The sequence below is a fragment of the Podarcis tiliguerta genome (genome assembly GCF_965153285.1).
Source record: "Podarcis tiliguerta genome assembly, chromosome: 5".
Classification (NCBI taxonomy): Eukaryota; Metazoa; Chordata; class Lepidosauria; order Squamata; family Lacertidae; genus Podarcis; species Podarcis tiliguerta.
In genome coordinates this window covers 77,910,909-79,053,484 of record NC_139538.1, presented here as the reverse complement: position 1 = coordinate 79,053,484, position 1,142,576 = coordinate 77,910,909, and the positions used below count along the sequence as shown (strand labels likewise).

The following is a 1,142,576-nucleotide window of genomic DNA, read 5'->3' as shown; positions in this document are numbered from 1 at the left end:
TGGCACTGGCTCTTCAGGGCTTCAGGTAAGAGTCCTTCACAGGGCTCCCTGGAGATGCCCTGGGATCTTCTGCATGCAAACATGCACTCCCACTGAGCCACAGCCCTTCCCATAACAGCTAGCATCTGCTGGAGATGTAATTCTGAACTGGGCATATTAATTCATGTGACCTAATTCTCTTCAGTACAAAATCTGGACAGAGGTATGCAGGAGGTGAATTACATATGATTTTGGAAGCTTCATTAACCTCACCACCATTATACAGGATATGTTTGGGATTCAAATTCTGGAGAAGTTGCCCTCTTGAAATATCAAGATAGGTTTCTGCAAAAGCCATCCTTGGCATTCAAGCCTCACAGGACAATGAGAAGGAGAACCCCACCTGTTCCACCCATTTCACTGACTGCCACGTGATGAGAAAGGGACCTGTGCAGCAGGAAGCTGCTGCCTCTACCTGTGTAAGATCTGGGTTCTCAGTAAGTAGGGAGTCTACACAAGGACAGCAAGCACCCTGCTGCAGAGGTTATCTTCCCGAAAATGTGATAGGCGGTGAAGCTGGCAACAGAGATGACAGCGAGCAGAGTGAGGAGCAAGAGGCCCCAGGCTTATAGCCATGTGAGGGAGAAGAAAGACTGAAGATGGATTCACTTATATGCCACTTTTCCACAACTTGAGTTGTGCCCAAAGCTGCTTACAGCAAATAATCAAAAGATCAAACTATGCAGCATTAGAGATACAAACAAACAAAAAGGACCATGAAAAGGACTAAACATAAGAAATGTACCTACACTTAAACTAGACTGCTGGATTAAGAACATGCTTGCCCTCTCACTCTGAGAGAAAAGTAAAGATGAAGCAGGACACTTACCTTTTACCCTGAGCAAGGCGGGAAGAGACATTTTTGCAAAGAGATGTGCGATGAGATATTTGACAGTGCCTGGAATTAAACAAACGTCAACACAGTAAGTGCACGCTAACCACGCCACTCTCAATAAATTACCCCTGGCCTTATTACCCTACCCCCTTCTTTGCCCCACTCCACGAATTGTTCCCTTTCCCCATTCCTTCCTTGAGTTCTTTTATCCCAGTTGTGATGGTTGTCTCGTGTGTCTGTGTGCTAAGGAACATTCATTTTTAAAGAAATTAAAAAAGTTCCTTACTTCAGTTTAGGTACTTCATTTTGGAATCTTTTGAGACTCTTTTGTGATTTACCTCAAGGATGTCAGCAGTAAGTTTGGTAATAGGAAGCCAAAGCTGGTTAGAGGGAGTTCCCAATGAGAAACTGGAAACCCACAAACGACTTTAGTTTCATTCTGGTAGTATTGCCTAGAACTCACACAAGCAGTTATGGCTACCATCCCTATTATTTGAAGGGACTTTAAGTTAGTGCATCATACCTGCTTATGACTGGGCTGCAGTCTTAAGGAACGAAATGCCAATGAACTCACTGGGACTTTACTTGAAGTAAACATCCTTAGGCCAGTGCTGCCTACATTTTAAATTTTCAGGTTGGTTTGTTCTAAAAGTTCCCATGCCTACAACCTGAGGACCAACAAAAGGATTCCAAAAGTATTTATTTTCATTTATTAATCTATAGTTTCCTTTGTATAACCTCATTTTATGAGTATATGAGACGATGATGCATAACCTGTGAATGCCTAAGGCAGCTTGCTAATTAGTTCAGTGAGCACTCTTGAATTACAAGTGCTGACCTACTCACCAGACAGTACCTGGAGAACAGGTTATGAGGTGAACAGGTAATCAGCACGTGCAATCAAGATGTTAATGTGTATCTGAAATACACTGCTTACTATTCTTTTAACCATTAAAGGATCAAAGGAGCTTGGTGTGAGACAGTTGGGGAGGGTATATGAGTGTGTCACAGCTGGCATTAGCAAGCAGACATACATTGGTTTCTGCTATTGTCATTTCTGTTAAACAGAGGTTGCACGTTGAGATGCAAGCAGAACTACCTTGTAGAAAGTAGACAAGCACACAAATTTAGGTGCTGCTTTCCCCAGAAATGTCTAACTGAGGCCTATTTTTAATTGATGTTTTTCCTGGGAGATTGAGCAAGTTCCAAATTAAAGTATTCTCTCACACAGTTCCAACTACAAAAGATGTCCTATAGGAAGGGCTTGCTTTGTTAAGCAGTATAAAGTTGGCCAGACTGGTACCCACAAAGGAGAATTCAACTAGCACATCCCACACTAGGAAACAAGCTCTTGAACAGTTCTTCATTTCTTCCTGGCAGATTGTGCCCCATGGCTCAGATGTGTTTGGCACCTTTCAAGGTACTCAAAATTTATTGGCTGAAGTGGCTATCTCACCTCTGAAAAGCAGGTGATCCCAAGATGTTACTGTAAAGCCCTATCTTAAAACTTAACATCTTTCTATCAAACTTTGTTGCGGCAAGAGGGAAGATGACATAGCAAACTGATAGCAAAGCACAACCCAGAAAGTTGTTAATGATATTCATTAGCATAGCAGCAGATAAAAAGAAAGCAATCACTATTACGGAGCATATTTTTAAGAATTATTTTAGTTATAATCTTCTCGTTTCCTGTGTCTTTAATAGTTGCCTAAGACATAGAAATTCAACAAGAAAATGATATGACATTGCTGTGTCTTCCATACTGAGAAAATACGTGCCTGTTGAATTTCTGTCTGTTACACAAGTGTTAAAGGCACTTGAAAAAAGTCATACCAGCTTTCTTTATGCACCAATGAATGTGCAAGTAGATATTAATTTAATTTATACAGAGATTTATATACCACACTTCTATTGAATGATTAAGCCCCTGGACTTTTCTTAAATCCTCTTGGTTAGTTTAGAACCAGCCAGATCCAGCAATCACAAAAGCTCTGAGTTTCCATACATTATATAATGCTCTTAGCATCCTGAATTCCAAAACACTGAGAACATCCAACGTGACTGAACTCAAAACACAAATCACAGAAGTGCAAAAGCCACATGGGAGAGGACAGCTTTCCCACATGACTCGGCAGGTGATTGTTATGAGAATTAATTCCTCAGGACATTTTGTTCCATATTAGCATGGCTCTTTTGAAAACTCAGCTTGAGGACTTAAATTTGGACCTAAATTATTGTGAGAGAAGATTCCCTCTACAATTGGAAAAATAGCATTTGGTACAGTCAGTATAAGAATTAGTAGCAATTTTCTCCACAGACATTGTTATGTAGAGGGGCTAATTAGAATTGCCTTTCAACATTTACTTATGCAAGTCTGCTTCTTTCTGAGCAGTTATAGGTGCCACTATATTTTCTTGTACTTTTTTGTGCTGGGAGTTATCTGTCCTAGATTTTCTTGTGATTTTTTAGTAACAAGTAGAAGGATCATAGTCCTCAATCAAATTTGGAGGGCTGAGGAAGAGTAGATTATTGGACTTGCCTTTCAACATTTCCAGCACAATCCTAATCATGTCTATGCAGAAGTCAGTCCTACTGAATTCAATCAGGCTTGTTCTCAAGTAATTGGTGTTAGGATTGTAGCCAAAGTTATGTAAGTCAAGGTTCCCTCTGAGATATAGGTGTCACTCAATTTTATTGCTCTTTTATGTGCAATATGTTGGGCATGATGCAGTACTAGATTTTCTAGTGACTTTCCAGTAACAGATAGCAGGTTCATAGTCATTCATCAAATTCTAAGGGATGAGGAAGAATGATTCCTAATTGTTCCCAATACTCCCTTTCAAAAATGCTGCAAGAGTTTCTAGCTTCAAAGAAACACACTCACTCACAGCCTACCTCACACAGGAAGGGAACCACTTCCTCTTCCCACATTGATAACTGGTTATGCAAATTGACCAGAAACTCTGTGTGTGTGTGTGTGGTGCTGATGTTGGAAGAGGCCAGAACAGCTGCAGTTTTACCACAAGTTGTTTCTTACTCCAAAGCGTTTTGGGCCCAAGAAACATCATTAAGGCGGGAAATGAAATTTATAAAATTAGGTCTGTATCTATACAAGGTGTATTGTGAGATTTGCTGACGCCAATCCGATACCTTTTTAGAACAGAATTAGCAACATCCTGAATAGAGAGAGGCTGACCCAAGCTTCGGGATTTTAGGGCTTGTCATCTGAGAGGCAAAACAGAAGTGTACTAATCTCATGTGAAATGCAACTTTCAGAGTTAACGTAATATTGTTAACTTAATAATTCAGCAAATTTAACTGCATACTTGGTTTTAAAGAATCAAGAGCTCTGTTTTAGTTTTTGCATGGTGGGGAGCATATTCTAAATGGTTATACATACAGCGGTACCTCGGTTTACGAACTTAGTCCATTCCGGAAGTCCGTTCTTAAACCGAGGTGCACTTTCCCTAATGAAGCCTCCAGCCGCCGGTGCCCTTCACCGTTTGGATTCCGTTCTTAGACCGAGGTAAAGTTCTCAAACCAGGGCACTACTTTTGCGGAGTTGGTAAACCGAATAGTTCTTAAAAACCAAGGTACACTATATAGAGAAATAAATATTAAAATGGTTTGAAAGAATACGGCTGAAAGTTCTTCGCTAACTTTGGGGGATAGTGTCACAATTCCAAAAATCTTCATCTTTGAAACAGCTAGATTTCTCATTTGTGTAGTTTGGCAGAACAATCCAACCCCCCCCCCCCCCCGATCTGTTGTGGGATTGGAGATGTCTCTCCTCCCAGCCCTACCTGGTTCTGCCAGCTACTGCCAGTGGTCCATTCTGCCTGCCCAATAGTTGACAGAAGCTACCACTAGCAGAAGCAACTCAAAGAGGGCATTCCTAGCGGAAGCAACTCAAACAGGGCATTACAGAATTGGGACTGGGCCACCACCGGTTCTACTGGATCCTGTGTGGACTTTGCTGCCATCACATTACAGCAGTGGGCCCAGTGTAGGCCTCTTTGCTGCAACAGCCTGGGGCTGGCACATCCTGCAGATGTTCTGGGGCTGTGCGCATGCAACATGCACTGCACCATTATATCAGTCCCATCTGCTGCCAGCCAAGGGTTGGCACGGCGCCCTAAGCGGATAAATGTTTTCCTTGGAGAAAATAATTTAGAAATTGTCTCAAAACATTTCACCATGCAGAATGCTGTGTTATTCTGTTTACAAAAGCTATAAAATGCTGAACATCACCCACAGTTTGGATAAGGCATATAACTAGTTACATAATAGTAAACATTGTTTTTTATTCCAGAATTGAGCTGCATCTTGTAAACCTAAGCTAATGTAAGGTTCTTCTTGGTTTATCATGTAAGGCCAGGATCCAAAGAAGCTGCAAAAGTTTCAAGTGCCCAAATAATCTTTGGGCTGGTATTTCTTGAACAGCAGCCCTTCATATAGCACAGAAAAACATTTTTCAATCAGAGGAATTTCAAAACTAGCTTATGGCATGACATGGGACATGCCTAGAAAGAAAGAAATGTGCCCGTAGGCACACTCAAGACAACCCTGGGCATGCTTAAACTGGTTCAGTGGATCCTGCCCATTAGACGTGAAGTAAGCTTTAGAAAATTTATTCATATATATACATATTTTGGCAATTATCCACAAGGGAAGACATGCTTCCTCTGCTCCTTCCTTCAATGCAGATATGAGCTGCTACTTTGTACAACCACATGCACAGTGTTAAGAGTTTGTGAGTGCTGGGCTCCTATAGTTCCCAGATTCAGCAAGTGTTAGAATTTAATCAAGGTTTGAGGTGCTAATCCCTGGATCTAGAAAATGTTAAAAGGGAATTGAGCCAGGCTAGCCTCCTTATGAAATGATTGCCATTGGGGAAATGGACCATTAAAGGATCAAAGGGGCTTGGTGAGAGAGAAAATTGGTAGGGCCCCCTACCCACAACAGATAAAGCTAGAGTTGAGAGGTTCGGAGTGATGTCACAATAGAAGAAAGGCAGCTAGCTCAAAAGCTAGAGAGTCTCTGATTGAATCCAAGGCTGTAGCTATGGGAGAATCAAGACCCCCTTGGGGTGCTGATGCTGCAAACCCCTCCCTCATAGACCCAGGTTGTATATATGTATAAATCAACCATATATCACAAAGGGCCCACAGACTCTGCTATGCCGCATTCCCAAAAGGAAACAAGAACCCCAGGTGAGCACCTGAAACTCCTGAAATCTCACACCGCTAGGAGATTGCAGTGGTGTGCAACAATATTACAGCATATTCACATAAATTGTGTGTTATATTCCTTCCATGAACAGCAACATGCTGTTTCAGCGCAAACCCCGTAAAGTAGCCCAATGGCAACAGGTGTTCATCTCTTCCTGCTGCCATCCACTTGTAATCTAGTATAAAACTATCTAGTCCTACATTAGGCAAATAAACGTAACAAAGACTTGCATCTATGGTCACTTCTGCAGTGGGCAGCCTCTGAAGTTGGTTGAAGTTCAACAACAAAGTCTGGGGGTGCGGGGCCATTTTTTATGCTGTTTAATTGGGGTGACTGACAGCTAAAAGGGGAATTGATCAATGAGGGGGAACCCATGTGAGCAATGGGTGGTGGAGGAAGACACAATTAACACCAGTAATCACCTCTAAAAGGTGGTAAGAACTGAAATGGACTGGCTCTTCCTACCAGACAGTGTTTTTATTTTTTTATTTTTTATTAAGGATTTTCTTGTTTTACAGAAACCTACCAGACAGTGTTGTGGAGTCAAAGGGAGGCTACTCTGGCACATGAGTAACAGTGTGCCATGATAATGGACTCTGCCATTACAGCTAAGCGTATGGAAGATTTATCACAGTTCCAGAAATTCTTGAAAAAATTTTCATTCAAAAGCAGAGTACAATGCAGATGTGAATCATGCTTCTCAGGTACAACAGGCTTCATATTGCACATCTTTCAAATCTCTGTCACTGTTCCCTCCGCCCCAGATCCAGGGACGGTAGTCTCAAACGTGCTACCTTTTGGGAGCAGCTCTCAAGTTGCCGAACCTCATCCACACCTTTACTTCCCTGGTTTGTATCACTTCCTCCCTGACATCAGAGCTTCATGACTGCTACTCCACTTATTCAAGAGCCAGCATCTCTTGGCATGTCTTACCTGCATCAATACTGACTACAAAAGCAATGCAGACTTTGGTCACCTTCAGACTCTCAGTGTTTTGCAGGAGAGATTTAAGTACATACTGTACTAGAAATTTAGGTTTGTGCAATAAAACTGAACTAAAGCACTCAGCAGCAGTTGGTGAGGAGGGCACAGCATTGACCCCCCCTCCATGGTCCTATCACCCTCCTCCCTACTGGTAAGTATTGGCTCTGCTATGCCACCCACCCAAATTACTCCTGAAAGTGCGCTGCTGCCTTGGTACAACAAATCCGATTTTTTATTTTTTTTTAAGGAATTTTTGTGATTTGGGAAGCATTGGGAAAAGGCACTGAAAAAGGATGGATAAACACTGCACAAGCAAACCATTATGAATCCTCAATGTTGTATAACCTCCCTGCAAACAAATAATGAATACTCAATAAAGACTGGGAATAGTCTAATCTCCATGTAGGCTTTACGCTGGCAAATCTGAGTGAATTTTCACTGAACAGGTCATAGTGAAGGAGCCCGCATTCAGAACCAATGTCTATTTTTTTCCTAATTGATGCCCTGAATTTGCAAAACCGCAGGCAAACTCCATACAGTCTTTATCATCAGGCAGCCACCTTCACTGTACTCTTTTTTGGTGCCTGCTAAAAACACTTTTGTTCAGACAAGCCTACCATGTAGAATGTTTACACGTGTGTAAACATCCATAAGGACCATTTTAAAGCTGTAGTTTTAAATAGCTGCTTTTAACTGTATTTTATAATTATTTAATTCTTTTTGGAAACTGCTTCAAGGTTTTTTACAATCAAATTTTATGACATAAATAAAATAAATCACCATATCCCTATGAAAGCGCTAGTAATTTTGGTATCAGTACAGTACTCTGATGTGGCACTGATATAAATACGTACATTTAAACAGACTATCAAATAATTTCTAAACAAAACTGACAGTGGAGTTCTTGTTTTAAAATACATGAAATTTGTCACTGTCACTGATAAAAAAACTTCTTAAAATACATTTTTAAAAATGGAAAGGGGCAATGAAGTCAACTACATGTTTAAAGAAGAGACTGATGAATCACAACAACTGCTAGAAAGTTCTCTGAAAGCACCAATCCTGACCCAAGTGTGTCAGATGTCCTTGCCATAAGGACCATTTTAAAGCTGTATTTTCCTATACACATTGACTATGAAGTTGGTTAAATATTAGCTCAAGAGCCACACAGAGCAAAGCTTCTGGAACCTTCCCTAGAATTCATGCATCTTGTACTCACATACAACTTTCTGATATATGGAACACACGTCTCCAGCTATTTTTAAGTCAACCTTTATAAGTAATTAAAAAATTAAGAAACATATTTCAAAAGTCTTTCTTGATCTCAAGCCTAACCCTGTAACCTGAGCACAGACGATGGCTGGGTATTGGTCATTCCAACGCATAAGAAACTAAATCAATGTTTCCCAAACTTGGGTGTCCAGCAATTTTCAGACTACAATTCCCATCATCCCAGACTACTGGTCCTGCTAGCTATGGGTGATGGGAGTGGTAGTCCCAAAATTGCTGGAGACCCAAGTTTGGAAACCCTGAATGAAACTTTCCATTATATGGAAAGGCGGCTTATAACAATGGAATGTAGTTGCTACATGGCTAATTTCCAAATCATTACCTTGGTAAGGAAGAGGAATCACTGAAAAGATTATGAAAGAGCTTTAGCACCTGGAACATCTTGTGAAGCGCTTTGAAAATGCATGACGTCACAAACAGCCGTGTCACAAACAGCCCTGAACGTTTCACTTATTTATTCTCTATATAAACACTGTATCACAACAGATAATCATCGGCTTTGCCTCTTACATATTTAAATGACGGCAGCCATATATCATGTGATGATTAGAAACTATTTACTCTCAACTATGTGCTTCTTCACACTAGCGTATAACATATCATTAGTCTGCTCATGACATTTCCCCAAAGCATCTTAAACACTATGTGAGCTGCGTCAATCAGACAGTCAACTCTCACAGGGACAAAGAGCCCACAACTCCCAAACAAGTAATTGTCTGATACATGATCTATATGGGATGTGCTGCAAGCACAGCCCCAATTCAGCAAGAGGCACTGCTCTTGCAACCTTGTCTAACCCTCACAGCATTCTTGGCAAGCACAGGAAAGGGATTCATCATGCACAGAATGATAGGCACAAATCAGCCTTTATACACCGTATATTTCACAAAATCTTCACGATATCTTCAAATTCCATTTAATTCACTATTCCAGGCAAAAAGGTCCAATATACAGTTTGGTCAGCTCTGGGCCTAGCCCTGATAATGGAGAAAGTATATGTAAATAATTTCACCTGGAAATAGTAGAGTCAAGGGAAACCACTGCAATGTAATTAGCTAAACAATTAAAAAACACAGCATGGTTTTTTCCCTGCATAAAATGGAGAAATAGTTAATAATTCTTCCCCTTTCTTTTTTGATTAGGTACATAAAACCAAAATAGGCAAGCTGGGAGGTTCCCATCTGTTGGGTGGGGATTGTTGACATGATTTGATATTCTCAATGATGACAGGGGTGTGCAGAGGAAGAGATCATTTATAGGGGCCTCTTGCTTGGCTAGTACCTTTTGAGAGCTTCATTTACAATTTCACAAGTTGAAGAAACCATAAACACCACACACCTTATAACAATCTGCTCCAACACAGAAATGTCATAATAAAAACATAACTTTAAAATAAACAACATATATGAAATAGAGTAATATTCAATCATCCATTAGAATGCAATAGTACACAATAAAAATTATCAGCAAATAATAATTAAACGGAAATTCGCTCTTAATACAATAATTTCTAAACTATAACCAATAAAAAATAACAGCAAGTCACCATGCATAACACAATACAAATTGAGCAGCACAACGTATACACACAACTTATAAAATTATTATTTTTTAAAAAAATTCTGACCTCCTCTCTTCCCAGCTGCTTCTGCTGTTCCTAAAGTCATGATCTGGGAAAGGCTGCTAGGGCTGGAAGGTGGGGTAAGGCAGGTGGAAAAAGCCACTGTCTGATGGCCAGCACAAAGTCTCTCCCCCCTCACCTTCATGAAATGGCTCATTTAGTAAGACTGCTCATGTCTGTGTCGGCTTCCTAGTTGCTGGACTTCCACTCAGTCCAGTGCAGAGCCAAGTGTCGCCCACTCTAGTCAGAAACTGACTGCCACCTTATACCAGATCATCCCTCTGCCAATGCAGAGCCACTACCAACCTAGTCATGCCTGAAAATCTCCATGCAGACAAGGAAACATCCCCTTCACAAAGGAAAGCAATTCTGCACAGAGTCAAGACCATTGTTCCCTTCAGTCCTTAAAAAAAATCAAAAAAATCATGAGTGGTGGGGACAAAGCACCAAAGGTCTAAACTCTAAAGGATGTAGCCCTCAGCTGCCATCTTTTTCTTCTTGCATAAGCTCTGAGCTTTCCACCACAACACAGTACACAAATTAAGTAAATACATCAAAACCACTCCTTGAAAAAGCTGCTCCAGTTGTCTTTCTGCCTGTCAGGTAGGCAGGTCTTAAAAGGTCAAGAGTTTGCCGGTAAAAAAAGAGCCTGAATACATTTGGCTTGAAAGTCTTAAGTTCCCGTGCTTTTAATTGTTTTCAACGAAGCATTAAGGCAGAGATGGGGAGCCTGAGGTGCCTCATTTTGCCAGCTTTGGGAAGGCAGCTTGAGGGCAAGTGGGGGGGGGTGTCACATTTTGGCCTTGCTCCAGCCCAACCCACAACTCCATTGTGAAAAGGCAATGTGCGGCCCACAATTTCTCTGGCAAAATATTATTGCGGCCTACTTGGTATTAACAGTTTGGCTGCCCTAAGCTGGAGAGCTACTGGTTCCCCATCTCTACATTTATGTTCCCCTCCCGCCAAAAAAATTCCTGAGCTGCATTCCCCTCCCCCCTTTAAGCTGGCAACCCTAGGAAGACGGTGGCCATTTTTAGTTTTCTGCCCAACTTAAGACTGTAAGAGCCCACCTTCTGTACAGCTTCTAACTTTCTGTTATTGTTGTTTACACCACATAATAATAATGATGATAATAATAATAATAATAATAATAATAACAACAACAACAACATATTACCAGTGCTATTTTTCGGGGGAAAGAGGTGCTGGAGCTCACCATGAACGCCTCCCTTGCTCTCTCATAACGGTAATGGCTCCCACCTGGGAGATGCAGGAACCGAGTTCTAGCAAGTTCCGGCTTAAAAAAAAAAAAAGTCCTGTGTATTACTATTACATACATTATCAGCACCTGCTGTCATTCCCACCCATTTCTACCCTACACTAAGGGGGCGAACGAGGCGCAAAGGCGCTTGTTTTAGTAATGGGCAACCGGCTTCCTCGGGTGTCTTTGCCAGTTTGTTTTTGCCCCATTTCACCCTCACAAAACCAACCTGCGGCAGTAGATGAGAGGACTCTCTTTCCTTGGAGGTTTATAAGCGGGGGGGGGGGCGAGATTCCTTTGCTGCTCGGGGTTGGACTAGATGACCCTCGGGGGTCCCTTCTACATCTGCAACCGCAGGATTTTTGCCAAAGGCCACCAATACCTTCGAAAGCGCCCGAGGAGGAATTTGAGCGCCTGGACAGGGCCGTCGCTTTAAAGGTTTTCAGTACAGTAAAGCAAAAACACGTATTTGAAGTGAGGGAGGAGGAGGAGAAGTAGCAGTGAAGAAAAGGAAAGGGGGGAGAGAGAGAGAGAGAAGGAGGAAGAAGAGGAAAAGGAGAAGCGGGCTTCCCACCCTGGCGAAGCGCTTAATCAGCCACGAAGAATGAAGCGCCGTTGCCGCCGCCTTTCACGCAGCCGCGCTCCCTGTGCGTCCCTCTTCCGCCTCTGGGGGCGCTGCGGAGGCGGAGGAAGCGCTTAAAAAGGGCCCGAGCCCGCCGGATGGCTGTTCAGTTCCGGGCGCTTTTACGCACAGAGACGCACGCGCGCCTGCCTGCCTGCCTTTTGAGTGACCGCGCCGAAGTTTGGCTCCGTTTCCAACCACCGCAAGAGGACTGCTGCTTGGTGCTGCCTGCCCGTCCGTCCATCCTTCCCTTCTTCCTTCCTCCGCGCCGGCAAGCCGCCGCGATGTTGGCGCTCAGCTCTGCCCGCCGCCTGATGCTGCTCCTGGGGCAGCCTCAGCAGTGCCGGGCCGCCGCTGCCTCCGGGGAGCGGCTGCTGCTGCAGGTCTCTTCCGAGGGCGCCCTGAGCCGCGCCTGCCGCCGCGCCTGCAGCGAACATAAGCGCGACGACGGCGACAACCCGCTGGTTTACCTGGACGTGGGAGCGGACAACCAGCCCCTCGGCCGGGTCGTGTTGGAGGTACGCGCCGCTTCCTCCTCCCTGGGCTCCTTAAGCGGGGGGCGCGGGGTTGGCGCTTTCCCGCGTCCCTGAGGTGCCCTTGGAGCGTCTGGGGGGGGAGGGCAGCCGAACTTGTTTTATTTATTTATTCATTGCATTTGGAGACCTCCTTTTCTTCCCAGGAGCTCAATGGTTCTCCTCCTCCTCCGATTTCATCCCCACGACAACCCCGTGAGGTGGGTTAGGCAGAGAGACGGTGGCTGCCCCAAGGTCACCCAGTGAACTTAATGGCTGAGTGAGGATTTGAATCCTGGTGCCCCCAGATCCAATTCTCTAACCGTTATACTGTCAGGGGCTTAGCTTTTCCTGTATCAGCGTTGCTAACAGACATCGCTGTTTTTTTGTTGTGTAAGGGATCCAATGACACTTATCAAAACTCTGCAGCTTGGAAGGGCGTTCTTCTCACTTTGCAAGGAGCAGGCAAGAAAGTCACCACCACCTGTTGAATTTACAGTCTGCTTGTTGCAGTACGGTTGTTAAATATTTTTAGGGCTGACGCCCTCTCCCTCCCCATCAGCAAAGCTCCTGCGTCTATAAAACAAACAGGGTGAAAGTTCTTTAACTCAGATTGTTGAATTTCTTCAGGAAAAAATGGGGCCCCAAAGATAGCAACCTAGAGAATACCCATTAAGCTTTTGTACTACTTAAGAGTGTAGCCTTGACTATTCATTGCTTTTTCAAGGTGCCTTTTTTGGGATGTCTCCTTGAGCCAAGGGCACTTACTTAGAATAAATCAACCTGCTTTGTTCTAAGCAAATGAACTGTAAACATGATTTGGCAATTAAGAATTTAGTTGATGAAAATATGGATCCTTCATCCCCTTTTGATGTATTTGTTGATGCCAATACAGTATGTATATTCCAAGATAAAAGTTAACCCCATTCCTCCTCAACAGTGTTCTCCTGGGGGAAGTTTACTTGTTGAAGGAAGAAACTGAGATACTGGCATTTCTCCAGAGAAAAGGGAATTCTGTAACATTTGGCAACTACAGAGAACCCTTCTTTGCATAACCTTTGCTGTAAGAGCTTGACACAGCTGTAGGATGGCACCTTTTGAATTTGAGATAGTAGGGAACAAACCATGAACTCATATTTGTGTCAAGACAACTTAATCAGGAATTGATTAAGTTCCGGTTCGGGCATGTGCCCTACAAGTGGGAAAGATATTTTTATTAGAATTGTGAATTCTTATCTATTCTAAAGGTGATTTTTCTGGGGGAGAGAATCCCTCCCCCAAAAGGACTGCTAGTCTGAAATGAATTCCTTTGGTGAGCTTAATTTAGTGGCTTACATTGAGAGTAAGAGAGAAAGTGATATCTGTGTAATAGAATTTGGGGGAGAACTGTATTGGACAGGCTAAAAGAAGTTGTTGAAGGTGTTTGCTCCCTCACATATTGCTTGGAGACCTCAGGTTCCTTCTCTTTTCAGGGTGTATAGCAATGATCCCACAGGTACACCAAAGAGATGCTATTTTCCCTCACTGACTTAACCCCACTTATTGTTGACATCACCTGGAGTCTTTAATTTAATATTCCAATAGGGATTATTGGACAACAAATCTTACATACACTAGAAACATGGTTGCAATGTTGGTCCTAAAGAAAATGAATAGGGGAAGCAAGTAAGATGTTTTCTTTCGGACCAAATAATCTTCAGAATATTAGGCGCAAACTGCAGGACTTGAGTGTTTGTGGGAAGTAGGAGTGAAGTTGATGTTGTACTAGCTAGGGCCATGCTTTTATCTATCCAAGTCCCCACTGATTTTTCAGACAAAGCAACCATTCCTATCTGAGTCAACGTGTTATCAGAAAAGAGGAGCCAAAATGATCAAAGAGATGGAGCAACTCCCCTATGAGGAAAGGTTGCGGGATTTGGGATTTTTAAGTTTAGAGAAAAGGCAAGCAAGAGGGGATGTGATCAAAGTGTCTAAAATTATGCATGGAGAGAGTGGCTAGAGAAAAGTTTTTCTCCGTCTGACATTGGAATTCGTGGGCATCCAATGTTGGGAGATTCAGGACAGATAAAAGCACATCTTCATGCAGCACATGGGCTGTGGAACTTGTTTTCCCACAGGTAGTGATGCCCACCAACTTGGATGGCTTTAAAAGATTAGACAAATTAATGGACAAAAGGGCTGTCACTGGCTACTAGCCTTGATGGCTGTGCTCTACCTCCACAGTCAGAGGCAGCAAGGTTCCCAAATACCAGCTGCTGGGAACCAGAGGAGAGGAGAGTGCTCTGGGCTCATGTTCTGCTCCCCAATTTCCCACAAGCATGTCTGGTTGACCACTGTGAGAACAGGATGTGGGATTAGACAAGCCTTTGGCCTGGTCCAGCAGGCTCTTCTTGCATATGCCCATTATACCTTTTATGATAAGGGTAGTACTAATACTGCGGTCTGCAAATGCTTGCTCTTGATCGGATCACACTAAATTGTTCCAAGGATATTTATGGAGATATGAAAAGACAAATAGGTGCAGCAACTTTTACCAATTAATACTTTTTTTCTGAGATATCCTTGAGATATCCTTTATAACGTCAAGGCTATCTCCAAGCGTGGTTGGACATAACAAGTCAAAATCACTTCCACGTAAACAGGAGCAGAAGCTTTTTGAGAGCCAATTCTTTTTTACTCCATAGTATCTCTGTGCCCCAAATCCAATGTTCACAAATTTGAGGTTCCCAAAAGCACAGACGTGTTGGAAGGCAGATATATGTGTTAAAAGAAATGTTACTAGGCTACACTTGTAGGTTGCAAGTCTGAGCAGTTCACATATGAAGTAACTGTCAGTGATCTGATTAAGTTTATATGCACATGGAGATGGTATTGTATAAAAATTGGTTCTCCTTTGTTTTTTCCATGTACCTTTCTAGAAGATGATCTTAAATGCTTGCCAAGTCATGCATATGGGAATCTCTTGGGAAGGTTATGTGGGAGAAGCATTCCATTGTAATCTTCCCACAGGCAATTACATGCAGGATCACTTCCAAGAACCATGAGTGTTAAACCCTGTGTCATTAAATTGACCTAATGACACCCTCAGGTGATTGTGAGTAGGCTCACAGACAACATCACATGATGCTAAGCAAGCAGGTCACAGGCAAGGGTGTTCAGAATAAAAAAAGTTATACATTGAGCTAGGGCTGCTTCTTCTCTAATTGCAAGCATCTTTAACAACTCCTTCTCCAGTGCAATCTACAGTACTTAACTGATGAAAGGATATAATGCAGTAAAATTCCATGTTGTGAAATTTCTACGCTGTGCGTGTAGATCTTCACACATGGAGATTTCTTGCCCTTTGCCCTTCCTCTTCCTTTTTAGTTTCAAACCAAAAGTACTGGGTGTTGTTTTTTAATTGTGGGCTGTTTGCAATAGGCTTTCTGAATGTGTCAGAGAATTTGGAAGTTGGTGAATGCTGGTGTAGCTCTGGTTTCTAGTAATTCTGCTGAGCTGACTAATTTTTCATAGAATCATAGAATTATAAAGTACTTGGTACAGGTTAGATCTTTTTGCTTTTAGCTAATACTGTGGTATTTTGTTTTTTGTTTTTTTTAAAAAAAAGAATGGGTTATATATTTTACATTACATTGGATAATGTTTTTTTTTTCTCTCTCTCCTCCTAATAGCTGAAAGCTGATGTGGTGCCAAAGACTGCAGGTAAGACAATACTTTTGCCAGTTCCTTATTGAATTTTCAGGGTTATGTAATGTTGGTAAGAAAATGAAGGAAAATTGAAATGCTTTTTCCGAAACAAAAATAGTGTCTTAAAGTTAGTCAACAAGGTGGTTGCAGGGAAGGAGTAGAAAGATTTTTTTTTTTCACTTTATTTTCCCTGTTTGTAGCACAGATCCTTTCCAGGTTTGGTTTTGTGTATTATATACTCCCAACTTTTTGGAATCCTAAAATTATGAGAATTGTTGAGCGAGCAAAGTTAATATTTTACATAAGCTTGAGTTTTCACTTGAATAGTTCTGTTGATTCTACTCTGCTCCTACCCAATGTTGATCTTTTCATTTCTTGGTTTGTTTGCTTATCCACACTTGCCTTTTGCCCTGCTGTTTCCAGGCACATGTCCTCTCTTAAAAGCTCTGTGTCCAAGCTGCTTTTTGTTGTTGTTGTTCCTTTGCCCCAAGCTTTCCCTGCAAAAACCAGCTCTTTTAGCATTCAGTTGGAGCAAATATCAATTCAAGTTTTCCATGGATTACTGTTTGTTCCGATTGAGCTCTAAAGAGAGGGTTTTCATGGGGCAACCTCTGGAGCAAAAAAGAAGGGTTGCTTGGACATAGAGCTTTAAAGGAACATTATCTGTATGAACATGCACTCACGTCCTTGTTTCATAGAAACTCATGATGTGACCAAGGCTACAATCCTATACTCACTTTTCCTGGGAGTAAACCTCACTGGACTCAATGGGATTTAATTTCTAAGAAGACATGTATAGGATTGTTTTAAATCAAGTTCGTGTAGACCTACCGGTACATGTTTAATTGAGCAGCTGTAATTGTGAGCCCTAGTTTCTCATCATTCTGTGAGTCTGTGTGCCCATCACTTCATTGCTGTTGATTTTTAGCTGTGCAAAAATACATTAAGATGATAAGCTTGTGCAAATATTGGGCCAAATCCAGCATCTTTTTATATTGGAATCCTGCAAGTGCAAGAGTTTCCTGGAGAGTGCCTGTGTGCTTGCATAATTTTCCCTCTTGCAGAAGACAAAGAATCCCTAAATCATAGCAACTATAAAATTTTTAGAGGCAAGTAAGAATTTCCAAGAAGAGTAATTGCAGCCCAGCTGTATAGTGCCTATCTATTGGCACTATTGGCAACTATATTTAAGAATAAACAACAATACTGTGATCAAGAGCTTCATGGTATGCCTAAAATATTACCACCAAGTGCACTAGGATTCTGCTGACAACTCATTGTTGTCTGCAGTCCTTCATTCTTCATGGGATGCCTTGGTCCTGACCCTTCTAGAGCTGCCTTAGTGTCTGGTGCAGGAAGCGTCTGTGCAACAGGGATGGAACAGGGTGCTGTGGCCATCCTTTTAGGCCTGAGTGCCAAGGTGCAGCATTGCACCCCAAAACCTGTTTTCCCCTCAGGTGGTAAGCCTGTTTCTGAGTTGGGGTCTACAGTTGGGGATTGACATGATGGAATGCATATGGAAAACTAGCACCCTGGAGAGAAGCGTTACCTGGAATAACCTTTTCTCCCTGATTTTCTGTGTACATTCAGACATGTCAGCCTCCCACCACAACCTGAAGAGGTATAGTCCAGACATGAGTTTGCCACCTTTCCTTAGGTTCTCCATTGAAGCTGAAGCTCCGCTGAAGCTTGCAAAATTGCACAGAGTTGATGTCAGCTATTTGCATCCCTAAAATGTCAAGGCCCTTTTCCCCTTACAGATTTCAGGTATGCAAATCTCAGCAACCAGGAGTGGCAGGAGGTGGTTTATAGTAAATGTAGGATTCATTGCACACATCCCTGGTATTATTCCCCCCCCCCCAAAAAAAAATCTTTCTAAAAATTTGTTCAGAACATTGCATTGAAGCACACTTTATTGGATGGATTGTGTTTTCATTGCTTGTATAGCTGTACAAAGTGTTTTTCCATGGTTGTCAAGCTTCCTTGTTAGTAACAATGCTGCCTTCTCCCCTTTCCACCCCCAGAAAATTTTAGAGCGCTGTGCACTGGAGAAAAGGGCTTCGGATACAAAGGATCCACCTTTCACCGAGTGATTCCTTCTTTCATGTGCCAGGTAATTAAACTGGAGGTTTCTACTAAGCTACTTGAAGTTTTGAAAGAGCAGCTGAGGTGTAATTGGAAGAAATGCAGTTTCCAGGAAAAGCCTTTGCTGCAGCACTGGAAAGTTCTTGCATTGTATCCCTGTGTTCAGCAGCAGTAGCAGCTGTCAAGTTGCCATGTAATAATCTTGTGAATTCTCAGAAAGTCAGTATACCTGGGTGGTGGAGCTAGCATCTTACAGAAGGCAAACTGACAGCTTCTGCAAGTGAACTCTTTCAGCCAGCTGTGGAGAGTTGTCTGTCTTAGGAGTTCAGCTCGGTAAGAAGGGATCCACTTTGCATGTTCATGGATAACCTGGTTGCTAAATCATTCACAGACTACCTGAATCAGGGTCAGGATTTAATATGTAGCAGGGCACGTCCTTTATGGCAATCTGCTGAAAGTCAGTCCCAGCAGACAGACATGCGAATCAAAATAAAAGGGAGGTGGAAAATGGGCTGAGAGTTACTTTGTCGATCACTGGCTAAACTAGGACTTGAAGGAAAATCACTGCTCCAAGTGCTGTCCTCCAGCCACCAGGCACAATCAAATAAGAGAGAGAGACGGAGCATCAGTAACAGGCATGACACCTTCATTTCCCAAGGAATGAAATGAATTACTTCCTTTTGTTTTCTGTCGTGTCCTTTCTCCAAGGACCTCTGGGTGGTGGAGCAAATAGCAGTGAATTTCACTATGGTGAAGAGGGGATTTTAAAAGCTGCAATTTACAGTGAAGTCTGGAAGCTGCGATTGGTGTAGTTAAAATTAAGTTAAATGAAGAGATAGGCAGATCCCAATATTTCCCTTTCCTGTGTTTACCTCCACGATTTCTATACTCACTGGAACCTCCACAAGCAGTTCAAGCAATGTTTGGGGATACGGTGCTGTTTGTTAACTGCATCTCTGGTGCAGTGTTTTCTGCCAATATGTGGCATTTCAAATGCAGGAAACAGGTATATTAGAGTATTATTTCAACACTGCATCTGAAAAAACTTACTGTATTTTTTGCCCGATAGGATGCACTTTTTCCCCTCCAAAAATGAAGGGGAAATGTGTGTGCGTCCTATGGGGCAAATGCAGGCTTTCCTGGGCTTCCTGCAACTCTGCGCCACCCTCCGGATCCTGGCGCGAAGCCGCACGGGGCTCCGGAGGGTGGCGCAGAGCTGCCTGCGCTCCAGGGCTTCTTGCAGCTCTGCACCAACCTCCGGATCCCGGTGCGAAGCCGCGCGGTGCTCCGGAGGGTAGCGCAGAGCTGCCTGCATTCCGAAGCCTGGTGCGCGCTGAAGAGTGCGCCCGGGCTTCGGCACCTCTCCGCAAGCCTGGGGAGACCAGCGCGGCTCCCTAGGCTTGCGGATAGCAGGCTGTTCTGGAGGCTGGGGTCGGGGGAAGCTCGGGCTTCCCCCACGCCTGCCCCATGCCTGGGGGGGGAATATTTTTTTCCCTTTTAGTTCCCCCCCCCCAAAAAAAAATTAGGTGCGTCCTATGGGGCGGTGCGTCCTATGGGGCGAAAAATACGGTATACATCTAGAAAGTTGGTACTGTGGATGTTTAGAAAATATGAATAAATAACAGGCCAGTTTGCCTTATGAAAACAATCCTAGTCTCCTTTACCTCTGCTAAAACAAATGGCTGTCTCACTAAAGGGACCATTTGTTAGGAAAAGGGCTGACTGTTTGTGTGGAATTGTAATGAGCTTTGGTAGGAGAAAAACCAGCAGGTATATCTTTTGTTCTTGATCTCTGACATCATAATCTTCATTAGTGTTTGCAATAATAGAATAAATATTTGAAAGAGAAATATCACAGGTGTGTTTTAACTACACCAAACCTGGAAAGAGTATACATTTTTGTTGTATAATTGCAGTTAAATTGGCTGAGGCAGCAAACTGTTTACCTTGAAGCATGTGTGAGGTGGCAGTTCCTTCTAATTTGGATGTAGATGTGTCCCAAATTCCTGTAAATAAGGCACAAAGGATTTTAGTTACACCCAGAATGGTGGAAAACCTGTGAACGTCCAAATCTTCTTGGACCTTCCATCAGCCTCAGTCAGCATGGCCAATGGTTAGGGATGATAGGGGTTGCGGCTCAACAACAGAAGGAGGCACCAGTTTCCCCACTATGTATCCTAAATTTAAAGAAAGGAGACAAAGGTAAATCTGAATATCTTCTTTGCTGTGCCCTAGAGAATTGTGGTTTTTCCTATTGCACATAGTGGGTGCATTTCAACTATGTATGTAGCCAAATGGCTTTGAATGCATTTGAGATGAAAGCCCTTAAAATAATTACATCTTGAGTAACTGGGATTCAGATTCTTGGAAACCAAACAATTTGCAAAGAAGCAAGACTGTGCTCTACTCAAGCCTTAAACCTTTCTCCCCTTCTTCTTTTGGAATAATGTTGCCTTCTTCCACAGCTGCATACTTTTTCTTCCTCATCTAAGGCAGCATAGGACTGACAGTGGTGCCTGGTTAGGGTTAGGGACAAATATCTAAGCTGTTCAATGATGGGCTGCAACCAGAGTGTCTATTTTCCTTGTTTGCAGGACGTGATGTCGAAGGGAAAGAGTAGTTCTTACATGCAAATAGTCTTCCTTCATAGTGTTGGAATAAGGAATATTTGTCAGTAGGTGCTTGTGTCACAGTATCTATGACAAGCTTCTTCCTAACTCCTGCCTCTTATCTCCCTCCCACAGATTCTTAGGAGTAATATTTTGAGTTTATGATGTAAAGTTCTCCAAGCAGGCACCTGATCTTAAGCCTCTCTTAAGATTGTGGCATTCATCTTCTAAACTCGTAGTATGAATGCCTGTCATTTCATAACTAAAATGTGAAGTCACCGTGACGTAGCTAATTGGCAAAATTAGAGGTACTGAACCTTGACAATTTAAATGCTCCTAAATTATAGGGTGTGCTTTCACACTTGTTCAGCTATAACCAAGGTATTGATGTAATTATGTCCCAGTTCCTTCCAAGTATAACCCACTGTTAATCATCTTAGGAACCTTTCCCCCCTAAATGAAAGTGTACTAGATTTTCATTGGGGCATGATGGCAGCAACCCTGTGACAACAAACCAAGCATGCAATTTTTCAGTGGCAGTTTTTGATCTTTCCTGGGGTGATGCTCCAAAGTCCTTGTAGGTGCATTAATCTAGGCCAGCATTTCCCAACCTGTTGCTTTTCAGGTGATGTTAGAGTACAGTTCCCATCACCCCCCAGGGGTTCGGGGCTTTCTTAGCTGGCGGGGAGCACTTTAACAGAGCCCCCATCCCTCCGCTGCCTCTCCCTGTTGGAGCAGGTGGGAGGCAAGGGGTAGAGCTTTGCTTAGTGCAGGCATAGGCAAACTCGGCCCTCCAGATGTTTTGGGACTACAACTCCCACCATCCCTTGCTAACAGGACCAGTGGTCAGGGATGATGGGAGTTGTAGTCCCAAAACATCTGGAGGGCCGAGTTTGCCTATGCCTGGCTTAGTGGGTCCAAGGCTGAAGTGAGATTTGAAGTGTGAATTCACCTCATTTGTAGGTCATTCTCCTAACCACCCTGCGGCGCTAGCAACTCTGATGTTTAAAACCACTTTAAATACAGTATTTTGTATTGTTTGTACTATCTGGCCATAAGTTAGTCAGATAGAACAGGCATATGTTGCTATGTGTATGTACTTTGACAAAACTTGTATCCCTTCCAGGGTGGCGACTTTACAAATCACAACGGAACAGGTGGCAAATCAATATATGGTAGTCGGTTTCCTGATGAAAACTTCACCCTTAAACATATCGGACCAGGTAAGCAAAGTTTCTCTTCTCATATTTTCTTTTTCTTTTTCTTTTTTAGCATGTTCCATTTGCAGAAAGGGATGGTGGAGGTAGGGCAGGCCTACGCTTGAATTTCCAAGCCTATGCTGAAGTTGTTGATCTTATGATAAGCTCATGAGCCAGAAGACCAGCTTCTGAGAATGACTAGGGCATTTCTGGGCCTCACGCCAATGTCTGAAGCAGATTATGGAAATCTGATAAAGATTTATTTGCATTGGTATTGTTAAGTCTCAAGTTCTAGGACAGAGCTTTTAAACAAGCATAATTAAAACACCATATTATAGCCAGGTAGTGGTAATTTGAAACTGTTGTCACTTATTAGTTGTGTTGAAATTGACAGCCACGATTTCCCAAAAGCTCAAGACTGCATGAGTTTGTTACTCTTGTTCAACAGCAATATTCATATGCTCCTTTCATCCTCAGAATTACCCCATCAAAAAGTAGTAGTTAAGTTGCAGTTCTGTCTCAGATAGGCTATTCTGTCTCGGATATGCTATTCATCCTTTTAACATCTACATTGTTTAATTAGAATAGGCTATGTGTGTGGTGTTGGCATTTGCCAAGCTGAGCTTAGGATTTGTTTGTCAAAAAGCAATAGAGTCAGCCTGTTTATAGACAAGTGAGAAGAGGTAACCTTGGATTCCTGGCAAAGGGGGTAGAATTAATTGGTCCCTCTTGCGGAAATTCTCTCATAAACCAGAGCCAGGGTCTGATTCTTTCAGTACAATATCAGATCTTTTACTGCATGCTTACAATGGCATGTTTTGTGAACTCTCGGTGGAATAGCATTCTCTTGTTTTTTTCAAATGCAGGACCTAAAACAAAGAGGAGGCTTCATGCAGAAACTCCTTGAATGGCCTGTTAGGTTTTTTTGTCCTGTGTTCTTGTACAGTGCAGTTACATTGCTGTCTTGATGTTGTTGCAGGTGTTCTCTCAATGGCCAACGCTGGACCCAACACTAACGGATCTCAGTTCTTCATTTGCACAGCTAAAACTGATTGGTAAGCATTCTGCAAACACACATGTGGAAGGGCTTGTTTTTGTAACTAAGCTTTCTCAAAGCTTGGCAAATTGCACATGTTTGTGTTCCTTGCTAAGGAGCATGATGGAAGCAAATGGAATTGTATAGGTTGTGGAAATGCCCTATAGGAGCTTTATACATTTTAATAAGCAGTTAAGCCATTGCTTTAGAGGGAAGTGAGAGGCAGATGAGGATCATCAACCTGAGAAGGTAGCCTGTCTAGGAGAAGGAAAACTCTGATCCTAAACCTCCTCTGCCTTGTGGGATATCTTTGGGAGAAGAAAAGGCTAAGTAGCAAATCCTACATAAATCCAGAGTGGAGTCCCTAAGACAGTTAAATGGCGCCTTGTACGCTTCCTTCTGGCAGCTTCTGCAGCCAAGCTGGTGCCAAATGTATTGCTCTGCTTTCCTTTGAACCACATCGGTGAGGCCAAGAGGGGGTTTTTGTTGTCTGGGCAGCCTAGGACCCCCAGACACACTGCCCAGGCTTGTGCCACAGGAAAGGGGACTGCTATTGCAGTGGTTTGACTTCACTCCCAGCAACACACTCGATTATTTCTCGAGTCATACTGATGCCAGCAACGACAAAAGCTAATTTCCATTTAGCAGTGAGCTCCTCAAGTGCTTCCTGTAAGCTCTGGTTTTAAATTAGAATACCTTAAACAGTGAAGGATTAGATATTTTTTAACGTAAAGTAGAACTCTTCTGTTAATTGTCAATAATGGTCCCATTCAGAAAGAGGGTGATGCCATGTTATGCAAAAGCAGATGAGGAAAAAAGCCAGTATAAAGGCTACAAAGGAGACGTGTGGGTTAGAAAACATTCACCCCAATCCCTAGAAAGCTCCATTTCTGCCTATAAATGTTTTGGTGCGCCTGTAATAGGAATAGCAAATAATATACTTGTATAACAACATACTGAGAAGAGTCAGAAAAGTACAAGCCTCAGCACTGTTATTTAATTCTGCCAACGAGTAGATAGCATTGCTGTCTCCCATACGTAACTTTCCTACATGCCTAATGCATATTTGGAGGAAAACAGGCAGAGCACTGCATCATGTTTTCCTGCCTGCTAGTCAAACACTTAATGAGCACAAAGTCACTCCCATCGTCACATGTGGTGAATCAACGCAATATGCAAGTCAGAGAGTGCTAGAGGGCTAGAGTGACTTTGACTAACACACATCCCATAATGAGTATATAAGAATGAAAATGCCTTGAGTTGCTTGCTGGCGTTTGGTAGCTTTAGCACATGTCAGGTTCTGAGCCTTAACTGTTTGGTTGATTAGGCTAAACGCCATATTTGGGATTTGACAGGAGACCTCTGGTATTTTACCTGCTCTCCTAAGGGCCGGGTCAAATAACTTTGCACTGAATATGCAGACTTTAAACCATGTCTCACACTATCCATCAGCCTGTGTCAGTGCAAAAAACGTTTGTGTAGAAGCCCAGTGCCCTCTTCTCACGGTCCAGTTCTCACAGGACATTCTAGAGTTAAATCTACCTTGTCCAAGGTTCTGTGATTCTCCAGCCTATCCACGACCACTTTAAATTTAGTTTTGAAATAGTACATCTCTCCAAAGAAAAGTATTCAGGGGAAAAAGCATGTCGTCTTTCCTAGCCCACCCAATTTTAAGCCTTTGACTGAGAGTGTCTGGGTGTCTTTTAGTCTGAGAAAAGTCTTGCACCACCACCCCAGAAAGAAGTGGAGAAGAGCTTCGCAAAGATTGTTGGATCGGAAGCTGAGATAGAACCCATTTGGACTACACTGAACTCAGAACTATTGAACCATCTGAGTGCTGTACCAGTAGGGTTGAACTGCACGTTGTCCACACATTCATCTGCTCAGAAATGCCATCTTTAGGCACAAGAGCCCTCACAGAAGCATAGCGGTGGCTGTATCTGTCAATTTTTATGCCACATCAAAACAGTGTCAAAAACACTTCAAGCTTATGGTTTGTAATTCTAGCTTGCTTAGATCAGGGTTTCCCAAACTTGGGTCTCCAGCTGTTTTTGGACTACATTTCCCATCATCCCTGATCACTGGTCCTGCTAGCTAGGGATGATGGGAGTTGTAGTCCAAAAACAGCTGGAGACCCAAGTTTGGGAATCCCTGGATTAGATGTTAACAGCAGTGGCTTCTCAATGCCAGGCTGATTGCTAAGCTTCCTCCTGGTTTGGTGTGATTTTTTTTTTTTTAAGTGTTTCTGGCATGGAATAAAACCTTTTCAGTAAGAAGAAAATTATCCTGTGTTTCAAGTCAACTCATTCTAGATTCCTTCCCATTCATACTGCTATTTTCTTTTGCCGTTGCACATTATTCCTGTTTGTATTGCAGGCTGGATGGGAAGCATGTTGTGTTTGGCCACGTGAAGGAAGGGATGGAGATTGTGAAAAAAATCGAGAGCCTTGGCTCCAAAAGCGGGAAGCCTTCAAAGAAGATTGTCATCACTGACTGTGGAGAGCTGAAATAAGTCAAGATGTGGGAGCCTCTGGCAAATTGTTTGTGCAAAAAAAGGAATCTGCGTGAATTATTACTTGCACATTTCTCATCTGGATAAGACTTTTTACCGATAAGGATACTAACTCCTTGCTGAGCCATGATCAAGGACAATAGAAGTATATGAAGAATTTCAGTTTGGAAAATTCGTTTGCTCTCACATGACCATATTCTGTTTTGTTTTTAAATTGTACTAGTTTTTATTTAAGTGTTACACTGAAGGTTCTCTTCAGTGCTTTATAATGGAAAATACAAGAACAATGGCTGCTAGCAAAGATCCTCTGAAGTAGCTCATAATCCGAGCTGGGAATCTTATAAGATTCTTAGTTAGAGTGGGGAGTAACTAAGTTTCTTACAATTTAAAGATTATCCTGTGGTCTGGTTGAACTTGAACTCTCCTATTTCAAATGAATGTATTAATGTATTAATCTCCAGCATCTGTGGAACAGCCGTCAGAATATGGGTAGCTAAATGATTAACTGATGTGACTTAGGACTTCAGCTGATTGATCAAGGTAACTTAATGAACAGTACTCTCTCCCCTCCCCCTACTGAGAAAGGTGCTAAAGATCCATTTTATGCAAGGGTACACCACTACTTGAAGTACATGGAATCAGTGGATTTCCTACTTATAAATTTCTTCCAGTCTTGGACCATCTAGAACTTTTAACAAAGGGCAGAATTAACTAATAACTACTTTGACTGCTTAGAATGTAACGCTTGTGACATGCTGCTGTTAGGATTTGAATCTGGGAGCATGTTACCAGATCAGCCAGACATTCTGAAAGGAACTAGCCATACCTACATGACATGCAACTGTGAACTTTTTAAATGGAGCATGGGAAGGCCTTTCTTATAATGATTTATTACTGTTATTTAGCCCTTCTCTACTGTGATGGATCCACTGTGATAGCATCTCACTGTGTTCCAAATACAGTAGGTCTGATTTATGTAAGAGCTGGTATTAAATACGATTTTTCTGTGCTTTGACTTAAAACCAGAGTAAGTAGCTGAGAGAGGCTATGCAGATTGATAGAATCACGCAAGGAGGGAAAAGTTGAAGCAGTGGATTATTTTCCCCACTTAACTTGCTTCAGTCTCCACTTGAGTGGATTGGAAGGTTCAGCTGAAGCAAGCTGAATTTAGGAAGAAATACTGAAACGATAAGGAGGCCCTTTGGCCCATATTCTGGATATATCTACACTAACACCATTTTAAATCATAAGCCTCCGTTACTGCACCATCAAATATTTCTTGATGTTGGATAAGTGTTTCTCATCCCCATCACAGATCCTAAAAATTCCTATGGTACCCTGTGGGAAGGGGGGATGTTAAACAAATTTCTGTGGTGTAGGTATATCTTAAATCACAGGAAAAGTGACCCACATAATTGGTAGCATTGTCGCTTTCTCTCAGGTGTGTTCAAAATTCACTGCAGGCCAGCAGTGATGAACTTTTGATCACAGGTACAGAGCAAGGAAGGATGGCTGAAACATCCTGAGATTCCCTGTGCTTGCACATGACTCTGAAATGGCCTGTTGAAACAAGCTGATAAGTGTGTTCTTGGAGCTGGCTCCTGCTTGTGGATAGCACATGGCTTCTGTTGAGGGGGAAATGAAACAGGGAACCTCGCATGGCTCTTTTAAACCAGACCTACCTTTTTTAATTTTTAAGTACATTATAGTGAATGGCTATTGGGAGCTGAATCTGAGCATTTGGTAAAGTAAATATATAGAATGTGAATACCCTTCTATGATGTGAGTGTTTTTCCCATAGCAGGTAGTATCTCTGCAGGTTGAAAATACTATTTGCACTAGGCTCGTGCATGCAGTGAAAGGTTAATTTAAAAACAAATAGGATACCTCCGGTCAATTGTTCTTGCATTCTTTGAAGTATATTTGAAATGCTAGCAATCTAAACTTGTTTGGCTTAGGTTGAGTATCAATAACTGGTATTTTTGTTACATGTTCGTTTTTGTATGTGTAAGGTCATTAAAAACCTTTTTGTAAAAAGTGATGGTCAGTTTCTTTTCTGAGTACAAAGGCAAAAATAGCTTGAGAAGAGGTACAAGAGCCGCCGCTTCTACTAGGTTTATTGCCATTGTCCTGCTTTCCAAATACTGGCCACATATTGCAGGTCAGCAGCACAAAGCCCTCATAAGTCCATTTTTGTAGTTGTTGACATCCAAAATCAGGATTGCTGAACCTGTGCCCCCCCCCCCATGTTGTTGGAATATAGCAGGCATCCCCAACCTGTGGCCTTCCAGATGTTTTGACCTACAACTCCCATGATCCCTAGCTAATAGGACCCGTGGTCAGGGATGATGGGAATTGTAGTCCAAAACATCTGGAGGGCTGAAGGTTGGGAATGCCTGGGCTGTAGCTTCCATCATCCTGGACCATTAGTCGTGTTGACTGGAGCTGGTGGGAGTTGGTCCAACAAACTGTTAGAGCAGCCTGCCTTAACCTGTGGGTCCCCAGATGTTGTTGAACTACAACTCCCATCACCCCTAGCTAGCAAGGCCAGAGCTCAGGGATGATGGGAGTTGTAGTCAAACAACATCTGGGGACGCACAGGTTGAGAACCGCTGTGTTAGAGGATCACAGGCTAGCCACCCCTATGGCTGTTTCTTCCCTTCACTTGTTGGAAGATTGCCTGAGTTTCTGTGACGTGCTGCTGTTTCAGAGCCATATGATATAAAAGCACTTATTTGTTTTAGGTGGTGCTGCATTAGCTAGACACACCACCCCTTTGGGAATGTAAATGTCTTTTGATGATCCAAACCTCAAATCTGATTAAACCTGTAATGCTGCCTTCCTGGGTTGGGTGACTGACTATGGGCTCTTAGTCACCCATTCATTTCTATGACAGATTTTATCACCTCTCTCCTGGTTCCTGCTTAAGCAAGTCAGCTGTGAGACGTTGCTCTCAGAGGAAATGGTCTGGGTTGGTTTAGCAAAGTGCTAATTCATGAAGGCATGCTCTGTAGCAGAAGGTTCTTCTCTACCCCCCCCCCCGCAAAAAGTAGGTGATTGTTCATATAAAAAAGTCAAGACTGATGCTTGTCAGAGTTGTGAATATTTTGGAGTTGGGCTTTGAAGAGCCATTACTACAGCTGTGCCAGGCCAAGCAGCTGAGAGCCTGACCACAGGAGTGGATCCATTCCTGACTCATGAAGGTGACCTACATTACTTCGACTATGTAGCATTATGTTTCTAAAGCCCCATCTTTAGAAATGGACAAGTTAACTAGCTTGGATAAAAGTAAGGATTTGGTATGTTGGAATTTCGTGCCATTTTATGGAATATTAGAATTATTTTAATGTCGGGTTATAGGATGGGAGTTTGTTCTTGCATAATTAAAAAAAATGCTGCCCTTCTCCATTATTCCAGAGACTTTGTTGTTTAGTTCACCCTTACAAATAAGCTAGAGGTTATGATACAGTGGAGAGGCTAAAGGAGTAGCCAAAGTTTCACCCTGTATTCCTATACAGATTGCAGGTTTTTGTTTAGTCGTGTCCAACTCTTCGTGACCCCATGGACCAGAGCATGCCAGGCACTCCTGTCTTCCACTGCCTCCCGCAGTTTGGTAAAACTCATGCTGGTAGCTTCGAGAACACTGTCCAACCATCTCGTCCTCTGTCATCCCCTTCTCCTTGTGCCCTCAATCTTTCCCAACTTCAGGGTCTTTTCCAGGGAGTCTTCTCTTCTCATGAGGTGGCCTCCACTTCAGGATCTGTCCTTCCAGTGATCACTTGGGGCTGATTTCCTTAAGAATGGATAGGTTTGATCTTCTTGCAGTCCATGGGACACTCAAGAGTCTCCTCCAGCACCATAATTCGAAAGATTGCAGGTTAGCCTGTCAAAAATGGTATTGATGGTAGCCATCATTAAATATAAAGTCAGGGCAATGGATTATGGCTATTGGTGTGAACTGAGTGGCTCTTCGGAGAGCCAGTGTGGTGTAGTGGTTAAGAGCGGTAGTCTCGTAATCTGGGGAACTGGGTTCACGTCTCCGCTCCTCCACATGCAGCTGCTGGGTGACCTTGGGCCAGTCACACTTCTTTGAAGTCTCTCAGCCCCACTCACCTCAGAGTGTTTGTTGTGGGGGAGGAAGGGAAAGGAGAATGTTAGCTGCTTTGAGACTCCTTAAAGGGAGTGAAAGGCGGGATATCAAATCCAAACTCTTCTTCTTCTTCTACTGATGGATGGAAAGGAAGCACAATAACCTCTCTCATTTCACATCACTGCCCCCCACCAAGTTTGCTACTCCTGCTCAGAAAGAGCCCAGAGCTACAGATTCTGCTGCTGGGTGAACAGACCAAAACACCAGCTGCTACCAGGCCCTTGTTGCCAGGTAGCACACTGCCAAGAGGGTGTTTTCATCTCCATAGACACCCCGGAACCTTCCATAGACCTGCAATTAGGACAGAAGAAACGGCTCCTTATTTGTCAATGGGGGGCGGGGCGGAACCTAACCCGTTGGGTCCTTTGCATGGTTATTCAAAAGTCCCATGGAGTTCAGTCCCACATAGTATGCATGGGGTTGCAGACTCAGTCAGAGGGGATCAAAACAGGGTGTGCCAAAGTGTTTAGAATTATGTGCATTTCGAACAATGATTTCAAGGAGTGATCAACCTACATGATGTTCAGCATCCTCAGCCTGAATTCCTATTAAAGCCTTTAACCTGCAGGTGTTGGACCACAGCTGCCAACATCCGTTATCCCTGGCCATTCTGGCGGTGGCTGATGGGAGTAGGGGTCCAACATCTGGAGGCACCAGGTTAACCATCTCTGCTGTACTGAAAGGGGCAGAAAGATACTGCCCATCCTAGGCTATTTACATGTTGGCAGCTTAAAAGGCTGCCAGGTTGTTTTCTCCTGCACTGTCGCAACTCACATTTGCATGTTGCGGTCCACACCAGAGCAAGGGTGGGGATAGCTTCACCTGATGCACATTGCCTGTTTGGCTTCCCCACCAGACTTCTCCTGTTCATTAAGTTATTGTCTGCACATGTGTAATGACTTTCCAACGTGCACACCTCAGCTTAATTGCAAAGGGAATGTGGCTTATGTTTTCAGATTGGATGGAAAAGGATGCATTTTCCCTTGAACATGCACAACAGCAGTATTAAGAAATTACCGGATAGATAAGGGTTGTGGCTAATGTCATGTGCAGACTGCTTCAAACTCTCTGTTAGTGCGCCAGAGCAATTGGTAATGTGTACACAGCCCAAGCCTCCTTACATCAGCAGGTGGCGCCAAAGGATCAGCCACTGTCAAACAGCTGCTGGAACATGGCTTGCCCTTTCAGAGCATAGCAATTTGCAAAGAAACATGCACAACTGGAACAGAGTAGTAGGTAACCCTTTTGGAATTTTGTCCTCCTGAAGTGATTTCCCTCCGCAAATGAATCACTTATCTGCTTGATTCTGCTCTTATGCTTATACCCTAAGTATTTGGTTGAAGCATTGTACTACAAGACAGAATGATTGACTTACATAACTCTGGAGCCAATCTTGAATTCTCGTAACATGAGGCAGTGCCAGCAACTGAGTCACAAATGGATTGGTTGGGTGTTAATGTGGGTGTAATTGGGAATACAGCTGTCAGTAACCTAATCCCAAGGTCTTGGTAAGCAAAGTTTTACCAAGCATTCCTCTCAAGCAACATTTATCTTAATATGTTGTATGTTTATCAAACATCTCTGTTTAGTGATACAGCTGGGCCGTGCATAGAAGTCCTACTAAATTCAGTGGGCTTACAACCAGAAATAAGTATGCACATAAGATTGCCTAAGGAAAAATGCAACATTTTATAGCTCAGTCCTTAAACATGTCTACTCAGAAGTAATTCAATTGAATCAGGCTTACTTTCAGGGGACAGGCTTGCAATTTAGAATTTTTTAGTCACCACTTAAAAACACTGGTTAGAGAATTATATATAAATAAATAGGTATCTCTATGTATCAGGCTGATCTTAAAAGCCTAGAAACAGGGCCAATAAAATAGGGGCAATCCTACAAAGGCTAGCCCATTCCGCATGGGCGTAGGCAGGTTTTTTGTTAGGGAGGGCAGGCCTTTTGTGGGGGAGGGCAGAACCTCAGTTTTCTATGTATTCTTATTGATTTTTATTGATTTGGGGGGACAGCTGGATCAATCAATATTATTAATAATAACAACTAAATATCTATACCACCTTTCATCCATAGCTCACAGGACAATTTATGATATATGTAAATATAAAAAACTTACCATAATAACAAAAAAAACCCCAATAACCTACCCCATACAAATATGAAATGTAACTGGATGTGTTTGAATGACTGCAATTCTCTAATACACAACTAGATCCATTATGATATAGAACATTCTATTAAACATTGCTAAGGTGCTTTTTGGGATGCGGGTGGTGCTGTGGCTTAAACCACGGAGCCTAGCACTTGCCGATCAGAAGGTTGGCAGTTCAAATCCCCGCGACAGGGTGAGCTCCCATTGCTCGGTCTCTGCTCCTGCCAACCTAGTAGTTCAAAAGCATGTAAAAGTGCAAGTAGTTAAATAGGTACCGCTCCAGCGGGAAGGTAAACGGCGTTTCCGTGCACTGCTCTGGTTTGCCAGAAGCGGCTTAGTCATGCTGGCCACATGACCCGGAAGCTGTACGCTGGCTCCCTTGGCCAGTAAAGCGAGATGAGCACCGCAACCCCAGAGTCAGCCACGACTGGGCCTAATGGTCAGGGGTCCCTTTACCTTTACCTTTAAGGTGCTTTTTGCTTTTTAAGGAAATTATTATGGGCAGTTGTTATGAGCAGTTTTACTAATGCACTCTGCATCAAGCTCCGAAGCGTGGCAGGCAGTTATAATGTATAATAATGCAGTGCATGGCAGGCAGAGAAGAACATGAGAGTGTATAGACCTGAGCTTCAATTCTTGGTTTAGAAATTGGGAAGTTGAGTTGCCCCTGTTGGGTTTTGGAACAATGAACACATTCATCAGAAAACCTCAGCCATACATGTGAGCTTCTCCGGGTGAGAACCACTGGCTAGTTTTGGAGCAAGAGAGTTCAGATTAGCAGTCAATTACAGAGGCCAGAATAGGAGGCTCAAGAGAGGCAACAGAGGAGAATGCTTAGGGAGACTTAGGAGAAACAGCCAAGGGCAGCTGCTGCTGCTTTCCACCAGCATCTGCTGCCTGGGGTGGTTGCCTCACTTTGTCAAACAGTAGGGCCAGCTCTATGTAGGTGGTAAGGTTTGTGCGGAACTTTTTTTTTAAAAAATGCAGGTTTCCCACCTGCAGCAGGTACAGTACAGGAACCATTTTACAACTTGATTCTACTCAATATATGTGCCGATTCTCAAATGCTGCTTTGATTTCAGAGCTTATCTGCTCTTTGTTCATACAGTGCAATCACTGTGTTTCCAGAACATGTTTTTAAAACCCACGTTCACATGGCATTATCAAAAAATGAGTATTTATATGTACTTTGATACGAAATACTGTTGTTTCTCAAACCACCTTCACACCCATTGGAGTACTTAAGCCATTCCTAACTTATGACATGAACAGCTAGAGGGGAAAGAGTTGGCAAGTTACGCTTGGGGAGGGGATGACAACACTGCGTTCTAAGGCGATAATGTGAACACACCCTTAGTGTGTTGCACTTACAGAGCTCAAAAAGGCATGTATTTTGGATGCAACATACATTCGCATAATCCCCAACCAAGCATTACACCCAGATTGTGCACAGATTGTGGAATAATGGCTCTTAACACACTGAGCTCTGGCTGCATTCTCTCCTTGGCCTCTCCCCAGATGTTTGATACACGCTGATCATTATTAAAAGAATGTCACACATTCATGTTGTGCTAATTCACCATTTTATCTTGGGCTAGCCTCAAGAATCCATTAGTACTCAAGGTGTCCCACATCAAACCTGCTCTGCTAGTCACCATTGGTTTTATGGCATCTATTCGGCTTGGCAACAAACTGATCAATGCTCATTCAAGAAAGGACCCTCTAGCCCAAGGTTTCCCAAACTTTGGTCTCCAGCTGTTTTTGGACTATAACTCCCATCATCCCTAGCTAGAAGGACCAGGGGTGATGGGAACTGTAGTCCAAAAACAGCTGGGAACCCTGTTCTAGCCATCCATAGCTCTTGAAATAAATATTTTAGCTATTTACTATCTGATCTTCTCATTGAGGAACCCCAGATAAATTGTCAAGGAGCAGCAAAGTTCTTCAACACACAATTCCTAAACAGGATGCTGTTACCTACCTCTTAGGGTTGCTGTGAAGATGAATTGCTTAGGGTAGCAAAACATTATCCAATGTTATTTATGTGGCAGGAATGCACGCATCTGGGCTCTAGATACAAGATGGCACAATGACCCACAGAATGGGCAACTTCTTCATCTGCATGCTGTGCTTAACCCTTTTGGCTAGTAGCAGTTGATAGCCTTGTCCTCTGTCTAATTGAACTTGCATGAAATAACAACAATAATAAATCTTCTCGTTGACTTGTTAATAAGAAAAATATTTGCTTCTAGCAAAGCACAGTGTCCTCTGCCAGTGGTGAGCGCAGCAGCTTTTGCCTAGGATTTTTCTGTCTTTCCTTGCAAACAGTTCCATGCACAAGACAGCATTGTCAAGATAGGAGAAGACAACATGCACCTGTTTGGCACCAGGCGGCTCTCCCTGGGCCCTAAAGTACAGAATGTCCACATTTCAGGGCCGTTTCTGGAGAGCAGATGCAGCTTGTCAGTCAGGGATGAGACTGGAGATCTGGATCCAAAACACTGTGGTTCTCACTACTGTTAAAGAAATAGGACAGAATCAACATCAGTGCAAAAGGAAAAAGAAAGCAAGCTCTGTTTTCAACAATACCCATTTTTCTGCAAACCACTTTATGGGGGAAAGGGCAGCAGGAAGAAGCAAGCCCCAAAATGGCACTGGAAAAAGGTACTGTAAAAGCAGTACTAAAATGCCACCAATTAAACATATTATAATATAAATTGAATAAATATGTTATTGAATGGTGGATGCTTTCCTTAGGGGAAAAGCAACACATTTTAAATATTTGGTAAAAGGTAAAGGGACCCCTGACCATTAGGTCCAGTCGTGACCGACTCTGGGGTTGCGGCACTCATCTCGCTTTATTGGCCGAGGAAGCTGGCGTACAGCTTCCAGGTCATGTGGCCAGCATGACTAAGCCGCTTCTGGTGAACCAGAGCAGTGCACGGAAACGCCATTTACCTTCCCGCCAGAGTGGTACCTATTTATCTACTTGCACTTTGATGTGCTCTCGAACTGCTAGGTTGGCAGGAGCAGGGACTGAGCAACGGGAGCTCACCCCGTTGAGGGGATTCGAACCGCCGACCTTCTGATTGGCAAGTCCTAGGCTCTGTGGTTTAACCCACAGCGCCACCCGCGTCCCTTTTAAATATATACTCTATGAGTAACAGAACTAATTTCTGAGGCTCAAAATAAATTTAGTCTGAGGTGGCTTTCATCAACCTGGTGCCATCCAGATGGCTTACACTACAGCTCCTATCTGTACTAGTCATCTTTGCCTCATGAGATTATCCTCAGTGTTTCTGCATCTCTCAACTATGGTTGGGGCTGAAGTCTTGAAGAGCAGTTTTCAGCTGGCAGATGGACCAGCAGCCTAATGGTGTAAGATGTGAGAAACTTTTCCTGAGGGTAGTTAGACAATGAAAGCCATTTGCTTTGGTAGTATAAACTTGGGTAAAAGGTAAAGGGTAAAGGGACCCCTGACCATTAGGTCTAGTCATGGCCGACTCTGGGGTTGCAGCGCTCATCTCGCTTTATTGGCCGAGGGAGCCGGCGTACAGCTTCCGAGTCATGTACCCAGCATAACTAAGCTGCTTCTGGCGAACCAGAGCAGCGCATGGAAGCGCCGTTTACCTTCCCGCCAGAGCGATACCTATTTATCTACTTGCACTTTGACGTGCTTTCGAACTGCTAGGTTGGCAGGAGCAGGGATCAAGCAACGGGAGCTCACCCCGTTGCAGGGATTCGAACTGCCGACCTTCTGATCGGCAAGTCCTAGGCACTCTGGTTTAACCCACAGCGCCACCCACGTCCCGATAAAGTTGGGTACGCACACACAATACCATTAAAACACATTTGAAGCATGTTTTCCCACCCTACCCCAAATAATTCTGGGTACTGTAGTTTACTCCTTACAATTCCTAGCAAACCTTAACAAACCAGAGTCAGCATTCTTTGAGGGAGGAGATGTGCATTAACTAAAAGGGCACAAATGCCCTCTGCCTCTTTTTCCAACAGCTTAAACATGCATTGATTGTCTAATCTCTTGTGTGTTTGCTGCCCTGGGCTCCTTCAGGAGGAAGGGTGGGGTATCAAATGAATATAAAAAATAATATTTTAATAAACAAACAGAGGTCAGGGAGCTGTGTCACTCCTGGGCATAGTTAAAGGTTTCCCATGACAGGGAGCTGCATTCCACAGCACCACCACAACACTAAACTTCGGGAAGAATACAACATTTGGGGGAAGAATAAAATGTTCCTAGGTTAATAAACAAAACAGAGCATTCAGTGCTACCAATACCACCATGCAAATTTAAAGGAAGACATCTGGACTGTAAGCCCCAAATGGACAACAGCAGCACATTTATCATGCCTAGACAGTCTGGAAAGGCCCTCGCACAACAGCTGCTTAAACTCAATCCCCTCCATTTGCCAGCAGAGAGCAGTAGATATTTCCTCAGTAGTGCCATCCTAACCAAGTAAATCCTATTGAATTCAGTGGCACTTACTCCCAGGTATGTGGGGTTAGGATGGCAGCCTAACACACATTGTTGGTTTGCATTTATTGAAATTCTGTGGATTATGTATTGGTGGCTGCAAAGTGAGTTGCTTCCAATGGCTGTATCCCCCAACATGGTGAAGGAATGAATTTAATAACCGTAGAAAGAGGACTTTGGTATTTGAGGCTTCCAGTGAATATTCCTGTTTCGTATGAGGCTGTGGTTTTATTTGGTCATAGGTAAACACCCAAGCAGGACTAGCACCAAGGCTGAAAAGACTAGAAAGGTCCTGATCCAGAGCCCCTAATGAAGTGCCAATGCCCTCATCATGTTTTTGCTCTGTGTATAAGTCCCACAGCCCCCTGTGATGACACAAAGGACTTGGTGGCAGTTTCTCTATCCATATACTCTACTCTTCTCTTTCTCTTACTCTTACTGGTTATGCCTCCACTTCCTCTCCCCCAAGTGGTTCTGGAGCCCTTAGGCTCAGTCCTTAAAGGCCAAATTGTCTACCCGGAGACAGGCAGCTCTACACCTTTTTAGTTGTCTGTCTATGGGTTCCTACAGATGACTTGTTTATTGAACATTCATTCCGATTGGTTTGCAGGGAGGTTAGACAATGTTGGCTGTTTAGTGAGCATTCATTCTGATTTGTTTGGGGAGGTTAGATGACGTTGCCACACAAGTTATCCCCACATTTCCCAGTGCATTTCCCTTATTGCAAAATGTCAATTCCCCCCACCCATCCACACCGGGAAACGGGCTTGTTTCACAAGAGCTCCAAATCAGCTTTAATTGTGCAACTGGGATGGATCCCGCTAAAAAATAGCGACAGTCTCTGGAAGGAACCTATGAGTCAACCCAATCCTGTGTTTGTTGAGATAACAGGAATGTGTAGGTGGGGGCACTTACAGAAAAGGATCAGCAAGTGGGTGAAGGAGCGAAGGAATTAGGGTGGAGGTAGTTAACCCTTTCCATGCCTGCCGATTTCCCCCTGCAGGTGCCCTGCCCTGAGCCCATTATTTTCTTAGTGATGCTCACTTCCATGGGACCAAGAAGGGCATTTGCAGGGAAGAATAAGCAGATGTGGTAAAGAGTTCAGCGCCCTCATTTTGCTCATCAAATCCTTCTTTGCTAATATGCCCCCAGCCTCTTCATTAGTGTTGGGAAAGAAATATGGGGCTGGGAATTCTGTGTTTCCCATGCAATGCCTTGTTTGGCCATATGCCGATAATTATCTTTTGCTTCCAGTACCATCTCTTTCCTGCCTCCTCTTTATGTATCTAATGTGCACTCCCCTTTTTCTTGCATTTACATGCTTATTTGTTGCAAGTTTGGCATTAGTAGAGTAACTTGGGCTATTTCTTTGGAACCCCAAGGGGGTGTCTGATTGTCAGTCATGTAATTTGGGGGCTAGAAAGGACTCAAAGCTTATGGTGTGTTTTTAAACATGTATATTTTAAGAAATGAAGAACAAACTTGAAATGCCTTCATCATCTTTGGTCCAGGAAGACCCAGTTCAGAGCATCTTATTCTGTCCAAGCCTTATGAAATCACAATGCTTCTGAGCTGTGGAAAATACTGTTCACGTGTGCATTTAAGCAGTTGTAGTAGAACATAGCAGAGCAAAACAAGATGTTTCCTTTAATTGGAATGATGAGCTCACTCCTGGGTGATAAACAGCAGCATTATATAACCAGTGGGGTATTTGGTGTTTTTGCAAAATTCATGGAAATTGATTTGGTCTTGTTCAAAATATGTTTATACTTTTCTTATCAGTGTATGATTTCAACACTGATTACATGTGACACAAAGGCTTTATTTTATACCCTCCCAGCCAGTTTGGAGAAAACAATAACATGACAATTTTATTTTAAAACAATAATAATACTACAAATTTGCAAAAGGCATAGCAATTGAGGGCATAGAATGCAAAATAAGCATGTGTGCTGAGGATATTTCAATAGAAGCCATGAACCAAAGAACATTCAGTTCAATCATTAAATCAGCAATTTGTTGGACCTGGGCAGCTAGTAATTTGCTTGTCTGCTCAAAGTGGGCTTATGAAGGAAGAATTGCCGTGGCAACAAATCTTCAGAAGACAGGGACCAGTAATGGGACTGTGGAGAGTACTGCAGGAAAACATTTTGTGGAGAAATACAGGACAGACATTTCTGAGGCAGGAAAATATCAGAAAGGGACCCAGTGTTAGAAAAAAGAGTTGGACAACATACCAGGAAGAGTTAAAAACAATCTCCTATCTAGACTGAGTGCTTTAAAAAACATGAATGGCTTTTGCACTGTGGCTGTACATGCACTGTAATAAATGCACCTTGCTCAATGGGCCCATCTCTTTGCCACAGTCTCACATGCTCATTTGCTTACACTTCCGTCTTGGGACCAATCTGCACCCAGGGCTGGCCATTTTACCGCCTAAATCATGTTATGTCGTTTGACTAATGTACATATTTTTACAAGCAATTTTGCTAAATTAATGCATGTTTATGTTATTTTCACTGAGATACTCATTTTTGTGCACACTTTTTGTAAACATTGGTTGAAAAACTGCATCACAAAATTCAGATGAGCGCGAATTTCTAAGGATGGCTGTGCTTCAGAAAGTATGAATTTGATGGATTATATGTTTTAATGTGAACTGAATAAAATTTCTCCCCGATCCCAACTGGCAACACAGTAATAGCAGGCAAGGCCTAGGAGAAACAGGCAGGAACTGCTCTCTCCCCCCCCCCCCATCCCCTGCATAATCTGTCACCTAAGGCAGTTGCCTCACTTTGCCTAATGGTAGGGCCAGACCCATCTGCACTACTGTCCAAAAGAATATGCAAAGGCAGGCAGGAGCATCTGCTTTTTCTCCTTGTTCTTTTCACTACTCACATGCTTGAGAGGGCGAGTAAAGAGGCAGAAACAGCAAAGGAGGAGCAGGGCCCCAGAGATCTCTCAGAGGGTCTTGGGCTTACTTCCAAGCATGTACAGTTACGATCGCATTCCAGAGCAAGACTGCTGCCTTGTTTGATGTAAGCAAAGACAGACTGAGCAAAGGGAACATGTTGCTTGTGAACTGGGGCTCTGGTTTCATTATCTTATTTCCAGTTAATATCATTAAAAATATATTCATTTATTATCCTGAAAAGCACGCTTGCCTGCCAGGGTTTGCCAGGAATGACTGACAGTACAATACACACAGAAATGTGGAGTTGGGGGCAGGAGGCAACAGGAGAAGAAGGCAAATAATTAAGATAAAAACACACAGGATAACAAATGACATCACTGAGATGGGAACAACCTGGGGCCCTGCTAAGCAAAGCATTCTTAGTCAGCAGTGGCCTGCTGCGGCAATATTATTCTAACCCAGTTGACTGCCTGATATGAAATTCAGGCTACTTTTTTAGAGGCCTACATTCTAAAAAATAACATGAACCAAGTTTACATTAACTGCAGGTTGTTAATAGCCAATGAATGGAAGGGAGGGGGCCCCACAGCAGCAGCTGTGTTTCATCCTATGGAAATCAAGATGTGATCTTCAGAGGTTAAAAAAGCCAGTTAGAGCTAATGCTCCTGTTCCAGAGTCAGCAGCTGGTTCTGAAAACATGACCCTGTGGCCAAGATGCCTAAAACTGCTCAGACAAGCGGGCTACTTGCAAGAGCAGTGTAACTCAGGAGTTCTGCCGTGTTCAATGGGATTCCCAAGTAATTGTCCAAAGCTTTGCAACTTTATCCTGCAATCCTATATGCCAGGTGTCACCGACCTTTTTGGGCCAGTAGACACATTTAGAATTTTGAGAAAGTGTCATTTGCGGCAGTCACAACATGGCTGCCATGGGGTGATTAGCAAAACACAAAATGGCTGCCACATCCGCAAGAACAGAAAAGGAGACAGGGCCACAAAACGGTCATACTTCCTTGCCACCCACCCCATTAAGAATGCAGCGTCAGACAGGAATGGAGCTGGAGGATCAAACAGTCTCTCATGTATAGTCAGTTTTTGAGGAGATATTTACTGAGACTGGGCGCACTGATATGTGCAGACAACACACCTGGGAGTAGGCCCCACTGAACTCAAGGGAAGGACAAAGTTGTCAGTTTTGGTTTCTCTCTATTTCTTGTTCTTCCAGTCTTTTCTCCATTTCCTCATTAGTTTGTGACTTTACAAATAAGAAAACCACACAACATTTTGTATATTTTCACACACATTTCTCCTCCTCATGCACACGTCTTCGAATCCAACGTTTCCTAATAATTGCCCCTTTGCAAGTAATTTCCCCTAATACAACACACCTTTGTATACTGTTTTCACCAATGCACATTTTTAGTGCACTTTACCCTAATGTGTGTGTATTTTGTGTGCATTTTATGGTTGGCGAACTGCATCACAACATTTGGAGAAGTGCAGTTGGCTCTGCTGAAAGAAATTAAAGTACAGTGGTACCTCGGGTTAAGTACTTAATTCGTTCCAGAGGTCCGTACTTAACCTGAAACTGTTCTTAACCTGAAGCACCACTTTAGCTAATGGGGCCTCCTGCTGCTGCCGCACCGTCGGAGCACGATTTCTGTTCTTATCCTGAAGCAAAGTTAACCTGAAGCACTATTTCTGGGTTAGCGGAGTCTGTAACCTGCAGCGTATGTAACCCGAGGTACCACTGTACAGGTACCTCTAAGACATAATTTGGGGTAACATACATTTTTGCCACTTCACCAAAAGGGTCCTGGGGAGGCATCCAAAAGAGTTAAAGCAGTATAAAACTGAACCTCTCAGTCTATCCCAATTCACAAGGTTGTGATGATGGGATTACCCCCACACTGTGGAGAAAAAAATGGTATTTAAGAGGTGGATTTAGAGCTATATGATTATAGTGCCAATAGGCCAATAGAATCAAACCTTAGTAATCCCTATCTCTGTCCCTATGTAGGACTGATCTTCCTTTTCAAAGCTATGAACATTTTGATTCCTTGTGAACAAGAATCTAAATACCAGCACTTGAAAAGTGAGAGTAAAGATACTCTTGTTAAGCATTTTCAACTAAGGCTCCAAGCTTTTGTTCCTTAAATTAGTTATCTCTTTTCAGTGGCTATCCAGACAGCTTGTCTCCAAATGTTGGGAAGGTCATAACTGTGTTTTTAAAAATGCTCAGAGGAAGTAGCAACAAGTGCTTAATTCCACAAAAGTTTTACCTGTTTAATTGACCTTCATTTATATTTATATTTATATTTATATTTATACAATGGTTCGTAAAGACAGAGGTATCAGGGCTGAGGCTTATTTAGGAGCACTGCCATGAGGGCAAGCAACAGCGGGATGAGGAAAGAGGCTTTGTACATGCCCACAGGCCGCAGAATCATAGAACTGTATAGCTAGGAGGGACCCCAAGGGTCATCTAGTCCAACCCCCTTCAATGCAGGAATCTCAGCTAAAGGAATCTCAGCTAAACCATACATGACAGATGGCCACCCAACCTCTGCTTGAAAACCTCCAAGGTAGGAGAGTCCACGCCTTCCGAGGGAGGCTGTCCCGCTGTAAAATGTCTCTTACCGTCAGAAAGTTCTTCCTTAGTCAGAATCTCCTTTCTCGCAACTTGAAGCCATTTTCTTTGCTATGTACTACCTCACTGTACTCCTGTAGAAGGAGAGGAGAGTCCAGGAGTTATTTCCAATTGGCAGCGGGTGGGTATATGTGTGGAATGAAAAGGGGAGGGACTGAAAAATGGGATTGAGCGGCACAAGAAAGAGCCCTTTGGAGAGGAGTGGCATGAAGTCACTGTGAAGGAGGTTGTCATGGCTTTCCAACTCAGCAACAGTGAGCCACACCTGGGTTCACCTGGTTATCTGTAATAGGGATGTGGAGCCTCAGATGCAGGAGCTGAATGTTGCCCCTCTAAGCCTATCTGGCTCCCAGCAGTCTCCAGAGGCCACAAATGGGTCTCCAGGCCACAGGCCTCACTGCCCCTGCTGTGAAGCTTTTTTGTGTGGCTTGGATGTGTCCTTTAGCTCTAAAAATGCCTCTCGCTTGCTTGGACGAAGGATAGAGATGACTGTGCGTGTGTGTGTGTGTGATTGCATGCAGAAAATAGCCTAGTATACAAAAGTAAAACAGGTATTCATTGCTTGGTCCACTTTTATGTCTAGCTGTGGAAAGTTGCTCGGAAGGGAATGTAGGCCTCAGACGTAAAAGAGTCCCTCCCACAAAATAATAATAATAGGAGAGGGGTTCAGAGTGAGTGAGTGAGTGAGATGAACCCTCTTCTCACTGTCCACTTTTTAAAAAGCCGTTGTTCTCCCAACAGGGCTTCATTTTTGGTCAGGGAGCCTCACGAGAAAAGGCTTTTGAAAATTGGTTGCAAGGGGAAAGGGTGGGCAGGGAGGGTTCATTTCCCCCCATGACACACTTTCAGTCTGCACCCTTTGAGAATTAAGACAGCAAACACAATCCTGTCCAGGGTTCTGGAGTATATATGCTGAATCCAACCTAATGGATAACTGCCGAGATGAGTAGATTATTTAGGAAGCTGGGCATCTAAAAACACACATATGTTGTAAGCCGGCCACAGGGGCTGGGGAAACCCAGCCAAATAGGTGGGGTATAAATAAAAAAAATCATTATTATTATTACATTGATCAATCAGACCATAAATAAGGATATTTTTCAGGATCAACGTATATTAGTAATTTATTGGTCAGGAAGACTTAGAATGCAGCTGCCACTAATTAAGCGTTTGTCAGCTCTTTCTACAAAGTGGTGTTGTGTGACAAGACACCATGACTTCCTTTTGTCCTTAAAACAGGAAATAGTTGTGGTAACGGCACAGTAGATGTTGGCAAACTTTAGTTTATTCTGTCAATTTAGCCTCACCAAAACCACCAAAGAAATTGTCATCTTTTTGTGGTCTGTTTTGCGGTTGATGAAAGAAAGCAGGAAGTCAACTGAGGTAATTTTAGATCCGGGCTAGGGATCTAATTATTGCCTGTCTTATACCGAACCTAAATCAAAGTGAGAAAAAAATGCTTCATGTACCAAAGGTTGCTCCAGGTAACAGAATCTCAGGTAAGTAGAGCTAGGAAAGAAAAGTGCCTGAGACTTTTGGAGAAGCATTTCTTAGTGGACAATAGTGGGCTAGAAGGACCGGTTAAGGCAGTTTCATATGTTCATATATGTTGTGGCACTGGACTTCAGAACCAGCAATGCATTATCAGCTACAAGATAAATACTTGTAGAAGTGGAATTAGCTTTTCTGCAGTGGACTATTTCCTTTTAGTGGGGCTGTTGGTTTGATTGATAGGTTGATTAACTAAGGAAGGAGCTAATTTAAGCAAGAGCATATTTTGGATGAGGGTACACTTATTTGTTATGAGCAAGGACACATTTAATTATTTTGTAGTATTTCTTCACGTATCCACTGTTTACTGAAGAGGCCATGTAGAATTTTTGGCTATGCCCAATGTGATCTAGCAGCAGATTTAAAGATGCATGTATTACACCAGGCTTCCTCAAACTTGGCCCTCCAGATGTTTTGGGACTACAGCTCCTATCATCCCTAGCTAACAGGACCAGTGGTCAGGGATGATGGGAGTTGTAGTCCCAAAACATCTGGAGGGCCAAGTTTGCCTGTGCCTGTATTACACACATACCCCACAATGTTTTCGTTTTAATAATTTTGTTGCGGAATTTTTAATCTGAGATAACAGTTCCTGCACACTATTTCCACATGCATGATGGACATCTGGAAAAAGAGCAACTCAAACAATTCTAATTATAGAAAGCCCTGTTTGGTTATTTAGAGGGACAGAATGATTCTCATCCATTAGTCTGGCATCTAAGAATAAATTATACTTGCTGAATGACAACATATGCAGCCACGCTGGAGTAGAACTCCATAAGCAGTGAAACTCCAGAGATTATTCTGCACTTCATAGGAACGTTCTTAAGGCTAAACACAGTCCTTCAGACAGATACAGAAGGATGGAATTTTTAAAATCTGGGAGTGACTTAGGGCAGCCTTCAAACTGTAACATGAGAAATGATCTTCATTGGTTGCCTTACAAAGGAAGTTCTGGGTTCACTGGCTAGGTCTGGTGGAAAGGAAACTGGCAACAATCTCTCTGTGTAAAACTAACAACCAGCATCTTATTTTTGTTCACTGATAAAGAATTCCTGTCAGGAACTTCAGCCCGACTCCAGACTGTTGCTTCCTTTTAAGATGTTGCTTCCATTGGCTGAACTCTCCTGCACCCCTCATAACTTACTGCCTTGCCTCTTAGGTTGTTTCTAATGTTACTTTATATTGATATTAGTCATGAGATAATATATAATGATGATGATGATGATGATTAGTCATGAAATCCAGTGTCAGATAGCAGTGTGTTCAAATTCCTGCTCAGCCATGAAACTCACTGGGTGACCTGGGTCTGACACAGCCTCTCAGCCCAACCTATTTCACAGGGTGGTTTGGATAAAATGGGGAAGGAGAGACCCAGCTTTCTGAGGAAATGTGGGGTATAAATGTAATAAACATAGTCATTTATCTTAAATGCTGGAAGCATATCAGAGGGCCCAATGAATCACAGTCCCATGTTTTCGAACCGCATAAGCGTTTGCCTGAAGTGTAGTACAATTCATATTGCACATGATATAATGTTTATGTGTCACCGGGCTCCTTGGGTAGAAGGGAAGTATACAAATTTAATAAATGTCTACCTACCTAACTACTTACAGCTGTGTGGATAGTTTCATTATATATTCTAGTCACTAGCGGGTGGCGCTGTAGTCTAAACCACTGAGCCCCTTTGGCTTGCTGATCAGAAGGTCAGCAGTTCGAATCTGCATGACAGGGTGAGCTCCCTTTGCTCTGCCCTAGCTTCTGCCAACCTAGCAGTTCAAAGCATACCAGTGCAAGTAGATGAATAGGTGCCACTGTGGCAGGAAGGTAAACGGCGTTTCCGTGTGCTCTGGTTTCCACCATGGTGTTCCGTTGTGCCAGAAGTGGTTTAGTCATGCTGACCACATGACTTGAAAAGCTGTCTGTAGACAAACACCGGTTCCCTTGGCCTGAAAGCGAGATGAGCACTGCACCCCATAGTCACCTTTGACTGGACTTAAACATCCAGTGGTCCTTTACCTTTAACTTTTACTGGACTGAATGGTATCTGTGTGGAGTCTGGAGTTTTCTGTTGTTCTGTTCTTGTTGAAGAAAGACAATAAAATTCTGTGTAGGGGCAGATGGAACTCGTCAACCTGGGTAGCCCATCTAGGGGTAAGAAGAGTAAACATAACTTTGGGAGAATAAAGGGCTAAGGCAGGCTTCCTCAACCTCGGCCCTCCAGATGTTTTGAGACTACAATTCCCAGCATCCCTGACCACTGATCCTGCTAGCTAGGGATCATGGGATTTGTAGGCCAAAAACATCTGGAGGAAACCTGGGCTAAGGAGTAAACCCTACACAAATCTGGAGTGGAGCCCCTAAAGCGGTTGGATTGTGCCTTGTACATGTACTTCCTATGGACAGTCACCTAAAAGAAAGTTACTTGCCACTCGATTCCAGATTTGATTAATACTGTATTCATTTGATTTGCCCAGTTTGACTTCCAGGGTGGTCCAGTCATTATGTCACTAACTGATTTCATGAAAGAATGCATTTCTAAAAGTGAAAAAGACTTCAGCAGAAAAATAAAATAGTGAGGATTTTTCCATTTTGGAAAACCATTCACCCTGCATCACCGCTTATACACAGCTCCTCAAAGTACAGTAACTAGAAATCTTCTTTCAGTCCCAAGATGTTCCTGAAAGTGAGAGGTGTACATTTATATGTTGCACAATCTTATTTCTAAGGGAAAAAATGAAGGAAATGAAAACTGTTTAACATACAAATTTCAACAAATTCAGCCGTGGTCTTATTTAGCTCACACACTTTCTAGGGTGGGCCACTTGAAAAAATGCTATTCTTCCAAAAGAAGAAATTGCCCGGTTTGAATAGTGCTATATCCACTGATTGTGTTACAAATTAATTTCATGTAACTTTAATTATTAGAAATTGGAATTTTCCCTCAGAAAAATATAGCAGCTTTCCATTCTGGAAAATTTCCCACCTCCTGTCACAGTATAAAAATCCTGCACTCACCCCAGACATTGTCCAGCTATTGTCTTCTCCACTATGTACAGAGTGAGAGTAGGGAGGAAAATGCTTCATGGGGTCTCTTTTTGTTATTGCTGAATTCACTGGATAAGTATCGCCACATGTATCTACTTACAAACTACACGTTATCTGATTCTGGCTAGTATTTCACTTCCCTGTGAAGGAAGCGGGCAAAGATAAGAGGCAGCAAAAACCGCAAATGCAACGAGTTATTAACTTAATTTCAAGCCCTAATTTTGCCTGCATAATTAACTTCAGGCTTAAAGATATATTCTTCTGTCCCACTTAGGAATGATGAGACCAAGCTGAGAGTGTGGTTGTGGATCCATTCAGCTGAGATTTAACTAACTCAGGGGTGTTAAAGCCTGATTTATTTATTGGCAGTCCTAGATTGTATAGCCAGAGATTCAAGATGGGTTCAAGTGTTATATGTAAAAGAGCAAAAGCTGGAGGTTTGGTTTCTCTGTGTCTTCAGATGACAGAACCCTGCTGTGCAGGTTCACATTGTGTGTGTGTGTGTGTGTGTGTGTGTGTGTGTGTGTGTAGATGAAAAGAGTGCCCATGCACAATTCTTACTGTAGCACAACTGAATCCAATAGCCAGCATGGGCCAGGAGAAGTGTTGTGCTGTGTTAACCTCTCCTATACTATTTTGTCCTGCTATGCTGCTTTTGCTTGGGCTGCCACTTGCACAACAAAAGCAGCTTGCACAACATTGCAGACTCTCCCACTTTTTGCACTAAATGGTTCTTGCCAAGTGACCTCAGGGCTTCTTCCTCCAACTTGCACTCCAGGTCTGGATTCAGGCATGGTCCCAACGCATAAAAGATGTAAGAGGCACAGAAGGAAACAAATTGGAGAACACTATCGTTTGTTTTTGCAGTATTTTAATACAGCATTAAACTGCTATAATGCTAAAAGCAAGCCATATACTATTCAGCAAATAAGGCACATGTCGGAATGCCATTTTATGGACAATCCACAACAGAGGTTTGACAGTCTTTTAAACAACCCAGTTAACCAGTTATCACCTTCGTGGCTGAAATAAGCCTGGCACCCCTGAGGCCTATGTCCATAGAAATGTTATCATTATTATTATTTTTAAGCTGTACAAATTAATTACCAGTTACAGAAGAGAAAAATTATACGACTGAAACTGAAAAGAAGTCTGTGGGTACAGCTATGGTGTTTTTTTCTTTAAGTTTATAAGTAATTGAACTAATCTAAACTGGTAGGCGTTAATATGATAAAAGGGTTAGTTTTATACAATGTAGTGATTGCTGCTCTAAATAACCTTTGTAAAGGAAAAACAAGCCCAGTACAGGATTGAACCTATCTCCTATTTTAGCATGGTTTAAGAATCACACAAACAATCTTAATATAATGGAGCTATGTGAAACCATAAAGCGTAAAATGCATATAATACGTGCACATGCATATTGTATCATTTTATGAATTCTAAATAAAAAATAAACACAAAATGCTTGTGTCGATCTAACTCTTTCTTGATTATGGCCACTGATTGATAGTACTGTATTGTTTTACTGCTAGCATGGCATCGCAAATCCCACAGAGTCTTTGCAAACTGCTGTGAGCCTTCCTTAGCAAAACAATGTCTCCCCCCTCCCTCCCACCCACCCTGAAGAGATAGTGTGACAATAACAATAATCAGATAATATAACCGTGTTACAGAATTTCTGAAAGCCAAATCTGGACTCTTTGGATCATTTCACACATTACATTGCAACAAAACCAGGGAGCTGCAGCAAACCCTGCTGTCGAATCTAAATGATGTTACATGTTTGTCACATTTACCCCCTTGCATGTTAAGGTATGCAGTAGGTTATTTTAAAAAACTAGATGTACACCTGAAAAACATAATGTGTGAATAAGTCCTTTGAGCATTTGCACTTCAAAGCTAACTCTTTGCACCGGAGTCCCTGCTATGCTACTATAAAACTGTGCCGACATAGAAGTCATTTTAGCCCCATCCTAAGCATAAGTTTTGGGAGTGGGCTATAAACAAGTGTGTCTTTCACAAGGTCATAAAGTGATAGTGTAACATCTGATTCTTACCAAATCAGTTATAGCTTCTCTAAAAAGGCAATACTTTTCAAAATACACATATAAATAAACCGAATAAGCATATTAATATAAGTTCTAAACACCTGAATAATATACTGGTTACTTAATACTGATATTTTCATCCAAAGGAAAACAACAACAAAAACAACAACAATATGGCTTAAAGAATTGCAAGGGTTTTTTTTTCTTCATGTCAGAATTATGTACCAACTTTCATATAATATTCTATGTAGACAATATTTCCTTCTTAATGTAGTTCTGTTGCATACTTTATACAGACAAAAGCATTGTAAAAAAAAAGAAAAAAGCAAAAGCAAAAAAGCAAATTCCTTTCATAAATATTTTCTTGAGGATACACCCTTAATTTTGTATAATACTTAAGAAAACTCTTAGCTCTGTTAGTATTCTAGTAAAAAAATCCAAGGCCCTTTTTGAAAGCTTCAGAGTTGTAAAAACACTTTTTAAAAAACCCAAACAGAACAAACGATAGTTTTTTTAAAAAAAAGGCCCTCAAATATATACAAAAAAGGTTACTGCAAAGAGTTTCCAGATAACAATTCAGTATTACAAAGAAATATTTGTAACCATTCAAAAATTTAAACACCTAAAAAGTATTTTCCCCAAAATACACACACAGTATTAAAAAGAAGAAAGGAACTCTATGTCAAGTATAACTCAAGATAAATACACATCTGCAAGTAAAACTGTAAAATATTTCATAACAGGGGTAAACAGTAATATCAATTGACTACATCTATTAACTGCACACGATTGTCCCTTTGATATTCATCCTAATAAAACACAAACCTTCATTTGTATAGCTACAATTTCAGTCGTCTTACTGAGTGCTACAGCCATTCAACAATACTTCCAGAGGCAGTGGTTTTTGTAGACATAAAACAGATAGGCACTGAGATCATATATATATATATACACATACACACACTGCCTTAAAGAATGACAGTGTGGATCATTCCGTTAAGTCTGAATTAAAACCCGATATCTGCTTGCTTAAATTTTAACAAGGTTTACATGAGGATGACTTAGCACTTGCATGATCAGAAGCCTGAATAATGTCTAGAACAACGTAGTGGGCACCATGTAGCCAAAGGTAAGCACTTCTAAGTCCCACTGATTACAACAGGTTTTGGGAGTTGACTCATACAAAACCAAATAGTTGGCCCACCAAGATAAGAGCTCTCTAGTCTGCCTGGCAGTAGTTCTCCAATGTGGTGGGTGAAGGCATTTCTCAGCCCTGCTATCAGAGAACCCCTTTTTAAAGGTGCCAGATATTTATCCTAGAATCTTAGGCATGCAACCCATAAGGTTTGCGCTCTGGCCTATCCCCTGATGTGCTTAACTTTCCCATTGAAATGGATGGGACCTAAAAAGTGCTTCGCTTTGGCTGGATCATGTTACAACTAGTTTGGGAGGGGGAGGAATCTAACTCCATAATCCTAAACTCACATTTCATTTTCACTGGAATTTCCAGGTTCAATCAATTAGGCTCAAAAAGATTTGACACAAACAGGGGTTACATGGAACAGCAGGTGGTTCTGTGACACATAAAGCATGGCACTTTTCATGCATAGATCTCTATATTTTATTTTGTCGTTGGCACGTTTGTTGGAAAGCCAGTGCCCCCACATACCAGAGGTAAATATAACATTGGCACTGGTAGGAGAGTTGCTGGAGACCTGCGAGTTGCCAATTCGCAGGGGTGAATATGCACATCTTTTCAGATGGGCCTTCCAAAATCAGCACATAGTACTCCCTGAAAAGCCACTACTGAATATTTGGGGGGGCGGCGGCTCCAGAGTGGTTTTTAAGACTGCTCTATGTGCTGCTGAAAGAAGTCAAATTTAGAAGCGTCTTTATATACCAGTCAAAATAATCCTGCACATGTACCTATAGGAATGGCTTATCTTCATATGTAAAAAAGAAGTGTGCAAACTGCCCATTATTTTTTAGCACATGCTGATAAACTTCTAGATTTTCCAGGTGTGTTGTTTACAAAGCGTATTTTGGGCATTTTCTGCAAGTGGATGTGATGTAAGAGCACTAAATTTGCACTAGAAATGTATTTCTTAAAAAGAGACAGATTGTTTTCTGAGAAAAGTTGGGCATTGCAATCCCAGTTACAAGCTGTCTTAGTTCATATTTCACTTTTCCTTATTAGATATGGAGATATTACTGCTAACATTTTATAAGTGGTCAAAGAGAAATACTGTATATGATATAACATATGGCTCTTTTGTAACCATATTGTTAACTCTCTTGCAAGAGTGAAACAGAATTAACACTAAGAGTTCAAGTTTTTAAATGCCACCACTCACCTCCACATGCCCAAGATAATGAGCACTGTACTGTTCTTTACACAGTCACTTAATCTGGCAATGAAATGGAAGGAAAGTTAGAACTTTTTATACAGGAGCAGTCTTCCTTGCTTTCTGCTTTTGATCAGTCCCTTGATCACGTAAACAAAGTAGATAAAGAAGTTCAGGGTTTTCTGTCTCAGGATAACTGCTCATGTAAACAATATCTGATGCAGAAATGGCCTGATCCCTTGCTTTTGTATAATCACAATATCTTCAAGTGGTCACTGAGTCACTCATAAGTCACTCAGGGAACTATATTTGAAAACAAAAGCCACATTGGCTCTACAGTTGCATTTGACAGAATTCATAATACCCACAGAAGGTAGGCATGGTGATTCATGTCACACCCATTTTATTGAGCCCTAGGGAGAATTCCTGACTTGTCAAATTTGATAAAATCAGTCATTATTGCAGGATCTAGCCCAGAGATACTGAGGCACAGTCACATGCAGTGCTGCTAGATGGTGCTATAAACTATTTAAATTGAGTTAATTAATTTCCATGGATTCTGAATGAATACTGCCTGCCATCCATATGAGACTTATTTGCTTAATGGAATTAGGAAAATAAAAGGAATTTATGTTTTCGGCAACAACATGACAGGTTCACAACGAAATTTGTTACTGGAATAGGGCTTCTACTAATGGATTTAGAAAGAGTGCACCTGTTTCTTTAAAGAGCTCTGCCACATTCAGCTTCAGATTGGCTTGCAGCTGTACTTAAGTGCTGGTGTCCTCTGCTCCTAACCACTGTGGCATGGAACCAGGATACACAGCAATTATTTTCAGAGTGTTGGTGGCGGTATGAGAAGCATAATTTCTCATGGTGTATCCAGTTTTGTTAAAGAGGTTTGGCAGGTTTCATAGTGCTTCAGAAACCTGCATCATCTATTTGGCCAAGGTAACAGTGAAAAAGACACCTCCACCATAGCACTTTCAATGCTCTTCAAAACCACTGTCTGCCTTTAGGCCCACATTCCACAGGTGGGACCATAGCTCAGTGGTAGGGGATATGCAGAAGTCTGGAGGAAAGTGTTTACTGCCTGAGATCCTTGAGCGTTGCTGCCAGACTGACTCAGCATAAGACAAATTCCTGTGTTTACCACGGGAATGGAAGGAGCCTGAGCTTCTGGACCACTGCAATGATGGTTGACGATCTGCCCAAACTCTCTTTGCCCTGCAGCCCACTATTACCCTACTGGGTTCCAGATGTGAAACGTCTTTTAAGCATTGTTTTCTTATACATGATGATAATCAGTGAAGCACTTCACTGCTACTGCTGATAGAAATACTCACCGCAAGTGTTTATGGATAACATGGCATCATCCCTAGCTGATCTGACATGAGATTATTTGACACAGAAATGATCCTGCTTTGCCAGGAACCAAAACATCCCCGTTGAAGATCATCTCAAGTGAATATTACCCAGAGCCACAGTCCACCTGTAATTCTCTGTAGAAACAGGTTGTGCAGGCAAATGGTCCAGTCACTGCTTTATCCCTGCTCTTAAATTTAATACATAATACAGAAAGGAGTTAGAGCAGCTCCAATAATATATCTGCTTCACAAGTAACACTTGAAAATTCTCTCACTTGGTGCAATTATTACATTTCCTCTAAACTAATATAGTAAAGTTTTGGAAGATAGGAAGAAGGGACAGCTTTGCAGTGGAATTTCCTTTATGCATTCCTATGATATCCCTATGGCTACTTAGATATATTATTTGATATTTAATAGGAAATTGGTGTAGTTGTTTCCTGAAAGTGTCACTGAATACACAATAAGTAGGCCCAAGTATATATATATATTCAGTTAAGGTATGGAGAATACGTCTCCCATGATTCACAGTAAATTTACCTCTGCCCACCCTGGTCCTAAATATTTGTACTTGGCATATATTCTGCAGTGATGTTGAAGCAGCAACCCTGTAATGGCATGCAATATGGTTTGGGTATTCTAAACAGTTTGGGTGCGCAGTCTTGTGATTGAGCTTTTTTTGGTCTTATGTATAACAAAAAGTAGGCCACATAGAAGCTTATAAGCAGTGATGAAAGCAAGTGAATGAGGTGTTCCTTGTCCCAGACTCCCATCATGCTTTTCTGCTGTTCTAAGCTCAAGGCTGATTAAGGCGTTATGGCCCCCACCAAAAATCTTTGGCGTAGTGGCACATGAGGATTCTCCATAACCATTTTGCAAAATTATAGGGTCTGCTGTTGCGAACATGGAGAGCTTCTGAACTATTACATTGCTCTGCATGCGCCTTTTTGTGATGAGCTTGATTACAAACATGCTTTGTGCAGAGTACCACCATGCCACAACAATTTTCTGTGGACCCTATCTACTTGAGGGGTGTAACGTATGAAATTTCCTTCATTTATAATGTAGGCAAAATTGTTGGTGCCATATTGCTTGGCAAGTCCCAAGTGTCTATCCATTCCTGCCCTCCGCCATCACTGTCTTTAAGTCATGTGTGGCTCAAGCACAGTTCAAACAGAGCTCCTAAATGAATACATCAACAATACTTTTTGTTTAGGAACCACTGAAGGGTTACAGGGAAGCTCCCACTATCTATTGTTTAGGGAGCTGATGTGTGTCTTTAGATGTGGAGAGTACGTACATCTTGAACATAGTGTGTGAGTAGATCAGTTAGTGACATCTCATTTCACTGCAGGAAAAATCTAACTGTAGGGTCTTTGCTCTAAAAGGAGCAAAGGGCCAAACTGCACTACAGAGTACGTGAATGAGAATTATAATGGGGCAGGGAGGGCTTGGGATAGCCTGCTATGGTGAGACAAAGAAAGTTGAATTTATCGTGTTGGCTATATAAGGTGGTTGGTTATGTGGCATTCACAACAGTAGGAATTTCAGCCACCACTTGCATAGCAAGTACATAAAGAAAGGAAGGAGAAGCTTTAGAAATTGTGACAAGGGAACGGTATTGGTCAACAACGCCCTGAAACAACAAATGCATCCTAAGCGCATTTGCTCAAAAGTAGCCTTATAGATTTCAGTGGAACTTCTTCAGAGGAAGCATGCTTAAGACTACTGGCTAAGAAAGATGAATTCCTGATCGACCCTTCCTGTTCTACCATTATACTTCCATGCAAAACACTCCCTCAAACAATTATTCACTTGTTCTTTTTAACCCTCAAGATTCTATTAATCAAAAGCCTACCAAAAGTCTCATTTCAGTGGCCCTGGACTCTTGGAAAGCAAGCAATCAGATGCAACTCTCAGACCAACCCTAAAGTCAAGGAAAATGAACATTCCCCCCTCCCACACACACGCACATGCACACCTTTTTCTAGCTTAGCCCTCATTGTATTAGAAAAATATATCGTTTGTGGCATTGGCTAGAACCCACATTTAACATTTCCACCCATTTTGTCTAATGCCTGCAAAAGCCATGACGTTATTATATACCTCTCTTGACAAACAATACTGTTTCACCTGGGCAGGATATTGGAACTGTGTAAACAATCAACAGAAACCACGTCGGTGATTTCATCATGAACATGATGGGCACAGCCCAGCAAAAACTGCTACTGCACAACCACCACCCCACCTGTTTTAATCTGGCTTGTGTGAGGCTGTTATGCAAGACTCACAGGAAAGGATGACGGCAGTACAGCAGCAGCAGCGCTTGACAATTTGTGCCCTACATCAGTAACATCTGTTTCATATATATATATATAAACACACCATAGTCCTATAAATACAACTTGCACGTATACACATACACAGGAAAAGGGTTACATTCTATTAAAGGTAAGGCGTATTATTAGTTTGTTGATAGGCAATATTGGTGATGTTTGGGGTTCTTGTCTGATGTTCTTTTTTCCTCCCCTCCTCTTTCCTTTTGACTGTTTGCTGCCAGAGGATGTAAAAAGGTGGTGGCAGAGGTGATCCCTGTGTTGATTTATTGCACACGGCGGCAGTAGTACCCCAACACTTTACATTTCTCACAGAGATGCTGAGGGTGTTCTTTACTTTGATCAGAAACATCCAGGCCGTCGGGCTTTTCCAAGGGTCTCTGCATAAGGAAGGTAAGCACAGGCATACATTCATGTTAATGTGAACTGAAATGCAGCTCTGCTCCAAAGACACATGAAACCATAGCAATATGCAGCCATTCTAAACACTGTAGGTTAGGAGATGAACAGAGAACTTTTATAGATGGCTGCCCACTGATTAAAGAACATTCGATGTTGATCATTGCCACAAATTCTTAAAACACATAGAATCACCGGGTACCACATACAAATTAAAAAGGCAAAGGGTGAATGTTTAACAGTAATCTGTCTCCCATGTGGTTTACCATTTAAAATATGGTTTACCATTTAAAATATTTGCATATTGCCAGACTCTCAGGATAAGTGGGCTGTTGAAATACCAAAATTGTCGAGAGCCACCAAAGTTAGATCTGGGAATCCTCAGACGATGATATTATTATTATTATTATTATTATTATTATTATTATTATTACCCCATCTGACTGGGTTTTCTCAGCCACTCTAGGTGGCTTCCAACATATATGAAAACATAATAAAACTTTAAACTTTAAAAAGCTTCCCTATACAGGGCTGCCTATACAGAAGTCTTCTAAGGTTATACAGTTACTCATCACCTTGACATCTGCTGGGAGGGTGTTCCACAGGGTGGGTGCCACTGCCAAGAAGGCCCTCTGTCTGGTTCCCTGTAACTTCACTTCACGCCAGAAGGCTCTCAGAGCCGGATCTCAATGTCTGGGCCAAACATGGGGGTGGAGATGCTTCTACATGTATACAGTGCCAAGGCCCTTTAGGGCTCTAAAGGTCAGCACCAACACATTGAACTGTGCTCAGAAATGTACTGGCAGCCAATGTAGGTATTTCAGGACCCAGCGGCTGCTCCCAATCACCAGTCTAGCTTCCGCATTCTGGATTAGTTGCAGTTTCTGAGTCACCTTCAAAGATAGCATGGCCTGCACAACAGCTTTCCCTACTTGGTGTCCTCCAGATGTTTTGGACTACAACTCCCATTAGTCCCTGCCAGTGTGGCCCAGTGGTCAGGGACAATGAGAATCCACAGAATCACAGAACTGTAGAGTTGGAAGGGACCATGAGGCTCATTTAGTCCAACCCCCTGCATTGCAGGAATCTTTTGGCAAGGTGGGTCTTGAACCCACAACCCTGAGATTAAGGATTCTTAATCTCATGATCTACCCACTGAGCTATCCCAGAAGGGTTCAAATCACCTGGAGGGCACCTTGTTGAGGTAGTCAGTTGCACAAGAGTGCAGAGCACTCTCCTTTTCCTTGCTGACATTAACCCTGGATGTCCCCCATCTGCAGTGAACACTGGGAAGCTATCCATATTCCTTTACATGTAAAGGCATGATTCAAATCTTGCCTCAGCACAGAACACAGCACTAAGAAAAGGGGGAAAGGGATGTAGGAAAGGTTGTAGAAACCAATTTAAATGCTCTCTATGGTGTCAGAATTGCACATCTATCTCTCACTGCAAAGAATTACTGTCAGAGCAATGTATAGGTTTTTGGAGTACCACATATATTCCATGCAATCATCTGTTTCCTGCCTCCCCATCACCCTGAGCAATATGCTCACCATCCTTCCCCCCCCCCCCCCGCCAAATATATGACCATGATTTTGGCTGCAGTACTTTAAACGTTTTTATTCTAGCGGAGCAAGAGTGTTTCAGATTGCAGCCTTCCTGCTTTTTCCTCACCAACCCTCCCCGAAGCAGCTTTAAAACCTTAACTACAAATAAGACATTTTTGAAGAGAGACATAATCCAGAAATGAAATCAGCTGTTTATTCCCCAGCAGTTCACTTCAAATGTCTATCATAAAAACAAAAGTGCTGTCTGAAATTACACACCGTGTAAGTGAGATGGAAACCAACCACTAGCTAAGAGTCGGAAAGAACAGCCCTAAGGAAATGAGCAAAGGTCTACTACATTTTAAGATTTAAGCAAAAAATAAATACCCAGCTTGCTCTTGTACCTGAATAGCTGCACTGCCATATTTCTTGAAATAAGTTAAAATTATGAATGAACTTGATAAAATCTGAGGGTTTATATCTTTTCTTCCCGGCATTCACAAAGAGAGCCCCCCTGCACCCCGCAAGGGCCTCCTTTATTCTGTGCTATGAAAGGTCTGCTGAAGGTTTGTGCAATTTCCTTCTCCTTCCTGCTGGCTCTGCTGCAATGGTGGCTCCACTGCTTTGGCCAAAATGGCCTATGAGGTTCCCAGCAGAGGGGACCCTGCCCAGTCCATAATAGAGGGGGCCAAAGGGCTCTAGCTCAGGACACTGTGCGAAAGTGCCTGGGGGAGAAGCTGCCGTGACCTGACCCGAGAGAGACAAATGCAGCAGTTATCGTGTTTATTGATATAAACTAGCTTAAAGCAAATTAACACAAATACGCAGGAATAATTTTTTCCTGGAAGTAGAGCAAAGGATGTTGGGGGTGCCAAGAGTTTCTTGGACCGCAGTCAGAAACAATATCTTTCCCTGGTTTGCTTTTCCCAGGCATTGGTTGATTTCAGTTTTATTGGCCTGCAACCCATTTAGATCTCAGAAAATGTTATTGTTACCAGCACGTTATGACATACTTGCGGAGGACAGACGTTGCAAACACAGGAAATCAGGTTGTTATGGGCCAGTTGGAGGCCACAAAGCAGTGCTTGGGCTGCATGCATCTGGTGAAGTGCGGCTGAGGTTCAGGCTCCAGAAACAGCACAAAAGCAACAGGCATTAAACCAGTATGCAAACCAAAGCATAGCAAGCAAGCGCAGCATTTCGTGAGGGTAATGATGGCCATAGTCTAGAGCAGTAGTGGGGTGGCCCAGGTTTTCTAGTGGAAGGAAGCACTGTCCACATCAGTTCATTTGCCAACTACGTCCTAGCAGCTTGGATGTAGGGATGTACACCATGGTGGAAGAGAATTTGGTGCAATGCAGTGGGTTCCAGGGCATGGTCAGTTCATGTGGGGCACCAGCCAGGACTTGGCTGTTGCCTGATGTGTATCAAAGGCCAAAGCTGACAGTGCAGATCCATGTGTTTAAATGTGGATCTCTCCCATCACATAAAAAAATAAGGCATGGGAGCCCAACTTCAAGAGCAAAAGGGGTGAGGGACACTAAACCTTTTCCTTGCCTGCCGCCTCCCTGCCCCACCTCTCTGGATCTCTTCTCCCCATCCGCTTTCCTTCCGCCTTGGCTCCCTTCTGGTATCAGAACTGGAATAAAAGTGAAGTTGAGGAGCAGACCAAAAGTGGGCAGAGGGATTAGCACTCCTCAGAGGGAGTGCAGGACCAGTGTCAGGGGTTGGACTAACCACAGTCCAGCAGAGGGCTCCCTGCAGATGAGAGATGCGTAACCAGTCTTCCATTGAGAAGTCCCCAGCAGAAGTAGAACAAACACAAGGGGAGTGGTCATTGCAGGATTCCTTGCAATGATCACCTGTTTCTCTTATGGGAAGTGTCCCTGCAGGTTGCAGGGCAGAGATTGAAACAACATATTATTCTTTATTACAGTGCTATTTTTCTAGAAAAAGAGATGCCAAAACTCACCACGAAACCTCCTTGTTCACTTATAATAGCAATGGTGCCCACCTGAGAGGTACTGGAACTGAGTTCTGGCTGAAAAAAACCTGCTTTATGTTGCTATATTCCCATAATAACTATTATATATCCTGTAATAATTGCCACAGCAAGAATGTGTATGTGTACACCAAGACTGAGGATGCCTATATCATACCACTCAAATTTAGTTCACATTTCTTCAAAATTATTGTACATCCCCAACCAAAGTTTCTTATGTTTTTTTGTGATCAATTAGCAACTTTTATATGTGTTTATGTATCTGAGGCTTAAATCCCCCCAGTCCCATTCATCTTGTTTGTATGAATAAATGTACACCGTTAATATGGAATACAAAGTGAGAGAGAGCTGTTCTTTGCACAAATGTGCATTCTGACCAATGCACACTTGCATTACACACCAATTTAAGCCAGGGAAAGCACTTTAAGTCATGTGTGAAATGCCCCAAGTAATGGAAGGATTTGGCTCAACCCTTCATTTCATACACAGATGATTTCTCTGATAGTTTTCTGGATGCCAAACAGGTAATGTTGCAGGTAGTTTATATGTATTTTTCCTTCTGGAACACAGGACAAGAATCTTTTAAAGGAGAGAAATATTTTTGGTGACACGTCTGGAATTCTGTGAGCAATTTATATGTTTCCAAAAACCCTTCACTCCCAATAAAACAGTATCCAGCAAAGCGAAGCAACTACCAACTGGCTGAATCTAAACCCAGTTCTGCAGCTGTCGTTACAGAAACAGCAGAGAAGGCCAAAATAACAACAATTTTTTAAAAAGGAACTTGACAGGAGGCCAACCAGGAAGAAGCCACGGCATTGATGCTTCTCCTAGAAAGTGGCAGGAGGGAGGGGGGAAATGACCATTCAGAGGCTGGCATCTGGGTGGCAACGCTGCCAAGAACACCCAAGGAAATGGATATGCATGCCAGCTCAATCACGAACCCACTGTGACGTCAAACCAAAAGGGCAGCGAATAGCTAATTGAAACAAAAAGCAGTAGCCTCCTGGGAAGGAGACCTTGTTTCTTTTAGAGCACCCCACAGTGCTATCGGTGGTGGGGTGGGGGGAAATACAGCCCTAACTAACCACACTGAGAAAGAGCTATGTGTTAAAGGGCGACATGGAAACTTCCCTGGAGCTGTGTGAATGGTGAGCTGCGCTGATTTGAGGAATGAAGGCTGCAATCCTCAGCACACTAGCCTGGGAGTAAAGTCGCCTGAGCTGAGTAAAATGTGCACGACGTAAATGTATTGGAACATATTGTGTGAGAGAGGGCTACGGTTAATTAGCATTTGTGTTTGCATGTAGTCAAGAGTTCCAGATGAATAGATCAGGTGCCAAACCGCAACTGATTTGACATGCCACAATTAATTGCATGCTGGTTTGAATCATGCCTTGAAAAATATTGATACAGTCTTAGAAATAACAAATGTCAGTAGGAAACAATACTATAATGAATTTAAACTACATTTTACTAACTTCTTTGGGTTCAGATACATCCAGGTTTTTGTCATCTGATGACATCGAGGCGAAAAAATTGATGGATGTGGATTCCAGAGGGAAGGGTGCCACTTTCCTGCCTCCAATGTCAGTCCCATGAGCTGCGTTTGCACATGGGTTGTTCCAACCAAACCATGGTTTAATCGGAAGGAAGAGTGCTACATAGAAGTTCCCGTAATGCTGACCCCTTGCTCCTGCCATGTCTCTGAACCTAAGCCCATGGTTTATGTTTTTCCCCAAACAAACCACAAGTGAAGATCCAATTTTGGAATTTTGTGGGAGTTCCCATATGTCATCTTTTCCCAGGGCATGCCATCTTTTTCATTAAAAAAATGTCCAGTAGCACCTTAGAGACCAACTAAGTTTGTTCTGCTTTCATGTACATGCACACTTCTTCAGATACACTGAAACAGAAGTCACCAGACCCTTATATATAGTGGGAAGGTGGGGTGGGGGTTTTCTAAGAAGGGTAGTAGGAGATGGGTGATTGACTCAATGGGTATGGTAAACCTGTTGGCAACTGTTAAGGACTGCAACTGGTCCTACAAGAAAAACCAAGGGATAGTATGCAGATTACCAAAAATAGCTCTAGCTATTTATATTTGGATATATTGGATTAATGGATTAATGTGTGCAAAAGTGACTACTTTGCCCATCTCTACCAAGATATGCATGCAGACTGCTTTGCATATACAGACTACTAAGATTTTGCCTTCCTGCCTCTGTCATCAGAGACTGTGTGTGTGTGTGTTTGTGTGTGTGTGTGTGTGTGTGTGTGAGAGAGAGAGAGAGAGAGAGAGAGAGAGAGAGAGAACTTGTGTGCTGTTGTTTCAGCTGTAGATGGGATGCACTTCCCTTCATATGGAGCAAGGAACAATGGAGAAAAGCCGTTTTCATATTTAACCCAGGTTCTCAGAATTTGATCTTAAATCATCAAGATGTCAAGCACAAATAAGCTGGGTAGGTTTCACAATTTCTGGGAAGATCATTTGAGAGAGGTCAGAGATTACAGTTAGAGAAAGAGGAGAGCAAAGTCCCCCATTTCTAAACTCTGCATGTGATTATCCGTCAGGATCAGCTATAGTTTTGGCTACCTTATGGTTCTACACACTATTTTTACATTATTATTTTTTTAAAAAAGCTTACTATCCCTCCTATTTTTACAAGAAATTTAGTTGTTGTCTTTTTTAAAAAAGAGCAACAAAATATAAAACAATCTACAATTCAACCAAATCATGTATAAAAACACAATAGCGCAATATCAATTCCAAAGCAACTACCCGAGTTAAGCATCAATATCAAAAGGAGGAAATATTAAGTGGAAGGGATTTTTAATCAGCTAGGTATTTTACCAGTCATCCAAAAATATATATATTGCAGGGGCCTCGGGCAAGGCTTCTCGCAGGATGAGCACTGCTACTGAGGAGGCCGTAGCACTGGTAGTTTCTTAGCATGCCTGGACCAGTACCTCAAATGGCTATTGTTGCATGTGGGGAGGCTCATATGGAAGAAGATGGTCCTCAAGGTGCCCAGGTGCCAAGCCTTAAAGATTAACACCAGCACCTTGAATTGATGCTGAAAACAAACCTGCAGCCTATTCAAATCCTGGTATGATAGACTAAAAATGCCTAACACCCATCAACATCCTTGCTGTGACATTTAACACCAGTTGCAGTTCCTGAATGCTTTTCAAAGGCATACCCACCTAGAGTGTTTTGCAGTAACCTAATCCGTAGGTCACTGTGGCATGAATGACCATGGCAATATTCTACTCCGTCAGGAATGGAAAAGTCAGGTGCTACCTGAACATCTAATAATGGCATTGGATTCAAGGAGTACCCTCCCCCAAACCGTGAGCCTGATTTTTCAAGGGGTGTGTGACCCCATCCAGAACAAGTTGCGAACCCAGACTAAAAATCGGACACTGTACCTACCAACAACATGTCTGTTTTGTGTGGATTATATTTCAGCATATTCTACCTCATCCAGTCTTTCACAGCTACCAAACAGCAGTTCAGCCATTCAACTGCCTCGCTAGGATCATATAAAACTAAGAGGTAGGGTTGAGTGACACACCAGGATACTGATGCCTCCATGACCCACACCCCAACCAGCATTTTCATGTGCAGTGTATACTAAACAGCACGGGAGACAGAAGGGAACCTTCCAGGACCCCAGAGCCCACAAGCAAAGGCAAAGAACAGCAGTCCCTTGGCACCATCTTCTGGGTCCAAATTCTCATGAATCAATGGAGTTGGTTCAATACTGTGCCCCTAATCCCCCACGCTTTCAAGATGGTCCAGAAGGGTACCACAACTGATGGACTTGACCACCACTAAGAAATCCAGGAGAACCAGCAGAGAACATCCCAGTCCATTTTCCATTGCAGGTTATCCACCTGGATAACTAAGGCAATTTCTGTGACAAAACAGACAACATTGAGCAGATGCCATGGTGGTGGAAAATGAAGATTCCTTTGCTACCATCATTGTCACAAAACAGGCTCAATAACTAGTTCTAAGCTGTTTTGGTTGGGCTCGCTATGAATCTTCCTGTACTTTCACTCTAGTGGTTTGCTCACTTGTTTCATTGCTCCTTAGTAAACCAAAGAGTTTTATAATCTCCAGGGGAAAGCTAAGCTCCACCAGGGGCTTAGAAGCAATAACTGGGCCACTTCTGTATTTCACAGATTGACCAGGACAGTGGCAGAACTGCAATCTATTTCAGTGGGAATTCTCCCACCCACACAGGGAGCTATCAGGATTCTACCTGGATTCATCAGTCTCCAAGGATGGACAATTTCAATAGCTCCTTCCTGCAGAGTTGGGCAGTTGTCCAGAGACTAAACCTAACCAGGCAGTGATCGGTCAATGACAAGGAAAGCGCACCGACTTCCTCCGCCATCAGACCATATTGTCCCAGCCCAGGACAAAGCAGCAAGTCAAGCACATGCCCTACAATTTGTGTGTGGGACCAGGTACCATTTGAGGCAGGCCCACAGTTGTCATGGTAGCCATGAAATCCTGAGCTACTCCAGTCAGGTATGAAACTCACCCAAGTTTGTAAACCCTGGAGAATCCAGCATCACTATGAAGATTATCATGGCCAGCTTTGGTAAGCAGACTGTTAGATGGTGCACCAACAGAACTGCTATCATATCCTGTGTTTTCCACACCATATGCAGACACACAGACCTAGTGGGTTGCCTGGCAAGAATGATGGCATCATGGCAGACAGCAGCAATCCCTCCTTCCTGTCTACTGGGACTATGCTGCTGCATAGTGTAGTAATGATGACTACTTGACTTGTGGTGATATAATTGCTAACAGTTATGAACCATTAAAAATCCAATTTCAAAATGTGTTGTATTTAAGGTTGAATATATCCAACAGCAGGCTTTTAAACCATGCTGAGCATCTTGCTGCCTTCTATTGTAATTGCTTAGCTCCCCCTCACATACAGAAATCTAAAATGGCAACTCTGACATGCAGGAGGAAAGGGTAAGTCGTCAAAATATACTACAATTCCCTTTCTGTATAAATATATATTCAAGGTAAGGACTTCAACCCACAAGCAACTTTATATTTATTTATAGAATTTATATACCATCCTATACCCGCCAGGTCTCATATCCTAAATTTTGTAAACAAGCCATTCATCAAAGTGTCTGGTTTTACCTAGTGGCTATAGCCCTTTTGCTGAACCCCAATAATCTTGGAGAACTACACAAGGGATTTCTTTCACTCTGTTTCTGCTGTTGCTGCCAGCAAAGGAGCAGAGACTGTGCTTTGGAATGGATTCTAAATTTCTGGCATGGTGTCATCATTTGCTAGTCACACAGCCTCCAGTCTCATTTGTAATGGATCAGTTTTCATTTTGACCTACTTTAAAATAATCTGAAAGCTTTATCTGAGCACTGAAATATTTTCTGTGGCTAGGGGAGGTCTTTGCTCTGCTCTTCCAAATGACCTTTTCTTCGTACTTAATGTCATACACTTTCCCCAACATTACCTCTTACAACTGACACTCTTCCACCCTTCACATTCCCGATTATACAAGCACAGATCCTTGTCAAGATTTAACAACTGCAATTGCATCAAGTATAACTCTCAAAGAGATCGGTAAATACACCCCACATTCTCTGCCCATGAAAGACACAAATATCATCATATTTTTTCAGTCACAGCATCCACACCGAAGTTGACTATCCTTAGCTAAAATGTCCCAATCTAGCAATGGAATTTCATACATGCAAATAATGCATGTGAAAATGTATTGCAGTGCTCTCCAGTCCCCACTGAATGCAATGAATGTGTCTAATGGGATGGACAGATCAGTCAAATTCTGCTCCATGTCTGTCTCCCGTGTGTTTATTCATAAGTTATTCCTCCTCATTTTCATATTGATCTGTGATGATTTTTTTAAAAAGGGAAAAACATGCATGGAAATTTGCATTATTTTTCAATGCATTTTATTATTTTCACAAAATGCAGAGTTGTGTGCACATTTTACCCAAAGCACACATTGGGGGGGGGGGGGCTGTATTATACCTAAAACACAAGTTTTCAAGACATTTCGGTATACTTCGTTTAGTCAAGAACTTGCAGAAGTGCAAAAACCAAAAGATACCTGTGTTCCAATCTATACATTAATCCAGGCCAGGAAATGTGAATCAGATTGATTCATTTTAAAAATACTATATGGACAAAACAAAACTCTCCACTCTCCCTACTAATAGGAAATTCTCACCCCCCCCCCCAATCCAGATTGCACATAAGAAAGCAAAAGCAGCACATTACAATAAAAATGAGTTCACTTTTCATTTTAAAAAATAATAAATGGGAAAAGTGTGTGAATAAAATCTACTATAGGAAACCCTATAAGAATTAACAGAGTGCTATTTTAGACCCCAATGTACCATAAAAAATAATCCCAAACATTTCTTATTCTTTGACATTAACTAGAAGTAATTGTCAAATACATCTAATTGTTTTTTAAACTAAACTATGACTGGGCTCAATATCAGATAACTGAAACAACTATAAGAGGATTAAAATGTTACTTAAATTCTTGACAATTGTTTACAATTACTTTAGATATTCTGAATAAGAAGAAAATGTCTTTTGTTTGTTTGAAAAGTTTTGTTGCTGTTGGCTTTTATAAAAATCAAAAAGTTTCGACATTGTTTCTAACATTCTTCATGTGCTTCCCATAATAAAATATGAATAAGCATTACTGGAATATACAGTTTTCAGTAATCATGTAAGCACTCTTGCTCATAGTCTCAGTCTTGCTATGTCTCAGTCTATTGCATTGAAACTTACTTGGTGTTCCACTTCTTCCAATGTATACGTTTAATTGAGGGGAGGGAAACCTTTTCTGTCCCGGAAAGGCCTAGTGTGATAGGTGGCTGGGGCTGCAAGAGCAGCATGGTGATGCTTGCCAAAGCCCTCTTGCAAACAGCCCATGCATGCTGCACTCTGTATATTGAGTTTTTGGAGGCTCACTTGAACCATATGGAGGAGCACCTGTAACAGCCCTACCTGCTTGTGAGGATACACATTGATGTGGCACTTGATACATTCTTGTCCCATGTTGGCCCAGGAGTTTCCACTCATCCATTTTCTCTTGCACTTGGGGCATTTGTATTCACCAAAGCAGCGTTTTTTCCCCTGGTACGGTGTCAGGCCTTCTCCTTTTGGACGTGCCTAAAATTTGAAGAGGAGAGAAATAAATGTAATCATAAATGAAGCGCAGAACAGGAAGTGGCAATGGATTGCGCAGTGAGTTCTGAGTGCCCAAGAAGGCTTAGGCCCTCTCCCCTTTCTGCATAGCTCAGGTTCTCAGCTACTATGCTATACCAGTGTTTCCCAAACTTGGGTCTCCAGCTGTTATTGGACTACAACTCCCATCATCCCTAGCTGGCAAGACCAGCAGTCAGGGATGGTGGGAACTGTAGCCTGAAAACAGCTGGAAACTAAAGGGAAAATCTGTGCTATACCATCTATTTCATAATCTAAACATAGTAATCTAAGGAACACTCAAATACCAAAAGACAATCGAACAAAAAAGAGCAGTGAGATTTGTAAGCGCTTCTACAAGTAAGAACTTCCCCCCAACATTCTGTCCCACTCTCCCAAAAAGTTATCCCATCCAAGCATGACCAAGACATGAAATCCAGGGCAGGACTACATGGATAGGGGCTGGGCTGGCTCTCAGTGGCTCCCACTGAGCTGTGAGGGATAATGCAAGCCAGCTACAGTAGGCAACATGACTCCCCTGGTGTTATTTTTTCCTACCCTGCCACTACAACAGCTGGCATCTTGCTCGTTAATAAATAGCAGAGTAAATGCAATCTTAAAAATTCATTCCTTTATCCAGTACCAAAGGCCAGGTGACACTAAAACAGTGCACTCTGCTTCCGAAAAATAGGGAGAAGTAGAGAATGCTGGACTTCCTTGGGAGTGAATTCCAAATATATGGTGCCACTATGAAGATGTTGCTTCCGTTTGCAGCTGTTGAAGGAAATTCCAGTACTGAATGTTCCCCAATGGGATCATATGACCCAGACTGTTTAGGGCTTTTATTGAAAGATGGTAACCAGCACCTTGAATGGTGCCCAAATTAGTGCATCCACAGAGAGCATGTCAGTAGGAATTGCTTGTCCCAGAGGTGCTCAGCACTTTTGATTCTGTGCTTGGCTTCCTCTGTAACTACCCTCCCCTATGACTATGGACTTGCTTGTGAATGCCTTCTCTCTGCTTTCATGGGTAGTAAGCATGCAGGGAAATGCCTGCTCTCATGAGAACCCCGAGGCCCATATGGTTTTTGTTTCATGTGTTGTCATTCTATTATCCAACTCCTGGAAACTGTGAATCACGGCCCTTTGTGGAGCTGACTGTGCTATGATCCATTTATGTTGTTGTCTTCTGAGGTTGCTTAACATTCCCTGATGAAATCCCCAGTGTTTCTTAACTGTGCGGGGCGCCACTTTTCTTGGTCGGCAATATGCATGCACGATGATTTGTTTTTATTTGCAATACTTCAACTGTTTTATACATACAGATGGTCTGTTAATGAGGACGTGAGTGATGCCTTTTTCCTCACTTAGACAAATCTTTGGATTTTGCAAGACACATAACTAACAGAATATGGGATTGCTAATTATATGACAAAATACATTGCAGTTGTGTTGATAAAATGCATGACGAAGATAATCCAGATTTGCATTAAAACTAGGGGAACTAATACAGAAATCTGAATAAGTAGGCTATACTAAGTACCATGCTAGCACAGCAATGTTTAGGTACTGAAACAGATGCCACAGTTGGTGTCCATTTTTACAGGGTCTACTGCTGTCTCCTCTTTTGCTCCCCTCCTCTTGTGCCCTGCTTCTTCCATACATTTCCCATTCCATCCTTGTTTCATCAAGCAAATGCCACACTCACACTCTGGTCATAACAAGCTCCAGAGTATTTCATAATGATGTTTCTAAACTCTCCCAACACTAAATATCAGGGTTACTGAGTAAGTTGCTCCATGACTGCTGCAGAACGGGTGTTAAGGTCTCAGCAGGCGTGAGATGGTTAAATTACAGTTAAGGCCATTTGGTTGCTTGGCAGTCTGTCGGTTCAGCTGACATGTCAGCTAGCACTGGGAATTGAAACTAGTTTTTTAAAAGAAAGAAAGAAAGAAAGAAACCGTTGGCTCAGTTTCTTCGAAAGGAGTCCAAATTACAAAATGGTATTTTGACATAATATGCATGTAAAGGTGGAGTTCCTGGCTGCAGAGGTGCTGGCAAATCTCCCGTTCCCTGATAATAGCTGACCCCGATTTCCAGATAAGATTTGTGCCTGAACTTAAATGTTTCTAAAATTATCACACACACACACACTTCTCTCTCCTGGAAGCCTGTAGGGATTAAATGTCTTTCCTCAAAGGCTGTTGGTAACCCACTGTGACCTGAGCAGGCCAAAGGCCTCTTTGTTACCCATTCATGTAACTACACTTCTGTTCTGCTGGAGACATTTTCTAAGGCTCCCAGAATAAATTTAAGCTTTCCGAAAGCCAAGTGGGTCCTTAGCTTTAAGAAAATCTCTGCTTTGCTCTGGGAACTTGTGCACTATATCTTGGTGTAGAGGTCCAAATAGCTCTTGGTTGTTAAAACTGTGTAGAAGGAAAAGCAGGTGTTTGGCACGAAATCCCGAACTTGGCAGGGATGGGAGATCCCATGGCCAATGGCGATAGCTCGTGCTGTGTTGTGTGTATGTGAGAACTTCAGAAAAGTACATTCAGCGTATCTGGCCCTGTGAAAGGAGGCAATGAAACAAGGTGGGTATTTCCCTTGTTTTATTGCATGGGGATAAGGAAGGCCATAAATGCAAAACTTTCAATGAGGAATGCTATATTTTCCACTTAAAGGAGCCAAAAGGTTTGCCAGAAGGGTAAGTTGGGCTACTGGGGTCAGGTGGGGCTGGGCTGCAATGGGGGTGTGAGTGAAGCCAGGCAGACAGGGATCAAGTGGAAATTCTGGAGTAGCAGAATTCAAGACTACTAACTGACATGTGCCATGAGCTAAGTCAGTGTTTCCCAGTGGTCAGGGATGATGGGTATTGTAGTTCGAAAACAGCTGGAGACCCAAGTTTGGGAAGCAATGCTAAGTGAAAGGATGAACAAGGCAAAAGAAGGAGAAAACAGGAAGCACAAGCAGGAGGTTCAACAGGCATAGCCAGATTCGAGTTCCTGATTTGAACTGCTGCTCATCCTTCCAGCAGCCACAGCCACTATAGCTGCTTTCTTAGCTCAAGAGCCATATTGTGTTCTGGGCAATATTCTAAGGGCCATATGCCTGTGGTCTGGGGACAGGAAGGACCTACTGACAAGAGAGCTTGGGGATCCACATTTGCACCCAGAATCTACCTTCCTTGGATGCCCGTGCAAGAATTCCACTTAGTGGTTTTTATTCACAATGAAGCGGTAGTGTCAAATTGTTGTGAAATAAAAGTAAACAAATAATGACTTCTCCTTTGGGCAAAAATAGAAACTATTTGCAGAAGGTTGGTGACAGCACAAGAAACCCTGGACATTTCTTGTGAGTTAAAATGGGCATTTATTGGGAGCTAAAATGGGGTGTTTCCTACCCTTCTGGTGAACCATCTTCCTGGTCCCCATGGCAGGCACCCCGCTCCAGATTGCCATGTTACTCTTACGCCAGGATGACCCAGTGTGTGATCCTAGCTCTTCCCTGAGGTGCTAATTAAATCCAAGCTGAGGTGTACATGGAGAAGAGGAGCTCCTGTTCTTTATGCTGCATCTCTTTTACTTTGCTGAGAATCACCCTGCTTTAGCCAGACAATACAGATGAACCACTAATGGAGGCTTCCTGACCATGGTCCCCTCCTTTTCTTGACTGCAGCCAAGGAAGGGCTATTAAAATAAATAGTGATGTTTCTGCACAGGATGGACTGCAGGGTTTATATATATATATATATTTCTGGCTCAACTCCTTCTTCCCTAGAGCAAGCTGGGAGTGTCATGGTGACCCTCACAGCTGTGCAGGGTTCTCAGTGAGATGGGTTATCCCACACCGCTAGTAAATTTGTTGCATCATCACCCCTACTTGGGGAATTGCTCCTGCTCCCTCCTGCCAAGCAATAAATACTCAATGTAAATGTGGAAGGAAACACGCACATAAAAGCTGCATCTCCCTTCCATTTACTAATAATCAGCATTTTATACAGTGCTTGAAGCTACACAATATCTTGTAATCCTTGCAGGAATTATAAGGTTGGTGTTATTATTCTGACATTGCAGAGGAAGGTTTGAGGCTGAGACAGAGTGGGGTGAACAAGGTGACTTCATGGCAAGAGACTAAATTTACACCAGGGATTTCCTGATTTGTAGTTTAGAAGTAATTGAATCTTACTTCAGCACTAATTATAGGACCAGGGCTCCCCCCCCCCACCCCAGCCAGAACTCACCAGAACTTAGTTCTGGCACCTCTCAGGTGGGCTCCATTGCCATTCTAAGAGAATGAGGGAGGTGTTCCTGGTTCATGTTCCTTGGGCACAAATATTTCCACATGCCTTCTCCTTCCCTGGCACAGGAAGATTTTGCTTCTGAATTCCCTTAACCACAGTTTAGTGTGTCACCAAACCCACACTGGTAGTTAATATGTGTGTCGCTCTCTGGGTTCGTAGTGTGGTTATCTTTAAGTTCTCCACACTTCAGTTTCTCTAAGGACGCCTTGATCTAGTTTATTACATTGTTTTTAATCCTGACCTTCATCCAAGAGGGTCATTGTGACATCCCCCCCCCCCTTCCTTCTGCTACAAGCAGCACTTTAAAAACAGTGAATAGAATGAGTTTTGGACTGAACCTCCACTATAGCCATAAATTCAGTGGGTGGACAAAGGTAGGCCTCTCTTATTTCTTCATTCTAAGTTTCCCTGTGTTAAAGTAGGAATCACAACCCTTGACAGAGTTGTTGTGAGGATAGATAACAAAAACATTGTGAAAAATATACTCCACAACCATCCTCAACTACACATTATGCAGACTCCCAAGATTCTTCCATTCAGGTATGTGGACATAGCGGTGCTGGTGGTTGTTTTGCATTGTGAGCTCCAAGCAGATAAACAGATGGTCTGGCTTTGGGACAAGGCAGCTTCCTTTGTTATTCTCATATACCCCACCTACCCTTTCCCCTGTCAAACCACAAATGGGCTATAATAAGATTTCTGAAGCATCTAATCTCCCCCCGCCACTCCCTTCCCCCACTTTGGTGAGTGGCCAACTGGGGCCCAACTGGTCCGTGTATCTCATGGAACGGCTTTGCCAAGCATCTTGGCAGCATCAGGCATCATAAAGGATCTATTTGCTTCCCTTGGGACAATTCTCCAAAAGTATCCATTTGCAGAGTTTCAGTCATGCCTGGATTTGATGCTGAACTTTTACAAATGCAATAATGTGCACAAGCATCCTCTCAGGCTGGAAGGCAAATTGACCACTGAGGGTGTATCTTCTTCTGAAAGCTCCAGGGACAAAGCAGAGTATTGGAACATACAAGCATGTAGCCAGCAAGATGCTGGACTCACTCCACACAGAGATCTGCGTCGATGGGAATATTTAATTAGCAAATGCTTATCCCTCAAATGTCAGAATAAAATAAACGAGTGATTTGAATTGCTGGATGACTGCTGGATAAATCCCCCGTGTACAAACACTGTCTTGAAATGTGACCATTTGCCATAGCATGAAGTTCAGTTGTCAAATGCTAGTGTGATAAATGATAGGCTCCCCAAATCATGACAGACGTGTGGTCATCTCCAAAAGCAGTGGCGCCTTGTCTCCTCTTCCTTTCTCCCTCCCGTAATATTTTGTATTGGAATCATGATGCATGATATCTCACCCACCTACCCACATGCACCAACTATACATTTTTTCACCCTACATGTTTTCGTGCAGGCTTCCTCAACCTTGGCCCTCCAGATGTTTTCAGACTACAATTCCCATCATCTCTGACCACTGGCCTGCTAGCTAGGGAACATAAGAGTTGTAGGCCAAAAACATCTGGAGGGCCGAAGTTGAGGAAGCCTGTTTTAGTGGAACATCGTCTTCCGTGGTTTCCTGGGTGCAAAAGTTTCTATGTCATCCATGCAAAAGAACCCCTGCAGTCTTAAACTGGGAGAAGGAGACATTGGGGTGTTAAGCTTTGAACCTCTGCCTATGCTGAAGCCACATGTGTGTAAACATATGCAAATATTAGAAGACACCAATAAGCCTCCTGTGACCTTTTTCCGAAGGGGACCAAGCCCAAGAAAGTGCTGTACCCCTGAAATTTCTTAAGAGAATAGAGGTGTGCATATAACAGCTTAGTAAGGCAAAAATGTGTGACACGACATTGTGTTGAGGGTTTGCAACCCCTACACCACTTCATTAGCTGCACCATGAAAAATCTTAAGATGATGACCACGTAGCAAGCAATTTGTCCTGTGAAATGCTAAGGGGAAGAGTGGAGGAAGAGATATTTTAACTGCGGTTGTGTGGTGAATGTAACTTGCAGAACCTGTCTTAGATTACCGTATAAATAAGAACAAACCAGTCTATTAAAAGCAGCATTATTGTAACAAAAGAATATTAGTTTAAACTACTTTAAAACATTTGTTGGGAAAGCTATTATACTGCCACCTCAAGTCTAGTACGATTATGGTCTTGCAGGAATCCCTTAAGAGGATACTCCACAGCTAGGGCACCATAACAGAGAGACTGCCTGGGCAGCCAGTGATTTAAGTAGCTGAAAAGAAAGCATGGCAGCAGAGATCCTTCGGATATTCTTAGACTGCAGAGAAGCTCACACTGGAGAAAAAAGTTCTCTTGAGTATTGGCTGCAGATGTTTTAATCTATTAGGGTGGCTTTCAATTTTGTTTTACTTAGATATGGTTGGCATCTGTCTATCTCGGGAGACAGTGGAATAGTGCACTTTCGGAGACAAAGTCACACTGTTGATGAGTAGAGCCATTGAAATCAATGAACATTCGGTCCATATAGTTAAGAGGGTCTGCTCTGAGTAACACTCAGTTGAATACCACCTTTAGGATTTCAGTGGAATTTCCAGGTGGTGTTGATTGCATTAATTAAAAGGTATTTAGATACAAATATTTGATCATTTTCCCTATGTGATTCACAAGAAAGAATAAAACAACATAGTAACTACGAACAGAATATAATACAGCAGAAAGGCCACAAGTTCACAAAATGCGCATAAAACAGCAATTTTAAAATTGTATTTAAAAAGTGTTTGGGGGGAAATGGTTGTGCCTGGCAAAAAATAATAATTAAAAAGGCACCAGGTGAACCTCTTTGGAGATAGTATTGTGTTATTGGGGAGCCATCAATAAGAAGGCCCTCTCACGCGTAGCCACTTGCCTCAACCCAGATGATGGGGGCACCTTCACGAGGCCCTTCTCTGAATATCATAATATAATTTAGAAACATTATCCCAAAAGTTGTTTCAGAAGGGGGGGAGGGAATATACATCTCTCTTTTTCTACAATGATGACTGAGTGGCACGATTTGGCAGTGCTAATCAGGAACTGCTTACACATGTTTCCAGATGCTGATTAAAGCTGCAAGAGATGAACTACTCAGGAGCCTATAAACCTAAAGTGCTGGCTTGGCAGATGCCCCGGTATTCAAATTAAGACCTGTGCTACAAATCTTGCAAATGCCTTGGCCACAATATTTTGGAAATAATCTATGTAGTGTTTAATTGGGCTGATCATTAGGCCCATTTGAGGGTGAAATACATAAATGCCAAAGCTGGGATTCTATGCACTATGCCAGCAGAAATGTCAAGAGAGCTGTTTCCCAATGCTTCAGTCAACGTGAAATGTCAGGAAATAGGTTATTTTGACAGTACACAGGAAAATTTTTGACAGCACCCTGTTCCATTACATCAGGGGTGGCTAACCCATTTCATGGCTTTATGCTAATGTGGGCATGGTCACAGCTAAACATTTGGTGTGATCAAGCTGGAAAGCGGACGTTGCCAAAAAAGAAAATAAATACCACATGCAGAACCATAGAATCATAGAACTGTAGAGTTGGAAGGGACCACGATGATCATCTAGTCCAACCCCCTGCAATGCAGGAATCTTTTGCTTATGTGGGGCTCAAACCCACAACCCTGAGATTAAGAGTCTCATGCTTTGCCAACTGAGCTATGTATCCGAGCACATAGATAACACTGCATGGCTAGGAAGAACCAGTATGGACCCTCCTCCAATTTCATCAAATTATGTTTTCCCTAAGACAAGCCCCCTGCAAATTGGTTTGTTCGCCCTCACAAGACCATCAATTCAAGTGTGTTACAAAGTCCTCCCACGGCATGCTTTTATTACTAAGTGGTGAAGTGCTGGCTGCAATGCTTGTCCCACTATGATGCCGTTGGTAGCACTCAGGACAAATTGCTGAAGATCATTGGTCTTCAGTTGCTGACAGCATTGCAGGCAACTACTAATATTATTAATAACACTACCATTTTAACAACATGGACCTAAAAACTTGGGGAAAGGGAAGTGAGTTTTCTTGAGTTGTTCTGCTGTTGTAGAGAGGGGTCTTGAATATGTTATGGCAGCTTTTGGAAAGGTGGAAACAGCTGTGGAATAACCACCAAATAATAGGCAGCATAATTTTCCCAGCATAAGCCCCCACTCGGACAAGTGATGGCCCAGGAAATAGATAGGCACCACATGTTCCCAGATGTGTGCCTCAGGATCTCTTGCAACCATGTGCATTGCTTTACTTTCTAAGACTAGAGATTCAATAAATGCCTTTAACAATTGGTAAGTGGCCAGCCTCTCTTTTAGAGCAAGACAGAGATCTACATTATAATTGTACTTATTCAAGTAATGTTAATAATTGTACTTATCCAAAATACTTGGTTCCTGTTTTAATCATTCTGTTGACTGTATGCCCAAGGACCACTTAGAGATGGAATCATTTTAGACTTCTTTTTGAAGTAGTTTATCTTTTTGGAACCATTCTTGAAAAGGAAAGGAAAATCACTGTGATAAGAAGCACGGTTGTATTCAAAGGTTAAAAAAAAAAAATCTGCTACAAGCATATTTTTTCAAAGCAAAGTGTCCATCTGTTACCAGACAAATAACTTGTCATAGAGTGGCAGGGTAGATTTAGAGGCAATGTAATTCTGCATTTAATTTTGCAAGTTATTAAATTTTGACTTAAGTGGAATGGGTGGAATATACGGTAATTTATACAACACGTACATTGAATCAGCTGGGTCTGCTTTTCATTCAGCTGTAGAAACTCAAATGGCTATAACCAAACAATCTCAGCAACAAACAAGATAGTGACAAAGCCCTCTGAAACACCCCACCACACAAAAGCCAGCGTGGTTTAGTGGTTGGAGTGTTAGACTAGGACTTGGGAGCTCAAGGTCCAAATCCCACTAAACCACTACTCATTGGGTGATCTTGGGCCAATCGCAGTAGAGGACAGTGTGATATGGCAGCAATGTTCACCTGACCTCCTGACCACTGAGTCACCATTGGTTACCATGAAGAAGAAGAGGGTGAAGTAGGGGTGGCAGGGAGGCCACTGTGGTGCAAACACACTGGCGGGAGCACTGCAATGGCTCCAATGATGTGTTTACACTATGCTGAGCTCCCTGCTGCCTCATCCTCTCCTTCCCAGTAAGGAGAAGGAGGTTCACTGTCTCTTTGCTTAACCTACTTCACAGTACCATTGTGAGAATAAAATGGAGGAGAAAGATGTATGCCACCTTGATGTTCTTGAGGGAAAGTTGGCATATAAACTCAGTAATAAAATAAAATGTTTGAAGAGGCACCATACCAAAGTTTCTTGTCTAAGGCAGAAGTCTGGTCTTTCTTGTGGATTTTTGGCCGGCCTGCCAAAAAAATATTAATCTGTAACTCAAACAGGATCACCCACATGCAAGTTCTCAGGTGTGCGAGAGAGAGAGATTGGGAGACAGAAATGGAGGGCATATTCAGGGCTGTTTACAGCCATGTTCAAACGAATTAAAATTCGAGCACATCATTCTAAACATAAGGACTAGAAACTTCAACTTTGTCCTTTTGTTAGAGAGAGAGAGAACGTGCAAGGATTATCCAGAAACTGAATTTTGTACATAGTGCCATGTTCTATCTGCACTTTTCCCATGTTGCAGCAGAATCGTGGTGCATTGTTGGAAAACCAGTGAGTGCTGGGCTGCTCTGGTTGTAGATTTAGCAGCAAAGCAGCAGGGTTACCCCTTCCAGCTGGATCTAGTCTTCGGGTTTCAGCTGCTAAGAAACAGAGAAAGGAAATGGAGACCAGATGAGCAATCTCCCCCATGCCTCCTTTTCTCTCTCTCCCTGAGATGATACATGAAAATACCAATTGAGTCGGTCAGCCTGCTTTAAATCATAGCAGGTTAAAAAAAAAAAAACAACCCTAAAAAACTAAAAAAGAAAATGCTTGCTGTGAACAGCCCAAGTATGAAAAATGATTTGGCCTGCCCCCAGCAGATTTAGAGGCAAAACATACACCACCAGCAGCCTCATGTGATGTATCTGTTGCTGGGCTGTGTGACCAAGCTGCAAGTTTCTGGTTTGTGTGTGTGCATGTAAAATCTTCAAGTGTTTTCCCATCTGAAAAAACTTCTTGCACATCCAAAATTCACATGCCAGGGAGAATGCTAGCCTAGCCTGTTATTTTCAAGCAACTGTCTTGTTGTTTGTGACTGCAACTCCCCTCCTGCACAGCAACAGCAGGCTTTTTGTGTTGGTGTGTGCATGCCCGTGTGTGGGGTGGCTACTAGAGGTGTGTAAAATCGGTCCCTTTATTTTTACAGATATTTCTGCCCTCCTGTATACTGGTTGGCATTGCAAAAACAGATAGGTGAATTTTAAGCATGTTGTTGGCAAATGTTATCTGGTCCTTTTTGCTGTGTTGCTGCATTGCGGCCAAGGTTTGTCTTAGCATGCTTTTAGGAGTCATGGATAAGTTCTGCACCAGACAATAGGACCTGCATGTCTATGACTCACTTTTTAACCACATTCACATATAGTAATGGGCACAACCACATTCCCAACAATTAATTCCTGTTGTGCTCTGAAATAGTTTGCAGTGCAGATAATGGAAGCATAAAGTCAAAGTTATCCTCACAATACTTTCTCTGTATCCAACTCACACATATTCTGCCCTAGACACTAGCTGAATGACATTTGCATGCTCTCACACGCATATGACAACCACATGCAGACAATCTAACAAGTGACTGTGCTGCTTTGATAGTTTTGCTTATGCTTTTCTCTGTCCCTAAGCCCAGGGCGCTGATTCTTTTTAACCTCTGAAGCTGGGGTGCTTATAGGCATTCCATAGCACCACACAGGGTGAGCCAATGGCTAAAGAGGTATCCTTTCAAAATACTGAAACCAGAGCTCTTGCACTAGAGCAGGGCTGTCCAGCTTCCAAGAGACTGCGATCTGCAACCACTATATTAAAAAAACTGGCAGTGATCTATTGTTGGGCTTTTTTTAGGGAAGCCAAAGTTGTTGGGCTTTTGGGGGGGGGGGAGGATTCCGCAATCGACCAGGACCTTGATCAGTAGATTGCGATCGACCTGTTGGACAGCCCGGCACTAGAGGTTTTGAGCACTGTTCTGTGCCATCTTCTTTCCACATCTCTCACCTGCAGTAGTGTAGATACTCCCACCCTGGCTCTCAACCAGAGGAACCTTATGTCTACTATTATGGGCTCTCACTCCACATGGAAGCCAATGACTTCCCTTCCATACTCTCCGATCAAGCAACATCCAGGGTGGGGGCCACAAACAAGGTCTTGAGGGTGGTGTCCTTAGCCTCATGGTGAGCTCCAAAGGTAAATTTATTTGTGCTTAAAGCCACATTGTAACTGCCACCGCTTCTTCTGCACCAACACTTTACGTCAGCATAGTAATGCTACACTGTTGGCAAAGACCCAGTTGATGGCATGTCTCTTCAGTTCTCTTCCCAAATTACTGAAGTGAGTACTATTATGAGCTGTGAGCCAGGGTGTCTGTAGTTCATATCTCAGCTCAACCACAATCTGGCTGGGAGTCCCAGGTGAAGCACTATTCCCTTAGCCTCAACTACCAAATGCAAAATGGGAACAATGCAGTTCTGTTTGCAATTACTACTTGTGTTAATGCATGAGAAAACTATATGAAGCTGCTTTCTGATGAGTCGAACCTTTGGTCCATTCCCACCACCAATATCTATGCTGTCTGGCAGTGGCCCTCCAAGTTCTCAGGCACAAGATTTCCCCCAGCTCTACCTGACCCCACTTTCACAGGGAATACCAAGGATTCAACTTGGGGTGTTCTGCATGGAAAGCATTTCGTGGTCCTCCACTATGATATAGCCTTTCTGCATTGTGTTTTGAACACTTGAAAAGTGCCAAAGAAATGGTCTGTGTTATGTATGGAGAAGCACTCGCCACTCAACACAGGCAGTCCAAATCTCTAGATAAGGATGGATGGATGATAGATAGATAGATAGATGATAGATAGATAGATAGATGATAGATAGATAGATAGATGATAGATAGATAGATATAGATAGATGATAGATAGTTGATAGATAAATAGATAGATGATAGATTGATAGATGATAGATAGATAGATGATAGATAGATAGATGATGATAGATAGATATAGATAGATAGATATAGATAGATAAATAAAGTGCATTCTCAAGTCAGCATCTGGCTTTAGAAGAAGATGCCATTCCCCCAGCATCATAAATGTGGTCACTTTCTGTATTGGGTTGACCCTCGGCTTCAGGGAGTGGTTCTGCATAGTCCTGAAATGAAGAAATGTGCATCAAATTGGGGATGGTCCCGCCAATTGGCTTGCTCTCAGACTTTTTGCTGCCAGCTACACTTTCTGCTTTGGATAAAGAGAGGGCTTTGTTTCCTAAGCTTGTCATACGTCTGCTTTATACAAGCACTGGATTCTGTTTACTGTGAATGATGTAGCAAAGTTCTAAAATGACAAGGAATGGTAACTTGGCCGCAGGTACCTTTCTGTCCCGAGGGAGCCTGCAAGGTTCACTCTTTGTTGGTGATCTTCCCTGGTTACACTGTTGCTATGGTTGTAATGATATCACCCCAAACCAGCAAGGAAGATCTGCCCACACAATGAAGCAACTGATGCTGCGGGCCACTGATGCAGCTATGCATCTGCAACAATGTGCAGATTATATGCATTGACTCCCACAGAGATGGCTGAATGAATCTCATTATGAATTAGGCATCCTTCGCCAGGCAGTCAGAGCACTTGACTGAACACACGGAGTGCCTTATATTGAACCAAAGGCACTTTCCGACCTAACCCAACAGCTCTTCAATATGTCAACAGTGATAATCAAAGCCCTGGGACTGAACCTAAGCGTTTCTACTTGCAGCCCACTGAGCAGGGGTAGAAACATACAAATCGGTCTATTTTGGTTTGTCCCGGTTTCTCATTTTTCCACCCTTAATTTCAGTTGTTTGCATCACTGCTGCCGCCACCCCCCAACAAGTCCTCATGAAAATCCAGCATAACTTTATTGCGGAGTTCTCCTGATATCCATCTCTTGCAGCTTGACCCAACATGCACATTTTCTACAAAGGAATTTCACCTTATAGAATACATTTTATCAGTGCTTCTTTTTCCTATAAAAAACAAACAAAGGTGCCGGTACTGTGTACCCTTGAGTATGCACATGGCGTATATGTATTTTTGCACACGTTTTCTTTACTGGAAAACTGCATTGCAAAATTCAGAGAAGAGAGAATTTCAAAGTGTGGTGCTCTGTATGGGTCGACATCCTGTTTCACAAAGTGTGTAAGCTTAAGGGTATCAAAGAATTGTAGAGCTGGAAGAGATCGTGAGGGCCATCTGGTCTAACCCCCTGCAATGCAGGAATCTGAACTAAAAGGTAAAAAAGAAAGGTAAAGGACCCCTGGACGGTCAAGTCCAGTCAAAGGTGACTATGGGGTGAGGCACTTATCTCGCTTTCAGGCCAAGGGAGCCGGTGTTTGTCCACAGACAGCTTTCCAGTTCATGTTGCCAGCATGACTAAACCACCTCTGGCGCAATGGAACACCATAATGGAAACCAGAGCACATGGAAATGCTGTTTGCCTTCCTGCCGCAGCGGTACCTGTTTATCTACTTGCACTGGCATGTTGAAGAACTACTAGGTTGGCAGAAGCTGGGACAGAGCAACGGGAGCTCACCCCGTCACGGGGATTTGAACTACCGACCTTCTGATCGGCAAGCCCAAGAGGCTCAGTGGTTTACACCACAATGCCGCCTGTGTCCTTCAGGAATCTCAACTAAAGCATCCATGACAGATGGCCATCCAACCTCTGCTTAAAAACCTCCAATGAAGGAATCCCAGGTACATCACCACTGTGACAAACACATTTGAAGAACACTCCCTTTCCCCTATGGCAGCAATCAGGGCCAACTTCAAAAATCTATTTATCCCCCACTTAACACAACAGATGATGATAAACCTGCCCCAGTTGCACAGAAGAAAGAACAGCATATTCTAAGACATGATATTGATTGTGACACCTACTAGCTAGTCAAGAACATGGTGAACTTTCTTGATAGGGCTGAGGAGAGCAGGAGGACAGCAGTTGGCTTCAGCCATCCAATGCTTTTACAGAGGTGTTTTTGTTTTTTTGTTTTATAAAAAAGGGTTCTAGCTGTACTTTAAACTTAATCCACTTAAACTTGTTTCATGATAAGTGATTACAGCTCCCCTTCTGTTTCTCCTCCTCCTCCTTGAAACTCAAAAGCAACAGTCAAATGAATACATAATTAAAATTCCAACCAATATTTGCAAGATGAAAATAGATGTCAGGGCCTTGATTCAGGAACGTCATGGTCTAGAGCTGCAACTGAGCCAGAGACAGGGTGTGCTCAAGTCTCAAAACCCTTCTCCCAGCACAGTGTGGTGCAGTGCTTAGAGTCCTGGACTAGGACTGGGGGAGATTCTGGGTTCAAATTTCCATTCAGACCATGGAGCTCTCACTGGGTGACCTTGAGCCAGTCCCTGCTTCAGCATGACCTGTGGCTGGGCCTTTCAGGGGCCATTGTGGAATGCTGAATCTCATCCCTCATTACTGATATTCAGGAGGCATTTGAAAACCTTCCTATTTACCCAGGCATTTGATGGCTGAAGAACACTTATCCTAGCAACCCTGAGATGACTGAATGAGATAATGTTTTTAGCTGCTTTCAGAATGCTTTTTGAAAAATGGTTGTGGATGGGTTTGCTGCCCTGGGCTCCTTTGAGAGAAAGGGTGGGATATAAATTCAATAATTAATAATAATAATTTTTGTACACATTACAGGACCGGGGAATGCCACTGCCAAAATTGGAAAAGTGCAAACTACAAAGGATGGGTTTGTTTCAGTTTGTGGATTGTTTTAGAAAGTGTGAATTAGGTAGGTTTGGCTTTAAATGCGGATTGAATTGAATTACCCCACCTTCCCTAACAGGCTCCAAGGTCAGCAGGGGACCCTTGCTGGAGTGTGGACCTCAGGGGAAGCCCAGAAAATGCAAATCCCTGGGATTAGCTCTGACTTCAGCTTGCCAAGTTGAGTTTAAAACAACGACAACACCCTGTTTATATATCACAGATCAGTATGCGGAGAAATAAGCTGTCATACATATTTAACATGAAGGATCATGCGATCTTTTTATTTGGCTTGCTATCTTATTGTTGTTCGGTTGCCTGCCCAAGTGATAAGGGTCTCATGGCTGCAGTGATAAGAGTGAAAATATGACGGCAAAAATGTGAAAGACAGTGCAAAGGAAACCCACACACCACCAGCTGCCAATGCAATCTCTTCCACTATTAGCTGACACCAGGCTATAGATGTGCACATCTCCTGCACAACTTTCCCTTTTGTTTACAATTGGGTGATGTGTGTTGTGTGCTGAAGAAGCGCATGCACAGGCACCTCTGGCTCGTTTCCCAGTGACGCAAGCCAGAGACATTGTAAACAAGCGCTATCACGGGCACCTGGGCAGTGTCATCTGCAGTTGGCTCATGGCACTTGATAGCAAAACTCAAAGGGAAATAGTAGGCTTTATCCACATCTACTGCCTGCACAACTTTCCTACACAATATGCCTTCTGGATATGAACTGGGGTGGTGGCAAATCATACCATGCAAATTAATCTTTGGCAAATGATACCATGCAAATTTGCTCTGTCCCTGCGTCTTCTTCTTGTCAAATTCAAGAGGTCTTGAACTGGAGACTCAGGTGACATCTCAGTGGATTATTCTCCCATGGAAACTTGCCCATCAGGGGTTGCTTGATACACTAAAGTTCCACCTGGTCTTGTAAACCTTTTCGGCTCCTCAGTCTGAGCTATTTATCACTTTGGTACTTCCCGTCCTTGTTTACCAGTATAGCTGCCTGCCTGCTTGATAACCACTTGCCTCCAGACTACTACCGTGACAATAACGTACTAATGTAGTTCGCAGTGCCAAGACCCTTCCCAGTTCCTGCCTCTGAGTTACAATGAGGCCGTTTATTCTAATTTGACGCTAGAAGCAGAAAACAAGCTCGTGAGCACGAAGGATCTTGTCCCCTCCTAGAAAAAAAAATGTTATACCTGACAGAGAACAGGCCACTGGAAACTGTCATCATGAGATGCCATTTCTCTTTTAATGTCTGCAGAGGTACCAGAAGCAGTCATGTTGTTCATGTGAATGCTATGCAGAGTGTTGTTGAAAGCCTCTGCAAAGCTCCCTGCAGCAATAGCAAATCAGAAAGATACCAGGGATGGGGGCGAAGGAGCAGACAGTTGGAGGGATGAAAGGTTACGTCTCCCTCCTGTTTTGCTCTTTTTCCTATCCCACTTTCCCCTTTTCATTTTCCACATCCTGCTCTCTGAATCACAAACAAAGGCCAGGTGTTTGCCCTGTATTGCTCTGCCAGTCTTAATGGAGTCACACAGGGAGTTGATTTGCACCCCAGATATTAGTGCACCCCTTTCCCCCGTTGAAATCAACCCCCCATCTTCCACCAGCTGTCACATCAATAGAACTCTTATTCCACTGGAATGCTCTGGCCTCTCAGGGGTAGCTGCTGGTAATACAAGTGGTAATAATATGACTGTAGATAGGATCTCTGGCCTAAGGTGGACAGGTTGCATCAGGAGTGGGAAAGGCTCATTGGGAGTCACATTCCCTCACTGATAGCCTTCTGGGCACTGCATGTTGGTTGTGGGTGGGGCCAGAGGAAAAGTGGGGGGTGCAATGGGTGTGACTCATTTGAAAGCCAGAGGTTTGTCCCCCAAGCTGGAGGCCTCTCCCTACCCCCCCCCCCTGGACTACATGCCTATCTGGAGGAAGGTAGAATGAGTCTTGCCTTCAGAAATTCTTGAGAAAGAAAAATAACAATTACTTCTTCTTTTTTCAGTTAGAGGTCTCTTTTTCCCCTTTAAACTATAGAATCAAAGAGATTCAGTGAGTTCAGAGCCTTGCCTCAAAACCAGATAACTTGTTCATCATATGAAATGCCTGAAGGCACATCACTGCAACTCATCAGGTTTGGCCTGATAGAACTGCCTGGATCCAAGGCCACCCAGGAATCCTGTGTAAGCTGCCTTGAGGCATTTGAAGGAGTAGTGTATGTATGTATGTATGAATGAATAAATAAATAAATAAATTTATAAATAAATATGAAATACATTTCCAATCTGCTGTAGCTCATTTTTATAAACCCAATGGTTTTATTTTGGTTAGCATTAATACACGTATATCGAGAAAAGATTCAGCAGATTCACTAAGTGTAGCACAAGAATCATGTATATAATATGCGATAAATATAAATTGATTCTAATGGCAAACATGATCCATTGTGACAGCAAAGACAGGAGTAAAGACAAGGGAAAGCACACATGCTGCTTGCGCTCTCAGTTTTTCTTAGCACTTGAGGCCCAAGGAGAATTACATCTGAATCCAATCCGGTATCATACCCTATCGTCTGCTGAATTATTGGCACAACAATACCCAATCTCTCTCAATGGATGATATGCAGTGTCGTGTAAGTGTAAGAGTCTCGCCACATGAACTTCCCCAGTCTGCGCCACAGGGTCTCCCAGCCCTCTGGAGAAGATTTTGGGGACTTCTAGGTGGCTGCAGCAGAGAGGAGAAGAGGTGAAATCTCACTGCACACATATAAATTCACTGCATGAGCAGGTAGCTGATCCAATTGGATGCCACCCTCTGGCTGTGGAAGGCCAATAGCAATGAAAAGACCTAGCAGATTACTTCTCATATACCCAGCTTTTGTCAGAGCACTGATATGGTCTTTAAAAGCATAACTGGCAAATGCCACCTGTAAAAACATTTTTAACAGTTCACTTTAAATTGGTGGCAAAAATTTCTTGTTCCCTCAAGCAGTGTTTTTCATTGTGTGTTTTTTGTTGTTGTTGTTTTGAAAAATAGGTGAACAAGTGTGGAGTGAACCATTCTTCACTCACCATGAAGTTGTTACCATAAGTGTCACACTTTTTAACAACAACAAAAAAAGAGGTCATAAGCAATTGTTTCCAAATCCATTAACAAACTATTCTATTAAAATAAAATATTGCATTCAAAGCTTCAATTTTAATTAGCATTTTAACTAGACTTATTTGCATATATTGAGAAATGCATAAAATTGCGATCAATTTTCTGAGTGATATCTTGATATTATTACTTAAGAACTTATCTTGTTTTCAGAAAAATCATATCCCCAATTCTTGAAATCACCCATTTGATCATTCCAATTAAACTTTTTATTATACAATATGGATATTAATGCATTTTAACATCTATTCAGGTACTTGACATATAAAAATATTTGGTTTCAGAACTCTTGGCATACTTTCTTATTGATCCACAACAGCATTAGGAGCAGTCTATAAAATTATTTCACCTCATCTCATGTCAAGAGCTGGTGTTATTTGTCCATAGTAATACTAGATCTACTCCAAATTCTCGCTCTTACTACAATACACCATAAGAACATAGCTAAATGAAAATATATTGTACAAGTCAGTTATAAACCAGATTCCTAAATATTTAATTGGGGTAGACAGTTGTGGCATTTGAAAAAGCTTTTTTGGATATTTTCCCCCAGGACCAGAATGCTTATTCCTAATAGTTTAGCTCTGGTTTCTGTTGTAATCTAAATTGGAACAAACCATAAGAGAATATCAAAGCTAGCAGCTGAAGACATAGCTGGATCCTGAATGTCAATGGTCAATTAGTCTACATATTAATATTATAGTTTACACACCTAAGTACCGTATTTTTCACTCTATAACATGCACCCGACCATAACACACACATAGTTTTTAGAGGGGGGAAATCTGTAGGCATGCCACCCGTAGGCATTCCCTCCATAACACACACAGACATTTCCCCTTACTTTTTAGGAGGAAAAAAGTGAGTGTTATGGTGCAAAAAATACGGTAATATGTATACCACATACCTGACTTTCAATCAGCCCAGGTTTCTTGGGAGTGATCAGCTCCGGGTAATTAAGAAATCATACCCCACCCACACTTGTCTAATAAGACGTATGATTTTAACCATTCTGGATCCTGGAAGAGTTTCATGTGAATATAGAAACTGTCACAACATCTTTGCAATGCAATCCGCACTTCTATGAGTCTGAGCATGGCTTTCATGTTCAGAGAGCAGGCCTACAGTTTCCAGGTCATCCCTAGCGCTAAGTTTACTCTTCCTGGCTTTGTGTTTTCAAGCACTGTTTCATTCCATGTCTCGCAGACCCAATTCTAATCAACCCTGTTTCTTCGTGTAAAAAAAAAGGAAGCAAACAAACACAAGCCCTGCTTTGCTTCCGGACACTCTTGCTGAGCCAGCATTCCGGATTTCTTGGGCTCACACTACTCTTTTGCAAGTGCAGCTGTCCCCTTTCTATAGGTTCCCACTGTTTAACAAAAATAATAATGATGAAAAGGCTTAGAAGGAAACTGTCAAAGTAACAGGTGTGCTCTGAAGTGAGAAACTTGGCTGGAGACAATGCACTGAGTGTTTGTGGGTGTGAGTGTGCACACCAGGTCTTGTGTTGAGCTCTCTCCAAGGCCTTCAAGGGCCTCCTTGTCAGAGCAGAGTCTCATCAGGCTGACTCCCTTTCTGCACTGTTTCTCATCCAGCTCTGGCCAGAATAATTCCTCATTCTACCCCCTCTCCCCAACTTTGACCCCCCGTGCCACACAGAAATGTCATCCATTATTCTGTACCACTGGTGTTTGTCAAACTAACAGGAACAAAGAGATCATTCATTTAACCAGGAGGCAAAGGGGGGGGGTGTATGAGAGTGACAGAGCAACAGAGGAAGAGAGAGAAAATTATCAAATTTTGAACACTAAAAGAGATGTCATTTGTCTTGGAAAGTTGACTGGATTTATAAGACAGCAAAGTGTGTGAGATGATGACGAGGCACTCTTAGATTTAGTTCTTTATAGTATCCACCCAAATTACTTACCACCCATGGTTCCCAAGTTACCACTTGGGTATCACCTTGAATTATTATTTGGCACATTCTCTCAAATTCAAAACACATCATGCCGTACAACATGAACTCAATTATGCCTGCAAAACTCCTGTAAGATTAGCATGGGCTAAAAGTGACTTGTCTGAAGGCTGAACAAGACATCATGCCCAGTGTGGGTCTGCTATTGAAAACCAAAGTGCTGTGCTGAGGTCTCACCACTATGGCCTTAACATATATTATAGGAACATGTACCTGGGCTGTGCTGCCACAAAATTGTGCATTTTCTTGTTAACTAGCTACCACTGATGGTAGGAGACACACAGTGTGATGGTGTCATGATGTCAAGTAAGCACCTCCAAGCTGCACAGGAAAAGAGAGGAGTGTAACATGCAGCTCCTTTCTCACATCACCTAGTGAGTTTTCTGGCCAACATGACATTTGAACCAGGGTCCCCCTAACTCTTAACACTTCTTCAGCAGCTCTTGACAAATCTTGGCCATGATTTCATTCCATGGCAAAGCTTTGCTAAGTACCGTATTTTTCGCTCTATCGCTCTATAAGACGCACCAGACCACAAGACGCACCTAGTTTTTGGAGGAGGAAAACAAGAAAGAAAATATTCTGAATCTCAGAAGCCAGAACAGCAAGAGGAATCACTGTACAGTGAAAGCAGCAATCCCTCTTGCTGTTCTGGCTTCTGGGATAGCTACGCAGCCTGCATTCGCTCCATAAGACACATACACATTTCCCCTTACTTTTTAGGAGGGAAAAAGTGAGTCTTATAGAGCAAAAAATATGGTATATGCACTCTTTTTAAAGTGAGAGGTTGTTCGAAACACAACATGAAAAATTTCCCTTTGCCACAGCTGCTCTAGCAAAGACTCCTTTCTGCTGGCTGTCCTTCCCCCCTCCTTTACACCCAGTATATGTGCCGTGACAAACTGGTGAAGTGGTCTGCTACATGGAAACACCAGCTGCAAGAAGTTCCACCTACCATCTCCTCTGTCACTGCACTATGGCGCATAGAGGCATGGCCTGGCAAATTTGAATCCCTCCAAGTGCTAAGTGGAGCAAACAAATGGGCTCTTTTTCTAATCCTCAAAATGACCCACTGAGTGGCTTCAGGTGTGACTTGTCCAAGGTTGCCCAGTGAGCTTCATGGGTGAGTGGGGACTTATGCACATGTTTCCCTAACCTAAGATGGAATGCTATACACTGCTGCACTGGGTATTACCAACCAAGATAGAGAAGGTATGTTGTCAAGGTTCTATACAACCAGGGCTGTTCAGCTTTCCACTTAAGAAGTGTAATATGTAGCTCAGTTCTATTTTTCCTAGAATCACAGAATTGTATAGTTGGAAGGGACCTTGAGGGTTTTCTAGTCCAACCCCCTCTTTGGTACTATATTGTCAATTTCATGACCACAGTGACACCCTAATGAGTTTCTCGGACAGTTGCATTCAGCTTTCTTTGGCAAGGAATGAAGGGTGGGAGAAAGCAAAGCTTAATTGGAATTATGTACAAACTACAACTACAACTTAGATTAGCCATTAGCGGCTGCAGAGTAAATGGCTTGCGGCCGAGACTCCTGGAGGAAGTTTTCCCTCCAGCTAACCCTATTTATTGGTTCAGCCTAATATCTCTCTCTTCAAGGGGAAAAAAAACAAGCTGTAAAAATGTATGCAAAATTCACATCACACTTCATTTTGAAAAGGAACATGCTCCAGCTGTTGTCAGATGTTAGCCAACAACACAGATGAAATCATGGCCTACCAATGTCATTGGGAACGTTTCCATCAACTTAAGCAGAGCAAGAGCGTCATGCTCAGATTTGTATTGGAGCGCCATGCAGATTTATACTGGAGGACTCATACTCTCTCCCCCATGACCTGTGCACCTGCAGGGGGGCAGCGGGGCAGTTTCTTCCTCTCCTGGATCAGCCTTAATCCTCAAATTCCTTTCTTTTTTTCTAGTATCTAGCACTTGTGGAGCTCAAGATATGAGGCAAAACAGGCAAGCACTATTTTCATTTATTTTGTGAGAAACTTTTTGGTGTCTTTTGGTGTTTTTAAGCCAATGAATGAAATCATAGCAGTGACTGACATTTAGGAAAGCAGATCTATTGAATTAGGAAAAAAGGCCAGAGGGAAACAGAGACATTGTTTAGACTGTAGAGGTGGTCTTTTCCCAGTGAGGAAAGGTTATGGCGCTGAAGCTTTTTAGTCTAGAGAAAAGGTAAGTAAGAAGAGACACAATAGAGGTGTTTAAAATTAAGAACGGCATGGAGAAAGTAGATAGAGGAAAGTTTTTCTCCCTCTCTTATAACATTCATGGACAGCCAATGAATCAGAATTTTGGAAGATGCAGGACAGATGCAACATGTAGCTAAACCAAATAAACTATGTTATTCGTTACCACAAGAGGCAATGACATGCACACAGCTGTCTACTCCACACATTGATAAGAGTGTTCTTTGTTAATTTAAATTTTCACATTAATCACCTTGAGGGATCTGTTGGTTAGTTTTTAGAATCGCCCATTTTTTTTATTAGCAATGGACTTTTGCACATACGTATGCATGTTTCCATAGGACCGTTATTTGCATATGTTTATGAAGAAAAGAAGTGATTTCCTCTTTAAAAAAATAAGAATGGGTCACCTCTCTGCTTGATAGTATGTACATCATAAGATGATACAATTAGTTTATGTAAAACTGCTAAAATCAATATTAAAAACCATACTATCAGATCAAAACAACGATGCACAACTGTAGAAAAATTGTGCCAAAATCCCTTGGCTGAATCTTTCTGGGCTTCTTTGTTCTAGTGACTCAGCCCCAGCCTTCACTTGATGACCTTTGATTGCCTAATTGCCTGTTGAGACTATCTGGCAAGTCTCCTCAGGCAGGTTTCACACTAGAAGTACTAGGCTCTCAGGTAGTTGGGCTACTGGTAGAGACCACTAGGATGCTTATATTTGCTTGGCTCTACATTCACCCTTCCCTGCCAACCTAGCAGTTCGAAAGCACGTCAAAGTGCAAGTAGATAAATAGGTACTGCTCTGGTGAGAAGGTAAACGGCGTTTCCGTGCGCCTCTCTGGTTTGCCAGAAGCGCCTTAGTTATGCTGGCCACATGACCCGGAAGCTGTACACCGGCTCCCTCGGCCAAAAAAGTGAGATGAGCACCGCAATCCCTGAGTCAGTCACGACTGGACCTAATGGTCAGGGGTCCCTTTACCTTTACCTTTTACATTCACCCTTGCTTCCAAAATCATCACAGATCACTTCTCACTTGGGAATCATGTCTGCTGGGTTGTTCTCTGGTCTTGGTTGGGTTGCATGGAATTCCTGAAAAACCTTGCTACAAAGTCTCCATGGCCTTTGCACCCATGAGTCTCCCTACCCCTGCAAACACTCTTAGGACAATTTGGAAAGGCAATATTTTCAGCATGCAAAACGATGGGTGAACCTTTTAAAAAGAAAAGAAAAACTAGTTCCAGTGAAATATTCTAGACCAGAAAGTTATTAGAAGCGAATATAGTTCATTTCTCCTTTTTATTGAATGCTAGGAGAAGAAAGGCAATTAGGAAACCCAGTCAGGGCTAGGTTGGGATTATTTAATTTAGGGGCAGATGCCACATTTAGAGTTGCAATGCTGAAGAAATGCTAAGAGTATGCAAGAGGTTAAAGACAAAAGTGAATGACTGGCTTTTTCAAACAGCTGTGTTTCATTGTGAAAGGGTCAGATGGTGCCAAGCCAAATAGAAAATAGGAAGGCACACAGATTTGTTAGTTTGAAGTAATTGACCACATGGTGTCCAATGGTTTGTGTTCTCATGTTTTCTGGAGTGGACTCCCACGAGAGCTGAGGTAGGGGTTCCAATTCCTAGCACTCTATTGTTTATACTGATGGTTTCCAGATGCTGGAGACAACTACAGTGAAATCTCTGGCTAAATGCCAAAGAACGGGGGAGACGAAAGGAAAACTAAGAGCTCCCCCCTCATTCTGTGTTTCAAAAGATTGCACAGTTCAATTAGGAAATAAACCTCTAAACCCTTCCATTTATAGAACTATTCACCCCTCTTTGCTCGTCCTAAGTGGCATTAAGTTGCCAGTGCCATTGCAGAGAGATGAGGAGCATTGGAAAATGTCAGTGTAGTGGGCAGAATTCATCTAACCAACTCCATCTGCGGAAATCCCACAAAAGGACTTCCGCTCGCACAGTGGGGCTTTCCTCCGTCTCCTCCCCTCATGTCCCCCAAATTGGTTTGGTTTGGATGGGATGGTTTTGGCTGGCAAACTGCAATGCCTGCCTAGCTGAAACGTTCATCATAGTGCAACATTGAACTCCACCCTATGTATTTTATCAGCCCACATATTTCTTGTACATGCCTTGAAACTGTACATCAAATACAGGTGTCCAGAACAAATATCTTGCACATTCATAGCAAACTCTGTTTTCTGGAGTACAATCCTTATGTAGCCAAAATGGCTCCATCCATGCACAAAGAGGAGATTTCAGCAGGCTTGGGAGAACTACAAGGTTTGCAGAAGTACCAAAAAAGGGGTTAAAGAAAACACTTCAAGAGAGAACGCCACACCCAACAGCCCAATGATGACTGAGCATGCTCATTGGCCACAGAATGATTAACATGGGGTGGGGGGAACAACAGGAAATGTGGGGAGGGAATATCCTGGAACATTCTGGAGAAGGGTCTGGGTGCTTGGCTGAAACCCTTAACAGGAGAATTCTACAGGGCACTATTTTGTTGCAAGTTCCACTTGCAAAATCTATTGTGTTTGGCTGTCAGGGCTTGGTGGTTTGTGTGAATAAAGAAAATTTCCCTTGAGCTTCAGATTATACACATTATACCATCAAGACACGTCCATTAGAGTCTGCTTACTATTATAATGTCTTTCTGGAGAGAAGAAAGTCCATGCCCTGAGGAGTTTACAATCTAAATGTTGGCAAAAACAGAGATAACAAATGAGGTGTAAGGAAGGACAGAAACAGTTACAAACAGGGGGAGGAGTGAGAGAGGTAAGGGATGTAAGCCAGCAAATGCACCTGTCTGTGGTTGGGCTTTGTTTCAAGTTGGAGGATAAGGATTTGGAGGTTAACCCAAAGGTGTTAAAAAGTGGGCAGTGGGAAGAGTCTTGTATGAGTTGGGACTGCAGATCAATATGAGTTCAGCAAGCTTCAAAACCCAGGTTTACTGACTTCATGCTGGACCTTTGCTGGTGCTCATGTTCACCTACTGTGAAAGGTATTGGAAAACCCGTGTTAGGTTTGCCAATCTGGAATCCAAGTGGGGGTGAGAGGAGTCTGAGAGCATCTTGGTCATCACTTAAAAGCAATGAGCTGCTCTGATTGAGGAACCAGGTCAGGGGACAAGATGGAAGCCTGCTTGCCTCTTGTGTCGCCCGACAACTGCTAGAGTAGAAAGTGTGGTACTGCTCTTTCGCCAGCTGCACCGGTGGCCCCTAAGCAGGCCAGCGGGGTCCTCTCATTCTGGCAAGCTGCTACAATAATGGAGAGCTGGAGGTCTGGTTTCCAGAGCTCCCACTTCAAGACCCTGATGCCTTGCAACCTGCACAACCACCTCCATAGCTACTTTTGCTTCTTGACTAATTGGCTCTAGTCTCAGCCAGCACATCCTTTCAAATCCAACCGTACCTTACACTTGGGGGGGGGGGCGAGAGTTAAAACTGGCCCTCCTCTGTGGGTAAATAGAGGATTCCATACCCCCAGAGCTGTCAAAATGACACATCTCAGCAACAAGAAATTAAGTTTTACAGGGAAGGAAAACTTTTGCTTTGATCCTTCTGCTTAAACAAATGCTAGGCACTCCTTTACCTTACGGGAAAATAAAGCCGGAAATCAGACCATAACTGTTGCTTTAATTAACACACAGCTAAGTCTGTTTAAACATTTGACTTCTCTCGTATGTAAACATGGCTACAGATGGACATATGGCCCCACAGGGATTTTGCGGGACGTTCAAAGTATCCGAAAGGCCTCCTTCCCCAATGTTTTCCCCAATGTCAAAAATTAACTCGTTACATAATTTCAGGTGGGCTTTGATGCGCAATACAAGATAATAAAGCAAACAAGGTGCAGAACGTACAATAGAAAAGGGGGGTGTAAAGGGATTGAATTATAGAATCGTAGAGTTGCAAGGGACCTTAAGGGTCCTCTAGTCCACCCCCCTGCAATGCAGGGATCTCAACTAAAGCATCCATGAGAGGTGGCCATCCAACCTCTGCTTAAAAACCTCCAGGGAAGGAGAGTCCACAACTTCCAGAGGGAGACTGTTCCACTGTCAAACAGCTCTTACTGTCAGAAAGTTTTTCCGTATGTTTAGTTGGAATCTCCTTTCCTATAACTCGAAATTGGTTCGAGTCCTACGCTTCGGAGAAGGAGAAAACAAGCTTGTTCCCTCTTCCGTGTGACAGGAGTTATATTAGGAAGGTTTATTCAAAATGCTTCATGTACTGCCAGAGCATGTCCACGGGCTATGAGAGATTGTGCTCCATTTGCTCCTCCCACCTGCAAAGAGGCCCACAGCTCCCAAATGCATGTGTGGAGAAAGGGGGCGAGGCTACATGAAATGCCCCTCTTCATATGTACTTCCAACACATCAGAGAGTTCGTGTGAACCTGTCCCAAAGTAAAATGCCAACAGGCTGTAGAAAAATGACGAGATGGCATAAGGCACATGCTTCCTCCACTGTTAGTGAATCGCTGAAAACAGAGGATGAAGGCAAGGAACAAAATTCCGCAGCAAGGAAAGCCAGCTTCTGCAAATACTTACAGAATCACAGAGTTAATTACAGCAATCAAATTACTGTAAATGTGCACTGCTTGTCCCTGTTCTGATTTTCCAATTAATCTGGAGTGGGGGACCTGGATTTATTACCCAGACACGAACTGGATCTTCCCCTCCTCACTGCTTCACACTAATTACATAAGGGGGGGGGACCACACTGAGATCCCATCCATTTTGTGAGGGTCACAGGGTCGAGCGATGCCTTAGATGTTCCTGCACATGTACAACATATTCACGGTGTCTCTGCACTGTCCGTTTTGTGGTTGAGATGTATTTCAACATTTATTTTAGAGTCCTTTTCATTTCACTGCTGCACCACCATAGGCTCCAAGAGGCCCCAAAAATAGTTTTCATAAAAATGTACACACATCAGTCTGAAGCTAGTTATTTTCAATGAGAGGAAATCTCCCACTGGTGCCAAGCCTGTGACAACTTCTAGTCACTTCGTGCCACAATGAACCAGCTGGTATGTGCTGAGAGCCATCTACACTCTGTTCTTGGGCAAATTCAAACCCATCCAGGTTTAGTTTAATGCACTGACGCCAGCATATACTTGGGTGCCTCGCCATAGCTTGAAGCATGGACTTTGGTTTCTCCATACCTGCATATATTAAAGAAGTTGTGCACATGGACTGGTTTTATTTTTTATTTTTGCTCATTGAGTGAAGCGTGTGCGCGTGTGTGTAAGGAATTTCCTATATCACTCACCTGCAAAAGTAATTTCAAGTCTGCTTCGAAATGGATGGCACGATTCAGACCTGCTAGCGTTTTGCCACCTTTCATATGGATAATCTAAAATGAGTCACAGTCTAGTTTTAAGGAAAATCTGGCAAAATTTCAATTCTTTTATGCTTTCAACAGCTGCCAAAATACACAAGGTTTGAATTCAGAACTCTATTTTAGTTTTCTTTACTATGAAATGAGTCTGCAGTTTGGCAAGTAGTTACATTCAATATTTCTCTTACTTTCCTCTCTTTTCTGCTACTTGAAAGAGGATTAATCTCTCCACCCACCCCGTGCAGTGTAGAATAAACCCAAAGGTACTTGAAAGTGCTCCTTGTCTTCTCTTCCTGTTCTTGCTGACTATAGAAAGGGCTGAAATTTTAAATGAAAAGCTCCTTCAGTCATTCTTTTTCTATTAACATGGAATATTGGGAAAGGGGGGGTGCTGAGCTAAATGCTTTTTAACTGACACATTACTGGGAATTATTCCAGATAAAAGGATGCTGAAACCCAAGGGGTCCTCTACCCCAGCCATAACCAACCTGGTGCCGCCCAGAAGTTTCAGACTACAATTCGCCTCAGCCAGCACACCTGTAGTCAGTGCTTTTTTTGAGTGGGTACTCGATACACGGTACCCTTTCTATCTTTCTAAGATGTTAAAAGTGTGGCGCTGACTGTAACAACTTCATGGTGAGTACCTGCACCTCCCCCCCCTTTTTTTAAAAAAGCACTGCCTGTAGTCCATGGTTTTGGGAGGGCCCCATGTTGGTCAAGGCTGCTCCACCCTCTCTAGGAAATCTGGTTTGCTTTTACAAATAATATTTTTGCCAAGCCAGAGTTCTTAATTTTTAACATTGGCCAGTGTTCAGTGCTGATAACTGGATCCTCTCTGATAAGTTCTGCTATAAAAATCCTCCTAGCTGCTCTCAAAACCCTTTGTATGTTTCAGCCAATCAGGAGCTGCCGAATTCCAGGTTGAACTTGGTGGCTTTAGGTCTCAACAACTTCGTGCGCTGCATGGGGAGATTTCTTAAGCAGTCCTGCAATTGGAACAGCAGGACGTCTGGTCTGGTGACTGCGAATGACATACACACGGTGTAACTTAGCTTAACAATGGCATCCATGCCTATTGTGGAACCCTGGTAGGGTGTGCAAAGCCTCTCCTACAAATTCCATTTGACTTATCAAAGCTATTGGCTACTTTCAAAATCCCACCCCCACCTTTCTCTGAAACAGGTATCCCAGGAAAGCACCCTGAAACTTTGCTTTAAGCAAATCTTGGTGTCATATCTGCTTCTCTCCCTGACACCACCCACCACACCTGGAGTCTAAGTTAGAGGCAGAGTGGAATTCTCTTGCTGACAGTCTTCGCTAAGTTTAATTCTGCCATTTTAGGGAGGAGAGGGGTCCTTAAATTTAGGAGGCGCCTTCTCTATTCTCACTTAATTTCAAACAGAGCCCACATATTCTGGAGACCAACCATCCCTTTACAGGAGATTCTTGCCTAGTATGAAAAAGTTGCAAGCAGAAACTAGTCCGTTTCAGCTGCCTACTAGTCCAATTTCTGACAGGCAGATCATACCTGCTGTTCTGATTAGAGCACACACACAATATTTTTTAAAAGGAGGGAAGGCGGCAGCATCCATAGTTATCCCTCTAGCATGGCTCCCTGCTGATTCCAGGCTTGTACAGCTTGTGGTCTGCCCAGCCAAACAGAGCCCACCAGCCATGTTTGGCTGTTTGTGCTGCATGCACAACAGAGAGGTTTTCATGAAACCTGGCTGGCTGCAAAACATGGCTGCCGGGTTGCGTTTAGTTTTCTGGCCAGGAGCTGGGCAGGGTGTCTGTGGTAGGGGCACACTTTGAACTGACTTTGATAGGCTCCAGGCCAAGTACAAACACTCCAAAGAGCCAGGGCCAGTTAACTTTGCTATTATACTGGCGCTCAGCTTAACACATCCCTCTGAGGTCCACCCCCACTGGCTGTAAATACCAGACAGGAAATGGTTCCCAGAGCTAGATGGAGAGAGACAACATCTCATTTTTCTAAAGACAGCTGACAAGAGCAGGGTCAAGAAAAGCTTAAGACTGCAGCTAACAAAACCCAGGATATAATTTCTTCTTGTTTTTCTGTTTGTTTTGTGTGTGGGGTTTTTGGTTTTTTTAAGCAATGGACAGGATGCAGCAAAGAGAAGCATCCCCCTGTCTTCCTTTTCCATCGGTGACTGTCTCCTTGGGAGTTTCTCTTTGAATCATACTCAGAGAGCCAGAGTTTGTGGTCAGAAGCTTTCTCTTGTTTAGTGTTGGGTGTTGGAGCTAAGAGGAGGCAGCTGCTTGCAGTCATGAACATCTCCAGCAGACTGGAGTCACAGGCCAAGGCTGAAGACAACCCATCCTATTCCTGTCCATACCAGGGATTATAAACTGTCTTCCTTCACAACAGCCCCTTGGATTACCTTGCATGGCATACCTTCACAACTAGTGACCCACCACCCATTATTGGATTATGAATTATGCACAGCTGCACAATGTCTCTAATTTTGTTCTACAACAAAATGTATGTTGCTTTGAATACAGTGGTGCCCCGCAAGACGAATGCTTCACAAGACGGAAAACCCGCTAGACGAAAGGGTTTTCCGTTTTGGAGGTGCTTCGCAGGACGAATTTCTCTATGGGCTTGCTTCGCAAGACGAAAATGTCTTGCGATTCCTGGGGGTTTTTTTTCGCTCCCCACCTCCTTTTTCTAAGGCACTAAACTGCTAATAGCCTTTTAGCAGCTAATCCGCTAATCCCTTAAGCCTTTAATAGCCCCTAATAGCTGCTAAACCGCTAATAGCGCTAATCCGCTAATGGGCTTGCTTCGCAAGACGAAAAAACCGCTAGACGAAGAGACTCACGGAACGGATTCTTTTCGTCTTGCGAGGCACCACTGTATATTGATTCTGCTTCTGCTAACTATGGGGAGAGGCAATGTGTGATGCTGAATAGTGAAGTCCCCATCTTCTGACCACTGAGAATCTTACGCAGCTGCACCCCTGTCTGGCTTCAAAGGCTTCCTGAGGCATTTGTCTCACAGCACTTGCAAGTGCATCTTCTCGGCCCTCCAGATGTTTTGGGACTACAACTACCATCATCCCTAGCTAACAGGAACAGTGGTCAGGGATGATGGGAGTTGTAGTCCCAAAACATCTGGAGGGCCAAGTTTGCCTATGCCTGGACTAGAAAGTTGTTTCCTTTTATAATGAAATGAAGCAGTAGTTGTAATTTTGTACCTGGTTGCGTATGTCCTATTAAATTCAGCAAGATTTACCTGTTCATACCTTCCTGCTATTCAAATGAAGTAGGAGGTCAGTTCAAGTAGTGAAAGGAATCGTGAGTTTGAATGGGTCCAGTCCATTTCCTTACTTTGATACTCTAAGATGGCAGGGGGAGCTATCCAGATTTAGAAAGTCACCTACATAACTCGCTGTCATGAGCCTCCCAAGCTAATGATCTAGAACCATCTCTTTCCCTTGTGTTAAAGGACAGAGGCAAGTCTACTGTTTATTGTATTCTGGGGATCTGCCGGCTAGCTTTAAATTAAAATTATTGTGAGAACATCTCCCCCGGACCTTGACCAGAAGTCATAACTCCAGTTTCTTGGGAGGGGTCACTGATCTCCGATTGCATCCAATGTAGATTTACAATTACTTTTAACTGGTAGAGGGGGGGGGGCATAGAGTAGAATTGTGAGCAGTTGGGGTAAATAGTGGCTGGCTTAGGAAGCGTGACAGCCCCTGCCACACTGATTTTGGAGATGAATGGATGATTCTATTCTGCACCTTAATCCAGTTAGACCCCATATGTGGAATCAGGCAGGAGGTCACATGCCCACGTATTTTAAAAGGTGACTCCTTTCATGTAGAAAACTAGCAAATCAGGAAGAAGGTTTCTAGTCTAGCCAACTCCTTGGCATGCCCATTTTGCTTGCACAAGGGAGAGTTTTAAAAATAACAATAATAATTAGAAACACTGAAACACCTGCCCCCCACCTTACAATCTGAAATGATCTAGCTGAGCAATGTATAAACCTGATCATATGTTCCAGCTCTTGGCAAGTATTTACAGAGTCCTGGAATCCCTGGACCGCATGAACTACAGTTGCATTATTATTTATTTATTTTTTCATACAGGGAAAGAGGGAGGTATTTCTTATCTGAGGTCTTCTTTTTCTTTCTTTTCACTCCATTCTATCTGTGTGGGCTGGAAGTGATGGTGTGGTTTCTCTTTTTCTTTCCTCTCTCCCCCCCCCACCCCCGCTTTTTTACTTTTCCTGAACACTTGCTCTGTTTTTGATCAAACAAGAGAGAAAGGGGCCTGAGCTGAATAGAGCTCTGTTTCTGTCCTTCAAGATGGTTTCTCATCTTGCAGTACGAGTATGTGTGGAGGCATTAAAGAGAAGACAGCTGCACCAGAAAACCCCAGTAACCCTCAAAGCTTCCTGCCTCTTTCTTTCCTGAGCAAGCATGTAGGGAGGTGGGGGCTCCCCAGACAAACGGACATCTATGCTCCCATTTAGCCAAGAAGACAACACAGCTGCCAAGTTTTAAGAATGCCACAGAGAGGCTGAGATAAACAGTGCTGGGAACTTCACAGCGGATGATCATGTTTCCCCCCCTATTCTATGGCTAGGTCTTAAGGGACAAATGGATACTAGCAGCAGAGGAAAAAGTACCATGGGTTCAATGCTTCAGTTTTGAGAGAGATCCAGAAGCACATACAACTGAAGCCTAAGCATGAGTTGTTGGCATGAAATCTTATTTGTACCATCCAACCTTGGGCTTAAAATAAGGTAAATAGGCTGTTTAGAGGCTTGGTCAGATGTACTGGCAATTTCACTTGTTCCACGCCTCTCTTTCAATATGGATAAGGGTTACAGGTTAGGGAGGTCTTCAGTACATGGGCTAAACTGGTGGATAGGAAGAAGAGAGAGGATGTGAATGAGCTCAAGGCTCACCATGGCATTGAGTTCACCGAGTTGCATCTGACCAAGCACTAAAATGTCCAGAGAATCAAGGACATCTGGATGACACATTGAGCTGATATAATTCTTCTCTGGCCTTGAGAACTGCAGAACTGGAAAGGAAGGTTGCAAGCTATGCCATTAAAAAGTGACTGTCCAGTACTGAGAGACTGCTGTCATTTCTGACACATAGCTTCTCCTTCTTCCTGTAGAAGGAACCCCAGTTGAATCAGAAGCCTCATGGTCTGAGGCTGGGAACTAGTCTGTGTATCTGGATGCAGAGGGATCTGGGGGGGAAGAGTAAAAGGGGCAACATTGTTTTCTGTGATTGGCAATATTGACTGATCAGGCTTGGAATAATATTGCAGTCAAACTAAGACTGGCAAATCTGTAGGTCTCTGTTTCTTGTTCTTCCAGTCTTAAATTCAGTTATCTGCATTTCAGGATCATAAGAACATAAAAAACCCCCTGCTAGGTCAAGCCAATGGCCTGGGTGGTCCAGCATCCTGCTCTCATAGTGGCCAACCATGCCTGTGGGAAACCTCATAAGCAGGACCTAAGGACAATAGCATTCTCCCTAACTGTGATTCTCAGCAGCTGGTATTCAGAGACATATTGTCTCCAACAGTGGAAATAAAACATAGCCATCAGGGTTAGCAGTCACTAATAGCCTTATTCTCGATGAATGTCTACTTTTTAAAAGCCATCTGAGCTGATTGTCATCACTACATTTTGCAGGAGAGAATGCTACAGTTTTAACTATGCACTGTGGAGGAAAGTGCATTTTTTCTTTTGGTCTGTCCTGAATCTTACAGCATTCAGCTTCATTAGTTGTCCCCAAATTCTGGTGTTATGAGAGAGGGAGAAAAACTTCAAGTTGCATAAACAAACAAACAAACAAACTTCTCATGAAAAGTTTGGCCCATATAGCCAAAAAGGTTTCCCACCTTTTTGCACATTGGGCTCCTCTACATAAGGAGGTGGGGGAATTCTGATTGTCCTTATTATGTTTTAAGTTTAGCCTCTGCAGCTAACTTATTGCACTTCAGTGCAACACATTTGGCCTGTAATAAACCTTTTCACCTCCTGGTTTTTCAATGTCTGCAACTGCTAGGGGAGTTGAGTTAGGGAACTCTGCGTGGATCTGCCAAACAAACAAACACAGGATGTCAACTTTGCTTAATGACCTCTAATTGCTCCAGAGAGCCAGAATAGTGGCAGGAGGCTGACGTGCTTAATATGCATGCTTGCTATAATACTTAAGATGCCATATAGGTATTCATCCATTAAGCTTCTCTATGAGAGGTCCACAGAGTGTAAAATACATTGCACTGGTTTTTTGTTTTGTTTTTAATGTTGGCCCTCTTTCATTTCCTGGATAAGTTTAAGCTAAGGGTCTTAGAGCCTTTGCAAGAGTAAGGAATCTCTCTTCGCCACAGGAAAGGGAGCGCCTTATTTGAGGTTATACAAGTAGGAGTAGAAAGAAACCAGCAATGCCTGGACTCCTCTGTCCAGCTTTTACCATAAAGCCAAACATTCCAAGGTCTGCAGATGTGGGTTTTAGAAGAAAGCCTGGGGGATTTTGTTTTAATATTCTTAATATTCCCTTAGTTCTGTGGAGGAAGGGTGTGATACCGATGTGATTGACAGAATAAAATCTGAGCAAAACACATGTGGAAGTGCAAATGCCCTGATTCTGCAAGAGAATTCTGCGCATGGAATCAGGCTCACATGCATCTGACTAGCCACTGTGAGAACAAGATGATGGGTCTTATATTCTGATCTTGAAATGGAAGAACCGTGATGACACAGGGGTGCTTTATGAATATAAGCAATATGTTAAGATCAGGAATGTGCAAAAAAGGGGGAAACCACTCCTTTGAAATTCAACTAGCCTCAACCAATTTAGCTTTTCTTGGTGTGCTCCATATGTATTACCTCCAGATTCACCTAAAATGTTGCTTTTAGGCAAACTTCAGTTGCATCTGTAATAAATATGGATGTGAACTGGCAGCAAGGGTGGGGGAGAATCTTCATAAGCTGGTTTATCTGAAACAGTTGTGCCATTGCCCTACACACATGCTTCTATTTTCATCCATCTCCAGGAACTTGTGGTTATTTACTGGAAACCCAGCCTGGAAGGCCCTGCTTGTGCAACGAGGTCCATTAAGGACCTTAGGGGATAAGTATTGCCAAACAACGTGATGCTGAGGAACAGGAAGAGAACCCAAACAAAATAGGCCTCTCCAAAGTCTCTCTGGCTAAATATTTATATCAGAGTCAATTTTTAAAAACAGAACATTTGTCCCACAAAGGGCTTGCTGGTAATCCTATAGATTCAACTAGCCTCCACTTACTGGAGTGGGAATTTATATTTGAACAAACAGATGTGAGTGTTTTTTAAGCCTGTGGGGGCAATAAAGCAGGCTGGAAGGCCCTTAATTGTTCAGAAATTCCAACAGTTAAAAAAGGAAAGCTGGCCAACTTTTCATGGTAAGAAGCCAAGCAATGCCATATGGCTTTTGGTACCCAAAAACGGGCCACACCAGCAAAAATGCCAGAGAGCAGCCGTGTTTGGGGAAGATGTAGGAATGTGTATTTACCCAGGTGGCTGCCTAATGAAAATACTATTTAATTCCTCAGTCAAATTCCAACTGGCATTGCAGGGATCAGAATTCATTTTAGCTTAATTCAATTACCTTGCATAAACCTGAAGAGATCCCCCACAGCCACCAGTTGCACCAGCAACCCTTTCCCCAAGCACTGCTGTTAGAGCTTTATTGTGCTTGACAATCTCTGACAGCCCTAGCAGTCGATCTTGCCCACCTTCTTTTCCAGAAAACTATGAGGAAGTTTAGGGAACCAGCTCCAATCCTCATCCCTACCCACCAAGAATTGCACAGGTAAATATAATTTATTTTCCCCAGCAGCACTCAGTGGGGCAGTGAAGGCAAGGCAGTGTTGCGCCCCTGGCTTCCTGATGCTGAGTGTTGCTGCCTTTTGCCAAGAGAGGGAAGCATGAGGTATGGGGAGTTCTGCTGCAGCACGTGCACCGCACTGAGCTCCAGGCACCTCATCACTTTCCCTCTTGGTAAGTTGCAGCAACACTTGGCGTCAGGAAGACAAGCATGCAATGCCAGCCTGTCCCGCCATCCGCTGCTCACTTCTATTTATATTCTAGCAATGAACATATAACTCCTAATAGTGGAGTAGGAGAGCTGGGGGGCGGGGATCACATCTGGCAACCAATGTGCCCCTTTGGCTTCAGATAGTACATGGGTAGATGAGTCTAAAAAGCCCGGGGCACAAAATTTTCACAGCCCTCATTTCATCTCATCTCATAGAAATTTTGGTTTCTATAAGAAAATGGTGGTAGATGAGTCTTGCTCTCAGTCCATCAGGTCAAGCATTTTAATACTTTTTGACATGTCGACACTAGCCTGGAGCCCAAATACTTCCTTAAATAATGAACTGCTACCATCTGCATCATCTGCAAATGGACCATTATAGCTTTTTAATAAAGTATACTTATCTCAAGAGCAGTGTGCTTCAAGGATTCTCTTGTTTCCTGAATGACTCTCCCTTTTAAAGTTTGGCAAACTATTGTCGGTATCTTTATTTAATGAAAAAACATGGAACCAATTGTCTATGTATGTGTGTCTGTAAATTATTACAGAACAGCTGGTCTAGGAGCTTGCTGGCTTTGTAACAGACATATTTTAACTATTTCTTTTTTTCTATTAAAAAAAAAAAGGCTTACAGTCAACCCAATCATATGCAGAGCTAGATACTCCTAAGCTGTCTAAAATCAATGGGCTTTGGTACTCTTTACTCTTTATAGGAGAAGGCAGTAAGTTTTCGATTGGCTTGTCCAAATGCTAAGCAAAATATCTTAAACATCTAGCGGGTTTTCTGTCTTGCGAGGCATTCGTCTTGCGGGGCACCACTGTATTGGGTCACTGAATTATTTGTTATGAAGTAATTCCCTTTCTTTTCCTCTCCCCTCACCTCCTCTCCCATGGAGTGATCTCAACTCCTTCTATACTGCTGAGTCATCCAGTTAACACCAACAAGCTGGCAATATTTATTGAATATTGCACTTAGGAAATGCTCTAAGCATCAAGGAGCTTCTACACAGTGAAGACAAACCATTTATGTTTTATTTACTTATTTGCACTACTTATATCCTGCACTTTTAACACACTGGTATTGAGGACCGCCGTACCTCAAAGACTGCCTCTTCCCATATGAACCAACTCAGACCCTGTGATCATCATCTGAGGCCCTTATTCGTGTGTTTCCTCCACAAGAGGTCTGGAAGGTGGCAATCTGAGAAAGGGCCTTCTCTGTGGTGGCTCCTGGTTTGTGGAATGCTCTCCCCAGGGAGGCTCACCTTGCATGTTCATTACATATCTTTAGGCATCAGGCAAAAACTTTCCTTTTCTCCCAGGGCTTTGGCTAGTTAAGTTATATATGGACTTCTAAACTGTGGGGGGTGTTGTCGTCTGCTACTCTGTTATATATTTTAATGTTTTTATATTATAAACTGCCCTGTGATCCATGGTTGAAGGGCAGTACAGAAATTTAATATAAATGCATAAATTTTAAAAAATCATGTTCTCAGGGCAGCTAACAGAAAATTAATAAAAACAATGCATAATATAATAATTAACAAGGGGGGAATTGCACCCCCCAAAAAACAGCAACAACTATTTAATTTTCTATTTAGAAATCTTAAACACCAGATATTTATTTATTCATAGGAATAATTATAAACCACCAGCTCCTAAAAATCTCATGGTGGTTTGTGTACAATAAAATCATGAAAACATAAAATAACGAGCATGTATGTTAAAAATTGGATTATTGTCCTTATTCCAGAGGGGAGATAAAAAAAGGGTGGTGACTGCAACAATTATATGTGATACGGCATTTACTGAGGAGTTATGGGATAAAGTAGGTAAAATTAATGCAGACACACAACAGGTGAGGACAAAATAGCCCTCTCCAGGTCTTTAAAGTACACACATGGACATCGGTGGAGGAGATTAGAGTTCCAGATCATGGTCAGAATTCTACACATGTTCAGCTGAATGCATGAATGTCTCCCTTCGGACCTTCCTACTCAACAGAGGAAGGCTCAGGGTGGAGCTGGTGGGATGATGGGCTGGCACACATTGGACCCTTCAACAGTTTATGCCCACACACATTCTTTAAATGTCTGAAGAGGGCTAGCATCAATGGAATTTCAGTGTTGGTTTCCGGAGTTCTCCATTTTTCAGTTCTAGATCCCACAGAGGTAGAGATAATAGTCTTAGTATGATAGCAAAATAGACATTGGGCTGGAAACAAATCAACAAAATCCAAATTAACCACAATTTAGCTATTGTGAATTGTCACTCCATACAGTTCTTTTGATGTGCATCCCATTTTTCTGCTCTTGTTAGAATTTGTAATTATGCTTCTAGGGAAAGGACATCAACAGTCCTATGTGCGCATGCACACACACAAACAAACGTGCCAACTTCAACAATTGCATGCAGAAGGGTGTACACCTTGAAGACAAACAACCTGCCATTGTAGCCTCCATCCCAGCCTTTGCAATTGGGAGTTTCTGACCTCAAACTTCTATTCATGGTTCTGGAAATGCACAGAACAGCTATCAAGACTCCTCAACAAATGTGGCTGGCTTCTTAAGATTATAGACAAAATGAGAGGGAAAACCACAAGGATGCATTCGACAAATCGTTATAATAAATTGATTATGATGACTCTTTGTTATAAAAGTAACAACATGTAGCTTTTTAGTCAGACACTGTAAACAAACAAACAAACAAACAAACAAACAAACAAACAAACACCTCAACCCAATCTCCCCCAATCAATTCCTCACTAGAGTTTGTGATTTCCATCAGTATAGTGTGGTCTTCCCAAACTAAGAACTGTGCCACAAGCTATGATTACTCTGGGAAACATTAATGTTATAAAGGTGTGTCCCCCCATGAATACACTATGTTTGAAACAAAACTGTTCACGAACATACATACTTAAAAACCTGTGTGCTTGTTTCTAGGAAACCTATGCCAATCAAGTTTGTGTGTGTGTGTATGTGTATATTGTATATATCATCTGTCTGACCGTCTATCTATCTGTCTTTTTAAAAAGGTAAAGGTAAAAGTACCCCTGACAGTTACGTCCAGTCGCGGATGACTCTGGGATTGCAGCGCTCATCTCGCTCTATAGGCCGAGGAAGCCGGTGTTTGTCTGAAGACAGTTTGTCTGGGTCATGTGGCCAGCATGACTAAGCCGTTTCTAGTGAACCAGAGCAGCGCACAGAAACGCTGTTTCTATCTCTTACTTGCTCATTTTATACTTTTCCATAAAACACCAAAATATCACCAGAGTTTCTCATGGCAATTGTAATATGTGAATCCGCAATAGTTATGGAAACTCAAGCAAACCCACCTAATGCAACATATGCATAAATCTGATTGTGCTGGACCTCCGTGGAGGCTCAGTGCTCAATAAGTTGCCCCTCTCACAGTAAGTGTGAATAAAGGAAATCCTTCATGATTCCCCATCCTATCGTAAGGCTCAGAACGACCATGCTATATATGATGACTTAACTGCAAGGAAGAAAACACCAAAGAGAGAACAATTCACACACTACGGAAGAGACATTTATGCACAAGTGTGCTCCGAAAGTGCAGGGCTGAATAATCCCTTTCAGTTCTTCCTCCTGAGAGTATTAATATAGATTCCACTGTGTAAAACAAGATGCCAGCTGTGAAACCTGAGGAAATGATGCAATAAGCTTAATCTTCAGCCTCATTTACTACTGCAGAGGGACTGTAAACAGTGTTTTGTAGCTAAGAGGGCAGGTTGAGATCCAGAAATAATATCATGACGACGCACCCCTCTTCCCCTCCCCTCCCCCCCACCAGAAAAGAGAGAGAGAGAGAGAGAGACTGTGCTCTCTTCTGACATTCAGGCTGACAGAACTGAAGTGCAGAGCATCTGAAGAGATGCTATTATAGGCTGCTGAGAGGCCCATGTTACGTGTTAGCAGAACATATATCCTTCCAGGACTTCTCAAGGGTCCTGTGTGTAGATGTGTTTACATGGAAACCATGACCCCCAGGAGAAAAACAAAATTAGGGAGGGAATGTTTCTATCCACCTGCTACAGTATGATTTATAATCTCTTTCCAAAATAGTTTAACTCTTTGAGTGTCAAAGCGGAATGAAAGGGGAAGGTCATGCTTGATGACTAGTTAGAAGCAGCAGCAAACATTTGCCGAAACTGAATTTTGAAACAAATTGAGGTTTCTTCTCAGGTGAGTCATCCGAAGGAGTTCCAATGAAGGCAAGAAGTTTGAAGAAAACTATCAACATTTCTCAGGGGTGCCCTGCAGGTCGCTAGGTTTCGCCTACAAAAGGATGCAAAGCTTCCTCCTCAGGTAAAATATATAAGGAGTCTCAAGAGAAACCAAGAGAATATAAAAATCACTAGCATGATTTTTCAAGGTGTGCAACAATTTTGACACGTAGGTACTGTTGCAAAATATGCCTTGTTTGCCAAGACCACCATCAGTTGTTTGCCCATCATTAATATTAAGACCCTTCCATCAGTTGGAAACTGAATTATATTGCTGTCATATAATTTGAAGTAATTCAACTTCCATCCATGGCTAGGACTACCAACCATTCACAGTTCCAAAACAAGTGGAAAACTTATGGGCAGAACTTGCGCTTATTTTTTGTGGCGAAACTGTATGATTATTTGAACCTTACTCAATTCTACCTTGACTTTCAGAAATAGGAAGCACATTGGTGGAGCGGGGGTGGACTTCTGAAGGCAGCAAGAAGCAACAGTTGCCATATATGCTAATTAGTGAATACGGTATACTGATCATTAGGCTTTGGTAACTTGTTTTCAAGTTCCCTATTTATTTAATTTGGGGACTACTCCAAGTGAGAGGTGAGGTGGTTTCTAACTGGAATGGTTGGATTTGTCTTTTTGATGTTCTTCTTCTGTGTTTTACCACTACAATTAGAGGCAGGTTAGAAGAATTGCGTGTCTTGGCAAAGGAAAGGGGAAGAGGCGGGAGTGCTGCCATCCCTCTGATGGTAGGTAGGGGGCTGAATTAAGCTGAACGAAGGCATATGGAAGGAGGAGGGCTAGTTACATCAAAGCCCCCCCCCCCATTTCACCCACTGTCCTGCTCTGATTTGATGACCAAGATGAAGTGTACATAGGATGTTCACGCAGGCGGGTGTTTTGCCTGTGGCTGCCATCACATTAGGTTGGGGTTTTTTCACGTGAAAGTTGGGAAACCATTGTGGTTTAATAGTGGTTGGTGTGTCAGAGTGTGATATGAAAATCTAGGTTCAAATACTCTGCCCCACCCCCACAGCCATGAAGCTGAGTCACCATCTCTCAGCTAGGAATTAGCAAATCTCTCAGTTTGGGTTTCTCCATGTTTTTCAGTTTCCCAATCTTAAATTCAGTTCTCTACCATTTGCATATCAGGAAGCAATATTGTTTTCTGTTTTGCTTTGTTGTTATTGTTTTTTAAAAAGTCCTCCTGAAAACTAATCAGCATTTTAGTATGAATTCCTCCTAATATACGCATATTTGTATGCAATTTTGGCTAATGCGTAATTTATTTATTTTTTACAAAGCCATTTTCCCTAGCACAGCACATTTTTAAAATGTTATCTTCACTAATAGGGGGATTTCAGTGCCATAGTATATGTACAGTGGTGCCTCGCAAGACGAAAAGAATCCGTTCCGTGAGTCTCTTCGTCTAGCGGTTTTTTCGTCTTGCTAAGCAAGCCCATTAGCGGATTAGCGGATTAGCGCTATTAGCAGTTTAGCGGCTATTAGCGGCTATTAAAGGCTTAAGGGATTAGCGGATTAGCTGCTAAAAGGCTATTAGCAGCTTAGTGCCTTAGAAAAAGCGGGTGGGGAGTGGGAAAAAAACCCCAGGAATCGCAAGACATTTTCGTCTTGCGAAGCAAGCCCATAGCAAATTCGTCCTGCGAAGCACCTCCAAAACGGAAAACCCTTTCGTCTAGTGGGTTTTCAGTCTTGCGAGGCATTCGTCTTGCAGGGCACCACTGTATTTATATGTATTTTTGGTCAAATTACTAGGCTGGGGAACTGCACTGCAAAATTCAGAGAGGCATGAATTTCAAAGGAATGGCTGTGTTTCGTCTTGGAAGGTGTGAATTAGGTAGGTTCACCTTTACATGTAAATTTATCCACCATGTAAAACTGCCATTGATTAAGCTGCAGGCTGATGGATAAGAAAGAAAGAAAGAAAGAAAGAAAGAAAGAAAGAAAGAAAGAAAGAAAGCCAGCAAAAAATACTCAGGGCCAGTTTAAAACAAACAGAGAGCAATCAACACAACATTCATCTGAACACAAAGGAAGAACAGTTAAAGCTAAGCAGGAGGTAGGTACTTGTAAGTAACATGCACGAAGGGTCATTGATCTGTTTTATAAGGGCTGAGGGGGCCATTGCCAAAAGTGTCTGTTCCAGGATGTAAACTTTTTGGGTGAGCCATCATTAGATATTTATTTCCTCAGCCACGAGCCCATAGCTGACACAGCTGCTCTGTGGAAGATGACGGAATACTTTTTAACAATTCAAAACCAGCATTTTTGTGAGCCCACCTGCAGGACAACCCCCCCACCCTGTCCAAAGCTAATAAATCATTTCTCATTATGGGCCTAGTCCACTGGGACCCTCTCCTGGATAAGCAAGCTTAAATGAATTGTGCAAGGGCACATTAGCGTTTGAGCACGTTTTAAATGGGTCTGCAAAAGGGAAGTTCCCAGCTTTAGTCTCCACCATTGTGCTCCCTCTCTCCCTCTATGGGAAATTTCAAGCTCATAGTGGGAAATTTACCAAATGGATTGTTTAGTGGCCAGAGCAACAACAAAACTAATTATTGATTAGTGTGCAATGGAGAGTGTAGGAAAATAAATTAGCTGCATTTGCATTTAATGCTATAACACAGAGAGGCTTGAAGGTTGCATTTGGCCCTGGGTCCCTGCCCTAAATGGTTTACAACTAGGTTACCTTCAGAATTGCCCAGGGATTAAGGTGGACTTCAGAGGCCTTGCATTGGGTGCTATCTCTGTCAAGTGAGCACAAAAGAATGGACCTTCTCTGGGGTGCCACACCCTCTTTCCCATCAGAAACAAGGACAGCATTGCTTTGACAGACTCTGATGTGCAGCATCTCCACTTAATTGCTGGCTGCTTGTTGCTGTTTGTTTTCTAGTGTCTTAAAGGCAGCCAAAATGGTTTGGCTTTCATTTTCATTTTGTAGGCTATTATGGTTTTGCTGTCTGCTGCGCTAGCAGAAGTAAGAAGGATGATGATGATGATGATGATGATTAATTAAATTTATAGACTGCCTTTCATCTGAAGATCACTGCATTGCTTTGGTAGGGCTCACTCACTATCCCACAAATTATCTTTGCATAGCAATGGATCTGGGAGTTCTGTATTTTAATGGTTAAAATATTCTTAACCCGATCCTTGTCTGTTCCAAATCCCTTGGGTCAATTTTGACAGGTGGCAGGACAACTCCCTGACATCACCATGGCATCAGATAATTGACAGGTGGGTTGTCCCACCCACCTGTCAAAGTACTTTGTGGAGCACTGAGGAACAGCAGCCCAAGGAGCTTTGCCACTCGTACGCTTGGTACTTGAGAAGCACTGAGCACAGGGCTTGCAAAGAACTTTCTGCAGTGCTTCTTGAACACCTGACAACCAACCTAATGGCTGTGGTGTGTTTGGGGAAAAGTGACAAAAACGCTTTGCAAGCCCCATGCTTGCATCCAGCATAGGGCTTACAAAGCAACTTTAAGCATCAATCATCTACGCAACTAAGTCCCAATCCAGCGGGTTTCCCACCCCTCTTTTAAGCCTTTTCCTGGTCCTTGTGACAGTCATCAGAGACTGTGGTGATGGAAACTGTCCCTCAGGACTTCAGACGTCACCTCCCATGTCTGTCAGCTTTGGGGGAGAGACGAGCTCCACTTGCCATGGAACAATTTGCCTCCCCCCCCACACACACACATTGTCAGTTGGGGACCCTTTAGCTCTCTTCTGTTGGTGTCAACATCAGTGTGGTGAGCAGTTAATGTGCAGTGGCCCATTTGTTAATGGAGAAAATTCCCTGAGCGAGACATTGCACAGCTTGCTATGTAGAGGCAGCTGCTATTGAGACACATTTAAAATGCCCTCTACATGGAGACAGCTTTGTTTGCTTGGGATGCAAGTCTCTGGCTGCTAAATACATTATAATGAAGAAGTCGGAATGAATAAGGGCGAAAAGCCTTCTATTATGCAGGTGGGTGGGGGGGATCCAGCACAAAATCCTGCTTCTTGGAGCTGGCTTGGTCCCAGGGCTTTTTGTGTGGGTGGGTAAGGCTTGGAAGAATTCCTCCAAGCATGTCTTGCATTGCAAAGAGCCTGCAGTCTATAAACACGCAGTTCCAGCTCCGAGCTTTGATTCACTTTTCTTCTGTGCCTCTGACTCACTTGAATTATGGGGAGAAATGTGTGGGGAAGGGGGTCCCTCTCCCCAGCTTCAGTTCTCCAGCAGCTCTGGATGAATCTGAACAACAGGGGGATGTCAGGCTCCAATGTAGCACCCTGTAATTTGAGACTTCAATCCAAGCAAAATGCCCTTAAATGGAGGGATCATTTCTCCACCGTGTGAATGTGGGAAATGTCAGCTCTTAAAAAAAATAAAAAAATACATGACACACCACCACAAACTTTGAGGCTGGAGACCAATGGCTGGGTTCCCCTGCCCCCCCCCCAGTGGTTAAATTTGCATAGTACAGGCATAACTTGCCTATGGCATGCCTGTTCATTTCACTAGAGTTTCTGGTTGGTGTCCAGCCAACTTTTACTCAGAGTAGATTTCTTGAAATGAATTGGTCTAACTAACATGAATTTCTATGTTTCCTATGGCAAAAGTGTGCTTAACAGCAGGCTAACACCAGGGTCAATCTGCCTCTATCCAGAATCCTGAGGGCTGCCTGCTGCTGCAGCTACAGGCAAAGCTTTTGGAAAGGACCACAGAAATGAAGGGTGGTCAAATACATGGCTTTTGGAAGGAGGGAGTGCTCTAGCACCCTGCCAGAGCCTCACGCCTCCTTCCCAAAGTGCAGTGCCTTGCTTACCCAGGTTTGGGAAGGCAGCATAAGAGCTGGGTGGGTGGGTGTCAAATTTTGACCTTGCTCTCTGACCCCCCCCCCCCATGACAAGAAAGGGGTTCTGTGTCCAAGCACTCTTGCAGCCCACTTGGTATGAAAAGTTGAGCCGCCCTTCTTGATAGCATTCCCAGTCCATAAACAAGTCATCAGAACTCCATTTTGTAAAACTAAAAGTTGGTTTCTGCGAGTTGTTTACTTTTGGAAAAGGGTGGAGGGAGGATGGCAGGATGGGGAAGAATCTCCCCATGCCTTTGCACTGCCAGCTACTTAACACCCTAGCATGGGGGTGGGGTGGGGGGGTTGCTTTAAAAAAAAAAAAGATTTATGCAGCTGCATACTGGGATTGAGTTTCAGGAGATGTGAGCTGCAGGAGCAGGTGAGAGACCCCCTGGGCAAGGAATGCAGACTTTGGAACAAAAAGGGCAAGAGTAATCTGCACTCTTTTTTTCCAAATTGGAAAAGAAGCTGACAAGACGGTGCTTTGTAGCTTAGTCTCTCTCTCTCTGGCACTAAGAATGGCTAGAAAGCCACCAGCTGCTGGGGGGGGGGGGTGTCCTGCATGGTAACACAAACCTTTAATAAAAATGGAAACAGGACAGGCCCAAAATGCATTAAAAAAAACCCCACCAACTAGTGAACTAAGCAGGCTGCATGGCCTTTTATCGACATGCTGCAGATCTGCTTAGAATCATAGGATCTGTGGGCCTCTCTGTTCTATGCTGATTGGAATTTAATGTCTTGAGAGAAGGAACTTTCCAGCATTATGTTTTGCCTGAGAATTCATTCCAGGGCTATATTCAGAAAGCCACCCACCCAAAGGTTGCCTGAACAGCATCACATTGTGGATGGCCACAACCAGCTTCAAGGTCTTGCGCTGGGCAAGATGACAGTGCCATGCTGCTGGAAGTCCTTAATCTTCCTTTGGTGGCTGGTCTCTCCAACATCAAGGAGTGTGGATAAGAATTGACACAATGGATAAAAACTGCCCAAACTTGCCCAAGGCTATGGCCAACCATTGAGGAAACAGTGCCCCAGCTTTAAATAAGAAGCATATATTTGGGGAGGGCTTTGAGTGGTCTGAAAATACCTTACAGAAATCCCCCTCAAATGCCTCTGATGTCTGCTAACCTTCTTGGAAAAGGTGTGGCCAAACACAGTGCTTATACAAACAATTTGCATGTGTTTGAGAGCAATGGGAGCTAGACAGAGAAAGACCCAGTCCTCCATTCTTGCTGAATGTAAAGAGCTGCATATACATGTTAAATTCATCTGGACAGACCTTTGGCATCATGGATACAGTTTGAGAGAATTGCGCTTTTCACTGTTTCTTTTTGAAAAGTGTAGCCAAAGGAAGGCAGTGTTTTCTGCTTTGTGCAATAAAGTGCAGAACAGAGCAGCCAGCGACCCACAATCCCAGGGGTCCTTATTAGGCAGTCTAAAGGAAGATAAAGGGTTAGGGCAAAAGGTACATTTTCTAAAGGTCTGCCACCCACATCCTATATGTGTTTCTTCTAGGCTTGCCAACATATTTACCTACTTTCGCATTTGTAATATCCGCCTGATCAGAATACATCAGTTCAGTTCAGTTCAGTTCAATTTATTGCGTCTAGCAAACAGCCATTACACACAGATCTGAATACATCAGCAGGAGGCCATGATTATTTCTAATGCTGGTTTCTGCAGACCAAGCAGCTATTACAGGCACATGAGTGGGCTGGTTCTGTGTCTGCTTTGGCCAGACTGAGGGAGACTTGCATGTTTAGGAAATTAACATTCTTTGGAAGGACCAAGTTCTCTGTGGCTGCACCCCAAACCTCCTTATTCTAATGCCCAATAGCTGGAAATTTTGATCTTGAATTGAAAAGGAGTAAATGGGACTATGCAAGGGCAGGAGGGGTTTTGCTAGCTTCCTCCACCCCAGGACGGTTGCAGCCTTACATGCAAAAATTAGCAGATGATTTTACCCTGCCAGGAAAAGTGTTAGCTTCTAAATTTCTGGCTGTTCAGGGTTCATATTAAGAGAACATCCAACCCTTCTTGAGTTTCGCTGTTCAACCAGAAAAATCATGGGTGCCAGTGGGACTTGACTCTATGTTGCCAATGGTGCAGATAAGCTTGGTCACTGAAGTTTCAAGCACCTAGCAGGGCACAATTGTGATGTGTGTGAACAAAGTGACCGTTCCCACACTATGAGTTTCAATGTGGAATTCCCACTCTTTGTCCTTCAAAAAGTGAATGGGGGGAAAACGTCACTATGGAAGACAGGGGAGCATACCTGCTTGCAGTGTTGAAAGTTTACAGGGCTTGTAAGTGGGGAAATGGGTGGTGCTAAATACCCTCAGAGTGGAAGCACCCTAAAGTGTCGTGATGTAGGGGTGACACATCTGCAGTGCCACTACTGGACTTCAGCACCCTCTGAAGTCATTAGCACAGAATTAACACAGAGCAACGGAAAGGAATCAAAGAGCAGCCATTCTATCTGCAAAAAAAAAAAGCAATCCCTGTCTCAGATAAATCTGCAAACCCATTACAAACTACATGTGCATAGACTGCATCAGAGGATTATTAGGGCAATGGCTAATAATGACTAAAATCTTCATATATCCCACCAGACTTTTGGACGCAACAAAGATGTGAGACCCTGAACAACCTACATTTTACAAATCCAGTTCTCAACAGCTCTAGCATGATGACAAACAGAACCTGAAGCCAGGCAGAAAGGTACAGAGTTGAACAGACAGGACTAAAGGGAGCATGAGGAGCAGCCACCAATGTCACCCCTAAACACATTTCCTTAGCACCTAATTAAAAGCCTGGCTCACATCAGGACTTGCTTCTCTCTGCAGAGACTATTCTGAGGTCTAGTTCTCACAAAGGCCTGATGAGTTGGATGTAGTACATTTCAGTGGGTGAGATGCTCCCCTAGGAGATTTACAGGTTGAATGAATGAATAAGGCAGAAATCGTTCTCCCTTATATGTACTGGGTTTTTGCATCTCATTATGTGGACTTCCACCTGCATGCTGAAGTGGTATAGTCAAGATCTCACTTGCTGGATCATCACCTTGTTGTGGTGAGTGGGCTTGCATGTTCCTATGACCCTTGTGAGTGAAGCCGTCAGGAATCTCGTACTCCCAGCAGGGTCACCCAAGGCGGTAAGGTCAAAGGGAAGGAGCTAGACAAAGAATGATCCAAGAAGTCCTCAATGGCAGAACAGGCAGATGATAACAAGCAGTATGGAATCTACCAGTTTGTCGTGACTACTTCATGCCATCGGAACAGAGCCCTACTGTGAAGACTGTGCGTTGGTCAGTGTGCACTGATCTACACACATAAAACAAATTCATGCATGCACAGGCATCTTCCCAAAACCCAACCTAGGCAGTTATCTTTCCACAGGGGCCAACACTGATGCTGAAATCCAGCATCGCCTGAGCTCTTCGAATGTGGCTTTCTCTGGATTGAAGTGCAGAGTGTTTGAGGACCGGGACATTCCCAGGGAAACCAAAATGCTTGTTTATAAAGCTATTGTACTACCAACCTTACTATATGCTTGTGAAACATGGACCACTTATAAACGCCATCTCCAGCTCCTCGAAAGATTCCATCAACGGTGTCTCCGAAAAATCACTCAGGAAGACAGGCAAACTAATATCAGTGTACTGGAAGAAGCAAAGATCACCAGTGTTGAAGCAATGATTCTTGAACATCCACTTCATTGGACTGGTCATATTGTGCGGATGCCTGATTATCGTCTTCCAAAACAACTACTCTATTCTGAACTTAAAAAGTAAAGCGTAATGCTGGTGGTCAACAAAAGAGGTTTAAAGACTATCTCAAGGCAAATCTTTAAAAAATGTAGTATAAACACTGACAACTGGGAAACACTGGCCTGCGAGTGCTCCAGTTGGAAAACAGCCTTTACCAAAGGTGTCATGGGCTTTGAAGACACTCGAACTCAGGACGCAAGGGAGAAATGCGCTAAGAATAAGGCACACTTGGAAAATCCACACCGTGGTCAACTCCCACCCAGAAACCAATGTCCCCACTGTGGAAAGACGTGTGGATCCAGAACTGGCCTCCACAGTCACTTACAGACTCATTTTTAAAACCGTGTTTATGGAAGATTCAGATTTATCACCATATCTGCTGGGGACCTCAGAACCAGTTAACTAATCTAAAACCAACCAACCAACAAACCCTTACATCTGGATAGCTTGCAGGCACATTCAGAGGTTTATGTTCCATCTGGCAAGAAACCTGTGGAACTACTAAAGGAAAGTAGGTGAAGCAGCAGGCATTTGGGAATCTCTGCCCCACACTTCAAACTGGGCATGACTGGGTGGACATGATACAAGACAATCTGTGGCATTTTGCATGTGATGGTTATGTTTTCCCTTGTTACCAAGGTCCAGCACAGCATCAGCTGCTGACATGCACAGACTTGTTTTAAAAGGCACAACATCATGGAAGTGGTACAGCCAGGGTCGTTGGGTCAAAACCTCAACAACAAAATGTTTTATCTTTTCTTTGTTTCAGCCCTTGTGGGGCAATCTGAGGGCCAGCAGTAATAAATAAATAAATTTAAAAGTGACTGAGGCCAGATGGCATTCACCCAAGAGCTTTTAATGAATCCAAATGTGAAACTGTTGAGCTAAAATATGTAACATCAATATAATCAGACACCTTAAAATCAACAGACATTTCAATGGTTGAAGAGTAACGCCTTAAATACTAATAATAAAGGACCAAGAGGGGACTGAGAAGTTACAGATCCATTATCAGAATGTGTCTTCTAGTTAAATTGGTGAGAAGCAAAATTAAGGCTAGCATGGTTAAAAATACAAAAGAGCAAGCCTTGTTAAGAAGGAATCAGCATGGCTTCTGAAAAGTGAAACCTCTTCTCAATGGTCTTTTGTAAAAAAAAACAAAAAAAACCATATAGGGGTGAACCAATGAACAATGTGTATTTGGATTTGGACAAAATCCTCACCAAAGGCTGCTGAAGGAACTTAGCTATTGTAGTGATAAGTGGACAGATCTTCTTACGGATTGGTAGCAGGTTAAAAATAGGAAGCAGAAGGAAATAATAAGTTGATAATGGAGGGAAGAGTGAGATTTCTCAAGGATTTCTATTATCCCAGGTTTCCCAGAACCTGGCTATTTAACTATTTAATGAGCTTCCCAGGAGTATCTGGCTAGCTACTGTTGGAGATGGAGTGCTGAACTGCGTGGATCTTTGTTTTACTTACTTGCTGATGTTCTCATGACCTTAGCTCAGCACTTGAGAAACAATGATCAGTTCTGAAACTTGTCCGCACTATTTGATCTCGTATTAGGTTTCACAGCCAATTCTGGACCAAATACTCAGTTTTGATAACTTTTTCCAAACTCAGTGAAAATGATGCCAAGGAGAAAGCAGGAGAGCAAGTTAATGCATCTCTTGAAAATGTTCGATTTAATTATTTTGGCAGGAGATTGGACCACTCATTCTGAATCACCAAATAAGATTGCTGTCGGACTGCACAGAGTTTTCAGTAAGGATTGCCACATCCAAAACAAATACAAGAAAGCAATTTCTGGCCAACTGTTACTAAGAGGAGTTTCTCTGTTTATTATCAAAATATTTGTGCTTTATTCTGCGCGCCTTGATTGAATTTATAAGAAAACAGACATTGGAATTGGTAATGGAACCAGAGCACGTTTATTACAAAAGGGTACACTTGTATTTTATTTTACACTTCTCTATTAATGTTTTGATATATATAAGAAACAACTCAACCTCCCTCTTGGGTGGTGTCACCATTTGAGTTAAGCACTGAGTAATCTACTGAAATTTAGAAACAAATCAAGATTATGGGGGGGAAATGGAACTCCTACCAAGGACATTTGCAGACAATAGCCTTTTCCCTGTAACTGTCTTAGAAACTCAGATACATAAGCTAGGTGTCAAATGGCCCCTGAAACCAGGGTTATAGTCACCATCTCAAAAGTCGTATTTTCCAATACGATTTTTGGTTCCTAAAATTCATTCTGATTATGCACATAAAATATAATGGATAGAATTCTACATGATGTGTTGTTAGTGTGTGAAAACAGGAATATCCAAGGATCTCCAGAGATCGGTACAGTATACCTGAAGGAGCGTCTCCACTCCCATCATTCTGCCCGGACACTGAGGTCCAGTGCCAAGTGCCTTCTGGAGGTTCCCTCGCTGCGAGAAGCCAAGATACAGGGAACCAGGCTGAGGCCTTCTCGGTAGTGGCGCCTGCCCTGTGGAACACTCTCCCATCAGATGTCAAAGAGAAAAACAACTACCACACTTTTAGAAGACACCTGAAGGCAGCCCTATTTAGGGAAGCTTTTAATGTTTAATAGACTATTGTATTTTAATATTTTGTTGGAAGCTGCCCAGAGTGGCTGGGGAAACAGCCAGATGGGCGGGGTATTATTATTATTATTATTATTATTATTATTATTATTATTATGGCACCTCCAGGTAGTGGAGACATTGGGCAACATTCTGGTGCTTGGGCATCTTCATGTGGTTGCAAGTGGCCAATAGCCAGGTTCAAAATGCGCCAACAACAGATGAACTTGCTGCTTGTCTCCAACTGGAATCTGGCTGTTGAAATTTTCTAAGTAATCACTAATGGGGAGATACAACCCTCCACTTCATTTCTCCCTGCTAGTGACCACTCCTCTTTCCAATCAGGCAGTGGGGATGAATCATGCTCAGCTCTGTGACCCAGCCACAGAGACACTGGGTTCCCAGTGTGTATGGGAGGAGGAAATTTTGCCTTCGGTAACAGAAGCAGCTAACAGACGAAGGCCACCAAAGGAAAGAATTTTAGTGTGGGTTTCCCAAGACTTTTTATACAATCACTGTGCTGTACAAAGAAGTGAAGATCTTGCACAGAGGAAGTCTAAGTGAAAGGCACAGATTTGGACCTGCCTCCCAGTCAGGGTTTATGCCAGCCAAAAGTGACTTGTGCTGAAATAACAGGGGTGGGCTCTTGTGATGGTAGGTTGTTCTTAGCACATTCTAAAAGTAAGTATTTTTGGCTGTAAAATATTAATATTACTATTGAATCTAAAATGACAACTGTCCAACTGACTTCCATGATCAGAACCGTTGGGAAACATCTAGCTGCCTTTGCACTCCAATTGGTTGTATGAGTTCTTTTAAACTCAGCTCCACCTTCTCCCTGGTCGGTTTGTGTGTTTACAAAGCACTTGTGCATGCATGCTTTTAATCTGCAAGCACAAGGTCCCCATTTTACCTCTATTTAGTAAAGTGAGAGGTGCCAAGGCAGATTTAGCAGCAGCCTATTTTTACCAGCGGACAAGCAGCTGCATGGAGCAAAGTAAAATAAATAAATTCCAGGCCAAATGAACAGTGGCATGAGATGTCTGGCTGTCACCTGCCTGCAGAGTGCATCCCATGAAGGAAACACAAAGTCCTGCAACTCAAGCACTTCTGTGGCCCTACGTCAATCTAGTCAGACATGTGAGAGCAGGAATCTAACTGGGCCTACTTAGATCAGCTTAGGTGAAGGCAGCTCTCTGGGCTACTCCAAATGAGAGGCCAAAAATTAGTGCGAAACAAGACAAAAGTTCAGAACAAAGTGTCTACCACCATTTTCAGCCCAGATCGAAAAATCATTGGGAGAGAAACTGCAAACAAAAACCAGATAAAAAAAAATCCTCCCAGTAGCACCTTAGAGACCAACTAAGTTTGTTATTGGTATGAGCTTTCGTATGCATGCACACTTCTTCAGATACCTTCTTATCTGAAGAAGTGTGCATGCACATGAAAGCTCATACCAATAACAAACTTAGTTGGTCTCTAAGGTGCTACTGGAAGGAATTTTTAAATTTTGTTTCGACTACAGCAGACCAACACGGCTACCTACCTGTAATGAAAACCTGATAAACACACAGGCATGCTAGCATGAATTGCCAGTCACAACAACGCTTCAAATAGCCATTGGCAAATTGGATATGATGCTCACCTTAACATTTTTAACAGAGCTGAAGCAGTTTTGACTTAGGCGTTGTCGCCCGTGGTCTTCTCTATAGTTCCCAACTCTTGTTTTCAAAAGTACAGGACTCCCTGAGCAAAGCCTGGCAGCTGATGGATGGATACTGTAGGAATCTTGATTCTCCAGCCTATTGAATCCTAATGCAGGTTACCTCACAGAACACTGCCTCACTTGTTGGCCCAGGAAAATGCTGGCTAGTCACATACATCATTATGTTGCTGTCATAGCTGCTCAAACACCTTTTTTCAGGTTTCCGAGGCATGACAAAAGCCTGCAAACCCTGTTTGAGCAGAGATTGCACTGAGACAGAAAAAATAAAGATTATGCACAGGAGAGGATAGCTCAGTCACATCACCTTCAGTTCTCTTGCCTGTTTTGAGCTTCATACCTTTACCATGCCTACAATGCCTACATGCATTTCTTAGGATTTCAAAATCCGTATTTCCAAGACAGTGAAACCCGGGTAAATGAAACCACACCAGCAGAATAGTTAAGTTTGGTAGAAACTTCCTTCGCCGGGTATAATACCTGTGTACTTGAAGTAGTATGCATAGGTTCTGATCAAACACACTTCAGCCAATTATGAGTGAACCTCAGGCTGTCAGGCTACACCCACTCACCTGGGGCAAAACCTTATTGGAATCAATGGGATTTCCTTCCAGGTAGATACTTTACATATAGGATTGAGCTGTCACTCTCAGTATGTATGGATATCAGTTTTTTTAAAATTATCTAATTTCTTCATTAATTTTATTAGTGTAAATTGAGTACCTGTTTTTGGTAGGAAAATGATAGGCAATACAGACAAATGGGTGGATGGATAGATAGATGCAACTACTTTTCCACTTCTAGGGGTAATTCCTAAAATGAGCAAGCCTCGACTGATGGACTATTTAACTGGCTCTTTCTTCTGCCTCTGCAGTAGCTGGCTGGGTTGAGTTGGGGATGCTTGGCCAGGGATATTCATTTCCACCCACACAGCTGACTCTCTTTAAGATTTAGAACTCTCCTTATGGTTCCAATGAGGTTTCCACATACCTAAATGAGGACAAATGATTTGCTAAAACCTAAGCATGTAAATAAGGGCTGGGAACGGGCAAAATAGTAACATAATCCCTACAGCCGACAACTGAAGATCAAAGAATTTGGTAGACGCTGCTATTTTCCACACGATTCGGTTCCTCCAGGTTGTAGGCAGAGCCAGAGAGCAAGGGGGGGGGGGTCCAAAATACCATGGGAAAGGCTTGCTCTCTTTTTCCCTTTCTCTTTTTTGGGGGTGGGGTGGGGGAATGGCTGGCCTAGCCAGACACAGCAATAACTTGTTAAAGGGCCAGCTCTCCATTGCTTTCCAGTCCAGCTTGGCAGGCCCCAGGAGGTCAGATGAGGTTCAAAAGAGAAAGTTTGGAGTTTATGCTCCCTTTGAATATGCAGCAGTTCACGGACCTCTTCATCATTCACTGTAATAGCATCTTAACTATCATGTATGCAGCTCATCAAAAGGGGCAATCCCTCCTCATTGTCTCCAGCATATTCTTAGTAATGAGTTGGAGACCACACAAGCACACAGCCTTCTTTGCCTTGATCTTGTTGCTGCACTAAATTCCAGATAAAACTAGAAGTCTGTGGTCAAAGGTTTGGCGGGTTATATCATTTCATTAACTTCAGATTTCCTTACCTCTGCACTCTTGGCCATGTATACCCCTTCATCCCTCTGCCCCTCCTCTTTTTTCTAGATCCCCTTCCCCTCTCCTTTTAGCCTCTTCTTTCTCAATCCAAATTCTTAGGTCCATCTTCTTCTATCCCTCCTTCCCTCTGACCTGCTTCCTGTCCTGTCCTGTCCTGCTCTCTCCAGAGTCAAGGACAATCAGTAATGCTTAGGACCAGAGCAACTCGGTAAACAGTTCGCAGTGGAAAATTGCTGTGGGGCTGCTTTTCATGGGCATCTTATGTGCATGCCTGTGTGTATGCCTTAATTTTGTGAAAACATGCAGAATGTTGTAGTATCGACGTTTTGCTTAAAGTTGGCTTCTAGCACTTACAGCTTTGAATAAAAACTTTGGAGGTGTGGGATCAACTTCATGGTGAAACCTAAAAAGCCTGAGGGGGCTGTGTCAGTGCAAGGATTTGTTTGTGCAATGGAGCTTTGGTTCCAATGAGGAACCACCTCATTGGAACCAAGGCATGCCCTGAATCCTCCCCCACCTCCCCCAAGGCATGCCCTGAATCCTCTCCAAATCTGCTTCAGAGGTTTGGGGAAAAGCCTAGGGGTTACAAGGAAGGAAGGAGAGGAAAGTTCAGTTGCACAAGCAGATATCCTTGCCCTAACTGAACAAGTGACTTAGCGCTCCTTTGGATACCAGCTTCAAGTTCCACAGGTACCATGCATTTATTAAGGAAAGGGTATGGCTTTATAAAGCATCTTGTGCACCTCTGGGAGAATATGTGGGAATCCTTCACCACTTCAGAGTATATGGTTATATTTCTGACTGCCCCGCAAAGATGACCTGTGCACACTCTTGCTAATGAGACCACACACCCCATCGTGGCAGTGCCAGGAGAAAGATGAAGAGCAAAGGGAACTGGGGTGGAATCATAACAACACTGTAGTCCTATGTGCAATGGATAGGTATGTGGGTTCCTGAAGCCCAGTGGTCCCTGGAAGCCCTGACAGATGCTGAACCCCAGGCCTGGTTTCTCAAGCTGAGCAACCCTAGTTGAGAATCACTGAAAGAACATTGTGCATGAGCCACTTGTATTGCACCTAAGGAAATGTCCCCTGCAAACCAGAAACCTTCCACATTCTTGGAGTTACTAAATAATACTCCACCAATCTTCCACACATATTCTCTGCGCGCAATGAGGCAACAACTGCTTATAGTTTATCTGAAGCTCCCTGCTACAGATAAGAGGCTCAATCTCAGCTGTTGAACTTGAGCAAACGGAAGTTGTGGGACTGCTGGATCAGCAAACTATACTGAAAGCAACATCCCCTTTATGTAATTTGCCACATCTGGCAGGAAACCCCTCTCTTTTGATTTCCTTTTTGAAGAAAAGTGGACTCACTGTGTGGGTGTTGGTGCATCTTTTACACCAACCTCTTTTTGGCGTCCATCCCCACTGAGTAAACCAACTTCCCCAACCCTAGTCTTTCCTAGGGTGTCACCTATTTTCTGAATTTACATTATAACCACGTAGGCTTTCACCAGACATATAAAGAGACCAGGACTGCAGAATTGTGCAGCTAAGGCTTGAATTGCTGGTGTGATGTGACCATGGTGGCTTCTGTTTTCTTTAGATATGACAGAGCTTACTCTTCAGAGCCATATAAGCAAGTAAGATTTATAAAATTGCAAGCTGTACTGTTAGGGAGCCATATTTTCCTCTCTGAAACACACTAAACTAGTATTATTTCCTCTTCAAGTTTTAATGTCCAGTGTAGCAAAGAATTAAACCAGAAGGAACTGTGCCATTCAACATAAAATGTCAGGGCTAGACTGAACAACATACTAAAGATGCTATGGTGTATTTATCTAGGAGCTGCCAAAGCTGTAAGGGATTGGGGGGGGGGTCTGTCCTGCTTCCTGTATCTCAAAATAGTTTGATACCAGAGGAAGGATTGTCTGTGTTCCAGATGCTGATAAACTTAAAATCTATCTAGCCTATCCAGGTTGCCATCAGGGATAGACAGTTCCTGCTCTGCATCAATTTTGCATGAACTTCTTCATCTGTGATAAAATTGCATTTGAATTTATGTTTGAATGTGTATTCTATCACATGACACTTACATAGATTTCTTGGGAAGAGCCATGGTGGTTTAACTGATATAAAACGAATCAAGTATATAGCATAGATATTCCTTAGGTGGTTTTTCATAGAGTTGGGATTGCTTATTTAGTGCTTGCAAATTTCTGCATGAAATTTCATTTACAGAATTGGTAAAGAAAGAGTTTTAAGGAAGCAAAAAACAAAACAAAAAAAGAACTCTCACAGGGAGCTGCATCACACTGTGACACAAGAAATGTGGTCTCTAGTGCAGACTCTGAAATCTTGAGAACGTGTGACTTTGTTATTGAGCCCTAAGTGCATTTCTAGTTCTTATTATTGTGCAAAGCATGTGTGTGGTTTCTGCTAAATAGTGCTACGACTCAAGCCTGCCACGCTCTTGAACCTGAAGATCCATGGCTTGAGGAATGTCAAGCAAGGAAGAGCTTTGCACCACCACTAAACTCTGGCTAGAGGAGGAAACTAGAGGATATTAATCAGCCAGACCAGCAAACAAATGATTACATAACAACTTCCTGTCCTTCACCATATGCTCCAACCCACAGCCTACTACACCTCAATCTCTGCTGGTCTAACCTTCCTTCTGGGACAAGCATTAGAATACAGTACATTTTCCCCCCTCCAAATGCCACATAAGATATATCAAGCAAGTTGTGAATCCAGATCAAAATATACACACTTGCATAACTGATTTAAGAACTGTTGATTTTCTGCAGAGTGTGGGATTCTGGATTGTTTCATGTGGTATTGAATGCATGTTATGATCAGACTATGTGAGGGTGGAGGAAGCCTTGGCTTGGCCCAGAAGAGATTAGTTTAAGGAGTTGTTCTGAAGCGAGGGCAGGTCTCTGACCTTACAAAAGCATCTAAGATTTTGTGTTCTATGGAGGAGGGAAAACATGGTTTTAAGGGTCTCATCTGAACAATCATCACAAAGGAGAAGTTACATAATACTTGGATTATTTACTTAGCAAAATTGAAGGGCACAATCACCCTAGCTACGATTTAAACTAATTACAAAGGGATCCAAAAAAACAGAGCATTTGGGCCTCTCAGTTGAAACCGCTGCCAATCAACCCTGCCTCTGAGTATGCAGCTCCAAACCCTGAATGTTATCTCATGTGAAACATCTAGGAACAAAGGAAGCTGCTGTATACTAAATTAGACTATTGGTTCATCCAGCTGATCTTTTGTCTGCACAGATCGTCAGCAGCTTTCCAGTGTTTCAGACAACCCTACCTGAAGATGCCACCAAGTGGAGCTGGGTCCTTTTGCATGTGTTCCTCCACTGAGCTACAGTACAGCCTTTCCCAGCAGCACTTCTACTGGAGAAAACAGGTGGCAGAACTTGTCAGGTTATTGGCTTAGCCCAGCGTGAGACTCTTAATTTCAGGGTCATGGGCTTGAACCCCGGTGTTATGTACTGAAGTTCTCACCCTGGGCCAGCAGGGGGATACTGTAGATAGTTATGCAAATCAGGGATTGAAAGTGACGTTCAGTGATTGGATAGTTTTAGAAAATTGTTACAGTTACGTTGTACTGGAGCTCTATATAAGCAGGCTAACTGAACCCTTCAGTTCAGTTCTGTTCTGGCCTGTGAATAAACAAGAGCTGTTTGAAGAATCGCTGTGTCATCTGATATGTTCACCCACAACTTAACACCCACATTGGGCAAAAGATTCCTGCATTGCAGGGGGTTAGACTAGATGACCCTTGTGGTTCCTTCCAACACCATGATTCTATTCTCCAAGTCAGCCAGGGAGATCCACAGGTGAAAGCAAAGATCCACGTGCACAACTTGTTTGCTGGACCAGGAACTGTGTCCACAGATCAATTTTGGACATATGTTTGGACACACATCCTTACTGTGATGCACATCTGGATGGAAGGTGTACAGAAAGATTTCCAGTCACACTGCAGTGGGTGAGTAGGGGTGGCTTTCTATGTGTCTTGCAATGCTTAGAGCAGTGCACATCCGCATTCCCTTGCAACACACAACTGGAAACAGCCCCTGTTCCTTACCAGTGCTGTCTATTCGATGCAGAAACAAACGGCATCTTAACTGCTCTCCCCCATCTAAAAAAAAGGTGAGCATGTACCAAGATGAAGACCAAGGCACTAGAACAGTTTAATTAAGATTCCTGATTGAGCAGCTTTTATGGAGAGAGATGAATTAAACATTGCCTTTTTTCTTTTCAGGAACTTCAAGGTGAGCAGTTGGGAAGATTCGTACTTATAGCGTCCTTTAAAAATTCAAATTTATGTTTAAACAGTAAATTAGATTGGGGCAGCTAACGTGGTGCTTTTGAGGTGTTGCTGGGAGTGAAACACCCATCACCCTTGATCATTGGCCATTCTGGATGGGGCTGATGGGAGTGGACTCCCACAGCTTCTGGAGGGCATCATGTGAGCAACTCCTGGATGAGAGAGACATATAAGATAGATAGATAGATAGATAGATAGATAGATAGATAGATAGATGATAGATAGATAGATAGATAGATAGATAGATAGATATAGATAGATAGATAGATAGATAGACAGACAGATATAGATAAGACAGATAAATGGTGCCCCCAACATGGTGCCCCCAACCCAACACTGCACATTGCATGAGCCAGAACTGTATTTCTACCTCTGAAATAACCTGCAATCATGTACATCCATCGGTGCATGATGGGAAAGGGAAGAGAAAAGAAGTACTGAATTCAGCCTTCAGCTTTCTCTCCTGATTGGCACTTCTGTACCAGCTGCTGGATCAGGGTGGAGAATTGCACACAATTGTCCCCAGTTGTGCCTCAGCCCTGCCCTGTCTTGGAATGCATGTTCCCTGCTTTCTGTGGCTCCCACAGCCCCTCTAAAAGGAAGCAAGAAGGCTGGTCAACTGCTCCTTAGCTTTGCCTTCAGCCTTATTTGCACCGCCTGCTCTTTCTGCTTTCACTTTGCTCTGCCCTTACCCTCCCTGAATCCCACTTGGGCCTTTTTGCCTCTTCCCCATCTCTTTGTTCTCAGCTTTTGTCATCCTGACCTCAGTTTTGGAGCCTGCGTCCCAGCATGGCCCTCAACAAGGCATCATGCTTTTTTGTCTCTGGCAAATTTGTTCCTGGCAATTAGAAAATAAAGGCAAATTTGCTTTTCCAGCTGTGGAATTTGTTTGGCTGGAATGAAAAGCATGGCCCACAGGTTTTGACTCTTATTTTGAATGGGAGTTCCAGATTTTGCAAGTCTGTCAGCGAGTGAGATTTGTGCTTTAGCCATCTATACTGTATGCTATATGCAGGTCCAGGAGTAGCTCCCAGAACTGCGGAAGGAGGGTCTGAATGGGACATTAAGAGGAGTGGTAGGCAGATTGAGAGGGAAACTGTTAAGAAAGAAAAATAACTTGTGTCATTAACAGGATTGTGAGAGCAAAGTCTGCTGATAAGAGAATATCCTGGGGATGGGATTAAAGCTATCAACACACACACAAAAAACAGATCATATGATAAAACTACTTCAGACTGCAAGTGGGTGATCTTATGACTGAATGCTGCCCAATATAAAAGCTTACACATAGAAAATTAGCACATTTGGGTGAAAGTAACTTAGAACGCTTCTCTCTAACACACAAGTTTTCTATTGACAAGAGTTGTTATTTTTAACTGAGGGAGCATTCAATCACACAGTCTCCCAAATGGCAATCTGAAATTATACTCTCCGGGATAAGTTTTTCTTTAGATTTAATGAAGGAAGATTTGCACCCTCATTCATTGCTATACCACAGGGAAATTGTCATTTGGGTGCATGCCACTTTTCCTTCAAAGGAAATTTATAAACAAGGGATTCTGGACACTAGGTAAGTTGTCATGAAAGGAATTGCCTCCTTGATGTGGAAAATCCTGACAACAAGAGAAAGAAAAAGGGAGAAGAGAGAGGGATTTTGGAATCTGATGGTTAACCACATGGGGTGTTTTTGCCCTTTTAGAGAGAAAATTGTTTACATGCGTTTATTTTCTAAAGATGTAAATAAACAGAACTGAGATTGAAGATAGGCAAACGGAGAAGATTGGGTGGTGTATTTTTGCAGCGAATTGTTAGTTTTCTTCCTAGCCAAAGATCTTTACAATGCCAGCAGGTAGAAATAAACGAGATGTCAATGGCTACTACAAGGAAAGTCACTGCCATCCCCCCCCCCACTGGTCTAAATGGGAGTTGGATACACCGCATGTTGAGGTAACATTTGGGGAATGCACAGACATAGTTCCTCATTGGCTGGCTGGCTTTAGCTCTCATATCACTTACACCAGATGGGAGATGTCAAACAGGCAGCTGCATTCTCTCACCAACACCATCTCTCATTCGCCCCCACCTCTCTTCTCAAACACTTCAGACTTTTATTCACAGTGGTTGCTAAACTTAGCTCATCCTAAACATCAAATGCAATAGGGATGGACATGGGGAAAATATAAGGGTATGTAATGTATATGAGTGGGGGGGGCGGAGAGCCTGACGACACAAAGATCTAAGAAAAAATAAGTTATAAGCATTCAAAACCTGCCCAGATGTTCTTTGCTAATTTCCCTAGAAGTTGCAGTGCTGTCCCAGCTCTGTGGCAGGTTTAACCCAATCCCCTCAAATGAAAGGGATACACAACAACAGACAAAGAAGTGCGGCTCAAATAGTGTGACCTACATTACAGAACAGTCCTCAATTGGAAGGGCTATCAGAGGAGAGTCTCTTCGAAGGGCTGCTTGAAGGGCTGCCCATTGCATGTCTGGTTTAAATATAAACGAACCATAAGAAGAGGGCGGTGGGCCTTGAAGTAGCTGATCAGCTGTTATGAGAGGCATACTCTTGGTCACAGGCTTTCCTACTATGAGATGTGTTGTATTTTGCATACAGAATTATCATAGGCAATTTTATGCAAATCACTAATCTCTTTTTTTTTTACCTTCCTTTTGATGATGTAGTTCCTCTTTTATGGCAATGCACAAGTGACCACCATAGACTCATTGCACACTGATCTGCCCACAGTTGTTAGGGCTACACAGAAATCACACTTAAATTCAAATAAATTATAATGGAGCAGGTTCTGGAACTCAACAGAATTGAGCAGGTCTTCTTGGATGGACACAAAACAAACAGGCCAGATAGTAGATTTACCTCAAGTTTTTTCTTAGAAGCAGACCAAACATTTCCTATTTTGAGATTTTGAGATCCCAAGTCATTACAGTTGTATCTCAGGTTAAGAACTTAAATCATTCTGGAGGTCCATTCTTAACCTGAAACTGTTCTTAACCTAAGGTACCACTTTAGCTAATGGGGCCTCGTGCTGCCACTGCACGATTTCTGTTCTCATCCTGAAGCAACGTTCTTAACCTGAGGTACTATTTCTGGGTTAGCGGAGTCTGTAACCTGAAGTGTCTGTAACCCAAGGTACCACTGTACCTTTTCTCCTGAAAATAATACTCTGCACATATCTACTTTTCTTCAGTGCTGAATATACTTGTGGGAAACAGGGAGGTGCTTTTGCTGGGCCCTAATTTTGCTATATTTTTTTACTACAAATCACCATCCAGGTTTAGAGCTTTTGCAGCTTATAGTACCCACAACTCTATCCCTGGTAATCTTAACAACAACAAAAAGGAAATCACTCTGAGGACTGGAACACAAAGAGCAACCACACACAGTCCATTACCTCTCTCCCTTGGGGAATTATGTGGCTGGAGAAGCCTCGATTTTCTATCACTGTTTACCTCCTCCACCTCCCTTAGAAACAGTCTTGCAGTTTCAGTTTCAGCTGTTCTAGGAATCTCTCCTGGTCTCCTCTCCCTCCTCCTTTCTAAATCACCAAGAAATCTGATGCACCAAATGGGTGGGAGTGCATACTGAGTTTTTGAGGGTGGGGGGTGGGGGTCTGACATCTGGTTCCCATTAGCACTCTCATGCATGCTGAATCAGGAATGGGAGCTCAGAGTGGAGCAGATGAGAGTTTTTAAGTTTATTTCAGCACCAGAAAGAAAATCTTTGCCTCCCTGGTAGCCCGCCCATGAAATGTTTAGACCCAATGAGCCAGTTTCACTCTACTCCTGGACTGGAATTAGCCCTGCTCCATATTTTTAGAGGTGCATCGCCAGGTATTATGAGGAGAAGGGCATGCCCTCTGAAGATCTTTGTTGAACTCACAAAAGGATTTGGGGCAGAGGCAGGAGGAGCTGTGTTGTTCATTAGTGGTGTCAACTGCTGGTCAGTATGGCAACTGACACGCCATATTGCAGAAACAACTGGGGTTTTTTTTTAGTGACAAAGGGTGACTAAAAATGAACAGATGACTTCTGCTTGTACAATGGAACTTCCCCAAATCTGCACCCCATGTGCCCTTGCACACCCCCCCCATCTACTCTGGAGAATATGGAGGATTTGCAGGGTCTTCCCCTACCACTACACCCCCTTGAGCCCCTCACACCTCCCTCATCTGCACCAGAGGTTTATGGGTACCCACAGAGCAGATTTGGGGAGGGGTGCAGAGGAGAAAGAAGGAGGGCAAGTTTTGTTGTGCAAGCAAGAAATAATTTCACTTATACAATAACTTCATTGGGTGCATGCCAAGTAGGTATAGCTACACCACATTATGCCAGTTTTATATCACATTTAATATCATGGAGTTCCCCAATCAATTCTGGAGATTATAGTCCGGTGGGAGTATGAAAACTTCTTGCAGATCTCCAGGGAGACAAAATGTAAACTAGTAAACCTTTTTGATGTGACATGTGCCCAGGATGACTGCAGTTTCACTATTTAAAAAATGAATACTACCTCAACAGAATCCATGGCTTGAGAGTGGACATGTGGATGTCTCCAAAGCTACTTAGGAAGAACTGTTCAATTCATTGCAGTAGTGTAAACTTTTGATAGTGTTATTCCACTTTAACTGCCATGACATCCCCAAAAGTGGCTTCAGATTTGTAGCTCAGAAAAGTGCTGACATTTCTCTTTTAGAGGCCCCCTTGCAGAATGATGGATTCTAGAATTTTCTGAAAAGACAGCCTGATTATTAAACCATGTATAGATATGCCTGAATTCAGCCTTCCCCACTTGGTGCCCTTCTAGATGGTTTTTGGCTACAAATGGCTTGGGGCCCTCAGTGGCCACAGATGATGAGAGCTAATAGTTCAAAACATCTTGAGGGCACCAGATGGAATAAGGCTTCCCTAAATCATGTTATCTTACTGGTAAACCCAGTGAAGTGACTTTTTCCTCCTTCCTTCCAATATAACATTTACATGGCTGCAAATTAACTGAAAGCAATGGAAATCTCTTGTGACTATTATATTAAGGATAGGGGTGTCAATGCTAGAATGGCTCCCTTAAACAATTTGGCCCAGACTGAGGGTGGCGGTAGAAGGCAACAACAGTTCTTACTGAGCCCTTAAAACCATCTACCCATGTTTGGCTTGTAGGATTTGAATGGCAAGCTTTGCATATGTTCCCTCTTTAGGGGGGGGGGAGTCTTAAGGTGTATGGAGAAGGGTTAGAAAGCCATGAGACAGAGGGAGAGCCTGGAAGCAGACTTTGGCAGAAGTTGGAGACAAATGCTTTGGCAAGGATGTTTGCTCTTTTGCTGGAGGTTTTCCCTCTCTGTCAACAACCCTGCTGCTACCTTCAGTATGGATCCATCTTTGCTCAGGGCAATGGGAAGAGCTAATCTTATTGGAGCGAAAAACAACAACACAAGATTCCCTATAGGGTTGAATTTTTAAAACTTAGCATTTCCAGAGAGCATTTAAGGTTCTTCATCCACATTGCAAATGGAGGCCTGGGGCTAGAAGACAGTTACTGCATTTTTACAATCACCCAAGGCTTCAGAAACTATGCTTTATGAAGATGTGGGCACGTGCTATCACCCCACTCTTCTCCCTTGGCCACTCTGACCCCACGTCATGCACTGGCTCCACCACAATCTCCTAGCTTGCATTAAACCAGAATTTCCCATTTCACCCAAACCAGGGAACCCTAGTGGTTGACAAATCTGAAAGGTAAGTCAGGATTGTAAACCATGGTCCAAATGGTTTCTTACTGCATCTGTGTCCTGGCTCACATACATATTAATGTTCAGGTCATTTCCCCCCTCTCCGTTGGTTTTTTGAAGGGAAGGGGGAAAAAGGAGACCCATCTATTCCCTTCCTCCACCTGGTAAAATGGAGAGAGAAGGTTGTGTGGTGGGGGTGGAGGGGAGGTCTAAGGCTTCCTCAAACCTTGCAGCTGATATTTCAGACCAGGCACTAATTCCCAAGATCCAAATGTGTTGTTGATGCATTTTCTGCTTCCTATATGTGTGGGGGTTTGGGGGGTTTTTTTTTGCTTGAAATGTACATTACTTAGTTGTTCTAAATGAAGTGTCCCATTCAATCACTGCCGCTGAACGATCATGGAAATGCATTCAGCAAAGAGGGCGGAAAGATATCTGATGTGTTCTTCAAAACGGATAAAGCACAAAGAGGCGACGTTAAATGTTTTCAAAGATCTCTCAGCTGGGGTAAGAGAGAGAAACTCCTTTTGGCGGGGGAGTGGGATAAGTAAGATACCAGTATGTTTTCTTTTCCAGCATCATCAGTCCAGAGACTGCTAAAGCTAGCAAATAATCCCCGAGAAGATTATTGTGAGATATCACATTAGCTTATGTTCTCAAGGAAGGTAACAATCCACTTCTTTCTTAGCAGGTGGCACAGACAAACATTGTGGTGAGACTTTTGTTGTCCTTACCTGTGGGCAGTCCTTGATGTAGTGTCCCTTGTTGAAGCAAAGATGGCACAGGTAGTTGGGTGGTGGTCTCTTGCTGGGCTTTCTGGCTTCTGAGGAGAGGGATATGTCGGAGAAATGTTCAGTGAGGGAGCTCAAGCCATCTACTATGTTATTAAGGGAGCCATAGGGAGAGGCACTCTTATAGAGGCTGCTGCTCAGCGCCTGCCAAAGGGGGGAAAAAAGAAATGAAACAGGGTGATTTTCAGTGGGAATGGAAGCAAAATCCACATCTGAAATTGCACTGCCTTTGCTGGTGACCATATGACTGGACTGAACAACAATGCTATTTTTTTTTTAAAAAACCCGAAAAGGGGTGGAAAGCAGTATCAGTCTATGCTTCCCTTCATAAAAATCATTTCTCTGACTTGCTGCAAAAGTTAATGACAGGAAACCAAGGCTCATACTTAGAGGTCTAGCTTGGATTTAAGCAGCCAGACAATGCACATGGTTGCAGCCTTGGAGAAGAGAAAGTTACCAGAGTATATTTTACAGATCCCTTTCTCCCTGATCTCAGCACCACATGGATTATTTGAATAAGCACTCTTTGCCCATCTTTTGTTGGACTATAAAGTTGTCCGCAATCAATAAATGGTGCCAAACACCCCACAGCCTCTCAATGGTAAACAAAATTACTAATGGGTCTATTTTTAAAAACAGATCGGCATCACACAACTGCTTGAGACCCCATGGTGTATATATTCCACATGCAATGTTTGTTTCCTAAGATGGTAACTGTGGGGAAGAAAAGAATCATTGATCACAAATTCCAACTAGAACCTGTTGTCAGACTGTTCTATGTTCTACTGAAATATTGCTTCATATAGAAGGTTTACTACCCTAGACACTGTGCTCCCATCAGCACTTTAAACAGTCATGGCTTCCGTAAAAAAATGCTGGGATGTGTAGTTTGTTATGGGTACTGAGAGTTGTTAGGAGACCGCCCCTCCATCCCTATTCACCTTACAGAGTTAAAAATTCCCAGAGTTCCCTGGGAAGAGGGATTGATGGTTAACCCACACTGGAAATTGTAGTTTTTTGAGGAGGAATAAAAAGGTAAAGGGACCCCTGATCATTAGGTCCAGTCGTGACCGACTCTGGGGTTGCGGCGCTCATCTCGCTTTATTGGCCGAGGGAGCCAGCGTACAGCTTCCAGGTCATGTGGCCAGCACGACTAAGCCGCTTCTGGTGAACCAGAGCAGCGCACGGAAACGCCGTTTACCTTCCCGCTGGAGCGGTACCTATTTATCTACTTGCACTTTGATGTGCTTTTGAACTGCTAGGTTGGCAGGAGCAGGGACCAAGCAACGGGAGCTCACCCCGTCACGGGGATTCGAACCGCCGACCTTCTGATCGGCAAGTCCTAGGCTCTAACTAGAACCCAAACCACCCCTTCTCACCCGCGTCCCTTTGAGGAGGAATAGGGGTCTACTAATAACACTCAGCACTCTTAAGAAACTACAGTTCCCAGGACTCTTTTTGGGAAGGAATTATTGTTTGAAGTTGCATACTACTGCTTTAGATATATAGTGCAGGTGGGATTTGTGCCTTTGGAATGCAATAGGTGCAACCCATTTGGCATGTTCATATGTCAATAGGAATTGCCATGCCTGTGGCCTTTTTGCCTGCCTTAGAGCTGTTAAAGGCATAGAGCTTGCATCAAATAAAAAGCAGCAGCCCTCTCATGTGCTGCTTTTAATCTTTTGCTTCCCCATAGCATTTGCCACACGTTTATCCTCTGAAGTATTGCAGGACATGCCTCCCACACTTTTTATTTTTTAAAAAAATCCTTTTTAAGGTTAGCTCCACCTCATTCTATGTAGGGATGGGCATATTGCTAAAATGGCCAGTGTCAGTAGTGGGGCTAACCATCTGTGACATTGCCATCAATCTGGAAAACCCAATTGTTATGTCATCATCTCCTAAATTTGGAGAGGCTGAAACAGTTGTTTCCTTGACAAATGAAAGCATCTTATGGCCTTTGTTTGTGAAACCTAAGATAACCAAACTGAGCAAATCACCCCCTCAGTTCAAGAAACAAAAACTAACCCTATTTTGTTCAACATACACTCAAAGACACTAAGGGTTTGCCCTTGGATGCTATAGCTTCCCACAATCATTGTGTGGTATAACTTTGAAGGAAAATTTCAAAGAGTCCACACACACACACAAATGTAGGAGAAAATATTTGGCATCCAAGGCTATCCAAGAGGGAAAATTTAAAATCTGGAAAAAGGAAGAACAATTAAAAAAAATCAAAAGTAATTGTTCATTTGTGACTGGTTAAAGAGGCCTTAAACACAGTGTTCTGGATTTTATAGTCAAATGGTAACAAGGAGAACTCAGACCTACATCTGTCTTAGATTTTTCTGTGGGAAACCTGCAGCTGTTTTAACTGTTCCCTGGCGAATGGCCCCTTGGTGTCTCTCACCTCCTTGGGATGGCTGCTCTCTCTAGAGCGAAGGTCATACCCGGCAAACACAAGGGGCTTGCTATTCCGAAGCCTCAAACCAGCAGGAAGCACATAACCACTAGGATGGAATTAATATTCTTAATAGTGGGAGAGAGTCTGTATTCCTTCAGGTGCCCTTAGATGTTAATAAATGGGTGGACCACCCTTATTTAAAATGTTCTGAGGTAAAATGCTATGGAGAACATTCCCCTGGGGATAAGGTGGAATGCCTTTGGCAGAGAATTCTTTTGGAAAAATCATTCTCGGATGACTAAGAAAGAGTTCCTTCAACTTTTCGCAGGGACCATCCATAATGTATGTTACACAAAACTGGAGCAAGGAGTGGGAAGGATACTTCCTTCTCTTCCTTTTCCTGCCTTTATTTCCTCTCTCTCTCCCCTATGCCATCTCCCAGTCAAATGCCTATCGCTCTATAGTCAAGGCCATCCCTCCTTGCCCTTAGAAAACTCTAAAGAGTTTAGAACAGAGCTGGATTTTTCTTGCACATCAGTTGCATAATTTGTTTAACAAAGCCTTTCATGCATTAAGGACTAACTAGGCCTGCTTTCAAAGGGTTAGGATTGCCAACAAGATGGTATTTTACTGCTCTTTCCAATAAAACCGTGTTGTATCAGGTAACCCACACTGGAGTCTGAAAAGCCAGTCAATTCCTTATCCTCCAAGGTTCCGTCTATGACCCACCATAGTTTGCAAAGGCCCACAACATTCTACTACATCTCTTCCACTTGCAATCCACGATGCATCCAAGCTCTACCCCTGACTCAGGAGGTTCTGATAGGCTCTGTCTCCTGCGCCCACCGAAGAGGATAGTAGTTGTTTTTTTAAAACTGAAATTTAATTAAAAATAGTAAATCCATAGCTTTCAAATGCAGCGGCCTCCATTGCTAGGCAGACAACAGCAGGGTCTAGGCAAGAGGTTGACCAAGATGCTTTGTCCCAAATCAGTTCATGTTAGAGCTGCAGTCCATTCTCAAATATCACAAACTAACCATCTCCTTCCGCTTTGTCTAACTTTGTAATTGGATAATGTTTAGAAACATGTTTCCTTTTTTTATTTGCAAAGTTTGGTGCAGCATTATTATTATTATTTACAAATGTATGCAATATAAAAACTGACAGAATGTGCAAATGCCTACTACAAGGTTGTAACAAAGCGCTCTCTCTCTCTCTCTCTCTCTCTCTCACACACACACACACACACACATTCATATAAACAGCAAGGTCTCTCACGGTGAAACTTATTGTACAGGCCAGAAACAGTAACTCTGTTAAAAACAGAAGTACAGTGGTACCTCGGGTTAAGAGCTTAATTCGTTCCAGAGGTCCGTTCTTAACCTGAAACTGTTCTTAACCTGAGGTACCACTTTAGGTAATGGGGCCTCCCATTGCTGCCGCACCACCGCCGCACAATTTCTGTTCTCATCCTGAGGTAAAGTTCTTAACCCAAGGTACTACTTCCAGGTTAGCAGATTCTGTAACCTGAAGCGTCTGTAAGCCAAGGTACCATTATAGCTGAAATGAAACAAGTTTTTGAAAAGAACCTTTAAGTTGTACAAATCCTAGAGAACTGGTTGAGGCTTTGTGCATTGCAGAGACAATAGGAACAAGTAATATAGAGGTACTGGTGGACCAAAAGGAGTGCGGGGGGAGCGCACCGCCCCCAGCAGTGCAATCCCAGTGGGGTGCCATCATGGCTGCTTCCCGCCCGCACTGGGCACCACGCCCCTGCAGGTGGCGCACCACACCCCCAGGACACACCCCAGCCCCGCCCCCGCCTGCTCTCCGCCCCCCCCCCCAGTGCTGGAGCATGAAGCTCCGCCACTGTGTAGAGGTACTTGTGGAACATGAGGGATGCCCCGATGCTGGTATCTGAATTGGTAATGGCTCGGAATTGATCTGGCTCTAGGTAGTTTTACATCGCATATGAAATATTAAAATAAAATGTTTGCTTGCTGACACACATTCTTTACTCCTTCGCCTGGTGTCATCTAGTTGGCCCATGTTGTTGGAAGACTTAGGTGACTGCCATTTCCATTCCACACCCGCAACTGAGACATGAACCACAACTTGTGAAAGGTGAGGTGTCCATGCTGCACAACTTGCTACAGGCTCACTGGATGCCACTCCCCACTACCACAATTCAAGTCCACAACTGGAGTCCACATTATTTTCCTCTGATGACTTAGTTCTCACTAATCTCTTTCCAACTACTGCAGTCTTGGAACAGCCTCCAGTTGGCTTGAGAGGAAACCCCTATATTCCTGCAGCCTGAAATTGCAAGAGGAGAAACCTTATTCCACTTCATAGAATCATAGAGTTGGAAGGGTCCACAGAGTCATCTAGTCCAACCCCCTGCAATACAGGGATCCTGACCACAGCTGTCCCTGGGTGGTCTCGAACCACCAACCTTCTGGTTAATAGCAAGATGCACTGATCCACTGCACCATTGGCATATGGTCTCACTTGAACCTGCTGACTGTAAAGGAGGACCAAGCTACTCACGGCACACCTTTGCATCTAACGTGTGATCATTAAAGAAAGAAATGCAAATAGCACCAACTATTTCTCTGTGTGTGGTGGTAATGATCTAGATCACAGCAGACAGGAAGGGAAAATTGAGCCCCTTTCTCAGAAGCTTGTATTTGCACTGGGAGGAAGCTCCCGAGTTGCTGTGGAGGCATCTGAAAGCAAGCTCGCCTGCTCTTCTGTTACTATTCCCCTTCAGTCCTACTCTCTCCCTATCACAGTCTGCATCCTTGGCAATTTCCCCATCGCCCTCCAGATGAACCTAACTCCTAGCCCTTCCTGCTGCTCGCCTGGCTTCGCCTACTTCCTTCCCCCTTCCCGACAAACCGCTCTCCTGGATTTTGGATTCTGACCTGTGCGCTGGAAAATATAACCATGGACTCAGCTTCTTCCTCTGGCCCAGGTTAGGCCTTCCTGATCAAAAGATAAAATAAACAAAACATATATATGTATTTTTAAAAAAACAAACCCTAACCAGTCTGACTACACTTTCGACCAGCCTATAAGCAGATCTGGATTCAGATTCTTTTTTACTTATAAGTTCTAGTGGAACTGAAGGGTCGCACTTCCAAGGATAGAACATCAGGATTGCACCCTTGCTGACTGAAGTAGCCTGAGTCATCCGGTTGTTTCATATGATTCATGAGGATTCCATTGGGATGAACATTCCTGAAGGCCCATTACCGAAGGGAAATAATCCTGGCAACAAGTTGCTAAGAGGAAGTGCTACGAATGTCAAACTAATGTTGCAGCCTTCCAAAAAACCTTTCCCCACATCTGGAAACTGCTTTCATTTACACACTCTTAGTCTTGCATGTTCCTGTATGCACACACACGCAAAACAGAAACCTTTGCATTACAGTGCTATATTTCAACAGAGGAAGCTCAGCATCAAACAGCACATGACTTGAAGAAGCACATTTTTTTATTCATGTGTGTGACGTGAGTTGCCACGTCTCTTTGTTTACCAAAAAGAAAGCTGGGGTGGGGGTGGGGGGTTGATTCAGATCTGGATTGTGGCCATGGCATGCAGAGCCTGTTAACCCTTTCCCCACCAACATTTCCCCACTGTTTTCTCGTTCAAAGGCAAATCTATCAAATTTGGACTTTTCAGAACGATATGAGAATTGAAACACAGCCATCTTTTGAAAATTCAACACTTCGTTGAATTTTGCAGCGGAGTTCTCCAAGCAAATGATGTTTACAAAATCATCTATTTTAGGGGGACGTTTGCTTCGATATTAATATAACAGTGAAATTAGCATACAAAATGCATTACATTGGGGGAAGTTGCTTGCAAAAATAAGCACACTCGTCAAAACTGCACACAAAATGTGGAAGAAATTTGCACTGAAATGCTGGTGAATTTTCATGAGAATTTTTTATTTAATGAAATTGCTGCAGAAATGTGGAGAAATGGATTTAAAACTGGAATAAGAAACTGAGAGAACCAAAATTGGCAGATCCTTCCACCCCTATCTGAGAGCAAGCTCCATTGGACTCAATGGGGCTTACTTTTGAGTAGAGCGGCATAGGCTTGAGCTGTAGATGCCTACAGCCATACTAAGACATAAGAATAGATCCCACATATAGGACTCTATAATTGGCTGGGCACATTGCGGCATACCTGGAACACAGCAGCACAAACACAGACAGAGCTGAACTAGCAGGAGAAATCTAATGGTTTGGGATGTCTCCATGTTCTTTGTCTCCCCCACTACAAAATAAGAGCCATTCTTTAAGATCCCTTGTTTACTGTTGCTATGTTTGTTTCTTGATATATATATATTTAAGGAACACAGTAAACATGTTATTGCTGATGTGACGAATTGCCTCAAAGTACTTTATCTTGGCACACAAAAGCATGTACGTGTATTACTTTTATTCCAAAGCACATCCAGTGGGACCTGTTTGTAAGCCAGAAAAATGGCATTTATTTTTGGGAGGGGTCAGTTCTAAAGGGTGGAGGGGTAGGGATAAATAGAACTTGATACACTGCATCTACATGTTTATAAAAATGGTCAGATAGCTTCATCTTTCGGTGCCAATTTTCAGCACAGTGAACATTTTTTATGGCCAAAGTTATAAGCCCCTCTGAAACCAAGGGGTTTCGGTGGAAATTATGACATCACCTGGACTACAAACCAGAATAATGAAAATAGGGCATGTTAACTTCTGCGGCCAAAAAAATGCTCCTTTGGGAAGGGAGGAGGTGAGGATTCCAGTTTCAACCAGCGCTGCAAATATAGTAGTATAAAATCTACAAGGAATTGGGTAAGAGGTCATCTAATTGCCCAGAGCTGTATCAGCACATTAGCGTTTAAGACAGGATGAAGCAACTGCTGCACTGGGGTTATAGCCCCATCCGCTGTGTTTCACTAGGGTAGCAAGCTGAGGTGGAAAAGGATCATGGTAGGTTGTTGCAACTGTTGCAAAAAATGGCAGAGGCATAGTTACACAGAATCATAGAATCACAGAGTTAAAGGGGACCTCAAGGGTCATCTAGTCTGACCCTCTACAATGCAGGAATCTCAACTAAAGTATCCATGACAGATGGCCATCCAAGTTCTGCTTTAAAACCCCCCAAGGAAGGAATTTGTTGGGCTAGGGTGACAGTGTGTTTTATTCCACTTCAATTGTGCAAACCTAAAGTTCTGGCATGAGACCGAATCCCTTGTGCAAAATACTGAGACTGGAACACTCAGAATCTGGGCTTTTTGGTGGCTTGAATTGAATTTTAGGCTGTCAAAGGTGACACAGTGACAAACCTTGAGAGTCCCTTATACGAGATGCACATAGCTTAAAATAAAATAAAAACCCCAGGGAAGTTGAGAGTTCAGTTAATGAGACACAGTCTTAGAGGAACTTTCTAATTCTTGTCCAAAGCTCTGCAGGGAGCCTTTTCATCCGCTGAATGCTAAACAACCGGCTACTTATACTAAAGAGAAGCCCTACACACATGAGCACTATATTAGGGACAAGGGTGGCCATTCACTCTGCAAATAACATTTCACGCATGCGCACACACAAGCTTCCCATTTCTTGTCAGTGAATAGCCTCCAGCCGAAATGTCCCTGCAGTTTCAGTCTACTAACCTCCCTGACCTTTTTCCCCCACAAAGGGGAGGTGCACAAGTTAAAATTTGGTTGGCCGACCAACCAACCCAACACTTGCTTTTGTTTTTGAGTTTAAAAATAGGCACATAATTTTATGGGTGTTAGCCGGGATCGCCAATGAGGGAAGGGTGGAGGAAAGGTATACAGTATAGGGAAGTAGGAAATGAGCAAGGACTTTGTAACTCCAGCCCGTCAATAGCTGTTGTCGGATTCTGCTTCAAGTCTCTGCTTCCTGCAGGAAACGTCATGTCAATCTGACCTATGGCTTGGAGCAGCAGCAGCAGGGAGGGGGAAGCAGGGGCCAGCTTTCGTTCTGCTGGGCCTTTAAATGCTCCAAATGGGAGGGAAATAGCAATGTGGAGAAATACTTCTTTTTAAAGAACGGCACACTTAAGAATTAGGTTTTGCCTCCTGCAGAGCTCCTTGGGGATTAAATGTTTGGCTAAGAAACTTTTATTGCAATTCCATTTTAAGCTGTAGATCTGAAACCATTTTGTTTGTTTGTGTGTGTGTGTGTGTGTGTGCATATATTGTTCCAATGCAGTCCAGCACACTTGGCAGAGCAACGGACATAACTGCCAGAATTTAAAAGAGATCAATCTTGAGGTCACTGTCGGAAGTAGAAGGAATGCTGAATCTATGGTGTAGGCGCCCTGATAGAGTATCTCTGAAGTAAATATATCCATACGCAGGAAAACAGAAAAGGGCCAAAAAAAAGTTCAGTTTTCTTTTCAAGATTGTGATCCGGAATGTTAATTTTTCAAATGATGCTTTCCCAGATGCATTTGTTATAACTGTGGTAAACAGCAGCAGTATCATCTGAATGACGCTGATTGCTTGAACCGTCACTGCAACTTATTTTAAAATGAACAGAACAAATAAATAAATGAGGTTTAGTTTTCAAGTGAGGCTTACAAATTCTTGGAAGCCGGGTTTATTTTCCACCATAATATATGTCAAGAGGAACAGGCTTATTGCTCAATAAAATGGAAATTAATTGGCCTTTAGAAAGAAACATGTCCTCATACTTCATAACTTCTAGACTGGGGATTAATGGAACAAACAAAATAGGCTTCTGTGAAGCCATAGCTCCATGTAAGAGATGTAAATCTGCCCCACATGTGGATAGGCCCTTTCATTTGGAACACCATGAAAGCAGAATTGCCAAGCAACTAGCTTTCTTTTCTGCTTCAGACCATCAAACCAAGAGACGAACATTTTTCAAATAAAAAGTTGGGAATAATAAGTGACAGTTGCTGTCAATAAAATACAAGACTGGAGTCAGGCTTCTTCATGTGTTGCTGCAATTCCTACACTAACAGTGCAATCCAAACCCAAGATCCACCGGGATGAGAGAGCTTGGATATGGTAGGCCCTGGGCTTTCCCAGCTGAGTCAGAAATACATTGGAGTAAGTCCCTCATGCCAGCTCAGCGGACAGAACTTAAGCCAGTGGAATTTACAGTGGCGTATTTCTTTAAAAAGGGGGGGGGGTGCATGTGTCAGAGCAGGACTCAGGGTACTCTTGGGCAGGAATTTACTGCGGAATTTGTGCTGTTCATGGGTAAAAGTTTGTTTGCTTGTTTGCGGCATTGTTTATTTATTTATTTCCCGCCCATCCAGCTGGGTTTCCCCAGCCACTCTGGGTGGCTCCCAGATGATTAAAAACAGAATAAAACATCAAATATTTAAAACGTCCCTAAACAGAGCTACCTTCAGATGTCTTCTAAGTTAGATAGTTGTTTATTTCATTGACACCTGATGGAAGGGCGTTCCACAGGGCGGACACCACCACCAAGAAGGCCCTCTGCCTGGTTCCCTGTAACCTCACATCTGGCAGTGAGGGAACCGCCAGAAGGCCCTCAGAGCTGGACCAGGCAGAACGATGGGGGTGCCAGCCCCCTTTTTTTCCCCTATCTTTAATCACACACATTATGTCATACCACACACAAATCCTATGAAGCGGGGAGAGGGGAAACTTATAAAATCAGACCACAGGTGTGGAAGCTCAGAGTCAGTCTGCCTTACCCACTGTTGTCTGCCCTGGCTGGCTGTTGCTCTCCCAACTTTCGGGTCAAGGTCTTACCTAGCTCTGTTAACTAACCAGGTGGTGTTCATAGTTCATTCCCTCTCCACTGGACCCTCACAACAACCCTGTGAGGTAGATTAGGCTGAGAGATCATAACTGGCCCAAGATCACCCACTGAACTTCATGGCTGAGCAAGGATTGGAACTGTGGTCTCCAACTCTTTAACCACTATGCCACACTGGCTCTAACTTACCTAGATATTTCTGCCCCACATATTCTATTTTCTTTCCAATCCTTGGTTTTTAATTTTACTCCCCAGGAGCATGCATACCAAAGGTGGAAGAATCCCTTCAAGATGCAGTTTCATTATCAGTTTGTTTAAAATGTTTCACAGTGCAAAGTAATACAGAAATAAAATGTAGCCACAGTTAGCCAGGATTTTCTCTTAGGCCACATTAAATTCAAGGACTGGTTGTGCATCTCCTTAAACCAAGTACATTGTGAAAGGGTTTTTACTTTATATTATTTTTAGAAAAGGGGTGACTTTTCTTTCATTTTGAGTCAGAGGTGACTTTAATTTCGTATTTATCTGAGAGATAGTACTGAAAAGACTTAGCAGGAAATCCCTGCTTCAGACTTTACTTCTGCTTTGAATTCAATCTGTGGCTTTAGACCAGCCACAATTCTGCAGCTTCATCCTCCATTTACAATATGACAAAATGTTGGGAACTAAGACAGAATCTAGGATGTTAGCATAGTGGGGTTCTTGAATTAAAATGAATAAATGAATCCATTTTATATAGCAGACAAATAGTCTGACTAATCAGAAGGAAAACATGCATAGCTGGCCAAGTGGGAATGATTATATTACTGCAATAGTAAACACCATGTAACTGCAAATTATTTCTTACATTTTATTCCTCTGGGATTTTAATTAGTCGTTGCAATTAGCTTTGTTCTAATTCCTGCATGTTTTCGAAATGTGAATTATTTGCTTTTGATGTCATTTTAAGAGGCCATGAAATACTATAACTCTCTGCTGAAATGATATAAATGCCTGGGCATAAATAAACTTGCTTAGATTGGACAGTGTGTGTTTCTTGTCTAAGGACAGCCGCATGTATTTCATGAGTGGGGATGATAAAAGTGCCAGACTGAAAATACTGATAATTCATTTACCATTACGTGAGCCAATTCTAGTATTGATTCTGGTAGTAAGCACTTAATCTGGATTGGCAGTGGAAATTACCAATCAGGTTGATTGTAAAGCTGCTGCAGTGCTAGACCACCCAACCAGAACTGTCAGATACATTCAAAATGGTACCCCTGCCGTCGGCAACCAATACTGCAGGAATTCACACTCTGTGTCCTCACAAACCCTCGTAAGAAGAGCTTCGTAAAGGATGGCATTCATTTTTTAAATATTATTAAATGCACTGGGTTTGTTTATATTGAGGAAGCTCAAAATTTGATGGCTGTGTCGTTTTGACTATTATGTTTCTGGTTTTAGTTTAATTTTATTGCCATTGCGCATATATATATATATATATGCACATGCTTCTTTGTATATTGTAAGATACTTTGAAACCCAGTTCAGTCCCCAAAAGTGGAAATCAGTTAAGTAACACCTGTGCTAATAAGTAATGAAAAGGGCAACCTGCAACAAAATGTTACAGTGTATTTTCACTTGGTTAGAAGAATACTTCTCTTAGCTGGTTGGCTGGAACTCTTATGTCCTCTTCCATTCCATTCTATTCTACCTCCCTGTTTTCAAATTTTCTTTTCCAGCTGAAAATCAATGTCTAGTGAGCTTGCTCCATCCTTTGGGTTTTCCCAGTTTTCTTTTTCTTTTTAAACTGTGAATCCCAGGGTTTTCCCCAATTTTAGGGGTGCAAGGGGCACACCAGGGGAGGAGAGGGAGGAAAGCCCTGCTGTGCTAGTGGAAGTCCTTGTGTGGGCTTCCATTAGTGGGACTCATTAGGTGGAACCAGCCCCAAGTTTTCTTATTTTCAGAAACCAGTGAATTTTAGGTCACATCCAATCCATTTGAAGTACAAAGAATCTTCGGGACTGTATAGTTTGTTAAGAGTGCTTGGAAGTGCAGTTCTGTGAGGGATAAACTACAGTTCGCAGGATTCTTGGGGGGGGGGGTGCCATGATTGCTAAAGCAGTATTAATGTGCTTTAAATGCATTATGTATGTGATCTGAGTTTGATCTGCAGACCAGCCTTCTCCACTCAGATACTCTCCAGGTATCATTTGACTACAGCTCCCATAATCCCTCACTGCTGTTAGTGTAGTCTAAAAATAGACTATACAAGTTGTCTTTGTATAGCTTTGCCCCTAGCAAGAAATTTTCTCCTAGCAACAGGTCTCCCCGGCAACAGGGTTTCCTTAGCAACAGACTTCTTTATTAGACGTGCTCTGAAGAGGAGAAAGAAATAGTCTGTTGCTCTGTCCAGATGACTGAAGACAGCAGGGAGGAGGCATGATTCTCTGTATATACTTTATTTTCCTTAGAACAGTAGTTGTATAATAATAATAATAATAATAATGATAATAATAATAACAATTTTTTATTTATTTATACCCCGCCCTTCCTGGTTCAGAAAACCGGGCTCAGGGAGGCCAACAACAAATTTAAAACACTTAATTGATGTTGCAATGTTAATTGTTCAATTAATACTTTAAGCAGAACTGGAATTGGCAAGGAAATCACCAATAGATGAACTGAACTGAGAAAGAAGATTCTGGAAGGTTTTCTGGGTGAGTCTGCTGACTGAAAAAGGATCCCCAAATGATTGGCATAGTGCACTGACAGTCTATGGTTCCTGGGACTGGTGGCAATTGGTGTTCAACAGCATCTAGAGAAGACCAAGTTGGGAAATGCTGCTCCTGTCCATGAGACGCCAACTGTGTGACGAAGAAATGGAAATGTAGGCGTTGGATAATTGGATGTATCCTGGATTTCACATATGTGCCATAGACAGTCTATGGGGCAAAATAAATGAGGTGTCACTTGGGGCATAGCTGATGGAGGAGTAAAAACCTACCCCCTCCCCAGATACCAGGGTGAATTTAGCCTACTCTCCAGTCTGTCCCTTGGTGAACCTTATTTCTATCTCTGGTTTTAGTGAAAGGTTGCCATTTACCTACATGCCATTCATTCCTTTGCAATATACTTGGTGGACCACCCAATGCCTGTCCCCAACAGGAATCCCATGGGGGAAGGCAATGCACATTTTGCTACTGTTCTAGAACATCCCTCAGTGTTAATGTGGACAAAAAGCTGCACTAGAATTCTACTTCCCACCTCAGCATTCTACCACTTCATTCCCACCACAAGCTGTTGCATATGTAGACCCAGCCTGAATCTCCCACCTACTTTGATTTTTCAGTCTTGCTAGGCTTCTTTAGGAAGGTATTATTTATCTCTGTGTGCTATCAGAATTTTCTTGGATATTGAACTGCAATGGAAAAGCTTTCCTGCTCTTCTCTTTGGGAGTGGGAGTTGATTTATGCAACAGAAGTTCTAAAGACTTTGGTTTTGCAGTAATATAACAGTGCAGCGTTTTTACCCCACTAAAGGAATTTTTCTAAATTATCAGCATCGTACCACGGGCCTACATAACTCAACACAGTCGATGCAAATTAAGTGCCTTTATTGTACAGTGAAAGGAGGAATGAATCGCTTGACTTTGGATAGGCAACCTAACGTTTATTTTTCATCGCTGAAAAGACCTCTTAAAAACCAACTGCTCAGTTTTGCCACTATGGTAAGGCCAAATACTATGTGTACAGAACGGAGACGTTTGGCTTTTCTGCATTGGCATACGACCCAACTCTTTAAATCTAAAGCATGTGAATAATTTAAAATTCCTTCCTTGAACAGTAAGGCAAAAAATTGCTGCAGCCTGACAGACAAGGCTAAAAATTTACAAAGGATGTGATGAAGAACAGACGAGGGGGCTTATGCCAGAACTAGTCACACATGGCTTGATAACGCCAAACTTAGTTTTATGGCTTACCTTTACTCTGAAGCAGGGGCATTAATGTCTCATTGCTGCTGAAGCCTTTGCTTCTTTTCTTAAGGGCGAGTAAAATTCCTGCCACATCAGGAGAGGAAGGTCCAGATATTGTGCACCCAAACACACACCTGAGAGACCCAATGGTTGTGGTAGACAACAATGGCAGCATACTGGCAACATTTATTCTAGAATCAAGGGAGGCAGAGAACTTGTTTTTTTCACTGTAGCCTACACAGTCTAGATCTGATGCTCTCCCCCCCCCCCTATTTTTGAAAAGCACTTCTTGAGAAACACGATTCATTTGAAAATAAAAGCAACTGTGTCATAAGCTGCTCTTGCTCAGCTGTGTTATCTAAAGTTTATTTTTTTAAAGAGAAAGAAATCAGACAAAATAATCCCTCATTAGAAAGAACATGAATCTGTATTTACTGCAACTTTTTGTGCATGTGTGATGGGGCACAGACATTCATTCAAAGGCTCTAAACACAGATACACACACACACACAAATCCTGACTTTCTCCATTATTTTCAGTGGGTAGCTCTCACTTCTGCTGAGGGGTTGGGGGTGGGGAATAACTTCAGAAAGAACCAGGAAGTTGCGTTCCCAGACAATTAATCTGTGACTCTAATTTTCCTATCTCTACTCATATCACTTTCCTTACATGCCAGTCACAGCCATGCAAGAGGTCCCAGATCCAATCCCTGACGTCTCCAAATATGGGTGGGAAGGACTCCTGCCTGGAACCTGTAGAGCCACTATCAGTTTACTTCAATGAAAGCTGAGCTAGACGGGTCAATGGTATTGCATTTGAATAAGGCAACGGCTTATGTTCCAGCGTGACGTCACTTGTCTGCTACAATAATACAGGTGGGGGTCCCACACAAAATGATTCTGCAGATTGCTGCCTGCATAGTTCAACTTGCACCTCTGCTTCTGTAAGAGCTAGAGACTTGCCTTTTTTCATTTTCTTTCAATGAAAGCTGGGGATCTGAAAAAAGCTCCTGAGCCAAAGGGGCACCAGGGACACAGCCAGAATCCTGGCAAAACCTGGCCAACTGGGACATATGTCAACCCTAATAAGAGTCTAATAATCCGTAAGCCCTTTCAGTCACTGGCTTCAGTGATCACTAACCCAAAGCACTAGTTAATTGGCTTGATTCAAGAACATTAAATCCCTTCTAAAACGTCAAGCTCTAAAAGCAGTGGCTTAATAAGAGTTGGGGATATTAATGAACTTCAAGCACCAGTTTAATACATCTTGATGTCCTAGAATCCATTCTATATTCTAGGTATTAAGCATTGCCATGTTAACAATAAACCCACTGCTGCTAATATTGCTATTAGCAGTAGTAGCAGTATTCTGAAAAGGGCACTTTAAAAATAAAGTAGAACAAAACATGAACTCATTTTACGTTTGCTATCATTCTACCTCTTTGATGGCACAATTGGCTTTTATGCACCAAGCCACTGTAGCCATCAGGGTTTTATTCAGAAGGCAGCTACTGTGATGAGAAAAGCTAGAGGGACAAAAATATTGGTTAAACACAAAAGCATTTTGTGGGTGGTGGTGCTTTTTTATTTTTTCCTGTCCAGTTTCTTTGGTCAGCATGCCGGTCACATCCACAGGCACCACCATGCAGCCTTGCAAGCCCTCTCTAATAACAACTCTTCAGAGGCTGTCTGTTTTCCCCTCCCACAGACAGATCCCTCCTTTGCCGTTTCTTTTCAGCCCCGCAGCAACACATTTCCAGCTTGCTTATTTTGATCCCTTAACCTGTTGCTATTTTTGCTCCTTGTTCAGTCACTTTCCAAATATTATACCTAGCTATGTGTCAGCCGTCGTCACTGCTTGGACTTGGGCAATGCCAAGATAGGACAAAACTGGAAGGCGAAAGGAATCCGCAAGCAAAGCAAGCAACCCTCCTCCTTTTTCCCCCCCAAGTCCACAGATGAACGGGGAGAAGTTCTCTGAATTGCAAAGGCATGCAAGTCCTGGAGGGGGGAAGGGGGAATTGTATCCACGTCCACATATACACACACCATCCCTTGTTTCAGACTAGGGGAGGGGGTGTCACAGCTCAGTGGAAGAGTGAATGCTTTGAATACAGGAGTTCCTAGGTTCCATCCAGTTAAAAAGGATCTTCACCTGACAAGGGATGCCCACCTGAAAAGAAATATGATGGAAGCCCAGCCCACAAGCATGCGAAAGGCACAAATCATACTGCAGAAGTTAGGATGTCCAGAAATAGGAATATACAACATCACAAGCCACTTTCCTTGGGGGGGGGGTAAGGCGATTGGGCATCCCTGATGGCTGAACTAAGGGTGCTTTATATATATATATATAAAGTGTATTTATAATATGAATACAATGAGAGCAGTCCAAAATTAAGCGTTTTAAAACTTGTTCCCTGGGAGTGTTAAGCATGGGAGTGTTAAGCATGCACCTGTATTATACCCACTGAAATCAATGGGATGTAATAGTGTGTAAACTTGGATGGGTCATGCCCTATATAGTTACTTTGTTTTCCAACTTTATTCTATTGCCCCATCCTTACACTCAATTCAACAGAACATTATTATTATTATTATTATTATTATTATTATTATTATTATTAGAAGCTGCAATGCTGGTGGTCAAACCTTCTGTGCTTTAAAGAACCCCTTCTGTGTTGATTTGTCTGCTGAGCAATGTTTGCATGTCTGCCACAAACCTCCTGCATGTTACGGAGAGTTCAGGAATGTATAGTTTGATGTGCACAATCAGTTCAAATAGGAACCTGACCAGACCTGAGGGGGTCTCACCATTGCTAAAGGCAATCAATCCCAGAACATATTCAACATCAAACCTCTGATAAGCTTCTAAGGAGCCACAGGGATCCTGGGAACAAGAGTTAGGCTGGATCTACATTGACCTGTTTAACATTATTTCTCCCTATTAGAACGATATTGGATATCCCGTTCTAAAACATCACAGGGCATACTTGTTAATTAAAACATTTTTTACCCTGGTTTTATTCATCAAATGTAAGTAATACTCAGCCACACCATTTTTCAAAACCCTGTTTCTTTCTGTGGGTCACTGGTTGCTCTGCTCCATCCTCTGGTGTCATGTTTTAATTCTTCCTCCCTCCCTCTCTGTCCTTTATTATTTGCACATGTCAGTATTTCAAAATTATTTCTTTATGTATTTATTTGGAGAAGCAAAGTTAGCATTTTAATCAAGGCATCCAAGAGTGTGTGACAGCTAATTAGGAAAAAGGAAAACAACTAGGATTTAGTTCTTGTGGCCTGACCTTCTTCGTAGGTAAGTAGGCTTTACATTAAAATAAAGTGATAAAAACGACAAGGTAATAATGCATTATGAATGTAAAAAGTAGGACGTCGTGTCCATCTATGTTATCAAAACCCTTCCCTAACCCTTACTTAACATTAAAAACCATGAGTGTAGATCTGCCCTTGAAAATAACTCCATGACTTCAAAGCCTTTTGAAGCCATGAATGAAAGCATATCATAGAAATACTCCAGAGCATTCATGCCATCTTTGGCAAGGGAAAGCCCAGCTGACCACCCTTCCTTAGTCCAAATATGGCGTCCTGGCCCAAGAAGTTCCTTAGCTGCTAACTCGGCCTGCTTTGGGAACCAGGGTGCTCCCAACTAATCAGCAAAGTGACATCACCACGCAGCATGGGTAAGATGTTTCCCCAACAAGCGATCCTTATTCCATCTGGTGTCATCATCACATTCCACATGTGGGCAGGCAGTGTGCTAAAAATGGATGGGGTCAACTGCTAAAGAACACCTTGGGCCAGAACAGACACCTGTTTTGGGGGTGGGGGGAAGGGGTGCCTCTTGTGAGGCAGCTCTGGACAAGGCTTCACTTCCTTGCTTGTTTTCAAGGTTTCCTGGGGCAGGTGATGAAATCCATGGCCAAGTTCAGTCAGCAGCACCTTTGCAGAATTCTTCATGGGCCAATGTTATTCCCACAGAGTCAAAGAACTGCCCTGCTGCAACCTTCGCATTTGCTGTAAAATCTGACCCACCCAACTGATGTCATTTTAAATGCATCGTGAAGAGGTAATGGGAATAAAGCAATTTTAAATCCACATACCCCCATTCCAAGGAAATGTGCTTTATTTCCTCTTCCACTGCACAAGGACATTATTCATGTTTTCAGCTTCCAGCTAAAAGCAGAGGTTGTGATTATTCCTAGTATTTATATGGCACTTTCTGAGTACAGGGGTACCTCGGTTTAAGAACAGCCCTGTTTATGAACTATTCGGTTTACAAACTCCGCAAAACCGGAAATAGTGTCTTGGTTTGAGAACTTTACCTCGGTCTAAGAATGGAATCTGAACAGTGGAGGGGCACCTCATTAGGGAAAGCATGCCTCAGTTTAAGAATGGTTTTGGTTTAAGAACGGACTTCCAGAATGGATTAAGTTCGTAAACCGAGGTACCACTGTATTCGTAGCATGTCATATACATGATCGCCGTTATAGCCCCCATATTGCAGCTGGGGGTGGAGGTGTCTGAGGCTGGCAGAATAGAGGCTTGCTTAGTTTCCCATTGAGTGGCAAATTTTGAACCAGAGACCCCCTATTTCATGTTTTTATAGTCCAATCTCATGCATTAAATCCCGCAGTGTTGATGGGGCATTCTTCAGAGAATGCTGGCACACATTTGCAACCTTTACCACTCAACCACACCAGCATTTAAAATGATTTCACCTCACTTGAGGATGGGCAGACCAGTCCATTTCCAAGCTATGTCAAGTGTGCATGTATTCATAAGTCTGTTCCACCGTTTCCACATGAATCTGCAATTCTTTTCAGCCACATGAAAATTCATATTTAAATTTGCGTTTCAATACATCACAAGCTATGTAAATATGTGTTTTATGTACACGTTTCCAAATAATACATTTATCTTAAAATATTCATTTGAATAACTTTTGGGTCATTTTGAGCTGAGCACTATATCACAAAACTCTGGAGGGTATTTATGTCCCCATCCACACTTCAATCAATCAATCACATTAGTCCAGGAGGCTCAGACTGGGTCAGTTCATGTTGGAATTCGCAGAGATCTAATGCCTCAAGAATCTCTAGACCCATTACTCAGATAGACACACGCATACACACACACATACACACAAATGAAACAGCAGTTATTTGGCCTTCAAACACCTACAATCTAAGGGCTAAACATAATTACAAATGAGACTTGTTTTACATATATCTGTATACTGACAAATTGAGACTGGTTTTGTACATGGACGCAAAGAAGAGGGGGGAGTACAGCTGACAATTACAAATGTGACATGGAAACTTGCCTGAAGAGCTCAAAAACATAACCTTGTCAAAAAATGTGAGTTGGGAGGTCCCCCAATTCTCAATTTTGTCCCTTTAATATTTATCAGCTTAAGAGGTTAAGAGGTTCGAAAGCCTAAGTTTTCCAACAGAAGAGGGTTGGGTTAAAAGTGTTAAAGGAAAGAACACACAATACAGTGGTACCTCAGGTTAAGGTTACTTAATTTGTTCTGGAGGTCCGTTCTTAACCTGAAACTGTTCTTAACCTGAAGCACCACTTTAGCTAATGGGGCCTCCCACTGCTGCCGCCACCACGTGATTTCTGTTCTCATCCTGAAGCAAAGTTCTTAACCCGAGGTACTATTTCTGGGTTAGCAGAGTCTGTAACCTGAAGCGTCTGTAACCCGAGGTACCATTGTATTGCAACTAAAGGTGTGAATACAGGAAGGACAGTGAAAGCAAAATATCCCACACAAACAATGGTTGAATTAGAACGTCCTGCCTTAGTTTAATATGACAAGAATAAGTCTCCGTGACTTTCACCTTCTCCCCCAGTGTGGCTATAAGGAAGAGTTTGGAGCCGTTTACTTGTAATTAACTAAATGTTACCATTACATCAGAACATTAAACTTTGCTTAATCTTAACTGTGGTTTGTTTAAACAAGGCTGCTTCTTAAATCATGGTGTGAAGTTGACTTGATTTAAACAAACCATTGCTAAGATTTACCACAGTGTATCAGGCCTGGATAACACAGAATGCTGCAATTACAAAAAAATAAATAAAAATTAACTGGCTGATGAACATAAGGGACAAGGTTATTGCTATTATTTCCCCAATAATAAATGAAATAGGTTATAATTCCAATTAGACTGAGATGGTTTCCCAATGAAATCAATGTTCAGTTTAGAGGTCCTACCAATGGAGGCATAGGGTCAACAAGGGTCAAGATGGGCATCAACAGAATGAATTCTACATATTGACTGGAACTATTCACAGCAGATTTCTAAGAGATATTATTGTACTGACCATTTATTATATATTCCCTATCACTATGCATGGCTACATATTGGATGAAGAACATGGCTGCTGATCTCTCAGTTATCTCTCTCCATGATGTCACTGTTTGTCCCACTTATAGACTTTCAGCCAGATTTGTGATCTTGTAGAAGGGCTAAATTGCTACTAGTTAATCCATCGCATTTCCATCTCTCCCAGTCTCCCATTTTGGTCTTCTCATATTGGCCCTTGTCAGCTCCTGAAATGTGCCCTACTGTATAAAGCCCTGGTGTACAGATACACCAAAACTGAGGATCAGTGCTGCTGGAAGCAGAAAAAGAACTCTGAGTAGTCAGGTTGATAATGATTGATGTGTATGAGAAAGTATTTGTCACAAACTAGCAAAAAAATATAATCATTCTGAAAGCAAGTGAGCTGAATGTAGCCAGAACAACCAAGACCTTTCGGAACTGTGTTGCAATTAGCTGTTGGTAGAATGAGTCCCTGTGGTATCAAGAGAGCTGGTGTACCCTAGTGTCTAAGAGACATGTCTGGGAATCAGGCAGTTTCTGGTTAATATATCATCTCTGCCATGAACCTGTTCACAATAGTGGCTGGGGCAGAGGCACTTACCTGTCCTCCCACTACATGAGTCGCTACTGCTTACCTGGAGGGGTGAGATGGTGGGGAGGTCAGCCTGGTACAAATGCACTAGCAGGAATGTCAGATTGGCTCTCCTGGTGCATTGCACTCACACCACACTGACTCAACTGCTGCCTCACTCTTCCCACCCCAGATAAGCAGCAGTGACTTGCCTGCCAGATGGTCAGGTAAGTGCCTCTGTTCCATCATGCTGTCTGCCACTGCCTATTCATTCATTCACCTATATTCATCACAGCCCTGTGAGGCAGATTATGCTAAGAGAGAACCATTGACCCAAGGTCACTCAAAAGGTTTCATGACTTGACAATTACTACCCTGGCAGCTGTTGTTGCATATAAAAAGATTGTTTTTTTCATATGTGGTAATTGCCACTAAATGGAAATCTCAGGGCACACCAACAAAGGAAGAGTGGATTTGTAAATTAAGTGAGTATATAGAATTGGAAAAATTAACTTCAATTATAAGATATCAATCAAATCAAATGTTAAGAATGGAGTGGAAGTATTTCAAAGATTATACTGTATGTCAAAATATTGTTCTAAAAATGACATGCTAATAGGCTTAGAATAAAAAAATGTAAGCAATAACAAAACCAATAAACAAAGAAGAAAAAATCAGGATGTAACAAACATAATTTATTGTAGAATGCAAGAAAAAAAGGTAGAAAGAAATATAAAGAAGTCGAATTGCTGTGGAGGGAAATAGGGGGTGGATGGTGAGTTTTATAATTAAGTGTATAATCAAGTAGCTGTTGTAATTTACCGTATTTTTTGCACCATAACACTCACTTTTTTCCTCCTAGAAAGTAAGGGGAAATGTCTGTGCGTGTTATGGAGGAAATGCCTACGGGTGGCATGCCTACGGATTTTCCTCCTCTAAAAACTACGTGCGTGTTATGGTCGGGTGCGTGTTATAGAGCGAAAAATATGGTAGATATGATATTTTATGTGAGGGAATCATTGGGAATTTTGTTTATTATGTATATATGTTAAGTTTCAATAAAGATCTTTGGGGTGGGGGAAGTTTCTTGACTTGAGTGGAGATCTCAACCACGGTCTCCCTTGCATACAACACTCTAACCACTAAACCACAATGGCTCACCAACTAGCCTTAGTCCACTAGTGATGGTATCTTTCAGCCTGAGTTTGCCATCTGCAACAAGGGATAGTAAAATTGATGGATCTTATGAGATTGTGAGGATTACAAGAAAATAATGCATCATAATGGCTTGGAACACTTGAAAGCTAAGTAGCATCGTGAAGACCTGTCCTATCACTTAAGGAGGGTGTTCAGGGGAGCAGAGCATAATGGCATCCAAGCAGGGAGGGGCAAATATTCAAATTATTTCTAGTATACCTTTCCATGCATGTGTTGAAGGCAATTCAGATAAAAGGAAATATCAGTAACAATAATTAAAATTAGTAAAGCAAACCAAAGTATAAATAAAGCCGCAGCAGAAAACAGCAGCAGAAATTTCAAAGACATCAGTTTCATAAAACGTCTTCAATGGAATATCCAAGCAAAGAAAAGCTTTCCTCCGACACCTAAAAGAAAGCGCCAAGCAGACTTCTCTGGGAAAAGTTCATTGTGCCAAAACAGAAAAGGCCTTGTCTCCAGTAGTCACCCACCAAACTCAGGCTGAAAACATCTAGGCCTGGGTTGCTGATGATCTAATGGGCAGATTCATAAGCAAAGAGGGTGGTCCTTCAGACTGCCAGATCCCTTGGCACACTTACAGTTCCACGTAGATCAACAGGATTCACTTCCAAATAAACATGTTCAGACTGAGTTGTTAAAGACAGCAAGGAATCAACAGAAACACAAACTCATCAGAAATCTTTCCTGGAATGAAGTAAAAAAAAAAAAAAAGGGAAAGGAAAGGAAACAGGAAGAAAGCCCCTAAAAGACTGCAAAGTGCTACGGCTTCAGTTTAGGGAAGGTACTGTAGAAGACAACTTTCACAGATTACATGCAAGGATTGGATTAGCTTTTTATTCACAATGCAGAGGAAAAAGTAATGTCAGTGTACTTTGCACTGGGTTTGTTTTAAAATAACAGTTTGCCTTCATAGTAACTTGATCACAGGGGGGGTGGATAGGAAGAACCTCAAACTTAATAAGCAGTTGAAGGATGCATGACTTAAAAGAGGAAAACAACGAAAGAGCCTAGCAGGGATCAACAGACATACAGTTCTGTGTTCTTTGGAAAGTAGCAGGCCCTAAACTTGTGAGCTGGCATTCTTCAAAGAAGTTGCAGAATTATGAAAAAGAAAATTTCTGTCACATTCCTGCATTGATAAGACTAACAAACTAAGCAATTCCCAAATAAGTAGCCATGTTAGTCTGCTGAAGCCCACAAAGAATCCTGTAGTACTTTAAATAATAACCTATTTATTGTGGCATAAGCTTTCAGACTGATCAAAAGCTTTTGATCTGGCAAATAGCTTTTGAAGATGGGTGGTGTAGGAGGATAACACATAGCTCTGTTCCACTGAACTGGCATTGCAACCTGGACCAAAACTTCATTTCTCTTTCAAAGCAGCTCCCAGGAATGCTTTGATAAGTTCACAAAAGTTGCTAGACTACACAAAAAGATTTACTAGTCTGCCTGCTCACATATGCCTGCACTGGGGGCCTAAAATTTAAAAAGAACCAACTTTCGTAAAGTTCCTTACCTGCTTAGCTGAGGACCATTCTTACTCTAGACAAGCAGCTACTTACAAACCACACCACTAATTGGCACTGGTATGCCAGTGAAAGCTACTATAAGATGATGTCAAATAGTAATATCAAGTACCCAAGTCCAAGACATGGCCATATTTAACAGATGGAATGGCATGGCAGGGGTATCACAGGGTGATGTCATTGCAGCATCACTAAGGGTTACATTGGGAAAGGTACCATTAGGGGGTGGGGTAGGGAGAGCGATCTGACTGTGGCAGGGTGCAGATTCACAGCAAAGGTTGGCCCAAGATTCAACAATATTTTTTTCAAAAGCAGTGTAACTTGAGAGCATGTTCTGGGTGTTTACATATCTCATAACCACAGAAATATTATTTATTTGTGTGTATCCCATCTTATTTCCTCAAGTTCAGAAAGTGTATCATGCACCATCACAGTTCCACATATACAGAGGACAACAGATATCCAGCTACTTTGTTTCAACCAATTTGCAATACAAGAATATTTACAAATGGCTCTGAAGTCACTTCTTTTTGAAAGCAATCAATATGATTGCCTGGTGTTCACAATAGACTCTCCCAGGTTCAAATCCCTTCTTCCTTTGATTATTCTGCAAACTGCATCACAAATAAAATGACCTGACACAGAATGATACTGAGATAAGTAATGGCAAATTTATTAACAAGAGGCTCCCTAAACTTGTTTTCTAAATAACACCCATTATACACATGCCACTTAAAGATCCTTGGGACCTCTCTTCTGCTATTAGCATGCATGTTTGAAATGCGGAGATGAAGTTCTAAATACAAATGTATCAGGGGTTTTAATAACTGTTGTCTTGGTAGAAACTTAGATGCACAATTTAATTTCAACCCTTCGGCAGATGCTGGTGTCACCTATGTGAACTGAAGTAAAGTACCTGAAGCACATTTTAAACCCTCCATCTGACACTTTCCCCCATACACTTCTCCATACATTTGGTGGGAAGTGTAGCAGTTTATTTCCAAGTTCTGCAGCAGGAAAAGAGGTCACAGTACCTGTGGCAGAAGTCACCATGCCTCTGGCACTGGTTTTGCCTTCTTGACAAAAATCCCCCCCCCCTTACACACACCCTACATGCAGATAAACATCCTAACTGAAACACACATTCAACAAAGCCAAATGAGCGCCCCATTTTCTGCCGTGCCCATGATGGCATCTATTAACTCTCCTTTCCCTTCAAATCCCTCAATCCATTTTTTTAAAAAGGTGAATAGACCACATGTTTTTAAAAGAAAAGGCACTGCATAAAGGTGAAACTGCCAACCTTGCCTTGCTGGGGCAGAGAGACTGCTGGACAGATAATTTAGGCAGGTAAAGTTACACACCATACAGTGAGACTGCATCCAAGTTTGGTCCCAGGCCCAACCCACTATAGACCAGCATCCTGGCTAGCTAAGTAGGAGAGTGTCTTCCTCTTGCAGTAGATGAAGGGGGATACAGTGACATTTGAAGAAAGTAAAACCACGCACAGTGACAATGCCCACTAACTGAAACAGAGGAAGATGGAAGATCCCCCACCTGATGAAGTATTTTAACATGCATATGTGACTTTGCTCCAAGTCTGAAAAACCAGTCTGGGGCTTTTCTGTTGGTTAATAACATAATACTGTATGTGGTGATTCACAGAGGTACTTCAGAAGATACAGTCCCTTTCTCCTCAGGAAACTTACCATGTAAATGTAGGAGACACCAGAGAGAATGAAAATGCAAGAACACTACTTAGAAACTTTCCCGGGCTAGAAAAGCCCAGTTGTCTTTTGAAGTTAATAATAGCATAATACTGGTCAGCTTAACTCTCTCGCTTTTTAAAGCGATGGTGCTAAAAGTGATTGCTGACTTGTTGAAGATCACAGAATCTGTAGAGTTGGAAGGGATCCCAAGGGTCATCTAGTTCAATGCCCTGAAATGCAGGAATCTTTTACCCAACCAACGTGGGGCTCAAACCTACGACCCTGAGACTGACCCAGATATCTCCGTCTTCCTTCCCCACCTCCAGGCCCAGCGACCCTATCAGTATTTATATCACCGAAGTTTAGGATATAGGTAGGCAATTCAATCAGCCTTACTCTGATCAGCCCATGTAATCATTGACCACAATGTCAACAGGAACCAAACCCACGAGCGCGAGCGCACCTTCCCGCACACTCTCAAACGCGTGGGCAAGGGAGGGAAGGTAGTTTCCAACTGCAGAATTTTCACTGGACTGCAAATCCAAAGTAAACCCCCACATACACACCAAAGAGAGAGAGAGAGAAATCTAGATGGGAAACTGAAGTCAACTTTGTTCCAACTCGAAGCGCATTCCAATATGAACACCCTGTTCGGAATGCTTCGTTTGTAACAGCCTAAGAACCACCAAGCAAGCAGTAAGCAACGCGTAAAAACCAGTTGTTTCCCCAACGTTTCTGTAGGACAAAATTCTGAACCGTTGCAACGAAGAGTGCGCCTGGGTTCTTTAGATCTCCTGCATCTCTGACGCGGAAGAGAAACGTCTCTCCAGAGGCCGCCTACCTACCCCCTTCTGCATAAATCTGCTAACTCGATTACCAAGCGCTCCACGTTTCAAAGGAGAAAGCGGTTAAAAAAGGAGGAGAAGGAATAAAAAAAAAGAAAAGCGCATTGGAGAGTCAAAGGGCGCCGAGGACGGGGGAGAAAATACTTGCAAAGCATCATGGCGGTGCAAAAGTTTTCAGAGGGAGCAACTTTCCGCAAACTTTTCCCAGTTGTTCCCTCCGCCGCCCCCCCGTCCAAGCAATGGTCGCTCGGCTCTTCCTTCCCCCAGCCGAGCAAAGTCCAGCCCTTTCCAGCTCCATTTCAGAGGCCAAAACCACAACCAACCAGCTTATTTCCAAGTGGGGGTCAAAAATCGGTATTTATCATCATCATTTTTTTAAGCGCTCGTTTCAGCTGAGGCTGAGTTGCGGAGGAAGGGATCGCGTTACCTCGTTCCTTTGGAGCTGGAAGAAGCTGTTAAGATAGCTGGAGCTGAGGGAGGAGCCCAGCTCGGCGCTGCTCTTGCTGGGGTAGCTCAGCTCCGGGTGCTGAGACGACGAAGGCTCCGGTCGGAAGGCATCGAAGGCGCTGGCCTGGTGCGTGTCTTGCAGGGACAGATAGACCCAGTTGAGCAGCTGCGCGGGCTGGTAGACGGAGGCAGCGCTGGTGTCGATGGCTGACAACAGGCTCATCCTTGCCCACCCGAAGCTGCCCCACTCGGAGATGGTCTTTCCCCCTCCCCTCCCCTCCCTCGCTGGATCAACTTTCCTCCGCCTCCCCGCGGGGGACTTTTGCTACCCTGGACGGCTTCCTCGTGGGCCCCTACCAGAGGGGGTGGGGGAGAAGGGAGGGAGGGGGGCTCCTCTCCGTTTTCCTTGCGCCCTGAATCTTTCCAGCTCCCTTTCCCCCCCTTCCTGTCTTTCCTAAGGCGATCTGAGCCCTCCAAGCTCCAGCACGCCGTCCACCCCCAGCATAGCTGCTGATCTACGGTGGCAGCAGCAATAGCAAAGTTAGGCAGAAACTTTCTTTGGCTTTCCGCCCCCCCTCCCTCCTTCCTCTCCTTCCCGCGGCTCGATCCGCTATCTGTCTTTATTCTCACTCCCTTAGTCTCCCTGCTGGAGGGGAAGGGCGCCTTGAGTTATTCAGCAAACTCGTCGGGGCTGCCTGTAGGAACGCGACCATTGGGGAGCGGGGATTGGGGGGGACGGGCGGGGAGCGAAAAGGGCATTGGCTCGTGAAAGTTCCGTGCAGCGACCAAATTTAAATACGGGGGTTGCTGCGGGCCAATCAAAAAAGGGACCGCGCCTCCTTCCCTCTGTTTCACCCCGCCCCCCTCGCTCTCGCCCCCGTAAGAACACAGCGGAATCCACTCTGGAAGGCCGGCTTCGTACGTGACTGGAACTATAGCATCATAGTGTCGCAGAGCGGGAAGGGACCCCAGCGGTCATCTAGCTGTTTGCAAGAGCTTTGCTGGATCAAACTGAAGAATTCACCTCGTCCAGTGTCCTGACTCCAGCAGAGCCAGCTCAGGAAATCTCCAAAGGCATGCAAAATACTCCTGCATGGCAAGGGGTTGGACTAGATGACCCACTCTGCCATTCTGTGCCTGCTTGCCATCATGCTTTGTGCCTACTTTGAAGCCAGGAGCTGCCATTGGCCTCCCTTTTGCTTACCGACCTTCCAGTAACAGGTTCCCTTTGTGGTCTCCTTCAAACCCTAGCGCTGCCTTATCTTCTAAGTTTGCCGCCCATGTGGGGAAGTCCATCCATTGGCACAGTTGTGGTACAATGGGTGCAAGCTGTAGCATAGAATCAGGTCTATTACACCAGGACCACAGCCTTAACTGATACCAAACTCGCTGAAAAGGCTGGCCAACAATCCTGTTTTTTCATTCTCCATTAATAAAAAGCAAGAGAATGTTTTGTCTAAAGCCTCTCTCAAACCTGGGCTCCTTGAGGGGAACTTGGCTCATCTGCAAATTAACCGTGTGAACAAAAGTTCAGATGCAAGAATTGCAACAAAAAACAGGAAGACACACACATGCACACACATGGCAAAATAAAGAGTTGCCCTCTTTAACTGACACCATGCCCCTCCCCAGATTTGCTTTCATATTGCTGTAAGGTACATCAGCTGGAGCTCTTGAGCTGAAAGGTTCACTATATGTGAAGTTAATCAATAGACTAAATAAATAAATTGTGTCACAAGGCCAGTGGGCATGAAAAGCCATGTAGCTTTCTCCTGCCTTGCCTCTGAAATTTTAATCACAACACACACGTTCTCTGCAATTGTTAGCTAACTTAAAATTGTTCCAATCTTGCAGTGCAGCCAAAGCTCCATCTCATGTCTGCTCCATACCCGAAGACCAAAGTGGGCAGCAGGATGTAGTTGGATTCTAATGCCCACCAGCTTCATCCATTTGGAGAGCAACCATGAATTGTGGGAGCTGTAGTCTAGCAAGATCTGGAGGGCTGCAGGTTACCCATCCTTGCCCTAACGAGTAAGACTGTGGTTCTCAAACTTTTTTTGCTGGGCCAAACTTCCAGAAGAAACATTTTCTTGCACCACACCATATATTTTTATTGGTAAAAAATACATTGGGAATAAAAAAGAAACAACTCCTAGCAGTACTTTATTGATAACGTAGAATACAACTGCTTTATAATATGATCATGGCACATCCAGAATGTATAAAACAATGCAGCTACATAAGATGAAACATTCCCAAAATCTAATTATAAACGAGCCTCTTACACATGTACCATATTTTCCACTCTATAAGACGCACCAGACCACAAGACGCACCTAGTTTTTGGAGGAGGAAAACAAGAAAAAAAATATTCTGAATCTCAGAAGCCAGAACAGCAAGAGGGATCGCTGCACAGCGAAAGCAGTAATCCTTCTTGCTGTTCTGGCTTCTGGGATAGCTGCGCAGCCTGCATTCACTCCATAAGACGCACACACATTTCCCCTTACTTTTTGGAAGGGGAAAAGTGAGTCTTATACAGCAAAAAATATGGTACCTTAAATGTGTATACAAACTCAATGAGGGGTGTGAGCTTGCTTTTGCAGGGCAATCTCATATATGTTGGGTCCAATTTGAGACAGACAAACTCTCATCTCCTCATCAACTCCTCAAAGAACACAAAAGATTTCTCTTTTGTGATCTTTCATATTTGTCAGGGCTGAAAATCTCTGTTCACAACAGTATGTCATGGAGAACTGTAGAAGAATAGCCAACACTCTTTTGAAGAGAGGCATGGATACTGTTTCTGGTTGTATAGTTATGTGGATACTATACAGTAGTACCTTGGGTTACATACGTTTCAGGTTACGGACTCCGCTAACCCAGAAATAGTGCTTCAGGTTAAGAACTTTGCTTCAGGATGAGAACACGGTGGCAGCAGGAGGCCCCATTAGCTAAAGTGGTGCTTTAGGTTAAGAACAGTTTCAGGTTAAGAATGGACCTCCAGAACGAAGTACTTAACCTGAGGTACCACTGTACTATACCCAGGGGTCAGCAAACGTTTTCAGCAGGGGGCTGGTCCACTGCCCCTCAGACCTTGTGGGGGCCCGGACTATATTTTTTTGGGGGGGGATGAACAAATTCCTATGCCCCACAAATAACCCAGAGACGCATTTTAAATAAAAGGACACATTCTACTCATGTAAAAACATGCTGATTCCTGGACCGTCTGCGGGCTGGATTTAGAAGACAATTGGGCCAGATCCGGCCCCTGGACCTTAGTTTGCCTACCCATGAACTATACTATAGTGGTACCTCTGGATGTGAACAGGATCCATTCTGGAGCCCCGTTTGCATCCAGAAGCAAATGCAACCCGCGTCTGCGCATGCACGGGTCGCGATTCACCGCTTCTGTGCATGCACGTGACATCATTTTGACCGTCTACGCATGCGCGAGCAGTGAAACCCAGAAGTAACACACTCCGTTACTTCCGGGTCGCCGCAGCACTCAACCTGAAAATACTTATCCCAAAGCAACTTCAACCTGAGGTATGACTGTACAGTGGTACCTCTGGTTGCAAACAGAATCCGTTCTGGAGTCCCGTTCGTAACATGAGCAGAACACAACCCGCGTCTGCATGTCTGTGTGTGTGTGTGTTGCGATTCGCAGAAGTAACCCTTTCCGGTACTTCCGGGTTGCCGCGGGACATAACCTGAAAATGCGCAACCTGAAGCAAATGCAACACGAGGTATGACTGTATACTGAAATGTTTAAATGTGTGTTTTTTTTATTGTCCTTGAATCTTCTCACCACACTTGCCATCATCTCATGCCACACCAGTTTTGCATGCTACACCCTTTGAGAACTACTGGCATAAGACCTCCCCAAAAGCAGTTTAGCCCAAGATGCAAAGCATAGAATTGTACCAATGCTAGGAGCCTTCTGCTCAGTTGTGCTCTGTTGTCACTGTGCAGCAGAGTATTGGATCAGGCTGAGTGTGATGATATCACCTGGATTAATGCACTTAGTCCAGTGTCTGAATTCACTTTCAGCAAGGGCAACACATTACATTATTTAGGGGTAGGCTTCACCTTTTTGTTAGCATGAAGGAAAAGGACTGTCCAAAAAAAGGTAAAATTCCTGCATATGTTTGGTTTGGGGGTTAAAACTTGCTGAACCTGACCTGTCCAGGAATCAAACTGAAAGTGGTTAAAATAACTGAGAAAGGTGCCGATCACATGTCTGCTGTTTAAAAAAACAACAGAATTTGGCTTCCTTGAGTTTGTGGATTAGGTGTCATGTAGCCACAGGGAATCTGATGAAGGGATGAGCATATTGAGGTGTGATCTCAGGATATGAAGGAAGCACGCACCAGGATGGAGTGTTTAAGAAACTGGAATGCTGTATTGCAATTAAATCTCTGTTTATTTGTCTGTGCCTTTGCTTCATTGGGAGGAATGCTTTTGTGTGCATGCAACCATTCTTATGTTTAAACCTTTTTCTTAAGAATTTTTTTCCATCCTTTTAGTAAACTTTTAAACTTGTTTCATAAAACCTTTTGTGGTTCCCTTTAATGTACCGCCCCTACGTCTATTGCCAAGTTCTACACATGTTCTTCAAGTGTTCTTGAGGAGACACAGGGGAATTTTAGGCTGGTTGGTGAAAGGCAGCCTTGTAGAAAAATGAACTCTTTCACCTGGTGGCAGCGAGAGTCCAATGGGAAGAGTGAGCAAGCAGAGTGGAATGCTCTGGTTTGGCCAAATCTCCTTTTCCGTCATGATACAGGGCCCAGGGTGCAGCTGCAGAGCTGCAAAAGATAGGGTATGTCTAAAACCACAAAATACAAATGTATCAAACAAGTCTGCAAACATGCATATCCTATGGGTACACTTGTCAGAGAGCAGGGATTGGCTGTAACTCAACCAAGTATTTACTGTGGCAAAGGTGGGTTTAGTAATACATAATGTGTGAAATGGCCTGATTCTGTGTCGGGGGGAGGGACTTTGGACCAGAGGGTGGAGGTTTCTGTACAGTGGTACCTCGCAAGCCGAATGCCTTGCAAGACCAAAAACTCGCAAGACAAAAGAGTTTTTTGTTTTTTGAGTTGCTTCGCAAGACGAATTTCCCTATGGGCTTGCTTCGCAAGACGAAAACGTCTTGCGCCTTTTTCTTAAAACCGTCAATGCATTCCTATGGGAAACCGTCAATGCATTTCCTATGGGAAACCATGCTTCGCAAGACGAAAAAATTCACAAGACGAAAAAACTCACAGAACGAATTAATTTCGTATTGCGAGGCACCACTGTATATGGTGTGTCCTATTTATCACTCCACCTGTCTGGATCTGTTCCTGCAGCTCCCCCTTTTGAATTTCAGAAAGCTTTCTTGGTTTCATTTTGAGAGGCAGCTTTTCACAGGCTCATACAAAAAAAGAAGACTTCTTTTTTAAGTCTTTTAGGTTCACTTGTGTTAGAAAACTCTTTGCAGAGATAATGCGTTCACCATGATTTGGCACATACACAGAGATGCAGATTTGGGTTCTGTTCCTTGCCTTACCAGAGCTCAGGTTCGTAACCTAAGGCTTGTTAAAACCTTTGAGAGCAGCACAGATTTGCAAGAGTCTGTGCCAAGGCCTTGCATTATTAAGACCCAAAAGGGGCAAGAAAGGAGTGCATATATGATAAAAATTTATATCCCTTTTAGAAACCCTGGATTGCAACAGGACTTTTCAGAGGCAGAATGTGGCAGTGGAGGTGGCGGTGAGTTTGTTTAGAATCAGGATCTGGTTGAGCTATACTTAGTAGGGTTAGGAAACTGGAGGTTGGGGCAGTGACATAGCAGGGGTGGCCAGCACCCAGGGCTGCAGGGAGGCAGTGGTTGGGAGGGATGGAAACAGACCATCTCTCACAGCCACAGAGATAAGAAAAGAAGAGTCATTCTCTTGCCTGGAGAAGTCACTTCCTGGTTCGCATGGAGAAGCCATTTTCAACGGAGACCATGGAAGTGTGCAGCTGTACTGAGGCAGCACCAGGATTTAAATCCCCTCCCCCCAATTCCCTTAACCAGTGCCATTTTTTTCTAGAAAAAGAGGTGCCGGAATGCCTCCCTTGTTCTCTTATAATGGTGCCAGAACTGAGTGAGTTCCAGCCGGAAAAATAGTCCTGCCCGTAAACTTTTCTCAATGGGAAGATGCATCAAGTCTACAATTATCACTGTAATCCATCTTTTCCAGATCGTATTTCAGATCTATATTATTTAACCTTAGGGCTTCCACAACATTCACCTAGCCTCTCACGGCACACTCGTATGAATGACCCATATGGTATCCGTATCAAATGAAAGGTGTAGCGAAACGCATGTGCGAACCCCACTCCCTGGATGTTGCAAGTTCAGCATCAGTCTGAAAGGGGTCCTACACAAGTACAAATGCATGTGCACATGTGCATAAGGCTCCTTCCTGTGGGACAAGGACACTCACCAGTCTTTGCATTTCCACAGAAGGGGTTCTCTGTGTGCACATTTGTACTCATTTAGGCCTCCTTCCGACTAATCCTGAACAGGGAATGGCAAGGTGTGTGGTCAACACATTCCTCAGCGTCTAGGGCCAGGGCTGTGCTGTGGGTTCTCTCTATTGCCTTCATGCCTTCAATACTCACAGGTACCTGAGCCTGAATAGGGCTTAAAACTCATCACAGCTGCCTGGGTCACACCTAGCACTAAGCCACGGTTTATAAACTATGGTTTACTAAACCATGATTTATGTTGATTGTCTGGACCGGGCCCACATTGTGTTTCTCTCTGCATCATAAACAAAAATGTAGAACATTTTTCCTGTTTCAAAATAAGGCATTATTATTCCAAAGCATTTTTTTTCTTAAAGAGTGGGCTTCTTTTTTGCTTGGCTTACTGGATAAGTTTGAGACTTTCTCAATGGTATGTGAGATGCATTTAATGGCATGGATGGGAAAAGAGTGAAGAAAAATACTTTCTAAGAAAGTAAAGCTATGCATATTTTAAAATATATATATATACAAAGGAAAAAGAAAAAGAAAGAAAGAAAACCTGAGAATACCCTGTAGGAAATATTATTGAGCCATCCGCTATAAATTTGGAAGATGGATGGATGCGTTTCTCATATGTGAACAGGTTGTTAACTGCTTGCCTATCTGGTTACAGGATTTTAGAAACTGAGAATGTAATGAGGGTTGGCGAAAAACATGGTGGGGCTTGTAATATTAGTATGCTGCCCATTCCCATACCGCAAAGCTTGCAATACTTTCGAGATCCCACAAATATGCTTATTGTGAAGTGAAAAAGGTTGTGCTGGTAAGGATTTGAAAGAAGCAGCTTCTGCTCTCACAGTAATAAAAAGGTAAAGGGACGCATGACTGTTAGGTCCAGTCGCAGACGACTCAGGGATTGCAGTGCTCATCTCACTTTATTGGCCAAGGGAGCCGGTGTACAGCTTCCAGGTCATGTGGCCAGCTTGATTAAGCCGCTTCTGGAGAACCAGAGCAGTGCACGGAAATGCAGTTTACCTTCCTGCTGGAGTGGTACCTATTTATCTACTTGCACTTGACATGCTTTCGAATTGCTAGGTTGGCAGGAGCTGGGACCGAGCAACAGGAGCTCACCCCGTTGCAGGGATTCAAACCGCTGACATTCTGATTGGCAAGCCCTAGGCTCTGTGGTTTAACCCACAGCGCCACCCGGAGCCCTCTAACAATAATACCTTTTCATAATAGTCAGAAACTGTTAGAATTTAATAAGCTGGGGGGGGGGGCGGGACATGAAGGAAGCAGCGTTGTTGATCTGCTTCATTATCCTCTCTGTTCATTTAAATTTACTTTCATATATAAACCAGTTCATGTTTCAGAAGTATGAGGGTAGGTGACAGCAGTATAAATGTACCGCATATAGTGTGTGGCTACATTTAGAAATCTGCTGTTGTGTACAATTCTGGCCACACTATAAGAATAGTGTGAAACCGTGAAGGTGCAAAAGAAAAAATATTTTAAAATGATCTCTGGGTTGCAGAGCTTCCCATATGTGAAAAGGCTAAATAATTGTTAGAAAAGTGGGGGAGAGTGAAAAAAATATTACAGGCTTGTTTAAAAGGACTTCTAACTTTTTCATTTCGAACATTTTACAACCCACCTTTTTCCATCTTAAAACTCAAGGTGACATCCATGGAATTGCCTTGTGGTCTCCCATCAAGACACTAACCAGGCCCAAATCTGCTTAGTTTCAACAAGGTCGCTGCATTATGGTCTGCATCCAGACAATACCCTGAAACTTTATTGTATGCCCCAGCCCTACCCATTTTTGAAAACACTTAACTTTGTAACACTGACAACACTAACATACAGTGGTGCCTTGCAAGACGAAATTAATTCGTTCTGCGAGTTTTTCGTCTTGTGAATTTTTTCGTCTTGCGAAGCACTACTGTGTATTGACGGTTTCCCATAGGAATGCATTGGCGGTTTTAAAAAAAAAGGCGCAAGACGTTTTCGTCTTGCGAAGCAAGCCCATAGGGAAATCCGTCTTGCGAAGCAACTCAGAAAATGAAAAACTCTTTCGTCTTGCGAGTTTTTCATCTTGCAAGTTTTTCGTCTTGCGAGGTACCACTGTATATACACATATATAGCTCCTAGTACTATCCAAGTCACCAGTCCTATGCTGTGGAACACTTTTCCAGCATAGGATCAGTAAGGCATCCTCCCTTTTGACTATTTGGTATCTCTTGAATATTTGTGCCTATTTCTTTGTGTGTGCTGACAGGCTTTTGCAGCTGTTCAGATTTTAATCCATCAGTCCCCTTGAATTATTATCTGTATTTTTTATTATTTTAAAAACAAACAAACAAATAGGGACACTTTATGTTTTATAGTGTGCACACCGCCTTGCTAAATTTTACGACATGGTGCTATAGAAATACTTTTATAAATAAAAATAGTAGCGTCTGTGCAGAAGGTGGTTCTATTGAGTTAAAGGGACTTTCTACAGGGTAGGTATGTACAGGATTGTACCACTTTAAAATGCTTGGGCTAACCTACATAAAACACGCACATGTGCACAGTATAACAAAGTCTGGACAAGCGTTTGTTATGGTGTTTAAAATGAAAAGCAGTTGATTTCTCGGGCTGCTTTTCTGAGCAGAGGAGTCGTGGGAGGATGGTGGGCTTAAACCTTTCCCCACTGTCTATTTTTCTGCTCGAAAACTCTTAAAACCTGCTTTTCCCTTTAATGCTCCCTATGTGCCAACAAGTGCCCTTTCACTACAATTGCGTTTGTCCAATTCCCCACTGTGTGCTGAACATTCTCTAGAAATCAGGCCAAACATATAGCCCTGTGCCAAGTATCCTATTATCTGAATTATATGTTTCCTGTCTGGCGTTTATCTATTAATTGATATGGGCTGCAGTTAGTTGGTATGCTCTGCCCTGCTCCGTTGTAGAGATGGACGGAGAAAATTGGAGGGAGTGGCTTTTCGCTCTCCATGAGTTCAGCATGTCTTTCTCTTTTTTTGCCAGCATAATATAATATTTCCAGTGGGTCAAGAGAACACAAGATACGAATGGAAATCATAGAATCTTAGAATGGAAACATTGGAAGGAACCCCCAGGGTCATCTGGTCCAAACCTCTGCGATGCAGGAATCTCAACTAAAGCATACATGGCAGATAACCATCCAACCTCTGCTTTAAAACCTCTGTTCCTGCCCTGACGCACCCCTGGTGTTTCCCATTTCTGGTTCCTTTCACAGGGATAGTTGTAACTGTAGTGTTATTACACTATTGTAAAGTTACACAGGCACAACTATGGCATTACGTAGATGTCGATCCCCAATGCAGGCGTATCTTCAGGATCCTTTAATACAAGGGTACTTGGTTGATATCCTTTATGCTTCCTGTATATGCAAGTGAAGCGTAGGACTGCATGGTCAGAAACATAATCAGATTTGAGGGGAAGGGGAGATTCTATAAGCAAACATGAAATGTCTTGTTTCCATCATACATAACTAGCTGTTATCATTGCAGAATGCCACAACTATAACATAGGCTGGTAGCAAGATCTTGGTGCTGCCTCTCCATTTTGAGATGTATGAAAACAAGGCAACCATTTCCTTTGTGCACTGACATAAGAAAATTGTTTGAATATACTTGCATAAACCAACAAGTACATAAAAGAGATGGCAGTTGTTTCCTTATGCTCTCTACTTGCCCACTAGCAAAGAAATTAAGAAGGCAATTATGGGGATAGCCACAGACTCTCCAAGTATCCCTATTTTCTAGGGACAGCCCCGGATTTACTAATGCAAAGGCCATGCAAACTATTATTTATATAACAGCTGCCAGGATAAGTTATGCAAGGTCAGTGGCAAAACACATGTTTTCCATGTGGACGTTCCTAGGTTTAATCTCAGGATTTTCAGGCAGGGTTGGAAACAGCGCTTGCCTACCCATGAAGCAAGGTGAGGCAGTCCCCTCAGACATAAGTTCTGGGCCAACCGCTCACTGCCTCCTCTGCACTGCACCCCTACCACGATTCCTCTGCACCACAGGCACATCCCCTTGCTTTTGCAGACATTCTCCTGCCATGGGCGCATCCCTCATCCACCCTGACTGCTCTCTGCTGTCACCACACTCCTGCCTCCTCTGCCAGGGGTGCACATCTGCTACTGTGGACATGCCCCTTCACAGCAGTGGCAGGGTGCACCTGTGGTGGTGGTGGCGGCAGGGCATTCTGCCTCAAGCAGCAAAGCATCCCGGGCCAGCCCTGGTTGGCAAGACCTCTGTCTGAAATCCCAGAGAGCTGCTGCCAATATGGAGAGCATGGTTGAACTCCAACTCCCATCAACCCCTGTCAGCAGGGCCAATGAACAGGGAGCATGGGAGTTGGAGTTGAACAGCATCAAAAGGGCACCATGTTTTGCTGCCCCAGGTGAGCCAAAGGGAGCAAACAACTGACTAGCTGTATGGCAGTTTCCTATGTTCATTCGTAACACTGGTTCTGTCAACGGTCGAATGAGAGACTAAATTTAATCAATATACCATGATGTCAACATTTACAAAGGAGGGAAAGAAAGCACAAATATCACAATTTTGTTCTGAAATGGACAACTTTGTTCATTATTGGCAAAATACAACATAAGCCTCACTACAGTAAGGACTTGGGTATTTGATTTACTGCAGTGCCATTGAATTACATTGTAAAAATATATATATAGGGGTGCACTTTGCATATAAAGCTTATATATTTTATTTTAAAAATCAACAGCCTGTGAAGGATGGTGTTTATAAACTACTACTTTGAATGCATTCCAATACAGCAACCTGATTGTGATTCCACAGTTCCAGCAAAATTGCTGAGCATCAAGCTGTGAGGAAGGGTTGTACCCAATCACTCGGGAAACTCTGCACAAATCCTGCTACCTCTTGCATTCCGGACAGTCTCGCAAAATTGCTTCGACATCTGACATCAAACTGTACAGAAACTATAGAGTATCAAGTTCAAGGGCTGCTCCACATGCTTGTCATAAATATGCCTGTGTATTCACTTTACAACTGCCACAAGAGGCTAAAACAAGGAATATAAATAGCTCTTTACAAGCCCCCCTCCTGGTTCTGGGCTCATGCAGACTTTGCAGACCTTGTGGCAGCTCTTGGGCCTCCTTCAGCTGACCCTCCAGCTGCAGCGATTTGCCTTGCTTGGTAGGCAATCTCCTGCTTATAACTCTCCGGGCATTAAATATTACAAGCTGCAAAGTGCCACTGGATCATACCAAGGGTTTATCTCAGGGATGGGGAGCCACAGGTCCAGTCCAAGAATGGCTGTCTGGGCCTGTCTCTCTGCGGCCCTCAGGATTTTCCAGGCATTTTTTTCAGACTGGCAAGCTTCCTTCAACTGTAATAATGTGTCTTGCTTACCTGGGGTGGATCTACACACGGGGGGTGGGGGGAACGCTGTAAATAAGTCAGAAATTAAATTGTTATAACAAAATTTTTAAAAATCACGTAAAAATCGCATAGATTTTTTTTTTTTTTTTTGCTCTCCGGCCCCATCTGGTGTTGCATATTTATAATACAGTCAAAACATTGTTTTGGACTAATATAGCTGAGTCCCTGGATAGAGAGATGTACATGTAGAAACATTTGGCTGTTATGTAGCTGAGCCTTCTGTGCCCTCCAGAGAGTGGTAGGGGATGCTTTATCCCATGTTGATGGCCTTTCAGCTGATTCCCTGGTGGCCCGCTGGAATGCAGAGTTAACCAGGGCTATCGACTGTCTGGCTCCGAAGCGCCCTCTCCGATTGCATGGACCCCGAACAGCCCCGTGTTTTTCTTCGGAGCTGAGGGCGATGAAACAATCACTGAGACGGCTAGAGCGTCGGTGGCAGAAAACTCACTCCGAATCTGACCGGACACAGGTTACAGCTCAACGTCGAGCCTACCAAGTGGCGATAGCAACCGCGAAGAAGACTTTCTTCACCGCTTCTATTGCATCTGCAGAAAATAGTAGCAGGAGACTCTTTCAGGTGGTCCGCAATTTAACGGAACCACCTTTACCACCGGGGCTTTGTGAAGACCCCAAGATCTCCTGAAACGATTTTGCAAAGTTTTTTGCAGATAAAATCACTCATATTCGGAAGGAGCTAGACACCACCGTGGGAGCAGGACTGGGGCGAGAGAATGCTAGAGCTCTGTCTGGTCAAGTTGCATGGAATCAATTTCAATCCGTTACCCCCGAGGATGTGCACAGGCTGCTTGGACGCATGAAACCAACCACCTGTCTCCTTGATCCTTGCCCATTCTGGCTAATAAAAGCAAGCCGGGAAGGGCTGGGCGATGGGCTCTGTGGGGTGGTGAATGCTTCCCTCTGTGAGGGAATATTCCCAGATCCGCTGAAAGAGGCGGTCGTTAAACCGCTTCTTAAAAAACCATCTTTAGACCCGGCCAGTATAGCCAACTATCACCCAGTCTCAAATCTTCCATTCTTGGGCAAGGTGATTGAGCGCGTGGTTGCTGAACAACTCCAGGCACACCTGGAGGATGCGGACCATTTGGATCCCTTCCAATTGGGATTCAGGCCTCATCATGGGACTGAAACTGCCTTGGTCGCACTGGTTGATGATCTTCGGCGAGCTAGGGACAAAGGTGAGCGTTGTTTCCTAGTTCTGCTGGATCTCTCAGTGGCCTTTGATACAATCGACCATAACATCCTTCCGGACCGTCTAGAGGGGCTGGGAACTGGGGGCACTGTTATACAGTGGTTTCGCACCTTCCTCCTGGGCCGTGTTCAGAAAGTGGGGGGGGGGATGAGTGTTCAGACCCCTGGGCCCTCACTTGTGGGGTGCCTCAGGGTTCCGTCCTCTCCCCCATGCTTTTTAACATCTATATGAAGCCGCTGGGAGAGATCATCAGGGGGGTTGGACTGGGTGTCCATCAATATGCAGATGAGACCCAGCTCTACCTCTCTTTCAAATCAGAACCACTGAAGGCGGTGAAGGTCCTGTGTGAGTGCCTGGAGGCAGTTGGAGGATGGATGGTGGCTAATGGATTGAAGTTGAATCCTGACAAGACAGAAGTACTGTTTTTGGGGGACATGGGGCGGGCTGGTGTGGAGGATTCCCTGGTCCTGAATAGGGTAACTGTGCCCCTGAAGGACCAGGTGAGTAGCCTGGGAGTCATTTTGGACTCATAGCTGTCCATGTAGGCGCGGTCAATTCTGTATCCAGGGCAGCTGTCTACCAACTCCACCTGGTACGCAGGCTGAGACCCTACCTGCCCGCGGACTGTCTCGCTAGAGTGCTGCATGCTCTAGTTATCTCCCGCTTGGACTACTGCAATGCGCTCTACGTGGGGCTACCTTTGAGGGTGACTCGGAAACTGCAACTAATCCAGGATTCAGCAGCTAGACTGGTGACTGGGGGCGGCCACCGAGACCACATAACACCGGTCTTGAAAGACCTACGTTGGCTCCCAGTACGTTTCCGAGCACAATTCAAAGTGCTGGTGTTGACCTTTAAAGCCCTAAACGGCCTTGGCCCAGTATACCTGAAGGAGCATCTCCACCCCCATCGTTCTGCCTGGACGCTGAGGTCCAGCGCCGAGGGCCTTCTGGCGGTTCCCTCATTGCGAGAAGCAAAGCTACAGAGAACCAGGCAGAGGGCCTTCTCGGTAGTGGTGGAACGCCCTCCCATCAGATGTCAAAGCGATAAACAACTACCTGACATTCAGAAGACATCTTAAGGCAGCCCTGTTCAGGGAAGTTTTTAATGTGTGATATTTTAGTGTATTTTTGGTTTCTATGGAAGCCTCCCAGAGTGGCTGGGGAAACCCAGCCAGATGGGCGGGGTACAAATAATAAATTATTATTATTATTATAACAGGTGGCACCCTCAAGCTCCCAAAAACTCAAGTTTGAGCTTTAGAAGATCTGGCAACCCTCATGCCAGGATGATTGGTGCCACAGTTACCAATTTTACTTTCAAGTATATTGGTGGAGTAAAGACAGAATCTGGAGATTCCTGTAGCTTCTGGTTAACTGAACGTGGTTTTACTGGTTGGAACTGGCTGATTGGCAAAGATCACTGGGTTGTCATTCCTAACTGACACCTTGTTTCTTCAATTGAAATATATACATTTTTTCACCTCCCCCAGTATCCTGCTCTTTTTTGTGCTGGAGTGATGTGTCTCCAATTTTATCCATTCTTGGAACTGGACCATTTGGAATGACTGGCTGTGTTGCCGGAATGGTGAAGGATTCTACACAAGCTTGTGATTTATTTCCTCACACTTGCTTTTAAAAATAAAACAAAATTCTTACAAGAATGAAACTTTAAACTTGGTTGCCTTTTGGACCTCACCCAGTTGCCTCTATTTGTAAGTTTATTCTTTCCATGTTTATACATTGGATGTTCGAAGAGAACAAAAATAATGTTTGCTCCCTTTCCAGCGGACGGAGTGAATTGTGGCGGTTAAAGTAAAAATCTCTCTATGGTGTGCCAAGATGTTCGGAATGAACATCGTTAAGCTTAAGGTAATGAAAACCAAAACTTTAAACAGCGGCCAGAGAGCTTTAAGATCTTTTGGGTTTGCTTGGCCATGTAGTTGCTAGTGGTTTTTAAGTGTCTGTCCAAGCCTTGAAGTTCCAATTTACCACTAGCTTAAGCTTTGAAGCATATTTTCAATGAAAAACACTGCACAGAGTCCACTTTTTTCTGGGGGTTTTTTCTGGGTTGGGTTTTGTTTTTTGTTTTTTGCCATGTTGATTCAGGATGGATTTCAACTATTATGATTATTCTTAACTCTGTGAAATGATGAGATTTAAAAACTTCTTCTGCAGTTTTACGCTGCTCTAGAATTCAGCTCATTTGTATATTTACGGCTGATGGTACAAATGCACATAAATTAGAATAATAGAATCATATAATTGTGGAGTTGAAAGGGACCCCAAGGGTAATCTAGTCCAACCCCCTGCAATGCAGGAAATTGATAGGTGTGTCTCTGTGCATGTTGATAATAGATCCTTTTTGTCTATTCTGGGGAACTTTCTAGTAGAATTATTAAAGATGACAAAAAAGAGGGGGAAAGGAGTGCTAAAAAGTATTATTTATTAAATGTGTTAGTCACCATATTGTGAAGCCTCTGGGCAATTTAGAATCTCTAGCAACTTACAACTCCGTGGTCCTTAACCCCTTCATTTATTAACTAGCAAAGATAGGCATTGTTCGGTTCGACTGCAAAAACTCCCACGCCCATTGCACTTGGTTGGATCTGTTTCTCCAAGGAGGCATGTGTAGGGATTTGACAGCAGGTCTGATCATCATCCTAATCAGCCTGAAGACTCTCCTCATGTGCAGGCACCAATATCTCCACTTTCCCTTACTGGTTTCTAATTCTTGCTGTTTGATGCTCAAAAACAGAGAGGGGACCTCTCTGATTGATCATCATCACGCTGCAAAAGGTGTGATTGCCTCGACATGATGCTCTCATCAGTCAAAAGTGGGAAGCAAATGGCTTTGTTTGTTTACTCCCTGCCTAACCAAGATAACATGCTCATCCCTCTCTCATCAGTTTGTTCTCCAACAACCACTCTCTGCCCTGGTTCTTGTGTAGACAGTTGGAACTTGCTCCTGAAATTATTTCCATCACTCTTTGTGCAAGGAGGTAGATGCGCCTTTCTTCGTTCAACAGCAGCTGGAGAATTTGCCCAGTTTTCAGATTCAGGGATAATCACTTATGATAATCAATGCATTAGTTTAAAACCAAACATTTATTTTCAATATTCTCCCCTCCCCCACCAAAAATAACCCCTTAGCATAGGGTGATATGCACATTACCCCAACTGATACTGCTGAAAATGGCAATCCTTCCACTGCACAGTGTTTTCTTCAGTTTCTCCATGTCCTGATGCAGTTGAGATGCGCCTATCACCCTAGCAAGAGCCAATGATGCAGAGTGAGGGGGAAAGAAACACACACTGTAATTGTTCGTACCAAGGGGAAGAAGGAACTTGACACATTTTCAGCAGCCGATGTATGTTCTTTGTGATCTATTGTTCCACATGAGGTTGGTTATCACACTTTATCCTCACACAACAATCTTGTAGGTTTCGCTGAGGGACAGTGGCTTGCCCAAGGCCAAACAGTGGTTTTCATAGCTAAGCTCTGGACATTTCCCAACAGTGGTGAAGGAGGATGGATGAGTGCCTCACATACAGAAGGGGAGAGGCATGTCTGTCCCCTACAAGGAGATTGCAGCTTCCCAATGCACACACATCTCCCATGGGGTATATAGTCATCTTTCTTCTTCAGACATGACCCAGAAGTGTGCGAGAAAAATGGCTATTTTGAAACAAGGGAAGGCCTGCCAGTTGGTGCATGCATCGGGGCAAAATTAAGTACTGATGTGATCTTTTCTCATTAACAAAACCCATGGGTCCTGGTGCCACATGTGTATGCTCAACAGTTCAACAGGGGAACCAGGATGTAAGCTCTACCACTGAGCTGTGGCCCTCCCCTTTGCAAAAATTATGTTGCAAGGACTCCCACAAAATGCATACTGTATTTTATTTTCTTCCCAAGGCAGTCGGCACTGACCAGCTCCTTCCCAGTCTATTTTGGCTTCCACTCCTGTTCCTGCCACTCTTTCTCTCTCCCAGAGCATTTGGTGCATGTACACCAAGCAATTTGAAATATTTCGCTAGCTGGAGTGCCTTGATTGAAATGAAACCATGAAAAGCATGTTTCTGCTGGGATGAAGAAGGGCTGCCTTGTTTCCTGGAGAGATCCGATAAATCTTGTGTCACACCATCTCGGAGCACAATGAATTACAGGGAAGGCATGGAACAATGACCCATTGACAGCCACCACACTTCTGAACTTTCTATGCCTTTTCAGACCCCAGATACAGGACAAAGAATGATGACGACAACTGTCATTTGCAAGCCATGGCTTAGCAGACTGGGTAACAGAAATGAGTTAAAGGAAAGTCTGTGCCTTCTCTTCTACTAACTTTCTGTGTGACCCTGGTCGTGTCACTTTGCTTCATGTTGCTTTATTTATGTACATGCAATCTTAATGCACTGGGAAAGATTAATTTAGAAACCAACAAAAACCAAATGTTTCACAAGGCCCTTTGTTGGGAGAATATGTGCCAAGCCAATAAGCAAAATAAGTGATCACATGGAATCAATTAAGAAGGTATGGATTGCATGTGTTTATCGCAATTAAAAGGTGTATTTTATTCTCTTACTATAAAGAACAATATGAAATGGAGAACATAAAATGCTAACATTCTAAAACAGGCAATAGACATCTTTTAATGCTCTTTTAATTTTTTTGTTTTTAAATACAAGCTACCCCCTTCCCCCAAATACTGCCAGGGATAACAATATTATTTTGCTATAACACTGCCTCAGTTGACAAAAATACAAACATACATCTTAAAAAATTAAAGGCATTACTTGAGGAAACCCTTAAAAATAAATAATGCCAATATAACAACAAAAATGGCACTTGTCAAATTGTGTCATTTCTGAATTTATTTCTAAAAAAGGAAAGTTACTTAATGTCAACCTATTCTGTCTTGCCTTTACATTTTCAAAACATCACTGATGTCTCAATTTCCCCAAATCTCTTTTCTACCCATTCTTTCACAATAATACAAGATTGCCTTTCTAATGTGCCACTTCAGAATAGAGGTGAAGTTCAAACATTCCCCACCTATATGTTTCTTAGAGGTAATAATGAGGGGCTCACTCCATCATTTGCCATCCCCATTGTTCCTTATAGCTCTGACAGTTTCTCCGAGGCAGTTTCTCCTACATACATTCCTTGCCTTCAAGTCCAAAGCTTGATTCACACATGCAGCCAGCACTCAATGTATGATGGTCTATCAAGTTAAGATTTACATGTGTGGATGAGACACTGCAAACTAAACACCAGAGACACAGCTTTTGTTTCACCCAATGTCGCTTTAAACACATTTTACTTCAGACATTCAGCCGAGATTCATCAAGTGTTAAGTAATCAAGTAATGAAAGATCAAGCAATCTACACGCGTATGTAAATGAGTCCTTCACCCAAGCCTTTTTTATACTTTGGCTTACATTTCCAAATGGTACATTTCACAAGAAATCCAATGAGATAGCATGCCTTTTTTTTAAGCCCTTGGGATTTAGGATTGCCTTCTGCATATATTGCAAAGTGGCAAGGAAGAGACTGTGGAGAATGCGTTAGTTGAAGAAATCTGTAACACAGCAAAGAAAGCTTATTCTGGAGTAGATGAACTCTGCACCCTTTGACCTCTTCCATCTTGTTTTCATTTCCATATCTCTCTTTTACACAACTCCCCCCTTCTCAGCATGGTTACCTCTCTCTCCCCCCACCACCAAAAAGCTATTAATCATGCCAGCTCAGAGCCAAACATTAGCGAACAGTGATACGTTTGCCAGAGATCAGAAAGATGAGTGATGCTGATTTAAATAAAACGTGATTGTTGACTTTCGAAACAGCCATGTTTAGGATCATGGGATTTCTTCCAGCTGAAATCAGTCAACATTTGTGAGGTCAGGACGGAGAGCTCTCCACTTCTGGTTCAAAGCCAGTTGTTGGAAAGCAATAAAATGGAGAGGAGTGAGATTAGGTGTGACATTTTGCACCTTAGATGAATATGCAGCCAGTGAGGATTTCCCCACCTGTCTATGTCCTACTCATACTTTCCACTGTGTCCTTTCTTTGCACTGCTCCTGGCACCCTCCAAGCTCCACTTCCTGTCATCTCTATTTGGCTGCATTTTCTGATCCTCGGGGGAGACTGCTGCTGACACCCTGAGTAGAGGGAGATACCGCGAGGTGGCATGTGTGAGCAGTGTGGGGTGAAAATACATTATCAACTGCTTCGCCTGATGTGGGGGGGGGGGCTGTTCCGTTTCTTTTGTTTGGGAGGAAGTCAACCTCATATTATTATGATAGCTCCATCAACGCAAGCAATTCTGCTGTCAAACAGAGCAATCTCCTCCCCTTGCTGATCTGGGGGTTCTCCTGACTGTCCATCCCCACCCCCCCAGCTGACAGAGGGAGGGAAAGTGGGGGCAGGGAAAGCCCCATTGTGTTAGCAGGACTCATTGCACTGGCTTTCACTAGCACAATTGTCCAGCTGAATCTGGCAGACACACACACACACACACAACACTTGCATTAGCATTAACACTTCCTTCACCTACAAAATGAGAGCGCCCAGCCAGAGAAAGCACATCACACAATGCTCCTGATCATATATTCCACCCGCCCTGTCTCAACTGAAAATGCATAAGATGGGCCAGCCCTACCATTAGACAAAGTCACATAGCCAAAATCAGCAGCCTGGAGTGGCTGTCATGAAAAGAAAGCAAATTGTTAGCTATTTAATTTACCGTTGTTGCATTTTTACTCACACAGAGATGTGCTTGCATGATTTTCTGTCTCAGGAGAACCAAAATAACTTTTCTAACCTTGGTGCTATGTGCCTTGACTTGTGGTGGGGTGTGCCATTTTCTGTTCCATCCCAGGGAGTCAATTCTCTTGGACTGGCCCTATGCACAATCACACCCCCACCGTCTTAGAAAAGAATCAAGATGCCTCATTCAGCATAATCTTGCTTGAAAACTGAGCCAAGCAGTTCCAAGAAGAATGCTTCCCTATGCTTGGTGAGGGACAACTGGAAAGTAGACGTGACTTCTGATTGTTTCCTTCTGCTGCAATAAAGCCCACAATTCCTGACTGGAATGGGAATAGGTGATGGAGATGACTGCATACTTTTCCTCCTCAGTCCAGGCAGATTCCAATGGGCATGTCAAAATCCTAGTTGCATTATGCTTATCCTCTGTGCCTCTGGCCAGTGACATTTTGCTATGTAGAAAGGAACACTTAAAAGACTGGGACTACTAGCTATGACAGCTGAAAACAGAACATCCTTATACAGAGGCAACATTTTTCTGAGATCTGAGAGAGGGAAATATTGATCAGGGTATGTTGCAGATCATTGGAGCAGTTTTGTTTAGGAGCTGCAGCAGAACGTAACTGGATTAGACCACAGGCCTATCTAGCCTAGCCTCCTACTTTGCAGCCTGTTTACTTTGCTAGTCCGTAGCAGGTACTTCTAGGTTCCAGTCTGGCCTGGGTGGGCATTGCAATGCTTGAGGCAAATTCTTCAGGTGTGATACCCTCTTCAAATAACTGAAAGAAATGTGATGACACTGTAGGACTTTGCTAGGGGGAGAAAGTAGACACTAAGGTAGGTAACATTAGGTACAATGTGGGTACACTGGGAGCCAGTGTAGATCCTTTAGGACCATTGTTACATGACCCTGGCAGCTACTTCCAGTCACCAGTCTACCTGCCGCATTCTGCATTAGTTGTCATTTCCGAGTCACCATCAAAGGTAGCCCCACATAGAGCGCATTGCAGTAGACCAAGTGGGAGATAACCAGAGCATGTACCACTCTGGTGAGACAGTGCTTTGGCAGGTAGGGTCTCAGCCGGTGTACCAGGTGGAGCTGGTAGACAGCCATCCTGGGCACAGCTCAGGAGGGGTGAGGGACTTAGGTGGGCTCGGTCAGGAAAGCTTACGATCTGCCAAATCCAAACTGTCATCCTGATGGATCTTGGGTTTGGATTGCACTGTCAATTTATGCAGGACATAAAATAACTTTATATATATATATAATATCCCAGTTCTTCAGATGAGGAATTTCATGCTGGTGCTAACCTGTCTATATCTACCCCCCACCATTTTTTATTTGCTAAAACAGCTTGGAATTCAGTCACTGTTCTGATTTTAATTCACTTGCAAACTGAAATGAATAAACTGGGAATTTATCAAGCTTAAACCACAATAAACTTTATGTCCCTAGCTGCATATCATGTTTCCAAACAAGACTTCTTGTGAGAGGGTAATCTCTGGAGGAGATCTTACTGTCTGAGCAGGCTAGATTGAAGCAATAAGGTTAAGCACATTTTAAAAGATATATCCTATTAAGGCTGAAACCATATGCCCACTTCTATGGGAGTAAGCATCGCTGCTCTCACTGGGACGTATTTCTGAATAAATATGCACAGGAATGGGCATAATTTCTCCCTTTATTTTGACAGTTCCTGAAACTTCAATTTCTCCCACTTCAGACAAAGCATGTTCTACCACATTGCTCTGAAGGATTATTACTATAAAATGTTATTATGGTAATAATGCCTCCCATTATGCTAGTGTGATCTGAAAATGCCCCACTCAATTGCCATTTTCTCTTTCAGAGAATTCTGGTTCTAAGAAGACTAAGATCAGAGCTCCTTGTTTCTCTCGTTTCATTTAATTATGAGCGAGACTTTTAATTTGACGCAGATGGGAAGGGAATGCCTCTTTGAGCTGCCATTACTTGGATTGCATTGGTTCAGCGATAAGCTTCAAAAAGCTGCAAAGGAAAACAAAATGCCGCAAGAGAAAGTCTAATCTCTGCCTTTACAATAATAGATTGAAACGGCAAGGAACACTGAGAGATAACAAATGGAAAACATTTCCCTTTAGAGCCAATACCACACAGTGATAAGCTTTGGTTGAGAAGCAAAGGGAGGTAAAATACAGTTACTCTGTCTTGTAAAGGAAACAGGAGTAGGATTCTGGGGTAGGGAGGGTTTGAGCTGTCACTGCAGAGCATGATAAATGAGCCAAAGAGATAGAGTGAAATTAAGGGTGTGCCCATGCCAGGTATTTCCCCCATGTTTCATTTCAGTATTTCCCCTCATTGTCCTGGAAAAGTGGAGTGGCGGAAGCCAGTCTCTTGACCTTCTTTGAGTGGTATGTACATTCACTTTTAGGAGCGCCAACTGACAGGCACCTATCAGTCTGTTTACCAAGGACTGAGCATTTAGCATAGCAGCCCCTGCCCTGTGGAACGCCATTTATTGACATGTTGGAGGTTTTTAAGCAGGGGTTGGATGGCCATCTGTCACGGATGCTTTAGCTGAGGTTCCTGCATTGCTGGGGGTTGGACTAGATGACACTCAGGACCCCTTCCAACTCTACAGTTCTGTGACTCTAAGATTTTATGTTACAGGTGCTTTTACCAACGTTGTCATTTTTCTCTGTTTCACTCCCCAATCCTATTATTTCCTATGAACATGCAGCTTTTGTAAACATATAAACACATGAAATGATTGGTGTGATCATGTTAATGCTTATTCTCAGCCCCCTCTGCCACCCCCCTTCAATCTCTAGTACAGTTAGGGTCAATAATTCTGGCCTACCTTACAATGTGTCCCAGTTGAAGCAATGGTACAGTTCTCTCCGCACAGAGTTCCTCCATGGAGCTGCACTGAGGAAATCATAAGGCGCTGCTTCCAGGTGGGGAGTTGTGAGAAAGATCTCTACCAGGAAGATCCATGTGGCAGTATTATCCTTCTGGATCAGGTACTACTGCCCCCCATGAGGCCATCTCCAAGAGACACTCCATGCAGAAAGGTTTTAGAGCACTGGTCTTCAACTGGGGGGTCGAGACCCCTAGTGGGTCATGGCCTGATCCTATGCAAATATATGGCTGCTGGCATCTGTTTATCTCGAGAGTCAATGGAGTGTGCTTCTGGGGGTGAAGTCGAACTGCTGGAGAATCACAGTGCCTGCTGTAGCTGCAGAAACTCGTAACTGCTGCCTCCTGCATTGTTTTTGCTGAGTTAGCAACATCTTTGTGACCTCCCCAGGGCACAAGCCTGGAGAGTGTGTATGGAGGTCCTGGGCTGCCTGGACAACAGGGCCTCCCTCTCGGCCTACTGGTATAATCCAAAGGAGAGCAGAGCAATCAGCTTAACCGAAGGATTTGCTGGAAGGAGGTGCACAACACACCATCCAACCATCTTAGGGACTCCACTCTGGATTTCCCCCGTAGCTTTTTCCTCTCAAAAAGATGTCCTTCAAAGCAGCAGGTACAGATTTTCCCTCAGGATTTGCTCCCGAAGCCTTTCTCATGAATGACTACAGCTGCAAGGCAGCGGAGGTTTAAATTCAGAGTTGACAAGCCCCATTTGCTCCCCCATTTCCCTCAACAGTATGTGCAAACCGCCTTCTTGACCACTAGACCCAATATTGGCCTTGTCCTTTCAATCCGCCAGAGCCTGTCTTGGCACGCAAGGGAAGGCCCTGACTCACTGAGGGTTTGAAGGTAGCCACCCTCCCCTGGTTTAAGTAGCCAGTCAAAGCCATGGGATGTGGCCGCTGTCGCTTCTAGGATTAAGAACTGGATTCGCAAACGCATGTTTAAGTTAAGAGTGGGTCCTGGGTCTTGAAAAGGTTTGAGAGTACTAGTTTAGGGCGAAGTGTTTTGAGAACTTAGGGAAAGGACTGTATACAGTGCTTTTTTTCTAGACAAAAAGCTGCCAGAACACACCTCCCACAGAAGACCCACCCCAGAGCCCAAAGAGAATCTCTTCAGGCTGAGGGTCAGGTCTCCTTGCCAGCCAGAAGCTTGTTGAGGCTGTTCAGCTGAGGTGAGGCGAGCCTTCTGCAGCTTAACAAGCCTCACGTGAGCCAGACCAGCTGGTGACTTACTCAGCTGACACACCAATTTCCCACGCATCTGCTGTTTCATGGGGGGCTGAAGAGCCTCAGCAAAGCTCCCCTGTGCCTCCGGCTTGTAAGGAGACCCTCTCCAGAGCCCATAGAGAATGTCGCCTTTGGGTTCTCCTCGTGACCAGGAGGCACAATGGGGCTTTGCTGAAGCTGGTCAGGTCTCTTCCTCCACTTCTGGGGCCCAGCTGAGAGGTGCTGTTCCGGCACGTTCCGGCTGGAAAAAAGCCCTGTCATTGTCTTCCTCAGGAGACAGACAAATGGAGTGTCATGGCATGCGCATCTTTTCTTTAGATGGAAAAGGTGTGTTTCTAGAGAGATGAAAACACAGAGAACAAACTGCTTGCCTTCCAGATCCCTCTCCATCATCGCTCTCCACTCTGTGAGAGCGACAAAGCATCAGACTGCCTCCATGTGCCAAGGAACTACAGCTCCCACAGTCTCACCAAACATTTGTTGTTCCAGAGAGAAATAAAATGTGTGTAAGATGCAGGACCGTGGGAAGAAACGGAAGCTACAAGGAAACCATAGTAATAGTAACATGGGACAAAGGCTATATATATGGGGTCACTCAAAGCAGGCCCTGGAGGAAATAGAGCTGCTCCCAATTTGCAATGCAGCAAAGATGTGCACACAGGATACCTTTTGCCCAACTTGGCTGTGGAAGTCAGAGAATCCACAGCTGCCTGCCAAATATCCATTCCCCTCAAAGTTGTCTGCAAACGACTGAGGAACTTTTCTCCCCCTGCTGGCCTTTCCTTGGTCGTGCTGTATTTCCGTTAACGATGAAGGGCTTTTGTCAGATGGTTTCAATTAGATCCATAAGGATTTCACTAAGAGAAACGGTCCAGTTTTTTTGTGTGTTTTTTGGTAGATTCACACTTCATGAATTCCTTGGCAGGCTTGCCTTATGTAACACTGATGTTGCTTTGGATTGCGACATTGCGTCACTGGGCCTGAAATGCGTTGGGGACACACTATCTTACTCTCCAACGCTTCACGGGTGAAACTGAGGACACATATCCTTGTCACAACTTAAGTGTGGGGTTTGCTGCAAGGTACCCTGCGAATATCGGCTTTAAGGGCAGGGCTGAAACGTCAGTGACAATAACATCTGCAGTCACATTAAAAATAACTATCTTAACCCACATCTCTGCTACACATTGCCAAAAGTTCTTCTGAGCCTATTGTATTGAGAATTGTAGTCCAAACATCTGGAGGGTCACAGGTTCCTCGCAGCTGATGTGAAGGATTGCAGTATAAGGAAATTAAGGAACAATATCCTCTCTGTGGACCCATGGGTTTAAACTGTTCGGCTGCCTAATGGCTGTGGCCATGCTGGCTATGGATTTCAGACAAATAGATTAACTATCTTTTGAAACAATGTACAAACAGGAAAGTAACTGTCCAGTTTTCTCTCTGTCTCAGCTCTGATAGGTTCCTCCTTATCTTCCACAAATGTGGTATGGACTGTATCCAATATTCCTTTTAGCTTAAAAGGCAGTTGCCAAAAGAACCCGCTAGGAATTCCACCACCAATACATTTCTGCCACACATACAAATTTTATTGACAATAAGGAATATAGATTGAAAAAAATCTATATGGGCTGATAACACTAAACATACGCACAAAATGCTCAACAGGGAGAGGTCAAATCATGAATCGGAAGAAAGGGAGAACAGGAAAAGGAACCACAAGACATAGTTTGATGGAGCTTCCTTGAGTGTTGGAGACTTCCTCTTGGCTATCTGAAGTGTTTGGCACCAGCTGTCCAGTGGAAGGGAGTTCTATCTGATCTAGTCCAACCCCTGTGGTACCTCGACAGAACTATCAGGCCCTTCCAATCCTTGGGAAGCTGTCTCTCGATCCTCCACCCCCTCCACCAAGGTGATGTAGAACTTGCTCTCAATCTTTTCAGACACGTCCTCCTGAAGTTAGCCACAGGAATAAGGTGCACAATAAAGCCTTCTCCACGTTGCAAAGGTATCTTACTCAGGGCCCAGTTTCAGAACTGACTTTTTTCCAGCACCCTGCACTCAGAAGGGAGAATCCTCCATTCAGGAGCGCATCAGAAATAGTTACTATCAAAGCTAGAAAATAAATTACTGCACTGAGGAGACAGTGGGCATGGAAAAAGGAGGAGCAGAATGTGACAATTGATCCACCCATCCCAAAACACTGAAACAAATTGTGTGTGAACCTGAGTGAAACATTTGCAGCCTGATTTCCTCCCACTTATTGAATTATTCCCATACTAGATAAAGCCACATTTTTCAGGGGGAAGCATCAACTGATTGACTGGAGCTCCCTGTCTATAATATATTTACAGGCACACACATTCCCTTTGCACGTAGGGTGCGCACAAAAAAGTATGCATAGTTCCTTTATCATTCACATAATGATGGTGGTTATTTCAGGGGTCATAATGTGCATTCAAGAAACTAATGATATTTCTTTTGCCTGCTTCAAAATGGCTGAGTAGCCAACTCTGTGTTCTTTCATTCTACAAACTTTTTTTCCTTTTTTAGTCGTTGCTGAACTGCAGTCATTGGCACAGGTGAAACAAAAGGTTTGGGATTTCTCCTATCTGACCAACACTATTGTCTGCAAACTCTTGATGAAGGGCTCCCTCTGTTGGGAAACTGGAGCAAACTAAATATAAGCTCTTTTTGTTCATTGCGTTGTACTTCCAGGTTGATAACAGTAGTAAAATCACTAGACTGGCCAGTCTGTAGTTACATAATTCATCATTCTCTTTGGTGGTTGGGACAACAAGTATATTACACATGAAGGATAGCAAAGCTATGGATATTTAGGTTTAGATTTAGATTGTGTGTGTGTGTGTGTGTGCTGTGTACACACTATACATTTAAAACACCCCCAAAGGAATCCTGGGAACTGTAGTTTGTTAAGAATGCTGGGAACTGTAACTCTGGGAGGACAAACTACAGTTCCCAGGATACTTTAGTGTGGAAATGTGCTTGTAATCCTCTCTACATGTATGGTGTATATGGTGTATACACAACCGAAATCCTTTGCCCTAGACAAATTAACCAACAGGCAAGTCTCCACATGATGGCAGCAGAGTGTTGAATGAGTCATCCTATCCAGCGGTATGTTACAGACACAGCTATATGCTGTTTCATTTGAATCCTCTTTGGGACCACAGAACCTATTGTCACACCTGGATGATGTTCCAGAAATGACCATAGGAATCAGGGCTCACGCCTCCAACAAGTTCTGATCTTGCAACCTAAGGGATATTACACGAGGATTCATTCTGTGGCACAACCCAGCTGTGACTAATTGAGGAAGACTACACAGAGATCTGCCCGACACACAAGGAAGCTGGAGATTCCCCGTGCAATCTCTGTGGCTGCCGACACTGGTATGAAGATGTTATGCTCGTTTGGTAAGTGGGTTACAATTATTCCATCTGCACAAAACTGTTCTTACTGGGCTGAATGCTGTTTGTGACTACTGTTCTTGATTTGCATCCGTTGCATTTTTAGGATGTTTTGTGGTTTTAAATTGATATCTATTTGATTCTGTAAATTTGTATGTTAAATCACAAAATTTTAAAACAAATGGATCAAAAATTGAAAGTCATCAATAATAAAAAGAGATTAAAGCGGGAAAAGTTACTAGCTACAAAAACGTATACTGTCCAACTTGCCCAAACATAGATAATTTTTGGTTCTTTGCAGAAAGAGGGAAAGAAAGGAACCACTTTGTGTTCCAATATACAAAGGCTTTCCTGCCTTGGATAGTCATGGCAACCAGGAAATGAGTAAACCTCTTCCCTTTCATTTAGAACACAAATCTAGAAACAGAGTATCGCCCAGACAAATATTTATTTTGTATTTTCTTCCATATTGTACTTTTCTCCATTTAAGATGCATGCGTTTTCTTTTAACCCCACCCCACTGATTTTGGAACCATGATATAGCAGTGAGTGCTTGTACAGAGAATCATAGAATCGTGGAGTTAGAAGGGACCGTGAGGATCATCTAGTTCAACCCCCTGCAATGCAGGAATCTTTAAGAGGGGGGGGGGGGACTAGGAAAAATTATCAAAAAGAAACTGTTCCTAAAGTATGTAGAATGTACAGACAAAAATATTTGCGATAGCCGGCTCTGCTTCAGAAGTTTCTAGGTGTTTTTAGTATGCTGAAATAACTCCTACATGCCACAAGAGGGCTATGTATATATTGGTCTAGTTTTCAGACTGTTATTTCTGCAGTAAGTTCTACACGCAAAAAAACCCACATAAATATAAAAAATATAAAATAATGCATTTCTTACCCACCTTTCACCACCAGTTCCCAGCACAGGATACAATAATTAAAATTTTAGAATTAAAAGCGGTTACAACAGATTTCAGTCATTGGAACAGGGTGGGTCTTGAAAACACACAAAAGACCAGGGTAAAAAGTGCATCTTTAGCACTTTAGCACTTTTTACAAAAAAATACAAAAATTACTGTTTTGTATCGCCAAAAACTGTATAGTGGACCCAGCACCCAGACCTCTGAAGGAGGTAGAACTTCCCTCTTTGTTGCCCTTAGCACCTCAGTAGATCTATAGGGAAGGAGACAGTCTTTCAGATATTTGGGGCTGAAGTAATTGAGGGGTTTAAACACCAGTGTGAGTACCTTATATTGGGCCCAGAAACAAACTGGCAGCCAATGCAGCTGTTTTAGAACAGAGGTTATAGGAGGCAACCCAAGCCAATAATTTGGCTGCTGCATTTGGACTGGTTGAAATTTCTGAGTCGTTTTCAGTGGCAGTCTCACACAGAGCTCATTGCAACAATCCAATCTAGAATCTGCCACAACATCATCTCCATCTAAAAGTTTGCTGCAGCTGGCAAACCAGTCATAGGTGGCAATAGCCACTGAGGCCACCTGGGCCTCAGGCAACAACACTGGATCCATGAGTACTCCCAAGCTACATAACTGCTCCTTCTAAAGGAGGGCAACCCCACCCAAAAGAGGCTGCCTTCCCACCTCTGGATTTGAGAACTTTGAACACAGAAGACCTGTCTTTTCAGGATTCAGCTTGAATGTGTTTGCCCACATCCAGTCCATCAGGGCCTGCAAACACCTGCCCAGCACTCGCACGTTTGTTGTAAACAGCTTTGTTTGCTTTTATAAAGAAAGGATATGTCATTAAAGTAAATAATTAAATAATCAGGACCAACCAGAAGCACCTGGTGATGACAGGAAATTACCATCAATACTGTTGGTGGGCTTAAAGTGTCATCTTTTGAGAAACAGCAACTGTTTGGGCTGAGCAAAAAAAACCCAAAACCCTTCAAGTCTTGTTTCGATTGCCAGCTACTTGGAATGTAGCTGGAATGCAAAGGCTTTTCTGCAAGTCACACCCACCTTGCAAAAGCAGATTGGAGACCTTAAAAATATATGCGTCGTTCTGGCTCAGTTGGTAAATGTGAGGCTCAAGGCAGCAGTCAGGGTTGTCATTACAGCTGCAATAGACATTCTCATACTCTCTTCTTCCGAGGAAACTGACCCTGAATTTCATATGGCTATGGGAGGGGCTGCAATGAAGCAGGCAAACACATCTTTTGTATTGTCAACGGAAGGCATCATTTGAAATGATCAGGAAACAGGTGATGGGTAAAGCTTCTGTCTGCTCCCTTGGGGAGCTGCTAACAGTCAGAGAGGACAGTCCTGGGTTAGATGGCCTGAGCTGATATGAGGAAGCTTCTAAGCAGCACTGTTTTTCTAGAAAAAGAGATGCCGGAACTCACCATGAACGCCTCCCTTCTTCTCTTATAATGACAATGGTGACCACCTGAGAGGTGCCGGAACTGAGTTCTGGCGAGTTCCGGGTGGAAAAAGCCCTGCTTCTAAGTGATTCTGTGAAAGGGAATTGGAGGTACCTCTATAATTGGAGAAGGATCATATGCAGGTCCACACTATTCCCATTTCCTTTACTGGATCCGGGGCGTTAAAATAAAACTGCCTGAAGTAAACCCTATACAAATCCAGAGTGGAGTCCCTAAAATGGTTGGATGGAGTCTTGTACGCCTCCTTCCAGCAACTCCTGCAGAAAGCTGGTGCCAAATGTATTGCTGTGCTTTTCTTTGGACCACATCAGCCAGGCCAGGGGGGGTGGCTTTTGTTGTCTGGGCAGCCCAGGACCTCCATAGAGACTGCCCAGGCCTGTGTCCAGGAGTTTCATTTCATGCCCTTCTGTCCATATACTGCTTTGCCCACAATTTCTCTACCTAATCATGCCTGTGCTCAATTTTTTTCTCAGCTTATAAAGTCCCTAGTTCCTGCTACTAGACATCCCCACCCTTCCCACCATATAGATTGTAAATAAATGTGGGCAAAGGGCCTCTGCCAGCTGGGCTAAGGAACTTTACTCCTTGCACTGCCATGGCAGAATTGGCAGAAGCCTTTCCCCCATAATATATGCTGTGTTGGAACTGCTTTTGAAGACAATTTGGACATCAGCTGACTCAAAATGCAGGAGCCAGAATTTTAACAGGTGCTGCCTGCTAAGACCACGTAAAAGAACCACATTCTCTGTCTGCTAGTTTCTGGGCTCAAAAGTGCTGTTTTTGACCTTTAAACCCCTACATGGTTTTGTTAATCCAAATAAATAACTCCTCCCACATACAGTGCAGTGGTACCTCGTTTTACAGACACTTCAGGTTACAGACTCTGCTAACCCAGAAATATTACCTCGGGTTAAGAAATTTGCTTCAGGATGAAAATAGAAATCGCGTGGCGGCAGCGGGAGGCCCCATTAGCTAAAGTGGTACCTCAGGTTAAGAACACACCTCCGGAATGAATTAAGTTCTTAACCTGAGGTGCCACTGTATTCCACATACAACCCTTGGCACCCTGTTAGTAGTATAGTGGGTGGCAGTTACAAGGTGTAGAGCCTTCTGGGTAGAGGCACCCCTGTTTGGAACCTGCTAATAAGGCAAATTCATCTATGGTCCTTTAGGAAGTAAGTAAAAAAAGTTATCGTTTTAGCAAGACGTTGGATTTAAGATGGAGTACCAATATTTTTAATCCTTGTTGTATTGATTTTTTGAGTCTTGTGGTGGATTTTATCTTTATTTATTTCAGTGTTTGTATGAACACTTTCTTTTTGTATTTTAACTGAATGTGCGAACCACTCAGAACTATGGTTATAGCATGGTATATAAATGTAATAACTGAAGTAATGACTGTAGAAACAATTTTTTAAAAAAAACTATGTAAAAAAGTGAGACCAATGAAAGGGCGTGTGTGTCATACCAGTTTCCTTGGAGTTTGATTTGCCTGTTGCTTTGGAAATAAGCTCCAACTTCTGGATGACACAACTTCTGTTGTGACACAGAGGCACATGAACATTATCACAAGGTACTTGCTCTGTGCTAATAACAGATGTCACTACTTTTGGTAGGATTTGTCTTTTTATGAACAGGATTGGTTTAAGGAAGGTGCTGTTTATTTCAGCATTGTTACATCGTTAAGTAGAAAGAGATTTTGTTGTGCTGAAGGACTCTAATGGACATGCCTTAGTCGTATCCCCCCCCCCCCGCCCCGGGGAATGTGCAGCACACTTTTAAAGTTCCCAGTTAGCTGCCTGGTGGGGTGTGAATGGGTGTCTTTTCTGGGACAGATCCATACAATTGGCTCAGGCAAAGGAATTCCCAAATTGTTGAGTGTTAGATTTAAACTTAACTGCGGGAGGCAGTGGAAGACAGGAGTGCCTGGTCCATAGGGTCACGAAGAGTGGGACACGACTAAACAACAAGATTTAAACTTAGTTTTGGTCATTCTAGAAATGTGCAAAATAAAACTGGATGACACGAGGTTAAAAAAAATGGATCACTTGATATGGAATGACCCGTTGGTAACAGAAGCGGACTTAAGAATCGCCTGAGCTAAATATTCCGAAGCGAGCGCGGGCGTGGCGGGGCTTTAGCAAGAGGAGGTGCACGTGTGTATGAGAGATTTCTTTCATGGGCAGAGCGGTTACTCAGCGGACCTGTCATTTGTTCCACCCGAAAATGTTTGCAGCGTGAAACCCGACGCTGTTGTTGCTGCAGCTGCCGCCAAGTGGGAGGGCCCAGGAGGAGGAGGAGGAAGGAGGAGAAAGTTCAGCTCCTCCTCCTCTTCTGGGCTCTTCAGTTATTTTCTTCCTTCTCGGAAGAGTTAGGCGAGCAGAGCACGGCTGAGAAAGCAAGAGGAGGACACGCAGCGCTTGGGCGTTCCCTGGACCTTCCTTGACAGCCTTCCTGGGGGCTTACCTGCCAGGTGAGAGGGTTGCACCAGGGGGAGGCCGCAGCTGCGCCTTCGTGCCCGGCTGCTGCGGGCGCTGGCGGGCATCGGGCGCGTCTCTGCTGGAAACGGAGCCCCGGGCGAGGCGGGCCTTGCTCCGCCTGAAGCCAGCAAGGCGGGGGACTCCCTGCCACACACCTATAGCAGGTTGGGAAGCGGCCCCTCTTAATTCAAGGGGGCCTGAATCTCAGGGAAGCTGGTGCCCTTCCTCTCTTAGGTCGCCCCGACCTAAACTGGGTTTGCGGGAAGGGTTGCCCTCCCTTCTCAAGCGCAAACATGGCTTGCAAGTCTTCCTTCTCTGCCCGCCAAGGGCGGAGGTGCTGGGTTGGGTCGAGGAAGAGCGGGAGCCTCGGGCTGCTGCTCCTTGTTGGGTCGAACAGCCTGGCTCGGTGCGGGCCTTGCTCTGCAACAGGGCGGAGGTGACTTTTTCAGCTTACAACTTCCAAAACTTGAGGGGTGCTGAAAAGTTGTAACGTGACTTGGGAATTCAAAAGATTTACTAGGATGTTTGGTGGGTAACACCAGTGTAAAATCGCATAGAAATCGTTAAGAAGGATGGCCAAGTGCTTGTAGTTGTGTAATATATTAATAGTTATTATTTAGTGTTACCTGATGTTTTCAGAAGGTAGAATTAAAATTACTTGGTTTTCTAAAAGCAGTTCATGTGCTTCTTCATCAGACGTAGGCTAACCAAGCTAAATGTTGTCCAAACACAAAAATAGCAGCAGATTTGAAGTCCTCAGACATATTTTCAAGACCCCTCGCAGAAGAAAATGGCAAAAAATAAGCTTCACTCCCTAAAATGGCATGCTCTACTCATGTAAGCTTTTCTGCTTCACAGCATAGAATAATAGAATCATGGAGTTGGGAGGGACTATGAGGGTCATCTAGTCCAACCCCCTGCAATGCAGGAATCTCAACTGACATGACATATTGTCATCCAATTTTGCTTAAAAACCTCACAAGGAAGAAGAGCCCACCATTATTATTATTATTATTCCTATTCCTTAAATGTATACTTGTCATCCAATTTTGCTTAAAAACCTCACAAGGAAGAAGAGCCCACCATTATTATTATTATTATTCCTATTCCTTAAATGTATACTTGATGTCTTCTCTTAATGAATTCTTAACAACAGTCCTTTTCGCTGCCTTTACTTGTTTTCTTTAAAAAAATAAAACAACCAGGCAAATTTTAGATTAGAAGCTCCTTGGGGCAGGGACTTTTCTTTCTGATGTTGTGTGTTGTTGCCTTGTAAAGTGCCTTGGCATTGTGAAAGTAATTTCTACTGGGCCCTTATAATAGCTGCATTTATGTTGTTTATTTCTGGCCTTAAAGTGCTTCAAGTACACGATCTCAGTAATCCTCTAATTAACACCTGCATTATTTGCCCCCTGTAACCTGGCCCATCACAGCAGCCCTCAAGTGCAAGACAGAAGATATATTTTATTCTGTTATTTATACTTCTTCCATCCTCCAAAGCAACACACATGGTGTGTTCCTCCATTGTATCTTAACAACAACCCTGTGAGGCAGATGAATGACATGCTCAAAACTTCCTTGCAAGTTCCATGCCTGAATGGAGATTTGAATCTGAGTCTCTCCAGTCCTCGAATGAAACTTTAATTGCTTCTCTGCACCACTTGTACATAGGGATAGGCCTGCTCTTGTCAGACTAGGTACATCCCGTGGGCTTAAGGTTAAGGTCGAAGACCTCGAGAACAAATACCTACAAGCAGATGGGCAGTGCTTGGTGAAATCTCAAACCTGGGATGTGAGGAGGAATTCGGTGCCCTACATAGCATCTTCCCTATGACTAACGGAGGCAGACCAAATTATGTTAGATAAGCAGCTCTATGAAAATTTGCTTGTTTGTACATAATACATACAGGGTGTGGAACCATGAGTTGTCTCAGTAGAGATCTTTTTTAATTTTACATGAAGTTGTACACCTTGCCTTCTGTGGATTTTAAAATGCTTTGCACAGTTGGAACGCTATAATATTTTTTATGAAGTGTGCTAGGTACCACACAATAATTTCTAGACATGTGTGATGCTGATTTTTAAGGCTTAGCTTATTTCTGTAATTTTAAGTTGCTTAAGACTGAATTCCATATTATGTTGTCATTGTTACTTGCCCCGAGACCTTAGGGTGAAGGATGAGTAATAAATTGTTTTAGTAGTAGTACTTAATAATAATAAATACTAGAAATGCGTAGTGATATGTGTGGATTTGTGGTCTGCGATACTCTCTCTTGTTTCCCAAATGTGGCAGTGTTGTTTTCTTTCCCTTCCTGTGTCTGAACTGACAACAAAGAATGTTCTGTCTCTTTATCTTCTATAGTTGTTCCTAATAACATTGTTGTTTCTGGGATCCTGTTTCTGGTTGTTTGTTGCAGAGGATTCTGGTTTAGCGGCTCCTGCACATCCAGTGGCTGCTCCTCCTCCTCCCAGGATTATTTTGGGGTGTGTGTCTTGTTGGTAGACCTGCCTGAAAGCTACTGTAGTGACTGAAATGCTATGTTGCTGGTCTAGCATATACCATAATGCTATTGTAATATGCTAGTGGATAGGGGTGGGCTGCTTAACCCTTCTCCCTGCCAATGACTCCAAGCAGTTTTCAGTTCATTTCCCCCCCAGGTGGGCTCTTAAACTGGAGCAAGGCCAGTTGAGATCAGCCTTCAAAGAACATTTGTAGGGGAGAACTGGCAGCAGGTACAAGAGAGATTAGTCTCTCATTTCAGCTTGCTGACCCCCCTGCCCCGCAAGTCCCATCCCCAACCCCCCAATTCCTGGTCGGGAATGGGGTTAAGAATGTTCTTATGCCAAAATCATATGTAGCTCTGCCCAGAGCGTAAGATGTGGGAATTCCCTGGTTCAAATTACCAGTACACATCGCGGAGAAACACATTTGATGGCTCCAAGCCACGGTCTTTTGATTTTTTCACTTCCCCATCTGCAATGTAGGGGATAATTATGCCGGCTCACTTTGTAGATCTCTCAAGTCTAGAGCGATGGGATGGATATCTGCAATGACTGTTCATTCTCATTTAGATTTCAGCCTGCACAAATCAGCAGGATTGGCAGAACAAGCCAGTATAACATCAGATCCTCTTTTCCCCGCGCACTGTTTTAATTTTTTATGTACTGCCACCCAACCCTTTTGAGCTGTGGTGTGAACTTGCCGTGGCAATGGGTGGCCATTTGTGTCTCCCCTGATCAAGGAGGCATAAAGTGGGGCAATTGTTACCACAGAATTCTTACCACAGAATTTGCTTGTTGGCAACTGAACCCTGTTCCCCCCAACCTGCCTTACCTCGCCATACTCCGTTGCCATGGGTGCTTCTATCCCAGCTGGAGTAGCGATTAAAAATGGGATTAAAAATGAGGTATGTACCAGGGAAGAGGCAGGGTTCAGCTGCCTTCACCCATGCGCAACATTTGTGGTAAGAGTTGCCACCTTCTCCACCCAGGTGTTATGCGTGAACTGGGCAGAGAGGCCAGGAAGTGCGTCTGGCCCCTTCATGTCCAGTTTAGACCTTGGTTTCAGCATGTGGACGTCTGGAAGAAAGGAATCGGTGTGGCCTCAGTTTGGGCCTTGGAGCTTTAAGTCATTTCCTTGCTCAGTTTCGGACAAATTCCAATCTCTTGGCTTCCAACCCTCAGCTGCTGGGCAGGGGAATGCAAATACAGAACAGGGTGGTAACGAGGCCAAACTAAAAATAGGAATGTACATTTTGTAGTATTGAATAGCCAATAGGTTGTATTAATTATGACCACTAAGTTTCGTATAAAAATACATGCAGAAACATAACTCTGCTCTAGTAAAACAGGCCAGAGAATGAAATTTTTTGGAGGGGAGGGTTTCATGCAGTGGTGGTTGCTCGCTATCCCGTATTATCCTGAGCCTATCTTGCCTCATAGGGTGGTTGTGAGAGAGAAGAAGCAGCCCAAGGTTGTTTGGGGATTTTTATGGACCCAAAATCCAAATACACACAAATTAATAAACACTGGCTCCAGTCTAGCAGGAGGTTGAACTGCAAACAACCCATTGAAATGACTGTGCTCATGCAAGTCCTCTTCATTTCAGTGGGACAAGAAAACCTCTCGAGTTGTACCTAGGGTGAATGCATTAAATTCTGTACATCAAATCAATGATCAGGCAGATAATTTTTTGATTGTGAATTCAAGCACCCTGGACAGGTTTTATTGTTGTAGGCCTCTGAACTTCAGGAAGAGGGATGTGGAAAGATAACTTCATTAACCAAGGGCTGCTTTGTTTCATTGCCCTTTCTTCCTCATTAACTCCCACATGTTTCTTTGTGCATTACAGCTTTAAGTGCTCAGTAGTAGTTTCTGCTTTCCTTCTAGAATAATTGACTTGTGACATCATTGCTGGCTGTCATGGAAACCATAACAGCCCAGCACAGTGTGTGGCAACCTTCCCCAACTGGGTGCCCTGCATTTTTTGTGATCACATCTCCCATCAAGCCCAGCCAGCACAGTACAGCTTCTTAAAATGGGACAAGTGTTGCAGGAACCGGCCAGGAACTCCACTGCTGATGGGAGCTCTTCTCATGAACTTCTTAGCACCCCAGTTCAAGAAGGATGTAAATACAGTGGATGGGATTTGGAGGAGGACGAGGGAGGTATGGAAGAGGTTTGTTAAAGTAATGGGGAAAGTCTTCAGGTGTTGAAGATCAGTGTAGTTAGCCAACTGGTGATCCTTGGGCTGGAACAAGCTTTTGAAATAATTGTCCCTGGAAGCTCTAACAAAATCAAGATGTGGCAGAAAGTTTGCCTGTGCTTTTGGCTTATAAGAAAATGGTTCCCAAAAGAGTGAATCCAACGCTTTAGGTTAAATCTGGATTGTAAATCTAATTCTATAGTTTTGAAGCCCTTAAGATGGTACCAACTTCCTTGCCATCTGTGCAGTTTGCATGGCAAAATATACTCTGGCTCCCAAGTTACTATAGTGCAGACACTGAAAATACAGATTTGCCATTCCTGGGATACAGTTAAATTAATGGTTTTCAAATTCCATATCTTCTGGAAACCTTTTTGGATGGAACCTTCCCCTATAGAGAAAATTTTGGAGAGCATTAGAGGGGCACTCTGGTTTGGTTAGTACATAATGGCCAAACTATGGTTTGGTGACTGAGACTTTGCTTGTGCTTATAGTTTGCGTGATTTGATCCCAGTGGCAATCTAAGGAAGTAAGAGAGAGAAATAATGTGATCTGGCAGCATGGTATGCATGATCATGTGCAATTCCAATCTTTCGAAACCAAGTTGAGAGAGAGCTGCTACTCTAAATATAGCATTTGCCTACAAAAAGATTAGCCTTAAGGTACCAGTGTGGTTTTAAAAGGAAAGTAGTAATAGAAGCTAGCATTTTAGCTGTATCATAGTATATTATATATCTTAAATAATAAGCTTAGTTCCCTGAGTGTCAGTCCTTATGTAGATGGAACTCAAAAGGGGAAGGCAGCAGAATTCAGAAACCCCTCCTCCCTGGCCTTTTTTAGCTGGAAATCACCGGAACTCAGTGCCGACACCTCTCAGGTGGGCGCCATTGCCATTCTTAGAGAACGAGGGAGGCGGTCATGGTGATTTTTCTATAAGAATAGCACTGGGAACACCAGTATTTACAGTAGTACTTTAAAAACCTTGAGCAAAAAAATGGAGGTGGGTGGGAACTCGAAACGGATTAATTCTCATTGACCACATAATGCTGACTGATAAGGAGGAAAAGGAAAATGAGTGGGAAGCTGGGAGTGGTATGGAGTATCCTTGAAACTAGCATAGCTGGGGCTCAGAGCAGTCTGCACTTCATCATATATAGGGAGCCACCATGACTAGTTGCCACTGACACCCTTATCCTCCGTGACTTTGCCTACGTTAAAATGCAGGCTTTGCTCTCACAGAAGGGAGTGATGGCCATGAACAAGGAGCAGGGGAGGTTGCCCCAGGTGCAAAATTTCAGCACCTGGTGCTTCCGCAATAATGCTGCATGCTTCTGTTGCTGGGCTCCGTTGAAAGCAGGAAGTGACCTCTCCAGACAACAGAATGACTCTTATCTCTGCGGCAGCAATCTCCTGGGTGACATGGATGCTGTTAGGCAGTTGAATGCACATACATACTTCGTCCATTTCCCTCCCACACACCCCTGCTCCTCTAGCCAGCCCCGGACGCTGGCTACCCATGCTATGCCACTGCTAGATGGGCATTGACCTGATCCAGCAGGTTAAGCCCCTTTGAGAGCTGTGTAAGGTGGTAGCCATCACAACATCTTCTGGTAACTAATTTCTTAAGTTCTGCATCCTACATATTGGAAAAGTCTCATCCTGCCCCAGTGGAGGCTGGTCCATTGCACCGTCCTCAGCCAGCCTTCACCTGCCTGCTGTTGTACTTTCATCAGATCTAGGGCTGACTCTGGCTCTATCCACTTCTTGTCTCCCTTGGCTTCTGCCCTACTGGTTCCATGGAGCACCACTCCACCCCCTGACCCAAATGTATATTTATATTGGTGGACATGGCATGAAATCCTACAATCATCTGTACGAAAACTAAACAGGGGAACTCTGCAGTAAAGAAACAGTGGCTTTATTAATGCTGCTAGGTAAAAAAAACAAAACCCAAAACCCCATGGTTGTAAAAACTGTAGGCCTCTATTTACACTGCAGGCTTTGAGGGAAAGACCTTATTTATCCTTCAGCAAGCAAGTTCTCACATATAAATTGAGAAACTTTGTGCTTCTTTGGGGTATATAAATATGCCTCGGCTGTCCAATTTAAAGAGGTTCATTCAGCCGTGTATTTGCCAGAGTCCTGTGATTCACTCTTTAATTGTTTTCTGATGTAAATTTATAAATCCTACTCATGACCTACTTTCCTTTTGGGGAGAAGTATTCTCTTTTATTATTTATTTTAAAAGATTAAATGAAACTGCTAAAGTAATGAAAAAATAATCTGATGCCTTTAAAAAAAGAAAAAAACCACCAGCATGTTAACTACTACAATACTTTTTACAAACTGGTAAAAGTAGTTATATTGACTCACAGGAAAAAATTCATATTGGTCCAGTACCTTCATTAAAACAACCAGTTAAGTCACATCATTCATTATTTTGCAAGCTTTTGAGCTAAGCACCACTAGATGACTAGATGGTACAAAATAATGCAAGGCAATAGGATGAGGAACAGGATTTTATTTTATTTATTTGGCTGGTGTTCAAGTCACACACATCTGGATCTAGCAAGAGTCTTATGATGGAGTGGCAGCAGGAGCACAGAAAACTCCCCCCCCCCCAAGCAAGCATAATATAATCCGCCTTGCTCTTGAATACTGTGGGAGGGTCTGCCTTGTAAACTTTAGATATTTCATTGGGAAAGTATAATTTAAAAAGCATTTGGGGGATGATCATCTTGCCATTGGTACACTGGTCACTATTAAATCCAATAGGAATATGCAGCGGCAAATGGTTCCGGGTAATTCTTTGTTACCGTTTATATAGTTGAATATAATTTGGTGCGCTAATACTTATTAGTGAGGCCCATAGCATTCTTCTGTAGTTGTGAGGAAGTTTTACTTTGGGGAAGACTCCTTGGGTTTCCCCCAGAGTTTCAAGAGACGGCTTTCCCTTTGGATATTTAAGATGCCTCAGAACATTTCAGTTCCTCACAGCATGCAAGTCTCCGTTCTCTCTTCAATTGATCAAAGTACTTCAGCCAAATTATGGCACACGTTGGGTTTGGGTATATATACAGTGTCTCAGCATGTGGAATGGCTGTAGAGATGTAGCTCCCTTGGTGATATTTTTGACCACATCTCTAATCTTTCAGCGCAGGAAAATGAATTGATGAGATGGAAATGGATAAAAACTTCCAAATGCCCCAGGACATTGAGAAGTCTGAGAAGTATCTGATCAGACAAGGCTTCATCTGGGTTTCCTGTGAATTAAGAGTAGAATTGCAGAAGGTGGTGCTCTATTCCAGTGAAATGCTAAAATGTGCAACACTTTAATTTAAAAAACTGCCCTGCAACTTCTAGATTAGTAATTCACGGGCAACACTTCAGAATATCATTTGCAATCAAGCAACAACTTTCTGGTGATAGCTATGAGGTTTCAATCTGATAAACAGTTCTTAAACCAGTGAAACAATACATGTAGAGCTTCAAACCATTTCTTGATTCAGTCAGTTTGTAAAAGCCACATAAACCGGTGAGTGTTCATTTTCAGATGTTTTACCCGTTTTGCCCGTTTTCTTTTGTCCATGATTGACAGCAACTTGCAGGAACACTGCAAGTGTCTCACATGTGAAAACCTCTCTGTGTTAGCTGGACTGGGTCTGTTTAAATAGTTGCATCTTGGAAAGGTCAAATGCACCCAAAGGAAATGCTGATAAAAAGAATTGCTGCCTTATCACTCATAACAGGCATGTCATAAAGCAGAGTTCGAGGCTGCAGGAGGCAATGTTTCCTTAGATTAGTCAAGAGTTCATAAACTAATATATAATATGTTACAAAGGAGTCTCATGTGACTTTTAAGGTTTCTGTGTGATACAGTTGGATCTTTCTCAAGCTTAAAGGCAGGGCTTTTTTTTCAGCCAGGACTCTAAAGAACTCAGTTCTGGCACCTTTCAGGTGGGCACCATTGCCATGATAAGAGAACAAGAGGCGTTCATGTTGAGTTCCAGCACCTCTTTTTCCCTAGAAAAATAGCTCTGCTTTTAATGTGTGGCCATCTTCATGTGCATCATCGTTAGGTGCTAACATTTGTAGCTCAAGAACAGGATATGGTGGATTAGAAAATTTGTGGTGTGAGTGCCCCTGGCTGCCTGGAAAAGCCCATTGTTTTCAAATGGAGAACATGAAAGAGGCAGGTTCAACTTCATTCAGAAACTAAGCAAAAGCACTTCAGTTTTATGTCGCATGCCACCAAACTTGGTGGAGTTCTTTCAATTTAAACTTCACTTTTGTGACCTAGGCCCATATTTACAGCTGCAGTGTCAAAATATTACATTAGGCTGTGCTATGGATGGTTTTTGACAGGGTGACCCCACATGTTGGGTTTCTTCCTTGTTCAGCCGGCAATGTGGGTGGCTCCTATCCAAAGTTGCTTGCCTGGCTCTGCAACTCCTAAATATAATTTTCCCCTTTGGGTGGGCCTCAATATTTCTCAGCTGACAGCTGATTGCAGAGTTGGCTGGCTGGTTGCAGGGGCTTGTCTTGTTTGAAACTGCGTGGAAAAGGAGGAAAGCTGTAGAGTGTGTATGAACAGACCACGCCAAATGCAACATGTTCTAATAGTTCTTCCTATATTTGGGTAGCTTGTCCTCCTGCTCTGTGTAATTTGTACTTGCCCTTTGTCAATATTGTGTCATCTGCGCTTATATTTTTAAGGGAGCAAGCAGAACACATGCTCTAGGGATTGCTTTAAAATAATGGCAGTAGGAGCTGAGAGTAAATTTCTCTAGGAAAACCACTATCTTTTTTTCAGGTTTGTTTCATGTATTGCAAAATCTAATCGGTTAGCAGGTTAGCTTACCAGTGATTGACTAAAAGTAGTTCCAATTAAGTGGGCAGCATATATATATATATTTCAGAATTATAAGGCAGGAAAAGCACATTCCATCTGCAAGTTATCGTAACAAACATTTTCCTCTTCTCTCTTTGCTTTCAGAGGATGTTTGAGTTACTGCCATGCTGAGAAGTTGATGGGTGTTTTTTTTAAAAAAAGCCCCCCCCCCCCCAATATTCTTTGCAAATTGATATTGTCTGCCTTTGTAATGCAAGTTGTTTACTCTTTCCAAATTCTGCTGCTGGTGGTGTAAGGCTGCTAGCTGGCATTGCAAAATACCACCAGAGTCCCATCTGATACTGTTTTCCGGAGTTGGTTCCGGGGGCCCTTTGGTGAGTTTGGGGTTGTTTGTTTAAGATACTTTGATAACATATTACCCAATGCAGGTACTGTACCAGAGAGAGAGAGAGAGAGAGAGAGAGAGAGAGAGAGAGCTCCACAGCCTGTGCATGCTTGCAAACCAGGAAACAACATGATGTAACCTCCTGCCTTGTCATTCAGAATTTCACTTGGGCCTGCACATGGAAGGCTGTGGGATTTGCATGAGGAGGAAAGAGGATGCTAGTCAGGTTCGGCATATTGGTGGATCTAACTCTCAAGATTGTTGTAGTAAAGAGAGCCAGTGTGGTGTAGTGGTTAAGAGCGGTAGACTCGTAATCCGGTGAACTGGGTTCGCGTCTCCGCTCCTCCACATGCAGCTGCTGGGTGACCTTGGGCCAGTCACACTTCTCTGAAGTCTCTCAGCCCCACTCACCTCACACAGTGTTTGTTGTGGGGGAGGAAGGGAAAGGAGATTGTTGGCCGCTTTGAGACTCCTTTGGGTAGTGATAAAGTGGGATATCAAATCCCAATCCAAACTCTTCTAGTGCTCAAGTGTTTCTGTTTTGGTGCACTGGCTGGATTGATAACAGCCATCTATCTCCTAAAATTATAGCATTTATAGCATTTTTATCCCACCTTTTTCTCCAAGGGGTACATGGTTCGTCCCCCTCCTCAGTTAATCCCTACAGTTACCCTGTGAGCTAGGTTAAGAAACTATGACCGGGCAAAGGTCACCCAGTGAGCTTCATACCTGAATGGGGATTTGAACCCTGAGCTCCCTAACCCTAGTCCGACGCTCTAACCACTACACCCCACTACTGGCTTCCAATAGTTCTTCTGCTATGGTGCAGCTCTGTAGATTGAGTAGCTAAATAAATACAGGGAAAGCAAAATGTCACTTAGAGAAGGATCTGAAATATTTCCCTTGAGGCTTGGATTTGTTTTTTATGGTGTTTTAATGTGTTGTGAATCGCTCTGAGATTTTCCCCCTTTAAAATATAAAGCGGTATAAAAGTGAATGATAATAACAACAACAAATTCCACAGGGGGGCAGAAGGCACCTACAAATTCCGTTGTGGCGACCGTAACCTGGGCTTAAGGTGCCATTTGGCGATTAGCTCATATATCTGAGTTTCTAACACTGCTTATTGCATCCCGCACCTGGTGGGAGTGTATTTGCAGTTGAGGCAGATGACAGGGTGCAGGTGCGCAGCATGTTTGCCTCTTTTATGACAGCCGGAATGGACTATGGAGTGGACTTTGTTCGCGACCTCAGTTTGAATGGAGAATCAAGGCAACACAGGATTCCATCGCATCCCAGGGATCTCCATGGTGTTCCCCGTATTGTTCTTGTTGCGGTAATAACAGTGACGGCAAACACGTAGCAAACCATTTGTAGGATTTACTCAGGCTGCAGATAAGAACTACTCCGCTGCAGGGTTGATGGCGACTGGGAGATAACCAGGAACTTGCAAATTGTAGGGCTCTCGCCACAGAGCGAAGTCTGAGTCATTAAAAAATTTCATGGTACATCAAATAAGGAAGGAGGAAGGACCTGGTTTTCAAAGGGGCTGGAAGAAGGAAGCAGGAAAGGAGTTGCTTCTCCCTTTCTCATAGGGAATGGCATTGGTCAAATATTACGGGGATTATAGCGACACTCTAAACACTTGGTGGTACCAGCAAATTGTATAGGAGCAGTGCCCCAGCTGCACTCAAAGGTCCGAGTGTAGAAACAAGTGTTCATCTCTAGAAACTGTGAGAGCCAGGGCTTTAAGGTGTCAGGTTCCCTGGTTTGCATTTACGGATAGCTTTGCTGCTGAGCCCACAACTGCTGCTAGCAACAGAGTTGACTAGTCTGTCAGCACTTATGCCTAGATGGGCTGTGTGTGCTGTGCATATTTCCCTGGCTTGTCTCCTGGAACCAGTTCTTACTTGTTACTGGCAAGTGGCTATTTATGCACCTGATTGAATGAGCAACTGCCATTCCTTTCTTTCCATTCTCCACTTTTAGTTAGTTAGTTAGTTAGTTAGTTTAATCTAAGTCAGGCATAGGCAAACTCCAGCCCTCCAGATGTTTGGGCCCACAATTCCCATCATCCCTAGCTAACAGGACCAGTGGTCAGGGATGATGGGAATTGTAGCCCACCGTCCATGCATCATGACCTGCCAGAGGCCTCAGTGCTCTCCTCTTTTTAAAGTTCTGCCCTGGCAGCAAGAACAGGAGGATTGTCAAGCCACTTGGTGGGCCATCATCTATGGTCAGTCAGTAGGGTGTGTTGAGCTTAATTGTGCCTCGAGTTGTGCTGGCCGGTAGTAGTAATAAGTTGTATCTGGCATCCTCAGTTTGTGTTGCAGTGGCTCACTCCTCCGTTTCATTCAGTCTCGGGGAAACTGGTGAAGGAAGAGGAAAATTGAGTGGTTCAGCTCCCCATTTCTCTTAACTCCCTCTAACTTGCTATGGGTGGAAACTTCCCTTGGAAACTGCATGAGGCTTAAAAATTCCAAAATAACATCCTGTTGTGGAGGACTGGCTATTTTCCTCCTGCTTTTGTTCCCAATGTTTCCTCCCACACTGATAGTAGACAGCAAATTATCTGGTGGTCGGTTTACATAGATCTGTGTGGCTTTGCCCCCCACCAAATCAAAGTCAACCCGCTGGCTCTGCATGGCAGTCCAGTGAGGACTCAGTGAAGCCTCATGGTTTTCCTACCTTCCTAGAACTGCAAAAATGGGGAGGGGGGGTGTTACGTACCTGGCAGGCCTTAATAGGTTGCTAGTGGGCTACATTTGGCTTGACTGGTCTGTCAAAATGGATTCTGATTGATGTTATTGAATCTGAACTGTTGAATTACCCTGGAGGAGGCATGTTAACACTATTTTTTTCCCTTATGGTCTGTGCTGCGTGCAGTGTGCTATAAGAGATTAGGGCATGGGTAGGTAAACTAAGGCCCAGGGGCCAGATCCAGCCCAATTGCCTTCTAAATCCAGCCTGCAGATGGTCTGGGAATCAGTGTGTTTTTACATAAGTAGATTGTCTCCTTTTATTTAAAATGCATCTCTGGGTTATTTGTGGGGCATAGGAATTTGTTCATTTCCCCCCCAAAAATACAATCCAGTCCCCCACAAGGTCTGAGGGACAGTGGACCGGCCCACGGCTGAAAAAGTTTGCTGACCCCTGGCTTAGGGCAATCCTTTTCAGTATTAACCATGGTTGGTGCCAGTGCATTTGTAACAGTGCACCTTGGTTAAACAAAACCATGCAGTTCAGATGAGAGGGTCCGAGATGTTTTCCACTTATAGAATCATAGAATGCTAGAGTTGGAAGGGACCCTGAGGATCATCTAGTCCCACCCCCTCTAATCCAGGAATATGCAGCTGTCCCATGTGGGGATCAAACCTGCAATCTTCACATTATCAGCCAACTGAGCTATTCAGGCTTGTCTTATGCTTCCTGGGCATGAGTCCAAGCAGTTTTGCCTTTGCCCCACAGTCCCCCTCCCCCCAAATACCCCACTTTTCAGCAGTGAATTGGAGCAAACATCAATCCGCAGAAAATTGATGTTGGCTCTGATTTAGCAGTAAAGATATCCCTGGGGGCAAGCAGCAGAAGTGTGAATGAGCCCTTAGTTCTGTAACACCTATGTAAAACTATTCTCGTCATGGGCAGCGGCATTGCTGGATATCATAGTTTCAGAAAGTGCTGTGTGAAACAGCCATTTTAATTCCATTCCCAGTTAATTGCAAAAAAAAGAAAAAGCAAGCAATTCTAAAGGAATTTTAAACCTTCGGAAAGACCATGTGGTGCACCTCCCCAGCACTGCCATTTCCCTCTAAATCCCTTTCATCTCCCATCTGTGTGTAAAATAGGAATAACATAAGTGTTTTACCAGTTTCAGTAGTTCATAATGCCTCTGAAATTATCCATGTGCAGCTTCTGGTTAGCACAGTTCTAACTGGAATGTGGTCCTACAGTATCGCCATAGTTCCTGCAGGTAACGCAGGGTGGGAAAGTTGGCATAGCAACGCGCTTTGGCTTCAGACGGACGAAATGAATTCCAACCTCGGGGAGGCAGCTAAATCAACAAGCTTCTCTGCCTGCTGACTTGTGTTGCCTCCCAGCACAGTTCTTCGCTTGTGCCCCTTGTTCCCTCTTTACTTGCTGGCATTTGGTGGCTGGTAGGAATGAATGAGCCTATTATGGCTGTATTTTTTTTTTAAAGAGCTTTACAGTTCTAGAGGCAGAGGGAGCTAACATCAAAAACTTGCTCTCCTGGATTTGTTCGTAATGGGGCAGATGGTTGTGTGCCACATCTGGAGAAGGCTCCCCTCTTTTTACTGGTTGTTACTAAAAAGTAATACTAGGTTCCATTGATGTATTTTCAGTTAGCTACATTTCACGCCAAAGCAATGTGTTTGACTTGTTAGCTCTCATTTGAAAACCTTTGCTTTGAAAAGTAGAAGTTATAAATGTAGCTTAAAATAAAGGAAGTGGCTTCATGTTTTTACTAGGGAGAAAGAGCTGCTTGTGGACAGGAGAGCTTGTCTAACTGCCTGATTCTGGGGGAACCACCCTGCGAGTATTATTTAAGTGGGGGGGGGGTGGAGGGCAGGGAAGCTGAAGAAAAACAGGACCTGCTTTAGAAATTTAATCTGCAGCATGCATATTTAAAGCATTTTATATGTGCAGATAAGGAAAAAATGTTCTTGCAGCATACACATGCAGCATATCACTTGCGTTTGATTGCTGGTTCCCCACTTTGTGAGCATGATGCTTGAGCGAACAATGCATGACCTTTGGTGTCCCTTCCAATTCTACAGTTCTCTGATTCTGAGATTAATAAGTCCACATCTGCAGCTGTGTCATTAAAAAGGTGCACCAGTTTCCAACCTGGGGATGAAAAGCCACTAAAGTGTCCTTATTTTACCTGTGATTGCAATCATATGAAAAGGTCCCGTAGCTACAGTGCTTTGCGGTTTCCTAAATCCAGATCTCATACAGTTTTGGATGGCAGGATCTCCTGAGGTTGCCAGGATCGTGAGGTTACAATTCATCTCAGTGATAGTGGCATCAAAATTATAAAAATGCACAAAACGAAGTAATGAGAAATAGTTGCGTAGTGGCTAGAATTTGACAAAAAGACCCTTCGTTTGGCCACAAATCCTACTTTGAGCCACTCGCCATCTCTCAGTGTAACCTACCACAAAGAATGATTTTGAGGATAATGGGTGAGGATGGGCAGGGCTTTGTGGAAGAAAGGCAAAACGAAGCTAAATTTGATGGTAAAATCCCAAAAGTTCAAAACAATCCCATCTGCTTTAGTTTTAAGCTGCTGTGTGTTGTGTATGTAAGAATGTACGGAGAGCCTGCAGGATCAGGCCAGTGGCTCATATAGGCCAGCATCCTGTTCTCAAAGTGGCAAACCAGATGCCTTTTTGGAAACCGCAAGCTAGATCTGAGCACAGCTGCCTTCTTTCCAGCGACTGGTATTCAGAATATAGAATTGTAGAGTTGGAAGAGACCAGGGGAGTCATCTAGTCCAACCCTCTTCAATACAGGAATATTTTGCCCAATGTGGGGCTTGAACCTATGACCCTAAGATTAAGAGCCTCATGCTCTACCAACTGATATAAATAAAATATGCAATTAACACTTTGCAGTGTATTAAATCATTGTTCTTCTTCTTTTTGCAGTCCTGCAGAATGAGTTATCCTGGGTATCCTCCTGCCGGTGGTTATCCACCTGCTGCTCCAGGTAAGCTTACTGTATTTCATTTAAGAATCATAGTAACCTGGCGGGAATTGGATAACAGAAGGGTGCAAACAAGAGGAGTAGTGCAAATAACCTTGGATTCAGTCACCAGCATATTCAGTTGAAGGGATCTTCGGTTTGTAGAGCTCAAGAGGCCTGGGAGAGCTGTTGCCAGTCAGAGTAGACTGAACTGTGGCTGATAGACCACTGGTCTGACTCTGGTATGCAGCAGCTGCATATAGCTTCCTATGAAGATATAGTTCACATTCCCTGCTGTTATCACCTGTTCTCTCTTACATTGTTAGAAGGAAGGAAGAGACCGTTCCTCTTGCCATGTACTTTGCTCTAGTGTCTGTTATTTATACGCTGCATGTTTTGCAAACAGATGATTATCTATTTGATGGCCGTTCATTAGCCTTTGAAATGCACGCATGGTTTTAGCGTGCATTTCAAAGAGAGAACAGAGCAAAACGGAACTGCATCAAAGGCTGCCTGCTTTTGCCAGTGGCCATTACAGTGAAAATTCTGCCATAGAAATCCATATGCTAACAAATAAAGATAAAACTGTTCTATAGCTCTTGTGTATTTTTTTATTTTTTTTTAACATTTCAGGTGGCAACCCCTGGGGGGCTCCCAGCTATCCTCCTGCAAATCCTCCTCCAATTGGGCTAGAAAATGTTGGAAGCTATGCCAACCAGTTTAATCCAGACTATATGTCAGGCATGGTGAGTAATTTCAGTTGGAATTTGGTAGATCTTCCTGTTTCTGCAAAAGCCAGCTGCAAAATTCTGCTCCTGAATTTTTGTCTTTTAATATATTTAGATCCTGCTTTTCAGTGAAGGAAGGGCCTCATAGTGGTTTACAGCAGTTATAAAGTTGCATTCAACTTCTCTTCCCCTTGTCTTCTTTCCATATCTGTCCTTTATTTCATCAGTGGTAAAAGCTGTAACAGACAGATTATGTTCGCGACAGTATTCTCTGAAGCTCCTCCTGGTGGTTGCAGCAACAATACTGTTAGCACATTTGCGAAGCTAAGCAGGGTCCCATATGGTTTCAAACTGGATGAGGCACCATGAGTTCAGATTATTGCATTTCAGGGAGTTGGTCTAGATGGCCCTCGGGGTCCCTTCCAAATTTATGATTCTACAGTTCTGTGAAGCACAGTGTGTAACAGGGTGCTCCACATCCCCAATTCTGTTTAGCATGGCAAATGAGATATTTGCATAAGCCCATATCTCAAGCAGGCAAATTATACAGAACCCTGTTTTATATGCCAATAAAACCCCCATATTGAGGGGGAAATGGATACTTTGCATGTGCAAAGTATTGGACATTAGCATATGCTTACATAGATGAAATGTAGAACATAAAATATAAAGGTAGAAAATATAAAATAAAAACTTCTATGCCATGGTTCAGTGTTGTACGAACGAACCTACCTTCCCTATCATAAGCTTTTTCTGATTAACTGCAGTGCAGCTTGTTGTTCAAATTCTAAATTGAGGTTAGTTTTAACTGTAGGTAGAGAAAACAAGACAGATTCGTAAACTGTGGTGTAAAGTTACCTTGTTTCCACTAAGCATAGTTAAGACTAACCACAGTTTGGGTTACCATGGTAACATGGCAAACTGTGGTTAATCAAAACCAGAAACGAAAGATTCCAAATTCATCTCTGCCACTGTGCTGGTGGAGGAGCAGGGAGTACACAAGCTCAGTAGGAGTCTAGACTCTGGGACCTAGGGAGCTCTTCTAGCCTGTTCAAAAAGATGACCCTGTTAGTAGTTTGGATTGATGTGGAGCATCACACAGATAATAATAATAATAATAATAATAATAATAATAATAATAATAATAATTTATTTATACCATGCCCATCTGGCTGGGTATCCCCAGCCACTCTGGATGGCTTCCAACCAAATATTAAAAACAATACAGCAGCATACATTAAAAACTTCCCTAAACAGGGCCGCCTTCCGTTGTCTTTTAAAAGTAAAATAGTTGTTTATTGCCTTGACATCTGCTGGGAGGGCGTTCCACAGGGCAGGCGCCACTACCGAGAAGGCCCTCTGCCTGGTTCCCTGTAACCTCACTTCGCACAGCGAGGGAACTGCCAGAAGGCCTTCGGCACTGGACTTCAGTGTCCGGGCTGGATGATGGGGGTGGAGACGCTCCTTCAGACAAGAATAGCACAGTGGACAAGTAGCTGGGCGGTCTTGCCAAGAAGTCCCAAGCTCAAATCTAGTGAACCCCAGAGGTCTTAAGCAACCTCCTATCTTGTGGCTTCTTAGCTGTAATAATACTGGCCTATTTAGATGGCGGTTGTAAAGATGTACATAGAGTGCTCTCAACCCTCAAAGTGTTACAGAAATGTTACGTGCTATTTGAGACACACATGCTAACTTTGTGCATTTGATTGTTCAGGCTTCCAACATGTCGGGAACGTTTGGTGGCGCCAACGTGCCGCAGAGCATGTACCCTCCAGTCCCCGGTGGCTACCCCCCGGTTCCCCCAGGAGGCTTCGGACAAGCTCCTGGGGGCTTTGGGCAACCTCCTCAAGGACAGCAGCCGTCTTACGGAATGTACCCGCCAGCGCCAGGAGGAAACCCGCCAGCAGGAATGCCATCTTATCCAGGGTATCCAGGTGGCCCGATGCCAGGAGCAGGACAGCAGCCCCAGCCGTATCCTGGGCAACAGCCATATCCTGGGCAGCAGCCAATGCCGCCGCCAGGGCACCAGCAGCCTATGCCAAGTTACCCTTCTGGCCCAGCTGTTAATCCTTCTATGCCATCTTACCCTGGACCAACAGTGCCCACCATTACTCCCGGAGCGGTAAGAGAACCTCTTAAATTATTGAGCTTCCTTTTCTTCCAGTGTATAGTAGGAAAAGTGCAAAAACTAGGTGTTTGATGGCACATCTGTGTGCCCCAGAGGCTGTTGAATGCTAAAAAGTGACAGGAGGGAGTTCAAATGGCGGTTGACAAGGTGGTGCATGGGGAGGATGCTTGACCCGTACCCCACCACTTTCCACCAGCTGTGGTTTCTGGGTATGTGCTTGCCACGTTGAGTGGTGGGGGAAGGACGGGTATTGATGTGTTGTAAGGGAAAGTGGCAGGCAGGCGAAGTAGCAAACGTTGGCTGATAGCTCCCCCCCCCCCCATTCTTCTTTGGACAATGCAGTCTGGAAACCGAGGCACAGTCCGTGATGCTCCATCCTTTGACGCTCTGAGGGACGCAGAGGTGTTGAGGAAAGCCATGAAAGGGTTTGGTGAGTAGTGCTTGCACTCAAACGTTCGGTGCTTTTTCTTCACGTAATGATGTCCTCTTTGTCCCACCCTTTTGCTTCTTGCACGTTCAGGGATGGTTTGGGTACTGCTTTGCAAAAAGTTGCAGGTTACGTCTGTTTTTCTGGGTACAGTGGTGCCTCGCAAGACGAAAAGAATCCGTTCCGCGAGTCTCTTCGTCTAGCGGTTTTTTCGTCTTGCGAAGCAAGCCCATTAGCGGATTAGCGCTATTAGCGGTTTAGCGGCTATTAGCGGCTATTAAAGGATTAAGGGATTAGCGGATTAGCTGCTAAAAGGCTATTAGCAGCTTAGTGCTTAGTGGGGAGTGGAAAAAAAACCCCAGGAATCGCAAGACATTTTCGTCTTGCGAAGCAAGCCCATAGCAAATTCGTCCTGCAAAGCACCTCCAAAACGGAAAACCCTTTCGTCTAGCGGGTTTTCCGTCTTGCGAGGCATTCGTCTTGCGGGGCACCACTGTAACATGAAAGCGATTCTGAGTGTTGCCTCTTCTGCCCTTGGAACACAGCCTGTGACACTGGCCATGGGTCTGTTCTCTATACAAGGGATTCAGAAATTCCATGAGTCCAACAAATGTATGCCCAAGTACACATAGAATAATAGAAATGGAAAAATGGAAGAGGGTCGTCTAGTCCGACCCACTGCAATGCAGGGGTCTCAGCTAAAGCATCCATGACAGATGGCCATCCAACCTCTTCTTCTAAACCTCCAAGGATGGAGAGTCCACCAGCTTCTGAAGGAGTCCTGGAGACTCCACTGCTGAACAGGATCAGAAAGTTCTTCCTAGTGTTTAGTCAGATTCTCCGCCTTGTAAGTTGAATCCATTGGTTCGGGTCCCACCCTCCAGAGATGGAGGGAACATCTTCCATGTGGCAGCCCTTGAGATATTGGAGGAAGGCTATCCTCCCTCCTCTCATGGAGGAAAGACTGCTCATGACTACTATCCCTGATGGAAGCAGCCGTGCTTCTGATTTGCAGTTGCTGGACACAGGAGGTGAGAGTGCACTTGTGCTTGAGTCTTCCTTGCGGGTTTCGCAAAGGCATCTAGTCAGCCACTAAGAACAGGATTCTGGGCTGGATGGGCCACTGGCTGGATCCAGTAGGCTCCTCTTACACTTAAGGTTGTTTCAGCAAGGCTGCAACCCACCTGCTCTACACCAGATGTCCTATTGAACTTTAGGTATGGGGCAGGTCAAGGTGTGTGTGTGTGTGTGTTGTGGAATAACCAATAAAGCCAGCCGTCCAGATCTGGCTTCCCATCCTTGCTTTGCAAAGTCAGTCACTCAGATATACCTTTATAAGCCGGAAGGAACAAGTTTAATGTCCCCCTACACTTCCAGCTAGAAAACGTAAGTGGGATTTTGTGGAGCTTGCTTGCTAGCCTTGAGGGCAGGGCTGGGGACCCCCAACACTCTCCCCAAGCCGCCCCCCCTTTCCAGTCCTGCTCTGTGCCTGGAGGGAATGTGGTCCTGTCTGGATAGAGAGGGCTGTGTATAGACATCAGACTTTTGCATGGCTGGAATGAAGCCTACTGTGCCAAGGTAGAAGGGGCATCTGTTGCTGCACTCAAGTTTTCCGTAATTGCTCGTTCTGATCGCAACGCCCAGATTTCCATTCCTTACTAGCATTTGATCTTTTCCTCGAGGTTGGAAGACCTCGAAAGTTACTTTTAGCTTATTTGATTTTTGTGAAACATTTTCCAGCGTTTTACAATATTTCTCTTTCCTTTCCCACTGAATTCTGTCCTGCTTTTTCCCTCCCAACTCAAATCTCTCCATTCCTAGTCTATGCAAAACGTGTGTGACTCTTCAATCCAAACCAAATGCACAACTGTCCCTTCCCTCAGAAATTTAAATATTTGGATTTCTTTTTTTTAAAAAATAAATAAATTAGTAATTGGAATGTGTGCGAATACCCCGTAATGTCATACAGACTTAGCTCATCTGTCAGGCTTTGCTGCCAAAAGTACAGCAGAATATAGGATCACAGAATCCTAGAGATGGAAGGGACAATGAGAATCATCTATTCCAATAATCCAACTCCCTGCAATGCAGGACTCTTTTGCCCAGTGTGGCACTCAAACCCACAACCCTGAGATTCAGAGTCTCGTTCTCTGCCAACTGAGCCATCCCATAGTTACTCATGACTGCTGCAGATTCAAATATGCATTTGAACAAGTGATGCCATGCAGTGTATAAGGTGGCAGGAGAGAATACACTTGGTTTTAAAAGCTGGCCTTTTCCTATTACTAAATGCTGGGTTAGATTCTGCTGAAGTGGGTTGATCAGAAAGTATTATGGCGGTGGAAGAGGCTGCACTAAACACTTGGTTCTGTATATTTTCAGGAACCGACGAGCAGGCAATCATTGACTGTCTGGGAAGTCGCTCAAACAAGCAACGCCAGCAGATTCTGCTCTCTTTCAAAACAGCTTATGGAAAGGTAAGTTCTCCACCATGAAATTATTCTTTGATCATTGCAACAGAGGAAGGAAGTGGAGGCAGAGCTAAACATGGAAGTAATGTGCCGTCGGTCTAGTTTGTATGTTCTTTGGCTTAGCTTCATGCTGAAGTCGCCAGAGGGCTAGGGTTTTGTGCCAAGGGTTAAATGGAAAGGGCAGGGTTTGAGGATGGATTTAAAGGGAGGGGTGGCATCTGTGCAGGTGTTCTGGGAGGCAGTTTTAGGCCTGCAGCACAGTTAAGGGAGAAGGAGTCTTTTGAGGGAGGCCTTCAAATGGATAAGGATGGTGGAGCTGGACAAACAAGCATCACAGGGAGGAATGCAGAGAGATAAGGGGACAAGGCCATGGAGGGGGTTGCATGTAGGAAGAAGGCAGCTGGATCTGAGAATGGACAGGAAGCCATTGTAGGAACAAGGCAGCTGGATCTGAGAATGGACAGGAAGCCATTGGAGGGATTTAAGGACAAGGGGTTGTCACATTATCGGAATGATGACGGTGAATGATTTTGGCAACAAAACAATGAAAGAGACTTTAAATATCTTGACACCCCAACGAATGAGAGGTACAAAATAAGTTTGGTAATATCTTGCAGTTTTCAGCAGGATGACTTTTGTATTCCTCAAACACACTCTTTTCATATCATCAGCTTTTACTGGTCAGCGACTCTTAAAAACCTTTGCATCAGAGTTATACATTTTTGCTAATGAACAATTAGCATCATCATCATCAGCAGCAGCAGATTACTAAGTGTAAAAGCACAAAATATGTAACATAATAGCAATACACATTCTTCTAAAGAATTACTTTTGCCAGCTTTGTGCTTGCTTAATTTTTAAACGGCACCATGACCCTTTTGAGAAAATTATTTATTTAATAAATAAAATAAGTATTGTGTTCCTAGGTGGCTGCTTTTTAGTTCATGACAGTATTTATAATGTGTTCATTTGCTTTTCCCCATATTTCTTACACTGTGAAGTTGCTTTCAGCATATCGTGAACATAAGAGTGGGGTTTAAATTACATTAATGATCTGGCTACTATGGTTCATTGCCCTGTTCGGCTGAAATAAAACCTAAAATTTGTGTGGCTGCAAATATTCACACTGTTACATTTGTCCTCTGCTCTGGTAGAAATTTCGTTTGTAAACTCCTTTGGGCAGAAATCTTACCTTTACCCTTCCTTATGTTACTTAGTAAGGTGCAGTCGACACTGATTGTGCTATATTAATAACTTCAGATATTACCGAACTTTTCTGAATTCTGTGTCGTTGCAAGAAAAGAGATTCAGATCATTAGTATGCCTTGAATAGGAAGCTTTGCCATAAACCTCCTTTTGTTTCTCATCCTTTAAAAAATTCACTAAATATTACTTTACAAGGGAAACGTGGTGTTGTTTTTTCACTTAAAAAAACCCAGGATTTGATCAAGGACCTAAAGTCTGAGCTTTCCGGCAACTTCGAGAGGACAATCTTGGCAATGATGAAGACTCCTGTCCAGTTTGATGTTTATGAAATAAAAGAAGCCATCAAGGTCTGTATGGTTTAAATGAAAGGTATTGTTGTTGTTACATAATTCTTGCCTCCCTAAATTCTTTATTTGACGCGTCATCTTTCTCCTGCTTCAAAACCCACCATTCTGGATTTCCTATCCTGTCTCCCCCTCCACCCAACCCTTGCAGCATCAGTTTTTATTATGCTACTGAATTCAGAGACTTCTGCTTATCTTTCTATTTAAAGAGCCATGTACAGTGTGATGGGACTACAGTATACCGGTATCAAAAGCAACTCTCCTCTCCCTTTGTATAATTCTTGGAGGAGGGGACTGCACAGCACTTGCAGTTTAATCTAACTGAAGAAACTGAGAGCTCTGTTGCAATGTTTGGAGTTCCTGCCCTGTACACCTGTGCCATTGCTCAGCCTGTGCTGGCATCCAGCAGTCCACTGAAGTGCACATATGGGGGGGGGGGAAGCAATAATAGTTATTTGTCCTTTGTGTGATGCGCTCCTGTCACATGTGAGAGGACACCTCTTTTTAGGTGGTCTTTGTCATCTGTCATTCTTAAAAGCACATTCAGTAATAACACGTTATCTGTAGACCAGTTACCGGTAAGTCTATCAAAAAATAGAGAAATCAAACTGAGCAATGGATTAAACATTGCAGACCTAGGAAGAGTACACTCAATCCACGTGAGGCCTAGAAATGGGAGCCACGCCAATAAGTCTGGCACTCTTAGTCTTAAAAGAGGGCAAAACCCAGGAGACAAATGCTTCTGCCTAGTGGTGAGCTTGAGTGTCTTTTCCTTTTCTTAGGGAGCTGGCACGGATGAAGCCTGCCTGATAGAAATCTTGGCGTCTCGCAGCAATGAGCACATTCGGGAAATCAGCCGGGCATACAAAGCAGGTGAGTTTTCCTCTCAACTCTGCAACTTCTGCTGTTCTGATAGAAGGCCATCCCAATACCTTTAAAGATGACGGGGTTAAGTTGAGCAGAAACATTTGTAGGAGGAGAAATTGCATTTTGGACATCGAGGTCGAAGGCTATTCAGTTCATAAGCTGCTGCTTTGCTTACAAATTTGAGCTTTGTTGGTTTGTTGGGTGGGGCTGTCAAATTTAGAACGGAGAAGACAATTTACTCTCGTGCAAGGGCAAACTGGAGTTCATGAAGGTTCACCCTTTTTCAGGCAGTTGTTTGATCCAGCGGTTTGTGCAGAAAGAGCCACTTAGTGCAATACTACATTGCTAACTGTTCCTAGAGCTGAAGAAGGTGTGTCTCTTTTTGTTCTCCTTCCCCGCCTCTGTATTTTATGTGATTGCAAAGTGCTGTATATAGACTTAATGCACCACAAAGACTGCAGTCTGTACCTGCTTTTTCTAGGATTAAGACCCATTTAGTTCAACGGTACGTGCTTCTAAGTGGACACATAAGGCAGCGATCCTGCACACAGTTGCTTAAGAATAAACCTCAGTAAAGTTGTTGAGACTTCGTCTCCAAGAAAGCATATGCTGGATCAGCTTGCAAATTCATAAAGGACTAACATCAGCTGGCATGGTCAATGGTTTGGGACGATGGAAATTATAGGCCAGCAACTTCTGAAGCACACTACATTATCTAGGGTTGCATTTGTTTAAAACACATAATTTTAAGGGTTTCCTTGACAGTTCTTGGTTCCTTTTTTGCACTGTGTAGAATCCTATCGTGTGTTTGATCCGCCAGCTAAGCTTACGGTATCCAAAGTTTGCCCTGATTTAGATGTCCTAGTTTTACTTTCCGGGAATAAAACCGAGAGTTGCCTCTCCCTGCCCCACTAACAGTGCTCCATAAATCTCCTTGCCCCTGGTGTGCTTACTCCCGTTCCCACATGTTTTGAAGGGGGCAGAGACATCATCAAAGCACTGCTGAATTAGTCCCAGTGTGAGAGACGGAAAAAGCACCAATCACCCCTTTTCCACCCATGGCAAATTCAAAGGAAGAAACGGATGATGGTTTCTCAAAGTAGGATCTGTTAGTATCTTTGGAAGCCCAGCTTGAGTGATGGAAGGTATCTTGCGAGGAGGAACTAGTGGGCCCCCATAAATATTCCCTTTGGCTAGTAGGTCAAACTGAAATGGGGCTATTTACACAAACTACTTTTAGTGTAAAATTTCTCTTTTCATCTCCCCCCCCCCCTTGATATTTTGGCTGGAGTACAAAAGAGTGGAATGTGAATCCTCTCCCCCAAGCAGATGTCCTTGCGGTGTGTTATAAAAAAAGAGATAAGAATTATCTCTTCCTTTCCTCCCTTCTCTTTCTTCCCACGCCTGGTGATCCTTATAATGAAATAAACATGGACCACTTACAAAACGAGTTTCCTTTGTATTTCTCACAGAACATAAGAAAACTTTGGAAGAAGCCATCAGAAACGACACATCTGGACACTTCCAGAGGCTTTTAATCTCACTGTCTCAGGTATGCGCAAGATCCTTGCACCCGATTGTCCTGTCTTGGTGTTGCTGTAATTTATACGTAACCCAAGTTCTCCTAAGATATACATTCATCCATTGAAGTAAAATTCACAGAGGTATTGGGGTGATATCTGTTGTCGGGCATATTTTGAGTCCATACCTTTCAGTGGTTCTACTCATGAGTATGACTAAGACTGGAGATCACCTTTATGTTTTTAAGCCAGTGTGAAGAGGTTATGCCCTCTTGCCTCTAATGGAGGGCACAGAACATCCTGACTGTGGTACTGGATGTCAGTTCGCTATGATGTGATATAATTCAAGACAAAAAGCATTGGAGTTAATGGCATTATATATTGCAAGTTTCTTCCCCCTAACCAAACAATTCTCCCTCCTCAATTAAAACATTAAAACTTTCCTACCATTTACATTGTCTCCTCTCACTTTCTGACATTTCCAAAATACAGAATAGTTTTTTATTTGTCATGGCTCAAGCAATGAGGTTATATAACAGACCCCACCCCCATTGTTGCATTTTAAAGTCTGACCTTTTCCCCCACAGCTTTTCACAAAAAGCTTATTTTAACCAATATTTGGAACCTATTGAATCATAAAATGATTTACTTAGTTTGGTTCAAAATGTTATTTTAAATGTAATGTATATAGATCTCTTATAACTGTTGTCCATGTATATTTTACCAAAGAATCTTAAATTATCAGATCTTGGATATCAAGTTAATAGTGACTATGTTTGAAAATATACAGACTGGTGAGAATTTGTCTGTCCCATTTAACCTTAATGCGTTGCAATATTAAATGGGAAGTATCATGAAACAAATACGCATGTTTAACAAGCAAATAGAACAAAGCATACTTTAAACTGTTCGGCTTGCTTTTTGCTGGACTGACAACCTCATTAGACTAACATCAGTTACAGTGTTTCGAAAGCAGTGTTTCATCTTTTGACTGTCTTGGTAATTATTTCAGGGAAACAGAGATGAAAGTACTAATGTCAACATGGCGGCTGTCCAAAGCGATGCTCAGGTTGGTACGAGGAGTCTTGTCTAGTTTATGTTCCACACTGATTTCTCTTTAAAGGCCCAGCCAGATGGCTGCTGCATTGAGCAGACTCTTGGTTTCCTTTAAACATCTCCTACTTTAATGAAATCTAAAACTTCAGACCGTGTGTACTCCCCCACAACCTGGCATGTTTCTCCTCTGGCCTCATTTCTAGCGTGGAAGTTACCCTGAAAACAGTTTGCTTTAAAAAAATATTCCTCCTGCCCCCACAGCCCCTGTTTTTGAAAAAAAAAGGGGGGGGGATTGGTATGGCTTTCCCTCAGCTCTACATTGAGCAGTTTGCACGGTTTCCCTTTTTCAAGTTACTACAGATAAATGATCCCAAGATAACAGCAACAAGAAGATTGCAACCGAATATATTTATTAAAAACCTTCTCAAATTTACCTGCACCTATTCCATCTTTGGAACTATTTACTAAATGAATTGGTGCTGCAGTAATAATTTCCCTGAAATGTGCAACTTTCTCCTTTTGGTTCATCATGTGGTGATTTTTTTTGTTTATTTCAAATTGTATGGAAGGAGGAACTACGCACCTTTTTCAGGGTTGCATAGACTTGTGACTTACAAACCTGTCAAGTTTTTCTGAGAGAAAGCATGGAGGGAGGAGAGTTGGAATGTACTTGTGGAATTTTTCATTCACCCCCATTTCACACCAAAAATGTTTGCTCTGTTGCACTTTGGCTCAGCCATAGTTATAAGGAATACGCCACTGCCATTTTCAGTGGCATCCCTTTGTCCCAATATCATTTTGCAAGGATTTTCATAGCTTTCAGTCAGTAGTATGAAGTGGGGGCAGTGAAATGTGCAGCTTAACAGCATCTGTCAGGATGCAAGGTGAAGTTGTGCTGTGTGCAAGGGGAAGAAAGCAAAATTCAACATGAGCCTGTAGTATTTTGGCTGCAGCCCCAGGTTGCTTGTATTATAGTTGCATTCTTGATTGTTAGGGAGGTTAGCAAAAGTTAGCTACGTGAATAAAGGTGTGGGAAAGAAATAGGACCAGTCCAGAAATATCAAGATAATTAAAGAATGAGTAGTAAGGGAGAAGGAAGCCTTTAAAAGCAGAGTGAAATTCGGAAAGCAGCTGAGCTCAAGTAATGACCTGTGATTTTTTTTTTCCTTTTAAGGCGCTGTATGCAGCAGGAGAAAATCGACTTGGGACTGATGAGTCCAAATTCAATGCAATTCTCTGTGCCAGAAGTAAAGCTCACCTAATAGCAGGTAATTTCTGTCTATGCTTTGCATCGAGAGGATGTTTGGTGATTGTAAAATTTAGGCTGCAACAGTGCAAGAGACTACACATGCTATTTCTTTTTAAATATGGTGGGGGGGGTTCCTTTTAAGACGACTCTCTTTTTCTTGACAAGAGGTAGCTAATATTTTGCATTTTTGATGGTGCCCTAAGATTAGCCAACTCTGATCAGATGCAAAGAAGGGCTGGGTTCTTTGACCCTTTTAAATAGTCATGCAGAAACATGTCAGGTGAGACAAGCTGCACCGCCTGAAATTCCTCCTGCTACGTAACAAAGGGCATTTGTCCTCCTGTTAGGGTCCACAGTTAATAATTGGGGAGGGGGTGTCTGTCTGTCATCCAGCTACCAGATGTCAACTTAGATAAGTCATCTGAGTTAGGGCCATACCAGACAAAACAACTGAAGGCCTGTGCAACTGACTTAAGACTTAGCAACATCCTTCAAGAGCTGGTTGTCAGACTTCACTCTTCACACTCACTTGGCTTAAATGACTGATGATCCCTTCTCTCTCTCTCTCTCTCTCTCTCTCTCTCTCTCGGCAGTTTTCAGTGAATATCAGCGAATGTGTAACCGTGACATTGAGAAGAGCATAATCAGAGAGATGTCGGGAGACCTCGAATCTGGGATGCTGGCAGTAGGTGGGTGAGGTCTCTTTAAGAGTGAAGATCATAGAATCATAGAGTTGGAAGAGACCCCCGAGGGTCATCTAGTCCAACCCCCTGCAATACAGGAATCCAGCGCACAGGCATCCCTTGGTGGGCTCAAACCACCAGCTTTCTGGTTAACAGCCAGATGCACTTGACCCATTGCACCACTATGAATCTGACTTTTCAAATTGTGGTTTGAATGTTCCTTTGCTGCCCTAAACACACAGTTTTCTGGCCTGGACTGCACTCTTTAAAATATATAATTTTTGAAAAAGATCCAGAAGTTGGGGGATAGCAGGCTATGCATGGTACCTATTGGCTAGCACCTGCAGTATCACCAACCTCTTCTCCTGCAAATTCTCAGAGTTGCTTTTAAAGTATTCGTGTGTTTTGGCAGGGTAAAATGTGACATGTATGTTACTTATGATGTATTTCAAAGCACAAAAGAGGGGCAAAGCTAAGAGATGATACTGTATGTATATGTGTGGAAAGCAAGTCATAAAGCTTGGTTCAACGTGTAGGTGAAAAACTTTGCCGTTCAGAATATTTTATCATAGATTTCATGCCACTTTCTATACAATAGTTCTATTGAGAATATTTGGCTTTGGCTGCGAGTTTCAGTTTGAAGCTACTTTTACTTCCCCCAGAGAACTTGGTTATAAATTGCATTTACCATTCCTTTGGTTTGTCTCGGTAAGCCTGGATCCCATTTAACAAATCAGTTCATGTGATTGGGGAAATGGCTAGGATTCCACTGAGGATGCCCTTTGAACTTGTTACTTCACCTTCCATGCCAGGCACAGCAACCTTTGTCTGTATTCTCTCATCTTTCATTCCTCTTGTTTTGAAGACAAGTCACGTCCAACAACACCGCATTTACATTCTAAGTGTGTTTCTTGGATAGGGGCGAGTGTTGTGCCAAAAGCTGTTGCCATCACCAAGTTCCTTTTCAAAAATGTTAAATAACTTCTAGAATCACTTACCCTGTCATAAGTGGCCAACTATCAACCAGTGAATCCCGGAGTGCTAGTTAAAGTGTCATATTGGCCACAAATTCATTGGGTGACCTTAGGCAAACTACTATACTGACCAACCCTGCAGCACTGTTGTAAGGATTTACAAGGCAATAAGATATGCTTGAATATTTAAAATGCGTTCTATAAACACTCACTGTTTTATTTGTCGTATAAAATGGCTTTTACTCTTTGCACCAGATCTAACTGGAAATATGTACCTTTTTTTGTTTGGCTCCATTATAGCTTTCAGGATTGTAAGCTTGGTAACTGTATGCAATACTCCCATAGTGTGTGACTAACTTCACTGCCTTCCATTTTCCGGTCTTGAAGTGTAATGTGTGCCTTGTTCATCTACATGAGAAATCTTAACATTGATATCAAAAAGGAACATACCTTGTATTAGGTTACAAATGAACATCACCATTGGTTCTTTCCACTCCCATAAAATGCTCAAGTAAAAAAGGTAGATGCTGTTTGATAGCTGTTTGGATTGCATGACTGTGTGCTTTTTTTTTTTAATCTGATTTTGTGTGATTGTCCCCTTTGTTCCTCCCAATGACATTCACTGAATCATCTCAACTCCCAGGTTAACCTGAGAAAGCAGATTTCAGCAAAAACAGTATGGCATTGATGTTGCTTTTTTTAATGGTTAGCAAAATGGTTAACAGTCAGTAACTGGTGATCTCAATTTCTTTTGCAGTTAAGTGTGTAAGAAATACACCTGCTTTCTTTGCAGAGAGGCTGCACAAGGCCATGAAGGTGAGTTGAAATCATGTGGGCCTCTGCATGTCTGTGTGGCAGTGGTGTAGCGTGAGGGGTGCAGGGGGGGCCAGCCGCACCAGGCGCAACATTGGGGGGGGGCGCTCGCACTCGCAGCTCTCTGCCCCTACCTGGCTCGCTCACTCTCTCTCACTGCAGTGCTGGCTGTGCGAATCCGATCCGAGCCGCCGGGTCGCCGCCCACTGTGGAGGGGAGGGTGCCAGGCGTGCGGTGCGGTGCGGAGAGAGAGTGAGGGACTATCTGGGGGAGGGACAGTGCAGCGGGGGGGGGGGCGCAAATTACTTGCCTTGCCCCGGGTGCTGACAACCCACGCTACGCCACTGCCGTGTGGTCAGATATTCAAATGAGCTGTTAGAAGCTGACTCTGTTGGGATGTAGATCTGAGCCCAGGACATCAGATTTTAGGGCTGGTAGACATGTTTCACACAAACCTGTGTAACTGTAGCTTGAAAAACCTCTGGAGGCAATGCTGGAGCAAGAAATGGCCGCTGCAGGTGTGTGCACATAACCCATTGCCATTTTCTTCATTCCAATTCCTCCCCTCCCGCCCGGGTTCCACAGCCCTGATTTTAAATGACAGAGGTGTTGGGGTTGGGGTGTTTGTGATCTGAAATGGGGTGACACCAGGGAGGCAAAGGGTTTGGTGCCCCCTTTTCTCCCCTCTGCTATTCTCCCTTCTCAGTTGCCCCTTCCTTCCCCCAACATCTTTTCAGGCTAAAAAGAATATGCCAGCCTGTTAACAAATGGGCATGTGTAAGGTTTTGGACTTTGAATTTGTTATCAATTAAGCAGCTGTCCCCAACTCTGTTCTCCATATATTTTGGACTACCACTCATATCGGCCTCAGCCGTTGTGACCAATGGAGAAGGATGACAGGAGTTGTATAGTCCAAAACATATTGAGGGGACCACATTAGGGGACGCCTGCCATAAAGCCTTGAGCGGCCATTTTGAGTAACAGTCAATGCTACATGTTCTGAGGGAGCATCTCAGTCTGGTAACAATTCACATTCTGCCACGTTCTTCGCAGGGAGCTGGAACCAAAGACCGGACTCTCATTCGCATCATGGTGTCACGCAGTGAGGTTGACCTGCTAGACATAAGGCAGGAATACAAGAGGATGTATGGCAAATCTCTCTACACAGACATTACGGTAAGATTGTGAGGGGCTTGTCTTGCTTTCCATGCGAGCCAACTCAAAATGCCAATGTTCACACCGAAACCTTGAACTTGGTCCAGTACCATTTTTGGGAACCGGTGCCATGTTCATTCATCTTCACAGCGGGGCTTTCTCCACCTGAACTCTAGCCATCATCTGGCCCAGTGTTTCCCAAACCTGGGTCCCCAGCTGATTTTGGACTACAACTCCCATCATCCTTAGTTAGCCAGACCAGTGGTCAGGGTTGATGGGGACTGTAGTCCAAAAACAGCTGGAGACCCAAGGTTGGGAAATACTAATCTGGCCTGTTCCATAGGCTGTAGCTCCACAGTATACCAGGGGGGCGAATGTGCTCCACACCACTGTTGTTTTAACATAAAGCAAAACAAGAAACCCAATAAGCTGTTGCTATTGGAATGGGGGGGGGGGAGGGAGAGAAAAAATCAGGTGGCTGCTGTCTCCCCAGGTATAAAAGTCTTGTCTGTAGGTTCAGATGAGCAGGGGATATGCCATGTGTAACTGGGAGGTTCACCTGTTGGCTTCTGACACAAAGATGATTGCTCTCTTTAACCTTTGGCACAAGATCACTTTTTCCCCCCTTTTGGTGTTTCTTACCAGGGTGACACTTCGGGAGACTACAGGAAAATCCTGCTGAAATTGTGCGGTGGAAACGACTAAGTTGAGTCCCCCGGAATTTTGTTTTGGTTTTTTAAATCAGCTGGTTTTATGCTATCATTTCACACATGCTGTCAAAACTCCAAATATCCAGAAGATTCTTTCTCTAAAGTGCCACATTATTCCTTTCTTTGAATAATATATCATGAGTACAGAAATAAATCCTGCTATAGAGAGAGAGGCTGCTGCACCAGATAGCTGTAGTTCACAAACAGGTTTTTGCTTTCTTATTGGGGGGGGGGGGGAGACACACTCCACTGTATGGAAGTGGCTTGTGTTGCATGAATAGCTTTTGTTTGGAAACGCCTTTATTTGTGCGTGCCAAATGATTCTATACAGCTTTGTGTCTTAAGAGAAAATACAAAACATTTTTTTTATGTGTGGTGCATGGGCCGTTTGATATTTACATGCTTGTTGCCTAATTTTTTTTTAAAAAAAAGCTGTTCTGAAGAGTGGGTCAGATCCTGTTCACTCACTGCTGTTCAAAGAGAAATGTAAAAGTCTGGCTAGAATCTTTATGCTGCCTTATGCTGTTTTGAATGCTGGATCTCCCTGAAGTCTGTGACATTGTCCCTAAATTGAAGGAGAGGGGATGTGGTGCATTGGCAGAATTCAGGACCAAGATGTTAGGAAGTCTGCCAGGGTGCTTGTCATTAGGGTCCCTCCGAATGTCCTGTTTCTTGTGCATTCTTGCAGATTTATGCTCCTGCTGATAACCTGGTGGTTATGCAAGACCCCACCTGCAAAAATGTGGTACAGCTATGTTTTCTACTAGAAACGTTCCAGTTTATTTTTGTCCCATTTTCATGTGCTAAGAGAGCAAGACAGTTCTGTGATGCTTCAACAACAGCAAAGACAGCGGGATAGTGTATGGTTGACCCACCACTGTTCATAATGCACTATTGTGCCAATGGCGTGTTACAAAGCACACCCACAAACACCTAAGTCTGCTACTTGCTAATGAGAGCTTTCCTCTCCAAGAGGTAATAGCAGCATGAAATGGAGCAGTTATTTTTTTGTTCAGAGCTGGGATAAGGAGAGGAATCTGCGCAGAATCCCAACACTTCAAACACACGCAGCCATTTTTAAAACTTAAAAATCTATTGGCTCTCTGTTGATGTCTTCAGCATCATATCTACAGTAGCTTAGCTCTCATGGACAGCCTACAATCAAACAAATTTCCACTCATTTGTTTTTCAATAAGCGGAGGATCAGCTTTTTCTCTTGAAAGCCAACATGTGAACAAGGCTTCATTGTTAGAAAAGGCTGCTTTACAAGCTCCAAACTTTTTATTGGAATATAAACAGGAACACAGAAGTCAATGGAGATTCCACATAAAATGCTCCTCTCTTACAAAAATAGGCACAAAGGAAAACCCCCATTGATTTAAGCGTTCAGCACATCTTTCACTTTCCCCATTCAGTTCCCTGATTCTTAGATGGACTTGCCGCTAGCATGATCCAGCCAAAGTTGTCTTTTGGGGGGCTCAAAATGCCTTCAATCTGAGTGTATGCCAAAGCTTTTTCTCTTTGCGTGTTTTTGTAGAATTCTACCTTAAAATCAAATATATAATTTTTAAAAAGATGATTTGTACAAATAAACCAAATTAGTACCCAAGCCTCCTGCACCAGTGTTCTTATTTCTGCCATGTTGACAGCATCATTTCTTTGGGATATTCAGCTTCCACCACGGACGGCTCCCCTCGGGGAATGGGGTCGTGTCTCGGGCAAATCAGACTAGTGAGCTTAAACACCATCAGGCAGTTTCTTGAGCAAATGTTTCAGGGGCATATGCAGAGGGGCTCTAGCTTCTACATATAAAACATGAAATCATTCCACTTAGGCTGCTCACTGTGGCTCCTCGGTGACCTGTCCCTTCATAGGAAAGGCTTGGGCAAAGACACGAGGACAGAGTGTTACAAACAAACTCACTCCTGGGCCACTGAGTTCTGCATCCTATTTCCAACACTGGACAAACCTGGATATTTCAAGAAGTTTGGAACCAGTTTTTGGCAAGTGTGGCACAAGTCCGGAAGTTAAGAGAATGCCCCTCAGTAGATATGCACTCAATGTGCTTTCACAAGGTGTTTCAGCTGGGGAGTACTGCCAGATTTGGAAGTCTTGCTGGACCAGACCAAAACTCCCACCATGGTGCTTCCAGCAATGATCACCATTAGATGCCTCTAGGCTGTATATTTGACTGTGCTGCAGCCAGGCTCACATGCTTTCCGACCCCTACTCTCCAGGAGCACCATAAGCACCTGTTGTTTATTTTCTTTTGTGGCACCAGTGCTACAGGTTAGCTAGTTAACAGGTTAACCATCCTAAAATTTGAGCAATCAATTAACAACAACAAAAATTTCTTTGTGACCAGAGATGCCAACCGGGTTTTGGAGACTACCAGGTACCCCATGAAAACTTCCAACAGTACCTCTTCTAATTTCTGCTCCTTTTTCTTTACCGCCAGACGGCTGGACCTTCTGGGACATTTAACTTCTCCGTGGGGGTCCTTGGCGTGAGGATTCTTTCACAACAATTTTAGGAGTCTCTAAATCTTCAGGATAGGTGGGAAGAAAACTTCTCTCTTGGTATTCTGCGCCAGTATGATTAGATCGTAACACAGAATAAACTTGTGATGGAATACTCCCCATCCCAAGTCTGAAGACATCTGTCTGGTCTGGAAGCTTATGAAAGAGTGCAATATGGGTTAATTATGCAGGTGGGAGATATAGGTATATAGATATTACAGTCTGTTCCTTTGGTCTGTCGTCTTGAAGCTCAGCTGGTATCTAGCAAATGAGAGAGCAGAAGGGAGATTGTAGTGGCAATCCACCAAGCCATCGGTTTCTAGAGAAGGCAGTATTTGTTAAAAAGCAGATGAAGGGTCACATCCCAGTGTTAGCCTTCCACTAACAAAAGCAGGGGGTGCAATTTTCACTTGATTCTCTCTTCCCGCCCTCCCCCCAAAAAACCAGAGGTAACCAAATTTTCCAGAGCAGATTTCAGGGGCGCACAGAGTCCTGCAGAAGGGAAACTTCCCCTCTCCCCACCCCACTAGTGAAGGTTTTGCTAGATTAAAGCCCTTCTGTGAACAGGATTACTTGCTTCATTTACAGAAGGTCAACAATGAATAGTAGCCGATGAACTTGAAACAGATATTTCAGTAGTGCTACACATCTTGGAGTTTTAACGGTACAGCAACTGACCATATTATTCCCCAAGTGAAGTGATCTTCAGGGTACAACTGCGTTCTGTGCGCTGAATTGCAACATTTACAAGCGGTTGTGGACACTTGGGTAATAGATGTACTGCATTTCTCTGTGATTCATACCTTCAAAGATATCCATCAAGGGAGTTCCAGGAGCAAGAGGAACATTCCATGCAGTTTCACTTATGGTGTTCAGCAGGGACTTGACTTCAGAGTCAAGAAGATCAACCGTCTTTTCCAACTGCTAATGAAGAAAAGTGAAATTTAGGGTAATCCACTTCTATCAGCATCTCCTGAATTAGCCGGTTTTATGGCTTAGTATTTTGTGAGAGGGGACGCGGGTGGCACTGTGGGTAAAAGCCTCAGCGCCTAGGGCTTGCCAATCGAAAGGTCGGCGGTTCGAATCCCCGCGACGGGGTGAGCTCCCGCGGCGGGGTGCGCTCCCGTTGCTCGGTCCCAGCGCCTGCCAACCTAGCAGTTCGAAAGCACCTCCGGGTGCAAGTAGATAAATAGGGACCGCATACTGGTGGGAAGGTAAACAGCGTTTCCGTGTGCTGTGCTGGCTCGCCAGATGCAGCTTTGTCACGCTGGCCACGTGACCCGGAAGTGTCTCTGGACAGCGCTGGCCCCCGGCCTCTTAAGTGAGATGGGCGCACAACCCTAGAGTCTGTCAAGACTGGCCCGTACGGGCAGGGGTACCTTTACCTTTACCTATTTTGTGAGAACTCTGCCAGACAACTTAACTATGGTTTCCTTCCTTCCTTCCTTCCTTCCTTCCTTCCTTCCTTCCTTCCTTCCTTCTTTTATATCCCAACTTTTCCTTCAATGAGCTGGTGTACAAGGTTCTCCCCTCCCCATTTTCTCCTCACAACAACCCTGTGAGGTAGGATGTTAGGCTGAGAGACGTTGACTGCCCCTAGGTCACCCAGTGAGTTTCATTGCTAAGTGAGGATTTACTGCCAACAAGCTACTATCAATCCAAAGGCATTGTCTTTTGTTGGCTATGAATCTTGACGTTGCATGTGAACCATAAGGCTTGTTTGACCACCCTATCGCAGCTGTCCAATCTACAAAGGTCCAAGGCAAGAGCAGGGCTGGAAGAGATGTCAAACTTTTAAGAAAAAAAGCCATGCATGGTCTGGTCATCTGGGGGAACAACTTGCAGTCACCACAAGAAAGTTCTCTGTTTTACTGAGTGGGCTCTGGGAGGCTCTTGCGTGGGTTTCAGAGGCTTTCGCAAGCGCCTCCCAGAGCCTGGGAAGCAAATCGGAGAGCTTAACGGTTCTTCCCACGATGGGCTTCTAAGCTCTCCGCCTTGCATGCATTTAATTTGTTTGATTTCAGCTGGCTGGCTGGCCGCCATGCACATAACGCTGCAGCTGTACAAGTTAAATGTGCGTAAGTTGCAAGTCCATTGTGCCCCTTGCCCGTTTGGATTCATCTCTCCCACAGTGAATGCAGCTGCAGGTGGGAGTTCATCCTTTGCAAGCTACATCCGCCATAAGCCAACCCTACACCAAGGACTTTGATACACTACAAGCAGGGAGAGATCATCTGTAGAGTGCAGGGTTAGCATTTCTGGTCTTGTGCTGCCCTCTAGTGGACAAGGGTGTTGATTTATTTATTTTTTAATTGATGAGATTAAGCGGGCACTGGTCTGGTTTGCATGTACTTGTAATGTTAAACCACCTTCCTCTGCTGTGGTTGACAGAAGTGTTTTTTGTCTGTTGAGTGTATAAATTTATATTATTTTTATTAAGGTAAAGGTAAAGGTACCCCTGCGTGAACGGGCCAGTCGTGACCAACTCTGGGGTTGCGCGCCCATCTCGCTTAAGAGGCCGGGGGCCAGCGCTGTCCGGAGACACTTTCGGGTCACGTGGCCAGCGTGACAAAGCTGCTCTGCCGAGCCGGCACCAGCGCAGCACACAGAAACACCGTTTACCTTCCCGCTATATAAAGCGGTACCTATTTATCTACTTGCACTTTATGGGTGCTTTCGAACTGCTAGGTGGGCAGGAGCTGGGACCAAACGACAGGAGCTCACCCCGCCACAGGGATTCGAACCGCCGACCATGCGATCGGCAATTCCTAAGCGCTGAGGTTTTACCCACAGCGCCACCCGCGTCCCATTATTTTTATTGTAACAGAACAAAATAAAGCAAATAGAGTTGTAAAGAAAACAAAAACATGAACACACATATTAAACACCAAAAAAAGAAAAGAAAATGGATATTGTGAGCTAAAAACAAATGAATTTCTTTACCAAAATCATATAGAACACATTAAAGTCCTAAAGTACCAAGTAATACAAACAGGTTTGCCTAATCTTGAACCTTGTTGCTCCAATACACTATGAAAACAATCCTTTTTTCAGAAAAACCATCTGACTGGTATTGTCTCGTTCTCGCCCTATTTGTAACCTTAATCATATATACACAATGTCCCAAATTCTGATTATCCATTCTCATGAATGGTGTCATCCTTCTCCTCCAGTTACAGAAGGTGATCATTCTGCCTACAGTCGGATTCCCTATTTTCTGTGTACAATGCCTTTAACATAAAACAAGAGGACCCACTTATAATCTATAAACCTTTATCACTTCCAGTTACGTTCTTACGTCCTCCCCCAATGAAGGGCGGACTTTGGTAGTTCGGTGCCCTGAGTGAGGACAAAATTTAGCGCCTTCCGTGTATGCATGCTCTCGAGTGCCCTGCGCCATAGTTTTACGCCCCCTCATCTTGGCGCCTGTTCAAGGGAACTGCCGTAAACCCAGCGCTGTGAAATGCTATGACTTCAGGACACAGACAGAGTATATATACCACAGCCCAGCATTTGCTATTTTTGCTGTACTATATATCTGATTAAGGCACGACAGCGTTAAGTACCAGCCACACAGAAATTTATAATAGCTTGGCTTAAGGCTTACGCTGATTGTTTGCTGGGGAACATTCTGCCCGATCCCATTTCCAAGGATCTGGTGGAATTTCCTGCCCTAGATCTCCCTCCCAGCAGAAGAGGAGTTTTGATTAATTGCAGCTTAGTGGCTCATCCGAACCCACACAAACTGCAGTTACTCTTAACTATAATCTACCAAAAACAAAACAAAACCCCAAGCCAAGTTCAGACAGTGATGAAACTGATTTAGTTTACAAAAACTGTATGCTAGAACATAAGTCTTATAACAAGTCAGACTATTGGTCGATCTGATTCAGGGTTATCAATCTTGCCTAGCAGCCATTCTGCAGGGCTTCAGGTAAGAGATTTCCACTAGGCCTACCTGGAGACCTTTCACATACAAAGAATGTGCAAGCCCCTCATTTTATGATTAACTATAGTTTGGGATTCAGATGCAATGGTAAACTGTAGTTAAAATGGAATGACTTTCTTCAAAGCCACACCAGAGGGAGCGCATCCTGAAGCTCGCATGAGCTCATTCTCATACCTCTGAATGCTCCATGCAAATACAGCCAGTGAGGGGTTCTTATACGTTGCTGGAAACACATACAAACAGAGGTAAAATAAAAGTGCTGTGTGCAAAACATGTGGATGAAGAATCGAGGCAAGAATGTATTTGACAATCAGATTTCTGCCCAAAGGTTTCATGCACAGTCGTACCTTGGTTGTCGAACGCTTTGGCACTCCTACATTTCGGCTCCCGAAAGACTGAAACCCAGAAGTGAGTGTTCTGGTTTTCGAACGTTTTTTTGGAAGCCGAAGGTTCCTGCAGCCAATCAGAAGCCATGCTTTGGTTTCCAAACTTTTGGAAGTTGAACAGACTTCTGGAACAGATTCCGTTCAACTTCCAAGGTACGGCTGTACTCCCAAAAGTGATCACGGATGATTTGCATTTAACCTGTCCCTCCAAGCTCAAGGCAACACGCGTGGATTTTCCCTGCACAAACATGTTATCAACATATATCAAACCATGTGGGGTAGGTTAAGATGAAAGATGGTGATTAAGCCAAAATTGATGATCATGCCTAAACAGGGATTTAATCCTAGACGTGGTGCTCCATGCACTTCATCACACTGGCCTTAACATATGCACGGGAAAACCACTGCGACTAGCCATTGGTTACATAACCCAGTTTTGTTTATTCCATCTCTCCAGAACCTAGGACTGGACCTGATACTTTCCATCCACAATGCATGAGCTGTAATAATGAATCCATGCTTGCTGGTATACTGTCACATCTAATTGCCCCGAACCTTCCCAGCACAGGAGATCAGATATTATTTGTAAGTGTCTAAAGCAAGATTCATGAAAAGAAAGATGTTGTATCCCCCCCCCCAACCTCAGTGTGACACAATTACAGATCTCTTGCCCCTTTGACTGCGACCCATATATTGTGCAACCAGATTTTGTGGAAATCCCCAATCAAACTTGGTATTTTAAGCAAGCCATTTTGGAGAGGTACCAGGGAACAGACTGGAAGAGTGACTGTGGCCTGTAACATTGCTCTGCTAGATCGCCTTACCTCTTGGATAGTATCTAAGCGCTTGTGAATTGTATTGTGTTCATCACACCAGTCATTCTGCTCCAAACTCCCTGGGAGATCAGTGACAGGATCAGCAGCAACTGCAAGAGGGGGGAAAGCAAGCAATATTAAAACTTTGCCTAGGCTTTGTTTTGTTCTTCCACGCTATATTTAGGTTTTGCAAAAAATACTTAGAATCCCCCATGTGTGGGAACATCCACTGAAGAGTTGACCTTTTAAGGGCTCCACAATTCAGAAGAACTGGGACCTCCTATAAAATCAAAGCTCATCAGGGGTGACTCACCACAGAGATGACCTCTTCTTTCTAAAGTTTACTAGTGTGTGGAGGTAAATAAGCCAAAGATCACAACTGTGTGGTTTTTCAATGTAATACCAAGAGAACAGAACAGGCAATTGAACTCTGTTAGGGTAAGTGACATTATTTATTTATTTATTTATTGGTTGATTGATCATCTCATTCGCCCTCCTCTGCACATGTTCCAGCTTGTCAATATCCTTCTTAAATTGTGGTGCCCAGAACTGAACACAGTATTCCATTTCTGGTCTGACCAAGGCAGAATAAAGTGGTACAATTACTTCTCTTGATCTTGACACTATACAGTGGTACCTCGGGTTACATACGCTTCAGCTTACAGACTCCGCTAACCCAAAAATAGTGCCTCAGGTTAAGAACTTTGCTTCAGGATGAGAACAGAAATCGTGCTCCGGCAGCGCACCAGCAGCAGGAGGCCCCATTAGCTAAAGTGGTACCTCAGGTTAAGAACAGTTTCAGGTTAAGAATGGACCTTCAGAACGAATTAAGTTCTTAACCCAAGGTACCACTGTACTTTTGTTGATGCAGCCTGGAATTGCATTAGCTTTTTTTGCTGCTGCATCACACTGTTGACTCGTATTAAGCTTGTGGACTAGATCCTCAATAAATAGTAATATTGTTCATAATATTTATATTGTTTACATCAATAATATTCTGTTGTTGTTAAACATAAGACAGAAACTGGAGCGCTGTGAGATTAGGCACATCAGTCCACATAGCGCTAGACCCTAGGAATGTTTACTCTGGCCAACTGAATTCAAGTTGACTTAAAAAGGTAAAGGTAAAGGTACCCCTGCCCGTATGGGCCAGTCTTGACAGACTCTAGGGTTGTGCGCTCATCTCACTCTAGAGGCCGGGAGCCTGCGCTGTCCGAAGACACTTCCGGGTCATGTGGCCAGTGTGACTAAGCTGCTCTGGCGAACCAGAGCAGCACACGGAAATGCCGTTTACCTTCCCGCTATAAAGCAGTACCCATTTATCTACTTGCACTTAAGGGTGCTTTCGAACTGCTAGGTGGGCAGGAGCTGAGACCGAACGACGGGAGCTCACCCCGCCGCGGGGATTCGAACCGCCAACCATGCGATTGGCAAGTCCTAGGCGCTGACGTTTTACCCACAGCGCCACCCGCGTCCCTCAAGATGACTTACCCAACAGTAAATTAGTATTAGTGCTAATTCTTTACACTGGTTTCTTTATTTTGCATTTAGCATTGTCTTTATATGAGGGAAGCTGTCTCCTCATAATGGCAACACAAAGATCTCTTTTTAAATCTTTATGGAAAGAAAAACAACATGTAATTAAAGAGTAGGGAAAAGGCCCTCCTCAAATATTTGGGCCAACGATCAAACCTTAGAAGTTTTGTAGTGGAGGCCCCACCCATTTCAGAATGATGAGTGCAACCAAAACTATGTGGAACTCGCTGGCCTCAAAGTCAGGAAAGTTGGTTAAAAGTGTGTGTAATGCTAAACCACCACTGAGCTTTGGAAAATGTTTTTCAGTGGGGGGACAGCAAATGTCAACAATGTATTCCCTGACTTAATATGAAAGAGGCCACTTTACACAGGAAACTCCCAAGATGTTACTATAAAATAAGTACAAATGCTGCCAGTTTAAAAAAATGTAGGCTGTCAGCAGGTTTGTAACTTGGCATGGTAACTCTGGCCTGTGGCTGGTATGTATAATCACATCAATGAGAAATAATGGAATTTCCAAAAAGAATTTATTTCCATTAATTTACTTCCAGAGAGCATATCCCACAGATCCGTCGTATACTTTGTCCCTGCACAACACTGAAAATTTTTCAGCTTTAAAACTCATCTAAAAACTTCATGCCACCACAACCTTTTCCTCCCTGCCTGGTTATCCTGCAAAACAGTCTTCAGTCATCTCACGTCGGCCGCCCAAAATGTTCACCTCTTCTATCACTCAGGCATATGCAGTGGCATAGCGTGGGTTGTCAGCACCCGGGGCAAGGCAAGTAATTTGCGCCCCCTGACCCGTGGATTTTAGCAGGGGGCAGAGAGCTGCGAGTATGAGCGCCCCCCCCATGTTGCGCCCGGTGCGGCCGGCCCCCCCTGCACCCCCCACGCTACGCCACTGGGCATATGACTCCCCTCCTCAAATTCCTACCCTGGTTTCCCACATCCAGTGAAATCTCTTCACCTCTCTAGTGCTTTTTCCCCCTGGGGGACGCAGGGGGACACATACCCCTAAACATTTTGTGAATCTTTGTACTTTTGTCCATTTACTGTACAGTCATACCTCGGGTTACAAACGCTTCAGGTTATGTTTTTTCAGGTTATGAACTGCTGAAACCTGGAAGTACCGGAACGGGTTACTTCCGGGTTTTGGCAGCCGCGCATGCGCATAAGCGCTAAATCACGCTTTGCACATGCGCAGATGTGCAGCTGCAGGTTGCGAACGTGAATCCCGCACGGATCACATCCGCAACCCAAGTGTCCACTGTATTTATTTTTCCCGATCTGAACTATAAAATGGTGATTTTCTTGAGTCAAAATGAGAGTACCCCTAAACATTTTTTAAGAAAAAAAGCACTGCCTTAGCGTCCATAGGTAGGTTAGGTTGAAACTTGATTAACTGGCCCAAGGTCATTGGGCAAGTTTCTGGGCTTAGTGGCGACTGGAACAGGGGTCTCTCAAGTCCTAATCCAACACTAAGGGTTAACAACAATGCCATGTCAACTATTGCTTTGCTCAACAATGTAAACAGATGAGAGAAAAAGGCAGACAGCATTTTTATTTTGGAATTAAGTTTCAAACCACATAATAATTAATGTGGGTTATTATAATTAAAGAGGCAACGTTCCTAGCTATAGGACACAGAGCCACACACCGCATGATACAACCAGAATAACTATTTCCACATGTGATATCAACATCTGCTCGGAATTTCTTGGGCCACTGAGTAAGAAGCATGGCAGCTTCGGGGTTTTTTTGCTGAATGCTTTCCTGGACTCATTGTGACTTATTCCTGATTAAAATATTTCTGTTTTCACTTATGCTGGGGAAGCCTCAGCAAGTTTAAAATCCTGTTTTTTAATGTATCGGGCACAGCAGATAAGAGAAACACAATTCTGCAAGATAAAACATCAGCCAGCGTGGAGGGGGGAAATAGAGTTTTGAGCAGAATAATCACACGAGCACAACCAGTGGCGTGTAGAAAATGGTCTTTTCAAAATAAAAGCTACCAGAAGGCTGGTTCAGATGTGACATTCATGTTTTACCAAGCTGAAAATGAGCATCAGGCATGCAAGCTCCTCCCTTTTCCATCTTTCCTTCACCAACAAACCAGGATCTCTGCATCAAAGCTGGCACACAGGGAAAGCCTAGTTCACAAGCCCAACACTCATTTCTGGCTTCATGTCTTCACAAAGATAACAACGCTTTGCCTGACTCCAAACTGGGACAAAACTTTAACATGTTGCGTCCAAGCTTAGTGGGCTGCATATTGCTTAAATCTCATTTAACAAGTAGGCAGAAATAGGGCTTTGGAGGTATAGGGTTCATCCAAGTAGATCTGAAATAGAGCCCTTGGACTGCTTCTGTTTCCCTGCCCATTCATTCCAGATAGCCTTTCTTGCTAAAGTTTGTGGGGTGGGGGGTGGAATTGGACTAATTGCTCTTTAAATGTAAATTTGAGCTGGACTGCATTTGAAATTCACCTATCCCAAGATGAGGCAGCACACACACCTTCAAAGATAGGGAAATGTTGAGGGTTTTGTTGCTGTTGTTTTTTTAGTTTTGCCCCCAAAATTGTTGAGCTTTTTTGGCAAATTCATTTTAAAAAATGAAGTTTTTGAGTTGTTTTTAAGAAACTTAGTCAAAAACGGCACTGCCAAAATGAGTTGGATTTTCCCGGGGAATTCCAGACATATGGCAACCCTACTAGACACCAAACCACCCCTTCTCACCTGGAGACCCTACCACAAGCTCTCCTCCAATGCCTTTGTCAGCAGCCTAATGCCAAAATTTATGAGGTGGTCCAACCACCAACTTGCCAGAGGAAATGCTTTGCTTGCTATGTGTGTGTGTGTGTGTGTGTGTGTAATGCCATTGCTAAAATACAGACATGGTGGGGCAGAACCAGTGCAAATGGTGACAAGCCAAAGAGGCGAAGTTTCCTCATAAGCCTGAATAATTTGGTTCAGGCTGTTTCTTGTGGTTGCTATCTTCTGTACTCTAGCGCGAACTAGAGCCTCATAAAGCAGCAGGGTGGAACGTAAGTTCTGATAGAACAAAACAAAGATTCTTAACGGTGGACTGCAGCCAAGGGTGAGAGTTGATTTCTAAAAAGAAATCTGGGAGGTGATTATACTGAGGTCATTGTCTCCAGCAGAGACCATTTCTTATGCACAGCCTTTTTTGATTAATGCAAAAAACAACCCACCATTTCTTTTCTTAGATATGTAGCCTCAAAGCAGCAATTGTCAAATTGTTCCTGGTGCATTCTCAGTTAACACAGTATGACTGTCACGCCCAATGGGTCTGGCTAGTTCCCATGTAAACTGAGTCAACCATCTCCCTGGGATCCTCTCCAATGCAGAAAGATTCCTCCTCTAGCAAAGCAACGTGAAACGGGTTCCTTGGAAAATATAGGGACCTGAATGCATGTCCCTCTTATATCGTGAGGTCAAACAAAAGATCCATAGAGCCGAGGTCATTTTTGTCTGGGTGTTTTTGTCCTACTCGGTTTCGTTTACTTGACAACGTCCCCTCTGTCCAAAATATTACGTCAGGGAAATAAGAACTTGCTTGGCTTAATTCTGTGCTTGCTTTGGCTTTCCTTCCTTGCGCTTGGGAAGAAGATAAATATTTCTGAGAGGACTAAGAGCACTTTCAATTGCTCTTCAGTGGTAGATGGAGTTATGTGTCTGTGTGATTATGGTGATACTCAGCACCGATAAGAGTTCTTCAGAGTGTTCAAAGCACTTTACATATATTACTTTGGAGTTATAATTCTGACAAGCCTGTAAGATCTGAGCTCCCTGGAATAGTCCATACCCTCCAAGTGTCCCGATTTTCCAGGGATAGCCCCGGAATTACAAAAGTCATCTTGGCTTCTGATTGGATCCCGGAATGTCCTTATTTACCCCGCCAGTGTTATTGTGGCTGAGCCTGGAGAGGAGGATGAGCCAGGGCTTATACCGAGCAGTGACAGTGGCTGCCAGGAGAATCCCGTGGCCTCTCATTGGCCAATGATGCCAGCCTCCTCCCTTGGGGAGCTTGTAGCGGCTGTTGGAGGGTGGGCAAGGAGGAGGAGAGGCTGCCACTGCTATGGCCCAGCCCTGTGTGATGTGTAAGCTCTCGGAGGGGCAGGCAAAGGGCAGGGCTGCCCTGGGAGGCAAGAAAGTCTAGATTTTAAAAATAATAATACTTTGTGTGTTTGCATCTAAGTGTGCCCCTTTCCAAAATTTACTTATAGGGGTCTGTTTTTCTTTGTGTAAATCTACCAAAGAATAAAATAAAATCAGGGTCAAGGGGTTTTCTCAGGATGGTGGAGGGCACATGTGCCGTGTCCTGTTGACATAGCTGTATTCTTCCGCTAGGAAATACTCTGCGGAAGGGGTCAGAAACACAACAATGGGAGCGTCTAGTGGGAAAAGGCCCTGTTTTCATCTGAGGGGTGTCAGAGGGTATTCATTTGTACTCTGCCTTTTGGATCCAAAGTTTCTCCCCCAGCTGGCTACACCTTTCAGTTGCTAGCCCATAAAACCTCCCAATTAACCATAAAAAGCAGCGATCTCAAACAACAAAAGATAAAACCCAACCAGAACGAAACAATCATTCATCAATATGTATTTACTTGATTTGTGTTTGCCATTGTGAAAACTTGCCCTCAACTCCATCTCATAAAATAAGAATCACTTCAAGACCATGAAGTTACTGTAGGGATAAAATCCTGATTGTGCTATTTGCATTCTAATAATGGGAGCCAAAACCACTGCAGACCACAGTTTTGTGGGTTGTGATGGGAATATAAATCTTAGGATTGGTGGTGGTTTTTTTTTAAAAAAATGTTGTACATATTTCTCAGAGAGGTAGCTGTGTTAAGTCTCTTGCAGCAAACACAACAAAGAGTCTTGTGGTACCTTAAAGGCTAACAAATGTGTTATGGCCACAATAATGTTGGTTTGGCTGTTCCAGACTCACTTATACATTTCACTAGAGGACTGTCCAGAGCTATGGAGTCTTAATTAAAACTGTAGCAGACATGGTAAGCTTCTGAATCTTGTGTAAAACCTTTCATGCTTGTGCCCATATTATATTTTTATTACTTTAAGGTAAAAATAGTTGCCATCTATTCCTACACCCTTGCCACAGATTGAGGGAAATTTTCTCTTGCACTCCTCAGGAAATAACTTCAGCTGTAACTGAACATTAGAAGTTTGCAGCTGCCAGAAAGAAATAGCAACCGCTGAAAAGGCTGTTTTAGGCACATCTGAGAGTTTGCATGTGCACTGATGTGATTTGAGGTTGGTTGGTTTTTTTAAATCTGCAGAGCCCATCACAAAATGCCTTGGAGATTCCCCTCAGGACAAAACTAGAGGTGATGGTGAACCCAAGTATATCCCTGTATATCCCAAACATGCATATAATAGGGGGCAGATGACCGTTGTTGTTGTTTAGAGTAAAAGGAGAGCACAGGTGTTGGGCATGAAATCCTCTGTTCCTGCCCATGACCTCCCCTCCCTCTCACTGCACTGTTTTCTCAGCTTGGCATCTAAGCCCTATGAAGGTTAAAAGTGCTTGTGGGAAGAGGTTGAAGGGACATAAGCCATAAAGATGGGGAGGGTTTACCATCTGCCCACCACCTCCAGAACACATACAGAGTGGCTGGGGGGGAGGCAGCCAGATGGGTGGGGTATAAATAATAAAATTATTATCATCATCAACAACCTCATCATCATTATTATACACTTGCCTGCTCCTTTTGCTCTAAACAAACAGGACACATGCTTACCGTTCACATAGGATTGTCACAGACCTCGATTTAAATGAGTGGGCTTCCTGCCACATAGTTTGTTGATCCCTTGATGTCTAGTACTGAGCTACTTAAGAAGAACAAATTATAATAAATAATTTCCTGTGTAATTATGGGAGTTTGCTGTCTGAAAAACGCAAGTCCTCTAGAACCTTGGGCATGTTGAACAGTTCTTTGCATAGTTCTTTGCATCCTGGCCATTATCTGTGGGCGCCACAGTTTTCACTTCACTAATGCTTAGTATTCGAAGGTACCTGCGCATGTGTGTGCAGGAGCTGGTTTCTATGTGTGCATATTTCTTGCTGAATGGGGAATTGTGTGTGCAGTGTTTGCAATTCCACAGCACGCTCCCACTTCTGGTTTGGGAAGCTGTGTACAAGGGGTGTTAGCTGCCATCCATATGTATCCTGCAGCTATCCTGTTATTTGTTACAAAATACCGTGTTACAGTGGCATAGCGTGGGGGGTGCAGGGGGGGCCGGCCGCACCGGTCGCAACATCTGGGGGTTAGGGTTAGGGGGCACAAATCCACGGGTTAGGGGGTGCAAATTACTTGCCTTGCCCCGGGTGCTGACAACCCACGCTACGCCACTGCCGTGTTATGATGCATTTCCCCACCAAACAGTTTTGATCCGAACTGAGAAAGAAAAACTGCCTGGCTGTGTTTTAAGCCAGTAATGTGTACACATCCTCAAGGCACAAAGCAACTCAAGAAGGTAGTACAACTAAAGCAGATCCAAAAGAGGAAAGGGAGGGGGGTCCAAATCAACAAGGAAAGTCCCAACTTGAATGTATTTCAAGTGAAAAGTCTTATTTTGCTACTGCGTCTGCATTTAGTGCTGCTTGCCAATCAACTGATCTGCCTGCCTGCAAGTTGGATTAGTTCCATGGCATTTTCCACAAGTGCTCAAAGGTTTACCTCAGTAATTCTTATAACAGCCCTGTAAGGTAGTTCTACATTTTTATTATTATTCCCATACTGCAGATTTGAGGCCAAGGTTGAGAGACAGTGGCTTGATCTGGCAATTGAGAACAGAGGCAGGAATTGCCCTGACGTATAGCTTATTACTCACTGCTTCTACATAATGACTAAAGCAAACTCACAAGAGGGAGGTGAGGATCTACAAGTGGGATTTGCAGCCTATGTTTACTGTGATATAGGCTGGCAGGCAGCATCTATATACCTGGATAAAATTAATTAACGCTTGAAGAAATGCCGCAAAAACAACCTGTCTACACAGCCTTTAGCATTTCTATGCCATACCGAAAGAACAGAAAATATAAGAGGAGGGGGAAATGTACCCAATGGAGACAGTGTAGGAGACGCATGAAAGCCTACCCCATGGCAAAAACAAAAATATTTGCAGATTTAAAGCAATGTCTAGCAAGGATTTTTATACCCTGTTCATTTCGGTGAGACAGTTAAACACTGGCAAAATTTTCTTCTACTGAAATAATTTTTAGCCAAATCCTATGCAAATTAATTCAGAAGTGGGACCCAATGAATTCAATTAGACTCCAAAGTATGTATGCATAGAGCTGCACCCTTCATATTGTTTGCCTTCGCTAGATTGCACCCTTAATCAAGAATGGCAGTGTGTGTCACAAAGGTATCTTTAAAACATTTGTACATGCTAAAAGTCAAAGATCCAGCATCATGCAAACCATTTCCCCTGCTACAATACACAGTCCAATAAAACAACTTAGTGGCAAACACAGCCCTATTAACCAAGAAAAAACTTTAGAGGTAGGCTAACAAGCATCTTCATTCCTAGCTTCTTGAAACACTGAAGTTCTCACAGCAATTTAATTCTTAAGCTCTCCAAAACTGAATGCTGTTCAGAAGGCCATATGACTGACTGACAAAAGTGAATCTCACTTGAACCTGCACACCATTTTGGTGATATTACTCTGACTTTTGGCGAAGCCTGACAAGTACTGCATATTTTTGAGCCCTGTAAAATTTTATAGTTTGCGTCTATAAAACACGATCTCCAATTGCACAGAGGTCATGCTTATTATATAGGGCTTTCCTTGTGTGAACTTCAGAAGTTAAAACATCCCACTGGCTGTTTTGAACCAAGAACGAGCACATTGTATTTCCATCCATGTCTATCGATTTGCTTCTGATGGCTACTCTTCCCTCGAGCAGATAATGCTTCTACAAGCTGACAGTTTTGAAAGACTTACCCAATCCTTGTCCATTCAGCATTAAAATAAAAAGCAGAGGCCAAATGCAAAGCATAGTTTCAGAGGCTCCGTCCGGAGGAATCTCTCCTGGTCCAGCAGATGAAGAGAAATAAGCAGCCTCTCTCCTCAGTATGCACTGGCCCTCTGCAGAACAGTTTGGATTGGCAGCCGGAGAATTGGGAGGAAATAGTCTCTGGCTGCTGAGCCAAGTTTCTTAGGCGGTCCTCGCCTTCCTTTCTCCCCACCCCCATCCAAGCCACCCTTTAAACTCCACATAGGGACCAGTCACCCAGGGAAACTCATTCTAGGCCAAATCTGCTGAAGCGAAAGGTGGGGGTGTGTAAGAGTTTATTTACTTCTATGGAGCATGAATGGAATGTGCCGGAAAAGAGCTCCACTGAATACAACCAATTGGATCAAGCACAAAGCAGCTGCCTTGGATTTCTGTATGCATAGTTTTTAATCACTCTGCAGGAAAGAACAAAGTGGGGTTCACCAGTCAGGCCTATTATTACTTGTTTGATTAGATTTCTTTAAGAATTCCACTCTGTCTTGAAAGCTCAGCGCAGGTTACCATAGTTCCAGTATTTTACATGTACTCACAAACTTAAGATTCCCCTCAGAAACATAAATCAGAGGCATAGGAAACAGGTTTTATACCACGTCAGACAAATAATTTATCACACCTTTTGGGCTTCAGAGGCCTGATTCCACCCTGGGGGCCAACATTGACGGTGGGTGGGACAATTCACCGGCTCAAATCCCTTGTGTGGGTTTCCACACAAGGGATTTTGAAAGCTAGCTGGCTATCAGGTGCTTGGGAACTACAGCACAAGGGGAATTGCCTGCGTTATGCTTCCTGCTTTGGAAAGCCCAAAGCATAGTACTGGCAAAACATGGGCGTATCCAGGATTTATGTTGGGGGGGGTGCAAGACACCCACCTCTCACCATCCTCTGTCTGGCTCCATCTAGCAGATTTGGGATGAAATGTCTCAGCAACTCTTTTAAATTACTTTCTTTTGACCCCAACTGCTCAGAAAAATCTCTGTAGAAAACCTTTCTACATTTTCTACTTTTGTTAAGTATCCTTATTTATTTACTTGATTTAAGGGGCAGCTGCCCCCCCCCCCGTTCCCCCCAAATACGCCCATGTGGCAGAGCACTTCTTCCCCTCCCCATCGACTGTTTGGGGGTGGGGGGGTGAGAGAACACTGCATTTTTCAAGTATTGGCTGTGCAAGGGAGAAGTCCTTCTCACAGCCAACGCCCTCAATGGGTATTTAGGACCCCCAGACATCAGCTGACAAGCGGGGAGGGGGGGGGAGGTCAAATCCTGATGATTTGGCTGCACGTGCCTGTTCCCTCCTGTGAACAGGCACGCACAGTGAACACAAAATCAAGAGAATTGTGCTCTTTTGTCTTTCCCATCAGCTGATGTCATGAGATGCACAAGCTGATTGACAATTGGGCGCGGTTTGGGGGAAGTAGTATCATGGGGAAAGACTGACCTGCACACTGGGAGGCCCCCACTCTGGTCTACACTGACTGGAATTCCAGCAAATCTGTTATGTCTTGAGCTTGAATCCCAGAACAATAGGCAGGTAGGATTCTAGAATGCAGCAACTTGATTGGCCAGTAGGAGCTGTCCAATCTGGCTCCAGTAGGGGAGTTTGAATCAGCCTATCAGGTGTAAATAAGGTATATATAGCTCGGGGTCTGGGTGGGGCAAAGACACAGGATGATTGACTGTTTTCACATGAAAACCGATGGCTCTACACTGAATAAAATCTCAAGGGTCTCTAGCGGGCGTCTTTCCCACTCCTCCCTGGAAATGCTGGGGACAGAACCTGGGATCTCTTGCGTACGAAACAATCTCTTGGCCACTACATTTCACTAAAATGGTTTATCAACTGCTGTATTAATTTATTACTGTTGTACTTTTACCCCACCCTTTCTCCAAGGAGATCTCAGGGCAGCATCCATGGGAATGGCCACATTTTACTTCAACATCAGCCCAGAGGGGTTGCTTAGGCTAATAGGGGAGGGGACACCTGTGCTCCTCTCAACATTTCTCATCATTGGCTATACAGTGGTACCTCAGGTTAAGTACTTAATTCGTTCCGGAGGTCCGTTCTTAACCTGAAACTGTTCTTAACCTGAAGCACCACTTTAGCTAATGGGGCCTGCTGCTGCTGCTGCTGCGCCGCCAGAGCCCAATTTCTGTTCTCATCCTGAAGCAAAGTTCTTAACCCAAGATAATATTTCTGGGTAAGCGGAGTCTGTAACCTGAAGCGTATGTAACCTGAAGCATATGTCACCTGAGGTACCACTGTACTGCCTGGGGCTGGTGGGAGCTGGAGCCCCACAAACAAAAACAACATGTAAAAAATAGGGACTGGGTGTTTTTAAACAACAACAAACTGATAATTTAAAATACAGCTGCAATTTTGCCATACAGTCTTCTTCAGTGGTGGAGATTGTTTACTGCTTCAGAATGGATCCAGAATACACAATAGCTCAGGCATCTTTAAACAGGGATGTAAACAAAACTGAGATACTGTCTGTTCCATGCCACTGAAGAAGACTATGTTCAAAATGCATTTGGCAGTAGAAAGTGTTGTTAATTTGCAAGATATTTTGGAAAATCGTTTGTTCACTACACATTCAGACCCTTCGTAAGGGATCATAACCCCATTTTGCATGGTGATCCCCAGGAGCACGAGCTCCTGGGATCGAGCACTTTTGGGGGGGCCCAATGTCCAAGAAGAGCGGAGTCCCTTCAATTTAACCCCAATACCAGTTATGTCTCAGCAGAGCTACCTCAAAAAGTGTGTGTTATTTTCCATTTGAACAGCAGCATTAGTCAAAAGCTATGTCACAAACAGGCTGACATTTTTGAATAGTCTTCAACAGCAGTCTCAGGTAAAGCACATTAAAACAGAGAGCACTATGGCAGGGGTTTTCAATCTTTTGGGGGCTACATTTAGAAGTCTGGAAAAACTAGTTGGCACTACCATAAAATGGTTGTCATTGGAGGGGTGCGGTGGCTGCACAGTAACAAAATGGATGCTGATCTGACCTGCCTTTTCATAAAGGAGAAATCACTCTCCAAGGAAATGAGTGCAAGACAGAGGTTGAGGCTGAGCCCCAGATCCAAAACCACATGCTTGCCTTTACAAAGCACAACAGAACAACCCATTTCACAGAAAGGAAACTGACAATGCTTATCAGAGAAGACTTACTATACCAAAGAGTGCTCATGTGTCTTAAATAGTCAAATGGCAGAGTGTGTTCTGCAGCACATTTTAAGGCCATTTTCATCCTTTCTGTACCCTCTCTTAGTTTTCTGAGTCTGTCTGTTTAAATAAGCATTATCTTCCCACACATGATTCCAAGTATAATAATAGCAGTAAAGCACACTGGTGTTTTTAAAGAGCAACTCAAGAGAAGTATTCAATTCAAAATAATGCCATAGATTTTTGGCACAATAATAGCCTGGAAAGCAAAAGCATTCCTTTGTATCTTTAGTCCTAATATGGAGTATTCTGAGAAACGAGTGAAATCATGTGAATAAGAGGTTTGAGCAAAATCTGAGATTCAGTAATACCTTCAAGATGACAGCAGGTGCAGGGACTATCACCCTAATGCGATAGCCAGTGTTTTTATTCTATCTGGTTAGGTGTTGAGAGAGTAGGGACATGGTTGCTAAGCAACTGCCACCCCAAATCCCTCAATTCTACTGGATATCAGTAGCAACAAATTCATATTTTGTTTGCAAAGATCATAAAATGACAAAAAAAAGTGTACATACCCTTCAGTTGCAAAAGAGAGAAAATGAATGCTGATGAATCTGATACACTCTCTCTATATATATTTCCCTTGGCTATAGTAGATATTTTCTGGGGGTGCTAATGTGGAGTTATATGCACTAGGTTCCTGGGAAGGTTTCTATACCTTCAAGAGTCGAGTAGAAGAGAGAATCTTGGCAGTTGCTGCTCTTATTATGGTGCAGCTGGGGGCCAGGAAAATGGCAGGTTGCTGTTAAAGGTACAGAAGCAAGACCTGTGAAAAGGGGTTGGCAGCCCCAGCTCCTTTAAAGGATGTTGAGTGAAAGGAAAGCAGGTGTGCCACAGCTGCTTACCTTGTTCTTCTTATTTACATATACCTGCAAGGCAGATATATGGTTCTCTCTGCGCCCATTTTATCCTGCAACACTATACCCCGTGCTGGGATGTACTATAATGAAGGGCAGCCTATAAATACGCCTAATCAACAAACAACCCTGTGAGGTAGGACAGGCTGACAGCGTCTGGCTCCAGAGTCACTCCTTGTTCCACTTCTGTCGGAAAGGTGCCTGCGAGAAGAAGGGGAGATTGTGGGGAGAGGTCACCCCTGTGGTAGTAGCTGCATGTGGGGAAAGTGCCGAGCAACCAGGCCCTAGCAGCTGGCGGAGTAGCACCTGTAGCTCTCTGGATGCTATTGGATTCTATCATAATTTCTGACTGCTGCCTGAGTTAGCCAATGGGAGTTCGGAAAGCCAGAGTTTCCTCCGGTCAAGAAGCTGGTGTTTGGCGTTGATGGTGACCAGCTGCAAAGGAAGGCAGGGTTTCTTTCTCTTTAATGGTTGCGTAGGAAAGAGATTTTCAGCAGGTAGTCTTCTTACCCTGTAATGACAAGCTAGGATTCGCACTTTACACATGCTGGGGCACAGGAACCCTGTCCTCCTGTACAAACATCTGTTCATGCTATGGGCTGTGCATAGACAAAGAAGTGTGTTAGCGGTCCCTGAGTTCAGCTTTACATAGATAGCTGACATTGATAATGAGAAATCTGGAAGACGCCCTAATACATACACATACATACACACGCACACGATTGTGTGTGTGTGTGTGTGTGTGTGTGTATATATATATATATATATATCTGACACCAGATCCAGAGGCACACAGAACGCCATCACCAATCAACCACACCAGACCCAAACCCAGACCCTCTCCACAGATAAATTACAGACACCATCCAGTAGCCAAACCAGGGTGGCACCTCCGGATGCTGCACCCCCCTGCAATCCCTACACAGATTTGGCTGGCACAGGCCACAAAACCACAGCTCGCCCCTATACACGAAGCCAAGCCAGAGCACAACCAAGTGCAGTACAGCCATCTTCTCAGAAAAACTCTTCACAAAGTTCAAGAGTTCAAGACACGAAGGCTTTAGCAACTAATCCACACCTAATGACCCACCTAAGTGGGATTCAGGAAATCACTCAAGAAATCACTCAAGATATCCCTCAAGTAATTAAGGAACAAAAGAAGAAAAGGCACACTAGCCTGGGAACCTCCTCTCTGCCCAGAACATTGGAGGCTATACACCACACCTCCTCAACAGTATTTATAGGAACTCAAACACTGAGATCCTGCTCTGTTCCAGTAACAAGAAGCCGAAAGCACCAGCCTGAAGATGACGAGTGAGACCTCGTCGAAACGTCGCCTAGACACCCCAACTTTTACACGGGAAGACACCCGAGGACACCAAAACCTGCATATATATATATATATATATATATATATTTGCTTTCGTAGATTTTCACGGGTACAGGAATGCAGGTTTTGGTGTCCTCGGGTGTCTTCCCGTGTAAAAGTTGGGGTGTCTAGGCGACGTTTCGACGAGGTTTCGAAGCTAATCCAAAAAGAAACACCCCCCAAAAACCAAGACACAGAAGAAAACAATGGCATAGCCCTCCTTCCTTATATCAAGGGCACTACAGATAAAATTAGCAAAATCCTCCATAAACACAATATCAAAACAGCCTTTTGCACCAACCAAAAAATAGCCAATATCCTCAGAAACCCCAAGGATAAAATTCAGTTGGAAAACCAAGGGGTCTATGAAATACCCTGCAAAGTCTGCCCAGCCACGTACATTGGACAAACAAACAGACGAATAAATGCACGGATCGCAGAACACAAGAATGCCGTCAAAAAAGAAGAAAAAACTTCCTCTCTTTTCCAACACATGAAAGAAACAGGACACGAAATTAATTTTGCAGATTCCAAATTGCTCTTTAACATGGAACATCACCACAAGAGAATAATCATGGAAGCCATCGAGATAGAGAAACACCCTCACAACATGAACAAGCGTGACGACACATCCCGCTTGCCAGACATCTGGAAATTAGCCCTCCCCACAAAATCTGACACCAGATCCAGAGGCACACAGAACGCCATCACCAATCAACCACACCAGACCCAAACCCAGACCCTCTCCACAGATAAATTACAGACACCATCCAGTAGCCAAACCAGGGTGGCACCTCCGGATGCTGCACCCCCCTGCAATCCCTACACAGATCTGGCTGGCACAGGCCACAAAACCACAGCTCGCCCCTATACACGAAGCCAAGCCAGAGCACAGCCAAGTGCAGTACAGCCATCTTCTCAGAAAAACTCTTCACAAAGTTCAAGAGTTCAAGACACGAAGACTTTAGCAACTAATCCACACCTAATGACCCACCTAAGTGGGATTCAGGAAATCACTCAAGAAATCACTCAAGATATCCCTCAAGTAATTAAGGAACAAAAGAAGAAAAGGCACACTAGCCTGGGAACCTCCTCTCTGCCCAGAACATTGGAGGCTATACACCACACCTCCTCAACAGTATTTATAGGAACTCAAACACTGAGATCCTGCTCTGTTCCAGTAACAAGAAGCCGAAAGCACCAGCCTGAAGATGACGAGTGAGACCTCGTCGAAACGTCGCCTAGACACCCCAACTTTTACACGGGAAGACACCCGAGGACACCAAAACCTGCATATATATATATATATATATATACACACACACCGTATTTTTCCGTGTATAACATGCCCCTATGTATAAGACGGCCCCTATTTGGGGGGACTCCAATTTAAGAAAATGAGGGGAGATGGGCCAGAGTTGTTGAGCTTTTCTTGGAAGAGAATGCTGAAAATAACTCGCCAGACTGACAATCGCACTCGTCACAGAAGCCACAAAGTATCTGCCTACTCGCCACCTACTCACCAGCCGGCAAGCGCACACCCAACTGCTGCTGCAGTAGCCAGTCCACAGCAGCCCTTGCCACAGCCACCAATCACCCACCCAATTGCCGCTGACAAGCTCCTGCTCACGGCTGCATCCAATCGCCCGGCACTATCCATGTATAAGACGACCCCCGCTTTTGAACATTATTTTAGAGTAAAAAAAAAAATTACAGAAAAGTACAGTACACACACACACACACACACACAATTGGGTAGTAGTAGAGAAATACTGCCTTTTCATATCAGCTTATTCATCACCATCTTTATCATGTTTGCATAATAATCCTAAAGCCATGATTGGTCAAGCTCACCTTATCGCTCTATCTCAGCCAAATGACTAACTTCTGACAACATTATGTGATAGACATTCATTGATTACTGTGGAAGACCCCTTGGGGGTCAAAATGTGCTTGGTCTTTTTGTTGTTTAATCATTTAGTCGTGTCCGACTCTTCGTGACCCCATGGACCAGAGCACGCCAGGCCCTCTCGTCTTCCACTGCCTCCTGCAGTTTGGTCAAATTCATGCTGGTAGCTTCAAGAACACTGTCCAACCATCTCGTCCTCTGTCGTCCCCTTCTTCTTGTGCCCTCCATCTTTCCCAGCATCAGGGTCTTTTCCAGGGAGTCTTCTCTTCTCAGGAGGTGGCCAAAGTATTGGAGCCTCAGCTTCACAATCTGTCCTTCCAGTGAGCACTCAGGGCTGATTTCCTTAAGAATGGATAGGTTCGATCTTCTTGCAGTCCATGGGACTCTCAAGAGTCTCCTCCAGCACCATAATTCAAAAGCATCAATTCTTCAGCAATCAGCCTTCTTTATGGTCAAGCTCTCACTTCCATACATCACTACTGGGAAAACTTTAACTATATGGACCTTTGTTGGCAAGGTGATGTCTCTGCTTTTTAAGATGCTGTCTAGATTTGTCATTGCTTTCCTCCCAAGAAGCAGGTGTCTTTTAATTTCATGACTGCTGTCACCATCTGCAGTGATCATGGAACCCAAGAAAGTAAAATTTCTCACTGCTTCCATTTCTTCCCCTTCTATTTGCCAGGAGGTGATGGGCCCAGTGGCCATGATCTTAGTTTATTTGATGTTGAGCTTCAGACCATATTTTGTGCTCTCCTCTTTCACCCTCATTAAAAGGTTATTTAATTCCTCCTCACTTTCTGCCATCAAGGTTGTGTCATCTGCATATCTGAGGTTGTTGATATTTCTTCTGGCAATCTTAATTCCGGCTTGGGATTCATCCAGCCCAGCCTTTCGCATGATGAATTCTGCATATAAGTTAAATAAGCTGGGAGACAATATACAGCCTTGTCATACTCCTTTCCCAATTTTGAACCAATCAGTTGTTCCATATCCAGTTCTAACTGTAGCTTCTTGTCCCACATAGAGATTTCTCAGGAGACAGATGAGGTGATCGGGCACTCCCATTTCTTTAAGAACTTGCCATAGTTTGCTATGGTCGACACAGTCAAAGGCTTTTGCATAGTCAATAAAGCAGAAGTAGATGTCTTTCTGGAACTCTCTAGCTTTCTCCATAATCCAGCGCATGTTTGCAATTTGGTCTTTGGTTCCTCTGCCCCTTCGAAATCCAGCTTGCACTTCTGGGAGTTCTCGGTCCACATACTGCTTGAGCCTTCCTTGAAGAATTTTTAGCATAACCTTGCTAGCATGTGAAATGAGTGCAATTGTGCAGTAGTTGGAGTATTCTTTGGCACTGCCCTTCTTTCAAAACGAAGCAGGGCATAGGCTAATAGAGTTCTGCCAAGAGAACAAGCTGGTCATCACAAACACTCTTTTCCAACAACAAGAGACGACTCTACACATGGACATCACCAGATGGGCAGCATCAAAATCAGATTTATTATATTACCTGCAGCCAAAGATGGAGAAGCTCTATACAGTCAGCAAAAACAAGACCTGGAGCTGACTGTGGCTCAGATCATCAGCTTCTTATAGCAAAATTCCAGCTTAAACTGAAGAAAGTAGGAAAAACTACTGGGCCGGTAAGATACAATCTAAATCAAATCCCTTACGAATACACAGTAGAAGTGAGGAACAGGTTTAAGGATTTAGATTTGGTGGACAGAGTGCCTGAAGAACTATGGATGGAGGCTCGTAACATTATACAAGAGGCAGCAACGAAAACCATCCCAATGAAAAGGAAATGCAAGAAAGCAAAGTGGCTGTCCAACGAGGCCTTACAAATAGCGGGGGAGAGAAGGCAAGCAAAATGCGAGGGAGATAGTGAAAGATACAGGAAATTGAATGCTTGGTCTTTAGCATGAATCTAATCATTGCACGGCACATCAGCTCAGCACTGACACATCATTCTCTATTGTTGAGAACATAATTTCTTGGTTTTAGGAATTTCATTCATATTCTGAGTTGGGGCGGGGTGTCTGCCTGGATGATATCTGTGAATCCCTTCCAGGCCTGTGATCCTTTGTCCAGTAAATCCAATCAAAAAGGCTGTGCAGCCCGCCCAGTCCCTTTGTCAAGATAATGGCTTTGGCTGCTAGGTATGTACCACAATTTAGCATAAACAAAGAAGTTGCCCTGTGCCATAGAACAAATGGGTAGACCTTTTCCCCTCAGGCCTTCACCCCACCCCCCTCACCTAGCTGCTATGTAGGGAAAGTAACTGTGTATGTGTGTGAGAGAGATACCCTTCAACATTTCTCCAGTGGAAATAGTCCTATTCAATAATAACAATAATAATAATAATTTTATGTGCTACCCATCTGACTGGGTTTCCCCTGCTACTCTGAGCAGCTTCCAACATATAGAAAAACATAGTAAAAGTATACAAGGCTGCCTTCAGATATCTTCTAAAGGTTGTATAGTTACTTATCTCCTTGGCTCAAGGGTCGCATAACTCCACACCCTCCAACATTTCTCCAATGAAAATAGAGATGTCCTAAGGAAAAGTGGGACATTCCAGGATCAAATCAGAACCCAGGACGGACTCTGTAAATCTGGGACTGTCCCTGGAAAATATGGAGACTGGGGGGTCTGGTGTTTGTGTGTGAGAGAGAGGGGGGGAGGGAGAGAAGCTAGCTAGAATCTGTAGAGAGACATGCCTTGTCTTGCTCTGTGTTGGACCTTTGGCTCCCCTGAAAACCTAAAAGGGAAGCAAGGTCTAGGGTGGGTGTTGTAATACCACCCATCTTACATGCAGGTTGTATATATGTGTAAATAAAACCCTATATCCTAAAGACACAATAGTCTCTGCTGACTTGCACTCCAAGTAACCAGACCTCTGGGACCCCTAGATTCTTTCACTACTCAGAGACTGAGGTGGCATTTAACAATATGTCTCATGCACATTCAGAGTTCAACTCCCAACAGCCCCAGACAGCTTGGCTGATGGCTGGGGATGACGGGAGCTTGGAGGGCCACGAGTTTTCCTAACCCTGAACGAGCCCAATGGCACAGACACCGCAAAACAACTCGCTGCATAGTCACATGTCCAGGAACAACTGGCCTGCATAACGACGCATATAACTACCTAATGAGAACCATGTGTCATGAAGGAAAGGGGCACTGGGAGGCCTCCCTGAAGAGCCAAGTCTGTTCAAGCACAATACGGCTTGTACTACACTGAGACATCCTGCCAGCAGTGAGTGAGTCAGCCTTCTGAAAAAATGTCTTTGGGAGTTTTCAGTGCCAATATCTGGTGCTAAGCATTGTTTGCTGAAGCTGAGAAAAGCTACACTGGTTCCAGGCCAGCCCTTCAGGACTGCTTGAAGAAAGGTGGGGCTTTGTAGTGACCAAGTGTTGTCTGTTTTCTGTTTTTAAAAGAGAAGTTGGTTAAATTTCCCAAACTGAGCCCAAAGTTGAAGTCTGCACAACACACATGCTTCCTTTCTGTTGTGTGACCATATGCCATCAGCTGCCTGTGTCCACTTCAGTAGGACAAATACTGAAGTAGTTTAGAGATGGATCTCCTAGATCAGGCTTTCCCAAACTAGGGTCTCCAGCTGTCTTTGGACTACAACTCCCATCATCCCTAGCTAGCAGGACCAGTAGTTAAGGATGGTGGGAACTGTACTCCAAAACCTGCTGGAGACCCAAGTTTGGGAAACCCTGTCCTAGACGATGGCAGTGCCCAACATTTGCTTCCTGAGACGGCACCTGAATCACATTGGTGATGTAACCCTTGAAAAACGGTTTCTTTGGAAGGTCCAGTCACAGCAGAGAAGGGTGGGCATGCATTTGCAACATATCCAATGTGCATAACATGGATGGGGTATGTTTTATAGGTTCCAAGATCAGGAAGTGCCTGTGGTCAATATTGCATTTTTGTGGTACTTTTCATTGACATTTAGGCAATAGTTAGACATAGAAACGGAGGTGCAGTGAGAATACCTGGGTTGGTCCAAAGTCAGCCAGCAGCAGACTTCGTGTCGAATACACGTCAACTCTTCCTCTATTTCAAGGAAGCCAGTAGCTGCTAATGTTGTGAGTGCAGCTGCCCTCCTAACCCTGCCATCGTTGCTGCTTACCTGGACTTGGCAGGGGCAGAGCAGTGGCAAAGTTGGAGCTGTGCAAGTAAATGGGTGGGAGCACTGCCACTAATTTGGAGTTCTCACAAAGCCCTGATCTTGACGCTGCCCCACCCTCAACCCATCCAGGTAAGCAACAGCAACACTGGTGTCAGGAGGGCAGCTCCACCCCACTGCAGTCACCACTGCTACATTTGAAGTTTATTGGAACTTTAAAGGTAAAGGGACCCCTGACCATTAGGTCCAATCATGACCGACTCTGGGATTGCGGCGCTCATCTCGCTTTATTGGCCGAGGGAGCCGGCGTACAGCTTCCGGGTCATGTGGCCAGCATGGCTAAGCCGATTCTGGCGAACCAGAGCAGCGCACAGAAACACCGTTTACCTTCCCACTGGAGCGGTACGTATTTATCTACTTGCACTTTGACGTGCTTTCGAACTGCTAGGTTGGCAGGAGCAGGGACCAAGCAACGGGAGCTCACCCCGTCGCGGGGATTCGAACCGCTGACCTTCTGATCGGCAAGTCCTAGGCTCTGTGGTTTAACCCACAGTGCCACCTGCGTCCCGGAACTTATTGGAACTTACTTGGGAGTAAATCAAGTACCGTATTGGCCTGAATATAAGCTGCACCCGCAAATAAGCTGCACCTTTAAAATTCAAGACTTATTTGCTGGTGCAAGCTGCCTCCTGGCACTGCTGCCCTGAACGGGGGATGGCTGGCTCTCGGAGCCCTGCTTTCCAAGCCAAGTTTCTAGCGTGCTGGGCGCCTGCCTCCTGGCACTATGGCCTCCCAGCACTCCTGGCACTACCTCCCCAAGCCGGCGTCCAGGGAGGCTTTGGCACTGCGGGCAGGCTGTGCACCATTGTCCCACACCCCCGATGGCCCTCTTGGAGCTGTTTCAGCAGTGAGACTGTAAGGGGAAGCCTCACTTAACTTTTCACAATTGGAATTTGGGGGGAAAGTGTGCCATATATGTGGGCCACTACAGTGTAAGATTGAGTTGGAGATACTGGCCAGCTGTTCTGAGCAGCTCTGGGGGCAGAGCTTGCCCCAAAAGTTACCAAACTGTACAACTAAAGAAAATAACCTGGGGGAGAGACGACAGCTTTGCCTCCTTGCTTTCTGGCAAATGACCTATAAGTAAACCCCAAAACAAAACAGCCAAACAGTTAGTTGATTCCCTGGCTGACAGGCTGCTAAAGACTTACTCCAGATTTAATTTCCCTTTTCTCTTGGTTCAGTCCACCCAGAGTAAGAGTTCTGGAGTGGCACTAAGCTGGTCGTGAAGCTTGCTTTTAAACGCAGAGTGAACTGTGATTCAAAGCTAAGTCGGTCTAATTGGACACAGCTGGAAGAAGGGGAAAGGGATTTAGATCAATAGGAGTCTAGAACAGCCTAAGAGACTTTGAATGTTTAAGCTTGCAGCTACTTACACTGATTGGAAAGGAAAGAAGTGCAGGTATTTCATTTTGACATCCCTGATGGATTGTGTAAGGCAGAGGTTTTCAGCATTTTTGAGTCCACGGCTCCCTTGACCAACTACATTATTTCTGTGACACCCCTGTGGGGCTCAGAAACTGTTATATTCACATCGCTTGCCTGCAGAGCTGGCAGCCTCTCACTCTTTTTTGAACACCCTCCCTTGGGGAGTGTTCCCTCAGCCTCCTCTCCAATCCCACCCCTGGTCTCTGAGCTGCCTCCCCTACGTCAGAGAGGTGCCCTCTTCAGTTGTTGGGGAAATATACTCTTTTTATTTCGTATCTGTTAAGTTGTGGGCGAACATAGCAGACGACACAGCGATTCTTCAAACAGCTCTTCTTTATTCAGATGTCAGAACAGAACTAAACTGAGGGGCTCAGTCAGCCTGCTTATATAGAGCTCCAGAACAATGTAACTGTTGCCATTTTCTAAAACTATCCAATCACTGAACGTCACTTTTCGATCCTTCATTTGCATAACTATCTACAGTATCCCCTTGCTGGCCCAGGGTGAGAACTTCAGTACATAACAGTATCTATGAGCTTTAAGCCCACATTTCAGTGACACCCTTGGCTCCAGGTTAAACCAAGAGAGTTTGCTGCTTGGGATGGTCAGGAAAAGGGACCATCTCAGAGGTATTTTCCCTCTGAAAAGATAGGTACCCTAAGACGCTTGTAACAATGAGCTACATTCCTAGATTTTGGTCTTTTTCCTGCCCTACTACTAGTCCATCCTGGTTTTAGCTACCTGGAACAACACAGGATTTTTAAAAAATGTCTTTTTAAGTGCCCTGTACCAATTAAAAACCTTTCCCCATCATGTTTTGTGCTTGAGCCATGTGGCAGCACTGGCAGGGGAAATAGGGACATTCCAGGATCAGACCAGAAGCTTTCGTCATTCCAGGACTGCCCCTTGAAAATCGAGACACTTGGAGGGTGTGCAAGTGGTAGTATTTAGTCCCATGCTGTGAAAAGCTTCAGAGGCTGATTTGTACTTGTGTAGATCAAGTTAAAGAGCTGGACTGCATCCCCCCCCCCCGAATGGCTGGCAGCCATATCTGGACCTCCTACACTGCTTTCTGTTCCTGCCTAAAGTTGATCATTGTCTCCATAGACCACCACTTCTGGATTTGAATGTTGTCCCAGATTACGGGCACCATGCCTTTCCCCTTTGGGGAGTCATCTCAGCCTGGCCTGCTCCTTCAGACATGAATCCTGGCCTACATTGACCCTGCATTTGCCTTCACCTTTCGGTGCCTGTTCAATCTCTCTGGTCCCTGATCTTGTCGACCCTGATCCTCTCAAGGCCACTTACACACTTACTCTTAGCAGCCCGCAGAGATTCACAGATCAGAAAGCAAGCTGGCCTGGTTATCTTTCCCAATTGGTGCTGTAGGTGGAGGAGGACATTCTGAGGACTCTTCTACATGCCTTTATCTCATTGGAAAATCACGGTGTTGGATAAAGTGGAAGCATCTTTTGCTGTGCTGAAGGTTTTGGTAATAACTGGCCACAGGGGTCATTCATTGTCAAAGGAACAGACAGCAGAATCACACGGGAAAGCTTAGCAGGATCAGGCTTTAAATAGCCAGCGTCCTCTCAGTGTGTCTGCAAACACACCCCTTCCTTGTGAAATGTAGAAGCAAAGCAAAGAACCAGCCATACCATGAGATAGTCCATATGGCACACCTGAATTGACTAATATATGTGCAAGCAATTTACTGAAATGTGCGGTGAAACATCCAAAAAGGGAAAAGCTGATGTGGGTTATAGCAGTTAGAATACCAAGGTAGGACAAGGGAGACTTGGGTTCAAGTCCCTGCCCAGTCACGAAGCTCACTGATATTATAATCTTTTACACCGGGGTTGGGGAACTTCAAGCCCTGTGGCCAAATGAGGTCCTCCAGCTCACTTGTGATCCTCTCCATGCCACACCCATTTCCCCAGCCACACTTTTAATCTGGTTGGAATGTTTCCTTGAATTTTGATAACTAGTTTGAGAATGTTTTTCTTAGCTACCTGGGGCACACAGGTGGGAAACATCAGAGAGAATAGGAATGTGTTCTAACTTGAGGGTTACTCCCAGTAAGTTGATCTGGTTCTCAAAAGCTTTTGCAATTGAATAAGAAGATATTAAACCCAAGAAAGCATATAGCTCATATCAGCGTCCAGCCATTTATCTATCCCTAGACTGCTATGATCTCTTAGTGGGACAAAGTACAAATGTGTGAGTCTGCTGTGTAATATTATTGGTTGTGCAGAATGGGCTTCTTTCTCTTTAGCTTGGCACTTAATGAAGGTCCTGATTAGAGCTGGGCAATATATCAACATTGTGATATACCACCAGCTAAACATCACAATATACCGTTATTTCACAATGTCTGAAATAAGGATGGATATGGCTGACTTCACGTTTTCCCCACATCATGGTTTCTGCATAGCAGACACAGACACAGAAACACACACACACACACACACACACACACAAGATTCACGATATATTGCCAGGTCAAAAATTATGAAACCAATATTATGGTGTGGACTTCAAGCTGGCTTTGGACAATATATCAATATATCACCCAGCCCTAGTCCTCATTAATGATATCTGAGACCAGTGACTACTCCAAACCACTGAAGCTTGTATCCAACCCCAATTGGTTGTAAGCTTGGAAATATAGCTTGAATGAATGCAGGCAGAACTTAGAATACAAATTGAGTTGAGAGCTTGCAGAAGCTGTTGCCAAGAGATTTCCAGGTGGCAGAAGTAGCTTGCCAAGATCTTGGGGTGCTTCACAGCTTTTGGTACAGGATTACTACTGCTTGCATGCATGTATGAATGCAAGCTTCTTTCCCATCTGTTGTGCACCTGTATGTTTTGTAAACAAACAGCTTATTCCAAAAAGCACCACAAGACTCCAGTACCTTTGCCATACAAAGGAGGTCAATGCTATAAAGTTGAAACTGTCTATCAGTAAAGGGAGTGTCAACGGATATACTATAGTCTTAGCAGAACCACTGGGCAATATGTACAAACAATTGCATGGCATTTGGAATCGATGGTGGTGGAGGCCAGACTGAAGTTCGTTTTTTGGGCATCAATAGAAAGTGCGCCAGGATAATCTGACACCAACCAATAATAGTATTAGTAACAAAGGAAGGATGCTGAATTTCCTAAGGCGGCATATAAAGGAAAAGGGCAGTGAGAAAGTCCAGATTAATTCTTTAGCAAAGACTGTCCTGGTTGCGGAGAGGATTTGAGCAGGATTACAATACAGAGAGAGCAGGGTCAGCATTAGGGAAATATTCTGAAAGTCTGTTGTTTGTTTTCCAACTGTCCCACGAGATTAAAAAGAAAAATCGTTTGTTACTAGACATACTGAAACCAAGACTTATATTGTTTATATATAATGGTAGTGTAACACTGTCTCATGAAAGAATTACGAAAGGCAAATCTGGTCAGTTAAAGGCATGAAGAACAGGATAAGAGGATTTCCCAGCAGCAATAGAGTATGACAGGTGGGAATGAAAGGAAGGCCAGTACAATAATAGCTCCTTTACCCTTTATCTACCATTAAGAAGATGAACAGCTCCGACTATGGCTAGTTAATTTTAAACCAAGGATGGCAACTCAGCACCTTCCAGATTCAGCTCAGTCAGTATCACCATATTAGTGAAACACTGTTTGTCAAAAATAATGACCTAAAACTGTCTTGGGGGTCTTTGCATTTTTCTCTAGAAAAATGGAAACTTGAAGGAAACTTGGGTCAAGGCAGACAACGTGTAGAAGCACCTACCATCTCCCCAGATGTTGAAAGGGGCTGAGCATTTTTGTCTCCTCCTCGATCTCTGTGTCCTCTTCTCATTTTTTTCCCCTTTGCGGAGCAATGAGAGACAGAGCTAATCAACAAGAGCTGCAGCACAGATATGGCCTAAGTATGATTTTATGGTTTGCTGCATGAATATGACAGTGTTAGCTCTGTGTGTCCTTACATTCTCTGAGATCTATAAGCCGATTTGTGTGCAGTCTGTTACCACATTATAACCCTGTTCCAAGAATGGTTGAAGTTTGTGACGTTTTGTGAATTTAAGAATGATTTCTCTTATTTTGCAGATAACCGTGGCTGGGCTGTTTTCTCCAACTCTCAGTTCTTCATGGTAGTGTGGGAAGCTGTTGTGCCGACATTCCTTAAATTTGCTCCTCAAAAGCACTGGTATACCTTAAATTTGCTCCTCAAAAGCACCTTAAATTTGCTCCTCAAAAGCACTGGTAAGCATACATTGGAAGTGCAATGTTTGAACCGCTCATCTCATTTCCTAGAAAGAGACACTTTGCAGCTTTGCAACAAACCACAATATCATTCTTCAGCTCAGCAGTGAACATCTAAAGCTATAAACATTCAGCTAACTGAATGCCAGCGAAGTATAATCCAGGGCCTGACTTAAATTGACAGGGACAGGTTGGCCTGTGAAATAATCTCTTTAAATAGTAGCAGCCAATCCTCAAAGTCGTTTCTTTGTCCCATCTTGAGTGGGAGGACGTCTGTCTTTCAGCAGCCTGTTCGCCAGGCAGACTGCTTTGCTGCCCTTCCTGACAGTATTTGGAAAGGCAAGTTTTGCTCATTGGCTGGGACTCCTACCTTTCAATAACAACCAAGGCATTGCTATGAATTTTGCTGCACAATTTCTCTACTCCAGGGTTTTTAAGAACCGAACTCCCAGGGAACGCTTCAGAGAAGAAGAAGAATATGACCCTTTCTGGCAAAGGTTGGAGAATGTTGCCATGTGACGTAGACCTAGAGTGTTGATTTCTTCCCCTTAGGAATTATGGAAAGTCCTAGGTTTGTGTCTGGGGCCAAGCCACTGGCCGTCGCCTCCTCTGGATCCTTCCTGCCTCCTTATGGTGCAGTAGTTGGAGTATTGCTTCACTTCTTTGTTTATTTCATTGCCATGCTTTATAGGTAATAATGACGATAATATGTTCTTCTACTTTATCTGCTCCTAATTCCCAAGTAACTACAGTCTGTGTGTTTATTTTCAAACAGTGGGCAAAAACCGTAACTCTTGAATAAATTGCTAGAATTCAAGGCGCCATCAGGAATTAGATGTGTTTTATTGTGCCTACAAATTAATTCTTGTGGATTTGCTTTAAATCTCTGGATCTTTTGACCTCTTGTTGTAAAGATTCTGTTTAAAATGAGCGGCAACAGCCCAACAGAAATATCAGTAAATGGTACTTATCCCATGGGTTGTATTCAGTTTTAGATGCATTCCTTTAGCTGTTGTCATGATCACATTAGAAGTATGTTTTGACGGGAATTTATGGATCTGCTTAAAGCTAATTGTATTACAGTAGTGTCCAGAGTCTTCAGTTGAGCTTAAGAAGCCTTGTGGAATGTTCAAGACATTTATTTGTCTCCCAGACTTCAAGTCCAAAGACTTGAGCCAACAAAAAGTTAGGATAATGCATAAACATTTGAAAGATCAAATTCCAACTTTCCTTGTAATGCGCATGGAGCTAGAAGTAGTGCAATTGAAGATGCTCTCATGTAAGCCATTCAAATTGCCATTATGTAATGGATGCTTCCACACTAGAACCATTTAGCACTGCTGAGGCATTAGCATTAGCTGGAAGAATTAAAACTAGATGCACATAGCATTTAATACAGTGTCAAATTGCAACGCCCATACCCATTGCCAAAACCCTTCCTTCCGTAATGTCTATTCACAAGTAAATTGCATCCAGCTAAGGTCCCCCTGGTAACCTCAACTGATGTTTATAGTTTTTAGGATCAGCTGGTTGTATAACTGGCTATTATTATTTAGTAGTATTATATTGATATAGTATATCACTCAGAGCACCTCACATTCATTCAGACTGCACAGTGTGACAATTACAAGAGTAAAATTATAGACACTATTTTAAGATCAATAAAATCTAAAAGAGCAAAATGAGTTGAAAAAGAGCAGGGATGACAAAAGTCAGTTGAAATAAAATATAGCGTCATTTCTGTATTTAAAATAAGAACATAAAAAGAGCCAGCTGGATCAGGCCAATGGCCCATTTAGTGCAGCATCCTGTTCTCACAAAGGCCAGCCAGATGCCTGTGGGAAGCTTACAAGCAGGACCCGAGGACAACAGCACTCTCCCCTCCTGCCGCTTCCAGCAACTGGTATTCAAAAGCATATTGCCTCAAACAGTGAATGTGGACCACGGTCATTGTGGCTAGTGGCCACTGGTAACTTTATCCTCTATGAATTTGTCTAATCTTCTTTTAAAGCCATCCAAATTGGTGGCCACCACTGTCTCCTGTGGGAGCAAATTTCAGTTTTATGTATGCACTGTGGGAAGAAGTCTTTTTTTGTTGTTGTCTGTCCTGAATCTTCCAATGTACACCTTCATTGGATGACCCTGAAAAGGAAAAGCTTTTCTCTGTCCAGATTCTCTACACAATGTATAATTTTATACATGTCTATCATGTTTCCTCTTTCTCACCTAATATTGATGATGAAGAATAATAATTAGTAATTAAACATCCCCAATGACACACAGGAACTAACATCGGACAATTCTCGGGAACAGAAACGGACACGGGGGAGAGGTTATTCAATGGGAAATTGATCACTAATCCCTCGGTTTGGATAGGAAGCACTAAAATAGTCTAGATTTGCAATGGGGAACTGTGTTATTTAAAGGCACAGGAGCCAATAGTACTAGTGATGAATAACAAATTGCCTGTTAATTGTTCTTTTCATGTACACACACAAAGGCACACAAAAAATGGGGGAAAGCCTCAATATCAGGTCTGCTCCAAGAGGATTACTGGCCTCCCCATCCCCTCTTGTGTGTAAGTGCAAAATATCACTTTTTCCTATAAAAAGGGTAAATAAAAATGGTAGGAAACAAGTAATTAAAGTCCAAAATAGAACCTGACTGAGTCTATATAAAACTAGAATCTTCCTTGCTTTATATCTTGTTGATCGGAGCTCAGAGATTACTAGCATTGTCACTGGCATCAGTCTTGTCTCGAGAGACAATGGAGTGTGTCTCGGGAGGTGAAGTAAAACCGCTGGAGAATCACAGCGCCTGCTGTGGCTGCAGAGACCAGTAATTCATAACTGCTGCCCCCTGCATTGTTTTTGCTGCAGTAGCAGTACCAGAGTGACCTTTCCAGGACACAAGTGTGGGCAGTGTGTATTGGGGTCATGGGCTGCCCAGTCTGCAAGACCCTTTCTCAGCCTTGCTGATGTGGTCCAAAAGGAAGCAGAGCAATACATTTGGCACCAGCTTGGCTGCAGGAGTAGCCAGGAGGAGGCGTACAAGGCACCATCCAACCATCTTAGGGACTTCACTCTGGATTTGTGTAGGGTTTGCTCCTTAGCCTTTTCTTCTCCCAAAGATATCCTGCAAGGCAGTGGGTAGATTACTAATGAACAGCCTGTTAATTGCCCCTCAAATAACCTCTTGTAAGTGCAGTACTTTTGAGTATACATTATAAGAGGATCTTGCTGGATATGATAGTGTTATATTAAATGCTTATATGAAATCTTCATTTTAATTTAACTTTCAGCTAGTTATTAAAAAGCAATGCCCCTCAGCAGTACTAAAGATGGCTCTGATGTGGAAGCAAACTTGGTATCTGACAGACTGTTATAGGACTTTAGCATCTCTCCCGTTCTGCCAGGAGCAGGAGGACTGGCTGCTAATGTATTGATTTCTTTCACTCCTTTATTGCCTTTTGTACCCATGTGGCTTTTCTGTGTTTTCTTCCTCAGCTTTGCAAAGAAGCTATTTGCAAAAAAGTAGGTTTTAAAATCGCATTGCATGTTTTACTAATCCCACTAAAACTGACATGGAAAAAATACAGGCATGTCTCCAAGTCTCACAGCTCTATTATGCATGCATATTTAACAAACAAACAAACAAACAAACAAACAAACAAAAAATCCCCTCAAACATAATCCTGTGCACTGGAAACAGTGAGACTTACTTCTGAATTTTGTTTTAGTGTACTGGGATTATACATAAACTCAATTACTGATTAATAAAGTTGACTATCCAATATACTTTCAGTTTGTTAATTTAAAACCTTTCACCAGAATTATGCATCTACAAACAAGGCCTTTAAGCAATAACCTCAGAGTGACAAGTTCCTCAGTGGACTCTTGAGTTGCTTTTGTCTGGGCCTTCTGAAAAAGCAGAACAGGGTGATTTCACCCTGTGACATTGCTCTAGGCAGAGCTTTGTCTAGAGCAGGAGTGGGCAGGCTTATGGGATCTACTTTGGGTTTTTTTTACTAGAACCTTGAGATCCACCAAGCAGAGTCATATACAAGAGACCATTCCACTTCCCAAAACTTAGAACAAATCATTTTGAAATCCCAACATATTTTAAAAAACACATCCATGGCCCGATAGTCTACTTTGTATTCTGAGCAGAACTATATGACACATTTACTGCTGTCTCTTGAGGTTTCTTGCTGTTTGGTCCCACCGGAGTAGTTTATTAATGTAGCCATGTGCTGTGTATATGTATAACACTGAATTTTACTACGTTAGACTAACATGGCTATCCTTCTGGAATCCATCATGCTTGTGTGTCGAGGTCCACAAGACACCCCCCAATAAAACACAAGTGACACATTATTTTTGTTTAAGGTTTTTGGCATGATTTTGGCCACAACTTTATTAAATTACAAGCAATGTGAGTGGTTGCTTAGGCATTGGTTGCGACTATCTGACCCCACACAGGGACAGTCTGACATTCGCATGCCTGCGAAGTCAGAAAAGGGTAAGACACCCAGGGAGAGAGACAGGACTGGGACCCATGCCTCACCTCTCCCCAAATGCTCCCGGGGGCTCTTGCATGGCCCTAGCCCCTTAACAGGGTGCGGACAAAAGCATGGCGAGCCCCTGGGTTCCTTTAATGGAACAGCACTTTTGGAGGGGCAGGCACAGCCAAATCCATACCCCTCCACCAACCAATTCCCAAACCAATGTCTAACCGCAACCTTACAAGTTGTGACGATTTGCTACGCAGTAGGCAAAAACCAAATGGCACCAGCCAATCAGCCAAATGGACAAAATTCCTACCGGGCCCCTGCCCCAAAAGCAGACGACCCCACAACAGGCATAGCAAGTTCAAGCGAACAGCCTAAAATAGGGAGGGAGGGAGGGTGATCCGATGCACGCAGCAAAAAGCGGAAGCTCAATGCTGCGTGCAGGGCATTTAAAGACTAGGGCTGTCAATCAAAAATTGGCAGCATATAATTCTCCCCAGCAACAGCCAGCCCTCTGCTAATGGTGGCCAAACTCTTTCCTGCCCAGCAACAGTGGGGTGTCTTGCTAGCCCCCACCGCAACACGTGCTCTCCATGAAGGAGAACACGCTTTGTGGAAATGTGACTAGAGTGGTACCCACTCAAGTCCTTCTCCAGAGCTGACAGCAGCAGTTAGAAGACTCAGATAGGGCTCACCAGAAGCATCATGGCTGCTTTTTTATTGGACTCGTTTTATTTTGTATTTCCTTTCATTATTGATTTTAAAAATTCCATTGAAATTTGCCACTACTTTCCTTGGCCCTGCATGATTTGCAAAGGAGTGGCAAGTGTGACAAGAACGCTCAACCTTTCCCTACCACCCATTTTCTGCATGCCACACCCTCCCACCACATCTCAAATATGGGTTTGGAACAGAGGCTGGGGAGAAGTAACTGTGGTATGTCTGTATGAAGGGGGGTGCACCTTCCACTTACTCCAACTTAGATGCATGTTGCACCCCTCTGGCACTAACTTGAATAGGAGTAGCAGCAGCAAGGCTTTCAAGATACAATGGCCAAGCAAAACACACAAGTCAGAATATGTGGTTCCTGGAGTATCTGATGCAGAGGAAGCTAATCCACAAACTGGCAAGCTGATCTACAACTCATATTTAAAATGAACGGGGCATCTCTTGCTACTGCTTGTAAAATGTGCATTTAACTTGCAGCTTGTGACGATGGTTGACATTACCATTGCTACTCCACTCCTGGAACACAGTCATTCATTTGATCATGAACATGCATGGTTGTCTGTCATCTTGCAATCAAACTGATTCACTGCATGTATGTGCTGTATAGGGAGTGGTATAGGGAGAGTGTAAAAGATGGAATAGGCTCTTTATTATAAATGAGCCAAAAAGAGTGTGGTGTATTAAAGGCACTTGAGACAAATATTGTAGAACACAAGCCATTCCAATATTGTACTTTACCCTGGCCTTTGATGCCTGATGAATGTTTTTGGGACTCACCCGATTCTTGCATCTGTGGTTTGTTTTAGACTGTTGCAATACTGTAGTTTCAATTATTGTAACCTGTCCCCGGATGTCATGTTCACAGGAGAGTCATGGAATGGCCCATAAGTGCAACTTTTAAGCTAGCCAAACCAAGAAAATAGTGACTAGATGGGACTGATCCAGGAAGCCACAACATGTGCAACTACTGGATACTGTTTCCAGACAATAGACTCCTGAGAGTGTCAACTTCTGAGTTACTCAAACCAACAAATTCACCATGTACAGATTACAGTGGTACCTCGGGTTACATACACTTCAGGTTACAGACACTTCAGGTTACAGACTCCGCTAACCCATAAATAGAACCTCGGGTTAAGAACTTTGTTTCAGGATGAGAAAAGAAATCGTGCTCCGGCGGTGCGGCGGCAGCAGGAGGCCCCATTAGGTAAAGTGGTGCTTCAGGTTAAGAACAGTTTCAGATTAAGAACGGACCGCCGGAACGAATTAAGTACTTAACCTGAGGTACCACTGTACTGAAGACAGGAGTGCCTGGCGTGCTCTGGTCCATGGGGTCACGAAGAGTCGGACACAACTAAATGACTAAACAACAACAACCACTGTACTAGGTTAGATTCATGGAGTAAGCAAAAAAAATAATCCACAGAAACTACATTCTAACATCCATTCCGAGCTATAAATGATTTTCCATAACACCTTCCAAGCTGGTCAAAGCAACCAGATTCACCAGTTAAACATGACTAGATTGGCTTCATGTAGTAAGCCACAAACTGTTCACAGAAACCATATTCACATGTTGGTTACAGGTCATAAACAATGCTCTAGAAAAATGGCCCAGAACACCAACTTCTAGCCAAACCAACTAAATTCCCCAGTTACACACAGCTAGATCAGCTTATACAGTAAGACACAGAATGTCCACAGAAACCATGTTCCAATTCCCATTCTTGGCAATAAAAGGTATTCTGGGGAAATGGTCCAGAACATCATCATCAATTAATTAAATTTCTATAATACCTTTTATCGGACGATCACAGGGCAGATTTCTATAGCTAGAGCTATAGATATAAAACATACCAGAACAACAAATGGAAACAATACCCTCCCAGAGTTTAAAAGGTCATAGATGGTTTAATTAGCCAACGTATGTAACAAAGGGGCCAGGCGAGCCTCCCTGGGGAGAGCATTCCACAAGCAGGGAGCCACCACAGAAAAGGCCTTTTATCGTGTTGCTGCCCTTCAGACCTCTGGTGAAGGAAGCACTTGAAGAGGGGCCTCAGATGATGATTGCAGGGTCCAGGTCGGTTCATTTGGATGTTATCAGTTATTAGATGTTTTGTGGCTTACTGTATTACCCCCATCTGGCTCAATGTGACTTTTGACCTGGGTTTGTTAGGATAACTCAGAAGTGGGCTATTTTTCTGGGACACCATTAATCCAAACTTGGTTTCTGCGGACGTTTTGTGGCTTAAGGCATCATTTGCTTTCATGTGACTGGTAAATTGGGTTAGTTCAGCTAGCATAGAAGTTGGCGCACCTGGCTGTATTTCCAGAATGCCATGGAGTGCCCTGAATTGGTTATCCAAATGTGGTTTCTGAGGACGTTTTTGTGGCTTATTCGGTTCACAGTGGCATCACACAACTATACTTCTCCATAACATCTGACTCAGGGGAGGTCGTATATGACCTGGAACATTGTCTGGGTGCAGTGGTGGACCAGATGAGGGCTAGTAAACTGAGCTTGAACACTGGGAAGACAGAGACTTGGCTACTATTTCTGTTGCGTGTCGATCTGATATTTTTCTATGGTTTATTACTGTGGATCATGGCATGAGTAAAAAGGTTGGCATAACTTAATATGACAGGAGATCCCCACTATGAACTTTCTTGACCCTGGTCCCAGACTGATCTCAAACGTGTCCTGGAAGGCATCGAGGAGACATATTGAGCTCCTAATACCTTGTATAAAGATCAGCCCATGTAATCTAGTTACCAGTGAAATCTAATCAACATCTCCTGCTAAAGAATGGTTGCTACACAGACAAAATGATATAACTTTAAGGCAGGATACAAACAAGGATGACCAGTTTAGCTATAGCTCACCAGGATTATAAACAAAATAGGAAATAGAATAAACAAAATAGGCAGGAAACTATGGGAAGAAACAATAGAATAGAAATATTGGAATTATTGGAATTAGCCCCTCCAACCTTCTGCATTAGAATGCATTGACTAACATTAGTACAAAACCCCTAAATTTTCAATGGTTGGTTAGCTCTCTAGGTTCCAACAAGGAGCTTAGCACTCTTAAGGAACCAACACACACCCTTTCTCTTGAATGAGCCACAGAATGTGATTTCTGAGGAAGATTTGTGATTTACTATATCTGTCTGTCTCATTATACCTGGTGAATTTGGCTGGTTTGAACAGCTCAGAAATATGCTTCTGGACTGCTGTTTTAGAACACTATTTATGCTCTGAAACAGATACAGTGGTAGCACAGGTTAAGTACTTAATTTGTTCCGGAGGTCTGTTCTTAACCTGAAACTGTTCTTAACCTGAAGCACCACTTTAGCTAATGGGGCCTCCTGCTGCTGTTGCGCTGCCGGAGCACGATTTCTGTTCTCATCCTGAAGCAAAGTTCTTAACCTGAGGTACTATTTCTGGGTTAGCGGAGTCTGTAACCTGAAGCATAAGTAACCTGAAGCGTATGTAACCCGAGGTACCACTGTACCAGAATGTGGTTTCTGCAGATATTTTGTGACTATAAAAATTCCAAGCCATTTCCCTGGAATACCATTTAGTGCCTTAACAGGTTTTCATGGTCATCCTGTTCTGAACTGGATGGGATCTGGCCGTGAATAGATTAATGAAAAGTACACTGTTCAGATTCTTTGCGTTCTAAAATGTTATTCTCAACAGCCTCACATCCCATTGTTCACAGAATGGGCACCAGAACATGGCTTCTATGGGCATTTTGAGGCTTAATAACCATTCCTATTGGGTCCTATTGGATGAGTTAAAAGTTGGCTTTTTGAGCTATTTTTCTGGAATATTGTTTATTGCCTGGAATGAGTATCAGAACATGGTTGCTCTGGATTTTTTGCAGCTTATTTAACCAATACCATATAGCCATGTTTGACCTGTGGATTTTATTGGTTTGGATAGCTTGGAGGTTGATGTTTGAGGTCATTTTTCTGGGATACCATTTAATGCTTGGAATGGGTATCAGGGTGTGGCTTCTGTGGATATTTTGTGGCTTACTGCATCAATCACATCTAGTCACTATTTTAGTTAGTTGAACTAGCTGGTTGGTTTGATGAGAGCCACCCAGTCAAATGGGCAGGGAACAACTACCGTTGTTGTTGTTGTTTTGAAAGCTTGCCTTCTGGGCTGTTCCAAGCAGGTTTAGGGCATGAAGGGGCTAATAAAAAGGATTCTTTGAGTTCTAAAATACTGTTCTCAACTGTTGCTGACACTTCTTACTGTACCCAGAATGGTAGAGTGAGGTTTATGTGGACATTTTGTGGCTTTGTGTTTGATTTGCATTTGGCTTAATATGACTGGTGAATTTGCTTGCTTTGCCTAGCTCAGGAATTGGCAGTTCCAACTATTTTTCCACCATACAATATATTTCTTGGGATGGAAATCTCTCCACTTGATTTCAGTGGAAGTTTTGTGGCTTACTGCATCAATTTCATCAAGTCACTATGTGGCTAATTTGGTTAGCTCAGAAGTTGGCATTCTGAAATGTCCAGGGCAATTCCATTCTGCTCCACGTGGGTCCTGGGTGTGAAGGGGTTAAATAAAAGTTTACCGTTGCAGTGGTTTCAGTTCTAAAATGTTGCTCCCGAGCTTCTGTAACACATATATTTGTACCCAAAATGGGTATCTGAATGTCTTTTCTGTGGATATTTTGTTGTTTTTCTGGAATCAGTCCCAAGAAATCCCATTGGACTGGCAGATTTGGTCAGTTTGCCATTCCTGGCACTTTCCCCAGAATTCTGTTTTTCACCTAGCAGGTATCAGAATGTGAAGGAGTAAATGGAAAAATATATTGGAATAGTTTTTGTTTGAAAAAATATTGTTCTCAATTGTCTCTACCACATTCCTCTGCTTTTTCCTGTGTAAAGGGTTTTTCCATCCTCTTCCAGTTTTTACACTGCCATTGTAGAATGCAAGTACAGGCATCTGTACTCAGGTGTGGTTTTTAACTCTGCTTGTTTCACAAGGCAGTTGTTTCTCTTTCTCTTTTCTCCATAGAGATGAATGTATAGTGAGAAAATTGGATGCCCCTGCACACTGTGAACTTCGGTGCTGTAAGGAGGGGCCAGTAGGAAATGGTCTCATTGGGCAGCGGCCACCCTCCATCAATCCTGAAAGACTGAAAGATTTTGGTGAAGAAGATTACCTAAATGGGGGAGTGAAGACATGGGAAATGAAGATAATCAGCCATAACGAGGAATTGCTAAGAGATCCAGTTGTTCGCCCAGAAAGAAGTAGCCTGCCAGCCTACAACAAGTTTATTCGATTTGAAGATATCAGTGCAGCAGCATTCAAAATTCAGTGTGGAGTCCAGAAAACGCCTTGTACGGTATGATAAGCGACTTGTTTCACAACGCTAGTTAAAATGCAATGCATCCTAGAAGTTATTTACTCTATCAGTGCCCCACTGGCTTTAGTATAACATACGGATTGTGGCCTTGCTTTAAACTTCTGCGCACAAGGCAAAGATGAAGTCAACGTAGCCCAAACAAAGTGCCTTCCTTTAGCTTTGCTTATACAGATTGGGCATCTGTTAGCAATGTTTCTCATTATTTCACATGAGTCTCTCCTCAGTATGGGGGCCTCCTGACTGTCAGTATTTTGCAGGAGGAATTTGAGTGCATACTGGAACCTTAGATTTGCACAATTAATGCAGTCTTTCACCCTAGCACAACAAATTCACTTTTTAAAAAACCAACTCATAGACTTTTTGTGGTTTGGAAAGGGGCAGAGATGAAATTAACTCCGGAATGTTCCATTGTTTTCAGTATTCTAGGCTTTCAAAGCAGTATGGAATGGACATATATCTAAAGAAAGAGTTCCTTCAGTACACAGGATCTGTGAAGGAGCGGGGTGTGCTTTACCTTCTGATGTCTTTGCAACAGGTAGGAAAACCAGTGGAGCAAAATCTGAGCATCAGAGTGAAGTGGTTCTTCACTCAATTTATAAACAACCCTGTGAGGTAAGTTGGCCAGAAAGAGAATGCTTCTCTCCCCGTCTCTTAAAAAACCCACCACCTCTGTATTTGACCTTTGGACAAAATCAGCCAAGCTAAGAGGGTCTTCCAAAAAATGATTCGTAGTTAAATGGGGATGTGAACCATGGTTTGCAATGTGTAAGCCCCACTGTCATGGTCTGGTCTGATGCCAGATCCCATAGGCATTTCAGGGACACACAGGCAACTTGCTCCAGCAAAGGTTGAGAGCAGATTGAGGCCTTGTAAGTTTCTTCCTCCAGACTGCTTCTTCTAGGCTCCACCCCCTTGTAGAGAACTTCAGATTCTTACAGGGCCAACCCTCTGGCTTGAAGATGGGCACTCCTCCTCTGTTCTGTAGCCTTCTACCAGTGTGCAGCCTGTGCTCCCAGACCAGGGAGGTACTGTGAGAAGCATTATGGTCCTCTGATAGGAACCCGCAGCTGGCAACCTTTAAGCCAGAGGTGGCCAAACTTTATTGGCTTGTAGATTGCACTGCCACTACTCCAGGAGCTGCGTGCCAGCAGTAGGCATAGCCAAAAAGTGGGCAAGTCCACATTCTCTGGCCTACCACTTTCTAATTGCGACCTCCCCGTAAAACTAATTGCTAACCAGTGTCCTGTGGTTTGATGGTTTGTGTTGCAGGATCAACAAAGGAAAGGTGTGATCGTTGCCTCGGACACTAACTTCTCCATGGCAGTAGCATATCATGCCTCAGAGCACCAAATCCCAGTGTTTGTCATCATGTCCACCAGCACCTTGCCAGCCAGAGTTAAAATGTGCCGTGAGTACGGTGCCATGGTCATTTCCTATGGCTCTACAGCGAGAGATGCTCAGATGCACGCCAAGAGGCTGGCACAGGAAAACGGCTACTTGTATCTCGAAGAGTAAGTGGATATTTAACAGATAATAACCACAACACTCAGGATGACCTTTTATAGCAACATCACTATAAAGATCTTGTCGGAAACACAGCTTGAGCCTTACCATATGTGGTGATGGGGAAAAGATGGGCTACATCTTCTGCATCATCATCACTACAAGAACACTGCAGATAAGTCCTCCCTAGGTAGGAATATGAGTAATGGAACATTTCCAGTGTTGCACATTATTTCCTTGGCTAAAAGTAGAAAAGTCCATTTGTTTCTGTAATTCTCTGAGCGGAAAATAGAACACATGTATTGGCCGCAGCATCACAATAACTGTTGAGATACCTTGGAACTAGAATATTTTCTTTCTTGCCAGCCGTAAGCGTCAAACCTTCTGGATCTCTGCTTGCTGTATCCACTGATGAGGCCAATGGAATGAGCTATTTGGTACAACATTTCCATTAATTTGTCATCCTGCAGGTTAACGAATCAAATAAAAATAGCTCTTATAATTAGCTCTCTCCACTTCTTCCTGATCTGATATTGCTGCCCCCACTTTAAACTTTGTTTCCTTCGGTTTACTCATAAATTGCTTGCTAACTGAAGGAGTTTTTTTAGTTAGGATTTGGGCTGCCTTAAAACTTCTTTGTAGCCTTCAGGGAGGTCCTTCAAGTTAGAAGTTAAGGTATCAGATGTTGGCTTTGGGTCACGGAAAGACTTATTCCATGTTGGTCTGCACTGCGTTTCTGCAAAGAGCTAAACTGAAAAGCTGTAGTTTCCTGTAAATTCCTTGCTGTCCAGAACGCTAAACTGACTTTGCCCTTAGAGCAGATTAAGAAAGAGATCCGATGCCATTTCTTGCATCTTGAATGAGAGCAGAAAGCACAAGAGAAAGGAGAGCAATAGCAGAATAACCCAGAGATTCCTGCCAAGCCATAGCTGGTTTTTGCTGGAAAAACAACAACTAGAATAGCCGTCTCAGCTCTCTGAGAGGAAAAATGTACATTACAGACTTAATCTGATTTAATAGTTATGTCCTTTCCTTGGAATATCCTGGGAACTATTTGGACTACAAGGCGGCAAAGGGATCTCTAATGCTGATTCTCAGCCAACTCGTCAAAAACAACTCCCAGGGGGGACATGACAGCTACACTTGTAAAGAACAAATACCAGTTTGGAGTACAGATGTGCCCTCTCTAACCCTTCTGCTACTGTAGTCTTGTCTCCTAGCTGGAAATGATGATTTCCGCTAGCTCAAGTCATTTGCAGCAAGTGATGCATATGTTAGTTTTAAGAGTATGTCTGTGACTTTTGTCACATGAAATTTGTCTGATGCAATAACACTGCCATGCATTTAAGGTAGTAAGCAAAAAAAGGAGGTGGGGTGGTGGAGAGTAATCCTAAAATGAGACTATGAAACAGCTGGGTTGTACCACCAAGTTAGAGCAGGCAGGTTTCTCGAGTCTAGACCATTAAACCCACATCAAGACCCTACAATCTGCTATGGCTGCTGTTAAAAAGAAATTCATTTGCCTTCACCCTTAACGATGGCATGTGCTTTGTTAAATTATCTTAAATTTACTAAACGTCTAAAATACGTAGGACACTCTTTTTTCCCTGAATGATGGTGCAGAGGCCTGTTTCGTTCATCTCCTGATCTGGGTATGTCTGGAAACCTCAACAAGAGATTTCAGCAACTCAGAAGCCTGTGTGAACCTCCCAAATTCCATCCAGTCCTTAGTCCTATCTGAGTTCCTCTAGATCTAGAAATGGGGTAAAGGGAGGAAACTTTGCACTGTGGAATACTTCAAGAGATCCTGCTGCACCCTCACTTTAGGATTTGCGTTCCTAAAAAATTAGTCTTCAAGGTGTCACCAAACCATTTGCTGTATTACGGGGGAAAGATAATTTTTCAGTGTGCTCAGTGCCTTATATCCTTGTACAGCTTATTCATTCATGAACAAAATATTCAAAAATAAAAGCAAAGAAGGTGGCAGACTCTCTTTCCTTGGAGGATTTTAAGTAGAGGTTGGATAGCCATCAGTAATGTATGATATACCTAAGATTCCTACATCGTGGGGGTTGGACTAGATGACCCTTGAGGTCCCTTCCAACTCTACAATTCTATGATTCCATGAACAAAAGCCATAAATTATACATACAAACTATATATATATATATATATATATATATATATATATATATATCATTCCAACAGAACCTGCAGCTGCTTTAGCAACATGCTCATGAAGGTTAACCCTTAGCCATTTTATCACAGCAAATAATGAAGGTATTGTTCATTGTTGATGAGCAAATATTTTCCCTATGCTTGCTTTTGCAGAGAAGACAGTTCTGTCTATCTATCAGGGCTGGGGACCATGGGACTGGAGATCTACGAACAGGTGCCAAAACTGGATGCAGTGATATTCCCGGCAGGGGCCCACTGTGGACTGCTAGCAGGCTCAGCTGCTGCACTGAAACACCTGAACGAACATATTTCTGTGATTGTAAGCATCTATATGGATTTAGCTCCTGCACGTATGCATTTTGAAAGCTGTACTTGGCTGTATTTTGGTTCAGACTCTAGTAGCATTAAACCAGCTTGTTGAAACTAACAATAACTAAACAAATTAAAAGATTGTCCAGTAGCACCTTAGAGACCAACTAAGTTTGTTCTGGGTATAAGCCTTCGTGTGCATGCACACTTATTCAGATATTATTCTTGGTATCTGAAGATGTGTGCATGCACACGAAAGCTTATACCCAGAACAAACTTTGTTAACCTCTAAGGTGCTACTGGACAATTTTTAATTTTTTTATTTATTTCGACTGCGTCAGACCAACACGGCCACCTATCTGAATCAATAACTAAACAGAAAGACATTGGGCTTTGATAAAGGAGTTAAGTAGAAAAGCACACCCAAGGAGCTTCCTGGCAAATGGCACCGAAAGCTTCAGCTTTTGCTCTTCAAATCACATGAGCCAATCAACCTTTAGCCATGCTTCAGAAAAAGGTATTTATGCGTGATTCATTGCGTCAAAATGTATGGAGGGTAGTACATGGAGCAAATGTGTATCTCACTGAAAACAATGTAGTGAGGAGAGACAGGAATGAGAGTTTAAAACACATTCCAACACACACACAATTATTATCATTAATATGAGTATTACTGTATTTTTTATATCTCTCTCACATTTTTATCAGTCTGGGACTCAACTGGATACGCATCCAATTTATGCTTGTGATTTCTGGTCCCACAAGTGAAATGTGCAGAACGCCTATCTGTTCAAAAATCCCCTGAGGTGGTTCAAGGTGAAAGAGGTTTCTCTCTCTCTCGTGTGTGTTTTAAGAAACCAACTGAGGGAAATTTTACCCTACAATCAGAACTTGGCCTGCTACCTGTAAGGGTTAAGCCAACCCACTTAAAACAAAGTGCACCATCTAGTGAAAAAGTTTGGCCATGTTGGTTTCAATTGAAGAGACCTGGCCCCTGCATAAATCGTTCCCATTATTATTTGGTTTTGTAGTTTCTTTTTTTAAAAAAATATTTATATAGTTCAAAAGAACCTACAACATTTTCAAGTGACGTTGGACTCCCCCACCCCTCTATGGTTTCCTTAATTTTCCAAATAATGCTGCATATTATTGCTATTCTATAGCTTATCTTCTCCACAATATTTTCAATTTTAAATGTTACTGTCGTTCTTATTCCGAAGCTACTTGCATTTTTAACACGTTCGCAATATTTTTAAACAATAATCTACAAATATTTTCCAGTCCTCCTTAAATTCTGCCTCATCTTGATTTCTAATTTTACTAGTTGCCAATGCGGCAGATTCCATCAACTTCAGCTGCCAATCCTCTTTAGTAGGTTTCATAATTTCTTACCTCATCAAAGGAGATCTCACGGCAGCTTACAAGATTAAAACTGAACTAAAGCTCCAAACTACAGATAGATCAATGGAACATGAAAGTGCTTACCTTACCTTTGATGGATCATAACCTAGATTTGCACAGGTACAAAGAATTGGTTTCACAATGATTTGGTGAAAGTATGGCTTGGGTGCAGTTTGTCAGGGTAAGAGTTGTATCTTACTTATTAATGAGAAGAGTTGTACTCTTATGAGAAGAGAGATGTCTGTAGCCCTGCCTCTCTGTATAATTCACACTGGCTACTGGGTTGCCTAGTTGCAGATGAAAAACAAGGCCTGTGTGGTCGGCATAGCAACCCTATCTGAACTGCTACAAGAATGCTGCTGCTCCTGTCATAGAGGACAGGACCATCAATGGAAATTGTGCCGTGCCATCTAAATGGAGCTTTAGACCTTCAGAGGCAGTCTGTGCCCAGCTATATTTTTTTATCTTGGAGAGTTTTTTATATGAAAAAAGCACCCAGACTTTCCATGTCCCCACCTGCAGGCTAAAATGGATAAGACACATAATGTAAGTTGATCACATTGTTCAGCTCAGGATTCTTAGATTTGGATGGCATGAAAGAGGCAAGGATGAACTTTGTTGCCCATGACCACCTAACAAATCCTTTCTGGTAGGATGCTTTTGCAGTTTGTGTTTGTTAGGTTAAGTCTCATGGGTTATTCTGGCCTAGTTATCACTGAGGTGATAAAGGTGACTGTATTGTACTACTTTGAACTTGGGAATTCACATGACTGAATCCTCTTTCCCATACAACTATTCCTCTTCATCTAAAAAACTGGATGCTGAGGGTATTTGCACAGGTTTCACAATGATTTGGTGCCTAATTTTCTTTCTGACACATTTGTTCTCTGTATGCACGGAATTGTTCCACATGAAGTTGTATTCAATCATCTGAATCTTCCACTGGCAATCTGAAGTGGTAAAAGACAGTCATAGCTTTGCTGCCTTTGTGAAAACTAGGTCTTGTACAAGGATTGAATTTCTGTGTCACTTTGCCTGGTCATAACACACTGCCAGAGAAACTCAAGACTGTACCTCTTTGGCACAGGAGAACATGGTTGAGAGCAGTTGACTGAGACATGGAATGTTAGGGTGCATGTTTGAAAACTAAACTGAAATGCTAAACCATCATTTAAATTGGGTTTGTCTTTCTCAGGGTGTAGAATCGGAGAGTTTCCCTGTGTTGCAGCAATCGTTAAAGATTGGTCACCCGGTAGAAGATCAGACCCGCAGTAACCATCAGTTTTACAGAGGTAAGAGACTTTGGCATCTTTTCTACTTTACATATGTTCCCATTCCATTGAAAAGGAGACACCAAGTTATCCTGTTTTGTTTTTCTGCTGTTACCTGTGTAGGTAAGGTAGGTGTTCAGATGCTCTTTGCCGTGTTATAAGCTGCAAAATGGCCAAGTATTTTTTAAAAAAAAAATTCACTTACAATTAGCAGGAAAAATAATTTACTACCTGCCCGCCCCCTTGCTTTTTTAAAATGTGTTGCTTCAACCCACAGATGTGAGCGGACCTTGTTTTGGCACCAACTCGTTGCAGCTGACTGGGAAATTTGTTGATAAGGTTGTAACAGTGAGGTGAGTACAGCAAATGAGTAAATCAAGGACAACTATTGTCTGGTATGGTCACTTCCAAGAGCACTTCCAAGTGATTCCAAGAGGCATTTAACTTAAAACAAACCCAACCACCACCACCACAACAACAAAAGCCCCTGAGCACAAAATGTACTTAATATGATAGGAAGAGTGAAAGATTCATTTGGGTTGGAAAGGCATCATAAGTCACTATGTAATAAGAAAGGGGCCTGGAATCTCTCAGTGAGGCTGGCTCCTGCAGTCACCTTTTTGTGGCCTTTTTTGACATCCAAGATGCCACAGCATTTGGGTTTACAGTCATTTGGTGACATCAATGACAGTCATATGTGTTGCCACAGCCAACAGAATTAAGTGGTAGCATGGACAAGCGGAGACCAGGATGGGTAAGGTAAAACAGCATTTGTGCAACATAAAATTGATGGATATGTTTTTTGACATAAACGTAGACACACACACACACATACAGTGACTAATTGCCTTGTTGTGCTGCCACTTCCTGTCATGCCCAGTGAAATGCTTTGGGGGGAAAGAAATATGAGAAATCAAGTGATGTGTGCATAAGCAGCCCTCTGTTTGACCCTGTTCCTCTCACTCTTCAGAGAAGAGGACATTCTGATTGCCATGCTGAGGTTGCTGGAATACGAACGAGCCACGGTCGATGCAGAAGGATCCATTGGCCTTGCAGCTCTGGTCACTGGGAAGTTGCCAGAGTTAAAGGGTAAAAGGTACGGAAATATGAGGAAGGAAAAGAGAACTGTGTTTCTTAGATGCAAAGCCTCTCTCATTGTGCGTCCCAGATTATCCACTACTTTGGGGTGGAACGCATCCAGAACCGAAGGACCCCCTGTTTTGAAGGTATTAGAAGTGACTTCAGCTGGTCTGTGTTGTTTCTTTTCTTAGCTTCAGTGAAGCAATACTGGGTGAAGGCAGGAGCTAAGCTTGCCAGAAATAATACTTGGGTTTCAGTAAAATCAAGCCCAGTGGCGTAGCGTGGGGAGTGCAGGGGGGGCCGGCCGCACCGGGCGCAACATCTGGGGGGGCGCGCTCGCACTCGCAGCTCTCTGCCCCTACCTGGCTCGAGTGCTAAAATCCACGGGTTAGGGGGCACAAATTACTTGCCTTGCCCCGGGTGCTGACAACCCACACTACGCCACTGATCAAGCCCATGCCACAGTTAAAGCACTTTAGCTTATACATTATGGAGACTTCCACCACTCAGTAAAAATGGTGTTCTACTTGAGCCAATGGCCAAGCACAGCTAAAAGGAAGTTTGAGGCCCAGATGATGATTCATCTCAAACCCACTTTTCAGTCTCTTGAATGACATTAGTATTCTCACGGGAGCCCATCTTTGTATGACGAGCCAGGATAATGTAGTGTTAGCAATACTGATGCCTCCATTCTTAACTTTCTATTCCAGGAGTAGCATACCCCTGTAACTCTGCCACCTCACTGCCCTTTCTTAGCATACCTTATTTAAAAGCGCCTTCCTGCCACCAAGTTCCTTTCTGGAAGGAGAGACAAGTGATCTCTTCTTGTCCCCTCATCGGCTTGTGACAGTTTGATCCTGCCAATTCCTGGACTGCAATAAGTTTACTCCACAAAGCACAACATGCAAGCTACTTGTGAGTCGGCCTAATTTTGAACATGAACAGGTGCTCTACTGGGGAAGAACCAAGCCTGCCATTCAAAACAGTTTTCCTGGGGTGTAAATGGCTGATGTGATAGTACTCTTGGTTGATTTTGTTCATGGATGTCTGTTCTAAAAATGACATATAAACAATAGACTATTTCAGAGACCTGGCTTGAATTGACAGATATCAAATGAATATTATTTGCTTTGTAATCTATGCAAAAGGCAGCTGTAATGGATGGGGAAAAGCAATAACATACTGTACATTTTAGCAGTGATATAAAACATGACGAAAGGACTTCTTTTGTATAGTAATGAATTTCTGGTGATCTTACTCGTTTTCCAGAGTGGCTGTTGCAGTGTGCAGTGGTAACCTGGAGCTCTCACTGATGAGGCAGTGCATAGATCGTGCCCTTACATTGGACAACAGGGTCTGCAAATTCTCCATTCTGATCTCTGACTGTCCAGGCGATATTTCAAAGCTACTGGCGATCTTGGCTCGGGAGGAAACAAGGTAGCCTAGAATGATAACCAGGAAGAGAACAGTATTCAGAAAACAACTAAGTGGACTGCTGACATTCATTTTATGTTTAGTATTTGGGGGGGGGGGGTAAAGTCACATGGAAAGATGAAAGAATGGGTTTATTGTTTTCTTTTGAGCTATATTTCACTGAAAGAATAGAGGAGGTAGGAACACATGATTCCAAATCTCTTCATTGCTCCTTCATGTAACACTCAACCATGATTTGGTGTTACATCTGAATTGCATCTGGACTCAGGCGTCTCTTTTGAGATTCTTGTAACTTTTTCAGGTGTTATTTTGTCCCTGGGGTGAGTGGGCCTCAGGCTTGCAAACCCTGCTCTATATACTTTCTAGATACCACTAGAATATAAACCAAGTGCACTCAAAGGCAGCAGTTGTAATCCCTGCCGTATATAATGCAAATGAATGAAGAAGTACAATAACAAGTGAAAATTGAGAGAGATCAGGAACAGTAAAGAGCTTCAGTCTGTCAGTCATGTCCTTCCCTTCCAGCAATGATTTCTCTCTCTCTCTTTCTCCACACACACACACACACACACACACACACAGAGCCCCCAAGCTGCTGGCTGGAAAGTATCTGTGGATTCAAGCTGAAGACCTTAGCAGGCAACCATTCTAGCACAAGCTGGAAGAATCAAAGTTTATGATCTCTCCATGCAATGCTGCAAGGATGCTGTTCATTCATGTTTTCATGAGTACAGGCAGATAGAGTCAGCATGGCCCTTCCTGAGAGAGATAGGAGACCAAATTAAGAAAACGACCCATGACTCTTAAGACTCTGATGCTTTCCTTGATTTTTGCCCTCCTTTCCGCTAATTGGCAGATGCTAAAAAAAAGAAAAGAAAATTACTTTCCGCACAAAGAGCATACAACTATGACTAGATCTGCTGTGATCTCACATACAATCTCTTTGTTCTAGAGTTTTGGACATAAAACAAGAACACATGTACGTGGCGTCTGATCTGTTCACCAGCGAGGTAAGGAAAAACCTTTCATTATGACTTAGTTGTGACTGAGTATGAAACTGCCACATACAGTCATATCACTGGACAATCTAACCCAAATGGCAGATGTTTTGACAGGCAGTAGCTTCCCAGGGTCTTCAGTAGAGTTCTTCCCTAACCCCTAATATTTGAGATCCTTTTAAGTGAGCAGTTACTCTAACCCATAGGAGTGGGTTAGATAACACTAGAACTGGAGATCCAGTGAAATTGGTTTGTAGTAGATTCAGGAAAAATAAAAGAAAGTACCTCTTTTTCATAGTACATCATTAGCTTATGGAATTCCCTGTCACAAGATGATGACCATGGCCTTAGATGGATTTTGACAAAGGGGCAGCTCTGTGAATGCATGTGTCAGGGAGCATTGACCAAGTAGGACTTCCTGGAGCGAATCCCTGTGTTTTTAGTAATGTGTGTCCCTTTAGCTCACTTTATACAATTTCTGTGGAATGTGAGTACGGCCACGACAAACATGATAGCTGCATAAAGTGCAACGTTTCACGAGTGAACGGTTCCATCCACCCAGAACTGCTGCGAATCCAATGTACTCATTTAAATGAATGGAGATTGAGCATCAACAGTGCTTGGTGGTTCATACTGGCTCCAAGCCTTGCTAGGCAGCGCAGTAGGGTAAATCTGAACTCGTTAGCCAACTTTTGCTTGAACATTATACATTCACTCATGGAGAGCTGAGCATTTCCTGGCTCACGTGGTTGCTTAGTGAAATACTGATGGGATGGTTTTGCTTTCTTTTACATATAGCATTTATTCAGCTACTTTGGCCAGCTCTGGACAATTTTAATAATCCCCAGTGCTCCAATTATGTTTCGCTGGTAAAACGCAATACAAGAATATTTATAGCTGAAGCTCCCAATTGATTCCAGATTTTTGGAACTTTCATAGCCAGCAGAGATACATAGAATACATTAAAACATACATTGGAAATTCACTCGGCTTGCTAGAGAACAGATTATCTTTACAGAAAAGTACCCGGTTTCAAGAAAAACAGACTTTTGCCTCCCAGCTGCCACATGCTTTCATTTTAAAATGTATAATTTTGTTGCAAAAAAAGGGTGGGGGCACAAGTTAAATGGGGCAATACAATGTATATGAATAGTTGAAATAAAAATCCTTACAGTTTAACAAGATTTTGTGCACACCACTCTAGAAAAATGGTTGTTCTGGGCACTTCCAGACTGTCACTCTTTTCAGGGGGATAGAGAAAAGATCTGCACATAGTAAGGAGCTGCAACAGTGAGGAAGGTGTGGAATCTTTCAAAACTGATTGGTAACAGAACCAGATAGATCTTTGGCTGGAGGCACCTGACATGTCTGTCACACACTTTGTGAATCCTGCACCTGATTCCACATTCCACGCTTTTTAAAGAGTTGCAGAATTTACACAGGCCTGGTCACCAATTCCCCGTTTCAAGCCATGCATGGTTCCTGGGATTAGTACTTCTATATCGCTTTCTCCATGCCCTGGCCTAGCCTGTCCTCAGATTACTGCCCTCTCCAGAGTCCTGCCCCTCCTCTGCCTCCCTTTCTTATGACAGCCTGCCTCTGGACACTACTCTGCATTCAGCTGAAAAGCTCTCTCTCTTTCTGACTCCACATCCCAATAACTCTATCTTCATGTCAACAGCTCGCAGCTACCCTGTTCCTAGGTTCTGTGTGAAGGTTTTTTCCTCAATGAAGTGCACTTTTTACTTCTGCATCTTGTCAGCAGTTTCCTTGACAACTTCCCTCCTGAGTGTTCATGAAATTCTATGAGGTCACAATAACATGTCCAGTGTTTACAGGGGGCTCACAGGCAACCGGCTGGCAGTAGTTTTTAGCCTATTATGTTTTGCAAGCCAGCCAAACCATATACTGTGTCTCGCTTGCCAACTAGTGTGTTGTAGCGCTGCCAAAATACATTCAATCTAAACCAGGTAAGGGTTAAGATAATTTGTAAATTCAGTTGAGCTGTTATGCCTGTTTAGAAGTGAGTCTCTATACTGTGTCAGTTTTCCAGCTGTAATTTCCTTGATGGTCTCATGTACAGCTTGCATGTCTTCATAGGTGAAGGACATATGATATACTTTATCAAATAAAAGAACTGGATGAATTACAGATGCTACATCATAGCCATTCTCCATAGAGATGTTGTTTCCCATCTAATATGGGAAGAATGTGAACATAGTGTGGTCCTAATCACCCAGCTGCATACAGTGATCTCAGATGATGGTCCTAGGATGCGCCTGGCTGGGTAGGCAGCAGAGAGTTAGGAAGATGTTGCCCCAGTTTTAGTGGCAGCAGCAGGGGAAGGTATAGTAGGAGTGGGGGAGCTGACCACCATCTGGGGTGGAGACCTATACATTTGGTTCCTATCCTGATTCTCAAGTAGTCACTGTTCCAACACACCAATATGAGGGATGGAGATTGAAGGCATGGGGGCAGCAATGAACTCCTTTGTCATGGCTGGACCATGTAATGTCGTTAACTTTGGAACTGTAGCAGCACGCAGTCGGAATATTGCAGATGCCAGATGGGGACTTTGTTAGGCAACAGCAAACACATGTGCTCCATGTGGACGATGGCTTCTTGCCAAATGGCTGGGTGGGGCGCTCCAAAGCGCTCCGCACGAGTTGTTTCCCAGCCCTCATTTGTTGTTTTTATAAGGGGAGCTTGCCAGTTCTGCACCTCTCTTAATCTGCACCCCTTTGTTTAGCCTGACATTCCTCAGTGCAGGTGTGCAATAGCTATTTTTTAAATGTGTTTTTTTTCCCCCAGCAACGAAAACCTGGCTTTTGAATTTAAAAATATCCTCTGACACAGGTGAAGTCCTTTCACTGCCTATATGTTGGCCATTTTAACCCCAAGGAAACCTGCCCTCTGGGCACACGGCAGGACTTAAAGCAGGGATGAAGTTTCCTGTAAAACGAGGGCTGGCTCACTGTGACTTAGCCCTAGTCTGTGTGCCAAGAAAAAAGGTATTGCGTTAATCAGAAGACACTCAGCACATTTGAGCACACACAAAGTGCTTTTTGGTCACAGATGAGGAACCAGAGCCCTTGTGTACCTCAGAGAAACAAGAGGAATGACTTCCACCTCGGAAAGTGTGTCTTCCTAATAACCCTGAGCATTGACACCACTCATTAGAGATACAGCATTTGCCAGGAGTCAGACCTAGAACTGAACAATCTCCTATGATCCCAAGATCATCTGTGGGGCAAAATACAGAACAATCACACCAGTCACTGCAGACTTGCCTGGTATTTTTGCTGAAAGAGAAACCGTCAACCACGCCAACATTTGCCTTCAGTCGGTTGGCAACAGCGTCACACAGATAAAAATAAAAACCCAATTTCTGGTCATGGGAACTGGCCCTTAAGAACAGAGTCTAACTTCTTTTCTACCTGATGGCTCCTGCTTGTCTGTGCTGTCAAGAATTTATTCATAACAGCAAACATATACCTGATCTGACGTTTCCTAAGAGAACTGGAGAAAATGAAAGCGGGCCTTAGAAGCAAGACTTTAATGGAGTCTTTGGGTATTTACCGAAGAATCAGCAACTCACAATGCTTTCAGGAGACAACTGTTATCTTCCAGCTGCTCTGTCTAGGAACGTTGCACTCTGGGGGAGCAGTTGTTATAGCCAAAGGCAGGGGTAGGGTGCCCCCCAAGTATTTCCATCCAACCCTCCAGACTCTCCCTGGGCCATGCCTCCTTCCTCAAGCAGCATTCCTCACCAGCCCTGCCCTGTGCTTTTGCCCGGACAGAATGTCCTCTGGAACTGCGATGGCTCCCACTCACCTGTGTGGAGGGTGTGTGTGTGTGTGTGTGTGTGTGTACACGCATGCCCACCCAGACACATCTGACTTTTGCATGGTTGAAATGTAGCCAGCTGCACAAAGGAAAGATTCTTTTATATATATATATATAAATATTTTTTATTAACCGACCAATCAAATCAAATCACATAAATTCCAAATTACAAAGCCGAATTTTTAAATTTTTGTTGGGGGTACCCATATTTCAAGTTCCGAAGGGGGGTCCAATCATCTTCTTGCTGCTGCATTAATGTCCACAAATCTGTCCAAAAAATGTTCATAATTCTATCCAATCCTATCTTGCTGTTTCCCACATCTCATCTTGTTATTTTGGTATATTTTTCCTTTCTCTTTGCGACCTCTTCTGATAATCTCCTTAAGCAGGTAAAAACAAGTTGTAATCCTGTGTGAATTTTTTCGTTCGTCCAATAGCCATATCGAGATGGTTTCCATATATCATCACTTCCATAGATAAAAGCACTCTTTCCATCATTAATCTTCGCAAATCTGTCGCCTTCTTTAGGCCTCTGAGGAGGTTCGCCCGCAGTATAAAAACAGATCCATTCCTCCTCCCAGACATAAATCTTTCGACAGAACTTGCCAAAATGGCGACGCTGTTTTTTACTGCGTCATCCCAAAGCTCTTGTACTTTCATCGATCTCCTTAAAACATGCTTTTGGTTAGAATTTATTTTCACACAGTCTTAAATCATCCAGCTTAGGTCATTTAATCGACATTTCTGACTTGTGGGGGGGGGAATTATTGGTTAATCACATAGAAGAAAGAAAGGTTTTTCCCCCTCCCCCATCCAGTCCCGCTGCCGACATACCGAGCCTTGATGTGTCTTCTCATGATATATTCCTGTTTATCCGACCCGTCTTCTTTCTCAGAGGTCCCTTCAATTAGCAGTCTTTACTCCCCATTCTTCACTTGAAATATGTGCATTTGCTTCTTCCTAATTGTTTATTTTCAAGTTGCTGCAGCTAGTGGCGTGACCAGAGACAGCGTCCAGGAGAGCTGATGTCCACACAAGGGCGTTCTGCCTAGTGCCCTCACCCCCTCAAATCCAGGGTGATTTATGGGCACAGCAGGCAAGGGCAGTCCCCGCCCATTCCCTTGGGGGGGCAGGGAGGCTGCATACTCCCATTACAGCCTCTTAATTACCTCGTGTGGGTGGGAGAGATGTTATTGTCGGCCATCTTCCAATGCGCCCCTAGTGGCCCCCTTGCACAAAGGAAAGATTCACATCTGTTCCTCCATCAGTTTGCCTAAAGCACCGCCCAGCAATGGTGTGTGACCCCTAGAATGCTGCTCATGGTGGAATGTGGTATTTGGGGAGGAAAAGGTTTCCTAGAGCGATATCACTGTATGTGGGTGCTTCACACATGACGGACTGAACCACAAAGTCCAACCATTTTATAGTGGCAAAGTTTCTGTGGATGAGAAACCTGGGAATAATCTGGTTTAAATGATGTTTGTTGCTGTTGTTTTCCAGGTCACCTGCATTGTAGAGACCAGAGACAAAATCCACACTGCCCAGTTAAGGAACGCCCTGCTAGACTGCTACCCAATGATGACATGGATGGAGCGGTGATGAGCCAGCCAATTTGAAAAGCTCCACGATCATCTTCCTTGTTTCAGTTTCAGGAAAGTTGAAGAAGTTATTGTTGCTTATTTCTATAGAGCCATCACACTGTATATGGTGCTTTACAAAGAACCGGGATCGACAGGTTCCTACTATCCCAAGGGGTTTGCAGTCTAAAACGGCACTGCAATCAAAAATACGATTGCGAAAGCCCTGGTATGTTTAAATCCTGCAAAATGAAAAAGTTAGGAAATAGCAGTAGGGTTTCTCTTCTGTGTCTTCTCTCAAATCAGAATGAAACACCTATCCTGTATCATGAAGATGAATAACTTATATCTTTAACTTAAGTGCTTCATAGCAGCTGCAGAGTTCCAACTGTAATCTTTGTATTAGCTATGTATTCCCCACCCCCATCCCCCATATGACACCACCCCCAAATTGCCTTCAGGATGATATAACTGAGAAACTGTTGAGGTCCTTAGTGTTGTATAGACTCCTGTAAAATACAACAAGTGAATTCCAGAAAGGGTCTTCTCCAAGCTCTTCTTCTGTGTAGGCAATTCCTGCTCCTTATGATGATACTTCCTTCCTCATTGCTTGGCTTATTCCACAGCTTCCAAGCCAGAAAACATTACTTCAGCCTTGCAATAAGTCCAAAAAAAAATTACAAGTCCACAGAAATGTTTACAAGCCTGCCTGCTCTATGCTAGTTATTTGTACCACCCTGACAATCCGAAAGAGGGGAGGTGAAAGAGTCCAGGATGTCCCAGTTTACAACACCTTCTCTGGCTCAATACCTGGAGGCAACACTTGCTCACCTTAGGCCAGGGGTCAGCAAGGTTTGCCTTGCCTGGGCCGGTTCACTTCAGCGGACGTCCCTCTGTGGGCCGGATCGCATGCACATGCCATTTCTGGCGTCTGCATCTGCGCAGATGCGATTTCCAGGGCCGCGAAAGTGAGTCCCCGGCGCCACGCTGGTTTAGCGCAGTGCGCGGGGACTTGCCGAGCGGGTGGCTCAGTTGGGGATGGCTCATGGGCCAGTTAAACGACCCCCATGGACCACTTGTGGCCCATGGGCCTTAGGCTGCCGACCCCTGCCTTAGGCGATTAGGCATGTGGGTGTTTACAAGCCTGAATTACCTGAAAGTTGGGTTTTGTTTTGTTGGCTCCCTACCGGCCTGTAGATCTCTACTTTCCACATATTAAAATGTTAGTGAAAACTGCTTAAGGATGTTGTAGTACTACATGTTAGCATGCTAATTTTAAAAAAATAAAATAAAGAAGAGAATCAAAACCTTTCTAATTATCACAATTTAAGCAAAGTGTTTTTCCCCGATTGAACACTTCCAATCCATTTTTGGCATTTCATGAATTTAGTAATGGGAACCATGCTTCGGTGAATATGTGTGTTGCGCTAAATAAACTTTTTTTATTAAAAAAAATGGGGGTAATTTTCTTCTTCTTATGGCTGCTATGGGGAATTCCACAACCACAGCAGCTATGTCATAACCACTGATGTGGATGGAACAAAGTGGGATAAGCATACAGGAAAAGTGCAATACCCCGGTGGTGTGGAAAGTCAATTGCTGTTATGCTTGTAGCTTACAGGGGAAGAGCTATGATTTATTAGCACTAGGAGCCATCTGTCTGGAAGCAGCCCAAGACTGTAAATCAGATCAGCTGATTAATAGCCATACAACCTACAAGTCATAGCTATAATCTTTGCAAACCATTTTTCCTCCTGTTCAATCCAAAGAGTTACAAAAAGTAAGGTGGGGTATAGAAGCTTGAATCACATAGCAATTGTTCGTGAAACTTTGGGGAGGCCTCATACTTTAACCTAGGTTGAGTAATAAAAAATGGCACCCACTGAGTTCATAATTCATTTCTGTATCACTTGCGATTTCTTGCTCTCCTGTAGGTCAATAGTATTTCTATTTTACAGATGGAGAACTGAGGCTGGTTGATTAGGACTTGATGAATGCCATCCAGAGAATCTATGGGCAAGCTATTAGATTTGGACTCCAGTAGTCCATGAATTATTTTTAAAAATAGACAACATCTTAATTGCTAAGTATTCTAATTGCTAAAGTTGGTCCCTCCTTTAGATACCAAGGAAATCAAAGGTGTGCTAAAGAAGGAAAATGTGATTGCAGGGAAGCTAAAGGAATTACCAGTAGTTGTTTCTGTCTTTACTGTGGGAAATGCAAAGCGGATCCCTATGCCTGAACTTTCTGTGGCACTGAGGCAAACAAGAGATTAGATTCTAAGGCTTAATGGCAGATTAAAATGACCAGATTACTAGGCACAGATAGTATCCACTGAAGAAGCTTCTGTAAAATAAGTCCTGTCTCACGTTTTAAGAGGTTTTTGAGAGTGTCAGTAAGCATGTGTATAGGGGTAATCACAGGGGACACAGCATTGTGTACATGGACTTTCAAAAAGCCGTTGATACAGGGTGTATCCAGCGCTTCATGCAACAGGTTCCACTTGCAGAACAGACTTCTTCTCCACCTCCTCTTATAATAATAGCATCTGGTGTATTCCAGTGAGGCTGATGCGTGAGAAAGGGCTCTTGCCCCATGTCCTGGTTGCACGGATGGGACAGTGTGCTGGACTAGATAGGCCTTTGGTCTGATCCATTGGGACTCTTATGTTTGCATGCCGCCGCCACCAACTTTAAGCATTCTATTAACTAAGGAGCTCAATTTGATTAATGGGAAGTGGAACCACAAGACTGGATCTTCCCGACATGGCACGCATTTCTGGCCCTGCTCTTTGGCCACATGTTGAACGCAGACTCTTGTAGTGAATGGACAGGATACCCAAACCTGACTGTGTAGTCACCCCAACTAGGCCCCAAGACTTCCCAAATTCTTTCTTTGAGGATTCGGCAGCTAAAATGCATTAGCTAGAGCTGTATTTCTTTCTTTGAGGATGCAAACTTAAAATATGCATTAGCTTTTGCTGTATAACACAAAGTAGCTGAATGAACAAAGCCTTCTCCTCTTCTCAGTCCATGAAGGCGTAAAAGATGGCCTTGTCAGTGGCGCATCCAACTTATCTTACCAGGTTGCAACTATCCTGGCGCACTGACGCACAGACCCCGGGAATGGCACCAGGAGTACAGAAACAATTTCTATTCATCATGAATGGAGATTGTTTCTGCAAACTTACGTGTACAAGCTCATGAGGCTGGATTCCGGGGGGGGGGGGGGAACCTAAAGAGAATATAGGCTGCCTGTTTCTACTCTTAAGGTGCTGCTTGCTGTGGTTGACCACGCAAGTGCCTTTCTGCTGCCTGGGAAGCAGAAATAAAAAACTCTTTCTCTGAAGCATCCTCGGTGTCTGTTTGGCTCCTCCCTCCCTCCCCGGGAGCAATGCTCATCCTACCCATGGGAAAGGCCTGAAAGGCTACAGTCGGAATCCTGATTGTGCACAGTATCTACGCACATTTCCCTGCTCATGCAAAGGTGTTTGAATTATAGCCATTGAAGGGTGATGGCCAGCAGCACAAGCCTGCTGGGATAGCTCAGTCAGTAGAGCATGAGGCTCTGAAACTCGAGGCTGTGGGTCTGAGCCCCACGTTGGGCAAATGATTTCTGCAACTGCAGGGGGTTGGACTTTCAAACTCTACAATTCTATGTTTATCATTTTGGAGTCGATGGGGCATGTGATGAGAGAATATGGGAAGCCAAACGGAATGTTGTTTTATGAAGAACACAAGAACCTGCCTTTCTTTCTTTCTTTCTTTAGAGGGAAGTTCTCACTTTGAGGTTGGCAAACATTGATGCAAACAACTCAAAAAAGTTTAGAACTTTGCTTAGTTGGCATTGTTAAGTGAGAGCTCCTCCTGCTGGCCTTTCTGTGAACATGATCACAGTGATCAGGGTTGTAGATTCAGGCCTTCATGCTTCCAGTCTACCAGTTCAGACTTAGTTCTCTGCTTATTTTATTTTTTTACCTTTTTCTCACACTGTTAGGTGTTGTTCCTGTTGCTGCAGTTGCTTCCAGTTACTAGTTGTATTTCATTATAACGACACCTGCTGTAGCATGCTAGCTAAAAATCAGAAAGCCCCAGCTTTAACTGTTGCCTCTCTCATGCATTCACCGGGTGACCTTTGGCAATCCACTTTCTGCGCCCCCCCCCCATCTGCAGCATGGGAGATAATAATACTGATTTCCATTACAGGGCTGTTAAAGTTTACAACAATATAACGCTCATTTGAACACTTGAAAGCACTATGCAAATATTAAGGATTAGTCCATTGTTTTTCAAATGGTTATGAGATGCCTTTAAATGCTGTAAAATGAATGGTAACGTTACAGGATTCAAGCATGTGAAATCTTCCTGCACACAGTGTCTATGTGCAATACTTGGTGATCAAAATAAAGGTGGGGAAATACAGGAAGAAGGCTGGAAACAATGACAAAATGCCTTTGTTGGAAAGAAAGCTGCAACACTCCCCAGCCACCAATTTAACCAACTAAATTGTATTGGAAATCTTCCGGGTGTTTCAGTAATATCATCTTCCTGCCCTAATCTCCATCTATTATTCTTTATTACCACACTGCAACACCCGTAATCTTGTCTCTGGCTTAATGCGAGCAGACTAGAACTAAGAAGTCCAGGATTTTGATAAATGCAGTGGAACCTCAGGTTATGTACTGTCCTCCTTAGGAACGCTTTGGGTAACGAGCTCCACTAACCTGGAAGTAGGTTTCCTGGTAGCGAACTTTGCCCCGGGATATGAGTGGAAGTCGCACAGCAGCAGCAGCGGGAGGCCCCATTAGCGAAAGCACGCCTCAGGTTAAGAATGGTTTTGGGTTAAGAATGGACCTCCAGAACGAATTAAGTTTGTAACCAGAGGTACCACTGTGTATGGTACCTCTATTTGCCTACAGTCCCTCACACCTCATGGAATGCTAGTCTAGAATTACCGTATTGGTCTGAATATAAGCCTCACTTTTCCCCCAAATTCTGACCGTGAAAAGTTAAAGTGCGGCTCATATTCGCAACCTTATGGTATGTAGCTAGGAGTGTGGGGCAAACAGCACCAGGAACATGGCAAAGCGGCACCCGCCCCGTGCGTAGTCCCCCATCCTGTCCCCCAAGGCTGGAAAGGGAGAGAGCACCCCCAGTATGCAGCCAGGAATGCAACGGTTTATATTCGGGTATTTCTTTTTTTCTCTGCCCCCCCCCCCCCAATTTTTAAGGTGTGGCTTATATTCGAGACAATATGGTATCCTCTGGCATTCCTGAATGGCATTTGAATCTATCTGCCGTTGGAGGGAGGAGACTGAAAAGGCCCTACGTGCACTTGGCCTCCTCAATTTTCGGCTTAATGTGTATCCATGTCTACATGGAAATTTTGTGCCAATTAGAACAGGTACAGCAGGAAGTTCTCCTGTCACCTGCCGCCTCAACTGGCGTGACAAGCAGTTCCCAGGGGTGGGGCACGGTGAAAGATAGAGGAGCACGTGGATGGGAACAGCTGCCAGTGCCTTGTCTTCTACAGTACTGAGAAATGACAAGGTCTCTTTCCTAGTGGGCAAAATGAGAGGGGACACCTCCACAGGTGAGTCCCTTCAGCTCATTATCATGTGGAAGGCCCTGGGGGAAGACACTGGCATGCCAGGAGCTGCTGAGGAGTTCGATGAAAGTTCAGTGACCAGCCTAATCAGATTTCGTGGAAATAATGGGGAAATGCAGAAACATGTCCTTTGCCTCAGCTAACAAAATGGCTTGCGCTGCTCCTGCTATCTACCCAAGTATTGTCCTGCATATAACATTAACCCTTTTAATATGCATATTGCAAAATGTATGCAATGAATTCCTGCAGGCAGCTGAAACAGGTGGCGATGAGTTTCCTGTGCTGGTGCTGAGAGACTATGACATTCTGTTCCCAGAAGTTTATCTATCTTGACCTCTTCCCTCCCACTTTTTCACAGGCAAGTCAAGCCACATTTTTCCAGAGGATTTTCAAATATTTCGTTAGCCTGGTTTCCAAACATCTTTACTGCTATTTTTAATGCCTGGTGTGTGTGTTGTTAACCCTTTCTTTTCTTTGTTACGCTTAATGTTGGCTTGAGGAGAGATTGTCCTTTACAGGGCTACTGTGAATCTCCATATATAAACTGACTGGGCATTCCGATGTGGACAATATGTTCTCAGGCCAGTTGCAAGCAAAGACAGATTCCTGCATATTCTCCAGCAAGGACAATGCACAATTTTGTCACATCACCCTTTGCCAACCCTCTGGGGGCAACATGCCAGTGGTGGGTATGGACAAAAGTGGATGCGACCACCCTACACTGTCACACATGCACTCACACAAACAGTTTTTCCCCCTTTCCTAGTCAAAAATCAATGCAGTCTTAGGGGAAGGGAGAGATTTGCTTGAGAGATCAGGGCAGACCTGTCTATGCCCACTGCATAGGGCAGGGATGAGAATGTCTAATTCCCAATTTGGCAGATGGGCAAGGGTTAAATTCTGCCTCAAGTCAGACACTACAATGAGAGTAATCCAAAATGGTTGTGCCTGCTTTGGCAAGCCATTTGCTCTTAACACATCTGTAGTGTGAATGCAAGAACAACATGTTTGTGTATGTATACACATGCACACCTACACATTATCTGGCCGTGTTCCTGGGATGCCCAAGTGCATTTCGTCACCAACTCCTTAGCATTCCTGCTTCAAACAAAGGGAACTGAGGAAAGAACCCGATACGATGACACACAAAAGCAGGTATTGTTGAGTCAACCCCTTCATCCTATTAAGGCCTGGTTATTGTTCAAAATTTCCTAGAAGGTGGTGAGGAAACCCAGGCTGCATTAGGAATCCTTAGGGGGCCCTATACTTTGTGTTTTGGCACCCCTGCTTTAAGGATGTGAAACCACCACCCCATCCTTTGTAACAATTTCAGGGCATGCGTTATATTTTAGAGAGAATTATTAGCTTTATTCAAGGCCAGCAGTGAGACAGCTCTCAGAAATTATCAGCTCAAAATGCAGCATTATACCAATTAAGCACCCTGTCTTAGGACACATTTTTATCACAAGATGCAACAGTCAAACAGCTCACCAAGTTTCCCTTCAAGTACTAACAGTATAAAGAACAGCAAAAGCTACCTTTAATCATCCAGACAATAGCCAGGTAAAATGTGATGTGTTAAAGAGGTGATTCTCAATACAACAAGCATGACGGAATATGCAGGGTGTTCAAGCACAAAGGCAAAATGCTGAGCTAAAACTATGAGCAGCAGTGTTCTTAAGAGCTGCCTAAAAATAAATCCAAATGAGACACAGAGTTTGAAAGACATTATAGGGCATTTCAGCAGAAATCATCAAGAGAATTAAAAGTCCAAACCAAAGGCAAGAACTATGGTCTAATGTGGCAGAGAGTCCTAACCTTTATATATTTGCTCAGGCACAGAATCAGCGGACCTGTCTCCTGCACCAACATAACAATGGCATGCACTACAGTAAAAATGCACTGCACTAATACAAAATGCTAAAAAGTTGGTAGGGTGGAGGGGTTTATTCAAGCTCCATGCTGGTGCCCTTTGCTTCTCACCCTCGTTCTGCCCCTGAGCTTATACTAGTGAAAAGTCTCTCTAGAGAGGGTAAAATCTTGTAAACCACTTCACCCTGCCAAGCAATGCCATGCCAGGGAAAAACTGCACCAGTAATTTTCCTTTCTCGGATCTGGGTGGTGGCATTGCATAACATGTAGGTACTAAACATGTAGATACTAAACACATTGGCCAACACATCTATGAATTAGACACCCACTCATCTGACAGGCACTGTTAACTACTTCCTTCAAATCCAACTAATGTGCTGTTTCTAAACCTTCCCCACAGACAGCTCTGTCTATCACGACACAGCTTGGATGAGGAACGCCTAATGAAAGCTCTATCAAAGCTTTCTCTCAGATGGAAACTAGTAGACCTGCTTTGATGTATTTCGGGGGGGGGGGGCATCTTTTGTACTTCAAGACAAGCTTGCGCCATGCCCAAGAGTTTAGTGCCACAGTTATTAACTAAAGTGCTTTGCAATGCATGCAGGTTGTTAAGAGAGCACCAAGAAAACATAAGAGCAAAACCTGCTGGTAGACCATTATAAATCAGAGGGGTGGTGGCAGAGTTTGTGGAGAAAGATTGCAAGATGTTCAGGACGCAATACTGACCACATCTACCTGCGGATAAACCCCTTTAAACTCTGGGTGGGAAGGTGGGTGAGAAATAGAAGAGGTTTATTTCTCAAGAAAGGGGAAGAAAAGTTGACCAAGCCACCTGCTAAAACTGGATGCCCAACAAGGATAATCTGCACTGTTGCACATTATTTTTTAATAGTAATTAATTTATTATTATTATTTATTATTATTATTATTATTATTATTATTATTATTATTATTATTAAGCACAGCTAAAAGTACTAATGGAGTAGCATTAGCCCTCTTGGTCTATGGTGCAAATGAAAGAGAATGAAAATGCCACCTTGCCTCCCAGTCACAGCTACACCCTGGACACAGTGTGGCTGCATGTAGAGATCAGTGCTCACAGACCTGCTTAATCTGCAATCCTTACCTGTAAAAAGGGTGGCGAGGACAATCCAGTCAGGGATGCAGGCAAAACCAGGGGAGCAACAGACAGGTGCAAGTTGGGCCCAAAGGAAGATGCCTCACCACACTTCTATACAGCTCAGTTTATGAATAAGGCTACTGTTAGACCTGAGAAGTAGAGACTATAGGTTGCTCTGTGCTTGCTCTGTTTGACACCCCTATTTTAAATTGGTCCTATGCAGATATCTTGTGAGTGTTGGCATTTTGGTCCTGACCATTAAGAACTGGCTTTATTTCCTTGATCTAAAAAGAAAGGCTCCATCCCCCATTGTCACAAGCTAGTTTCCTTGCTTTGCCCACAGCTGCAAAACCTGCAGAGGAAACGTCTGAAAGAAATTTCTCTTTCCAAGTGAAAGAGAAGATTGCCACACTTCTGAACGCACAAAAATTATTTAGGAATACACCCATCCCTCTCGCTGAAAAATATACCCCAAAGCTAGAATGTGTTGGAACCATCTCTTCTGGCTGAATCCTTCACCAGCTTTTCTTCTGGGGGTTGTAGGTCAACAAAAAGTAGAGAGATCCTATTCCAAAGAAAAATGTTTGAACAAACCACAACCGCTGAGTTGAAGGGTCTGTGATGCCTTTCATCCTGCAGTGAAGAGACAGACAGATAAAGCCTGACATTTCTGCATGTATTACTTAAAATCCAAGTTAAGTAGATAGATGTCTATTTTGCCCTCAGCCGCTTGGAGGATGGGCGGAAACTGAAGTTGGGCTGTCATCCACACCCCTGCTCCCTCACCAGAATCCTTCAGGGAACTTTCCAGAGTGGCATGTGATACACCAATGAAGGAAAGGTATCAGCAATGCAATCACTTGTTCCAGATAACCTCCAAACAGGGTTTTGAATCCAAGTGCATATATCTGGGATTTAGAACTATCATATTGTTACTCCTCTACTGGCACTCACACAGACCAGCCTACTCACACAGTCACTGGCTCCTTCTTGTGCTTCTTTTATGTTCTTTTATTTTGCTTACTTCATTTATACATCCCAGAGCAATTAACAATACAAAATCATCAACAATAAAGGCATATATAAACACAATGCAGATAAGGGCCAGGATAAAATTCTGATTAAAAGGCTTCTTAGAAGAGGAAGGTCTTTAAGAGGTGCCTAAAAGACAATAGACAGAGTTCTCAGGGGTAGGTGCCACCAAAATTTAAGGTCCAGTTCCCGCATTATACGGAGCAGATCTCCTGATGAGATGGTATCTGCAAGAGGCCCTCTCCTGCAGAATGCAACCATAAGGTGTATATATAAGGTGCAAGACAGCCTTTTAGGAATCCTGGTCCTCAGATGTATAAGGCAGCTCAGCTGTATAAACTAGTGCCAGCGCCTTTATTATTATTTTTTAAGAAACCTGACAAAAGGATCAGGGTAAGTTCACCTGCCACAGCTGGGTTGGGTTGGGTTGGGTTCCAATGCACAGCACACCTCATTGGTTCAATGTTGGAAAGCACTGGTTGGTTTTTAAAAAGCAAATTCAACAACAGCTCTGAAGTCGGTCCTTGACAGAATTTACTTTAGACCCAATTCTTGCAGATAGGATGTGAAGATTATTAACACGTGTGTGTCACTTCCATACCACTTAAGGCAGTGAGATGGAGTGCTCATGCATTTCCTACAACACCCCATATCCGTACCCAGAAAACCAGCTCACAAGCCCAGACACAGCTTTGCCATGCTATCTGCTGTTTAGGAGACTGCAGAGGGAGGTGGAGGTAGAAGAGAGACCCAAAATAAAATAAAAATAGCTTACTTGCATAGCTTGAGGGCATATAATGCTTCCCCGATGTGGATTAACCAGGTAATTAAATATCTGAAAGGAAGGAAAATAACACCATTTGTAACTGACGTAAATTAAAGCAAGATAAGGGTTAGCCCAAAACATTTAGGTATTCCCAGAGGGAAAGCCAAACACATTCCCAATCACCAGCTAATTAACAGGGGACACAACCCTGTTATTTCTCATGCAAGCCCTTGTGAAATGGACAGGAGTTCACTGAAGCAACACAAATATGCTTTGTGCAATGCCTGTTCATTTCGGTAAGCATGGCTTGTGCAAGAGAAACACACAACAGGCTCTGCCATAGGCTCTATCTGCCTCTCATGCCACTGCCTCTAAAGGGTACCAAAGATCAGCTTGTCTTATTGTATGGCTCCCTCTGTACTACTCCCTCTGTACTACTTGCATGCTGAATAAAGTTCAGGTGCAGGAATGGTGTTTTCAAAAAGCAGGCAATCATTCTGCCCTGCCCTTTATATTAACGTGCATATTTCTAATAACAAGTTACGCATAGCCTAAACCAGACCAGAAACACTACAACGGTCCAAGTGGAGTAAGGCATGTATGGAGCTGCTCTTTAACCCATAGCTGTCAACCGTCCCTTATTTGGCAGGAAACTCCCTTATCCCAGCGCCGTTTCCCGCTGCTGTTCCGGATTGATGATGTCCCTTAAATTTCCCGGGTTTCATGCTCGCCCGGCTCAGGAGGGAAGCAGCGGCTCGGGGTCCTCCACCTCGAGAGAGCGAGCACACGAGCTGCCGTGTCTTCGTCTCTCCCTTTCCCCCCTCAGGGGCACATTGTGAGGAGACAGGTGGCGGGTGGTGGGCAGGCAGCCCCTCTTGCGAGACTTCTGCCGCGCTGCCAAGGAAAGCCGGAGGCAGCAGAGGCGGCTGAGGAGGCGGCCTGAGGGAGGAGGAAGAGGAGGGGATGGGGAGGGACACAGAAGGGCGGCACTTCAGCCGCCGCTGCTGCGCCACAACCGCCTCATGCTGGGCTCACGGGCGGCATGGGCGAGAGTCTCTCTCTCTCAGGCAGGGAAGGGCCGATGGAACTGCTTAGCATACCCTCCAACCAGTGCAGCATCGTAATGTAGTGATTTCCCCCTCTGCATCCCTTTCATAACTCTATTTTTATAAATCATTTGTCCATCCATAGTTCAAATTTTTAGTACAAGTTTTCTGTCAATCTTACCAATGTATGTAACTCTTTACAATAGCTTTTCAAATAAATTATAAACTTTCCCCATTATTTATTAAAGAGGTCCTCTTCCTGGTTTCTAATTCTGCCTGTAAGCTTTGCCATCTCGACGTCGTTCATCTGTTTTGTCTGCCACTCTTCTTTGGTGGGAGTTGTAGACCCTTAGGATCATCTAGTCCAACCCCCTGCAAAACACAGTCAGTCGCAGCCCAAGCAGCATGGCTCCATGAGTGCGGGATTTGTGTCTAAGCTAAGCCAAAATCCCTTATTTTGGCTGCTGATCCCTTATTTTCGAGGCTGCTGGTCCCAAAATCTGTAAGTTGACAGCTATGCTTTAACCCAGGTGACAAAAGTGCTCAGGGGAGATAATTATGGGCTGGAAAACTACCAGAGGAAGAGGAACAAAGGCTAGACAGCCTGTCCCGATCCACCCTTCACACATGTGCCGGACTGGTTTTTACAGTTAAAAAGGAAGGAAGAGAAAAGAATGAGGCCCTGGGTCCATTGTTAGAAACTCTACAATTCTATGACTCTATAATCTCAAATACATTGCTTGACTGTAGCTTGCTCTTACATTTCACTTGTCCCTCCCAATATGCAAGGGGAAACACATACATATGGCCGCATATTATATTACTCACCCTCCCACCCACCCCCAAAATCCCCACTGTTGGGTGAGCAGAAGGAATGTGAACAGGTGGAAGATGAGAATTCAGCTTACCCGATATTGAGAAGAGTTTTATGCTTTTCCACCAAATATTTAGTGAAGGTGCCTAATGGTCCCAGAAGGCCATAGGGGATTGTTGAGGGTGAAAAGACTGCCCACTGAGGTGTGCAGAGGGGGAGGGGAGAAAGAGATACACATTTAAGTAAGCATACAGGAGGTACTGTTTTATTTACTTCAGCTTTACTTCAGCCACTTAATATTCCAAATTCCTAAGCGGCATACAGTGGTACCTCTGGTTACGTACTTAATTTGTTCCGAAGGTCTGTTCTTAACCTGAAGCACCACTATAGCTAATGGGGCCTCCCGCTGCTGCTGCTGCACCACCGGAGCACAATTTCTGTTCTCATCCTGAAGCAAAGTTCTTAACCCGAGGTAATATTTCTGGGTTAGCGGAGTCTGTAACCTGAGACGTATTTAACCTGAAGCATATGTAACCCGAGGTACCACTGTATATACGTGTCAACATAACCCATCATCCTGCAACATCAGAATTCACAACTTTTGTGTTTATCCCCCAGTATCCATAAATAATATATGAAATTCGGGGACATCAATACAATGTGGCACAATCCAGAAATTAGCAGCCATTTGACCAGGGGTAGGCAACCTAAGGCCCCTGGGCCAGATCCAGCCCAATCGCCTTCTAAATCTGAGCCACAGACGGTCCAGGAATCAGTGTGTTTTTACATGAGTAGAATGTGTCCTTTTATTTAAAATACATCTCTGGGTCATTTGTGGGGCCTGCCTGGTGCTTTTACATGAGTAGAATGTGTGCTTTTATTTAAAATGCATCTCTGGGTTATTTGTGGGAATAATTTGTTCATTCCCCCCCCCCAAAAAAATAGTCCAGCCCACCACATGGTCTGAGGGATGGTGGACCAGCCCACGGCTGAAAAAGGTTCTGACCATTGCATTTTACAATGCAGGGTGTGGAGGACCCTGAAACACTGGACTTAGGCAAGAAAGCCCACAGCTGATGAGATCTCGGTCTAGATTCCCCTACAAAAATAAATCACAATTATCATATAATGTACTTCCAGAATAAACCTCACCAGTACAGTGTGTGCTATGCATTAAAGCAGGCTGTCTTCACGAAATGCACTAAAAGTGCACTACGGCGGAAAACATATTTATACTGGACTCCAATCAGGGATTCAGCTCCCAAAAACCTTTGAGTGGGGGTGAGAGACAGAAACAAGAAAAATGGCCTCTATTTCAGAGCAGCAGAAGATAACTCAAGATTCCGGGGTTTGTTTTGTTTTTCCCCCACCCATTCATTTCAGTGGAAGAGTTTAAACACCTGCTTGAGGCTTCTACCCTGTGCCCAGCTGCAGTGGAGTAATGCCCACTGAACTCAATGGGGCGCGGGTTGAACTATGATCCTAGCTGTCAACGTTTCCCTTTTTAAAAGGGAAATTCCCTTATTCCGAATACGATTCCTCGCAAGAAAAGGGAAAAGTTGGCAGCTATGACTATGATCCCCGCACGTCCCCCCCCCCCGGGTGCCCCTTGGAGCCGTGGCGCCCCGCGCTTCCCCGCACCAGGTGCCCCGGGAGCCTCCAGGGAGGCTGCGCTCACCCCGTAGTAGATCAGGCCGACCAAGATCGCCACCACTACGAACAGGTTGGAGCGTCGGAAGTAATCGGCGCGGTGCTCGGCCTGGGAGTCCATCGAGCCCGCCACCCTCCTCATCTCTTCGGCGATCGGATCTGTTCCCGCCGCCTCTTGCGAGCAGCCCCAAACAAGCGCTCCGGAGAGGCGTGGCGACGGCGCCGTATTTGCATACGCCGCCCGCGTCACAGAGAGGGCCCTGTTGTTACGCTCAGCGCAGGCGCGGGGAGGAGGAGGGCTGGATTAGGAGGGAAACCGGGGGGGGGGGGCTCACTGCCGCGGGCTCCGCGCTGCTGCCTGCTGCTTTTCTCCTCTCGCGTATCTCGGGCAACCGCGAGCGCGATGCTTTGTGGGAAACTGCTGGCGGCAATTCGCACAATTGGAGAGTTGGAAGAGGTCCCCAAGGGTCATCTAGTCCAACCCCGCCTGCAGTGCAGGAATCCCGCCGAAAGCCGTCCCTGCGTGGGCTCGACTTCTGGTTAACAGGGCACTGACCCATTGTGCCACAATTCAGCACAGTGACAAGCGAGACAAGAGGGGGGATCGTAGAATCGTACAATTGCAAGGGACCCTGAGGATCATCTAGCCCCCCCCCCACCTGCAGAGCAGGGAGCGTGGAGCTTGGACCCACGACCCTCAGATTAAGAGTCCCATTCGCTACCAGCTGACCTGCCCGTGGTGGTGCAGTAGTGCCATGCGCACCTCATTCACACAAAATCACCACCCACTCATTCGCCTTTCTGGAGTTTGCACACTCACCGAGTCCCCATCCCTAATGTGCTGATTGTCTGCTCTTCTTGCCCTTTCCAGTGCCCAGTGCTTGACCCCTCTTGCTGTTGGCTATTTTGCAGATTAGTTGCTCTGCAGAAGGCGTGCTGGGGAGACCACACATTTCAAGAAACGCAAAAGTAACCTTTGGTAGGTTTTAATAACAAAACAAAAACTCCTTTTACACTAAATTACAATATATCAATAAGCATGACCCATCCATCAGGGTATTGAGAGAGCTACGTGTTTAATTAACATAACTTAACACCTGCTAAACTGCTTCACAGCAGTAAAACTAGGTCATGTTATTTGCTCTGGCCCTTAAAGACACACACATCTTGTGAAACAATAATGAGCCTTATATTTAAAGAAACCATTCAACACCTGCTTCTGGTTTGCCTTCTCTTCCTTCTCAAAAAATGGGCCAGGTTTTGTGGGTCAAAAAGGTTGCTTTTGCTGGACAGGTTGGATCAACAAGTGTGTTTTTTTCTTCTTTTTATTTTCTTGCCTCAAATTGTTAATGAATGGCAGCCTCTGACTGGCCATGGTTCCAGGAGGGAGAGTTTAAAAGGAGAGGTTTTGGAGAGACAGTTAGTTTGATGAGAGGGTTGGTTGAAGTGGGTTGGAATTGTGGTTGGTGAGGGTGGGAGAAAGGTAGGGAGACAGGTTAGGAGACAGGCTGAGCTATGAAAAGTGAATGGGAGAAAGAGTTGGCTCTGGAAAAAACAGCTTCCACTCTGAGCGTATTGTGAAGGACAGAGTGTGGTGTCCTGTAGGAGGAATAGACCGGAATTTTACTGGGAGGCAGTGGTTGAGCCAGGAGAAGTAGGAGCTGGAAAGGAACAGCCTACTTGGGACTCAAACCTAGTCTGGAGGGGAGAGATTCTTCTAAGGAGAAGAAGAAACTCCTAGACCCAGTGAAGGGAGGGAGTGTGGAGAGCCCTGTGGTCTACATCTGAAGGCAGCCTTGTTTAGGGAAGCTTTTAATGTTTGATGTATTACAGTATTTTAATATTTTTTGGAAGCCACCCAGAGTGGCTAGGGAAGCCCAGCCAGATGGGCATAGTATAAATAATAAATTATTATTATTATTATTAGAATAGACCTCCGAACGAGTTAAGTTTGTAACCAGAGGTACCACTGTATTACTTAAAGTACCTCAGGAGCAGGATTGTTAAAGGGGTTGGGTAACTGAAAGAAAGTATCACCAGAAAAAAGAACCAAACCAATAATGCACAAACAACTGAGGACAAATTTAAAGTGAAATCACACTGTATTTCTGAACTAACCTAAGTTAAATCCATTTGTGTTATATACTATCTTGCCTTAAAGAAATCTTTATTGTTTATTTAAAGAAAACCTGTCTGAGACTCCAACTTACTAGTTACCCCTTCACAAAGCTCCTTCGCAGCATACTCTGGGGCTAGAAATTTTAAGGGAAAAGGGAAAGAAACCTTCAGGTAAAGGGTTGTCCAGTGAGGTGGGGGCAATTTATCTAAGTGAGAGCGGGCCCAACGGCATGAGAGAAAAAAGTGCCGTCGCGTCCGTCACATTTTGTCCTCATCATTTCTAGCACACGAAATGAGTCAAAAGTTCTGGCTTCCTGCATGTCACATTTTCCAGAGAAGCCAGAAAAAGGGCTGCCGTGATGGAGCGGAGTGGGAGGGACCTGGTGCCAGAATATCACAAGTGCCAGGCTCTGCTGATCTGGCAGCTGCCTCCCTCCGAAAAGCAGGGGTAAGCACATTGTCTTGGCCAAAGAATGCTAGAAGCAGCCATTTATCCCCTCACGGAGCTACAATTCCTGGCACCCTTATGGGTCCCAGGATTGTTTTAAAGGACCATTAAATGTATGGTGTGTCTGCAGTCCAGAAGTGTAGGTGGATTGCATGCTTGGGCCATCTAGATTTGTTTCTCATAATGTTACGCAATGCTTCGCACATTTTAAGTATATTGCTATTACTGCAATTTAAAGCACAGGGGAAGTTTCAATTTAAATTGCTCACAACTGTTTCCCCATGCATATATTTTCAGAACGTATGTACATGAATGTAAATTACATATTCTCTAGGAGGACATGCATAGTAATTAGTTGCTACTTGACTTTCAATGAGAAGGCTTGCTGTTGCTGAGCCCAACCAACCTCAACTTCATTCTATGCTGTAGTGGTAGCAGAGGGAAACATGCAGCCTTTTGTAAAAAAAAAATAAGGCTCTGTGCTTTAGCCTGATGTGACTTGGTTGATTACTTACTTAATATTAATGATTACTAAATCTATTTCACCTCCCTACAGGAATTAATGACCTACAATGAAATTTTGGAATAAACATATTAAGTGGTTATTTACTCGTGTGTGGAGTGTTGGAGGAGGGTAGGACCTCTGGTGGAGGACACATCATGCTCCTTCTGGGATAGATTGCCCACCTTTGGTCCCCATCCTGCACTCAGCTCTCACCTGTGGCTCCTAGAAGCCGTCAGCATGCGACAGCAGCAACACCCTGGGAATGGCTTTGACTGGCTAGCTAAACCAGGGGAGGGTAGCTGATGGGTCTCAAGCCCTTGGTGAGTTAGGGACTTCCCTTGCATGTGGAGATAGTCTCCAGCTGTTTGAGCAGAAGAGACCAATAGTGAAGTTTTGCAAGAGCTGCCTGTTGCAATGTTGCATCTGTGTGGGCATTTTCGTTACCTGAGCAGCATGTTGCAGAGAGGAGCAATCTGCTGGAGCTGTCTGAATTTGTTCCCAGAAGATCTGCATCTAACTAAGAGGAAATGAAAGGATGAATTAATCAGATAATAGGATTATCATTGCATCAGAATGTGAAGGTGTAATTTTGAGAGGGATTACAACTTGGCACGAGGCTGGACCTTGTGCCTTCAAAGTTGCTACATGCAGTGGTCTGATTCTTAGAGAATTTTTTTTTTTTTTAACATTCATCAGAGCGAAAAGATTAAAATGTCTTTAGCTGCTGATGCAATGGGACATGCTGTTGATGCAATGCAACACCCACAAATGAGAAACATTTCCTCCTTGTTGTTGTTTTTAAGTATACTTATACGTAAGTGCGGGACACGGGTGGCGCTGTGGGTTAAACCACAGAGCCTAGGACTTGCCAATCAGAAGGTCAGTGGTTCAAATCCCCACAACAGGGGGAGCTCCTGCTGTTCAGTCCCTGCTCCTGCCAACCCCAGAGTCGGCCACTACTGGACCTAATGGTCACAGGTCCCTTTACCTTTATACATAAGTGCAATTGAAGACACAGTCCTGAAAAAGACTAGTTCTCTAGTCGGAGTAAGAGGGGAATGATACATGAGGAAGAGCAGCTGAAGCATCCCTGAATGAGAGAGTGAGCTGTTTAAATCCAGGTTGAGCTAGGCTGTTCTTTCCTTGCTGGTATGCATCCATCCTTCCTTTAAAAAAATATCAATTCATTATCTGCATTCTGCTGTCAACGTGCATGCCTCTTTACTAATAAAACACCCAGATCTAAGTCCTGCTGAGCTTCCAGTGTACGATTCAGCCCAGGGAAGGAAAGGGTGGGATGAGAACTGGGGGGAACGTGTATCCTTTCTGGAGGAAGAACATGGAACACATCTCCTGGGCTGCCAATTTCTCCCCAAAGCCTTTTGCATGATGATGAGTGAGCTGAAGGGACTCACCTGTAGGAATGTTCCCTCTCACGTTGTCCACTAGGCAGGAGATGTTATCATTTCTCAATACAGTATAAGGCAGGGCATTTGCAACTGTTCCCATCCATTTGCTCCTCTACCTTGTCCTTCACCTGCCTCACTTGAGGAATGCTATGGACTGGGAGCTGTGAGGAGCGTCCAAACATTGAGGGGGCCCAACACTAACAAATATTGTGGGGGGCTCAAAGGGCTCTGGCCCCTAGGAGTCAGCGCTCCTGAGGGAAGACAAGCCATGTGGGGAACTACTTATCCCGCGCCCTCTTCTCTCAAATATCATGCCAATAATTACGTTCAGAATTTGGGCTTCTGGGCTACACAGACACAAAACTGCTTGTTTCTAGAAACCTGTTGCTCTCGGAAGGATGGGGCCTGGTGCTCCCAGGCTGCAGGTCTGCAGATGACCTTAACCCAGCCAAAGCTGCAGGGAACTAAAGCACAATATGAAAGCCTTGCCCTGGTTTGCTTCTCCTTGGGGGCAGGATGAGGAGGGGGAGCAAGGAGTAAAAAAGGAAATAAACGAGTGGTGGTTTCTCCAGTCAAGTACTGGTATTTTGATACTATACTACACTGAAATATTTAAATGTTTCTTTGATTGTCCTTGAATTTTCCTGCTGCTCTTGCCACCCCTTCCTGCAACAACAGTGTGGCGTGCCGCACCTTTTACAACCACTGTATTAAGCCTGAAATGGAGGACACTGCGACAAGCTCGGTGCCTCAGTTACCACTCGCGCCGACTTGCCTGCTCTCTCTTACATATATTTCCCCGAACAACCCTTAAAACAAATGCTAACTATCCCAGAGTATCCTGTGGGGGACCTTGGTGTGGGGGGATAACCAATAAGCTGGAGTCTCAAGCAGATGTTTTTAAAACAACAATAAAGATTTATTTTAAAACAAGGTATTATAATACATGTGGAGAAACTTAGGTCACTTCAGAATTAATAAGCTAGTTTTCTGAATTTGTTTCACAGAGGTTTTGGCTTTTTAGTTTGGTTCCTTTCTGAGGCGGCACTTTCCTTCCGGTAAAAAGGTAAAGGTAAAGGGACCCCTGACCATTAGGTCCAGTCATGACCGACTCAGGGATTGCGGTGCTCATCTCGCTTTATTGGCCGAGGGAGCCGGCGTGCAGCCTCCGGGTCATGTGGCCAGCATGACTAAGCCGCTTCTGGTGAACCAGAGTAGCGCATGGAAACGGCGTTTACCTTCCCGCCAGAGTGGTACCTATTTATCTACTTGCACTTTGACGTGCTTTTGAACTGCTAGGTTGGCAGGAGCAGGGACCGAGCAGCGGGAGCTCACCCCGTCACGGGGATTCGAACCGCCGACTTTCTGATCGGCAAGTCCTAGGCTTTGTGGTTTAACCCACAGCGCCACCCGCGTCCCTTTCCTTCTGGTACCCACCCCTTTAACAAATCCAACTCCTGAGGTAACTTTCAGTAATAGTCTTAAGGGCTCACAACCCCACTTCCTTAACTGGGTTTGGGGAGTCTCTTTCCAGAAGAGTCTCTCCCCTCCAGACTAGCTAGAGACCTAAGTAGACTGATCCCTTTTCAGCTACTCCTGTCTCTCCCTCAGTCTCCCAGCAAGATACAGTCCTATTACTCCTGCAAGACATTACACTCAGTCTTTCTCTGTACACTCGGAGTGGATGTTTTCTCCTGAACCAACTCTCCCTCCTTAGCACTCTATATTTCAACCTGTCTCCTAACCTAACTCCCAACCTTTCCAACCTCACTTCCATCCCCCTCCACAACCACAACTCTAAACCAACCTTACAAACTCTCTTCCTCCTGGAACCTCAGCCAATCAAAATCAAATATCTTTAATACGGTCAATGACCAGCAAGCAATCCATAAAAATAAAATAAAACATGGCAATACAAGCACCACTGCACCACAGACAACAGTGGAGACATGGCCAGATCAAAAGAATTGGAGCTTATGTTTATGACCAGGTCTCGACCCTTAAGGTTTTAAGGGTTCAGTTCAAATGTCACTACTGTTTATTATCATTCCTTCGATGTTTGCAATTTGAACTCCGTTGCTGTCATCATTGCTCATCTTATTCTTGTTGCAATGTAACAGTACTTCGCTACAGGCCTGTTGATTTCGGGGTCTTTGTCAGCTAAGAGGTGTCTGATATAGGTGTCGTCTGTGCTACGAGGTATTTTCCTCAGAATCGGCTCGATCAGCTCTTGAGTCTCGATATAATGGGCAGTATAAGATGACATGCCCAATGGTTTCAATTTCGTTGCTGTTAGGTAAAGGTACCCCTGCCCGTACGGGCCAGTCTTGACAGACTCTAGGGTTGTGCGCCCATCTCACTCAAGAGGCCAGGGGCCAGCGCTGTCCGAAGACACTTCCGGGTCACGTGGCCAGCATGACAACACTGCTCTGGCGAGCCAGCGCAGCACACGGAAACGCCGTTTACCTTCCCGCCAGTAAGCGGTCCCTATTTATCTACTTGCACCCAAGAGTGCTTTCGAACTGCTAGGTTGGCAGGCGCTGGGACCGAGCAACGGGAGCGCACCCCGCCGCGGGGATTCGAACCACCGACCTTTCGATCGGCAAGCCCTAGGCACTGAGGCTTTTACCCACAGCGCCACCTGCGTCCCTTCCGTTGCTGTTACAGGGACATAATCTTTGTTCGAACGGTATTTTGTTGTATCTTCCCTCTAGAAGAGCTGAAGGGAGAGCGTTAAAGCGGGCCCTGGTAAATGCCCATCGGTGTTTAGCATTATGTAGAACTTTGAGATAGTTTGCTAGATGGGGGCTTTGGGAATCGAATAGGAGTTTGTGAGTTATCGGAAGTTGACTAAAGTCATTTTGGACTTCAGTGTCCCTGAGTCTTTCTTTAATTATGTTCTTGGCCCTTCCCCTTTCTAGACTTAATAAATACTCTGGGGAGAGACCATATGTGGCCAATTTTCTGAGAGTGCCCTTCATCCAACTAGATTGGAATTTATCCAGGAGCATCAGGGAAAGCAGTCCAATCAGAGGCTGCTGTTCTTTAACCATTTGCTGACAGGAGATAAAAGTAAAAAGAAATACTTGTGGAACCAACTTTTCTGTCACAGACACCATGTCTGTGTAGGGGCTTTTCAGTCTCCTCCCTTCAGTGGCAAATCAGCCCACAGGCTATTCAGGAATGTCAGAGAATCTTCTGGACTTGCATTCCATGATGTGTGAGGAGCTGCTGGCAAATGTGGGTAATCCTTCCCACTTCCCTTCCTCCCCTTCTGGACTTGTTTGGATCCCCATCTGCTTGGCATTGACCCAGAGGCAAGATTAAGGGTGGTGGTGGGGTATGGAAACAGATACAAAGAGTCTCCTATGAATTTTAGGATAGGAAGAAATAATTTTAAAACATCCCGAGCCAGTGTGGTGTAGTGGTTAAGAGTGGTAGACTGGTAATCTGGGGAACCGGGTTCGCTTCCCCTCTGCTCCACATGCAGCTGCTGGGTGACCTTGGGCTAATTACACTTCTCTGAAGTCTCTCAGCCCCATTCACCTCACAGAGTGTTTGTTGTGGGGGAGGAAGGGAAAGGAGAATGTTAGCTGCTTTGAGACGCCTTCAGGTTAGTGATAAAGCGGGATATCAAATGCAAACTCTTCTTTCTGCTCAAATCAAGTCTATTGGATGTCAAAAAGCTGACAGAAAGAGGAAACAATGGAATTGTATGTTGAGTTTCCGATAAAGAAATTATGTCCTTGGTTACATTCTTTAATATGTTCCCCACACATGATTTGGAATCCACATGTTGCCACATCCACAAGTGCGACTAGGGGAGCAGGTGAGAAGAGAAGTGGGCATTCAAATTGACCGCTGCCTTATCCACAAAATTGGCAAGGCCTCCCTCATTTATGATGGCACAGCAATAATTAATTACTCTAATTCACCATATTTTTTGCTGCACAGCTATGCACTAAGTTTGGATTGATAAGAACAGTTAAGAGCTCAGAAGGGAAAGGGTTTTATCTCTATAGAAGCTTCTCTGAGAAGTGAGAGAGGATTGTGGGGTTTTTTGCTAAAGAGATTACATTTATTGCAGGAATTGGATGCTTTAGTTGAGACTCCTGAATTGGAGGGGATTGGCCTAGATGACCTTCAGGGTCCCTTCCAACTTTGCAATTCTAGCATTCTTTTTACTCCATAGATATAATCTAATCAAAATGTACATTATAAAAACAATTATTTACTTATATAACATGGTGTTAGGGATAATCAGCTATAGGTTGGCATGGTTTAAAGTGAGCCACAGAAAAAGCTTTCAAGACCGGGTATTGAATGTACACTATTTTATCAATTAATGCATTGCCTTTCACATAATTCTCTAGTCCCAATAGCTTCATATGGATTTTAAACACCACTGGAGACATATCGTGCCCTGCAGCACCCCACAGCTGAAGAGACAGAGGGTTGAGAAACACTCATCCAATTCTGTCTTCTGGAATTGCCCATTATCTCAAGACTGGAACCAGTGCAGATTTATGCTCCAGGGACCCATCTTCTGTAGACAGACCAGGAGGATGCCATGGCTGATGGTATCAAAAGCCAATGTGAGAGACTGCTGAAGCCACAATGTTGCACCTCATCACTCTCCCAACAAAGCTCATCTAACAGGATGGCCAAGGCAAATTTAGTCCAAATTTAGTAGCCCCCTCTTGGCCTCACTGATGTGGTCCAATGAGTTTTCGCAGCATCAGACTGGGCTAACTCAGCAATACATTGCAGCCAGCACACAACTGTGTAGATGCACTGTGGAAATGCTAATTGACAGACAGCAATTTGCCGTGTCATGAGGCTCTGCTATACCAGCAATATGAGACTTGGAATCAATGGCAACTTCTGCAAGACAGATTGCTCTTCTTACAAACTGATACAGTTTCCTTAACTTTTTATGTTGGAAGAGATTGTCTTAATATCTGCCGCTCCAGAATCTGGGTTTCCAGAGCATTTATTTATCTGCCAAATAATATTTATTAGTTTTCCAATTTTTTAACAAACCAATGCCAGGTTACATAAAATTTAATATTTATTTATTTATTTATTCAATTTTATTCAATTTTATTCAATTTTATTCAATTTTATTATATTATATTATATTATATTATATTATATTATATTATATTATATTATATTATATTATATTATGTATGTCTGTCTCTGTCTGTCTATCTGTCCCTCATCCCCATTTATCTTCACAAAAATTTCCTGAGGTAGGTTAGGCTGAGCTATAAGTGGCTTAAGTCTACCCAGTGATCTTCGTGGCTCAGTTAGCGCTTGAACCCATGTCTCCATGCATTCTAACCACTACACACTGTTCTGTCATAGGTAATAACTACAAGAAGAGTTTTTCTGTGCGTGTGCAGATTGTTCTTTTACCCTTGAGCAGTCGCAACCTATCCATATTTATTTAAGAGTGAAGAAGTCAGGTGGCATGGTCCCCAAGCAAACATGACCTCTCTTTTCTAAAAATGAAGCATTGTTGAAGGCAGCACCATGGGCGTAGCCTGGATTTTTGTGGGGGGGGGGGGGCAGGACTTTTGTTAGGAGGTGCAGAACCGACATGATTGGTTAGCTACTTAAGTATTTCTATTGTTTTGCTTGATGGGGGGAGGCAGCTGCCCCCCTTGCTTACACCCATGAGCAGCACACTTATCTTTGGGCCTGGGAATGAGGCCCTTTACTAGTAACCCATCATCTAGGAAACACAACAAAATCCTGCAGGGAATAAGGATAATCTGTTGGGCACTGAATAACCTCTGTAGAAACAAATCCAGATAGCTCAAGCAAACAAGAGAAAGCAGATAAACAGCACCTTAAATTCACAAATAAGCACTAGGGGGCAGTATTTCCCAGTGTTTCGCATCTAGATCAGATCCAAAAAGAACAGTCATTTCAGAAATTATCAAAATTAGGCATACCTACAGCCCAATATCAGATGTATAAAGTATTATCCTGAGTTGCAGGGGATTGTAAGTAAGATCAAAGGGAAAGGAAATGCCCCCCAACCTTCTTAATAATGGACTGTTAAGAACATAATTATCACCATCTGAACTTATCTTCCTGGCCTCTGCTGTTTACAGTTCCTCCCACATATTTGCTGGCTTTGCAGCAACAAGCTAACTCTACAAACCCTCTGGGTCATTGAGAGCCTCAGCCCCTTTCAGGATCAACTGATATAAATTATCAGGGCTGGGGGAGGCCAGTTTGAACAACTGATATAAAGCAAGCTTCCCGTTGATATAGCTCCATATATATTGCAACAGTGTTAGTTTACAAGAAAAGATAGTATTTTTTATACTGTTATTTCATTCTTACAACCAAGCTTCACATACCTTGGTGGAAGAAAAACCACAAATGGTAGGTGGTTGAATTGTGGAGGCATTGTTTGATATTATTGCAAGTGACACTGTCCTTGTTGGTCTGCCATTTAAATCCTGCAATGAAAAGTGCACCTAGGATTGATTTCAACCTCATTTTTGTGGAGGGAAGATTAAGATACCTCCAGCCAGTATGATCAGTAATCAAATATTATTAGAGTTGTAGTCCACCTAATACATTTTCCTGCATTGGAGAGGGTTGGACTAGATGACCCTCAGGGTCCCTGACAACTTCACCATTTGACGGTTCTGCTTCAGCACTGTGAAGCAGCTCTCTAGGGTTTCAGGTGGGAGTCTTATCAGGAGACACCAGGAGCTGGACCTGGGACCTTCTGCATGCAAAAAACATGTTCTACCACTAAGTTACAGTGTTTCCCATCACTGCAATAAAGTTTTCCCAGTGGCCAGCAATCTGCAGTGGATCTGTTGGCTCTTGCATCAGCTCATTTCCAGCTTCCATCTCTTTGCTTATGCTTGTATCCATATGGAACTCATGAATGGGAAGAAAACTTTTCTGTCCCACCAAGCCTATGCAGGCAATTTAAATCACATCACTCGCAATGGTCTTCTGGTGTTTGTTTTTAATTTCTTTATATATATATGCAAATGTAAACTACTGTGATAATATCTCTAATATTGCTTGCTAATTTTTCTGGTACTGCTTCATGCCTTTAGTTCCATGTCTTGCTGCCATGAAGAGGCAGTGATGGGAAACAGTTCACTGGTGACATTTCTGCTAAATGAACAGTTGTAAATACAGCTGAGCCACAAGAGAAGTAAAAGGAAGCTATTCTGGGAAGTGCAGGCCCTTCCCACATTTTGTGGGATAAATGTCTGTTTCTGTGGTCTGCCGATGTGAACAGGACCCTTGCAATGTTGCAAGCAGCATCTTGCTCTCTTGATCTCTGTCCATCCAGGCTGCTAAAGCTGACAAGTGTATCCAGGGGCCTGCTCCCTTTGGTCAAGCAGTAGCACATAAATCCCTGAAGAAACCTCTATGGTGAAAAAGTTGGTTTTGCTGGAAAAGTGTTTCTTTCTTCTTCTTTTTCCTGCCTGCAAATTGTTAATGAATGGAAGCCTCTGATTGGCCAGGGTTCCAGGAGGGAGAGTTTAAAAGGAGAGGTTTTGGAGAGACAGTTAGTTTGAGAGGGTTGGTTGAAGTGGGTTGGATTTGTGGTTGGAGAGGGTGGGAGATAGGTAGGGAGACAGGTTAGGAGACAGGCTGAGGTATAAAGAGTGAATGGGAGAAAGAGTTGGCTCTGGAAAAAACAACTTCCACTCTGAGCGTATTGTGAAGCGTATTGTGTCCTGTAGGAAGAATAGCCCGGAATTTTACTGGGAGGCAGAGGTTGAGCCAGGAGAAGTAGGAGCTGGAAAGGAACAGCCTACCTGGGACTCAAATCTAGTCTGGAGGGGAAAGATAGATTGTAGATCAATTGGTGGGGGAAATTCTGTGCAGTGTTTGAGCTGGCAAGTAGCTTGAGGAGAAAGGATACACACCTGGTGCTTCAGAGATCTGCCTGCCCTCACTGTAGTCTTCTTCTTATCCTGAGTGCAATTGGAGGACAGCCAAGCAGTTTCCCAAGTTATCATTCTCTTACGATTACTTCAGCAAATCCATGTAAATGTCAATTCAGATTGAGCTATTCACGACATCATAGATGTTAACATGGTGATCAAAGTTCTCTGTCAATAGTGTAATCACACTGATGAAGCAATAATAATAATAATAATAATAATAATTTATTATTTGTACCCCGCCCATCTGGCTGGGTTTCCCCAGCCACTCTGGGCGGCTTCCATAGAAACAAAGAATACAGTAAAATATCACAGATTAAAAACTTCCCTGAACAGGGCTGCCTTAAGATGTCTTCTAAATGTCAGGTAGTTATTTATCGCTTTGACATCTGCTGGGAGGGCGTTCCACAGGGCGGGCGCCACTACCGAGAAGGCCCTCTGCCTGGTTCCCTGTAGCTTTGCTTCTCGCAATGAGGGAACCGCCAGGAGGCCCTCAGAGCTGGACCTCAGTGTCCGGGCAGAACGATGGGGGTGGAGACGCTCCTTCAGGTATACTGGGCCGAGGCCGTTTAGGGCTTTAAAGGTCAACACCAACACTTTGAATTGTGCTCGGAAACGTACTGGGAGCCAATGTAGGTCTTTCAAGACCGGTGTTATGTGGTCTCGGCGGCCGCCCCCAGTCACCAGTCTAGCTGCCGCATTCTGGATTAGTTGTAGTTTCCGAGTCACCTTCAAAGGTAGCCCCACGTAGAGCGCATTGCAGTAGTCCAAGTGGGAGATAACAAGAGCATGCACCACTCTGGCGAGACAGTCCGCGGGCAGGTAGGGTCTCAGCCTGCGTACCAGGTGGAGTTGGTAGACAGCTGCCCTGGATACAGAATTGACCTGTGCCTCCATGGACAGCTGTGAGTCCAGAATGACTCCCAGGCTGCGCACCTGGTCCTTCAGGGGCACAGTTACCCTATTCAGGACCAGGGAGTCCTCCACACCAGCCCGCCTCCTGTCCCCCAAAAACAGTACTTCTGTCTTGTCAGGATTCAACCTCAATCCATTAACCGCCATCCATCCTCCAACCGCCTCCAGGCACTCACACAGGACCTTCACCGCCTTCACTGGTTCTGATTTAAAAGAGAGGTAGAGCTGGGTATCGTCTGCATATTGATGGACACCCAGTCCAAACCTCCTGATGATCTCTCCCAGTGGATTCATATAGATGTTAAAAAGCATGGGGGAGAGGACGGAACCCTGAGGCACCCCACAAGTGAGGGCCCAGGGGTCTGAACACTCATCCCCCACCACCACTTTCTGAACACGGCCCAATACTCAAGAGTTTAAGTATTAACTGGTCAGGGTGGCAGAATCATTTGGTCTGGATGAGTAGAAACTGGTCTAGAGAGCAACAATTTGGAACAAAAATGAGGTTCACATTTAACAAATAAATAATAATATCCAACCTCCCACTAGCCTACATTTTAAAAAGCTACAATCCTAAAATCATTGAACTTCTCTCCCTTGCAGTTTGCCTTTGCTGTTTTATAACATTTTTAATGGATGCTTATTGTTTTGATATATTGATGTAAACCACTTTGTGAGGTTCATTTCAAAAGTAGTACAAAAGTAAATGAAATGGTAGGGATTGAGAGGGACATATTTCTGACTAAATGGATCTGTCTTGATTTATAATAATTAAAAATAACGATCAACCAAAAATAAAAGAGAACAAAAAACTTCCAAGCAGAGGCGGATTTAGGGCAGCCCAGCCCCCCCCCCCCCCGTGCTGAGCCTGGAGGGGCCAGAGGGGAGCAGAAAGATGAAGGAATGAAAGGAGCAGCAGGGAAGGCGGGGGGGGGGGCAGGGCAGCCTTCCTCAGAGGCCAGACATGCTAATGCCCTTATCTCGCCTCCTGGGTGGGTCCCCCCTGCGGGGTGGGGTGGAGGGGTCATTGTGTTAAGAGTGAGCGGAGAGGAGACCGAGGAGAGGGAGGAGAAGCGGGGAGACCAGGGAGGAGGAGGAGGAGGAGGGCGGATGGTGTGACGCCGCAGGGGAAGGAGTGGCCAAAGGGCAGGGCAGGCGGCGGCGGTTTGGGCGGGAAATGGCGCGAGGCCAACCTGGATTCTACGAGGCGAAGCGAGAGGGAGTGGGGGATGGGCGGCCGTTGGGACCAGAAAGAGGAGCGGGAAGGACACCCCCCCCCCCGTTGCCCCAGCAAGACGTTGGTTATAGCGCTGGTGCTGCGGGAACGTAATAAGGGAAGACAATGGCGAGAGGGAAGCCCTTCAGAGTTATCTGGTAGCCGGTCCCCAGGTGCCACCACAGGGCGCGGCTATCTTCCCTCAGGCATATACAGTGGTACCTCTAGTTCACAGGCAACCCTCCCATAAAGCTTCATTGAAGGCAGCAGAGCACAAACCTTGGCGTGGAGGGAATTAAGAGCAAGAAAATGAAATAAAGTGTTCAAAATATCCCCCCACAAAGTTTTTAATAGATGTATGTGCCTTAGGCTGCAACATGGGCATTTATAAGTTAAACTTACATGTCTTTAAAGCTTTGGAGAGCAACTTAACACACTCATGGTAGAAAAATCAATTAAACCTTATATCCCCATCTCAAACTTCTGTTTTTTTAAAAAATGGAACACTCATTAATGGAAACCAAACTTTTTAACACAGAAAAGTGTTACTAAATCGACTTATAGCAGGATCTACAAATATACTTTTGCATACAAAGAAAATCCAGCAACTTCCCACCACATTTATTGCCACCTACTCTAGCCTCAGATACAGAGACTTCAAAAGGAAAGGGACAGAAAGCCATTGGTACATTAAAATGTGTCTCAGGAATATCCAGCCATTAGTAGACATGACCTTTTATCTCAAGAACCACATGTACCGCGCAACTGACTTTTTTTTATGGGAAAATTAAGCCCATGTTTATATGCTTGCACACAGGAAAGTGAATGTTGCAGTAAATGGAAAGTTAAATGAAGACTCCAGACAAGCTAGTAAATGAACAAACTTTATTCAAAACATCAAAGTCATACATTAAAAGAGGGAGCTTGGAAAATATGTACAGGATAGCAAGGAAAGAGTTGGGATGCTAATCTGGAACCTGACTTAAAGAGAAAAACTGAGAGCCCGAAGCACTTCCATCAATGTTCTGCATTTGTCCAGGATTTGTAGCTGAATAATTCCCCGTTGCAGACCAGGGAGTATAAGTGCTTGATGCCATGAAGAAGTTATCAGATGATGGTGGAGGCTGCCTCACCATCTCCGCACCATAATATGGAACTGGGCAGTTGCTCGCCTGAGAAGTCTCACAAAGCCCAGTTCCACAAAAAGCAGGTTGCTGGTAATAAGCAGGGTCCAATTCCAGGGGGCTCTGCTGTTGCGGGGCAGAGAGATGCTCTTCTGGTTGCGTGTTGTTGAGAGGTGGCTGCCACAACTCTGCTCCTCCACAGCTTTCAGCATAATGAAAGTTCTGTGGCTGGTAATATTGTTCTGTGTGAATATTTTGGAGGTTTCCTGGACTACTTCTCGGGCTGCTATCCAGGCTGCTTCTTAAACTGGTTCTCTCACTGCGGCTATAAGGAGCTGCAGCATGGTTCCCCATCCTTATCCTGGATCCGATCCTCTTTGGTGTTCTGGCTCGTCTGTTTTGAAACCAGATCTGAACAGAAGAAAGGAGAGAACCAAATGTCCATTATTTCCAAACAGGTAGGTCATAATTTCACTTTCAGGTACAACAACCAAGCAAAGATTAGTGTATGACAGTGGGAGAACCTACGTTAACTTGTTTTGTGTTGTGTGAAAGGCATATAGGCATTATGTTCTGTGAATATAGAAGACATTGTTACCATGAATCTGTCTTTTTGATCCAACAGAGAGAATTACATTTAACAAATTATGCTTATTCCTCTGGGGTTTCTCTTTAGTTCTCTGCAGCATTTTTCTATATCTTCAGCTCCACATTCATATATCCCATGTTCATAATCTCCAGTTACTGTTAATCATAAAGCTTCTAAGTTGGAATGACTAAATACTGCTATTTGGCTGTATTTTGTTCTGCAGTATCAGAAAAAGCCACCTTTAAAAGCTGCACAAGTGTACAGTTCCACAAGACTTTCTCACTCAGAAGACCTACCCATTTGTTCTGCCCTGTTTGGGGTCAGAATCTCAGAAAACTCAGAATCTGCATAAAATGAATGTGTGCTGTGCATAAATTTACTGGGAAGGAAAAGGAAGCCTTTATCAGGAACCATGAATTCTGAACATGTATGGGCACAATTTCTTCCTAAATTTGAAAAGGAGGGAGCACAACCCACCCACCCTTTACAAAAAGCCTTTACATCCACGATACACCCCCCCCCCCCAAAAAAAGCTGAGAGGCACCAGGGAGAACTAAGGCCTTCGACTACGCAAGGATTATTCGGAGCGTTTCAAATTCTTCCAGTCTGTGCGGTTTAGGGAAGTCTTGGGAGCCCCCACCATCCCGATTCTTACGTGCACACGATCTTCTTCGATTCCGATGCACCTCGCCAGCGACTCCCTGATCTCGTATCCGGGGTACTGGTTCTCTTCAAAGGACTTTTTTAGGAGCTCCATTTGGGCAGGGGTGAAAACCGTCCTTTTTCTCCTATCTCCTCCGACTTTGGGGTAGCTTCCTCCTGGGAAAAGACAAAGAGGCAAATCTGAAGGAAGCGCTGGGCAAGCTTAAACTGAAGCGACGCTTGCCGATGTTCCTCCCGACATGGAAAGCTCAGGGCTTAATAATCATTTTTTAAAAAGTTTCTCTTACCTTCCTTGTTGGTTGCCATCATGAAAAAAACTCCCTCAGGTTCGTTCACTCTGCAGGGGATTCGGTCTGGGCATTTATCTCCGTTGGGCGACCCCACCCTTACTTCTCCACCAATACGAGGGAGTCACCCCACCCTTACTTCTCTACCAATCCGAGGTTTCCCGGTTGCGGAATGCCCTCCCAGTCACCTGCCCCGTCTTCATCATTTTTGCGTTTCACCCTTGCTTCCCAACCAATAGAAACAGTTACATTCTCTTTCAAAAAATCAGTTGCTTTGCCAAACTGGCTCCAACCCCTCCCTCCGTCGACACCCCTTTGGCAATTGACTCTTCATCTGAATGGAAGAGGAGAGAGAGAGAGAGAGATTTCGGTCGCCTGCTACACCTTTTCTTTGCCAAGCCACACCCGCATTGTACAAAAATGACACTTGCGAGGTCCAACCAAAGAACATCCCCCCCCCACACACTCTAGCACACACTTCGTATCTTAAACGGGTACTCTCCTTTTTAAAAAGGTTTTGTTGTTGCTCTAAAAAGAACCAAATATAAATTATTTCATATCGACAAAGAAGCTTGGAACAACTTAATTCCAATACCCCTCATTCCAGCCTCTGCCATCTAAATAAATTAGTGCATCGCCTTGGATGGAGGCTCTGGCAACTGCCAGCAATCGTATCAAATGCGAATAATACGGTATACATAAGAGCGGCGGCAGCCGAAGAAAGAAATCTAAGCTATGTAAGCAATCTATATTTTATTAACATATGATTAAATTTGCATTCATTTTTCGCTAGTTTTGAAGATTTAGGAAACAGCTTACGTTCTTTTAAAAACGGTGCATTGGATATTCAAGGTCACCCGCCATCTTAGAAGAGGAGTTCCTTGCACCAAGAATGCCTTTTCCAAGCTGGTACCTGCAAGTTAGGATTCGTATGTTAATCTTTTATAAACCCAAATAAATAAATAAGACGACAGTGCCGTTGTAGTTGGTTTAATATGCTTTAATTCAATCTGGACGGCCAACCCATTTAAAGAGGTTCCCCGGTTGCGGAATGCTCTCTCTAGTGAGCTCCCCCGTCTTCATCATTATTGCGTTTCATTAGGAATTTGAAAATATTCCTGTTTGTTCAGGCATTTGGTGGCTGCAGAATAATGTTCCTGACAACCCCGAGATCAGCGGACAGAAGAATAGTTGAAAAAACAAACCAACAAACCTCCTATAATTACCTTTAGGATTCTTCCTAACTGAAATTGCTTTTAGGTGTTTGCACTTGTTATTTTTTTAATGTTCGAAATGTTTTAGAATGTTTTGCTTTGTTTTTAAATTGTGTACTGTTTCTGTTTGCCGATGTGGGCTCCGAAGGGCGGCGTATAAATTCAGTAAATAAAAACCATAAGAACATAGAATTGGGTTTATTTGTAGGAGGACCTTCAAAAGCTCAATGTATATTTTAAAAGATCAAGCTTCAAATAACCATATAAGCTCTTTAAATACCCATAACGCTTCCATGCATTAAGATTGCCTAAAGATTCTTTTCACCATAAGTTATTTTACCAGAAATCATGCTTCAATGTGGGTGCTCTTTGGAACGACCTGTAATTAATTAATTAATTAATTAATTAATATGTGTGAGTGTGTAAATCTGCAGGTTGTTAGACAGCAACTCTGTGGTTTCTGAAGCCCATTGTGAGTAGGTTGTTTTTCGGAAAGTGTAGCCTTGTTGAAGAAAAGTATAGTGGAAATTTGATTAAAGAAAAGAGTGCTGGAACAGAGACATAGCAGACACAGCATTCTTGGAAGGGCTTTATGGTCTAGCTGCAGTTTTCAAACAAATGCCCAGCAACAGTCAGAATTTGGACAGCAGACTAAGCAGGCATTCAGGTGACCTAAATACGGTGAGAAGTATTATATTTCTATTTAAATTACAGTAATTGTTTTTAAGTTGCCTTTGGCCATTTGTTTATTTCATTAAATGTATACACCACTTGATTGTCAAACAAAAAACTGCAACGTGGTTTACTAACAGATAAAATAATAAAATTGAGGGGTGGGGGTGGGAATCAACCATACTTCAAAACATACAAATGAATATTACCTACATTAGCACAGACCCATTGAATGACATCTGTGTCCTCGTTTTCGACAGTGCTGTGGTGTTCACCATTTAGTCTTCCTCCAATGAGTTCTGGGAGGCACCTACTGGCTATCACTCTATAAACCCTTTCTCTCACCTAAGGGAATCTGACAGACGCTGGTAGATGGTTTGCTCCCAGGCATGTGCAGAGTGCTCACCCCTCATCATTTGGCAACCGCCCAGGGAATGCTAGTGCTCAGGGCTTTCCTTATGGAGGAGGGAGAGAAACACCAGCCGAATTCCCAGGGCAGGTTCAGAAGGAGGCAAAGATGAAAAAGGGGGCACAGGCTTCAGGGGGAAATCCTCCCTGGGTTGCATTTGCCTGAGCCGACGTCCCAGCCACCTTGGCCAGACTTACTCCTGCAGGGGGGTCATTTGGTCACCTGAGACGAGTCCCAAAACTGCCCCCCCCCCCAGGGAAGAATGGAGATTGTTGGGGGATCAAGATCAAATGGCGAAGAAAGGCGGGAAGAGTGGCGCCTCCTCTTTGCCCCGAGGCTGCTGAAGGGGCAGATTTGGAGTGGGGTAGAAGAGGAAGTGAGGAAGATCCAGCTCCCAAGCAGAGGTGGATTTAGGGCAGCCCAGCCGCCCCCCCCCCGGGCTGAGCCTGAAGGGGCCAGAGGGGAGGAGAAGGATGAAGGAATGAAAAGAGCAGCATGGAAGGCGAGAGGGGGCAGCCTTCCTCAGAGGCCAGACATGCTAATGCCCTTATCTCGCCTCCTGGGTGGGTCCCCCCTGCGGGGTGGGGTGGGGGGGTCATTGTGTGAAGCGGGAGCGAAGGGGAGACCGAGGGGGCGGGGGGAGATTCTGCGGGAGCGTAATAAGGGAAGACAATGTCGAGAGGGAAGCCCTTCAGAGTTATCTGGTAGCCGGTCCCCAGGCGCCACCACAGGGCGCGGCTATCTTCCCTCAGTGGTACCTCTGGTTCACAGGCAACCCTCCCATAAAGCTTCATTGAAGGCAGCAGAGCACAAACCTTGGGGTGGGGGTGGGGATTAACCTGGGGGGGGGAGACCTGACCTTTAATCTCTAGAACCACATGTACCTCACAACTGACTTTTTTCTATGGAAAAATTAAGCCCATGTTTTATATGCTTGCACACAGGAAAGTGAATGTTTCAGTAAATGGAAAATTAAATCAAGACTCCAGACAAGCTTGTAAGGGAACAAACTTTATTCAAAACATCGAAGTCATACATTAAAAGGCATTAAAAGAGGGAGCTTGGAAAATATGTACAGGATAGCAAGGAAGGAGTTTGGATGCTAATCTGAAACCTGACTTATAGAGAAAAACTGAGAGTCCAAAGCACTTCCATCAACATTCTGCATTTGTCCATGATTTGCAGCTGAGTAATTCCCCGTTGCAGACCAGGGAGTATAACTGCTTGATGCCATGAAGAAGTTATCAGATGATGGTGGAGGCTGCCTCACCATCTCCGCACCGTAATATGGAACTGGGCAGTTGCTCGCCTGGGAAGTCTCATGAAGCCCAGTTCCACAAAAAGCAGGTTGCTGGTAATAAGCAGGGTCCAATTCCAGGGGGCTCTGCTGTTGCGGGGCACACTCCCCTGGTTGCGTGTTGTTGAGAGGTGGCTGCCACAACTCTGCTCCTCCATAGCTTTCAGAATAATGCAAGTTGTGTGGCTGATAATATTGTTCCGTGTGGATATTTTGGCTGCTGTCCAGGCTGCTTCTTGTACAGGTTCTCTCACTGCGGCTATAAGGAGCTGCAGCATGGCTCCCGATCCTTATCCTGGAACCGATCCTCTTTGGTGTTCTGGCCCTTCTGTTTTGAAACCAGATCTGAACAGAAGAAAGGAGAGAACTAAATGCCCATTATTTCCAAACAGATAGGTTATAATTTCACTTTCAGGTACAACAACCAAGCAAAGATTAGTGTATGACAGTGGGAGAACCTACGTTAATTTGTTTTGTGTTGTGTGAAAGGCATATAGGCATTATGTTCTGTGAATATAGAAGACATTGTTACCATGAATATGTCTTTTTGATCCAACAGAGAGAATTGCATTTAATAAATTATGCTTATTCCTCTGGGGTTTCTCTTTAGTTCTCTGCAGCATTTTTCTACTATCTTCAGCTCCACATTTATATATCCCATGTACATAATCTCCAGTTACTGTTAATTATAAAGCTTTTACATCCACGATACACCCTCCCCCCCCAAAAAAAAAACGCACCAAGAAAGAGGAAGCTAGCTCTTGAACAAGGCGCCTTTCGCGATAAGCTGAGAGGCACCCGGGAAAACTAAGGCCTTCGACTACGCAAGGATTATTCTGAGCGTTTCAAATTCTTCCAGTATGTGCGGTTTAGGGAAGTCTTGGAAGCCCCCACCATCCCGATTCTTACGTGCACACGATCTTCTTCCATTCCGATGCACCTCGCCAGCGCCTCCCGGGTCTCGTATCCGGGGTACTGGTTCTCTTCAAAGGACTTTTTGAGGAGCTCGATTTGGGCAGGAGTAAAAACGGTCCTTTTTCTTCTATCGCCTCCCACTTTGGGGTAGCTTCCTCCTGGGAAAAGACAAAGAGGCAAATCTGAAGGAAGCGCTCGGCTTAAACAGAAGCGACGCTTGCCGATCTTCCTCCCGACATGGAAAGCTCAGGGCTGCATCGCCTGCACTTGCCCGGGAGCCAGTGCCCCAGAATCGGGCGCTGCCTGAGGTTACACTGCCTAAAACGACCCCCGGTAGAGAACGCGTCAGTGGCAATTCTTTCAAGCGCCCCGCTGACCACCCACCAGGCCGAGCGCAGAAGGGCAAAGCCTTCGCTTTTTACAGGAAGGCTTTTGTACCTGACATTGAAATCCACGCACTTTGTGGCCTTTAAATAAGCCTCCGGTTGCTCTGAACAAGGCTTGAATGAAAACAAACCATAGAATTTTAGGTAATACGTTTACGCTCTTATTTCTAGGCTTGCCATCGTTTTCCGCAGCTGATCCTAACCACGTTTCTTAGGAAATTGAATCCCGTTTATGTGAAAGGGATTTAACAGTCATAAAGTGTGTGTGTGTAAATGCTTCATGCAGTAAAATGCACTAAATGCTTCATGCTTACAAGTAAAATATGTGCAAACCAATCTTGCGAAATGTTTCCACCCAAAGACATTTGAGCCCCTGTGTAATCCCTCCCTGGCTACCACAAATGGGTCTTTCCTACACCCTGATCCTGACCCAGAAACAGAAACAACCTTCATTTATAAAACCCTGAATTTATATCAATCATTTGAGCAATCATTTGAGCAATTTTTAAAGACAAGTCAACTAAAAATCTTCTTAACAATCCTCTCTTCTTACCTTGGCTGTTGGTAGTTTTCATCTTGCAAAAGCGCTGCCTCGCTCTCTTCCAACAAAGCTGGTTTTCGCTTGCAAAATTGCCCTTTCTCCTCAAGGCCCGCTCCAGGTTTCTGGAGTTCGGCGCCTTTATAGCCCCTCCTGGCTGCCAATTGGCCGGCGCGTTTTCCTTGGAGAGAAGCGCTCCAATGGGGAGGCGGCTTTTGGGGAGGAGCGAGATTCAAGTTCAGTTTCAAGCGCTGCTTGACCAATCTAGATGGGCTGGAGCGCACCCTTCCCTTAGCATCACCCCTTAGCAAAACTGGAAAATAGCCCCACAGATTAGTGTGCACAGTTGAAGAGAAGGGAATTGAGAGGATGGGTTGGGCAGCGAGAGAGCCAGACACAACTGTGGTTTATTTTTTAAAAATATTATTATGAAGCTGTCAGTTTACAGAAAGAGATGCGCCAAAACTTAGGCATGTTGAAAGGCTTTGCCCAAGAAGCCTAGATGCAGCAAGTACACTCTGAAACCCCCTGCCTTTTGAGATGAAGCAGGCGCCTTCACTGCACCCTTTGCGGCGCCTGCTATAAACTTTGTTTCCTTTCCTTTACCTGCAGAAAGTTGCTATGCCTTTTAATCGGTGGTTTTAGCTTAACTGTAATTGCATTTGGCATGTTTTTCACTTTGACTTTTATCGATCATGTTCATGCTTTCGTAAGCCGCTTAGAGGTTTTCGTTAAGGTTAGGCGGTGCAAAAACTTGAAGGGAAGAATGTGAGTAACACCATTGCAAATTAAGGGAAGGCAAACTCCTCTTGCCAAGAAGTCAGTAGGTCTTTCAAGCCCAAGCGGTTGATGTTAGATGCTGGGAGTATTCACAGTCTCAAGGCACTATCGCTTGTAACTGCAACGGGGTTGCATTCTGAGTGAAACCGAGCTTTCCCTTTCCTAGGCTTGCTTCAAACGTGTTGCTGGTACTTTTTCACTTCAACTATTTCTCTTTCTGTCTTTCTATCCCCACAACTTTCACGTGGCCATATTCACGTGCCTTTCAGGGACTTGCGGCATCCAGATAGCCTGCCGCTCCACCCTACACCCGGGGCAAGAGAGTTGCCTCCGATCCTCAAAGGAACTGAAAACGTTCTGAAACCTTCCAGCTCATACAATGCATGTTCCCAGTCCCTGGCAGTTTGTTAATCAAGAATGGTTCCCTGTTGGTACATTCTTTGTTATTTTTGCCTAAGAAATACCTATAAGTGTACCTATAAACCCTAATCATAGGGATGCTGACGCAGAATCGGCAAGGAAACTTTTTTTCGAGTAAGAACTACATTTGTTGTGGTGAGCTATGGGAAATTCAATATATTTTTCAAAATGTTTTTTTTTAAAGTATTTGCAGAGTGTTTTTTATGTGTAGATGCCACCCAGGGCAGGCGATAACGCTGCAGTCTTTCCTCATCCACACCAGATGACACACCACCTAGTACCTTTCCTTTCACTAAGATTTAGCAGTCTCTCCTGTGTAATGATGCCCTCTGCTCTCCACCACTCAACTCTTTCTCTCATTCAGAGAGATGGATGTGGGGAAATAAATCCCGCACCTTCCACTCCCAGAGAGGCTTGCCTGGCATCACTTTGATGGTTTTGTATGTGTCAGGTGAAGACATTTAGATCTACTTGCAGCTAGTTGTCCTTATTGCAGGTTTTATCCTGCAACCTTAGCTTTTTGATCTCAGTTGGGTGTTGTTTTAATCTTGCCTTTTATCTATTGTATTGCATTTATCTCTCTCTCCAGAGCCGTTCTAGCATCTAGATTACGGCATTTTGCCTATGTTATACAGAGAGCAGCTTTGAATCAGGGGCAGATCTCCTGCAAAACCAATGAATCTTAAGATTCTGGACACCTAATCTCAGAGGGATTCAGTCCACATGCGTAAACATTTTTATTCACAGCAGTGTCTTTGACACGTGAGACAACCCAGAACAGAAATTCTAATCAAAATCTGATTTTTTAAATGTGGTGATCTGTTGAAGAAGACAACAGTGGTTACCCAGAACTGATTGCTAGTTGTGAAGGGGACCCCAGAACAGCTCAAGCTACGGGGCCCCTAAAATGTAGGTCTGTCACTGCTTGGGACTGATGTTGGGAGAACTGTAACTGATGTTGGGAGAACTGATGTGCATTGCCATTCAAATGGTGTGTATGTGCCGTTCCATGTGACAAATTATGTGGGATGGGGTTTTCCTGGGACCCCCCCCCTATTTTAGTCAAGCTGGGACCCCTGATAATGGATGCCCCCGCTTGCCTGGCATCACTTTAATGTTTTTGTATGTGTCAGGTGAAGACATTTAGATTTAGTTTCAGCTTTGGATCTTGTTCTTATTGCAGGTTTTATCCTCCAGTCTTAGCTTTTTTTTATCTCAATTGGGAGTTGTTTTAATCTTGCCTTTTATCTATTGTATTACATTTACCTATCTCTCTAGAGCTGTTTTAGCATCTAGATTCTGGCCTTTTGCCTATGTTATACACAGAGTAGCTTGGAATCAGGGGCAGATATCCTACGAAACAAATGAATCTTAAGATTCTGGGCGCCAAATCCCAGAAGGGCTCCAGACCTGAATTTAGTCCACATTCTTAAACATTTATATTCACACCAGAGACTTTGAAACATGTGACAACCCAGAGCAGAAATTCTAATCAAAATCTGATTTTTTAAATGTGGTGATCTGTCAGGGAACAGCCCCATTGAAGACGACAACAGTGGTTATCCAGAACTCATTGCTAGTTGTGAAGGGACCCCCAGAACAGCTCGAGTTCAGGACCCCCAAAATGTAGGTCTGTCACTGCTTGGGACTGATGTTGGGAGAACTGTAATAGTCATCTGTTGTTGGGTTTGAAAACAGCAAACGAGGGGAGGGGAGTAGAGATTCAGAACTATTTGTGGCGCTGGGAAAGAGGTGTAAATACCATGCTATTTTACCCATCAGAACTAATATTGGCCCAATAAGGGGGTTGGAAGTCACAGGCACCATGCAGCAAGAGATTTGCTTCCCTCACTTTAACTAGAACCTTGGATCCAGCAATAAAGAGCATAGTAAAAAAGCCATAGACTTAGAATACAAGAATGATGAGCCCAGGAACTTGTTTTGAGAATCAGAATTAATGGGAGCTCACAGGCTTTCCACACGTAAATCCGTTCCCGGTTAACTCAAGTATTCTTCATCTCAGCAGTATAATGTAGAGGGGGAGGGGGATTATTTTGCGGTTACTGTATTTAGAAACACGGGGAGGTGAGGTCAGCAATCCTTTGTGATGTACTGCAAAACACCCAGCGTTCTTCCCACCACTGCCATGCAAAGGAAACAGCAATTTAGAAAGCAATTAGGACTTGGGGGGGACACGGGAAAGGGATTAATTGCTCCCCCCATCACACCCTATGCATACAAGCAGGTGATGCGTTATCACAGATCTCCAGTTCAGATAATTCAGAAAAGGGCAAGCAGAGTGATCAAGTGGATGGAACAATGAGGAAAGCTTGGAGCATTGGGGACTTTTTGGTTTAGAGAAAAGTTGGATAAGACGTGGCATGACAGAAATTTATAAAATTTTGCATTTCATGGAGAAAGGGGATAGAGAAAAATCTCTCCCACTAAACTACACTTTTAAAAGCTACAATCCTAAAAGCATTGAACTTTTCCCCCTTGCAGTTTGCCTTTGCTGTTTTCTTACATTTTTAATGGATGCTTATTGTTTTGATATATTGATGTAAACCACTTTGTGAGGTTCATTTCAAAAGCAGTACATACGTAAATGGTAGGGATTGAGAGGGACGTATGGATATAAATGGATCTGTCTGGATTCATAATAATTAAAAATCATGATCAACCATAAATAAGAAGAAGAAGAAGAAGAAGAAGAAGAGTTTGGATTTGATATCCCGCCTTTCACTCCCTTTAAGGAGTCTCAAAGCGGCTAACATTCTCCTTTCCCTTCCTCCCCCACAACAAACACTCTGCGGGGTGAGTGGGGCTGAGAGACTTCAAAGAAGTGAAATAAATAAAAGAGAGAGAAAGAACTTCCAAGCAGAGGGGGATTTAGGGCAGCCCAGCCGGTGGTGTCCCCCCCCCCCCTGCGCTGAGCCTGGAGGGGCCAGAGGGGAGCGGAAGGATGAAGGAATGAAAGGAGCAGCATGGAAGGCGAGAGGGGGCAGCCTTCCTCAGAGGCCAGACATGCTAATGCCCTTATCTCGCCTCCTGGGTGGGTCCCCCTGCGGAGTGGGTGGTCATTGTGTGAAGAGGGAGCGAAGGGGAGACCGAGGAGAGGGAGGAGAAGCGGGGAGACCAGGGAGGAGGAGGAGGAGGAGGAGGACGACGGCTGGTGTGACGCCGCAGGGGAAGGCGTGGCCAGAGGGCAGGACAGGCGGGGGCGGTTTGGGCGGGAAACGGCGCCCGGCGTCAACCTGGATTCTACGCGGCGAAGCGAGAGGGAGTGGGGGATGGGCGGCCGTTGGGACCAGAAAGAGGAACGGGAAGGACACGCCCCCCCCCGTTGCCCCAGCAAGAAGTTGGTTATAGCGCTGATGCTGCGGGAACGTAATACGGGAGGACAACGCCCTTCAAAGTAATCTCGTAGCCGGTCTCCAGGCGCCACCACAGGGCGCGGCTATCTCCCCTCAGGCATATACAGTGGTACCTCTAGTTCACAGGCAACCCTCCCATAAAGCTTCATTGAAGGCAGTAGACCACAAACCTTGCGGGGGGGGGGCGGGAATTAAGAGCAAGAAAATGAAATAAAGTGTTCAAAATATCCCCCCACAAAGTTTTTAATAGATATAAATGCCCACGTAGCAGGCTAAGGCACATACAAGTTAAACCTATATGTCTTTAAAGCTTTGCAGAGCAACTTAACACACTCATGGTAGAAAAATCAATTAAACCTTATATCCCCATCTCAAACTTCTTCTTTTTTTAAAATGGAAAACTCATTAATGGAAACCAAACTTATTAACACAGAAAAGTGTTACTAAATCTACTTATACCAGGATTTACAAATCACAATCCCTGCACATACACACAAACAATCCTTCTACACACACACAAAGTGTGTACTGCCGATCTAGGCTCGGAGTATAAATTCCGTAAATAAAAACCATGAGAATATAGCAACCCAGAACATTAAATTGGGTTTATTTGTAGGAGGACGAGGAAAGGAAAACCAGCAAACAAAGTTTAGGTATCAAATACATAGCTGCGTTTCAACCTATTACTACGTAGCTCGTTTATACATTATTGCCCCTTTCTCCTCCAAGGTTCAAAGATCACAATGTTTCACCGAGTAAATTGTAACTTAGCAACTTTCCAAGCACAATGTACCACAAAGTAACTTCCTAATCTGAAGAGCAGCAATGTCAATGTGAGATTAGCGCTGTGCTGGTGGTTGTTTTAATGAACAGTTAAACTTCATGGCTACTGAAACACACGGACCAGGAGGTCAAGTTTCTGCTCGGAAATACGTGTTGAATTAACAGCGCAAACAGTGTTTTGACACGTCAAAGGCTACCAAATTTATTGTGGCATATGGCATCGTGAAAGACGGTCTACTGTATCCGATAAAGTTTCCCAGTTGCTGAGGAAGAGGGCAGTGAGCAGGGGAGATGTGTGTCTCAGATGTTTTTGGGGTGCCAGTGGGAGTCCTCAAGAGCAACATCGCACCGCCAGTCCCCGTTTTGGTAATCCTCTTGTGAAGACAATATCTTTGTCCCATTTTGAGATATGAAACTAATACTGAGGATGACGTGACTTAGGTATCAGCTTGATTGTGAGCTTTTTATTTATTTATTGTGGGAGCCTCACAGGACTGTCAAGTGAGATAGAAGTAGGATTCTAAAAAATGGAATATTAATGTCCCTAGCCAAGGCCAAATTGTCTGGAAATATTTACTATCAAGTATAAATGGTCTGGAATCCACTTCACATACCACCATAAACAGACATACTTGGATTCCAAGGTTGATGAATCAAAAATAAAAGGCTACTTCACAGCTAATACATGCCGCAATCCCTCGATTTTAATGTTACAGGCCCTTCAGGTTATAGATTCCGCTAATGCGAATAAAGTTTTATCTATCTATCTATCAGTCTTGTGAACTGTCCTGAGATACTGTGATGAAGGGTGGAATCTAAATCAAGCAAGCAAACAAACAAACATAAAGTTATATAGCAGACAAATAAGTCTTATACTTTTAACTCTATAAAAATCACACAACAGTAACCCATGTGGTACAGTTTGCAGCTTTTCACCAGCACACCAAAATACACAATATTGGGAATGCTATTAACAGAGCAACCTTAACCATGCCTACTCTGAAGTAAGTCCTAAGTCCCAAGTAAGTTAGGCTTGCGAGCTTTTTGTTTATTGTGGGAGCCTCACAGGACTGTCAAGTGAGATAGAAGTACGATTCTAAAAAATGGAATATTAATGTCTGGAAATATTTACTATCAAGTATAAATGGTTTGGAATCCACTTCACATACCACCATAAACAGACATACTTGGATTCCAAGGTTGATGAATCAAAAATAAAAGTCTACTTCACAGCTAATACATGCCACAATCCCTAGATTTCCATGTTATATGGAAGCCATACTATGACCACCTGAAAAGAATGCTTAGAATTACAGTGGTACCTCGGGTTACAGACACTTCAGGTTCTAGACTCTGCTAATCCAGAAATAGTACCTCGGGTTAAGAATTTTGCACAGCATCCTAAATCTCCCTTCCAAAATAACAGAATTTTGAAGCAAATTAGTTTGGACACATTTCTATATTCTGGAACGAATAAGAACCCCTTTATATTCTAGGTAGATGTTCCACCGCTATGATGAAGAATATATTGAGATAGATTGCAACGTGTTGTATCCCAAAGGATACAAGTAAATGTTTTCCAGGAAATTCTGCTAGCCCCTACTGTAACTACCTTACAGGAATACATATTTAAATCAATTGCCTTCTGCACAAATATACCGAGCTTCTAAGCGATCATGATGGCAGAAATTAGAGACATTTCATCGTGTCTCTCCCACTCCCAATGTGAGCCCTCTTTTGTTCACGGATAATCTTTCCTGAGACAGTACTGATATGGTTGCTGAGGTTTCCACATCTTTCTGTAACACCCCCAACCTTCACGGAAGCTTTTTTTTTTCAGTCGTAGAAAATGTAGCTCTTACTGGAAAAAAAGTTTCCTTGCCGATTCTGAGCCAGCATACCTATGATTAGGGTTTATAGGTACACTTAGGGAGGGTCCCTTGTGTTAATTTTCTTATGCAAAAATAACAAAGAATGTACCAACAGGGAACCATTCTTGATTAACAAACTGCCAGGGACTGGGAACATTCATTGTATGAGCTGGAAGGTTTCAGACGTTTTCAGTTCCTTTGAGGATCGGAGGCAACTCTCTTGCCCCGGGTGTAGGGTGGAGCGGCAGGCTATCTGGATGCCGCAAGTCCCTGAAAGGCAGAGGAATATGGCCACGTGAAAGTTGTGGGGATAGAAAGACAGAAAGAGAAATAGTTGAAGTGAAAAAGAAAGGAAGCACCAGCAACGTTTGAAGCAAGCCTAGGAAACGGAAAGCTCGCTTTCACTCAGAATGCAACCCCGTTGCAGTTACAAGCGATAGTGCCTTGAGACTGTGAATACTCCCAGCATCTAACATCAACCGCTTGGGCTTGAAATCCCTACTGACTTCTTGGCAAGAGGAGTTTGCCTTCCCTTTATTTGCAATGGTGTTACTCACATTCTTCCCTTCAAGTTTTTGCACCGCCTAACCTTAACGAAAACCTCTAAGCGGCTTACGAAAGCATGAACATGATCGATAAAAGTCAAAGTGAAAAACATGCCAAATGCAATTACAGTTAAGCTAAAACCACCGATTAAAAGGCATAGCAACTTTCTGCAGGTAAAGGAAAGGAAACAAAGTTTATAGCAGGCGCCGCAAAGGGTGCAGTGAAGGCGCCTGCTTCATCTCAAAAGGCAAGGTGTTTCAGAGTGTACTTGCTGCATCTAGGCTTCTTGGGCAAAGCCTTTCAACATGCCTAAGTCTTGGCGCATCTCTGTCTGTAAACTGACAGCTTCATAATAATATTTTTAAAAAATAAACCACAGTTCTTTCTGGCTCTCTCGCTCCCCAACCCATCCTCTCAATTCCCTTCTCTTCAACTGTGCACACTAATCTGTGGGGCTGTTTTCCAGTTTTGCTAAGGGGTGATGCTAAGGGAAGGGTGCGCTCCAGCCCATCTAGATTGGTCAAGCAGCGCTTGAAACTGAACTTGAATCTCGCTCCTCCCCAAAAGCCGCCTCCCCATTGGAGCGCTTCTCTCCAAGGAAAAGGCGCCGGCCAATTGGCAGCCAGGAGGGGCTATAAAGGCGCCGAACTCCAGAAACCTGGAGCGGGCCTTGAGGAGAAAGGGCAATTTTGCAAGCGAAAACCAGCTTTGTTGGAAGAGAGCGAGGCAGCACTTTTGCAAGATGAAAACTACCAACAGCCAAGGTAAGAAGAGACGATTGTTAAGAAGATTTTAAGTTCACTTGTCTTTAAAAAATTGCTCAAATGAATGATATAAATTAAGGGTTATAAATTCAACGGTTTTTATAAATGAAGGGTGTTTTTGTTTCTGGGTCAGGATCAGGGTGTAGGGAAGGCTTTCAGAGACCCATTTGTGGTAGCCAGGGAGGGATTACACAGGGGCTCAAATATCTTCGGTTGGAAACATTTCGCAAGATTAGTTTGCACATCTTTCCTTATAAGCATGAAGCATTTACACACACACTTTCTGAATGTTAAATCCCTTTCACATAAACGGGATTAAATTTCCCAATAATCGTGGTTAGGATCGGCTACGGAAAACGATGGCAGGCATAGAAATAAGAGCGTAAACTTCTTACTTAAAATTGTTTTCATGCAAGCCTTGTTCAGAGCAACCGGAGGTTTATTTAAAATTATTGTCCATTGTTAAGGCAAAACCAATTCAGGGAGGAAGATCTGCAAGCGTCGGTTCAGTTTAAGCCGAGCGCTTCCTTCAGATTTGCCTCTTTGTCTTTTCCCAGGAGGAAGCTACCCCAAAGTTGGAGGAGAAAGGCGAAAAAGGACTGTTTTTAGCCCATCTCACGTCGAGCTCCTCAAAAAGTCCTTTGAAGAGAACCGGTACCCTGGATACGAGACCAGGGAGGCGCTGGCGAGGAGCATCGGAGTTGAAGAAGATCGTGTGCACGTAAGAATCGGGATGGTGGGGGCTTCCAAGACTTCCCTCAACCGCACATACTGGAACAATTTGAACCGCTCAGAATACTCCTTGCGTAGTCGAAGGCCTTAGTTCACCCTGGTGCCTCTCGGCTTATCGTGAAAGGCGCCTAGTTCAAGAGCTAGCTTCCTCTTTCTTGGTGTGTTTTTTAGGGGGGGGGGGAGGGTGTATCGTGGATGTAAAAGCTTTATAATTAACAGTAACTGGAGATTATGTACATGAGATATTTGAATGTGGAGCTGAAGATAGTAGAAAAATGCTGCAGAGAACTAAAGAGAAACCCCAGAGGAATAAGCATAATTTATTAAATGTAATTCTCTCTGTTGGATCAAAAAGACATATTCATGGTAACAAGATCTTCTATACTGGTTCTCTCCTTTCTTCTGTTCAGGTCTGGTTTCAAAACCGAAGGGCCAGAACACCAAAGAGCACTGGTTCCAGGATAAGGATCGGGAACCATGCTGCAGCTCCTTATAGCCGGAGTGAAAGAACCCGTCCAAGAAGCACCCTGGACAGCAGCCCAAGAAGCAGTCCAGGAAGCAGCGAAAATCTTCATATGGAACAATATTATCCGCCACACAACTTTCATTATGCTGAAAGTTATAGAGGAGCAGAGTTGTGGCAGCCACCTCTCAACAACACACAACCAGGAGAGTGTGCCCCGCAACAGCAGAGCTCCCTGGAAGTTAACCCTGCTTATTTCCAGCAAGCTGCCTTTTGTGGAACTGGACTTTATGAGCCTTCCCAGGCAAGCAACTGCCCAGTTCCATACTATGGTGCGGAGATGGTGAGGCAGCCTCCACCATCAGCTGGGAACTTCTCCATGGCATCAAGCACTTATACTCCCTGGTCTGCAACGGGGAATTATTCAAATCCTGGACAAATGCAGAATGTTGATAGAAGTGCATCGAACTCTCAGTTTTTCTCTTTAAGTCAGGTTCCAGATTAGCATCCCAACTCCTTCCTTGCTATCCTGTACATATTTTCCAAGCTCCCTCTATTAATGCCTTTTAATGTATGACTTCGATGTTTTGAATAAAATTTGTTCTTTTAATAGCTTGTCTGGAGTCTTCTTTTAACTTTCCATTTACTGAAACATTCACTTTCCTGTGTGCAAGCTTAATTTTCCCGTAGAAAAAAAGTCAGTTGCGCGGTACATGTGGTTCTTGAGATAAAAGGTCATGTCTACTAATGGCTGGATATTCCTGAGACACATTTTAATGTACCAATGGCTTTCTGTCCCTTTCCTTTTGAAGTCTCTGTATCTGAGGCTAGAGTAGGTGGCAATAAATGTGGTGGGAAGTTGCTGTATTTTCTTTGTATGCAAAAGTATATTTGTAGATCCTGCTATAAGTAGATTTAGTAACACTTTTCTGTGTTAAAAAGTTTGGTTTTCATTAATGAGTCTCCCATTTTTTAAAACACAGAAGTTTGAGATGGGGATATAAGGTTTAATTGATTTTTCTACTATGAGTGTGTTAAGTTGCTCTCCAAAGCTTTAAAGACATATACAAGTTTAACTTGTATGTGCCTTTGCCTGCAACATGGGCATTTATATCTATTAAAAACTTTGTGGGGGGATATTTTGAACACTTTATTTCATTTTCTTGCCCTTATTCCCCCCCCCCAGGTTTGTGTTCTACTGCCTTCAATGAAGCTTTATAGGAGGGTTGCCTGTGAACTAGATTGTGTCCTTTTGTGACGTACAGCCTTGTTTAGCCAGGTTTAGTCATCATAAAATAAGTCAGTTAATTTTAGATTCTAAATTGGACCCTCTTAGGACAACTAATTTAGAAGTCCCACTGAACTTACTAATACACAACCAAATCAGCAACAGCTGCAACATGCTCCCTGCCCGCCGCCCAGCAAAAACCCTGAAACAACTGAGCCTAAGAGTATAAAGCTATCAAAGCCTAAGACATCTCCAAATGGGTTTTTCAGGGCTTTTCACAAATAATGCTACATTATTGGCATATCATTATGTTCCCTGTTCATTTGATTATATATTCAGATCTAAATGGTTCTGATAATGGGTCAAGTTCTGCTAACAGTGGAAAGTGCGAACAGCAGTGGAGATAGAGGACATCTATGTTGAGTACCTCTACATAATCTGCATGAGTCTGAATTTACTCCATTCACTGAGATATAGGCTTTAGGCTTGGAATATATTACAAATCCATATCATAAAACCTCACCTGCCCAGTCCACTATATTTCTCAACACTGCACTATGGAATTTAATGGGGCTGGGCGCTAGATGTGGCAGATCAAACTGAATCTAGTGGATTTGTCCTGCCCTGCCCCTTTAGTCCTACCCTGATATAGGACCAGATCTGGGTTGGGTGTGACCTAGGTTGGGATAGGGCTGAGCTGGGTCCACATCTTACTGTGTGTGTGTGTGTGAGAGAGAGAGAGAGAGAGAGAGAGTATATGTGTATAAGCACAGTCCTGGAATTACTCAAGATGTGATTATGGCTGCCAACCTAGATGGCTTTCTCAAGAGATTAGGCAAATTCATGAATGCTAAGACTATCAGTGGCTACTAATCATTATGGATATATGCTATCAGAGGCATATCAATTGCTGGGAAAGAACAGGGCAAAAGGGTACTCACCTGACCTGTGTCCTGCTTTTGGTATCGCATAGTGATATGGTTGGCTACTGTGTGGAGCAGAATGCTTGGAAAACCTGGCATTCTCCTAAACAGACCTCATATACAGAAAGGTGGTCACATATGCACAAATTAGATGTACTGTAATAGAAGAGATCTAAGAATAGAATAAAATAGCTACAAGTAGTTCTTTAGTTGCCAACTGACCAGATCTTCTTCCTGAATCATTTGCAGTTAAAGAAATAAAAACAAGCATTTAATGCATGCAGTTAAAAAACCAACCAACCATATCCTTGCCTTCAGAAGATGCACTCAGTCTATACTGATTCTGTATGTCCCTCATCCCTAAAAGAAAAAAGAAAAAGCTCCTTTTCTTCGAGATGACGAGTACTCTATCCATTGTAAATAAGCTCCATTAAAAGCATAAGTAGGCATGCTGGCCCATTAGAAAACAGCAAGAACAACAACTCCACAATCCACAGTAGGGTAATGTGTTTCACAAAGCAGGGGGTGAGGGAGATCAGAGTTTCTTTCTTAGTTAAGCACAATAAGATATTGTAATCATGACCTGCAAGATGAAGACCACAGGCTGAGATGCCATTCATTTGAGGCAGTAGAATCTAGCACAAAAGTTAGGACCCAATTCACAATGACTTTTTCAGATTACCATTTCAATCCTTAAGCAATCATTGTAAAATTGGTGCAGGGGGAATCTTTGCAATCCTGCAAAACCAGCAGAAGAGTCTTGTAGCACCTGAAAGATTAACAAATTTATTATGACACACACAATATAATTCACTTCATTGGATGCATAAAGTGTTATCCTGAGTTGCAGGGACACAATCGCTGGGGAGCTTGTAAAAAGAAATCAGAGGGAAACTAAATGCTGAATTATACAGTTGAGGATAATGACCTTTTAAACTGTGACGATGCACCAAAAACAGTAGTTGCACTGGTAAGCCAGTTTTTAGCACATCCAGTGTGATTTTAAAAAACATAAACCTAGCACCTATTGTACTGATTCCATCTGCAAATAATAGCACTGGTGCATTGTAATACAATGGTCTCATGGTTTGAGGTCACTTCATTCAATAATGAACACCTTAAGGTCAGTGACAGAGCATCCTGAGAGGCTGAAATGTTCCCTCATTGGCTTTTCTATACTGCCATTTCAGATTTGTGCTCATTCATTCTTTTGCATAGACCAGCTAGAAGGTCATTGCATAGACCAGCTAGAAGGCAACTGATGGCATATATTACTTTGGAAGATGAGCAGGTGAATTAGCCCCTCAGGTTGTATTGACATTCTTAGCTCCTGTAATAATTATGTTAAACTAGATATGGGAATAGAGTGGGTACCTGGCTCTGCCACAGCGTCTGGTCCCTCTTGTCCACAATCCTGTTATATGGCCTGTTACTCATGAAGAGGTGTTTTTAGGTTAATGGGCTGTCACCCAAGGCCTGTGAGAGGAAAGTGTCACCAATGCATCTCAGATAGAAGAGAGGCTTTCAGTTCTGTAGTCACTCTTGTTTTATAACAGATTGAACTAAGTAGGTAATTGACCTGATGTGATCAATCCTCTCCTCTGAACAGGTTGGATCAACAGGTTGGATCAACAAGTGCTTCTTTCTTTTTTTTCATGCCTGCAAATTGTTAATGAATGGCAGCCTTTGATTGGCCGAGGTTCCAGGAGGGAAAGTTTAAAAGGAGAGGTTTTGGAGAGACAGTTAGTTTGAGAGGGTTGGTTGAAGTGGGTTGGAACTGTGGGAGGAGAGGGTGGGAGATAGGTAGGGAGATAGGTTAGGAGACAGGCTGAGGTATAAAGAGTGAATGGGAGAAAGAGTTGGCTCTGGAAAAAACAACTTCCACTCTGAGCGTATTGTGAAGGACAGAGTGTGGTGTCCTGTAGGAGGAATAGACCGGAATTTTACTGGGAGGCAGAGGTTGAGCCAGGAGAAGTAGGAGCTGGAAAGGAACAGCCTACTTGGGACTCAAACCTAGTCTGGAGGGGAGAGATTCTTCTAAGGAAAAGAAGAAACTCACAGACCCAGTGAAGGGAGGGAGTGTGGAGAGCCCTGTGGTCAATTACTTAAAGTACCTCAGGAGCAGGATTGTTAAAGGGGGTGGATAACTGAAAGAAAGAATCAAGGAACCAAACCAATAATGCAAAAACAACTGAGGACAAATTTAAAGTGAAACTGCACTGTATTTCTGAACTAACCTATGTTGAATCCATTTGTATTATATACTATCTTGCCTTAAATAAATCTTTATTGTTTATTTAAAGAAAACCTGTTTGAGACACCAACTTCCTAGTTACCCCTTCACAAAGCTCCTTCGCAGCATACTCTGGGGCTAGAGATTTTAAGGGGAAAGGGAAAGAAACCTTCAGCTAAAGGGTTGTTCAGCTCTTGCAATGTAGAGGGAACTATTGTAAAAACGGAGTTTTAAGGAAATATGGAGAATATTATATGCTGCAGTTGGAAAAGAATATCTTGGGAAACCATGGAAAGGTGGAGGGAAGTCTTGGGATTCAGAGAATCCTGTGTGTAGAATGACTATGATTTATGTGAGATGATAATTGTTAAAAGCAAAAATGAAAAAAAAAGAATGTAATAGATTTACAATACATTCTGATTCTTACCATGCTTCTTTTAAAAACTAAACTAAACAAAACTCCTTACTTCTTTACTGAGTAGAGATGAACAACTAATGGCCTGGGAACTCAATCCATGTATTGGGAGTCATTCAAATCTATCATCCCTTTGCAAATTCTAAAGCCCACACCTCCATACATTTACTCCATGCTCTATGTGAAATCTACTTCCTACACTAAAAATTGTTTGTCTGTGTTACTCAGAAAGTGACTTGGAACCAAGTCAGACCTAATTTTGTAAGTTTATCTGTAATAAACTCATTTCTTGTTAATTTTAGAAATGGCAAACACAACATGGGGGGGGGGGCAGGTGGTAGTTATGGATTCAGATCTGTTTGCGGTGCTAAGGAATGGGTTTAAAACACCATGCCATTTCACCCAAGTTGCCCCCTCCGAGCTAGTATTTGCCCAGCAGGAAGGGTGGAGGTTACAGGCACCATGCAGCAAATTTGTTTTCCCCCGCCCCATTTTATTTTTTACTGTATACAACGTACAATTCTGAATTTAGGGGAGGGGGATTACTTTGTTGCTGTTATTGATAAACATGGGGAAGTCAGAAATCCTTTCTGATCAACTTAAAATCACCTAGAGCTTATCTATCTTCTGACCATCCCTGCCATGTGAAGAAAATAGAAGCTTGGGAAGCCATTCAGATTGGTGGGGGGAACAAAGCAGAAAGGGTTAAAAATCCCCTTTCAAGCTCTTTCTGACTCCACCCACCCCACCCCTCAGCTGCAAACATGTGATGCCTTATCACTGATCTCCAGACATTGAGTCTAGATTGAGATCAGCTGTCTAGCAAGCCTTTGTTCACATTGGTGGGAGGAGTCAAACTGCCACAACTGTGTTGTTAAGGGATAATAATAAAGATTGTTTAAATACTGATTACTCAGTACTGTCAGGAACTGATCGCAAATGCCTTGTGTGTTAAAATGTCTGGTTTGTTTTGCACAAAATTGTCAAATGTCATGAATTAAAATAAAGCAAAGGCATTCTAAGGAAAAAAACAAAAAACTGCCAAGAGTCAAAAGGCTTTGTTAGTATTGTGAAGAACACAAAATGTGGTCCCTGAGAAAACTGGAGCACTCTAGTCTCTCAGCACTCTAGAAAGGGCAGTGGCAATGGTAATAGAATGTACAGTGGAATGGATATCTATACACATTATGTGAACTCAGAAATCAGGCCCAGTCTTCACAATGTGCTGCATGTTAGAATGTGGTTCCTCTAGGGAAAACACCATGAAGATGCTATATAAAGTAAAGGGTACAGGGACCCCTGACCATTAGCTCCAGTTGTGACCGACTCTGGGGTTGCGGCGCTCATCTTGCTTTATTGGCCGAGGGAGCCGGCATACAGCTTCCGGGTCATGTGGCCAGCATGACTAAGCCGCTTCTGCCGAACCAGAGTAGCACACGGAAACGCTGTTTACCTTCCCACCAGAGCGGAATCTATCTACTTGCGCTTTGACGTCCTTTCGAACTGCTAGGTTGGCAGCAGCAGGGACCGAGCAACGGGAGCTCAGCCCATCACGGGGATTCGAACCGCCGACCTTCTGATCAGCAAGTCCTAGGCTCTGTGGTTTAACCCACAGTGCCACCCGTGTCCCAAGATGCTATATAGATGGCATCATACCCCCTTGAAACTAGCAAAAATGTATAAAGGAGGATCATCAATTTGTTGGAGATGTAAAACAGATGTGGGGTTATTTTACCACATGTGCTAGGCAGGTTGCTGAAAGTCACAAGGGCTTACTGCCACCAGCAAAGCAAAACATTTCCAAGCAAACTCTGCCAATGAGTAGGGGTAGTCCACATGCTTCAGAACTCCTCTGCTTTTCAGGCTGCATGTTAAAACATACTCACACAATGGCAGTGATCAATCTCAGGATCAATTATGGTTCATCGTGCCAGGAATAAGGCTGTAATACAAAGAAATCCTGTAATCTTAATTTTCAGATGAGGAATTCTCTCACAGTTAACTGAATAGATAATTTGTGCTCAGGCCAAGGAAGTTGGACCATCAACTCCAAATCAGCCTGAGATGACTCTGTCTCTCTTTCATGGACACAATCAAGCCCAACCTTATCATTAACTTGTATACATTCCAAGGGGCTAGGGTTGAGAGACAGAACTTGTCTAGGGCCATCTCTTGAGTTCATAGCTAGGTAAGGCAACATGAATGAAACAAAAGGCAACCTGAATGAACGGAATGTTTCCATGCTATGTTAACAGGACATGAATGTATCCAGGCCCCATAAAAGTGTGTTTTTACTTGTACATATATATTCACTCACACTAAAGTAACTATTGTCTTACTGAATAGGAAACCCTATTTTAACTGAGAAATTTGGAAAGTATGAAACTGAAGTAGACACAAGCTATTTGTTGTTGTTGGTTTTTTTTTTTTTTAAAGAAACAACTATGAAGAGAGGCCATATTCAGAAATGATTCTCAAAATAGTTATTTTTATTCAAATCTTTATTGGCATTGACCTATAAAAACCAGCAAGCACTGGAAAATAAAAATAAGAACAAAAAAGTACTATATTCGGCACCTGCTAAAAGTGTTTTTGCTTAGGATAGCCTATCTAGGCATGTAGTAATTGGAATGTGTTTTAATATCTTTTTAACTTACTGCTGATTTAAATTATATTCCAAATTTTAAAAATACTTGTTTTTAACTGTCAGTCATTGGTAATTTTAATGTTTTGTTTATATTCTATTACAATCAAGTGATCTTTAAATGTTTCTTTTTAATGTATCTTTATTAAAGATTTTCTTGGTTTACAAACGTATGTGCAATCTCTCTCTCTATTTTGTCTTTAAATGTTTTTAATTAATTAATTGTTTTTAAAACCCTCCTAAAACTAGACAAATAGAGCAAATCAGCAGCTCTTCCTGCATCCCTAAATCTGACAGGAATAATCCAATGTAGATCTATCAGTGGGGAAAATTCTGTGCAGAGTTTGATCTGGCAAGTAGCTTGAGGAGAAAGGATACACACCTGGTGCTTCAGAGATCTGCCTGCCCTCACTGTAGTCTTCTTCTTATCCTGAATGCAACTGGAGGACAGCCAAGCAGTTTCCCAAGTTATCATTCTCTTACAATTACTTCAGCAAATCCATGTAAATGTCAATTCAGATAGAGCTATTCACGACATCATAGATGTTAACATGGTGATCAAAGTTCTCTGTCAATAGTGTAATCACACTGATGTAGCAATACTCAAGAGTTTAAGTATTAACTGGTCAGGGTGGCAGAATCATTTGGTCTGGATGAATAGAAACTGGTCTAGAGAGCAACAATTTGGAACAAAAATGAGGTTCACATTTAACAAATAGATAATAAGATCAAACCTCCCACTAAACTACACTTTTAAAAGCTACAGTCCTAAAATCATTGAACTTTTCTCCCTTGCAGTTTGCCTTTGCTGTTTTCTTACATTTTTAATGGATGCTTATTGTTTTGATATATTGATGTAAACCACTTTGTGAGGTTCATTTCAAAAGCAGTACATAAGTAAATGAAATGGGAGGGATTGAGAGGGACGTATTTCTGACTAAAGGGATCTGTCTTGATTTTTAATAATTAAAAATCAGGATCAACCAAAAAATTAAAGGGAACCAAAAACTTCCAAGCAGAGGGGGATTTAGGGCAGCCCAGCCGGTCGTCCCGTCCCCCCCCCCCCGAGTCTGGAGGGGCCAGAGGGGAGCAGAAGGATGAAGGAATGAAAGGAGCAGCATGGAAGGCGAGAGGGGGCAGCCTTCCTCCGAGGCCAGACATGCTAATGCCCTTATCTCGCCTCCTGGGTGGGTCCCCCCTGCGGGGTGGGGTGGGGGGTCATTGTGTGAAGAGGGAGCGAAGAGGAGACCGAGGGGGGGGGGGAGAGAAGCAGGGAGACCAGGGAGGAGGAGGAGGAGGAGGAGGAGGAGGAGGAGGAGGAGGAGGAGGAGGAGGAGGAGGAGGAGGAGGAGGAGGAGGAGGAGGAGGAGGAGGAGGAGGAGGAGGAGGACGACGCAGGGGAAGCCGTGGCCAAAGGGCAGGACAGGCAGGGGCGGTTTGGGCGGGAAACGGCGCGCGGCGCCAACCTGGATTCTACGAGGCGAAGCGAGAGTGGGGGAGGGGCGGCCGTTGGGACCAGAAAGAGGAACGGGAAGGACACGCCCCCCCCCCCCGTTGCCCCAGCAAGACGTTGGTTATAGCGCTGATGCTGAAGGAACGTTATAAGGGAAGACAATGGCGAGAGGGAAGCCCTTCAGAGTTATCTGGTAGCCGATCCCCAGGCGCCACCACAGGGCGCGGCTATCTTCCCTCAGGCATATACAGTGGTACCTCTAGTTCACAGGCAACCCTCCCATAAAGTTTCATTGAAGGCAGTAGAGCACAAACCTTGGGGTGGGGGGAATTAACCTGGGGGGGGGGGAGACCTGACCTTTTATCTCTAGAACCACATGTACCTCACAACTGACTTTTTTCTATGGGAAAATTAAGCCCATGTTTATATGCTTGCACACAGGAAAGTGAATGTTTCAATAAATGGAAAATTAAATCAAGACTCCAGACAAGCTAGTAAGGGAACAAACTTTATTCAAAATATCAAAGTAATACAATAAAAGGCATTAAAAGAGGGAGCTTGGAAAATATGTACAGGATAGCAAGGAAGGAGTTGGGATGCTAATCTGGAACCTGGCTTAAAGAGAAAAACTGTGCGTCCGAAGCACTTCCATCAACATTCTGCATTTGTCCAGGATTTGCAGCTGAATAATTCCCCGTTGCAGACCAGGGAGTAAAAGTGCTTGATGCCACGAAGAAGTTCCCAGCTGATGGTGGAGGCTGCCTCATCATCTCTGCACCATAATATGGAACTGGGCAGTTGCTCGCCTGGGAAGTCTCATAAAGCCCAGTTCCACAAAAAGCAGCTTGCTGGAAATAAGCAGGGTCCAATTCCAGGGAGCTCTGCTGTTGCGGGGCAGAGAGATGCTCTTCTGGTTGCGTGTTGTTGAGAGGTGGCTGCCACAACTCTGCTCCTCCATAGCTTTCAGCATAATGAAAGTTCTGTGGCAGATAATATTGTTCCATATGAATATTTTGGAGGTTTCCTGGACTGCTTCCCAGGCTGCTGTCGAGGCTGTTTCTTAAACTGGTTCTCTCTCTGTGGCTATAAGGAGCTGCAGCATGGCTCCCGATCCTTATCCTGGAACCGATCCTCTTTGGTGTTCTGGCCCTTCGGTTTTGAAACCAGATCTGAACAGAAGAAAGGAGAGAACCAAATGCCCATTATTTCCAAACAGGTAGGTCATAATTTCACTTTCAGGTATAACAACTAAGCAAAGATTAGTGTATGACAGTGGGAGAACCTACGTTAACTTGTTTTGTGTTGTGTGAAAGGCATATAGGCATTATGTTCTGTGAATATAGATGACATTTTACCATGAATATGTCTTTTTGATCCAACAGAGAGAATTACATTCAATAAATTATGCTTATTCCTCTGGGGTTTCTCTTTAGTTCTCTGCAGCATTTTTCTACTATCTTCAGCTCCACATTCATACATCCCATGTAACCTAACGGCGCGTGGCGACAACCTGGATTCTATGAGGCGAAGCGAGAGGGAGTGGGGGAGGGGCGGCCGTTGGGACGAGAAAGAGGAGCGGGAAGGACACGCCCCCCCCCGTTGCCCCAGCAAGACGTTCGTTATAGCGCTGATGCTGAGGGAACGTAATAAGGGAAGACAATGGCGAGAGGGAAGCCCTTCAGAGTTATCTCGTAACCGGTCTCCATAGGGCGCCATGTTCCCTCAGGCATGTATACATTTGGCGTCGTGTTGGCCTGAGGCCAGGCAGGGTTCAAATCCCTGCACACACACACACACACACACGCCCGCGCACACACACACACACACAGACCCTACTACCAGCCCCGAAGCTCGAGTCTCAGGCTGGTCTCCCTCGCGGGGGCCTGAGAGGGCGGAGGGCGAAGAAGGAGTTGGGCCGCCTCAAGGTCCGACGGGAAAAGGTGGGGTCCTAGGAGCCAACTCTTGGGCCCAGGTCCCTTGCCCCCCCCCCCCCCGCCCCTGGGTGGGAGATGAATAGAGAAATAAGCTCGTGGAATTGAAACCCGGTTTCAGAACCATTTGGGTGGAAAGCAGAGGGAAAGCAAACCCTGAACCGCATAAGCAAAATTGGTCCCTTGTCTGGTTGTCAGTAGCTCAACAAGGATTAGCTTGGTTTAAGATTGGGGACAAGAGGAAATACTGAATGATGAAGTGATAATGTGTAGCATTATAAACAGAATCTTGTAAGGCATTCCCAATACTCTCAAATAGCATCCTCATTTAACATTTTGAATTCCAGGATTTAACCCAATGTCTGAGTCACATCATCAAGCTACTGTGGATTTTGGTTTGGGTGAACTCTTCCTTCGTGGAAGTTGCACGTAAAAGCAGAGAGGGGATCCGGCAGAACCAACCCCTTTCTGTATCCAGGCAACATTTCAAAAAGGGAGTGCATTATGTACCGTGGCAGGCAGGCAGGGCTCAGAAAAATCCATCCCCATAGAATCACATGCAGAAAAACACACGTATATCTCTATATCCATATATGCTTTATTGTTTTCTGCAAAAAGTACAAAAATACATTGTGCTTACAACACAATGCATCAAACATTAAAAAACAAAACAAATAAATAAATAGCAAACCAAGAAACCAATAGTAATAATAAATAATTATAATAATAGCAATAATGAACAGTTTATACTTATACCCAAATTAAAATAATAGCCAACCCCAACAAAACATTTAACCCACATCAACCCGATAGAAACAAAAGCAAAATTGGAAACTTCTGAAACATTTCCCCAATTGTTCCAACCCCAGATTTTGACTGTGGCCCTTATTTGAACAAGTGACCAATTGTTCAGCTTTTATTTTTTATTTCAATATACAAGTGCTTTTAGCTTGTTTGGGCAAAGGGAAGAGAATGCTTCAGTAAAAGGAAAGCCAGATGATGATCCCAGACAAAGGCATTAAAATAACAAACTTTACTGAAAAACTTTAAAATATACAAAATTTAAAAGTTTTGGGGGGGATCTATATGGATGGGTAACCCTAGAAGGCGTCAGGGATAATAATATAATAATAATAAATTTTATTTATACCCCGCCCTCCCCAGCCAAAGCTGGGCTCAGGGTGGCTAACAACAATCAAAATAATCCAACATTCTAAAAACCTTTCATTATAAAAATTAATTAAAATCAAATTGATGGCAACTATTGAGCAAGACTCTGTACAGATTGCCAGAGGAGGGGGTCAGGCTGCGCCCTGACCAAAGGCCTGGTGGAACACCTATGTCTTACAGGCCCTGCGGAAAGATGTCAGGTCCCGCAGGGCCCTAGTCTCTTGTGACAGAGCGTTCCACCAGATTGGAGCCACAGCCGAGAAAGCCCTGGCTCTAGTTGAGGCCAGCCTAACCTCTCTGAGGCCTGGGACCTTCAGGATGTTTTTATTTGCGGACCGTAGGTTTCTCTGTGGGACATACCAGGAGAGGCGGTCCCGTAGGTATGAGGGTCCTAGGCCGTATAGGGCTTTAAAGGTTAAAACCAGCACCTTAAACCTGATCCTGTACTCCACCGGGAGCCAGTGCAGCTGGTATAGTACAGGATGAATGTGATCTTGCAGCGACAACCCCGTAAGGAGTCTCGCTGCGGCATTCTGCACCCGCTGGAGTTTCTGGGTCAGTCTCAAGGGCAGCCCCACGTAGAGCGAGTTACAATAATCCAGCCTGGAGGTGACCGCCGCGTGGATCACAGTGGCTAGGTCAGGGCGAGAGAGATAAGGAGCCAACTGCTTAGCCTGGCAGAGATGAAAAAATGCCACCTTTGTTATAGCTGTAATCTGCGCCTCCATAGAGAGGGAGGTATCGAAGATTACACCCAAACTCTTAACGGACGATGCTGGCACTAGTTGCACCCCCGCAAGAGATGGGAGTTGCCCCCTCAATCCCATATCGCCCCGTCCCAGCCAGAGGACCTCTGTCTTCGAAGGATTTAACTTCAACCGGCTCCCACGTAACCATCCAGCCACAGCTTCCAAACATCTGGTCAATGTGTCTGGGGCCGAGTCAGGATGGCCATCCATCAACAGATAGAGTTGGGTGTCATCAGCATACTGATGGCAACCCAGCCCAAAACTCCGGACAAGCTGGGCGAGGGGGCGCATAAAGATGTTAAAAAGCATCGGAGAGAGAATCGCACCCTGAGGCACTCCACACACCAGGGAGTGACGCGATGACAATTCCCCCCCAAGCGGCACCCTCTGTCCCCGACCAGAGAGAAACGAGCGCAGCCATTGAAGGACTGTGCCCTGGATCCCCACGTCGGCAAGGCGGTGGTCCAGGAGTTCGTGATCGACCATGTCGAAGGCTGCTGACAGGTCTAGAAGAATCAGCAGCCCCGACCCGCCTCGATCCAGCTGCCTGCGGAGATCATCTGTTAGGGCGACCAGAGCCGTCTCGGTCCCATGACCAGCGCGGAAGCCGGACTGGAATGGATCCAGAGCCGATGTTTCATCCAGAAACCTACCAAGCTGTTCAGCAACCGCTCTCTCAATCACCTTACCCAGGAATGGAAGATTCGAAACCGGGCGGTAATTGGATAGATCTAAAGGATCTAATGATGTTTTCTTTAAGAGCGGGCGCACCACTGCCTCCTTCAGTTCCCCTGGGAATGTCCCCGTGCCAAGGGACAAATTGATGATATCACCCAGGGGGGCCCACACCTCGTCTGGACACGCTCTAATCAGCCAAGACGGGCATGGGTCAAGAGGACAGGTGGTGGGCTTTCCAGCTCGGAGGAGTCTGTCCACATCGGCTGGGGATATCTGGTCAAAGTGGTCCAATACTGGACCCGAGGACAGTCAAGGGGCCTCCAGTTCCCTTATTGTATCCAAATTGGCAGGGAGGTCATGGCGGAGCAACAGGACCTTCTCCGCAAAAAAGCTCGCAAATGCCTCACAGCTGTGTGTCAAATTGTTATTTAAATTTGGCTGTCCTTCAAGGGACGTTAAAGACCTAATTATACTAAATAATTGTGCCGGGCGAGAGCTAGCGGATGCAATGGAGGCCGAGAAGTAGGACTTCTTAGCGGCCTTCACTGCCATCTCGTAGGTTTTCGTTAAAAGCCTATAAGATGTTCTTGAGGCTCCGTCACGGGCACCCCGCCATACTCGCTCTAGCCGTCTGAGGTCCCGCTTCATTTTCTGAAGCTCCTCGGTAAACCAGGGAGCCCGGTTTCTGCGGGGTCGCAGAGGGCGCTTAGGTGCGATCTCATCGATGGCTGCTAGGAGCTGGATATTCCAGCCCTCAACAAGCTCAGTCAATGAGTCGCCATGGGGAGCAAGGTCCCGCAAGGCCTTACGGAATCTATCAGGGTCCATCAGCCTCTGCGGGTGAGCCCAAATCGGCTCGCCACCTAAGCAGGGTGGGGGTGGAATGTCAATCCTGGCTTTCAGAGCGTAGTGATCAGACCAGGAGAAGGAAAGATATTGCTTTGCTGCCAATTTTGGTAATCTTCAGGCAACATTTGCATGGGATATGCAGCTGGATAATTCCCCGTTGCATGACTGTTCCCCATTGCAGACCAGGGAGTTTTACTGCTTGATGCAGTGCAGAAGTTAACATTTGATGGTGGAGGTTGCCTCATCATCGCTGCACCATAATATGGCACTGGGCAGTTCCTTTCCTGGGAAGGCTCATAAAGCCCAGTTCCACCAACAGCAGCTGGCTGGTAATGAACCGGGTTCAATTCCTGGGAGCACTGCTGCTGCGCGGCATAGACAGGCTCTCCTGGTTGCATGGTGCTGAGAGGTGGCTGCCAGAAACCTGCTCCTCCATAGCTTTCGGGATAATAGAAGCTGTGTGACTGGTATTATTGCTGCGTCAGACGTCTTGCACTACTTCTTGGAATGCTTGGACTTCTTCTTCTGTCACAGGGGCTATAAGGAGTTGTAGCTCAGTTCCTGATCATTGTTTTGGAACCTTTGTTCTCGCTCTTCTGTTCTGAAACCAGGTCTGAACAAAAGAAAGGAGAGAACAAAATGCCCAATATTTCCAAATGGATAGGTCATAATTTCACTTTCTAGCTCAGAGGACCGCCAAATATTTGTGCCTCGTGTGGTGTAATTTTTTCAGTGTGGGAGAACTAGGAACTTGAGGGACATTGGCTAGAAAAGCAATGTTGCTGAAGTGTGGTACGAACTGAATGCTGCACATTTGATCTCTCAATGCAAGGTGCTGAAAGCTGCAATCCTAACAGGAGTATCCTATGCACACTCCCTTGGGAGTTCAGTCAGGTGGATCAGGCTATAAAGGCAGCCCAGAAAACCGGATGGTTTTAGTCTCAAATTAGAGTTGAAACCAGGTCTGTTAAGAGTTTTTACTGTTCAAACCCAGAACCTTTGATATTTGAAAGTATGTGCCACCAATAATTTTAGTGGGAAGGAAAAGGAAGCCTTAATCAGGAACCAGGATTTCTGAATAACTATGGGCACAATTTCTTCCTAAATTTGGGGACACAACGCACCCATCCCTTACAAAAAGCCTTTACATCCACGGTACAACACGCCCCCCCCCCAAAATAAAACCCCACAAAAACCCAGGAAAGAGGAATTTGGCTCTTGGCTAATGAACCTTTCACGTTAAGCTCGGAGGCACCTGGATGAGCAAAGGCATTCAAATGACAACGGAAGAATTATTCTGAGTGTTTTAAATTTATCCAGGATTTGCGATTTAAAGAAGTCCTAGGAACTCCCACTTTCCCTCTTCTTACGTGCACACAATCTTCCTCGACTCTGCTGCTCCTCGCCAGCGCCTCCCTGGTCTGGTATCCGGGGTACACGTTTTTTTCAAACCCCTTCTTTAAAAGCTCGATTTGGGCTGGGGTAAAAACTTTCCTTTTTCTCCTATCTCCTCCTTTGGGGTAGCTTCCTCCTGGGAAAAAACAAAGAGGCAAATCTGAAGGAAGCGTTCGGTTAGCTTAAACTGAAGCGACGCTTGCAAATCTTCCTCCCGACATCGAAAGCTCAGGGTTTAATAATCTTTTTTTTAAAAAAAAAGTTTCTCTTACCTTCGTTGTTGGTTGCCATCATGAAAAAACTCTTTCTCGCTAACTCCTGAATTGGTTTTGCCTTAAAAATGGACACTAAGATCCCTCGGGTTCACTTCCTCAGGTTCACTCTGCTATTCTGCTGGGGGTTCGATCTGGGCATTTATCTCCGGTCGGCGATCCCATCCTTACTTCTCAACCAATACGAGGTTCCCCGGTTGCGGAATGCCCTCGCAATGAGCTGCCCCGTCTTCATCATTTTTGCGTTTCACCCTTACTTCTCAATCAATAGAAAGAGTTACATTCTCTTTCAAAAAATCGGTTGCTTTGCCAAACTGGGTCTAACCCTTCCCTCCGTCGACCCCCCTTTGGCAACTGACTCTTCAACTGAATGGAAGAGAATTGAGAGGTGAGGGGGGAGAGAGAGAGAGATTTCGGGCGCCTGCTTCGCATTTTCTTTGTCAAGCCACACCCGCATTGTACAAAAAACGCACTTGCGAGGTCCAACCAAAGAACACCCCCCCACACACACACTTCGTATCTTAAACGGGCACTCTCTTTTTAAAAAGGTTTTTGTTGTTCTAAAAAGAAGCAAGTGTAAATTATTTCATATCGACAAAGAAGCTTGGAACAACTTAATTCCAATACCCCTCATTCCAGCCTCTGCCGTCTAAATAAATTAGTGCATCGCCTTGGATGGAGGCTCTGGCAACTGCCAGCAATCGTATCAAATGCGAATAATACGGTATGCATAAGAGCGGCGGCAGCCGAAGAAAGAAATCTAAGCTATGTAAGCAAGCTATATTTTATTAACATGATTAAATTTGCATTCATTTTTCGCTGGCATTGAAGACTTAGGAAACAGCTTACGTTCTTTTAAAAACGGTGCATTGGATATTCAAGGTCACCCGCCATCTTAGAAGAGGAGTTCCTTGCACCAAGAATGCCTTTTCCAAGCTGGTACCTGCAAGTTAGGATTCGTATGTTAATCTTTTATAAACCCAAATAAAGAAATAAGACGACAGTGCCGTTGTAGTTGGTTTAATTTGCTTTAATTCAATCTGGACGGTCAGCCCATTTAAAGAGGTTCCCCGGTTGCGGAATGCTCTCTCTAGTGAGCTGCCCCGTCTTCATCATTCTTGCGTTTCATTCGGAATTTGGAAATATTCCCGTTTGCTCAGGCATTTGGTGGCTGCTGAATAATGATCCTGACAACCCCGAGATCTGCGGGCAGAAGAATAGTTAAAAAAACAAACCAACAAACCTCCTATAATTACTTTTACGATTCTCCCTAACTGAAATTGCTTTTAGGTGTTTAAAATTGTTATTTTTTTAATGTTCAAAATGTTTTAGAATGTTTTTGCTTTGCTTTTGTTTTTAAAGTGTATACTGTTTCTGTTTGCCGATGTGGGCTCCGAAGGGCGGCGTATAAATTCAGTAAATAAAAACCATAAGAACATAGCAACCCGGAACATCGAATAGGTTTTATTTGTAGGAGGACGAAAAAAGGAAAACAAGCAAGCAAAGTTGAGGTATCAAATACATAGCTGCGTTTCAACCTATTACTAGTTCCTTTATACATTATGTCCCTTTCTTCCTCCTAGGCTCAAAGATCACAATGTTTCACCGCCTAAATTGTAACTTGACAAATTTCAAAGCAGAAATAAAACTTCCTACTAAGTAACTTCCTAATATGAACAGCACCAATGCTATGGTACCTCTAGTTCACAGGCAACCCTCCTATAAAGCTTCATTGAACGCAGTAGAGCACAAACCTTGGGGGGGGGGGGATTAAGAGCAAGAAAATGAAATAAAGTGTCTTTAAAGCTTTGGAGAACAACTTAACACACATATGGTAGAAAAATCAATTAAACCTTATATCCCCATCTCAAACTTCGGTTTTTTAAAAAATGGAAAAGTGTATTTCAGTATTTAAAAATACTGCCAATAAAGCTCTCTCTCCCTGATTGACACCCACTTCATCTCATTTCCGTTTCAAATATTAAAATTATTATATTACTCAAATAAGTCCTGTTTGACTGTGGGCAATGTGATGCCTGCAGATATTAGAAAAACTGGAGTTGTGTCTAGAAATTTGCTTCAAAAGTTCAATGTATATTTTGAAAGAGCAATCTTTAAATAACCGTCTAAGCTCTTTAAATACCCATAAGTCTTCCATGCATTAAGTTTGCCTAAAAATTCTTTTCACATAAGTTATTTTACCAGAAATCATACTTCAATGTGGGTGCTCTTTGGAAAGATCTGTAGGGAATCAATGTGTATGAGTGTGCTAATCTGCAGGTTGTTAGACAGTAACTTTGTGGTTATTGAAGCCCATTGTGTATAGGTTGTTTTTCGGAAAGTGTAGCCTTGTTGAAGAAAAGTATAGTGGTAATTTGATTAAAGAAAAGAGTGCTGGAAGAGAGACATAGCAGACACACCATTCTTGGAAGGGCTTTATAGTCTAGCTGCGGTTTTCAAACAAATGCCACTAACAGTCAGCATTTGGATAGCAGACTAAGCAGGCATTCAGGTCACCTAAATACGGTGAGAAGTATTATATTTCTATTTAAATTACAGTAATTGTTTTTAAGTTGTCTTTGGCCATTTGTTTATTTCATTAAATGTATACACCACTTGATTGTAAAACAAAAAACTGCAAGGTGGTTTACTAACAGATAAAATAATAAAATTGAGGGGGGTGGGAATCAACCATACTTCAAAACATACACATGAATATTACCTACATTAGCACAGACCCATTGAATGATATCTGTGTCCTCGTTTTCGACAATGTTGTGGTGTTCACCATTTAGTCTTCCTCCAATGAGTTCTGGGAGGCACCTATTAGGCTATCACTCTAGAAACCCTTTCTCTCACCTAAGGGAATCTAACAGGAGCTGGTAGAGGATTTACTCCCAGGCATGTGCAGAGTGCTCACCCCTCATCATTTGGCAACCGCTCAGGGAATGCTAGTGCTCAGGGCTTTCCTTATGCAGGAGGGAGAGAAACACCAGCCGAATTCCCAGGGCAGGTTCAGAAGGAGGCAAAGATGAAAAGGGGGCACAGGCTTCAGGGTGACATCCTCCCTGGGTTGCATTTGCCTGAGCTGACGTCCCAGCCACCTTGGCCAGACTTACTCCTGGAGGGGGGTTATTTGGTCCCCTGAGACGAGTCCCAAAACCTGCCCCCCCCCCAGGGAAGAATGGAGATTGTTGGGGGATCAAGATCAAATGGCGAAGAAAGGCGGGAAGAGTGGCGCCTCCTCTTTGCCCCGAGGCTGCTGAAGGGGCAGATTTGGAGTGGGGTAGAAGAGGAAGTGAGGAAGATCCAGCTCCCAAGCAGAGGTGGATTTAGGGCAGCCCAGCCGCCCTGCCCCCCGGGCTGAGCCTGAAGGGGCCAGAGGGGAGGAGAAGGATGAAGGAATGAAAAGAGCAGCATGGAAGGCGAGAGGGGGCAGCCTTCCTCAGAGGCCAGACATGCTAAGGCCCTTATCTCGCCTCCTGGGTGGGTCCCCCCTGCGGGGTGGGGTGGGGGGGTCATTGTGTGAAGAGGGAGCGAAGGGGAGACCGAGGGGGCGGGGGGAGATTCTGCGGGAGCGTAATAAGGGAAGACAATGTCGAGAGGGAAGCCCTTCAGAGTTATCTGGTAGCCGGTCCCCAGGCGCCACCACAGGGCGCGGCTATCTTCCCTCAGTGGTACCTCTGGTTCACAGGCAACCCTCCCATAAAGCTTCATTGAAGGCAGTAGACCACAAACCGGGGGGGGGGGGAATTAAGAGGGAAAAAATGAAATAAAGTGTTCAAAATATCCCCCCACAAAGTTTTTAATAGATGTATGTGCCTTAGCCTGCAACATGGGCATTTATAAGTTAAACTTAGATTCCTTTAAAGCTTTGGAGAGCAACTTAACACACTCATGGTAGAAAAATCAATTAAACCTTACATCCCCATCTCAAACTTCTGTGTTTTAAAAAATGGAAGACTCATTAATGGAAACCAAACTTATTAACACAGAAAAGTGTTACTAAATCTGCTTATAACAAGATCTACAAATATACTTTTGCATACAAAGAAAATCCAGCAACTTCCCACCACATTTATTGCCACCTACTCTAGCCTCAGATACAGAGACTTCAAAAGGAAAGGGACAGAAAGCCATTGGTGCATTAAAATGTGTCTCAGGAATATTCAGCCATTAGTAGACCTGACCTTTTATCTCTAGAACCACATGTACCGCACAACTGACTTTTTTCTATGGGAAAATTAAGCCCATGTTTATATGCTTGCACACAGGAAAGTGAATGTTGCAGTAAATGGAAAGTTAAATGAAGACTCCAGACAATCTAGTAAAGGAACAAACTTTATTCAAAACATCAAAGTCATACATTAAAAGGCATTAATAGAGGGAGCTTGTAAAATATGTACAGGATAGCAAGGAAGGAGTTGGGATGCTAATCTGGAACCTGACTTAAAGAGAAAAACTGAGAGTCCAAAGCACTTCCATTAACATTCAGCATTTGTACAGGATTTGTAGCTGAATAATTCCCCATTGCAGACCAGGGAGTATAAGTGCTTGATGCCATGAAGAAGTTATCAGATGATGGTGGAGGCTGCCTCACCATCTCCGCACCATAATATGGAACTGGGCAGTTGCTCGCCTGAGAAGTCTCACAAAGCCCAATTCCACAAAAAGCAGGTTGCTGGTAATAAGCAGGGTTCAATTCCAGGGAATCCTGCTGTTGCGGGGCAGGGAGATGCTCTCCTGGTTGCGTGTTGTTGAGAGGTGGCTGCCACAACCCTGCTCCTCTATAGCTTTCAGCATAATGAAAGTTCTGTGGCTGGAAATATTGTTGCTTGTGAATATTTTGGCTGCTTCCTGGACTGCTGCTTCCTGAACTTTGCTTCAGGATGAGAACAGAAATCATGCTGTGGCGGCACGGCAGCAGCAGCAGGAGGCCCCATTAGTGGAAGCATGCCTCAGGTTAAGAACGGTTTTCGGTTAAGAATGGACCACCAGAAAGAATTAAGTACGTAACCAGAGGTACCACTGTGTATGGGTGGGGAGCCTCTATTTGCTTACAGTCCCTCATGCCTCATGGAATGCAAGTCTAGAATTACCGTATTGGTCTGAATATAAGCCTCACATTTTTCCCAAATTCTGACCATGAAAAGTTAAAGTGCGCCTCATATTTGCAACCTTATGGTATGTAGTTAGGAGCGTGGGGCAAACAGCACCAGGAGCACGGCAAAGTGGTGCCCGCCCCAGGCGTAGTCTCCCATCCTCTCCCCCAAGGCCAGGAAGGGAGAGAGTGACCCCAGTATGCAGCCAGGAATGCAGCAGTATATACTGGGGTATTTTTTCTTTTTTTCTTTCCCCCCTCCAATTTTTAAGGCAATACGGTACCCTCTGGAGTTCCTGAATGGCCTTTGAATCTATCTGCCATTGGAGTTGTTGTTGTTTAGTCGTTTAGTCGTGTCCGACTCTTCGTGACCCCATGGACCAGAGCACGCCAGGCCGTTGGAGGGAGGAGACTGAAAAGGCCCTACGGGCACTTGGCCTCCTCAATTTTCAGCTTAATGTGTATCCAAGTCTACATGGAAATTTTGTGCCAATTAGAACAGGTAAAGCAGGAAGTTCTCCTGTCACCTGCCTCCTCAACTGGTGTGACAAGCAGTTCCCAGGGGTGGGGCACGGTGAAAGATAGAGGAGCACGTGGATGGGAACAGTTGCCAATGCCTTGTCTTCTACAGTACTGAGAAATGACAAGATCTCTTTCCTAGTGGGCAAAATGAGAGGGGACACCTCCACAGGTGAGTCCCTTTAGCTCATTATCACGTGGAAGGCCCTGGGGGAAGAAACTGGCATCCCAGGAGCTGCTGAGGAGTTTCATGTTCTCCCTCCAGAAAGGACGCATATTCCCCTAGTTACCGTCCCTCATCCCATCGTCATCCCTTCCCCCTCTGGACTGAATGTTACACTGGAAGCTCATCAAGGCTTGGATCTGTCAGAACATTAGAAGCTATAAACTGCCTGCACCCAGGGTTTCCTACCCTTCTGTGAGGCAGCTGCCTCAGGCGACAAATTCTGAGGGGTGGAAAGAGGCCCAAAATGTCTGTCATGTTTTCTGCCCTGCACTCCCTATGCTATTCTGCTGCCCTAGAGTGCAGCTGAGGACTCTGCCCCATCAGCAGTGCTGAAAGTTCAGTGACCAGCCTAATCAGATTTCGTGGAAATAATGGGGAAATGCGCAAACATGTCCTTTGCCTCAGCTAACAAAATGGCTTGCGCTGCTCCTGCTATCTACCCAAGTATCGTCCTGCATATAACATTAACCCTTTTAATATGCATATTGCAAAATGTCCTTGTATGCTATGAATTCCTGCAGGCAGCTGAAAAAGGTGGCGATGAGTTTCCTGTGCTGGTGCTGAGAGACTATGACATTCTGTTCCCAGAAGTTTATCTATCTTGACCTCTTCCCTCCCACTTTTTCACAGGCAAGTCAAGCCACATTTTTTCAGAGGACTTTCAAATATTTCATTAGTCTGGTTTCCAAACATCTTTACTGCTATTTTTAATGCCTGGTGTGTGTGTTGTTAACCCTTTCTTTTCTTTTTTACGCTTAATGTTGGCTTGAGAGATTGTCCTATACAGGGCTACTGTGAAACTCCATATATAAACTGACTGGGCATTCCGATGTGGACAATATGTTCTCAGGCCAGTTGCAAGTAAAGACAGATTCCTGCATATTCTCCAGCAAGGACAATGCACAGTTTTGTCACATCACCCTTTGCCAACCCTCTGGGGGCAACATGCCAGTGGTGGGTATGGACAAAAGTGGATGCGACCACCCTACACTGTCACACATGCACTCACACAAACAGTTTTTCCCCCTTTCCTAGTCAAAAATCAATGCAGTCTTAGGGGAAGGGAGAGATTTGCTTGAGAGATCAGGGCAGACCTGTCTATGCCCACTCCATAGGGCAGGGATGAGAATGTCTAATTCCCAATTTGGCAGATGGGCAAGGGTTAAATTCTGCCTCAAGTCAGACACTACAATGAGAGTAATCCAAAATGGTTGTGCCTGCTTTGGCAAGCCATTTGCTCTTAACACATCTGTAGTGTGAATGCAAGAACAACATGTTTGTGTATGTATACACATGCACACTTGTACAAATTATCTGGCCATGTTCCTGGGATGCCCAAGCGCATTTCGTCACCAACTCCTTAGCATTCCTGCTTCAAACAAAGGGAACTGAGGAAAGAACCCGATACGATGTCACACAAAAGCAGGTATTGTTGAGTCAACCCCTTCATCCTATGAAGGCCTGGTTTTTGTTCAAAATTTCCTAGAAGGTGTTGAGGAAACCCAGGCTGCATTAGGAATCCTTAGGGGGCCCTATACTTTGTGTTTTGGCACCCCTGCTTTAAGGATGTGAAACCACCACCCCATCCTTTGTAACAATTTCAGGGCATGCATTATATTTTAGAGAGAATTATTAGCTTTATTCAAGGCCAGCAGTGAGACAGCTCTCGGAAATTATCAGCTCAAAATGCAGCATTATACCAATTAAGCACCCTGTCTTAGGACACATTTTTATCACAAGATGCAACAGTCAAACAGCTCACCAAGTTTCCCTTCAAGTACTAACAGTATAAAGAACAGCAAAAGCTACCTTTAATCATCCAGACAATAGCCAGGTAAAATGTGATGTGTTAAAGAGGTGATTCTCAATACAACAAGCATGACGGAATATGCAGGGTGTTCAAGCACAAAGGCAAAATGCTGAGCTAAGACTGAGCAGCAGTGTTCTTAAGAGCTGCCTAAAAATAAATCCAAATGAGACACAGAGTTTGAAAGACATTATAGGGCATTTCAGAAGAAATCATCAAGAGAATTAAAAGTCCAAACCAAAGGCAAGAACTATGGTCTAATGTGGCAGAGAGTCGTAACCTTTATATACTTGCTCAGGCACAGAATCAACGGACCTGTCTCCTGCACCAACATAACAATGGCATGCACTACAGTAAAAATGCACTGCACTAATACAAAATGCTAAAAAGTTGGTGGGGTGGAGGGGTTTATTCAAGCTCTGTGCTGGTGCCCTTTGCTTCTCACCTTCATTCTGCCCCTGAGTTTATAGTAGTGAAAAGTCTCTCTAGAGAGGGTAAAATCTTGTAAACCACTTCACCCTGCCAAGCAATGCCATGCCAGGGAAAAACTGCACCAGTAATTTTCCTTTCTCAGATCTGGGTGGTGGCATTGCATAACATGTAGGTACTAAACATGTAGATACTGAACAGATACTAAACACATTGGCCAACACATCTATGAATTAGACACCCACTCATCTGACAGGCACTGTTAACTACTTCCTCCAAATCCAACTAATGTGCTGTTTCTAAACCTTCCCCACAGACAGCTCTGTCTATCACGACACAGCTTGGATGAGGAACGCCTAATGAAAGCTCTATCAAAGCTTTCTCTCAGATTGAAACTAGTAGACCTGCTTTGATGTATTTCGGGGGGGGGCATCTTTTGTACTTCAAGAAAAGCTTGCGCCATGCCCAAGAGTTTAGTGCCACGGTTATTAACTAAAGTGCTTTGCAATGCATGCAGGTTGTTAAGAGAGCACCAAGAAAACATAAGAGCAAAACCTGCTGGTAGACCATTATAAATCAGAGGGGTGGTGGCAGAGTTTGTGGAGAAAGATTGCAAAATGTTCAGGATGCAATGCTGACCGCATCTACCTGCGGATAAACCCCTTTAAACTCTGGGTGGGAAGGTGGGTGAGAAATAGAAGAGGTTTATTTCTCAAGAAAGGGGAAGAAAAGTTAACCAAGCCACCTGCTAAAACTGGATGCCCAACAAGGATAATCTGCACTGTTGCACATTATTTTTTAATAGTAATTATTATTATTATTATTATTATTATTATTATTATTACTAATGTAGTAGCATTAGCCCTCTTGGTCTTGGTGCAAATGAAAGAGAATGAAAATGCCACCTTGCCTCCCAGTCACAGCTACACCCTGGACACAGTGTGGCTGCATGTAGAGATCAGTGCTCCCAGACCTGCTTAATCTGCAATCCTTACCTGTAAAAAGGGTGGCGGGGGAGGGGAGAAAGAGGCTCATAAATGAAGGGGACTATCCATGCAATCACTTATAGAGGACAATCCAGCCATGGATGCAGGCAAAACCAGGGGAGCAACAGACAGGTGCAAGTTGGGCCCAAAGGAAGATGCCTCACCACACTTCTATACAGCTCAGTTTATGAATAAGGCTACTGTTAGACCTGAGAAGTAGAGACTATAGGTTGCTCTGTGCTTGCTCTGTTTGTCACCCCTATTTTAAATTGGTCCTATGCAGATATCTTGTGAGTGTTGGCATTTTGGTCCTGACCATTAAGAAAGATTGACAACCGGGAGGAGGAATGAATTTGTTTTCATACTGGATTCCTGGCGAACCTCCTCAGTGGTCTGAGAAAGGCGACAGACCTGTGAAGATTAACGACGGTAAGAGTGTCTTTATTTATGGAAGCGATGCTATACGGAAACCGTCTGGATATGGCTCTTGGATGAACGGAAATATCCACACAGGATTACAATTTGTCTTAACCCGCTAGTGGAGACCATCAGAGGTCACAAAGAGAAAGGAAAAATATATGAAAACAACAAGAAGAGAGGTGGAGAACAACAAGAAAGGATTGGATAGAATTGTGAACATTATTTGGACAGATTTGTGGACATTAAAGCAGCAGCAAGAAGATGATTGGATCCCCTTCGGAACTTGAAATATGGGTACCCCCAACAAAAATTTAAAATTCGGCTTTGTAATTTGGAACTTATGTGATTTGATTTGATTTGATTTGGTTGGTCGGTTAATTAAAATTATTTAAAAAAAAGAAAAGAAAGAGAAGATTGCCACACTTCTGAACACACACAAAATATTTAGGAATACTGTTAGGATATTTCCGTTCCACCTTAAAAGGGAGCAGGCTTTGAGTCACAGAGTCTGCGTATTTCCTGTTTCACAGGATGTTTCTGTTGTGTCTTTGTTTTCGTCTCTCTCTGCTGGAACTCTGAAGCAGGCAGTCATGTTTTTCTTTGTTCTGATCAACGCAGAAATAAACTTGTAAATAATGCTCTCCTGAGTGCATCTTTCGCTGTGTGCTTATCTGCTGATAGAGCGTGCTCGGCTCTGGAATGTGGGAAGCTATTTCTGGAGCTCATGTCGCTAATTGCTAACACTGTGTGTCTACGGGAGATCAATGGACGTCGGGAGACGACGTGGAGTCATGATGGACTTTGTCTCCCTGGCAGTATCCCAACAACAGGTTTTGGGCCCAGATTCACGGCACTTACAGGAGAGTAAGACTGCGACAGATTGCTGAGGTATGTGGGAAAAGCGAAAGCAAATAAGGCTTTTCTGATGTCCGGCTGGCGTAAATTGGTCTGGGAGCCGAGCCAAGCAGGCTTCATGATTAATGAGCTGCCAAGATAAGAAGCCTCTGAAGTGAAAAAGGCTCACGGCTCAAGTGAATAGCTGAGATGGATCTTTTACAATCCTCTGAAGCTGCTGACTGCCCAAAGCTAAATGGGCTAAATTATGAGAACTGGGCTGTGTGGCGTGAGAGTTTACTACGAAAGTTTGGAGTGTGGCATACTGTGTGTGAAGCCCCTCCAGTTCCTCTGACAGATAGATGGAAGGCCCAAGATTCAAGGGCCATTGACGTAATAGTCTTGTCCATCTCTCTGGAGGAAATTAAAACACTAGCTGGCAATGTGACTGCACGTGCGATGTGGAATGCTTTGAAGATAGCCCATCTGCCAGTCAACCCAGCCCAGAGTTTGACTGCATCGGAGGTCCTGGCTGTTTCCCGGAATGCAAGTGAATGCAGGGATGCCGAGGGCACCGGTTGCAAGCTGCAGGGGGAGCTGACTGCGATGTCATCCCAGGCAGCATTCCAGCCTCCAGGGGGAGCCAAGGAGTCGGCAGCTGAGAGCTCTGTTTCTCATAGGAGCCAAGGTCATCCTCACAGATACCGGAAGGCCAGAAGTAAACAGAGAGATGCCTGCAGATGGCCAGAAGCAGAAGGGGGGGGGTGAAGAGCCCACGCCAGTGGAAAACAAGGCTTTGTTTGCGGGCACTGCTTCTCCAAAGGCTAAAGGCAATTCTGATGGCCAGGAGCAGGGGGGCAAGCAGCTTAAGCCCACGCCGGTGGAAAACAAGGTTTTGCTTGCCAGAAAAGCTGCTCCAAAGGCCAAGGCCAGATTTGTTGTAGATTCTGGATGCACCCGCCATCTGGCAAAAGATAAGCATCTCTTTATCTCCTTCACACCTCAAGATGGTGAGATCCACCTGGCTGATGGAAGGACGTTACGGATTGCAGGAGAAGGGACTGTGAGACTGGCAAGTCTGCACACTACCATCAAAAATGTACTTTATGTTCCAGGTGCAGCAAACAATTTGCTCAGTGTCCCACAGCTGACTGGGCGTGGTTTTCAGATTTCCTTCAAGAGGAGCGTCTGTGTCATCAGGAAAGGCAAAGAGGACATTTTGCATGCAAAGTTTATGGATGGCTTATTCTGTATAACTTATGACGACAATGCTGTTGCTGTGTCTAATGTTGATTCTTGTTGTGTTGCACAAACAAAGTTCTTCATGCAGGATGTGTTCATGAAGCACACAGAAGATTTTGTCACATGTCTTGGCAGGTGCTGGCCAAGATGCCTGGATTGGTTGACGGTTTGAACATCAAACCTTGTAGGTTTCACATGAAATGTGTTTCTTGTGCAGAGAACAAGGTGAAGGTTGCTCCAAAAAGCAAGGAGTCTAGCAGGCAGGCTTCCAAACCCTACCAGCTAGTCCACACAGACCTGGTAGGTCCACTTGTCCCCTCTTTGGGTGGAGCAAGGTACTTCATGGTTCTAATTGATTCTTTTTCCAGGTACATTCATGTGTTTATGCTCGAGCAGAAATCGCAAGCATTTCCTAGGTTTAAGGCATTCTGTGCTTGGTTGGAGAATGTTCACAGTAAACGTATCGGCTGTCTCATTACTGATCGAGGCAGGGAATTCACTTCTCAGCAATTTGAAGCTTTTCTGACTGAGAAGGGAATCCAGCATGACTTGTCAACGCCTAGATCGCCATGGATGAATGGGCTTGCAGAGCGAGCAAATCAAACGTTGCTGCAAGGACTGAAAACAATGTTGCATGATGCCAATCTCCCTGATAAGTTTTGGGGGGAGGCTCTGTCGACTTTTGTTTGCACGTTTAATCGCAGGTTGTCATCACCTATTGGTTGTACCCCCTACGAGAAGATGTTTGGTAAGAAACCTAACGTCAAGCACATGAGAATCTTTGGTTCTGACATGTGGGTACACACCCCACAGAGCAACAAGCTTGGGAAGTGTGGGGCACATGGTTTGTTCATGGGGTATGAAAAAGGAGCATACAGGGTATGGAAGACTCACTCTAAGTCCATTAAGTTCACAAAGAGTGTTGAGTACAATCCTAAGTGGGGGGGAAATGTGGGAATTTTCCAGAGTTACCCAGAGGAAGATGAAGGTGATGTGAAAAAAGCAGATGATGCTAAGGAAGCTGAGGAAGCTGAGGATGATGGTGATGATGATCAGAGTTCGGATTCCAGTTCAGTGGGCGGCGCTGCTGCTGATGTCAGTGACAGTGATGACACAGCAGACTACAAGAGCACAAAGGCCTCAGTCAGACCATCTGATGCGTCTGACAATGAACTGGAAGAACCACTGTTCACCATTGGTCATTTTTCTCCTAAGAAGGAGGAGATGAGTCCAGAAGACTTGCGTCTAGTACGCAGGTCTGAAAGGGCGACGAAGGGCAAACCTCCAAAGAGATTTGCTGATGAGTTTGCTAACACAGCAACTGCTGTTCTTAGTAGCTCAGAGAAGGTGTGGGAACCTTCAAGCTTCAAAGAGGTTCAGGAGTTAATCTCTAAAGATGCTGAGCCTTGGCTTAATGCCATGAAGGCTGAAGTTGATTCCTTGAATAGGAACCAAACTTGGGAACTGGTACCAGTAGTCCCAGGAATGAGGCTGGTTGGCAGCAAATGGGTCTTCAAGGCCAAGACAGACCAGAATGGCAAGGTTGTCAGACACAAAGCCAGATTGGTTGCCAGAGGTTTTTCACAGGTGCCAGGACAGGATTACCACGAGACCTACTCACCCACCATCAAATATGAGAGCGTTTGGCTGATGCTCAAGATTACTGCGGAGGAGAAACTGCATGTTTACCATCATGACATTAATACAGCTTTTTTGTACGGGATTTTGGGGGAGGAGCTGTATATGCTTCCACCTGATGGAATGCAGATACAGAAGGGAATGGTCTGTAAACTGCGGAAATCCTTATATGGTCTCAAGCAGAGTGCCAGGTGTTGGAACACAAAACTCACTGAGACATTGCTTTCTCTAGGTTTTCACCAGGGCAAAGCTGATCCATGTGTGTTTGTCAAAGAGGAGGGGCAAAACAAAGTGTATTGTTTATGTTTTGTTGATGATCTTCTGATGTTTTGGAAGAATCAGGCTTTGTACCAAAGCACCCTAGCTCAGCTGAAGGAGCACTTTAACATGAAGGATCTTGGTGAGGTATCCAACTATCTTTCTCTGCAGGTGGAGAGGGACCGAGCAGGTAATTTTCTGGTACATCAAACACAGAAAATTGCCGATGTATTAACCAGGTTGAATTTGGTTGATGCAAACCCAGCAGACACACCGATGGTGGCAGGTTACCAGGTAGATAGTATTGCTGAAGCGTTTTCTGACACTACGCTGTACAGATGCATTCTAGGCAAGTTGAATTTCATTGCTAGATGCTCAAGACCTGACATAGCTGTAAGCACTAATCTGCTTAGCAGACATGCTAACAATCCTACTGTTCAGGATTGGAAAGCTCTGAAGCGCATAGCCCGCTATTTGAAAGGGACTATGCACTACAGGCTGAGGTTCACCAGTCAGAAGACTGGAGGTCTTGAAATCTTTGCAGATGCAAGTTTTGGAAGTGACACCACGGATGGTACAAGCACTTCTGGAGTATGCTACATGTACAACCACTGTCTGTTTGACTGGCTGTGCAAGAAGCAGATGACAGGGAGCCTAAGTTCCTGTGAAGCAGAACTCAATGCTCTGTCATTTTCACTCATGGATTGAGAATGGTTGATGCAACTGTTTAAGGACATCAGAGTTTCTGTGAAATGTCCTGTACAAGTGTATCAAGACAATAGATCCTGTTTGGCTTTGCTGAACTCAGAGAGTTGCAAGCAAAGAACCAAGTACTTGCAGATTAAGTTACATCGTGCAAGAGAGTGTATTCAGAAAGGACTCATTCAGGTGTCCTACCTGCCAGGAAATGAAATTCCTGCTGATCTGTTGTCTAAGGTTGTTAACAGAGAACAACTTAAGGTTTATGTACAGAGGTTGCAATTGGGTTGAACCACAGGTACTACAGGTTACACGGAAAGGGGGAGGATGTTAGGATATTTCTATTCCACCTTAAAAGGGAGCAGGCTTTGAGTCACAGAGTCTGCGTATTTCCTGTTTTCACAGGATGTTTCTGTTGTGTCTTTGTTTTCGTCTCTCTCTGCCAGAACTCTGAAGCAGGCAGTCATGTTTTTCTTTGTTCTGATCAACGCAGAAATAAAATTGTAAATAATGCTCTCCTGAGTGCATCTTTCGCTGTGTGCTTATCTGCTGATAGAGCGTGCTCGGCTCTGGAATGTGGGAAGCTATTTCTGGAGCTCGTGTCGCTAATTGCTGATACTGCGTGTCTACGGGAGATCAATGGACGTCGAAGACGACGTGGAGTCATGATGGACTTTGTCTCCCTGGCAGTATCCCAACAAATACACCCATCCCTCTCGCTGTGAAGCACGTGAAATATAGGAGGTACCCACTTAGGGTTAAACAAGGATCAGACAGACACAGCAACTTGGAGAAAAGGTGGTGAGGTTTATTGCTGAGCAATAATGGACCCAGTTGGAATCCTTTCCAAAAGACTGGGACCCTGAAGCATACAAATCCTGAGAATATATACCTGAGCAAATCACAGATCATGAGACAATCATGAGACAGTCACGAACGCCAGCGAAAAATAACCAATTAGCGCGCTTCTTGCCATGCTCCTGATCTTACACAGAGTTCACTCCTAACTTCTGCTTTCCATTGTCTGCACAATGATGCACAGTCTGACCTTTTCCCTAGTTCTGACAGAACAGGGAAATAAGACTCAGGGTGGGAATCTCCTGGCGCTACCTCCCCCTTATGCATCTGCTCTGTAGGGAGTTTTTGTGGTTTGGCCCTTCCTGTTTTGTGGACCATTTTAGCCTGTAGTTGGGGAGGGGGGGATTTGTACCAGCGCCTTGTGATTCATGGCTTCCCTTTTCCTATAGGGTGCAGGATGTTACTAGGTGAAATGTTGGTTCTGGACTTGCGGTTCCAAGCAGTTTGCAGTTAGCTTAGGCAAAAAGCTTTTCTTGATTCAAATGGATTATGATATTACTGTAAGCCCTGCTATGTGTGCATATGTGAATATATTGATTACTGATAACTGATTATATGAATAGCATAAGGGTAGCGCCCCTTTTCTTGCTTCAGCTGAAAAATATACCCCAAAGCTAGAATGTGTTGGAACCTTCTCTTCTGGCTGAATCCTTCACGCGCTTTTCTTCCGGGGGTTGTAGGTGAACAAAAGGTAGAGAGATCCCATTCCAAAGAAAAATGATTGAACCAACCACAACCGCTGAGTTGAAGGGTCTGTGATGCCTTTCATCCTGCAGTGAAGAGACAGACAGATAAAGCCTGACATTTCTGCATGTAGTACTTAAAATCCAAGTTAAGTAGATAGATGTCTATTTTGCCCTCAGCTGCTTGGAGGATGGGCAGAAACTGAAGTTGGGCTGTCATCCACACCCCTGCTCCCTCACCAGAATCCTTCAGGGAACTTTCCAGAGTGGCATGTGATACACCAATGAAGGAAAGATATCAGCAATGCAGTCACTCGTTCCAGATAACCTCCAAACAGGGTTTTGAATCCAAGTGCATATATCTGGGATTTAGAACTATCATATTGTTACTCCTCTACTGGCACTCACACAGACCAGCCTTACACAGTCACTGGCTCCTTCTTGTGCTTCTTTTATGCTCTTTTATTTTGCTTACTTCATTTATACATCCCAGAGCAATTAACAATACAAAATCATCAACAATAAAGGCATATATAAACACAATGCAGATAAGGGCCAGGATAAAATTCTGATTAAAAGGCTTCTTAGAAGAGGAAGGTCTTTAAGAGGTGCCTAAAAGACAATAGACAGAGTTCTCAGGGGTAGGTGCCACCAAAATTTAAGGTCCCCGGATTATACGGAGCAGATCTCCTGATGAGATGGTATCTGCAAGAGGCCCTCTCCTGCAGAATGCAACCATAAGTTGTATATATAAGGTGCAAGACAGCCTTTTAGGTATCCTGGTCCTCAGATGTATAAGGCTTTGTAAACTAGTGCCAGCGCCTTTATTATTATTTTTTAAGAAACCTGACAAAAGGATCAGGGTAAGTTCACCTGCCACAGCTGGGTTGGGTTCCAATGCACAGCACACCTCATTGGTTCAATGTTGGAAAGCACTGGTTGGTTTTTAAAAGGCAAATTCAACAACAGCTCTGAAGTCGGTCCTTGACAGAATTTACTTTAGACCCAATTCTTGCAGCTAGGATGTGAAGATTATTAAAACCTGTGTGTCACTTCCATACCACTTAAGGCAGTGAGAGGGAGTGCTCATGCACAACACCCCATATCCGTACCCAGGAAACCAGCTTACAAGCCCAGGCGCAGCTTTGCCACGCTATCTGCTGTTTAGGAGAGGGCAGAGGGAGGTGGAGGTAGAAGAGAGACCCAAAATAAAATAAAAATAGCTTACTTGCATAGCTTGAGGGCAAATAATGCTTCCAAGACATGGCCTAACCAGGTAAGAAAACATCTGAAAGGAAGGAAAATAACACCATTTGTAACTGATGTAAATTAAAGCAAGATAAAGATTTAGCCCCAAAGATTTAGGTATTCCCAGGGGGAAAGCCAAACACATCCCCAGTCACCAGCTAATTAACAGGGGACACAACCCTGTTATTTCTCATGCAAGCCCTTGTGAAATGGACAGGAGTTCACTGAAGCAACACAAATATGCTTTGTGCAATGCCTGTTCATTTCGGTAAGCATGGCTTGTGCAAGAGAAACACACAACAGGTGCAGGAATGGGGTTTTCAAAAAGCAGGCACTCATTCTGCCCTGCCCTTTATATTAATGTGCATATTTCTAATAACAAGTTACGCATAGCCTAAACCAGACCAGAAACACTACACAGTCCAAGTGGAGTAAGGCATGTATGGAGCTGCTCTTTAACCCATAGCTGTCAACCGTCCCTTATTTGGCAGGAAACTCCCTTATCCCAGCGCCGTTTCCCGCTGCTGTCCCGGATTGATGATGTCCCTTAAATTTCCCAGGTTTCATGTTTGCCTAGCTCAGGAGGGAAGCAGCGGCTCAGGGTCCTCCGCCTCGAGAGAGCAAGAGAGAGCACGCGCATGAGCTGCTGTGTCTCCGTCTCTCCTTTTTCCCCCTCAGGGGCGTGTCATGAGGAGATGGGTGGCGGCAGGCGGGCAGGCAGCCCCTCTCTTGCAAAACTTCTGCCGCGCTATCAGGGGAAGCCGTAGGTGGCAGCGGCGGCTGAGGAGGCGGCCTGAGGGAGGAGGAAGAGGAGGGGATGGGGAGGGACACAGAAGGGCGGTGCTTCAGCGGCCGCTGCGGCGCCGCAACTACCTCATGCCGGGCTCACGGGCAGCGTGGGTGAGAGTCTCCCTCCCTCCCTCCCTCCCTCCCTCCCTCCCTCCCTCCCTCTCTCTTTTTTAAAATAATTTTTATTAACAAACGAATCAAATCACATTAGTTCCAAATTACAAAGCCAAATTTTAAATTTTGTTGGGGGTACCCATGCTTCGAGCTCAGAAAGGGATCAGGTCATCTCTTATTGCTGCTGCCTTGGTGTTCACAATTCTGTCCATTTGATGTTCACAGTTCTGTCCATTCTGTTCTTTGTTGTTCTCCTTTACAAATCATCTCTTCTTCTTGTTATCGTATATTTTTCCTTTCTTTATACCCTCTGAAAGTCTCCACAAGTGAGTTGAAACAAACGTGTTATAATCCTGTGTGGATTTTCACATTAATCCAAAAATCATGTTCAGAGAGCAGACGCCATTTCAGCACTTCCATAAAAAACAGTCTTAACGTCTGCTCATTAGCTTTCACAGAGTTGTCGCTCCCACATCGATCTTTTCATGAGGTTCTGCCAGTTCAAACACAGAGTCAAGTATGATAACAAAGTCATGGCTTCCTCCTCCTCTTGATCGTAAATCCTGCAACAAAGCCTGCCTGTCATGGCGAATCTCTTTTTAAAACTGCGTCATTCCAAGAGCCTTCCATTCCTTTCCAGATCTTCCACAAAACAAAGCCTTTGGTTAATAGTTCATTTCCACACAGTTCATAATTATCTCACTTGTTATCAATTGTGCAATGGTTCTTCTTGGGGGGGGGGGGATTGTTAGGTAATCACATAGAGGAAAAAAGAAAAGCCCCCCCCCTTTCCGCCCCGTTCCGACATACCAACATCTTTGATGTATCTTCTTGATATATTTTCCTGTTGAATCCAACCCGTCGCTCAGCTTCACAGAGGTCGCTTCAGTTAGCAGTCAGTACTCCCTTTCTTCACTCGAAACATGTGCATTTGCTGCTATCTAATTGTTTATTATGAGCTCCTGCAACCAGGTGGCGCGATCAGAAGTAGCGTCCGGGAGAGCGAACTCACACAAGTGCTGTGTGTCTAGTGCCCTCACCCCCTCCTTTTTTTGAACTTGGGGGTGAAATTATAAACTTTCCCCATTCTTTATTAAAGAGGTCCTCTTCCTGGTTTCTAATTCTGCCTGTAAGCTTTGCCATCTCGACGTTGTTCATCAGTTTTGTCTGCCACTCTTCTTTGGTGGGAATTGTAGACCCTTAGGATCATCTAGTCCAACCCCCTGCAAAACACAGTCAGTTGCAGCCAAAGCAGCATGGCTCCATGAGTGCGGGATTTCTGTATAAGCCAAGCCAAAATCCCTTATTTTGGCTGCTGATCCCTTTTTTCGAGGCTGCTGGTCCCTTATTTTCAAATCTGTAAATTGACAGCTATGCTTTAACCCAGGTGACAAAAGTGCTCAGGGGAGATAATTATGGGCTGGAAAACTACCAGAGGAAGAGGAACAAAGGTTAGACAGCCTGTCCCGATCCACCCTTCACACATGTGTCAGACTGGTTTTTACAATTTAAAAGGAAGGAAGAGAAAAGAATGAGGCCCTGGGTCCATTGTTAGAAACTCTACAATTCTATGACTCTATAATCTCAAATACATTGCTTGACTGTAGCTTGCTCTTACATTTCACTTGTCCCTCCCAATATGCAAGGGGAAACACATACATATGGCCACATATTATGTTACTCACCCTCCCACTCACCCCCAAAATCCCCACTGTTGGGTGAGCAGAAGGAATGTGAACAGGTGGAAGATGAGAATTCAGCTTACCCGATATTGAGAAGAGTTTTATGGTTTTCCACCAAATATTTAGTGACGGTGCCTAATGGTCCCAGAAGGTCATAGGGGATTGTTGAGGGTGAAAAGACTGCCCACTGAGGTGTGAGGACGGGGAGGGGAGAAAGAGAGATACATTTAAGTAAGCATACAGGAGGTATTGTTTTATTTACTTCAGCTATACCACTTAATATTCCAAATTCCTAAGCGGCATACAGTGGTACCTCTGGTTACGTACTTAATTTGTTCCGGAGGTCCGTTCTTAACCTGAAGCACCACTATAGCTAATGGGGCCTCCCGCTGCTGCTGCTGCTGCTGCTGCACCACCAGAGTGTTAGGATATTTCCGTTCCACCTTAAAAGGGAGCAGGCTTTGAGTCACAGAGTCTGCGTATTTCCTGTCTCACAGGATGTTTCTGTTGTGTCTTTTGCTTTCGTTTCTCTCTCACTGCCAGACATCTCTAGCAGGCAGTCATGGTTTTTCTCTGTTCTGATCAACACTGAATAAACTTCTATATAATGCTCTCCTGGGTGCAACTTTTGCTGTGCATATCTGCTGATAGAGTGTGCAAGAGCTCTAGATCCTTTTCAAGCTATTTCTGGAGCTCCTGTCGCTAATTGCTGATACTGTGTGTCTACGGGAGATTGATGGACATCTGGAGACGACATGAAGGTCAAGATGGACTTTGTCTCCCTAGCAGTATCCCAACACAGAGCACAATTTCTGTTCTCATCCTGAAAGAAAGTTCTTAACCCGAGGTAATATTTCTGGGTTAGCGGAGTCTGTAACCTGAGATGTATTTAACCTGAAGCATATGTAACCTGAGGTACCACTGTATATACATGTCAACATAACCCATCATCCTGCAACATCAGAATTCACAACTTTTGTGTTTATCCCCCAGTATCCATACATAATATATGAAATTTGGGGACATCAATACAATGTGGCACAATCCAGAAATTAGCAGCCATTTGACCAGCGGTAGGCAACCGAAGGCCCGTGGGCCAGATCCAGCCCAATCACCTTCTCAATCTGAGCTGCAGACGGTCCAGGAATCAGTCTGTTTTTACATGAGTAGAATGTGTCCTTTTATTTAAAATACATCTCTGGGTTATTTGTGGGAATAATTTGTTCATTCCCCCCCCCAAAAAAAATAGTCCAGCCCACCACATGGTCTGAGGGATGGTGGACCAGCCCACGGCTGAAAAAGGTTCTGACCATTGCATTTTACAATGCAGGGTGTGGAGGACCCTGAAACACTGGACTTAGGCAAGAAAGCCCACAGCTGATATGAGATCTCGGTCTAGTTCCCCTAAAAAAATAAATCACAATTATCATATAATGTACTTCCAGAATAAACCTCACCAGTACAGTGTGTGCTATGCATTAAAGCAGGCTGTCTTCATGAAATGCACTAAAAGTGCACTACGGTGGAAAACATATTTATACTGGACTCCAATCAGGGATTCAGCTCCCAAAAACCTTTGGGCGGGGGGGGGGGGGGAGACAGAAACAAGAAAAATGGCCTCTATTTCAGAGCAGCAGAAAATAACTCAAGATTCCGGGGTTTGTTTTGTTTTTCCCCAACCCATTCATTTCAGTGGAAGAGTTTAAACACCTGCTTGAGGCTTCTACCCTGTGCCCACTTGCAGTGGAGTAATGCCCACTGAACTCAATGGGGCGCCCTTCTGAATACTGCAAATTCTCCCCGTGAAATAAATGTGACCTTTAAAAAAACCACGCTTGATTTGGGCGGGCTCATCCCTAACATCTTCAAAGCTAAGTACGGTACATAGGGATCCCCTCCAAGCCTTCCCATCTCTGGCTCCCACGGCAAGAGAGACATAGCTCAGCCCGTGGAGCACGAGGACTTTAATCTCCAGGTCGCGCGTTCGAGTCTCCTCGGGCGAAATGTTCCCGGTTGGACTATGATCCTAGCTGTCAACGTTTCTCTTTTTAAAGGGAAATTCCCTTATTCCGAACAGGATTCCTCGCAAGAAAAGGGAAAAGTTGGCAGCTATGGCTATGATCCCCGCACGTGCCCCCCCCCCGGGTGCCCCTTGGAGCCGTGGCGCCCCGCGCTTCCCCGCACCAGGTGCCCCGGGAGCCTCCAGGGAGGCTGCGCTCACCCCGTGGTAGCTCAGGCCGACCAAGATCGCCACCATTACGAACAGGTTGGTGCGTCGGAAGTAATCGGCGCGGTGCTCGGCCTGGGAGTCCATCGAGCCCGCCACCCTCCTCATCTCTTCGGCGATCGGATCTGTTCCCGCCGCCTCTTGCCAGCAGCCCCAAGCAAGCGCTCCGGGGAGGCGTGGCGACGGCGCCGTATTTGCATTTGGGGAGGAGGAGGAGGGTTGGATTAGGAGGGAAACGCGGGGCTCACTGCCGCGGGCTCCGCGCTGCTGCCTTCTTCCTCTCGGGCCACCGCGAGTGCGAGTCTTTGTGGCAAACTGCTGGCGGCAATTCGCACAATTGGAGAGTCGGAAGAGGTCCCCAAGGGTCATCTAGTCCAACCCCGCCTGCAGTGCAGGAATCCCGCCGAAAGCCGTCCCTGCGTGGGCTCGACTTCTGGTTAACAGGGCACTGACCCATTGTGCCACAATTCAGCACAGTGACAAGCGAGACAAGAGGGGGGATCGTAGAATCGTACAATTGCAAGGGACCCTGAGGATCATCTAGCCCCCCCCCCACCTGCAGAGCAGGGAGCGTGGAGCTTGGACCCACGACCCTCAGATTAAGAGTCCCATGCGCTACCAGCTGACCTGCCCGTGGTGGTGCAGTAGTGCCATGCGCACCTCATTCACACAAAATCACCACCCACTCATTCGCCTTTCTGGAGTTTGCACACTCACCGAGTCCCCATCCCTAATGTGCTGATTGTCTGCCCTTCTTGCCCTTTCCAGTGCCCAGTGCTTGACCCCTCTTGCTGTTGGCTATTTTGCAGATTAGTTGCTCTGCAGAAGGCGTGCTGGGGAAACCACACATTTCAAGAAACGCAAAAGTAACCTTTGGTAGGTTTTAATAACAAAACAAAAACTCCCTTTGCACTAAATTACAATATATCAATAAGCATGACCCATCCATCAGGGTATTGAGAGAGCTACATGTTTAATTAACATAAAAGCTTAACATAACAGCTTAATTAACATAACACCTGCTAAACTGCTTCACAGCTGTAAAACTAGGTCCTGTTATTTGCATTGGCCCTTAAAGACACACATCTTGTGAAACAATAATGAGCCTTATATTTAAAGAAACCATTCAACACTTGCTTCTGATTTGCCTTCCTTCTCTTCTTTTATAAAACAAAAAATGGGGCAGGTTTTGCGTGTCAAAAAGGTTGCTTTTGCTGGACAGGTTGGCTCAACAAGTGTTTTTCCCCCCTTTTTATTTCCCTGCCTGCAAATTGTTAATGAATGGCAGCCTCTGATTGGGAGAGGTTTTGGAGAGACAGTTTGATGAGAGGGTTGGTTGAAGAGGGTTGGAATTGTGGTTGGAGAGGGTGGGAGAAAGGTAGGGAGACAGGCTAGGAGACAGGCTGAGGTATAAACAGTGAATGGGAGAAAGAGTTGGCTCTGGAAAAAACAACTTCCACTCTGAGCGTATTGTGAAGGACAGAGTGTGGTGTCCTATAAGAGGAATAGACTGGGAGGCAGAGGTTGAGCCAAGAGAAGTAGGAGCTGGAAAGGAACAGCCTACTTGGGACTCAAATATAGTCTGGAGGGGAGAGATAGATTGTAGACCAATCGGTGGGGCAAATTCTGTGCAGAGTTTGAGCTGGCAAGTAGCTTGAGGAGAAAGGATACACACCTGGTGCTTCAGAGATCTGCCTGCCCTCACTGTAGTCTTCTTATCCTGAATGCAATTGGAGGACAGCCAAGCAGTTTCCCAAGTTATCATTCTCTTACGATTACTTTCAGCAAATCCATGTATATTTCAATTCAGATAGAGCTATTCATGACATCATAGATGTTAACATGGTGATCAAAGGTCTCTGTCAATAGTGTAATCAAACTGATGTAGCAATACAGAAGAGTTTAAGTATTAACTGGTCAGGGTGGCAGAATCATTTGGTCTGGATGAATAGAAACTGGTCTAGAGAGCAACAATTTGGAACAAAAATGAGGTTCACATTTAACAAATAAATAATAAGATCCAACCTCCCACTAAACTACACTTTTAAAAGCTACAACCCTAAAATCATTGAACTTTCCCCCCTTGCAGTTTGCCTTTGCTGTTTTCTTACATTTTTAATGGATGCTTATTGTTTTGATATATTGATGTAAACCACTTTGTGAGGTTCATTTCAAAAGCAGTACATAAGTAAATGAAATGGGAGGGATTGAGAGGGACGTATTTCTGACTAAAGGGATCTGTCTTGATTTATAATAATTAAAAATCAGGATCAACCAAAAATTAAAGAGAACCAAAAACTTCCAAGCAGAGGCGGATTTAGGGCAGCCCAGCCGCCGCCGCACCCCCCCTTCCACACACGGGCTGAGCCTGGAGGGGCCAGAAGGGAGCAGAAGGATGAAGGAATGAAAGGAGCAGAAGGGAAGGCGAGGGGGGGGGGGGCAGCCTTCCTCAGAGGCCAGACATGCTAATGCCCTTATCTCGCCTCACGGGTGGGTCCCCCCTGCGGGGTGGGGTGGGGGGGGTCATTGTGTGAAGAGGGAGCGAAGAGGAGACCGAGGGGAGGGGGGAGAAGCCCAAGGAGACCAGGGAGGAGGAGGAGGAGGAGGGCGGCCAAGGTGATGCCGCAGGGGAAGGCGTGGCCAAAGGGCAGGACAGGCGGCGGCGGTTTGGGCGGGAAACGGCGCGCGGCGTCAACTTTTATTCTATGAGGCGAGGCGAGAGGGAGTGGGGGAGGGGCGGCCGTTGGGACCAGAAAGAGGAGCGGGAAGGACACCCCCCCCCCCGTTGCCCCAGCAAGACGTTCCTTATAGCGCTGATGCTGCGAGAACGTAATAAGGGAAGACAATGGCGAGAGGGAAGCCCTTCAGAGTTATCTCGTAGCCGGTCCCCAGGCGCCACCACAGGGAGCGGCGATACAGAGACTTAAAAAGGAAAGGAAAGGGACAGAATGCCATTGGTGCATTAAAATGTGTCTCAGGGATATTCAGCCATTAGTAGACCTGACCTTTTATCTCTAGAACCACATGTACCTCACAACTGACTTTTTTCTATGGGAAAATTAAGCCCATGTTTATATGCTTGCACACAGGAAAGTGAATGTTTCAGTAAATGGAAAATTAAATCAAGACTCCAGACAAGCTAGTAAGGGAACAAATTTTATTCAAAATATCAAAGTAATACAATAAAAGGCATTAAAAGAGGGAGCTTGGAAAATATGTGCAGGATAGCAAGGAAGGAGTTGGGATGCTAATCTGGAACCTGACTTAAAGAGAAAAACTGAGAGTCCGAAGCACTTCCATCAATGTTCTGCATTTGTCCAGGATTTGCAGCTGAATGATTCCCCGTTGCAGACCAGGGAGTATAACTGCTTGATGCCATGAAGAAGTTATCAGATGATGGTGGAGGCTGCCTCACAATCTCCGCACCATAATATGGAACTGGGCAGTTGCTCGCCTGGGAAGTCTCATAAAGCCCAGTTCCACAAAAAGCAGCTTGCTGGTCATAAGCAGGGTCCAATTCCAGGGAGCTCTGCTGTTGCGGGGCAGAGAGATGCTCTTCTGGTTGCGTGTTGTTGAGAGGTGGCTGCCACAACTCTGCTCCTCTATAACTGTCAGCATAATGAAAGTTCTGTGGCTGGTAATATTGTTCCGTGTCAATATTTTGGAGGTTTCCTGGACTGCTTCTCGGGCTGCTATCCAGGGTGCTTCTTGGACGGGTTCTTTCACTCTGGCTATAAGGAGCTGCAGCATGTTTCCCGATCCTTATCCTGGAACCTATCGTCTTTGATGTTCTGGCTCGTCTGTTTTGAAACCAGATCTGAACAGAAGAAAGGAGAGAACCAAGTGCCCATTATTTCCAAACAGGTAGGTCATAATTTCACTTTCAGATATAACAACTAAGCAAAGATTAGTGTGTGACAGTGGGAGAACCTACGTTAACTTGTTTTGTGTTGTGTGAAAGGCATATAGGCATTATGTTCTGTGAATATAGAAGACATTGTTACCATGAATATGTCTTTTTGATCCAGCAGAGAGAATTACATTTAATAAATTATGCTTATTCCTCTGGGGTTTCTCTTTAGTTCTCTGCAGCATTTTTCTACTATCTTCAGCTCCGCATTCAAATATCCCATGTTCATAATCTCCTGTTACTGTTAATCATAAAGCTTCTAAGTTGGAATGACTAAATACTGCTATTTGGCTGTATTTTGTTCTGCAGTATCAGAAAAAGCCACTTTAAAAGCTGCACAAGTGTACAGTCCCACAAGACTTTTTTATTGTGGATGTGAGCTTCATCTGTAAGAAATTGTCAAGCATTTGTTAATCCCAAGTGGATGCCTGCATACAAGACTTAACATCTCTGTGTGCATCTGTGCTGGAAGGCAATTGTTTTAAAAATTCCATAAATATAGTAATAGTAATTTTAAATAGCTCACACAGAAGACCTACCCATTTGTTCTGCCCTGTTTGGGGTCAGAATCTCAGAAAACTCAGAATCTGCATTAAATGAATGTGTGCTGTGCATAAATTTACTGGGAAGGAAAAGGAAGCCTTAATCAGGAACCATGATTTCTGAACAAGTATGGGCACAATTTCTTCCTAAATTTGAAAAGGAGAGAGCACAACCCACCCACCCTTTACAAAAAGCCTTTACATCCACGATACACCCCCCCCCCACCAAAAAAAAAGCTGAGAGGCACCCGGGAGAACTAAGGCATTCGACTACGCAAGGATTATTCGGAGCGTTTCAAATTGTTCCAGTATGTGCGGTTTAGGGAAGTCTTGGGAGCCCCCACCATCCCGATTCTTACGTGCACACGATCTTCTTCGATTCCGATGCACCTCGCCAGCGCCTCCCTGGTCTCGTATCCGGGGTACTGGTTCTCTTCAAAGGACTTTTTTAGGAGCTCGATTTGGGCAGGGGTGAAAACGGTCCTTTTTCTCCTATCTCCTCCGACTTTGGGGTAGCTTCCTCCTGGGAAAAGACAAAGAGGCAAATCTGAAGGAAGCGCTGGGCAAGCTTAAACTGAAGCGACGCTTGCCGATGTTCCTCCGGGTATGGAAAGCTCAGGGCTTAATAATCATTTTTTTAAAAGTTTCTCTTACCTTCCTTGTTGGTTGCCATCATGGAAAAAAAAACTCCCTCAGGTTCGTTCACTCTGCAGGGGATTCGGTCTGGGCATTTATCTCCGTTGGGCGACCCCACCCTTACTTCTCTACCAATCCGAGGGAGTCACCCCACCCTTACTTCTCTACCAATCCGAGGTTTCCCGGTTGCGGAATGCCCTCCCAGTCACCTGCTCCGTCTTCATCATTTTTGAGTTTCACCCTTGCTTCTCAACCAATAGAAACAGTTACATTCTCTTTCAAAAAATCAGTTGCTTTGCCAAACTGGCTCCAACCCCTCCCTCCGTCGACACCCCTTTGGCAATTGACTCTTCATCTGAATGGAAGAGGAGAGAGAGAGAGAGAGATTTCGGTCGCCTGCTACACCTTTTCTTTGCCAAGCCACACCCGCATTGTACAAAAATGACACTTGCGAGGTCCAACCAAAGAACCCCCCCCACACACACACTTTAGCACACACTTCGTATCTTAAACGGGTACTCTCCTTTTTAAAAAGGTTTTGTTGTTGTTCTAAAAAGAACCAAATATAAATTATTTCATATCGACAAAGAAGCTTGGAACAACTTAATTTCAATACCCCTCATTTCAGCCTCTGCCGTCTAAATAAATTAGTGCATCGCCTTGGATGGAGGCTCTGGCAACTGACAGCAATCGTATCAAATGCGAATAATACGGTATACATAAGAGCGGCGGCAACCGAGGAAAGAAATCTAAGTGCCGTTGTAGTTCGTTTAATTTGCTTTAATTCAATCTGGACGGCCAGCCCATTTAAAGAGGTTCCCCGGTTGCGGAATGCTCTCTCTAGTGAGCTGCCCCGTCTTCATCATTATTGCGTTTCATTAGGAATTTGAAAATATTCCTGTTTGTTCAGGCATTTGGTGGCTGCAGAATAATGTTCCTGACAACCCCGAGATCAGCGGACAGAAGAATAGTTGAAAAAACAAACCAACAAACCTCCTATAATTACTTTTAGGATTCTTCCTAACTGAAATTGCTTTTAGGTGTTTGCAATTGTTATTTTTTTAATGTTCGAAATGTTTTAGAATGTTTTTGCTTTGTTTTTGTTTTTAAATTGTGTACTGTTTCTGTTTGCCGATGTGGGCTCCGAAGGGCGGCGTATAAATTCAGTAAATAAAAACCATAAGAACATAGAATTGGGTTTATTTGTTGGAGGACGAGGAAAGGAAAACAAGCAAGCAAAGTTGAGGTATCAAATACATAGCTGCGTTTCAACCTATTACTAGTTCGTTTATACATTATGTCCCTTTGTCCTCCAAGATTCAAAGATCACAATGTTTCACCGAGTAAATTGTAACTTGGCAACTTTCCAAGCAGAATGTACCACAAAGTAACTTCCTAATATGAACAGCAGCAATGTCAATGTGAGATTAGCGCTGTGCTGGTGGTTGTTTTAATGAGCATTTAAACTTCATGGCTACTGAAACACACGGACCAGGAGGTCAAGTTTCTGCTCGGAAATACGTGTTGAATTAACACTGGGAGGACGCCTAAGGGGGCAGTTTCAATAGGCTGACCTTTGCAGTAACTCGAGGGGTGTTTCTATTAGGGATTTTGGGCAGGAAACTGAGAGCAACCTAACTCCCAACCTTTGAGCTGCGACAGACTTGCATTGTAGGGCTGTTGTGTCAGTCCCTGAAACCCACGGAGAAGGGATTGCATTGGGATTGCATTCCGTTTCAGATACGAAGTGTGTGCAACCTTGTAAAGGGGGGGGGGCGTGTTGTTTGGTTGGACCGCAAGTGTGATTTATGTACGATGCAGGTGTGGGACACGCCACTTTATTCAGTTGTGGCGTAGTTACTTGCACTGACTTGGCAGTTTAAGGTTGGAACCACTGCTTAAAACCAAGGGCTAAGGACGAAATCACAGACTAAAGTAGGTCAAAGTCAATTGGTTATTACTGGCGGCCGAAGAGTCAACGGCCAAAGGGGTGGCCAGGGAGGGGATTGACTCAGTTTAGCAAAACAACTGAAAGAAAAGATGACTCCCTCTTATTTAGCAGTCTCTGCTGCGTAATGATGCCCTCTCTTCACCACCACTCAACTCTTTCCCTCTTTCAGAGAGATGGATGTAGGGAAATACATCCCGCACCTTCCACTCACAGAGACATCACTTTGATGTTTTTGTATGTGTCAGGTGAAGACATTTAGATTTAGTTTCAGCTTTGTATCTTGTTCTTATTGCAGGTTTTATCCTCCAACCTTAGCCTTTTGATCTCAATTGGGAGTTGTTTTAATCTTGCCTTTTATCTATTGTATTACATTTATCTATCTCTCTAAAGCTGTTCTAGCATGTAGATTCTGTCATTTTGCCTATGTTATACACAGAGTAGCTTGGAATCAGGGGCAGATCTCCTACGAAACCAATGAATTTTAAGATTCTGGGCGCCAAATCCCAGAACATAAGTAAATGAAATGGTAGGGATTGAGAGGGACGTATTTCTGACTATATGGATCTGTCTTGATTTATAATAATTAAAAATCATGATCAACCAAAGATAAAAGAGAACCAAAAACATCTTTTGCAACTTATATGGATGGCATCACAGAGAGTATAAAACACCCAAGCTTCAATAAAGAATTAAACCATGTGGGTGAACCAAAAGGTCTTCACTAGATGATTTAGACAAGATAAAGACTCACTGGAAAGGAAAGACTCACTGAGGAGGCTGTTCCATACCTGGGGTGCTACTGCCAATAAAGCTCTCTCTCCTTGATCGACACCCACTTCATCTCATTTCCGTTTCAAATATTAAAATTATTATATTACTCAAATAAGTCCCGTTTGACTGCGGGCAATGTGTTAAGCCTGCAGATATCAGAAAAACTGGAGTTGTGTCTTGACATTTCCTTCAAAAGCTCAATGTATATTTTGAGAGAGCAATCTTTAAATAACCATCTAAGCTCTTTAAATACCCATAACTCTTCCATGCATTAAGTTTACCTAAAAATTCTTTTCACCGTAAGTTATTTTACCAGAAATCATACTTCAATGTGGGTGCTCTTTGGAACAATCTGTAATTAATTAATGTGTGTGAGTGTGTTAATCTGCAGGTTGTTAGACAGTAACTTTGTGGTTTCTGAAGCCCATTGTGAATAGGTTGTTTTTCACAAAGTGTAGCCTTGTTGAAGAAAAGTATAGTGGAAATTTGATTAAAGAAAAGAGTGTTGGAACAGAGACATAGCAGACACACCATTCTTGGAAGGGCTTTATAGTCCAGCTGCATTTTTCAAACAAATGCCCGCCAACAGTCAGCATTTGGACAGCAGACTAAGCAGGCATTCAGGTCACCTAAATACGGTGAGAAGTATTATATTTCTATTTAAATTACAGTAATTGTTTTTAAGTTGCCTTTGGCCATTTGTTTATTTCATTAAATGTATACACCACTTGATTGTAAAACAAAAAACTGCAACGTGCTTTACTAACAGATAAAATAATAAAATTGAGGGGGGTGGGAATCAACCATAGTTCCAAACATAAGGATGAATATTACCTTAAATTAGCACAGACCCATTGAATGATATCTGTGTCCTCGTTTTCGACAGGGCTGTGGTGGTCACCATTTAGTCTTCCTCCAATGAGTTCTGGGAGGCACCTACTAGGCGTTCACTCTAGAAACCCTTTCTCTCACCTAAGGGAATCTAACAGGAGCTGGTAGAGGGTTTACTCCCAGGCATGTGCAGAGTGCTCACCCCTCATCATTTGGCAACCGCTCAGGGAATGCTAGTGCTCAGGGCTTTCCTTATGGAGGAGGGAGAGAAACACCAGACGAATGCCCAGGGGCAGGTTCAGAAAAGGAGGCAAAGATGAAAAGGGGGCACAGGCTTCAGGGTGAAATCCTCCCTGGGTTGCATTTGCCTGAGCTGAAGTCCCAGCCACCTTGGCCAGACTTACTCCTGCAGGGGGGTCATTTGGTCACCTGAGACGAGTCCCAAAACTGCCCCCCCAGGGAAGAATGTAGATTGTTGGGGGATCAAGATCAAATGGCGAAGAAAGGCGAGAAGAGACCAGTGGCACCTCCTCTTTGCCCCGAGGCTGCTGTAGAGGCAGATTTGGAGTGGGGTAGAAGTGGAAGTGAGGAAGATCCAGCTCCCAAGCAGAGGCGGATTTAGGGCAGCCCAGCCGGTCTCCCCCCCCCCCCGCGCTGAGCCTGGAGGGGCCAGAGGGGAGGAGAAGGATGAAGGAATGAAAGGAGCAGCATGGAAGGCGAGAGGGGGCAGCCTTCCTCAGAGGCCAGACATGCTAATGCCCTTATCTCGCCTCACGGGTGGGTCCCCCCTGCGGGGTGGGGTGCGGGGGCCATTGTGTTAAGGGGGAACGAAGAGGAGACCGAGGGGAGGGGGGGGGGAGAAGCGGGGAGACCAGGGAGGAGGCGGAGGGCGGCCGGTGTGACGCCGCAGGAGAAGGCGTGGCCAAAGGGCAGGACAGGCGGGGGCGGTTTGGGAGGGAAACGGCGCCCGGCGCCAACCTGGATTCTATGCGGCGAAGCGAGAGGGTGTGGGGGATGGGCGGCCGTTGGGACCAGAAAGAGGAGCGGGAAGGACACGCCCGCCCCCCCCCTGTTGCCCCAGCAAGACGTTGGTTATAGCGCTGATGCTGCGGGAGCGTAATAAGGGAAGACAATGTCGAGAGGGAAGCCCTTAAGAGTTATCTCGCAGCCGGTCTCCAGGCGCCACCACAGGGCGCGGCTATCTTCCCTCAGTGGTACTTCTAGTTCACAGGCAACCCTCCCATAAAGCTTCACTGAAGGCAGCAGAGCACAAACATTGGGGTGGGGGGAATTAAGAGCAAGAAAATGAAATAAAGTGTTCAAAATATCCCCCCACAAAGTTTTTAATAGATGTATGTGCCTTAGCCTGCAACATGGGCATTTATAAGTTAAACTTATTCGTGTTTAAAGCTTTGGAGAGCAACTTTACACAGTCATGGTAGGAAAATCAATTAAACCTTATATCCCCATCTCAAACTTCTGTGTTTTAAAAAATGGAAGACTCATTAATGGAAACCAAACTTGTTAACACAGAAAAGTGTTACTAAATGTGCCTATAACAAGATCTACAGATATACTTTTGCATGCAAAGAAAATACAGCTTCTTCCCACCACATTTACTGCCACCTACTCTAGCCTCAGATACAGAGACTTAAAAAGGAAAGGAAAGGGACAGAAAGCCCTTGGTGCATTAAAATGTGTCTCAGGAATATTCAGCCATTAGTAGACCTGACCTTTTATCTCTAGAACCACATGTACCGCACAACTGACTTTTTTCTATGGGAAAATTAAGCCCATGTTTATATGCTTGCACACAGGAACGTGAATGTTTCAGTAAATGGAAAGTTAAATCAAGACTCCAGACAAGCTGGTAAAGGAACAAACTTTATTCAAAACATCGAAGTCATACATGAAAGGCATTAAAAGAGGGAGCTTGGGAAATATGTACAGGATAGCAAGGAAGGAGTTGGGATGCTAATCTGGAACCTGACTTAAAGAGAAAAACTGAGAGTCCAAAGCACTTCCATCAACATTCTGCATTTGTCCAGGATTTGCAGCTGAGTAATTCCCCGTTGCAGACCAGGCAGTATGAGCGCTTGATGCCACGAAGAAGTTCCCAGCTGATGGTGGAGGCTGCCTCACCATCTCCGCACCATAATATGGGACTGGGCAGTTGCTCGCCTGGGAAGTCTCATAAAGCCCAGTTCCACAAAAAGCAGCTTGTTGGAAATAAGCAGGGTCCAATTCCAGGGAGCTCTGCTGTTGCGGGGCACACTCTCCTGGTTGCGTGTTGTTGAGAGGTGGCTGCCACAATCCTTCTCCTCTATAGCTTTCGGTATAATGAAAGTTCTGTGGCTGATAAAATTGTTGCGTGTGAATATCTTGGCTGCTTCCTGGGCTGCTGTCCAGGCTGCTTCTTGGACGGGTTCTTTCACTCCGGCTATAAGGAGCTGCAGCATGGTTCCCGATCCTTATCCTTGATCCGATCCTCTTTGATGTTCTGGCTCGTCTGTTTTGAAACCAGATCTGAACAGAAGAAAGGAGAAAACCAAATGCCCATAATTTCCAAACAGATAGGTCATAATTTCACTTTGAGGTATAACAACTAAGCAAAGATTAGTGTATGACAGTGGGAGAACCTACGTTAACTTGTTTTGTGTTGTGTGAAAGGCATATAGGCATTATGTTCTGTGAATATAGAAGACATTGTTACCATGAATATTTATTTTTCATCCAACAGAGAATTACATTTAATAAATTATGCTTATTCCTCTGGGGTTTCTCTTTAGTTCTCTGCAGCATTTTTCTACTCTCTTCCGCTCCACATTCATATATCCCATGTACATAATCTCCAGTTACTGTTAATTATAAAGCTTCAAAGTTGGAATGACTAAATACTGCTATTTGGCTGTATTTTGTTCTGCAGTATCAGAAAAAGCCACCTTTAAAAGCTGCACAAGTGTACAGTTCCACAAAACACACAAGTTAGCTCTTGAACAAGGCGCCTTTCGCGATAAACTGAGAGGCACCCGGGTGAACTAAGGCCTTCGACTACGCAAGGATTATTCTGAGTGTTTCAAATTGTTCCAGCATTTGCGGTTTAGGGAAGTCTTGGGAGCCCCCACCATCCCGATTCTTACGTGCACACGATCTTCTTCAACTCCGATGCTCCTCGCCAGCGCCTCCCGGGTCTCGTATCCGGGGTACTGGTTCTGTTCAAACGCCTTTTTTAAGAGCTCGATTTGTGCAGGGGTGAAAACGGTCCTTTTTCTCCTGTCTCCTCCCACTTTGGGGTAGCTTCCTCCTGGGAAAAGACAAAGAGACAAATCTGAAGGAAGCGCTCGGCTGAAACAGAAGCGACGCTTGCAGATCTTCCTCCCGACATGGAAAGCTCGGGACTGCATCGCCTGCACTTGCCCGGGAGCCAGTGCCCCAGCATCGGGCGCTGCCTGAGGTTACACTGCGTGTAACGACCCCCGGCTTCAGTGGCGATTCTTTCAAGCGCCCCGCTGACCACCCACCCGGCCGAGCGCAGAAGGGCAAAGCCGTCGCTTTTTACAGGAAGGCTTTTGTACCTGACATTGAAATCCACGCACTTTGTGGCTTTTAAATAAACCTCCGGTTGCTCTGAACAAGGCTTGCATGAAAAGCCGAAGCGTAAGAATTTAACTCTTATTTCTACGCCTGCCATCCTTTGTCGCAACTGATCCAAACCACGTTTATTGGGAAATTTAATCCCGTTTATGTGAAAGGGATTTAACATTCAGAAAGTGTGTGTGTAAATGCTTCATGCAGTAAAATGCAGTAAATGCTTCATGCTTATAAGGAAAGATGTGCAAACCAATCTTGCGAACTGTTTCCAACCGAAGACATTTGAGCCCCTGTGTAATCCCTCCCTGGCTACCACAAAAGGGTCTTTGAAAGCCTTCCCTACACCCTGATCCTGATCCTGACCCAGAAACAAAAACACCCTTCATTTATAAAAACCGTTGAATTTATAACCCTTAATTTATATCATTCATTTGAGCAATTTTTAAAAGACAAGTGAACTAAAAATCTTCTTAACAATCGTCTCTTCTTACCTTGGCTGTTGGTAATTTTCATCTTGCAAAAGCGCTGCCTCGCTCTCTTCCAACAAAGCTGGTTTTCGCTTCCAAAATTTCCCTTTCTCCTCAAGGCCCGCTCCAGGTTTCTGGAGTTCGGCGCCTTTATAGCCCCTCCTGGCTGCCAATTGGCCGGCGCGTTTCCCTTGGAGAGAAGCGCTCCAATGGGGAGGCGGCTTTTGGGGAGGAGCGAGATTCAAGTTCCCTTTTCAAGCGCTGCTTGACCAATCTAGATGGGCTGGAGCGCACCCTTCCCTTAGCATCGCCCCTTAGCAAAACTGGAAAATAGCCCCATAGGCTTGGAGATTAGTGTACACAGTTGAAGAGAAGGGAATTGAGAGGATGGGTTGGGGAGCGAGAGAGCCAGACAGAACTGTGGTTTATTTTAAAAAAATATTATTATGAAGCTGTCATTGTACAGACAGAGATGCGCCAAGACTTAGGCATGTTGAAAGGCTTTGCCCAAGAAGCCTAGATGCAGCAAGTACACTCTGAAACCCCCTGCCTTTTGAGATGAAGCAGGCGCCTTCACTGCACCCTTTGCGGCGCCTGCTATAAACTTTGTTTCCTTTCCTTTACCTTTACCTGCAAAAAGTTGCTATGCCTTTTAATCGGTGGTTTTTGCTTAACTGTAATTGCATTTTGCGTGTTTTTCACTTTGACTTTTATCGATCATGTTCATGCTTTCGTAAGCCGCTTAGAGGTTTTCGGTAAGGTTAGGCGGTGCAAAAACTTGAAGGGAAGAATGTGAGTAACACCATCGCAAATAAAGGGAAGGCAAACTCCTCTTGCCAAGAAGTCAGTAGGGATTTCAAGCCCAAGCTGTTGATGTTAGATTCTCGGAGTATTCACAGTCTCAAGGCACTATCGCTTGTAACTGCAACGGGGTTGCATTCTGAGTGAAAGCGAGCTTTCCGTTTCCTAGGCTTGCTTCAAACGTTGCTGGTGCTTCCTTTCTTTTTCACTTCCACTATTTCTCTTTCTGTCTTTCTGTCTTTCTATCCCCACAATTTTCACGTGGCCATATTCCTCTGCCTTTCAGGGACTTGCGGCATCCAGATAGCCTCCCGCTCCACCCTACACCCGGGGCAAGAGAGTTGCCTCCGATCCTCAAAGGAACTGAAAACGTCCTGAAACCTTCCAGCTCATATAATGAATGTTCCCAGTCCCTGGCAGTTTGTTAATCAAGAATGGTTCCCTGTTGGTACATTCTTTGTTATTTTTGCCTAAGAAAATTAATAATAATAATAATAATAATAATAATAATAATAATAATAATAATAATTTTTATTTATACCCCGCCCTCCCCAGCCAAGGCCGGGCTCAGAGCGGCTTACAAGCAATAATAAAAACAAGATGAATGATTACAACTTAAAAACAAAAGTAAAATACATTAAAATAATGGAACATTAAAATATTAAAATGTAGCCTCAAGGGACACAAGGGACCCTCCCTAAGTGTACCTATAAACCCTAATCATAGGTATGCTGACGCAGAATCGGCAAGGAAACTTTTTTTCGAGTAAGAACTACATTTTTTGTGGTGAGCTATGGGAAATTCAATATATTTTTCAAAATGTTTTTTTTAAAAGTATTTGCAGAGTGTTTTTTATGTGTAGATGCCACCCAGGGCAGGCGATAACGCTGCAGCCTTTCCTCATCCACACCAGATGACACACCACCTAGTACCTTTCCTTTCATTAAGATTTAGCAGTCTCTCCTGCGTAATGATGCCCTCTGCTCTCCACCACGAAACTCTTTCCCTCATTCAGAGAGATGGATGTGGGGAAATAAATCCTGCACCTTCCATTCCCAGAGAGGCTTGCCTGGCATCACTTTGATGGTTTTGTATGTGTCAGGTGAAGACATTTAGATCTACTTGCAGCTAGTTGTCCTTATTGCAGGTTTTATCCTCCAACCTTAGCTTTTTGATCTCAATTGGGTGTTGTTTTAATCTTGCCTTTTATCTATTGTATTACATTTACCTATCTCTCTAGAGCTGTTTTAGCATCTAGATTCTGGCCTTTTGCTTATGTTATACACAGAGTAGCTTGGAATCAGGGGCAGATCTCCTACGAAACAAATGAATCTTAAGATTCTGGGCGCCAAATCCCAGAGGGGCCCCAGACCTGAATTTAGTCCACATTCTTAAACATTTATATTCACACCAGAGACTTTGACACATGTGACAACCCAGAGCAGAAATTCTAATCAAAATCTGATTTTTTTAAATGTGGTGATCTGTCAGGGAACAACCCCATTGAAGACGACAACAGTGGTTACCCAGAACTCATTGCTAGTTGTGAAGGGGCCCCCAGAACAGCTCGAGTTCAGGACCCCCAAAATGTAGGTCTGTCACTGCTTGGGACTGATGTTGGGAGAACTGTAATAGTCATCTGTTGTTGGGTTTGAAAACAGCAAACGAGGGGAGGGGAGTAGAGATTCAGAACTATTTGTGGCACTGGGAAAGAGGTGTAAATACCATGCTATTTACCCATCAGAACTAATATTTGCCCAATAAGGGGGTTGGAAGTCACAGGCACCATGCAGCAAGAGATTTGCTTCCCTCACTTTAACTAGAACCTAAGATCCAGCAATAAAGAGCTTAGTACAAAAGCCATAGACTTAGAATACAAGAATTATGAGCCCAGGAACTTGTTTTGAGAATCAGAATTAATGGGAGCTCACAGGCTTTCAACACGTAAATCCGTTCCTGGTTAACTCAAGTATTCTTCATCTCAGCAGTATAATGTAGAGGAGGAGGGGATTATTTTGCGGTTACTGTATTTATAAACACGGGGAGGTGAGGTCAGCAATCCTTTGTGATCTACTGCAAAACACCCAGCTTTCTTCCCACCACTGCCATGCAAAGGAAACAGCAATTTAGAAAGCAATTAGGACTGGGAGGGGGGGAGCGGGTAAGGGATTAATTGCTCCCCCCATCACATCCTATGCATACAAGCAGGTGATGCGTTATCACAGATCTCCAGTTCAGATAATTCAGAAAAGGGCAAGCAGAGTGATCAAGTGGATGGAACAATGAGGAAAGCTTGGAGCATTGGGGACTTTTTGGTTAAGAGAAAAGTTGGATAAGACGTGGCATGACGGAAATTTATAAAATTTTGCATTGCATGGAGAAAGGGGATAGAGAAAAATCTCTCCCACTAAACTACACTTTTAAAAGCTACAATCCTAAAATCATTGAACTTTTCCCCCTTGCAGTTTGCCTTTGCTGTTTTCTTACATTTTTAATGGATGCTTATTGTTTTGATATATTGATGTAAACCACTTTGTGAGGTTCATTTCAAAAGCAGTACATAAGTAAATGAAATGGGAGGGATTGAGAGGGACGTATTTCTGAATAAATGGATCTGTCTGGATTTATAATAATTAAAAATCATGATCAACCAAAAATAAAAGAGAGAAAAAACTTCCAAGCAGAGGCGGATTTAGGGCAGCCCAGCCAGTCCCCCCCCACCCCCGCGCTGAGCCTGGAGGGGCCAGAGGGGAGCAGAAGGATGAAGGAATGAAAGGAGCAGCAGGGAAGGCGAGAGGGGGCAGCCTTCCTCAGAGGCCAGACATGCTAATGCCCTTATCTCGCCTCACGGGTGGGCGGGGTGGGGTGGGGTGGGGGGTCATTGTGTGAAGAGGGAGCGGAGAGGAGACCGAGGGGGGGGAGAGAAGCGGGGAGACCAGGGAGGAGGAGGAGGAGGGCGGCCAAGGTGACGCCGCAGGGGAAGGCGTGGCCAAAGGGCAGGACAGGCGGGGGCGGTTTGGGCGGGAAACGGCGCCCGGCGCCAACCTTGAATCTCTGAGGCGAAGCGAGAGGGAGTGGGGGAGGGGCGGCCGTTGGGACGAGAAAGAGGAGCGGGAAGGACACGCCCCCCCGTTGCCCCAGAAAGACGTTGGTTATAGCGCTGATGCTGCGGGAACCTAATAAGGGAAGACAACGCCCTTCAGAGTAATCTCGTAGCCGGTCCCCAGGCGCCACCACAGGGCGCGGCTATCTTCCCTCAGGCATATACAGTGGTACCTCTAGTTCACAGGCAACCCTCCCATAAAGCTTCATTGAAGGCAGTAGACCACAAACCTTGCGGGGGGGGGCGGGAATTAAGAGCAAGAAAATGAAATAAAGTGTTCAAAATATCCCCCCACAAAGTTTTTAATAGATATAAATGCCCACATTGCAGGCTAAGGCACATACAAGTTAAACTTCTATGTCTTTAAAGCTTTGGAGAGCAACTTAACACACTCATGGTAGAAAAATCAATTAAACCTTATATCCCCATCTCCAACTTCTTTTTTTTTTTAAATGGAAAACTCATTAATGGAAACCAAACTTATTAACACAGAAAAGTGTTACTAAATCTACTTATACCAGGATCTACAAATCACAATCCCTGCACACACACACAAAGTGTGTACTGCCTATCTGGGCTCCGAGTATAAATTCCGTAAATAAAAACCATGAGAATATAGCAACCCAGAACATTGAATTGGGTTTATTTGTAGGAGGACGAGGAAAGGAAAACCAGCAAACAAAGTTTAGGTATCAAATACATAGCTCCGTTTCAACCTATTACTACGTAATTCTTTTATACATTGTCCCTTTCTCCTCCAAGGTTCAAAGATCACAATGTTTCACCGCGTAAATTGTAACTTGGCAACTTTCCAAGCACAATGTACCACAAAGTAACTTCCTAATCTGAAGAGCAGCAATGTCAATGTGAGATTAGCGCTGTGCTGGTGGTTGTTTTAATGAACAGTTAAACTTCATGGCTACTGAAGCACACGGACCAGGAGGTCAAGTTTCTGCTCGGAAATACGTGTTCAAAGTCAAAGTCAAAACCTTTATTGCATTAGCAAACTGCCATAGCAAAATAAGACAATACAAAAAAGAAAAAAGACAAACTAGAGACAAGCAACCCAGCAAAATTCAGGTGTTTTGGCTGGCGTAGTGACATTTAAGTTACCCGAAGACAATAATGCAAAGATATAATAGCCAGCGCCCAAAAACTAGTATGCGGGTATATGTAAAGCACAAAATGGCCCCAGAACAGACTCAGCATATTGAGTTAAAAGTAATAAAAAGATTAAAACAGGTCCAGGTCTAGGGCACGCTACCCTGTCAGAGTAGCCCTGAGTTTCAGAGCCTGCACTATGAATATTGCCACCCCACGTGAGATTTGGGGATTTGCGTCCACAAGAAGCGATTTCAAACAGTCTTCCTTAGATGTAATGGTGGACGGGATCAAAAGGAGGAGCTTAGATCTTATTGGCTCATAAATAGGGCAGTAGAAAAAGAAATGTATGAAGTCCTCTACTTCATTCATTGTGCATGGACATAGACGCTGGGTAATAGGGGTCTTAGAATAAATCCCCTGCAGGAAGGCCGTGGGTATAGAATGGAAGCGGGCCATAGTAAACGCTCTTCTCAAGTTGGGCTCCGTCAGGTCTATCAAGTAGTTGGCAAGTGATCTTACCACTTTCACTTTAGGGAGCCACATGGAGAGGCGAGCTGAGGTGGACTGTGCCCGGTCCATGGCCTCGTCTCTTGTAAGAATCCAGGCCCGGATTTTATGTTTGTCCCAAGAGGACAGCGAGTCAAGATTTGGGAGAGAGTAGCGTGCAGTAATAGTCACCATGGCCTTGGACCATTTATTGCTTTGAGAACACGTTAAAAAGGCTTGCCTGGCTAGTAGGGGACCTGGGGCATTGATTAATTTACAATAAAAGCTAATAATTCTAATGTGGGCTCTCGCAACAATGGAGTGCAAGTAAATGCTGTTTACCTTCCTGCCGCAGTGGTATCTATTTATCTACTTGCAGTGGTGTGCTTTTGAACTGCTAGGTTGGCAGGAGCTGGGACAGAGCAACGGGAGCTCACCCCATTGCGGGGATTCAAACCGCTGACCTTCTGTTCAGCAAACAAACAGAGGGGGAGATCCGGATTACAAGTTTCTATCATTTCAGGTGGGCTGGGTGATGGTGAGGCTTAGGTTGACCTGGCCTCTGAGAAACTTGTTGAATTAACAGCGCAAACAGTGTTTTGACACGTCAAAGGCTACCAAATGTATTGTGGCATATGGTATCGTGAAAGACGGTCTACTGTATCCGATAAAGTTTCCCAGTTGCTGAGGAAGAGGGCAGTGAGCAGGGGAGATGTGTGTCTCAGATGTTTTTGGGGTGCCTTTGGAAGTCCTCAAGAGCAACATCGCACCGCCAGTCCCCGTTTTGGTAATCCTCTTGTGAAGACAATATCGTTGTCCCATTTTGAGATATGAAACTAATACTGAGGATGACGTGACTTAGATATCAGCTTGATTGTGAGTTTTTTATTTATTTATTGTGGGAGCATCATAGGACTGTCAAGTGAGATAGAAGTAGGATTCTAAAAAATGGAATATTAATGTCCCTAGCCAAGGCCAAATTGTCTGGAAATATTTAGTATCAAGTATAAATGGTCTGGAATCCACTTCACATACCACCATAAACAGACATACTTGGATTCCAAGGTTGATGAATCAAAAATAAAAGCCTGCTTCACAGCTAATACATGCCACAATCCCTAGATTTTGATGTTATATGGAAGCCATACTATGACCACCTGAAAAGAATGCTTAGAAATACAGTGGTACCTCGGGTTACAGACACTTCAGGTTCTAGACTCTGCTAATCCAGAAATAGTACCTCGGGTTAAGAACTTTGCACAGCATCCTAAATCTCCCTTCCAAAATAACAGAATTTTGAAGCAAATTAGTTTGGACACATTTCTATATTCTGGAACGAATAAGAACCCCTTTATATTCTAGGTAGATGTTCCACCGCTATGATGAAGAATATATTGAGATAGATTGCAACGTGTTGTATCCCAAAGGATACAAGTAAATGTTTTCCAGGAAATTCTGCTAGTCCCTACTGTAACTACCTTACAGGAATACATATTTAAATCAATTGCCTTCTGCAGAGATATACCGAGCTTCTAAGCGATCATGATGGCAGAAATTAGAGACATTTCATCGTGTCTCTCCCACTCCCAATGTGAGCCCTCTTTTGTTCAGGGATAATCTTTCCTGAGACAGTACTGATATGGTTGCTGAGGTTTCCACATCTTTCTGTAACATCCCCAACCTTCACGGAAGCTTTTTTTTCAGTCGTAGAAAATGTAGTTCTTACTGGAAAAAAAGTTTCCTTGCCGATTCTGAGTCAGCATACCTATGATTAGGGTTTATAGATACACCTAGGGAGGGTCCCTTGTGTTAATTATCTTATGCAAAAATAACAAAGAATGTACCATCAGAGAACCACTCTTGATTAACAAACTGCCAGGGACTGGGAACATGCATTGTATGAGCTGGAAGGTTTCAGACGTTTTCAGTTCCTTTGAGGATCGGAGGCAACTCTCTTGCCCCGGGTTTAGGGTGAAGAGGCAGGCTATCTGGATGCCGCAAGTCCCTGAAAGGCAGAGGAATATGGCCACGTGAAAGTTGTGGGGATAGAAAGACAGAAAGAGAAATAGTGGAAGTGAAAAACAAAGGAAGCACCAGCAACGTTTGAAGCAAGCCCAGGAAACGGAAAGCTCGCATTCACTCAGAATGCAACCCCGTTAGAAACACAAGTGAACAGCACAAGCAACGCTGACACCAAACCCTACATAAATTAAGCATAATAGAAACATCGCCACCTACCCCCCACCCCTATCCCCACCCTCCACCCCTTTTTTTCTCCCCCTAATGTCTCAACAAATGAAACGGATTTGTAAAAAATGTTACATGTAAAAAATACGAGAGACATTACACATACTTCTGTAAAACAAGAAAATCTTTAATAAAAGAAGAAGAAGAAGAAAGAGAGAATGCAACCCCCTTGCAGTTACAAGCGATAGTGCATTGAGACTGTATAGATTCAGGATTTGGTTGCGACGTCTGTCCGGAGCTGGATACTCCCAGCATCTAACATCAACCGCTTGGGCTTGAAATCCCTACTGACTTCTTGGCAAGAGGAGTTTGCCTTCCCTTTATTTGCAATGGTGTTACTCACATTCTTCCCTTCAAGTTTTTGCACCGCCTAACCTTAACGAAAACCTCTAAGCGGCTTCCGAAAGCATGAACACGATCGATAAAACTCAAAGTGAAAAACATGCCAAATGCAATTACAGTTAAGATAAAACCACCGATTAAAAGGCATAGCAACTTTCTGCAGGTAAAGGAAAGGAAACAAAGTTTATAGCAGGCGCCGAAAAGGGTGCAGTGAAGGCGCCTGCTTCATCTCAAAAGGCAAGGTGTTTCAGAGTGTACTTGCTGCATCTAGGCTTCTTGGGCAAAGCCTTTCAACATGCCTAAGTCTTGGCGTATCTCTGTCTGTAAAATGAAAGCCTCATAATAATATTTTTCAAAAATAAACCACAGTTGTGTCTGGCTCTCTCGCTCCCCAACCCGTCTTCTCAATTCCCTTCTCTTCAACTGTGCACACTAATCTGTGGGGCTATTTTCCAGTTTTGCTAAGGGGTGATGCTAAGGGAAGGGTGCGCTCCAGCCCATCTAGATTGGTCAAGCAGCGCTTGAAACTGAACTTGAATCTCGTTCCTCCCCAAAAGCCGCCTCCCCATTGGAGCGCTTCTCTCCAAGGGAAACGCGCCGGCCAATTGGCAGCCAGGAGGGGCTATAAAGGCGCCGAACTCCAGAAACCTGGAGCGGGCCTTGAGGAGCAAGGACTCTTTGCAAGCGAAAACCAGCTTTGTTGGAAGAGAGCGAGGCAGCACTTTTGCAAGATGAAAACTACCAACAGCCAAGGTAAGAAGAGAGGATTGTTAAGAAGATTTTAAGTTCACCTGTCTTTAAAAAATTGCTCAAATGAATGATATAAATTAAGGGTTATAAATTCAACGGTTTTTATAAATGAAGGGTGTTTTTGTTTCTGGGTCAGGATCAGGGTGTAGGGAAGGCTTTCAAAGACCCATTTGTGGTAGCCAGGGAGGGATTACACAGGGGCTCAAATGTCTTCGGTTGGAAACATTTCGCAAGATTAGTTTGCACATCTTTACTTGTTAGCATGAAGCATTTACACACACACTTTCTGAATTTTAAATCCCTTTCACATAAACGGGATTAAATTTCCCAATAATCGTGGTTAGGATCGGCTACGGAAAACGATGGCAGGCATAGAAATAAGAGCGTAAACTTCTTACTTAAAATTCTTTGGATTGTTTTCATGCAAGCCTTGTTCAGAGCAACGGGAGGTTTATTTAAAATTAGTGTCCATTGTTAAGGCAAAACCAATTCAGGGAAGAAGATCTGCAAGCGACGGTTCAGTTTAAGCCAAGCGCTTCCTTCAGATTTGCCTCTTTGTCTTTTCCCAGGAGGAAGCTACCCCAAAGTTGGAGGAGAAAGGCGAAAAAGGACTGTTTTTAGCCCATCTCACGTCGAGCTCCTCAAAAAGTCATTTGAAGAGAACCGGTACCCCGGATACGAGACCCGGGAGGCGCTGGCGAGGTGCATCGGAGTTGAAGAAGATCGTGTGCACGTAAGAATCGGGATGGTGGGGGCTTCCAAGACTTCCCTAAACCGCACATACTGGAACAATTTGAACCGCTCAGAATAATCCTTGCGTAGTCGAAGGCCTTAGTTCACCCTGGTGCCTCTCAGCTTATCGTGAAAGGCGCCTAGTTCAAGAGCTAGCTTCCTCTTTCTTGGTGTGTTTTTTATGGGGGGGGGGGTGTATCGTGGAGGTAAAAGCTTTATAATTAACAGTAACTGGAGATTATGTACATGAGATATTTGAATGTGGAGCTGAAGAGAGTAGAAAAATGCTGCAGAGAACTAAAGAGAAACCCCAGAGAAATAAGCATAATTTATTCAATGTAATTCTCTCTGTTGGATCAAAAAGACATATTCATGGTAAGAAGGTCTTCTATACTGGTTCTCTCCTTTCTTCTGTTCAGGTCTGGTTTCAAAACCGAAGGGCCAGAACACCAAAGAGCACTGGTTCCAGGATAAGGATCGGGAACCATGCTGCAGCTCCTTATAGCCACAGTGAAAGAACCCTTCCAAGAAGCACCCTGGACAGCAGCCCAAGAAGCAGTCCAGGAAGCAGCGGAAATCTTCATATGGAACAATATTATCCGCCACACAACTTTCATTATGCTGAAAGTTATAGAGGAGCAGAGTTGTGGCAGCCACCTCTCAACAACACACAACCAGGAGAGTGTGCCCCGCAACAGCAGAGCTCCCTGGAAGTTAACCCTGCTTATTTCCAACAAGCTGCCTTTTGTGGAACTGGACTTTATGAGCCTTCCCAGGCAAGCAACTGCCCAGTTCCATACTATGGTGCGGAGATGGTGAGGCAGCCTCCACCATCAGCTGGGAACTTCACCATGGCATCAAGCACATATACTCCCTGGTCTGCAACGGGGAATTATTCAAATCCTGGACAAATGCAGAATGTTGATAGAAGTGCTTCGAACTCTCAGTTTTTCTCTTTAAGTCAGGTTCCAGATTAGCATCCCAACTCCTTCCTTGCTATCCTGTACATATTTTCCAAGCTCCCTCTTTTAATGCCTTTTATTGTATGACTTCGATGTTTTGAATAAAATTTGTTCTTTTAATAGCTTGTCTGGAGTCTTCTTTTAACTTTCCATTTACTGAAACATTCACTTTCCTGTGTGCAAGCTTAATTTTCCCGTAGAAAAAAAGTCAGTTGCGCGGTACATGTGGTTCTAGAGATAAAAGGTCATGTCTACTAATGGCTGGATATTCCTGAGACACATTTTAATGTACCAATGGCTTTCTGTCCCTTTCCTTTCCTTTTTAAGTCTCTGTATCTGAGGCTAGAGTACGTGGCAATAAATGTGGTGGGAAGTTGCTGTATTTTCTTTGTATGCAAAAGTATATTTGTAGATCCTGCTATAAGTAGATTTAGTAACACTTTTCTGTGTTAAAAAGTTTGGTTTTCATTAATGAGTCTCCCTTTTTTTTAAACAGAACTTTGAGATGGGGATATAAGGTTTAATTGATTTTTCTACTATGAGTGTGTTAAGTTGCTCTCCAAAGCTTTAAAGACATAAAAGTTTAACTTGTATGTGCCTTTGCCTGCAACATGGGCATTTATATCTATTAAAAACTTTGTGGGGGGATATTTTGAACACTTTATTTCATTTTGTTGCCCTTATTTCCACCCCCCCCCCAGGTTTGTGTTCTACTGCCTTCAATGAAGCTTTATAGGAGGGTTGCCTGTGAACTAGATTGTGTCCTTTTGTGACGTACAGCCTTGTTTAGCCAGGTTTAGTCATAATAAAATAAGTCAGTTAATTTTAGATTCTAAATTGGACCCTCTTAGGACAACTAATTTAGAAGTAAGTCCCACTGAACTTACTAATACACAACCAAATCAGCAACAGCTGCAACATGCTCCCTGCCCGCCGCCCAGCAAAAACCCTGAAACAACTGAGCCTAAGAGTATAAAGCTATCAAAGCCTAAGACATCTCCAAATGGTTTTTTCAGGGCTTTTCACAAATAATGCTACATTATTGGCATATCATTATGTTCCCTGTTCATTTGATTATATATTCAGATCTAAATGGTTCTGATAATGGGTCAGGTTCTGCTAACAGTGGAAAGTGCGAACAGCAGTGGAGATAGAGGACATCTCTGTTGAGTACCTCTACATAATCTGCATGAGTCTGAATTTACTCCATTCACTGAGATATAGGCTTTAGGCTTGGAATATATTACAAATCCATATCATAAAACCTCACCTGCCCAGTCCACTATATTTCTCAACACTGCACTATGGAATTTAATGGGGCTGGGCACTAGATGTGGCAGATCAAACTGAATCTAGTGGATTTGTCCTGCCCTGCCCCTTTAGTCCTACCCTGATATAGGACCAGATCTGGGTTGGGTGTGACCTAGGTTGGGATAGGGCTGAGCTGGGTCCACATCTTACTGTGTGTGTGTGTGTGTGTGAGAGAGAGAGAGAGAGAGAGAGAGAGAGAGAGAGAGTGTGTGTGTGTATATATGTGTGTAAGCACAGTCCTGGAATTACTCAAGATGTGATTATGGCTGCCAACCTAGATGGCTTTCTCAAGAGATTAGGCAAATTCATGAATGCTAAGACTATCAGTGGCTACTAATCATTATGGATATATGCTATCAGAGGCATATCAATTGCTGGGAAAGAACAGGGCAAAAGGGTACTCACCTGACCTGTGTCCTGCTTTTGGTATCGCATAGTGATATGGTTGGCTACTGTGTGGAGCAGAATGCTTGGAAAACCTGGCATTCTCCTAAACAGACCTCATATACAGAAAGGGGGTCACATATGCACAAATTAGATGTACTGTAATAGAAGAGATCTAAGAATAGAATAAAATAGCTACAAGTAGTTCTTTAGTTGCCAACTGACCAGATCTTCTTCCTGAATCATTTGCAGTTAAAGAAATAAAAACAAGGATTTAATGCATGCAGTTAAAAAACCAACCATATCCTTGCCTTCAGAAGATGCACTCCGTCTATACTGATTCTGTATGTCCCTCATCCCTAAAAGAAAAAAGAAAAAGCTCCTTTTCTTCGAGATGACGAGTACTCTATCCATTGTAAATAAGCTCCATTAAAAGCATAAGTAGGCATGCTGGCCCATTAGAAAACAGCAAGAACAACAACTCCACAATCCACAGTAGGGTAATGTGTTTCACAAAGCAGGGGGTGAGGGAGATCAGAGTTTCTTTCTTAGTTAAGCACAATAAGATATTGTAATCATGACCTGCAAGATGAAGACCACAGGCTGAGATGCCATTCATTTGAGGCAGTAGAATCTAGCACAAAAGTTAGGACCCAATTCACAATGACTTTTTCAGATTACCATTTCAATCCTTAAGCAATCATTGTAAAATTGGTGCAGGGGGAATCTTTTCAATCCTGCAAAACCAGCAGAAGAGTCTTGCAGCACCTGAAAGATTAACAAATTTATTATGACACACACAATATAATTCACTTCATTGGATGCATAAAGTGTTATCCTGAGTTGCAGGGACACAATCGGTGGGGAGCTTGTAAAAAGAAATCAGAGGGAAACTAAATGCTGAATTATACAGTTGAGGATAATGACATTTTAAACTGCGACGATGCACCAAAAACAGTAGTTGCACTGGTAAGCCAGTTTTTAGCACATCCAGTGTGATTTTAAAAAACATAAACCTAGCACCTATTGTACTGATTCCATGTGCAAATAATAGCACTGGTGCATTGTAATACAATGGTCTCATGGTTTGAGGTCACTTCATTCAATAATGAACACCTTAAGGTCAGTGACAGAGCATCCTGAGAGGCTGAAATGTTCCCTCATTGGCTTTTCTATACTGCCATTTCAGATTTGTGCTCATTCATTCTTTTGCATAGACCAGCTAGAAGGTCATTGCATAGACCAGCTAGAAGGTCATTGCATAGACCAGCTAGAAGGCAACTGATGGCATATATTACTTTGGAAGATGAGCAGGTGAATTAGCCCCTCAGGTTGTATTGACATTATTAGCTCCTGTAATAATTATGTTAAACTAGATATGGGAATAGAGTTGGTACCTGCCTCTGCCACAGCGTCTGGTCCCTCTTGTCCACAATCCTGTTATATGGCCTGTTACTCATAAAGAGGTGTTTTTAGGTTAATGGGCTGTCACCCAAGGCCTGTGAGAGGAAAGTGTCACCAATGCCTCTCAGATAGAAGAGAGGCTTTCAGTTCTGTAGTCACTCTTGTTTTATAACAGATTGAACTAAGTAGGTAATTGACCTGATGTGATCAATCCTCTCCTCTGAACAGGTTGGATCAACAGGTTGGATCAACAAGTGCTTCTTTCTTTTTTTTCATGCCTGCAAATTGTTAATGAATGGCAGCCTTTGATTGGCCGAGGTTCCAGAAGGGAGAGTTTAAAAGGAGAGTTTTTGGAGAGACAGTTAGTTTGAGAGGGTTGGTTGAAGTGGGTTGGAACTGTGGGTGGAGAGGGTGGGAGATAGGTAGGGAGACAGGTTAGGAGACAGGCTGAGGTATAAAGAGTGAATGGGAGAAAGAGTTGGCTCTGGAAAAAACAACTTCCACTCTGAGCGTATTGTGAAGGACAGAGTGTGGTGTCCTGTAGGAGGAATAGACCAGAATTTTACTGGGAGGCAGAGGTTGAGCCAGGAGAAGTAGGAGCTGGAAAGGAACAGCCTACTTGGGACTCAAATCTAGTCTGGAGGGGAGAGATTCTTCTAAGGAAAAGAAGAAACTCACAGACCCAGTGAAGGGAAGGAGTGTGGAGAGCCCTGTGGTCAATTACTTAAAGTACCTCAGGAGCAGGATTGTTAAAGGGGGTGGATAACTGAAAGAAAGAATCAAGGAACCAAACCAATAATGCACAAACAACTGAGGACAAATTTAAAGTGAAATCACACTGTATTTCTGAACTAACCTAAGTTGAATCCATTTGTATTATATACTATCTTGCCTTAAATAAATCTTTATTGTTTATTTAAAGAAAACCTGTCTGAGACTCCAACTTCCTAGTTACCCCTTCACACAGGTCCTTTGCAGCATACTCTGCGGCTAGAAATTTTAAGGGAAAAGGGAAAGAAACCTTTGGGTAAAGGGTTGTTCAGCTCTTGCAATGTAGTGGGAACTATTGTAAAAACTGAGTTTTAAGGAAATATGGAGAATATTATATGCTGCAGTTGGAAAAGAATATCTTGGGAAACTATGGAAAGGTGGAGGGAAGTCTTGGGATTCAGAGAATCCTGTGTGTAGAATGACTATGATTTATGTGAGATGATAATTGTTAAAAGCAAAAATGAATAAAAAAGAATGTAATAGATTTACAATACATTCTGATTCTTACCATGCTTCTTTTAAAAACTAAACTAAACAAAACTCCTTACTTCTTTACTGAGTAGAGATGAACAACTAATGGCCTGGGAACTCAATCCATCTATTGGGAGTCATTCAAATCTATCATCCCTTTGCAAATTCTAAAGCCCACACCTCCATACATTTACTCCATGCTCTATGTGAAATCTACTTCCTACACTAAAAATTGTTTGTCTGTGTTACTCAGAAAGTGACTTGGAACCAAGCCAGACCTAATTTTGTAAGTTTATCTGTAATAAACTCATTTCTTGTTAATTTTAGAAATGGCAAACACAACATGGGGGGGGGGCAGGTGGTAGTTATGGATTCAGATCTGTTTGCGGTGCTAAGGAATGGGTTTAAAACACCATGCCATTTCACCCAAGTTGCGCCCTCCGAGCTAGTATTTGCCCAGCAGGAAGGGTGGAGGTTACAGGCACCATGCAGCAAATTTGTTTTCCCCCGCCCCATTTTATTTTTTACTGTATACAACGTACAATTCTGAATTTAGGGGAGGGGGATTACTTTGTTGCTGTTATTGATAAACATGGGGAAGTCAGAAATCCTTTCTGATCTACTTAAAATCACCTAGAGCTTATCTATCTTCTGGCCATCCCTGCCATGTGAAGAAAATAGAAGCTTGGGAAGCCATTCAGATTGGTGGGGGGAACAAAGCAGAAAGGGTTAAAAATCCCCTTTCAAGCTCTTTCTGACTCCACCCACCCCACCCCTCAGCTGCAAACATGTGATGCCTTATCACTGATCTCCAGACATTGAGTCTAGATTGAGATCAGCTGTCTAGCAAGCCTTTGTTCACATTGGTGGGAGGAGTCAAACTGCCACAACTGTGTTGTTAAGGGATAATATTAAAGATTGCTTAAATACTGATTACTCAGTACTGTCAGGAACTGATCACAAATGCCTTGTGTGTTAAAATGTCTGGTTTGTTTTGCACAAAATTGTCAAATGTCATGAATTAAAATAAAGCAAAGGCATTCTAAGGAAAAAAACAAAAAACTGCCAAGAGTCAAAAGGCTTTGTTAGTATTGTGAAGAACACAAAATGTTGTCCCTGAGAAAACTGGAGCACTCTAGTCTCTCAGCACTCTAGAAAGGGCAGTGGCAATGGTAATAGAATGTACAGTGGAATGGATATCTATACACATTATGTGAACTCAGAAATCAGGCCCAGTCTTCACAATGTGCTGCATGTTAGAATCTGGTTCCTCTAGGGAAAACACCATGAAGATGCTATATAAAGTAAAGGGTACAGGGACCCCTGACCATTAGCTCCAGTTGTGACCAACTCTGGGGTTGCGGCGCTCATCTTGCTTTATTGGCCGAGGGACCTGGCATACAGCTTCTGGGTCATGTGGCCAGCATGACTAAGCCGCTGCTGGTGAACCAGAGTAGCGCACGGAAACGCTGTTTACCTTCCCACCAGAGCGGTATCTATTTATCTACTTGCGCTTTGACATGCTTTCGAACTGCTAGGTTGGCAGGAGCAGGGACCAAGCAACGGGAGCTCACCCCATCACGGGGATTCGAACCGCAGACCTTCTGATCGGCAAGACCTAGGCTCTGTGGTTTAACCCACAGTGCCACCCGCATTCCAAGATGCTATATAGATGGCATCATACCCCCTTGAAACTAGCGAAAATGTATAAAGGAGGATCATCGATTTGTTGGAGATGTAAAACAGATGTGGGGTTATTTTACCATATGTGGTCATTGGGGAATTCTGGGATAACATCTATAATGAATTTAAGAAACTATTCAAACTCACCTTTAAAAACCCCCCAGAGATCTTTCTTTTAGGCATCTTACCATTAGAAATTTAAAAACACCACCAGAAGGAAAACCTTCACAAACTAGTTTATAAATTCTTACTGAAGCTACTGATCAGATCTTAGAACATGTCATTGGCCTGGTTGTACGTAACACTAACCCCTTATTAACATTAACCATAGTTAATAAACCATGGTTACAACTGAGGCATCAGGCAGATAATCAGTTAAATCTTGATTCAATGCATTGTAGAATCATTAAAAGCAGAGTGAGAGCAGTTGTATCTTGAGAGCAGTTTGAATTTTTTGCAGCACTTCATTGACAACATTGCAAATTTTGGGCGATGGCACTTTAACCATAGCTAAGGAGGGTATCCAGGTTCACACGTAACACTAAGCTATGGTTAACATTAGCTAAGATTTCTAAACTAGCTAGAACGTTTAACCATAGTAAATAAACCATAGTTATGGGCTGGGTTCACACATAATGCAGCTAAACCATGGTTTAATAAACCATAGTTTAGTAAGCCATAGTAAGCTATACAAACTGATAAGCTAGGCAGGTTGCTGAAAGTCACAAGGGCTTACTGCCACCAGCAAAGCAAAACATTTCCAAGCAAACTCTGCCAATGAGTAGGGGTAGTCCACATGCTTCAGAACTCCTCTTCTTTTCAGGCTGTGTGTTAAAACATACTCACACAATGGCAGTGATCAATCTCAGGATCAATCATGGTTCATCATGCCAGGAATAAGGCTGTAATACAAAGAAATCCTGTAATCTTAATTTTCAGATGAGGAATTCTCTCACAGTTAACTGACTAGATAATTTGTGCTCAGGCCAAGGAAGTTGGACCATCAACTCCAAATCAGCCTGAGATGACCCTGTCTCTCTAAATAATTATCTTTTTTATGGACACAATCAAGCCCAACCTTATCATTCCAAGGGGCTAGGGTTGAGAGACAGAGCTTGTCTAGGGCCATCTCTTGAGTTCATAGCTAGATAAGGCAACATGAATGAAACAAAAGGCAACGTGAATGAACAGAATGTTTCCATGCTATGTTAACAGGACATGAATGTATCCAGGCCCCATAAAAGTGTGTGCGTGTGTGTGTGTTTACTTGTACATATATATTCACTCACACTAAAGTAACTATTCTCTTACTGAATAGGAAATCCTCTTTTAAGTGAGAAATTTGGAAAGTATGAAACTGAAGTAGACACAAGCTATTTGTTGTTGTTGGTTTTTTGTTTTTTTTAAAGAAACAACCATGAAGAGAGGCCATATTCAGAAATGATTCTCAAAATAGTTTTTTTCATTCAAATCTTTATTGGCATTGACCTACAAAAACTAGCAAGCACTGGAAAATAAAAATAACAAAAAAGTACTATATTCGGCACCTGCTAAAGGTGTTATTGCTTAGGCTAGCCTATCTAGACATGTAGAAATTGAATGTGTTTTATTTAATATCTTTTTAGTTTACTGCTGATTTAAATCATATTCCAAAATTTTAAAATACTTGTTTTTAACTGTCAGTTTTTGGTGATTTTCATGTTTTGTTTCTATTACAATCAAGTGGTCTTTAAATGTTTCTTTTTAATGTATCTTTACTAAAGATTTTCTTGGTTTACAAAAGTATGTGCAATCTCTCTCTCTCTCTATTTTGTCTTTAAATGTTTTTAATTAATTGTTTTTAAAACCCTCCTAAAACTAGACAAATAGAGCAAATCAGCAGCTCTTCCTGCATCCCTAAATCTGACAGGAATAATCCAATGTAGACCAATCGGTGGGGGAAATTCTGTGCAGTGTTTGATCTGGCAAGTAGCTTGAGGAGAAAGGATACACACCTGGTGCTTCAGAGATCTGTCTGCCCTCACTGTAGTCTTCTTCTTATCCTGAGTGCAATTGGAGGACAGCCAAGCAGTTTCCCAAGTTATCATTCTCTTACGATTACTTCACACACTATTTAGATAGACATCTCAATGCTCAACAAATCCATGTAAATTTCAATTCAGATAGAGCTATTCATGACATCATAAGATGTTAACATGGTGATCAAAGCAATACTCAAGAGTTTAAGTATTAACTGGTCAGGGTGGCAGAATCATTTGGTCTGGATGAATAGAAACTGGTCTAGAGAGCAACAATTTGGAACAAAAATGTGGTTCACATTTAACAAATAAATAATAAGATCCAACCTCCCACTAAACTACACTTTTAAAAGCTACAATCCTAAAATCATTGAACTTTTCCCCCTTGCAGTTTGCCTTTGCTGTTTTCTTACATTTTTAATGGATGCTTATTGTTTTGATATATTGATGTAAACCACTTTGTGAGGTTCATTTCAAAAGCAGTACATAAGTAAATGAAATGGGAGGGATTGAGAGGGACGTATTTCTGAATAAAGGGATCTGTCTTGATTTATAATAATTAAAAATCAGGATCAACCAAAAATTAAAGAGAACCAAAAACTTCCAAGCAGAGGCGGATTTAGGGCAGCCCAGCCGCCGCCGCACCCCCCCTTCCACACACGGGCTGAGCCTGGAGGGGCCAGAAGGGAGCAGAAGGATGAAGGAATGAAAGGAGCAGAAGGGAAGGCGAGGGGGGGGGCAGCCTTCCTCAGAGGCCAGACATGCTAATGCCCTTATCTCGCCTCACGGGTGGGTCCCCCCTGCGGGGTGGGGTGGGGGGGTCATTGTGTGAAGAGGGAGCGGAGAGGAGACCGAGGGGGGGAGGGAAGAGCGGGGAGACCAGGGAGAAGGAGGAGGCGGAGGTCGGCCGGGGTGACCCCGCAGGGGAAGCGGTGGCCAAAGGGCGCCAAGGCAGGACAGGCGGGGGCGCATGCGCGGAGGCGGTTTGGGCGGGAAAGGGCGCGCGAGGCCAACCTAGATTCTACGCGGCGAAGCGAGAGGGAGTGGGGGATGGGCGGCCGTTGGGACGAGAAAGAGGAGCGGGAAGGACACCCCCCCCCCGTTGCCCCAACAATATGTACAGGATAGCAAGGAACGAGTTGGGATGCTAATCTGGAACCTGACTTAAAGAGAAAAACTGAGAGTCCAAAGCACTTCCATCAACATTCTGCATTTGTCCAGGATTTGCAGCTGAATAATTCCCCGTTGCAGACCAGGGAGTATAAGTGCTTGATACCATGAAGAAGTTCCCAGCTGATGGTGGAGGCTGCCTCACCATCTCCGCACCATAATATGGAACTGGGCAGTCACTCGCCTGGGAAGACTCATAAAGCCCAGTTCCACAAAAAGCAGCTTGCTGGTCATAAGCAGGGTCCAATTCCAGGGAGCTCTGCTGTTGCAGGGCAGAGAGATGCTCTCCTGGTTGCGTGTTGTTGAGAGGTGGCTGCCACAACCCTGCTCCTCCATAGCTTTCAGCATAATGAAAGTTCTGTGGCTGGTAATATTGTTGCGTGTGGAAATTTTTAGCTGTTTCCTGGACTGCTTCCTGGGCTGCTGTCCAGGCTGCTTCTTAAACTGGTTCTCTCACTGCGGCTATAAGGAGCTGCAGCATGGTTCCCGATCCTTAGCCTGGAACCGATCCTCTTTGGTGTTCTGGCCCTTCGGTTTTGAAACCAGATCTGAACAGAAGAAAGGAGAAAACCAAATGCCCATTATTTCCCAACAGGTAGGTCATAATTTCACTTTCAGGTATAACAACTATGCAAAGATTAGTGTATGACAGTGGGAGAACCTACGTTAACTTGTTTTGTGTTGTGTGAAAGGCATATAGGCATTATGTTCTGTGAATATAGAAGACATTGTTACCATGAATATGTCTTTTTGATCCAACAGAGGGAATTGCATTTAATAAATTATGCTTATTCCTCTGGGGTTTCTCTTTAGTTCTCTGCAGCATTTTTCTACTCTCTTCAGCTCCACATTCATATATCCCATGTAACCTAGATCAGATACTTTATTCGGCTATAAGCCCACAAGGTAAAACCAGTCAATAAATAAAATAGCATTTTACATTCTAAAATATCAACTAAAATATTTCAATGCATAATCTCCTTCACGTTACGTACCATCTCTAGATATACCATATTGTGGCCTTGAATATAAGGATTGTGGATAAAGTTTACCAGATTTTTAATAGTCATGCAGCATTCCATAAAGTCTTTTATATGAAAGAACTGAATTCAGGAATCTGGCAACCTGTAATGTTCTATAAGAGTCAATGTCCTGTAGTAGATAGGCAAGATGTAATTCGGATGGTTTAGCAACAGTTTCCAAAATGATTGAACTCAGAATCCTTGATTGGGGAACCAAATATAGAGGACAATTAAACAAGATATGATAAAGGGATTCTATTGATTTGTTGTCACATGCGCATAAAACAGAGGTTTTACCGTTAGAAAATCTATTGCTCAGCACGTTTGAGGGGAACACATTAAATCTAGCTCTAACAAAAGCGAATCTATGCGACGCAACCGATAAGTTAGACAGATATCGAGGTATCTGGGACGTAAATGTAATGCCCTGATTTATTGGGGAGCATGTACCTCCACCTGTAGTAAGATTTTGTTGCAGATCAACCTCCTCCAATCTTTGTTTGATTACCTTTTTTGCTGTAATTAGATCTAAATTTAGTATATCGGAAGGGGAGATTCCATAAGACAATAGTTTGGAATGAATTTTTGTTACCCATGGGCTGGTAAATTCATCTCTCCAAAGGCACTGAATAAGATGGTAATTGGGCAATTTATGCCAAAGGGACAGCCAGTAATTAAAGGTATGTCTCCACATCAGGATCTCTAAGGAGGGGGTCTTAAGTTCTAAGCGAATAGCCGAGTTGCTTACACAAGAGGGTAGTTTCAAAAGGTGTCTAAGGAAAAGATTTTGCAATGTCACCAGAGGCATGAGGTTTACAAAAGCGCCCCATAAAGGGACCGCATAGGCCATAGTTGCAACCACTTTTGCACTATACACTTTTAAGGCAGATGGAACATGCATAGCCCCCTCTGTAAAGAAAAAGCGTAATAGAGCGTAGATAAGGGCTTTGCCCTTATTTTGTAAATATGTGATAGGCGCTTTCCATCCCATATTATGCTGGAAGTAAATTCCTAGATATTGAAATTTGTAGACTTGTTCAATTGGCTTCCCCTCGAGTTCCCACCTATACAATTTACAACTCCTGGAAAAAATTAGGACTTTAGATTTGGAATGGTTAATAGTAAGTAAATTTGTTTGGCAATATAACGCGAAGATCTTAAAGACCCTCCTCAAACCGATTCTTGAATATGAGAGGATCACCGCATCGTCAGCGTACAATAGTAAGGGGCAGTGATAGTCTGCAAGCCTGGGTGCATGAATGGTGGTTTGGGCCTCAACTAGGGGAGTTCTCATGTCACTAATAAAGAGGTTAAAGAGATAGGGGGCAAGGATGCACCCTTGTCGTACCCCCTTATTTATTGGTACAGAGTTTGTGAGATCCACCTCAGGTGTTAACCTCACCCTAGCGACCGTCCCTTCATGTAATTTGATCATAAGCCACAACAGCCTTTTATCTATGCCCCACTTTGCCAATTTTCCCCATAGCAGCTCTCTAGAGATACTGTCAAAAGCCGCCGTCAGGTCTATAAAAGCGGCACATAGAAGACCATGAGTGGGGGAAGAATACTTCCGCGCCAAATGATGTAGGATTATTGCATGGTCAATAGAAGGACGATTTGGTCTAAACCCGGCCTGTTCATGGCCTATCAGATTGGAATCTTCGGCCCATTGGGTTAGTCTGGTTAGCAGGAAGCGAGTATAGACTTTTCTGATGATTGATAATAGACTGATATTACGATAGTTTCCTGGGTCCTCTGGTGGTCCTTTTTTATATATAGGAATTATGATGGACTCCTTCCATGATCTAGATATCTGGCCCGTGGCATTAATTGCATCAAAGATTTTTGCAAGATTTTTGGCCCACCATGCTGGATGTTGTTTAATAGCCTCCGCCGGGATCAGATCGGGCCCTGGGGCTTTATCAGTTTTCAGTTTAGCAATTAAATCAGTTTAGCAATTAAATCAACTATTTCCTCCGGGTCAGTATCTGGCCATATGGGCAAGTGACATGAAAGAGTATCAGAATGAGTGTTAGAGATAACTGTCTGGGAGAAATATTTTCTTAGAAATTGTTCCCATGTCGGGGCTGGTATAACCGTCAATGGGTATTTCCTCGATCTTTTGTTGATTAAATTCCAAAAACCACGAGAGCTGCGAAGCTTAGAGGCAGCAATCAGCTCTTGCCAACGTCTTAGCTGCCATTCATGCTCGGCTGACTTCTGTGCCTGTTTGTAAGCAATTTTGGCCTGTAAGTACTCTGGGGGAAGAGTTTCAGCTCCGGAAGATTTATATCTGTTGTAGATACAACAGAGAGAAAGTCTAGCTTGCTTACATTTGGAATCAAACCAAGGTGCATTGAACCTGGGTTGATCTCGGTTAACCAGGTGAGTCGGCATTGTAAAAAAGCTAGTTAAATCCACAGAGAGGTGGGAGAACCACTCCAAAATCCTATTTGGTTCAAACAACTCCACCACTGAAACAATAAGGGGTTTGGAGATATTCCTCTGGAAGAATTCTGCGTATTTTTGGGCCTGTTTCATAGACCATTTAATGCTTCTTACTTGAGCTGTGGCATTTAAACCTACATGAATTGGATGTGAACCGCTAACCGGGTGCCAGTCAAGCATTAGCTTGGCCGCTAGAGGTAGGTGGTCACTGGATTGTACATTGTCTACTTTAAAATAAAAGAAGTTTGAAAATAGGTCTTCTGAAACTAGAAGGTAGTCTAGGACACTATTTGATGTTGTGCCCAAAGGAGTGAATTCACCTGGCACGTCCGGAGGGCAATGGCCATTCAAAATGTTCAAATTCATACGAATGGCCAATTGATAAAGAAGGACTCCCGCCTCATTCACTCTGATGTCCTTAGATCTTCTTGATGTAAAAGAGATTAAATCAGATTTTGGATAGGGGGGAGGTATTCACCACTTGGCCTTGATGATCCCCTCCCAATTGGCGGCTGTGCATGCATTAAAGTCACCACACAGTACTTTAACACCACACAGCGTCTTCCTCTTAAGTCCTCTCTCCAATTAGGATAATGGCGTTCTCTTCTCTTTTAGCAGCCGAGGCCGACCCGCTCAGTGCCATGTTGGTTTGTTATAGCGCTGATGCTGTGGGAACGTAAGAAGGGAAGACAATGTCGAGAGGGAAGCCCTTAAGAGTTATCTCGTAACCGGTCTCCATAGGGCGCCATGTTCCCTCAGGCATGTATACATTTGGCGGCGTGTTGGCCTGAGGCCAGGCAGGGTTCAAATCCCTGCACACACGTGCGCGCGCGCACACACACACACACACACACACACAGACCCTACTACCAGCCCCGAAGCTCGCGTCTCAGGCTGGTCTCCCTCGAGGGGGCCTGAGAGGGCGGAGGGCGAAGAAGGAGGTGGGCTGCCTCAAGGACCGCCGGGAAAAGGTGGGGTCCTAGGAGCCAACTCTACCCCATTGCCCACCCCCCATTCTTCTATTCTACCCCTTGGTGGGAGATAAATAGAGAAATAAGTTTGTGGAATTGAAACTCGGTTTCAGAACCATTTGGCTGGAAAGCAAACCCTGAACCGCATAAGCAAAATTGGTCCCTTGTGGGGTTGTCAGGAGCTCAGCAAGGATTAGCTTGGGTTAAGATTAGGGACAAGAGGAAATACTGAATGATGAAGTGATAATGTGTAGCATTATAAACAGAATCTTGTAAGGCATTCCCAATACTCTCAAATAGCATCCTCATTTAACTTTTTGAATTCCAGGATTTAACCCAATGTCTGAGTCACATCATCAAGCTACTGCGGATTTTGGTTTGGGTGAACTCTTCCTTCGTGGAAGTTGCACGTAAAAGCAGAGAGGGGATCCGGCAGAACCAACCCCTTTCTGTATTCAGGCAACATTTCAAAAAGGGAGTGCATTATGTAGCGTGGCAGGCAGGCAGGGCTCAAAAAAATCCATCCCCATAGAATCACATGCACAAAAACACACGTATATATCTATATCCATATATGCTTTATTGTTTTCTGCAAAAAGTACAAAAATACATTGTGCTTACAACACAATGCATCAAACATTAAAAAACAAAACAAATAAATAAATAGCAAACCAAGAAACCAATAGTAATAATAAATAATAATAATAATAATAATAGCAATAATGAACAGTTTATGCTTATACCCAAATTAAAATAATAGCCAACCCCAACAAAACATTTAACCCACATCAACCCGACAGAAACAAAAGCAAAATTGGAAACTTCTGAAACATTTCCCCAATTGTTCCAACCCCAGATTTTGACTGTGGCCCTTATTTGAACAAGTGGCCAATTGTTCAGCTTTTATTTTTTATTTCAATATACAAGTGCTTTTAGCTTGCTTGGGCAAAGGGAAGAGAATGCTTCAGTAAAAGGAAAGCCAGATGATGATCCCAGACAAAGGCATTAAAATAACAAACTTTACTGAAAAACTTTAAAATTTACAAAATTTAAAAGTTAGGGGGGGGGGATTTATATGGATGGGTAACCCTGGAAGGCGTCGGGAGAAGGAAAGATATTGCTTTGCTGCCAATTTTGGTAATCTTCAGGCAACATTTGCATGGGATATGCAGCTGGATAATTCCCCGTTGCATGACTGTTCCCCATTGCAGACCAGGGAGTTTTACTGCTTGATGCAGTGCAGAAGTTAACATTTGATGGTGGAGGTTGCCTCATCATCGCTGCACCATAATATGGCACTGGGCAGTTCCTTTCTTGGGAAGTCTCACAAAGCCCAGTTCCACCAACAGCAGCTGGCTGGTAATGAACCGGGTTCAATTCCTGGGAGCACTGCTGCTGCGCGGCATAGACAGGCTCTCCTGGTTGCCTGGTGCTGAGAGGTCACTGCCAGAACCCTGCTCCTTCATAGCTTTCGGGATAATGGAAGCTGTGTGGCTGGTATTATTGCTGCGTCGGACTTCTTGCGCTGCTTCTCGGAGTGCTTGGACTTCTCCTTCTGTCAGAGCGGCTATAAGGAGTTGTAGCTCAGTTCCTGATCATTGTTTTGGACCTAGTCATCTTTGTTCTCGCTCTTCAGTTCTGAAACCAAGTCTGAACAAAAGCTTTCGGGATAATGGAAGCTGCATGGCTGGTAATATTGCTGCATTGGACTTATTGCGCAGCTTTTGGGGCTGCTCCCCAGGCTTTTAATGGACTTCTTCTTCTGTCACAGCGGCTATAAGGAGCTGTAGCTCAGTTCCTGATCATTATATTGGAACCTTTGTCCTCGCTCTTCAGTTCTGAAACCAGGTCTGAACAAAAGAAAGGAGAGAACAAAATTCCCAATATTTCCAAATGGATAGGTCATAATTTCACTTTCAAGCTCAGAGGACCGCCAAATATTTGTGCCTCCTGTGGTGTAATTTTTTCAGTGTGGGAGAACTAGGGACTTGCGGGACATTGGCTAGAAAAGCAATGTTGCTTAAGTGTGGTTCCAGCTGAATGCTGCACATTTGGTCTCTCAATGCAAGGTGCTGAAACCTGCCATCCTAATAGGAGTATTTTTCCTCCTGGGGAAAAACAAAGAGGCAAATCTGAAGGAAGCGCTCGGTTAGCTTAAACTGAAGCGACGCTTGCCGATGTTCCTCCCGACATGGAAAGCTCAGGGTTTAATAATCTGTTGGTTGCCATCATGAAAAAACTCTTTCTCGCTCACTCCTGAATTGGTTTTGCCTTAAAAATGGACACTAAGATCCCTCGGGTTCACTTCCTCAGGTTCACTCTGCTATTCTGCTGGGGGTTCGATCTGGGCATTTATCTCCGGTCGGCGATCCCATCCTTACTTCTCAACCAATACGAGGTTCCCCAGTTGCGGAATGCCCTCCCAGTGAGCTGCCCCGTCTTCATCATTTTTGCGTTTCACCCTTACTTCTCCACCAGTAGAAAGAGTTACATTCTCTTTCAAAAAATCGGTTGCTTTGCCAAACTGGGTCTAACCCCTCCCTCCGTCGACCCCGCTTTGGCAACTGACTCTTCAACTGAATGGAAGAGAATTGAGAGGGGAGGGGAGAGAGAGAGAGAGATTTCGGGCGCCTGCTTCGCATTTTCTTTGTCAAGCCACACCCGCATTGTACAAAAAACACACTTACGAGGTCCAAAGAACACCCCCCCCCCCACAAACACACTTCGTATCTTAAACGGGTACTCTCTTTTTTTAAAAGGTTTTTGTTGTTCTAAAAAGAAGCAAGTGTAAATTATTTCATATCGACAAAGAAGCTTGGGAGAACTTAATTCCAATACCCCTCATTTCAGCATCTGCTGTCTAAATAAATTAGTACATCGCCTTGGATGGAGGCTCTGGCAACTGCCAGCGAATGCGAATAATACTGTATACATAAGAGCGGCGGTAACCGAAGAAAGAAATCTAAGCTATGTAAGCAAGCTATATTTTATTAACATATGATTAAATTTGCATTCATTTTTCGCTGGTTTTGAAGACTTAGGAAACAGCTTACTCTTTTAAAAACGGTGCATTGGATATTCAAAGTCACCCGCCATCTTAGAAGAGGAGTTCCTTGCGCTAAGAATGTCTTTTCCAAGCTGGTACCTGCAAGTTAGGATTCGTATGTTAATCTTTTAAAAACCCAAATAAATAAATAAAATTACAGTGCCGTTGTAGTTGGTTTAAATTGCTTTAATTCAGTCTGGACGGTCAGCCCATTTAAAGAGGTTCCCCGGTTGCGGAATGCTCTCTCTAGTGAGCTGCCCCGTCTTCATCATCATTGCGTTTCCTTAGGAATTTGAAAATATTGCTGTTTGCTCAGGCATTTGGTGGCTGCTGAATAATGATCCTGACAACCCCGAGATCAGCGGACAGAAGAATAGTTTAAAAAACAAACCAACAAACCTCCTATAATTACTTTTGCGATTCTTCCTAACTGAAATTGCTTTTAGGTGTTTGCAATTGTTATTTTTTTAATGTTCAAAATGTTTTAGAATGTTTTTGCTTTGTTTTTGTTTTTAAAGTGTGTACTGTTTCTGTTTGCCGATGTGGGCTCCGAAGGGCGGCGTATAAATTCCGTAAATAAAAACCGTAAGAACATAGCAACCCGGACCATTGAATAGGTTTTATTTGTAGGAGGACGAAAAAAGGAAAACAAGCAAGCAAAGTTGAGGTATCAAATACGTAGCTGCGTTTCAACCTATTACTAGTTCCTTTATACATTATGTCCCTTTCTTCCTCCTAGGCTCAAAGATCACAATGTTTCACCGCCTAAATTGTAACTTGACAAACTTCAAAGCAGAATGTACCACAAAGTAACTTCCTAATATGAACAGCACCAATGCTGTGGTACCTCTAGTTCACAGGCAAACCTCCTATAAAGCTTAATTGAAGGCAGTAGAGCACAAACGGGGAGGGGGATTAAGAGCAAGAAAATGAAATAAAGTGTTCAAAATATCCCCCCACAAAGTTTTTAATAGATGTATGGGCATTTATAAGTTAAACTTGCATGTCTTTAAAGCTGTGGAGAGCAACTTAACACACTCATGGTAGGGAAATCAATTAAACCTTATATCCCCATCTCAAAGTTCTGTGTTTTAAAAAGTGGAAGACTCATTAATGAAAACCAAACTTATTAAGACAGAAAAGTGTTACTAAATCGACTTATAGCAGGATCTACAAATACACTTTTGTATACAAAGAAAATATAGAAACTTCCCACCACATTTATTTTCACCTACTCTAGCCTCAGATACAGAGACTTAAAAAGAAAAGGAAAGGGACAGAAAGCCACTGGTGTGTCTCAGGAATATTCAGCCATTAGTAGACCTGACCTTTTATCTCTAGAACCACATGTACCGCGCAACTTTTTTCTATGGGAAAATTAAGCCCATGTTTATATTCACAGGAAAGTGAATGTTTCAGTAAATGGAAAGTTAAATGAAGACTCCAGACAAGCTAGTAAAGGAACAAACTTTATTCAAAACATCAAAGTCATACATTAAAAGGCATTAAAAGAGGGAGCTTGGAAAATATGTACAGGATAGCAAGGAAGGAGTTGGGATGCTAATCTGGAACCTGACTTAAAGAGAAAAACTGAGAGTCCAAAGCACTTCCATCAACATTCTGCATTTGTACAGGATTTGTAGCTGAGTAATTCTCTGTGGCAGACCAGGGAGTATAAGTGCTTGATGCCATGAAGAAGTTATCAGATGATGGTGGAGGCTGCCTCACCATCTCCACACCGTAATATGGAACTGGGCAGTTGCTCGTCTGGGAAATCTCATAAAGCCCAGTTCCACAAAAAGCAGGTTGCTGGTAATAAGCAGGGTTCAATTCCAGGGAATCCTGCTGTTGCGGGGCAGAGAGATGCTCTCCTGGTTGCGTGTTGTTGAGAGGTGGCTGCCACAACCCTGCTCCTCTATAGCTTTCAGCATAATGAAAGTTGTGTGGCTGGAAATATTGTTGCGTGTGAATATTTTGGCTGCTTCCTGGACTGCTGCTTCCTGAACTTTGCTTCAGGATGAGAACAGAAATCATGCTGTGGTGGCGCGGCAGCAGCAGCAGGAGGCCCCATTAGTGGAAGCATGCCTCAGGTTAAGAACGGTTTTCGGTTAAGAATGGACCACCAGAAAGAATTAAGTACGTAACCAGAGGTGCCACTGTGTATGGGTGGGGAGCCTATATTTGCTTATAGTCCCTCATACCTCATGGAATGTAAGTCTAGAATTACTGTATTGGTCTGAATATAAGCCTCAAATTTTTCCCAAATTTTGACCATGAAAAGTTAAAGTGTGGCTCATATTCGCAACCTTATGATATGGAGCATGGGGCAAACAGCACCAGGAGCACGGCAAAGCGGCGCCCGCCCCAGGCGTAGTCTCCCATCCTCTTCCCCCAAGGCCAGGAAGGGAGAGAGTGACCCCAGTATGCAGCCAGGAATGCAGCAGTATATACTGGGGTGTTTTTTCTTTTTTTCTTTCCCCCCTCCAATTTTTAAGGCAATACGGTACCCTCTGGCATTCCTGACTGGCCTTTGAATCTATCTGCCGTTGGAGTTGTTGTTGTTTAGTAGTTTAGTCGTGTCCGACTCTTCGTGACCCCATGGACCAGAGCACGCCAGGGCGTTGGAGGGAGGAGACTGAAAAGGCCCTACGGGCACTTGGCCTCCTCAATTTTCAGCTTAATGTGTATCCATGTCTACATGGAAATTTTGTGCCAATTAGAACAGGTAAAGCAGGAAGTTCTCCTGTCACCTGCCTCCTCAACTGGCTTGACAAGCAGTTCCCGGGGGTGGGGCATGGTGAAAGATAGAGGAGCACATGGATGGGAACAGCTGCCAATGCCTTGTCTTCTACAGTATTGAGAAATGACAAGGTCTCTTTTCTAGTGGGTAAAATGAGAGGGGAAACCTCCACAGGCGAGTCCCTTCAGCTCATTATCACGTGGAAGGCCCTGGGGGAAGAAACTGGCATGCCAGGAGCTGCTGAGGAGTTCCATGTTCTCCCTCCATTCCCCTAGTTACCGTCCCTCATCCCATTGTCATCCCTTTACCCTCTGGACTGGAAGCTCATCAAGGCTTGGATCACGTGGAAGGCCCTGGGGGAAGAAACTGGCATGCCAGGAGCTGCTGAGGAGTTCCTTGTTCTCCCTCCAGAAAGGATGCCCATTCCCCTAGTTACCGTCCCTCATCCCATTGTCATTCCTTTACCCTCTGGACTGGAAGCTCATCAAGGCTTGGATCTGTCAGAACATTAGAAGCTATAAACTGCCTGCACCCAGGGTTTCCTACCCTTCTGTGAGGCAGCTGCCTCAGGCGACAAATTCTGAGGGGTGGAAAGAGGCCCAGAATGTCTGCCATGTTTTCTGCCCTGCACTCCCTATGCTATTCTGCTGTCCTAGAGTGCAGCTGAGGACTCTGCCCCATCAACAGTGCTGAAAGTTCAGTGACCAGCCTAATCAGATTTTGTGGAAATAATGGGGAAATGCGCAAACATGTCCTTTGCCTCAGCTAACAAAATGGCTTGCGCTGCTCCTGCTATCTACCCAAGTATCATCCTGCATATAACATTAACCCTTTTAATATGCATATTGCAAAATGTCCTTGTATGCAATGAATTCCTGCAGGCAGCTGAAACAGGTGGCAATGACTTTCCTGTGCTGGTGCTGAGAGACTATGACATTCTGTTCCCAGAAGTTTATTTATCTTGACCTCTTCCCTCCCACTTTTTCACAGACAAGCCAAGCCACATTTTTTCAGAGTACTTTCAAATATTTCGTTAGTCTGGTTTCCAAACATCTTTACTGCTATTTTTAATGCCTGGTGTGTGTGTTGTTAACCCTTTCTTTTCTTTTTTACGCTTAATGTTGGCTTGGGGAGAGATTGTCCTTTACAGGGCTACTGTGAAACTCCATATATAAACTGACTGGGCATTCCGATGTGGACAATATGTTTTCAGGCCAGTTGCAAGCAAAGGCAGATTCCTGCATATTCTCTAGCAAAGGCAATGCACAGTTTTGTCACATCACCCTTTGCCAACCCTCTGGGGGCAACATGCCAGTGGTAGGTATGGACAAAAGTGGATGCGACCACCCTACACTGTCACACATGCACTCACACAAGTCAGACACTACAATGAGAGTAATCCAAAATGGTTGTGCCTGCTTTGGCAAGCCATTTGCTCTTAACACATCTGTAGTGTGAATGCTAGAACAACATGTTTGTGTATGTATACACATGCACACCTACACATTATCTGGCCGTGTTCCTGGGATGCCCAAGTGCATTTCCTCACCAACTCCTTAGCATTCCTGCTGCAAACAAAGGGAACTGAGGAAAGAACCCGATACGATGACACACAAAAGCAGGTAAAGGGGTACCTCGGGTTACATACGCTTTGGGTTACATACTCCACTAACCCCGAAATATTGCTTCAGGTTAAGAACTTTGCTTCAGGATGAGAACGGAAATTGTGCAGCGGCAGTGCGGTGGCAGCAGGAGGCCCCATTAGCCAAAGTGGTGCTTCAGGTTAAGAACAGTTTCAGGTTAAGTACAGACCTCCGAAATGAATTGAGTACTAAAACCGAGGTACCACAGTATTGTTGAGTGAACCTCTTCATCCTATTAAGGCCTGGTTTTTGTTCAAAATTTCCTAGAAGGTGGTGAGGAAACCCAGGCTGCATTAGGAATCCTTAGGGAGCCCTATACTTTGTGTTTTGGCACCCCTGCTTTAAGGATGTGAAACCACCACCCCATCCTTTGTAACAATTTCAGGGCATGCGTTATATTTTAGAGAGAATTATTAGCTTTATTCAAGGCCAGCAATGAGACAGCTCTCGGAAATTATCAGCTCAAAATGCAGCATTATACCAATTAAGCACCCTGTCTTAGGACACATTTTTTATCACAAGATGCAACAGTCAAACAGCTCACCATGTTTCCCTTCAAGTATTAACAGTATAAAGAACAGCAAAAGCTACCTTTAGTCATCCAGACAATAGCCAGGTAAAATGTGATGTGTTAAAGAGGTGATTCTCAATACAACAAGCATGACGGAATATGCAGGGTGTTCAAGCACAAAGGCAAAATGCTGAGCTAAGACTGAGCAGCAGTGTTCTTAAGAGCTGCCTAAAAATAAATCCAAATGAGACACAGAGTTTGAAAGACATTATAGGGCATTTCAGCAGAAATCATCAAGAGAATTAAAAGTCCAAACCAAAGGCAAGAACTATGGTCTAATGTGGCAGAGAGTCCTAACCTTTATATACTTGCTCAGGCACAGAATCAGCGGACCTGTCTCCTGCACCAACATAACAATGGCATGCACTACAGTGAAAATGCACTGCACTAATACAAAATGCTAAAAAGTTGGTGGGGTGGGGTGGAGGGGTTTATTCTTCTCACCCTCGTTCTGCCCCTGAGATTATACTAGTGAAAAGTCTCTCTAGAGAGGGTAAAATCTTGTAAACCACTTCACCCTGCCAAGCAATGCCATGCCAGGGAAAAACTGCACCAGTAATTTTCCTTTCTCAGATCTGGGTGGTGGCATTGCATAACATGTAGATACTAAACATGTAGATACTAAACACATTGGCCAACACATCTATGAATTAGACACCCACTCATCTGACAGGTACTGTTAATTAGTTCCTCCAAATCCAACTAATGTGCTGTTTCTAAACCTTCCCCACAGACAGCTCTGTCTATCACGACACAGCTTGGATGAGGAACGCCTAATGAAAGCTCTATCAAAGCTTTCTCTCAGACTGAAACTAGTAGACCTGCTTTGATGTATTTCTTGGGGGGGGGGTATCTCCCCTAAAGAATTTAAGGCATGTAATATAAAACTACCTTTTAACAGCACTTTGGATCTCTGAGAAATAAAACTGCTCCAGTGGGGTTTCTTGGTCTTGACTGCAGTTCTTATGTGGTCACCGCTTTCTCTCTCTCAGCCTTTTGTACTTCAAGACAAGCTTGCGCCATGCCCAAGAGTTTAGTGCCACAGTTATTAACTAAAGTGCTTTGCAATGCATGCAGGTTGTTAAGAGAGCACCAAGAAAACATAAGAGCAAAACCTGCTGGTAGACCACTATAAATCAGAGGGGTGGTGGCAGAGTTTGTGGAGAAAGATTGCAAGATGTTCGGGATGCAATGCTGACCGCATCTACCTGCGGATAAACCCCTTTAAACTCTGGGTGGGAAGGTGGGTGAGAAATAGAAGAGGTTTATTTCTCAAGAAAGGGGAAGAAAAGTTAACCAAGCCACCTGCTAAAACTGGATGCCCAACAAGGATAATCTGTACTGTTGCACATTATTTTTGTTATTCTTATTCTTATTCTTATTATTATTATTAAGCACAGCTAAAAGTACTAATGGAGTAGCATTAGCCCTCTTGGTCTATGGTGCAAATGAAAGAGAATGAAAATGCCACCTTGCCTCCCAGTCACAGCTACACCCTGGACACAGTGTGGCTGCATGTAGAGATCAATGCTCCCAGACCTGCTTAATCTGCAATCCTTACCTGTAAAAAGGGTGGCGGGGGAGGGGAGAAAGAGGCTCATAAATGAAGGGGACTATCCATGCAATCACTTATAGAGGACAATCCAGCCATGGATGCAGGCAAAACCAGGGGAGCAACAGACAGGTGCAAGTTGGGCCCAAAGGAAGATGCCTCACCACACTTCTATACAGCTCAGTTTATGAATAAGGCTACTGTTAGACCTGAGAAGTAGAGACTATAGGTTGCTCTGTGCTTGCTCTGTTTGTCACCCCTATTTTAAATTGGTCCTATGCAGATATCTTGTGAGTGTTGGCATTTTGGTCCTGACCATTAAGAACTGGCTTTATTTCCTTGATCTAAAAAGAAAGGCTCCATCCCCCATTGTCACAAGCTAGTTTCCTCGCTTTGCCCACAGCTGCAAAACCTGCAGAGGAAACGTCTGAAAGAAATTTCTCCTTCCAAGTGAAAGAGAAGATTGCCACACTTCTGAACGCACAAAAAATATTTAGGAATACACCCATCCCTCTCCCTGAAAAATATACCCCAAAGCTAGAATGTGTTGGAACCATCTCTTCTGGCTGAATCCTTCACCAGCTTTTCTTCTGGGGGTTGTAGGTCAACAAAAGGTGGAGAGATCCCTTTCCAAAGAAAAATGTTTGAACCAACCACAACCGCTGAGTTGAAGGGTCTGTGATGCCTTTCATCCTGCAGTGAAGAGACAGACAGATAAAGCCTGACATTTCTGCATGTAGTACTTAAAATCCAAGTTAAGTAGATAGATGTCTATTTTGCCCTCAGCTGCTTGGAGGATGGGCAGAAACTGAAGTTGGGCTGCCATCCACACCCCTGCTCCCTCACCAGAATCCTTCAGGGAACTTTCCAGAGTGGCATGTGATACACCAATGAAGGAAAGATACCAGCAATGCAGTCACTAGTTCCAGATAACCTCCAAACAGGGTTTTGAATCCAAGTGCATATATCTGGGATTTAGAACCATCATATTGTTACTCCTCTACTGGCACTCACACAGACCAGCCTACTTACACAGTCACTGGCTCCCTCTTGTGCTTCTTTTATGCTCTTTTATTTTGCTTACTTCATTTATACATCCCAGAGCAATTAACAATACAAAATCATCAACAATAAAGGCATATATAAACACAATGCAGATAAGGGCCAGGATAAAATTCTGATTAAAAGGCTTCTTAGAAGAGGAAGGTCTTTAAGAGGTGCCTAAAAGACAATAGACAGAGTTCTCAGGGATAGGTGCCACCAAAATTTAAGGTCCCCGCATTATACGGAGCAGATCTCCTGATGAGATGGTATCTGCAAGAGGCCCTCTCCTGCAGAATGCAACCATAAGTTGTATATATAAGGTGCAAGACAGCCTTTTAGGAATCCTGGTCCTCAGATGTATAAGGCTTTGTAAACTAGTGCCAGCGCCTTTATTATTATTTTTTAAGAAACCTGACAAAAGGATCAGGGTAAGTTCACCTGCCACAGCTGGGTTGGGTTCCAATGCGCAGCACACCTCATTGGTTCAATGTTGGAAAGCACTGGTTGCTTTTTAAAAAGCAAATTCAACAACAGCTCTGAAGTCGGTCCTTGACAGAATTTACTTTAGACCCAGTTCATTCAGATAGGATGTGAAGATTATTAACACCTGTGTGTCACTTCCATACCACTTCAGGCAGCGAGAGGGAGTGCTCATGCATTTCCTACAACACCCCATATCCGTACCCAGAAAACCAGCTTACAAGCCCAGGCGCAGCTTTGCCACGCTATCTGCTGTTTAGGAGAGGTTAGAGGGAGGTGGAGGTAGAAGAGAGAACCAAAATAAAATAAAAATAGCTTACTTGCATAGCTTGAGGGCATATAATGCATCCCCGATGTGGATTAACCAGATAATTAAATATCTGAAAGGAAGGAAAATAACACCATTTGTAACTGACGTAAATTAAAGCAAGATAAGGGTTAGCCCAAAAGATTTAGGTATTCCCAGGGGGAAAGCCAAACACATTCCCAATCACCAGCTAATTAACAGGGGACACAACCCTGTTATTTCTCATGCAAGCCCTTGTGAAATGGACAGGAGTTCACTGAAGCAACGCAAATATGCTTTGTGCAATGCCTGTTCATTTCGGTAAGCACGGCTTGTGCAAGAGAAACACACAACAGGTGCAGGAATGGGGTTTTCAAAAAGCAGGCAATCATTCTGCCCTGCCCTTTACATTAATGTGCATATTTCTAATAACAAGTTATGCATAGCCTAAACCAGACCAGAAACACTACACAGTCCGAGTGGAGTAAGGCATGTATGGAGCTGCTCATTAACCCATAGCTGCCAACCGTCCCTTATTTGGCAGGAAACTCCCTTATCCCAGCGCCGTTTCCCGCTGCTGTTCCAGATTGATGATGTCCCTTAAATTTCCCGGGTTTCATGCTCGCCCGGCTCAGGAGGGAAGCAGCGGCTCGGGGTCCTCCGCCTCGAGAGAGAGAGCGTACGAGCTGCCGTGTCTTCGTCTCTCCCTTTTCCCCCTCAGGGGCACATTGTGAGGAGACGGGTGGCAGCGGGCGGGCAGGCAGCCCCTCTTGCGAGACTTCTGCCACGCTGCCAGGGGAAGCCGGAGGCGGCAGCGGTGGCTGCGGCTGAGGAGGCGGCCTGAGGGAGGAGGAAGAGGAGGGGATGGGGTCACAGAAGGGCGGCACTTCAGCCGCAGCCACCGCGCCACAACCGCCTCATGCCGGGCTCACGGGCGGCATGGGCGAGAGTCTCTCTCTCTCAGGCGGGGAAGGGCCGATGGAACTCCTCGCCCCAGGACGACGGCAGCCCCAACGTGCTGCTTAGCACACCCTCCAACCAGTGCAGTGATTTCCCCCTCTGCATCCCTTTCATAACTCTATTTTTATAAATCATTTGTCCATCCATAGTTCAAATTTTTACTACAAGTTTTCTGTCAATCTTACCAATGTATGTAACTCTTTACAATAGCTTTTCAAATAAATTATAAACTTTCCCCATTCTTTATTAAAGAGGTCCTCTTCCTGGTTTCTAATTCTGCCTGTAAGCTTTGCCATCTTGACGTCGTTCATCAGTTTTGTCTGCCACTCTTCTTTGGTGGGAGTTGTAGACCCTTAGGATCATCTAGTCCAACCCCCTGCAAAACACAGTCAGTTGCAGCCAAAGCAGCATGGCTCCATGAGTGCGGGATTTGTGTATAAGCTAAGCCAAAATCCCTTATTTTGGCTGCTGATCCCTTATTTTCGAGGCTGCTGGTCCCCAAATCTGTAAGTTGACAGCTATGCTTTAACCCAGGTGACAAAAGTGCTCAGGGGAGATAATTATGGGCTGGAAAACTACCAGAGGAAGAGGAACAAAGGCTAGACAGCCTGTCCCGATCCACCCTTCACACATGTGTCAGACTGGTTTTTACAATTTAAAAGGAAGGAAGAGAAAAGAATGAGGCCCTGGGTCCATTGTTAGAAACTCTACAATTCTATGACTCTATAATCTCAAATACATTGCTTGACTGTAGCTTGCTCTTACATTTCACTTGTCCCTCCCAATATGCAAGGGGAAACACATACATATGGCTGCATATTATATTACTCACCCTCCCACCCACCCCCAAAATCCCCACCGTTGGGTGAGCAGAAGGAATGTGAACAGGTGGAAGATGAGAATTCAGCTTACCCGATATTGAGAAGAGTTTTATGGTTTTCCACCAAATATTTAGTGACGGTGCCTAATGGTCCCAGAAGGTCATAGGGGATTGTTGAGGGTGAAAAGACTGCCCACTGAGGTGTGAGGAGGGGGAGGGGAGAAAGAGATACATTTAAGTAAGCATACAGGAGGTATTGTTTTATTTACTTCAGCTATACCACTTAATATTCCAAATTCCTAAGCGGCATACAGTGGTACCTCTGTTACGTACTTAATTTGTTCCGGAGGTCCGTTCTTAACCTGAAGAACCACTATAGCTAATGGGGCCTCCCGCTGCTGCTGCTGCACCACCGGAACACAATTTCTGTTCTCACCCTGAAGCAAAGTTCTTAACCCGAGGTAATATTTCTGGGTTAGCGGAGTCTGTAACCTGAGACGTATTTAGCCTGTAGCATATGTAACCCGAGGTACCACTGTATATACATGTCAACATAACCCATCATCCTGCAACATCAGAATTCACAACTTTTGTGTTTATCCCCCAGTATCCATACATAATATATGAAATTCGGGGACATCAATACAATGTGGCACAATCCAGAAATTAGCAGCCATTTGACCAGGGGTAGGCAACCTAAGGCCCAGGGGCCAGATCCAGCCCAATCACCTTCTCAATCTGACCCACAGACGGTCCAGGAATCAGTGTTTTTTTTTACATGAGTAGAATGTGTGCTTTTATTTAAAATACATCTCTGGGTTATTTGTGGGGCCTGTCTGGTGCTTTTACATGAGTAAAATGTGTGCTTTTATTTAAAATGCATCTCTGGGTTATTTGTGGGAATAATTTGTTCATTCCCCCCCCCCAAAAAAAATAGTCCAGCCCACCACATGGTCTGAGGGACGGTGGACCGCCCACGGCTGAAAAAGGTTCTGACCATTGCATTTTACAATGCAGGCTGAAACACTGGACTTAGGCAAGAAAGCCCACAGCTGATGAGATCTCGGTCTAGTTCCCCTAAAAAAATAAATCACAATTATCATATACTGTACTTCCAGAATAAACCTCACCAGTACAGTGTGTGCTATGCATTAAAGCAGGCTGTCTTCACGAAATGCACTAAAAGTGCACTACGGCGGAAAACATATTTATACTGGACTCCAATCAGGGATTCAGCTCCCAAAAACCTTTGGGGGGGGGGGAGACAGAAACAAGAAAAATGGCCTCTATTTCAGAGCAGCAGAAAATAACTCAAGATTCCGGGGTTTGTTTTGTTTTTTTCCAACCCATTCATTTCAGTGGAAGAGTTTAAACACCTGCTTGAGACTTCTACCCTGCAGTGGCGTAGCGTGGGTTGTCAGCACCCGGGGAAAGGCAAGTAATTTGCGCCCCCTAACCCGTGGATTTGCGCCCCCTAACCCTAACCCCCAGATGTTGCGCCCGGTGCGGCCGGCCCCCCCCTGCACCCCCCACGCTACGCCACTGCTACCCTGTGCCCAGTTGCATGGGAGTAATGCCCACTGAACTCAATGGGGCGCCCTTCTGAATACTGTAAATTCTCCCCATGAAATAAATGTGACTTAAAAAAAAAACCACGCTTGATTTGGGCGGGCTAATCCCTAACATCTTCAAAGCTAAGTACGGTACATAGGGATCCCCTCCAAGCCTTCCCATCTCTGGCTCCCACGGCAAGAGAGACATAGCTCAGCCCGTGGAGCACGAGGACTTTAGCCTCCAGGTCGCGCGTTCGAGTCTCCTCGGGCGAAATGTTCCCGGTTGGACTATGATCCTAGCTGTCAACGTTTCTCTTTTTTAAAAGGAAATTCCCTTATTCCGAATAGGATTCCTCGCAAGAAAAGGGAAAAGTTGGCAGCTATGACTATGATCCCCGCACGTCCCCCCCCCCCCGGGTGCCCTTTGGAGCCGTGGCGCCCCGCGCTTCCCCGCACCAGGTGCCCCGGGAGCCTCCAGGGAGGCTGCGCTCACCCCGTAGTAGATCAGGCCGACCAAGATCGCCACCATTACGAACAGGTTGGAGCGTCGGAAGTAATCGGCGCGGTGCTCGGCCTGGGAGTCCATCGAGCCCGCCACCCTCCTCATCTCTTCGGAGATCGGATCTGTTCCCGCCGCCTCTTGCGAGCAGCCCCAAGCAAGCCCTCCGGGGAGGCGTGGCGACGGCGCCGTATTTGCATTTGGGGAGGAGGAGGAGGGTTGGATTAGGAGGGATACGCGGGGCTCACTGCCGCGGGCTCCGCGCTGCTGCTTTCTTCCTCTCGGGCAACCGCGAGTGCGAGGCTTTGTGGCAAACTGCTGGCGGCAATTCGCCCAATTGGAGAGTCGGAAGAGATCCCCAAGGGTCATCTAGTCCAACCCCGCCTGCAGTGCAGGAATCCCGCCGAAAGCCGTCCCTGCGTGGGCTCGACTTCTGGTTAACAGGGCACTGACCCACTGTGCCACCATTCAGCACAGTGACAAGCGAGACAAGAGGGGCGATCGTAGAATCGTACAGTTGGAAGGGACCCTGAGGATCATCTAGCCCCCCCCGCCCCCCCGCAGAGCAGGAATCTTTTGCCCAGCAGACCCTCAAATTAAGAGTCCCATGCGCTACCAGCTGACCTGCCCGTGGTGGTGCAGTAGTGCCATGCGCACCTCATTCACACAAAATCACCACCACTCATTCGCCTTTCTGGAGTTTGCACACTCACCGAGTCCCCATCCCTAATGTGCTGATTGTCTGCCCTTCTTGCCCTTTCCAGTGCCCAGTGCTTGACCCCTCTTGCTGTTGGCTATTTTGCAGATTAGTTGCGCTGCAGAAGGCGTGCTGGGGAGACCACACATTTCAAGAAACGCAAAAGTAACCTTTGGTAGGTTTTAATAACAAAACAAAAACTCCTTTTACACTAAATTACAATATATCAATATGCATGACCCATCCATCAGGGTATTGAGAGAGCTACATGTTTAATTAACATAAAAGCTTAACATAACAGCTTAATTAACATAACACCTGCTAAACTGCTTCACAGCCGTAAAACTAGGTCATGTTATTTGCTCTGGCCCTTAAAGACACACACATCTCGTGAAACAATAATGAGCCTTATATTTAAAGAAACCATTCAACACTTGCTTCTGGTTTGCCTTCCTTCTCTTCTTTTATAAAACAAAAAATGGGCCAGGTTTTGTGTGTCAAAAAGGTTGGTTTTGCTGGACAGGTTGGATCAACAAGTGTCCCCCCCCCTTTTTTTTTCCCCTGCCTGCAAATTGTTAATGAATGGCAGCCTCTGATTGGCCGTGGTTCCGAGGTTTTGAAGAGACAGTTAGTTTGAGAGGGTTGGATTTGTGGTTGGAGAGGGTGGGAGATAGGTAAGGAGACAGGTTAGGAGACATGCTGAGCTATAAAGAGTGAATGGGAGAAAGAGTTGGCTCTGGAAAAAACAACTTCCACTCTGAGCGTATTGTGAAAGACAGAGTGTGGTGTCCTATGAGAGGAATAGACTGGGAGGCAGAGGTTGAGCCAAGAGAAGTAGGAGCTGGAAAGGAACAGCCTACTTGGGACTCAAATCTAGTCTGGAGGGGAAAGATAGATTGTAGACCAATCGGTGGGGCAAATTCTGTGCAGAGTTTGAGCTGGCAAGTAGCTTGAGGAGAAAGGATACACACCTGGTGCTTCAGAGATCTGCCTGCCCTCACTGTAGTCTTCTTCTTATCCTGAGTGCAATTGGAGGACAGCCAAGCAGTTTCCCAAGTTATCATTCTCTTACGATTACTTTCAGCAAATCCATGTAAATGTCAATTCAGATAGAGCTATTCATGACATCATAGATGTTAACATGGTGATCAACGTTCTCTGTCAATAGTGTAATCAAATTGATGTAGCAATACAGAAGAGTTTAAGTATTAACTGGTCAGGGTGGCAGAATCATTTGGTCTGGATGAGTAGAAACTGGTCTAGAGAGCAACAATTTGGAACAAAAATGAGGTTCACATTTAACAAATAGATAATAAGATCAAACCTCCCACTAAACTACACTTTTAAAAGCTACAGTCCTAAAATCATTGAACTTCCCCCCCCTGCAGTTTGCCTTTGCTGTTTTATTACATTTTTAATGGTGCTTATTGTTTTGATATATTGATGTAAACCACTTTGTGAGGTTCATTTCAAAAGCAGTACATACGTAAATGAAATGGGAGGGATTGAGAGGGACGTATTTCTGAATAAAGGGATCTGTCTTGATTTATAATAATTAAAAATCAGGATCAACCAAAAATAAAAGAGGGGGGAAAAAACTTCCAAGCATAGGGGCCAGAGGGGGGCAGAAGGATGAAGGAATGAAAGGAGGAGCATGAAAGGCGAGAGGGGGCAGCCTTCCTCAGAGGCCAGACATGCTAATGCCCTTATCTCGCCTCCTGGGTGGGTCCCCCCTGCGGGGTGGGGTGGGGGGGGTCATTGTGTGAAGAGGGAGCGAAGGGGAGACCGAGGGGAGGGGGGAGGGAAGAGCGGGGAGACCAGGGAGGAGGAGGAGGAGGAGGAGGGCGGCTGGTGTGACGCCGCAGGGGAAGGCGTGGCCAAAGGGCAGGACGGGCGGGGGCGGTTTGGGCGGGAAACGGCGCGCGGCGCCAACCTGGATTCTACGCGGCGAAGCGAGAGGGAGTGGGGGAGGGGCGGCCGTTGGGACCAGAAAGAGGAGCGGGAAGGACACGCCCCCCCGTTGCCCCAGCTAGACGTTCGTTATAGCGCTGATGCTGCGGGAGCGTAATAAGGGAAGACAATGGCGAGAGGGAAGCCCTTCAGAGTTATCTGCTAGCAGGTCCCCAGGCGCCACCACAGGGCGCAGCGATACAGACACTTAAAAAGAAAAGGAAAGGGGCAGAATGCCATTGGTGTGTCTCAGGAATATCCAGCCATTAGTAGACCTGACCTTTTATCTCTAGAACCACATGTACCGCACAACTTACTTTTTTCTATGGGAAAATTAAGCCCATGTTTAAATGCTTGCACACAGGAAAGTGAATGTTTCAGTAAATGGAAAATTAAATCAAGACTCCAGACAAGCTAGTAAGGGAACAAACTTTATTCAAAACATCCAAGTCATACATTAAAAGAGGGAGCTTGGAAAATATGTACAGGATAGCAAGGAAAGAGTTGGGATGCTAATCTGGAACCTGACTTAAAGAGAAAAACTGAGAGCCCGAAGCACTTCCATCAACATTCTGCATTTGTCCAGGATTTGCAGCTGAATAATTCCCCGTTGCAGACCAGGGAGTATAAGTGCTTGATGCCATGAAGAAGTTCCCAGCTGATGGTGGAGGCTGCCTCACCATCTCCGCACCATAATATGGAACTGGGCAGTTGCTCGCCTGGGAAGTCTCACAAAGCCCAGTTCCACAAAAAGCAGCTTGCTGGAAATAAGCAGGGTCCAATTCCAGGGGGCTCTGCTGTTGCGGGGCGCACTCTCCTGGTTGTGTGTTGTTGAGAGGTGGCTGCCACAACTCTGCTCCTCTATAGCTTTCAGCATAATGAAAGTTCTGTGGCTGGTAATATTGTTCCGTGTGAATATTTTGGAGGTTTCCTGGACTGCTTCCTGGGCTGCTGTCCAGGGTGCTTCTTGGACGGGTTCTTTCACTCTGGCTATAAGGAGCTGCAGCATGGTTCCCGATCCTTATCCTGCAACCTATCGTCTTTGGTGTTCTGGCCCTTCTGTTTTGAAACCAGATCTGAACAGAAGAAAGGAGAGAACCAAATGCCCATAATTTCCAAACAGGTAGGTCATAATTTCACTTTGAGGTATAACAACTAAGCAAAGATTAGTGTATGACAGTGGGAGAACCTACGTTAACTTGTTTTGTGTTGTGTGAAAGGCATATAGGCATTATGTTCTGTGAATATAGAAGACATTGTTACCATGAATATGTCATTTTGATCCAGCAGAGAGAATTACATTTAATAAATTATGCTTATTCCTCTGGGGTTTCTCTTTAGTTCTCTGCAGCATTTTTCTACTCTCTTCAGCTCCACATTCATATATCCCATGTACATAATCTCCAGTTACTGTTAATTATAAAGCTTTTACATCCACGATACACCCTCCCCCCCCCCCAAAAAAAAAACACCAAAGAAAGAGGAAGCTAGCTCTTGAACTAGGCGCCTTTCGCGATAAGCTGAGAGGCACCAGGGAGAACTAAGGCCTTCGACTACGCAAGGATTATTCGGAGCGTTTCAAATTGTTCCCGTATGTGCGGTTTAGGGAAGTCTTGGGAGCCCCCACCATCCCGATTCTTACGTGCACACAATCTTCCTCGATTCCGATGCACCTCGCCAGCGCCTCCCGGGTCTCGTATCCGGGGTACCGGTTCTCTTCAAAGGACTTTTTTAGGAGCTCGATCTGGGCAGGAGTAAAAACGGTCCTTTTTCTCCGATCTCCTCCGACTTTGGGGTAGCTTCCTCCTGGGAAAAGACAAAGAGGCAAATCTGAAGGAAGCGCTCGGCTTAAACTGAAGCGACGCTTGCCGATGTTCCTCCCGACATGGAAAGCTCAGGGCTTAATAATCATTTTTTTAAAAGTTTCTCTTACCTTCCTTGTTGGTTGCCATCATGAAAAAACTCTCTCAGGTTCGTTCACTCTGCAGGGGATTCGGTCTGGGCATTTATCTCCGTTGGGCGACCCCACCCTTACTTCTCCACCAATACGAGGGAGTCACCCCACCCTTACTTCTCTACCAATCCGAGGTTTCCCGGTTGCGGAATACCCTCCCAGTCACCTGCCCCGTCTTCATCATTTTTGCGTTTCACCCTTGCTTCTCAACCAATAGAAACAGTTACATTCTCTTTCAAAAAATCAGTTGCTTTGCCAAACTGGCTCAAACCCCTCCCTCCGTCGACACCCCTTTGGCAATTGACTCTTCATCTGAATGGAAGAGAAGAGAGAGGAAGAGAGAGAGAGAGAGAGAGAGAGAGAGAGAGAGAGAGAGAGAGAGATTTCGGGCGCCTGCTATACCTTTTCTTTGCCAAGCCACAACCGCATTGTACAAAAATGACACTTGCGAGGTCCAACCAAAGAACCCCCCCCCCACACTTTAGCACACACTTCGCATCTTAAACGGGTACTCTCCTTTTTAAAAAGGTTTTGTTGTTGTTCTAAAAAGAACCAAATATAAATTATTTCATATCGACAAAGAAGCTTGGAACAACTTAATTCCAGTACCCCTCATTTCAGCCTCTGCCGTCTAAATAAATTAGTACATTGCCTTGGATGGAGGCTGTGGCAACTGCCAGCAATCGTATCAAATGCGAATAATACGGTATACATAAGAGCGGCGGCAGCCGAAGAAAGAAATCTAAGCTATGTAAGCAATCTATATTTTATTAACATATGATTAAATTTGCATTCATTTTTCGCTAGTTTTGAAGACTTAGGAAACAGCTTACGTTCTTTTAAAAACGGTGCATTGGATATTCAAGGTCACCCGCTATCTTAGAAGAGGAGTTCCTTGCACTAAGAATGCCTTTTCCAAGCTGGTACCTGCAAGTTAGGATTCGTATGTTAATCTTTTATAAACCCAAATAAATAAATAATACGACAGTGCCGTTGTAGTTGGTTTAATTTGCTTTAATTCAATCTGGACGGTCAGCCCATTTAAAGAGGTTCCCCGGTTGCGGAATGCTCTCTCTAGTGAGCTGCCCCGTCTTCATCATTATTGCATTTCATTAGGAATTTGAAAATATTCCTGTTTGTTCAGGCATTTGGTGGCTGCAGAATAATGTTCCTGACAACCCCGAGATCAGCGGACAGAAGAATAGTTGAAAAAACAAACCAACAAACCTCCTATAATTACTTTTAGGATTCTTCCTAACTGAAATTGCTTTTAGGTGTTTGCAATTGTTATTTTTTTAATGTTCGAAATGTTTTAGAATGTTTTTGCTTTGTTTTTGTTTTTAAATTGTGTACTTCTTTCTGTTTGCCGGTGTGGGCTCCGAAGGGCGGCGTATAAATTCAGTAAATAAAAACCATAAGAACATAGAATTGGGTTTATTTGTAGGAGGACCTTCAAAAGCTCAATGTATATTTTAAAAGATCAAGCTTCAAATAACCATCTAAGCTCTTTAAATACCCATAACGCTTCCATGCATTAAGATTGCCTAAAGATTCTTTTCACCATAAGTTATTTTACCAGAAATCATACTTCAATGTGGGTGCTCTTTGGAACGACCTGTAATTAATTAATTAATTAATTAATTAATATGTGTGAGTGGGTCAATCTGCAGGTTGTTAGACAACAACTTTGTGGTTTCTGAAGCCCATTGTGAGTAGGTTGTTTTTCACAAAGTGTAGCCTTGTTGAAGAAAAGTATAGTGGAAATTTGATTAAACAAAAGAGTGCTGGAACAGAGACGTAGCAGACACACCATTCTTTGAAGGGCTTTATGGTCTAGCTGCAGTTTTCAAACAAATGCCCACCAACAGTCAGCATTTGGACAGCAGACTAAGCAGGCATTCAGGTCACCTAAATACGGTGAGAAGTATTATATTTCTATTTAAATTACAGTAATTGTTTTTAAGTTGCCTTTGGCCATTTGTTTATTTCATTAAATGTATACACCACTTGATTGTAAAACAAAAAACTGCAACGTGCTTTACTAACAGATAAAATAATAAAATTGGGGTGGGGGTGGGAATCAACCATACTTCAAAACATACAGATGAATATTACCTTAAATTAGCACAGACCCATTGAATGATATCTGTGTCCTCGTTTTCGACAGTGCTGTGGTGGACACCATTTAGTCTTCCTCCAATGAGTTCTGGGAGGCACCTATTAGGCTATCACTCTAGAAACCCTTTCTCTCACCTAAGGAAATCTAACAGGAGCTGGTAGAGGGTTTACTCCCAGGCATGTGCAGAGTGCTCACCCCTCAGCATCTGGCAACCGCCCAGGGAATGCTAGTGCTCAGGGCTTTCCTTATGGAGGAGGGAGAGAAACACCAGCCGAATTCCCAGGGGCAGGTTCAGAAAAGGAGGCAAAGATGAAAAGGGGGCACAGGCTTCATGGTGAAATCCTCCCTGGGTTGTATTTGCCTGAGCTGACGTCCCAGCCACCTTGGCCAGACTTACTCCTGGAGGGGGGTCATTTGGTCACCTGAGACGAGTCCCAAAACTGCCCCCCCAGGGAAGAATGGAGATTGTTGGGGGATCAAGATCAAATGGTGAAGAAAGGCGGGAAGAGGAGGGCTGCCGGTGACTCCGCAGGGGAAGCCGTGGCCAGAGGGAGCGAAGGCAGGACAAGCGGGGGCCAGGAGGGGGGGATGGGCGGCCGTTGGAACCAGAAAGAGGAGCGGGAAGGACACGCCCGCCCCCCCCCCGTTTCCCGAGCAAGACGTTGGTTATAGCGCTGGTGCTGCGGGAACGTAATAAGGGAAGACATTGGCGAGAGGGAAGCCCTTCAGAGTTATCTGGTAGCCGATCCCCAGCCGCCACCACAGGGCGCGGCTATCTTCCCTCAGGCATATACAGTGGTACCTCTAGTTCACAGGCAACCCTCCCATAAAGCTTCATTGAAGGCAGTAGAGCACAAACCTTGGGGTGGGGGGAATAAACCTAGGGGGGAGACCTGACCTTTTATCTCTAGAACCACATGTACCTCACAACTGACTTTTTCCTATGGAAAAATTAAGCCCATGTTTATATGCTTGCACACAGGAAAGTGAATGTTTCAGTAAATGAAAAATTAAATCAAGACTCCAGACAAGCTAGTAAGGGAACAAACTTTATTCAAAATATCAAAGTCATACAATAAAAGGCATTAAAAGAGGGAGCTTGGAAAATATCTACAGGATAGCAAGGAAGGAGTTGGGATGCCTATCTGGAACCTGACTTAAAGAGAAAAATTGAGAGTCCAAAGCACTTCCATCAGCATTCTGCATTTGTCCATGATTTGCAGCTGAATAATTCCCCATTGCAGACCAGGGAGTATAAGTGCTTGATGCCATGAAGAAGTTCCCAGCTGATGGTGGAGGCTGCCTCACCATCTCCGCACCGTAATATGGAACTGGGCAATCGCTCGCCTGGGAAGTCTCACAAAGCCCAGTTCCACAAAAAGCATCTTGCTGGAAATAAGCAGGGTCCAATTCCAGAGGGCTCTGCTGTTGCGGGGCGCACTCTCCTGGTTGCGTGTTGTTGAGAGGTGGCTGCCACAATTCTGCTCCTCCATAGCTTTCAGAATAATGCAAGTTGTGTGGCTGATAATATTGTTGCGTGTGGATATTTTGGCTGCTGTCCAGGCTGCTTCTTAAACTGGTTCTCTCACTGCGGCTGTAAGGAGCTGCCGCATGGTTCCCGATCCTTATTCTGGAACCGATCCTCTTTGTTGTTCTGGCCCTTCTGTTTTGAAACCAGATCTGAACAGAAGAAAGGAGAGAACCAAATGCCCATTATTTCCAAACGGGTAGGTCATAATTTCACTTTGAGGTATAACAACTAAGCAAAGATTAGTGTATGACAGTGGGAGAACCTACGTTAATTTGTTTTGTGTTGTGTGCAAGGCATATGAGCATTATGTTCTGTGAATATAGAAGACATTGTTACCATGAATATGTCTTTTTGATCCAACAGAGAGAATTGCATTTAATAAATTATGCTTATTCCTCTGGGGTTTCTCTTTAGTTCTCTGCAGCATTTTTCTACTATCTTCAGCTCCACATTCATATATCCCTTGTACATAATCTCCAGTTACTGTTAATTATAAAGCTTTTACATCCACGATACACCCCCCCCCGAAAAAAAAACACCGAAGAAAGAGGAAGTTAGCTCTTGAACAAGGCGCCTTTCGCGATAAGCTGAGAGGCACCAGGGAGAACTAAGTAGCCTTCGACTACGCAAGGATTATTCTGAGCGTTTCAAATTGTTCCAGCATTTGCGGTTTAGGGAAGTCTTGGAAGCCCCCACCATCCCGATTCTTACGTGCACACGATCTTCTTCGATCCCGATGCACCTCGCCAGCGCCTCCCTGGTCTCGTATCCGGGGTACTGGTTCTCTTCAAAGGACTTTTTGAGGAGCTCGATTTGGGCAGGAGTAAAAACGGTCCTTTTTCTCCTGTCTCCTCCCACTTTGGGGTAGCTTCCTCCTGGGAAAAGACAAAGAGGCAAATCTGAAGGAAGCGCTCGGCTGAAACAGAAGCGACGCTAGCAGATCTTCCTCCCGACATGGAAAGCGCAGGGCTGCATCGCCTGCACTTGCCCGGGAGCAAGTGCCCCAGAATCGGGCGCTGCCTGAGGTTACACTGCCTAAAACGACCCCCGGCTTCAGTGGCGATTCTTTCAAGCGCCCCGCTGACCACCCACCCAGCCGAGCGCAGAAGGGCAAAGCCTTCGCTTTTTACAGGAAGGCTTTTGTACCCGACATTGATTTCCACGCACTTTGTGGCCTTTAAATAAGCCTCCGGTTGCTCTGAAAAAGGCTTGAATGAAAACAAACCATAGAATTTTAGGTAATACGTTTACGCTCTTATTTCTAGGCTTGCCATCGTTTTCCGCAGCTGATCCTAACCACGATTATTGGGAAATTTAATCCCGTTTATGTGAAAGGGATTTAACATTCAGAAAGTGTGTGTGTAAATGCTTCATGCTAACAAGTAAAGATGTGCAAACTAATCTTGCGAAATGTTTCCACCCGAAGACATTTGAGCCCCTGTGTAATCCCTCCCTGGCTACCACAAATGGGTCTTTGAAAGCCTTCCCTACACCCTGATCCTGACCCAGAAACAAAAACACCCTTCATTTATAAAAACCGTTGAATTTATAACCCTTAATTTATATCATTCATTTGAGCAATTTTTTAAAGACAGGTGAACTTAAAATCTTCTTAACAATCCTCTCTTCTTACCTTGGCTGTTGGTAGTTTTCATCTTGCAAAAGTGCTGCCTCGCTCTCTTCCAACAAAGCTGGTTTTCGCTTGCAAAGAGTCCTTGCTCCTCAAGGCCCGCTCCAGGTTTCTGGAGTTCGGCGCCTTTATAGCCCCTCCTGGCTGCCAATTGGCCGGCGCGTTTCCCTTGGAGAGAAGCGCTCCAATGGGGAGGCGGCTTTTGGGGAGGAACGAGATTCAAGTTCAGTTTCAAGCGCTGCTTGACCAATCTAGATGGGCTGGAGCGCACCCTTCCCTTAGCATCACCCCTTAGCAAAACTGGAAAATAGCCCGACAGATTAGTGTGCACAGTTGAAGAGAAGGGAATTGAGAAGACGGGTTGGGGAGCGAGAGAGCCAGACACAACTGTGGTTTATTTTTGAAAAATATTATTATGAGGCTTTCATTTTACAGACAGAGATACGCCAAGACTTAGGCATGTTGAAAGGCTTTGCCCAAGAAGCCTAGATGCAGCAAGTACACTCTGAAACACCTTGCCTTTTGAGATGAAGCAGGCGCCTTCACTGCACCCTTTTCGGCGCCTGCTATAAACTTTGTTTCCTTTCCTTTACCTGCAGAAAGTTGCTATGCCTTTTAATCGGTGGTTTTATCTTAACTGTAATTGCATTTGGCATGTTTTTCACTTTGAGTTTTATCGATCGTGTTCATGCTTTCGGAAGCCGCTTAGAGGTTTTCGTTAAGGTTAGGCGGTGCAAAAACTTGAAGGGAAGAATGTGAGTAACACCATTGCAAATAAAGGGAAGGCAAACTCCTCTTGCCAAGAAGTCAGTAGGGATTTCAAGCCCAAGCGGTTGATGTTAGATGCTGGGAGTATCCAGCTCCGGACAGACGTCGCAACCAAATCCTGAATCTATACAGTCTCAATGCACTATCGTTTATAACTGCAAGGGGATTGCATTCTCTTTCCTTCTTCTTCTTCTTTTATTAAAGATTTTCTTGTTTTACAGAAGTATGTGTAATGTCTCTCGTATTTTTACATGTAACATTTTTACAAATCCGTTTCATTTGTTGAGACATTAGGGGGAGAAAAAAAGGGGTGGAGGGTGGGATAGGGGTGGGGGTGGGTGGCGGTGTTTCTATTATGCTTGATTTGTGTAGGGTTTGGTGTCAGCGTTGCTTGTGCTGTTCACTTGTGTTCCCAACGGGGTTGCATTCTGAGTGAAAGCGAGCTTTCCGTTTCCTGGGCTTGCTTCAAACGTTGCTGGTGCTTCCTTTGTTTTTCACTTCCACTATTTCTCTCTCTATCCCGACCACTTTCACGTGGCCATATTCCTCTGCCTTTCAGGGACTTGCGGTATCCAGATAGCCTGCCGCTCCACCCTACACCCGGGGCAAGAGAGTTGCCTCCGATCCTCACAGGAACTGAAAACGTCTGAAACCTTCCAGCTCATACAATGCATGTTCCCAGTCCCTGGCAGTTTGTTAATCAAGAGTGGTTCTCTGATGGTACATTCTTTGTTATTTTTGCATAAGATAATTAACACAAGGGACCCTCCCTAAGCGTACCTATAAACCCTAATCATAGGTATGCTGACTCAGAATCGGCAAGGAAACTTTTTTTCGAGTAAGAACTATATTTTTTACTACTGAAAAAAAGCTTCCGTGAAGGTTGGGGGTGTTACAGAAAGATGTGGAAACTTCAGCAACCATATCAGTACTGTCTCAGGAAAGATTATCCCTGAACAAAAGAGGGCTCACATTGGGGGTGGGAGAGACACAGTGAAATGTCTCTAATTTCTGCCATCATCATCGCTTCGAAGCTCGGTATATTTCTGCAGAAGGCAATTGATTTAAAATTGTTTCCTTTCCTTTATAAACTTTGATATAAACTTTGTTTCCTTTCCTTTACCTGCAAAAAGTTGCATTGTCTTTTAATCGGTGGTTTTAGCTTAACTGTAATTGCATTTTGCATGTTTTTGACTTTGACTTTTATCGATAATGAATGTTCCCAGTCCCTGGCAGTTTGTTAATCAAGAATGGTTCCCTGTTGGTACATTCTTTGTTATTTTTGCCTAAGAAAATTAACACAAGAGACCCTCCCTAAGTGTACCTATAAACCCTAATCCTAAGTATGCTGACTCAGAATCGGCAAGGAAACTTTTTTTCGAGGAAGAACTACATTTTTTTGTGGTGAGCTATAGGAAATTCAATATATTTTTCAAAATGTTTCATTTGCAGGGTGTTTTTTATGTGTAGATGCCACCCAGGGCAGGCGATAATGCTGCAGTCTTTCCTCATCCACACCAGATGACACACCACCTAGTACCTTTCCTTTCACTAAGATTTAGCAGTCTCTCCTGCGTAATGATGCCCTCTGCTCTCCACCACTCAACTCTTTCCCTCATTCAGAGAGATGGATGTGGGGAAATAAATCCCGCACCTCCCACTCCCAGAGAGGCTTGCCTGGCATCACTTTGATGGTTTTGTATGTGCCAGGTGAAGACATTTAGATCTACTTGCAGCTAGTTGTCCTTACTGCAGGTTTTATCCTCCAACCTTAGCTTTTTGATCTCAATTGGGAGTTGTTTTAATCTTGCCTTTATCTATTGTATTATTTATCTCTCTCCAGAGCTGTTCTAGCATCTAGATTTCGGTATTTTGCCTATGTTATACAGAGAGCAGCTTTGAATCAGGGGCAGATCTCCTGCAAAACCAATGAATCTTAAGATTGTGGGCACCTAATCTCAGAGGGATTTAGTTCACTAGAATAACCATTTTTATTCACACCAGTGTCTTTGGCACGTGAGACAACCCAGAACAGAAATTCTAATAAAAATCTGATTTTTTTTAATGTGGTGATCTGTTGAAGAAGACAACAGTGGTTACCCAGAACACATTGCTAGTTGTGAAGGGGACCCCAGAACAGCTCAAGCTACGGGGCCCCTAAAATGTAGGTCTGTCACTGCTTGGGACTGATGTTAGGAGAACTGTAAGTGATGTTGGGAGAACTGGTGCGCATTGCCATTCGAATGGTGTGTATGTGCCATGCCATGTGACAAAATCTGTGGCGTGGTGCTTTTCTGGGACACCCACTATTTTATTCAAGTTGGCACCCCTGATAAAGGGTGTCGACCCCCCCTTGCCTGGCATCACTTTAATGTTTTTGTATGTGTCAAGTGAAGACATTTAGATTTAGTTTCAGCTTTGTATCTTGTTCTTATTGCAGGTTTTTTCCTTCAGTCTTAGCTTTTTGATCTCAATTGGGAGTTGTTTTAATCTTGCCTTTTATCTATTGTATTCCATTTATCTATCTCTCCAGAGCTGTTCTAGCAACTAGATTCTGGCATTTTGCCTATGTTATACAGAGAGCAGCTTGGAATCAGGGGCAAATCTCCTTGGAAACCAATGAATCTTAAGATTCTGGGCGCCAAATCCTAGAGGGGCCCCAGACCTGAACTTAGTTCACAAGCATAAACATTTTTATTCAATTTTTTCAATTCAAAATCCTTTATTAGGCATAGCACACCGCACATTAACATACACACATCATATATATAGACTGTATAAAATACGGGCTCAGCGAACAGAATTTATCCCAGTCCTAATCTTAACTCCAAAAAATAAATTGATGTACATAGATAGTATAATACAACACAGCAACATCACCTACCATTAAAAACCACTAAGTCTCTTTATCATGGGCCATTCTTTCTTCATGGACAGCACTTAAAAATTCTGCCACTATTAAAGTAATTTGATCATCGCTGTCCGCTAGCAGGTTCTGAACAGTTGGTTGTGTAAAAATCTGTCTATTAAATTTTAGGGCCTCAAATAATTGTCTTCTGGCATAACTGCCAAAATCACAGGAAAAAAATATATGCTCTAGAGTATCGGGTTCCTGCTTTCTGCATTTGCAGAGACGCTCTGATTCTGGGATAGCTAAGTATCTTCTTCTCACTACCACTGAGGGAAACATGTTAAATCTGGCCAACATAAACAGCCTACACGATTCATGTTTCTTCAGATTTGTCATGTATCCCTTTTGAAATCTCTACACAAAGGGAGATTTAAGTGGATAGGAGAGCAGATGCTGTGCTTTGCAACCTCAAGCATGGTGAGAACACTTTTTTCTGTAAGAGTCTTCCTGATAATTTCCCATGTATCTTTTGGATCAGAGATTTCAAAGTCAGTTAGAGTGAGCCCTATCGAATCCAGTTTTCTCCTACAAATCAATGATAGATTGTAGATTGCACTATCACTTAAAAGATTGTAAAGTAGAGAATTTGGGGATAGGGCTCTATAATGGAGGAAGATCCAATATTTCAAGGTCCTCAGCCATGCTCTTACTGATAAAGGCAATAATCCCAGCTCACAACATATTGTTTCATATTTTACAGAGTTTGCAAGTCCTAATAATGACCTCAGAAGGGATGCGTGAAATTTATCCAACCTCTTGAGGTCACCTGAAATCCACACTGGTGTGCCGTATAGAAGTTGGGCACAGAGTTTCATGTCAATCCCTTGCAATACAGCTGGAATAAATCTGTTTCCTACTGGAGAAAAAAAATAGGATTTAATATGGTGGGCTGTCACTTTGGCCTTAACTATTGCAGCGCATATATGTGTATTCCAATTCATATTATTTTTGAATGTGATTCCCAGATAATTGAAGTGCTTAACTTCCTGTATTAGATGTCCATTAATTATACAGCCTTTGGGTTCCCTCTCTTTCCGAATTGCATAATCTTTGTCTTATCATAATTAATTTAGAGATTATTGAGAGAGCAGTAGTTTGCGAAGCTCTCAAATAATTTTTTTAAACCCAAAACAGAGAGTGAAAAAATTACAGCATCATCTGCATAAAGTAATAAAAAGAGTGGGCTATTGTTTAAATAAGGAGTATGAGTCGTTGCTTTTTGAAGAAATAATGGTAGGTCAGATAAAAATAGATTAAATAGGGTAGGGGCCAAAATACAGCCTTGCCTAACTCCTCAATTATTCAGAATAGGACCTGCAAGTCTACCATTTTTTGATACTTTAACATATATTTGGTTATTAGAATGTAAACTTTGAATCAATGTAGGTAGATATGGGTCGATACCAAGGTGTTCTAGTTTAGTCCATAGTTTGTTGCGGTCGACCGAATCAAAGGCGCCTAATCTCAGAGGGATTTAGTCCACATGCGTAAACATTTTTATTCACACCAGTGACTTTGACACATGTGACAACCCGGAACAGAAATTCTTTTTTTTAAATGTGGTAATCTGTCAGGGAACAACCCCATTGAAGATGACAATAGTGGTTACCCAGAACTCATTGCTAGTTGTGAAGGGGCCCCCAGAACAGCTCGAGTTCAGCACCCCCAAAATGTAGGTCTGTCACTGCTTGGGACTGATGTTGGGAGAACTGTAATAGTCATCTGCTGTTGTGTTTGAAAACAGCAAACGAGGGGAAAGGAGTAGAGATTCAGAACTATTTGTGGTGCTGGGGAAGAGATGTAAATACCATGCTATTTTACCCATCCAAGTTGCCCACTCAGAACTAATATTTGCCCAATAAGGGGGTTGGAAGTCACAGGCACCATGCAGCAAGAGATTTGCTTCCCTCACTTTAACTAGAACCTTGGATCCAGCAATAAAGAGCTTAGTACAAAAGCCATAGACTTAGAATACAAGAATGATGAGCCGAGGAACTTGTTTTGAGAATCAGAATTAATGGGAGCTCACAGGCTTTCCACACGTAAATCCGTTCCCGGTTAATTCAAGTATTCTTCATCTCAGCAGTATAATGTAGAGGGGGAGGGGGATTATTTTGCGGTTACTGTATTTATAAACACGGGGTGGTGAGGTCAGGAATCTTCTGATCTACTGCAAAACACCCAGCGTTCTTCCCACCACTGCCATGCAAAGGAAACAGCAATTTAGAAAGCAATTAGGACTGGGAGGGGGGGGAGTGGGGAAGGGATTAATTGCTCCCCCCATCACACCCTATGCATACAAGCAGGTGATGCGTTATCACAGATCTCCAGTTCAGATAATTCAGAAAAGGGCAAGCAGAGTGATCAAGTGGATGGAACAATGAGGAAAGCTTGGAGCATTGGGGACTTTTTGGTTTAGAGAAAAGTTGGAGAAGACGAGGCATGCCAGAAATTTATAAAATTTTGCATTGCATGGATAAAGTGGATAGAGAAAAAATTCTCTCCCACTGAACTACACTTTTAAAAGCTACAATCCTAAAATCATTGAACTTTTCCTCCTCGCACTTTGCCTTTGCTATTTTATTACAATTTTAATGGATGCTTATTGTTTTGATATATTGATGTAAACCACTTTGTGAGTTTCATTTCAAAAGCAGTACATACGTAAATGGTAGGGATTGAGAGGGACGTATTTCTGACTAGATGGATCTGCCTTGATTCATAAGCGGAGGAAGATCCAGCTCCCAAGCGGAGGCGGATTTAGGGCAGCCCAGCCGGTCTCCCCCCCCCCCCCCCCGTGCTGAGCCTGGAGGGGTCAGAGGGGAGGAGAAGGATGAAGGAATGAAAGGAGCAGCAGGGAAGGCGAGAGGGGGCAGCCTTCCTCCGAGGCCAGACATGCTAATGCCCTTATCTCGCCTCCTTGGTGGGTCCCCCCTGCGGGGTGGGGGTGGGGGCTCATTGTGTGAAGAGGGAGCGGAGAGGAGACCGAGGGGACGCGGGGGGGGGGGAGAAAAGGAAGGAGGAGGAGGAGGAGGAGGAGGAGGAGGAGGAGGAGGAGGAGGGCGGCCAAGGTGACGCCGGAGGGGAAGCCGTGGCCAAAGGGCAGGACAGGCGGCGGCGGTTTGGGCGGGAAACGGCGCGCGGCGCCGACCTTGAATATCTGAGTCGAAGCGAGAGGGAGTGGGGGAGGGGCGGCCGTTGGGACGAGAAAGAGGAGCGGGAAGGACACGGCCCCCCCGTTCCCCCCAGGAAAACGTTCATTTTAGCGCGGGAACGTAATAAGGGAAGACAATGGCGAGAGGGAAGCCCTTCAGAGTTATCTGGTAGCCGGTCCCCAGGCGCCGCCACAGGGCGCGGCTATCTTCCCTCAGGCATATACAGTGCTACCTCTAGTTCACAGGCAACCCTCCCATAAACCTTCATTGAAGGCAGTAGAGCACAAACCTTGGAGGGGGCGGGAATTAAGAGCAAGAAAATGAAATAAAGTGTTCAAAATGATATAAATGCCCACGTTGCAGGCCAAGGCACATACAAGTTAAACTTATATGTCTTTAAAGCTTTGGGGAGCAACTTAACACACTCATGGTAGAAAAATCAATTAAACCTTATATCTCCATCTCCAACTTCTGTTTTTTTAAAAAATGGAAGACTCATTAATGGAAACCAAACTTATTAACACAGAAAAGTGTTACTAAATCTACTTATACCAGGATCTACAAATCACAATCCCTGCACACACACACACACAAACAATCCTTCTACACACACAAAGTGTGTACTGCCGATCTAGGCTCGGAGTATAAATTCCGTAAATAAAAACAATGAGAACATAGCAACACGGAACATTGAATTGGGTTTATTTGTAGGAGGACGAGGAAAGGAAAACCAGCAAACAAAGTTTAGGTATAAAATACATAGCCAAGTTTCAACCTATTACTACGTAATTCGTTTATACATTATGTCCCTTTCTCCTCCAAGGTTCAGAGATCACAATGTTTCACCGCGTAAATTATAACTTGGCAACTTTCCAAGCACAATGTACCACAAAGTAACTTCCTAATCTGAACAGCAGCAATGTCAATGTGAGATTAGCCCTGTTTTAATGAAGTTAAACTTCATGGCTACTGAAGCACACGGACCAGGAGGTCAAGTTTCTGCTCGGAAATACGTGTTGAATTAACAGCGCAAACAGTGTTTTGACACGCAAAGGCTACCAAATTTATTGTGGCATATGGTATCGTGAAAGACGGTCTACTGTATCCGATAAAGTTTCCCAGTTGCTGAGGAAGAGGGCAGTGAGCAGGGGAGATGTGTGTCTCAGATGTTTTTGGGGTGCCAGTGGGAGTCCTCAAGAGCACCATTGCACCCCCAGTCCCCGTTTTGGTAACCCTCTTGGGAAGACCATATATTTGTCCCATTTTGTGATACGAAACGGATATCAGCCTGATTGTGAGCTTTTTATTTATTTATTGTGAGAGCCTCACAGGACTGTCAAGTGAGATAGAAGTACGATTCTCAAAAATGGAATATTAATGTCCCTAGCCAAGGCCAAATTGTCTGGAAATATTTAGTATCAAGTATAAATGGTATGGAATCCACTTCACATACCATCATAAACAGACATGCTTGGATTCCAAGGTTGATGAATCAAAAATAAAAGGCTACTTCACAGCTAATACATGCCGCAATCCCTAGATTTTAATGTTACAGGCGCTTCAGGTTATAGATTCCGCTAATGCGAATAAAGTTTTATCTCTCTATCAGTCTTGTGAACTGTCCTGAGATATTGTGATGAAGGGTGGAATCTAAATCAAGCAAGCAAACAAACAAACAAACAAACAGAAAATTATACAGCAGACAAATAAGTCTTATACTTTTAACTCTATAAAAATCACACAACAGTAACCCATGTGGTACAGTTTGCAGCTTTTCACCAGCACACCAAAATACACAATATTGGGAATGCTGTTAACAGAGCAACCTTAACTATGCCTACTCTGAAGTAGGGCCTAAGTCCCAAGTAAGTTAGGCTTGCGAGCTTTTTATTTATTGTGGGAGCCTCACAGGACTGTCAAGTGAGACAGAAGTACGATTCTCAAAAATGGAATATTAATGTCTGGAAATATTTACTATCAAGTATAAATGGTTTGGAATCCACTTCACATACCACCATAAACAGACATACTTGGATTCCAAGGTTGATGAATCAAAAATAAAAGCCTGCTTCACAGCTAATACATGCCACAATCCCTAGATTTTGATGTTATATGGAAGCCATACTATGACCACCTGAAAAGAATGCTTAGAAATACAGTGGTACCTCGGGTTACAGACACTTCAGGTTCTAGACTCTGCTAATCCAGAAATAGTACCTCGGGTTAAGAACTTTGCACAGCATCCTAAATCTCCCTTCCAAAATAACAGAATTTTGAAGCAAATTAGTTTGGACACATTTCTATATTCTGGAACGAATAAGAACCCCTTTATATTCTAGGTAGATGTTCCACCGCTATGATGAAGAATATATTGAGATAGATTGCAACGTATTGTATCCCAAAGGATACAAATAAATGTTTTCCAGGAAATTCTGCTAGTCCCTACTGTAAGTACCTTTCAGGAATACATATTTAAATCAATTGCCTTCTGCAGAAATATACCGAGCTTCTAAGCGATCATGATGGCAGAAATTAGAGACATTTCATCGTGTCTCTCCCACCCCCAATGTGAGCCCTCTTTTGTTCAGGGATAATCTTTCCTGAGACAGTACTGATATGTTTGCTGAGGTTTCCACATCTTTCTGTAACACCCCCAACCTTCACGGAAGCTTTTTTTCAGTAGTAAAAAACGTAGTTCTTACTCGAAAAAAAGTTTCCTTGCCGATTCTGAGTCAGCATACCTATGATTAGGGTTTATAGGTACACCTAGGGAGGGTCCCTTGTGTTAATTTTCTTATGCAAAAATAACAAAGAATGTACCAACAGGGAACCATTCTTGATTAACAAACTGCCAGGGACTGGGAACATGCACTGTATGAGCTGGAAGGTTTCAGGACGTTTTCAGTTCCTTTGAGGATCGGAGGCAACTCTCTTGCCTCGGGTGTAGGGTGGAGCGGCAGGCTATTTGGATGCCGCAAGTCCCTGAAAGGCAGAGGAATATGGCCACGTGAAAGTTGTGGGGATAGAAAGAGAAATAGTGAACACAAGTGAACAGCACAAGCAACGCTGACACCTAACCCTACATAAATTAAGCATAATAGAAACATCGCCACCCACCCCCACCCCTATCCCACCTTCCACCCCTTTTTTTCTCCCCCTAATGTCTCAACAAATGAAACGGATTTGTAAAAATGTTACATGTAAAAATACGAGAGACATTACACATACTTCTGTAAAACAAGAAAATCTTTAATAAAAGAAGAAGAAGAAAGAAAGAGAATGCAACCCCCTTGCAGTTACAAGCGATAGTGCATTGAGACTGTGTAGATTCAGGATTTGGTTGCGACGTCTGTCCGGAGCTGGATACTCCCAGCATCTAACATCAACCGCTTGGGCTTGAAATCCCTACTGACTTCTTGGCAAGAGGAGTTTGCCTTCCCTTTATTTGCAATGGTGTTACTCACATTCTTCCCTTCAAGTTTTTGCACCGCCTAACCTTAACGAAAACCTCTAAGCGGCTTCCGAAAGCATGAACATGATCGATAAAACTCAAAGTGAGAAACATGCCAAATGCAATTACAGTTAAGCTAAAACCACCGATTAAAAGGCATAGCAGGTAAAGGTAAAGGAAAGGAAACAAAGTTTATAGCAGGCGGCGAAAAGGGTGCAGTGAAGGCGCCTGCTTCATCTCAAAAGGCAAGGGGTTTCAGAGTGTAGTTGCTGCATCTCGGCTTCTTGGGCAAAGCCTTTCAACATGCCTAAGTCTTGGCGCATCTCTGTCTGTACAATGAAAGCTTCATAATAATATTTTTTAAAAATAAACCACAGTTGTGTCTGGCTCTCTCGCTCCCCAACCCATCCTCTCAATTCCCTTCTCTTCAACTGTGCACACTAATCTGTGGGGCTGTTTTCCAGTTTTGCTAAGGGGTGATGCTAAGGGAAGGGTGCGCTCCAGCCCATCTAGATTGGTCAAGCAGCGCTTGAAACTGAACTTGAATCTCGCTCCTCCCCAAAAGCCGCCTCCCCATTGGAGCGCTTCTCTCCAAGGAAAACGCGCCGGCCAATTGGCAGCCAGGAGGGGCTATAAAGGCGCCGAACTCCAGAAACCTGGAGCGGGCCTTGAGGAGAAAGGGCAATTTTGCAAGCGAAAAGCAGCTTTGTTGGAAGAGAACGAGGCAGCGCTTTTGCAAGATGAAAACTACCAACAGCCAAGGTAAGAAGAGAGGATTGTTAAGAAGATTTTAAGTTCACCTGTCTTTAAAAAATTGCTCAAATGAATGATATAAATTAAGGGTTATAAATTCAACGGTTTTTATAAATGAAGGGTGTTTTTGTTTCTGGGTCAGGATCAGGGTGTAGGGAAGGCTTTCAAAGACCCATTTGTGGTAGCCATGGAGGGATTACACAGGGGCTCAAATGTCTTTGGTTGGAAACATTTCGCAAGATTAGTTTGCACATCTTTACTTGTTAGCATGAAGCATTTACACACACACTTTCTGAATGTTAAATCCCTTTCACATAAACGGGATTAAATTTCCCAATAATCGTGGTTAGGATCGGCTACGGAAAACGATGGCAGGCATAGAAATAAGAGCGTAAACTTCTTACTTAAAATTATTTGGTTTGTTTTCATGCAAGCCTTGTTTAGAGCAACGGAAGGTTTATTTAAAATTAGTGTCCATTGTTAAGGCAAAACCAATTCAGGGAAGAAGATCTGCAAGCGACGGTTCAGTTTAAACCGAGCGCTTCCTTCAGATTTGCCTCTTTGTCTTTTCCCAGGAGGAAGCTACCCCAAAGTTGGAGGAGAAAGGCGAAAAAGGACTGTTTTTAGCCCATCTCACGTCGAGCTCCTAAAAAAGTCCTTTGAAGAGAACCGGTACCCCGGATACGAGACCAGGGAGGCGCTGGCGAGGAGCATCGGAGTTGAAGAAGATCGTGTGCACGTAAGAATCGGGATGGTGGGGGCTCCCAAGACTTCCCTAAACCGCACATACTGGAACAATTTGAAACGCTCCGAATAACCCTTGCGTAGTCGAAGGCCTTAGTTCACCCGGGTGCCTCTCAGCTTATCGCGAAAGGCGCCTAGTTCAAGAGCTAGCTTCCTCTTTCTTGGTGTGTTTTTCATGGGGGGGGGAGGGTGGATCGTGGATGTAAAAGCTTTATAATTAACATTAACTGGAGATTATGTACATGAGATATTTGAATGTGGAGCTGAAGATAGTAGAAAAATGCTGCAGAGAACTAAAGAGAAACCCCAGAGGAATAAGCATAATTTATTAAATGTAATTCTCTCTGTTGGATCAAAAAGACATATTCATGGTAACAAGGTCTTCTATACTGGTTCTCTCCTTTCTTCTGTTCAGGTCTGGTTTCAAAACCGAAGGGCCAGAACACCAAAGAGCATTGGTTCCAGGATAAGGATCGGGAACCATGCTGCAGCTCTATATAGCCGGAGTGAAAGAACCCGTCCAAGAAGCACCCTGGACAGCAGCCCAAGAAGCAGTCCAGGAAGCAGCGAAAATCTTCATATGGAACAATATTATCCGCCACACAACTTTCATTATGCTGAAAGTTATAGAGGAGCAGAGTTGTGGCAGCCACCTCTCAACAACACACAACCAGGAGAGTGTGCCCCGCAACAGCAGAGCTCCCTGGAAGTTAACCCTGCTTATTTCCAGCAAGCTGCCTTTTGTGGAACTGGACTTTATGAGCCTTCCCAGGCAAGCAACTGCCCAGTTCCATACTATGGTGCGGAGATGGTGAGGCAGCCTCCACCATCAGCTGGGAACTTCTCCATGGCATCAAGCACATATACTCCCTGGTCTGCAACGGGGAATTATTCAAATCCTGGACAAATGCAGAATGTTGATAGAAGTGCTTCAAACTCTCAGTTTTTCTCTTTAAGTCAGGTTCCAGATTAGCATTCCAACTCCTTCCTTGCTATCCTGTACATATTTTCCAAGCTCCCTCTTTTAATGCCTTTTAATGTATGACTTCGATGTTTTGAATAAAATTTGTTCTTTTAATAGCTTGTCTGGAGTCTTCTTTTAACTTTCCATTTACTGAAACATTCACTTTCCTGTGTGCAAGCTTAATTTTCCCATAGAAAAAGTCAGTTGTGCGGTACATGTGGTTCTAGAGATAAAAGGTCATGTCTACTAATGGCTGGATATTCCTGAGACACATTTTAATGTACCAATGGCTTTCTGTCCCTTTCCTTTTGAAGTCTCTGTATCGGAGGCTAGAGTAGGTGGCAATAAATGTGGTGGGAAGTTGCTGTATTTTCTTTGTATGCAAAAGTATATTTGTAGATCCTGCTATAAGTAGATTTAGTAACACTTTTCTGTGTTAAAAAGTTTGGTTTTCATTAATGAGTCTCCCATTTTTTAAAACACAGAAGTTTGAGATGGGGATATAAGGTTTAATTGATTTTTCTACTATGAGTGTGTTAAGTTGCTCTCCAAAGCTTTAAAGACATATACAAGTTTAACTTGTATGTGCCTTTGCCTGCAACATGGGCATTTATATCTATTAAAAACTTTGTGGGGGGATATTTTGAACACTTTATTTCATTTTCTTGCCCTTATTTCCCCCCCCCCCCCGGTTTGTGTTCTACTGCCTTCAATGAAGCTTTATAGGAGGGTTGCCTGTGAACTAGATTGTGTCCTTTTGTGACGTACAGCCTTGTTTAGCCAGGTTTAGTCATAATAAAATAAGTCAGTTAATTTTAGATTCTAAATTGGACCCTCTTAGGACAACTAATTTCGAAGTAAGTCCCACTGAACTTACTAATACACAACCAAATCAGCAACAGCTGCAACATGTTCCGTGCCCGCCGCCCAGCAAAAACCCTGAAACAACTGAGCCTAAGAGTATAAAGCTATCAAAGCCTAAGACATCTCCAAATGGGTTTTTCAGGGCTTTTCACAAATAATGCTACATTATTGGCATATCATTATGTTCCCTGTTCATTTGATTATATAATCAGATCTAAATGGTTCTGATAATGGGTCAAGTTCTGCTAACAGTGGAAAGTGCGAACAGCAGTGGAGATAGAGGACATCTCTGTTGAGTACCTCTACATAATCTGCATGAGTCTGAATTTACTCCATTCACTGAGATATAGGCTTTAGGCTTGGAATATATTACAAATCCATATCATAAAACCTCACCTGCCCAGTCCACTATATTTCTCAACACTGCACTATGGAATTTAATGGGGCTGGGCGCTAGATGTGGCAGATCAAACTGAATCTAGTGGATTTGTCCTGCCCTGCCCCTTTAGTCCTACCCTGATATAGGACCAGATCTGGGTTGGGTGTGACCTAGGTTGGGATAGGGCTGAGCTGGGTCCACATCTTACTGTGTCTGTGTGTGTGTGTGTGTGTGTGTGTGTGTGTGAGAGAGAGAGAGAGAGAGAGAGAGAGAGAGTATATGTGTGTAAGCACAGTCCTGGAATTACTCAAGATGTGATTATGGCTGCCAACCTAGATGGCTTTCTCAAGAGATTAGGCAAATTCATGAATGCTAAGACTATCAGTGGCTACTAATCATTATGAATATATGCTATCAGAGGCATATCAATTGCTGGGAAAGAACAGGGCAAAAGGGTACTCACCTGACCTGTGTCCTGCTTTTGGTATCGCATAGTGATATGGTTGGCTACTGTGTGGAGCAGAATGCTTGGAAAACCTGGCATTCTCCTAAACAGACCTCATATACAGAAAGGGGGTCACATATGCACAAATTAGATGTACTGTAATAGAAGAGATCTAAGAATAGAATAAAATAGCTACAAGTAGTTCTTTAGTTGCCAACTGACCAGATCTTCTTCCTGAATCATTTGCAGTTAAAGAAATAAAAACAAGCATTTAATGCATGCAGTTAAAAAACCAACCAACCATATCCTTGCCTTCAGAAGATGCACTCAGTCTATACTGATTCTGTATGTCCCTCATCCCTAAAAGAAAAAAGAAAAAGCTCCTTTTCTTCGAGATGACGAGTACTCTATCCATTGTAAATAAGCTCCATTAAAATAAGTAGGCATGCTGGCCCATTAGAAAACAGCAAGAACAACAACTCCACAATCCACAGTAGGGTAATGTGTTTCACAAAGCAGGGGGTGAGGGAGATCAGAGTTTCTTTCTTAGTTAAGCACAATAAGATATTGTAACCATGACCTGCAAGATGAAGACCACAGGCTGAGATGCCATTCATTTGAGGCAGTAGAATCTAGCACAAAAGTTAGGACCCATTTCACAATGGCTTTTTCAGATTACCATTTCAATCCTTAAGCAATCATTGTAAAATTGGTGCAGGGGGAATCTTTTCAATCCTGCAAAACCAGCAGAAGAGTCTTGTAGCACCTGAAAGATTAACAAATTTATTATGACACACACAATATAATTCACTTCATTGGATGCATAAAGTGTTATCCTGAGTTGCAGGGACACAATCGGTGGGGAGCTTGTAAAAAGATATCAGAGGGAAACTAAATGCTGAATTATACAGTTGAGGATAATGACCTTTTAAACTGCGACGATGCACCAAAAACAGTAGTTGCACTGGTAAGCCAATTTTTAGCACATCCAGTGTGATTTTAAAAAACATAAACCTAGCACCTATTGTACTGATTCCATGTGCAAATAATAGCACTGGTGCATTGTAATACAATGGTCTCATGGTTTGAGGTCACTTCATTCAATAATGAACACCTTAAGGTCAGTGACAGAGCATCCTGAGAGGCTGAAATGTTCCCTCATTGGCTTTTCTATACTGCCATTTCAGATTTGTGCTCATTCATTCTTTTGCATAGACCAGCTAGAAGGCAACTGATGGCATATATTACTTTGGAAGATGAGCAGGTGAATTAGCCCCTCAGGTTGTATTGACATTATTAGCTCCTGTAATAATTATGTTAAACTAGATATGGGAATAGAGTGGGTACCTGGCTCTGCCACAGCGTCTGGTCCCTCTTGTCCACAATCCTGTTATATGGCCTGTTACTCATGAAGAGGTGTTTTTAGGTTAATGGGCTGTCACCCAAGGCCTGTGAGAGGAAAGTGTCACCAATGCATCTCAGATAGAAGAGAGGCTTTCAGTTCTGTAGTCACTCTTGTTTTATAACAGATTGAACTAAGTAGGTAATTGACCTGATGTAATCAATCCTCTCCTCTGAACAGGTTGGATCAACAGGTTGGATCAACAAGTGCTTCTTTCTTTTTTTTCATGCCTGCAAATTGTTAATGAATGGCAGCCTTTGATTGGCCGAGGTTCCAGGAGGGAGAGTTTAAAAGGAGAGTTTTTGGAGAGAGAGTTAGTTTGAGAGGGTTGGTTGAAGTGGGTTGGAACTGTGGGTGGAGAGGGTGGGAGATAGGTAGGGAGACAGGCTGAGGTATAAGGAGTGAATGGGAGAAAGAGTTGGCTCTGGAAAAAACAACTTCCACTCTTAGCGTATTGTGAAGCGTATTGTGTCCTGTAGGAGGAATAGACCGGAATTTTATTGGGAGGCAGAGGTTGAGCCAGGAGAAGTAGGAGCTGGAAAGGAACAGCCTACTTGGGACTCAAACCTAGTCTGGAGGGGAGAGATTTTTCTAAGGAAAAGAAGAAACTCCCAGACCCAGTGAAGGGAGGGAGTGTGGAGAGCCCTGTGGTCAATTACTTAAAGTACCTCAGGAGCAGGATTGTTAAAGGGGGTGGATAACTGAAAGAAAGAATCAAGGAACCAAACCAATAATGCACAAACAACTGAGGACAAATTTAAAGTGAAATCGCACTGTATTTCTGAACTAACCTAAGTTGAATCCATTTGTATTATATACTATCTTGCCTTAAATAAATCTTTATTGTTTATTTAAAGAAAACCTGTCTGAGACTCCAACTTCCTAGTTACCTCTTCACACAGGTCCTTTGCAGCATACTCTGCGGCTAGAAATTTTAAGGGGAAAGAGAAAGAAACCTTCGGGTAAAGGGTTGTTCAGCTCTTGCAATGTAGAGGGAACTATTGTAAAAACTGAGTTTTAAGGAAATATGGAGAATATTATATGCTGCAGTTGGAAAAGAATATCTTGGGAAACTATGGAAAGGTGGAGGGAAGTCTTGGGATTCAGAGAATCCTGTGTGTAGAATGACTATGATTTATGTGAGATGATAATTGTTAAAAGCAAAAATGAATAAAAAAGAATGTAATAGATTTACAATACATTCTGATTCTTACCATGCTTCTTTTAAAAACTAAACTAAACAAAACTCCTTACTTCTTTACTGAGTAGAGATGAACAACTAATGGCCTGGGAACTCAATCCATCTATTGGGAGTCATTCAAATCTATCATCCCTTTGCAAATTCTAAAGCCCACACCTCCATACATTTACTCCATGCTCTATGTGAAATCTACTTCCTACACTAAAAATTGTTTGTCTGTGTTACTCAGAAAGTGACTTGGAACCAAGCCAGACCTAATTTTGTAAGTTTATCTGTAATAAACTCATTTCTTGTTAATTTTAGAAATGGCAAACACAACATGGGGGGGGCAGGTGGTAGTTATGGATTCAGATCTGTTTGCGGTGCTAAGGAATGGGTTTAAAACACCATGCCATTTCACCCAAGTTGCCCCCTCCGAGCTAGTATTTGCCCAGCAGGAAGGGTGGAGGTTACAGGCACCATGCAGCAAATTTGTTTTCCCCCGCCCCATTTTATTTTTTACTGTATACAACGTACAATTCCGAATTTAGGGGAGGGGGATTACTTTGTTGCTGTTATTGATAAACATGGGGAAGTCAGAAATCCTTTCTGATCTACTTAAAATCACCTAGAGCTTATCTATCTTCTGGCCATCCCTGCCATGTGAAGAAAATAGAAGCTTGGGAAGCCATTCAGATTGGTGGGGGGAACAAAGCAGAAAGGGTTAAAAATCCCCTTTCAAGCTCTTTCTGACTCCACCCACCCCACCCCTCAGCTGCAAACATGTGATGCCTTATCACTGATCTCCAGACATTGAGTCTAGACTGAGATCAGCTGTCTAGCAAGCCTTTGTTCACATCGGTGGGAGGAGTCAAACTGCCACAACTGTGTTGTTAAGGGATAATAATAAAGATTGCTTAAATACTGATTACTCAGTACTGTCAGGAACTGATCGCAAATGCCTTGTGTGTTAAAATGTCTGGTTTGTTTTGCACAAAATTCTCAAATGTCATGAATTAAAATAAAGCAAAGGCATTCTAATTAAAAAAACAAAAAACTGCCAAGAGTCAAAAGGCTTTGTTAGTATTGTGAAGAACACAAAATGTTGTCCCTGAGAAAACTGGAGCACTCTAGTCTCTCAGCACTCTAGAAATGGCAGTGGCAATGGTAATAGAATGTACAGTGGAATGGATATCTATACACATTATGTGAACTCAGAAATCAGGCCCAGTCTTCACAATGTGCTGCATGTTAGAATGTGGTTCCTCTAGGGAAAACACCATGAAGATGCTATATAAAGTAAAGGGTACAGGGACCCCCGACCATTAGCTCCAGTTGTGACCGACTCTGGGGTTGCGGCGCTCATCTTGCTTTATTGGCCGAGGGACCCGGCATACAGCTTCTGGGTCATGTGGCCAGCATGACTAAGCCGCTTCTGGTGAACCAGAGTAGTGCACGGAAACGCTGTTTACCTTCCCACCAGAGCGGTATCTATTTATCTACTTGATCTTTGACGTCCTTTCGAACTGCTAGGTTGGCAGCAGCGGGGAACGAGCAACGGGAGTTCACCCCATCATGGGGATTCGAACCGCCGACCTTCTGATCGGCAAGTCCTAGGCTCTGTGGTTTAACCCACAGTGCCACCCGCATCCTAAGATGCTATATAGATGGCATCATACCCCCTTGAAACTAGCAAAAATGTATAAAGGAGGATCATCGATTTGTTGGAGATGTAAAACAGATGTGGGGTTATTTTTCCATATGTGGTCATTGGGGAATTCTGGGATAACATCTATAATGAATTTAAGAAACGATTCAAACTCACCTTTAAAAACACCCCCAGAGATCTTTCTTTTAGGCATCTTACCATTAGAAATTAGGGGACGCGGGTGGCGCTGTGGGTAAAACCTCAGCGCCTAGGGCTTGCCGATCGCATGGTCGGCAGTTCGAATCCCCGCGGAGGGGTGAGCTCCCGTCGTTTGGTCCCAGCTCCTGCCCACCTAGCAGTTTGAAAGCACTCTTAAGTGCAAGTAGATAAATAGGGACCGCTTTCTAGCGGGAAGGTAAACGCCGTTTCCGTGTGCTGCGCTGGTGCCGGCTCGCCAGAGCAGCTTCGTCACGCTGGCCACGTGACCCGGAAGTGTCTCCAGACAACGCTGGCCCCCGGTCTCTTAAGTAAGATGGGCGCACAACCCTAGAGTCAGACATGACTGGCCCATACGGGCAGGGGTACCTTTACCTTTACCATTAGAAATTAAAAAAACACCACCAGAAGGAAAACCTTCACAAACTAGTTTATAAATTCTTACTGAAGCTACTGATCAGATCTTAAAACATGTCATTGGCCTGGTTGTACGTAACACTAACCCCTCATTAACATTAACCATAGTTAATAAACCATGGTTACAACTGAGGCATCAGGCAGATAATCAGTTAAATCTTGATTCAATGCATTGTAGAATCATTAAAAGCACAGTGAGAGCAGTTTGAATTTTTTGCAGCACTTCATTGACAACATTGCAACTTTGGGGCGATGGCACTTTAACCATAGCTAAAGAGGGTATCCAGGTTCACACGTAACACTAAGCTATGGTTAACATTAGCTAAGATTTCTAAACTAGCTAGAACATTTAACCATAGTAAATAAACCATAGTTATGGGCTGGGTTCACACATAATGCTGCTAAACCATGGTTTAATAAACCATAGTTTAGTAAGTAATGGTTTAGCATTCTATACAAACTGATCAGCTAGGCAGGTTGCTGGAAGTCACAGGGGCTTACTGCCACCAGCAAAGCAAAACATTTCCAAGCAAACTCTGCCAATGAGTAGGGGTAGTCCACATGCTTCAGAACTCCTCTTCTTTTCAGGCTGCGTGTTAAAACATACTCACACAATGGCAGTGATCAATCAGGAATAAGGCTGTAATACAAAGAAATCCTGTAATCTTAATTTTCAGATGAGGAATTCTCTCACAGTTAACTGAATAGATAATTTGTGCTCAGGCCAAGGAAGGTGGACCATCAACTCCAAATCAGCCTGAGATGACTCTGTCTCTCTAAATAATTATCTTTTTTATGGACACAATCAAGCCCAACCTTATCATTAACTTGTATACATTCCAAAGGGCTAGGGTTGAGGGACAGAACTTGTCTAGGGCCATCTCTTGAGTTCATAGCTAGATAAGGCAACATGAATGAAACAAAAGGCAACATGAATGAACGGAATGTTTCCATGCTATGTTAACAGGACATGAATGTATCCAGGCCCCATAAAAGTGTGTGTGTGTGTGTTTACTTGTACATATATATTCACTCACACTAAAGTAACTATTGTCTTACTGAATAGGAAACCCTCTTTTAAGTGAGAAATTTGGAAAGTATGAAACTGAAGTAGACACAAGCTATTTGTTGTTGTTGGTTTTTTGTTTTTTTTAAAAGAACCAACTATGAAGAGAGGCCATTTTCAGAAATTATTCTCAAAATAGTTATTTTCATTCAAATCTTTATTGGCATTGACCTACAAAAACTAGTAAGCACTGGAAAATAAAAATAACAAAAAAGTACTATATTCGGCACCTGCTAAAGGTGTTTTTGCTTAGGCTAGCCTATCTAGACATGTAGAAATGGAATGTGTTTTATTTAATATCTTTTTAGTTTACTGCTGATTTAAAACATATTCCAAAATTTTAAAATACTTGTTTTTAACTGTCAGTTTTTGGTGATTTTCATGTTTTGTTTACAGAGATTCTATTACAATCAAGTGGTCTTTAAATGTTTCTTTTTAATGTATCTTTACTAAAGATTTTCTTACTTTACAAAAGTATGTGCAATCTCTCTCTCTCTCTCTCTCGCTTGTCTTTAAATGTTTTTAATTGTTTTTAAAATCCTCCTAAAACTAGACAAATAGAGCAAATCAGCAGCTCTTCCTGCATCCCTAAATCAGACAGGAATAATCCAATGTAGATCTATCAGTGGGGGAAATTCTGTGCAGTGTTTGATCTGGCAAGTAGTGTGAGGAGAAAGGATACACACCTGGTGCTTCAGAGATCTGCCTGCCCACCCTGTAGTCTTCTTCTTATCCTGAATGCAATTGGAGGACAGCCAAGCAGTTTCCCAAGTTATCATTCTCTTACGATTACTTCACACACTATTTAGATAGACATCTGAATGCTCAACAAATCCATGTAAATTTCAATTCAGATAGAGCTATTCATGACATCATAGATGTTAACATGGTGATCAAAGTTCTCTGTCAATAGTGTAATCAAACTGATGTAGCAATACTCAAGAGTTTAAGTATTAACTGGTCAGGGTGGCAGAATCATTTGGTCTGGATGATTAGAAACTGGTCTAGAGAGCAACAATTTGGAACAAAAATGAGGTTCACATTTAACAAATAAATAATAAGATCCAACCTCCCACTAAGCTACACTTTTAAAAGCTACAATCCTAAAATCATTGAACTTTTCTCCCTTGCAGTTTGCCTTTGCTGTATTATTACATTTTTAATGGATGCTTATTGTTTTGATATATTGATGTTAACCACTTTGTGAGGTTCATTTCAAAAGCAGTACATAAGTAAATGAAATGGGAGGGATTGAGAGGGACGTATTTCTGACTAAAGGGATCTGTCTTGTTTTATAATAATTAAAAATCAGGATCAACCAAAAATTAAAGAGAACCAAAAACTTCCAAGCAGAGGCGGATTTAGGGCAGCCCAGCCGGTCTCCCCCCCCCCCCACCCGGGCTGAGCCTGGAGGGGGAAAAGGGGAGCAGAAGGATGAAGGAATGAAAGGAGCAGCATGGAAGGCGAGAGGGGGCAGCCTTCTTCAGAGGCCAGACATGCTAATGCGCTTATCTCGCCTCCTGGGTGGGTCCCCCCTGCGGGGTGGGGTGGGGGGGTCATTGTGTGAAGAGGGAGCGAAGAGGAGACCGAGGGGGGGGGGGAGAAGCGGGGAGACCAGGGAGGAGGAGGAGGTGGAAGAGGGCGGCCAAGGTGACGCCGCAGGGGAAGCCGTGGCCAAAAGGAGCGAAGGCAGGACAGGCAAGGGCGCATGCGCGGCGGCGGTTTGGGCGGGAAATGGCGCGCGGCATCAACCTTGATTCTATGCGGCGAAGCGAGAGGGAGTGGGGGATGGGCGGCCGTTGGGACCAGAAAGAGGAGCGGAAAGGACACCACCCCCCGCGCCGTTGCCCCAGGAAAACGTTCATTTTAGCGCTGATGCTGAGGGAACGTAATAAGGGAAGACAATGGCGAGATGGAAGCCCTTAAGTGTTATCTCGTAGCCGCTCCCCAGGCGTTGCCACAGGGCGCGGCTATCTTCCCTCAGGCATATACAGTGGTACCTCTAGTTCACAGGCAACCCTCCCATAAAGCTTCATTGAAGGCAGCAGAGCACAAACCTTGGGGTGGCGAGACCCGACCTTTTATCTCTAGAACCACATGTACCTCACAACTGACTTTTTCCTATGGGAAAATTAAGCCCATGTTTATATGCTTGCACACAGGAAAGTGAATGTTTCAGTAAATGGAAAATTAAATCAAGACTCCAGACAAGCTGGTAAGGGAACAAACTTTATTCAAAATATCAAAGTAATACAATAAAAGGCATTAAAAGAGGGAGCAAGGAAGGAGTTGGGATGCTAATCTGGAACCTGACTTAAAGAGAAAAACTGAGAGTCCAAAGCACTTCCATCAACATTCTGCATTTGTCCAGGATTTGCAGCTGAATAATTCCCCGTTGCAGACCAGGGAGTATATGTGCTTGATGCCATGAAGAAGTTCCCAGCTGATGGTGGAGGCTGCCTCACCATCTCCGCACCATAATATGGAACTGGGCAGTTGCTCGCCTGGGAAGTCTCACAAAGCCCAGTTCCACAAAAAGCAGCTTGCTGGAAATAAGCAGGGTCCAATTCCAGGGGGCTCTGCTGTTGCGGGGCACACTCTCCTGGTTGTGTGTTGTTGAGAGGTGGCTGCCACAACTCTGCTCCTCCACAGCTTTCAGCATAATGCAAGTTGTGTGGCTGGAAATATTGTTGCATGTGAATATTTTGGCCGTTTCCTGAACTGCTTCCTGGGCTGCTGTCCAGGGTGCTTCTTAAACTGGTTCTCTCACTGCGGCTATAAGGAGCTGCAGCATGGTTCCCGATCCTTATCCTGGAACCGATCCTCTTTGGTGTTCTGGCCCTTCTGTTTTGAAACCAGATCTGAACAGAAGAAAGGAGAAAACCAAATGCCCATTATTTCCAAACAGGTAGGTCATAATTTCACTTTCAGGTATAATAATTAAGCAAAGATTAGTGTATGACAGTGGGAGAACCTACGTTAACTTGTTTTGTGTTGTGTGAAAGGCATATAGGCATTATGTTCTGTGAATATAGATGACATTTTACCATGAATATGTCTTTTTGATCCAACAGAGAGAATTACATTTAATAAATTATGCTTATTCCTCTGGGGTTTCTCTTTAGTTCTTTGCAGCATTTTTCTACTATCTTCAGCTCCACATTCATATATCCCATGTACATAATCTCCAGCTACTGTTAATTATAAAGCTTTTACATCCACGATACACCCTCCCCCCCCCAAAAAAAAACACACACACCAAGAAAGAGGAAGCTATAAGCTGAGAGGCACCAGGGTGAAATAAGGCCTTCGACTACACAAGGATTATTCTGAGTGTTTCAAATTGTTCCAGTATGTGCGGTTTAGGGAAGTCTTGGGAGCCCCCACCATCCCGATTCTTACGTGCACACGATCTTCTTCAACTCCGATGCACCTCGCCAGCGCCTCCCTGGTCTCGTATCCGGGGTACTGGTTCTCTTCAAACGCCTTTTTTAAAAGCTCGATTTGTGCAGGGGTGAAAACGGTCCTTTTTCTCCTATCTCCTCCAGTTTTGGGGTAGCTTCCTCCTGGGAAAAGACAAAGAGGCAAATCTGAAGGAAGCGCTCAGCTTAAACAGAAGCGACGCTTGCCAATCTTCCTCCCGACATGAAAAGCTCAGGACTGCATCGCCTGCACTTGCCCGGGAGCCAGTGCCCCAGAATCGGGCGCTGCCTGAGGTTACACTGCGTAAAACGACCCCCGGCTTCAGTGGCAATTCTTTCAAGCGCCCCGCTGACCACCCACCCGGCCGAGGGCAGAAGGGCAAAGCCTTCGCTTTTTACAGGAAGGCTTTTGTACCTGACATTGATTTCCACGCACTTTGTGGCCTTTAAATAAACCTCCGGTTGCTCGGAACAAGGCTTGATGAAAAGCCGAAGCGTAAGAATTTAACTCTTATTTCTACGCCTGCCATCCTTTGTCGCAACTGATCCTAACCACGTTTATTGGGAAATTTAATCCCGTTTATGTGAAAGGGATTTAACATTCAGAAAGTGTGTGTGTAAATGCTTCATGCAGTAAAATGCAGTAAATGCTTCATGCTTATAAGAAAAGAGGTGCAAACCAATCTTGCGAAATGTTTCCAACCGAAGACATTTGAGCCCCTGTGTAATCCCTCCCTGGCTACCACAAATGGGTCTTTGAAAGCCTTCCCTACACCCTGATCCTGACCCAGAAACAAAAACACCCTTCATTTATAAAAACCGTTGAATTTATATCATTCATTTGAGCAATTTTTTAAAGACAAGTGAACTAAAAATCTTCTTAACAATCCTCTCTTCTTACCTCGGCCGGTAGTTTTCATCTTGCAAAAGCGCTGGCTCGCTCTCTTCCAACAAAGCTGGTTTTCCCTTGCAAAGAGTCCTTTCTCCTCAAGGCCCGCTCCAGGTTTCTGGAGTTCGGCGCCTTTATAGCCCCTCCTGGCTGCCAATTGGCCGGCGCGTTTCCCTTGGAGAGAAGCGCTCCAATGGGGAGGCGGCTTTTGGGCAGGAGCGAGATTCAAGTTCACTTTCAAGCGCTGCTTGACCAATCTAGATGGGCTGGAGCGCACCCTTCCCTTAGCATCACCCCTTAGCAAAACTGGAAAACAGCCCCATTGGCTTGGAGATTAGTGCGCACAGTTGAAGAGAAGGGAATTGAGAGGATGGGTTGGGGAGCGAGAGAGCCAGACACAACTGTGGTTTATTTTTTAAAAATATTATTACGAAGCTGTCAGTTTACAGACAGAGATGCGCCAAGACTTAGGCATGTTGAAAGGTTTGCCCAAGAAGCCTAGATGCAGCAACTACACTCTGAAACCCCCTGCCTTTTGAGATGAAGCAGGCGCCTTCACTGCACCCTTTTCGGCGCCTGCTATAAACTTTGTTTCCTTTCCTTTACCTGCAAAAAGTTGCTATGCCTTTTAATCGGTGGTTTTAGCTTAACTGTAATTGCATTTTGCATGTTTTTCACTTAGACTTTTATCGATCATGTTCATGCTTTCGTAAGCCGCTTAGAGGTTTTCGTTAAGGTTAGGCGGTGCAAAAACTTGAAGGGAAGAATGTGAGTAACTCCATTGCAAATGAAGGGAAGGCAAACTCCTCTTGCCAAGAAGTCAGTAGGGATTTCAAGCCCAAGCGGTTGATGTTAGATGCTGGGAGTATCCAGCTCCGGACAGACGTCGCAACCAAATCCTGAATCTACACAGTCTCAATGCACTATCGCTTGTAACTGCAAGAGGATTGCATTCTCTTTCTTTCTTCTTCTTCTTTTATTAAAGATTTTCTTGTTTTACAGAAGTATGTGTAATGTCTCTCGTATTTTTTACATGTAACATTTTTTACAAATCCGTTTCATTTGTTGAGACATTAGGGGGAGCAAAAAAGGGGTGGAGGGTGGGGATAGGGGTGGGTGTGGGTGGCGATGTTTCTATTCTGCTTAATTTATGTAGGGTTTGGTGTCAGCGTTGCTTGTGCTGTTCACTTGTGTTTCTAACGGGGTTGCATTCTGAGTGAAAGCGAGCTTTCCGTTTCCTGGGCTTGCTTCAAACTTTGCTGGTGCTTCCTTTGTTTTTCACTTCAACTATTTCTCTTTCTGTCTTTCTATCCCCACAACTTTCACGTGGCCATATTCCTCTGCCTTTCAGGGACTTGCGGCATCCAAATAGCCTGCCGCTCCACCCTACACCCGGGGCAAGAGAGTTGCCTCCGATCCTCAAAGGAACTGAAAACGTCTGAAACCTTCCAGCTCATACAATGAATGTTCCCAGTCCCTGGCAGTTTGTTAATCAAGAGTGGTTCTCTGATGGTACATTCTTTGTTATTTTTGCATAAGATAATTAACACAAGGGACCCTCCCTAAGCCTACCTATAAACCCTAATCATAGGTATGCTGACTCAGAATCGGCAAGGAAACTTTTTTTCGAGTAAGAACTACATTTTTTACTACTCAACAAAAGCTTCCGTGAAGGTTGGGGGTGTTACAGAAAGATGTGGAAACTTCAGCAACCATATCAGTACTGTCTCAGGAAAGATTATCCCTGAACAAAAGAGGGCTCACATTGGGGGTGGGAGAGACACAGTGAAATGTCTCCAATTTCTGCCATCATCATCGCTTCGAAGTTCGGTATATTTCTGCAGAAGGCAATTGATTTAAACTTTGTTTCCCTTCCTTTATAAACTTTGATATAAACTTTGTTTCCTTTCCTTTACCTGCAAAAAGTTGCATTGTCTTTTAATCGGTGGTTTTAGCTTAACTGTAATTGCATTTTGCATGTTTTTGACTTTGACTTTTATCGATAATGAATGTTCCCAGTCCCTGGCAGTTTGTTAATCAAGAATGGTTCCCTGTTGGTACATTCTTTGTTATGTTTGCCTAAGAAAATTAACACAAGGGACCCTCCCTAAGTGTACCTATAAACCCTAATCCTAAGTATGCTGACTCAGAATCGGCAAGGAAACTTTTTTTCGAGGAAGAACTACCTTTTTTTGTGGTGAGCTATGGGAAATTCAATATATTTTTCAAAATGTTTCATTTGCAGGGTGTTTTTTATGTGTAGATGCCACCCAGGGCAGGCGATAATGCTGCAGTCTTTCCTCATCCAAACCAGATGACACACCACCTAGTACCTTTCCTTTCACTAAGATTTAGCAGTCTCTCCTGCGTAATGATGCCCTCTGCTCTCCACCACTCTTTCCCTCATTCAGAGAGATGGATGTGGGGAAATAAATCCCGCACCTTCCACTCCCAGAAAGGCTTGCCTGGCATCACTTTGATGGTTTTGTATGTGTCAGGTGAAGACATTTAGATCTACTTGCAGCTAGTTGTCCTTACTGCAGGTTTTATCCTCCAACCTTAGCTTTTTGATCTCAATTGGGAGTTGTTTTAATCTTGCCTTTTATCTATTGTATTCCATTTATCTATCTCTCCAGAGCTGTTCTAGCATCTAGATTCTGGCATTTTGCCTATGTTATACAGAGAGCAGCTTGGAATCAGGGGCAAATCTCCTTGGAAACCAATGAATCTTAAGATTCTGGGCGCCAAATCCTAGAGGGGCCCCAGACCTGAATTTAGTTCACAAGCATAAACATTTTTATTCAATTTTTTCAATTCAAAATCCTTTATTAGGCATAGCACACCGCACATTAACATACACACATCATATATATAGACTGTATAAAATACGGGCTCAGCGAACAGAATTTATCCCAGTCCTAATCTTAACTCCAAAAAATAAATTGATGTACATAGATAGTATAATACAACACAGCAACATCACCTACCATTAAAAACCACTAAGTCTCTTTATCATGGGCCATTCTTTCTTCATGGACAGCACTTAAAAATTCTGCCACTATTAAAGTAATTTGATCATCGCTGTCCGCTAGCAGGTCCTGAACAGTTGGTTGTGTAAAAATCTGTCTATTAAATTTTAGGGCCTCAAATAATTGTCTTCTGGCATAACTGCCAAAATCACAGGAAAAAAATATATGCTCTAGAGTATCGGGTTCCTGCTCTCTGCATTTGCAGAGACGCTCTGATTCTGGGATAGCTAAGTATCTTCTTCTCACTACCACTGAGGGAAACATGTTAAATCTGGCCAACATAAACAGCTTACACGATTCATGTTTCTTCAGATTTGTCATGTATCCCTTTTGGAAATCTCTACACAAAGGGAGATTTAAGTGGATAGGAGAGCAGATGCTGTGCTTTGCAACCTCAAGCATGGTGAGAACACTTTTTTCTGTAAGAGTCTTCCTGATAATTTCCCATGTATCTTTTGGATCAGAGATTTCAAAGTCAGTTAGAGTGAGCCCTATCGAATCCAGTTTTCTCCTACAAATCAATGATAGATTGTAGATTGCACTATCACTTAAAAGATCGTAAAGTAGAGAATTTGGGGATAGGGCTCTATAATGGAGGAAGATCCAATATTTCAAGGTCCTCAGCCATGCTCTTACTGATAAAGGCAATAATCCCAGCTCACAACATATTGTTTCATATTTTACAGAGTTTGCAAGTCCTAATAATGACCTCAGAAGGGATGCGTGAAATTTATCCAACCTCTTGAGGTCACCTGAAATCCACACTGGTGTGCCGTATAGAAGTTGGGCACAGAGTTTCATGTCAATCACTTGCAATACAGCTGGAATAAATCTGTTTCCTACTGGAGAAAAAAAATAGGATTTAATATGGTGGGCTGTCACTTTGGCCTTAACTATTGCAGCACATATATGTGTATTCCAATTCATATTATTTTTGAATGTGATTCCCAGATAATTGAAGTGCTTAACTTCCTGTATTAGATGTCCATTAATTATACAGCCTTTTGGGTTCCCTCTCTTTCTGAATTGCATAATCTTTGTCTTATCATAATTAATTTAGAGATTATTGAGAGAGCAGTAGTTTGAGAAGCTCTTAAATAATTTTTTTAAACCCAAAACAGAGAGTGAAATAATTACAGCATCATCTGCATAAAGTAATAAAAAGAGTGGGCTATTGTTTAAATAAGGAGTATGAGTCGTTGCGTTTTGAAGAAATAATGGTAGGTCAGATAAAAATAGATTAAATAGGGTAGGGGCCAAAATACAGCCTTGCCTAACTCCTCGATTATTCAGAATAGGACCTGCAAGTCTACCATCTTTTGATACTTTAACATATATTTGGTTATTAGAATGTAAACTTTGAATCAATGTAAGTAGATATGGGTCGATACCAAGGTGTTCTAGTTTAGTCCATAGTTTGTTGCGGTCGACCGAATCAAAGGCGCCTAATCTCAGAGGGATTTAGTCCACATGCGTAAACATTTTTATTCACACCAGTGACTTTGACACATGTGACAACCCGGAACAGAAATTCTTTTTTTAAAATGTGGTAATCTGTCAGGGAACAGCCCCATTGAAGATGACAACAGTGGTTACCCAGAACTTATTGCTAGTTGTGAAGGGGCCCCCAGAACAGCTCGAGTTCAGCACCCCCAAAATGTAGGTCTGTCACTGCTTGGGACTGATGTTGGGAGAACTGTAATAGTCATCTGTTGTTGGGTTTGAAAACAGCAAACGAGGGGAGGGGAGTAGAGATTCAGAACTATTTGTGGCACTGGGAAAGAGGTGTAAATACCATGCTATTTTACCCATCAGAACTAATATTGGCCCAATAAGGGGGTTGGAAGTCACAGGCACCATGCAGCAAGAGATTTGCTTCCCTCACTTTAACTAGAACCTTGGATCCAGCAATAAAGAGCTTAGTACAAAAGCCATAGACTTAGAATACAAGAATTATGAGCCCAGGAACGTGTTTTGAGAATCAGAATTAATGGGAGCTCACAGGCTTTCCACACGTAAATCCGTTCCCGGTTAACTCAAGTATTCTTCATCTCAGCAGTATAATATAGAGGAGGAGGGGATTATTTTGCGGTTACTGTATTTAGAAACACGGGGAGGTGAGGTCAGCAATCCTTTGTGATCTACTGCAAAACACCCAGCGTTCTTCCCACCACTGCCATGCAAAGGAAACAGCAATTTAGAAAGCAATTAGGACTTGGGGGGGACACGGGAAAGGGATTAATTGCTCCCCCCATCACACCCTATGCATACAAGCAGGTGATGCGTTATCACAGATCTCCAGTTCAGATAATTCAGAAAAGGGCAAGCAGAGTGATCAAGTGGATGGAACAATGAGGAAAGCTTGGAGCATTGGGGACTTTTTGGTTTAGAGAAAAGTTGGATAAGCGGTGGCATGACAGAAATTTATAAAATTTTGCATTGCATGGATAAAGTGGATAGAGAAAAATTTCTCTCCCACTAAACTACACTTTTAAAAGCTACAATCCTAAAATTATTGAACTTTTCCTCCTCGCACTTTGCCTTTGCTATTTTATTACAATTTTAATGGATGCTTATTGTTTTGATATATTGATGTAAACCACTTTGTGAGTTTCATTTCAAAAGCAGTACATACGTAAATGGTAGGGATTGAGAGGGACGTATTTCTGACTAGATGGATCTGCCTTGATTCATAATAATTAAAAATCATGATCAACCATAAATAAAAGAAAGAGAAAAAAACTTCCAAGCAGAGGGGGATTTAGGGCAGCCCAGCCGGTCTCCCCCCCCCCCCCCCGCGCAGAGCCTGGAGGGGCCAGAGGGGAGCAGAAGGATGAAGGAATGAAAGGAGCAGCATGGAAGGCGAGAGGGGGCAGCCTTCCTCAGAGGCCAGACATGCTAATGCCCTTATCTCGCCTCCTGGGTGGGTCCCCCCTGCGGGGTGGGGTGGGGGGGCCATTGTGTGAAGAGGGAGCGAAGAGGAGACCGAGGGGAGGGGGGGGAGGAGCGGGGAGACCAGGGAGGAGGAGGAGGAGGAGGGCGGCCAAGGTGACGTCGCAGGGGAAGGCGTGGCCAAAGGGCAGGGCAGGCGGGGGCGGTTTGAGGAGGGAAACGGCCCCGGCGCCAACCTTGAATCTCTGAGGCAAAGCGAGAGGGAGTGGGGGAGGGGCGGCCGTTGGGACGAGAAAGAGGAGCGGGAAGGACACCCCCCCCGTTGTCCCAGCAAGACGTTGGTTACAGCGCTGATGCTGCGGGAACGTAATAAGGGAAGACAATGGCGAGAGGGAAGCCCTTAAGAGTTATCTCGCAGCCGGTCTCCAGGCGCCACCACAGGGCGCGGCTATCTTCCCTCAGGCATATACAGTGGTACCTCTAGTTCACAGGCAACCCTCCCATAAAGCTTCATTGAAGGCAGTAGACCACAAACCTTGCGGGGGGGGCGGGAATTAAGAGCAAGATAATGAAATAAAGTGTTCAAAATGATATAAATGCCCACGTTGCAGGCCAAGGCACATACAAGTTAAACTTATATGTCTTTAAAGCTTTGGGGAGCAACTTAACACACTCATGGTAGAAAAATCAATTAAACCTTATATCCCCATCTCCAACTTCTGTTTTTTAAAAAATGGAAGACTCATTAATGGAAACCAATCTTATTAACACAGAAAAGTGTTACTAAATCTACTTATACCAGGATTTACAAATCACAATCCCTGCACACACACACACACACAAACAATCCTTCTACACACACACAAAGTGTGTACTGCCGATCTAGGCTCGGAGTATAAATTCCGTAAATAAAAACCATGAGAACATAGCAACCCAGAACATTGAATTGGGTTTATTTGTAGGAGGACGAGGAAAGGAAAACCAGCAAACAAAGTTTAGGTATCAAATACATAGCTGCGTTTCAACCTATTTCAATCAAATACATAGCTGCGTTTCAACTAGTTCGTTTATACATTATGTCCCTTTCTCCTCCAAGGTTCAAAGATCACAATGTTTCACCGCGTAAATTGTAACTTGGCAACTTTCCAAGCAGAATGTACCACAAAGTAACTTCCTAATCTGAACAGCAGCAATGTCAATGTGAGATTAGCACTGTGCTGGTGGTTGTTTTAATGAACAGTTAAACTTCATGGCTACTGAAACACACGAAACAGGAGGTCAAGTTTCTGCTCGGGAATACGTGTTGAATTAACAGCGCAAACAGTGTTTTGACACGTCAAAGGCTACCAAATTTATTGTGGCATATGGCATCGTGAAAGACGGTCTACTGTATCCGATAAAGTTTCCCAGTTGCTGAGGAAGAGGGCAGTGAGCAGGGGAGATGTGTGTCTCAGATGTTTTTGGGGTGCCAGTGGAAGTCCTCAAGAGCAACATCGCACCCCCAGTCCCCGTTTTGGTAACCCTCTTGGGAAGACCATATATTTGTCCCATTTTGAGATACGAAACGGATATCAGCCTGATTGTGAGCTTTTTATTTATTTATTGTGGGAGCCTCACAGGACTGTCAAGTGAGATAGAAGTACGATTCTCAAAAATGGAATATTAATGTCCCTAGCCAAGGCCAAATTGTCTGGAAATATTTACTATCAAGTATAAATGGTCTGGAATCCACTTCACATACCATCATAAACAGACATGCTTGGATTCCAAGGTTGATGAATCAAAAATAAAAGGCTACTTCACAGCTAATACATGCCACAATCCCTAGATTTTAATGTTACAGGCCCTTCAGGTTATAGATTCCGCTAATGCGAATAAAGTTTTATCTATCTATCGTCTTGTGAACTGTCCTGAGATATTGTGATGAAGGGTGGAATCTAAAGCAAGCAAACAAACAAACAAACAAACGGAAAATTATACAGCAGACAAATAAGTGTTATACTTTTAACTCTATAAAAATCACACAACAGTAACCCATATAGTACAGTTTGCAGCTTTTCACCAGCACACCAAAATACACAATATTGGGAATGCTGTTAACAGAGCAACCTTAACCATGCCTACTCAGAAGTAGGGCCTAAGTCCCAAGTAAGTTAGGCTAGCACAGCATCCTAAATCTCCCTTCCAAAATAAGAGAATTTTGAAGCTAATTAGTTTGGACACATTTCTATATTCTGGAACGAATAAGAAGCCCCTTGTATTCTAGGTAGATGTTCCACCGCTATGATGAAGAATATATTGAGATAGATTGCAACGTGTTGTATCCCAAAGGATACAAATAAATGTTTTCCAGGAAATTCTGCTAGTCCCTACTGTAAGTACCTTTCAGGAATACATATTTAAATCAATTGCCTTCTGCAGAAATATACCGAGCTTCGAAGCGATCATGATGGCAGAAATTAGAGACATTTCACTGTGTCTCTCCCACCCCCAATGTGAGCCCTCTTTTGTTCAGGGATAATCTTTCCTGAGACAGTACTGATATGGTTGCTGAGGTTTCCACATCTTTCTGTAACACCCCCAACCTTCACGGAAGCTTTTGTTGAGTAGTAAAAAAATGTAGTTCTTTCTCGAAAAAAAGTTTCCTTGCCGATTCTGAGTCAGCATACCTATGATTAGGGTTTATAGGTACGCTTAGGGAGGGTCCCTTGTGTTAATTATCTTATGCAAAAATAACAAAGAATGTACCATCAGAGAACCATTCTTGATTAACAAACTGCCAGGGACTGGGAACATTCATTGTATGAGCTGGAAGGTTTCAGACGTTTTCAGTTCCTTTGAGGATCGGAGGCAACTCTCTTGCCCCGGGTGTAGGGTGGAGCGGCAGGCTATTTGGATGCCGCAAGTCCCTGAAAGGCAGAGGAATATGGCCACGTGAAAGTTGTGGGGATAGAAAGACAGAAAGAGAAATAGTTGAAGTGAAAAACAAAGGAAGCACCAGCAAAGTTTGAAGCAAGCCCAGGAAACGGAAAGCTCGCTTTCACTCAGAATGCAACCCCGTTAGAAACACAAGTGAACAGCACAAGCAACGCTGACACCAAACCCTACATAAATTAAGCAGAATAGAAACATCGCCACCCACACCCACCCCTATCCCCACCCTCCACCCCTTTTTTGCTCCCCCTAATGTCTCAACAAATGAAACGGATTTGTAAAAAATGTTACATGTAAAAAATACGAGAGACATTACACATACTTCTGTAAAACAAGAAAATCTTTAATAAAAGAAGAAGAAGAAAGAAAGAGAATGCAACCCCCTTGCAGTTACAAGCGATAGTGCATTGAGACTGTGTAGATTCAGGATTTGGTTGCGACGTCTGTCCGGGGCTGGATACTCCCAGCATCTAACATCAACCGCTTGGGCTTGAAATCCCTACTGACGTCTTGGCAAGAGGAGTTTGCCTTCCCTTCATTTGCAATGGAGTTACTCACATTCTTCCCTTCAAGTTTTTGCACCGCCTAACCTTACCGAAAACCTCTAAGCGGCTTCCGAAAGCATGAACATGATCGATAAAACTCAAAGTGAAAAACATGCCAAATGCAATTACAGTGAAGCTAAAACCACCGATTAAAGGGCATAGCAACTTTCTGCAGGTAAAGGAAAGGAAACAAAGTTTATAGCAGGCGCCGCAAAGGGTGCAGTGAAGGCGCCTGCTTCATCTCAAAAGGCAGGGGGTTTCAGAGTGTACTTGCTGCATCTAGGCTTCTTGGGCAAAGCCTTTCAACATGCCTAAGTCTTGGCGCATCTCTTTCTGTAAACTGACAGCTTCATAATAATATTTTTCAAAAATAAACCACAGTTGTGTCTGGCTCTCTCGCTCCCCAACCCATCCTCTCAATTCCCTTCTCTTCAACTGTGCACACTAATCTGTCGGGCTATTTTCCAGTTTTGCTAAGGGGTGATGCTAAGGGAAGGGTGCGCTCCAGCCCATCTAGATTGGTCAAGCAGCGCTTGAAACTGAACTTGAATCTCGCTCCTCCCCAAAAGCCGCCTCCCCATTGGAGCGCTTCTCTCCAAGGAAAACGCGCCGGCCAATCGGCAGCCAGGAGGGGCTATAAAGGCGCCGAACTCCAGAAACCTGGAGCGGGCCTTGAGGAGAAAGGGCAATTTTGGAAGCGAAAACCAGCTTTGTTGGAAGAGAGCGAGGCAGCGCTTTTGCAAGATGAAAACTACCAACAGCCAAGGTAAGAAGAGAGGATTGTTAAGAAGATTTTTAGTTCACTTGTCTTTAAAAAATTGCTCAAATGATTGATATAAATTCAGGGTTTCAAAAACGACGGTTTTTATAAATGAAGGGTGTTTTTGTTTCTGGGTCAGGATCAGGGTGTAGGGAAGGCTTTCAAAGACCCATTTGTGGTAGCCAGGGAGGGATTACACAGGGGCTCAAATGTCTTCGGTTGGAAACATTTCGCAAAATTGGTTTGCACATCTTTACTTGTAAGCATGAAGCATTTACTGCATTTTACTGCATGAAGCATTTACACACACACTTTCTGAATGTTAAATCCCTTTCACATAAACGGGATTAAATTTCCCAATAATCGTGGTTAGGATCGGCTACGGAAAACGATGGCAGGCATAGAAATAAGAGCGTAAACTTCTTACTGAAAATTCTTTGGTTTGTTTTCATGCAAGCCTTGTTCAGAGCAACGGGAGGTTTATTTAAAATTAGTGTCCATTATTAAGGCAAAACCAATTCAGGGAGGAAGATCGGCAAGCGTCGCTTCAGTTTCAGCCGAGCGCTTCCTTCAGATTTGCCTCTTTGTCTTTTCCCAGGAGGAAGCTACCCCAAAGTTGGAGGAGAAAGGCGAAAAAGGACTGTTTTTAGCCCATCTCACGTCGAGCTCCTCAAAAAGTCATTTGCAGAGAACCAGTACCCCGGATACGAGACCAGGGAGGCGCTGGCGAGGTGCATCGGAGTTGAAGAAGATCGTGTGCACGTAAGAATCGGGATGGTGGGGGCTTCCAAGACTTCCCTAAACCGCACATACTGGAACAATTTGAAACGCTCAGAATAACCCTTGCGTAGTCGAAGGCCTTAGTTCTCCCGGGTGCCTCTCAGCTTATCGCGAAAGGCGCCTAGTTCAAGAGCTAGCTTCCTCTTTCTTGGTTCTTTCTTTTTGGGGGGTGTATCGTGGGTTCTGGGTTTAAATCATTTTTTAAAAATCTTCAGAGACCCAGTTTAGAAATCTAATTTCTGCAATGGATGGGCTTAGTGCTAAAAGTACATTAAAACTGGTTTTATAGGCTGCCTTTGCAGCCTGATCCAGTTAACACTAACTCCCAAGGTAATGTGCAGAGGACTGCAGCCATAAGCAGCTTGCACTGGGGAGACTAAAACGACTTAAGCTGCATTGCTTTTTCTGGCAAAAGTTGAGCAAGTACTTGGTTCTCTCCTACAGAGAAATTGGCATTTACATATATATATATAAACCCTTCCCTGCCTAGTCCATTACCCCCAGGACACTTGGGAGGCTGAGGCAGAAGACCCCAAACAGGGCACAACAAATGGGTAGGTCTTCTCAGTGAGCTATTTAAAATTACTATGGCTAAGTTTATTGAATTTTTAAAACAATTGCCAGGCATCAAGTGTTGCCTTCCAGCACAAATGCACACAGAGATGTTAAGTCTTGTATGCAGCCATCCACTTGGCATTAACAAACGCTTGACAATTTCTTACATGTAAGCTCACATCCACAGGTTATACTTGAATAAAGCAAGTCTTGTGGAACTGTACACTTGTGCAGCTTTTAAAGGTGGCTTTTTCTGATACTGCAGAACAAAATACAGCCAAATAGCAGTATTTAGTCATTCCAACTTAGAAGCTTTATATTTAACAGTAACTGGAGATTATGTACATGGGATATATGAATGTGGAGCTGAAGAGAGTAGAAAAATGCTGCAGAGAACTAAAGAGAAACCCCAGAGGAATAAGCATAATTTATTAAATGTAATTCTCTCTGTTGGATCAAAAAGACATATTCATGGTAACAAGGTCTTCTATACTGGTTCTCTCCTTTCTTCTGTTCAGGTCTGGTTTCAAAACCGAAGGGCCAGAACACCAAAGAGCACTGGTTCCAGGATAAGGATCGGGAACCATGCTGCAGCTCCTTTTAGCCAGAGTGAAAGAACCCGTCCAAGAAGCACCCTGGACAGCAGCCCAAGAAGCAGTCCAGGAAGCTGCCAAAATCTTCATATGGAACAATATTATCCGCCACACAACTTTCATTATGCTGAAAGTTATAGAGGAGCAGAGTTGTGGCAGCCACCTCTCAACAACACACAACCAGGAGAGTGTGCCCCGCAACAGCAGAGCTCCCTGGAAGTTAACCCTGCTTATTTCCAGCAAGCTGCCTTTTGTGGAACTGGACTTTATGAGCCTTCCCAGGCAAGCAACTGCCCAGTTCCATACTATGGTGCGGAGATGGTGAGGCAGCCTCCACCATCAGCTGGGAACTTCTCCATGGCATCAAGCACATATACTCCCTGGTCTGCAACGGGGAATTATTCAAATCCTGGACAAATGCAGAATGTTGATAGAAGTGCTTCAAACTCTTTTTCTCTTTAAGTCAGGTTCCAGATTAGCATCCCAACTCCTTCCTTGCTATCCTGTACATATTTTCCAAGCTCCCTCTTTTAATGCCTCTTAATGTATGACTTCGATGTTTTGAATAAAATTTGTTCTTTTAATAGCTTGTCTGGAGTCTTCTTTTAACTTTCCATTTACTGAAACATTCACTTTCCTGTGTGCAAGCTTAATTTTCCCGTAGAAAAAAAGTCAGTTGTGCGGTACATGTGGTTCTAGAGATAAAAGGTCATGTCTACTAATGGCTGGATATTCCTGAGACACATTTTAATGTACCAATGGCTTTCTGTCCCTTTCCTTTTTAAGTCTCTGTATCGGAGGCTAGAGTAGGTGGCAATAAATGTGGTGGGAAGTTGCTGTATTTCCTTTGTATGCAAAAGTATATTTGTAGATCCTGCTATAAGTAGATTTAGTAACACTTTTCTGTGTTAAAAAGTTTGGTTTTCATTAATGAGTCTCCCATTTTTAAGACACAGAAGTTTGAGATGGGGATATAAGGTTTAATTGATTTTTCTACTATGAGTGTGTTAAGTTGCTCTCCAAAGCTTTAAAGACATATACAAGTTTAACTTGTATGTGCCTTTGCCTGCAACATGGGCATTTATATCTATTAAAAACTTTGTGGGGGGATATTTTGAACACTTTATTTCATTTTCTTGCCCTTATTCCCCCCCCCCCCCCCGTTTTGTGTTCTACTGCCTTCAATGAAGCTTTATAGGAGGGTTGCCTGTGAACTAGATTGTGTCCTTTTGTGACGTACAGCCTTGTTTAGCCAGGTTTAGTCATAATAAAATAAGTCAGTTAATTTTAGATTCTAAATTGGACCCTCTTAGGACAACTAATTTCGAAGTAAGTCCCACTGAACTTACTAATACACAACCAAATCAGCAACAGCTGCAACATGTTCCGTGCCCGCCGCCCAGCAAAAACCCTGAAACAACTGAGCCTAAGAGTATAAAGCTATCAAAGCCTAAGACATCTCCAAATGGGTTTTTCACGGCTTTTCACAAATAATGCTACATTATTGGCATATCATTATGTTCCCTGTTCATTTGATTATATATTCAGATCTAAATGGTTCTGATAATGGGTTAAGTTCTGCTAACAGTGGAAAGTGCAAACAGCAGTGGAGATAGAGGACATCTCTGTTGAGTACCTCTACATAATCTGCATGAGTCTGAATTTACTCCATTCACTGAGATATAGGCTTTAGGCTTGGAATATATTACAAATCCATATCATAAAACCTCACCTGCCCAGTCCACTATATTTCTCAACACTGCACTATGGAATTTAATGGGGCTGGGCGCTAGATGTGGCAGATCAAACTGAATCTAGTGGATTTGTCCTGCCCTGCCCCTTTAGTCCTACCCTGATATAGGACCAGATCTGGGTTGGGTGTGACCTAGGTTGGGATAGGGCTGAGCTGGGTCCACATCTTACTGTGTCTGTGTGTGTGTGTGTGTGTGTGTGTGTGTGAGAGAGAGAGAGAGAGAGAGAGAGAGAGAGAGAGAGTATATGTGTGTAAGCACAGTCCTGGAATTACTCAAGATGTGATTATGGCTGCCAACCTAGATGGCTTTCTCAAGAGATTAGGCAAATTCATGAATGCTAAGACTATCAGTGGCTACTAATCATTATGAATATATGCTATCAGAGGCATATCAATTGCTGGGAAAGAACAGGGCAAAAGGGTACTCACCTGACCTGTGTCCTGCTTTTGGTATCGCATAGTGATATGGTTGGCTACTGTGTGGAGCAGAATGCTTGGAAAACCTGGCATTCTCCTAAACAGACCTCATATACAGAAAGGGGGTCACATATGCACAAATTAGATGTACTGTAATAGAAGAGATCTAAGAATAGAATAAAATAGCTACAAGTAGTTCTTTAGTTGACAACTGACCAGATCTTCTTCCTGAATCATTTGCAGTTAAAGAAATAAAAACAAGCATTTAATGCATGCAGTTAAAAAACCAACCAACCATATCCTTGCCTTCAGAAGATGCACTCAGTCTATACTGATTCTGTATGTCCCTCATCCCTAAAAGAAAAAAGAAAAAGCTCCTTTTCTTCGAGATGACGAGTACTCTATCCATTGTAAATAAGCTCCATTAAAAGCATAAGTAGGCATGCTGGCCCATTAGAAAACAGCAAGAACAACAACTCCACAATCCACAGTAGGGTAATGTGTTTCACAAAGCAGGTGTGAGGGAGGTCAGAGTTTCTTTCTTAGTTAAGCACAATAAGATATTGTAATCATGACCTGCAAGATGAAGACCACAGGCTGAGATGCCATTCATTTGAGGCAGTAGAATCTAGCACAAAAGTTAGGACCCATTTCACAATGGCTTTTTCAGATTACCATTTCAATCCTTAAGCAATCATTGTAAAATTGGTGCAGGGGGAATCTTTTCAATCCTGCAAAACCAGCAGAAGAGTCTTGTAGCACCTGAAAGATTAACAAATTTATTATGACACACACAATATAATTCACTTCATTGGATGCATAAAGTGTTATCCTGAGTTGCAGGGACACAATCGGTGGGGAGCTTGTAAAAAGAAATCAGAGGGAAACTAAATGCTGAATTATACAGTTGAGGATAATGACCTTTTAAACTGCAACGATGCACCAAAAACAGTAGTTGCACTGGTAAGCCAATTTTTAGCACATCCAGTGTGATTTTAAAAAACATAAACCTAGCACCTATTGTACTGATTCCATGTGCAAATAATAGCACTGGTGCATTGTAATACAATGGCCTCATGGTTTGAGGTCACTTCATTCAATAATGAACACCTTAAGGTCAGTGACAGAGCATCCTGAGAGGCTGAAATGTTCCCTCATTGGCTTTTCTATACTGCCATTTCAGATTTGTGCTCATTCATTCTTTTGCATAGACCAGCTAGAAGGCAACTGATGGCATATATTACTTTGGAAGATGAGCAGGTGAATTAGCCCCTCAGGTTGTATTGACATTCTTAGCTCCTGTAATAATTATGTTAAACTAGATATGGGAATAGAGTTGGTACCTGGCTCTGCCACAGCGTCTGGTCCCTCTTGTCCACAATCCTGTTATATGGCCTGTTACTCATGAAGAGGTGTTTTTAGGTTAATGGGCTGTCACCCAAGGCCTGTGAGAGGAAAGTGTCACCAATGCATCTCAGATAGAAGAGAGGCTTTCAGTTCTGTAGTCACTCTTGTTTTATAACAGATTGAACTAAGTAGGTAATTGACCTGATGTAATCAATCCTCTCCTCTGAACAGCTTGGATCAACAGGTTGGATCAACAAGTCCTTCTTTCTTTTTTTTCATGCCTGCAAATTGTTAATGAATTGCAGCCTCTGATTGGCCGAGGTTCCAGGAGGGAGAGTTTAAAAGGAGAGTTTTTGGAGAGACAGTTAGTTTGAGAGCGTTGGTTGAAGTGGGTTGGAACTGTGGGTGGAGAGGGTGGGAGATAGGTAGGGAGACAGGTTAGGAGACAGGCTGAGGTATAAAGAGTGAATGGGAGAAAGAGTTGGCTCTGGAAAAAACAACTTCCACTCTGAGCGTATTGTGAAGGACAGAGTGTGGTGTCCTGTAGGAGGAATAGAGCGGAATTTTACTGGGAGGCAGAGGTTGAGCCAGGAGAAGTAGGAGCTGGAAAGGAACAGCCTACTTGGGACTCAAACCTAGTCTGGAGGGGAGAGATTCTTCTAAGGAAAAGAAGAAACTCCCAGACCCAGTGAAGTGTGGAGAGCCCTGTGGTCAATTACTTAAAGTACCTCAGGAGCAGGATTGTTAAAGGGGGTGGATAACTGAAAGAAAGAATCAAGGAACCAAACCAATAATGCACAAACAACTGAGGACAAATTTAAAGTGAAATTGCACTGTATTTCTGAACTAACCTAAGTTGAATCCATTTGTATTATATACTATCTTGCCTTAAATAAATCTTTATTGTTTATTTAAAGAAAACCTGTCTGAGACTCCAACTTCCTAGTTACCCCTTCACACAGGTCCTTTGCAGCATACTCTGCGGCTAGAAATTTTAAGGGGAAAGGGAAAGAAACCTTCGGGTAAAGGGTTGTTCAGCTCTTGCAATGTAGAGGGAACTATTGTAAAAACTGAGTTTTAAGGAAATATGGAGAATATTATATGCTGCAGTTGGAAAAGAATATCTTGGGAAACTATGGAAAGGTGGAGGGAAGTCTTGGGATTCAGAGAATCCTGTGTGTAGAATGACTATGATTTATGTGAGATGATAATTGTTAAAAGCAAAAATGAATAAAAAAGAATGTAATAGATTTACAATACATTCTGATTCTTACCATGCTTCTTTTAAAAACTAAACTAAACAAAACTCCTTACTTCTTTACTGAGTAGAGATGAACAACTAATGGCCTGGGAACTCAATCCATGTATTGGGAGTCATTCAAATCTATCATCCCTTTGCAAATTCTAAAGCCCACACCTCCATACATTTACTCCATGCTCTATGTGAAATCTACTTCCTACACTAAAAATTGTTTGTCTGTGTTACTCAGAAAGTGACTTGGAACCAAGCCAGACCTAATTTTGTAAGTTTATCTGTAATAAACTCATTTCTTGTTAATTTTAGAAATGGCAAACACAACATGGGGGGGGCAGGTGGTAGTTATGGATTCAGATCTGTTTGTGGTGCTAAGGAATGGGTTTAAAACACCATGCCATTTCACCCAAGTTGCGCCCTCAGAGCTAGTATTTGCCCAGCAGGAAGGGTGGAGGTTACAGGCACCATGCAGCAAATTTGTTTTTCCCCGCCCCATTTTATTTTATTTTTTACTGTATACAACGTACAATTCTGAATTTAGGGGAGGGGGATTACTTTGTTGCTGTTTTTGATAAACATGGGAAAGTCAGAAATCCTTTCTGATCTACTTAAAATCACCTAGAGCTTATCTATCTTCTGACCATCCCTGCCATGTGAAGAAAATAGAAGCTTGGGAAGCCATTCAGATTGGTGGTGGGAACAAAGCAGAAAGGGTTAAAAATCCCCTTTCAAGCTCTTTCTGACTCCACCCACCCCACCCCTCAGCTGCAAACATGTGATGCCTTATCACTGATCTCCAGACATTGAGTCTAGATTGAGATCAGCTGTCTAGCAAGCCTTTGTTCACCTTGGTGGGAGGAGTCAAACTGCCACAACTGTGTTGTTAAGGGATAATAATAAAGATTGCTTAAATACTGATTACTCAGTACTGTCAGGAACTGATCGCAAATGCCTTGTGTGTTAAAATGTCTGGTTTGTTTTGCACAAAATTCTCAAATGTCATGAATTAAAATAAAGCAAAGGCATTCTAATTAAAAAAACAAAAAACTGCCAAGAGTCAAAAGGCTTTGTTAGTATTGTGAAGAACACAAAATGTGGTCCCTGAGAAAACTGGAGCACTCTAGTCTCTCAGCACTCTAGAAAGGGCAGTGGCAATGGTAATAGAATGTACAGTGGAATGGATATCTATACACATTATGTGAACTCAGAAATCAGGCCCAGTCTTCACAATGTGCTGCATGTTAGAATGTGGTTCCTCTAGGGAAAACACCATGAAGATGCTATATAAAGTAAAGGGTACAGGGACCCCGACCATTAGCTCCAGAAATTAGGGGACGCGGGTGGCGCTGTGGGTAAAACCTCAGCGCCTAGGGCTTGGTCGGCAGTTCGAATCCCCGCGGAGGGGTGAGCTCCCGTCGTTTGGTCCCAGCTCCTGCCCACCTAGCAGTTTGAAAGCACTCTTAAGTGCAAGTAGATAAATAGGGACCGCTTTCTAGCGGGAAGGTAAACGCCGTTTCCGTGTGCTGCGCTGGTGCCGGCTCGCCAGAGCAGCTTCGTCACGCTGGCCACGTGACCCGGAAGTGTCTCCAGACAACGCTGGCCCCCGGTCTCTTAAGTAAGATGGGCGCACAACCCTAGAGTCAGACATGACTGGCCCATACGGGCAGGGGTACCTTTACCTTTACCATTAGAAATTAAAAAAACACCACCAGAAGGAAAACCTTCACAAACTAGTTTATAAATTCTTACTGAAGCTACTGATCAGATCTTAGAACATGTCATTGGCCTGGTTGTACGTAACACTAACCCCTTATTAACATTAACCATAGTTAATAAACCATGGTTACAACTTGAGGCATCAGGCAGATAATCAGTTAAATCTTGATTCAATGCATTGTAGAATCATTAAAAGCACAGTGAGAGCAGTTTGAATTTTTTGCAGCACTTCATTGACAACATTGCAACTTTTGGGCGATGGCACTTTAACCACAGCTAAGGAGGGTATCCAGGTTCACACGTAACACTAAGCTATGGTTAACATTAGCTAAGATTTCTAAACTAGCTAGAACATTTAACCATAGTAAATAAACCATAGTTATGGGCTGGGTTCACACATAATGCTGCTAAACCATGGTTTAATAAACCATAGTTTAGTAAGGAATGGTTTAGCATTCTATACAAACTGATATGCTAGGCAGGTTGCTGGAAGTCACAAGGGCTTACTGCCACCAGCAAAGCAAAACATTTCCAAGCAAACTCTGCCAATGAGTAGGGGTAGTCCACATGCTTCAGAACTCCTCTTCTTTTCAGGCTGCGTGTTAAAACATACTCACACAATGGCAGTGATCAATCAGGAATAAGGCTGTAATACAAAGAAATCCTGTAATCTTAATTTTCAGATGAGGAATTCTCTCACAGTTAACTGAATAGATAATTTGTGCTCAGGCCAAGGAAGGTGGACCATCAACTCCAAATCAGCCTGAGATGACTCTGTCTCTCTAAATAATTATCTTCTTTATGGACACAATCAAGCCCAACCTTATCATTAACTTGTATACATTCCAAAGGGCTAGGGTTGAGGGACAGAACTTGTCTAGGGCCATCTCTTGAGTTCATAGCTAGATAAGGCAACATGAATGAAACAAAAGGCAACATTAATGAAAGGAATGTTTCCATGCTATGTTAACAGGACATGAATGTATCCAGGCCCCATAAAAGTGTGTGTGTGTGTGTTTACTTGTACATATATATTCACTCACACTAAAGTAACTATTGTCTTACTGAATAGGAAACCCTCTTTTAAGTGAGAAATTTGGAAAGTATGAAACTGAAGTAGACACAAGCTATTTGTTGTTGTTGGTTTTTTGTTTTTTTTAAAAGAACCAACTATGAAGAGAGGCCATTTTCAGAAATTATTCTCAAAATAGTTATTTTCATTCAAATCTTTATTGGCATTGACCTACAAAAACTAGTAAGCACTGGAAAATAAAAATAACAAAAAAGTACTATATTCGGCACCTGCTAAAGGTGTTATTGCTTAGGCTAGCCTATCTAGACATGTAGAAATGGAATGTGTTTTATTTAATATCTTTTTAGTTTACTGCTGATTTAAAACATATTCCAAAATTTTAAAATACTTGTTTTTAACTGTCAGTTTTTGGTGATTTTCATGTTTTGTTTACAGAGATTCTATTACAATCAAGTGGTCTTTAAATGTTTCTTTTTAATGTATCTTTACTAAAGATTTTCTTACTTTACAAAAGTATGTGCAATCTCTCTCTCTCTCTCTCTCGCTTGTCTTTAAATGTTTTTAATTAATTAATTGTTTTTAAAATCCTCCTAAAACTAGACAAATAGAGCAAATCAGCAGCTCTTCCTGCATCCCTAAATCAGACAGGAATAATCCAATGTAGACCAATCGGTGGGGGAAATTCTGTGCAGTGTTTGATCTGGCAAGTAGTGTGAGGAGAAAGGATACACACCTGGTGCTTCAGAGATCTGCCTGCCCACCCTGTAGTCTTCTTCTTATCCTGAATGCAATTGGAGGACAGCCAAGCAGTTTCCCAAGTTATCATTCTCTTACGATTACTTCACACACTATTTAGATAGACATCTGAATGCTCAACAAATCCATGTAAATTTCAATTCAGATAGAGCTATTCATGACATCATAGATGTTAACATGGTGATCAAAGTTCTCTGTCAATAGTGTAATCAAACTGATGTAGCAATACTCAAGAGTTTAAGTATTAACTGGTCAGGGTGGCAGAATCATTTGGTCTGGATGAATAGAAACTGGTCTAGAGAGCAACAATTTGGAACAAAAATGAGGTTCACATTTAACAAATAAATAATAAGATCCAACCTCCCACTAAGCTACACTTTTAAAAGCTACAATCCTAAAATCATTGAACTTTTCTCCCTTGCAGTTTGCCTTTGCTGTTTTATTACATTTTTAATGGATGCTTATTGTTTTGATATATTGATGTTAACCACTTTGTGAGGTTCATTTCAAAAGCAGTACATAAGTAAATGAAATGGGAGGGATTGAGAGGGACGTATTTCTGACTAAAGGGATCTGTCTTGTTTTATAATAATTAAAAATAACGATCAACCAAAAATTAAAGAGAACCAAAAACTTCCAAGCAGAGGCGGATTTAGGGCAGCCCAGCCGGTCTCCCCCCCCCCCCCCACCCGGGCTGAGCCTGGAGGGGGAAAAGGGGAGCAGAAGGATGAAGGAATGAAAGGAGCAGCATGGAAGGCGAGAGGGGGCAGCCTTCCTCAGAGGCCAGACATGCTAATGCGCTTATCTAGCCTCACGGGTGGGTCCCCCCTGCGGGGTGGGGGGGTCATTGTGTGAAGAGGGAGCGAAGAGGAGACCGAGGGGAGGGGGGGGGGAGAAGCGGGGAGCACAGGGAGGAGGAGGAGGTGGAAGAGGGCGGCCAAGGTGACGCAGCAGGGGAAGCCGTGGCCAAAAGGAGCGAAGGCAGGACAGGCGAGGGCGCATGCGCGGCGGCGGTTTGGGCGGGAAATGGCGCGCGGCATCAACCTTGATTCTACGCGGCGAAGCGAGAGGGAGTGGGGGATGGGCGGCCGTTGGGACCAGAAAGAGGAGCGGGAAGGACACCACCCCCCGCGCCGTTGCCCCAGGAAAACGTTCATTTTAGCGCTGATGCTGAGGGAACGTAATAAGGGAAGACAATGTCGAGAGGGAAGCCCTTCAGAGTTATCTCGCAGCCGGTCTCCAGGCGCCACCACAGGGCGCGGCTATCTTCCCTCAGGCATATACAGTGGTACCTCTAGTTCACAGGCAACCCTCCCATAAAGCTTCATTGAAGGCAGCAGAGCACAAACCTTGGGGTGGCGAGACCCGACCTTTTATCTCTAGAACCACATGTACCTCACAACTGACTTTTTCCTATGGGAAAATTAAGCCCATGTTTATATGCTTGCACACAGGAAAGTGAATGTTTCAGTAAATGGAAAATTAAATCAAGACTCCAGACAAGCTGGTAAGGGAACAAACTTTATTCAAAATATCAAAGTAATACAATAAAAGGCATTAAAAGAGGGAGCAAGGAAGGAGTTGGGATGCTAATCTGGAACCTGACTTAAAGAGAAAAACTGAGAGTCCAAAGCACTTCCATCAACATTCTGCATTTGTCCAGGATTTGAATAATTCCCCATTGCAGACCAGGGAGTATATGTGCTTGATGCCATGGAGAAGTTCCCAGCTGATGGTGGAGGCTGCCTCACCATCTCCGCACCATAATATGGAACTGGGCAGTTGCTCGCCTGGGAAGTCTCACAAAGCCCAGTTCCACAAAAAGCAGCTTGCTGGAAATAAGCAGGGTCCAATTCCAGGGGGCTCTGCTGTTGCGGGGCACACTCTCCTGGTTGTGTGTTGTTGAGAGGTGGCTGCCACAACTCTGCTCCTCCATAGCTTTCAGTATAATGCAAGTTGTGTGGCTGGAAATATTGTTGCGTGTGAATATTTTGGCCGTTTCCTGAACTGCTTCCTGGGCTGCTGTCCAGGGTGCTTCTTGGACGGGTTCTTTCACTCTGGCTATAAGGAGCTGCAGCATGGTTCCCGATCCTTATCCTGGAACCGATCCTCTTTGGTGTTCTGGCCCTTCTGTTTTGAAACCAGATCTGAACGGAAGAAAGGAGAAAACCAAATGCCCATTATTTCCAAACAGGTAGGTCATAATTTCACTTTCAGGTATAATAATTAAGCAAAGATTAGTGTATGACAGTGGGAGAACCTACGTTAACTTGTTTTGTGTTGTGTGAAAGGCATATAGGCATTATGTTCTGTGAATATAGATGACATTTTACCATGAATATGTCTTTTTGATCCAACAGAGAGAATTACATTTAATAAATTATGCTTATTCCTCTGGGGTTTCTCTTTAGTTCTCTGCAGAATTTTTCTACTATCTTCAGCTGCACATTCATATATCCCATGTAACCTAGATCAGATACTTTATTCGGCTATAAGCCCACAAGGTAAAACCAGTCAATAAATAAAATAGCATTTTACATTCTAAAATATCAACTAAAATATTTCAATGCATAATCTCCTTCACGTTACGTACCATCTCTAGATATACCATATTGTGGCCTTGAATATAAGGATTGTGGATAAAGTTTACTAGATTTTTAATAGTCATGCAGCATTCCATGAAGTCTTTTATATGAAAGAACTGAATTCAGGAATCTGGCAACCTGTAATGTTCTATAAGAGTCAATGTCCTGTAGTAGATAGGCAAGATGTAATTCGGGTGGTTTAGCAACAGTTTCCAAAATGATTGAACTCAGAATCCTTGATCGGGGAACTAAATATAGAGGACATTTAAACAAGATATGATAAAGGGATTCTATTGATTTGTTGTCACATGCGCATAAAACAGAGGTTTTACCGTTAGAAAATCTATTGCTCAGCACGTTTGAGGGGAACACATTAAATCTAGCTCTAACAAAAGCGAATCTGTGCGACGCAACCGATAAGTTAGACAGATATCAAGGTATCTGGGACGTAAACGTAATGCCCTGATTTATTGGGGAACATGTACCTCCACCTGTAGTAAGATTTTGTTGCAGATCAACCTCCTCCAATCTTTGTTTGATTACCTTTTTTGCTGTAATTAGATCTAAATTTAGTATATCGGAAGGGGAGATTCCATAAGACAATAGTTTGGAATGAATTTTTGTTGCCCATGGGCTGGTAAATCCATCTCTCCAAAGGCACTGAATAAGATGGTAATTGGGCAATTTATGCCAAAGGGACAGCCAGTAATTAAAGGTATGTCTCCACATCAGGATCTCTTAAGTTCTAAGCGAATAGCCGAGTTGCTTACACAAGAGGGTAGTTTCAAAAGGCGTCTAAGGAAAAGATTTTGCAATGTCACCAGAGGCATGAGGTTTACAAAAGCACTCCATAAAGGGACCGCGTAGGCCATAGTTGCAACCACTTTTGCACCATACACTTTTAAGGCAGATGGAACATGCATAGCCCCCTCTGTAAAGAAAAAGCGTAATAGAGCGTAGATAAGGGCTTTGCCCTTATTTTGTAAATATGTGATATGCTCTTTCCATCCCATATTATGCTGGAAGTAAATTCCTAGATATTGAAATTTGTAGACTTGTTCAATTGGCTTCCCCTCGAGTTCCCACCTATACAATTTACGACTCCTGGAAAAAATTAGGACTTTAGATTTGGAATGGTTAATAGTAAGTAAATTTGTTTGGCAATATAACGCGAAGATCTTAAAGACCCTCCTCAAACCGATTCTTGAAAATGAGAGGATCACTGCATCGTCAGCGTACAATAGTAAGGGGCAGCGATAGTCTGCAAGCCTGGGTGCATGAATGGTGGTTTGGGCCTCAACTAGGGGAGTTCTCATGTCACTAATAAAGAGGTTAAAGAGATAGGGGGCAAGGATGCACCCTTGTTGTACCCCCTTATTTATTGGTACAGAGTTTGTGAGATCGCCCTCAGGTGTTAACCTCACCCTAGCGGCCGTCCCTTCATGTAATTTGATCATAAGCCACAACAGCCTTTTATCTATGCCCCACTTTGCCAATTTTCCCCATAGCAGCTCTCTAGAGATACTGTCAAAAGCCGCCTTCAGGTCTATAAAAGCGGCACATAGAATACCATGAGTGGGGGAAGAATACTTCCACGCCAAATGATATAGGATTATTGCATGGTCAATAGAAGCACGATTTGGTCTAAACCCGGCCTGTTCATGGCCTATCAGATTGGGATCTTCGGCCCATTGGGTTAGTCTAGTTAGCAGGAAGCGAGTATAGACTTTTATGATGATTGATAATAGACTGATGATTGATAATAGACGATAGTTTCCTGGGTCCTCTGGTGGTCCTTTTTTATATATAGGAATTATGATGGACTCCTTCCATGATCTAGGTATCTGGCCCGTGGCATTAATTGCGTCAAAGATTTTTGCAAGAATTTTGGCCCACCATACTGGATGTTGTTTAATAGCTTCCGCCGGGATCAGATCGGGCCCTGGGGCTTTATCAGTTTTCAGTTTAGCAATTAAAGCAACTATTTCCTCCGCATCAGTATCTGGCCATATTGGGCAAGTGACATGAAAGAGTATCAGAATGAGTGTTAGAGATAACTGTCTGGGAGAAATATTTTCTTAGAAATTGTTCCCATGTCGGGGGTGGTATAACCGTCAATGGGTATTTCCTCGATCTTTTGTTGATTAAATTCCAAAAACCACGAGAGCTGCGAAGCTTAGAGGCAGCAATCAGCTCTTGCCAACGTCTTAGCTGCCATTCATGCTCGGCTGACTTCTGTGCCTGTTTGTAAGCAATTTTGGCCTGTAAGTACTCTGGGGGAAGAGTTTCAGCTCCGGAAGATTTATATCTGTTGTAGATACAACAGAGAGAAAGTCTAGCTTGCTTACATTTAGAATCAAACCAAGGTGCACCGAACCTGGGTTGATCTCTGTTAACCAGGTGAGTCGGCATCGTAAAAAAGCTAGTTAAATCCACAGAGAGGTGGGAGAACCACTCCAAAATCCTATTTGGTTCAGACACCTCCGCCACTGAAACAATAAGGGGTTCGGAGATATTCCTCTGGAAGAATTCTGCGTATTTTTGGGCCTGTTTCATAGACCATTTAATGCTTCTTACTTGAGCTGCGGCATTTAAACCTACATGAATTGGATGTGAACTGCTAACCGGGTGCCAGTCAAGCATTAGCTTGGCCGCTAGAGGTAGGTGGTCACTGGATTGTACGTTGTCTACTTTAAAATAAAAGAAGTTTGAAAATAGGTCTTCTGAAACTAGAAGGTAGTCTAGGACACTATTTGATGTTGTGCCCAAAGGAGTGAATTCACCTGGCACGTCCGGAGGGCAATTGCCATTCAAAATGTTCAAATTCATACGAATGGCCAATTGATAAAGAAGGACTCCCGCCTCATTCACTCTGATGTCCTTAGATCTTCTTGATGTAAAAGAGATTAAATCAGATTTTGGATAGGGGGGAGGTATTCACCACTTGGCCTTGATTATCCCCTCCCAATTGGCGGCTGTGCATGCATTAAAGTCACCACACAGTACTTTAACACCACACAGCGTCTTCCTCTTAAGTCCTCTCTCCAATTAGGATAATGGCGTTCTCTTCTCTTTTAGCAGCCGAGGCCGACCCGCTCGGCGCCATGTTGGTTTGTTACAGCGCTGATGCTGCGGGAACGTAAGAAGGGAAGACAATGTCGAGAGGGAAGCCCTTAAGAGTTATCTCGTAACCGGTCTCCTTAGGGCGCCATGTTCCCTCAGGCATGTATACATTTGGCGGCGTGTTGGCCTGAGGCCAGGCAGGGTTCAAATCCCTGCACACACACACGCGCGCGCACACACACACACACACACACACAGACCCTACTACCAGCCCCGAAGCTCGCGTCTCAGGCTGGTCTCCCTCGCGGGGGCCTGAGAAGGCGGAGGGCGAAGAAGGAGGTGGGCCGCCTCAAGGACCGCCGGGAAAAGGTGGGGTCCTAGGAGCCAACTCTAGCCCATTGCCCACCCCCCATTCTTCTATTCTACCCCTTGGTGGGAGATAAATAGAGAAATAAGTTTGTGGAATTGAAACCCGGTTTCAGAACCATTTGGCTGGAAAGCAGAGGGAAAGCAAACCCTGAACCGCATAAGCAAAATTGGTCCCTTGTGGGGTTGTCAGTAGCTCAGCAAGGATTAGCTTGGTTTAAGATTAGGGACAAGAGGAAATACTGAATGATGAAGTGATAATGTGTAGCATTATAAACAGAATCTTGTAAGGCATTCCCAATACTCTCAAATAGCATCCTCATTTAACATTTTGAATTCCATGATTTAACCCAATGTCTGAGTCACATCATCAAGCTACTGTGGATTTTGGTTTGGGTGAACTCTTCCTTCGTGGAAGTTGTACGTAAAAGCAGAGAGGAGATCCAGCAGAACCAACCCCTTTCTGTATTCAGGCAACATTTCAAAAAGGGAGTGCATTATGTAGCGTGGCAGGCAGGCAGGCAGGGCTCAAAAAAATCCATCCCCATAGAATCACATGCACAAAAACACACGTATATATCTATATCCATATATGCTTTATTGTTTTCTGCAAAAAGTACAAAAATACATTGTGCTTACAACACAATGCATCAAACATTAAAAAACAAAACAAATAAATAAATAGCAAACCATGAAACCAATAGTAATAATAAATAATTATAATAATAATAATAATAGCAATAATGAACAGTTTATGCTTATACCCAAATTAAAATAATAGCCAACCCCAACAAAACATTTAACCCACATCAACCCGACAGAAACAAAAGCAAAATTGGAAACTTCTGAAACATTTCCCCAATTGTTCCAACCCCAGATTTTGACTGTGGCCCTTATTTGAACAAGTGGCCAATTGTTCAGCTTTTATTTTTTATTTCAATATACAAGTGCTTTTAGCTTGCTTGGGCAAAGGGAAGAGAGCTTGCTTGGGCAAAGAGAAGAGAATGCTTCAGTAAAAGGAAAGCCAGATGGTGATCCCAGACAAAGGCATTAAAATAACAAATTTTATTGAAAAACTTTAAAATTTACAAAATTTAAAAGTTTGGGGGGGGGATTTATATGGATGGGTAACCCTAGAAGGCGTCGGGAGAAGGAAAGATATTGCTTTGCTGCCAATTTTGGTAATCTTCAGGCAACATTTGCATGGGATATGCAGCTGGATAATTCCCCGTTGCATGACTGTTCCCCATTGCAGACCAGGGAGTTTTACTGCTTGATGCAGTACAGAAGTTAACATTTGATGGTGGAGGCTGCCTCATCATCGCTGCACCATAATATGGAACTGGGCAGTTCCTTTCCTGGGAAGTCTCACAAAGCCCAGTTCCACAAAAAGCAGCTGGCTGGTAATGAACCGGGTTCAATTCCTAGGAGTTCTGCTGCTGCGCGGCATAGACAGGCTCTCCTGGTTGCGTGGTGCTGAGAGGTCACTGCCAGAAACCTGCTCCTCCATAGCTTTCGGGATAATGGAAGCTGTGTGGCTGGTATTATTGCTGCGTCAGACGTCTTGCGCTACTTCTTGGAATGCTTGGACTTCTTCTTCTGTCACAGCGGCTATAAGGAGTTGTAGCTCAGTTCCTGATCATTGTTTTGGACCTAGTCATCTTTGTTCTCGCTCTTCAGTTCTGAAACCAGGTCTGAACAAAAGCTTTCGGGATAATGGAAGCTGCATGGCTGGTAATATTGCTGCGTTGGACTTATTGCGCAGCTTTTTGGGCTGCTCCCCAGGCTTTTAATGGACTTCTTCTTCTGTCACAGTGGCTATAAGGAGCTGTAGCTCAGTTCCTGATCATTATTTTGGAACCTTTGTTCTCGCTCTTCTGTTCTGAAACCAGGTCTGAACAAAAGAAAGGAGAGAACAAAATGCCCAATATTTCCAAATGGATAGGTCATAATTTCACTTTCAAGCTCAGAGGACCGCCAAATATTTGTGCCTCGTGTGGTGTAATTTTTCAGTGTGGGAGAACTAGGGACTTGCGGGACATTGGCTAGAAAAGCAATGTTGCTTAAGTGTGGTACGAACTGAATGCTACACATTTGATCTCTCAATGCAAGGTGCTGAATGCTGCAATCCTAATAGGAGTATCCTATGCACACTCCCTTGGAGTTCAGTCAGGTGGATCAGGCTATAAAGGCAGCCCAGAAAACCGGATGGTTTTAGCCTCAAATTAGAGTTGAAACCAGGTCTGTTAAGAGTTTTTACTGTTCAAACCCAGAACCTTTGATATTTGAAAGTATGTGCCACCAATAATTTTAGTGGGAAGGAAAAGGAAGCCTTACTCAGGAACCAGGATTTCTGAATAACTATGGGCACAATTTCTTCCTAAATTTGAAAAGGAGGGGACACAACGCACCCATCCCTTACAAAAAGCCTTTACATCCACGGTACAACACGCCCCCCCCCCGAAATAAAACCCACAAAAACCCAGGAAAGAGGAATTTGGCTCTTGACTAAGGAACCTTTCACGTTAAGCTCGGAGGCACCTGGATGAGCAAAGGCATTCGAATGACAACGGAAGAATTATTCTGAGTGTTTTAAATTTATCCAGGTTTTGCGATTTCATAGAATCATAGAATCATAGAATCATAGAATCATAGAGTTGGAAGAGACCACAAGGGCCATCGAGTCCAACCCCCTGCCAAGCAGGAAACACCATCAGAGCACTCCTGACATATGGTTGTCAAGCCTCTGCTTAAAGACCTCCAAAGAAGGAGACTCCACCACACTCCTTGGCAGCAAATTCCACTGTCGGACAGCTCTTACTGTCAGGAAGTTCTTCCTAATGTTTAGGTGGAATCTTCTTTCTTGTAGTTTGTATCCATTGCTCCGTGTCCGCTTCTCTGGAGCAGCAGAAAACAACTAAGGAAGTCCTAGGAACCCCCCACTTTCCCTTTTCTTACGTGCACACAATCTTCCTCGACTCTGATGCTCCTCGCCAGCGCCTCCCTGGTCTGGTATCCGGGGTACACGTTTTTTTCAAACCCCTTCTTTAAAAGCTCGATTTGGGCTCGAATGCCTTTTCCAAGCTGGTACCTGCAAGTTAGGATTCGTATGTTAATCTTTTATAAACCCAAATAAATAAATAAGACGACAGTGCCGTTGTAGTTGGTTTAATTTGCTTTAATTCAAACTGGACGGCCAGCCCATTTAAAGAGGTTCCCCGGTTGCGGAATGCTCTCAATGAGCTGCCCTGTCTTCATCATCATTGCGTTTCCTTAGGAATTTGAAAATATTGCTATTTGCTCAGGCATTTGGTGGCTGCTGAATAATGATCCTGACAACCCCGAAATCCGCGGGCAGAAGAATAGTTTAAAAAACAAACCAACAAACCTCCTATAATTACTTTTGCGATTCTTCCTAACTGAAATTGCTTTTATGTGTTTAAAACTGTTATTTTTTTAAATTTTCAAAATGTTTTAGAATGTTTTTGCTTTGTTTTTGTTTTTAAATTGTGTACTGTTTCTGTTTGCCGATCTGGGCTCCGAAGGGCGGCGTATAAATTCCGTAAATAAAAACCATAAGAACATAGAATTGGGTTTATTTGTAGGAGGACGAGGAAAGGAAAACAAGGAAGCAAAGTTGAGGTTTCAAATACATAGCTGCGTTTCAACCTATTACTAGTTCGTTTATACATTATGTCCCTTCCTCCTAGGCTCAAAGATCACAATGTTTCACCGCGTAAACATTGTATATGTATATGTCCCCAGGCATATACAGTGGTACTTCTAGTTCACAGGCAACCCTCCTATAAAGCTTAATTGAAGGCAGTAGAGGACAAACTTGGGGGGGGGGGGATCAAGAGCAAGAAAATGAAATAAAATGTTCAAAATATCCCCCCACAAAGTTTTTAATAGATGTATGGGCATTTATAAGTTAAACTTACATGTCTTTAAAGCTGTGGAGAGCAACTTAACACACTCATGGTAGGAAAATCAATTAAACCTTATATCCCCATCTCAAACTTCTGTGTTTTAAAAAGTGGAAGACTCATTAATGAAAACCAAACTTATTAATACAGAAAAGTGTTACTAAATCGACTTATAGCAGGATCTACAAATACACTTTTGCATACAAAGAAAATATAGAAACTTCCCACCACATTTATTTTCACCTACTCTAGCCTCAGATACAGAGACTTAAAAAGAAAAGGAAAGGGACAGAAAGCCACTGGTGTGTCTCAGGAATATTCAGCCATTAGTAGACCTGCCCTTTTATCTCTAGAACCACATGTACCGCACAACTGACTTTTTTCTATGGGAAAATTAAGCCCATGTTTATATTCACAGGAAGGTGAATGTTTCAGTAAATGGAAAATTAAATCAAGACTCCAGACAAGCTATTAAAAGAACAAACTTTATTCAAAACATCCAAGTCATACATTAAAAGGCATTAAAAGAGGGATCTTGGAAAATATGTACAGAATAGCAAGGAAGGAGTTGGGATGCTAAACTGGAACCTGACTTAAAGAGAAAAACTGAGAGTCCGAAGCACTTCCATCAACATTCTGCATTTGTCCAGGATTTGTAGCTGAATAATTCCCCGTTGCAGACCAGGGAGTATAACTGCTTGATGCCATGAAGAAGTTCCCAGCTGATGGTGGAGGCTGCCTCACCATCTCCGCACCATAATATGGAACTGGGCAGTTGCTCGCCTGGGAAGTCTCACAAAGCCCAGTTCCACAAAAAGCAGCTTGCTGGAAATAAGCAGGGTCCAATTCCAGGGGGCTCTGCTGTTGCGGGGCACACTCTCCCGGTTTCGTGTTGTTGAGAGGTGGCTGCCACAACTCTGCTCCTCCATAGCTTTCAGAATAATGCAAGTTGTGTGGCTGATAATATTGTTGCGTGTGAATATTTTGGAGGTTTCCTGGACTGCTTCCTGGACTGCTGTCCAGGGTGCTTCTTGGACAGGTTCTCTCACTGTGTCTATAAGGAGCTGCAGCATGGTTCCCGATCCTTATCCTGGAACCTATCCGCTTTGCTGTTCTGGCTCGTCTGTTTTGAAACCAGATCTGAACGGAAGAAAGGAGAGAACCAAATGCCCATTATTTCCAAACAGGTAGGTCATAATTTCACTTTCAAGTACAACAACCAAGCAAAGATTAGTGTATGACAGTGGGAGAACCTACGTTAACTTGTTTTGTGTTGTGTGAAAGGCATATAGGCATTATGTTCTGTGAATATAGAAGATATTGTACCATGAATATGTCTCTTTTTGATCCAACAGAGAGAATTGCATTTAATAAATTATGCTTATTCCTCTGGGGTTTCTCTTTAGTTCTCTGCAGCATTTTTCTACTGTCTTCAGCTCCACATTCATATATCCCATGTTCATAATCTCCAGTTACTGTTAATCATAAAGCTTCTAAGTTGGAATGACTAAATACTGCTATTTGGCTGTATTTTGTTCTGCAGTATCAGAAAAAGCCACCTTTAAAAGCTGTACAAGCGTACAGTTCCACAAGACTCGCTTTATTCAAGTATAACCTGTGGATGTGAGCTTCACATATAAGAAATTGTCAAGCGTTTGTTAATGCCAAGTGGATGCCTGCATACAAGACTTAACATCTCTGTGTGCATCTGTGCTGGAAGGCAACACTTTATGCCTGGCAATTGTTTTAAAAATTCCATAAATATAGTAATAGTAATTTTAAATAGCTCACTCAGAAGACCTACCCATTTGTTCTGCCCTGCTTGGAGTCAGAATCTCAGAAAACTCAGAATCTGCATTAAATGAATGTGTGCTGTGCATAAATTTACTGGGAAGGAAAAGGAAGCCTTAATCAGGAACCATGATTTCTGAACAAGTATGGGCACAATTTCTTCCTAAATTTGAAAAGGAGGGAGCACAACCCACCCACCCTTTACAAAACGCCTTTACATCCACGATACACCCCCCCCCCAAAAAAGCTGAGAGGCACCCGGGAGAACTAAGGCCTTCGACTACGCGAGGGTTATTCGGAGCGTTTCAAATTCTTCCAGCATTTGCGGTTTAGGGAAGTCTTGGGAGCCCCCACCATCCCGATTCTTACGTGCACACGATCTTCTTCGATTCCGATGCACCTCGCCAGCGCCTCCCGGGTCTCGTATCCGGGGTACCGGTTCTCTTCAAAGGACTTTTTTAGGAGCTCGATTTGGGCAGGGGTGAAAACGGTCCTTTTTCTCCTATCTCCTCCGACTTTAGGGTAGCTTCCTCCTGGGAAAAGACAAAGAGGCAAATCTGAAGGAAGCTCTAGGCAAGCTTAAACTGAAGCGACGCTTGCCGATGTTTCTCCCGACATGGAAAGCTCAGGGCTTAATAATCATTTTTTTTAAAGTTTTTCTTACCTTCCTTGTTGGTTGCCATCATGAAAAAACTCTCTCAGGTTCGTTCACTCTGCAGGGGATTCGGTCTGGGCATTTATCTCCGTTGGGCGACCCCACCCTTACTTCTCAACCAATACGAGGTTTCCCGGTTGCGGAATGCCCTCCCAGTCCCGTGCCCCGTCTTCATCATTTTTGCGTTTCACCCTTGCTTCTCAACCAATAGAAAGAGTTACATCCTCTTTCAAAAAATCAGTTGCTTTGCCAAACTGGATCAAACCCCTCCCTCCGTCGACACCCCTTTGGCAATTGACTCTTCATCTGAATGGAAGAGAAGAGAAGAGAGAGAGAGAGAGAGATTTCGGGCGCCTACTACACCTTTTCTTTGCCAAGCCACACCCGCATTGTACAAAAATCACACTTGCGATGTTCAACCAAAGAACCCCCCCCACACACACATTTTAGCACACACTTCGTATCTTAAACGGGTACTCTCCTTTTAAAAAAGGTTTTGTTGTTGTTCTAAAAAGAACCAAATATAAATTATTTCATATCGACAAAGAAGCTTGGAACAACTTAATTCCAATACCCCTCATTCCAGCCTCTGCCGTCTAAATAAATTAGTGCATCGCCTTGGATGGAGGCTCTGGCAACTGCCAGCAATCGTATCAAATGCGAATAATACGGTATATATAAGAGCGGCGGCAGCCGAAGAAAGAAATCTAAGCTATGTAAGCAATCTATATTTTATTAACATATGATTAAATTTGCATTCATTTTTCGCTAGTTTTGAAGACTTAGGAAACAGCTTACGTTCTTTTAAAAACGGTGCATTGGATATTCAAGGTCACCCGCCATCTTAGAAGAGGAGTTCCTTGCACCAAGAATGCCTTTTCCAAGCTGGTACCTGCAAGTTAGGATTCGTATGTTAATCTTTTATAAACACAAATAAATACATAAGACGACAGTGCCCTTGTAGTTGGTTTAATTTGCTTTAATTCAATCTGGACGGCCAGCCCATTTAAAGAGGTTCCCCGGTTGCGGAATGCTCTCTCTAGTGAGCTGCCCCGTCTTCATCATTATTGCGTTTCATTAGGAGTTTGAAAATATTCCTGTTTGTTCAGGCATTTGGTGGCTACAGAATAATGTTCCTGACAACCCCGAGATCAGCGGACAGAAGAATAGTTGAAAAAACAAACCAACAAACCTCCTATAATTACTTTCAGGATTCTTCCTAACTGAAATTGCTTTTAGGTGTTTGCAATTGTTATTATTTTAATATTCGAAATGTTTTAGAATGTTTTTGCTTTGTTTTTGTTTTTAAATTGTGTACTGTTTCTGTTTGCCGGTGTGGGCTCCGAAGGGCGGCGTATAAATTCAGTAAATAAAAACCATAAGAACATAGAATTGGGTTTATTTGTAGGAGGACAAAGCTCAATGTATATTTTAAAAAATCAAGCTTCAAATAACCATATAAGCTCTTTAAATACCCATAACGCTTCAATGCATTAAGATTGCCTAAAGATTCTTTCCACCATAAGTTATTTTACCAGAAATCATACTTCAATGTGGGTGCTCTTTGGAACGACATATTAATTAATATGTGTGAGTGTGTCAATCTGCAGGTTGTTAGACAACAACTTTGTGGTCTCTGAAACCCATTGTGAGTAGGTTGTTTTTCACAAAGTGTAGCCTTGTTGAAGAAAAGTATAGTGGAAATTTGATTAAACAAAAGAGTGCTGGAACAGAGACGTAGCAGACACACCATTCTTTGAAGGGCTTTATGGTCTAGCTGCAGTTTTCAAACAAATGCCCACCAACAATCAGCATTTGGACAGCAGACTAAGCAGGCATTCAGGTGACCTAAATACGGTGAGAAGTATTATATTTCTATTTAAATTACAGTAATTGTTTTTAAGTTGCCTTTGGCCATTTGTTTATTTCATTAAATGTATACACCACTTGATTGTAAAACAAAAAACTGCAACGTGGTTTACTAACAGATTAAATAATAAAACTGAGGGGGGTGGGAATCAACCATACTTCCAAATATAAGGATGAATATTACCTTAAATTAGCACAGACCCATTGAATGATATCTGTGTCCTCGTTTTCGACAGGGCTGTGGTGGTCACCATTTAGTCTTCCTCCAATGAGTTCTGGGAGGCACCTACTAGGCGTTCACTCTAGAAACCCTTTCTCTCACCTAAGGGAATCTAACAGGAGCTGGTAGAGGATTTACTCCCAGGCATCATTTGGCAACCGCTCAGGGAATGCTAGTGCTCAGGGCTTTCCTTATGGAGGAGGGAGAAAAACACCAGCCGAATTCCCAGGGGCAGGTTCAGAAAAGGAGGCAAAGATGAAAAGGGGGCACAGGCTTCAGGGGGAAATCCTCGCTGGGTTGCATTTGCCTGAGCTGACGTCCCAGCCACCTTGGCCAGACTTACTCCTGCAGGGGGTGTCATTTGGTCCCCTGAGAAGAGTCCCAAAACTGCCCCCCACCCCAGGGAAGAATGGAGATTGTTGGGGGATCAAGATCAAATGGTGAAGAAAGGCGGGAAGAGGAGGGCTGCCGGTGTGACGCCGCAGGGGAAGCCGTGGCCAGAGGGCGCGAAGGCAGGACAGGCGGGGGCCAGGAGGGGGGGATGGGCGGCCGTTGGAACCAGAAAGAGGAGCGGGAAGGACACCCCCCCCGTTGCCCCCGCAAGACGTTCGTTATAGCGCTGATGCTGAGGGAACGTAATAAGGGAAGACAATGGCGAGAGGGAAGCCCTTCAGAGTTATCTGGTAGCCGGTCCCCAGGCGCCACCACAGGGCGCGGCTATCTTCCCTCAGGCATATACAGTGGTACCTCTAGTTCACAGGCAACCCTCCCATAAAGCTGCATTGAAGGCAGTAGAGCACAAACCTTGGGGTGGGGACACCTGACCTTTTATCTCTAGAACCACATGTACCTCACAACTGACTTTTTTCTATGGGAAAATTAAGCCCATGTTTGTATGCTTGCACACAGGAAAGTGAATGTTTCAGTAAATGGAAAATTAAATCAAGACTCCAGACAAGCTAGTAAGGGAACAAACTTTATTCAAAATATCAAAGTAATACAATAAAAGGCATTAAAAGAGGGAGCTTGGAAAATATATACAGGATAGCAAGGAAGGAGTTGGGATGCTAGTCTGGAACCTGACTTAAAGAGAAAAACTGAGAGTCCAAAGCACTTCCATCAGCATTCTGCATTTGTCCATGATTTGCAGCTGAATAATTCCCCGTTGCAGACCAGGGAGTATAAGTGCTTGATGCCATGAAGACGTTCCCAGCTGATGGTGGAGGCTGCCTCACCATCTCCGCACCGTAATATGGAACTGGGCAGTTGCTCGCCTGGGAAGGCTCATAAAGCCCAGTTCCACAAAAAGCATCTTGCTGGAAATAAGCAGGGTCCAATTCCAGGGGGCTCTGCTGTTGCGGGGCACACTCTCCCGGTTGCGTGTTGTTGAGAGGTGGCTGCCACAATTCTGCTCCTCCATAGCTTTCAGAATAATGCAAGTTGTGTGGCTGATAATATTGTTGCGTGTGGATATTTTGGCTGCTGTCCAGGCTGCTTCTTGTACAGATTCTCTCACTGTGGCTATAAGGAGCTGCAGCATGGTTCCCGATCCTTATCCTGGAACCGATCCTCTTTGCTGTTCTGGCCCTTCTGTTTTGAAACCAGATCTGAACAGAAGAAAGGAGAAAACCAAATGCCCATTATTTCCAAACAGATAGGTCATAATTTCACTTTCAAGTACAACAACCAAGCAAAGATTAGTGTATGACAGTGGGAGAACCTACGTTAATTTGTTTTGTGTTGTGTGAAAGGCATATAAGCATTATGTTCTGTGAATATAGAAGACATTGTTACCATGAATATGTCTTTTTGATCCAACAGAGAGAATTACATTTAATAAATTATGCTTATTCCTCTGGGGTTTCTCTTTAGTTCTCTGCAGCATTTTTCTACCATCTCCAGCTCCACATTCATATATCCCATGTACATAATCTCCAGCTACTGTTAATTATAAAGCTTTTACATCCACGATACACCCTCCCCCCCCCAAAAAAAAAAACACACACCAAGAAAGAGGAAGCTAGCTCTTGAACAAGGCGCCTTTCGCTATAAGCTGAGAGGCACCAGGGTGAAATAAGGCCTTCGACTACACAAGGATTATTCTGAGCGTTTCAAATTGTTCCAGTATGTGCGGTTTAGGGAAGTCTTGGGAGCCCCCACCATCCCGATTCTTACGTGCACACGATCTTCTTCAACTCCGATGCTCCTCGCCAGCGCCTCCCTGGTCTCGTATCCGGGGTACTGGTTCTCTTCAAATGACTTTTTGAGGAGCTCGATTTGGGCAGGAGTAAAAACGGTCCTTTTTCTCCTATCTCCTCCAGTTTTGGGGTAGCTTCCTCCTGGGAAAAGACAAAGAGGCAAATCTGAAGGAAGCGCTCAGCTTAAACAGAAGCGACGCTTGCCAATCTTCCTCCCGACATGAAAAGCTCAGGACTGCATCGCCTGCACTTGCCCGGGAGCCAGTGCCCCAGAATCGGGCGCTGCCTGAGGTTACACTGCGTAAAACGACCCCCGGCTTCAGTGGCAATTCTTTCAAGCGCCCCGCTGACCACCCACCCAGCCGAGGGCAGAAGGGCAAAGCCTTCGCTTTTTACAGGAAGGCTTTTGTACCTGACATTGATTTCCACGCACTTTGTGGCCTTTAAATAAACCTCCGGTTGCTCGGAACAAGGCTTGATGAAAAGCCGAAGCGTAAGAATTTAACTCTTATTTCTACGCCTGCCATCCTTTGTCGCAACTGATCCTAACCACGTTTATTGGGAAATTTAATCCCGTTTATGTGAAAGGGATTTAACATTCAGAAAGTGTGTGTGTAAATGCTTCATGCAGTAAAATGCAGTAAATGCTTCATGCTTATAAGGAAAGAGGTGCAAACCAATCTTGCGAAATGTTTCCAACCGAAGACATTTGAGCCCCTGTGTAATCCCTCCCTGGCTACCACAAATGGGTCTTTGAAAGCCTTCCCTACACCCTGATCCTGACCCAGAAACAAAAACACCCTTCATTTATAAAAACCGTTGAATTTATATCATTCATTTGAGCAATTTTTTAAAGACAAGTGAACTAAAAATCTTCTTAACAATCCTCTCTTCTTACCTTGGCTGTTGGTAGTTTTCATCTTGCAAAAGCGCTGGCTCGCTCTCTTCCAACAAAGCTGGTTTTCCCTTGCAAAGAGTCCTTGCTCCTCAAGGCCCGCTCCAGGTTTCTGGAGTTCGGCGCCTTTATAGCCCCTCCTGGCTGCCAATTGGCCGGCGCGTTTCCCTTGGAGAGAAGCGCTCCAATGGGGAGGCGGCTTTTGGGGAGGAGCGAGATTCAAGTTCAGTTTCAAGCGCTGCTTGACCAATCTAGATGGGCTGGAGCGCACCCTTCCCTTAGCATCACCCCTTAGCAAAACTGGAAAACAGCCCCATTGGCTTGGAGATTAGTGCGCACAGTTGAAGAGAAGGGAATTGAGAGGATGGGTTGGGGAGCGAGAGAGCCAGACAGAACTGTGGTTTATTTTAAAAAAATATTATTATGAAGCTGTCAGTTTACAGACAGAGATGCGCCAAGACTTAGGCATGTTGAAAGGTTTGCCCAAGAAGCCTAGATGCAGCAAGTACACTCTGAAACCCCCTGCCTTTTGAGATGAAGCAGGCGCCTTCACTGCACCCTTTTCGGCGCCTGCTATAAACTTTGTTTCCTTTCCTTTACCTGCAAAAAGTTGCTATGCCTTTTAATCGGTGGTTTTAGCTTCACTGTAATTGCATTTGGCATGTTTTTCACTTTGACTTTTATCGATCATGTTCATGCTTTCGTAAGCCGCTTAGAGGTTTTCGTTAAGGTTAGGCGGTGCAAAAACTTGAAGGGAAGAATGTGAGTAACACCATTGCAAATAAAGGGAAGGCAAACTCCTCTTGCCAAGAAGTCAGTAGGGATTTCAAGCCCAAGCGGTTGATCTTAGATGCTGGGAGTATCCAGCCCCGGACAGACGTCGCAACCAAATCCTGAATCTACACAGTCTCAATGCACTATCGCTTGTAACTGCAAGAGGATTGCATTCTCTTTCTTTCTTCTTCTTCTTCTTTTATTAAAGATTTTCTTGTTTTACAGAAGTATGTGTAATGTCTCTCGTATTTTTACATGTAACATTTTTACAAATCCGTTTCATTTGTTGAGACATTAGGGGGAGAAAAAAAGGGGTGGAGGGTGGGGATAGGGGTGGGGGTGGGTGGCGATGTTTCTATTATGCTTAATTTATGTAGGGTTTGGTGTCAGCGTTGCTTGTGCTGTTCACTTGTGTTTCTAACGGGGTTGCATTCTGAGTGAAAGCGAGCTTTCCGTTTCCTGGGCTTGCTTCAAACGTTGCTGGCGCTTCCTTTCTTGTTCACTTCCACTATTTCTCTTTCTATCCCCACAACTTTCACGTGGCCATATTCCTCTGCCTTTCAGGGACTTGCGGCATCCAGATAGCCTGCCGCTCCACCCTACACCCGGGGCAAGAGAGTTGCCTCCGATCCTCAAAGGAACTGAAAACGTCTTGAAACCTTCCAGCTCATACAGTGCATGTTCCCAGTCCCTGGCAGTTTGTTAATCAAGAGTGGTTCTCTGATGGTACATTCTTTGTTATTTTTGCATAAGATAATTAACACAAGGGACCCTCCCTAAGCGTACCTATAAACCCTAATCATAGGTATGCTGACTCAGAATCGGCAAGGAAACTTTTTTTCGAGTAAGAACTACATTTTTTACTACTGAAAAAAAGCTTCCGTGAAGGTTGGGGGTGTTACAGAAAGATGTGGAAACTTCAGCAACCATATCAGTACTGTCTCAGGAAAGATTATCCCTGAACAAAAGAGGGCTCACATTGGGGGTGGGAGAGACACAGTGAAATGTCTCCAATTTCTGCCATCATCATCGCTTCGAAGCTCGGTATATTTCTGCAGAAGGCAATTGATTTAAACTTTGTTTCCCTTCCTTTATAAACTTTGATATAAACTTTGTTTCCTTTCCTTTACCTGCAAAAAGTTGCATTGTCTTTTAATCGGTGGTTTTAGCTTAACTGTAATTGCATTTTGCATGTTTTTGACTTTGACTTTTATCGATAATGAATGTTCCCAGTCCCTGGCAGTTTGTTAATCAAGAATGGTTCCCTGTTGGTACATTCTTTGTTATGTTTGCCTAAGAAAATTAACACAAGGGACCCTCCCTAAGTGTACCTATAAACCCTAATCCTAAGTATGCTGACTCAGAATCGGCAAGGAAACTTTTTTTCGAGGAAGAACTACATTTTTTTGTGGTGAGCTATGGGAAATTCAATATATTTTTCAAAATGTTTCATTTGCAGGGTGTTTTTTATGTGTAGATGCCACCCAGGGCAGGCGATAATGCTGCAGTCTTTCCTCATCCACACCAGATGACACACCACCTAGTACCTTTCCTTTCACAAAGATTTAGCAGTCTTTCCTGCGTAATGATGCCCTCTGCTCTCCACCACTCAACTCTTTCCCTCATGCAGAGAGGTGGATGTGGGGAAATAAATCCTGCACCTTCCACTCCCAGAAAGGCTTGCCTGGCATCACTTTGATGGTTTTGTATGTGTCAGGTGAAGACATTTAGATCTACTTGCAGCTAGTTGTCCTTACTGCAGGTTTTATCCTCCAACCTTAGCTTTTTGATCTCAATTGGGAGTTGTTTTAATCTTGCCTTTTATCTATTGTATTCCATTTATCTATCTCTCCAGAGCTGTTCTAGCATCTAGATTCTGGCATTTTGCCTATGTTATACAGAGAGCAGCTTGGAATCAGGGGCAAATCTCCTTGGAAACCAATGAATCTTAAGATTCTGGGCGCCAAATCCTAGAGGTGCCCCAGACCTGAATTTAGTTCACAAGCATAAAGATTTTTATTCAATTTTTTCAATTCAAAATCCTTTATTAGGCATAGCACACCGCACATTAACATACACACATCATATATATAGACTGTATAAAATACGGGCTCAGCGAACAGAATTTATCCCAGTCCTAATCTTAACTCCAAAAAATAAATTGATGTACATAGATAGTATAATACAACACAGCAACATCACCTACCATTAAAAACCACTAAGTCTCTTTATCATGGGCCATTCTTTCTTCATGGACAGCACTTAAAAATTCTGCCACTATTAAAGTAATTTGATCATCGCTGTCCGCTAGCAGGTCCTGAACAGTTGGTTGTGTAAAAATCTGTCTATTAAATTTTAGGGCCTCAAATAATTGTCTTCTGGCATAACTGCCAAAATCACAGGAAAAAAATATATGCTCTAGAGTATCGGGTTCCTGCTCTCTGCATTTGCAGAGACGCTCTGATTCTGGGATAGCTACCGTAAGTATCTTCTTCTCACTACCACTGAGGGAAACATGTTAAATCTGGCCAACATAAACAGCTTACACGATTCATGTTTCTTCAGATTTGTCATGTATCCCTTTTGGAAATCTCTACACAAAGGGAGATTTAAGTGGATAGGAGAGCAGATGCTGTGCTTTGCAACCTCAAGAATGGTGAGAACACTTTTTTCTGTAAGAGTCTTCCTGATAATTTCCCATGTATCTTTTGGATCAGAGATTTCAAAGTCAGTTAGAGTGAGCCCTATCGAATCCAGTTTTCTCCTACAAATCAATGATAGATTGTAGATTGCACTATCACTTAAAAGATCGTAGAGAATTTGGGGATAGGGCTCTATAATGGAGGAAGATCCAATATTTCAAGGTCCTCAGCCATGCTCTTACTGATAAAGGCAATAATCCCAGCTCACAACATATTGTTTCATATTTTACAGAGTTTGCAAGTCCTAATAATGACCTCAGAAGGGATGCGTGAAATTTATCCAACCTCTTGAGGTCACCTGAAATCCACACTGGTGTGCCGTATAGAAGTTGGGCACAGAGTTTCATGTCAATCCCTTGCAATACAGCTGGAATAAATCTGTTTCCTACTGGAGAAAAAAAATAGGATTTAATATGGTGGGCTGTCACTTTGGCCTTAACTATTGCAGCACATTTATGTGTATTCCAATTCATATTATTTTTGAATGTGATTCCCAGATAATTGAAGTGCTTAACTTCCTGTATTAGATGTCCATTAATTATACAGCCTTTTGGGTTCCCTCTCTTTCTGAATTGCATAATCTTTGTCTTATCATAATTAATTTAGAGATTACTGAGAGAGCAGTAGTTTGAGAAGCTCTTAAATAATTTTTTTAAACCCAAAACGGAGAGTGAAATAATTACAGCATCATCTGTATAAAGTAATAAAAAGAGTGGGCTATTGTTTAAATAAGGAGTATGAGTCGTTGTGTTTTGAAGAAATAATGGTAGGTCAGATAAAAATAGATTAAACAGGGTAGGGGCCAAGATACAGCCTTGCCTAACTCCTCGATTATTCAGAATAGGACCTGCAAGTCTACCATCTTTTGATACTTTAACATATATTTGGTTATTAGAATGTAAACTTTGAATCAATGTAAGTAGATATGGGTCGATACCAAGGTGTTCTAGTTTAGTCCATAGTTTGTTGCGGTCGACCGAATCAAAGGCGCCTAATCTCAGAGGGATTTAGTCCACATGCGTAAACATTTTTATTCACACCAGTGACATTGACACATGTGACAACCCGGAACAGAAATTCTTTTTTTAAAATGTGGTAATCTGTCAGGGAACAGCCCCATTGAAGATGACAACAGTGGTTACCCAGAACTTATTGCTAGTTGTGAAGGGGCCCCCAGAACAGCTCGAGTTCAGCACCCCCAAAATGTAGGTCTGTCACTGCTTGGGACTGATGTTGGGAGAACTGTAATAGTCATCTGTTGTTGGGTTTGAAAACAGCAAACGAGGGGAGGGGAGTAGAGATTCAGAACTATTTGTGGCGCTGGGAAAGAGGTGTAAATACCATGCTATTTTACCCATCAGAACTAATATTGGCCCAATAAGGGGGTTGGAAGTCACAGGCACCATGCAGCAAGAGATTTGCTTCCCTCACTTTAACTAGAACCTAGGATCCAGCAATAAAGAGCTTAGTACAAAAGCCATAGACTTAGAATACAAGAATGATGAGCCCAGGAACTTGTTTTGAGAATCAGAATTAATGGGAGCTCACAGGCTTTCCACACGTAAATCCGTTCCCGGTTAACTCAAGTATTCTTCATCTCAGCAGTATAATATAGAGGAGGAGGGGATTATTTTGCGGTTACTGTATTTAGAAACACGGGGAGGTGAGGTCAGCAATCCTTTGTGATCTACTGCAAAACACCCAGCGTTCTTCCCACCACTGCCATGCAAAGGAAACAGCAATTTAGAAAGCAATTAGGACTTGGGGGGGACACGGGAAAGGGATTAATTGCTCCCCCCATCACACCCTATGCATACAAGCAGGTGATGCGTTATCACAGATCTCCAGTTCTGATAATTCAGAAAAGGGCCGGCAGAGTGATCAAGTGGATGGAACAATGAGGAAAGCTTGGAGCATTGGGGACTTTTTGGTTTAGAGAAAAGTTGGATAAGCGGTGGCATGACACAAATTTATAAAATTTTGCATTGCATGGATAAAGTGGATAGAGAAAAATTTCTCTCCCACTAAACTACACTTTTAAAAGCTACAATCCTAAAATCATTGAACTTTTCCTCCTCGCAGTTTGCCTTTGCTATTTTATTACAATTTTAATGGATGCTTATTGTTTTGATATATTGATGTAAACCACTTTGTGAGTTTCATTTCAAAAGCAGTACATACGTAAATGGTAGGGATTGAGAGGGACGTATTTCTGACTAGATGGATCTGCCTTGATTCATAATAATTAAAAATCATGATCAACCATAAATAAAAGAAAGAGAAAAAAACTTCCAAGCAGAGGCGGATTTAGGGCAGCCCAGCCGGTCTCCCCCCCCCCCCCGCGCTGAGCCTGGAGGGGCCAGAGGGGAGCAGAAGGATGAAGGAATGAAAGGAGCAGCAGGGAAGGCGAGGGGGGGCAGCCTTCCTCAGAGGCCAGACATGCTAATGCCCTTATCTCGCCTCCTGGGTGGGTCCCCCCTGCGGGGTGGGGTGGGGGGACCATTGTGTGAAGAGGGAGCGAAGAGGAGACCGAGGGGAGGGGGGGGAGGAGCGGGGAGACCAGGGAGGAGGAGGAGGAGGAGGGCGGCCAAGGTGACGTCGCAGGGGAAGGCGTGGCCAAAGGGCAGGGCAGGCGGGGGCGGTTTGAGGAGGGAAACGGCCCCGGCGCCAACCTTGAATCTCTGAGGCAAAGCGAGAGGGAGTGGGGGAGGGGCGGCCGTTGGGACGAGAAAGAGGAGCGGGAAGGACACCCCCCCCCCGTTGTCCCAGCAAGACGTTGGTTACAGCGCTGATGCTGCGGGAACGTAATAAGGGAAGACAATGGCGAGAGGGAAGCCCTTCAGAGTTATCTGGTAGCAGGTCCCCAGGCGCCACCACAGGGCGCGGCTATCTTCCCTCAGGCATATACAGTGGTACCTCTAGTTCACAGGCAACCCTCCCATAAAGCTTCATTGAAGGCAGTAGACCACAAACCTTGCGGGGGGGGCGGGAATTAAGAGCAAGAAAATGAAATAAAGTGTTCAAAATATCCCCCCACAAAGTTTTTAATAGATATAAATGCCCACGTAGCAGGCTAAGACACATACAAGTTAAACCTATATGTCTTTAAAGCTTTGGAGAGCAACTTAACACACTCATGGTAGAAAAATCAATTAAACCTTATATCCCCATCTCCAACTTCTGTTTTTTTAAAAATGGAAGACTCATTAATGGAAACCAATCTTATTAACACAGAAAAGTGTTACTAAATCTACTTATACCAGGATTTACAAATCACAATCCCTGCACACACACACACACACAAACAATCCTTCTACACACACACAAAGTGTGTACTGCCGATCTAGGCTCGGAGTATAAATTCCGTAAATAAAAACCATGAGAACATAGCAACCCAGAACATTGAATTGGGTTTATTTGTAGGAGGACGAGGAAAGGAAAACCAGCAAACAAAGTTTAGGTATCAAATACATAGCTGCGTTTCAACCTATTACTAGTTCGTTTATACATTATGTCCCTTTCTCCTCCAAGGTTCAAAGATCACAATGTTTCACCGCGTAAATTGTAACTTGGCAACTTTCCAAGCAGAATGTACCACAAAGTAACTTCCTAATCTGAACAGCAGCAATGTCAATGTGAGATTAGCACTGTGCTGGTGGTTGTTTTAATGAACAGTTAAACTTCATGGCTACTGAAACACACGGAACAGGAGGTCAAGTTTCTGCTCGGGAATACGTGTTGAATTAACAGCGCAAACAGCGTTTTGACACGTCAAAGGCTACCAAATTTATTGTGGCATATGGCATCGTGAAAGACGGTCTACTGTATCCGATAAAGTTTCCCAGTTGCTGAGGAAGAGGGCAGTGAGCAGGGGAGATGTGTGTCTCAGATGTTTTTGGGGTGCCAGTGGAAGTCCTCAAGAGCAACATCGCACCCCCAGTCCCCGTTTTGGTAACCCTCTTGGGAAGACCATATATTTGTCCCATTTTGTGATACGAAACGGATATCAGCCTGATTGTGAGCTTTTTATTTATTTATTGTGGGAGCCTCACAGGACTGTCAAGTGAGATAGAAGTACGATTCTCAAAAATGGAATATTAATGTCCCTAGCCAAGGCCAAATTGTCTGGAAATATTTAGTATCAAGTATAAATGGTCTGGAATCCACTTCACATACCATCATAAACAGACATGCTTGGATTCCAAGGTTGATGAATCAAAAATAAAAGGCTACTTCACAGCTAATACATGCCACAATCCCTAGATTTTAATGTTACAGGCCCTTCAGGTTATAGATTCCGCTAATGCGAATAAAGTTTTATCTATCTATCGTCTTGTGAACTGTCCTGAGATATTGTGATGAAGGGTGGAATCTAAAGCAAGCAAGCAAACAAACAAACAAACAAACAAACGGAAAATTATACAGCAGACAAATAAGTGTTATACTTTTAACTCTATAAAAATCACACAACAGTAACCCATATAGTACAGTTTGCAGCTTTTCACCAGCACACCAAAATACACAATATTGGGAATGCTGTTAACAGAGCAACCTTAACCATGCCTACTCAGAAGTAGGGCCTAAGTCCCAAGTAAGTTAGGCTAGCACAGCATCCTAAATCTCCCTTCCAAAATAAGAGAATTTTGAAGCAAATTAGTTTGGACACATTTCTATATTCTGGAACGAATAAGAAGCCCCTTGTATTCTAGGTAGATGTTCCACCGCTATGATGAAGAATATATTGTGATAGATTGCAACGTATTGTATCCCAAAGGATACAAATAAATGTTTTCCAGGAAATTCTGCTAGTCCCTACTGTAAGTACCTTTCAGGAATACATATTTAAATCAATTGCCTTCTGCAGAAATATACCGAGCTTCGAAGCGATCATGATGGCAGAAATTAGAGACATTTCACTGTGTCTCTCCCACCCCCAATGTGAGCCCTCTTTTGTTCAGGGATAATCTTTCCTGAGACAGTACTGATATGGTTGCTGAGGTTTCCACATCTTTCTGTAACACCCCCAACCTTCACGGAAGCTTTTGTTGAGTAGTAAAAAAATGTAGTTCTTTCTCGAAAAAAAGTTTCCTTGCCGATTCTGAGTCAGCATACCTATGATTAGGGTTTATAGGTACGCTTAGGGAGGGTCCCTTGTGTTAATTATCTTATGCAAAAATAACAAAGAATGTACCATCAGAGAACCATTCTTGATTAACAAACTGCCAGGGACTGGGAACATTCATTGTATGAGCTGGAAGGTTTCAGACGTTTTCAGTTCCTTTGAGGATCGGAGGCAACTCTCTTGCCCCGGGTGTAGGGTGGAGCGGCAGGCTATCTGGATGCAGCAAGTCCCTGAAAGGCAGAGGAATATGGCCACGTGAAAGTTGTGGGGATAGAAAGACAGAAAGAGAAATAGTTGAAGTGAAAAACAAAGGAAGCACCAGCAACGTTTGAAGCAAGCCCAGGAAACGGAAAGCTCGCTTTCACTCAGAATGCAACCCCGTTAGAAACACAAGTGAACAGCACAAGCAACGCTGACACCAAACCCTACATAAATTAAGCATATTAGAAACATCGCCACCCACCCCCACCCCTATCCCCACCCTCCACCCCTTTTTTTCTCCCCCTAATGTCTCAACAAATGAAACGGATTTGTAAAAATGTTACATGTAAAAAATACGAGAGACATTACACATACTTCTGTAAAACAAGAAAATCTTTAATAAAAGAAGAAGAAGAAAGAAAGAGAATGCAACCCCCTTGCAGTTACAAGCGATAGTGCATTGAGACTGTGTAGATTCAGGATTTGGTTGCGACGTCTGTCCGGGGCTGGATACTCCCAGCATCTAAGATCAACCGCTTGGGCTTGAAATCCCTACTGACTTCTTGGCAAGAGGAGTTTGCCTTCCCTTTATTTGCAATGGTGTTACTCACATTCTTCCCTTCAAGTTTTTGCACCGCCTAACCTTAACGAAAACCTCTAAGCGGCTTACGAAAGCATGAACATGATCGATAAAAGTCAAAGTGAAAAACATGCCAAATGCAATTACAGTGAAGCTAAAACCACCGATTAAAAGGCGTAGCAACTTTTTGCAGGTAAAGGAAAGGAAACAAAGTTTATAGCAGGCGCCGAAAAGGGTGCAGTGAAGGCGCCTGCTTCATCTCAAAAGGCAGGGGGTTTCAGAGTGTACTTGCTGCATCTCGGCTTCTTGGGCAAACCTTTCAACATGCCTAAGTCTTGGCGCATCTCTGTCTGTCCAATGAAAGCCTCATTATAATATTTTTAAAAAATAAACCACAGTTCTGTCTGGCTCTCTCGCTGCCCAACCCATCCTCTCAATTCCCTTCTCTTCAACTGTGCACACTAATCTGTGGGGCTGTTTTCCAGTTTTGCTAAGGGGTGATGCTAAGGGAAGGGTGCGCTCCAGCCCATCTAGATTGGTCAAGCAGCGCTTGAAAGTGAACTTGAATCTCGCTCCTCCCCAAAAGCCGCCTCCCCATTGGAGCGCTTCTCTCCAAGGAAAACGCGCCGGCCAATTGGCAGTCAGGAGGGGCTATAAAGGCGCCGAACTCCAGAAACCTGGAGCGGGCCTTGAGGAGCAAGGACTCTTTGCAAGGGAAAACCAGCTTTGTTGGAAGAGAGCGAGGCAGCGCTTTTGCAAGATGAAAACTACCAACAGCCAAGGTAAGAAAAGAGGATTGTTAAGAAGATTTTTAGTTCACTTGTCTTTAAAAAATTGCTCAAATGATTGATATAAATTCAGGGTTTCAAAAACGACGGTTTTTATAAATGAAGGGTGTTTTTGTTTCTGGGTCAGGATCAGGGTGTAGGGAAGGCTTTCAAAGACCCATTTGTGGTAGCCAGGGAGGGATTACACAGGGGCTCAAATGTCTTCGGTTGGAAACATTTCGCAAAATTGGTTTGCACATCTTTACTTGTAAGCATGAAGCATTTACTGCATTTTACTGCATGAAGCATTTACACACACACTTTCTGAATGTTAAATCCCTTTCACATAAACGGGATTAAATTTCCCAATAATCGTGGTTAGGATCGGCTACGGAAAACGATGGCAGGCATAGAAATAAGAGCGTAAACTTCTTACTGAAAATTCTTTGGTTTGTTTTCATGCAAGCCTTGTTCAGAGCAACCGGAGGTTTATTTAAAATTAGTGTCCATTATTAAGGCAAAACCAATTCAGGGAGGAAGATCGGCAAGCGTCGCTTCAGTTTCAGCCGAGCGCTTCCTTCAGATTTGCCTCTTTGTCTTTTCCCAGGAGGAAGCTACCCCAAAGTTGGAGGAGAAAGGCGAAAAAGGACTGTTTTTAGCCCATCTCACGTCGAGCTCCTCAAAAAGTCATTTGAAGAGAACCAGTACCCCGGATACGAGACCAGGGAGGCGCTGGCGAGGTGCATCGGAGTTGAAGAAGATCGTGTGCACGTAAGAATCGGGATGGTGGGGGCTTCCAAGACTTCCCTAAACCGCACATACTGGAACAATTTGAAACGCTCAGAATAATCCGTGTGTAGTCGAAGGCCTTAGTTCTCCCGGGTGCCTCTCAGCTTATCGCGAAAGGCGCCTAGTTCAAGAGCTAGCTTCCTCTTTCTTGGTTCTTTCTTTTTGGGGGGTGTATCGTGGGTTTAAATCATTTTTTAAAAATCTTCAGAGACCCAGTTTAGAAATCTAATTTCTGCAATGGATGGGCTTAGTGCTAAAAGTACATTAAAACTGGTTTTATAGGCTGCCTTTGCAGCCTGATCCAGTTAACACTAACTCCCAAGGTAATGTGCAGAGGACTGCAGCCATAAGCAGCTTGCACTGGGGAGACTAAAACGACTTAAGCTGCATTGCTTTTTCTGGCAAAAGTTGAGCAAGTACTTGGTTCTCTCCTACAGAGAAATTGGCATTTAGAAATATATATATAAACCCTTCCCTGCCTAGTCCATTACCCCCAGGACACTTGGGAGGCTGAGGCAGAAGACCCCAAACAGGGCACAACAAACGGGTAGGTCTTCTGAGTGAGCTATTTAAAATTACTATTGCTAAGTTTATGGAATTTTTAAAACAATTGCCTTCCAGCACAAATGCACACAGAGATGTTAAGTCTCTGGCATCCACTTGGCATTAACAAACGCTTGACAATTTCTTACATGTGAAGCTCACATCCACAGGTTATACTTGAATAAAGCGAGTTTTGTGGAACTGTACACTTGTGCAGCTTTTAAAGGTGGCTTTTTCTGATACTGCAGAACAAAATACAGCCAAATAGCAGTATTTAGTCATTCCAACTTAGAAGCTTTATATTTAACAGTAACTGGAGATTATGTACATGGGATATATGAATGTGGAGCGGAAGAGAGTAGAAAAATGCTGCAGAGAACTAAAGAGAAACCCCAGAGGAATAAGCATAATTTATTAAATGTAATTCTCTCTGTTGGATCAAAAAGACATATTCATGGTAACAATGTCTTCTATACTGGTTCTCTCCTTTCTTCTGTTCAGGTCTGGTTTCAAAACCGAAGGGCCAGAACACCAAAGAGCATTGGTTCCAGGATAAGGATCGGGAACCATGCGGCAGCTCCTTTTAGCCGGAGTGAAAGAACCCGTCCAAGAAGCAGCTTGGACAGCAGCCCAAGAAGCAGTCCAGGAAACAGCCAAAATTTTCATATGGAACAATATTGTCAGCAACACAACTTGCATCATGCTGAAAACTATAGAGGAGCAGGGTTGTGGCAGCCACCTCTCAACAACACGCAACCAGGAGAGTGTGCCCCACAACAGCAGAGCCCCCTGGAAGTTAACCCTGCTTATTACCAGCAAGCTGCCTTTTGTGGAACTGGACTTTATGAGCCTTCCCAGGCAAGCAACTGCCCAGTTCCATACTATGGTGCGGAGATGGTGAGGCAGCCTCCACCATCAGCTGGGAACTTCGCCATGGCATCAAGCACTTATACTCCCTGGTCTGCAACGGGGAATTATTCAAATCCTGTACAAATGCAGAATGTTGATGGAAGTGCTTTGGACTCTCAGTTTTTCTCTTTAAGTCAGGTTCCAGATTAGCATCCCAACTCCTTCCTTGCTATCCTGTACATATTATCCAAGATTCCTCTTTTAATGTCTTTTAATGTATGACTTCGATGTTTTGAATAAAATTTGTTCTTTTAATAGCTTGTCTGGAATCTTCTTTTAACTTTCCATTTACTGAAACATCCACTTTCCTGTGTGCAAGCTTAATTTTCCCGTAGAAAAAAAGTCAGTTGTGCGGTACATGTGGTTCTAGAGATAAAAGGTCATGTCTACTAATGGCTGGATATTCCTGAGACACATTTTAATGCACCAATGGCTTTCTGTCCCTTTCCTTTTGAAGTCTCTGTATCGGAGGCTAGAGTAGGTGGCAATAAATGTGGTGGGAAGTTGCTGTATTTTCTTTGTATGCAAAAGTATATTTGTAGATCCTGCTATAAGTAGATTTAGTAACACTTTTCTGTGTTAAAAAGTTTGGTTTTCATTAATGAGTCTCCCATTTTTTAAAACACAGAAGTTGGAGATGGGTATATAAGGTTTAATTGATTTTTCTACTATGAGTGTGTTAAGTTGCTCTCCAAAGCTTTAAAGATATATACAATTTTAACTTGTATGTGCCTTTGCCTGCAACATGGGCATATATATCTATTAAAAACTTTGTGGGGGGATATTTTGAACACTTTATTTCATTTTTTTGCCCTTATTCCCCCCCCCCGAGTTTGTGCTCTACTGCCTTCAATGAAGCTTTGTAGGAGGGTTGCCTGTGAACTAGATTGTGTCCAATACAGTTTGCCTTCTGTGACATACAGCCTTGATTTAGCCAGGTTTAGTCATAATAAAATAAGTCAGTTAATTTTAGATTCTAAATTGGACCCTCTTAGGACAACTAATTTAGAAATAGTCCCACTGAACTTACTAATACACAACCAAATCAACAACAGCTGCAACATGCTCCCTGCCTGCCGCCCAGCAAAAACCCTGAATCAACTGAGCCTAAGAGTATAAAGCTATCAAAGCCTAAGACATCTCCAAATGATTTTTTAAGGGCTTTTCACAAATAATGCTACATATTTGGCATATCATTATGATCTAAATGGTTCTGCTTATGGGTCAGTGGAAAGTGCGAACAGCAGTGGGGATAGAGGACATCTCTGCTGAGTACCTCTACATAATCTGCATGAGTCTGAATTTACTCCATTCACTGAGATATAGGCTTTAGGCTTGGAATATATTACAAATCCACGTCATAAAACCTCACCTGCCCAGTCCACTATATTTCTCAACACTGCACTATGGAATTTAATGGGGCTGGGCGCTAGATTGGGGAGATCAAACTGAATCTAGTGGATTTGTACTACCCTGCCCTGCTCCATTAGTCCTACCCTGATATAGGACCAGATCTGGGTTGTGACCTGGGTTGGGATAGGGCTGATCTGGGTCCACATCTTAGTGTGTGTGTGTGTGTGTGTGTGTGTGTGTGTGTGTAAGCACAGCCCTGGAATTACTCAAGATGTGATTATGGCTGCCAACCTAGATGGCTTTCTCAAGAGATTAGACAAATTCATGAATGCTAAGACTATCAGTGGCTACTAATCATTATGGATATATGCTATCAGAGGCATATCAATTGCTGGGAAAGAACAGGGCAAAAGGGTACTCACCTGAACTGTGTCCTGCTTTTGGGATTGCATAGTGATATGGTTGGCTACAGTGCGGAGCAGAATGCTTGGAAAACCTGGCATTCTCCTAAACAGACCTCATACACAGAAAGGTGGTCACATATGCACAAATTAGATGTGATACAAGAGATCTATGAATAAAATAGCTAACAAACCAACCATATCCTTGCCTTCAGAAGATGCACTCAGTCTATACTGATTCTGTATGTCCCTCATCCTCCCCCCCCCAAAAAAAGCTGCTTTCTCTCTTGGAGATGACGAGTACTCTATCCATTGTAAATAAGCTCCATTAAAAGCAAAAGTAGCCATGCTGGCCCATTAGAAAACAGCAAGAACAACAACTCCACAATCCACAGTAGGGTAATGTGTTTCACAAAGCAGGGGGTGAGGGAGATCAGAGTTTCTTTCTTATTTAAGCACAAAAAGATGTTGTAATCATGACCTGCAAGATAAAGACCACAGGCTGAGATGCCATTCATTTGAGGCAGTAGAATCTAGCACAAAAGTTAGTACCCATTTCACAATGGCTTTTTCAGATCACCATTTCAATCTGTAAGCAATCATTGTAAAATTGGTGCAGGGCGAATCTGCAAAACCAACAGAAGAGTCTTGTAGCACCTGAAAGATTAAAAAAATTATTATGACACACACAAAATAATTCACTTCATTGGATGCATAAAGTATTATCCTGATTTGCAGGGACACAATTGGTGGGGAGCTTGTAAAAAGATATCAGAGGGAAACTAAATGCTGAATTATACAGTTGAGGACAATGACCTTTTAAACTGCAACGATGCACCAAAAACAGTAGTTGATAATACAGACATCCTTGCACTGGTAAGTCAGTTTTTAGCACATCCAGTGTGGTTTTAAAAAACGTAAACCCAGCACCTATTGTACTGATTCCATCTGCAAATAATAGCACTGGTGAGTTGTAATACAATGGTCTCATGGTTTGAGGTCACTTCATTCAATAATGAACACCTTAAGGTCAGTGACAGAGCATCCTGAGAAGCTGAAATGTTCCCTCATTGGCTTTTCTATACTGCCATTTCAGATTTGTGCTCATTCATTCTTTTGCAGACCAGCTAGAAGGTCATTGCATAGACCAGCTAGAAGGTCATTGCGTACACCAGCTAGAAGGCAACTGATGGCATATATTACTTTGGAAGATGAGCAGGTGAATTAGCCCCTCAGGTTGTATTGACATTATTAGCTCCTGTAATAATTATGTTAAACTAGATATGGGAATAGAGTTGGTACCTGGCTCTGCCACAGCGTCTGGTCCCTCTTGTCCACAATCCTGTTATATGGCCTGTTACTCATGAAGAGGTGTTTTTAGGTTAATGGGCTGTCACTCAAGGCCTGTGAGAGGAAAGTGTCACCAATGCATCTCAGATAGAAGAGAGGCTTTCAGTTCTGTAGTCACTCTTGTTTTATAACAGATTGAACTAAGTAGGTAATTGACCTGATGTGATCAATCCTCTCCTCTGAACAGGTTAACCAAAATTGGATGATTACCAAAGTCTCAGAGCTGTTTGGAGAGTATCAGAAAAGGATAAAATACAACTGAATAAGATAGGCACTCACAGCCACAACTGCAAGGAAAGCTTATTTTTTATTTCATTTTTAAAATTAAGATTACAATCCCAAACACACTATGGAGTAAGTCCCATTTAATTCAGTGGATTTTATTTCTGCCGCACACGTATTTAGTCTATAAGAAGGTGACGGTACACAGGGTTTTTAAAAACCATATAGTGAGAAAATCCCCTTATAAAATATGGGAGAATATATAAAGAAATACTAGAACCTAAGACCTCACCGGCAGAAGCCATGGCAGTAAAAAAGAATAATATGAAAGGAGACTGGCCAATGTATAGAATATTAGAAGAAAACAATAACAAATTGATGCTGAAGAAGTTTGAAGAAATTAAGTTGTACCTGACGGATTAGTTACAATATTTTCAATTAAATGAAAGATTAAGTATAGATTAAAAAAAGGATTTGAAAATAAGACATCAGATTTGGAAAAAGAACTAATCCAATCCACAGGAAAATATATTTCAAAAATGTACAATCTATATCTTGAGTGGGAGGTAAAAGAAAAGGTAAAAGTAAGGGGTGATGGTGTGTTGGGCCCAAGAACTTGGATATAATATTCACATGAACCAGTGGGAGAAATTATGGAAGGTGGACATGAAGTTTACAGTGTGCTATAATCTTAGAGAAAACTTCATGAAAATGATGTACAGATGGCACCTTACGCCGATCAAGTTGTATTAAAATAGATCAGAAGTGTGCTGGAGATGCAAAAAGGGTAAAGGTTTGTATATGCATATGTGGTGGGAATTATACAGTAATGAATTTAAAAAGATACTAAAATTCCCATTTACAAAGAGACCAGACCAGAAGCCTTCTTTTTAGGAATAATGTCAACAGAAATTTAAAAAAATAGCAGACCACTCTTCATGTACGCAACAACAGCAGCCATGATCCTGGTGGCAAAGAATTGGAAAAGTGAAAAGACCCCCCACAAAAACCGAATGGCAGGTTAAAATGATACAATACTTATAATCGGCAAGGACGACAGTGAGAGTTAGAGGATACCCGATGCAGAATATCAATAAGGAATGGATAGTATTTAAAGAATATTTTAAAAACTATTGTGATAACAAAAACCTCCTGGCAGATCTTGAGTGACTCTTGTAATATAAAGGTGAAAAACAATAGAACTTCTTTGATAAGATTTTGGAAAACAGAACAACAATAAGGTACTGTGTGATAAATAACAAAATGAGAAATAGTACAATGAGAATAATCAGAATTATATTTTAATTACTTTAATTTTTTATCTTTACCTTTTTCTTTAATTTCCTTTTCCCTCTTTCTTTGAAAAGTAGTTGTAGATTGTAAGGATGTAGTGTGTGATGTAAATATTGTATTGTTGTGTGCTGTTATGTAGGTTAATGTTGATTGTTTAATTGTTAATAATCATAATAATAAGGATTACACTGTAAATTTTAATGATAGGGTTGTCACCTGTTCATGATTTTTATGGGTTGCTCATATTTTGAGACCACAAGGAAATAATATTACAGAGTTCGTTGTTTGTTTGGTTTATCATTCTTGTTGCGTCCCAACAGTCTTCAATGAGCGTGTTTTCATAGATTTCCAAACTATGCATTTAATGGAGGAAATGGTTTCTGATGGTAGGGTCTTTTTAAACTACCCATTTGTTGCTTGTAGAAAAACAATAGAATTCTAGCATTGTAGGGGCTTGGAAGAGATGACCCTCATGGTACCTTCAAACTTCTACGATTCTATAATACTGGCATTATTTTGGCAGACCTACTTTGGAAAAAGAAAATTGCTGTGAAGAATATCATGGTGTTATGACCATTAATCAATGATTACCTTTGTTTCCAAGTTCTTATTTAAAATAGCTATGACTCAGGAAGTCCATGGTTCAATTCTAATGTCTGCTGAAAGCTCACTAATGTCACAATCCAATGCACACACTGCTCTCAGAGTAAACCCCGTAAGACACAGGCTATGTAGACATTAGTGGATTAAAACACATTGAGGTCATGCCCCCCTGCTGTGTTTCCCATCATTTTAGCACATTGCTGTACATACCAGATAAAGGGTTTAGGTCTGATGTCTTCATCTGATGTGAATTACCTGTTTGGTTTCCCCTTGCCTGCAGCTCTTATCCACAAAGCTGTCATCTGCTCAAGTGCAACAACTGTCTCAAATGCACACACCTCAACTTAACTGAAAAGTGAATGTGGATTATGTTTTTGACATGGTGGGAAACTGGTTTCAGGGCAAATGTATGAAACAGCAGCATTTCTCAATAAACTTTGGAATAGATATGGATTGTGGGAAGTGTCATGCGTACATGCGGTGGGAATGCTCTGGAGCCACAGTAAATGGTAATGTGTACACAGCCAAAGATAAGTCTGGGATGTAAGCTGTAGGTGGCCTTGAGCAAGACCCCCTGCCCCCCTGACCTTTGCAGCTGAGATAATGCTGATCTATCTTACAGGGTTGTTTAAGGATTGCAGAAAGGGATTTTTGCTCAAATGCATTCAATTAGAATCTTCATAATCATAACCTGATCGTAATCAGCCTCCTGATGTGACTCCTTGGCGTGCCCACAACTTGTCAAGGTTAAAAAGTGATAACTTTACATTTGAGAAAAGCTTGTACATCAGATTTTAAAACAAAAACCAACTTCTTATAATTGCAACAGTAGAAGTTGGCCTTCTCCCAAGCTGGTGCCCTTCAGTTGGACTACAACTGGTTTGCTGGCTGCGGCTGATGTGAGCTCCAGTCCAAAACATCTGGAGGGCACCAGCTTGGGAAAGCCTGAGACGAGTAGTGACTGCCAACAGAAAGTTGTGGTGTTCCTGTTCAGGGCTCCAGTGAGCCTTAATTAGGAACCACATGGTGGTCTTTGGAGTGCACAGGAGTACAGGGTGGCAGGGAGCACCTTTACCCTCTACTCTTTGAAATTACTATTATTATTTATTGCATTTATATTCCCACAAGTGTCAGTTTCTAGTTTTTAAGGCTTCACCGCCCTGCGGCTCCAGTCAATGCACTTTGCCATAGTTGAAGGGCGCTGTTGCAGGATCCCCTGTGAGCAGAGAGCTTGCTCATGGAGATGTGGTGTGTCTGAGGGTTTATCCCTCTACAATGCCGGCTCACCCATGAGGTGAGGTGACTGCCGGGCGACAGGATCCACCGCCCTATTCCTGATGTAAATCTTCCCGGGGGGGGGGGAGGTGCCATTTTGGGGTCCGCTTCGGGTGCCAAATTGTCTTGGGCTGGCCCCGCCCCACTCCTTGCCGGTTTGCCCAGTCTATTCAAGGACTCCAGCAGCCTTATTCAATTATTTAAAACTCCCAGCGGGGAGATCGATTGGGTATTCTGTTAACTTTTTATTACGGGACAGCCCTCCCGGACACCTCTGAAAAATTGGCCTGTTTTGCCAAAGAGCAGCAAGTTTGAGGAGAAATGACTGTGGAGACGAGATGGCAAGTTACATTCTCCAGGGAAGCAAACTCTCCGTCTGACAGAACGTCTGGTTTCAATGATTATTTTATCCTTGTAATGTATTTTATTCCGCCTTGATTTTCTCTTCTGCGTTTTATCTTTTGTAATGGCTTTGGGCTGACAAAATTAATAAGTGATGAATAACAACAACAATATAGTCTTTTGTCCCTGTTCTGCAGGGGAAAGGGGTGCTGGAAGGGGTGTCACCCTCAGGGCCGGATTTAGGTTTATGAGGCCCTAAGCTACTGAAGGTAACAGGGCCCTTTATATGTACAGCTGTCCTTTGTCAATAACAAACTGTCGCTGTTTTTTTTGTGTTGAATATATGCTATATGGTAATTTATGGACCTAATAGGAATCTAAAGCCATTTGAACATAACAAAATATGCAGAATGTAGGCACCCTACATATTGCTGTTGTTGTTGTTTAGTCGTGTCCGACTCTTCGTGACCCCATGGACCAAAGCACGCCAGGCACTCCTGTCTTCCACTGCCTCCCACATATTGGTCAAACTCATGCTGCTAGCTTCGAGAACACTGTCCAACCATCTTGTCCTGTCGTCCCAACATCAGGGTCTTTTCCAGGGAGTCTTCTCTTCTCATGAGGTGGCCAAAGTACTGGAGTCTCAGCTTCAGGATCTGTCCTTCCAGTGAGCACTCAGGGCTGATTTCCTTCAGAATGGATGGGTTTGATCTTCTTGCAGTCCATGGGACTCTCAAGAGTCTCCTCCAGACCATAATTCAAAAGCATAAATTCTTTGGCAATCAGCCTTCTTTATGGTCTGACTGTCACTTTCAAACATCACTACTGGGAAAACCATGGTTTTAACTATATGGACCTCTGTCGGCAAGGTGATGTCTCTGCTTTTTAAGATGCTGTCTAGGTTTGTCATATATACATTACTTACACAACACAAAACACTGTTGCTGTATGTAAGTTTATTTTTATTTTATCTGTTTTTTATCTTATATTTTGGAAATGTACAACCAGTTTTCCCCCTTTATTTTTGGGGGGGGGCCCGCAAGAGAGTGGTGCCCTAAGCTATGGCTTCTTTAGCTTAAACGTAAATCCGGCACTGACTCGCCCTATAGCTGCGTCTGAAATGCTTTCTATTGCTCAGGGAAGGCTGAGGCTGGTTTGAATTCATAACACCCAAAAATCCCCTGTGCAAAACACTCCTCGGGGTAACCTGGGCGCCAACCGCCGACCCGTTTCAAATATCCCGGCTGCTATGGTTTCCGCCCACCTCCCTCCGGTGCCTCAGGCATTGCCTTCCTTTCCTCTCTCCCTCAGCTCCCGGTCCCCCCCGGAACAAATGGTCGCGCGCCGTTGTTTCCGGGAGGAGCCAGGAGAAGTGAGCACCGGCAACCACACGCTTCTTCCGTCTGGGCTGCCCATGAGGAGGAAGGAGTCGTCTGGTAAGCCGAGCTCGGTGGTTTCTGTCCCGGGAATTATTGCTGTTGTCCGAGAAATCCTGACCCTCCCCCCGCGGTAGAAGCGATTTCTCCGAACCATAAGCCGTAAGAAAAGCGCTTCTAGGAATGGTAAGAGAAATACTAAGGCAGAGTATTTAAAAACGCGGATCATATCCGGGATGGCGAGCAAAGCGCTCATCCACGTGTAAGGCTAAGAAAATCAACGCTGCTCCCGAACGAAGCATCTCTTCCAAGGCTTGCGAGTTTCTGGCCTCTCGCTTCCCCGCACGGTTCATTAATAAAGTGCTGCCCCTATTTTGTCTTCCGGGAAGAGGTGCTGAATCGATGCTGGCTAGAAATCGGACCTGCGTGGTGCTACTCGGTTTGCCATTCTTCAGGTTTCATCTCCGCCTTCCAGCTGGCAAAAGAATAGCTGTTAGTGGGGGATGTTGCTTGAGCACCTAGGGTTCTGTTTACCTGCGATTATTTATTATGCTATTTAATACACACAATCCCTGTTTTACATGAGATGCTTTAACCAAGATACAAGTACTATTCCAATATTTTTTTTAAAAAAAATTAAAAACAAAACATTGTAGTAAAACTTGATACCTTGCATAAAAAGGTACGGTTTCCAGAGGTGTCTTAAGTCCTGTTTTCTTGTGATAAGTAAATTTGCATTTGACTATTGCTAGTTGGAAGGAACGCAGGTGGTGCTGTGGGTTAAACCACAGAGCCTACGACTTGCTGATCAGAAGGTCAGTGGTTTGAATCCCTGTGACCCTGTGATCCCTGTGTTCCCGTTGCTCGGTCCCTGTTCCTGCCAACCTAGCAGTTGCAAAGTGCAAGTAGATAAATAGGTACTGCTCTGGCAGGAAGGTAAACGACATTTCCATGCGCTGCTCTGGTTCGCCAGAAGCGGCTTAGTCATGCTGGCCACATGAACCGGAAGCTGTACACCGGCTCCCTTGGCTAATAAAGCGAGATGAGCACTGCAACCCCAGAGTCGGCCACGACTGGACCTAATGGTCAGGGGTCCCTTTACCTTAGGGGTAAGTACCATAGGGGGTAGCAAGAGAAAATGGGTAGAGCCATACAGTGGTACCTTGGGTTACAGACGCTTCAGGTTACAGACTCTGCCAACCCAGAAATAGTACCTTGGGTTAAGAACTTTGCTTCAGGATGAGAACAGAAATCGTGCTCCGGCAGCACGGCAGCAGCAGGAGGCCCCATTAGGTAAAGTGGTACCTCAGGTTAAGAACAGTTTCAGGTTAACAATGGACCTCCAGAACAAATTAAGTTCTTAAACCAAGGTACCACTGTACAGCTAGCAATGCTGCCTCCTGAAGAACTTAATGATTGGTTGGAAGCACAGAAGGGGAGGCAATATAAGGGGAAGCAGACTACTTGTTTCAAGTTATTTAGGGTTTTATATGGCAGTAGCAAGACCTTGAACATGGGTTTGGAGCTAACCTCCCCTGATGAGTGCAGTGGGAGTGCAGTGGGATTTAATTCCAAGTAAACATGGGTGGTGGTGTTCAGACCACACTTTGTGTGGAAGCTAGTATTTTACTAGCTAAAGTGAGCAAACATTCTCCTCCACTTTTATTCCACCCAAGTGGATATACAAAGGGAAAACAGTCAGTTGCCACCTACTGAAAGTTGGGAATTGGGTCATTTTATTTTATCATCTTTGTTTTAGACAGTTGTTGAAGCACCTTCACTTCTCACCCAATGAATGATGCATATTATACATAGTACATTTGTTTGTTTATCTTAACATTACATTGGTAAAAACAGGTATTTTGCCCTGAGTGGTAGAACACCAAGAAAAGCGATGGAGGAAAACGATAAGAAACATCACCGCAAGAGACAAAGTGGGCCAAAGGCTGGCAAGAAAAGGAAGCGTCATTTGAAAGATTTAGGTCTTGAAGATGAGGAGGATGCCCGGAAAAGAAACCCAAAGGCCTTTGCGGTCCAATCTGCAGTCAAGATGGCCAGAACTTTCCACAGGTGTGGAACTGCTAGACTTTGTTAGCATACTGGTTTGCTCCTCCCTGTTAGAATGCTTTATTCTTACATTTAGCGTTTTCAGCTGCAGCTTGTGTTCTTCAGCTTAGAATTTGTAACTGTATAACACTCTGAGCTGTCTTCATATATATTCACATGATAGATCTCTCTCCATTTTGGTATGATGTGTTTTTTCTTTATATCCTGTTCTTCAGGGAAACCAGCTTTTTAGCCTCACAATAATCTTATGAGAACGATTACGCTGAGTAACTAGCTGATGACTGTCCACATCTAGGTCCACGAGTTGCAGCCAATCTTTTAGTTCTCATAGTGCTGTATAGGACTCCCAAATCATTTCCATGTAATTTTATGGGACTCAATGCAATCCTGATGTGAATGGATGTAATTAGATGGCAGGAGATAATTTCCTTGGATTCTAGGCTGTTGTGGTACATGCAGGGTGGGGGGAGGAATTTGAGGATGGGTGAATCTTTGGTCTGAACAACTGGTGTTATTCTTGTTTTTCTGTGTGGCAGGGCACTTGTCCTGTCTACTTTGTAGCTTACAGTAAACATTATTATTAAAAACAGGACCCAGGATTTGAAGACGAAAAAGCATCACATTCCAGTGGTTGACCGCACTCCATTAGATCCTCCTCCTGTGGTTGTAGTTGTGGTTGGCCCTCCGAAAGTTGGAAAGAGCACCTTGATAAAATGTCTTATTAAGAATTTCACCAGGCAGAAGTTAGTTGAAATCCGGGGTCCTGTAACAATTGTGTCAGGTAAGAACTGACGCACATAAACAAAAGCTTATGTACACGTGTGTGTTCGGTTTATGTTTAAAACAATCCTCAGTTCAGACCTACTAACAGTTGGATGTTTTTAAGTACTGTTGATTTTCATGGAAGAAAATGGAAGTGCTTACTGAGTTCTGCTGTTTTGAAATAATTGTGGCTTTAAAGTACATTACTTTGACTGGACCATGCCCTACATAAAAAAATCTATACTTAAAAGCTTGGGAGAATGGTACAGCTTTTATGTAGTGCCTGAAAGTTAGACTAGTTGAGTGTTCTTGGGGAGTGTCCACAAATGGGGTGCCACCACAGAGAAGGCCCATTGGCCCTTTGCCTCTTGCTGCATTTTGGATGGGAAGAAGTACTTGGAGCCAGGGCATCCAATGATCATGAATAGACAGGTGGTCCATATTTGTCTGAAAAGCAAGAACATAATTAGAGGAGTGAAGTGTGCTGTACATAATCATATGTGCTATAAGAAAATTTGAATAAACTAAAATCAGCCAAAATCACTTTAATTTCCCTGCTGGCCTGTCTGATTTTGACAGGAAACCAATTATCACAGGATAGTGTGATCTGATGTTCTCAATCAATGAACTGAAAAGTATTGTCACACTTTTAATGGTAGTACTAAAATCTGTCATGTTTTGCTCTTCACCTTTGTTTACAGGTAAAAAGCGTAGGCTTACCATAATTGAATGTGGATGTGATATTAATACAATGATTGATCTAGCTAAAGTTGCCGATCTGGTGAGTTGTATCAGTATATGCTATAAAACAACATATGCTAATTATAAACTTGGGAAAACATCATACACTAATTACAAGATGGATACAAGTCAAACTGTATATTTCTCTAGAGCTGAGCTCTATAAGTAGTAGTTATACACTGCAATTCTGTGTGTGTGCTTAGAAAAAAGACCTATTCAGTGAATAAATTGGACTGATATACTGGATTAAGCATATTTTCTTTGAAAGAAGGAAAATGTTGTTTACTATGCAACATGCACTTTATTTGATTCAGGTGACCCATTGTTGATAGTTGGATCATTATACAAATTCTTTTCTTTATTAAATTCTCAATATATGCTAGTAATGTTCTGAAAAAAGTAAATTGAGAATTTAGTTTATACTGAGCATTAACTTTTTCCAGCTCATTGTTGATCTGCATGTTTCCCCCCTGACAGTTTTCTTTCCATTTCTCAGGTTTTAATGCTCATTGATGCCAGCTTCGGATTTGAAATGGAAACATTTGAATTTTTAAACATTTGCCAGGTGCATGGCTTCCCCAAAATTATGGGTGTTCTTACGCACTTGGATACCTTCAAGAATAACAAACAGCTCAAGAAGACTAAAAAGAGATTGAAGCACAGATTCTGGACAGAGGTTTATCAGGTATGATATTTCATCAGTGGCTCACCCTGTGAGTTGAATGTAAAACATTTAGAGTTGTAGGCAGTGAAGCTAGAAGGCTGCATTGTACCTCTTCAGTGTGTTTCTGTTACAATTTCCTTTGGATCCTTCCTGAAAATTTGTCCTTTATATAGTTCCATATCCATTCATGGTTAAAGTCACAAATTTGGATTTGGATTTTAATCTGGAAGATAATTATCTACAGTTTTGTGTAATGAACTTTCCACAGTTCAAATGAGTTTTCGAACCCAGTACAGATTTTGGTACTTGTATGACTTTGCTGTAGGTGCACTCTTTGTATAGCATTTTAGTCTTACCAGTAATCTTGATGCAGGACTGCAGTGCACTGAAAAACACGGCAAGATAACGCTTGCTGCAGTTTGTATAAATTGTGCTTTCCAGAGAGTGCAGGCCAAGTGTATGGATCACAGGTGGGGAAACACACAATGTGATATCCAGAAACATTAGGGGGAAGGAGATTGTAATTCGACTTGGGGGTGCAGTCCTGGTGGCAATCCTGCTGGTTTTAATGGCCATAGGTTAGCATAACATGCTTGATATGCAGTTGGGCTTCTCTTTCTCCTCCTGGGGGGACTTCAGAGGTGCATTTTTTTGCTTTAGTTAGCCATTGTTCATTTGGTCATCTGGCATGACAAACTGTGGCCAATGCATAGCTCTCCCTGAAATTCTCAGGAAGCTGAATTCCCCCGTCAATATACTTGAGGTGCCTTTTCTTCTTCTTATGCAAAACTGCATCATGTACACAACTCTGTGTTTATTTTCAGAGGAAATCGCGCTTATGCTAGAGAAACAGTAAAGTGTAGTGTCTTGCTTCAGTTGTTCTGTGAATTATTCTCTTAATTTGTCAATTTAGGGTGCCAAATTGTTCTATCTCTCTGGGATGGTACATGGAGAATATCAAAAACAGGAAATCCACAACCTGGGGCGCTTTATTTCCGTAATGAAATTCCGTCCCCTTACGTGGCAGACGTCTCATCCTTACGTACTAGCAGACAGGTAATTCCATACCACACACCTCTCATTTCCCCTGTTTCCCTCCCAGCACTCTGCAGTGTTGTTAGATGACTTTTTATTTATTTATGTGAAAGTACTGTGGATCTTTCCTTCTATTCTGTAGGATGGAAGACTTGACAAACCCTGAAGATATCAGAGTTAATCCAAAGTGTGACAGGAAGGTTTCACTTTATGGTTACTTAAGAGGAACGCACTTGAAAAACAAAAGTCAAATACATATGCCAGGTTGGATACCACCACTTATTTCTTATTTTTTATTTCTTGCAGCACTGTGTCTTGTTAACAAAGGACAGCCTTGTATTAAGAAAAATACAATTTGCACATACATTGTTCCAATGAAGTGTACCTTTTTAAAAGACTATGTTCCTGCAAACAGCTATCTTCCAATCAGCAATATTTTAGGGTTTAAACATTGCCCCCATATTGCAGATTGGAAGGCTGAGGCTGTAATCCTATACACACTTTGCTGGGAATACCTGTTGAACCGGAAGTCAGGCGTTTAGTTTCGCCAGTCCATTGCTGTGAAACTCTTCTCCAGAGGGACCCTTGCTTTTGACTTTTAGGTGTTTCTTGATACTTTTTTTATGCTTACAGGCCTATGCAGTTGTTTAATTTTTTTTACTGAGTAGCCTGTTACTTTAATTAATATTCTATATTGCTTTTAAAGTTGAATTGTAACCTGCTATTTAAGTAAATATAGAAAATACAGAAAAGTAAAAAACAAATATGGGAGATATATAATTAAAACTTGGGGTTTGTTCATATAGGCATTTTGCCAGCTGGGCTCATTTTGCCAGTCTCTCTTCATGAGATTCCTGTACCTTAACAAGAAACAAAAAAATGTGGTAGGAGGTCTCATCCATACAGTACTTCATTGACTAAGATCACTAACACAGTGAAATCACTGTGGTCATTTCGCTGCATGCGTGGCTAATTTTTAGCAATTCCTACTTGGACCCCGTTTTGATTTTCTGTGCTTCTTCTCATCCAGGCGTTGGGGATTTCACAGTGAGTGATGTCAGTTTCCTGCCAGATCCCTGTGCGCTCCCTGAACACCAGAAGAAGCGTTCCTTAAATGAGAAGGAGAAGCTTATTTATGCACCACTGTCAGGTGTTGGGGGCTTAGTTTATGATAAAGATGCAGTTTATATCGACCTTGGAGGAAGTCACACACATAAAGAAGAAGAGGTGAGGGTGAACTCTTTAGCAGTTGGTAATGTAGTGTTAATTCTTGTACAGTACTGAAGCCAGTTGTATGTACCCCTGACAGACTTCTCTCCCCAGCCTGCTTGATCAGATGTAATCTCTTGGCATAAGTACCACTATGGTCTCAGCTAATTTACGCAAACAGCAAAATAAGTATATTTAGGAAATAGTTGCTAACAGAATTTTGGTTTGTCAGGAGGAAACAAGACCAAACCATGAACTAGTCCAGAGCCTCATCTCTACGCACTCCACTATTGATGCCAAAATGGCGTCAAGCAAAGTGTCTCTCTTCATGGATTCCCAACCGCTAGAGACTGACATTGACAACCAAGGGTAAGTTGATAACCCTTGATTACCAAGGGGGCAGTTGAGAGAATATTTTACTTTTTAATGTTTGCAGTTTGAGTCAGCCTAGCAAGCAGATTTTGATGTGTCCCAAAAAGTTTTTTGGGGGAGGCGGAGACCGTTTATGGCTCCGGAATCAATATCAAAATCCTTTGCATGGGGTCCCCATGCTTAAGAACTACAGCACAAGGGTATTGATAGCCCTTTGTTTTGGAAGTCTCCCCCTGTTTCTCCTTTCCACCCCAAGAAATGTCATTTGGGGAGTTTTCAAAGAGCAGCATTGGGAGGAAGAAAGGGTTTCCCTTCCTTGTGCAAGCCACATTTTTACTGCCCACCAACTGATGGGTGATTGGGGCTCCAGCAGAGAAACAATCAGGAACTTATGTTAAGCTCCCAATTGTTCCTTTGAACAATCTTTACCTGTGCCACCCCCGACAGAGCGGGTGAGTGTGGCTTTCCAAAAACAGCCTCACAAACCAAATTTGACCTATGGCCTGGAAGCTCCCCAAATATTCTCTGCAGTATCTTTGTTTTCGAATGGTTCGTGATACTTCATTTTTGCTTCTTTTGGAAGTCTGTTTGAGATGCCTAAAGAAGAGAAGGAAACTGACCCACATACTGGGAGGGTACGTCGGAAGGCACTATTTGAAGACGAGGAAAAAGAAGGTGGTGGAAGTGATGAGGAGGAAGATGAAGAAATGTCTGAGAGTGATGGTGATGATGAGGATGGGCAACAAAGTGATGAAGATTTCCCAGATCCGGAGCTGGCCCTGAGATCTTCCAAGCGTTTTAAAAAAGAACCCAAACAAGGAACCCTAACAGAACTTCCAGCATTTGCTGATAGCGATGACAATCTTGAGATAAGTTCAGGTGAGGAAGAAGAAATGGGCCTTGATGTGGACGGGGAAGATGGAGAAGGAGATGGACAAGAAAGTGAGGAGGAGAGAGTTGCTGATTCTGAATCTACAGCCGGAAACACAGATTTATTGAATAGGTCTGCATTTGGTGAAATGGACAAAGAGGAGAGAAATAGTAGAAATCTGCGTAAAAAGGTGGCTGCCGCTACAGATTCTGGAAATGGGACAGCAGAAGAAGCATCAGCATCTGAGATGGAAGAATCATCTGCGGAGGACAAAGGAGAATCAATGGAAGATTCTGATACGGAAGAATCAGATGGGGAAGATTCCCAGCCACAGTGTGCTGGAGTTAAAACACAGGAATCAAAGTTTGACAAAAGCGAGGATGATGTTGAAGGTCTGTTGAAAGAGGAAGAGGAGTATAAAGAAGCCTCTGACTTTTCTCTAGATACAGTTGGTATGTACACACTGCTCTCTTGGCATGTTTGGCATGACATTCAATTGAGATTGCCCACCTTCTATGGTGTTGTTCATTTGCTAGTAAAAGGAGCTGTGCCAGTGGCGTAGCGTGGGGGGTGCAGGGGGGGCCGGCCACACCGGGCGCAACATCTGGGGGTTAGGGTTAGGGGGTGCAAATCCACGGGTTAGGGGGTGCAAATTACTTGCCTTGCCCCGGGTGCTGACAACCCACGCTACGCCACTGAGCTGTGCTACTTAGTAAAAGGAGCTGTGCTACTTAGGAATTATGAGGTCTGCCAATCATTTCTGTAGCATAAATGTAGTTCAGTTTAATTGCTCTTTTGTATTTTTGTTTTCATATTACCTTGCTGTTTTCTAGTGGAGGAGGATAAAATTGTAGGTCTGTGTGCCTGAGAATAAGTCCCACTGAGCTGAGTAGATATGTATAAGATCACCTTGTGAACCATGGGTTGGATCCAGACCAAGTTACTTGCCCTTAGGTCCCACTGAAATCAATTTGAAAAGTTAGTCATGACTTAATTTAGGCTGCAATCCTAATCCCCTTTACTTGGGAGCAAATCCCATTGAATTAAGTAGGTCTTACTTCTGTGTAGACATGGTTGGGTTTGTGCTGTTAGTCTCAATGATCACAATGTGTAGTCTCAATGTAGTCACAATGTGAACTGTGGGCAACTAATTTGCATACCTACTTAGTCTTAAGTCCTATTGAATTCAACAAGGCTCACTCCCTGCTAAGTGTAGTTAGGGCTGAAGTCTCAGTTTGGATCCAGCCCCATGCATATGAGAGGGAATTAAGAAAAAGTGAACTCACATAGGAACTGGAGAAAGTAAATAATCTTTTGGAGATTAATGACAGCAGGGACCATTTATATTAGTGGTAGAATGGACAGTTGCGAATCTGAGCAAGCATTGAATCTGCTCAGTTAAAGAAACCATGTTGTTTCCCCCCCAGGTGCGCTTAAATGGAAAGAAGGCATTACTCAAAAGGCAGCTGAAGCATTTCTGAGGCAACAACAATCGGCTCCCAATCTTCGCAAACTTATTTATGGAACAGGTATAATAAATTGCATTCCCTTATACAATTTAAGAAAAGGGACTAACAGAATGGGTGGTGGAAGGAGAGAAAAAACAACAACATGTTAATCATTTGTGGTACATTGGCTGCATGAAAGAAGAAAAGGTCCAGTTCTTTCCCATCTTATGAAAGCTGCTCTGGTTGGTCCCAGAATATTTATTTGCAACCAGGCAACCAAGTCCCTGATAGGCTTTTGGGTTTTAATCTGTGTTCTTCAACACAGTTGACCAGCTTCCTAGCAGTTGGCTCAGCCCAAAATCAGATTGTTGGAATCAACTTTCAAGTTCTAAAAGGGTTATTGGCTATTTTGTGGCATATCCACCACGGTGATGATTAAGGGCAAGTTACTTCTTCAGCAAACAATAACACAGATTGAAATTATGAAGTACTTGGCAAGCTATAGTTGGAAAAGACAGAAGATATTCCAGTGAAGTAGATCAACTTAGGTGGATCAACTTAATAACAAAAGCAAGAAGAGCAACTAAGATGACATTATTAAGTGTTGATTATGATATAATATTGCTATGTTTAGAGGAGAAGAGACTTGGAATTCAAAGAATAAGAGTCAAGATCTTTGTCATACATTTTGTAACAGAGGTTACATACGCTTCAGGTTACAGACTCCGCTAACCCAGAAATAGTACCTTGGATTAAGAACTTTGCTTCAGGATGAGAACAGAAATCGTGCTCTGGCGGTGCGGCAGCAGCAGGAGGCCCCAATAGCTAAAGTGGTGCTTCAGGTTAAGAACGGACCTCCGGAACGAATTAAGTACTTAACCTGAGGTTCCACTGTCTTTATTTTTCACTGCACAAAAACAAAATGCCTTTCTCTCAAGCTCTCCGGCATATGCAGAGGACTGGAAGAGCGATGGGGCTGTTTCTCAGTTGTGCAGACATTTTCACTATGCATCCTAAACCACTGGACAAGTGAGTGGGTGGAGGGAGCGAATGTATGTCAGTGAGCATTCTTCTCACCAGAAGACAAAACCATTCAGTCCTGGGGAATGGATTTGCGGGTGCTTGCTCCCGACTCCTTAAGCTTGCACCCTAGTAATGAAATATTACAAGATGCAACATTCCCAGGGCTTCCTTTCAAAGTATAACTGTGAAGCACTTCTGTTTTTATTCAGTGGCTGAGGATGAGGGGGAGGAAGATGAAGAAAACAATGAGCTTGGAGGGTTGTTCCGCATCAGCCGTCCCAACGAAGAATCAAAGCGAAAAGCCGATGCCCTTGACTGCTCCAAATTCCCTGTGGAAAGCCCACAAGATTGGGACTTAGACGAGGTGCTTACTGTAGATTCTGTATTCTTACTGTAGATTCAGTGCTTACTGTATTCTTAGAGAGGTATGCTGGAGGGATGGTCGGTTGGTGTGCACTTCACACAGTCCGAGCTGTTCAAGAAATTTAATAGAGGGAGAATTAAGAGAAGCAGCTTCTAGGTGGCAGATGCACTGGGAGGACTTATTTGCTAGATTTATATCCCAGATACTGTATTCATAATAAGACAGTGCATATGGTATATGCTCACTTGCTGGTATCAGTGGAGGTTGGGAGGAGTAGAAGTGGTGATGATGGCAGAAACATAATTTACCACTCCCACAGATTTGAGGATCTTTGAGAATTGTGGATTAGACTTGCAAAACAAGAGGAGCTGGTGTTTGGAAAGGAAAAGAAGCAACAAGCCGTAGGGTGGAGATCAGTAGGGAACTAAACTGGCAATGTTTGGGAAGGGTGGTTAAGGAAGGAGTGGCAGTATTTGAATTGTGCAGGCATTTTTTTGTTTATGTTTGTCTGTGCTGGTCAAATGGAAGGATAATTTTTAGGGCAGGTAGTCTTTTCTGTGTGGAAGGGTGCATAGACTAAGAAAGCCACTTTGAGGCATGATACTGCAGATCAGGTATAGGCAAACTCGGCCTTCCAGATGTGTTGGGACTACAATTCCCATCATCCCTGACTGCTGGTCCTGTTAGCTAGGGATGATGGGAATTGTAGTCCCAAAACATCTGGAGGGCCGAGTTTGCCTATGCCTGCTGTAGATTATTTGATGCCTCACTTACATGTTGAGTATCCAGTTTTGCTGTACCTGATAGCCCTTCGTTCTTGAAAACACAGTGGCCAGATCTTACTTTCATGGCTTCCTTGAGAAATGCGTGCGTTGACCATGTTCAGAAAAAACAATAGATTAGAAATATTAGCGAATGTTTTTGTATGGGCGGCTCAGATTGTTGCAACTGGTAAAATAATTGCCGCTGCAGTGGGTCAGTTCTAGAATTAGCGTGTGTTTGCAGCAGAAAACAAGTTTGCTACTCTGCCTGCAGGTTATGGACAGTATCAGAGACTGTTTTGTGACTGGAAACTGGGAAGCTGATAAAGATGCTGCAAAACTGTTGAAGGAGGATGGTAAGTTGGAGCCTTTTCATATGGTTCTCTTAATAGTTGGAAGGAAAAGTCTGAGCAGCTATGGGTGGACCTGCTTCAGGGCCAGCTTTAGTGGGTAAGGGCTGATGAAAATATGGGTTTCAGCAGGGAGGGCAGTTCTGCATGTGGAGACAATGCTGAAAACTGTAAGGAGGGTTTGGGAGGGACACTTTTGTGTGTGTAGAAAAACAGTATCTGGGAGATTGTTTGGGAGACCTGTGGGCAGGAATGGGCTCTGGAAATGGCTGATTTCCTTTATTAGAAGATCTGAGTGCCAGTACACTTATCTCCTTGTTTTAGTGGAAGACTTCGTATAGCCACTGAATGTATGCACACAGAAGACAGAGCACAAAAAAGTCCACACATATATACCACCTCCCACCTGCCAGTTTTTCATGTATTATGAAAATATCACAAATGAAGGGACCATGGGGGCTTGGTGGGGTTGTGTGTGTGTTTGAATGAAAACACATTCAGATGCATGCAGAAAATTTATCAAGATGAACAAGCTGAAAGATTTACTGTATAGGAGAAACTAAGGCAGAAAATATTAATGATTTTGCTGATGTTTACTTTTTATAGAAGAATTATATGGCGATTTTGAAGATCTTGAGACAGGAATTGTACACAAAGGCAAAGCAGCTGATCAAGGAGATGAAGTAGGTTTGAGAGAATTAACTGTGATTCATTTGTTGAGCAGGTGTTCAAAGCTAGGAAGTTACAGATTCTCTTGTCAAGAGAGACCCAAATTCTTCAGCAAATACATGATGCAGATCATAGGAATTTGAAAATATTCAGCATATTTTTTTCTCGGTGTTAGCAGATGTGTATTTGTTCTTTGTTTGCAGTTTATGAGTGTCATTGCATCTCTTCTGTGTGGGACTCATAATTACCTTTGAACTGTTCAGAGCCCACAACTTATTCCCTACAACTTTTTCCTTTGTTTGCAGTTTATGAGTGTCATTGCATCTCTTCTGTGTGGGACTCATAATTACCTTTGAACTGTTCAGAGCCCACAACTTATTCCCTACAACTTTTTCCTTACTCTGTAGGATACTCTGTAGGATATCAGCAGCCATTTACTATGTAGCTCATCTTCAGCTCTTGTCAGAACTGCTTAAATTCTCACATAAGACACTTGTCAGTTGGATTACAGTGGCAATTTTTTTAAGGTTTCACAGACACTCTAAACCCATTAATGTTTATCTGTTAATGATGTACAGATTGAGTTTGAACATTTTTTTGCTGTTTTGACTCCTTGTTATTGATGATCACTAGTTAATTACTTGAATGGGGAAGCCATACATTTTGTTCTTAGGCCTTAGGTCTAAGTTGAAAACAAAAACCTGCAGTATTAAAATGACTTGTAATTTTGTTCCCTGAGGACAAAACAAACAGAATAAAGCCCTCTCCCCCCCGCCTTCCTCATTAGGCATCAAGCGAAGAAGAGAAAGAGAATAATAATGGGAAAGAGGACAAATCTGGTGAAGAGGAAGAGGAAAAGAAGAAGCGCATGGATAAGAAACGCAAGCTGAAGAGGATGTTTGATGCTGTGTATGACGAAGGAGATGCCACCTACTTTGATGACCTAAAAGGGGAGATGCAGAAACAGGCAGAGGTATAAATTTCATACCTGATCGGGAGCTTCTGTAGCTTAGTGGCCAGAACTGCAAGACTGAATTAGATCGGACTTAACTTCTGAGTAGACATGGTTAAAATGTTGAAATATGGTTCGGGATATCTCTGGTTTGAATTTCCCCCTTCTTCCACAATTTACTAGGTAACCCCTGTGTGTCAGTTTCAGCCCCTATTTATAATAAGAAAAATAACAATGTATGTGAAATGGTTTGAACTCTCTAACAAGCACTCTCCAGCTGTAAGGCACTAAGTATTATACAACTTGATGGCAATGTTTTATAATTTGAAAGGAATGTGTACATTTTCTTTCTAGTTCATTAACCTGTACCAGGAGGCTCATAATGCAAATGTTCATTATTGTCATTATTGGTTTACAAGTATTTTTTCTGTCAGTTTAACGGATCTCCGAACTGCTTCTGTTGCACAGCTTAACCGGACTGAATTTGAAGATCAAGACGACGAGACCAGAGTTCAGTATGAGGGATTCCGGCCTGGAATGTATGTACGGATAGAACTGGAGAATGTCCCATGTGAACTGGTGCTGCATTTTGACCCACACTATCCAATTATCCTGGGTGGCCTGGGAAACACCGAAGGAAATGTGGGATATGTGCAGGTACGCAGTCGCAACACTATGTTCTCCTTTATGGTGCAGAATTCTTTTGTGTCTCAGTTCATCACCTCCTGTGTGACCACATTTTCCCACTCCTATACTTCTGGGTTAGGGTTGCAGCACTTGCTTATCCCACTTTTCAGATAATTATTATCAGCTTTCCTCAGGGAGAGAGGGATGCCATGGTATCAGGCTTACCAACTAAAAAGGCAATATTTGCAAGGGAAAGTGGGTGGAGGGAAGGTAGAGGAGGGAGATTCACCCATCTGGTCCAGAACAAAGCATTTATCCCCATTTGGGGCTGGGCTGATCTTTTCTTACTTGCTTATTCAGTGCCAGAGCAATTGAACTGAGTGCGGAAGAAGCTCCATAAAGAGATTCTTTGAGCAATGCTGCTCTTCTTATCTCCATGGAATCATATCCAGCTGTTTCTTCACATGAATGGCATTCCAATTTGCTGCTACATAAAAATCCTTCATTTTTTGCCATCCTAGATGGCTTTCAGTGTGCCTCCAGATTCCTTGCATCTCCTTTCTGCAGGCCCTTGTCAAAGTTGGTTCTAGAACATAATTGTTCTGCCAAGGCTGCCAGCCCTTGTGTGGAATGTCTCTTCTGCTCACAGAAGGGCTATCTTACACCTCATGATAAAGATATTCATGAGAGATTATACTCAGCTCACAGCTAGTTCTTAGGCAAGACTTCGCAGAACTTTCATTCCATTCAATGGTCCTTTGTATCAGTCTCTTTGAGGATGAAAGTTGCAAAATATTCTATGTGTTTCCTTGACCCCTGTTATCATTTTCTGTTTCCAAGCTGTCAGGGGTTCAGGAGCAGAGGCACAGGAAAGGGAGGAAATAGAGAGCGAGGGGGAGGAGTCCGAAGGAAATGTTAGCGATAACAGCGGTCCGAGGTCTCCGAGTCTTTCCAGCGAATCGGAAGATTCACAGAAAGGGGGCCCCATGGTCAGGGCAAGGGGGGTGCCGAGGGGGACACCCCAGGAAGAAGGGGCCAGAGGGGACTCAGAGAGCAGCAGTTGGAAATCAGGACCAGCGTCCACACCAGAGTGCAGTAGGGGGGAGGAGTCCCAGGCATCGGGATCAGGAGGCGCACTGCCAGCGGGAGGACATGAGGCAGGATTGGCCACGCCTCCATCGGGGAGCGAGGAAACGGTCAAGAGGAAGGTTGAAGGCTGTGCGCGCGCGCCAAGTTCAAATGTACAGGAGGGCGGCACAGTTGGCAGCCCGGATAGGGAGCCAGGTCCCAAAGCCCGCCGGAAAGAGCGGGAGGAGTCAGGGGGGTCTACCTCAGCGTCAGAAGAATCCAGGAAGGAAGGGACCCCGGGGGGTAACAGGACCCAGAGGAGAAAGGAGAGACGGAAGAGGTGGAGTAAGGCTAGAGTCTTAAACTGGTGTACAGGGGGCGGAGATTCAGATGGAGCTTCGCCGATCTAACCCTAGACGTAGAGCTGGGGCGCTGCGGCTGGAAAATGGAAACTGTACTTCAATAAAGACTTTTGTACATTACTGCCGGCTAGCGTTGGTCCTCTGTGAGCTGGGACCTGGAGCCAGCTCTGACACAAGCGTTCTCAAAACACCAAGCACCGAACCACTCACTGCATTTTATATAGTGCAAGGTGGCCTCAGTACTAAGACAGGATAAGGGGCTGCTGAAATAATTACTGGCATAAATGTAGGAGTTTGCTTTTGATGAGACATCCTTGATTTTCCTCAGATGCGCTTGAAGAAGCATCGTTGGTATAAGAAAATACTTAAGACTCGCGATCCTCTCATTTTCTCATTGGGCTGGAGGAGGTTTCAGACGATCCCTATGTACTACATCGAAGACCATAATGGCCGTCACAGGCTACTCAAGTATACACCACAGCATATGCACTGTGGGACAACTTTTTGGGGTAAGAGCAAACTCTCTAAAGCAAACTCTGCAACTTCCCAGCCTCAGGAACAGCACTGGTCAAGCCACCTAATGATGATGAGGAATTGTTTGAAGCTTTATGTCAGAGCAGTAGTGGAATTAGAGGGGGAAATGCAAAACCTGCACCTCTGCTTCATTTATCAAATTTACAGGGCTAGAAGGAGATTGACTGAGCCACAGTCAAGAAAAAAGGGTTTGCTATTTCAAGGCATGGATTATGTCTTGTTTACCTAGCCAGGGTGTAGGATAAGAAATCATCCCTGGTTCACACAATGGTAAGCCAAGATAAGGGAAACTTGATAAAAACTGAGATAAGTAGTTACTGGCAGCCAGGAAGGGGGAGCGTGTGAGTCAAGCTTTGAGCCAAAAACAAATTTAGTTAATAATAATAAGGCTAAGCCATGGCTTAGCATGGTTTCTTCCTGTCCTGGATCCCTAGGTATTGTTGGGTTGTAATTCACATAATCTGCAGCCAGCATGGCCAATGATCTGGGCTGATGGGAGCCAGGATTCCAACATTATATGCAAACCCAAACTTGAGAAAGGCTGGTTTAGTGCTACATGTGAACCTGGCCACCGTGTTAAGAGCCAGGTCCAAGAAAGCTTCATATTTCTTTACCTTAAATCATGCTCCCTTCATTATTACTTGTGCCAGGGGGTTGATATACAGTGGACGCTCGGGTCGCGATCTGTGCGGGATGCACGTTCGCAACCCGTGTCTGCGCATGTGCAGGTTGCAATTCAGCGCTTCTGTGCATGTGCAAAGTGCGATTTAGCGCTTCTGCGCATGCACAACCGCCGAAACCCAGAAGTAACCCGTTCTGGTACTTCCGGGTTTTGGCGGTCTGCAATCTGAAAAAACACAGCTGTTTTTAAGAACATTACCTCAGTTTTGAAAGGAAGCATTTTGTATTTGCTTTTAACTCCCTAGTTTGCCCTGGGTTTTACTTCTCTCACTACGTTTTTAGAGAAGATATGCACCATTGAACCATACACTGAAGGTTTGGGTCAATCTTGTTTGTTAGGTCCTATCACGCCACAAGGAGCAGGATGTCTGGCAATCCAGTCAGTGAGCGGAGCAACAGTAAGTATTTACCATGGACGGTTTATAGTTGGCCTAGGGTGCATTGCAGGGGGTTGGACTAGATGACCCTCGGGATCCCGTCCAATTCTATGATTCTGTTGGTGGATTTATTTGTGAAGTGTGCAGGACGGCCATATGGATAGATAAGTACTGTAGGAAATAAGATACAGTACTCGGCTTCTGCTTGCTAGGGCAAGTTCCTTGGTGAAATGTTTCCATTAGTCAAGAGAGGGGGAAGAGGGGAGGAGTTTCTCCTGTTGCATTGCTGAGTTTTGGACCAAGCAGAAGCAATGTGAGAGTCTCACTATTTCTGTATGTCGTGTGAAGCCAAGTGCGATGTGAGAGGCCCTCTTTTCCCCCAGCTTCTCTGGTATGCATACACATACAGTAAGCCAAACCAAAATTTATAGACCCATGAGCAAAATAAATGAGAAATGGAGATAAGCACCCTAGAACCTGCCCTTTCCAGTGCGTGTGCACGCCCCACCCTGTCTGCCTACATGTGTGTTCGTACATGCGCGCACCTGGATATCTTATAACAAATACAAGCAAGTTTCTGTGCTTTATATTTCAGCCTGATTTTCGGATCGCTGCCACTGGAGTTGTGCTTGACTTAGATAAGTCCATAAGAGTTGTGAAGAAATTAAAGTTGACTGGTTTCCCATTCAAAATTTTCAAGAATACAGCATTTATCAAGGTATGTGTTTGAGCAGTAGAAATGTTGAGGACCCTCTTGGGGGTCAGGAGAGTAGTAGTTCTGCCGCCTTCAGAATTTTGGTGTGTGTGGGTCCCACCACCACCACCACAAAGCTGCATTTTCTGTGGCAGCCCTTGAGTTGTGGAATTCCCTACCTATAGAAGTGCATCTGGCACGACCAATATGCAGCTTTTGGCAAATGCAGAAGATGTCAACCTTTGCTTGCTGACACCTGAGATGCGTGTTCTCAGGACTTGCCCTATTCCTGCAGCTTTAATTTGTTGTAGCTGTTTTTAAATATTTAATTATAACCCACCCTGGGAGTTGCTAGTGAAGGGTGGAGAGTACATTTAATTACTGCTGTTGTTATTATTTCCAGAGGCAGCATACCTCTTAATGCCTGTTCAGGGAAGTTTTTAATATTTAACGCTGTATTGTTTTTAATACTTGATTGGGAGCCGCCCAGAGTGGCTGGGGAAACTCAGCCAGATGGGCGGGGTATAAATATTATTATTACCTAGGCTGCCAGCAATGGTGATGAACTATGGCCCTGTTTCAGCTGCCCCTAAAACATCTGGCCGGCTTCTGTTGTGCACAGGGTGTTATGGATCCTTGGCCTGATCCAGCAAAGCTGTACCTACCAAAAATGGTAGCCAGGATCCTGAATCTTTGTCCCTAACCTTTCCCTACAGCCCTCAACTCCGTTGAAAGAATAGCAAAAGCTTCATGTGCCGGGTGACACCCAATGATCTTGAATGCGTAATGGATATTTTAAACGCCCAATGCATATTTCCAAAAGCCTTACGCAATTTTCCTATTAAAGCAACATCTCCTGTGTTGCCTCCTTGTGCCTCCGATAAGGACCTTATTGAAATGTGTTGGTCATTATAAAATGTGCTTTCCAGGACCATTTTGAAGTTGCTCCCCCACCCCACCCCTTTTTAAAACTTCTTTGTGTTTTTTTAACTCCTTTGGGAAGGAGCTTTTTTTATCTGTCATGCTCCATTTTGTACTTCAGGCCCTATCTTGGAAGTCAGATGGGTGATTCCTGGGTGCTATGACTCACTCAGTGGCTCCATGCTTTGCTGTTATCTCTCTTAGGAGACAGTTTGGAACAGGCACCTCCCACAAAGACAGTATCTTTCCTTTTTGAAATTCAAAGTCTTCACCTAGCTCCCTTTTGTGATGCAAGCTTCTCTTTTCAGTATGTTTTTTGAAGACAGACAAGAAGTCTAGTATGGTTGTTTTGCAGTGCAGGTAGTCTTTCCACATCAAGTGATCCCATTTTTTTTACATCACGTCTTCCAATTTTCTTGATATTTTGATATGGAATGACCCTCCCATGTGAGCTTCAAAATCAGTTAGGGCCAATAAACTGGGTTTGAACTCTGATGAAATGGAGCCTCCGTAGGTAAGTGGCTCCTGCAAAGTGTTAGAAACTCAGATATATAATCTAATCACCAAATAGCTTCTTAGACCTAGACTATGGTTGCCACAATGGAATGTCTAGGTGCCATCCCCCACCCGCCCCGATGGGAATCTATTAGTATTATTACCCATTGCATTACTATATCGTTTTATATTTTAAAGAAGAAATCTCAAAGCGGTTTACAACACAGACAAACCGGAATAAAACTAATTCAGGTTTCAAGGGAACTATTTCAGCTCCTCCTCTAAGTGACATTTTGTTCCCCCCCCCAGTTGCCAACCTGGTGTCCAGAGATCTCCATGTGATTGCAATTGGACCCGCACCAGTTGCAAAACACACCTGGCGCCTGGCTAATTTTGAGCACTGCTCCTGCGCCAAGAGGATAGGCCAGCAACCTGTTCTGGACAGGGTTGCATGCCCTCCAAAGGAGTAGATCAGGCATCCCCAACCTGCGGCCCTCCAGATGTTTTGGCCTACAACTCCCATGATCCCCAGCTAACAGGACCAGTGGTCAGGGATGATGGGAATTGTAGTCCAAAACATCTGGAGGTCTGAAGGTTGGGGATGCCTGGAGCAGATCCATAGCTTGGGGGTACTCCTGCATACATATTTGTCGTTAGAGGCACAAATGACATATGTGGCTAGGAGTTTCTTTCTTACACCACGTCCATTGGCCCATATTGTTCAGTATGGTCCACAATGATTGGCAGCAGCTCTCAGGAGTTTTAGACATGGAGTTTCTTCCAGCCCTACCTGGAGATGTTGGGGATTGAACCCAGGGACTCCTGCAGGCAAAGCACTTCCCCTGCAGGCTTTTACAAGCTTTGTCTGGTGTGCCAGCTATGACCATATCTGGACTGGGATAACTTGGGCACTGTAGCCCATGCCTTTGTAACATCAAGGTTGGATTACTACAGTGCACTCTCTGTAGGGCTGCTCTTCATGCAGAAGCTCCAGCTGGCACAGAACGCAGCAGATGATGGAGCAACATACTGTATCTCTGTTTAACCATCTGCATTGGCTGCCCACTTGCTCCCATATCAGGTCCACGGCTCTTGTGTCAGTATACAAAGCCATGGACAACTTGGGTGTAGGATCTCTTAAGGCCTGCATGAGCCCTTTTATCTCTGCTCAGTCACTGGGTGAGTGCTGTAAGTTGTGGCTTGTCTTACAGAGGCCTTGCTGTGTTAAAGAGCTCACTGCTTGTCCTATGTGTAGTAGAGCACTGTCCCAGCAGAGATCTGGCAGGCATCCTCACTTTTGATTTTCAAGCGTCTCTTTCAAGCAGGCCTTTGCAGCTGTTGAATTTTGGTGATAAGCCAGTCACTAATGATTGTATGGTTCTAAATCAAAGCTTTGCAAACTTTTTGTGTTAGTGACACACTTTAGACGTGCATCATTTCATGACACGGTAATTCAGTCTTACTATTAAACCAGAGGTTAAACTAACCCCTTTGCAGCCCCAGAAGGAGCATGGGAAGTATTCACACTGCAGCTGACACACTAACATGTCACAACACACAGTTTGGAAAGTTCTGTTCTGAATGGTGCTTCACGTTTTAATGTTGCACACTGCCCCAATATGATATGGTGGTATAAAAATAATTCTGTTAATAAATCAGTAAAGCATACAGGGCAGTCATCTGGCTGTCCTCCTCTGTTCCCAAGGCCTCACAGAAGCCTACACAGCTTCGGTATAGAAGGGTGCTTTTGGTGATACTGCAATATCAAGCTCAGTATGAAGTTTTTCATTCCTGCTTTGTTTCACGTCAACATAGGGGATGTTTAACTCTGTACTGGAAGTGGCCAAGTTTGAAGGCGCAGCTATTCGTACTGTGAGCGGCATCCGAGGTCAGATTAAAAAAGCCCTGCGGACACCCGAGGGTGCCTTCCGAGCCACCTTTGAAGATAAGTTGCTAATGAGCGGTAAGTGGCACCTTCCAGTTGCTTCACAGGATGATTCTTTCAGGAGCCTTTCCTTTCACGAATTGCCAAATGTGAGGGTGGACTCCTGTCATATCTGTGGAATGAATTGCACAGTCATTTCTGAGAGGGCAGGTTTCTCAAACTCTGCTATGCCTCCTTTAATGTAAAAAAGCTCTGCCCTCTAGTGGTGATCAGTGAAGTTGTCACACCAGGCTGGTGTTTCTGATCATGGTTTCAGTGCCCCTATAAAAAAGTCTTGGTAGCAAGGGGTCAGTTTCAGAAATGCTACATGTGTTCCCTAACTGCAATAGTTGCAACAATATCGTTCTGATTTTTACATTTATAGTAAGAGGCAAACTCAATAAAGTTATGTTTCTGCTTTGTGCTCTGGATTGCTGTCGTCTTCATGACCGTCTCAGATATTCCTGTGGTGGCAGTTGGTGTGTTCAGCTTCTGTACAGGGCTACGGTTTTGTATTTTACTGTGTGACAGCAGGACCGGGGTCTTACACATAACAGCAGAGTGAGGTGGTAGAATGGGCTATGCCACCTTCTGCTGGGAAAACCTCTGTGTCAGCAGAAAACTAGTGGTACAGGGCAAAGGTTGAGCCAGAACCTGATGCGCTGGTTTTGTATTGTGTTCTACTTTCACATAAGGGAGATTCAGAAATGACATTCTCCTGCCACTCTTCTCATCTCAGGGCTCCGTTGCCTCACTCTGCTTGCAGGTCTAGGAGGGGAACCCCCTGAGATGCAAAGCTGTCATCCAGATATGTGGGCATGGGCGTTCACCTGCAACTCTGCAAAGCTTGCCTGCTTAAAACAGTTTTAAAAGCTTGACCAGTTTCTTCCCTTTCTAGATATTGTTTTCTTGCGGACTTGGTATCCTGTTTCCACCCCAGCCTTCTATAACCCAGTGACTTCCTTGCTAAAGGCTGTGGGTGAAAAAGACTCCTGGGCAGGAATGAAGACAACAGGCCAGCTAAGGCATGAGAAGGGCATCAGACTAAAACAAAATAAAGATTCTCTTTACAAGGTAGGGGGTGTATGTTGTTTCGTGTCAAAATATGCATAGATTTTATCTTGAATTGCCTTTGATCAGCAACACTCAATAGCAGCACTATTAGTGAAATAGTGGAGGCTCTGAAAACATACCGAATGTGCAGTGGCACAGGAAATTAAGTATAGTCCTGACCTTGAAAACTTCCCCAGTCCACCTTCTTTTTTCCACCTCTGTCATCTTCTCACTCTTTCATTGAAAGACTAAATAGGACAACTCTGCTGTCTCATCTCAGAGTGGGGAGGAAAAGCCCTATTGTGTGCCTCTTTCCTTAGTAGTATAACTTACTCCAGATTCATGAGTTTGGTGCTATGTTTGCAGAGTCGGTGATTCTCATAGAATCAGCGTTGAGGGTCATTAGTCCAGCCCCTGCAATGCCGGAATAAGCAGCTGTCCCTTATGGGGATCGAACCTGCAACCTTGGCATTCTCAGCACCATGCTCTAACCAGCTGAGTTATCCACCTGGTGATTTTGTGCCTGAGATTCAGGATAACCCTGGGGGAGGACCGTCTGTGATTTCACAGGCCTATGTAAAGCGGGGTTGGGCGACATGTGCCCCTTATTCCAGATGAGGTTGAACTACAGCTCCCACCAGCCCCAGCCATTAGTCCTGCTGGCTGGGTCTGATGAGAGCTGGAGTCCCAACATGTTGAAGTGGAAGGCACAATCTCCCCACTTCCAATTAGTAAAGTATTCCAGCTTTCAATTTATAAAATTGCCTTCAGCCCCCTTGCTAGATATGCAGCAGTACATAGAACAAGATTTTGTCTGTCTGCAACAGTTGTGACATCATTTGATCTGTAAAATGATGATGAAGTCTGTTAATGAGACCCTGTTTTTGAATTACGTTTATGCTAAGGGAGCCACAGCAAGGCTGTTCCCTCCTGCATTGCTCAGATAACATAAATAGAGCTCACCCAGTGACTCTTGCTCTTGTCAGTATAAGCTAGATGTCATCACAGGGGAAAATGACAACATGAACTCCTACATGGCGAAGGATTCAGATATTACATTTCGGTTGGGAAGGAGCTGTGAACATAAGCTAAGAGATTTTATTTGCCTATTTTCCTCATACTTATTATAATGCAGAATGTAATGGACAAGTTAGAAAGCAAAATGAATGTTGCTGTTCAATTTACATTCACTCTTTTTTATTTTAGCCTATAATGCGAGAAAAGAAACATTTCAATAAACTGCACATTCCAAAAGCGCTTCAGAAGGCTTTGCCATTTAAAAGCAAACCTAAGCTTCAGGAAGGAAAAGGAAAAGTCACAAAGGACAAGTGGAGACCAGCTGTTATCAGGGAGCCTCATGAAAAGAAGGTAAGTTGTTTCAGGTTTTGTAATAATCCTTTATTGGGTGCGAGAACCACTTAAAAATAGCAAGTTCTTTCTGACTGCTGACCAATATTGGTGTTTTTAGTCCTCATTATTTTTGCTGTAATTTACAAGGATTACAAGTTATTAACAACCTGTAACACAGATTTCTAATAAACGTCAATGATTCCTTCCCATAAAAATCAACAGATTTGTCAGGAATTTCCCTGAGATGTGGATTGCATCTTAAACTTGGACTAGGACAGTGTTTCTCAAACTTGGGTTCGCAGCTGTTGTTAGACTAGAACCCCCATCATGCCTGACCACTGATCCTGCTAGCTTGGGATGATGGGAGTTGTAGTACAACAACAGCTGGAGACCTAAGTTTGCGAAATACTGGACTAGGATCTGGGAGACCAGATTTCAACCCCACACTTTATCCTGTCCCTCATCCTAACCTACCTCAGGATAAAATGGAGCAGGTGGGATGGCCATGTAAGTTGTCTTTTAAGAAAAATCCATCCATCCAAAATTTCTCAGGCAAATGGGCAGCTGTGGTTGTCTTGCATCCATTTCTATGGCCAAGGGAGTAAAGGGACTTCCAATTTGTTGTAGTCCTCCAACGTAAGGCAACTTGACTTGTAGCTTTCAGGATAGTTAACAAATAAAAATGTACCAACTGGTATATGACTGCCATGAATCTTAAAGGCCTGCTTTAGGCAGCACAGTGGTTCTCAAACTTTTTTTCTCTGGGCCACACTTCCAGAATAAAAATTTGCGACTCGCGCCACACCAATTTTTGTTATTGATAGGAAATACACTGAGAAACAAAATGAAAGAACATAGCACACAGCTGCTTTCTAAGCTGATCATGGGACATCCACAAAGTACAAAACAGTGCAGCTACAGCTACATGAGAACATGAATCATTCCCACAATATAATATTGGCGGTCCTGGAATCTTCCCACCGAACTTGCCATCCTCTCCTGCCACACCCTTTGAGAACCACTGGTGTGGTGTGTTTGATCCAAGAAACAGTGGATACAGTTATCAAGATACAAATTGTGTTAATTATCCTAGAGGGAGATGGGTGTGATAAATGGAACACAACCAACAGCTCTGTTTGATATAAGAATCTGTTTGATATGAGAGGGGGAATCTCCTGCTTATGTCATTGCTAAGATTTTGATCTTCCTCCCAGAAGTGCATGTGCTGATTTGCATTGCTGCAGCTCAGTGCTAGTGAGTAGCGTTTTAGTGCTGGATCTCCCTATCTAACAGCAATTAAATCCTGGGAAATCAGCCTTGTAATATGTCAGTTCTTGCTCCCAAAGTTCGATATGTACATATCACACATTGTTCATTGTTTTTGTTAAGATTGCAGCACTTCTGTCTGCTTTGGGTACGGTACACAGTTACAAGCTGAAGAAAGCCAAGGTGAAACATCGGCAGCAGCTTAAAGAACGTCTCAAAGGGAGGCAGAAAGAGGAGGAAGAGAAAATAAAGAGGCAGAAAGAAGCAAAGAAGAAGCTCTTTCGCATTATTGGACAAAGGGAGAAAAAGCGGCAGAAATCGAGCCTGAGAGGATCTGCTGAAAGGGAGAAGTGAGTTTTCAGCAGCCACCTGAAGGAAGCGAGAAGACATTTTACCCTGGAGTGCCCAGTTAAGAGCAAGACCCAAAAATACTGTTAATAAGTTTCTGGACGCCAATGAACTTGCCTTGGAGGAGAAAAAACAATGACATTGTCATTTGAAAACATCAGCATCAGATGTAAATTATGGTTTTGTTGTTTACCCTGCAGTATGCTTCAGGAAGAAGTGAAGGTGTCACACACTTTGTGGTCACTGATCATTCATTGAAGTATTTTACATGTGATTGTTTGGATGGGATTCATTTATGATCTTGAGGTTACTCAAAATAATTTTATTTGCTGTTAGTAAAAAAATGGATCATGCAGTTTGTACATGTTTTAATACTAATGTTTGAATGAGATAAAAAAATGGGCAGCCCAAGTTGAATCTGTTTATGAGTTCTTTCTTACACACTGAAATATAGTGCATTTCTCTAGGAAAGGCCATGCTTCCTAAGAAATGTGAAAGCAAATCTTTCTGCCAAGTAGCTGAACTTAGATTCAGCAAATTTGGAGTGCACCTTCTGACTACATTTCATCTGTGGAGAGTAGACTGCTCCTTATTTATGTATTATGCAATTACTTGATAGGTCTTTGCATCATTGTCAAAACAGAATAATTGATAACTGATGGGGCATCATTTGACCTGCTTGAATCTTGACAAACCCTACACTGATCTCATTTCTGAGGGTGAAACTATGTGTTGTGTTTTATTTATAAAATTGTTATCCTTTCTTTCTGAGGCTTGTACCTTACTCAAGGCAGCTTACATACTCAAAATCACATTCACAAATACAACTTATCAAATACAACTTATCAAATACAAAAAAGATGGGTGGGACATATCAAACAGTCATCAACACAGGACTTCCACCAAAAATGCTAGCACAGTGTCAAGGGTTGTATTTAAAGGTAAAGGTAAAGGTACCCCTGACCGTTAGGTCCAGTTGTGGATGACTCTGGGGTTGTGGCGCTCATCTCACTCTATAGGCCGAGGGAGTCGGTGTTTTGTCCGCAGACAGCTTCCGGGTCATGTGGCCAGCATGACTGAGCCGCTTCTGGCTAACCAGAGCAGCGCATGGAAACGCGGTACCTATTTATCTACTTCCACTTGACGTGCTTTCGAACTGCTACGTGGGCAGGAGCTAGGACCAAACAACGGGAGCTCACACCGTCGCGGGGATTCGAACCACCAACCTTCTGATTGGCAAGCCCTAGGTTCTGTGGTTTAGACCACAGCGCCACCCAAGCCCTATTTGGAGGAGACCCATTAAAATTAATGAATTTAAGTTAGTCATGGTCATTAATTCAATGAGTCTATTCGTGAGTTACCCACTGCCTTGCAGGACATCATCGGAAGAAAAAAAGGCTATACAAATCTGAATGGAGTGCCTAAGGCAGTTCAATGACGCCTTGTATGCCTCCTTCTGGCAACTGCAGCCAAGTTGCTGCCAAACGTATTGCTCTGTTTTCCTTAGGACCACATTAGTGAGGCTTAGTCATCTGTGCAGCCCAGGACCGCCATACATGCTGCCCAGGCTTTTGTGCAGCAAAAACAATGTGGGAGGCAGTAGTATGGGTAGGCAAACTAAGGCCCAGGGGCCGGATCCGGCCCAATCGCCTTCTAAATCCAGCCCGCAAACGGTCTGGGAATCAGCATGTTTTTACTTGAGTAGAATGTGTCCTTTTATTTAAAATTTATCTCTGGGTTATTTGTGGGGCATAGGAATTTGTTCATTCCACCCCCCAAAAAATAGTCCGGCCTCCCACAAGGTCTGAGGGACAGTGGACCGGCCCCCTGCTGGAAAAGTTTGCTGACCCCCTGAGTTAAGAGTTACCAGTCTCTGCAGCCACAGGGAGGCACTGTGATTCTCCAGTGGTTTGACTTCACTCTCAGAGGTGAACTCTGTGGTCTCTTGAGACAGACGGATGCTAACAGCAACTATTCTGAGTAGACAACCGTTGAACCAGGTTTTCTCCCCACCCCATGTGTAGTACAGCTACCTTAGTTTCTTGATGTCACATTGATAGTTTCTTGATGTCACTATGATGTTTCCCTATCAATGGCAGCCATTTGAGGGTGAGTTGTGTGTACAGTATGTTACAGAAGTGGCAGAGTTTGTGGTGACCTGTTAGGCATAGTATGTCCTACTGCTCTAACATAATATAATAAATAAATATGGGAGCAGACTTCATATGTGTAATTTGCATTTGCTGAGTTACCAGCTGAGAGCTAGACTTCAAATTCCTTTGTTGTTTATCTCATATACACGTATGAAAGTAATTAAGCAATTAAGGACCTCTGATCCTTGTGACCTCTGATCCTTATGCAATGAAGCGCATACAGGTTCTCTGGTAAACAGGTTTGCTTAAGAAAATGGCGACAAATGCAAAGGCTGCCTTTTTGCTTTTCTTAGGAATGAGCTTTGTGCAAAACAGCAATTCAGGTAAGAGAACATGGAAGCCTAGTTTTTTTTCAAATAGGTAGCTTACATTTTTTTGGCTGTTTGGCTTTATGGATTGTAATTGGTTCTGCTTACAATGGGCAAACACATTACAATCCAAACTTTCCTGCCTGTGTTGCAAATATATGTTAAAATGTATTAAAATCATAACAGTATGATTGCTAGATAATTCACCTGCTGTTCAGTTCTGTATGTCAGGGAGGATATCCCTTAAGAGTTTTGCCTAGAGTCTCTTAGCAAGTTGTTGTTTTTTTTAAGGCAGGGAATTGGCCCTCATTATTAATGGATCATTTATTTCAACAACATTTGGGACATTCAGTGTAACATCTCCCCCTGCCCAAACATGTTTAGCTCTTTAACAATGTAAAGCATAAGCTGGCAAGGGGAGGGCTTACATATAGAGAAAATTGATGTAAAAACCTGCACTTCGGCAGAGATGATGCCAAATGTGTGTGCAAATGTCTAAGAGCATAAGGAGATGCTACACAATAGTGCGTTGTTAAATGCAAAGCCCTTTTATGTTTTTCTGCTAGTTGACAGCTGCAATATTGTGGCAGAAAGCAATATTTTGCTGGTGGTTTCTAGCATGGCATGTGTTGCTCAGAAAACATTTTCCTTGTATGCAATTAGATAATGAACTGAAGCTTGACCAGGCCCTGCTCTCTGTCAACAATTACCTTCCTGAACGAATTGCTGCTTTCTATGTCTCTGAAGCCTGCTACAAAGTAAGTAAAAAAAAGGGCATCACTGAGAAAATAAGGGCTGTGCCATCTGTAATAATGTGTGGGGAATCAGCTGAGTTTAGGGAGGGTGAGGGTTGGTGGTATTGCAGAATTGGATAGCTGCTTGATCACAGAGCATCTAGTGTTTCTGTGAAGCACTACAAATAACCGCAGGCTTGCAGCCCACAGATCAGGCTAGTTATTTCAAATCAATATGGGATTTCTCAACTCCTCACCAGATAGTATACGAACATAATAAAGACCTTCCTGGATTCAGTTAATGGCTCATTAGCATACCATTTTTCACCCTTTTGTTAAGTAACACACACACGCAAGGTGATAAACTAACCTTTAGCCATTTAGCCAATGTCTCAGGAGGGTGGGAAAAGTGAGAAAGGGGCAGTACTTGTTCATTTCAAAGCCTCTCCCTTCCTTACAAGAAATAATATTTTTTATTTTAAAAAACAACAGATTCCCAGTAGGCAGTTAGTTCTTCTAGCTCCAGAATTTACCCAGCGCTCCCCAAAAGTCAGCACACTTCTGCTACGCATTAAGGACAAATGGGTATATTTTCCTCCCTCCTCTTTCCACTTCTAATGCTGGTTAACTGAACCTGGCAATCTTTTTGTCTGCCTCCTGTACCAGCAATAGCTTGAATAGACTTTACTAGAAACTGGATTTGCATGCATTGACCTTTACACAGTCTGAATCTGAGATGAGGCCAGTATCAGGCTTGTACTAAAGTCATGCAAGATTTATCATGATGGAAAATCTCATGTCATTTTAAAGTTATGCCAATGATCTACAGAGATAAACCACAGCATAAGATCAGATTCACACACGTCTGCTCGCAAATTGCCTTGAAACTTGAATAAACATATATAAAAGGCAATTCATAAATTAATAAAAATGATAGTAGCAGGGCTTATTTTTCAGCTGTGAACTTTCCGGAACTCACCTCTGGCACATCTCAGGTGGGCTCCATTGCTATTATAAGAGAACAAGGGAGTTCCGACACCCTTTTTTCAATAGAAAAATAGTACTGGTTAGTAGTACATACTAAAAATGGAGGAGAGAGAAGAAATTAGTCTACTGGAAGGAGGAGGATATTAAGGTTAAAAAGCCACAAACATCTCCCTGCTTTAGGCAGGAAGACCTCAGGAGAGAGGAAGGAGACCACATTTTTCTTTTTCTCACCCAGAACTGGTTGCAATTGAGTTATCCAGTTGAGGCCTGGCTGACATCCCTGAAATAAAGCCCTTCAGTTTATATTCTCTCTCTCTTTCTCTCTCTGTGTGTTTCAGGAATGTAGGGAAAGACAAATGCGTCTATCTTATTGTGCCAAGCTAGCTGGAGCCCTGAACACCTGTTAAGGCCTGTGGATACATTGCAACAGTTGGCCTCCTTGTTTTGATAACAAAATAGAGTTCCTCAGATCCACTCTATTCTAGATAGTTTGCTGGCATTCAGATTAATATCCCTTCAGCACAGCCTGCTTCCCCTCAGCTAGATTACTTTCCCCATTGGGGTCTTAAATCATAAAAGACGCGTCTGTTTATTCCCTTGTTTCTTTAGTGTCTGCCTCAGCCTCTCCTCACGGTTTCACCGGCTTCCATGGGAGCGCCTTCAAACACAAGCGTGACGGTTAGTTCCCGCTTTGCTCTCATAGTCACAATATTTGCAGAAGCAGATGCGGTTGCCCCTGTTTGCAGGTAAATCGTGCACAGATGCATTTCAGGGGGGCGGTTCTGAGAGAAAATGGTGGGAACTAAAGGCCACTTCACAAACTCAGGGGAATCATGAGGCGAAACCTTTCCTGTACTGTATAATTTCAGTGTTACTCAAAATGATACTTCATGGCAAAAACCTTACACGCAGAATGATACAATATCAGGGAGAAGTTGTTTATGGGCTTCTGTGAGTCTACCTGAGAGGATTACTGTACTTTTCCTTGTATATGACTAGGGTTTTTTTACTTAAAAATTATGTGAAAAACTGGGGGTTGTCTTATACACGGATAGTGAATGGTGGGGATTTCTTAAATTGGAGTCCCTAAGAATAGGGGGCATCTTATACATGGAAAAATACAGTATATTCTCTGCTGCTGAGTATACAGAGAAGGGTGTTTTATTTGTTCCTAAGGCAGGCCAGAGGTCTGGGAGAACTTTTGCAATTTGCTTATCCAAAGTCTGGAAATCAAATTCTACTGGGGGTACAACTTGGAAACAGATTGGGTGTTTAGTGGCCATATCTACAAACCAGAGGTGATTGGACACTCCCTTCAGATTCTTGTAGTTTCTCTCAGTTTTTTTGTCTGTGACTTAGAGATAAGCAGTTGGTTGCATGAACTGGGGCCTTTTTGCATTGCAAAAGTCTCTCACATACCCCCAATCCCCCTTGGCCTATTGTTCCCCATTCTAGGATAATGTGGCATCCAGCCGGGTGAGGTGAGAAAAGGCTCACCTATTTGTCTTTATGGCAACAGGAGGTGAACAGTACTTAACAGGCCAGATAAGGCTACAGTCATACCTTGGGATAAATACGCTTCAGGTTGAACGCTTTTGGGTTGCGCTCCGCGGCGACCCGGAAGTAATGGAGCGTGTTACTTCTGTGTTTCACTGCTCGTGAATGCACAGACGGTCAAAATGATGTCAGTTTACAGAATATATGCATAACTTAAGTGAAAAACAAATAACGCTTGTAAGCTTTAATGAAGCTCTGTAAAAATGAAATGCTAGAATTTGAGTGAAATAAGATTTAATTTATAAATAATAATAGGTGAGATTTCAGAAATGTGTAAGAAATTAAGAAGGGAAGGAGTACCAGCCAAGTTGAGGGAAGTAAAAAAAAAAAAGAGAGAGAGATTGGATGTAAAATTTTTTATGAATTGTATCAATTTGTTTTATTTGTAAATTGAATAAAAATTATATATATATATAAAAACAAAAACAAAATGATGTCTCGTGCATGCGCGGAAACAGCGAAACGTGACCCGCTCACGCGCAGATGCGCTGTCGCATCTTACATCCCGTTCGGGATGCGAACGGGACTCCGGAATGGATCCTGTTCGCATCCCGAGGTACCACCGTATTACCCTACAAATAAACTGGCTGATTGATTCAGGGGGCATTTTCTGCTAGACTCTAAATTCCACTGGATGCAGAATCACAGGCCTGGAAGGAACTCATCCAGACAGACCCCCAAGAACAACAAAAAACCTTTAACAGTACTTTACCTTTATTTTCCGCTTCACACACAGGGGAGTGATGAGGCGAAAACTTTCCTGTACTGTATAATTTCAATGTTACTCAAAATGATACTTCATGGCAAAAACCTTACAGCCAGGATGATAGCATATTGGGGAGAAGTTGTTTATGGGCTTCTGTGAGTCTTCCTGAGAGGATTACTGTACTTTTCCTTGTATATGACTAGGGTTTCTTTACTTAAAAATTATGTGAATTTTTGTATAAGACAACTGGGGGTTGTCTTATACTTGGATAGTGAATGGTGGGGATTTCTTAAACTGGAGTCCCTAAAAATAGGGGGCATCTTATACATGGAAAAATACAGTATATTCTCTGCTGCTGAGTATACAGAGAAGGGTGTTTTATTTGTTCCTAAGGCAGGCCAGAGGTCTGGGAGAACCTTTGAAATTTGCTTATCCAAAGTCTGGAAATCAAATTCTACTGGGGGTACAACTTGGAAACAGATTGGGTGTTTAGTGGCCATATCTACAAACCAGAGGTGATTGGACACTCCCTTCAGATTCTTGTAGTTTCTCTTAGTTTTTTTGTCTGTGACTTAGAGATAAGCAGTTGGTTGCATGAACTGGGCCTTTTTGCATTGCAAAAGTCTCTCACATCCTCCCAATCCTCCTTGGCCTATTGTTCCCCATTCTAGGATAATGTGGCATCCAGCCAGGTGAGGTGAGAAAAGGCTCACCTATTTGTCTTTACCCCTTCATGGATCACTGCCTTGCCGTGGCGAAGGGGCTTGAAGAACTCAGAGAAGCTATGAACTATGCCGAGCAGGGCACCCAAGATGAACAGGTCATAGTGGAGAGTTTGGACCAAACGTGATCCACCTGGAGCAGGAACCGGCAAGCCACTCCAGTATCCCTGCCAAGAAAACTCCATGGACAAAGACAACAGGCATATAAAAGATATGACGCTGGAAGATGAGCCCCTCAGGTCGGAAGGCGTCCAACATGCTACTGGGGAAGAGCGGAGGACAAGTACAAGTAGATCCAGAGCTGATGAAGCGGCTGGGCCAAAGCCGAAAGGACGCTCAGTTGCGGATATGCATGGAAGCGAAAGGAAAGTCCAATGCTGTAAAGAAAAATATTGCATAGGAACCTGGAATGTAAGAACCATGAACCTGGGTAAGTTGGATGTGGTCAAAAATGAGATGGCAAGAATAAACATTGACATCCTGGGCATCAGTGAACTAAAATGGACGGGAATGGGCGAATTCAGTTCGGATGACTATCATATCTACTACTGTGGGCAAGAAACCCGTAAAAGAAATGGAGTGGCCCTCATAGTCAACAAAAGAGTGGCGAAAGCTGTACTGGGATGCAATCTCAAAAATGATAGAATGATCTCGATACGAATCCAAGGCAGACCTTTTAACATCACAGTAATCCAAGTTTATGCACCAACTACTGGTGCTGAAGAAACTGAAATTGACCAATTCTATGAAGACTTACAACACCTTATAGAAGTGACACCAAAGAAGGATGTTCTTCTCATTATAGGGGATTGGAATGCTAAAGTAGGGAATCAAGAGATAAAAGGAACAACTGGCAAATTTGGTCTTGGAATTCAAAACGAAGCAGGGCAAAGGCTAATAGAGTTCTGTCAAGAGAACAAGCTGGTCATCACAAACACTCTTTTCCAACAACACAAGAGACGACTCTACACATGGACATCACCAGATGGGCAGCATCGAAATCAGATTGATTATATTCTCTGCAGCCAAAGATGGAGAAGCTCTATACAGTCAGCAAAAACAAGACCTGGAGCTGACTGTGGCTCAGATCATCAGCTTCTTATAGCAAAATTCAAGCTTAAACTGAAGAAAGTAGGAAAAACCACTGGGCCGGTAAGATACAATCTAAACCAAATCCCTTATGAATACACAGTGGAAGTGAGGAACAGGTTTAAGGATTTAGAATTGCTGGACAGAGTGCCTGAAGAACTATGGATGGAGGCTCGAAACATTATACAGGAGGCAGCAACGAAAACCATCCCAGTGAAAAGGAAATGCAAGAAAGCAAAGTGGCTGTCCAATGAGGCCTTACAAATAGCGGAGGAGAGAAGGCAAGCAAAATGCGAGGGAGATAGAGAAAGATACAGGAAATTGAATGCAGAATTCCAAAAAATAGCTAGAAGAGACAAGAAGGCCTTCTTAAATGAGCAATGCAAAGAAATAGAGGAAAACAACAGAATGGGAAGAACCAGAGATCTGTTCAAGAAAATTGGAGATATGAAAGGAACATTTCGTTCAAAGATTACCATAATAAAGGACAAAAGTGGTAAGGACCTAACAGAAGCAGAAGACATCAAGAAGAGGTGGCAAGAATACACAGAGGAACTATACCAGAAAGATATGGATGTCTCGTACACCCCAGGTAGTGTGGTTGCTGACCTTGAGCCAGACATCCTAGAGAGTGAAGTCAAATGGGCCTTAGAAAGCATTGCAAATAACAAGGCCAGTGGAAGTGATGGTATTCCAGCTGAACTATTTAAAATTTTAAAAGATGATGCTGTTAAGGTGCTACACTCAATATGCCAGCAAGTTTGGAAAACTCAGCAGTGGCCAGAAGATTGGAGAAGGTCAGTCTACATCCCAATCCCAAAGAAGGGCAGTGCTAAAGAATGCTCCAACTACCGCACAATTGCACTCATTTCACACGCTAGCAAGGTTATGCTTAAAATTATTCAAGGAAGGCTCAAGCAGTATGTGGACCGAGAACTCCCAGAAGTGCAAGCTGGATTTAGAAGAGGCAGGGGAACCAGAGACCAAATTGCAAACATGCGCTGGATTATGGAGAAAGCTAGAGAGTTCCAGAAAGACATCTACTTCTGCTTCATTGACTATGCAAAAGCCTTTGACTGTGTCGATCACAGCAAACTATGGCAAGTTCTTAAAGAAATGGGAGTGCCTGATCACCTCATCTGCCTCCTGAGAAATCTCTATGTGGGACAAGAAGCTACAGTTAGAACTGGATATGGAACAACTGATTGGTTCAAAATTGGGAAAGGAGTACGACAAGGCTGTATTTTGTCTCCCTGCTTATTTAACTTATATGCAGAATTCATCATGCGAAAGGCTGGGCTGGATGAATCCCTAGCCGGAATTAAGATTGCTGGAAGAAATATCAACAACCTCAGATATGCAGATGACACAACCTTGATGGCAGAAAGTGAGGAGGAATTAAAAAACCTTTTATTGAGGGTGAAAGAGGAGAGCACAAAATATGGTCTGAAGCTCAACATCAAAAAAACGAAGATCATGGCCACTGGTCCCATCACCTCCTGGCAAATAGAAGGGGAGGAAATGGAGGCAGTGAGAGATTTTACTTTCTTGGGCTCCATGATCACTGCAGATGGTGACAGCAGCCACGAAATTAAGAGACGCCTGCTTCTTGGGAGGAAAGCAATGGCAAACCTAGATAGCATTTTAAAAAGTAGAGACATCACCTTGCCAACAAAGGTCCGTATAGTAAAAGCTATGGTTTTCCCAGTAGTGATGTATGGAAGTGAGAGCTGGACCATAAAGAAGGCTGATCGCCGAAGAATTGACGCTTTTGAATTATGGTGCTGGAGGAGACTCTTGAGAGTCCCATGGACTGCAAGAAGATCAAACGCATCCATTCTTAAGGAAATCAGCCCTGAGTGCTCACTGGAAGGACAGATCGTGAAGCTGAGGCTCCAATACTTTGGCCACCTCATGAGAAGAGAAGACTCACTGGAAAAGACCCTGATGTTGGGAAAGATGGAGGGCACAAGGAGAAGAGGACGACAGAGGACGAGATGGTTAGACAGTGTTCTCGAAGCTACAGACATGAATCTGACCAAACTGCGGGTGGCAGTGGAAGACAGAAGTGCCTGGCGTGCTCTGGTCCATGGGGTCACGAAGAGTCGGACACGACTGAACGACTAAACAACAACAATTTGTCTTTATGGCAACAGGAGGTCAACAGTACTTAACTGGCCAGATAAGGCTATTACCCTACAATTAAACTGGCTGATTGATTCAGGGGGCATCATCTGCTTGATTCTAAATTCCACTGGATGCAGAATCCCAGGCCTGGAAGGAACTCATCCAGACAGACCCCCAACAACAACAAAAAATTTTAACAGTACATTACCTTTATTTTCCTACTTGCAACCTCTAACCTGCCTTAACACTTATACAACTAACACCACACCTGACATGCTAGTGTTTTAATTAATATATCAGAGAGAGAGATCAGAAATCTGCTTATACACAATATAGACAAACAGAAATACAAAGGCTAAAACATTTGCCAGGCTCAGTGCCAAAGTTCCAAAATAAGTGTGCTGATGTCTTGGAGTTCACTCTCTGCTCAAGAGAGTGAATTTGGGCTTCATGGCTCAAAACCTTGCTCAAGAAGGTAATTTTGAAATGGTCTCTAGAAGCATTAGCTTTCTCTTGCCAGGTATCACATGAATTTAAGAGCAACATATCATCTCCAAAATCAATGGTAAAATCCTTTCCTCAGCCCCGGGAACAATTTTAAAGCAAAAGTCCTGTCAGAACTGATCGCATTACCATATACTGTATTTTTCCGTGTATAAGACTATATCCCTCCCAAATTTTTAAAGTTGAAAATTGAGGGTTGTCTTATACACGGAATGTTGCAATTACCGTATTTTTTGATCTATAAGACTCACTTTTTCCCTCCTAAAAAGTAAGGGGAAATGTGTGTGCGTCTTATGGAGCGAATGCAGGCTGCGCAGCTATCCCACAAGCCACAACAGCAAGAGGGATTGCTGCTTTCACTGCACAGCGATCCCTCTTGCTGTTCTGGCTTTTGAGATTCAGAATATTTTTTTTCTTGTTTTCCTCCTCCAAAAACTAGGTGCGTCTTGTGGTCTGGTGCGTCTTATAGAGCGAAAAATACGGTAATTATTTTTTAATTTGGGGCTCAAAAAATACATTTGGGGCCGTCTTAAACATGGGGGTGTCTTATACATGGAAAAATACGGTATATCTTTTCATAGTAATCAGTCAGGCCAAATTCAGATTGAGAAATGAAAGACAACTAGGGTAGAGTGTCTGCAGTATAATACTTTTGCAGGAACAAATAATAAATTGGTTAGCCTTTTAAAAATGCTACAAGACTAACATAGCTATCACTCTGGAAGATTTTGCAGCATCAAGGACTTGGTACTCCTTAGAGCTAAGCGAAAGCTGTGAATAGGGATTGACAGGATTTAGTTGCAGCCTCCTTCCCCAACTCCTCCTTTCACTGGGCCTACTGTGAATGGAACCAACTTTGGCTACAATCTGAAGAATAAATTCTGGGGCTAAAGCCATAGGATTTGGGGTTCAGTCTGGTTGCCCCTTTCTGCTTGAATATGGCAGAGTCCCAATAACTATCATGGTCTTCTATAATCAGTTCTATAGTCAGCAGTATCAGGGGGTCAGTTCAGTGTCAAAGGATGGGAAGAAAAATTGAAGCTGACCCTAGTGTGAAAAATGAAGATTGATATTGGTATCGTGACCTCTGGCATTGCATAATAGGACTTTTATCCCTCCACCTTCTTCCTTTCCCCCCCTTGCTTGAATGAACTGGGATGATTTACTGATGCTGTCTTAAAATGGGACAGTAGTACCGAGGGAGAAGCTGACTCTCCCCTGCCCTCATCTGAAAACCACTGCCCTCCTCATACCCTTTGGCTGTTCTTTGGTTGAACTTCAGTGCTGTGAGTGTAGCGACTGGCAGATGGTTCCTAATTTAAAATGTGCTGCCTGACATCAGCTCCAAATTTGCGTCGCTGTCAGATTTTTTATGTTCCCTCAAGTTTGTCCTTTCATGTCCTTCCCCCTTGATAAGCAAGACAATGCATTTCCTGTCCTTTCTGCTATTCTCATATTTTAGTGAATTATATTAATTTTGATCCATTTGTCTTTGGCTTTCTTCTCTCTTTGCTGCACACCATTCTATTTTCACTAATCTGTAAGGTAGATTTGAATCTTCTCTCTCTTTATACATGCATTTTTTTAAAAAAAACCAACAGAAATGTTCTTGGGGTACATCTGATGGAGCTCTTTGATGCTTGACGTTAAGCCTGTGAAAATAGTTTAAGATAAGAAAATATACATTTGTGTGTCCTGTTTCCACAGTATTGTGTTTCTGGTTTTTCAGGAGAAATGTGTAAGAAGTAAAAGAGCCAGCAGATGTATCACTGAAATGTCATTGGTTTCAAAATATTTTAAATTGTATATATGTTTTAAGGCTACAATTTGTCCCTTTGGGAATACAGTTTCAATAAGGTGTGTTACAGTGGGCTCTCATCAAATTGTATTTCCCAGATATTATCTGGGATATCAACTGTTGAGGCCTACACCTCACAAAGGATATTGTAAAGCTGGAAAAGGTGCCGAAGGGGGCAACCAAAAAAAAGGTCTGGAGCATCTCTCCTTTATGGAAATGTTTCAAGATTTGGTCCTTTTTAGTTTAGGAAAAAGGCTATCCATCCATGGCTTCTAGCCATCATGGCCATCATGGCTATGTTCAACCTCCACCATTAAAGGCCTCTGAATAACAGTTGCTCCCCATTTATTCTTTCTGATTTGTTCTTGTGCATTTTTGTTTAGTTGGAGAGCATTATATGGAGAACAAGGCCGGTTCTTGCTAACTGTCAAGCCCATCAAGAATACAACTGAAGTCTCTTGTACATTAACTGTGGAGAAAGATCCTGAGAATGGTTACATCCGTAAGTATCCAAAACATTGTTAAATCACTTTACATAGGGAAGGGACTGATGTGTTACAAATATGTTTACCGATAAGAGTTTAAATTGATGTGTATTTCAGTGAAAAGTTCATCTGGGCCTACTGAGCTTCCAAGAGTTTGTTTCAAGTTGTGTTATTCATGTGCTGTAAAAAAATCATGTCCCGTGTTTCATTATGAGTCTAAGGCAGCTAACAATTTTAAATTAATGATCAAAGGCAGTTATTTTTGGTTAGATGTCGGTTCCATTATCTTGGCATGCTGACTTTGGGTTGCATTGGAATTTATAGAGTGTTTTGTTGGTGCTTAATGGCAGATTGTGAGCCAAACCCTCTGCATTGCAGGTTGATCAGCTGTAGCTGAGATCACTTTTTGGGACCTCAAACACAATAACTAACAGTACAGGGCATGAGTCCACACCTCTCTTGTGCTTTGCTGATTGTCAGCCAAGCATGGCTCAGAGCAGGTGAGGCTCCATTGCCTTTGCTACAGTTGGTCCTTGTTAGCATCTCTTGGGTTCTGCCCGTCAAACTAGATTTACTGAAGAGGAACATAATGTCAGTGCTGGATGTTGCCCTGACTTTGCCACCCCTTGTTCGTTCTTCATCTGGCACTCTCTCTCCTCATCGGAGAGTTCTTGTAATGCAAGGCAAGATACACTAAAGTACCAAAAGGCAATCCGTTTCCAGCGTTTTGTCACTGACAGATGCAGTTGTCATTTTCCCGCTGCAGGAAAATCTTTCTTTCCTAACCCTTAATTTTGGAAGTGATTGCAGAAAGTTACCAATGTTCCTATCATTCACAGGATTAGAAACGTAAGAACTAAAACCAGGTGATTCCACCCCCATTGAGGAAGTAAGATAATGTATCTTTCCTAAGAGATTGGGGAGTAACAAAGCAGTCTGGAGAATGCTTCAATATGTGTCCAGGTAGTGACTCATCACTGCTTGAAAAACCTCTCTAAATTCTGTTAAGCCAAAATATGGTGATTTGTGATTGGAAGCAGCATACGGGAAAATTTGCAAAACCATTTAAACATACTAATGCAAAGTTCAGCGTAGTTGATTTGATTGCATAAAAAGAAAACTGAAGTCCTTAATTTAAGGGCAAGGTTATACACGGAGAAATGTTTCATGGTGCCATTCTGATGGCCTAAAGTCAAGAGTTATTGGTGGCGGAATAACCACAGGGATGGTGGATTGAATGGATGAACCACAGGGATGGAGGAGCAACTAATAATGATGCTGTTTCTTAAAATATGTAATCCCTTATGCTTTTAATTAGGGTCACAACATAGACTGCAATCCTAACCCCCCCTTACCTGGAAATAAGTCCCAGTGAAGTCAGTAGAATTTCCTTCTCTTTAAATAATATATTTTATTGATTTTCGAGAAACATGGAAAAGTACAAACAGGAAAAATGAAAGGAACATACAGAGAATAATACCCCCAAAGTAGTTTCCCCGCCCCACTTTCCTAGAACAACATGGATTATAAAAAGACCAGGAGTTGCCAAAATATTTTTACTGTTCACAAAATAAAATTGACCAGATACTAGAATTTACTGGTGAGTAGACATAGTTTAGGATTGCAGCCTAAATCCTTACTATATGTACTCAAGTATAATGTGCCATCAAATCTAATGTACACCTTATTTTTTACAATGTGCTTTGGCCAAAAAAGGTGAGCATTAAATTTGAGTAAATGCGGTATATGATGATTTAAAAATGGGGCTGTACTACTATATTGTACAACTGTATTGCATGTTACAAGAAATGCAATAACAATATCCAGTCCTTTCACAGATCTGCAATTCAAGGGATATCTTAGTGGGCAGGGGGACAGATAAACCATGGCAGATTAAACTGGCTTTAAACTTTAGGTATGCAGTGGAAATATGGTTGTGTTAATGCATGATACTAAATTGCGAATTTGCACCTGTGAAAACTGAGAACAGGAACTAATTAAAGGCCAATTGAGGGGTAATTTATCCATATTGTTATGGCCATTTTAAATAGAAGGAGGCGGCTTCTAATTAAAGGCCCAATGCCCCTGGGCTGGGTGGCAATAGTGATTTAAGTGAGGGGAAATCACTACACTTGAGGTCTGAAAAAAGGAGTATGGAATAGGGTTAGGGTCAGTGCTTTTTCCCTTGAGAAATAGGTTCCGGTTAGTACTCACTGTGAAGTTGTTACGGTAACAACCAGTCATACGATCATAGAATTGGAAGGGACCCTGAGGATCATCTAGTCCAACCCCCTGCAATGCAGGAATACGCAGATGTCCCATACAGGGATCGAACCTGCAACCTTGGCATTATCAGCACCACACTCTAACCAACTGAGCCATCTTGTCAGGGAAGTGCCACACTTTTTAACAACAACAAAAAAGAGATGCCGGTAGTATGTACCTTGGGTACCCCCTGGGAAAAAGCACTGGTTACAATTGCTTAGCAATGACAATGTCTGAATTTACTGTAAAACTGTCCTGCTTTTTTCGCTTTTCTCTTCATTTTCCTGAACTGTCAGTCAGTATTATTTGCCCACTGAGCATGTTAAATTCTCATTCCGCTGCTGCTGTTGTTTTGTTCTTCCCTTAGGATCCCCTCTCCCCATTTGTTTTGTGCTACTCGGATTCTCCCAAGCCTACTGTGCACGGATAGTATTGTTTTGCTATATAAGGTCCAGTACCCTTTGAGAATTTAGTTCACTGTTAACTGAATTTTATATTTTTTTATATCATGTGTCAGGAACCTTTGGCCCTCCAGATGTTGCCATCAGCCCCAGCAATCATGGGAGTTGTTGTTTAGCAACATCTGGAGGCCAAAGGTTCCCCACACATGATTTATATTATTTAGATCAGTGTTTCCCAAACTTAGGTCTCCAGCAGTTTTTGGACTGACTACAACTCCCATCATCCTTAGCTAGCTGAACCAGTGGTCAGGGATGATGAGAGCTGTAGTCCAAAAAGAGCTGGAGACCCACGTTTGGGAAACCCTGATTTAGACAGTCATAAGGATATCCCCCACTTATTTTAAATCAGTAAGCAAATATTGGGTTTTGTGCCTATTCATCAATTAACTCCCCTGGACATATTACAAAAAATTAAACAGCAATGTGTTGTTTTAAACATTTGGGTACGGATAAGGTGACTTCCCGAAAAATGTATGGGTACAATAACTTCCTTTCTTCCTTTATAAAGAACATTCCCATTGATAGCTATTAAAAAAATGAACTTCCTCAAATTCTTTCAAGTTTACTTCTTGCTACCTATGCCGCCCAGTAGAGGGAGCCACACACCTCCCAAAAACAACATGCAGCTCTGGGGAAAGTATGTGTCCTCAGCTGTTGTCCTTTGGGAGCCCCTCACTGCTAAAAGCAGAACTGGGGGGAGTTACAATGGCATTCTTCCTAGCATGCTGGTACAATTTGGGTGAAGAATAGAAGAGAGAATGAATTATGGTGTAAAAGAGTAATAATTTATATAATGCTTCAGAATGTTTAAGAGCAGGGGTTTCAGGCTTGTCAGATTTGCTAGAACCTAAAGATCTACCAACTTCAGGTGCAAAAAACTTACAGGTAGAATTAACGAAGTACCCTTGAGCATATTCTGAGTCTAGGATTCCAACCCCCCTGCCTGGACCAGTACTGAACATACCGTATTTCCTCCTGTATAAGAGGCCCCCTATTTTGTGGGACTCAAAAAATAATAAAAAATGGGGCGAGATGGCCAAGAGTTGTTGAGCTTTTTTTGGGGAGGATTTCCAAAAGTTGTTGAGTTGCATATTCTTTTGTAGTAAAAAAACCTTGTCTTATACATGGAAAAGTACGGTTGTTTATTAGTCCTTTCACATGTAACTCCATTGCTGGTTGGCTTTCTTGATTTCAACAGCCTTGTTTAGGTCAAAAGAGAGCTGTTTTCTATTGTTTAAATAACTGGGCTTCAGAAACCCTTGCTGATTTCCTGCAGATCACCAGAGATCTTTCAGTGGATCCCAATCAACCTGGAACTAACTGAGCTCCCCCACCCCACCCATTCTATTTTTATTCCATCTTTCCTCCTCGGAGTTCAAGGTGATTCTGTGAAATAGTCATCAGTTGCTGGACTGATAAAATAGGTATCTTACAAAGGAGGAAAGCTGGTTTATATTTGATATCAAATTTTGCATTGTGATTGGTTCAAGGCAACGGCAGATGTATTGTCTCCTTTGTGGAGATGTAAACTTATCACAGAGACATGAAAAACATTTCCATTCTGGCAGCTGTAACAGGCAGGAGGTCTCGGGCCATTTTCTTTGTGAACAAGATTATGTGTCATAAAGCTGTCAGGAGCCGGTTCTAATTTGACAGTTTGTTGGCTCTGGAGACTGCAAGACGATGCACATTGGAGATGGGGATATCTTACAGATGCCACAATATCTTTGCGGATGGCACTGATAAAAGGCGGGTGAATTTTATGGGCAAGTGAAATTGTCCTTGCAAAGAAATAAAGCCGTTTTCTGTTCTTTGACAGTAGTATGTCACCCGACACACTGTGGGGCAACAAAGCTGCCTCAGGGTTTAGAGCAGTCTTAATTTCATGTTGGAATCAAGCTATAGATTGTCGTTTCATCAATTCTTTCTGAAAATTAGGGTTGTAAATTTAATCAGTAGATTATAACATGCAGTCCAGCATTTCAGATGAAAACATGGTTTCTCTCTTGTGTAACACCCATGTCCTCTCACCAAGAAATGTGGCTTGAACCCATTTCTCCACCTATTCTTCAATGGTCAGTCCTGAGCTGGTTTCTGAGAGCCAAACTAGCCATGACAAGGGAGATTTGCCACTCAGAAGCAGCTACACCTCCAGTTTCTAGTTTGGATTGAGGTTACAGCACTGGTTGATGGCTTCTAATTCCTCCCCCACCCCTTGCCCAATATTTTCCTAACTGTAAATCTCCTTCTCTCAGAACTGGCACTAGCTACTGGGGCAAAAGATGCGAGGAGAGGACAGAGAAAGGATTCTATATCGTAGAAGTCTTTTTACCTCCATGGTAAATAGCAACTTCAGGGAGGAATTGTGGAAATGGTGGAAGTGAAAGGTTTAACAGTGCCGCAGCCTCAGTCCAAATCTCTCTCTCTCTCTCTCTCTCTCTCTCTCTCTCTCTCTCTCTCTCTCTCTCTCTTTGTGTGTAGCTACTTCCTGTTGAAGAAGTCATAAGATCTGCCCAAGATCTCTTCTGTTGTGTGTTGTTCAGCCCTATGGGCTTAATATACTGTCCATAGTGCCAAGGAAATTTTAATTTCACAATTTGATGCAATTTGATTTATTTCTGACTCTATCCCATGGGCTCAAAGTAGGTTATAGCAGTTTTCTTTCCTAAATGTAAATTGTTCTGTGCAAAAGGGCCTCACAATCTAAGTAAATCAAGTTGTTGGGGGGTAAAAGAGGCCAATTTTAAAAAAAGAACATTGTAAGCTTAAAATCACATGCTGTAATTTGGCAGCATTTCATATACTGATATGCAGTTATGAGAAAATAGAATAGAAAAAGCAAATAGGACACATTTCTTGTTAATGTGCATGTCTATTGTCAAGATGCATAACCCCTTCAGATTTTAAATTACAGACTCTGGGACTGAAATATGAAGAATGTCAAGTGTAAAAACTCTTACTAGTGTTTTTTGTTTTAATTAAAAAACCAGCTTCTGTCCTAAAGGCAATAGAAAGACAAAATTTTGTGTGGAGTACTTTACTATGGATAGGTACTTAAAAATCATATCATGGATAATCACTGGGGAACCAGGAATATATTGTATTAGTCAACTAAAGCTTTAGTTGACTGACTGGCGAGTGCACATTTTAATCAGCAGGGTTAAAAGTTAGCAGCATGCTCATTTTGAAGTTATTTTGGTTCTGGTCTGTTACTGTAACAGGGAGTGATAACAGTATTAAAGATGGTGGTCTAATAGTGAGTGGCAGCTTTTGTTCATTACATTGTGTTGGGCATTTTGCCAATGCAAGAACCAATTTAATGAATCCATGTATTGGTTAAAATCCATTAAATTGGTGATCAGTGACATATTTGACATTCAATTTAAGATTTATTTAGATGATTGTTCATAGTATCATGTTTCACTGTGTTCTGGCTGAGTTGCCTCCTTCCTTTTTTTGTAATCTCAGATGAATACAGAATAAGAGGGCTAGTCAGAGCAGCCTTTTCCTGCAGGGGGCAGGCTGACCATATGAGACTCCAGGCAGTTGCTAACCTAGAAAAGGCAACATGTACATGCAAACTCTCTTAATTTGGCTCAGAACTGCTTGGGTTAGGCTTCAGGTTCCACGTAAAATAGAGCTAGAGAGCCTGTGGCCCTCCAGAGGTGGAAAGACTACACCTCCCATCATCCCTCACCGTTAGCTGGGCTTCCTGGGCTGATGGGAGATGGAATTCAAAAACATCTGGAGGGCCACAGGTTCCCCACCCCTGATGTGTACAGTATAAACAGAGAACAGCTGAGAAGTGGGCCCTTGGCTGGTCTTGCATTCCTGGCAGGTGACCAGCCTGCCACCCTGTGGAACTGGTCCTGATGTTAGGAGCCAACATGTCCAGGTTTTAACTGAAGGTGGAGCTGCTTGCCTGCTTGTGGGTGTAAACAGTTCTCCCAATATTAAAACCACATAAGGCTGAGAGAAATGAGTGCAGGGACAAGGTGTTTGCTGTTGTATTCAGGGTAGCTGCCAGTGGTTGGAATCAGCCTACTCTTGTTCTGCATCCTAAATGATTACATACCCTCCAACATTTCTCTGATGACGACGACAACAACAACAACAACAATAATAATTATAATGTAATTATTTATACCCTGCCCATCTTACTGGGTTGCCCCAGCCACTCTGAGCAGCTGCCAACATATATAAAAACATAATGAAACATGAAACATTAAAAGACTTCCCTATACAGGGCTGCCTTCAGATGCCCTGTAAATGTTGTATAGTTATTTATCTCCTTGGCTTGGGGGGGGGGGGGTCCCATAACTCCTTACCCCCCAACATTTCTTTGATGAAAATAGGGACATCCTAAGGAGAAGTAGAACATTCTGGGATCAAATCAGAAACTGGGACAGCTTCTGTAAATATGGGACTGTCCCTGGAAAATACGGACATTTGGAGGGTTTGCGATTAACTCCAATGTTATTTGTGCAATGATCAGGCCAATCTGTTCCTCAAGCCAGGAGACTGCCAGGATTATAGCCACTGTTCTCTTTCCCTGCAACAATACAGACAGACACTCTGCTATGAGCTGCACAGAAGTATTAAAGGCACCTAGCTAAGAAAGCAGGAGACATCTTTTCTCTCCATGTAAATCCTTTTAAACTATGAATTCTGATGCCATAGAAGAGACCTCTTTGACCCAGTGCCCTGCTTATCACATCTACTGGTTAGCTGAGCCCTCCTCCCTTTATAAGAACACTTTAGCCCTTATCCATGTAGGTTAACTTAAGCGTCTGCAAGGGGGAGGGGATGTCCATTTATTTAATTATACTTGGCCCATGTGAGGCAACTGGGGTAAGGCGAGTTCATGGCCTTGCTTTGCAGAGGAGTTCATTTTGTTCTCACAACAAGTTTATACTATTAAGCTGGCACATCCGGTCAATATCTAATTTAGCGCAGCAGGCAAAGCTTGCTGACAAGCCTGATGACAAATGTGGTCCTTGCAGGCAAGTAGCAAAAAGAGACAAAAGGCAACAGGGCTGCCAAAGGATTAACTGCTTAAAACCCCATTTGTTTTTTTCTTGAATATTTGTTCAGCTGGTTGACTTGAAAGATAAGCCAACTTTAAGGTCATACTGCAATAAAAAATGTCTAGTAAGCACCTGTTACCAGCAGTGTGGCATATGTAATGCCGTCTCGGACAGAGTTAAATTCAGAGAGAAAATAATAAAGGGAGCATCTGAAACTAAGCAAAACGTATGTACCAGCCATTGATTTCACTGCTTAAGTGACTCCCCATAAGAATCAAAGAACAACAAGCTGGGGATTCCCCACCCACCCAAATTTAATGTTGAAGGTACCAGTTGCAGCATTTTGAGCAATTGCATGAGGTCTTTCATCTGCAAAGCCAGGTTCACAATGCACACCAGGAAATCAAAAATTGGCTTGGCAAGTGAGTCCTATCCTTTTCCTTAAGTGTCAGCCAGCTTAGGCACATAATAGTTCTAGTACATTTATCTTGCTCTCTGCTCTTCCTTTGTCTTACAAAAATATGATAAATATGTTAAAAAACAGTTGCAGAACTGCTCCACGACGTGTGTGTGTGTGTGTGTGTGTGTGTGTGTTGTCCTGTACTTATAAGGGGAGTGAATGAGAAGTGCTGAACAATATCTTTCTAGAATTCAAACTAGGCTCTGGAACCAAGTTGTGGCTCAAGTTAAGACTTGTACTACTCCCTATCCCCATGTGTATCCATATGTGTTTGTCTTTGGGATATTCTCTTTTCACTACCATGCCAACCCTGGGCACCCTCAATGTATTTTTCATTTGCTATAGCTCATGCCCCTTTTCAGCAGATGCCATTGCTTTATGTCTGCTATTTAAAAGGGGGCAATAATGCAGGTGCTGATACATGCATGTGCCATGTCATTCATGCTATTGCAGGGGGTTGGGCTAGATGACCCTTGGGGTGCCTCCCAGCTCTATAATTCTGTGATTCTGGGCTGGATTAAAGCAACAGTAGCCTGTGGCCAGGTGCTTCTGGAAACTTGCAGGAAGGGCCTGTGGGTGATGCTTTCCCCCTGTGGTTTTTATCCCTACCACCTGTTGTTTAGAAATACAGTGCATCTCTCTATGGAAATCCTATTCTCAGCTTTCATGATTAATGAATAAATGCATGCTTAATCCTCCAGCGAAAATATACGAATAGCCTCTCTTGCCAAGTCCAAAAGTGGCTTTCTTTTTTCATTGGCAGCCTAGCTAGATGAGTGCCAGATCATAAGCAGGACATGAAGGTCATAAGCAGGACGTGGAGTAGTTTGACCCAGAGAACAGAGGCCAGCCTCTGGCAACTGTTTAGGAAGGTCTCCAGCTTTGACAGTGCACTTGGGGGGGGGGGGGGCTCTCTCTGTTAGTGGGCTTATCAAGTGGTGATGATGTGCACAAATGCTCTGAGCAATGATAGGCAGCCTGGTCTAGCCACCATCTAATTTCCCCACAGTGCTCCAGAATGAACTACATTGTGCTAAGTTGGAAACAATAATTTGTAACAGCAGACTTTAGGATAAGGTTAAGCAGGATAGGCTGCCTTCCCTCCGCGCCAGACAATGGCCATTTGCATCTTTTACAATAAGTGTGTAATGTAACATATTTTTCAGCTTAGGAACTCAGAAGGGCTTTACATTTTGGAATGAGGGAGAAGGTTAGGGATGACCTTCATTACAGACCTTCCAAGTGTCCCTATTTTCCAGGGACAGTCCCAGATTTACAGAAGCCATTCTGGTTTCTGATTTGACCCTGGAATGTCCCGCTTTTCCTTAGGACGTCCCTATTTTCAACGGAGAAATGTTGGAGGGTATGGAGTTATCCAACTCCTGAGTCATCTGAAGGCAGTCCTGTATAGGGAGATTTTTAAATGTTTAACCTTTTATTATGTTTTTATATACAGTGGTACCTCGGGTTACATACGCCTCAGGTTATGTACGCTTCAGGTTACAGACTCTGCTAACCCGGAAATAGTACCTCGGGTTAAGAACTTTGCTTCAGGATGAGAACAGAAATCACGTGGCGGCGGTGCAGCAGCAGCAGGAGGCCCCATTAGCTAAAGTGGTGCTTCAGGTTAAGAACAGTTTCAGGTTAAGAACGGACCTCCGGAATGAATTAAGTACGTAACCAGAGGTACCACTGTATGTTGGAAGCTGCCCAGAATGGCTGGGGCAACCCAGTCAGATAGGCAGGGTATAAATAATTAAATTATAATTATGGAACAGGACCTTCCTACTTTAATTGGAGAAATGTTGGAGGGCATTTCATTATCATGTTCTTGTTATGTGGTTTTGAGGTTGAGTGTATGGCTAGAGCAATCAAAGCGTTTTTTGGGGGAAATTGTTCTGAAAATGTAACGTGTACCTTTTAAGCATAGGGACACGAGTGGTGCTGTGGGTTAAACCACAGAGCCTAGGACTTGCCGATCAGAAGGTCGGCAGTTCGAATACCCGTGACGGGGTGAGCTCCCGTTGCTTGATCCCTGCTCCTGCCAACCTAGCAGTTCGAAAGCATGTCAAAGTGCAAGTAGATAAATAGGTACCGCTCTGGCGGGAAGGTAAACGGCATTTCCATGTGCTGCTCTGGTTTGCCAGAAGCGGCTTAGTCACGCTGGCCACATGACCCGGAAGCTGTACACCGGCTCCCTCGGCTAATAAAGCGAGATGAGCGCTGCAACCCCAGAGTCGGCCGTGACTGGTCCTAATGGTCAGGGGTCCCTTTACCTTTACCTTTTAAGCATATTCTTTCCTTCACATAATTCTGGGTGCTGTAGTTTACCTCTCACAGAGATACAACTCTCAGCAACCTTTAAGAAACTCCAGTTTCCAGAATTCCTTGGGGGTGTATATGTGTGGAAATGTGTTTCCAATATGCTTTAAAGGTATTGTGTGTGCAGCCTGTGTATACAATTTTTGGATTGGCTTGTTTTCGATCAATGCTTCATTTTAACGGAATCATTTAAAGCAAACAAAAATGGCATCGTCAGTGCTACTACTGGCATAATGGCAAAAGAAAGCTTGATTGCTATCTGCTAGTGGGAAAATCTGAAGCTCAAACCATAGAGGAAGAAGTTGCAGGCAAGTAGCACACAGCTTAATATTTGCTTATTTTCCAGCACCTGAAAGCTCCAAAGTGGGGAAATCAAGGCTTGGAATAAACCTGTTCATAAGCTGGTTGCACCATAGTAACTGGCTTTGAAATATTCCTCATCAAAAATGGCCCATTGTTTGGTTATTCAAGTGTCAAGAACATACAAATGGAAACATAGGGCTGTCAATGACTCATTTTTGAAGAACCGAGTGTGGGGGGGTTGTATTTTGTATGTAAAGAGTGGATGACTCAGGGCTGCTAATCAATGATATTTTGCTATAAGCAGAATTGTAATTGACCAGCCACACTTGAGCCAGGTGGGGCACAGCAGTTTTTAAGCCTGTGCCTCTTGCTATGTTCTCTCCACACAATGCATGTGACGTAACCATGTGGGCAGTGTCGTCTTCACCCTTTCCCTGCTTCTGTGTTTCCACACACAGCAACATTTTGAAAAAAATGGAGTGAGGGCAGCTCAAACCCTGATGGCTCAGTAGTTAAGGGGCTGGAAAGGGATGTCCCAGTCACTTCAGGCCTTCTTCAGCACAAAGCAAGAGGGAGCAACCATGTAGAAATGCTCTCCTCCTTTCCCTGAGAGTTTTGCTGGGGAGTTCAAGGTGGGGTACATAATTCTCCCCCTCTCAATGTTATCCTCACAACAACCCTGTGAGGTAGGTTAGACTGAGAGACTTTGAGTGGCCCAAGGTGAGTTTCATGGATAAGGCCCTACACACCCACCCACCCACACCCACACATCCCTTGGTGGTACGTCTCCTTCCTCATTCTCCCATTCTGGCAACAGGACTTAGGTGGGCAATCCTGACAGAGAACTTACCTCCATCTCCAGTTATGGTGCTTCCTGCCAGCCTCTTTGACCTCCTTGATTTGCCTGTCCCACTTGGCTGATGACAGGAATGAGCTGGCAGTAAATCACAACTTCACAAGTTGAGGTTACCTCTTTATTAGCAAAAACAGGATCTGCACAGGCCTAATGAGCACAGCAACTCATCTCCGACAGCTCTGGCCCCCATGAGACTGAAGGTCCTTCCCTCCCCACAGCTGCCTAAGTCCCCTCCTCTCCGGGGTTTTTCCTAAGCAGACTGAGACTGTGCCTGCATGAAGCTACCCTCTTCATGCCTCTCCTGGTTCTGGGAGACCTGTGAGGAGCGGGGTTTGTTGCAGCAGAAGGGGGAGACACCCATGCCTCTTCACCAGCCAGACATCTCTGCCTCTTGGCCTCCCTCCTCTCCTGCATCTGATTCTGGACTTCTCTCTGCTACAGACACTGCCTGCTAACTAAGCCCTGTTGCCTCTTCAGCTTCCGACACCTCCCTACCCCCAGTCCTTTCCCTCTGCTTTTTATGACCACTCATCATCATCTCACCACCACTCCCCGGGCTCTGAGTCTTCTTCCCTTGGTAGTCCCCCCCCCCACCATTCCTTTTTTTTTATTTCAGATGGTTGTGGGAATGGGATGCTGGAAAGAGACTCATTCTCCCCACCTCCTTTCCAGGATGGTAAATGGGGGCTGGGAGTGGTGTGGTAGGGACCTCAAAGTGCACATTGGCCAAGGTCCCCTAAAACCTGGTTCCAACTCCACCACGTGGTTTAGTCACTTTTATATCCACTAAGCTAAAGTGCAAGGCCCGGCAACAGCAGTGGGTGAAAAGTAACAATTTACAAATCTTACTTGTTTCTAGCAGGGAAGGAGGAGATTTTCTCTGCTTTAATTTATATATCCCTCCCATAGGCACCCCTCCCCATTCGTTACAAATCTGGGGAGATTTAGAGCTATGTTTGGAGAAGGCTGAACTAGAACTCCCCGGCATGGATATCCTGCTGGCAGGTGATTTCAACGCTAGGATAGGAAATAACATTAATACGTACTGTTCTAAATCTCAGTTCCTGCCAGAGGCAGATTGGTTTATTCCCTGGTCCTCTGACGACAAGGTCTTGAATAAGGCAGGCATTACATTAATGGAGACTGCCTTCAAACATAATTTGTATAATTTGCATGGTACCCATATGGACAGGTCAGGGGGTTTCTTTTCTTTTCTTGGGCCTAGAGGTGCGAGCGTTATTGATTATATCCTGGTCTCCCCAAAACTCTTGGAGAGGTCACAGGGCTTCAGCACTTTCAATAGAATTGAGAGTGATCATCTTCCTATATCAATTTCACTAATTCCCCGTGGTTTGGAGGACCCGCAATACCGCAATCACTGTGCAGACCCACCTCCAACTCTGGCCCTTCGTAGACGTAAATGGAACAGCGACCTGGATTTTAAAATCAAACAACACCTGCATTCATCAGACTTACTGGCCTTGAGAGACCAGTGTATTTTATCTAATTCTGATCCCTTTTCAATATTTCAGCAGGTCTCAGAGTCGCTCTTCCCACTACTTACGAGCTCCAATCCTCCCAAACAACTAAACAACTCGAGGGCCTGGTTCGACAAAGACTGTAGGAATCTAAGATCTTTGCTTAGGAAATTACAAAATAAAGTAAAACAGGAAGGGACCCTGTCCTCAATAGAAAACCTGCACAGGTGGCGCTCTCATTATAAAAACACTCTAAAACTCAAGAAATTCCTATACAGAAAGGAACAATGGGAGGCACTTGACAAAGCGATCAAATTGCGGGACGACAAAAAATTCTGGGAAATTATTGCTCAGGGAGTTTCACCCAAAGGGAAAACTATAATCAACAGTATTTCACCCAACTTATGGTACCAACATTTCTCCCGGCTATATACAGCTCCAAACATTGCTAAACCGAGCCAGTTCCCTTCTCTTAAAAATGATCTATTAATGGGCTGGGATCCTGTTACCGAATTAGAATGTTTACAGCTAATTAAAACACTCAAAAATGGCAAAGCTCCTGGTGAAGATATGATTCCTCCTGAGGTGTTTACATTAAATGCCCAGTGGTGGGCTGCTTTCTTGGCCCAATTTTTTACGGTAATAAATGATACATGCAAAATCCCAGAAAACTGGAAACTGAGCCTGGTAGCCCCCATCTATAAGAAGGGAGACCCCCAAGACCCCTCAAACTATCGCCCCATAAGCCTTCTGGACATTGTGTATAAACTTTACACTCGTTACCTGCTAAATAAACTGGTTGACTGGGCTGACCACTCTAACTTGCTTAATCCGGAGCAGGCAGGGTTTAGAAAGGGCCATAGTACAACAGGCCATTGCTTGGTACTACAGACAATGATAGATAAGTATACAAAGGTACACAAGAGCAAACTTTTTGTGGCTTTTGTAGATCTTACATCTGCTTTTGACTCAATCTGTAGGGACAAATTATGGCAAAAACTATATGAGACGGATATTGATAGACGACTTCTTAATATACTTAGAGAGTTACATTCAGACACCACAGTTAAAATCAGAACCGGGATGTCAGGCAACTATACTGACCCACTGCCACTGGGGAAAGGGGTAAAACAGGGTTGTTTGTTAGCGCCGTTCCTCTTTAATTTCTATATAAATGACATTGTTCAACATATGGCAAAGTATAAGTTAGCAGCTCCCGCCCTGGAAGGCAAACATCTGAATATATTGCTATATGCTGATGACATGGCTGTCATGGCACTAACTCGAAGGGGCCTACACAGCATGCTGGAGGGGCTCGCAGCTTATTGTGCCCAAAACTCTCTAAAGATAAATTATGACAAAACAAAAATTGTGGTGTTTACTAGAGCTCGCCAGACATTCAGATGGTCTTTAGATGAACACGTAATCGAACAGAGACTTTCTTTTAAATATCTTGGTATCACTTTCCTAGCTACATCTAGCTGGCTTGCCCACTTCAAGACTGTAGCCCTCCTAACACGTAGGACAATCGGTGCTCTGCTCAGCTTTTTTTATTTGAGGGGAGGGCAATTGGTGATCCCGGCACTAAAAGCTTTTGTAGGAAAAGTGATTCCCCAGATGCTATACGGAGTAGAACTCTGGGGATGGAATCAGAAGCTGCTAGAACGGCTTGAAATTTTTCAAAATTATTATCTCAAGAGGATTCTAGGCCTTCCTCAAGGAATCCCAGCAGCTCTCTTGAGGGTGGAGGTTGGATTACCCTCTGTGTCTGCCAGGGCCCACTTAAGATTCCTACGATTTTACATCAAACTTGCAAATACCACAAACACCTTATTGGCCAAACAAGCCTTTGTATCTCTTCAAAAGAATACCACTTGGCGTCAAAACCTATCTGAGATCCTGGTTAGATACACCCTACCGGAGTTTAACACCCTCAAACTGTGGAGCCCAGACAAAGTTCGGGAATGGATCCTGGAGAGAGACGCTCTGTTGGATATCACAAAAATTCAGAACCCAGGGTCCTCCCACTGGCTTCCCCGACTGAAAACAGTCAAAACCTGTGCCAATTATTTGGCGAATATCACCAATCCCACCCTTCGGAGAGCCTTCACCATGGCCCGTTTTCAAACCATTCCTACGGCCTACCTGACAGGCAGATATGCAAAAATCCCAGCAGAGCAACGTATATGTCTTTGTCATATGAGAACCCAAGAGGATCTCACACATTACATGTTGTATTGTCCCATCTATTCGGCCTTCAGGGATGCGATGTTACAAACTATTCCCAAATCAATAGTCAACTCTGAGGACCAAGTAAAGTTTTTACTGGTGGACGCTGATCCACGGATTTCTCACGTGGTAGCGGTCTTTGTGGTGAAGGCTATGAAAACTAGGGTACGGTTCCTGGACGAAACGGCGAGGTCCCTCCCATTGTTTTCCTAACCTGTTGCTGTATCTTCTTTCCTGAATGGTGGGGGTTTTTGGGTAGTCTCCTTGCTGGGATAGCATGGCATGAATTTTAGCTTACTTTTATAATCTTATTGTTATCTTTTAACAATGTTTTATGGTATTTTGTGTAAAGGCATGGACCTCACAAATTTAACAATAAACAAACAAGAAACAACTCCACCACGTCTTGAGGGTGCTATGTGTGTCCCTGCTCTGTCCTCCCTGGTGGTGTTGTGGACACTTAAATGCCTCAACTATGCCAGTCAAGCAAGTAGATAGGGGCCATGGGAGCCCACTAGCTGCCCACCTTGGGCTCTGCACCTAGGGACAGGCCTGTGGGGCACCTGTGGGGCAGGGCTAATAGTGTGAGATCTGCAGCTCAGGGTCTCTCTCTCTCTCTCTCTCTGTGTGTGTGTGTGTGTGTGCGCGCGCGCGCGTGCGTGTGTATAGAGCAATAAACCTTGGTGATTAATGCTTTTGGCAACACTTCACCCTCTCCCTGGCCAAGATGTCAAGACATCTAAAACTGCTCCTGGGAGCTTCCTATTTTTTATTTTTTAATTAATGATTAGTTGCACTATGGTGCAACTGCAAAAAGATAAAATAAAAAATGTGTGGGAACAAAAGTCTCGCAGACATGCAGGCCTGCACGCATACCCCTCTGAGGTAAACGTCATGTTGCAGACTAAGGAGAGATCTGCTCAGAAACTCAGGATCTTGCCACAAAACATCTGAAGAGAGGACTCCCCCCCTTTCCTTTCCTTTGGGATGAGGTAGTAAGCAAAGCATGGAGACCTCTTTTACGCCTCAGGCTTCTCAGCTTAGCTAATGAATGCTGCCTGATTGATGAGCTGTATCTCTATTTTTTTTCTTATTCATTACAAGGATGAGGAATCAGGGAGAAGGAGGCTTAGTTCTCCTCCACAGCCTTCCTCAGATATCACCCAGACCCACCCACACACAGATATGACCTTTGTGTGTGTGGAGGGGAACTGCCCACTGTGCAGGCGGCCCAATCTGCCGTCTGGTGTAGGATGGGGAGGAAACAGATAAACCTCTCCTCCCTGCAGTTATAGCAGATAGGATGGATATTTTGTGCTGCTTTCAATGCCTTTTCTCAGATTTCAGAATGTGCACTCAGCCGCCAAAACTCTGGAGACCACTGCTTTAATGGGGGCACAGTTTGTTGGTGAGGGCCTTTTCTTGTAGTTCTCCTTGTGCCTCAGTCAGATTGCTTCCCCTCAAAGAATCTTGGGCGCTGTAGTTTACCCTTCACAGAGCTACATTTCCCAGCGCAATGTGAATCTGACCTATGGACTATGCCAGTGGTTTTCAGCCAGTGTGCCGTGGCACTCTGGAGTGCCTTGAAGGATGGTCAGTGGTGCTACAGGAACACTGGCCTCCATCCCTTTCTCCTTCCCTCCCTCTGATGCCCTCTTTTGTCTCTGCCTCCCAAAGGCTTGCACAGTTCTTTGTTGCAGCCATCACTGATGAATGGTGCCTCTAAAGCTGGTCAGGGGGTGCTGGTTGCCAGGAGCTGAGGCATCCTTGGAGTAAGCAAGCAAGCAAGCGGGCGAGGGAGCCCATCTAGCTAGTCCACCAGCCCTTGCTGTTGGGAATGGACAGTCCCAGGTCCCTCTCTTTGGGGCAGCGGGGGCAGCTAAGAGACCAGGGCATAGCTGTCAAGTGTCCCTTATTTGAAGGGACAGTCCCTTATTCCAGTGCCACGTCCCACTGCTGTCCCTTATTGATGGATGTCCCTTAAATGTCCCTTAAATGATGTCCCTTAAATTTCAAAGGAAGCAGCTCCTCCCCCTCCCTCCCTGCCAGCCAGGGAGGAGGGAGGCTCCAACTGTGTTGCTTGGCTGTGTTGCTCACCCAATAGGAAGTCTAAGAACGACTGGGGGGTGGAGCTTGCATGCCTTGTGTGTGGCTAGTTAATGCAAGCTGAGGGGGGTTTTGAATGCTGGACGCCATGTTGTTGCATGTGCTGCTGCAAACTTTGCAGTGCAAAGCCAGGCTGGGGAGCCATCTTAAGTTGAGGCTGCATAGGCCTTGTGATTCAGATTCTATTCAGTTGAACCTCTGGTTACAAAGTTGGTTGGACAGTGTTCTTGAAGCTACCCAGCATGAGTTTGACCAGCCTGCTGGAGGACAGGAAGACTGGAGTGCCTGGAACAGGTGAGGCTGTGGGTCCCTTATTTTGGCTGCTGGTCCCTTATTTTCAAATCTGTAAGTTGACAGCTATGGACCAGGGGTGGCAGCAGCAGCTGCCCAGAGGACTCCCAAGGAGAGGGAAGAGGAGAGGAGGCTGAGGTGTGACGCCAACAGTGTGACGCGGCAGCTAAAAAAGCCAATGCAATTCTGGGCTGCATCAATAGGAGTATAGCATCTAGATCAAGGGAAGTTATAGTGCCACTGTATTCTGCTCTGGTCAGACCTCACCTGGAGTACTGTGTCCAGTTCTGGGCACCACAGACCAAGAAGGACACTGACAAACTGGAACGTGTCCAGAGGAGGGCAACCAAAATGGTCAAAGGCCTGGAAACGATGCCTTATGAGGAACGGCTAAGGGAGCTGGGCATGTTTAGCCTGGAGAAGAGGAGGTTAAGGGGGGATATGATAGCCATGTTCAAATATATAAAAGGATGTCACATAGAGGAGGGAGAAAGGTTGTTTTCTGCTGCTCCAGAGAAGCGGACACGGAGCAATGGATCCAAACTACAAGAAAGAAGATTCCACCTAAACATTAGGAAGAACTTTCTGACAGTAAGAGCTGTTCGACAGTGGAATTTGCTGCCAAGGAGTGTGGTGGAGTCTCCTTCTTTGGAGGTCTTTAAGCAGAGGCTTGACAACCATATGTCAGGAGTGCTCTGATGGTGTTTCCTGCTTGGCAGGGGGTTGGACTCGATGGCCCTTGTGGTCTCTTCCAACTCTATGATTCTATGAGGGAACACCCCACAAGGGAGGGTGTTTGGAAAAGGGTGAGAGGCTGCTAGCTTTGCAGACAAGGGATGACATAACTGGGCTCCTGAGCCCCACAGGGGTGCCACAGAAAGAATGTAGTTGGTCAAGGGAGTTGTGGACTCAAAAAGATTGAAAACCTCTGGACTATGAATGTATTCCAATGGGAAGTACTAAGCAGCTCCAAGCAGATACATGCAATTAATAATGATAATAGTAATAATGACATAGCTGTATCTCCTCTAATTAAAGAGCTAATTGAAGTGTGAGGATTGAGGAGGTCTAGTTCCAGCCTTCCAGGAAGTATTGAATTAATTAAAAGCCGGTGCTGGAGCTGTTTTAGATCAAGAGAAAGGACCGGAAATGCAGGGCAACAATTAAGAAAGGAGGGGCAACCCCAAACTGTCACCCACCCAGTGACAACTCTCACCGTTCCCCAATCACACATTTTTCTATTCACACTATTGTTCTACTCTACCTCTCTCCCCCCTCCTTAGTAGATTTTTCTGTGGTATGAAAGAAGACAGATGCAACTGTTTAGTGATTTTCAGACTTTGTGCCAAAGGAGAGGCAGAAGTGTGTATTTTAAACCCAGGCATAATGTTGGATGCAAACATCAGTATGCCTGCCGCACTGGGGAGACCCCCTGCAGTATGGATTCCCACCCTCAATGGCACTTTCCTGAGGATTTACTAAATTCCTGGGGTTTACTAATACAACTGAGCAGCAGGTGTCAACTTGAATAAAATATTGGGGGGGGGGATCAGGTAAGCCCCTCCATGCATAATCAATCACATGCCAGGGTGCACCCATACCATTTGAGTGGCAATGCCCATCAACTTGGGGGGCAACCCCCGCAAATATTTTATTGGGGAGCCTGAATGCACCTTGGCCCCTGGGAATTGGCTCCTGTGCAACTGATGAAGATAAAGGAAATCCCAGAAGTATTGACATAGACCAGCAGGCACAGATGGTCATGTGAAAATATCTAAGTTGTGTTTTGTTATAGGAACAAAATGCAGTCCGTGCTGAACATTTTGATTTGGAGTACACCTTGCTATTTTCATGGCTTTCAAACGGCAACTGTGAACAAATGGTTTCATGCTTGGCCTTAATGCTTCGTTCTGCTGGCAAATATTTTTTTTTTAAGCCTTTTGAAAGCCTTTGGTCTCATTTGCCTCCTATATGAGCTAACTTTTAAAGAATGGGTACAAATGCATTTAAGGCTGTTTTGATGCTGTCCTAAAATACAATATTTACTATCCATGTGGTTATGGGAAATTTTACTTACTGAATATGTATGATGTGTAACTTTTTGGAACTTGTATGTCTGCTATAACGGTATGAGTTGCAGTTTTATGGGCTTTATCATCTTTTAAAAATACTTTTTTTATTAATTTGTAACAAAACATGTAAACATAACAGAGGCACCACAGGATCAACAGTTAATAAACATACAAGTCGTCAAAAGGAATAAAAGGTGATTCTTATTCATGACTGGGTGAATGTTAAGATAACATCTCTGGTGCGGAGTGTAGGTGTTATTATTTTTTTAATGCAAGAATATTCTTAAAAAACAAAGACAAAAAACCAACAACTTGTGTACATATTTAAGGGTGTATTTATAGGGAGCAGTTTCTCTGGGCCCTTTGCTATCTTCTTTTATCATGTAATCTCAGTAAGCAAACTCAAAGCAGACAAATCCCTGCACTTAAGCCCACAGATTCCGGTCATTTGTGGCAAGATTTGCAGCAGGGTATTAAAGATTTCTTCATAAGCTGTGAAGAATCAGATCATCCAAGTTCACTGTGTTCTCTCCACTCCGTTATTAATCCCCTTTTCCCATTACGTGCGTGTCTGTTTACTTTTGCAGAGGCGCTTTATGTATTCTGAAGGACAGCTTCCTATATCCTACGTAAAACACACCACAGTCTTTCCTGTGACCTTTTCTAAAGGCGTTTGAAAAGCAGGGTCCTTTCCCTTAAGAGCAGAGCAAAATCTGCATGCTCTGTGATGCGGTGAAAATAAATGGCTCTGTTTAATAGAAAGTGCTGCTTGGAGCTGTTAATTTAGGTTTTGGCAGAGCTGCACAAAATGATCCTATGCTGCAATATATATATTCAATCTGGGGGGAGGGTGGGGGAATAAAGAATACTTCATATGGTGATGCCTATATTGGAAAAATAAGGGTGAATGCATGTGCTGTCATTAAACTGCTGCAAAAGAATATTTGCCTGTGACATCGCTGGTGGCAAGAAGCACAACTCCTCTCTTGCATGTGTCTTCCTACAGATGGGGCTTGTCAATCTGGAAAGGTAGCCCATCTAAAAGAAGGAAAATTCTGGTCCTAAACCTCTGCTGCCTTGCGGGATATCTTCAGGAGAAGAAAAAGCTAAGGAGTAAACCCTACACAAATCTGGAGTGTAGTGCCTAGGCTGGTTGGATGGCTCGTTGTATGCCTCCTTCTGGCAACTCCTGCAGCCAAGCTGTATTGTAGTGTAGTGTAGTGTAGTGCCAAATGTATTGCTCTGCTTTACTTTGGACCATATTAGCAAAGCTGAGAGAGGGGTCTTGTTGTCTTGGCAGCCCAAGACCTCCATACATTCTGCCCAGGTTTGCATCCTGAGGAGATCACTTCACTGCTGCTAATGCGTCCGTTTGGCTTCAGCAACTTTGTAATGTATATTCATTTTGAATAGCTGCATGGTCCTCATAAAGTTGTGAATCTTGATTTCCTTTCCATTTTCAACAAGAGGAATGAGGGCCAAAGTTCATACTGTTCATGGGCTGGTGAGTCGAGTGACCATATGCCCTGCTTTGCAAAGGTGAAGTTGCCTATCAACAGTTAGTACCTGGGCAACAAACTGATCAGGTACACCAGCCATCCAGTCACAGTCTTTAATGCTGTACATTAGAAACAGGAATCATGTAAATTCAGCTCATCTTCATTTTCACTCCAGAGGGAGCCATGCCAGTAAACTTTTCTACGTAACTTTGTATGCAAGTTGGCACTCAGGAGGCCGTTTGAGTGCTCACTTTTTATGCTAATGACAGATTTAGCTCTGAAAATCCATTCCATGTTCATTGCTAGTTTATAGCCAAGAACAAACTATATCAATCTCTCAAATGGTATACGAGACTCTTTTAAAAGCGTTCTTTTTCTGGTGCCAAGGACATGAGGTAAAGGACACTCACAACTTCACAAACATGTGCATCATTGCTTATTTGTTGCTTAGGATCAATGCATCTTCCATCAAGATGCACTCAAACTGCCATATACTGTTGCTGGGTAAATGTCTTTCTTTCTCAGTTAGTGGGCCTATGTGGAATGTGATGATGTGACTGCCCCATGTATCCAGACCCTCCAAGTGTCCCTATTTTCCAGCGACAGTCCCAGATTTACAGAAGCCATCCCGGTTTCTGATTTGATCCCAGAATGTCCCACTTTTCCTTAGGACGTCCCTATTTTCATTGGAGAAATGTTGGAAGGTGACCCCGAGCTAAGGAGATAAGTACAATACAGCCTTTAGAAGACATTCAATGGTAGTCTTGTATAGGGAAGGCTTTTTAAAAAATGTTTAATGTTTTATTATGTTTCTATATATGTTGGAAGCCAAGCCAGTCAGATGGGCGGGGTATAAATAATAAAATTATGATGATGATGAAATAGGACGTCCCTATTTTCATTGAAGAAATATTGAAGGGTCTGTGTATCTGCCTGCATAGCAAAATAAGAGGGGGGGAAAGGTCCCTCTAACTGGGAGGGAGCATCTAAGGTTCTACCAAAATTTTTGTTACTCTTTACTTTTGGATTAGAGTGTTGAAGTACTCTTGACCTGTTTCTTGTCTGACAAAGCAGAAAGTGGTATAGAAACATATGCAGGAGTACCTTTGGATCTGAGGGCTGCTGGAGGTCACTGGAGAAGCCTAGAAGTTTAGGTCTCTGGGCCAGCAGTTCCTTATCTCTTAATACTCCCTATAATATTAGTCAGTGATGTTATCATATTAGGCAGGGCTGTGAGGTTGACTGATTGTAGTTTGCCTAGCTTGCTCATGGCTGAAGTAAGATTGGAACCTGGGAATTCCTGCTTATAGCTCAAACTCTTAGATGCTGTATTACACCAGTCAAAACTTCTTCTTTTTAAATCACATTTCTTTGAGAACCACATGACTGCAATTACCGTACCTATTTGAAATGCATGCACCAGGCAGCCATTTTTTTAAAAAACTTTTTTTCTCCTTGCCCCACATAAACTACTGTATGGAAGGAAACACAAGGCATAACATGCTGTATAAGAAGATAAAACATGAAGCAATTCTGTTCAATTTCATGCAGTCTTCTCTGTGAGGCAGTGCTTTCAGGCTACATTAATTCTGAACGCAATTGAATGGTATCATCTTTGTGCTGTTCCGTTGGAGGGACGTTCTGTGGAAAATAGGCAAGTGTTTAGTTTATAGACTTGGGAGGACAAGGGGATTTTTTTTAAAAAACCCCAAGTTAATAATAGCTCATCCTTCATTTCAACAATATGAGTGAACTAATGGGCAGTGGGTAAAATAATGGCGTGTCTTCATACCTATTCATTGACTTTTGTATGTTGTAGGATCATATATGGGATGCGGGTGGCGCTGTGGTTAAAACCTCAGCGCCTAGGACTTGCTGATCGCATGGTCGGCGGTTCGAATCCCCACAGCGGGGTGCGCTCCCGTCGTTCAGTCCCAGCGCCTGCCAACCTAGCAGTTCGAAAGCACCTTCGGGTGCAAGTAGATAAATAGGGACCGCTTACCAGCGGGAAGGTAAACGGCGTTCGGTGTGCTGCGCTGGCTCGCCAGATGCATCTTGTCACGCTGGCCACGTGACCCAGAAGTGTCTGCGGACAGCGCTGACTCCCGGCCTATAGAGTGAGATGAGCGCACAACCCTAGAGTCTGGCAAGACTGGCCCGTACGGGCAGGGGTACCTTTACCTTTAGGATCATATATGTCAATATGGCATGGACAATTACACAAACTTGTTATCTCTCTGGGCACATCTGCTTTGGTTTAATAGTAATTTCTTCTCTTATGCAAAACCTGTGGAACTGTAGTGTGTTGTAGTGAACAGAGTATTGGACTTAAACCAGGAAGACCTGAGTTTAAAACCACCTCTGTCATCATGACTCCTTAAAGAGCACTGGATTAGCATAGATCAGTTACCAACTCTCAGCCTAACCCATCTTGTAGGGCTATTTTAAATATAAAATAGGGAGGGAGAACACCACCATATACAGCAACTTGAGAACAAGTCGTGTTTAGAAAGTGCATTTCTGAGGGAGGCTTAGGGTATCTCAGCACCCTTAGCAAGCTGCATTTTCCAGGAGCCATTTAAAGGGTACTAGGTTGGGGAAGGCTGTCACAGATAATACAACCAATAAACTAGCCGCCTTTCCATTAGATAATGAGTTCCCAGAAGCTTGGATAGATCGGTGTTAGTCCCAAACCTTGTTGAGTATTTTGCAACTGAATATTTTGAAAGTGTAAGTATTGAATAACTCTTAAAAAATATATGAGTTGGTGTGCCGGCCAGTACTCACCTCTGTTGTTCAACAATTGCATATATTTAGTTTAGCTGCCCATAACTCACCAATTTTGTTGGTACAAGAGTGTGCAATCATTTGCACACCCCTACAACTCATTAGATTGTAGTGAAATCTCGTATACATGAAGTTGATTGTGCTTTGGGGTATTTTATCTGAGATGTGCAATTCAGTTCAGACATGGAAGCCAGCGCTTAATATTGTCGTCCTCAAGTGGCAAGCATGTAGGCATGGACTAGCCCCCAGTTCGAAGAGGAGGTAGTCCCATTTGGACTTCCTTCATCGCCATTTTCCTTTCATACCGAATGTGGCGACCCTGTTGCTGCTTTGTAAAATATCCAGCACTGAAAGTACTTGGAGTGTAGTCAAATTTTATTTCTTTTGAAGAAAGCTCATCAAGATTAAATAATGCATGGCACATAAAATTTACTTGGCTTGTTTAAGGCAGTGCACGTTAATTAAGCTAACAGGAGTCAAGAGCAGCCAGAATACATGGCAAACCAGTCAATGATTTCTAAAAATAAATATAGCATTATTACACATCCTCTAATGTAATAACGCTATAATATGTAGGTGACGTTTCCAGTGTGTGGAGTGATTTGCACCCCAGAACTCATTGATCCAACATTGTAAGACAGAGCCTGTCATGCCTTTGAACTGTGTCGGGGAGAAAGGTGGGTGCTGAATAACACCCCCAATCTGTGCGGTGTGAGATCCCAGGACTTCCAGGCGCTTACAGTGTCTGCGTTTCCTTTTGGCAATGAGGCACAGTGGAGGTCATGGTGTCTTCATGATATCTGATCTATTTATGCATATATACAACCTGAGCCTATGATGGAGGGGTTCAAAGCATTAGCACCCCAAAATAGTCTTGTTTCTACCATAGCTTGAACCTTGGATTCAAACGGAAACCAACCAGTACTCTGCCTTTCTGGCTTTCTAGCTTGCTGCTTTGTTTCTCCGTCACACCACATTCCCGTCCCCACTGCCCGGTCTATGGCTACCTAGAATTGTAACCACTTGCTCTAGTTTGGTGCTCAGCACAGTGATGAGCAAAGCTATCTGTGGACACCTGGTGTGTTTTAAAGGGGCTAGATCCAGCACGTGGACGGCCAGTTTTTCACCCTTGATTTACTTCGTTTTAGGTTTGTACTAGAAAATTACTTGTCAGCTTTTATGTGGGTAATGTTCTGGCCTCATCAACACACTCTAGCCAGCTAAACTCACATCTAATCCACACTTCCATTTAAACCCATCACCAGCTTTATTAATGGCTTGAAATCAATTTTAACAGCAAATAATTTACAAAAGCTGATGACCAGGCTGCAACTCAGTGTGGCAGAGAGGGCTAGAGGCGATCAGTTTTAACCAGGTCTAAACAGGATTAGATAACCTACACAAGAGCAACCAATTGAAGATACTAGATACTAGGGGGGCCGCTAGGGGCGCATTGGAAGATGGCCGACAATACCATCTCTCCGGCTCACACGAGGTAATTAAGAGGCTAATATGGGAGTAATTAGCCTCCCAAGGTTTCCCCAGGGAATTGGGAAAACACTGCCTTCGCCTGCGGTTGTCGATAAATCACCTCCGAGTTCGAAAGAAGGAGGGGGTGAGGGCACTAGGCGCACAGCACTCGTGTGGGGTCTTTTCCCTCTCCCAGACGCCGTCTCTGATCGCGCAACCTGGTTGCAGGAGCTCAAAATAAACAATTAGAGAGAAGCAAATGCACATGTTTCGAGTGAAGAAAGGGAGTTGAGACTGCTAATTGAAGTGACCTCTGTGAAGCTGAATGATGGGCTGGATTCAACAGGAAAAGATATCAAGAAGAAGATACATCAAAGATGTCGGTATGTCGGAACGGGACGGAAAAGGGGGGGAAACTTTTCTTTTCTCTCTCTATGTGATTACCTAACAATCCCCCCCAAGAAGAACCGTTGCAACAATTGATAATAAGCGGGATGATTATGAACTGTGTGGAAATGAATTATTAATCAAAGGCTTTGTTTGTGCAAGATTTGGAAAGGAATGAAAGGCTTTTGGAATGACGCAGCTTTAAAAAGAGATTCGCCATGACAGGCAGGCTTTGTCGCAGGGTTGATGATCAAGAGGGGGAGGAAGCCATGGCTTTGTTATCATATTGGATTCTGTGTCTGACCTGGCAGAACCCCCTGAAAAGATCGAGGTGGGAGCGACAAGCCTGTGAAGATTAATGAGCAGACGCTAAGACTGTTTGCTTTGGAAGTGCTGACATGGCGTCTGCTGTTTGAATATGACTCTTGGATTAATGTGAAAATACACACAGGACTATAACAACGTTTGTTTTCAACTCGCTTGTGGAGATTATCAGAAGTTACAAAGAAAGGAAAAATATACGATAACAACAAGAAGAGATGAGGAAAATAATAAAGAGAGGAATGGACAGAACTGTGAACATCAAAGCAGCAGTAATAAAGATGATTGGATCCCTTTCGGAGCTCGAAGCATGGGTACCCCCAACAAACATTTAAAAATTGGTTTTGTAATTTGGAATTAATGCGATTTGATTGGTTTGTTAATAAAAATTATTTTAAAAAAGAAGATACTAGATACTAAGGATTGATCAGATGCTAATGGGGTTGCAGAAGGAAAATCGAAACAGTTCTAAACACATACACTAGGGGGCAACATAACAAACAACACAATACCCATTTGGGGGCAGAACATATTATAAAAGTTAATTTTGAGAGCCAGGATGGTGTAACAACTAGAGTCTGGGGAAGTTCATGTTTAAATCCTCACATATCTTACTTACTGAGTGAGCTTGGACCACTCCCTCTCTCTACCTCACAGGGTTGTTGTAAGGGATAAAGGAAAGGAGGGGGGAACATTGCATACACTATCCATTCCTGAGCTCCTTGGAGAAAGGGTGAGATAAAATGAATGTAGTAATAATGGTATTGATTCTGATATGCTAATGTTGTTAATGTCCCCCTTCCCCCGTTTGCATGACTAAAGGCTACTTCACATATGATGTATGTGTTTTATAAATAGATCTACATGCATCAGGGAGCCTCTCTGATGTGTGCATGGTTACCCCCCCAACAAACATACACAGCTTTCAAATAATGCATTTTTCTCTGCTGTTGGGCTGCAGTTCTAAATGAGCATAGACTAAGCAAGGGAAGTGCATGCATGCAATTGGGTCATGTTTTGGAATTTTTCATTGCACACTGTTGCCCAACAGAAAGGGCAAGGTCTCTTTCCTATATGAAACTGGATAACTGAGCAGTAAAAAACAATCTCAAAGCAATAGGAAAATTTGTGCACAAAGGCTATGTACTGTGGGCAAGCCTGAGTTTTTTTTGCTCTGTCTGCGTGGATTTAAGATTCTGCTGATATACTGAAAGTCAGACACTGGATAAACCAGTAATTAAAATACTGTGTTAGGATATCAAGAGCAGGAGTCTGTTTTTGTAATCAATATAAGGTGTCAGACAGCCAAATAGCTGGAAGTTACAATTCCCCAAACTCATGTGCACTGCTATTACACTGCAGCTTCATTGTTAATCAATTGCCTAACATCTGTGAAATGTCTCTTTGGTAAGATGTGGAGAGCTCATCCCCTCCTCTCCATGACCCTAACTAAATTCTGGGATAACAATAAATGCTGTTAACTTCATAGACACATTGAAAAGAGGCAACTGAAAACTGTTTTTCATACCTAATAGAAACTGGTGCTAACCAAATGACTGTATATGGAAGGTTTCCTTTTTATTTTTTTTCTGCAGTGAAGCAGAACCATCCATTTGATTACTGGAAATGACCCAACACCTTCCCCCCTCCCAGAGTGGGCAGGGGGAGGGCAGTGGCTATTTCTTCTAGGGTTTTGAAATGAATTGCCAAATGAAAGCACACTTTGTTCCTCAGAACACTGTGGTAGGCAGAATGTTCATTCTCATTGGCTTAAAATATTCCTCCAGGTTGCTGAAAGATTGGGAAGGATGGCTGCTTCTTTGTTATATAGTATTTCATCAAGTGTTTCAGGCACATTGACCATGTTTGGACATAACACTGAACCACAGCTTAGTACTGCATGAATGAGCCAAACCTCTTTCTGGGCTCCTCTTCCCCTCTCTTTATTCTGCGCTGCTTGAAGGATGACTTCAGAATTGCTTAGTTTTAAGTCAGCCATGCCTTCTTGAGTCATCTGAATTGAGATTTGTAGTTACCACTAACTATGGTGAGGTTCAAAACAAACTAGTTTAATAAACTGCAGTTTGCAGCTGGCTTCTTTAGAAACGGACTACGGTCGGTGCTAAACCGCAGTACCGAGTTCAGATGAAACAGGAAGCCATGGATAGCTAAAAATAAGAGGAAAAACTTTCAAAACCCTCTTGGCTGTACAGGAAGGGAGTGTGTATGTGAGCTGGGGAGGAGGCTAGGCAAATTCATGTAGTGTTTAGTGCTGTGTCCAAACTTGGCCACTGTCTCCGTGGTCCTTACTGGGAGTCACTTTAAACACTGATTTTTCAGTTCTTAGTGTTCAGCTTTACAGGGCCAATCATTATCTCTGCAATGGAAGCCAATATTGTGATTAAGACACGCTGAAAGGGCAGCACCAAAACCAGAAAAGGGGTCAGAAATCCAACAGGTGCAGGAGGCGAACATAGTATATTGAGTGCTTTAATCTCTATCCCAACAGGGGACTGTTACTACCACGTTGCAGATGGTGGGCAGAAACTCTGAAAAGTGGTTTGCATAAGGCCATCTGAAACAATTGCTTGGATCCAGTGTCCCCTGTGTGAGACAGTGAGGATTTTCTGATACTGCCAATGTCCCTCTTCTGCTTCTGCCCCCATGTCCTTGTGCATCCATTGTAACTTCCTCTTACCCTTGGAGGAACTTACGCAGAACACTCTGTGATTCTTTGGATCCAAGCCAATCATTATTTGGAAAGAAAGGGGGATTTTAGATGATAATGTCCATGTGCAGAATTGTGATGATCAGAGTTGAATTCTGGGCGAATTCCCAGCCCTATATTGATGTTGTTTTCTCAGCAAAGTGGAGCAAAGCAAAACAAAACAAAGAAAAAAGGAGAATTTGACAGTTAGGCCAGCTTGAGTTGGAAGGCAGAGGTCTGTTTCAAACTGGGGCAATGGCTGTACGTATGTGAGATGTTATTTCAGTGCCATTTCTTTTCCTATCAGCGGTAGAGCAGTGCTCTTATAGTAGTTACATATTTCCCATTACAACTGATGTCTGCTGACTTGCCTTCTGGTGAGAGAAGTCAAACTGCACAGGTATTAGGAGGCAAAGGTCAGCTGAAAATACGGTCCAACTGAGGATCAGGTATTCTCAGGCAAATCTGTCACCTTTTCTCCTGCCATGCAGTGCTGCTGGCCACTGGAGTTCTTTGGTTCTGGGCACAAGCTGTGGTTACTTGGCAAGGCTGAGTGCCACCCTTGGTCTCATTCAGGTACACTCAAGAGCTGGGGTTCACTGCAGCTTCCTAACCAGAGTACAATCAGTGTCAAGCCTCAGTTTGTTGCCACGTTATGTGTGACCACGGCTGATTCCAAAGGGCAGCAAGATGGGCTGTTGCCATGGCTCCTAGACCACTGAAGGGCCCACTTCCCCCAAAGTAGCGCCATTTGTACTTTGACCAGAAAAAAGGCTTCCTGTAATTATCCATACTGAAGAGAACTAGCAGTAAACAGTGTTGCACTTGATCCCAATGCAAGTCCAACACTTTGGATTGACCTGGTTTGAGATTCCTGCTTAGCAATGAAGCACACCTGGGTGCATCCTTATTATGCAACCTACCCTATTTCAGGTGGTTCCTGTGATGATAAAATGGAGGAAACCACAATGATGGTATCTGAACTTCTTAAAGGACAAGCTGGGATATTAATGAGAAAAAAGAATGGAAAAGCAGAAAGCAGAAAGCAGTGGCAGCAAAAGGTGAATGCTTTAGTTACAAATTTCTGTACTAGCAGACTGAACAATTTGGGGAAAGTGGTGAAGAGAGGTGTGATGTGGCAGCTGCTGCCTGCATTCTTGGTGACACAGATTAGTTAGATTCCTTCCAATCTGGGAACAACTGGTTTGAACAGAACCAATAAATGAATAACAAGTTGCTTATAGAATTACAGAATTGTAGAGTGGGAGAGGAAACATGAGGGTCATCTAGTCCAACCCCCTGAAATGCAGGATTTTTTTGCCCAATGTAGGGCTTGAACCCACAACCCTGAGATCTAAGAGTCTCATGCTCTGCTTACAGAGCTATCCTGGAGTCTAATTTGTCTTAATAATAACTTGCTAGTTTGCAAATGCCAACTGTTCCTGACTAATTTGTAAAATTTGAGGTGTATTCTACCATAATCACTTCCTGTGCCAGGGTGTGACCCACAGTTTGTATGTTATGGCAAGCAGGTGGAAGCAGCGGCCGGTGGCTAGCAGGGTGTGATCCTGCTTCCCCATGTGGTTTGTCTATGCGCTTTGGTGAACTTGTGCATAACTTCTCTCAGTGTGGCTGAAGCTCTTTGCAATTCCTTGTTGGAACAGGGCTTACCTTATTTATAACAAACTGGAGTTAGGATTATGGTGACCAGGACCAGTGGGAACATTTAACCCACTAATGTCACCTTTGGCATTAAATAGCAAGCTCCTTTTGCTTAGGATGTATATTGCTAGAACTGGTAGAATATGCAGTTCCATCTGCTTTTATAGAAACAAACTGGGGGAAATGGTCCAGCTGTGTTCAGAAAAGGAAACACAATCAGCAGTGACATCCTTCAAAATCTGATGCACTTATGGTAAAAATGCTTATTTGCAGGAATTTGAAAGCAATTGCTTTGTTTGTTGGAAATGGTTTTTAAGAGAATGAAACCTAATTTTACAATTTTTGTATTATATGTGTCCAGCAATTTTTAACACATTAGAGCAGTGGCAGCTATATTTGATATGAACATGAGCTTGCAAAACCTTAATTCTGTTTCTTTTTGAACCATTGGGGGTGGGTGGGAGGGCGGGTGTGGTGGTTATTCAAGGTCAGCAGCACCGAGAGGCAAAAGTGAGTCTGTCCAAGGCAATATTTATGAATGGGCTTTCATCTGCCTCTAATTGAAATTAGCATTGAGTCATTCTCCACCCCACCCCCCCGCCAGTAACTTTCCAAGGAGACAAATTTAACTTGACAGAGGAATAAAAGGTCTGAACTCAAGCTCTCCAAAAGAGTACAAAATGTGGCCAAGCTCGTAAATCACACAGCTAAATTGTAATGTGTATGCTAATTGGTCTCAAGTTCCATTTTTAACCTTTCCTTTAGCATCATAAGGACAAGAAGGATATTTTAGCATGCAGCAGACAAGAGACAGAGAGAGAGCTTAAAGCAGACTGAGGAAATGGACATTCTGAAGGGCTGCATGACTCTGCCCAGATCTTCTTCATTCTGGACCAAGTAGCTTAGATGGCTAAACTGAAACCTCTGTTTCAGAGACAGCGTAACTCCTGAGTATCAGGTGTTGGGAACAAGCCGTAGAAGAGGGTCATCGCCTTCATGCTTTGCTTGTGAGCGTCCCAGAGGGATCTAGCAGGCAACTGCTGGAATCAGAATGCTAGGCTAGATGAACCCTTGGTCTGATCCAGCAGGCCAATGCTTGATTTCTTTTTAATGTTTTTTTTCTTTTAAATTTCAAGTATTAATTTCAAGTAAGGACTACAGAGCTTAGGAGCTGTACAGAGAAGAAAGATAAATAACAGCTGATGATTGTAGCAATGAGGCCACTCTTATAATTCCCAAAGAAGCATAGAATCGAGTCAGGTATGAATTAGAGATGAGATAATTCTCTTTTTTTGGCCATATCTCAGAATTAATTATTCAAATGTTGAATGGAATAATTTAAACTTTTAAATTCAAATTCTAAAGTAAAAATTTACCTCAGGCTTTGCAGCACAAGGATTTGCTCACCCTCTTGGTGGGGCGTCATTGTGGGACAGCGAGGGCTCCCCTATGGCCCTGACAAGGGAATCACAGCATTGGTGTCCTGTCTGGATAGGTGGTGCAGGTGTAAACCTGTGCCACCTTTCAGGAGCTGGATACTAGCCTGCACCTGGGATTGGTAAATGGGGGTTTAGGCTTAGACATGTTAGGATATTTCTGTTCCACCTTAAAAGGGAGCAGGATGTTTGTGTCACAGCCTGTGTATTTCCTGTTTTCACAGGATGTTTTTGTTATGTCTTTGCTTTCGATTCTCTCTCTCTGCCGGAAACTCTCAAGCAGGCAGTCACGTTTTTCTTTGTTCTGATCAACACTGAATAAACTTCTATATAATGCTCTCCTGAGTGCATCTTTCGCTGTGCATATCTGCTGATAAGAGCGTGCATCGGCTCTAGAATGTGGGAAGATATTTCTAGAGCTCCTGTCGCTAATTGCTGATACTGCGTGTCTACGGGAGATCAATAGACGTCCGGAGACGATGTGGAGTCAAGATGGACTATGTCTCCCTGGCAGTATCCCAACAAGACATGGGCTGGGCCAGGGGCGGAGCCAACGGAGCAGGAAGGCTTCCCTTGGGTCCACGCCCTGGCCATTTAAGCAGCCCGCACCTGGGGCCCTACCTGCTTTTCCTTCATCTGGAAAAGTGCTTTGATTTTGCTGGTGCCTTCTCTTGGTTGTTTTGATGGGAAGAGACCAAATATTGAATGCTCTCCACTTTCAAATGATACGAAATACCTTTGCAAGTGAACAATCACATGCTATTCAATATCAACTAGGGGGTAATGTTGAGCATCCTAATAGTCAAATATTCAAATAATTTCCAATATGTATTTGGCAGCAAAATCTGAGGAGAACTTTTGGGGGGAAATTAATTTCAGTTCCAGAATTCATTCGTTCTTTTTTGTGCACAGGCATATTTCATTTTTTTAAAAAATAACTAGTCGTGATGCATCTCTCTACCCTCTCAGAAAAGCGTGTGACAAATGAGACTCAAGCACATATTATTGACTCTGAATTTCTGCCCTGTCTCCCTTAATGGGCATAGCACAAGGATAGAATGTCTGCTTTGTGTGCAGAAGATTCCGTATTCAGATTCTGGCATCTCCAGGTGTTGCTGGGAGAGGCCTTAGTTTATAATCCTGGAAAGTCACTGACAGTCAGGGCAGACAATACTGAGCTGGATCGACCAATGGACTGATTCGGTATAAGCCAGTGTTCATGTTAGTCTCTGTTGCAGAACACTAGCTTCCAACTGCCAAAAAAGCATCTGTGTGGTGCAAACTTGCACTACTGGAATGTGGCCAATACTGTACACATTCCCATTATATTAACAATAGCAAAATAGCAAAATGTATTGTGACACCTTAAATGCTAACAAAATTATTTTGGCATAAAGGGTTCATGGACTAAAGTCTACTTCATCATCAGCATTACACTAAGTTATATTCACGCCTTTCAAAATTAGTTCCAGCTGCGTTGCATCAGAAAGCCAGGCTGCTTGTTCAACAAGCAAACCTACCCACTCGACCATTGCCAAATTGCCATCTTGCTTTCTGTTTCAGCACGCCATAACACCAGATTCAAGAGCTTTCTTGGTGGGCCAATCTGTTACTGATTGTGCTAACCTGCGGAAGTATTCCCCAGAGTCACATTGGTTTCCTGTTTTGAGAAATTGCTTCTGCATGACTTCAGAGGCCAGCTTGGTATCTGGGAGCTCTACCAGCAATTCCATCAGCAGTGATACATAACAGCCCACATTTCACTGGCTTCATCCCCATTCTAGCCATTGACTTGTTCGCCTTATTATTGCCTGAGAAGCAAAGACATGGTTAATTGTTTCATATGGACCATGAATTCTAGCGGCTTAAATGAACCGTGTCTGTGAGTGAGGCTATGGCTCTTCCAGAACCGATGAACAATTGCTCTCATGTGGTGAGGAACTGACTCTTTTTAACAGGCTATTGTCCAAAAACTATGTATTCAAAATATGGCTTGGAAACTGGCTGGTTTCAAGGGATTACTGCAGACTACTGAGTTCAGGATTCCTGCTTAAGCTGGGGCAAACTGGGAGGTTAGAATCACACTGGACTTTTTTCTTACCAAGCAAAATCATTTCAAGATGTTTAGCTGTAGAAGACGTATTACCTCCCCCCCCAAAAAAAACTAACCAAAAGATTGCAGACTCTTTTAACTGCAGGGTTGTTTTATGCCCAGATGTATTTTAGGCAACAAAGAGTTGCTTACCAAGAAAGAGGACCTTAGTCAATGCCACACAACCTTAGTCATGCCTCACAGTCACACCTACTGAAATCAGTGTACCTAGTGCAAGTGGCGCTCTGGTCTAAACCTCTGAGCCTCTTGGGCTTGCAGATCATAAGGTCAGCAGTTCGAATCTGTGTAACAGGGTGAGATCCTGTTGCTTTGTCCCAGCTCCTGCCAACCTTGCAGTTTGAAAGCATACCAGCACGAGTAGATAAATAGGTACCGCTGCAGTGGGAAGGTAAATGGCATTTTCGTGCGCTCTGGCTTCCTTCACAGTGTCCTGTTGTGCCAGTGGTTTAGTCATGCTGGCCACATGACCTGGAAAGCTGTCTGCAGACAAATGTTGGATCCCTCGGCCTGAAACCGGAGATGAGCACCTCATCCCATAATCGACTGGACTTAACCGTCCAATGGTCCTTTACCTTTACTTTTACCTTTACCTGAGTATATTATTTATTTCAAGTATTTATAGACAGCTTTTTTATCAGAAAAGATCACAAAGCAGTCTGAGTCCGGCTTCGGCTGGGGAGGGCGGGATATAAATAAAATTTTATTATTTTATTATTATTATTAACCCTAAGGACAGCATGGATTGAACCTGGGGACTTTCTTCATGGACATCATGTGCTCTGTATTGCCCTTCCCTTTCCCCAGCCCAGCCATGTTCGACTGTGGCCAATGTGTTCTTTGTAAAACAGAACTTTGTCTGGAACCATCTAGAAAGTACAATACACATGATATGAACTATAGGCAAGTTTTCAGAAATTAAAGTTTTATGAGCTTCAGAAAATATCATAAATATCATCTGTTAAGCAATCCAGTAATCTGAATTCATGCAAGAAATCATGGTTTGCTGGAGTGTTAGTCTGGGGAACCATGGTACACTTTCACTTACCTGTGTGAGCAGTGAAAGGAAGGAGAAATCTACCTTCTTGTGTCAGGTTAGAACCTTGCCTCATTCTCCCTTGCCCCTCTTGTAGTCTTGGCCGAATGACTTAACTCTCTTCCCTCTTTTTCACTGTTTATTGAATGATGTGGAAGCAGCTGGCAATAATGAGCTTTGCCACTTGGAGGTGCTACTTTACAAATATATAGAACAAAAGGGCACCAACAGTAATGTCTTGTTTCTAGTGAAACTGCTAATTTCAGACTGTGTTATTTTACCTTCTTACCTTCCTCACTGTCACTTTTCTCCTTGTTGTTATTTCTCTTGCGGTTCAAATTGTGACGAACTTTAATGTTCAAAGGTTATGATTCTCAGCATGCTTGCAGGGCAGTAAATTGCAATGAAATCAGGGGGACTTGTGTCCAAGTAATATGCATTGTGTTGGGCTGCACAGCTACCTTGCCTTTGGAGTACACTAATTAAAACTTTCCAGAAAATTAAGAGGTAGCATTTCTCATCTTGACGCTGTGGACCAGAAGTGATGAGCAGCTATCCATCCTTTCTTGCTAGATGCGAATGGACCATAGCTGAATGGTAGACCTCATGCTTTGTGTGTGGAAGGTCATTGCTTCAATTCCTGGCTTCTCCTGGCAGGGCTGTAAAGGCTCTCTAGCTGAAACCACGAAGTGCTGCTGCCAGTCAGTGTAGGCACTATTGAGCTAGGTAGATTAATGGTTGGACTTGATATAAGGCAGCTTCTGTGTTTCTGCGTGTGCATGTGTGTGCATGTGTGCACACCCACCTCTTTTGTCATGTAGTTCTGACTTCTTAATCAATGTTCTGCTTTCAGAGGTTTTTGGTGTACATTTACTCTCTCTTTTTTTTTTTTTTTTTGCATTTTACTGACTGGAATTAATTTGTATGGTCTGTGATCTCAGTTATTTGAGATAAAAGGAACGAGAATTCCGTGAGGAGAATGATTGTAACTGTGGGTGTCAAGTAACATGGGGATTTGGCATTTTTTCACAATTTGCTGTAGCTATTGATGGTGCTTCTTGGTCAGCAGATAAAGAGCAGTTGATGAACTTTTTAAAAAGCCTATAGCTCTCTATCACAGCAACTCCCCCCCCCAAAAAAACCCCCCACACGCCCTAGTACAGAAACTTCCATATTTCATTGGTGAATTTTGAAAACCATTATTTGGGCCTGAAAACCATGCTCTCTCTCTCTCTCTCTCTCTCTCTCTCTCTCTCTCTCTCTCTCTCTCTCTCTTTTAAAGTGATGAATTCAATCTATTTTCTCTGAGCATTCAAATATATTGTTATGCGCAGCAGACTTTTTGATGCTGGCTTGGACCAACTGCCAGAAAGAAGGCGCTTGGCTTCTAGAAGTCACCGTTGCTGGGGTGACAATATCAACAGAAGGAGGGGATCACTGGGGAGGAGAGGGCTGCCAGGGAAAAGAGGCAAAGCCTGGTGGGCTTCTCCAACCCTGGTTAGGAAGTCACAGCTAGTGCAACTCTCTTAGAATAAATGTAATGTGCTTTGAAGGAGCTCAACCAGCCAACAGCCTTGCTCCCGCATTTTGCACCAACTGTAGCCTCTAAACCTATCCCTCAAGAGCAGCTGTACACAGAGCGCATCACAACAGTCTAGTTGTGAGGTAACCAGAACAGGAGTCAAAGCAGCTAGGCTACCCCTGTCTAGCCCTAGCATCACTGGGCACCTGCCAGGGCAAACATCCCTGCAGGGGACCTACTGACATTCTCTGGAGACTTTTGGTCCTGTTCTCATCCTCTTGGCTATTGCTGCCTGTGTTTGCCTGCTGTCTCTGAGCATGCAAGAACGTCAAAAGTAGGTTCCAGCAGCACCTTCCACCTGCCTTGGGTCTGGGCTTGGAGCAACCAGCCCAGGCATTCTTAACTGGTTGGTTTACATGGTGGAAAGAAAAGGATGGTGGAAAGAGTTTGGTAGCCCTTCCTTCCAAGGTGAGGGGGAGTGGCCTAAGCATGGACTTAACACCTCCATGTATTATCGTATTTTTCCATGTATAAGATGCCCCCATGTATAAGACGCCCCCTACTTTTGGGGACCCCAAATTTAGAAAATGAACATATGCACTATCCATGTATAAGATGCCCCCAGATTTTAAACTTTATTTTAAAGTAAAAAAAACCCTAGTCTTATACATGGAAAAGTACAGTAATTAGAGTTAAACGTTGGCTATATGAGGCTGATTTATATGTGTTATATTGCCATGCCTGCCCATAAATACATATTAACACACTTGTGTCAGGCAGCCAGAAAGACAGAGGGCTTAAATAGAGGAAACAAAAGAATCGAAGGTACCTCAATCAATGCTCTGATTTTTTTTAAAAAATGGGATATTTTAAGGGGCTATGGGGAAGGTGACCCATGTTACTAATTAATACTGAGAGACAGTTCTTGGGCATTGGTTTGATGTCATTACAATGCATAGTGCAGCCAGATATAGTTACTGAAGTGTTATAATTCCCCTGTCTGAGAAATACGTATGAAAATTCACTCTAGCTGTTGGATGGATGAATATTTAAGAAACTAAATCCATGGAAAATAATTCTGGGATGAGGCGTCTTAGCCTTAGACACACTGGCTAACGAAGTATTCGATTTGTATTATTAGCTCTGCTGGAAATAGTCCAGTAGCATTTTATTTGATTGGGCTTGTATCTTCCATTGTATGCTTGATGAATAGATATTGCTTGCTGGCAGGATTATAAATCCAGTCAGATTTGTCATCAGTTTGCAGTTACAGGAAATAAGTTACATATGGTTTTATAAGGCAGTGGGGGAAAATAGAACCTTCCAGTTAAAAATGAGCGAAGTCTGTGGCATCCACAAACTGAGGCTGAATTTGTCATGTAGTCAAAATGCTCCTTGACTCCATCACTTGAGACTCTGGGGGTGAGATGGGGAGAGTGCCTCTCCATAGAACAACCCCTCTGCACTAGAAAACTAGAAATCAGAGAGGACAAGTATAGCCTGTTCTGACAAGTTTATTCCTTTTCTGCATGCTGGGATTTTGTTTCTCAGTAGAGTATTCAATTATTTATTCAACTACCGTATTTTTCGCCCTATAGGACGCAGTTTTCCCCCCTCCAAAAATGAAGGGGAAATCTGAGTGCGTCCTATAGGGCAAATGCAGGCTTTCGCTGAAGCTTGGAGAGGGAGAGGGGTTGGTGCGCACCGACCCCTCTCGCTCTCCAGGCTTCAGGAAGACATCCGCAGCCTAGGCAGCCCTGCGGGAGTTCCTGCAGGGCTGTCTAGGCTGCGGATAGCAGCCTGCTTCCCGGAGTGCAGGGCACGCTGAAAGCAGAGCGCCCGGCGCTTCGGGAACACATCCGCAGCCTAGGCAACCTTGCAGGAGTTCCCGCAGGGCTGTCTAGGCTGCGGATAGCAGCCTGCTTCCCGGCGTGAGGGGCGCCCTGAAGCAGAGCGCCCCTCGCGCCGCGCAGACATCCGCAGCGTGGGGAGCCCTGCAGGAGTTCCCCGCAGGGCTCCCCACACTGCAGATAGCAGCCTGCCACCCGGCACGAAGGGCACCCTGAAGCAGAGCGCCCCATGCGCCGGGCAGACATCGGCCAGCCCCACAAACTCGGGGGACAGCAGGGAGGTGCAGCGCCGCCATCCCGCTGTTCCTCGACCTGGTTCAGTTTCCCCGACCTGGTTTTGGGAGGGAAATAAAGGAATTCCCCCCCTTTATTTCCCCCCCAAAAAACTAGGTGCGTCCTATTGGACGGAGCGTCCTATGGGATGAAAAATACAGTATTTTTTAATTAAATTTTTATATAGCTCTTCATTCAAGGCTCACAAGGCAGTTTACAATATCTGACACACACACACACCAATTCGCAGTCTAGTGGTACAGTCCAATTTTACAATGTAATCTGGTAATCTAAATTTGGTTTCAGTCCCACTTCTGTTTTTAGGTTTGTGGTGTGGGAGCTGCTAAAACATGGTACTGTGAACTGATTGGAACGTTCCACAGATCCAGTTAATTTGTTCAAAAGTACAGTAGTGATCTTTGAGCGGGCCAAAAGCTTCCCCTCTCCAGTTAATTCTAGTTATATACTGATATATTTTTTTAATTATAATTGTTCACATCAATTTCCTCTTTGCTGCCATACTGAGCACCCATCCATTTTATTCCTCTTCAAGTGACCAGAGATTATCACATAGCAAATTTAGGTACTGGATGACATAATTAGGGGCAAATGAAGCTCATTTACAATGAGAACAATGCTTCCCAGGAAGGCCACTGGTGGGGGGGGGGCAGCATTCCTCAGGATAGAAACTATTGTGTGAGGGGGCTCCTTGCTTGGTAAACACCACCTTGATTTACCCATGGTGGGCTTTAAATGAGCTTTTGCACCTTAAGTGAAAACCAAGACGATCACAGTGCCAAGCTAGAGACTGTGCTTTTGTGGGAAATATAGGTGCTTTGACCCTATAGGTGAGAAAGTGGAGCCCCAAGTGAAACAAACAAACAAATCAAAACAATTCATCTTGTGCAACTTTGCTCCAGGGCACAAAGATCTCTGTGGATCTGTCCTAATTGTTTCCAGTCATACGCTGCAGGTACCCCAATTTCTCCTTCCAATTACAGTGGTACCTTGGGTTACAGACGCTTCAGGTTACAGACTCCGCTAACCCAGAAATAGTACCTCGGGTTAAGAACTTTGCTTCAGGATGAGAATAGAAATCGCGCGGCAGTGGCGCAGGGGCAGCAGGAGGCCCCATTAGCTAAAGTGGTGCTTCAGGTTAAGAACAGTTTCAGGTTAAGAACGGACCTCTGGAACGAATTAAGTACTTAACCTGAGGTACCACTGTATAGCTCCTTCAAGGACACAGAGTGCCATTCAAGGGCAGTCGTGCACTTGGGTGATGTAATGGACTTACAGGAGGCCTAAACAAAATAAAAAATTCTTTCCAGTAGCACCTTGAAGACCAGCTAAGTTTGTTATTGGTATGAGCTTTCGTGTGCATGAACACAATACCGTGTGCATGCACACTTCTGCAGGAGGCCTGTGTGACCCCTGGACTTACTGGTCTTAAATCCCCCCCCATCAATGTTATTACCCTCTAGCAGTCCTCAGAAAATAGGGACATTCTATTCTACATCAATATCAATGCTAGTTAGTAGTATTTATTGATTTGGGGTTTTCTTTCCCCACTCAGAGCTTTCCTAAACGCAATACATAAATTCCAAGATTTCTGTGCTTTTAAGTACCCCAGTTTTGTGTGTTTCCTCTAATAACTTTTGTACACTTGACCAGGAGGAAATGCTCAAGCAGTAATACTGGCGTAGAAAAGAATGTCCCTGTTTTTGGAGGAATATTGGAGGTATTACGTTCACTTACCTCAGAAGGTAGTAAGCCAGCCCTGCTGTGTTTGGGGGACTCCTCCTGCTCATTCTTCCGATATACATCTGCCCCAAAGTCTTGTCCTGGCGGCACCATATTTCTGACACTTGCAAGTGTGAGGAGACAATTGGGTGCAATTGGGTGACACAGTTTGAAGACCCAAGGGCAGGTGTGGAGGCTAGAAAGTGGACCACATATATGACATATGAACGGATTTGTCAGAAACATTTGCTATAATTCCACTGTATTCCAGTGTCAAGAAAAGTAGTCTGCATTATTTTCTTTGTTAAAAGAATCCATGACTGATCACCCCATCACAATGCTTTCTTATCTGCAGCTGGAGATAGTCATTTTTCTTAATGGGGTGCTTTTTTTGGGGGGGGGGCAGAATGAAATTGTGAAATTATAGATAAAATATTTAGCGTGGCGTTTGCTAATGGTATGTAGTGAAAGGATGTGGGGTGGAGTGGCGGGGAGAAAGAGAATCTTGTAACTCAACCACAAGTAGCTAAATTGCTATTTTTCTCTTCAGCTTTGTTGGTTGCTTTTGCCTGCATGATTGCCGTGGCCTTCCTGTATTTTCTTGGACTTTATGTCTCCAAGTAAGTCTGTGTAAGTGATATGTGGATCTATATGTTTTTGTACTATGTTTTAAATCTGCAAGTTATCATTGAATTATTTATTTCTGCATTTATTTATTTTACAGTACAGTGGTGCCTCGCAAGATGAAAAGAATCCGTTCCGCGAGTCTCTTCGTCTTGCGGTTTTTTTTGTCTTGCGAAGCAAGCCCATTAGTGGCTTAGCGGATTAGCGCTATTAGCGGCTTAGCGGGCTTAGCGGATCAGCTGATAAGCGGCTTAGCGGATCAGCTGTTAAGCGGCTTAGCGGCTTGGGAAAAAGGGGGGGGGAGGAAAAAAACCCCGCAGGAACTCGCAAGACATTTTCGTCTTGCGAAGCAAGCCCATAGGAAATTCGTTTTGCGAAGCACCTCCAAAACGGAAAACCCTTTCGTCTAGCGGGTTTTCCATCTTGCGAGGCATTCGTCTTGCGGGGCACCACTGTATAGACACATAAAGAATTAGAATAAACAGTTTTAGTCCATTTTTATGGGTGTGGGCCTTTAACTGGGTGACAGGAGTGGCCATTTTCCATGTATGTGGCTGGTGAAAACACATTTATGGAGGTATATTGCCAGTCACAAAGTTCAGCTTTGCCCCGTTGACCTGGTTCTTGAATATATTTTTAAAGATATCTGCAAGGAGCTGCATCCATCCAGGACCACCAATTGTTGCTCATGGCAAGTATGCCCATGCCTAGAATTGGATTTTGGCCTATATCTGTGTGAGATCGTCATACAGGCATCAAATGGCCAATTTCTAACACTTTTAATCTATTGTGTGATTACTCTTGATATTTTTGATTCAGTAAAACTAGATGCACTTATGCACCACCAGTGTTGGCAGTTTTCTCTGCAGCCACTGTCGTGGCCATTTCAGTGCAGAATGTGGCTTGCTTCTTTAACGGAACAAGAAGCCACAGTGCAACGTCAAAGAAACCTCAGGCAACATGCGTGGTTCTTCCCGATGTGTGCGGAGTGCTTTGTTGGATCATGGCATTGGACTTCCTGTTCTTTATTTCCTACAAATTTGAATAAACTTAAATTATTGCGAGCTTCTTCATTGTACATAGGGAATTCAAGAACCCACACCATCTTTTGAAAGTTAGTGGGTAACCTTCTGCACCTTAAATTCCTTCGGTGTTTTTAAGGAGTTTTGTAAATCTATTAAGTTGCAGGAGACAAACTCCTCTTTAAACTGTTACTTATATTCAGGTTTTCTAATTCTAGGTAACATTCAAGTCCTAGATTTATAGTCAGGTTACTTTTTGAATTCTTGCAGACTTCACTGTACCCGGATACACTGCCATTGCCTTCAACACAAACCTACTTCCATCGTAAGTATATGTACCGCTTCACATTCTTTAAATATTTATGGGGGTATTCAACTAAGTTTTACTTAGATCCATTGAAATGAATAACTCTTGACTAAATTAGGCCAATTAATTTCAATAGGTCTACTCTGACTAAAACTTAATTGAACCACCCTTAATTGTGAAATATGCATGTCTTGTACAGTGGTACTTCGGTTTAAGAACAGGCTTGTTTACGAACTATTCAGTTTACCAACTCCCCAAAACTGGAAGTAGTGTCCTGGTTTGTGAACTCTACCTTGGTGTAAGAACAGAAGCTGAATGGTGGAAGGGCACTGGCGGCGGGAGGCCTCATTAGGGATAGCAAGCCTTGGTTTAGGAACAGTTTCGGTTTAAGAATGGACTTCTGGAACGGATTAAGTTAGTAAACCAAGGTACCACTGTATATGTTTCTAATGCGCATAAATTTCTGCAAATACCTCCTTTGCACATTGAGGTCCCCAAGAGACCCCCCCAAAGAAAAACACAATTGACACTTAATTTTTGTTTAAGGTTTTTGGCATAATTTTGGCCACAACTTTATTCAAATTACAACAATGTGAGTGCTTGCTTAGGCATTGGTAGCACTAACTGACCCCGCACGGGGACAGCTCTGACATTCGCACCCCCCGCGAAGTCAGCAAGGGTAAGTCACCTGGGGAGAGAGACGGGACTGGGAACCATGCCTCACCTCTCCCCAGAATGCTCCCAGGGGCTTGCGTGGCCCTAGCCCTTTGCCAGGGGGTTTCGGACAAAAGCATGGGGAGCCCCTGGGTTCCTTTAACGGAAAACGCTTGAAGCAGCAGCAGCATTTTGGAGGGGCAGGCACAGCCGAATCCATACCCCTCCACCAACCAATTCCAAGACCAATGCCTAACCGCAAACCTTACAAGTTGTGACGATTTGCTACGCAGTAGGCAAAAACCAAGTGGCACACACTAATCAGCCAAATGGACAAAATTCCTGCCGGGCCCCTGCCCCAAAGCAGACGACCCCATGACAGGCATAGCAAGGTCAAGCAAACAGCCTAAAATTGGGGAAGGGAGGACGGGTGATCCGAAGTAAGCAGCGAAAAGAGGAAGTTCTTCTCTGCGAGCATTGTATTTAACAAATAGGGCTGTCAATCAGCGAATGGCAACATCTAGATTTCCCCAGTAACAGCCCGCCCCTTCTTAAAGGATGGCCAAACCATTTGCCTAGTAACAGTGAGGTGTCTTGTCAGCCCCGCCCACAACCTGTGCTCTCCATGAGGGAGAACACACTTTCCCAACCTGGTCATGTTTTAAAGAGCAATCCCTGCTGGAGTGGTGGATTTAGTAATTAAGAGTGCTTATTCTTGAGTTTTGAGTGATAGGCATAAAAGCACCCTCCTTTTTATTAAACAGAGTGCCTTGACCTGTGTGATGTACTATATTTCAGCTTTCTATTTGTAGTGGAAGGATCTTTTACCATTTTGATGCCCTCCCCCCGGGGAGAAAGTGAGTTGTGTCCAAGCACTTGCGAACACAGCTTGAACTTTTCCACACTAATATGTTCCTGGTTGCCACTGCAAAACCACCTCTCACAATCTGGTGATGCTTCCAGGGTTTAAAGGGGGAATTTCTTCACTCCTCTGATCCTAGTATATGCGTTGATGTTCTTTTTGCAGTGTAGTTTGCCCCTAAGTATGCTGCTTAGAGGAAAGTTCCTTCCTTCTGGCCTTTTTAGGCTGCTTCCAGACCACCTGATCATTGAGCATTCATCATGATTTGTGTTTACCAAGTTTTCAGGCATGCTAGATGACACCAGCTCTTTACTCAGCATTCATTCTGATCTCTTTGCAAGTTCAAACAGCATTGCGCGTGTAGGTCCCCAGGCCACCCCTCAAATAACTTCACACATAACACGTAATTTAGTTTTGGTTTTTGGGCACTATTTTGGCCACAACTTTATTAAAATACAAAATCAGTGAGTGGTTGTTTAGACATTGGTTATGACTATCTGTCCCCCCGCCTGGGACAGAACTGGCATCCCGAGGTCCGATCGGTAGCCAGTAGAAGAGAAAGTCAAACTGGGGGGTCACCTGAGCTAAGCGTCGGACCCACGCCGCTCTCCCCAGCAGCTCCCCGAAAGCTTGCCTGACCGGTCCTATAACAAGGATTCCCATAACAGGGATTGGGCGGCCCTGGTCCCATAACAGGGATTCCCATAACAGGGATTGGGCGGCCCTGGTCCCATAACAGGGATTCCCATAACAGGGATTGGGCGGCCCTGGTCCCATAACAGGGATTGGACGAAATCATGGCAAGCCCCAGGATTCCTTTAACGGAATTCCCTTCATCGCAATAGGAGGGGCAGGCACCGCCTGTTCAGCCCCCTCCACCACCAGCATATTATAACCAATGCCTAACCGCAACCTTACAAGTTGTGACGAATTGCAGAGTAGTAGGCAAAAACCAAATGGCACAGCCAATCACCAAATGGCAAAATTCCTACTAGGCCCCTGCGCCAAGGCAGACGACCCCCATGACAGGCAAAGCAAGGTCAACCGGAAAAGAGGGCGGGTGGGCGGGTGATCCGATGCACTCTGCAAAGAGAAAGAGAAACCAGAGTGCACCAATATTTAAAGACTATGGTCCCACCCACTCAATTTGCAACATACAATTTGCCCCAGCAACCCGGTTATCCAATCGCAGATGCCAGGCAATAACTATTAACCAGCCTGGCAACAAGAGGCCTGGCCCGGTGGCCCACACCGCAACACGTGCTCTCGTTTATTGGAGAACACGCTTTACATCAACCAGTGTTGTTTTTATGCTTTACATTTCCACATCACTTTCCTTATCTCAAAATGTCTGATTTTGGGGAGAAGGAGGTTTGTTGCGCAAGAGCTCTGCATCAAAATTAATTGCGCAACTTGAATTTTCCAGCATGTGATTGAATTTGCCCATCTGTGATACCACCCCAAAACAGTGATAGCCTGGAAGCACTCTTAGAAGACTGTCTGTTCTTCTCTGATAGCAACCCTACTAAGCAGATAAAATGCTGTGGGGCTCTTGTTTGTGTCCCTGTCTTGCTCAATAGTGCTTGCTGTCAGACAAGATGCTGGGTGATGTACTTTTCTTTGCTTAATGTGGCAGCTAACTTGACAGTAATGAGAGAATGCCACTGCTGGAGACAGATCTGAACTGCTGTCAAGAGCAGTCAGAGTAGATGGAGGTGTTTAAAAATATACGTGGCAGGTTTGTAGAAGAACCTCAGGGTGTATTCTTCTACAGCAGGTGGTTTTAAGCAGGTTTTTTGCTAGCCTCTGCTTGAGATATTCAGGCTACGAACGGGCACTGTGCTTTGTTAGTGGGCTGTGACCATATGAGGAACAAGTTCTGGAATGTGTGTGTCAAAACTCAAGATCCGTGTAGTCAGGGGCTGGGGCCAGAGCTTCGGCTAGGGCTGGAGCTGACACCTTCATTGTTGACCAGGCAAAGTCAAGAGGCCAGGCAACTAGTACAAATACCCAGAGGCCTCATTCTATTCACCCATCACAGTGGCTCATATAATGCTCCTTTCCTCTGGGCTTACAGTAACGCTATTCCCCACTTCTGTCAAGGCATCTCTCCCAGAAGTTGTTAGCTCTCATACAATGCCCTTTTAGAGTTTGAAAAAACTTGTACAAACTGAATGAGACTTCCTGATTTAATACTGATTGCTTGTCCACTGGCATTAGCAGTAAATTTGTTTGCAGGAAATAGGCAAATGTTTGTACCCTAGAGCAACTTGTAATCTATCATATATACTCAGAAAATACTGAGTATGAGACCAGCAGGGATAAGAATGTTCTGCTGGTTTCTTTTTTAGGTGGTACAGGTTGTGTGTAGTTCATAAAGTATTTCTCATCCTTCTAAAAGAAAAATGGATCGCAATTATGAGTTGGTTCGGAATGGGCCTCAGTTGGCTAGGTGGATATAATGATATAAAACGGAAATAAAGTAGGTGATGCCATATATCAAGCAAGGAAAAATTGAGTTTGGAGAGATGCAATCTGGCCTCTAGCTCAGGCTTTTAATCTTGAAGGGCATTTTTTAACATGATGTGATTGCTAATAATACTTCACAGCAGGTTTTAGGAAATTAACATTTTTAAAGAGAAAAAGAAGCACGCACACACCAATGACTGGAACATACGATTCCAGAATCTAAAATTCCCAGATGTCTAGATTCTGGCTTGATGTTAGACTTTTAAGGACAACCTATTAATTAATTTAAAACAAATGCTGCACCCAAATATTTTTTAAGCAAATATAAAAATGAATTAAGGATACATCCCGCACAATGATCTGAAGATGTTTGCTTTTCACTTATTTTTGCTTTTAAGTTGCTTTAAACTTTTTATGATTCCATTGTTTGGTTTTACGTTTTTATATTGCTGTAAACTGATGTGATATATTTTTTATGATACAGTAGTATATAAATATTTTTATAAAAATAGTAAAATTAAAATTAAATTAAAACAGCTAAAATATTACCAGTGTTAAAATTCAGCCTCTTCAAAGTTAATGCTGTGTCCACCCTACTCCAGGCAGAAGTAGCTGGAACATACCTAGCAAAGAAATGTCTAGCTGTTCCTTAGATACTCTAATTTGTTGAACAGATTGTTGCTCAGCTACTAGCTGTGGTGGTAGTCTTCTGAATGCCACCTGCTGGAAACTGCAGAAGATGAGAGTGCTCTAGTACTTGCGCCTTGCTTGCAGGTTTTCCACAGGCATCTAGATGGACACTGTAAGAACAAAATGCTGGACTTAACGGACCATTGGCTTGATTGGGAAGATTCTTCGTATGTACTTATAATATATAAGAAAAAGAATCAGTCTTGGAATCTGTTCACCTGCTGTTTGTTTGAGGGGACCCTCCAGACTGGTGCATTCTGTAACACGTTCTTGACACACGTGTGTGTGTGTGTGTGTGTGACATACACACGTGTTTGTTTGTGTTGGCATCTATCTGTCTTGGGAGACAATGGAAGAGTGCACCTGCACATTAATGCTAGATTTATTCTGCCTTAATTTGTTCTGTAATACTTCCCCAATGCTACTACATTATTGTTATTTTAAATCTGCCCTTCACCCTAAGGTCCTGGGGCAGCTTGTAATAAACCGCTCTTTCCAACAATATGCACTAAATGGAAAGGAAGCACTGTGGGTGATTTATTTAACTACTCTACACTAGCATGTTGAATGTAAAAACTTGCCTTTAGTGGAGAAAGGGAAGTCCCTTGCCTTGGCACCTACTACAGGCACAACAGCTGGAGAATACTTTTAAACATGTTTGCACACCCCTTCACCTGGAGCTCCTGGCAAGAAGAGCTACCCAGCTGTTCTTCACTTACCATGCACTGGCTCATATTCTTCCCCAATCTGGTGTTGGCTGCTTCCCCCCAACCCCCCATCAAATTTATCCTCACCAACAACTTGCCACAAGCTGTCAGGAAGAGGAAAGTCTTGCTCTCCCATTTGCTTAGGTCGGAGTTGTTCAAGCTTTTTGGGTCCACTGCTTCCATGACCAACTACATTCTTTCTGTGGCACCCCTGTGGGGCTCAAGAGTCCAGTTATGCCACCCCTTGCCTGTAGAGCTGGCATCCTCTCACCCCTTTTCAAACACCTTCCCTTGAGTGTTCCCTCAGCCTCCTCTCCTCTTCCCTCTCCTTGGGAGTCCTTGAGCAGCAGCAGCTGCCACCCCTGGTCTCTGAGCTGCCCCCCTCCCCTAAAGAGAGTTGCCTCCTCATACTGCCCCACAAGGGCCTGGGAGGCACCCCCTGGCCAGCCCCAGAGGAACCATTCACCAGAGGAGCTTGTAGTCAGGGCTGCTGCAACAAACAACTCTGCAAGCCTTTGGGAGGCAGAGACATAAGAGGGCGACGGAGGGAGGGAAAGAGGGACACAGGCCAGTGTTGCCTGTGGCACCCCTGACCATCATTCAAGGCACTCCAGGTGCCGCGGCACACTGGTTGAAAACCACTGGCTTAGGGGAAGGCCTCCATCACCAGAATGAGGTATATTTGTTGCCTGTTATGGATTTAATTGAGCTGTACTGGCAGTGACTGAAAGAACTCTTGCAGTTGCACTGTACAGAATAATAGAAGGATGAGCATGCTTGGAAGTATTCTTCAGCTGCTTCAGCGGCCATTGGTGGAAAATTGCCTGCTGCCTTCTTTCAGAAGCGAATACAGGCACAGGGTGGCTTTGTTACATTGCACCCTTTAATTAAGATAATTGCATGTGAATTGGCTCATAGAAAGGGGAGGAGGTAGATTTTTAGGAATGGCGGGCCCAAGCATTGCATCCAGAAAGACATCTGCTTCTGAGATGTAGAGAATGGAAAACAACTCTGCACTGTGTTCTCTGCTTCCTGAGCTAAGACCAGGAGGAATCCATATGAATAAGATGTATATTGGGGCCCAAACACAGGATTTGATCTCTTGGAGATCGTTCAAAAAAGCCAAACCAAGCCTGAGAACTGATTGATGTCACCACATGGTTTACCTGTTGATTCCCTGGAAAATCTTAACCATGATCAAATCCTAGAAAATGTCCTCTTAGAACTGTTGTCCCAAACAGTGTGGGAATACTACATTTAAGAGTGTGTGCAGTTCCCATTCAAGCCACCCAAACTTTCCTTCATCTGCATTTAGAAGCTTCTCTGTGATAAGGAAACAAATGATCACATGGCAAGGTGGTTCTTGGACTAGGTCACAGCAGATGAGGAAATCACATGACAGACTTCTCTCCTATATCAATAAGTCTTTGTGTGGAAAACTGAATGTGAGGAGAAGCGTTCCAGCTTTTTTCTTTCTTTCTGAACACATAAAATTTCTCCAGGACATACTAGCTTTCAACAGGGTTTTTGTAAGCGGTGGTATTCAATGATGTGATTCCCTGCATGTACAGTTAAAAAGGTAAAGGGACCCCTGACCATTAGGTCCAGTCGTGGCCAACTCTGGGGTTGTGGCGCTCATCTCGCTTTTATTGGCTGAGGGAGCCGGCGTACAGCTTTCGGGTCATGTGGCCAGCATGACTAAGCTGCTTTTGGCGAACCAGAGCAGTGCACGGAAACGCCCTTTACCTTCCCTCCAGAGCGGTACCTATTTATCTACTTGCACTTTGACATGCTTTCAAACTGCTAGGTTGGCAGGAGCAGGGACCGAGCAACGGGAGCTCACCCCCTCGCGGGGATTCGAAGTGCCGACCTTCTGATCGGCAAGTCCTAGGCTCTGTGGTTTAACCCACAGCGCCACCCACGTCCCCCATGTACAGTTAGAGGTGGTTTAATCCTGGAACATCTTTTTAAACATATGATGCTGCTGGTTTAATATATCAGAACACAGGTATGAGCCAAAAGTTGAGGTCAATATACTTTCCAGACAATAGAGTAAAAATGTGCCGTAGCTTCCAGTTATTGCTTACAAATACAAAAGCCTAGATGAGGCAGCAATTTACTTAAGGAACCATTTCCATTATCAGTGAATCATCTCTCTTTATTAGATGAGAAAGGCAGGAATGCCAAGTCTTTGGGCACAAAATCATAAGTCAAAATGTCTCACAGGAACCTGTACTTTTCCATGGTTATTGCTTGGCTGTCTATATTACCTCTCAAAGGCCTAGAATGGGTAACAGCAGTAGAAAAAAGACAAAAGATCCACCTAGGCTTCTAAGCATTCTAATTTGGGGAGATGCCTTCCCAGTGTTTTGCACAGCCAGTATGGAAATAGTAGATATAGATTAGTACCCAACCTTTTTACTTTGGGAACAGAAGGAGCTTCCATTCAAAGAATGAGAGAACACTTCTTCCATTTACAGAACAAAAACACTGGATTCTACGCACAGTGTTGGACTTGGATGGAGGCATCTGGATTTCAAATAACTCATATTTTACCCCACAGTGGTCTCCTTAAAACAGCATACCCTCCCAACATTTCTCTGATGGAAACAGGGATGTCCTATTCCATAATAATAATAATAATTTTATTATTTCTATCTTGCCTATCTGATTGGTGTGCCCCAGCCACTCTGGGTGGCTTTCAACATATGTAAAAGCACAATAAAACATCAAACATTTAAAACTTCCCTATACGGGGCTGCTTTCAAATGGTTTCTAATGGTTGCATAGTTACTTATCTCCTTGGCTCAAGGGTCCATACCCTCCAACATTTATCTGATGAAAATAGGGATGTCCTAAGGAAAAGTGGGTCGCGGGTGGCGGGTGGCGCTGTGGGTTAAAGCCTCAGTGCCTAGGGCTTGCCGATCGAAAGGTCGGTGGTTCGAATCCCCGCGGCGGAGTGTGCTCCCGCTGTTCGGTCCCAGCGCCTGCCAACCTAGCAGTTCAAAAGCACCCCTGGGTGCAAGTAGATAAATAGGGACTGCTTACTAGCGGGAAGGTAAACGGCGTTTCCATGTGCGGCTCTGGCTCGCCAGATGCAGCTTGTCACGCTGGCCACGTGACCCGGAAGTGTCTCCGGACAGCGCTGGCCCTTGGCCTCTTTGAGTGAGATGGGCGCACAACCCTAGAGTCTGTCAAGACTGGCCCGTACGGGCAGGGGTACCTTTACCTTTACCTTTAAGGAAAAGTAGGCCATTCTGGGATCAAATCAGAAATGGTGATGGCTTCTGTATATCTGGGACTGTCCCTGGAATATAGGGACACTTAGAGGGTTTGAACCAGGGTTGAGGAACCTCAGGCCCAGGGTCCAAATGCAGGCCTCTTTATCTGATGCACAGAACTCTGTCCAGGCCACACCTCCACTCCTTAAGCCACACCCCTCACTGGCTCTGCTTCACACCTGAATTTTTTTGCCTGAATGGAATGTGCCCACAAGCTTTGAGAATGACTCTTGCTTGCCTTGATGGAGGACAGAGAGGGGTGTAGAAACTAGCTGGCATGTGGCTCAGAAGAGAACGTAGCCATCAGTCTGAAAATGCATCCCCACCACTGCCTTAGAGGAAGGGTGGGATGCCTGTTGGCATCTTTCTGTCTTGGGAGGCAAGGGAGGAGTGTGCCTTTGGGGGTGAAGTCAAACTGTAGGATGGCTACAGTGCCTGCTGTGGCTGTAGAGACTGATACGGGAGAGAGATGTTTTGCTGCAGGTGAGACAGATGAAGGTGTCCAGTTGTGCTGGTGCAGCTGCACCACGGTGTTTCCTCTCTCTGTGTTCCTCCTAGCGGTCATTCCTCCTCTGGTCACTGCTATGGATGCGCAACCTGTCTCCAGGCACTGTGGTTATCTTCAAGGGATTCCTACACGGTGGGGTTGGCGTTCCCAGCCTTCACGTCACGCCTGCAGACATCTTTGGTCTGCCGATGGGCCTGGTGCCTGAAGCCAGCTCCCCGCAGAGCACATCCTTGGTGATCCTGACATCTTCCATTCTGTGTTCATGTAAGAGGGATTGTTAAGTTCCTTGGGAGGGAAGCACTGACATAGCAAAATGCTACAGTTCTTTTGGAAATCTTGCTTAGCACATGCTCTTTAGTGTTCCGTGACTGTATTACTGCTATTGAAGTGGGAGCCCCACCGATGAGACAATACCTGGCTTGGCTCCATAATATTTTATGTTTTGTTTAGATACCGTACTTTCAACTTGTTATGTTTGGAATATCAGAAGCGTTTGGCATTGCTTCTTTGGAGTCTAGGAATCTCCCAAAGGCAATTGCAATCCCTTCTCAAAATAGGAGAGCACCGACTCCAATTTAATTTTCTGGGAAATGCTGAGTTGATTATCGATTTGCTTGACATCCTTGGCTTGGAAGAGGCTCCTAACATCTCCAGTGTGATCTCCAAGTCAGTGTCTGTTGAAAGTCTGCTCTGCACTGCCACTTTCATTTCAGTTTTGTTTTTCACTATTCTAGCACAAATATTTTCATTTCCTCCAGCATTAGACCCTGCATGCTGGCACTGCAGGCTCACCCATCCCCAAATCACACCCATACACCTGCAATATATTTATGCAGTTCCCTAGAAAAGAGGGACACTTGGTCAATTAGTCCACTTTAGCTTCTGATAAAATTATTTAGCAGAAACAAATCAATAAGGTGTCCAGGAAGAGAAGACAGAACAAGATTTTTCCGGTATTGAAAGTGTGATAAAACTATTGTGTGTGGCATAAGCACTCATATTTTCTTTTGTCCCGCTGTAGTCTCTGGTCAAAAAGGTTTTGCAGGTTTTTGAAGCAAAATAAAAGTTTTTAAAACCTGTTTAAACAGGTGAAATACTGGGACAGAAAGAAAATAGTGTGCATCTTAGAGGCGGCGAGGATTCTGTCCTGATACTTTCAACTTTGGGAGCGGAAAGTATAATAATTTTTCTGTTCATAGAATACATGCAGGTTAAAAAAAAGAAAAGAATCTGACACTGAAGGAGCAAGGGTGGGGCTATGGCAAGGAAGGCCAACAGCTTGAGACATCTATCCAAACTGGCTAACATGTACATGCATAATATCTGGCAAAAATCTAGGTTCATACAAACTTTGTAGGTGTCATCTGCACAACTAGAAACCATGTCTAGTCAAAGGCAGCTTTGGATTTAGGATGGTGTGGGCAGTTCCCTTGTATAGGGCACTGAGCTGAAGGGTGCAAAATAAAATAAATAATAATAATAATAATAATAATAATAATAATAATAATAATAATAATACCACCACCTTATTTGGGAACCTATTGAAAAGAGCCATTAAAAAGCAACTGTACCAACATGAATTATTGTGAAAATAATAAATATTTGGGGGTGCCAAATGTTGGCTCCCTTCAGGGCACAATGTTACCAAAGTCAAAGGTTCCCTGAATGTGCAATCAAAGCCTTTGTGTGTAAAGTCCTACAGACACTGGGTGAGATCCATTGTTAGTCATGTTTAGAGTAGTATGAAATAAATGGGTCTAAGTAACTTCTGTTTATTGTTTTCAGTGGGTCTAATCTAAGAATGAGTTAGTTTGATGGTGAACAAATATGCATACACGCATATGGGATGAATGTCTGAATTACGCTTTTGCTGCTCTCTTCATGTGAATAGCAGTAGCAGGGAAAAGTGTCAGCTCAAATATACCTTAAGGTGTAAATGAAGTATTGACTTAATTTAAAGATGCTGATGTTTTAGGGCTGCAACATGCAACAGTGCAATTTACCCATCACTCCTAGGCAAGTGGATTGTAGCCATAACTGATTAGTTTATCATAAGTTTTTAAAATCAATGTAAAAAGACATCACAGTTAATTAGGCAGCAATTTCCTTTAAATAATTTTTTGATGCAATTAATTATGAAAATTGCAGTTGGCAACACCATGTTACAAAGGGCATTGCCCATTTTCCTCCAGGAAGGAGGGGAATAACTCTTCTTTTTGATATTTTATTAAAAGTTGATTAAATAAACACATAAAAATGTTTTGTTGTAAACCGCTCTGATATTTTCATAAATAGTGATAAATATTTTTTAATAAATAAATGAGACTGAGAAGTTATGTTTATCTCACAAAACCCTGTATACAACCTGCAAGAGAGGCCCTTTAAACAAGATAAAGCCACTGGAGGAAGATAAAATACTGTAAGCGACTGACATAAACACTATAGTTCTTCCATGTGTAAAGTCTCGCAAGAAATAAGATTCCCCATACAGAGCACCAACAAAACAACCTTCTAAACCTGCTGTGACATTTGTCTGGATATGAAAACAATTCTGTAACAAATAGACAACCCCTTTGTTTTTTCTAGCTCTAGTCTAAACAATCAATGCACAGTAAAAATTAGCATTCAGGCTTCTTTCTGCTCAAGACTTTCTGTGATAAATGATGATTCTCTTTCTTGGCCTCTCAACTGTGGTGCAAAGTAGTTAGCATAATGAATAATTTCCTGAACAATAAAAGGACCTCTGTCTTTAAGAACAATGTTTTAGAGTTTGTGACACTATTTTCTTTAGTAGTACTTTTCAAGAAGATTTAGAAATGAAATTAATCCCGCAGGGACGTCTCTTTTTTGCATATGTTGCTCGGTAAAGTATCAACTTCACTGAGGATATATAATGAATTTTTGTCCAACTGTGGATCCTTATGATCCTTATCTAGCCAAAATGACACCATTCACATGGAAGAGGCAGGCTTGGAGAAATCTCACCGTTTGCTGAGGTACAAAAAAAACTTTAGAGAAAAAAAGCCTAAGGGGAAACCCTCAAAAACAAACCAGTTCAAACTGAGCATACTTAGTGAGCATGGAATACTAACTTACTGGCTGATATCTGGAAGTCAAAAAATAGAAACCAGAAAAATGAAGAGGGAGAGTGGAATGTCATATTCTGGAATGCACACAGCTGGCTGGAACCCTGAGTGGAAGCACTCCATATGGCAACATTTTCTTGCAGGTCCTGCTTACAATGAGAGAGGTGCAGACCCAGAGCCAGAGTTTTATATTCCAAGCAAAGCTAGTTATGTTGTTTTAATTTCTGAGTCCTCCTACATCTCTAATCAAGCATCCATTTTCCAAGTGGGGCAGAACATCCTGGGCTGAAATATGGCTGGGTTGTCTAATGTATACTAGATCAGGCCATTGGGTCATCAAGAAGACCAAATCTGTTCCTCTTTCCAAAGCTCCTTCCCAGCTGGCAGCAAAGCTGGGTGAGTGAACTCCTCCCCTCTCGCCAACTGGTTGAGAGGTGAATGTCATGGTCTGGTTTACGAAGTCCTGGCAGAGGACATTGCGACCAGGGGCAAGATGGTGGAGTGGGAGCAGGAACAGGAGTCCGGAAGCCAGAAGTCTGGAAGCCAAGGGTCCGAGGCTCAGGAAACCAGGAGTTGAGGAGTCAAGGGTTTGAGGATCAGGAAACAAGGAGTCAAGAAGCCAAGGGTCTGAGGATCAGGAAGCAAGGAGTCAAGAATCCAAGCGCAGCAAGGCAGGAAGCGTGTTGCTGTGGCAAAGAGCCGAAAAGAAATGCTGGTCTTATATCCCTTCCCGGCTCTTGCCACCAGGTGCTGTGAGTTACCAATCGACCTCACCTGTGCGGCCGCGTCTTGCCTCTTCAGAACAAACTTCGGAAAGCCCCAGTCCTGCGAAGCCCTACTGGTCACAGGGCCTGGCTCCTGCACGTACTCCTGATAGTGAGGCATTCTGCAGAGCTTTGGCCAGTGGTCCCTCTCTGTCCCTAGAAGCAGGGAAGAAATAAAGCAGCTGGGCCAGTGGAGTGCTGTGCTGCTTCACTGCCACAATAGCCTCCCTTCCCTGGGTTGCTTCCTCGGCAGTGTCCGGGTGGAGCACTTCTAGGAGTGCCACCTCTTCTGTTTCCGCTGCCTGAGGCAGCTGCTTCACTCCATGTCAAAGTGGGCCGGCTCAGTGGAGAAGACATTTCTATGTCTTCTATGTAGACATTTCTACATAGAAATGCACACCAAACAGAAACAGATGTCCCAGTCTGCAAACAAGCAGCCCAAACCCATACAGATCTGTTCACACAAAGATTTCTAACAATGAGGCCCAAGCACTTGCTTCTTTCTGCCAGCCAGAAAATAAAGATATAATGTATTCAGCTTTCAGTATCTCTACTTCTACTTTAACTACAGATGGTAACCAGTCTAACCAAAGAAGTAGAGTAGAGTTTGTTCTGTGGAATAATTAATGGCCTGGAGACTTACATAGTGCTGCATCGTGGGTTTGTGACCTTCTGGTGAAGATTTGCTGACCTTGCTTGCTGTCTGAAGAGTTGGATTAACTAAAAATAGATGAGACTAAATGAAGTTCTCTCTTAAGAACACTTCTTCCAACCAAAGACATAAAACCATTTTGAAGTGACCCCAGTGTAAGGCACTGGAAAGGTCAGGTGCCCATTAATATCCACAGTTGTGACAGACCCATTATAGTTTGCAGTAACAGAAGAGCAAATTCTCCATGTCCAAAGGTGAAAAATGACTTTGAGAGGCCAGTTTTAGTAGAATTTTTGGAATTCACAAGTTGGGTTTTTAAAAAATGTTATCCAATTTCTTCTTCTTCTTCTTCTTCGTCTTCTTCTTCTTCTTCTTCTTCTTCTTCTTCTTCGTCTTCTTCTTCTTCTTCTTCTTCTTCTTCTTCTTCTTCTTCGTCTTCTTCTTCTTCTTCTTCTTCTTCTTCTTCTTCTTCTTCTTCTTCTCTTAATGAATTCATTCACTCATTTAATGCTGCCATTCAATATATATTGTCTTCTTACAGTAGCTTGCAACATATAAAAACAAAAGACATATAAAAATAAAACAGTGCACCAATAATAATTGCAGTGGTGAAACATTTTACACTAATCCAATTCTGCCAGCCTCATAAAAAAGAAAAGAAAAGAACCCTTGGTAAGCCAGTCATGAATACAAATATTTTTCAGGGTTCAAATGTATTTCTTCACTCTAGGTCTCTAGGTCACCACATCATAGAATAAAATCGGGTGGGGGATAAATACCAGAGCCGTAAGTCATCACACCATAAAATGAGGGGATGGATCTAACACAACAAATGAGATGAAAAAGTTAAATAGAATCAAAAATTAAAATGTTTTTAGAGCCCATTTAAATGAGAACAAAGAGGCGGCTGATTGTATCTCTCAAGAGAGGGAGTTTCACATTCATGGGACCACCCACATAGAGCCACTATCTTTCATGCCCAGTAGCATAAACCTTCTCTGTGGCAGGCAAAGGAGTAGAATCTCTGCCATGGATCTTAAATCTCTTGCAGGTTTGTTTGGGCACAGGCCATTAAGTATGGAATTATCCATATTGTACCTAAGAAGCAAATTCTTTTTCTTTCTACACCAAGTTTTGGAAAGAGCAGAGGAAAGGTAAATGAAGTTAAGCCCAGAGTTTTCCTTGCTCATAATCTCCCTCACTTCAATATTAAATCTGTGCAGAGCTTGAATGAACTATTAAAGGATTTAGACATCATCATCTGTTTCTCCCTTAGCCAACCTGTTCCCCCCGCTTTCCCAGGAATATATCCTGCCATACGGAAATGTATCTTTCAGCTGTGTGTCCTCTCCCCTTACTAATTACTAATCCATGCTAATTTGTTACATGTTGGTGGGGGCATGGAGAAGCTCTGTTCTTGAACCCCTGCCCCACATTCCAGCACATTAGTTTGTTACTGAGCTAGGTAGACCAATGGTATGACTTGGTATCGGGCAACTTTCTATACTCCTAAACATTGTTGTGTGTGGCATTTATATCTATTTCTCCAATTGTTTTCTCAGGCCCAACAAACCTGAAAAACCTGTGTGATCAGAGGCACTAGTTAAGGAAGAAATTAGGGTCATCTTTGTTAAGGGCATGGTGGCACCAATGCATTCCCTTCAGTTCATAAAAACCTAACCTGTTTATAACCTACATAGAACATCTGTAGGTATGTATTGAGAATGGGATGTCACATTAGCACCCAAAGCTGTTGCTGCTGATCTAGCTTGTCCAGTTTAGTTAATCCTAGAAGCAACTTGCTAGAAAATGGGTTGCCATAATTTTTGGAGAAACTGCAGCAATTATTTTACAGCAAGCTAGCAGTCTCTGTGCATATGCTGGGTTACATTAGCGCTTGCTCCTGATAGCCTAGAGCTCTAAAGCACCATTCTTTGCCAAGGAGGCGGCGGCTATCTCCAATCTGGCATCTGAAAATGACAAAGCGATCTATCAAACAGAATTAGGCAGGCAGATCCTTCCTGTTCTGTTTAGCGTTGTAATTCAATATGGCCAAGCCAGAGGCCTAACCAGGAGAGAATCGTCCCTTCAAATCTAATGAAGCACGGCTCGCCTTTTGCATCCCACAAGCATTAGCATTTAAGCTTCCTCTATTTTTAAATGGAGATGGGCATACTGTACATGTCAAGCAGAATTTATCAAGGTATTTTGGAGACAATCTACATTGGGCAATGGTTCAGTGGTAAAAACACACTGTGAAATACCAGTTGTTGACTTCTGGATCCTTTGAAAAGAGTGTTTGATGTATGTTTGCACACTTAGGTTTTGATGCATTATTTCCTGTTCTGAAAAATATGGGCAGTGCCACACTGACATCCAGGTCTTAAAGTGGGCAAAAACATGATTGTAAAAGAGTGGCACACAAATCTCTATCCGTGAGAAGCTGTGCATAAGGCAAGGTTCCAAAAACCATTTTAAAATTAATGGTTTTTTTAAATAATCTGTTTGAAAGGAATGTGTTGCTACGATGCTTCCCAACATAGTGCATCCCATAAATGTAGAATTCAGTATACCATCAAACTCAGCTTTCTATTAAAGTAAGTTAGGAAAAAGCCAATGACTAGACCATATGGCTGCAAAGATTGGATGGAAAATGCAGAGACAACCTCATGATACCTCAGAAGTGTGGATATATAAGGTGGGAAAAATCCTGCTTGGAACTCCACCCTCTGAGCAATACAAAAGAGCCATATTCACAACTCACAGAGAAACAGATCGGAATGATGTAAATTGTAAAACACCAAGAGAAACCACATTTGGGTTCTTGCTTTGGACCATAAATGGTATTCTGGAAAAAAAGTACCTGGAATGGCAACTTGTGAGCTAGACAAGCCAACCAAATTCCTGAGTAATAATAATAACTGCTAACAAACTGCTTCAATTGTCCATTTAACAGTAATGGAGTAAGGCACCGGAGAGACATAAAACTTCAGTTTGCACCTTCAAAATCCCTGAGGCTGAATCTCACTTCTTTTACACAGAATCTGCCTCTACTAGGATGAGTGCCAGATGACGAGTGTGACCTTGAGAAGTCATAGGGGCTAGCTCGAGGAAGATTTTGACCGAGTGTGAAAAAAAGGAGAATTCCATGTTAGGGATCATTAGGCAGTGCTGAAAATAAAGCAGAAAATAAAACTGCCAATATCATAACACCATTATATAAATCTATGGTGCAACCACACTTTCAGTCCTTTGTACAGTTAGTGAAACGAGAGGTTTCCCCACCACTCGCATCACAGTGCCAGAACCTGGGGCATCCAAATGAATGAAGCTGAATGTTATATGATTTGGATAAGGACAAACCACAGAAACTACGTCTTCACACAACACATAATTAAAGCATGGAATTTGCTCCCACAAAATGGAGTGATGGCTACCGACTGGGATGACTTTAAAAAAAGGTTAAATGAGTTTATAGAGGTTAAGGCTTCCAAGATCTGATGGCTCTGTTTTACTTCCATGGTGAGAGGCTGTATGGCACTGGATACCATTGGCAGGGAATACCAAGTGGAGTGACTCCTGTTGTACTTGGGTCCCGCCCACTTCTGAGCTTCCCCTAGGCATCTGGTTTGCCACTGTGAGAATCGGGTGCCGTACTAGATGGACCTTTGGTCCGCTGCAACAAGACTCTTCTTACGTTCTAATGTGCGAATTGGAGTGCTTTGCCTGGCTTGCAAATTGATGTTACAGCCCATACCAGTCACGTGTCACTGGTGAATTTAGTTAGTTTGACTGGCTCAGAAGGAGGCATTCTGGGCTGTTTACACAGAAAATAGTTTTTGTCCTGCAATGCATATTGAAATATGGTATCTGTGGAGGTTTTGTGGCTTACTTCATCGTGCCCATTGGGTCCAATGCGACATTAATTTGGCTGGCTCTGCTGGCTCAGAACATGACATTCCATTTTTTGGAGTAGCACTTGATGCTTGGAATGAGTATTGGGGCATGGTTTCTGTGGATGAACCGTGGCTCGTTAGCACAGAAGTTGGCATTTTAGGCCATTTTATGGTGGGGGATACCATTTATGGCTCAGAACTGGTATTGGAATGTGGCTTCTGTGGACATTTTGTGGTTTACTCATTCTGATGAATTTGGCTAACTTTGCTAGCTTGGAAGTCTCCATTCTAGGCCATTCAGTTGTGTTCCAGATGGGTTCTGGCTATGAAGAAGTTAATGTGTGTGTGTGTGTGTGTGTGTGTGTGTGTGTGTGTGTTCTCAAGTGTCTCTAACACATTGCAGTTTTTGACAGCAGTTTTATGTGGAAGGGGGTCATTCTGGCCCATTCTGACCAGCTTTGACACATCCTCCAAATTCTTAATGTGGCAAAATTATTATAATGACCAGCTTGAATGGGAACTGTCTTTTCTAACAGTTCAAAAAGAGGCCAACATTTGATGCCCCCCTGCAGCCCTTGTGCTGTCTTCCCAAAACTGCTTAAGCAAAGCACTGGGCTTTGGGAAGCAGGCACGAAGCTCTGATAGGGTCCTAGAGCCCTCCACACCGCCTTCTCAAAGCTGGGAAAGTGCTAACTAGACTTTGGGAAGGAAGTGGGAAGCCTCTAGGAACCTGTCAGAGTCCTCATGCCTTCTTCTCAAAGCCCAACACTTTGTTTACCCGGCTTTGGGAAGGCAGTTGGAGGACTGTGGCGGAGGTCAAATATTCCTGGGGGTTGCCAAAAAAGGCCTCAAGGGACTCACGTTGGACCACTTTGCTCTAAGTAATTAGCAAAACTCTAATCTTACATCAATGCTGACTTCCAGCTTTTTCAGTCTTTGCCATGCTCTGACCCTCCTTGAATGGAGAACTTGACTGTCAACAAAGGTACATCACTCTTTTCTCCACTTTCCCTTTTAGGAACTTAATTCTGCAGAGAGCCCAAGACCGGTGGAGGAGAAACCCAAACGTCGAAGACTCCTTTCCCTGGACACATTTAGAGGGTAAAGTCCAGCACCATGTTGATTTGCCATAGTTTTTAAAATTAATTTTTACAATACAGTGGTACCTTGGGTTACAAACACCTTGGGTTACAAACACTTCGGGTTACAGACTCCACTAACCCAGAAGTAGTACCTCAGGTTAAGAACTTTGCCCCAGGATGAGAACAGAAATCGCGTGGCAGCAGTGGGAGGCCCCATTAGCTAAAGTGGTTCCTCAGGTTGAGAACAGTTTCAGGTTAAGAATGGAGCTCCAGAATGAATTAACTTTGTAACCAGAGGTACCACTGTAGATGAATTTATACAGTTTATCATTTAAACTTGGAGCAGTGTTTATATCGTGCCTTCTTACTGAGGAATGGGGGGTGCAATGGGTTATGCAGGATTCTTAAGCCCCACCTTTTCTGATGGCTGCAAATGCTACTGAGATGTTCATTTTGGGATTTAAGCAGAAACTGCTCACACACCTTCAGACCCATTCACTTAATCATATGGTCTAGAAATTTGGTTTTAAAAAACAAAAACAAAAGAGTTGTTGGCTGGTTTTGAATTCTAGACCCATTCCCCACTCCTGTGCTTTCCTTTTAATAGAGAAGAAGACACATTCTCTTTAGCAGAGAAGGGCATTTACTCAGCCCTTGGCTAAAGGCTGTGGTGCAAGTTGTTTTGTTTGTGTTCATGTAACTAAATGAGGAAAACAGTTTTCAGAGCAATACCCTAGATACTACTATAATATAAATAGTAAGAGAGCAGTAATGTTAATGCCATTTTGAGAAAAATGGTGGATTACTCAGATTCATAAAGACATGAGAGATAAGCAGTTGACCAGATCTTTTCCATGTGCTTCTGCGACTTCATTTTCTTATTACTGTAGTTGTTACAATCCCACTGGGAGTAAAAGGTTAACATTGTTACTGCAGTGGATTTTCCCCTACCCTACTGCCTGATGAGCTAGTAAGTCTCTCTCTCCTTTATTAAAAGATTTTTTCTTAGGTAGCAAAGGTACATATGATTCTGTTTTCAAATCACAGAGTCCTTCATACAGGTCAGTTACATTCAGAGCGAGACATTACTGTTATAGGCAATATGTAAACAACAATAGGAAATGGAGCCAAGCCAAGAATCAAACCATTGGCATTTTAGATAGAGTGATGTTTTCCATTGTGTCTATTCTACACTGCCATTTTTAAAGGACAGAGTTAACGTCTAGTAGCTGGCAGAGGGAGCTTGTGAGTACATTAACTACTTAGCTAGTTATGTTGTTAAGAAGGTGCAGAATTCATTAGAGGTACATTGGGTACAGGCAACACCCCCATTTACATGGAGGGATTATATTCTGAGGCATTGTGTGTGTCAGTGAAATCACGTATATTTGAAACACCATTGGAAAAGCCCTTTTGTGATATTTTTGTGACGTTTTCAGGTTACTTCCAGGTTTGGCACAATGCATGCTTGTGTGATCAAGCATATATTGAACGAGCCAGTTCCCAGGATTCCTTTGGGGAAGCCATGACTATTGAAGCGTGGTAAAAGAGTGCTTTAAATATATGGTAGGGTGAGACTGCTGTTTGTCTAAGGCAATCAAGGGAGTTCATAGCGAGGCAAGATTTGAACCAAGGACTTCAGGCTCACAGTCCACTCTCTTCAACGCCATGCTACCCTACCTCAGTACTAGCAGTGATGGGGACACGGGTGAGGCTGTGATCTACACCACTGAGCCTCTTGGGTTTGGTGATTGGAAGGTTGGCCATTTGAATCTGTGCACATGAGGAGGGGGGAGCTCCCATTGCTCTGTCCCAGCTCTTGCCAACCTAGCAGTTCGAAAGCACACCATGCAAGTAGATAAATAGATACTGCTGCGGCAGGAAGGTAAACAGCATTTCCGTGTGCTCTGGCTTCCGTCATGGTGTTCTGTTGCACCAGAAACAGTTTAGTTATACTGGATGCTGACCCGGAAAGATGTCTGCGGAAAAGCGTTGGCTCCCTCGGCCTGAAGCGAGATGAGCGCCGCACCCCATAGTCGTCTTTGACTGGACTTAATCGTCCAGGGGTCATTGACCTTTTACCTTTACTAGCAGGGATGTGACATGCTTGTTTTGCTTCTGTTTAGTCTGCCTGCATGCAAGCAAATATACAGTTTCTCCTAGGTGGTTTCCTACTGCTAACTGGGATCCTATATAATGAAAAGGCACAGAGGTCATGAACTGGTTAGGAGGCAATTTGGTTCCCTTCCCGCATGCCTGCCAGGTCACCAAAGATAGCAGCCTGCTCTGGCTGAGTAGCTACTACAATGAGCTGCTTGTGGATTCTGAAGGAAAAGCAAGCCAATATAGCCCAGTCTGGCTGCCTGAGCGACACTTAATTGCATTTCATGGCATCTGATGCTGCATGCTCTTCCAGGGAGGAGATGGTGCAAAGCTAATGCTGTCACCACCATGTATTGTAATTAAGGTGAGAGATAATGTTATGCCATTTGGAAAACAAGATTTAAGCAAACATGTACTCAGGAAAGAAATGAGGCTTTAGGACATATTTTTCCCAAAGGGATAGCAAAAGGGTCTTATTAATTTATGGCATTTATATCCTGCCCTTTAGCCAAAAAGGCTCTCAGAGCAGCTTACAGAACTCTGTGCTAAGATGGTCCTTGCCCTCCAGCTCGCAATCTAGACATGGCACATGAGGTAAAAGGAATGGGAGGGAGAAAGGAAAAGCAAGCTAAGGTTTTTTTTTTTTTAAGTTACAGTTCTTAGAATGGAGTTATATAGATAGTTTTGCTTATGCAGATTCTGTCTCTACAAGAGCAACAACTCCCTGTCAATGTCAGCGGTGGTTCTGGCTGCCTTGCCATTGATAAAAAGGAGTCTCACCCCAGAAGCAGTCTTTCTCCCAGATCAGCTGCAGGAGCGGAGCTGGTGGTAATGTCTGCATTATTCCATCAGACTTGATAGAACTACGTTGATGGCAGTTAGATGCCTTCCAGGTGGGGTCTGGATGGAATTAACCTTCTCCCTTGCCATGTCCATGGCAGTTCTTAACAAGGCATAACAGTATGTAAAGCAAAGGTGGTCATATTCTTCTTCAGGCAAAGTGAAGCAACTTCCTCTGGTGGTGGATTTTGGGTAAGGGCAGCAGAGTAGAAGACAGATCTTGCCATGTTGTGTGAGTCACCAAGGTTTCTTACTCAGGCGCCACTGAAATGAACAAAAACATAGCAGTTGCATATCAATGAGCCTTGAGCTAGAAGAACTTCTGGAGAACTTAAGAGCCCTGTGAATGGATCAGACTGTTGAGATTCCTGCATTGCAGGGACCCTTCCAACTCTACAGTTCTATGATTTGGTGATTCCTCTCTAGTTTAGCATCCTGTTACCCAAAGTGGCCAGCCAGCAGCCCTTTGAAAGATTATAAGCAGGGTAAGAAGGCATTAGACTATTTCTGCTATTGTTCCCCCAGTAACTGGTATTCAGAGGCATGGTACCTCTGACCGTGTAGGTCATATACTGCCATTGTGCGGATATGTCTAATCCCCTTTTAAAACCATCCAAGTTGGCAGCCATCATCACATTCCAGGGTAGGATATTCCAATCTAAAGCTACAGAATGTAAGAGTTCACATTGCCTGTTCTGAAGCCCCTGCCATTTTGTCATTTTAGATGAGCAAGGGGAAATATTTCTCTCTACCCATTTTCTTCACAAAGCATAGTTTTATCAACCTCTTTGTCTTGTCCTTCCTTTCCAGTAGATTCTGCTCTATTTCAGTTAGCATCAGGGAGGTCATTTGAATTTTCCCTTCTGGTATCAAAATATATTGAGCAGGCCCTGATTTAAAATGATGCAAAAACTGAATATTCTATAAACGTATGCTGCATAACTCCCCCCCCCCTTTGGTATAACAGGCTGCCAAATACTCAACTAGTACATTTGGCATCCAAATATACAAAAATTCTTTTGGTCAAATCTGAAGCCTATAGGGCATTTCATATAATAATATCCAGGTCTAGCTCCCATTTGGATTTTAATGTTACAAATGGCAGACTTGACTTGATCCCAACCCATAAAATAGAGCAGTATCACCAAAACCTCATGTAAACACAACTAAAAAAAAGTAGGCACAATACATACTTTTCTATAATAACCCAAATCCAAAAATATTTGGGGCTATTCAGCCTTTCTTCAGGGACATATTTGATGCTCAATGTAGCTGCATTTGAATAGCCTTATAGGTACAACGAGTCAATGCTGAATCCATTCCTCTGTTGCTTGGTTACAAGGCAGATGATTAATCAACTAAAATTATTTAATTAGTGGGCAACTTTATCAGTCATACAAGACTATGGATTGTACTAGCCTGGTTCTCATTCTAAAACACTTACAAACATATATTTAAAATGCTTTAAATGTGATCCATAAAGATCTTCTTGGGGCAACTGACCTAGTTGAGCACATTGATCAACTAGAGTCTCCCACTCCACTCTATGCATTATGTTGATGAGACAGATGTATAGCTGGCAATCTACAGATATTCCCACTTGCTTAATGAAAATCTGTTTTCTACACTGTCATTGTCTAGGACCGAATATATCTATCATTCTCAACAGGTTCCGGCTTCGTGCTGTACAATGCAGTGATGTGGAACTCTCATGATTGCTAATGCTAAACATGAGTGATGTGTTAATATTCCTTGCTTCACCAAATAATTAGATCTTTCATTTTCTCCCCGAGGCCTTCTTTCCCTCTGGAACCTCTCTCTACTTCTCAACAAATCATTTCCCCTCCCTTTATCTGTTGCCCTTTTTATGGTTCCAAGATTTGTGTAACTGCCATCAGTTCTTTGGCTTGCTTTGCTAAAATGCCAGTAAGTGGCATGCTGCACACTCTGTGATGTTGGCTTCCTTACTGAGCTGCAAACACTGTCCAGTAGAAATGTGAGCTTTCCCCTGATCTTCCCACTTGGCCTTTTGTGTGTGTCTGGGATAATAAAGTTCAGACTAAACCAAGCCACTGGACCTCTGCAAGAGTGAAGGTTCCTACCTTAGAAATGTTGCAGCATCTGAAACCATCTCAGATGGCTTAGGGTGGGGAACTATCTAAGGACCTAATGGAGACCTAAAGGATAGGTTGTGATATTTGGGCCTGGCACTGATGCTTTAGTTCCTAACAGTGACCGTGGATGCTAAGAATATAAATTGCTGTAGGATCATCAGACATTAGAAATGAACATAGCAGTATTGAAAGGCAGGCATGGAAGGTGGGCAGAATTTCTGCATCTCAGCTCCCTCAAATGTTGCCACAAACTCCTCAGTCTGTCCTCCATTTTGAATCATGGAGTTGGAAGGGACCTGAGGATCATCTGGTCCAACCCCCTGCAATGCATAACCATGCAGCTGTCCCTTACTGGGATTGAACCTGCAACCTTGGCATTATGAGCACCACGTTGTCATAAACTGGCAGGACAATGGGGAGGAGGAAGAGGATCCTGGCGATGGGTGTACCCTATGGTTCAGGACAGACACTCTAACCAACTGAGCTTTCCAGCTCAGTCCAGATGTTGTAGAAGCTCAGGGATGGGGGAACCTTGGGCCTGGGGGCCAAACAGTGTCTAGCCCTGGGGACATTCCTGAGCCACACTGGAATGTGTCCTTGAGCTCTGATAATGCCCCATAGATAGATGTTAGGGAGGGGTTGTGAGCATCTGCAGAAATCGGCCTACTGTGCAAAGGTAAAATTTGCATTTATTATTATGTCTACTTTTGCCTCTGACCCTGGTCATCTTTGGCATGTGACCCCTAGAAGACTGCCCAGCAAGGAATGCAGCTTTTGGGCAGAAAAAGGGTCCCTAGCCCTGAGCTAGATGTTAAATGTCAAACAGTGTTTCCTCAGAGTGGTCAAAGCAGTCTTGATTTGCTGACTCCTGCTGGTGCAGCTTCCGTGGGAGAAAGAGGCTCAGGTGTCTTTGCAAAGAGTACTGTACATTGAGACACATTGCACCCCCACCCCAGTCCCTGCACTAAACAAGCCTTCCCTTTCCATGTGCATTGGCTGCTGTTTTGCTAGTGCTGTGCTTATTTATCTCATAAAATGCACACACTGATAAATTGTAGGGAAAAACCTCAAAGCAGTATAATCAGCCTTCTCACTGACTTAGGGAGTTGGCAACCTGTATGCTGACTAGGCAGTTTTAGCCAGATGTGTGCCATCTGTGTAACAAATTCAGGCTGAAAAGGGTAACCTGCGCAACTCCTTGCCACTCGGCTCTGATTTAGAGGCTGACTTCCAATGTACTTACAGTTGGGGGTGATTTCATCAACATGAACCCCAGTGGTGAAAGAAAACAAAACCCTGTAGTGCGCTGCGTCTATTCAGCCATAGCAAATGGTGCTGCTGGAAAGAGGCAGGCAGTGATAAACTGACTTCCAGCACTGGGCTTGAATGACCCTAAGGACTAGATTGCACCGATGTTATTTAAGCTTCCCAGTATATGAATCTTGGGTTGTTGACATGTCATGTGACATACGTGTCATAATTCATTACTACTTTGACTTTTTCAGCATAGGATGCACTTACAAACATGAGGCTGAAATAGTTGTATTAATCTTTCTTTGTGGGTCAGATGTCATCTGTTTGTGGCGGGTAATGAATCATGAATCAAGGTCCATGGCTTGATGTAATGCCTTTTCATATAGCAAAAAGCAGCACTGCGTGTGTGAGCAGCCAGCATGGCATTCTCCTGTGTGCTAGTGTCCTGGCTGTCCTGAATTTTAATACATTCCTCCTCCTGCATCATATAGATGAGGTTAGAGTCTATTGATCTTCTCCTCATTTAATTAACATCTTGATTTTTCCTACAGGTTCAGGATATGCTTTGATCTCTTTTGATCTTGATCTGCATCTAAATAATTGAGGCTTTGGTAGAAATCTTTTATAAATGAGCTAATCATTGTACATTAAAACCTATTAGAGTCAATCTATTTTATTCCCATTGGGGGAGACCAAGTGCAGGAGGAGGTATGGAAACGTACTCAGCTGTGTCAAAAGAATCAGCTATAGAGGTCTGAGACCAAGCAGCACTCTTCTGCTACTTTCCTGTAATTCCATTAAAAAACCCTGTTATGCAGTGAGGTGAGAATGTTCAGCTGCTAAAATTGGAGGCTAACAGCCATTCTACCTTTAATTTACTTTTTGAATGGGACCTATTAAAATTAGGAAAATACATATAAATATACATAAGCAGCTTTATATATGTTAGCAATATTGGCATTGATTTGAGGAATCAGATACTCTATTTTTCAGTTCCAAGAAAATCAAGAGTGGTTTGCAATTAACCAAAAATTAACTCAAACTGCAAAATGCTAAAACGCTACTAAAACAGCGGAATAACCATCTCCGGGTTCTTACTCGGGGTTCATATTTCCTTTGGCACAAGGTCACAGCGGAGATTGTGGTGTCTTTATGATATATGGTTTATTTACACATATATGCAATCTGAGCCAGTGATGAAGGGGTTCACAGCATTAACAGCCACAAAGGCTCTTGTTTCTCCCATGGTCATAGCCTTGGAGTCAAGGAAAATACATATAAATTAGGAAAACATACAAATTAGGAAAATACATATAAATATACATAAGCAGCTTTATATATGTTAGCAATATTGGCATTGATTTGAGGAATCAGATACTCTATTTTTCAGTTCCAAGAAAATCAAGAGTGGTTTGCAATTAACCAAAAATTAACTCAAACTGCAAAATGCTAAAACGCTACTGTAACAGCGGAATAACCATCTCCGGGTTCTTACTCGGGGTTCATATTTCCTTTGGCACAAGGTCACAGCGGAGATTGTGGTGTCTTTATGATATATGGTTTATTTACACATATATGCAATCTGAGCCAGTGATGAAGGGGTTCACAGCATTAACAGCCACAAAGGCTCTTGTTTCTCCCATGGTCATAGCCTTGGAGTCAAATAGAAATCGAGCATTGCTCTGTCTCTCTGACTTCTCAGCCAGCAGCTTTGCTGCCGGCTTCTAGCTCACATCATTCAACTCTCAGCTCTGCCTTTGTCTTTCTAACAGCCCACAAGTTGAAGGAGGGGACCTCACCCATTTTCTGCCTTGCACAGAGCCCCTTTCCTTTGTTCTCTTGATGGCTATTCCAGGAATTTGAATCCTTGATTAAATTTTAACACTTGCTGGATTAGAAAGGTCTCAGCGTACCGCCTACTCTCCCCACAAACGCATGGGGGGTTTAACCATATCCCCCTCCCTAACATGGTTGTGACAAAAATTCCCCTCTCGGGAGCTGATGGTGGAAGCCTCCTTGGACACTGTTGGAGCTTGGCCATCAGGTTAAGTCTTCTGAGCGTTCCATGCATTCCCATTGAATTGAACAGGGAGGGAAGCAGACTGAACTCCACCACTTTGCTGCTGCAAATTGGGACAGTTTAATCCAGCAGCAAATGTTGGGGAACTGGAGGTGTTAGCACAGCCAAAAGTAACAAGAGATCTGGCAGAAAAGAAGATCTGAGGTTCATTGCAGCTTGAGCATTAAGACTCCAGGCTAAGGATGTAGTAAGGGAACTTGAGAAGTGGCGAGGTAGAAGGGACCAATCAGGAGACTTTACAGTCGCCACAATTGCTCTTTTGTGTTAGTCTGAGGATTGTTGCTAACCAATGTAACAACTGAGGTTTCAGAAACAATGGGTGCAAGACCTCTTCGCAAACTACGTACATGCCAAAAAACTAGGTTTATAACCAGCTGTTTAGCTGACAGGGAAGGGAGCTGTAGCTAATTCTAACATTTATTGAGCATTTGTTCTGATGTTTGTGGGGTGGTTATACAACAATGAGCATTCATCCCAATTTGCTTGTGGGGTGTTTAAATGTCTTCCTGTTTGTCATTTGTTCAATACATTTCCTTGTCACTTTCCAAACTGCAAAAAGTCTGTTTTTTGTTTTAATAAAGTGGATTTGTTGTGCTAGGGCTACTGAGGGCTTTATTCTACATTAAATGCACAAACCTAAAGTTTTGATAAACAATTGAGTCACACCGCAAAATCTTGAGAGAGTGTAGCCACTTGATACATGTTTGCGTTTGACTCATTCAAAGTAGGCACACTAAGTTCAGATATAAAAACTCACAAATGTGTGAACTGACGATGGAACTAAGGCTAGAAAGTCATTCTGGTATAGGCAGTTATCACCTAGTTTTGTCTAGAAGGCAGCTGCTTTGGTTCATGTTCAAAGGTTCCCAGTGGGACTGGATAGTGGATATCAATGACAGCTGGCTTGGTTGATATAAGACTTGTTTAACTGAGGGGTAGAATGGGGAGGGGAGGCTTAAAATGATCAATTTTTATGACTAGCGTGCAAGTTGAGTATTGTGCTTATGTCACTGTGTGAAATACACCCGTGTGTTGCCTGAGATGTACTCCTGCTGTGAAACAATAAGGTCTTGACCTTTTAAAGCAATTAACCACCGCATATGTGTTTAAACTTTTAACTCCAGTGGGATTCCTCAGATGTTGAGAGTTAAGTATGTGCTCGGATCAAAGGCTGGCTTTTTTCAAGTCTTAACGCCGTAATACTAGCTAGTGATTTTTGGTGCCTGCCTTCAAGCACTTTGCTATGTGAAGGTTAGATCCTTTCAAAGGGTTTCAGGTTGAGCATCAAAATATTTAACAGGGAAAGGAAAATGGAAACCCAAAGAGGGGAAGAGTGAATTGATTTCCTTGCACCTCAACAAGTTATAGTATCCTTGAGCTGGAGGAAGACACAGCTGGTTGGTTGGTTGGCTGGCTGGAACATTCCTGTTAGGCTGAAAAAGATTCCCCACCCATGCTCTAAGGGTCACATTCCTTTGTGAGGAGTCTTCTGGGGTGTGGTCAGACTTATACCACTCTCCATCCTCCATTCAGATAAGGAAGGGTATTATCACAGATCAAGAAGACATTCCAGCCTGGTAAAATTGGTAGACAAAAGCATACAGCAGGGTCAGTGAGGGGGTGTAGCCTGTACATAGTCTTGACAACCAGATGCAGAGGTCTGGAGGGCTGCATTTGACCCAAAGGAGGACTGACATTCCCTGCTTCTGTGTTAGGGGGTGAGGATATACAACAACATTTCTTGCAGGCTCCACTTGTGCATATGATATCTTTAGTCACATAGCCTTTCTGAATGTCTTAAGGAAGAAAGATGCTTCAGGACCGTAACTTCCATATATAAGAAGCCTACCAATGGGAGCACTTCAGATATGACATCTACTACATTCAACGTATACACAACATTGGAGGTTTCCTACCCTCCTTTTTATTGCTTTCAAACCTGTGGTTGCACAGGAAGGAAATCATTCACTCTTAGCCCATGTGTATTTTAACTTATTGGCAACTGCTAATATTTTATAACTGCCACCACCAAATTTATCCAGGTCAGCTTGGATGTCCAACGTAAACTCAAGCTGTAGGGAGGAATGGCTTTAAGGCCTGAGATCCATCTGTCTGTTCCAGCCATAATTTCCGAATCCCTCTTCTCTAATCTGGGCATTAAGTTCTTTCAAAGAAGCGTGTGACCAAACAATCGAAGCAGGATATTTCATAAATCCTGGGCCCAGACTGATAAAACTGTGACACAAAGAGGAAACAGGCAAAAGGCAGCTCAAGACAGCGAAATACAAGATTACTTAGGTGGATTGCCCTTCTTCATTATGTGGCTAGGATAGAATTACTAAGCAGGGCCTCAAAACGTCCAGGTTCCATCCTTTGCCTTAAGCCATTTCCAAATGGATTTGGCTGAATGTTCCCTGGAACAGCTCCAGCACAGCATGTTTCTTTTAAGAAGGTATTGGGAGAGTAAATGCGAAGAGAGAGTTCCCCTTCCCCACCTGATTATGAGCCCACCTCCTTCTTAATACTTAAAATGCTTCACAATTGCACAAAGGTTATCCACCCACCCTGTTAATGTAATCTAGCCATTATTTTACAAGTGAGAGGAGAGGCTGCTAGAGAAATGTTTTTGGATAGCCAGGCTGCAAAGCTTTAACCAGGTCTGGTGGAAACTACAACCTTCAAATTGTTACTGGACTACAGCTGTCTTCATCCCCAACCATTGACTTTGCTGACTGGGGCTGATGGGAGTTGAAGTCCAGAAACATTGAGGGGGGGGCGTTTCACAGGTTCCCCACCCTGGTTTCAACTGATCTCACATTATCACCTCTGGGCAAATCTGGCCTGGAAGAAAAACCTAGGTAAACCTCATGTACTACAGCTGGATAACGTCTGATGCGTAACATGCTGATTGAGAGCTGAACCAGAGAGTCAACAAAAGGATAGAATGTCACCCTGACATCTCTGTGGGGGACATGGAACAGGTGTTTCAGAAATCCTCTAGAGCAGTCCAGGTTGCCCAAATTGAAAGTAGATGGAAAGGGGTGGGGGTGGGGATATAGGCTTCTGTAGTCTACATAACAGACAAAGGAATCTATCCAATAACTAGAACAGACACGAGTTGCTGACTCTTCCCCACCATCTCCACCCTGGAGCTTTGCCCTTTTCATAATGGAAGCTATTATGACAAGCTGGGCAAGCATTGGAAATTGTGGCGAATATAGGTCAGGTGCATCATAGCCCTATGGACTCTTCTTGCATCTGAGAAGAAACTTCTCGGAACATTGTTGATTGTCTCTTTCTAAACAAAGCAGATATTACGAAGGGACTATAGGTCTGTAGAGCTCTCTCTCATCCAAAGGGAACAAACTCTGTAGCATCTGCTTTGGAACTTCTTGCCATTTGGAATTGGGGAGTGAATAGCATTACATTATTCAGCTATACATGCCCCTGAAGATTTCTTTTTTTAAAATCAAAATGCATTAGGCAAGTGATAAAAAAAGGCAAAGGACCCCTAACAGTTAAGCCCAGTTGTGAACAACTTTGGGGTTGCGGCACTCATCTCACTTTACAGGCCGAGGGAGCCGGTGTTTGTCCACTCTGCAGACAGTTTTTCCGGGTCATGTGGCCAGCAGGACTAAGCCGTTTCTGGTGCAATGGAACACTGAAACCAGAGCAATGGAAATGCCGTTTAACTTCCCGCCAGAGCGGTACCTATTTATCTACTTGCACTTTTTGGTGTACTTTCAAACTGCTAGGTTGGCAGGAGCTGGGACCAAGCAACGGGAGCTCACCCCATTGTGGGGATTCGAACCACCAACCTTCTGATTGGCAAGCCCAAGAGGCTCAATGGTTTAGACCACAGTGCCACCTGCGTCCCTAGGCAAGTCATAGGTATTAATAAGTCACTATTTTAGAGAACTGTTTTGAGCGTTGCCTCTCCTTTCCCCCCTGATTTCACTCCCAGGCTCCCGTTCCCTTTGTTCCCTTGACTGCCTTTGTTCTTACTGAGTGCTTGTATCCTGTTCCAGCCTCTTCTGGCCACAGTCCTCAGTAGCTTAGACCAGGGATGGAGAACATGTGGCTGTCCAGTTGTTGCTGTTGGACTCATACTCCCACCAGCTCCATCAGGGCCAGTGTTTAGGGATCTGTGGTTTGGCAACATCTAGAGAGCCACAGGTTCACCATGCCGGGGTTAGACCCTGGCCTGTGTTGGTTTTTGCCTCCAGATTTCCTCCCCTTGCTTTGTGACTCTTTTCTCTCCTGCTCCAGCATTCTGCCCCACTTCCTCTTCCAGACCTGCTAGCAATGATACTTTCAACACTGTGTGCACCGCTGGCTGTCCATAGCCCAGCAGAGAGGAAAAATAGAATATGGGGTTCCTTTATAAAATGGGTATTGGAGGCATCATTGTTGGTGGATATGAGAACTCACATTGTTAATACCTTCCATGCCCCCCAACCTGGCACTGAGCGTTACGTGCTATTTGGGTCATTTGGCCTCTGCTCTAATTTATTACCTATTCATTGCTCTGCAGAGATTACAGAGTACTATGTGAAAGACTTTGACTTATTGTATTTGCAAAAGCCATATGCATTAGTGGGAAATGTGTGCCAAATATGTTCCATGTAAGACTTTGAAATAAATTCAAGCAACCTTCAGCTCCTGCACAATAGTTTGTGAAGTTGCCGAATGAAAAACTTGCGGTTCCCAGCAAAAACACAGCTATGCAGCCATCTTTCCTAGTTTAAACAACCAATAATGCTTCCCTAAGAGTGAAAAAGAACCTGACGCTTTATAGCGCTATGATCCTGGAAGAAAAAGAATGAGTCTCGCAGGAGCCACAAAAAACAAGCTGTCATCTGTACAGTGAGGCTTTGAAGTATGTAGGGCTATTTGTTTTGCATTTACTGCTCCTCGTTGTCCATGTTCATTCTTCTCTGTGAGCTTCAGCCGCTAAGTGAAGAAAGCAGTCTGTACAAGTGAAAGCTAAAGAGCAGTAGCCAAAGTGCACCTTGTGAATGTGAAATCCAACAAGAAAGGACTGGCTTCTTAATTGTATTAATGCATATCCCACCTTGACATTGACCTTCATTCCTCCGTCATTACAGCACTAAGCTGCCTGATAGGATTTTGTCCTGCTCTGCCACTTGTACCTGGAACTTCCTTCCAGAATACCTGTGCAGTTCACCCTTTCTCTTCCTCTTGAAACAAAGCTGAGTATCCATCTGATCAAACTTAATTTCCTGTTTATTTTTGCCTTTCTGTTTCCTCTTTCTCTGTGATTTGATATGCTTCCCTCTCCTCCCACACACCTCAGTATAGATTGTAAGCTGCTCAGGGCAGGGGTCTGTCCTCTGTTGTTGTTACTCAGTAAGTTCTATGAATACCGATGCCACCGCACAAATAGAAATATTATCACAGAATGGTGCTGGACTATCTTTTCCTGTTTATAAACTCCCCCCTTTCTCTATTTATTAACTTGAGTTTTAGCAAAGCTTGTAGCATGCCTGATGGCTTACAGACTGCAGTCGGCAAGCTGCCAAGTGCTTTGGGCACAACCCAGTAATTTTCTTAAGGGTATGCAGAATTTGTGTATTAGTCCTATTAAGAGTTTCAGACCAGTTGCCTTTGACAAGGGCAAACAAGGCGGTTTTCATGTTAGCAGGTTTTACAGCCACCGAGAACTGAAACGCGGGATCAGCAGGTGTCAGATTTGTGGCTGAAGTGACTCACTTCAGGTGGTATGATCTGGCAACATATAAAGTAGATGAACTGCGTTGTCATGCCCAGTGGTGCTGCCCACACCACCAAGGGGATTGTGCTGGGTGGCAATGCCCCACACGAATTTGCTAGTCTGTGCATTTGATTACAGTCATACCTCGGGTTACAGCCGCTTCAGGTTGCGTCTTTTCGGGTTGCAGATCGCCGAAACCCAAAAGTACCGGAACGGGTTACTTTCGGGTTTTGGCAGTCACACATGCACAGAAGTGCTAAATCACGCTTTGCGCATGTGCAGAAGCACCGAATCACAACTCCTGTGTGCGCAGATGCGGGTTGCGAACGTGCATCCCGCACAGATCATGTTCGCAACCCGAGCGTCCACTGTATTTATCTCAAGCATTTATTTATTTATTTAATTTACAACATTTATATGCCACCCCAATAACGTAAGTCCTTTGGACAGCTTCTAATAAAAATTAAGACAAATATGTATAAAAAGTGATAATTAATACATAACTGCAGTATAAAATCTGACATCAGAAAACCAGCAATAGAAACCAAAACAATGAAGCTCATAGCAGCACTCAAATATCATAGATCTTAAAATGCAAGGAATGCCTCAAAGATCTGAAACTCATTAAAATATTGTAAAGCAGGGCTTTTCCCCCAGTCGGAACTCACTCGAACTCTGTTCTGGCAACTCTCAGGTGTGTGCCATTCCTATTATATGAGAACAAAGCAGGTGTTCATGGTGAGTTCTGGCACCTCTTTTTCTAGAAAAACCCCCACTGTAAGATCTAAAACTTGGGTGCCAGGTGGGCCTCCTTGGAGAGGGCATTCCAGAGTTAGGGTGCCACCACCTTCCAGAAGGCACCTACTGGACCTCACTGGTATTCCCAACTTGTACTTGAGGTGGTTTGTGGTATGTTTCAAAGTACAATAAAAAAGAGTTACAGGGAGGATCAAAAGAGTTTATAAGCCTCCCCCACTCCCACACAATCCTTACTTGCATGTCGAGACCCAGCAGCCACCCCCTCGTTGGAATTAACTCACACAAGGACAGAGATATTAGGTTTATGTTATTGGGCAAATTTTGGCCACTTTATTGAAATTACAAATTTCACTTTATTGAAATTACAGAATGTGAGCAGTATTCGCTTAGGCATTGATTGGACTATTGACTATATCTGACTCCTGCCCATTGTGCAGTAAGTCCAGTAAGGGTAAGCCACCGGTAGGGGGAGCCCTGTCGATGCGAACCAACTCAAGCTCCCCCTGGTGTTCCCGTCGGGGTCGTGTCAAGGCCCTAGCTCCCAGCCGGGCTTCAGACTAGATCAACACCACCGGATTCCATTAACAGAATACCCTTAAGCATGGAGGGGGAGGTGATGGCCACACCTCCCCTCCCCCACACAAGGTCAAACAATGCCGAACCGCAACCCTAACAAAGTTGTGACGATTGCTACGAGGTAGGCGAAAACCAAGTGGCCAGTGCCAATTTGCCAAGTGGAAAAATTCCTACCAGGCCCCTCGGACAACCAAGGCGACCAACCGAAGTCCATAGCAAGGCCATTGCCTAACCTGCAAAATAGGGAGGGAGGGCGGGTGGTTGAGGAAGCGAGCCAAAAAGGAAGTCCTCTGGCTCGCTCCTCAGTTTAAATGGCCCCGGCCATGCCTCCCCCCAGCCAGTGGATTGGCGGGCCGGGCTCTGATGTGGTCGGGATCCCCCAGGCAACGGGGGACAAAGTCCCCCGCCCCCAGTGGGGACTGGGGGTCTCGCGGTCCACCGCAACTCCTCCCCACTGGGAAGTGGAGCGGATTTGTACCAACTGCCACTCTGCTGCTGAATCCATGGGCCACAGTAGGTCTCGGAGGGAATGACCCCCAGCTTTAAAATGGCTGCAGGAGCAGCCAGAGATATTAAAAGAGTGGCATATTGTGAAGCCATAGGGAAGTCATCACTGCACTGCTAGGGTGATTTGAGATACCTGATTTGAGACTGGAGAAGGAAATATGAGGATGACCTAGGACAATTGGGAGGCTGTATATCCCCTGCTATCCACAAATGACAATAAGGCAAGTGGGAGACCAACCAGGCCTCATCCATCAGCCAAAGAAGGAGTTCAGCTCCAACTGCTAGTTCCCTTGAAAAAGCAGGAGCAAAGGCTGGGGGGGGGGGAGAGAGAGACTCTGGCCCCACCCACATTCCAACGGAATAAGAGCCTCCAACTGCCCTTCAAGCAAGAACTAAGCAAGGGAAGATCAGCCGCGCCGCAGTGGAATATAAACACCCACTTGTAGCTGCCCACTTTGTTTTGGCCTTGAAGAACTGATCTTCCTCCTCTGCCTCTTTCCTTCCACTCCCCTTCCCTTCTGCCACTTGCCTTTTTACTTTGTAAGCCTGATGGCAGGTTACCTCTCTTTTTTTATGTGAGCCACTTTGGGAGGGAACAATTGCCTTAAAGTAGGGTGAAAATGGGACGCAGGTGGTGCTAAACCACAGAGATGCAGGTGGATTAAACCACAGAGCCTAGGACTTGCCGATCAGAAGGTCGGCGTTTCGAATCCCTGCGACGGGGTGAGTTCCCATTGCTCGGTCCCTGCTCCTGCCAACCTAGAAGTTCGAAAGCACGTCAAAGTGCAAGTAGATAAATAGGTACCGCTCCAGCGGGAAGGTAAACAGCTTTTCTGTGCGCTGCTCTGGTTTGCCAGAAGCGGCTTAGTCATGCTGGCCACGTGACCCGGAAGCTGTACGCTGGCTCCCTCGGCCAATAAAGCGAGATGAGCACTGCAACCCCATAGTCGGTCATGACTGGACCTAATGGTCAGGGGTCCCTTTACCCTTTACCTTTAGGGTGAAAATGCAGTTAGTAAATAAACAATGTTGATTAGGGTGTGTTGAAGAAGGCTGCAGCACAGGAGACATGAGCAGAAAAGGTTTGCTATGACTCCACACCGTGTTTCATCAGTCTCGGTTTAATCTGTACAATAGTCTATTCTTATTTTATTTGAGTTTGTATTTCACCCTGTCCTAGAGGATAGGTTATATAACACATTACCTAAGATGAAGAAAGAAGCAAAAAACATGAGGCCCATTTCAATGGTGAGAACATTCAGGCAGATGCTCCAGTGTTTCCACAAAACTTCACGTGTTCAGAAGGCTTCCTTGTTTTCTTTTATGAACCACTGAATGTTTTCCATGTGCAGTGGTTTGCAGCAAATCCCTTGTATGTGTGGCTTCTTTCTCCAGTCATAGAAGAGAATGTGAGTATTTCTAATTGTACTGCATCAGACCAAGCTAAGATATGTAAAATTTTGGAAATTGCCTAGAGATTATTGAAAAATGTTTCTCTGAACCTTGGAATTCTGTTGCAGTGAAAGCCTTTGCAGAACAATGTACATTATATATTTTTCTCTCCCTCTGCTGGACCACTGCATCAAATACACCAGTGAATTTTAATCTTCCTTGGATGAACGAATCCCCAGGTGTCTTGATAATAATTACGACATGTTGCACCATCTGTTGAGATCAAAACTCGCTTAACTCTCCTCATCCTTCTTTAGGACTGTTTAGATTTCTCTGCGATCTGTGTATTGTTTTCCTCTTCTTTTTTGCGAGCTGCTGATGGAAACGTGCTTGACGGATCTCTTACTGTTATCTAGTCTGATGCCTGTGATCTTTGCAAAAAAGAGGGGGAGAATTCCTGTCTAGGAAATGAATCTTGGGATTAATGCAGCCCCATTGCAGAGGATAAGTTTTCTGGAATTCAGCTACAGGATCTCCATTGTATGGGTAGACAAGATGGATGCGGAGATAGAACTGCACATTGTTTTTAAATGGCTGAGGAGAAGTAGCTGGAGACAGGAAAAATGTGATGCCTGTCAGGCTTGTAAGAAGCAAAAGCTTGGGTGTATTAAATGGAATATTATTCTGCAGTGATTGCTTTTTCAAGAAGAAATCTTAGGTAATAGGTAGATGCGGTCTGTGTTAAAGGATGTAGGCACTGTCGGAGAAGTCCTAGAAAGCAAGGTTCTGCCTCAGCTCATGACATCTCCTCGCTGTCTCCTGATTAAATGAAAGCACGTTTTAGATACAGTAACTTTGGCCTGGGTATTTGTGGCATTGTTGTGCATGTAATGGTTTTAATAAATTTCATTTGCCGAACCAAACAGAGGCACTCAGCAGCAGACTGAATGATGGCTGGAGTGTGTTAACTCTTTGGGAATCAACTCTCTGAAACAAGGAAGAGAGAGAGACAGAGTTGTATTAGGATGTGCAGAGTAGAAGTGGTTCCCTCTGCCCTCATATTTGCACAGGATTATGATATGCGCAGTGTGCACTGGGTAACTGATTAGTAATATTGGCACTGTTAATATGGTAATAAAAAAAATCTCCAAATTGCATTGATTTAAACATTTTCTTGCCCATTCCCTAGCCACTTTAAGGCATTTTGAACAAAAAGATCTTACATGAAGTAATGGGGGGGAAGTGGGTGTGCAGAAAGAGAAAAGAGGTTGGCTCCACCCATTTGAGCTCTGGCCCTGCCCACTTTTACCTCCACCTCCAACGGCATGCAGTCCCTGACAGATTACCTCACCCATGGTCTAGGCCAGTCTTATGTATTGTGGTGGGACAATGGGGAGGAGGTGATGCTTTAGATATGCTGGACTCGAGCCATTTAGATAATCACGAGCATCTTAAATTTTGTCCAGAAAACAATAGGGAGCCAAGAGCCAATAACTGCCCAATCTCTAATTTCCATACTCACATGCCATAATTCTATGCTTTCAGTCTTCCAGCACATAATATGGGGAGGGTCTGGACCTTGCACTAGGCTCCAGTAGTCAAGAGAAAGCAGGCCAGTTGGTTTCAAAGTGTCAGTGAAACAGTGTGTCCCATAAGGCCTTGTGACATCATAGAGGCTGATGGGTGACACTTCCCAGATGTATGCAAGTGTGTGTGGTCCAAGGGTTAATCCCCATCATCCTTTATGACAGGGATGGGGAACCTGAGGCCCTCCAGATTACAACTCCCATCATCCTGACTATTTGCAGTGCTGGCTGGAGTTGATGGGCATTTGAGTCCAGCATCTGGTGAACCATAGGTTCTCCAATCCTACTTCATGACTTGGCAAGGGATTCTGGAAATTAGTTTTTGGTGCTATAGCCATATGAAGAAGCAGAATATTTTGGCCTGGTTCTGCCTGCCTGTTGTCTTCCGAAGGAAATGAGGGACAATGGGATGAGGCACCCACTGGATCAAATTACTTTCTGAACTGGTAGAGTTTTTTTTATTAAAATGGGAACCTTAGAGTTTGCATAGCGAGAAGTTTTGATTTTCCTAAAAGGATCAAGTGCTCACTTTAGAGGAGCAGTTGTAATTTTGCAGGAGTTAAATATCTGACCCATAAATTGTTAGCACTGGGTCACAGTTAGTGAACTCCCTTTCAAGAGTTAATTTTATTTCACAGCTCTGGGGAAAAGTACATTTATCTGAGGTTGGTTGGCCTGCTCTGTAACATTGCTTTGTTGCATTTTGCCCTTTGAGGTGAGAACCAAAGTACTTTTGGAATGCTGTGCTGTAATTTTGAATCATATCCCCCCTTGGAATAATTGCAGCATTTATAGCTAAAACCCAAGAGATGTGCTGTTGAAAAGGAAATGAACATTTTTCTGTAGAAGAAACTGCTTAAAAGAATTCAGTAGACTATTTGCTCACATTCATACCTTTGTTGCCTTTGTTCCTCCTCATTATCAAACTTTACACTGTCAGTCCTTGGGGCCACACTTATGCATCATGCTAATGGATAGTGCTGCATAAAATCATGAATACCAGTAGTCCAAAGTAGTATTTCTGCAGCTCATTCTTCCCATTATTGCAGAAGGATTAACTGATATTACATCATTTATTTATTCACTTTCTATACCACCCTTCACCCGAAGATCACAGGGCAGTTTACAATACAGGTAATGACCGATTTACGTGCATTAGTTTTGTGCGCGACTGCACACACATGCATAACAGTGATCTGGAAGTGGCCAGAAAAAGGGGGCAGACTGGGAGTGGGAGCATGGCAGGGGCATAATTTAACCACTGTGCAAATCAGGGGTTGCCTGTATTAAAAACATAAAAATACGTAACATAGAATCAAACAAAAATAATAACCTACATACACACTGTATTTTATTTAATTTATTTATTTGAAGTCATTTGGTGCCAGTCTAAAAGACTCAATTTACCTTAGTGCTATGTCTGTATTGGTATTAGGTTTGTGCTTGTGTTGGGTGCTATTGAGCCTGATCTGAAAACAGTATTGAGGGATGCTCTAGGAACAGCTTCTTCCTTAGCCTCCTTACTGCGCTACAACAGTAGCCTGCTATGAATTACCATTTCCTCTCTCTCCATGTACAGAAGTGAATGAATGTCCTGTTTTGTTCCCTGCTTCCCATGATTCTAATTAATATAAATACTTCCTCTTTCTTGCAGCAGCAGCAGCAATCAGGCATCACTTTTTGCAACTCGTTTCTATCCATTTTCTTTATCAGCGGTCCTTGTTCCTTCCATCCCATCTGCTTTTCCTTGACCATCTGTCAAGACTGAACATATGATCCTGCCTTGCACTGGGTCAGAATGTTGGCCTACCTAGCTCTCCAAGGGGAGCTCTCCAAGGTCTCAAGCATAGGTCTTTCCAGGCCTGCTATCCAAAGTTCTTTTGCCGGAAGTGATGGGGATTGAAACTAAAACCTTATGCATGCGAAGAATATGCTCTGTTACAGAGCTGCAGACCTTTCCCAAGATTCTCTCTTGACACCGTTTTAAAGTGAATCCATATGCCATTTTGGACAGGAATTAAGCTCGGTCTTACATGGATTGCACAAACTGCAGTTCTAAACGAAGCAAAACCGACATCCATAATCAGTATCATACATGAATATAACAAGGGGAAAAGCTGTAATAAGCCAGGAAGAGAGGAGGGAGGAAAGCCTAGAAGATTTCTATATCAAATTACTGTGAATTTTCATGCCAGGATGTGAACTGAGTGCATTCAAAGTGGAGGGGATGTTCAGCTGACCTTTTCAGCTGTTTCGAAATGGACTTCGCCAGTGACAGGGAAGTACTGGAAAAATTAGCTGTGGCAAAGAGGCACACTTTGCCTGTGGGTAGGGTTAATAGGCCAGCAAAGCCAGCCTACTGCCTGTCAGAGTAGATTACACATCAAACTGTGGCTCATGGGTTCTATTTACTTCTTTTAAACCATCATTTATAGCATGCATTTTCTTTGCAGGACAACTCAAGAGTGTGATGATGCTGTTGGCTGTGGTATTTTTTGACATGGGTTTGGTTGTTGCAAGCTAGAGAAAGTTTGAAAAAGTTTTGGTAGGGTCAGGAAAAAAGAGACAATCACAGGAAAGCAAACAAGATCAACTGTAGTAGACCTGTGATCGGGGCTAGTTTGTCAAATATTAACACAGTGCATGCACCCAAACTGTGATATGCACACACACTTTAATTTGGTCATCTAATCTGGGAGTAAAGCGCCAAAGACTCAAGACCATAACTGAATATAACCTAAGGTAAAGGTAAAGGTACCCCTGCCCGTACGGGCCAGTCTTGACAGACTCTGGGGTTGTGCACCCATCTCACTCAAGAGGCCAGGGGCCAGCGCTGTCCGGAGACACTTCCGGGTCACGTGGCCAGCGTGACAAAGCCGCATCTGGTGAGCCAGCGCAGCACACGGAAACGCCGTTTACCTTCCCGCTAGTAAGCGGTCCCTATTTATCTACTTGCACCCGGGAGTGCTTTCGAACTGCTAGGTTGGCAGGTGCTGGGACCGAGCAACGGGAGCGCACCCCGCCGCGGGGATTCGAACCGCCGACCTTTCGATCAGCAAGCCCTAGGCGCTGAGGCTTTTACCCACAGCGCCACCCGTGTCCCTTACGAATATAACCTACTCCTTCCTAAATCAGAACCCAAGACTTTTAGAAATCTCTTCTCCCCTGGAAATCTGTTGCTGCTCAGATTTAAGACAGGCCCGCAAAATGTGGAATTCACCAAGCTAAATGTAACTCACTATTCACATATAATGTCCCACCAGGAGATGCATGAATCTGCCTCTGACTGAAAAATATTTGCTTTTGTTATGTGCCTAAACACTGATGCAAAAGTGATGGTGGGGTGCATATGTAAACATGCCACCAACCTGGCAATATTCAGGTTGCTCTATTTGCACTTCCAGCTTTTCATTCCAACCCTCCAGTTTAAAGGCTTTGGCCCTGTATACCTGAAGGAGCATCTCCACCCTCGTCATTCAGCCCGGACACTGAGGTCCAGCTCCGAGGGCCTTCTGGCAGTCCCTCATTGCAAGAAGTGAGGTTACAGGGAACCAGCCAGTGGGCCTTCATGCCTGCCCTGTGGAATGCCCTCCTGTCAGATGTCAAGGAAAGAAAAAACTATCTGAGGAGGTTTTTAATGTTTGATCTTTTACTGTGGTTTTATAATTTGTTGGAAGCCACCCAGAGTGGCTGGAGCAATTCAGTCAGAAGGGTGGCAGATAACTAACTAACTAACTAACTAACTAACTAACTAACTAACTAATGTCTCTAGTTATCTCCCTCCACAACAGCTTCAGTCTTGAACTCCGTCTTCCTTTAATATGCTTTCCCCCTGGTGGAGTACACCATCGAACATGCTTCTGCTCCTGAATGCTCCTGTACTCAAGTCCTGCTTGCAGGATTCCCAAAGGCATCCATTTGGCCAATTTTTAAGAACAGGGTGCTGGACTAGATGGCGCATTGGCCTGATCCAACAAGCACTTCTTAGATATGTAATATGTAGGGGCTGCTCTAACCACTTACCCTTTTCAGTTTACCAAGGTTAGCTTCAGGTTGAGGTGTGCCTGGACAACTCAATTTTCCTTTTGTAAAGTTCTGGTCCTGGTAGATGAAAAACGCTATAAAGAATTTTTTTTTTTTTTAGGCAGGCATGTATTAGATTAGTCAGAGGACTGGATTTGATGGTTGTGTGCGTGCTTCTAGTGTAACATCTGAAGCAAGAACTCATACATCTCTGACAGAATCCGAGGATGCTCACCTCTTCTCATGCCAAGATAATGGAACATGTAAACATCAGTGGGTGCATCTCTCCCTGTGAATTTGCCCCATTTTGGGGGTGGGGTGGGGATGAAACAAAACCCCTGCATGTCAAAAATACTACCACATGACAGGGAGAGAGAGGTTTACTGTAGCATTTCCCCCAATTTGCCAGTGTACTTCATCATGGAGCTTTTTATGTGGTGGAGCAAAATATGAACTCCCCTGCTTTCTGCATCTTTAACTCGAACAGTCTAGGATTCTGCTATCACAGTCTACCACCTCATTCTGAATAATGTATAGATTTGGATCTAAATGTTGATTGGGTAAAGTGTCTCCATAAAAGCCATTTGTGTGTTGTCATAGCACAATTGAGAACATTTGCCCAAACACTAACATAAATGGTCTGGTGTTATAACTGGCACCTCATTGTGGTTAAACTTTAGTTCTTGAGAGCGGTTAAATATTTGGAGTGATATAACTAGGCCTATTAATTTAATGACGCCCCTGTGGTACGCCTTGTACAATCATCATTTATAGCAATCAGGAAATGGGTCACTGTGCAATTAGTGACATATATACAGAGACGAGCAATTCTATAAATGAAGCAGAAGTAGTAATTTCCTATCCTGAATGGCTAGGCCTTTTGTTTGACAATTTTCTGTGCAACTGCTTTGCAGCTTATTGATATAGGAATCACTCATTGTTAATGAGAGGAAAACATGTAATTTATATTGAATCCCTGAAGAATATAATCATTAATATCTCCCATTTCTATATTATAGCTTTAATAGCAGAGCTAAGGCTGCTGCCCGATTATACTTTTGCGGATCATTCATGTTTCGGAAGCTTGGTCTAAAATAAATACAAAGTGTATTTTGAGCAGACGTGGGCAAGATAGGCTAGATATAGACACAAGTGGGAGTCCACAGGATCTGGATGGATGTCTGAGGGTGGCACACTCAGGAAGGAGCTGCAGGACCCTGGACAGCTCCAAACAGATAATTTGCTTGGTCTAGAGCTCAACTGAGGCCTTTTATTTCTATCAGTCCAAGCTATCCCACAGAAACTTCATCCCTTTCCTGGAGAGTCTTGAAGGCATAGTCCTCTGGCACATCTCAGCCAGTCCTGACCAGGCTGGGTTCCTCCTCCTCTGTGTCAGAGTTGTGACAGCTGCTCAGGGTCAAGAGCATATATATTCAATGGACGCAAGCTTGTGCATCTGCACAAGCAATCAACCCAGTCAGTTTCCCCCCAATATTTGTGTTTAAGGGAAGAAAGAGGGTTTTGGAGGTCATACAAAAGCAGCCACAAACATTGTATTACATATGCGGGCCATTTTATGGGCAACTGGGCATTTGGGATGTGTTCATTAGCTGATGGGTGTGTGAATCCTGAAAGTTGCCCTGTTGCATGGGATGGAGCTGCTGTTGTCTGGTTTCATTTTATTTTTTTGCTGGTCATTTTGGCTTTTCCCTGGCAGGAGCAAGGAGCAGTTCTCCTGGCAAGCAACATTCTGTACTGTACTTTTGTGTCTGCCTGTACTAGTGTCTGCCGATTATTGTCAAAGGCTTCACTGCTGCAAGTGTAGCACAATATAGATGCCTAAGATTATGGTGCTACTCCCCTAAAAGCTTCAATTTTCTTTCTCTCAGTCACTGTGATGTCTCAGGTTATTCCTTTGATTATTCCTTCTATGCACCAGGTCTTTCTGGTGCACAGATTCTTAAAAGTCATGTCCACACTGCTTATTATTGGAGATAAGCCCTTATTATGGTCCAGTTGATCTTGGTACAAAAACTATACATTATAAAATGTCATTTAAGGGGGAACCCCTCCCCAATTCTATTTAAGATAACCAAATTCTATTTATAGCTGGTTATCATTTGGTATTCCTATCACATGCCTTCCAAGCAATCGCTGTTCCTAGGTCTTACGTAATTGTGCTCTAGAAACACTGTGTGCCAATCAAAAGGTTAATAATTCTGCAAGGAGAGAGCAAGGACCAATCAAGGAAAGGCTCCAGACGTAGACTATTTTAAGTAATTGTGCTGCAACAGAGATGTAATGAGATGGTGATTATAGAGCTGATCATTCGTAATGGTCTGAAGCTAAAGATTTGGCTGGTTGTTTCAGATCAATATGTGAACTCCAGCCTTCCTCATCACTGCAGCGTCTAGCTGTGTGTGAGAACCTCTCCTCTCCAACCATTCTCTCTGCCAGTTTTCCTGCCCCTATCAGAGTCCACCCTCTGGCATTTTCTCCTTTCTGTCATTCATCTGCACCACTTTTTCTTCCAATCCTCCTTTTCTAGGTTCCATTGCGTTCTTCAGACCTCCCTTTTCACGGACTTCTTCCTTCTCTTTTCCTAGTGTAACAAAAGTTTCTTGGCCTATGTTTTACTTGATAAGAAGTCAATGAGATATAACTTTGTATTCCAAAGAGTTAATTATTAAAAATGCTTTTAAGACTTACTCATTGGAATTAAACACAAATCAAAAGCTCCCAGTCTATTCAGATGAATAGATCAGGCACTTTTGGTTTGTGTCTTTGGTTTTGTGAGTTTGATGGTTGAACGAGAGTGGATAATTTATTATGTAATTTATTATTTCTTAATCACAACATGATCAGCGGATATGGCTGCAACTTAGATTGTGATGAAGCCTATTTGCAACAAAAGACACCTATGTGAATGAGTTAAAGGACAGTATGAAATAAGGACAGGTTATTATTTTGAAGGGATCACGCTCTAGCTGAATTTATTTCATCTTCAATGACAGCCAGTATTTCAGCGTGGAATTTCTATATACAGTCAAAAGTGTCTGGCCTGGTGTTAATTGTTCTGTCTGAATTAATATGGCCATGTTATTTATTGGAACAGAGCAATCAGACCCAGCTGCTGACTGTAGCATGGGGGGCCCATTTCAATTAACAGGCCTATCCTCCCAAAGGAGCAATTGCATGAAATGAGCAGCAGGCATACAATGAAAACAGAGGGGGTGGGTGGCTGCCTTTTGGAGAACAAAGATAGTGTTTTGTGCAGGATAGAAGATAATCAAATACATCCTTTGCTGCACCAGCTTACCTTTTGTCAAACCAGGGATAAAGTTCAATTTGAAAACCAAGTACATTTACTAGCTTCATGGCAAATCTGAAATGCTGATGGGACAAAAGTCATCTTCTTTGTCTGAGGTCTGAAATAACTAGCTGGATAACTAACTAAATTGTGAGCATGCTCAAAAGTTATGCTCAGAAATGAATTTATTTTTTTTGCATACCTTTCACTGCCTTATGCCCTGTGTTTTCTTCTTTAAGGGTCTACCCCTGCCCTTTTCTCAGCTGTTTTGTAAATCTGTGTATATTACATATGCCAGGTTTTGCTGGTGTGCTCACATTGGCATATGCCACTGTACTAGTGCTATACTGGGAGATATGGCTGGCTGACATATTTAGCACCTGAGGTTGTGCCACTGGACTGATTTAACAGTGCTTGTGTAAGATGAAGTTCAATTTTAGAACCCCCCATTTGTCTTGGGGAAATGTCCACAGTCCATTAGAAGTGCTCTTGATTCAAAGAAGTAGGCATTATTCACTCCACTATGCCTTTTGTTGTTACTTTGACTCATTGATGATATAAAATTCCCCAGGGAGCTATTAATCCTTCTGCTACTGAAATGTTAGTAAATTTTGGTACATAGGGCATCACCTTCCTGCCTTTTATAGCACTGATAGTTTGTTGTGTCTCATCTCATAGCAGCATATTGCTTTTCTCATTAGGAGCTTCGATGTGGCCAATTTCATTGGCTTTTTCATTTGTGTTTCTTTAAAATCACGTTCTCTGGTGAATTATGAGCCAGTAAAACACCAGCTCTTTGATCAGAGCACATGTGTCTGGGTAGTTGTTCAAGAATGCAACAATATTATATATTACAAGCAATACAAGCACACTAGGTGTCAATGTATAATTCAAGTTGTGCCTTATCAAAAGCACTGTACAGCTTCATCTCTTGTCAGTTTTGTTTTTATTGGGTTAAATAAACAGGGGTTAATATACTCAACACAGTACAGTCAAACAGGAATAACTAAGCAAAATGGAAGACAGAATGCATTATGAACTTTTTAGTGGTTTCAAATATGATGGCCCTGTCTTTCTTAATAGATAGCATTATTTGTTAAGTACTCAAAGAGCTTCACATACACAATCCCTACAACTATGATGTAATTAAGACTGGTACAATTATCACTACATTAGGGGTTATTTTGTGTTTGCAGGTGTGAGAGAGAGACAGAGAGAGAGAGAGAGACAGAGAGAGACAGAGAGAATGGCTTACCTAAAGCCATTTAAACTACAAACTTATACTTGCTTTATTGGGGGTATGTCTTATTGAATTAAATGGGACTTACTTCTGAGTACCCATTTATTTCATACAGTGGAAACTGTTCTACATTCTGAGAACCAACAAGAATTTAAAACTGCAGAAATAAAATAGACTGATTTGGAAGGGCTTGGGAGCAAATAACAGTCTTCAACCAAAAAAAACCACCCATGTTGGGTTTAAAAAGACACGAGCAGATTCAATCCATTATAAAATGAGGCAATTGTATATTGAGTTGAATGTCAATAGAATCTAAAATGCAAGTGATTCAGTCAAGCAAATAATCAGGATCAGAAGTAGCATTATATTTAACAGATAAACACACTACTTTTGTGAACAGATTGTATGGTATTCCCTTAATGATATCCCTTTTAAAATTTCAGATATCCAAATGGCTTGTAAATACTGTTGATGCTTTGCTCTGAGACTCAGAAAAGCTTTGTAGTTCCTCTTAATGCCCCACCCTGTTGCTTGTAATATGTACGGTAACTTATGAAATGGACATATTTTGACACTATCACTTACATTAAATATTCTAGTGATTATCGTTTGCAGTTAGCTGAGGCATGAAAGCTTTTCTTTAGCGGATGTTTTCTTTATATTTTAATCCAACCCTCTTCTCAGTTTGTCATGTTGTAAAATATCATCAACACAGTAATAGCCCTACACTCAGAGCCATCCCATGATATCTCTATCCCTGATACAGATAAAATGTGTGACTTCCTGCTCTTCTGTGAAAGGAATTGGGAATGGGAATCAACTTTGATTTCCTGCCCTTGGTCCCTCTTCTGTCTTCTTCCAGTCAGATGGGCTGGAAACAGAACAGGAGTCAATCCATGATGGTTATCTGAGGTACAGCAATCACTGACTGTACCACATTGGGTACGTCTGGTGTTAGAAGGTACGCTGATGGAGCAAAGGAGGCGAGAACAGCAAGCATTATCGTTTTCTGCCTTCAACTTGCTAATTGGTGAAAATGAAATCCAACTGATCCTTTCTGAAAATGGTGTGAAATATTTGTCATTTGGAAGCATAAGCTCTTGCATACTTTCACAGAAAACACATCAGTAGTTCTGAAACCATTTTAAGCTGAGATTCCAAGTTGAAACTGGGACTTGGTAGCAATTAAAATCCTCTTTGTCGGAGGCTACCTTGAAAATGTATTAATTGGCACATGGCATTAACTGATACCTTGACATTAGAATAAAGTGAATAATTAGGGGACAACTGAATTGCTTATGACCTTATTGTGAAATTACCCAATTGTTTTCTCTCCTCATTGGAGAACTCTTAGTTCACTGTGCATTGAACCATATCAGTATTAAAATTTAATCTTTCCCTTTTCTATCAGAAGTGACCTGCAACAATTAAGCTACTGTGTGCATCTCTGAGGAGGGGACTGATTTAAATATTGTAAATTTGACCATCTCTGTTTACTTTCTCTGCTGCTACCAGAATGGAAAGGAAGGTGGCAAAAAACCAGTAAGAATTTGGTATAATACCATTATTTGGGATGTACCGCTTTTTGAAAATGACTTGACCTCTGCCTCTGTTGCTAGGACAACTAATGGATATAATTGGAAAAATCTATGTTAAAGAGACACAGGGTGTGAATGAGTAGAGGAGCTGAAGAATTTCTGAAGTGTTATGGTATAATGATGAAATTAATGGACTGAAATGCTATATGACCAAATTGTATTCCCTCATCACTTCATATTTTAACTCCCAAACTTGCATTCCCCCCTCAAATTGTTGATCCTGTATCTCAAGCTTATAAATACTCCATGAAAAGTTCCTATAAAAACACAGGTTCATTTAACACACCAATGCAATGCTTAATAACCTGCAATATAATCTGAAAATTGCAACACATTCTCCTGGGATTAAAAATAATGTCTCTAATGGCATTTTCACATGGATTCATATTGACCCACAAAAGAGTTAAGAATTAGATCATACCATATAACTCTATCGAATTTTTAGACAGGGTCCACGACAAGCATGCCTTCTTTGACTCTCTGTTCATTATGTTTCAAGATATTTAACTGACCTGAAATCAATGAAGCTGTGTTGGATTTCTTGAAAAGATATAATGGTAAAAAGAGAAAGAAGATATCAAAAAAAGGTTTTTGGTCTGTTCAGATATCTAAGGATCCAGTCCCAGTCATGCCAAAATCTGAAATGTTGACTACTCTTAAATAACGCTTAAGGAAAAGTGTTTCTTCCTACCCATTTCCACCCCAACATTAAACTAGCTGTGTTTGTCACTTGCAGTACCAGGACATGTTTGTGTATTTCATTTGGGGATCCTAGGATTACGGACCAAACACTTGTATATTTGTGGAGAAATATTTGTACCTGAGTCCAGTGTGACGTGTGAACAAATCTATTAATGATGACTATGGCTATCTTTTTGATGGAAACCTTATTTTGCAATGTTTATTTGAGTGCTGGTGCTGGCTAGTAGCTTTGAAGTTTTGCTGCAGACTTTCCCCTCACTATATTTTGCTGCTTCCTTCAGGATTCAGATAAGGAAAATATCAGTGTCTCTTTTTTCTGTTACCTAGCCTGAGAAATACTTGTATCCGAATGGTTAATAAATCACTTCTTGTACCTGAGCATTAGCGTGGAAAGATAAGTGGTACAAATATTCTTATGTTTTCTGGGCTAGCAAAGACATGCTCCCTAGAAATACAGCTGATAGCAGTGGATCATATGAGATAGCAGGCTAGCACAAAAATAGTCCTTTATAATAAGAATAATAAAAAGCATGTAATGGCTTAGAAAATGAGACAAAAGTGCTAATTTGTTTGCAGAGCAAGCTGAAGCAAAATCCACAAGAGAGAGAGAGAGGAAACAATGTGAAAAATTAGAATGTTGGAAAAGTAATATTACAAAGTGTGTCAAAGCACCCAGAGATACGGTCAGTACAAATGAATAAAAGAGGAAATGAATGGTTTTCTATGTTTGCCATTGGTAGGCAATATGTTTGGTGCGTTGGGTTGTTGCTAGTATGGGTTCTTGCTTTAAATCATGTATTAAATCATGTAAGAATCATATCATAAAGCCATTAAAAAATATATGGCATTGCTCTTGAAGCACTGTGTACAGTTCTGGTTGCTGCCCCTGAAAATAGTTAAGAAAATGGTTAAGAAATGCTCAAGAAAATGATCATGGGGCTGGAGCAACTCCCTTATAAGGAAAGGCAACATTTTACTTTAGGGGGAAATGAACGAGAGGGAGATGATGATGATGATGATGATGATGATGATGATAATACTGGCTGGGTTTCCCCAGCCATTCTGGGCGGCTTCCAACAAAATATTAAAATACAATAATTCATCAAATATTAAAAGCTTCCCTAAACAGAGATGTATAAAATAAAGCACAATGTAGAGACAGTAGTTGGGGAGAGATTTTTCTCTCCATCTCTTATAATGCTTGCACTTGGGGTCATCCACTGAAGCTGAATGGTGTTGGATTCAGGGCAGACAGAAGTTCTTTTTCACCCAGTGGACAGTGATGCCTACTAACTTGGACAGCTTTAGAGGGGAGTCAGACAGTTTCATGGCAGATCAGGCTGCCAATGGGTGCTAGTCATGATGGCTATGTAATGCTTCTATTATCAGAGGCAATGTGCTTCCGAATACCAATTGCTGCAGATCATGAGCTAGAAAGGAATACTGCAGACGTGTCCAGTTTGAAGGATTCGACTAGGTGCGTCTTTGATGCAGCTGGGCTCTTCTTAACGGTTGTGTGCTTTGCTACTGGAGTAAACGGACAGTAGCCACGTACCAGGCCACTGTGGTTAAATGAGATGAGCAGTAGCAGGCCCATGGCCTGTCAAAAGGCTAAAAACAGAATAGCTTTTTTATGAGGAAGTGGGTTAAGTAGGATATACAGTGGTACCTCGGATTACATACGCTTCAGGTTACAGATTCTGCTAACCCAGAAATAGTACCTTGGGTTAAGAACTTTGCTTCAGGATGAAAACAGAAATCGTGCTTCAGTGGCGTGGCGGCAGTGGGAGGCCCCATTAGCTAAAGTGGTGCTTCAGGTTAAGAACAGTTTCAGGTTAAGCATGGACCTCCGGAACGAATTAAGTACTTAACCCGAGGTACCACTGTAACAGAGAAAATGTAGTAGGCAAGCAGATGAATGGGTAACAATGGTTCTTAACTGGCCCCACACCTGTGGACTACTGTAAGTGATGATGGACCACTTAATAAATTAATTTTCTTCACTGCCAGCACCATTATCAAAACCAGGGCTATGTTATGAGTATCATGGTCCCTAGGCTACTAAGGCTATTACGGCAGGTTCCCTTAACTGATTCATTTTTAGGGAATAGATAGTACCGGTAGATTGCAGAAGCACTGTGTTATTCTGTTGGATAACCCCAGCCCTGGTCAAAACAGACTTGATCTTCATTGTCAGAAGAAATAAACCGGGTGCAAATCCCAACTGTTCTGTGGACCACAGTTTGAGGAACATTGTACCCGAGAATCTGCGGAAGTGGAATATACCATTTAAAATGGTAAGTGCCTAAAGACAGGGACCTGTCTTTAGTTTACGTTGCTCAGTACAGCACCATATGTACACTGAAGGTGCAATATAAATAATACTAAATGCTTCTGCAACAACTTGAATGAATGCTCATCTTAATTTCTTCTTGCTGGTATCCTTGACATTTTCAGTTTTCAAAAAAAGATGCACCAAATTTAATTTATATTAATCTGTCCAATGAAGATTTCATGGGAAAGTTTAAATAAGTTTGAGTCAGTGGTGCATTCTGCTATCTGCATGATGGCAACTGCTGATGCTATTTCATGGAGCTAAAGCACACCTGTTGCTCCAGGACTTTTCTTACTGGTTTAAATGACAGCCATCCCTTACTGCCACAACTTACAAGCCACCCCCTAGGGTAGGTAAAATACCACAAAGAACCCAACACTGCCTGCAAAGCACCCAGTGAAATGGCCTATCATTGAGTAATTCAGACTCAGAATAGTCTGGAAAATGAACACCATGTTATAAGAAGCAGCTGGTTACGAGAAGACCAAGTTTTGGCTTAATTCCAGTTCTCAGTATTTGTTGCTTAAGGGTTTCAAGGTTAAATGGGACCAGACAATCATGAAAACGGTTCCTGAATTTTAATTGGATGGCTACTTCACTCCATAGTTGGCCTGCCATCCAAAAGGAAAAAAAGAAATGAATAAAATGAACCTAGTAACAGATGTACACATGAGATCTATAAGATCGCTGTGTAACTGAAAGATATATGTATTACCATATGTCTTACTGTATATGTATGCACCACTGAATGCAAAATGAATGTATTACTAAAAAATAAATATCTAGTATGACTACCACTTTCCTTTATTTTGTCTCCCACTAGGTTTTAGTAAAGACTTTGAATAATATTTTAATAATAAGATTTATAGACCCATTGCAAATGGGACAGGACAAACTGTTATGAAGTGTTGGACAATTTAAACTTTACAAGAAGTCTTGCAGGGTTACTTTCCTTTTAATAATATGAAGCAGCAATGTTTTCACATGAAATCTTACCAATGGGAAAACAGTTTTGTGTAGATGTCCAAATCCATTGCTAGGTATTAAGCGCTACCTCTTCTCTTTAAATACAGCTGCATCTGTATTGAAAATTTAAGAGGATGGCTGAAGTTGATGATTTTAGCTGTTATTGTTCTTCATTTTATTAAAGGAGGTTTTATTATTATAGTATACTTCTGATAGTGCAAGCTGCCCTGAGGGCAATGTGGCAGAGTTCTTTTTAACAACAAATACAAATATGCATAAAGGCATGTGTTGATGCAGATATTTCTTTTAAAATTCATATATGATTAATAAACTGCCATATTGGGTCTCCTTTGTTAGGCAAAAATAAGAATAAAATTCCAAATGTATCTAACACTAAAAACTGATTTGCTGGATATATTCTCCTTTGTTAGGCAAAAATAAGAATAAAATTCCAAATGTATCTAACACTAAAAACTGATTTGCTGGATATTTCTGTAAAAACATGGTCTGGCATATTTTCAAATAACTAAAAAAGCAATTTAAGAGGCGCTCTGTGTTGCAAAATGTTGCATATTAGGCAGAAAAATAAGAGTATAGAAATGGATAGAATAGTCTAGCCTTCAGAAGTCAGCTGTGGTGGCTGCATGAGGCATCTCTCATAGCTTTTCTAGCAAGTGCAAGAATTAATTAATGCCATCTATCCTTCTGCTTCTGACCTCAGGTTGTCATATTCCGTTTTCCCACTCATTGATCTGTAATATAACCTTCCATTTCCTGCAAGAGCTGTTAAGTAAAAGAAAACGCATAATGGTTGTGCTCCTGAACCACCATAACACCTGCACAGTGCTGGGGGGGGGGGGCACATGGGAAGACTGGAATGAGCATCAGCAACTTGCACAGTTGAAATGATGCACTGTCATATTTTCGGTTACAATTTCAAATTGGGAAAAATGTGGAATATTTAATAACCAGCTGTTTGAATAGTATTTTTCCCATTGTTCAAAACCAACACCAAAAAGAGTGTCCCTCTGTACCTTCTTCTTCTTCTTCTTCTTCTTCTTCTTCTTCTTCTTCTTCTTCTTCTTCTTCTTCTTCTCCTCCTCCTCCTCCTCCTCCTCCTCCTCCTCCTCCTCTCTCTATTAGCACCTAAGTGCATTGTCATCCCAAGGGCAAGCATGAAAAGTATTCATTAAACTGAAACTAATTAATCTCCTCTGTCTCCTTTAAAAAAAAAAAAATGATGCCAAAAGCAATATATTTTTGTATGGTTAGGCTAAACCAGCAGCTGCTGATGGCTCCCTACAAAACAAAATGAGCCAAATTATAAATTTCCGTAACTCTCCTTATCTAGGATCAGAGGAAGCTGCTGCTCATTATGACCTGAATGTTTTGTTTATACAAATATTTTGTGACAACAGCCCTTGTTTGCTGTATGATCTTTGTCTTTTTGAAGGTGCAAGAATCTGAAGCTGGCCATGCAACCTAGTGCAGCACCTTCATGAGAGTAATAACAGACGTGCAATTTCACAAACTTGAATGAAGCATAGGTGTCTCTCTAGAAAGCCTGGAAGGCACAAGCAGACTCGGCCCCGGAAGTTGGTCAACAAGACCCAAACATATGGCTCCTAAGCACTACATGGTAGTTTTCCAGAAGAGGGAGCTACCGGCCTCATTATGCACCTCCACTGCGGATGGCCAAAGGGTGATACTACAATTCAGCAGGGATCTGGGGTCAATTGCATTTCGCCTGGTCTGATAAAGCTACTGATTCTGCCCTGACATTTTAGTCTCAGCAACTTGTGATTAAGGTGTGGACAGAAGTATTTTTGAAAGCTGCTCCAGGTGTCCTGTTTGTTGAGTATTCTTCCTGATTTCCTTGGTTTAAATAGAATTTTAAGGTGGGCAAATGGTCCATTGCTTAGTTGCAGTTGGGTAGTGAGGTATACACATATTTCTAAGGCAATCTACATATGCAGTGGGTTTATTTATATCCCAGCGAACCTCAGGCAACATACATGTGGTTCCCAGGCACTCACCCATCCAAGCACTGACCAGACCTACAGTACAGACCTGCTTACCTTCAGTAAGGTGGTAACCTCCTGTCAAACGGCAAAATCTTTTCCAGGCTATACCATTTCAGACTGCATTTTTAGGGCTGAACATATGAATGTGCTTCCAACAGAGATATAGGTGGGAGAAGCAACCCTTTCTGCACATAGAAAAATAGCATGCTAAGATTCCTTTGTCTTGCTGTGGTAAAAATATATATAGATTACCTGTTATTGTTTTCTTTTAATGCATGCTAAGAGTCTTTAATGTAATGTAAGCTTATGTTCAAATTATTTAACACAAACTTACCCATTTGCAGAGAAGAATGTTATCATTCTAAGTTGTTTAGTCAATCTGATTTTTAGTCTGATTTCCAACCTTTAGGTACGACAGTCTCACTGCCCCAAACCAGCAATTTTTCACCTGGTTTCCTAACCCATTAACCCTTTTCTCCTTTCAGATTTTCTCTCACCATCATGGTTTTTCTGAACTGTGGAGGCGGGGGCTACTGGTTCTTTGAGCACGCTGCGTGGAATGGTAGGGGACAACTTCCCATTGCATTTGCTGCATCCCTAAGCACTTTATACAAATCAGCAAACTCATTATTGATCTCCAAAAGAAACAGGAATTAATATGGCCTACCATATCCTCTGTAGGTAAAGAGTATTTAACAATGAACTCTGCTTAAACTTCATAAAAGCCTCTTCAGCAAATCAGCAGGAAAAAATATTGATCTTAAAATAAGCATGTGAATGCTAATTGTATTTTGCCTTTCCACTGGAGGACCATTACTTTATTTAGCTGGAGTTCATCCTTTAATTTTATTGTCTCAGTGCATTGTCTATGAGGCCATTTTCTTTAGGTTTAAGCAAGGTCTGTAACAGCTCCGTTTTGCTGACCCTTCCTTTTTTGCAAGGAGTATATTGACTTCTGAGAGCTAGAGAAGCTTTTAAGATCATGTTACAGTCGCCCCAATCTGAGTTACATATTGTGTAACAATGGTTTCCTGTTATTGGGCTCTCGGTTAAATGGATTAGCATGATGCCAAGTACAATAATTGCCTCGCTCTGTATTTTAGCTCAGAAATCAATTGGCGGTACTTCTGAACTGCCATCTTCATAACACAGGCTTTAATTACATGCACAGTTTAATCTGGGAAAACCACACGTCTTTTCCAGTCCTGCTTCAGTCACGAGAGTATTGGTTTGGTGGATCTCCTCTTACAACTTGTCAACGCTCAACAAATGTTTCTTGAAATATTCCTCTGTCCCTGCCAATTGGCACTGGCCCACTGACTCTGTGAAACAAAGTTAGATATATCTTCATCACTTTTGTGTTGTGAAGTTACTGAACAGGGAAAAGAGCATACTAAAAATGAAGGGTCATTCATTTCATATTATGTTGTCCTCACTTCCTAATGTGTATGTGGACTGTTATACAGTTGTACCTCGGGTTACGTACGCTTCAGGTTACATACGCTTCAGGTTACAGACTCCGCTAACCCAGAAATATTACCTTGGGTTAAGAACTTTGCTTCAGGATGAGAATAGAAATTGTGCAGCAGCGGCGCAGGGGCAGCAGGAGGCCCCATTAGCTAAAGTGGTGCTTCAGGTTAAGAACAGTTTCAGGTTAAGAACGGACCTCCAGAACGAATTAAGTTCTTAGCCCGAGGTACCACTGTATACACTTGCATGGGCATTCACATGTTACATAAAGTCTGACCAGCTGGAGCTTCCAAGCCAGGCACAATCTACCAGCCATTCATAGTGGCTTCCCAAGTCCTTGACAACTCTTCTGTTTTTGAGGTCCAGGCAGAAAATTAGAGTTATAAGGCTCTGGATTGCTTGTCATACATTGCTAGTGGGCTGTGTTTGACTTGGTGTGCCATAACCTGGGCAGGGTCTGTGTTTTAAGACATGGGACCCATCTGCACTATACATTTAAAGCAGGATTATATCACTTTGAACAATCACAAGATTCCCCCAAAGACTCTTGGGTTGTTAAGCCTACTGACAGTTGTTAGGAGAACTGCACTTCCCTAAATCCGGTGCTGTTGTGAGGCATTGACCTTCACGGAAATGTTTTTTTGCACATTATTTTGAAAAAGGATAGGCAAATTAAAGATATGAGGAGCAAAGGAGGAAGTTACTATGTGCGGGTACAGAACCTGAAGACATACATTTAAAAATAAGCAACCTGTTTTATTAGCTCTGCCTGGTAAATAGTACCTCCTTCTATAGCGGCAATATATCTCTCAATATCACATTCTGGGAACAATAAGAGGGTGGGAATCACATTTGACCTCTGATTGTGAGGTTCTGACTCACATCTACTAGTGGAATGGTCTCCCTCACCAGGTTGTGGACTCTCCTTCCTTGGAGGTTTTTAAGTAGAGGTTGGATGACTATCTGTCATGCATGCTTTAGTTGATATCTCTGCATTGCAGGGGGGTGGACAAGATGGCCCTTGGGGTCCCTTCCAACTCTACAATTCTGTTAGAAACAAAATGTTGAGTCAAAAGTACTAAATAAAATAATGGAGTAGATGAACTCTGGTCAGTGAAAGCCCAAAACCTTTTGCTACCTGAATTGGAGACCTTTAAAAACAACAACCAATTTCTGTACCATTTAATTTTATGTCTCTATCTGTCCACCCCCTCATGGTGACTCTTGAAACAGGTCTTCATCATGGCAGATGGCAGGGCTAGCCATGATTGGAGTGTGATCCAGCAAGAAAATTATGCTGCTTTTATCTAGGCATTGATCTTGGTTTTCAGTGCTTTGCCATATCTGAATCTGGGTTATACGAGCCAACTCAGCAACATTCTGCTGTGAAAAATCCCCTTGCCCTTTGAAGTAAGAAAATTCAAATTCGGAACTCAGAACAAATGAAAGAAGTAAAGAAAACTTACACAAATATGCTTACTCTGCATAAAAGGTGTGGCATATTTGCCTTATTCAGAAACCAAAAATAATTTGTGTAAGAGTCAGAATATTTTGGCAAGGATTATTGTGGTAGCAGGAGGCAATCATAATGATTGGAGGATGTGTAAACTTACAAATGTTGTAGTATTTGCAGACAATTCTAGTATGCTTCCAAATGTATTCATATGGCCATGAGGAGTAGCAAGATGCTGTGTCAAACATCAGATCCATTTTGTTGTTCGTATCTACCACATGAATTTGTGAACTGTATTGTTAAACAATCAGCACTTTAAAATCATTGTTGTGTTTTCATCATAGGACTGACAGTTGCCGATCTGGTCATGCCCTGGTAAGCAATCAAAAACTGCTCAGCAATATCATTTCTTTCTGCTCTGAAAAATTCTTTGAACTTGTTCACACATGCATGGATATCACTTGGTTATTTTAACCCTAATGCCTTGTAGTTAAATACAGTGGTGCCTCGCAAGACGAAAAGAATCCGTTCCGTGAGTCTCTTCGTCTAGCGGTTTTTTCGTCTTGCGAAGCAAGCCCATTAGCGGATTAGCGCTATTAGCGGTTTAGCGGCTATTAGCGGCTATTAAAGGCTTAAGGGATTAGCGGATTAGCTGCTAAAAGGCTATTAGCAGCTTAGTGCCTTAGAAAAAGGGGGTGGGGAGCAAAAAAACCCACAAAAAACCCAGGAATCGCAAGACATTTTCATCTGGCGAAGCAAGCCCATAGAGAAATTCGTCCTGCAAAGCACCTCCAAAACGGAAAACCCTTTCGTCTAGCGGGTTTTCCATCTTGCGAGGCATTCGTCTTGCGGGGCACCACTGTATATGAATGGATTTAAATGAATAGCAGGTTATGTGAAAAGGCCAACTTTCTTACCTTCCTGGTCACCTTGAGGGATTTTGCTTTGCTATATGCTTTAGTCTCACACTTCGGACTGAACTGAACAGTAAGCCCATAATTTACACAGTATGATCCAGGGATCGCGCCTAAAGCAAAAACCACGTACAATCAAAGCTCATTGGGTTCAGTGACAGGTGGGATTGCCAGTCATTTTTCCTGGAACCCTGCCCTCTTTCCACTTCTTAAAATAATAATAATATTGCCACACAAGTAAATCTGAAGGCACACAACTTAAATGTGCATAAATTATGGACTTACTATATTGGCAAAACTATAATTTGACATTTATAATCTGCATAGGCCTGACAAGTGATGGAACAGAATCCCTTAACTTCCTCATAACAGCCATTTTCTTGATCAATAACCCACTCAGACTAGTAGCCTTTTTCTAACATGAAAGTTCCCTTTCCAAACTATTTTTTCCTGTTCAAATCAGCATTCAAACTTAATGCTGAATAGATTGAAGGTATCTTGGTCATGTTTCTTAGGTTAAAGGTCAATGTAACCTTACATAATTTTGCTTTCTATTACAGCCAGTGATATATGATGGGCAAATTCTTAATACTTCTGAATTCTGTGATTAATAATAACATATAATGTTAGTCTTTATTCCGAGATGGGTGCATATAGAGCTTTCTCAGCAACACAGATGCAATTAAAAATTCCAAGCGATGCATTCTGTTCCAAGTCAGAGTCTCTGTGTCCTAAATCCTAGTAACGACATTCGAGATATTTGAGCTTCCTCTGTGCCATATTTTCCCCATCTGTATCAGTTTGTCAAGGCAAAAGCTATCTAAACAGTCATTCTCTCCAACATCTATATATGACTGTCAAAATACCCTAACTCAGCAAGCATCCTATCAGCAGCATATCCCCTTCCCCATTTTGGTCCAGTCACCAGGGGGGTATTCATTTTTGCTTCAGCAATAAAAAACAAAACCAAACCCCAACAAATGTAATGGAATTTATTTAGACCCCCTTGCTTTAAGTAAGCAAGTTTTAAATCTATCGTGTGCATTCCTGTAATGTAAGGTTGATGTTAATGGGTTGTAAAGTGGGTAATAATTTTCTTACTGGCCCCTTCAATCAGATTAGATCATGTTATTGACCATGCTGTTCGTTTTATAACCACAATCATATTGTGGAGGAAGATCTTTGGCAAGTTGCACATTTATAAGTGCCCATTAAGGCAAAGAATGACAGATTTGCACATTTGGCATTTTTTTAAAAAATGTCCTTTCCCTGAAGACTGTTTTCCTCTCCACATCCTGAATTAGCATCTTTACATCCGTCTCAGGTTTTCATGCTGTTCAAGCAATAGCTGATTGTTCAGAACACTTATTTTACAAGGCAAAGTTGTTAGTCACATTTAAAAAATATATATCCTCTGAGCCATTTTGCTTATGTTCATCTTCTTGCTCTTTATTTCCCCTTTCAGTTGAACTGTGTCTTTACCTTTGTTTAGATAATGTTGCTGTATTTGTTAAAATGTTCTCTTAAAATAGCCCCCCCTGCACCCCAAATTATATACAATCCTATTCCCTCTCTGACTTCCCTTTTTCATCATATTGAAAATACAGTAGTTACCAATTACTTCATTAATTATTTCCATTTCATGTTCACTTCAAAGTAATGGTGTATTTAATTTAATAGTGTATTTAATTATGCTTTCAACCATGTTTCAATCTCTATATTGAGGTTTTAGTTTAAACTCAAATAAATTCTCCAATAATTTGTCCAATCAACTTTTAAAGCTATGGGAGCTGGTAGTTATCTCCACATCTTGTAGTACTGAATTCTACCAGCTGGTTTATTAGGAATTTTGTGCCCATTAAACTGCCAACTATTTAAAAAAGAACTTTTAGTTGATTAATTTGTGTTTTGACTAAATTAATTGATTAGTTGTAAATCAATTTATAGATTATTTACAACATTTCCTCTGTCCTCTGGGCACTTTACAAAACTCAGTAATAAAATAAAAAATGCAAGCAAAATAAATTTAAAAGCAATGAAAAACAATAGTACATAACCAACAACGTAAAAATAAACACAAAGCTAGCATAAATCAATATGGCAAAGTTACCATTCATCAGAACTAAATGCAACCTTTGTTCTTTGTATGTGCAAACTTGTATTGGTTTTATAACTATTTTACAATAAAACTACTACCATGCACCAAAAGCTGTCCCTTTATTCTGGACACATCAGCTGCTCTCATCTATTCACTCCACAGCTCTCAAAAACAGACTTCTTCTCTTTATACATGATTGGTTTGGACCTAGTCTTCTGCCATCATCTCTGATTTGGCCCTTTGCCATTCCTGATATTAAAAGTAAATTTAAAAGAATGACTCTCCAACTGATGAATGTTGGGTTACTGGTTGCTGAAATGGATATACCCAAAAAAGACTAGTTGGAACAGTTCTTTCACTGAATCATTTGCCCTAATACTGACTTTCTCTTGCATAAAGAGCAGGAGGCTGCTAGCATGTTACTATAGCTCTCAATCTCTAGGAGACAATCTAAGGGCATTTCCACAAGGGCCATTTCCTCTACCACAGCCCTCTTAGCCAGCAAGGCAAGCTGCTTTTAAATCTGAGTTGTAGTTTGTCTCATCTATTAAGAAAGGTGATTTCCCCCCCCTAGAAAATAATTTTATTTACTTCAGGAACACCCATTTTGGAAGTGTGAGATGAAAATATATCCCCAAATAAATGCCCATTCATCCTTACCTTCCTTTTCAATGGAGATTTTACTTAGGCGAATGGAGTCCAATAGATTTGAATCGAAAGGAAAATCAATGAATGTATGGTTTGAGTTGAGTTTTTGACAAATCCTTGATGTTTATAGGTTTGTTTTCATCATTGGCACATCAGTAGCACTGGCTTTCCATGTGATGATGAAAAGAGGAGTGAGCCGTATCCAGCTCTTGCGTAAATTGACCTGGAGGACTGTGATCTTACTCTTGATGGGACTCTGCTTCCTTAACTACGGACCAAGAGATGGTCCATGTAAGTATAATTGCCTTTTGGTCATTAGTGTTTTTATCATACAATCACGTACAATATCCACACTTATCTTTCCTCCGTGCTTTCCCGGCATGGCCTGTGCTTTAAATCTATGGCCAAGTGCCCCCTGCTCCCCCCCTTTTTTGCTGTGGGGCATTGCTGCCCCTGCCCCCAGTGTCTCTGTGCAGTTCTGGGATACTCTGTCCAGTTCTGGTTGCTGCAATTTAAGAAGGATATTGACAAGCTGCAACATGTGCAGAGCGACCAAGATGATAAGAGTCTGGAAACCAAACCTTATAAGGCATGGTTGAGGGAACTGGGTATGTTTAGCCTGGGAAAGAGGAGACTGAGAGGTGATATCCATCTTCAAATATCTGAAGGACTGATACATGGAGGATGGTACATGCTTGATTTCTGCTTCTCCGGAGGGTGGGACCCGAACCAATGGCTTCAAGTTACAAGAAAGAGGATTCCAACTAAACACCAGGAAGAACTTTCTGACAGTACTTGATGTTTTACAGTGGAACGGACTCCCTCAGGAAGTTTTGGAGACTCTGTTTCATTGGATGTTTTTAAGCAGAGGTTGGATGGTCATGGATGATTTAGTTGAGATTCCTGCATTTCGGGGTGTGTGTGGACTGAATGACCTCTACAATCCTATGATGCCTGCTCCCTCCCCAATCTTCTTGTGTTTAGAGAGAAGGTCTATGGGGCTTCGTGAGCACATATGACTGAGTTCCTCATAGCAAGGAGACTTGTAACATGTTTGCAACCCACTTCAGATCGTCCTGCTCAGAAGGGGAAAGTGAAGAGCCTCCATGTGGCTTTTTGAATTCATGAATAGGACTATTATTTTCCCCAATGGTGCATTATTATCTCCATCTGCAGACAGAAGATCTAGGCTTTAAAAATAACGAATGGTTAAAACCATTTATTGAGTGGGGGACCCTACTATGCTTTCTAAAAAGAAGTCCCTGGTAATTTATTTATTTATTTATTGGCCTTTTGAGCAATAGTTGCCATAGTTTTATTTGCTTGTTTTGCTAAATACACAACAGTCTGCAACAGCAAATTACAACTTTGCATTCACCAGCAGAACATATCTAGTTATTGCCTATTAAAGTTCCAGCAGCTGGTGCTGGGCATGTCAACTGTTAACACTTTTCTGCTTTCAGCAAAAATGGCTTGCTAATTTGGTTTGGCAAAACAGAGAGGTACTTTTAGTGACAATAATCTGATCTGGAGACTTTTAGAAACAACAATTACCAGACCGGAGGTGTCTCATTTCTGCTGCCCCCAATGGCAAATCCTGTAAGCACTGGAAGTATTTGGGAAAGGCAGCAACAGTCATGGTGGCATAACACCCTGTGTGGATCATTTATTTATCAGAATGCTTTCTCCTCCCTCCCTCCCTCTCTCTCTCTTTTGGCTGTTACATGCAGCATCCATTTTCCAGCAGAAACCAAAGACAGCTCTTTTTATGCAGCCCAAGGGAAGGGAGAGAAATGAGAAGGAACTAAGAACTTGGCACTTAGATTAGATATGTTTGTGACTTTTTTATTTTTATTTTTTTGCAAATCTCTGCACTTCAGTACTGCAGGATAGCCAGTTCCAAGTGCTGAGTACTTATGGAGTCATTGTGGTATCAGCTTTCAAATCCCGATCTCCACCCCCGAAATGCATTATGTTCTTGACAGTTGCCCTTTTAAATCCACAGTGCAGTGCAGTTGGGGTCACACATATTTCTTCCAAACCACGAGTTTCTGCTTTCTTTAAAGGAAGAGCTTAATAATGGAAGCCTTAATAAAGTTTTGTATTTGCAGGATTCTGAAGCTGGATAGATGTATGGTTTCCTCTGTAGAGGACGGCACTGTGGGTGGGTGGGTGGTATTCAGATAGGTTTTCTTCAGAGTGTTGGCATCCATCTGTCTTGGGAGGAGCACGCCTCTGTGCTATATAGCAGGGCAGGATGTAAGAGACAATGGCTGTCTTAAAACCTCCAGTCCAACTCAAAATATTCAATTAAATATATTTTCCTTCAGCTTCTAGCATAGACATTTCATCCATAGCAATGCTAACACTCCTCCTCCTGCTGCTGCTGCTTCATCATCATCATCATCATCATCATCATCATCCTTGCGTTCCTTTTACAGGATTTACAGAGCAATCTCAGGCCTGTTTGCTTAGAAGTACTACTGTGTTTAGAGGACTATGTTTCCCAAAGGTGTGCAGAAGACTATAAAGAAAGTCACTCCCATTGCTCTAAAAAGCACCCTACTTCAATAAGATTATCAACAGCTGACAGTCCTAAACCTAAAAGAAGCTTTAGTCTAGTGAATAAGATTAGGAAAGGGATGTGAATAATTTCTGGCAGAACAAACAACGTTGAACATCACCTTAAGTAGAGTATAAATGGACTGCATTTCTGAAATGTAAAAGTATTTGGACATACCAGCAGGTTCCAGTGTTAAAAAGAATTTAGCTAACAATGAATTCAGTGTTTGAGAAAGATACTTGGGCCTGGGAAAGTTTTGTCTGCTTGCAGTTTTAGCAGAGGACACTAATGGGTTTGAGACAGCATTTAAAAGGGTGTTTGGATGAATACCTTGCCTTATGATTTGTGTTGCCACAGAAACAGGGTGTGGAATTGCCTCCATCAAACCCTAGGCCTTATTCCATCTGACTAGGGCCTAGGGTTTGATGTATCCACATCTCAGTTCCTTACCTGTAAAATTGATGTCATAGTGACATCAATTACCTCAAAGGGATAATGGATTGTATAGCATTTCCTCCAAGTGCCCCAATTGTTCAGGCACAGTCCCGGAATCATGAAAGCCTGGCTTCTGATTTGATCCTGGAATGTCCCTATTTCCCCTGCCACTGCTGAGGTCGAGGAGGAGGATGAGCTGGCCCTTGTCCCAAGAAACGGTGGTGATGGCAGTGGCGTCTGCTAGGGAGTATCCCATTGCCTCTCCGTGGCCACCACTAACTGGCCTTCTCCCTTGGGCAGTTTGCAGCAATTGCTGAGGAGCAGGCAAGGAGAAAAGGCTGCTGCAACTGCGGCCCAGCTCTGTGTGATATGTTGCCTCTGAGGTGCAGGCAGAGTGCAGGGCTGCCCCTGGTGGGAAGAAAGAGGAAATGGAGCACAGAGCAAGAAGTCTTGATTTATTATTATTATTTAAAAAAAGCTTTGTGCATCTGCGTCTAATCTTGCCCCTTCTTCTGATAGAAAAGGCTCTGTGGGGGACAATGACCAAAAAATGGGGGGGGGCGGTTGATGAAGGCCAGTTGGAGGGGAGTGAGAAATGTCCCTATTTTCATCTGAGGAATGTTGGAGGGTATGGTATAGTACTTAAAAGAACCTGAAAGCAGCAAAAACATTAGTAAAGAAAAACATTTAACAGTTAAGAATTTGCAGGATAAACTTTATTATATGTTCCAGATATTGCTATTTATGCTAGACAACAAGGCAGCTACCCCTGCATTAGCATAATTTGGGGGAGAGGCCTTCACCTGAGCCAAATTCAGAATTTTAAGCGTGAGCAACAGGAAAATAATCTTAAGTGTAGGAAGATTCTCTTTTGGAAAGCTTTGCGTCTGAGCACTACAGGTCTGGAATTATGAATTTTAAGCCTCCAGATTATATTTTATTATCTTCCTGATCCACTACCTCCCTTTTTCATTGGCTTTTGTGCTCAGATGTGTTTTGTACCGAGACTCCAAAAGAAATCTTGGAAATAATTGAACCAATTCATATGGCTGATTGTGTCTCATATTCAAATATGGAATGAAGAGAGGAAATGTAATAAAAGATTATATTTAATACCAGTACCTTAGTCTGTGCCTGGCTGATTGGCATGATGCAAATTTTATCATACCTGACTCTTTCAGGGTTCTGAAAATACAATAATTTAATAAATAACCAAATGTGATTGAAAATGAGCTAGATGCTATGTTGCGAATTTGTGACTTGAGTTTTCAGTATCTGCCAGCTGGCTTTGTAGTTTCCCAAGAGTAATGTGAAGGGTTTCTACCATGTATCATATGATCAAAAAACCTAATACTAACCCAATCACACCCCAGTACAATCTAACATTTTTTCGTAATGTGATGGAAAACGGGTAATATTATACCACACTTTTCCATTTATCTGAATCAGAATGGACTTTCTCAGCAACATTTCAATTCTAGTATTTTTTACACGCATCCCATTAGTCAAAGGGTCTTTGGTTGCCCACCCCCATTCACGCTAACATCTGTGTGTTTGAAAGGGAAGACAGGATTATATATTTAGCAACACAGCGATTTCTCTCTCTCTCTCTCTCTCTCTCTCTCTCTCTCTCTCTCTCTCACACACACACACACACACACATATATATATCAATGTAATTTCAGTCCTCTCTGAAATGATTCCACACAAATACCTGTGAGAGCATAAAAGTTAGAAAAAGAATGGTATGTCTGCAACCTAGCTGGCATTGCATGAACATAAGAACACGAGAAAAACTTGCTGGATCAGGCCGATGGCCCATCTGGTCTAGCATCCTGTTCTCACAGTGGCCAACTAGAAGCCTGTGGGAAACCAACAAGCAGGGTGGGAGCACAAGAGCCCTCTCCTCTTCTGTGGTTTCCAGCAACTGGTATTCAGAATTGTTGCTACCTCCAACTGTGGCAGCAAAGCATAGTCACTGTGGCTAGCGTTCATCAATAGTCGTGTCATAGCTAGTAGCCTTTGAAGGAGGGACACCTTCATATCAAAAGGTCAAAATTATAAATCTCCTCATTCCAGCACTAGCAAGCCAAGCTGCATCCAGGACAAAATGTCAGGACTGTGCGGACCCTGTTATCTTTTCACAATTGAGTAAGGCTTAGCTGCAGGGCTAAGAGGAGCTGCTAGCAATAGTTCGCTAAATTTACAGAATGCCAAGATTTGCTAGTATCTTATAGTGAGCTAGCCTATTGGTCTGTCAGTCCCAATATGGTCTATCCTGAGTGGCAGTATCTCTCCAGAGTTTCAGGCTCAGAGATTTTTTTCCAGCCTCATTGGGGGCAGCCAATGTAAAGCCCTCCAGAAGTTGTTAGACTAGAATTCCCATCATCCCCAGCCAGCCCCATCATCCCGGCTACTGTTGAGTGATGATGGGTGCCGCAGTCCAGCAACATATGGAAGTCACCACATTGGCAACCCCTGATGTAAATAATCAGATAAGTCTCCAGAGCTTACTCACCACAAGGAAAATGGACTGTAAAATACTGCCCCCTACTCCAAAATATCCTACAGCTTGAAATGGAGAGCATAAAACAAAATGATTGCCTTAGACAAATGACATTCCCATAAAATTTGACTTTAGTTCCTTGTCCTTTTGTTCAGAATGGCCAAGTTCCGCCTCCATGAGAGCAAATGAGAAAGCCAAGCACTCTTCAGCAGCCTCCTCTTCTGTCTTTGTCCCCTTTGTGCTTGCACAACAAAAGAGCAGTACATTAAGAATAAATGGCAGTAATGGACTGATGGGAATACTTCCCCTTTAAGTGGACAGCACAAGCTGGATGGAGCCCAGAGCTTTAAAAGTATGAAACCTGCTGATTAATCCTCAGATTCACTATTGTAAATGTAAGCACTTTAAGTTGCTGGGTGGCTTTGTGGAAACGACAGTATTTTAGAATAGAGAACAGACAGCTTGATTGGGAGAAAGTTGAGACATATCTGAAACTGTCAGAAATTGTCAAAATGTCTGGGCACCTCTAAGGAGACTAACTAACTTTCATCTCTTGGTAGTGGTGGGCTGACAGGGAGGCAAAGACATTGATGCGCACAGGGCGCAATGAAGGTTGCATAGAGGAACTTTATCCAACTGTTCTGTAGTTCATTGAGCGCATTGTCAGAGTGAGGCTGTTGATGTGGACAGCTATACCCAATTCCAGACCTGAAAGCATTTGGTTTTTTGCAATCCAGGGATTCTGCTGTTCTTGGCTGGAGGTGACACTGGGGAGTTGAGTTGAGTGCAATAGGCTCAAAGTGCTACTTCAAAGAGTTGGCCAACCAAAGGCAAAAGGTCAGCTCCTAGGATCTATGGTGAATCTAGAATAGCCTTCACCATCCTAGTGCCCTCCGGAAATTTTAAAATGCCACTCCCACTAGCCTCAGTCAACACGATAGCTCAGTTGGTGGAGCATGAGACTCTTAATATCAAGGTCGTGGGTTCAAGCTCACGTTGGGCAAAAGATTCCTGCATTGCAGGGGGTTGGACTAGATGACCCTTGCTGTCCTGTCCAACTCCACAGTTCTATGATTCTATGACTGTCCTGGCTGGGACTGATGCGAGTTGTAGTCCAAAACATCTGGAGGGCACCAGCATGGCACATACTGATCTAGAAGTCTCATACTGCCTGTCAACTGCAAAGGCTATTCTTGCACCCATGTATTCCTTACTATGCCTGAAGAGGCTTCTGGGACCTGAATGCACACAATCACTGGACTCCAAGCCTTAGCCCATAAATTTCTTGGTATTGGAACCAAATCCTTGATCCATCTGATTACTCAGTAACTTTGGGCCAAATGGAAAAATATGTAACATGCATGATTGCAAATCTTGTACTGGAATTTTTTTTCTCATATTAGGTCTTATGTGTAACATTCAGCTTTGTACCTACAGTGTCATGGAGCTGGGCAAGGATTCCAGGTGTTCTGCAGCGTCTTGGATTTACTTACTTCATTTTGGCTTTGATGGAGACCTTCTTTTGCTTAAAAGACCTTGGCAGATATCAGGTGAGATGCAGTGGGACTGAGCTTGGAAAAACATACCCTTGCTCACTTTTGAGTACCCAACAATGTGTGTGGCATCCAGCTAGCCTCATATTATTGATGTCTTATATTTTACCAGTTTCCAGGACTGCTGGCTTTCTTACCTATAATCTCACTCTCTGGCACCACTAAATTTCAGTCAGAAATAATCTCGATTGTTCCTTTATCTTGGCTACACTGTAACCAATGCCCTTGCTTACTCTCCTCTTGGTAGTGAGGTATATTATGCTCAAAGGTTTCACAAACTGAATCTCCAGACAAGTTTTACAAGTTAGATAACTAGGTATTATTTACTATATGACTGTACTGAATATCTTTCCCCCCTGTTGTTAATAATGAAGAACTCACATGCAATTTTATTTGATCTTCCTTATACAAGCAAAAAGATAAAGCTGCTGAGGTCAACATTTACAGATGATAAAGGCAACCCACCCTTTACATAACTTAGATATTCCTTTATGCAGCTTGATTTTGTTAAATACCATGATCATAATAGTGGAAATTATTATTATTATTATTATTATTATTATTATTATTATTATTATTCGGCTTGTTCTCTTGTATATGTCACCCACCCACCCACCCTACTGAAGCTGTTTTCCGTAGGAAAAACACATCGAGATTTTATTACATGCACCTTCTATCAAGGTTTTCTTGTGTACACGCTTGGGCTTCACAGGTTGAAGACAGAAGTAACATGTTGAGACAAGTGAGGCCACTTTGAAAGCACCCTCACTATGTTCAGTAGAAACAGACATTTTCTTTTCCGGGATGAGCTCTGCATATTTTCAATGCAGTTCAGTGTGAAGAATTACTAGGAGAAGATGGAAGGAATGTATTGGCTAGCACCTTCTCCATTACCAACTCACACAGCCCAATCCAATAACTGTTTATGCAAATTCTTTGCCCAGAGACTGAGGGGAGGAGTAAACCAGTGTTTAACTTTCTGGTATTGTGCTTATGTGTATGTAAGGCAAATCAGAAATCTGGAATTGCACTGGGGATGCAGGGCCATTTGTGATGAGTGTTTTATTTCTGTCTTCACCCTCTGAAAAAAGGGGATGCTTCCATTGGCTTCCAGTCTGAGAAGATCAAGACATAAATTAGAGGGAATGTTACAAATAATACTTCTTCATTGGCAAGCAAGTGAACTGTGTGACCTCATTCCTCCCTCCCTCCTTCCATTTCCTTTTATCTCTGACTTGGACGATCCTGTTTTAAATTTGGTTTAAATGCGTATTTATAGACCAGACTCTAGTGTCTTCTCCTAGTGATAATGATCAGCTAATAATGATAAATACTTTGCTGATGAGCTAAGTATGTAATTACACAACAGGCTGCAGTCACTCAATAGAGCTTTTACAAGCTGCTGGATAACTGTCTTTTAATAACTGCCTACATATATGTTTGCATTAGAGATGGCAATGGGTGTCGTGGCACAGGCCCCAAATTAAAATGATGTGTTCATTAATGTGGGGCAGATTTTATCCTTCCTGTTTTAGTTGTTGCTTCTTGGATCAGACGCTTGCATGAGAACCCTCAGGAGCCACCTTTGAAAACCTGGCACCAAAGGCACACATTTAAAGATGGCTGTTCTCCTGCACATTCATGTTTGAAAAGATGCCTTCCAGTCCCATTTCATGCACAGACCAGACATCTCTCAGCATTTAGCAGGGGAAAGGGCTCCTTGGAAGTGAGCATCAAGGGAACACTTCAGTGGTCCTAGCAGCTCTCCTGCATGCACACACACACACACACACACACACACGCATGCATGTGTAGCTAAACCCTTTCCCAATTTATGTTTGCATATCTGTGTCAGGAATGAATTTGGGTGACCACATCAAGCATAAAATCCTCAGCTAATAAAGATCCAGTGACAAAGGATGGCATAAAAAAATGAACTGAACCACTAGTTGGCTGGAGAACTGTATTGCATAAAATCCCCCATCTGTACTCACCATCCTCAGGGCTATATAGTCAGGAGCTGGATCAGGAGTAGGGTCGCTATAAAACACCTGGCGTCAGTAAAGTCAACTCTTTATTCAAAGAAACCAAAACAGTGCAGGCCTAGTGATCCCAGCAACTCTTCCCAATCAGTCTTTCTTGTCTCTGTGAGGCAGTTGTGAGGACTGAAGGTCCCCAACTTCCCACCACTCTCTAAGACTCCTCCCCTGGTTGCTTCCCTATCAGCCTAAGGCACCTTTGTATTGTGTCTCATTGCTTTGCCCTCTTCATTCCTCTCTGTGTTCTGGGAGACCAGCGGGCAAGGGAACTGGTCACAGCAGGAGAGGGAGACTCTGGCTTCTTCAGCAGCCTGCCTCCACTCTGCTTCTTGACCCACCTCTGCTTCTGAGCTGCTCTCTACCACAGCCTCTTCCTGCTCACTCAACCCTGTTGCCTCTTCATCTTCCAACACCACCTCCTCCCGGTCTACTCCCTCTTCTCCCTCTGACCACTCACCATCATGCCCCCCATCACTCCCCTGGCTCTGAGCCTTCATCCTCTGGGAGTTCCTCTGGGGGTTCTCCTGCTGGTGCTTCCCACCACTCGTCTGCATCCAGCCAGTCCATGACACATATTGAGAGCATAGTAGATTGCATTGTCTATTGTCTGCACAACAAACTTTCCCCTGGTTAGCACATGGGAGATGAGATGAATAAAGTTCTCTCTTTTTTTTGAAGGCATATTGCACACAGCCTGAACACATGCAAAATCACTGACCTAGTAGCTGGGCAACTGCTTGATAAATATGACCTTATGGCTTTTTATGAGCACTCAGCATGCTCACTCACCCTCCCTCCGTAGGTATGCCTAGGATTTGATTTGATGGATTGTCTTCAGGGTGTTTTGCATGTGAATCAAGTGACGGAGACAGGAAGTGGCTAACATTCTAATTGCTGCTTTCACTTTCATGAGCAATTTCCTATTTATGTATATGAAGGTGAGGGAAGAAAAGTTTTGGGGTTAAATAATAATAATAATAATAAATTTTATTTATATCCCGCCCTCCCCAGCCGAAGCCGGGCTCAGGGCGGCTAACAACAATAAAACAGTACAAACAACACTTTAAAATCATTCATTATAAAATTAATTAATTCAAGCCACTGGCAACCATTGGGCCAGAGCTCTGTGAAGATTGCCAATGGAGGGAGTCAGGCTGTGCCCTGGCCAAAGGCCTGGTGGAACAGTTCTGTCTTGCAGGCCCTGCGGAAAGATGTTAAGTCCCGCAGGGCCCTGGTCTCTTGTGACAGAGTGTTCCACCAGATCGGAGCCACGGCCGAAAAAGCCCTGGCTCTAGTTGAGGCCAGCCTAACTTCTCTGTGGCCTGGGACCTTCAAGATGTTTTTATTTGAAGACCGTAAGTTTCTCTGTGGGGCATACCAGGAGAGGCGGTCCCGTAGGTACGAGGGTCCTAGGCCGTATAGGGCTTTAAAGGTTAAAACCAGCACCTTAAACCTGATCCTGTACTCCACCGGGAGCCAGTGCAGCTGGTATAGCACCGGGTGAATGTGATCTCGCAGCGAAGACCCCGTAAGGAGTCTCGCTGCAGCATTCTGCACCCGCTGGAGTTTCTGGGTCAGTTTCAAGGGCAGCCCCACGTAGAATGAGTTACAATAATCCAGTCTGGAGGTGACCGTCGCGTGGATCACAGTGGCTAGGTCAGGGCGAGAGAGGTAAGGAGCCAACTGCTTAGCTTGGCGGAGATGGAGAAATGCCGCCTTTGTTGTAGCTGCAATCTGCGCCTCCATGGAAAGGGAGGTGTCGAAGATTACATCCAAACTCTTAACGGACGGTGCTGGCACTAATTGCGCCCCCGCAAGAGATGGGAGTTGCCCCCCCAATCCCATATCGTCCCGTCCCAGCCACAGGACCTCTGGTTCTGACACACATTCTTCTGGAAGTGGCCATATTTATTTTCTCGACCGTATCTCTGATCTTGTGAATTTCCTTCTCTTTGAAGTTTGGTTACTGGTGGGCTCCACTAAGGGATATCGTTCTCTACTGGCCAGAGTGGGTAATCATGGTGATCCTGGAGACCCTTTGGCTGTGCCTCACATTCCTGCTACCTGTCCCTGGATGCCCCAGGTAAGCAAATCTGAATGCACAGTAGAGTAGAATTTTCGTAATGGAAAAAAGGGCATTCTAAAAGTGTCTTTGTAAAGGTCTTATTCACTATCATGAAAGGTCATTTCCTAAACAACCTATTGTATGAAGGGCACATAACTCCAAAAAGAGGCCAATGGTTTTACCCATTTCCCAAGTGATAGGATATTCTCTGTGTACTCCCCCCCCCCCGCAAACAGGATCTTTTTATTTGCAGTGAGAGAGAAAGCACTGGAGGCTCATAGCATCTTTGTAACATCTGTTAATTTGCAAGCACACAATTATAGCTTATTGAAAACAAGCAGATTCAGAGAACGGGCAGCAAGTGCCAATCCTGAATCCCAAAGTGTGACATTTGCATCCTACTTCTGCCAATGCCAGCCAAAAAACTCCCATCTTTCCGTCTGTCTCCGTTTAAATGGCAACTGCTGTATTTTCTGCCACACACAAACACCACTTGTCAGGTAGATTTTCCGTTAAGGAAATATATTCCAGTTATTATCTCCAACTGAGAAAATATCAGGTGGTTAGCAAGCCCTGACCACTGGTCAGGTGACAGAAGGGGGCCAATGGAGTTGCAACTGGTGCTCAAAAGCTTTTAATTCTGAGTGGGCTGCTCAGATTCAGTGCAAACTGCTCCTTGAGTGTCCGCCCTCTGACTATCCATGTTCCTCTTTCCAAGCCCATTTGCTTTCCAGTTTGATTGTTCGGTCAATATCTACTTGAGTTCAGACAGCCAGACCTGGTAAAAACATAACTTTGCATTAGACTTGCTTCCATTTACAATCCATGTTGGAAATAATTGGACCCTAAAGAACCCTCCACTCCTGCCAGGCAGTCATTTTTAATGCCCTTGTGTATTATTCCCCAGTACACCGAGCCCTTTCCCCAAGTCCAGTTAAAAAACATTTGAGAGCTCTTCTGTCCCAGATTCAAGTCAGAATCTCACCTCTCTGTGTCCTTAGGGTTGTGCTGTCAGTTCTCATTTCTTTGGACAGAAAATTGAAGGGCAGTGTCGGTGGTGTTAAATTTCAAATCCCAATTTTGGAAATGAGTGAATTTAGCCCCCTTAAAACCCTATTCTTTGGGAATTGTAGAAGAGGGAACAGGGCTGGCTTGCTGTGACTGATACATACCTAGTAATATAAGCTGTCGGGTGTTTTTGGCTGTGTTTCTCAAGCTCTTTCATGTACCCCAGGACATGCATCCTTCAAAAAGGCACTGGCAAGGCAAGGCTGTCATATGCTATGTGTCCTGCTGTTTTATCATTTAAAATAATGATCTAGCCATCAGCAGACACAGCTTGAGGTGCATGCAAGGGATTGCAGAAGAGCTGTGTGAAATAGATGTATCAGTTTGTGTTTTAGTATGGGATCATTTGCATGTCTTAGTGAATAAGGCAAAGCTATATTGCTACCTCTTAACAATTCCCCCTCCCGTTACTTAAAACGAAGCAGAATAATTTTTTCCCCTTGCAGATAAATGCTGCTGTTATCTTAAAACAACAGAAGTGAAAAAGAAGCCAATCTTCTCTTTCGTGGCATGTGAAGAGAGAGAAAAAAACTGTGTAGGAAGAGTTATTTATGGGGAACAATAACGTCCCCCTACCCCATTACTGGTACTATGACAGTAACCTAGATTTTGCACTGGAATCTTACAAGTCTTGCACTAAGGGGAGGTTGAAGGAACTTTGGGTTGTTTCCCTATTTCTTAGTACCACACAAGTCAATGGAATGATAAGGTTGGCTAGATTATGCTAGAAATAATATTAGGTCTCACAAATTTTGCTGTTTTTCTTTTTTTTTGGGGGGGGAAAGGGAAATTATCTAATAGTTCAGAGGCAAGATTTTTTTTAGAAAAAAGGTCTACCAGAGCACTTGCAATTATGTGGCTTTGAATCTGCCTGTTTACATAATACAGTGAAATGGTAAAAAAGTGGAATGACAATGAAAAATACATGCAAAACTGCTCCAGGCGGGGGGGGGGGGGGGAGAGGAGAAAGGAAATGAAGAACATGTTATACTAATCATACCAAGGCATACACATGTCTGCAACAATCCCACTTTTTGCATCTGGCATTGAGCTTTCTAAGATGCAACTTGAAACTGATAATTGTGAAAGACCAAAGTCTGCCCCAAGAGGGAAGGAAAGCAATGGTGTGTGCTTTAGGAATCTTACATGGCGGTGGCGGGGCGGCGGCTCCCATATGCCATAGGAACAACTGTAATGAAAAGGTTCTCTCTAATACACAGCAAAGGGTCCTGGAGAAATCAATGGCTGGTTGACCAATCCTCTCCATTTGCACTTTCCTCTATTTCCATGTTTGGAAACCCTGAGTTAACCACTGCAAACTGGACGATGCTGTAGATTTCAAAATGTTGCCAGATCAACACAGCTCTTTGCCTCCCCATTTGTAAGGAGGCAGGATCAATCCTCACACCGACTGAACTCCCTGCCTGCATATTATGAAAAGTTCCACCCAACTTAACTCATATTTCATCTTTCTCTACTCAACCCCATCATCTAGTTACCCCATTAGAAAATGAAGTATTTTGAAGCACATTAGATTCTTCGAAACTTTTCTTCTTCTACTGGGTAAACTTTGTAGAGTTTCTCTACTGCTTGCACCTGCATGTTAGCAAAGATTTTTAATATGAGATACAGAGAAAGTCAATAGTTATTTGTTTATACATTTCATTGTACACGCCATACTTCTGCTGCAGAATTGATTTAAAGCCGGTGGTGATTGGTTGTCTATTAATGGTAGAGAGAATTATTGCAAAATTGCTTGCAACAGGAAGTTAGCGTTCAGGTTCTTCTGATGCACCCGAAGTGCAATAAAAGGGACTTGTGACACCTTGATTTTAGTTGATTGGGAGGAAATGATATGCCACAGAAATACAATAGATAGAAAGAAGTGTTCTTGAAAGTGTAAAAAGATGGATGCGGCTTGTTCCTCCATCTCAGATTGCTCATGACAGAGTGTGAGTCTTTAATCTCTTTCACTCCGTGGAAGCTAATATGCGGCCATAAATCACACACATCTCCTCGAGGAATAAAATACTCTTTTTCTCAATGAACATTGGACCACGACCCTGAACTATTTAAGAACATATGCATGTTTTCATGCACAGAGGTGGAAGCCAGGTTTAACATGGCCACGTTGACTGTGACCCATTCTTCATTTAAGGCTATGATCCTGGCCCATTCTTCATTTTGCATTATTTGTTGAAATGGTGTTCCTGCCGCCTTTTAAAAAGTTAAATTAGGAGAAGCCTAGCTGAATGAATTTTCAATACCCAGAACTCCTATGTTTTCCACTCTAAGCACTGACAATCTGGTACCAATTTCATGCACATATGTGCAGTTGTATTAGTGGAATCAGCTTAGCATAAAGTGAGTGATGGAATATGCATTCTACACGCTCTTAGAAGCTGTGCAGAAACTGCAGCTGGGGAGATGTGTGAAAAACTAGCTCCATGTTTTCAGATTAAGTTTTCTATAGCGCCAGTCATGGGCAAATGGAATTAAGTTGATTTGTTAAGTTTGTAGGATTCTAGGGAGGGTATTCATTCTCACAAGTGTTGGTGAACCACATTAGCGGTTTTTGGGAGCGAGCCTTGAGGAGAGTGGCTCATCCTCCTGACGACTTTATGAAATGCACCTGCAGTTTAGACACAACATGCTGAATATGCAAACATACGAACTACAATTTTTGCTAAGTCTACTGTGTGCCTCAGAAGGCAAGGTCCTGCATTTTCCAAGTAATGCTGGAGACAGATTTGAGTAACTGCTGGTTTGCAGTTTGCTAAGGGTGAGTAACCATTGCCTCTTTGCTCTAGTATTCCTTACTGCAACCCAAGATTGTTTTGCTGCAGGCAGGGTCTAATTTAGTTAAGTGAGCATAAAATCTCCCATTTCCCATTTTAAGAGTGTTAGAAGCAGCAGACTAGGCTTCCCCAATGCCCAGCAACACATTTTTCTTAACCATTTCTTGCATAAGAACCAGCTAGAAGATGGGTTCACATTAGGGTTGCCATATGTCCTCTGCTTCCAGGACACATCCTCTTTATCATGGGCAGAGTCGTCATCACGATCCATAGTTAAAAGTAGAAGTTGGCAAATGTCTCCTCTTTTTTGCTCTTCAAAATATGGCAAACCCAGAGATGAACACAAATGTCTGCTCACTACTATGTGGATTTTAGTTTGTCTTTAAAAATGCTATTATACCTCTATTGCCACCCACAGCTATATTGTACAGTTGCAGCCCTGCCAACAGGTAAACAATACCTGTTTTCTGCTTGGAAAGCAATATTTGAAATTTGAGGGTTACATTCTGAGTGTATATACTTTCAGTGAGTAAAAGCTAAAATTTTGTTTTGTGGAAAAATGCAGCTTTGTTGGGGATGAAGCCACACAGTAAATATTGACACAATAGAACCGGTTTTATATTCTAATCATGATACCCTCCTCCACTGTTTTCAGAGACGGAAAAAGCAAAGGCACATCAAACATTTGAATTAGTAGAGATGTGTTTTGTAGATATTTTGCGGCAGATGGTACATCTCAATTAGGGAAGCATGTTTTCAGATTGCCGTATTCTAATGCATTTTAAAAATTATATCTCATTCTGGGGGAAGATCAGAGAGGCAACAAAAACCGTGATTGCCAGAATTAACAGAGCTTTTTGGCTTTCAGAGATCAAAAGGATCATTACACTTAATGGTGCATGTGTAGTAAATGCTATTCAGGAGTTGAAAATAAGCTCACTAATTCGTTTTCAAATTCTTGTCATATCAGACTGGTCTTGTGACGAAAAATAAAATCAGTTCCGGTGCTTGGAAAACTGACAGCTGCAATTAATATTGTGTGTTCTCTCTGCAGAGGTTACCTGGGCCCTGGGGGGATAGGAGATGATGGAAAATACCCCAACTGTACTGGCGGTGCAGCGGGGTACATTGATAAGTTGGTGCTTGGAGAGGACCACATATATCGCTACCCTACATGTAAGGTAATTGATTATCTGCAGGGCTGGCTTGGTGAAGTGTTTGTAAGTGCTGGGCTTATCTGGCCTTTGGCTTTTATATGATAACATCGCTTAGCCATTCCCTTCCTTCTCCTGTCAGACATTAGCCAGGTGCAGCCAAACAAAAGGAACACTTATTGTGGCACCGTTATCATACTGATTTTTTTCCCTCACCCCCAGAGGATGGAAGAAATCTAGTGTGAAAGCAGTGTTAAGGTTTGACAGCCAGGAGTTTCAGAGTCAAGTTCACAAGCAATCTCAACTCTTTGGGATTTATCTTTGCATATAATAGTATAAGAAACACCACAATTTAGCTGGACAATGCTCTCCGTCTGTCCTTTCTCTAATCCAGATGTTTCAGGAAGTGTTAATACCTCTGTGTATTAAGAACATTTGACAGAGCATTAATTCCTGGTCTCTAGAAACTGATCTCCTTTTAAATACAGTGGTCCCTCAGGTTAAGAACTTAATTCGTTCTGGAGATCTGTTCTTAACCTGATAGTACCACTTTAGCTAATGGGGCCTCCTGCTGCCATTGCGCCGCCACCGCACGGTTTCTGTTCTCATCCTGAAGCAAAGTTCTTAACCCAAGGTACTATTTCTGGGTTAGCGGAGTCTGTAACCTGAAGCGTCTGTAACCTGAAGCGTCTGTAACCCGAGGTACCACTGTATAATTTTCAACTTGCTGGGTATATAGATCAGGCGTTTCTAATTTCTGTATCCTTGAAGGGCCACTGTAATCTTCAGAGTCACCCAGTGTCTAAAAGTGTATTTTGTTGCACGAAGCAACTTACCATACTTAACAGCAGTTCTGTGCTCCATAGTAAGCAAGCTGGCATCATCTAGCACTTTCCAGTGTTCAGCATTTTATATACATTTGCACGTGGCATACAAAATCCAAAAGGGAGCTGGGACATTGAAAAGTGGAGCACCTGCCTTGCAAACATTTATCTTTTTCTGAAAAGTGAAGTTGTGCGTGAGCTTTTTGCTTTCCCCCCTTCAGTAATAGAACACCTGCTTTGCATGCAGAAGGTCCTCGGTTGAATCCCCGGCATCTCCAGGTGGTGGTGAGAATGCCCTCTGTCTGAACCCTGGATTGCTGCTGCCATTCGATTTAAGTAATGGTGTGCTAGATGGACCCATAGCCTAACTCAGTATAAGACAGTTTCCTATGTCTTGCTTAGAATTTAGGAGGACTGTTAGAGGCCTGTTAAAATCCTCTTGATGGCTGTATGTGGCTTAGCAGGCTACCAGCTGGCCATTTTTGAATAGACAGAAGAAGAAGAAGAAAGCAAACTAGCTTGTCAAACACAGTGGTGTTTAGATCTTCTGTCATTGGGTGCCTTGTCTACAAACAGAACTACTGGCACTGGCAAGAAAATGCTTTCTATCTGATACTTTGGAGGCCCTAGACAGCAACTAGTTTTCTTAAGAGGGTCAGGGCACAGGCTAATGAGTTACCAGTTTTCCCATAAAGTGGCTGCAATAAGCCCATCCCTTCATCTGCCGTTCTGATGAGGCAGTTGTCTTCTGGAATGCTGAAGGAACACTGTTGCTGTGGTGATGCCAGGAACAGGAGTGGCAGACCAACAGAAGTAAAGACAGTTGTGGGAAGAAACCAGGCAGTGAAAGGAGGTTGAGTGGCAGCGTGGGACTAAGAGCCTAACCCGGTGACAATGCTATGCTGGCAAGTCTCACAAACTACATTGGCTGCTCTCTCCATGTTCATTTTTAACCTCTGGATTGGCAAGTTAGAGAGGCTAGGTTCGCCTCAAGGACAGCTAAGCAACAGTTCTTACTGTCAGAAAATTGTAGATTTTTTAGTTCTGTATACATTTTTGCTCAATTGCTTGGTGGAATGATTTAGATGGCTATGCACTAAAAGGCAGTGCTAAAAGGCAGTGAAGTACAGTAAAATTCTAGGTATACAGTGGTACCTCGGGTTACATACGCTTCAGGTTACATACGCTTCAGGTTACAGACTCCGCTAACCCAGAAATAGTGCTTCAGGTTAAGAACTTTGCTTCAGGATGAGAACAGAAATCGTGCTCTGGCGGCGCGGCAGCAGCAGGAGGCCCCATTAGCTAAAGTGGTGCTTCAGGTTAAGAACAGTTTCAGGTTAAGTACGGACCTCCGGAACGAATTAAATACTTAACCCGAGGTACCACTGTATAAGGATCAGGGAGCAATAGGAAGCTCTGGGAAGTGTGTTGGTCTTGAATCTCTGAGCGGGCTGACTTTTCACAACCCTGTATCAGAACAGTGGCTCATCTAGCTCCGAATATTTATTAATCCTGGCTAGCAGTGGGTCCCCAAATTGTGCCCCCTCCCCTGTCTGATATCCTTTAACTGCCAGTGCCACAGAATTGGCCAAGGACCCAATTGGCCAAGGACCCAAGGATGTGCTCTTGGTGAAAATCAATCAGTATTTTAGTGCAAAATTTTTCTCTCTTTTTGCAGTTTTGCCCAATATGCAGATTTTTGCAAAGCAATTTCCCCTAATATAGTGCATCCCCCCCCTGTTATTTTCACTAATACATGTATCTTATGCACACTTTTCTGGCGTACATGTGTTTTTATACATGTTACTTGTGTGTGTGCAGTGATTTGAGATCAGTAAAGCTGGAAAGACTTGAGAGGGGACCTCTTTTTCCTCATTCCCTGCTTTTAGTTTACACTTCTTCCTGCCAAAAAAACCCCATAACTGGTATTGTCAAAACTTCTACAAAAGTAGATACACAATCTTAGTTTGAAATCTTACTGAATTCTGAATATTCATGGCATCTCTACGAGCTGGTGATCTGTAGTGTCCAGCAGTGGCAGAAGGCAAATTTTGCTGTGTCCAAGAAATTTATAATGAAGTTGGCATAGTAGAGTGTTCCCTCATTATGGATGGATGGATGCTGCAGAATGTCATCTTCCCATATAGCTGCTGTAAACCTCCCAAGAGTTTAAAAACACCTTGTGAATAAAGCTGACTGGTAACCAGCTCATGTCTCAAAACTGTAACTAGACTGCCATTTCTATGGACAACTTGTTGAGGCTTCTGTGATTATTATTATTATTATTCACATAATTTCTATTTTATGTTCTCAACCACAATGCTATCAGTGTTACAGATTTATATGATGCCTGTCTATTCCTAATGTTATTGTTTTTGTTATTGCTTCAAAATAAATTGGGGGAGGGGGGATGAAATGAAGCAAAAAATGATATAACATTTGTATTTGTATAATCGCTTCAGAGAAAAGATTTGGATCAGCAGCGAACATTGGGGTCCCAAATTTCAGGGGTGCACTGTGCCACACCATTTTAAATCTTGGTTGTGGTGTCCCTTGCAGCCCCCCGTAAGGGTCAAGGCCCAGTGCAACCAAACTGGTTGTGCTTCCCTAAATCTGCCTCTGTTTGGATGTCTTTGGTATAGAAATGGTAATTTATTTTTAAAAGGGAGTTAAATTTTTCTGGCACAGGATAAATGAACAAATGAGCCGGCTGCCTCTGAACTTCTTGCATTAATGACTGTGTTTGATGCAATGAATAGATATACATATTTAAGGAAGTGAGACAATTTGGATGTATGCCACATTGTCTTATGTGGCCAACATTTATTTTGTGACCTGTAATATCGTAAATTGAGAGGCTGCCTGCTGTTTTAGATCTTGGGAGTTTTGAGTAACCAAAGCAATGTTTTCTTTCCTGTTAGGAGCTGTATAAAACCACTCAACCTTTTGATCCTGAAGGCATTTTGGGTACAATCAACTCCATTCTGATGGCTTTCTTTGGACTTCAGGTAATTTGGTGTGTTAAAAGTGCTGTGGTCAATGCACTGTACACACAAGGTTCTTTTGGATTCACATGACCAGATTTTCCTCATCTCACACAGTAGCAGCCATGGGCAGTTGGGTCGTGAGAAGGTGCACTCTACACTGTAGAATGGATTCCTCCCTTAGCTTTGTTGGTGTGTGTGATGGGCAAGGGACAGTAATAGGACCAGTTTGCAGAGCTATTTGAAGCCACCAGCTGGTTATGGAATAATGGAGGAAGGGCAGGTACATGGAACAACATTGTTCATCAGAGACAAACTGCACATGATGGAGGTGCAGTCAGGTGGATGTGACCCCTCGGTTTTTACCCATAGCCACTGTAAAAAGCAGCAGTCTGTTCCAGATGTTCATGCTGAGAAGAAGGGGCTGCTTATCCCATTACCTGTGGGTGTTTGATCTCATTAAAATTATCCTGTCTTGAACTGTCCGTCCCCCCATTGGATGGATGCTCATCTCTTCCCCGCATGGAGCAAAAGGTAATTCAGATGGGGGAAAGTGCCACCATCCTCCTAGCCCTTCCCATGCATGTACTTCCCACAGCTGCTTTGGGTATTTTAAAAAAAACCTTTGGGAAAAAACATTTACTTGGCTGAGCATCATATGTAGCTTGACGCTTGAAAAGCATATCCCCCAGTGAAGCAATGATGGTACACTCTGTTCCCGCTATTGCATTCCCTAGGAATGAAATCTGTCTCAATGTTGTGTCAGAACCAGACCACAGAGGCCAAAGGGATTTATCTATTAGTCTGATGTAGGAAAATGGTTCTGAAAGGGGAACCCTGAATTGTCATCCTCAGGCACATCAGTAGAACTTTATGTGGGGGACAGATATGAAATAATAATAATGGTAGTAGTAGTAATAGTAATACCCTACCCATCTAGCTGGGTTGCTCTCGGTGGCTTCCAACACATATAAAAACGTCAAACATTAAAAACTTTCTGATACAGATACCTTCAGATGTGTTCAGATGTGTTCTGAAAGTTTTGTAGTTCTTTATCTCCTTGACTTCTGATAGGATGGCAACATTTTTCCTCTACAGCAGTGGTGTTTTTTAATGGACCCTAAATATGTTTCTTTGTTTTTCTGTCCCATCTTTCCTCAAACAAAGAGAGAGCAGCTCCCATTGAATTTCCTAGTAGACCCCCATCTGTATACTACTAGCCAGATTCAGACTTGCGGTGTTGAACTTCAACAATGGAATACCGCATGGTATTCCTTGGGTCCAGAAATGTTGATGTTGAAAGAAAGATCTGTAGGCAGGAATCTGCAATTATTTAGTATCCTACTTTTGAGTCTTTCCTGTGTAATCCTTGTGGATTTTTTCACTGCAGGGCAACATTTTCCATATGGCAAAAACAACCAAGAGTCCTGCAGCACTGTAAAGACCGACAAATTGATGGTGGCATAAGCTTTCCTGGACCAGAGTCCATTTCATCAGATGCCACTATCAATTTGTTCATCTCTAAGGTGCTGCACGACTCTTGGTTGCTTTTGTTGCGATGGACTAACACAACTAGTCCCTCTAGAAATATTTTATATGTAGAGTTCTCTGTGTAAGAGACCAAGTTGCATCAGAAACAGCTTGTGTGGACCTTTTCACTTTGTGACCCTCCTGTCCCTTAATATTGCCTGTGAAGTGACTTTATGAGAAAAAAGAGGCCCAGCCATTTTGTGTATAAGCCCACAATGGATCAATAACAGAGAGGTGTTTTTTTGTTTTGTTTTTAAAAAAGGAGAGCAAGAAATCTTGTTTCCTTTTTAGCATTTTTTAAAAAGATATTAATTTGTTTAACAGATGCTGCACATCATGAGAACATGAAGTAAACCGGGTAAAAAGCACGGCCTCTTTTGTATGAGATGTTTAAGAAAATTGGGTGTTTCGTAAATACATGGAAAAGCTGCTTTTTAAAGGCGTCTTTTATGGCTCCCTTGGTCAGAGGATAGTTACCCGTAGAATTTTGAAACCCAAAGCTCATTACAACTTTATGGGACTCTTGTTTCCTAATTTTATGAGCACAGTTAATTCTCAGGCTTGTATGAGGTGTCAGGTCTGTCAGCTGGGAGAGGCAGAGGGAGGATTACCAAACAAGTCTGAGAGGCTCGTTCCCCCACAATGTTCCTCACTGGCTCTCAGGACCCTTTCAGCAGAGTCCTCCTTCAGGACAGCTGCTGCCTGACATCATGGTGCAGGCTAGAATTCCCTGCAGATGTTTGCTGTGTAATTTGCTGAGAGTGGTTTTTGAAACCAGCCGGGTATTGAGACTTCGGTCTTAACCAATTATTGCTGTTAAAGGAAGAGCTTTTCAAAGCTGATCAGCTTCCATGAGTCAAGTGAGGGAAAGGTACATATGAGATCTGCAGGAATGAAAAATAGTGACATACACAATGTGGGACCATTTGTCTGTTTTTGGCTCTTCATAATTTCTACTCGGACTGGCAGTGGCTCTTCAGAGTTTGAAGCAGAGTCATTCTGTGGAGTCATTTTGAGCCTGCCAAGCTGATTCTGCTATGCTTTTGTACAATAGGTTGTGTGCCTGTAGCTCACAGATCATTGTTATGGTGCTGATCAGCTATTCAGGGTTGTAAGTCACTGTGGCTTGACCAGGGCAAGATAAAATGACTAACAAATTTAATAAATAATAATAAAATAATAATTCAGGGAAGGAGCGGGCAGAGTGACAGTAACCAAGCCTCCACTTCCAAACAGCTAATTGGATCTCTCCCCAATTTTCTGATTAGAGTTGATTCAGGAAAGAAACCTTCCATGTAACTGGTTGCGTGCTTCTCCTTATCTGCCTACTTCTGTACAACACACGCCCTATAAATGTCTCTAGGTCTGCATGACTGATACAGTGCAAATGCTTATTTAGTGCTTCTGAGGAATATTTTTTATCTAATAATGGTGAGATTTTTCCCATTTGGTGGTTGTACTGATTTCTCCTTCTTTCTGAAGGTAATTAGGCCCTTTTTATTCTGCCTGCACTCAGTTCTCTGACTGTTATGGCTGAACTGTTAAGAATGTGCTCTTGATATTTGCAAATCTTGTAGTGCAGCAAATTTCTGCAATCCCTATTCAGTGATAAAGATGGTGAGATGTGTTGAAAACTCTCTAATGGATAGCACTCACTCAGCCAATGCTTGTGGGGTGGCTCAGTGGGACATTTCCCTTATTTAGCCATTTAAGTTATCTGGGCAGTATTCCATAGTAACGCTTATATTTTTTGTGCTTTGGCTGGGCCTCTATAAAGCATTGTAAAGTGTTAATGGTGAAAACATGTGCATTAAACATCCCAGTTTAGGTGTTTTATTTTTGTTCTCCTACACGTCATGCCTTCCTTCTAATGTTTTAGCTCCTGCTGGAATCAGTAAGGTAAAATAAGCTTTACTTTGACTGCTTAAATCCTCTTATTCCTAAAGAAACAGCTGCACAGTTGGTGATCCTGTCCTGACCTACTGTGGCAGCATACCTCACTGTTAATGACAGAGACCACCTCCTGGTGATAATCATTACTAGTGCAGCACAGTTATTTGCTCTCTATTCCAGCAGAAGACTGTGGGCAGGCACAGATGTAACATTAGGGCTCTCTTAACAGCTTCCCTGCTGCATTAGAGGGGCGAGATGTGTGCTTTGTATGTTGGTGTTAGTATTCCGTTCCACTAGCCCCCACCCCAACAGTATTCATGTATTGGCAATGCTGTTCTATGGTATCTCCATTGCTACTTGCAGGGTCACCTGCCTCAGTCTCACCTGCCTCAGATGTAATGGAGATATAGAGTTGGGTACCATCTCCATTACGGGATGCGGGTGGCGCTGTGGGTTAAACTACAGAGTCTAGGACTTGCTGATCAGAAGGTTCAAATCCCTGCGATGGGGTGAGCTCCCGTTGCTCGGTCTCTGCTCCTGCCAACCTAGCAGTTCGAAAGCACATCAAACTGCAAGTAGATAAATAGGTACCACTCAGGTGGGAAGGTAAACAGCGTTTCCGTGCGCTGCTCTGGTTCGCCAGAAGTGGCTTAGTCATGCTGGCCACATGAGCCGGAAGCTGGATGCCGGCTCCCTTGGCCAATAAAGCAAGGTGAGCACCATAACCCCAGAGTTGGTCACGACTGGACCTAATGGTCAGGGGTCCCTTTACCTTTACCTTTTACTGCCATCTCCATTACATCTGAGGCAGGTGAGGCTGTGCAAGCTCTGGGCTGGAGTCTGGGTGCCATGGTGGGCTGTATGAGGGTGAGTGAATTGAGCTTGAATCCTGGAAAGATGGAGGCCCTGTGGTGGTGGTTCCTATGTCTGGGAAATAAGCCAATTGCACTCCCTCTGAAGGAGCAGGTCTGTTGCTTGGGGATGCTCCTTGATCCATCTTTGACAACCAGGGGCCCAAGCGACCTGTATGAATAGGAGTAAAGGTAAAGGTAAAGGTACCTCTGACCATTAGGTCCAGTCACGGATGACTCTGGGGTTGCGTGCTCATCTAGCTCTATAGGCCGAGGGAGCCAGCGTTTGTCCACAGACAGCTTCTGGGTCATATGGCCAGAATGACTAAGCCACTTCTGGCGAACCAGAGCAGCGCACGGAAATGCCGTTTACCTTACTGCCGGAGCGGTACCTATTTATCTATTTGCGCTTTTATGTGCATTCGAACTGCTAGGTGAGCAGGAGCTGGGACTGAACAACAGGAGCTCACCCCATCATGGGGATTTGAACCGTGACCTTCCGATCAGCAAGCCCTAGGCTATGTGGTTTACACCACAGCGCCACCCATGTGCACCTTCTTTAAAAACCTCACTGGCTGATAGGGAAGTATTTACGGCTTCAGCAGCATTGTGATCATGCAAGTCAACTTTCAGTTCACAACAGCACACTAGTATTAATTTGATACCTTGTTGTTTCCAGAGAGATGAAATCTCATTTTTTAAGCTAAATCTGCAGCCTTCAAATCCATTTCTTTTCCAGAGAAGCTGTCCTGATGTCAGTAGGAAATATTCTGGAATAATGAATTGAAGTTGGATGAATTTGTTCCTCTAGGAAATATTTTTTTAAAAATGTATACCCCCATCAGCTGCAGTCAAGTGGCATTTGTTCTGCCAATATTATTTAGATGGTGGTATAATTTTTTGACAACTAAGCAGGCAGAAACTTTCACTCACACTCCCCAAGCATAAAAATTGGGATTGTTATTAATGCATATGGAAAATTAGTTTTGGAAAGGAGAATTTTCCCACACTTCTGAATAGCTGTTGAGTGAAAACTGCTGATTAACAGAACACAGCCTCATTGCCACTTCAGCTTTGCCAATTGCCATGACTGTAATATTGTCTTCCCACCAACAGTAAAATAAAATTCCCATCAGCTACAGCCAGGGCAATGTTTGGTCCCATATGCTGTGCTCTTCAATAAGCAGAAATCTGCCTTCATAAAAACAGTAAGGCAGTCCAAATCCAGGCCTGGACTTATTTAACATGCACTCTGTACAAAATAGTCAATCTAATCAGTTTTGCCTCTGATACCCAAACTAGTTGAATGATGATTTTCAGTTCTACAAATCCTACTGCAAGTCATAAATTGTGGGTAAGGTTTTTACTAGTGAGAAACACACTGGGCTGGACAGTGGCGGAGTAAGCTGCATGGGCACCCAGAGTGGCAGCCATGCAGTGCACCCGGGGGAGGGGCGATCCATCGCACAGGGGGTGGGGCAACCCTCCACTGCAGCGGCGTTTGTGCGATCCTCCGCTTGCAGTGGGATCCTCCACTCGCAGATGCAGCGGTGGCGGGATCCTCCACTCGTGGCGGCGGGATCCTCCGCTCATGGTGGCGGCAGGATCCTCCACTTGCAGCTGCAGCAGTGGTGGTGGTGATAGGATCTTCCGCATGCGGTTGTGGCAGTGCGATGGCGGCAGCTAGCACTGCCATGCCCCGGGGTAGCAGGCGAGCCTCCCGCAGGGTGCCTTTTTGTCACCCCCCTCAGAGTTGGCACCCGGGGCAGTCCGCCCCATCGCCCCCTTCCTACACCAGTGGTGCTGGATATAGAGGTGCTCATGTGCAACTCTACTTGTACAGTGGGATTTTCCAGACTCCTGACTTCCCTACATACCCTTTCAAAACCCCAAAAAGCTGCTCCTGAGAGTTGATGCACCTTCTGGGGGAAGCTGTAGAGGGATGGGGGATTCAGCAGAGCTATCTTGCACAAGCAGAAATTTCTTTGGATCCAGTCATTTGTGGATCCAAGTCATGGGTTATCCAAGACATCTCAGAGCTAGCTATAAGGAATGTTAGCTAAACTGAGCCTTCATTTTTCACCTCAGTTTACTAATACATACCAGGTGCTGGGGACAAGCCACAGGTGATAGTCATCGCCTTTATGCCTTGCTTGCAAACTTCCAGGGGCTTCTGGCTGCTTTCAGAGTGACCAGGAAGTCCCAATCTGCTGTGAGGTATGTTCCTCTTGACTTTGATCAGAATGTTGGATTGGAATATAAGATGTGTGGAACGTGAGGATTAATAAATGGATAGAGAAGGGTGATGGGAGAAGGAAGCGCAAATGAAGGAATGGATAGAATGTGGAGTTTAATGAAGGGGTTGGAGGTTTGGTTTGGTTTGGTTTGGGGCTCATCCACAGTTGGCCTCATCTCAGCCCACCACTGATATGTGTCCCCTGACAGATTACTGCAGAGGCAATGTGGTCTTTGACATTAAAAAGTTTACCAACCCCCAGACTGGATGGACATTGGTCTCATCCACCAAAAAAAGTTCCTCTTTTCTTAAGTGACTCTATATCCAGAGGTAAAATGAGGGTAATGTGAAGCAGTGTGTGGTTCAGATCTTAACTGTTTTGAAAAAAATATAATATTCCTCAGCAGTGGGTTTACTTCACGATACATGATTTAATGTTTATAACATTTTGTTATAATTGGAAATCAGAAAAGTAATAACTACAGGACCCACCCTTAAAGCATAAGGGAGAATTTTATTGTGAGTGGACTGAAACGACTATGAGGCAATAGGTTTTCAGGTTTGTTTCTTTAAAAAACAGTATTTATGTTTATTTCATGTGTTATAATCTTTAAAACACATGCATAGTAAACAAAGATTATTATTATTTTTGGTTTTATTTTTATTTTTTAATTTTTAAAATGTTTATTGAAAGGCAGTGCCTGACAACATCAGTCCTTTTTTCTTTTCTTTTGCAGAACAATAAAACAAATACATTTCCTAAATTGAGATAAAGCCTTGATGAATTGGGAAGTGGAGATGATAAGCTATGCTTCTTGTGGTCTCTTTCATTGTATTCATTCGAAGTTCTCATTGGCAGGAAATTACATCAACCACTAACTCCTTTTACAGAAGGACTATATCTGATAAAACAGGAGGAAGGGGGAAAAAAATCTGGCAGGCACCTTTGAAAGTAACTTTACTCCTCTTTCAAATGCCTTTCAAATGCACTCTGACGGAAAGATAGGCATGTAATTTTATGAAAGAACATTCAGACAGCTGTGAGCCTGAATGCTCACGTGCTTGTCCTCAGAAAATCAGAGGACTTAGTCATGTCCTAAGAATATTCTATGCAATGAGGAAGGAATATTGGTAAAGCCAATAGCCTTCCTTGGAAATTGCTTTAGAATCCATTGCCTTTATGAACATAATTACCACGTGTTCTTGTTCTTACTCAAATTTCTGGTAGGCAAGTTATTGAGTGACCTGACCTGTTCCAATGGGGTGCAGCCCATGAGGTATGCCAGGGAAGGGGACCAACCTGGAATGAAAAGGTGCCCAGTAGTAGCACATGGTAGCAATGAATAGCTGGTATTCGTAAACAAGGTAACAGGTTGCAAAGAAGTAAGTGATCACAGCACTCAGGATCAACAGGACCAGGGACAGAGCCAAGATAGTGGCAACATTGCTCCTATAAGGGGCTAAGTTCACCTGAGCTGTTATATCCTGGCGCAGGCTTCATGACGGCCCAGGCCTTGCCTCTTAACTGGGAATGGAAAGGAACTCATAGAGCTTATGCTCTGGCAAAGAGCATTACATGCATTTATTTGTTTTTATTTTCTTCTAACTCGGCACACTTGCACATGTAGAGCAAAGCAAAAGTTAACCTTGTGCACATTCTTCATAACGTTTACGGTATTTAAGTACAGCATTCATCAGTTGCACTTTTGGCCCCTTGGGAAACGTCAGATGCATCTTTTGGCAGTTCAGGTGGTTGTTTACAGGGATCTCAAGGAGTTCTGAATCAGAAAGCAGTGTTGCCTACCTGAGTAGATCTTCATGAGTCTTCCCCTACCTGGGGATTCACATGACAGAATGCTCCTCCACAAATAATTTTCGTGTAGGCAGAAAATTAGGATGCCAGCGAGAAGGCTAGGCTTCAGTTCTATACCCTGACATCCTAGTTTTCTGCCTACAGGAAATTAATTGTGTGTGTGTGTGTGTGTGTGTGTGTGAGAGAGAGAGAGAGAGAGAGCCCAGTGGCTGTTTGAAGCGGGCACGGGTTTCCCCGCACAGTGAGAACTAAGCCATTTTCTGTATGGCTCCCAAGGATCAATTTCTGCTTCAGGGGCAATTAAGGAAAGTCATTGCCAAATTAGTAGGTTTATATGCCGAGGGAGGGGTGTCTGGCGGCCCCCCAAATATGGATAGTGTCAGACTGCAATTCAGGATTCAAAAAATGCAGACAGAGGAATGTGTTGTCCCAAGATAGAATATTTGGGAGCAGTACTTGGACAGTGAAGGTATTCTTCCTCTGCCTACCAGTTTGCTTGGACCACTTTACTTCCACCATGAGAATACTAATTTTAAAAATTAATGTTTGAAAAAATGTGAGGAACATGATGTAGAGCTTGGTTGGAAGGAATTATTTCCCATTCCATGTTGGTTGGGCTTATTTATGTATTTAATTGGATAAATGACATGAAATATTAATTCTGCATTTATGTGTTCAAAGCATTCTGCTTTTTCCATCAGAAATTGTGTTTTCTGCTCCCCCGTTTTTAACCTCTCGGATGTTTACACTGAGTTATGTCTCAGTTGAATACTTATGACCCATATTTTACATTTGTTTCTAATTTTCCTCCATCTGGATTTATCCTAACAATGACAGGTATAAAAATCCACGATGCAATATAAGCTATTTACTTAATAATAACAAACCATGCAAATTCAATTGGGATTTCTTGAGGTTCTCCACTTGTATTTTAAGGTGTCCTAGGAGATTATTGTGTTGGTCTTAAAAAAAAATAATTAAGGCATTTTATGAGTTTGGACAACAATTTATATATAACAGGCATGTCCAACAGGTCGATCATGATCCACCGGTCAATCGGGGTGGTGTCTTAGGTCGATTAGCTTTGTGTTCCAACTTTGGGCAATCCCCCCCCCAATAGATCACAGCTGGTCTTTTTATACTGTGAGTAGATCACAGCCTCTTGGGAGTTGGACGTGCCTGATACATAACGATTGTGTAATGCTACTCAGAAGAGCTAGAATCAGAATTGTTGAATTCCAGCATTGTGAGTTCTGAATAACTTTAGACTGCAGAGGAGGACTTATGTGACTGAATGCATGCAATGGAGAAGCTAGCCTTTCACCACGGTGTGCTTATTTTCTATGTACAGGATTTTTTTTGTATGAAGGATCACAAAATCAAGTGAGCCCAATCACCTGCAGTCTGCAGTGGTGCCACTCAGACACAGGTTTGTCAATTTCGGTTCTTTTAGTTTCTTATTTTCCCAATCTTTAATTCAGCTCTCCCAATTTGCAGCAATTCGCTTTTTAAAAAAGCAACTCGTGAAATTTTGTCTGGATTTCTCCTAATGAATTTTTATGTGCACTTTTGACCAAAGTACATATTTCTGCAAGCAGTTTTCCAAATATTAATACATTTTAATGTTTTCACTACTATCTTCCTTTTCAATGCACACTTTCCACTAATATATGCATTTTTGTACGCATTGGTTGGGTGGAGAACTGTATCACAGAATTTGGATGTGGATTTTTAATAAAGGTTGTGTTTTGGTTTTCATATTGTTGCAGAAAGTGCAAATTTGATAGATTTGACTTTAAATGCATATTGAATTTCTTGTATAGCCTTACCCTGAATATCAACCTTTGTAGTTTTGTGGTGCGTACCTAGCAGCCCAGTTAGAAAAACTGCCATATTATTACAGTATTCTCCTTTATCCCGCTCAACAAAATTATGGGCAAGAATTGGGCAGCATTCTCCAAACCAGGGCACCACAAAGTTGGAAGCCATCCTTGCCAGTACTTATTGCCCTGTAGGTTTTCTTCTGTAATGGCTATCCATTTATTAGACTGAGAAGCAGAAGTGATGACATGTCACTAGGGTGACTCAAGCAGAAGAAAGAAATATTGGAACTCTTACAAAGGCATCTGTTCTCATGAGTTTGATTTCAGATTTGACAGAGAGATGAATTCTGACAAAGCCACAAATGGGAATGATTACTTAGAAATGGAAGTTAGATACTGAATCTCAAAGGGTTACTTTCCCATAAATCTGTGCTCTCTTGCTGAAGTTTTTAGTGGTAAAGGGTGACAAGAAGTGAATATGCTTAGGACTTAGCAAACTTAATTCAGGAGTCAGACACATTTTATGATACATTCCCACATGGCTTTAGTTACTTTTCTTTCGTTCAGGCAAGAATGCATCGATGTTCTCATTTTCACCCGTATTTGCAGATGCCACTTTGGGTTTAAGAATATGTTAGTATGCATTGGAAACATTATTTATTTAGAAAAATGTGTCATATGTTTACAATGCTAAACAAGTGTAGCCGTGACAGACAATCAATTACAATACAAAGTAGAAAACAAGGAAATCATATTTATTTAGAAAGATAGAAGAGAAGGAGCCAGAAAGGGGCAAAATAATAAGAAAGAAAAGAGGAAAAAAGAGGGAGAGGGAAAATTGTGTGTGTGTGTGTGTGTGTGTGCATTCTCTTCATCATGTTTGGTTTGGAGTGGGATGTAATTGGAAATAATGTTTATATAGCGGAACCTCGTTTTTTGAGCATCTCAGAAGCTGAATGATTCGGAATCCAAATGCCAAAAACCCGGAAGTGAATGCTTCCATTTTTGAACACGCCTCGGAAGTTGAACGGCTTCCAAGGGGCGTTTCTTTATTTTCTCCATTGAAATTGCTGACCGCCCATTGCGTCTTGGTTTGATGAACGTTTTAGAAGTCGAACGGTCTTCCAGAACGGATTACGTTTGACAACTGAGATTCCACTGTAATATTAATCCCAATAATCATGTTAGGGCTGTAGCCAACAAAATAACCTGCTTATAGAATGGAAATTCCCCCCATATCTCTTCACATGCCCCACCCCCATCTGCTCTGGAGATTTCAGGGAACCTCTAGAACAGACGGGCAGCCCAGAGGAAAGGAGAGGTGGGGGGACTTCCATAGCAGAAGCCCTTGACAAAAAGGATGACTTCACTGAATACAACCTTTGATATCTCTCCACAATCAAATCAATTAAAATATACGTCTTGAAATCTTCAGTTCCAATGGTTTATAAATAACCTCTGCTTTTCTATGAACCTATAGTAAAATGATAAATGATAAAATAGTACTATTTTACTAAGATGCATAGTAAAAGTATTTAAAGAGATTGTTAACCTCCTTTGGCTATCCACCAGGGGCTTATGGTTTAAAATAGCTGATTGAGGACTATCATTTTAATTATGCAACATTACACTGTTCCTAGTCATTTCTTGAACCATATTGGTATTGGTGCCCACCCTGTGGAATGCCCTCCCATCAGATGTCAAGGCAATAAGCAACTATCTTACTTTTAAAAGACATCTGAAGGCAGCCCTGTTTAGGGATTTTTTTTAATGTTTAATGCTGCATTGTGTTTTTATTATTTGGTTGGGAGCTGCCCAGAGTGGCTGGGGAAACCCAACCAGATGAGCAGGGTATAAATAAAATAATAAATAATAATAATAATAATAATAATAATAATAATAATAATAATAATAATAATAAAAAATTACTATTATTATTATGTTCTTGTATAGCTTCACTTCAGTCTGACTTGTACAGGAGAACTTCCCAGTGAATGTTAGTTAGTATTGATGAGGGTGTTGTTTGGATTTTCTAATTCAAACATAAAGGCACTATTTAGTAAGCAAAGCCATCAGATCAGCAATGGTTCACCTTCAGCTGCCCAGCTATTTGTGGCCACTGGGCAGCCTATGGGACATTATGGGGCCAGTTCACACATGCATGTTCATCACTTGTGACTTAGTATGGAGTGGACTTTTCAGTCGAACGTGCGACTCCATGGAAAAATATTGTGTTTTGAATTGACTCTGAGTAATATGAAAACTCTACATGTGGTGACTGGAAAAATTGCAATTTAATGGCATAGTCGGTGAGTGACAAACATATATGTAAGAACTGCACCTTAGAACCGCAAGACTGCAATCCCAAGCAAATGTAATATATGTAATTTTCACTGAACTAATAGGACCTCCTGTAGTTTGCAGGCCCCTGTGGATATGTTTAGATAAGTAGATGGGTTGTGCATCCTTCACTTAGTTGTGAATTAGGTCAGGATTGTCTGAAACAAAATGTGTAGAGATGAATTCATTTCTAAACTTTAGGACAAATAAGATGCTGTGGAGAACTGACAGACTCAAACTTTCACTGTACTTTGTTTGGAAGCAGCACACCTCTAGAGCAGTAATTTAAGTCTTAGCATCTCTCTGATGTTGAGCTCTTGCTGCGCGCTTGTTTAAGCTTCCATCTTTTTCCTGTCACTGCAGGTGTTCCTGAGCTCTGTTAATACAGCTTTATGCATTAACAACATAAACAACACAGGCCAAATGCCCTCTGGTTAGAGACTGAGGATCATTTCCCCAATTTATAAGAAAGCGAATAGCAATGATCCACAAAACGATTTGCCAATTAGCTTGTTAGACATCTCCCCAAAGCTACAGTATATGCATGGCATCTCCTTCAAAAATGATCAGACAGGTTACAGAGTTCTACCCAGACACTGAGGTCCAGCACCGAGGGCCTTCTGGTGGTTCCCTCACTATGAGAAGCCAAGTTACAGGGAACCAGGCAGAGGGCCTTCTCAGTAGTGGCGCCCTCCCTGTGGAACGCCCTCCCACCAGATGTCAAAGAGAACAACAACTATCAGACTTTTAGAAGACATCTGAAGGCAGCCCTGTTTAGGGAAGCTTTTAATGTTTGATGTATTACAGTATTTTAATATTTTTTTGGAAGCCGCCCAGAGTGGCTGGGGAAGCCCAGCCAGATGGGCAGGGTATTATTATTATTATTATTATTATTTAACAACGTTATTCTGAGGAGGATACAGAATCATTGATCAATGTTTTACAACCTTATGTTATGATCTCTTGGGGGTGGGGAGAGAAATGCAAAGAATGCGTGCACAAAACATCATCCACAGTATGGGAAAAATCATGGCTGGCACATGCACAGACCATGCATCAATGCCTTACACACAGTAAAGTGTAGGAGCAAGTATTGTGCTTATGTGTGCACAGGCTTACACGTGCAGCATTAATGTGCATGCCCAAATGATGGGTAGAATTCAACATTGCACTATTATGAATGTTCCACCTGTGCAAGCATACCAGCTTGCCAGACAGAATAACCTTCCTTTCCCTTTCTGCAGTTATGGGGGTCTTGACCCCCACCCACTGAGCCAAATTTGTGCAATTTTCCTCCTCCACGTGTACATACTTGGAAAAGGAGGTGGGGTAAAGTTGCCTGGCATGGCCAATTCCTAAGAACAGGCAATGTCAAATGTTCTGCTCTTTGTTGTCGGGTGTGGATGGAAGTGGAGGAAAGCATGAACTGGATGCTGCCTCAGACTTTGAACTGGCCATTCAGTTGTTATTGTTTCCCAAAACTTCTGGGTCTTTCTTAATTGCTCTGCCCTGCAATTTTGCATGGCAGCCAAGTGCTAAATGGTACTCCCCCTGGGAACAAGTAATCACATTGCTGTGAAGTCCTTTTGGTGTCAGTCCAAGCATCACCTACCAGGTGTTGCCTCAAATTTCTTAGAAGGGCAGGTGGCTAAAATATGTCTCTCAGCACCACTGTATTAAGAAGCCGATTAACAGTGACTCATGGCTGCTCCAGTTTCCTGTTGATGATTTCTTCACAGTCAACAAAACCTCGCCAAATAGCCGAGACTGTGTTTTAAAAAGAAAAGGCTAACCTTTAGAAAGACCTGGAGTTGATACGTTCACTTGGGCTGCTGAAGCTGGGGAGAGCAAAGCACCAATATTTTCTTTAAAGACACTCTCAAAGTTGGTAGAAAAAATCCTTATACTTTTGTATTTTGCAGTGCAGCCTGTTTCACATAGTAATGATACAGATGTAATAAGACATCTTTTCATTGCACTCTCACCATATTGTTGTTGTGGGACAGCCCCAGCCAATCAGTTCTCAGTGTGGTTGTGGCCGCGGGCGATTTAACCAGCACCCTGCTTTAATTCCATGGTGTGTGTGTGAGATAGCTGAATGTGCATCTGAGTTGACATTCTGTCCCTGGCGTTTGGTCTGTGAGAGCCCATTCACATGTGCAAAGATTCTTCCCTTGAAGCAGCCCATAGCATAGAGTTCTGCCATGCTTCAAGGATACGTTCTTTCTTCCACCATCTCCTGTATGCACCACTGTGGCTGCTTCCAAAGCTGCCCTTGTAAAAAGAACAGGAAAGAGAAAGGAAAGATTTGCATGGGGCGGGGAGAACACCCTACAAGTTGAGAATAAACAGAGAATGGGAGAAGAACCTTCTGGCATGAAAGGGAGTCTTTAAACCTCTTTTGTTGACCACCAGCATTACACTTTCCATTTTTAAGTTGCTTGGGAAGACGATAATCAGGCATAGCCCAGGTCTGTAAATCTGCTTTCCAGCTGCTTGGGGGGTGCGGTGGTGCAAGACATCTGGGCATTAGCAATGCTAGCCAAGCCCTGGCTCCGTGGCCCACCTAAACAGAGGGAATTTTTTTCCCGGGCAGCTGGCAGAATCCCTCTTTGCTGGGCTGCCACATGCCCTGGCCTCCACAGGAGACACACAGTCTCTCTCTGCGTTTCCGTTCCTTTTCGGCCACCGTCAAACGAGGGCAATGGCCACTGAATTATTGATCCCACGTTGAAGAGCTGCCCAAACCAGCTTCAGCTCCCCCACTCAGTGCCCCCCCTTCAGAACCCACCGCTCTCAGCCGACTCTCAACTGCTTCCCCCCCACTACATTCAAACTCCCTTTCTAAGCCTCCACCAATCTTCTCCCTCCACCAGAATTCCACTCTCTCTCTCTCTCCCCCCCCCCCTGCTTGACTTTCCCTTAGGAATTCTAATAGCATTGCCTCAATTACCCTATAACACACAATACTTCTCATAGATTTGTGGGGGGACCCCACTAAACCCTAAAAAATAATAGATGGTAGGAATTTGGGATTATTTGCCATTGAACTGAAAATGGAATGGTTCTTTATTCTTCCTCATTTCTTGCTTTCTTCAGTTTCTGTTTCAGCTACGTTTTCCTACTCCGTGTAGCTGCCTATTGCTCTGCCCTTTCTTCTCCTCTTCCCATTGTGTAGGCAAGAAATGCCACAACACTGCTGCCACTGCCGCCACAGATGGCACTTGCAACACCATGTTGGGGGTCAGGCAGTTGGAATACATTAATATCTATACTGTACCAGTTGCGCTGGTTGCAGGTGTATTTCTGGCCCCAGTGATAATGATAAATCACCTGCACCCCCATCAAACCTGCCCAGGTGCCCACCAACAAACACCGTTAGGCTGGTGGGCACATAGAACAGGGCCTCTGTAGAAGTGGCCTGGCAGTGATAGAATGCCATTCTGCTTGAAGTTAGGTAAGCTCCATGCCTCAGCATCCCTCGGCAGGCGTCAGTGAAATAGTGGACCTTTTCTGGATACTGAGGCTGGATCTAGTTATTCTCTCCAGGTTAAAGCAGGAGCCGGACTTGACAGACAGTGGCTTGCTTAAGACTACTTACTGAGTTCGTAGCTAGGGAGAGATTTAAACTTGGAATGATAAGCTGGGCTTGGGCCAAGGCTTTGTTCTGACCCCTTTCTTTTCGAAGAGAGTGTTGGCCTTCCTTTTTGAAGAATATAACCAAAGGTTTCTCGCAGAACTGAATTCTTTACAACCTGAATTTTCTGGAACTATATTTACAACCCCTGACATTTAATTCTGAGTTGGTTCTCCGCAGAGTCCCCCCCCCTGCACTTGAAAAACAGTATTTTTAAAAATGGAAGGGAGCACAAAGAAGTTAGCCTTCGTGGCATGCGTTCAGTTATTAATCACTGTGACAGCCACATTTTCTTTCAGACGGAACGCTACTCGCAAATACCAAGGCATGATATTAGCTTGTGCGAAAGAAGACCAGATATTGAATAAAGGACTCTCTTTTTCTTATTTCTTAAAATATTGGATTGATGGGACCCTGGCAATCAATACTATTCTTTTTCTCATTAAAGGCTCTTGCAAGTATTTTGCTCCAGAGCCTCAAAGAGCACAATTCAGCATGAAGAAATCTGTCAGTTTCTAGTAATGGTACATTAACAAGTTAAGTAAAAATTATGGATGAAATGTTTAAGCCTGATTATGGAGTGCCATTGGTTTTAATGAGTTTTGATAGGAGGTTCAGAGACTCAAAACCACAGAGGCCTCATCTTTTCCTTAGTTTAAGACAATGCAATCTCTGTCCTGCACCTTCTACTGCTCCCATAGCAATTCTGAATGTTGTCTATTCCAAGTGTTGTGAGCGCCTATTAGATAGTGCTTGTGACATCAAAGTCCAATGAGGATATTTCCCTTGTCACGCTGCAACGGCCTCTTTGTACATAGAACTCTGCCCCCTCTCCTCCTTTGCATCTCCCTTAAATCTGTTCTGATTCCTCAACCCTCCGGAGAAGATTTGGGGGTACACAGAGTGCACATGGTGGGGGGGGGGCAGGGAAGAGATGTCACAAGCAGGTGTCAGGAGCAGGTCAGCAATAACTCACACAGGATTAGTGAAGTTAACTCTTTAATCAAAGAAACAGGACAGCTCATAAAGCCAGGCCTAGTGAGTTCAACAATGCTTCCCGGTAGATCTTGCCCCTATGAGGCAGTTGTGAGGACTGAAAGTACCCACCTTTCCTTAAGTTCCCTCCTCCCCCAGGTTCTTCCCAAGCAATCTGAAACTTTGTTGCCTTGCCTGTCTTTTCTCTGCCCTCTTCATACCTCTTCTGGAAGACCAGGAGGGAGGGAAGCTGGTTGCAGCAGGAGGGGGAGACCCGCTGGCTTCTTCAGCAGCCTGGCTCATCTCTGCCTCTTGCCCCTTCCTCCTCTCCAGTCACTGATTCTGGTTTGCTGTCTGTCACAGACTCTTCCTGCTCATTAAGCCCTGTTACCTCTTCAGCTTCCAAAGCCTCTTCTTCCCAGTTTGCTCCCTCTTCTCCCTCTGACCACTCATAGTCATCCTGCCACCCATCCCTTGGCTCTGAACCTTCTTCTCTTGGGGGTTCCCCAGCTGGTACCTCATAGCAGTGCTCTGCATCTAGCCAGTCCATGACAGGAGAGTAGGACAATTCCATTGCTCAAGCATAAATCCTTGTGCTGACAGGATGCACTAGTTGGATACCATCTTAAGAGTCCAAGCTTCTGGCTGGAGAGCAGAAACTGAGTGTGAAGATGAACAAGAGTTCTACCCCAAAATCAACTTAATTCACCTTTAGTTTCTCCTGTAGTTATGGGAATGACTTTCGGGTGCTGTTCAGCATTTTTTGAACTAGTTCAGTGAACTTCATTCACTCCACTCAGCTTCACTCCACTGCTTCTTAGTGATGTGAATTTAAGCACTGCTGCTATCTGGAAAGAGATTGTTTTCATATGTTTATTATTATGAGATTCATAGTTGATTTTTGACCTGGTTTATAATGGTTTTATGTTATGAACTGCTTTGAAAAGCTGCTGGTTTGGCTCTGGAAGATGTTATAAAAATATCTGAATAAATAAATAATATTACACACATTAAAATTGACATCCATACACAAACCAGCTCTAAATGTAGGAACATGCAAGTGTATAAAAAAAGTATCCTCAGTGTGTGTTTTAGTGGCACATTGATGAATTGAAATTTGCAAAATAAGACTCCATACTAAAAGAGGTCCCTATTGTCTCCATTCATTTCTGGAATCTTGCAAGTGTTTTTCCTACCTTTGGAACATGGCGGCATTCTGCATGTCTGGCCTTACAGGGAGGTAAATATTCCATTCATCACTACTTTTGCAGGATCAGGACGTTCATACCATTAATTACTAGAAAGAAACAAGTTTCCTTCACAAATAATGGATATTGATGCCTACATTGGCTTAAGGTATTGTTGGTTCTAATGGTCCCAGTTGGAAACTTTTAGCAGGGCTGGCAAAGATTTCTGCTTATCCTCCTGAATGGCTCCCTACTCAAGATGCGTTATGGAAAAATGCCACAGACTCTTTCTGCCTGAGAATTTGATTTCACTTAAAACAAATAATCTTCCTCTGCAAACAGACTTCTCACCACACAACCTAGCCCTGAATCACAAAATCGCTCATAATCTTAGGTGATGACAGTGCAATTTTGACATATGGATGGAGACACTGCCTGATTCAGGAATAGGATCCTGGGAAGAGGTTATAGTGAGAAGAAGTTCAAGAGTTTTTAGATTCCTGCTGCATTTGCACTTTAGAATAAACATATGTCTGGACAACGAGAGAGCCATAGGGACATTGGAGGAATCTGTGAAAATGGACTATCAAGCAAATTTCCTTCCTCCACCTATTCAACACCTATTGGACTCTAGCCAGGAAAGCTGCTCTTCTTCGTTCTCTACAGTTAACTTTTTAAATGCATGCACACTTTATACATAGATAGATACATAAATTGTTTTGCAATGTGCATTATTTGCATAGTCGTGGGGGGTATACAGCTTCTCCTTTATTTGTTGCTCAAGTGTTGTTTGTTGCCAAAGGCAACCTATGTGCTTCCTAACCATGTCTTAAAATGCCCACCATGGTGTTGTTGTTTGTCCCCCCCCCCCAAAAAAAAGACATTTAAATACTATCTCTTTCAGAGTTTGGAACTCCCTCCCCAGGTCTCATGAGGAAGCGTTTAAAGGTCTAGGCAAGAGACAGCAGCCCAGGGTACACGGGTGCAGTGCAGGCATTATATGAATTGTGAATATTCCTGACTTAGACAGCCTTAAGAAGAGCCCTGCTGGATCAGACTAAAGTTCCATAGTCCACCACACTTGTTTCCTAAACCAGGGAATCAAATGCCCACAGAACACCACAAGCAGGACATAAGTGCAATAGCCTCCACTGTTGCACCCCAGCAGCTGGTATGCTGCCTTGGAACAAGCGTGTAGCCATCATGACTTGTAGCCTGACTAATATGCAGTAGCCATGTTCAGCAGCTCTTCTGAAGAAGTTTGCAGGGAGCAGCGCCTGGCTGAGTTTATGTTTAGTAACGGCTACTGCCAGAGATGTAGGGACGTGGGTGGCGCTGTGGGTATCAGAGCCTAGGACTTGCCAGTCAGGTCAGCAGTTCGAATCCCCATGACAGGGTGAGCTCCCGTTGCTCGGTCCCTGCTCCTGCCAACCTAGAAGTTCGAAAGCGCGTCAAAGTGCAAGTAGATAAATAGGTACCACTCTGGCGGGAAGGTAAACAGCGTTTCCATGCACTGCTCTGGTTCGCCAGAAGTGGCTTAGTCATGCTGGCTACATGACTTGGAAGCTGTACGCCGGCTCCCTCGGCCAATAAAGTGAGATGAGCGCTGCAACCCCAGAGTCGGTCACGACTGGACCTAATGGTCAGGGGTCCCTTTACCTTTACCTTTTACTGCCAGAGACATGCTTTCCTTTTCATCAAGCCCACACCCAGTCAGTTTCTCTCTGTTCCTCATTCCCCCATTCATTCCTCTGTCAGTTCTGCTTCCCATCTCAATCCTGATCCTCCACTTTACCCATCCCAACTGTGCTGGTCCTGAGGCTTAACCGTGCGGCAAGGTCTGAGTCCAGTCCTAGGTCAAGGGTGCGGTATGGAGGCTGTCCATCAAAGCTGAAGCGGGGTCCAAGGCAGGGAGGTCAGGAACTCTGGCAGAAGAGCAGGACAGGGTGCAGGCAGGAACAGGCTACCAACAATGTTGCTCCCACAACCTAGGACTGGGGCTGACTGGCTTTTATCTTCCCCAAGGCATAGGGCGGCCCCGGTCCACAGGTGACTCGCCTCTCCTGGCCTGGAGGTGAGCACTCCTCCTGCAGGAACTTAGTTCCCTCCGACTCTCTGCCCTGAGCCTCTGCAGCTCAGGAGAGGCTGAAGGGTTACCGGACCCAGAGGCAACCTCAGCTTCCCCTGACAGGGCTGAGAGTGGAGCGCCTGCAGGCAATGGGTCCTCCATCACCTCAGGAGCCAGAGCAGACTCAGCTGGTGCCTGCACCTGAGGATCCAGCACAGGTGAGGACCCTTCAGTCTCAATCCCCAGCCCCGGCTCAGCTGGTTCTGGAGGCGGGGACTCCTGTGCAGGCTGGGATTCCTCAGGTTCAGCCTCTGAGTCCGAATCCCAGGCCATCACACCAACTCTGGGCTGAAAGCTGAAGTGGGTCAGCATTAGTGCTGTGCTGAAACTTGCCCTCCCAATTCCTTGTAAGTTTTATTCTGTGTTGTACAGAGTTTTGAGATTTTTTTCTTTAAAATATAAAGCAATATAGAAATGTAAGAATAAGAATAAGAATAACGGGACTTCTGTGTATGGGACAGATCAGTCAGTACAGCATGAGACTCTTAATCTCAGGGTAGTGGGTTCAAGTCCCACGTTGGGCGAAAGGGGGTTGGACTTGTGGTCCCTTCCAACTCTACAATTCCTCTGGTCTATGATTCTTTTCTCTCACTCTCAGGGTGCTTTAGAATTTATTCATAATTCTGGTGGGTGCAAGTTTCAACTTAACTTCCTATTGTGAGGTGGCTGAGGCTGGTCTGTCTGGTTTTCATGTCATTAATGTCTCTCCAGTACGCTGCATCCTGCCCCCCAACTCCCCACACCTTATTGCTTTGAAAAGGCCCCATAGGAAGTGTTAGATCATGATGCCTTTGCATGCCAGCCAGCACAGTGATTATTTATAGAATGAAATGAAGGCGCAATCACAAAACATCTTGACCTACCTCAAAAGGAAGGCAAGCATAAGAAAAATCCTGCTCTCTGTCTTGAGGATTTCATTGCGATTTTCTCTTCCCTCTGATAATTTATGAATGCTGTTTCTTCTCTCAGTAATTGGTGGGGAATGGTTGGGGGGAAATGTGGGAGCATCAGAGAGCCATGTCTGAGGCACAGAAAACTGACGGTCTGATCTAGAAGACTTCCCTGCCTTTGTTCAAGTTACATTCCTCTCTGCCAGCTTCTGCCTGTGGCAAAATGTATGTGTTCAAGCTGCCCTTTGCCACCACTTTAGCGAGTTAGCTTGCCTCTTTGAGTGCAAGGTGAAAAATAAACCATATTAGCTTACTGAAAATAATCACTGCTTCCCTGATTTTTTGTTTGTATTTTCATTATGTTTCTCTGATTTGCAGGCGGGGAAGATTATCCTAATGTACCGTCAGCAACCACTGAGCATTTTAAAGAGATTTCTCATCTGGGCTGTTTTGCTGGTGAGTCGTTGAAGCCTGATGTTTTAAAGATAATAGCATTAGCGGTGCTGCCAGGCCCTCGTTATTTTTAATTACAGTAGTTGCTCACAAACTGCAGATAATCTAACAAGAAGGGAAATGGTCAAGGGCCCCAAAGTATTGCAGCATGCCATCTTGTTATCTCCAACTGCTCTTCAAAACATCTACTTCTGCTATAAGGTATCTAAACTGGAAGTAATCTGGTATAAGCCTTGTTCAGCTCTTCCCTCTTTCTTGGTGAGGTCAGGGGCAGTCCATCCTGTTTTGCCACCCGAGGCAAAATGGGTAGGTGCCTCATACCTCATGCCTCACGCCAAAGCCTTGCTTACCGAGTTCACACAACTTCAACTTCTGGCAAGATCTTGCAAGATGTCTGTTAGATCTCTCCAGAAACCAGAAGCCCCAGGCGCTTCTTCTTGCTTCTCTGGCAGGGGCAGTGTTGTGCGAGCAGACAGGATTTTTTTAAAAAATCCCCTCAAAATTCAAAGTTCAATTCCCATTTCCCCCCACATCATTGGAGATCGAATAGTTACCATTAGCCTATTTATCATCATTCTGCTAGCTGGCTTTAATGGAATCAATATTAATTACTGAATATCAAGCATAGTCCGAAAACAAGACACAGGGCTGTTAATGTCCCTGTAGCTTCCAGAGAGTGAAGAGGGCTTATTGACATGATGGTAGCCATTTCTAGGACCACCCCAGTTCACCTCCTTAGAAAATGATTTCATGATTTCATACATTCAGGATTTCATGAATCAAATCATGATTTCATTATTCCATGATTTAATTCAGGATTTCATGAATTCATGATTTGGTTCATGATTTTTCATGAATTCATGATTTCTTGATTTAATTCAGGATCTCATTATTTAAGTCAGGATTTCATGAATTCAGGATTTCATGATTTCAAGAGGCCTTGATTCAGCAAAGAGCCACATTCAGCTGAGGAACCCTGGAAACAAGTGGGTGGGTTGCCTGGATTCCCACCACCCTATGTAGCTGTGCACATGGAACCCTGTCAGAAAACTGGTTTGTGTTTCCTTTTGGGAATGAGGCACAGTGGAGACTGTGGTGTCTTTATAATATAGGGTTTATTTACATATCCAGGCAACCCCCAATGTGTGTGGGTGTTGTATTCTGGGTCAATGCATGCGATTGCAAAGTGCACGTAAGACTGCTACGCTACATTTTGCCCCTTTTCCGGCCACAGTCGGATTGCCATGATGTGCGCGTGCATGGTCGCATGTCAGTTGGATGCATGTAAATCAGCCACTGCCTATATATACAACCTGAGCCTATGATGGAGGGGTTCAGAGCATTAATGCCTCCAAAGGGTCTTACGTCTCCCATAGTCACAGCCTTGGATTCAAACAGACCTCCAATATTGTGCTCTGACCCTGTCTCCAGCTTGCTGCTTTTTTCCTCACACACACTTTCAGCTCTGAACTCACTATCCATGGGTTGAGCGAGGGGGCCCTACCCATTTGCTGTCTGGCACAGAGCTCCCTCTCCTTTGCTTTCACAGTGCCCCATCACCTTTCTTTTATTCTCTTAATGGCCCATTATTAATGTGATCTCTTAATGTGATCACCTGAACATAGGAAGCTAGCCTGGTTTGATTAGCTTTTAACACTTGCTGGGTTCAGAAATTATGTGTCTTGCACCCAGTTTAACCTACCAAGACTTGATTAAATTCTAACACTCACGGGATCCAGGAATTTAAAGGGGTCTGGAACTCCCAAACTCATAAGAATATTGTCCTTTTCCATATAGTAGTTTCCCTCCTTTTATGAGTTAATGCATTAAGTCACTTTATTGGGGAAAGAAAAACTCTGTTGTCTGAATTCAAAGGCCAGACTGAGGTATTAACCCAGGAAGGGTAGAGAACACACAGTACTCCTCCTGTTCCTTCCCTTTCTATTTTTGTTTTCGCCTGGCTTGGGGCCCATTGCGACATTTTATTTTTAAAAAATTATATCAGTTCTCACCATATTTCATTAAAGCACTTAGCTAGAATGCTGAAAATCTCTCCTTCATGTCCTTTCCCTTCCATTCACCTTCTAACTTATGCACATAATTTTTGAGGCCTGCTTCAGGTCCAAAGGCATGGTTTGCCAAGACGCAGACAGGTTTCTATGTGCTCCTCTCAGGAGCTGTAGGCATGCCAAATGTTTAACATCATTGACCGTGAAACACAGGAAAGCCTCTGCGACAGCCAATACCTCTTGCAACAAGCTAGTGATCCACTTTTGATACTATGTTTTTAACAATGAAGGGTGTTTTAGGAAGTGTGTGTGTGTGTGTGTGTGTGTGTGTGTGTGTGCTTGCTTTCACTTAGATTTTTACCTAATCTAAAAAGTCACAGTAAAGTCATCTGATGATATCCGTCCAAGTATTAGGGGTTAAAATTACTGATAATTCAAGAGCTGCCAATGGGCTACATCTCCCAAACAACCAGCAACTTCCCCAGTCTGTAGGTGTGAGGAATAGCAGATATATCAACTGGGACACTAGTGTAGATTAAGACATTTCATTATTTAGCAAGAAAAACTGACAAAACATTCAGAACAATATACTGTATATTTCATGTCTGTGGGTTTCAAAACTGATTTAGACCCAGCCTCTATGATGCCAAGCTTTAAAACTTCATGACTGGATACTTCTTATTTATGAAGTTATGTAAGCCCTCCTTTCATGAATGCCTCCTGGAGTCTGATGCTCTGAAACTAGCTAGCATCTCCTGTTTTCATGCCTTACTGTGCCTGTTAACTCCCCTACCTCCATCTGGTAACTCAAAATAAAATGTTCCATGTCCTGTCCAAAAACCACAGCTTTGAATCATCCCCTTCGTGCACCAAATTTCCTGCTAGGCTTTGCATTTACTGGACAATTTCTCAATTCTTCCTGAACATCTGTGATAGTAAAATAATACCATGGATGTCAGCTCTTAATAATTTGGGTAATTTTCCCTTGTCAGTTTATTTCAGCTAAAACTCATTGGAGTTTAGTCTTCTCCCTTGCATTTTAAAGCTGCAAACATTTATTTATTTATAAAAAATATTTATACACCACTTTTCATTGTAAAAAAAATATCTGAGTGGTTTGTAACAATTATATGTAACATTATGCAATAAAACCCATATTGAAATGTTAAAATCAGAAATCAACTATTATGGGAAAACATATTCTTAATTGCCTGCATAAGTCTGGCGGGGTGGCGGTGGTGAGCAGGCAAGTTGAAACCAAAGATGTGCTGAATCTCTGTTGTCAGAGATCATATTGTGCTGATGACATTAACGGCTCTGATTCTTGTTGCTGTCAGATGAGCCTTGCCAACAATGCTCCTGCAGTGATTGAGCTGGGATCAGGTGGTCCCAGTGGTATGCTGGAACTAAGTTGTTCAGGGCTTTGTAAATTAATACAAACCTGGCTCAGTAGTAGTTGGGCCGCCAGTGCAGATGTTTGTAACAATGGAGTCACATGTTCTCAGCCAGAAGCCCCTTCACCACCACCAGCAGTCTGACTGCTGCATTCTGCACCAGCTGGTACTCCCAAACCAGGTTCAAGGGCAGACCCACACAGAGCACATTGCAGTAATCTAGCCTTGAGGTCACCAACGCATGGATTACTATAATGAACACACAACTTAAATCTTTCCGTTAATAAAGCCATTCACAAAATTGGTTCCCATGTCCAAGAAATGGGTCACCTGCCTATCCTGGATGGGGTTGCACCCTCTCTGAAGAAGCAAATTTGCAGCCTGGAGGTGCTTCTGAATCCATCTTTGTCACTGGAAGCCCAGGTAGCTTCTGTGACTAGAAGCACCTTTTACCAATTGCAATGGTTACAACAACCATGGCCATTTGTTTGGCTGCTGTAGATCATGCATTGGTTAATTCAAGCTTGGATTACTGCAGTACAATGCACTTTATGTGGGACTTCACTCACACTTGTTCTGGACTCTGCAGTTGGTGCAGAAAGCTGCAGCATGATTTCCCGGAGACCTGCGCTATCAAATATGGACTTAAAGGACCTTTAATGCCTCCAACAGCTAGTCACCTTCTAGCCACTGATGCAGAGAAGAACATTGCTTCATGCCCTCTGTATGAGCTGCCAAAGACATCTGGTTGACTGCTGTTGAAAACCGTGCGGCACTAATTGCGTTTCCATGCTCAGATGCAACAAGTTTATATCAAATGACTGCTTCAGCATGTTGCCATCTATAACACAGATTTGATTCCTTTCAGGCTTCCCTGGACTGATAGTTTTGTGACTTGACCTTAAATATCTCTGAAAATTCTAATAAGCCACATTCACCATGTAGTGAACACTGAGATAGAACCACCAGCAATCATCCTTCGATTACATCCTGCCCATTCAGCAAGCGTTTCTCCATTTTCCAAAGCACAGTGATAAAGATCTTTGCCACCCCCCACTTTTTTGAATGGCAGATCTCGCAGTTCATCTGAACAGGATGATGGTTCAAGTCTGTCAAGACTGATTATGCCAATCTCAAAGATCCCCAATCTTGACTCCGAGGTGGGAAGAGTACCTCCCTGGTCACTTACTTGAATGAGGACTTGGATGATTGATGCATCAAATTAAGAAAATCAATGGAATGTTCATTTACAAAAAATTAATCAGTTAGCATCGTTCTCAATGCCGTCTTGTTTGCCTCAACATAAAAGGCAAATGCCTGATTAATAGTGACAGCAAATGAGCTAACAAGTGTGCTGAAATGCACTTGGATCAGACATGCTGGAAAAGCGGATCAAGAAGTAAAACAGTTTCTCCTTCTATACTTTTTGGAGTCTGTTCCCCATTGTTCACCAAAAATATTTCAATTATTTGGAGTAGTAGGTTGAATATTTCACATGTGGTAGTTGTTATGTGGTTTGAATTGCTTATTACTGCTCCTGGGCTACCAGAACTTGACCTGGTGAATGGTCTGAAGGCTGATAGGCCGCCTTAAGCTAATCAGGCCTGGCTTTGTAAACTGCTTTGATGGGAGAACACTTGGGAACTGGCTGTAATCTGTCCAAGCTCCTCAGAGGAAGAGTGGACTATCAATTAAACAAATGCCATCCATTTAGCAAGTATATATACATATATAAGAGAGGCTTGATGGATGTGTGGGAGGCTGAAACACATGTTTAAGGGTGCATGCCTGCTGCAAACTCCCTCTTCACACAATGTTACTACATAAAGTGTGTAGCTGCTGTTAAATTGCAGTTGACTGTAGATGCCCTTTAGATATTCTCCCAGCCATGTGGGAACAATTTATTGATGAGCAGCTCTTGCACAGCAGGAGGAAAATTTAACTACCCTGACCACATAGGTGCCAAGGCTGGTCCTACCATTAGGTAGATTAGAACAAGGTGGATGTCTCGAGGGGCAGGTGGTGCAGGGCAGGGGGCAGCATTGACATTATGGAGGACAGAACTGTGTGTGCCACATTGGCTGCCTGGTGCTTTGTAGCTGTCCAATCGCCAATAGCGAAGTAAGCTTCAACTGCTAGTTTATTTGGCTTCTGAAGATGGAATTGAGGGACATCTTGACATTTCACTTCACAGCAAAACCTCTTAGACCTGTCCTGTTGGGGACCATTAAAGGTAATTGAAATAGCAGATAAAATGATCTGCTACCATGAACTGTAGTGAATTTGCCTCTGTGATCATTTTGATGAGTTCAGTATATGGTTATATTAAATTACAAAACTGAGTCTAGCCATTGGGTCCATTTTGTCCAGTGTTGGCATCTGTGACTAGAACAGGTTCTTGTGGGTCACAGGCAATTGTCTTTTTAAACCATCTCACAAGAAAGCCTTTTAATTGGAAATGGTGGGTCAACTGGGTTATTTTTCTTTGAAAAACTATGTCTTAATCTGTGCAGAATGGGTCTCCTTGCTTTCTGCCATTCCCTCCCTCTCTCTCTCTGGCTGTCAGCACAAAATGGTAGGGAATAGAAAGAGACCATTGTAGGTGACAAGTTGGAAATTATGTGTTTGCTCAGCCATGGTATAACAAGCCTGGAAGGCACAATTGACTGCAGCAAGCAGAAATATTTCCAAGCCATTGATCCAGGCTCCACACACCATGCAGGAAACCCCGACTGCAGCTTGTCAGAGGCAGTTAGCAGTGGCTTTTGTAAAGCTGCCTCCTTGAGGATCTGTTCTTGGACCTTGCTCAGCAGGGGGCCTTGATTTCTAAAGATGAGGACCAGTGTTTGGAAACAGGTTTGCTTCATCGGTTCATATGTTGTTTCACAGTTCCTCTAGTTACATGGTTGGCTCTTCCATGCATTCCTTAATGGGGGTCGATTTCTTCTGAGTAGAAATGTAAGGCCTTTCTGTAATAATCCATTTACAGCAGACAAGTTGTGCGGGAGAAAGAAGGAAAGCAATTGCACACATAGATGTTATTCATCTTGAAGCAGCATCAGTTCCACAAGCCGCAGCAATATGTTCAAACTGCTTCTTGGCTGTTCGTCTCCAAATCTAAAACTTCCTTTTCACTAGCTAACATTTGAACTTGCCTTTTAATTTTTTTTGCTCTGCCCTCATCCTTGTAGGTAGCTATGGTCTGCATTCCAGCCATAACAAAGGGGCACAACCCTAACACAGGTTGGGACACAATCCTAACTACTGTGTCACATCAGCTCAAGGGTTTCCACTTCTGTAATGGGCCTTTTCCTCCTCTCCGCCACCCAAGCACACTCCCACACCCTTCCCAAATCTGCTCCAGGTGGTTGGGGGAACCCCTAGAACAGATTTAGAGCATGTGCCGTGAAAATCATTGCGCTGGCAAAACAGTTTCCTTAGCTTTACATTGGATTCCACCTACAGTCCTTGTTTGCCTTGATCTTTGCAACACTGGAAAGCGTTTTGGTTTGCAGAAAATAAAGAATAATTAGGTTGGGCACTGGGTTACCAGCAGGCAGCGCTTTACTCACCAGTAACCCTCTGTTTTGTTAGGTAGTCAGTATCAAGATCTAAAAAGTCATAAGATTCTCCCTGACTCTGCTCCTCACCCGACAGGTTCCCTCCCTCTGCCCATGAGCTGCTGTATCACAATAGACTTCATTTTCAGCTATGGCTCTACCTTTCCTGGCTTAACCTAAAGCTACAAAGGGAGGCAGTATTCTTAAAATTGAAAGCTGGCCACCATAGTTGAACATATTGTTATTTTTGTTCATGAACTAAAATTTCATGTCAGTGTTATTTCTTATGCCCAATGAAGGGAATGATAGAAATTGAAGATGGGCCATATCCATGCAAGATTTAACTCTTAATGTCCAACTCTGAAGCACTCTTCTTATTTACATCTCCTCCTCTGTCTTCTTGCCCTTTGTTCTTGGGGGCAAGTGTTCTTGTCAATCTCAAAGGCTTGACAAAAGCATTGCACATGACTCACGTCACCTTGAATTTGTCTTTGCATGTGCAGTATGTCTAGTGTTCATACACAGCACAATCTAGAATGGCTTTTTAAACAGGTCTGATTCTTTCTGGGTGTCACGTACGTTAGCAGTGGTGCAATTAGCCTTGCGAAACCTTTCAACTTGGGCACCTATTTTGTGATATTCCTGTTACTCAGCATTTAGGAGACCAAAGTGAATGTTTAATTCCACTAGTTTAATTCCACAGAGGGAACTCCATTTAGCGAGGGGGATTACTGCCCTGTGTTTCATGCCACATGTGATTATTCTTTAGAATCACCTATATTTCCTCTCATCGCATTAGTAGTTCCACACATCGAATGGCTATTGTTATAAACATGTAGATCCTTTTGCTTAGCAAAACAGGATAAACTATTTGGTCAGTGTTGGAAACATGGCTGAAATTGCTCTTGAGTTTTTTTAAATAAAAAAGTAACCATAACCAATGCTCTTAAAATAGGCAGAGTTTCACAATTTAATCGTGCATGTATCCAAATGCAGTTCTTGAAATTTTTGCTCCCTTAACAGAATATGAAATGGTGCCTCTGGTTTTATAGAGCACCTAAGTGAAATTCAGCTTCATGTGTGCTGGGTAACACTTTATTTGCAAAGAGGTCAGAGCTAGTATTGTCTCTTCCTCACACAGCCAGTCAGATTGTGCCTTTGCAATGAATTATGGGTCCGCCATCAGCTATCTGATCTTGCCCTTGCAGACTAGATGGCACTAATGAACATTGCCATGACACAAAATCAAACCTAATTTCATTTTGTGAGGGACAGCTGTGACTTTTGCTGTAAATATGATCCTATTGTGGTTTGGTGTGTGCCCGCTGCAGTGATGGATAGCTGCATGTAATGTTAAGAAATGTTGCCATCACTTGTCAGTACAAGCCTATGTGAAATAAGCCCATTTTTTAAAAGGCATTAAAAGAAGCTTGCCATTTTTCTAAGGCTCAAGGCAGGAAGAAACATTTCCTTATGCTAGTGCTATATAACAATTGCAGACTTAAAGGGTGAATGTAAGGCAAGGATGGGGAGCCTCCATCCCATAATTTCTCTTTGCCTCTCTATCCTGCCCTGAGGACTATCTCTAGGACTGCTCCTTCTCTCCTAGGTTGGCCAATTGAACATTGCCGCCCCCCCCCCCCCCGGAGAACATGCTTCATCAAAAAAGAGAGGACCAAAGAGAACAGGGACTTATCATTTGCATAAGATTTGCATATGCTAATTTACATATAGATGCAGATGTAGAAATAATACCACCATTTAAACAGGAATATAGTAACTCTTCCCAGGGTGGGGAACAAGACTGTGGGCAGGTGAGCTGCTTACAGTGCAGGCCAACTCTTCCTCTCCCTTCTTATCATTTTCATTTTTAAACTACACTTGGACCGGACAACCCTTCCAACAGTGGACTCTCCTCTGTTCAGTAGTGCACATGGCCATTCTGCCTTCTCTCCAGGCCAGTCTTGCTTCATCAGACCACTCATCTCCCTGGATCTGCTCTGCACTCTCCTTAAGTGCTTTTGCCTGGCTGGAATGTGTCCTCTTTGGTGTGTTGGAGCTTTTTGAGCAGGAAAAAACAACGTGGTGCCCTCCAGATGTTTTCACCTACAACTCCCATCTGCCACAGTCATAATGGCCAATGGTCAGGGATGATGGGAATTGTAGTCCAAAACCTTGGAGGGGGCTACGTTGGCTGCACATGTTTCTTTCTTTTTTTAATTTCTCTTTATTAATTTTCATACACACATATGTACAGAAAATAAATTCTTCACGGGGGAAAAAAACAATAATAAGAACAACATAAGTTAATTATAAGAAAAAAAACAAAGACAAACATGTAAGTTATTGACTTCCCTCCACCTCAGTTTTGGGTTATGTAATACATTTTTTCGGCTGCACCTGTTTCAGGGAACCACACACACACACACTCCATGCCTTTTGGCATTGGTGACACACACACTGGGGGTATTGGCAGGTTCTTTTTTCTCACATTATCCTGTTATTCAGTTCCTGAATATACCATAAGCTAATATTATCAACTAAACAGAGGATCTCTCAAGGTCAGGCATATGGAGGAGCTGTTATTTAAGTGGGACCACTGCAATGTAGTCTTCAAAGTACTGTGAGATAGTTCAATATATTGCCCTTTTTTAAAGACAGTCAATGTGCAGTACAGGATCGCATGTCCCAGCTAAGCCACTTTTTGGCCAGTGAATAACATTTGTGGAACTGGATAACGTGTGTGTCAATGCACATTAGCCAGTTTTGCATGTGCTATTTGTTGCACACGTGATTTTTATTTATTTCTTGGACACGAGCAATGATTGCTGCAGTAATGTGGTTGTGTATTTGCACCTTAAATTTTGCACTTTTAACTGCAGCATGAGGGGTTTTATTATGCATGTTTTTGGCTCTTTTCTGTTTTCCTCATTGTAAGCCTTTTCAAGGACCACATAGGTTGAAAAGCATCTCTGCAATAAATAAATAAAATCGTGTTTCAGCATTTTTTAATCTACTTTTCTCTGCAGGAGGGATGGGAAGTGAAATTTGCCATTGCATATTTGTGCAGTTTCTGCAAGACCTTGTAAACTAGACCAGAGAGGGGTATAATCTGGGAACGCCAATTCCTCCCCACCCAAACTTCTTGAATTTCAAACATATTTCAGGATCCAATCATGTTTGGAGCCCACACCCAAATTTGCAACATGAGTACATTTCTAACTCATTCTACACACACACACACACACACACACACACTGCTTTTCTTTTCATGCTAGTAACATGCCATTTCCTCACTCATCTTTCCATTAAATTGCAGTGCTCTGTTTTGCTGATTTTAAAGCACAGAAACTGAACAAATATAGATTTTGGTGATCTTTAACTAAGTTTTAAATGAGTTTGAGGTGGACTTGTGTACGTTTGAACACACCACAGTAATATATCTAATCCTGAGATTCTTCCCAACCTTTTATTACAGAAGCAACCCACAAAAGATTTTCAAGGACAGTAGCTCAGTGGTAGCACACACATGTGATATTTGAGTGCTAGTAAAATGCAATTTCCCTGCAAATAGGGCTGCCTCGCCACCTCCATTTACTGACCACTGTGCCTTCAACAGGAATCAGGCATTCAGAAAATAAGCACAGGCAAAATCATATGTGAAATCTCCTCTCCCTTTCTCCCCCCCCTTTTTTAATTATCAATATTAACACAAAACTCGCTACCTTTAATCAGGGTTTGCAAGCAAGCTTCTGGCTCTCATTGCAATGTCTGTTTCGAAACTAGCAGTGGTTGTCTTTCACATTGGTGCTGGCACAGTTCATCACCAAGAGATTTTTCTCTGCAAAGAGAAAGGACAGGGGAGTTCACACATGCAAAAGGAAAAGAGGAGGACACAGTGTATGAGCCTGCAGAGCACATTCAAATGCTTAACCTGTGGTCAAGGGATAACAATATTATATTTGCACCAGGCCTTTGTTTGGAAAGTCCATAAAAATTAGTAGACCAACTCTAACTCCCAGCTGAGAGCAGTGGGGCTGAACAGAGCATCAGAGCCATTGCCATGTCTGAAATCTGGTCATTTATGCCAGCCAGAGTAGAAGAAAGAGTGGGTTAGGACTGCTCAGTAAAAGAACTAATTTTCATTTCTGATTATAACCATGCATGAAAGTAGACTATTTTGCCATTGGCTTTTTCAGCTGCTCATTATTGGCTGGTGGGGAAACTATCAAAAACAGTTGTGTATGATCATTTTCTAATTACATAGAAAATCTCTCTTTATTTCCATCTCCTCCTGCCTCCCACTGCCCGGATGTTTGATTTCAAAGCATCTCCATTCTTGTGTTACAACATGAAACCTGAAGCATTCGTTAAACCACCTCAAAGCTGATTTAACCACAAATCCATTACACTTTAAGGCAGTTGATACAGCTTGTAAAAGTCCTGAATTTCCCACACACTACAGATTAAACGTTTGGAACTATATCCGTTAAGCTATTAGTATAATACTTATATGCAACAGGGAAACTGTTAGCTATTTGTGATAAAATAGATGCCTTACCCAAGACTTGAAGATAAATCTTTACATGTCAGGTTGGCAACAGTTGAACAACAAATATTATTCACATGAATACAATGTGCTTTTCTCCCTTGAGCCCAACACAGGGTTTAGTCGTTGTTTGTTTTCAAAACTCCTTCATAACAGTGCATAAATTATTAATCCATAGCTTGATTAAATCTCACAAAAATCCTCCAGACAGGGTCTGCTTGAAGTCACCACTCTTCCACACTCTCAGTCAAAGAATCAACTAACAGAACAACCAGCCAACTGCCAACTGCTAACTGCCATCTCCTTTCCCCAATACCATTTATTCTTGTGAAACACATTTACAATGCAAATATAATACAAATACTAACAGAAACACCTGCTAGATGAGTCATTTATTGACACCCAGAGTTAACAAAAGAAAATTTCATGTTTCAGCCTAGTTACTGAGTCAGTGTACATGTGTGGAGGATTAAAGCAGGAATGGGAACTTATGGTCATCCGGATATTGCTGGACTCAAATTATTATATTATATTATACTGGCCGGGACTGCTGTAGCATATGGAGGTCCCAGGTTCCTGTAGTAAAGTATATGATTCAAAGAGACGCAGCTGTTAGGCCACAATGCTGCACATGGCTGATGGGCAGAGTTTGGTTAGTGGGTCTCATATTGTATAAGACTTCTCTGGTGGTATCACTCAGCTTAAATGTTCAATTCCAGTACAGGAGGTGGAGGGGAACTTGACCGGTATAGTATAAAATTCTGTACTTCTCTCTCTGCTGCTTTTTTTAATTTTTAAAAAAGAAAGGAGTAATGTCCCCCCCCCTTGGTATGAGGGACAGGGAGGCACCACAAAATGGGGACTTCCACATGTTAAATTCCCTCTCACTTCAAAGCAAAGCAAAGCAAAGCAAAGCAAACCAAACCAAACCAAACCAGAGCAGCAAATCATTTCTTTTTCTCCCCGCACCCTGGATCTGACTCGCTGCTCCTACGGCCGCTTAGAATTATGACGCACTGTCACATTTATAGGGTGATTTCATCAATTGATTTATTTAATTAATTTAGCGTTTTTAACACCGCACAGAGGGTATGTGACAGAGTGTGGCATTAGCAATTTCCTTCAGCAATAGATTTATTTGAGTTTTGTCTGCCAGGATTTATTTGAAAAAATACCGAAGGCAGCTTTCTGGCCTTGCTGTTCGTTGTGGTGCAAACACCAACAGCTTGGTGTCGAAAAAGAAGAAAACCAGCCAAATGTTCCTGAGGCTTAGAGACAGCAAAGCTACTGCAGTGGAGACTTAGCTTGCTTCCTTACCATCTTGTTCAGGATATAGGACTATAGGGAGCCTTTCGGATAAAGATGTCCAGGTCTCTATTCTCATGGACAGGCCAGTAAAGGGCTTCATTTGAGCCATGGCTTAATTCTAGAATGTGTCTTCAATAATAAGGTCCAAGAAAGAGCAAGTAACGCTGGCTGGCAGCTCATTTAAGTAGCTTGCAGTAAGGGATTCATGTGAACCAGGCCTTGGCATCTATTTCTGAAGGCAGATTTGTCCCAGAGTCCAGCAGTTGCTGGCCACTATAGCAAAGGTTTATTCTAAGAACTTAGTGTAGGCATGATGTCGGAACACAACAGCCTCATCCAAGATGATGCTTAAAAATACTAAGATTGTCTTCTGTTGAGCTGTCATTTGTCAGTACCCTTGACCAATCTCTCCCACCAAACTGTACAAAATAATGTTACTATTGGGCTCAACCTCTCTGGCATCCTTGAGGTTCTTTGACTCAGGCTGATCCAATTTCTGGAAAGGGCTTTGTTTTAGGAAACCTCATACAATAAAATAAAAACAATCACACTTTCAAATCAAGGTCTTCTATTCAGTTCAGTGCCTCTCTCTTTGCTCTGCAATGCATCTTTTGATTAGTTAATCAATGGAAACACTTAGAACTTGGCACACAATCTGTTCCTTCCTCTTCCTTTGCCTCTCCTCCCCTCCCTTTTCTGTTTTCCCTCAGTTAGATATGTTATCACTTGCTATTGACCTGTTCTCTTTTCCTTCTTATTAAGGGGATTATCTCTGCCGTCCTAACCAAATGTACACAAAATGAAGGATTCATCCCCATCAATAAAAATCTCTGGTAAGTGCTTTCAAGTCTACCTTATAAGTTTGATTGATGCAAGCCACGGCAAAATTTGCTCATAGTTTGCATCATGCCAAGAATAAGATGAAAGATGTGAGATACCAGACACCACTCGGTTTGCCCTATTAAGATGCTTCTATTGTATTGCCCCCGCCTTCGTTGGGTTTACGTTATCCCCTGGTGTGATGTGGGCTGTATTACAAATGCTGATGCTCATCAGCTGTTCTCCCGTCATTGAACAATGACTCACTGCTTGAAGATTGGCTCCATTGGAAAGTATTGCTTCAGCGGTTGATCTGCATTGGCTCATTCCCACATGCAAGGCTTCATTTGCTGCTACAGGCAACAGCTAATGAACATGCATGTATGAGCCACCCCTCTGAGTGGTCTAACCACACATTGCAAATGCATGTAACAGACCCCAAGTTGAACTCCTGGCATCACTCCAGGAAGGGCCTCTGTCTGCATCCATGGAAAGATACTGCCTGTCCTTGCTCATGTCCAAAACAGAGGCATTTATGAGAAAGTAAAGGAACAAACTTTACATAATGATGCAGACTCCATGGCTAGGAAAGAGCAGATTCTAGTCTGGGTCCTCTTGCAAGAGAGAGCAGTAGCAACAGCAATAAATCTTGTCTGACCCAAGGTTGTGGGTTTGAGCCCTGTCTAGGGCCTCACTTGGTACAGTATAAAGGCAGCTTTCTGTAAGTCTGACAGCTGCTGTTCCTCTGGAGAAAAGCTGCTCCAAGGGGGTATTTAGAGCAACACCAGTGGTACATGGGAGTCTGTTTAACCTTTTCCCTATCTGTCACTTCTCCACTACAGAGCCCCCTCCCAAAGGGTGTCAGGCATTTGTTAACACGCAATTCTGCTATCAGCTACTGTTTTCATGTTTACTGATAGCCATCTGGTAGTGGCATCCATTCAACTGGTAATAATACGTGGTTAGAGCTGGTTCTCACTGGGGAAGGGGGGGGGCTAAGATCCATAGCTGTCAACTTTTCCCTTTTCTTGCGAGGAATCCTATTCGGAATAAGGGAATTTCCCTTTAAAAAAGGGGAAAGTTGACAGCTGTGATAAGATCACAAATGTGCTATATATTCACACTATCCACCCTGACAATGTAGGCAGACATTGCACTCATTACCAGGAAACACAGGCTGGTAGCAAGTACCATTCTGCTGCCAGTAATTCAGGAAGCTGGCCTAGACCTCAGATGGTAGAATCAGAGCATTCTCTTTTCTAGTGGGTTAGACTGAAAATTTATGGAACAGTGCCGATCCTCTCATGAAAATCCATATAATAATATTTATCTTAAAAACCAATGCTGTAGTGTGACTTGATACCGTAGCTCTCAAATGCCTTGCCCCCCCCTTCCTTTTAAATAAGCGCAAGGGAATTGTAGCAAAGACACAGTGCCCGTCTTTCATGTTTTCTAGAAAGCCTGAGAATATGCAGTGACTCCTAATGGAGAGTTAACTAGTTTTGAACACCTATAGGGGTTCAAATGAGTCTGGCCATTATCTCCAGCCCTTTTTATGGTGCTTATCAGAGAGGATGAAACACTTGGATGAAGCACTTGACGGTTTTAAAGGGAAAGTGAAAAATCAATAGCTACTTACAGCCCTTGCAGTATGCAAATGAACAGCCTAGCTGGCTGGGTCTAAGGAAGGGCATGGGAAAAAAATATCATGTAGGACAATGGACTTTTGAGCCAAGAGGAAAAATATGCTGCCACAAGTAAACGTATAGCTTTACTGAAGTGAAACTGCTACACCCACTTGCTGTTTTTTGACTAAAATTGCAGCAAAATTAAGAGATTTAATGAAACCTGCACAGAAATTGACATGATATGACCTAACTATATAAAAAAAAATTAATGTGATGAATGAGAGTTTTCAGTTTCTGAAGATATCCTGGGGTAGATAATGGCAAAGGACTGTTCTTGTTAAAGTGATCTAGCCTAGTGACTAACAAACATAGCCCATGTATGCTTCCTTGGGAGTAAGGCCCACTAAGAATCACGCATGGCTAACCTAGTTGCATCTGTCTCATGGAGTGATGATGGCCGTTCATGCATTCTTTGCATGTGTTGACGTATTCCAGCGCAGGAGCCTTACAGATTATTTGGGGCAGATTCAACAAAATAGCTGCACTAGGGGGAGCCAGTGCTACAAGTCCCGCTAGTGCAACAGGGCTTTTGCTCCACTGCTCACCCACTGCACACCTCAGCTCAGGAAGATTGGGAGAATCCCCAGAACAGCACACTGGGGTGGTGAGACCATTACATCTGGCAAGCAAACATGGTTGCACTGATAGAACAATTGTATTAACACAACATTGAATTCCACACTCAGTATCCCTCAATATTTTGTGGTTAAAGCTACAAGACGGGTTAAGATAGACCTGCTAACAATGGTGTTATCTCTCACAGTTGCTCTTGGATTTCTTTCCCATTTATATGAGAGCGGGCTCATTAACTCATGGCTAGAGAAAGGGAACAATTTTATTTCATTAATTGACTAACTGAATGAATTTCTAGGCTGCCTTTCAACCAAAGTAGTCTATAACATAGATAAAATTAAGAGCAATTCAAATGGGACCATGATGATCCCTTTTCCTGTGTCTTCTCTGTTCCATAGCACTTGGCTAGGTGGGTTTCATACTCCAGCATAGCCCCACACAGTGAAGTTCTGCCTTTCTGGCTGTTTTCTGTGTTTGCTAGGTCTTTGTCCTTTGTCACCACCCTGAGCTGCTTCTCATTTGTCCTGCTGGGAATCATGTTCTATGTTATCGATGTGAAAAATTGGTGGGGTGGTCAACCTTTCATTTTTCCAGGTAAGTTATTGCAACTGTGGCCTATTATAACATTTGATTGGGGCAGTAACACCAAGGTAAGTTTCTAACAGTAGCCCTGTGCAGACATCCAATCTATATTGAAAATGACATGGCGTAGGGGGTCAGGGTCACACCCACTAGTCCTGCCCCATCATTGTCCATAGCCTCCATGCATGGAAGAGTCTGTCCCTACAGGGACCTGTCCACATACACTGCTGACATGCAGTCTGTGTTTTGTAAAAATGGAGGTTACAGATCAACACATAAAGAGCTTATGAGTTTTGACAAGTCCCAACTCCCTTGCATATATACAGGTCTGCACAGATCAAACATCAGCACAGGACTATTGAGGAACCTTTTTCAGTTAGAGTAGCCAAAAGGACAAAACCCTCCTCTGCTTTTGACAGCAAGTGAAATATTTTTCTTTTTTATTTCTCTTATTTTCCAGAGCCTTTCCTGGCTACTTAAGTTGCTTTGGCTTTTGACCCAGCAGTGTAGTCTCTGTTTTGATTGTGGCTGTTGTGCATTTTAACGTTTTATTGAGAATCTATTTTATAGATTGTTTTTATGTGGTTGTGGGTTCGCTTTTGTTCTTAACTATTAGATTTTAATAGCTTGTTGAAAGTTGCTTTGCCTGCTTTTTGTAGAAGGGCAGAAAAATGACTAATGAATGAATTAATACTAACGAAGCTTGGTGGTGGTACACATAGACACCCCGCAAACCCTTGCCTGAGAATTGCACAATGTCAATTCCAAAACACATGAAAAGGCTGCTCTGTGATTCATTTAAGTGCTTATTGACATTAACAAGTGATGCTACTTTGAGAGTGCAGTGACTGTACCTGGTGGAAGCCGAGGATAAATCATTCTGTAGTTTGCTCAGTCTTAAGACTTCCTCTGGAGCCACTTGGCAATCTCTACTTAATTATGTGTTTGTTCAGGAATACAGACTAGTAATTTATGAAGCTGTTATGCCAAATGGCTTATGTCTATCATAGGTCATAACTCAAGTCTCTAAGCAGCTAGACTTTTGCTCTCAGCAGTCCCTCTAATGCTGCTTAGCTATACATTGCTGATCTCATGCTGGACAATGCAAGTTAGATTCAGGTTCTCCCAGTCAATTTCTCACTGCACATACCCTCATTAGAGTGCAGGCTGCAGTTGCCCCTGACAGCTGTCCTTTGTAAAACAGTGTCCCTGTTTTATTTCCATCTTCCCTTTGGAGGCAATGTCATGCATGCCTTTATAAAACGTCATTAATGTGAATGGTTAGGGTTGCCACCATTCAGGTTACAGCCCTCTGTCAAGTAGCGTCTCTAGAATCTAGATCCTAAGGACTTGTCAACACCAGAATTTAATGTCCGTCTCAAATTTCTGTGGTGCCCTGTGTGATGCCAAAGTTTGGTGTCCCCCCACCTCTCGCACTCCATTCTAAATCATATTGCAGCATCCCCTGCAGCACCCACTTCCTGCCTCTATAGGTGCACAACATCAGAATGCTGCAGAAGTGGGCTTAAGCCCTACTCTGTTAGGTGCAGCTTATCTGAAGTGTAGCCCATGTTAATGTTCGTATCCACCGCTGCTTCATATAGTGTGAATGCTGGTAGTCACAATGACCATGCTTCAATTTAAAACTGTTTTTAATAATAATAATAATAATAATAATAATAATAATAATAATAATAATAATAAATCTGCCCCTTTTGCAATTGTTACTGACTGTGGTTGTAATGGTTTTGTTTCTTGTAAGCTGTCTAAAGGGCCCAATAAGGTCAAAAGGCAGGTTTAGAAATTTTAAGACCCATAAAACAAAATATCACCTGACCTGGTGTAGAAGTGGAAGAATAAAGTGGCTCTGTCACATGATCATGTTGGAGGTGGCAAAATGAATCACCGCTAGCATCCTCACCCTTAAACTTTGGGTAAGGCGAAAAGGCCAATTACAATAATGATTTACACCCCACAAGGAAATGTATGGGCAAAATAACTAGCTATCCTTCAGAATTGCAGTGCAGGGATTTTTAATATACAGATTGTCACACAAAGGTTATGCAAGCTACTGTGGTGTAATGGTTAAGAGCGGTAGACTCGTAATCTGGTGAACCAGGTTTGCGTCTCCGCTCCTCCACATGCAGCTGCTGGGTGACCTTGGGCCAGTCACACTTCTCTGAAGTCTCTCAGCCCCACTCACCTCACACAGTGTTTGTTGTGGGGGAGGAAGGGAAAGGAGAATGTTAGCCGCTTTGAGACTCCTTCAGGTAGTGATAAAGCGGGATATCAAATGCAAACTCTTCTTCTTCTTCATAATGGTATATCCTAAACTATGTTTCTTCCTATGAATTTACAGGGATGAATTCAATTCTCATCTACGTTGCAAGCTCCCTCCTGAGCACATACTTCCCTTTCAACTGGGAAATGAAGTTTCCGAACTCCCACGCCGAACCCTTGTTTCAGAATCTACTAGGCACTTCACTTTGGGTATTAGTTGCTTATCTCCTCTATAGGAAGAAGTTCTTTTTAAAAATATGACAGCGTGGGATTCAGGAACGTAATTTCCTCCCTGCCCCCAGCTCTTGTAATATGATTATGATAACTGACAATCTCAAAACCTGAATCCTACACAGGATATGGTGGTGCTGCCGCTCCATGTCTCTTCTCCATCACGTCTTGCAACATGTGACATAAAAATGTGTGATGCAACAGCACCATCCCTGTATCACAATAATAGGAGGCTGGAGTGGGGAGATGCCAGTCACAATGCCATTACATCTCACTTTGTTTAAACATTACAAGGCAAAGAGGCAGAATATAGAGAGAGCAGCAGCTCTTTGTCTCGTATAGCATCTGGCTCACTCCCAAATCAGTCCCAGGAATCCAGTCTCAGCACCAAGCAGCAAGACAGGTAAGGAAGTATTCTGCCAAAACAGTTTCTCATGGACACCCATTGGAACTGACAATGAATCCATTCCAAAGATCGGGGATAGGGAACTTGTGGCCCTTCAGGTGTTAGATAAATTCCAACTCCCATCAGTCCCAGCCAACATGGCCAAAGGTCAAGGATGATAGGAGCTGCAGTTTATCAACATCCAGAGTCCACATGTTCCCCACACGATGCAAAATGTTGTATTGGAGGTGGCCCCAAATATCAACAATGGTATGAACTTCTGCCATGAACCAAATACGTTGGTACTGAAGTTTAGCTGGTTTCCCTGATTCTTTGTGTACCTGTTCCCTTTTATCAAATGTGTGTCTCGAAGGTACAAAATAAATAAACAAGCAGCTTAAACGGTTGATTCAAGATGTCGTTTCCCTCATTCACGGATGTACTTTAGAAGCCATATAGTTGCACATTTGCATTCAGCAAATCTCAAGTCATGTGAAACTTGAGGACATACTTCCCTAGGAAACAGGGTTAATGTAAGGACAACATGTTGTCACCTCACTCTTCTTAAAAGTGAGGACTCTTCCTTTATGTTGTTGTTGCAGTATCAACCAGACCGCGGACGTCTGATATCTTCTACCTTTAGGGCGTGATGCTTTTGATAACTTTATATTAATACAGCTTGGGGCTGTAGAATCCCCCACAAGTGTTCTAGCGGTGTTACATTTACTAGTCTAGTGTATCTGGTACTCGAGGCAGAAATCTTTATTCTCCTTGCTACAATCCTATGTCAGCAGCCTACTCCTCTGACCAGAAAACAGAAGCTAATAAACTTTTTATTCATTGGTTACCCAAATCTATCACTGCCTAAAACTGATTCCCCTACCCAGGAAGCCACCATTTTTCTCCGCCCATGACAAGAAATAAGTATTATTATTATTATTATTAATTAAATTTCTATACCACCCTTTCTCCAATGATCATAGGGCTGTTTACAATATAAAAACACAAAACTGCATACAATAATAACAAACCAAAACAATATCCCACCCCACACACATACAGTTTAAAAGACCATAGGTTGTTTAATTGGCCAAAGGCCTGGGGAAGAGGAATGTTTTTGTCTGGCACCAAAAGATATGTAACAAAGGCACCAGATAAGCCCTTCTGGGCAGAGTATGCTACATGCGGGGAGCCACCGCAGAAAAGGCCCCGCTGTCATGTTGCTGCCCTCTGGTCTTCTCCCATCACTTGACGTGCTACAGTTCTTTCTACGGTTGAAGGCAGGGCCTTGTTTTTATTTTGCTCTTCAGTTAAGCATGGCTAGCATCACATCACTACACTGATCTCCAGCACTGGTGAGACCCTCATTGCGCTGTCCTTCAATCAGTGCTGAAACTGCAGGATCTTAAATGCCTCGCATAGGTCAGGGTTATGGCACTCCATGGGATTGATTTAATTTTAAAATTTTCAACCATCTATATTTAATCTGAGTGAGGGAAAATAGTGAGTCACTTTGTTTCAACATTGTGAGGCCTCCAGAATGTTGCCACTAACTAAGACCACAGGGTAATGTTGATATATTTCAAAATAGGGAACTTTCTCTCAGCAGACTTGTTAAGTTATATCTTAATATTGTCTTGGGGTGGGCATTAATAATAAAAGACAATTAAATGGTATTTAAAAAAAGAAATTTATGTGCTTATATTAGTGTTTTTCAAGCTATCCAGGAATATTTTCATACGAACCTCTCTACTCAAAACCCTCTGGATATCACTGTGTATTGTAGAGGATTGGGTGTGTGTGTGTTATGGAGCATATATTTGGCCTTGCCTGATGAGCCTCATCTAACATGAACAGAGAATAAGCTAGTGTGATCTGAGAGTGTATCCTATGCCAAATGTTCATAGCTGCACATTGCAGGGGGGAAATCAGGAGTTACAAGTGAGTTGTCTGTCTGTCATTACTGATCTTCAGACTGCCTGATAAGCTTCCAAGGAATACCAGGATTCCCTGAAACACTGTTGGAAGACCACTGGGTTATACCTGTACAGAAGCTCATTTTTTGTGGAAGTTCTTAGCAAGCTTGGCTCCATTACCACACACAAGGACTTGGAAGTACCCGACCCTGCTGTGGCCTTAACACTGTGAATGGGATCCTCCCCTAGCCCCTTGTGCTATTTACTGGAGGATGACTAGGAGAGTATCATCTGTAGGAACGAAGGCTTCAGCAGAGTCTTTGGCCCTGGATAACTCTTCCATGTACATTGGAATGAACACACAATGGAGGAGAACTCCCATGATTAATCTGCCCACTGGACTTCTTAAGCAGGATCCTAAAGAAGGAATTGTATATCAAGTATTACTTTTTCAATTAATGGGAAACTCTTCTTGTTGTTGTTTTTTCAAATAAGGGCTTTACCTTTTTATATTCAAAATTTATACTGGGTTTCTTTTTTATTTGGAGTTCTCAGAGTAAAGGAATACTCAGAGTCCTAGCTCCAAATCCCAAGAGTCGGCGAGTAGCCAATTTCTGTTCGTATTCCAAAGTCATATGAAGAGTACTCTCTGGCAATCCAGCCTGGAAGAAGCTATAATGTGAATATGACAGCTAGGCAATATTTGGTTGGCGATATTAGAGAAGAAGTGTATAAGTGCTGCTGAAGAGGAAATCAGCCAGACTTGACTAAAGGTAAGTGAGATATCAACAACGTTTCCTAAACCCTCCAGTTGCTGCTGTATGGAAGTTTTTTGTTTGTTTGTTTAAATTTATATAGCACTTAATTGTGACAAAAATATCAAAGTGGTTTACAAAATTGGGATCCTAAATCATATTATTTCCATTTTTTAAAAACTCAGTAAGAGCAAAGGACAGAGAATGGAGAGCACAAATATTTCAAAAACAGCTATAAGGATTCCCTGTACTTCTAACATATCTTTTTTTTTTTTCCCTAACATATCAAAACAGTCAAATAATCAAGGGAAACTGATTTTTTGAGGGAATCTTGTAAAATATTGATTGGGGAGAATTAATACTGAAAGGGAAAATTATTTCTGAGGATCTGGCTTGGAAAGGCATTATTTGTGGGGCAGGGGTGTCAGAGGAGATTCTGGGAGAGAAGTTAAACTGTGAAAGGGAAGCTGTTTTCTGTATGTTTGGGTGATAATTGTGTTTGACCACTGCAGCAAAATACACCAAATTCATCTTAGTCCAATAGCAGCGATCCAGATACTTCTGAAAACAAGCAGCGCAGTGCAGGAAGGTATGCCAGATACTACAAATGTATTTCAATTCTTAATGTGTTGGCTTGCTCTACAAAATCCTAGCAATCTCTCTCTCAGGGGTGGGGAATCTGTGGGACACCAGAGGTTGCTGGATTCCAGTTCCAGTATGGCCAGTGATGCGGAATTGGAGTCTAAGAACATATCGGGGGTGTCACAGAGTTCCCACCACTGATGCCATATTTCTGTTTGAAAACAACAACTGATATTGTGATGCCACTTGTGTTACCCACTTATGAAAGACCAGTAGCACACACTCCCTACTCTCTGCCACCTTCACTTAGCCTTATCATTCTGCATACAATTCAGATTTTAATCTGAATTGATATGTTCCCTTTTAATTGCAGGGAAGAAGCAATCAAGGGCTGAAAACTAAACATTGATCATTCATAGCACGAAACTGGCACTTATAGCATATTCTGCCTGATTTGCCATTAACTTGCTGCAGTGGTCTGCTTTTTCTGCAACTGTTGGCCTGTGAATGGCCATTGAGTTGTTCCGTTCCTGCACTTTGCTGGCCAGACAAGCCATTGATAAAAAGGGACGTTGTGGTTTTGAATTGCAGACAGACCAATCAATCAGGGGACAAAGGATGAAGGCAAGTTATTAAAATTCAAACTGCATCTCAGCTTCCTGTAGAATTTTTAAAATTATTATTACAGCTAACTTCATCAGCAGTCAGAATAGACATGAACTTGCCGGCAACTGACATTTAAAAACTTCTTTTTGTTATTTACTTCTTATTTTTCTGTGTCATTATCTTTGCCTGAACAATGGGCCAATATGTGTGACAGGAGATTAAAAGTCCCATGTCCCTTCATACTTTGTTGAAATAAAGTTTAAAATAAATTAAAATTCATTAGATTTTTGCAAAGCATCAGAGCAGATTTTTGGCAACACAATGTTTTTAAATTGCACAACTTTGGGGAAATCTAATATAGACTTGTATAAAAAGTATGTGTGCTTGACCAATGATCAGGGGCAGATATATTATCTGGTTGCCACTAGCCTCCTAAAGTGGGAAATGGTTGTGCTGGATAAAAGACATTAAATGTGTTTTCTGGAGTCTGTTTCTCCGTAGACCCACAGCTGAGGTCAATGCAGAGCAGAAATTTTCCATCCCATGGAGCAGCTTGCCATGAACTTGATTATATGACCATATAATGGTGTATCAGATGTATCTGTAGGTGTTGGATTAATATGCAAATACTGGAAGATTATGTTGTACCTCTTTCAGTCCTATTTGCAGAGCTGGCTGCTTGCTCATTTTACAGTGTTTTTTTAAAGTTGTTTTATTTTAACGGTTCACAGTTTAGAGGTGGGGAAACCATAAAGGCTATTCCACCTCCCTTTTACAAGCCAAGGCCAGAAAAACACAGCAGAATATTAGAAATACAAATGACAAAGGCAGGAATGAAATCAAAAGCCTGTGATGGCCTAGGATTCAGATTCAGAGGCTGAACCTGAGGAATCCCAGCCTGCACAGGAGTCCCCGCCTCCAGAACCAGCTGAGCCGGGGCTGGGGCCTGAGCCTGAAGGGTCCTCACCTGTGTTGGATCCTCAGCTGCAGGCACCAGCTGAGTCTGCTCTAGCCCCAGAGGTGATGGAGGACCCGTTGCCTGCAGGTGCTCCACTCTCAGCCCCGTCAGGGGAAGAGGAGGTTGCCTCTGGTTCCGGTAACCCTCCAGCCTCTCCTGAGCTGCAGAGGCTCGGGGCAGAGAGGGGGAGGGAACTAAGTTCCTGCAGGAAGAGTGCTCGCCTCCAGGCCAGGAGAGGCGAGTCACCTGTGGACCGGGGCCACCCTACGCCTTGGGGCAGATAAAAGCCAGTCAGCCCCCGTCCCAGGTTGCGGGAGCAATGTTGTTGCTAGCCTGTCCTTGCCTGCACCCTGTCCTGCTCTTCTGCCAGAGTTCCTGACCCCACCCGACTCCCTGCCTTGGACCCAGCTACAGCTTTGATGGACAGCCTCCATACCGCACCATCGACCTTGGACTGGACTCAGACCTCGCCTCTTAGTAGGCCCCGGGACCAGCACAAAGCCAGTCTTCCCATCACACTCTCAGGGTGCTCATATAAAAGTGGTAGTTTGGGCATATGCAGTAGCGCTGAAAGGAAAGTTGAGTGACTAGCAAGCAAAAGAGGGAGCCAGCATTTTCATCTCTCCTCATTGCTCTCAATGTAGTGTCACAGTGGATTAATGGTGAATTTAAGAGTGGTTTTCAGGCTCCATTCCAGGCAACGCTGGGGTTCCTCAGAAGCCAATGAAAAAGGTCAGCCATAGCAGGGTGAGACATTAGGGCATAGGTGCCAACTTCCTGGTGCCCTGGGTGCCCAAGCACCCACAAAATTCTTCATGAAGGGACTGGACACCTGCAAATTTCAGTGTCATACATGCTGTAGGGCACCCACAGTCACAGGGCCAAGTTGACACTCCTGCATTAATGTCCTCAGTCCTCATCTGACATGCTCAGTACTATACCACAGTGGTCTGTACAAGCTGCATATTCATAGGTTCCATATAGATATATTTGGCTGAATGGACAAAGGTTGGGAATAGGGTCCATCACCATGATAACAAACCTCTCCTCCATGTATCCTGCTCATCATCTAGATAAGGCTTGGCTCTTACATCAAGGACCACATTTCCTCATGGTCAACCAGAGGCCTGTGGTGGGTGGGGCCAGAGGTGAAAGGGGACAGGGCAATGGGTACGACTCCTATATTTGCATGGTAGGTTACATATTCCAGCCAAGCACAAGCCTCTGTAACTCCAGTTACATTTTCCATACAGACAAGCAAGAGGCATCATCACTGTTCAGTAACGCATTTCAGCCACAGAGAAACACCCAGGGAAGGTTGTGGAGCAGGGCTGGCACGGAAAGTGGGCAAGAGAAAAGGTACAGCCTAGGGAGAGTCCCAAGACCTGATGCTCCCCACCTGTATTCCCCTGTATTGGAAGAGGAATAAACAAAGCACTTAGCTTCCTATAAACACAACCTACTCTAAGCAGTCAAAATGGCGGTCTTACCAAGTTTCAGTGGGGAGCTTCCAAACTGAATGCCCAAATGCAAAGGCCTCACTCTTCCATGTTCTGCATAGGTGGGCTAGGAGAGAGATGCAAAGGCAGGTTGAGGGCTGAGGCACAAAACTGGCTGCATCCATCGGATTTGGCGAAGGAGAGGCTCCAGGTGGAAAGAGGACTGCAGCCAACTTTCCATGGACTTAGTGGCTGGTGAGTTTCAATGGTTGCTATTTTTGCTTAGTGCATATATTCCTTTATGATGATGCCCCACCTTGATTGATGCAGAACAAAAAGCATACTTTCAAATTCCTGCCTTCAGCAGCAGGAAGCTGATTATCTTCCAAAACTGTCGTAACAAAAGGAAGGCAATGACTGCTAAACTGAGCAATTGCTTTTCACTGGACCCTTAAGAAATCTTTGACATCCACCTCCTTATGCCACAATGAGTGTGTTAGTCTTTAAGGTACCAGAAGATTATCAGCGAAAGAAACCAATAGGAGAGTTACAGTACTTAAAAGTTGCCTTGGGCACCTTTGAAATTAAGTTGCTAGCTTTTACCATATTTATTACATTAATATCCAGCCTTTCTTTCCATCATAGCACTCAAGGGAGCATACGCTGAGTTTCCCAGACCAGTCCCGGACCTGCTTAGCTTTAGCAAGATGGCTGCATGCGGTTTTTTTTACCCCAGCTGATGAGAAAATATTTTACTATTTCAATGACTGGTTGGTCATTGATTGACAAGAGAACAGTTTAAATAAATATTTAAACTGCAGTTACAACTATACCAAGGCTGCAATCCTGTGTAAGCCCTGTTGAACTCAGATTTATTTTCTAAGTAATCATGAATAGCAGATGTGGGGAACCTTATTTTTCTTCTGGAGGGAAAGGTGGGTAGAGGGCAGCTTGCCTTCCGGAAGTGCCGTCCAACACTTCCATTCCACTTGGTCTCCCCAGGAAAGGCAGGATCATGTGCTGAACCCCTCAGGTTGCATTCTACTGTTGCATAGGATGCTGCTGCATGTATATTTTTTTATTCTACTCCTAGCCAAACTGACCATGCCAAACTTCAAATCTCACATGAAAGCATATACTGTCTTGTGAAATCCAAAAAAGTATCTTTGCAGTCAAAACCAAGTGCAAATTCTCACTCTATTGTGTATATTCAGTTGAAACAGAATATGTTTTCTGTTAATATATAGGAACCCTCAACCATGTATCGTTTATTCTACCTAATGTGCTTCTTTCAAATTCAAATAACGCAGAAGCATTTGTTGGAAGCACCCAAGTGTGCTTTCCTTGTCTTCGTATATAAAAGTGCAAATGTTAACCATGAATTTTAAAAAGGTCACTGCAGTTGGTCAATCAGTATAAATTGGATGTAGCTTGTGGGCAGAAATGAATCTAGTCAAGCACTTAGGTCTATGGTTTCCTTGTCTCTTCCATGAGCTCTTCTTAGGCTGTGCTGTTCAACTTCCTGCTTAAAGGTCCAGTTTGTAGGAATATGGGAAGCTACCTTATACTGAGTCATTGGTCCATTTAGCTCAGCATTGCCTTTCCAGAGCTTCAGAGATGACTCTCTCCCAGCCTTCCTTTGAGATGCTGGGGACTGAACCGGGGACACAGTAGATGCCCTACCATTAAGCTATGGCCCTCCCTCAATAGATCCTATGGTGGGGCACCACTGGGACTTGTTAGGAGGCCCTTATTCCCCCCGCAGAGCTACAATTCTCAGAGTGGCTTAACAATCACCCCTCATTCAGGGGAGCTCTGAGAACTGTAGCTCTGTGAGCAGAATCGGGCTATCCTAACAACTCTGCACAACTCGGTTGTGCAAATGAGCCACAAGGGGCAGGCTTGTATACTTGCTCCCACAGGTGAGGATTTTGCTTTCATTCTACATTTCAGTCAATGTTGAACTCTCCTCTGTACCCAGCAATGCCAGCAGCAGACTGGTAAAACCACTGGGCTTGAACAGAGAGCTGGGGGGGGGGGGAGTATAACGTGTGCCTGGAACCAACACCTTTTTAAAACATTTATCATCTTGTATCATGTTAAAAACACTTGTCTGTGCTCACCAATCCCTACTTCCAGCAGAATAATAACAGTACAAAATTGATGGTCTTTGAGCAAAACTTATTCTTTCTGTCCTGGATTCCCCTCCACTTTTCCCCCATGTCCATTTATCAATCATGGAACTTTTTCTTTTTTTGTCAGTATAGATCTTGTCCTCTGTAAACTGTCTGTTTGTGTAATGGATGGATTGGTTCCTGCTTTGCTTCATTCAGATGGAGGGCAAGTTCAGATGCCATATGCCTCAGAGAGAAAGCAAGGCAGAACCAGAGAGCACAGAGGAGGGCTTTAGAGGACCTCTGGATGCTCTTTTCAGTTTTATTGCTAGATCCATCTATGGGTGACAGTTGTATGTGGTGAGGGTGAATTTAAAAACAACACTACCCTAATTTTGTTTCAGCATAATGGAGAATGAAAAGAAAACATTAATGAAGTGCATGTGTGTTTTGCTACAACAGGCCAAGGCTACTGCTGTCACAAAAATGGCACAATTACAAAAGATTTAAATCCTACTGAGATAGATTCATACCTCAGACTTCACACAGGAATTGGGGAACATTTTCTGTTAATGTTGGCTGATCCAGTCCCTTTGGCTGGCCACGGTTGCAAGTTCCACAGTCGCACTTGGTCATTTGATAATTGGTTTTCAAATAGCACTTTAAATAAACATCAGAAACTCACTGGTAACTTAAGATCAGGCCTCCCCACTGATTCCCTGGAACCAACTGACCAGTTTGGATCTCTTCTTTCAATAACAGCCTGCCGTTGCCCTGACAACGCTTGGGCCCAGAACTCTGGCTTGCCACTCCAGGTGAAGCTGCTGATGCAGTGAAACAGAGTGTATTAATATGCTCACGATGTCAGTCATTTTCCCCAAATGACTGAACAATTTAGCCATTTTATTAAACCAGTGAGTGAAATAATGATTTTGTGAAGTGATTTAATTTCCGTCATTTCATCAAAAGTATTGGTTTCACAAGGTTACTTTCACGGGGAAGGGCAAAATCCATTCCTCAGTTGTGTGGCCGGCTGCACATGGGAGGGAACCTTCCCCACACCCACCATGCACAATGTCCCAAACACCCTTCAACCCCACCCTCTTTCCAAATGCAAGACGTTGATCCCCTTGCAGATCCCTGCTGGGGGATGTGTGATGCCCTACTCTTCCCACCCAAACTTCATCTGTTGAGCATACAGTCCGTGAATGATGAACATTCATGCTGCTTACAATATAAAACTTGAATATAAAATTGTAAGACATACACTGCAACATTTTTACATGCAAATTTGAAATATGTGAGTAGCCCTCCCCACCAGGGTTTGGGTTGTGGAGATGGCTAATATTTACATGTACCCTTGAACCTATCTAAACAATCTTGCAGCATTGCTAGTGAGGGCTTAGGATGCCTGTAGCACAGGTTTTAGTCGTGCCAGGAAGTTTCCTTGACTTTTTAAGATAATGTCATGTTGACACACTGGATCAAATCCTTCCAAGCTGGTTTTATGCGATATAGTATGCTGACGTTACCCATGCTCCCTTAACTGAGAGCAACTTGTGGGTGTGCAATAGGTTTCCGGCCACATAATCTTCTGAGCAAACATAATGCTCCTTCTGCAGGTTAATCTGGGTTTCTTATATATATAAAAGCAGCACAAATGTCAGTGAATCTGAATAAATTACCTGTCGAAGGAAAGAGCCACCACTTCTCGGTTTTATTAAGGTTCTTTTAGCACAGAGGCTTTGAACTTTAACAGATATATTGCAAAGCTCAAAGTCCTAACTGCAAACTTGTACAAAATGCAAAAAAGACATTAAAATAATTCCTAATTAAGAAAATCAACCTGCCCAGTTCATGTGCTTTACAAAAGGAAAGACGACGAAGAAGAAATTTTAATCCCCTAATGATCTTTATGTGGGCCTGGGGCCCTTGATGCCAGCCAGATGTCAAACGTGGCTGTACATCTTCTGAGATAGTGTAGGTGGATTCTTTAACCTTCTGGAAATGATCAAGGGAAAGCTGGTGTAACATAATGGCCAAGTTTGAACTGTGAGCCAGGCAGTCCTTGGGTAAAATCTCGCCTGACATGTCCTGTAGCAGACCTTACCCTCCATTAAAGTGGTAGCATTTTATCACTTTTTTGTTTGTGGAGAAATTTTCTACATCAGACCACTGGGTCCCACAGAAGGGGTCAGGATTCCACCCCACGTTCATTCAGTGGTCCTGATTCTGTGTTTTTAAATTTAGCACGTCGAGTTTTCCGCATCGCTCGTATCTCCATGCCAAGGAAATAGCAAACCCACTTTGCCCTGTTTAACTTCTGTTAGGTTTCTGTTAAAGGTGCAGAACCAATAAAATGAAGGGAAAGTCAAAATGGGTTGCGCTGCATTCCTGGTGTGGTGTGTCCTCTGAATATAATATTATAATTATAATATAATATAATATAATATAATATAATATAATAGTGTGTGTAGATACAGCAATGCATACTGATTTTTCAAGTCCTTATTTTGTGCAATGTTTTAATAGTCTGGGAAATTGTCTTGATTACATTACAGTTCAGATGCTGGGGAGAAATGATGAATTCACTCTCCCTATACATACAGATCAACTTTGGAAGCCCCCATCTGGGAACCTTCACCATTTAAGGTGAGCAAGGGCAACACAAGAAGAGATTCTTATTAGGGGTGGTAACCCTCTTGCAGAATGTCCTCCCCAGGAAGATTTCTGTACCTTTTAACCTTTCTATTAGACAAATCCCATTTAATTCTCCCAGGCCTTTTAATTAACTCTTTTTAATCCTTGATGGAATAAAATTTCAATTGAGGCTCTTTTTTAATCTCTGTGTATTTTAAATCTTTTGGTACTGCTGATCTCTCTTTATTGATTGCATTGGAGGGGGCCGAGGTTTGTAAACCTGCTGGGATGTGTATGTGTTGGAGGGCAGATAAAAATCCACATATGTGTGTTGTAAAACAAGGGTGTGTTTTTTTGTCCGCTTGGGTATTTATGCCATCTACAACATTTTGTGCTGAGAACAGGAGGAAGCAGGAGTGTGTTGTTTGTTTTTCCACGCGCTACTAAGTTTGTACAATCACAAATGTGATTCCCCCGTTCAAAGGTAATTTCTCTTCTCCTTGTAAAAGCTGAGTGAAGGAGGCAAATTAAGACCTGCAAGGCAAGCTACAGTGCACCTAATGTTTTATTGTGACACAATTGTTTGTTTCTTTGCTTTTGAGTTGAAGATGTAGGGCATAGACTCTTTCCTGCCCCCACCAGCTAGCTGAATCCATCAGTGGAGGTATTTTCCTATTCCTTCCAGCTGCTTGGCCTGCTCTATGCCTTTAACAGCTTTTTGATGGGAGGAAATCAGCAGGTGAAGCTCCACAGCTTGGAAATAAACATTAACACCTCCTGATGTCTGCCAAAGAGACAGGGCTACAGTGCTTTGTAGAAAGTTGGCAGCTGTAGCTGCCAGTGACTTTTCCCAAATCCAATCAGATGCCATTAGTGAGGAACAGGAGGAGTAATAAAATCAAAGCAATGTGACCATTGCCTTTTACTTTAGTGAAACTCACAAGCTCACAAGTAAGGCTGACTGGTTTACATATATTGAGCATTATTGGGCCGTTGACTGAAAATTCCACTCTGTATAGATTTGCAAAGATTTGACTGTACAGATTTGCATAGATTCTATTCTCAGGTGATAGAAGCAGTTGGTTTTTAAACAGACTGTAGGTTGAGAGAATCCACTGCTCCTGGACAGCCTGGCTGTATGTGCTGTGGGAGATGTTTCTGGGAAGGAAAACAGCATTTTTCTTTTCTTTTGACAAAAAAGAGGAACTATTTCTTGTTTTCCTTTTTGGTGTGTTTAGGTGGTGGATGGTGGAGGTACAGCCAGCAGGAAGCAGACTTCTGAAAATAACCTTGAAAAGTTGGGATAAGGGCTGCCTGTTCTCCTGGGCAAACACGATGAATAATAGTTTCATATGAAAATTCCTCTTGATGGAGAATCGTTGGCAGTTAAATTGGTTTCAATTGAGTAGGCTTCCCAAACTAATTCCCACAATGCATTGTATCAATGCTGAGGATCATATGATGCTATTTTTAAAAATTATGTTTCATGAAACATAGCACAAAGAAGAGTGGATATGGTTATATGTCCCATGTTTGCAAGGTCAAGGAAACCAATGGGCATCTTATGATAACTGCTACTCAAATGATGTCCTGGTAGTCTCTCCCTCCATATGCTCCCAGGAGCACACCAAATATGCACAGAAACATGCCATATGCCAGCACAGTGCCAGGATCTGCCGGATCCCAAAGCGTAAGGTGGATGGGATCTTCTCAGAAGAGGAAGCAGTCCCAGTGCTTGCTCTGGCCCCCAGTCTCTCTAGCCCCCAGTCCCAGTGCTTGCTGGGATTATGACTTTGCATTCCTTAGCAGATATTTTGGAATAGTCATTGCAGAAGAACACATCACCCTTGGGCTCAGCTGGATCTGCTTTCTACAGCTGCATATGAAAGGTTGAAATAAAGCATAAACCCCGATATCTATAATCTCTTTCTCAACTTTCAGTGACTATTGGGTATTTCAGTAATGGGGACCAATGAGGCTCTGAGTCTACTACATTTCCATATGTGGAAAAATATGTTTGGCTCTGAGGTTGGGAAAGAGGAGAGCAGAAGGGGCCTAAAACAGAGTGAAACATTCAAATTAGAAATGTTATCTCGATGCTGTCCTCTTGAGAACAAACTAAAACCTCTCTTTTTGTATTGGTTTTAGTTGCTATATCTGGAAATATGCCACTCCCTTTCATTATATTAAAACAGGCCTGATATAACCTCTCTCTTCCCTCCCCCCAGCCCCTCTTTATATATGCTCAGACCCCACCCCCACCACCAGTTTTTGAGGAAGCCTTGCCTGAAAAGCTGACAACTCACAGAGAGACCTATTATAGCTTTAATTACTTGAAGTCAACGCACAGGAGAGGAAGATGTCGTCATTTTAAGACTTTGCATGTCTAAGTGCATTGCCAGGAAGAGTAGAAGAAGTGGAACGAAAAAGCTGCAATGATGATTTATACGTCTTGGCTTAAACTCAGGTAAAAAGACAAAACCCAAACTCCATTGATATCCAGCATCTGTTCACGGGAATTCTTTTGTTTCGGATCCAAGTCTGACTTGTTCTATTATCATACTGACTGGTACAGTGCTACAGAAACACAGAAGGTAGATGCAGTAGTGATGCTCACAGCACAGCAATTGTTTCCATGCTGCAAGGTTGTATTGCTGCAGTCTAGGGAAAGAAATAAGAGACAGCTACACCATAGATAATATGTGCAGCTTGACTAAACAATTGGGATAATTACAGTACCAAAACATTAACCTTCCAGCTCTTTTTTTGTTGGCTTTATTCATTTCTACCTGGGTCTACTCTGGTAGCCAAGTATCAATAGATGGAATGATATTAGGGCTTTCCCAATGTTTTGCAATATTTATGCTTGCAAAATAGAACCTTTTTTGGGGAGCAGGGACCTACACATTTTATGAAACCAATAAGTACAGTGGTACCTCGGGTTACATACGCTTCAGGTTACAGACTCCGCTAACCCAGAAATAGTGTTTCAGGTTAAGAACTTTGCTTCAGGATAAGAACAGAAACCGGGCTACGGCGGCGCAGCGGCAGCAGGAGGCCCCCTTAGCTAAAGTGGTGCTTCAGGTTAAGAACAGTTTCAGGTTAAGAACAGACCTCCAGAACAAATTAAGTAATTAACCCGAGGTACCACTGTACAGTTAATAGATCTAGCATAAGGTTCAGTTGCCCCACTTAATTATTCTGGTGTATCCCTGGCAATTTATTATCAACATTTTTTTGGGGGGGGGTTGCTTTTCAAAAATGTTGTAGGCATGAGTTTCAGGTCTTCAGTTCTTAGCTTTTTCCCCTGATCTAGCCAAGGATGGGCAACTCCCAGCTACTATCAGCCTTAGCTAGCATGGTTCAAGGTGATGGAAATTCTAACAGCATCTGAAAGGCCAGAGGAGCCCCAATCCTGGTGTAAGCTGACAGATCATATGCTGTAGCTCTTGAGGTTTTTTCTTAACTGTTGATGCCCTGTTGTAGGACTGTTATGTTTTGCTGGTTTGTCTTTGACTGAAATGCATGCTCTTTGCTTATAAAGCAAGCCACAATGGGCTATGGTAGAGCAAAAACCAGGGCAGCTTTCAGCAAAATATAGGGGTGGTGGTGGATGACATTAGGGCAGTAGAATTGGGGAAATTTCCTTATTTTTGTCTGCGATATGCAGTAGTGTGTTAGCTTGGTGTATATTGCACCAAAGCATTTTATACAATATTTTATCCAAAGTAGTATGTACAATTTCTCCAGTTTCAAACGATTTGATGGCAGTTCCAGAGTAGTGGTACATTTATTTACAGGTGTCTATATCCCTAATAAAAGGGACGCAGGTGGCACTGTGGGTAAAACCTCAGCACCTAGGACTTGCCGATCGAATCCCCGCGGCGGGGTGAGCTCCCGTCTTTCGGTCCCAGCTCCTGCCCACCTAGCAGTTCAAAAGCACCCCTAAGTGCAAGTAGATAAATAGGTACCGCTTTATAGCGGGAAGGTAAACGGCGTTTCCGTGTGCTGCGCTGGTTTGCCAGAGCAGCTTCGTCACGCTGGCCACGTGACCCGGAAGTGTCTGCGGACAGTGCTGGCTCCCGGCCTCTTAAGTGAGATGAGCGCACAACCCTAGAGTCGGACACGACTGGCCCGTACGGGCAGGGGTACCTTTACCTTTACCTTTTATATCCCTAATAAGATGGCTTCTTGAGTGATTGGGTCCCGTGTTTTTGCTGAGAGTTGCAGATGTGTACAGTATAAGTTAGGGAAATATTATCAGTGGACCCATGTGCTGTTTCGCAGATGAGAATAGGGGGTGCAAACCATTCTGCTGGGGCGTGAGTGAGAGAGCTTCAGCTGTGTTGCCATGCCATCAATCAATGGTTTTAATTACTTACATGATTGAATAATAAAAATCCTCACTGCTGAATTGATTTCTTGGTATGGCTAATGCCTGCTTTATGCTGAGGCAATTTTTCACCCAAGCCAAATACTGTGTTATCAAACTGCAGGGATTGTTTTCATATAAAGACTCAAGAAGGGAGGGAAAATGAGCAGTGAGAACTGTGCACCAAACTGATGTGGAAATGGGTTGAGGGGCAAGCCCAATGCAGACAGTCCATGACCAAATACAGAGTTTTCACTGCACAGAAGCATCAGAACTGGAAGATTTTCCATATGCTTAGCATGTGGAACACCCAGAACTTGCTGAGATGCCTCACAAAGCATGACTAGTGGTGTCATCACAATGAGCATTTGACAATGTTGGCAGGTTTGGAGGAAGTCCATTTATGCAGGGCACAGCTTTTATGTCTAGAGGGACATGGCTAATATAGCCGCATGTACAGAGATCAGTTTATCTGCTATTGGCCAATTGACCCAGATGGGAGCCTGTCTTATTTATAAATATTATTGTGTGCCATACTCTCCAACATTCCTCAGATGAAAATATTCATTCTATCCTGCATCAGTGTCTCCTGCACTGCACCCCATATACCGTATTTTTCCGTGTATAAGACTAGGTTTTTTTAAACAAAAAACTTAAGTTTAAAATTGGGGCTCATCTTATGCATGGGTAGTGCTGAGGGGTGTTTTCTTAATTTGGAGTCCCCCAAAATAGGGGGCGTCTTATACATGGGGCGCCTTATACACAGAAAAATACGATATATGCACACTGCTGATGGAAAATGTGGGGAAAGGGCAGGGTTGGCTGAGCTGCCCCAACAACTGTTACCAAGAGGAGTATGTAACAATGCCATGCAGGCAATTGTCCTGGTTATTTGCTGGAGCCTTAGATGATATATGTTAAACTGTGAAGCTTGCTTCAGCCTGTTGGAATGTGAATAGATGCTAGGAGAGGATATATTTATTAGACACTATCCTTCCTTCCTTCCTCCTGTTTGTGAGTTCACCAGAGTGCCATCCCTTTGCAGCTTAAAAGCTAAGCTTAGATAGGCTAGCCTTAGCCTTTTAGTTTAAGTAATCCAAAAAGGTTTAAGGCAGGCTGAATTATCTTGGTATTTTCCCCTTTTCTCCCCCTTAAAACAATAACCACACAGTCTTGTAAAAGGTAAAAATAACATTTATTCACTCAGAGTACTTGCTGAAGAGTAACAGACAAAGCAGCTTTGTTCAGGCAGGCTTAAAATGGTAATTTGGTTACAAAGACATACTTAAGTCTAGCTTAAAATGCAATCAGAGCATTTAGCTCAGACTCACCAGATATTCTCACATTTCTGGCTTGGTGGAAAGTGATGAAAAAGAGACAGAGGTTGTGCCCAGGCAGGTAGGAGAATATATAAATAATCATGTGATTATCTAGCAAAACATGAATTGTTGGTTTGACTAAATATCCCACACTGCCTGCCTTGGGCTTCAGAAGAGGCACCTGTGCCAGATGTTTTCAAGGCAGCACTTCTGCACAAGCATAATAGTTTCTATGGTCTGCAGCCAAGACTGGCGGAGGGCATCTGTGTGCCTGCACAAGCCACGCCCCCTTAGGCTGCTCCTGCTGCCGCAATCACTGTAGTTGGATTCATTGAGCAGTACTGGCTGGTGGAGTACAGGAATACAGCGGCGGCAGCTGGTGCCCTTCCCCTTCCTATGGGTCCTTCTGCGCACCCTGCCATTCCCCACATCCTTTCACCACTTGCGGAATTCTGGACCGTGTATAACGTAGTGAGAAGCCATGGTGCCTTAAGGGTTTTAGTGATGGTCCTAGCATGTTGGGGTCAGTTGGAGATTATAGTGTGTGTGTACACACATATAGGAATGTTATTGTCTAAATCCATCACAAAGTTATGCTTACTTAAACCCATTTGTTTCAATGGGCTTTAATGAAGTGTAGGTCTGTTTTGGATTTGGGTCTGTTATCTTAAAAAAAAAGAACGACACAAATAAGGTCTTCTTCTTTTCCTCTTAAGACTAAGATATGACCTGGATGCAGACTAGAATTCTCTCTTTGTTTTTAATCATCAGAGCACCATATATTTTAACAGGTGACTTTTAGCTTGGCTGTGGATTTTTTAAAGGCAGTCTAATCTTTTATTGATTAAGTTTTTGAAACATATGGTGAAGAATGTAAATCAGCTTCAAGAAATAATAGAACCCATTGCGTGTTAACTTACAGGTTAGTCCCCTATAAGTCCTCAGTCTGATATTTTTATACAAATTCCTATAGTATCAAAATTAAATTTTATTCCAGAAGATGTTATCTTTCCTTTATGAACTTTATGTTCGTGGACATAAATAATATTAATGTTAGCTCTGTTCCTCATGGATTTTACCCATTAGTTAGACTGAATTCCTATTTCTGTAAAGGGGAAAAAACACACCCATTTCATGTACAGTCATACCTCGGGTTGAAGTAGCTTTGGGATAAGTATTTTCAGGTTGCGCGCTGTGGCGACCCGGAAGTAACGGAGTGTGTTACTTCCGGGTTTTGCCGCTTGTGCATGTGCAGACAGTCAAAATGACGTCATGCGCATGCGCGGAAGTGGTGAATCGCGGCACGCACAGATGTGCGGATGCGGGTTGCTTTTGCTTTTGGATGTGAACAGGGCTCTGGAATAGATCCCGTTCGCATCCAGAGGTACCACTGTATATGCAATAATCACTTAATTTCTTCACACTTCATTGCTCTGTGCTTTGGTTACAATTCAACACCAAATTGGAGCTCTTTGGAATTGTTGGCGTGACGAAAGCTAACTGAACTGGATTGTGGCCAACATCACTGAGAGCTTAGGTCATGACTAATTTGTGGCCTAAATTCAGCTGACTTAGTCTGGTTCCAAACCTTCAGTGTGTGAACTACTGTAACCGAAAAGGACTAGATCTAAACTGTCGTTAGTGGATATGAGAGCCAGTGTGGTGTAATGGTTGGAGTACTGGAGTACTGGGAGACCTGGGTTTGAATCTCCACTCAGCCATGAAGCTCATGGGGTGACCTTGGGCCAGTCGCCATCACTTATCCTAACCTACCTTACAGAATTGTTTTACAATATGTAACATCAATTTCATTTCTATAGATTATTGAATAGATATGTCATATTATTATCAATAGTTGCTAATAACCTTCTATATGCTGTATAAACTTGTTTCAGATATCAATATATTTATCCAAACAAAGTCTACTTCTACAGTGGTACCTTGGTTGTTGAATGGCTTGGCTCCCGAAAGCCGCAAACCCGGAAGTGTTCTGGTTTGTGAATGTTTTTTGGAAGCCGAATGTCCGACATGGCTTCCACGCTTCCGGCTGAGTGCAGGAAGCCGCGACTTGGTTTTTGAATGGTTCCAGAAGTCGAACGGATTCCTGGAACAGGTAAAGTTTGACAACCAAGGTACCACTGTATAGGCAATCTGTTCATATGTTTGCACTCAAAACACCTTCTAGTTTATACTAGGATTTAAAATATATTGCTTTGAACATCTACCCCACTAACTAGCCTGCTAAGACTCTCAAGGCAGCTTACAACAATAAAAATCATGCCTAAAATATCAGTCAAGACTATAAATACTAAGTCCAATAAAAACTAGGAAATCAATAAAATAAAACAGCAATAAGGCCTTAAAACCTTTACAGTAAAAATAATATATATAGTGGTCTGCTCAGTCATAGGCTTGGCAGAACAATGTAAGTTTACCAGCTTCTTAAAAGGTTCCTAGAGTTTGGGTTTAGCACAGTTACTTTAGTTGCATTTGCCTCTGTCTCTGGATGGCAGTTGTGTGGACACTGCCGATGCCAAACATGGGATGGGGCCAGAAACACATTTTGGCACACTTTCTCTGTGGCCAACCCCTTTTCTCCCCAACAATCACTTCAGGAAGGGAGGGCTCATTTAGTGCTGCTGACATGAGTGGGGTGGATGGCAGAGAAAGCATAGTCAGAGCTCCATCCACACCTCCAGTGTTTGATTAGTTGTAGGGAACAGAAAATGAGCATCAAGTTCTTTGGTCTCAATTCCCCTTCCCCAGTTTTGTTCCTTGTGGATTCCCACTCCCCAGGTTCCTTCCCAATTCCAAACTCTGATGTCTACAACTTATGTAGTTTTTGTTAAGGGTGCTGAGAGTTTTAAGGAGCTGGGCTGGCCCAAGACATTTTGGAACCTGAGGAGAACCACAAAATTTTGTGCCTCCCCCCTTCCTGCCAAGAGCGAAGATCTACATCAGGAACAAGGAGGAAAAAGATCTACATTGCAACAAGGGTGGGAGGCAGGCATGCCATTGGGGAGGGGCGAGCCCCCCCCCCAATTTTCCATTTTTTTCAAATTCTGCAGCAGCCTGGCATCATGTACACATGCTAAAGTTGCGCTGCCCCGGCCCCCTCAAGCGGTGTGTTTGGTGGGAGGATAGCAGAAGTGCTTTCTATTCACCCAGAGGCCACTGTAGAGGCAGCATTAGCATTAGCAGGCCTCCTGAGGAAACGGCCGATTCATACCATGGTATGTACCGTATTCCTTGGAGGCTGGATCTGCTGCCCCTGTGCATCCTGCCGCCCGAGGCAGTCACCTCACCTTGCCTCATGTGGGTGGGCTGGCCCTGGTAATGAGACACACATTCCCCTCACAGAGCTACAAATTGCAGAGCGGCTTAATGATCCCTCATTCTTCACAGAGAACCCTGAAAATAGTAGCTCTGTGAGGGGAATGGGAGCCTTCCAACAACTCTCAGCACTCTTAGCAAACTTCAGTTCACTGGATTCTTTGGGGGAAGCCATGATTCTTTAAAGTGGTATGATACTGCTTTAAATGTACAATGCAGATGGGACCTGCCTGTAAAGACTCAAGGGCAAAATCTAATCTGGTATGCCTTGCCCTTAATTCTGTAACCCTCTAGACAGGGGTAGAGAAAGGGGTGTGTGGTGGGTCGCCCCGGGTGTCACCACTGAGGGGGGTGACAAAATGCCGGGTGGCACTCACTGAGGGGCCTGCAGTGTGCCTGAGCCATGCATCTCTCCTGGGAGTGACGCGGTGGCTTAGGCGCCCACCGGCTCCATGCTGCCCCAAAGGGTCCACCCCCCCCTCACCTGTAGGGCAGCTTACTGGGAGGCGGCAGGCAGACTCCTCAGAGGCCCCACGGAGTGCCCTGTCCTGGTTCGCCCCACCCCCATGGGCAGCTGGCCCCACCCCTGGGCACAAGGCACGTGCAGCACCCCAGGTGCCCAATTGGCTTGCTCTGCCGCTGCCTCTAGAGAAGCAGAATATGGGATTTCTCTCTTGTGGTTGCAGAGTTCTTTGTTTTTAGCTGTCACAGTGTACTTAGCACTGCTTGGGTGAGGCATAACTTTACATGTAACATTACCTCATGGAATCCCTAAGTTTTTTTTAAAAAATGAGCTCATTACCTAAGTGGTTTAAAAAAAAAAACAAAAAAAAAAACACGTCACTTAAAGACATTTTAAGCCTCTACCCCACCGTTGGCACATTTTTAGTCCTCATCCCACCATTCTTTCCATAGAGCCAAATATATCTGTGAGTGGCTTTTCCACACCTTAACTTCTTCCACCATACAGAAGTGCGGTGAGGAAACCTAGTCAGTTTGACCAGTACAGATGTCTCTCCTTTTTCACCTGACAGCATCAATTTCACTGAAGAGCACAGTGGTGTCAGTGCTAAAGAGAAGGAATGGTGAAGGAAATTTCATTTGTTTACTTATTCCATTTCTGTCACACTCTTTATCAATTCATAATCCCAGGGTGGGTTTAACATGAAATATAACGGTAATAAAATACCACAAACAATAAAGCTTAGCAACAAAAGCAACGTTTTAAAACCTCTTGTTAAAAGTGCGTGGGGGAACCCAAAAAAGATACTTGTGGGATTGTATTTGAATCTATATGGGCTGGAGAAAAGGATGGTGACATTTAAAGTGGGGAAAGAGCACTGTAAATAGCAGTATGTAATGTGCATTGAGTTAAAGGGGAGGAAGATTCCTTAATGATAATTAAAGAGCATATATGACTTGGTGTAGATGTTGGAGGAGTAACAAGTATGTATTTCAAATAGCTATTAGTAGTGAGTATGAAGCATATGAGCAGAGTGTGTCTATAAAATGGTAGTTTGTGGTGCGTTTATGTAATCCAAGTGATGCTTAGGGTTTGTTTGTTTTTAGATTATCAAAGGATGCACATTTGAATCCCCACAAGGATTCGTCATATGGATGCTCTCTGTATTCATCCCTAAATGAGCTAGTGGTGTTTTCTGTTCACAGCTACCTCATGCAACTGTTTGGCGGGAGTAATGCTTCCTATGCAATTAGTCTTCATGAGTTCTGGTGAACACAGTGACAATCCCTCTGCTAGATCAGGATGAATGCATGTTTCTTATGGTCATAAGGTGTGGGAGCCAAAAGATGATTGTTATTCCATAAACATCTAACTGTACAGGTTTCAGGTCAGGTTTATTAGTTCTGCATCAAAAACTTAGAACAATACAATAACAATAAAGGGATTAACATTTTAATGAGCAACAGCAAATGCTCATAAATGTAAATTATTGGCATTGGATGAACCAATGAAAATTTATTTTGGCAAGGTATTTAAGACAAAACTGAGTACATTACAACAATGTAAGGAAATTCCTCAGCATGTTGCACTGCAGTTATCATGCTGCACAGCAAAGTCTGTGATCAAAATTAGCAAGCACCTATTAACAGCTTCAGCGTTTAAAACACAGCATCATACAAGGCAACTTATGTAATTTTTAAAAACAAAAGTACAATGATTTGATTGATCTGCACTCACAGTGCAGAAATAAATGAGTCCTCAAGTCATTTAACGAACTAGTGTGAATTTTCAAATCCTTATTCATCCATGAAGCTCATAGGCAGACCTTGGGCCAGTCACTATCTTACAGCCCAGCTTACTTCACATTCTTTTTGTGAGAATGGGGAAGAAACCCATACAAGCTATCTGAGCTCCTTGGAGGAAGGGTGAGATACAAGTGTGATTAGTTATAGAAAGCAGCCTACAGAAAAATATCAGATTTCATTCCTGGGTTTTTTTTGCGGGGACGGGGACGGGACACATTACATTGTTGTAGAATTAAGCAATGGGTTTTGTTCTTACAAATAAAATAAATGAGGGCTGCCATTTCACAATATTGTGCTAATTTTAAAAATATTTCTTTACAATGCTTCAGTTCAAAGAGTATAACATTTTAAGGACAACCTGAGATGATACTCTTATGGTTCTCAACCATGTACACAAGTTAGAATTGGGAATCCCTATCACCTCATAAAGGGTACCTCCAGATGGCCTGTTTAATGACATTTCATACTGATTTGTTTGTGCAGAGACAAGGTGACAGCTATTTAATGAGCAATCACTTGGTTTATATCTGGGGAGGCTAGACGACATCACAGCAAAGCAGGTTTTATTTTCCTTGAATTTCCTCATCACTTTCCTTCAAGCAAAAAGTCCCATCTTCTGGGAAAGTCATGCAATAAACCATAAATTCGTAACCCAAATTTGCTGGCATATGATTGAATGCCACCCCAGAATAGCAACAGTCTGGAAGCACTTAAAGTTCTTCTGATTTACTGAGGGTGAAGAAGAGACTCCAAAGATTGTGATGAGATGACAAGAACGGACTTTGGCTTTGCAATGTCAAAAGGATAGGCTGCTTTCAAGGAAATTGGATGGATTTCGAATGTTTCCTTGCAGTGAGTAGACACCAAAGGAATTGTGCAGGTGTTGTGGTGTAGGAGTGAGGGAAGAGGAGCAACTTGGCTGCATGGGGAATATGGTGGAGCTGGTAGCGCCAAGCCAGGTGGACGGAGACCCACGAAATATTTGCTGTCTCTCCTAAAGGGTGGAAAATAGCAGTTATTCATTTGCACATATGGAATCATTTCAGTGTATGCATACTTAAAACTGTCTGTTTACTGACAGCGAGAATTACTTTAAAATGCTCAGTTAGCCTGACTACTAAGGACATTTTGAATGAAAATAATTCTTCTCGCTAGAATGATTTCCCTTCTACTACAATACATTTCCTTTCATTGTCTTTTTTCCAAGTCTCTGCTGAAAAGATTGAACCCATCTGTTCTATTACTGTTGTCTCATCTTTCCTTAGCAAGATATTATTTATCACAAAACGAGTTACAGTGTGACAAAGAGTTTGTCAAAATTCAATGATGAATCCTAATCGATAGCGCAGCCTTCATATCTCAGAGTAGGGGGAGGAACTCTCCCCTGTGACAAACACTTCAATAATGAAACATTAAAAACTATCCCCTGTTTAGATTCCTTGAGTAATTCCACCAAATTTTCTGCAATCACCCCCCCCCCTCTTTTTAAGCATGCTTTTATTCTGTTTTCTTTCTTTTGTGGCTCTCAGGGCAGTGTAGCTGGGGGCCCTTACTGGTCCCCCCATGCAAGTACTGTGACCAGATCCAAAACTGCTTGGCATCATGAAAGTTGCTTTGTTGTAGGACTTGCTTAAAATGTGGTCTTCAGGTATAAATTGTAGGGAAATAACTACATAACCATGAGCACAACCATGAACCCCAGATCTGCTAGGCATGAGGATATCCCCTTCACTGATGATGTGATTTTTTTGTGGCGGCGTAAATGCATGTTGTGGCAAGTTTCCCACCCATTACATCTATGGAAATGCTACAATGCTACAATGGCATAGATCTTGCGGTGTTTTTGCTGGTGCTAGCCAAGGTTTGGCTTGGGAATGGGCTGTTCTGGAAGCAGATGCAGCCTTGGATTTGTTGGATCCAAAGCCTCTTCATTTCCCCCAATGGGCCCCCGTGCTGGGTTCATTACCAACTTTAGCCTGGAGCTAGCACAGATGCTCCCCCATTTCCTCTCTCTCAACAGTGAGAGAAAGTTGAAAAACAGTGGTACCTCGGGTTACAGACGCTTCAGGTTACATATTCCGCTAACCCAGAAATAGTACCTTGGGTTAAGAACTTTGCTTCAGGATGAGAACAGAAATCGTGCGGTGACAGCGTGGTGGCAGTGGGAGACCCCATTACCTAAAGTGGTACCTCAGGTTAAGAACAGACTCAGGTTAAGAGTGGACCTCCAGAACGAATTAAGTTACCAAGGTACCACTGTATGGGCAAGAAACACCCAAGCCATCCACCATGGTTGGTGTAAGACAGCAGAGCTTTGGGTCATCTGCTACTTCACCAGCCCACCAGCTTTGCACATCATCTAAATTTCTTCTGGGGGCAACCCAAACTTGAAATAAACATTAGGCCTGAGGCCTTATTCAGCTCAGTATAATCTCTGGCATGCTATTTTGCTAAATTGTTTTTTTCAGGCAGCAAAATGTCTTGGGCTGGCCCTGATTATGGTAGTTTAAAAAGTTTTGGGATGAAAAATTCTAGGACCTTTGTCTAGAGCTCAAGACTTGTTGGCACCTGAGGCGAACCACAAAATGGCACTCCCTCTCCCACCAGGGAAGAAGGGGTAAATGAATAGCTACATCAGGAACAAGTGGTGGGGGGGATAAAGATCAATATTGGGAACAAGAGTGGGAGGGGACTCACAGTACCTCCTATTGGCAAAGAGGCCACTGTAGAGGTGGAACTGTGGGGGCAGGGAGAGGTCTGATCACCAAGGAGTGCACTGCAGCTATTGCTGCCACTACGGCAGCAGCAGTGCATTCATTGGTGGCTAGATCTGCTGCCTCAGTAGAGCCTGTTGCCTGAGGCGGTCTCCTCACCTTGCCTCATGGGTGAGCCAACCCTGCCTCAGCCCAAATGTATTGGTCCCCATGACTTTAAAAAGCCTTTTCATTCATTTCATTCAATTGTTCTTTAGTTTTAGATGGCACCCATATTGATTCATTTATGGGTTGACATTCTTCAAAAAAATATGATTCAAGAGCAAGATCAATTGAGGGTAAAACATTTCTACGCAAACCATTGATTTGAGGCATATTTTGCCTGCGTGTTGTCTTTCCTACATTATTATCCTGATAGAGATTCATTAGTTTCTACTTTTCCTGCTCTGTTAATTTCCAGCTCTCAGACTGTCTCTACAGATTCCCAGCATGCAAAAATAAGCAAGCAAATCTTTCTTGAATGCAAAAAACCCCCTATTTTATATGAGCCCTTTCAGCAATTTGTAAGGACCCTGGGCTTCCTTACCCAAGGGCACAACTTAAACGAAAGCCTTCAAGGTTAATGGTGTGGGTGGTTTTCTTAAGTTCAGTGGGATTTACTCTCAGTATCTATGCACAGGACTGCAGCCTATGTCAACGCTGAAGTAAGTCTCATGAAAGAATATAGAAATGCAGCCTAGAACATTTGGGCCCTACTGGCATGGTGTATCCAGAAAACATTAGAGGGCATAACCTGGGGAAGGCAGGGATGTTTCTTTGTGGTGGGGCCAGACTGGGGCCTCCAAGTAAGGCAGCTTAGCAGGACTGGGAATGTAGAGAACGTTCCTTCATGCTGTTCTCATTGCTGCTTGGGATATGAAGCCAACACAGCACAGGAAGTCTGTGGGCTTTGTGGGTTATGTCATCTGCCAATCTGCAAACTAATGGGCAAAATTAGCAGCCACCATTTGCAATATCTTTTATCTTTGTAATTTGGAGGGTGTGATTTTTTTTTTTTTGCTATATAACGTGATGGAAAGAAATAGAGAGAGCTCTGTTTTCTAGAAGTTAGGTGTGAGCAGAGGATGGTGAGCAACAGTGTTTTGTAGATAGTGGGAACAGTTATCCTACATGGTAGGGATAGCGTTGATTAGAAGAGGGAACGTTTCTCGGAAAGCATCGAATAGATAGCTGGAAAGCTGATTTCAAGACAGAGGTGCTGGCCTTCTACTTAACATGCTAGTTTTATTTATGAAGATGTTTTTGAAAGCAGGAACATACGATCATGTGAACTTCTGTCTGAAGTTCTGAACTGTGGCATGGTAGGTTCTGAAATTCAGGCTTATAACCTCCATAAGCACGAGGCCTGTATGCCTCAGCTCAACCATTAACTCACCACCCATGTTGGCCTGTAACAATAAGCCAAGAAGTTTGGCTTAACAAACCACACGGTGCATGAACTCTTCACTTTGCTTCTCTTTTGGTGCAGGCAGGTAAAGCAGGAAGAGGATAGCTTAGCATTACATCTGAGCCTGAGGTTGTGGTTTGCTTTGCCCTAATAAGCCAGGATGCATAAGCCAACAAGAATGGTTTTAGACCAGCAAGCAGTTCTGGCTTGGTTTACAAAGCCATTTTTCTTGGATTATGATTACATGTAAACACAGCCACTTAGTGGCCTTTTATGTGAGCCCCTATATTTGTTCTTCAGCCTGACCCTCCAACTGCTGATCTGTATTACTAGTGGGTTGTTTTATTTATGAATGAAATAAAGTGAAGTATTTTGGGCACCCCACCCCAATACATTGTTATTCAATGTTATTTTTATTATTAATTAAATTTGTATACCGCCTTTCATCCGAAGATCACAGTAGTAGAATAAATGAATAATATTGTGTCCTCACTCAGAGTTGCTGAGTTCACTTTGGGCTGTTTTTCTTTTTTAAGGAGACTGCGGGAAGCCATTTGTGCAAAATGCGAATGCATGTAAATTCATCGCTCCACGCTGCAGTCACATTGGCTCAAATCCTTGTCACGCCATCATAGTTCCTGGAAGCAAGGCTGTCTCTTCTGGTTCTGTGCACTGTACCTCCCACCGGTATAGCTTTATCCTGGATTCAGGAATGCTTCTGTGACCCACAGGGAGCTTCCGTTTCCTTCTGGTGTGCTCCCTCAACAAACCAGCTATCCATTCTCTCGGATCAGATGAGGTATGCTCTACGTTGGGAAAGTCAATGGGCCTCTTAGTGCCCATCTCTGTGTAGAGCAGAGGTTTTGACCAGATTATGACCTGCAGGCTTTTTAGTACTTTGATTATGACCTACGTTTGACTAGGACTATGATTCAGCAGTGACCTCACTGCTCAATATAGATCATTTATATTTTATGCTTCCAAAGTTTAATGTTTTTGCTACTTAGGTAAGCACTGCAGGATGGACTAATATTTTCTATTAATGGAAATGATGCTTGTTGTTGCTTTTTAAAATAAAATTGAAGGAAGCTGAAACAGACTTGATTGATTAGGGCTATTTATGAAAGGTATGGCAGGGGAGACTTTGCCGCAGGTTAGCTACTTTGCATGGCATTGTGGATGGGAAGGTTAGCAAATAAAGGTACATTTTCAGCATTACCTGGATGGGGAAATGCAGCAGAAATTGCAATTGTTGGGGAACAAGCCTGAGATCTTCTGAATGCAAAGCAGGCACTCTATACCAGTGAGCTACAACCCTTCCCAAACTTCTGTGGTAAACAACAGCTAGCCTCTCAGGATGGAGTTGTGGTTCAGGATGAGTTGTCAGTCCTATGTAGAGCCAGAAGAGAACTTGGTGGATCAATGCAGAGCCTAGCACAGTCTGCGGATGTAGGCTGGAGATCCAGAAATGGAGTCCGTAACAAACTTCATTATTTGTTAGGGCAGCTTTGAGGTTATTGGCTTTTCAGACTGCTTGAGCTTGGTTTAACTGGTCAGACAAATATATCATGGGCAGCTGTATAGTCGCCTACCATGCCTCAGTTGCTCAAGCAATGCAGGCATTACTACATGATGAAATACGCTGAGAATTGACCAACCATGGGAGCCTTTGGATCTGATTAAATGGCACATAAACATGATAGACTGAAGGCCTAGAGGATGATATTAGCAGATACATGGCTGTGATCATTGCAGAAAATGTCTGCACTACATTCAGATAGTCTGTGATTAGATTTTCTGTTATTCTCCATTTGGTTTTTTAATGTGTCGTGAATGAAGTCCTCATTTTCTACTAATTTTGTGGTGGGTGGGTGTTTCCGTTGTTTATTTAAAGCATTTTCACCCTGCTCTTTTCCCAAAGAGCTTGCAAAAATCTGTAAAGAGACAGTTCTTGCCTTCAGACTTGCAATGTGAAACACACAACACACATGGGTGGGAAGGAGGAAAGTAGTGCTAAAGTAATCAAAAGGCTCATAAACCCTCATCAATCAATAGGTACACTAGGTGTTCCTTGAATAAGCGAAAGTCATTCTAGTCTTTAGATATTTCAAGGAGGGCAAAGTTGCCACCGGCTTGGCTGATGAAAACAGCATAACAGAGAGTTGGGGTTGGGGGCAGACTATATGTTGCATACAAAGGAAGCCACAATGGCTGTTCTAAAGAAAAAATAAAATCAGCTTTAGGAGAGGGTGATTTTGATCAGAAATCTACCCCATTTGCTTTTCCCCAGGTGGGATTCCAGACATGTGCTTGCATGAGGAATCACAGAAGCAGCAAATTGCCTACAGCCATAAAAACATCTAGCACAACCTCCTTCATTTATTCCAAGCAGAGAGAAGACTTGGCCAACACAGCAAGTGAAGGAATCACTCTACAACACAGGAGCGATGGCAAAATGAAAGTGAAACCAAAAAGGAAACATTCCAAGGCATACACAGAGAAGGGAGTGATCACAACCCACAGTGTAACAAGGCACAGCAAATGTTCCATTTGTTTTTAAGCAATCAATAACTCCTGGTAGCTTGGTTTTATTGGAAGAAGAGATAGCTGCTTGGTTATGAGAAAAGACTGTTCTACATTTTGTAATCACTGACTCAGGCACAGCAGCATCACCTGATATTGCTCTTCTGGCACATGGTGTACCCTATGTGCAATTGCAACGCAGCACTCGAGAACAGTTTCCAATAGCTCTGAAAATTGGATAGACTTGTGATCCAAAAGCAAGAGGAGCTGCTGACAAATAGTGACAGTAAAGTTACTGATGTCATCATTAGGTTTGTTTTGCATCAGCAGTCAGGCCAGCCAGAGAAGTATTTTCCAAACTTGTCATACTTCCTCACCACAAGGCAAGTATACTTTCTTCTTCTTCTTCTTTATATTGCCCTTCATCAGTAGATTTCAGGGTGGTACACAGCATAAAAATACAGTGTGAAAGAGTAAGAATTCCCCACGCTTTGTAAGTTTTGTATGAATCACTGTGCTTCTCATGACTCCAGATTGGAAGGAGACAAGTTATGGGGAGGTGACTCTTGTAGACTCCCTTAAGGGAAAGAGCAGTTATGGCATATCTGAGAGTGGGGAATTATGGAATTGAACATGATGCAGGCATATGGCTCAATTACCCACCTTCCAGGTTCTTGGAGTGGGGTAAGGGACCTCAGAGCAGTAAATCCTGCAGAGATGCAGCTTTCAAGCTACTCTAGACCCAATAGTTCCTTATATTTATTTCTCATGACAGAGACTTTGTGAATTCCTAGACTGGATACTTGCAGATATGAACATATTCTTACTGGTGTGTGCATTCATTTAGGGCTCCATAATACTGAGTCGTTTTAGTAGCTGTTCTTAGGGTTTCTCGGGAACATAAACATAACATTTGCAGAGTTTTTAAGTAATGCTTCCTGGGCAAGCAATGCATAATGTTATCTGAAACTTCCAGAAGCCGAAAAGCATTCCTATGGATTGATCTTCACCCAAGCGAGTAGAGCCATTTCCCTTGCTACCCAGCAGCTAAGCTGGGTTTGCTGCTGCATATGCACTCATCTCTGATAAGTGTGCCTGTATGATGTAGGTGTTTTCGAACACCGATTTTTAAATTTTTATTCTTAAGGCTTGTGAAAACCCCCAGTACACTTAACTTGAGAGTAAGCCCTGTCAACTTCTTGCAACATATTCCAAAAAAGGGGACAGGTCCCAGTGTGGAAAGTTCATCCAACTTTTCTCCCCTGAAAAAGAAATTGTACACAGAGGGAACTACAGAGATGGTGTTGGCATTATGCAACAGAAGTGGCTGAGGCACTCAAGTGCTTCCATTCCGCAATGCATGCAACGTTTGCTGGGGCTTTTAGCTGAGTATTGATGGCTTGCTGGGAAAGCTAATAGGTTGAGAAAAGTCCCCCCCCCCACCTCATTTGTGGTTCAAAAGTGGTGTTACACTAATAAGCAGCAGCTGCGGGCATACATTCTAGGCTACTTTGGGCATCTGCCAGGTAGCTTGCCTACCCTTAAGCATCCTCTCACCATCAGACAAAAATATCTGTTTCCCCAGCAATTAATTATTCAGCATGTTTAATGTATCCAGGGCGGGGCAAGTTACTATTCTGAAATCAGTACCTTCGTATTAAGATGTAGTTACAGAGGACAGGCTGCTGTTGCTCTATCACCTCTCTTCCCCGCCCCCCTACCCTGCTCCAGATCTTTTGGTAACTCCTTTCCGCATGTTTGTTGGGTGTCCTCCCGGTTCAACCCCATCCCTACTTTTTGCCTCGATTTTGCAGGCCCAACCTTCCGCACCCAGCTCTGGGCTTGTCCCAACCCCTCGGGCCATTTTTCAAGAGCCAAGCCTTCCATTCTGCTTTTGCTGTCTTGCAACCAAGCCCGGCGAAGGGAGCAAATGACGGCGTCCCCGGCCTCTGCGCCTGGAAGCTGTATGCATGCAGCCCCATCTCCAAACTGCTGGGTGCTTTCGTTTTTAAAACGCTGCGGAAATTAGGCAAGGACCAGTTGCGTTTCCAAATGCTGGTCTTTTGCATTAGGCGCCCTCGCCCAAACTTCCTACACCTGGAGTTTGCAGCAGCAGCACCTGTAGCAAAGCGGTCCTGAGCTGCCCCTTGGCTCTGCCCTCCTTTGATCCCTCCCCCGTTTTTCTTTTTCGGTCCCCTTTCGGTGGGTCCCTTCCTGCCTCTGCAGCCAGGCGCCCTGCCCCCTGATCAGTTTCACACTCCTCCTCCGCCCCCCCGCTGCTGCAATTTGTTCATTAACTTGGGGGGGGGGGGAGAAAGAGAGCGGCTTGTCCATTTGCTGCCTGGACCGAGCCATCCGCGCAGCAGCTCCACCGCGAGGAGGGGGAACAGCCCTGCTCGCTCGCTCGCTCTGTGCCTGCCTGCCAGCAGCCTCATTAGGCGCACGGCAGCTCCGCCGCAAGGACCCAGGCAAGTTCCCAGCTGGCCCAGACCACCCCAGGCGGCAGCCAGCAGCACCACCGCCCCTCGCTCAGCACAAAAGCCGAGCTGCTCTTAGATCTTGCGGAGCAGAGCGACTGAACTCCTTCCATTCCCGGCTGGAGGGAGGCGTCGGAGCGGCATCCTTTCCCCCTTCGCCTGGGAGGGGGCGCTGCAAAGTGCACTTGGAGAAGATCAATGCAGCCGTGCAGTTCCTGAGCGCGCCAGCCGCCTTGGAAGCAAACGGAGCAGATCTTAATTTCCACTTCCCCCCCACCACGGTCTGAACCCGCTCAAATCTCTCTCCCCCCTCATCCTCTGTTCCAGATTCAATGAAGAAGCACCCCGTAGACTCCGATGGGCGGCTAAAGACCAACGGGAGTTGAGCCAGTGCTGCCTAGGCAGGTGGGCTGAATCCGCCTCGTCCGTGCGCGCTTCTGTGTCTCTACCTCTCTTTCAATTTCTGGGGAGAGTAGAGACCTGGGAGGCGCCCCAAGCGCGGCTCTTCGCGACTCAGGCCGGCAGGAGCAGACGGGACCCCCCCCCCTCCAGTCCAGCCCTTGGTCTTGTTGGCGTTTGGCAGCCGCAAGTGAGAGGAGGGGGATCTGGAGACCCTTCGGAGGATGGGGCGACCTGACTGAGGAGCGGACTGTCGTCTCCCCACCCAAGACCCAGGCGCCTGCTTTGGAGGGAGCGCGGAGAACTATCTTATCTCGTGCACGTTTGAACTCCAGAGAGCCTTGCCAAGACTTCTTCCCTGCCGTCGAAGAAGTTCGGAGAGGCGATGGGATTATTGCGAGGGGGAAAGATGCCTTTAGCCCGTTGGGCGTTAAGTGTCGTCGTCCTATGCGAGGGTAAGTAGATCTGATGGGGAAACCCTCTTCGCACTGGTTTAGGGCACGATTCAGCCAAAGTTAACGCATTACAGTAATTGAATATACTCTCAGTGAGATGCGTTTCCTTGTAAACGTGCAGCTGGCTCCTCGTTCCGTGGATTTCTGTGCAGAGCGTTGAGCACCTGCTCGGCTTTACTCTGCTGGGATCCGTGGGGGTGTTGCAGCCCCGTTTTACGCATGTTTACTCGTGTCTAAGGAAGCCAGTCTAAGAAGCTCACTTGCTCGGGAGTAAGCCCCATTGAACTAAGTGCTACTTCCGAAGAAACATAGGATTGAGTTGTGCGTCCCAGGGAGTTCAGTGGGACTGAGTAGGCATAGGACTGCAGACGTCGTGTGTGTTTATTTGGAAATAAGGCCCTCTGTATTGGGGAAGGGGGCTTATGTCTTAGGAAATGTGTTTCGGATTGCAGTCTTAAAATGGTTAACTTTTACTCGGATCACCCTTCCTGGTGATGACAGACTGTGCTCCGAAACGACCCCACCCCTTAATATGCCTGTGATCTTTAGCTCTTGATTTACTCTTTTATTTCTTTTTCTTTTTACAATCTCATCATTCTTGTGTATAAACCCTGATTTCAAACAAATCAAGATGCAAAAATGGGGAATGACTTTTTAAAAGTTTATGAAAGATCTTTTTAAAAAAATCTTTCTCTCTCCCCGCCATCACCAAATTAAATTGGCTTCAGGTTGATAAATGGAAGAGCCTACAAGATGAAAAGTTATTGGCTCGCCACACAGATGATGCTTCCCGCAGCTGTTTAGTTTCTAAGGCAAACAGAAAAAGCCATTATCTTCCTCCCCTCCATCTGGCCGTGTTTGCCAAAGCGTTTCTGATGTTTACGTGAATAAATCAAAGTTTGCGTGTTGTAAAGAAACTTGTTCGCACTCTCCCGGGGTGAGGGTCCCCTTTAAATCATTCAAAATAACAAAAGCCAAAACAAAGGAATACCTTTTTTCAGGTAGGTAAACATCAGTGGCTGATCTAGAGGAGGATCGTTTGCCGAATTCTGGGTCGTGATTAATAATTTTAAACCGCTTCACAGGGGTTTTAAATAGCCATCAGTTAAAAACAGTGGAAAAAGGAGGTTTTGGTTTGAGTCTTGGAAGCACTGATTGACTTACACAAGCCTTTTCTTCTGTCGTACACATTTATTAAGAATACCCTTACCCTATTTCAGATCTTCCTTAAGTCCATCATTCAATCTAAACTTCTGTGCCTCTTCAGTTGGTGTTTGCAGCTTGAAACCATAACATCAAGGTCAAAATCGATAGAATGCAAACATTTTAAAGCCCCGTTTTCTCTTTATACTCAAAAGTGTACTGAATGTTTTCAGAAATGTGTTTAATAGAGATTTTTGCTTAGGCTATGCCTCTTTGAATTATTCTCTAGATAATGCCAGCGGCGGCAAAATAGACAGGTCCCTGCCCATAGGAGCTTACAATCTAAATATTGATGGTATGGGTGGACATGGAAGGAGGGGAGAGGGAAGGACAGTATATTATCATTCTCTCAATTATCATTCTCATTCTCTCTCACTATCCTTCCCCCCCCCCCCCGCAGTACAGTGTTGTATTTTTTGAATACACATGTTCATGTTTTGGAAACTGATGTTTCACTGTAAAATGCAGCATCATATTTATCACAAATTAATTTCGAAGCTGCTTTTAGGTCTCCTCCTTTAAACTGAATATGGTTTAGTGCAAATGCTAATCCAGAAACTGAATATGTTTCTCCCTTTAACATTAATTTGCCGCCTTCTTTACTTCTTTAATGTTTGTAACCTTTATGCTTTTATGTTCTTAGCATCTGCATACTGGATGAAGAATAGAAACACATTTTCAAAAATAGCCCATCTGCTTTAAATATCAAAGCTTCTTAGATGACAATACTGTGGAATTGACCTGAGATTGTCCCATTGAATTCAATGGAACTTGCTTCTTGGCAAATGTACGCAGAATTGGGTTATTGGCTGCAGAATCGGGTTATTGGTTTTAACAAATAGAAAACCGCTAGAAGGGTTGTTTCAGAAGTGATGCTATGAATGCTTATGAGTCTGGATTGTGCCACTTGTGAATTGGGGTGTGTGTGTATATGTCAGAACTTTTTTCTCTTTCAGAGCTTGTGTGTCTGAGAAGCAGAAATTTAGCAGCTACAGGTGTGCCCATTGCTGTATTTGTGTGCTGGGTAATGCTGCCCCCATGTAACTTAACACCTGTCTAGCAGCATGTGCCATGCTGAATGCAGATCTAGATAGAAAGGAAAAGAACACAGATTTTCCTGTGTGGGGACTGGAATTGCAGGTGTAGGAGATCTGGCGAAAAATACTAATGGTCAATGGCACAAACTGCAATAAGGGAACAATGCAAGGGAAAGTTCTCCTGTTTAATCAGTATCTAAATGTGCAGGAGCTTGCAGCTCCCATTCATTTCAGTAGCTTGATTAACTACAAACCCCAACATATGGGAGGTGGCATTGCGCAGGAGAACTCCCTACGACACTGGTTTGTATAGGACCAGAGGTTGTTCTAGAGAACTGCAAGATGCAGCACATTTATATTTGAATGCTTGCCAGTTCTGAACTTCCTTTTAGTGAGCATTTGCAAATGCTGCTCAGTTTCCTCCTTCCTTACTCACCGAAGCTGATTGATCTTAAATACCAAATACAGGTTCTGGGTCCAACAGGAGGCATAGCTGAGTCTTTTTATCTAACCGTCTTTTCTCCTCGTTATCTTAGTTGAGCTTCATGTGAACTGAAGTCTGCTGATCATTTTATTTATCTCATTGACTAAATATTTATTCTATTCAAAAGCATCATGAACGAGTGTTAAGAGTCAATGTCAGGAGATAACATTCTAAAGTGGGGCTGAAGTCCAATTGCTGCTCTTGTCTCACATGCGAGACTCTTGCCTCCTTCCTCATGAGGCTTGAAAACAAACTTGCCACTGGAAGTGCCCCCTTCCTCAGCAGCAAAGTAACAAAGTTAGCTTCCTTAGGTGCACATTTTCCGCTTGTGGACCTCAGTAGATGACTAATGCCATTTTAAATTTTTGAGTCAACATAGCTGCAGATGCTTATTAGGACAATGTTAATTAGGAATGCAGGGTGTCTAGCACAAAAGGTGCCTATTGTGTGGGAGAAATGAAGTCGGAAAGAGGTGTGACACCAGCTCCTATTTATGTTACTGAAATATCCACATAGGTAACAGGAAAGTACTGTGGACTTCTGGATGAATTTTGAAAGCTGCCCAGATTTATTGATCTTTGACCAATTAGGTAGGGCCATTTCCCCTGCTACCCAGTAGCCAAGCTGCATTTGCCTCTGTGCATGCCCCCAATCCCTGTCTCTGAGTGTGCCTGGGTGATGTAGGTGTTTTCAAAACACCGAACTGTCATATTTGGGTGAACTTAGATGTACCTCTAAAAAGTAAAAAGCTCTTCCGCCTTAGAACATTACACGTGTACTGTACTTTAGGGCAGTGATTCCCAAACTCTCTCCCCCCCCCCCCCATGGACCGCTTGAGAATTGCTGAGGGTCTTGATAGACCCATTAATGGTGGTTGGTTTGTTTTTTGCCTTCTGTAGCAATTGTGATGTAATGTGCTGTGCTAGCGTGTGTTTTTTTGTTTGTTTGTTTTGTTTCTTTTATTTATTATATTGTATTTTATTGTGTTGCAGTTTGGATTCAGCAAATAATAAAATACACATATGAAAACTAATAGAAGCAGTAAAAATACAAGTAAAATCAATGTGAATATTTAATGCACTGCGCCAACTGTTCCCAGCCACTGCTCCTGCTGTTGTTCACAGGCAGACAACAATGGACCACCTGAATGAGGCATGCAGGTGGACCGCAAACCACAATTTGGAAACCCCTGCTTTACGGAGCATTTCCCCCATATATACCTCTCCAATCAGCTGCTGAGAGTGCCAGCCCTCCTGTTACATAGAGTGAGGTGGCTGCCTTCCGACAGCTGATTTTGGGAATTGCGAACAGGCAACAAATGTATTGTATTGTTTAATCCCAGGGAGAGCTGCTTGTAATGCTTTGTTGTCTTGGGTGCTAAAATAACCTGGCCAGCCTTGATACTTAATGCACCCCGATTTGATGGTGCACGAGGCAGGGGGGTTCATTTGCTGTTCTGCCTCAGATACCAGCATGTCTTGGGCTGGCCAGCCCCCCCCCCTTCACATACTCTCTTCGACTGACGTTGGAACAATGAGGGCACAGGGCAGTGGTTTCAGAGTTTGGGATGCCCTCCTTATGGAACTCATAAGTACGGCAAATTTTGTGTGTGTGCCCTTTTTGTTGGGAAGTTAAAGCATTTTTTATTTGAGAAGTACTTCAGAGATGACGGATTCTAAATGGGGATTTTGCTGCTGCAGGCTGTGGGCCACACAGGTTTTAAGATGTTTCACTTTGATGGATGTTTTCATCATATGCAGAGAAGCATGTAACAAAGAGCAGTTCTGTTGTGTGTGGCTCAGCAGCCAACACACCCAAAGTCCTGCTGACTAGCCGTGCCCTGAGCAGGAGGTGGTGGTGTGGCTGCTGTTCCCATTTCTGTTTCTTTCACAAAGGGCGATAAGTAGGCCAGTCCCAGGGCTGGCATAGCTTTGATGCCCATTTGGGAGCACGTGGTGGCAGCTTAGAATCCTTGGTATTATTCATGGAACTTGCCCTGACACCCACAAGGAATGTCCTGTTTTGGCCCACACTGTTGGCAGAGGACATAGGTGGTACCCTGACAGTGGGCCTTCCTCTCCACCGGTGGCAATGGCGCTTATGCCACTTGGTGACTACGCCAGCCAAATGCCAACTGCAGGATTGCACACACGCGTGCCCCGCCCCCTCCACACACCATGCTTTATAAATAAAATTAATAGTTGACGTGGAAAAATGATGGGGAACATGTACGCCTGATCTTTTTATGTTGTTTTGTTGGGATGCTTTTATTTATTTAATTTATGAACCGTCAGGTATTAGTCATGAGCTCATTATTATTTTTATAGAACAATGAAATCTTAGGCTGCTACCAGTACGACAGAAAGCCTTTATCTCTAATCCATACTGAAGGTTAGAGAAAAGAAATACGGCTTGTGCTTGGATTATAATGCATCTTTGGTTTATTCATAGTCGCTAGCACTTCAGGACAGCTTTTCACTTGCCTGGACTGCTCCACTATAGACTGCTGTCTGGGCTCCCGTGGTTCACTGTTGCTCCTTCCAGAGATTCCTGCCCAGAGAAGGCAAGCTGTGGTGATACAGTGGTACCTCGGGTTACAGACGCTTCAGGTTACAGACTCCGCTAACCCAGAAATAGTACCTCGGGTTAAGAACTTTACTTCAGGGTGAGAACAGAAATTGTGCGGCGGCGCAGTGGGATGCCCCCTTAGCTAAAGGGGTGCTTCAGGTTAAGAACAGTTTCAGGTTAAGAACGGACCTCCAAAATGAATTAAGTACTTAACCCGAGGTACCCCTGTACTGCTTGCTTGCCTTAACAGGATGGAGGGGTGTGTGTTGATACTTCTGACTTTTGTGTTGCCTGAATGTAGCCTATTTTGCAATGGTGGGAGTCACACTTGTTGTCTACTTTTGCCCTTGGCCCTACCTACCTCTGGGATGTGGCCTCTGTGCCAGGAAGGTTTCCCATGAGGTTCCCCACCCCTATAGAATAATTACTATAGGCAGATATTGTTCTACTGTGAATAAGGCTTTTCAGCTACGGAGGTGGGGAATCTTTTTCAGCCCAAGGGCCCCAGTTACCTTATGGGCAACCTTATGGGGAGCCAGATCCTATTGGTGGGCAGGACCAGAGGTGAAAAAAATGAGATGGGGGGGGACACAAATATGACTCTTACATTTGTACTTTGTACATTCTAGCACCACAAAAACTAGAGGTTCCTATACACATCAACACCCTCCATTCAGGCAACCAGGTACAGTTCAAGGCATTTGAGGAGGGTATCAAATAGTACCAGGAAGGGCTGTGGCCTCAGAAGGAGGCGTGGCCTGGGAAGAGTCCCAAGGGCCACATAGGGAGTTATTGAGGGCCACATTGGGCCAAATTTAGCCCCAGGCTGGAGGTTCCCCACCCCTAATTTAAATTAACCAGTTGGTGGACCAGGAATCATTGGTGTTAAAGTCAATAGCCCACCATTGGGTCAAAACCAAGTTGGGGGGGGGGGGAACTACCGAAACTGCTTATTAATTGCCTTGTGCTAAATCCTGAGTGAATAATGGCCAATCTTAAATTCAGTTTTCTGATTTTTGCTGCAATTTGTTACTTTTTTTTAGAGATCCCCATCATGGTTTTTTTAGCATTTTGGTGACTTTCTTTTAACACACATGTTTTATATGTAGTTTTGACTAACACACAGTTTTGCAAGCAGTTTCCACTAATACACATCTGTGTATTAACCTAACCAATATATTTATTTTGTGCACCCTTCCCCTCTTTTAGGCATTTTCCTAAATATTATTTGGTTGGTGAACAGCACAGCATATATGCGAATTCTGAAGAAAAGCTTTGTGTCAGCTTGCATATTGTTTCAGGCTGCAGCAACTATAGATAGGGCTTAGGTTCAGACTAAGCTTTCCCTTCATAGCTTTAGGTACAAACAAGGCCTATAGCCACTGAGTATTCTGGAGACATGTTCGATTTAATAATAAACTTTTTCTGCAGTAGGGATTCATAATAACAGCTATTGATCGTATAAAACACACATTGTATAGGTCTTCCTTTGTTAAAGTTGGAAGACAGAAATAGCCATTGTGTGGAATGCTTTTAATTCTTTTTTTTTTATTTGCTTTGTGATGAAAACTAAACTATGTATAACTTCATAAACATATCAGTGACATATAGTTAAACCTCTGCTGTACTGTAAAATATTGGTTCTTTACTTGCAACTGGAATTCTCCTTACACAGTCATTCCACAAGGCCATGTGTTGCCAGTGGTCACCAGCTATGCTTGCTTTGTGCTACAGAATGCTTTTAATTCATTATACTAGTATGGATTAATTTAGTAAGTATATCTTCTGTTCAATATTGGACTGTATTACTGATGTGGTCATACTGTTGCCCCGCTCCATCCCATTGGCTAAATATCCTAGAAGATTCTGGCAACTTATGGGTTGCATGCAAAGTTTCTCTTAATTTTAACAGGAAAGAAATTCCTCTGGATGAAGGGAATATTTTTTGTAGTGCAAGATCTGCTTAGATCTTGATGATCTTGGCTTACATGATCTGATCTGGTCCACATCTATATTCAGCAGTTTGGCATCAAGTGGTTTATTTGCAGACCATTTTGAAAAGTGCCAGGCTGTTTTTACACATGATGCTAAAAAGAAGCATCCCCTGTGAATATTAATGGAGGAGAAAGCCGTTTGTCAGTCAGGGTGACAACCTAGACAACGCATGTTTTCAAACCGCATTACAGAGCGCTGAATGCACGAGTGCCGTGTGTCCTTAGCTTCTTTTAGCTGAACAAATCCCTTTTTAAATGGTCTCTCTCAATGTCGTCTCTCTCCCCCCCCCCCGCCCTTCTGAACGAAAGAAAGAGCCTAACATATATTATAATCTCCACTTCTGGGAAATGGTAATGAGAGCAGACAGTAAAGTCAGTTCACTGGTAAAGTCAAGGGCCAGGTTAAAAGTGGATACAGGGTGGGTGGGGGGTTTGTTTGAGATGTCAGTCTGGTTTGGTAACAGGAGGCTCATGGAAACATGTGGTTTCCTTTGGAGTTTAAGGTGGAGAACCCTCCAGAGCCCATCAGCCCTCACCAGCGTGACCAGTAGTTGGGGATGATTGGAATTTTAGTCCTGTGATATCTGGAAGGCCACAGGTTCTCCAGTCTTGGTGTAAGTCAATCATTACTTTACTTTTCCTGCAAGCTGAGGATCAAACTGGCTGCAGTGACGGCATGACTTGATAGGGCTCACAGTGAATTCTTAAAAACGGGCAGGACAGAGGGCAATTAAAAATGCAGCATGAATGGTAGTGAGAGTTGAATTCTTTGCTTGCCTATGTTCCTCTTCCCCAAGTAGCCACATTTTCCCCTGGCAAAGGCTTCTTCTGCTCTTGGAGCTCCAGTTGGCAAAATGATGGCTGAGCAAAAGCCTACACGGTGGGAGGGACAAGGCTCTCATCCCTTCCCCATGGTGTGCTCTAAATCATCCCTTTTTTTTTATGGTTTTAGTTGGAGGCTTGATTCTAACATGCAGGTCTGGCCTTGCCAGGTTTTTTTTGGCTGTGTGGCACACTTTTATTCCTCAGTTAAAATTGGAGGCGCGCTTCATGACCTTTACTCCTTTAAACGGCTTAAATGTGTTGGGGTAAGAATTACCTGCCTTCAGATGAGTCCAACCCCAGTGTTTCTGCATGAGTCACTGTTCTTAGAAGGCCAGAACTTGGTCTCGTGCAGAGTTGCAGCAGGCAGCCTCTTCTGTGGGTAGCTGGGTGCCTTGAAGTCACATCATCTGTAAGTGATTAAAATCACTGTTTCAGTACACTTGCATTTCCCTTGTGGCAAACTGTTTTGGAATTTTCGCTTGGGTTATGACCTGCACTTTAAAGGCAGAGAAAATAGACTTTGGACACACAGTTGACTTCCTTTAAATGGCATAGATAATGATGGCGATGTTTGTTTCAAGCACTTGTTTCTTGCTTCTCCAAGACTGGAGGCAACTTCTAACAAAGTTAAACAGTAAACCAATACCAGTCATAATATCACAAAATCTAAGATCACAGTCTCATAAACAATGTTCCGTTAAAGAAAAGCGATACTCTTTTCCAGCAACAACAATAAGGCAGTAAAGATCTAGAAGCTTGTTCAAGAGCCATAGGCACTTTGGAAGAGGCCGGCTTAGCATCCTTTCTGAAAAGCTTAAAAGCACAGCAGAGTTCCGAACCATACAAGGTTGGTTGTTCCGTATCCTCAGAGCAATTTGCAGTGAAAACCCTGCTCCTCACCGCAGATGCAGTATCTTTAGCCAACAGGGACACAGGGCCCTTCTCCCAGGACATAAACAACTTCTATGGGGAAAGGCATATGTGGATCCTTGGTTGTGACAGGGAAGAACCAACCCGCTGTAGGGCACAGAGTGCAGAAACCTGGACAGACCCAAAGAATATAAAAATATCAGATGTTGGTTTCATGCTTAGGTTGTCATGCCTCAGGTGGTCCCGCCACCTCACTTTTAAAAGGCCCTCTTCCCAGTTTAATGGGGGTGGTCTCATGATCTGATTGGGTTCAATTGTTTTAAACAATTTTTCAAGTTTTGTTGTGGTGGTGGGGGAAAATAATGCTCTTGGGCTCTGTTTCCTCCTCAGAATTCTGGTCCCCAATCTTTTATCGCTTACCTATTTTGCTGTATCTCTTGATGAGTTTTGTTATGACCAAAGATCCCTTGGATGGCAAGAAATATGAAGATTGAAAAGCCAACACTTTTATGTGAAATACTGAATTCAGTGGGACATGATCGATAGGGCAGACCACTTTATTAAATTAGGTTTGTCACATGGACTGATGGTTCATATTAATCTTGTATCTACATACTAGGTTATGGTAGGATAAGTGGAAACTAGTATTTGTATACCAAACCCTTAGAAGACCTAGTGGACACTGACCTACCCTGTGGTTACTATTGTTGGGTACAGTTTCTGCTGCAAGAAGGGCTGTAGATTTTAACCGGATATATGATTTACTTTGTATGAGCCAAAAAACACCCTGAAATGTCACATTGTAGAAAGCAAAACTCTTCCAAGTCCATAATAGAATAAATTATGTAGATGCCCAATATTATGTAAATTTTTCACTCAAGCACATTTATTTCTCAGCAAGTTGCTATTTGTTTTCATCCATAAACAAATACCACCTTCAAACTTCAATCAGTATCTAGTGATCTAGAATGTAGGAGTAAAGAGATCTGATCTCCAAAGGTTAATGCAGATAATCTGTCTCTTTGATGTTTGTATAAACTTAAATAAATAAGGTATGGACATATATCCAGTCATGAGAAATACTGAATTGTGGCTAAACAGCCTGCATGCTACTCTGCCTGTGTGTATGTAATTTTAAATACAGTGGTATCTCGGGTTAAGTACTTGATTCGTTCCGGAGGTCCGTTCTTAACCTGAAACTGTTCTTAACCTGAAACACCACTTTAGCTAATGGGGCCTCCCGCTGCTGCCGCGATGCTGGAGCATGATTTCTGTTCTCATCCTGAAGCAAAGTTCTTAACTCGAGGTAATATTTCTGGGTTAGCGGAGTCTGCAACCTGAAGCATCTGTAACCTGAAGCGTAGGTAACCCAAGGTACCACTATACCATATGCACTCCTAGAAGACTGGGTTCAGTTTGTGAATCCAAGAGTCTCAAATTCCAGACCATAGTCATAAATACTGTTTAAAGATAACATGCCAAAATCAATGGGGTGATCTAAATAGTCATATACTGTACAGAGCTTGGGCATTAGTGTCAGGAAGAAGCAAACTATTTTGGCTGACTTGCCAATTTGAAGCTTGTCTACACATTAGTTACCTTATACTTGTTTGCACATTAGTTCCCTAACTTCATCCATTCGAGTACCTTAGCACCCTACAGGAACATCGCTATTCTGGACTGTTGTTTGTTTGTTCCAGCAGTGAGCATAGGCAGCTAAAGTGAATATGTTGCAACAGGGCTCAACCAGCTAAGAGTCCCCATAAGTGCAGCCAGATACTAAGAACACTGCAGCTTCTCTGCTCCTGGGTTGGTCTCCAGCTCTGCCAGGACTAGGCTCTCCAGCTGGAGAGCCTTCTTCTAGCCTTGTGCTTTTGGCAAGTTGAGATTCCCTGTCACTGCTGCCAGCCACTCACCCTAGCAGCCACCACAGCTTTTCTTTGCCAGGGAAAACAAGGCATTCGCTGTACGAACTGCTTTTCTTTTTCCTCTCTCTCTGGCTTCATCTGTGATTTTCCCTACTGTTATCTCTTCCAGCTACAGGCAAGAGCAGTCACTGCCAAAGCAAAATCTGAAAACAGCCCATGCAGTGATTTCCTTGATGCTTCCAGCTAGGAAAACCTGGGGCTGCTTGGAGGAGGAGGAGATGCTGCTGAGAGTGCAGGTTGAGTCATGGGGTGGAAGTGTGGAATGTGGCTCCAGATGCCTGTACTGGCTGTTTGAATGCAAGGCTGGTAGTGATTCCTGGATATGGTTCTGCATTAAGAGGTTAATAAGGGTACCTGCTCTGTCCGTCTGGTATTCTATTTCTTTGAATAAAACCTGCACAAGTGCCTTTTGAAAAGCTGATTCATGTTATTGATTGGTTCAAAAATGGTATTTCCCTGTTAATGATCCACTGATGGGAATTTACTTTTAGAGATTCATAATGTATGTTTATGAAGGATGGCAATGATGCCCCAAGCTTCATTAATTTGAAACTGTTATTAATTCAGGCAGTTAGTAGTTGTGATTGCAACCGTATGATCTCCTAATGATATTATGGCATCTGTTGTGTACAAACATTACAGGATGCAGCTTAACAACAAAAAGCCCTTCCAAACAATGTGCTGGAGGTATTAATCACTTTTGATGCTGAAAGTTGCATCCATCTGCACTTTGGGTGCTCAAGCAGAAGCCATGCTAGCAGTGGCGTAGCGTGGGGGCGTGCAGGGGGGGCCGGCCGCACTGGGCGCGGGCGCTCACACTCGCAGCTCTCTGCCCCTACCTGGCTCACTCACTCTCTCTCACTGCAGTGCTGGCTGTGCGAATCCGATCCCAGCCGCCGGGTCGCCGCCCACTGTGGAGGGGAGGCTGCCAGGCGTGCGGTGCGGAGAGAGAGCGAGGGACTATCTGGGGGAGGGACAGTGCAGCGGGGGGGGGAGGCGCAAATTACTTGCCTTGCCCCCGGGTTAGGGGGGCGCAAATTACTTGCCTTGCCCTGGGTGCTGACAACTCACGCTATGCCACTGCATGGTAGAATCTAGAAAGGCCACTAGCCATTCTGTGATCGGAGACTGGGCTGGATCCAGTCTAAGTTAGTCATGCTTTAGTCTCATTGAAACCAACAGGGCAAACTGAAGACTAATTTAAGAATAATCCTTGGGCACAGTGAAGAGAAAAACCAAGCAGAAGAACTGCCCAATCCAAGCTCAGGCTGGCAGGGAAGATTTCTTGTTGTCTTTCTGTCTCCCTCTCTCTCCCTCTGCCCCCCCCCTTCAGACATGTATTTTCCCTTTATATTTTCTCCCACTACTTGCAGTGGCACAACTATGCCAGCTCCAGAGCTGGTCTGCTCCCTTCCCCGCTTCCAGGCAGATGTGGGGGGAATGGGAGGTTTCACTCCGTAGATGTTACTGCCATTGAAGTGCCAGCAGTGAAGTGGGCAAGGGCAGCAGGGTTTTCTACCCCTGTAGAGGGGAGCCTTGAGAGGCTGGATACCTCTGCAGGCAGAGAGGAGATCTGCTGTGTCCTTAGGTCTCAAGGCATCCTTCCAGGAACTCTTGTTTTGTGTCCTTAGTCTTGATCCAGCTCATTATTATCTCCTAGAAGTCTTAAAACTGTTGCAACCTTTTTATTTTAATTTTAAAAAAGCTTGTCATTCCAGGATGGAGGAGGAGGACAGGAGGAGGGGATGGGGCAAGAGAATGCATTTTATGCCTTCTGTTTGTCTTAAGAGGCCTGGCAAGTTTGAGGATTAGTGTGGGAGGTGGTTAGGGAAATATCAGGAAATTGGTCTCCCCCTCTTGCCTCAGTGGTGCTTTCAGAACCCTGCAGAACTTTGGAGGAAGGGTTTAGTAGGAGTGCACGCTGGTATCCGCCCCAGACTCTCTAAATCAGTGGTTCTCAGACTTTTTTTCTCTGCGCCACACTTTCATAATAAAAATCTGCTCATGCCACTGCAGGTGTTTTTTTATTGATAAGAAATATATTGGAAAACAAAAAGAAGCAACTCCTAGCAGTGCTTGGTTTATAACATTGCACGCAATTACTTTATAATACAATCACGGGACACCCAGAAAGTATAAAATAGTGCAGCTACAGGAATCATTCCCAAAGTCTAATTTTTAAAAAGCCCCTTGCATGTTTACCTTAACTATGTATGGAAACTCAATGGGAGGTGTGAGCTTGCTTTTGCTGCGTAATTTCATTTATTTTAAGTTGAATCTGAGACAGGCAAACTCATCAATTTCTCCTTAGCCAACCTAGCCTAATCCTACACTATACCATAACTGCGCTGATATGTTCAATTTTTTTTTTTTTTTTATAAATAATTTTTATTAATTTACAACAAAACAAGACATACAATATTTTCACATTCAAATTTTTCTAAATCTTTCCGTTTGGACTTCCTTCAGCTTTTCCGTAAATCTTTCGTAGTCATTATTAAGTTACGCATTTCCTATTTTTTAACATTGTCATTGTTTAAGTCTTTTTTCCTCTATTTCCTTTTAACAATATCTCTCGCGTTTTCACAGTGCTCTTTTAAAACCTTCTAGCATTATTTGATCATCACTTATACTCTCCAGATATTCAACAAATTTTCCCCAGTCTTCTGTAAACTTTTGGTCTCTTAAATATCTAATCTTTCCAGTTATCTTATCCAATTCAGCATAGTCTAACAACTTTAATCTCCAGTCTTCTATTGTCAGTATTTCCTGTTGTTTCCATTTTTGTGCTAGTAACACCCTTGCAGCCATCATTGCGTATTGGAGAAACTTACTATCCTTTCTCTTATTCTCCTTTCCAAAAATACCTAACAGAAAGACCTCTGGCTTCTTTGTAAAAGTATACTTTAGGATCTTTTCCAACTCATTATATATCATTTCCCAGAAGCCTTTCACTCTCTTACATTCCCACCACATATGGTAAAATGAGCCCTCTTTTTCTTTACATTTCGAACACTTATTTCAAGTCTTACACATTTTTGCTAATTTTACCGGTGTAATATACCACCTATAAAACATTTTCATAACATTCTCTTTCAATGCCGTGCATGCTGTAAATTTTAAGTTCTCCTTCCATAGTTTTTCCCAATCTTCAAACTGAATATTATAACCAATGTCTCTGGCCCAATGTATCATGACCGACTTTACTTCCTCATCTTTTAGATTCCACTCTAATAATAACTTATACATTTTCGACAAGTTCTTAACTTCCTTGTTTACTATCTCTGACTGGAATATTGATTCTTTGTCTGCATAACCACATTCTTTTACATCCTTCCTAAACATTTCATTTGTTTGATAATAATGCCAATGATAATAATAATATGTTCAAATGTTTATTTGATTGCCCTTGAATCTTTCCGCCACACTTGCCATTCTCTCCTGCCACACCCTTTGAGTACCACTGCTCTAAATACTCCTGATCTGTGTCTTTCTCACCTTGTTCGTACAAAATATGTTTCTGGGTGTTTGCTTTATATTGCTCAAAGAATTTTCTCAACAACTGGACTTTTAAATGAAGAGTCTGTATTTCAGAGACACAATTTTTTTTAAAAAAAAAATGTCTGAAATGGCATGAATGAGCCAGTAGAATTAGAGAAAGCTTTCAGAATAAATGACGCCTTGCCACTAGCAGAAATGTTTTTTTATTAAAAAAAAAAACTTTGTTCAGTTAATCATGATACAAATACACTTATTCAGCCAAATTACCTTTCAGAATCTGTCTAACTAAATCAGTGGTTTCTCTGATTCTGCAAAGGAAGATGGGTACATTATCCCTAATGGTTAGCTAATGGCATATGCATTTAGAAAACTAATTAAACATTATATTTAGCAGATATTAAAAAGTTGCTTCTGTTACTCTAATGGGTTGTTTTTATTTTTTATTTTCTTTTAAAAAACAACAACATTAAGGAGAAACTTACAAAGGAGATAATAGGAAAGTAGGTGGTTTGGTTTCCAGTCCATCAAAACAGATTTCATAGAATCATAGAATTGTAGAGTTGGAAGGGACTCTGAGCTCTGCCTGCTATGCAGGAATCTCAACTAAACCATCCATGACCATTGTCTATCCAACCTCTGCTTAAAAACTTCAAATGAAGGACAGTCCACCACTTTCAAGGCGATCCTTTCCACTGTTGAACAGCTCTTCCCATCAGAATGTTCTTTCTGATGTTTAGTTGGAATCTCCTTTCTTGTAACTTGAAGCCATTGGTTCTGGTCCTACCCACTGGAACAGGAAAAAACAAGTTTGCTCCATCTTCCATGTGATATTTGAAGATGGCTATCCTATCTCTTCTCCGTTGCCTCTTATCCAGGCTAAATGTACCCAGCTCTCTCAACCATTCCTCATAAGGCTTAGTTTCCAGACTCCTGATCATCTTGGTCACCCTCTTTGTACACATTCCAGCTTGAAGATTCTTCTTCAAATTTGGTGTCCAGAACTGGACACAGTATTCCCAGTGTGGTCTGACTAAGGCAGAACGGAGCAGTACTATGACTTTCCTTGACCTGGAGACTATACCTCTGTTGATACAGCCTAGAATAGCATGATCTTTGTTTGCTGCTGCGTTACATTGTTGACTCATGTTAAGCTTGTGGTCTAGTAAGACCTCTAGATCCTTTTCACAGGTATTACTGGCAAACTTTTTTGGGGGGGGGCAGGTGGTTCTTCCTGCCTAAGTGTCGAACCATACATTTGTCCCTATTGAAATTTCATTTTCTTGGTTTTGGCCCAGTTCTTCAATCTGGGAAGGTGGTCCAACTGGCTGTTCCTATCGGGCATCTCCGAGGACACTGGGCATGGGAAGTGTGCACCTTTCATTTCCATAGTGTTGCAGCTAGAGCTAGATTGTGTGCAGGTCTTTGGGAGAGTTTGGGGACTGTTTCTGGCAATCTACGTGTTTTGTGATCTACGTCTTTTGCATTCCGTACCTAAGCCAAATTTTGACCAGGCCAGGCAATGGGAAATAGCTGTGGGTCAGTGGTAGAGCACATACTAGCCATGCAGAGGATTCCGGGTTCAGCCCCTGGTATCTCCAGGTAGTCTTGGTAACATCTTAAGTTTTAAACCCTGAATAGCCACTACTAAATGTACCATTTGGAATAAGGCACTTTCTTCGGTTCTGTGCTTTTGTTGTTGTTTCTGCTGCTGGCAATCTTCATTGCACAAAGCTGCCCCGTAACTTTCTACCATTGAAACTGCAATGTGATGGCTGTTATCGAATGAGCATATCTATCTATCTATCTATCATCTATCTATCTTTCTTTCTTTCTGCATATCTATCTATCTATCTATCTATCTCATTTCCAAGCTAACTCAGTGATTTTTTTAAAAAAATAATTACTCCCATCATTTGGAACTTTGCCTTTTGTGCCTTCAGTGTAGCTCCCTAAAGCACATTTTTTTCCAGCAAGCTTTAACTTTCTTAAGCAGGCCCTGCCCTGGGGGAGCGAGGAGTCTATTTCACAGTCTAATACATTTCGCCATTAAAGAGCTTCCTCTTTTAATTCCAGGATATTCCAGAAGGAAGCACTTAATTTGAACTGCATTGCAATGAGTAGAAAGCTAGCCTTCTGGCATCCAATGCTTCCTAATTATTTGCCCTGGGGAGAAGAGCGGATGGCAGCGGAAGTGGAAGCAGAGGCTCTGGAGAGAAAGGAAAGATGGGAATGCTCCAAATTAAATAAACCATACCGAGAAGGAATTGGAGGTACCACATTCTTCCTTTCCGGAGACTCCCTAAAACCTTCATTTATTTTGACTTGCAGCTGAAAGGTTTCACTGTCACCTCTTCATTGTTCTGCAGTAGAACAACAAAAAGCTGTAACCATGTGGAACAAATATTGGGAAGCAAACTGTTTAAGCACATGGTACAGTTTGTCGCATGCTTGGGTTTCCAATATTTCAGGTTTTTCTAAAGCGAGACACTTGATTCCTTCCTAACAAAGCCTGAGAAACCAGGAGAAGAGGGGATTGGTTTTGGTTTTTTAATGATGTGAAAGATTGGAAAGAAAGTCCAGCCCTGCCTTACCTTCCTGCAATGCCTAAAACCTGAATAAAAGCATATCAACTAAAAGTTGGCAGTGATGGTAGGATAGGACTTGAGTAGTTCCTGGAATGCCTTCTGCTCAGGGGATTATACATGAGGTTCAGCATATAGGCCTAAAGACATCTAGGCAGGAGGCTTCAGAGATGCACCTAAAATGCTCCCATTTGAAGCACTCTCATACCACTTGAACAGTCATGGCCTCTGCCATAAAATCACAGGAGCTGTAGTTTGTTAAGGGTGCAGAGAACTGTTAGGAGAACCTGCACACAGTCCCCAGCACCCTTAACAAACTAGGTTTCCCAGGGTTCTTTGGGGGAAGCTGTAACTGTTCAAGTGGTGTAAGAGTGCTTTAAATGTATGGCGTTGAAGTGACCCGGTAAGAATATGGGAAACTGCCTTACACTGAGAGAGTCCTTTGGTTCCTCCAGATCAGTATGATCTTTGTTGACTGGTGGTGGCTTTCCAGAATTTGGGACCAATCTAGGACCATTGAGCTGTGGGCTGCCTGAGGCCCAACCTTGGATTAGTGCAAAAATGTGGGTTCTCAAAGGGGAGCTCCCAGCAACTTTGCTCCTTTTTTGCTGCTGTGCTGAGCAAAGCCAAGGTTTGGCTTAGGAGGTCATCTTAACCTGGACCCAGACCAACTGCTTTTCATTGCAGTTCATATATTCACTCCAGTTTTCCTAGTTCCTTATAGTTCTTCTGAACATTTCCATACCCTGACTATCTGATACTTCTGAATGCCCAACTTTATGAATGCCCTGTGCTGTGAATCATCTTTATATTCCCCGTGGCATCCACATTTGGATCGTATTTCAGTTTTTCTGGAAATACAAATATAGTTCTATTACAGTACCTGATACACCGGCAATTAATAAGCCAGTTGCCAGATATGTTCGGAAAACAAGACGGGAATGGGCAGTAGGGATTAGGCGAGCAGAAAAGTGATCACAACCCTCCTTGAGTATTGCTAATCATGAAGTTCATTTTGCATTATTATGGAATCCTAACTGTTGAGGGAACTCGCCCAGTGGCTTATTTGACAGGGAAAGTGGTGATGGAGTGACTGTTCCTCAGTGTTTGCCAGATACTGGAGTCAGGGGAAGAGGGAAAGCAAGAAAGAAATGAAAGGTGAGAAACTGGCAGTGTCTTTGGTTGAGTCTGGCGATGCTCTTTCAGATAGAAGCATTTTTGGAGTGAGTTCAGTTTGAACACTCATCACTACATGTTTAATGGTTCTGTGCTTAGTCATGCAAAAGGCCTCATGGTATATTTTTCATTATCCACCTCTCCCAGATTTTTGGAAAGCTGTCATTGCATTTTGCAGTTATAAGCAGCAAAATCTGGTATCCTGAGCTGCCTTCCATCCTGTACACTTTAAAGTTTAGCAGCTTAATGGAGACCACTCCAAGTTGGCTTGTCTGCTGGGAAACATTGTGTATTGTATAACTCCCATCATCCCCGACCCAGTGACTATGCTGACTGGCTCCCAGCAACTAATATGTCATTCAGGGATTTGTGTTACTTTCATGGGCTTTTTCTATGTGCTTCATTTCAACCCCCCCCCCCCCCGCAATAGATCAATCATATAAATAAATAAATCTGGAGGGCTACAGATTTTCCAACCTTGTTGTAGTAGATCCTGGGTCACGTTCCAAGATTGAACAGTAAATCTCATGGAGAGCTAGCTAGGCTTATTACCAATATAATGCTCCCATACAGCTGCTCATTTGCACGGGAAAGGTCATCAATGGTGGGCAAACTCTTTTCAGGAAATTTGCCACCATCACTACCTCAGTAAGCTTCTAAGGAAACTCAGGATTCACCAGAACACAGTTGGAAAGATATTGTGATAATGTGTGGTTTTCAGAAGGCAACCCCCTCTGCTGCCCAAGATTCAGTAAAACTACTGATTTGCTCCAATTATGTTTTGGTATACTGGCTTTCCACAAAGGGTGGTTTTAACACAACAAGAATGGACGCTTTTAGATCTCCTTCCATTTCATGCAAAGAGAATGGGGAAACACACAAGTCCAAGGCTCTTGCTGGCTTGTTTGTGTAACAACAACCCATAGTTTGTTGTCACATCTGAACCTGGCCCAGAAAATCCTGCCCCTTTTAAAAATGTATAAATTCTGCGGAACTTTGGGGAAGGTGCTTGAAAAGTGCAAAATCGCATGCCTTGACAACCAACATTTTAAACTTTGCATGGCTCAAAAGCTTTCCTCTGACTCTTGCTGTTGTTGGAGGAATAAAACTCTGTGTGTTCCTGTGTGGAGGGGGGAAGACTCCAAGCATAATACATGATCAAACCTCAATTTTGTTTAAAATCTGCTGTGTTCCCTAGAGCATTGTGTACTTGCTTTACCCGGAGTGTGTGCTTTTTTACCAACCCCTCTCCCGGAGGTTGCACATTATCCTGTTACTTAGTTAAGAGGGGCAACTTGCCTTGTGTGGCGACAGTTTGGGAAGAGGCATAAATAAGACACAGTTAATTGAAAGCAGATTCCCACTGTCTACCTCTAAAACCCACCCAGTCCATTAAAGCTCTCATGTATGAATCACTTTTGCAAAGAGAACTCTTTGCTCTTCTTCTGCCTCACTAAACTCTTACCTGGGGGAGGTAGAAGCTCTTGAATTTGGTGACATTGATTACTAGGGAATAAACAACACGTTAAAGTACAGTGTAGCGTTCAGAAGCCAGAAGGACACGGAGATTTAGCCCTTTGAACCTGCTTTGTTTCAATGAGTGGGTACGGTTGGTAATTGATACAGTGATAAGGAAAGGTCTTGACTGCATTACCTGGTGTCAGCTTCCGCTGCGCCCTGAACGGAGACCACAGACTGTATTTCATTTGAAGTGTGCTCATGCAAGAACAATAGATCACAGATTTAAGATGGGGCCTGGCTACTAAAGCTAGAGAGCCAGGTGGAGCAGCGCGAGAGGTAAATAGCCTTTTGTTTGCCTTTTAAGAAATAATAATCGGGGCAGCTGCTGCTGGAAAAGGATTATTTATAGCAATAGCAGGTTAGGCAAATCAAGGGCAAAACTTTGCACTGTTGTGTCTTTTAATTTCTGAGTTACGTCTTTGGGAGGGAATATTACAAATACCACATAAACTTACCTTAAGCATCAGCAAGTCATTTTAAGAAGGGGATTAAAAAAAAAAAAAGCAGTAGCAGCATTTTGTCTGCAAGTTAAGCTGTTCCAGTTATCCATTGGTTTTGAGTTTGTGTGTGTGTGTGTGTTAAGATTGTGCAGTTCTCTTTCGCTTGGTTCATTCTTAAGTCAGCCTGGATAGCTCAGTTGGTTCGAGTGTGGTGCTGATACTGCCAAGGTTTCAGGTTTGATTCCTGTATGTATGGGATGGCTGAATGTACCTGCATGGCAGAGGGTTGGACTCTATGATCCTCAGGATCCCTTCCAACTCCACAATTCTTTGTTTCTACATTTACAACATTAGGCCCATGTGCCACATTTTGATTAGATAGGGAAGGACCATAGCTCAGTCGTAGGGCACCACTTTTGCATGCAGAAGATTCCAGGTTCAATCCCTAGCTTTTTCTTCTTTGGCAATCACTCGTAGCTGAGTAAGATTGTCCTTGATGAATACAGTCTTAACAGTGAGTCTGTAAGTGACTGTGGAGGCAAAACTTTTGCATCATAGTAAAATCTATGATGCATGACGCCTCACTACACTCCTTGAAGGTTGTTCAGACTGGCTCAGTGTGAGTCCATGTGCAGAAAACCCCCAGCAGGGGCAGATCTTGCTCAGCAATGGATTAATATGTCTCGTTAACAATAAGCTTGAAATAATAGTACTGAAAATTCAAACATGAATGAAAGAACATGGCATGGAGAGGAACAAGCTACCATACCTCTGAAATAATTGACCATCACGACAACTAGGTTAAAGGATGTGCTACAGTAGGCTTTCTTGATCAACATCAATAAAACATCTAAAAATAACTACACAGATATAGTCTAAGTTGATTAGCAGTAATTGCCCTGAGTCAGTGTAGTCACTGATGGGTGATGTCATGTGTAATATTCTCTTAAAGTGATTTTAGCAGACGTAGCCTTTTGAAGAGCTCTTATAGTCGGCATAAATATCTTCCTGGTTCCAAGCTGGATGCCAACAGTCAATGATATGTCTAAATATGACATAATACGGTATTAGATTATATCTTTGTGCTTTTCTTGTTATATGTTGCCAAAGAAAAATGACAGCATCTGTCTTTTTAATGCAAAAAGGGAGCCATTAAAATCTTTGAGAAGCAGAACATGGTAGCTGGGAAATCATGTAAGAACAATGGAGGTGAGCTTTCAAATATTTATCTAGGATCTGCAAACCTCTCGGTCACAACATAAGCATTTGACTTTTCTGCCAAGTCTGGAGATGATAACAGTGGAGAGGTTCTTATCCTATGCTCATAAATTGAGGCAGAACTTATGTACATGTATAGAGGAGGGGGCATAGTTGGCTTGCTCCCTAAAAAGGTCTGGGCCTGACTCAGTATGTGTTTGTTTAAAATGTAGTAGTAGTAGTAGTAGTAGTAGTAGTAGTAATAATAATAATAATAATAATAATAATAATAGATGCATTATAGGACTCCCCCCAATATATATATTGGGGAAGTTTGGGGAAGAGCTGCTAGCAGCTGTTGTCCCTCTTATTAATAGACAGAGGCCAGGGACCCCTACTTCCTTGTGGTCATAGTGAGCATGGGGAACCATTCCCATCCTCAACACAATAGCAATGCCAGGATCATACAAGCTGCCCAAATTAAGTGAAAAGTACAATTTTGTGTTTACAATCTCTTAGTAGTTAAATAAGTATGTAATTTAACTCTGGCTCTAGTTTTTCAAATGTCTCTTCCAAGTCCCGATTCATTAGCTTTGCACTTCACCTCCCTTCTCCAGTTACCAGTCTTTCCCTCTACAAGGGCATTATGAACCAAAAGTTGCACATTTGATTTGGAGGCAGCATCCTCCAGCAAAAGCAACTTTTTAAGAAATAAAATGGAGTGGGAAATGAATGAATGAATGGAGGGATGTATGCATGAATGCCTGTTAGTTGGAAAGACCTTTTTTCTTTTTCTCTTCCGTTCCTTATCACAGTTATCTTCCAGAAGGCAAAGAACCTCACCCCCCCCCCAAAAAAAAATCCCCTTAACTGTCAATACAATCAATTGGGATTTGTCCCCCCATCAATAATTAACAAAAGCTTTAAATCAATTCAGCTTTGCGGTACTAGTTGTAATACTTAATGTTTAACAAGGAACTGTAATCCTCTTTCACAATTGAAGCATTTGGCTTTGTAGAATGTAAAAGTGATGACTGGATAAGTTAAATAATGGCCAGGATCCAACCTACTCTCTCCAGTGTTTTGAGTGGAAAGTGTTTCCGTTCAAGTGGAAGGGGTTTTATTTCCTGCTGGTGAGAGTCCATTGGGCATCACAGGATGTTGCTTCAGAAGTGTTGTGGGTGGGGGTGGCTTTGTGGGGCAGCAGAGGATGCTGTTGGAAGCGGGTGCTGAAAGGAGATCATCATTCATGGCACTTTAGACCCCACCCATAGCTTGCTTGCAGTTTCACAAGAAAACAGAGCAGGAGCCATATTTAGTTGGCGTGCTATGTCTCAATGTCAGGGTAATATGAGCCATGGCTCATTGGGGCTCAGCCCAAAGCCAGCATTCAGAGAGAAGGATCAGTCGTCTCATAAGAAGAGGATATTTCAGAGAATGGGCAGAGTGCCTTCTAGTACTGGTTGGCAACACCAAACTAAGCTGACAGAGAGAGGGCCACCTGTGGAATGGTTGTAACAATCATGGTGGATGCAGTGATGCAGGCAGGTCCCCTTTCTTCCTAGTGCCATTTGTCACTTCTGCTTACTGAGGAAGGGGGGGATAAGGCAGCGGAGAGTTTGGTGTGGACACAATGCCAGGAGCTTTGGATTGGTTCTGCCACTGCGCATGCACCGAGCTCCCTGCTTCCTTCTGTGTCCCAAGTAAGGATGCAGGCAGGAGGGAGCTGGCTGAGGGCAGAATGAAGTTGTTGGGGCAGTGCCTCATTTGTCCCCATTGACTAGCTTCCCCTGGTACCTTCTCAGCACTGAGTAATCAAAACCAGCTGATAGGCATCCAGGAGGAGGAGAAAGGCTTTCAGGTTAGTAAATGTGTCTTATTGGTATGCTTGAATTCCTCCACCTCTTAAATTAGAAATGAAATCCTTCAGGGTAGTCACAAATAACTGGCAATTGCCAGATAGCCATTTAAAAGGTTACCATGTGCACATGTAACCTTGTCGGGGAGTCATTTCTCCCTACCATCCTGTTAACTGCTCCATTTCTCCCAGATTATTGAGCCTTGGTAACAATGGTAGTTTTACTATGTGGTTAGAGGTTCCAGGCAGCCATCTATCTTGCCATGTGGATACAATTACCATATGCTAAGCTCTAAAGTGATGACTACTTGGCCTGCAAGCATTTATTTTTACAGTCCAAGGTAAAAAAATTTTTTTGAGGAGAATGGCTTTGAGCAATTTTACTTTGGCGTTTTCTCCAATAATGAAGCCTCTGTGGAGAAAAGGAAGTCCAGCAACTGTATTCTCTATCTCTGAATATAGCTTCTTCATCTCTGGTGACACCATAATTAGAAACTGTACATCCTTCCTACATATCTGAAGCGTTTTTCTCCCCACTGTGTCAGCATGATATTTTAGCGTTGTGGTCAAGAGCTAAGGCCATGAAGGTATTTTTAAGCTAAAGTTCCTTTAAGCTAGTAAGTTCAGAAACTCTTTTGACTTGTGGCCTTCTTCTAAAAGTCAGTTTACCTTTTGGAACTCCATCTCCACTGAGCTTTTTAAAAAAATGAGTGAGAGTCGCCTGGGATATCCCCTATCCATTGTCGGGCTCCAACTCCCCTGTTTTGAGACTTTCTGTTTACAATCAAGTGGTCTTTTAAGTTTTATGAGCTAAATAAATGAACCAGAAGAGAAGCCATGGGAAAATATTAAAATAATATTTAGTGATGGGGGATTGGAGATTGGAAATTGAATTTCATGGTTCTAAAACCCCTGAGCCTGTTTCAATCCAAGTCCATAATGACCTGAAATTTGTTTCTCCCCCTCCCCAGCTTCCCCATCTGTGAGCGTCCCTATAACCCACTATTTCTAACTTAAACAAGCAAAATGGGTATCAGGCCGGATCTGAGGAGCTACAGTGGTACCTCGGGTTACAGATGCTTCAGGTTACATACGCTTCAGGTTACAGACGCCGCTAACCCAGAAATAGTACCTCAGGTTAAGAACTTTGCTTCAGAATGAGAACAGAAATCTTGCGGTGGTGGCGCAGTGGCAGCGGGAGGCCCCATTAGCTAAAGTGGTGCTTCAAGTTAAGAACAGTTTCAGGTTAAGAACGGACCTCCAGAATGAATTAAGTTCTCAACCCAAGGTACCACTGTATAAAGATCAGAATTGAGTTCTGGGTGCTGCCACAACTATAAGCAACAGCATCTACTGGACAGTGGGAAACATAGAAGCAGGGCTGGGCGCTATCTGGTTTTCAACACCATGATGTACACCAGCTAAATATAACAATATATCACCATATATTGGCAGCAGCGGAGGGCCGTGCTGGGCCTCCCTGCAGTGGCAAGGGGCCCACCATACCTCCCCGCAGTAGCGGAAGTCCTTGACAAGGCACCCTGCAGCGGTGGAGGGCCTTAAAATGTTAGGAAGAAGTATATTTAATAAAAAATATAAAGTAAACTTCCATATAATATATTTAATGTATTTTCAACTAATTTAAGAGTAGTTTAAGTGATTTACTAGTCAAGTTGCATCTGTTTTCCCACTCAGAGGTCCCACTTAGAGGTTCACTCTAGGCATGCATAAGCCCCACTGAGTTCAACTAAACTTACTTTCCAGGGAGTAAGTCTTGGATGATTTCAGTAGGGATTGCTTGTGAGTAGACATGCGTTTGCTTGCACTGCTTACCGACAAATCCCCTCCCCATCATTCTTACATAGTACCCAACCTCCCATTTCAGCTAAACATTCTCCTCTCCATTCAGTCCTCAACAGACCCCCCCCCCCGCAAAAACCCCCATACCATCAATCTCTCCCTTTTTAAAATCTCTCCTCCTTATAAGGGAGGGAAGGAGGGCAAGCAAGCAAAGACTTAATCTCCTTTAAATAAATTTTAGAAACCTTCATTTTTAATATGGAGGAAAACTATTTAGGGGGAACCACCAGAAAACAAAAACCCACCCTTTTTTTTCGGGGGTGGGGGGTCAGTGTGAGGAAAGAAGTGTTTTCCAGTTCTTTGTTTACATTCTCCATTTATGCTGCCCCTGGATCTTTAATTGTATAGCCATGGGGGTCCCTCCTGGATTGTTAGCAGGCTCTGCATAATTAGCTGAGTTCTAAGTGGAAAGATACAGGTGAAGCTGGAAGAGTTTGCTGGTTTGTGTGAGAGCGTATCCTTATTTCTTATTGGCTAGGAGGGAGAGAGCAAACAAAGCCTGCAAAGCATTAGTTCCCCAGCTTCCCTCTGGGAAGCTGTTAAGTCTCCATGTTTTATTCACCAGTATACAGTGGTACCTTGGTTCTCAAACTTAATCCATTCCGGAAATCTGTTCCAAAACCAAAGCGTTCCAAAACCAAGGTGTGCTTTCCCATAGAAAGTAATGAAAAACAGATTAATCTGTTCCAGACTTTTAAAAACAACCCCTAAAACAACAATTTAACATGAATTTTACTATCTAATGAGACCATTGATACATAAAATGAATGTACTGTACTATAAAATAAATAAGACAGTATTGTAGATGATTTAGAATTCCCCCCCCCTTACCTGCACTGATGATAGTCATTGTTTGGATGGGGGGCTTTTATCCATTTCTGCAGTCACACAATCAATCAGTAGCTGAACTGGGTTCCACACAGTCACAAAAACAAATTAACCGAAAAAGCCTCAGAAACACAAAATCAACCGCAAAAACGAAAGTGCCAAACTTAATCTGTTCTGGAAGTCTGTATGACTTCCGAAATGTTCGAAAACCAAGGCACAGCTTCTGATTGGCACAGGTGCCCCGGAAACAATAGCCGACAGCCGCATCAGACGTTTGGCTCCTGGAAAAGTTTGAAAACTGGAACACTTACCGGAACGTTTCCAGCGTTTGGGAACCAAGGCGTTTGAGAACCAAGGTACCACTGTATTGCCTTGTTGAAACACTTAATACGATGTTGTTTTAATACCTGGCATTCAACGATTTATCACACAGCCTTAGATCGGAGCCACATTTTCTTGGGACTGTGATGATCTGGATGTGCTGGGATGCGCTTGCTTCAGCATCCATTGACCTGGGGAAGCAGTGTATAATGCCTTGAGCATTTCCACCATCTGTTTCCATGGAATGTTTGTGCCACTGTCCATCTCTTTGTGATGTCAACTAATGTTGCAACAAGTATGTGTGGCAATTGCCTCAAGTCAGCCTTCCAGCTCATTGCCTTAGTAAGGTGAATTTGGATAAAAGAGGAAGGGCTGGCTTGGAGGTTAGTAGCAAAGAGATCTCTAGGCCCCATAATGCTCTAGCCTTCTGATAACATCGTCAGGAATGATAGGACTGGGCAGGAAATATGTGGAGAAAGCCTTGTCTCCCACTGTCCTGCCTTGTTTGCGGTTGGATTAGAGGGTGATTTAAATACAGTGGTACCTCGGGTTAAGAACTTAATTCGTTCTGGAGGTCCATTCTTAACCTGAAACTGTTTTTAACCTGAGGTACCACTTTAGCTATTGGGGCCTCCCGTTGCCACCACGCCACTGGCCCGTGATTTCTGTTCTCATCCTGAGGTGAAGTTCTTAACCTGAGGTACTACTTCTGGGTTAGCGGAGTCTGTAACCTGAAGCGTCTGTAGCCCGAGGTACCACTGTATATGTGTCCCATGTCTGGGTCAGCGTTTGAAATTCTCCAGGCGCCAGGTGCATTTTACACCTGGCTATCGGCCACTTGAGACCAAGTGAAGATGCCCAGGTGCCAGGATGGTGCCCGACGTCTCCACCACCTGGAGGCGCATGCCTGGGGATCCTTGGATCATTCCTGATTTCATATACTAGCAACACATCTTGTAGAATTCTATCCGTTATATTTTATCAGCACAATCAGAATGAATTTGAGGAGCCAAAAAGTCGTATTGAAAAAATTCGACTTTTGAGCTGTCTGGCCCCTAAATGGCAACTAGGCATTCCGTTTGGGTGACTGTAACCCTGGTTTAAAGAGCCACTTGGTGCCTAGTTATATATCTGAGTTTCTAACACTGGTTTCGGTTGCCGTGTGGCAACCCCAGTTCCCTTTGGAGCCATGTGGGGGACCTTCTGAGTGTTTGTCCTTATCGTGATATTGCTGTAGAAGTGCTAAGCTTTAGATCAGCAGCTTGGAACAGTGATCAATATGGTAGCCACTTCATTTGAATGCCTTCCTGACAGGAGATAGACTTTCTTAATTGTTATAAGTGCCAATACAGTTGAGAGTCTGTTGGTATTCATCCAACTTCCATGTGAGTGTTGGCTGTGTCCTAGACTAAGCTTGAGTCCCTACCCACTTTTCAAGGTCTTCAGGTTACCAGTAAATTATATCTATACACTTGGCAATTTCTTTGCAAAATCCTGCAACTAATTGAAATGCCCTATATCAAACAGCAGACCATCAAAATAATTGCAGAAAAAATGGGGGGATGGCTTCAATTTAAACTTTGAGGACAAAAGCCTTGATGCAGGGGAAATCAGACAAGGTCCCTCCCCCGCCCCTGCTTATATGGAAGCTTGCCAAAGGTTGCATTTATGTTCATTGAAACTTTAATTCCAAAAACCAGCACTTAAATGCTAATAGGAACAGGGTTTAGAAGCTCAACTGCCCTTCCCTCCCTCCCTCTCTCTCTCTCTCTCTCTCTCTCTCTCTGTTTCTCTCCGTCTCTCTCTCACACACACACACACCACAAATGTAAGTTAATTCCCCACTCCCAAATCTTGAAAGTTGGCATGTGTGTTTCTAGTCGGCTGGCTTTTCTTTACAGCACAAGGGAGAGATGAACCTTCCCCTTACTCCTTCCAGTATGTCAGTAGGCAAAGCAGCTACAAATAATTTGTGGGAAAGTACTGTTTGTGTGTCTTTTTTTAGTTGGAATTTCAAATAGGGCTAAGCTGAAATGGCTTATGTTTTAATTTGACTTCCTTTTCCAGTAATTCTTCAACACGCGCTGCTAAAACAATTCAACCATGTTTTGAATGGCATTAATGCTATAGAACATTCAAGTCACTGTATACACCTTGGGGCTCCTTGGATCAACCGGATATCCAAGGTACAGCCATACCTTGCTTTGCGAACGTGATCCGTGTGGGAGGCACATTTGCAACCTGTAGCGCTGTGTCTGCGCATGCACGTGATGCAATTCGGCTCTTCTGTGCATGTGCATGATGCCATTTTGCCCAGACTTACAAGAAACATTAATAATATGAAGTTTTCAAGAATCATAGACTTTCTAGAGTTGGAAGGGACCACGAGGGTCAACTAGTCCAGTCTGTAGCAGTGCAGGAATCTTTTGCCCAATGTGGGGCTCGAACCCATGACCTTAAGAGTCTCATGCACTGGTAACTGAGCTATGTGTTTCAGTGAGGCACGAAAACAGTATTTCGGGTGGGCCCTTAGAGGGCAATTGGAATGCTTCTTCTTTTCTGTGCAAACTGTACTCTGTGAGCAGTCATCCTGTTGCTCAAGTGCCGCTGCTGCTGAAACAAGAGCATTCAAGTTGCTCCCTAGAGAGCCTGCACTATGGATGTCACCCTTTTGGGTGTTTCTGCATCTGACTGTGTCACCTTATTTTAGACACTGAGAGAAGCAGCAGAAAAGTTGCTAATGGCGAAGGCACGAAACTGTTTTGGCAAAAAAGGGAGTTTTCTAGTGTCTTCTCTTTGGCAAGCAGTTATTTGGTACTTGAAGTACATATTGTGAGACAAAAGTAGAATGTTGCAAATATTGGGATGAGCCTTTACTGTAGATCAGGATGTGGCCTTGATGATCTTCACCTCTTCCTTTTCCCCCAAAGGGAGCAATCACCTTGATACAAGTAGCATATTTGTGTTACACTTTGCATACTGTTTTTAAACTATTGTTGATTCAGAAGAATAATTTTTAAGTGCATTTTAAACCTATTTTGATACATTTCCTTTATTCAACAACAATTTCAGTTTAATGCAGAAATGGCATGGAACAGATTTATAGGTGTGCACATGCAAAAGCCACCAAAAATATACTGATTTGCTTAGCCCAAACACAGATAAGCAAGATTTCCCCCTAAGAAATGCAACATGAAACCCCAAGCTTGAAGCACTATCTTGAAACGCGTTCAGTAGCCCAGATTGCACATAACGACCTTGCGAGGCATATCTGTTTTACTGGTGGTTCGTTCAGAGGGCTCAGTTATTGGTTGGTATGGTTGCCAGAGTTCTTTGTGCTGCAGTGTGTCTTCACAGTTAGCTCAAAGGAAAGTACAAAATAAAAAAAAGGAAGAGGTGAGAGAAATGGGCATGAAGGGACAGGACAGGTGCTAGTATTTTGTGGACATAACAAGGGCAGCTGAACACTGATTTACTAAGTTTCCCTCTACATGATTAGCAGATGGAATTGAGTTTCCACTTTGTTTTCCACATATATTATCCATGCGGGAGAACTAAGGGACTCTGTTAAAGTTATCATATAGTAAACACTGTTTGTTGCTTCTCTTCGGAAAATGCTTCCTGCTTGGTCTGGGGGATCAGTTTGCCCCCCCTTTTTTTTTTACAGAAATATACTTGAATTGTAACAATTTATTACTTTGTAAAAATCTCTATATAAAACAGCTTCTAGTATATAAAACAGAACACAATCAAAATAAAAACAGGATACTGTCGTTTGTTTCCTGTTCTTGCATTTGTGTCACACCTGCTCACAGTGCTACAGCATCAGGCGCTCACAGATCGTATATCATTAACTCATGTAAATGTTATTAACAAGACTTGAGTCAATACTGCTGCGCATTGTAGAAGCGATTACTCTGTCAGCTTAGGGCAGGTCCACACCTCGTATTTAAGAGCACATCCAGTTGAACATTTAAAACTTCTGATTCCCCCCGAAGAATCCTGGGAACTGTGGCTTTCAAAGGGTACTGTGAATCATAGCTCCGTGAGTGGGAAACTGCAGTTCCCAAGATTCTTTGGGAGAAGCCATGTGCTTTCAGTGTGCTTTAAATGTATGGTGTGGTTTTGCATTTAGTCCTCCACAGAAAGGGTTGCTTCGTTTGTTTGTTTTTTGGTAGATCAGAATATTTTAAAGACTATTATAAAGGCATTGGTGATTCACATTAAGTTTCTTTATGCACTCAAGGGCAGTTCTAAATTCTGGAAGGATGCAGAATTCAGTGGTGGATTTCAGGGCCCACTGGGGATGGGACCTTCTGAAGTATGGGAGGCAGAGGCTCAGTACATGGGAGAGCTTTATTTGCACTATGCAGCCCATAGCAGCCTCATTGGTCTCTGTAGAGGCCCTGGTGTTTGACCTAGTTGGCCTAGAGGTCTATGCCCTCTTCTCATGGTACTCACTCAGAAAGATAAGCAGAACTATGAAGGGAATTTCATAGAATAGTAGAGTTGGAAGGGATCCTGAGGGTCATCTGTCCAACCCCCTGCAATGCAGGAGTATGCAAGTGTCCCATATGGGGCTCGAACCTGCAACCTTGGTGTTATCAGCACCTGCTCTAAACAACTGAGCTATCCAAGTACTGTACATCTTTAGCCCAACACCCTGAGGTAGCACCGTCCATTCCAGCCCCTCATCTTTTGAGAGATAACATACCAAAGGAGACAACCTTTTCTCTACATAGACCAGCGGTTCTCAACCTGTGGGTCCCCAGATGTTGTTGGACTACAACTCCCATCATCCCTGAGTTCTGGCCTTGCTAGCTAGGGGTGATGGGAGTTGTAGTTCAACAACATCTGGGGACCCACAGGTTGAGAAAGTCTGACATAGGCTCTCCAATATGCTTTAGGGTTTAGGGTTCTTAATCATCTGGGAAACCTACTCCTCTCTAAATCAACCTGTGAGGGCTGCAAGGAGTAAAACCATCTCCAGGGTTGAGGCTGAATGCACAGCCCCGTTGAATCTGCGTTGCCCTTTCACACAAGTAACATGCAAAGAGGGCTCTTGTGCAACCCGGTGGCAACTGAGTATTCAGCAGGGTTGTTAGGTATCCCATTTGAAATGGGTCTACAAATCATGCCAAGTGATTCATTTCCCCACAAATCACCAAGTTTTCAAACCTATCCATTCAAGGAAATCAGCCCTGAGTGCTCACTGGAAGGACAGATCATGAAGCTGAGGCTCCAATACTTTGGCCACCTCCTGAGAAGAGAAGACTCTCTGGAAAAGACCCTGATGCTGGGAAAGATGGAGGGCACAAGGAGAAGTGGACGACAGAGGACGAGATGGTTGGATAGTGTCTTCGAAGCTACAAACATGAGTCTGACCAAACTGTGGGAGGCAGTGGAAGACAGAAGTGCCTGGCGTGCTCTGGTCCATGGGGTCACGAAGAGGCGGACACGACTGAACGACTAAACAACAACAACATAATTCAAGTATAAATAAGTTACATAAAGACACCCTATCTTGATCCATAGACATTCAACTGAGATTTCAGCTTCCCTTTATGTGAGGCTCTGAGCTATGTCTGATTTGTTCCAAGTTGAGTTGTTGGAGGTCTAGTGATGTTCTTACCATGTGTCTGAAATCAAAGGTGGAAAATTGCAGTACTTTCCTCTTCGGGGATTACATTCCATCATCTTTGCCATATCTTAGTAACACCGTCTGCTCTTAACATTACCGTACATTTCCGATGTAGAGTGTTTTTTTTGCCAGAGCTGGAGCAGAGCGCATGTTTCCCCTTGTTTTGCTGGAAACTACAGCAGATCAAAGATGCTTCATGTAATGATCATCAGTCTGCACGGAGTGTCTCTGTGTTACATATTAACCAGCTTTGATGCCTCTTTACATGAGGTCACAGCTTCCCAAATTAATTCTGTCACAGGAGAGGATTCATTAGATTCTTAATTGACTATTTCCTTACAAACAAGCAGGAAGGAACTTCTAGAAAACAAAGTAATTAAACAGTAAGCAATGCACATAAATCATATTTCTGAGCAAATTAATGAAAAAAATATAGAATTTGTTGCACTTTATACAAAGGGTGCTTTTGTTTGTTTGTTTGTTTGTTTTTTGGCAAGTATACAAGTGATAACCCAGGGTCCTCAGCCAATGTTTTTGAAGTTCAAGCTTGGTTTTTTAAGACGGGCTGAGTATCAATCCTGGCTGCAACTTCATGGGCATGGGGAATTTGTGCCTTTTTCTACAGAGTTCTTTCCACCATGAATAAGTTGGATGTCTCATGCCAGTTTTAGACCTGTGGCACAAACTGATTGCATCAGTTTACTTTGTGGATTGAAAAATAGAATTGTGCCTTCACAACCCCATTGAATGTTTGAAAAGGGAATAGCAGTTCTTCATAATGAAAGCACTTTCACGTGAGAGGTGCATAGTTATGTTTATCGCTCAGTTCTTTAGCAGTTTTCAGCTGCCAGCAGAGGCTTTCACTGATTATTTTTTTCATATATAAAAGAGTAACGACATGATACTGTTCCAACTACGTTTTGAAAATAAGGAAAAGATTGAAAAAAGTACCTCCTGTATTGCCAGTTTTGTGTGAGGCAGTGGGATAGTGCAAACACTTTTTATTCCGCGCTTAGAGCTGAGCTGAATTTCCATGAGTTTTGATTTTTGTGTTTGATGGGGGGGAGGAAGTGCTTTTGGTGAAGTGTTACAAAAATTGCGCAACGCTTAAAAGTGTTCCTACGCTTTGCCCAAGTGCTGAACATTAATCACAGCTCCAACAGCTCTCTTCAAGCTCCCTGGAAGTCTGAGTTTCACCCAGAAAATATATTTAGTAGGGGCGTCTAACCTGTGGCCTTCCAGATGTTGTTGGACTCTATTACTCTATCAAGCCAACATGACTAATAGCCAGAGATGGGGGGAACTGCAGTCCAACAAAATCTGGAGAAGCCACAGGTTAACCACTTCTGATATTTAGGAATTCTGCCTAAGATTTATCTCATTTGGGTCAGAGAAGTTCCCTGAGTTCAGTCAGTCAAGTTCATGGACTGTACAGTTCTCTTGTTTCTAAGCTCAGATGTTTCTTTGTGCTGTGTTCTGTCAGATAACTACACTCCAGAGACAGTTCCTTGGAACTTTAAAAAAAAAAAGCTTTTGAAGGCTTTTGAATGCTGACCTCATGGACCTGGCTGCCTGAGACCCCTGGTGCCTTGTTTCACATGGGAGGTAGCTATAACGAAGATGATTCTGAAGCCAGTATCACTCCTGGGAGGAGAGGCACAGCTCTGAGGTAATGAGGGAGACAAGGCCCTAAGTAGTATCATTTGAGCGTAGCTTATGATATAGGGCACAAACCAGAGACATAGCTGTCAAGCGTCCCTTATTTGGCGGGACAGTCCCTTATCCCAGCGCCATGTCGCGCTGCTGTCCCTTATTGATGATGTCCCTTAAATACGCTACTGAAGGTAATGGGGCCCTTTCTATGTCCAGCTGTCCTTTGTCAACAACAAATTGTTGCTTTTTTGTGTTGAATATATGCTATATGGTAATTTATGGACCTAACAGGTATCTAAAGCCATTTGCACACAACAAAATATGTATTTTATCAAAGTAATTGTTGATCCCTTATTTTGGCTGCTGATCCCTTATTTTCGAGGCTGATGGTCCCTTATTTTCAAATCTGTAAGTTGACAGCTATGGCCAGAGACCATCTTCAGGTAGGAACCATCTTTGGCATATAGACCTGTTTTGTAAAAAATGGCCTAAAGGAGAGTTGGAAATTGAAATAGTTGGAGATCTGGACCACCGTATTTGTTCCAGTGGCCTAAGCAGGCTGTATGATGGTGGGAACCTGCAGGCTATTTTGCTCTTTTAGCTCTATCACATCTTTAACTCAACTACAAATACCCCACCAACTTTGGATATGCTTTTTTTAAAAATACATAAAAGTTGATAATCAATAGTAGTAGCCTCTGTTCATATAGTGAGTAACTTTCTTGTTGAGTACCTGCACCCATCTGAACATATTTAGATTTTTGTTTAAAAAAGGTGTGCCCCATCTCCCTTTACAACAAATCCAATCTAGGTGTTTTTTTTTAGTAAAACTAACAAATGACAGCATATACCGGTAGCTTGCTGAGATAACTCCCTAACTGCCTTCAGATCTTGGGCTGGTACGACATACCTAACAGCCCCTTCTCAATTTCACCACTGACTTGCTCCTATTAGAACAACATGATCCCATGCATCATATTTTTGCAGGGACCCCCTTGTTTGATTCCTATGGTCAGCTTATATTTCAAAGTGACTGTGTTGCGCTTAGGAAAAGTACAGTAGCAGCTAATTTGTATGACTTGATGTCTGTTGCTGCTGACTAAGAGAAAGGGACAGGAAGCAGCAGCTTTGGGGGATAAGTATAAGTAGCACTACACTCCAATCTGGCTACCAAGTGATTCAGCTTTATCCCATGGTTTAGCTCAACAGGTAATTCTCTGTGAATTACTGTTAATACAACTTTCACAGACAGTTAGCATTAATATTAAAGAACGAGAAGCAGATAATGCTTGAGAGTGTTTCCGTTTCCTTTTTCGCTAATTGCAGTGTCGTATATTATCTCGTCAGTTACGCACTTAAGAGAGATTCCCTAGCAAGGTATGTGAAGTCTCTGGGGAGATAGTATTGCTGTATTTATTCATGAAGATGCAAATAATCACTTCAGACCGGGGCTGAAATGGTAGAAAGAGAACCCCAACACTGTGCTTCTCAGATCCTTCTTCTCCTCCCCCCCTCTTCCTCCTCTTGTTATTCAAAGTCTCACCAGATGTTCATGCATGGTTGTAATGCTTTCAAGGGACCTATACAGAAGCAGAGAAATTCATCCCAACCAGCCCTGTGCCCTTGCCTTGCCTTGCCCCATATATGAAGGTGAGGCTTAGCAGTTACATGGAATTGTGACATCGTAATAATGCTGTCTATGTCATCAGTGAACTTGGAGAGAAGTGTGTGAAGGTGATGGATCAGTTGCTTCATATGTGATTATCATTTGTTGAATGCAGAGTCAACTGGAGACTTTTGTTTGTGTGAATGAGCCCATTAGAGCCCAAGCAACACAGATGGAGGACTTCTGTACCCTATGAAAAAGAAAAGAAAAGGTAGCTGTGAATTATGGTAACAGGGAGTAGACAGTGACTTTTCTATTTCTGGGATGCCAAATTGTCATCTTCTGTGAGCACTTATTCTGCCTTTGGATGCCCTGTTCCAAAATGTCGGTGGAAAAGGGTGGTGGCGGGTTGTGCTCATGTTTGAGTGGGCTCAAAGACCAACCTAGCAGTCTGCCCAAATCTTTTTTCAATACTGGTCATCATCACTGGGGGGAGATTTAAACCAAGCCCTCCATTCTGAATCAAGTGCTCTATTCTTACTCTCTCCCCTTGAAGTAGCCTTGAACACAGTATTATTAGAGTTGCACACAAGAAGAGCATTCACAGCCACCCACCATTTTGTGTATTTCCCCCCCCTCCTGTTGGATTGGACCATCATTTTTACACCTAAAGTTCTCTCATGAAATTTGGTAACAGGACATGTGCACGTTGTATTCTGATGCCCATTTAAAGGTGACCAGTGGGGGCGGGTGAAATCTTGCTTTCCCACTGTGAATGGGGGGAGGGGACATAATTAAGTACTTGTAAGGAATAAATCCTACACAAATCCAGAGTGGAGTCCCTGCAATGGTTGGATGGCATCTTCTGCCCCTCCTTCCGGCAACTCCTGCATTCCTTTGGACCACATCAACAAGGCCGGGGTGTGTGTGTCTTGTTGTTTGGGCAGCCCAGGAGCTCAATACACACTTCCCAGGCCTTGTGCCTTGGGGGATGTCACTTCAGTGCTGCTAACACAGTGGTTTTGACTTTACCCCTGGAGGCATACTCCATTGTCTCTCGAGACAAACGGATGCCAACAGCTTGTAGTGTGCTCATAAGAGGCTCCTTAGTTATATGTGTTGAATTATTTCAGTACTGGCAGAATATTGAATAGTAAAGTAAATATATATTCTGTATCTATGTGCAAAGCAGTGTTTTGGAAGATTGAACATCTCTTTGTAGACAAAAAACCCCTCTGCTACTCATTTTCTGCATAAGCTCAAGAAAGCAGATAGGAAATCAATTTTGTGGGGGATTCCCTTCAGAGACCGCCAACAGCTCATGCCTGCCCACTTCCATGATTTTATGCTAGGATTGTGAAACATCAAGTAGTTAAATATTTGCAATTGAACAACTGTCAATCATCATTAATAACTGTAGCCATCTTAAGAACTCTCGCTTCCACCACCGCTCTGATTGATTACTGAAATATGATACTTAACCACAAATAGTGGGTTATTAATAGCAAGCATCATGTTTGTCTGGTAACCTCGTTATCTTTTCTATGTGTTAAAAAGAGAGAGAGCCCCGGCTTCACAATCAGAATAAATAAGGATATAATTAATAATACGACCTGTTATCAATAAGATGTGGTGAAATCCTAGGGATAAGAAATGGAACTTGTTATTCTGTGATAGAAATGCTGTTCTCTGAAAATACAGCAAATGTAGTTTAAATAAATGTCATAAAGAGGCCTTGTTTGCACAGTGTGAAGTATATAGTTAGGGGGAAATCTTTCGCCCTCCTAGTTTGTAACCAAGAATCTCCCCCCCACCTCCACCCCAGCAACTGAAACCACCATAGTTAAGCCTGGTTTTGTGAGCTTGAAAAGTTTTTTCGTGAAAAAAAATATCAAATGAAAACTGAAGAAAAAAATAAAAGACTAGAAATAACAGAAACAAATCGTAATCAATAAACATTCCTAAAATAAGTTGTCATTTCAGGCCAATATTCACTCAGTGTTCATTTAGACACAAATGATTGAAGAGATCCCTGATAGACTCAGCCAATGAAGGTTTTCTTTCAGCTTCATATTTAATTACCTCCCGTCTCTGTGTGTGTTTATTTATTTATAATATTTCATATTGACAAATGATGCAAATAAATTGTGTACGTAAGTACGATAATTTTGTTTGCCCCGAGTAATTAATTTTTCAGAGCACTTGTACCCCGCTCTGCAGCCTGGAAAATTTCATGCACAGCTTACAAATCAATACAAATATCACAAGCCAGCCCTCAGGCTTGGGTTACACTTGTTTTTTAAATGTTTGTTTTTGTAGGCTGATTTGAATCCATCTTTTTGCAGAGGGACACTCATGGTAAAGACCCATATCTAGATATAAAAAAGTGTGACCAAAAAAAAAATCCATCAGTTGCCCCACCCTCAATGTCCTTCTGCTTCAACCTTACTGACTGCTCTTAGGAGGAGGGTGGAGACTTCATGATGCCCTATTTCTATGAATGCCTATTTCACAGGAAAAAAGTGGGGCTTGATATGGGGTTGCAGTCAGTATACACAGCATAAGGTGCTGGTCAGGAGGTGATTTGGGGATGGAATTAACTTGACTTGCAATGTGCCGCAGCGGGGAAAGCAACAGCAGGCCAATCCCACCTTCCTTGTCTTTTGTTAAGACTCCCACTCCAAACAGAATTGTGCACCCAGGCATCTTATTACTTCTTTGGAATTTAATTTATGGAGCAGGGTAATGATGATTGACGGCTGGGGCAAGCAATTGAAGAGGAAATGATTTTGGAGTGGGATCTGGGTGGGCAATTAATCGGGGGTAACTTAATTGGATAGGTCCTTATTAATTTGGGGTTATCTGGGGCGGGGTGTGAATTAATTGAATACTGCAATTGATTTGTGCTGATCTGAATGGAAATTAATCGGCTTGCCTTCTGTGAAATTTAAATTGCGGCAATGGTTTCTAAATTTGCACCTGTACATGTAAAGTAGTGCATGTAAATCTGTGTCGTGTTTTGCCCTCTTTTTTGACACCCTGTGAGGAAGGAGGTGAAGAGACAAGGATGCCAAAGGCTGAATGTGGGCAAATGCTGCTGCATGAATTTGTCACTTGGTTACAAGCCAGTGGCGGTCGGGGGCCAGAGTCAAAGTGAGTGAAACAATGAATTTACCCTTTTACAGTACGGTAGTCTTTACACACACTCAAACCTCAAGCATTGTCGTCAGAGTGCAAGGACCCTCAACTAAGGGTGTGAAGGAAGGGCAATGAGAGGCATGACCTGGGAAGAGGCCCCTTGCAAGAAAGGTAGATTTTGAGGAGAGATCCATGCCATAGGGGTAGCAAGAGAAAATGGGTAGAGCCATACAGTGGTACCTCGGGTTACAGACGCTTCAGGTTACAGACTCTGCTAACCCAGAAATAGTACCTTGGGTTAAGAACTTTGCTTCAGGATGAGAACAGAAATTGTGTGGCAGTGGCATGGCGGCAGCAGGAGGCACCATTAGCTAAACCTCAGGTTAAGAACAGTTTCAGGTTAAGAACAGACCTCCAGAATGAATTAAGTTCTTAACTCGAGGTACCACTGTACTTGTGATAAGTAAATTTGCATTTGACTATTGCTAGTTGGAAGGGACGCAGGTGGTGCTGTGGGTTAAACCACAGAGCCTACGACTTGCTGATCAGAAGGTCAGTGGTTTGAATCCCTGTGACGGGGTGAGTTCCCGTTGCTCGGTCCCTGCTCCTGCCAACCTAGCAGTTCAAAAGCACGTCAAAGGGCAAGTAGATAAATAGGTACCGCTCTGGCAGGAAGGTAAACGGCATTTCCATGTGCTGCTCTGGTTCGACAGAAGCGGCTTAGTCATGCTGGCCACATGACCCGGAAGCTGTACGCCAGCTCCCTCGGCCAATAAAGCGAGATGAGTGCCGCAACCCCAGAGTCGGCCACGACTGGACCTAATGGTCAGGGGTCCCTTTACCTTTACCATTATTGCTAGTTGATTAAAGACATGAAAAAATGGGTGCCTTTTAAGTTTGATTCGTGAGAAAAACTTCACAGAGTGGTGAGGTGCAAAATAAAATGGCAGCAATAAATTATTGAGGAAAGGTGGAAAACAACAAGGGCATTCTCTTAGGAGCTGTTAGTTTTCATTTTGCAACTTGTCAGACCCTTCAGCAAGAAATTATTAATAAATGTTCACCTCCTTTATTACTGTCCTAGATTATCAGTTTAATGTACGATATATTAGAACAAATCACAAAGGCAGCCGTAAATTGTGCTACAGTGATTCATTGCTAGATCTGGCGGTGGTCTCCTGAATCATGACCATATTTCAAAGGAATTATGTAATGTTTCCAAATAGAAATGCGTACCTGCAATGCACAGCATTCTGTCGGGTCTTGGATTAAGCGAGTCCAACAATAAGAGATAGCTAAAAGTGCAGTCCTGTGCTTGTCTATTCAGAAGGAAGTGGGTATACACTGTACTTTGTATGTGGACAAGAGCTGAAGTAGTGGGCTTTAATTTAGGGAATGCTGTGGCTAAAGAAACTTTATCCTGGTTGTTTTTTTAGCTGCTTTGGAAAGAGATGCCTATTAGGCAAAAAAGCTGCTGGCTTTTCAATGTACCGCCTCTCTTGGTACCATAGTTAACATTCTATGTATACTAAGGTAAAGGTAAAGGGACTGCTGACCATTAGGTCCAGTCGTGGCTGACTCTGGGGTTGTGGCGCTCATCTCGCTTTATTGGCTGAGGGAGCCGGCGTGCAGCTTCCGGGTCATGTGGCCAGCATGACTAAGCCGCTTCTGGCAAACCAGAGCAGCGCACAGAAATGCTGTTTACCTTCCCGCCAGAGCGGTACCTATTTACTTCCACTTTGACATGCTTTTGAACTGCTAGGTTGGCAGGAGCAGGGACCGAGCAACGGGCGCTCACCCCGTCACAGGGATTCGAACCGCCAAACTTCTGATTGGCAAGTCCTAGGCTCTGTGGTTTAACCCACAGCGCCACCCGCGTCCCAATGTATACTAGGGGTGGGGAATTATTATTTTTAGCCAGAGAGCTTCATTCCTTTCCAGGGGACTGGTGGGGTGGGGACACAGGCTAGGGCTGGGTGAGGCCAGAGATAAAAGTGAGCAAAACAACTAGCACAAATCTTAGCTTTGAACAGTAGCCTAGTTCTTAACACACTCTCACACCCCTCTCTGTCCTCCACACAGGCAAGGAAGAGGCATTAGTTCAAGGATGCATTCCAGCCAGGCAAAAGCACTCAAACAGGGTCAGTGGAGGTTGCGGACTTGAAAGAGGGCTTATGAATGGGGAGAGTTTAGAGGGTCAGATATAGAGAGGTCTGAGGTTCCCCATGCCTGACATATACTACAATGTCATAGATGATGTCGCTATTTTCAGGGAGTCTGGGACGTTGAAATTAAGGATGCTCACTAGGAGCAACTCTTAGACTCAGGCATCTCTGGTCACCTTGCATCTAGATTTGTGTTCATTGAAGGGAAAGGGAATTTATGGGGGAAGACAAACAAATACCTCACGATGTTCATATTAGCCTATGGACCTAGGGAGAGAGGTTGCAAAAAAAACCAAAAAAAAAAACGAGTTCAATGAGAAAGCACTTAAGATTAGTTAAGAGGGTTCCGGTGCAAATTGTGTGATGTAAATGGTATGGTGTGATCCCAGTGTGGTGTATTGGTTAGAGTGTTGAACTAGGACCTTGGGAGGTCAGGGTTGAAATCCCTGCTCAGTCAAAAGCCCACTGGGTGGCCTTGGGCCAGTCACAGTCTCTCAGCCTAACTTGCCTCACATGATGGTTGCGAAAATAAAATGGAGAGGCAGGAGAGCCATGTGTTGAGCTCCTTCGAAGAAGCTCAAACCTTGTGTAAAGTTAATAATAAATAAAAATAAATGGTGTGAAGACCTCAGAATCAGCACAGTAGCATCCCCCCCCCCAGGTAATGTGTGAGTGAAGAGCACTGATGAGCACAGCAAGAATGGGACTACCAAGAGTCTCTGATGTGGGGCCATAAAGACTTTGCCATGGGTGGGGTGAATCCCAGTACCTGCATTTCTTAGAAAATATGTTTGTGGAGAATATTGTTTTAGCTGTAGAACAAATCTTGCAGGATGCCTCTGCCATGCTTTCCAAGCATAGGTTTAAATTGCAGTGTTGTTGGCTCAAGTTAGATTGCAGTGCCATAGTTCCTGATGAAATATATTATTTTATTTCATATTTGTCAGTTTGTTTCCTTTATATGAAGCAGAGAAGCATCTGAGAGTTCAGGTATCAATGCTTTTAATGTCTACACTCCTGGTCCTGGATTCATGCAGACCAAACAAAATAACTGCATAAAGCAAGGCTCCTTTGTTGCATATTTTAACTCTCCATACCTGCCTTTATCAGTGCTCCTTCTTTAACAGTTGTAGACCTGTTCATATTTGTGAACAATGTGGAAAGGCAGCTGTCTGAGAGAAGGAAATATAGAACCACACTTCAGAGCTGCCTGCTGAGAATGAAACTGTAGGAAATGGGTTCTGATTAAGCGCTAATTAAATAAAGTGCTTAGTAGTACCAGGAAGGGAAATAAAAAATGGTACTGAGAGTGATCCGTTGCTTTCACCATAGACTTGATTAAAAAAACATTTTGACCTTTTCTGTGCAGTTTTATTGCATATGATTTTGAAATTACTGTTAAATTAGTTTAGGTGTATAGTGTAGGTATGTCAAATAGGTCAGTGTTGATTTGATACAGTATGGGTTTCATGCATTAGCCACTGGAAATTGCTTGAAAATTAAGAAAGGTTTAATATAAGGGAGGTGTTTGGGATGGATAAATGACTCCAGAGGGCAAGTGGTCAGTTATGGGCAGCTGAGATTGATCAGCTAATTTGTTCCTCCCCCCCTTTCTGTTTTTAAAATGTTATCATTTAGATAGCATGTGCAATTCCGCCCCCATACATTTTTATTTTTATTTTATTTTTAACTAATATGACCACCAGTGCTTGCTTTCTTATGATAAAGATAAACATAGTTAACAAAAACATTTGTAGAGGATTAACACAATAAGGGATGTGGGTGGTGCTGTGGTCTAAACCACAGAGCCTAGGGCTTGCCGATCAGAAGGTCAGCGGTTAGAATCCCCGCCACAGGGTGAGCTCCCATTGTTCAGTCCCAGCTCCTGCCAACCTAGCAGTTTGAAAGCATGTCAAGTGCAAGTAGATATATAGGTACCGCTCCGGCTGGAAGGTAAGTGGCATTTCCGTGCACTGCTCTGGTTTTGCCAGAAGCGGCTTAGTCATGATGGCTACATGACCCGGAAGCTGGCTGCGGACAAACGCCGGCTCCCTCAGCCTATAGAGCTAGATGAGCGCACAACCCCAGAGTCGTCTGCGGCTGGACCTAACGGTCAGGGGTACCTTTACCTTTTACCTTTTCACAAACATAAACGTTGCATCAGCTCTAGAAGGGAATGCAATGAGTTGCTGGAGAGCCAAATTCTGTGTGCTACATGGAATATGGAGGTAACATCCTCTACCGGAGGCTGCAACATGTCTTGGGTTGTCCCCATGCACTGCTGATATCTGACTATTGCACAGTTCAAGATAATAACATATTTAAAACCAGTTATGGTTAGAAAATCAAAGAATAAGAACATATCACCACTTTTTAAGTATTAGGCCCATCTAGGCATATGAAGCTAATGTAAACCAAACTGCCCTTTTTTACAAAACCAGTTTGGCAGATCAGTTTCTACACTATTGTTTTCCTTTCGCATTTTATTGAGCAATGGATTGAACCACACGGCAGCTGGTACAGCTTTTTAATTTTTGTTAGGCTTTTAATACCCTGCCCTTCAGGATGTTTCCAGAATAGCTCCCAGTGCAAAAATATGACACAACGATGCTGAAATTAACAAGCATTACGAAGCAAGTTGACCAGATGACATCCAAAATAAAAACAGAGATCGAAAAGGCCTGAGAAAATTTAAAAAAGGGTTCACCTGGTGTCAGAAAAGGCAGAAAACCCAGTCACAGCTGAAGCTTCCTGGGGAGCGAGTTCCAAACCTGGAATGTGACTCCATAGAAGGCCCCTGTGTTCAGTCACCACCTACCAGATGGGGGTGGGATCTGTAAAAACTTCTGAGGCAGATTTCAATATGGAGGCAGGTATTTGTGGGAAGAGGTAGTTAATCTAGCATGATCAACCAAAGAACCAGCTGGACAAATATCTCTCTTGAAAGTTACAGAAGGGAAGTGTGTTGCCTTTGCAAAATGCTTTTTAAAAAAGTCCACCTAGTCATTGTACATATTGCATTCCTTCATTTCTGTATCTTTTCCAGTTGCCTTTGGCCTCTACTTTCCCCGGAGGGAATATCATGAGAACGTCTACCTTGACCAACCCAGCGGAACCCCCCTGCTGCAGATCCATGCCTTGAAAGATTCGGAGGAGGAGAATACATATTTTTGGCTGTGCCCACAACTCCACATCCCACGAGCTGGAAGTAAAGACAATCTCTGGTTTCAAATCCAAGAGAAAACTGGACTTCTTTTCCTCAATAAGAGTCTAGATAGGGAGGACTTCGATATGCTGTGTAAGTCATGCGGATGAAGCAGATGTCCTCATTGTGTGTGTGTGTGTGTGTGTGTGTGTGTGTGTGTGGTATCATGTTTACCTTCATTTGCATCTGGTGGAATTTATCCAGATACTAATTGTTACCAAATCAGTAGAACTTTTCATTGAATGGAAGGCACTCTGGAATCTTTTCCTAAATATTGCACAGACACCAATAAGAAGACGGGTAACCATGTCAGTCAACTGCAAGAACAACAAACAGTCCTGGTGTTACCCCGGAGATCAAGAAATTAATCATCACGTTATTCCCCCACCCAGTCAGCCCTTTGCCTATAGAAACATATCATACCACAAATACATTAGTTTTAAAGATTGACACAAGAAGAGATGCATCAATAATAATGTGATTCTGTTTTGTTTACTTGTGGTTAATGTGTGGAGACAGAGAAGCAGGCCTCAAAGGATGCTCACAAGTAGCAGTTTATTTTATGAAGGTTGCCCAGAGTGTCTTGGCCATTTACCTTCTCATGTGTCCTTCTCTGCTACTTTGGTTCAAGCCACTCACTCAAAGGAGATAACACTTGGATGAATTGTTCTAATTGATTCTTGGAACGTGTGACAGATTAGTGAAATAATAACTCTCTGCACTCTAAGCTTATGTTTAGCTTACTTGTAAACCCAAAATCCTAGCTGTGAATGAACTGTACAGAAAGAGGAACAAGAACAAACCAGAGATTTAATTGTTTGTGGCGGCTAACAGAAAATTACAATTCTTTATTTAAGATTGGGGTTTTTTCTATGTTGTTCTTCGGGCCAGTCTCAGAAAGCAGTATACATGGAAATGTTAAAACCCTAATAAAAGAGCAAAGACAGACTGCAAAGGGGGGGGGGGAGAGTTCCATGAAAACCCTTTGAAAGGTCTTCCCTCCCATCAGGGCAAGGTGATTCAGTGGCACTTGGGGGAAGGAGAGGCCAAATAGCTCAAACAGTAGAGCACGAGACTCTTAGTCTCATGGGTTCGAGTCCCACATTGGGCAAAAGAGTCCTGCGCTGCAGGGGGTTGGACTAAATGGCCCTTCCAACTCTACCATCCTGTGATTCTGTGATCTCAGCTGGAACACTATAGAGCTACATGGTGGGCAGCTGTCTGGGGTGCTTTGTCCAGGTGGGTATAGAACCATAGATGATGGCGAATTGCTAAAATGAGGGTTCTTTGTAATCTTCCCTGTTTCTCTTGTCTCCTCCCTAACAGTTCCAGGAATGTCGGTATCAAAGCTGATCCTCCAAGTTTTCGTCTCACCCCAACCTTTCCAAGGGAAGGAATGCCATGAATCTTATACCAAAGTATTGGTGAAGCTTTCTGTTATCAATTCCACCATGCCAGCTTGCAGTTATGGGATGCCAAGCCAGTTGTGTTTTTCCAATATGGACCTTTCTTTTCACATCAAGGAGAACAAACCACCAGGGGTATTCCATCAGCTCCAGTCTTATCCTCTGCAAAACCAGTGCCAGAATGCAAGCATTTCCTATGAGGTGATAGCAGGTAAAGCAGCTGCTTGTCCAGTGGGCAGCAGGGACCCTGTTTGCCTTCGCAAATCCTTTTTCATTGGGTTTTCTGCACAGCTTTAGAACATACTTCCAAATATGGCTCCCATGAGCCTCTGGGGGAGGTATTGGAAGCTGGGCAAAAGTTTGCATTGGAAGGCACTTGCATAGGTAGAAGCCACTTATGAAAATACTTGGTCAAAACATTTGGAAACTTGGATTAGGTATAGAAGTTATACCATTCCCCCCCACACACACATGTGCAATGGTTCAGCAAATTCCATTTTTTTTAAAAAAAAACAACAACCTTAAGCAACAGATTTCATGGCCTTCATTGTTTAATTAGGAATATTTCACTATTTTCAGAAAAGCATTAAGTAAACACTGTATCAATGATGGTTGAAATTCCATATTAAGAAGAATTATCGGTGGGAATTCTGGCTAATACATTATAATGGTCCTGAAAGAGAATTTTCACATCCCCACCATTGCGGTAAAAGTCTTGGAACATTTATGTGGCTGGGTATTTGCTGAAGTGTTTAAAGGGATTCTGGAAAGGGTTTCCAGTGATTCAGATTTTAAAAATCCAAGCCAAACCAATGCTAGTTTCCCCCTTCATCTTGATTATGATGTAACTTAAGTTTTGAGCTGCCTTAACCATCTGGGAAAGGCAGGTAAAGAAGCGTTTTAAATAGATAAATAGAATAATGAACCTTTCCACATTATCTTTCCTGTAAGACTGGAGCAGGGGTGTCTCAAAGCAGTGACTCTAGCAACAGGACAAAGGCACTTCCTGCAGTACAGTAGTGTCTTGCCTTGGCTGCGAATTTTTGACCTGCTCTCTGCTGTCCTTCAGCACCACCACTAAGGAGGAAGGAACAGTCCTCTGCCTCAAAAACTACCTGAGCCTGCCTTGTAAATTTCCTTGGATCTTTCTCTTGCTCCCTGAAGTTTCATCTCCCTCATTTCACTCTGTTTCAAGATTTAACGTGCCTGCTTTGATGCAGGGTGCAGGTAGTCCCCTTGCCCTTGCTTTTCCACGGAAAAATATTCAAAGTGGGCAAGAAGATCATAGCTAAAAACATTACGCCATCATTAAAGATATACAAGCATAAGGTTAAATATATATAATAGAACAATGAAGCATTAGAAACAATAACTATCCCTTAATTTAACAGAAAAAAGCAACACCCTTTGAAAGTTTTGTCATGAGCCACAGTTCATCCATTAATAGTTCATTCGCTAGCGTGGCAAAGGCACACTAGACAGTAGGTGGGGTGGTTCTTTATCACTTGGGGGTGAGTGGGTCTTCCCTAATGATATGAGGAGGAATGAAATGCCAGACAGAGCAAACCAGAGATACAATAAAGATATAGAACAGGGGGAATCCTTTCAACCTCTAATTCTAGTCTTTTATATCCAGCAAGATTTCCAGAACTCTATAAAGAGTTCTAAGATTGAAGAATGGTGTAAATAACACATACATGCAAATTGACTGGATTTGAGTTGCAGTTTGGGTCTTGCTGATTGTGAATTGTCTACTTCTGGCATAGGATCCTTTACCCTCCCCCCCCCCCCAGCCAGGTTGTATCGCAAAGAGCTCCTGCTTTGTTAGTGATGGAATGAGATGGTATTCTTGCTGTGTTCTAGATAAAGGTGTGCCATTTCTTTACAACATGGACACGGCGAGTATCAGCGTGGCACAGCCTCTGGATCGAGAGGAGCGAGAGAAGTATGAGCTGATTGCCAAATGTACTGTGACAGAAGGTTCCAGGGAAACTTTTAAGGAGATGCCGTTTCTTGTAGCTGTCTTTGATGAAGATGACATGCCCCCCTTCTTGCCTAATGACACAAACACGGCAGATGCAGTTGTGGAGTTCAGCAGGAAAAAGGTAACGCTCCATGGTGGTGCAATGTGCTACTGTGACTTGTTGGTGATTTAAGAGTCCTTTGCAACCTTCCTCCCATGATTTTTGCATGTTTTGAAAGGCTCTATTGAGTACGTCCATGTGGAAATGTAGAGTTGGGGTCCATGTAAAGTTTTCCTTTAATAGGACCTGGTAGGAAACATGGATCTTGCTTGTCCATCCCAAGAGTTGCATGGATAAATTTTTAGTGAGACATTTCTTCTTGAGGGTGTTCATGGGAGCCCTTCCAGAAGCAACCCATGAATACAAAACATTCTCCCAGAATATGATGTTAATCATTAATTCCCTCCAGTAGCAAATTTTGGGTTGTCAAATACCAATGAGTCATAATGTAATACTGTTTACACACTTAGATGACCTCCAAAACATGCAGAAGCATATAAGGTTGTAAACCAATAGAAAATAAATGTTCTAAAGGACCCTGTGAGTTTCCAGGACATACGGAACATTGAGGTCATTGAGATAAGAAAATAGTAGAGTAACTCATCTCATTGTCTGGAGAGGGAACTTCCAGGGTCACATTACATTGAATGCAAATTACAGGAGATCTTTCCCTCCCTGCTGCCTATTGTTTGGTGGTCGAGGAGGAAGATGCAGCCACCAATTACAGCTTTGTTAAAATCCTGGATTTCTCCATTGTTTCTGTTAGCAGCATAATTGTCTGCTCTGGGGTTGTGGAAATATGTCTAAAGCAATTGGAAGTTGGGGCAGTGTGTGTGAATCTTCTCAATTAAATCTGTGTTTGGGGGCAGTTGAGCCATTGAATATTGAAGGCGTCAGCTGAAATATCAATGGAAAATGGAAGGAGACGGAGGGAACTATCCTGCTTAGGTTCCACTCAGTCTATAGTCAAGTGATTGTACATCATAAGTTTTAAGGACTCTCCTTCCTGCACTACATTTCCTCTCTCTACCCCAGCTGTATTGCGATAAAGCAGTCAGATGAAATTTGGGGTGTTCAGGATGCTATGGCAGTAGGCTTTCTTCAATAAATAAAGCAGTCAGGGTCAGAGCTAGTAGGTTGGCCCAATCCTACATAAATTAAAAAATTTAAATGGGGTGGGGTGAAATGGGGTGAAACCCTTTTATATAGGACAATGGGGGAAGATTTTAGGAGTGTCCCCTTTCCTACCCCACCCCTTTTCAATCTTAAACACTCCAGAGTGCTATTGTGTTGGAACTCCCTTTAATACAATCTCATATTTTTGTTAAAGAGTTCTAACAGATTTATCTTGAGAAACGTAAGTTTAAAATTATAGGCGCGTTTCTTTCCTGGTCAACTTATTTCTTTGGCTGCTAGATTTTGCTAAGAGGGATTTACCGTTTTTGGATATTTGCTGCCACCAACAGGCCAGAACCATTTTTCCCCATTTTATCCGTCTCAGCTGGCTCTGGAGAGTTAAAATTGAAGGACCACCGTATACTCTGAATTCTGAATGAAAACCTGTATGCTAACTATTCACCAGCAAGCTTAATCATGTATGCAATGTTGGTTTGAGGAAGCATGTCTGAATCTAAAACCAGTAATCCAGATTCCTGCTAATTGAGATCAAGCAGACACATTTACTGTACTCTTTTCTAATGGGATAATTATCATGACCTTGTAAACCTGTTGCATATTGAAGCACTTTGCATTATATTTTTCATCCTAGGATAATGCTTAAATGCCAAGCCAGAAATAATATATTGTGACTGCAAGCAATTTCCTCCCACCTATTCTCTTTTAAAGGGCACCGTCATTGCAGAATTAACTGTCTATGATGCAGACACCACCCCTATTTTCCCCATAGACAGTAGCAGGAAGAAGTACACTGGCACCATAAGTACATCTGATCCATGGGTCAAGGAGACATTTCAAGTGGAGCACAACTTCCATGAGATCTTGTTCAACCCAAATGGCAGCCAAGTGAGGGGAACACGACACGAGTACAGTAAGTTTATGTGGATTATTATTCCCAAAGGAGTAGTAGTATGCTTACAAAGAACTAGTTCCGCATTTTGCTGCCTTATCCAGCTTTTGAATCATAAGCTGGAGATGTGAGATAATAAATAATAGTATCAGACTTCCGGGAAGGCAGGGAATGTCATGAGATAATAATGCATTGTGGTCCAGTGGCCAGTGCTGAAGAGATAATTGTGATGCTGTAGCAATAATCCTTTCAGCCAGTAGGGGCAGTATAGAATAGTCATAAATCAGGGTAGACAACCTAGTAACCTCCAGACATTCTGAACTAAGTCCCATCAGATTCAGCCAGAATGGCCAATGGCCAGGAATTATGGGAGTCATAGTCCAGTTCCAAATTATCCCTTTCACAGATAACAGACCTGACTAATCACCATTGGTGGAAGTATAATCTCCCATGCTTTGCAACAAACTAGGACCTGTTTGAGCACTGTACTGTAATCATTTATTTATGTTAAGATGTACACCAGCAACAGACATGGCCCTCCCTTGTGGAATTGGGGCAACAGTTGGATTTTGCCATGGAAAAGTGTTTCAGTTTTCAGATGTTCAAAGAAACCAAGGTTACCTTTTATTAACTAAATCCCTTACAATAAACTGCCTTTACTATGGAAGGCAAGAATATGCAAACGCAAGTTCATGGCCAGCCATGGGAACTTGCCAGGTATGCTTGAAAATCCTAACCAACAATGGAATATCATTGTGCTCACAGTTCAACGGTTCAGGTTCAGCACCTTCAGTTCAGTTCATTTGTTGGCATAATTCCCAGTTGCGTTAGTGGACTAAAGATATAGATTTGTGTCCTAAAATAAAACCAGTTAACAATTTTAAAGTTCAAGATGGTTTGGACCATTTTCAAATTTTATGAGATGGAATTAACTGGCCGCCGAGACCATATAACACCGGTCTTGAAAGACCTACATTGGCTCCCAGTACGTTTCCGAGCACAATTCAAAGTGTTGGTGCTGACCTTTAAAGCCCTAAACAGCCTCGGTCCAGTATATCTGAAGGAGCGTCTCCACCCCCATCGTTCTGCCCGGACACTGAGGTCCAGCTCCGAGGGCCTTCTGGCGGTTCCCTCACTGCAAGAGGCCAAGTTACAGGGAACCAGGCAGAGGGCCTTCTCGGTAGTGGCGTCCGCCCTGTGGAACGCCCTCCCATCAGATGTCAAAGCGATAAACAACTACCTGACATTCAGAAGACATCTGAAGGCAGCCCTGTTCAGGGAAGTTTTTAATATGTGACATTTTAGTGTATTTTTCATCTGGTTCAGACACAACAAGCCATGGTTTGTCAGATAAAAAATGAGCCTTTCACCTGCATTCTCCTGCAGGTTGTTGTTATTTTAAAATACAATACAGAGGACCCTCCTGATATGAACTTCATTCGTTCAAGGGGTCTGTACGCACCCCAAAAAGTCTGCATCTAGAGGTGCCGCTTCTGCGCATGTGGATGACGTGATAGAGCGTTCTGCACATGTGTGTGCGGCGAAACCTGGAAGTATACACTTCTGGGTTTCCCGTGTTCGCAACCCGAAAGCTACGTTACCTGAAGGTAACATAACCCAAGGGTCCGCTGTATTAAAAGCAGTTTAAACTAATTAGAATCAAGAGAATGTGGTAGGTCCTAAAATATACATCTCAAGTGTCCAAGGCCAGAGGAAAGAAGTATGTCTGATGAAAACTGCATAATGAAGGTGCCAGACACATCTCTGTGACAAGTATGATTGAAAGAGCCTATGTTGGGTCATGTAACTGTTCCAAATAAGATTGTTTCTTCTGTTTCTCTCTGATGCACATGCTTAGTGGGGTTTTTTATTTGTCTTATAGAACAGAGCTCTGCACGCCATTATCCCTGTGCCCAATTTTCGCCATGAGCTCTACATTGTAGAGTTTCAGACTCTTAATCTCAAAGTTGTGGGTTTGAGCCCCACTTTGGGCAAAAGATTCCTGCATTGCAGGGGGTTGGGCTAAGCGATCCTTGTGGCCCCTTCCAATTCTATGACACTCTGATTCTACAATCTGCTCTTAGAGTGCCTTTTTCACTCCTGCATGCCAAACCAGCTGTTTTTGCCCTGCTTTCTGTGTCCACTGGATGTCTCTCTTGACCACCTTTCTCTTTCCTTGAGAGAATCTCCCTGAAGTGTTTATGTATTGCGAACTTAATGAGTCCCGTCTTCTGTTTCTGCAGGACTGGTGCTAGGCAAGAGTATTTCAGTTACTGAAAGCAGCTCCCACCAGGTGGACGTTATTGTGAACGACACAGAATACCAGGGGCCTAACAAATCCCTGATGCTCCACTTCAATGTCACCATTCTTCCAATCAGCATCCAGTTTTCAAACGCGACATATCAGTTCACAGTGAACAGAAATGCTGCCAACTTTTCACAAGTAAGGATTGTGTGCTCTTTTGTTCCATTTGGAAATTCAACTTGGAATTTACAGTGCCGGAAAACATTTATATAAATGAATATCCTTCAGAGGTTGATTATGTCCTTTGTTGTCTTTCCAACTTTTTTTAATAAAAAAAATAGTACAATTTCTTGTGCCAAAGGCGGGCGTGTTTTGCTAAGGAGTGCTTCCTCTCAGGTTGGAAAGAGAGCACAGAGTCCCCTGCCATTTCTGGGGAGTTTCATTCCAGAAGGGAGATGTCTCAATGGCTACCCTGGTCCTCTTCTCATACAGCTTCTCAGCTCTGATTGTGCAAGGTGTAGAGTTTCTTCCTTGTTAAGGTCTGTCCACTGCTGCACTTCTAGGCTTGTAGAAACCAGTCCCTCTAGGTTGAATATTGTAGTGTGTCAAACCTTGGCTGTGTGGGGTTGTCCTAGGAAGTCTTGAAAAGTGACATCATAGTAGGCAATTTCAGGGCCACTCAAAAGGTATGAAAATGTTCATATTAGGGATTTTGATCTTTTTTTAAAAAAAAAGTCCAGTTGTTTAGAAATCATCAAAAAATCAGTGCACCTCATGTGAGTCTTGCAGTGATGGCACTAGGGAACCCTCCCTGCTGACTTCCACTGCTGGGCATGTACCACCCATCAGCCGACCCTGTGCTAAATCATACTACTCCCTCATTTCCTACATATTTACCCCATTATATGTTGTTCGTCTTTCAGTAGATCTAGAATACTAGCTGAGTGTACATTCTTTTTTTTTAATGAATGGGCAAGATGAAGTGAAGGGCCCCTTTGTTTGATTTGTTTTTATTAAAGAGACGAATGCACGAGTTCCAAAATGATTCCAAGCATCGTATAAATAATCTGATACTCACTCAAAACTATTTTAGCTTTCATCCCCACCCCTTATGAGTCAGAATAGGTCAGATGGAGGCTTCAGGGAGAGCAGGGTGTCAGGAGTCTGCCCAGTCTTCAGTTCAAACACATTATAACCAGAGTGTCCAACATTCTGGTTGGTCTTTTTCCCCCATAGAACCTTCCAATCATAGTGCTAAGGAGAGGGAATTGTGAAAGTCTATAAAAGAGGATGCTTGGGTTTTTGTTTTTGTTTTTGCCCCTGCAGATTTTCTCCTCCATCAGTGAATATTTGCAGGTCTGTCTTCTGGTTGGTTTGTTCTTTGTCTTTCACAAAAACAGTTCCCACTCAGTCACCCCTTGCAGTTCCTTGAAGCACTGTATTACTCCTACCTCTCCCCACTCCCTTGTGTTTACTTACTGAAAGTATTTTCATCTCCCTCATCTCTTGACAAGGCTCCTAAAGTGGCGTACGTTAGATTGATAAAAACAGCAACATATGATTAAGGCAGTAAAAATAGGCTATTTTAAGAGGTGGCACTTATGACAATTTGCTGCTTCTTCCTCTCCTGCTCACAGGGCAGTTAGTTTTTAATGGCCACCAGGAGAGGAAGAAGGGACCAGTCTCTCCTGGTGAAGTGATTTGCAGTTTATATTTTAGAGAAACACATTAATTAAAAGTTACATGATCTTGGTAAATCGTACACGAAGTAGAATAATGTTGGATAGCACCCACAGCCTGTTCAAGTGTGTGAATTGGGGGAGACTGGGGGAGCAAGTGGCACCCACATAGTTGCAGAGCAATTTAAGCTTCATGGGTCCACAGTGGTTAATGGCTGCTGGTAATTTGTCAACACAAAAACTGCTACATCCAAAATCCACTTGGCAGTGGCTGAAAGACACTGTGGCAAGCAGAAAACACCCACACCTGGCAGCGGACACAAAGACATAGAATTTCCACTGATGATACCAAATCCTGACGTACCACCCACCCAAAACACACACAACCACCAACACATGCACATAACAAGCACACCCCGGTGCAACACTGGAAACAAATGCATATGTACATGCTGGCACCCCTCAAACGCACAGCAGTCACAGCCCCCGCATGCTCCCCCACAAATCAAGAAACCATGACAACACAAAGAGAGCTTTATTGGAGCCATGGAAGCCCACACAGACACAGCAGCATGCAGCAATGACAGGCAGACCAAGTACTCCTTGCTCCCATGGGGGACACCCCCTCTCAGGTGTGGCAGGAGGAGGTGAGCAGGCACATCAGTAGTGGCGATGACACCACAGCTCACATCCTAACCACAGCTAGATTGAGGGCTTTCAGCATTGGATAATGGACCATCAGTCTCTCCCTGGTGGCCACCCAGGACCCTGGAGGTGGTTGCTGGCATGGCAACAGAGCATAATTCTCCCCCTGAAGCACAGGGGAAGAAGCAGAGCATGTCTGGAGTGGCTGAGCACGTATCATTTGTGCCGCCTATGGTTGATACCAGGCGCCTCTGCAACCTGTGTGCTTGTGATCTGCAAAACAAAAGTCATACAAGAGTTAGCTTATAGACATAGGTGTCATGTTGGCTAGTGGCTTAGCAATCTTTTACTCCTGTTAGGCACCTACTGCAAAAAGTGTACCTAGTGTGGGGTTGATTTCCCCAGATTGGGCCCAGCCCATTACTTCCTATGTGACTTCAGCTGGCAGGGGTATTTATACTTGTCTGTTTCCCCCTCGACAGTGAAGGTCTCAGGTATGTTGTATCCTAACCTACCCAACACGGCAGACTTGGAGTTCTGATTCCACCTGGTGTGTTTTTGCTGCTCTTATGAGTGTCTTTAGTTGAATTTGCAAAGTTAGTTCTATTTACAGTTAGTTTAGATCACGGTTGGGCTTTGCCTTTTTATTGTCTATAAAATTGGTTCCCTTATTCTTTTCTGTCTAAAATTTCAGATAGGATCCCTTGGATGAGAATTTCTGAAAGTTTAATGTTAATTGGATCGAGAACCCCCCCCCCCAAAAAAGTTGCAAAAGCAGCAAAACAGAAACTGGGTATCCTATTGAAGGCAATGGGAGATGAAAACTAAGTAATATAAAACAATTTGAATGAAATAACTAATTAAATGAGGTTTTAAAAGTAAGACTGAATGGATTAACCAAACTAAACATTCCTCTTCACCCCTATATTTAGCTTAACAATGTTTCTTCCCCATTTTTGAACAGCATATAAAAATATACTTGGAATGCCTCCTCCTGAGTCTTATAGATTGAATATACATTACAGATACATTCCATATGTTTGTGCTTCAGGCTTGCTTCAGACTGGCTTGCTTTTATCAGCATGTGGAGTTCAGGCATCAACTTATTTACTGTTTTGTCCTGTGGAAACTTTCTAATGCAGATTTTCAGGAAGAGAGGAAATAATCAAAATACTTGGGATCTTGAGCTTACCCTTCCATAAGAAGTGCTATTCAGTCCCTGTTACAGACACAGGAAATCAGCATCCTCCCTTCTTCGTTCAATTTGAAGGGTGGTAATTGTAGGTAATAATTGTTACTGCCTTCTAAGGGGGAACATAGCTAGCAACCTTGCGCTCTTCTGTGCAGGTATCATCTCACCTGAGCCAAGGGCCCCATGCAAATGCCCAGTCATGTGCAGCCCCAGTTTGTTTGGTTCTTGCCCCAGGAGGGAAGGAGGCAAGCTTGTGCCTTCACCATATCAAGTTGGTACATAACCAGGTGTGCATATGATTTGGGGCATAGCATCTCCCCTCCTTCCTCACGATTTGGATGTCAATTTAAGATCTGCAGCAAGGAATTTGATTCAAGCAGCTCACTCCCTAGAGGGTGGCACTCCACATTCTTGAAGCATTAGGCATAATCTGGAATGATTAGCTAGCACAGGGGGAAGTTCAGGATGAACTACAGCAAAGGCAAAATGGCCTTTTGCCCCGAGGAGAATATGGGAGTATGAAGAAGCAATTAACCTTTGGGCTGATGCCGTTTCTCCATTTTGACAGTCAAGGGAATGAATGAAGAAGCATGAACATGGCCTGGCAGCAGCCTGTCCCACATCAAAAGTAGGATTTAACCCCACAGTGGCTTCAAAAAGGAGGTTCTATCCACTTGTTCTCAGGCAAAATTATCACATGTGATTTTTTTAAGGAGGGAAAGTTGCTGTGAATCTCACAGTACACATACTTTCCATTTGGATTGCAGTTGAGGATAGAGATACATACAAATGAAATGAGATGCTGTATCTTTTTAAATTTGTGTTTTCTTGTCTGGTTGTAGAACAAAACATCTTGGGGCACTAATTGAGCTCAGTTCATCGGATGTTTGCAGAGTTACCCTTGGGGTGTATGTGTGTATATGAAAAGAGAGAGATGGGATCTGTAAACATTGTGCCCCAAAGGCCATTATATATAGAGGTACATAACCCATCTGTGCAAAGGTCAAATGTACATAATAGCATTTACCGTTAACTTTGCATTGAAATGTCACATGCCTTCTATACTGTGTGAAATTCATGGCTTTTGGGATCTGCTGTTTGCAGTGTTATCTTCTGCACTCATCTCTGTGTGTGCATGTGTGTGACCTATCTACCAGGGAGATCACTCAATGTGTCTTAGTCCGTGAAAGCTTATGCCACAATAAATCTGTTAGTGTTTCAGTTGTTGAATGTTGGCTACTGTCAGGTTGCCAATCACGAAAGTCCCTTTCAGTTGGCCCCACCTACTCGGTTGCAGTGTTCGCATAGATGTGAAAGAGCACACCACAAAGCAATTCCACCATGGTTTGATGGGTGTGAGAGGAGGAAAGCAATGCAGGGCCATAGAAAACCATGCTTACAGCTCAGTCCTATGCAAGTCTGCTTGGAAGTAAGCCCTGTGGAATGCAAGGGATTTATTGACATACAAGTGTGGATAGTATGGCTATCCATACTATTTGGAAGCCCTTTGTAGATGCTTCTTCACATATTTAAATGTGGTTTCCCCAACCACATGAGCAAGAAAATTATTCTTTCACCTGCAAACAAGTATTCGTACCAATCCAGTTGTCATCAGATCCCACAATGTGTGAAATTGTGTCCAGAGTTGCAGAGCATTAGCACCTCTGAATATACTGTCGCTTCTCTATGATATTAACTGTTGATAACATGCATGAGGCCACCATTAGTGTTGCTTCAGTATGTTTGTTGCTGGTGGCATTTTGATGATGATTTCCTTTTTTTCTTTGAGCCCAGATAGGAAAAATCTGCATTGACAACTGCATGAGGTTTTATGGCGTCAACGTCACCTATAGCTTACAGACCCCCAATGTCAGCTGCTATGCTGTGGAGATTGCTCAGGGCCCTGAAGACCAGTATGGGACCCTCTATGTGAATGATTCTGGTGTGCTACAGAGACCTGACTGTAAAGAAATCCAGTACGCTGTACTAGCTAAAGAAGAGCAGAGCAGGAAGGAAGCGCTCACCCATGTTACCATTGTCCTTGATGGATCACGTAAGTTGTATCTGGGCTTTGGTCTTGCCGGTGATATGAGCTCTGAATATGCAAAGCCTCCAATACTGAATATGCAAAATATTTGGTTATTCAGGCCTTTTTATGCAGCAGCCCTTGCATGTGAGATATAGGCCCCAGCGAGCCTGTTAACACCCTCCCTTCTCTCACTCGGGACAGCAACACAGAACTGTGTTGTTGGATGAAATCCTTTGAATTCAAAGGAAAGAATATGCTCTTTGCATTTTGTAAGCATTGGGTAGACACTTGCAGAATTTTCTGGTGGTGGTATAGCTCTTCTCCTCCTCTTCTTTGTAGCTATACATACCGATGATGGTTGCCCAGACTCATGTTCGATGAGCAAGACCCGATCAGAATGTGAAGAGTGTGGTGGCCTTGGAGCACTAATGGGAAAATGCCAATGGAGACAGGGAAGTGGTAAAGGTATGTCCAGACATTCAGCAATTGAATGGGAATCTAGAGCAGGGCAGATCTGAAGAGAGCATTGAAGAGCATGGGCAATTCTGTCACTGGGAACCTCAGTCGGATATCGAGGACATTCAGGGCATTCTTTGTTACCCTGAGTTGCAAACATATTAATATTAATTGATCATTTTATTCCTTGATCAGCCTTTACTGCTGTGTGTGTGTCCGTGTGTGTTTTAGAGAGGTGATACTTAAAGATACTGTACTGGGAAATCAGATATTGTGATTGCAACCTATAAGAAGTCAAATACATTCTCCATTCCTCTCACCCTTCTCTTAGACAAACACTTTTGTATGAGATTTTGTTCAGGAAAGAAGAATAGCACTATGTCATCTATTACATAATGACTAGAAATATGTCACTGATAAGATAGCTTTGTTTGGAGTGGCAGCATATGTATTTAAAGGTGAATTCCTTCAGACCAATATAGTAAATTGCCATGGAGACAACTTATATTAGGATCAGTTTGATTCAGTCTTGGAGGTGTAGAGCAAGCAGCTGGAACAGTGGCTGTGATAAACCACACACACACAAAAAAAGAATTATTACTATGTGCTTCTTCAGGGGGTGTTCCAAGGCCTGAAGGAACCAATTTGCCTTGTAAATGTTTGCTGATAAAATTTAGCAAAGTCCTAATCAACTTATTTGAAGAGGTGTAGAAAGAGCTTTCAGATTCAGAAAGTCACCTGAACTGAAAAATAAATATAATTACAGTCTTTCCTTTGACGGTTTCATGCAGCATCACTTTAGGAAGAGTAAAGGGTAATTTTTCAGTAGCTCATCTTGCAATGTAAAGATGCTGAGGCCACAACATGCCAAGTTCCTTCTTTTGTTTCTTGTTCTTAGGAATAACAACAAACTATTCCACCTGCAGTCCAAGCATCAAGACCTGCCCGGATGCTATCTGTGATGCTGTTGAGAGCAGAGATAAAAAAATATGCCCTCAAGATTGCACAAGTATGGAGTTGACACCTCTCAATTTTCTTTTCTACTGAGTTTTGCTTTCCTACTTCTGGGTCAAGCTGTTGCTTTATCTTAAATGGGAACCAGGGCCAAAAAGTTTACAACTGTCTTCAAAGTTGTGCAAGTTTCTTTTAACGCATATAACAGCTGTGTTACTTTTTGCATTAAGACTGATTTATGCAGGATGCCTGTATAAATATTAGAATGTGCTTATTCTGTATTTTATTTTATTGTCTTTTGAAAATAGCCATGACCCAAAGAACTACTCTAGGAACGTAACAAGAGATTTTCTACTTGGTTTTTCTCTGCTTCTTGTTTTATTTTGGTCCAACCACAGCCACTCTGCATTAGTGGCTACTTCTGAAGATGCCCAGAGTTTCAGGGTGGCTATCTCAAAAAAATGAACTGGAGTTAAAAACACAACATAGATTCAAAATATTTTTTTTAAAGAAAGGCTATGTCTCGAAGGTACTGGTTTCTATGTTATTTAAATGTGATAATTCTCACATTAGGCTCTGATGTTGCAGCTAAACTGCACCATGAGTTCTAGTTCCATAGTTACTGGGTTGAGTGGCTGTATTCAGTAATAGCATGCATCCTGCCTGGATAGTTTAATGTTCAGTTAAAGGGTTATATAATGTAGTTATACTTAGCACTTTTGTTGAGTGCCTTGAGCCAGAGTGTCTCTGAGCACTCTGCAAAAGTTGTTAAGTATCTTTATTGCCATTTAAGATGAGGAAATATAATAGGAAAAAAAGGCTAAACTGATTCTTCCAAGAAGTGAAAAGGGATATTATTTTCCTGGTTCTCCCATTATCCTCCTCCTGTACGCTATACTGGGCTGAAGTCCAGATTTAATGTGTGTGTGTTTCTTAATTACCTATGTATTGTAGCTAAGTATGCTCAGGGTAGCATTCTTATGCTGCAGTTCTCCTTTTGACCCCCTTGGTTAAACTCAGTGGGATTTACTTTGAATAAGCAGTGGCAATGGGCTGTAAGGGTTCCCAGCTATTCACCCATTCAGATACTGGCCTGGCATGTTGAGTCTCGGAAGACACAGGTGCACTCATGTGTCTGGCAGGTACACCTATCACATCATACATTATCTCTTGATACCCAGACCACAAATTAAAGTGGGGTTCATTGTTCTAGGGGCAGCTTGCCCTTGCACAGAACTGTGTGATAGTAGGAAGCAGACTCAGCACTGCGGTATTGTAAGCAAAATACTATGCTTCTCTTATATTCGGGAATGCCTGTGCACTTCTTAATGGATTCTCATCATCAGCTGGCACCGACTGGCTTGCCGAGCCTTGATGAAAAATCTTCTGTTTAAACATATGATTCCCCACATCCCTCTGCGGTAGGAACTTCCCCTGGAAACTGCTGCAAGGTTCATTTTCTTATGAGGAGAGACCACTGGAAACACAAGGCATTTTTGGAGGACATCTGTTTATTTACAAGTATACACTCACTGAACATGGGGCAGCAGACAAGCACAGAGAGAAAATGCTCATCTATAAAATACAATCAGTTTTCCCCAAAGCAAAATGCATCCACTTGGACCACCCAACCAGTTTTTCCTGTCAGCTGCAAAACTCAGACCTTTGTCCCACTTACTGCTACATTCCAAAACCAGACTGTTTCTTCCTCGTCCCGCATGCATGCATGCATTGGCAAAACATTGCTTTTTACCCCCACCCCCAGTAAGCAACTATACCCTACATTTTCCCTTGGAAGCAACAATTCATCATTAGAGCACGTTAGAGGAATACAGTGGTGCCCCGCAAGACGAATGCCTCGCAAGATGGAAAACCCGCTAGACGAAAGGGTTTTCCGTTTTGGAGGTGCTTCGCAGGACGAATTTCTCTATGGGCTTGCTTCGCAAGACAAAAATGTCTTGCGATTCCTGGGGGTTTTTTTCCGCTCCCCACCCCCTTTTTCTAAGGCACTAAGCTGCTAATAGCCTTTTAGCAGCTAATCCGCTAATCCCTTAAGCCTTTAATAGCCACTAATAGCCGCTAATAGCCGCTAATAGCCGCTAATAGCGCTAATCCGCTAATGGGCTTGCTTCGCAAGACGAAAAAACCGCTAGACGAAGAGACTCACGTAACGGATTCTTTTCGTCTTGCGAGGCACCACTGTACATGCAGATGTTAGATGGGCAAAAGCTAATGGATAGTCCATTCTTTTCCTTGACACTCATACAACCCAATAATTTCCCCATTACACCTCCCAGTGGTCTTCCCAAACCCTTCCAGTTGTGTTGGACTACAACTTCCATTCCTGCCCTGACTGTTAGCTACACTAGCTGGAGCTCATGGGAGTTGTATTCTGGAAGATGCCCGTATTGAGGAAGACTGGCCGTTCTCCATTGCTTCCAAATCATCTCCTCTTTTCCATTCCTGTTTCTCTATCCTCCTTTGCTATGCTGTAGCATCAACCTGCCTTGTATTTTATTTGAATCTGTTCTTGAGCACCCAGCTGCGGCCACCACAATGGCACTTGGGGAATAAGTCCGTTCCGCCTATTGCTGCAAGAGAAGTGATGCCCATTTCCAAGTGGTGTCCGTCTTTCCCGTTCCACCAGCTTGTGGGGAGGGGAGAAAGAAAGCTATGTTTTGCAAGCAAGAGCAGCAAAGCAGAGATGCTCCACTTGCAAATGCCAGCCTTGTCTCTCCCCTACCAGTCAATGAGAGAGAAATGAGCAGATCACCATCCCTGTGCTCAGTGCTTCGAAGTGTCCCTTGCAGTGTGGTTCCTGCTGCTGTGTTGTCACCAGGGTAGGATGCAGATTGCCACCCCCCTCACTTTGCCACCCAGGACACCAGCAGCGCTCCCCCCCCCTCTCACACACACCCTTAGTCCAGGTCTAGCAACATATTCTGTGCATAGATTGATGCATGCAGTTGCATGTGGATAAGCACCATTGATTTGCTAGGACTCAGTCATGGCATAGTGGGCAGGATTATAGCTTCAAAGACTATTTCCAGTAAAGTAAAGCTAGCAGTGGTGTAGCTGCTTTTGCATGTACAGCAAATCTATACACCATTGTGAATTCCATTTCACGTTTGTCTCTACTGTCATATTTTAAGGCAGGCTGTTTTGTGGCAGCAACTGATAATCATCATAATAGCTACACAAAACAAGGTCTCATGTGATTGCTTCTTAGAGCTAAGCCCCAAAGACAGATGCCAGTTTTCGCACCCAGGTTTGTTTCTCCTGTTTTTACAAACGAAATTTCAAATGCTCAACAGGATAAACCCGCAGAACATACTGACATGATACTTTGAGCCCTGGCTGTGGAATGGTGCATGCTCACATTTGTGTTTAATTTAGAGACCAACATTGTTGGTGGCCACCAGAAAGGCCTGAATGGACTGGGAATCAAGGCCGGACATGGAGTTTGTCACTGCTTTCCAGGAACTAGCTGTTACTGCGAGAAAGATGATATCAGAGGTAAGTCTGAAGTTTATTTACTGACTTTACGCTTGTGCTATTGAATGCTCCAACACTTCCATCTTTGATAGATAAAAAATTCTGTGTGTGCTCTTCCTCTTTCTCTCTCACATGTACATGGGATGGAAGGGTGCATATAGGACACAACCGCAGATGGAAACTGAAGGATAGTGTATTTCTTCCTGAAGGAAACATTCAGTACACAATGAGATTTTGATGTAGGAGCACCTTGAAATGAGTGATCATCCTCATGCCTTCGCTAATGGAAATAAACTTCCACACATAACTGTCACCATCTCCTTACTGACTGCCCTCAGGTCACTGTGTGCTGGTTGTGGATTCTGAATTCCACATGCCTATGACTTACAGCTGGGATATGTGCTCTCCACAACACCCAAAAGCATCTCCCTGACTATACTGTAAAGCAGCACACATTGCATGAGTTGGGGGCAATGGTGTTGTGAGCTTCCTTGCCCCAAAGCTTTGTCAATGGCAAGCACTCATAAGATGCTGGCTGCAACTCATTTGCTAATAAAATCAGCTTCCAGGGGATGGGAAATTCCCTGTGGCCATGTACACTGATTGCACTATGGTAATAGTAGTAGTAATACAATATGGAGATAATTATTCTGATGTTTAGATTATCATTTTTAAATAGAGATGGAAATGAAGAAAGAGCAAGCACTTTTAATTTTCCAAGGACTTGCCCGCCCCCATTTAATGGCTGACATTATCCTTTAATTAACTCTTGATCAAAAGGAAGATTGAAGAAAATTAAAGATTGAGTGAGATGGGACTAAAAAGAACTAAAGACAGAAGGAGTATCTCAAGCTACACAGTTGGCTTGATTTGGCAACACTGATCAATGCAGCCTGCTGATTTTAGGGAGCAAGTACAGCAGCTTTTTAGCAACAGTAAAAGCTGCTTTAACATTTGAGAGTATGTTAGGTAGCTGATGTAGGTGTTCCTCTACTTCCCAAGTTGTTTTCTCCTAATACTTGCTTTCAATAGAGATGCTTTAAATGTGATTTTTAATTGGCATGGAAAGGAAAAAATTGTGGCAAGTGCCATGACCAAATTATTCTTTATCCACAGAGCCATTGTGTGATTACATGTGCAAAACTGTGATTGCAGGAGGAGTCCTGCTATCCTTCATTATTTCGGTACTCCTTTCTTCCTACTTCATCCATCGCTATCACAAGAATTCTCCAAAGCCACCTATTGCTTCTGCAGAGATGACCTTCCGCCGCCCTGCCCAGTCATACCCCATAAGCTACTCATCGACAAATGTCCGTCGACCGTCAATGGACTCTGAGAACCAGATGTCAGTAGACACGTTTAAAATACCTGTAAGTTTTTTCCAGTTTTCAGCTACTTACCATTCAAGGCATATGGAGAATCAGCTTCTATTTACTACTGCTGATTTACCAAGTGTGCAGAAGAGTTCCTGGTTTACTCCCACCATTGTACTTATTTTTCAAATCCTTCTAACAGCTGCCACCATGTATCTTTACTATGTCTGCTGTTTACTAGAGCCTTAAATCTACATAGTAGCGGTGGTACTTTCAGTTTGACATAAAACAAGCCAGGTTCACAATATAAGTATATAAAAGTAACAAGTTGTTCTTTAATGGGTAAAATAAGGTAAATATTATACCATACCCTCCAACATTTCTTCAATGAAAATAGGGACATCCCATTCCGTAATGATAATTTTACTGTTCATAACACACATCTTACTGGGTTGCCCCAGCCACTCTGAGCAGCTCCCAACATATATAAAAGCCTTAATTTTTTTTTTTTTAAAAAAACTTCCCTATACAGGATTGTCTTCAGTTGGCTCGAGGGTCAGATAACTCCATACCCTCCAACATTTCTCCAATGAAATAGGGACATCCTAAAGAGAAGTGGGACATTCCAGGATTAAATAAAAACCCGACATGGCTTGTCTAAATCAGGGACGTCCTTAGAAAATAGGGACACTTGGAGGGTCTGCTATACTTAAACCAGTTACTGTTTCTTGAAGATTTAAGTTTGCTCTAATAAAGGCTACTGTTACTTTAAGTGGTAAAGGTAAAGGGACCCCTGACCATTAGGTCCAGTCGTAACCGACTCTGGGGTTGCGGTGCTCATCTCGCTTTATTGGCCGAGGGAGCTGGCGTACAGCTTCCGGGTCATGTGGCCAGCATGACTAAGCCACTTCTGGTGAACCAGAACAGCGCACGGAAACACCGTTTACCTTCCTGCCGGAGCGGTACCTATTTATCTACTTGCACTTTGACGTGCTTTCAAACTGCTAGGTTGGCAGGAGCAGGGACCGAGCAATGGGAGCTCACCCTGGTGCGGGGATTCGAACCACCAACCTTCGGCAAGTCCTAGGCTCTGTAGTTTAACCCACAGCACCACCCTTGTAAATATGGAAACTTACACAGAAGTGAAGGAGAGGAGGAGGGTGGAAGAGAAAAAACTGGCAGCAGAGAGGGGGGTGGAGCAGAAATGAATGGAAGGAAGAGAGAGGAAAGGACCCTCTTCAAGAGATCAGTTCAGACCTCTGGCAAGAGTAATCTTGTCCCTTCTCTGATAGTTGTCTTGGGCAGAGAGATATACAGAAGGGGGGCAGAAAGAGTTAAGGGAGGCCCTACCCACAAGGGGCACTGGCCCCACCCACAGCTGGCTTGCAGCTACCAACAATTTATCCCTTAGTCAATGCAGGGGGTGGGAATCCTTTGCATAATGATACTTATTAATATAATTCATTCAGTTTCCTTTCTTCGTGTTTGGCCGATGTTCATATGGAGTTTGAGATCTTGGAAAACAACTTGCTGCAAGTTTATCTGCCTGAAAATTAGACCCATATGAATAGAAAACGTTCCATTCAATTCTGTGGTTGTTCCACCTAATACAATAGCTTGTTTGTTAGTTGTACGTCCTTTGGTATGGAACCATAAATGACCGCTTGTTCTACTGGAATGAACAATTAGATTACAGTTAACTAGTCCCTCCAGAAGTCTGCAACTAATTATTTTAGCGTTTCCTAGCAACCTGGTTTGGCTGCTCCTCACTGCAGCTGTATCAGCCATACTAGTAAAATACTAAAACCCATTTGCTTGCTTGAGAAAATTTCAGCTTTTAAAAAGTCAAATGAATAGCAGTCTTTTTAAAAATAAAAAGATAGCTTGCGGTCATCATGGCCACCTGCATTTAACCGGAGCTTTTGTTTTACTATGATTTGAGACTACATGTTTGCATGTGAAGTTCTACTGACTAGGTCAGGAATGGCCAAACCTGGGTTTCCCCGGCCCTCTTGCTATCCTTCCTGTGTCATATTAGGAGCCTCAGTTGCTATGCATTGCTGCTTCCTACTTGGCAGACAAGCCTTTCGTTTGCCATGGGGAAGAAGGGTGACTGCAGAGAGCCTTACAGCACACAGCCTGACACACACAAGCTGACATAGGGAAGAATTGCAGGGGCCGTGAGAGCCACATGCTGTACCCACCCCCACCCCCCATTTTCTAAAAAGTGACCTCTTATCTCTCGGGGGGGGGGGGGGGGCTCACTTCCGACAGCACTGACTTGGCTGAGCACCATGTAAGACAACCACATTCTGGTTTTGCACCAGTAACAGGCCACCCCTGAGGCCTCTGTGTCATTGCAAAGGCCTCTGAGATGACTTGTGTGTTACTAGCTGGAGGATGAGGTAAGATTTGGCACGTGACATTCTCCAGCCTTGCTTGCACAATGCAGGCTCCCTTTCCAGCCAGGTTCTTGAACCTGGCTAGACTTCTGTAGGTGCAGCCAATATACTGGGGTAGGAGAGCTGAAAATACCGTATTGGCCCAAATATAAGCTGCACCTTTAAAACTGGAAGGGAAAAAAGAAAAAAATTCCTGAATATAAGCCGCTCCATTCCTCGCTGCTCCTGGCTGCGCTGCATCACTGGCAGCCTTTCCCCTTCCCCACTGTCTCCCTTCCCAACCTCAGGGGAGAGGACGGGGGACTATGTGTGGGGCAGGCGCTGCTTTGCCGCGCTCCTGGCTGTATACCGTAAGGTGGTGAATATAAGCCGCACTTTATCTTTTCACGGTTGGAATTTGGGGGAAAAAAGTGAGGCATATATTCAGGCCAATACGGTAATAATAATATATTTCACATCTGGCAACCAAGGCACCTCTTTGGTTTCAGATAGTACATGGGTTGTCAAGTCTAAAAAGCCCAGGACACGGAATTTTAGAGGCCTCTAGCAGCCACGGTGGCTCATTCACCAGAAGTAATGCATTTAGCTTTAACTCTGGAAGTGTATACTCGATTCTGACCAAACTAAGCCTACTGATGTATATTTTGCTCTAGGAGGCTTAGTTTGGTCAGAATTGAGTATGCACTTTCAGTGTTAGTGCTAAATACATCACTTCTTGTAAATGAGCCACCATAGCCACTGGCATTTGCCCTGGGCCACTGGAATAGAATGAGGTAAATAAATAAATAAACGGTCACATAAAAATGAAGAGTACCATTAATAGTGGAAATATTTTTCAGACCCATATGCTACCTTAATTTGCACCAAATAATTTTGTGGAATCTAGTTTATGAAATGATCACAGACACAGAGTCACAGGTTACCAACCTTAAAAGTCCCGTTATAAGCTATGTGGAAAAAGCATCCAAATTAATAATGCTCACTTAATGCCTAAGCAAAACAGAATTCTGTTTAAATGGTAATCTGGTGCATATACATGAAAGGACAGAGGGTGAAGGCTCAGTTCCAGGAACATTAAGCTCAATGTGGTTGCTAGTGTCTTAACCTTAAAAATCCTTCTCTGCACAACGGGGAATCAATGTTGGAGGCATTTTGGGGAGCTTTTGCCAGTGAAACACTGTCTTTTTGTGCATCTCATTTGTCTCCCTAGGCTATATTTAGATGTTAGGGGATGGTACTTTCATAGAGGCATGTATGCTGTTTGCTTTTGTTTCACTGTTGGTTTATACAGTCATCACTGTTCTGTGACTGTCAGGCTTGATAGGTTCCCGAAACAGAAAGGCAATTGTCTGAGATGAATGGTTGAATTCTAAAACAAGCCTCCCTTCCCCTTCGGTTTCCTCAAGCTTATAAAACGGGGAAATATTTTTACCCAAGAGCATTTACTTCTCATTTCTGGCAACACTGATGGCAGGAGTGCAGATAGTTTTCACCCTAATTGCCACCTATCATATGCATATACTGGCTTCATAGTTTTATAAAAGGCAACTGCACCTGGGAACCTCAGGGTTGGGAACTAGTCCAATAAATTTCCATGGATTCTGTGTGATCATGCCTCAGAACCTTCTTCAGTGCAGAAGGAGTGTGTCACTTCAGCCACTGTGTTTGGCAAGCAGGGGAAAAAAACCATTTGGGTTGGCCTGGTCTGGTATATATTATTGCTCTGCCAAAAGTTATCCTCTGTGTTTTTTTCAACCATTATCCATCAGTTAATAAGAAAAGAAAGTGAAGGTTGTCTCTAGGCCTGGGCAATATATCAGTATGAGAGTACGAGGAGCAGACTGTGTTGTCAGCTTCACTCAGTAGGTATCACTGGTGAAACCGCCACCACTCCTGAGTCCCTCTGCTAGCAACTTTCTCCAGCGAGTTGTTAGCAGAGGGACTCAGGAGTGGTGATGGCTTCACCAGCGATATATCAGGGAGTGAAATTGCCATCCCACTCTGCCCTCATACTGCACAGAGGGACAAAAAGGCTGCATCTGCATCTTCTAACTGAGGAGTGTTCAGTTACCGCTCCCCTTAACTGAGTAGTTAAAGGCTCCCCCAGCCCGGCACTGGCTCCCACACAAGCGGGGAGAGCTCTGGGCATTGGGAGCCCCTCTGGGCATTTACTGGGGATTGGGAGCCCTTTTGTGCCCCAGCTAAGAGTACAAAGAAGCTGCCTTGTCCCAGACTGCTAGGGGCTGGGGTGAAACCACCTCAGCTCCCATGATGAGAGCTGTGGTGATTTCACCAGGCGCCTGGCAGGCTGATGGCAATGCAACTTGTTTTTTCAACAGCACGGTATATTGGCAGGCCATGATGTTTGGCTGGTGATATACCACGATGCTGAAAAGCTTATATCGCCCAGCCCCAGTGATCTCATTTTAAAGATATTGGGTGGCGGGCAGATTAAGGTGAAAGGAAGGGCTTCCTTTAAAACAAAATCAGTGAGTGTATTGCTCTCTGGCTCCTGGTAGCTCAGCATCCCCAGGTCCCTGTGCTTCAATTAAAGCCCAGGTATCCCCTCCCTTAGGGCTTTTCCAGATCAGGAAGCACAAACAGCCAAGGAAAGGGGAGAGTGCTGGAGAAATGTTTAATGGAAAGAAAAACACACATACAACGCTTGGCTAACTTGCAACAACCATAAGATAAGCTCAATCTTACACCCACTGTATTTTTTTTATTATAAAAAAATAATAATCTAAAATTACCTGCTAATGAGGCAGAAAAGCAGAAACTTCTTTTGCAAGGAAATATAACTATTGGCAGATTAAAGAAGGTAGTGGGGCCTTCCTTCCCCGTTTGGCAGAGAGAGAAGGCAGGTTGGAAACCGTATCGGATGACCTGCAGTGGAAAGGAGGGGGAAGTGCCCCCATCAAATGCTGTTTCGCTGCTGTCTCATGAGATTTACTTTTCCTCTAACACAGGAAGATCCAAAGTGGGAATTTCCTCGGAAGAACCTGGTGCTTGGCAAAACGCTCGGAGAAGGAGAATTCGGGAAAGTCGTCAAGGCAACTGCTTTCAGACTTAAGGGGAAGGCTGGCTATACTACTGTTGCAGTCAAAATGCTAAAAGGTACTTTTTCTGCAAGCGCCTGGAAATATCTGCAAATGATTTGGTAACTTACGACAGAGGTCCAGCTTGGAAGCAAAAAGCTGCCGGATCACACAAACGTTCCAGCCGGATGTCCTAAAGCGTTCTATTTATATTCTGACATTTTCCCCTGTGCTTCATTGATGAGGGCAGTCGCTTCCACGGGGCACAAGGGCAACTTGACTTAGCTTGGCCAATGTAGCTCACTTAAATTGTCATCTCAACAGAGGCGTTTCAAGAGCATTCTAAAAATGCTGCGCTTTTCAGCTTTAGCTGAACTCTTTCCTACAGATACTTTAGAGCACAGTATAAAAATAGCACCTCATTGTCACACAAAAGATGCGAAAGAGCAACATGCTCACCAGATCTTTCTCTCTAACTATATCTGCTCTATCGATATACAATGGCCAGATCTAGAGTATTTGGTTTGTCACAGCAGAGTGTGACAGAAGCAAAGCAGTAGCTTGGGAGGAAGGCCAGCTTGCCCATGGGTATGCCCATTGTTCCTTTTGCTGTCCTTCATCTGCCTTCCTTTTCCTGCATGCAGAATGGTCGGGAAACTCTTAGCTTAGATATGTCCAGAGTGAAGAGAGAAAGCATTTGGCCTGGTGCAATGCCACGTCCCCTTTCCCAAGCACATTGGCATTGGGCTGCAGTATACCAGGGGAAGCAGTGATGGGTGAACCAAGGGAGATGAAAGGCAGTATTACCCATCTCTGCAAAGTAGTAATAACAATTTCAAGTTATGAAATGGCAGGTCTATTAAAAAGCTGAAGATCTTCTAGTTGAGATATCTGTACCAGGCAGAATGTTATAAACCTCAAACAGCAGTTAAGACATTATTAGCCTCTTGTTGGCATCCATCTGTCTTGAGAGACAATGGGGTGTGCCTCTGAGGTGAAGTCAAACTGCTGGAGAATCACAGCGCCTGCTGTGGCTACAGAGATCAGTAACTCATAACTGTTGCCTCGTGTGCTGTTTTTGCTGTGTAAGCAACACCAAAGTGACCTCTCAGGGGTGCAAGCTTGGGCAGTGTGTATGGAGGTCCTGGGCTGCCCAGATGAGAGCCTTGTTGATGTGGTCCAAAGGAAAGCACAGCAATACATTGGGCACCAGCTTGGCTGCCGGAGTTGCCGGAAGGAGGCGTACAAGACTCCATCCAACCATCTTAAGGACTCCAAATTTGGGTAGACTTTACTCTTTAGTTTTGTCTTCTCCCAAAAATGTCCTGCAAGGTAGAGGGACATTAACCTGTATCACCCAGTTAATATTGTGACCAAGCAGGAGCCAGCTATCATCATGCCTATAGTGCAAAGAGGAAGCTTAGTAAAGGTAAAGGTACCCCTGCTCGTACGGGCCAGTCGTGTCCGACTCTCGGGTTGCGTGCTCATCTCGCTTAAGAGGCCGTGAGCCGGCGCCGTCCGAAGACACTTCCGGGTCACGTGGCCAGCGTGACAAAGCTGCTCTGGTGAACCAGAGCAGCACACGGAAACGCCGTTTACCTTCCCGCTATAAAGCGGTCCCTGTTTATCTACTTGTACCTAAGAGTGCTTTTGAACTGCTAGGTGGGCAGGAGCTGGGACCGAACGATGGGAGCTCACCCCGCCGCGGGGATTCGAACCGCCGACCATACGATCAGCAAGTCCTAGGCACTGAGGTTTTACCCAAATTCTCAGCATCTGCTTCCAGGTTCCACTGAGTATGCAGTAACAGTGTCCGTTCGCCTGTCCCCCCCCCCCCCCAGAACAAGGGGATATTAGCAACAGACCTGACTTTTTGGTGCTGAATCATCTGCAAAATATTACTAAAAGAGGAGCAGTTTCAGTTAGATTTCTTCTTTAATGTTCTCAAGTGGTCCTCACTGTTTCCCTTTAGCACCACATCAGGGCAACTTTTTCAGGCAAGATACTCAAAGCCATCAAGGAATACAGGAGCAGTTTGGCCTGCATTTGTTCCCTACCTGCTACATCTTCCTTTGCAATAGAATGATTAGAAGGTTAGGGCTGAGACATGAGGGGTTGTTATGGCAACCCAACTGTTAAAGGTGGGTGTCGGTTAGAGAATCTAGTGGAGCAAGAGTTTTCAAGACAATCTAAGATTCTTTCATGAACATAAACAAGCCTGATTCACTTCATGCCTCTCAGTACCCTCTTCTTTGGCTTGGAGGAGGCTAATTTTTTCCATGTGGGTAGAAATCAAGGAAGCACTTTCAGTCTCTCTATACGTTATTCATTTAAGGCATTTTAAACCTGCTCTTCAGCTGAAAAAGGCTCCCAGAGTGGTTTACATGAATAATTAAAACAAGGAACACCTTTCCCCTAATTTGTTTAAGATGGTTATTTGCAGCCAGTAAGTGCCAGAGATCCAGGTAGTATGTCAGTATTTCAGTATTATGGGAATAGTGTTTGTAATTAATTTATGGTATTTCTTCTATTGCTCTGTTCTGCAGAAAATGCTTCCCAAAGTGAGCTGAGAGATCTGCATTCAGAGTTCAATCTTTTGAAACAGGTCAACCATCCACATGTCATTAAACTCTATGGAGCTTGCAGCCAAGATGGTAAGTGAGAGTCACACATTATACAAGTGGGGACCATTTTAGGCATGTCCAATTTAGCATGACTGCTGACGCACGGGTCCTTTTGGACCTGGAAGAATGGGGTGGGACAGGGGCAGAGTGGGCTTATGTGCATTCTGTCGATGTGCGCTGTCCAGAGCTGTCAGTGTGCACTGTGACCTGGAGCGCAAGCACCGTGGAAATGAGGGTTGCCTGTATATAAAATAAGAAAGAGACGGTATGTAATCCCCCGAGTGCCACAAGAGAAATACAAGCTTGGCACAGTCAATCAATCAGTTTTTCAGTCCTGTGCCCCAAAGTATCCATCAGCAGAGGAGGCTGCCTTTTATTTCTGCTGTGGCACTTTCACTGCTCTGGTCATTCCTACTTCCAAACATATCCCACTGGGGGCCTGTTTTTGGGCCCTACCTTCGCATTGGATGCGATTGCTATTCTGGTGAAAAGATCAACAGAAATCTGGGCTAAGGAAGCGGCTTGCAGAATCACCGGGCTTTATTGGACAAAGGTGCTGCCGGCTTAGATATTGAAATACTCCCATTACATGTGTATTAGTCAGCTAAAATGGTAGTACCTGTGGCCACCTGCTTTGGACATGAGAGGGACACTTTCACAGTGACAGGTACAATCCAGCAAAAGAAGTAAGAAACACACATACACCTTACTGATAAATTTATAGGATTTGGTCAATTACCGTATTGGCCTGAATATAAGCCACACTCGAATATAAGCCACACCTTTAAAATTGGAGGGGGGATGGGACAAAAAAAATACCTGAATATAAGCTGTTCCCTTCCTTGCTGCTCCTGGCTGCATGCTGGGTGGGTGAGTGGGAGGTGCACTGCAGTGCTGGTGGCCTTTCCTGTTCCTCGCTCTCTCGCTTCCCGGCCTTGGGGGAGAGGACGGGGTGGGGACTACACATGGGGTGGGTGCTGCTTTGCTGTGCTCCTGGCTGCATACCATAAGGTCACGAATATAAGCCACACTTAAACTTTTCATGGTTGGAATTTGGGGGGAAAGTGAGGCTTATATTCAGGTCAATACAGTAAGTGACAGATGTTTAGTTTAGAAATAATATTCCATAGGACGGTGCAATAAAACAGCCGGAGGGGGAATTAGTCTGGTAACTTAGGCATTCATTTCAATAGATCTGATGGCAACTGTTGTTGCATAGCAACAGTCTCACATTTGAAGGGGAACTGTGCCTTAAGGGACTGGCATGTGATTTGTTATACTGCCATACTGAAGTTGGTTGATTTGTGCAGCCGTATATTCAGCAGCACCCCCAGTTTCTGAACTTGCTAATCAGCCACATTCATTATATGTTTCCATATGGCACAATTTATAAGAATTTCATTTGTGCCTGACAGCATGTGGGGAAGGTTTTTGTCGTCTCCAAAGCCCTGGGAGCAGGGTTCCATTGGAGTCCCTGGGGTCAGAGTTTTAGTGTCCTGCTTAGCATCTTGTCCCTCCTATGGCTAGCACAAGCAAGATATATTACACAAAGTCTATGCAGATGTATTTAATTCAAATAATGTATACAGGCTGCAGCATCCTGCTTTTGTGTATATAAAATTTGGATTCATTTGGCCTGGAATTTCAGGGTGTTGTTATTTTTAAATCGGAGAAGACACAAAGCCCTGCCTAACCAAGATAAATACAGAGCTAGGTTTTAAGGTTGGTGAATGAGTAAAATTGATACAAGCTTTGCACTCTCTTGTTAGCCTGGTACAATAGGGGAGAATGCTAGGAATCCTGCTGTTTCTGGTTTGGATGCTTATATTCTCTGCATTCTGTTAAAGCTGGGATAGGAGAGCTTTGAACCTCCAGGCCTCTGTGTTCAGTATTGTAGCATGGGGGAAAGCATTCATGTGGGTGGCTATGATGAGGCAAAGCTTGCTAATGGACTTGAAATGTCAGGATCCTTTCTGCAGAAATCTATACTTGAGAGCTTTAACAAACCACTGTAATTAGTGTGCAGGGAGCACGAGATACTGTGAGGATTACCACAGGCTGCAGAAAATAATGTTCATACCTTAAACTGAGTGCTTTTGATTGGTTTCTCTGCGCAGACCAATTTGCATAGAAATCTTCCTTAAACATTCCATAAAACCAAGGAAACATCACAATTTATCTGTCTGACTTTGGAAGAAATGCAGCGTAACACAATTGATTGCTTTTCTTAGACAGGATACCCAAAGGCATGTTCCCACAAATAAGCACTTTTCATTTCAATTGCCTGTCTCCATGGTGGGAGAACACTTCTGAACATAAGAGTTCACCTTATAGCACTGGGTTTTGTTGTGCTCTTTTTCATAAAAAAGTTTATATAATGTTCCTTTGGTGGGGTAGGCGAGCTGGAGGGTGGGGGAAAATCACATTTGGAAACCAGTGTGCCCCTTTGGTTTCAGATAGTACATGGGGTAGATGAGTCTAAAAAGCCCAGGACACAAATTTTCACAGCCCCCCAGCAGCTATGGTAGTACATTTGCCAGAAGTAATGTATTTAGCATTAAGTGTATAGTTGATTCTGACCAAACTAAGCCCCCTAGGATTGTGTGCAAATAAGCTTTATAGTGGTACCTCAGGTTAAGTACTTAATTTGTTCCGGAGGTCTGTTCTTAACCTGAAACTGTTCTTAACCTGAAGCACCACTTTAGCTAATGGGGGCTCCTGCTGCTGCCGCGCCGCTGGAGCACGATTTCTGTTCTCATCCTGAAGCAAAGTTCTTAACCCAAGGTACTATTTCTGGGTTAGCGGAGTCTGTAACCTGAAGCGTATGTAACCCAAGGTACCACTGTATATTCAGATTTGCTTGATATGCATAATTTAGGCTGTAGTGCTGCAAGGGAGTAAGACCCATGGATCTGAGTGGGACTTAAGTCTGAGTAAGCATGCATAGGACTAGACTGTTAAAACAGGTAACAAAATTAAATGTTTTTTGGGGGTGCAGGTGTTTGTTTGTTTGTTTTTAAGTACAAGGTGTATAAATCTTGCTGATATGCTGCTTTACTAATTATTGAGAGCAATAATTTTTATCTATCTTTTTATGCCTCAGGGCCTTTGTACCTAATAGTTGAATATGCTAAATATGGCTCCTTGAGGAGTTTTCTGAGGGAAAGCCGGAAAGTTGGGCCCAGCTATATGGGAAGTGATGCCAACAGGAATTCCAGCTACCTGGACAATCCGGATGAGCGAGCCTTAACCATGGGTGACCTGATCTCGTTTGCATGGCAGATATCTCGCGGAATGCAGTACCTTGCTGAAATGAAGGTATGGCGTCCCTCATCTCACCCTCTCTTTGTGGCCTTCCTAGTAAGCATACATGACAGTTCAACGTCTTTCTTTCTTTTCCCCAAAGCTTGTACATCGTGATTTAGCAGCCAGAAATGTCTTAGTAGCCGAAGGGCGTAAGATGAAGATTTCTGACTTCGGTTTGTCACGAGATGTTTATGAGGAGGACTCTTACGTCAAGAGGAGCAAGGTACAGTCACTGGCAGCCTGGGATTGATAAATTGATAAGGAAACTATACACATTAGTAAGAGAACTTCTGGACACACACATTGAAACATGTCTAGCAGGACTCAACAGTGCACAAACTTTTGTGTGCCTTGAGATTGCAAAAAGGAACAGCAAATATGGGTTGTGTAAAACCTGTGTATGTAACCTTCTGTTTTTGATCTTGTGCAAGCTATTCGCTTTCAACCCAACGGTTTTCCCGGTGCATCCATGTTTTGCTGTAATCCATATGAATGAAATGCACATTTTCTGATAAAAGGCATATGAGACTACTTGACAACATGCATGTTAAATGTGACAAAAGTGAAATGAAAACAAATGTGACATGAGGAGCAGTGCTAAACAGAACTTGCAAGCAGTAATAGTTCTTTATTTTCCTGCCAGGGTCGGATACCTGTGAAGTGGATGGCAATTGAATCTCTCTTTGATCACATCTACACAACACAAAGTGATGTGTAAGTCTATGTATTTATGTTCCCTGTCATGCAACTTTGTCTTTGTACTCATGCTGTGCCAGAACACCTCGGGCTGAAGAGGCCATCTGCTCTACAGCCCTACTGTGGAAAACAGAGTAAGTTGTAGCAGGCTGAATAGTCAGCTTCTCAATCACAAGATACCCAGCATCTCCTGTAAGGAGGAGATTAAACCTTAGCTAGCAGTAACTCAAGGTTTTTTTAACAAGCTTTTACTAGCCAAGGCATTCATGAAACCTCACTTTCAGCTATCTTTCTGCAGTCCTTCAAACACATTTGCTGTAACACTGGACAGTATAAAGTGAAATGGATTGCTATAATCTGGACAAGGCTGTATTTCGCTAGAATCAGAACCCCTCTAACCCAAGGATGGGCAACCTTTTTTCTGTCAAGGGCAGCATTCATAGAATTGTAGAGTTGGAAGGGAGCACCAGGGTCATCTAGTCCAACCCCTGCAATGCAGGAATCTTTTACCTAATGTGGGCTCGAACCCAGGACCCTGAGATTAAGAGTCTCATTCTGTATTGACTGAGCTATCCCATGCTTGAGGGCAGTCTGTCAAGGCTGCATGCCCACAGTAGGCAGGGATAGAGCCAAAAGTGGGCACAGCCACCCATTTTTTCTTTGTCCAGCACCCTGTTTTCTTTGCCCTTCCCCACCAAATGAGCTGCTAGCAGAGGGACAGGTCACTCTTGCCATAACACTGTAATGATGCAGGGGGGAACCTTTAATCGCTTGATGCCACAGATGCCTTAGATTACGTGATAGTTCCATCCTTGAACCTACAGTCCATTGTAGGGCATTGTCTCTGACACCCAGCTCTCCAACGTGCTATTTTGCCCTGCAAAGAATCCCAGCTCATCAGATTTCATACACAACCAGTAAACCTCCATCTTTAATGTTTGTATAAAGCGGAGGATCTGAGGACATACATAGATCTTGGTGGGAGAAGCCTGAGCCACTCCACTTACACTCTTTTGTGCCGTTATGAAGCACAGAGGCTTTCTTGAATGCAAGCTGGTGAATTTACCCTTCAGAAATCACGGGGTTTTTTTCCATTTTCCTTTCGCTGGCATTCCTGTTTTCTCTCTCCTTGCCTCAGTAATGTTCTGTATCTGTGAAATAAAATAGACTCCGTCTGAGAAATTGTGGTTTCTTTAGTATGAGGTCACATTCCCAGGATGTTAGGTGTCGGGACTTGTGTGCACAGATGGGGCCCTCGGAATGCAGTTTGGAGAATTGTGCTGGGTTCTGGGCATGAAGAATTCTTTTGTACTTAGCAAGCTTTTTGCTCATATTCCAGTGACCAGCAGAAGTAACCACAGAATGCTGGGAAATAGCCAGCTTGAACTGCACCGGGGGGTGGGGAGACTTTCCACCAGCTAATGAGGGGAGCTTAACAAATGCAATCTGGCTATTTAACATGTATTCTGCTGGTGACATTACTTTGTGCAAGTGTTCATTCAAGTCCAGGTCTCTCAGCATGATTCATGCTAAGGAACGGTGTTTTGGCAATGTGCACTGATCAGTTATTTAGAACTATAGGTGGCCAACATTCATTTAGTGCTAAACATTCCTGCAAATCAGTCACCTGAATTTATCAATGTGTTTGTGACCCTTCTGTGGAACCTTCAGCTACAGAAGCATGGAAGGGCAGCATCACCTCCATGTGAACTGGCAACTGTCGGAAACAATGTTGGTCTGATAATGGCAATAACAACTCTTGCGTCTCAGTTATCTGATTGAAGTGTGCTGTTTAGCAGTGAACAGGTCTAAGGCAAACATAAAGCATGATAAAGCACAAGTTACACAGGGCTGGGGAACCTTTGGCCCGCCAGGCCTTCCAATTTGGTCCACCAGACCATTTCCCCAAACCCACACTTACCTGTCCTACACCTGATGTCCCGTGTGACGTCAGTTGCTGGGAAGGTAAAGATGTGGTTGGATCAGCTGTATGTGCACCTGAAACCAGAAGATAGCAAGAATCAATGCTACACATCAATCCTGCTTGGTCAATGTCTACACCCTGCCCCTGGCTAACTTTATCTAGGTGGGCAGGCCATTATGATGTCAGATGATTGACAACTGGGTGATTCTGGGTGACAGCAGCATAAAATGGTGAGGGACATGGGGAGTGGCAGATCTTCAACGAAAAGCAACACAAAATGCTATAAATAAATTAAGGAGCTTGGAATAGGTATAGGTTAGTATACTTACTAACTAACTAACTAACTAACATGACCTATAAGGACCCCTCCAATGCTATAACTAATTCTGTGGCAAACTGTTTTCACAGAAACAAGGGAGAACCTTAGAAATAAAATCCAAATTACTGTAAACCCTGTTTGGCATCATCATAGAGAGAATGATAAAACTGTGTGGAAGAGGCACAGATTCAAATAAAAGGCATATAAAGGGAACAGACGGACTTCAAAAACTTTGTGAAAGGTTATCTGACTTAATTAATTAAACCAAACATCAAGGAAGTTGCAGAAAGTTTCTTTCCATGCTAATAATAATGGTCTGGTTAAGAAAAGAATGTAAAAAAATCATCATATGACCAAATGAGGCAAGCAGTTCAGTTATGCAACCATTTTTGCAAACCAGTTCCTTACCGAAGTAATTTCTTAAAATTTATGAAGCAGAATGATTGCTGCTCCAAGAGAAAAAGGTTTCAGTTACCAAAAATTTCAGGAGGAATCCCATCCTAGTGAGTTTAACACAGCTTGTGACTGCAAAGCTGAAGAGTGATGAAAAAGTCCCAGCCACTTAGAACACATTCAATCTCATACAGCTCATTAGGAAAATGCACTGTTAATCACTTTGGTTACAGGGTAGTCACTTGCACATAACAAAAGAAGAAGAAGAAAGAGAGAGAGTACAAGTTTGCCTAAATTTTGCATGTGCTAATAGATTGTTGTTGTTGTTGTTTAGTCATTCAGTCGTGTCCGACTCTTCGTGACCCCATGGACCAGAGCACGCCAGTGCTAATAGATACATACATCTATCTCTATGTATAGGTGCACAATTATAAATAACGTCTAAACCTTAAATAGAAATACAGTGGAACCTTGGTTATCAAACACTTCGAAAGTCAAACATTTCAGCTTTCAAACGCTGACAACCTGGAAGCAAATGCTTCCAAGGCACAATTCTCCATTTTCTCAATAGATTCTATGGACCATCCATTGAGCCTGTGTTGTCGAAGGTTTCTGAAGTCAAACAGTCTTCCGGAACAGATTACATTCGACAACTGAGGTTCCACTGTACAGCATATCTCACCATTGTGGGGAATACTGTGGCCAAGTGATCTGTGTGCCTGATCTGTTTGCTGCCCAGGTGCTGACTGTTGAAGGACAACTTCAAGGCACCCACTCTCATTTCTTATGGTTATCTTTTAATTAGACATAAGCAGGGCAGCCCTTTGAATAGAGGATTGGAGCCACTGATTTAAGGGGAATAGCCGTGTCTCCCTTTCTCTGGATTGTGTTTTGTGACTAGGATTGTTGATCCTAGTTATTTGAGAACTAAAATAAAGCTTTCCCTTTTTTAAAGTTAAATGTGCAATTGCAGCGTGCAGTTTAGAGAAGCTGCAATAGAACATTGGGTTGTATCCATCATTAGTCATATTTAGAGTAGACCCACTGAAATTAATGCAAATGAATAACTTGGATCTATTCTGAGTAACGCGGGTGGCGCTGTGGGTAAAAGCCTCAGAGCCTAGGGCTTGCCGATCGAAAGGTCGGCGGTTCGAATCCCCGTGGCGGGGTGCGCTCCCGTTGCTCAGTCCCAGCGCCTGCCAACCTAGCAGTTCGAAAGCACTCCCAGGTGCAAGTAGATAAATAGGGACCACTTACTGGCGGGAAGGTAAACGGCGTTTCCGTGTGCTGCGCTGGCTCGCCAGATGCGGCTTTGTCACGCTGGCCACGTGACCCGGAAGTGTCTCCGGACAGCGCTGGCCCCCGGCCTCTTGAGTGAGATGGGCGCACAACCCTAGAGTCTGTCAAGACTGGCCCATACGGGCAGGGGTACCTTTACCTTTACCTTTATTCTGAGTAAAACTTAGTTGTATACAACCCCATAGATTTTGCAGTGTGAAAGCGAATTCTAGAAGATGATCAGCTTCATCAGAAATGTAGATTTAGTTTCACCATTGCACAACTGATGTGCAGTATGGAGGCTGGAGTAAACTTCAGTGTAAGCCCATTACCCTAATGCTTCCAGTAAATATTCCTTTCTTTTGTTCTCAGATGGTCATTTGGAGTTCTGCTGTGGGAGATAGTCACTCTGGGAGGTAACCCCTATCCAGGTATTGCTCCTGAGAGACTATTTAACCTCTTAAAAACAGGCTATAGAATGGAGAAGCCAGAAAACTGCAGTGAAGAAATGTAAGTAGCATCAAGCTGCCAGCATTGCTAATCAAAGAGATTCCATTAGTTGATTGTACCAATAAAATATTATGATCAGCTGCTCTGATTTAGGTCTTTTCCAGACAGAAGGTCTTGAAGATGTGGCTTGAGTAAGTTTAGAAAAACAAAGAGGAGGTGTCACTCCTTGCCATCATAATGAATTGTGAAGCAATGAACATAAAACTGACATATAAATAGACCAAAGATATGAGCTGGAGCTAGGTGAAAAATCTATTCACTGATGCATTTGGGGGAGGCAGGATAATGTACCCATCAGACAATTCAAAACCGAAGTTGAGCATATCCAAAAACTCTTGCCTCAGATCAACACACCCATGGCAGGATAGGCTGTTCATATGCAACCATCGTTTTTCCTTGGGGAACCAATTATACAAGGGTGTAATTCTATGGTTAAGACATGGCTGAATCATTCAAATGGTATACCAGCCACATAGGAGCTGCTTGTGGAAAAGGCAGCACCCATGCCACTATAGAGCATTTCAAGGACACCAATGACTGCTTTTAGGGCTGCGAGTAAGTTTGTTTCTTCATTCGCTTACACAGTGGCTGAGTTTTCGGCTCAGACAACTTGCAGGCTGAAAGGCATCTTACAAAGGATTTTTTTTTTTTAAGCCACCACCAGAAACATTGGATCCAAAAGCAATTTAACTATAAATGGGTTGCTTGTTACGGTATTTTATCTTCCTGGCTGTTCCAGACAGCCATCTCCCTGTGCAGGCTCCTGCTTCTCCCTCAGTCCTGGGGAAAGGCAGTAGGCAGCTTTGTGTGGATTCTTCACTTTTTTAAAACAAAAAACAATGAAGATCGCACAACGATAAAATTGAATTCTGCAGTCTGTATAAATTAGATGTCCCAATAGCACCCTGCCTCTGCCTGCTTGCCACTTCCTTGTTGATCACTACGTGATTTGAGTAGAAGCAACTTGCTTATACAAGTTGGCCAAGGGTTTTGTGTAGAGGAGGGGGATAAGAAACCATTTTATTTTTTTTGAGCCAGACAGTCACATTCCCTTGTGTGGCTAACCTTCTGAGTGCTGGGCAACGTCACAGTAGTGAAAACTCACCTGAAATTCTTCCTCCCACACACGTCTACACACATACAGCAATTAGGTATTGGAGGGTTTTTCAAGCTTAATTGCTTAGCGAGGGTATGATCTTAATGGAGAGCACAGTCAGTAGGGAGTGAAGAGTTAATATTTCTCTCCATTGCTGCAGTCTCCATAAAGATACCGTCCCTCTGCAGAGCAGTTAAACTTTTTAAAAACACTTCCATTGTCACCAGTGGTAACTTTTTTAAAAAAACCAACCTAACTCCTGGATTGGGGTCAGATAAGGAGGGGAGACCCCACAGGTTGCATTCAGCCCATGGGGTGGAGGTTTCCCCTCCTTGGTGTAGACACTTTGATTATTCTGGCACTGTTGCCACTGCTAAATGTTTGGGTCCATTTGTGCATGTGAAGCATCTCAACAAAGTATTTGTATTAATCAATATAACACACTCTTATGTGTCTTCCTGAAGGTACAATCTGATGCTTCGCTGCTGGAAACAAGAACCAGATAAGAGGCCGACATTTGCTGAGATCAGCAAAGAATTAGAGAAAATGATGGTAAAGAGTAGGGTAAGTGCCTTTCAGGCTTTATCACTGTGCATGAAGGAAAGTTGGAAAGATTTTCCAGTGCAAGGATTTACATACCAGTAATTGGTAAGACATTGTCCAGTTTTCACCATTCATCTTTGAAAAGAATGAGATCAAATAAGAGTCCAAATGGGGGATATTTGAAATTGGGAAGCCCTACCTAATGAGAGGAGGTTGATGGTTCAAAGGAAGGGATGCAATTGCATACCACAAAAAGTTTTTTCTGGTGGCTGATTACATTTTTTATATACACCAACAAACCTTGATGTGTGAAAAGGCACTTATATTCCCTTGGTGTTAAACCTTTATGTTCCTTTTGACCCTAGACACCACTCACTTACTTGTTTGCAGCAACATATGATTGCAACAAACAGGTGTTTTGAGAACACATGCTGCATTCACCAGAGACAAGATTACCTGTGCCCCCCTCTTAAATGGCCATTTATGTAGCAAGCCCAGGTTATTTGCTCATAAGCCACTTGGGTCTGTTTCACAAATTATCATGGAAGCAAAATTCTACAAGAGTTTCCTTTGCCTAGTTGCAAAAGTTAAATCAATAAATAAATGAGTATCTGAAGATCAAACTCTTGTAAAGGAGTAACTGGCTTATACCAGCATTCAGGTTTGTTTTTCTAAGTGATGTACCCTCAATTGAACAAAGTGTTGGAAGTTTATGGGCTGCATTAAGGTACCCTTCTCCCAGTTCCTCAGAAAGCTTTGGTGCCTTTAAAACTGTTTCTTCTGGCAGCTGCTGCTCACAGCCAGCTCCAGTTCTTTACAAGGCCCCGTGATCTCTGCCCTCGCCCCCCAATCAGAAGCTGATGTGGGTGGGCTTTGGCTCACTAGTACTCCTTGACAAACAGAGCTAACTGTGAGCAGCAGCTGCTGGAGAAGAGTTTTTCAAGCCACAGAAGCCCCATTAGAAGCTTGGAATTTGACCAAGGAAGAAGAGGGGCAGATTCCTGCCCAACCTCATTTCCTTCTAGTTGAAGGGGGGAGGTGGAAAACTGCATTTGCATGTGAGAAACCTGTGCTGAATTATACCAACCTCATTGACAGCCCCCTCAGATTAGAGACATACTTTTATGAAATATATGTTAGTTATTGCTGATGACTGCCCAAAAGTTTTCCTTTAAGGCTCTAGGCATTTGGGGATGTATCATGCTGCAGCCCTAGCTTCACTTAGCTGAGGGAATTGGGCTGTCATTCATTCATGTAAAACCAAAATACCTATTTCTCATTAAGTGGAGAACAACAGATCATTTAAGTGTACATAGACACAAAATGTCAAAATCTAGAGGTAGGTTAGTGCAGCAGAGAAAAAGTAGGTTTTGTTAGGTTTGTATTTTGTTTTGTTTTTTTACTGGAATCCCCAAAGTGGCTCACCAAATTAATCAAAAATACTGTTCTGTGAAAAACATTTTTTAAACAAAAGTCTGGATAAAACACAAACTTTCTTCTTAAAAGATCTAGTATAAAAGGCCAAGCACAGCCAGGCTCGGTTACTTGATTTCTAGGAGCCCCTTTAAAGTCATTTCCAAAATGGCAATTTATTCAAAATGGCATCGAAAAACAGGTTTAGGAGGACACACCCCTCTTGCCAGCTTGGAGTAGCTTCATCTAGTCCATATGTGCTTTATCCAAGTATTTGCTAAATGAACCTTCCCCTCCCCAAATCCAAACTCTACAGGACTGGCAAAGTGTAAGTATCTCCCCACTCCTTGATGAGTAAACTAATCAAAACTCTGCACGATGGTAAGATGCTGGGCTTGAGAAAAATCGCTCAGGTAAGCTTGTGCTAATAGGTACTAGTATTTACATGGAAAAATACATGGCCAGAGGAAAAGGTCTGGCAAGTTGCTGTGTATGATGGACAGAGGTACCCATAAAATAGACCCTGCTGACTTCCCAAACTGGAGTTTCAAGCTTTTTAAGATAAAGAAACTAGAATGTCTGGCTGACCAAACCTTAACTATCAGGACATCTGGTTCATCGCGCTCTGCAGCAACAAATAGCTATTTGCATACTTGGTAAGTGTAGTTAATGTGTTCATTAACTGCCTCTCAGAACAGTTTATAGTTATAAATACACACACACTACTCCGAGACGCAGTTTTCCAGGAAAGGCAATACTATGCCATGAGTAGGGAGTTGGACCTAACAGTGCACAGTCCAGATATTCATAAGGAAAGATGGGATTTTAAGAAATCCAAATGATTCAAAAAGCAAAGCTTCACAATGCAAGGAAGTCCATTCCAGAGTGATCAACTCACAAGTAATGTTTGTGATTTTTTTCCCAATGAAAGGGAAAAGGTGGACAAGGTGCTTGGATCGGTCAGGAAAACCACTTGTGCGGTGGACCCTTGCCTCTTGCTAGCAGGGAGGGGACAGCTGACTAGGCCAGGGAGAAGATTAATGCCTTCTTGCAAGAGGGAGTGGTCCCTGCCCACTTGAAGGGGGCACTGGTAAAACCACTTCTCACTGGCTGCCAATGCAAAGTGTTGGTTTTACCTATAAAGCCTTAAACTGCTCAGGACCGCAATACTTCAAAGGCCACCTCTCCCCACATGAACCGACCCAGACCCTGCAATTATCACCAGAGGCCCTTCTTTGCATGCCTGCACAAGAGATCCAGAGGCTGGCAACATGAGAATGGGTCTTTTCTGTGGGGGTTCCCCATTTGTAGAATGCTCTCCCTAGGGATGCTTGCCTTGCTCCTTTGTTACGTATTGTTAGGTGCCAAGATAAAACATTCCTCTTCTCCCAGGCCTTTGGCTGATTCAACAAACTATAGCTTTGAAACTGGGGTGGGGGGTATTGTTTTTGTTTGTTAGAATGTTATATATTTTGTGATTTTATATTGTATACCGCCATGTGATCCTCAGATGAAAGGTAGTATACAAATTTTATAAATATGATGATGATAAAGTATTCCTCTCCCCAAATATGGTAGTCAGGTAGACCTTGTCTCATGAAGCCATCTGATGGAGCAGACCAAAAGTCTGATTTCAACAGTGGCTAACTGGATTCCTCCTGGAAGCTTATAAGCATGTGGTCCTATTCTAAATAATTACTATTAAAACTTTACTGTATCACTACACCACCTCACCTAGCATCTTGATGTCCAGCTGTGGCTGTTTCTGAAATTTCACAGAAAAGGGGGGCATTATCTTCCTGATTCCAGCAGTAACCCTTCCCAATATACCAGATTCATCAAATAAATCCATTGCTTCTGAAATGGTTCCCGATTGCTCAGAGGAGCTTCTGTGCCATGCTCATAATCATACTCAGAACGCTTCTGCTATCCTGGAAGAGGCACAACATTTTCCAAGTCTGCCTGCCAGACTCACTATGTTAACTTGCTGGCAAAGGACATCGCTCATGGGGAGCCGTAATTGAGCATATGTCTAAAGAAGCATGTCTAGTGTTACTCCAAACAAATGTGTTGCCAAGGATACCATTCTTGCAGAAAGCAGGTTGGTGATGATCTCATCCATACTGATCCTTTAGGGTTCAGTTTAAATTGTGAGAAATGTGGATAGAAATGATAGCCAAAGAGCTGCACTCTCAGCCAACCCTAATCCCTCCTCTCTCTTTTTTTTAAATCTCTTTAGGACTACTTAGATCTTGCAGCTTCCACCCCATCCGACTCCTTGCTATATGATGATGGACTCTCAGAAGAGGAGACACCCCTCGTGGATTGTAATAATGCTCCCCTCCCTCGAACCCTCCCTTCCACATGGATTGAAAACAAACTCTATGGTAGAATTTCACATGCATTTACTAGATTCTAGCAACACACACACCCAAAGTGATTTTCTTCTGCACTGTCCTCACACTCTGTGTAATATCCTTTAGAGCGTTATTTGTCTGAATGAAATCAGTCAAAATTTGCTTGGCAAGTCTTTCTTTTCCTTTCATTTGTCACTGTCAAAACTCTGCATTAGGTTCTTACTTTAGCCGGTTCTGCAGCTGTGTTTAATTTTTTAATTTTTTTTTAAAGAAAAAGGATGTGAAAACGTGCAACTTTACTAAATATATATTGTATAATAAAGAAAAAAACTAATTCCTAGATCAGGGAAGTACTCTCAGGGGAAGTTTAAAAAAATGCTAGCAAATATTCAATTAAAACTATACTTTTCGGTATCCATGGAATTGAGAGCACTTCAAGTGCATCATTTAATATGGCATCTCTAATTTTAGTTAACCTTTTTTTTTTTACTACTTGAAGATTTTTATTCCCCCCTTCCCCTCACATTTCACTGTTAAGAGTCCATTGCATAATAGTTCTTGTTTTTATTCTGATGGATTCCTGAATTTCAACTGTTGCCTGTATATTTTAAGTTCCCAGTCAGCCATGGCTGCTTACTAAGTAGTGGAATTTAGGGTGGGGGCAGAGAAGGGAAGTCTAAAAGAGTCAGCTTACAATGCAGAGAAGTCAGAGTAGAGCAAGTACAGCTGTGTATTTCATTGGAAGCTGAATTGGTGAGGACCACATGAAAGCAACCTCTTCTGTTTTCACATGCTTTTGGTTTCTCATGAAAATGTCAACATCTAAGCCATGTTTTGAATGTTGTCGCAAGTGTCTTAAAAGGAATGTGCTTTAATATTGTGGTGGTGAGATGGACAGTAAAGATGGTTCTTGCCAAAACTCCTACATTTTTTTGTCTTGTAATTAAATGCTCTACATGCCATTTAATGCTTTCAAATTGCTATAATTCAAGCCATGTGGCTTTTCCCCTTTGCCCATTTTTTATTTGTCAGCGTTGAGGTACTGATTTGGAGCCTAATATTGGAGCCCCTGTTCTTCAATTCATAGTTAGACTCTTAAATTAATGGGCATGCTTTTCAGATGGCTTATGTACCAGGCTAATCTTTCCGAAGTCAATGAGTTATTTGAATGCCCCTTGAATAGTCTAGAGTAGACCGTAGTTGTTATATTCAGGTTCCAAAAGAAATACTTGGAGATTTATTTGTGTCTTAGACTTCAAGGCATACTTGCAAGGAGTAGTCCTGCCCCACCCCCCAAACTAAACAGAAACAATTAGGTGATTCAGGAAGAAGAGCGAGAATCAAATCTGACATTCATGAGACATTCACTGGCCCCGTGGAAGCTGTTCCAGGGCCCATTAAAAATATATATGCTTATGTACATACATCCTATTGACTTCAATGGGATGAATGTTGAGTGAAACATGCATGCTAAGTATTTAAACTTGTCAGAATGGAAGACTATGTAGGCTTACTACTGCTTTGAGCACTTTATTTACCACAGGAATACTCCATTGCAATAACCAATCTGCTGTATTCCCATGAAGATACAACATTGTGAGATCCAAAGACCTATCAGGAGCTTGTACTGGGGATATATATCAGGAGAGCACTTTATTTTTCATTATTTTAGCCTTCACTGCAACCTGTGCTTCAGTGCCTTTCAAACACAGTTATCTGTTTGGTTTTTTTGTGTTTTCTTTTCTTCTTTTTGTGGTGGTGGGGATATTTTGCAATTTGGCTTGCAATTGTTTAAGGGAGTTTTGCCAAGGGCCTTACTGTCTGCACATGAAGTTTTGGTTCTTCAGTGCAGAAAAAATTATCTGTTTTCATTTTTAGGCATGTCATACCCGAACTGGCCTGAGGAGAGCCCCGTTCCACTCACAAGATGCGATGGCCCTAAGTCTGTGTTTTCAAGATATGCAAATGATAGTGTATATGCTAACTGGATGGTTTCACCCTCAGCGGCAAAATTTATGGACAAGTTTGATAGTTAACAGTTTCTTGGTTATAAAAAAAAAAAGGTAATGGACTCAGGAGGGGAGCAAATGTCCAAAGAACGGCCTTCCCTTTGGCTCATTCTTTGCATAGTAACAACTGGTTGAAGCTACAGGAACATCTAGAATGGGAAATGTTCCTCTTACTTTTGGGTAGTACCTAAAGTGTCTTCTCTCTCGTGTGATGAATACTATAATTGACTCCCTGCCCCCTTTTAAAGTTGTATCAAACTGGGTCACATGATAGTTTCAATTCCTCCGTTGGTTTTTGCCATTCTCCAAGCAGTCCATTTTGGTAGCTGTGTTTTTACGCAGTAGGACCTTCCTACTTAACAATGTTCAGGGCAAAGACCCAGTTCTGGAATGGATATGAAGAGGGTGGGGGCAGGGGAGGAACACTGTTGTTTCACTATATAAACTGCTATCTCTATGGTCATTGCTAAGAAAAAGCAAACTGATCCAAGCATGAAGCACAAATTATATGATGGGAACAATTTTCTCTTTAAAAAAATTCCTGAGTTTGCTGTAGCGTTACGTGTTACCATGTTGTTGGCAGTAACAAATCCTGAGTTAATGGGGTTTTGGGACCAAGACACTGAACGATTCTAGTCAGTGCTGAGATTCAACTTTTCAAGTCTTGGAACCCTATAGAAATATATTGTTCCATCTTAATGGGAAAAAGAGGTTTTTGTTGAAAAATCAGGGTTAAACTGTTCTTAACTTTAGCACAACGGAAATTTTTTGATATCAGATATACTTTAATAGACTTGACCTACAGAGTGCCCACCTGACACAACTTTTTTCTTTACATCCATTTTACTGATGTCTCAAAATCTGCTCAGGATGTTTTGAAATGAGCTGAAGCCAAGGAACCTGGTTAGCAGTCCTGCCCAGAGGGTTTTTGTCCTTTTGGCTCAAAACTCTCTTAATTTCTGCAACCCAATTGCACAACCGTATGGGACAATGCAGACACAGCACTGGTTCCCTGTTAAGAATGGTTGATACACTGGGAGTCAGGCTTAGAATTGTGTGCAGCCTCCCTCCCCCTTAATTGCATTTACATGGTTTGGGTCACCAATGTTCACCATGGTTAATGTTAAACAGGGTTCCCCATATCCCAGGATTTGAATCCCTCTTCAAACTTCTTTCAGACCATGGTAAAAATGGGAATCCTGGTTAGCCAGAGTTAACGTTGGTGGTGACAAACTGGTTGTGGTGAAGGAGAAACAGCCTGCAAAAGAAAGCACACCTTCCCAAGGCCAGTTCCTTGTTTTTAACAACAGGTAACAGGGACCTCCTCTTGCATTAACCCCTGGAGAACTTTTTATTTTCACACTTATTTTCTTGTGAATCATGTGCAGACAAAACTTTTTATTCAATGTAGTCTTTACTCTTTTTTTCTTTCTTTTTTCTTTTTTCTGTCCATATGGCTAATATGTCTAAGGGCTTGGGTTTTGTTTTTTTGAGAGTAAAGCTAATAATTGATGTGATGTTTTAACTTTAGTGTGGTGTTCTGGAAGATAATCTGACTCCTGCAGATTGATACACACGGCATTATGTTACTGTATTTTGTTATGAAGTTACAATGTTAAGGAAGGGGAATGCTGGAATGTTAACTCAATGTGTTTATCCTTTTTGGATACTCTTGCATAATCAAAAAATTATACCAAAGTATCGCTTCTGTCTCTTGGGTTTCAGCTATGTAGTTCTGTGTGTCTCTTTTACATGTCCCATATTCCAGAAATCAATGAGTCAGATTGCCAAAAACTGTAACCACTCTTTTAATGCAAGAGGTCTGAACACCTCAACAGGATAACATTGTTTGAAAGTAAGCCTGTTCTCAGACAAAGGGACAGGTTAAAGTTATTGTTCTGTAAGCTAACTACTACGCTAGACACTGTGTTTACAATAAAAGATAACTGCCTACAGAGATGTGAAACAGCCCTGATTATACTGTAACAAGCAATCATCTCAAATAATAAAAATGTAAATGTCATAGGCTTGCTACTTCATTGTTGTTGAGAGGAATTATTTGTAAGGACTCAAACCCACAGTGGGTACTGCTGGTGTGGGTTAACACCTAACCCAAGTCAAAGGAAGGAAGGACAGACAGCAAACCAATATATGAGCTTTATAAAAACCTTTTGGATCTAAGCTTGACCACACTTCTGACCAACAAAGAGAGCACTTCCTCCTGCTAAATACAGATCACCTTTGCTTTCCTCCTACTCTGCTTTTGCTGCATCCTGTTCTTGAATACCAAAGAGCTGGATCTGAACTGTACCATCTGTATCTGCCTTTCTTACTAGAATTAAGGAGAAATCATATACATGGGTGGTGCTGTGGTCTAAACCACTGAGCCTCTTGGGCTTGCTGATCGGAAGGTCGGCGGTTCAGATCCCTGCAACAGGGTGCACTCCTGTTGCTCGGTCCCAGTTCCTGCCAACCTAGCAGTTCGAAAGCACGTCAAAGTGCAAGTAGATAAATAGGTACTGCTTCGGCGGGAAGGTAAACGGCATTTCTGTGCACTGCTCTGGTTTTGCCAGAAGTGGCTTAGTCATGCTGGCCACATGACCCGGAAAAACTGTCTGCGGACAAACATTGGCTCCCTCGGCCAGTTAAGCGAGATGAGCACCGCAACCCCAGAGTCATTCACGACTGGCCTTAACTGTCAGGGGTCCTTTACCTTTTCCTCTTAATGCTCACCTTTTTTGGCCAAATCACATTGTGAAAATTAATGCGCACATTAGATTTGAGTAAATACAGTATATTCCCTGGGAATAGTCACAACTATCTGATTTTCCATGAGTTGAGTATTCCCAGGCATAGCAGCTTCCGAACGGACTACTTGATCCTCATTTTGCAACAATTACAGCATATGGATAATACCCAGTTTTTCTATTCCAGTATTTTATTGTATGAATGGCTGCCCTATACTCTTGAAGCAAGCAAAGCACTGAATCTGATACATCTTATAGTCAGTAGTTAATCTTTTAGAGGACAGAAGGTATTCCATATCATTTGCTATTCATTTTTTTGGTCCTTATGCCACTAACCACTCCAATACATTTTGCTGCCCGAGACAAAGATGCACCCCCCTCCACTCCATGTACAGAAACAAATTAGCATGGCAATTAAATCTTTCTTCATTACTGGCGATGGGACACCATCCTCCCCCACTGAAGGAGACGGGTATGTTTAGCCTGGAAAAGAGGAATCGGAGGAGATCTGATAGCCATCTTCAAATAACTAAAGGGCTGTCACATGGAAGATTGGAGCAAGCTTACCTTCTCCTGCTCTGGAGGGTAGGACCTGAACTAATGGCTTCAAGTTACAAGAAAGGAGATTCTGGCTAAACATCAGGAAGAACTTTGTGAGAGCTGTTCAACAGTGGAATGGTCTCCCTCAGGAGGCTGGACTGTCTTTCCTTAGAGGTTTTTAAGCAGAGGTTGGATGGCTGTCTGTCATGGATGCTTTTGCCGAGATTCCTGCATAGAAGGCTGTTGGACAAGATGACCCTTGAGCTTTCTTCCAACTCTACAATTCTATGAATTCTTTGCAGAAGAACCAACAAAGACAAACTCCATGAGGGTAGGTATATATTCCATATATACCTACCCTTGCTACCTCCATACAGTTCAAATGAATCAGAGCAACTGGATTCATGTAGAAGAAGAAAGAATGTGCAGCTACTTTTGCTTGCTTCAGCAATGGCCAAAAGTAGCAAACAGCATTTCTAAGCAAAATACTACAGAAAATGCTCTTTTCTCAGACACCCCACCCCAAATAACCAAGGTCCTTTGCACTCCCATCTGAAGCAAATTTCAGCTCTGTTGGGGGAGTACCTTGACCAAGAATTGTATACAATGATGAGCTCATAATCTAATTGTGGGTCTTGTTGCAGATTCGCTAAGTTTTCATATGTGCTTCGCTAAAGCATGACTTGGTGACCTCATTTTGTCACAAATGCAACAGTTATTTCAAGCATACAAATCACTGTTGTGGAACCTTGCATTTCCTAGCACAACAGCTGAAGTAATGCTTAAACACTGATGGTGTTATTTTGGTTACTTCCTCCTGACACTCAAAAATATGTTTATAATAATGGCACTCTTTCTGCACGTTCATTTTAAAATCAGGCACTCCACATATTCTTTTTCATAGCCATGCATATTAGCTGTTTTTGTTAACATCTAGGGCCAAAAATAGATTTAACTGTAGGAATGGAAGAAGGGGACATAGATGTGGATTCAGAACAGGGAATGTATTAACCATTCACAGTAAAGCAGCTAAGGATTCTTTCTGAGCGGAGAATATTTCTGCAGACTCCTCTTTTCTTAAACCTTTTCAAATGAGCCAGTTAAATTAAAAAATGGCATAGTGCATACATGGGCTGTAATCCAGAAAGGATTGTCAGTTCTGGAAACCAGAGCTATGCACATATGCTGTTCTGTATTTGACAATAGGAAAGCCTAATTCACATTTATGATACTCTGTCATGGCGGTCACCTGGCCAGGTGACATGTGGGAAGGACCAAAGCATATATGAACCTTAAAAAAAAAAAAATCTAGAGAAGGCAATAGAAGACCGCTGTGGGATTGGCTGAAAGGTGGAAAGGGTTTGGTCCAGAAAAACAGCCATGCTGTGGAGGTAAAAGGGGGAAGCAGCAGAAAAAGAGAGACTGCAGGCTAAAGAAATAGGCCCATGTTTTCAGTAGTTAGGTATGTGGAAGAAAAGCACTTAAACTGCGGTAAGTCAGCAATTACCTGGATCAGTGCTTCACAAGTATGACTGCTTTTTAACATGAAAAAAATATCCATGGACCTGCCCTATGCTAATAGTTCGGACAGTCGCTCCAGAAAGATACCATGGTCGATGGTATCAAAAGCCGCTGAGAGGTTGAGAAAAATTAGCAGGAACATGTTTCCCTTGTCTCTCACTCTTGACAGAGGTCGTCATACAGAGCAATCAAAGCAGTTTCTGTGCCCAAACAGAGCCTAAACCCCAACTGAAATGGGCCAAGATAGTATTGTTTTTCTCTTTTAAAACCAGCCAACAAGAAGAGAGTTTGGGCATTGAAGCTTCAGCCCTGAGAATTTATTTGGGAGTGAGTTCTTTTAAACTGGGCAATTGGGACAGATTAGGGATCCTGCTGGTTTACCACCCATCTCGCTGTCAAGCAGTCTCCCTGCCTGAGCTGAAAGAGCTGGTGTCAGAGGTGGTGTTGAGGACTCCCAGAATGCTGGTTCTGGGAGACTTCAACTTCCATGCTGAGGCAGCTGGAAGTGGGGTGGCAGAAAAAGGTCCTCCTTTCCTTCCACTCTGCAGTTTTAATCTGAAATCTTAAGCGCAGTACTAGAGCACCGGAATGCAGAAACAACTCCCAACATTCTTAGCTAGCAGGACCAGTGGTCAGGGATGATGGGAACTGTAGTCCAAAAACTGCTGGAGAGACCCAAGTTTGTGAAGCTCTGGTCTAGACTCTAGAGCTTGAAAGGAAAACAAAATCCTAAACTCTGTGTATGGGCATGTGTAAGAGAGAAAGAGATCCCTGAGATGGTGTACCTAACCATCAGCAATATAACTATAAATAAAAAAACCAGGCAAGTTCCCCCCGCCCTTTACATATGAGACTAGTCTCTTCAAAAGAGGATGAGGAAGTAAATTGAGCCCTTTGTTGTAGCACTACCGAATACAAGGCAGGGAGACACCTCCCATTCCATACAAATATTCCCAGAACATCGTGGAATTGAAATCCAATGATAAGATGAAAGCAGAATAATCAAAGAACACAAAACAGTGAAAGTATGGCAAATAAAGAGGTCAATGTATCGGACAAGCCTCCCTAGTGAGAGTGCGGTGCAAACAGGGCTGCACCGCTGACAAATGACTTCTTCCCAAGGTACTACCAGCCTGAAAATGTTTTATTCAGAATAATGGCTCCTTTAAGGGAAGTAGCACCACTGTATTATGTAATTGGAAAGCTAAAAACATCTTCCGTCAGTTGGATGGCACAACTGAACAGGCCTTCTCTCCAGTGACACTTTCCTCATCTTAGATGGCAGTGGCACATATAGGAGTGCACTAAAAACGATATGCATGCACAGGTAGGTTGATGTGGAGGGGGAAATCCCCCAGGTATCTTCATCCCAATCTAGACAGCAGTAAAGCATACACAGTGCAGCAGAATAGCTTTCCAGAGGAAGCATGTTGCAATAGATGACTTACAAACTAGCCCCGTCTGTCTGAGTGCTTATCTGCTCCCTTGTACTCAGCTTTCATATTTGTATATAAAACTTCACAACTGTCCACTACACCTTCATCACAAGGAAGCAGAGCTTGTAAAAAAGTGTCCATGGACATCCAGCTTTTCAGGTAAATGGGGTTTGCAAAACAATGCCAAGCCTCAGGGAAAGGGTGGAGGGAACTAGCACCTCCACCTGGCTTATTTGATCTGTATAGGTGGTGGTGTGGGGGGGGCGCTTCTGATCCCAAAGGAAGCAAGCCTTGTGCAGCTATTTCATTATAATTATACACGGCTTACTAGTCTTCAACAATATTTGTATTTTTAAAAAATTAAACATGCAGCATCAAATTCCAGATGGGGATTTATGACATAACAGCTCAGGAATTGTAAAGTGTATTGGAACAGATTTCATGAACATTTTCAAAATTATTACTTGCACATTTTGGCTTTGCCGATCATGACTAATTTACAACAATAAAAGCAGCATCACATGGGGATCATTGCGCGAGTTATTCTACCATTAAGGTCTGAACCATGAACAGAATACAATTAAGAAGAAGCTCTGGAATGGAAAGAAAGATAAAATACTGGAGAAAATACATCAAGGAGAGAAAAAATTGAGAACTAAACCAAAGTCAAAGGATCTGTTGAGAGAAATTAAATTCCATCAAGCAGAATATTCAAAATTGATTAATCAGGAGATTGAATGGAAAATAAAACAGATGAAGCAAAGATCCTTTGAATCAGCAAATAAATGTGGAAAGCTGCTAGCTTGGCAGCTGAAAAAAAGACAAAAGTTGAATACAGTTACAAATCTAGAGATTGAAGGAAGAACGGTGCAGAAACCAGAGGAAATTAGGAAGTGCTTCCACAGATATTTTAAAGAACTTTATGTACAGGGGCCTCAGAAAGAATCAGAGATAGATCATTTTTTAAAGACAAATGGACTATCAAAAATAACTCAAGATAAAAGATCAATCTTGAACTCTACAATAACCACCCAGGAAATTGAAAGTGCCATTCAGAACATGCAACTAGGCAAATCTCCAGGCCCGGATGGGCTTACCTCCAAATACTACAAGACTTTGAAAGACTATTTAACACAACCCTTGTTGGAGGTATGCAACCAGATCATGGATGGGAAGAGGGCACCAGAAACGTGGAAAGAAGCGTTCATCACATTGATACCTAAGATAGAATCTGAAAAGACTCAACTCAAGAACTACCGCCCCATCTCACTCCTGAATGTGGATTACAAAATATTTGCAGACATTTTGGCAAGTAGACTTAAAAAAGTTTTAATTGAAGTAATTCACAAAGACCAAGCAGGCTTTCTCCCTGGTAGACATTTATATGAGAATACCAGAAACATCATCGATATTTTGGAACTTTTACAAACTAACAGGAACACAAGGGCGGTGTTAATTTTTGTTGATGCGGAGAAAGCATTTGACAATATATCTTGGATGTTCATGAAGAAAAACTTGGAAGGGATGGGAGTGGGGCGGGGGTTTGAAAATGGGTTACGAGCAATTTATTCAGAGCAAAAGGCCAAATTAATAGTGAACAATGTGGTGACGGAGGAGTTCAAAATTGAAAAAGGGACACGACAAGGGTGCCCTCTATCCCCTCTTTTATTCATTTCAGTCCTGGAGGTGCTATTGAACATGATAAGGGAGGACCGGCTGGTACAAGGGATAGAGGTCGGAGTGAAACAATATAAACTTAAAGCTTTTGCAGATGACCTAGTTTTGACATTGCAGGAGCCAGAATCCAGTACAAAAAGAGTTCTTGAACTTATATCTGAGTTTGGTCAGGTGGCGGGGTTTAAGTTGAACAAACAAAAAACCAAGGTTTTGACCAAGAATTTGACACTTACAGAAACAGAGGGGTTTCAGAGAGAAACAGAATTAAATGTGGTAAAGAAAGTGAAATACCTAGGGATCTATTTGTCTTCCAAAAATTTGAATTTATTTAAGGACAATTATGAAAAATGCTGGTTGGAAGTAAAGAAGGATTTAGAAATTTGGTCAAGATTGAAACTTTCCTTGTTGGGAAGGATTGCAGCAATTAAAATGAATGTATTGCCGAAAATGTTATTCTTGTTTCAAACCCTACAGATCGTGGACAGAGAGGAATGTTTTGGAAAATGGCAGAAGGATATATCTAAGTTTGTCTGGCAGGGCAAAAAGCCCCGAATAAAGTATAAAATATTAACTGATTCAAAAGAAAGAGGGGGGTTTGCCCTGCCGGATTTGAGGTTGTACTATGAAGCTGCAGCCTTCTGCTGGCTGAAAGATTGGTTTTTGCTAGAAAACACCGACGTCCTAGATCTGGAAGGTTTTGATAATGCATTTGGTTGGCATGCATATCTATGGTATGACAAGGTTAAAGTTCACAAATTGTTTAAAAGCCATATTGTCAGAAAAGCGATTTTTGCAGTCTGGATGAAATATAAAGACTTATTAGAGAGTAAAACACCGAGGTGGCTATCACCGGTGGAGGCCAAAGCTCGAAAAAGACCCAATATGGAGGCCTATTGGCCGAAATATTGGGAATTAATTGAAAAAATTGGAGACGGTTGGAAGTTGCAGAGCCAGGACAAATTAAAAAACAAGGTGCGAGATTGGTTACATTATGCTCAAATTCAAGAGGTTTTTAAAATGGATAAAAAGGTTGGTTTCCAGGAGGGGAAATCGAAACTAGAGACAGAATTGTTAGAACCAAAGACCAAGATTTTATCTAGAATGTATAACTTGCTGCTTATGTGGAACACACAGGATGAGACAGTTAAATCTGCTATGATAAAATGGGCACAGGATGTTGGACATAATATTATGTTTGAAGACTGGGAAAGGTTATGGAACACCGGAATGAAATTCACGGCATCTAGTGCCTTGAAGGAAAACATTATGAAAATGATATACCGGTGGTACATGACCCCAGTCAGGCTAGCCAAGATGCATCACCTGTCTGACAACAAATGTTGGAAGTGTAAGGAAGCAGAGGGGACTTTCTTCCATCTCTGGTGGACCTGCCCAAAAGTGAAGGCCTTCTGGGAAATGATTTATAATGAATTGAAAAAGGTATTTAGGTATACCTTTCCTAAGAAACCAGAGGCCTTCCTGTTGGGCATGGTGGACCAGAAAATGTCAAAGAAAGATAGAACTTTGTTTATGTACGCTAGCACAGCAGCAAGAATACTCATTGCAAAGAGTTGGAAGACACAAGATTTGCCCACGCTGGAGGACTGGCAGACGCAGTTGATGGACTACATGGAGATAGCTGAACTGACCGGCAGAATCCGAGATTTGGATAAAGAAACAATTGAGGAGGACTGGGGAAAATTTAAAGATTATCTGAAAAAATATTATAAGCTGTATGAATCCTAAGAAAGTGCATGATTAGGAAACGTTAAGCTTCTGCGAATATGATTAAGTAAATGGTAAAATTAGTGACAAAAGAGAAAAGGAGACAATTTAAATTGAATATGTTATGTTTATTTTAAAGGTATTGAAATTGAGATATAATATATTGTATTTGGATACATAACATTCGAAAGTTACAACAAGGTATGAAATAAGGTAACAAAATGCTGACATTGTTAATGCAAAGAACGCAGAATCGGAAGGGGTGGGGAAGTCCAAGTTTTATTTTGTTTTTGTTGTTAAAAAAGAGAAAATTTGTTTCTTGTAACTACTTTATTTGTTTATAAACCTATAAAATTATGGAAAGAAACGCAATAAAAAAATTTATAAAAAAAAAAATAAGGTCTGAACCATGGAATTTTGTAAAAGGCCCCTCTGGCAAATCAAGCTAATGACTTTCTGACAGCTCCCAAAAAGCTGAGCACAATCTATGCTGCCTCGGAAACACTTCTTTACTAAAAGCACTGCTTTTTTAGAGTTGAATCTTCTTCTCCTTCAGTTATTTTTCAGTTTACTACCAGGTATCTGTTCCTACCTCCACTTTGCATTTACAGTGGTAACTCAGGTTACAGACACTTCAGGTTACAGATGCTTCAGGTTACAGACTCCGCTAACCCAGAAATAGTACCTCGGGTTAAGAACTTTGCTTCAGGATGAGAACAGAAATCATGCAGCGGCAGCACAGCAGCAGGAGGCCCCATTAGCTAAAGTGGTACCTCAGATTATGAACAGTTTCAGGTTAAGAACGAACCTCCAGAATGAATTAAGTTCTTAACCTGAGGTACCACTGTACTGTTCTCCCATTTGTTATCTTTTAGGATGCAAAAAGCCTTTATTTTAGTAATGTATCATCTTCTCCTTTCCACTCTATCATAAAAACAAAAATGCCAACAGAATGAACTAGGTCACCTGTATTCTGAACACATATCTTTTTCATAGTTCCACTAACAATTCAAAGAGATGGAATCATTTCCATTTTTTAATTAAAATAAAGGTAAAAGGTACAGGTACCCCTGCCCGTACGGGCCAGTCTTGACAGACTCTAGGGTTGTGCGCCCATCTCACTCAAGAGACACTTCCGGGTCACGTGGCCAGCATGACATCGCTGTTCTGGCGAGCCAGAGCCGCACACGGAAACGCCGTTTACCTTCCCGCTAGTAAGCGGTCCCTATTTATCTACTTGCACTGCTTTCGAACTGCTAGGTGGCATGCGCTGGGACCGAACAATGGGAGCGCACCCCGCCGCAGGGATTCGAACCGCTGACCTTTCGATCGGCAAGCCCTAGGCGCTGAGGCTTTTACCCACAGTGCCACCCGCGTCCCTTTAATTAAAATAGCTGATCTTAATTGGTAGGGCTCAATACTGGAAGCGGTTACATTTGCAAAATAGGAGATCAAGGTGGGGTTCAATGAAGACAACATGGGTGTAAATCACAAAAAGTGGCATTGTTCTTACACGGGAAACTTTGCATTTCCGTGGTCTAACAGCATGAGGCAGATCCCACTATCACAGAAACATTTAGCAGCAGCTGCTGTAGCATGATTAGAAATGTGCTTCATGGTATGTAAGTGGATATAAAGACAAGTGTTATATTGCCATCCTTTGATACTACAAACCACCTCTGTGAGGAAGAGAGGGTCTGTAGAGATCTGTGATAGCAAGCGTCTCCAGAAACACTGCATTATCCTTCAGCCCTGTCTGGGGGTGAATAATCGCTGCCATTCTACATTACAAAATGAAATAATATCACTGGTACCAAACTGCATGGGAAACAGTCCTACTAGAAAAGCTAACCAACAGATTGAAACAAACACAGGGACAAACAAGGATGCCCTCACCCTAGTATGGCTCCCCTTTATTACATATACAGCCCTACAAGACAACAACATAACCCCCACCCCAAGAGCATACAAATTGATATAGCTAATCTGACCCAACAAACACACACACTGGGCTCTTCACACACCAAAAAAACCCTCACTGCAATCAACTAAATGCAACTAACCATGCTCTGGGAGCTCCAACCTCTCCTACTGCCAACAAAAGCAAACAAACAGATAGAGAACCTATCCTCACAATGCTGACACAAAAAACTATGAAAATCTTTTAATAAAAGCAATAAAAATACAATGAATTAACAATAAGCAAACTTTAAAAAGGTACCATCTTGGGGAAAGACGTCTCACTCTGCCCCTAAGGCCAGGGTCCTAAACTCCCAAAGCAAAAAAATCTGGTGTACCTCCACCAATTCACTAACTGCCAAGCCCCCCACCCCACCCCACCCCGCCCTGCCCCAAAGTGCCTGACAGAGAAAATACACAGACGGTGGTCACCCAGCAGCCCTGCAGTGCATAGTTTCAAGCCATGGCTCTGCTTAACTTACAGGTGAGGGAAGGGATAGAGAGCAGACACTTAAGAGCTCTGCTTCATCATTTAGGAGTTAAATGAGGTTCCATTCCAACCACTGACAAAACAATACCCGGGTTGTTGGTTTTCCTGGGGGCCCTCCCAGTTCCCTGCAATGCCCAGACTTACCCTCTACTTGCTGCCTGCTCTCCATTGTCAGCTGATGTTGGGTCCTGCAAGGATTGTTATGTGAGCTTTCATCCTGGTCAGACTACTAGGTTCTGGCTGGAAATAACAGCTGATTTTCATAACCATCCTATAAGCTTCAGCTGTACTAGCACAAATCTACATAATTGTAGATGCACCACAGCTGCCCTAAGGAGCTTGGTTCTTTCTTTACTTGGGGCCTCCAACACTATTACTTTAAACAGGATCAAAAGGGGAAATGGGAGTCTTCCATGGTGCCAAAGTCTCAGCACTGCTGCCACCAATTGCCTGCCATCCATCCATAAATAAATAAATGTCCAGTAGTACATGAAAGCTTATACCCAGAACAAACTTAGTTGGTCTCTAAGGTGCTACTAGGGACGCGGGTGGCGCTGTGGGTAAAACCTCAGTGCCTAGGACTTGCCGATCGTATGGTCGGAGGTTCGAATCCCCGCGGTGGGGTGAGCTCCCGTCATTCGGTCCCAGCTCCTGCCCACCTAGCAGTTCGAAAGCACTCTTAAGTGCAAGTAGATAAATAGGGACCGCTTTATAGCAGGAAGGTAAACGGCGTTTCCGTGTGCTGCGCTGCTGCTGGCTCGCCAGCTGCAGCTTCGTCACGCTGGCCACGTGACCCGGAAGTGTCTTCGGACCGCGCCGGCTCACGGCCTCTAGAGCGAGATGAGCACGCAACCCTAGAGTCGGACACGACTGGCCTGTACGGGCAGGGGTACCTTTACCTTTACCTTTAAGGTGCTACTGGACAATTATTTATTTTATTTATTTTGGCTGCGTCAGACCAACACGGCTACCTACCTGAATCTAGAACCAATTGCCTAGTTATTCACTTTATCTCAAGGATCCTGAATTCAGGAGTAACTTATATGAGAAGGAATCTAGTCGTCTGCTGTACCAGTTCTTCCAAACTTCTATATACACACACACCACTTCAGCACTTACTAGTAACTTCCACCTTTAACAGTCAAGAAGCTTGTGGGTACTACGAGCGTTGCAAGTTATACACGGCAGGATGTATATTTAGCAATTTAACTAAGAAGAAATTATAGGCTGTCACAAGGAAAGAATAATAAACTGTATAACACTAAAATTAAGCAATGTGTGTCAGAAGTCTTACTCTAGACTGGTGTTACATCAAGAGTGGTTTCTCAAAGCCGTTGGAGTAGTTTTCTCAGTCTCAAATGAACTTTACCTCCAGCAGCCCTAAAGACATTGCAAAGGAGGCTGAATATGGAGGAATCAGCCACAGTCCTCTTAAATTCCCTTTTATAGGAAGCCTGCCTAGTAACCTGAGAACGACATCATAAACGCTTAACTGTAAGCTAATGGCAGTTGTTCACTAAAGTTCACTAAAGTCCAGTCTGAACAAATATGGCAACTTTTGTCTAAGACAAAAGAAACATCTGGGTACTATGCGGAAAACAAATGGTCTTGCTCTGAAGACGTAATTAAGGATATTTTCACTGGAGTCTAGACAATGCAGCTAGCCGTTCACTATCTTCCCTCAGTCAGTTCCTGTGACAGGAGACAGTCCTCCTGATATCAGATCCTAAACCATTTAAACCAAGAACCAGCACCATGAATTAGACCCCCAAATAAAATGGAACCCAGTGCAGCTAATAAAGTACATATAGGTATAAGAAGGTCAAATGACCATGTTCCCGTCACAGGTCTTTCTACCACGTTTTGTGCCATCAACGAAAGTTTGTGAACACCTTTGTTTTATTGATGTTGGTCTATATAAGCCATCTTTCAAGGATTAGCTCTCCCATAGTGGCTCACAATGTATTTTTTAAAATGATAGCATCTTATAACATAATTACAAAGCCTAAAACCACACTATAACAGGCAGCCCCATGTAAAATGTATCATCGTACTCTAGGCCATGTGCGTAGCCAGGGTTTATGTTGGGAGGGCAGGAGTTTTTTTTGGGGGGGGGGCAGGACCGAGCTATCTGCAACTCAATTGATCAGTTAGTTAAGTATCTTTATTTACTTGATGGGGGGCATCTGCCTCACCTGCACCCCCTGGCTTACGCCCATGGCATGGCCCTATGTCAGGCATAGGCAAACTTGGCCCTCCAGATGTTTTGGGACTACAATTCCCATCATTCCCGACCACTGGTCCTGTTAGATAGGGATCATAGGAGTTGTAGGCCAAAAACACCTGGAGGGTCAAGTTTGCCTATGCCTGGCCTATGTAACAATAGCAAGATCAGCTTCCTCCAAGCAAGACCACATATTGGCCTAGATATCACCTGCTTATCCAGGCAGAAGACAGGATCCATAAATATCCCCAGGCTACATACCTGCTTCTTTAGGGAGAGTACAGCCCCACCCAAAAACAGGCGAAAGACAGCTTCCTAGCTCATACCTGGCTCCTGTCATCCATTATTCCATTTTGTCTGCCATAAGCTCCAGTTTGTTAGCCCATATCCAATCCTTTCATTGCTTTCAGATGCTGATTCAGAATTCCCACAGCTTCCCTGCAATCAGATCAAAAGGAGATTCAGAGCTGGGCATTCTTAGCCAGTGGTTTTGTGCAGATACCGAGTTAGACAGACCCCTGCAGAACGCCCAAAGCCAGTGGTCACAGGATTGGAAATGTATTGGAGAAAGACAAAGCAGAGAGGAAAAATGGGTAGTTTATTCCGCAACTAAAGAAGTTGCTTATTTGAAGAGATGGTATAGCATGGATGGTGGCCAAGTTAGAGGTGACATCCACATGGCTTCCCTCCAATATTCCTGGGACTCACAGGAGCCAACTCTTAACGGCCAAGGTCCATTTGGCCCCTGCAATAAAATATTTGAGGAAACTGCCCCCCCCCCAAGTTGATTGACATTGCTATTCAAATAGTGTGTGCGTGCTGCATCACATGATTGATCATGTGGGTGGGGCTTACATATTTTGTTCAAGTTGGCACGCCTGTTGGGAACTGTAGTTTATTAAGGGTGCTTGGTAGTTCTGTGAGCGTGTAAGCAACACTTCCCAGGATGCTTTGGGGCAAGCCACATGTTGCGGACGCTACCAGAGTACGTATGAGCTGCGGTTCAGTTGCTCCCTTAATTACAAATCCTATCTCAGCCATTTAACTTACCAGATGGCCTCTGACAAGCCACCGTATTTTCTGAGCGTCAGTCACGCATCTCCAATATGGGCGTAACAATACTGGCCTGCCTTGCAAGGCCCGTTGCGTGGATAAGCGGCCGTTATGTGGAACGCTTCCAACACTCGGCGAAGTGCCGCTTGTCGCTATTGCCAAAGAGCAACAGCAGAAGCGAAGTACTTTTGGAAATGGGAGGCGTGAAGAGCGCGCCCGCGGAGATGAGGCGGAGAAGGGACGGTGCTCCTCTCGAGGCGAGAGCCGCCGCTTCAGCATGGGCTGGGACGGCGAAAGGGGCGCGCGCCGACGCCTCTCCGCGCAAAGGGACGCGCGCGAATTGTGAGGTAATTTTTGCGTTGTGAGGCGAAGCGCCTTTATGCAGGCAGGCGCGCGCGCGCAGGGAGTTGAAAACGCAGCTCCGGGAGGGTTTTGTCCGCGTCAGCCGCTGGGGTCCCCGTAGGGTGGCGTCGAGAGGAGACGAGACCCGTCGCGTGGGGAGGGGGTGGGGGTTAGGGCGCCCGCCCCTGTGGCCGCGGGAGGGCGCCTGGCCTCGCCCTCAGATGGCTCACCCCTCTGCCAGCAGGGCGGGTCGGGTAGCATGGACAGGAGGAAAGCGAAGAAGTAGTGGCAGCGGCGGCGGCGGCGGCAGCAGCCACGCTCCCCTCCCGCCGGTGCCTATCGCTTTAAGGGGCTGCCGCGGCCGGGAGGAGAGTAGTGGCTGAGGCGCGCCGATGCCGCCTCCTCCGCCTCATTTCCTCGCTCGCTCACAGGAAGTGGGGCCGCTGCTGCGCGGCGCAGCCTGCAGTCCAACAGCAGCAGCAGCAGCAAGAGCTGCTAGTTGAGCCGAGGAAGAAGCAGCAGCAGCAGGAGGGGCTCCGTTTTGAGGTGAGTCTTGCGGGGCGGGCGGGCCACGTTTGCCGTTCTCCCCTTCCTCCCCCTCCTATCTCAGCCTCCCCGTGGCTTTGGCGCATCTGCCCCAAGCAGGTTCTCCCAGTCCTTTCTTCGCTCCCGGTGCCACGATTGCCGCCCACCGACCCACCCCCACCCCCTCCATGACACCCAAATCTAGGCTCTCCAGAGCAGGTCTAGTCCAAAGTCCTTTGCTCACGTCACGAAAACATCTCGCCCACCTCGGCTCGTTGTTGTGCCCACGCGCCCACCCCCGGGAATGTGTGTGTGTGCAGGATGGGTAACAACTCTTGGATACCTACCTACACACCTGCGTGTGTGTGTGTGTGTTTCTTTTTCTTAAATAAACCCTCCGCCTCGCCGTATCTTAACCCTTTCTTTCCTCCCGCCGGCCCATTACAGAAGAACCTTCTATCCTTCCTTCCTCAAAAATCCTCTCGGGGCTTCAGGACGCCAAGCCGAAGATCTCTGAATGCAAATCGGGTGACGCCTTGTACTCCTCATTCGTGCAGTCTGGTTGCAGAGTGGTGGAAGGCAACATCCCCCGCCCCCACTCCACCTTTCCAGAGCTTATATATCTTGGGGAATAGCGTTTCTGTCATAGGAATTACTTGATTATAGCATCAAGGCTGGCGGTTATTCCGAATAAATTGATATAGGTTAGACTAAGTTGAAATGCTAGAAGATAGCCTGGATGGCTCAGTTGGTTAGAGCATGGTGCTCATATTGCCAAGGTTGCAGGTTCAATTCCTGTACAGGGCAGCTGCATATTCCTGCATTGCAGGGGGTTGAACTAGATGACCCTCAGGGTCCCTTCCAATTTTATGATTCTGTGTGCAAGATTCTTTGGTTGTTACCCTTATTCCTATTAATCACAATTGTGTTTCTTATCTGTGCCTTATCTTTCCCGGACACACTTTTCCTAGCCTGCTTTCTTCAAACAATTGCGTAAAATCACACTCCACTCTTGCAAGTTGTCCTATAGCTGCTTCAGTTGCAACCAGATTTTTTCCTCCATGCGCAAAAGCATGCAGTGGAGGGAATAGAAAGCCATCTGTTTCTGTCATAGTAGTTTCATAGGCAAAAGGATAGTTAAAATGTGTCGCAAGACGAACAGTCCACATGCAATAACTCTGGGCCGTGTACCCTCTCTATTTTCTCTCTGTTGCATTGTGCTGTATGTTCTCTTCCTTCCTTCCACCCGTAAATTTATAACTTAGTTCCCTCTATTTTGTGCCTGTTCTTTTCTTCACATATCTCTTCTCACTTAGATACAGAAAGAGAGAAAACTCATTATTTCTTCACATCCCTTACAGAGTAGGCTGTTTTGTAAGCAGTGGTTTATCCCATGCAGACTGGAAGGCTGTGGGTGGTAAATGGATGGTGTGCTAGACAGTATTTAGCATGTGTTTCTCTCAAGATGGGGTGCTTTGTTAATGAAGAACTGAGGGCTTTTTTTTTACTAGCGACAATCGATCACTCATAGTTCCTGTCTTTTTAAAAAATGGTATAGGACAGGGATTCAGAACTGATAGACCTTTACATGTTGCTGGACTTGAATTTTCATTAGCCCAGCCAGCATGGCCAATGGTCAGGGATGGGAGGTATAGTCCAGCAACATCTTCGAAGGGTTCCCCATTCCTGGTGCAGAGGAGCAAGTAGATAAATTACTCCGATCATTTAATTTTGTTGGATGTTCCTCTTTCAAGTTTGAGAGAAGAACCAGCTGAGGTGTTCCAAACTGTGTTACAGAACTGGTCATGGCTACGAAGCTGAACCATGAATCAGTAAGTCTCTGTTTTGTATTTTGCCTCTGCCACGAACTCTCTAGGTAGCCTCAAGCAAGTCACAGCCAGTTTCCTCTGGAATACGGCGATAGTACTGACCTAATTTTACAGGGTGGTTGCAAGTTTAACATTAAACATGTCGTACTGGGAAAGCACACAGTAAATTGGCAGGATGTTTCGGTATCATGGGAGGTGAGAAGTGCATGGGTTGCTGTAGCCTCAAGCAAAGCCAACTTGCATTGTTGTGACACAGTGCAGAAATCATCTGGCACCAGTTGAATTAAAATGTATTGGAGTTTGCAGTAGGAATGGTGAGGTGAAGTCACTCACTTGAGATTCAGCCCTTTGGTGCTTTCCCAGATAGATGAATTGGCTTGGGCTTCCCCAAACCCTTATTGTCAGGGGTTCAGGAGCAGAGGCACAAGAGAGGGAGGAAATAGAGAGCGAGGGTGAGGAGTCCGAAGGAAATGTTAGCGATGACAGCGGTCCGAGGTCTCTGAGTCTTTCCAGCGAATCGGAAGATTCACAGAAAGGGGCTCCCATGGTCAGAGCAAGGGGGGTGCCTAGGGGGGCACCCCAGGAAGAAGGGGCCAGAGGGGACTCAGAGAGCAGCCGTCGGGAATCAGTACCAGCGTCCACACCAGAGTGCAGTAGGGGGGAGGAGTCCCAGGCATCGGGATCAGGCGGCGCACTGCCAGCGGGAGGACATGAGTCAGGATTGGCCACGCCTCCATCGGGGAGTGAGGAAACGGTCGAGAGGAAGGTTGAAGGCTGGGCGCGCGCGCCAAGTTCAAATGTACAGGAGGGCGGCGCAGTTGGCAGCCCGGATAGGGAGCCAGGTCCCAAAGCCCGCCGAAAAGAGCGGGAGGAGTCAGGGGGGTCAGCATCAGCATCAGAAGAATCCAGGAAGGAAGGGACCCCGGGGGGTAGCAGGACCCAGAGGAGAAAGGAGAGACGGAAGAGGTGGAGTAAGGCTAGAATCTTAAACTGGTGTACAGGGGGCGGAGATTCAGATGGAGCTTCGCCGATCTAAACCCTAGACGTAGAGCTGGGGCGCTCCGGCTTGAAAATGGAAACTGTACTTCAATAAAGACTTTTGTACATTACTACCGGCTAGCGTTGGTCCTCTGTGAGCTGGGACCTGGAGCCAGCTCTGACACTTATGTAGCATAGCTACTTAAGCGTGCATTCAGATCTTGGTACATGTCATTGGAGCAGGGACAAATCAGTTCTGGTGTCCCATTGCTCCTGTTTAAATGTAATGATCCTATAGTGACTGTTATGTCTGGATTACGATTGCTCCCCCGACCCATATCTCTTCTTTTCTTGGTTCTAGGCAGAAAAAAGTCAAAGCATGTTGATTCATTCTTTTGTAATGTCTATCTCATCCGAGATGGAACTAAACTATAGGATATGTGGGAAGTTGTTATGAAACCAAGGGCGTCTAGTAGCCCTGCATGAGTCTTGCTGGTCTTATCTGGCACAAACTAAAAGAGAAGACCAGATATGAATTGTGGTTCTTGGCTTTAGGCTGCATTCTTTAAAAAAAACACAACAAGTTTAAAATATGCAGAATCATCACGTAACACAGATTTCTGGTGCTTTAGAGTAGTCATACCTAGATTCTACACCAGGGGTCCTCAAACTATGGTCCGTGGGCCAGATCCAGTCACCAGAGTCCTGAACCTGGCCCGCCCGGCAACTGCAGAACCCGCCTCAGCCCCCCCTTTCCTTTTTTCCACGGGGAGGCTCTAAGCAAACGCTTGGCACACACAAAAAGGGAAGCAGCGAAAAGTAGCAACAATTCCGTCCCCGGCGTTCCAAAAGGCTCCTCGGCATTCCAAAAGGGTCCCCCCCCCCCACCCCAATGTTCCAAGGCTTACCTGCGCCAGTCGAGGAGGGCTTGGAGGGGAGACATGCAACACTGCTGGCCTGCTAGGGGAAGCAGGATAGGGCTAGCTAAAAGAGCTCCTTTTAATATATGTTGGTGTGGCTGCTTGCTTGCTCGCCTCTCCCTCACCGACGGCCACAGATCCATTGCAAACACAGGAGGGCAACGTAACGGTGGGCAAAGCTCCCTTTCTCTCTGCCTCTCTTAGCTCCCCACCTTTTCCCCTCCCCAAGCCTAGGCCAAGAGACAAGCTCAACAAGAATACGACCAATTTAATAATAATAAGGTGTTTCGGACAGTACTGCAAGTAATTGGGAGGTGGGCAAAACTCAGTGTTACTCTGCGTAGACCCATTGAAATTAATAGACCCAATTGACTCATGTTCATTATTTTCAGTAGATCTACTCTGAGTGATCTAGTAAACTGGCATTGACTGCAACCCATACCATAACATTTTAAGAGCCAGTGTGGTGTAGTGGTTAAGAGCGGTAGATTCATAATCTGGGGAACCGGGTTCGCGTCTCCGCTCCTCCACATGCAGCTGCTGGGTGACCTTGGGCTAGTCACACTTCTTTGAAGTCTCTCAGCCCCACTCACCTCACAGAGTGTTTGTTGTGGGGGAGGAAGAGAAAGGAGAATGTTAGCCACTTTGAGACTCCTCCGGGTAGTGATAAAGCGGGATATCAAATCCAATCTCTCCTCCTCTTCTTCTTAAATACTGTATTGTTTTTCCTGTTTTGTGCACTACAAATAAAATACAGTGGTACCTCTGGTTGTGGATGGGATCTGTTCTGGAGCTCCAGTCAGATCTCGAGGTTTTCGCAACCGGAGGTGCTTGTTCTGCGCATGCGTGTGGTGCGGTAGAGCACTTCTGTGCATGCATGTGTGGCGAAACCCAGAAAATTACTTTTGGGTTTGCCGCATGTGTATCCCAAAGGATACATAACCAGAGGTGCGCGTAAGTAGAGGTACCACTGTATGTGCAGTGTGCATAGGAATTTGTTCATTTTTTTTTTCAAACTACAGTAGTACCTCAGGTTACAGACGCTTCAGGTTACAGACTCCGCTAACCCAGAAATAGTACCTCAGGTTGAGAACTTTGCTTCAGGATGATAACAGAAATCGCACAGTGGCGGCCCGGCGGTGGCAGGAGGCCCCATTAGCTAAAGTGGTGCTTCAGGTTAAGAACAGTTTCAGGTTAAGAATGGACCTCCAGAACAAATTAAGTTCTTAACCCGAGATACCACTGTATAGTCTGGCACCCAGTAATGTCTGAGGAACAGTGAACTGGCCCCCTGTTTAAAAAGTTTGAGGACTCCTGTTCTACACCATATGAAGCACCGTGTCACAACTTTCCTGTTTCTTTTAAAACATATTGGTGGTCTCATTTGGTTAAGGAAAATATGTTCATGAAATCATCAGTACAACTGGCAGATGTCTACTCTTAGGGTGGGTTAAATATTTGTTCCCATCTGTCCTTGCTTTGGTTAGAGAAAAAATTAATGGAAAAAAGTTGCATAGAAAAATTGAAAGCTGGTCACTTGAAATCATGTGGGCGTGAAAACTGTTGCTTTGTAAAGAGAGCCAAAATCTTGGCTATCATTTTTTCTCGCATAAAGCCTCTGTTGCACTGATGGAATGGGAAGGAAAGTGCTTAGAGTGATCAGGTATTTGTGTTTGTCTTTTGATTATGCTTAAGGGGCTGGATTGTGTGCTTCAAGCCTATGCATGTAAACTATCAGCACCTTTAAAGACCATCGAATCATGGAAATACAGAGTTGGAAGGGATCCCGAGGATCATCTAGTCCAACCCCCTGCAATGCAGGGATCTTGTGCTGGGTCAGCTTGAACCACCATGCTATTTTTTCTTTCTTTCTTTCTTGAGACAGAATAATTTGCCCTGATTGCTGTCCAGCATTTGAAAGTAGCCGGGCGCCAGTCGCATTTTGCTTCGAGGAACTGAACCATGTTCAGCCATAGTTCACATCAATGCATGTTTGTCCCAAACCATGATTAACAACGGCATAATCTTTCATGTAAGAGGAACGGAAATTTGTCATTCTGTGCCCCACTTCTGACCCCTCAACCTTGGTTAAAAGCTAAAGAAAGTTGTTCCTATGCCAGCTCCAAGTACGGTATTCATTTGCAAATAGTAGTCAGTAGTTACCTATGTTGCCCATAAAAGTGAGAAAATTCAATTTACTGACATGGTGAATAAAATATACTATTTCTGGGGATATATGTGTGGGATTGCACATTGCTGCTTAAAAGAAACTGCATGTACTGTCTATTACTGTATGTTAATGTCACGAAGAATCTTCATGTAATTATGGCAAATATTTTAACTTAAAATATTATTAGTTTTTCTGATTGCTCTTGGGTAATCCAGTACTGACAGTAGCAACACTCCTACTTTTCTTAGTTTAGTTATCATGGATATATTCAAAGAAAAGCCAATAAAGTTTGCTGCAACAAAGTTTAAGGCTGCTTTCTGGCTGCGAATCTAAAAAGACAACTAGGAGAACTAAAGCTTTGTTTTCTAACAAAGTCCATAAATATGTCATATTGTAGGACTGTTGAAGTCTCTGCTGCAACACTCTGTGCAATGCTAGACACTTGCAATGTGAATGAGTTAGATACAATGTTGGAACTGTTTGACTAGCTGGATGTTGAGTAATTCAACAGTTCTTGACTGTGGAAATTTTGTTGCATTGACGTGTCCTAATCTCAGTGGAGCTTTTAACTGCACTGCTGTAAAAGAACCTGGAAGTGCTGTTATTTTCTTTGCTACTTTAAAGTCTGCTGATCTTCTAATTGCATTTTGTATTTCTGTCCCGACCCTGAAGGAGTTAGGTGTTCTGGAGATGACTGCTGCAGGGTAATGTCGCAGCACAGATGTCAAATATCATGCTATTGTAGTATATAAAGTAATGACTTTGTGTGCAGATGATGATGATGGTGAAGTATTCTTGTGTTTGGTGCTATTTTTAAGAAATTAATTTAATGCAACTGAGTGGTAGGAGTAGCCATTTGTGCAAGGGCTTAATGAGACAGCTGGTGCTCAATGTCTGCAGAAATGTCCTTCGCTCGTACATGTCTTGTTTTGGAAGCAATATGTACATAATACTGAAAAAGTCTTTACAGTCAGTTTATGTGTTGAAAAACTGAGGTCTACCGTCTGACCTCAAATCTTTCATAACTAAACCGATTTCCATCTTATCCACACAGGCTTGGGGCAGCTGAGCCTTAACTCTATAAAAAATTATAATAGTGACACAGGTAGTGAAAAAAGTCTACCATCCCATCTGTGATGGGCATAAGGTTGAGAGAGGATTTTAAAACCTGCACTGTTGCAATTTGATTCTGCTCCTTGTCTCACAGGTTTCCCCCTCTTAATGAAGAAGTGAGGGTGACTACAATTGAAGAACAGAAAAAATGTTCAGTTTCCTTGTAGTTGCAGCTTATTGCCCCACATGCTACTGCCCTGGATGAGAAGAGTGGCTTAGGGGAAGAAGGGTGTTTAAAAATTGTGGCTTCCTGAAAACTCTTTCCTCCCCTAGCTTATAGGCAGAATAGTCCTAAATTCGCATGATGGGAAGATTGAAGTGACAGATTGTCCATCATTTCCAAAGGATGATGTTTTCCTTTTTTTGAACAGGTGGAATCTATGTCTTCAATATCCTTCAGCTGAAACCAAGCAGGTCCAATGCTGGCCCCAGAACACCCCATTTCAGGTCCTCCCACCAGCAAACCCACCTGTGCTCACCAAGCTTTCAGTGGGTTTAGTGAGGGCCTCCCTCAGGTGTGTCTTGCTACCAAAACTCATCTCTGTGAGCAGAGGGGCACCTCTACCCTGTTCAATGCCCTCTAGATTATGCCTCATTTATTTGGCAAATATATAGGCAATAGGCATGAGCACTAGGCTCTCAGGCAGGCACACACCTAAATACAATGTGAACAAATGCAGTAAAAATACAGACTAAAACAATGGAATTGGAAAGCAGCAGGCCAAGAGCAGATGATAAAACTCAGCAGAAGGCTGAGAAACAGTGAAATCAGCTGGTTACCATACTGGAATGCCTGGACAAATAACGAAGTATTTCACTGATGTTGGAATCATATTTGGGAACACCCTTCTGATGACAGAGGGGCTTGTAACTGAGCATCTGACAATGACTAATGGTCAGACAGGAACATGTGGTTGAAGTCAGCCCCTTTTGTACGTAACAACTTGTGCTTTGAATTGTGCCTGAAAATGGACCGGCAACAAATGTCGCTGTTTAAGTACGTGGGAGAAACTTTATAAAGGTAGTGCCAGTTCAAAATGCAGCTGTCTGGCTATCAACAGGAGCTTCTGTGAAGTCTTCAAAGGCAGCCCATGTAGTTGACCAATCTAGTCAACTAGTCATCTAGAGGTTGCCATGCCATGGATAATGGTCAACAGGTTTTCTCTCTCTCAGGGGGTGGGGAGTCGCAGCTGATGCACTAATCCATGTGTAGGCAAACTAAGGCCTGGGGGCCGGATCCGGCTCAATCAACTTCTAAATCTGGCCTGCAGACGGTCTGGGAATCAGTGTGTTTTTGCATGAGTAGAATGTGTCCTTTTATTTAAAACGCATCTCTGGGTTATTTGTGGGGCATAGGAATTTGTTCTTTTTCTTTTCTTTTCCAAAATATAGTCCAACCCCTCACAATGTCTGAGGGACAGTGGACCGGCCCCCTGCTGTAAAAGTTTGCTGACCGCTGCTAATCATAGCCAAATTCTATTGGAATTGAAAAATAGTGTTTTATGGTCTTCACATTTTTGCTTCAGATAATAAAATTTAGTGTTTCAATTAGAGTTATATGGCACTATGGAGTGTGATACAGCCTGACTGCTTATACAATACCTGCTCCCATTGCAGACTGCGTGTGTACTGTCTTGCTATGGCATGAATAAGGTAGGGTTGGCCACTGTGAGCTTGGCATTGGTAACGTCAAGACTGGATTGCTGCAATGTGCTCTATGTGGGGCTTCCCTTGGGCTTTACCTAGAAGACCCAGCTGGTATAGAATGCAACAGCTAGTTTGTTGATCCTATCAACACCAAATAACAGCTTTGCTGGAAAGACTGCACTGGTTGTAGTGCCTCTCTGTTTGTGGAATGCTCTCCCCTGGGAGGTCCGCCTGGTGCCTTCATTATACACCTTTAGGCACCAGGCAAAAGTGTTCCTCCCTAACCAAGCCTTTGGCTGATTGACACCCAGTGCCCTTTCGCTGTGCTCCTCAGATGGGGCACTGCTGGGAGCAACTATATTCCCCCTAGGTGCACTTAGCCTGTCCTGGAAACTGGATTTTCAGTGTTGTAGCTCCTGCCTTCTGGTATTAATTACCAGCCAAAACTACAAAGGCGCCTAGCAAGATGATGCTTAGGTGTCTACTGAAGACATTTTTGTTCAGGAAGGCTTTCACTGAGGTCTCTCTACTAACAAACTACTTTTCTATGAGTGGAGAGTGTATGTTGGCTTTTTCTTGGGGATAATTCAACATGTAGCTGCCAGCCCCCAAACACCTACTTTCTGCTGCGGTGATTCAGTTGATTGTAAAAATGTGTGTTGGAGTAGGGAAGATGAAGCTTTTTTGAAACTTCTGATAGCTGAGGCATTATTTTTCTCATGTAAAAATCATTCTGTGGTGGTACAAACTCCATGCTGTCTGGGGGCACGCACCCGCTGTGCTTCTGTGTGCATTCCTGACACCTCCTTGGGGTGGCTTGTTTTGCTGGGCTTCTGTATCAAGAGTGAATTATTTAGTTTCACTCAATGGCAGAGACATAACAGAATTACCGGCTCCTAGCAATGGTTGATTAGAAGGGGACAAGGCTAGAGCAGTGGATGGAGCAGTGAAAGCAGCAAACAGCCATTTATGAAGGCAAACAATTTTTTGTGTTCAGCTGAGTCTTAAGTTTATTTTTAAGTCTCATGTCATGACCACTATTAGTGGGTCTTGGCAAAGATGTTTACTGTTTACAAAGTTTACTGCAGATTCCTAGTTAATAAAGTGAGGGTTGCTGGAATAGTAGCAGAGGATAAGGCATTTGAAAGGAGGTTCAGTCAGTGCTGTAGGGAAGGATGGAGTGATATAGCTTCATTTCAAATTAGTTTAACCTGTGGCCTATTCATTATCTTCATAACCACACTTGCTACCTTTAAAAGAACAAAAATAATGAATTCTATGCTCTGTATCCATTGTTGGAAGCAGTATGATTCCGAATACCAACTCACCCTTACCAGATGACTTTGCAAAATATATGATGAATAAACCAGTGATCTCAAGCCCATAGTGGATTGGGGGAGGAAGTCTGAAAGCTTTTCTAGTAGGTCCCATGAAGATACACGAAGGCTAACATTTCCTGTAAGTAGAATAAGAATTTTGCTTGAAAAAATGTGTCACTTTCCAAATGGCAAAATCAAGGAAAAGTCTGGGAACATTTTTCTCTTGGAGGTAAAATTGCTGATGATCTTAAACTGAGTCAGATAACCACAGAACGATGAAGCCAAAGGACCATTTTGTAGCCTAAAAAAACACCCTTAAGATAGTTTTGGGAAATGAAGTTTGCATATGTATCAGAAGGATATATTCAACCACACCATTATTATGATAGAAGTGTTTGGTTGTTTAACAGAAGCCATTATTAATTTTGTCTGGCTTACCTTTGCTTTAGAGTATGTGAGATTCTTTTGCAAGAAGTGAAGTGGTTATCTTAGTCATAAGTAGTTGCCATTTTTTTGTCTTGCATTTTGTGGGAATTGTACTAATAAAATGCCCATAACAGGCCATCAGGGAATGCTGGTTTAAAACTGGGGACATCAAAGAGCTGAGTCTTGTACATAACTGGTGAGCTGTCTGGGTCTTTGTGTGTTTAGAGGTAGAGTAGGTCTCATAAGAAGAATCAGCCTCAACTGAGAGCCTGATAAAAGATCCTTTGGGTACTGGATCTGTCCCTTGAGCTGCTAGGTTTACAATGCATATTAGTTTACAGTGCTATTGCATCTGTGTAATCTGCCAAAGTATTCAGTTTGTTAGATGATGGCTGCCAGCCTTATTCTCTGAGGAAGGGGATACTTGCTTCTCAACTGTGAAGTGTGTTTGGAGGTTGAAGTGACTGGTTAAACAATGCTGTGTTCTTTCGCTTTTCTTATATGTCAATAAGCAGAACGCTGTTGTCAAAAGGATGTTCTCTCATAGTCAAGAAAGCAAACTAATGCTGCGATGGTTTCCCCAGAAACTCAAGGGATTGTCTCTATGTTGCTATTGTTAGCCTAGTCTGTGCTTGAGTTTTAAATGTACTGAGCTTTCTTGTTCCTGTTCATTCTACTCAGATATGAATATTTTACAGCCTTCAGTTAACATGGTAATGCATACAATTTCTGACTTACATGCCTTTAAAAAATCTATTCCAGTACAAAATCTGATTGTCATGAATGCTTATGCCTTAACAGCATTTTGAGTGGACTACGAATGTTTTGTTAAATATTTGAAAGTGGGTTTAAGCCCTGCTGCTGCATCCCCTCCCCCAAAATTTGGAATTTCTCTACACAACCCCTAAATCTGCTCTGTTTTCCTCCCCCTCCCTAAACTTGTTATAATAAATACTTTTTAAAGTCCTTGCACTAGTAGAACTGATTAGGTAGATACAGCCCATAGAGATTGGAAGCTGGGTGTGGTTTTTTTTGTCTCATACTTGTTTCTTGCATCTTGATTCACCACATCTGGACTCTAGTCAGTGACTTGAAGATACACCTGGTGTTAGTTACTTCAGTGTGCATGTAGATATTAATTTATAATTTTATCTGACTCTTCCCTACGCCCAAAACACTCTTCCTAATGGAAAGGCCTTAATACCCTGACAGGTCTTCAGAGATAGGTGTTTTTGTCAATTGCGGAGGAGCTATTGTTAGTACATCTCTACAGTGCTTTTAGCACTTTGCATAGGGGTAGTTTTGTTAAGAGGTTCTGCTGAGACTGTTTTAGGATTGTGGGAGGGTTGGTCTTTACCCACCTGCAGTTATGCAAGTTGGAAGGCAACCCCCATAGTTTGTTGTTTTAGAACCATAAAGCCCCTCTCAAAATACAAGTGCACATTCTAATATTTTTGGAATTCTAAACCTCATATTTGACCATCCATTTTTTTACCTGAAAAAACTACAGGTTTCCCGTGTACCCTTTTCAGAAGAAGGTAGATGTTCCTGCATGGTGACAGAAAATATAATTGAAAGTAGGAGTTAAATTCACTAACTTCTTAATACATTGCCGTTTAAATAAAAAACTGGTTATGATGCATTCCAGAAATGACAAAAATAGCAGGGGAAAGAATTCTGACAACCACTTATGTAGCTGGAAAAAAAGCTGTTTTTTAGTAGTCTGTTGGATGAGTTTGTTTCAGACATTTCCACAAGAAGGAAGTCACTGGTGTGTAACCCAGTAGAAAGAATTGAAGGTTTACAACCCGCCCCTGTCATGGGCCATCGCAGAAAAATAAATTTTGTGATTCATCATGTCTACATTTTTAGGATATTAAAACTTGCCTTCATGTGTTTTCCAGATGTTTGCCTGTTTTGTGATTCTAACTGAGTGTACTTTTCATTTAATTCTAGGCCCTCCCTTAATTTTGCTGACTCAGATTACAGATTTCCAAGACGGAGGAGAGAGAAGCATAAGCACCAGAGGAAAATATCCTGCAGACTGCCCATGAAAATTACTATTGCTCAGCTATTTATGGCTCTTAAGGGGCTGCGCAGATAGCGAGAAAAAAATATTTTTAAAATGCCCCCATGGCTATAAATTGCGAGATTGTTTTGCTTTATAATTATCAGAATTTGATACGTTTTCAACTTGTTGTCTTTGGAATAGAGAAGCATAGCAAATTCACTACACCTCCAAAAACGTATGTTTAGACAAATTGCCCTGAAAGTAATGGGGGCTGTATCTGACTGTTTGGACTGTAAACGCTTGCAATAATGGAAGTTGTAGCAATACTGGGATTTGCGATCTCTGCAGTATTGCTTGAGCAAGACAACAGTTGCAAGTTTCCCCCCTTATTTGCCTCACACAAATGGATGTATCAGTAGAAATAGTTTTGGTTCAGCTTACAAACAATTGCTCCTTTCAGAAAATACTAGCAAGACATGACCAAAAACATCAGCTGTTTTAGTTGGAATACAACTTAAGTGCCGTAAGAATGCCTAGAAGAGGCATAATATTTCAAGCCAGAACTCGGTGGCTGTTGGTCGGTCTTGCCTTGCTGTTGAGTTTGTTGCTGTTTATGTACCTCCTTGAATGTGCTCCACAAACGGATGGCAATGGATCACTTCCTGGCATTGTAGGGGAGGGTTTTGGTAAGGAGCACTACCAAGCCCTCCTGCAGGAGCAAGAAGAACATTACCAAACCAGAGCTATGAGCCTCAAGCGCCAAATTGCTCAGTTAAAGCAGGAGCTTCAGGAAATGAGTGACAAGTTAAAATTGTTACAGGAGAAGAAAACCCCAAGAGTCAACAGCATGGGTTATCAAGGCACCAAAGAACAAGCACCCAATGATCTCCTGGAATACCTGCATTCTCAAATAGACAAAGCTGAAGTGAGCATGGGGGCCAAGCTGCCTAGTGAATATGGAGTCGTTCCTTTTGAAAGCTTTACTTCCATGAAGGTGTTCCAGCTGGAAATGGGGCTAACGCGACACCCAGAGGAGAAACCTGTCAGGAAAGATAAGCGAGATGAATTGGTGGAAGTAATTGAGGCTGGCCTCGAGGTAATCAATAATCCAGATGAAGAAGATGGTCAAGATGAAGATGACGGAATAGGGGAGAGACAGCTTTACAATGAAAATGATTTTATAGAAGGTACTTTATGCATTTTTGAATTCTAGTTCATAATATGGTCATCTACACCCAATGGCAGAATTTCTGAGACAGAAGACCAGCTTTCCCCAACCAGATAGTCTGTAGATGCTTTGGACTACAACTCCTTTCTGCATATGACCAGGGATGGCTCGAGTTGTAGTCTGAAACATCTGGAGGGTGTAGAAGGTTGCAGTAGGTCATTAAATAACAGGTTTGGGGGATGGCACCATGAAATTGCAAGCACTGCCCTTGACTTGTGTGTGAATTTCCCTATATCCTTTCTACCTGCGGAAGCTTCCAACACTGGTTCTCCAAGTGAGTTTATAAGCATACCTGGTTTACTTTAACTTGTGTAGCCTTTGCATCATTACCAAGCCAGATAGAGGGCCTAAGTGTGTACAAGGTAAGGGCATGCACTTTTCTGCAGCTCACTCCTATCTCCTTAATCCCTATTCATCCCTTGAGACTGAATCAGCCTTGGTTTATAGATATCACAGGAACGATGCACTTTTCTTTACTGGTAACTGCGATGATATTGGGTGGAATTCAGCGTTATGCTTTGATTAACATTCTGTCTGTGCAAGCATTTTAGCTTGCCACACAGAATGTTCCCCGTTCTCTTGCCCCCGTGTGCTGTCCCTCCAGAGCCAATTTTGGGAGGTGCGGGGTGGGGAATTCCTGTTGTGCATGTGGAAGACTTCAAACAGGCCTTCCCCTACTAACAGGGCTTGTTAGGTCAATCCCACCCATTGCAGTCCTTCTCTTATAATATTTACTCTGTTGCGAATTTAAGAATTAATGATAACTACAACAGAAATCGAGATACTCAATCAAACAGGAAATAGTTACTGGCCTAGTGTTTGTGATTTATTTAATGACTTATTTATTAAATTTGTATACCACCCTATATACCTTCAGGTCACAGGGCAGTTCACAGAAAAAAATCACAATATAAAAAACATCAAAGTAAAAACAAAAGCAACCCAATAACACCCCATCCAAAAGAAATCCAACCCACATTTTAAAAGGGCATTGGATGTGAATCATGTGAATTGGATGTGAAACATGATGTGTTTCATGTTATGCCTATATGCGTGTAGAGAAGAAGCATTATATTATTGCTCAAGAAAATGAACAACAGTTGGAACCAGATCATTTGTATGGTGTAAATCTGCATGAAGCAGTTGGAATGGAGAAGATTTGACAGCTGCCAGCTAAGTAGTCCATTTGAGGGTTAAAAAATGAAACAAAACAAACAAAAACCTAAAATCATTATTCATTTTGGGATCAACTTCTACAATTCCAAATTTAACTCTATTGCTGTCGTTATTTAAAGGAGACTATCAATGACACACTCCCCTGCCTGATGAAAATATGTCATAAGCTTAAACATTTCTGGACTTTACACTTTTGTGTGTTCCATTCCCCCCCCCCCCCCAAAAAAAAAATCTGACTGGCCTGAAGTCTCAGCATTCTGTTTTCCTTGCACAACTTGTGGTGTATCACTGTCATATGTGTTGGACTACCAGGAGCTCAGTAAACCACCTGAGGGTTCCCCCCCCCCTGCCTACCATGGTTTAAAAACCAGGGGGAATAGCCAGTAGCTTGTGGTTTGCATCTTCTCTGGTGTGCAGGGCTGCCAGTTATTGCATATGTATTTAATATATTGCTTACTCATTCAGTATTTTGGCATCTGATTTATAGGAGGCCACTTCATACTGTGTCAGAGCATTGATCCATCTAGCTTAGCACTGTGTGCTCCAGAAGTGGGGGAACCTTTTTCAGCCAGGGGGAAACAATCCCTTCTTGGCAACCTAATGATCTGTAGGATGAAAGGGAAGACACTCACAAATAAAAAGCCCATACCAATTTCCTTGGCCACCTTGCAACGATGAGACAAACTCAAAACCCTGCCCATAGCAAACTTCTAAAGGAATTATCAAGTGCCCAGGGATGAAGCAGAAAAAAAAAAGAAGTCTTTTCTCAGAGGAAGAAAACCTTTGAGAAATTGGGAGGACAGATTTCAGCATAGAACTAAAACCAGGTAAATATTGAAGTACAGTACAGGGGTTAAATATACCCCTCACCCTCATAGACAGCAGCTCCATACTCTTGCCTTCTTCCCCAACCCCTGCCCACTTTCCACCAGTCCAGTAACAGATGACATATTTTTAAATCACAAGTTGGCAGGAGTACATCAGTATGTCTCAGGCTGCGGTATAGTCCTGTAATGGGGGTAATAAGTTACATGCAGTATTCAGCATTTTTAGAGTAGTCTGGTGGAACACATATTAGCGATCCCAGACTGGGTGTACTTGAAACTTCTCAGCTGAGCTTTCAAACCAGTACACCGTGTGCCCCAAAACATAGAAAACTGCTGTGACCACCCTTGACTGGCACATGAATATATTCACTTGTTTAGGAATCTTTGCAGTTCATTATTCTTGGGCTCTAAGAAACTTAACAACGATGGTTTCACTTCATTGCTAATTCTTCAGGCAGGAAAAAAAAGGTTTTTCTTTTTCTTTTGGATGCTGTGTCATTGTTTCCAAAATGCGGTCAAAAATACGGCAATGATTTCTAAGACTTATTGAAAATGTTCATGTCTAAGATTGCCTTGAGACTGTCATTTTCAAGAAAATGCACCACAGTGGTAAGTACTGCTCTTTTTTATGCACCTGCTTTGTCTCTGTCATCATGTGTACTTGTGCAGTTTTGTGAATTGCTATCTCAATCTTCAGGTCTTGATGATTTGTTTGCTCCATGAAGGCGCTCATGTTGGCATATTGTTGAATTATACATAATGTATGTGAAGTGCTTTGAATACCCACAAAGCACTCTGTAAATACCAATACTTTTACATATGCATTTCCCTTAAGAGCAATGCCTTTAGAACAAAGTGAGCATGTTCTCTTCATGGCCACGTGTCTTCATTGTTGGGTTATAGTTGCTGTTGAATCATTCTGCAACACTTAAAGGAAAATCACTCTGGGCAGTAAATCATTACAGTAGGTTAGTAGCTGGCCGCAGTAATGCTGCATCGCCTCTTTTTGGTACGTTTCTTTTCTTTCTTTTTTAAGGCAGTTAGTCTGCAGTTTATAAGATGAGGAAATAGCATTGACTAAACTTTTTCTGGCAAGCCAACAGAAGACTTTATTTGGTCAGAACTGAGCAACTATGGCAACCAATGACTAAATCTTCCCCTCTTAATATTTTGTTCCCTTTGGTGGTTTCAGTATCTTGTATATCTGCTCACTTCATAAAAATTGTTGCCTGGTTAGCTTGCATCAACAAATGAAGTAGTTTTCCAGACAAATTCAACTGCTTCGCTTGATATTCTTGTTACTTTTTTAAAAAAAAATGAATTTTAAATAAGAGTTGTTCAGCACTGGAAAAACTACAATTCTATGATTCTTTACTAAGAAGCACTTTTAGGGGTTAATCTTAACTCTTAAGAACTGTGCACATTACAAACACACATCACAATGGCCACAGTAACCTAAAGCATTTTTTTTAAAAAAAAATCAAAATTGGCATCTTTATCAGAATATTTAGGTTTTCAAATTTTCAGTAAGCAGACAGTTGCAGTTGTTAAAATACCCATGCACAATTAAAATTATTATCACTTAACTGTGACTCTGTCTAATGATATGGAGAAACGGAATGCAGGTTAAACCATGAGATCTCAACAAAATTTGGGTTTGAAGTTCTTTGGGAGTTGTAACTGTAAATGCAGTGATGCCAGTATGTATAACACGATAGCAGCAGGTAGGCTAACCTGTGTCCACTCAAACTAGTCAACAAGAAAAAAAAACACCTCTGAGAATTTGGCTAGATGCACCCAGACTCCATTCAAGAGTTAATTGCTATGGATTTTCCCCATCACCACCAGCAGAATGCAATATTACTGATTTTTGAACTTATAAGCAGGTTTTAGTCAAATAATTTGTTTCACTCAGTCACAGAATAAAGTTATTGTTTCTAATTTGGCCATTACAACACCTGAGATTCCCAGCCATTTCACAATCATGGCTAGTGGCATTCTTTAAGTCATATGATAAAGCCAGAAAATTGCAGAGTTCACTCTATAAGCCCATCCAAAAATGCCTCATTTTTTTTTTTTAAAGCAAAACCAAACACTGAAGAAATGAGAATAATCAGCAAGGGGTAGGAGGACAGGAATCGTTTGAGCAGTGGAAAGGCCTCAGTAATTCCAGTAGTACAGGCAGAACTTGTAGCAAAACATAGACTGCCACTTGAGCAGGCGAACAAACATTGGGATGAGGTATTTGTGCTTTTCCCTGTTAGCTGCCAAACCAGATAAAATGAGTGCAATGTATGATGGAAATAATCATGGATAGGGAAGCTGTTGGTTTTTCCAAAACTCATTTCCCTGTGTAGTTGTATGCTTCATGGAAAAATAGCCTAGGGATTAGTCAGTGAACCACTCTATTGCAAAGAGTGTTGGGTGATGTTTTTGGTTTTTTCCAGAAATGTTTGCAATCTCTCTGGCAAATTTGTTTATAAACTCTTGGGTTTAAAATATTTTAAGAGTTCATTGCTCACTTGGACCCATTCAGTTTTAACAGCCATTTGGTATTGTCATTTCCCCTGATGAATACTCTTGATTACCAAGACTACCATGTTACTTGGTTTGGGTTCAAAAATGATAAACCAGTTGATAAGTTTGCAGCTTGCCTGGTTGAAGCCGGAAACCATTACATCCAGAAAACGTATCAGTTTTATTTTATTTGCTGATTCAGCCATTCTGTCATAACAAGTTTACTGTACAAGGAGTTTGATATAAATATTACAGTTGTTAACCTTGAGAAATAAACATGGAAATAACTGGACTGCTGATAGTTTTCAATACATACCGGTAGTCTGTTGCCTGCTTTTAAATTTCTGATGTGTTTTGAGCAGGGCCGTCTTTACCCGGGGTGCAAGGGGTGCAGGGCACCTGGGCGCCAAATTCTGGGGGGTGCCAGGCTCCTACCACTGAAGCCGCCTTAATAATAATAATAATAATAATAATAATAATAATAATAATAATAATTTATTATTTATAGCCCAGCCATCTGGCTGAGTTTCCCCAGCCACTCTGGGCGGCTTCCAATCAAGTGTTAAAAACAATACAGCATTAAATATTAAAAACTTCCCTAAACAAGGCTGCCTTCAGATGTCTTTTAAAAAGAAGATAGCTGCTTATTTCCTTCACATCCGAAGGGAGGGCGTTCCACAGCGCGGGCACCACTACCGAGAAGGCCCTCTGTCTGGTTCCCTTTAACCTCACTTCTCGCAATGAGGGAACCGCCAGAAGGCCCTCGGTGCTGGATCTTGGTGTCCGGGCTGAACGATGGGGGTGGAGACACTCCTTCAGGTATACAGGACCTAAGTGTATTGTATTGAGCTGCTATGCGGCAGCAGGGTCAGTGACACCTTTGACACGACTGATCTCGCGCCGCCTGCCTGGCAGCGGCAGGCAGACAGACAGGAGGCGCGAGATCAGTCATGTCAAAGGTGCCGCTGACCCCGAGTGAAACACGTATATGCATGCTTTCAAGGGCCCTCCCAGCTCCTCTAGAAATAAGGGTGCTCCCACAATGAAAGGCTGCCCGAGATGGCTCTCCCAAACATGTGCACAATGCCCGCATGTCTCATCTTTCAGACACCTTCCTACAACCGTAAGCACATGCACATTGATAGCATTGTACATATTCTGTAGGAAACTGGATATACACATTTAAAATTTGTCCATTCAGATTATGTAGAAAAATTAATATTCCTTAAATGTCAGTGAATGAATTAGCATAGTATATTGCAGCAGAACCGAGCATACATTGTGGAGGTAAATTGTGGCCATTTTTAATTAGGCGGTCTTGGCAATTGCATAAGTTATTTGTGTTTGGGGCAGGCTGATAAGTTTCTAAGAAAGATTAGGAGCAGAAACAAAGTCTTCATACTGTTAGAATAGCTGATTTGAGTCTGTTAGTGAAAGGAACACATAACAGACTCTTAAGATGAACCCCGGTTCAGGTGATGTCAGTAAATCATGAGCTTTGCCAAACTGCAAGCTCAGACATAGGAGATGGGATGTAGTTTTGAAAGATAGTTTGCAACATAGCAGTTTCTGGATTTTTCTTCACAAATGCCATTTCAGCATAAAAGCAAGAGATAGAAATCCAGAAGTTATTTTTTCAGAAATGTCTGTTAAGAGGTCTGAATGCAGCCTATTTTCAGACTCTTAAATTATTTTTGGTAGGGGCATGGTGACCTAGTCCTCAGTGGACTGAGTAGCTGAGCACAGCTTTGACATCATTAGTCTTGATGGGATCTGTAAAAATCTACGTAGGACTGGTGATTAATTCTCTAGCAGCTATGCATGATAACTCTGTTTGCTCATAGAGAATTATAATCTTCTGACAATCTTTGCAAATTCTGGGTGTTTCTCCCCCCCTTCAACCCTATGCTATACATATTTACTTGACAGCTGTGTGTTGGACTTCTGTGGGACTTAGTCCAGAGGATACTTATATAGTATTGCAGCCTTCAGGTATCTTAACACTTTCAAACTATCAGTACAGAAAGACAGGTGTTGTCTTTATTCTTACTCCTTTTGGGTTTTTAATCACTAGTGTTGTACAGTCATACCTTGGGTTAAATATGCTTCAGGTTGAGCGCTTTCGGCGACCCGGAAGTAACGGAACATGTTACTTCCGGGTTTCGACGCTTGCACATGCGCAGACAGTCAAAATGATGTCACGTGCATGCGCGGAAGCGGCAAATCGCGATGTGCAGGCATGGGTTGTGTTCGCTTCAGGATGCAAACGGGGATCCGGACAGATCCCTGCCTCCTTTCCAACATCATAATATATTGGGATATCACAAGTTTTAGCTGGCGATATATTATGATATATTTCGAAAGCAAATTTTCCTAGCCCTGTCAAACATTTAATGTGCATGACAGCTAGTCATTGCACACATTCACTTGGCTTCATGGAGAATCTGCATATAATGCTTCCATGAAGAGGGAATAATGCACATTTCCTGGTCAATATGCATAATCTTCAACAGGCCTTGGAGAATGTGTGCATATTGACTGCTTGCGTGTTTCCCACAGGCATCCGGTTGGCCACTGTAAGAACAGGATGCTGGACTGAATGGGCCATTGACCTGACCTAGCATTACTCTTATTAGGTTTTTCCCCCCTTCTTGCTTTTATTGTGTATTTTGTGTTTTTATCTTGTATTTTTAATTTGTGAACTGCTGAACTCTGCGGAGGTAGGGTGGTATACAATCAATCAATCAATCAAAAACCTTTTTTCTTCCAGTAGTTTTCTGGAAAATATTTGGCAAAACTGTCATCCAACTTCGCCGCTGATAAATACGATATAGATTTTCTAGAGGCTGTTTTTGCACAGCTCTATGAAAAACTGTTCCCTTAAACTTACCCTTTTGATCCTTTCCAGTTAAACAAATATTTAACTCAAAATTTTCACTTTGAGCAGCATTTATGAAAATTTCTGCAAATGACAGTAGTGTTTGTTTTAATTAGATCTACCACAGTTCATTTTCTATCAAGGAAACTGATGGAGAGAAAATTATTTACCTCCTGCAATGGGCATTTTTTGAGTCCAGCTATGGAAATAGTTTGCTACTATTTGGTTTCTGTAATGCATATTTGCTCTTTGGAGACAATACAAGTTTATTGTCAGTGTTTGCCAAATTTGTCATCCTTTAGTGCAGGACTTCTAAATGCTCGCAGATTACATTAAGGATACGGGAACTATTTAGAGGAAAAAAATGATAATGCTTTCTAGTACTTGTTCCTTTGCACCTTCTGCTTCTCCCTCTCCTCCCAAAAACCCTGGATGAATGATGTACACTTAGCCTTTGATAAGCCTAAAGAAGTAGCATCTTTTTTCTTTTTCAAAGAGGAATTGGGAATGGTTGTTTCAATTGCTAAATCAAAGATTACCAACGGATACTTTAATAAAAACTGTATTTGGTAGTAATTATAATGAAAGCTTTCTTGAGAGCCTGATGTTGCCAAGAAGCAGGTTAGACTTAAATGAGTACAAATTTGTTCTATGAAAGTCAGCCAGCTGATTTTAAAGTATTGATCTTCTTGAAGAAGGATCAGTCGCAGCTTAACACAGTCAAGCCGAGTCATCTGCTGCTTAGTGTAGGACTTGACCTACTAAGCATCTTAATCTGTCAATAAAATTCTACAATAGATAATGAAGGCAGGAGTCTGATTTTCATTTTTAAGATTGGTTACTGCAGTCTCTCTCTCTCTCTCTCTCCTTGGCCCCCTCTCCCTGCAAGAGTGCAATTTACAACTTGGCTAGCATTTTGAGAATAGGAGACACACTTGGGTTGGTCCTTTTGTTGCAGAAATAGTTAAGGAACTGCCTTGTAGAATCAGATCATTGTTCCATCTGCTGTGACTCGCAGCAGCTTGTCTAGCATTTGGCTAAGGTCTTTTCCTCATCTTGGTACTTGAAATACTTTAAGTGGAATTACGAGGGGTTGAATCTGGGTTTTATATATGAGAAGATTGTGCTCTGGAGTTCCTTTCACATTTTCAATCTTGACAGCTGAGTTTGTTTGTTTTTCTACCTAATAATGTACCTGGCTGAGCACCATCCTGAATATTGACACTCTCCTCACAATGTATAGTAATTCCTGAAGCAGTGGAATTTGTCACCGAGTTTAAAGTCTGTGACTGAATCAGTTCCTCCTGTAAATTGTTCCTAAGGTTATTACCGTACTGAGAGAGACAAAGGGACACAATATGAACTGTTCTACAAGAAGGCAGATGATATGGAGTACAGGCATGTCACACTGTTTCGTCCATTTGGGCCCCTAATGAAAGTGAAGAGTGAAACTGTTGACATCTCCAGGTCAATAATAAACATTATTGTTCCCCTTGCTGGAAGGACGGAGGTTTTTGCACAGTTCATGCAAAACTTCAGGTAAGTGCTTCAGAAACTAGGCCCTATACCAATCCTATGTAGTCATTTTCTACAGTAGAAGTCAAATACAGTGAATCTTCCAATCAGCTATAATGCTTAGTGGTACTGTAGAACACTGGTAGTTCCAGTTTGGAGAAGCATCTTCTCAATTTAAAATCTGAGATGCTTTTTTGCCTCTGAAATATAGGCTAGTGTGCAAAATGTGACCATAGATTGCTGGAGCATTTGATACCTGATCTGCAAAGGATTAAACATTAGCCACATCTCAAGAAGCAGTAATGGGAAGAAGGCACAAAGAATTAATGAACTGCAGCCGTTTGTCATTCATGTATAATGGACATCACACCTATAAGCTTGGTATTCCCGATAGTGCAGTGACTTAGTGATTAATTTGGTCGGATTGGTTTCTAGGATGCAATAGGTAAATGTATTTGTAAATAGAACAAATCCAGTATGCGATATTTGCTATTTTAAATTACAAAACCCCTTGTTAAGCTATTGCAATACCAAATACTTGTTTTGCTTCTCCAGGGAAGTGTGCATTAACCAGGACAAGCGGATTCACCTCACAGTTGTATATTTTGGACATGAGGGTCTTTCTGACGTCAAGAGCATCTTAGAATCAGTTGCTAGGTAAGTTGAAAAAGTTCAAACTTCTGATTATGTAAAAAACAAAGCAGTAATTAGCTGTTTAAATATGTCTTAATGAGGTGCTGATATAATGCTTCCCCCAGATAAGGCAAAGGGTTTTGGTGACTGTCTGGGGTAAGTAGAAAACCTTCAGAGAAGCCCATGCAATGTTATCACTTTGCATTTTAGTGAGTGAGTAGCAAAGTTTTTATTTTTCTGAATTTATTTTTTAGTGAAATCAATATTCTACTGTTCCTTTACAAGAAAACACATTGCAACAAACCACAGCAAACACAAATTTTTTCTAAAGCATAAAAATATCCTATGCCAGTAGGAGACTTTAAATGACAAAATAGAGGATGCTGATAAGCACTCAGAGACTTTCCTATGTGTTTATGGTTCTGTGTTCAAAATACATCTGCATTGGTAAACTGTTTTTTGGGGGGAGGTGGTGGTAATTTACAGCAAACTTATTGCAGGCAAGGTGTTTCCAGTTTTTCTTGAAACTATTTAATTTAGTGGTAGAAGTAAAATCTTGCTTCCATCTTGATCCTATATATTTCTGTTTCATATCTGGGAGAAACTCTTTTTACCTGGAGCAGAATATAGAAACTAAAGATAAAAATGTATTGACTTGCAAAGAAGGCATCAAGAGTTCTAGAGTTCAAGTGCCACTACAGATAACATTTTAATTTGTCACCTGGTTGCCCTTGCTTCTGACAGAATCCAACAGAAATATATCCCAATTGGCAGCATCCATAAGTGCAAAACCTATTCCATAAAAGAGATAGAGCCCAGGCTGTGTATGAAACACAGTTTGCCTAGCTGAAGCTGACGTGTCATGAACTGAACATTTTAACATCACTCTTTCTCTATGTCCCCACCCCTCTTTTTTTTCCTTAGAGAGGCTAACTTTCATAATTACACCCTGGTTTCTTTGAATGAGGAATTCAATCGTGGTCGGGGACTAGATGTGGGTGCCAGAGCCTGGGAAAAAGGCGAGGTCTTGATGTTCTTCTGCGATGTTGATATTTATTTCACAGCAGAGTTCTTAAATAGCTGCCGCTTGAATGCTGAGCCAGGTATGTTCACACTAGGTTCCTAAAGTCAGCCAAGGCTTCTGGAAAGTGGGAGGGCTGCAAGTCCCACCAGCTCTACTCAATACTGCTTCTCAGTGCTCTTCCCATAGAAGTGTCTGCTATCATCCATGATAGTTAAATGGAATGAAATGTCTCAGAGGCAGGATTCCTCCACCTACCAGATCCTGAGGACAAATAGGAATGTTGTCTCTATGCATCACATGCATAGTTCCCACTGGCCACCATGAAAAGCATAACACTGGGATAGGTGTGGGCAGATAATTTGTTAGGGACTGGAAACTTGAGTATAAAACAAAGATGGGAACTGAGCTTCAAATAGTGGAGTGGCATAGGCCACCTGGTAGAGCATTCGGCGCTGCATGCAGAAGACCCCCAAGTTCAACTCACAGCATCTTCCATTAGCACTGGAATGTCTCCTGTCTGAAACCAGAAAGCTGCTGCCACTCACGTAAACAGTTATGAACTAGATGGACCAATGTTCTCACTTGGATTAAGCAGTTTTCCATGTTCCTGTCATCTATCTTCTCTTGCCCAGCACCCCCACAGGCAGGGGACAACCCCACTGTGCATTTTTAAACTGGCACTGGCACCTCTTCATTAGATCCTACGTAATAAAAGAATTAAATCTTGGTCTCCCCAAGATGTGACATTCTAATCCCTATCCAACGCCCTTGGCAAGAGCCACATCTGGAATTGGGCCAAAATTTGCAGCAATGGCAAAACTATACCTTTTATTTTGGAGGGATGTTGAGGTTAGGAGTCATGTGTCTTTCATGACCCTTTTCGAAAGTTTTATTTATAGTTACCTTCATCAGAACGATCTCCTCCAGTCAGGAATAATTTTGAACACTGTTGCTTTTAACTCCTCAGGTTATTTGATGCTCTCGTTCCAGACCCAAATATAATATTTGGCTGTGCATGCTTGGTTCCATTCCCCCTTTGTGCTGTGATTGATGCATAACATGGGTTTTTTGAGCAAACGTCTTAAGAGGCAGACTTTTTTCTTTTCTTTTGCTTTTAGATGGATTACTGTTTAATAAAAAAAATAGAGGAAACGTGCAGCTGCTTTTTTCTGCCCAAAGATGTCCCATAAGGAGTAACGAATCTCTCCTGTCTCTGTAGGGAAGAAAGTTTTCTATCCTGTGGTATTCAGCCTTTATAATCCTGCCATTGTCTATGCTAATCAAGATGTGCCACCCCCTGTGGAGCAGCAGTTGGTAAGTGACTGGAGTTTAAAGAAGCTTAAAAACCTTGTTCTCCATATTAACCGTAGCAGCTTCAATGCAGTGTTTGATGGAAGAACTGTTTATCGTGGAAAGTAGGTCCTTTAAATTTAGCTCTGTTGAGCCTTCTCCATTAAGCAGAGAGGACAAGAGTCAGATCAAAAGAAAAAGAAATTTGAAATATTTAAAACACTGCATGGGATGATGAAAACTTATAAATTCAACACTCACTGAAACATAAAACAAATGTGTAAATGAGCACATTCATTTACATGCCAAGGAGCATGTAAATCATTAAATGCTAGGTAGGGGAAATTCAAATGTGAAATAGAGTGAATAAAGATTTCAGCAATCTTTCACTCAAGAACAATCAACTTAGAAGAATTTGGAAATAAAAATGATTAACCAAACAGATACTAATAAGCCTTAAATTGCATTCTCCTTAAATGTTCCATAGTCCAAAAAGCTTCCTAAATTCCCAACTATTCATCCGGTTAACCTAAAGATAAAAAAATGGAGAAGGAATATAGCTTTATCCACATATAGACTGGTGCTAATGTCAGTTATCCTCTTCATCATCATCATCATACAATTTTATTTGTATCTCACCCTCCCCAGCCAAAGCTGAGCTCAGAGTGGCTAACAACAAGTAAAAATAGCAGTGTACATAAAATCATAGTCAATTAATTAAAATACATTCTAAAATCAATTCAGAATCAAATTAATGGCAACCATTGTGCTAGAGTTCTATGGGGATTACAGAAAGAAGAGAGGGAGTCAGACTGTACCTTGGCGGAACCACACTGTCTTGCAGGCCTTGTGAAAAGATGTCAAGTCCCACAGGGCCCTAGTCCCTTGTGACAGAACGTTCCACCAGATTGAGGCCACGGCCAAAAAAGCCCTGGCTCTGGTCGAGGCCAGCCTAACCTCCCTGTGGCCAGGGATCTCCAAGATGTTTTTATTTGAAGACCATAAGGTCCTCCGTAGGACATACCAGGAGAGGTGTCCCGTAGGTACGAGGGTCCTAGGCCATATAGGGCTTTAAAGGTTAAAACCAGCACCTTAAACCTGAACCTGTACTCCAGAATTTACCCCATACCCTTCTGTAAAAATGACAATAATTCAGCAGCATCTACAAATGATGCATACAAACATCATGCAAAGCTTGCAGAGTTTGTGTTCAGTTTTTTTAAAAAAAGTATCAGAGAGTCAGTGGTCAAAGGTGAACGATTCTACCACACCATTTGCGGAAGAATAAAATGGCATGTTCCTAATGATACATGGTGTTTGCTTCATTAAAGAAGAAAACTGAGAAACATTAGATGAGGGCAAAATTGGAAATCTGTTACTGTGTAATGTGTAGCACACTGGCTGGAGTACGAGGTAGGCTAAGGTCCTATTCATGCTGCGTGTAAAGCTGTAAAGTAGGGAGCCTCCACAGCTGAAGGCCTATATGGTCAAGGAAGCCTGCTAAAGCTGGGGATCACACAGGAAGTTCATAGAAGGCCAAGGAGATAGAAGAAGAGGAATTGTGGTGTGTGTTTCTTTACACAGGGTGATTTGATTACTTTGCACCTACTTCTGCCTGCCAAATGTGCCTATGGAAGTGCCGCCAGCAGCATCCCAGAAGCATAAAGCCTTCAAACTGAGCTTTATGGGGCTGAGCCAACCCAGGATCCTTAAATCCTGTGTTATCCCTGCTGCTGCATCAGGTGTGACCTGGGCCCAACCAGTGTACCAGTTCCAGGCTGGCATTGCAGTCGTTCTGCCACTGCTTCTTCATGAAGCCAGGCTGTGGGTGGGGCAAGTTAGGATTGCTTCCTTAGTCTCACTTCAACTTGAACTTGATGGGACAACGAACATGGAAATCCCAGCGAAAACACATTCAGGGCACATTATGACCGTGTGTTGTTATAGAGAAGCAGGAAGTCTACATGCCATTTTTGGAAATAAACTCGTGCTGCCTGTTATGCCTAGTTTTGCCTTGATGCCGTTGTTTCAACTGCCTCTTGGCACTGCAAATTTTTGTATGATTTCACTAACACATCCATTTTTATGGACACTTTATCCCGGCGTATGCATTTTTGTACATGCTTCTTGGCTAGACAACTGCAAAATTCGAAGGACAGCTGTGCTTCGGTTCTCAGAATGTTTTGGAAACTGCCAATTAGGTACCTTTAAATGCAAATCGAATTGAAATTCTCCCCCATCCCTAGTGGGTGGTGAGTGAATTGTTTACTGGGATAATTAATTTCAGATCCTGTTTCTTCTCGAAATGCCTAAATATGCATACTTTTTATAATTGTAGGTGCACAAAAAGGATTCTGGTTTTTGGAGGGATTTTGGTTTTGGAATGACTTGTCAGTATCGAACAGATTTCTTGGCTGTCGGTAAGATGCTTTGCTTTATGATTTTTGTCTTGGATTTTGTCAAATATCCTCTGTTTACTGATTGACATGGGAATGTTGCTTCTTGCTGGATATTCTGCACAAATACCCAGCTCCAGTGACTCTTGCTCTCACTAAGGAAGAGAAATGATTTCTTCCAGGAAACTATTACTTTACATTATTTCTGTCCGGCCTTTCAATCTAAAGACACCCAGGGCATACTTAATTAAATCATGGTTCTTGAACTTTGTAGGAAAAAAATGTGTGAGTTATTCACCCATGCGGTTTCTTACTTGAGTATTTAAAAAGCTAGCACAAGCCTCACAGCTTAGTTTTGTCTGTATATGTTGGCACCACCTTGTGGCTTAACTGAGTTTTGATATTGTGTAATAGCTTTGTCTTATTTTAGTTACTGTACAATATTAATGCTGCTTTTAAAAATGCAGTAGCACTGCACCAATATTTCTTTTTTGCCTTGTCTCCCTTCATATTTTTAATTAAGGCAAATTACTATTTACTTCCTGTTTGTCTGTGGGCAGCCCAAGCCTAAGTATGTGTGACTCTGCTCCAGCTTCTAGATATTATTGTTCCCTGTCCATGAAAGATGAGTATGTCCATAGTGCCATAGGATTAGGTTATCTAAAGAAGAGGAACAATAGCTAGGGAAGGGATAACTGGAGGAGACAAATAAAGCCAATTCAGTGGAACAAGAGTTTGGGTAGGGAGATCAGAAACAATTCCAAAGAAAAAGAGAAAGGAATAATCATTTTTGCTGTAGAATTCATCAGTCTTGGTAATTTTGTGTGTTCCCACTGATTGTTGTTTGGCTTTGGGGCCTTAACTAATTCTTGCTGATTTTTAAAGGAGACTTTTTATTATAATATTTGACTATTGCTGACAAGGAATTGCACTTTTGCCGTGTCCGTATTATACATTTTTTTTGCTTTTAAACAGCTCATGTTTTTCTATAATGAGGACTTCTCAGTTTATTACTTGTATCTTGTTGTACACCTGTGCTAATTATTTTAGTATGTTTTCTGCCAGGAAGGGTGCATTTTATGCTACTTCTGTTCTTTGTGAAGTATTGTGTTTAATACTGAATTTTATTCTTTTAATGCTTTTAATAAATAAAATAAATGATGAATCGCAATGACTAATATTTCTTTGCTTTGTTGCTTGCTTTAACTGCAGTTGAGAGTAGAGGAGATTGTTGAATGGGAAAGTGTATGTATAAATGGCAGTGCTTTCTTGTAAAAAATGCACAAATGTGTGTGTGTCCGTAGCTTCCCTTAATGAATCTGTTTTTTTAAAAAAAGTTTTTTTATTCAAAATTCAAACAAGACATATTATCCAAAAATATATCATCCTTGTTCCCCCCCCCATTTTTCCTCCCTCCCCCACCCTCCCCCACAAAACCCGCCCGCCCCCACCCCCCAACTTCCCTCCGTTCCAGTCTTTGGTTTCTCTGAGACTTCTGTCTTCTGCATGTTACAAAGTTGTATAGATTCTCAAACTATTTAGCTGATTATTATCAATAAAAAGTTTGTGAATGTTTATTCAAAACCTGCCAAGGAGTCCCTTAATGAATCTGGAAACTTATTCCTCCCTTTCAGGAATAAGATTTTATATGACATCAGGACCTGAGTCCTAGCATGTGTGTAGCTATAGCTTTCTTGCAGAGCTTATAGGCAATTGTTAGCTTATATCAGGGATGGCAAATATGTGGACCTCAAGAGATTGTTAGACTCCATTCCCTTAACCCCTTACCATTGGCTGAGGTTGGTGGGAACTGGAGTTGAACAAACTTTGGAGGGTTATGGGTTCCCCATTTTTGGCTTTCACCTATCTTTCAGTTACAAGAGTTCTCGGACTTCATTTTTTGCCATCTTCATGTTTTAAAAATGGCGAATACAGTGGTACCTCAGGTTAAGTATTTAATTCGTTCTGGAGGTCCATTCTTAACCTGAAACTGTTCTTAACCTGAAGCACCACTTTAGCTAATGGGGCCTCCTGCTGCCGCCACTCCGCCAGAGCACGATTTCTGTTCTCATCCTGAAGCAAAGTTCTTAACCTGCAGCACTATTTCTGGGTTAGCGGAGTCTGTAACCTGAAGCGTATGTAACCTGAAGCATATGTAACCTGAGGTACCACTGTAACTGTTAAAGAATTAGTAGCAAGATGGCTGCACTCATTGTGCAGATTTTTCATGATTTTTGATGGATCTAGGTTCTGGAAGCTGTTCACAACTGAGGACAACAGTTGAATAATTCCAACTAAAATATAAGATGTGATCATCTTTGTTGAACAGGTTCCCCTTCTCTGTTAGTGATTACACACATAAAATTTTGTTGACTCCTAGGTGATTAGAATCTGAAGCTCTTCAGACAAGGACTTGCCCTTTATTACCTAACTTGCAACTTGAGATCTCTACTTTCAATTATCTTTTAACCTTGTGAGTCCTGCTGGTTTATTTTGCTTGGAGATATAGGATCTTGAAAATGAATGTATCTTCTCTACACCTCTGCTTGTGAAGTAATTTGATTACAGCATTTCTGATTTCTGTCTTTGATTTATTGCAGGGGGGTTTGACTTGGAAGTCAAAGGCTGGGGTGGAGAAGATGTCCACCTTTATCGAAAGTACTTGCATGGTGATCTAATTGTGGCCAGGACCCCAGTCCCTGGCCTCTTTCATCTCTGGCATGAGAAGCATTGTGCCGATGAACTGACTCCGGAGCAATATCGCATGTGTATCCAGTCTAAAGCCATGAATGAGGCCTCTCACTCTCACCTTGGGATGCTGGTGTTCAGAGAGGAGATTGAGACCCACCTGCGTAAGCAGGCGTACAGGACTAACAGTGAAGCAATAGGTTAAAATGATCCTCAGTGCAATCCTAAGACTCTCGAGCTGCTATGAACCAGCATCGTTCTGAAGCCTTAATTATAACTCAGCTAAAAAAAACAACGCAGTGCCTCTCTCTTGCTGAAGATGATTTCAAAGATCTTTCTCTGGCCAGCTGTTACCTACACATTGCACCAGATCAGGCACTTGAGCGAAAGGAAGCATTTCAGTTTGCTTTTAACATGTCTAACTGCATGGGGGGTTGTGGGCAAGGGAACAAGAACAGAGTATATTAACTTTTCTGCATCTAGATATTTCTTTTAACATTTTCATTTTTCAGATTTGCATTATGTGGGAATAAGAGTCACAACTGAATGAAAAACTGCCTTCTCCACTGCCTATCATTATTCTGTGCTGCTTGCTTCACTGTAGTTTTTTAGAAAGGGACACTATAAGTACGTACGCATTCTGTGGGAAGAATAAAGCCCTGAGGCAAGAGCCCGTGGAGAATTATATGCAAAAAAAACCCACCATGGTATGTTGTGCAGCCAGAATCACTGAATTCGCCTTATTAACCATCAGGTACATAAATCAACTTGCAAAAATATGTTTTTAAGGTATTTAAAATAAAGGACGTTGAACAGTTTACAATAATATTGCATTGCTGTTCTTTATTAGATTGTAAATGAATTGAGCTTGTATTCTGTCTGCTTATCCTAGCTACTGGCCAAATAACTTTTTTTTGCATGTTTTGGGATGTAGAAAGAAATGCTGTCTTGAACATAAGCAGTTCATTTCACTGCCTCATTATTACACTTCTGATATCCTTCCTTCTTCAGGTGAGTGTTGAAGTCTCTGTCACTTGGGAGAGGGGACAGGAGAAAAGACGGCAATCGCTTGCGAACTTGGGGCTGTTTTATTTTACTTTTGGCACTGGGCACAATAATGTCTCCTGCTTAGTCCCCATTGAAACGAACAAGAGTTGCAGAAAAGCAGAGCTGTGCTTTTGTGCAGTCTCTTATCCGTTTCGAATGGGGTCTGCGACAGGAACACTGGGAGCATTGTGCCAATTGAATTTGTGGGCAATGAAAATAATACGGCTTTTAGCTCTGAAAGACTATGTACTGTTTGAAAATAGTTCTGGACACTGATCTTTTTTAAAAACATGTAATTTGCCTTTATAACATTGTGAAGAACAATGTAACTTGTCTGAAGTGGAGAGAATGTAATGCAAGTTGGCTTGCTGTTGTCTTCTCTTTATAATTAAATTGAATACTACTGTGTTTTAATATAGGACTGGTTTCTTGTTTTGAGGTCATGAAGCAATGTGTGACAGCCCTAAAGTGCGTTGTGAATGCATATAGTGTAGTGTGGCCAGCAAAAAAGAAAGCAAATGTTGTGTACTTCCAAAGATACAAGTTATCACTGTAGATTGAAGATGATGGCATATTTTCTGTGAGGAATCGTATGCATAGAAATCCAATTGCATGAGAAATCAGGGAAGCTGCAAAGAACAGTCACAACAGGGTTTGTTTGTTTTTAAAAATCAAAGTGTCACCTGACATAGGCCCTGTTTTTCCTGCCCATTTCAAATAAAGAAGAATAATGGATTGAAGATGGAGTTGGGAAGCCACCCTTATTGGTTAACTATCTACACCTTGCTCCTGCTATAGCTGAACTGATTTCATTCTTCTGTACCTTCACAGGCTGATACCATATCTGTCTTTTCAGACAAAGGTAAAGAGCTATATCAATGCTATGAGTTCCTGGTTTAGTTTTCCAGGAATGCCCCCACATTCCAACAACCTTTCATCAGTGTAATAGCAATATTCTTTCTTTGCTTTTAATTCCACGTTTTGTAATGTTCAGTGTGTCATTCTGGTAGTGGCATAAGAAATGCCCAACCAAATGAACTTTCAGTCACACAAGTGCCAATAAGTAGAAGAATTTTCCTAACACCAGATTCTTTAATCGGTTAGAGAACTGCCTTGTGATTCAGTATCTGGGAAAATTGCCAGCAAGACAGAAGACGGAAGATGAACAGCTTTAAGGACATAAGAGACCAGCTGGATCAGACCAATAACATGTTTGCTCCAGAACAAATGAAGTTAGTAAAATAATGGAGGAGGTGGCTTTTCAGCATAGGAACTGCACTGAGAATCTTGGGCAGTAAGCCCAAATTGAAAAATCTACAATAGGGGCAGGGGTCCCTGCAGCAGAAAACATCCAGGCCCTGTTATTGTCTCTGTATGTCTTCCATGGAGCTAATAGTTTGGGAGCCATGGGGGGAGGGGGCTCTTGCACTGATGAATTGATGTGGGGCTAATGTATGCACCTAACTTTTTATTTAAGGAAAAAAGAAAAACATTGGGAGAGCCAACTGCAGAACTCCCACATAACTTGCTGTTTGATCCCTTTGACAAGGATCCATATTTAGGCTCATGTATGGGATTTGCGATAGCCTGGTGGGATTTGACTTTTGCTTGGCTGACCCCCCACCCTCATGCTGCGTCATAAACTGCTTTTGAAACCTCCCTTCGTTTGCCGTGCAGCATTTAGCAAGAGGGAAGTTGAGAATAACAAGTGTAAAATATCCCAGGGCAGCCAAACTGATTCCACAGTTAATCTGGATTTAACCAGTTGTCTACAGTCAGAATACCTGTCTCAGGCCACTTTGTAGGTCCTGTGAAGTTGGCAATATTCACAATTTTATTATTCTGCTTGTGGGGTACTTGGTGTTCCCTTCACTATACCAAAGTAAGGGAAATTTAAATAATATATTGTATTTTTGGGAATAATATTTTATTCCACTTAAGGGTTTTGGGGGGGATTTTCTTTTGTTATCTGTTTTAAAACTGTTGTTTCAGTGGTGGAGTGAATTTTATTTACACATTTGCACACCACCCAGAATAGTTTTAATGAAGGGTGTCTAAGTAATAACTTCAAATAGTCTCATTATAGGGTTGAAGCCATAGCAGCCTACATAATACATCAGTTTGATTTTGACTGTTCAGCAGTTCTCAGAGTCCAGCACTGAATGTGTAGAGCAAACCTGATTATCGTGAGGAGCTTTTTGTGTCAGCTACCAAAGGCCCACAATCTGCTTCCATGGAAGTAAAATTGTAATGCTTGACCTTGTATTTGCTGTGTGGTTTTTTTGGTGTTGCTCATACCTGTCCTTTTGGTTTCACAGCTGGATATGTTGTGAATTGTTAATCTCCTATGAGAGAGATTAGGATTCCTAAGTGAATTCAGTTTCCTTTAACAAATGCAACTCCAAGCAAACACTCTTTAAAAAAAGCTTTTCCTAGGGAAGAACTCTTATCACCCATGCTGTGTTTTATTGTGGGATTAATTACAGCTTTTATGAGAAGGCGTCTTGATCTGTCTCTACTCACTGAGAAATAGAACAAGACCCTGTTTGTTCAGTGTTAATCAAAAGTAAATTGCATGGTATGCAAGGATCAAACTCTCTCATTTCTGTCACTGTTCATCAGCAAATAAATGCCCAGTGTTTAAATTCCCCTTTCTTTTTGTCAAATTGTGAAGCATCAACACAGCTTGTCTGGTTTGTTCTGACGTCCCTAGTAAGACAATTGAAAGCATATATTCACATCTTTCTATAAGTGGGAAACAATGACTTCCCAGAGAAGACAGTATAGAGGAGTTGGTCAAAGCTGTAGTATCCTAAATAAGGTCATTCTACAGATTTAGTTGGCAAGATTGAATCTGCTCCTTTTATTTTCACTCCACTTCTTAGGGCAAACTGTTCTGTGAATAAGTCCTCCTGGACCATGAATAACTGAGGGTGATTTTGCTGAAGTGAACTAGATTCCTATTCTGACTCCTAGACAAAAAAGCAGCTGTTTGGCGGAGCTGTCTAGAAACTAGCAAATTTACTGAAATACATAAGAGCGCAACTTGCATTCATGGTCTAGTTATCAGAGTGCTCTCGTAAGGAAGGAACCAACAGAGTTGCTTTCTTTTTCCCAGGGAAGAAACATTTAAAAGGAAAAGGAAAGTAGCAATTTGATTAGGTTACTGTAGGCTGTCCCAAAGAATAGAGCTGTAGAGGGAAGTGAGAGGTGATATTATGACAAGTCAGAAAGAGGCTACATGTTGGCAGGGGGGAAGGATGGGGGTTGCAGCCGTGGAAGCTGGCAGGAGATACAGTTGTACCATTCCTTTCTTAAGTTTTGCCTGAAACACAGGGAGGGGCAGCAAAGCTGCTTACCATCAGGTTAAATCGAAAGAGCAGGACACTTTCTGTAGCCTTGGAAAGACTTTATGAGGTCGATACCAAGGTTGCCGAAACCCAGGAACTAAGGAATCTTGTTTGGACTAAGCGGCAACAAAAATCCAACCTGAGTCCACCACCAACCAGACCTTGCAAAAATAATAAGCTGCCGCTACTCCCTGTTGTCCCCTAGCCTGGGTTAGGAGTTCCCCAGACCTTACTGGATGCCCCTGCAGATAACTCATACTTCTAGAGCAGGGATTCCCATCTGTTGCTGGACTACAACTCCCATCATTCCTAGCTAGCAGGACCCAGTGGTCAGGGATGATGGGAATTATTGTAGCAAAACACCTGGAATCCCAAGTTTGGGAAACCCTGTTCTAGAGAATGACCTAAGAACTGCATCAGAATTTCCCAACCAACTAGAAGCTCAGCTGACACTAACTTTCCAGGACTTAGTAAGTGCATTCTCACAGACCCACAATTGCTGTTAATCAAGCAGGCAGCTAAAGTGACCTTGAGCTCACAGCCATCACTAAAGAACACAGGTGCACTCAATCCATGATCTCATCCTTATTAGTAAGAGCTTCCTTTCTCACCAGAACTCAGTTATCTGGTTACTCAGAAGCCTATAGAAACAAAAGTTTGGTGAAGGCCTAAGCAGAAGAAAGGCTTTTCTTGACAGCAGAAACCACTAGATGTGGAAGTACAGAAAAAGAGCACTCAAAGCCAGGTTTCCAGAGTCAATCAGACTACGCTTATCCCAGAAATGCCTCTTCTTGAATCACCATTGTCTGAAACAGGTAGGCAACCTTTTCTCTGGTGAGGGCTGCATCCTATTGAGGGTAATCTGGTGGGGGAACACCTTCTCCCTGCCTTTCACCCTCTTTGCCACCCACAAATTTAGGCCATGGGTCACAGGCTACCTATCCTGACCCAAAAGTTCAGGGATTCAGAGGTATAAGACAAGTACCATCACAGGAGCCGACCAGACCAAGGTCCTGTTTGCATGGCCATTCCCCATAATGAACACTTGAAAAATTAACTGGTGAATAAGGCTGTAGTCCTGGGACCACTTACCTGAGAGTAAGCCCAACTGAATTCAATAGGACTGACTTCTGAGTAGATACAGCTCAGATTATGCTCCATGGGACCAAGCAGAAATGCTTTTGCAAAAGTTACGTATTCATATTATTGTATATGTAGGCAGGCAAGCGACTACTTTTTTGTGGGCTAGTCTCTTTTGTAGATTAACTAATTAGTGATTTATTGGCATACTACATTTCTGCCCTGCAGGTGTGTTCACTGAAGAACTCTGATTCTGCCTTTGATGGAGTCACCTGCAAGGTTTGTGGCTAGTTTTCGTAGCTTGCTATGTGGTAGATCATTGCTCTGTCAGTTTTGCTCAGGTGCTAAACTGCCTCTATCTGAATGCCTCAGTGTATAATAATAATATGTTAAAGTTTTACAGATAAATTTCATCTGTCTCTCAAGTTTACTGTGCATGGTGACTCACCCCTAGGCAATAAAACTAATAGCTAAATAATATAACCAAGTATTGCTGGGTCCTGAAGCAGTGCAGCGTGATAGACTAGACTAATTGCAAGGTGCCTTCTAGCCCCCGAATTCTATGTCTATGGCTCAGGTTTTTATCTTCCTCCGGTGATAGGCGTAGCTTAAAATATTAAGACTCATTGACATACAACATCTACTTTTTGTGTCCACCTGGTGGCATGTGAGATCTTCAGCTTTTTATGTAGGATTTTGTCCTACTGGATGCTTAAAACTTATCTTGTGAAATTAAAATCCTTTTTCTGGAGATGTAGATTCAGTCCAGTTTGTTCCCGCTACAATCAATGACCGGAGTTTCTGAGTACCATTTTGCTTTTTATGTAACAATGTAACAAGAAACTCTTTCTCACATAATGTAATGTAATGGATTTGTCACCAATTGTACGCTCAATAGGAAGCCACTCATAACTAATCCAGACTCTTGAATGAATACACTAGTACGACACAGGTGTCCTCAAATACCTGTTCATTGCATTTGCACTATATTTTAGTTGCACACTTAAAAGCCAACAACGAAGGTTAAGCACATTCTGTATGAAGAGGTTCTGCGACTAAGCACACTTTTGTGTCCTGAGCCTATGACCAGCAGTCAATTCCTTAATGGAAATGACTGGATCCTTTCCCCAGTGACTGTTGGCATCCCAAAATTCTAGTAGGGGTACAGAAGGCTGGCACATGTGCTCTGACTTATTGCTGAACAATCTGCCTTGCATATAAAAGACACCCTTCCCTTTGTGCTGTATACAAACTATTCTCCCTCTTGTAAGGGAGAGGCTTCCATTGTCATCAACTTGTCCTATAGCAGAACTCACCTGGCACTCAGTCACCTCCTGCTTCTTAGCTCCTGCTTGCAGGGGGTTGACTAGCTTAGATGATCCTTCTGGTCTTTTCCAACTGTATGATTCTATGACTCTTGACTATGGAATCCTGGGGGGTTGAATAGAAACAGTGTTGCTAGGCAACCAACTGCCAAAGACACAAGAGGGCAGGTGTCTTTCAATAGCAATCTTCTCCTCACAAAGTAAAGGGATACTTGTAGTTTCCTTTGTGAAGAGCCTAGGTAAGTCCGCTCACCTTCCTGGGTGGGTGATGTGGCCAGGCCCCGAATCGTGCAAGTGATCTGACCAATGGCAGACCAAATCACACGGCTATTGGCCAATGCCAGCAGCCCTTGTTTGGGTGTTCCCCTGGGAGCAGGCCCAACCAGCCAATGGGGACACTCCCAGGGACTGTTAAATTGCAACCTGCCTGGCAGTCATTCCTGCCTTTTTGTCGGAGTGTCTTCCTGCATTGGGCCACATCGTAGGGCAAATGAGGTGCCTAAATTAAAAAAATGTCCATTTGGGGACTCTGTTGCCTTTAATTTGTGTTGCTGGGGGCAACAGGAGTTGCCCATTTGTGTGTAAGCGACAACATTTTGCGGCCCATTATAAATGCCTCTTCACACTTCACTTGGGCTTTTCTCTGTCAGAAATCCTGGCCTCCACAGCCTTGTATGACCATCTTCTGGTGCTCTTTTATTTTGGTAGGTTTTATACTGATAATAGGGACGCGGGTGGTGCTGTGGGTTAAAGCCTCAGTGCCTAGGGCTTGCCGATCGAAAGGTCGGCGGTTTGAATCCCCGCGGCGGGGTGCGCTCCCGCTCTTCGGTCCCAGCGCTTGCCAACCTAGCAGTTCGAAAGCACCTCTGGGTGCAAGTAGATAAATAGGGACCGCTTACTAGCGGGAAGGTAAACGGTGTTTCCGTGTGCGGCTCTGGCTCGCCAGAGCAGCGATGTCACGCTGGCCACGTGACCCGGAAGTGTCTTCGGACAGCGCTGGCCCATGGCCTCTTTGAGTGAGATGGGCGCACAACCCTAGAGTCTGTCAAGACTGGCCCGTATGGGCAGGGGTACCTTTACCTTTACCTTTTATACTGATGATTTTTAGAGTCTATTTTCTATTTATACCATCCCCTGCTTAATTCAACAATAATCAGTTTAGAAATAAGCCTAAATAAATAAATAAATAAAGGGAGGGGCCCCAGCTTGTAAGGTAATTCTAAATCTTTAATTTTGTTGGCCTGCAGCCATAGATTTCTATGTTGGGTTATAACCAACTTTGTTTGACTGTGTTGGAAGGAAAGTTTGCTTTCCTAATGCTTCTTGGGACTTCTTTTTGATACCTAGTGTACAGTTACTATATAGGGGATTTGGATGGTGTAGGGCAGAGCTGAGGCACCTGTGACCCTCCAGATATTGTTGAACTGACAACTATAACCACCAGCCCTAATCAGCATGGCCAGCAGTCAGGAATTATGGGAGTTGTAGTCCAACAATATCTGGAGGGTCACAGGTCCCCATCCAGGTTGTGTCCTGATTTTCATGTGGGGCAGTGGAGGGTATGGAAGTGGCTATTGGTAAAACATTAGCATTATATCATGACCCCATCACACCAGGACAGAAACTGAAATGTCTCCTTAGCTAGGATGTTTGTCGACATAGTTAGCAGGGTAAGAGTACTGTTTCGTTAGGCTAGCTTTAAAAAATAAAAATAAATAAAGGAGACACTTAAGTGCTTAAAGGCTGAATGGATGTTAGTAATCGTTACAACAATCTTATAATGTTGGCCAGTATTATCTTTGTCAGAGGCTGGGAATGGGTGTGCGCTGAGGGTAAGAGGCTTGTGTCTTTCCCAGATTCATGTTTGAACTGGAAACTTCAGCTAACACTCTTGTTCACGATGCTGTGATGCTATGTCAGTCCTCTTTTGGTTCAACCCTGTGGGTTTCCCCTAGAATCTCTTAATTCGCCTCATCCAATCAGCTTGCTGCTTTAGACATTGAAAAATGGCCTGGGAACCTCTGAATTCCTACTTTTCCGGAGCAGAAAAAGTGACAACCATCCATGCTGCCTGGTTGAAGCAATTCTGATTTTATTAATGCAAGCACATCTAGTCAAACACAGAATATCCTGCTTTATGGTACAGCTTTATATGTAGCAATTCAGCTCAGAATAACAAAAACACGGATGGCGAAGGAATGTATCAAACCAAAGGAAAAGAATATAATAATAATAATAATAATAATAATAATAATAATAATAATAACAATAATAGAAAGCCATATAGAAATGGCACTTTTTCAAGTATATATACTAGAACCAATTGACCACTGGAGTGCACATTCATGTAAAAGCTTTTTCTGTCTTCTTAAATATGTATACACAAAGTGTCCCAGAACTGCATTTCAAATATATATCTCTGAAATTTAAAGCATCCTTTTGTAAATTTCAAATACATTAACAAAGCTGATATACAATCCCTTTCATAGTGTTTGACAATGTTGCTAGCTAGGACATCTCCAAAAGTGCAAAAAACCCACTGTAATAATACAGTATAAATATTCTCTTACCTCTAGGGCTGAAGATCAATACTTCAGCATTGGGGGGGAGGGGGGGATAGCAGCAGGTCACAAATAATCAAAGCCACTAATTCTGTCTCTATCTTTGTGGGGTCATCTTTCTGTTAATACATAATATTCTGCTTCCTCTTTTGACGTGTATAAATCTGTTCCATTGCTTCTGTTTAGTTAATTTGTTTTGCCTTATTCGCTGAACAATTTTTGTGGTGGCAGTGAAATGCTTTGGCAAATCATATTTGTTTTTTCAATAAAACTGAGTTTTCTTCCCAGAGAAACATGTATTAACTTGAAAACAGGGGTAGGGTGGAATTTATGTTTTTAGGTGTTGCAAATATGGTATATTAATTGGCCCACAATGGGTTCTTAGTTTAATTGTTCTTGAGAAGGTAGTAGGTACATGATAATGTATAATTATCATTTAATTAAAACAAGTATTTTTAATCCAGCGCTTGGCGTTTGTTTTTTGTCTAATTGAAAAATTAATTAGGAAAAAGCTGGATAGTAACAAGATTTTTAAGCAACTGAGAAATCTGAAGCCTAATGATTCTTATCAGTGAATTAGCCACATACTCAAGAACAATTAAAAATAAGTTAAATTAGGCTAGCTTAATTGGTTTTGGAATATGCTCCTAAACTTGGTCTGTAGGGATTTGTTCCAAATGGGGTGGTTTTGCTCTTATGGGCTGGTTCGCATATGGATGTTCGGCACTTGAAAAGTGAAACATCAAATCATGATTTTGCATGTAAGTGAGCACCTCAAATGCAATACTCTTCTATTGGAGTCAATTCACACATTCAGCTGCCGCCTGAGTAATCAAGTGATGTGGCTTGTGTGTGAGGACAGCTTGAAGTCTTTCAAAGGAGCAGGGAAAATAGTGTAGCTCTGAGAAATGAAAATATCAAAATAGCATGATGGGAGATTTATAATGAGTAGGAAGCGTTTCCTCAAAGCAATATAATAAATTAAGAAGGGAGGCATTGCAATGCTTATAAATTTGAAATTGTGCCTTGCACAGCTGTGATTGCACCAGAATGTGGTGGATTGTCTAGACAACCTCTTACAAGTTCCACTGTCACCAATAATTATACAACAAGCTCCATCATCCCAGGAGGAGTTAGCTATCAAAAGGTGACTTCAGGTTACATATATTGGGTTGTCTCCAGCATCAGTCTGAGTAGACCCACTGAAGTGGATGGAGCCAAATTAGAGATATCCATTGATTTCAGTGGGCCTACTCTGAGCATGACTGTATATATTATAAACAGTTATAACTACAAAAGTTACTTAATCGGGTAAATTGCTCTTACATGTTATCATAAGGTCAGGGGACATGAGCTAATATCGATAGTCAACTGGCCTATCAATAGGAGCAATGCATGGCAGCAGCAAACTGTTCTCAAATTCACTGCAGGATGTTTTAACCCAGGAATAACCAATGTGGTCCTCTAAAAGTTGCTCCCATTATCCCTGATCATTGGCTTTGTCAGCTGAGGCTGCTGGGAGGTGCAATATATCAACTTCCAGAGGACACCACACTGGCTACCAATGGCTTTAATATTTTACCTGATCTTTGAGCTCATCTTAACTTAGCGAAGCCTTTTCATAAAATCCACCTTGAACCTTGTGTTGCAATACTCTGGTTGACCTCCTCCGACTAATTTAAGGATTTGTTAGTCAGAGGCTAGTTTGTAAAAGACAACACATCATTGGCAGTTAATCTTTTGCTGAGACTGTGACAACTGTACTCTCCCTCTCTTCAAATCCCTGATAAACAAACACACAAATGTAAACTAAAGACTTCTTGGGTCTAGTAAAGGAGGGGTAGGGGAGGAGGAAAGATGGAGGAGGATCTAGCAATTATCCTATTTTACCTTGTCAAACCTTGTAACAAAAATAAGTTCTGCTGCACCATTACTGTAGGTATACTCTAGTTCATGTGCCATATCTTCCAGTTTATTTACAAAGCTGTAGCTGGTTTTTTTAATTATTAAAGACATCCATATTTTTATTTTGCTTGCTTCCAACCCGAGTTGCAGAAGAAGGTACACTAAACATTTACAGTACCTTGTAAGGCACTATTCTCTGATGTAAGAGGGGAGCAGCCATGCTGCTACAGTGGTTTTTAAGGCCAGACTAAAGGAGACAGTCTTTGTGCTGAACCGCAGAGGCTCCCACACTGTTTCCTTGCAGTCGAGGGTCTATTTACACCAGGGGTGGGGGGAACCTTTTTGGCCTCGTGGGCCAGATCTTTCTCCACCCTGCCCCCAACTCCATCAGCCAACTCTGACAGGTGGGCGGGACTACCGGCCTGTCTGCCAATCATACCAAACTTTACAAAACTGGCAGAATTAAATGGTGAAGTTGGAACTGGACTGGACCGCTACAGGTGGGGGTGGATAGGCTTTTGTGTGCTCTCCAGAAAAAACAAAAGAATTGGCTTGGATCCTAAGAGAGGTTTACTTATGGAAGTTCATGGAAAGAAAGTTTCCCACCGTTCCCCGTGGCAATCTTGGCCTCTTAAAAACAAAAGACACTTCTCTGGATGACTGGGAGCCCTCCTAAATTATTTGGGATGGGTTGCAGGGAGCTGTTGGGAGAGGATGAGACAGGAAATTTTTAATTCCATGAACTTAAGTAAACTCCAAGTCCAATTTGGGAGGCTGCAGTAGCCCATCCCACATGGTTCAGGAGGGAGCCCTGATCCTTCAAAGAAGCAGGGGGAGGAGAAGGAACACTTGACTTCCATGAACTCCCTTACATTAGTGTATCTTACGATCCAAGGCACTGTATGTAGAAATCTAGCATGTTGGGTAGAAAAATCTTCTCCAAGGTATGTTTCTTTTATTTGAACATTCACACATGCAAGCAACACCACCCCTCTGTCTATAGCGGTATACTCCAGGCAAAGCTTTACTGCTTGACTCTGTTGACTGTATAAATTGGCCCCAAGAGCACAATTTTCTAGTGCTCCACAAAGTAAACGAGGCCAGGAAAGCAGCATAAAGACAAAAAAAGGGGGAAACCCAGAACATTGAGAAGAAATTCCAAAAGTGTAGCAGTGTAGAATCCATTGCAATAGAAGCAACAAAGAAATGTGTGGCACGTTGGAAACTCATAGATCTGTTGCGGTGTGAGCTTTCACAGGCAAAGTCCTACTTCACTAGATGGAGGGGGGGCAACAAGGTGTGGCTTGGAAGCTGCTTTTTGCCTTCTGTTTTCTGTGATGCAGCAGGAGAAGCAAGCTCTTCAAAAATATCAGATGCCCAAAATGAGGGTTATAGTTCAACCAAGGGCTCTGTGCTTATACCGTCTTTAGCCAACCTGCACCTGTTCTGGGAAACGCGCTTGTCCCTCTTTAGGTCTGTGGAAGCCTTGCTGATTTCAAACGCATCGGCCCCACATGACAACATTTATTTTCAGGAAGTGTTGGGTGGATCAAGGCATAGCGGAAACCAAACCTGCAAAATGTTGAGCCCGTCTGAGACTGTGCGTGTGTTAGGTGGAAGAAACCGAACATGAAAATAAAGATCTGGATGTCATCACAATAAGACACCACCATAGATACCACTCCCCACAATCCATTTCATCTCTGAGAACAGGGCCCGGCCCTTGATTTTTCTTCTTCTTTTTATAGTTAAAAAACAAAATCCTTCATTTTTTTTAAGTGCCTTAAGGTTGATGTGAAATATTTAGCACATTTTTTTTCTTCTGTAATTCATAAAAGGCATTGTATCTACAAAACAGACCCCAACCAGTGAGGCCTTCCTTTTTCAAATCATGTCTTCGAGGATTTAAAAACAATGTGTGTTTTTTTAGTGTGTGCTTTAGAATCCAGAGCAGAAGTCCAAAATCTCAGGCTCTGTTGAGCAGAGTTGTCCTAAAAACGAAGAGATAAAAATGAAAAGATAACGTCAGCAAATCGTCTTAAATGTTGTCACCTTAAGTTACATTAAGAGAAACAGATGCAACTGCGAATATACTTGAGATCAGCTCAGATTACTGGCTGGTATAAGTTCCCAGCTATTAGTGTCTGGCTGCCCCATTAAGCTTGGCTTCAGATCTCCAAGTGCCTAGCTGGATGATTAGGTTTCTAGTTTTCTCTGTTACCTGTGTACTTAATTTACCCCAGTATTCTCAATGATAATGACTTACCAGTCATCAACCATGTATTGAAAACTGACCACAGATCAGGTTTCTGGCCCTTGATATGGGAACTGGTGTTCCCTGGTTGGTTGGTTTTTTATATTTAAAAAAATCTAGACTAATACTTGAGTTTAGCTACTACACCTACACTGTATCTCTCAACCAAAAAGTGATTTTGGATCCAGCCTATGTCAAGCAAGGCCTTGACTGCTGTGCAATTCAGAGCTGTTCTACTGCGTTACATTTAAATTTGCGGCAAAATGAAGTGAAAATAAGATTGCAGAATGTTGACGGGCTGTAGTGCCTCAGGCAACAGGTGGGAAATATCACTTCTCAATACTATCCAAGCTAAATATTAAAAACCCACACAAAACATCCTGCAAAAAGGGAACTAGTAGACCAGGGAGAAGTCCTTTGCTGTGGTTGTGTTGGCTGTCTATTTTTCAACAAAGATGAGCATTGTGCAATGTCACCCCCCCACACACATACTGGACAATCATGTCTTGAATGAGGGGTTATGTTCCCCTGGGTGGTCTGGGTGTTTGGCTTTCAAAGCAGAAATAGAAATAGACCAATAAGTCTTGTGTGGCTTTGATTTTCATTTGAGCTAAAGAAGAATTAATGGCCTTCTAATTCTCGCCTCTTAATTGGGGCAAGCATCATGGAGTCCATGAGCATGGCGAACCTTGGCGGCACCTCTTCTTTACCTAATGTGTAGCTCCCATGCCAAATTTCTGAAGGCTCAAAAAGGCCGGTAGCGTAGGTTGCATTTCGCAGTATGAGAAAGAACCAAGGAACTGGTTTCATTACCTGAGTGTCTTCCAGCTGTCTTTCTCCATATGATTTTCTGGACCTTCACTTTCAAATGATGCAATAAACAAAGCTGAGGGTTGGGAGGGTGGGGCAGAGAAGGACGGGAAGTCAGTCAGAACATGTAACAGGATTTTGATCACATGGGAACAGAGGAAGTGGCCTTATATGTAATAAGAACATTGCCCAACCTAGCTCAGTACTGCTTTGACTGGCAGGGTCTTTCCACAACTTGGGACAGGGAACATTCCCACCCCTATCTGTTCCTTCTGCAACTCAAGCAGAGCTACAGCCCTTCTCCTTTTATAGCCATAATGATGTCAAACGATAGCATTTTAGGACACATAAAAGATAGAATACATTTCCCCCCTGTTATCTCCATGGTATTCTGTAAAGCACGGATAGTTACAACTACACCTGCCGCCTTGGACCCTAAGCCTATAAAACATTGTGGTTGCATTACTGTCAGCAGCCTTGCAAGTATGTATCCTTTCAAACAGAGCCCTAACAGCCAAAGGAATCCTCTAATGGATTCTTAGAATACTGCCACATGGTTTATGCTTGTCGGTTGCAGAGTTTATATCTCTTCCTCTTCCTCTTCAGCACCAACAACATCCACAGCTGTTGGCAAATCTGCCCATTTTCACTTTCACCGTTGTGCCTTTTGCACATGTCGTTTGTAGAAACGAGCAAATTTTGTGTGAGCTGCCGAATAATCTTACCTTCTTCACTATAAATAGGTGCTGTGAGCAGGTAGCTCTGGATTTTCTTGTCCTTCTCAAAAGGACACTCCACCTGCTTCCATGTGATAAAGTCATGGATTTGCCTTGAAACTTCCCAGAACTTCTGTGTGTGAGATAAAATTATTCAAATCAGCATTTCATTATTGTTTATTTCATGCCACCTTCTGAACTTTGGTTAAGCCTGTAGTTCAACGGTTAGAGATGACAGTCTGCAGCCCCCCCCCCATGGGAAACAGGGCCATCAAAAGGCTCGTCAACTGTATGGGCTGCATCCGGTGCTGCACAAAACATGCACTTTCCCCATGCACCCTTCCTTCCAGAAAGTGCTCCAGAGTCCCCCAAACCCTCCAGAGCTGGTTTGAGGTATGTGCAGGAAGAGCCAATGAGTTTTGTTGCACAAGCACTAGGACAGCACTGGATGCATCCCTATGGATTTGCAGACACCTCCGCTGGCACAGCTGCAATGGGCCTTTTTAAAGCTGCTGCAATCGTGCACATGACAGCAGCCACCTCACTCCCTCCTCCCATGTAGAAGCACCAGATCATGCAACCAGCTCCTCTGTGCAATCCTGGCATCACTATCTTTGCGGCCGAGCAGGGATTTGAACCCAGGCCTCCCAGGTCCTGTTCTGGTGCTCTAACCACTAGGTAAAATAGTTTCATCCCCTGCCCATTATGCAGCCAGCACTTCCATCTTCTACAGATGGGGACATAGGAGACAGAGGTTCTGTGTTCAACATTGTGATAGCAAGTAACCCAATTTTTTGTCGTTGCCGAGATGCGCTCGTTTCAAATGCAATTCCCTCCCCCCTGCCCCTGATTGGTTAATTGCTCTAGTTTGAACGTGAGGCTGTGAGCAAGCTGTGACAAACCTATTCTGAAGGAACAGAATGCAAACAGATCAGTATAAAAATGGCCAAGTGGCAAGCCTCACGGACTACATATGGCATTCTGTTCTTTTGCTTGGATGTTTTGTCTGCCTGCAGCGCTCACTGTGCAACTGCTTCGTTCACTGCCTGCAAAACAAGCTGTACCTTGAAGTTGATCTGTCCGTTGGGCAAGTGGTTGGTGTGTATTTTATGCAGAAAGTAGATATCTTTAATGAAGAGGTTGAAAACGGGGATGACTATTTTCTCCCTGCTGCTGTGTGCTGTCTGCGATCTCTGTGCTGCTCCTTGAAGGGCTGTTCGGTAATTGCAAAAATTGCTGGATGGGTCCATGTGATGCTGTTTGGATCAAAAAGAGAATTTGTTAGAATTCCTCTGAGTACAAAGGCTTACAACATTTGCTTTATAGTGATCAGGATCTGTTTTCCCCCTATAAAAGACTTTAAAAAAAGCTTTAGACATATTCCTATTGCTTACAGCATCTGATAATTACAAACATCCTCCCCACAGAACCTTCTTGAGACCAGAGGAAGTGCTATTTCATTCCTTTAGACAGGATGCATTGTGTATGAGTTCTGTGTGAAATGGGTGCTTGCCTATACGCTGCATGGGCAGGCTTGGATTTGACCTGGGAGTTGTGATCCAGAGATTTTCAGGGTTGGTTCACACATCCATGTACATCACTTGATTACCTGACACCTGATGACCTACAGCTGCACATGTGAACTCTGTCCACTGAATAGCCTTGTGCTGGAGTGATGGGAAAGATGTTGCCTATGATTGGTTAGGTGCACACATATAAGTCATCATGCATTACTAAATCTTGCCTTTGGAGAGAAACATCACTTGTTCAATTTTTGTTCCTGCTTTGATATTTTATTGTTTCACAGTGGGATATGCTTCTTTCACCAACTGGTTTTTGTTGCAAGGGTCTACTTAGGTTCCGAGTGGCAGGATATTAGTGAAATTTCCAGTGATTCAGGACAAGGCTCCCAACAATATCTTTCAAATATTCCAAACCATTTCGCCCTCTTTGATTTCTCTCTTCCCCAGTTGCGCTTGTGTTCAAATGATTTAAACATAACAAGAGGTTTGTGGCAGGAATCACTGGTTAAATGCTGATCATCATTCTCCACCAGATGGCGGACTTAAATTGGAGATGAATATACATCATGAAGGCAAAAGGAGAATCACTTGGGTTTAAACAGGGCTGATACCACAGGGACTGAGGTGGGGGAGGGGGCACCGGCCACAATTAGGGATATTCCAGGTCCTTTCTCTGAAAGTTCAGCTCCCGTTTTTAAGAAGGATCTTTTACTTATGGACTAAAGATGCACAGGCACTATTCTACCCAAATGAACCAACGTATTCCTTCTCTGCAGTGTTCCAGCCTGATGTGGGCAAAGCTGCAGATGTCTGATGAGCACTGGGGAACTGTTAAATATTATTTTCTACTGAAACGGAATTAAAGTTTGTGAAGAAATTCAATGGCTTTTGAGAGATCAGGCTATCTTAGCTGTTTCATACTCAGCATCTTATAGTGTACCTTTTGAGCTTCATTTATACTATCTGGCTCTGGGAAGAGAACAATTACTAAACACAGTTTTAAAGACTTTTTTAAAAGGAAGAAATACATGGCACATTTCTGGCAGTACGTGGCAAAGCATGAACCATTTATGGTGCTATAATGTTAGTATTATCAAAATGAATGGTTTGGATTTTCATATCAATCATGCTTTAAAATCCATTTTTTCTGGGCTATTCTAATAATGCATTGATGTGGATTTTTGCTGTTGTGTTGTGAACCACTTGGGACACGTGGAAAAAGCAGCATATAAATGATGATGATGATGATGATGATTTAATTACCTCTAAAACATCAAATTTGGCTGTTTTGACTTTGGACCAAGTTTTCTTTAGCCGGGCAACAGGACTCAAGTTCATACCCGCTAAAAAGAGAAAAAAAAACAAAAACAAATGGAAAATTTTCAGCAAATTATTGAAAACATCCCTGCATGTCTGTCAGGATGCTTTCAGCAGTACTGTTCTGCAAATCACTACTTCTGCAGGAAGTTGTGTCAAAGGAGTGTAGTGCAGATGTAACGAAGATCAGAAACAGGCCATGGGATCGCATGCTCCTTCTCACTTGTTCCTCTCCTTTCCAGACTGCACCCCTCCTTAGCCACCCTTTCTATGGTTAAGCACTGCACTGGCACCAGCACTGACCTGGCATCCCACTTAACCAGGATTCTTAAGCCCCCTTCCCTGAAGAGGGAACATCTGTAAGTTGGGGTTGCAGCTCTCTTAACTGGGGCTGCGCAACTCTTTCAGCCCATTTGCATGTTTAAAGTGCACTTCTGCAGTGGGTGAAAACCCTGGTCTTCCAAGAGCCTAACTCACACAGGGAACATCCATGAATACAGAAGGCTGCTGGCTGCAAAAGTGCACTTTAAAGCAAGGTGGGACTGGAGCAGTCATGTGACACCAGCCGGTGGGGCTGATCATGTGTCCCCACAGCCTTCATCTATGTGTGTTTCCTCTTCAGGTGACAATGCCAGTTTTGAGTCTAGGACAGGAATTCTTCTTAGCTTAATCCCAATTAAGACTTCTGTTGCGTACCTTAAACATGTTTTAACGCAGGATGGAGGGAAATTTTGCTATTGAGAAAACAATTCTGTGTCCGCTTTTGGTCACTTTTGTTACAACTGTGCCAAAGGTTTGAAGCTGGGAGAAGTTTGCATTTCCAGGATTTGGATAATCTGATTATCCCCCCCCCCCAATGTCCTTTTATGTAATCAGGACAATTCACACATTAGGCATACACTTCAAATATTCTAAGTGTGCACTAGATTATGTAGACAAGAAGAGGCACACTTGCCTTTTGCAAACATGCACTGACTCACTCTCCAGGGAGCCAGGATTGGTGGTACCTCTCCGTCAAATATGCTTTGAGCATCAAACTCTGATTTGCCATTCTGCAAGGCATGAAAAGGTCTTGTGTGGCTCGTCTCTTTGGCAAGCGCAGACTACTTTTACCTGTCTTTCCCCTGTCTCTTCTTTTGATCTCCCACCACTTACCAGTTAATTATTTGGAGAGTCTCACTTGGTAATATCTTTGATGCCCATTTGTCATCCGGAGTGCAGCACTCTCAGCGGGACGCTGCATCTACTCAAACACCATCATTCTACTGACGCTGTCACACACATTGCCCACAGGTGCCTTGCGGAAGAGTACTCACAGATAATGGCCATCATGGAATTAAAGTTTCCAATGTTGAAGCACTCTCTTGCCACATCAATGAAAAATTCCACTATTCTTGTCCGCTGCTTTTTCTTCACGACCTGAAATTTAAAATGCAAACCTTGAATGGGAGAAGTGGGGTAGCATTTACTCAATGGAGGCATGGCAATCCCGCAAGCAAACAACATTTGTTTGTTTTTTAAAGGCTTTGAGGAAGAGTATTTCAGTGGAAAAGGTGTTGATGCTTCTATCCTGATTTGAGTCACCCCCCCCCCCCTTTTTAGAGTAAGCCTTTGTGATAGTGATCTAAGATCCCTGTTTTGTTTAAAGAGCCATTATCTTTGGAAGATCATGAAAGCTTTGTATGTCCATGGATGCTGGAATCCTGTAGCCTTATGTAAGGAAGAAACTAGGCGTTGGGGAAATTTTGTCAAGCAAAGAAAGAATGATTTTGGTGACTGGAATACCAAATACATTTAAAACATTCTGTCCTCAAATGTTAGAAAATAGGAAATATTCCATCCAGGGGAGGTGTGCTTCTGTAGGGTGGAAGCAGGGGGTTTGCTTCACTATAGCTCTGAGGATTTATAATCCAGCTTTTTTTAATGTTACTGTTGATAAGATATCCTGAGGTAAAGCACTAAGCTCACTTCAAATCTGCAGGGAAATGAGCCTAAGCAACAGCATTTGCACAATTATTAAGGCAGAGCAAGAAAACGGTCTCAGACAAGGCAGTGAAAAATTGCCGGCCCCTCACCCCCGCTCACCTCATTATTGGCTGCTGATGCTACCACCTAGCAAAGTGAACATGTCTGCCACCCCATCACCTTCTTCTCCTTTACTGCAAGGAAGGTCCAAGGTGTGCCCCCCCCGTCCCCCCCGTGAGGCATTTTTCCAGGAGAATCCTGGTGCCACCACTGCAGTTTGCCACAGTGGGAAAAAATATCTTTACATTTTTCATTTCAAGTGGGAGACTTAGGCATGCACTTAAATCTCTCCCCCTGAAAACAAAGGGTTTTAAAATTCTTAGCTTTGTCCAAATGACTGCCCCATGTTGTTTTTTAAAAAACACATTTGCTTCCCACATGACGTGTTGCTGAGTTGCATTTTTGCCTATGCTGTTTGTAATTAGCTTCTGAGAATTAATGGGTTTGGTACAATTATCAGTCACTGTTCACTAGCCTCGTTGATAGTGGATCAATGCTTGCTTTGTGCATTATTTTTTCAAGTTTTGTTTCCGAGGGCTAACAAATGTTTTGCTTGTAGGGAATCACATGTAGGGAGAGGCTATGCTAGAACCTTTCTCCCAGCGTGCAAGATTTTACATGCAGAAAATTAACTGACATGGTGGAGCATCCAAAAATCTCATTGCCTATCTGCAATCTAAAGTGATATAATCCAGGAAGGATGCTACCACATGATTCTGCCACATGACTCTAAGAATTTTAGAAAAATGCACTCCAAAATTTATCACTGTACGTTTTTCACTACCATACTGATTTCGTACGTCTGGAAGATGATGTTTTGGGATACATTTCCATCTTCCGGTCAGACTCTGACATGTTACGAATCCTATGTGTGGTTAGTGTCCACCTGTTTGCATACAGAGAAGACACTTCTGTTGAGGTAAGCCTACATATTCTATATATTGGGTTTTCACAAACTCTAAGAAAGTGGTTCAGCTCTCAGTCACTAATGGTTGTTCTAAGTACCTCTAGATACTTTCATGTCACAGTCACACAATTCTCCCTTCCTTTTTATTATATGGAGTTTGAGAAAGAGGCACATGCTGTATGTTTTAGTTTGGCACTGTAAGCAGCTCAAGTGAAGCTTGCATCTTGGAAGCCACAAAGACTATTGCATCTCCACACCTACACACCGTTCACTCTAAAGCAAAGATGTTCTGTTATAAGGCATGATGTAAAAGGTAAAGGTAAAGGACCCCTGGACGGTTAAGCTCAGACAAAGGTGATTATGGGGTTGCGGCACTCATCTCGCTTTCAGGCTGAGGGAGCCAGCGTTTTCCCACAGACAGCTTTCCGGGTCATGTGGCCAGCATGACTAAACTGCTTCTGGCGCAACGGAACACCGTGACAGAAGCCAGAGCGCGCGGAAACACCGTTTACCTTCCCCCCACAGTGGTACCTATTTATCTACTTGCACTGGCATGCTTTCAAACTGCTAGGTTGGCAGAAGCTGGGACAGAGCAATGGGAGCTCACTCTGTCGCAGGGATTCGAACTATCCACCTTCTGCATGGCAAGCCCAAGAGGCTCAGTGGTTTAGACAACAGTGCCACCCGCGTCACAAGGCATGATGTGTGTTCATATGACCAAACCCATTCCTGTTCCCTCGCTGTGGTCCAGTTCATACATTTCCAGAGCAAAATGGTTGTTGTTTCCCCCATCCCATAAAGTTCCAGAAATATATGACACACTGAATTGTGTTGGAGGCGAAAGTCACAGGGGACTTTGCAGTGCCACATCTGCTAGAACTCAAGGGGAAGTACAGTGATGAAGGAGCCTCCTGGGATATCACTACATCCTACAGTATTAGCATCCCATGGGATGGAGCCAGGTGAAGCAGCAGTAATGCTGCTTGGGGAATGTATGAATTGGGCTTTTGCTACGCAGCGTGAGTCAAATCAGAATAGGATGGGAATGGGTGCAAAAAATACAAAGGGAAGCTGACTTCAAGTGCCAACAAATATTCTGTAAAGGATTGCATTTTTGCATGGGCAGGTGCATTCATATGCATCCTGAGCCAGAGGAGATGTTACTTGGTGGGAGGTGGCTAAGATACACAGAGTTTCAGCCAAGGCAGTTTGGAATGAGTTGGGCCAAAAACTGCGAGAGTGAAGGAAGAGTAGCTGGCACATTTCCCTTGTCAGTACTTGCCTTACAAATCTCCGTCGCCACCAACATGCTGAGGCAATTAAACCAGTTGTCGTACGCCTCCAGAGTGTAAGTCTTAGTAACGTCGCCTCGGCACTGCAAAAGAAAGGTTGTAAATTATGCCTGTACGAAGCGCTTGCAAAAAATGGCTGTTTCCAGTGACACCCATGCATCTCCACACAAGTGACTTCAGCTTGCATGCTTCAAAGACAGACATACTCTCCAGGCTGTGATTCAACGGCGACGTGGGGCAAATGAACTCCCCCATCCCATGTGGTATCCTCCTTACTAGATCAGTGCCCTCTGTTACCGGGGAAATCTTATGTCCCGAGTTCTGTCAGATGCAAAAGTTTTCCCCGTTTGAGACATTTCCAGCAATCAAGTGCCCCACATGGGCAATTCCCCCTCACCTCACAGGATTACAGCCTATGAGAGGTCGGGGAGCAAGGCTGAAGTCTCTGGCTCTGCCTCCTATGTCACTTCCTTGTCACCTGGTCTGTGCACCTCTCACATATTGCAAGGGTAACTTCTTCAGAGGATGGGACTGCTGTAAGTGTTGGATATGTAATGAGGGTGCCAGGCGAGACTCCCCAGGGAGAACCTTCCACAAGTGGGCAGGCACACTGTACAAATGTGTGAGATGCACAGTCTGGGCAATGACAACACCCCCTAAGGAAGGGGTGAGGCCCTGTTGTTTCCTCCCTTGCACAATTATAATTGTGGGAGAGGAACACCCCAAATATGGCCAATTGTATTGGCTATAAGTGCACCATTAAAAATAAGAACTTTGGTTCTCTTTTATATCATTCTGAATTTTTGGTCTGGACAGCTGTCTGGGAAACCACTTAGAGCATTCAGAGAGAAAGGGGTGTATATTTCTCGTGCTTTTCCTCCTGGGGTGTTTGTGAAAATAGTAAGGATTTGCATATTGTCTTCAATAAGTGTTTAGGAATGACAAGCGGGGGGAAAAATACACACTGTCCAAACCCATTTTGTCATATTTAAGAGATGACTGCATGTTCAGTAACATTATATGCTAGTAGGGAACAATAGCTAAGGTGGGCGTACTCAATTCACTGTATGTAACTGAGAAACTTCAAATTGCTTTTAACCTTGAAGGAAGGTTGAAAAAACAACAACATATGACACTTTGCTACCTGGGGACTTTAAGGAAAGAGGCTCAAAATAATAAGTACTGGTGTGAATTATGATATTTAATCTTTTCTTCTTGTTGTGTCTAGACAGATCCCAGTCTTGTACAATATCCCTGCAGACTTCCTTGACCTCTGAATTCCATAATTGCTAACTTGCAGAAAAGAACTGCTACATAAGGTGCTCTTTACATGTTCTCCCAGCTGTGTAGGTGGCAGCTCACAAATAGGGATCTCTCTCCCTCCTACCTGAATAAAATCCACAGGGCACCTAAGAGACAAAGGGGATGGGGGCAGCGATAGGGGCCATTGTCTTATCCAGCAATTTGCTTGTTTATCCTCAATGCTTAAGTCTCATAAAGCATGAACAAAAAAGAAGGCCTCCTTCGTCTGTCATGCTATATGTATGCACAATATATTAAAATGTACTGAAAGCCTCAGCTAGCGAAGAAATCAGGGCAGTCAGCTTATTTAACAGGAGCTGTCCTATTAGAGCAGAGCTAGCCATATGGTCCTTACAGATGATATTGGACTTCAGCACTCACAATCCCTGAACATTTCCAAGCTTGCTGAGAGTTCAGCAACATCTGAATGGCACCACATTGGCTACCCTTCTCTTAGAGTACACCCCTCTTTATTCTCCCATATCCAAGTGCAGCTTGGTTGTTTGACAGTTCAAGAAACTAGCTAAATACTGCGGGTGATAATTTTCCTATTTCTTCACATTTGATTCTCGGGTGTACAAAAACTTGGTATGTGCCATAGGAACTGGGTGTCAACTTAAATGTGGCAGATTGGGCAGCTATTGATGGAATGTCTACACCAGATGTTGTGTACCAAAACTCGCATCAGCTCCAGTCACCACAGAGCTGTGATTGATGGGAGTTGTGGTCCAAAATATCTAGAGGGCACCTGCTTGGCAAAAGGTGGCCTGCGCTATGGATTTAGTCTGCTGTAACAGTCATCCTCTTTCTTGATGAAATCCTGGAAACCTTAGTTCTGGGTGGAAGATTAGTGATTTCTGGCCAAGGATCTTAATCCTAACCCATACCGTGCCCTTACCAAGCTCAAAATTCTTTGGGGGAAACTATAACACTTAAACTGTTACAGAAACAGGATAAGTTTGCCTTTAATTTTAAACATCTGTATAAGCCATGCACACAATGTTGCCTGTAGCCTTGTTTCAAATTGCCACTGCGTTCACACTTGGTACGCACCTTGTGATTATCCAGGGAATCCACGTGGCTGACTATTTGCATGAGGTCCTCGGGGTAAATGTTGCTCACCCTCTCCTAGATACAGCAAGATAGCAAAGGCCGTCAATTTTGCAAGCACACATATGAGGAACAGAGAGCTGTGACAGCCAGACAGCCCTGTCGGGCCAGATCTTAATTGACACCTGTTTAACAGAATAGGCTTTGGGTCCTGTAAAAGACACACCTTGTGCTGCTTCACAGAGTCACACACATACTTAAGAGTTCGCTTTCTCTCTTGCTACCCCTTTCTTTGTCTAGATTTTTCGGTACTGCCTGACCAGATTCTTGCTGTGCCTAAGGCTGTGTATATCCATTTAAAGCACACTGCTTGCCCTCCAAAGACCCCAGGATCTGTAGCTTGCCCCTCACAGAACTACAATTCCCAGCACCTTTAAATGACTGTTCCCTGGATTCCTTTTGGGGGACCACAAGCTTTAAATGCATTGTGCGTATGCAGTGTAAGTTGGTGCTTATGGAAAGTGCAGGAATGAATTTTTGAAATGCATCAGCTTGGATTGCTTGTTGCTAACCAGGAGATTCTGTAAGGGCATAGAGCAGCGAGAAGACATGTAGTAGAGTGTCTTCCCACCCTGCTGCTCCATTGGTCCTTTCTCCACCCTTTCCCCCTTCTCTGCTGTAGCAAGCAGATTCCAGCTGCCCAGCACAGCAGAGAGGAGTGATGGGTGGGCAAAATAACCATTGATGTAGCGGGGCAGGTGGTGTCACAGCTGCATATCCACCAGCAGAGCTTCCAGGTTAATATTTGGCATCCCTTACTCCAAGTCAGGGAACCAGGGGACAGTAATGCAGATATGTGGTTGGACCTTTAAGAGAGGTGGTCCTTGGGAAAGATTTCTGCTTTCATTTGTCTCTCCTAGTCTCTGGGTGTGTTAGCCTTGCTCTGAGATGACATTTAAAACCAGTCCTGGTAGCATGTATGGATGGGTTGAGTGGCTGAAGTACTCATTAGAACGATTTAGAAGACAGTGAGCTTCTGACGTTGACTGTGACTCCTCTTCCCCCCTTGAGATATTCCAAGTCAGGAACAAGAGTTTGACAATGCAATGAATCTCCTAAAAGAGGTTGCAGGAGTGAGAAAGTGATCAGCCGCAAGTGGTCTTTTCTCTCTCCAGCTCAAGTGAGTTCATTGCCTCTGTAATTGCCAGGCTCCCTTCTTCCTTCAGTCTCTCTTATATCTAGAAGCCACTTTTCTCAAACCTTCAAGCTGTAACTCAGAGCTCGGCTGGAGAACAGCTTGCCCTGGCCCTGCTAAACCTTCAAGTAGATGGAAGATAAAGGAACTCACCAGCTCAATGTGTGTGAGTTGCTGCGCAAGGACAAGTGGGTCACAGCAAACACTCAGGATGTCCTTCTGTGACGACTGAGGCTTTGTTTTCAGGATTGTGCCTTTGTCAGTCACGGGTTGGCGGAACTTCTCTCTGATCTCCTGGTACTGATTGCGTGCCGCAAGAGTCATCAGTAGATTCTGCGTCATCTGGCTGATGATCTTCTTCACAGTTCCATTTTCCTAATCAATAAAACAGACTGTTGTTAATTATTCCTGGCTGAGGAAATTCTAGATTGCCTCTTTGTTAATCAGAATTACGCTGGAAAGATTTCTGACTGGGATACTAGAATTCAGCATCAAGTCAGCTCATGTGCTGAATAAGCCCTCAGGAGGATTGGAGAGCTTTTTGCAGATGAATTGTATCATCATTCTGATTTGTGTAGGATTGCCAGGTGATTTGAGATACCAGCCAAAACAGGGAGGATGCTAAGTACTTAAATGACTTGAGTCAACAATGCCCCTGAATGGAAGCTACAACTGCCAATCCATTCTAGTCATATAGAACTACTAGAACAGCTTACAGTTTATAGTCTTAGGCAGCCAGCCAGCCAGCAATTAGTTAGCCTAGGATAGCTCAGTTGGGTAGAGTGTGGTGCTGATAATGCCAAGGTTGCAGGTTTGATCCCTACATGGGACAGCTGCATATTCCTGCGCTGAAAGGAGTTGGACTACATGAGCCTCAGGATTCTAACTATACAACTCTATGATTCTAGTTCAGTTAACAGTTGGACGGTTTTGTTTCAAATCACATGGGAGCTAACAATCAAGGAAAGAGCCAGCTCAGTGACTCCTAGCCCAAAGCACAGTTCAACATCAGCTGCAACATCAGGAATGCAGGAGAATATGAGGGGAAGTGAGTATATTAAGATGCTCCACCTTTCCTTGATAGAAGCATCTAGTCAAGAATATTCAGGCTGCTTTCCATGTTATCTGTGTAATGTATAGCCTTGCTAAAGTCCTGCGGAAGAGGAACAATAACCTCTCACCTTAGAAACAAGCTCTAGTTACATATATAAGCAGGGACAACATTGCTGCAACTGACAGAGTCTGCATAAACTCTCCTTGCTGACGTCGGTGTTAATTTGGCTTGTTGCTCAATTGTGACCTCAAGCACATGGCCATGAACCTTGATAAATGTTGTCATCCTGCTTGCATAGGCATGTAGGCTGCTTGATCTTCCTTTAGTATTCCTTACTGCGCCGAGACTTTAAAGAACTGCCTACGCAATACACTTGGGCCCTGCTCATGTCTGAAATCCTTGGTATGTCTTGCATCTTTGCTTACTCAGGCAGCAAAAGCAGTCTGTCTGTGTCATCCTTGGGTCTCTACGGCAAGCGACATTGCCAATGTCAGCATGTTTATTTTATGGCTGTTACCTGACTGCATATAAATATAAGCGCAAAGGTCTAACAAGTAGAACCATGTCCCTAGGATGCCCTAGACATCAGAAACATTGGCTGAGAGAGTTACCTTGGCTAGACTAAACCTACAGCAGAGGTTAATCTCACTGGCCCTCCTCGCAGAGTGCCATGTGTGTGATGTCACACGCACGCAAAGAGGCTTCTCCCCAATGTCGGGCAGAGCATGGTGCCTCTGGCATGCACCAACTCCCCCTTTGTTTCCACAGATACTTCAGATATTGCATTTCGGGGATATATTGACATGATTGATTATGCAATCTTCATAAAGATAGATTTTTCTAACGGTGATTTGATGTTCCCACATTGTTACCACTTAAATGTGAAGGATTGCACATGGCTCTCAATTGAAAAGACATATGTCTAGATCTGGCTGATATCCTAGGTACACTTAAAGGTAAAGGTAAAGGGACCCCAGACCATTAGGTCCAGTCTTGGCCAACTCTGGGGTTGCGGAGCTCATCTCGCTTTATTCGTCGAGGGAGCCGGTGTACAGCTTCCGGGTCATGTGGCCAGCATGACTAAGCCGCTTCCGGAGAACCAGAGCAGCACACGGAAATGCTATTTACCTTCCCGCCAGAGCGGTACCTACTTATCTACTTGCACTTTGACATGCTTTTGAACTGCTAGGTTGGCAGGAGCAGGGACCGAGCAACGGGAGCTCACCCCTCGCGGGGATTTGAACCAGTGACCTTCTGATCGGCAAGTCCTAGGCTCTGTGGTTTAACCCACAGTGCCACCCACGTCCCTGCTCCTAGGTACACTTACTTGAGTGTAAATCACACTGAAGCCAGTGGGGCTTACTTCTGAGTAGACATGTACAGAAATTGTACATCATAAGCAGGTGGCCTTATAGCATTTTATTGTTCTTTTGCATAGGTATGCAAACACATATATACACAACTCTCCCTGTCCCCATTTTATTGGCTCACATGATATTGTTGATCTTGTTAGATATTTGTAGGCATATTTTACAGCCTGAGAGGCATAGGCCTTTACCAAGGTGAATTATTTTTACAACTTATTATTCTTGATTCAGGTATAGCCTCGCTGATGAATGGGAGACAAGGAGGAGACAGGAGTGTTTCCTCCAATTTTGAAAATGACCCAGATAATGAAAACTGAACATAAAACAAAATATAATTGTTTTCCTTTAGTGTAAGATTGTACGAGTGTTTTTGCGCACACCGTTTAAAAACCCAGCACATAGCCTTAATCATTTCCTCTTGCCTTCAGGTTGTGACAGCTTAATAAAATGCAGGTAAACAACATTGCTGACATCCTGAAACTTGTCATGCTACTCTTGACAACACCTTTAATATCAAAGCATCACCTCCAATCATCATGCATTGCTGCCAAAGTTGTTGCACCACTCTAGTCTTTTTGGCCATTAACATTTTAAACAGACACATGCCTGTCACTCTTAAACCTCTGGGGCCAATCTCAAATATATATTTGGAACAGTCATTTCAAGAAGACAGCATTCTTCTCGCTCTATCCTTTATAGTACTTAGGCAACATGCCTAAACAGACATAGACTCAGGAAGCAAATACCACTGAACTCAGCTAGACTTTGGAGTAAACAACTTTAGGATTATGCTGCAAGGATCTAGTTAGAGCCTTTTATCCCCTCCTCCCTGTGTGTTTTCAGAATGTATTTGATTTATCAACATAAAATAAGGTGAAATTGGCAGCTTTTAATCACAAGGCTATGTGTGAATTTTGTACGTTGGCACCACTTGGTAGGCTGTTCCTTGATGCACAGACAATTCATATAGAATCAGAACTGTAGAGTTGGAAGGGACCCCAAGGGTCATCTAGTCCAACCCTCTGCAATGCAAGAAACTCAGCTAAAGCAGATGGCCATCAACCTATCTGAGAAGCCCTTTCTACTTTTACAGTGAGATACGGAAATTCTAATGGAATATGTTGACATCACACCAGCAGTAAGAAAAAATAATAGGCCAGTTGCCTTACAGGAATATGGTGAACATCCAAGCACTATCCAATAGTATGCCACACAAGTGGAGCCTGCAATAAAATGTTGCAGTGTACCCTCCCTCCCTAGAAGGAGTGCTTCTATTCAGGGTTTTAGGCAGCCGTTCCTTCCAGACATTACATTCCACTCTCTTCCAACTGTTGTTTTTCTATTCCAATTGATTCTTAGTGTCCTTGACTACTGAGTGCACTCAGTTTTCATTTAGCTGTATTTTCTGGTGTAGCAGAGGACTACCCACTTAGACCTGTTTTTGTTTTAATTTAAAAAAACACAACATTTTGCTCTTCTGCAAACCTCAGGGCTTCCCTTAGCAGTAGCGGAGCTAGCCCCTCGGGCACCTGGAGCGGCGCATATGCCGTGCACCTGGGGGTGGGTTGATTCGCCCAGGGGGGCTGATTGGCGAAGCGGTGATCCACCCAGGGGGGGCTGATCGGTGTGGCGTGATCCACCCGGGGGGCCAATCAGTGCGGCAATGATCCGATGGGTTTTTTTTTGTTACCCCCCTGGAATGATTCATGGGGCGGGCCACCCTCACCGCCCCATGCCAACTGATGCCTCCCTCTCCCCCAACCCTAGTGGACTTTCTGGGCTCATGTCTTCACCACTTGAGATTAGGGGAAGCAAGAGAAACACAGGTATAGTGGTTTGGGCTCTCTCATTGCTAGGATTACATTAAGACTTGGTCCCATATGGGGGTTGCAATGGTAGCAAGTACCATGAGTTACTCAATAGTGGTGGTGTGGTCAGTTGTACATAAAATTTGAGGAGTAAGAGGTCCCTGAAAAGGCGGAAGGGGCCAACTCCTCTGCTCTTGTTAATACCATTTAGGCAAGTCATGGTCAGCAGTTGTGGAGCCTCAATGCATCTAGCAAATATTTGCAACCTGTCAAGACAAATTATAGGTTGGGACGGGTTCTGGTAGTGTCTGTTCCACCTGCATGTGTGTGTGTTCGTTCCCCCACTTACCTCATCACACTGTGTGATCCTGTGAGCAATTTCCTTCAGCTCTTTCATAGATTTTTCATCCTGGAAGTCATAGGGGAAGGTTTCAGTCCATTCTTTCAGGAGCTGAATGATCTTGGCAGCAAAGGACTTAAGCTTTGCCTAGGAAAGAATGCAGAGTGGTTAATCAACGAGCCAAGGAGACTTTCCTTGATGGTGACTTCTGGGTAACCAGATGGCACCCCAAGTGCCAAATCTTTGAATCATTAACAGTGGCATATGAAAACAAAAGGAAAAAATAAGTTGTGTTAGGCTAAAGTCTCAGCTGGCCTTACAAATCCCTTTCTGTCTTTCTTCCAAATAGAGAGCATTAAAAAGAGAGAGCAGGTGTGTCTAATGCTTAGCTCAGCATCCTCAAGGCTTTGCATCAGTGTGGTGTGTGTTGAGGGGGGGGGGGCAGCTTGGTTCTTTCAGCTGTCTGAAGTGCATACACAACAGCCATAAAAGAAAGGAAAAATTAAGGGATACCTTTGATGCAAAGTTTTAGCGGCTTGCTCTACAGCTTTAAAGCACATTTTGTCAGAAAGCTCTGTCTCCAGTTTCTTCCATACAGACAATGCATCCCTTGGGTTTATTTTGTTTTAGACATTAGCCAGTCAAAGTTAAGCACGTTGATTTAAGCGTATGCTTAGCTTCCTCGTTAAAAACAACAGGAAGCGAAAGCGCTTTTAACTGTGGCTGGATTGTGGCATTTATTTATGCATCCCGCAGCGCTGAAAGTCCTCATAGCAGCTTACAAAATATCAACATAAAAATAAATGTGGTTTCATGCCAATTTGATGCATGATATTTAAAATGCATAGTAAACCGCCCCACAAACACACACAGACAAGCAGGCATGGTGAAGGAAAGGCACTGTCTTCTCTGGCAGCTCAAAAGCTGGTTGTTTTTTTCTTAAAACCAAAACAAAAGAAGGTTTTGCCAGGTGGGTTTCTCAGGGAGAGTTACAACGAGAAAGCATTCCAGGTTTGCAAAGGTTGCCCTAAGCATAGCTGCTTCTGAATATCATTCTTTAGGAAGATCTTCCTGGCAGTAAGAGCTGTTCAACAGTGGAATTTGCTGCCAAGGAGTGTGGTGGAGTCTCCTTCTTTGGAGGTCTTTAAGCAGAGGCTTGACAACCATATGTCAGGAGTGCTCTGATGGTGTTTCCTGCTTGGCAGGGGGTTGGACTCGATGGCCCTTGTGGTCTCTTCCAACTCTATGATTCTATGATTCTATTCTATGATTCTATGGATATGATGGAATAAAGTGCTGAGGTGCTCCTTCAGATACTGAGGGCCCAGGGCTTTTGGGGTTCTGAAAATCAAAACCAGCACTTTGAACAAGCTTGCAAAGTGGGAAGGGACATAGGTCAGTGGCAGAACATATTCGTGACATGTAAAAGATCTTGGGTTCAACCTGGTATCTCCAGGTAGGGCTTATGAAAGACTTTTGCCTAAGACCTTCTGCCAGTTACTGAGCCGCATAGACCAACGGTCTAACTCGTTCCTAAATCCAATGTAAATATTTAAGATAGGTGGTGATTCCTGCGGCAAATGCCCATTGGGCACTTTGAATTGGACCAAGTGTCATTTCCAGCACTTCCCAAAATCCAGTGCATTTACTATACAAGGGATATGCACATCATTCTACGTTGTAATCGGGTGTCATGAGGCAAGATCATTCTTCTAGTTTCATTACATATTGGTTGGAGTCTAGTATCAGCAAATTCCAATGGAGCCTTTTTTGGAGGGAGATGGAAATTTAGATTTCCTTCATTACTGAGTCATTTGAGCTTCATCCAGGCTTTGGAGGGTGGGGACTTCCTAAATACTCCTTGGTCACAGGGCATCTTATTCATTTCTCCTAATAGCTCTGTTGTTGTACCTTTTCTTCACCCTGCTTGGGTATATTAGCTAATGACATTTAATTAAAGTTCTCAGCGAGAGAAAATGATTTAAGTTTTGCTGTGAGAAGGAGCAGAAATAATGCTCTCAGCAAAGTTTGGGGGAGCAACCATTTCCTTTCTTTGTCATTCCAGCCACTTGCTTCAAGTTTCTCCCCACCCACAGCCACTTCAAGCAAGCAAGGGAAGGGTTATTCCTTCCGTGATTTCCACCCTTGCCTGGGAATTTACAGAGCTCTAGGGGATGTCAAGCAGACAGGTTCCCTTTTCGGAGAAAGAAGAAAATGCCTTGCGATTGCTTAACATAAAGAAAGTGATCCTTAGGCTCCAGTATTTCAGGCTTTGTTGTTTTTTTTTGTTTTTTGTTCTTTGTTTTAAGAAAAATAACCCAGCAGCTCTTTATTGATTCTTAACAACTCACCAAAGACAATCTGCTGGAGACTTAGCCACTTGCTTGCGATATTAGCGTCTAACCAGATTACATAGGAATTCTAGAAAAGGATTGTTTAAGAACTGCAAGGAATAACTGTTCTACCACCCAGCAGATGCAGCGTCTAGGGCAGAAACTGGAAACTGGAGGTTCCTGGGCTAGACTCTGTGTTTTAACATTTGTCCCCAAGGCTAACAAGGAAAGAGTGATGTGTGGAAGGGATCTGAAAGGTCACAGGCGCCCCCCCCCCATTTTAGGCAATTAGTTCTTCTGGGAAAGTACCAGTCCTCCCCACCCACAGTTGAGATGCTTGTTAGTTTCACAAGAAACCAGTGTTTCCCAAACTTTGGGTCTCCAGGTGTTTTTGGACTACGACTCCTATCATCCCTAGCCAGCAGGACCACAGTGGTCAGTGATGATGGGAATTGTAGTTTATAAACAGCTGGAGACCCAAGTTCGAGAAACACTGCAATAAACCAAACTGAGCTGTTCAAAGAGAAGAGAGTGGGGTTTTAATAATAATAATAATAATAATAATAATAATAATAATAAAATATGTTTGCTATTTTTGACACATACCAAGTGGAAAATTTTGGCAGTGGAAAACTTAAAGAAATGAAACAGCACTCCTTTGCTTTACTGGGGGGGGGGCAGTGTTGACAGCTATCATGCACGCAGGTCCTAAATAGTTCTACCTTTTCAGCAATTTTCTGGATTCTAGCTACAAATTACATTCTGGCAGTTCCCTAAGGAGGGCAATATCTGATCCCCCCCCCCCTTTCCCTATTATATAGCCTTGTAAAGTTAACGTGCTACTTTTTGGCAGGGTTAACAGCCCTCTGACATATTTATGAAAACGTGGTATTTTAAAACACCGAGACCCTCTCCCTTGTCAAATAAAGCAGCAAAAGCCTCCCAAGTGGATCTGAGCAGGGCTAAAGTTTGTGTTTAATCTGTCAGCTTGTGTCTTGGAACATTTTCTGTGAGATTTTGCTAGTGGCTGGTGATGTCATTAATAAAGGAATGATAAGTATAAGCACATAACCACAAAGCCTGGCTTCTTGCCAGGGTTTCTGCTCACACGCCACCCAACCGGTATTTGATTTAATAGTTTGTTTATACAGGTACCTTATCACAGTGCATCAGAGCTCTGTTTGTGTGTTTCATCTATTTTGCACAGTAGTAAGCTTTGACTGGCAGCACTATGGCTTTTCAGAACTCACGATTCCTTAGCAGATCATGGACAAAATTAAAACAAGAACTGTTCTGCTGAAGAAAACTCAACAGACGCAATAAACAGTGCAGTCTCCTCCAACATTTGAGAAGAGGAAACCAGAATCTTGATACATAACCATTTCCTCTTACTATGTAAGAGTTAATGTCTCTGGAATATGACAGTGTGACACAAAAAAGGCTTCAAATACTGCCCTGAAAATAAATATTTGCAAGCTTTTGAAAGGACAGAGGAGATAGGACTCCTAGAGTCTAGACTCCAGTGCATCACTCTTCTATCCTTAGCCATTCTCTTCTGGTGGGGATGCCCAGAAGCATGGAGAAACCAAGGGACTGATTCATTTTACATGGTTTAATGAGGATCAATTCCAAAGTATATGTATGCTGGGCTTGTTAAAGCAACTTATTTGTTTAGGGACTGTGGTGCCCATGGGCTTGGTGAGGGGCGAGGCAGGACAGTGAATGGTAAGTGGAACCGGGAGTTATAATAGGTAGAATCAATGCTAGTTCATAGAATCAGAAAATTGTAGAGGTGGAAGGGACCACGAGGGTTCATGTTCTCTAACCCACTGCAATACGGGAATATTCTGCCCAATGTGGGGCTTGAACCCACGAGCCTGAGATTAAGAGTCTCATGCTCTACTGACTGAGCTATCCCAGTCTAGCAACTCTCCCAACCCCCCGTCCATTTTTCTAACAGGTCCCACTCCTGATCTTTAGCAACAGTCTGACATAAAATAAATTAATGGCTGTTGCTAGGTATAAATTGCAGTGTGTTTCCTACACGTGTAGCATTAGCATGCCCAGAATCTATTGCCTGAGATTGCTGCATTTGTAGGCACCTTGCACGTGATGCTGTCCCTGTAAAGTCTCACACAGATAATGTTTTGTTTGTTTTAACATTTGACTCAGATGATGCCTAGGAACGTTCAGTAATGGCTGCTAAGGTGAAATTTACAGGTGTTTGTTTCAAGGAAGACTTACACAGCCGTGCTTATCACGATGTAAATGCAATTACCCTGGCAGCATTGCTGTGCAAAACAGCCAACGCGGTTGCTCAGCGCACGAAAACAGCTATGAGATTCAGTTCTCCTACCCACAGCAATGACACTGTGCCAGTTCCAGTAAGTACAACTGGCAGTAAAGTTCGTATTACTGAGTATATACAGCACGTGCAAAAACGAATAGGTTAGCAAAAGGGTACAGCTGGTGACTAGGAGATTGTATCTGTTAGTTGGAAGAACCTGTTTGACAAGAGGATGTAGAGATTTCAGGGAGAGAAGAAGAAACCAGTGAGAAGCTTTGAATTCCACATACCTTGTCTGCATCGACTCCAGTCTCCAGTTGCTGCTTCTGTTTAAGGCAGATTTGCCCCACTTTAGCTAGGAGTTCATGGGGGTGAATGAAGACTCGGGAACTCAGTAGGAAGGTAAAGATATATGTCCTCTGCGTTGGAAAGACAAGAAAAAGAATAAAAAAAAGGGCGTGTGAATGTCTTATTCTCAGGGTTAGAATCTAATCATCAGATAACTGGTATCATTTTGACAACCACCAGCCAAAATAGACTAAGCTTTTGAGTTTCATACTAACTTATAACTATGTTCTCAGAAATTCATTTACATACACAGATAACTACATTTTTCTACAGATGGTGTGATTTTTCTTGGTTGCAGGCCGTGTAAGATTTGAGTCCTGGTCTGGGCAAAAGGCGATATATAAATAATGATGATAATAATAATAACAACAACTACAAGGTGTTCAAAGCAGGTACAATGATTGCACAGTAGTAGTGGCACTGCCATAACCTGTGTTTCATTAGACCCTCCTGCATGCTTGGCCCCTTCTGTATGTGATCATTGTACACATTTTTAATGCCTGAGGAGGCCTGCAAATGTAAATAATTTTATGCTTCTGTCTGTAGTGTTAGATCACTCCACTTCCACATGCAAGCCCTTACATGTGTCAGCCATCACATAGTAACCATGCATGTGTGAACCAAGCTTGATGTAAGTAAGGCAAAACTTCTAGTTTAGAGCTGCAGTCTTTGTTCTGTGTAATAATTTGTGTTTACAGTTCCCTCTTAGTCTGCACAGAGTTAGAGTAAGGAGTATGGACTTCCTTCTAAGAGAAATATGGATCTTTGTTCCTGGAATCTTTGTGAAAATGTTAAGAATCAATGGAACTTAATTCTAAGCAGGCATAGGATTCCCAAAGTAATTCCTCCCCCCCCCCCCAGTAACTTCCCATGTAGTTAGTACCAATGCAGTTTAAGCTACTCAGAAGTCCTATTGAATTCAATGGGGTTTATAAATGGGCTTAGAAGTGCAGACGTAGGCTGGAAGGATCTGGCGTACACCCTCAACTCTGAGTTTAATCTGAACATTTCATCGTACAGACAACATACCAGTACATAGCACAGCTTGCCAACAGTACAGTAGACATGTATAATTCGTGAACAATCTCTACCAAATTGCCTAGCACTGTGTACAGTACCATTGCTTGACAAGGTCAAATACTCTCCCTTCTCCAGACCCCTCATCCTCTATGCTTCCCTTGACTCTCCATCTGTCAGTGAATGAGGATTTCTCTCTCTCCCTGCTTGTCCTATGGTCAAAGCCACAAGACCACCAAGGGAAATTTTATTTTTACTGACTGTGATTCATTCTCTCAAAGTTGTTGTAGTGCCAGAAAGCAGAAGATAACTGAATTTATTGTGCAAAGACTCTAATATAATTATTGTATGCAAGAGGTTTCTGTTTTCATATTTTTGCCTTTGGACTGCAGTGGGAAAATCCTAGCTGTCCAAGAAAAATATGCATGAAAATGCATAGTGTGTTAGTAGATCATTTCTAACTGCCTTGCCTCAACATCACCTTCTTGTTTGAGATGTAATATCTAAGGTAGGGTTGCCATACATCTGGGCAGTGAAGTAGCTGAAAGCTCAACAACTTTTGTGTCCGGATTTTCACCTTTTTAAATATGGCAACCTTATCTAAGACCCCTTATAGATGACTTGCTTATTCAGAATTCATCCTGATTTGTTTGTGAAGAGGTTAGACGACTTCGCATCAAGCAGGTTTTATCCCACACTTTCCAATATTTATTTCCCCATCATTCTCCTTATTGCAAAAAGTCCAATCTTTGTGGAAAGCACTTTTGTCACACAAAATCTCCATGTCAGCTTTAACTGTGCAACCTGAATGTGCCAGTATGCTATCGAATACCACCTGAAAACAGCAGACTTTGGAAGTGCCCTACCTGTCAATTAAATCACTAGAGACAATGTGCATGGGTCTGATAATACGCAAATAAATCCTGTAGGTTTTTTTTTTTTTTTTCCCCTTCAAGGCTATGGTGGTCAAGCCAATTATTTGGGTGGTGGCTGCAGGATCCATGATTCATACAAGTGTGCATTTGTGATTAGGCCACAGCCTTTGAAGATAGTTAAGGTAATGTTGAAATGTTCCCTTTGAAAATCCTACATATTTTATGTATCAGCCCACATAGTGTGTACCAGTCACATCGTGTATTTTTCTCCCACCTCTTTTAACAGCAGCTGAGTACTAGAACAGAAGTAGATGAATCTCCTTAAATCTGCAGAACAGAATATAACCCTTCTCTTCCCCTCTCTCCATCTTATTGCCAGAGATGAGCAGCTAACATTTGCAAAATATATGACCATTTATTTTTATAGAAAACCCCATCATACATTACATTTTAATGCCTAGCTGAGTGAATCCATCATGTTAATGCAGAACTTATGATCTATGGAAGAATTACTAAGATCTTAAACTCGCTTGAGGACAGATGAATTATCAATAGCTGGGGCAACATATGTTCAGAGGTCTGGAACTCATCACAGTAGAAGGGAGTGGAGCACGAAGGAAGCATGACTGATAGAACATTAATATGAGGTTGGAGAAGGCTATGTGCACTGGGTTTCATGATGTTCAGTATGCCTGTTTAGTTTGGGAGACAAATGACGTATGTCCAGTTATGCTATGACTTTAACCTTAAGAAAACACCAGACTGGTGTAGTTCCCCACCCCCTTGATTTAGGCCTAGTTTATATACGCCCTTGCAGCTTCTATGTGGCCAGTAACCCACAACTGTTCCCAAGTGGAAGCAGAAGTGGTATGGGATATAATCACATCATCTTGCTTCTCTAAATGTTCTCTGCAGATGTTCCCACTTCTGTGTGGGATTCTGCCATTTAGAGAGGGTAAGTGTGGGCTGTTGCCTGTCTCACATGTGTATTTTGACTCACGTGATTGCTCCTTAGGAACATCTATATCTCAAGTTCTTCGCTACAGTCATTGCTGCTTTCTTATGCTTGTTGCTGACTTGTGTGTGTGTGTGTGTGTGTGTGGGATGTTTCTATACTATTTGGAAATCTTAATTTTATGTTTGAAGTGACGGCTCTGGACCGCAATACGTGAAGAACCGCCTCTCCCCATATAAACTGCCCCAGACTCTGTGTCCATCATCTGAGGCCCTTCCACGTGTGGCCTGGAGGGTGGCAACATGAGAATGGGCCTTCTCTGTAATGGCTCCCCATTTGTGGAATGCTCTCCCCAGGGAAGTTCGCCTGGCTCCTTCATTATATATTTTTAGGTGCCAGGCGAAAATGTTCCCCTTCAACTAGGCCTTTGGCTGATTAGTATTCTACAGCCATGTAAATGTGTCTGTGGGAAGGGGGAGTTATTGTCTTGCTGTTTTGTTTTCACTTATTTACTTGTTTTTATCCTGTATTTTATTCTGTGAATCGTCCTGAGATCTTATGATATAAATAATAATAATAATAATAAAGAAATGTCATTGATTTCCTTTGCTGATATTTGAGAACCACCTGTAAAATGGAGCTAAGCTTGTTAAGCAAGTTTGGTATCTTTTTTTTGAAGGGGGGGGGGGTTAGCAGCTGACATCTGTTTCTTTGGTGGAAGGTTATCAATTCATTCTTGTTATTTAATGCACAGTTTCAAGTTCTGATAAGTCAAAAACCTTTGACCAAAGCAGGAAAAAAGACTCATTCTCCCATCTGTCTGCTCACACAAAGATAGCCAAGCTTGCTGTGACAAATTATTGACTCAGCTGACAGTGACAGGACAAGAGGGTACAGTTGCGTGTTTGCAAGTGATAAAAGCTTCACATATTTTCCTGTTCCCCTGTTCTCCTTCCTTTGCCGGCAAGCTGTACTATGTGCAGAACTGGATGTAATATACAAAGAAGATGGTCCTGCAGTTTGAATTGTGTCCCCCAAGCTTCTAGTTCAAGTGAACACCTACCCTGACATTACAACAAGCATTCCCCCCCCCCCTCACATTATGTAATTGCTTGGTGGGACAAAAACACACACATTGTAATGATGTCAGGACACAATGTAAATTGAAGCAAACATTACAGAACATGAACTTGAAGATAGCACCCCCATGTTGAGTTCTTGTTCCATGTTCTCCGCAACCAAGTTGCTGGACTTCATCACCCCAGCCAGAGTGTCCAGAGATCAAGGATGAGGCAGCTAAAAGTCCAGCAACATCAAAGAGGGCCAGAGGTTCCCTGTTTCTCTTGTATAGAGTAGATTTACTTTCTCTGTGATGGCATAGGATTCCAACAAGCATTTATCAGAGATGGTATCTGTGTTATGGTTGTCATTGGTAAAACATTGGGTTGGAACGCACACTAAGTTAGTCAAACTTAGTTCCCACTGAAACCAATGGGCCTCGCGTCTTGTCTAATCTGTCCCAGTGAGGCCTAGGTTCAACTAACAGTCTGGAACCAACCCATAGTCCGCAATTGTCTTTGAGGGAGCTGCTGGGGGTGCTTATTTAAAACGTTGTTACTCGCGCACATATATGTTGACTGGAGTTCCTTGCCTTTCATCCCTCTGTCTCCCACCCTGCTCCTGGGCACCTGCAACTTAAACCCAAACTGAATCTTTCACAAGAATATTGTGAGCAGTTTGCTGACTTTTAATGCAAAACTGAAGAGCAGCTGTTTGAGAGGAAAGGCTGGAGCAGGGGTACTTAATCCTTTCCCCTCCTGCTGCTGGTTGCTTAGAAATAACCTCCCTGGACTGTTTTACTTTCTGCAGAGGAAAAGATGTGGGGACTCCATATATTTCCCCCTGGGAGCAAGACAACAACTTGGTGTGGGACTGATTTTGAGCAGGAAAGGTTAAGCTGCCCCCTCTTCAGCTCACAACTGCAGCTTCCAAGGCTGCTTCTCTGTAAACAGCAACAAACGATCAGGAGGCTGTTTATATCTCCCATGTTTTGCCCTTGAAACCCTGAGGTGGCGCTGGGAAGAGCTTGGGCAGATGCATTTTGATTCTAGAGCACATGTTTGCAACCGCACATACATGGGCCTCAGTTATTTCCACTCCCGTCTCCTGTCTCCAAACCAACATATTATGATACTGAAAGATCAACATCTTTCCTCTTGCTGCTATTATGCAATGAGCACAACCAGTTTTGCTGAGCGATTAAACATTCTCACGTTTGTTTGTTTTTAAGAGGAAATTGTCGTAGTTGGTTAGCTATAGAGTGGCGGGGAAACTCAGCCAGATAGGCGGGGTATAAACAATAAATTATAATTATTATTATTATATCCTGCTTCTGAAGCCAGGGCAAGACAGGCAGGCTGCTATGGAGTTAATGGATGCAACATTGTGATGGAAAGTCTTCGGCAAAATCTGAGTGGGGGAAAGAGCCTTAGGCTCTTCCTTGATCTGCAAATAAGGGTGCTGCAAGACTGTTCCTCGTTTCCATCTGTCAAACGTTGGAGGGAATGAAAGGGAAAATGGACAGGTGTGGCTATAGTCCTTCATGGTAGCGTGCCAATTGCCTGCTGCTTTGTGCCACCTCCATTCCAGCTCTTGAAGTTAGGAAGAACTGAAAGAGGTTTATTTTGGAAAACTGAATAAATTCCCCACACACTCTACTGGAGAAAACCAGTAACAGTGGTGTTGGCATATTTCATGCAGAAGTTTTTGCTACATGTGCAAAGAATCTGACATGTAAGCAGCTCTGCCCTGTCAGTGACCCTCCTTCCAACAAGCTAGGCCACATTCTTCTGAGGACAGCATGTTATAATTCAGTCCCCTGCACTAATTCTAGTTTGGGACTCTATTCTGAACAGTCTGCATAAAGCAGGAAATTGCTGTCTAAAGCTGAGATAACTCCAGTCCGAATACTGGCTTTTCAAAGGCTGTGGGATGGGAGCCATGAATAACAAAGGCTCTCAATACCGACAGGGCCACCAATTTCTCCATTTATCACAGTCAAGAAGGTTGTCTAAGGCATCAGACTCCCAGGTTCACTAGGGAATCATGAAAATATTTTAATACCTTTACATTTTTAAAATTTGTTTATATTATTAGCCAACTTGTTTGCAGAGAAAGATCAGATTGTGTGTGGGGTTTTTAATTTGTTTTTTACACTGTACATTCAGAAGACATAAATCCCAAACAAACACAACTAGGTTTGGAAGGAATATTCCATTCTAAGAAATGAAAGGGGCCTCCGTTGATATAAAAGACTCCTTCTTGCAGAGAGTTACCTTCCACAAGTTGTTAGGTGAGAAAAATGGTCAAAGCGGGTACGCTGTTCTAATATACTTCCACCTGCTGCTCTCCTGCCATATGTTTGCACTGTTTTCTTCATAATGCCGCAAGAGATCTTGCACATCTGGGAGAATGATTTTAGCCTAGCCTTTGCTTCTACATGTTAGTGTCTAGTGTGCAGTGTGTGTGTATGTGTGTTGTGGGAGAAACCATTCAAACATACTCCATCCCATATTATCACCTGCAGTCTAAAATAGCACAAGTCTAGTCTAGTAACAATTTTTCAGCCTCAATTACTGTTTGTGTAGGCCAGAGGTTTCACTGTCTCTGGGAGTGGTTCTGCATTTGAAACCAACGTGTTTTGTTTCTCGTGGACAAAAGGTTTGGAAAACAAGAAGCTACAGAGGCCTATGTGGCATTTCTCCAGTGTTCAGAAGATGGGGAAATTCCTGGGGAAAACCAGGACTAAACACTTCTGCAGGGGGGGGGGGGGAAACAGCCTCCATGCAAATAGTCACAAGTTTATGAGCTAGAATGTCGGGTTAGATACAAGAAACTCAGGTTCAAATTCCCATTTGGCTCTGAAACTTGTGGGGTTGTGCAGGGCAGTGGCGTAGCATGGGGGTGCAGGGGGGTCGGCCGCACCGGGCGCAACATCTGGGGGGGGGCACGCTTGCACTCACAGCTCTCTGCCCCTACCTGGCTCACTCAGTCTCTCTCACTGCAGTGCTGGCTGTGCGAATCCGATCCGAGCCGCCGGGTCGCCGCCCACTGTGGAGGGGAGGGTGCCAGGCGTGCGGTGCGGTGCGGAGAGAGAGCGAGGGACTATCTGGGGGAGGGACAGTGCAGCGGGGGGGGGGCGCAAATTACTTGCCTTGCCCCAGGTTAGGGGGCGCAAATTACTTGCCTTGCCCCGGGTTAGGGGGCGCAAATTACTTGCCTTGCCCCGGGTGCTGACAACCCACGCTACGCCACTGGTGCAGGGGCAAGTCCAATATCTCTTAGCGAAACCTTCCTGGCACTGTTGTTGTGAAGCAGAAATTCCGCACTGAGCTCCTTGAAAGAAAGTCAATTATACCAAATATAAATTGGGTGCGATCTGTTCCTGGAGTTTTGCCTGCTCAGAATGCTTGGTAGGGAGCAATGCCTGGAAAGCACCCCAAAATTCAATGTCTTTTCCTTAATGTGTTAACTTTCAATGTGCAGAGAGGCTTTTATGCGGGGAATACTTTACAGCTGAGCCCTCCCACACACAGTCTGGAGTGAGACACTTCTCTGAAAAGGTTGGCACACGCAGCGTCCCTAACGTTTTGAATAGGTTTCCATATGTTAAAAGGAAACCAGGGAAACCATTTAAGACACTGAGGGGTGGGTGGGTCTAGCTTTCACAACATCTTTGATTGTATTCATGTGGGAGTGTGTCCAAACCTGTGCCTACCTGACCCCAATCTCATATACTGCCATGTGTAGGCAGGCAACAGTGTCTGGGAAGGTGATTTGAGACGTTCTGTACCAGAGCCCTGTAAAATAAGAAAATCAGCCCACTTGCAATCCCGGTAACGGCTTTTAAATGTCTACAGTGAGGTGGCCCTAAATACACTATCACTCATTATGCCAATGATGCACACAGACATGCTGGAAGTGTGGGTAATAAGGGTGTGGGAGGGTACTTTGCCCTTAGATAATCCAGTATTCCTTTACAGGGGGGGTTAGGCAACTGGGGGCCCAAACCAACATCTGAATCCCCCAGTCTGCACCCAACAGAAGCCCTGATCCCAAAGACCCCCCGCCACACCCTTGTTAAAATGTGTTTATAGGAGAGGGGGTACTCAGGAGTGGCAGATGCTTCACCCACGAAATACCACCTGGTGAAGCAGCCATCGTGCTCTGGCGCTCATACTGGTCCAGGGTGATGTATTGATACATCAGCCAAGCCTAGAGTGGACACTGCAAACTAGGAATGTGACCAGATTTGGTTAAATCCCAGTGGGCAGAGGGCTCAGTCCTGCTGGCTGCGGGGGTCTCCTTCACCAGTATGTTCCCTGCAGGGAATGTGCTGGCAAACAACATCCCAACAGCCTGCAGTGGGGTCGGAGGGAGAGGGGGCAGGCAAAGTGCCTCCTTTCTCCCTTGCCCCCTTTTGGTTAGGGTTTAAAACTTTAACAAAACATTAGGGCTTTCTCCCCCACCCCACAATTGGTTTGGGGACCAGATCCATTTCAGAATGGAGTCCCCAGCCCTACTGCCAACTCCATTTTTGTGAGAGTGGTTCAGGAGTGAACAATTTGTTCTGGATGGAAGTCTGCACACAGTGAGTTGGAGGGAAGCAGCTGATGAGCTTATTTTAGTGGCCTGTGATTAATGTAATTTGAATGTCATTTTTTAAAAACACTGCAAAATGCATATTACAGCAAGAGAACACTTAACGCACTGCATTCCTCTGCGTATGCTTTCCTTAAAAAGGACAGACTCGAGCCAGCTCTTGAGTAATGATGTATGAACTTAGAAAGGGTGAGAGCTGAAAAACAAGTTGGGCTCTCTTCTAAAAACAACCTACACTGATTTGATTCTTAGGATGGGAAAAAATGAGGGAAGCGATTAAGTTTGCAAGTGAATTTGCAGCTGAAAGTGTCCCGTCCCCCCTCAAAACTGCTTATGTTGCATCAAGAAGCAGTTTCCTTTTTAAATAGATTCATAGACTTCTAGAAAGAGGAGGACTGAAAAGGACTGAAATGAAAGTTGGATCCAGATGACCTGTTCATTATTGAGCATTCATCCTGATTTGTTTGCACAAGGTTTGCAGTCATGTTAGACGTTGGCTGTTTATGGAGCATTCATTCTGATTTGTTTGTGAAGAGGTTAAGCAAAGCAAATCTTATTCCAGCTTTCCAGTGCTTCTTGCCACTTTCCTTATCATTAAAATCCAATCGGTGGGGTGGGGACAGAGGTTTGTTGCACAGGAGCCCCAAGTCAACATTAATAGCGTAACCTGAATCCCACCCAAATATAGCAACAGTGTTGAAGCACGCTAAATGAGGCTTTACAAAGGTTGCAGGCAGTGGCGTAGCATGGGTTGTCAGCACCCAGGGCAAGGCAAGTAATTTGCGCCCCCTAACCCCCCCCCCCGCTGCACTGTCCCTCCCCCAGATAGTCCCTCACTCTCTCTCCGCACCGCACCGCACGCCTGGCACCCTCCCCTCCACAGTGGGCGGTGACCCGGCGGCTCGGATTGGATTCACACAGCCAGCACTGCAGGGAGAGAGAGTGAGTGAGCTAGGTAGGGGCAGAGAGCTGAGAGTGCGAGCTGTTGCGCCTGGTGCGGCCGGCCCCCCCTGCACCCCCCACGCTACGCCACTGGTTGCAGGTCCCAGGCTGTAAGGCAGAATTGTTGTCTCGTATGAAAAGCCAAAAAAACCATGCATGCATGCAGAAATGCTGAAAGTCAGAGAGATAGCTCAACTTCCCCACCCTGCCCCGCCAAAAAGGCTTGTTTTCTATGTGCGGGGAGTTTTACACAGATGAAACCATTCCAAACATTCACCAACCACTGACAACTATCAGTGTCAACCAAAACATCATCCTGGGCAGATGCCGGACAAATGTTCCAATTTTTACACACAGGACCCAGTTAATGCTAGATGGTAGCCCCAGCCACTCCTCTAGGGACTATTCAGATGCAGCACCAACATGCATGGAGGGCACATGCAACTATCATGATATTTTTTCTGTGCCACCATGGTTGTGCAAACAAAATGAGGCTGTGGAATCTTTGGGGTTGAAAATTACACACCATTTAGTTTCCAGCAGCTGGGGAGAATTTGGGAGAAGGGGAAAACCCCATGAACCCTTGGTCCAATTTAAGATGATACAAAAGAAGGATTGGGGCCTTGAAACTGAAAAGGTCGAAGTGGATTCCTATAGCTCCTACACTTGTTGCTAAGAGACACGCTTAATTGAAGGAGGGGTGGAGGAGAACAGGAAGAGAACATGTAAAAGGGAAGACTAAAATAGTAACTGTTACTTCAGGACCAAGAATGCAGTGATAACTTCTCAGGAAGAAGAAGAAAAATATTTTCCCCTTCAGCTCATTCTGTTCAATCCAGAATGTTTTGTCCGAATATTTTTCTGAAATGTTTGCTTGCAATGGGCATCAAGGGTTGCAGCTAAGGACATTCCATTCCTAACCTCCAGAAAGCTGAAGTCTTGCGAGTACGCATATTTTCCTGGGTACTAGGCAAATGAAGCCCTATATGCACAGAATCCTCTATGGAACTGTGTGTACCTCTTCTCTCTCCTCCCCCCCCCTCACAAACCACCCTTGCAGTTTTCTTGTTACCCTACAGCATGGCCGGAAGAAGATGGGGAAAAAACTTGTTATGCTCCAAATGATCTTTTTGTGCCTTTCTGGAATTTGTATCCAGTTGGAGACATGGGCGTGGGACAATTTCTGCTTGGGAACGGTGAGGAAGTAGCTGGTCGTTATAACGGTGTGCTAACATGGCCCCAGAATTTAAACTGTGCAAAGACTGCATAAAAACAACTGTTTCAATTGTTAATTATGTCAGTAGTGTAAGGAGACAGCTGGGTAGCTCCCTTGGTTAGAGTGTGGTGCTGATAATGCCAAGGTTGCAGGTTCGATCCTCGTAAGCGACAGCTGCCTATTCTCGCATTACAGGGGGCTGGACTAGATGATCCTCAGTCTCATTTCTAACTCCATGATTCTATGAAATGGGGCAGGAATGGCACACCAATCTTGGGTATAACCTGGATAATGGCACCAAAAGGCAAGGATCATGTAATATATGGGGGCCACTATTGAAATATTGTATTTTCTTGTTGCAGATTGTGCAATTCCCCCTTCTTCTTGAATTGATTTGAAAGATAAAACTGCAAATCTCGCAGTCCTTGGCAGAAAATGATAGCCAAAGACCACGGTGATTATGCTTTTCTCTGTCTCCTGATTCAATTCAGGAGGCATAGAAAACTCCTACATGTACTCGGGTGGGAGGGCATAATTTCCAGCTAAGGACAGACCACACATCTGGTTATCCCTTCTCTTCCCCAAAATAACTATTACTTTTTGTTTGGAAAAAGGGGAAACCAGCAGGGGACGGCTGGCTAGTGCCAGGAGGAGGAGAAAAATGCAGTTTCAAGCTGGTCCCAATTTAAATGTGACAAGTTTTTGGTTTGTTTGTTTTTAAGCTGGTGTTAATATTTGGAATCCTTCAACCTTCAGAGTTTGCCCCTAATTCATAGATACATAGAAGTATAAATATGCCCCCCCCCCCCGCAGCATCATAAAGGAAAGATCAAACATTCATGTTGTGCTGTATGCATTTAAAACGTCAGGAAAGAATAGAGCAAGCTATTTAGAAGCAACCTTCCAGGGTTTACACATACATGGGAACAGCCTGTCTACTAGGTGCAATGCAATTACAGGTCAGCATAACTGGTTGAATAGGCTGGCAGGACTCAATAACTTTTTATCAAGTTGAGTATATCAGACATTCTCCTCCTTCAAGAGGTACATGAATTGGCAGATTTGACTGTGGGAGCAGCAGGAGGAGAATATGAAGAGATTGTTTTAAAAGGTGATGATGCAGCTTGCCACTGAAATCAGGGGCCTCTGAGATATAACAATACTCATGTTACTTGACATTTCATTTTGTCCCACTCTCGGCATGCATGTACAGTCGTACCTTGGTTCTCGAATGGAATCCATTCCGGAGGTTTGTTCAACTTCCGAAAATGTTCGAAAACCCAAGGCGCAGCTTCTGATTGGCTGCAGGAGCTTCCCGCACTCAATCAAAAGCCACGGAAGCCACGGCGGACATTCGGCTTCCAAAAAAAGTTTGCATACCGGAACACTCACCTCCGGGTTTGCGGTGTTTGGGAGCCAAAACGTTCGAGTCACAAGGCATTCGAAAACCAATTTATGACTGTACTTAAATACTCAACAGTCACAGCAGTATGCAAACCAAGAGGCTTAAGCCACTGCCAAATGTCATCCCAGTTTAAGGCTGGATACTTTCTAACACACCTCAGATGAAAATTTATTCACTTAATTTTTGTGGGAGATAAGCCCCTCATTGTTGAAATGGCATGATCAAGTCATTTCCCTGAGGTCTGGCAATCAGCATGCTGTCTTAAGGAATTTACGAAGGTGTATACTCAGAAAGTGCATTTTTAAAACACTGGATGCAGCAAATCTGCATTTGTTTTGCTATTTATATTTAGTTTCATGAATTTCTTCTAATCCAAGTAACTCAGGGTGGTATAGTTTCTCCTCAAAATAACCCTACGAAGCCGGTTAACAAAGAGAGAGTGACTAGCCTAAGGCTACCAAGTGAGCTTTGAGCCGAGGTGTCCCCAGTCCAAATCCAAATAATAAAAGCTTGAAAATTCAAAATGCAGCGTATACTAACAAAGATCTGACCAGCAAAGTGAGAAAGCTGGCTGTTCAACAACCAAACAAAAGTATCTAGGCCATATCTGCACAGCAAAGTTCTACTGATTTTATACAAGAAGTTCATCTTTTTTTTACATGGCTTTCTCCACCAGGATCCTTAGCTGGATAATGCTGAGAACAGCCTCTGGTCAGAGGGAGGAGATTCCCCCCTCCCCCCTCCTCCCCCCAAACTACAGATCACAAAGCTCCTTAGGGAGAGAAAATAACTTTTTAAGAAATTTAACTGTATTGTGCAAATACGCTCATCATGTTTCCATGGGGAAAGCTGCTTCAACCAACCAACCAATTGCTAACTAAAAATCCTAGGAAAGTGTTATAAACTTATAAACACCAAGGATGAATTGAGTTCTCCTCCAGCAGCTCTGCATACCCTCAAGTCCCCAGGCCATGAAAACGGTGACAAAAAATAAGGAAAACTCCAACCATTTACTTACATCTGGATAATAGTCTGTGGTGGGTACTAGGCGCTCAATCAGGGCCTCTAGTGATCCAGAGATGAGACTCCCATCTTGATAAACAGGATCTCCACTCCTCTCTCCTGTATCTGGCTGCACCTGCCCACTACATCCGGAACCAAGCATGCTGGAAAATATTGGTGTCTGGGGCATAGTTTCCTGCAAAAGTGGAGGGAGAAAATGGAAGCGATGTGAGCCATATACAGCGGCTTTTTCATATGTCTCATTGGTGCTTTCCCATGTTTTGAATAAATATTAGCCTGATCCCGTGCAACATTAGGCATGCTTAAGTCCACTACAATTATTCGGCTTAGACCTCTGGCCAGCTCTTCATAGGGTCAGACTGCTTTTTTGTACTGCACATAACATAGCATGAACTTTGGAAGAGGAATTTGCAGTCCCAACGTGCCCAAGTGTGCACGAAGCCTTTGGTCTGGCTTTGTTGTTAAATTAAATACGCATTGATAGGTCTACATTGTGCACTGGCTCGCAGGATGACATTTGTGTCTCACAATAAGAGTGTTTGAAGACAACCTCGAGGACACATTCTTACAAAGGAGTAAACCAAACAATCAGTCTTAAAAATTGTTCATAAGGATTCTTATGAAAACAAGTAACTATTAAAAGAGAAGCTTAAGATTCACAATTAAAACATTCCAATGAAAAACCCACAAATTGAACACATGGTGGAAGTGAGTTGCCTCACAAAAGGAGTTGGGGACCTGTACCCTTCCAAGGGTTGTTCAACTTAATCCTCAATAGCCTCAGCCCAAGTGATCAGTGGTCATGGTTGGTGGGCTCTTCGTCCAGCAAATCTGGAAGCTCCTCACTCCTGGGTTTAAGCTTTGTAAGTTAAGACTTCAAACAGTGTACCTCACTTGGGGGGAGAATTCTGCAGAGAAATGACACTGCTCTTCCAAGTCCATTGATGTTCAAGCATCCCAAGGATAGGGCATGTGTAGTGAAGTCTCTTCAACGGATCTTGACAGGGCAGGAAATATCCACATGACATGAGGAGCTTCCCAAGGTGGAACAAAGCAATTCTGCCTGACCTGTTTAGATGGCTGCTTAGCAGAAAACCGATTCAAGCATGGCTGTTCTGCTTGATCTGGTTTAGATCTTGACAGCAGTTCATCTCATTTGCCCTGCCCTCTCATACACAAACACTTCTAGAAGTGTCTGAAGATGTGTCTGCTGACACAACATCTGCCAAAGAGCAGGCAATCTGGGGAGGCAGTTGGCTTCTGGAACACTGAAGAACGTGTTGCTGGGGTGATGCTTTCAGAGGTGTGTGGACTATAGGGACAGTTGGGAAAGGGAGCAGTTGGTTAAACCGAGTCTCTGAGTCTGGCAGCTTTCTTTAAGCATGGTCAGAGGGAGGTGGCAGGAACCAGGTCTTATCCTGGGACAGAAACAGACTGCCTGCTTGGCTTAACAACATACTGGTGAGTGCAAACACAACCAGACAGAGTCTTGTGTTTCTGTCTTGCTTCAGGGAAAAATAGTATACCTGCTATCCTCGGTTATTGGCAGAGATCAGAGCTCCCCCACATCCAGCTCTTCTCCTAGCTATCAGACTGAAGTATGCGATAGTCAACAACTACAAATATGTGTGGCTGCAAAGCAAATTTACATGGGAGGCGAAAACAATCAAGTTGCCATGGTGTGCTTAGATCATGAAACGTGAATGTCAGAGTGATTATGCATCAGCCCTCCATATGCTTTCTCAGTATCTCGTGTTTACTAGCCTGAATTTTCAAGGTTGCTAAGCTATATCAGGAGTAGCTGCTAAGAGAAATCCTCAATAGTGGCTCAGGTGACATTGCTCTGCTTCCTTCATGCCATGGATATTGGGGTGGCTTTGTAAACATTTCATGGCTGGTATGTATGGTATCATGTCCATGAGACTGTATTATTGCCACGAGCAAGAGATCTAGTAGAAAATTAGTTTCCTGAAATATGTGAATACTCGATGCCTATAGCCAAAGATAGGGCTCTTTATTGCTAGTTAATATGCAATTCTTCACCTTTGCATTTCCTGGTCATGAGCAATTTTGCCATCTTAGTTTTCTTTTCTTTGCAGTCTCTCTCCCCGCCCCCCCCCCCCCGCCCCAGCCTTTGCTTTCCCTCCATTCTCTGGACCCTACTTTCTTTGATGGATTGGCACTGCTTTCTCAGGACCTTTCCTTTCCAAACCCCCCGTTTCTTCCATATCGCCTTTCCTGATGCCTGCCATGCTTGTTTCTGAGCTCTGAGCTGCTGAGCCAATGGCAGTCAGAGACATTTCTGCTTTCTGTGACATTAGAGCAACTAAACCAGTCACTGCCAGGCACATCATAAACCACAAAGTCTCCCTTAATTGCACTAAAATGTAGATATCCTGCAATATTTGGGGTTAGGGTTAGGGTTAGGTTAACTAAGTTATAACACATCACTGTTAAGTACTGCTAGAGCTCCTGTATGCCATCACTCAGAATTCTACCATGCATATGTAATGTCTATATGGCACATGAAAAATTCCACCAGCCATGGAGCTTCAGCAAACTTTGTAATGGGCATGCATGACTCCTTACTGCCCTTTGATGCATATGCAAGCAAACAGTTCATGAACCTCCCACTACCTGATGAAAATTCATGGATGTTCATTGTAAGGTCCAAGGTGATGAGTCAACCTCACTTCATCATTAATACTAACACTAAAATAATTGTTGCTTTCTACTGTTAACCCTCTTCCACTCCCCGCATTCCTGGCAGCTCAACACAATATGAAGGACATGCAGCTGCCTGGCTTATCCAAATCTAGGGGGCTACTGTGAAACCCAAAACAAACCCTGAATGGTGTAACACAAATGCCTCACACCTCTTAGGACAATAGGGGCTAGAACAAGGGTATTGAAACTCTCATAACTGCTCCCATTTCAGGTCCTTCCCTTCACACAATTTACTTATATAAAAAAGAGGGGGATGGAACTACTTTTGGGACAACCTTGAGGAGGCAATACCACAACATGATGTGAGCTGGGGGAGCAACATTAAATTTCACATGGGACATTAATTCAGTGTGAGCCAGCTCTGCTATATAAAGCATCAGCCAAACATTATGTTCCCTTTTAAGGAAGCTTTCCCCCTCCCCACCCCCCAAAAAGCAATATTTAGCAAGCCAGTTGGGGACTTGTCTAAGTTAATTCCAACATCACCCTGACACCAAGAAAGAAGAAAACTCCTGCCAGCTCATATGCTAGGACAGAATCCTGCACAGCTGTTTACGACTTAGAAGGCGGAATGTCCCTAATAGTAAACAGCAGCATATCCCTCCCACAGTTCAGGCCAGTGTTTGTCATTTAAATGTTTGAAGTGACTCATGTGAATGGGGACGAGAGACAAAATGTACAGCATCTAATTGACATATAATTGAGAAATGAGACACGGCAATTCTATGCACAAGTGCTTTCTTGGTAATGTTCTGTGGTATTTCACAAATTTAGTCACAAGGCATCCTTGTAGGCTCACATGACAGCTTGACAAATGGGATGTTTCTTTGGGAGGGAGGGAGGGACGTGGAAGGCAGCTCGACTCTGTTTATTATGCGAGTTGCCTGTGAGTTTACTCCTTCCTTTTAAGGGATATGGCAGTGGTTTTTAATGAGCTACTCATGTACAGTGTACACTGTCAGGCTATTTCATCTAGATGCATGCCCAAACTGCAGATTATGGAATAGGAGGGAACATGCTTCTTTCATAGTATTAAAACGCAGGGTCAGGCAATGAAATTGATTCATTGGCAGGGTTAACACAGGCAAAAGTAGGCATTCCTTCACAAAGTGAATTATTAACATAAGATTCACAGCAACAAGATGCAGGGATGGCCATCTGCTTAGACCAGTGGGGCCTGCAACAAAATGTTGTCATGTAGTGCACTTCTTTTCAAGGTTAGAGTCTGCCAGCCAAGCCCTCTTCCAGGAACACCATTCCATACTGCTCCCAGTTGCCATTCCACCAATGGACATTCAGCATCCTGAGGCCACCGACTATGGACAGTACTAACTAGATGGTTTTGGTAGTGGTGGGGTTTTCCTTTTAAGATCTTCCCCTAGGGAAATCTTTTTGTACTTTTGCAAACCTTGGGTTTGCTTCCAAGCCTGCTGCTCCCTTCGTCTTGTTCATCAGTGGCCCCATTTAGGATACAATCCTGATAATAATGAAAATGTTATTATTTATACACCAGCCACTCTGGACAGCTTCCAACACATAAAAAATAATAATAAAATGTCAAACATTAAAAACTTCCCAATACAGCGCTGCCTTCAGATGTCTTATAAAAGTTGTGTAGTTCTTATTTCTTATCAGTTGAGGAAGACAGGTGCATCAACAACTCTCAGCTGTGATAGTTGAAAGTTACCATGTTAAGAGGCAGTAGACCTCTGAACACCAGATGTGGAGGGCAGACAACATGGGAGGGCTGTTGCCTTCATGCCCTTTCTCATCATCTGGCCAGCTGTTGATGTAAACAAAATGCTGGACAAAACGAACCTTTGGCCTGATCCAGAAGGACTACTCTTGTGTTCTTAGGCACCTAGATTTGAATATGAAGAGTAGAATCCTTGGCCGCGCATGACGAGATTCCAAATCCATGAAATGACATGTTAGCACATCTACACTAAACAACCCCCTCCTCACATGATGAATAAACTTGGGTAGAGGCTTGCACCTGCTGGCAACTTTGCTAGTATTGGTGCACACACTACCCATGCTCCCTGGCACCCACATGTTTAGAATGAGTGTAAAAGCAGAATGTGTGCAAACTGCTGTACATGTGTACAGCTTGGTTTGTGGGGCAATCAGGGTTTCCCACTTTTGTGAAGGAGCCCCATGTGTATTTGGCTCTGGGCAAGGAGGCCACTTTCACACTCACCCTGAACATGCAGAGTTTAAGAAGCAATGATAGCAGGCATTCTGCTCCTGTTCCTCACCCCCCCTCCAGAATGTACAGCTAGAGGAAACATATGCACACCTTGGGGGGGGGGGAGTTCAATGCAAACAAATGGTGACTGTACATTGCATTTCAGCTAAACCTACCCAGGATCCATTTCTTTACACCCTTAGATATTCTGTGGCAACAAAACCTACTTCCATTTCCCCCACTGGAAAAACCAGGAAGAAGTCTTAAGGGGAGGGAAAGAATGAAATTGGAGTTTTTCCCTGATTCTTTTCTTGTCTTTTTGACAGTGCCTTCACATCTCTAGAGAGGACTGGCTTATCTCCAATAAGTTGCTTGCCTGTGGATTTCCTTTAAAATACCCCATTTTCTTTTCACAATGACCTTCTGAGGTTGGCATAACAGGGACCTACTGAAGGCTACCCCCAAAACATGACTGAATAGATGTTTGAACCTGGATTTTCCCAGCCCAGGGAAATGCCACCCCCCTGTACCACATTGACTACCAAGACAATGGATTCAATGGTTTTGAGACTTGTAGTTGCATGACATGTTTCCCTTATGTGGTATATTATAGAATAATACAAGCGAAAAGCAAAACCTCCCCGTGCCCCAAGGAACACAAAAATCTAAAATAACATAACATTCTGCCATGTGTTCCCTCTCTTATCATTGATCGTGGTGTCAGAAAAATGAAACGGGTGATGACATCACATTGTGCATTGTAGAATGCTATAGGTTGCCATGAGGAGTACAAAATATACACAAAGTGGTGCGTCTAGCAACATCTAGTTCCACTCCAAGAAAAGAGAGCAATAACCAAACAAGTTAAAAGCTAACTGAGAGAGAGAGAGAGAAGAAAGGAGGGGAGGAGAGAAAGAGAGGGAAATAATATATTTGCTTTGGCATGTTAAGAATGCGGAGCTGGGATGTTTAAGATCTTTATGTTCGCCCATGCCGAGGCTAAAAGTCACCTACTCTTGTTATGTCTGTCAGTAAACACTGGAATAGAGCTCAAAGAATTCCTTATTTCTAGATAAAACAATGTAAAACGCATACTGTACTTTCGCCAGCAGCCTCTGGAGCACAAGTGCTCTGAAGCTGGCCCAATTATATTTATACAACAGCAGCCAAACGCGAAACCAAACCGCAATGTGCATTTTGGATCTGTAAGCAAAAATGCACTTTGACAGGATCCCATAAAGAGAAAACAAGACACCCCTCCAGCTCTTTTAACGTGGGAGCCGTTCTTTTCCCCACAACACAGCAAAGCCATTTAACAATATCCACCTACGCACTACTTTTAAACCTTGGCTGTAGTGCATGCGACACGACTCCAGTTTAGCAGAGAAGCCAAAGCTTCACCTGGGGGGACTGAGTCCCGAATGTCGTTTACTGCTCTTTCGGGAGGAGGGGGAAAGAAGTATTAGAACAACAAAACAAAACATTCCCAGGAAATTCCGTAACAGAGAAATAAAGGAAGAATGGGGAATTGTTTTTTCTTACCCTCATTGTTTTCTGTAGTATGTACATAAGCTTGTAGTGTTATGTTGATCCCGGTGGCTTTCTAAAAGAGTAACCCTTAGCCGAGCATCGCAGTTCGAGCCTGAGACGAGAAAACGAGAAAGCTCTCTGGCTTCAGCTGCCCTTCCCGCCAGCTCAGATCTCAAAAACAGCTCCAGTTCATCTGAGCAAAAGCAGCAAGCCTGCAAGCTTCCCAGACGAGCTCTGACGTCAGCAGCTGGCTTGGCTTGCCGTTGGCTGAGAGGAAGCTTGTCTGATTCAAAAGGAGTGGAGTTTACTACTACAGCTGCCTTTTGTGCGCGCAGAGTGCCAGCTTTGAAAGGAAAAGCCCACCCTCTGCTTCCCTTTATGAAAAGCTTTCCAACAGGTTGGGTCGCATGGTAATACTATTCCCCATTCACCCTTCAGCTCTGCTTTCTCGGAGATCGAAAGGGCTGGGCGGCAAAGATGAGGAACTTACTGAATGGCTTGGAGTTTTTATTTTGAAAAAATGAAACACCCAAGATCGTGTGTGGAGCAGTCAGGGTATTTCTACCCAGTTTCACAGAACAGACTCTGTTTCTCTAAATAGTTCCTCGTTGTTTCGAACAACGGCTTTTTGAGTTATTTCTTGTCAGAAGGGGAATTCTGACAAGATAGTAACAGTAGACACTGACAAACAGACCCTTTGCATGAGTGCCAAATCGTGGATTGTGTACTTGTGATTTGGGTGACTATTATTATTATTATTATTATTCATTTATGTAGCATTATCAGGGCACATGGCTCCTTACAAAGTTCTACAAGCAACAAATTGTATGATCATCCAGCAATCCAAACAGACTGAATTAACAGATACACGGCACACTCTACATTGCCATCGACTTCACATTACTTCAATATGACGCTAGCAGCTGTGGAAAAATTCCCCAGATCCTAATAATTAAAACAGTGTTCTCATCCCCAGCTAAAACCTAACAAACTTTTGCTTACATTCATCCTGTTTCCTTTGCCTCCCTTCCTTCCCTTGGTTGTCTTCCGCATTGTGTATATTTAGAATGTGAGCTTCTTGGGGTGGAGACTCACCCTTCCCCACTTGCTAATATGCTGCTACTCCTACTCTTATAACAATGGCCATAATTAGTAAATAATACTAAAATAATAATAAAACAATTACTGTATATCATGTTAGTGTGCTTACAATAGCCCTTTATTGTCCGACACGTTTTGCCCAGCTAATAGGGTTAACTGCTGTCCTGTCCTGTCCTGGAATAATTTATGGGTTAAAGGGCAGGTACTGTATCCCTCTGATTTTTCCCGCAAGTAGCCAAGTCTTTTGGTATTCATTTGTTACCTCTTTTTTTCCAGTATTTAGACATATCAAATATAGAAGAGGCTTATTTTAAAAACCGAATGAATGTTCTAGCTCATTTAGGTTTCATTATTTGTGTTCAAATGTAGGAAATGCAAAAGACAATTTAAAAGCTGATTGCGAAAACAGTTCTTAGATGCACCACTCCCTGCCCCCATGACCCTCCCCCCCCCCTGCCGGCCCTTCATTGCTGTGTTGAAATATGCAGGAGATTACTCACATGGTTAATTGTTAAATGCAACACAGTCACATCTGACTTCAAAAGAGGAAATTTCCCCAAAATGAAGTTGAAAGAGAAAGTTAAGAAGGGTCAGATGTCTCCAGAATGCTTCAGGGTTATTGAAAATTACAATATTAGAAGTTCAGTTAGAATGGTTACCACCAATTAAGAAAGGTACCATCGGAACCAAGGGGATGTGGTTTGCAAGCAGAGTGAAGGAACTGCAAGAAGCAAAGAGGGCTTCCTTCAGAAAATCTTGTCCAAATGAGGAAACACATAGTTATGAACAAGCAAACATAAAGACCAACAACAAAAAATCATTATATACATTAGTAGCAGGAGATAAGCTAGGGAGGTGCTTCAGCCTTTAGATGACAAGTAGGTCAAATGTATATTGAAGAAAGAAAAGAAGATTGCAGAGAAGCTGGGCGAATACTTCTACAATGGACAATATAGTTCAGATCCCTGTGCCTGAACTAACTTTCGCAGGAAGGAGAGTCTGAAGAATTGTGGTGATAAGAGAAAGTGTTCTAGGCCTTAGTGGCAAAATAAGAACGGAAAATCACCAGGTTCAGATAGCATTTGCCAAAGTGTTCTTAAGAGTATCAGCAATTTCACATTTGAGTTACTTAACAAAAAGATCTAATGTATCTCTAAGATCGGCCTCTATACAGGAAAGTGGCCATGGGGATGCCAGTTTTTAAAAAGCGATCTGGGGGAATCCAGGAAATAACATCCAGTTAGTTTCATGTGTCTTCCTGGAAAGCATATGAAGAAAAGATCTTGCCTGAAGCAGAAGCAGCATGGCTTTTGCAAGTGTAAGCCCTGCTTCACTAACCTCTTAGGGTGCTTCGAGAGTATTAACAAGCATATAGATAGAGGTGATCCAGTTGATATCTTGTACTTGGACTTTCAAAAAGCTTTTGATGAAGTACCTCACTGAAGAATTTTGGAGAAATTCTAATAATTTATTTATCTACTTGTTCTGGAGGATCAACAAGAATGAATTAAATATGCATTTCTGGCAACCCCCCCCCCAAGTATTATGATTGTATTATTTATATTGCATTATGAAAGGAGAGAAAAGAATACGGTATTACCTAAATTGCATCTTCAAAGAGCATCTTCTTCCATAAGTTCCTCTTTACATGCTCCATTCATCACCTGAGGAATCACCTGAATCCTAGGGGGCGGCAAAATGGAGCAGAGTCCTTTTTGTGGCATGCACCTTGTGGAAAGTCCCCTTGGCTTAGATTTGCCAAGCCCGAACACTTTGTGGGCTAAAGCCTGGTTTAGGATGGAAAACCTCCACCCTCTCCTTCCTATTAATATTTTAAGACTGTTTTCCTTTATAGCTTCACTCAGTTTGGGGAGCTTTATGAATGGATGTTTTTTGCTGATTTTTTGTTTTTTTAAAATTAAGGTTTTTATTATGTTTTTTGTGGTTTACTTGTCAATTTGGTTTGTGTGTATAGTTTATTGTTATTAGCAGCTTTGAATTTCTTTTTGTGGGGGAAGGGAGAAGGATATAAATTTGTGAAATAGACACCAATCATTTAGCTATACAGTGGTACCTCGGGTTACATACGCTTCAAGTTACATACGCTTCAAGTTCCAGACTCCTCTAACCCAGAAATAGGGTATCTTCATCCCAATCTAGACAGCAGTAAAGCATACACAGTGCAGCAGAATAGCTTTCTAGTGGAAGCATGCTGCAACAGATGACTTACAAACTAGCCCCGTCTGTCTGAGTGCTTATCTGCTCCCTTGTACAGTGGTACCTCAGGTTACATACGCTTCAGGTTACATACACTTCAGGTTACAGACTCCGCTAACCCAGAAATAGTGCTTCAGGTTAAGAACTTTGCTTCAGGATGAGAACAGAAATCGTGCAGCAGTGGCGCAGCGGCAGCAGGAGGCCCCATTAGCTAAAGTGGTGCTTCAGGTTAAGAACAGTTTCAGGTTAAGAACGGACCTCTGGAACAAATTAAGTACTTAACCTGAGGTACCACTGTATTTGGTTTAAAGACAAGTATGACTAAGATTTTTTTTTTTTTAAAATCATAATTCCCGTTGCTAAAACTGGGCTACTCTGGACATCACTCCAATTTTGTAACCTGCTTGTAGCAACCCATCACTTCCCACCTTGCTTGTAATAATGTATATATTTCAACGTATTTAGAAACACTTGCATTTTGGCGTCCACTGCTCTACACTTAGTGCCTGCCTTGTGCCTCTTGAAAGCAGCTGTGTATAATAACAATGGCGAACATGCCTAATAAGAATGACTAACCTGCTGCTTAGGCCCTTTTCTAAACAAACCTTGGAAAGAACTCATTTCTACGAGCTTTTCATCTTGAATGTTGATGGGTGGTTATGGACAAGGTTGTGTGTTGCTCTTTCCACACTCTGTTACAAAGGTCATGGCAGTTCATCTCCTTCCCAAGAACCTCTGTCAACATTTGAGGCTTTCCTTGCATGGTGATAAGAAAGTTTCTATCAAGGTAGCTGAGGAAACAGCGGGCTTTTCCCTCACAAGCACATTTCCAGTATCTTATCCCTGGTGTTTTCTGTGTGTGGCTAGGAGTAGTCAAAGTGTTACCTTCCCGATGTTGTTGACTTATAACTCCCCATCAGTCAGCGCAGCCAAAGTCAGGGGTGATGGGCAGAGGTGTATCTAGGGTCCCTTATGCAGTTGACAAGGATCTATATTGCCCTCCCGCAAATCACTTTACCATAGTAGCCACATTAGAAATCACTACATTTTATGTGACCCAAGTAGTCAAAGTGTCTGGAGTGAGGGTGAGGTGAGGAGGAATGGCAAGAAAGACAGGAAGAATCTCCTGCATTTGATCTTACTGCAACAGCAGTGGCATGTTGCTAAACACATATACATCATAGATGCCATAGTCTCCAGCGGTCTACCTTCATACCGCCTCGCCATTTCTCCTACTGCTCAGTTTCCAGCTCTGGTCTAAACTCATGACCTGACACAGATAACTGGAGGCAGATTTCTGGGGTGATTTTTGGGTTCCCCCAGGGCCTGCACCCCCAGAGAGTGCCGGCTTCTCCAACCCCTAGGTACACCTCTGGTGATGGGAATTGTAGTCCAACAACTTTAGTGCATTTAATATGTGTGTATTGTCTGCAAGAAGAAGTACAAGTCTGACTTTGCCTTAGATTGTGGATTGATAAAATATTTGACCCAAACCTCTGTATTTTAAAGAAAAGTGTAACGGAAACAAATAACCAAGCATGGTTTGGGGGAAAGGTTGGTAAAGCTCCCCTTAGATACCTAGATTTTACATGGCTTTACTTAGAAGTGTCTGGAAATGTGTAAAGGAAGCACACAATAAAAGCTATCATCGTCAATTGACCGTAAACCAGTTTGCCCCCCAGCCAAGATGGGGTGCATTTCAAAGTTGTGTGAAATTACAGGAAAGAACATGACTTCAGTTTGGTTTGAGAGGAGAATTACAAATCTCTCCTTTTGCTGCTTGCCTTGAACTGCCAAAGCAGGGAGGTTTTTATGCACCTGGCTGGCTGGTAGGCTTGCCAAACAACCAGCAGGAAACTGGCCTGGCCAGATGTTATCTGTGTTGTTTTTACTAGCAGGCCAGTTGGTTTGTAGCTGTGCACTTTGGGGTTTTCCAGGGTTTTGCTGCTGTTCTCCTTTGCAAGCCATTCTCTGTTTTGTCTTGGTAAAATGCAAATAATATTTCAGTTATAGGTTAGGCGTTGATGCTTATACTATGGTAAAGGCTGCCATTCAGGTTGCATTCTTCCAACTGCTGAGAATATTTTACAGTTCCTATTTCCTTTATCTACTCCAAACCCTTCCAAAAATGACAGTTTTGTCATTTTTATGGTGTGAAACTGATTCATTCAAAGTCGCTAATGACAGAGTTTATCACAGCTGGCCAAAAAGTGTGACCCTATCCATATTTATCCATAAAGCTAAAATCACATATAGTCAAAACACAGGGGGTTCAATGGTGGGTGGGATTACCAGTCTTTTTTCCTGGATGCCTACCCCCTTTTCATCCCCTTTTAATTCTCTCCCCGCCCCAACCAGCACATAAAGATGAACATGCACAAGTTAAAGGCGTGTAAATTGTGGGCATACTGTATTAAAAAACAAGTCTCGTGATGTTTAATGTGTCTTAAGCATAATCCTATATGCACTTACTTAGAAGTAAGATCCACTGAACGATGTGGTACTTATTTCTGAATAAACAGGCATAAGAATTACAGCTCAGACACAAGACCAATGCGCTCCATTTGCACTGCAGTATGTGTTATGTACACATAGCTCTATAAATAGCACTCAGTTTGACACATAAAATTTTTGGGAAGAGAAACTGTTCAAAAGTATTTTATCCTACTCAACAAGTCTGAGCGGGGCTTCCTTCTTTCTTTAGACTAAGCACTTTTACATAAAATTGTGAAGGCGGGGGTCAAAGGGAACCGTGATAATTTAAAGAGTCAAAAACAAACGAAGAACTGGATTACAGTGCGCTGCAACCGATTTACTTAAAGACACTTGGATAAATTGCATACCCGATTCCTACAGGACAGCAACAAGTAATTACAAAGGTACCAATTTACATTCTTCTGAATCATGTTAATTACAAGGGAAGTAGCTTTGACATATGCCATTTACATCCTCTTAGTAAGTTCTTTCAGTAATGTTTAGGTTCATTACATGTACATTGCTCTTTAAGAAGAGTTCACAGAACATCATGCATGCTACAACCACTTGAAGAAATCACATTTTTTTGGATTCCTATATGAAACGACCTGATGCACACATCTCAGACCAATGTGTGCATTGGAACTTAAGTTATCCACCATATTTCACATTTCTCCAAGTGTAATGACATTGTTCTGGAAAGTATCAAAATATGGATTTTGAGAGCAAAGGCTCATTTTAATGCATATTCTTGGAGAAAAATACACCACATGCCAACCCTTGACACCACCCCTGATTTTGAGAAGGGTGTGTTGTTGTTTTTTAAATGCAGATTAATGCGGAAATTGAAATAAATTATGGATGAAAACTTGTGACGTGGTCCAGAAACATAGAGATTCATCCTTCCCTAATACATGTGCAATGAAATGCTGTTCTGAAAAAGAAGTTTGGTGTGGAAGGAGTGAGGAAATGGGGAAGGAATAATGAGGGCAGGCCACGGAAAAGACATGATCTTTCTCACTCTGTAAATAGCAAATAATGAGACTTCTAGCTTACTAGTGATGTAAGTCACTCATGTACAGTAGCAAAAAGGTTGGGGAGCATCTAAGGAAAAACAGTCTTCTTATCATAGAGGATCTTTCACCTCAGATTGATACAGGAGGAACACATTGTTGGAAACATGGCTGAAAGTGCCTTATTGGAATGCAGTGATTTGGTAAACCAGTGGAGGGGATAACATGCTGGATTGCCTTTCTTTCTTAAGTAACAGCACAACCTGTACACAAAGGGAGGTATTCTTGGAATGTTCATACTCAGCATGCTTTATGAGCTTAGTATTACCTCGGGCCTCCCAGTTAGAAGGTGTGGTACAGAGGCGTGAAGCAGAAACCCTCAGTTAATTTCAACATATTAGATACTCCATTGCAAACCAGATTGGCCACAACTGTGGTGCAGGCAACTTCTGCAACAAGTGCTTAAAAGCAGTTTACTGAATCTTCAGTCAGGCTACAGCCAATACCTTCCTAGGCATCTTTGGATCTAGTTGCAATAGTTTTCAAGCTTCCCTTCTTGCAGAGAGCCTTTCACGTTGGTTTCGTTTGTCATGAAAACCCAAAACCCTGCAGAACATTGTGGGCTGCATTCTAATGTCACCCTCAGCTTATGTGGGGCATTGAAAGTGTCTTGTTTATGAAACTGGACTCTACAATGTGCAAATTGAGAGGGTACTCTGGAATTGCAAAGGAAGGCTAATAGGAGCATGCCATCTTGCTTTTAGGAAAGCTTGCTTGCCATTACTCACAAGGAAGCCCTGAAAAGTGTCTGAAAATCAAAGGGTTTCTACAACAAAATTTGAAAATCATTGGAGCAGTATAAAATGGGCCCAGCATCTTTAATGTAGAAACTGAACTTTTATCTCATGATGTTACATATTTTGCTATAAACTAAGCTGGAAATAGGGACGCGGGTGGCGCTGTGGGTTAAACCACAGAGCCTAGGACTTGCCGATCAGAAGGTCGGCGCTTCAAATCCCCACGATGGGGTGAGCTCCTGTTGCTTGGTCCCTGCTCCTGCCAACCTAGCAGTTTGAAAGCACGTCAAAGTGCAAGTAGATAAATAGGTACCGCTCTGGCGCGAAGGTAAACGGCGTTTCCGTGCACTGCTCTGGTGCGCCAGAAGTGGCTTAGTCATTCTGACCACATGACCCGGAAGCTGTACGCCGGCTCCATCGGCCAATAAAGCGAGATGAGCACCGCAACCCCAGAGTCAGTCACGACTGGACCTAATGGTCAGTGGTCCCTTTACCCTTTACCTTTAAGCTGGAAATAATAATAATGACAATAATTTCTAGTTTGTTTTATTGTACTGTTTGAAATCAGGCCCATAGCCAGAGGTTTTGTAATGGGGATGGCATAGTGCTAACTGTTGAGAGTCATCCTGGAAAGAGTGAGATTGGATTGGGATTTGTTTTTTTAAATAAGAAATAACAAAGCCCAAATACATGTAGTCCAGTTTAAGTCAATAAAATACAACTGTGAATCCTCCTAGGGATAGATCATTATTCCCCAGTGCTTTTGCAATAACTAACCAGAATGCTAGAAGCAAGGAGCAAATTTACTCCATTGTTCCTGAGAGAAAAATAATTTTGCTGATGTTTGAATCTGGATAGAGAATGCTCTTTAATATTGTGGTGTTCATATAATCACTTAAGAGTGCAATCCTATGTAGCCATAGGGCAGACTGGATCTTCACCCTGGATGTTGAAGACCAAACTTCAGTGTTGAAGCCTACTTCTTCACAACCACCAGCATCCCTCTGAAGTTCTGGCCCAACTGACATCACACTTCTGGCATCAGTAGGGCCAGAAAAGGGACATTCTGGGGACATTCTGGATCCAACAACTGGAGGAAGGTTTAGACACCTCTGAGCATCTCTAAACCTCTCCCCCGCCCCTTTCCCCTCCTGCTGGAAATAATGGGATGGAAACAGACAATCCTCACACCCAAAATTAATACTTTAAGGCTCAGAAACAACTGAGGTATGCAGACTGTTCTTCCATCCTCACTTCCACTCTGCTGGCTTGAGACCAGAAGGGGTTTGCATTAGGTGGTAGAACTGCCTTCAAATTTACGCCTCCCCTCTGACACGTTGTATTACACCCTCAAAAAATTGATTATAAATTTTGAGTATGGCAACTGAAACACTATGCTACAAACTATCCTCTCAATTGTAAATAGTATGCTTGTTATTTTACTGATGATACTAAACGCTTCCTTTCTTTAGAAACCTCAGAGTTGTTTACATGGGATATATGTCATCTTCCATCTAGGCACTGACCAGGTTCCATACTCATTGAGTGCTTCCACATACGTAGTGTTGTATGTACAACATAGTGTTGTATTACTACACTTCAAGCACTGTGCACTGGTTTATTGTGAGGTCCACAGCTCTTATTTGAAACTGCACCACATCAAACAAGCATACTATATGGGGAGGTGATGCAGAAGTTTTGGAATTTGCAAAACGGGGTGGTTGTTCAGTTTGCCTGTTACATCTACGCAGCGAAATAACAAAGCCATTTAATGCAGCAAACACATCTTTTAAAAATTCATTTTTTTATGCATTCATATGGAGCACGTGGCAATTCATGAGAATGTTTTTATGCGAGTGAATTTTATTGAGTCTATTACGAGTTTAAATGCTGCAAGCTCTGTGCTGGTTTGTGACCTTGTCATGTGCGAGTGCAATGGTAAACAAGCTTATTCAAAACTGGGCTGGATTAAGTTTAGGGTATCAGTTCTTAGTGTTCTTGTTTATCGCTACTGGGTTGCTTTGGCAGGGCGGGGCTCTTTACAGTTGGCAAACAAAGCCTGACACAAACAAGAGAGGCACGCAGGGTGAGGTGGAAGCATGGAACGTGCAGGAAATGCCCTCCAGGAGCAATTAGCAGCAGGTAGCTAAGTATGCAGCCTCAGAGGGCACCTAGGGGAGATACCTCTGTATATTATAAAGTTTCATGACATTATTAGTATTTGAATCTGAATTATGCATAATGATAATGCAGTCCTATGTATATTTACCAGTGAGGGGGAACTCCCACGGAATTTGAGCTTCCTCCTAAGTCAAAAATACATTTAATTGGGCGGTGCAAAACAAACAGTGTGAATAAAGGACGTGTCTTTTAACAATAGGAATTAAGGGCACATTCGCTTGACAAATGGAAAGATGGTTTTCAAAGCTGCCAAGGACCTCAAGCAGGGAATGCTGGGAACTGTAGTTCTGTGAAACAGCTCAGGGTCACTCCTAATCATAACTAGTTCCAAGTTCGTTTACATTTTCAGTGCAAAAGATACTTTTATTTTAAAGGAAAAGCCTTCATTTTAAAAATTTAACCTCCCAGTTCCTTTAAAAAAATAAAAAAAATGTTACCCGTCTGTTACTTTAAATGTTCTGTTTTTAATTTAGTAAAAGGTAAATTATATATAGATTTTTTTAAAAAAATAAATTTTAGAAAAGAATTCACTGTGGATTTTGTGTAATAAATGCTAAGATTTAGTGTAATAAGATGCAGTAATGGTCTCAATGAGGCAGTAACGTAATTTAGCTCTTCTCAGTCAGCTGTGAATATGAGAGCTATCAGTAAAAATCAGGTTTGTGGGTTCTGTGGCCATATCAACAGAGTTTAGTCAGTTTAGCAGTCATTCCTTCTTCCCCTTGGGATCCTGGCACCAGAGGTTCTGTGAGGGGATCTCTTAAAGACTGTCAACACCCTCACTAAACTCAATTTCCCAGAATTCTGTGGGGGAAGCCATTGATTGTTAAACTGACTGGGGCTTTTTTATAGTATAGGATGATATGCCCTTACAGTGTGAGCCAATCAATGGCTAGTCAGAAGTGAATATACATATGTGAATGTTCTGGATTCACTGGAGCATGCACTCAAGGCAGTGTAAACAGGACTGTGAGCCACGTAAGACTGTAATCCAATTCCCTGGCTGGCAGCAGCAGAGCTCTGATAGAGCAACATAACCGCTACCATATCCTCCAAGTATCCCGATTTTCTAGGGACAGTCCTGAAATTACAGAAACCATCCCAGCTTCTGATTTGATCCTGGAATGTCTCCATTTCCCCTGCCAGTGCTGTTGTCAAGCTAGGGGAAGAAGATGAGCCAGCGCTTGTCCCTAGATGTAGCAGTGGTGGCAGTAGCACAAGGGAGCACCCCGTTGCTTCTCCATGGCTGCCACTGCTGGCCTGCTCCCTTGAACCAAAAACAAACCCCTGTGTTGCAATAAGAACCAGTCACAACAATACAAACATAAGACATAGGCTAATAGTAGAGAATATATAATAGAATAATGATATCATTTAAATTATAGGAATAAGCCAATCAGAGTTCATATGTACAATATAACAGAGTGGTAGCGAGGACCGTCAAGCTGTGTGTTCAAAACAGATGTCTAAGGACAGTCTCACAATTGTCTTTCAAAAGTTTCAACAGAAGACGTCTCAAGTTTCAAAAGTAAATTCTCTCAATAGTCTTTCAAAAGTTTCAACAGAAGATGTCTCAAAAGCCTCAAAAGGACAGTGTCTCCGGGATGATACAGTGGTACCTCTGGTTACGTACTTAATTCGTTCTGGAGGTCCGTTCTTAACCTGAAACTGTTCTTAACCTGAAGCACCACTTTAGCTAATGGGGCCTCCCGCCACCGCTGCGCCACTGCCACACGATTTTTGTTCTCATCCTGAAGCAAAGTTCTTAACCCGAGGTACAATTGCTGGGTTAGCAGAGTCTGTAACCTGAAGCGTCTGTAACCCGAGGTACCACTGTACTACTGTTTCATAATAGTCTTCATCAGCCGATATTTTTCAATAGAATATGTAAGTAAGATTCATGCTAAGGATCAGTACTCACTAGATAGTGTAGCTGTTGATCAACTATTAACTACGAAGAAGAAGAAGAAGAAGAGTTTGGATTTGATATCCCACTTTATCACTACCCGAAGGAGTCTCAAAGCGGCTAACATTCTCCTTTCCCTTCCTCCCCCACAAAAAACACTCTGTGAAGTGAGTGGGGCTGAGAGACTTCAAAGAAGTGTGACTGGCCCAAGGTCACCCAGCAGCTGCATGTGGAGGAGCGGAGACGCGAACCCAGTTCCCCAGATTACGAGACTACCACTCTTAACAACTACACCACACTGGCCTACGTGTTGTGATTGGCCTCCTCCCTTGGGCAGCTGGAGAGTGGGCGAGGAGGAGGAGAGGCCGTGGCCCCCCAGACTGACGTGACGTGCTGGCTCTGAGAGGCAGGTAGAGGGCAGGGTTGCCCTGGGCAGGAAGAAAGGGGGAGCAGAAGGAGTCTTGATTTTTTTTATTTTTTATAAAAGAAAATGCAATGGCTCGCAGACTGAACACAGTTCTGCTTGCATCAGGCTGCAAGCCATCCTATGTTCCCCTTGTTCCTTCTTGTGAACATTTGTGGAGGGGTGTGTGTGTGTTTGGCTCTCCTCAAATGCGTGTGACTTTCCTACGAAAATTGTACCAGCGTACCTGAATGTGCAAAACCCCTTATGTCAAGATGCAAGCACATGAATGTTTCAGCAAATCGGCAGAGACAACACAAATGTCTGCTGATGTCAGTCTTTAAAGTGGTATTTTGGGATGTTTATAAGCTTCCTCTTATTTAACAACAACATTCCCTTTGAAAGCTTTTCAAGTCACAAGACATCAGAAGCAGCAATGTGTTAAAGAAAACTAAAAACAACAAGGCTAGCAAGTCAGTTTAATAGTTCTGGCAGGCAACAGCAAAGTAACTTTCTTTATTTTCCCAGCTTAGATTTAAGCTGTTGCTTTCTTGTATAATTTTGAAGGATCCCATGTGTGAAAGTGACCATGAGACAGGCACAAACTGATAAAACTTAGGCACATGAGCCTTACGTTTACTAATACAACAATTTCAGAGCAAACCTCAGCCCTGAAAGTTTCCAAAACACTGATCTGAGTCATTGCTTAACTCCATTTGCAGAAAATCCCCATAGAGGTGAGATTCTCTTGCTCTGAAAGGATCAAATGCATTTATAAAACTCATATTTTGCAATGGATCCTTGGCTTGATTGGCCATATTCACAAAGTTCTGGAAACAGCTTTGCCTTTTCTGGATATGTGTTCCAGCGATATACAGTATTAAAATCTTAGCAAATAATGCTTTTAAAATAGCAACAACTTATTGCATCTCTGCTCTCTTTCTGGCGATAGTGCTAAATACTTACACCATGTCTTCTAAGGTATCCTGCCTGAAAGACATGCAAATCAGCCATCCTTTCCAACTGCTTCTACTGTATGCTGCCCATTTAGTTAGATGCAATGTCTTGTGATCTTTACAAACAGTTTATTTTAAAAAGTTTTCAGAGCAGCCTGCCAGTTTGGCAAATATACTAATAAACACAAGGCTACCTCTGACTTTCCAAACAAGAGGTAATCCAATAAACAGATTATAGCATCCTGATTATTGTATTCTTGTCTATTTCCAGAACTCCTTACCCATGTCCAGTTCCAGTGCATAAAATACAAGCATCCCTTTGCAATAGTGTACAAGCAACAGTTGCCACCAGTGGCTTGATGCACCTTGTGATGTTTCCATGGGATGACAGTGCTGTAAACAATCTTCTTACAACTAATTTTGACTATTAAACAGCAGAGACTACCCAGTTTGCAAATAGTGGCTGATGGCTGCTACAAAAGTTGGCTGCCTTCCCCTCTCTCTGCCCAATGGTGGAAAGAACCATGGAGTTCCAGGCACTCACCCAGGGTCTGTGGTCCTTTAGGGAATTGAGATATGGCAGAGACTGTCATAGTTTTAAGAAATATGGTTGATTCACATATTTACACCTTCAGTCTGCATAGAGGGAGTCCAGATCTTACAGCATGGTGATTTCAAGAGGGACTTGTATCCCACAGCAGTGCAGCCATGGAGTCCAAGGCATCTCTCCTAGCCTACCTGCAGCCAACCTGCCCAACATGAATCCCAGTCCTTCTTCCTTTTCCTTCTTCCAAGCAACCCTTGCTAAAGACTCTTCCTATCACCTCATACCCAATAACCCTGGCAACCTTCCAAACCCCTGTCTCTGGGCAGGGGGAAAGACATTTTTCTTGCCTTACCAATAGCCCTCAGTGGCCCTATATTGTTTCTTAATGGCCCTAGCTTGGCCAGGTCATTTTGCATAAGCTTGCCCAGGAATTACTCTGCAGTTTGTATTTCTCCCTTCACATCCCAAATAATCAAAATCCTGCCATTTATTAATTTCTTGGGATTTGGGGTGGGGGACGGGTCCCTCTTCCAAATCTATAACATGGCTAACATTGATCAGTGACCAATAGCTTCTCAAAGAAAGCTGTGTGGATGAAAAGTTTTTTTCCTTTCCAAGATCTGAATGGCTGATGCTGCTGGTAAACTTCCATAGATATTATCTGTGCGACAATGATGATCATACATTTCTCAACAGCCTTTGATGGCTTATGCAGGAAACCTTCCTTTGCATGGCGCACTGTGATAATGACCCGTGGACATAAGGGATGGATAATGACTGAGCAGACCTCCTGAGCCAGGGCTCAGATAAAAAGTTGAAGGAAATCTTATCCAGATGCATCCTTTTACAGTTACAATCAATCTGAACCACCTTCCTGTCTCGGTCCCAGCCCTTTTCACAAAATATACACGGTTCCTCCAACCCAAATAACACATGAGACTAATGTTCTTTTCACATGTAGCTACAGCTACAGACATGTTATCCAAATGTGTCTTGAAATACGGACACCTGCAGACAAAATTATTATTCTGCTGAACATCAAACATCTCATTTAGAGGGAGAGGAGAGTGGGGATTTCTCACCCAGCCGCCTTTGTTTGACACCACATTTTATGATTCCTCAGAGTCAGGAGTACATATACTGCTGATGGCAACTTTTCACATCACATAATCACAAGAAAATCCCTCCCCCCCCCCCCATGGAGCACATTGCATTTTTGAAATTTAATCTTGAATATACCCAAGAGTGTATCGTCAAACCTTTATAGAAATCCCACTCATTAACAGAATGCTCACTGCTCCTCTGCCACCATAGAGACATGAAATTATACCTTTGCACAGCGTTCAACAATGGTCATCAAATATATGTAGAACTATTTTCAAGGGCAAGCCTCCATAGTATACTTATCACAGGTATTAATGTCCCCCACATCTTCTATGTAATTAATAGCACCTGTAAATATATACGATGCCCTCTGATAGGGTTTTCATGATGCCAGCATCACCACCCTGTAAGGAACATGAGTTCTGCCATGGAGATGCCCCATGACTCAAATAAGTGGGCATAATTATTATTGTTATCTACCCAGAGGCAATGGAAGCAAGTTCTCCTGTGAAGGTGTAATGTATATTTGTAGCAGACTATCCCTCTAGCAGGAATTGCTGACCACTGTCCCATGTGAAAAAGGACCCAATTGCATCCTTTCTGTGAAGAACATTCCTAGTTCTGGACTTGGCCTATTCACTGGACTACTGGCTGCTTCTGGGCAGGAAGTTGTATATGAAAGCTTCCTGTGTCAACTCACTGGTGCTTTGCTTCATCAGAAGGATCTACCTGAGCTCTTGTGTTCCTGGTCTTGCCTTCAGTACTGCCTGGTAGCTCACTCTCTGATCCTGATTGCCCTTCCTTTCTTGTCTTCTGACACCTTCCCATGGTCCAGCCCTGATTCCTAGAAAATGTCAAGACCAAATCTTACCCCAAAATGCACCAGCTATAAATTAGAACCCATTTTTTTTACCTGTTTCAAAGCTGCCTGTTGACATGTGTTTTGTTAATTGAAGCAGTGTTGAGATATCAAGAGATAGAAATGTGGCATATGTCTGTTTAAACAAATTACTCATCTCCCACGTATACAGAAGCCCCCCTTCCAAACTTTCTTTCATATTTGTTCTGCTCAGCACTGATGTTTCTGCAAAAAAGCTAATCCATTATTCATCAACACCTCTGATTTTGGCCTAAAATCTGAATTAGAGATAATTGGAATCTCTTCCATTGTTTATGTTCACACATCAAGGATCATCTAGTCAGTGCTGTTATGCTTCATGTACTGAAGCTAATCTAATTTTTTGAAAAACGGTTTCCATAATGGAATTGTTGCATTTAGGCTTGCATCTGTCACCAAACGAAATTTAGAATTTGAATCGGTGAAGATGGTGGAAATAATCTCATTGGCGTTAATGGGATTTGCATCAGCATCATGACTGGATCAGTGCAGGAGGCTATAAAAAGACAACAAATGTTATGGCACCCGAGTGCCTAAGCTTTTGTAGGCTACTACTTGTTTGATCAAGTGTATAAAGTGGACCGGGATTGTTATGCATGTTTATTTTATTATGTGCATCCTTTCTCTCCAGGGAGCATAGAGCAACATATCCAGGGGTTGTCCCACTTTTATGCCCAGTGAAGTAAGGGAAGCCACCCACATTGGTTCATGGCTGACCATCTCTCAGGTCTATCTATAATACCAGAGATGTTCAGACTTCATCCCTGCCAAGGAAACCCTGCACATCTGCTACACAACCTGTGTGAGGTACAGAGAATTATTGGGGAAGAGGTTATGTGTTTTGTGCATTCTGTCAATGCCAATTGCTGGCCAGATGTGTTGGGACTCACTGGTGCTACATGATAAGTACATGAGCTGATAAATGCATGCAACACAAGGGATGGAACCTGTGGTCCTCCAGATGTTGTTGGACCACATTTCCCATCAACCCTACTCACTGGCCATGCTGATGAAAGTTTTAATCAAAACCATTGGGAGGGCCACCATTTCCCCATCCCTGCTGTAGGACAAGACCAGTAGTATTTGAGAAACTGCCTTTCAGTAAAGTTTGTTCACCATTACTGATCTTGATCAGCTACTGAGAAAACTCAGGGTCCCCTATAATACAGCTTGGAAACCACTTCACCCCACAAAGCTGGCTCTCTGTATCTTGCACATACACACTGTAGACAAAAGGGTGGAAGGACTAGCAAGGTGAGAACTACAGAGAGCAGAATCCACTCTGATTAGCAGGGTGCTAAAGGGTTACAAAACTGGAGTGATCCTGAGCACATGATCCTGTAAGCTGTTGCCCTATGACCTTTTCGTTTTAGTTGTGGGCTATCATTTGCATCTCGAGCTAAGTATGTTGATGGCTTGCACAACAGCACTTCACTCAGAATCAGCTCAGTGAACGGTATCCATACCAACCAAGACCATATGCCCGTAAGCTATACCAGCAAAGCTGCACCCTCCCCCCTTCCAACTCCATACACACATATGTGCCATTCCAGGAATCTTAAGATTTGACAATAAAAGGCTATTACCTTTCTGCAAGAACATATTATTTGAAGAGACAAGGCAAATGCCTCTGTCGCCCACTCAAAACTTCAATTCTTGCTATTACAAAAGAGAATCACCTCTCTCACCTCTTGTTCTCTCTAGTTTCTCTGGTTAGACAACTGAAAAGGGGATAGCCATTAGAATTTTATTGATTCACTATTTCTGTATGGGTACACATAGCCTTTCTGTGCATGGTCCTTTTCAGATAACTTTTAAAGGAGAAGAAATAAAGAAAACTTCTTAGAACAAGTCACAAAGACAGAAAACCCATTCTCCTATTTCCCAGACTCAATCTCTTCCTCTAAAAGAAATACTTTGCTTCTATTGGATTTTCTTCTGCTAATGTTAAATGTGCACATTGTATGATTGTGTGATATTTGGAGCTGGCATTGCACCATTTCTCTGTTTTTACACTGGTGCAAGCATCCTTGATTGCAGCGAAGTTGTTGGCACCTGTCTATCTTGAGACACAATGGAGTACATCTCTGGAGGTGAAGTCAAAACTGCTGTGTTAAGAGCACCAAAGTGACCTCCCCGGGGTGCAAGCCTGAGAAGTGTGCATGGAGGTCCTGGGCTGCCCAGATGGCAAGACTCTTGGCAGAGCAATTCATTTGGCACCAGCATGGCTGCATGGCCGCTGGAATGAGGTGTATAAGGTGCCATCCATCCATCTTAGGGCCTCCACTCCAGATTTGGTAGGGTTTGCTCCTTAGCCTTTTCTTCTCCCAAAGATGTCCCTCAAGGCTGTGGAGGTTTAGGGTCAGTTTTCCTTCTCCTAAGTGGGCTGTTTTCCCAGGCTGACAAGTCTCATCAAACTAAAGCAGAAGAATATAGGATGCAACAGTTCATGGGGGTACACTAGGCAGTTTCTGCTATTGGACTAAGTACTTCCTCTGAATAGAGAAGCAGCTGCACTATTGCTCAATAGTCTGGTTCTTAAGTTATGCAAGCGGTGTGATTACTGCTCCCCATAGCTGCTTTCCACCCTGCTCCTGTAATGGATGAAGGGCATGTTTATGCAGCTAAAAGTTCATCAGCATCACCTTCTTAACTCAGCCTTTGTTGCTGGTGTGTTCTTCTCATGTGATCCTGCATCTCTTTGTGGTTCATCCATTCCTACATTACTGGAGTGATGTGGGACCTAGGACCTGGTTTTCTGTACCAACTGGTTCATCTTGTTGTTTCCAACAGCGGCTAGTCTGGTACCTCCCCTGTTGATTATCTCGATATGGAATACAGAGGTATAGCACTTCTGAATTTTGAAGCATCCATAGCTAAAAACTGTTGATAGACCTTTCTCTATGAATACTCCTTTAAAATGTCATTGAGGACGGCACTCATTGCCACATCATGTGGCAGTGAATTCTATAAGTTAAGTATACATTTGGGAAGGAATTAAGCATGCAAGGCCAGACTACACATTGATGTAAAATATAGTTTGATCCTTGTTTGCCGACACTATTGCAGAATAGGGCTCTAAGCTGCTTTTGGTAGGTTGACCCCCAAATATTTTATGACCTGGCCTCTATGCATACTCCCACACACTTCATTTCCAGCAGATCTAGGGAAAAACATTAAACATTAAAATCTCAAACAGGATGCTGACCACCTAGGCTGTTGACATTCTTAGATAACCCCTCTCTCGCTAACTAGACTTAATCTAAGAATGTCAGCTGCCTAGATGGTGAGCTTCCTGTCTGAGAGATTGACTAGAGCTTCAACAAGAAGGCTTGCCAAGTCTGCTGAAAAGTCAGTCTCCATGGACAGACTGAAGACCTGTTGGATTCATCGACCTCTGGGGAAGCACCATCCTGGCAGATCCCTCACCCTGTGAGACTCGGACAAATGGGACTTAGGCATGACTAAGTTTTGCTGAAAATATAGACAATTTCAACTGACTAATGTTTATGTAATTTCTGCTGATGAAATTATCTGAGAGGAAAAACTATTTCTATATGTATCACCACTTTTCTCTCAAATCTCCCTTGAGGTTCTGCCACCACCAGATGCCAGGGGAAAAAGGGGGGACGCCTGTTGCAGCATGTCTCTAAAATCTAACCTTTTTCAATGCTCCTGTTAAAATAAGTATTTAGGCTATTTGTTCTCTTGAAGGCATTAATGCTCATTGCCAAGATTACAGAAAATATAACAGACATCAGTGCTTCTGCATCCCTTTAAGGGGCTGGTATGTGATGCTGTATTACAATGGATTTGCAAATGCAGAGCAGTGCCTATAAACACTTACTCAAGGGACTATTCATGTCTCAGCCCATCTGAAACTGGCGCACACAGAGAATGTGGGTTTTATATAAACAAGCTATATATAGATAAATGCAGCTTGTCCTTTACTCTTCTCCTTTCTCCTGTGAGGTTTTTTGAAAACCAAGAGTATCTTCTTGCCGTCTGTGTAGTATGTACACCCTTCAGGATTGCATGTAAGCTTTGGCACTGAGAGATGTGAGCACTGTGCTCATGTAGTAGTAGTAGTAGTAGTAGTAGTAGTAGTAACAATAATTTTATTATTTATATGCTGCCCATCTGGTTGGGTTGCCCCAGCCTCTCTGGGCAGCTTCCAACACACATAAAAACATAATAAAATATCAAACACTAAAAGCAATGCAAGTAAACCCGTTATACTTTCTGGGCTGAGAAAGTAGCATTTTTTGTGTTTAAAGCACTCTCTCAATTCGGATCTTGAAGCACTTTTAAGGGTATTGCTCCTTAATTTAGTGCCAGTTTTAAGGCAGTGCAGGTGCCCCCACCCACACCACACATGGCACTGAGCCAAGGGGGCACAAACTTGGGAAGATCCATAATTGAGAAGATCCACTTTTGGCCTCACACAGGGTGTTAAAGAGTGCCAAAGTCTGCCCCTGCCTTAACCTCTCCCTGTTAAGTTGCAAACTCTGGAATCTGCACCAGTTCCCTGACTTAACCCTGTATTTCCCCTTTGGCTAATGGCAGGTCCTGTTTGGATTGGGGCAGTGCTATGGGATCCTAGGGTTAGATTCCCCTACTCCCTGCCCACAGTAGTTCCAATCCAAATCAGGAGCCCCTGCAGCTGCTTTTTCTACAATAAAAATACAGCAAGCATTCCAATCACATATATAGTGTGCTCTCAGACTTCCATTCATTACATACCAGCAAACAGAGGTTTGCCAGTTAATACACATTAATCTGTGTACTCGCTCTGGTTTATTTTGCACCCAGTGTGCTCCACCACTGATTTGGAAATTGTGTACACACAATGTTAACTACAATCCACATCTACCTTTTTGTTTTTTGTTTTAAATGAAATACTATGCTTTGATGCATGTTACCCCAAGCCAGTGCCAATACAAATTGGGGAAAAAAGTTATGTTTGAAGTGGCCCTTAGACCTGCCCCAACAGATACAGGAATACAGTGGTACCTCTGGTTAAGAACTTAATTCGTTCTGGAGGTCTGTTCTTAACCTGAAACTGTTCTCAACCTGAGGTACCACTTTAGCTAATGGGTCCTCCCGCTGCTGCTGTGCTGCTGGCACACGATTTATGTTCTCATCCTGAAGCAAAGTTCTTAACCCAAGGTACTATTTCTGGGTTAGCGGAGTCTGTAACCTGAAGCGTATTGTAACCCGAGGTACCACTGTAATAACACCAGTCTATTTTTTGTGGGCTGTTTTAAGAATTATTGCGTAATGAGCTTAAAACACTCTGAACACTTGAAATGTGCCGCATAAACATTAATAATAATAAAAATAATAATAAAAATAATAAATTTTATTTATATCCCGCCCTCCCCAGCTGAAGCCAGGCTCAGGGCAGCTTACAACAAAATGGTATTATTTTCAAGGTGCAGTTTACCAAGGCTTCCTTCTTAGCTATTTCCATGGGTGATGTCAGAGGGTGGGAGGGCAAGCGCCCCCCAAAGGAGCTCCCCACACTTGCCTCCTCCATTTTTGGACTCCTGTTATCAACATATACTACTATTTTTTCCCCAGAGACCTTAACATGTAGTGACAGGACACAACTCCCTCACTTCTGTGTCCCCCGAAAATTTCTTTCTTTTGCTGCCACCAGCTATCATAAAAGCTCTTGGCATTAATATGCTCATTACCTTTAACAGTGATACTGTTTTAGTTGCTGGGGGCGGGGGCAGGGAATAACATTCACCAATCTAGAAGGAAGAGTCTTCCTGGGCTTCCGGGTTGGCGCTCTTGGCTGCAGCAGACCTCCTTCGTCTCGGAGGAGACTGCTCTCTGAAAAGAAGGGTCTGACCGCCTACGGCGAGGCGGAGACCCGCTAAAAACCACGGTCGGAGGAAGACCGTGGACTTGGGATCCGGCTGGTGCCAGTAGCGCCTCCCTTACTCGCGGGGAGACCCGGCTACGGGCTCCGGAGCGATGTGGGGTGAGCGGCGCGGCACTTTGGATCGATCGCTGTTTTCAGGGAGTGAAGCCGCACAGCTGCTGTCAGGAAGCGCTAACTTTTCCTGTGGACATTTGGATTAAAGAAACTCTCGTAAGTAATGGAAATTGGATTATAAATTACTGAAACTCGGCATCAGATGGAAGGTTAAAACAGGAAGCCTGCCTTCCACTTTGTAGAAAGATCAAGGCAAAAGTGTGAGAACTGGAGCCTTTAAAAAGTACTTCACAAGGTAATAAATCTGTCACCTAAGCCCTTTAAACCCCCCCTCGGAAGCAGGGAAGAGGGGGAGATTGCTTTTAACAGTTTATAGTCCTGCAGAGCAGGGTACTTTGAACTTATCTTTACCATCTCGAGCCCGGGACCGGGCGGCCAAAACAAGAAAAAGAATCTTTATAACAAGAAATAAATTATTAAGAATTATTAAGAAGAAAAGGATTAAGAGAGAACTCAATCTGTTGTTTACTGTTTGGGAAAGGAAAAAAGGAGTTAAATGACAACTGTTCTTGTGGCTGTGGAAAGTTACAGAAACTCATGTTGGAATGTTACAATTGTTATACCTTTGGATAGAAACTTTCACACAGGCTGCAACTTTACAGACTAAATAAGCATTCGACCTTGACAGCAAGATAACATTGAAAGAACAGACTTGGGAACATGGAGGGAAGAATAGCAGCTCTGTTTGAGCAATTTCAAAAAAAACTGTCTATTTTGGAATTTGGCATTTCTGATTTGAAGGAAAATGTTCACAGCCTGGCTCAAGAAGGGAAAAAATTACTAAACTCGGCCCAAGGATTGGAATTAAATCAACAAGGAAGGACAACTGAGAAGAATATGGATCAAACAGAACAGGTTCCGTCTTTACAAGAGGAACCCCTGGTGGAAAATACAGTAATAGAGCCTCAAGTTGATGGACAAAAAGTGGATTATGAGAGCAAAGAGTTTAAAGGACAGATCTGGATAAGGAGTGCCATGTATGGACTAAGAGACACAGGTTTGATAAGATATATCTTGGAAATTGGCACTCTGAGAAAGTTTGAAGAGGTGAATTTCAGCAACCTTAAAGAGTGTGTGGAGCAAACTTTGGACAATTCTTTGGTCTACAAGAGGAATTACAGAGTTCGGGCAAGCTTGTTCATAAAGGTTAATGGAGAGGTTGAGGGGAATGTGGTTTGGGACACAATTTTAAGCTCAAAAAAGACTCTCCAGACAGGCCAGAAAGATGATTTAAAGGCCTCGGACACCAGGCAGCCTGGCTGATGGACTGAATTTATCGATTGGAAAGACTTTAAAAATTTGTAAAAAGGATTGGCAGCACCTAAAACCGGGGGGATGAGATGGGGAAAAATTGGAGATTATTAAGTAAAATTGATAAAATATGGTTTTAATAAGTATTTTGAGGGGATGACGGAAGGAAGTTAACTGGTTCCAGGAGTAAGATAAAGAAAATGAAAAATTAAGATATAAGGGTATATAATTATAGAATCTAAGATCAGAAGTTTTAAGATAAATTCTTTTTCTTTATATTATTATTGTTTTTTTTTTTTAAAAAAAAAAGAGGTAAAGGTAAATAAGGGAAAAAGTATCAAAAGTCAGAGGGAATTTGCCGATTAGATTAAAATCAGGAATATAAAGAGGGAGGTGGGAGGAAGTCATGGAAACAAGTTAAAGGAAAAAAGGGAATGTGAGACTTTGTGTTGTGTGGGGTACTTTTGTGTTTTGTTTTTTGGGATTTTTGTGTAGGGGGATGGGGAAGAGGGTTTTTTGATTTTTGTTTTTCCTTTTTCCTTTTTTTCTTTTGCTGTTCTTTTTTCTTTTCTTTGTTTTTTGTGGGTATGTTTTGTTTTGATGTTACGTTGTTGAAAAATCTTAATAAATATTATTAAAAAAAAAAAAAAAATAGAAGGAAGAGTCTTCCTGGCTTTTGTCCTGAGGAATCCCAGTATGCCATAGTTAGAGCAGTAACTAGAGGGTGGTGGGGAAGTTTAAATCTTGGAAATCCCCCCCAGAAACCTGGCACGAGCACACAGCAAGACAGGCTCCCATTTAGTCTGATTCTTTAGCCTCAAGCAAAACTACGTACAGAACAACCGTTCAAAACAGAGACAAATAACTGCTTACCTTTCTGGCTACCTCCTCCAGCCAAATATCTGTCCTACAGATTATCTGGGACCACCCGGCGAAGTTTTCCTGCAGCCCATCCTTCCCGCCAACCTGCTAGCAACTTCAGGTTCTTGTTTTGCAGAAAGGAGCAGGCAAGCAGCGGGCTCTAAGCCAAGCCAGGGAGCTGAACGGCTTTTCCTGCTGGCATGTGTTCAGTGGATCTGAAGTCATTAACGAGAGAGGAATCTGTCCACCTTCTGAAATCTCCTGAGGCTTCTTGCCCAGGCGCACTATCTGCAAATCTCTCTGGTTCTCTCTCCCACCGCTGTAATTTTACACGGTTTTCCTCCGCCCCTGCCAAATCAAACGCGACGAAATGGCAATTTTCCTTGCTTACTACACTTGTTGATTCAGGAATGTTGTCTTTTGTTGCCACTTTTTTCTCCCTCAAAGAAGGAAAATGTCTTGCATTGTGGGAGAAGCTTGGGAAAGGGGGGGGAAAAGGGCTGAAAATAACGCTCTACAGTGCCACCCTATGCACGTTTACTCAGATGTAAGTTCCACGGATTTCCATAGGATTTACTCTCTAGAGTATGGGGTTGCAGCCTAAAACCATGAGCAAGAGTATTTGTATAAGATGGTTACGTGGGGAAAAGGGCACATTCTAAGATTTTATTCGTGCTTTGGGCTTCTGATATTCCCTCAAAGTTAAGCTACTGCAACAGCTTTTATGATGCAAATGTAGCAAGCGAAGACAGCGTCATGGGAACAGAAGAGAAGAAATTGGGATTTTGATGGTTAACCCATTGAGTAGGTAATAAGTAAACAGGGCTAAGTAAACAGGGGTTCCCCCATCTGGAAGCCTTTCTCCCCATTTCCTAATTTGTAAGACCTGCTTATCAAAGGTAGGCAAGCTATATCCTTTGGGTGGCGAGCTATATACTTCTGTAATAAATATACAAGCAGATAGTTTTTAAAAATTGATCCTCCTGTCAGAATTTCTCATTGATCCTTCAAGAGGGAAATCTGTTTGATGTAAGGTTCAGGAGTGTGGGTTAGTTCCCAGGCAGTGCAATCCTCGGCTTACACAGTCTCGCTTACTCCGAATCCGGCGTGCTCCCACCACTGGTGTTTGAAGCCAAATACGCACGATGTTAGCCACAATCAATCTGTCTCTTGCAGCTTCTTGTTTGATGTGCTTTCTCTCAGAGCAGCTTGTGTCTGATTAGAAAATGGAAGGTGTGGTTAAGCTGAGGTGTGTACAGTCCAGGCAGCCATTGCACACGTGAGGATGATACCACACGCACAGAAGGCAGCTTCAGTGAATTAGAACTGGGTGTGGGGAAACCAATCACGTAATGGGCATAGAGGGGAAATATCCTTGTCCCCTTTTAAGCACATAACCCCCCAACCGCATTTATTCAGAAGTATATTCCACTTTATTCTTCTACCACACCTTTTGATTTAATCATCTTGTTGTTGTGTTTTGAGTTTTGCTTGTCTCAAGGGATTTTTACTTATTTCATTTATCAGCCATAGCCTGCCTTATCAATTATTACTTTATAAGAGTCATTTTGTGTGGCTGTTTCATATACAATACTGTCTAGTTATTGTACACACTAACCCATTTGTAGCACAAAAATGTGTTGTTGTTGTTTTCTGAATAAGGACTTAACTCATTCTTGTCCTCATGAAGCATGCTGCTTTTGTTCTAGAGTGATTCCAGATGGTGGCATCAACAAGGGTGGATATGGTTACTTTGACACCTTCCCCTCCCTGCATGTGCCCCAGGTGAATGAAGAAAGAAGAGGCGATTGTGACTTTACTGTGGGCCCCCACATTGGGCAGGTGTGGACTCCCCCCCCCACATTGTTGGGACAACCCCCCCCATCTGTTTTCAAATGCGGGGTAATACAAAATCAATTTGCAACGAACTTTTATTTTTTGGAATGAAACCAGTTTCTCACAATATATTTTCAGGAGCAAAAAATATGTAGATGGTGTGTGAATGACAGACAAAAATCAGTCTCTATTGATTCTAGAATAAAATGGTGGGTGTATACTAGGGATGGGTGATAAATCGATATAGTGTCCCAAACTGGATTGAAGTCCATATTGTGATATTGGTTTCATAATGTTTGACCTGCTTACTTTGTTGGAGCTCAATAAAGCAACCCTTACAAACTGGGGGTGCTCTGAGGTGCACAATAATTTACAATGTAAAATTTAGAACAAACAAAACCAAAGAGAGGAAACTAGATCCTTTTTAGTTCTTATTTCCCATCCCTGCAAACCAACTTTAAAGATGCCTAGCATAAAAACCTCTGGACCTATTTCTAATTTGTGAGGTTTCCTTCCCATGTTTATTTCCCAATAACAATGCATTATGGGAAGTTTTGTTTTTTGACTTGGTTTTGGCCTCAAACCTCAAACCAAATCAGGCAGCCTTCAGATCAAGGCATGCCGTTTTCTAAAGTGCCACATCAAGTCTGAACCAAATCTTGAGGTCATTGCATACCTGCTACTTGTAGAAATCCCCTTTTAATGAAAGGTGAGCTGTCAGGAAGCAGAATTGTGTGCCCAGTACTACACATTTGTTCCCCAGAGCCCTGGAGAATTGTGGTATAGACATATACTGAGTTACATCTTGCTTAACTCAGCAATTTAACAATTCATAACATTCCCCCCCTAGGTTTATGTGGTCAGTTTGTTTTCACAATGGGAAGAATGTAAGAAACAGCTTCATTTTCTGGTGGGGGTACCATGCATTAACTGAGTTTGTTTTCTTCCGTGGCTCCAAGTAGGCTAAAAATGTCATCTGCAACTGTGCATAATGTGCCATTTCCTTAGTGCTATAACTAGTACTGTGTCCTTCCCACAACATTTACTTAGTGCTAAGAAAATAACACATTTACACATGCTGAGATGAAATTTCGGCCAGACACTTTTGCCTTGCGTCTCTGCACCCTTTCTGTAAAAATTAAGCAACATCTTCAGCTTATTAACAATGGTTTCTGGTGAAGGCCCTCATTCTAATAAGTGGAAGAATGCCCTTGAAAATTTGAGTGCAATGGGCCCACAGTCTAGATCAATTCAATCTGGAGTGTGGCCACTTTGTTTGCTTTATGTAGGAGACTATCCAGCGATTAAACAACTCTAATATTTTATTTCGACTTTTGGGGGGAAATGCTGTTAATTGATTGGGGCCCCATTTCATATCTACACTTAATGATATATAAAGGATGCCAGGTTTGTATATCAAATAAGCAGTTATCATGCCTGTTCCAGGGGTTGCTTTTGAGTGCAACCATTTCTTTGTTTTAGTCTTAGCCCATAATAAAAATGGTATTAAAACAAGGTAATAACAGGAGCTAATAAAAGTACTAAGCGTATTTCTAATACAACAAGCCCTTAAATCAAACTCTGTTAGGTATTGACCAGAGCCAAGGGAAGGGAAGTCATTTGGCTGGAGCTGGTGGGAGTCAAAGTCTAAAACATCTGTGATCTTTCAACAATATAGCTAAACCATTTTATGGACATTCAGAATGATAGGGTAGTGAAACTGCATGGGTAGCCAATGTGGTACCCTAGAGGTTGCTGGACTCCCATCATCCCTCACCACTGGCCATGCTGACTAGAACTGATTTGGAGTCCAGCAGCATCTAGATTGTGCCATGTTGACTTCCCGCTGTTATAAATACTTTTACTATTTATACTCTGCCCATCTGACTGGGTTGCTCTGGGTGGCTTTAAGCATATAGAAAAACACAATAAAACATTAAACATTAATAAAACTTCCCTATACAGGGCTGCCTTCAGACAGCTCAGGGGTCAGATAACACCATACCTTCCAACATTTCTCTGATGAAAACAGGGATGTCCTAAGGAAAAGTGGGACATTTCAGGACCCAATCAGAAACCGGGATGGCTTCTGTAAATCCAGGACTGTCCCTGGAAAATAGGGACACTTGGAGGGTCTGCTAAGATAGGTGAAGGCATTGCTCAATAGATTGCTAGCAATGTGAGACAGCTTTCACTCCCATGTTGGTACATAAACACAGCGTACTATGTTTACTTTGGAATTTGCCGGAAGGGCCAAATCTTTTTGGACATGTACATTATCCTCCTTTTAAATTCAAGTTTTGCGGTAACTGCCCTAAAGCCAGTAAAATAATCTAGCGAGAAGCCATGCAATTAGACCATCTGCCAAACCCTCTGCAGCCACGATATGTAAATCGACAGGCTAAATTGGCTTTGCTCCAATAAACAAAATTTTGGAAGCTTAAACCAAGAAAAGCAATAGCATTCTGTGGCTTTAATTATACAGTGTGTAACATCTCCCTGGTGGACTTGAGGCCTCTGTCCAAGACCATCAGCTGGGGGTGGTTGTTTTGTGTGCTGAGCTGCTAGCAGCAGTTCCTGCATCCAAACTTGCCAGTTCAAAATCCAAAATATAAAATGCAAGTCTAACAGCTCAATTATGACGCCTACATTAACAAATTTGGGCAAATTCCTAAACCTCATCTAGGACAAGATGAACGCAAACTAAGATTGTAGATATGCTGAAGATGCTTTCAGGTACCGTATTTTTTGCTCTATAAGACTCACTTTTTCCCTCCTAAAAAGTAAGGGGAAATGTGTGTGCGTCTTATGGAGTGAATGCAGGCTGTGCAACTATCCCAGAAGCCAGAACAGCAAGAGGGATTGCTGCTTTCATTGCACAGTGATCCCTCTTGCTGTTTTGGCCTCTGAGATTCAGAATATTTTTTTTCTTGTTTTCCTCCTCCAAAAACTAGGTGCGTCTTGTAGTCTGGTGCGTTTTATAGAGAGAAAAATACGGTAATCACCCTTAGTGTTTTAAAGTCTCTATGATATCGACCTTGTCTGATCTGTCTATCCTTCCTTGTACACATCTGAAAATGTTGGTGTCTAGAGTTTTGCTTCTTCTGAATCATACCAGCTCTTATATTCTAGCTACATGGAAGTCAGGGTGTAGGGATTGTAGGGATTTTCTCCTACCGTGGAGTACTTGACTAAGGAAGTATCTTATTCTATTAACTTCCTAAAGACCATAGTTGGTAACCTCCCCCTCTGCCTCTTTGTAAATTTAAAATAATAGACAAGAAAGACTAGCAAGTAATTTTTAAAAGGGGGGGATATGAATTTGATATCACGTTATTAGACTAAATAAAATTGTCAACATGGTCTTCCATTTTCTAAAGAACTGTTTTAACGGGTGGGTGGAAATCCTCCCCCCCCAAAAAACCCCCAATGAAAGCGACATTTTAGTTGCTATCAAGCTATTATAGCTGAACTTCAATTCTCAGCTCAGACCTACATCGTTGTGGTGGGAAGTCTATAATCCAAAGCCAGTGCTGGACTTAATAACGACAATACTTAACATTTACTTCAGGCTTCCCCATGTGATGCTCCCCAGATGTTTTGGAGCACAACTCTCATTATTCCTGACACTGGCCATTGTAATACGAAACATCTGCAGAGCACCAAGCTGCAGAAGACTGATTTCCATTGTGCTTTTGGACTGATCAAAGCACTCTGCATGCATCAGATGTGGGGAACGTTTGTCAGCCTGAGGCCTGTAGGCCCTTGTGGAGAACCTTCTAGGGACTTCATGACATTGCTGTCTGGGGCCAAAGTCAAGAGCGGCTGAAGCAATCGCATATTTCAGCTACCCGAAAGCAGAGGTTTCTACAGACACACACATTTATGTCTCTGTCCTCCATCTAAGCAAGCAAGCAGACATTCCAGCTAGGCAAGAGCACTCGAGGAGGGACTGGAGAAGAAGGGGGTGGCCCGAGGGGGCCATGGTGTAGGGAGAGTCCCAAAGGCAGCCACACAGAGAGCCTTGGAAAGTCACATTCTCTGGTCCTGACACTGAGGAAACCCTGTTAGGCAAGACAGTATCGCCTCCATAACGCAGATGGCACTTTCATAGGGTTTTTTTTTAATATAGTTTTTATGAACGATTTCCTTGGGTTACAAAAGTACATACATTGTCTCTATTTTCAGATCATAACAACCTTTCTACAGATCAGTTATATTCGATGTGAGACATTAATGTTGTATATGGTAGGAAGTTGGGGACAAGGGAGGCAGGGAGAGAAAGTGGGTGCGGGGGGAGAGGGGAGTAGTAAACGTTCATCATTTGACATAGTGTATGTGCAAAGTTCTTGTGTCGGCGTCACGTGGGTAGGTTCTCTTTCTATTCATTTATTAGTTTTCATTGGCTGTGAGAGAGGCTGGGGGGCAGAGAGCATGGTTGGTTGCCTTCAGTTGACTAAATTTTGTTTGCGTGTGTGTGTGCGGGTAGATGGGCGTTGGGTGAAGTTAGCCATATTAGTTCATATGCTGTCAGTGGCTTATCGTTGTTTTCTTGTTGGGCTGTGTGTGTAACTAAGGGGAGCCACACAGGGGTGAAGATGTCCTCTTCGATTTCTCCCTGTGTCAGCTTCGGTTTGTTGGTTAGCTTTTCTAGTAAGGCAGTTTCCCATACAGTTTGGTACCAGTGGTCCATGTTCACTCCTGAGCGCTCCCTCCAGTGTCTAGCTATGATGCTGTGGGCTGCTAAGAGTAGGTGGCTTATAGTTGAGTGTGAAATATGAACTTCAGGTGCTACACTACCCCTTGTCTGTATGCTACTGAAACCGGTGAGAGCTGGATTCTGATTCTCTCGGTCTGGATAAAGCTCATTGGGTGGCTTTGCCCAAGCCACTGTCTGTCAGGCTAACTTACCTCACAAGGGTGTGTTGCATTCAAACAGGCCACCTTGAACTCCTTTGAGGAAAGGTGCAATACAAATGTGATAAATATAAAATAAACACGGCATAGGCAACAATATTAAAGAAAGCAATAAATGCTAGTCCAGGAGGGTGCTTGATGTGAAATATTTTCTGTGGTTTCTATGGTGACTGATTAGACTGCCTGGTGACTAACAGCATGAAATAGTGCTGCTGACTGAGAATAGTTGATTCCCATGGTTTCTGGGCATTGCATGCCGACTAGGTATTTGTTATCTGGAGTGATGTGTTTGTGTGTGTTAGTTCAGCCTGTGGGTACCTACCTACATGCTTATCTAGTTTAGTTTGAGCTTGAAATAGGAATGCTTCTAGGACCAAAGTCTCCTACATTTTCTAAATTAAACACACACACACACACACACACACACACTGCTGTAACCTAATTCTCCCCTTTGTATTCCACAACATGTTTTGGAGAAACCCAAAATTAGATATAAAAGTTACCTTAAGGCTGTGATATGTAATCTCAGTTGAAAACCACGGGGTTGATACCCTGATCATAAGGACACTTTATGCTTTCTGACCTCAGACCTCCACTTTGCAGCCTGCTTGACCAAATCGTGCGCTGAACATAAGGTTCTCACTGCAAATACACAGGTCCTGGAGTGGAGCCATAGTGCTCTCCTCTTTTTCACCTGGCTGCCCCAGTAAGGGCCCTTGTAGGTATCTATCCAGCTTGCTTTCATACACATTTTGTCTCTTTCCCCTTGAGGAAACTTGACTTTCAAGCTTCTGCTTTATTTCTCCTTAGCTTTCTCAGCTAGGCCCACTGTGAAGAGCAACTCTAAGAGGCATATCAAAAGCCCCTGAGGATGAGTGAGTTTGCGCTGAATTCAAAACAGAATCTCCCTGTACTGTTTCAAAGCCAAGTTGCGTGCTTGAACAGGTCTGTGCAGCAGGTGGATGCAGTGGGGAAATGTATTTCAGACCTGCATTTCTGATTTCATTTTCCAAGAGCAGGAGGATAAGTTTGGTTTTTTGGGCCAAGTCTGTGGGTTGCAGGAGTGCAGTCATCTTTATTTGCATCTCTGTTTAGCATATGTGATCCTACATGTTTATAAGGGCTCATCCAGTTTTCCACTCGTTCCCCTGGGAAAACCCCATTTTTATTACTGAATTGGAGCAAATGTCAATGGGATTTTTTGCGGACTAATATTTACACTAAAGGGTGGTTTTTCCCTGGGAAAGTAGTGGGGCAAACAGAAAACCATTTGAACCCATGCTCAGAAAGGACGGGGCAAACAAAATACCATTCAGACTTACATTTTCTAGGCATGGAACAAGAGGAAGTATGGATGAATACTTTGGAGAGGTTTTTTTCTGTTTCGCAGGTGAGCAGGGGTTCAAAATTGTGCTGCATCTGAGAAATACAGCCTGATCCCCTAACCAGCAGAAGTAAGAAGTCTCAGTGATATTATTATAAAGAATAAAAATATGGACTTGATGACCCTCGAGGTCCCTTCCAACTCTACAGTTCTATGATTCAGTTTTATGATATCTTGCCTTTCAGCCTCCAAAGGCCACCATTTTAATTAATAGCACGGTGCACCCTGATGTGGTGAGGGTTGGTCACCAGGTTTCATGGGTCTACCCCACCAAATGCTGGAGTCTGTTTTGATGCCAAATGAATCTAATCCAGTTGGCTACACCTCCCCCTCAAGTCTCCCCTTTTTGTATCCTATATTTCCCATGGGTCTTGGCAGTCCATGATAACTGCCACAATGCTCCCATCAGCACCTTGAATCAAAGTGATGAGATCCACTTTCCTTAATAATACCTGGTCCTTTGAGCTCTAACCTTCAACAACTCTGGAAAAGGGAGAATCATAAAATCGTAGAATTGCAGAGTTGGAAGGGGTCCACTAGTCCAACCCCAAGCAATGCAATAATATTTCGTCCAAGGCGGGGCTCGAACCTACAACCCCAAGATTAAGAGTCTCATGCTCTACTGACTGAGCTAGAAGGGAATATGTGTGTGTGTGTATTGCTCCTGGACTTTGTTATCTGGTGTTCTGCGGGGACATCCTCCATTCACACATGGCAATCTGTCATCTTTCACTCCTTGTCAGTGAACTGCTCAGGTGAGACATCTGAAAGAATCCATAGCATGTCCTTTTTGGTCATATCTGAGCTGGCAGGGTTAGAAGGGAAGCATCTATCATCCCTCCCTCCCTCCCATCCCACACAACCTCCAATTTCTCTTAATATGCCTGCACAGGAAAGGCCAATTTGAAGTGTGATTGCTGTGAGCGTTTGCCTTATGGTTTGTTATTCCGCAGGTCAAAGGTGAAGGGTTGGGGCATTAATCAGCAAGCACAATGCAGAACAGAGATGCTAAGTGTGTCTAAAAAAAAGGAGCCCGCTGTCATGGGAACAACAGATGAAAGAGAAGCCTTTTCAAGGATAACATTCACAAATGAGACAGCATACCTCAAATGTGCCTTTCAAGACATGTGCGCGCATGTATGTGTATAATTGTTAATGCTTTATAAAGAAGTGGGAGCCCATCCTTTCAATCAGTTTCTACATCTTGCTGCCTGAGGTGAAGCAACAAATGGTTATTACCCCACTCTCCATCTTCCCGCAAGCCAAGGTGCAAAGTACCAAAGACTAATTATTTTGGCATCCGGGACACAAGTACCCCTCTCACTCCCTGCAAATGCGACTACAGTGGTACCTCGGGTTACAGATGCTTCAGGTTACAGATGCTTCAGGTTATAGACTCTGCTAACCCAGAAATAGTACCTCGGGAACTTTGCTTCAGGATGAGAACAGAAATTGTGTGCTGGTGGCACAGCAGCAGCGGGAGGACCCATTAGCTAATAATAATAATAATAATAATAATAATAATAATAATAATAATAATTTTTATTTATATCCCGCCCTCCCCAGTTGAAGCCGGGCTCAGGGCGGCTAACAACAATAAAATAATACAACATTCTAAAATCATTTCATTATAAAATTAATTCAGATCAAATTGATGGCAACCATTGGGCTAGAGTTCTGTGAAGATTGCCAAAGGAGGGAGTCAGGCTGTGCCCTGGCCAAAAGCCTGGTGGAACAGCTCTGTCTTGCAGGCCCTGCAGAAAGATGTCAAGTCCCGCAGGGCCCTAGTCTCCTGTGACAGAGCGTTCAACCAGGTTAAGAACAGTTTCAGGTTAAGAATGGACCTACACAACGATTTAAGTTCTTAACTCGAGGTACCACTGTACTCCTACTCCCACTATTTGCTTCCCTCTCATGACACCCCAAATCAGCTGCAGGAGGCATATTCTCCACTCTGCCTAATGGTAGGACCAGCCCTGAGTGCAGAACCTAACAAATATGCAATAATACATGATTGGGCTGTACCACTGGAAAGCATTATCTGCACACAGACAATTTGGTTTCTGCATCTTATGATGATTCACTTTATATTCCTTTAACTAGAAATAAAAGCTTATTTGCCACATTTGGAGAAGGGACACCCATACTCTTCTCCTTTTTTCCCTCCCCACCTTATGTGAACAAGAAGCAAAACTCAAGATGGAGTTAAGTAGATAGGAGCAGGCTTGGATCGCAAGAGTGACCCAGAGTGCAAAGGAAGTGTATAATTGCCACTGAAGCTTCTGGGAGGAAAGAGTTGCCCTTGAGGATGTTGAAGTAGTGGTTGAACTTGCCTTTCTTGTGGCCCGAAAGGGGGGGGGGGGTGGGCTGCAAATTGCCTCCTGAGATTCAGGGATGCCCTGTACCTGCCTCTTTTGGAGTCCTTGTAGTAGCCAAGACACCCTCACACACCACGATGATAAACATTTTGTTATCCTCAAATTATAAAGCTAAGGGAGCAATCCTAGTCCCTGGCTGTGGAGCAGTAGGGCTGGATGAAGCGGCAGAGATGCTCAATCAGTAGAGCCTGAGGCTCTTAATCTCAGGGTCGTGGGTTCGAGCTCCACCGTGAGCAAAAGATTCTTGCATTGCAGGGGGTTGGACTAGATGACCCTCATGGTCCCTTTCAACTCAAAATTCTATGATTCTACCTCATCCATAGTCCTTCCACATGCACAGGAAAGGGTGTGGGGGTATTTTACCTATTTATTTACTTGCAGTATTTATAGCCCATTCTTCCTTGAATATTTTCAATCCCGGAGTGGGGAACAAAGTGATAAAATAAATGGAGAAAAACAACACACAAAAATTATAAACTCACATAAAGAGGTTCAATAAACACAAATTTAACAGTTCTGTCGCAAAACCACAATAACAAGAATTTAAAATTCCCATTTAACAAAATGCCTAAGTAAAAGCAAACACGAGACATCCAAAGAGATTTAAACAGATGAGAAAAACCAATGGTTCCAGTGCATTGGTTCCCACTCTGGTTTTTTTTACTTAGGGCAACCCATTCCCTCCTCCTCTGCCTTTCACACGAAGACGACCTACTCTGTGCCTACAGACTCTCTGTGGCTTCTGAGTAACTTAACACCTTTTGGCCCACCATCCAGCCTCTCACCCTGAGTGGTATGAATTGTTGCCACAAGCATCCACGGAAAACAACAACCACCACCCACAGCACAAACAGAGGGGAAAAGAAACACACACACAAAAGGAAGAGGGGGATGGCAATAAGCCACAGCTGATGTTTCTCTCTCCTTTTCCATTCCTGAGGAAATTCAGAGGCCTCAATGCCAGTCAGGCTGCCAGATAGAGATGTGTAGATGGATTTGCAGGTCTCCCCCATCTCATCTTTCTTTACCAGCTGGTACAAACAGTGTCCAAGGTCTTCCCAAGTCTAATTCATGCTCTGCAAGCTCCAGGAAACACCATCAATGGTAGCCTGACAGTGGGCCCTCGGAGCTGGACCTCAGTGTCTGGGCTGATGATGGGGGTGGAGATGCTCCATCAGATATACTAGTCCGAGGTCATTTAGGACTTTAAAGGTCAGCACCAACAGTTTGAATTGTGATTGGAAATGTAAAGGTAAAGGTACCCCTGACTGTTAGGTCCAGTCGCAGACGACTCTGGGGTTGTGCACTCCTCTTGCTCTATAGTCTGAGGGAGCTGGCATTTGTCTGCATACAGCTTCCGGGTCATGTGGCCAGCATGGCTAAGCCACTTCTGGCGAACCAGAACAGCGCATGGAAATGCCGTTTACCTTCCTGTTGGAGCGGAACCTATTTATCTAGTTGCACGCTGATGTGCTTTCGAACTGCTAGGTGGGCAGGAGCTGGGACCGAACAATGGGAGCTTACCCCATCGCGGGGATTCGAACCGCTGACCTTCTGATCGGCAAGCCTTAGGCTCTGTGGTTTAACCCACAGCTGGGAGCCAAACCAAACCAAAACTAAACCAGGCTTGCAAATCACCACAGATGCTTTCAAAAATGCTCTAGAGACTCTCCCTTCTGCCTCCCCTAAATGCGTGGGACTTGGCCTTTCCCCTTTCTCACCTTCTTAATCTCTCAGCCGCTGGGAAGAAAGGGGGCAGTGGGGAAAGACCAGGGCACAACACCACAAGCAGGACCTCTGCTTTCCAAAATAACTTGAGCTCCATTTATCCTTCTCAGTTGGTTGACTGGCCAACTCATATCTAGTCAGAAGTAATTCCCAAAGAGTTCATTGGGGTTTGCAGGCTGTAGCCGTAGTTGTGCAAAATTCAAGTAAAAGCAGAAATGTGACATCACTCTATGCTTCTGCGTTGCTTACTGAGAGCTGGTATAACGTGGTGGCAGAACTGTGATCACTCAAGTCTTGCCTTTGACGTGAATTTGCTTAGTGGCCTTGGGCAGGCCATTCTCTCTCAGAATGCTGATCAGTCTGCAGAATCATTCTGAGGACAAGGCAAGGCGGCATGGGAGAGATTTGCAATTGGATCTCTCGACATCTTTGCATTGGTTAAAAGCAGCCAACAGGGCTCCTGGTTGAGATTGGAGTCACGACACGAAAGGCTAAACCTGTCCTGCTTCACTCTGTTTTCCTGACTTAAATTTTTCCCTTCTGCCTTGGTTGGGGGGGGGGGGGAGACAGATGGACCATGGGGGTGTACCAGAAGGAGACAATGCAGCCACATAAAAGTCATAAGGTTTCTGCACCCTCCCCCACATCTCTCCATCCTCTACAAAGGCAAGCAAGAGGCATTAGAACAGAGACATTCAAGCCAGTCAAAATATCGAGAGGAGGGAGCTGGGCTGGTGAAGGCTGAGAGAGTGTGGCCCCAGGGAAGTCCCATGGGCCAGCTCAAGGCTGCATTTGGCAAGTGGGCTGGAGGTTCCCTGTTCTTGCTTTTAATTAAGGGGGGGTGTTGGGAAAATACACTATATAAATGCTAAGCTCATATCAATGCCTTTTGGGTTTTGATTCACTCAGGCTTGCTGATTTATTGACTGTTTCCGTAGTCTGGTGCCATTGCCTGTTTCGCTGAAGTCGGAATATTGTAAAATTGGGTTTTATTATATAATGTTTTATCCCTGCTGTGTATTTCTACCCTGGGATCTTTCAATGGAGGGGGAACTATAAATAAGATAGATAGATAAGTACATTTCTTGTTTGGGCCAGGGGAATCAACTTTTTGCAAGATAAAGCATTTTATTTTATTTTATGAACCCATAAGCTGGCACATTTCTATGTCAGTCACTTGTAGCTTGCGAACTTCGTGTCTGTAATGCTCCCCACTTTCCTGCTTGGAGGCCATTTTCGCTCACCGCAAGTGAGCCAGATATTACAAGCCTGAGATAACAAGCCTCAGCTGTGACTGGAAGTTTTTTCCTTGGAGGTTTTGAAGCAGAGCTTGGATGGCCATCGCCATGGATGTTTTAGTGGAGATCTGTACATTGCAGGTTGTTGGACTAGATGACCCTCGGGATCCCTGCCAACTCCATCATTCTATGATATACAAGTCCTTGGACTGTGTCTCCCAGCAGTGCTGTCTTTAGCATATGCGCCTCTGGGTGCAAAGATCCGCCCAGCGCCCCCAAATTTAGTTTAGCCCCCAAATTAACACCACCACACTTATAAGTCAACTTGTAAGCATTCAAAGGTGCCCTGGACCCCACTGCCGCATAGCAGCTCAATACAATACGTACATAATATTTTGATGTAAGAGTTAATTTTGCGTGCATGCTGCCGTTGAGAATGACAAGTGCTGCTGCTGGCGCGGCGTGTCTTTGGTAAATGAGTGCACAAAGTCAAAAGTCCTTTAGTAAAACAGTAGGTATACATTTCAGTAATACCTAGGTATATATGTATTTTGTTTTTCTAGCTTGATCAAAATTATTTCATAACAGGTAGATAGTTAAGAGCTTAGGTGGCTTCAGCGGCAGGCGCCTGGCACCCCCCAGAATTTGGTGCCTGGGTGCCCTGCACCCCTTGCACCCCCGGGAAAAGACAGTCCTGTCTCCCAGTTCTGTGTCCCAGTGATACATACAAGCATTGGCCTGGATAAGGCTCTTAATTTTCATATTAGAAGATTTAGATTCCTATAAGCTTCAATCCTATAGCCTGCTATTGTCTGCTGGATGAATGGTTGGATAGATAGATGGCAGCCACGGAGATATTTACACCTTGTGCCTAAACAAGAAAGTCAGTCCCAGTGATAGTCACAAAGCTTGCTTTCACATAAAGTATATTTAGGATTCAGAAGACGGTTTAATCGGTGCAAGATGAAACAGACTTATTAAACTTTTAAAAATCATTTCATAAAATCTCTTTTCAAGGGATACTTACATGAATACAAAGCTATTTGAACTATGTTTCTGACCAAATTGTTAATCAAGCCATTTGGGGGGAGGGGCACAAGAAATGTATAAAGTTTTACAAATACACACAGGTCCCGCTTTATGAACACGGTGCATTCCCTGGTAATCTTTTATCAGGCAAGTGTTTGTTTCATGAGTTGATGATTTCTACTGATTCCTATGAGGAATTTTCTAATGCATTTCCAACCATGGAAACTGCAGTACATATAGCGAGGTTTGGGGACAATTTTTTGCATAGTGAGGACCTGCATAAAGTGGGGCCTGCATGTATAAGAAATACTGGACTATCTGGAAGATGTAAAGGCTTTGCACTAGTTATTATATCTGTATACATATGTCATATACAGTAATGCATCTGAATGCCTGATTTGTCTGTACTGAAAAGGCTGCTTTGCACAGTGATTTGAAAGTTCCCTCTCTCTGATATTATTTCTGTGACGGGTCATACACAAATGTGAGCCCTCACTGGACATTAGATGATTATATTGTGAAGAAGGTATGTGCATAGACCCCTGATTCACTCTGTGATACCACTCTAATGGGCTTTGAAGATATTCGAACTCAGGACAAAAGGGAGAAACATGCTAAGAGGAAGGCATGCTTGGCAAACCCTCCCCATGATCAACTCCCACCTGGAAACCCATGTCCCCACTGTGGAAGGATGTGTGGGTCCAGAATTGGCCTCCACAGTCACTTACGGACTCACTGTTAAAACCATGTTTTTGGAAGACAATCTTACTCAGCTATGAATGATCACCATAGAAGAAGAAGACCACTCTATGGCTCCCAGATCAGGGGAGTTTGCCCTGTGTTGTCCCACCCATCCCAGATTCATCCCCCAGCCAATTCAGGGATGGGGGTAAGAATTTGCAAAAGCCCTTACAAATGTTCTGTGAATGTGTGTGCACAGCATTGTGCAGGATCAGAGCCTCCCACCCAGCTAAAAGGCTGCACAAAAGGAGAGCTGCGACCAGCACAATGTAAGATCAAATTGGATCCTGTATGGACGCAGCCAGTTGAACCCCACAGGATTGATCCAGTCCAAGAATCTGGGGTTCTTTTGGTCACATGTGCTGCATCAAGAAGATTTTGGGCATCACATGGCAGGAAAGAGTCTCAAACAAAGATGTGCTCTCTCAAAACTTTCCAGCACGTTCACACTCCCATTTCAGCAAAACGTCTATGGCTGGCTTAGTCAAGTTCACAGAATGGAAGATGGCAGGATTCCTACGGATCTCTATGGGGAGCTGGCTTCAGGCACCAGGCCCATCGGCAGACCAGCTCTGCAGTAGAAAGATGTCTGTAAATGTGACATAAAGGCTAGCAACATCAACCCCGTTGTATGGGAATCCCTTGCAGATGACCGCAGTGCCTGCAGACAGATAGACAGGTAGTGCATCCATAGCAATGAGCAGAGGAGGAACGACCGCTGGTAGGAATGCAGAGGGAAGAAATGCCATGGTGCATCTGCAGCAGCACAACCAAATACCTTCATCTGCCCCAGCTTCAACAAAACATGTTTCTCCTGTATCAATCACTACAGCCACAGCAGGCACTGTAACTCCCCAACAGTTTGAATTCACCTCGCAAGCTGCACTCTTCCATCGTATCACAAGACAGATAGATGCCAACAACTAGGGCTAAGTCTAGAGAAAAATGTGAAGTAGGCATTTCTGATTGCACAGGGAATACATTTCCCCACTGACTTACTGTCACCTGTCCCTACTCGCTTAGGACTTAAAGGCAGGTTCTTCTAGGGCAGATGAGCTCCAGCACCTTTCTTGTTAGAAATTAAGTATTGGGGGCAAAATAAACAACCCTTTGCTTCTTCTCCCGCTACCATTAGCTGCATACTTCTCATCCTTCCGAGAGTTAGAGGCAGGAAGGGGGACCTGCATCAAACCGTGTTTAGCTTTGTGCAACTACGAAGGAACACATGGAATTGCTGTTCCATTTCATGTTTCTTTAGCCTTTGATGTGCGAAGCAGAAAAACCTAGGGACTGGAGCCTTGTGGTTCCCACGTTGCCACTTAGAACGCTATCTCGTCACAGGCAGCGCCGTGGAGCATAGCAAATGCATTGCAGTTTGCTCTGTGCAGATACTAACTGCTTAGCAATTTCTTTCCTTTTTTCTTTTTTCTTTTGCCGTGCTCCACCAAGTAAAAAAGAAAGGGGAAATTACATAGAGGAACAAAACCCACACCGGCTTCTCGTGATGTCAGATGAGTGGCTGTGATGTGTGGGTGGGTGAGGTGGGAGCTGGAGGGGGAGGCTGACACTCTTGAAGGCTTTGCCAGCGCTTCCTTCTCTGTTACAGCTTGTGCCTACTCGCTGCATCTCATTACCAAGTAGGGCCGGGGATAAACGGGGGAGGGAAATGAACTTTGGCTCGACGGGGGAAACAAGTAGAAGGAATTTCAGTTCTCTAAACTGTGAAAACCACCGTGTTAAATGAACAGTCAAACGTGCCCTTGTTCTATAGCTTCCTACCTTGGAAAACCCTTTCCACATCAGTTTGTCTGCTGATTACCTGACATGGAATTTCCATTGGACTGCAAGTGGGTCTGGGCATATTCTGTGTGCAAACACAGTATAATGAGGATGCTGGTGGCCCAGGCAGTCAGAATTTGCTATTGATTTGCAAATTCAGCATGCTTATCAGCCAGGGGATGGTCACTGTTGTTGATTTAATAATAATAATAATAATAATAATAATAATAATAATAATAATAATAAATTTAGTTATATCCTGCCCTCCTCAGCTGAAGCCGGGCTCAGGGCGGCTAACAACAATAAAATAGTACAGCATTCTAAAATCATTTCATTATAAAATTAATTCAACTCAAATTGATGGCAACCATTAGGCTAAAGTTCTGTGAAGATTGCCAGAGGAGGGAGTCAGGCTGTGCCCTGACCAAAGGCCTGGTGGAACAGCTCTGTCTTGCAGGCCCTGCGGAAAGATGTCAAGTCCTGCAGGGCCCTAGTCTCTTGTGACAGAGCGTTCCACCACATTGGAGCCACAGCCGAAAAAGCCCTGGCTCCGGAAGGCTGCAGGCTTCCCATACCTCGTGCAGACAGTCCTGAACTGGACAGGCCAATGATCTGACTCCGTATAAGGCAGGCAGCTTCCCATGTTACAATCAGTTGGCAGCACCACCCTCTTGTGGGCAAATTTCCAAGCCGGTGTGTTTCTTTCAAAGGGCTGCATGGGTTCCATGGAGAAATAGACACGGCAAGTTTCAATTGGGGGGGGACAACCATGTAGATTTTGTAGTAAATATCTCTAAGCAACGTGCTTCCCAACTGCAGCTTGAGGCGTTTCAGTGTAATGCAGCTGCTCAAAGCCTGTTTTGGGAAGTCCCCGCTTCAAATTACCACCTTGGCTAAGAACTCACTAGGTGGCTGTAGGCCACCTCTTCCTCTGCAATATGAAGATAGTAATAGAGGGTTGTCACACTGACGGCTGAAGTATGTGAAATGTGAATACTCAGGGAAAGTGCTATAAGCCACAGCAGACGTTTCAGGTGGCCCCTGTACTTTATCAATCGCAACCACCACTATCAAACTCCTCTGCATAGCCTTTCTTACCTGCCAGCTTCTCTTAGCCACATTCCACTGTTTCTTTTTCAAGGTCCTATCCTTCCTTCAGTCTCGCCTCCTTTTCTCCCTTTCCTTATCAGATTTCCTTCCACTCCACTCTTTCCTCAGGGTCCTGCCATCCTACTGCCTATTCTGTTCACTAAGGTACCCCAACTGTGCCATCACAGTTGCTCAGCCTTTGTGATGTCAGCATTGCCAGCAGCTTCACTGACGTCACAAATCCTTACTGAATGAAATGATTAGTGATTTTCCCCACCTATGCATACAGAGGCACCAGCTTCTTCAGAGGATTGGGGCCCCTGGTGTGACATCATGTGACATCCTCTGAATATTGAGAGTGGCCCGGCACCCTCAAAAAATATTCAGGGAGCCAAAACTGCCTTGGCCCCCTACAAGTCATGATAGAAATCCTGATCTACAACCAGATGAATAAGATTGGTTTTGTGCGCCTTGTTTGGGTCCACCACACCACACCTCTACTAGTAAAAAATGAGAGGGGCCTTCAGACGGCCGCTGGGCCAATTTCCAACGGGAGGTGCAATTGCCACTGTCACATCATGACAGAAAAGGCTGTGGGAGAAACAGAAACTCCCTCACACACTCTTGGACTGTTCTGCAAAATGGTTGGTTCAGGTGAATCTCTTACTGCCCACAAAGAAGCTCCTATGAGAAAATAACACTTGGTTTTCTGTTAAAGATGCTGGCAAAATTTGAAGTTTTCAAATGCTTCTTCCAAATGTCGTTTTTTAATTGGTGGGGTTTTCTCCACAAAGATTCCCCTAGGGCAAAGCTTTTGTATGCTTCATGTTAATCCTGCCCAACCTCTGGGGACTTGCCGCTTGCCTTAATTTGGGGGGTAAAGTCACTTCCTTTGTTATCATTAATAAAAGGAAAGAGTGTAAGCATATTGGTGAAGACTAGATAACCTGAAACTGATGAGTGGCTTTGTATTCAGTGCACCTAAAAGGCGTGACAGAGTTAAAACGCATATCCTTGTCACAGGCAAAGGACAACGGGTTAAACTGAGGGCTTGGCTTCTTTGCTCAGTCTCAGTGCAAATTCTCTAATCCCCTGCTAATCAGTGTATATTTTTCTATTTTTATATCAGTGATTGTCTATTCCCACAGCTATCTTTACTGACTAAAATATTTGCTTTGGCAACCAACTTTGCTCTACACATATTTGCAATTTGGGTTGTTGTTTTTTCTCATTCTGTTCGATAATAAAAGTTGTGTGTAATTTTCAGGATTGCATACGTTTCTATGTTTGCTTATGTTTCTATACGATTCTGTATAGTAGAATCTACTACACAGCATATCTTAAAAGTGCATGTACTCCCCTCATTGACTAACATCAGTTTTGAGGGATAGGTTGGAGTGCTTTCTTCATTGAGGAAATGACTCGAGATGGAATGAGTTAAACACTCTTCCACAGTGCCATTGCTAGAATCAAATTTGGGATACTTGGTGTCTGTTTTAAAGTAAACAAACATACAGAAAACCCAAGGAAAAAACAATTGCTCTATCAGATTATGGATCTCCAACTTCTTGTCTGGCCTCTAGCAGCTGATAAACAGAGCCCAATTGAAAACAGGCCTGTGGAGCCAAATGAAAAACAGATCTGAAACGCTTTCCCATTTTTTTTTATCAGGTTTGTGTTTTGGATTTGTATACACATTTTGTCTCCAGTTATTGGTAAGCCCCACACCAAAATGTTTACAATCATGTACTAATCAAGCACATAATTGAAAGGATAGCGTTACAATAGCAGCACTATTTTTTTCTGTTTAGGGTCTTCTGCGCCATAAATTTAAACCACTTTGATACTGCTTTAAAATGGGTTTAACTGGCATGGTTTGCCCCCAGCAACTAGCAATGCTAGTTTTGGCGCTGGGGGTGAAGTCCTTTTATTTTGTGCCCCTTCATAGTACCACATTTCCCAGGTTGCCTTGGCTGGACGCCAACCACGTTGGAAACTAGTTTAAATTTGTAGTCACGAATATGTTTTCTGTGTTTAAACTTCACCAACATACCTCAAAGGGATATAAGTACAAATTAAACTGGGACTTATAAGTATGTGTAATTACCTCGCAGAAAGTGTCTTAATAAATTCAAAGGAGACATTTGTGTTTTTAATTTCATGTCTGTTCCTTTTGGCTGTTATTAGGCCACAGTACCATTTAGGTGCCATCATTATGGTTTTGTTTATTTATACTGCTGAGAATGTATTGCAGCATGGGCAATGCATGGGAGGAAACCCTGACACCCACAGGTTTCCACTACGTGGGATCACATGCTGCAACTTGTGGTTAACCGGAGGAGCTCTGGGCTTGCAAAGCGAAACAAAACTTGCGTGCTAATCCTTTCCCTTTGTGGCTAAGTAGGCGTGTCGGGGACTCTAGGACTTGAAACCGGAACATCTTAGTTGGAACGTACAACAGCTCTCTCTCTCTCTCTCTCTCTCTCTCTCTCTCTGTGTGTGTGTGTGTGTGTGTTTCCAAACCTTAGAGCCCTCTCCAGGCACAAAAGACAATCAGGCAGTAAAAACAACAGTCTCTGCATGATGTATGACACCACTAGAATGACCAGATCTAGGCTGTGTACACCTAATTGGCTTGAAATGCAACTCTTTTTCTCAATTCAGATTGAAGCTAGTGTGGGGCAAATGCATCAAAATCCAGTGCTTCATAAGACATTACACAGTGGATACAGGATAGATATGGATTGTGGCTAGTCCAGAATATGTACCGTTTCTCAAGATCAGAACAGATGTGATCTCCATCTTCTCCTTTTTATTATTAGTTTTTGTTGACTGTTGTTTAAACCAGGGACTAATACGGTGCTTTTAGCAGTAAATGTACTAATACCCACCCACTTTTACAGTTCATCCCCTACACATTAAGCATCCTATTGTATTTATATCAATATATACCTGGTTTTATCTCAATAAAGATAAATTTCAGATTTTTTAGGATCTATGAAAAGACTAGCATCAAACTTTGAGCAAGAGCTTCCCAGAACACAGCCCACATGAGATGGTAGGATTAGTTTATCAATAAAGATTTAGCAGATACAGGACTAGCCTTATGAATATCATATCCTTTTCCTGATACAGGAAAGATCTCTTTTATGCATGTTCAATAAAATTGAATGACCCGCATCTTACTCCACTTACATTTTTATTTCCCGGTATGTACACCTGGATTACTGTCTTGCTGTCCTCCATATTTCTATGTAAGTGTGCAGGAATATAGCCTTAGCAGGATGTGACACTAAACACATTGATAAAAAGGTGTGGGGAGAAGGTAATGCTTTGCTCTCCAGCCACAAGCCGGATCATTCAGTCCAGACACTGAAATCCAGCTCCGAGGGCTTCTGGTGGTTCCCTCATTGTGTGAAGTGAGGTAACAGGGAACCAGGCAGAGGGCCTTCTCGGTCATGGTGCCTGCCCTGTGGAACGCCCTCCCATCAGATGTTAAACAGATAAACAATTATCTGATATTTAGAAGGCATCTGAAGGCAGCCTTGTTTCAGGAAGTTTTTAATGTTTGATGTCTTAACTGTGTTTTAGTTTGTTGGAAGTTTCCCAGAGTGGCTGGGGAAACCCAGTCAGATGTGTGGCATATAAATAAATTATGGTGGTGATGATGATGATGGTGATGATGCAGGAATGTTTTGATATTATCTAGAAATATGCTATTACTAGGATCAGGCAGAGAATGAGGACGGTACAGTAAACCAAAAGGTCCCTATTTTTATCTGCGACGTGCTGAAATGTTACTAAAGTTTACTAGATGGGGCAAATCAAATATAGGCAATTAAATATCTTAGTAATAATAATAAAAAGTAAGAGGGGCTAAAGAGAGAACAAAGGAAGCAGGAGAAGCAGGAAAGAAAAGTGCACGGGGAACAGTCTAAAAAACAAAGACAAAAACAAGCTTCAAAGCTACAGCAAATAAAGCTGCAGGACCGTTTATGTTTTAAGAAGAGCAAGAAATCGAAGAGAAATTTGACCAATGCAACAGCAATGATTAAAGGGTTGGAACTCATGAGAAAAATTGCTCGGTGTGTCTGGGTGTGTTTAATATAGAGAGAGGAAATTTAAGGGGAGCCATAATAGCAGTTTTCAAGAGTCTAAAAGGCTGCCTTGAAGAAGAGGTTGAACAAATGTTTCTTGGGCTCATTCCCTGGCATTATTACAGAAAAGCAGATCTAGGTCTAGAAACTCTCCGTGAATCGATAAAGTGCACTCTTAGTCTATAAGGTTCCACAAGAACCTTTGCTGTTTTTTTCCACCTTTTAAATATCACTGAACTTTTTTTTTAACAGACGTTTACATCTCCCCACCAATATGTCCCGCATTGACACCTCCAGAAAACATATTTAATGCTTCTAATGAGGACTACAAGTTTTAATCAGTTTAATTGCTTGATGACACAACTCAGACTTCAGACAACTATTCAATAGGGGTTATTTTAATTGGTGGGGATGACTTTAAATTAGTTGTACAGCAAATTAAATATTTCTTTGTCACTTCGAGGCTATAATAGTTTTAATGTATTAGGGGAAGGAATTAAAAATAATAATACCCAGAATGGCCTTTCTAAGAACAAATGCTACTTTTTGTTGTTGTTTATTGCATAAGGAAATGTAAGATTACCAAAATATAGGTGGCCTTGGGGTAGGTCCTCTGCTGGGTTATGGAAGTGAGATGGTGCAGCTGTGGATTCTAATTCCCCCCTTTGAGACTGTACCCCTGGTTTTGAGAGGCGAATCAGCCTTAGTCCCCTTCTTTGTGTGGCCTACTGTTGGATTGGACACTGGGTCACTTTGGAGTTGGTGGAACTCCTAAGGCAGACAGTCGATGTCCCACATCTGTGATTTTTGTTCCTCTGAATCTCTGTGCAAAATATCTGGGACTGGGTCATGACATGCACAGCACTATCAAATGTCAGTGCTACCTACGTGTTTACTGAATGGAAAGCTGGCCCTTCAAACAATCACGAACCATTCACAGTTGATGAGCAAAACTTTGAACGTTGGGAAGTTTCAAATCTGAGTGGTTTTTGCTTTTAGCATCAGCCACAGTTGCCAGCCACGCACCCATTTTGAAATGAAACCAAATGCTTGAAAACAAAACCTATAAATATAAGATGGATAACAGAAAACAGAACTTACTTTACATTTCTTTACAGCAGCATTGCACGGTGGTTCTGCCATCCAGACCTTTCTAGGAGGTGGACTAGGAGCTATTTCCCTCTGCAGTTTTTGTCATCGATCTTGCCACCTTCTCCTTTAAAATAAGGTGAGTACCAAATTAGTGTTTGGGTTCTTCCGACATGTTTCTCCAAACCTAGATAAATACTGTCTTCTGTCTAGTTTTGTTTGAAGATAGATGCTTGTAGTATTTTCCAGTCAGTTTTTGGAAACTGCCATTTTATTGTGTTGCTGAAGTTGGATGTTACATTGTTCAAACACTGTTGTCATGGTGGATGAGTTTTGAGAACTCTCGGTGAATGATCATGATCATGGTGATTTAATAAATTTATATATTTAAATTATGGAATGTCACAAACCCAAACCAAGTAAGAGAGCTCTTGGACAGTTTTTTTTTTTTTTTTTTTTAAATCAGTTACATAGGGTGCTCATGAGTTGCAAACAGGTCAACTGGCATCCTTAGGGGTGGTGACTATTGATGTGGGAAGTTTATAGCTAGAATTCTATCTTCTTCTTTATCCCCAAGCAGCAAATTTCCACAGAAAACCCCAGTGACTACAGTGGTACCTCGGGTTAAGTACTTAATTCGTTCCAGAGGTCCGTTCTTAACCTGAAACTGTTCTTAACCTGAAGCACCACTTTGGCTAATGGGGTCTCCCGCTGCCACCATGCCACCAGAGCATGATTTCTGTTCTTATCCTGAAGCAAAGTTCTTAACCCGAGGTACTATTTATGGGTTAGCGGAGTCTGTAACCTGAAGCATATGTAACCTGAAGCATATGTAACCCGAGGTACCACTGTATTTCTACTGGGTTATTTTGGCACTGCCATCCCTACAATAATCTCAGGTGGCTATTTCAGTTAGCCCCTCAATGTTTTTGTATTTTGCTTTAGGTCTCATTGTATAACGGGTTGGCCATCTTAAACTGTGATTTACTCTAAGTATTATCTGATGTTGTTTACTTGAGATGGGTGTCCTTTACTTGAGATGGGTGATAGCAGACTTGGTGCAGGAGTGCTAAAATGTAGCAAGGATGGTGATATTGCAAGAATGCATGCCGTTCTTCGAAGCAAATATATCAACAAGACTAAGAAAACACAAACACGTCAACAAGACTAACTCTGGAAACTCAAAGGCAGCCATTTTCTCCCTTTAAGAGAACTGTTTCCCAATAGTACAATGACAAAAACAGGCCACTGTGGTTTTCAGCAGGGAGGGGGAAACCTTGTGTTTTATGAAGCAGAACAAATAGCAGCTAATAAAATGAAATGGTGCTTATTTTGAATAAGTGGGAAGTTATAGTAGGAGCATAAATTGCTGGTGGTTTTGACACCTTTCATTCACTTTGTGATTCCAAGTTAGTCTGTGGTTTCAGATCTTTTGAACACCCACACTATCCTTTGCTCCCTGATAGGGACTAAATGCAGCTTACAGATAAAAAAGCCCTCCAAACTTAAGTTTCATTTTCTTTCCTGGAAACTGGGTATGTAGCTGCTCTAGTAATTTTTTGGATTTATCTATTTACCCTTCTTCCGGGTGCTGTGAGCAATTCTCACTCTGGATCTTGGGGAGACAGAGGGGAGATATCCAGTTACTGTGTGCCTTCCAGCAGCAGCCACAACACACCACGGTGTCCATTTTGCTCGCACACCCAGTTCTCCACTAGCTGCCACCCTGTTCCCTTCCTTCAGGGAACAAGGGCGCCTTGGTACACTGAGCATCTTTGCTATCGCTTATCATGGGATTGAACTACAAATGACACTTTACCACTGAGAATTATGTTTGATTCACACTAATTTTCCTCTGTGCTTTTTAGGCTTCCACTAGACCCTCTGAATGTTCTTTTTGGTCACTTGTAAACCTCTTGAAGGTTTTGCGAACAGGAGTCCTCAAAGGGCCTGGTTGATTTCCCTGGGTGAGCACCAGGTTGCTCACCCATCCTTAACTGCAGTTGATGAGCCTAAAGTAAGATGAACTTTAACAGGGAGAAATGTAAAGTATTGCACTTGGGCAAAAAAAATGAGAGGCACAAATACAAGATGGGTGACACCTGGCTTGAGAGCAGTTCATGTGAAAAGGATCTAGGAGTCTTGGTTGACCACAAACTTGACATGAGCCAACAGTGTGACGCGGCAGCTAAAAAAGCCAATGCAATTCTGGGCTGCATCAATAGGAGTATAGCATCCTGGTCAGACCTCACCTGGAGTACTGTGTCCAGTTCTGGGCACCACAGTTCAAGAAGGACACTGACAAACTGGAACGTGTCCAGAGGAGGGCAACCAAAATGGTCAAAGGCCTGGAAATGATGCCTTATGAGGAACGGCTAAGGGAGCTGGGCATGTTTAGCCTGGAGAAGAGGAGGTTAAGGGGTGATATGATAGCCATCTTCAAATATATAAAAGGATGTCACATAGAGGAGGGAGAAAGGTTGTTTTCTGCTGCTCCAGAGAAGCAGCAATGGACCCAAACTACAAGAAAGAAGATTCCACCTAAACATTAGGAAGAACTTCCTGACAGTAAGAGCTGTTCGACAGTGGAATTTGCTGCCAAGGAGTGTGGTGGAGTCTCCTTCTTTGGAGGTCTTTAAGCAGAGGCTTGGCAACCATATGTCAGGAGTGCTCTGATGGTGTTTCCTGCTTGGCAGAGGGTTGGACTCGATGGCCCTTGTGGTCTCTTCCAACTCTATGATTCTATGATTCTAAGGCAGTTTTATAGGTTCAGGTACTTGAAGAGTCCCAGGGCTTGTGACCCCACCCCTAGGGCCCACTTCCCAGATCATGAGCCTAGTGTGTAACTTTTAAAGCACATTCCTCCAGAAAGTAGATATTTATGAGCATATGATAATAACCTCTGCCACAATGTGGTGTTAATGGCAATCTGTGATGGCCACAGGAGGCATGAACTGCAACCTTACAATGACTCTTTAGATGTATTTTCCTATCAAAAGATTTCACAATACATTTCTGGGTTTTTGTAGGGATGTGCATTGACAGGCATAATTAGCTTGAAAGAGGTAATTACAGCAGTGTTGCCTCTGCCTTGGTCCAAACATAAAATTAATGATGCACAATACAGCCTTATATATGCCTTGTGTACTGTTGGGAGTAGATAGTTAATGGTTTTTAAAATATATAAGCACATATCCCAAAAGCCTTCTCTGATACTGAGGAACTACATATGGTAGAGCTTTAAGACAGGCATAGGCCAACTCGGCCCTCCAGATGTTTTGAGACTACAATTCCCATCATCCCTGACCATTGGTCTTGTTAGCTAGGGATGATGGGAGTCCCAAAACATCTGAAGGGCCGAGTTTTCCTATGCCTGCTTTAAGATAAAGAGCTGAACTTCTCAGGACATGCAATCAACTCAAAGATTCCACATGCAACAGCGCACAGGAGTGAAGATCTGCACACTGTCCCATGTCGCACATGATCCTTCCATGTGCAAGTGCCTACACAAGAAAGCCCATCTATTGTGAAAAGGTTATGCTTGGGGGGGGGGGCAGGTGTACAATCCCTAGCTTGTTCCTGTGCCCTGCCATATAATACTGGTAACTTTAATGTCTGAACTATGTGAACAGTAAGTTCACACTCTTGCATGTTTGCTTCGTTCCTCTCTGTATCTCTCTTTTTTTTTACATGTCAGTAGCTACGCACTCCAGTTTTCACTCAGTATTGCCTAGCAATTTCAATTCACATGGTTGTGTTTTTTTGTATATTTTTTTTATATATAAATCTGTCTTCATATTTGCAATATGCTGGTGTACACTTCAGAGTTGCCATGGGAATGGTGCTGAAAATAGCTTCCCATATCAAGCGATCCCTGCCTGGTCTGTAACATTTAGAAGCACTTGCCAGCAGCCAGAAATGTGGAGTCGATTTGTGATGGCCAATCCCTACACAATGCTCGATAGCTTTTTATATTTGTGAAGGATATGCCACTATGGGAAGACCGTTTCAGCGGCATTCCCATGATGACTGTGATACTCACTCTGACACTTCAAACTCTGACACCTAGATGTACAAGGGAAGGCCCAAGAATATATGGTTTGACAGTCAAATATGTGTCGAATATTTTATTCGCAATATCAGGCAATTTCTTTTGTTGTTGTTGTTGTATGCTCAACCCCACTCCCTGAGACTTGTGCTGAGATAGAGAGAAGTGAGTCAGATCTAGTGAACACTTTGGATACCAAGGGAGTGGTTTCCCTAGCAACAGTAACAATGTGAAGTGCTCTTTAGAACTTCCCCTCTGTGTTCATGCCGGCTTTCTCATGTGACATTTGCTGCAATGCTGCAGAGAGCTTGTTTGTCGAAGTTACGGATTCTTCTAAATAAGACTTTCCACATTTCGCTTCTCTGTTTCCACCCCCTCCCCGCCAATGACTTGCTTTTCAGTGACTGACAAGCTTCCACTGCTTCCAGAGGACTGGCTTTTCCATTGAACGAATGGAGCATTTGTGCTGCTAGGAGGAAGCAGAAGATTCTCAAATGGAAAAGGAAAGAATGAAGGGGGGGGCAAGGAGCCCGAGAAGGAGGTGAAAGTGGATCACACAGGTGGCAGGACGTCCTGACACTTGACCAACTGCCATAGTCGGTAGATTTAAGAAACCATTACTACATCTGGGATGGCAGATATCTAGCATAATTCTGTTTGGTGAATTTGGCTCTCAGTAAGGTCTGCTGTAATTGGCAGAAATCTTTCTCAGCCTTACCTGAAGATACTGAAGATTACACCTGAGACCTTTTACATGCAGATGAGCTCATGGGAAGGGAAGCTCAGAAGGGGTGTGGAAAACTACTCCTCATCTTCCTTTTGAGGTTATTTTAGGTAACGCAGCCAGGAATGTTGTATCTAGTCCCACAAATATTAACTACAGTGGTACCTTGGGTTACAGATGCTTCAGGTTACAGACGCTTCAGGTTACAGACTCCGCTAACCCAGAAATAGTACCTCGGGTTAAGAACTTTGCTTCAGGATAAGAACAGAAATCGCACAGCGGCAGCGGGAGGCCCCATTAGCTAAAGTGGTACTTCAGGTTAAGAACAGTTTGAGGTTAAGAACGAACCTCCAGAACGAATTAAGTTCTTAACCCGAGGTACCACTGTAATTGCTTTTCTCTCTCTCCATGTTAATGTCTCTGGAGCAAGGTATCAAATAGATAAAGTTAGCCTGAACTGGGTTGTGAAAGCCAGTGTGGTGTAGTATCTAAAGTCTTGGGCTAGGACCTGAGAGACCAGGGTTCAAACCCCCACTCAGCCATGAAAACCACTGAGTGACCTTGGACCAGTTCTTGCCTCTCAGCCTAGCCTACCCAGTGAGAATAAAATGAATAGTGGGAGAACCATATACACCACCTTGAGCTCCTTGGAGGAAAAGTGGCATATAGGTGTAATAAAAACAAATAAAATATATGTAGTTACAGGCCACAGTGACCAATAATGATGTCTGGTGAGGGTACAGCTCCATTTACATTGGCATTTCTTAATTGCAAACTTTGGAATGGTCACAAGGGGGGGAAATTAGTGACTGCTTTGCATGTGTAAAAATGGGCTTTTAGCCTTTTACTCACGTGAACAGTTAATTTACTAGGACAATTTTATGAGGAGTTGTTGAACAACTATTATTCCCTCTTGCACTCTGCATCGTCTGTCTGACCTCTCACCAATCCTTCGCAAGTATGTCCCATTGCCCTCTTTATAATGCAGATTCTTCTGTACAGCTCAGTGCTAAGTTTATCAAGTCACTTCGAGTGCCTCTTAGTTTTTCACAGCGCTGAAAGGAAACTTTCTAATAAGAGCCTTTGCAAAGCCTGCTCCTAATTAATCAAAGCTGTTTGGAAGGGAAGCTTATTTGCCAGCGGTTAACACAGAGACATGAGCTATTGTGGGAACCTTGCTGATCCTCTGTTTTAACAAGGCAGATGCAGCTTAACATTGCTGTTGAACTGATGACCTATGGCTAGGATGCCAAAGGAAACTGGGGAAAGCAAACAGGCAAGCCATTGGTCTGGAATTGCCTGCTCCTTTGCGGTTGTTTTCAACAATAAAGATTAGTGACACCTATGGGTAGCATAGGAGAGCAGCTGGGGGTTTTCTTAACTAAGGCTTGCCTTCAGATGCATATTTTTAGATTTTAGCTAAAGCCAGTGGTTCCGTTTCAGTGCATTAATGGTGTATGTCTGAATTGAGCATAGATAACAGACTCCAAAACACCAAAATATAGCTGTAGACACAACTTTCCAGGGACATGGAACAGAATCAAAACAACACAGAAGAAGGATTGATCCACAAATCATCTACAGTCCCAAAGCCCCTGCTTTTTCTTCACTGCACACAAAAGAACGTGCTCATATGTTTTCAGGAAATCACACAACAAAAATAAATAAACCCGTTTCTTCTTCTTAGCCTAGTATTATTGCCCATGAGCTGGGTCCCAGGAAGGGGCTTTGCAGGTCAAAAGGGTTAGGGAATGCATGTAGAAGTGGTCTGAATTCTCAATATCTTCCATTAATGGTCACATTATTATAGTCTGTATTGGATATTCTATCGATTTTAAAAAGAACAGGTTCTGACTGATAAAATGAATTCACTGTGGTTGTTGCAAAGTAGATATGAACAGGGCAAATCGGATTTCCCCCAAGACTCTGAGGGTCAACAGAGGTAGGGCGAGTCCCCAAGTCAATTGTGTTTCAGAGTAAATTCCTTCTTTTCTCCCATATATGTAAACATCTACCATTCACTCATGGAGGAAAAGGGCACAATCGATGTCAGGACAAAATGTGCTCTTTAGTTTGGTCGATAGGGTGCATCCTGACACCCTACTTTGTGTGTGCATGCCTCTCTGTGTGGCACCCTAACAGAGGTACCAATGTGTTTGTGTGTGTAAAGAGCATCATTTCCACACACTCACAGCTTCTGTGCTATGTGGGTTCCTTCTTACCTATGTGATTGGAACAAAGGATGTTTAGGAGATAGAAATGAACAATGTTTGGCTCACAAGACCAAGTTAGGATTATGCTAATTCCTTTCATGAAGGAAACAAGTCAAGACCTGTTGATTTTGTCAGGCCTACAGGAAAGGGGACGTTGCCAAGGTCTGTCTTTTTTGCTGAAAGCCATTTTGTGAGCCCATTGGGTGGAAACATGAACAGGGTTGAAAACTGGAAATGAATAAATAGGTCACATAATGGAGTGGTATCTTTATAGTTTAAGCATCAGAAGAACTGATGTAATGAAATGAGAGAACAGGTGTGATTTGACCCAATAAAGTATAAATTATCTTGACATGGCAGTTCTGTGAATGGGTTGATGATTTCCAAGTCCACTATCTGAGCCAAGTGGCTGGTTTAATAATAACCTACTTTAGCTTACAAACCACTCTTGTCGTGTGTACTGTATGTTTTCAACTGAACTTAGCACATGACTGCCTTGTAGCAGGGTACATTTTCCAGGCTTGAGTTCTAATTGACTTATTATGAGCTTTGGTCTCAGTAAGTGTTTTGTTGATCTATCCCAAGATACTTAGGTTGTTTCTGAAATTATTAATCGGAGTGTCTTGTCTTCAGTCACGCAACATGAAAATGCTTTAGTGCCGGTTCTTGCTCAATGTTGGGTTAATGGGTTCACATACATTGTGAAGTCACTCTGTTCAATGTTCTGACTTGACTCAATGTCAAGAAATGTACCAATACCTATGTGGTCATTGGAGGAATGTCAGGCACGGTAACTACTCTCTGATGAAGTAACAACTCGGATATGATGAAAAGGAAGTTAAATGACCGTGCACCAATGATTTCTGGCTTCTTAAACTCTGCCCTACTCATTATAAAACAAGAAGCTTAAAAGAAATTAGGGAAATTCTCTTGCTGTTATTTTTGAGTGCTCAGACTTCCCTTTAGTGGTTTATGAAGTCACAAACTGGCTGGCTGTCAAACTTGGTGCCCTACTGATAGCTTATAGAATAGACTAGGTTACTCCCACCACCCCCGCCCTAAGGGGATGATGCCATTAATACTAAGAGGAAGCATTTTGTGGGGAAACTGATAAATGAATAAAAAGGAGAATTGCGATTGTAATATGAGCAGTTTTCTTATTCCTTAGTCCCTTAGTCTTTTTTTTTTTTTTTTACACTACAAGGGAATTATTCAACCAAATTTTGCTCAGAGTAGACTAAGTTAGGTCCATTAATTTCAGTGGGCCTACTTCGAGTACAACTTAGTTGAATACTGCTCTCAAACCTCACTGCATTTTATCGCTAGGAATGTGCTAGCTGTGTAGCAGTGCTGCAAGCCCGTTTTTAAGATTTCATGGCTTCAAAGAGATTTTATAGATTAGTTTCTCTGTGCAAGTGGGCATTTGTTGCCATGGATTGCAGTGTGAGCGATGGCAGAAGCACTCAGTTCTTCACCAGTGTTCATTAATAGCATCCTGTTTCGCACTGATACAGTTTTTCTATTCCCATATAGGCTTTCATTTTATCTTATGAGATTTAGATTATGATAAATAGGCCCCCTCTGGCTATATTGGTTGCAGTAACATTATTAAGATAAAGGACTGTAAACCTTTGTTGGCTAGAATTTGCTGATGGTAGTAACTAAGTATGAGTCACTTTGTGTCAAATCCAATTTAGACCGTAATGGGCAGACAACAATTATCAATTTTATTGCTAATATTACCAGTGCTTCGTAGAAAGAAAAAAAGAAAGCTAGACAGAAGAAACAGCTGCATGTTTGTTCTGTATTACTACTACTACATTTCTTTCTGAAGATTATTTAGTAGCACTCTATGAAGGAGAAGCATTCCGGGGTCATTGTCTAAATGAATGCATTTCTATTTTACTCAGTGTGTATCCAGGGCCGGCTTACCCATAGGCGGTAGGGGTGCGGGGCACCCAGGTGCCGGGCTCTCAGGGGCGCCAGGCCGAGAATCCGGGGCTGAGATTTGGAGTCCGGGGATTGAAGAGCCAGGCCAGCCAGGCCAGCCAACAGCCACTGCCGAGCAGAGCAGAGCCTGTTGGAGCGCTGCAGGCTTTTCTGCGGGCGCTGAGGCAGCCAGCCAGCTCCGCCCTCCTGCACGCCTGGGATTGGCGAGCTGTTGAGAGGCCCACCCAGCGCACACATGCTGCTAACACGAGGTGCAAAGCTTCTCTCCCAAGCCTCTGTGGGGATTGCATTCCTCCCTCCACTTGCAGCGGCATGGGAGAGAGTTGCGTGCCCCCCCCAAAAAAGCTCAACAACTTTGCCCATTAACCATTAACCTAATATGCTGTATCCTAGTGTCTTTATTCATCACGGGGGCAGGCCTAGGGGTCTCAATGTGCAAAAACCAATACCATGCAGTGATCTGTTTTTTTGAAGGCTTCATCAGTGGGTGTTTGGTTGGCTCAGGGCCCTGTTATCAATCCCACCTTGGTACTCACCAGAGATTGCCATGACCATGGCTAATCTAGGTTGATGAGGCACAAGGTGGAAGGTTATGCTGGGGTGGAAAAGCCCTCTCAACCAACTTCTGGTGAAGTAGCTATGGTAACATGGTATAAAAAGGTAAAGGGACCCCTGACCATTAGGTCCAGTCGTGACCGACTCTGGGGTTGCGACGCTCATCTTGCTTTATTGGCTGAGGGAGCCGGCATACAGCTTCCAGGTCATGTGGCCAGCATGACTAAGCCACTTCTGGGGAACCAGAGCAGTGCATGGAAACACCGTTTACCTTCCCGCTGGAGCGGTACCTATTTATCTACTTGCACTTTGACGTGCTTTCGAACTGCTAAGTTGGCAGGAGCAGGGACCAAGCAACGAGAGCTCACTCTGTCGTGGGGATTTGAACCGCCAACCTTCTGATCAGCAAGTCCTAGGCTCTGTGGTTTAACCCACAGCACCACCCGGTATAACCAAAAGCTATTGTTAAGGCGTGTGCACTGCCTTGCCCCCATGACTGAGGGGGCCATGGCCGTGCAATGTCAATACTTCATGCACGCATGCCCTGTGGCGTGTGCGCATGGTGTCAGCATGCAATAAAGCCTGTGAACATAATGTCAGCATGCCCTGCAGCATGCTTGCACCATCACTCGTGCATGCCATGACATCACTCACATTTGCCATGGGGCATGCTGACATGCCGTGTGAATGCCCCCAACCTGTGTGTGTGATGTGAACACACCCTGTGGCATGCATGCATGGCCACCACAAAACTTTGAGAGGGCCCAGCTGCTTCACTGAATTATTATTTTTTGGGTCTGCCCGCCCCCTACTTGGTGTGCCTATGGTACGGTATGTTTTTGAAGTGTGTGTGTGTGTGTGATAGATGTATATTAATATCAGTATTGCAGGCACAACAGTTCCATTTTTTAGGAAGCAGAGAGCTGTAGTTGAAGGAGAATGTTCACATAATGGGCATTGATTTGTTGGAAGAAAGTGAAAGGCCAACAAATTGTTAATAATTCATGTTAATGCATTGAAAATAGAGTCACAGAAAGGGTCACCGAAAGTTCATTATACTGCCTATTTTCCTTTTGATTATTAGTGCCCTGTTTCAGCAAGAAGAAGAATTCAGAGGCCTCATAATGCTTACTTTTTGTGAAATATGGGTACTCTTGGAGAGTATGCAGGGTGAGTATTCAATCAAATGATTTTCGCACTCTGCAGTTGCATAGTAGTGCTGGAACTTCACCGCATACGTCTGCTGATCATGCAGTTCAGCTCTGAGACAGAAGGAAGTGGAAGCTTCCTGGAGAAGCAATGATTTGGTATTAGAAAGGCTCAGCATCAGCTTCATGGCATTGCATTGCCACTTGTGCCTTCTCATCAGCCAGCTACCCTCATTAAGGGTGCTGTTGGAAACTGGTTCACCTTGAACTTAAAAGGCCTCTGGTGTGCACAGATTTGGCATGGAAATGAGTTTCTCTTTGCGAACGGGTAAGAACACTGAAGAGCGGAATTAGTATCCTGTAGAATACTTTAGATAGGGAATGGCTCAACTTTATGGGCTGAATTCCTATGGGTTGAATTACTACTTGCCGAAAGCCACCTAGGAGGGAAAATTGAGGTTTATGTAAGGCCTGGCTTAGCAATTCCTATTGGTTGGGCGCTGCTGCCACCTGCTAGAATTGTCTCCAGTTGCAGCTGCTGCTTTTCTGCTGCCAACTGCTGTTTGGAGTTCCTTACTGCAGTGCTCTCAAAATTCTGCCTCCTGCTCATCGATTGCAATCCTGAACCAACTGTAAAGCCTAAAGGCACATACTTCATTTGCTATAGCTGGACCTCAGGAGGACGTGGGACATTCTAGATTTAGATACATGTTTGTGCTACTCTCTGTACTGTTATCTCTTGTATTATTAATATTTAAACACACCATCCAAACAGGGCTAGACAAATTCATGTACTATAGGCCTCACAATGGCCATTAGCTATAGTGGCTAAGTGGAACCTCCATCTTGAGATTGCTTCTAAATGCTTACCTCAGGTTACCAACTACCGGGAAGGAAGGAAGCAACATACACCTTCATGTCCAATTTTGTGAGATTCCCAGGGGCATCTGTTTAGCCACAGACTAAGTGCTGGGCTCAATAGACGGGTAGCCCAATCCAGCTTAGGCTGTTCTTGTGCTTCCTGATTTCCTGCACGATGAAGGATAGAAATCTGCATTCTTGTTTTGTTCTGTGGGAAGGAGACACTGCTCATTGCATACACTCGGCAAATCAATACCAACAAGCCAAGCCTATATTCTCTCAGGTTGTAGCTGGGCGCGTGTGAGCCAGGACAGCCATAGCCTCGGACGCACGATTTTTAGGGGTGGTGGTGAGCCAAGCACCCCTCAACACGGATCCCTGTTCCATCCTGCCCGTTGCCGGGGGATCTCTTGGCCCTGGCCTCACCACCGCATCCCCAGCCCCCTTGCTGAATGGCCGCATGGCCAGTGTAAGGGGGGATTTCCCTGCCAAGGGCTGCGTCAGCCAGCCACTCCTCCCTGGATGGGTGGCAGGGATGCATCATGGCTCCAGGGGCTAAGGCTGAGATGATGTGTGGGTTCTGTGAACCCTCTGTGCCCTGTGCGCATATATTTGGTATGAGGGTTGGCCTGGCACTGTGGCTTCTGTTGACCCTCCGCGCCCCACCCCTGCCCAGCATGCGCACACATACCCTGGGAACCAGAAAAGGACATAACACCACTGATTTGAAGGGTAACATCCTGTGGACTGTGCAAATCAAAGTGAACACAAACAGCCACAAACCCACAGCAGGCTCCAGTGTGGCAAAGCACACACTTTTCAAGTTGAACTGGTGGTGATGTTAAAACGGAGTGTCTGTGCATGAGTGTGGTTGCGCATGGATGTGTGGGGTGCTTATGGCAGCTTCTCCAGTTTTAAATGTGCTTTCAGGCCCCAAATGATTGGCAGCCCTGATGGAAGCTCACCCAATTTCAGTGGTCATTTCCTGTGATTCATCTCCTAGCATCTGGTACCCGATGGACACGCTGGCTCTGAATATGAAACACATGCTAGTGTGATTGTAGGTTTATTCAGGTGTTCAAAGCATACATGAGGGGATGAAGTGTAGAGGGGGCACATGGTGTATGCACCACTCCTGCCAACAAACCTGCCTGCTCCACCCCAACCTTCACATATTGAGGCTTTAGACCTGTAGGGAGATTCTGTGTTCTGCCAAACATTCAAAGCATCACCCTTCAGACTGCCTCTCTCAATGTATGAAAATCAAGGATGGAGCTGGTAGGGTCAGGAACATGTGGTCTTCCTCCCATAATTTCTTCCCCCAGCTTTTATTTGAACATGCAAATAAGGCTGTAATTGCTGGGCAACCTGGAATAAAAATCGTGAAGAAATGAAATTCAGGATTCTTTCTAATTTAACTGATTGCTGTCAATATAGTCATCACATGTTGCTGGAGAATAGGACTTTAGTCTTCGGACCAATTTAATCACCTGTAGTGTTAGTGCTGTGCTTTTTGCTGAAAAATACCCGCCCACTAGATTGAAAATTGTGTTTTGGTAACATATGGAAGTTTTGGTGATGTGTGTTGCCAGTGTGGTTTCTGAATTTTTTAAATACCACAGTTTGCACTGGCATGGGTAGCAAACAGGTTTTTAGCATCTGTTGCAGCACTTTCACTAATGTGGACAGAATGATTTCAAGTCTATCAACTATGCTTTGGGAATGTGTGTGTGTGTGTGTGTGTGTGTGTGTGTAACACACTATTACGGTAACATGCCAACAGTGCCTTGGTCAAATAACAACAGAAACAGAATTATAACATCGCATTGGTTTCTAAATTAACAAATTTGATATATGACGGAAGACAACAGATTGAGACTGATGGAAAACCAATAGCTCATTACAAAAATATTTGAAGCAAGAAATAACTGGCCAGTTCTGACCCTTTCTCACACTTTGCTGTATGGAAAGTATCTAGTAAAGAAAGCTGAACTTTAGTCTGTTTTCATACTGATTATGGATTCATATTCGTTTTTGGTAAATCAAATGTAAATCAAAATCCCTGTGCAGAGTAGCAGTGATGTTCTCTGAAGGTAAAAGTGATTACCACATAAATGGATTTTAATGCTTCTTTTGATTAGGTTCTATACTCTTTTTATTTAGCTCATCATGAGCATGTTAGTTCTGTTCCACTGAAATAGCCATTCTCAATCATACAGAGTAAATGTTGTTGCTTTTATGATGACAATAACTTGGTGTGATGAACAAGAAACCTGAAGCAAAACAAGATTGCTACAATAATGTCTACTTGAGAACGAAGTGAGTTTGCTGATTTAATATTGATTAATTTAACAGTAGCGTTTAAGTATGTGCTTAGGAGCATAGCTGGGCAGAGAGATGCTAAAACCATGGGTTTGCACTGATAGCATCAGTTTTGAAAATCAAGTCATAGATGAACCAAAAGAAGCATTCTGCAATTGGTCAATCACCTGAATACAGAAGCCCCATTTTTAAGGATGATGTCGGGCCACTGTGAAACTGATTGTGTCTACAATATCTTTTGTTGAGATCAAAGTTACACACGTTTCATAGCACATAATACTGTTGTGATCTCAACCTCATATTTCTGTTATAGAATTCACTATATATGCAAGATTTGGGTTTCATGGATACATAATATTTTCTGCTCTTCTAGCTGTGGTTAGAGACCCACACCTTGGGGCTTCCACCTCCGCCTTGCAAACAACTCTCCCTTTTTTCATTCATTATCCTGATACAGCATTATCTCTGCACCACAGCTTAACTCTGGGTACCTTTGAACAGTGCTTGCAAAACCAATTTCAAGTGTTGAAGTTGCTGAAGTCTGTAGTTATTAATTGGCAGTGGGTTCTAGCATCCATCAGCAACAATGCATGCTTTTCTATGCATTTCTACACAAAGCATACACTTTTGTAACCCCCAAATGTGCATTTTTGTACCTTTTTTATTAAACTGGATCACAAAATTTGGAGAAGTACACAATCTGATGGTTAAATCTGTTCCGATCTGCTCATAAGTCCAGGAGCTGCACATTAGGTCTGTGGTGCAGACTGAACAAAATTCTCCTCTATCCCTAGTTGAAATAAGGACAGAAATTTGCACCCCTTCATGGGCTTCAGATGATTCTCTTTACCTTGAACTTCCCATGCTATTGAGATCCAACCTGTTTGCTTGTATTTCAAGGGCTTGTGCCAGAACTAGCTGTTGCAATGGATTTCCCTGTTAAATGTGTGGTTTGAATGAGCAACTGTAAATTTTTGGATTTATTATAATATATTTTAAAAACCCCATCTCACTAGCATTTAACAATGTCTTCAGGCTCGTTTGTCTCAGATTACGTTGTTTCAACATCTGCTGCAATCTGAATGTTATATGGAAACCTAGATAATGAATACTGATCTCTCCAATTCTGTCCTAATGCTCCGTTCAGCTGCTAATCCTTTACGTTTTTCCTCCTGGGTGCACCCATTTGCACCAATTCATTTCATGGAAATGTGGGATAATCCAGTTGGTTTACTGAGCCATCTTTAAGCATTATTGCCCTTGATCACTTACACTATTAATGTTTTACACTGAAGAGGCTAATTGATTTCCTAACTTGTTAAAGAGTTACCACTGTTTCGCCCCTAGTTCTATTCTGGTGGTGTTAAAAACTGTATAACATGCAGAACTGTAGCAACGGCCACACACCCTCAATTTTGGATGTAACTTGGCACCTCTGTCCAAGACAAACCTTTGGAGGAGAGGAGGGAATGGACTACATTTCACTTGACTTTCCTATAGAACTTTTTGTGTACAAAGTTCTGTACAAACCCTTATTTTATCACAATGTTCCCCTGAAGGCAAGGCTTGGAGTGTTAAACCTATTGATTTTTGCAAAAATCAGTAGGATGAACAGTGCAATCCTATGCATGTCAATTCAAAGTCCAATGGGGATTACTTCCAGGTAAATGTATACAGAATTGCAGCCTTAGATAAACTGCCAGTAGGCATCAGTTCAGTCAAGAAACTTGGCCATCGCTGCACTGCCTTTAATCTTTGGGTATAAAAAACATGGTTTGGAATTGTACTTAGAAGCTGTTCTTTCTTCCACCTTAGTCCATTATGTTTTAAACAAAGAGTAGTTTAGAAAGTGGCTTTCCATTTTTTGGCTAGCATTAAATGTCCGCTGTAGAAATAAAATGAGATGCAAGTGAGTGGTGTCTGTGACGAGAGCTGGAATGAACAAAGATATGGATGCTCTTCCATCCAAAAGAGGTGAAATCTCTTAACAAAGAATAGAAGATGCCAGTCTGTTAAGTGTGAAGAGTGATCTGTCTAGCTGTCTGTCTTTTAGATAAACAGATGACTTCATTAGCCAACACTGTCATTTCTAGCATTTCAGGGAGCTATTAAAAATCCACTTTAAAGTTTAGCAGGAGGAAAAAAATATATTCTCATTATCTCTGAAAAATCCAGACATCACACAAAAACACAAGATTAACCTTACATACCCTGCCCTTATTTAAGCATGTAGCAAGATCATTATATGACACTTTCTATGTACTTACATTTTAATGAGAATTTTGGAATAATACTAGCTTAATGCAAAATGGTTTCTGTCAGGGATTTACAGCATGCATAATTTTGCGATGTTTGTGAATCTGCTACAGCAATAATGATCCTTTGCAAATCCCTGGAATTCACTTACAGACCGAAAGGAGAGGCGGCCAAACTACAAGCATTATCCTTATTACTGGGATGTGTGAAGGGTAGCTAACCAGCTGGAAAATTACCAACTTGGAAGGTTCAAGGCTCTATGTTCCGCTTTGCCATGACTGAGCGATGTGGATGAAAGGATCTTTCCCCCAAGCATTTCCAAGCACCTTATGTTTTTAATATATGATTCTGTATGTGTGCAGAATCCATAGGTATGTAAACTGGGGGTGGGGAGAGAAACCCGGAAGCGCGTGTGTATCTGTGGTGCTGAGAGAATTTCAAATTTCTGCCATGCCTGGTCTACTTTTTCAATGTGAGTGGCAGACCACAGTGTGGTATAGTGGTTAGAGTATCGGTTTAGGATCTGGAGATAAGGTTCTAATCCCCACTCAGCCATGAAGCTTTGTCCACCCAGTCTCCTTCAGCCTAACCTAACTCACAGGGCTGTTATGAATATAAAATGGGGGAGGACCATGGCAAGCAAAGCTATAAGATACAGTGGTACCTCGGGTTAAGTACTTAATTCGTTCTGGAGGTCCGTACTTAACCTGAAACTGTTCTTAACCTGAAGCACCACTTTAGCTAATGGGGCCTCCTGCTGCCGCTGCGCTGAGCTGCCGGAGCACAATTTCTGTTCTCATCCTGAAGCAAAGTACTTAACCTGAAGCACTATTTCTGGGTTAGCGGAGTCTGTAACCTGAAGCGTGTGTAACCTGAAGTGTACGTAACCTGAGGTACCACTGTAATTCCAAATATGTTAGCTTGTCAAAATTTGCACATTTGCAGATACCTGTCCCAAACTCTTGGTAGTAGTTGTTGAGGCAGAAATATTTGCAGAAATAATTGGGTCTGGTGCGGGTGGTGATAATGTAAGATGAATAATGTTGTTTTCGTCAGAAGCCGAACCGCAGCAGAACATCACTGCATGCAACGAATTCATGGTGGAACAGAAATCTGTGCCTACTTAACACTCCTATTTGGGATGCTTTCCTGGAACTGCAAATCTCTGCTTTGTCCTTTGGGGAAATGGAAATCATGGGAATTTGTTGCATCTCTATACTTCCTATTGCTCATAATTACTTAAATTAATATATTTCCCCCATCATGATCCAGCTCAATGCCTTATCCACCAAAGTTGTGATGGTTACTATGAGGAAAGCGAAAACCCGCAAGCTGGCCAATTTGCTTACAGGAGAAAATTCCTTCCTGGCTTTGAATACAGTGGCCAAGTAAACCATAGGAAGGTGCATATGCCAATTGCCCCCCCCCCCCAAGGGGCCCCTAGCAGACTGGGTGAGTAGGTGGAAGATCCAATGACGAACAGCCAAGAAGATGGTTTGCACCAGGCCAGGGGTGAGCTGGGTACAGCCCCCAAGCCCTGCCACTGATCAGCCCTGCCTGCCCTCACCTGAGAGGCTGTTGCTGCTGGAGGTGGGTGGAGGCAGGTGACAATCTCCTCTCCTTGCAGCGCTGGAAGACAGCAGCCTCCCCGGACCCACACTGGCTGAGCCATGTGGCAAATGTCACCCACAGGGAAGCCTGGGTGAGCGGTTATTCTCTGTTCACCTTTCGCCTTTCTGTTTCAGTTCTTTTCTTGGGCTCTTTCCTTCAGTTTTCTCTCTCTCACTTCACCCCATGGACCTCATCCTGTTCCAGCCAACCCACCTTTTCTAGACTGCTTTCCTTCTCCAGATCTGCTGCCTCTTTAGGTGCTTTCCTCTTCCTTTCCAAGGTCCTTCTACTTGCTCTGATCCTCTCTGGGATCTAATTAGCTCATCAGCGTGGTGAAAGACCTTTGACCTGCTGCATCCTTCTATAACGTTTAGGGCAGTGCAACCAATCACTGCCTGCGGCTTGACCACCAATACCACAGTATCTTAGCACAATACAATATAGATAGAAGGGGCAAAGAAAGACCCACAGCATCCATAACTGAATCCCCCCCTTCTTAAATGCTCTGATTGGAAATCTTGCCCATTGACTCATTAAATTTCACAACCATATGGCAGTGATAAAGCATAACAAATAGCCTAGAAATGAACACATACAAAAGCAGTAATTCAAATAAGGAGATAGTGCTGAAGTCATAAATTGTAATAGCAGAAAACATCAACAAAGCTGCCATGGTGAATTACCGACTTGTGTTTCCCTTTCAGTATGTTGTTGACATGCCTATATATATATATATATATATATATGTATATATCTCCAATTTATTCTATTGAGGAAATGGGGGAAATGGGAATGCATTTTATATATGTTAAACATATTATAGTTGTGCAGGGAAACATGTACAATCCGAGTAAAAGCAGATGTTCTTGGAAACTGATTTGCTGTGCCAAGAGGAATCATTTAAAAAAGTTGCCGTATGCTAAGTTAGCAGTAATAATATGCAGAACATTTTACATTCTGTGGGCTCTAACAAAAGCTGACACAGAAGAATTCAGTGGGGGTGTAGGATCAATGCATACAAAATGTATCCACATTGAAGCAAGTGTTTTGACCTGTTCTGTGTTAATGAGTCTAGCACAGAAACGACAACAGGGGTGTGTGTGTCAAACTAGCCCTAAATGCTTCCCATATGCCCCCCCCTCCAAATGAAGGTTTTGATGCGAACGGCCCCCTTTACTTACACATCAGCAACTTTCTCTTGCAAGGCACAGTCAAAGGGCTCTTTAACTCCCTCCTCTGTTCACCGGCAGATTTCAGAGCCTTGCCTTTATTATGTTTTTGTGACACTCACTTCAACGTATAGGCAACATGTGTAACCCACTTGCCCCTTGGGATCATCCTCTCCTGTTAAAGTCACATTTTGGTAGAACATGAGGCTGCGGCCTTCCTAAAGTCAGAAAACGTAGGTCTATAAATTCCTATGCATTTTCCTTCTTGTGGCAGTCTGCACTGCTACAGAATTCCACAAGTTAGTTTCACTTTTGGAAGGTTGATTTCAGCAAAGCTCGGAAGTGCAATCCCAGCATTCTGAAACTGAAAGAGAATAATCTCCACAAAGATGAATAGGTTTTCGATGTCACCAAAATTCATACAGCATAATCCATCTTCTCTCTGAGTGTGTGTGTGTTGCCTGAATATAGCAAGGCTGTATCACACCCTGCTTGCCTTGCAGTCTTCAGAAGATGGAAACTCTGCAGGCATATTATGAACACCTTGCTTTTAAAAATAGCCACAAAGCTAATATTGACGTACTTTCTGCTTTACAGAATAAATTCAGTTCTCAACATTCCGTCACTCTCTAGTGTGATTAAGAAAGAGTTTGCAAAAGAGTTTCATCACAGCCTGATTTCTTCATACCGTGAGAAGGTCAAATCCTTCTTGCTGCCTCATAGAAGAGTCATATAGTTCTTATTTTCCTGCCAACTCAACTAGATTCAGACATTCTTCATATCTATATATCTAGCTATATCATGGGTGCCAACCTGAATAAAGTATTGGGGGCCCCAGGTAAGCCCCACCGTACATAATTGATCACAAGGCATGATGTACACACAGCATTTGAATGGCAGTGGCTATCAACTTTGGGGGCCCCTGGCCCCTCAAATATTTTAGGGGGACTGAAGTGTCTTTGGCCCCCTGGAGTGGGCTCCTATGATCTATATCTATATGTTTTGTAACTGTGAACGGCTATCAGGATCATGGTAGAAAATCTCCTTGGTTTCCACACTTACAAGGAAGCGCAGTCAAGGCAGTCATGGTGTTTTCAGAAAGTATGGACACCCTGGACGGCTGCAAAATGCCGACACCTTGATAGATGATTTGTTGAATGAAAGGACAAACTCCCTGCCCATCTCCAAAGGCAAATGCAACAACGCCCCCTGCACCCCAGCCCTGAGAATTGCAGCAAAAAATTCTCTATTTGATAATTTTTGAATGTATTTTCTTGGCTCATTAATTGATGGGGACTTGTAAAAAAACCCAGGAGAAGTGTTTGGCACAGAACTACCTCTACCTTTTCTTCTTCTTCTAGCGCGGGCTTCTTCAACCTCGGCCCTCCAGATGTTTTGAGACTACAATTCCCATGATCCCTGACCACTGGTCCTGCTAGCTAAGGATCATGGGAGTTGTAGGCCAAAAACATCTGGAGGGCCTAGGTTGAGGAAGCCTGTTCTAGCGCCTGTGAGCTACCTTTGAATGGCTCAAGGCTTGCAGGTGTTTCCTCAGTCACAGGGTAATGCTCCACCGCCTCTGAGAATGTAAATTAAAGTGGAAACCTGAAACCACTTACTGTGCGATAGCTGCTTAAAATGGCCCACTCAGTATTTTTGGATGACACATAGATGATTTGTTTTATGAAGTATCTCATGTGTATAATAACTAACTAACTAAAGGGAAGAAGTGGTTGCCTGTAGATGTTGGCCACTGTGATGTCATGAACTGACAGGACAATGGAGAGGAGGAAGACCAATCACCAGAGCAGCAGGACCCATCACCAGAGCCTGAAGGGCTCTGGTCTCCACAAACACAGTGGGCTCAGAGATGTAGGGAACAGTGGAAGGGGTGCTCTAGGTGGCTGAGGCAGACAAGGGCCCACAGCCCAGCTCCCTAGCTGGCCAGGTGGGGCTTGCTAGCTCTGGGAGAAGGTATGTGATTCCTCAGGTGGAGTAGGCTTGGAACAGGCAAGGGTCACGTGCCTCATCAAGCCCAGATTCTGCAGTATAAAAAGGCAGCAGAGCAGAGGTACTGTGTCTGCTCAACTGCCCATGTTGATGGACCTTGACTGGGAGGCTCCTGGACCTCCACATAACTGTGCTTCGTTTTTGGACTTTGAACATGGGGAATTGACCCTGGACTATGGACTTGATATACTGACTTGCCACCAGGTAGGCCAGGGGTGCAGGACATGTAATGACCCTTGGGTGTGGTTAATATGGGTGTGTGACAAACCTGACAAGTGCCTTGAAAGAAACAGCACGTGCTGAGGTTTTTTGTGGTAGATTGCGTTGGCCATTTTGGGTGCTGTGATCTCTCGCACTCTTGACACACACCCACCCAAATGCTTTTTTAGTGGCGCACAAGATGTTGCCCTGAAAGAGGTTTTTTGTGGCGAGAGTGAAGTGTAGGTCACATGACTTGCCCGGGAGCATTGCCTGGAAGATGTTTTAGGCCTGAAAAAGTTGGATGGTATGGTGTGGTTGTTCCATGACATAGTCCTTAAAATTTGCAGGCCTTCTCAATTTAGCCACACAGTGTGTGAGAGAGATGGGTGTGGATGATGGGTGTGACATGCTACGATCCAGTCAGAAGGAAAGCTAACTTCTGGGCAGCCTATACCATTTATACAAATGAAGCAGATTGATACCATTTCTATCACTTTGCATAAGTTATTTGCTTCTGCTAATCATTCAAAAAGCTGAAGGCCTGGGCCTTGACAACTGGGAATCCCTTCATTTATTTGTTTAAGAAATGTATGCCTGCTTCCAACTATATGTCTCAATGCAGCCTATGTAAAAAATCAAATGTAGATTAAAACATCAGAAAACAGAACATTAGAAAATTATTTATGGCATAAAGGCAACTCCATGTTCTATGGGTAACTCTATGGGTTAGATTTTTAAAAAATGCAATTCTCAGGAAGCTGAGTTTTTCAGCCTGCACACACCTATGTAATTCTGGCACATTCATACATAACTATGGTTACCACACACTCTCCTGAAAGTGTTCAGCCTTAGAAATCTGCATTTGGTGATGAGGGCATGATAATAGCTAGCTCAGTGTGTAACTGGAGTTTACAGATAATGTTCCTGACCCCATGCAGTCAGAGCTACTGTCTTACAGTCAAAGTAGAAGGGAGATCTGTGGACTTGACATTCTCATCATTTGTATCCATGCATTTATATGAATGTGGTGTACAGGGGGAAGGGGAGAGCAGTCACTACCCCCAAACAGAGTTTTAATTATGAGGAATGAACCATTTTAAGACACCCCTGATATCTCCCCCCAAAAGCAAAATAGGGAGACCGAAAATAGGGGCAACTGGAGTGTATGCAGCAGTGGAATAATTTTTGTTTGTTTCCTGTAGGTTTCTGTCTGTTTTTAAAAATAAATTTGTTTAGGGTTTTGTAGGGTTTTGGTCCTGTCTGCTTATAAGAGTCGGTTGCGTGGTGTTCCCTCCCCCCACCTTCTGTTAAAGCAGATTGTGTTGCTGCATAGATTTCAACACCCCTCCCCAATCCTGCTTTGCTAAAGAGCTTTTAAAAATGCTTCATTCAGTTTACAGCAGGGGGAGAAAAACACAGAAAGAAGTGAAGTGTGCACTAAACATTATTTTATAAACTGCAAGGCATTGTCTTAGTCTGAAAGGCTCGGGTATCTTCCGAGTTGCCATGGTGAGAGAGAAAAATGGCTCAAACAAATTCCTGTGGAGAACACCTTTTTTATAAAGTGAAAATCATCGTTCAATAGGCCCCTGTGCTTAATAACTCATGAAAACATTTGTGGGCATTTTCAAAGGCTGGGGTGATGTTTTCACAATGGTTTGTCTTATTCCATTGAACTGGTTGCACAGCTGAAAAGCAGAAGCTGTAATAATTTGATTTCCTCCCTCTCTGTGTGAATGTGGGTGAGGGCACTGGACCTTGGTAAGATTGGATCCTCATGGGGGGGAGGGGCCATCGTTCAGTGACTGAGTGCATGTTTTGCATACCGAAAGTCCCCAATTCAACCCACAGCACTGAAAGGACTATAGGGAGCAGGCCTCACGAGAATCTTTGCCTGAGATCTTGGAAGACTCGCTGTCAGCCAGCTAGTGTAGGACACACCATTATGGGCAGCCCCAAAGTCTGACCTGCAGTAGGAAACCATGTTTGTGGCTACATAGTTATTGAAGAAGCAATAGGATGTTCCAGGTTGCACAAAATTCCACACAAAACTTTGGACTCGCATATCCTGCAACTTTTAGCACAATGGGTCAGTGTGTCTGGCTGTTGACCAGTAGGTTGGTGGTTTGAGCCCACCCAGGGATGGCTGTGGGCAGGGGCTGGTCTAGATGACCCATGGGGTCCCTCCCAACTCTACAACACAGGTGGTGCTGTGGTCTAAACCACCAAGCCTCTTGGGCTTGCCGATCAGAAGGTCAACAGTTCAAATCCCCATGATGGAGTGAGCTCCCATTGCTCTGTTCCAGCTCTTGCCAACCTAGCAGTTTGAAAGCACGCCAGTGCAAGTAGATAAATAGGTACTGCTGTGGCGGGAAGGTAAACGGTGTTTCCGTGTGCACTGGCTTCTTTCACGGTGTTCCATTGCACCAGAAGTGGTTTAGTCATGCTGGCCACATGACCCAGAAAGCTGTCTGTGGACAAACACCAGCTCCCTCGGCCTGAAAGCAAGATGAGCGCTGCAACCCCATAGTCACCTTTGACTGGACTTAACCACCCCAACTCTACAATTCTATGATTCTGTGATTTCTGAGGTAAAAACAAAGACATCTTTGTGTGGAGATTCTTGAAGAATTTATGGGGTGGGAGCGGTCTGCATTCTGGTATGAACTTGGCTTCCAGATTAATGTACAGACTTCTCTGAAGTAAAGCTCTGGAATTCTACAAGGTAAACGGTTTGCAATTTCATTTGCAATTCTAGCTCCTTGAAGCAGCTGGATAGCACAGCAAGTGGACCCATGGGGACATACATAAATCTTCTCTTTTTGCCATGTCATTTCCCTGAATGGATTTATTTATTATTTATTCTTATTTATTATTGAATGTATATCCCAACATTTTTGAATTATGGTGCTGGAGGAGACTCTTGAGAGTCCCATGGACTGCAAGAAGATCAAACCTCTCCATTCTGAAGGAAATCAGCCCTGAGTGCTCACTGGAAGGACAGATCGTGAAGCTGAGGCTCCAATACTTTGGCCACCTCATGAGAAGAGAAGACTCCCTGGAAAAGACCCTGATGTTGGGAAAGATGGAGGGCACAAGGAGAAGGGGACGAGAGAGGACGAGATGGTTGGACAGTGTTCTCGAAGCTACAAACATGAGTTTGACCAAACTGCGGGAGGCAGCGGAAGACAGAAGTGCCTGGTGTGCTCTGGTCCATGGGGTCACGAAGAGTCGGACACAACTAAACGACTAAACAACGACAACAACAACATATCCCAACATTCCTCCCAAAGGAACCCAGGGCAGCAAACGACAAGTGATAAAACAATGAAAAACATCTTTAGAACAATTCCAGTGCAGATGTAGTCCAGGGGAGATCTCAACTTAAAAGTCTTGTTGGAAGAACTCCCTCACGCTGCACGTGGTCCAGCTATGGAACTCACTCCCCCAGGATACCATGATGACCATCAACTTGAATGGCTTTAAATAGAGGATGAGACAAATGCATGGAGGAGAGGGCTATTAATGGCTGCTGACTATGATGACTCTGCTCTACCTCCACAGTTGGAGATAGCAATACTCCCAGGGAGGGAGAGTGCTCTTGTGCTTTTGTTCTGTGTGCTGGTTTTCCACAGGCATCTGGTTGGCTACTGTGAGAACAGGTTGCTGGACTAGATGGGTCAGGCTATTCATATGGTCTTACGTTAAGAGGAAGGTCTTCAGTAGGCAACAGAGTTAGCATAGATGGTGCCTCTCATGTTTAAGAGGAAGGAATCCCAAAGGGTAGGTGGCACAACCCTAAAGGCCAATTCCTGCATTGTAGGGAATGGATATCCTGATGAGATGGTATCTGCAGGAGGTCGTCGCCTACAGCATGTAGTGGTTGATTAGGTTATATAAGGGGGTGAAATGATATTTCACATATCCTGGTCCCAGGCTGTATAGGATTTTAGACACCAACACCAGTACCTTGAACCTTGCTCACTAGCTAAGTTGGCATGTCATCATGCACTATTTCCTTCAGGGACGTTTTTTGATACATTTTCAATGTCTGTAGCTGATATTCGACTTTGGAACTATTTCCCTTAAAAGAAATAGATGAAGGAAGCCGTTGAACACTTGGTAAACGTGTACGTACTTTTGTGTACATAAAATTTTGTGTGTTTTTTTTTAAAAAAACCACACCACATATGTGAAAATAGAATGGAACACACTTTCTGTTGGTTGCTTTAAACATCACCACAAACTGAATTAAGATTGATTTGTGCATTGTTTTGTGTCCTTGTGTTACCCTAATTCTCACATCAAAAATCTCTTCCCAAGCGTGTTACCAAACACTAAAAGTTCTGCTAGACTTTTGCCCTGCTTGCCTATAAGTCAGTACAAAAGAAATGTTCTTCATTGGTCTCCGTGAAACGTTGTCACACTGATTATGAAAAAAGAAAAGAGGATGCTCAGCCTAGCCACAATTTGTGGGCCCCTGGGCTGACTTGCACACTACTTTTAAAATTGTTTTTTATGGAAACAGCTCCAAAGTTTCCTTAGAAGGTGGAATGGGGGCATGACATTCCAAGGACTGTCGTCAGAAAATCAGAACTGCTTCTGGTAAATCAGGACAACTGGAGCACATGCAGAGCTCAAGTGTGTTTGCTTATTCAGATGATTTGGTGAAAGCATTTGAGAATGAGAGAGTGGGATTCTGTTATCTTGGATGGTTTATCTAAGCATCATGCTTTCCTTTATAGGGTGTTAGAGCTAAGAGGGTGATAACTTCTAGATCTCCACTGATAGGCACCAGTGCCTGCAGTCATGACACTTTGATGCAGCACCATCTTGTGAACACCATCTGCTGCAATTTGATAAATTTAGAAAGGAATTTTTCTTAGCAGGCAGAACTTGGCAGAACTCTCTCCCCCTAATCCTACTGAACAGCCTCTGCCTAGCTGCTTCCTAATATGATGGTACATTGGTACCTTGGTTCTCAAACTTAATCAGTTTCAGGAGTCTATTCGACTCCCGAAACCATTTGAAAACCAAGGCATGGCTTTCCAATTGGCGGCAGGAGCTTCCTGCAGTCAAGCAGAAGCCGTGTCAGACATTCGGTTTCCAAAAAAGTTAGCAAACCAGAACGCTTACTTCTGGGTTTGTGCCATTCGAGAGCCAAAATATATAAGTACCAAGGTGTTTGAGAACCAAGGTGCGACTGTACTTGGGATGGGGCAAGGTTCCAGGCATGTAGGAATTTGATATGGAATTAGGAATGTGAGGATTTTCCGTCTTACTGGTTTATGTGACATTAATTTGCTCTGCCCTGCATCCTGAATTCCATTTTAACTAAGTATCCACACTTCTTTTTGGTTCCCTGACTTCATTTGTACCTTTCCCTCTGCTCCACTACAGATGCACATGTGTAACTTGGTTAAATCGCTGTAAAAACGATAAATGGTAATGCGGCTGAGTGCATCCAGGTGCTTTTTTTCCTGTGGTATTTTACTGATGCGCAGCTGCACATTGGTAAAATCTGATAAGAAACAATCTTAAGACATTCATATGTTCAATCACATCAAGTCTGAGCTTTTCATCTTTATCATTGCATTAAACTGTTGCAAACTGTGTCCAGTTCTGTACAGCACTCAGTAGATATTTGTAATTATTTTTAAAAAGGTGTAATGCAGTGTCTCCAGTTAGTTCCATGGAAACAAGGCCAGGTACTTCAGAACTTCAACCTGGCCAAAGAAAGAACAGTTGCAGAGAACTTGCTTCTTTCCCCCCTCCCTTCCAGAAAGAACTCTCTGCTCCAACTGCCAGTGGGACAGCAGAACCACAGAGGGAAGCACATTCTGAGCCCACATTCAAAGGAAGTCAGAGGAAGACAGGCTGTGGGGTCAACTGGAACATCTCTGTGCCTGTTGTGCTGTGACGGCAGAACTGAAGGCAAGCTGCCGCCTCTCACTTAATGATGCTGTGCCCCCTGAGCCGCTACATCACAGAAACCAGGTGTTTCACCCCGCGAATGCCAAGCCGCCCAGATTGGATGAGAAATGACACTGCAGCCTCCTGATTGGCTGGAGGGCAAGGAGGGAAGGTGCTGGATGGTGGAGGCCTCTTTCCACCCACCCTCCCTCCTCCCCACCAAGCCCACACATTCATCCATGGCTTCCCCTACTGCATTCCACACAGCAGGAAAGGTTTGCCTTCGTGGTGAGTACCGGCACCATTTTTTCCTAGGAAAAAACCGCTGGTTCTGACTATACACAATTTTGGCTTTATGCGCAATCCTCGGAACCTAACCCAGGTTTCCTCAACCTCGGTCCTCCAAATGTTTTTGGCCTACAACTCCCATGATCCCTAGCTAGCAGGACCAGTGGTCAGGGATGATGGGAATTGTAGTCTCAAATAAGAGTAATAATTTATTATTTATTCCCCCCACACACACCTGGCTGAGTTTCCCCAGCCACTCTGGGCGGCTTCCAATCTAGTGGAAACAATACAGCATCAGACATTAAAAACTTCCCTAAAGAGGGCTGCCTTCAGTTGTCTTTTAAAAGTAAAATAGTTGTTTATTGCCTTGACATCTGCTGGGAGGGCGTTCCACAGGGCAGGCGCCACTACCGAAAAGGCCCTCTGCCTGCTTCTCTGTAACCTCACTTCTCACAATGAGGGAACCGCCAGAAGGCCCTCGGTGCTGGATCTCAGTGTCCAGGCTGAACAGATATGGGGGGGAGACATTCCTTCAGGTATACAGGACCAAGGCCATTTAGGGCGTTAAAGGTCAGCACCAGCACTTTTAATTGTGCTCGGAAACGTACTGGGAGCCAATGCAGTTCTCTCAGGAGCGGTGTTATGTGGTCCTGGCGGCCACTCTCAGTCACCAGTCTAGCTGCTGCATTCTGGATTAATCACAGTTTTCGGGTCACCTTCAAAGGCAGCCCCACGTAGAGCGCATTGCAGTAGTCCAAGCGAGAGATAACTAGATAACAAAACACCTGGAGGGCCGAGGCTGAGGAAGCCTGACCTAACCCCTGCACAAGTTGCGAATCAACTGTGTTTCTCAAGCACAGTCAACAGAACACAGGGCGCATTACGTATTTTTGCAGGCAAACTCCCCCCAAACCAGGTCCTACACACCAAGGAGCTTCCAGTCTAAATCTTGACAGTGGGGAAACGCTGAAGGGGAGAAGAGGAGAGACAAGAAGTGCATGACTAAGTAAATGCTGTGATACATAATGAGGCCTGGGGAGTACCTGTGTGCTACGCAATAACATGTGTAAGACTCCACCACAAATTCTTCCCCTTCTCACCGTAAAGCAAAGCTGCATTGGGAGAAGGGAATTTAGAGTGGAATAGGAGAAGCCATATTTAAAGCTACCCCTGACCGTGGATTCCCTGCTCCAAATTGCCCCCCTGGCTTTCCCCTGCAGAGTTCAAAACACATGTTTGTGAAAGTAAATGTGTTCATCGGGATTTGGCACAATAAAAGTGATATGTCTGTAGCGGAGATGCGCCTTTTAGACCGTATGGAATACTTTTATACAACTGGAGTATTTGTCAGGGTTAATTTCATTCTCTGATCATGGCTTATTAACAGACATTCATATTGCTGGCTATCATTAAGCAGTAGCTTAGGGAAATTAAGAGAGTTTCCTCAGTAAGTAATTAAAAATGGGCAGACTTTTAAATATACGCTTTATGTAGGCTCTCTATAGGGAGAGTTTTATCCTTTCTGAAGCACCCAGTCAGAGCCCCTTAAATATTTCCTCTTCTCTATGCTCTCTTTCATCAGTTTCATTTTGCTGATACAATCACACTTTTGCTTTCCCAATTATGCATGTTATGCACCGAAGCATAATATGTGGGCAAAATCCATACAAAATGAAGCAAAAGTTCATTTGGTTTCAATGGTTAAGTATGTATTTACATTTGTTCAATAAAATCAATTGAGTTTAGGCTTACTAGGGAATAAGCACCACTGAACACAATGGGGGGTGGGTAGAAAGCTGCCTCAGGTCTAGAGCAGCAATGCCTATGAGAAATAATGGCAGAAGTTCTCCAGACTGAACCTGGAATTTTACTACAAAGCTATAGACTTTCCGCTAGAGACTTACTTTTGAGTAAACATACTTAGGATCATCTTTTGCTTAAGGGGCAGCACTATGCCCCCCCCTCAATAGCATAATGGTTATGCATGCCATCTTAGAAAAACACTTTGTTATAACAGAGTGAACATTAGGCACCATCAGACTCTCCAAATGCCCCTATTTTCTAGGGACAGTCCTGGATCTACAAAACCATCTCTGAATGTCCCACTTTTCATTAGGAGGTCCCTATTTTCAACAGAGGGACGTGGGGGGGCGCTGTGGGTAAAGGCCTCAGCGCCTAGGGCTTGCCAATCGAAAGGTTGGCGGTTCAAATCCCCGCGGCAGGGTGCACTCCCGTTGCTCGGTCCCAGCGCCTGCCAACCTAGCAGTTCGAAAGCACCCCTGGGTGCAAGTAGATAAATAGGTACCGCTTACTGGCGGGAAGGCAAATGGCGTTTCTGTGTGCTGCGCTGGCTCGCCAGATGCGGCTTTGTCACGCTGGCCACGTGACCCGGAAGTGTCTCCGGACAGCGCTGGCCCCCGGCCTCTTGAGTGAGATGGGCGCACAACCCTAGAGTCTGTCAAGACTGGCCCGTACGGACAGGGGTACCTTTACCTTATTTTCAACAGAGAAATGTTGGATGGTATGGATGGTATGGAGTTAGGTCCCAAGCCAAGGAGATAAATAGCACTGCAACCTTAAGAATATATCTGAAGGCAGACATGTATAGGGAAGTTTTAAAATGTTTCATTATGGTTTTTTTTATATGGTGGAAGCTGCTCAGAGTGGCTGGGGCAACCCAGTCAAATGGGCAGGATGATGATGATGATGATGATGATGATAGAATAGGATAGGATAGGACACCCATATTTTCAATGGAGATATGTTGGAAGGTATTACCTCGCTTCATATTAAGTTTATATACTCCTTCCCCATGTAGGAGGATTATCCCTGTTACGGCTGGCTAGGATTCTTCCTGTGGGATCCCAATACAGTGGTACCTCTAGTTAAGAACTTAACTTGTTCTGAAGGTCCGTTCTTAACCTGAAACTGTTCTTAACCTGAAGACCACTTTAGCTAATGGAGCCTCCCGCTGCCACGCGCTGCCACCGCATGATTTCTGTTCTCATCCTGAAGCAAAGTTCTTAACCCGAGGTACTATTTCTGGGTTAGCGGAGTCTGTAACCTGAAGTGTCTGTAACCCGACGTACCACTGTAATAGTATCCCCATTTCAATAAATGTATTATCTTTTGCCTACCTTCTTTTACCCAAATAAAGAATGACAGTTTGTCCATAGCCGCTTCAGTGCCATTACCCCAATCAATGATTTTCCTAACTTGGAACTATTTTTACGTCAACATGCTGTGGAACACTTGTGTATCTGTTGCACATCCCCTAGGCATTGCAAAAGGTTTTGGAATACATCATAGGATGTACTGTCAACATGGTATGTTGCCCTTAGGCCTATGGGGCTTTGCTCTTCCTCTGCATGATCTGAGAGGGCAGCCTAGAATTTCTGCAAGGGCAGGAAAAAAATTCCTCCTTCTACATAGACACTTAATGGCACAGGAGCCCTTTCCTTCTTTAGTAAGGGTCATCCTAATTAATAGCAGAGTTGGGAAAACCTACTACCACAGGATAAAATTTCCCACTGGATTTTTGTAGCCAATTGTTTCATGGAATTTTGTGGATTGATTCTAGCGGAAAAGGGTTCTTGGCTACACTAGAACAACCAAAAGGCCTCTAGGCTTGGTACAACACCTGGATGCTGTCATACATCGTACAATCCTTGATGAATCTTGGGAAATGACTCTGCAGAGGTGATACAAAAGACTTCATATGCTGATGAATGCAACTGGGGATGGAAAGGATCCAGATTGGAGTCTGCTGTGGGCTTCCGTAAATCCAACCCTGAACCTCAACATCCACTGTTGAATTCTGATTCTCTCCTCCCTCTCTCCCTGAGTATAGAGGCAACCTGCATTAATAGCATGCAATTTGGAAGGTTTTATGTTGGATACTACACAACATGGACTAACAAATTACGGCCTCGTAGTTCAGAGTCTATAGTTTACAACTCCCACTGCAGAAGCATTTTAGTATTAAAGCTTCTTAAATGGAAAAGCAGCAAGCCCCATATTTTTTAAAACGGCAACATTGACAGCTAGACAGAGTAATATGTTGGTGCCATATAGCTTTTACAAGCGGCTCACAAATACAGGAGGGAAGGTGCTGAAAACATAAACTTGGTGGTGCTGGGGAGGGAGAGATTGGAGCTTCCTTCTCCCTAAAGGTTTGTGCCACTTTAGACAAATCCCTCTTGCCTGGAGTTGGCCTGAAAGTATAAATATTGAGAAGGTATCACTCCAAAGCGAGGGTGGCTGGGATGCCTCTGGAAACTTGAGCAAAAAGCAAGTTCAGTCTTAGAGATTGGGCTGTTCTTCACCTGCAGCATATATTACAGAACCTGACTTTCCTGACTTCCTGTGAACATAACAAAACTAAAATCATCTTAAACTACTTGAATGTCAGTAATCACCACCAACCTCAATATAATCTGAGTATGTGTTACTGCAATTGCTCTTGTACACTCCTCCTTCTTACCCTATTCTCACCTCTTTTTTTGCCTGATTGTCAGTCCATAGAATATTGTAAACTACTTGGGGTATATATATATATATATATATATATATATATATATATATATATATTATTATTACCCCACCCATCTTACTGGGTTTCCCCTCAGAACCCATGAGTTCTGAGCCAAGCTCTGAAGTAGGAAATAAGCCATGCTGACGGAAAATTGTGGGGGGGGGGGGGCCTTGCAAGGAAGGGTGAATCATCCCTTCACATCCTTTTCTCTACAAACACTGCCTCACCCCTGTATTCACATTATCTCAGCAAACCTGCCTGCCTGCAAACTGTCTCACCAGAGTGGTGCATGCTCTAGTTATCTCCCGCTTGGACTACTGCAATGCGCTCTACGTGGGGGCTACCTTTGAAGGTGACTCGGAAACTACAACTAATCCAGAATGCGGCAGCTAGACTGGTGACTGGGGGCGGCCGTCGAGACCACATAACACCAGTCTTGAAAGTCCTACATTGGCTCCCAGTATGTTTCCAAGCTCAATTCAAAGTGCTGGTGTTGACCTTTAAAGCCCTAAAAGGCCTCGGCCCAGCATACCTGAAGGAGCGTCTCCACCCCCATCGTTCTGCCCGGACGCTGAGGTCCAGCGCTGAGGGCCTTCTGGCGGTTCCCTCATTGCGAGAAGCAAAGCTACAGGGAACCAGGCAGAGGGCCTTCTTGGTAGTGGCGCCCGCCCTATGGAATGCCCTCCCACCAGATGTTAAACAGATAAACAATTATCTGATATTTAGAAGACATCTGAAAGCAGCCGTGTTTCAGGAAGTTTTTAATGTTTGATGTCTTAACTGTGTTTTAGTTTGTTGGAAGTTTCCCAGAGTGGCTGGGTGTCAAAGAGAAAAACAACTACCAGACTTTTAGAAGACATCTGAAGGCAGCCCTGTTTAGGGAAGCTTTTAATGTTTAATAGACTATTGTATTTTAGTGTTCTGTTGGAAGCTGCCCAGAATGGCTGGGGAAACCCAGCCAAATGGGCGGGGTATAAAATAATAATAATAATAATAATAATAATAATAATAATAATAATAATAAATTTTATTTTGCTTGCACCTAATAATAATAATAATAATAATAATTTTATTATTTATACCCCACCCATCTTACTGGGTTTCCCCTCAGAACCCATGAGTTCTGAGCCAAGCTCTGAGGTACAGTGGTACCTCAGGTTAAGTACTTAATTCGTTCCAGAGGTTAGTGGAGTCTGTAACCTGAAGCGTATGTAACCTGAAGTGTATGTAACCTGAGGTACCACTGTAGGAAATAAACCATGCTGAAGGAAAATTCTGGTGGAAGGCACTTGCAAGGAAGGGTGAAGCACCCCTTCACATCTTTCTTCTCTACAAGCACCGGCTCACCTCTGTATTCACATTATCTCAGCAAACCTCTGTTTGGAAGCCCATGTTTGCCAACACAATGTTTGCCACCCTGCAACATATTGCCCAAGATGTGGATAGCTCAGCTGGTAGAGCATGAGACTCTTAATCTCAAGGTTGTGAGTTTGAGACCCACATTGGGCAAAAGATTCCTGCATTGCAGGGGGTTGGACTAGATGACCCTCGTGGCCCCTTCGAACTCTGCAAGTCTATGATTCTATGCTGTAATGGTCAAGCTGGCCCTGGTGGGTATTGATAGCTGCTAATGCAGGTTGAGCAAACACACATTAGTTCTTGTATTGCAGTAAACTGCTTCAGTCTGATGGCAGATTTATAATAAGGAATTCCCTTTCCAATTTGCATTGTAGAATGGACTGCAAAGGCTTTGCCACTAGAAATACATGGCTATAGCCTCTATTCAGTGAAATAAGAAGTGACACGCTACAAATGGTTTCTAGCTTCAAATTACAAGTCCCCATTACTGTCATCTATGCAAATATTTTTCGACAGCTGCTCTTAGTAAATCATAAGAGGACGTGAAATCTTCAAGATGGTTTTCATCATTTGTCTATTTTCTTTTCTTCTTTTTAAAATGTTTATAGTCATCGCAGCTTTTCTTTCCCATTTGTCTTGTTGCACTCTGTGAGCACGGTTCAACCTGGAAGGCTAAATTTATTGGTCTGGAAAATGCTCGTCAGAGAGAAATTTGTCACAGCTTAGCCTAAACATTTTGCTTGATGAGTTTTCTCGCAGAAATTGTTGCTGCTTGATGTTTCCTTATGTTCCGTTTAGACGAGAACTGTGAGCTTAAGACAATGCTGAAACACATGATCGACGGTCTCGCTGGATGTGCTTTTCTTATGCTGAGCCATGCCATCTCAGAATGCAGGTGGCAGCTTGTCTGTCTGGATGCTGCCCACCCCTAGGTTAGCCTTTAGCTGTGGTGGAAGAACGTATACTGCTGATCCGCCCTCCAAAACTCTGACTGGTGCTTAGGGCTGTCCCCACACATCATCACACCTTCACACCAAACATACCTCATGGATGGAGAATAGAGAGGTGTACATGAGTGTCTACGGTACAAAGTCCAAACCTGCATGTGTTGTTCTGCCCCCTTCTGCCTCCAACCCTAACCATCATTGGCATTTGGCGCATGAAAAGTTTCAGCTATTGGATTGAAGGAAATGAGGCCCTTGGGATGAACAGTGCCCCCCCCCCCCCCGCTGTTGACAATATCATAGTACAATTTGGTTACCACTGTGATTGGCTTTTGTATATGTACAGTGGTACCTCGGGTTAAAAACTTAATTCATTCCGGAGTTCTGTTCTTAACCTGAAACTGTTCTTAACCTGAGATACCACTTTAGCTAATGGGGCCTCCTGCTGCTGCTGTGCCGCCACTGCACAGTTTCTGTTCTCATCCTGAAGCAAAGTTCTTAACCCGAGGTACTATTTCTGGGTTAGCGGAGTCTGTAACCTGAAGCGTCTGTAACCTGAGGTACCACTGTATCAGGGTGGGAGGGTCATTGTGTTGTCCTTAGTGTTAGGCAACAAAATGTCTTGAGATGACCCTGGGACAGGCACGCCAACTGTATAGGGCTGAGGTGTCTTTGTTTGACCCTCTCAGTATTTGTTGGCAGGGACTGCGGACCTTCAGTGTTGAAGGGGTGGAGGAGGCTGAGCTTGGAGCCGAGTGCAGCACAGGCTCCTCGTGAACATGAGAGGAGCCGCCACTGGCCACTGAAGGCACACCATGCTGGGCTCCATGCTTGGTCTCCTCCTGATGATGCGTGCGCTGGGTTCATGACATCAGGCACATGACCTGACGCCAGGTCCACTCAATCTGGGGTGCAATTCAGTACCTCTGCCCTGGGATCAGGTTGAAGGAGCCAGCCAAGTGCTTTCAGTAATTCCCTCTTTCTGTGCTTGCGCACCGATTATGATGCACTAATTTCATGAGAGTTGTGCTTGCATTGAGAAAATGAGGAGGAGGCAAGAAACCTCACCATCAGTTTGTTAATTAGGAGTTTGCTCAGTTCACGTCTGAGGTGGCGGCTTTGAACCTATGATAAGCTTAGCAAGTAATGTACTAAAGTTAAGTGCATTGCCATACAGGAAACCTCTTTAAGTAACTGCTTGTACCCTTGTTAACTGACAGCTCAGACTTGAGAAAGCCAGCATTGTGGCAAAAGCACCAATAATAGCACTGGGATAACCTTCTAATCCCTCTTCACATTTCTAGAAACAATGCTTTAGAAGACTCCAGCTGTCAGTCTAGGTCTGTCAACGTAAGATGCCAAGACAGAGAAGGTTAGACGTGTGGTAATTTATTTATTTTTGAGGAAGAGAGGAGGGTGAGGAATAACAGAAACCTACCAATTATTCAATGTCTTACTGTAGGCTGAATTTGACATTAGCAACCAGCATGAAACTGCACGTTGCAGCTTTGGTTATTTAACCAGCCCAGCTTAACTTGGTGTGTTTAATCAGTTAATATATCCCCCCTTTTGTAAACAATTTACATCCATAGCAGCTTCCATTTAAAAAAATGAAATAACACCAATCACGAAATAATTTTAAATGAATAAAAACTTTTGCAGTTGTAACTGCAAACTATAAGAGCAACATATAAAACCATTTCAAAGGGTGGTAAAGCCCTTAAATAAGTGAGTAACTATTGTGCAATGGATCAGACCAATTAAAATTCATAAAAGTCTATTAATTACAACAGGCTTTCTCCAGAGTAGGGGCCATGCAAGCACGTTGTCTAAATCCTGAATCAAATTGGGCTGATTTGTACCAAATCTGAATCACATCAAAGCAGATACAATAGCTACATACCAGGCTCAGTGGACCCACCAGATACATATTAGGCTCAGTGCCAATATCTAGACCTCAAAACAATCTCTGAAAAGGTCAGCCAAATGTCTCCAAAGTGTTATTAATGACAATACCAGGGTGTGGGGAGGTGGAAAGCTGGATTTCACTAATTGGGAGGTGCCCCACAGTTTGGTGGGATGTTGCTCCTGGCTGCGCTGCGTCTCCCATCAGGAGAGGTTGCCCGGACCAACACAGCCTGGTGGGCAAATGTTGCGTTGGGAGGACAACGATGCAACAGTTGTCACACGTGCAATGCACTCACTGCGTGCATGGCACCAGCCCCTCCCCCAATGTTAGGTGCAACTCAGCACCTATGGGCATAATAAAATCACCAAATTAGAAGGCATGGGGAAATGCAAAAGGGAATGCCTTTTGGTATGAATGGAAAAGACAAATGTTGTTAATCGTAAATCCAAATAAATGCAGATGTAAACTTCTCTGGTTTAATTCAAATAGGGAGGGGAGGTGGATTGACAGCTAAATTCTGCTCAAATGTGGATAAGCCTTCAAAATGAGAAATCTTGTTCTTGCAGAGGTGGTAAACCTATGTCTTGATAGTAACCACTTCAGAGAACAGGTATGGGTTCACATGATAGAATTCTCCCTCACACAAACCAAGATTCCTGAACATGGAAAAGTAGCATGTTTATTCTGCTGATCATCTCAGAAAAACATCTCTGTGGCTCTATTTTGGTTTCACTTCTTCCCATTATAACTTTTGCAGTTGATTTTTTGGCAGCGGGTTATAGGCATTTGCAGGCAATCTGCAGCTCCTCTGAACCACATAGACGGACACGCAGCTGTGATTCAGCAAGCCATAGTCTTTGAATTGGAACGCTACTAGGGGACTTTTTTTCCAAAAGCCTTGCCAAGGTTTCTGTCTGCCCTGCTGTGCCAGTGCTGGTTAGTGGCCTAGCTAGAACTACCTTAGGGTATCTTTTGTTTGCATGGCCGTATTTTCCATACATCCCCAACAGGAACTATGATTGCTGCTCTTTTCATCTGGCTGTCAAATGTTTGCATCCTGCAGTTACCTTGAATATCCCCTCATTATTTCCCAGCCATGCGTACAGTTCAACATTGAGCCACATATTTTTGTCTCAAATGTATGCATTGTGTTTTGTAGTTGCTCTCCCTCTTGAAAACTGATGCATATTTAGCAAAACACATTGTGTTTATAAAAATACTCAAAGCAATTGGCAATGAAAATTAAAAATTAAAAGCTAAGAACAACAATGAAATGTGCATACCATAAATATTTAAGTTAAACCACCATTACAACCAATAACTAAGGAACTTGACAGCAATAGCTGGGGAAAGCTCTTAAGAACAAAAAGGCTTCATGTGTTGTTGAGAAGAACATAAGGAAGTAGTTTACTGAAATGCCCTTTTTAGAACGTTGTGCGAAACTTCCTACGTACCTTTGTATTTTCTGCTGTGACAAATTGAGTTTTACTGAAACTAAGGGTAGTTTGAAACAAGACAACTTCAAACCATGGTTCATGAAGATGTTTTGCTTAAACCAAATTCAGATTCATCTAAGAAAATAAAGTGGTATTTGGGTGCTTTTGGCCTCTAAAATAAGTTTGTGGTATGCTTTTGTAGGCAAAGATTGAACCAATCCATTGTAAACTGCCTAGTAAACTATTAATAGAAGATTGGTACTTGTGTTTTTTTTGGTTGGGGGGGCGAATGGCAAAGCAGTGGCAGGCAAAATAAAATAAAATAAATGTACGAAGATGTGGGTTTCATTTGTTTCTGGGAAAAGGAAGATGGGGAAAGGTGCATTCTGGTGAATGTGATTAAGTTCTTGCCCCCCTCTGAACTCTGTAAAATACATCACAAAAGATGTCTCTGCAGAAGTCAGTCGGTTCACTGCACGAGAACAATGCATAATGATTGCTTTTCTGCTATTATTGTTAACATCAACATTCATTTATGCACAGCGCTTTGTCAATAGAATGCTTTTCGGAATCAACTGACAAACTAGAGCTGGTCAAATTGGTGCTGCTGTTACTGGTTTGGCACACGTCTCCCTCACCACCCCCGGTGTACGTTCAATAGGGAAATAATAGTCTCCTCTCAGGTTGCTACCTAATTTCAGCAAAAGCAAATTTCACAGGGAATTTGGGAGGTTCTGTTTTGGCAAAGCACCTGTCATTTTCATTTGAAGCTGAAACTTTGAGATCATTGAAATTGTTCCCGAGCAGTGCTATTTTTCCAGAAAAAGAGATGCCAGAATTCACCATTAACACTTTCCTTGTTCTCTTATAATGGCAATGGCTCCCACCTGAGGGGTGCCAGAGCTGAGTTCTAGCAAGTTCCAGCTGGAAAAAAGCCCTGTCCCCAAAGATTTCTGCAGCTTGACCCTCCCACCAAATTTCTCCTGTGGTGCAATTCAGTACAAAGTCAGCTCTGCTGCCTGAAGCGATGGCTTCACCTTGCCTAATGCCTGGGCTGTCCCTGCCAGAGATACACTGGATATATCAAATGATGCCTCCACCTGGTGTCAGGTATGAGTGTGGCTGCTATTATTGTGTGCTGGCCATGCATGTGGCTTCGACATGGAGGCAATAGCTCACACATTTGATGCTTCCATGCAATTTCAGCCTGGTCTTAAAGTTGCCAATGTTGTTGTTGTTTAGTCATGTCCGACTCTTCATGACCCCATGGACCAGAGCACGCCAGGCACTCCTGTCTTCCACTGCCTCCTGCAGTTTGGTCAAACTCATGCTGGTAGCTTCGAGAACACCATCCAGCCATCTTGTCCTCTGTCGTCCCCTTCTGCTTGTGCCCTCCATCTTTCCCAGCATCAGGGTCTTTTCCAGGGAATCTTCTCTTCTCATGTGGCCAAAGTATTGGAGCCTCAGCTTCAGGATCTGTCCTTCCAGTGAGCACTCAGGGCTGATTTCCTTAAGAATGGATAGGTTTGATCTTCTTGCAGTCCATGGGACTCTCAAGAGTCTCCTCCAGCACCATAATTCAAAAGCGTCAATTCTTCGGCGATCAGCCTTCTTTATGGTCCAGGTCTCACTACCATACATCACTACTGGGAAAACCAGGTTGCCAATAACCCCATGCAATTCCAGGGAAGCTACAAACCATTTGAAGTGTCCCTGTGCCAGTTTATTTACATGTTCCCACGAGTGACCTTATCATAGTCATTAGTGTTGTTTATTTTGTTATTTAGGGTTTTAACTCGATCCATCCAGGAAGTTACAAGTGGTAATAATATTTTGAAGGAGAGGGCTGGCACTTGTGTCCGAAATGTTGGAGAGCCACTGCCAATCAGTGTAAACATGACCAAACTAGATGGCCCATTGCTCTGACTCAGTGTAAGGCAGTTTAATATGTTCCCATGGAAGGAGTGGCTTATAATAGCATTTAGGACCTTGTCTATTGAACCCAGAACTTTGCATTCTGCCTGAAACCCCAAGCAAGGTGTATTCACCTAGGAAGTCAGAATTCAGGGAGTTAGTGCTGCAAAAAGCGCAGCAGCCTCCAAACCGTCTTCGAAGTTAGTCATGAATATAGTATCACAGGAAACTTATCCATGAGATTATGGATTATTTATTTAGTCATCATTTATTTATTTCATAAAATTTATATACTGCTGGATTGTAAAAAAAACCTTCAAAGTGGTTATGTTTGCCTGTTTCTCATTCCTGGCCACCATTGTAACCTGCAATTCTAAATGCAATGTTGCAGTAAGAGGAAAAGCTTTCTGATCCTACCTCTTTGCCAATTGTGGTTATTTCAATTCTCCTAAAATTCATTAATTCATTAATTCACCTGGAATTGGCTTTAATTTGGTTGGCCTCATCCAGGCCCCTGCAGTTTTCAGATATGCAATCATCTTTCCATAAAAGAAAGATTAGTGCGTGTTTCGAGTGTGAGCAGCTGCTGTCTAGCACCCTTTCCTTTGGAGTAAAGGTGTTGATAACGCCAGGTGTCAAAGGACCAAGCTTCTCCTGGCTGGTTTTCAGCAGCCAGAATTGGGCCTGGGTCCAATTTGCATGTAGTCAGTTCCCAGTAGACTGACTGAGTTCACTGTTTGCTTGAACTTGTCCTCCCAGTGCTCTGTTAATAGCTGGTTTCCAATAAAATATTCACAGAAAGGAAAATCCTAAGCTTGTGAAAACTGAGGAGGAATTCTAAAAAATATCTTAACAAGTATTCAGGACAAAGTGTTCACATTCTTTGCTTAGCTCCATAGAATTAGTGTGGTTGCTTTGCAACTTCTCACTGGTACTGTATGATTTCAATGCTTGATAAATATGTTTTGTCTTCTGCTAATCCACCCGCCATTTCGTGTGACTAGACTTCTAAATAGGTTGAAGTAAGATAACCTACATTGTTTGAATAAGAAAATGTTTTCTTAGATTTGTTCTATTTAAGAGGCTTTCGTGATGTTTCTTACAGGTTCTTCAAAAGTAGAAAGGAATCAATGGGCAGATGTGATGCTTGCAGAGACAATATGTTGCAGAATATAGATGTCCTGGAGAAAGTAAGTGGAAACTGTTGAACAAAGGCTTTCCCTAATGAAGAGCTGATATCATTCACACAATTATTGCCATCACAGTTGTGCCTTAGAAGTAAGCCTATTGGCTGCTCCTCAGGAGAAGCATCTGAGGAATTTTAGAGTTTTGATAAAATGAATGCAATTTCTGAGAGGGGTTTTGCACGTCCCTGTTCAAAATGTGTTGCAGCGTACTGTCTATTCTTTAATATATTTCTGAGAATCTATTTGGTTATTTACAGCTTGTGGCCAAGGTTGCCACCTATCAGCATGTAACACTAGCGCTGAGGGAAATGCGCTGGCTGCCAATATGCTACTGAGCCAAATTTAAGGTCTTACTATTATATAATTAAATAACTTAGGGCCAGATCATCTGAGACCTCTCCTTATCCCATACATACTTGCCTGCTCACTGTGATCAACTACAGAGGCTCTTTTTGCCATTCTGCCGGTACAGGAGGTTCATTGTAATGCTCTATCCGACTTCCAAGACCTGAAACACCTGAACTGGTTTTCAGGTTGTTGAAAGCCAAATAGAGCTATGCTTTCCATTCCAAAGAAGCATTTACACTGCTGAGCTGTATTTCATTGGGGGAGTTGAAACATCTTGTGCTTATGAGGTCCCTAGCTAGATGCTGATATGTGTTGAAGGATTTCTGTCAGAGAGGCGGAGAAAGGCCTCTGGAAATTCAATGGTCATTCGTTCATTCTGGATTGACAGTACTTGGCTTGATGGGCCATTGCCCTAGCTTTTCATATGGCCCTTCTTTATAGCCCCAGATACACTGCAGTGGCAGGGAGTCAAGTTTTGTCTTGTGGATCAGGCCACTCATTTTGTATTGAACAGCACTCTGCAGTTCCAGAAAGTGATCAGAGGCTAGAAAACTCCCTTGTCATCACCCCCCACTTTAATGTTGAGAGAACAAGACTAAGAAGTAACTCAGAAATGTCCCTTGGATGTGTTTGACCTCTGAGGCCTCTGCTTGGCTCAGCCTGCCCCAAGGTTGCTCCTATCTGTTTTGATAAGTTTTTATTCTTTGGTTGAAACCCTTACTTCAGGACCAGGGACAGTTCTAGCTTCTTTATCACTGATGTCAGTGGTATTTTCAGGGACAGGCTATTCACTGACCTTGGTTTTATGTAACTGGCAGATGGAAAATCGGAAGACCTTGTTCTTTATTTTTTCTTGTTTGTTTTCCTTTCCTTTTTTCCTTTCTCTTTCTTCTTCTTGCTTCTCTTTCTCTCTTCCTTTTCTTTTCTTCCCCCCCTTTCTTTCTTCATTGATGTCCTCTACTTGGGGCCTTTATTAGGGTCCAGGGATTGTACACTCATGGGAGTGGTAGATGGTTGATGGAGGGCCTGGGGTAGAAGGCAGAGAAACATTGGTCTCCCAGGGTGGGGAGGAGGCTGGGAGGAGAGAGGAAAGATCCCAGATAAGACCTGGGAGGGACTGTTACCTTCTGTGGGTTGTAAGGGTTAAGAACAACCTTTAAAAGAGGACTCCATATTCTAGTTTTGCATTTTGTAGCTGTTTTTGTTTATTTACATCTTTTTTCCATAATGTATCATGAATAAATAAATAAAAAAAATCTTAACACCAAAAAAAGGGGGTTCATTGCCCTTGGTTGGCTTTGAAACTTTAATACAAATTGGAACCTCTATCACTAGTTTCTGGACATTTCTTGTAGATGGGAGTTCTGCACTTTTAAATGAAAAATAGTCTCTCTAAATGTAAATTAGTTTTTTGTATTCTGTTTGTATTCTTGGTTTTATCGTTAGACAACTCTTATCTTCATTAAGGAGTTGTTTATTTCTGTGTATTAATTAAAAAGGCATTAATATGCATATGGATATAAAAACACTTGGTGAATGATAGCAAAAGTTCTCATATTCCCCTTGGAGTATACATTATAAGCACAATTCTTTTAAATGTTTCTTAGTCGGGCATTATTTATTACCCTAAACTTCAGACAAAGGGAGAGTGCTAAGGCTGAATATCGCTTGGGTGTTCTTCAGTGCTAATTGAGTTATTTAACTCAATTGCTATATGTCATCTTTTTAATAACTTAAAAACCAACTCCTGTAGATATTCTATTTTTTTTAACAGTCTAAACATATGGTCTTTTAAAAATCTGGCTCTTTGCTATACACATTTTAACATAATAATTAACTAGCTGACGCACAAACACACTCTCTTAGGCTTTGCCTCATCTATTCTGTATGTGTGCCTTGCTTTTCTTTTCATCATGTCCTCCCTAAAAGAGGGCATGTGGTGTGGTGAGACCTGGAGACCAACCTCCTGTGTTGTGGGTGGGTAAGATTGGATAGCCTCAACAACCGATTGGTAGGTCCCTCGATGTTGGGTTTAATCTGGCCAATAGGGCGCAGTCCAAACGGATCAAGGGACCTATTTAAACCCATGCACGTGACCCAGAGCTTCCTCCTTTGGCTCATGCATTCAGAACACCCACCCACCTCTGCCTACTTTTAGGGAATTTTTTTGCGCTTGACCTTGCTATGCCGTCGTGTGTCATTGGGACAGGGGCACAGCAGGAATTTCCCCACTTGGCTGATTGGCTGTTGCCATTTAGGTTTCGCCTGCCGCATAGCAAATTGTCACAACTTGTAAGGTTGCAGATAGGCACTGGTTCATGTGATAGGGGATGGGAGAATAGTCTTGCCATCCCTATGTGAAAGATATTCCATTAAAGGAATCTAGGGACTCAACTGGTTTGGTCAACCCCCGAGAGGGGGTTGTGCCCATGTCTGAGTCCGGGGGAGCATCTGGGGGGTGAGCCTAGTCTGTTCCTGGCTTTTCACCTATCCAGGTGTTCACCCTTGGCTGACCTATGCTGGTGCCCTGGGTCAGCGCTGTCTGCAAGGGTTCAGGGAGCTAGTCACACCAGAGCCTATGCAACCACTCACTTTTCTGTAATCAATAAAGTTGTGGCCTAAATTCTGCCAAAAACCAAAACAAAAATTTGAGGCAAATGTGTCTTTATTTAGCGGGGGGGTCTCTGGGTCTGAACACGTAACAGCAGGAAAAAAACTTCAAAGGATACACATTACAAGTAAATTTCCATTGTCCTTTCCCATCCCTCTCTGCTCCTTCCACCCCATTTGAATGGATCAAATCATGGTTCGAGGTGGAGATTTAACCATAGTTTCCCAATCAATAAACCCTGGAAGTTCTGCATTACAGCACATGGGGTAAGGACTGAGAAGAAGGAAGTATGCTAGTGAAATCTCATCCTTGACCTGGTAAAGCATGTTTTGTTGGGCTGAGTTTCCTATGTCTTAGCTGAGCATTTATAGATATATTCCCAGTTATACCATTCCGTGAGCCAACCCATTTTATACATACCGTATGTTAGCCGCTGTCTCTTTACTGGCTAAATGCAATATAACAATGCATCTGCCCATATTCCTATTTATTGCCTTGATGGCATGTAAGACCCAGCACATAAGAGCACTCTGTGCAAAGGCTTCCAGGTGCAAATTTGATTGAATACAAATAACCTCTAAATGGGAAGAACTGTGATTAGCCTGAACTTTGATTGCTAATATATTCCAACATCACAGTTTCCTACAAAAACGATGAAGAAACTAATCAGGTTTGAATTACTTCTGCTTTACTAACAAAAAAACAAAAAACCCTGTAGAAAAACCAAACCCTGTTACAATTGGGAGAGCAGATGAAATATGTGTGCCACAAATCACTTAAGCCAGAGGTTTTGCACTCAACTTAATTCATTTAAGGGTTGCTCTCTGGCAGCCTGGTTATACGAGGGCAAGCTACTCAGCATTCCAGTCTACCTTCATATTCTGTGGTTCATATTATCCCATTGTTTGCTTGCTGAGCTCTATCTCCAGTAAGCTGCTGCGGTCCCAGCAATGTGGTATATATTTCTCTCTCTCAAAATAATTTTATCCAAATCAATTTAGAAGGAGAAAGATCATATGTATAATAACAGAAAATTAAAAACAAGACACAAAACATAAAAGAAGTCCATCTGCTATGTTCTGCCCCAGATCAACTTTCCAAAACCCTTTCAAGGGCAGCCACCTCACCCCAAATACATTGCTGTAGTTTAATAATGAGGTGGCAGAAGTATGAATGACAGCTGCCAGGTCCTAATTGCTGTGAAACATAGCACTATCACTTTGATGTCTGTTGGTGCTCTGTGGGGGCTGTTTGAACTACAGTTGTTGGCCCTCATATTTTGGATGAGTGTTTGTGGTTTTTTAGTTGCAGTGTCTCCTCAGGGCATTGGGAACACTTGTTCCTGTGGAAGCCACCCAGAGTGGCTGGGGGAACCCAGCCAGATGGGCGGGGTACAAATAATAAATTATTATTATTAGGTAGGATACCATGCTGTCCATAGCATGACTTTTCCCTGCCCTTCTTGGGATGGCTTTCCAGATCTGCTTGAAAGTGTATTTTGTAGACTCTGAATAAACTGCTTCTAGTTCGTGAGAAAATCAGGGCTTGAACTGCCCCCTCTAGGTGTGCTTGGAAGAAAGCTGGGTATGCACATAGAGAGCTATGTTGTGATAGTTCAGTTGGCAAGGGCATGAGACTCTTAATCTCAGGGCTGTGGGTTTGAGCCCCATATTGGGCAAATGATTCCTGCCTTGCAGGGCGTTGGACTTAGATGACCCTTATGGTCCCTTCCAGCTCTATGATTCTATGAAATGGAACTACCTTATTGTTGAGTTCCATCAGCACCAGCCAACATGACCAGTGATCACGGATGATCAGAGCTGTAGTCCAAAAATGTGGATGGCACCAGACTAGTCTCATTTAACTGGAAATACCTGTTCAGGGTCTCAAGAAGGGGTCTTAATAGCTCTGCTGAGACCTTTTTGTTGGAGCTGGCAGGGATAGAACATGTGAGATTCTGCTTACAAAGTATCTGCTCTGTCCCTGAACTGTGGTGCCTTGCGATGAATTGCCTTATATTTTGTGAAGCTTTTTTTCTTTTAATAGAATTTATTTATTTGTCCTATAGGCTGAAATCACCGATAGTAAAGGGCCACACTGAGACAACATAGAGCATAAATCAACAGATAATAACTCACTTATTGATTGTTGCTTCGTTGTGCAGAGTTGCTTGAATTGATTTGTTGTTCAAGTTGACTTTTCAGGACTGGCCCTACCATTAAGCAAAGTGAGGCAACTGCCTCAGGCAGTAATGCTGAGAGGCAGTAGGATATTTTCCCCAAGCCCCCTTGCAGTACCTTTCTATTGGAGGACAGGGCTGTGTGTGCCATACAACCTGTAATGCACCCTGTAACTAGTCTCTTTTCTCATGTGCCCCTATAGAAGTAAGATTCAGCTGTCAGTCCAGTTGGCTTCTGTATGCTGAATATGTACCATCATGTCCTTCACCCCAACAGCTAAATGTCATGGGCAAACCCTAGACCAATCTGCCAAGCTGTTTCTTGCCTCACCCCAGTGGTGGACCTACATTTTTGGGCCCTGAAACTTTAACTGTTCTGGGGGCTCCTCAGCAACCAGCAATAAGGTCTGGGTAACCACTGTTATCTTTTTCAATGGGGTTGTTCCATGACAGATCACTTGTTAAAAAAATAATAACTACTACATCTCAGATTTTGATTAAAAGTGCTGCACTGGATTATCTCACGTGTCAAAGTCATTGATGTGAATAAAAATTTCCTGTGCCTTATAGTTTTCACATTAGTGCAACATTCTACCTTTACAACATCTGTGCTACTGACTCTCAAATTTTGGGATTGTTGAAATATATGCAACAATAATGTAATGAATTTGCATTGTGCAACTCAAGTTGGGTCTACTAGACCCAAAGCTTTTAATCAATGTGGACTAAATGAGATTCTGGAGCCCTTCTGGGATTAGGAGCCCTGAAATCTAGGCTTCATTAGTATCATACTAGATCTGCCCCTATCATGGAGCTTTTCTAAAGATACCTAGACATGTGTCCACACACTATAGGAACATTTATAAATAACTGCATCACAACATAAAATATGCCCAACGTTTTCCTTGAAATTTACTGCATGGGAATTCTAGGAATCCCAGATAGACTGCAATCTATTGTGGCAGCTCTCCCATCTATCAGCCGTTGCACTGACTGCTGCTCCAGAGTGACTTTGAAAAGTAAATATCTTGAATTCATCAAGAGGTTTCTTTCGCTGCCACCTTCTCTACTATTACAGCTTTGATAGAACAGCATCCCTAGAGATCTGTAAAAGGCACTAAGTTTCCGGGATGATGAATTGAACAAGGCAAAAGTACATCAAAACCACAGCACTCTGAGGGGAGTGTGCTGAGAAGGGATGGGGTGGAATAGAATGCTGGTGGGAGCAATGAAAGAATATTTTTATGGTCTATTTGAGTTGCTTATTATTTCTGTACTGAATGATGAAAAGGATAAAATGGATCAAAATAAATGAAGGTGAGCAAAAAATAATGGTAGATTTTGCTTGGCATCCATGGCCTGTTCTCTGGTTGTGGCTGATTCCATTCCACTCTCTAGCTTCTTCCATGGGTGGGACTGGGGAGGCAGTATCTTTTAAATAAAAATGTGGAAGCCAGTTATCATTGTGTTCAGCTGTTGTTGTTGTTTTAAAAAATAAATGCTTTTGACTGAGGATGGAGTTATGCAACCCAGTTGTTCAGCCTAAGTTAACATTTTCAGGCAAACTAAGGTCTTGTGAATGGTCCAGCCTGTGTCCAGATTAGAGCAGTAACCTATGTTCTATTTGCACATGGCTGGGCAAAGCTCTGAGTAATCAATCCTTCAGGAAGTTTCTTTAATTTTTTCAGAGATTGGAGTGTAACCCTGAAAATTGCCTTTGAGAATTTTCATGGTTTAGCCCTCTTCATTGTCGCCTTTCTCCATATTATTTTAACATTAGCATTTACCAAGGCAACGGGGAGACCACTTGACAAGAAGCCGACTACTCTGGCATACTGTATACCTCATCAAAAGTATTTGTGCCTGTTACCTAAAGCCATGACTCACCTAGCAACAAGCTTGTTATGCAGCTTTCACAAACCCCGGGAAAGCTGTGGAGGGGGGAAAAACCCCCCACACACTTATTTTGGAAGAGGCCCATTTTCACAATTTGCAGAGATTTATTATTATTATATGTGAATTATTTCATTCCTGATTGAAAAGCGTGGTTCTCTCCCCCCACCCACCCCAAGTTGCTTGGCAACTAACTGAAGGCAAGTGGGATTGAAATTGGAGTTTGAACATATTATAGTCTTTTTGGTTTCCCTTTCAAGTGGTAAGCAGAGCAGTGAATTCTGAATCCCTGGCTAATTAGCACCTCTCTATGTAAAATGGGCCAGTGTATTGCCAACTGGATTATCATGGGGAGTGAGGATGTTACCTCTGGGTAACTATTCAGGTGAGGAGATGACAGCAAATTGTGAAGGCTGGTTGGCTGGCTAGGAGAGAGCGTCCCACATGCATACACAGACGTACTCTGCCAGTGAAATTCCTTATTTTCAACTCCCCTGCTGTTCTGCTTCTCAGTCTTCCTAAGCAGTCTCCTTATCATCTTGAGCTGGGTGGTAGGAGAAAACTGCCAAGCACATTTCTGAAAGCACCAGTGTAGAACCACCCTCTCGGGTTATGTCAGATCTGAATAAATTGTGACCCACCAAACAAATGCAACCTCCCAAAATAGTATTTACTGAGGTCCTGATAGGCTGCAAAATGGTGTTATTTTTTTGGGGTGGAGTTTCCCTAAACCCTAGTAATTAATAATTGGAAGGATTTTGATTAGCTGGGATGTGAAGGGAGAAATACAAACTGCATAGGAATTCCTGAGCTGGCATAGGCAAAATGACCTGCTCAAGCTTAGGACTATTATGAAACAATACAAAGCCATTGGCAATACAAGAGAATTGTCCTTCCCCCTTGCCCTGAGGTGTGAACGGAAACTGGAGATTTGGAAGGTTGCCAGGGTAATTGGGTGCGAGGTGACAGCAAAAGAGAGTTTGTTTGCAAGGTGTGCTGGGTAGAAGGAGGGAAGACTAGGATCCATCTTGGGCAGGATGGCTGAAGGCTGGCTGGGACAAATGCCTTGGACTCTATGGCTGCACTGCTGTGTGGGACAAGCCCCTCTTGAAATGATCCTGCTGTAAGATCTGGACTCCTGGACTCCCTCCATGGAGACTGAAGGTGTAAATAGGTGAATAAACCATATTTCTTAAAGCTACAACAGTATCTCAATTCTCCAAAGGAACACAGACCCTGGGGAGCACCTGGAACCCCCTGGAGTCTTGCAGAGAGTGGGGGTGGCACCCGACTTTTGTAACAATATGGAGAGTGCAGCCTTTCAGGGATTTGGTAGATAATATGTTTCTATGAACTGCTTCGGACTGAAAAGACAATAGGGTTTGCAGGGTCTAGCAGCCCACAACATCCCACTGCTGCTTGGCCTGAAAGCAGTTGAGCCTTTGTGAGTAGTTCAACTGTGTGTTTGCGCAAAGGCACGAGGGTTTTGCAAGCATTCAGTTCAGGAGCTCACAAAAGCTTGAAAGCAGCTGCTTTCCCCATATTGGATTCCTACATAGGGCTATGTTCTGCAGGGAAGGGATTAAATCTCAGGATGAGGAGTCAGAAGCAAGGAAGACAGCTATTTTCCATGGAGGCCAGCCCTGACCTTCTCTCCACAGTCTAAACTGCCCTGCCATTTTACAATATGGTTATGTGGACCAGTCCTTGGTGAGAACAGCACTGAGAGCATTTTAAGAGTTTGTTTCAAATGAGGCAACAATTCATATGGAGACTGTTACATTTTACATGAAATCCAAATGATAAATTTCAGCTGATGCTCTTTTGAGCATCCCTCAAAATCTCTCGTGTTTTGCTGAGCAAGAACCAGCAGGTTCACCTCAAACTTTGTTTTAGGCAGCATTCAGTGACACACTAAAGATGTTCAAAATGCCCTGGAGGAAGTTTCCTTAGCCTTGTTGAAATCAATTCTGGCTTTCCTCAGATCTCTTCTTGCCCCAGCAGGAAGCTGCAAATGCATCACAAGGTTTGGCTTCAAATGAGTTTGAGTGGCTCAAACTCTATCATAATGCCTTGCAAATCTTTGACCCTTTCGTTTGTGGTTCATAATAGCAACTTTGGCCATAATCCATTTGCCCATTACTGTAATGATTTTCACCCATTCCCCCCTAGTTAGTTGGTATAAGGAAATCGGTTTGGGGTCAGCAAAAGATTTGGCCCAATACAGTGGAGTATGACGCCATTAAGTCTTGCTCCTAAACACTGCCAGCAAGAAGAATTGCCTCAGGGAACCTAGTGATAACACGGTTCGTTGCTTATCTGATGCTATGTTGTCTCCCTACAGTCCTTCTCGCTGTGCAGAACAAGAGCTATGCTTAATTTGCCTGACACGTCTCCTCGACTGGGGCCAGGCGCAAGCAAGTGAGCAACAGCCATGTTGCATCCCTACACTTGGAATCTGTAATTTCCTAGCCTTGAGACTTCACTTCACTTTGTGAATAAGTGACTTTGCTCCCTTTAGAAGCTTTTGGCTAATTAATCATGGTTGCAGAGTGCTGTTGCAGGCAGCTTGTTATAACATTTGATTAATAGCAAGTGCTGATTTGGGAATTGTGGTACAGTGAGCAAGATCACATCTGGCAAGGCATGACAGTTACTTACTCCTTCACAATATGAGCTTTTTTTGTGTGTCCCTGAGTGTTTTGCTCTGCGCTGCTAAGACTCAGAATGAAGATGCTAACCCATTTCCCCAGGAGGTGTTGAGTTCAAAAGTTTTTGGGGCTTGTTGTACATAAAATACATTTATAACACTTATTAAACTGCAAAGCCAATCGGATTTGGCTATGTGTTTATGCCATTTAGGTTAAAAAATGATGGCAGTGCAAATGAAGAAGCAAACATCTTTGCAAGGAGTACTGAAATTATGACCAACAATTGCATTTTTCAGCATCACTGAAAATATTTAGAAAAAAAGTAAGTTGTTTCAATCTGGCACTCGTCTTAGGAAGCTGAAGATCATGAGCACGCAGTGGCGTAGCGTGGGGGGTGCAGGGGGGGCCGGCCGCACCAGGCGCAACATCTGGGGGGGCGCTCACTCGCAGCTCTCTGCCCCTACCTGGCTCACTCACTCTCTCTCACTGCAGTGCTGGCTGTGCGAATCCGAGCCGAGCCGCCGGGTCGCCGCCCACTGTGGAGGGGAGGGTGCCAGGTGTGCGGTGCAGTGCGGAGAGAGAGCGAGGAACTATCTGGGGGAGGGACAGTGCAGGGGGGGGGCGCAAATTACTTGCCTTGCCCCAGGTTAGGGGGCGCAAATTACTTTCCTTGCCCTGGGTGCTGACAACCCACGCTACGCCACTGTGAGCACGTAACCTGTGTGTAGGAAGTTCCATTTAACCCATATATAAATGCACACTATTTCTGTGGTCTTTACTAAAATGACCTGAAATGAATCAGAACAGTAGTAATAAAATCAAACATCATTCCATTACCAAAATATTGGCAACTGATACTCTCCGGCCTTTACATACCTCTTAGCTTTGGTCTCCAGTAATTAACTCCATCTGCAACCACTTTTCATCTAATAAACATTTGGAAATTTCACCCCAGGCCTGAAAAATGTGGCATACCACAGACAGAATTCTGCCTTTCAGGGTTTCAATTCTGTATCTGGCCAGCTAGCTCTAGGGTTGAACTTGGAAGATCAGCTACACACAGGCAAGCGGCCATAGCTCAGTGGCACAGCGCACACTCTGCATTTAAGATAACCCAAATTCAATTCTTGGCATCAACACCTGAGGTAGGAAGGCACTTCTGCTTAAGTAGGGATGCCAAACCATTGGTCCATAGGCCAGTTGTGGTCCTCCAAGCTTTTTATTTTATTTTTTATTTTTTACCCCCAAGACCACCTAGCAATTTTACATGTGGCAGGATAGCAGCATCTGTAGGAACAGCGAAAATGATACCCAAACCAGAACCATGTGTAAGCAGGCATGCCAGGGGATCTGTGGGGTGGTGGTGATGGCAGCATCTGTTTGGGAGAGTTTAAGATAGTATTGGGGGAAGTTTGGGGCAGGTCTTCTGCCTGCCACCCTCTTTCCCACTCTGATCTGCACTTCTAGAAGTGCTCACTTCTAGAAATATCTCACAGTGCTCAGGTGAGACTATGTCCATTCGTCTGCTCTTCTATGTCCATTCGTCTGCTCCATTTATTTTTTAAGAGCAGGGATGGGGAACCTGAGACCTGTAGGCCAAAAGTGGTCCTCCAAGCTTCTGTATCAGGCCTTCAAAATTCTCTTCAAGCCACACTTGCTTTCCACAGGCCACACCTCTGCATTGTACCCCAGGCGTCTTTGCCTTGCTGCTGTGGCCATTGCCCCCACCATCTGCCATGGCCAAAAGGAGCTGAAATCTCCCCGGCTCCTCTTAGGATAGCTCTGTGAGATTATCTTTATCCCACTTATTTGACCTGAGTCTCCCAAACGGTGAATTGCATTCTTAAAGTGCAATTCTAGTACCAAACCTGGGGATCTAAAAACTAAAACCTGGTAAACATGTGTATCACACCGGGAGCTGTGATTAGATACTGCTCCCTGTTGAGCGTTCACTTCATAGCAAGTTTCTGAATAATGGCCAAAGCTTTCCTGTTGTGGCAAAATCATTGCTGGGAGAGGATTCGTTTTGGAAGGTTTCCATTGGAGCTTGTGTCTGCTCTCATGTTGCTGTTTGATTTCTTTAAGGGGATTGTTTAGTTTGTAATGGCTGTAAGCTGCCCTGAGCAATGTATATGCATTGGAAGGGAGGGGTTTAAGTTTTACAAGTAACTAAATACATTGCATATGATGGGCTCATTATAGTTGACAGCATATATGTGTGCGAAAGCACTAGGACAAACACAGCCAGAATTAGGAAGCAGGATTTAGACTCAGTATTGTACATTTTCTGAAGTGAACCAAGGAACTTCTTCTGCATTATCTCCCATTATAAACATGATTTATAAGCCCTGGCAGATGCTGCCTGGGTTTTGCTGTGCTTGTTATGCTAATACACCATAGTTTGCAGGAAAACCGGCATTTGTCAAACGGTCTTCCCTTGTTCAACATACATTGAATTATTGTTTCACTTGCTTTAGTTCTTCTTCTCCCCCTTTATAATTAACTTTCAAATCTGCTCAGGGAACATAAAGAGCAAACAAATTCATTTTGCAATAACCTGTAAATAAAAGGGTTTCCAGATCACAGCTGACAGCTAATAGTGAGCAAGTCTGCTGCTGCTTGAGAGGCTGGTGAAATGAATGACTCAGAGGTATGAAATATCGACGATTAATTCACATTTCTTGGCTTTAGTCTTTTAGCACATAATGATCACATAGATTTTTAGAGGTGGTGCAAAGTGGAAGGAGCAGATCTTTGGGCACTGATCATATTTCCACCTTCTAGCAAGTGGAGGCCGTGCAAATCTTGCTATCAGCTTATAAAAAGAGCCAATATAACACAGTGATAAAACTTTATGTAGAGCTAAGAACGGAACTTTTAAACTAGCAGTTATCAGTGAAGTCTCTATAGCCTTCCTTTTCTAGGAAAATGAATAATTGTCCTTTTCCCCTGCCAGGCAAAAGATGCTTAGGTAGCACATAACAGCTAAGTCTATAGACAAGCTATAACTCTTGCAACAGAGACACATATCTGAAGGTGTGACATTGGGGCCCCCAATGGAGATGTGTTCCTTGACCTTTATCAACCTCAGAGTGTTTGTATGTCTGTGATCACATCCACTGACTTATATGCCTATTGCCAAGGTGAATGTATTGCCACAGTTCTGTAGGAGCACAGCAATCCACAGAATGCAGCGCTGAGCACAGAATCCAGCTTCTTCTAAGATATGGTCTGAAGTGTAAGGGTAATGTTTTACAAAATATCAGAGCAGCTGCACATTTCTTTGCTCCACTCACTAACAATGCCAGAATAAATTATTTTTAAAAAGAGAAAACATGCAAATTTGCACAATGTGTTACAGAATCAAGCTTTTCTTGCTGCAGAATTTGAATAATCTTGACACAGAATACCTATTTTGTTTTTGTTTTTCACATCTGCTTATGCTTGACAACCACCATATTTGGTTATGTCTTTTGGAAAAGATTAAAATACACAGTCTACAGCAGTGGTCACCAGCCAGTTTGGACCAATTGGCACATTTCAGATTTTGAGAAAGTTCTCTCAGCGCCATGCACAGCGCCATGGTATAAATAATAAATTATGATGATGATGATGCACAAAAGGGTTGGCATGGCAGGGGGTATGGCATAACATAAAAATAGAGAGTGTAGTTATTCCTGCTCCCCCCCACGCCAGAAAAACGCATGCTTCTTCTGAGAAGTTACCTATGCACAGATGGTCCTAATAGTGTTCACAAATTACTGATTACCTGCCTCCAGCAACAAGGGTGCTGCTGTCTGATAACAAGGAACAATCCCCAGTGCCAGAAAAAACACAAGTCTCTCTCTCTCTCTCTCTCTCTCTCTCTCTCTCTCTCTCTCTCTCATACACACACACACACCCCACCCCACACCCCACCCCACCCCACACTTAGCTCCCCTTCTATCCAAATGCATCTTTCCCTCCATCTTTCCCTACACATACACACAGACCAAACAAACACTGCCCCCTCTCATTGGCCAAGTGCACCTCTCTCTCTCTCTCTCTCTCTCTCTCTCTCTCTCTCTCTCACACACACACACACACACACACACACAGAACCATACATTCAGAAAACGCCCTCCATGGGTGAAAGAAGTGTCTGCTGTTTCTAAAAATCCACACCCACCCAAAAAACAACCCCAAGCACACAAGGGCCAGTAGCCTGGTGCCCATGAGTGCCAGTTTGGCAATCTCTGGTCCATGGGTTGTATCAGATGCAGTGCCAGCAGGGTTCCACTGGAGCAATAGGGCTTCCATTTTCTGCCTATCCCCATCCGTGCAGGACCAAATTTTTGTATGGCCTCCAACACTTCAGAGCCGATTCTGAGGCTCGGGGGGTGCAGGAAGGGCCAGAAGAGGAAGAGGAAGCTTCATTGCACGTCTAGAAGTCCCTTCACCTGCGGAGCTGTACCACTGGATACAGAACTAAAGAATTCTACAGACATCTCAGTTCATTGCAGGCTCGCCAAATTTGTGACTCAGTAAGTTGAATGTAGGCCACTTCCTCTTCCCTGTGGACTCCTAAGTGTTTGACACCCACCCTCTCTCCCCGCCCCCCATTACAGGGACGTGATAGTGTGCCTTTCGTGTGTTAGGTTCCAAATACAACCCTCAGTATCTTTAATTAAAATCTGCTTGATAAAGACCCTGGCAGGCCACAAAGCATAGCTGGGGGAGGGTCCGCAATAAGCTTGATGGGTCAGAAGTTGTGCAGGCCTGATTTATTGAAAAACAGTAAAAATGATATCTGTGAAGAGTAGCAGTGCACCCACTCAGACACTCATACTTATTGACAGGTGCTGTATAAATAAAACCAGTCTTTGTTAAATGTCAGGTCAATCTCCGTGTATGTTTATAGTGACTAGCTGTAAAGGAGTTGAGGTCTCCAACATCATTAATAGCTGTGTAGCAAAAGGGAATTTCAGCAGGTATAGATTTTCTTACCACCACCAAAATTATTCCTTCTGCACAACTATTTAGGACAGTCTCTTTTCAATGTTGTTTAACGGCTGTCCCTTTGAGGTTTGCATTTGGACTAATGGAGAATCATTAGCAGGAGGGAGTGATGGCTGTGATGCAAGGAACAGTGGGGCATGCTGTTCCTTTTCTTTTTCTTTTTCTTCTTTTGAGATTAGCCTTTCTAGTGGGAGGATTATTGGCTTAGCACTTTCTATCTTATTAGTGGCAGGCTGGCCTTTCTCGTTCCAAGGCGCTTTTCACTTTAATCTGATTGGCAAGTGAATCAAGGGTGCTGCTGGCTTAAATTGGGCTGGTTACCTCTTTTCGGTTTTTACTAATGCTAATCCTTTTGTTTAGGGAGATGAAGAAGTCTCATCAGATGCTGTTTTGGGGTACTCTGGTAATCTGCTAGTTACTGCCATAGGGGTAGGCAAGTTGGTAGACCCTGTTGTGTCTTTCTGTTTATCTCTCAGCAAAACTCCTGTTACTATGGTTTTCCTTACTCTCATATTATGCTAGTCTCACTTTATGTATGAATTGGTAGCGGAGTTGCTTCTGTATTATATTCCTTTTTTCCTCCATTTCCCCCCCTTTTGTATCAGGTCTACTAGTGCCTCAAGTGCATTGGCAGAAAGGTAAATGTAATATTTTTAAAAAATGTAAAGGAGTGAACATTGGCAGAAGCTTTGGCAAAGCCCTCCCTTATTGTTGGACCTGTTTCCAGTACAGGTGTGGCAGAGACCATCCATACTTAGTAAAATTGTGTCCCTGCATTGTACAGTTCAGCAAGCCAACCTGATCTGAAAGCTCAAGGGTCAAGAGCAGGCATAGGCAAAGTCAGCCGTCCAGATGTTTTGGGACTACAACTCCCATAATCTCTAGCTAACAGGATCAGTGGTCAGGGATGATGGGAATTGTAGTTTCAAAACATCTGGAGGGCTGAGTTTGCCTATGCCTGGTCAAGAGTATCACATAATCGGCTCTTGCCTGTTGGCGCAAGGAAGGAGACATGGGACTCAGTTACATTAGTAAAGAAAAAGTGCTTTATATGAGTTATAACACTGACACCAGATGGCACTGCAAAGTCTCATCTTTCACCAATGGGATTTCCCATTATGAAGTTTACAACGCGTTTAGCTGAATCACTTCTTTGATGTGTCTAGATCCAGTCATGTTCTAGGCAGGTGTCCCTGTGGATCCCTTTATTTATCCAGATCTCTGGTGGTGGTGTGGTGTCACTTGATGAAATCCTGTCTGACACCCCTCCATTGACCTGTTCAAGATAATCTGTGAGGCGTTCTGATGCTTTCATATGCGTCAACTGTTCAGTTCCTTCACTACTGCATAGTTCTCTGCTGCATTCCTGCAATCTACAAGGCATCTCATTGTTTTATTTTTGGAATCTTGGATGGAAGAATAGGTTATGGAATTAGGGCCTGCAGTTGGTAAGAAGGAACCGAGACTATGGTTTGTACAGTGAATATATATATTTCCGCTCCCAGTGATTTGAAGCCCTATTCTGTTTCCTGACATTTCAGAGCTTTGGAAGCTGCTAGAATTCATTATGGCTAGAAATTTGCTCATTTTACAATGAAAGATGAAGATTTCTGAAGTCTGATTGGCCAAATTAAATCCTGGAACTAGATTCTGTGATCTGCACCATGGTTTGAGTTGCAAAACAAACAGGCATCATTAGCTTTTGGGCAGGAGCTCTTATCTTTTCTCATATATGCAGTTTTGGTCTATCACATTTAGGTTTTCAGTCTGACTTGGGAGTGATTATAGCAGCTTGTTTTATTTCCTTGTTTCCAATCTACTGAAGCATGTCTATTAAATATATGCAAGTTGTCTGCATCACCCAGTACAATGCTGATTATCTCATGCTCTCCCAGATTGTGCTTCCATTTGTGATTATTATTAAGACCATTTTCTTCAGCAACCTTGACTTCTAAAGCTCTGCAATTTGTTGCCTCCAGAATAGTGATGAGTTATCAACAAGCAATTTGCTGTAAATTTGGTGACTGAAGACTGTGCAGATTTGCATTGCTTCGCCTTATTTCTGTTCCTAGCAGACAAAGTGACTCAAACACACGGCTGATTTCCTACAAAAATGCTGGCAAGAAACCTGGTTAAGGATTACCAAGCAAGCATACCAAAATGTGTACTTTTATAAATCCCTTTTGAGATGCAGTGCGGTCCCAGTAACTGGGCAAGGGTCTCTGCTGACAACAGGGCAACTGTACCAAAATGAATTGCTGTGAAAATAAGAGGACAGGGTTGTCTTCACTCAAGGTGCCATATTGTCTGAAATGACAACAGTTCAAATCTTCTGGAAGAAATAATACCACCACCCGAAGTAAAACTGTGTATGATATGATATTTAATGCTCCAGCTGGATGGACTTAATGCATAATAAACACAATATGTTTAGAATTCAATATATGAAAGAAGGGTGGGGGGCGCAACCTCTTCCACACCCCCAGAATTTATGACCCATGCTAAGAACATTTGTCAGAAGTTAGTAGGTATCCAGCAGTTAGAAAAAATGGGATTTCTGCTTGTGCAGTCATTAAGGCAGACTAATGAATGACAAAATATAATAGCATATGTTATCTTTCCCAACCCTAGGACAGAAGGAGGCTGATGAAGTAATTTAAACCTCATCATTTAGGTCTCTCTCTCTCTCTCTCCCCTCTAGTAAAAAAGACTGTGCAGATTTGCAGAGCTCTCCTGAGAAATGTTGTTAGTTTCATCAAAATGCTTCTCTCGCCCCTTGAAACTGCTCAGGTGGTTTTGCCAAGGAGGAATCTGCAAACATTTTGAGTTAGACAAAGCCCAGTGGCAACTGAAGCCTAGGACCAACTACCTTTGGCCTTTTGCTGGCAGTTTCTTTACCAGCTGCCGATAAACATAGAAAGTTCTGGTGAGAGGTCGATGGTAAAGCTTCCATGTTATTTATTTCCTGTGGGTTCTCCAAGAAATCTTAGAATCTTAGAAATTTTGTCAGTCTTATTGAAGGTAATTTTTATTCTCTCAAAATTTTGCCTGAGGAGGAACCTCCACCTCAAAACTCTGCTTTCTGTGGAATTTACTGGCCAGTCTAGCTGTATTTATTCAGTGTATATTTTCCTTCCATAAGTGTGTTTATTTCCCCTTCTGCTGAAGCTAATGGAACTTTGCATGCCTGCTGAGGAGATAATATATACATTGCGTCCTTCAGCTTTGAGGTATTTGTCAAAATGGCAGTAGCGAGAAAATGAATTATAAGCAGGTAACACTGTTGTTATGCTGAGGAGCTGACAGTTTCAAATTTTAGCTGGGGAGTGACGATCTGATAAGACAACAACCCGCTGGGAATGAAGCAGTTTTTGGACATTACTGGGTGATCACATGACTCTCATGGAGAAAGGAAAACTGTTCAGAGAATCTTTATGCTCTGAATAGAATATATAAAGCTTGGTTTCCACAATTTCTTCCAGTGTGAGGCAAAACAATGATAAAGCCATTTTCTTTCTTTCATTTAATACATTTTTCCCACACTGTCACAGAGATGTTGTTGTTTTTTACTCCTGATATGCTTTATTTCCCTAAGAAAATATCTGAATAATGACTGTTTTATGTATAATTCCAGAAGGTTGGTATCTGCTGTGATAACTGAGGGCTCCATTGTGATAACACAGATTTTAAACTGTTTGAAATTCATCAAGGGCCACTGGTTCCCTAAAAAGAAAACAACCTGTGGGGACTGGAAATTATTTGTCAGAGATCTCCAGCCCTTTCTACAACTGCTATTCTCAGCATCATGGCAGTTCGACAGGTTTGAAAGTGGTTTACACTACAATTCTACACTATTCAAAAATAGTATCATTGAATTCAATGAGGCTGTCTAGGAAATTTGGTATAGGACTGCAGCCTTGAGTATGCAATATGGACATGCCTTTTAATACTTCGGTAGTACAACGCCATGGGCCAGCTGAGATGTAATTAGAATCAGAGTCCAACCCCCTGCAATGCAAGAACCCTTTTGACCGATGTGGGGCTCGAACCCATGACTCAGAGATTAAGAATCTCATGCTTTACCAGCTGAGCTATAGTAATAGGACTGTACACTGGATTTGGGCAAAAGCCCACATTCCAGGCTGGGTTTAGGAGGCCTGGGCTTTGGCTGAGTCAGGGCAAAGATTGGGGAAACAGATCCTCACCAGCTGGTGAATGGGGGATTCAATTCTACAGGCCACAGGACACTCCTTTCCATGGCCCCCAGAGGAAAGGTGATTGCAAAGCAGGGCCCTGCAGGATGGAATCCTCTGTTCACCAGCTGGTTACTGGAAGATTCAATCCTGCAGGGTTCTCTTTCACAAGTGCCTTCAGCAAAGCAGCATCCAGCAGAACTGAGCCCTCCTGCTCTTGGTCAGGGAGGGGAAGAAACACAGGTCTCTTTCTTTTCCCCTGGCTGCATGTAGGTATTTTGAAAAACCCAATCAAACATTAGCAACCCCCGCCGACCAATTGACTCAGGGTGGAATCTGGGCTGGGTGTTGTCCACGTCAGATGAGCTGGGATCCTGCGCTCCCTTAGCAGCCCCAAAGCAGCTATAGGGAATACATGAAGCCAATAGCAATGACATCCATTAAAGCATTGTATTGTTAAATCGATTTTTCAAATATATGTGATTGTTATCATGGTATTTTTTGTTACTTAGTTGTACAGTACAGTGGTACCTCGGGTTAAGTACTTAATTCGTTCCGGAGGTCCATACTTAACCTGAAACTGTTCTTAACCTGAAGCACCACTTTAGATAATGGGGCCTCCTGCTGCCGCTGTGCCACTGGAGCACAATTTCTGTTCTCATCCTGAAGCAAAGTTCTTAACCTGAAGCACTATTTCTGGGTTAGCAGAGTCTGTAACCTGAAGCGTATGTAACCCGAGGTACCACTGTAAATACTTTTGGATTTTTTAAAGTGAGATGCAGTATATTTTTAATAAACCCAACCTGGCCTTAATCAACCCCCGTCAATCAAACTGTTGCTCACTGCCCCCACCATGCCAGTCATACATGGAAGACCCTGGGCATCATGTGGTGAAGGTGGGCATCTCATGACAACATCACAGAACTCGTTCCATATCCCTGCCCACAAACATGCCAGCAGAAAGAACTCACTGAAATGCCAGGAATAACTCATAGAAGTCTTTACTCTACTTAGCAACAAAATATTGCACTGATAGCTAAAAGAAAAGAGGATGGATTCAGTTACAACTGAATGTTAATCCCAACTCTCAGCCTGCTTTCATTTCCTTACCAAACTCCTAGCCTGGGCTAGGATTTGAAGTCCAGGTGTCAGAAGGTTCTGGCTGAACGGTTGTTTTTTTCCTGCTGTTGCTGATCAGCATACATTCTGGCCTTTATACTGCTTTTCTTTAGAAGTCACTGCACTTTTCCCTTTCTCTCTTCTTCCCCTCACCTTTATGCCTTGGAGCATAAAACACAAGTCTAGTCTTGTGCTCCTGAGACCAAGGATGCCACACTTCTTATATATAGGAGCAATCTTTCAATTTCAAGACAGGAAGGGACAAGTGAGTTCAGAAAAGAAAATAACCCTCTGATCATCTTTGGATGGCTTCGAAATGTGTTGCTGACATTTCTCACACTTTATTATGTAGGCTCTAAGAGCCCTAGATGTGCAGCATTACTTGAGGCTATGTTGGGTGAATTTGGCATGGGAGGGAAACAGAAAACATTCAGTATAAGGGCAAGATAAAAAAATAAAAATTCTCATGAGATTTCCTGCCAAAATTGCAGACATAAATGAAAAATGAGACCTTTTAAAAAAACCCAAAACCAACAACTTATTGAGTCAATCTAGAATTCACAACCTTTTTGATATTATCCTGTGGAGGTTTTTGTGTCAAAGCACATAAAATTTCTCTGCTTATTCCATGCCAGATTATTTTTTTAAAAAAAACAAACCCCCACACAAAGCCACTGGGGTTGAAAAGTAACATTTAAAATTGAGTTTCAGAATCTCAGAAACAGCATTTCATGGGTCTGAGCTGGTGCACATGGTACTACTAGATTTCAGGTTGCCAAATACTGCTATACAATCATAAGATTGTAGAGATGAAGGGATCCCAATAGGCATTTAATCCTGCAATGCAAGACCCACAGCTAAATAATCCCTGACAGATGGCCATTCAACCTCTATTTAAAATGAAAGAGTCCACCCCTTTTTGAGGCTGTCCATTCCACTATCAAGCAATTTACTATCAGAAAGTTCTTCCCAGTGCTTAGTTGGAATCACTTTTCTTGCAATTGGTTTGGGTTCTACCCTCGGGAGCAGCAATAAATAAGTTTCCTTCATCTTCCATGTGACAGCTCTTCACCTCTCAGTCTTCTCTTTTCCAGGCTAAACACACCCCACTCTTTCAAGCAGTCCTCATAATGCTTGGTTTCCAGAACTGTTATCATTTTGGTTACCTTCTGCTGTACATGTTCCATCTGGTCAATATTCTTGCATAATTGTGGTGCCCAGAACTGGACACAGTAATTGCAGTGTGCGACGGGCATGACGGTACTTTTTCCACTCATGCCATTGGGCCTGCTCTCACTTAGATAAATTGCCCCCACCACACTGAACAACCCTTTACCTGAAGGTTTCTTTTCCTTTCCTCTTAAAATTCTAACCCAGATTATCCTGCTGGGGACCTTTATGAGGGGATATTTAGTAAGTTGTAGTCTCAGACAGGTTTTCTTTAAATAAACAATAAAGATTTATTTAAGGCAAGATAGTGTATAACACAAATGGATTCAATTTAGGTTACTTCAGGAATACAGTACGATTTCACTTTAAATTTGTCCTCAGTTGTTTTTGCATCATTGGTTTGGTTCCTTGATACTTTCTTTCAGTTATCCACCCCCTTTAACAATCCTGCTCCTGAGGTACTTTAAGTAAATAGACCAAAGGATTCTCCACACCCCCTCCCTTCACTGGGTCTGGGAGTTTCTTCTTTTCCTTAGAAGCATCTTTCCCCTCCAGACTAGATTTGAGTCCCAAGTAGGCTGTTCCTTTCCAGCTCCTACTTCTCCTGTCTCAACCTCTGCCTCCCAGTAAAATTCCGGTCTATTCCTCCTACAGGACACCACACTCTGTCCTTCACAATACGCTCAGAGTGGAAGCTGTTTTCCCAGAACCAACTCTTTCTCCCATTCACTGTTTATACCTCAACCTGTCTCCTAACCTGTCTCACGACCTACCTCTCATCCTCTATTCCAATCCCTCCTCAACCAACCCTCTCCTCAACTACCTGTCTCTCTTCAAATCCTCTTCTTTTAAACTCTCCCTCCTGGAACCACGGCCAATCAGAGGCTGCCGTTCGTTAACCATTTGCTGGCAGGGAAAGAAATAAAGAACAGAAACACTTGTTAAACCAACCTGTCCAGCAAAACCAACTTTTTTGTCACACGGTGGAGGTCTGACCAAGGCAGAATAGAGTGGTACTATTATTTCCTTTGGTCTAGATACTATGTTTCTGTTGATGTAGCCTAGGATTGTATCAGCTACTGCATCAATCTGTTGACTCACGTTAAGCTTGTGGTCTACTAAGACTCCAGGATCATTTCATATGTACTGCTGTCAAGCCAGGTGTCCCCCATCCTATATCTGTTCACCTGATTATTGCTGCCTAAGTGCAGAACCTTACATTTGTCCCTGTTGAAATTCATTCAGTTTGGTCCAGTTCTCCAATCTGTCAAGGTCATTTGAATCCTGCTACCACTCCCAGTTTCATGGCATCTGCAAATTTGATGAACGTCCTCTCAATTCCTCCATCTAAATCACTTATAAAGATGTTGAACCACACCAGGCCCAGGAAAGAATTGCACTCAAGTGCAATTACCAAAGCTCTTGGCGTTAATTTTAGGTGTTTAAGGTCAAGAATCAGCCTCCTCAAAGCATGAAATGGGCTGGGAAACCAAGAGATATGAACATCAAATGAATATGGAATTTTAGCTATTAATTTTTTTCAATTACACTTCCAAGTTGTTTTGAGACGTGAGGACTAGAAATTTTATTTAAATTGAAAGGACTCCCAGAATTCTGATATGATCCATGTGTTAACCTGGATTGATAGGCAGGGAAATTGCCAGAGGGGCCTGTAAAAGACTAATAGATAAATTAATATGGGATCTTTCACACTCTTGATCTCAGATTGAAAGCCTACTTTGCTTCTGCCCAGCTTTCCATTTTTGCTGGTCTGACGCAGTTTAGCTAATCTGTGGTGCAAGGGCCGTAACTTGTATCTAGAGGTCACACTTTCAAAGAGTAAAAGCGAACACGGTATCTCTAACAGCTGCGTAACCTTGTAGAAATCTTGATAATCAGCTGTGTAGAATTTGGTGTGGAATTAGAAAAAAATGTGCCCTAACTTTACAAATGATTGCTCTGCTCTGAAGTCTCTCTTACTTTCCCTCTGCAGCTGCTCTCCTCCCCAGATAAAAACCACAACTTCTTAATGTTGAGAGATAAATATTGGCAGCCCTTGGCTTTGCTTTTCATCGCCTGCCTGATGGGAAAATGCCAGGAACTTTGCATGCTTTTCCAAGCAAGTCTGTAGAGGTTTCTTTGACCAGATTTTGAATTTGGCACACAGTTCCCAACTTCTCTAGATAAAAACGGTAGAATTCATTTGGATCTCATGTTCAGTGAACCATTGCTCAAATTTAGCATGTAATAAAAGCCTATCCTTTAAAATAAAAAGCTTTCTGTCTCATAATAACATGGCTATTAAAAATAAATGGTTAAAGGCAGTCCTCTTTAATGTTGCCATGTAAATAAAACATGCTTTTCATATTGAAAAGCTTTATCTTTTGGAGCACATACAACAATATGGCTGATAGCTTCCTACCAATGGCCACATAACTTGGACTCTAAAGTGCTTTGGAATGGATGTGAATATTATTGCTGATCCTACGCACAGACCTATTTTGCTGATTCACTCCCTCATCCAAACAGTGTGGGAACTCTTTCTCCTATCTTCTGTTTATATAAAAGCCAGCTCCTAACATATTATGGTAACCTAGAAATAGCACAGGATTCAGCTTTGTGGATAGCAGCACAGTTAATTCTTATGGACCAATGCCACCAGGATCATGCAGCAAGGCAACTAGAGCCTTGGATGCTAAATTTGCTTGAATATGTCAATTTGGAAAAGCCGATTAAGACACGCAAACCACACAGAACATGGCAACAAAGCTTGGCTTGAGTTGCAGTCACTTCTGTGTCTCTGACTGTACTTATATAATACATTTTTCCAACCGTGGATGCTATCAAGCCAAACAATTGTGCTAAGCACAATTCTGCTAAGCTGCATAATGGAATTTCCCCACCCTCTCCCTGCACGATCCCAAAATATGTTCTGCAGGTTCTGCCAACCTTCTGGAGCAGATTTATGGGGGATGCAGCAAGAGGGTGGTGAGGCTGCATTGTGCATTAGTAAACTGGTTAGCTGGATAGCATCCTGTGAGTTGGTCTCATTCACACAGACCAAGTGCACACTTTAAAACATAATGTTATGTGACACATATATTGCAATTTGGTGCCATCTGGACTTCGTTAGACTCCAATTCCCACAGGCCTCAGTTACCACATTCACAGTAACATTCTTCTAGTTAACTTACAGTTAGTTTTGATTCTGCCTGGAAAGCAAAGGCTGGATTCTCAGTTTAGTGAAACTCATAATCAACAATCTATAAAACTAATTACTTAATTAAATGAGAGAATAAAAGTAGAAGACATGAAGACTTAGCTACCCTCTTTGTACATATAATTTCTCTTATGCTGTCAAAACCATATAGCTTCCAAATTCAATTTTTGATTTTAGTGCCTAAATATAATTTATTACCTTAAATGTCACATAAATATTTTACTGTTTTGAGATAAAGCTATAGGCTTCTCACTGCCACCATGATCCTTAATAAAGGAGCCATACTCTACCTACAAAATAAGTGATCTTGAGCAGTCTTAAGAAGAACTGAATCTACTTGAATTTAAGTCCAACTGATTTCAAGGGAATTTTCTCCCCACTGCATAGAATGGCAATGCACAGGTTGCAAACAGTCCTTTAATAAATTTCCGTTTCATTTTTAAATACCAGGTGCCGCATGCCTCATCTCCTAATACAGTGGTACCTCGGGTTACATATGCTTCAGGTTACATACGCTTCAGGTTACAGACTCCGCTAACCCAGAAATATTACCTTGGGTTAAGAACTTTCTTCAGGATGAGAACAGAAATCGTGCTCTGGCAGTGCAGCTGCAGCAGGAGGCACCATTAGCTAAAGTGGTACCTCAGGTTAAGAACAGTCCTCCAGAACGAATTAAGTACTTAACCCGAGGTACCACTGTACTGGTTTTACTATCCACAGTATCGGAGGCAGTATGTATTTGAATATCCGTTGCTGGGGATCATGACTAAGGAGTACTGTGGTTCTTGTGTCCTGCTTGTGACCTTCCCACAAGCATCTGGTGGTCTGCTGTGAACAGAATGCTGGACTAGGCTGACCTTTTGTCTGATCCAGTGGCGCTCTTCTTTTGTTATGTTCTGATGTAGGCTATAATTTGCAGTGTGCACTGTACTAAATTTATCTTGTTTCGGTTAATGTCAAGTTCCCTTTTTAAAAGTGTAGCTCTGAAGTCAATGGTTACAAGGTAGTTCATAGAACTACTAGGCACATTTGCGAAGACATTTGTCTGTATCTCCAAAAAGAAACACAATAGACTGTTATTTCATAATGTTGATCTAATTTGCTCACAGCAGTTGATCTCAAGCAATAGAAGAGAACATTAATTCCACTGGATAATTCTAGCTTGCATCATCAGTGAAGTCGTAAAGAAAATGGGTGCAACCATCATTAATGATGGTGCCTAACAACAACAACAACAACAACAGCAACAATTTATTTATACCCTGCCCATCTGTCTGGGTTTCCCCAGCCACTCTAGGCGGCTTCCAACTGAATATTAAAAACAATACAGCATCAGACATTAAAAACTTCCCTAACTACCCAAACGGCTGTTAAGCAATGTATTTGAGGCACATTTGTGCCCAGTTTACTGTAGGGTGGCCAGCTGTTTTGGGACTACAAGTCCCATCATCCCTAGCTAGCAGGAACCCAGTGGTCAGGGATGATGGGAATCCAAAAACAGCTGTAGACCCAGGTTTGGGAAACGCTGCTGTAGAGTAATGGTCCTGCACCTGCTTCTACCAAAGGTCTGGTTTTCACAGAAGTGGTAAACCTGTACATCTGGACTGCACCAATTGGATTCACCTGACTGCAGGTTGATTGACACAACTGAATGCTCCTCCATTTGAAGAAGAAGAAGAAAAGCTTCCTTGCCCAGAGAAATCTGGCATGTTAGTTTCAAATATGACAGGATGGTTTTTGTATGGGGGAGCGTTCGATTAAGTGAGTCCCCCACATGCAGCTAGAGTGGTTCAACCCAGACACACTTCATTGAGACCTAGGCTAAAGAACGGATCTTCTGAGGGAACCTTCTGGAACACTGAAGGTTTTGTTGCTATCAACGGAACGAGCTGATCCATAGGGAGAAAAGAGCAGGAAGATAAAGGTCTGACAGCTTTCTCTGGGTCTTATTAGGAGGGATAAATGGGAAGCAAAGGCCAACCTTTGGATCACCTCGCCAGTTTTCAGAAGGAGCGGAAAGATGGCTTTTCAGTAAGTAAATGAGAAGGATGGTTTGTTTCCCAGATACCGATTAAGCACAACTTGCCTTTGCAGCTAATTTAACTTCAGATGTTAGTGACAAATCAATAGCGGTTGGAGTAACTGACACAGATACATGGCTTAATGTCAGTAAGAGCACAATATTAAGCCCACGTGTCTCGTTTCAAGCAGCAAAAGCAGAAGCAAGTGAATTTTTTATAAAAACCCTAGTTATGTAAGTGGGTGGAAACTTGTTTCTTTTCCCTCCTAATACAGATTTGGAGGAGGGAAAACTTAAACTTTTCCATTTTGGAAGGCAAAGAGAACTTATAAAAGATGGCTCAGCTGGTATTGTGTTTGTTTTCTTTTATTCTATGTGGGACTTGTCTGACTTTAGCCACGGTCTGAATGGAGCAGGTGATGGAAGTGATGGGAAAAGCTCCACCTTTCTGTAAACATGCCAGGAAATAGGCTGCTAGCCAGCTGTTAGCAGCACAGAATCCCTGCTAGTTTTAAAGGGGGTTCAAGGTGATGGCCATCACACTTGCCTGGAATTGAAGATGGCCTTGGTTGATTCTCTCCCTGCCCCATTATTTCGTGTTTCATTTCTGGATTATTGTGCAAATAACAGCCTTCATTGTGGAAAGGGAAATCAAAGCTCTTTTATTTCTCTCGTGCTCTTTGCTTTAATGCTTTGGAAAGAACCCAGCCGAATATCACTTTTGTTTTCCAAGGAATAGATTTGTTACAGTTGCCATTGGGAGCCTTGGTTTTATTTGGGGAGAGAATCTGTCCACCAGACCTTAATTTAGATAGCTACTGATGAAATAACAAACCCCAAGATTATGGCTTTCAAGGTGGTGAGCTCATTTCCTACAGGAATATCTGAACAGCTTATTTTTTTATGGACAAGGTAGGAAACTTGATGGTTTGTTTTCTGTCCTGGGCTCCTTTGGGAGGAAGGGCAGAACACAAATTTGAGAAATAATAGGAAGCTTGGATTGAAGATTGACATCACAACATCAAGCCCTCAAGTTACCTTTCTCTTTCCTTTGATCAATCCATTCTTCTCAACTTTGGTAAATCTAAGAATATGCTAACCATCAGTTTGCGTAGGAATGATTTTGAAGTACTGGAGAACATATGTTGATATGTTTTATTGTTGCTATGGCCATTGGCTAATGCGAATAAAGTTTTATCTATCTATATTGAAAGTAGATTTATGAAAAATGTTGCCACCAAGCATGTCAATATTGTTATTGGGGGTTGTTTTGTGGATTTCCTATAAATTTCATGTTTTTATGATGTGTTGGATGCTGTTTTTGTGTAACAAGTGATGAACAAGTTAAATAAATAAATAATCAATATTCAAAGGACATCTATGAAGTGCAAGGCTTAACTTGTCAAGCTTAAAAGAATACTAAGTTTATCTCACAAGGTACTGGCAAGGGAGTCTGGATAAAGTAAATCTACATACCAACAGGGCTGATTGTTGAGGTAAATATAGACTTGCCATGCAGAAAGACAAAGGGTGTGTGTGTGTGTGCGCGCGCGCATCCACACCCTGTTTATCCTAGCTTTTATGTTTTATTAACTTCCTTAAAGTTGATTGGTGCTGATCAACCTCTAGTTGCTTTTATAAAATGAATTTACTCAGCGCTACATGCAATAGATCACCTAGAAATAAAGTCACAATATGAATGTACGCTGCAAAATGCACTGTCAAGATGAGAATCGAAAGCTGGCATAAAACCTCAGCTATGATAGTAGTAAAAATACTACAGTATGAAATCTATCATAGTCACCACCGCTTACCAAAAGCCACATTAGGTATGCATAGTGGTAATAACCCAGGTTGTATACTCTGAGGAGGTTTGGACAGTAGAACATAAATTCTAGACTGATTTAGGTATTGAATTTGCACCAAGTTCTGCCCTTAATTAAAGGATGGGGACTGATCTTGTCTTGGCTGACACACCTTTTTTTTATTCCTTGTTACTTAACTTTACATATGCATGGAATTCATATGAATTGCATGAGTCTCTCTTCTGTCTGTAAATGCTTTCATCCATAAATAAATAACACATCCACATGGCTCCCGCCGAATCCCCTGAACTATTTTACACAGGTTGCCTTGTGGTGCTTACTATTTGCATAGTTGGGTGCAACCAATTTGTTTGGTAACTTGTTGCTTAGACAGTTGGTTGGTTCAGGCAAGATCCCAGCATGTTTTGGTCAAGAAGAAATTCCTTTGCTTGCTGGCATGGGAAAGGAAGCTCTATATAGCTCAGTAGAAGACCACATGCTTTGTACACATAATTTCGAATCGATGCCATCTCTAGTTAAAGCATATAAGATAGGGATGCTGAGAACTTCTCCTTGAGGAGCTGCTGTTAACTTAAATGAAGAAATGGACTTACTATGTGTAGGACAGTTTCTTGTACCCTGAAATCAAGCATTTTTCCTGCAGTTTCATAGGATATGATGAGAGAATCCCAGTTGTCTTGAGAGCCAGGTTGCCAGCATGAACACACTCTCCAATTTTCTCTGCCATAGCAGTAGCATTAAATGGCTGAATGTGCTTTACTATGTTAGGTGGCAGATACAGAGCCAAGGAGGTGTGATAGTGGTATACCTCTGCCTAGCCTGGTGCTCTTGCTAAGCCTTAGAGCATTCTGGTATTTGGCTTTCCTCCACCAAACTAACTATATTCTATGTTTAAAACTATACACAATTTAATACTATGACCTTTGCCCAAGGAGGAACTCCTCCTGATGACCTGCTCATTGAGAATTCAACCTGATATGCTTGCACAAAGCTCATGTGGAGGTTAAGATTATGCCTGGTCTTTATCTATCCATCTGGTTTGTTTGTGGGGAGGTTATATAACAATCAGCATTTATTCTGTTTGCTTGTGGGGTTTTTATATGTTGTTCCATTAATCGTGCATCACAGTTTTCCAGTGCATTTCCTTGCCACTTTCCTAAACAAACAAAAATTAAAAAAACAACAACAGTGGATTTGTTATGCTAGCATGACAGTTTTAATGCACTTTAACTGTGCAAACATAAGTTTCTGGTATATGTTGGATTCCTCCTGCAAAATACTGACAGTCTGGAGTTGACCTTGCATTTCAGTCCAGGGTGCACCCAGTTTAGATTCTTCTGTTGCTACACTATTGTCATGTTGCATTAGGAAAAGGGGAAGGAATAAAACTAAGCAATGAATTTCTTTTGTTAGCAACTTTGTGTTATAAGTCAGCAGGGACTAAGTAAGTTCTTAAAATTTGATGCACAACTGCTTGGTATCTAATTAATCTCTCTTGTCTCCTTTGTATGTTTTGGTTCTAGAGATTAATTGTTAGCGAAAGTAATTAAGTGGGCAAGCAATTATATCACCTACCTACATATATATGAAGACAGCTAAAGGATGAGGTGAAAATATGTGAGGATCAATAGGAGGCCTCTGCTAATGATAATGACTTGATGCTTTAATTTACAGTAGTTTTGCATTATCATGGGAATTGAGATTGGTGCGTGTGTGACAACATGGAAATAGCCAGATTTTGTGCAGTGATCTTTAGCAGTGACCAGGCTTATTTGTTTCTTGGTGGATTTGTTCAACAATGTGTCTTTCTGAAGCTTTTCTACACAATTTCTAGATTAGTGTAAATATGTTTGAAGAAGGCCAACTGCTTGTGTTAGCTTTCCCTATGTCCCAGGTAATTTTAGTGGTTTGCCAAATGGGATGTCTTTGTGCTGTCCAAAGGATGAAGGAACAAATTCTCCATCTTCCTCCTAGACCACAGCTCTTTGTGGTCACATCTTAGCATTGACATCTGCAAAGCAGAAGAATCCCTTCTGATTAAGCACCCCTGCACTGAACTCCATTGACTTGGGAGTTCCTCATGAGGGGACAAAAAGGCAAATATCTGCTTTATTTGCCTTACAAATACCTATTTCAATTGTGTGGATATGCTGTGAATTTGTGGTTTGAACAGTGAGAGAGCTGTTTCCCCAAGGTTTTTTGTTTTTGTTTTAAAAGTGTTATAGTGCAGAAAACAAAGTTGCAATGGAGAAGTGGCATTAGCTACGCTGGCTAAGGCTGATGGGAGTTGTCATTCAATCCCTGGCAAGCCACAGTTTCCCCATCCCTGTTGTTGCGATTAAAGGCTTAATGTGTAAAGGGAATATATCAGCTCAGAGAAATTAGTGAAATTGCTTGAGCCATAGCTCAGCAGTGGTTGTGCACATGTTTTGAGGAAGGGAGACATTTCTACAGGCTCACATAGCTAAGGCTAAGGATCACCTGGCTTTGTAGCCAAAAGATTCCACTTGAACCCCTTGCATTTCCCGTTAAAAGATTCCCCATTACCAGAGCAAGGAGAGGCTTCACTGCCTGAGATCCTGAAGAACAGCTCTGGAAACAATATAGACTAGGGAAACACATAGATAGTGTTTCAGTTGTATGTCTATTTTTATTGAAAGCTTTTAAAAGTAGCCACTGCAAAGAGGGCAGGAGCTGAATTCATAAGAGACTTGAAATTACGTGCTGGCAGCTTGCCGCTTCTTTGATATCCTGTTCTTGGCTTATTACAGTGACCTTTCTAGGGCTGTCACCATTGTTATGCCATTCCTTGGCTGTAGATACTACAGTGCGGAAAAGCTAACAGACGAACACTTCGTGCAATGCTAACAATGCTGATGGTGTCATCGCTATGGGCTTATATTCAGCTCATCCATCTCCGAACTGCCTACTCTTTAAAATTGCATGTCCTGTTGAGGTCTAGATTTTGTTATTAGATCTTTTAAATTCTATCTCCCCCCCCCCGAATGATTAGCAATTCATAGATCAAAGGATATGCAGTGATATTGAGCATATCTTGAGGACAGAAAGCGGCAGGGGAGGAGGAAGCATTAATGGGTTCAATTTCCATTTCAAGATGCAACGGGAATCTCTACATTTCATTTGCATGTGGTGAGTGGTGTGTTTGTGTGTCTGGGGCAAGGCATGAGAGAGACCAAAATTGGAAGACTTGGAACCTATGACTATTCATGTACTGTTCACATGGCTATGGTTCAAGTTTGTATGATGTAGAATATAAATATAATGAAAAGAAAAACGTAATGAATAAAAAATGCTTGTGTGTGTACCTGCATCATGTTACCTGGTTATGTGCAGGAAGCAATCACCTAGATACTCTATCCTGTAAATATATGAAACAGCCCAGCTGCCTTAACTACAACTAGAGAAGGTATAATTGGTAATAATAGCTTGATGGAAATTTAGCGTTTCTTCCAGGATCCAGGGCCATTGTAATTGAATTCAGATCCAACAATTTTTTAAAAAAATACAGTGGTACCTCAGGTTACATATGCTTCAGGTTACATACACTTCAGGTTACAGACTCCGCTAACCCAGAAATATTACCTCGGGCTAAGAACTTTGCTTCAGGATGAGAACAGAAATCGTGCTCCGGCGGCGCGACGGACCCATTAGCTAAAGTGGTGCTTCAGGTTAAGAACAGTTTCAGGTTAAGAACGGACCTCCGGAACGAATTAAGTACTTAACCTGAGGTACCACTGTAAATAAATTTGCCTTACGGGCAAATTGTTTTCTAATACAGTGGTGCCTCGCAAGACGAAATTAATTCGTTCTGCGAGTTTTTTCGTTCTACGAGTTTTTTCGTCTTGCGAAGCACCGCTGTGTATTGACGGTTTCCCATAGGAATGCATTGGCGGTTTTAAAAAAAAGGCGCAAGACGTTTCGTCTTGCAAAGCAAGCCCATAGGGAAATCTGTCTTGTGAAGCAACTCAGAAAACGAAAAACTCTTTTGTCTTGCGAGTTTTTTGTCTTCCGAGGCATTCGTCTTGCGAGGTACCAACCCCCACAATGGGTGATCAATGGATTATGAAGGAACAAGCCAATAAAAACAAAATAGAACAGTATAATCTAGTCAATGAAACAGTCTCACACTTTTGCAGTGCCACCTGTGTCACAGTGCTTCCAGTATCATTTATAAAAATAAATCCATACAAAACAATTTTAGTGAAGAGTCTTGTTGCACTTCTTGCAAGCCCATTACCAGGAAGTAAGAAAACTGGGGCTAAATTGTCTGTCATAGTTGGGGATGTTTGGGCAAATTTATTTCTCTGTAAGCTAACGGATGAAGCTTGTGAGAATTACTGCAGCCAATTGGAAACAATGTCTGAACAAAAGAAGGAGCATGCTGAACCAGGTAGTTGCTGTGTGTGTGTGTGTGTGTGTGTGTGTGTGTGAGAGAGAGAGAGAGAGAGAGAGAGAGAGAGAGAGAGATACAGAGAAAGAGAACACTCAAAGCACATTTTCCTCCTCAAAGAATTATGGGCACTATAGTTTAAGTGGTGCTGGGAATTGTAAGGGTGCATTTAGACATGGGGAATATTTTGTTAGTTTTCCTGATTATAATGTAAGCTGTTTTGTTTGTTTTTTTGTTTTGTTTTTTTTTAACCAGAACTTTTTTTTTTTAACACCTCTCAGGTGGGCACCATTGGCATTCTAAGAGAACTCATGTTGAGTTCTGGCACGTTTTTTTCTAGAAAAATAACACTGTTCCTTTCTTACTGCAATACCGGTTGTTATGGAACTTGTGGCTTTTTGACACTAAATTTCATTCAACCAGTGGGTGTGGTGTGACACAACAACTAATGTCATTTGGCAATGTCACTACTGCCCGACCCTTATGTTTCCTCATGATTCTCCTATGAAAATGTCAGGAAAGAAAGGGTGCCAGTCAGCTGCCCCAAATTTCATCACTTTACTCCCACAATTTTCCAGGTTAAGAGGTTTCTAATGGATCCCACCCCACCCCCAGAAAAAACCACTAAACATGCACTACTTTCCATTATTTTACATCATGCGAAAGCTCAAATGTATTGTGGAAATTGACCATTAGGGAAGTGTTTGGAAAGAGGGATAAACTACTGTGTGAATCCAGTTTAACTCTTTGTGGGGGTAGGCTACAGTGGCCAGAATTCTTTGAGGGGGGAAATGTTCTTTAAAGTTATAGTCAGGGTTGACCCAAGATATTTTGGCACATGAGGCGAACCACAAAATGACGCCCCCTCTCCACCAGGGTAGAAGTGGTGAGTGAAGATCTATATGAACAACTAGAGGGAAGAATAAAGATTTTCACTGGGATCTGCTGTCCCTGCGGATCTTACTGCCTGAGGCAGTCACCTCACCTTGCCTTATGAATGGGGCAACCCTAGGTATAGTATGTATACAGCCAGAGAGAGCAAGAGAGCCATACTTGTGTGGGAAACTAAAAATATTTACGTATAAACTTGAAATATGTGAAGTAATCTCTAAAAAGAAAACACTAGTTGAAAATGGAAAGAAAAGGACAATTAGAACCATCCACAGGTTTGTTTCATAAATAAATATTTAAGCTGTTGGGGCTTTTTTGTCTTAGGAAAATGACAATTGTGGGGAAATATGGATGTCTTGTTGTTTGAAATGTAGTTATTTCTCTTTTTGTACCTGCATTCTTCATTTTCACTCACTCTGGGTAATGTTTCTAGTCTTTCCTCTCCCTAAGTTTTATTTGATTATTTGATTCAAGCACGTGCAAAAGCCTACTATTTTCAGCTTTAAAATATCAGTAAAATTGATTATTTTTGCCTCTGCCTACTGACAACAGATTGTCTCATTATTTTCCAGCTTCTATGTTTCTTTTCTTTCCAGTTTGCTTCTTTCCCCTTTCTTTCCTCTCCTTTTAAAAATGTATTTTTAATGCTATGCTGCCCATTTGCAATTTGTCTTCTTATGCTTCATGATTTGCCCATGGCTGTTAATTCAGAAAGACAGACAAACTTTTGTTGTGACAAAGCTGATTGCCTATCTGTGAACACACTTGCAGGTGAATTGTTTAGCCTCTATTTATGTAACCATTGCAACTGGTTTTAATAGCCAGGCTACCTTCCTGATGAAGTGATAGCTTGGGTGATGGGCCATTACGGGAAAGAAAGGAAGTGGCTCTGTGCCAGAGGACAAATGGGTTAGTCCCTTAACTAACTGTCTGGTAGTTAGAAGAACAAAAGCCAGAGTTGAGGTGTGTAAGCTAGAAGTTAGAAGCAGGCCACAGGCTAGGGCTGTTGACGGACAGAGCCATGCCTGATTTCTCCTGGGATCCAAGGTTGTGCCTATGGGAGAAGCAAGACCTTCTTGACGTGTTAATGCTGTGAGCTCCTCCATCATTGGCTCTGGCTGTACATATGTGTAAATAAGCCATATTTCATGAAAATGTCTCCGCTGTGCCTCATTCTGAAGGAAACATAATCCCTGGGTAAGTGCCTGGTGTGTGTGTGTGTGGGTGGGTGGGTGTGTGTGAATGGGGGAGGGGAGAGGATGTTGAATGCTTATAAAATTTAAAACATTTATATAGCACCTTTCAAACGAATCCCGGAGAAGTTTGTAGCCTTAAAGCAACACAACAGCTGTAATTTAATTCCAATAAATGCACATTACGATACTGGTAAATACAAATTAAAATGCAACCATAAATTCAGTAACCGTAACAGCTCCTAGTGCCCCCACTGCAGTGTAGCTGGTTCAGCAAGATAACATGTCAGTAGTACCAGAAGCCACTGGGAGATCAAGTAAAAGCAACAAGACAGTGCAACTCCCTCCCTCCTTCCCCTGATAAAGAAAATTCATCAGGGCAATCAGTGCTGATTCAGAGCTGAACCCAGATTGGAAAAGTTCCAGACAAATGGAATCGCCAAGACCTGTCCTATTTAAATGTAATGACATAAAAAAAATTGGGTAGCTGGTACGTGGGAGGGAGAAATGAGCTTATGCCAAGTGGCAGACACCTATGAGCTCTTAATGGCAGCAAGCAGCTCCATGAATTTGTTACTGTACCCAGGTCTGTAGTAAAATAAGATTACACAATAAGTAACTTGCTGTTAAACATTTCTGTTGTTTATCACTGCCATCTGCTAGCATAGATCATAGCCATTAGACACCTGTGCGTTTGGTGATGTTGGGTGCCCATCTGTTTGAACTGTGGTTATGACTGTGTTCAAAGCACTTGACATGTCTTTCCTGCCTGGGAGATAACCAGAGTGGAGAGACAATCAGACTGCTGCCAGGGAGGAGAAAATGTTTTTCATTCCGGTGTTGTTTTAGTCATTCATGTCTCAGAATTCATACAGGCAGTTTTTAAAAAATATATCTTTATAACACCTGCTTAACCAGTAGTAATCTGCTATTGACCTCAGTTTGCCGCCTTCACTTGAGAATTAATCTCAGTGCAACACATTAAAACCTGCATGTGTGTGTACATGTATGTAATATGTGGAACTATTTTGTTCAGCCTGTCTCTTCAGGTTGAGGAGTGGAAAGGACTGTACAGGGACTGTACAGTGTTGTTCTCATTTTGGCTGAACTGCTGGCATGGTGGCTTGGAATGTGTATCTGCTGGGGGTGGGGTGGAGGAAGCAGTTTGCAGATTAGCTTCTGCAAGGGGAGGAAGAAGTGTCCACTTGGCTGTGATTAAAACCTATTGTTGTATTTATTTATGCCTTTCCCCCTGATGGGACTCTTAGAGAGGTCAGCTGAGCATTCAGGGAGTGGAGCTCTAGTCACAGGGAACTCATAGCCAGGGAGGCTGTGCTGCTTGGCAACAAATAGAAATAGTGGGATCTTCAGGAAGAGTGTTGGAGGAGGCAGTTAGTGGAAGGGGGCAGAGAAGAGGAGCCACAAAAAAAGAGTGAGGCCTCTGAAGGAGCTTCACAGTAGCACCATTCAGACACTATTTCCTGTTAAGTTGTGGGTGAACATATCAGACGACACAGCGATTCTTCAAACAGCTCTTGTTTATTCACAGGCCAGAACAGAACTGAAATGAAGGGTTCAGCCAGCCTACTTATATAGAGCTCCGCTACAACGCAACAGTAACCATTTTCTGTAAGTATCCAATCACTGAACGTCACTTTCGATCCCTTATTTGCATATGTGGACCTGAACTATCTACAGTATCCCCCTGCTTGCCCAGGTTGAGAACTTCAGTACATAACACTCCCCCCCCCCCAAAAAAAATGTAAAATATAATAATATTAATAGTAGACTTAACAATGAAAATATTTTTAGGAACATTATTTCACCTTCAGAAACACATTAGAAGCACGAAAGCACCCAGGGATGAGGAAGAGCATCTAGACAGTAAGCAAGTGAAACGTTAATCTTTGTTCAGCAGCACAAACATCTGCACCTAGAGTGCTAGATCTGATCACAGTCCTGTGCATTGACTAGAGGGGGAGTGATAATCTATACATGCCGAGAACCATCATATGTGAGAAATGTGGTACATGTCCATGTCTTGAAAAGGAGCATGCTATTACCTTTTAAAGGGCACTCTTGGTTTTTCTTAATAATGCAAAAACCCTTTGAAGGTATTATAGATTGCAGCTGCTGCCAACCTGTCATCAAGACCATGGTGATTAAATCAATTCAGTAATTTTTAAGAGATGCTTCCATTTTATGATCAGAGCAGGGAGAATACAACAGTCGATAGGAATGACATTTTCCTAAGCACTGGGGATTTTCTACCTGTTTTATTGTAAGGACAGGAGGGGAAATTCTTCGGTGAAGACCTTTTTTTAATTATGGCAGGTTGCCATGCAGTTAAATATCTGTCTTCCTACCCCATTGCCCCAAGAGTTTAATTTACTTTATCTGGAAGACACTTGATAAGAAATCTGAGAAGGGATTTTTGTCTGCATCTGAGTTTGTAAAGGATTCTCTGGGAGACTATTTCCTAAGAAGGTTCAGTTTTCCGGTGGATTTCCACATCCAACAAAACCCGTGGAGGCCATGAAGAAGGGCAGTCCATAATTCTTTGCACAGTATCCCCTCCTCCTCCTCCTGTGTGCACCCAGATTTGCTCTGGAGGGTTGGGTCAAGCACCAGAACCAATTTAAGAGGTACTCAGCAGAAAGAGAGAGGGGAAAGTTCCATTCTGGAAGGAGAAATCCTTGTGGTAATGGAACAAAATATTTAGCACTACGTTTGGATACAACATCATACAACCCTTGGTTTACGTAACACACAGTATTATCCTATGCATGAAGTAATCAGATCTCATGGAGTTCAATAGGACTTGCACACAAGTGTTTGTAGTATTGCAGCCTAATTTTTCTGCTAGTCCTGAACAGAAGCAAAAAGGCCAAGCCTCCTGTCCACCACAAACCCTATGGAGTTCCTCCTGATTTCAGATCTAGTGAGAGCCAGTGTGGTGTAGTGGTTAAGAGCAGTAGTCTTGTAATCTGGGGAACCAGGTTCGCCTCACCGCTCCTCCACATGCAGCTGCTGGGTGACCTTGGGCCACTCACACTTCTTTGAAGTCTCTCAGCCCCACTCACCTCACAGAGTGTTTGTTGTGGGGGAGGAAGGGAAAGGAGAATGTTAGCCGCTTTGAGATTCCTTAAAGGAAGTGAAAGGTGGGATATCAAATCCAAACTCATTTTTTTACTGGACCTCACCCACTAATGATGTTGCCAAAGTTTGTAATTGCTAGGTTTGTCTACCCTGCAATGTTCTTCTTCTCTATAATGAATCAAGTGGCACTTCCACCAAGAGTTCTTCTCTAGCTTGGCATATCAAAACAGATTCTAAACAAAGACATTCAGCTGACCAGATACATCCAAACCAGGTATAAGCACACAAACATAAGTTCATGAATTTTAGACTTCCTTAATACTTGGTGAAATTCTGTCTGATAGGTGTAAGATGCAGTCTCAAGCAGACTTTTTTGTCTGGGGAATAATATATGAGTAAACTGTCTCAAGTTGTTTCCTGTAAATGTTTAGGTGGGTACACTGGATAGCTCAGTCAATAGAACATAAGACTCTTAAACTCAGGGTTGTGGATTTGAGCCCCATGTTGGGTAAAAGATTCATGTGTGGCAGGACTTTGGACTAGATGACCCTTGTTGTCCCTTCCAGCTCTACAGTTCTGTGATGCTATGATAATAAGCCAACTCAGACGTTGAAGGGAGGAAACTAAGCTCCTCTTGTGATGTTTTCTGAGGATGGTGGTAATTGCCGATACAGTTCTGAATAGCGTTCCCTTGTCATTACTGCCCATGTACTTTAGTGACTGTTTTCACAGTCATCAAAGCTAGAAAGATAAAAGCTGGTGATGTTGAATTCCACATTCATTGCTATTTCCTTGGCTTTGGGGGAGGGCATTCAGAACATGTACAGACCAACTCCTGGCCTTTATTGTAGTTTAGGAAATCAGAGAATATGTACTATTGAGCTCCAGCTCATTTTGGAAGACTGTTTCCAAGGTGCTTTTTGTCTATTTGAATATGTGTCTACCAAATGCCCTGTAAGCCCTGATCTCAGCGAGAGATCCTGGATTTGGCAAGACAAATAACATCTGTTGAAAAATCTTCACACATAAGATTTGCAGGTGCAGAGCCCTAGGCAGCTCTGAGCCTTTGAATCTCTCGTTTGACAGCCTCAGACTCCACTGCCCAACATTTAACATCTTGAATTTTTCTGCATAGTTTGGTTCTGTGTGCTGTTGCCAGATATGCAAATGAGTTTAATGAAGTGCTAAGAGTCAAAAGCCTGCAGACTAAAAATAAATAATTCCTTGCCAAATGTATCCAACATAGCTGGTCAGAAAATAAATGAAATTTTTGTGTGTGCATGTGGTCCATTTTTAAAAAGCAAACCGTCCTTGAGACTGCATTCCCCATTAGCTTTTAAACCAAGCTGATGTGTTTTATGATGGGTATTACAATATATTAAATGTGTTGCTCCTCAAGTTCCTGGCTGGCCAGTATGGGAAGCGTCTTGAATAAAGGCAGTCACTATTTCCCCCTGGGAGAACCTACTGAGCTTTTGCCAGAGTTGAAGAGCAACGACTAACACATTGCTTTCAGATACTGTATATTTAAAAGCTTTCTCCAGCACCTTACTTGATAGCCACACCTTTGTATATTTTCATTGGCATCTCTCTCAGGAATCTCTGTGAACCAGCCCTAAAGGGATATACTACTACTACTACCTCTACTACTACTACTACTACTACTAATTTATTTATACCCCACCCATCTGGCTGGCCTTCCCCAGCCACTCTGGGTGGCTTCCAACAAAATATTAATATACAGTAATGCTTCAGACATTAAAAGCTTCCCTAAACAGGGCTGCCTTCAGATGTCTTCTAAAAGTCTGGTAGTTGTTGTTTTTCTCTTTGATATCTGGTGGGAGGGTGTTCCGCAGGGCGGGTGCCACTATTGAGAAGGCCCTCTGCCTGGTTCCCTGTAACTTGGCTTCTCGCAGTGAGGGAACCACCAGAAGGCCCTTGGTGCTGGACCTCAGAGTCCAGCCTGAACGATGGGCGTGGAGATGCTCCTTCAGATGGGATGCTTCTTCCTCAGTCTTGACCTGAGGGACTCATGTAGTCCTTTGGCTAATCTAAAAGTTCCAAGCCTGAGGATGATCCTCAGAAGAGAAGAATCCCTGCCCCCTCCAATTTTTTTCTAGCTTTATCAAATCCGTTCTGTCATTTGTTGTATTACCTGAAGAAGAAAGGAACTCCACATTTGCTTCAAGTTTGAGGCTACACATTCCTGGCAGTCCCCCCTTTTCCACCATGAAGGAGGTATATAGTCTTTGAACTGGTTAGGCTTGGGGCATTTTCCTGGGGATTGGTTTCTGGGGCTTTCTGAGAGACTGCAGAACTGCTGCACGAGAGGAATTCAATTTTTACCCTGAAATAGATTTTGCCCCTTTTAAAAGAGCCAATTTCCAATGAAAAAAAATGGAAACTCACCTAAATACTCCCAGTCATAATGTACTTTAAGCCACATTAGAATACCGAATGCTTCTGTTGCTGGGAAAACCCTCTTGAAGACTGGCCTTGGGCTTTGTGATAACCAATGTTTCATAACATATTTGTGGCTGATTTCTTTAATTTCTACAGAGAGCTTTTAAGCACTTCACTTGCCTCATTTACATTTGAGATATGTGATACTCTTTGCAAAAAAGGCCTATGCTTCACTGGGGCTTGGGATGGGATCATGCCCTGTTTAAAAGTGTTAAGTTGTCATTTAAAAATTGGTTGTGACTGGCTGCAAACTTGATGTGTCTGCTTAGTTTGTTGTTCAGTATAAATATTCCTCAAGATAGAAAAGTAATGGAATGATGGTGAGATATGGAGGCAGTTAACTATACAAAAGAGAGCAAATATCTCTTGAATCACCATTTAGTAGGCCTGTGTTTTGAGGTTGAGCTATGAGGTAAGGATGGCTTGGAATAGCAAGACGATTTGTTTTTCTTTTATTAAGATTTGCAGTCTTGATTCTTGAGTACACACATGAAACTATCTGCCTCTGCTGAAAGGGAATAATTCTGTCTTCCTTTTGAAGCCTGTTAAACTTTCTGATCAGATAACAGAGAGATCCTGAATGTATTCCAACTCCTTTTATATTGCCATATAACTTGAATAAAACTAGCAGCAGAGCTTCTCCTGTCACCACTATAAAGTGTTTAATTGCTGGGTTTTCCTTTTTTGCTAGTTTTTCTCTTATTTATACCTCTTCTACACACTTCTAATGAATATAACTATGTAGTCAGCTTGTTTAGACTGCAATTCCAATTCAGATCCATTTGCCATGATCCTGGGCTCATCCAGGTGTGTTGGTATAATCTATGGAGGAAGTCTGCATGAACAAAATCTCCCAACATCCTATGAAGGCAGAGAATGCAATTTGTTCCATTTTGATCAAGCCCACACTGAAGATGAACATTGATCTGTTGGTTCTTGCACAGCAGTGGATTTTAAAGAACTTTTTCTTTCTTTCAAGGAAGACTTTTCTGAGCCAAATGGTGGTGTGTTCTGGTACTGTTCTTGTTGTGGTTTAGCATTCTTGGTATGGTTTGGGTTAAATTTCAAACCCGGAAGCCACAGCACCATCTTCTGTGCCAATTCTGCATGGAATGTTGCTTTCCGGGCTTGGTTTTTACAGCACTCGGCAAACACATTCTGTACTCAGGCGAAATCAGATCTCTTTGTCAGCTCCTGTCCTGCTGATTGTTTAGTGCCACTGAGATTCTTCTCCATGTTTTGTGTGCTTGTGCTGTTTCTAGGAGTATGGCTGTTGGAAGAGTTAACTCTAACTGCTGTTCTAAAGGTCATGCTTCCAAGGCATCATATCATCATTTCCATGCTGATCTTCAAGAGTTTGCACCGTATTCCATTCTTTTCCCAATGGAACGTTAAGACAAAATGGAGTTATATTTGATCTCACTTTCTCTCAAACATATTGTCAAAAAATTGAAATCTTTCTTTCCCCCCTTAATATCTCTAGATACAGGTTTGCCAAAATTTCTGTTTCTGTATCCTTCTCTTTTGGTGGCATCTCAGTCTATACTTTCCTTTTTACTTTAAAGCAACTAAATCATATAATATAGTCTCTGGGTTGTTTATTCCCTTTTGCACATATTACATTTACCCTAAGAGCATCCTTGATACCAATTAAACCTTCCTGGACCATCTGTGAACAAACTCTGAATGTTTCTTCTCCTTCTATGTTTTGTATTTAAGCAAGTTTTATTTCCAAACTACTTATAAATATCACTTTATGATTATTAGTTTAACCACCCTCAGTTTGCAAAACCACATGTGAGATGGGAATCTATTTCTTTGCATCCAGTTTTGCTTTGTGAGACATTTTTACCCCACACAGAGACATGGCAGTGCCATCTATTCACAGGCCAGTGCTGTGAGAAGCCATATGCTTTGATGGGTTTGATTTCAAAGTCTCTAAGCAAAGGTCTTGATAGCAAATTACATGGAATAATGATATCAGTCACTTTGGTATTATGGATCAGATCACAGATGGGAATGGTTAGAGATGCGTTTGAGTGCCTGCCAGTCTTTCATGAAAGAGGGGATCAAGTGAAATTTTCTATGTGAAGAGCAGAGCTCTCACTTTCCGCTGATAATCTTTTTCTCTGTGGAGTTACAAACATGGATACTGGGCTTGCACAGATCCTTGCTTTGGAACATTCTAGAACTAGGCTCGCGGGTTGGTCGGCAGCCTGCCACCAGCTTAGTTGTGCCACATTCAAGGCTGTGTGGCTCCTGCCTTCCATTTCAGCTTCTTTTGACTGCCACAGTAGTGACCAGAAAGCAAAAATGCTTAGGGTAACCTTGTTAACTATTCAGCATCTGTCAGTATGAGTGAAGGAAACAAAGGTCTGCATTGCCCTGATGCTAGAAATAAGACCATTTTCCATCCCAAGAGCTCAGTGGAATGATGGACAAGTGCTTCTCTGCTCAATTTGGAATTACCTCAAAATGTTCTTGGAGAACTCACTCTGTCTGTCTCTCAAAACAAAATAAGACACACATTCCCCACCCCCCGGTATTTCCCTGGGCCTCATAATACTGACAAAACTTTTTTCAGGGGTCTCTAGTGTGTTGCCTTCAGAAACTGGACTACAACAGCTGAGGGCACCAAAATCCTCCTAACTTTGTCGTAGTCCTAGAGAAAAGTTTCCAAACTGCCCCCCTCAAGCTGTAGGGAACATCCTGAGACTTGGGAATAAGGGGGCTGTGAAAATAGTCTGCAATAAGAATGGTAGCTCATTTATGTGCAGGGTGGGAGAGGATGTGTGAATCTGAGGCACACTTCCTTACCTCATGTGAGCCAGTCCTATGAGTATGGAGCATCTAAGATCAACTTATAATATGCAGTGTCTAGTGCATTGAGTGAGGTATAGCAGAAGAATTGCTGGCTATATACAGTGGTACTTCGGGTTAACTTAATTCATTCTGGAGGTCTGTTCTTAACCTGAAACTGTTCTTAACCTGAGGTACCACTTTAGCTAATGGGGCCTCCAGCTGCCACCGCTGCACAATTTCTGTTCTCAGCCTGAAGCAAAGTTCTTAACCCGAGGTACTATTTCTGGGTTAGCGGAGTCTGTAACCTGAAGTGTATGTAACCTGAGTTACCACTGTACTATAAATAATCTCATCTTTGAAACTATTAAAAAGAAACAGAAGCATTTCCAATAATAAATACTTTTTTCAGGGTTGATTAGTACAGGGAGAGAACACACCAGGTACAGTGGTACCTCGGGTTACAGACGCTTCAGGTTACAGACACTACGGGTTACAGACTCTGCTAACCCAGAACTAGTACCTTGGGTTAAGAACTTTACTTCAGGATGAGAACAGAAATTGCGTGCCAGCGGTGCAGCGGCAGTGGGAGGTCCCATTAGCTAAAGTGGTACTTCAGGTTAAGAACAGTTTCAGGTTAAGAACAGACTTCCGGAACAAATTAAGCTCTTAACCTGAGGTACCACTATATTTCTCTACTTTTGCAATAAACTTGGTTTAGAAGATCAGCTAGAACAGAAGTGATTTTTGAGCTGCGGCTCTTTTGAGGTTAACTTTGTCCCCTATTGGCGAACCAGATCCTGTATTTAGTGTGAAGTGTGCAATTCCTGAGTCATGCGTTCTTCATAAATCTGAAGTGTAAAAAACCTGGCCCAGTTGTCGCCAAACAGAGGTGTAAAAGCTTGAACAGAAATGAGCTATGGGGGTGTCAGTTGCAAGAAACATTATTATTTATTTTTAAAAAGCTGTTTTGGAGAATATTTAAAAAAAGAAGTTAAGAAAAAGAAGTTCAATAATGTGATATTTGTTTATAAATAGTGTTTAGAAAACTTTGGACAAATATCTGCTCACATAAAAGGCAACATGTGCCTAACAGCTATATTAGTAAAGCCCTTTTGGACCTTCTGCCTTGCGTTCATAGGCACAGTGAGCTTGTCGGAGGAGTGGGGGCCAAGGTGGAGAGAGTGATATAACACAAGACAACCTCTTGGGATTGAAATAGGCCACAACTTTTGTTGATTACAGATGCCAGTAGGCTTTGACAAAGGCATTGGCTATGTATCCAGAATAATATAAACCGCCTGCTGATCGATTGTACGTTAGGGTCACAGGGTTAAGGATCACCTTATGATGTATATCAGAGAGGTATTGGCACTATGGGGACTGGAGCACCTCCCCCTTCACCCACTGTCCTGGGGGTAACTTAAGCCTGCCCCTCTCCACCTTGACTAAGGATCCAACTCAATGCCTTATTCACCAAGTTGTGGCAGTTGCTATGTGTTAGGTGAAAAAACCCCAGACAGGCCCAATTTGTCTGGAGGGGAAATTCCTGCCTGGCCCCGAAAATGGCAGCTGGGATTTCCATAGCAACCTTATACCCCTGACCTGCCCGCTTACCTTTGGGCAGGGCTCAACATTCTGCACAGGGAGGAAGAGTGGGAAATCTAGCTCAGACTTAGCTGCCAGGTCTGGGCACAGTCCTCTTAAATGTCTAAGGAGTGGACCCAGTGGCGTAGCGTGGGGGGTGCAGGGGGGACCGGCCACACCGGGTGCAACATCTGGGGGGGAGCGCGCTCGCACTCGCAGCTCTCTGCCCCTACCTGGCTCACTCACTCTCTCTCACTGCAGTGCTGGCTGTGCGAATCCGATCCGAGCTGCCGGGTCGCCGCCCACTGTGGAGGGGAGGGTGCCAGGCGTGCGGTGTGGTGCGGAGAGAGAGCGAGGGACTATCTGGGGGAGGGACAGTGCAGCGGGGGGGGGGGCGCAAATTACCTGCCTTGCCCCCAGGTTAGGGGGTGCAAATTACTTGCCTTGCCCCGGGTGCTGACAACCCACGCTACGCCACTGAGTGGACCTAAGTGAAGGCAGGACGGGGAAGTCCTCACTCCAGTCCTCTGCTTGAGACCCATCCGCTGACCCACCCATGATTGGCTGGATCCAAGGGCAGGTTCCCATCAGTCTCATTGACCAGCAGAGGCGGCCATGACACCCCCTGCCGGCCATCTGGCGATTGCCCGGCTTAGTCATGGGCCGTGCCATGCCACGGCCGCCACTGCTTCCCACATAGGAGGTAAGCAAACTTCTGTGCTGGTCAGCATAGAAGCAGGACTGCACTGAGTAGCTCTGCCCATAGGCTTCACACAAAGTACCACCATCTATAGTGATGGAGCCTTCATGTATACATAAACATGACGCCTCCATCACAATAGTCAGGCTCTTAATGTGACTGCTAGGGGGCAGAAATACTCCGTGTGTCCCCACTTCTGTCTCGACCAACACAGGAGCAAGAACACCAGTTTAAATGTATTTCATAGAGAATCTGAACCATTTTAGTAATCTGATGAAGACTTGGGGGCTGGCTTAGATGGAGTGAGGACTCTTTTGGGAGATTCTGTAGGAGAGCACCGTTCTGTTCATAAGTTTCCTTGATGGGTGAAGACCCAGAAAAAAGATCCATTCCAAATTAAGTGCATGTTTAAATGTTTGATTTGTCAGATACAGGCAATGAATGACAAATCATGGTTCAGTTACATCTAGCAGTCTTTTGGTTCATAATGTTTGAGCTAGACATGGGGTAGCTGTCTAGTGGGTTAAAGAGATTGCCTGTTGGCTCACCTGAAAGGAAAATAAAAAAATTCCCAGCCATTTGTTACTTCTGTCTCTGATTGATGGGGAAATCTGCAGAAAGAGCTAAATACTATTTTGGGAACTACTAGATGAACTAGGTGCTACACTTATGATATGGGATAGTTCCAACATTCTTGCTGATAATTGCTGGCAACTGCTAAGGATGGAAGGAACTGTGTACTATTTAATGAGTATCTGCTAGTGATTAAAAACTATTCTCCTTGAGTTTTAACAGCTCCTGCAATGATTCCATACACACACACTCTGTAAATAATTGTAGCTTAGTTTTCGAATCGAATAACCTTTTTAATAGTCTTTCAAGAAATATACCCAGCTTCTAAAGATAATTAGCCACCAATTTATTAAATTTACTAACCATGTAATACGCCAACATCTTCTTAATTAGCCAGTCTTGCAAAATGCCAATAAATGTGTTTAATGATAATTTGCAATAGCACAGGGTTGCATCCTTAATGAATCTAAAGCATAGACTTTTTGTTCAGCCACCTAAAATAGCTAATAGCAGTAAGTGTCCTGACCTTTTAAAAGCTATGTTAGAGTACAGCCTCCACTGTCCCTAAACCCCTCACTTTGTAGCATTCTTGCTTTATATATCTGAGATGGCTGCTGAGGAACTGATTTATAGAGTGGACCTGGTCTTTTTATATTATTATTGTTGTTGTTATTATTATTATTATTATTATTATGTGTTCAACTTGTGTGTTTTTGTAGTCTTTTAATGTATTTGTGTCTGGAGAAGGATCTAACATGTTTACAGTGTATTTCCCTGAATATCCTATTCCCGGTCTGCCATCAAAAACTGAATAAACAGAAAAATTAATGAAAGCAAATAGGACCCTTGTTTTAGTAGGGGTGGTTCAAAATTCCCCCATACTGATAAACTGATACTAGTGCTAATTGCAGGCCCAGGGGCAGTACCCCAACTTCACCAGGTGCAGATGTGTTGTAGGTAAAAATGAATTCAGGACAGTTTATTGGGATTGAAATAACCACAAGAATTGATTACATACCCTCCAAGTGTCCTGATTTTCCAGGGACAGTTCTGGAATTATGAAAGCCATCTCGGCTTTTGATTTGACCCTGGAATGTCCCTATTTCCCTTGCCAGTGCTGCCATTGCTGAGCTCGTGAAGGAAGATGAGAAGGTGTTTGTCTCAGACGTGCCTTTAAGAGACGATTGTGTGTTTTCTTTTGTCTTTGTTTTTATTTAGACTAGCTTCTTTTATCTTATTGCATTATGGGGGAAAAAACTTTAATAAACTCCTATTTAAAAGGAGCAAATTAAAATAGAACTTTTTCTTCTGATCTCCTGCTGAGCAAAATATCACCAAATGCATATTTGAAACGAATGTATTGAAGTCCTGTATTCTATTGGATTACTGAGATAATGTATGTAAGGTGCCTTAAATACTTGGAATGTGCTAAATGGGTATTGTTTGCTACTACTATCAGGTCACACACATTGCCAAACCAGTGCTCTCAAAACCTTGTTTTCCATTCCAATATACTTTTTTTTTTAATTATCCCCTGCTCCCCCTGACACACACACATCCCTCACAGAAATAGCCAGTTTTGCCTATATTTAAATACCGTATATATATATATATATATATCTATATATATATATATATATCATGCAGAGATTAATATTTCCTGTAGTTGCACACATGAGAGGCAGAGCTGTAATGGAGAGTAAGAGAATCAGCCTTAAAATAACTTATGGCGCTGTGGGTAAAAGCCTCAGCGCCTAGGGCTTGCCGATCGAAAGGTCGGCGGTTCGAATCCCCGCAGCGGGGTGCGCTCCCGTTGTTCGGTCCCAGCGCCTGCCAACCTAGCAGTTCGAAAGCACTCCTGGGTGCAGGTAGATAAATAGGGACCGCTTACCAGCGGGAAGGTAAACAGCGTTTCCGTGTGCTGCGCTGGCTCGCCAGATGCAGCTTGTCACACTGGCCACGTGACCCGGAAGTGTCTGCGGACAGCGCTGGCTCCCGGCCTATAGAGTGAGATGAGCGCACAACCCTAGAGTCTGGCAAGACTGGCCCGAACGGGCAGGGGTACCTTTACCTTTTATACTATTTTTTTTAATTATCCCCTGCTCCCCCTGACACACACACATCCCTCACAGAAATAGCCAGTTTTGCCTATATTTAAATACCGTATAAAGAAATATATATATATATTTATCATGCAGAGATTAATATGTCCTGTAGTTAGTTGCACACATGAGAGGCAGAGCTGTAATGGAGAGTAAGAGAATCAGCCTTAAAATAACTTATAAGTAACATTTTAAGGCATGGAAAACCTTGACCCTGAGCGTCTTTCTTTCTTTCCAAGCTGTTTTGGGAAGCAATCAAGCTATTACTTACTTAGCTTGTGCTCTACACTTTTCACTAATGTGGGAGCTGCTGCTAGTTTTTTTGCACATTTTTGTAATGTTGTCGATATTGCGATGCAAGGCTGGTTCTCGCACACACTTGCATACTTGCTCATTGGGCATGTGTGAAGGAGCCATCACTGAATGAATGCCACAGATGGAACTTTCATATGGCTTCACAACTCTGCAAACAAAATGCTTTTCAACGGACTTGGCTCCCATTTGGCTACAAGTCAAGTGCTGAGTCATTTGCCCAGTTAATGCATCTGGTGTTCGCCCAGAAGGCAGGATTAATGTGCAAGCATCAATTATATTCACGTCTGTGTCCACCAGAAGCTGTGCACATGGGGCCTCTGCACATGAACTGAATCATTACATGAGCCTACATATGAGATGTCCCATCGATGGTGATGTAGATCAAAGCATCCAAAGGCTAATCTGCTAGTCCTTGACCTACTTGGATAGGAAATGGGACTAATTCATAACAATACAGATCTTTCATTTAATTAGATACGTTCTAAAGAGACTGGGCGAGGGACGCGGGTGGCGCTGTGGGTAAAACCTCAGTGCCTAGGACTTGCTGATCGTAAGGTCGGTGGTTCGAAACCCCGCAATGGGGTGAGCTCCTGTCGTTTGGTCCCAGCTCCTGCCCACCTAGCAGTTCGAAAGCACCCCTAAGTGCAAGTAGATAAATAGGTACCGCTTTACTGCGGGAAGGTAAACGGCGTTTCTGTGTGCTGTGCTGGTGTGGCTCGCCAGCTGCAGCTTCGTCACGCTGGCCACGTGACCCGGAAGTGTCTTCGGACAACGCCGGCTCCCAGCCTCTTGAGCGAGATGAGTGCGCAACCCTAGAGTCGGACACGACTGGCCCGTACGGGCAGGGGTACCTTTACCTAAAGAGACTGGGCAGACCTCTCAGTTGTGATACTGTGCATCATCTTCACATTTTGCAATACAGTTCTTGGCTCAAAAACATAATAACACCCACATAAAAATGCACATTTTAGGCTATTTTAAACAAGAAGTGAATTTTGTACAGTTGTAGATTGCAGATAGAGGATAGAACAGACTCATAAATGAAAACGTTCAAAACTGAGATGGAAAACTTATTTCCATCTCTAGGTGAGGACAGTACTATGATTAGTTGAATTTGTCAAAGGTTTTTCTCAGTTTGGGTCCAACTCATAATTTTCACATTTTTTTGCTGTTGAGGCTCAAATCCATATTTGAGGGCTTTTACAGAGCCGAGAAAAGGCTTAGATGAAAAATAAAATGTGGAGGGAACTTTTGAAAGCAAATTTTAAAACAGTTATGGGTGGCTTGTTTTTTAATAGTGGCAGCTGACCGTAATTTATCATCTTGGCCAAGAAAGTAATGCCATTCACTTTCCACAGCCTGTGATTTATAAGGAGATGTTTTCATGAGAAAAAGAATAATTAGATTAGTGCATGGAGAAGAAAAGGTAAATACACTTCTTTGACTCCACGTTTCTCAAGGTTGGTGCCCTCCAGATGTTCTGGTCCAGGGGTGCCAACCTGAATAAAATATTAGGGGAAGGGCAGGTAAGCCCCACCCTGCATAATTAGTCACATGATGCAACACATTCACTCTGTTTGAATGGCAATGCCCATCAACTTGGGGGGGACACACCCACAAATATATTTTGGACTACAGTTCCCATGCGCCTCAGCCAGTACAGCTGGTGACCAGGAAATTATGGAAGTTGTAGTTCAAAGCAGTAGGAGAGACCAGGCTGGGTGTAAACAGAGAAGTTATAGATATTACTTTTGAAAGATGAAAGTGTTCCTGATGTCTTCTGATACTAACATGCCTTTCAAGTAAGAATGGTGAAGGTTTGACAGGAATAGTGTAAATTTATTCCTCAATATATTTGCTCATCAGGAAGGCACGGGTTTCCTATTCTTGAACTCTCATGTGCTGTCTTATGATTACTAAATTCTGAACTGATGTTTTATATCATGCACCCCCAGCCTTCGGCCCTCCAGATGTTTTGGACTACAATTCCCATCATCCCTGACCACTGGTCCTGTTAGCTAGGGATCATGGGAGTTGTAGGCCAAAACATCTGGAGGGCCAAAGGCTGGGGATGCCTGTTTTATATTTTAACATTTAAAAGAATGAGAATAGGTCGTTTGCAGTTCCTACATGGTCTTTGCTTTATTGAAGAAAACCTGAAATTGTGTACATAGTAGTTGACTATTGCGGCCAGACCAAGGGCCTGGAAGTGAGGCATAAAGTTGAAAGGTGATGCTGTCTAGGAGGGTAGGGCAGAGACTTGTGTGTGACATCTTGTGCTAGGATGCAGATGAGCAGCGGTAGTTGGGGAGCGGGAAAGAAGCAAAGCAGGCAAACCTCTCAATCCAAGCAAAAAACAACCCCCCTGCCAGAAAGTATGGGAAAGAGGACGTGCTGCTGGTGCCCTCCACCAGGGGCAGACTTTGGTAATCTTTCATAATATGGCACCCTCTGTGAGCCCGAACCTTTGTGTCCCCAAATAGATCTTCTCAATTACGGATCTTCTCAATTTTGTGGCCTTTTGGCTCGGGGGAACTGCTCACACCACCCTAAATCCAGCACTTTCCTTTTGCTGGTGCCAGACTCTGCTACGGGAGAGTTAAGAGTGAGAAAGACTCTCTTCCCCCACTGAATTGTATTTAGATGACTATGGCCTCTTAGCGTGCAGCAAGGCTAGAGCTAGGAATGCAGCTTCCTGGCATTTTCATGTGTTTATTTTTGGTCTGTTGATTTTGATGTAACTCTGTACTTCTGAGTTCAGATTATTTTCTTGTAACTACTGAATTTATACTATGCTTATTTGAATTGTAGCAAGTTGTCTTTTCAAATGCAATGTTTTGAACTTTTCCTGTGGACCACTTTGGGGACAGCATTACAGTGGTACCTCGGGTTAAGTACTTAATTCGTTCTGGAGGTCCGTACTTAACCTGAAGCTGTTCTTAACCTGAAGCACCACTTTAGCTAATGGGGCCTCCTGCTGCTGCTGCACAGCTGCAGCACAATTTCTGTTCTCATCCTGAAGCAAAGTTCTTAACCTGAAGGACTATTTCTGGGTTAGCGGAGTCTGCAACCTGAAGCGTATGTAACCTGAAGCGTATGTAACCCGAGGTACCACTGTAGTGTGGAAAAGGCATATATAAACTGTACTGAACTGGAGAACTGGAGAAGGAGGCTGGAAACTTAGAATCCAGCAACACAAATTGAAAAGGAGATGTGGCGAGGAGAGAGGATGTGCTTTCCTATCACAAAGCACGAGGGAGAAAGTGATTAATGCTACTTGCCAAATGGAGATATTTTTAAACTGGGGGTGAGCCACAAGACTGCGATCCATGGTTCGCATTGAGCCAACAGTCTGCACAAGACCAAGAGAAAGGAAACAGAACAGAAAATAGCTAATGGTCTCTAGATAAAGGGAAAATGATTGCCCCATGACTGCCCTCACCCCAGTTCTAGTTCTTGACGTTTTTCTTTTTGGCGATACTGGGTTTTTTATTATTATTTATTTATTTTGCAAGAAACAGGCATGCAGCTTCAGAAAGATGAGAGTCTACATGAGATTATTCCTCAGGTGGCCCTGTGTGTCTGATTCTATTATGAGATTTAAAAATAACTACAACAAATGTTCACATAGTGTTTTTTACACAAGAGAGGCTTAGCTGTTGACCATTCAGTAGAGAACAAGTTCCATGCAATAGGGTACTTAGGGAGGCAAAATGTCCCATGAGCCTCTGAGTGCTTGCTACTTTTGTCACTATGCACTTATGTCTGCAGCCTAGATTGTAACTATACTGGATTATAACCATACAATCCCCCTCCTCTTCAAAGAAGTCCTCACTGTTATTGGGATGAGGTGTGATACTGTCAATGCAAAGCAAAGGAATTGTCCTTTGCATGGTAAAATCTTACTGGCTGCATAATAATTTCACTATTTCCAAGGTTATCTCCATAAACGTGCACTGGGTATAATTAAGCTTTAGTGATGCCACCATTAATTTTATTCTCCATGAGCATCTCAACAAGTGATTGAATAAGGCCTCTTATTAGATCTGTGGGGGAAAAGATGCAACTGGTTCAACATGCGATCCACACAATGATTGAGAATTGCATTATATGATTTACAGTATGCATGTTTACTCAGGGATGTGTGAGGAATTCAATACTGGCGATTTCTGGTGCGAACCGGCCTGATCTTCCCCTCTTGGACTAATGTGCAAATCAGAACTTAATTATCCAACAGTTTTCACACTTCCTCAGCAGCTTAAACATATAAAAAGATGTTTAGAAATACTGTTTTGAGTGCTAATATATTTACAAAATGCACATTTTAATATAATTGTTTTTTTTTGGGGGGGGGGGGTTGGCAGATAAATACAGAAAAGGGACAGAATGGATGGAAAAGAAACACAGGTAAGAAATAGATTAATAAATCACCCATCTTGACCTGGAAGTAAGTCTCACTGTGGGTATTACTCACTAGGATTGCAAGCCATAGGCAATTTGTCTAACTGTGTGCATAATGTGTAATGATGTTTACATTGTCTTTCAATGAAAAGTGCTAGATGTGATGCCAGTACAGTGGTACCTCGGGTTATAGACACTTCGGGTTACAGACTCCGCTAACCCAGAAATAGTACCTCGGGTTAAGAACTTTGCTTCAGGATGAGAACAGAAATCGTGCTCCAGCGGCGCAGCGGCAGCAGGAGGCCCCATTAGCTAAAGTGGTACCTCAGGTTAAGAACAGTTTCAGGTTAAGAACGGACCTCCAGAACGAATTAAGTTCTTAACCCGAGGTACCACTGTATAGAAAGGGAGATATTTTCATGAAAGTTGCTGGAAAGGATTTGCATTTCTGTTTGCCTACATCTTTAAATCTTGCCATATTTATGATTTAAAGTGAAGGTGTGATTTAACACACACAAACACACAGGATCCCAGTGGCATCCCCCCCCCCCCCGCTAGATCATGGCTCTCTGTTTAAATAATGAAAAGGGGCAGAATAGCTCATGAGGTTAGCAATTACTTAGGGATTTTTTAAAATTTTGTTTTACCTCTACTTGGAAAAAGCAATTTGTTTTCACCTGACAGCTGTTTAGCATGTTGTGTGTTCAATGGCTTGATGGTTTTTGGCAGGTTTCTAGTGGGCAGCTGTCCATACCACACAGTTGGTTCTCGTGTTGACAATCTAGCTCCCATTGTGAAAGGAATGAATTGGGTGTGGGGACTGAACAGCTCTTCCCTTTACCCCAGTGTTACCATGTAGATAGAATTTGGCAGTCAGAGCATAGGAGGCGGATTGTGTTCCTTCTGTCCATGTTGTACATAATTCTAGTCGCAGTGAAAGAAGTCAGTCTCCAGAGCTATATCAATTCAAGCATCTTCCTTTGCACAATAATATTGACTTATTTATATCTGAGATATAATACAGCATTCTCTCGCAAAACAACTTTCCTGTAGAAGCTATTTGCCTAATCATACCAGCGCTTTTAGTTATTTATGCTACCTTTTCTCCATGGAGCTCAGGATTAGAAATCATAGAATCCCAGAGTTGGAAGGGACTGTGAGGATCATCTAGTCCAGCATTGCTGGAATCTTTTGCCCAATGTGGGGCATGAACCCATGATCCTGAAATTAAGAGTCTCAGGCTCTACTGACTGAGGATGGTGCGCAAGGTTTTACCACCTCCCCCCCAAACCCTCCCCACTCCCCAGTTATTATCTTGAGGATAGTGACTGACCCAGTGAGTCTTACCACCAAACAAGAATTTTAACAAAGGATTCCCTCATCCTTTGGCTGCACTATATCTTTAAAGCACATTCAAAGCACACTTTTCCTCTTCAAAGGTCCTGGACACCATAGTTTGTTAAGGATTGCTGGGAACAGGGCTGGATTTGGGTTTGATGAGGCCCTAAGCTACTGAAGGTAATGGGGCCTTTTATATGTCCAGCTGTCCTTTGTCAACAACAAATTGTCGCTGTTTTTTGTGTTGCATATACAGTGGTGCCTCGGGTTACAAACGCTTCGGATTACAAACGCTTCAGCTTACAGACTCTGCTAACCCAGAAATAGTATCTCGGGTTAAGAACTTTACCTCAGGATGAGAACAGAAATTGTGCGGTGGTGGCGGCGTGGCGGCCGCAGGAGGCCCCATTAGCTAAAGTGGTACCTCAGGTTAAGAACAGTTTCAGGTTAAGAATGGACCTCAGGAACAAATTAAGTTCTTAACCAGAGGTACGTACCACTGTATGCTATATGGTGATTTATGGACCTAATAGGTATCTAAAGCCATTTGCACATGTTGCCATGCAACCAGTCCATGCAGACTGTAGGCACCCTGTATATAGAAATGAGCAAACCAGTGATATTTTAAGGAGAGGGCTAGCAGGCGGGGCCCATTACTTACATCATAGGAACCTACACAACACAAAACACTGTTGCTGTATGTAGGTTTTATTTTATTTAGTTTTTTATCTTATATTTTGGAAACGTACATCCAGGTTTTTTTCCCCTTAAATTTTTTTGGGGGCCTCCAAGAGAGTGGGGCCTTAAGCTATAGCTTGTTTAGCTTATACGTAAATCCGGCACTGGCTGGGAATTATAACTTGTTGAGGGGTAAACAACAGCAACCAGAACTCTTTGAGGTGGGAAATGAGCTTTAAAAGTACAGGGAGGAATTCAACATGGCACCCTTCCAGTCACTCCATTTGTGGAAGCATTCCTGCTTGCCAGATGGAATGATCACCTCCATGTGCTGTTCTGAGGGTTCTCCGGACATCCCCCTCCAAGTTGATTTTGGGGGGCATATAGGGGAGGAGAGGGGGAGAAAGCCCCATTATGTAAGCAGAAGTCCTTTATCAGGCTTTCACTTACAGCAAGATAGCAAGAGAAGCAGGTGGGCGAGGTAGTGGTTAACACGAACCTAGATATATTCCCTTTTCTCTCTAACAAAGTATGTCCTTATTTATTTTTGTCGTATCTACCTAAGACCAAAACAAACCAACATAATACGTTGTCTGTTGGGAATAAAGGTAATTAAGTCAATTGCACATGTCACAGGCAACAATGAGACCTATTTTATGCTGCTTAGAAACAATGTGATTTTAAGTAGGGAACACAATGCACAATCTAACTCTACACATGATGTGCAACTGCGATCTGGAAAGTTTGAAAGTGGCATCGCCAAATTTCTCAGCCCATTCTCTTCCCACCATGGGATACTTGAGGAATCTAGTTATTGCAGATTCCTGTGCAAAATGTAGGGATAGATGGACCAGCTCATTCCTGTTCTGTATCAGTTTTGCATATGCTCAATCTATCCTGGTTTTTGTGCATTTTTCAAAGCACATGAAACTTTCATATATAAATAGTTCCCATTATAGCATATTTCCCAGTGTGCTTCCCCCTAAAACAACACATTTTTGTGCATTTTAAAACTGTACTTGTACCACAGAATTTGTATAAGTCTGTCATCCAATTGACAGGTGTATTCTGATCTGCATATAAATCCAGAACCAGCAAATTAGGTAACTTTAGAATATGGACCATACGAATTTCTTCTCCATCCTTAACTAAATAACCCGATCCTTATACAGGTAAGATAGGAATTTAACTACCCTTTTCTTAATCCCACCAATATTTGAGGGTAATCGCCATTCAGAATACAGGCCAGTGTAACAAATCTCATTGCTTTTTCAATTGTTAGGCTATTCTTTTTAATATGTAAGCCGTTTTTTGGAACAGTTCAAAGTGGTATGTAAAATATTCTAAACAAACAGAAACAGTCCATTATGAATCTGACATGTCTACAGTGAATGCCCGCCTGTGGAAGCAAAGGACCATTTTTAAAAGCTAAGCCATTAAAACAAGAATACTACTTGCTGAGACAGCACCATTCTGTTCAGCTGCACAGCATGACCCAGCAAAAGAGCCATCAACAATTGGTATTTGGCCTGCCAAGGAGAAAGAATCACTAGGAACCAAATGTTTGACCCTTTAGGCATAGTTTGGAAGAATTATGAACTAGGAACAAAGCAAAACCTGCTCACAATATTCAAAGATAATACCCTATTTAATTGAGCAACGGGCCACCAGCAGGTGGGGAAACCCAAATTTTAATGCTCCTTTTCAAAGCCTAGTTTTTAGATGGCAACTCTCACTGTGCAGCTCACACCAGGTGTTGCTGTTATCTTATTTTTAAAAATGCTTCAGTACCACTGCAGTATGGATGTTAGAACAAGGCTAAGCTAGAGAAAAGGCACACAAACAGATGGGCTGCAATTTGCGCAGGGTTTTTTTGGAAAGCCACAGCAAGAAAGGGGAATGGCTTTTGTGTGTGTGTGCAGCTGAAACAGAGGGATGAAAGATGATGGTTCCTTTAAGCATCTAGACTAATTTGAATAGGGCTTGTGTTGCTGGCACACTGGTTTAGTAGGTCAGGGAGAAGACAGGCATGTGAAGGAGAGAGTCAGAGCTCAGTGGGAGATCACATTATTTGCATGCTTAGTGACTGAGGTGCCATTCTTTACGTTTCCACTTTAAAGAAGGATCCTAGTGACAGTCATCAACATCATGATTCATGACTCAGACCTGAGCAGCCTGGAGTTATTAATACAATTTAAGAGATCAGGGCTAGCAAAGAACTTTCCTGAACCCCTGGGAGGCCTACGTAGGCAATACTTGACTAGATGGACCAGTGGTTTGAGCCTTTAGGAGGCAACTTTGTATGCTTGCATAGGTGGTACCATGTGTGTTGGAAAGAATTAGCTCATGTTTCAAGACAGGTGATTATTCACAGACTCTCCAGTTGTCCATATTTTTCAGGGACAGTCCTGGTTTCTGATTCGATCTTGGAATGTCCCGCTTTTCCTTAGGACGTCCCCAGTGCTTTTTTTCTGGAGGGAAGCAGGGGGATGCATACCCCTAAACATTTTGTGAATCTAAGTTTGTCCTCATTGAGGGGCAGTATTTCAATATGAGTAGGAAAATGAGAGTACCCCTAAACATGTTTTTTTTTTTAAAGAAAAATAGCACTGGAAGTCCCTATCTTCATCTGAGAGATGTTGGAGGGTATGGAGTTATGGAGCCAAGAAGATAAGGATTTAGACAACCTTCAGAAGACATCTGAAGGCAGCCTTGTATAGGGAAGTTTTTTAATGTTTAATGTTTCATTGTGTTTTTAATATATGTTGGAAGCTACCCAGAGTGGCTGGGGCAACCCTGTCAGATGGGTGGGATATAAAGAATAAAATTATTATTATTATTGTGGGATAGGACATCCCTATTTTCATTGGAGAAATGTTGGAGGATATGTATTCAGCAGGAACTCTTATCTGTAGTCAGTTTATTAGTCCTCTGCACATCAATCCTATATAATAAACAAAATGGACTTAGATTCTAGAAATGTGGAACCTAGTTCTGCATAAACATGCACAAAACTGAGCTGTACATGCCTCTGCACTTGTTGGCATTTGTTTTTCAGTAAATGGTTTTTGGATTAGGCTGCAAGGTACTGCAAGCTGTGACTTTATGGGAAGAACAAACAATCTGTGCGTTATTTCTCATTCATTTGGGTAATTGGTCCCTCCACTGAGCTTGAGGCCACACAACATTTTGGAACAACTGTTGTATACTGTAAAACCACATGCTGGCATAAGAACATGTGTTCTGCATACCTAGAACAAGCCAAGTTAAAATGTCATGAATACTTGAAACCAGTGTTTCGCAAACTTGGGTCTCCAGCTGTTTTTGGACTACAGTTCCTATCATCTCTGACCACTGGTCCTGCTAGGTAGGGATGGTGGAAGTTGTAGTCCCAAAACAGCTGGAGGGCCCTAGTTTAGGAAACACTGCTTTAAACTATATGTGAGTATTCAGAATGATAGTGAACCAGAATGAAGCAGTTCACAAAGAAAAGAACTTCAAACTGTTACGGACAAGGTTCCAATGAAGTGTCAACAAACAATGAATAAACAGATATAGTATATAGAACCACATATTTAGTCAAGACAGAAAAGGGGCATTAGAGCGATTTTAAACTTTGTAAAAAAATTTAAAAGTCTATGGAGAAATGGAAAGTGAATCTTGACTTGTGGAGAATTAAATACACCCTTCTATTTCCATAGGAAATACCTATTACTGTGTGTTTAAAGGAGACTTTATGTGTGCGAAGACTAGGGCATGGGATTGTGTGCTGATCAGGCCCCACCTGCTATGGGAATCCAGCCCCCAAGAAGTTTCCACTGGGTTAATGTGATCCTCAGCCCCAAAAGCAGTGGTATTTTTTTAGAAAAAGAGGTGCCAGAACTCAGCACAAAGACCTCCCTTGTTCTCTTAGAATGGCAGCAGCGCCCACCTGTAAGTTCCGGCTGAAAAAAAAACCTTACCCCAAAGGTACCTCATCCCCAAATAGACCTTGGGTTGGATCTAGATGTGTCAAAGAAGCAATTCAGTTAAACGCGTTGCAGGCTCATACAGGGAAATCCGGTAGGGAAAGACGGGACTCCACAACGCCATCTGATGTCAGTGTGACATCACATATACAACACATTTGAAACACTTTTTCTTTAGCAATCTAGCTGAGTCCAGACTGTAACCAAGGAAGGAAATTCTTATGGCAAACACTGTAGTTGCTTTTTGAGCGCATGTGTATTAGTATGCCACAGTTGCTGCTGTTTGTTGCAGCTGTGTGGCAGCGATGGCCTTCTCTAAACTCCCAACAACCCTTTACTGTAGGGGGCACCCAGCTGTACAACCCTTTCCTGTGGAAGACTGATACAATAGCTTGTCACAATTGCCTTGTCAAATGTTTTAGACACTCAGTGTGATAGTGACATTGTAACTGACTCTGTATAATCAGTGTGGCGGGAGCTGCCTGCAGCTAAACCACCCCCCAGGGGATGATCTTGTGCTTTCTCACTGTGTGAGCACTGTCTAAATATCTAGGAAGAGAGAGAAGGGCTCCTAAGGAAAGAATGAGGAGTCTCTCTTTTGAATGTGTGGTGGGACTGAACATCAGAAAACCTGTTTGTTTAATTTAGTTTCTCACCTTGGTGTGATTTTTTAGGCTGAAGGCAGTGTAAGGCACCACATGCACATTTTGCGGGGCAGGGAGGGAGATGAATGAAAGTTCAGGTTTCCTCAGCACATTATTAAGATTGCTAGTAGCTAAAATGTGAGAATGTATGTGATCATGTGAAGAAGAAAACATGAATCACACTGTCTACTGTTACCTTTCTTCTAGAGTAGTCACATTTACCCTCATGGCTTGGATGCCATTCCATATGAGCGTGCTCTGTTTGACCAAAATACCCTTTGTGACCAGCCTGTTCCTCAATTGCATGAAAATTATAACGCGATATCTAATGACTTCATTGCGGTTTGCCATAAAAACAGGAGCAGCTCAGATAGTTCGATGGTGCCACACCACCACCCTCCTGACACAGCCCACCCAAAATGGCCGCCGAGATCTCGCACAGAAAAATGAGATGTCCCATTTTTCTCCAGGGTGCTTAGAAAATATGCAATGTGCCGTTGTGTGATATTAGGGATCATAGGAACAGTTCTTGTGGTTTCCAATAAACTGGACAATGGTGTGCCATGGCTAAAGCAGCCCCTAAAGCCAAAACAAGGTCCATTTTGGGGCTGCTGCGACCAAGAAGCAGAAAGGGGCATGGGAATAAAATAGTTTTGTGGCAAGAGGCCTCTGTGGGACGCAGGTGGCGCTGTGGGTAAAGCCTCAGTGCCCAGGACTTGCCGATCGTATGGTCGGCGGTTCGAATCCCCGCGGCAGGGTGAGCTCCCGTCTTTTGGTCCCAGCTCCTGCCCACCTAGCAGTTCGAAAGCACCCCTAAGTGCAAGTAGATAAATAGGTACCGCTTTCTAGCGGGAAGGTAAACGGCGTTTCCGTGTGCTGCGCTGGTGCTGGCTCGCCAGAGCAGCTTCGTCACGTTGGCCATGTGACCCGGAAGTGTCTGCGGACAGCGCTGGCTCCCGGCCTCTTAAGTGAGATGAGCGGACAACCCTAGAGCCGGACACGACTGGCCCACATGGGCAGGGGTACCTTTGCCTTTAAGAGGCCTCTAGGACCTTACTGTGCTCTGATGACACAATTAGACGAATTAATTTGGCCACAGTCCAAATCAGACTCAGAGCAACTCTCTTAAATGGGACCCATTTGAAAGCAAGTCAGTATTCCAAAGGACTAGAAAAGATTTTGTATGGAACAACTGCCAACCGGTTGTTACTAACCCAGAAATGGAAAGAAGACAAGGTCCCTACAAGAGAGGAATGGCAAAGCAAGCTGGACTATGCTGAAATGGCAATGCCGACTGGAAAACTCAGGAACCAAAACTTAACTTATAAATTTTCCCTGTTCTTTTGTAATCTGAGAGACCACTGTAAGCAGATGGAAGCACTGGCAGGATTTTGATTTCACTTATAGCGTAACCATCATGGACAATATGAACTGATATAAAAGTTATAGGTCTGCAGAAGATGCAGTTTTAAATGTTTAAAATGGGACTCCAAAGAGGGGGTAGGGGGAAGTCCTGAGATATGGAGGAATCTCTGTATATGGATATAGATTTGGTTTTTTATAACTCCGTATTGTTAAAATCAAATGGATTTTTAAAAATGAAAGCAAGTCAATGGTATCTTCTCTTGTGCAAGTTGAAATGCAAACTCTGATCACTACATTGGAAGGAGAATAATTCCTAAACGAACCATCTTCTAGGAAGACTTTCCAATAATTAAAATTAACTATGAAATTTAAATGTAAAAAAAGAGAAAAGGAATGCTGCATTTCTATATTTCTATGTGGAAGCGTCTGTATACAAATGCATTAAACTAATGTTGCAGAAACTCTGAACTTTGCTAATAAAAGGTCTCTTAGAATATTTCAGCGACCCAAGCAGTGTTATCTCCAGTGACGTAAGCTGCAGTTTGTTAATAGAGTTGCTATGGCAACTAAATCATGAGAACCACAAGTGTCAACTTCACCCATTGCTAGCCCATGCCATTTTGCTGCCTGAGGCAGACCAGCAAATCTGCACCACCTTCTGCTATTCCATACTTGGTGACATGGAGCCAGCCACTACCTGTCAGCCTGACCTACACTACAGGAGTGTTTTTAGGATAAATGTGGGGAGACCATATACATCAGCTTTGGCTTCAGAAAGAAAGAAAAATGGAAAAGTATAAACTAATATATATTTACCACTGTTGTGTTGCTCTGCTTTCCACTCCCACTCTACCCCACACATATAACTCTCCTATCCTAAGTGCTTTGAAATCCTCACAAGGCCCTGCTTTGTCATTGGTCTGTACAATTCCCCGTCTCCTCTACAATATTTCACGAGGGGTATCTTGACTTTCAGTGGAAGCTTCACCCTCCCTGAAATGGCAACTTTCATCCCCAAAATCAGCCCTGCTGTCCCTTATTTATTCAATTTTATCTACCATTCAAAAATACAAAGAAATCTCTTAAGTGGTTTTCATAAAAAATAAAATTGATATAACTTCATATAAGAATACAGCAACAACACTCCCATAAAACTCTTTAAAGGCTAAATAAAAACAGTATAAAACTCTACACCATAGGTATAAATGGGCATTGCACAGTTTAAGAAAGTTAATGTACTAGGAATCTGAGTTCAGGAAAGCTTGGGTAAACATGTAGTGATTTTAAGAGATGTTTAATGATAGTTATTGCCTCTGCCTCTTAAACTACCTGGGATGGGGAAACGGTTCTAAATGGTGGATGCTCCCACCAACAGAGTCTGATTCCTTGTTTTCCTCAGTGAAACATTGGGTTTTCCTCAGAAGATTTTAAGGCTAGGCTTGTTCTGCACTGGAAGAGGTAGTCTGCTTAGTATCCTGGTCCCAAGTCATTGAGGGCTTTCATTCTCAAGAGAACCTTGAATTTGGAGCGGTAACTGATACCCGTTCAGATCTTTCAACACCAGTGTACAGTGGTACCTCGGGTTACATACGCTTCAGGTTACAGACGCTTCAGGTTACAGACTCCGCTAACCTAGAAATAGTACCTCAGGTTAAGAACTTTGCTTCAGGATGAGAACAGAAATCGTGCTCCAGCGGCGCGGCAGCAGCAGGAGGCCCCATTAGCTAAAGTGGTGCTTCAGGTTAAGAACAGTTTCAGGTTAAGAATGGACCTCCGGAACGAATTAAGTACTTAACCTGAGGTACCACTATAATGTGTGCAAAGTTGGGTGTCTCACTGAGCAACCTAGCAGCTGTGATTTGCACTGCTGCAGCTTCCAAACCAGGCACAATGATAGCAATACACTAAAGCAATCTTTTCCTTAAACCTCATTCTCTGCATACCTCTCCTTCAGATTTCACTTTTCCAGCTCATTGCCTGTTCCACCCTTCCATCAGCCATCCTGTCTCTGTGCATCTCTGATGCTTGAGCTGTCTTATCTCTTGGGATCTCCTTGTTTCTCACCTGTCTCTATGTGAGCTTTTAATCCCAACCAAACTGAAAACCCTCCCTTCCCTCACAGAAAATGGACTGCAAATGTCTTTGCTTCCTGAGCGACCGAACATTCCAAGCCACCAGCTGGGCTCAACCAGTCACGGTCAGAGCCTATACCTGGACAGTTCTTTGAAAGCATGCAAGTTGAGCATATGGGGAACTGATGTGATTCCTCTCCCCACATGTTTACTGACCACACAAATATATATACATCTAAACCTCTTGGAAACATCTACTTGGCTTATCGCGCCCATGCATGTGTTTGGGGGATTCAAGAGAAAGCTGGGAACTTCATGTTATGCTGATAACTTGATCTCGCCTGCTGAGATGCTTAATTAAACAGGCAAGACTGCACAGCTTTTATGTGAAAACACTTGAACAAAGTCTTCCCATTCTGCTTTGAAGAGAGGTATATTGTAAAAGAAGTCCAGCCTTCAGCTACTGTGAAATATAAATATCATGTAAGGCTGGAACTAGACATGAACAAATCTGTCTATTTTGGCTACTCTGTTCCTCGTTTTTCCAGTGCAGTTCATCACGTTTCTGCTGCGGTTTGTGTGTTTTGTTTAAATCATCACAAAAATACTGATAGCATTGTAGTGTGCATTTCTCCGTATATATATTCTTCTCCCAGTACAGATAATTAGTATGCAGCTTCCCCTAATATAATGCATATTTGTATGTTTGCATATTTATGAACACTTTCCCCTAATGTATACATTTTTGTACACATTTTTTGTTTGGTGAACTGCATTGCACGATTCAGTAAAGTGTGAATTTGGAAGGGTAGCTGTATTTTAGTTTCCTTGTTGCTTTGGGGAGTGCAAAATGGGGAGATTCGCATTCGGATGTGAACAGAACCAAAATTCTCCTTCATCCCTAGCTGAAACCAGCCATCTTGGGAGATGCTGAGCCTTGTTGCTACTGACAACTGCAGCTCTGCCTCTCCTTTTCCTGTCTTCCTTGGTAACACCAAGAAATAAAAAATGACTGAGGTTAATTTATTTATTTGGCATATAATGAGGTTTTATATGTAGATTCTAATGGCTGGTGGGATGTTACCTCACAATAAGTTTGCACATCCAAGCAGCCAATGAAAGAGAGAGTATTTGGGGAGAGAAAGCTTGTTGCATGCTGTTTTGGAGTCATACAAAGTCCTAGTAGGACTTGTGCAGCAATATGAATGTTCTTGATTAGAGTTCCAGGCAGCCACCCACCCAGCCAGCCAGCCAGGCCCTCATCCAGGATATCCCATTTCCTTCCTGCTTGCCCATTTTTCTTCTCTAACTGACATACAATCGTCTGTGGCCACCGAGCATGCTCAGTCCCCATTAGTCTTTTGGGGAACTTTTGCTTCCTTAAGTTTTTAATGTTCTTCTGTGAACCTCAGGGTTCCTCTGAGCACACTGCTAGCCTCCTCTGTGCTTCTCAGTGGTGCTGTTTTGGCTCCCGTCCTATCAGCACAGCCCAACTTGAAATTGCTTTCAGTAGGAGTGATGTAACATCACTTTCACCAACAAATATAGGTGGGGAGAGGAGAGTTGGAGCTGCTGTTCTTGACAGCAGCCGAAACTCTTGTAACTTCGAATTTTGGCCTCCAACCCAGGAAACTAACATGGTGTGAAAGCCCATGAGATTACATCAGTCTTAGGGAAATTCATATACTGTAAAGAAGGTAAAGGGACCCCTGACCATTAGGTCCAGTCGTGACCGACTCTGGGGTTGCGGCGCTCATCTCGCTTTATTGGCCGAGGGAGCCAGCGTACAGCTTCCGGGTCATGTGGCCAGCATGACTAAGCCACTTCTGGCAAACCAGAGCAGCGCACGGAAATGCCGTTTACCTTCCCGCCAGAGCTGTAACTATTTATCTACTTGCACTTTGATGTGCTTTCAAACTGCTAGGTGTACAGGAGCAGGGACCGAGCAACGGGAACTCACCCCATCGCGGGGATTCGAACCGCCAACCTTCTGATCGGCAAGTCCTAGTCTCTGTGGTTTAACCCACAGCGCCACCCGCGTCCCTCATATATTGTACCACCTCTCAAAATTCCTGCACATGGTTTGCCTGAGTAAGGCCATGAATACCTATTTCACATTTTACTTCAAGGCCGTCCACCCGCAAGAAGTGTCACCCAATTTAGAAAAGTTTAAATCAGGACCTGCCAACTATGCATCAAATGTTTAAGGCCAGATTTGTTAATGAGCCTGCATAGAATATCAGATTTGTTTGTACGGCTCATTGTAAGGGTTACTTCCTGTTATTTGCAGTGACTTATGGATACAAGCCAGAGCTGTTTATTGTATGGTAGTGTGAGATAGTTGTATGTCCAGTAGGGATACATGTAGCAATAGGTCTCTCACGCAACTCCCCTCCCTCCCGCCTGCTGGTAATAGTAATAGTAATAGTATTAGTAGTAGTAGTAGTAGTAATATTAATAATGTATTATTTTATTTATACCCTACCCAACTGACTGGGTTCCCCAGCTACTCTGTGTGACTTCCAACAACTATAAAAGCAGATCAGAGCATAGCAGATAATATTTTCAGTGCATGGTTCAGTCCTGAAAATGTGAAGTAATAGTCTCTGTTCATGTGCAGGGTACATGTGAGTAATCATAATCATCCTCTTATGCCTGAGACTAAGGAGAATATTTGTCAGGTCTGGGGGATGATGCACATCCAGACATGCATGGAACATAAACTTTTCATTTCTGAAATTTTTTTAATTCACTGACAAACTCACAAAACAGCAGCAGCAGCAATTCCCACCATTCATCTGCAGTCATCATATTTTGAATTTAAGCTTGGGGAGGAGCTTGTTGGAAGCAGATTGGTTCACCTTTTCTGGAAAATACTCTGGAACTGCATGTGATTCAGATCAGTCTGCCTTGTCCCACCCAGCAGCTGCTACAGTTTTTAGTGAGTGAATGCAGGAAAATAGTTAATTCAAGCCACCCACCATTTCTTTCCCAAATCCAAACAAACAAACAAACAAATGTGAAATAATTAAGTAAAAAATATACATGCATTGTAGAAGACTCACAATGTCGCTTGCTTGCTTGCTTGCTTCCCACTCCCACTCTCTCTAGCAAAGCCAGAAAACTCTAAGCGAAAAGTGCAATGCTGTTGAAACATTTCCTGACTACTAAAATATCCTAAGAGTTGTAAGGAGATGTGGCCTTCAAGGAAACAGCTCGGAGCATGTTCAGAACAGATGCTAGTGAACCTGCCACATCAGCAGACCACCTACTGTTATATCCTGTGTCTGGATTGACCTCATGACTAAAGGAGGGAGCAAGAACCTGCACAATTAGCAAACAGTCCTAGTAACACTTTTAGAATGGAACTGTCTGAATGGTATAGAGAGCTGGTTGGCCAGAGAACAGGAGATTGACAGAAATGTCTCTAAGAGAGAGTTGCCATATTTAAATTCCTCAATAAACACACAAAATGTAACTGGCTGTACTTTTGAATACATAAGGTATACTATTCATTGTATCAATTTCATTGTATCAATTGTTACATTTCCACAGAATCCTTTCACAGAGTCTAAGACAAGGCTTTCTGGAATATTAGCCTTGTTTCGCCATCCTAGGCTTCCTCAGTAGAACAGTCTCATATGTAATATTACAGGATAGTGGATCTTATAGCATAGTAATGGTTGCAGTCTGTAACAACCCTTCATGTGGATTATTGGGCTCTTTGAACAGACAGGTGGAATAGATACTTATACATGTATGGCCCTTATGCATGAACTGACTAGAGAATGAACTGATCCGCTGGGTCTTCTGCTTTTTTCATTGAACTTTATGAGACTTCTGTTGAAATCTACAAATTTACACAATGAATAGTATACCTTATTTATTCAAAAGTACAACCGGTTACGTTTTGTGTGTTTACTGAGTATGTTCCACGTAACCATAGGTTTGTTGTTGTTGTTTTGCGAATATTTAAATTCCTGACACCTGCAATGTTGTTGAGCTTTACTGGGGAAACCTCCCCCCAAAATAGTGGTTTTAAGCTTTTCTGGAGCTGTTTCTGCTGCTTTCCCCACGTTTGACATTCTCTTCGGCAGGTTTGTGCCCCAATGCAAGAGCCTCCGCTGAGGGATATTTGAACCAGGGGTTCAAGCGATGTTAGGTCCTGAGTATTTTCAAATGTCTGTGTCAAGGCATGCTGCCAAACTCCATGCAAACAGCATTTGGCTTCTCCACTATCACACTATTAACTCTTAATACATTATGATAAAACAAGTGTCTTGATTTTTCTCTATGATTTGTTATGGAGTACGTTAGTCTTTCTGGTTATGCTTTACAGATTAATTCCTACTTAAGCAAGGCTTCCTCCTCTCCTTCCTAATTTTGAGATGATCTCTACAAATGCTAATTTCTAACGCTGTGAAGTAGATGTCTGTAAGATTTAGCTTTTTCCACTTGGCAGCTGCCTTGGACGTTTATTGAAAGTAATTAAATTAGGCACTGCTTAATGCAACTGAATATAACAAATGGCTTTCTGTCATATTGAGTGCCCAGAGGTGAAGACTAGTTGGTCTAAACTGTCCTGCAAAAGGTCTTGCTTATTAGCATTGCAAATCATGTAAAATATGAGAGTACTCCTTAATAGGGATGCCATGCATATACATATTTTTTTAATTGTATTGTAAAAGTGCGTACTTGCTGTTAAGGTATAAGTTTCCTACATAGATAGTGGCATTAAGTATATTGTTTTGGGATCTTAAATAAATATATATGGGTGCGAACATGTAGTTGTTTGAATCTGCCTTTTTGATGATACTGCTAAGTGCTCTGAAAAAGGCAAATATTGGATTTTCACAAAAGGATGTATAGCATGATACACAACACTGAATCAGACCCAGAGCTGGTGCTACCGTGAGGCACACTGAGGCGATTGCCTCAGGTGGCGAGCTCTCACCGACATCCAGAAGTGGCAGATCCCACCTCTGTTATTGCCTGCTGCCAAGCCCACCCACTGCCATCTCTCCTGAGCTCTCATTTCTCCTTCTGCTCCTCCTCACTTCTCTGGTGATGTGTGTGTGTGGGGGGGGGTGTGCCTGCAGTGACACCAGAATTCAGTGGGCACCTCCTGCCCCCACCCCCACCACCAGAGGAGAGATTGAGGCAGCCAGAGGCGGAGATAGCTGCTCCAGCACCCAGGGGCGGGGCCATGGGGGCAGGGCGAGCATCCCAGGGGGTGAGCCACCCATGGGGGCCTGCTTCCTGGGCGGGGGGGGAGCTGCGCCACTTTGCCAGCAGACTTCCTCCCTTCCCTCTTCCATTAGACAGCTTGGGGGAGGCTTTTCCCCACCCCCAGAGAGAAGCCCGGGAGCGGGGGGGGGACAACGGTGCGCCCCCTGCTACTCCCAAGCCTCCCCATAGCTGTCAAAATGAAAAGAGAAGGGGAAAAGCCCCTGGCAAGGCAGCGCTGCTCCGCCCCTTCCCCTGATGGCTTGGGGTAGGCTTGGGAGTTGCGGGCTGGCGGCGCACTGAATGTCACCCCCCTCAGTGATGACACCTGGGGCGGACCGCCCCCCCTTCCTCCGCCCCTGGGAGTGGAAAGACCCTGGATTCGGCGGTAAAGGGGGGAGTGGCAACTTCCTGTTTTGCCTCAGGTGGTGAAATGGGACGGTCTGCCCCTGATCAGAGCTTTCTTAGAATGAGAGTGCACTTTTGAGAACATGATGCACATATGCCACAAAGATTCCAATTTTAATAATACAAAACAAGCCAGAGTATTCCACATGTTTCATTCTCGCAGAAATCGCCTGGTTGCTGTCTGTGACTAATTTGTCCAGCTGCGATTAAGGTGGACAACTGAGAACATTTGTTTCATGTGGCAAGATGCCTGACCTACATATGAGCAATTTTAGCAAAGGACATCAGTACAGTGCAGAATTCTAGATTAGTAGAACCTGCCCTCCCCCCCCCTCCCTCTTTCGGCTTGATCAGCAGAACTTTGTATCAGTCTTGCATCTCTGTTGACCTAATTCTGGCAAGCTTAATGCCTCCAGTGTCTAAACTATTCTCTGCCCCTAGTATAGTTGTTGTGAGTAACTTTGTGTTGTGTCTTGAATATGTAGTAACTGATATTTTGCCTCTCTTTGAAACTTACGACTCAGAGCTGGGAAAGGAGCTTGCTATTCTAAAGCTGCTTGTGTTTACTTTTTTTATATATAACTGTTAAAAAAGTATTACACTATAGAACAGGGGTCTGCAACCCGCGGCTCCGGAGCCGCATGTGGCTCTTTTACACCTTTGCCATGGCTCCGGGGCGGATACTAGCGAGGGGAGGAGGCGCATTGTGCGCCCCGACACTCCCCACTGTGGCGGGCGCTGTACTGGCTGTGACGTCGCATGGGGCGGTGCGTGCGTTAGTCACGCACCGTCCCGACGTCACCTTCCCGCCCGCTGTCAGATCGGAGGGCAGTGGCACGCATGCTTTAAATGTCACAATGGTTTTGCGGCTCCCAGGTTTTTTTTCTTCAGAAACGGGTCCAAGTGGCTCTTTTTGTCTTAAAGGTTGCAGACCCCTGCTATAGAAGATAGATAAATACAGAAAAAAATATAATACAGAAAAAATCACCTCAAATATAATGTAGAAAAAGAACACCTCAAAAATATTGATTGACAGTTTAACTGGTTCAGTAGTTTGAAAAGAAGTCAAATTTTAAGGGAGGGGGGGGGGACTGTCAGATGCTGTTCCCTCATGTAGCCTGACCAGTTTAATCAATTATGTGACATTCCAGATTTTCAAATAATATCTGCTTTTGGTGCCATTTTTCTGTTTCATAGTAGTTTTCAACCATTAATTTATTTGTGGGCATTTCAGTATTGTTTACTTCAGCTAGGTCATGCAAATAACTTAAAAATACCATCTTGAGTTTAGTAAAGTCATCTGACCACTTGGACTCTCCAAGAAAAAGTCCAATAACTTCTATTATTTTTGGTGAAAGCTCATATTATTTCCTTCTCTCTCTCTCTCTCTCTCTCTCTCTCTCTCTCTCACACACACACACACACACACACTGGCAGAAGTCTTCATTTAGCATCCCACACATGTAACATTTAACATTAATGTGTTACATACAGTTGGTTTTAGAAGAGCAGCTGTGATGATTTTCAACTAGTTTTCACACAGCTACCAAGAAAAGCAAAATAGAGTCTACTTGTTAGATTTAAAATAACTGGCTTACCACCTGGACTGTTGGCTCCCAGTGGAGAATGAACAATTAGTGGTACAAATATTTGGTAAAACAAGACCTCTAACTCAGTTTCACTGGAAATCCAGGAAGAATTTGCTTGGAATTGGCTTGTGGAATGCAAGGAAGCTTGAATCTCATTTGTAGCTTAAGGCTTTTCAACAACGTGGATGTTGTGTAATTCTTTAGACCGTGAGCTGGGAAATCCATTTCACATCTGGAAGGTACAGGCACTTCAGGTTTACCTCTTCATTGTAATATGGAGATATGGCTGGCCCACCTTAAAGAGCCATTGTAAGGACTGCTGCTGAAATAGGTAAAGTGGTTTGAGTATTTTGTTGTTTAGTCGTTTAGTCCTGTCCGACTCTTCGTGACCCCATGGACCAGAGCACGCCAGGCACTCCTGTCTTCCACTGCCTCCCACAGTTTGGTCAAACTTATGTTAGTAGCTTCAAGAACACTGTCCAACCATCTCGTCCTCTGTCATGCCCTTCTCCTTGTGCCTTCCATCTTTCCCAAAATCAGGGTCTTTTCCAGGGAGTCTTCTCTTCTCATGAGAGAAGTATTGGAGTATTGGAGCCTCAGCTTCACGATCTGTCCTTCTAGGGAGCACTCAGGGCTGATTTCCTTAAGAATGGATAGGTTTGATCTTCTTGCAGTCCACGGGACTCTCAAGAGTCTCCTCCAGCACCATAATTCAAAAGCATCAATTCTTCGGCGATCAGCCTTCTTTATGGTCCAGCTCTCACTTCCATACATCACTACTGGGAAAACCATAGCTTTAGCTATACAGACCTTTGTTGGCAAGGTAATGTTTCTGCTTTTTAAGATGCTGTCTAGGTTTGTAATTGCTTTTCTCCCAAGAAGCAGGCGTCTTTTAATTTCGTGACTGCTGTCACCATCTGCAGTGATCATGGAGCCCAAGAAAGTAAAATCTCTCACTGCCTCCATTTCTTCCCCTTCTATTTGCCAGGAGATGATGGGACCAGTGGCCATGATCTTTGTTTTTTTGATGTTGAGCTTCAGACCATATTTTACACTCTCCTCTTTCACCCTCATTAAAAAGTTCTTTAATTCCTCCTCACTTTCTGCTATCAAGGTTGTGTCATCTGCATATCTGAGGTTGTTGATATTTCTTCCGGCAATCTTAATTCTGGCTTGCGATTCATCCAGCCCAGCCTTTCGCATGATGAATTGTGTATATAGACCTATATAAATGCTAAGGATACCTATTGGAGATTTATTTCCATGATATTAGCTTGCTCAAGATCAAGGCTTGGGGCATTAACTTGGGATACTTCCAAGCAAGTTTATTGGGTGGAACAGAGCCACTGCTCTTATCCTTCTAGCAGGTGGGTCTCTTTTGCTTTCAGAAGGAAGAAAGGGAGGGGCAAGGCGGCAGGAAGGTTGATGCAGTGCAAGCGCAGTGGCAAGGAGAATTGGAATGGCTCCGCAAGTGCTTCTGCACTGCGTTGACCTCCCCACTGGCTCAGCTCTCTCTTTCCTGGTAAGCAACAGCAAATTTATCTAACGGAAAACTAGCATAGAAGCTCTGCTCTACCCAGCAAGTTGCTTTCTCTTCTCAGTCTGCCAACAACAACAAAAAGGTCACCCTGTTACAATAGTTGTTACATCCAGCTGACCTAGCAGAAACCTGGAGAAGCCAGCGGCTGTAAAACAGGCTTGTGAGGGGATCCCAGCTGTGCAAGAATGAGGGGACCCCCAGCAGATGAAGCAGTAAGATAAATAACTAAGGAGCCAGGCAAGTTAAGCAGCTCTCCAAGTTTAGCCGCAGGGAGGGCAGTTAAACTCCCACACCCATAACTTTCCAAGTAAGCAAGTGCAATAAACAAAAATGGTTATGAAGGTAAAAAACCGGAAAGGTGTGTATACAGTGTATTGCACAGAGCGCCACATGAAATACTATTTACCACTGGGCAGAAAATATGGGTGTGAATGAAGTGGAATGAGCTCTTGTTTCCTGGAGAGCAGGTTCTTTCCCTTGAGGCCACAGGAGCTAATCTGGAGAGACAGAGTAGCTTGTGGATGAGGCCTTCAGGAATGCAATTGCAGCATCCCGCTCCCAGCATGAAGAGTTCCTCTGCTGTCATGAAGGATGCAGGTCTCGGGGAAGGAAGGTGCCAGTTTGCAAAAGAGGGAAATGAACCCTGAAAAGACGCACATTCCTTGGGGGTCAGACTGATACCCTGTTGCATTAAGGATATGCCTCTAAAGGATAGGGGCTTGCAGTCATGGACGATTCAATAAACACAGAGACTTGGGCTCCTGGCGGGCATCTGAACCACTTGATAAATTGTTATCTTGGTGTGAAGGCTGTGAATGTCACACTTCATCTAGATTGACTGCTAGATTGTGCTGTCGGGAGAGTCAGCTGTCTAGATGAATGTAGGAAATGTAGTTGCACAGTTTTGGAAGCATAATGTAGGTTACTGGTTAGAAAACTGAAATCCAGGACTTTTAAGGTAGTTTTCTCAGAATTGCTACCTGTTCCAAGTCCAGGGCCAGCTAGACAGCCAGGGCTAAGGGGTCTCAATGCACAGATAAGATCTTAGTCTTGGGAAGAGATGTCTGTATTTGTGAGATGCTAGGAACCATTTTGGGACAAGACAGGCCCGTACAGTGCAGTTCCAGCTGTAGAATACTTAGTTCTGCCACAATCACAAGAGAAAACAATTTTGGCACCGTGTTCTTCAATCATCCCTCTGCAGGGACGAGCCTTCAGACACAATAGGTATCCAAGTGTGAAAGTTTGTGTGAGTGCCGTAGTTCAATTGCTCCATTCATGTTGGATTTGCTCTGCCCTGAGACAGAGTTGTGTCACCCAAACACTTCTCTGTAGCAAAACTGACATGCAAATCACTTGCTATTCAAATGTGACATTGGCATGGATCTTAAGACCCCCTGAAGCAATTCTTATTAGCTGTGGGCAATCTTGCAAACTTTTAGTTACACTTGCCCAGTGTTTCACTCATGGGGCAAAGGAAATTGTTTGCAGAAATAGTGTGTGAGAGAGAGATTCAGCACCATCTCTTTTTGGAGTAAGGAACACTTGAGCTCATGCGCTTATCATGCTGTGTATCAATACATAGCTTCATATTTAGTGGAAACGATCAAGCAATTGAGTAAAATGTGCTTTGTTCTGCACATAATTTCTTTATTTACTGTTTTTCCTCTTAGCTCCCCTTTTTGCCCTCACACTAAGAACACAAGAAGAGCCCTTTGGGATTGGACCAAGAGCCCATATAACCAAGCATCCCATTCCCAAATTGGGCAAACAAGGCATATACTTTCTTCTCCTCTGCTTCCCAAATCAGTTCTTCTCCTGTGATCATTTTGGGATAAATCAATGGGAAAAGAAATGCTGCAGAGTGCGGAATACAGTGGCGAGGAAGACAGAGAAAGAAACAGGTCCTGCCCCCTCCCCCTCCCCAGCCATGAACTGTAAATCCTTCAACAGGGTTTCACTTGGGTATTATCCTCTCTGGGTCCCTCTGTTTCATAAGACAGCTTTTCATTTGCAGAGTCCTGTGCAGTGTGCAGGCGTCGTATGAGGCCCCAGGGAACCTCACACACTCTTCCCGGGAAGATGGTTCTGAAAGCAGATTTTTAAATTTCCATTTGGAGGAATAGCATGCCGAAGCTTTTGCTTAATGTGAAAGCTTAAAGGTCTATATACACCCCCAAGTTACTGTGTTGGTGCACCTTTTTGTAAAGAGGAATAAATGGTAAGTCAGTCAAATAATTGCACGTTAATGATGCAGGCAGGAATTCCTGGTTTATTTTATTACAGAAGGCGATGGTAGCATCGAACATTGAGTCTCAGCGCCTTTGTAAGTCACTGATTTAAAGTAACTCATAACTTTCTCAACAAATACATTTTGGGTTGCGATTTTCCATGCTTGGCTAGGGCGAATGAATTGGAAAGCCTGAGCAAAATCAATTTCACTGTGTTAAGGTCCGGAGCATAGAGTGCTCTTCACACACACACACACACACACAGAGAGAGAGAGAGAGAGAGAGAGAGAGCGAGAGATACCCTGCATGTGTTCTGATCAGAAACTGTAATTCATAACTCTAAGTTCTGAATATATGTGTGTGTGTGTGTGTGTGTGTGTGTGTGTGTGTGTGTAATGCATCGTGCTTTAAAAAAATCAGTATTTTTTGTTCATTTGAATATCAAACTTAATCATCTTTAAAAATCCATTTATTCTACACTTCACAAGATTTCAAAAGAATAGAACAGTAGTGAAGACAAATAATTGACAATTAAGTAATGAAAAGCAACGTGTGATTGTAATAGTAGGAGAAGATAATGTGAGACAATGCAGAAAACCTGAACAAAACCCACAAAGGCATGGATAACGTTAGTGGGTGGGAGATGGTTCAGAGAAAGGTAAGTGATACTCTTATGATGAAGTTTCAAAGTAGAATGAATCCTTTTAATTAACTTTCTTTAAATGAATTGATTTCCCTTCTTTCTGGTTAATTTGCTAGCTTTACATTTGCAGTCGTTCTAGTGGGGGAGCTTTTTTATTTCCATTTTCAAGGATACTGTTTAATGTGTGCCGTGTCACTGTTTCTACAGAATCCAAATAGGCAAATTCCGCAAACCTGGATGCTGCCAGGCTAAAATGAAAGAGGGAGGGTGCCAAGAGTTGGAGAAGCATAGTGGCTACGTTGACCGAGAGCTGGGAAGTGCCTGATGCACACCTCCCTGTGGTCACGAACGCATTCTCACAAAGGTGCGAAACAATTTGAGCACCCCTGGAAAGTGTTGTACAAATGAGGATCATCACTTGACTGGCTAGCAGAATTATTAAAAAATGGAAGCTGGAACTAAGGCGGCAATTCTGCATCAAATGCTGCTCGAAAAGTTCTGGTAAAGAAACAGCCTGCCTGCTGTGGCAGAGCCACAATTCTAACCTCCCAGAAGTAGCAGCGTGACTGCCACTTACCAAGAATGGGAGGGGCAAGGCATCAATTGGAGAAGTTGAAGTTATGCAGATACGTTGGCAGGAGTGTTGGGTCGGCTCTGCCCATGCATGCACTACTGCCAGAGGACTAATGTTATGGGAAAGCCACTTCTGCTCTAGTGTATTTCTTTGCTGTTTACCCTAGGCTTCACTGGGAGCAGTGGAGAACCTTGGGGTCTCACATTGCAATGGCACCCTGTGCAACGCCCAAATTTGACACCCCTCTGACCTCTTGCACTCCATTCTAAATCATAGTAGCTGTGTTCCCTGTGGCGCCCCCAAGACTCCGCAACCAGTGTGTTGTTCTCCCCTCAATCTGCCTCTGCTGGGAGGAAATGTGGGGTCAAAAATTTGTAAATAAAAGGTGGGCATCTTGAAGTTTGCCATGCTTTTGACAAACCCTGACTCTGGGATTTCATTTGTCACATCATACAGCTGTGCAGTTACCTTCTTTCATTAGTTCAACCCTCACCGACATCCTCGTACACCCTGGCAGAAGCAAGTGTCCCACTTGAACATCCTGAGACACATGCCTCCTCACAGTCTGGAGTACCTGAGTGAGCAGAGAAAGGAGGAAGTGATGACTTCTGAGCCCATCAAGTTCCTTGCCTGCCCCTCTCAGAGTTCGGTCTTGAGGTCAGATGATACTTGGGCGTTAGAGACCCGTTTTGTTCTAGCATTTCTGGTCAACAAAGGAACAACAACGCATGAGAACACCGGTGCTTTAATGATCAACATCCAGGAATTGAGTGGCTCCTGAAAAGGAAGCACATGGGTGGGATTGCCAGCCAATCATCTTGGCAGGGCTCCCATGTCTTGGACAAGCGTCTTGATAGGCAACAGTTGCAGTGTTGCTCATGGGTCCATCTCCATGGTGGGAACCTCTTCAACCATTGCACAGCGATCATGAAGCTTGCAAGGATGGCGGAGCTGGCCTGGAGCCAAGTAGGTTACCAACCGCACGGAGGAACAGCTGGGGTCATCCTGGTCACTCCTGCTGGTAGTAGGAGAGGTCTCTCTCCTGACTAGAATAGAATAGGCCATGGGGTGGATCCTGTACCTGTGAGAAATTGACCTGTGAAGAGCAAGGACAGACAGAGTGTATGAAATAAGCAGCAGCCTGGAGCACGAAGTCCCTGAATAGTTTTTGCTTTTTTAAAGTATACACAGCATTTCCATATAAATTAAACTCCCGAGTGGTAGTAAATATTAGAAACAGAAGAAGAAATTGTGCCATATGAGTGCTTTAGTCAGTTCTCAGACCTCAGCTTCCCTTGGAGGGAAGGGGAACTGACTGTGAACATTCTCCCCATTTGGGGAATGCAGCAAAATACTGTGTATTAGGTAATAGCTTGTTTTGCTGCATGCATCCAGACTGTGATTCTGCATGCTCATAACTATTTGACCAGCAGTGGCATAGGTTGGAACAGAGGCGACCAATTCGGTTTGGTCACACTGGGCACGGAGCCTAGAGGGTGCCACAACTATGATATAGAATGGAAGACGAGAGGTGGAGGGTACTGAATTTTGGTGTCACACAGGGCACTGCTGAAATTTGAGACCCCAAGGTCCACCACCAGTTGGAATGAGGTATCTAGCAACTATCGACAAAGAACCACAGAGATGTCTCCTGTGTGTGGCATACACTACTGCACACTGTTGGGAGTGGTGATAAAGTGTGCTTTCACAATATAGTGCAGACTAGGGATTGAAGGATCTGTAAGTTTTGGTTCCCTCAGTTTCTCATTTTCCCAATCATCAATTCACTTATCCACATTTCTGCAGCAAGTTGTGCTTTAAACAACAGCAAAACAAACAAGCCATCAGCAAGTTTAGTGTGGATTTCTCCTAAACAAGCTTTGTATTCAGTTATGACTCAGGCACACATTTTTGCAAGCAGCTTCTCCTCCTATCATGCTTTTTCCCCATGTAACTTCCACTAATATGTATTTGTTTCCATGCATGTATGGAAATAAATGCATCTATGTACTGTATGCATTTTTGTAAGCACTGGTTGGAGAACTCCATTTCAAAATTCAGATATGGACAAATTTTGAAGGATGCCTGTTTCAGTTCTCATTTTTTTTCTCCAGAAAGTGCAAAATTGATAGGTTTGCCTTCGAATACAAACTGAATCAGATTTCTCCTCATCCCTAGTTCAGACAAAACATGACATTCACATGTAACAAAAGAGGTGGTAAATAAACCAATTGCAGCAGTTAACTACATTACAGAATCCCTTCCTTCATTGTTTACCTCTGTATGGTGCTCTGTCCTGGTGTTGCCTGTTGGCGGAGTGGGTTTCGGGTTGTTGTGTCCTGGGTCCTGAGGCAAGATACCTGTCAGAGTTCTAAGCAGAAAAGTTTTAGCAATGTGCTCAAGTTCCCCTGTGTCTTCCCAAGACAGGCTGTTTGTGCAGAGTTCTTTCTGTGTGCGCAAAATGACTTTTCTCCATAGTTTCCCATCGGCCTCTATGAACTCTGATTGAATTTGACATGAGGCCAGAGAGGGAGAGAGATCCATGCTGTGTGCTCTGTCATCTGCGTCATGTACCTATCAAGCTGTGTTTGTGGTTATACAGGTGGTGGTCTGCTGTGTTTTCTTGATGGAGGATCTCCTCTGATGTCACAGTGGCCCCTTAACTATGTCACCGCCCTTCTGTTTGACATTGGCTTACCTGTGCTGAGGAAAGGACTTTGAAATGTTGAGATGTCTAAGGTCATAGAATTGTAGAGTTGGAAGGGACCCTGAGGATCATGTAATCCAGGGTTTCCCAAACTTGAGTCTTCAACAGTTTTTGAACTACAATTCCCACCATCCCTGACCACTAGCCTTGTAGCTAGGGATGATGGGAGTTGTGGTCTAGCAACAGCTGGAGACCCAAGTTTGGGAAGCTCTGACCTAGTCCAACCCCTTACAATGTGAGAATATGCAGCTGTCAAATCCTCTTATCTGTGCCAGGATCCTGTGGGCTTTTGAATGGCACATGGATGGTGCCATATTTGTTAAACAATCTCAGAGTGAATTAGGCTCACTTTATACATATGTATGGCAAGGCCATATTGCTGACTTGTTGTCCACTGTTCTTCTGAGACAAATGGAGCTGAAGAGTGGCATGAAATGGAGATACAGAGGTATCAAAGTTAACTTTAGAATTCAGAGCCAAAGTGGGGAAGAACATTTCTGGTAGCTTTGAAAAGGTGACTTTAGTGATTGACATGAAAGGCTCAGCAATATTTGCCAATTCAGGAAGCACTTCCCTCACTCTGAACTGCCTTCAGCTGTCCTTAGCAATATCATCACATAGCCAAAGCTGATTTACACAGAGTTGTGGCATCATTTTCTTTCACTGCCTAACTGGTGGTTTCCACATGATTTCTATATACTGTTGGATTTCTCTTTCTGGATCATAAAATTGTCCTCTGTTTCACCTAGATACTTCTTGGATGATGGATGCTTAAGCTATATTTGCTACTCAACAGATGCTTGATTAATAAAGCACCCTTGAGAAAGACCCTTGCTAATAATTAAAAGGAATGTGTGATGGATGCTAGATACTATTTGCATATTTGCTTGATGAACATAATCTCTGTACTTGTCCAAGATCAGATTTAATTCAATTACAATTGTACTGTTTGGTGCATCTTCAATCAGAGTGGAGGACAAATTGATGGGGAAGTTTATAAACTCTTTGGAATTTATTCATCTTCCTATGTAAATTATTCAAAATTTTAAGCTGTGCCTTCTTGGATAATAGCTGAATGTAGAGAACCAGGGGTTTAGAATTCTGAACATATTTAGCTTAACTTCTAAGAAGTGAACAAATACAATGTTTTAGAATGCAATGATGTTTCTGAGATTTGTCACAAGGGAGCACAAAGAAGGGGTGCTTCAACTGTTATGAGTTTTGGATTATTCCTGTTTGCTTCATTTTATCAGTTCAAGATTATGCACCAAATACTAGAGAAAATGGAATGGATATACAACCAATAGTACACAGTCATTTTTCACTGAATTAAATAGTATTGGCCAATTTGGGGAAGGAATGGAGGCATACTGAATACAGTGGTACCTTGGGTTACATACGCTTCAGGTTACAGACTCTGCTAGCCCAGAAATAGTACCTCGGGTTAAGAACTTTGCTTCAGGGTGAGAACAGAAATCGTGCTCCAGTGGTGCGGCGGCAGTGGGAGGCCCCATTAGCTTAAGTGGTGCTTCAGGTTAAGAACAGTTTCAGGTTAGGAACGGACCTCCAGAACGAATTAAGTACTTAACCTGAGGTACCACTGTACAGAACTGATAGTTCTGGATATTGGAAGGAAATGGCTGCTTACTTCCCTTGCAGTGAGCGGTGGTTGCTGCCCAACGCAGCACCTCCTCCATCAGCCCAGCCGCGACACCCCACTTTGTCTGTGTGCATCCCCCTCAGCTGCCATGGAGGCTCATGGGTTCCTGCCAAACCTGTTTTCAAATTGGGCCAATCTGTGGCAGCCTGGGCGGGGGGCGTGGCTGGGCGTGCGGACCTGAGTCAGGCAGGCTTCACTCAGGTCTGCCCGCCTGCTGTATATCTTGGCCAACAGCGTACTCCTCATCCAGTCAGCCAGGAGCGTCAACCACTCTTTCCCTCCCTACTTTAATTTCTTAATTTCTTGCTGCTTTAACCATTTTTTTTTTCTTTTCAGCTAGAAGGGCTTTGATTTGGTCTGGTGACGGTTGCCGTATTCGGGGCTGGGAAGGATTTTCCCCTGCTCTGCAGGTTTTGCCTTTCCCTTAGCAAGGGGAAGGCAAGGGCTACCACACATGTGTGGATTTACTGTTTGCTGTTTAATTACTACATTAACATCACATAATTAGTAATTGCACAGCTATTTACCGGAACACACAAACATTTTATGTATACTTCTAAAACTATGACTTGGTAGGGATGGGGATTAAAAGCCAACAGTGCAATCCAATACATGCCTACTCAGAAGTAAGCCCCATTCAGGTTTAATGGCTTTATCCCCAAGTAAACTGTAGCTTGAGTTTCTTTAGGCTTTTCTAGTAGGGAACATCCTCCAAAAACCAAGTCCAAAATTATTTTAGCTGTCAGTTTCTGTATTTGTAGTTCCATAAGATGTTTCTAAGCTGCACCAACCCAAACTCAGTTGCATTCCTAATGTAGCCACATCACGGATTTCTTTGCTGAGATTAAGCCATTTTCTGTCTTTATTTCCAACCTTTCTCCTACTATATCCTACAGATGAGCCCCACTCCCCCTTTTTACTTTAGGATACATATCTGGCATTATTACTGAATTTTCCATCATGACCCAAAGATCTCTTTTTCTGGTAGGCAGAGCAGTGGTGTAGCGAGAGTTGCCAGTGGCCGGGGCTGCACAGAGGGGGTGGGTGGAAAGAAGGGAAATGGACACAGTACGCATGCACATTCAACTGCCTCTCTGCTGCATTGCCTCCCCCCCCCCCCGGCCACAAGCTGGAAACCCCAGTCAACAACGCATCCCCACCTGTACTGCCCTGCTGGCCACTACTACATTTAGGTACCTGGCTAAGCTTCATACTTTGCTAAATCAGCTTCTTGCTACTTGGGGAAGGGCTTTAGCTCAGTGGTAGAGTATCTGCCTTGCAAGCAGGAGGTTCTGGGTTCAATCCCCGGTATCTCCAGGTAGGGTTGGGAGAGACTTTTAATTTGTATACTGCCTTTCTATACTACTATACACAAGGTGGTTGACAGCAACAAAATATGCAACAAAGGACATGCACCTTACCATAATCTGATCCAATACAAAAAGTCATAATAAAACGTAACTTTAAAATGGAACGACTTATATCGGATAAAATAATATTCAAGAATCTATTAGGATATAATAGTACACAATAAAAGGTAACTCTCGAAACATCAGCAAATAATAAACAAATTCTCTCTTAACAATTGCAGTAAAGAATTACTAAACTATGATCAATAAAAATAGCTGCAAGTCTCAATGCATAAAATACTGCAATATATGCAAAGCCATGTAAAAGGATCAATTGGAGAAACACAGACACACAACTTATAAGATTATTATTATTTTTTAAAAAATCCCTGCTTCTGCTGTTCTTAAAGTCATGGCCTGGGAGAGGCTAATTGCTCAGACCTCATGCGGCACTCAGATTGGCTGGAATGGGGCAGCCCCCCTCTGTCGTCATGACTAATGAGTATTGTAGAGACAGGTTGCTTCTGTTTCTATCTCTCAAACTTTCTTGCACTGTTTTTCTAGTTCTACAGTTCCTCTCTTTCCAGCCACTACTTTTACAGTATTTACCAAGGTGAATGAGGAGAAAGATGGGAAAGTGGCCCAGACCGTTGTGTGGGAGAATGGAGCCCTTCACAAGCCTCTTGCAAAGAGAAGCTCTTCTTTTACATACACTTCTCAAAATGTTTCTCGATGCATAATATCAAATAAGGTTTGACAACAACAGTTTATCCATCTTGACAAAAAGAAAACAAATCCTCCAGTTCGGTAGCACTTAAGGCTAGATGCTGTGCTATCTCTAGTTAGAAGTAATAGCTGGCATTGTCTCTTTCTGTTATAGATCTATCACTCGCAGAGTGTAACAGTACAACCCTATGCATGTCTACTCAGAACTAACTCCCATTGAGTTCAATGGGACTTGCTTGCAGGTTAATCGAATAGGATTGCTGCCTTAGCATGGTAGCTTTTTTTTTTTCTAGGGTTCATCTCCTTGGGAACAGGGCAACACAAACATAGGATTGCACGAGTGATGTCTTATTGGAACATGATTTCTTCCCTTGGTTGCCAAGTTACAAATGAACTGTTATCTCATTGAATCGCATACATTTCAATAGACCCTGTTTTTCCAGCTAAGGAGAAGCACGGGGAGAACAGCTGATAGCACACAGATAAGTATCAAACTCATTTATGAATGGGTTTTATATTGTATTCACTGGCAAACAGGATCAGACACTGCCATTTACACTGAAGACTTGTTCAAACCATCAAAATGGAACTGAAGCAATTGATGGAACTCTTGCAAGCTATAATTTGCTCCCCACATTTTTCTAAGGACAAAAATAAAACAAAACCAACCAGCCTAGATATTAATAGGTGCTTCAGAGCAACGCATCATCAAACTGTAATCTTCCTTGTGAAACTAAACCTCTGCATACACATTTCTTATTGATCCTGTTGAATATGGAAAATAGTGATGGCAATTGGAGGTGTGACATTTATCAGATGAATGCTCCAAATGACAAAACACAGTTATGAACCAATACTTCCATTGTGGGAGGGGAAAATACAGAACAGGAAACTCAAATTTGGAGAATGTTCTGAGTGCAGTGCTGTTACATCTATGTGGGTCTCTTTCTGGACTTCTCTGAGATATCCTGTTGGATACTGTGGGCAGCAAGATGCTGGATTAATTGAAACCTTGGCAAGCCCATTTTTAAACCTCTGTGACTCGGGGTCTGCATGTTCATTTAAGGCCTAAGGTCTGGTCTCATCTGGAAGGGCTCCTCTTATGTAGGATCACTTACCCTATGTAATTAGGATGCATATGCTTTTTGTGTTTTTTTCTTGGCAATCCACTTCATATCACTGGCTGCCATGGGTATCAGCAAGGGAATACACAATGTAATGAGAGCACAACATGGAATGAAGGATCCTGCATAGCAAAGGCAGTAGAGAGAACCCGATGCAGGCATGCTGCTTTCTGTTGCAGCCCATGTTTCTCGTAAGACCATTCAGCATTCTTGGCGGGTGCTGCTGTGGGTCACTGTTCCCTCTGCGATCAGATGGGGAAGGCCCCTTGAGCTGCTTTCCAAGCAGCAAAGGAGGTCCCTGGGCCAAGCTTGCTGCCTGGGAAAAGGATCCAGCCCACTCACTCAATTGGCCAATCGCAAGGGAAGAAAGGGGGTGGTTGTGGGCCACTCCCCAGGCATTTAAGGAGGACCCATGGTTTGCCTTGGCAGCCACTCCTTTGCTGTTTCTGCCACTCCTGGGATCTCTTTGTTGGATCGTCAGTCTTGTCATTGGACCTTGACACAAACACTAGATGTCATGTCTAATTATTCATGAAATTTGGGTGGTCCATAGGGTGGGGGTGCAACATGTACTTCTGAATCTACTAGACAAGACTGAAGCAATGTGCTTGGGAGAAGATGAAGAGGGAAGGCCACATGCTGCTGGTTTGGTTTCAGCTGTCCCTGCTGACAGGTCTCCAGCCTTAGGGCTCTCCTGGACACATTGCTCTGCCTAGAACCCCAGGTTTCTGCAGGGGGCAAGCAAGCATTTCCCTGATGTAATCTGGTTATGGAGATTATGCCTCTTTTTGTAAGAAGTTATTATAACCTTGAAACTGTAGACTACTGTAATATACTCCACGTGTTTTTTCTTCTTGAGGACTTCAGGAGATCCTTCATCCACTTTGAAGTTATACGGTGTCTCTTTTAACAAGATTGGATTGTTTTTTAAATAAAATACCACAAACTTCTCCTCTGGCTTCCTGCAGCCTAGCAGGCACAATTCAATGCCTCGTATTCACACCTAGAGCTCTAGGAATATTGGGTATAATTTCATGAAGAGACTGCCTCATCCCTGATAACCCATTGTAATGCCAGTGGTCAATAGAAAATGTACTGTTGGGAATAGAGTCTGCATGACATGCTAGCATGCAAGCTTTCTTTTTGATCTGTAAATTGTAGAATTTTCTTCCCTTAGGGTGTCATCCCAGCCTGGAATACTTTCTTGAAAGTTTTAGAAAACTTAAAAACAAAGAAAAACAAAGCTGGCTTGGGTGGGTGGAGCAAGGCAAGTTAGAGTCGACCATGAGATCTATTATAGCACATTTTCAATACATGTTTCAGTGCAGATGGCTTCACTACTATTAGCCACTATGAGACTATGAAATAAGGTGGGCTTCACATTTAAAAGATTTTGAGGTAGATGTAATTAAACTTCTTGAATAGCAATATCATTTTCTAAGAACACACAAAGCATTGGATCATTAAAAAAATAAGCACAGTTTAAGCAATTAAATATAATGTGTTACAGATGAGTTTCAGTCGCAGTGTTTGAGTCTTCTCTAGGACTCAGAAGTGTGGGTGTGTTGCTATGCCTGTGGGCACAAGGGATGTGTTACTGCCATCTTTACCCCTAGTGAAGGATGCAACTGTTCAGATCAGAAATGCACTCAGTACAGCAGCAATCAGCAGATTTACTTGCCACACCAATAACCATATTTAGGCACCACAGCTCTTCATATACCAGTTCATGCAGAAATAGTGGAAACAATCAGCATGATAAACTGTGGCCAATCTCTCTACACAACCCCACAGCATTAGTTATTGCATGAGCAGCCTCTTGTCTGACCCTTTAATTGCATAAAAGCCATCAACTCATTACAAAGTATTTCCCATCCATAGTGGGTCCAGGTGAACCAAGCGCGATGTAAAGGACAAACAATAAAACACTTCCATTTACAGCACACAAAATTAAACCCAGCGGAGAAAAGAGCGCTGCATGCATTATTATTACAGTTAGAGAAAGTTATTTGGTGCTTTTGGTCCAAAACAGACATCAAGGAGCACAGCTCATAAAGATTGTTTGAGGTCCCTGCTCAGCTTCTCTTCCATGTATTAAATGGACTTCAGGAAAGGTTTATTTAATGGAACCACTTCCGAGATAAACTGGCTGGTTCCTAGAACATTAGCTCGACAGAGAGCGCACACAAGCAAGATGGATATTTCAATTAGAAATCAAAGAGAAAATGCAAGCAGCAGCATTAGGACTAGACACCAGATTCAGACAACTAATAGAAGAAAACTGTACCCAGGAACATAAAATGGTTCCCTATGGCTCAAAGCAACGAGTTGCTAGCTATCCACACAAATGTCAGGGTGCTCCCACATGCACGTTTGTGGGTTTCATTTATCAAAACGTAGTGCCAGGCTTTTTATCAGTATCAGCACAGAACAGAACAGTTGATAGTCCCTGGGTGGGCTTTTTTCAGATGGCTTGAGTGAGTGCCGTGGCTTTCAAAACACTCAGCATAAATTAAGGAGATGTATTTGTGCCTGGGAGGCTCTGAATTGCTAGGGATATCTTTGGGGGTGGGGTGGGCAATGGATAGAGCAAAGTGCTTCTTTGAACTACGAAACCTGAGCTCAATTTTGCAAGTGAGGAAAGCTGCAAGGCTGCGTTTCTAATAGACCCCTGGTCTTCCCTAAAATTGATCCCTGTGGTACCTCCCGAGAGGAGAGTTTAGGAATGTTGAGCATCTTTTTATATCTTGCCGGAGCTTGGGAGCAATGCCCTCATTAAGAAAAGTTGAACTTGAGAAAGAAAAGCAATCTATGTGGCTGGCTTCAATCTGTCTGTTGTGATCAAGGACTACAGCTCTAGAACAGCACCCCAGAGGCTAAGACCAGGAAGGAATTACTAGTGACATGCCATGCCAGGTGTAGAGTACCAGTGTCAGCCATCCATCAAAGCCTCAGAGGTGTATTGCTTTAATATATCTAGAAAGAGAGAAAGAGAGAAGCAATCTTCCAGCCTTACCTTGATCTGGTCCAGTGTAGCTTTTTGGCTGTGCTCCGTCCACTACAAGAAAGAGAGGGATTAATGCCAATTCCCTGTGAGTCATCCTAAATGACAGAGTAGGTTCACTCTTTGCTCAGGCTGCTTGCTGCCTCCGCTATGTGACAGCTGCCGGCTGGCTTTGGAACAAGAGTGTCCCATTCTGCAGCTTACTGCAGGGGGAGTGTTAGGTGGATACGCACAGGCAGCAAGAGAAAGCAGAAAAGCAGGAGGGTGTGGGAGAAAGCGAGAGCAAAGAGACTGAAATAGGAATATACCATCTGAGTCGGCATTGCCTCTGTCTCCCTGCCTCCTCGTGTTGGATGGTTTTAAAAGTTTCTTTTCAATAATGAGGCATGGATGCTCTTAAAGAACTTTAGGGACAGAATTGCCTGTATCTAGCATTGCCATCCCAAAGAACTATTTTGAGATCACAGCTTCTCTGAACAGTTTGCTTGTTGAGAAATGTTTTAGCTGCTGCTGGTGCAATACAGGATAATGTTTCCCTGGGTTGTGACTGGCTTGGGTGTTCATTTGACGAATCCATGGCGCCACTGTGGCATTGTCGAAAGAGTCTTGGGTCAAAGAGACCAGGATTCAAGTGAGCTGTGTGCCGGATATTCACTGGTTTTGATATCTTCTTTGAAATGGTCATATTTTGCAGCTGAATTAATTCCTGAGTGGGGAGGGAGTGAAAGTAACCTTGCTGGCTTTGTTTATGAGTGCCTGTGTGACATCACGTCGTACGCGCCATTGTGATGTGGCTGGCAGACTCCTCCGGGTTGCCATAGGCAATCAGATTAAATGGCAGCGAGGGCAAAGGAGCAGAGGAACAAAGTAGGCTGCCAAACCACAAGCAGCCAGGAGGACAAAAAGGTGCCAGGCTGCATCAAAGCAACAGGAAGAGGTTTGCAACAAGTATCTGAAATTGCCACAGACGGGAGGGGCTTTCAGGCATTCACAAGAACAAACCACTTCAATTCAAATCTCCCGAGCTCCAAGGAAACTGGCTGGGTTGCCTCAGACAAGTCAGTGTTGCTTAGCATCATCTACCTCAGAGGGTGGTTTGAGGATAAAAATAAGGAAATTCCATGTATGGTGCCCTGAGCAGGATTCAACACTGCTTGATAAATGTAGGGCCCCCTGCAGAGGGGCCCACAAAAAACTGTTGGGTTTTCTAGCTATTCTTTGGGTAGGCCCCAAAGCACTTCTGTTCGGTTCCAAAATATCGGATATAATAGTAATAATAAATGGAAGGTTCATCCTGACAAGATGGAGAGCCTGTCAATAGAGAGTATTGAACAAATTCTGGGTGGAGTTGCACTCCGCCTGATGAAACAGGTTCAAAATGCAGCTATGCTCTTTACTCTAACCATGGCTTAACAGGCTAAACCAGTACAGGACTTCTTTGCCCAAGCTGGAGCCTCTTCTGAACAGAGGTAACCTGTCCGTGGTTATCTATACTCTACTAACAACCTGTCTGGATTTCTGCAATGTGCTGTACATAGGGTTACCTCTGAAAATGGTTTGGAAGCTTTGGCTGCTGTAAAATGTATCCACCAGAGTGCGGACTGGCAGTGATATCTCATCAGTCTTAGAAAAACTTTATGGGCTCCATTTTTTGCTTCTGGACCTAATTCAAATGGCTGGTGTTCACCTCTAAGGCCATAAAAGGTTTGGAAACTTGAAAGAGTGCCATTTTCCATGCCAATTTATCTGTACACTACGGTAGTAAGCCGATGATTTATTGCTCAGAGCTGAGATTAGTTGTAACACTATTTCCCCGCCCCCCCCCCAGTGGTACCTTAGCTACAGAATGTCCTCTTCAGCAAGGTATACCTGGTGCCACCTTTGCTTACTTTTAGGCACCAGACAAAAAACACTTTTTAAAAATATAAGTAGCATATTACCCTCTAACATTCCTCAGATGGAAATAGGGACATTTCCTACTCCTCTTCACTGACCCTCCTTGACCCACCATTTTTGGTCCCCCGCCCCCGCCCCGCAGAACATTTCTGCCACCACTATACCAACGGGACAGAACACATACATCCTGAACAGTCCTGATGAAACCTCTTAATCCTGATTTTTATTTTATTTATTTCACAAAAAGAAAAACACACACCAATCAATAAATCTTAGAAAGGGGCAAGATTAGACATGGATACACATGATGTTTAGGGAAGTTTTAAATGTTTGAAGTTTTATTCTGCTTTTAATCTTCTGTTGAAAGCCGCCCAGAGTGGCTGGGGAAACCCAACCAGGTGGGCAGGGTAGAAATAATTATAATTAATTATTATTATTAATAATAATAATTTAAGCATTTTAAAAAATCAAAACTCCTTATACTCATCTCCTCTCCCCCTTTCCTCCCACCCAGGATGGCCCTGCCCTCTGCCTGCCTCTAAGAACCTGTGCCTTGACGGAGGTGGCCGCTCCTCCTCTTCCTCAGCCACTCTCCAGCAGCAACTATGAGCTGCCGGAGGAGGAGGCTGGCAGCAATGGCAAGGAGAGGCCATGGGATGCTTGCAGTTGTGACAATGGCCATTGCCATTGCCATTGCTCAGCACAAGCGCCAGCTCCTATTCGCGGAGCTCAGCAGCGGTGGCACTTGCAGAGGAAACTGGGACATTCCGGGATCAAATCAAAAACCGGGATGGCTTTTGCAATTCCAGGACTGCCTTTGGAAAATAGGGGCATTTGGAGGGTATGAAGGAGGCATTTTAAAATACATCTGCCATCTTAAGTGTTCTAATTCTTGACTTGCAGCTGCATTTTAGCTCCTATTTCTTATATGTATCCATTGTTGTTTTACTTAAATGTTTGCAAAGTGCCTTGAAAATGTTGATGAAAGGAGATGCATATGTGTTTTAAATTCACTGTTGTGGTTTTTTTTTTGTTTGTATCTCTCAACTTGGCCTGGAACCAAAGAACTGCACAACCAACTCCCTGTGCCCAAGGGAGCTCTGGGCTTTCACTGCATAAACAGCGCTCCCTTGCTCAACGCCATGTGGCTAATCCCTTTTGGAGTTTTGCAGAAGCAGCTGTAAAATGCCTTGGAATATTGGTGTGTGTGTCTGCCATTCAAAGGAAAATAACCAGAAACCCCACCGGCCATGCCTTAGTTCTTGGCTGTACCTCAAAATAAGTCTTTGGATTCCAACTTTTGTTTTTAACCTAGAACTGGCACATGAGAAAAATATCTGATGTTACCAAATGCCCTTTGAGGCTAGTAATGTGTCACACAAATTTAGGTGTGGGTGTGTGGAGCAGCTTTTGTTCAGTTTTCTGCCTAGTATTCTAAACAATGCATATTCTTTATTTATGCAAACTGCTGGCTATTTTACAGGTTAAAAAAAAAAAAAGCTGAATATCTAGTAGATCCTTTCTGGTGGTGAAGAAAATGAAGCTTGTGGGACATAATCAATTGCTTTCATTTTCCAGCAATTAAGGGGACTGTAATTGAGATTCATGTTGCATGGAAAACCACAGATTCAGTAGATTATTTTGTAGTACAATGCTGCTCATGTTGAAAGAGCTGTCCTTGCACTGCCGACTCATGTTGGCATCAATGATACATTAATATATCAACTTGAAAATGAAAAATGTCTTTATAATCAAGAAGAAGGGGCAGCTTAAAAACTTCACTGCGGCCTGATTCTGAAATCTATCAAGGTAATTTATTGGTATTTTGCAAAATACCAGCCTGACTCCAATGCAAAAAGTAACCCACACATCAACAATAATTAATGGTGAATGATTTGCCTTTAATTGACAGATACCTTAGTGTAGATTATTGCTCCTGTGTTGATCCTGAGATGCAGCGCTGATAAAGTGGTATCTATCATTGGGCCAATTATCCATTCAGCATCAAAACGCTACATGCCTATTTCTGCAAGGCCTGTCACCCAAATAACCAACTAGCTGTTAATTGATTGATCATGTTTACATCACTTTATATTAATTAAATGAAACCGGTTTCTCTTTGGAGAAAAATGTTTCTAAAGATTCCATTAAATTAAAATTTACAAACTTCTCGTGAAATTCTACCCATATCTATTCATAAGATTTTTTTTTCTGTGTTCAGTGGAGCTTACTGTCAGCAAAGTAGGTAGACGATTGCAGCCTGAAGCAAGCACTCATTTTTATTAGGAGTGGCCGTCTTAATGGCAATCTTTATCATCAACGTTCCCTACTGCAGTATTTCGCCTGTAAAACAGATTAAAACCAAGTAAAGCCAAATAATCTTATTTGTAGACCCAGGTGCGGTGAAGCTGAGGGAAGGGGTGCATGAGGCAAATGAAGACGAAGAGACAGATGTTGGACTATATATAATTAGGCCACAACTTCATTGATTGCAGATGCATAGGTTTGGCGTAGGGCCCCAGGGGTTCCCAAACTTCTTTCAAAGAGGGCCAGATTTGATGAAGTGAACATGTGTGAGGGCCAACCAAAGTTGCTGAGCTTTTTTTAGGGTTTTACCCCAGGACATATACTGCCACGGAGGCCAGATTAAATTGATCAGTGGGCCAGATTAAGCCCCCTAAATGGACTTTGCCAAAATGGACTTTGGGCATGCTATCCTATTGTCTAGTGATGGATAGAAGTGAGAGCCGGACCATAAAGAAGGCTGGTCACCGAAGAATTGATGCTTTTGAATTACGGTGCTGGAGGAGACTCTTGAGAGTCCCATGGACTGCAAGAAGATCAAACCTATCCATTCTGAAAGAAATCAGCCCTAAGTGCTAACTGGAAGGACAGATCGTGAAGCTGAGGCTCCAATACTTTGGCCACCTCATGAAAAGAGAAGACTCCCTGGAAAAGACCCTGATGTTGGGAAAGATTGAGGGCACAAGGAGAAGGGGACGACCGCAGACGAGATGGCTGGACAGTGTTCTCGAAGCTACAAACGTGAGTTTGACCAAACTGCGGGAGGCAGTGGAAGACAGGAGTGCCTGGCGTGCTCTGGTCCATGGGGTCGCAAAGAGTCGGACACGACTAAACGACTAAACAACAACAATTCTATTGTCTGTTCCACACGATACAGCAATCAGGCCTCAAATGTGGTGGCACTTTGGAAAGCGCTTCCATTACATATTGCAAAGGAGTCGCCTCTGTTGTCATTTTGGTGCCTTCTGCAGACCTTCCCCTTTCAAGAAGCCTTTAAGTGGAGATATGTATCCCAGTCTGCATCTGTAGTGGAACAACTTTTAACTGTTTTCATACGTGGAATTGTTTTTCACTAATAGTATTGTTTTTATATATGGAATTGTTTTATATTTTGAACTGTTTGCAGTTGGTTTTTTACATTTGCTTTATACTTATGACTTTTATCTGTTATATATTTGTGTATTTTATCATTGTATCTTGCCCTGGGACCTTGTGGTGAAGGGCAGGTAAGAAATCTAATGAATAAATAGTTTATTGGACATTGTTATTCTTTTGAAATGATCCTTATAAAGTGAAACTGCTCGTGAAATGGGAGAGCCATTATTGGCTCTCCAATTAGCCTCTGCCCACCCCAGCGTTATTATTTCGCCCACCATTTTGCTGCCACTGACAAAAATAGTGGTGTTAAGTTGTGGGCGAACATATCAGACGACACAACAATTCTTCCAAAGCAGCTCTTTATTTGTAAGCTGGAACAGAACTGAACTGAGGAGCTCAGTCAGCCTGCTTATACAGAGCTCCACTAGAATGCAACAGTAACCATATTCTGTAACTAGCCAATCACTGAATGTCACTTTCGATCCTTCATTTGCATACAGACTATCCAATCACTGAACGTCACTTTCGATCCTTCATTTGCATAACTATCTACAGTATCCCCCTGCTGGCCCAGGGTGAGAACTTCAGTACATAGCAAGTGGGGTCTAGCTGGAGGGGTAGAGGAGAGAAGCATTTGCTTGGGGGCCCCAGATGAGGCCCCTCAAAATGGGGTTTCACTACCCATAATAGATGCCAACTCCTTTTTATTTTATTTTCAAATTAATCAGGCTCAAGAATGAAGGAAGGAACTGGCTGCACTTTTGTGGCACTTTATTTATGTTCAAACAACATGCTAGGAAAGCAATGCACCTATGCAGCTTGACAGATGTCTCAAGATGCACAAAGGGAGGGAAGAAAGGAAAATATTGTGTGTGTGTGTTTATGTAGTGGGAAATGGTTTTATGCTTGTAGTTCTGGAAAATTGTGTTGACATTTCTCTTGTGTTTGGAGACAAATGACGGGGAGTTAGTGTCAATCTGACACGTTGTGTGAAGTCTTCTGCATGACGACTAATGTTGCCTGATTTGGAGTGATTGGCAGGCTCGACTCCCCTTGAGGAATGTAGGTCAGCAGCATTTGAGGGGCTGTGTGACAGGGGCTGTGTGCAGAAGTTCTTTGGACAATGTGCGCACCTCCACTGTTTGCCTGGCAGGTCAGGGGTGCCATCAAATCCTTTTCTTATGGGATTATAAAATGTACTTTAGTAAATGAAACACTAAATGCATTATGTGCCGCTCTTAATCTTTCTTCGCTTGTGGAAGCCAGCAAAAGCACGGTGTGTGCATTAAGGCTTTGCGCTTCAGTTCCAGAATACAAATAGGAATAGCTCGGTTGAAAGCAGGTAAACTTGCTTTTGGTATATTGCATTCAGCTTGACCCGTGAGTCACCTAATGATTAGCAACCATTGTTAACATTAATTTTTACAGCTGCCAAATACAGGCTTGGATCCAAAATAACAGATAGTGTTTACCAGGCACAATTCCTGATCCTTTCCTCTGCAGCCCCTCATGCTCTCTGACCCCTTGCCCACAAACGTAGGGTGATACAATGTGGAGGGAGGTGCAGCTTGAGATGGTGAAGGAATTGTTGGAAATTAGTGACTCCATTATGCACAAAGGGATATGTCTTCCATTTACACAAGCCAATCTTTGGACCCAAGCCATAGAGGTGAAACCATCTTTATGGACCATGGTATCTGATATTCTCTGAGTATTTACCAAGGGTCGTATCTCTCTACACAAAGTAGATCCACAGAAACATTGTGTGGTGGCATTACAAGTCAAGAGAGCGCTGTCAGGCAAAGAGCCCTCTGACTCTGTGAGGCAGTGTGGGCTGTTTCTAAAGTTTGAAGTAGGAATGGGGCAGAAATCTGACAACATTTAAAGCTGGACCTGCTTAATTTGCACACTCTGACACAATCCCTTCTTTAGAAATTTAGAAATCCACAGAAATTGTTAGGTTAGGAAAAATTGCTTTGTGGAAATGTGTATGGAGTTTAGCCTAATGTGTATATTAGGAAAATTTACAAATTAGGAGAAAGTCACACTAAAACGCAGATGAATTTTCATGTGCACCTTTTTTTAAGCAAACTAAAGTGGAAATGTGAGCGGGGTATAATAAAATTATTATTATTAAGAGTGAAAGAAGTGAGAAACCGAGAAAACATAAGATTACATATTTGCCCATCCCTTGCTTTAAGAGCATTTTTGTTGTTGTCGTTCTTAAAATATTAGAAAAGGCCTGTGCTCATTCACAGTTGACAAGATTTCAGCAGTTCTTCAGGAAGCCCTGCCTGCCTGGAATCTGGTCAGCAAAGAACCCAGTGCTGCTTTGAGCAAGCATGGGGCTTTATTACAATGTTGGGACTAAATGAAAGATCCTACATTCAATTTCTTTGGTAAGCAAACCTCCACAGCTCTGCCCCTTTTGTGACATTTTGGTCGGTCAAATAAAGGCATTGCCCTGATGTGGATTTCTGAATTGATTTCCAGACTGGTTTTTCATGGGAGATTGCCAACCCAAATGAATTTGTGTTCCCTGGAAATATTTGATGAATCATAAATGGAAAAGTTGCTTTTGGTCTTCTACACCTTCTGAAAGAAGATTATCTATCTATCTATCTATCTAATCATTGTGCCACTAAGCTGACACCAGTAGCTAAATCGGTTGCTGGCTTTTTGCCAGCTTCCTTCAGCTTGGAAAAAGCCGCTGTCTCGCTTGGCACAGCAGTGATGTTGTGTGCCCTGAAAGTGAGGGCCAGAGTGTATGAAGGATGATTTTGGCTTTCCAGTTTTGACAGCCTGTGCATCCTGGATATTTAATTACCAATTAATGAATGCTTTTTGTATTATTAACTCTGTGAAATGGCCTGTGATTAGAAGACAGTCCCAATTAGCCTATGGCACTCACTCTTTCCAGTTTGTCATATGCGTGTCAGCATTAAGGAATTTAATCAACCCAATGTTTAAATATGGAACTGTGTTACTGTATTATTATTGTTATTATTATTATTAAAAAAAGAGGTGCCAGAACTCACCATGAACACCTCTGTTGTTCTCTCAGAATGGCAAAAAGGTCCCACCTGAGAGGTGCTGGAACTGAGTTCCAGAGAGTTCTGGCTGGGAAAAAAGCCCTGGTTGTTTTGTTAGAATGAGAATTAGAATTAGAATTACATAGACTGTAATAATGGTGCAGAAGAAAAAAAAAACAGAGTCTCTGTTCGGTAATGTTGCGGAATCTGTTGGGAAGAGATGGTCCAAAAACTCCCTAGCATCTGTGGATGTTGTTGGGTTATATCCTCCATCCTCATTATTCTGCCTGTTGGGAGTTGGCGTCCAACAAGAACAGGACATTTTAGCTATGCATGGTAAGAATCAGACACACATGCTCCCCTTCCCCTCTCTTCCACACGTCTGTTTGTCCTGTTGCTTCTCCTCGGGGAAACTCACTGTTTACCACTCAATCGGAACAAATGTCAATGGAGTTTTCTTTGCGGATTGATGTTTGCTCTGATTTGGCAGCAAAGAGCAAATATTCCCGAGGAAAGTGGCAGGGTAAATGGAAAACCTCTCAGACCCTGTGCCTAGAAAATATGGGACAAACAGTAAAGCTATCAGACTCATGCTTTCTAGGCATGGGGCAAGCCCTTACTTTGAATATAGTGGTACCTTGGTTCTCAAACGCCTTAGTACTCAAACAACTTGGAACCCAAACACTGAAAACCTGGAAGTAAGTGTTCCGGTTTGCAAGCTTTTTTTCAGAAGCCGAACAAGCTCCATTTTGAGTGTTACACTTCTGATTTGAGTGCCACACTCTGGTTTTCCCTGCTTCCATTTGGAGTGTTACGCTGAAGTCTGTCTGTTTTTGCTATTTATTTTGCATTTTTGTGGCTCCCTTTTTTTCTTTTTGTGTCTGTGTGGAACCCAGTTCAGCTACTGATCGTTTGATTGTGTGACTGCAGTTTATTGCTTTCATTTTATGGATCGATGGTCTCGTTAGATACTAAAATTCACGTTAAATTGCTGTTTTAGGGGTTGTTTTTAAAAGTCTGGAACGTATTAATCCATTTTGCAACGCTTTGGTTTTGGAACAGACTTCCAGAACAGATTAAGTGTGAGAACCAAGGTACCACTGTACAAGCTTGCCTTTCCTCTTACAAAAAACAAACCAGAGTTTATTAACTCTTGGGGCTAAGGCGAAGGAGGGAAGGATGATTATTTTAAATAAATAAATAATCCTTAGGATAAATATTCCCACTCAAGGCAGAGCGTGAGAGTTGCATTGTGAACATAATTCAACAATTATTAGAAAAATGCAGGTGCATTAAGGTTCTCAATATAGATTTATGACCAGGTAAGAAGAGTTCACCTGGTTTTCAGCAAAGGTCTAGGAATGTATAGATGTTTATAATGCATTTTCATGAGTTGCCTTGAAATAAGAAATAGCAAGTTGGGTAGCAGTATCAGTCTTCCCATGGGTTACAAAGCTGTATGGGTGTATAATTGTACAGTGGTACCTCGGGTTACAAATGCTTCGGGTTCGAACTCCGCTAACCTGGAAGTAGTTACCTCAGGTTGCAAACTTTGCCCCAGGATGAGAACGGAAATCGCGTGCTGGCAGTACGGTGGCAGTGGGAGACTCCATTAGCAAAAGCACGCCTCAGGTTAAGACTGATTTCAGGTTAAGAACGGACCTCCAGAACGAATTAAGTTTGTAACCCGAGGTACCACTATAGCTTTAAATATTGAAGTCAGGTTTCAAAACTGCTTCAGTGGGTGTACTGATATAGCATTTTCTCCTCTGAAAACCAGTCAAATTAAGAGACTATCCTGTGTATGCTGAACTTCATTTATCTATTAGAGATGGTGTTTGGAGGAGGGAGGTTCCAGGGTAAAATAACAATATTTTCTGTTGTTGTTTTTTAAAGGATAGCATATCCATTGTATTCTTTCTCCTCATCTCTTTTTGTGTAACTTCCATTATGACATCAATCTTTTGGGAGCAAAATCTGTCAAAGACGAGCTTTCAAAAGCACCACAGGAAGAAAACATCCACAGGTTTTGTTCAAAACATCTTGTTTCTTGTGGCTCACGAGAGAATTGTCAAACGGTTCTGCAACAGTCTGACAATATCAAGAAAGAAGTATTTAATCAGAAAACCAGCTGATGAGACTCTACAGGATTTCTGAAAGCTTCAGTGATTTGTTATGTCTTTGCTTGAGGAAGGGGGGCTCAGTTTGACAGTAGCACTGCTGCATTACAGAATAACTCAAATTGTGTTGCAAACTGGGTTGTTAGAACAAGTTCAATGTCTTGTGCTCCTAAGGCCTCTTTCTCTTTCTCTCTCATAATGGAGTGGTGGTAAATTTTGAAGCAGAAAAGTTCACAATGACAGCCACCCTTGCCCCAAGGAAAGCTAAAAAATGAAGCTGTCATACCCAGCTGATTAGGGTATGCAGGTAAAGGATGTTGTAGGGGTTAAAGTGTTGGCATTTAGCTATAGGGACCTAGGTTCATGTCTCTAATGAGCTGTGTGGCATGACCACAATCACCATCATCATCATCAAACCTTTTATTGGCATCACATACAAACATCCAAAACAAATCAATACAGAATTGCTACTTCCCCAGTGGCACAAAACATTTGCTAAAAGAAAGCAGGCAGAGCAGTCTAGACCACAATCTTATGGATAGCTGGCTGGTAGTAAACTGCATGGAATGCTTGCTTCCGACTGCATGGGTTCAACTATAAAATCACATTGGGCTTTAGCACTCTGTGGAAATGCAAAGTTTAGGTTTTAATTAGAAATGCAAACCATCTTGCACACACGTGTCGCTATTCAAGCTGCAAGCATGAAGCCGAACCCCGACAAAGGAAATAACTATCCAACTGCTGCTTGATTTCATTTTCTGCAACTCTCTACATTTTAATATGTCACAAATGATTGTAAAACTTGAAAGCCTTGTTTTCACCTCATTCACTTGTTGGACCATAGAGGTATGTCAGATGATGTAATTGCTGGTGATGCGCCAGCAGATGATGTGATCTTGTTTCTGTCTCCCCATTTCTGCTCTACTATACCGCTATGTGTATCATTCGTTTGTTCATTCATTCATTTGTTCTGTCTGTCTGTCTGTCTGTCTCTCTCTCTCTCTCTCTCTCTCTCTCTCTCTCACACACACACACACACACACGAATGAGAGTGCTGCATTAGAGTTGCTTTCTGTTGGTGTCTCACTTGGCTGCCCTGTAGTTATGTGTGAACATGGTACCCACATGGATGGGGCTAATCATGTGGGGCTTCCCCCAATCAGCTCATAGCTTAATTTGCAGGGCGCCCATTGTACAGAAAAGATCTACGTGACTCGTCCTTGTCCATGTGGCTTTTGTGTCGATGTTCTTGTTTCAGCTTGCGTTTGATTGTAATTTCTTGGGGTTTTCTTCCCCTCTTGTTTTGCAAGCCACTTCAAAAGCTTTTTTTTGTTTTGTTTTTATAACTGCAAATATATTTGACTGGGAATATAAATGTAAGTAGTTGATAATTCATACCTGGTTGATAATTCATATGGTTGACACACAGTCGCCTATTTCAGAATTCCCATCGTTATTCCTTCTATTTTGAGTGTTGAGGTTGTGAGTGCTGTCATGTGTCAGCCCAAAATGGCACCAGCCATACACAAGAATGAGGAATCGGGAGAAGGGATGGAACAAACAAACAAACAGAAACAGGTAGACAAGGGGAGTCAGAAGTTTGTTCTCTCCTCTTTATGGCAGGGACAAGTGAACTAATAGCTGTTGTTGTTTGGTCGTTTAGTCGTGTCCGACTCTTCATGACCCCATGGACCAGAGCACGCCAGGCCCTCCTGTCTTCCACTGCCTCCCGCAGTTTGGTCAGACTCATGCTGGTAGCTTCAAGAACACTATCCCACCATCTCGTCCTCTGTCATCCCCTTCTCCTTGTGCCCTCAATCTTTCCCAACATCAGGGTCTTTTCCAGGGAGGTAACAAATAGATGAGGATATAGTGCAAGGATGTGGCCATCTAAGCTATTGTAGTACTGAAGGGACATTACATGTCCAGAATCTGGGATCTTGTGGCATGATCATTGTTGTTTATCTGGCAACCATTTTGTGCAATTTGCTCCATTGGTTTTCAGTGGACAATCCACCAGAAGTGAAACTCTTTTCTCTGTAAGAAATCATGGTATCTGTTTACACTTAGCAGTTCTATGCCACCCACTTTTAAAAAAATATTTTTTTTGCCTTGGTGATAGAAACATCATGTGCTCTGACAGCTTTTTCGCAGCTGTGGGAATAGAATTCACAGTTGACTGCAAGCATTTCATTTCATAAAAAGAGTTAATTAAGCAACCTGCATGGGTGACCCTTTCATTATCAGCTTGTGTCGTTATCGTGCCTCTCCTGGAGGATCCTTCAGTTTTTCATCAACAAATTGAGACTCCTACCCTTCTGCACTGCAAATATTTTTGTCGTTTCTGAAGACAAGTTTTCTAATATGATTTGTCAGTCATTCCAAAATTATTGATCAATTTTTATTCAGCAACTCGATGGTAACTGTTTTTCATCAAGCTGTTTATATGTATATATTTGAACAGATTGATTCTTTAAAAATAGTGTTGCTGTTTTCTGCTGTCTTCTGACCTGATGTCTGTAATATGACTTAATTTAATTGTCACTTATATGAATCTTTGGGGGGGGGGTAGTTTGCTATATATCAGGCCACAAAAGAGAGATATTTGGAAAATATTCATTCCATGAATTTTTAGGTCTGGAGTTGGGAACTTCTGGCTGTTGGTCTAAATAATAATAATAATAATAATAATAATAATAATAATAATAATAATTTATTATTTATTGGCTGGGCTTCCCCAGCCACTCTGGGTGGCTTCCAACAAAATATTAAAGTACAGTAATGCATCAAACATTAAAAGCTTCCCTAAATAGGACTGCCTTCAGATGTCTTCTAAAAGTCTGGTAGTTATTGTTCTCTTTGACATCTGGTGGGAGGGCATTCCACAGGGCGGGTGCCACTACCGAGAAGGCCCTCTGCCTGGTTCCCTGTAACTTGACTTCTCGCAGTGAGGGAACTGCCAGAAGGCCCTCAGTGCTGGACCTCAGTGTCTGGGTAGAACGATGGGGGTGGAGACGCTCCTTCGGGTATACTGGGCCTGGCCAGGCATCGCCATTTGGCCTGCGGGGCCATTTCAAGCTAAGCCATGCCCACCTGCTCGAAATCCTGGCTCAGCTCAAATGGAGTTTGCAGGCACCACCAGCCATCTGACTGTGTAAAGTGCTTTCCAGTGGGCTTTGCAACATCTGCCCAATAGCTGATGGTTGGGTCCTGTGAAGCCCTTTGCAGAGCATCCGACAAGATCTAGATTTTAGACCATAAACATGTAGATTAAGCATGCCAATTCAGCATGTTTCACTTGTGTGGTTTCTTTCAGGTGCATCAACCTCCCCCCAACCCAGAGATAGCAAGGGGATGTTAAGAGTCCTGTCTTCCAACCTGCCAAGAAAAACAGCCTTGCCAGGTAAGCCTCACTTCCCTTCTCCAATGTGTGTTGCAAAGTAGGCATTTGTTCTCTCATGTGCAGTTGCTTAAGTAATGCCAGTCCTACCATGGCCACAGAATTACAGATGCTAAAGTCAAATGGCAACCACTGTGGTGGTTATTCAACGAGCCGCTCTAGGCATGCCCAGTGCTTTTCTCTTTTGATTCTTAAAACCAGCGGACCTGTTTACAGTGGTACCTTGGGTTACATATGCTTCAGGTTGCATAAGCTTCAGGTTACAGACTCTGCTAACCCAGAAATAGTGCTTCAGGTTAAGAACTTTGCTTCAGGATAAGAACAGAAATCGTGCTCCGGCGGTGTGGCAGCAGTGGGAGGCCCCATTAGCTTAAGTAGTGCTTCAGGTTAAGAACAGTTTCAGGTTAAGAACGGACCTCTGGAACTAATTAAGTACTTAACCTGAGGTACCACTGTATTATGTCAGAAACTTCTTTTTAAATTGGTTTTAAAAAGCTGCTTGTCATGTGGCATGGGCGGCTTCTCAAGAAACACAAGGAGGGGTGAAGAGAAGCTCTCCCAAATGCTCAGATTTAAATCAACAGGGTAGCCTGCTTCTGCCGCCTCCAGTTCTCAAAAGATAGCCAACCCCTCCCAGTCTCAGCCCCCCCCCTACACTATCCTTTCCCATTCCTTCCCTTAAGTTGGTGATATGAACAGCAGCAAAAGTGTGTGAGGGAAATAGAAGAGAGACTTTCCACCCGCCTTCCTTTCTGTCACATCACGATATAGGCACATAGGGTTGAATCTGACAGCCATTGTACAAGTGGAACAACTTGTGCTCATGAGATAGAATGTCCCATGCCTCTTCACCCTCTGTGTGCCCCCTTCACCTCACATCAGATCCTGAGGGTTGGAGGAACCTCCAGACAGCTTGGGGGGGGGGCTAGAAGGGTTAAATTCCATTGCGTAAGTGGATGTTTCTCTATTTGTTCAATGACTTCATAGGATACAGCTATTAGTATTTGTAAAGTCCTGGTCTTGAGGGGCTGACCATCTAAAGAAAATCCCTTTCAATTCCTTACATATTCAGACATGAGGAGTTAATGTATTATACATAGTATTTTGGGGCATTCGTATATTTGGCGCTTTTTTCAGTAAGAAGAATGGAGCACGATTTAAGTTTGCATACCAGCACTTTCTTCTCTCTCTGCAGTCATGCAGAGTTACCTTGCCATTTTGGAAGGGTGTTGAAGCGTGCCTAATTTCACAGATTGTGCCCCTAGGCCCGTAGCATCCCTGTGTCTAACAAACATAATTTATGTGGAATTGATTTAGCTTGACCTGTTTTGAGATGCAAATGCGCTTGTACCTAATTTCCTAAGATGTCTGTTTTGTGCACTGTTGTGGAAGATGTAAACATTCAGCACATATATGTATGAGACGAGAAATTAAATGGGATGAAATACTAGAATTGTTAGCAAAAAAAGAGAGAGGGGTGGGGCTCCATTTTTAATGCAGTGTTTTCTGTAAAGCATAAATGTAGAGAGAGGGTAATTAAGATTATCAGTCATGAGTGCATTCATGAAAATCTTGCAGTATCCATAAACAGCAATTTTTCATTTAAGTCTTTAATTTGGGACTGGTTTCAAGTCATATTGTGCTATCAATTTCATAATTTTTTTACCTGGCTATATTTTGCGAATCATGATGTGTGCTGGGGATGGGCAATAAATTGTCCACAACTAGTTTCAAGTCCATATCGTGAAATCAGTTTCATAGTTTTTGAAGTGTGTGTGTGCGCGCGCACGCAAGCACGCACGCGCTATGTAAAAATATTTTTACATAGGTTTTTGCTTTGCTTTGTGTTAATTGGAAAGGCTTTCAAGGTGGTAGGTGGAAAGTGTTATTTTTCCAGTTTTTAGTCGCTTGCCACAGAAGGAGTCTCCAGGTGACATACAAAATTCTTTGAGTATGACACATAACAAAACCAGCCAAAAGAACAATACCTTACACTTAAAGCCATTTAAAACTTATAAAACAGACTCCATAAAACAGCAGCAAAAACTTTAGCATAATATAAACTTCTTCACAAGCACCGTAATGTCACAAGGCAGCATCATTTGAGATTCCTCTTGTAGCCTAACATGTTAAAGCACATTCTGCCACTAAAGAGGGTTGGTGAGGGAAGCCCCTTTCTGTGCCCAATAAGCACGGGACGCCTTTGCCCGGTGGCACTGTGCCCATAGATTGTAGCAAAATACTGGGCATAGTTTTGCCCAGTATCTTCTCTGTGTGATGGGCTCATGGGAAAAAACTGTCTCATGAGCCCTTGCTGAAGAGGGGAGAGGAAAGGCTATACAGTGGTACCTCTAGTTACGAACTTAATTTGTTCCGGAGGTCCCTTCTTAACCTGAAACTGTTCTTAACTAGAGGCGTGCTTTCGCTAATGGGGGCCTCTTGCTGCCGCTGCGCCACTGGCACACGATTTCCGTTCTCATCCTGGGGCAAAATTCTCAACTCGAGGTAACTCTTCCAGGTTAGTGGAGTTTGTAACCTGAAGCGTTTGTAACCTAAGGCGTTTGTAACTCAAGGTACCACTGTATAAGGCTACTTCCCCTGGAACTCACAGCCATTTTGCTTTGAGAGCTTCCCACCTGCCCACCCTTGGGTTAGAGCCTTCACTGAGCAATTTTGGGTCAGTGGTTGACAGGATCGGAAAGGATTCTCTCTCTCAACCTGATTAGCAATTGGTTGGGTTGCCCCCTCCCCCCAGCCTTTCCCTCAGTGAAATTATGGTTTTCCTTTGTTAGGCGGAAGAACATTGTGGAAATGGCATTGGACAGGATCAACATAGTATTGGGGGGCATAAGGGGCCTGAGGGGAGCATTGACCACAGCAAAACCTAAGCATGGGTTTGGTATCTGCCTGGTTGGAATCTGCACCCTGGTCCCCCAGTGACACCTTGCTTGCTGGTACTGCAAAGTTCAACACTGGCTGACTCCTGCCATACAGGTTTGGAGTGATCCAAACCCAGCGGATCCATTCCATCAACATGGGGCTTGTGGAATGATGAACTGATTCTGGTACCCAGTGCCATGCCAACCCTTGCCCTGCCCACTGCTGTCAATAAAGATTTGTCCTGATTTTATCCCATCGCCATTGTACGCTCTTATGGGTCACATAATGTGCCTGCCTGGGCAAAAAGAAAATCAGAAGCAGGCTATTGATTGGGCTTCATCCAGCCTGTTGCTGACTTCCAGATACTGGCTCATCATTTCTACCTCTTTCCAGGCAGCTGGCAAAGAGGCATTAATCACCCTTGCTCCCAGAAGGTCCACCCCACTGAGCTAGATGCTATCAGCCATGAAGGGCTGAGCAAACATTCGATCGGTCATTCCCCTCCAGGCGTTTCGTCCACACATTCAAGCTGTGATACCCAAAACCTGTCCTGCAAGACAGGACCAGATGGGGCTCCAGACACACTCATTGACTGAAATAAAATTGGCGGCATCCAAGGCAAGGCAGACGAAACTGGTTTTATTCTCTGCTGAATGTCTTGAGAACACGTCACGGCATGCTTCTGAGAGCTCTCATACCACCCCCACCCCCTTTGGCCTGCCCCAGCTGGAATAGGCCCTGCTCTGCTGGCTGGACCTTCTAAAGATGCAATGGTAGTGAAGAAGTATCCTTTCTTTGTAGCCGTCAATGCCAAGAAATAGGCATGATATTGTGGGAGTCTGGTGAGTCACAGGTTTGCTATCGCCTCCTCAGGTTTACCTGCTCTGAGGATATTTGTGTAATTGTATTCAGCACTTGATTGTACTTTTTCCACGGCAGGCCTGAAAAATCAGGGCAGTTAGAGTTTTTAATGACAAGGTTAGGACTGAAATTTACTGTATTACAAACAATAAAAAGTCTTGTTGCACCTGAAAGACTAAGAAATTGATTATGACTTAAGCTCTCATGAACTACAGTCTATTTCATCAGATGCATGAAAAGGTTATGAAGTAGACTGTAGTTCGGGAAAGCTTGTGCCGTAATAAATTTGTTGATCTTTTAAGGTGCCACAATACTTTTTTTTGCTGTTTCTTATATAATGTGTTTTAGTAGTCACCTGTTGCAGCAAGCACAGCTACGCCCTCTGGTCATTTTATTATGTACATTGGTATGAAAACTAAATATTAAAGCAATAACATTTCAAGCAGCTTACTCAAAATGCAGAATTATCATAATTCCCCTTCAGCAATGTGACATAGCTCTGTCAATAAAATATGACACATTAGAATGGCTGTCACTGAATTTGAAAGGCAAGGCTGGTTTGAAGGTTTGCAATTCGGGAATCGCATTGTCTGTCCCCCAGCCCTCACTCAGACAAGCTGTAAAACTCTCTTTTTTCTTGAGGAAATGACCAAACTACCGTACTTTGAAACTGCCCTACAAACTCACACTGGTAATTCCAGTCAATTTAATTATAATATAATAATAATAATTTATTATTTATACCCTGTCCATCTGGCTGGGTTTCCCCAGCCACTCTGGGCAGCTTCCAACAAAATATTAAAATACAATAGTCTGTCAAATATTAAATGCTTCCCTAAACAGGGCTACCTTCAGATGTCTTCTAAAGGTCTGGCAGTTGTTTTTGTTTGGTTCATTTCCCTCATGCATGCATTATGGGGATTTATTTATTTTTAGTTTTTATTTAATGTACTGTACTGTAATCTCATTTCTTCCTTTTCTGCTCTATGTGGCCAAGCTGAACAAAGAGTAATTCAGACCTTCCAAATGTCCCTATTTTCCAGGGACAGTCCTGGATTTACAGAAGCCATCCCGGTTTTTCTTAGGACGTCAGAGAAATGTTGAAGGGCATGGTAGGACACCCCTATTTTCAGTGAAGAAATGTTGGAGGGTATGGGGTTATGCAACCCCCAAGCCAAGGAAATAAGTAACGATAGAACTTTTAGAAGACATCTGGTCAGCCCTGTATAGGGAAGTTTTTTTTTAATGTTTAATGTTTTGTTATGTTTTTATATATGTTGAAAGTTGTCCAGAATGACTGGGGCAACCCAGTCCGATGGGCGGGGTATAAATAATAAAGAAGTGGTTGTTGTTGTTGTTGTGGAATAGGACAGCCCTATTTTCATAGGAGAAATGTTGGAAGGTATGGTAATTTCATGCGATGGAAGACTAGAAGAATACTGGGTCCTTCAGGCTATCCTACGCACCATATCACACTGTAGGCTACTAGATAAACAGGTAAAGGTAAAGGGACCCCTGACAGTTAGGTCCAGTCGCGGAAGACTCTGGGGTGGTGGCGCTCATCTCGCTTTACTGGCCGAGGACTAAGCCGCTTCTGGCAAACCAGAGCAGTGCACGGAAGCACCATTTACCTTCCCGCCAGAGCGGTACCTGTTTATCTACTTGCACTTTTACATGCTTTTGAACTGCTAGGTTAGCAGGAGCAGGGACCGAGCAACGGGAGCTTATCCCATCATGGGGATTCAAACTGCTGACCTTCTGATCGACAAGCCCTAGGCTCTGTGGTTTAGACCACAGTGCCACCCGCATCCCTAGATAAATGGGTACCATTTTCCAAAGCCTGTTTCAACTGCCATCTCCATCAATCTTTATTTCTCTACCAAGCCACAACATCATTCCCTCTGGACACCTTGTTCTTCTTTCCAACAGACTCTGCATTAAGTTCTGTTACCTTTCTGCTTAGCTCTCTGTTGACAGCATCACCAATAGCAACAGGACCAGCAGTATTCTAGAAGCCAGGAGACTTAACTGACTCCTACCTTTGGCACTAGTGTTGGCAGGGCTATTTTGAAATGGTGGAGACTGGCACATGAGATGCTTGACTGATCAGCTTGCTGCAACAACTCTGATTAACCCCTGAGAACAAATGTGAGACTGTGAAGGTGCTGCTCTTAGTATCCTTTTTTAAAAAAACCATCAGCCATGTTGGTAGGGCATAATCATTCCTGGAGGGGCTTATGATTTACCATGTTCTAAGATTAACCTGTTGCTAATTATCAAAGGCAGTGCTTTTTTCTGGGGGGACGCAGCGGCACACATACCCCTAAGAAGTTTGTGAATCTAAGTTTGGCCTCATTGAGGGGCAGTATTTCAATATGAGTAGGAAAATGGGAGCATCTCAAAACATTTCTTTTTTAGAAAAAAAAGCACTGATTAAAGGTATTTGTCATAGTTCTGTGAGTGCTCATTCAGGTAGAGAATTTGCACCCCAAGGGTCTTTCTGTATGAAATCTCCTGTAACTTAGGGATTTTCTGATATAACAAGTTGGAAGAAAGGCAGCTGTTTTGCATTGTTTTTCTGACCCATATTTGTTTCACGTGGGCCCATGTCTCATCCTGCTTCCACATTAATTTGCCACTCCCTCCCCCAAAAAATAATTTTAAAAAATCATATTAAACATGTATTTTTTCACAAAACATTCATTTCTAAAATTATGTTCCCTCAAATGTGCATTTCTACTGTTCCCCCCATGTATGTGTCCTAAAGTACATATTTTTATACAAAGTTTGGTATGTTTTTTTAGCCAAGAACTGCAACCCAAAAATTAGAGAAGTAGAACATCTAATGAACTTCTGCCTTCCAATCTGCACTTTGCTCCAGGAGGTGCAGGTCAGATCAGCCTTGACCAGAATATGCAAAGAACAAATTCCTCAAGTGTTTCTGGTGTGACTTTTTTCCATGGTAACTTTCTCAGCTTCCATTCTTCATTTTAGGTTAACTCCCATAGCTGATTACTGAAAGGGAATATGATCATTTTCTTATCTTTCTATGATCGTTCTACTCCCATGGTTACATTCATTTTTAAAAAAATCAAATTATTAGTTGCTTCAGAGAGATTTGTGAGAGATTTCAGTATCTTTAACAACAGTTTTGTTCTCTTAATTCCATAGTATTGCATCTGGTCTATTGTATCATATTGTTTTTATCAGTTTACAGCAGAATTATCCCAAGCATAAGGTGTAATTGCTCTTCCCAAGAACTGGGAAGGGACTGACTTGATTTGTAGAGAGGCAGCAGTTCTCAAATGATTAGTTGATGCAGCCTACCCAGCTCTTAGCGAAACATTTTTGCAGACTGATTGCCTTTGGCAAAATGTTCTGTATTGGATAGGACAGAGAAGCTGGTGATTACATGTTCTATTGTTTCTGATTTGTCATTGCGTTTTCTACAACCATCTGTATCTGTGTCTTTTTTCTTTTCTTTTTTCCCTTACTAACAAAATGCAGCGCTAACAAGTGAGTGTGCCTGTGGCGGGAGATTGCAAGAGGCTTGGGTGTGTTTCATTTATGCACGCATGCATGTGTAGTGCATCTCTGTGTGATTTATGTCTGGTTATAATAGTACCCTGTTCGAGAAAATGTGTTTCGTTACAATGAGACAGTTCCAGCCTGGCGTTCCTGGCTTATTAAAGCCTTAAGCCTGGAATGAATGTCAGCCCCACATGCTCCCTCCTTGCCCTCCTCTCTCACATTTGCTTTAGCACTTCAGTCTGGGTCATGTTGCACAAAACATGGAACTGTGTGAGCCAGCGTGGTGTAGTGGTTAAGAGCGGTAGTCTTGTAATCTGGGGAACCGGGTTTGCGTCCCTGCTCCTCCACATGCAGCTGCTGGGTGACCTTGGGCCAGTCACACTTCTTTGAAGTCTCTCAGCCCCACTCACCTCACAGAGTGTTTGTTGTGGGGGAGGAAGGGAAAGGAGAATGTTAGCCGCTTTGAGACTCCTTAAAGGGAGTGAAAGGCGGGATATCAAATCCAAACTCTTCTTCTTCTTCTTCTTCTTCTTCTTCTTCTTCTTCTTCTTCTTCTTCTTCTTCTGACCACAGTTATCCTGAGTAGTTTTTATGGGGGTTGCAGTCTGTCTTCTTTAAATGAAAAGTGGCTGTCTCTCATGGACTATTAAAAAATAAAACAAAATATTACAGTCAAATGAAATCCCAGGTAGGATTCGAGATAAAAGCAGCAGCAGAAAAATAATAAAATAATTGTAACAGAGAAACTTTTTGCAATAGATAAAGAAAGGCATTTTTCAGCAGGAACTCACAGAAACTCAGTTCCGCACCTCACAGGTGGGCACCACTGCCATTCTAAGAGAATGAGGGAGGCGTTCATGGTGAGTTCCAGCACCTCCTGGTCTAGAAAAATAGCAGTGGGTAAATGTATAACATAATAGGAAAGGTTTGAGTAAAAACACTTTGTAGGTGAGGGTGGGCAGTCAATTTATGAAACAATGTAATTGTGTGATTTGAAGTTTATTGTGGGAATGTTTGATAATTTTAATAAAAAAATATATACAAAAAGTGGTATATAAATTCTAATCCTCTTCTTCATCATCCTCCAACAACATTTGGAGAGTTACAGGTTTCCTCATCCTTGCTACAGAGGATATGTCTGAACTTCTGCATAAGCCATTGGTGTTTATCTCACTCTGATATGCTATATGGATTTCCTTTGCTATAGAGCAGCCTTTCTCAACCTGTGGGTCCCCAGGTGTTGTTGAACTACAACTCCCCTAGCTAGCAAGGCCAGAGCTCAGGGATGATGGGAGTTGTAGTCCAACAACATCTGGGGACCCACAGGTTGAGAACCGCTGCTATAGAAATAATAAAATAATTGTAACAGAGAATGCTGTGAAATTCAGCATAATGTTTTTTCTTTCATAACTTCTACACACAGTGCCAAAGCTGCAGATTGCTGGGGTCATTATCTCAACTTTCCTTTCACAATCTGCTGGTCTCCTCACTGTTCTTATGCAATGGTATTTGTCTATTTCTTACATTTATTTTTGTGGATGTAATGCATATTCTTACATTCTGATGGGCTTTCACTTGTATTTGTCATTGAACCTATTGAAGAACTTTGTGCATATCTATGGCTCCTTGTAGCATTTAATACAGGATTTTGATGTGCTCTGTCCTGGAATCTACTATTTTTACCGCCTGGCTCTGTTCAATTCTTCTTTCAAAATGCCATGTTCACAAGTACCAGCCATTTTGGATCATTTGGCAACAAAATTTTTGGTGTCTCTGTAGATTCCTGCTTCCATCATGCTTGCTCATACATCACATTCTTTGTTGGTTCAAAATGCATTTTGTTTTATTTCTAATAATTAGGAGGGATCTTCCATTTCTTGCATCTCAGGTAGCAGCAGTGTTGCAGTACTTACTTATTTTTGTTCTTCTTCATTCAATTCTGTGGCAATTTTAAAAGTTTCCCATTGTCCCCTTTATTGTATGCCAGAAGCCTAAGAAATGGAATCTGTCTGGTTCCCATTGCAAACTATTTGCTTCACTTGACATTGATGCTGCTTTGATCCTTTGTCTTCAGAATTACACTTTCTTTCTGGCACCATGTTTAAATAGTGCCTTCATTATTCAAGAGAACACAGAGACTTTGTTACACTGATTCACATCTGTATTGAATATGCAACAGAAAATGTTTTCTGGGTAGTGGGCTACTGCTTTGACTCCTTCAGTTGTCTGACATATGACCTCTTTGAGTACATACAGGTCAGGTAAGATCTTTGCTGAAGCTCATATGGTTGATCATATGAGTACACTGTGGTCATCAGTAGGATCTGGGGTGAAGGTTTATAAGGAAGATTGGAAAGTATTTGTAGATTATTTTAAAAGTCAGTGTAAACAGGTAAATATGTTAGCAAGTTTAGAGTAGATTCAGCAGTATATGGTAAATTGAGGCAAAAAAGAAGAAGAGGGGGAAAGTTATGGAATATTTAGAATATGTGGAGTAGAGGGGAAACTGAAGAAACCATGGAAGGAGGGGAAGGGAAGTCGAGACTATTGAATTGTTTGGATGGTTATTGTGTAAACATGAAATATGTAACAGAAAGGCTAATAAAATTATATATATAGGATCTGGGACGAAGGGTAGATTTTACCTTTTCTGTGAGAGTATCACCAAGTATAAAATTCTGCTTTCTCTGTGATGTGAATGCTCTCTATTTACTTCTTACAGAGGTGCATTCTGGGCACCGTTGAAGGAAAAAGACTGGGCAGGTTTAGCCCCTTCACAGTTGTATCTCAAGTTGCAGCCTGTTTCCTTTGCCCCATAGAGTCTGATCTTCATAACCTTGCTCTCTTTTGTAACTAACCCTATATTTAGAGTGTGGTTAATGCTATTGTGCAACTAATAGAACAATGAAACTTGTTAGAGCAAGATACGCACAAAGGTGCATATCAGCAGTAGGCAAGGTGGTGCCAACCAGATGTTGCTAGACTGCAACTCCCATAATCCCTGACCATTGTCCCTGCTGACCAGGGCTGATGGAACCTGTGGTCTACCGCATTTGGAGGGCACCATGTTGGAAACTTCTACTGAATATTGACTTCTTTTATAATTATTGGTAGCAGTTAACAGGGCCTTGGATAGCGCTGATAAAACCTTTGGTTTCTACTTTGAGGGGAAAGGTTTTTATCTCTTAACCAGTTTATGGCTAATGAGTTGTTTTGAAAGAAGCAAGAGATTCTAATCTGCAAAAGTGAGGATTCTGAGGAATGGTTTAGTAGCTGTGTTGAAGGCCGTGTTTATCTGTTAATAGAGTTGGGTCCAGAGTGTCAGGGAGAAAATTCACACACTGAATCTTTCCTTTTATCAGGGAACAATGTTGGGGATGAAGATTACAAATGAAGCAGGAAGCTGACAGGACTGTCATTACTAAAACTCTTTTAATTACCTTCATTTCAAGTCTTACTTGTACCAAGATTTAAACTCGTTTATCTCTGGCGATAGCAATTGCCATAAGATACAATATGGAGAAAATAGAGGGAGAAACCTTCTTGCCTTTTCATTTAGTTTTAATTGAAAGGGAAAAGGCAAGTGCTTTCAGCACTGCCTCTTGCGCTGTCACCGCTCTGCTGTTTCTTGTTTCTCCACACTGCCATTTTGAAATTACTCACTACTGGCTCTGGCCTGGGGTCATTATAAAAGACCCTACTCCCACATAAATTCGGGTACAAAGTTGTAACAACTGCAGGGACTCCTGGTATGAGCTCTTGAATTCTACAACACAGCTGCTTTGGACAACAAGCTGTGTTTTGCCAGCCCTGTTTGTTGAGTCATCCAAATCCAACACACACAAAAATATGCAGACTGCAATGTTGTATTGCAGCTGCAGCTTGCATAAGGATTTGGTGTGTTTTTTTCTAATTAATGCCATTAGTATGTGTTAGAGTTCTCAAGTGAAAAATATGTTAAAATAACCTTGAATAATGAAGGCTTTAAAAATAGATTCAGCTAGGACAGGCAAAAATTGAGATTCTATGATGATATTTTCAGCACATCTTGATTTTTTTCCTTGATATTGGTTTTAAGTCTCCCTGGAGCTTTAGGAAATCTTTTGCAAATATTAACAACTTACTTCAAAATCTTAGTGTGACATTTTCTTTCAGATTACCTGATTCATTCCTTATGAATATCTGCTCAGAATTCCAATCTCCTCTCACACTGATAGCGTTACCTTACATTGCAGCTCAGGTACAGAAGAACAGAAATGCAAGAAGCCCTAAAGATAACCTCCATGTATTTCGCATTCTGTAGTTTAAAAAAAATATTTTATTGAATTTTCAAATCAACATCCAGTAGAACGTAACTATAAACCAAAACATGACTTTGCACTAATCATTTCAGCATAAGAAATATATCAACTGGGGAGATAAGACTGGTAAAAAAACATTATGTAATGACGAGGGTAATTTAACAGAGGAATATGTAGGGTGACTGTTTCATGTTTGTTGTTGTTTAGTCGTTTAGTCGTGTCCGACTCTTTGTGACCCCATGGACCAGAGCATGCCAGGCACTCCTGTCTTCCACTGCCTCCCGCAGTTTGGTCAAACTCATGCTGGTGGCTTCGAGAACACTGTCCAGCCATCTCGTCCTCTGTCATCCCCTTCTCCTTGTGCCCTCAATCTTTCCCAACATCAGGGTCTTTTCCAGGGAGTCTTCTCTTCTCATGAGGTGGCCAAAGTACTGGAGCCTCAGCTTCACGATCTGTCCTTCCAGTGAGCACTCAGGGCTGATTTCCTTCAGAATGGATAGGTTTGATCTTCTTGCAGTCCGTGGGACTCTCAAGAGTCTCCTCCAGCACCATAATTCAAAAGCAGCAGTTTCATGTTAGCTTACTGTAATCCAAAACTTTGAGGGGATGTAATGCAAGTGACTTGTGAACACATCTGTGGAATTTCATATATTGCTCATATGATTGATAAATTGCCAGGGAAGAAATTCAGTTCAGTTCACCTTTTAATGTGAACCCATGTAATTCGCACTTCCCGAAACAATATACAAACTGAAATGCAGCTGTCTTTTGAAATTTGCATGGTGTCTGAATTTTGTGGTGCAGTTCTCCAACCCAAAAATGTGCACAAGGATGCACATATTAGGGGAAAGCATGCATAAAAAAAATACATAGATAAGTGAAAACAGCATACAAAAGTGATTTATATTAGGGAAAATGGCTTGCAAGAATACTGTATGTATACTAGGAAAATTGCATCGAAAAATGTGTATATTAGGAGAAATGCACAATAAAGTCCTAACAAGGAAGAGACAGACAGACAGACAGACACACACACACACACACACACACACACACACAGAGAGAGAGAGAGAGAGAGAGAGAGAGAGCACTGATATGGAAATGTGCATAATTGAATTTAAGATTTTAAAAAAAGAAGAAATGGAGAGAAACCAAAAATTGTCCATTCCTAGTGGTGTGGGAATCACTTCAGAAATGTAACATCTTGTGCTATTTTGGTAACATCAGCAGAAATAAACCACATGTGTCCAATGAATGACATGACTCCTTGCTATTCTGGGCAAACTTTGGCATGACAAAAATGGACCTGTTGGAACAGAACAACTTTGGTAGCATCTGGAAGAGTTTGCACTCTGCATGATGCGACAAGAAAGTGAACCTGTACACCCTCCCTCATGGCACGTAGAAACTGGGTATACACTCATGACCTGAAAGGATAGGGAGCTCAAGCCATTGGCTCCTGACAGAATCATCAACAGCCTGAGAGAACTTCTATGGCAGCCCCTCCATCATCTTGCCTGGGGCTGCTTCTGACCTTTGTGACCTGAGCAAAGACAGAAGCAAGGGGACCCAGGCCAGAGAGCTTGTGCCATCAGCTCCCACCAGCCTTAAGAGGACTTTGTCACTCAACATGTGGTATCATTTATTTAGTTTAGTACAGTGGTACCTCGGGTTAAGAACTTAATTCGTTCCAGAGATCTGTTCTTAACCTGAAACTGTTCTTAACCTGGAGCACCACTTTTGCGTGATATCTGTTCTCATCCTGAAGCAAAGTTCTTAACCCGAGGTACTATTTCTGGGTTAGTGGAGTCTGTAACCTGAAGCGTATGTAACCCGAGGTACCACTGTATCGTGAAGGCAGGATGAAAATGCCACAAATACGGTAAATAAATTCCAATGTGATCAGGCCTCTCTTGTGTGACGCTTTCTTCTGTGAAGAGATGTATGGTTCGAGTAAATGAAATTTGTGCACATAGGCATTTATTCACAGGGTTTGTTCTTAACAAGGAAATGTATACATGGCCCCAAAGCGTATGCAAACGAAGGCATGAAATTCATTTCATGTATGTCTTCCATGTTCTGGCCATGTGCGGACCATTCCTCATTAGCTGAAGGAACTTCAAATGTTCTCTTGGATAACCACACTGTGAGAATGTGCCGTCTCATGTGTCATGATTTTGACCCCTCCCCCTTTAATGTCTCTCTCTTCCCTTGCTTAGCATTGTTCAAACACACGCTTTTCATTCATCAGTTTTGTAATGAGTGTTTGGATCTGTGAATTACAGCTCGCTTTTCAATTGCCGCTGATGCATTTTTGCCCTTTTGCACTGATGAAGGATTTCATTTAGTTGTGTGGAGCAGATTGAAAGCGGCTGCTTTGATTTTCTTTCTTTCTTTCATGTTTTCAGGGCTGGGAAATAATTCCATGCCTTTTTCAGAGCTCTGCCGGCCACATTTTAAGAATGATATGGTTTGCCGTAGCGCTAATTAGCCCCAATAATAGCTTGACTGTCTTGCATTGTGTTTAGCCTTGGAATTCTTGACTGTTTTGGATGTGTGTGTGTGTGATGTACATTTGTTCATAGTGACCATTTGGCCTGAAAAACTGAAACTTGTCTTAAAATTGATGCAGCTGAACTTTACAACAGAGTTGCTGGGAAGTTGGTTGTAATACATAGTTCATGCTTTTTATTACTGGGGCCTAATTCATGCTGTTTTGAGAATTATAAGGTCTAAGATATAAAATAAATGTTCAGGCAAACTCATACATAAATATATAAACCACATGTCTGAAAACAGTACAGGAAAACAGTCCTAAAGCTCTTTCAGTAACCTCAAATATTCCTCTGCAGTTTGGATGGAAATGGGAAAAGCCTCCCCAATGTCCTGCCTTAAGGGCACATTTGTGTATGAATAGGGTGAGCCTGTGACCTGGACTCAGGAATTAAGTATCATCACAAAAGAATGGTCAGGCTGTCCAGGTAAACCCATTAACAGGTTTCCTGCCAGACAGGATTCTGCTGTAGACTGCCCCTTCTGTGATGTATGTATGGTGTATTGGGGGGGGGGTGGTCTTGAGCTACAGGGTGGCAATTTCAAAAGTCTATATAAGGGCTTGCACACCATTGTTCTGGGTTCCTCCTCCCTTCTGCGTGGTGTGTGTGTGCACCTTGTTGCAACAGTTTAATAGCTGTTTTGCTTCTCAATATTCTCTGGTTGGCCTCTGTTATTTTCTCCTACCAATAGAGAACCTACGTACAGACTCATGGGTACCCCATAAGAGAAAAGGAGTGTTTTTTTCTTATAACAATGCTTACTGCTGTCTCCCTGCAAAGTATATAGGCTGAAAAGCAACATCAAGGCTTAGGAATGTGATCTCTCTTCTCCACTCTTTGCCCCCCCCCTTTTTTTTGCACATTGACTTTATCCATGATTGGTGGAACATTTGCATTGCCATGATTCTTGGTCGCTCAGATGCTCAGCTCTAAATACAGTGGTACCTCTGGATGCAAACGGGATCCGTTCCGGAGCCCCGTTCACATCCTGAAGAGAACGCAACCTGTGTCTGCGCGTGTGTGGGTCACAATTCGCTGCTTCTGCTCATGTGTGTGATGTTATTTTGAGCATCTGCGCATGTGCGAGTGGTGAAACCCAGAAGTAACGCATTCCGTTACTTCCGGGTCGCCTTGGAGCGCAACCTGAAAACGCTCAACCTGAAGCAACTTTAACCCGAGGTATGACTGTATTTGCAAGGTCCAGCCTTCTACAGCTTAGGAGGTAGCAAGTGCCTGGAGCAGAAGAAACATTTGGTAGAATAGGGCTACCATTTATTGGAAATTATTGCTGATTGATCATATAAGGTCCATCCATAATTGTTGGTGTCTTTCTGTCTTGGAAGACAATGAAGGAGTGTGCCTTAATAAACACTATTATAAATAGAAGATGGTAAGATTATAATACGCTATTTCAGTGAGGTATTGAGGAATATCTTGTTATGTTTCAGGACATCCCTAATTCTGACGTGCTTCCAAAGCATAACTATGTTGGCCCTACAGATTCTTCAATACATTTTAAGTACCAAATAAGGTGAAGCAAATATTGAAAGCTCACCAAAAAATTAAGATTTTTTTCCTGAGTTCAAAGTGAGTACTTTCGACTTCTCTCTTGCTGCTTTTGATTTTGGGATGCATCAAATTCCAAACAGCATAAGGGATAATCTGTCAAAAATGGTAGCATGTTACCTAACAAATGCTCTCAGACACAAAATATTGTCGCATGCAACCTATCATGCAGTACTACAGAGGATGTCAAATACAGACAACAAAGATTCACCAAGATATGCGTGAGAGGTTTTCTTGAGGTATGTTTTATTTGTTCTATTGCAGCAGGGTCCAGTCTCCTCACTGGCCAGAGCCATGATATGATGCAACTGGGGCCCAGAAAGTTACTGTGTCAGCACCACAAACCGGATAACGAAAAGAAAAAGACATTAGGGTAAATAAACATTTAATGATCTATTTGTTGTGGGTGGATCTCTTTTAAGCATAATGCTTGTTAAGTCTGCTCGATGTTGTGCTACTATTACCCATTTAGGTCTCTTTCTCCTATTTCTGCCCTACTGTCCCCCATTGCATTATTTGTGTTCTGGATTATATTTCCCTAGATGGCTTTTTGTGTCTTCCGCCCTCTCTCTTTAAATTGAATCTCATGTTGCTGTCTTCTGCCTATTAATCTTTTTTGGTTCTCTTTGTGTTTCTGCCTACTGAATGGATGGTCACAACTCCTCCTAATTTATTATCCTCTACAAATTTCATTAATGTAGTAAATTATTAGGAAGATATTAAATAAAAAAAACAGACCTCATTACAGTATCCTGGTAACTACCTCAACCTGTGTTATTGAATTTTTTGCCACCAGGGTACAATAACAGACCTGCAGTTGAAAACAAGCAGAGCACAAAGTGAATTCCCCATATTTTGCTTTCCTTCTTGCACAGCAGTGAAATTATCCAGTGGAGATTTGATACTGGAGGGTACACTGTATCCATATCTTTCTATCACCTATCTATGAACTGTATCTCTAATATTGTATCTTTGGTATCCTGTATATTTTCCATTCACTCTGATTACTAGTAATGTTGGATTTGTAATTTCTTGTCAGAAGAACCCCCAAAGCTTAATGGTCGAACTTAATATGCCAAAGGTCCCTAGTTCATCTCCAGATAGCAGATCTTGGGTTGCAAGTCTCGGAAAGACCTCTATCTTCTTTAGCTTCTGCTAGTCAGAGAACAGTATTAGACTAGGATGGACCAGTGGTCTTGATGTTATAAGGTGAACCATTGATGCATTTCTTAGTGCAGATAGTATTGATCTGATGTGTAGAAATCTTTCCTATTCTACTTAATTCAAGAGGGCCCAAGAAGCTTTTGCAAACTTCTCTGTGTGAAAGCAGCAAGCAGAAGGTTTATGATGTTTGGGTTATTCCTTCAGAGAAGCTGAGTACAGCTGGTTTAAACTGGTTCTGCTAATCTCTTTCTGTCAAGGTCATGCTAAGTATAATAGTAGGACCAGAAGGAGCATGAGTTCCTCACTTTCTCTTTCTATCTCATTTCCATCTGGTGTGGTGGTCTGTATGCTATAGTGTTAAGTTTTAGACTTATTATAAGTTATTGTACATTTTAAGTTAAGTCTGCTGCAACTGGATTTCTTATGGACAGTGCCAGTCCTGAATGTATTAGAATTGTGACCATTATGTTCACTTGCCTTCAGTAGCAGTAAAGCTCTGCTAGATGAAATATAATTGCCTCTGGTCTTTATTTGGGGAATCTTGCAGCGTGTTTAAGTTTTTACTCTGCTAACTATACATTGGAATCTGCTTTGGATCAATACTAAGGAGACTTTCACTGGCAATGTGAGGGGAAGTGAGAGGTACACAGATGGTTCAGTCAAAGAAGATGAAAGGCCTTTGAGTAGCTTCTCCATGGAAACCAATGGCATTGCACAGAGATAGGTTGATGGTTGTATGGCCATGTACCAAGACATAATTTACCAGACTATCTAGTCAGTCACCATTATTGCCCTGCTAAGTGAGGCAATATGGTTCTGCATCTGGTCCCAATCCAAGGAAGCAGAGGTGCAGTAAGATCACTAAATAGGATCACTAAACAGGATCACTACTGATGATCAGCTCACTGAAGGCATCAACGTATCAATGCCATATATGTGGATTATTATTATTGCATTATTTGTTGCATTTGTATCCCACTTTTTTCTTCAAGGAGCTCAAGGTGGTGTACCCCCTCCTCATTTAATCCCCACAACAACCCTGTGGGGAGGTGGATTAGCCTGAGAGGCAGTCACTGGCCCCAAGTCACCCAGTGAGCTTCATGGCCAACCACTGCATTCAGGGTGGATGGAACATGCATACAAACCCTGCTCCCAATTTCCCCATGCATGCCACCCCATCTGCTGTGTCCATTACTTTCCTCATGTTGATTGGGGAAGGTCTGTGGGGGACTTTTACTTGGGTTTGCTCAAATGCAAGAAGAAAATTCCATGCAATCGGCGATGCTACTTTGTCCATGATCACATGGAGGATTCTACCTCTGGGCTAGAGCTGGATAGCTCAGTTGGTTAGAGCTTGGTGCTGATAATGGCAAGGTTGCAGGTTTGATCCCCGTATGGGACAACTGCATATTCCTGCATTGCAGGGGGTTGGACTAGATGATCCTCAGGGTCCCTTTCAACTCTACAGTTCTATGATTCTATAAGTGATTGCAAGTAGAAACCCCCTGCAGATCTTCCCCTCTCAACGAGGCCAGTGTCACTAAGCAAGAGAACCTGGGGGGCAGGGGGCGGGTTAGGGCATGTGAGCACACCCTACCAGCTGTCCACAGACATATTGCTTATGTGTTCCATATGCAATGACTTCTAGCAGTGCGATTTTTCCTGAAAAAGAGGTGCCAGAACTCACCATGAACACCTCCTTCATTCCCTTAGAATGGCAGTGGTGCCCACCTGAGAGGTGATGGAACTGAGTTCCAACAAGTTCTGGCTGAAAAAAGCCCTCTTCTCTAAGAAGTTATCACATGGTAAGTTGTCATCTCTGCTTCTTCTGTTGCCTGGAGATATTGCACACTAAAGCCTCTCTTTTGTGACTGCTCTAAGACTTGCTTTGTCATAACTAGCATGGTTGAGAAACAAAAATAATCTACATGGAATTAATTAATAACAACATAATTTTTAGTGGTGTGGCAGTAATATTGCTGCATGGTCCTCTTTAGGATCAACAATTGTCCTGAAGAAGTTGTGACAAGGAAGCTATGTTTGGAATGTGTTGTTATCAACCTAATTATGGCAGCTAATTTGCATAGCATAATCCCATGTGCTGAAGCAGTGGAATAATGCAGCAATGGCATCTTGGGGTATGGATTGTCAGTTCCATTCAGAAATTGAGGCAAAATTTTCCCAGTGTATTTTGACAGCATCTTTAACAAGGGTAGTTATTCATGTTATTCCTTCCTTTTTATAAATAAAAATAAAGGGGGGGGATGCATACTACAGTAATTTCATACATATATTTTTGAGATTTCCACAGTTTGTAGCTTTTCGTTGTGCAGGTTCCATGATAGACTGAACTGAATATTTCCCCTCTTAATAAAGACAGAGTTGAATGCGTTAGGAACTTTCCACTTCTTGCAGCTGACTTTTGCGTATGTGCTTGTGTGGTGCATTAGAGCTATTTTTATCTCCCTCTTTTTAATCTCTTTTTCCTTTGTGCTGGATCCCTTTCTGGTGAAGTGCTCAAGGTTACAGAGTTGAGAGGGAAAATCTCATCCAGTATTTATCAGAAGAGATTTTTTTTGACTATTTTTGAATGTGGTCCCCCCCCCCCCTCGACTATTTCCCTGGAGAATATTTGGCAAGGTGGTCTCCCTGCTCTTGCCATCCACGAGAAACTGAGAGCTTTTTACCAACCTCCCACGTTGCATCATTCTGTTTTATTCCACACCCCTCTCCCCACATGTGTTCACATGCCTGCAACAAGCCCTGCCTAGATTTAGGGTTATGATTCTGTCCTCCTTGTTGGAGTTGCTTCTCTCTGCTGGCAACTCTGCTAGGGGAGTGTTTTCTGCTCCTCCTCCTCCAGTCCACTTTCTTTTTCAGCCCCCCCCCCCTTCTTTTCCTTGGCTCAGTTCAAACCTCTAATACACTT

At 43.1% G+C, this 1,142,576-nt stretch overlaps 22 protein-coding genes and 20 long non-coding RNA genes across 125 annotated transcripts; 16 read left to right on the top strand and 26 right to left on the bottom strand.

Moving 5' to 3' along the window:
• Positions 1 to 5,965: 5,965 nt before the first annotated feature.
• PPIF (peptidylprolyl isomerase F) lies at positions 5,966 to 27,561 on the top strand (the record flags this gene model as incomplete). Of its 2 annotated transcripts, none has more annotated exons than XM_083440583.1 (6): positions 5,966 to 6,087; positions 16,068 to 16,098; positions 18,108 to 18,196; positions 21,904 to 22,000; positions 22,956 to 23,031; positions 25,389 to 27,561. In XM_083440583.1, 4 exons carry the CDS (start codon positions 18,188 to 18,190, stop codon positions 25,522 to 25,524), a joined length of 318 nt encoding a protein of 105 aa, XP_083296709.1. In that variant the 3' UTR covers positions 25,525 to 27,561. The 2 variants fall into 2 exon arrangements, with proteins under 2 accessions (XP_083296709.1, XP_083296708.1); XM_083440582.1 differs by lacking the exon at positions 5,966 to 6,087 and adding an exon at positions 11,983 to 12,402.
• Positions 27,562 to 47,351: 19,790 nt separating this feature from the next.
• Positions 47,352 to 159,128, bottom strand: ZCCHC24 (zinc finger CCHC-type containing 24). Of its 3 annotated transcripts, none has more exons than XR_014511193.1 (5): positions 158,348 to 159,128; positions 131,502 to 131,702; positions 65,586 to 65,750; positions 50,705 to 54,972; positions 47,352 to 50,539 (listed from the first exon to the last, which is right to left on the bottom strand). XR_014511193.1 is itself a non-coding variant. In XM_083440626.1 (4 exons), exons 1-4 carry the CDS (start codon positions 158,588 to 158,590, stop codon positions 54,859 to 54,861), a joined length of 723 nt encoding a protein of 240 aa, XP_083296752.1. In that variant the 5' UTR covers positions 158,591 to 159,076; the 3' UTR covers positions 47,352 to 54,858. The 3 variants fall into 3 exon arrangements, 1 of the variants encoding a protein (XP_083296752.1); XR_014511194.1 differs by having other exon boundaries at positions 47,352 to 53,630; positions 53,669 to 54,972; positions 158,348 to 159,076; XM_083440626.1 differs by having other exon boundaries at positions 47,352 to 54,972; positions 158,348 to 159,076.
• On the top strand, positions 143,663 to 144,801 carry LOC310677524. Its single transcript, XR_014511225.1, has 2 exons — positions 143,663 to 144,178; positions 144,376 to 144,801. It is a non-coding gene; the product is annotated as an uncharacterized lncRNA (long non-coding RNA).
• Positions 159,129 to 190,404: 31,276 nt separating the features above from the next.
• ANXA11 (annexin A11) lies at positions 190,405 to 224,336 on the top strand. 4 transcript variants are annotated; one of them, XM_083440477.1, is made up of 16 exons: positions 195,225 to 195,266; positions 195,315 to 195,415; positions 206,360 to 206,420; positions 207,030 to 207,142; positions 208,839 to 209,246; positions 209,595 to 209,682; positions 212,062 to 212,156; positions 213,590 to 213,703; positions 214,483 to 214,573; positions 216,040 to 216,119; positions 217,100 to 217,156; positions 218,318 to 218,411; positions 218,986 to 219,081; positions 220,807 to 220,865; positions 221,916 to 222,038; positions 222,663 to 224,336. In XM_083440477.1, exons 2-16 carry the CDS (start codon positions 195,329 to 195,331, stop codon positions 222,720 to 222,722), a joined length of 1,626 nt encoding a protein of 541 aa, XP_083296603.1. In that variant the 5' UTR covers positions 195,225 to 195,266; positions 195,315 to 195,328; the 3' UTR covers positions 222,723 to 224,336. The 4 variants fall into 4 exon arrangements, 3 of the variants coding, with proteins under 3 accessions (XP_083296605.1, XP_083296603.1, XP_083296604.1); XM_083440479.1 differs by lacking the exons at positions 195,225 to 195,266; positions 195,315 to 195,415 and adding an exon at positions 190,405 to 190,741; XR_014511162.1 differs by lacking the exons at positions 195,225 to 195,266; positions 195,315 to 195,415 and adding an exon at positions 190,480 to 190,741 and having other exon boundaries at positions 220,807 to 220,909; positions 221,222 to 222,038.
• PLAC9 (placenta associated 9) lies at positions 223,990 to 240,120 on the bottom strand. Of its 2 annotated transcripts, none has more exons than XM_083440667.1 (4): positions 239,931 to 240,120; positions 230,406 to 230,506; positions 226,050 to 226,167; positions 223,990 to 225,507 (listed from the first exon to the last, which is right to left on the bottom strand). In XM_083440667.1, exons 1-4 carry the CDS (start codon positions 239,983 to 239,985, stop codon positions 225,497 to 225,499), a joined length of 285 nt encoding a protein of 94 aa, XP_083296793.1. In that variant the 5' UTR covers positions 239,986 to 240,120; the 3' UTR covers positions 223,990 to 225,496. The 2 variants fall into 2 exon arrangements, with proteins under 2 accessions (XP_083296793.1, XP_083296792.1); XM_083440666.1 differs by having other exon boundaries at positions 226,050 to 226,170; positions 239,931 to 240,112.
• LOC310677426 (L-threonine ammonia-lyase-like) lies at positions 226,058 to 290,734 on the top strand. Of its 2 annotated transcripts, XR_014511158.1 has the most exons (18): positions 226,058 to 226,195; positions 256,718 to 256,914; positions 257,093 to 257,192; positions 257,801 to 257,939; positions 260,755 to 260,781; positions 267,531 to 267,861; positions 268,301 to 268,417; positions 269,152 to 269,393; positions 271,717 to 271,882; positions 274,469 to 274,565; positions 274,822 to 274,897; positions 275,515 to 275,640; positions 276,894 to 277,061; positions 278,011 to 278,068; positions 283,403 to 283,446; positions 283,549 to 283,708; positions 285,414 to 286,300; positions 286,913 to 290,734. XR_014511158.1 is itself a non-coding variant. In XM_083440437.1 (13 exons), the coding sequence occupies exons 1-13, from the start codon at positions 256,866 to 256,868 to the stop codon at positions 283,499 to 283,501; spliced, it is 1,656 nt and encodes a 551-aa protein (XP_083296563.1). In that variant the 5' UTR covers positions 256,718 to 256,865; the 3' UTR covers positions 283,502 to 284,934. The 2 variants fall into 2 exon arrangements, 1 of the variants encoding a protein (XP_083296563.1); XM_083440437.1 differs by lacking the exons at positions 226,058 to 226,195; positions 257,801 to 257,939; positions 285,414 to 286,300; positions 286,913 to 290,734 and having other exon boundaries at positions 283,403 to 284,934.
• LOC310677530 lies at positions 276,443 to 280,025 on the bottom strand. Its single transcript, XR_014511235.1, has 3 exons — positions 279,229 to 280,025; positions 276,883 to 277,066; positions 276,443 to 276,676 (listed from the first exon to the last, which is right to left on the bottom strand). It is a non-coding gene; the product is annotated as an uncharacterized lncRNA (long non-coding RNA).
• A 1,827-nt stretch (positions 290,735 to 292,561) lies between the features above and the next one.
• Positions 292,562 to 297,587, bottom strand: TMEM254 (transmembrane protein 254). Its single transcript, XM_083440663.1, has 4 exons — positions 297,415 to 297,587; positions 295,831 to 295,934; positions 293,886 to 293,945; positions 292,562 to 292,711 (listed from the first exon to the last, which is right to left on the bottom strand). The coding sequence occupies exons 1-4, from the start codon at positions 297,526 to 297,528 to the stop codon at positions 292,594 to 292,596; spliced, it is 396 nt and encodes a 131-aa protein (XP_083296789.1). The 5' UTR covers positions 297,529 to 297,587; the 3' UTR covers positions 292,562 to 292,593.
• Positions 297,588 to 298,486: 899 nt separating this feature from the next.
• LOC310677550 lies at positions 298,487 to 309,899 on the bottom strand. 2 transcript variants are annotated; one of them, XR_014511266.1, is made up of 3 exons: positions 309,789 to 309,899; positions 308,948 to 309,283; positions 298,487 to 300,974 (listed from the first exon to the last, which is right to left on the bottom strand). It is a non-coding gene; the product is annotated as an uncharacterized lncRNA (long non-coding RNA). The 2 variants fall into 2 exon arrangements; XR_014511267.1 differs by lacking the exon at positions 308,948 to 309,283 and adding an exon at positions 308,244 to 308,345 and having other exon boundaries at positions 309,789 to 309,893.
• Positions 309,206 to 470,389, top strand: LOC310677547. The gene is made up of 3 exons (XR_014511262.1): positions 309,206 to 309,296; positions 420,740 to 420,839; positions 470,019 to 470,389. It is a non-coding gene; the product is annotated as an uncharacterized lncRNA (long non-coding RNA).
• LOC310677481 (uncharacterized protein) lies at positions 312,809 to 337,700 on the bottom strand. Of its 16 annotated transcripts, none has more exons than XR_014511177.1 (6): positions 337,590 to 337,700; positions 336,450 to 336,505; positions 333,290 to 333,391; positions 332,598 to 332,684; positions 331,934 to 332,275; positions 330,234 to 330,485 (listed from the first exon to the last, which is right to left on the bottom strand). XR_014511177.1 is itself a non-coding variant. In XM_083440604.1 (5 exons), exons 3-5 carry the CDS (start codon positions 320,066 to 320,068, stop codon positions 312,903 to 312,905), a joined length of 756 nt encoding a protein of 251 aa, XP_083296730.1. In that variant the 5' UTR covers positions 320,069 to 320,243; positions 336,450 to 336,505; positions 337,590 to 337,700; the 3' UTR covers positions 312,809 to 312,902. The 16 variants fall into 16 exon arrangements, 9 of the variants coding, with proteins under 9 accessions (XP_083296730.1, XP_083296732.1, XP_083296733.1 ...); XR_014511178.1 differs by having other exon boundaries at positions 330,234 to 330,427; XR_014511179.1 differs by having other exon boundaries at positions 332,217 to 332,275.
• LOC310677511 (uncharacterized protein) lies at positions 317,788 to 348,514 on the bottom strand. The gene is made up of 3 exons (XM_083440672.1): positions 348,427 to 348,514; positions 319,102 to 319,265; positions 317,788 to 318,537 (listed from the first exon to the last, which is right to left on the bottom strand). Exons 2-3 carry the CDS (start codon positions 319,120 to 319,122, stop codon positions 317,998 to 318,000), a joined length of 561 nt encoding a protein of 186 aa, XP_083296798.1. The 5' UTR covers positions 319,123 to 319,265; positions 348,427 to 348,514; the 3' UTR covers positions 317,788 to 317,997.
• On the top strand, positions 328,982 to 329,875 carry LOC310677583. Its single transcript, XR_014511302.1, has 2 exons — positions 328,982 to 329,290; positions 329,712 to 329,875. It is a non-coding gene; the product is annotated as an uncharacterized lncRNA (long non-coding RNA).
• On the bottom strand, positions 339,153 to 377,024 carry LOC310677483 (uncharacterized protein). Of its 7 annotated transcripts, none has more exons than XR_014511186.1 (4): positions 376,109 to 377,013; positions 346,554 to 346,647; positions 345,408 to 345,568; positions 344,112 to 344,650 (listed from the first exon to the last, which is right to left on the bottom strand). XR_014511186.1 is itself a non-coding variant. In XM_083440614.1 (3 exons), exons 1-3 carry the CDS (start codon positions 345,724 to 345,726, stop codon positions 339,260 to 339,262), a joined length of 753 nt encoding a protein of 250 aa, XP_083296740.1. In that variant the 5' UTR covers positions 345,727 to 346,347; the 3' UTR covers positions 339,153 to 339,259. The 7 variants fall into 7 exon arrangements, 1 of the variants encoding a protein (XP_083296740.1); XR_014511188.1 differs by lacking the exon at positions 376,109 to 377,013 and adding an exon at positions 348,431 to 348,571; XM_083440614.1 differs by lacking the exons at positions 344,112 to 344,650; positions 346,554 to 346,647; positions 376,109 to 377,013 and adding exons at positions 339,153 to 339,829; positions 345,705 to 346,347.
• Positions 354,222 to 414,367, top strand: LOC310677535. The gene is made up of 2 exons (XR_014511245.1): positions 354,222 to 354,638; positions 413,739 to 414,367. It is a non-coding gene; the product is annotated as an uncharacterized lncRNA (long non-coding RNA).
• Positions 360,651 to 367,848, bottom strand: LOC310677491 (transmembrane protein 254-like). Its single transcript, XM_083440635.1, has 4 exons — positions 367,459 to 367,848; positions 365,321 to 365,424; positions 362,633 to 362,692; positions 360,651 to 361,491 (listed from the first exon to the last, which is right to left on the bottom strand). Exons 1-4 carry the CDS (start codon positions 367,831 to 367,833, stop codon positions 361,374 to 361,376), a joined length of 657 nt encoding a protein of 218 aa, XP_083296761.1. The 5' UTR covers positions 367,834 to 367,848; the 3' UTR covers positions 360,651 to 361,373.
• On the bottom strand, positions 377,729 to 392,703 carry LOC310677476 (uncharacterized protein). The gene is made up of 4 exons (XM_083440598.1): positions 392,686 to 392,703; positions 392,407 to 392,491; positions 379,246 to 379,409; positions 377,729 to 378,631 (listed from the first exon to the last, which is right to left on the bottom strand). The coding sequence occupies exons 1-4, from the start codon at positions 392,686 to 392,688 to the stop codon at positions 378,080 to 378,082; spliced, it is 804 nt and encodes a 267-aa protein (XP_083296724.1). The 5' UTR covers positions 392,689 to 392,703; the 3' UTR covers positions 377,729 to 378,079.
• On the bottom strand, positions 392,785 to 454,554 carry LOC310677467 (uncharacterized protein). Of its 18 annotated transcripts, XM_083440572.1 has the most exons (7): positions 450,468 to 450,885; positions 445,200 to 445,301; positions 444,532 to 444,618; positions 444,154 to 444,212; positions 443,871 to 443,955; positions 428,500 to 428,663; positions 422,603 to 423,260 (listed from the first exon to the last, which is right to left on the bottom strand). In XM_083440572.1, exons 4-7 carry the CDS (start codon positions 444,208 to 444,210, stop codon positions 422,697 to 422,699), a joined length of 870 nt encoding a protein of 289 aa, XP_083296698.1. In that variant the 5' UTR covers positions 444,211 to 444,212; positions 444,532 to 444,618; positions 445,200 to 445,301; positions 450,468 to 450,885; the 3' UTR covers positions 422,603 to 422,696. The 18 variants fall into 18 exon arrangements, 9 of the variants coding, with proteins under 9 accessions (XP_083296698.1, XP_083296702.1, XP_083296700.1 ...); XR_014511166.1 differs by lacking the exons at positions 422,603 to 423,260; positions 428,500 to 428,663; positions 443,871 to 443,955; ... (2 more) ...; positions 445,200 to 445,301; positions 450,468 to 450,885 and adding exons at positions 408,403 to 408,717; positions 427,156 to 427,409; positions 452,091 to 452,642; positions 453,184 to 453,347; positions 454,105 to 454,554; XR_014511169.1 differs by lacking the exons at positions 422,603 to 423,260; positions 428,500 to 428,663; positions 443,871 to 443,955; ... (2 more) ...; positions 445,200 to 445,301; positions 450,468 to 450,885 and adding exons at positions 404,903 to 406,193; positions 423,827 to 423,990; positions 424,972 to 425,065; positions 426,254 to 426,732.
• Positions 413,185 to 419,921, bottom strand: LOC310677492 (transmembrane protein 254-like). The gene is made up of 4 exons (XM_083440636.1): positions 419,532 to 419,921; positions 417,578 to 417,681; positions 415,740 to 415,799; positions 413,185 to 414,588 (listed from the first exon to the last, which is right to left on the bottom strand). Exons 1-4 carry the CDS (start codon positions 419,904 to 419,906, stop codon positions 414,471 to 414,473), a joined length of 657 nt encoding a protein of 218 aa, XP_083296762.1. The 5' UTR covers positions 419,907 to 419,921; the 3' UTR covers positions 413,185 to 414,470.
• LOC310677847 (uncharacterized protein) lies at positions 440,197 to 442,173 on the top strand (the record flags this gene model as incomplete). The annotated part of the gene is made up of 3 exons (XM_083441032.1): positions 440,197 to 440,465; positions 441,032 to 441,195; positions 441,616 to 442,173. Exons 1-3 carry the CDS (start codon positions 440,444 to 440,446, stop codon positions 442,171 to 442,173), a joined length of 744 nt encoding a protein of 247 aa, XP_083297158.1. The 5' UTR covers positions 440,197 to 440,443.
• On the top strand, positions 463,992 to 466,642 carry LOC310677846 (uncharacterized protein; the record flags this gene model as incomplete). Its single annotated transcript, XM_083441031.1, has 3 exons — positions 463,992 to 464,258; positions 464,851 to 465,014; positions 466,106 to 466,642. Exons 1-3 carry the CDS (start codon positions 464,237 to 464,239, stop codon positions 466,640 to 466,642), a joined length of 723 nt encoding a protein of 240 aa, XP_083297157.1. The 5' UTR covers positions 463,992 to 464,236.
• On the bottom strand, positions 467,367 to 507,457 carry LOC310677531. Of its 2 annotated transcripts, none has more exons than XR_014511236.1 (3): positions 506,365 to 507,457; positions 506,188 to 506,282; positions 467,367 to 467,394 (listed from the first exon to the last, which is right to left on the bottom strand). It is a non-coding gene; the product is annotated as an uncharacterized lncRNA (long non-coding RNA). The 2 variants fall into 2 exon arrangements; XR_014511237.1 differs by lacking the exon at positions 467,367 to 467,394 and adding an exon at positions 467,795 to 468,065 and having other exon boundaries at positions 505,939 to 506,282.
• Positions 468,587 to 469,898, bottom strand: LOC310677553. The gene is made up of 3 exons (XR_014511269.1): positions 469,694 to 469,898; positions 469,026 to 469,112; positions 468,587 to 468,704 (listed from the first exon to the last, which is right to left on the bottom strand). It is a non-coding gene; the product is annotated as an uncharacterized lncRNA (long non-coding RNA).
• LOC310677486 (homeobox protein prophet of Pit-1-like) lies at positions 481,053 to 492,955 on the bottom strand. 4 transcript variants are annotated; one of them, XR_014511190.1, is made up of 4 exons: positions 488,897 to 489,074; positions 487,642 to 487,735; positions 486,558 to 486,721; positions 481,518 to 482,365 (listed from the first exon to the last, which is right to left on the bottom strand). XR_014511190.1 is itself a non-coding variant. In XM_083440624.1 (3 exons), the coding sequence occupies exons 1-3, from the start codon at positions 492,048 to 492,050 to the stop codon at positions 484,974 to 484,976; spliced, it is 750 nt and encodes a 249-aa protein (XP_083296750.1). In that variant the 5' UTR covers positions 492,051 to 492,955; the 3' UTR covers positions 484,829 to 484,973. The 4 variants fall into 4 exon arrangements, 1 of the variants encoding a protein (XP_083296750.1); XR_014511191.1 differs by lacking the exon at positions 487,642 to 487,735; XM_083440624.1 differs by lacking the exons at positions 481,518 to 482,365; positions 487,642 to 487,735; positions 488,897 to 489,074 and adding exons at positions 484,829 to 485,537; positions 492,029 to 492,955.
• Positions 481,465 to 482,931, top strand: LOC310677551. The gene is made up of 2 exons (XR_014511268.1): positions 481,465 to 482,205; positions 482,237 to 482,931. It is a non-coding gene; the product is annotated as an uncharacterized lncRNA (long non-coding RNA).
• Positions 507,458 to 512,560: 5,103 nt separating the features above from the next.
• Positions 512,561 to 538,026, top strand: BMS1 (BMS1 ribosome biogenesis factor). Of its 2 annotated transcripts, none has more exons than XM_083440304.1 (23): positions 512,561 to 512,687; positions 514,485 to 514,697; positions 515,285 to 515,475; positions 516,158 to 516,237; positions 516,694 to 516,882; positions 517,775 to 517,917; positions 518,039 to 518,160; positions 518,927 to 519,123; positions 519,338 to 519,474; positions 520,061 to 520,800; positions 521,776 to 521,877; positions 523,029 to 523,183; positions 524,219 to 524,300; positions 524,901 to 524,977; positions 525,751 to 525,936; positions 526,384 to 526,572; positions 528,301 to 528,481; positions 529,527 to 529,585; positions 530,160 to 530,282; positions 533,490 to 533,637; positions 534,497 to 534,672; positions 535,858 to 536,019; positions 537,391 to 538,026. In XM_083440304.1, the coding sequence occupies exons 2-23, from the start codon at positions 514,522 to 514,524 to the stop codon at positions 537,619 to 537,621; spliced, it is 3,846 nt and encodes a 1,281-aa protein (XP_083296430.1). In that variant the 5' UTR covers positions 512,561 to 512,687; positions 514,485 to 514,521; the 3' UTR covers positions 537,622 to 538,026. The 2 variants fall into 2 exon arrangements, with proteins under 2 accessions (XP_083296430.1, XP_083296431.1); XM_083440305.1 differs by having other exon boundaries at positions 512,663 to 512,813.
• On the bottom strand, positions 515,682 to 521,769 carry LOC310677526. The gene is made up of 2 exons (XR_014511228.1): positions 521,258 to 521,769; positions 515,682 to 515,903 (listed from the first exon to the last, which is right to left on the bottom strand). It is a non-coding gene; the product is annotated as an uncharacterized lncRNA (long non-coding RNA).
• A 1,199-nt stretch (positions 538,027 to 539,225) lies between the features above and the next one.
• LOC310677423 (heparan-alpha-glucosaminide N-acetyltransferase-like) lies at positions 539,226 to 715,315 on the top strand. 3 transcript variants are annotated; one of them, XM_083440432.1, is made up of 18 exons: positions 539,226 to 539,785; positions 540,740 to 540,834; positions 542,407 to 542,543; positions 550,684 to 550,802; positions 592,006 to 592,075; positions 593,372 to 593,426; positions 611,996 to 612,078; positions 647,688 to 647,764; positions 650,470 to 650,500; positions 653,916 to 654,076; positions 660,727 to 660,839; positions 664,840 to 664,964; positions 669,867 to 669,993; positions 673,712 to 673,798; positions 695,456 to 695,533; positions 709,113 to 709,183; positions 711,912 to 712,024; positions 714,372 to 715,315. In XM_083440432.1, the coding sequence occupies exons 3-18, from the start codon at positions 542,446 to 542,448 to the stop codon at positions 714,551 to 714,553; spliced, it is 1,590 nt and encodes a 529-aa protein (XP_083296558.1). In that variant the 5' UTR covers positions 539,226 to 539,785; positions 540,740 to 540,834; positions 542,407 to 542,445; the 3' UTR covers positions 714,554 to 715,315. The 3 variants fall into 3 exon arrangements, with proteins under 3 accessions (XP_083296558.1, XP_083296557.1, XP_083296559.1); XM_083440431.1 differs by lacking the exon at positions 539,226 to 539,785 and adding an exon at positions 539,874 to 540,091; XM_083440433.1 differs by lacking the exons at positions 539,226 to 539,785; positions 542,407 to 542,543 and adding an exon at positions 539,886 to 540,091.
• LOC310677587 lies at positions 629,476 to 631,017 on the bottom strand. Its single transcript, XR_014511306.1, has 3 exons — positions 630,937 to 631,017; positions 630,351 to 630,405; positions 629,476 to 630,230 (listed from the first exon to the last, which is right to left on the bottom strand). It is a non-coding gene; the product is annotated as an uncharacterized lncRNA (long non-coding RNA).
• Positions 698,473 to 724,011, bottom strand: LOC310677562. The gene is made up of 3 exons (XR_014511279.1): positions 723,812 to 724,011; positions 721,216 to 721,291; positions 698,473 to 701,902 (listed from the first exon to the last, which is right to left on the bottom strand). It is a non-coding gene; the product is annotated as an uncharacterized lncRNA (long non-coding RNA).
• Positions 704,361 to 705,324, bottom strand: LOC310677573. The gene is made up of 2 exons (XR_014511290.1): positions 704,908 to 705,324; positions 704,361 to 704,703 (listed from the first exon to the last, which is right to left on the bottom strand). It is a non-coding gene; the product is annotated as an uncharacterized lncRNA (long non-coding RNA).
• On the bottom strand, positions 705,331 to 707,660 carry LOC310677520. Its single transcript, XR_014511216.1, has 3 exons — positions 707,055 to 707,660; positions 706,219 to 706,334; positions 705,331 to 705,465 (listed from the first exon to the last, which is right to left on the bottom strand). It is a non-coding gene; the product is annotated as an uncharacterized lncRNA (long non-coding RNA).
• On the top strand, positions 720,271 to 836,221 carry RET (ret proto-oncogene). 10 transcript variants are annotated; one of them, XM_083440324.1, is made up of 27 exons: positions 720,271 to 720,457; positions 721,287 to 721,419; positions 725,840 to 725,930; positions 728,147 to 728,385; positions 741,908 to 742,170; positions 743,662 to 744,277; positions 746,699 to 747,225; positions 763,709 to 763,905; positions 790,668 to 790,919; positions 792,153 to 792,443; positions 794,096 to 794,337; positions 796,102 to 796,303; positions 798,526 to 798,725; positions 803,838 to 804,096; positions 804,412 to 804,537; positions 805,427 to 805,537; positions 808,879 to 808,998; positions 810,094 to 810,347; positions 815,662 to 815,809; positions 818,277 to 818,384; positions 821,458 to 821,672; positions 821,761 to 821,883; positions 822,304 to 822,374; positions 826,643 to 826,780; positions 828,341 to 828,440; positions 832,072 to 832,219; positions 834,068 to 836,221. In XM_083440324.1, the coding sequence occupies exons 7-27, from the start codon at positions 747,218 to 747,220 to the stop codon at positions 834,223 to 834,225; spliced, it is 3,471 nt and encodes a 1,156-aa protein (XP_083296450.1). In that variant the 5' UTR covers positions 720,271 to 720,457; positions 721,287 to 721,419; positions 725,840 to 725,930; positions 728,147 to 728,385; positions 741,908 to 742,170; positions 743,662 to 744,277; positions 746,699 to 747,217; the 3' UTR covers positions 834,226 to 836,221. The 10 variants fall into 10 exon arrangements, with proteins under 10 accessions (XP_083296450.1, XP_083296452.1, XP_083296453.1 ...); XM_083440326.1 differs by lacking the exon at positions 720,271 to 720,457 and having other exon boundaries at positions 743,764 to 744,277; XM_083440327.1 differs by lacking the exon at positions 720,271 to 720,457 and having other exon boundaries at positions 743,761 to 744,277.
• On the bottom strand, positions 737,413 to 773,645 carry LOC310677529. Of its 5 annotated transcripts, XR_014511231.1 has the most exons (4): positions 773,505 to 773,645; positions 755,611 to 755,743; positions 754,506 to 754,621; positions 752,370 to 752,499 (listed from the first exon to the last, which is right to left on the bottom strand). It is a non-coding gene; the product is annotated as an uncharacterized lncRNA (long non-coding RNA). The 5 variants fall into 5 exon arrangements; XR_014511230.1 differs by lacking the exons at positions 752,370 to 752,499; positions 754,506 to 754,621 and adding an exon at positions 737,413 to 738,204; XR_014511232.1 differs by lacking the exon at positions 754,506 to 754,621 and having other exon boundaries at positions 752,370 to 752,517.
• Positions 782,479 to 817,756, bottom strand: LOC310677566. Its single transcript, XR_014511283.1, has 3 exons — positions 817,596 to 817,756; positions 815,446 to 815,578; positions 782,479 to 782,568 (listed from the first exon to the last, which is right to left on the bottom strand). It is a non-coding gene; the product is annotated as an uncharacterized lncRNA (long non-coding RNA).
• Positions 823,259 to 850,079, bottom strand: LOC310677514. The gene is made up of 4 exons (XR_014511206.1): positions 849,568 to 850,079; positions 848,844 to 848,955; positions 824,278 to 824,354; positions 823,259 to 823,507 (listed from the first exon to the last, which is right to left on the bottom strand). It is a non-coding gene; the product is annotated as an uncharacterized lncRNA (long non-coding RNA).
• Positions 849,794 to 882,483, top strand: CSGALNACT2 (chondroitin sulfate N-acetylgalactosaminyltransferase 2). 3 transcript variants are annotated; one of them, XM_083440481.1, is made up of 8 exons: positions 849,794 to 849,917; positions 862,796 to 864,037; positions 872,799 to 873,015; positions 873,547 to 873,648; positions 874,549 to 874,727; positions 875,868 to 875,962; positions 878,277 to 878,358; positions 880,935 to 882,483. In XM_083440481.1, exons 2-8 carry the CDS (start codon positions 863,380 to 863,382, stop codon positions 881,225 to 881,227), a joined length of 1,626 nt encoding a protein of 541 aa, XP_083296607.1. In that variant the 5' UTR covers positions 849,794 to 849,917; positions 862,796 to 863,379; the 3' UTR covers positions 881,228 to 882,483. The 3 variants fall into 3 exon arrangements, with proteins under 3 accessions (XP_083296607.1, XP_083296606.1, XP_083296608.1); XM_083440480.1 differs by lacking the exon at positions 849,794 to 849,917 and adding an exon at positions 850,136 to 850,458; XM_083440482.1 differs by lacking the exon at positions 849,794 to 849,917 and adding an exon at positions 850,168 to 850,462.
• LOC310677537 lies at positions 859,966 to 863,888 on the bottom strand. 2 transcript variants are annotated; one of them, XR_014511247.1, is made up of 3 exons: positions 863,749 to 863,888; positions 860,423 to 860,550; positions 859,966 to 860,344 (listed from the first exon to the last, which is right to left on the bottom strand). It is a non-coding gene; the product is annotated as an uncharacterized lncRNA (long non-coding RNA). The 2 variants fall into 2 exon arrangements; XR_014511248.1 differs by having other exon boundaries at positions 860,429 to 860,550.
• A 1,540-nt stretch (positions 882,484 to 884,023) lies between the features above and the next one.
• On the bottom strand, positions 884,024 to 887,891 carry LOC310677549. The gene is made up of 2 exons (XR_014511265.1): positions 887,816 to 887,891; positions 884,024 to 884,414 (listed from the first exon to the last, which is right to left on the bottom strand). It is a non-coding gene; the product is annotated as an uncharacterized lncRNA (long non-coding RNA).
• Positions 887,892 to 887,973: 82 nt separating this feature from the next.
• On the top strand, positions 887,974 to 905,474 carry LOC310677571. Of its 2 annotated transcripts, none has more exons than XR_014511287.1 (3): positions 887,974 to 888,063; positions 901,495 to 901,854; positions 904,367 to 905,474. It is a non-coding gene; the product is annotated as an uncharacterized lncRNA (long non-coding RNA). The 2 variants fall into 2 exon arrangements; XR_014511288.1 differs by having other exon boundaries at positions 904,363 to 905,474.
• Positions 889,895 to 982,900, bottom strand: RASGEF1A (RasGEF domain family member 1A). Of its 5 annotated transcripts, none has more exons than XM_083440487.1 (13): positions 982,792 to 982,900; positions 929,308 to 929,487; positions 916,161 to 916,289; positions 911,260 to 911,397; positions 906,835 to 907,056; positions 905,490 to 905,564; positions 903,125 to 903,217; positions 900,227 to 900,329; positions 898,857 to 898,936; positions 897,135 to 897,326; positions 896,080 to 896,203; positions 895,358 to 895,430; positions 889,895 to 894,281 (listed from the first exon to the last, which is right to left on the bottom strand). In XM_083440487.1, exons 1-13 carry the CDS (start codon positions 982,831 to 982,833, stop codon positions 894,257 to 894,259), a joined length of 1,476 nt encoding a protein of 491 aa, XP_083296613.1. In that variant the 5' UTR covers positions 982,834 to 982,900; the 3' UTR covers positions 889,895 to 894,256. The 5 variants fall into 5 exon arrangements, with proteins under 5 accessions (XP_083296613.1, XP_083296616.1, XP_083296615.1 ...); XM_083440490.1 differs by lacking the exon at positions 982,792 to 982,900 and adding an exon at positions 977,603 to 977,769; XM_083440489.1 differs by lacking the exon at positions 982,792 to 982,900 and adding an exon at positions 959,487 to 959,759.
• Positions 930,614 to 1,141,452, top strand: LOC310677502 (uncharacterized protein). Of its 9 annotated transcripts, XR_014511196.1 has the most exons (8): positions 930,614 to 930,773; positions 982,812 to 982,918; positions 1,023,250 to 1,023,334; positions 1,059,604 to 1,059,683; positions 1,076,057 to 1,076,099; positions 1,122,706 to 1,122,792; positions 1,138,748 to 1,138,856; positions 1,141,361 to 1,141,452. XR_014511196.1 is itself a non-coding variant. In XM_083440658.1 (7 exons), the coding sequence occupies exons 2-7, from the start codon at positions 993,414 to 993,416 to the stop codon at positions 1,141,380 to 1,141,382; spliced, it is 372 nt and encodes a 123-aa protein (XP_083296784.1). In that variant the 5' UTR covers positions 987,099 to 987,618; positions 993,354 to 993,413; the 3' UTR covers positions 1,141,383 to 1,141,452. The 9 variants fall into 9 exon arrangements, 2 of the variants coding, with proteins under 2 accessions (XP_083296784.1, XP_083296785.1); XM_083440658.1 differs by lacking the exons at positions 930,614 to 930,773; positions 982,812 to 982,918; positions 1,059,604 to 1,059,683 and adding exons at positions 987,099 to 987,618; positions 993,354 to 993,439; XR_014511199.1 differs by lacking the exons at positions 930,614 to 930,773; positions 982,812 to 982,918 and adding an exon at positions 1,003,465 to 1,003,850.
• The last annotated feature ends 1,124 nt before the right edge of the window (positions 1,141,453 to 1,142,576 follow it).

Coding starts and splice junctions, on each gene's coding strand:
- LOC310677467 (XM_083440572.1), bottom strand. CDS start 444,210: ATGAGGGACATACAGAATCAGTATAGACTGAGTGCATCTTCTGAAGGC. Junction 428,664..443,870: donor AAAAGCAGGACACAGGTCAG/GTGAGTACCCTT, acceptor GTCTTTTCCCAG/GAGGAAGCTACCCCAAAGTG. Junction 423,261..428,499: donor TCGAAGAAGATCGTGTGCAC/GTAAGAATCGGG, acceptor TCTTCTGTTCAG/ATCTGGTTTCAAAACAGAAG.
- LOC310677423 (XM_083440431.1), top strand. CDS start 540,022: ATGGCGACAAATGCAAAGGCTGCCTTTTTGCTTTTCTTAGGAATGAGC. Junction 542,544..550,683: donor GCGGTTGCCCCTGTTTGCAG/GTAAATCGTGCA, acceptor ATTTTTGTTTAG/TTGGAGAGCATTATATGGAG. Junction 647,765..650,469: donor TGAGCACGCTGCGTGGAATG/GTAGGGGACAAC, acceptor TTTTCATCATAG/GACTGACAGTTGCCGATCTG.
- TMEM254 (XM_083440663.1), bottom strand. CDS start 297,528: ATGAGGAGGGTGGCGGGCTCGATGGACTCCCAGGCCGAGCACCGCGCC. Junction 293,946..295,830: donor AAAACTCTTCTCAATATCGG/GTAAGCTGAATT, acceptor CCTTCCTTTCAG/ATATTTAATTACCTGGTTAA. Junction 292,712..293,885: donor TATGCCCTCAAGCTATGCAA/GTAAGCTATTTT, acceptor TCTTCACTGCAG/GATGAAAGGCATCACAGACC.
- LOC310677491 (XM_083440635.1), bottom strand. CDS start 367,833: ATGACCCTTGGGGACCTCTTCCGACTCTCCAATTGTGCGAATTGCCGC. Junction 365,425..367,458: donor TCGGCCTGAGCTACCACGGG/GTGAGCGCAGCC, acceptor CTCACACCTCAG/TGGGCAGTCTTTTCACCCTC. Junction 362,693..365,320: donor AAAACTCTTCTCAATATCGG/GTAAGCTGAATT, acceptor CCTTCCTTTCAG/ATGTTTTCTTACCTGGTTAG.
- LOC310677511 (XM_083440672.1), bottom strand. CDS start 319,122: ATGGAAGAAGATCGTGTGCAC. Junction 318,538..319,101: donor TGGAAGAAGATCGTGTGCAC/GTAAGAATCGGG, acceptor TCTTCTGTTCAG/ATCTGGTTTCAAAACAGAAG.
- LOC310677426 (XM_083440437.1), top strand. CDS start 256,866: ATGAGAGACAGAGCTAATCAACAAGAGCTGCAGCACAGATATGGCCTA. Junction 269,394..271,716: donor GGCTACTTGTATCTCGAAGA/GTAAGTGGATAT, acceptor TTGCTTTTGCAG/AGAAGACAGTTCTGTCTATC. Junction 271,883..274,468: donor ACGAACATATTTCTGTGATT/GTAAGCATCTAT, acceptor TGTCTTTCTCAG/GGTGTAGAATCGGAGAGTTT.
- ZCCHC24 (XM_083440626.1), bottom strand. CDS start 158,590: ATGAGCCTGTTGTCAGCCATCGACACCAGCGCTGCCTCCGTCTACCAG. Junction 65,751..131,501: donor ACATCAAGGACTGCCCACAG/GTAAGGACAACA, acceptor TTCAAATTTTAG/GCACGTCCAAAAGGAGAAGG. Junction 54,973..65,585: donor ATGTGTATCCTCACAAGCAG/GTAGGGCTGTTA, acceptor TTCCTTATGCAG/AGACCCTTGGAAAAGCCCGA.
- LOC310677481 (XM_083440604.1), bottom strand. CDS start 320,068: ATGAAAACTACCAACAGCCAAG. Junction 314,470..320,046: donor GAAAACTACCAACAGCCAAG/GTAAGAAGAGAG, acceptor GTCTTTTCCCAG/GAGGAAGCTACCCCAAAGTC. Junction 313,473..314,305: donor TCGAAGAAGATCGTGTGCAC/GTAAGAATCGGG, acceptor TCTTCTGTTCAG/ATCTGGTTTCAAAACAGACG.
- LOC310677476 (XM_083440598.1), bottom strand. Junction 379,410..392,406: donor AAAAGCAGGACACAGGTCAG/GTGAGTACCCTT, acceptor GTCTTTTCCCAG/GAGGAAGCTACCCCAAAGTG. Junction 378,632..379,245: donor TTGAAGAAGATCGTGTGCAC/GTAAGAATCGGG, acceptor TCTTCTGTTCAG/ATCTGGTTTCAAAACAGACG.
- LOC310677502 (XM_083440658.1), top strand. CDS start 993,414: ATGGGTACTCTTGGAGAGTATGCAGG. Junction 993,440..1,023,249: donor ACTCTTGGAGAGTATGCAGG/GTGAGTATTCAA, acceptor TGTTTCTTACAG/GTTCTTCAAAAGTAGAAAGG. Junction 1,138,857..1,141,360: donor GAAAAGAAAAAGACATTAGG/GTAAATAAACAT, acceptor TCATTCCCTTAG/AATGGCAGTGGTGCCCACCT.
- RET (XM_083440324.1), top strand. Junction 808,999..810,093: donor CGAGAAAGATGATATCAGAG/GTAAGTCTGAAG, acceptor CTTTATCCACAG/AGCCATTGTGTGATTACATG. Junction 832,220..834,067: donor GATTGAAAACAAACTCTATG/GTAGAATTTCAC, acceptor TTTCATTTTTAG/GCATGTCATACCCGAACTGG.
- RASGEF1A (XM_083440487.1), bottom strand. CDS start 982,833: ATGGCAGAACCACCGTGCAATGCTGCTGTAAAGAAATGTAAA. Junction 929,488..982,791: donor CTGCTGTAAAGAAATGTAAA/GTAAGTTCTGTT, acceptor CCACTTTTGCAG/GAAACTATGCCCCAGACACC. Junction 898,937..900,226: donor TTCCATGATGGCCATTATCT/GTGAGTACTCTT, acceptor TTCTCTTTTTAG/CGGGTATGAACTTGAGTCCT.
- LOC310677486 (XM_083440624.1), bottom strand. CDS start 492,050: ATGAAAACTACCAACAGCCAAG. Junction 486,722..492,028: donor GAAAACTACCAACAGCCAAG/GTAAGAAGAGAG, acceptor GTCTTTTCCCAG/GAGGAAGCTACCCTAAAGTC. Junction 485,538..486,557: donor TCGAAGAAGATCGTGTGCAC/GTAAGAATCGGG, acceptor TCTTCCGTTCAG/ATCTGGTTTCAAAACAGACG.
- PLAC9 (XM_083440666.1), bottom strand. CDS start 239,985: ATGCTTTGCATTTGGCCTCTGCTTTTTATTTTAATGCTGAATGGACAA. Junction 230,507..239,930: donor GCTGAATGGACAAGGATTGG/GTAAGTCTTTCA, acceptor CCCCTCTTGCAG/TTGCTGCTGATCCTGTCACT. Junction 226,171..230,405: donor GCTTAGATACTATCCAAGAG/GTAAGGCGATCT, acceptor TTTCTTCATTAG/CAGTTGGAAAAGACGGTTGA.
- ANXA11 (XM_083440477.1), top strand. CDS start 195,329: ATGGGAGCTCTTCTCATGAACTTCTTAGCACCCCAGTTCAAGAAGGAT. Junction 206,421..207,029: donor TTATCCACCTGCTGCTCCAG/GTAAGCTTACTG, acceptor TTAACATTTCAG/GTGGCAACCCCTGGGGGGCT. Junction 222,039..222,662: donor CTCTCTACACAGACATTACG/GTAAGATTGTGA, acceptor GTTTCTTACCAG/GGTGACACTTCGGGAGACTA.
- LOC310677492 (XM_083440636.1), bottom strand. CDS start 419,906: ATGACCCTTGGGGATCTCTTCCGACTCTCCAATTGGGCGAATTGCCGC. Junction 417,682..419,531: donor TCGGCCTGATCTACTACGGG/GTGAGCGCAGCC, acceptor CTCACACCTCAG/TGGGCAGTCTTTTCACCCTC. Junction 414,589..415,739: donor TATGCCCTCAAGCTATGCAA/GTAAGCTATTTT, acceptor TCTTCACTGCAG/GATGAAAGGCATCACAGACC.
- CSGALNACT2 (XM_083440481.1), top strand. CDS start 863,380: ATGCCTAGAAGAGGCATAATATTTCAAGCCAGAACTCGGTGGCTGTTG. Junction 864,038..872,798: donor TGAAAATGATTTTATAGAAG/GTACTTTATGCA, acceptor ATTGTTCCTAAG/GTTATTACCGTACTGAGAGA. Junction 875,963..878,276: donor CCCCTGTGGAGCAGCAGTTG/GTAAGTGACTGG, acceptor TTATAATTGTAG/GTGCACAAAAAGGATTCTGG.
- LOC310677483 (XM_083440614.1), bottom strand. CDS start 345,726: ATGATGGCAACCAACAACGAAG. Junction 345,569..345,704: donor GATGGCAACCAACAACGAAG/GTAAGAGAAACT, acceptor GTTTTTTCCCAG/GAGGAAGCTACCCCAAAGGA. Junction 339,830..345,407: donor TCGAGGAAGATTGTGTGCAC/GTAAGAAGAGGG, acceptor TCTTCTGTTCAG/ATCTGGTTTCAAAACCGAAG.
- BMS1 (XM_083440304.1), top strand. CDS start 514,522: ATGGAGGAAAACGATAAGAAACATCACCGCAAGAGACAAAGTGGGCCA. Junction 523,184..524,218: donor AAGATTGGGACTTAGACGAG/GTGCTTACTGTA, acceptor CTCTGCCTGCAG/GTTATGGACAGTATCAGAGA. Junction 536,020..537,390: donor GGGAGCCTCATGAAAAGAAG/GTAAGTTGTTTC, acceptor GTTTTTGTTAAG/ATTGCAGCACTTCTGTCTGC.